Source organism: Pectinophora gossypiella, chromosome 14 (assembly GCF_024362695.1).
Source record: "Pectinophora gossypiella chromosome 14, ilPecGoss1.1, whole genome shotgun sequence".
NCBI classification, from domain to species: Eukaryota; Metazoa; Arthropoda; class Insecta; order Lepidoptera; family Gelechiidae; genus Pectinophora; species Pectinophora gossypiella.
In genome coordinates this window covers 490,978-1,472,536 of record NC_065417.1, presented here as the reverse complement: position 1 = coordinate 1,472,536, position 981,559 = coordinate 490,978, and the positions used below count along the sequence as shown (strand labels likewise).

Below are 981,559 nucleotides of genomic sequence, written 5' to 3'. Positions count from 1 at the left end.
TAATTCACCTAGGTGCATTAAACAAACTTTTAGTAATCTTTAATCACCTGCATCGCTCGTGGTAAAACAAAAGACATCTAATATAAATAAATAGTAAACTTTATTCACCCAGTCATAGTAATGGTTCTAAGGTCTAACGTACCATTTCCAGAAAATGACCTACAGTAATATTTTCATGTAATAGGCTTAATTGGGCCTCAAGTATAAATTCGTCAATTACTGATCAAAAGGTTCGGTGAATAAAGCAAACTTAAAAAATTTAATGCACCCAGGTGAATAAAGTTTTTCAAAAGTAAATTTAATGCACCCTGGTGATTAAAGATTACTAAAAGTTTGTTTAATGCACCTAGGTGAATTAGCTCAGGTGAATTAAGTTTACGAAGGGCTGTGTTGCCTAAAGGGGGTATTTAGTATCCGGCCAAATACCAGAAATCTGTTTATTCACAATGAGGCAGTTCCCAAAATATAGATGGAGCTGTACAGATTTAACGCGATAATTACCTATTTCATTTCTCGATATGCATGTATATAAAAATAATTCCCCTTTTACCTCCTTGATATTTGGATCAGATGTATAATGTTGCTTGCTACCTATATTGCTTCTCTTTTTATTTTTTGATAGGTGGAAGATGTAATTGTGCCTGGGTGTAATACATAATAATTTACATAAGATTACTAAATCTTTTAAGGGGCAATGTATACGTTTTTACAATAAGATTCCCATTGACATTCAGAATTTGCCTTTCAACTGCTTTAAGTAAGACAGTAGTTAAACAAAAACTTTACAAAAAAGGTTATTATAAAGTTAGTGATTATCTAGAAGATATGAATGCATGGGATTAACTGTCTGAGAACTGATATTAGGCAGCTAAATTACTCAATTGTATATCAATATTTTATGTTTATTTTTTTAAAGAACGTCTAGGGCCCTGTGCCGAGGTTTTTCTTGCAGCTTCTTTTCCCCGGCTATACAGGTTGTGAGAAGCTGCAGTAGTTTTAGGCGGATGAGACGTTCGTTATGTAAAAATTGACGATTCAAAGTGTAACTATGTTACCTACTGAATAAAGATATTTTTGAATTTGAATATAAAAAGGGTCATCATTTATACCCATAATCAAAGATGGATTGTCTGTTATCCATGAAATTAGAAGGTTAAATGAAGGAAAATCTTTACAGTAAAAGTCTGGAGAGTACCCCTCATTGAACATTGAAAGATACCTAAGGAAGGAAGGCTGGTATGCAATTTGTAACCACAACATTGTAATAAAATGATCTGCTGGAGTAAATCAGAAAGTCAATATTAGTTGGAACCACAAATCTATTTAGAGAAAACTAAAAATCTTTCGTGATTAACAATCATTTATTTTATTCCTACAAGATAAATTACATTGATCTTAATGCATATGACTTCAACTGAACAAATTGATCATAGCTAGCTGGCCACTGCTAGTGAATGGAATTTCCAAGATGAGTCCATATCCATAGCTTTGTATTAGCTTAGTGATGAGCGGCATGAGCTTGCTTCTCTGGGTCAACGTAGTCAAGTGCTTCCTCAGGGCTGTGGGGCCAGTAGGACGGTCTGTTGATCGGGTCCAGAGCCTCATTGGGATAGGCATCACGGAAGTCTTCCATTGTCATCTGGTCGTATGGCAGGAGGGCCTTGGTCTCGGCGATTTCCTTTTCGTACCTGAAATGTAAATAAATTGTAAAAATGTAAAAAAAAAATATAAATGGGTTTCATTATATTAGTACAGTACATACATACATAAACTCACGCCTGTTTCCCACTGGGGTAAGCAGAGACTAGGGAATTCCATCTGCTTCGATCCTGATACACTTCTCTTGCTTCCTTCACATTCATCAATTGTTTCATACATACACACTGGTAATTAGTATAGTTAATTGACAATTAAAACTAAAAATACTGTTTCTTATAAGAATATTATATAAAACACGGTGGTATTATAAACTACCTATGTTCTTCGCTATTTTTCATCACACATTTATTAAAGTGATTCATACTTACTTGGCAATGTTAGCATTAGAAACAGCAATAAAGGCATCAATGGCCTTCTTAACTTCAGCCCATTGAGCGTCGACCTTAGCGGACTGGGTGTCTGCGGGGTAGGGAATCTTCAGAGCTTCATACTGCTTTTGGAAGGTATCCACCATACCAGGAATGGGCACGGTCTTCTTGTACAGAGCCCAGTCGATCTTCGGCGCCTCAGGGGGGTTAGCCAACACCCTAAAAACCACACAAAAAATAACTAAACAGTTCCAGCCAATAAATTATGTAATCGTCCACAAAACTAACCTTCGGAGGTAACCATCAGACTTGGCTTTGAAACCAGTCAGGTTAACTCTCTGCTCGGCCGGGACCCTCTCGGCCAGGGCAGACCAGTTAATCGAGCTCTGAGTAAACCTTTTCGCCATATTTCGGCGTTTTATAAAATATTTTAGGGATGATCACGATCGCCGTCAAATAACCAACCAAAGACAATTTTGACAAAGTCAAGGACAATATAGAAACGAACATAAATTATAGAAATATAAATGTTGCCATTTTTATAGATGTCATCCAACATGTTGGTTGAAGAAGCTGTCTGTGCTTATTCCGACCCTTGTTTTTTCAATCCGGCCAGCCAACCATGAAAACTTCTAGAAATGTCAACAGATGGCGTTAGTTAATTGTGGCACGAAATTAAAATTGTTTTGCCGACTTTGTATATTTTTTGATACTAGGACGTTGATCTTTTTTACTTTGATTCTTTCATTTACATAATTTATTTGTAAACTAAGGGCAGGTAGGGATACGGATGGGAGAATACTTGAAACAATCTATACAAAGACATATAAGTAATATTTATTCATCAACTTTGGTTTGTTTAAATACTAATTGGTACAAATAAGTTATAATAATTAATTAATTATGTTATAAAAAGAAAAACAATTGTGATTAATTATTTATAAACGTAAGAAATAATTATTTCTAATTGACTTTTTCATAATCAGTCTTCATAAGAACTAAATATTTTCGCATTTGGTAGATGTTATGTTTGATTTATTTTTAAGGTTTGTATCGTAATATAATAAAGGAATGTGATTTATAAAATAATGGTGATTCATTTAGCATTGTTTTTCATAAATATTTCTTAGATTCTATGTTCCTTTGGTTGTGTGTGGTTCGTTACAAATAAGTGCTGTATTCTCTTACATTTTACTAACACGTTAATATATTTATTTACATTTAGTATATTTACATTACATTCTTATTATAAACTAAAATGTCGATATTAAAATGGACATTATTTAATATTATCTATTCGTAGCTATGTATTCATTTTCAAATATTTTTTTATGAGATTCGTATTTTTGTGTCGTATAGCTAATTTATTTATTTAGTATACACATCAGGTATACTAAACACACAGGTATACAGACAGGCAGACAGGTCAGGTAGGCAGACTAATGCAGAGAACGTACTTGAGTTTACACGATTTTCATCATCATAAAGTATTCATCGAAATCATAATTATTTATACAGTACGGATAATTGAGGGCAAAGTGCATAATGCATATTATCTATAATGTGTTTTTGACTATATCTGAATTTGAATCTTTTACAAAAGATTAGAACTCAGATCATGTGTAAATATAATCCTTTGAAAACCATCGACTATTTCAGGTTTTAATATATTTTCTGAACAACTTTGTTTTACGTGTGCAAAAAATAAAAACCAGTCAGTCCAGTCAGTGTGTGTAATCAGTCGCTGTGCAAATTTCGAAAATGGTGTGACCGATTTTGATAAAATTTGATCTGTGTGTTTGGCATGGTTTAGATTCCCTTCTGGATGACTTAAATTCATAATTGCACCCGGTACCTGGTACTCACTACAAATGAGCGCGACAACGTCTACTGGGTCCACTAATTATTATGTGCTTCGGAAGGCACGTTAAACCATTGCTCCCATTTACTACTTACTGATGTAAGTAGTTGCTACTTGAGTTATATCAGGGGCCTTGGGCGGCTCAATAATAACCCTGACATTTACGGTTGGTGGGGTCGGTCTTCCACCTCACAACCCACACGATAATTATAATTACTTATTCTGAAATATTTCCGACATTCATAACTTAGTAGGCTTTTCTTTCAAGGGATTCCTCTTCTCGGCGTAGTGGGGCGAATTTGAGCTCTGCCCTACGGTGCGGCTGCCCCACGTGGTTCGCCGCGCTACTGGGTTGTTCTTGCAGAACTTGAGGAGGTTGCCGTAAGCAGCACGGTACTGGCGGTTGGTTGCCGCGTAGATCAACGGGTTGATGACACTGGATGCCCACGCTAGGATCGATGCTATTATGTGCAGCCACGGGTACCTGTGGAATTAAAGTGAAAGTTTAGTAGGTATATTTGCTTATTCAATTTTTTTAATATAACACGCTCGCGTTTGACCACAATCTTATCTGATGGTAATAAGTGACGATGTGGTCTAGGGTGGATCACGCTTAGTAAATGCAACTCTAGCCTTGAAGACTCCCAGCTATAACGGGTCGGAAAAACCGACGACGTTAATAGGCGGTGAATTGAAGTTAAAGAAGGTAACACTTTCAAGGGCAGAACGTCTAATGACGTTTCGATTCCAAGTTGTCATACTCTCAAACTACTTATTATGAACCATCGATGACCCATGGTCTCTGTCCGTAAAAAGGGTTAAGTAACCGTACGAGTATGTTCCGTAGCCCCTCCATTCGAAGAGGTTTGTGCCATAAAATAAACAATCCCTAGTACTTACTATGTTTACAAGAGACCCTACATGAGACCTAAACATAGCTGGCGAGGAGTGGGTGTGTACAGGGTGTTAGTGACATCGTAACGAAAACTTTGAGGGATGATTTAGACCATGATTCTGAGTTAATATCAAGACGAATTTTTCGTCGCAAAAATATGGAACTGAAAATAATTAAAAAAAAACCACAAACATTTTCATGAATTTTCCGACAGGAAATTCCACTTGATATCAACTCAGAATCATGGTCTAAAATCATCCCCCTTAGTATTCGCTACGATGTCATTAACACCCAGTATACTATACACCTCCGCCTTCCCTTTCGAGGACAAAAGCATGACACCAAAAACATTGTTCTTCTTACCTGATGCTATCAACGGCGACGTTCATGATCATGAGCGGCAGGAAACACGCCAGGAAGCACAGGAAAATGGTCAGCATGAGCGTGGTCAGCCGCGAATCTTCTTCTTTCTCCTTCGCTGTTTGACCGCTCAGCTTGCTGGCGGAATATTGAATAAAAGATTAGTTTATAAATATCGTTAGAAACCCGTCACACTAGCGTCTTGAACGTGGTCGAACGCGGCGATGCCGCAACGCCTGTGACGTCTTTTGAGTCTTGTGACGTCGGCGTCAATGTGCTAAGACGCTAGTGTGGAGAGTCTCTTATAAACCCATGGTCCAGTGGTTGAGCGTTAGGCTCACGATCCGGAGGTCCCGGCTTTGAATCCCAATGGGGACATATCACAAAAATCACTTCTTGATCCCTAATTTGGTTAGGACATTACAGGCTGATCACCTGATTGTCCGAAAGTAAGACGATCCGTGCTTCGGAAGGCACGTTAAGCCGTTGGTCCCGGTTACTACCTACTGATATAAACTAAGTACGTAGTCGTTATGAGTCATGTCAGGGGCCTTTGGCAGCTCAATAGTAACCCTGACACCAGGGTTGATGAGATTGGTATTCCACCTCACAACCCACACGATAGAAGAAGATAATACATAATTATACTTATACATCAATGGTTTGATTGCTCGAGCAAATTTTAATTAGTTATTAAGTAAGTAGTTACTTACTTATTGAAAAATATTGAAGTAGGAAGAGAGTTCCAAGGTAGTTACACCTAGATGTCACAAGATAATTATTTTAATATCTAAGTAGTATCGTTATCTCCCCCACTATAATCGATAGTAAAAAATCACGACGGAAGTCCATTTTGACAGCTGTCAGATTCGGAATATTAAACCGTATATTTGACGTTAAGAAAACGTCAAATTAGACTTCTCTCGTGTTTTTAACTTGGAGTAATCTTACAGCTAAGCACCCAAAAAGCAACCCACCACCAAAACGTGAACTAAACCATACACACCCACATACGCACCTTCGTCCCTCTAGCTTTCTCTTGCTCTCTCGTACTCGCCAGTATATGCAAGAGTAGGACACAATGATGACGACGCAGGGCAGGGCGAAACCGAAGACGAAGAGGTATTTCTTCGGAGACTTCCCGTCTTTCGGCAGGATTGTGCACGAGAATGTGTCGTGGTCCAAGCCCAGTTGGCCCCAGATGCCCAGTAAAGGTGGGACCTGGAAAATTTATTGAGGTGCGATTATTGATTGGATATCGTAGATAATCATGTTACGCGCGGGACAGTGAGCGACGCACCGCGCGGTTAATTCAAACACATGGTCTCGTATGAGAGCGTTCACACAGAAACGTTGTCACGCGCGGTTTTATTTACAAGTAAGCAATGACGGACGCCATACGTTTGTGGGAGCCGTGGTAGCCCAGTTGAAAGAACGCTTGACTCTCATTGTGAGTTCGTAGGTTCAAATCCACCGCCATATAATAAAGATTTTCGAATTTGTTTTCGAACTCAGGTTCAGATCTTAGAATGAGTATCATGTGTTTAGCTGTGAAGGAAAACATTGCGAGGAAACCCACGATACCCGAGAAATGTGTTTTCGGAGGTATATGACATAACCTGTATATGGGCTGGATTTTCCCTTCGGGTTTAAAGTCGGACAGACAGTAGCTTATGTAAACAACCGGACCTATCAAATCTGAAATTCATTGTTCTTAATTCAAAGTGCTCAATAAATAAAGGAGACACTTCATCTCATTCCTTACCATTTATTTTATACATTTAGCCATAACTTTCAATGAGATATAATTCAAGCAAATAAACTTAACTAAACTGACACATTTCGTTCAGTCATTTCTAATTCACAAACATCCTAAAGTCCCATATAAACATTTACAAACATTGAGCTATTAGTCTATTACCTACTCCTATTAATTTGACAGAACATTCGTAAAATAGACGCACACAATTTCATTTGAATCACATGTGTTTGTGCGTTGAACGCATCATAACATTGACGATACAACCAAATAGACACCATGTTTGATTTTTCACTTAAATTTTATTCTGTCAACTATCCCAGTTAAACGTGATCAAAATGGCAAGACTGAAATATACTTAGTGCATTATTTAATGCGAAAGTAGTCCCTCACCTCTTTCGCACTAGAACGGTATTCAGCGTAGTACGAAAGAGACGAGAGATATATCCTTCCTATTATCACAGGTATACTAGGGTATAGCAAGCAGGGTGATGGTAATAGGGGTGAGGATGTGTTATGTTTGGCATACATAATATTTACGCATTGGTCGCGATTATCGAACGTCAGACGTCATAGTCAGATGTGTTCGCAGAACCTTTTCGTCTGTCGCTACGAGTCTAGAGGCTGTATCGTCGATGCATCTTAATGTCGATTTATGATCGCTAGTGTGTGCATTCAGTTGCATTGTGTTGCATTATGCAGCAGTTTGTGAGGTCTGTTTTATGTTAATTGGTGAATTGGAATTGCCTCATTGTAAATGAAACGAGCGCTTGTCATTGCGGTCCTCGTCCTGGGCCCTGTTTAATAAAAAATACTTTTGTCCCAGCCAAATGACGTAAGGAAAGATTATCAAGTAGGTACGTATCTATCTATCTACTCTGAGCGCCATCCCACTTGCGCCAGACAGAGTACTGCGGGGCGGAAAGCAAGAAGGAAACCACTGGCCTATTTTTCCCTAAAAGGTAGCATGGAGAGGAATGCTACACCAACAAGAACGAGGCTCTTAAATTACCGGGAACTATCTACGTCTCATCAGAAAAAATCGCAACACTTCTGAATTTTTGTTTACCTAAACACGAGTTTAATTAGTTAAACATGAATTCTATGAATTATTTTTTTGTGTTAAGTATTTAAAACATACATACATACATACATAAACTTACGCCCGTAATGCCAAATGGGGTGGGCAGAGTCACAAGTAATCAAAGACAACTTGCAGCCACTGTTGATACGAAGTCCTAAGATGGATATGATGAACCTTATGGTGATAAGGGATCAGCCTATCGCCCATAACATTAGTCCATCATGTTAGAGGACGCAATCCCTCTGTCGGTTTTTACGACATGCCCGGGAAGACAAGCAGCTGAACGTGTTCTATGTTTAGTATTTAAAAATATATTTAAAAATAATCTTCTTATAAAAAAACCAATAATAATCTATAATAAGTAATCACCTTTAAAAAAAATTACATCTCATATTCTTTTAAAAATAATGACAACAACCTTTTTTATATTTTTCTGATAATCCTTACGAAACATAAACTATCACAATGAACTCTGGATAATAAAGATTTTAAGTTAAGCTCATCGCTTTTGTTCGGTCAATAGCTGAAGACATAATATAAACCAAAAAGTCAAAATTAAAAAATGTTATGCAATGACCCGTTTCCACATACAGCCGCCCCAGTTCAAATGTACCATTAAAATGGTTATTCCTACGAACTCACAGTTTTAATAAATACGGATGTTTCTTAATTCGGGACAATTAAACTGGAATTATTTATGTGGAAGTGCAATGAACTTACTAACTCTAGTTCAGTTCAGTCTGTCTGTTGGTTTGTTTGTATAAAAGTTGCTTGCGATAGATGCGGCATTCTCTAGTAATTTTAAAAGTATGAATGAAACAGAAAAGTAGGTTATAAGTACTTAAATGAAATCGTACCTACTTATTATAAGAATGAAGTCGATAAGAGTCTCATTTATTTCGATTATATAAATAAAGAAAGACAAAAAGAAGTAAAAAAAATATTGTTTTTATAATGATTTTGTGTATGTAATATTCATCATAGACAATTGATATCACGTGGGCGTGGTTTCCAGGATTTGTGCCCGGTTAATTGCAACATAGCTGGTGAGGAGTGGGTGTATATTGCTATACCCTACCCCGTCGGAGATACTGGCGTGATGCTATGTATGCAAGTACCTACAAATATAAGTAAGTATCCTTTCGTGTATCCTTTCTACCCCCTAATGTATCCAACACTGTTCGTCTTGGGAATGGTAGGCTACTGCAAACTAGAAGTGAGAAGGAATACCGCCTTGGTTTTATACGTCTTTAAGGTATTTAGAGGAATGATTCATAACCCTCAGATACTGGAATCGTTACACTTGAGAGTGCCCAGAGACACGAGAGAACGGACATGGGGACTGTGCTCCTGTCACTAGGGCCTTGCGCTACATAATGATATAGCGGAACGTAACTAGGAGGTTGACTTATTTACTTGTTCGGTGGTGAAATTCACAGAACGGTCTCTAAATTATTTCAGTGGGTACTAGATGTTATTCAATACTTTTTTTATATAAAATATTTAATCCCATTTATGTATTGATATCGCATTGGGTATACCTGTAAAGATATTGTTTAAGAATTATAGAAATAAATAAATAAATAAAGTAGGTCTAATAGTAGGTATTATGTTATCTTCTAATTTGTTATAATTTTGTTTGTTATCCGGAAAGATAATAAGCAAGTAGATTAAAAAAAAACATATTAGATACGTTCTCACTGATATTTCTATGTCTATGGAAAACCCCACATCCTATGGATAATTAGAATGAATGTTGAAAAAGTATGGATGTAATGTTATGAAAGTTTTGTATACTCAGATGCGTTTCAAGTCAATACGTTTTTTTAAACATACTTTATTTGTAGTAGACATTCGTTTTGTTTAAGTACATTACGAGAAGTTAAACACATTTTTGAGGATTTGTATTGAGACTTGTCGGTATTTTGTATGGAGAAATGTTACCAATGGGCGCGAAACGTTTTTTTAATAATAATAAATGTCTTTGTTTTTGATAATGAATTTTAACTTCTTGTAAAATATATTGTTTATTATTGGTAGGTCGCCAATAAAAGTCAAGATGAACTAAGTATCCACGAATCATTGAGCTTTCTGTTAGACCAACATGGTGGTGAGCCGAATCATCATGATTTCCCTAGCTTTATCCCGTTTTTCACAGGGTCCGCTTACCTAACCTGAAGATTTGGCAGGTCCGGTTTTTTACAGAAGCGTCTCCCTGTCTGCCGATGTGTCTATAATAGTCGAGCCAACTGTGTTAGTGAAATGCACTTAAGATTAAATTAATAACTCATTGGTGCAAGTTCTGGGCCCGCGCGGTGGTTTAAGGCCCGATCTCCCTATCCATCCATAGGGAAGGCCCGTGCCCCAGCAGTAGGGACGTTAATAGGCTGGTGATGATGATGATGATGGTGCAAGTTCGGTACCGGGGTGCGAACCGGCGCTCTCTGTTTATTCTATGCCCTGTACTCCTGAAGGAAGTCTTAGATAACATGTCCTCACCATGAGTCCGAAGGAGACGAACCACACGAGGAGCAGTTGGATCCAAATCTTGGTTGTGGTGTAGATCTGGGAGTACATGTCGTAGTAAGCTATCAGGGTGTATCTGAAACAAGATTTAATTATAATTCATAACGACCTCCGTGGTCCAGTGCTTGAGCGTTGGGCTCACGATTCGGAGGTCCCGGGTTCGATTCCCGGTGGGTACATATCACAAAAATTACTGTGTGGTCCCTAGTTTGGTTAGGACGTTATTGGCTGATCACCAGATTGTCCGAAAGTAAGATCCGTGCTTCGGAAGGCACGTTAAGCCGTTGGTCCCGGTTACTACTTACTGATGTAAGTAAGTAGTCGTTACATGAGCTATGTCAGGGGCCTTTGGCGGCTGAATCATAACCCTGACACCCGAGCTGATGAGGCTGGTATTCCACCTCACAACCCACACGATAAGAAGAAGACTGGTAGGTAGCCTACCAGTAAAAAACAAGATAGTTTGTATATACTTATGAGGCCATCGGGGCCCCCCTGTTTTAGCTATCACGCACTAGCTTGGATTATGAATGGAATATTATACGCACATCGAAGCCTAAATAACATTTATAAACAGATTAAAAACCCATTGAGTTCACGCACTTAATGTTATCTGTTTTCACTTTCAGCCGAGTGGCGTGACGTGGCGTTGCGTGGCGAGGCGTTATCAGTTTATCTGCGTTTGAACACCGTCAGATATCAGCCGTGGGAACGCAAACACCATCTATACAGCGAGTGCTTTGACACAAAAAGCTTCTGTTACGTGAAGGATAATAGGATTACGAAAGCAGTATATAAAGCGAAGGTTGGTATGGGCTAGCAGAGGAAGACCTAAAGGACGCACATTGACCAAATTGGAGATGTCCTTAGAAGAGGTTCAATGATCTACTCTGAACGGCGTGCCTGTATGAGACGACTGATGAATGTGGAGGAAGCAAGAGAAGTGTGTCAGAATCGAAGCAAATAGAATTCCATACTCTCTGCCTACCCCTGGAAAATAGGCGTGAGTTTATGTATGTACAGTGACGAGTACTAATATGTATACACTTTGCAACCATGTCACATTAACTTTTCTGACAAATTAAACCATAAGCCTCATTAAATGTCAAATATGATAGTGCGACAGGGTTCTAAAGTGGATACGTGATATTGCTCATGACTGTATGTGTATGTTTGTCATAATTTAATCGCCCTATATAATGCTGGGAGCTTATTATACGAGAAAAATCGCGCTAGAATCGGGGTGCGGCGCGCGCGATAGATAGGTACTAACACAAACAGACTACACAGTACACATTTATTGAATTCGTATTTGTTTATATTATTACATTTATTTACTAGTTATACCTACATTAATAACTTTATTTTTTGTTCTAACCTTAAGTATTTATGTATACCTACATCTTTGCGATAATATTTGTTTATGTACACTATTTCTATTAAAGTAATTTGGTATTATATTATAATGTATGTACACCATTAACACCTGTTTATGGAACGCGATGTTCGTGCGTCACCCAATAGGGTCCACATAATATCAGCGTCGTGGTTCGCGCCGCGACTTTTGCTGAGTGAGGCCCTTTTATCTCAGGACGTCCACCACCACCTTATAATCATTTCGACTAACATCCTTCTTGCTTTTTTGTAATTGTTTTAGTGGAAATAAGATATGATATTGTTGTCTTTCTTTTTGTGTGTGGCGTCCTTTCATAGTAAACTATTTCTATTCTATTCTATTCTATTCTAAAAAAAAAATATTATTATGTATGTCGTTTCCATATCTCGGGCCTATGGAGTCCCGGACTTTTGGAGTGCGTGTGTGGGGCCGAAGCCAATACGTAGAGGCCCCTTAAGACAATTTAATCTAAATTTGGTGTGACACCAACCGGCAATTATCCTTGTATGCACTATGGGAGTACACGCAAAGACTTATGAAAGGTTTATGATGCATCATCATCTCTCTAGGGCTACCCATTTTACATAGAATCATCTTACCTAAGTTCGAAGTACGAAATCCTAGAATAGAAATATCTATTCTTGGAAAAAACATCGAAAGAAAAAGAATCTTCATAATTATGAAGATTTCGACTCGACACATACCTACCTACGAGTAGGTAAAAATAACAAAAAAAAAGTGTGTGTATGTGTGTGTGTGTGTGTGTGTGTGTGCGTGTGTGTGTGTGTGTGTGTGCGTGTGTGTGTGTGAATGTATGTAAGTGTGTATGGGTATTAGATAAACGGGCTCTTTGATAAATTGCGGTTAATTAATTCGTGCCGGTGGTCTTTCGCCTGATGGGTTAAATTGATATTCAAATGGTATTAACCTACAAATTGGTTTTCGTGATATTTTTGTTAACAGCTCTACTTATTGTGGAAAGTTTTTTGTTGTAGGTAGGTAGATACCTAATTCAATGAAGAATTTTCACGGCAACGTTCCCCAAAAAATATATAGGTTGTTAGTGACATCGTAATGAAAACTTTGAGGGATGATACAGCTCATGATTCTGAGTTGATATTAAGTGGAATTTTCTGTCGAAAAAATATTGAACGGAAAATAATTAAAAAAACAAAAACAAAAAAAGACATGAATTTTCCGACAGGAAATTCCACTTGATATTAACCCAGAATCATGGTCTGAATCACCCCTCTTAGTATTCGTTACAATGTCACTAACACCCTATACTTATATACGTCTATACGGCGCCGTAAAAATAGCCTTCGTTTAATCTTCTAATTTCATGGATAACAGACATTATGCATCTTTTATAAGTATTTGTTTTTGGGTATTAATGATGACCCTTATTATTACAACCAGCCACAACACATATTTCACCTATTATTATTCAAATCAAAATGAAGAGAAGCAATATTGCCTATATAGGCAGCAACATAATTCTATATAAGTAAGTAATATCAAATACTTACACAATAATTAATTCGAAGTTAATACAAAATAATCGAAAGCAAACGTAAATGAAGTACAAAATGAATAAACAATAAAATAAAAAAAGAATATAAAACGAATATTTCGAATTTAATTACTTTTTTTTTTTTTTTTGGTTTGGTTTTCCCCGAAGGGTAAGGCAAAGGGAACTATGCCCATACAGCCATGTCTGACGTATTTTTTTTTTTCTTGATGATTAATGAAATGGTGAAAGGTGATGAATGATGATGATGAAACCTAAGCCCCCACCCTCGGAGTAGACTCCTACTCCGAACCCCAAACGAATTAACTCAAAAGTCCGCATAAACTTTTGAGCTATGAAGCGGCTTCCTAGCACGAAGCGAAAATAGGCAGATACACTTTGTTTATTGAATACTCCAATGTAATAACACTCGCGAATGTCTTCCGACTAACTTAATGCGATCATTAACCACAAAACACCACTTCGTATTAATTATTTAGATTATTCAATGAAGAAAGCAACTGTCCCGTTCCCGTTTCCCGCTAAAAAGCCCGAATTTAATTACTATAGTTATATATATTTTTTTAATATATTTTTATTTCTTTTTATTTTGGTGCAGTAAAGTGTATACGTATTTGTATTGTTGAATATTCGGCGCATCACTACTTCACAGCTACTAATTACTTACTCTGAAAAATGACTGATATTTTTCTCGATTTTTTTTTTTGAAAAACAAAACTGAAATTCACAGTATTGTCGAATATGAAAAACGAAGGATAAAAAAAATAATACAAAACCTCCTACTGCAAGGTTTGGCGCATTCAGGGCGGACAGAGAGCTCTTTATGTAGCGGGTAGTGACCCGCCTCTCAATGGGCTTCCTTTTATGGCGATACAATGGGATAAGTGATGGGAACATTGGGTCTAAAAAGGCCACATGGAATCAATTCAACTTTAAAAGCAATATTGTAATAGGTTAGCTAAAAGACTAGGTCAAAGATAAATTATTATAAAATGCTAATCTAGAAATAAAAGTCAGTCTACTTCTTCTTCTATCATGTGGGTTATGAGGTGGAGTACCAACCTCATCAACCCTGGTGTCAGGGTTACTATTGAGCCGCCAAAGGCCCCTCACATGACTCATGTAACAACTAATTACTTACATTAGTAAGTAGTAACCGGGACCAACAGCTTAACGTGCCTTCCGAAGCACGGATCAAATTATCAAATTATTTACCCAAATTCATACAATAAATGATTTGTTTTTTAATGTTTTTCTACAAAATGCTTAACTGCTTATTCATCACAAAACCGAATTTTATTTTATCTAATCGCAACACGCTGTCGCTTACAAGTTACACCACCGATAATACTTCAGCGTCTGATTTCAGTGCACTTTTACAACTCAATTTTAAATGTAAACCCCAAAGTGGACTTTAAATCAACACCGAAAAGTCCTATTCAAAGATGTTGAGTGATTGCATCCATTTTTACGAGCGAACAACGATTTTTATTATTGAATCGTTTTATTTTAAAAGTTTAGAACAATGTCTTTATTGTTGTTGGTTGAGCTTGACGTAAATTAGATTTCGGAAAACAGCTTGAATTATTGCATTGTAGCTTTCCGCTTGCAACTACAACCACGTAGATTTAGGTTATCGAGCGTTATGTTAATTTACAGGGTATTAGTGTATTATCGTAACTAAAACTGAGGCATCATTCAGACCATAATTCTGAGTTAATATCAAGTGGAATTTTCCGTCGCAGTATAGCACTGAAAATAATTTATAAAAATCATGAATTTTCCGACAGGAAATTCCACTTGATATCAAACCAGAATCATGGTCTGAATCATCCCCCTCAGTATTCGTTACGATGTGTGTTATTGAGAGAAATAATTCAGCTCATTATTCTGAGTTAATATCAAGTGGGATTTTCCATCACAAAAGTATAGCATTAAAAATAATTTATAAATACTAAAAAAAGCATGAATTTTGCGACCGAAAATTCCACTTGATATTAACTCAGAATCATGGTCTGAATCACCCTCATTAGTATTCGTTACGATGTCACTAACACCCTGTATAATATAATATAAAAACTATCCTATGTTGTTTCCCAAAGTCTAATCTATCTCTAAACCAAATGTCGTCAAAATCTGTTTCGTAATTTTGGCTTTGACTTTCGCATTTATAATATCAGTCAGGATTTCCTCACTCTTGACCTCAGATAGCACGCATTTATTGATCGCAATTTGGGAATTATCTTATTTGAAAAACTCTTCTTCTTATCGTGTGGTTTGTGAGGTGGAATACTATTTCTATTTTATTCTATTCAACTGGGCTTACCACGGCTCACAGACTAACCTATTGATTAAAACACTAACCTACTGAAACCGCAAGCTAATTGTCGTTCACTGTTATTTTCACCACGCGGTGTAAACAAACGATTTTCGTGTCCATTGAGACGTAAACATTTTTACTGTTAGCCACACTGAGTAGCGCCAATTGCTAACATTGCGGATGATGGGATTTGGTACGATTCCTTGACACAGGTATAGACATGAATCGAAGAGGCGAAAAATTTGATATTCAATTCCTTATAACACCGCGTCGTCATAACGTCGCCTTATGGCGATCTCGTAAGCACATTAGGGTGTGATTTATGTGAACAAAACCTCGAAATTCATAACGCTAGTTTCAATACTTTCAGTCAAAATAAAAAATGTAGTCTAAAATTTACCCGTATTTCATTCGACGGCCTCCGTGGTCCAGTGGTTAAGCGTTGGGCTCACGATCCGGAGGTCCCGGGTTCGAATCCCGGTGGGGACATATCACAAAAATCACTTTGAGATCCCTAGTTTGGTTAGGACGTTACAGGGTGATCACCAGATTGTCCGAAAGTAAGACGATCCGTGCTTTGTACGTTAAGTCGTTGGTCCCGGTTGCTACTTACGGATGTAAGTACGTAAGTGAGTCAGGGGCCTTTGGCGGCTCAATAGTAACCCTGACACCAGGGTTGATGAAGTTGGTAATCCACTTCACAGCCCATAAGATAGAAGACCGGGATTTCATTCTCTTGAAAAAAATCTATTCAGAATATGATGTTTCAAAAGGCGCCTATGTGGTTTTCGGTGAGGTTAACCTAGCTCAGACGCATAGTATTCCTTATTCTATGGTGTACTGTAGTCTGTGTTGCTGGCCATGATTGAGGTCGGTTTATTTGAATTTTCGTATTTGGGATTATTTGATAGGAGTCGGTTGTTTTTGCTGGGAGATTCAGGCTGACGCCCGAGACTGAACACACACATTTTCTCTATTCCGGCTATTGATTTGTCTTCTGACATTGGTCAGACCTTCGGAAGAAGTTTGTTCTTATATTTCTTATAAAAAAAGTAATTGCAATGTAATTCGGTCTCCTATTTTGTCTGTGCACGTCCTAATGTCTAATCTAATCTAGCTTATAAGATCCCACTGCTGGTGGCAAAGGGAGGCCTTTGCTTCCTTTTTCTATTTTTCGCGGTCCTGGGCGCTCTCCGGCCAGTCCCTCCGGCAAGCGTCCAAGTCGTCACGCCATCTCTTTCGAGGTCTACCACGACGCCTGTACCCATCATGAGGCACCCAATGCGTGACGATCCGTGCCCACCGCTCAGGGTGCATGCGACAAACATGACCCAATCCCATTTGAGTCTGGCGGCTTTTCGTCCCGTTTTTGTGCCTAATCATAGTAAATTCTCACGTACGGATTAAATCTTTACATACATAACAGTAGTAGTAAGAGTAAGGAGAGAGCTGGCACTGGCTTCCTATATTTTTGAGATAATCAGAGGTAAAATTATGAACGCGGATATATTACGGCATGTTGCCCTATGTGTCCCGGACGGGTATGTGAGACGCCGCCGCCGGCCGCCACTGCTGGCCGTGCCCCGCGGCCGGACCAACCTCCTCAACAACGCTCCATTAACGCGAGCACTGTGCACTCCGAACCACGTAGCGGAAAAAGCTGACCTGTTTGTCTGTGCTCTGAGTGAGTTCACAAAAGTAGCACTACTGATTATTTGTTATGAGGTTTTTTGACTTAATTAATTAATAAGGTTTTTTTTTTATATACCTACTTAATAATAGTTTGTTTTTGACACCTGTATAGCGCATTAGTATTTTACTGTAATGCTGTATTGTGTGTGGTAGTAGTAAATAAATAAATAATAAATAAAGTACCGTACTATCATCATCACATATCATTATAATTATCATCTGTGACATAAGCCAAACCACAGGCGTGATGGGAAACTAGGAAATTACATAGCGCACCATGTTCTACCGTACGTAGTACCACACGTAATGCTTAGAGAGTTCTCAGTACATAGCACGGATAAAAACAGTTACTTAGAATGTGCGAAAAAAGTACAGTACACGCGTGCATCTTATCTGTGGGTAAGTCATGCGTGAGGCAATGAAGAAAGCATGCCTGATGGACTAGAATTATCCTCAATTATAATCAGATTAGCTTACAATTCTGATTAATACCTAGAGGATGCCTGTTTGCTGTTATTGCTGTTAGAAATTTTATTGGCTACAGTTCCGAATGGCTTGATCTTGATGTAGGTTACCTGTTACGATGTTACTAGTTACTACAACATCCTCCAGCATCATCTGCTTAATATGATTTGCTGAGCTAGTATCTGTCACTGGCAGAAAAAAGTAAAAAAAAAAAGACAAGTACGGAGTAGGCTAGGAGTAGACTATTTGCATTACGCACTTACATTTATATGCACAAATGTCAAATTGCAACATTGCTTTTTTGATGAATTGCTTCGATGTGGCCATTTTAAGCCCGAAGATGAAAAGAGTTACTTGTTCTCTGTTCTGACTTCCGCGGTTAGCAATCACAAATCTATGAAATCGGTTACTTCTCATTATTCTGAGTTAATATCAAGTGGAATTTTGCATTGCAATTTAAAAAAACTAAAAAAGAATCATGAATTTTGCGACGGAAAATTCCACTTGATATTAACTCAGAATCATGGTGTGAATCATCCCCCTCAGTATTCGTTACGATGTCACTAACACCCTGTATGTACTCGTATATTGCCAATATTTCTTGCAGCTTCTTTTCCCCGGCTATACAGGTTGTGAGAAGCTGCAGTAGTTTTAGGCGGATGAGACGTTCGTTATGTAAAAATTGACGATTCAAAGTGTAACTAGGTTACGTACTGAATAAAGATATTCATGAATTTGAATTTTAACAATCTGCCAATACTATCGGTCTACCTGTTATAACTATCGAATTATTCTTTAATTTATCTCCATACCGAACTTCCCTAAACAATAGTAGCATGATTCCTAGTTATTTAACCGACAATGGACCCTCTTGCCCTTTATAAATTGAAATGTTGCAGCAACATGCATCATGTCGCTGTGATGACATCAGATATAGGGGCGTAGATTGGTGTTGACAGAGTAAAATATTGGAGAATTAATGAAATAGGTGCTTTTGACTTGGTAAAATATTGTTTCAATCTTCGTGTGGGTTATGAGATCAATGCCCGACCTCATCAACTCTGGTGTCAGGGTTACTACTGAGCCTGAACATGGCTCAGTCATGACTACATACTTACTAAAGTAACGTGCCCATTGAAGCACGGATCATGTTATCAATAAATCAGCCTGCAATCTCCTAACCAAAGATTTACAAATGTGATTTTTGTGATATGTCCCCACCGGGATTCGAACCCGGGATCTCTGTATCGGATCTTAACCTCGACTACTGGGCCACAGACGCCGTTTTATTTCGATGAAAATTTTATTTTATTTGAGGTTATTAGCATGAAAATATTCACTATATGCTGATATGCTATCACTTCTTTGCTGCGTGTGAAGAAAAAAACATAGAATGAACTCGGTTAAAGACAAATAAAATTACAAAATGCTATCTAGAAATAGAAGCCAGGCTAAGATGATTAAAAATTACATATTTTTTCTCTTATAATAATAATAATAATAATAAAGTTTATTTAGGTAAAATCTACGACACACATATACATTTACAACATTAAAATATACACACATTAACATTAATATACAAAAAAGAAAAGTACGTTTAAAGTACGAAAAAGAGAGAGAAAAAAAAAAGGAGTAGAAAAAAAAAAAGAAAAAAAAAAGAGTACGTTTTGCAACGTTTATTATTGATGACGTCATAAGCGTGTATTTTTATACAAATTGCATAGAAATGTATCAGAATAGGAGTAAAAATAAAATACCATATATTATTATACATATTATTTTTTTTATATTATTTTGTCATCGTTACTGTAGTTTCACTTTGTTATATAGTTTTTAATATTAAGATAGTAGCGTTATTTTTATTGTTTAAGTCAGCGTCTTTGTACTGTCTTAGGCATCTGTGCATGTCCTTAAACCTTTGCAGTGCGCTTAAGTTTTAAGTTTTAATATTTTTATACTGTTTTATATAGGTGGAAACCTGTTATTGGCTTAGTTTTTAAATATGATTTTCTTTTTGCTATAGTTGTTAAGAGCTGTTGGTCTCCCAAATATAAAATAAATAAATAAATAAATACCTAATAAGTAATCATAATCAGCCTCCGTGGTCTAGTGGTTAGAGCGTTAGGCTCACGATCTGGAGGTCCGGGTTCGATTCCCGATGGGGACATTGTCGAAATCACTTTGTGAGACTGTCCTTTGTTTGGTAAGGACTTTCAGGCTTGAATCACCTGATTGTCCGAAAAAGTAAGATGATTCCGTGCTTCGTAGGGCACGTTAAGCCGTGGGTCCCGGCTATTAGCCGTAAAAACACCTCCACTAACCCGCAGTGGAGCAGCGTGGTGGAGTATGCTCCATACCCCCTCCGGTTGCCTGTGCCCAGCAGTGGGACGTATATAGGCAGTTTATGTTATGTTATGTAAGTAATCATAACCCGACCTAATTTAATCTGCCAAACAAAAAAGCTATAAATAAAACATAGCTACTCGTATCACATGTTTCCGGTTACATTATCGTAGATCGTAAAAGTAATTCAGTGGACGTGGTAAGTCTCTGGTGGGCTGTAAATGTCCACGATTTCATCACTAATTCACCAAGCTCAGAATGACACACTTGTACACTGAACAAAATACACTTCTCATCAAAAAAACTCGAAACACTTCAGAAATTTATGTTTCATAAGGATTGTCAGAAAAAATTTAAATACTGAATTGAAAATGAATTATTATTCCAGGTTTTTAGTACTTAATAATGAATGAATGTTCCAAATTTAAATTTTCATTACTCGTGTGGTGTAACAAAAGCTTTGAAGTGAATCTTTGATAAAATATTACAATACAGCTATGTTACTTAGTATAAAGTTCAGTATTCACTGAAAAAATAAAATATTTATTTTCTTTCTAAGTATTCTCACATGAAGACATTAATATACCGAATATACTATGTGGCACCTAAACCGAATATTCGATATTTCGGCCTAATACAAATATTCGGTTTTCAAATATTCGGCGCATCTCTGATAATAACTATGGGTAATAACAAAGTTGCTTACCTGTTAATAGTAATAGCGACCATAGACAATAGCGAGACAGCTTCGTTTCCGTAGAAGACGAAGGCAAAGAGCTGACACAGTTGTAAGCCAAACGGCCAGTCCTGCTTGATGTACCGACTGGCTGTCAGGGGCAGGTTGATACTGCAGAACAGAAGGTCTGACACGCAGAGGGACAAGACGAACATCGTAGTAACGTGCCCTCGGAGCTTCGGATGCATTAGAAGAGCTACCGTCGTGATGAAGTTACCTGAAAAGAGATTTTATTTGTTCCTTAATTGGGACGATTGGCTGTTTGGTAGGGAGATTCGTTGCTGGTATATTTAGAAAAAGAAAAGAAAAAATAATAATAAAACAAAAAGTCTATTTTTAAAGCTATTGGTAAATAAGTTCGAAAATTGAAATTGAAAGTGATTGGCAAAAAATAATGTTATTTTTTTTATTATTTCATAAAACCTACTTATTGAGAAAAAATAATAATAATAAAAAACAGAGTGTAAATCCACCACAGGCTTCGTCAGGCCTCGTGTGTACTTATTAAGTAATATTTTGATTCCAATTTTAAACTAATTAAGTAGTAGCGTAGTGAGAAGAAGTGTCCGTTCTGTAATTAAGTAGGTATATCGATAGTTCACGATAATTGAATCAGTGATAATTTTAATTAAAACACATAATAACGGGTTCTTACCGCGAGTCGCGATATCGGGAGTCTCATATCCCCATTTAAATGCGGTAAGAACCCGTTATTATGTGTTTTAATTATGATAATAACCGCGTAAACTTAAAACAGTGATAATTTTATTACTATTTTAAAATAATAATAATAGGTTTTGTTCTGAATTATATTTTATATGAATAATATCTACGTAGATTTGTAAGAGGTTAGAATATTTCAGACAGACAACATTTTCAGAAATCCCTCAACTATTTGGCATTAGACAGTACATTATAAATACCGTGCAACTAGAACTGAACCCGGAACTTTGTTCCCAAGCCAGCCGACGTTAGAATTAGCCCACGTCCCACTCGAGACCACTTATACGAATTAAATGAATACGCAGTACATACATACAATACGAAAATAGAAGTTAATTATCAAACCGCATGAAGTGTTTACGGGTAGAAAAACGAAATCTTTCAAGGTTAGTCGTCAATAATATCGAAATCGTAATGGCTCAGGGAACAAATACTTAAGACGTTATTGATTATTACGTTACGTTATGTTACTTTATCTTTCGAAATAAGATTGATGATGTGATAAGCAAATTATTAAACGGTTTATTTACATTCATATCCATGTATGGTCTAGGATACAAACACCTTACCAATACAATTCGTGTTATGCCAATCCCAATAGTGTACCCGCTTTAGCAACGTTCCTGGCAGTAAAAGGGCGTAAAACTTATGTAAAAAGACCTTTATTATCTGACCTAACCTTCAGGAGATAAGGCCAGAGTAAAAGAAAGTACAATTTGAAAAAGAAAAGCAGCCAGTATCCTTACTATTAAAAAAATCAAAATAAAAAAAAACAAAAGTGTTTTATTGCAATTGTACAGTCCAAAAAAAAGATGTCATAGTTACATTATAAAAAGAAAAAAAAATAAAGTTTTACAACGAGAACATTCTCCTTTTTTGAACATTCCTGGGAACGGCACATCACTGACCATGATGTGAGTCCATAGTTAAATACCTAAATAGATAGGTATTTAACTATGGACTCACAACTCAAACGAGATAAGTTTGTATTGTGACGTCCATCATAATAACCTTTCCTTTCTTTTCTATCTATACAGGGTGTTAGTGACAACATAACGAATACTAAAGGGGATGATTCAGACCATGATTCTGAGTTAATATCAAGTGGAATATTATGTCTCAAAATGCATGTTCTTTTAGTATATTTAAATTACATATTTTCAAAATTATTTTTTTGCGATGAAAAATTCCACTTGATATGAACACAGAATCATAGTTCGAATCATCCCTCAAAGTTTTCGTTACGATTTCACTAACACCCTATACACTTAACGCATTAATGAAGATACACATTTAACATGTAGGCTACTTGCTGTATTGTCTAATGCAATAAATTATAAAAAAGCGCAGCATGTAAACATGCACTTAATTACTTTTTATCGTAAGATTTATTTACTATTCCATTACAAATCAATATTGTCATTCATTATGTCACGAGCACTATTATTATAATAAGTATTATATAAATATGAGGAGCTCGGTGGCGCAGCGGTTAACGCGCTCGGTCTACGATTGTTGAAGTAAAGCAACTATCGCAAAGGCCGGTCATAGGATGGGTGACCACAAAAAAAAAGAAAAAAAAAGTTTTCATCTCGAGCTCCTCCGTGCTTCGGAAGGCACGTTAAACCATTGGTCCCGGCTGCATTAGCAGTCGTTAATAACCATCAATCCGCACTGGGCCCGCGTGATGGTTTAAGGCCCGATCTCCCTACCCAACCATAGGGAAGGCCCGTGCCCCAGCAGTGGGGACGTTAATGGGCTGATGATGATGATATAAATATATGTAATACTTATTGTTTATATTTTTTAGTTCACTGATTATTTTTCTTAGTACTGACAGCAGTAATATTCAAACGCGAAGGACAGGAGCCCTAGTACGCCTTTGAAATAGACTCCTCTGGGCGCCATCCCACTCGCGTCAGACAGAGTACTGCGCGGCGGAAGGCAAGAGGGAAACCACTGCCCTATTTTTCCCTAAATGTTGCATGGAGAATGCTCAACAAGAGCGTGGCTCTTAAATTAGTGATGTGATGTGATTTTTATTCCAAAAATATTCCCCAACATTACAATTTAAGTAGGTAACTGCTTAGGGTACTTAAGTACCCTTAATTGTATAAGTTATGTACGCCTTAATTGTCATATATATTAGTCACAATACCGTAACCTTATAAATGTAAAATGTTTTAATATATGTGATGTGGTTGTACTTTATAAATAAATAAATAAACTCTTCAATTCTTCGCGATAGAGTTAACCTTTAATAACAGAAAGTTATTTTGATCTGGATTATCTAAAAATAACGTACGTACAAAGATATACCTAATATAATGGAATGTAATGTATGTATGTAATGTAATGTGGGTTGTGTATATGTGTGTGTATTTCAAATCTGAAATACAACTGACTAAGCGCCATCAAAAAGCGTTAAACATGCGATGAATGTGTTGTTTACCCCCCACACAACTCGCCCTTGGTCAAACGGCGATAAAATTGACAGCATGATTGATCGGGCCATCTCTGCTGGCTCTAATCGCCATGTGTGCTGTTAAACTTAATTTTGCTTAGTTTCCGAAAGGACTGTACTGGGACAGAAATTTAATTAGGCGTGTAAAGCTGCGTCCAAAGCATCTGGTGCTTAATATTTTATATTTTACTTACTTAGGTAAAATATCGTAGTTTGTGGAAAGAAAATTTTGTATATTCTATTATGCTCGTCATCCCGGGGATATGGGGGGGGGGGTTATGTCAAAGGGAACCCTAAAATCATGTTGAATCACCAATTTTAATGTAGATAGGTATTTATCCTAATCTAGAGAGCAAAAAAGGATAATTTGTAACAATTGTCGAAATGAAATCGATTTAAAAACAAAAATTACAGTTTACAAACTCTTATTTCATTAAATAGGTACTAAAATGTAATGTAGACGACGCTAAGGCACTTTATAAGTTATTTAAGGTGGCAGAGAAACGTAGGTTAAACCTATAATATTGTAAGAACTATGAGGGTGGCATATTCTGTATAGAAAAAACCCTCTATAAAATAAAAGAAAAAAAAAATGTAATGTAGCCTGCAAGCAACTTAACGAGATTATTCTTCACTATTGAAAAGGAAAATACCTACGAGTATGCTCCTAACAGCTCTAACAAGTTAAGGGCATTCACCCAAAATCATTATTCTACAATAAAAGTAATTGTTCAGTTGTCCTAGTTCGATACTACACAATACATATAGATACATCAATATTGTCTGAGCCTACTAGGGCAGTACCCCGATAAGTCGATATATATCGATACATCTCCCCAGGGTTTCTACAGGGTCAGTTAATTGCCATCGATAAACATGAGTGCACGTGACACATTTGCTATAATTGGACGGATATTGCCGTGTTTGTTTGTCGCAATTTATTAGTGGTGTTTACAATGTACGAGTCTTTAGCGACGTAATAGAGGAAGGTGAAGTTACGATGTAAATTGATGTAGTTACACAAAAACAAAAGTATAAAAGAAACTAAGTAAGTACTTATAGAAGAAGTCCGTTGCTTTCGACACCTAACACTTATTTTATTTTAATTTAGTTATCACATAATAATAATGGCCTCGATTCCTGCAAACACCTCCTAATTTTCTTTTAAGTTATACCCGTCATTTTCTTATCCGCCGAAAAGGAAACGGACAGATGATTGTCAACAAGTTAATTTTAAAACGAATGAATAGCCCGGGCGAATAAAATAGGCATCTCGCTGGTATGTAATCCGTTTGACGTGCTGTCTACTTAACTCTGTCGGGTTATTGGCCTTCTGCTTCTATCGTGTGGATTGTGAGGCGAATTACTAACCTCATCAACCCTGGTGTCAGGGTTACTATTGAGCCGCCAAAGGCCCCTGACATGACTCATTTATATAACGACTACGTACTTACACAGTAAGTAATACCCGGGACCAACGGCTTAACGTGCCTTCCGAAGCACGGATCGTCTTACTTTCGGACAATCAGGTGATCAGCCTGTAATGTCCTAACCAAACTAGGGACCACAAAGTAATTTTTGTGATATGTCCCCACTGGGAGTCGAACCCAGGACCTCCGGATCGTGAGCCCAACGCTCAACCACTGGACCACGGAGGCCGTTTAGTGTAGGACATTAAAAATGCAACTCATAGGAATTATAATTTTCTTACTTACCTAACTATATAGACATTGACATAATTAATGTTATCTGTGTACAAAATTATACAGCAACTATTGTTTGATAACACTAAAACTAGATCCTTTAACTCTATTGAAAATCGTGTCATGCATGTCGAATTATAATAAATAGATCTCGATATTAAAAATACTATAAATATTATAATACTGCTATTTATGGTGTTCTGAACGTTCTGATCGAATAGTTCGCAGTTTAGTCACGTCTCTGATCATCTACAATGTCCCTTTGATAAGTGCAACGTGAACCCCTATGCGTAACTTTTATATCTGTCCTGTTTTACTAGCTATAAACATTATTATATAGATATAAACAGTGAACAACACAGTTAAATATAACGTAATAGACAATAATTAAGTATACTATTATTTTTCTTCACTAACTATAAGTAGGGAAGCAATATAAGTACCAACTCAGCTGCAGAAATAAATAAGTATACTTATCGATAATATTTGAACGAAAAATCGAAATATAAAAACAAACACTGGCCAAAACACTATCGAGGGAGCAACCCAACTGCAGAAAAAGAAACATTGATTTTGAATTTAGAACCATACATATTTGTTTGGGCAGCTGGCGTCACGTATCGGGCGCGCGCAGTTTCGAACGGTCAAACGCGTTTGAAGTGAGATTAGAAATGCACTTAGCGTTTTATGTTGGTTCGGCGTTAAGTAGCCGATTGGACGCTTCCTAATGATAGTAAGAACGTTAGTTACATCTTGGCCTACATTGTAAACGTCAGAGAATGTTACTGTCCCTGACTGCCCTTTTAGAAATATGCAGAGCAAGTTTTAATCCAAAATTAGATTGCCTACGTCATAAATGACAACTGCGTGCGTCATACTACTCAGATATGGTCTGAATTAGTATTATTAAAGATCTCTTATGCCATGTAGAGTACTATGAATCCATGCGAGTATATCCATACACATTTATCCAAATGAGAGGTCTACATTGTAACGTCTTAAGTGACAGAAATGGAAGTGATCATAGGCGAGGATAAGATATAGTTTTAAGTAATTTACTGCTTGTCCATGTACTGGAAAGACTTTGACAAGTCTTCTCTCAAATGTATACGTAGTACAACCAAACTATTCCTCAATCATTTTACTTAAGTACTTACTTACATTTACCGTTACATCTTCACAGAAAAAGACTCGCTCTGTGTACCGGTCGCCATAAACGCTCACGATGACAGAACCATCATTAAAAGTTCAAATAATCGTAGTTGTTATGACACTTTATTTCCCCGCGTCGCATAGTTTGTAAACACAAGCGTTTTACGCTTTCGTCGAACCCGTACCGTTATCCTATCATCGTGAACGTAGCAATACATAAACACAATTATATTGGTCAATTAAACTTTATCGATGCACAAATATTACAATTTCAAAGGGGCTAAATTCAATTGGGGGAGATAAAACCGATGTGTTGCTTGTACATAAGTACATATTATACATTCAGCCCGCCGTACTTAATCCTTAGTAAATACAGTTACAAATTTATTGATAATTAAGCAGTAGCTAAATAATTTCAACTATATGACAGTTTGAATTATAATAATTAGTAAGAAATAATTAAATTACTTACCAATAACTCCAACTACACTGAAGATACTGGCACACACAGCTGCCAATATCGTCGCTTCTCTCGGGAAAATAAACGACGCATTCGGCGCCATTGTAGAATGTTCAAGTTCAATTTCCATTTTTGAAAAGTCTCCATCCAATTTTTCACAAACAAGTTTCCATTCGATTTTATCGATAGGTTTCACTGCACTAGCACATCACTGGTTTTGTAAATTTGAATTTTGAATTCGGAAGTTCTTGACATTTTTTATAACTAATTAAGTACTAAGGTTTTTATATGTCGGTTCTGTTAGCCATCTGGTGTGAGGTGTTTTATAGTAACAGCATGACGCGAGCCCTGTAACAAAAGAATCGGAGTTATGTTTCACCTTTTTTGTTATGTTATAATAGCACGTGTTCGTAAGATTATCAAGACAACATTCAACACCATATGATATTCTTATTTATTATGTTTATACCGTATTTGTATCCAAAATCTTGATTATCTCTATTTAGTCACGGGCGTTTATTTTGATGCTTACTTTTTGGTATTATATTTTGATACCAAATTGGTATAGGTACCTAATAGTACCTATGTGTATATTCGTTTTGAAAATCACATGGCGTAGTAATTACGCAGGATTTGTGAGTAGGGTACTTTGCAACTAAGTAGTCAAATCAGTTACTTTTTACTAAACGTCAAATCACGAAATTACTATGGAATTTGTATGAAATAGCAACCTGTGACGTCATAGAAAAACGTGACAAAATTTCGCACTTAATACATTTTTCGTTATTAAAATTCATAACTAAGTTAAATAAAAAGAAAACCCGTTTTTGTCACCTTCAGATCTGTTTTTATCTATCTATGGAGTAATGAAGGCGATTACTCCACCGACAAGAGCGCAGCTCTTAAATAGAGAGAGAGAAAGAGAGAGAGAGAGAGAAAGATCTGTTTTTATTTAGTAATCAGAATTTCATAATTTATTTTTGACTTAGGAAACTACTCAATTTTATGGGATTTAGACACAGATGGCGAGGTACGATAAGGTGCAAAAGTCCAATCAGTTTCTTGCAAAGTAATAAATTAACTGGTTGCACTCAAGACCTCCTCGTTTCTGTAATAGACCAAAAACACCTAAAAAAACAAATTTCTAATCTTCTTCTATCGTGTGGGTTGTGAGGTGGAGTACCAACCTCATCAACCCTGGTGTCAGGGTTACTATTGAGCCACCAAAGGCCCCTGACATGGCTCATGTAACGACTACTTACTTACATTAGTAAGTAGTAATCGGGACCAACTAATTTTATAATTATGATAATTATGACAACTACTGGTTCATAATTTCACCACTGTAAGGAAATAATTTGTTGGGCTCGGTGATTGCACTTTTGCTCTTTAATTGTACATACTGACCTGAGCTGCTCCTTCGGGGATACAGTCGTGTGTCGGGGATTCAAATAGATAAAACGTCAAGGAAGTATTCAGTTCGAAACACAGAGTAAGGTTATCAGCAAAATCTATTTCTTTAGAAGAATTGAGAATGTAGGTACACAAATAGCAATTGTAAGCATTTCGGATCACACGTGTATTAAAAGGTCAACGTTTGACGACTAAGAGCAGATATGATATCATAATTTGTACATTTTTTAGGCGTAGTGATTATTAAACACTTTTTTAGTTTGATATCAAAGTTCAAGTTGTTTTTAAGTAATTCAGTTAGGCGATGACGAGCATCTTCCTCTTATTTAGGAGCTCTGTGGCGCAGCGGTAAACGCGCTCGGTCTGCGATTGTTGAAGTTAAGCAACTTTCGCAAAGGCCGGTCATAGGATGGGTGACCATAAAAAAAAAGTTTTCATCTCGAGCTCCTCCGTGCTTCGGAAGGCACGTTAAGCCGTTGGTCCCGGCTGCATTAGCAGTCGTTTAACACGACCCACTCGCGTCAGAGACAGTACTGCGGGGCGGAAGGCAAGAGCGAAACCACTACTCTATTTTTCTCTAAAAAGTAGCATGGAGAATGCTACACCGACAAGAGCGTGGCTCTTAAATTAGTGATGATGATTTACTCCAGCGGTTTTCTTACTTCAGCAAGCTTGCTCGTCCCACTAACCTACAAGAAGTAAAAACCCCCCACTCACTAGTCATGCATAACAAGCAATTTACATGCATTTACATCTATACGGATGCTTGAAAGAAAAACTATCTAGGTAAGTACCTACGTAATCAATGTAACAGTTTTGTTGAAGCGTTCATGCTGCTGATATCAGGCCTTAGTCAAGTGATTATTTTTTCTTTTATTTTGTATTTTCGTAACTCCTGTGTGTGCAAAACTTTGCAAAAAAGGTTAAGTATTATAAAGTTAGTGATTATTTACATGATATGAATGTATGGGATTAACTGTCTGAGAACTGATATAGCAGCTAAATTACTCAATATTTTATGTTTATTTTTTAAAGAACGTCTAGGGCCCTGTGCCGAGATGTTTCTTGCAGCTTCTTTTCCCCGGCTATACAGGTTGTAAGCCGCAGTAGTTTTAGGCGGATGAGACGTTCGTTATGTAAAAAAATGACGATTCAAAGTGTAACTATGTTACCAGTAGGTAAGAATCCAGCCAAATAGTTAATGCCATCTGCGGAAAACAATACAGTAAGTCACGTCAAATAAAAGTAGGTAAGCTGATTAAGAAGAAAGATGTTTTTGAATTTGATTTAATTTAATTATCACGACGTGCGATGCACGTCTCTGGTGCGCAGGGGGCAAAGCAGCGGAAACGGCGTCCTGGCGAGAATATGTGCGCGCCTCGATTGCCCTATTTACGTAGACATCATCATCAGCCCATTAACGTCCCCACTGCTGGAGCACGGGCCTTCCCTATGGATGGATAGGGAGATCGGGCCTTAAACCATCACGCGGGCCCAGTGCGGATTGATGGTTATTAACGACTCCTAATGTAGCCGGGACCAATGGCTTAACGTGCCTTCCGAAGCACGGAGGAGCTCGAGATGAAAACTTTTTTTTGTGGTCACCGATCCTATGATCGGACTTTGCGAAAGTTGCTTAACTTCAACAATCGCAGACCGAGCGCGTTTACCGCTGCGCCACTGAGCTCATCATTACGTAGACATACTTGTATCTAATCTAATCTAGCCTACAAGATCCCATTGCTGGATAAAGGCCTCCCCTTCCTCTTTCCATTTTTCGCGGTCCTGTGCGTACTCCGGCCAGTCCCTCCGGCAAGCGTCCAAGTCGTATATAGCATCTAATATTAGATAAGGCTACTGACATCTAGAATAAGCCTACTACCACGTATGAGTCATGTTTCTTGAAATAAATAAATATAACAATAATTATCAGCTATACGCAGTTCAGTGGACATTCAAATAAGGAGAGCCGCGCATTGGCACTCTGGCTTAAGACAGCAGCGGTCATTACGGTGAATTAATAGCAGTTTGTATGCAAACCCGACAGCAGTGAGGGACGGTAGGTGACCAGTGATCTGTGTAGTGCTGAATAAAATTAATTTAACTCGTGTGCGTCAAGCTAGCGGCCTCAAAAAAAAATGGGCACGAAAAAATAATTTTACCATACCAAAAAATAGTACTCTTATTGAAAAAAATAGTACCTGTTGTAAAAAAATTAGTACCTTCACGGTTCTGGATTTATAGCCATGTTTTATTGCACTTGCTAGCTTGACGGTGAGCGAAATTTGGCGAGAGTTAACGACAAGGTCTTTCGCTTTGATGTATGGCATAGGTTATGATGATTTTTTAACATATTTCTAGAAAGAGAATCGGATCAAAATTATGATGGTAGGAAGTACTATTTCATACGAGTTTATTGAAATTAGTTACATACTGAAGTATGCAAGCGTTCCCTAGATAATAGGTATTTTCAAAACGTCAAGCCAGCGGGAGCAAAGAACTGCCTTTGTAACTTTGGAACCGTTGAAGTACTCATTTCGGTATTTTGCAAGGGGTAAGTACTATTTCGGTACTATTTTTTGGCGTTTAAATCAAAGCGAAAGACCTTGTCGTTAACTCTCGCCAAATTTCGCTCACCGTCAAGCTAGCAAGTGCAATAAAACATGGCTATAAATCCAGAACCGTCATGGTACTATTTTTTTTACAACAGGTACTATTTTTTTCAATAAGAGTACTATTTTTTGGTATGGTCAAATTATTTTTTCGTGCCCATTTTTTTTTTGAGGCCGCTAGCTTGACGCACACTTTAACTCGATAATATAACATAGAATCACGCCTGAAAGGGTCGGGAATGTGGGTTTCCTCACGATATTTTCCTTCACCGCTGAGCAAGTACTACTACTACAACTACCACTACCCCCTGATTAGACTTACGATCCGGAGGCCCCGGGTTCGAATCCCGGAGACATATCACAAAAATCACTTTGTGATTCCTAGTTTGGTTAGGACGTTACAGGCTGATCACCTGATTGTCAGTAATATGATCCGTGACTCGGAAGGCACGTTAAGCCGTTGGTCCTGGTTACTATTTACTGATGTAAGTGTCAGGGACCTTTGGCGGCTCAATCATAACCCTGACACCAGGATTGATGAGGCTTGTTTTCCACCTCACAACCCACACAATAAGAAGAAGAAGGCCCCCTGATCTTACGTTCCGTTGAAGTGCAAAATATTTACGTAAGTAATAAGTATAAGTATTTTCAACTCCAACCTTACTTTACTTACCAAATTAGGTATTGGAAGTAGAATAGCTACTGAATAAATTGTCAATTATATTAATAAGCTTCTATCATGTAAAATAATTCCTATTTACTGTGTAACCCTTTCACGGACGGAGACCATGGGTCATAGATTAGATAGTTCATAATAGGTAGTATGAGAGTATGACAACTTGAAATCCGAACGTCATTAGACGTTCTGTCCTTGAAAGTATCAATTACGACAACGACACACACACACGACACGTCACATGGTCGTTATTCTTGTACCAAGTCCTTTATTAAATAAAAGATATTAAAAAAAAAACTTTACTTACCGACGCAAAGCGTCATCTTATCGGTATATGTCAACGTTTCTTCCGTATTTGCAACTAGAACAATAAACTGATGCTTTTTTATTTCCCTGCTTTCTACCAGGGATATGTGTGCTGAACCAACAGCCGCATCCGATAGATAATGTAACTAGTCAATGGATAAGTGGGCATGTTATAATGACGTGTTGTACTTTCTAGAGATGCACCGACTAGACGCCGACTAGTCGGAAAAGCCGAATTAGTAGTCGGCCAATATCATAGTCGTTGACTATAAAGTTTTGATAACTACAAGAACTGCGTAGAATGGTAATGAACAGTCACCAATTTGTTACCATCACCTTACGCGCTAAAGGTAGGTAATGCCCTGCCCTTACCCATCGCTTTGCTAGTCTTGGCGGAGGCACTACTGTGCCCCCAGATATAGTTACTTACTACTAAAACATTAGATTGTAGGAAAGAAAATACAAGGAAGTCGTCAGCCTGTCGCTAACAGCGTTATCAATTAATATTTATGAAACAACTCACATAAAAACAGGTCAATCTATCGGTTAGGCCAAGTACACAGGAATTTAAATAAATACTAGCTGATAACCTTTTTAGTATCATAATTATCACTGAGTAACTTTGAACAAGTATTGAGTATTATTCATACAACAATCAATTCAGATTCATGCAACAATCATTGGAATGGAAGAAAAAGGTTGGAAGAGCCAAGTGAGTGCGAACCGCGCGCCTTACAAGTATGAGCAAATATTTCAACTTTGCACTCCATTTAATTTCATTTTGAGGAGCTCGGTGGCGCAGCGGTAAACGCGCCCGGTCTGCGATTGTTGAAGTTAAGCAACTTTCGCAAAGGCTGGTCATATGAGGATGGGTGACCACAAAAAAAAAACGTCCTCCGTGCTTCGGAAGGCACGTTAAGCCGTTGGTCCCGGCTGCATTATCAAGTAATGGTTTAAGGCCCAAACTCCCTATCCATCCATAGGGAAGGCCCGTACCCCAGCAGTGGGGACGTTAATGGGCTGATGATGATGATGACTCCATTTGGCCACAAACGCCGAGATTCCCTCCTTATCACAGGAAAGCTAAAAACTTTAGTATGATCGGCTATTTAAAAAAAAAATACTTTTGTAAGTATGCGAAAAGCAATGATAAAATTGTAGCCTATCACATAACATTTCATTGCCGGCAATGTGGCTATGGAATTTGAGGAACAGTAGAGCTATCGCAGTTTGCAAGAGTACTTAGTAGTCTTCTATTTTGTTGTGCCCGAAAGGGTCTATGATGTGGAACTCATTATGTAAGTTACTTACAAACTTGTACACCATCATAGTATGCAAATAAAGAATATTGAAAGAGTGTGGGGTTGAATCGGCGACAGCGGTCCCCATACAAAATGCGCGTTAGGGCCTTTCCAACCACTTTCTTCTATTCCGTGAATTTGAGTTACTTACAGGTTTTTTCAGATCTTTTCGCTTTCTGAGATACCTTAGTAGGGATACCTTCCTAGCGCTAGCGTTATCAAGATTTTACCTAACCAGAAGATTTCACAGGTCCGGTTTTTTACCGAAACGACTGGCTGTCTGACCTTCCAACCCGCGAAGGGAAAACCAGCCAAGTATAGGTTATTTTTTTTACTTATTGTAGATTTGCCGCAGATGGCATTAACTACTTGGCCGGACAAATGGGGAGCGCTGAAGGCTCTCACCCGGTACAACTTTTAAGACAACAGGCCTGAGGGTGCCCAGTTGGGCGCGAACCTCAGCTGAGGGATAGCGATAAGCGCTGATTGAGGGAAATCGTCGACCACGCCGGCGTGGTCGGTATCAGGGTCCTGAAGTGTTTGGTATCGCGAGCTGATTGGCTGCCTTTATGGCGCTAGTATAGGTTAGGTTACATACCTGCGAAACGTATTTCGGGTACGGGTATGATACGGGGTATGAGTGATTCTGATACAAAAATATATAATACATACTTTGTCTACCACAATAAGGCTGGACAGACGTGAGTTTCATTTAGGTATGATTGCAATGACCTAGAGTAACCCGGGCACTCTTTTTTATTAGGGTTCCGTGTTCAAATGGTAGAAAACGGGGCCCTATTAACATAGAATAATGATGACGGAAGCTTTGCTAAATCAGTCCAAACATACATACATACAGTAAAATGATTCTTACACGAGACTGCGCGTCCGCGCGGTTGGCGGCGAAGCGGTTTTAAAGTCGCATTGACTTGTACCATAGACACAGAATAAGGAACAGACCGTTTATAAATGTTATTTAGGGCCTCGTATAACTAATATCTTTTGTTTTACTAGTAGCATAAAATAAGGAATAATACTACGTATAGAACGGAAACTCTCCGCCCCCCACCAGTGCGTGTGAGCTAGGTTTACCTCACCCCCCCTCGAACACAGTTTAGACTTAAATCGTATGGTGTCAGACGTCACACACACACAGATGCGCGTGTACGATAACGTCAATGTGTGGTGTCTGTGTAAAACGAGGTTGTTTGTATGAAGTGTCCGGGGTGTGCTATTACTAAGTTTCAGCTCTCCCGTCTGTCCGTCCGTCCGTCTGTCACCAGGCTGTATCTCATGAACCGTTGTAGTCAGATAGTAGACATTTTCACAGATGATGTATTTCTGTTGCCGCTATAACAAGAAATACTAAAAAATAGACATACATACATACATAAACTCACGCCCATAATCCCTAATGGGGCGGGCAGAGCCACAAGTAATCAAAGACAACTTGCAGCCACTGTTGATACGATGTCGTAAGCTGGATATGATGAACCTTATGGTGATAAGGGATCAGCCTATCGCCCTTAACATTAGTCCATCATGTTAGAGGACACAATCCCTCTGTCGGTTTTTACGACATGCCCGGGAAGACAAGCAGCTGAACGTGTTCTATGTTTTTTATTTGCTTCCAGAACAGCATAGAAGCACAAAAATAGAATAAAATGAATATTTAAGGGGGCTCCCATACAACAAACGTGTTTTTTTTTGCTCGTTTTGGATCAATATTGATAACCGCAACAGATAAACGCTTGAAATATTCACAGAATATTGAATTATGTATTCATTTAAAAATAAATGGGTAAATTTTAGTTAAATTAATATTTAAGGGGGGCTCCCATACAACAAACGTGATATTTTTGCCTAGTCAATGGTACGGAACCGTTCGTGCGCGAGTCCGACTTGCGCTTGGCCGGTTTTCGTTTTTGCGTTCCACTGAACACTTTGTTGGTACTGACTCCATATCCTGTGCTAAATACGTCAATTGTCAATTTAATTTGATGAAGTGGCCTGTGTTTGCGCACATCGCTAATTCGCTAACAGCTAATCGATATCCTCCAAATTAATGGCTACAGACTATTGCGATGTTCTTTATTCGAGTTATGTTACATTCATTTTTTTTATTACCCGACTGCGGCGCAGCAAAAAAGAGGGTTATGTGCTTGTCCACTATTTGTGACATAACACAGTAACATAGTTACACTTTGAAGCGTAAATTTTGACATAACGAACCTCCTTCGCCTAAGGGTCCTGCTATTCATAGATAAAGGCGCACGTGATCCGAAACGGGTTGGACAGAGCCATGCTGCAACGAATACTCGTATCAGAAGTGGCTGGCTACTAGATACTTAGTTCATCATTTGAGATAGGACATTTTGTAGCTGAAAGCTGAAGGTCGTTACTTAGTTCATTATTTGAGATAGGACATTTTGTAGCGTAAAGCTGAAGGTGGTTACTTAGTTCATCATTTGAGATAGGACATTTTGTAGCTGAAAGCTGAAGGTCGTTACTTAGTTCATCATTTGAGATCATTTTGTAGCTAAGCTGAAGGTGGTCACTTAGTTCAACATTTGAAATAGGACATTTTGTAGCGAAGCTGAAGGTGGTTACTTAGTTCATCATTTGAGATAGGACATTTTGTAGCTGAGTAATGTTTGATGAAAAAATTGAGCGTTTAGACGTCACTTTTAGAGATTCACATACTTACCAGAATATAGAGTGCGCTTACTAAATTACTTATTAGTTATTGCTCTGAATCTATTAGCCGTGTTGTTAGTGAGAATAACTGTCAATCAGCGTGAGACAGCACATAATTTATATCTACGAGCGCGGCACAGCACATTAAAATTTACATAATAACTACCTTTGCTTCACTTTACAAGAGAAAACGCATAAAAAATGTATGGAACTATCCATTATGATATTATTATTGGTCCAAATAACGAGGATTCATTGCATATTTTATTAAAGTTGTGCTATGTTATGTTCTGATGAAGTTTTTTTTTTCAGCACATTTTTTTCTTATTTCAAATAAAATAAAGAATTACACCAGGGAAGCTTAGGCAGAGTATCTCAATAGATCAAAACCCAAAAGCTTGCGTTCTCAAAAAATTAAAGACTAACTTTCGTCTTTATTCTTTTTATGCTAAACTTAATTACTTAGACATAAATAGGCATAATAGAGAATTGGATAGACCTTCATAATAGAAGCTAATAACAATTGGGTAGTTTTCTAGGTCGAATATAAATTATGAAACTGTGATTACTAAAGACAGACAGATACCTATCTAAAGGTGACAAAAAACGTTTTCTTTTTTTATTTAACTTATTTATGAATTTTAATAAATAAAAATTTAATAATAAGTGCGACATTTTTGTCACGTTTTTCTATGACGTCACAGGTTGCTCTTTCATACAAATTCCATAGTAATTTTGTGTTTTGACGTTTAGTCAAAAGTAACTGATTTGACTAGTTGGAAACTACCCTATTTTGAGCCTAATTTATTAGCCAAAACTAGTGCACATGTAGCGACCCCGGCGGTAAATCACCAGTAGTGGAGACTGTGCAAATAGGCGCCCCTTGCTTCCATATTTAGAAACGACAGGGGCTCGTGAAAATGACACAAAATTGACGAGAATTGAGTTGTGCGACGTCACTTTTTTACCTTCAAATGGGGGTTTCTTCCTGTATTGATTTGACGTTTTGTGGCTAAGGTCGAGTAGGGTTCGTCATTCGTGCTCTTTGGTAGGGCGTAGACAATGTACATAAGCTCACGACTATATCCCAACTGGGGTAGTCAGAGGTACATCTATCGCAGGATGAACTAAGTTAAGTAGCTACCGAAACGGAAAGGGACGGGTAATCGACAAGCATAAAATTTATGGAACACACGTAAATTTTAAGCACATATCTAAAACAACCGTCTAAAAATTTTGCATTGGCCAATAACCCGACAGAATTATATTGACAGCACACGTCAAACGGTTTGCACCAGCGAGATACCTTTTGATTCGCCCAGGTTATTCATTCATTTACTCATTATTCCTAAAATTAAGAGCTGTCAATCATCCGTCCCTTTCCTTTTCGGCGGATAAGAAAATGACAGGTATAACTTAAAGTAAAATTAGGAGGTGTCTGCAGGAATCGGGGCCTATGTCTATATACCTAGTAATAATTTCACTTAATAAACTTTAATAAAAATATACCTTTAGGTATAAGTATAAAAAAGTGTGACGTAAGAATGAATCGATAAGTCTTGAGATGCCTACACATAGATAATCCGAATTTAGACTTCAATTAAATGTATTTTGACTGCTACCAATATAGTGTAGTAATTATAGTATTATGAATGTTTTGCTAAAAATTCTGTTTGTTTATTTGATTATATTATGGCTCTTAACCTGATGACGTTAAGCAGTAACACAGTTAAATGCGTCATGACATGATGTTTGTACGTCGTTTGACTCATTGAAGTCTCGACTCTCGACCAGTAGTATGCCGTTCCTGAGAATGTACCCAAAGTGGGAATTCCTGTTGTAAAAACTCTTTAAATTTCTTTTTTTCTCTTTATTTTTCTTGTTTTAACTTTGTTTTTTAGAGAAGTGTGTCAGGATCGAAGCAAATGGAATTCTATAGTCTCTGCTTACCCCGGTGGGTATGTAAAACCTCTTTAATAGTAACAACACTGGCTGTTTTTTCTTTTCAAAATGATCTTTTTTGTACGCTGATCCTATCTGCTTAAAGGCTAGGCAATAAAGCTCTTTTTACGTAACTAGGCTCACGATCCAGAGGTCCCGGGTTCGAATCCCGGTGGTGACATATCACAAAAATTACTTTATGGTCCCTAGTTTGGTTAGGACATTACTGGCTGATCACCAGATTGTCCGAAAGTAGATAGATCGATCGTTTATTTGCATGAACACAGTACAATGGTCTTAATAAGTAATATGTATGTCCTTAGTGTATTCAGCCTGCTTGCAGGCGTGCAAATATTAAAGTAAGATGATCCGTGTTCGGAAGGCACGTTAAGCCGTTGGTCCCGGTTACTACTTACTGTAAGTAAGTAGTCGTTACATGAGCCATGTCAGAGGCCTTTGGCGGCTCAATAACTCAAGTAACCCTGATACCAGTAGAAGAAGACAACTGTTGCGTCTTTTTACTGTCCCACTCGGGAAAATTCCCGGGAACGCCACATCCTTGGTCTCGACACAACCACAACGTTAAATTCATAATCCGTTAGTGAGTCGAGATGAAAGAGAGATTTTAGAGTCAAGAAACCGGATTTTCATAATTGTTCAGTCAATATTTTTCAACCGTGGAACATTTTCACGTATTTTGACTCGGTTAGGTACATAGATTTTTAAAGTATCTAGTACGGTCACGAGTACTAATATGTACACACTTTGAAACCATGTCACATTTACTTTTTTGACAAATTAAACCATAATCCTCATTAAATGTCAAATATGATAGTGCGACAGGGTTCTAAAGTGGGTACATGATATTGTTCATGACTGTACAATGCTAAGGCCGCCGATTCTGCTTCTCTTGTCACTTTTGTAATTGTTTTTAGTGTAGTGTTTATATAGGAAAATTCCACTTGATATCGACTCCGAATCATGGCCTGAATCATCCCTTAAAGTTTTCGTTACGACGTCACTAACACCCTGTATGTGCAACAAAGCGTTTTTGTATTGTGCTTCTATTTTCTTAATCTCCCTCAGCAATCATCGCATTTCCCTTTTTTTTTTGACGTGACTAGATTTGCCGCAAATGGCATTAATCTACTTGGCCGGAGAACTTAGGCACGAATGGTAATTTCCATGTTCATCAATCATTAGATTTATCGTGCATCAGGATTTGAATTCAAAACTATGTACTTTATTGTTGTTTAGTTCACGCGATAGAGGAGCTCGGTGGCGCTGCGGTTAATGCGCTCGGTCTGCGATTGTTGAAGTTAAGCAACTTTCGCCGGTCATAGGATGGGTGGCCACAAAAAAAAGTTTTCATCTCGAGTTCCTCCGTGCTTCGGAAGGCACGTTAAGCCGTTGGTCCCGGCTGCATTAGCAGTCGTTAATAACCATCAATCCGCACTGGACCCGTATGGTGGTGTAAGGCCCGATCTCCCTATCCATCCATAGGGAAGGCCCGCGCCCCAGCAGTGGGGACGTTAATGGGCTAATGATGATGATGAGTTCACGCGATACAAAACAACACGATAAATCTAGATTAGAGTAAGACCCAGGGGGGTGAGGTCGGCGCCCTGTACCAACTGGTGCGGGGCGAAGAGATACCGTTAGGTACGCAGTATTAATCTTTATTCCATACTCATACTACAAATTACACACACACGATTTAAAATTGCAAAACTGTTTTGATACGTACTTTGTTGCAAACAATTCAAATATGGAACCGGATACCAGCTAATCGAATCAGCTGGCATAGAGACTCATTATAATCTAGCCCCCGGATGTGACGACACAAGTTCATATGCACGAGTCAATCCAACTGCAAACATTAGCGTGGGCGCGCGGTTGAAAGCAATCGTTTCAATCGTAAAAAATAAAATGGCAAACACGATAAACACTGACATGCGTACGCGCAAGCAGCGGCGGATTCAGGAACTTATCAAGTTGGTCTAACAAAAAGCTCAGTAAGGTGTGGTATATACTTAGTTCATCTTGCGATGAATGTGCTTCTTACTAGGTTAGTTTCCAACTAGTCAAATCAGTTACTTTTTACTAAACGTCACAACACGAAATGACTACAGAATTTGTATGAAAAAGCACACTGTGACGTCATAGAAAAACGTGATAAAACTGGACTTATTATTACGTTTTTCTTAATTAAAATTCACAAATTAAGTTAAATAGAAAACAGAAAATGTTTTTCGTTAGTTTTAGATCTGTCTTCATTTAGTAATCAGAATTTCATAATTTATCTTGAACCTACTTAGTACACGACCCATTTGCACAAATATAGTCGTGAGTTATCTTAACTGGTAAGCTCACCTTTTAATTCAGATAGTTAGGTTATAAGTATTCACATTCCTCTGAAAACGATCATTTCTCGGGTAGGTGAGTTATTTCCTTATGATGTGTGACGGACCTTACGCAAGGTCAACTATTTTTTTTTTAATTTTGGCGTTGACAATAGATCCCCCAACGTCGATTCCAGCTATGGCGCAACGAGACGAGACGTCGCGTTTGTCAATTGTTTGTATAAGTAGTATAATACACAATTACTTATAATAACTCTACATACATTTAGGGGTTTGGGTCCATTAGACTTTAAGCCTCTAATCCGCTACTGTGCAACCATTTTCGGCTTTGGATATTTCTATCGTGATCAACATTTTCATCTTTCGTCATTTGTTTTGCGGAAGCTTTCTACAGTTTCGAGTTTTGAATGCTATCAGCAGATGTTGATAGCATTCTAAAGTTCGAACACTGCGGTTCTGTGGTATTTATTTACTTATTTTGCTTCTTAGAGGGTGTTAACAACAGGCCTCTTCGTATTATTCATCACTAATTTAAGGGCCACGCTCTTGTCGGTGTAGCATACCTCTTCATGCTACTTTTTAGGGGAAAATATGGCAGTGGTTTCCCTCTTGCCTTTCCTTCGTATTATTAAGTATTATTTTTTTGATATATCATTTTCATATAATATTCTGTTGTTTTTTTCAGGCCTTGTCAAGTCTAATAAATTCAGCTATAAAACTCAGCACGGATTGATTTTGCTTGCGATATTCTATGTATTATTATTGCGTGTGGCAGACAAAAATAAAATATCCTGCGTGGATCATATTATATCCTAGCTTAAGCTAGATTGGGGTGAGAATTGGTCAAGAACTAACTCCTCGCGGTCCACCCGGGGCAACGGCTTAGCCGGCTAAACTGAAATGGCTCACCGGACTGTTCCTTGCGAATCTCCCGGTGCTTTATCCTGCGATTATATCATATTCTATGTAAGCACTCACATCAGAGGGGAATCGTCGGTTCTTACCCCGGTACCGGACTCATCATCGTCATCAGCCGTACGGCGCCCACTGCTGGGCATAGGCCTCCCCCAAGGATCTCCACGACGATCGGTCCTGCGCTGTCCGCATCCAGCGGCTTCCCGCGACCTTCACCAGATCGTCGGTCCACCTGGTAGCGGTTGTGGTACCGAACTAGCAACAATAAATTATTTTCATTAACACAGCTGGCTCGATCGTTATAGACGGCAACCACCACCTATCACGTTGGTCTAACAGAAAGCTCGGTGAAGTGTGGGTACTCAGTTCATCTTGCGATGGATGTACCTCTGACTACCCCAATAAGAATATAGTCGTGAACTTACGTTATGTTTGAGTTTCAAATGCGGTTGAAGGTTATCTTGTTTCGATCTTGTATCGGTAAGAGTAGCCCTTTTGATCAGTGAGTATTAGCTTTAGTGGTTTGCTGTAAACAGTTTTTTCGTAAACACACTTTGATGGAAGAAATCTTTAGGTATCAATCTTATAAAGTGTAATCCGCGTGGAGGTGGCATTGGGACCTTACCAAACCCGAATTCCCTTGAAATCGTCGAGATTTTACGAACGGTATTCGCACATATGTAGAAAAACATATATTTTTTATTTACCAGAAATCAATTACAATCCTTGCGTTTGGAATTATTTTAAGCAAATATTTACTTGTGTTAGTAACCTTGCTCTTCTAAGTGATACATTGGTATGTTCGATTTCATACAATTTCCCAGTCATATTCACATAATAAAAAAATCACATACATAAAATGCTATATACAGGGTATTAGTGACATCGTAACGAAAACTTTGATATCATGTGGAATTTTCCGTCGCAAAAGTACTTATGGAACTGAAAATAAAAAAGAAAACAATAATTTACATGAATTTTCCGATTGAAAATTCCACTTGATATCAACTCAGAATCATGGTCTGAACCATCCCCCTCAGTATTCGTTACGATGTAACTAACACCCAGTATACTTATATAAAGGCATATTATTTTCGCGGCGACTAAAAATTTAAAGGGCGACTAATTGTTTTGTTACAAATAATTACTTGGCAGCGATTAAATATTATTGCGACAATTATTTATATTAGATGAGCTTCGAAATGCAAGGATTTATAAAAACTCAATAATGGCTGCTACTTTAAGGTAGCAAAAATATTTAACAGAGCCAATGAAATTATAGGTGAGGTATTATAAATAATGACTTGGCGACTAATATTAAGACAGGAGAATTAAAAATATTTTATTGGCAAATATAGGCTTCCATATAAAAATACACTTTCGGGCTGCGATTTGCAAGCACCTAAAAAAATAAAACGGGTACTGTAATTAAGTATTAGGATTCTAATATTTTTGTTTGGGAATCAAAATTTAATGAAAACTGCGCCAAGCGCGCACGCTTAGCAGAGTGCGGGCCGCGGTGCGGGGGGTGGTGTAGGGCGTTATTAGCCAATGGCAAGCGGCGGGCGGTTATCACGGGATGATACGATTGCCTGTTATTATTTACTTGTAATTTTTTCACATAAGTGTATACCGAACAACGTTTCAACAATTTTTGAAAACAATTTTTACTATTAGCCGAAGTCTCTTTTGAAGTTTTTTCATTCCCTATATGATCTATTTGACATATTTTGGTTAGTTGTGACCATCGAGGCCCGAAGGGCCGAGAGGCGGCGGTGAAGATTTGTTTCGTAACGACAGCAGTCACGGGTGCGAGCGAAGCGAGCACGGAAATTCGCGGCACCCCGACACTGTAGATATAGGTTACGAAGGCCATATAGCCGAGTGGGTTAGGTTACTTGTGACCATCGAGGCCCGAAGGGCCGAGAGGCGGCGGTGAAGACCTTTTAAGGTCACAGATTTTGAAGGTTTATTAACAGTAGTGTAATGAATGTTCGGTACATCATGATATTTGGGACAAAATGTATTTCGGCCAACCCTAACTTCGGAAAATAGTTTTTCCCACAAATGAAACGTCGGAGTAACGAAAAGAACGAATTGTTATTAAGTCAAACGAAACTTAGGCAAACGTGATTTCAGCGAAGTGAAAAAAAACCGAAACGAAAATAGTCGAAAAGTTTTCTGTTTAATGAAATTCGGCAGAAAAAACCATCAAACTTAAGATACAAGTATTATCAAGTATTATTATAAACCAATAATATTTTTTGCATGCCAATATTTGCTTTATTTAGACCTCATAAAATGTCGCACATAGTATGTTTTATATGACCATGTGCATATTTTTTCTCACCCCATTTAATTTTATTAACGACCTCATTGTATAATTTATAAAAGCCTATTTTCTATATTTTATCCGCCGTCAAGTTGTCGCCTAACAATAAATTTAGTTGCTACACAAAAAAATAGCTGCCAATTTAAATTTAAATAAAGCTTATAACTTAATATAAAGCTGCCACTTTATGCTTAAAAGGCTACTTCACTGTAGCTGCCAACCTATTATTTTTGCTACCCATTTTAATTATTTTTAAAACCCTAAATCACATTAGTTTGTCGCCGCGTTAAATACATGCCTTATATAAATAATAATACTAAGTATAGAACGGTTACTCTTCGCCCCGCACCAATTCGTATCGGGCGCGGAACTACATTTACCTCACCCCCTCTGAGTCTTACTTTAGTCTAAATAGCCCTGACCCGCTGAGGAGTAAGGGGGTCTCGCTCACACGCGATAAGAATAAGATTTAGCTAAGAATAAGGCTGTCCGGAGTCCGGTATGTACTATAGGCGTAAACTAAGGAATAATACTTAGGTATCTCTCTCTCTCTCTCTCTATTTAAGAGCTGCGCTCTTGTAGGTGGAGTAATCGCCATTCCTCTCTTCTTCTCGCCAAATCCTTCACCTGCTGATACGACACGACCTGCACCTTCTCTTTTATTTGTTTCATAAATGTTGTTAATACTTAGGTATACCGCCTATGAAACAAAATATGAACTGCAATTGGTTTACAAACAAAGTATAATTGCATTCTTCTGCAATTCACATGCGACAATAGCAATTCCTAAACGAACCCTCCTGTAATGTTCAACAGTCAACTGTAGGTATGTAATTAATAGTTCAACTGAAAGGACTTTCGTAGAATTTACTGTTACGAGTGCTATCACTTGGTAACACGAATATACAAGTTATATTAAGAAAAACGGATATGTAAAAATACCTAATAAGTACTAGTCTGTTACAGAAGAGTCGACTGTAAAATTGCAATCGGATAGTCCTTGAAAGCGGTTTTATAATAAGTAATAGGTACTTAATAATAATTTATTTTTGTTCTGTAAAATTACCGTATTATGTTTGTATTATACGGTCTACTGTGCCTCTTCTTATTAATATTAAGTACTACTACTCTAGGGAAACCTATAATTGGCCTATGTATAAGCACCATTACCACTGTTAAAATTTAATTGTAAGCTGTTGGTTTTCTCAATAAACAATAAAATAAATAAAATAGCTTATTTTGCTCTCAGAAAAAATCCCCCCCACAGAAACTGTATTGATACCTTTGTATGAGGTCAATGATCAACCTCATCAACCCTGGTGGCATGTCAGGGTTACTGTTGCCAAGACCTCTGTCGTGGCTCAGTAGCCGTGACCGACTGCTTAACGTGCCTTCTGAAGCACGGACTTTACTTACGGATAATCGGGTGATCAGGGGGGTTAAAATTGCCACATCGAAGCAATTCATTTAAGAAAGCAATATTGCTATTTGATATTTGTTTCCACTGCGCACTTACTTTTGTATGCGCAGATGTCAAATTGCGATATTGCTTTCTTAGATGAATTGCTTCGGTGTGGCCTTTTTAACCCCACAGTTTCATTCATTTCGTGGTTTTGTTAACAAAAAACACAACCGAATGCGGTTTTACACAAATTCGCTTATATGTGGTTTTGTATATGAGACGACGATATAGAAATAGGCAATACCATCACAAGTCGTCACTAACTGACGTATCTGAAATTTTAAGCATATCTGATTTGCACCTTTTGCTTTTGTCAATAAGACACAAGTTATTTTAGCATAAAATTGCAGATACGACAGTTTGAAAAGTCAACCACGAAGTATCTATAGGTATATTGAAAAACAACACGCGAATTTGCGATGGCTCAACACAGGCTTCTATAGCATCAAAAACAACGTGATCCCCTAAACCATATTTTAACTTGCAGACAATTCCTTATTATCCAGTCAAATGCATTATACTGGGTCACTGAACCACGTGTCGAACGATATTCAACTCTCGTCTGACGTCATTCTCCAAACTTCACATTTCATAAAACCACGAGTAGTTTATGAATTGCATGCGAGTAGGAATTATTCATGCTGTGTATTGTGAAACAGAGATTGGATGACGTAAGGGCAGACGGCTGGACGCTGTGCTCAGGCCAGCCATTCGAGAACTTCGACGTATCAGTGTTGGTTTTTTTTTTATGTATGGGAACTCGGCCGTCTAATGCCCTTCGCGACACTGATGTGAACACGACGTGTGCTCTTTCGCAGATAAATAGATTTCAATTGGATTCGTCATATTTTATTGTGAAGAAACAATACAAACTGTGTTCATGCAAATAAACGATCTATCTATCTATCTCTTCATAATTTGGTCCTTCGAGAGCCGGTGCAAGCGTTCCAGTACTGAATTTCAGATGCAAGTTACACATTAAACATTATTATAAGTATAACATAACATAGCATCACTACATATCACCAAAGGAGTAGGCAGAGGTGTATAGTACCATATAATAAGGAATCATACTACGTATAGAACGGCAACTCTCCGCCCTACCAGCGTCTGAGCTTGGTTTACCTCACCACCCCTCGAACACAGTTTAGACTTAAATCGTGTGCTGTCAAACGTCACACACACACAGATGTGCGTGTACGATAATGTCAATGTGTAGTGTCTGTGTATTATAGTACACTATATTAAATACATTCCTCGCCAGCTATGTTAAAGTCCCATGTAATAGGACGCGAGTCTATTGTCAATAACCGGGAAAAATCCACGCGATATCAATTATCCAAACATGAATCCAAACCCATAAAGTCGAATTCAGTGGTTTGGGGTTAGCCGGGTTTCGAACCCGTGACAATACGATGTAAGTAGGTTTTTTTGACGTGACTTATTGTATATTTACTCTCACCCGGGACAACGTTTAAGACAACAAGCCTGAGGGTGCCCAGTTGGGCGCGAACCTCGGCTCAGGGCGTCGTCTGAGAGGAAAAATATTTGAAAGAATTAATCGACCCTAGTGGGTCGATAGCGATAAGCGCTGATTAAGGGAGCGATGTAGGTAAGTCACGCGTTCGTCGACCTGGGCGGATGTTCACATCACAGGATAAAAAAGCTTGAAAAGTGTCCGTTACGTCCATTTATTCGAAATGAATAAGGAAATATGTAAAAACCCATCACTAGACAGCACGAGAAAGTATTAAAATACGTATGTACAGGGTGTCAGTGATATTTGATAAGTTAAAATTTATTCTTCGTCCTAGATAGCCGGGTGAAATAAAAAAGTCAGTAGCAGAGCTAACATGCGCAAGGTGATAAAATTATCGATCGATTCAGTAAATTTTATCCAGAAAGATAACTTTGTTTTTTTTTTCACTAAAACGCGTGCCACACGCGTGGTTTCACATATTGGCACGAATCGACAAAACGACATAATTATATCGTCAGAATCGATAAAATGATCAACATATCGTCGTTGATATCACGAACTGACGTATCTGCATTATCGGCGAAACTAATTTGCACCTTTTGCAATTGTCAATAAGACACAAATCACACACAAAAATTACAGATAAGTACGTCAGTTAGCAAAATCAGAAACGATATCTCACCCTGTCCCACTTCTAGTTAATCTTTAATATTCCAAAATCAGTACATCAACCATTACAGGCAGAAAATCCGACAAACAGTTATAAGTGGGGATAAATGTATTCTGATAACTGGTGGAGACCGGTCGCTAAATCTACATTATCAGGTTAACCCATCAAACGGCTGACGTCACACGTTGCCTTCCATGCAAACACTATAATGATGACGGAAGCTTTGCTAAATCAGGCCAAACATACATACATACAGTAAAACGATGCTTACACGACACTGCGCGTCGACGCGGTTGGCGGCGAAGCGGTTTTAAGGTCGTACTGACTTGTACCATAGACATAGAATCATCATCATCAGCCCATTATCATCCCCACTGCTGGGGCACGGGCCTTCCCTATGGATGGATAGGGAGATCGGACCTTAAACCATCACGCGGGCCCAGTGCGGATTGATGGTTATTAACAACTGCTAATGCAGCCGGGACCAACGGCTTAACGTGCCTTCCGTAGCACGGAGGAGCTAGAGATGAAACCTTTTATTTTGTGGTCACCCGTCCTATGACCGGCCTTTGCGAAAGTTGCTTAATTTCAACAATCGCAGACCGAGCGCGTTTACCGCAGCGCCACGGAGCTCCTCAATTGTACTGAAATGGTCGTTCTGTTTAAGACCCAGAGGGGGTGAGGTAAATCTAGTTCGGCGCCCAATACGAATAGGTGCAGGGCGGAGAGTTACCGTTCTTCACGTAGTACTTTACCTATTATTATATATATCCAAAGCGTATTTCAAGGACACTTGACCATAATATTCCGTTATCATTATACTTATTACGTGCAAATTAAATATAAGTAGCGCCGTGCCTTATGAGCAAGCATCACGACCGCGACTTTATTAGCACTTTTATGAATCTTAATAGGTATTTATTAGAGCGTCATCTTGGTATTCTCTGAAAATGTATTACTATTTTCTTATATTATCTATTTAAAGTTACCGATTACCTTTTGTAACTATTTTTTTATATTATTAATAAGGCACTTTTCGCGCTAAAAATAATATAACGGCTCTGTTCAGATTTAACGTGTACCTAATATAATTACCTATTTTCTCATTGCTCGGGGTATATCATTATTCAAAAATATAATAATAATATAATTGCTGAGGCATATATGTATAAAAATAATTGTTGCTTGATATTTGGATCAGATAGGTACATAAAGAATTATGTTGCTACCTATATTGCTTGACTTTATTTTGATCAATATAATAACGGGTGGAAGATGTGTTGTGCCTGGGTGTAATAACAAAGGTCACCATTTATAGGTACGCAAAAACAAATATATATAAAAGAAACTTGTCTGTTATCCATGAAATTTACAGGTAAAATAAAGGCAAATCTGTACACATAAGCATACAACATAAACAGCCTATATATATTTGCTTTGTTGAGTTACATTCGTATTGACATTACTGAAAATAATGGAGAATTATAGATTGACTGCAGATGAAATAGAGTCGATTTTTCTTGGGTTGATATGACCTAAGTGGGTCTAAAAAAGCCACAGTCATCTGTTAGTGACATCGTAACGAAAACTTTGAGGAATGATTCAGACCATGATTCTGAGTTGATATCAAATGGAATTTTCAATCGCAAAAATATGAACTGAAAATAATGGAATATTCCTCTTGATATTAACTCAGAGTCATGGTCTGAACCATCCCTCTCAGTATTCGTTACATTGTCACTAAAACCCTGTATTAAAGAAAGTGCGCAGTATAAATAAGAGATTCGAGATTGTGTTATAACTAGTTCCTGCGTAGTCGAACTTCCTAAACATATTTGATTGTAAACAGTTTCAAAACATATAAGTGCACTAAACCCCAAACAAATTGCTAAGTGTCAACATAAATCACGTTATGTCGAGGACTTCATACAAATAACTTGCAAATGAGCCACTTCAAAACGCTTTCAGCGAGTCATAAAAAAAGTTTAAATAAATTATGACGAATGACGTTGACGCAAGACACTCAAAGACATAAATGTTTCTCTCTGGGGCGGCAAAAAGAAATATTGTTTTAAAAAAAAGCATGAAATAAGCCATATTTTTCATATTATATATTATTATGTGTGTGAGCCCCCACCACAAATGGGTTCTAACTAAAAATGCCCCATCGCACAATTTGGGAAAATAATAGGTAGTAATGTGTGTGTGTGAAATTCAAAAATATCTTTAGTAGGTAACATAGTTACACTTTGAATCGTCAATTTTTACATAACCAACGTTTCATCCGCCTAAAACTACTGCAGCTTCTCACAACCTGTATAGCCGGGGAAAAGAAGCTGCAAGAAAAACCTCGGCAAAGGGCCCAAGACGTTCGTAAAAAAACAACATATTATTATACAATTAAGTAATTTAGCTGCCTAATATCAGTTCTTAGACAGTTAATCCCATGCATTCATATCTTCTAAGTAATCACTAACCTTTTATTATTAATTTTATGCCTAAGTACTTCCCCATATTCAAATAAGTAGTAGGTACTTAGATATCTATGATATTACACACTGAAAACAAAAATAGATATATTATTTGCGGCCATTTATGAGTGTGCTTACTCAAGCAAGTAAATGAGAGGTTAGCCAAGTTGCAGTGATGAAAATGTATGGAATAAGGGATCTTCCAGGCCACGTTCCTCAAAAACAATACAGATGGCGCTGTAAAGTTTTTTCTTCGTTTAACCTTCTAATATCATGGATAACAGACTGAAATGATGACCCTTGTTACACACAGGCATAACACATCTTCCATCCATTATCTGTTTAGGCTCCCTCGTTACTGCAGCGCCTCAGGCATGTTTGCCGATGCTGGAGTCGACGACTTTTACGCGGTAATTTGCAAAAAAGTTGGCTCATTATTACGAAGAGTGCGAGGGAGCACGAACAGCGTCCTTAGGATGGTGGGAGACCGGATGGACTCCGCGCTGCTGGGCCGGTTCACCGAGCTGCACGTGTTGCGCCCGAGCGCACGGTGAGGTTGCCCATCTGCTTATTATTATATTATCTACATTACTTGTTACTAACATAGCATGTAAGTTAGTCATACTAACATATCTATGGACTGTAGTCTGAAAATAAATGTTTTTTTTTTTTTATTATTATTCTGATCAAAATAAAGAGGAGCAATATAGGTAGTTTATAATTCTGTACCATATCTGATCCAAATATCAAGCAACAATTATTTTTATATGCTGCCATTACTTACATTAATATACCTATGATTAATTATGCACCCCGAGTAACGAGAAAATAGGTCATTTATTATTAACTATCACGTGAAAACTGAACAGCGCCATCTACTTACAGCTTTTTGGGTTTTTTTAACCTCTAACCCGCGGAGAGAATCCCAGCCGAATATAAGTCCAGCATAGAAGCAAATAAAAATAAAGGTTTAAAAAGAAAAGAAGAGTTAGAGGTTTAAGGTTTAAAGGTTTAATATGGATAAATATCTGAAAATAAAATATTTCATTCATTCATTCATTCAAAAACTAAAACCCGACTACGGAAAAATGACGCTGTAAAAGGTAAGAAACAAAAAAATATGAAAAATCTCTGAAATCTTTCCGAATGTTTAGGACATGGTAATATTGATGGTAAACACATTCTTGGGACAGATATGCATACGACCACGGTTAACAAACATGCATACACACATACATACATAGCGGTAAACACATTACCCTCCTTTTTGCGTCGCAAAGTCGGGTAAAAAGAAATGTTTATAAAAACCTCAATATGAGATCTAAGAGTCAGAGCTCAATGTAAGCTTGCTAGTCGTTTCTCACAAGTGGCAAGTATTTCTGGAAGGCTGATCAATCGATCAGTAGGCTCAAAACAGAATGTATCTCTAAATTAAACTACCAAACATGATACAACTAAATATACATTACATAAAACATAAACAGCCCATACACGTCCCATTGCTGGGCACGGCCTCCCCTCAATCAACCGGAGGATGGGGCATACTCCACCACGCTGATCCACTGCGGGTTGGTGGAGGTGTTTGGGCTAGTAGCCCGGGACCAACGGCTTTGCGTGCCTTCCGAAGCACGGAATCATCTTAATTTTCGGATAATCAGGTGATTCAAGCCTGCTGCTGTCCTTACCAAACATAGGACAGTCTCACAAAGTGATTTCGACAATGCAATGTTCCCATCGGGAATCGAACCCGGACCTCCAGATCGTGAGCCCAACGCTCTAACCACTAGACCACGGAGGCTGACTACTAAATATATAAACAATAAAAATTCATTTTCTTTATTTGTATTTTTGCTCACGTTCACACAGAAATCCGGTACGGAATCCGTCTTGTACAAACTAGAGATATTACGGATATCCATATTCGTATTCGAAACTATCTGATCTACGAAATAAAAAGGATAATCATTTACCACCTATATGTTTATTTATTTTACTTATTTTTAAGGTTTATGGTAATAGAGGACTGGAATATATGTGTTCTGAGCGAAGGGGCAAATTTGATATGTACGTAAGATTTCTGGAAAGAAAATACTGTTTGTGTAGTCTTAACAAGGACCCTACCTATCCTGTGCGGTAGGGGTACCAGTACAAAACCGGTAAAAAAAACAATATCCGTATCCAAAACCTATATTATTCCAATATCTATTCGTATCCATATTCGTAACTTCATATCCGTAACATCCGTGGTACAAACTCTCGTTTCCCGATCCGCGACGACGCTCTCAATACCGCCTCTGTACCTACTCTGTATGCATCAAGCTTCAACTCTGCCTCCAACATAGAAGGACCATTGTAATTCACTATCTAGGCCATATCCCCCGCGTTTGTACTAATATGTTACTAGTAATTAGTGCACAAGCAATAATGTACCCTACTTTGTGAGAATAATGACGTAACAAGTTCGCCGAGAACGACTAATTATTACATTCTATTCAATCGTGTATTGACCTATATCTCTGGTGCCTGTGATGATGGAGTTTCCAGGCTACGTTCCCTAAAAATAATACAGATGGCGCTGTCTAGATTTAACGTGATCATCATCAGCCCATTAACGTCCCCACTGTTGGGGCACGGGCCTTCCCTATGGATGGATAGGGAGACCGGGCCTTAAACCATCACGCGGGCCCAGTGCGGATTGGTAGTTATTAACGACTGCTAATGCAGCCGGGACCAACGGCTTAACGTGCCTTCCGAAGCACGGAGGAGCTTGAGATGAAAACTTTTTTCTTCACCCATCCTATAACCGGCCTTTGCGAAAGTTGCTTAACTTCAACAATCGCAGACCGAGCGCGTTTACCGCTGCGCCACCGAGCTCCTCAACGTGATTTAACGTGATAATTACCTATTTTTACATTACAAAATGCGCGTTTTAATCCAACCTCTTTCTGCTATTCCGTGCTTAGAACATAGGACAATTCTGGACATACCCACATCCACAGGAGGGCCAGTTATTATAATTTTAAATAAGAATAGTGATCATCATCATCTTCCTAGCATTGTCCCGTTTTTCACGGGGTCCGCTTACCTAACCTGAAGATTTGACACGTGAAAAACATTTATGATCCGAAGATGAATTCGAGAACAAATTCGCCAATCATTGCTTTAGGCCTGTGCTGGATTCGAACCTGCGACCTCAAAGTGAGAGGCAAGCGTTCTACCAACTGGGCTACCACGGCTCTAAATAAGAATAGTGATAGTCTAATATACATATATATATTATCTTAAGATTATTAAGATTATATTAAGATATTAAGATATATATTAAGATTATACCACCACTACAAGGCTATATAGAGATCGAATTACTCATCACCAAAACAAACTGGCCCGGAGTTTAAGTGACAACCACTATATGAGACGCCTCAAAAGGACGCACATATGGGATAGCAGTAGCACCTTAACGAAGGCAGCCTTCTAATGAGGGGGCCTGTCCTGCATGTTAATAAAACCAAACCATCAAAACTGCTTATGGTCAGTCGACCGATCGCATGTTTGGACACAAAAATTAAAAAAAAATAAAAAAAATCTTAAGATTATTCACGGTCAGCATAATAAAAGGTAACTTAATGAATAATTAAGCGGGCGATTAATATAACAGTTACATCTTTCTCTAGAATTCTCAAACCTAAACATGTATTTTGTTTATGAATGCCTAATGTCGAAATGTGGACTCGAAAGGAACCCGATGATTAGAATCTTAACACGCTCATTGTATGCTAATGGTCAAATTCTCGGATTGTGTTACAAACAGTATAATTTCAGTTCGCCTAGGGAGGGATATGCTAAGACTGGAGGGATTTAGAAAATAGCTATTGCTGCGATTCCAGTACAGTCATGAGCAATGTAATGTACCCACTTTAGGACTCTGTCCGCACTAACATATTTGACATTTAATGAGACTTACAGTTCAATTTGTCAAAGAAGTTAATGTGACATGGTACCAAAGTGTATTACATATTAATGCTCGTGACCGTACACACCGTCTAATTTTATTTCAAGTTATACCTGTCATTTTCTTATCCGCCAAAATGGAAAGAGACGCATAATCGACAGGCATAAAATTTATGGAACACACGTCAATTTTAAGCAGAAATTTAAACCCTCTTAAAATTTTATATTGACTAAAAACCCGACATCTCTTCTTGGGGAAGACCAAGAAGAGCTTAAATGGAACAGATTAAAGAAAAGGTTAACGTCGTGTCTCATGGGGAAGTCAAGGTATTGATAGACTGGAATGGAAAATGCTACACCGACAAGAGCGTGGCTCTTAAATTGATGATGATGAAAAACCCGACAGAATTAAGTTGACTGCCCAAGTCTAACGGGGTGCATATCAGCGAGATGCCTATTTTATTCACCCGGGTTATTCATTCATTCCCTTATTCATTTTAAAATTAACAGTTGTCAATCATCCGTCCCTTTCCTTTTCGGCGGGTAAGAAAATGACCATTGTCTTTGTTATATTATGTATATCTAGCTTAGTTTTCTATTACAGGCATAACATAAGCCCACGGCTATATCCCAATTGGGGTGGTCAGAGAAACAACCATCGCAAGACGAATTAAGTACCCATTCCACACTGAGCTTACTATTAGACCAACTCTATTACAGACAACATTTTGGGAATAACCGCATTTACATACATACATAAACTCACGCCTATTTCCCACCGGGGTAGGCAGAGACTATGGAATTCCATTTTCTTCGATCCTGACACACTTCTCTTGCTTCCTCCACATTCATCAATCGTTAACCCCAGTTAAACTGCAATAATTTAGAATTAATTAATTTTGAAGTTAAGCAACTTTCGCAAAGGCCGGTCATAGGATGGGTGACCACAAAAAAAAAAATTCATCTCGAGCTCCTCCGTGCTTCGGAAGGCACGTTAAGCCGTTGGTCCCAGCTGCATTAGCAGTCGTTAATAACCACCAATCCGCACTGGGCCCGCATGGTGGTTTAAGGCCCGATCTCCCTATCCATCCATAGGGAAGGCCCGTGCCCCAGCAGTGGGGACGTTAATGGGCTGGTGATGATGAGGTAGGTATAGTAAATTATTTAGGAATATAGTAAGAAGTAGGTATGATGGTGTAAGTACAGTTTTCACTAACACTTTACCACCATTTTAGACGGCGATACGGCTCACCACCTATCACTTTGGCCTAACAGGAAGCTCGGTGAGGTGTGTAAGTGAAATTGATGACAAGTCACGGAACATGACATTGTTTAGGTACATAAGAGATCGCTCTTAGCGATAAGGCCGCCTTTGCCCACCTTAGAATAAGTTTATCCTGTAAATGTTTTGTGAATTTGTGTGCAATAAAGTGTTTTTATTATTATTATTATTATAAAAGCCTAAATTGTAGGTATTTGTATTTTATAATATAGTGACTAGGATTGAGAAGGGAATGTTAGGTTGGTTTGGACACGTTGAGCGGATGAAGGATAATAGAATTGCAAAAGCGGTATATAAAGCGAAAGTTGATGGTAGGGCTGGCAGAGGAAGACCGACAAGGACTTACGATGATCAAATTGGAGATGTCCTTCGAAAAGGTTTAATACGATCTACTCTGAACCGGCGTGCGTGTATGAAGCGATTGATGAATGTGGAGGAAGCAAGAGAAGTGTGTCAGGATCGAAGCAAATGGAATTCTATAGTCTCTGCTTACCCCGGTGGGAAATAGGCGTGAGTTTATGTATGTATGTATTTTATAAACAGCCTCCGTGGTCTAGTGGTTAGAGCGTTAGGCTCACGATCTGGAGGTCCGGGTTCGATTCCCGATGGGGACATTGTCGAAATCACTGTGAGACTGTCCTTTGTTTGGTAAGGACTTTTCAGGCTTGAATCACCTGATTGTCCGAAAAAGTAAGATGATTCCGTGCTTCGGAGGGCACGTTAAGCCGTTGGTCCCGGCTATTTGCCGTAAAAACACATCCACCAACCCGCATTGGAGCAGCGTGGTGGAGTATGCTCCATACCCCCTCCGGTTGATTGAGAGGAGGCCTGTGCCCAGCAGTGGGACGTATATAGGCTGTTGATGATGATGATGATGTATTTTATATTGTACTTATACCGTCCTCTAGGGGCTTAAAAAGACCATATCAAAGCAATTCATCTAAAAAAACAATGTTGCCGTGGTTTGGAAATGGTTTGAGACCTAGGGAAGAACATAGTTCTTATCCCGGAAATCACCCCCTAAGGGGATGAGAAGGGGTGGAAAAAACGTGGCGCGAAAACCCACCACGCGTAGTTTCGGGCGAAAATGCAACTGGGGGGTTTAAAGCAATATTGATATGTGACATTTGTTTGCATTGCGCACTTACTTTTATATGCGCAAATGTCAAATTGCAATATTGCTTTCATAGATGAATTGCTTCGATGTGGCCTTTTTAAACATCCTCGTGTGATTTATGAATGAATTATTATTTTATTGTTTTTTAAAAACTTTGATTTTTTTAAAAGAAGCCCCATTTTCAAAATAAAGATTTGATTTTTAAAAGATTTTCTCTATAAAGTAACGACTGACGAAACTAACCTTTTTATCGAAAACTTTTTCTCACACATGGATATACCGAAGTTTTCACTTTGTTTGTGTAAGTATGTTTCATTTATAAGCAATGTACCTATTCGCTTACTTATTCAGATTTTGTCCCATCGCCCGCGCAGAGAGGGCAGCTGATAAATTCAATTTATTCGTCGTAAATCTGCGTGATAAAGCTATTTTAGTGTCATTGCGATTGACACGTCTACATAAAATGAGTATGAGGCGCCAATAGGATCTAGTAAGAGGTAAACAAAAACAAAAAAGCGCGCCAGTCGCAAGTTAAACAAAAAAATTACTTTGCTACTAAAATTTACTTCTCGTCGTGGGCGAAGCCCTAAATCAAAATTTACCAATCTAAGTAAGTATACCTATAAATAGGTGTCTAAAACACGTTATGGACAATATTATTGTTAAAAGTTAAAGTTTATAAAACTAATAGTCTGCCCGCGACTTCGTCCGCGTCAACTTTAAAAATGAATAAAAAAGAACATTAAAATTTTAATCCCCCTTTTTAACCCCTTGAGGATTGAATTTCGCAGCAGCCCACGAATTTGACAGGGCACCTACATCTTAAAAAGAATCTTCATATAAAATTTGAGTCTCTAAAATAAGTTAATTTTAGTTGCTATTGCATTTGTAGTTGAGATTTCCTGATTAGTCAGTGAATGGTATTTCGCTTTTTATAGGTATTTAGTACAGAAAATCGTTTTTAAATCGATTATAAATAATTCCTATCTATGTGTACTTGTGTGTTTACGTATAAATTCCGCCTACAGTTTACTTAGTTGAATAGGTATTTCAAACAATAAATAATCACACTCGAACTATTTATTACAGAACTGATTGACTTTTGAACCGGCAGCCAACGACGCGACGAAGTAAATAATTACACAAAAACTAATGTGCCAAAATAACGCGATCGAAAAAAAAACTGTTCGCTTATCTATGCGTGGGGCCCCACAGATAGGCGTCCTAAATTCAGCTCTTGAAAGTTAAAAAATAAATTATCTTAGTTTTTTGTTACCATGACCAAATTGTATTTAGATTTTTGAATAAAGGAAAAGATTTAGATGATTTTTCGATTCTTTTACACATTTTTAACAAAACTACGCAATAGACAAGCATGACATAAACAGCCTATACACGTCCCACTGCTGGGCATATGCCTCGCCTCAATCAACCAGAGGGGGTATGGAGCATACTCCACCACGCTGCTCCACTGCGGGTTGATGGAGGTGTTTGGGCTAGTAGCCCGGGAACAACGACTTATCGTGCCTTCCGAAGCACTGAATCATCTTACTTTTCAGACAATCAGGAGATTCAAGCATGCAAAGTCCTTACTAAACAAAGGAAAGTCTCACAAAGTGATTTCGACAATGTCGCCATTGGGAATCGCACCCGGACCTCCAGATCGTGAGCCCAACGCTCTAACCACTAGACCACGGAGATTTCTGGTCTTTAATTAATTTCAATTATTAACGTAAAAAAACCACATTAGAATGTGATCTTTCAAAAAGGCGCTTACTTGTCTATGGAGTGACGATGTATTTATGTTATGAGTGAAATACACTTAGTATACATACACACATAAACTCACACCTTTTTCCCACTAGGATAAACAAACTTTACGGAAGGTACGGTACGGTGACGATGTATTTATTGTATTATGTGTGAAATATAGTAGTTCTACATATTATCCAGTTGACGCAAATCAAAGTGTTTATTTACTGGGACATAAAGATAACTTTCGGCCTCAGATAATTCTATAAAAATGATGAGCCACAGATAACATTGCTTGCTAATTGGAAGGCGCGCGAATTGATGGTAGCCTATTAGGAGGCCGTGCTTTTTTGTGAATGTGAATTTAAATATGTAAGTACCTACTAACAGTGACTGTGCACATGCTTCTTTGCTTAGATCTTGAACAGTCTCAAGACTGTCAAATACATTTAGGTAACTTGTCCCCGCAGTTTTACCTGTGAACCGGTGGAATGAGGTTGTTTGTATGAAGTGTATGGGGTGTGCCATAGACTAAAGAATTATATATATTATAAAGAACATAACAGCCTCTGTGGTCCAGTGGTTGAGCGTTGAGCTCACGATCCGGAGGTCCCGGGTTCGAATCCCGGTGGGGACATATCACAAAAATCACTTTGTGATCCCTAGTTTGGTTAGGACATTACAGGCTGATCACCTGATTGTCCAAAAAGTAAGCTGATCCATGCTTCGGAAGGCACGTTAAGCCGTTGGTCCCGGTTACTACCGATGTAAGTAAGTAGTCGTTACATGAGCCATGTCAGGGGCCATTGGCGGCTCAATAGTAACCCTGATACCACACGATAGAAAGATAATAACATAAGTCTCTGTGGTACTGTGGTACATCGGCTTGCTTCTCAATAGGGGAACGCCAGTTCGAACCCCGTTACCCGAGTTGCAGCAATGAGTTATTACATACATACACTCACGCCCGTAATCCCTAATGGGGTGGGCAGAGCCACAAGTAATCAAAGACTACTTGCAGCCACTGTTGATACGATGTCGTAAGGTGGATATGATGCACCTTATGGCGATAAGGGATCAGCCTATCGCCCATAACATTAGTCCATCATGTTAGAGGACACAATCCCTCTGTCGGTTTTTACGACATGCCCGGGAAGACAAGCAGCTGAACGTTTTCTATGTTTTTTATTTGCTCCCAGAACAGCATAGAAGCAAAAGAATAGAATGAGTTATTAATTTGTTTTAAGTGCAATTTTCACTAACGCAGTTGGCTCGACCATTATAGATGGCGATGCGGCTCACCACCTATCACGTTGGTCTAACTGTGAGTAAGCACCTCTGACTATCCCAATATAGTCGTGAATATAAGTTATGTACGTAGAAAAAGTTACTAGGTATCGTGAATAAATGCGTCTTCAGAATATGTACAATAATGTGTTAGATACCTTAGTATACGTAGCGGGTGGAAGTTATCAAATCAATTAAACTTAATGTCTCAAACAATAGATATTGTGCGTTATTAATGTGCTGGATAATAAACCAGCTGCTGACAGATATCACGATTCGGAATAATATAATGATGTTAATTAATAGAATATCACAATCATTTCCAGGAGCGGATCCAGCTTTTATGTCGGGTGGGCCACCCATGACCCAACCTGTCGGCCAAGGGGGGGCGGGGGTGTAGATGATCCCATGCCCAAAACGTTTTACATAAAGGTATTTTATCACCTTTCTTTCTAATTTATATGGTACTTACTTAGGTACTTACAAAATGAAACTGTTTTTGAGTCATTTTTATGTCGGTTTCTTGTGTAAAAAGTTATTCTATTTCTAAAAGTGTACTTAGTTTCGCAGGCCAGTGTTATACTAGCTTAGTTAGGTAGACTCAGTAGTACTCAGTCGTCCCGAAGAGTCTCTAACCAAATTAAAAACAAAATTGAAATTGGAACCAATTTTAAACTTCAATTTTGGAATGATACAGTTCAACAACTTCTTTTGGTTAATTATGTAAAAAAAAAATAGTCCGACAGGTGGACGAACGGCGCTCGTGCCGCTGCCACGCTTCCTTAATTTTTTGGAGGCAACGCAAAGGGGACTGTGCCTTCAGCCAGCATGGTGTTCATAGATCCATGACGTGACTTGTAGGAGGTTACATTAACATTAACAAGCGGGAGTCAAATGCATTTCTATTGTTGATTGAAGTAGGTTTTGTAGAACAAGAAGGGGATATTTGGTGCATCCTTGGAGTTTAAAGAACTTAGGTATATCTTATGAGCTGAAATATGTTAATGGTAACTTAGTATAGTAAACTAATGAGGGATTTTCCAGGGTATGTTTCTCAAAAACAACATAGATGGCGCTGTCCGGTTTTTCGTTCGTTTAACCTTCTAATTTCATGCATAACAGACATATACATTTTTTATCTTTGTTTTTGCGTATAAATGATGACCCTTTTTATTACACCCAGGCACAATTACAATATCTTTCACCCATTATTATTCTTATCAAAATAAAGAGAAGCAATATAGTTGGCAACATGATTTTATACATAATGTGATCCAAATACAAATCAGCAATAGTTTTATATTATGTTTCTGCCATTACATTGTATTTTGGAATACGTAATTATGTACCCGAGTAATGAGAAAATAGGTAATTATCACGTTAAAAAGTGAACAACGCCATCTACCTATATTGTTTTTGGTGAACGTAGCTTGGAAAGTCCCTTATAGTTTAGGTACCTACTTGTTTTGGATTATTTCCTAAAGTTTTATATTACCGATGATTGAGAGGAGGCCCGTGCCATAGCCATAGAATAAGGAATAATACTACGCTATACTCAGGGACAATAGGCTATTTTCTATTGTTATACAACTATTTTACCTTTGTCCGGCCAAGTAGTGAATGCCATATGCGGCAAATCTACAATAAGTCACGTCAAAAAACACCTATTTTATGTTGTTGTTGTGGCGTTCTCAATCTGAATAAACATCTGATTCAGTTTCTGGTATAAGAAAGTAAGGTAGGTAAGTTCCAAATTACAGTGCGGGTAGGAACCATACAGACAGATAAAGTGAAAAATAAAAACAAAACTTTTCTACATTAAGAAAAAAAGGCGCGTAGGTACTTATACAACTTTCTTGTTGAAAAAATCTTCCGTTGTCAAAAATAAAACTTTCAAAACTTACCTAATTCCAATTTTGAAAACTTTATCCTTATAATAAACTAAGATTTCGTTTAGAACTCGAACAACTGTCAATGTGAACACAACACAGACGCGTTTCGTTTAATAATAATAACAATAACACGTGCAGCTGGGCCGAGTACCCTCGCGCAACTGAGGCGGTAGGGTTCATTTTGATCAGTTGTTATTTGAATGCCTGTTGTGTATTAAGAGCAATGATTCCTTCGGACTTTTTGTGGGAACAACGTTATGCTATGCCCAGAAACTCCTATCCTACGAGCTACGGTTAATGAAAAGTGTTAAAGTAAATTCCTATTGTCGTAGGGAAAATACTATAGGCGTTATGGAATGGGCAAAGAAAGTGTATGGAAACGCCACATTTCGTAAAACAGTATTTCGTAATTCACTCTAATAAATGCGAATGTCTGATACCTTTTCACACTTAAACCGTTGGACCGATTTAGATGTGTACTTATGAAGATAGTTTGAGACCTAGGAAAGAACTTAAGACTACTAGTAGTAACTATTATCCCGGAAATCACCCCGTAGGGGGATGAGAAGGGGATGAAACAACGCGCCGCTGAATTGCAACTAAAGTTTCCTTTCCAAAATGACGAACTATCCATAATGTACCAAGAGTGGCTGCGGGTTACCTTATTGGTAAATTATAACTCTGTCAGGTCCGATCGGGATATAAGCGTAACTTTTCTGTATGCATGTATGTAAAACCGATTAAAATAAATCTCAGCTAATCGATCGCTAAAATGGCGCCAAAACCGTAGTCCTCGGCAATGAACCGCCGCATTCAGCCAGTTACCGCACGCGTTTACCTTTCGCAGCTGCGTATACGATCCATTGTCATCATACACCTTTATGATCTCCTCGTTGCATTTCAATAAGACCCTTATGGTAATAGCTTTACGGGTCACGGCTTACCTTTTTTTTAGAATAATAATACAACTACTATTACATAATGGAAGGTGACAATTTTATTGGGGTACCATGATTCCCATTTTTTTTTATAATACTATAGCTGCGTAGCGAATGCGAGCTAAGTCCTCTATAATTGGTATTTAATGATTATTATTAGTAGGAATTTGTGATAAAGTGATAAATTGTTCCACACTTCGTATTATTCCCAGGGATGGCAGATTATGTGTGCGGCGTGCATGTATGAAACGAGTGATGAATGAGAACGAAGTAAGAAAATTAAGTCACATAATTCCATTAGAATTAAGAATTCCATAGTCTCTGCTTACTCCGGTGGGAAATGGACTCAGTAACTGGAGGACTGCAACAATATCTAAATAGCTCCTTTAACCAAGCGTGTATCCGAAAATACAGCTGTTACGTTTTGATGATGCTTCTTTGCATATATTGAATTATTTGTGGCTTTTAAAACATGTAAATCACTACCTAAAATGATTATAAAAAGCTTTTAATTTATGATAAAAAAAATCATTGTAAGTCTTATCTTTCCTATTAGACCTCTTATTTTGTTTGCTAAAGTTTTACTTTTACCGCGTAAAAAAAATGCAACAAAAGCAACAATACGCAATAATTATGTCAAATTGACATTTTAAACGTCAAAGTCAACAAAACAAACGTGTTTTTGCAAAAATGCCAGGCGCTTTTGCAGAGATTATAGACGATATAGAAGATTTAATATCTTCACAGGACATAACTCCTAAAGAACGGTACGCCAGTCGAAAGAATGTCACCGTACGGTCTCGCAAACGCGAGGAGAAAAACGCAGAACCAGTGGAAAAAGTGATCTTGGAAAGTGTCGTCCCAGGTATGATAACCTCAAAGATTTGTTTATTTTGTGTAATTTGAGAATTTAAAGTACTTTTAAGCTTTATTTTCTAACTGAGGAGAGAGCAAGATGTTCAGAGCTAATTATTATCTAGAGTGTTTGAGGGCCCGAAGATCCTATGTTATGATAAATAAATACAATCTTCTCTCTGGGTTTCAATGGGAAAAGGTAGCAAACTATTTATATACCTACTTAACCTCATGCTCTTAATATTTATTGACATGCAGAACCAGTCAGAAGTCAATTGACAATCTCTTTAATTACAATGAAACAAAATGTTATAGGTATTATTTTCAATGAGATTTATTGTTTTATTCATTAAGCAATTTTATCCAATTTACTCTTAAAGTCGTAAGAGCGAATGTCCTTTTAAAAACCATACACAATGTTAAACTATTGTATCTCAATCTCAGCCATCAAGGTTAAATAATTTATAATTACTTATAACTACATTATCTACTTGAACTAGGAACCCAAACCGTGTATGTGAAGACATGGGGATGTGCGCACAACAACTCAGACTCAGAGTACATGGCGGGGTTGCTGGCGGCACACGGGTACCCGCTCACCGAGGACAAGTGGCAGGCGCAGCTGTGGCTGCTCAACTCCTGCACCGTCAAGAGCCCTGCCGAGGATCATTTTAAGTGAGTGTTATGGGGATTTTTGTGATTTAATGTTATTACAATATTATTACATGTCCGCTGCCTACCCCTTAAGGGATAGAGGCGTGATTTTATGTTATGTTACGACAAGTATAAAAAAATTCTTATTTAAAGATTTGGTAGAAATTTGTTTTTTAAATGTCTATTTTTCTTTTCATATTTAATTTAATAATTATCATAATAGTAACTACACTGAAACAACATTTATTTACTAAGAGTCTCTGTTAGTTTGTCAGTTGTTATAATACATTTACAAACCAGGGGGGGTTATAATGGCTACATCGCAGCAATTCATCTCAGAAAGCAATATTGCTATTTGACATTTGTTTGCATTGCACACTTAATTTTATATGCGCAAATGTCAAATTGCAATATTGCTTTTTTAGATGAATTGCTTCGTTGTGGCTTTTTTTGCCCCCAGTTTGTTGTACCTCTTTAGGCTGTTAACTGGGTTCAAGATTTAAAAGCCTAGTACTGGATACTGTTAAATAAATTCACTTATATCAGTTGTTTGATTATTACACAGGGCATGGTAAGTTAACCAAAGCTAAAAGAAAGATAATAAATAACTTCTCTTACTAATCTGGTGTCCTGTTTTTCTTACTAACTCCCCTCTTACAGGAACGAGATAGAGCTAGGTCGCAGTCGTGGCATCCACGTCGTAGTAGCAGGGTGCGTGCCGCAGGGGGCGCCGCGCGCCGAGTACCTGCAGGGGCTCAGTGTGGTCGGCGTACAGCAGATTGACCGCATCGTTGAGATTGTCGAGGAGACTCTTAAGGGTAAGGAATCATAATCATAAACAGCCTACAATAAAATATTTCATTCCATTTCTATAGCCCGACTCATGATATGAATAAAACTAAACTAAACTATAGAGAATGTCATACTATTAGCTTAATAAGGCCTGCTATTTGTTTACTTAGATTTGAATAGGCGCAGCGAGGAGTTACGTACGCAGTATTATTCTTTATTTTACACCCACCCTCTGGTTGATTGAGCGGACACCTGTGTCCAGCAGCAGCAGCAGCAAAGGGACATGTATAGGCTTTTTTTATTTTATGCTTATACTTTTTCTTTATTTTTTTGTCTTTTTTTCTCCCACAGGCCACACCGTCCGTCTATTCGGCCAAAAGAAAACAACAGACGGTAGGAAGGCTGGTGGCGCATCCCTTCTGCTGCCCAAAGTGCGGAAGAACCCTCTAATAGAGATAATAGCAATAAACACGGGGTGCCTGAACCAGTGCACGTATTGTAAGACGAAGCACGCGCGTGGGGAGCTGGCCAGCTACCCGCCGGAGGAGATTGTCGAGAGGGCGCGCCAAGCGTTCAAAGAGGGCGTCGCGGAGATCTGGCTCACTAGCGAGGACACTGGTAGGGGTATATCACATATATTTATTTATTAAAACCAGAACAATTCGCAAAGGACCATGACCTTAACTGTACGACCGTCCCCCCTTCCAAAAGATATTATATATTCAAATTATTTATTTTCAGACCATAATAACGTCCATAGAAAAATAAATAATAATAAACACTAAATAAGTACAAAAATTGTTAAAAAATAAAAGTACAAATACATAAAAATTATAAACAAGAAATTAAAATTAAAAATCATTAATAAAATTGACGTAACAATAAAAAAAAAAACACAAAATCAACATTAAATTAGATGGCAGATGTGTAAGCAGATGTGTGTGATATGTGTAAGTAGTTTCATTAGTATTCGTAAAAAGATTACAACAATAAGATTAAGATAGTAAGATTATTATTAGTTTTAAAACCGCTTCGAATGAAATATCTCTGGAATCTGATGGGTGAACCCGAATTACGGCTAAACCCCGCGTATTTCGAGAAAATCGATATAGAAAAAACTATCAACTTGTTAAGACGCTTCGAATGAAATATGTCTGATATCTGTTGATTTATATTCCATTATGAACTCGAATATGCGATATATAATATAGACACAAAATTGCCGTATCGCCCGTATCCCTTTTGTGGTAGGTAGACTTACAAGTGTGATGGGTGGTTGTTCTAAATTAGTAATCGAATTATTCATAATATGAACAATTGATTATCTGCTATTCGGAAAATAATTCACAAAATTAGTTATTCTAATTATAGTAATCATTCGATATTTTAGTCACAATTTGTCATTTGTTTATATTTTTAAAGTTAGAAAAATGTAAACATCGTATTTTTTTTATCAAATCTGATTAGTCTTGCGACTGATTGCAGATATGAAAAAAGAAAATTGCCTTTATTTTCATTCGACTTGTCACCGGCACTTTATTACCGCGCGTTTTAGCTGCAACTTTCTTATATGCCGACCCTACGTTTTACGTTGTAACTATATTAGTTACTTCATGTTCTAACGTTTTTATCACGTTTCCCAGGTACATACGGCCGCGACATCGGCACCTCCCTGCCCGAGTTGCTATGGCAACTGGTGGCTGTGATCCCCTCGGGCTGTCGTCTCCGGCTCGGCATGACCAACCCGCCGTACATACTGGAGCACCTCGAGCAGGTGGCGCAGATCATGCACCACCCTCGCGTCTACAAGTGAGATTTTATTCCTTATACAGCCTACACTCAGACACACAGACATACAGATAGTCCTCCCGCGAAACCCCGCGGGCGCGACGCTACTGTCGCAGATTCTGCATAGAATTGGGTCATGTACTAGGTTCAAAATAAATTATGAAAAACTAACGAAAAACATTTCCTTTTTTATATTTAACTTATTTATGAATTTTAATTAAGAAAATCGTAATAATAAGTCCAGTTTTATAACGTTTAACATCGTGAGGAAACCCACATTCTCGAGAAACACATTCGACATTTTTGGAGGTATGTGACCTAACCTGTATTGGGCTGGCTTTGCCTTCGCGGGTTGGAAGGTCGACAGGCAGTCGCTTCTGTAATAAAAAACCGGACCTGTCAAATCTTCAGATTGGGTAAATGAACCCTGTGAAAAATGGGATAACGCTAGAGAGATGATGGTCCAACCCACTGGCCTCTATAAACTAGAGGACTTAACACATTATGACTCATTAATTGGCACTACCTTTCAGGGTAACGCCTATTTCTTGTAGGGGTAGGCAGACCCACGGAATAGGGTAATTTCCAACTAGTCAAATCAGTTACTTTTTACTAAACGTCAAAACACGAAATTACTATGGAATTTGTATGAAAAAGCAACCTGTGCAAATGTTAAATTGCAATATTGCTTTTTTAGATGAATTGCTTAAATGTGGCCTTTTTAATCCCCCTGGTCTTGTTAAAGCATCCTGGATCACATCGTAAATATTTGTCCTTTCGTAGTTTTTATGAACATGGTTGTTGCGAACTCTTCGCAGATTTTATAATCTTTTTACATGTTTTTTCATATTTCTTCTTTAGACAACGTTTTGTATCTTGGTTTTGTTTCTTGCTTACGTTTTGTTCTTGTTTGGTGCAAATACATTAAAAATCTCTCTCACAAGCTAAGTACATACATACATACATAAACTCACGCCCGTAATCCCTAATGGGGTGGGCAGAGCCACAAGTAATCAAAGACAACTTGCAGCCACTGTTGATACGAAGTCCAAAGATGGATATGACAAGCTAAGTATTTGTTATTTATTCATATAGTAATACAGTCCACATCATATGGGTATAACAGTTATCACCGTACCTCACAATGGTCATGCTGTCCAGGTTCCTCCACGTGCCGGTGCAGGCGGGCAGCGACCAGGTGCTGGCGGACATGAAGAGGGAGTACACGCGCGCTGACTTCGAGCACGTCGTCGACTTCCTGCGGGAGAAGTGAGGGCTCACCTTTTACAGGATATTACAATCATATACAGAGTGTTAGTGACATCGTAACGTAAACTTTGAGGGATGATTCAGGCCATGATCATGAATTTCGCGACGGAAATTCCAGTTGATATCGACTGGAAATTCCGTCGCGAAAATCATGTTTTGTTTTGTGTTTTTATGACTAATGAACTGCATCATCCCCTTCAGTCTTCGTTACGATATCACATACACACCGTACTAGTACGTAAAGGTAGCGATACAAATACGTACCGGTGTTAGTGACACCGTAACGAATACTGAGGGGGATGATACAGACCATGATTCTGAGTTGATATCAAGTGGAATCCCGAGCTCCTCCGTGTTTCGGAAGGCACGTTAAGCCGTTGGTCCCGGCTGCATTAGCAGTCGTTAATAACCATCAATCCGCACCGGGCCCGCGTGATGGTTTAAGGCCCGATCCCTATCCATCCATAGGAAAGGCCCGTGCCCCAGCAGTGGGGACGTTAATGGGCTGATGATGATGATTTATTCTATAACGGAGGGTAAATTATAACGAGTCTATACTTATTCCCAGAGTACCGGGCATAACGATAGCAACGGACATAATCTGCGGCTTCCCAACGGAGACAGATGAAGACTTCAAACAGACCATGTCTCTGTGCGACAAGTATCGCTTCCCCTCGCTGTTTATCAACCAGTTCTTCCCGCGACCCGGCACGCCCGCTGCTAAGATGACCAGGGTAAGTGCCGACATCTCCGCTAGTCTTACATGAAACATAAACAGCCGTTTTTGTTTTTAAATACGTACAATACCCGAAACGACCATCAACAGGAATTTTACGACGACGAATGTCGTGGTTTTTAAGAAATACAAACATTTTATTCTCATCACTAATTTAAGACCCACGCTTGGTGTAGCATTCTCCATTCTTGTTTATCAAAGGCCAATTATTTCACTTCCTTATAAGACACGACGTTCGCCTTCTCTTTAATATGTTCCATGTAAGCTCTTCTTGGTCTTCCCCTTCCTCTCTTTCCTTGTAACTTCCCTTCTATGATGTTTTTAATTAATTAGTCGTGTCTTATTAAGTGTCCTATCCTATCAACTTGCCTCTTCTGTCCTCAATAACCTTTCAATATCAATCAAACAATCCGAAAACGATGCATCAAAACTTTCGTATGGAGTATACTCCATAGCCCTCTATGGATGTGAAACTTGGACACTATCACAGAAAGAGAGAGACTCGAGGACTTTGAAATTTGGTGTTGGAGGAGGATGGAAAAAATAAGTTGGACACAAAGGGTTATTAAGCATTAGTAATAATGAGGAAGTGCTGGTAAGAGTAAGGGAAAAGCGGCAAATAAAATCACACGATAATAAGAAGATTTCTTTCCGCAGGTACCGGGCCAAGAAGTAAAGAAGCGCACCAAACAATTATCGGAACTGTTCCGTTCATACGAGCCGTACTCTGATAGGGTGGGACAGACGTACCAAGTGCTCGTCACTGACGTGTCGCATGACCGCAACTACTACGTGGCGCACAACGAGTTCTATGAACAGGTATGAATATAATGCATAGAATATACTCCGTACCTCACGGATTCTGCTTCGCACCACCCAAATCCCCTGGTAGTTGCTTCTGAATACACTCCGCTTAGAGACGTAGTATACGATCTCGACGACCCGATTACTCTCGCGACAACAAACACTTCAGAACCCCGATACCGACCCGGTCAGCGCTTATCGCTAACGTTATAGGTTCGATTATTTTTTTCAAATATTTTTCCTCTCAGACGACGCCCTGAGCCGAGGTTCGTGCCCAACTGGGCACCCTCAAGCCTGTTGTGTTAAATTTTGGATCGGGAAAGAGCCCTCAGCGCTCCTAATTTGTCCGGCCAAGTAGTTAAGCCATTTGCGGCAAATCTACAATAAGTCACGTAAAAAAAAAAATCTCCGCCCCGCTCCGTTTCGTATCGGGCACCGATCTCACCCCCTCTGGGTCTAGGAGTAGGTCTACATGGCCTTAAGCCGCTAAGAAATACAGAGCTGTCTTGCACTTGTACGTTAGGCAGCACACGGTAGGAACGAGTTTTTTGTATGGAGTGTGCAGTCTTTGACTCGGTATCAAAATTCTAAATATATGTATCTTATTTATCTTCTCACGCACACACTAAAAAAAAACACACACACACACACACGCACACACTCATTGTTTATTTATTTATATAAATATAACCTTAATTTCTTTGATTTTTGTAATTGTTACAGTTAGAAATATTACTGTTTCCACAAATATGTACGACGGAACCCTGCCTTCCAAGTCACAAGTTTTCCACTTAGTTTGGAAGTCAGTGGACCATGCTTTGTACTATGTTCTAGTTAAAAATTCCCAATGTACTAAACATTGTTACTGTAACTGTTGAGAATAAACTATTTATTTAATTATTATTTATTTCTTAGGTCCTGGTACCAAAAGAAGAAAAGTACATGGGGAAGATGCTTACAGTCAAAATCACAAGTACGACTAAGTTTTCCATGATGGGCCAACCAATAGACAAGCCTACTATGCCGGGACTAACCGCCCCTCTTAAAAAGGGGGAGGTTTCGGGACTAAGTACCGAAATTGGTACAAACAATTCCGGTACCAAAATGCCGGTACCGATACCAATTTTAATGTTATTATTTGCTTTAGTTCTAAGGTTGATCTGGATGTTTTTATAGCTTAATAAATTATTTTTAGAATTATTTGGCAGTTTGATTTCCCATATGTATTATTTACTTTGAATATCTTTAAAAACACAAGAAATTCCAAGAATCATAACATATACATGCTAAGGTTTCAGCGATCAAAAATTTCAAATTATTACTTATTATACTGCAATTTGAAATATAGACTAGTTAATACAGACGCTAAAGGTGCTCCTTCACTGCGATAGATGTAGATAGCATGTAGTCAATGCCATCTGCGGCAAATCTACAATCTTCTATCGTGTGGGTTGTGAGGTTGGTACTCCAACCTCAACCCTGGTGTCAGGGTTACTATTGAGCCGCCAAAGGCCCCTGACATGGCTCATGTAACGACTACTTACTTACATCAGTAAGTAGTAACAGGGACCAACGGCTTAACGTGCCTTCCGAAGCATGGACCATCTTACTTTTGGACAATCTGGTGGTCTACAATAAGTCACGTAAAAAAAAGATGGATGTACCACTAACTACCCCAATTGCAATGCAGTCGTGAGCTTATGTTCTGATATATTATTTATACTTCATGGAGTATTTGTAAGTCGAATGACAAAAAGTGTTAAATTACACTCGCATAAGTTCTACTACTAACTGATGTAAGTAAGTAGTCGTTATATATATATATATATATATATATATCCTTCCCGCCGTATTCGGCCATGGCGACAAGTCCCCAATCTAGGAACGGCCACATTCACTGCACGTCAGCACACCTCCGATATAATTATATGTTATGGCCGCAGATGGTCGGGCCTTTAGCTCGTCGCGTTTCAAATCAAGCTCTTCCCGACGTTTCTGTTCAAAGCACACCTTGGTGTTCACAGTATGCCTCCATTGCGGCCGATCCTGGGCCAGTATCTCCCACCGCGATGGGGCCACGCCGCATCCTTTCATGTGGCGTTTGAGCACATCTTTGTACCGCAAGAGTTGGCCGCCCTGTTTCCGCTAGTAGTCGTTACATGAGCCATGTCAGGGGCCTTTGGCGGCTCAATAATAACCCTGACACTAGGGTTAATGAGGTTGGTTGGTTTGGTAATCCACCTCACAACCCACACGATAGAAGGAGAGTTCTCCCAGTGAGGGAACACCTTTACGCAAACAAAAGTGCCTGGTAAAATAACACTTTTAGAACAAACTCCAAAAAAATAATAGAAAAATTGAGTTTTTCGAAATATAAAACCTTAACTAACACAAATTGTAAAGACTGAACCTGTTTTACATTAAACAAAGGGACTTTGACACACATAACGGTTGGGTGATCCTTTTCATATGATGTTATATAAATAAGATTTCGCCGGACTATCTGTTTGTCTGTCTGTCTGTGACTGGTTGGTGAGAGGAAAGTTTTTTTTTTTTATAAAATGGCCACCTATGCGCAACCTGGAACGAAGCGGCAGAAAGTGAGAGAGAGAATCGATAATGTCGATTATTTTCAAGGTAAGTTCATTTTCTATTTTTTTCTCTACTTTCATACGGACTTTTTTTGAGTTATTTACATACATACATAAACTCACGCCTATTTCCCAACGGGGTAAGCAGAGACTATGGAACTTCATTTGCTTCGATCCTGACATACTTCGCACACGCACGCCGGTTCAGAGCTCCACCACGCTGCTACTATTTAGGTCTAATAGCCGGGACCAACAGCTTAACGTGCCCTCCGAAGCACGGAATCATCTTACTTTTTTGGACAATCAGGTGATTTAAACAAAGGACAGTCTCACAATCGGGAATCGAACCCGGACCTCCAGATCGTGAGCCCAACGCTTTAACCACTAGACCACAGAGGCGGTTAAAAACAAATTATACCTATGGCTTCGCGCTTCGTTTTTTAAACGCGGTAAGAACCCGTTATTATGTGTTTTAATTATGATAATAACCGCGTAAACTTAAAACAATGTATAAATACGACTTCCTCTTATCGCTAGGTTTAGCCTAATGCTTGATTAATGCTCAGGTATTGACAAAGTGGAGTACAACAGCACAGCGAGTCACTCCGACACAGCTAGCTACCGGCACTACAGCGCGGGGGAGCGGGTTCACTCCCGGCCTATGGAGGACTGGATGAAGATCAGCGTGTCGTTCACCGACTTCCGGAACCATGGTGGGTTCGCCAAGCCCTCTTACACACAAGCAACACTTTCTATCGACAGAGTCAACAGCTGTGCTGTGCCCTGTTTATCCCTTTCCACCCGATATGAAACGATCGTGAGTTTAAACTTTAAAAAAATCTGTACAAAAAAATACTTTGATTTTCCGAACGCAACCGACGTCCTACGATCGTTGCGCTAACTAAAAACGCGGGAAAAAATAGTGCAGGCCCCTGCATGCGAGTTTGTGCCTGTCAGTCGCCTGGAGACTGGGTCAGGGGTGGTTGCGTTTTTTGACCGTAAGACCCGCTCACGTAAGTAACATATTTTTTGTGAAATTATATACAATTTTGTGACGTTTTTACATTAAATGCACTTATTAATCATGTCTGTATACAGAAACATGTTTTTTTACGTGAATTTTGTGGTATAATATAAGACAAATCGAGTTTAAAAATGCACTCGCACGATCATGTGGCTTCGGTTGTTAGGTGCATATTTGGTTACTTATATGTGTATGGCCTTTTTATGGTTAAAAGGCTTACAAAATACATTTTTGTGTTTTTTTAAGGGGGTCATATGACTGACAAACTAATAGTGGAAGTATTAGAAAACGAAAACCTTTCGGAGATCTAAGATTTAGATGATGATGACCTCGATTTAGTACAAAACCATCTCTTTAGGGAAATGGATAAGTTAGATCTAACAGACGAGGACCCTGAAGAGGAAGTGGTAGTAGAATGGTCGCCTGAACCGGAAAATATTTCAACAGTATCGAAGCCGAGTTCTCTAATTTTACCAGGGTCATCAGCTAGACCAACAAGAAATTTTCGTCAAAAAGAGTCAGCCTCCACACCGAGCCGTACGAGCCCAATTAGTTCGTGAACATCCATTGCAAGTGTACGAGCAAACGTGGCAGCATCCGTATTACGAGGAAGTAGGCCTGCATCAATAACAAGAGGAGGAAGGTCCACGCGTGCACTAAGAGGAGAAAGAGGAAGGTCTGCATCAATTATACCTACAGTTCAACGGGGTAGGTCTACGTTGCGAAAAAGATTGTAGGAGGAAGCTTAGTTCTAGGATTAATCCCATGACTATCCGACTCTGCCAATAGAACCAGTAAAGCGATCCATTGATTATTTTTACGAATATTTCAATGAGGATCCTTTCTGGCGGAGATTAGTCGCTGTACAAATACTTATCTATTATTTACGTTCTACTGGGCGTGAACTAAAAACTGCGGTCGCTGAGATAGCAAAGCTATTGTCGATTCATATAATCATGGGCTGCATACCCTACCCTAGATTACCGTGGCATTGGAGAGCTGGTATCAAACTTGATTTAGTTAGCGGCCAGGCTTGATTTAGGTAATGACCAGGGATCGATTTTTAACACTCCGCAACGCAATACAAGAAGTAAAAATAAAATTGCTATTCTAGATTTAGTAAATTAAATTCATCTCTTTTGGGGTTATGTACACGTTTTTACAATAAAATACCAGATAATATTTTAAATATGACAGAAAATAAATTTAAAGCTCATATGAAGCTTACTTTATGTAAAAAAGCTCGTTATAAGATTAATGACTACCTAAATGATAATAATGTCTGGTATTGAATGTGTTCCTCTAGTTATTAAATAACTTGTAATGTATAACCTCATTGGTTTTTGAAAGATGAGTTGCTGTTGCAGTTTTTTGTCACTTCTTCTCCTCAGCCATAACACCTTGCGAAATGACGTAAATTCAAAAATGTTACATTGACGAAATGTTACATGAAGACCTGTATTGTGTTACATTTTTCTTAATAAGAAGTGGTCTAAAACTCATTTACTATAACTATAAAACAATTTTCTCATACCAAATGTGTTTTATTTCTACTAATAGGATAAAATATTATGCAAGTCGCATAGACTCACGATCGTGCGACTTACAAATTATTCCTACGGCTCACAATCGTGAGGGTCTGATTGCTGAAGACCAGCTAAGCTGGGATTTTTTTTCGTGTTTTTCCCGAGGTCTTTGCATGGCATAAAAAGCTGTCACTAACATTTTATAGGCCTAAGAGAGATTTCGTTTCTTCGGTTGGAAAGGGTTATCAAAACTTACAAGCAAGAAATTTTCTTGTGATAAGATAAGATTCTTTATTTGCCATAAAATAAATGCAGTGTGACAGATGTTACAAAAAATATACTTTACCGTGCATTTAAATTACATAAATCATGCAAAAATGATAAAATTTAAAATATAAAGTTGATCAATTCATACAAAGTCCTATAATGAAATTAATATTGTTGTACAGATTTAAATAAATGTCATTAAATTGATTCACATAAACCAAATTCCAATTAATAAAAGTCAATAAAATTATAGAAAACTAATAAAATAAAAATAGAAGTATAACAAAAATATTTTTTCATTCAACAACGTTAAGTCAAAGTTCAAATAATAAAACCAAGTGCAAACATATACGATGCGGGTAAAAATCTCTCAATTAATTTTCTTAGATATTCTTGAACTGAAATTTTCATTATTACAAGAATGTGTTTATCAAAACTACACATGTAAATTACATGTCCCTTTTGCCGTTGAGACGATGGGACCATTCGTCGTTGCCAATTTAAAATCTGTTATGTGCAATCGGGTCAATTTTACAGAAAGACAGAATAAGGAATAGAACAGCATGTCTCCGCCCCACCAGCGGCTGTGCTAGGTTTACCTCACCCCCCTCGGTCTTTCGTTAGGGCGTCAGACGACGGGGTGTCAAATGTATTAAATGCGACAGGGTTCCAAAGTTATATTACTTATGATTACTTATACAACTTAGAGAAATATTCTCTTTCCCTTCCACAGGTCCAGAAATCTTCGGCAGGCCCCAAAACCGTCCATGGGACGACGGCACACACACTATCGACAACCAGAAGCGTTGCCTTAAAGCCCTCTTCGACCTGATGACGAAACTGGGCATCAAATACTGGACGGCATTCGACTCTGACTTGGTACCTTATGGGGACAATTGGGAGGAATATAAGGTCCAGTGGGACGATATGGTGGAGTTTGTGGTGGAGTTGGCGCAGCGGAGCCATGTGAAGCTGCTTTGGTTGGCGCCTGATCTGCACTCTCATGCTAGGTGAGTTTCAGATGTGTCAGGCCTTATGTTTATGGATGCGGAAAGCGTATCAATCTAATGCGCGCGCGCGACAATGCTTCTGCATGAACACGTCGTCATTTGTTTGATCTCGTAGTTGACAAGTAAGTACTTACCTACCTATAAAAAATATTGGATTTTCATCAGTTCCAAAATAGACAAGTAAACATATTTTTATTATTTTATCGTCGAAAATCACTTTGTGAGACTGTCCTTTGTTTGGTTCCAATGTTCTAACATTGCAGGCTGTATCGCCTGGCTTTCCGAAAAAGTATACCTAATGAATGCTTCGGAAGGCGTTATGCAGTTGGTGCCCTAATTACTATCCCAATCTAAACAGTGGAGCAGCGTGGTGGAGTAGTCTCCATACTACTGTTGCCGAAGTATAGATCTACAGGTTGTTAGCGACATCGTAACGAATACTTATGGAGATAGATAGATAGATAAAATACTTTATTGAGCACAATGGACATAAAATACAGAGATAAGGACAGCATAATATACAGAAAAGCACAACAGGCGGCCTTATTGCTCATGCAGCAATTTCTTCCAGGCAACCTTTGGGTACAGGAAAATTTTGTACAAGTATAATAATAATATGGAGATGATTCAGAGTATGATTGTGAGTTAATATCAAGTCGATTTTTCTGTCGGAAAATTCGTGAATATTTTGGTGTATTTTTTTTAATTATTTTTGGTTCCATACTTTTGCGTAGGAAAATTCCACTTGATATCAACTAGAAATCATGGCCTGAATAATCCTCAAAGTTTTCATTACGACGTCATTAACACCCTGTATACTGTGTATCTAATCGATTGTTTTTGCAATAATCAGAAGTAATACTATCGATGCTGTCGATAGTATTAGTTTGGTGTGTATGTTTGGTGATGGACCGGTTGGTGGAGGCGCAGTGGGACGCTATCTATCTATGTTATATATTTCAGATACTCTTCCGGAGCAATGACGAACCATGACGCGTCAACGTTTATCCACGCGGCGTCACAGATAAAAAAATGCATGGAAGTGTCACAACGACTCGGCGCGGAGACGTTTCTTCTCTGGCCCCAAAGAGAGGGGTATCACGCTGTCTTCCAAACGGATGTTCCTAGAGAAGTCAAGCTGTTTGCCAAGATGATGAAGATCATTGCCGATTATAAGGAGCGGCTGAACTACAGGTTGGGGTTTGAACGTATTTTTTTTAAATATATCAAATGGGTTTGAAACGGGTGGACGCCACTATCATGTACGCTTATGTTATCTAGTTACTAATCTTTTGCCTGAGGAATAGGAACGCGACAGCACCAAACCAGCCATGGCATGGCACCATGCCAGCCTCATGTTATGATCACTCAGGGTGTTCAGAAATTTGAAAAACAATAAAGAAACGGGTTTGCTCTTAACACCATTTTGTCTCTTATAGAGGTTAAGAAAGTATTGACGGATGACATTATGTATGTATGAAAGTTTCACGGCAGCTGCATTGTAATGTCGAACAAAACACACTTGTATCCGCCGCATAACATTTGCAACATTGCATATCCATAGCCTCCTGCGGCCCTGTTATACAGACACAATACTTAGTTAATAATGAAGAATAAAAAAAGTACTTAACAATAAAAGTAGTGTGTGTAAGTAGTGTGAGAGTAAGTAGCAATAGTTAGAAGAATGGGGCTTAGATTTTAAAAGGATTTTGAATCTTTTTGTACCTATACATGTATGATGTCTGATACAAGTCCGTCTCTGGAAAATGATCATGATTAACGAGAAATGTGTGTAGTGCCAAAGAGTAATTTCCTTTCTTTACCTCAGGGTCGGGTGGAGGGCAAGAGGGAAACCACTGCCCTATTTTTCCCTAAAAGTAGCATGGAGAATGCTACACCGAAGGCTTTTAAATTAGTGATGATGATGATGACCTTAGGGTTGCTTGGAATCCCCTAAGATCTTATTTGTTTTTCAAAATTACAGATGCCAGCTGCTTATAATGCCGTATTACAGCCGTAATCTCCGCGATTACAACTGTAATCCGTGGCAGTGGCATGATGAAGACAGGATCCACTCTTACATGTGGGACGTCACCAGCTGCTTGTATTTCCTCAAGAATTATAACTTGGATCGCTATTACAAAGTTTGCAGCATACCCGGGCATCAGATGTATATGGCTAATGTGTAAGTATTAAATCAAATTGCTATGGGAGATAGCGGGGCTAATGTCCTATAAGATGTGCTAAATGTTTTTTTTAAATACATAGCCTTTACAAAATGTAATTTTTTCTAAAAACCTAAAAAAACCTGTTTTTTTTTGTACATTTTTTTACGCTCTAACCACTAGACCACGGAGGCTGTTATTAATTGATGTACTTATATCAAAAATCTGTTGCAGATACAATATGCTGGGTGGAGTCAGTATTACCAACGACTTTGATCACTGTATCGGAAAAAAGTTAACATTGATGATGAAATGCATCGTAGATCAGGTAACAGTTATTCTTCAGATTTTTTAAATAGGTTTACATTTTCGTGGAACCCAGTACAAAAAAAGATTACAAATGCACCCAAATCAGCTTGCGGGGCAACTAACTACTCCAGAAACCATACGTCGTTTAAAAAAGAAACGAGACTTTTTCGGTAAGGACAGTCAGTTCGAATGACTACATCAAAGAAAGGACCTACTTCGCTGGGAGTAGCGTCCTCCATGCCATATAATGCCAACTCATCTGTTTATAGTCAATGAGACTGATCGCAACATAAAAAAAAACGTTTACATTTGACCTCAAACTCACCTTATGGTAAGTGAAGATGTGGTCTAAAGTCTATCTGGGGGCACGGCAGTGTCCCCGCCAAGACGACCAAAGCGAAGCGCAAGAGCAGGGCACTTACGTACCTTTTCTCGAAACGTTTCGTCGGTTTTTTGATCCTCATAACTCTGGTTTGGATTATTTAATTGTTCGATGTAATAGAAAGCGTATTCTTATTTTGGTGGCAATGATGTTGAAGTGGAATTAGGCTGGCTATGTCAGCCGAATGTACCCGGATAGGTCGGCCAAAGCGCTCACGCAATGGGTGCCTACAGATGGACGTCGCAGCAGGCGCAGGCCCAAAACAAGATGGAAAGATGATTTGGATGCCTTTGGTGATAAGGAATTGTGGAAAAGGAGATGGGAGGCCTTTGCTCAGCAGTGGGGCACGATAGGCTAGAGAAAAAAAGAAAAAAGTTATTTTGAAAAATATCTGCAATTAGTGTGTTCTGACTGTAGATAAATCTCATAAGGCTTAGCCCAGGGTTAAGCAGCAGTCGCGGGAAACGACTAGCGGGAAACGACTAGTAGGTACCTAATAAAAAAATGTTTTTCTTGTTTTCCAGGGCTCGCCGCCCCCGGCTGGTATAAATCTGCAGCTGCGCGCGCGCCGGGACAGCGACTTGCGCGACATGACCGCTTTATACGTTAAATATATCGACGCTGTCGCCAGGGGGCTGCGCGTCGCTTGCAGCATTGTCAGTGAACAAGTCTTCTCTAAGCACTTACAGGTATTGTGGACATTGTGATTTCTCTGTTCCGACAAGTTACTCTGTTTTGTTTCTCTATTCTCACAGTCCAGATTTATATCTAAGTGCGATGAACTAATATCCTAGCGACTGCGGCAAACCCTCGCTAAAAACCCTCCCCAAAATTTTATATTGGCCAATAACCCGACAGAATTACGTTGACAGCACATGACAGACAGATGGCATATGAGCGAGATGCCTATTTTATTCGCCCGGGTTATTCATTCATGCGCTCATTCATTTTAAAATTAACAGTTGTCAATCATCTCTCCACTTCCTTTTCGGCGGATAAGAAAATGACACTTAATTTGAAATAAAATTAGGTGTGGAATCGATGCCATTAACATTTTACAATTTTGGCTGTTCAACGTGGAAATGCGGCCAATTTAATGGGCAGCTTTGAGCCGGAAGCGGTCTGGGTGGGCTTCTAGAGTTGGTAGTTTTGGACGAAGCCTGTTGTTGTGTTTTTGTATTTTGACGAAGCTTGTGCGGATTTTATTATGTATGATTTCAATATGCTTACCCTTTTTTTTTTAATATGAATTTTGGTACTGACGAAGCCTGTGGTGGATTTACATTCTGTTTATTATCTTATTGAAATATATTTTTACAATTTAAGTTTGATCCAGTCATCTAGCGTATTTGTAATGATTTAATGATTCTAGCAACGCTATGGCACGTACTATAGCGGGCTGGGATCGCGCCTCGTCAGCGGAGACGTGTCTATGGAGGAGTGCGAGGAGTATTACAAGTAAGTCAGAATGCTCGTATTTACAAATACAAAAACTAAAAACGCTTTTTGACAAAAGGCAATGGTGATTGACCGGAATTATAAAAAACAACTTCATGTGAGCCACAAATAATATTTATTGTCACTTTAGAACACGATTAATTACATTTTTTTTTTGACGTGACTTATTGTAGATTAGCCGCAGATGGCATTAACTACTTGGCAGGACAAATGGGGAGCGCTGAAGGCTCTCACCCGGTACAACGTTTAAGAGAACAGGCCTGAGGGTGCCTAGTTGGGCGCGAACCTCGGCTCGGGGAGTCGTCTGAGAGGAAAAATATTTGAAAGAATTAATCGACCCTAGTGGGTCGATAGCGATAAGCGCTGATTGAGGGAAATCGTCGACCGACGGCCGGCGGGGTCGGTCGGGGTCCTAATTAATGATAATTACATACTATCAATGAGATTCAAAAGGATTAATTTATAAAGCAAAATACAGCCATTTTATTTGACAGCTATTTTGGAAGAGAAAATATTTTTTTTTTATTATTTATTTCCTGCTCCGTGTGTGTGCAATGTCCAAACTAAACCGGGATTGGAACCGGGACCTCCAGGACGTGAGCATAAAGCTCAACCACTAGACTACGGATGCATTTAAAATCGAATGTTGAGATATTATAGAGGGGAAATCCCTTTTAAAATATTACTGCCGATACATATTATACACTACGATGGTAGATCTACATAAAACAAACAGTCATTTTATTTTAGTTGAAGTGAGCGGTAATAGGGTAGTTTCCAACAAGTCAAATCAGTTATTTTTTACTTAACGTCAAAACACGAAATTACTACGGAATTTGTATGAAAAAGCAACCTGGGACGTAACAAAATACCTATCACATTTAATAATAAGTGCTTATTATTAAATGTTTCTTTATTATTCATAAATGGAAAAAATGATTTTGTCACCATTAGATCTGTCTTTATTTAGTAAATCAAAATTTAAAATCAAATCAAATTAAGTACGAGAACACATAAAATACAAAAGTGTGGTAAAATAATTTACATAACAATGTTGTGATGTGTTCGGCTTGCATGCAGGCGTACAAATATTTAAAAAAAATAAAGAAATGGTACATTGGAAAGAATAATAATCATAATTTATTTTTGATCTAAGAAACTACCCAATTGCTTTTACAGTTAAGCCGAAAATATTGTGCATGACTCTGCATGAGTGATAGTGTGTCGAACTTTCCAGAAAGAACCAAACCGTTGAGGTGTCGTGCCCTAAGAGTGAACATTTGGACGTGTTGTTCCAGAGATACCTGAACGCCTGTGACCATATCTGAACAGTCATAAGTGTAAGTCTGTACCTAACTTAATTTATTTTAATTTTATTTATTAAATAACCAACATCTTACAAAAAAAATAACGTTTAACAAACCAACTTCTATCGTGTGGGTTATGAGGTGGATTACCAACCCCATCAACCCTGGTATCAGGGTTATCATTGAGCCGCCGAAGGCCCCTGACATGGCTCATGTAACGACTACAAGCTTACATCAGTAAGTAGTAACCGGAACCAACAGCTTAACGTGCCAATTTATTTAGATAGGTAACCAACAGCGCTTACAAAAAAAGAACGTTTAACAAAGTGTTTAACAAACCAACTTCTATCATGTGGGTTGTGAGGTGGATTACCAACCCCATCAACCCTGATGTCAGGGTTATTATTGACCCGCCATAGGCCCCTGACATGGCTCATGTAACGACTACCAAACGATCCTGATAACTCGTATAAATACACACTTAACTAAGTAGATACGAGTAGTAGACGAATCCGACTACTTAACATGCTCTCCGAAGCACGGATCATCTTAATAATTGTGTTTTTGAAAATAGAAACGTGTTACAAGTACAGCATACCTATTTATATATTTTGTAAAAAAAAACAAGTCAGGGAGCTCGGTAGTGCCTTTGCCAAGTCCTTTAAAACTGTGGAGACAATAAACTATTATGATTATGAAAGACAAAACTAGCTGCGTCGTGCACCAGCTTCCCCTGATGGCTGTTGATCGTAGGCTAGGCGGGAATATAATCATGGGAATAGTGTTTCAAAAAATAAAATCACTTACCAAAGGGTCGCGCGGGAATCAATAACTATCACTCACCACTTTTCGAATGTTTGTAGTGTTATGATGAATTTTTGAGTTGCTGTGTGTACAATAGGTGTGTTTGTGGCACAAGGGGGTAGAATAATGTCAGCGGTTTAAACAAAAACAAAATGGCCGGGTGCGGAAAAGTCAGAGGGCGCTGCCGTAGTCATTTTTTTTTGTTTTGGTTTTCCCCGAAGGGTAAGGCAAAGGGAACTATGCCCATACAGCCATGTCTTACGTATTTTTTTCTTGATGATTAATTAAATGATGAAAGGTGATGATGATGAAACCTAAGTCCCCACCCTCGGAGTATGCTCCTATTCCGAACCCCAAACGAATTAACTCAAAAGTCCGCATAAACTTTCGAGTTATGAAGCGACTTCTTGGCACGAAGCGAAAATAGGTAGATACACTTTGTTTATTGAATACTCCGATATAATAACACTTGCGAATGTCTTCCGACTAACTTAATGCGATCATCAACCACAAAACACCACTTCGTATTAATTATTTAGATTATTCAATGAAGAAAGCAACTGTCCTGTTCCCGTTTCCCGCCAAAAAGCCCGGACTGTGACCATTTTTTGACAAAAAAAGTAAGTCGCTCGTCAGAGGGCGCTGCCGTAGTGATACCAGAGGTAAAAAATAAATAATGGGATAACGTTAAAAATAACTAACGCTAATAATGGGCGTTACTAAAACTATATAAATCAAACCAGTATTCAATATTTCATTTCATTTATTTGCTTATATTTTCAGATTTTCTTCATTTTTTTTTGTATATTTTCATATATACACAGATTTTCCTAATAATAAATTCATTAAATATTACACACGATACTTGTGCAGCGTAGTAGTTACATCTTTTTATTTTAACAAATTGCGGCGAGTTCGTCACAAAATTTTGCATTGCGCTTAAAATATTTATATATATCTCGTGTTCTTTGTGCTTATTTTTGTAAAAAAGAATGTAAACAGAAAAGCTGTTCAAAAGTGCCTGCAAAGTATTCCGGAATTAATTTATTTATACTTACTCAAAACTTGCTTGAAAAAGCGCCACTCGGCTTTGTTTGTTAAGATAAAAACAGTGGAAAAATATTATTTTGATAGCTGTTAAATTAATCATGTTCAAAATGCAGAAAATATCGTATTATCTGCATATTCATTGCAAAAAAAACTGCGTCAAATGAGTAATTTAAAAAATATGCAACAAAGTACGTATGTATGGAACATTTAAGTAAGGATCAAAATGCGCAGGAACCTCATACAAGATTAAGTAACTACTCGTAGAACACAGCAAATAAACAATCAAAAGGAGTCATCTCACTCTGTATCGATATTTCTTGCGAGTGCGAAAAAGACAAATATATTTTGTGAAATTCCATCTATTCGATTATTTATTAACATGTGTGATTAATCAAAATACTTAGGACTATTTTAAGCACATAGATGCACTGAGAAAATCATAACCCTCCCTTTGGCTTTGCCACAGTCGGGTAAATAAGCTTAAAACTAAAAAAAACATTCGTTTCTAAGTAAAAATAAATTAGTAATTTAAACTTAAGTCTAAAAGTACGTAATATCAAATAAGACTTAATTCCATACAGACTTTTAATCGTTTATACTTTTTAAATATAAACACAATTCCGATAGCGAAGTTAGAAAGATAGTACAGATATTTTAAAACAAATATGCTACAAAATATTCTAAAAAGTCATCGAAAAAAATGGCCGTCAAAAATTTTACCTATACGGCTGAAAGCATTAAGTATTTCATAATACTGAAAAACTAAAAAATTGGCAGTATACAACGAAACGGAATGGAAACGTAGTCTATTTAGGTATTTTTAGTCTAATGTATGGAACACTTCTAGTTTCGAGTTTAATGTAAAAGCACCATGGTTATTTTAAACGATCTATGGACTGAAATATTTTTTTAACAGAATTTAATTATACAGGATATGGGAAGACAGTCGATTCATATAGTTAACGAAAAATAATTTAAAAAAACAATACATTTTTCTTTTAAATTAAGTACATATTAGTTCCGATTCCAGTAGACACGTCCCAATTTAATTTTCAGTTATATCTGTCATTTTCTTATTCGCCGAAATGAAAAGGGACGGGTGATTAACAGCTGTTAATTTTAAAATTAATTGAACAATTACCCGGTTTAATCAAATAATAGTCGTTTGACGCGTGCTGTGAACTTAATTTTGTCGGGTTATACACCAACGTTCTTAAACGTAAAAATTCTATACAAAAATTACGTGTCAGTAAATTAAATTTTACATGTGTTCCATTAATTTTTAGCCTGTCAATTATCCGTCCCTTTCTTTTGCGGTAGATAAGAAAATAACAGATATCACTTAAAAATAATAATTAACACAAATGGTTAATAAACATAATAATGCAGTCATTGGTTATACAGTTAAGCATAACATCATATTGAAATAAGTACTTTATAATATTTCATGTATTTATATTTATGATACCTCTGTCTGTAAGATATGAATCGACTATCGCTCTAATTAGATAAAAACCTAATGAAGTGTGTTTTAGATCTCAGATGTAATGTTTAAACTTTGGACATGTATATTATTTGAATACCATCACTTTAATATTTAAAACAGTTGCCCTGGGTTCGATTCCAAGTGCAAAAATGTCGGTCAAAAATCAAAATTAACACTTTCACGGACATTGATCACCTGTCATTGACGTTTCATTCATATTAGTATATATGACACTTGGGATCGGGACATTATTGCACGTAGAAGTTGTTTTCTAGGGGGTTAAAAGTCCACAACGAAGCAGTTCATCTAAGAAACCAGTATTGCTTTAATAGATGATTTGCTTCGATGCGGCCATTTTAAACTCCCTCGAAAGAGTTAAGCACACAAAAAATATACATGACAAATGTATTGTATAGCATTATAATCCTCGGTCCGCCGGTGGCCCCTACGATTATAATTAGAGATGCACCGAATAGTGATGTAACCGCATAACATAATACCGAATATTATTCGGTTTGACTATTACCTACCGAATATTCGGCCGAACTATTCGGTTTCGCGATACGTCTAACTAAACCATCCAAGTAACCAAAATAACAAGTTCTATCCATTCATACAAGTCTGAAGTTTTTTTTATATTAAAAAAATCACCTTATGGTAAGGGGGTACAAAATATTTTATAAGCCAATTAATAACTTTAATCTACAGTCATATATAGGAAACTATACACAGATAGAACGGTATATAAGATGGTGTTTGATATATGTAAAAAAAAAACTTCATTTTCTTTCTATTCTCACATGAAGAAATTATACCAAATGCATGCGGTACCAAAACCGAATATTCGGCCGAATACGAATATTCTGTTAATATACGAATGTATGAAGAATACTAAACGAATATTCGGGGCATCTCTATTTATAATGGTTAAAAGCACGGAATTAAATGTTATCAGGGTTATTACAAAACGATTACCACAGATAATCTAGGTTAAAATAGTAAACCCCACGAAAGAAGTCGACGGATTTTAATGAAACTAATTGACAAGTCATTATAATTATTTGCAGAAACTACGACAGTAGTGCCGTGGCCGCGGGACTTCTTTCGTGACACGGACAATATTTAAAACCTAGTTTATCTTTTAGTCTTCGTTTTGTAGTAACACTGTTACCACCTTACAAATAAAAAATAAACCAGGGATGAACGTGGGTTTAAGGGCTCAAATTGGATGACAGCGGCAGCGGCGCGGCGGCCGCTGTTCCGTTCTCGATGCCAGCGGCCAGATCGCGCGGTGTTGCGACGGTATAGAGTTGTGTCTCAAATGAACGCGATGTCGAAACGGAGACAACGCATTTTCGATTGTAGTTCTTTTGTTTCGTACGATTTATTATGGGCAAAAGAAGATCTGAATCCCTATAATGAACAAAGGAAACAAAAAGGCAAGTTTCAAACGCAGAGACACCGCTCGACTAGAGCGCACCGCTCGTACCCCGCTCCCCGCGCCGCTGCCATCGAGAACACTTCAATATAAGTCTTAGCATTTGAACGCGCCGCTTCACGCACCGCCGCCGCCGCCGCACCGCTGTCATCCAGTTTGAGGCCTAAGTATTTCCTAGCCAAGCAAAATTAAATCCAATTATCATACAATTCGACCGAACTTTGCTTGGCTGATAAATACTTAAACCCACGTTCATCCCTGGTTTATTTTTTATTTGTAAGGTGGTAAATGTTTGTATTTATAATTTATATAAAAAGCCAATGTCGGCAAATCACTATGGAAGCTTGTTAGTGTTAATACTATGGTTATTTGTTAATTTATATGTTGAATAAAAATAAATTACAACCGTTTTATTTTAGGAACAACCTCTTTGGTTATGTTTTGTGACTATACTGTGTGTCAGTTCCTGAATATTTTTTTTTCGTTTTTGTACTTATGACTTTGGCTCCATCAAAGAAAAAAGTATGTAAATTCGTTCAAAGTTTTTTTACTTTTAAAAGTCAAGATTTTCAAATGATATTCGTAGAAACGAATGATCAATTTAAAAATATGTATTTTCACTGAATACGAATATCCATATTTTTAAATTATAGGTACAGTCAGAAGCAAATAGTGACAGTCAAGGTATACATATAGCTAGCGACATCAAGAATGTCCAATAATTAGGGACGTTTAAGGTGGCCGTATAGATAGTAACACTCTAAGTGACCAAAAGTGTACCTAAAATACAAAATATATTGATGTTCCTAGTTCATACTTAAGTGAAACTGTTATTAAAATATAAATTAGGTATTGAATATTGGGGATACCTAGATGTGTTTTCTTTTAATTTATAATTCATTTATATGAGGTGTTGCCAGATATGGTTTAACCCTAAAATAGTTTTAAGTAATAATATACTTGACTTAAATCTCGTTTTGGGGCAAGAAGCGTCTAACACCACAGATAAGAAATATATCCTAAGCTTATAGAGATCTCATACGCTTATTTTGTAGAACACCGTTACAGTATTTGTTAGTCGACTAGATATTACTTAATACGAACATTTCATTGTTATTTTACACCCCTAACTTCTGGGCCTTCTGCGAATTTTGTATAAAACATTTTTTAAATATAATATACGTTAAAATATTACAATTAAATTAAATAAAATTTAAGTTTAAAAAAGCGTTTTTTAATTTCCTAAAAAAAATACACGACCTGTTTTTATATTGCCTAATGTACATTTTGTATATTTATTATTTTGTTCTCTAAAGTACAAAAGTAGTAAGTATAGTAAGTTATTGCACGAGATATTTAAAATACTTTTAAGTGTAAAATTCATAACATAAGCTTACGACTATAACCCAATGGGGTAGTAACGCACACCTAATCATAAAATTTATTTGCATTAAATATACAAAAAAAAAAATGCCTTGAAATACATAAGTACGTACATCCATGATAATTACATCAGAGGCCGGCTCAGTAAAAAAAAAAGAAAATCATATGTTTTTTGTTAAAAAAAATTCATAGCAGAAGGGCCAAAAGTAGTCAATTAACTTCCATAGCGAGATGCGGAGAAAAGTAACAGTAGAAATTATGTAAACATTCAATAAATATTACATTTACATTAATTTTTGGCTTCATAAATTTACATACATCATACAGCATTGACACACCAGTATATTGTTTAATCTTCTTTCGTTTCTGTGACAAATCGTATTTATTTTTCTAAAAATAATAAAAAAATGGGTTAGTTATTTATCTTTTTTTTTTCTGTGTACTTATTGATTTCCGTGTGGTTTCAGTCCTGTGTTGAGTGTAATGTACCTGTCTGTCTGTGTCTGTGGTGTCCGGAAGCAATAAATGTGTGGGGACACAGTTCTCAGAAATACAAACTTGCATGTTAGCAGTTTTTGCATATAGAGCCAGTTGTTATCCACCTAGCGCTCCCATCGCACGCCCGATAATTATACATTTGTAACGTTAATAAATGTGTCATAATAAACTCAGTTCAGTATAAATCAGTATATATTATTTAAAGTCGTCCCTGCATAAGGCCCTTGAGGTTCAATCAGAACAAATGTTTCTTTCTTTCTTTAAAACCATGTCGATGTCGACAAAATTTATTCAGTTCGATAATATTATCACATTGCGCATGTTAGCCCTGATGGTTTTGTTGTACCATTGGTTAGTTATTTGTCCAGACGTATTCATCAACATTTAGTATGGTAAATATTCTGTAGTAAATGACGAGGACCCTATGCTAAGTAATGGGTCCTTTAGTATAAGTTTCTCGTCCTCTTTTATGATCCAATGCGGTACGCGATTGTAAATGTATGTAGCCTTTTAACTTTCCTAATTACTATCAAGATTCTCAGGACTTTACAAAACGTGTTACACTTATATACTGGTCGCCTTATTGTGCTTAACTAACACAGTACATATAATATTTTTTAAATACTTTTTTTAAACATGCACCCACAGAGTATATAAAAGACATCTGTATCTAGTGGCGCCAAAATTGAGTAAGTAGGTCCGTACCTATTGTGTTCTGTAACACATATTAATAAGTAAAAATAAAAAGGTCGATAATCCATTCGTCTTGGATTTCCGCCAGAAACGAGTTATAAAATTGTGGCGCCACTAATGTATATTATGTTTTAAAAACTATGGGCTCTATGACTAATTTTAATACGGGTTGAATTTCACTCACCATTTAGTCAAATAAGGAACGATTGGAGGTTCAGGTGGAAAATTTCGTATTTCATGTCACTGTACATCGATTACACACAAAAAAAAAATCATCCTCATTAAATCTTCTATCGTGTGGGTTGTGAGGTGGATTTCCAACCCCTTCAACCCTGGCGTCAGGGTTATTATTGAGCCGCCCTATGGCCTATGCCCCATCAGATAAAACCGTACGGCATTTTAGGACTTTTCCGGAATACTTTAAGTGGCTTCAGAATTGACGCGGGGACGATATTTTGTTTGATTTTTTTGTATACAACAATGCATCTACCAATATATACGATCGAAGTACACAGTATAAGAAAATAATTTGTTATAATAAGTGAGATTCAACCCTAAAGTACACATATTTCACAATGGAATACGATAATACCTCGGAGAGATACATAATTAATTTCAAAAACTCAGTTTTACATTTTAAGGCGCGTTCCAGTAAGACTTAGGTAGATGTCGAAATCTAACATTTTATAGTTGTTGGTACACAAAACATCGAAAAAAGCGGATCATTTTCGATTTTATTTAAGTATATAAAGAATACGTAATAATACGTATAAAAATAAATATAGCAATTCTTCTATCCATATCTGGATTTGATCGTCAAAATAATTCCAATTTACACATAATGTAAATTTTAATTTCCAAAAAGAAACAAATCCAACGAAAATTGAGCCAAATTCACAGATACATAAAACCTAAAAGAGCCTCAGTACTAGAACGTGCCTTTCACGACTATACTAACATCATTCTATCCGTCTCTTTCTGTCACACTGACCTGCGGTATGTCTGTCTCACTCATCAGGCTCGGTGCCGAAGTACCGGTCTCCGAAGTTCCCGATGCCTGGCATCACGTGGAACTTCTCATTAATTTCAGGGTCTAAAGCTGATGTTACTATTTTCACCTGAAATAATAATAATAATTACATTTATTTCCCAAAGGAAGAGAAGATACTTACATCAGTAAGTAGTAACCGGGACCAACGGCTTAACGTGCCTTCCGATGACACGGATTATCTTACTTTTTGGACAATCAGGTGATCAGCCTGTAACGTCCTAACCAAACTAGGGATCACAAAGTGATTTTTGTGAAATGTCTCCACCGGGATTCGAACCCGGGACCTCCGGATCGTGAGCCCAACGCTCAACTGGACCACGGAGGCCGTTAGGCTGGTTATGTTATGATGACTCACCTGAGGGAAGGCATACGCAATAGAGTGGACCCCGATCTCAGCCATCAGCAGCGACACGAGGCTGATGTTGTGCTCCGGCACGTCGTGGTCGAGCAGCACCCGGATGGCCATGATGGCCGCCGCGCCCGTCGCCACCGTCGCGTCCATCAGGATCACGCGGTAGTCCTTGATGTCCTTCGGGAGCCGGAGGTAGTATAACTGTAAAATAAAACATGGTATTGGCAGTATGGTATTGAGGAGCTCGGTGGCGCAGCGGTTGAGGAGCTCGGTGGCGCAGCGGTAAACGCGCTCGGTCTGCGATTATTGAAGTTAAGCAACTTTCGCAAAGGCCGGTCATAGGATGGGTGACCACAAAAAAAAAGTTTTCATCTCGAGCTCCTCCGTGCTTCGGAAGGCACGTTAAGCCGTTGGTCCCGGCTGCATTAGCAGTCGTTAATAACCATCAATCCGCACTGGGCCCGCGTGATGGTTTAAGGCCCGATCTCCCTATCCATCCATAGGGAAGGCCCGTGCCCCAGCAGTGGAGACGTTTATGGGCTGATGATGATGATGATGATTGGCAGGAAGACCGCCAGGCGAAAGTGGGACTGGGCTGGACACGTGTGCCGCATGCATCCGGAACGACGGACAAAGATCATCGCGCACTGGGTACCACAGGACGGACATCGTAGACGTGGTAGACCCCGGAAACGATGGCGCGATGATCTCGACGATTATCGAAAAGACTGGATAGAGCTCGCACAGAACCGGGATACTCGGAAAGACATGGGGGAGGCCTTTGCCCAGCAGTGGGATTATACAGGCTAATAATAATAATGTATTTATTAAAAACCCTAAATAACAAGAGAAGGCATAGAGTTGATGACAATGAGAAAGTGAATTATAAAAGAGAATTTTAGTAAATGTAAGATTGACAAGTTCCGTACTTCGAAGAGTCTTCTTCTGTCGTGTGGGTTGTGAGGTGGAGTACCAACCTCATCAACTCTGGTGTCAGGGTTACTATTGAGCCGCCAAAGATTACATGGATCATATAACGACTACTTCACATCAGTAAGTAGTAACCGGGACCAACCACGGACCACGGATCATCTTACTTTCGGACAATCAGGTGATCAGCCTGTAATGTCCTAATCAAACTAGGGTCCACAAAGTAATTTTTGTGATATGTCCCCACCGGGAATCGAACCCGGGATCTCCGGATCGTGAACCCAACGCTCAACAACTGGACCACGGAGGTCGTTCGAAGAGTAAAACACATTCATCAACCCGCAGTGAAGCAGCGTGGTGAAGTTTGTATGCTCCGTAACCGTTGGTTGCGTCATTTTTGAGCAACAAAAGTGATTTCATGTTTACTGTGCAAGCTGTGCGTTTATGGAACTCCTTGCCTGCTTCCATCAGAGTCGCTAACTCTCTTCAGAGCTTCAAAAACCAGTTGCGAGCTCATTTTGAATCCTTATGCGGATATTCTTAGGATATTACTATTATGTATTTTATTTATTTCAATACTTGTCTTGTATGTGTGTGTATAGTCTATTATTCATTATTATAGTTTTCTCAGATTATGGTTAGGTATTTTTTTAATATATATGGATTATATTATATTGAGTATTTATTAATATATGTACGTATAGTATAGAGTATTTATTATATTAACTTTAGTTTTACTTTTAGGTATTTATTTTTTATTGCACCATCCCGCATCCAAGTTGTTTGTAAATGTTTGTTTCCTTTTGGTGGTTGCCTGGAAGAAATTGCTCTAGAGCAACAAGGCCGCCCAAATTGTACTGAAGTCATGTGTTATGTCTGATTGTTGAAATTTTAGTTTTGTGCAATAAAGTATATTTGATTTGATTTACTTCCGTTCACCGGCTGGTATGTAACCTGCTTGGTGGCCAGGTCATTGTGACCGTGTGTTTACAAACCTCTGGTTCGTCAGTCTGTTGGTTGGTCTGTATAAGTATCTTGCCGATGCGGATGTCCTTGCAGACGTCGCACACCGCTTGCTCCATGGTCTCGCCGGCGCGAAGAATTGAGACTCCGCAAATTTTCTCTACGTCGCACTTACGACCTGAAACAACGTTTTAGTCGTCTATCGAGTGGGTTGTGAGGTGGATTACCAACCCCAACAACCCTGGTGTCAGGGTTACTATTGAGCCGCCAAAGGCCCCTGACATGGCTCATGTAACGACTACTAACTTACATCAGTAAGTAGTAACCGGGACCAACAGCTTAACGTACCATCCGAAGCACGGATTATCTTATTTTTTGGACAATAAGGTGATCAGCCTATAATGTCCTAACCAAACTAGGGATAACAAAGTGATTTTTGTGATATGTCCCCACCGGGATTCGAACCCGGGACCTCCGGATCGTGAGTCCAACGCTCAACCACTGGACCACGGAGGCCGTTCGCACTTACGCGGTAAGATTTTATTTTTGTCTAGACTAACGATAAACTTGTTATGATAATAGTAAACTATTTTTAATAGGTCGATACGTGATCGTTTGAATCTTAAAATTATTATGATAATATTGTCAAAGGTAATTTATGACAAAGCTTAGTATGTAAAAATAATAATAATAAATAGTAATCATAAAAAAGTATTAGTTATTTTTTTTAGTACTGAGTCACTTTAAAATCGAGTGATTCACATGAGACAATTTGTTAAATTAGTATAGTTTATTTGTTTTTTGTACCATCTAGTGCAATAATATCATATATTAGTGTTATTAATAGTGAGATTTTAGCTGTTGAGAAGTTAGTCTCAACAGACTAGATGTTGTTTTCTTTTTATGGTGAATGTTGTGTTCACTTGTAATAGGCTTACACATAAGTACTGTTTTACTTTGTTTAATTATGTTCTAACTAAATGTTATAATGTGCATAGCTGTAAGTGATCCATAAATAAATAAATAGACAAAGGAGACTGGATTCATATAGATACCGCATTAAGAGACTTTCCAAGCTACATTCCCCGAAAAAATATATAGATAGCGTTGTACGTGATAATTAGCTTTTTTCTCTTTGTTCGGATACATAATTATTCAAAAATAGAATGTAATGACTTCGACAATTTATCACGTTGTGGTATGTTGAAAGAACGACATTACTTTTTTGGTTTGCCATGTTAGCACCAATCGACAACATACATACATACATAAACTCACGCCTATTTCCCACCGGGGTAAGCAGAGACTATAGAATTCCATTTGCTTCGATCCTGACACACTTCTCTTGCTTCCTCCACATCCACCAATCGACAAGACGACACAAAACCTCGAATAAATTTTTTTACTTTCTTTTTTTAAATCGATAAAATGATCGTAGCAAAATTTTGCGCATGTTAGCCTGGATATTAGGTTTCATCGACAATTTATCACGTTGAGGTATTTTGACAGAACGACATGACTTTTTGGCGGCGAGGGTGTGCTGCCGGCAAAGGATGTTTTCGGGGTACCGAACAGAGCATAGTACCCCGCTAGTCACATGTTGCTAGTGTGACTAGGGATCGACGATCCAACGGTGTTATATTGGAAGTTGTATATATGCGTCTCGCTGTGTAAACTTCGATATCGCGTTTCACGACTGCTTCAAGACTGCATTATTGAATGTGGCGCCATCTGTTGCATGTGGGCGGAACTAGCTGGCCAACTAGTTGGGTCCGTTACTGTTTTGGTTTGGCATCAATTGACAAAACGACTTATATCGTCCGAATCGACAAAATTTTACCACGTTACACATGTTAGCTCTGCTGGTTACCTTTATAAGTGAATCCCTGCGGAGTGTCGACGCAGTGCTCGGAGTAGGGTAACAGTGATAGTGCGAACTCTATGACTAGCCGCATCAACCGCTTGGAGTAGAAGATGAACTCGTCGCGAGGAGTGTCCTTGTTGCGGATGAACGTGTGGAGACCTTGCACCTGGAAAGGAAAGTGATGGTAATGGTAACAGGTTGATGAGGTTGGTCATCCACCTCACAACCCACACGATAGAAGAAGACTGGGCTAGTTAGGAGTACATACGTCGCAAGAAGAACTGAGAAATAAAAAGAAAAAAGCCTCTACCTACGGTCACGAGCATTAATATGTATACACTTTGGTACTATGTCACATTAACTTTTTTAACAAATTGAACTGTAAGTCTCACTAAATATCAAATATGTTAGTGTGACAGAGTCCTAAAGTGGGTACATTACATTGCTAATGACTGTACATAAAAAGATCGAACCGACAACGTTGACCGATCTTTATCATCATCATCCCTAGCATTATCCCGTTCTTTACAGGGTCCGCTTACCTAACCTGAAAATTTGACAGGTCCGGTTTTTTACAGAAGCGACTGCCTGTCTGACCTTCCAACCCGCGAAGGGATAACCAGCCCACTACAGGTTAGGTTACATACCTCCGAAAATGCGTTTCACGGGTTCCCTCACGATCTTTTCCTTCACCGCTGAAAGTTGACCGATCTTAAAAACTCAATGTCAGGTTTAATATTTCATTTTATTTATTTGTACTAAGTTTTCAACATACACGTTATCATTACAAACTAAAAGGTTCCTGACATGGCTCACTTCAAATCAATTCAAAATAAAGTACATTATTGATTGAAACACACACAAAACCAACAAGACAGGAATTCAAATTGAAGGTAAGAACAGGGTACATAAAAATAAAAATAAATGTAAAATCTACCGTAGCAACTAACCTGTGGTGTATCTTTGAGTACGTATAGTGAATCGGGTACTGGCTGACCGATGTGAGCCACTGCCAGCTTTTCTCGAACTTTGAAGCCACGCTGTAAAGAGAAATGAGATCAAATCAAATATTTTATTGCACACTCATACACAAAACAATTTTAAAACATATACAAAAAAGATCACAAGTCACAACAAAATTGTCGGCCTTTTTGCTCTACAGCAATTTCTTCCAGGCGACCGGAGATCAGATCAGACAGATGAGATCAGTGGCCAGATAAAAACAATTCAACATAAGATTTTATTTTGTGATTTATCGAAAGCCATCGATAGAGTCGAGCATATGAGTTTGAGGAAATATGGATAATGTCTGGACTTCTGTTAATAAAAATAAACTTTATTTTCACTAAATAATAGATAACAAACAGAAGAAGAAACACAAATATCTTCTACATCATTCAGATCCCCGGTAGACAAGGTGTTGCACAGGGAGCTATCCTAAATCCTTTCCTGTTTCAGAGGTAGTGGATTGGTTTACTGTAAACAACCTGCTACTTAATGAAAATAAAACAAAATATGTTTATTTTACGTTATCGAATGTTAGTAGGCCCCTCGATTCTATTATTGTAAAAAATAAGGAATTGGACCTCACGGATACTGCTGTATTTTTGGGAATTACTTTGGACGCTAAGTTGCAATGGAGTCCTCATATTGATAAGTTGTCCAAAAGGCTCAGCTCAGCAGCATTCGCGGTCAAAAAAATTCGTTTAATAACCGATGTAGAAACCGCGCGATTAGTTTATTTTGCCTACTTCCACAGTCTAATGTCGTACGGCATCTTGCTGTGGGGTCATGCTGCAGATATGAACAGCATTTTTGTTCTGCAAAAGCGAGCCATTCGGGCGATTTACAAATTGGGACCCAAGATGTCACTTAGAAATAAATTTAAAGAAATTAATATTTTAACTTTGGCATCACAATATATCTTTGAAAACTTAATATATGTAAAAAAAACATATAGGATTATTTGCAAAAAATAGCGATCGGCACATTGTTAATACCAGGAATAAAAATAAACTTGCTTTACAAGTCAGTCGATTACATAAGATTACTAAATCTTTTAAGGGGCAATGTATACGTTTTTACAATAAGATTCCCATTGACATTCAGAATTTGCCTTTCAACTGTTTTAAGACAGTAGTTAAACAAAAACTTTACAAAAAAGGTTATTATAAAGTTAGTGATTATTTAGAAGATATGAATGCATGGGATTAACTGTCTGAGAACTGATATTAGGCAGCTAAATTACTCAATTGTATACCAATATTTTATGTTTTATGTTTATTTTTATTTTTTTAAAGAACGTCTAGGGCCCTGTGCCGAGGTTTTTCTTGCAGCTTCTTTTCCCCGGCTATACAGGTTGTGAGAAGCTGCAGTAGTTTTAGGCGGATGAGACGTTCGTTATGTAAAATTGACGATTCAAAGTGTAACTATGTTACCTACTGAATAAAGATATTTTTGAATTTGAATTTGAATTTTTTCCTAACGAAAGCCAAGAAGAGCTAACATGGAATAAATTAAAGAAAAGGCGAAATTCGTGTCTTATAAAGAAGTCAGGAATTGGCGTTTCATAGACAAGAATGGAGCATTCTCTTAAATTAACGATGATGACGATTTTCCTATTCGTTTGACAGCAATACAATTTGTTTTCTTTAGTATCTCACTTTTTTGACAGCCTCTGTGGTTTAGTGGTTAGAGCGTTAGGCTCACGATCTGGAGGTCCGGTTTCGATTCCCGATGGGAACATTGTCGAAATCACTTTGTGAGACTGTCCTTTGTTTGGTAAGGACTTTTCAGGCTTGAATCACCTGATTGAAAAAGTAAGATGATTCCGTGTTTCGGAGGGTACGTTAAGCCGTTGGTCCCGGCTATTAGCCGTAAAAACACCCGCATTGGAGCAGCATGGTGGAGTATGCTCCATACCCCCTCCGGTTGACAGGGAGGCCTGTGCCTAGTGGGACGTATATAGGCTGTTTATGTATGTAGTATCTCACCAGCTGCAGTTGCTTGTGCACGTGCTGCACGATGAGGTGTATGGCGACCTTGTTCTCCCCCCCTCGCGGCACGATGATGTCTGCGTGCGCCATGCACGGCGCAATGTAGCTGTGGTACGCGGGCTTTACGTACGTCATGTATTGCTTTAACACGCCTTCTAGCTCGCGCCCGCGTTGTATTATGTCTCTGGGGATTAGAAAAAAAATCAGTCGCTGCTTCTCTAATGGGTGAATATCAAAATGTGTCAAGTTTGGTGGCGAACTGTCATATAATTTTTTCGTGAAAAATTGGGGAAATTTGGAATTGAAAAATTCCTTTTTCATGTCGGAACCGAGGATCCTTTTGGATCTTTTTCATGTCGGAACCCAATTTTTCACGAAAAATAATATGAAATTTCGCCACCAAACTTGAAATTTTGAGATTCACCCTAATGTGGATTATGAGAACAAAGAGACGTGGTAGCCCAGTTGGCTTGACTCTCGCTGTGGGGTAGCAAGTTCGAATCTCGCACGAGCCTAAACTAACGATTGTCGAATTTGTTTTCGAATTCATGTTTGGATCATAAATGATTATCACGTGTTCGCCGGTGAAGGAAAACATCGTGAGGAATCTCACTTTCCCGAGTAATGCGTTTCGAAGGTATGTAATTTAACCTGTATTGGGCTGGTTTTCAAAGGTCAGAGAGGCAGTCGGTTCTGTAAAAGATCGTACCTGTCACTGTTAGGTAAGCAAATCCCGTGAAAACGAGATAATGTTAGGGAGACGATGATAGTGAGATCAAGTCGTATGGTGAAAGGTTATAGTCGTGAGTTTATGTTATGTTATTCTTAATACTAATTGTTACCTCCGTGGTCTAGTGGTTGAGCGTTGGGCTCACGATCCGGAGGTCCCGGGTTCGATTCCCGGTGGGGACATATCACAAAAAATACTTTGTGGTCCCTAGTTTGGTTAGGACATTACTGGCTGATCACCAGATTGTCCGAAAGTAAGATGATCCGTGCTTCGGAAGGCACGTTAAGCCGTTGGTCCCGGTTACTACTTACTGATGTAAGTGAGTAGTCGTTACCAGGAGCCATGTCAGGGGCCTTTGGCGGCTCAATAGTAACCCTGACACCAGGGGTGATGAGGTTGGTACTCCACCTCACAACCCACACGATAGAAGAAGAATACTAATCGTTGTTAGTTTAAATTTTCCAATTAATATTACCTTCTACAGCCTCCGTGGTTTAGTGGTTAGAGCGTTAGGCTCACGACCTGGAGGTCCGGGTTGGATTCCCGATGGAGACATTGTCGAAATCACTTTGTGAGACTGTCCTTTGTTTGGTAAGGACTTTTCAGGCTTGAATCACCTGATTGTCCGAAAAAGTAAGATGATTCCGTGCTTCGGAGGGCACGTTAAGCCGTTGGTCCCGGCTATTAGCCGTAAAAACACCTCCACCAACCCGCATTGGAGCAGCGTGGTGGAGTATGCTCCATACCCCCTCCAGTTGATTTAGGGGAGGCCTGTGCCCAGCAGTGGGACGTATATAGGCTGTTTATGTTATGTATTACCTTCTAAGTCTCCTAGCAAGTCTGATATCCGCGTCAGTGTCGACAAACACCTTCATATCCAGCATCTTGACCACCTCAGCATTGTAGAACGCCAGGATACCCTCAAAGATTATCACGTTCGCTCCGTACATCGTTTTCTGGGAACAAATTGTAAGACGAATTGGGTTATGTTGGTCAAAGAATAGAATAGATGAATAGAAAAACACACACACAACACATACAAAATACATACATACATACATTGAATACATAAATTGGTGTAGGCAGATACGACGGAATCCCACTTACTAAGTAAATAAAACCAAGATCAGCATACGACCCTACAAATAACGATCACAGTGAAGTAATAATAAGGTCGATTTGTGTTTGAATAAAAAGTCGTGATTGACGAAAAATTGGTGGATAGGTGTAATACCTATCTAACTATCTTCTATCAAAACGATCACAGTGCAGTAATTATAAGGTCGATTTGTGTTTGAATAAAAAGTCATGATTGACGAATGTTGGATAATTATATGCAAGTTTAAGTAGTATGTATCTATGTACCTATATACCGCGATGTCCGTGGCCTCACTCGGCAGGGCCCGCGGAATACCAGCGTCGTGGCTCACGCCGCGACTTATGCTGAGCGAGGTCCTTTTATTCCGGACGCCACCGCAGATGATCGGTCAGTGCGTTGCATTTATGATACTTACTTTTATCATTATTATTTTTATGATTTTGGTTTGTTTTTCTTTTTGTTTTGGATTTTTGTTTTCTTTTTTTTTCTATGTATTGATTTCCGTGTGGTTTCTGTCCTGTGTTGAATGTAATGTACCTGTCTGTCTGTGTCTGTGGTGTCCGGAAGTAATAAATGTTTCTTTCTTTCTTTCTTTTAGATGTAATATCGCTCTTACGGTACGGTCACGAGTACTAATATGTAAACACTTTGACACCATGTCACATTAACTTTATTGACAATTTAGACCGTAAGTCTCATTAAATGTCAAATATGATAGTGCGACAGGGTTCTAAAGTGGGTACATGATATTGCTTGTGACTGTACTTGTACTCACGGTGCGGTTCTCCCTGGAATGAGTGACGTAGTTGTAAATGGGCACCTCGACCTTCTTGCCCTCCTTGAGACGCTGTAGTACTGATATCAGCAGCTCCATGTCGAACGCATCCGGGTGGTCGAAGTTGTACTCGTTGCGCATCGCTGCCTGATGCTGCTTCTCATTCAGCACCTATTGGAAAAGGAATTGTGTTTACCATATAGTAATAGTGGCGGCCTCTGTGGTCCGGCGGTTGAGCGTTGTCACGACCCGGAGGTCCCGGGTTGGACTCCCGGTGGGAACAAACAAAACAAAAAAACATCAACAAACATAAACTTCACACACACACACACACACACACACACACACACACACACACTTCTTCTTTTACTTATGCATAAACTTCTTTCACCCCAAGGTTGCCTGGCAGAAATTGCTGTTTAGCAATAAGGCTGCCTATTGTGCTTAGTTTCTATTCGTATGTTTATGTCCTCTGTATTATGTCGTTGTGCAATATAAAGTATAATTGATTGATTGATCATATCACAAAAATAACTGTTATAGCTAGTTTGGTTAGGACATAACAGGCTGATATACTTAATAATAATTATCTTTGATATATTAAAATTGACAATCATATTATTTATGTTTTTTGTATAATTTTGTACTTAAAATGTGTCAACTAAATACTCTCTAATAATCGGCACAGGGCCCTAGACGTTCTTTAAAAAAAAACATAAAATATTGTTATACAATTGAGTAATTTAGTTGCCTTATATCAGTTCTCAGACAGTTAATACCATGCATTCATATCTTCTAAATAATCACTAGCCTTATAATAACCTTTTTTGCAAAGTTTCTGTTTAATTTACTGATGGTAAGAAGTGGGAATCCAACCGGATTTGGAATATGAACCTGATGCTTGTGTTGGCAACACCAACACGCGCGCGCATGCGCGAAGCAACAAAGACCACATGACAGGAGCCCGCGCGCGCGGAACTCCGCCACTTCTCGACCGACTCCGCCGCCGCCGTACGCGCGCTTATCGATAAATTCGTCATACTAATTATTTCGCTGTAATCTTTAAATACATTTTTATACTTGTATTTAGCGTTGTTTAATTTAATTGTCAACAAACAGTCTACTAAACAGCTTGTATAAAATAAAGCTCATTGGACGATGGAACATTTAAATTACCTTGTAGAAGGAGTCCATACTGACTATGGTGACCCATGGTATGTTGAGAGATTCTATAATCTTAGCCGCTACTGTGGTCTTGCCCGATGCGCTGGCGCCGCATATACCTGGAACGGAACGCTATTTTTTCAAACATTAGTATTCTCAGCCTCCATAGTCTAGTGGTTAGAGCGTTGGGCTAGCGATCTGTAGGTCCTGGGTTGAAATCCCGGTGGGGACATTCACAAAAATTACTTTGAGATCCCTAGTTTGGTTAGGACGTTACAGGCTGATCACCTGATTGTCCGTGCATCGGAAGGCACGTTAAGCCGTTGGTCCCGGTTACTAATTACTGTTGTATGTATGTAGTCATTACATGAGTCGTGTCAGGGGCCTTTGGCGGCTCAATAATAACCCTGACACCAGGGTTGATGAGGTTGGTAATTCACCTCACAACCCACACGATAGAAGAAGACCTGATAGTTCGAAAGTAAGACGATCCGTGCTTCGGAAGGCACGTTAAGCCGTTGGTGCCGGTTGCTACTTACTAATGTATGTACGTAGTATTTTAATAAGGGCCCTCACGGGGCATTGCAGACTCAATAAGCACCTACACAGAATGGAGCTGACCGAGTCTCCTTTATGCAGATTCTGCTTAAGGGAAGATGAGACGCCACTACATCTGCTGTGCAGCTGTGAGGTCCTCATACATAGTAGAAGCCGTACACTTGGGGGCCACATAATGGACCCCCGGGAAGTCATGGAGCTTTCTCCCAAAAATACGTTGGATCTCTTCGAACGGATCGGTCTAGAGGAGCAGTTTTAAATGTAGGGATTTAGGTCACAATCCAGCCTCCGTGGTCTAGTGGTTAGAGCATTAGGCTCACGATCTGGAGGTCCAGGTTCGATTCCCGATGGGGACATTGTCGAAATCACTTCGTGAGACTATCCTTTGTTTGGTAAGGACTTTTCAGGCTTGAATCACCTGATTGTCCGAAAAAATAAGATGATTCCGTGCTTCGGAGGGCACGTTAAGCCGTTGGTCCCGGCTATTAGCCGTAAAAACACCTCCACCAACCCGCATTGGAGCAGCGTGGTGGAGTATGCTCTATACTCCCTCCGGTTGATTTAGGGGAGGCCTGTGCCCAGCAGTGGGACGTATATAAGCTGTTTATGTAGGTCACAATAGATCTGACAAGGTCGCAGTGATCTCGCGGGCTGTATTCAGTTAGGCCCTCACAACTTTCAAATAATAAAAATAAATGTACGTAGTCGTTACATGAGTCATCTCAGGGGTCTTTGGCCTATGGCCTTTATACCTTATGCTTATGCTTTATGGTCTTCTCGATAGAAGAGAAGACCTTACATACATACATACATAAACTCACGCCCGTAATCCCTAATAGGGTGGGCAGAGCCACAAATAATCAAAGACAACTTGCAGCCACTGTTGAAGAGAAGACCTTATGCTGAATAATACTTGCCAATCAAGAACGGCTCGACCTCCTGTCCCCCAGTACAGTTGTACCAGGGTGGTCTGCCCGCGGTGTATATGGTGCGGCGATCCGCGTGGAGTATACTCTCAGCTGTGGTGCGTTTGTTCGGCTGCGACATCGATGTGGTGCGCACGCGCCGGGCTCGCGGCGACTTCAGGATGTTTGACGCTGGAACGAAATATTTTTTATATTCATTGAGTTAATATTCTTAGGGTGGTATTAATAAACGAATCACACCCGAATGAGATTTTTCAAAGAGACGTTACGCTGTTTATGTTTCCACTAATCACTTGTTGTTTCGTATCCGAGATGTAAACACAGCATCTAAACAAACACGACGACGCTACTAAATAACGCTAATGACTGAAGTAACACAGTTCACTGAATAACCATAGGCAGTGTTCCGGTCACAGCTCATCCTAAAATGATCCTTATCACCATCTAATACAGTACTTATTGTATACTTTATTAGGATTCAGTCATCGTCCGACTGATCACAAGACACCGGTAGTCTAGTTTCCAACTAGTCAAGTGAGTTACTTTTTTCTAAACGTCAGATCAGGAAATGACTTTGGAATTTGTATGAAAAAACAACTTGTGACGTCATAGAAAAACGTGACAAAATGTCACACTTATTATTACGTTTTTTTAATTTTTTTATAAACTACTCAGGATAAAAAAAAAAAGAAATAAATAGATTAAATAAGAAAAAGAAAACGTTTTTGTCACCTTTAGATCTGTCTTTATTTAGTTATCAGAATTTCATAATTTATCTTTGACAGCCAGACGCGCATCTTTTGCGCATTGTGGCGTAGAAGCAATCAACGCGCGCTTCAGCGAGCATCACTGACGCGCTAAAAAATGAGGCAACCCCAACAGCACCCTGAATGCGTTGTTGTATTGCACGCGGAGAGCATTATTCTTTCGAACGCCGGAACGCGGATCTCGACCAGACACAATGTAAAATCTATTGTGTCTGGTATCTCGGCATATGAGAGGTTATATGAGCATTTTATGTGTGTTTGTAAGTAAACTATTTCTTTTCTTGCGAGTCCTGACTTTACGAGTCGCAAGGTATCCAGGGAGGAGCTCGGTGGCGTAGCGGTTAACGCGCTCGGTCTGCGATTGTTGAAGTTAAGCAACTTTCGCAAAGGCCGGTCATAATATGGGTGACCACAAAAAAAAATCATCTCGAACTCCTCCGTGCTTCGGAAGGCACGTTAAGCCGTTGGTCCCGGCTGCATTAGCAGTCGTTAATAACCACCAATCCGCACTGGGCCCGCGTGGTGGTTTAAGGCCCGATCTCCCTATCCATCCATAGGGAAGGCCCGTGCCCCAGCAGTGGGGACGTTAATGGGCTGATGATGATGAAGGTATCCAGGAGTTCACTAGTCGATGTAACTACCGTGTGCTACCGCGACGAACAAGGCCGAATTACTTTTTGCTTCAATGACATCAACGATTTATCACAAGAGACCGTACTCTGTTTGCAATAACCGTCGAGAAGCCTGTAATTCAGACTGATTACTTCTCTATTAATCATTGTTTAGTTACTACTTCTTTCTGTAACAATTCCTACTAATATAAAACGCTTGCAAACGTGTATCGTAGTTTATCAAACTCAATAAAACTCAGGGGTGGCGAACTTTGAGCAAAATCGTCTGAAAGTGCTCGACGAAAAACGCCAAACACGCAAGGATCGTCCCAAACCCATCTATAGCTACACTTTCAACTCGGATGGACAGCTATTCTGCCTCCAATGTGACCGGGTGTTCAAGACAAAGTTGGGCTTTGCCAGCCACATTCGAGCGCACGCGCACGAGAGAAGAGACTGAGGTCGCCGTTGTCGGATACGACAAGGAGGACTATATATTGCTAAATTATTCATCTTCTTCTATCGTGTGGGTTGTGAGGTGAATTACCAACCTCATCAACCCTGGTGTCAGGGTTATTATTGAGCCGCCAAAGGCCCCTGACATGGCTCATGTAACGACTACTTACTTACATCAGTAAGTAGTAACCGGGACCAACGGCTTAACGTGCCTTCCGAAGCACGGATCATCTTACTTTTTGGACAATCAGGTGATCAGCCTGTAATGTCCTAACCAAACTAGGGATCTCAAAGTGATTTTGTGAGGTGTCCCCACCGGGATTCGAACCCGGGATCTCCGGATCGTGAACCTAACGCTCAGCTACTGGACCACTGAGGCCGTTAATACTAATTTATAAAGGCTAATTTATTTATTTATATAAAGTATAATCTTAAAATTATAAAAGTTCTGATGTAGACCACAGTAAAGGCGTGCATAGCTCCATTCATAAGTAAAAATATAAAAATAAATGCGCAATGCAAACAAATGTCATATAGCAATATTGCTTTTTAGATGAATTACTCTGATGTGGCTTTTTTAACTCCCGTGAACCTAGTACGTCTTTACCTTCCGCGAAATTAAGATTTGTTTGGACAATACGTAATGAAATAACATTCCAGGGTCGTGTTCAGAATGGATGGTTGGTAAGGTTGTCAGAACAATTGCTAGACGGAAATACGTCAGTCCGTCAGTTGCATATAGCCGGAACTTTCGATTTAGTGAATGTCGTTCTGTCATTTTTCGTAGGACTCAATGCAAAGTAAGCAACCCTGAAAATTTACACAGCTAGACATGACTGGTGACTGGCCACAGACCTTCCATCTGTAAGCCGGAGGGGATATGAAGCAAACTCCACTATTGGTTAGTAGCCAACCAATTCACCAGACATTTCTAACCACCCGAAGACCTCTGGCTTAACGAATCAACATACAAATATACTTTACACACACACAACATACAAGTTTTACACACATGGAGGAAAGATACAGTACAATCTGGCGGCCATATTGCTAAGCAGCAATTTCTTCCAGTCAACCATACCTAAGTCAATACTCCGAAGCACGGAGGAGCCCGGAATAAAATCTTAAACGGTCACCTAGCGGACGAAACTCGGATATACTTTTTATTTGTCGTCATCATCATCATCAATTTAAGAGCCACGCTCTTTTTGGTGCAGCATTTTCCATGCTACTTTTTAAGATAAAAATAGGGCAGTGGTTTCCCTTTTGCCTTCCCCGCAGTACTCTGTGTGACGCGAGGGGGATGGCGCCCAGAGTAGTCTATCACAAAGCCGCACTAGGACTCCTGTCCTCCGCCTCTGAATAGTACTGACAGTTACCTACTGCTGCCCACTGTCAGGTTCTTTGTCGTAACTTATTGTAAATTTGTCGCAAATGGCATTAACTACTTGGCGGATATTATCGCTTATTTTATGGCAGTTATACCGTAGAATAAGCGGTAATACTGCGTGTGGAAGGGACACTCTCAGACAGTTAATCCCATGCAATCATATCTTCTAGATAATCACTAATCTTATCTTCTTCTATCGTGTGGGTTGTGAGGTGTATTACCAACCTCATCAACCCTGGTGTCAGGGTTATTATTGAGCCGCCAAAGGCCCCTGACATGGCTCATGTAACTACTACTTACTTACATCAGTAAGTAGTAACCGGGACCAACAGCTTAACGTGCCTTCCGAAACACGGATCATTACTTTTTGGACAATCAGGTGATCAGCCTGTAATGTCCTAACCAAACAAGGGGTCACAAAGTGATTTTTGTGATATGTCCCCACCGGGATTCGAACCCGGGACCTCCGGATCGTGAGACCAACGCTCAACCACTGGACTACGAAGGCCGTTACTAATCTTATAATAACGTTACTAATCTTATAATAACATTTTTTACAAAGATTCTGTTTAATTAACATCTTAAAACTTTTCATAAGTAAATTCTGTTTTTTAGTGTGGAGTATCCAAGTTGTGATTACAGTTAAGTTTGCTCTAAAATATTGCCATTTGCTTTGGAGTACAGACTAAATAAGAATAATAAAACAAAATGAATCAGTAAGTAATGGCTGACAACCCTAGCGTTGCGGGTGGCCTAAACCTTGACCGTCGGAGTCAGTTTACTATAGATGAGCCACCGCACCGGGTCATGCGCAAGTGATCATCAACATGCCAAGCATAGGTATAATAACACAAGGATAACATGATATTAGGCAGCCAATTCCGGAGGTCCCAGGTTCGATTCCCGGTTGGGACAAATCACAAAAAAATCACTTTGTGATCCCTAGACCAAAAGTAAGATGATCCGTGCTGCGGAAGGCACGTTAAGCCGTTGGTCCCAGTTGCTACTTACTGATGTAAGTACGCAGTCGTTATATTAGTCATGTCAGGGGTATACGGCGGCTCAATAATAACCCTGATACCAGGGTTGATGTTGGTAATCCACCTCGCAACCCACACGATAGAAGAAGAACGGTGCCTTATCAATCCGCGGCTGAATGAGTAACATGGTAAATTCGATGACCTTCAATCTAGTAGCATTGGCTACGACATGGAAGGTCAGATATTTATTATTGTTTTTTTTTGTATTTGCTTGGCGTAGGTCATGGCGCTACACACGTTTGTAGTACAATATAAGATCATGACTGTCTTTTTTTCTGACTTCTTCTTCTATCGTGTGGGTTGAGAGGTGAATTACCAACCTCATCAACCCTGGTGTCAGGGTTAATATTGAATCGCCAAAGGCCCCTGACATGGCTCATGTAACGACTACTTACTTACATCAGTAAGTAGTAACCGGGACCAACGGCTTAACATGCCTTCCAAAGCACGGATCATCCTACTTTTTGGACGATCAGGTGATCAGCCTGTAACGTCCTAACCAAACTAGGGATCACAGAGTGATCTGACGTGACTCACTGTAGATTTGCCGCAGATGGCATTATCTACTTGGCCGGACAAATGGAGAGCGCTGAAGGCCCTCACCCGGTACAAGATTTAAGACAACAGGCCTGAGAAATATAGATGGCGTTGTACATATTTAACGTGATAATTATCTATCTTCTCATTGCTAGGGTACATACACACACAGCCTATATACGTCCCACTGCTGGGCACAGGCCTCCCCTCAACCAACCGGAGGGGGTATGGAGCATACTCCACCACGCCGCTCCACTGCGGGTTGGTGGAGGTGTTTTTACAGCTAGTAGCCGGGACCGACGGCTTAACGTGCCCTCCGAAGCACGGAATCATCTTACTTTTTCGGACAATCAGGTGATTCAAGCCTGAAAAGTCCTTACCAAACAAAGGACAGTCTCACAAAGTGATTTCGACAATGTCCCCATTGGGAATCGAACCCGGACCTCCAGATCGTGAGCTTAACGCTCTAACCACTAGACCACAGAGGCTGTTCTCGGGTACTTAATTATTCAAAAATATAATGTAATGGCAGAGACATATATAAATCTAAAGCTCAGATAAATTTAAAGCTCACGTGAAGCTTACTTTAAGTAAAAAAGCTTATTATAAGATTAATGATTACCTAAATTATAAAAATGTCTGGTATTGAATGTGTTCCTCTAGTTATTTAATAATTTGTAATTTTAAATCAATGAGGGTGATTTAAAAGATGTGTTGCTCTTGCAGTTTCTTGTCATTTCTTCTCCTCAGCCATAACACCTTGCGAAATGACGTAAATTCAAAAATTTTACATTGACCTTCAACAAGTTTATCCATGATAATTACGTTGAATACATGATTCTGATTTCTGAATCAAATAAAAAAAATATATTATATATTAAAAGTAATAATGAAAATTGCATGATATTTGGATTAGGGGGGTTAAAATGGCCACATGGAAGCAATTCATCTAAGAAAGCAATATTGCAATTTGACATTGGCGCATTATAAAAGTGCGCAATGCAAACAACTGTCAAATAGCAATATTGCTTTCTTAGATATATTGCTCCGATGCGGCCATTTTAACCCCCCTGAATTATGTTACTACTTTCATTGCTTCTATTTATTTTGATCAGAATAATAATGGGTGGAAGATGTGTTGCGCCTGGGTGTAATAACAAGGGTAATCATTTATACCCAAAAACAAAGATTGTATGTACTTATATGTACATGTATTTCGTGGTTTTCCCGTTGCGGGTCGAAGGTCCGAAAGGCAGTAACTTATGCAAAAACCGGACCTGTTAAATCTGCAGGTTAGGAAGCGGACTCCGTGAAAACGTGATAAAGCTAGGGAGGTTATGATTTTAGTAACACTTACGTAAAGTCCTTAGTTGTTGTTAACTTATTCCGTTCGAAATTCAAATCAAATATACTTTATTAAAATGAAATTAGACTAAATATACTTTATTAAATTAAAAAGAAATTAGGTAAAATAAACAAAAACGTGATAACGCTAGGGAGGTTATGATTTTAGTACACTTACGTAACTCCTTAGTTGTTGTCAACTTATTCCGTTCGAAATTCAAATCAAATATATTTATAAAAATGAAATTAGGTACCATAAACAAAATATGGTAAACACTCGTTTTTCTAAAGAATATTTATTTAGTATTAAAAAAAAACAGGTTACTAGGCAAACAATGTTAACGGGTCACTGTTTGTTTTCATTCAAACCAACAAGTCTGAAACAAAATTTTCCTTATACCTACTCTTTAAAACATCAACAAATAACTAAAAATCAACTCTAACTTCAGCTTCCTAAGTTCAAATTTGGCAAACGCTAGGTATACGTTAATTTATATACCTAACGTAAATGAAGGAAATTTGAACTCTAACATGCGGTATTAGGGCTAATAATTAAGTGGGTTTGATGTAAGTATACTAATAAAAGATTGTTAGTTCATTGACTTTACGCTTGTTTTGACGTAGACGTCACTACGAATTTGTAGATACGCACTTATAGATATATAAGTTGGCAAAACATAGTGACTTCTACTTAAAATCGAATGCTTTTTTTTTGTTTTGGTTTTCCCCGAAGGGTAGGGCAAAGGGAACTATGCCCATACAACCATGTCTTACGTATGTTTTTCTTGACGATTAATGAAATGATGAAAGGTGATGACGATGAATGATGAAACCTAAGCCCCCACCCTCGGAGCAGACTCCTACTCTGAATCCCAAACGAATTAATTCAAAAGTCCGCATAAAGTTTCGAGTTATAAAGCGGCTTGTTGGCACGAAGTGAAAATAGATACGTACACGTACCTACGTGTACTTGATATCAACTCAGAATCATGGTCTGAATCATCCCTCAAAGTTTTTGTTACGATGTCACTAACACCCTGTATAACGTATGTGTTGTAAAGTATAATGGTACCTGCCGACCTCGCTAGGTGGGTGAACTATTAATCTTGAGAAAACAAACATGCCAGCCAACGTGACGTTACAGCGAGCTAGGCATGCCACAGAGCACGGAACTTTATCTCGCTCAGCCGCTATTAGAGGCTCTAATTCAATTCAATTCTTTATTCATAATATATATTACACGTCAACAAATATTTCGATGAGTAGGTTCACATTATATAAATTACTAAACCCATCCTAACCCAACCGAAAAATAAAACCCCCCAAAACCTAATTACCCCCGCCCCCCTCCGCCCCCCTTTCCTAATTATTGTTTTTACTCTATTCGGGATTTATTCCGGAACTTCCTACTGATTGAGTCTCTCTCTCTCTTTATTTAAGAGCTGCGCTCTTGTCGGTGGAGTAATGGCCATTACTCCATAGATAGGGCGTGTAGAACGGTGGTTGCCCCAATCGCCTTCCGTTCCGCAATACTCCGACTAATTTGTCAATCGGTGATGTCCTAGCTAGAGCCCTACCAGAATTCATTTCCTCGGCCTCCCACCAGTACTGATTGAGTCATCGCCGACATAATGATGAACTCGCAATCTAGTAGTTAGCCCTTATTTTCATTTATCTCCCTAACGTCCCATCTCGTTCGCGTTGTCGGTCACGGGGTCCGCTTACTTAACCTAAAGATTTGACAGGTCTGGTTTTTAACAGAAGCGACTGTCTGTCTGATCTTCCAACCCACGAAGGGAAAACCAGCTCAATACAGGTTAGGTCACATACCTCCGAAAATGCATTTCTCGGGAATATGGGTTTCCTCACGATGTTTTCCTTCATCGCTGAGCACGTGATAATAATTTATGATCCAAAAATGAATTCGAAAACAAATTTGACAATCATTGGTTTAGGCCTGTGCTGGATGCGAACCTGCGACCAAGCAAGAGAGAGTGAGAGGCAAGCGCTTTAGCAACTGGGCTACCACGGCTCTCACGAAGTTACGACAAATACGTAACTTCATTTTCATAAATTGTACATACAACAAAATTGCGGTTTCGTAGGTATATTATAACTTGAGGAGAATGCACAGACAATATGCTGTACTAAGTCTGCTGGGTAATTATTACCATGTCACTTCTAAAAGCCGCACAGCGCATTATGTTTTCATACTCTGTGGTGCTACGGCATAACCTATAGTTAGTTACGACACTTTGTTATGAATTATTAAACATGGTATTTTCCTAGGCAGATCTGAAAACGTGACAAAGGTGTTTTGAGAATTTAAAATGTTTATCATCTCGCTGCAATACCTACTTAAGTCGGTCATAAGCACCTCAGTGATGCATTCATTCAGATACTTATGACATTTATTAGCGTAAATAGCATCCTAAAATCAGATGTAAGAATTTTCATGGAAGTAATAAGTGCTTTTAGTTAGGTAACTTATTACATAATTATTTAATTATGAATGTTTATATAAAGACTATTAACAGGCGTCCGAAGCGCGCGGCCTAACTAGTCCCTAAAAGCCAATGTTGATTTAACGATGTTGAGAAAATATAAGCGCATATAAACTTCTTGTAATTGTAAAGTACTGAAATGCAGTAACGTTGTCACACTGCGGGCGCTTGCCGTCACACTGCGCGGCGAGCGTAAAGCCAGCTGTGTGGCGAGCCGAGAGAGCTTCAAATTCATACATTTATAACTGACCTGTGGAAGGTGGGCGGTAGGGGCGCACGTTGGGCACGGTGGTGGGGGAGGCGGGTGCGCGGGTATAGTCGTCATCGTCCAGGAACACCTGCTCACTCAGTTCCAACGCCAACTCCGTGTCGCTGCGGGAAAGTATCTGGTCAATACGAAGTTTAAAACTTTCGTCACACAGTTGGCGTGACGGAGCGCACGGGCGACGACAGTTGAAATATAGGAGAGATGCCATATTTCCGGAATAAAGTACGGTGCGAGACGGTAAGCGCCCGCACTATGACATCTCTCCTAAACAGCGTATTACAGCTATCAGCGTCCCGTCGTCACACTATGTCGAGAGCTTAAGAGTTTTTCTGGCATGCAGATTTACGAGTACATCTACACTAACATCACACATAATTAAAGAGGTCATACATACATACATACATAAACTCACGCCCGTAATCCCTAATGGGGTGGGCAGAGCCACAAGTAATCAAAGACAACTTGCAGCCACTGTTGATACGATGTCGTAAGCTGGATATGATGAACCTTATGGTGATAAGGGATCAGCCTATCGCCCATAACATTAGTCCATCATGTTAGAGGACACAATCCCTCTGTCGGTTTGTCGGTTAAAGAGGTCATGTTTGTATTTATTTATTTAATTTTTATTGAAATTGTTACCATCCATAATCTTCGAAACTAGTCATCTGTTAACAATAACGCCAATATTTATAATGGACCTTGACCTCCAAAGACCTATCAGGGTGGGCAGAGCCACAAGTAATCAGAAGACAACTTGCAGCCACTTCTGATACGACGTCCTAAGATGGATGTGATGAATCGTGTGGTGGCTGTCAGAAGTTTGGCAGTCCATCGTGCATTTAATGGGCCATCATGTTTAAATAGATACAATGACATAGAATAAAGAATAATACTACTTATAGAACGGTAACTATCCGCCCCGCACCAATTCGTAGCGCTAGATTTACCTCACCCCCTCTGAGTCTTACTTTAGCCTAAATGGCTGTAAGCTGCTTAAGTGTAAGGGGGAGCGCGTGCGGACTGTGTCTCTCTCACACTCCTCTCTTCTATCGTGTGGGTTGTGAGGTGAATTACCAACCTCACCAACCCTGGTGTCAGGGTTATTATTGAGTCGCCAAAAGCCCCTGACATGGCTCATGTAACGACTACTTACTTACACCAGTAAGTACTGACCAGGACCAACGACTTAACGTGCCTTCCGAAGCACGGATCATCTTACTTTTTGGACAATCAGGTGATCAGCCTATAATGTCCTAATCAAACTAGGGATCACAAAGTGATTTTTGTGATATGTCCCCCTCCAGATCGTGAGCCCAACGCTCAACCACTGGACCACGGAAGCCGTTCGCACTTACGCGGTAAGATTAGATTTTTGTTTATTCAACTTTTATGACACGTACGTCTAGACTAACAATAAACTTGTTATGATAATAGTAAACTATTTTTAAAGGTCGATACGTGATCGTTTGAATCTGAAGATTATTATGATAATATTGTCAAAGGTCATTTTTGACAAAGCTTGGTAAATGTGATTAGAAACAACAGAGCAGATAAGGTTTGTTTTTTCTTATATACAGACAGACGGATACGAGTCAGCGTCATAATTGCTATTAGGGTGGTCAGAGCTAAAAGTTACCAGGAAACAACTCGTAGAGATTTGGAGTTGAAGTTCTAAATGCGTATACACATATTGCGAGGCATATGCACCGCACGCCGTGCGCCGCACTCTTAGCAATGTAGTTTACGTGCGCAGCATATGCAGATATCAGAATCATTTATTCAACGTAATTATCATGGATGAACTTGATGAAGGTCAATGTAGCATTTTTGAATTTACCTCATTTCACAAGGTGTTATGGCTGAGGAGCAGAAATGACAAGAAACTGCAACAGCAACACATCTTTTAAATCAATTAGGGTACATACATTACAAGTTATTTAATAACTAGAGGATCAAATTCAATACCAGATATTTTTATCATTTAGGTAATCATTAATCTTATAATAAGCTTTTTTACATAAAGTAAGCTTTACATGAGCTTTAAATGTATTTTCTGTCAAAAAAATATTTTAAGCTACATGGGAGGCATGTGACTTGCCACGAATATGAAGGTAGAATCCGCTTCACAAAAGAATCCCGCGGCCACGGCGCTAGTGTCGCAATATCTGCATAGAATTATTATGACTTGTCAATTAGTTCTATTAAAATCCGCGGAACTTCTCCCGTGTTGCGTTCTCTACCTTCCAGGATGAAAAATAGTTGAATTAGTTCTATTTTTTTTGTCTTTATTCCTTTACTTAACAATATTCGCCAATAGATTTAGTCAATTTGAGTGCCGCTTTTTTTTTTCAAAGCGATAATTTCAACTTACCGAGTTATTTTAATAATAACATGAGATAACAGGCGACATTGACCGAGAGATATCAGATACATTTATAAATGTATGTATACAGAAATAGTCATATAAATAGGTCACGTTATTATGACATCCACAGAGCAATGAATCTTATTAGGTACGTTCGGCCACTGCTAGAGGCGAAAATAGACATAATTATTAAATCTTCCCGCTTAAGCGACTGTCATTGCAATTTTGAGAGATAATTTGTAAACCTTTATACCAAGATATATGTTAAAAATATAATAATTATGTATTTACGAATGGGAAGACCTATATGAGCTTAAATGGGGCAGATTAAAAAGGCGTACATCTTGTCTTATAAAGTAGTCAAATTATTAGTAGGTATTGGATGAAGTGCATTTCGCCTCTAGTAGAACCGACTCGCCCGACGTTCCATGCTCTATACCTATATCAGTTGCTAGTACAATCGTACTGTAAAAGTTTACGTCAGGGAGAAAGATAAGTTGGCAGGTAGTAATAAATTACTATTTACTCTTAACTCAAGTACTAATATATCATCGTTTTTAATACCTAGATTACGGGGAAGTTTGTATGTCGTCATGTAACATATACTATATAGGTAGTACCACAGATATAGAAGAAAGAGGTTGGAAGGGCCGAGATAGCGCGAACCGCGCGCCATACAAGTATGCTATGTACCTACTCCATGCGTCCACAAACTTTACGACCAACGGAGCTCCGTAATAGTATATTAACAGGCGGGTTAAAAAGGACACATAGAAGTAATTCACCTAAAAAAGCAATATTGCAATTTGACATTTACGTATACAAAGGTAAGTGCGCAATGCAAACAAATGTCAAACAGCAATATTGTTTTTTGAATGAATTGCTTCCATGTGGCCTTTTTAACCCACAGGTCGTCTTATGCATTATAACTTGCAAGACAAAAAATCAAATATCGACTATCATGCAAGGAGATTCCTCCTTATCACAGGAAAGCTAAAAAACTTAGTATGATCGGCTATTTATCAGAAAATACTTTTGTATGCAGTATCGTACGACAAGTAATGATAAAACTGAAGCCTATCACATAAAATATACATTACCGGTAAAGTGGCTATGGAATTTGAGAAGCAGTAGAGCTATCGTAGTTATCTGTTTGCAGGAGTAGTAGTAAAAAAGAGTGGGGTTGAACCGGCGACAGCGGTTCTCATACAAAATGCGCGTTAGGGCTCGTTTCCAACTTCCTTCTATTCCATGGGTAGTAGCTACGTAGATTAGATATTATGAATGTACATAAAACAACATAATCATGGTTATTTCCCTTCGGCGTAAGCAGAAATAATGAATTTCCACGTCTTAACACACTTCTTTTGTTTCCTCCACATTCAGTATTTTTTTATTACATGAAAAGTTGCCTTCTCTGCCGGATTGGTAGTAAAGAAAAAAACAAATAACCCATTTAGCTGATTTTATCTAATTTATACACCATCGTAAAAATTAAGGGATCATATCTCTCTATCATGCATGATAGGGTTCTTCAGTCATTTAGGAACGCAATCGGTTGGGATTACAAGAGGTTTGGACCGCAATCGGTTCGGACCGCAAGAGGTTCGGACCACAAGATGTTCGGCCCGCAAGGGGTTATAATAGCTCGTTCGTGGTTGGAGTGTTGTGAATCGTATGACGTGTGACTTTGCAAAAAATGAATATGACTTACATCGTTGTGTGATGTGTCACGGGTTCAACCTGGGGGTTGAACCGATGGAACGTTGCGAAACGATGGAATTTATATAGACTATTAATTTACCTGCACTTTTATCGTCCAAGCAAATGGGACTATAATTTAAAAGTATTTTAATGATTTAAAATATTATTACCTGATTATTATCACCTGATACGACACGATTCATTTATAACAAACATTATAGAAGGAAAAATTGAAGGGAAGAGAGGAAGGGGTAGACCTAGGATAACATTTATGAAACAAATAAAAGAGAAGGTGCAGGTCGTGTCGTATCGGGAGGTGAAGGTTTTGGCGGGAAGAAGAGAGGAATGGCGGTTACTCCACCGACAAGAGCGCAGCTCTTAAATAGAGAGAGAGAAAATATTATTAAATAGAATCAATATTTGTAATTTTAAATGTTATACAACTAATTAATTAATTTAAAAAGTAAGTAAACAGAAAAGGCGGGAACGGAAGTGAGAATTACGCGGTGAACGAAACAAATGAAGAACGGGGTTCGATTGGTTCCCCGACTTTTCTAGGAGATGTTGGTTGTGGAAAGAATTACGATGGAAATTAATAAATAGTCGATAAAGTCACTCAATTACAGTGTATCCTTGAAAGATCACCAAGCTGCAATATTTTTTTCATTCTTTCTCTCATAAAAGTTGACGGTCATAATCACATTGGTATGTTCTACATAATGTTATTGTTACAATTTATTGGAGGTTATGTAAACCGTTGTTTTCAATCTGAAACAATGGCAGTAACTCAAATGTTTTTATATAACGCCATTGTTATCGGTGCGGACTCATTTTACTGTTATTCAAACTTTTAAGTCGGATTAAATATTCGCTTTCGTAACATTTGATGACCTACCTGTAACACACTAGCTTTTTTTTGACGTGACTTATTGTACATTTGCCGCAGATGACATTAACTACTTGGCCGGACAAATGGGGAGCGCTGAAGGCTCTCAACCGGTACAACGTTTAAGACAACAGGCTTAAGGGTGCCCAGTTGGGCGCGAACCTCGGCTCAGGGCGTCCTCAGAGGAAAAATATTTGAAAGAATTAATCGACCCGAGTGGGTCGATAGCGATAAGCGCCAATTGAGGGAAATCGTCGACTACGCCGGCGGGGTCGGTATCGGTGTCCTGAAGTATTTGGTGTCGCGAGCTGATTGGGTGCCTCTATGGCTACAGTAATCGGGTCGTCGGGATTGTATATTATTTGGGTGGTGCGGAGTAGAATCGAAAAAACGTTTTAAAGCTAACTTGAGCCATTGGGCAATGGTTGGCAGACCTAGGTCAATGTGCAGATTTTCATTGCGTAGGAACCACGGAGCTCCCGTGGCTTTCCGCATGAAACGATTTTGTTACCTGTAGACGGTGGATTTGAGAGGGACTTGCGAGAGCGAAAATACCCCTGCATAGGTCATGATCGGACAATTTACTACGCTTGTCAAGGAGTCAATGAAGACGTCCCATTACACACTAGCATAGAGTTAGGTATAATATAATACTACGTATAGAACGGCAACTCTCCATTCCCCACCAGCGGCTGAGCTAGGTTTACCTCACCCTCGGTCTTACTTTACTTTTATATAGTATTTTAATCTTGCAATCAGTCCTTGGACTTTCAGCAATTCTTTTGTACAGTATTAGATGTCGAGTGAGGCTTGTCCTTTCATTGTTTGACAGCTTTTATTGTGATAGGTTATCCCATATTTGTGGCCGTTTAAGGCGTCTCGTGACGAGCGGTTCACTAAGATTCTGGGCATATGTTTACACGGTCTTAGGACTTTAACAGACAATTTGTCATGATAAAATTAAAATAACACAAAGATAAATTATAATGCTATTACGGTATCTTATCAGACAGACTCCTACAATGAAATGCTTTTAATCAATGAATGTAAATACTAGAGATATATTTTATAGATTATAATCTTGGTCTAGTAATGATAAACTTTAATTATATAAGACGACATAAATAAATATAAAAATATGATTGTTATCAATGTAGAGTTATCAGAAAATGCTTATTGATGAAAGTTTCTTATTATTATTTTTTTGCAGAGGTTTTTCTTGCAGTTTCTTTTCCCCGGCTATACAGGTTGTGAGAAGCTGCAGTAGTTTTAGGCGGATGAGACGTTCGTTATGTAAAAATTGACGATTCAAAGTGTAACGATGTTACCTACTGAATGAAGATATTTTTGAATTTGAATATGTTTGTGTAAATCTACTGCCAAAGATCGCCACATTTGGAAATGCCTAGAGAAAGCCTATGTCCTAGGGCAGCCTGGCGAGGAGGGTGCCGATGTCGCTGACGTAGGCTAACCATTAGATTTAAGTAATTAATAATAGAGTAATATAAAAGTCAGTGTATAAAGGCTATTTTTTTTACTATATAAGCAGATGTGTTATGAGCAATGAAAAATAATAAATAACTATTCCAAAAAAAGTACAAAATTTCACTTCATAAGTATTATAGGTTGTTGTTCACAAGCTTGTTTGTATGTAAGATTAACTTAAGTTTTTAAATACTTGTAAAGCTTCTATGTAATAAATTATTATTATTATTATTAAACTTTTAGTGTAAGTTTACAATTGTTAGGTACTGACAAATATTTCTAACTCTTCCTCACCTCCCCTGGTGAAACGTATAACCAGTAAGCAAATAATTGTTTCGCAAGTATAGTATAACCCACACCACCATTTACAGCCAGGTTTATTCTTGAGTGTTTAAAATAGCCACACAATAAAAATCAGTTAAATTAGACTCTGCCTACCCCAATAGTAATCATGAGCGTGAGTTATGTCTGATAGTATAACTAAACACATATTTTTTTGACAATCTGAATACATCACATGTTTCACGGTGTTTTTTAAGTAAATGTAAGATAAACATTATTTTTTCAGACTTCTCACATATAGTACCTATGATATGCTATCTATTTATCATTTTATCTACATCAATATGATGATTGCACAGACCGGGATGGGTTTTATCAGAATCAAGGTCATCCTATAATGTTTATGTTTACTGATTTTTTAGAAAAGCGGCCATTTTTAGAATATGTTTGTTTTTTTGATGAGACTTATGAATATTTAAAGCAGTATGGATGCGTAGTGAAGAACTATTTGTTTATTGTAATTAAATTACTCAATCTGCATAATTTATTCATTATTATGTAAAGGTAATTGAATAGAAGTGAATTATGTGAATGTTTTTAAGTTGTTTATGATAACTGTAAACATTTTGATTTTTAGCAAGACATTTTATTTAAGAGATTGATGAATAATTAGGTAACAAAATTTATAAAAACAAAAAATCTAGGCATCCACAAACTTTGTGAAAAATGTAATCATAAACAATCCACACAAGCTTCATAGTGTTTTCGTTGATATAGTCAACTTTTGGAGATTTACTAGTGATTTTTTAAGATTGTTTTCAGTGTTTTGGTAGTATAATACTAGTGATTATGTGTTTTTAAATACCTAGAAGTGTATGAGTTAATGTTATCACAGTTGTAACTTAACATCTAGGTTAACACAGTGCAAAGACACCCAGGCAACAAGGCAAATAATAATAAAAGCAATGTTCATGTTTTATAAGAGAATTAATAGTACCATACGTGCCAAAACGCACGGTGTAATGTTCATATGATTCATTGGGAATTTGAGTGCCACAGCACTATTTCATTCCCTTAGAAAATATGTTGAAACATGAGTTAACATAATAGAAGCCAAAACAAAGCCGGGAACTAGTCACGGACACGTCCAACAGCGATAGTTTGATGATATCTTACGGGTTGGCGAAGATCAAGGACCCGGGCTCCATAACTTGCAGAATTTTGGCCCTTTTCATGTGACGCGGTGTTTTACAATAACACGATACGTCCAGAGCACGTGTCCGTTTCACACCGCGACCACCATTCAGCGGTAAGCGAGCTGCCAATGTACTAAATAATAGTCTAAAAATAAATCACACTGCGTGCATGAAGAGGTTATAACGAGAGCGTTGCAGCCGCGTTGCACCACTTCTCGCGGATTTTCGCTCAACACCGAAACACGCCACTAAACACACCTTCCACACGCGGGATGAGCAAGCCAACACTGAAAAATGACTCCCTTGCAGCGTAATTTTTATTGACACGCGAGCCAGCTGTTCAAACAAACATTATGATATGGTTACCACACTCGGTTTACCTATCAGAGCTCGCGGAGCTGGGCGTTTCGAATTTATTCAGCTTCCCAGCCATCACTGGTGGCCACTTAACACAGTGTTTACAAGAAAACAATTAAATTTTTTAAAAATTGACGATTTTTTTTTTTTTTTGGTTATTTTGTCCGTAGGACAGGCAAAGGGATCATAGCCCATACAGCCAAGTCATGTGTTATATTTATTTATATATTTTTAGTTATAAAATTCATAGTTTTAAACCAAGTCTGGCGTATTTTTACAAAATTAAGGCCGAAGCCAATTCTTAGTTTAATTTCAGAATTAAGGCCGAAGCCATGTCTTAGTTTGTTTTAAAAATTAAGGCCGAAGCCAAGTCTTATATTATTTTCAAATTAAGGCCGAAGCCAAGTCTTAGTTTGTTTTCAAAATTAAGGCCGGAGCCAAGTCTTATATTGTTTTCAAGTTAAGGCCGAAGCCAAGTCTTTTATTGTTTTCAAAATTAAGGCCGAAGCCAAGTCTTATATTGTTTTCAAATTAAGGCCGAAGCCAAGTCTTATATTGTTTTCAAAATTAAGGCCGAAGCCAAGTCTTAGTTTGTCTTCAAAATTAAGGCCGAAGCCAAGTCTTAGTTTGTTTTCAAAATTAAGGCCGAAACCATGTCTTATATTGTTTTCCAAATTAAGGCCGAAGCCAAGTCTTAGTTTGTTTTCAAAATTAAGGCTGAAGCCAAGTCACAAAATCATAAGTCAATAACAACTACAAATAATCAAGAATGACGAAGGGTAAAATCCAAGACTAAAACACTAAAACAAAACAAAACGTATGTCGGTTGACATCTGTCAACACAACATTGAAACAAAAACAAAAGATACACAAAAGAAAAGAAAGTCAAAACGTAAAAAAGAACACAAATATATTCAAATTCAAGGTATTTCAAAGCAATAATCAAAAAGAAAGAAAGAATGTTTAGACAATCAAATATCTCCAAAAGTTGCTAAAACAAATTCATAGAGGGGCTTATAACAGTCCCTGTTTTTGAGAAGTTGCTGAAGGGAGAGCGGGATTTCTTCAGCTGTACGATATATGTTCAGGAGGCGGTCTATGAGAAGCAATCTGGGAAGAGTGAAACTACTGCAATCAAAGAAAAGATGTTGCAAAGTCTGATCAGCAGAGTTACAGAAATCACAAGTAGGTGATGTGAGAATTTTGATTCTATTTAAGTGGGCATTAAAACGGCAATGTCCTAGTCTAAGACGACATATAATTGAATAAAATTTTCTACCGGGGTACAGAGTACCTTTTGTAAACCATGGTGTTGATAAACTATTATTAATTTCGGCATACCATTTGCCTTTAGTTTGAATAATTTCCTGCCATGTTTCATTAAATTCATTTTTCAACTTTGTCCTGACAATAGCTACGATGTCAGAATCAGGAACTAAAACATTTTTAATGGGGTGAGACTGGGAACTATTTGTTATGGATCTGGCAAGAAAGTCTGCTTGCTCATTACCAACCACACCAATGTGTGACGGTGTCCAAGTCAATATTATATTTTTATTGTTTATTGACAGATTTTTATATTTTTCCCTTATGTCATAGATTATGTAGTTGGTATTACTAGTAAGGTTGGGATTATTAAGAGCTTGAAGAACACTCATACAATCTGAAACTATTAGCCACTTGTTGCCATCCTGAGACTCAATATAATCTAAAGCTATTAGAATAGCCAAACATTCAGCTGTATAGCTACTGACAAATGAAGGCAGTTTATACCCATGTCCCCCCTTAGCATGGGCATCATAAATTGCAGCAGAAACAGATTTGCTATTTTTGGCACCGTCAGTATAAACCTGATGATAATCAGACCAACCATTCAAAAAAGAATATACCTCTTCCTTACATTTCAAAGATGAATTTATATCAATTTTCATTGGAAAGAATTTAGAATCAAAAGAGTTCTCATAGCAAGGCCATAAAGAACTTGAATACAAATTAAAATCTTTTTGTAAATTTATAATTTCAGGCAGAAGCTGCCCAAGGGAACCAAAATATGAGCTACTAATTCTTGAGGAAGAAGACTGCAACTTCAGAAGCAAAGGATGATTTTTAATAGAAGAAATTTTCAATAGAAACTTAAAGATGAGATATTTGAACCTGCTTAACAAAGGAGGTACATTACATTCCACCTGCATCGATATGATGGGGGTGGAGCACATTGCACCAAGAATAATTCGTAAACAACGATTCTGAATCTTTTCTAATTTTTCAACAAATTTATTTACACTAGAAAAGCAAAAAAAAGCATATTCAAAATGACTCCTTACAATAGATTTATAAAGAATCAATAAAATTTTGGGATCTGCACCCCAATAGGTACCAGTTAAAGATTTTAATATATTACAGGATTTGGATGCACGAGTTGTTAAGCAATCGACATATTTTTCAAACTTAAAATTATGCTGAAATAAAACACCCAAAAACTTAACTGTATTATCAACAGGCAGCAATCTATTATTATAATAAAGTTTAACACTTGACGTTTTAACCATTTTTTTAGAAAAGATAACTACTTTACTTTTGTCAGTGCTGATCTCTAAACCAAGACTTTCAAAATAAGTCTGCAAGTTTAAGAGAGCAGCATTAAGTTTCCCTAGAATATCAGGCAACTCAGTACCAGAACAATAGACAGCCAAGTCATCAGCAAATTGTAAATTTTGAGTTTCACTGCCTAAAACTAAATTTAATTTATGAATATACAGTATGAACAACAATGGGCTTAAAATCCCACCTTGAGATACTCCTTTGAAGGAATTTCTAGGACCAATTAACTGATTATCATGTTTAATAAAGATTTTTCGACCATGCAAGAAATTAAATATCCAATTAATTATTTTTCCAGGCAGCTGTAATGAAGACAGAACAGTTGTTAAAATATCCAAATTAACATTATTAAAAGCGCCAACAACATCGAAGAAAATACAACCCAAAATCTGATCACGAGACAGAGCATCACGGACATCCAGACAAAAGTGACTCAGGCTTTCCCGCGCCGACCGCCCTCGACGAAAGCCAAATTGATTAGCTGGTAAGATACTATTGCTTTCAATGAAGAATTCCAAACGCTGTTTAATCAGTTGTTCAGCTATTTTACCAACACAAGAACTTAGTGTTATAGGACGATATGAATCAGCATGGCTACTATCCTTTCCTGGTTTTAAAATAGGCACTATACAATCTGTCTTCCATTGTTCAGGGATTAAGCCGTTTTGCCACAGATAATTTAGTAAATTCAAGAATAATAACATACTGGATGGATTTAGTAATTTAAGCATTTTGTATGACACCCAATCCAGGCCACATGCTGTATCCTTACGAGATCTTAAGGCTGATTTTAATTCTTCAATAGAAAAGACTGTTGCCAGAAAAGAATTCGTGGAACTTAATAATATATTAAAGTGATTGTTGTCAGACAATTTTTCAGCTGTGTCAGGAGTATACTTGCGCAAAAACTGAAATACCCAGGCTTGACTAGAAAACTCACTGTGTGTTGAAAAGGTTTTATTAAATTTCCTAGTTTTAGACCAAATTAGTTTCATTGGTGTTAGTCTGGAAATAGATATACAAAAATTTTCCCATGACGATTTACGTTCCTGCTTTAATGTGCGTTTTTTAAGGGCTTGCGCTCGCTTGAAGTTAATAAAAGTATCGACACAAGGATTTAATTTAAATTCTAAATATGCTTGTTTACAATTATTTACAGTTTTAGTACATTTTTCGTTCCACCAGATTAGAGGGATTCGATTTTTAGTTCTATGTTTATTATTATGAGAAGTTGAGGGTGAAATAACTTTGGTAGTACTGCCAGACCTTGAACATACTACACATTCATTTATAGAAGAAATGATGATATTGCAGAAATTGTTATAGCTCTCAATTAAATTACAAACATCAATTTGAAATTCGGATAACAACTCATTTACACGTTTCTCATATAGCTCCCAATCTACCATTTTCAGGTTGGCGTGAGGCGGGATGTTCGCCGAAGAGTCTGTAGCAACTGAAGGAGAAGATGTAAAACAATACTTCGTCAAAGTGGGTAGATGATAGCTACCACCTAAGGGATCTGACATGACCTGCCATTCACATGACAAGGCCAGTGATGAGGAAACCAATGTTAAATCAAGGCCATTTGGCCGCCAACTAAGAGTACCTGTTGTCGTTGCACGTCCGTCATTCAAGAGAACCAAGTCATTTTCATCCATGGAGTCCAAGACGCTTCTGCCTCGTGTATCAATACTACCACACCCCCAAATGGTGTGATGTGCATTGAAATCGCCTGCTATAATCAACGGTTTTGGAATACTACGAATCAAATTGTCAAATCTACCTTTATTAAAGGTAGGGTTACAATTACCTGGGCTGTAAAAACTAGCGATAGATATGTATTTTTGATCAATTTGAACCTGAACTACAACGTTTTGTAGTGAGTCATCAAAGAAAGTGTCTAATTTACGAAATACTAGACTTTTATGAATTAGAATGGCTACTCCATTGTGGTCATTGCCGCAATCATTACGGACAGTGGAGTACCCTTTAATATTAAAAATTGTACAAGATTTAAACCAAGTTTCACTAATAATAGATATATGTATTTTATTATCAAAGAGAAATTTTTCAAATTCATGTCTATTACTTAACAAACTCTGTGCGTTCCACTGCATTATATTTATTGTTTGGGCTGAGAATTTGAAGAATTTTTATTTTTATGCTGAATAGTTTCTTTTATTGTGTCTGTTATCATTTGAGAGCTAATACTTGTGTTGTTTACTTTGTTTAATGTAATAACTTTTATTATAGATTCTGTGAGCAAAGTTAATGCGTTTTTATTAGATAGAATTAAATTTATTAATTCCTGACTATTTTCTGTTTTGCTGAGTGATGGAAAGTGTTTATTTTTATTGCTGAATAAATCTGAAAAAGGTGTCGGCATAACTTTATTTTTATTTTCAATTATTTTTTGTTTCTTTATAGGACATTGCCCCGAAATAGACAAGTGATTTCCCTGACAGTGGACACAGATAGCTTTGTCTGATGAAGAGGTGCACGATTTAAAATTGTGCTGGTCACCACAAATTGAACATCTTTCAGAGTTTTTACAGAATTTTCCCAAATGACCATATCTTAGACATCTGAAACACTGTTTTACCGGGGGGATGTAGGGTAAAACAGGGAACCTCCACATTTTAATAAAAACATAGTCTGGCAAAGAAGTCGACGCTGAAAATGTAATTGCGACCGATTGGGTGGGTTGTAGTTGGAACGACTCACCAACTTTCTCCCTTCTCATAATTCGTCGTACACAGATTACTTTTTTACAATTTGTACCTAGACCCAGTTCGTTAAATATTTTTTTGTTTGTCATACTGGTAGGCACTGAGTTGATAACGCCAGTCATTTCAGTGGTACCAGCAGGTATCGTCGCTTTTAAATTTTGGTCTCTCAAGAATGTAGAGTTATCCAAAAAAGCATTTGCTAAATTTGGGCGATCAAAGACTACGCCAATTTTAAATTTATTTATTTTTTTGAGATATTTAATGCCTTTGACTACTCTGGTGAAACAAGTGCTTAAATTCATCATATCTCGTGTCCCAATCGGTTGTTCAGTGCTACTTTCGATAAATACAACAAATTCATAACCTGCTGCGCTATCTTCTGGATACCGGCGACTGTAATCAGTCACTCGGTATGGAGCATATTTGTCTTCTTCAATCTCCGTGTCCATGATCCTTGGCGGGTCGGTAACGTCCGAGTCAGAAGACTCGGGCTCAACAACCTCACCTGGTTCATCCCGAGACTGGGGCTGCTGCTTGCCTCCTTTTGTTGCCGAATACTTCCGCTTTGCCGGCTGGCCAGGCATCTTGCCCGCCGCGCGGGTCCTTAGCGGACCGCCTCTGCTACGGTTTTTTATAAAACTTACCAAACGATAAATATTTACATTCAGATATGAAACAACTATTTATACAATAACTTAAACTAAATAATTATGTACAAATTATGCAAATATCTACAAAATTTGGAAATAAAATTGAAATTAAAATCGAGAGCTTAAAAATCCCGCCTAACTTGTTCGAAGGTTCCCGCCCTTTTTCTAAAAAATTGACGAGTTGTAAGCACACGCAAGTAGTTAAATTTGACGTTTGATATCTACGTTCAGAAATTACCCAAGCACACAATACGTCAATATGACGTCAATCTTTTTCGGCATTGTAACAAAAATGATTTTGCGGTTTTTCTTTATAAATAACAATTTTCATAAAGTGTCTATATCTATTACAGAATATATTTCTCTATGTGAATGTGTTTTTATTTTTATTTAAATAGACGTTAAGATATTTTTTCCCTAGCCTTTTACGTTTCAGAACGATCTTTACGACGTTCCGATACACGCAAGTGATATTTATTTATAATTCGAATTAAATGTATGTTGTAAGTTAGGTATAATTATTTACTTTAAAATTATTATAATTATATTGAGGAATTATTTTTTATACTGCTGAGACCTCAGTCAACGCAGACACCAGGATTATAACATTAACGGTCGGAAGAGATACGGAGTATACTCCAAAATATAAATGCTGCTAAATATTTATTTATTTATTTATTTATTTATTTATTTATTTATTGCTTCATGTACATAATTATACAAGATGTTATAATGATTAATGAGGTAAGTACATGACCCTGGAAGGGTGTTGCAAAATTTGAGCGGACTGCGTGATGGTCATAATAAATAAAACATTAAATATAGATATCAATTAGTGGTATTGGATCATGCTATATTTATCATATTTGTGATTTTATTATAAGAATAATTTTATTTGATCATGCTGTAATATTATGTTATATTATTAGTGGGATCATATTATATTTTTATTATTTTATTTGTTATTGTCTCGTTTTAGTCATTTTATTCTTAAAATTGTTATTCTGTTATTTTATATTTCATGCATGTTATAATTTTTTATCATTTATAAATTCATTTATCGTATAGTACCCTTTTACACACAAATAGTCTTTTAGGTTTTTGTTAAATGTTTGTGATTCCATATTATTTCTTAAGTGCTTTGGCAATGCATTGTATATTTTTATAGCTCGGTAGTAAGGACTAGTTTTGAACAATTCCATCTTTGGTGCAGGGGTCTGTAGGAGGTCTTTCCTTCTTGTGCTGGTGCAGAATTCAAATTTTTGAAGATTTCTTTTCACGAACAATGCTGTCTCATAAGTATATGTATATTGAAGGGAAAGTCAACATTTTGTTTGATATAAAGAATGGTTTACAACTAGTTTTAGGTCTTAGGTTATGTAGGATACGTATGCACTTTTTTTGTTGTACGAATATATCTCCCGAGTCTGTGCTATGTCCCCATAGGAGGACGCCATAGCGCAACCAGGAGTAAGCGTACGCGTAGTAGGCAGATAAGGCCGATTCCAGGTTTGTGTTTTGTTTTAATATTGAAAGGGCGTAGATAAATTTCGAGAGTTTAGTTTTTATTCTTTCTATATGGCTTTTCCAGTTTAGGTGAGTATCTATGTTTATTCCTAACAATGTGAATTCGTTAACTTCTTGGATATTTAGGTTGTTTGATATTGGCAAAAGATTTAACGGTTGTTTTTGATGCGGCCGAAATTGGATTAATTTGGTTTTCTTTTCGTTTACTTGCAGGCTATGCTCGTTTAACCATGTTTTGACTTTTTTGTACGTATTGACTATCATATCCGCATTTTGCATGTTGTCGTACTTAAATAATTACTTACGTACTTACGTACTTAAATATAAATAAATAAAAATATTTTATTTCAGACTAAAATTGACCATCAGATGTTAGTTACACACACTTGTAAGTACTTATCTATGTTAGTTATTAGATAGGCAATAAACAAGTTTAGGCCCGTTTACCGATTTACGCGCTTATGAACGTGTAAGTCGGTAAAGCAACGTAGAACAGCCGAGTCTATCCTCTCGGCAATCATCTTCAGGATTCCGTTATTACTCCCCCGCATTTCCCCGCATTTAAAAGTACCTATACCTACTTATTAACCGTTTTTTTCCCTTCAAGCACTAAATCCCATACAAGTCGTATCTCCCTATGCCCACGAAGTTCAATTTGTCCGGGATTTTGTGGTAATCTCGTATGATGGACGCCTTCTTCTTGAGTGCAGGTGGGTCGGCCGGATACGCAAAGATTAATGGCGGATATTATTTTTGCGAGTGCCTAATACAGAGATGAGGGATTATTGGAACTATTTCGTCTTAAGTTCTTAAGTTATTTTTTTTTTGTTGTTATAATGTATAAAATAACACATAATATTATGCAATGTTTAATTGGATCGAATAAGGGTTTTGTTAACTACGTAGTGTGTAGAATGAGTAAGTGTACGAATATATTTATTGTAAAACCTTTATTGTACCATGTTTTAAGAGCAAATAAATATTTTGATTTTTTTTTTTAATTTTTGAATAAGGAAGCCGGGAGGGTTAATGTGTGTGTGTGTGTGTGTGTGGGGGGGGGGTGTACTACTTATACGATCGCCGCGCCGGCTTATAGAGTAAGTAGGTAGTCCTAGGTCAAAGATAAATTATGAAATCCTGATTACTAAATAAAGACAGATCTAAAGGTGACAAAATACAGTTTCTTTTTTTCAATTTACTTAACTTATTTATGAATTTTAATAAAGAAAATTGTAATAAAAAGTGCGTCATTTTGTCACATTTTCTGTGACGTCACAGGTTGCTTTTTCATACAAATTCTATAGTAGGGAATTTGTGTTTTGACGTTTAGTAAAAAGTAACTGATTTGACTAGTTGGAAACTACCCTTTTGCCTTTGGTCTTTCAACCCACCGAGTGTGAGCCCTCTTTATATTTGTTCAAACTAATTTACTTATAATAAATTCATTTTCCAAAGAGTAGGACACAATTAAGGTACATAACATAAACAGCCTATATTCTGCCACTGCTGGGCAAAGGCCTCCCCTCAATGAACCGCAGTGCAGGTGGAGTATGCTCTATACCCCCTCCGGCCCATTGAGGGGAGGCCTGTGCCCAGCAGTGGGACGTATTCCGATGGTAGATGTGTCTTTACTAATAGCTGGAACCAAAGCCCGGAATCATCTTACTTTTTCAGACAATCAGGTGATTCAAGCCTGCAAGGTCCTTACCAAAGGTCAGTCTCCAAAGTGATTTCGACAATGTCCTCATCGGGATTCGAACCTCATTACTCAATAGTACGCTTGACCCTGGTGTTTATACCCACCCAAATACTTAGGTATTGTTTTTGTTGTGGAGCTCTTTGTCTGTTCAAAGTAAAGTTAAAATCCTCGCGAATCTATTTAAACCATAAATTAATTTTCCAAAGAATAGGACGACGTAATTAAGTTAAGGTTCTAATGGAAATTAATTTCTCGAAACAAGGCTGAGCGGCGCTCTGCATGTGCCACCTCGACTTTGTACACGCCAGCGGCGGGAAATGGCGGGAATCTTCCATCTTGTAATATAATAATGAGGGACTTTCCGGATTAAGTTCCTCAAAAACAATATGGATGGCGCTGTAAAGATTTCCTTCGTTTAACCTTCTAATTTCATGGATAACACACATACCGCCACACGCTTGCCGGAGGGACTGGCCGGAGTAAGCTCGAATTAAGCACAGGCCTAAACCAATGACTGTCGAATTTGTTTTCGAATTCATGTTTGGATCATAAATGATTATCAACTGTGAAGGAAAACATCGTGAGGAAACCCACATTCCCGAGAAATGCATTTTCGGTATTGGGCTGGTTTTCCCTTCGCGCGTTGTAAGGTCAGATAGGCAGTCACTTCTGTAAAAAAACATCGTAATACATACTGAGGGAGATGATACAGACCATGATTCTGAGTTGAATCCAAGTGGATTTTGTATCTTTTTATTTTATTTTCAGTTCCATACTTTTTTTTTGCTACAGAAAATTCCACCTCATAGCAACTCAGAATCATGGTCTGAATTATCCCTCATAGTTTTCGTTACGATGTCACAAACACGCTGTATATACACTTGCATAAGTAACTTTAATATTGTCCAATCCATAACATTTCTGTCAACTGAACGCACGGTTGAAAATGTTCAAATGAAAAATTACTCAAGTTCCGATCGACACGAATATTGCGAATTTGCGAACACTGAATGACATCGCTTGCGTGAATGGAATGAATGAAGCTATTTCCCATGTCATAAATGTCGTGAATAGGTACGATAAGCTTCAATAGTCCAATCAGTTTCTTGCAAAGTAATAAATTAACTGGTAGCACTTAAGACTTCCTGGTTACACGTCGTTTTTGTAATAGACCAAAACACCTACAAAAACATAAATTTTATAATTATGACAACTAATGGTTCATAATTTTACCACTGTTTACAAATAATTCGCTGGGCTCAGTGACTGAACTTTTGCTCTTTGATTGTACCTTAGCATGCTGGTAGTATGTACATACATAGGGCAGGGCCCGCAGAATACCAGCGTCGTGGCTCACGCCGCGACTTATGCTGAGCGAGGTCCTTTTATTCCGGACTCCATCGCAGATGATCGGGCCGTCAGTGCGTTGCATTTAGAATACTTAGTTTTATTATTATTGTTTTTATGATTTTGGTTTGTTTTTCTTTTTGTCTTGGTTTTTTTTTCTGTGTACTTATTGATTTCCGTGTGGTTTCTGTCCTGTGTTGAATGTAATGTACCTGTCTGTCTTGTGTCTGTGGTGTCCGGAAGTAATAAATGTTTCTTTCTTTCTTTCTTTACACCGCGCGCGACGCGATTAAATAACTAATATTACGAGATATGATAAATCAATTATTTTGTCTCATTTCCCGCGTCACGTTCGTTTCGTATACAGACAGCATGCTACGATGGATGTAACCGGAGCATGGCACCTGCACAACATAAAGTCACACCTATAATCCCATCATTAGCAAAGGCACAAAACATTAAGACACCCCTTTCCCTCATTCAGCGCTTATCATATCAACCCACTAAGGTTGATTAATTCTTTCAAATACATAGTATAAGTAATCCTCTCAGATGACGCTGCTGTTGCTGCTGGAATTGCTGCTTAGCAATAAGGCCGCCAAATTGTACTTTATCTATCATCCATTTGTGTAAATTTGTTTTGTATGTTGTGTGCAATAGTATATTTGATTGATTGATTGTAGACGCCCTGAGGCGAGGTTCGCGCCCAACTGGGCATCTTCAGACCTGTTGTCTTAATTTTTGTACCGGGTGAGAACCCTTACCGCTCCCCATTTGGCCGGCTAAGTAGTTAATGCCATTTGCGGCAAATATACAATAGGCCACATTGAAAAAAAGGGGACATTACGCAACCGCGCCTGTTTTTCGTCCCAAAAGGGATCTTCATAGATGATCAGAAATAAGTAATCTGTACTTAATTATTCATTAACTAAAGAAAGTAGATAGATTCACCACGTGTTAGTACTTTGACCGTATAACTTCTATCTTAGCTCCAGCTCAACAAAGGTTTGGCCCCAAACTATGTCCTCTCTACAAGGCCCCACTCTCAACCCCATTTGCATGTTATGGGAAAAGTTCGGGTAACATTTTGAATTTCGATTCAATTATTTTTTAATTTCGCTCCAGCAGCATGCGTTCTGATTCTGAACTTCTACTTGAAATTGTTACTGGCTAGACTTCATAATTTTGAAGCAAGAAGTTTTCATATCTTGAGTTATTGTTAGGCGCTGCGGTTGGCGGCGCGTCATTAAATTCAAACTCAAAAATATCTTTATTCTTTAGGTAACATAGTTACACTTTGAATCGTCAATGTTGACATACTTAATGTATTTTATATCGAACGTCTCATTTGCATTAATAGTACTGCATAAAAACACTTCTCACAACCTGTATAGCCGAGGAAAAGTAGCTGCAAGAATAACCTCGGCACAGAGACCTAGGGATTGAAGGAAAGAGAGGAAGAGGTAGACCTAGGAGAACATTTATAAAACTAATAAAAGAGAAGGTGCAGGTCGAGTCGTATCAGGAGGTGAATTTCGAAAGTCTTTCTAAGCCAAAACTCGAAATCTCGAACTTAAAATAGGTACTTACTCGTAGAACGCGCCACTACTCTAAGTTTGAAACTTACAACTTTACTTACAGTCTTGTTCTAAAAAGCAAGGAACTCCAAGTCTTTACCTTAGTGTTTGGATAGCAGACATCCTCGGTAAACTAGTGATTTTGATAGTCAAAGTTTCACTACAAACTTTTTGCGTAGTTTTGTTTAGGTGAGAGACAAATTTGATTTTTCGACACATTATTTTTAGTCGGCAATAATCGATTCACATTTTTTTTGACGTGACTTATTGTAGATTTGCCGCAGATGGCATTAACTACTTGGCCGGACAAATTTAGAGCGCTGAAGGCTCTCACCCGGTACAACGTTTAAGACAACAACCTGAGGGTGCCCAGTTGGGCGCGAACGTCGGGGCGTCGTCTGAGAGGAAAAATATTTGAAAGAATCGACCCTAGTGGCTCGATAGCGATAAGCGCTGATTGAGGGAAATCGTCGACCACGCCGGCGGGGTTGGTATCGGGGTCCTGAAGTGTTTGGTGTCGCGAGTTGATTGGCTGCCTCTATGGCTAGAGTAATCAGGTCGTCGGGAGCACGCACACAGGTTCAATACGATCTAGGTACTCTGAACCTGTGTGCGTGCTCCCGACGACCCGATTACTTGGTTAATGTACGTCCTTCTAGGTCTTCCTCTGCCAGCCCTACCACAGACCTTCGCTTAGGTATGTTTTTAAGGTAAGTACTTAGATAAATACTTGTCTCTTTTTATTTAAGCCGTACAGTCTACTTCGGTAGCTTCGTTTTGTTTTTCGAATCTTATCAAAGTTTAGCCCTAAAACGTTTTCTTGCGAAAGGAAACAAAGTTACGTCTATTGTCGCAGGGTTCGGTCGGATTTCGCTTTCTTCAAGTTAGATTGGCGATCGAAAGTCGAATAAAAGTGAACGCAGGACGAATGCTAAATAAAACCTTAGCCAAGTTTTTCGGAGATAGGGATGGATTCAGGCGTTTTATTGTGTATTTCCTAACTATTATTCCAATGCAATGCAGTTTTCACTAACGCAGTAGGCTAGTTACCCACTAGTCAAATCAGTTACTTTTTACTAAACGTCTTTTTTTTTTGACGTGACTTATTGTCCCCACCCCACCCCACCCCACCCCATTTGGGATTACGGGCGTGAGTTTATGTATGTATGTATGTACTTATTGTAGATTTGCCGCAGATGGCATTAACTACTTGGCCGGACAAATGGGGAGCGCCGAAGACTCTCACCTAGTACAATGTTTAAGACAACAGGCCCGAGGATGCCCAGTTGGGCGCGAACCTCGGCTCAGGGCGTCGTCTGAGAGGAAAAATATTTGAATGAATTAATCGACCCTAGTGGGTCGATAGCGATAAGCGCTGATTGAAGGATTACTAAACGTCAACACACGAAATTACTATGGAATTTGTTTGAAAAAGCACACTGTGACGTCAAAGACAAACGTGATAAAATGTCGGACTTATTGTTACGCTTTTCATAATTAATATTCATAAATTAGATAAATAGAAAAAATAAAATATGTTTCGTTAGTTTTAGATCTGTCTTTCTTTAGTAATCAGAATTTCATAATTTATCTTGAATTTAGTACACGACCCAGTTGGCTTAACCGTTATATGCGGCGATACTCACTACCTATAGTTGGTCTAACAGAGAGCTCGGTGTCAACTTGGTTATTGTCAGGGTCACTATTGAGCCGCCAAAGGCCCCTGACATGGCTCATGTAACGACTACTTACTTAAGTACATTAGTAAGTAGTAACCGGGACCAATGGCTTAACGTACCTTCCAAACAGCACGGATCATCTTACTTTCCAACAATCTCAGGTCTTCTTACTCAATCAGGTGATCAGCCTGTAATGTCCTAACCAAACTAGGGATCACAAAGTGATTTTTATGATATTTCCCCACCGGGATTCGAACCCGGGACCTCCGGGTCGTGAATCTAACACTCAACTACTGGACCACGGAGGTCGTTGGTAATAATATCGACTTCCTGTGTTCGAACAACTACCCAGGTAAGTATATTAAGATCAGCAAATGGAATTCTGCGTAAGAGGTGGAGTGACTAAAAAAGGTAGGTAAGGTAGGTTTACCCCGGTGGGAAATAGGCGTGAGTTTATGTATGTATGTAGGTGGAGTGACTGAGCAGTGTTTTAGGTTCCTTTTTCTGGATCCGGCTCAGTGAAAGGATCTATTTTATAGGCCATAACACTGTGTTTCATTGGCGTTCAATTTGAGATCAATTTTTACGGTGCCGTCAAGTCATTTCATATGCGTAACGTCGAGTTGTCCCGACTTTTACTACTTTATTCTGAGCTTCAAATGTCCTTTGGGAATTATAAGTGACTATAAAAAAATGGGTTGATTATTTGTTATTGAGAAAACGTCCCACTTCTGGGCAAAGGCTCCTTCATGGATGTGAAATGGTATGCAGCATACTCTATACAGGGTGTTAGTGACATCGTAACGAATACTCAGAGGGATGATTCAGACCATGATTCTGAGTTAATATCAAGTGGAATTTTCTGTCGCAAAATTCATGTTATTTTTTTAGTTTCTTTTAATTATTTTCAATTCTATACTTTTGCGATGGAAAATTCCACTTGATATTAACTCAGAATAATCAGCTGAATCATCCCTCTCAGTATTCGTTGCGATGTCACTTACACCCCATACAAGTACATACAGTAGCCATACAAGTAGGTATGGGTGTTAGTGACACTGTAACGAATACTGAAGGGGATGATTCAGACCATGATTCTGAATCGAAATCAAGTGGAATTTCCTGTCGGAGAAGTCATGAAAATTTTAGAGCTTATTTAAATTATTTTCCGTTCCATACTTTTGCGACGGAAACTTCCACTTGATATCAACTCAGAATCATGGCCTGAATCATCCCTCAAAGTTTTCGTTACGATGTCACTAACACCCTGTATATTCTACCTAGCGGATTTTCCAACAAAAGCATTTTCATATAAAATGTTGCTAAGTCGAGATCATATCGATCGCAATGTGAAAAAGTTATCAGATTTCATGTAAAGCCAAGCTTCTAACTCTTTACACCCTAAGTCCACGAACTCTACACGTTAGGAAAAATATGGGGCATGCCCGTTCAGAATTTTCTTGTATGTGTACTAATATTCATATTAATATTATCTCTTTGTTTAGAGATAAGTTTACCTGTACTATCTGTTTTCTTTGTATGTTTCTTGTGTCTGTTTTATTGTGTACAAATAAATAAATAATAAAGTAAATAAATATTTCAGCCTTATAAAAATGCCTTATAAGGCATTTGAAAGTACCTTACACTTATAAATGTTGATAGTTAATGAGTCAGTGAGGCAGTGAGTGTCAAAATCGGGGTTTTTTACATATCAATAAAATCGAAAGTTTAATAAGTTTACTGCAGACAACATATCCTGAGAATTTTGTTTATCTGGTATAATCCAAACATGAGTTATGATAGTCCAAAAAATCGGCGAAACGTTTCGAGAAAAGGTATGTAGTGCTTTGTCCTTGCGCTTTGCTTTACTCCTCTTAGCGTTGGCACTTCCGTGCCCCCAGATATACTCACCATCTCTTTTTGATAACTAGTCAATTCGCTATCTGGCTGGAAAAATGGAGGGCGCTGAATACTCTCATTTAGTAGCGCTGTCACCGGTACCTAAATGTAAGACATTTAAGACTACTCCTGATTTAAGACTCCTATCCCTGACTTAAGACTCTTATTCCCGATTTAAGACTCTTATTCCTGATATTTGACTAAATGATAAATTAACGAAGATAAAAAATTAAATAATAGAAATGGCTCCGGCCTTCGAAAACAATTTACTTACTGAAGACAAAGAAAACAAATTCAAGAAATCACATGAAGAAAAATTTCATTTGACCAGGCTGTATGGCTATGTTCCTTTGCCTGCTCCGTCTTGGGGCAAATATAACAAAAAAACCCTGGTACTTACTTAAATAAATCCTTCAGGACCCCGATACCGACCCCGCCGGCGTGGTCGACGATTTCCCTCATTCAGCGCTTATCGCTATCGACCCACTAGGGTCGATTAATTCTTTCAAATATTTTTCCTCTCAGACGACGCCCTGAGCCGAGGTTCGCGCCCAACTGGGCACCCTCAGGCCTGTTGTCTTAAATGTTGTACCGGGTGAGAGCCTTCAGCGCTCCCCATTTGTCCGGCCAAGTAGTTAATGCCATCTGCGGCAAATCTACAATAAGTCACGTCAAAAAAAAAAAAAAAAAAACTTAAATAAATCACGACTTGGAGTTGCAAGCGACGATGTAAACAAAGCTCTAGCAAATTAATGGCAATGCTAATTTAATCAGAACAAGTGCAATTAGTTAAAGAGCGATGGGTTAATGTGCTTAAATTAGATTTACAAGCACATTTAGGATTTTACAGTGGAAAACTTATTTTGCAGAGTCACTGTGACCCTGTGGTACACCGGCTTGCTTCTTAAACGGAGATCGCCGGTTCGAACCCCTGTACTAGACTTGCACCAATTCACTAACATTTTTTTTTTAATTTAATGCCTAATTTGACAATCATTTTTTTTGACGACTTATTGTAGATTTTCCGCATACGGCTATCACTTCTTGGCCGGACTAATTCAAATTCAAATTCAAAAATATCTTTATTCAGTAGGTAACATAATTACACTTTGAATCGTAATTTTTTACATATAACGAACATCTCATCCGGCTAAAACTAGAAAAGCTCGGGAAATGAAGTTGCAAAAAAAACCTTGGTACAGGGTTCTAGATAGACGTTATTTTTAAAAATATACAATTTAGTAATTTAGCTGCCTAATATCAGCAAGAGCCGTGATAGCCCAGTTGGTTGAACGCTTGCCTCTCACTTTAAGCTCGCAGGTTCGAATCCAGCACAGGCCTAACCCATGATTGTCGAATTTGTTTTCGAATTCATGTTTGGATCATAAATGATTATCACGTGCTCAGCGGTGAAGGAAAACATCGTGAGGAAACCCACATTCCCGAGAACTACATTTTCGGAAATATGTTACCTAACCTGTATTGGGCTGGTTTTCCCTTCGCGGGTTGGAAGGTCAGACAGGCAGTCACTTCTGTAAAAATCTTTAGGTTAGGTAAGCGGACCCAGTGAAAAATGGGATGATGCTATTGTGCTAGGGAGATGATGGCTGCCAAATATCAGTTCCCAGTAACGGGGAGTGCTGAAGGCTTTCACACGGAATTCACAACTCAGTAGGTACCTATCTTTCACTGTGATTGAATCCAGTATTAGTATTCAGTAAGTAAATACCCTTCGCTCACCAGCACCACGTGATATGAAAACGCAAACGATTCTAATTTCCTCCGTTGAACGGAATTCTATTACTTTCCCACCACCCGGCGAATCTGAACGGAGTTGGAAAAAGATTCGCTTAGACTAGTCGGGTTGGGAATTACAATTTTTTGAGAGGATTTCAGATTGGTTGGATGAGGAGCGAAATGAAAATTAAGATGGTTTTAGTTAGTTTGGTTTTAGCAAAGTTTTACAGAAAGCTCGGTGAATCGTGGATACTCATTACATCTTGTTATGGATGTAAATCTGGCTACTTAGTCCAATAACGGACTATCCATTCTACGTTTCCCAAAAAAATATAAGTAAATGGCGTTTTTAAAATTTAACGTGATGAAAATTAAATGAAAATTATTAAAAAAATAAATAAACATTAAATTATGAAATGATAATTATTATTTTCTTTTACAATAAAGTCTTAACTATTGGTGGATTGGGCTCTCCATTTAAGCGACATAGCTAGCATAGTGTTTGGAGGCTCTTCCATTATAACATACAAATTGTCTGTAAACAAAGCAGTATGGTAGGTACATACTTTACATATTGCAAAAATAAGTACTATGGCTTGCAGATAGAAAATATATCAGCACACCCAGCCTAGAAAATACCAGGAATAAAAAAAGAATTAAAAAATCCCCGACCAGAAAAAAGTACGCTAACAGCAGACCCGCTCAGTGGTTCCCACTAGGGTCGATTAATTCTTTCAAATATTTTTCCTCTCAGACGACGCCCTGAGCCAAGGCTCGCGCCCAACTGGGCACCCTCAGGCCTGTTGTCTTAAACGTTGTACCGGGTGAGAGCCTTCAGCGCTCCCCATTTGTCCGGCCAAGTAGTTAATGCCATCTGCGGCAAATCTACAATAAGTCACGTCAAAAAAAAAAGCTCAGTGGTTCCAGAAGACATTTAGTGTTTCAAATGTCAGATCCTACATAAGCTTGCAAGCAAACTGAGCGTATAATATTCCTATCACACCTAACAAACGACCTGATGACCTTGAAGACCGAACGAAGAACTGATTTCCACCAAACGTAGCTAAGAACACTCTCAACTGATATACCTTTCAAACAAAAAAAACCGCATTAAAATCGGATCACAGACACATACACATTTACACACACAGACACGTCAAACTTCGTCGTTTTTGCATCGGCGGTTAAAAAATGGAAAAGGAAAGGGACGGGTAATCGATATACATAAAATTTATGGAACACACGTCAATTTTAGGCAGAAATTTAAAAAACCCTCCCAAAATTTTATATCAACCAATAATCCGACAGGATTAAGTTGATAGCACACGTCAAACGGGTTGCATATCAGCGAGATGCCTAGTTTATTTGCTCGGGTTATTTTTTCATTTTAAAATTAACAATTCTCCATCATTTGTCCCTTTCCTTTTCGGCGGATAAGAAAATGACGAGCATAACTTAAAATAAAATTAGCGTCTGCAAGAATCGAGCGCCGGATCAAATCCCGGTACCGGAATTGCATCAATGAGTTATTCATTTACACGGCTCACCACCTATCACTTTTTTTTTGTTTTTTGACATGACTTATTGTACATTTGCCGCAGATGGCATTAACTATTTGGCTGGATAACGTTGGTCTAACAGAAAGCTCGGTGAGGCGTGGATACTTTGTTCATCTCACGATGCATGTACCTCACCTCTACTACTACCCTAATTGGGATATTAGTATAATTATTATGTTAAAATTAAAATATTAAATAATTCAAAAAGTTTTTTTTTATGTCTTTTATTTAATAAAGGACTTGGTACAAGAATAACGACCATGTCGTCCTCGTAATTAAACAGTAAATAGGAATTATTTTACATGATAGAAGCTTATTAATATAATTGACAATTTATTCAGTAGCTATTCTACTTCCAATACCTAATTTTAATTCAAAAGGTTACTTAGCGTAAATCACAAACGCAATACAATTTTACAGCTTGTTCATTTTTTGAGATTTACGTGGTTATCATAATTAAAACACATACTTATAACGGGTTCTTATCGCGTCATTATCAGAGTTAAAACACATAATACCGGGTTCTTACCGCCCCTATCCCTGATAATAACGCGGTAAGAACCCGGTATTATGTGTTTTAACTCGTACATTATCGAAATGGAATTGAAAAGTGTTGAGTAGTTTACAGTAAGACAATTCTGTCGGCGGGGACGGACGGAGACTTATTTGTCTGCGAGTGTCGACGGCGTGTAGGTGTTTAATTTCTCTTTATTGCCTCTCAGCGATTTGTGTACTACCGGTGCCTAAAGGGTTTAGAGTGAGAAGCGTTCGAGATTTTCAAATTAACGAGAGTCGATTTGAATTTCAATTTAATGGTCTGAGTGCTTACCAATCTTTTCAAACCGTTTGAAACCGTTAAGCTTGTTGATTTTTATTTCCGTTCTTAGCAAAAAACTATTAAGTATTTTTAGTTAATGCGATTAAAAGGAACGTATTTTTAGAACATTAATTAACTATAGAGGCATAATTATAATTACAGAGGAATATAAAACAAAGTACCAACATACAGGGTGTTAGTGACATTGTAACCAATACGGAGGGGGATGATTCAGACCATGACTCTGAGTTGATTTTAAGTGGATTTTCCTGTCGGAAAATTTGAGTGTTTTTAATTTAATTTATTTATTTAATAATTTATTGTACACAGGATAGAGCACAGAAAGGCAATATGACAACATGAGGAGAGACAAAAGGCACAACTTATTACTAACAGAAATTTCTTCCAGTAGGCCTTCGAGTTGCCAATAGTAGCGGTTTACTGACAGGATTGCAGACAGACGAATATCCGCGATCCGAGAAACGGATACAAAAACTTGGCTGGCCACGAAACGGGCGGTTTCATTTGGACAAAAAACAAATCAACATCGAAATATAAGTAAGCTTTGGTAAAACTATCAACTATCGTGTGCTGAAGTATAAACAAGTACACATAAATAATTATTCAGTACTATTTAGTAGGAAATAGATACCTACTTGCTATGTATCGAGTCATACACTTGCATCATACACGTCACACACGCAAACAAATCACATTCACACAGCATACACTCTCCACACATTCAATTCACCCCACCACACTATCACGAATTAACGAACAAAAATGATAACGGTCAGCCGCCATCCGATGCATGGTGACATTTCGGTGCCTCAAAGGCTTAAAAGTCGTCATAGCTTCCGCATCGTCCATGTAGCGTGGAAAGTAGGGAAAAGAGTTATGGCAGTATCTACATAAGGTACCCGTTGAAAGTAGGTAACGTCAACTCGTAAGGAATATGTTCCATTCATAGTTTTAATGTTTAAACTTGCGTCGCCATTTTAGTAGCCAAACCGAAGGCGGGAAATTCATTGCGATCGAAAAGGCTGAATCCTTTTGACTGGAGTACGTATCCGAACAGCTCCTCGGGCGGAAATAAGCAGCCCGGATTTATAAGTTTATTTTACTTTTTAAACAAATCCTCGCGGGATTTATCGGTTTTCAACAAGAAACTACTCGCTAGTTTCTTGGGAAATGTAATTTAATCGAATTTATAGTGACTACAATAAATGGGGATTTAAATTCTGAATGAAGTAATGGTTTTATTGTCTTGCTTGTGTGGAATCGCTTTAAACATACTTACAAAAGCTTACTTTACGTACATACCCAATGAGTGATTCATTTAGTCGAGAAAATATGGGTGCCAAATGTCTTATTTTCAAACGATAAGTGAAAATACGGGTCCAATTGATAACCTCCTTCTTTTTTGAAGTCGGTTAAGAAGATAGGGGAACCTATAAAGATATAAGTTTAATATTTTCCGTTGAAAACCCACCCTCGAGTGAAAATATATTTGACAGTTTCTCATACTTGACATATTGCCTTACATTCCGCCATCTAACGCGGGGTGATTCGATTTTCCGGTCGTTTCCTTTAAAAGTCCACGGAGGCAATGGAATCGGGGCATACAGCCAAGTGATCCTCCAAAATTCACTCCCGCTCACTATTATCCGAGTCAGTGGATCGCGAATTCGCATTCTTATGTAAAATGGCGTCATGCATTCAGCCAGTGCGTATTCAGATCACGCGTTCCAATCTCGCGGGTGTTGATTTGAGCGCGTATCCGAACGTGGTCGATCAACATGGCGGATTGGCGGCAAAAGTTTGGTTTAGAATTCAGGATTTATTGAGATTGAATTGTATTATTGCCTGAATAAAAAAATCGTTTTGCTTCTCTTTTATTTGGGAAACCATTACCATTACATGATCGTATCTTTAAGTAAGTACTTACTGCTATTTTTTTGATGTAACTTACGTAGATTTGACGCACATGGTATTAAATACTTGGCTGGACAAGTGGAGAGCGCTGAGGGCTCTTACCCGGTCTATTTTTGCAAATGACCACCTATTTATATGTAAAATGCTTACTTGCATTTATTGCAACCCCAGTCGCATTTTTTTTTGCAGGGCTGGAGCCTAGCAAAACCGACATTTGACAGACATAAAAAATATAATATATATTATAGTCGTCCATATGCTTCGTGGCTTAGGTCTAAACAGGATTTTGCTTTCAAGATTTAGGATACAGATAACAAGGTTTATCCGGTTTAGGCCTAATTTAGAAAATTAAGTTACTAGCCAAGGTTGTGCGGTCCTCAGATCTTTGCCTGTCTTATTAAGTCGCAGTGTGAACCACGACCCTGATATTCTACAGGCCCTGCCGGGTGAAGCCACAGCGAGTGAGGTTGCATATCCCTTTCACGACGCTACTACACGATCGTGCGTTCAACTTTAAAAAAAAATTTTCGCGCGCTCAATCAACTTTAGGGGACCAGGACGGTACCACACGATGGTGCGTCTAGCGCAGAACGAACATAGCCACGAATTTTAGACCTGAGTGAAATTGTTGCGGATCACGACACATTCCAAGATGGCGGTGCACGTGGTCGACGCGCGTGGGAAAAGTAAGTAATGATTAACAATATGTTTAACAGTGAATGACTAGATTGTTTGTGTGATTTTAAAAGGTGATTAGGTTAAGTTAATTAGACAACTATAGCTGAGTCCATACTTTCATCGGACACGAAGATATCGGAATGTCAAATCAAACATGCACGATAGTGCGAGTTCGGCTTTATCGCATCTATCAATTTTTTTTGCTCAATGAGAATGAAATCATTTTTTTTATGTTTTAAATTGCTATAAATCCTTTTATTTTTTTTTGCAGAAAAAAAATTAACCTCAGAGTACTTACTTGAGTTGATAGGAGATGGGAACGAGTCTGAGATAGAAGATCTAGGAGATGAAGAAACTCATGAAGAGGAAAGCATTGATGCTGTACCAGATCGGGTGGCGGGCCTGTCGTATTCTGATGACGAAAGTTCTAACAGCGAGCAAGAAGATGAAACTATCAACATTCAGGGACCTGAAAGAATACCTTCTAGGCCGAATGCAGTATGTGCTGGATCTCAACGTGGTCGCAAAGTTTCACAAAGTGCTCGAGGGGTTTCGCAACGAAAGCGTGGTGTTTCTCAACGTGGCCGCACTGTAATTCGCGGACATCATCTATCTGACCGTTCTTCAAGCGCATCGAGCACATCTCGTGACACTTCTCAGTACAGCAAGAGGCAACGCACTAGTAGAAATAATCAGCTGCCTGACTCAGCTGATAATCCGCCACGCAGTGATCTCGCTCAGTCCGAGGTTGCTCAACGTGACAGGGATCCGTCTAGGCGAAGGCTATGGAAATGTATTCCGTTTGAACAAAAAGAACACACTTTTCCGTCACGAGAACAACAGACCATCAGAACGCCTTTAGAGTACTTTCAGGACTATTTTGACGATGCATTTTATGAAAAAGCTGCTTTCTGTACGAATAACTATCATTTAAGGAAAACAGGGAGGCTTTTACATACCAGTGCTGTAGAAATGAAGAAGTTCCTCGGTGTACATTTTATAATGGGTTGTATACCTTACCCACGGATCCATATGTATTGGAGGAAAGAAATGAGACTGGCTTTAGTAGCAGATGTTATTCCAAGAGATCGACTAAAGCTGTTGCGCACAAGTTTTCATGTAGTGGAAGAGGAAGTCGCCCCGGTGGGTAACAAAAACAGTCTATGGAAAGTACAACCGGTATTGAATCAGGTAAAAAACGCATGTAACAAAATAGAACGGCAACCAGGTTACTATTCCATAGATGAGCAGATGATCCCTTTCTGCGGCGTGTGCCCAAAAGGTTTACGCCAAGTCATAAAGTCGAAGCCTCGACCCACCGGATTGAAAGCCTTTGTTGCCACAACGAACGATGGTCTAATGCTTGACTTTGAAGTCTATCAAGGAGCTCAATCTACATTTACTGATAAATCGCTGGGTGTGGGTGCATCAGTTATCTTACATCTTTCTAAATCCATTCCCCCAGGAAGTTGCATTTACTTCGATCGGTATTTCACGTCCATACCTCTCTTGGAAAATTTGTCTCAAAACGGCTTACACGGCACAGGAACGGTGATGATGAATAGAATACCTGACAGAAAACACATAACTTTTAAAAAGGATCGTGAAATGAACCGAGGAGATTCAGAACAGTTCGTAAATAATGGGTTGGTAGTTGTGCACTGGATGGACAATAAATCAGTTTTAGCGGCGTCCAATTGCACCTCGGCTGACAACCATGTATTCGTGAAACGATGGGACAAAAAGAGGAATGCATTTATAGACGTCAAGCAACCCCTTATCATTGCTAATTATAACCGGAACATGGGAGGAGTTGACGTCCTCGACCAATCAATCGAATATTATCGAACCTTCATGAAGACCCGGAAGTGGACGTTGAAGGTCATCTTACATTTTTTTGATCTCGCAGTCGCAAATGCTTGGCGTTTACATAAAATACACTCTGAGACGGCTCGCATACATAGAGGTCAAGTCTTTGACTTGCTTCAATTCAAATTGCAAGTAGCTGATGGCCTTACAAACACACCTGATCGTCCGAGACCAGAACAAGATGCTGACGAAAACATGGAAGGGATAGAGGTCCAAGCTCCAGAAAATGACGACCCAAATATTCTAGCGAAGAGATACCGTCCATCGAATGTACCTTCAGAGGCGAAACGTCATGACGGTTACGAACATTTTCCGGTTTTTGACGAGATCGAAAACCCTCGTTCCTGTAGAATGGAAGGTTGTTCAAGCCGATCCAAGATAAGATGTGAAAAATGCAACGTGTACCTTTGTCTTAACAGAAAAGGCAACTGTTTCACGTTATTTCATAAGCAATAAATAGAAGATAAGTTTTCTAAGATTTTATTACAAAGTGATTAAACCAAAATGTTTATAAAATTATTGATCTCAAGAAGAAATGTTTAAAAATTATGTTGATTTATTAAAATATAATTTAATTACAGAAACTAATAAATAATTACGACTAAACAAGTCTTTTTAATTCCTTTAAAATTACAAAATTACAGATAGCAAATGTATACCTAGAAAAATTGAGGTAGACAAAGTAAAGCCGATATCGCACTATCGTGACATGGGGTTTTCTCAGGGGGGGGAGAGGGGGGAATTTTATTTTTATTTTTCTAGGACCACTTTATACTCAGATACTTAGAATCTATCATCAAAACCAGCTGCACAGATATTTTTTTTTCTCGGCCTGAAAGGGATATTAGTAGTCAATGTTTGGAATACAATATTCTTCGTATATTTAACTTTCTTAATGTCATTCAAGCAATTTTCTTTGTCACAGACAGAACAAGAAAACGACCAACAACAGTTCGTCCGAAGGGTAAAATATTTAAATGCCACTGTTGCAGTTAGAAAAGCATATTACTTTTAAACTAATTTACATAAGAATGGTAGCGGAAACTAATTCCCGGGCTGTCAGCCTCCAGGGAAGGGGTAAAAAGTTGGATGGCCCTCTTTTCTCGCCCTTACCTTACTGTATGATTTTTTAGACAGTTGCGTTTTACATGTTAAAAAATACTTAATGTGAATTATGGAAATAGAAAGAACGATGCAGCGTTAGCGGCCGATATTTTAAATTAGATTTTTTTGTCTAAAGGGAACTAGGTACTTATTATTTAAAAGTAAAATTAATTATAATTATCAGTCACACAAAAGAAGAAAAAGAAGTCTTAAAATAAAATGACATATTAGACCTCTTTTCATCAATATAATGAGATGTTACAGTTCATAAAATTATACTAAATAAGTTTTGCCAACATAAGCTCACGCACGACTAGGCTAGGTTTATTCGTATGTTTATGTCGTTGTGCAATAAAGTATTATTGATTGACTGATGATGATTTTGCTAAATCATGGCAGGTGTAACCGTAGTGTACCTACTTATTTTTTGGGACTTTCCGGGTTACGTTCACCAAAAACAATATAGATGGCGTTGTACGGCTGTAACGTGGTAATTATCTATTCTCTTATTACTCGGGTACAAAATTATTCCAAAATACAATAATGTCAAAAGCATTTATAAAAATAATGTTGCTTGATATTTGGATCACATTATGTATAGGTGTATAGAATTAGGAGCTCGATGGCGCAGCGGTTAACGCGCTCGGTCTGCGATTGTTGAAGTTAAGCAACTTTCGCCAAGGCCGGTCATAGGATGGGTGACCACAAAAAAAAAGTTTTCATCTCGAGCTCCTCCGTGCTTCGGAAGGCACGTTAAGCCGTTGGTCCCGGCTGCATTAGTAGTCGTTAATAACCATCAATCCGCACTGGGCCCGCGTGATGGTTTAAGGCCCGATCTCCCTATCCATCCATAGGGGCCCGTGCCCCAGCAGTGGGGACGTTAATGGGGTGATGATGATGTATAGAATTATATGATCAGAATAATAATAGCTGGAAGATGTAATTGTGCCTGGAATAGAAAAAGGTCATCATTTATACCCATGAAATTAAACGAAACGAAGAAAAATCTGAACAGCGCCGTCTATATTGTTTTTAAGGAACGTAGCCCTGAAGGTCCATCATTGTAGTAGATTACTCATTGATTATATAAAAAATACTAAAGTTTCTATCTAAGGTGTAGGCCGAGGGCCGAGCTGAGAGGGCTGCGGCCTGCGAGTGCCGGCACTCCGAGTGAGGAACCCAGTGTAATTTGGCTCACGTACCGCCGACTCGACGCTACGTGCGCTAACTTGCCCAAAATCTGCTGCCCACCTCTACTATGAGGGCAGACTTTTCTTAACTCACATTAAATCCGCGATAGCCTTGTTCAGAAAACGCGTCTTCTTCTATCGTGTGGATTGTGAGGTGGATTACCAACCCCATCAACCCTGGTGTCAGGGATATTACTGAGCCGCCGTAGGCCCCTGACAAGACTCATGTAACGACTACGTACTTACATCAGTAAGTAATAACCGGACCAACGGCTTAAAAGCAACAACGGTAACAAGCAAGCGGCAACGGTTTGAATAGTTAAATGTACTTATTTTATTATTTATTTTGTTAGAATGCACTAACCCGCTATTATTATATTTGTACAAAATATTCCTGTACCCAAAGGTTGCCTGGAAGAAATTTCCGCATGAGCAATAAGGCCGCATATTGTGCTTTTCTGTATATGTTGTCATTATCTCTGTATTTTGTGTCCATTGTGCTCAATAAAGTATTTTATCTATCTATCTATCTTAACGTGCCTTTCGAAGCACGGTTCTTTTTACTTTTTGGACAATCAGGTGATCAGCCTGTAATGTCCTAACCAAACTACCGATCACAAAGTGTTTTTTTTTGTGTTTTTTTTTTGTGTGGAAAACGCGTGACTTACATCGTCTTGTCACGGGGTCGAATCCAGCCTCAGGCTTTAAACCACTGAATTCGAATTTATGAATTGGAATTCAATTTTGTATCAAAGATAATTGATATCACGTGGTTTTCAGCATTTGTGCCCGGTTAATGGCTATAGGCTCGCCCCCTGTTACATTGGGCTTAAACATAGTTGGCGAGGAGTGGATGTAGAGGTATACATATACTATATACCTCTGCCTACCCCCATGGCGGTACAGTCGTGATGCTGTTATGTTTCCCTTGGTCATCATCTCCTTAGCTAGCATTGTTCCGTTTTTCACAGAACCTGAAGATTTAACAGGTCCGGTTTTTTACAAAAGCGAGGCTTTTTGGCGGGAACGGGAACGGGACAGTTGCTTTCTTCATTGAATAATCTAAATAAGTAATTAATACGAAGTGGTGTTTTGTGGTTAATGATCGCATTAAGTTAGTCGGAAAACATTCGCGACAGTGTTATTATATCGGAGTATTCAATAAACAAAGTGTATCTACCTATTTTTGCTTCGTGCCAACAAGCCGCTTCATAACTCAAAAGTTTATGCGGACTTTTGAGTTAATTCGTTTGGGGTTCGGAGTAGGAGTCTACTCCGAGGGTGGGGACTTAGGTTTCATCATCATCACCTTTCATCATTTCATTAATCATCAAGAAAAAAAATATGTAAGACATGGCTGTATGGGCATAGTTACCTTTGCCTTACTCTTCGGGGAAAACCCAAAAATAAAATTACAAAAGCGACTGCCTGTCTGACCTTCCAACCCGCGGAGGGAAAACCAGCCCAATACAGGTTAGGTCACATACCTCCGAAAATGCATTTCTCGGGAATGTGGGTTTCCTCACGATGTTTCCTTCACCGCTGAGCACGTGATAATCATTTATGATCCAAACATGATTTCGAAAACAAATTCGACAATCATTGGTTTAGGCCTTTGCTGGATACGAACCTGCGACTTCAAAGTGAGAGGCAACCGTTCTACCAACTGGGCTACCACGGCTTTCTAATCGATACTTCGTAATGATTTATAATACTATCGCTTCACTTATTGTCACAAAATTATGGACAATGGTCACCTACGGGAGATAGACTGATCCCGCACAGGCCAGTGCTGGATTCGAACCAGCGACTTCAAAATGAGAGGAGCGTTCTACCAACTGGGCTAGGCTCTCTAATGTTTTCCTTGGTAAAACAAAGAATTGCTTCGTAAGAAACTCGACTTAACTGGGCTCGACAGTGGTAAGGGCGCCAGATTAATTTCCTCAAGCGCTGAGTTCGCGCCCTGCGGACTGTTTGTCTGCTGGATGTAATTGCATTCCGCTTTAATCTTTCCTTTATAGTAAATAGCTATTACTGCGGCTTCTCCCGTTTTAATGTCTTTGCAAAAGTCATACAAACTGAATTAATTTACTTACACCAACATTTGGTCCTAATCTGAATAGATTATTATATTCTTGTTGTTTTGACACACACACATACTCAAGCACAGCTTCCGTGGTCTAGTAACCACTAGACTAGCGTTGGACAATCTGGAGATCCAGGTTCGATTCCCGATAGGGACATTGTCGAAATCACTTTTAAGTCTGCAATTTGTATGGTAAGGGCTTTGAAAACTTGAAGCACCTGATTGATCCGGAAAAGTAAAATGATTTCATGCTTCGGAGGGCACGTTAAACCGTTCCGGCGTTTAGCCGTTTGTGGAGGTACAAACCCGCAGTGGAGCAGCGTGGTGGAGTATGCTCAATACCCGCTCCGGTTGTTTGAGGGGAGGCCTGTGCCCAGCTGTGTGACGTACCCATATAGGCTGTTTATGTTATGTTGTTTTGACATCGTTAAGTGTCGTCAACAAAAAAAAATATTTGTGATTGCTCTGTATCTAGTGTGTAACAAGTTGATGAATAAATATTCTCTCTTTCTCTCTCTCTCTAATGTTTCCCTTAGTAAAACATGGAATTGCTTCATAAGAAACTCGACTTAACATATTTTTTTTACGTAATGTGGTTTATGTACCTACCGGTGTAATATTTGGCTAATATTTTATTTTATTAACTGGCTCGTCCTCCCTTTAATACCATTTGTATCAACCTAAACAAATGACAACACAAACGGGGTCACCCAGCCAATCCACCCTGCAATAACAAGAGCACACTTGCTGCATAAACTACATGTGTTACTATGTCAGTACAAAGTATATATAAGCAGTAACGTAACTTGATAATATCTTATAAACTGCACTGTAGATGAGTACCTACTGTGAATGTTGGAATCGCATAATTGACTTTCACAAAATCTGATTCTTTAGAATATTCACTAGATCCTAAGACTATTTTCAAAGAGGTTTAATAAAGTGACTTTCAGCCTCACTCCTATTTTTCAACGTAACTTAGTGTAAATTTTCCGCAAATAGCATTAATTGCTTGACCGGAGAAATGGATAGCGCTGAGGGTTCTCACCCGGTAAGTACACAATTTCGTCGTGGAGATCCTTGGGGGAGGCGTATGCCCAGCAGTGGGCGTCGTACGGCTGATGATGATGAAGTACACAATTTAAGATTAAAAGGCCTGAAATGCCCAGTTGGGCGTCGTCTGAGGGGCCCACCATCGATCTAGAATATTGAGTACTAATATTTCCTTAGACCGTCAAGTCTACAGTCACATATAGTCATGAGCAATATAATGTACCCACTTTAGGACTCTGTCGCACTAACATATTTGACATTTAGTGAGACTTACAGTTCAATTTGTCAAAAAAGTTAATGTGACATGGTACCAAAGTGTTGACATGGTACCAAATACTTGTGACCGTAGATTTAAACTTATCGTAAAGATGACATCCTCTTAGACGACGCCCTGAGCGCGCGCAGTTCACGCCCAACTGGGCAGCCTCAGGCCTGTTGTCTTAAACGTTAGACCGAGTGAGCGTCTTCAGCGCTCCCCATTTGTCCAGCCAAGTAGTTAATGCCATCTGCGGCAAATTTACAATATAAATCACGTCAAAAAAAGTAAAGATGACACCTTAGCTATTTCTAAATGTTTTTTTGTTTATATTAGTAAGTACTCAATATTCTAGATAGGAGGAGCTCGGTGGCGCAGCGGTAAACGCGCTCGGTCTGCGATTGTTGAAGTTAAGCAAGTTTCGCAAAGGCCGGTCATAGGATGGGTGACCACAAAAAAAAAGTTTTCATCTCGAGCTCCTCCGTGCTTCGGAAGGCACGTTAAGCCGTTGGTCGCGGCTGCATTAGCAGTCGTTAATAACCATCAATCCGCACTGGACCCGCGTGATTGTTTAAGGCCCGATCTCCCTATCCATCCATAGGGAAGGCCCGTGCCCCAGCAGTGGGGACGTTAATGGGCTGGTGATGATGATGATTCTAGATAGATGGCGCCGGCGTCGGCTTAATGACGATACATAGATCGAAAGAATTTCGTATGGACAGGAGGGGGACCCGGTGGTGTAATGGTTGACACGCTCGTCCCGGCTTGACAAGAGCGCTTTCAAGTCCCATTCGAGTCCATTTTTTTTCGATTAAAATTTTCTCTTTGTGAGTTTCCTTAAGCCCGGATAAAGTGATGTAAAAACAAAAATCTTTGATAATTCGACGGTAAAAAGCAATCCTGCTGTAACCCACAAAATGCAAAATGTTCACCAGAGCCCAAAAACTTTTGAAAAATTTGAAAAAAATTCATATCTCCTAAACTATTATACCTATAAATGTGATTTTTAGAACCAAAATGTATTTTTTGATTATCTATCAAGACAAATACCTAAAACTTACTAGAAGTTAATTTAAGCCTATGTTTGTGTGGGTTACAGCAATCACACTTTTTTTTCTGTTACACAAAGTTGCTGTAAATGAAGCTGGTAAATGTATGGGCCACTCAAAATCAAGTAATTTATTTATACGCAAAATTGCTGTAATTCACTTATAATAACTATTCCTATATAGCAATTTTGATGTAAATGTCTTAAGTCTGTGTTGGCTGGTGCACTTAATTGTCTTAACTAACAGAAGTTGTGAAATGATAATAAAATTAAAATGATGTAAGTATGGAATGACATTTATATGAAGTCATTTTAAAACGTTAAAGAACATAAACCCACTAATAAATAGCTAAATTATGAAATTAAAAATTACCATCTTGCATACACCTAAGCAACAATAGTGTACTCCAACCGCTTAAAGTGTATGCAAGATGGTAATTTTCCTGTAGCGTGCTATACTATTTAACAGGTAAATTGTGAGATCAAAAACATTATACACTACTCTTACCTAGGTATCTATTGAAGAAAATACTTCTGTAGATTTGCCGCAAATGGCATTATTTACTTGGCTAGACAAATGGGGGGCGCTGAGGGCTCGTACCCGGTACAAAATATAAGCCAACAGGCCTGAGGGTGCCCAGTTAGGCAGATTAGCCGCTGTACTTAAAGCTTTGAAGGTACTCGGAAGCCAACCTTTTTCTGCGGCTACCCACTCTGTGACCTGAGGCGTGAAGTAGAAGGTGTATTTTAAAGTACCCTCTTGCGCGGTGACAAACGATACCACCGTTACCGCTCCTAAACCAGCGAGTCTCACCGGGAAGGGAGTGGTAGCTAGTGCTCTGTGGGACGGCCCGCTAAGCTTCGTACCGGTACAGTCCTGCCACGCCTAGGCCGTTAAGGTCGAAGCATGGCTCTCCCAATGGCAAGCGTGACAAAGGAACGAACGCGCACATTTGTTCGCTCCCGCATCCCTATGGCGCCAGCCGCTGCCACGAGCCGCAACTCGCCGCACACCAAATACGACTCCCACGCCATACTTCGCTGGCGGAGATCTTCGGCCATCCCTTTTTCCACTGCCCCTACGCCAACTCCCTAGAGCAGAACATGTCGGGAATAAGAGGATAACAACACCGCCAGAACGGTAGTCAACGCACCAAAACCTATACCGATCTCCTGTTTCTCCATGCCCTCTTTTTACATGGAGACGACACCACCGCGCTCATACGCGGCGGTTTACACTACCTCTGGCTTACCCCCACATGCGTCTCCATGTCCATCCCTGCGGATTACGCCCACGCCTGCGCCCACTCTCGCTCCGGTGAGTTTGCAACCACTGCTCGCATTTGCGAGCAAGAAGGATCCGCCCACAGTGGTGGATCACCTGCCCAATTGGACGCACCACTTCCGACAGGTGTGGGATAAGTTAGGCCATGTTCTCAACGCGCGTCCGTACGGCAAAAGAGTACGCTTCCTGAAGAAAACCGATGAGGAGTTCAGGCTTTACCAGCGTTACGTCACCAACCTGGAGATAGACACTGGACTCTTTTGGTTCACGTACACACCCCCGATGGAACATTCGCTGAAACTGGCGACCCGCGAATTACCGGTGGATACCGACATCGCAAAACTCGAGGAGGAGCTGAAGAATCGAGGCTACGAACAGGAGTATATCCGCCCCATCCAGGCCCGTACAGGCAAGCCTGGTTGCATCTTCTTCGTGGAGATCCGGCAAACACTGGGGTTCTACGAAAGATCTACGAAACCTCCGAACTCCTATGCATGCCCGGTATAAAAGTCAAAGCATAGAGAAGACCCAAGCGCCACAGTGCCACCGCTGCCAATAATTCCGGCACAGTAGCCACAACTGTCATCGTCCCATAGCCTGCGTGCGATGCGGTAAGAGCCATGCGGCGAAAGACTGCATGCGTCCCCGTGAGGAACCGGCTACCTGTTGCAACTGCAGCGGACTTCACCCGGCTAACAGCTCATCCTGCCCGGTAAAGGTGCGCGAGCTGGCAACACGAATGGAGGGCACTTCGCCATCAACGAGTGCAAGAGCCTCGAAACCCACAGCAGCAGCTACCGTCGCGAAGCATTCCAGCAAACTGACAGCCCAGAATTCGCACATGGCAGCGGCAACCGTCCAGATGGGCATAAACCGCACAGGTCGAAGCACTCACGCAAGAAGGCAAAACCTGCCCTGTCTGCCGCTGTGGATTCCGAACCACCACGACCAACACCAACCGCAACAACAACAGCGGTCACCGCCCCTCCATAGGAGAAGAAGGCCAAGCGGAGACATTACTTCCTACAGTGAATAAGCTGGAGATGCTGGAGCAGACTATCCAGATACTCTACAAGAACCAAGATAGACCCGGTGCACATTATAGTGAGAGGCTTGACCTCACTACTAATCCAGTTCAGTGGCGGTATTGACCATCTCCATTGGACTGCCAACGACTGGAACGAGGGTGTCCACATCTACTACTTTTCGCTGAATAGTTAGTATTGTGGTCACCTTCGAGGGTAAGTGACGTTTCCAAGTGGTAGTTAACAGGCGTCGCCCCAAAGCATCCACCTTCTTCAGACCGAGAAATATGACGGAGCAGCCCTCCAAAACCGGACTCAACCATCGCAACAAGCTGACGTGCGCTCACCGGACCTCCCCCAATGGGTAACCACCCGGTGGGCTCCACCTCGCTAGTGGCAGAAATAAGGATTAGACCAACTCCAAATGGACAATCCCGTGACCCACTCGTATAAGTAATAATAAATAATTAAAAAAAATACTCCATATTGGTAGCGAAACATAGTTACAGCAAATATGTCACTCCTTCCCGACTGTCGCGGAGTAACTGAGCGACGCGGTAACCCGCGGTCATATACGCGCGAGCGCGTATTATAATGGCGGTAAATGCGCATGACCAGTTAATAACGATGTTTTTAAATTGGCGTAAGTTGTCATTGTCTGTAATATCATACTTGTTTAAAATGTAGTAAACAACGTCGATCAACAGATTATTGCCTAATAAATGTAGTAAACACAGTACGTTACTTAAATGTGTTATGCAATTATGCAGTAACCCGCACTGTTCACCATTAAATAGTGCTGTAACTACAAAAATCAAATTATTTGCAAAAGCAAAATTGGTGTAAAAGACATATCACAGAAAAATGCTGTTTTTAATGCTATTTACAGCAAATATTCAGTTGTCTTTTTGGAAAAATAAGCAAAATCCCAACGCTGTACAGAAATTTCTAGAGGTCGTAGAGCCATGGGAATAGGACCATTCGACGCAGAATTTTTTTCTGATTCCGAATCAAAAATAAAAATTTTTTGGCCAGGGTGTGGTTTACAGCAGGATTGCTTTTTACCGTCGATTATGTTTCACTCTACAGTCCACACATATGGTATACTTACTTAAAACACATAATAACGGGTTCTTACCGCATTTAAATCAGGGATATGAGACTCCCGATATTTCGACACTGTTGCAAGTGCCATGATCATGGGAAAATGGTGGGTCATCCCGTCATCCCGTTTTAATTATGATAATAACCGCGTAAACCTAAAACAATTGATATACTTACTTACCAGTTGTAGTTTAGGTACCCTTCAAAGAAGCGTATGCATTGGTAGTTGCGATACTGTTTGTATTCAATGTGCTGAATCTTCGCAAACTGTATGTGTCTGTTTGTCGCATGTGCTTACAACATCTTTGTCGGTGGACAATCTGTGTTTATTTGTATATGAACCAGTATGTGAGTAGCATGCACGGCCTCCGTGGTCCAGTGGTTGAGCGTTGGGCTCACGATCCGGAGGTCCCGGGTTCGAATCCCGGTGGGGACATATCACAAAAATCACTTTGTGATCTCTAGTTTGGTTAGATGATCCGTGCTTCGGAAGGCACTTTAAGCCGTTGGTCCTGGTTACTACTTACTGATGTAAGTAATCGTTACATGACATGTTACTGTGTGTATGTAGTCGTTACATAAGTCATGTCAGGGGCCTTTGGCGGCTCAATAATACCCTGATACCAGAATTGAAGAGGTTGGTAATCCACCTCACAATCCACACGATAGAAGAAGAAGTAGCATGCATGTGTAGATATTGGCGTAGGGATATTCTAGTTTAAGCTGAAAGCACATTAGAATCTTCCATATCGTACGCGCTTTCAGAATTTTCCGTTTTATAATCACTAATTACAGAACCGTAGCCGATTTTCAGCTGCAGTCGGTTGGAGAATCAAGCTTACATACGTAAGTTCACGACTATATCCTAATTGGGGTAGTCAGAGGTACATCCATCGCAAGATGAACTAAGTACCTCTGACCGAGATTCCCCTCAGAACAAGCTGTTTTGCCGTCTATAATGGTCGAGCCAACTGTATTAGTGAAAACTGCATTTAACATAAATTAATAAGGTTCGAACCGGCGCTCTTCGTTTGAGAAGCAAACCGGTGTACCACAGAACCACAGTCACTATTTTCGCTCTTAATAGCACATAATTACCTTCTGTAATATAATATATGAAACTACTTTTTTTTGTTATAATAAGCTACCATTCAAAGTAAATAATTTAAAATGGCAACATTTATTGTAATAAACCATAAACAATTCACATTTTATTTTATATACTGGCATTGGACTTTGCATTGGACAGAATTGAAATAGATGTAAAATAAGTTTTTTTTTTTTTGACGTGACTTATTGTAGATTTGCCGCAGATGGTATTAACTACTTGGCCGGACAAATGGGGAGCGCTGAAGGCTCTCACCCGGTAATAAAATAACAGAATATGTTGTGTATTTGTAAGTAAACCAAGACATCAAACATTTCCGCAAAAGCAAATCTTTGTAAAAAATATTCAACAAAATATAACTCTTTCTTTACAGAGTCCAGACTATTGTTTTCTCGAGTCTTTTGTCGTTCGCCATGACCACTTAACTTTGACCTATCGTTGTACTTTTAGCTATCATGTTTGCACGGAGTCTTCGACGGCTTAGGGGGAAATACAGGTCAGGCTATGCTGGTTCTATGTATGGCACTTAAAGCTTTCAGTGTAGTATACAAGAGAGCACGTTTGAGCGGGGAGTCAAGATATTCTCGATAAATGCCGGTCTTTGTCAGATAATTTTTACTACGGAATTCACTATGAAGCATCGCCGCTAGTACAGGACTAAGGGGAGTGATAGGAATAATAAACTAGTGCGTAAGATAGATTCATGTTTGGATCATTAGATAATTTATTCCGTGCTTCAGAAGGCACGTTAAGCCGTTGGTCCCGGTTACTACTTACTGATGTAAGTAAGTAGTCGTTACATGAGCCTTGTCAGTGGCCTTGGCGGCTCAATAGTAACCCTGACACCAGGGTTGATGGGGTTGGTAATCCACCTCACAACCCACACGATAGAGACCATAAGTATGTGTCCACCAATGCCTATCGCCCCTACAAAATGTTACTGCAACAAATTCCTATGGAACAACCAGAATAATGGACCTTTAATACATGCCTGAAATGATAATATGTACACGCTTTACAAGGGCGATGAATATGCAAATTAATATCGCAAATGTTTCGGTGTCATCACGTCCAGGCCGTAGTATCGACGTTTATTCAAATCAAATATTCTTTACAGACACAACGGCAACGCACCGATAAAGTACAATTGAGAGGCCTTATTGCTCTAAATGAATTTCTTCCAGACAAATTATAAACAAATAAACTTGGATATCGATGGTGCAACAAAAAATAAATAAACTTAATATTAATGAATATTTCATACAGTATATTATACAGGGTGTTAGTGACATGGTAACGAATGCTGAAGACCATGATTGTGAGTCGATATCAAGTGGAATTCGGCGTCGCAAAATTCATGATTTTTATATATTTTTTTATATTTGAGATCGAAAATTCCACTTGATATCAACTCAGAGTCATGGTCTGAATCATCCCTCTCAGTATTCGTTACGATGTCAATAATATTCTGTATATTTACCACACATCACTTTACTTTCGGACAATCAGGTGATCAACCTGCAATGTCCTTACTTTTAGAAATATATTCCCACCGGTATTTGAACCCGAGACCTGCGTGCATGCTCAACCATAGAACCATGGGAGTTTTGGTGAAAATTAAGGCTTTACGTGGGTTCTTTGAGTAAACAGGACATAATTATAAGAAGCAGCAATTATGATAGCAATGCAACAATAGGAGGAAAATGCTCATAATATTTTGACAGGATGTTACAAGCTTTAGGCTTGTAAAGTTTACATACTTACATTGGAGGAAAGTTTAATAAGTAAGTGTGTTTATTGAAAGAGAATAATAATATGAAGAAAGGTTTTGTTCACAGTTTCATTTACCTAATGATAACGGATATGATCCGGAGGTCCCAGGTTGAAATACCGATGGGGACATATCACAAAAATCACAAATGCCGCGTTTTGGTTTGCACGTACTATTCGCACGTTAAGACTGCAATCATCGAAGGGTAAAAAAAAAATCAAATTCTAAATTGTGCATTTTTTTAAAATTAATATAGGCTCGCGTTTGACCACAATCTCACCTGACTCTCCAGAGTGGTTTACGCTTACCTAGCAAATGACTATTCACTCTAGCCTTAAAGACTCCCAGATTAATTATAACGAGTTGGAAAAATAGACGAGGGCAGACAGTTCCACACTTCTAGTCCTTTTCTGTTCGTATCAAAGAGGAAAATTACATTCGGATTTTAAGCATTTTCATTTTTTTTTAATGTCCTTTGGCTATCTATATTTCCAAGTACAAACTAATGCTCCTTCTCTTGTCAATGTTGATGCCGACCTCATGAACCCAAACCCATTTTATTCATAACACAAATGATCGAATGCTAATTGGGTCGTGTACTAGGTTCAAGATAAATTATGATATTCTGATTAATAGCAAATAAAAACAGATCTAAAACTAACGAAAAATACTTTCTTTTTCTATTTAACTTATTTATTAATTTAAATCAAGAAAAACGTAATAATAAGTCCGACATTTTGACACGTTTTCTATAGCAACCTGCAGTGGAGCAGCGTGGTAAAGTATGCTCCATACCCCCTCCGGTCGATTGAGGGGAGGCAGTCCAGCAGTGAGACGTATATAGGTTATTTATGTTTATGTTCTATAACGTCACAGCCATTTCGTGTTTTGACGTTTCGTAAAAAGTTACTGATTTGACTAGTTTGAAACTAGCCTATTTTCCATCATCGATAATAACATTTATCGTCATTTATCATTTAGGTATGGGGTTCCATAATCTCTGCTTACTCCGGTGGGAAAAAGGCGTAAGTTTATGTATGTATTTATGTACATTTATTGTGTGTCAGAATTTGAATTCAGAACTAAATACTTTTTTGTTGGTTTGGTGAAGCACTATATATTCCTTGTACTCAGTTATCAGCACATTGAGCTTCCAACCCCCATCAAGGCAGTCTGGGGCACATTAGTGCGGATCAATCACTCGCCGAGTGTTGGTGAAAGGCGCTGTGTTGCAGTATGCCTTATACTGCTAACTGTGTGACTAGGGTTGCCAGCTAGCAGTCCGGCTTTAGCCGCTGTTTGGCTTTTTGCAGTCGTGTCCGGCCAAATATTTGCGTGTTAAGTTTCGCACACAGAAATGGCGGTGGATTGGTCATGTCTTTAGAAGACCTATGGAGCACCCGTTCCGACGAACTCTGACCTGGCGTGCGCGTGGAAAACGCAAACGGGGGCGACCCAAAGAGACCTGGTGACGCTCGGTTGATCGATAGTTGAAAACTCTCGGCATTTCATGGGAGCAAGTTACAGAGGCTGCAAAAGATCGCGAGGAGTGGAAATCTGTTATTCGAGCCCTACATCCCAACATGGGATAAAAGGATTAGAAGAGGAAGAAGAAGGGTTTGTAGATTTCCTTTGTATTATTAAGCAAGTGTTGCCCTCTGGGTAAATTTTCACTAAACCCTGGCCTTTTTTGGTGAGCTGCGGCACCCATATACACCTTTATGCTTTCCAACTAAATATTAATGTAGGTATATTTTAATGTTGTAAATGTATATGTGTGTCGTAGGTTTTACCTAAATAAACTTTTTTACAAACAACAACGGACTATTAAAAAAACATAATCTAGCTTTTATGACAAAATGTCCGACTTTATATAGCGCAGGATCCGGCCTTTGTATTTTTAGGGCCTGGAAACCCTATCTGTGACGATAGATTAGTAAAAACAAAGGGAAAGTATACTTTACACGTGTGTAGTCCATATCGAGGTAATCAGGGCCACAAGCACTCAGAAGGATTATAAAGAGGTAAAGATTGTAAGTTTGTTTGTAGGAAGTAATTTCTGGAATTACTGAACCGATTTTGAAAATTATTTTACCGGTATAGATACATTATTCCTAAGTCCTATTATGCTATTAAGGTTAGTGATCTTCTTCTATCGTGTGGGTTGTGAGGTGGAGTACCAACCTCATCAACCCTGGTGTCAGGGTTACTATTGAGCCGCCAAAGGCCCCTGACATGGCTCATGTAACGACTACTAACTTGCATCAGTAAGTAGTATCCGGGTCCAATAGCTTAACGCCCCTTCCGAAACACAGATCATCTTACAAACTAGGGATCACAAAGGAATTTTCGTGATATGTCTCCACCGGGATTCAAACCCGGGACCTCCGGATCGTGAGCCCAACGCTCAACCACTGGACCACGAAGGTTACTGACTATTTAGAAGATATGAATGTATGGGATTAACTATCTGGGAACTGATATTAGGCAGCCAAATTACTAAATTGTACTACTTAATAACAATATTTAGTTTCGTTTTAAAGAACGTCCTACGACCATGTGCCGAGGCTTTTCTTGCAACTTCTTTTCCCGGCTATACGGGTTATGAGACGTTCTTTATGTAAGAAAATGACGATTCAAAGTGCAACTATGTTACCTACTGAATAAAGATATTTTTTTGAACAAATAACAAAGTTAAGCGTTCCAAAAACCCTCGAGAAGCAATAAAAACAAACAGCTACGACCCACAATGTCAACCACGACTGTCGAACAGACCCTGAGTACCTGCAGACCAGGCCGTGATATGTGGAGTTAATGGCTGTGAAATCAGGGATGCGAGGGTAAGGTTTGTGGTCTTGAGGTCCATGTCACAGTATACGTAACGTGTATTTGCAGTAGAGCAGTAAAATAAGTAGAAAAATGACTAAGTAGTGTTAGATAGAAAAGAGTCGATCGCCCTAATATCGACTGATACTTTACTATGCTAATGGACGTCACGACACTAGCTTACGTAGATATAATTCTTACCGCGCATTGAGACGAGTGTAAAATGTAAACCCCCCCTTCAACATAGTTTAGACTTAAATGGTATGGTGTCAGACGTCACACACACAGATGCGCGTGTAGGATAATGTCAATGTGTGCTGTCTGTGCTTTTTTTTTGACGTGACTTATTGTAGATTTGCCGCAGATGGCATTAACTACTTGGCCGGACAAATGGGGAGCGCTGAAGGCTCTCACCCGGTACAACGTTTAAGACAACAGGCCTGAGGGTGCCCAGTTGGGCGTGAACCTCGGCTCAGGGCGTCGTCTGAGAGGAAAAATATTTGAAAGAATTAATCGACCCTAATGGGTCGATAGCGATAAGCGCTGAACTGTCTGTGCAAAACGAGGTTGTTTGTATGAAGTGTCCGGGGTGTGCCTCTACCCTACCCCTTAGGGGATACAGACGTGATGTCATTTTACATTACGTCTACGCCTCACCGAGTTTTCTGTTAGACCAACCACCACCTACCACGTTGGTCTAACAGAGGGCTCAGTGAAGTGTGGGTACTTAGTTCATCTTGCGATGGGTGTACTGACTACCCCAATGAGGGACTTTCAAGGCTGCGTTCCCTAAAGAAGATATAGATGGCGTTGTACAGTCATGAGCAATATCATGTGTCCACTTTACAACCCTGTCGCACTATCATATTTGACATTCAAAGAGACTTGCGGTTTAATTTATCAAAAAAGTAAATGTGACATGGTTTCAAAGTGTATCATATTAGTACTCGTGACCGTACATATTTAACGTGATATTTACGGTGTGTCAGAGAGTAGTAGAATAAGTCCATTGTCTCTGCTACAGTGTTAAGATATGTGTTGAGATTTGTATGTATGTCTTCGTGAAATTTCTCCACTGTTTGTAGTTACTCTGTGGCAGAGTTGCGGTGATGACGTAATATTGTCCGCTATGCTACCTCATCTTTGCTTTTATTGTTATTGCAGGAGACAACAATTAAGTTTACATTTTAAATTAGGGAAATTGGTAATGGCATCATTGAATGGGCTTCTCCCTTCTATAATCTTATTTATAACGAAGACGGTAGAGATAAGGATTCAAGGGGCTTGATTAGCATAGAGAATTTGTTCTTTTTTTAAAGAAGCCTCGATAATCGATATTAATAATCTTACTCATGTTATAATAAGTTTTCATTTGCTCTGTTTATACTAACCCTAGATTTAAGTTTGCATTGTTACTAACATCTATGGACCTGTGTCTCAAAATAAATAATTTGAATTTGAATTTTGAATTTGAATATATTAATAAAATAATAATGGCTAAAGTTAAATTGGATCAGTATTTACTAACCCACCTGTATTCGAGCTAACTTAGGGCTTTTGTTTTCTTTTTCCATGTTAGCTATTATTTTTATGTACCGTTCTAGCCGCTTTTCTTATTATTTTTTCTCCTACCCTTTCAGTGATGACAATCATCTATTGGCGGCAACTTGTTATTAGCATCGTCTCATGCATGCATATTTAGTTCATTTAATGTATAAATAGTCTGTAAGTTCTCCAAATAATATAAAATACTTAAATAACGCATCATTCGGTCACCGTCAAAAAAACCTTTTGTTGGATATGGAGCTATATTCTGTTGACGATTTTATGAAAAAATGACATTGTATTGTAATTACTTAAATGTAATTTTATTTTATACATAATTAATTTATTATAATTTGACATTTTGATTTAATTTATTATCTTCTTTGTTGACATTCTTTTATTATCATTTTCGACGATCATATTTATGTTGTTACCGTTTTATATTGTGTCTGAAACGTGTTGCATAACTAAATGTGAAATAAATGAATCTAATCTAATCTACGATAAAAAATATTTCTCTTCCTTCAAAGTCGATACTATAATACAGTCACGTGTCTTCACACTGACAGTATCAGGAAACAAATTAATCACAGGAGCCATCATTCACCACATCCTATTACAATCGCGATCCATCATGTCCTTCACAATTTATCATTTTCAATAAGCACCATAATATCATAGTATACTAAGGTTCATGCTTACTTTGGTATCAGAATCAGAATCATTTATTCAACGTAATTATCATGGATTTAAACTTGTTGGAGGTAAATTTAACATTTTTGAATCTGCGTCATTTCGCAAGGAGTTTGATTACATTTTCCACTTTCATCAATTATTACCTTTATCGAGTATTCGAATTTGAATTCAGAATAAGACTAAGCGGGAATCGAAACAAAACAAATAAAGAACTTAATTCTGAATTGAAATTCAGAAAAATAAATAAGCATTATACTTAATGTAATCTAATCTTGATTTTTAAATTTATTTTCGAATTTCGATCATAAATTATTATCACGTTCTCAGCGTTGAAGGAAATCGTCGTGAGGAAACCTACATTTACGGGAAATGCGTTTCGGAGACCAGGTATGACTGACCTGACCTGATGTGACTGTATTGGGCTAGTGTTTTCGTCGCAGGTTGGAAGATCAGCCAGAGGCTTTTGTAAAAATCGGACCTGTAATATTTTCAGGTAAGCGGACCTTGTGAAAACCGGATAACGCTATAGGAAGATGATGACCAAGTCGTAATTCCCTGGTCGGTTCAATTTAAGAATAAATGTCGTACATTGGAATTCCTAATAAACAACAGAGAATATTCAAGTTTTCTTTCCCTCCTAAACCATTTATAAAACTTTTTATGAATTAATGTACTTACCTCACCTCGTTTAACTCCCGTAAATGCAGGTACTTTCTTCCCTACAGACTTTTGCAGAACTCGAATAAACAGATGAATGGCTTTCCACTCGAATATTGAAAGGGAAAGTGAGCATTGCGGTAGAAAATATTTAATGGGCCGCGTCCTTAAGTCGGAGCGAAGTTAAATAAACAAGACTTTCCTAATATTTATTTGATAAAATCTCGTTGCGATTGCGGCGCGGAACCCGATTATATTCGCTACACCGAGTTGGGGGCATACGCGCGCGAATTATGGACGAAGCCGCGAGGAGAGAAGGCTGCGAGCTGCGGGTTTGTGTGATACAAACAAACTCGAACATTATAATGTACTTATTGAAAATACACCTGCTTACTTACTTCTCTTAAAAAAACTAAAACACGAGCTTAATCAATTTTAAAATTTGAATTTGGAGTATTAATATTAAGAAATTTCCGCACACGGAAATGGCGGTGGATTGGTCATGTCCTTAGAAGACCTGTGGATTACCCGTCCCGACGAGCTCTGACTCTGGTGTGCGCGTGGATAATGCAAAAGGGGGCGGCCCAAAGAGACCTGGTGACGTTCGGTTGACTGAGAGTTAGAAACTCTCGGCATGTTATGGGAGCAAGCTACAGAGGCTGCAAAAGATTGCGGTGAGCGGAAATCTATTATTCAAGCCTTCAATAGGATTAGAAGAAGATTAAGAAATTTTAATAAAAATTGAAAAACTTAAGCTACTTACCCATTTATTTTTATTCCTAATTTTTAAGTTATATTATTTTTTATTATAATCCTTACGAAATATACCTAAACTTGCAAGGTAATAATTACTTTCTTTTCAAAAATTCGGGGCGTGATGTCAAGCACACTGGGTCGACATTCTAATTTATCAAAATAAACAAAAAATAATCAACCTTATCTGTTAGCGCGTATGGTTCAGAAGAATCTGTAACTGTTTTCAGAATTAATTGTATCACTCTGAATTTATGACGACCGCGACGTTCAAATATAAAACACTCTGCCGTATGTTTCCACAAGGGCCGTCTCGCCCCAAAGGTAAGTCGGAGAGGGGCCGAGAAAAATGTGTTCCTCGTTATTCGGAGCTGGTCTATTATGATAACATTGACTGCTTTATATCCAAAAACAATTTCTTTGTTCCCAGCTAACTTTTTAAAGAAGATTTTAGCATGTGCAGCACGTTTAAGATGTTGTTCTGCTTCCCTAGTAATAAAATTGAAAAGTTTCTTGTTGGGTTAGGAGGATAGAATTACGAGTCTTTGTGTGGACAAGCCCAAACCTGGGGGTTTTGCGTTATTTTATTGTTGAGTTTCTATGACCAGGTGGTCACCTGGTCATAATTAGACCTTGGATCTTTCAAATGTGTTTAAGAACCTGCAACTGAATTGATTCTCTCTTCTATCGTGTGGGTTGTTATTACCAATCCCATCAACCCTGGTGTCAGGGTTATTATTGACTCATGTAACGACTACGTACTTACATCAGTTAGTAGTAACTGGGACCAACGGCTTAACGATTACTCACTTATTCACGATTATTACTTAGTTGTCATAATTATAAAAACGTTTTTGTAGGTGTTTTGGTCTATTACAGAAACGACATGTAACCAGGAGGTCTTAAGTGCTATCAGTTAATTTAGTACTTTGCAAGAAACTGATTAGACTTTTGCACCTTATCGTACCTCTAACTACCCAAATTGGGATAGAGCTTTGAGCTTATGTTAGCGTGTTGTAAAATAAGTACGGTCACGAATACTAATATGTAAACACTTTGAAACCATGTCACATTAACTTTTTTGACAAATTAAACCGCAAGTCTCATTAAATGTCAAATATGATAGTGCCACAGGGTTCTAAAGTGGTTAATGATATTGCTCATGACTGTACCTATACCCGTTCAGGTTCCAAATGTTTTTTATTCGCTCCCAGCCCAGTATAGAAGTTAAAATAAAATTCAAATTCAATTCAAATTCAAAATTCAAATTCATTTATTCGTCAACATAGGTAAAAGAGTTGTTACAATGTAATATATGTCGCACTATGTCGCACCTTTCGGTATACGAATTTAAAACATAACAGATTATTAAATTACAAATAAAATTATTAAATAAATTACAATAGCATTCAATATAATCAAAATAGAAAATTAACAAATAATATTGTAAAAGCTTTTAAAATAGGTCTGAAATTTAAATGCAATATTTCTATCCACCGCACGTGAGGCTTTACGAAAAAGCGAAGCCGTGTATCCCCGGGGCCATGCTAACTTTTGATAAACGGGAAATATGAAGGCAAAACATAGTGTGAGAGAAATAAATGGAAAAGTGGATACAGGTTATACGTTGAAGCTAAAGTAAAAATTATTTATTTATTTATTTAGATAGCTATTCCAACAGTACACATATTGTAAAATTATAAAATGGAAGTCATAAATTAGTGTTTGTATTTAAAAAATAAAATAAAATAAAATTTTATTCTTACTGGCAATAAATTTATTTTATTCTTATTCTTCTTACTCGTAATATATACATAGGTACATTCACGTGTGTATTGAGTAATTTGATGGTTATTGTATTAAAATCATTAATTCTATATATTATTCTTAAAATGTGTGACTTGCTTTGTCTTTTTATAGTATACTTTATTGCACTTAACAACTAGTTACATCACAAACAAGAAATGGACGTTTACAAGGGTGGACTTATCTCTAAGAGAGATCTCTTCCAGCCAACCCAGAGGTAGTATTATATACTTAGAATAGTAAATAGTTAAACATGAATAATATTCATTAATTTGTTTTCTTATTTTTTTATTTCTATCTCGATTTTCTATTTTCGTTATGTACTTATTAAACTTTTCCGGACCTATACTATTTAGTGAATTCCATGATGTATACCTGATGATAATAATCATAATCTGTTCTCTTATGAATTGACTGCTACTCAGCCGCTTGCCGGAAGGCTGCGCGATATAGGATGGCAGAACCAAATGGTCGATGGTCGTAATCTTAATTGTTTTTATTTTGATTAAATAAAAAAAGTATTTGGCAACACTAGTGGTGGTCGTTAAAAAAAGTAAAAAAATGACGTTGGAGAAAAATGGCTTTTTGTGTGGGGTGAGAAGCAAGCGGTTGGATATTGTGATTTAGATTTAGGTTTAAAGAAATCTTTATTCTCAATAAGAATACAAATTCACTTACTTGAGAACTTAAAGAGACCCCCCACACTAGTGTCTTTCGAGCGTCGTCGTCGTGCCAGCGTCCGCGGAACGTCCACGCGACGTCGACGCCGCGGCGACGCGACGCCAGCGCTGGCCGGCTGCCGAACGCCGAGCGTGCGCGGCGCTGGCGTCGCGTAGCCACGGCGTCAGTTCAACGTTTTTTGCGAACAAGTACAATGCACAACGCAATCTACTTGCCCCGCTAAATGGGTATCTTGATATTTTATATCGTTCTGTATCAATTGTAATAGTTCGTCAAATATTCGTTTTGGCATCCGTAAATAATCATAAAAGTGTTTTTTTATTATTTTTTATATGTTGATAATACAATACGAAATAATCGCTTTCCTAAACTATAGCACTACACAGAGGATGTTCCCAATGTTGACGACGATGTTTCCTTTTTCGTTTGCGTAATTTTTGGATCAGTAATATCAACAGCAGTGTTTCTTCGTCGGAATCCATTTTCAAACTGATTGTACGCGACAGGAGCCGCGGTTACGCGACGCTAGCGCAGCGCACGCTGGGCGTTCGGCCGCCGGCCAGCGCTGGCGTCGCGTCGCCGCGGCGTCGACGTCGCGTGGACGTTCCGCGGACGCTGGCACGACGACGACGCTCGAAAGACGCTAGTGTGGGGGGTCTCTAAAAACTAAGTATAAGTACGTACAAAAGCATTTTGATTTGAAAAGCATATGATTAATAAGAGCTACAATAACACATTGTTTTTATTCGAATATGGCATGTGTTGCATCACCAGTGTATTCTGAGTTGAGACATTGCGTTCGCAGCATATTAAATCACGCGGACACATTCCAATATAAACTGGTTGCCCGGTTAGTACAAAGAATAGTATCATGGATGTCTTAAACTGCGATTTATACAATACAATACAATACAAATACACTTTATTGCACCAAAATAAAAAAGAAATAATTACAAAAAGTCTCTTAACACATTCATGCTAACAACGTAGGTATACGTCGAAAATCAATCTAAGTGATGTAGCACATCGTTTTATCACGCCGAAATAAAAACATGAGTAAAGCGTAGAACGTACAAGAACGTTGGATATCCGTATAAAAATCATAAAACTACGTACTAGCGCCACACCATATCTAAATCTCGGACTTCTAGCGCCACTGGAAATGTGTTTTATTTCATGATGATTCCCAGTCACTCACACAGTTACAAGTACCCACACCACAAACGCACAACGTCATCACACGGTGACCTTTGTACGCGCCGCCATACTGTCAGTGAGGCTGTTGCGCTCGCAGCGGGAACACGACGCACACCAATTACGCGCGAAATCACCGTCGTAAGTAAACATTAATTTTCTCGATGTTTTTGTGTATTCTAAGTTATATTTCGGTAATAATTTTGATCTACTATCATTTAATTTTCATTACTTTTATTGTTTTAGATGGAAAGTAAGAGGAAATCTAAAAAAAGACGACCCAAAGGAAAAGACAAAAATGAGACCTGCAAAAGAAAAAATACGACGAAATCTATTGAAATGGACACGGTAAGTTATTTTTTAATTATAAGAACTAGGCAGGTAACTATCTAAATATACAATTTTGTGACAATTTAGGTGTCAGTTATTGGGTTCTTGTGAGCTGATAAATCCTACTAGTATACATAGTATACGTTTTATCTCGGGAAACAATAAGGTTCTCGCGGGATTCCGTTGTGAGCGAACGTAGTCGCGGGGCAGAAGCTATAGTTTTAAATAATTTTACTGTCTGCAGGAGGAGAAACGACCACAACGGACGAACAAGGCTTCAATGAAAATGTTTGAAGATAATGTCTCGTCACGGCAAAGTACACCAGACCCATTTAGCGACGATGGAGAGTATAGCTCCGATGAAGAATATGATCCTGCCTCTGACGATTCAGACAGCAGTGTTGTTAGTGATTTGGAATTTTGTTGCAGACGCACTAAACCATCGTTGGGGAGCAGGTCTGAGTCTGAAGCTGGTACAGATAATGACGATGATAACGAAACCGATTCGTTTTCGGAAGCTTCAAGTAATAGCAGTATTTTTGACTCTCATCGCCGCCGCCGTTTAGCTCTTAAACGTTCCCATTCAACCACTTCAAACAATGGCACAAACAAACCTAAAACAAAACAGGCGAAAGTTGAACATGCTGATGACAGTGCAGACACAATTTCTTTGCATTCAGAAACTTTAAGGAACAACTTGGGTGATATAAATGTTTTAGAAATCTCATCTTTGCTTCCTGACCCGACAGAAATAGAAAATATGTCAATTTGTACGAGAAATCAGTCACCTCTGGCATCGCCGCCGCCACCGGATCCGGTTGAAGCTGAAAGAAATGACTCACCTGGGTCGCCGCCGCCACCGGATCCGGTTGAAGCTGAAAGAAATGACTTACCTGGGTCGCCGCCGCCACCGATTCCGGTTGAAGCTGAAAGAAATGACTCATCTGCGTCGCCGCCGCCACCGGATCCGGTTGAAGCTGAAAGAAATGACTCACCTGGGTCGCCGCTGCCACCGGATCCGGTTGAAGCTGAAAGAAATGACTCACCTGCGTCGCCACCGCCACCAGATCCGGTTGAAGCTGAAAGAAATAACTCACCTGCGTCGCCGCCGCCACCGGATCCGGTTGAAGCTGAAAGAAATGACTCACCTGCGTCGCCGTCGCCACCGGATCTGGTTGAAGCTGAAAGAAATGACTCACCTGCGTCGCCGCCGCCACCGAATCCGGTTGAAGCTGAAAGAAATAACTCGCCCCGTGTGTCACTAATGCCATCAAGATCTGAAGATGCCCAAAGAAATAATCCGACCGGAATCCCGGAAGAAGGTAATGTTAGACAGTCTGGTAACGACGTTGAAGCTCCAAATGACTGGGAAACTACAATAGCGGACATACCGTTGTTTCAATTTGATGCCCTTTCTGCGGGTGCTCAATTTAATGTCGGCCCAGGTACGACGGTCATAGATGTTTTTCATAAAACGTTCCCACCTAATATTATTGACTATATTGTAACATGCACTAACGCCTATGGTAAAGCACTTTGTTTGTCAAAAAGACCAGCAACCAGGAATACACGTCATTACAATTTTAAAGACACGAACCAAGAAGGAGTCCGTAAGTTTCTCGGTTTGTGTTTGCTTATGGGTCAAATAAAAATTCCCCAAAAACGAAAGCATTTTACATACAGTGATCCACTGTATTACCACCCAATATTTTCTTTTATAATGTCAGCAAGAAGATTCGAACAAATTCTAAGATGCTGCATCAGATTTAACAGCAAAAGGAAAAGAAAAAATTGTGAATTTTATTGAAATGCTGTGTAAGAACTTCAGAGATTGTTATAAGCCATACAGAGATCTCAGTTTGGATGAATCTCTGCTCTTATTCCGGGGTCGACTATCATTCCGGCAATACATAAAAAGCAAAAAGGCCCGTTATGGCATAAAATTCTACGAACTGACATCATCAGATGGTTATGTTCTAAATTTAATGATGTATGCCGGAAAAGACGCTGAAAACGAGGTTCAGAAAGGAAAAAAAACTGAAAAGCTTGTGCTTCATCTCATGAAACCCTATTTGCTCAAAGGACATCATCTTTATATGGATAATTACTACAATTCTGTCCAACTGTCTCAGAAGCTGGTGGATCTCAAAACCCATACAACCGGTACTTTGAGAGCCAATAGGAAAGGCAATCCTCAAGAAATCACAAAAAAAAACTGAAAAGGAATCAACATGTTTGGATGAGAAAAAATAAGGTGTATGTATCCAAATGGGTGGATAAAAGGCCTGTCCTTATGGTAACAACATCAGTCCAACCCAAAATGAAAGAAGTGTCAAACAGATTCGGGAAGAGACGAATGAAACCAGAAGAAGTGGCGATTTACAACCAATACATGTCAGGCATTGATCGGGCCGATCAGATGATTTCTTACTATTCGTCACCAAGGAAGTCTTTGAGGTGGTACAAAAAAGTATTGTTCCACTTATTAGATGTGGCAGTCTGGAACGCTTTTTTTATATACCGAAAGTACTGTCAAGACAAATGTGATTTCCTGGTTTTCCGTGACGAATTAATTCGCAATTTGCTGAACATTCAGGACCTGCAAGCAAAGCATTTGATATTAGATCGCAGCAAATACGACAACAGACGTAGTGACAGAGCTGTTGTTTTGGATACAGGAAAGATCAATGAAGAGGTTGGAAGTTCGGTAAGGCACGGCCACTGGCCTGAAAAAATTCCTGTACCAGCGGGATCAAAAAAAAATTCTAATTACTTAAAATGCAAATTATGCACAAAAAAGAAAATTAGAAAAGAAACTGGTCTAAGATGCAAAGGCTGTGACGATAAGCCAGCATTATGTGCTCTTTGTTTCGAAGAATGGCATAGCCAGGTATAATTTGTAGCTGTCTTGTCAGTTGTGTCTTAGATACCAGGGTTTAATCAGTGGTCAATTGTTAAATTTAATTCTAAGTACAAAAAATATATGTGTGATCTCATGGGCCAAGATATAATCAAAGATGCTTTTAGATTTAAGTGCAATTGATATTCAAGAAATATTATTGTTATATCAAGACTGATTAGTACGAATTTAAATATTAGCTTTTCAGGATATTGTTAATTAAAAACGGACAATTATAATATTATTAGATACCTATAAATAGGTTAATTATTCTAGTATGAAGCTATATCCTAAATTGTGAGACTGATTAAGAAAAAATAATAAAAACAAACATAACCTTTAGTGTTTTATTGACTGAATAATACCTAAAAACTACATAACAATGCTTAAGTACTGAAAAATAACGAAACGTATATTATGTACGTCCTTGTTCATTAAAAAAATAAACTTGATGCAATGTTTTGTAGCACTACATGAATAACCGTCAACGTACATAAGCGTCCCTTTGTATTAAAAACGTGTATTAGCAATTTCTTACAGCAGAACGTAAACATACGTTAACGTACACGTGCGTTTCGGTATTACTAGCTAATATGTAAACTATGCTCTGAAACACAGCGTACACCAACGTTACCGTGATAAAACGTTGTTACATTAGCACAAAATTTAAAAAACCTATTTGTGACACAACGGTTATAAACGTTAACGTTTATACACGTTCTAGTATTTCTGGAGAGTGTATTAACTAAACTAGAAAGCACAACGTATATTCACGGTACCGTGATAAGACGTGGCTAGTTATTCAATAGATAAAATACATATTTAGTGGCACAACGCCTATAAACGTTGACGTGTTATGACGTTAGGTCTTTAATAGACAAGCAAAATGTTTATGAACTATGCCGGAACGTATATATACGTTGACGTATAATTACGTTCTTATTGTAATTCAGGGTGCAATCCTGATTTTGTGTGACAAAACGTATGTATACGTTGACGTTATACAACGTTAGTGTGAAGATGTATGTATGATAATTATTTTATATTTCTCGGGACGTGTATGAACGTCGTTTAATTTTGTATGGAAAGACCATGCACAACGCCTCATCTGACGGACTTAGTGGGATGCTTGCATGAACGTGTTAACTAAGTACATGGCAAATGGCGGCCTTATCGCTTAAAGTGATTTCTTCCAGACAACCATAAGGTGAGGAAAAATGTAAAAATAAATAAATATTTATTAGATATGGCATTATATTACGTACTAAATTATATGTATATGTGATCGAAATCCGAGGAAATAAAGGATATCACACAAGATCGACTGTTTTATTATACTAACGTCATCTCGTAGTGGATTCCTCCCTTCCAACAAGAGAATGACAATACAAACACATATGTTTGCCCAGCCACCAATATCCTCGACGATCTGTTGTGTGTCTGTCTGTTTGTCCATACTACAAATACAAGCCAAAGGCTGTTGTCTTGAAAACCGATTGGCTTTTCAACTGTTTATAGCGAATGTACTTTAGAAAGGCCCATTTTACATAGATTTTTTCACCAATAAACCCGGTAAAAGTGGTTTATGTTATTAGAGGTAATATAAAACTTTTGAATGAAAATATACGTAAATAATTAAAATTATATAGCTACATTTAAAAATTGATGGCAATATTTATTTATTTAAGGCTAATTAATATACAGGGTGTTAGTGACATCGTAACGAAAACTTTGAGGGATGATTCAGACCATGATTCTGAGTTGACATCAAGTGGAATTTCCACCCCAAGAGTAAAGAACTACATACATACATACATAAACTCACGCCCGTAATCCCTAATGGGGTGGGCAGAGCCACAAGCAATCAAAGACAACTTGCAGCCACTGAAAAAAGAACTTAAACTTTTGAAGAACTTTTGAGTAAAGAACTGAAAATATTTTTTTAAAAATCCTCTTGATATCGACTCAGAATCATGGTCTGAATGATGATTCAGACATTGATATTGACACACAGACACAGAGATATTGAGGGGGATGCCCCTCAATATGTGTTACTGTTTGGCTGTGTTTGGCTACTGTACATACTTGTACGGGGTGTAATTCACGATTTTTTTTTATATTCTTTAAATTATTTTCAATTCTATACTTTTGCGATGGAAAATTCCATTTGATATTAACTCAGAATAACCCCCCTCAGTATTTGTTATGAAGTAACTAATACCCTGTATAATCTCACTCCTATTTTCCACCAGGTTAGGCAAACACTATGGAATTCCATTTGCTAAAAAGATAATTTAAGTTTAAATTTATTTAAAATTGATCTTCGTTGTGTTTTTGTTTGTTGTGTTTTTAGACCTTTAGAACTCTATAAGTACCTCTAGAAACACAACTTCGTAAGCAGCGAGGGTACATGATTCAGTTGCGTAAGTGACAAATGTCTGCATTACCGCCGGCCGGTATATTTCACGCCGCATTCATCTCTGATGCTCGCTGCAATCTCTGATATCATTCTGATAAACATTATTTATCTACCAATGACTTTTATATCTATGTCGTGGCCAGATCTTAGAATTGATCATTTCATGATGTGCTCGATCATTTCATGAAACGGTCATATTTCATGAAATAGAATATCATTCGTTGGCTACTTCATTATGTAGTTTGGCCAGATCAATGAACACAAAACCTTTAACGACATGAGCAACTAAATGCATATCGTAATATTAGTAACATTATCCACCGGTAGTGGCGCTGGTGTCGAGTATATTTAAAACTTGATTGATCTTATATTCGATGAATCAATATAATTGTACAATTTTCCATATCGAGAGTATCGATTAGGTAAATATTTTTTACCTAAGAAATTAATCGACTATTCGCATTTTTATTACACCACATAGCATGGACACCGCCTACATAACGATATGGTCAAGTTAAGTTGGCTATTTTATAAAAATATTTCATGAAATGGTCGAACACATCATGAAATGATCAATTCTAAGATCTGGCCACGACATCTATAAGTATTCATTGCTACCTAAAACGGTAAAAGTTTATTTCTTCTTTTAACTCGATATATAAGTAAGTACATAAAGTAGCGCCTACGCCACTTATCTGTAACATAAGCTCACAACTGTATCCCAATGAGGGACTTTCCAGGCTACTCTCTTCAAAAAAAAGTCACAAATAAAAGGCGTATGCATCTTTTATTTTTCTTTTTGGGTATAAATGATGACCCATGTTATTACATCCAAGCAGAACACATCTTCCACCCATTATTAATCTGATAAAAATAAAGAGAATATAGGTAGCAACATAATTCTATATCATATCTGATCCAAATATCAAGTAACAATTATTTTTAATGTTCAATCAAATACCGAAAGTGCTTATTACATAGCTCTAAAATTAAGGTTGGGTCCCTAACGAGACATAAGGGAAAACAACTCATAATATTATACCATTATGACGTACTAAAGGCATCACTGTATTTTTTTAATTACGACATGCCCACCTAATAGATTATTCTGTCGGTTTTTCCACACATACATAGGTACATAAACTCACGCCTATTTCCCACCGGGGTAAGCAGAGACTATGGAATTCCGCTTGCTTCAATCCTGACACACTTCTCTTGCCTTCTCTTCTCTGTTTTTCTAACTTGTTATACCTGTGACCTCTCGACTGTGGTATCTGTGAATCTTCAATGCTAGCGTGAATAGACATTTGCTAGGTAAGCGTGATCTACCCTACACCACATCGTCACTTACTATCAAGTGAGATTGGGGTCAAACGCGAGCAAATATTATTAAAAAAAAGATTTATTTCTGCTATCGTGTGGGAAATATTAGTTCTTATAACGGATGAGAGCCCTCAGTAGTCCCCATATGTCCGGATAAGTAGTTAATGCAACAATCACTAATGTTAATTATTTAAAAACGCCTACATTAAGACCTTCATCATCTAATTATCAGCCGTACGACGCCCACTGCTGGGCATAGGCCTCCCCCAAGGATCTCCACGACGATCGGTCCTGCGCTGCCCGCATCCAGAGACCTTATCTTCCATGAATTCCAAAATGGCGTATCATTCTAATGAAAAGGGCAGCCAGCAATGTATTATAAATAAAAATACAGACTCTAATGTAACCAGTAACAGAATCGCGACTAGGACAGCAATACCAGTAATACGCGGTAATAAATTGTTATTATAATAATTACGCATGTAATTGCTGCTTGTATTTCGTAATGGGGGGCGGGTGATTAACTGGTTTGTTTATTCTGTGGCGTGGGACCTGCCTTTTTCGTCATACTGATTATAATAGGCTACTTCACAACCTAGTCAAATGAAATACTTTTTACGAAACGTCAAAAGGAAAGTTTTCTGTGGAGTTTGTATGGAAATACTGTCCTGTGACGTCATTTATAAAAGCGGTCAAACGTCGTACTCATTGTCACTTACTTAATACATAAATACCTCTAAAATTCGCACATAAGTCGAAAAGTAAAATGAGTTTGTGTGCATTGCGCACTTAATTTTATATGCGCAAATGTCAAATTGCAACATTGCTTTGTTAGATGAATTGCTTCGTTGTGGCCTTTTTAACCCCCCAGGTCTCACAAGAGGATTTTTGTGATATGTGCCCACCGGGATTCGAACCTGGGTCTCTAGTCGTGAGCCCAACGCTCAACCACTGGACCACAGAGTACCTAGTAAGTCTTCCTCTACCTACCTATGGAGAAGAACACACACTTAGCACATTGCAATATTTAAGTGTGGTATATAGAATCACGATCATACGCTATCAGATGTCGATACGGCGGTTCCCATGCGCGTTCAATGGACAATGCGCGCGCGCTGATTTACTGAGCGCATGCGCAGAGCGGCGATCTACGGGGACTAGAAGTGGTACGGTTTTGAGGTGAAGACATGACATAAGCTCACGACTATATTCCAATTGGGGTAGTCAGAGGCACATCTATCGTAAGATGAACTAAGTATCCACACCTCACCCAGCTTTAGTGAAGAAGTATTGTGTACCTAACCTACTTTCAAGAGCTTAAGTAAAGTCCTCAAGCAGAGGACGTTAATGTCAACTTGAAAAATCATAATGTTCAGCGGAGACCGAGTCGAGAGGAGGAAGAGTCGAGTCTTCTATCGTATGGGATGTAACGTGGATTACCAACCTCATCAACCCTGGTCAGGGTTATTATTGAGCCGCCAAAGGCCCCTGACATGACTCATGTAACGACTACGTACTTACATCAGTAAGTAGTAACCGGGAACAACGGCTTAGCGTACCTTCCGAAGCAAGGATCGTCTTACTTTCGGACAATCAGGTGATCAGCCTGTAATGTCCTGACCAAACTAGGGATCACAAAGTGATTTTTGTGATATCTCCCCACCGGAATTTGAACCCGGTACCTCTGGATCGTGAGCCGAACGCTCAACCACTGGACCACAGAGGGTGTTGTGTTGTGTGGAGGCTGAAAGAGTCGAGTTAACATCTTATAATACTGGTGTGGTGTCCATTTTCATCATTACAAATTTAAGAGCGACTCTCTTAACGGTGTAGCTTTCTCCTTTCTTGTCTATCAAAGCTTTGACTTCCTTATAAGACACGACGTTCACCTTCAAATTAAATACAAAAATGTCTTTATTCAGTGGGTAACATAGTTACACTTTAAATCGTAATTTTTTACATAACGAACGTCTCATCCGCCTAAAACTACTGCAGCTTCTCACAACCTGTATAGCCGGGGAATAGAAGCTGCAAGAAAAACCTCGGCACAGAGCCCTAGACGTTCTTTAAAAAAATAAACATAAAATATAGTTATACAATTGAGTAATTTAGCTGCCTTATATCAGTTCTCAGACAGTTAATCCCATGCATTCATATCTTCTCAATAATAACTAACCTTATAATAACCTTTTTTGGAAAGTTTCTGCTTAACTACTGTCTCAAAACAGTTGAAAAGCAAATTCTGAATGTCAATGGGAATCTTATTGTAAAAACGTATACATTGCCCCTTAAAAGATTTAGTAATCTTATGTAATCGACTGACTTGTAAAGCAAGTTTATTTTTATTCCTGGTATTAACAATGTGCCGATCGCTATTTTTTGCAAATAATCGTATGAGATCATTTGTTCCATGTAGGCTCCTTTTTAGGGATATGTAAGGGCAGTGGTTTCCCTCTCGCCTGCCGCCTTTGGTAGTTGCCAATTCTACCATCTCTATATCCACGTTGTCACAAAGCTCGTCGAACATTTTACTTACTATATCAAACCGGACAATGCGGCGAATACGGCTCTATGACCATTTCATGCGGTAATAAGGAATTATTGTTCTGGCATTATGTTGTAAGATACGCCATCTAACAATTGTATACGTTCATAAATCTATGTTTTGACAGAGGTCTTTAATGATTGGATTGTTAATTGTTAAGTTACTTGAAAAGTATGCCTTAGAGGCGGCCAATCAGCTCGCGACAACACTTCAGAACCCCGATACCGACCCCGCGCAGTCGACAATTTCCCTCATTCAGCACTTATCGCTATCGACCCACTAAGGTCGATTAAATCGTTCAAAAATTACCCTCTCAGACGACGGCCTGAGCCGAGGTTCCCCAGTTGGGCAACAGGCCTGTTGTCTTAAATTTTGTACCGGGTGAGAACCCTCAGTGCTCCCCATTTGTCTGGCCAAATAGTTAATGCCCTATGTGACAAATCTACAATAAGACAAGTCAAAAAAGATCTTGAAAACAGGTTGGTGTCTAAAGGTGGTATTAATAAACTAATCTCAGCTTCGAGACTGCCCTCAAGATCATGTCAATGTGACAGTTCTCATATAAAAACAGAGACTTGAGCATGATCTTGAGGGCAGTCTCAGCTGAGATATGTTTATTAATACCACCCTAAGACTTAGTGCAACAGAATGTTTAGAGCGGTAGGTACTAAGTAACTCGTGTAACAAGAACTTAATAAATATTGGAGGTTTGTCCTAAAACTAATCTTATTATATAATAATAGGAAATCTGCGTTTTTTTTTACTGTCCACAGAGCTAGGAAAGCTAGCGCGGAACTACGTACGAAACCGCAAAGAGAATCCCTTGCGCCGCGCGCCGGTCTAGCTTTCATGGCTGTGTGTATCAGGCTAAAGGTATCGTCTTCACGATTTCTGTAAAGCTGTACTGAAAAAACTGAAAAGGCAATTACTTACCCGGTACAAACCCGATTAAAAACAAATAAATCAGTCGAGGGTTCAATCCTACCATTACTGTAGACCTCACTGCAGTCGACTAATCCCTAAGCGACTAATCGCCGATCGCCGCGTTCACAGCCCGGATATAAATCACTGTAAGTGCGATAGAGCCCTTAGGGAATCTAGGGGTGGCAAGTTTGCAAGTTTCCTGAACATAATTTAGCAAAGAGTATCGGCGAAAATGAGCCGCTTACCACAACCACCGGTTGCAAGAGTTCACATGCGCTTTTCATACATTTTCTTGAAACTCACCTCACACGTGATGCCTATTTTACCCCGATACCGACCCCCGGCGTGGTCGACGACTTCCCTCATTCAGCGCTTATCGCTATCGACCTACAATCGATTAATTCTTTCAAATATATTCCTCTCAGACGATGCCCTGAGCCGTTCGCACCCAACTTGGCACCCTCAGGCCTGTCATCTTATTTTTTTTACCGGGTGAGAGCCCATTTCCAGCCAAGTAGTTAATGCCATTTGCAGTAAATCTACAATAAGTCACGCCAAAAAAGATGCCTATTTTGGCCTTTAATAAAATAGAATAGAATAGCAGTAGTTTGTTACCAAAATCTGAATCTAGCCGACAAGCGCGAGAGGCGACACAGAAGTGAGAGGGCCGATTTACCACCTATACCATCTAGTAACCCTCAACTACAATGCCAGTCGTGCGGCCGCTACTGTCGCTCTCGCATTGGAAAAAGCTGCCACAGAAACGCTGTTTGAATCATCTGATAAAGATATAAAGGCCTGAGATGTTACCAAAAGGACGCCACACACAAAAACGAGACAATTTTCACAAAACAATTACAAAAAAAAAGCAAGACGGATGTTTGTCGAAATGGTCTTAAGGTGGTGGTGGACGTCCTGAGATAAAAGGGCCTCACTCAGCACAAGTCGCGGCGTGAACCACGACGCTGGTATTATGTGGACCCTGTTGGGTGAGGGACAAACATAAACAGAAGCTCAGAGGTACATCCCTCGCAAGATGAACTAAGTACCCACACCTCACCGATCTTTCTAATAGACTAACGTGATAGGTGGTGAGCCGTATCGCCATCTATAAAGGGTTCGCGCCCAACTGGGCACCCTTAGGCCTGTTATCTTAAACGTTGTACCGGGTGAGAGCCTTCAGCGCTCCCCGTTTGTCCGGCCAAGTAGTTAATGTCATCTGCGGCAAATCTACAATAAGTCACGTCAAAAAAAAACGTCTATAATAGAGTATAGTGGTGGGGAAGATAATATTCAGTTTCCTTGACTCACACTCCAGTGGTGAAGTAACCCTGTTACAAGTGGACCACTCAGCGAAAACATTGGTAATCCTGTGCTAATGACGTATTCGACGATTTGCCCGCTCTATGTATTTTTATAGCCGGTTTTTTGGTCTACTCGTTACCACTTCATCTCTGGTCTAAGTAAAAAACTGTTTTTATTTGTTTATAGTCCGTTATGTGATGCGTCCGACCCCGTGCAGTCGACAATTTCCCTCATTCAGCACTTATCGCTATCGACCCACTAAGGTCGATTAAATCGTTCAAAAATTACCCTCTCAGACTGTGATCCCTAGTTTGTTTACGATCTTGCAGGCTAATCATGCGATTGTCCGAAAGTAAAACTAGCTTCGTAAGTAACATAGACTGGAAAGAATGAATGCTGTTTAGAATAAAGAATGTATTTAGATTGTGAAATAACCGAAGGGTCACCAGCCAAGTACAGCGGCAGCAACTGACAGTTCAATCGGATATCGGTTTCAAACGCCGAACTTAGAATTCTTAGCCACTACCGATGAACTGTCAAATAATGATCAAAGAACTGTCAGGCTGCTTCGTCTTACTCGGTAGGACCCTGGTTACATCACACACCTTCGAATCAGATTTCTCTGCGATGTTTTCCTTTATCGCCGCGCACTTGATAATAATTTTATGAGGTAAATTCGGAAACAAATTAAAATCTCAGGATTAGATTGGTTTATATAAATAAGCTCACGACTATCCCAATGGGGTTAGAGGTCTATATAAACTAATTACCCACATGTTACTGAGCTTTGTGTAAGATCAACGTGATAGGTAGTGCCATATAGCCGTCTGAATGGTCAAGCCAATAGCCTCCGTGGTCCAGTGGTTGAGCGTTGGTCTTACGATCCGGAGGCCCCGGGTTCGAATCCCGGTGGGTACATGTCACAAAAAATCACTTTGTGATCCCTAGTTTGTTTAGGACATTACAGACTGATCACCTCATTGTTCAAAAGTAAGATGGCACGTGCTTCGGAAGGCACGTTAAGCTGTTGGTCCCGGTCACTACGTACTGATGTAAGTATGTAGTCGTTACATGAGTTATGTCAGGGGCCTTTGGCGGCTCAATAATAACCCTGACACTCAGGTTGATGGGGTTGGTATTCCACCTCACAACCCACACGATAAGAAGAAGATCGCCGTCTGTAATGGTCGTGCCAACTGTGTTAGTGAAATAAGTACGGCGCTGATTTTTTTTTGTTTATGTTATAAAAAAAAACTCCAAACAAAACCGTGCATAGCAAGATCAGCATAACACAAGTATGTACTACATTTCCACTCCTAATGAGGCAAACAGTAGCTAATGAGACTGATGCGTGACTTACATGAAGATTCAATTATATTAATTAAATTGAGCCAATCAATACGTTTACACTGTGGTTGAGATAGGAAGGGATTGGAATTAGGAGGGAACGATACATATCCTATGTACATACATACATACATACATAAACAGCCTATATACGTCCCACTGCTGGGCACAGGCCTCCCTTCAATCAACCGGAGGGGATATTGAGCATACTCCACCACTCTGCTCCAATGCGGGTTGGTAGAGGTGTTTTTACGGCTAATAGCCGGGACCAACGGCTTAACGTGCCCTCCGAAGCAAGGAAATCAGGTGGTTCAAGCCTGAAAAATCCATACCAATCAAAGGACAGTCTCACAAAGTGATTTCGACAATGTCCCCATCGGGAAACGAACCCGGACCTCCAGATCGTGAGCCTAACGCTGTAACCACTAGACCATGGAGGCTGTCATATCCTATGTAATACACAAATAACATCACGCGTGAATCCACGAAGTTGGCTGGGGTCATTGATTTAACACTACCGTAGATACAGCGCTTGCTTGATACAGAAATGTGGCGAAAACTTGGCGCTTGATAAAAAACCGGACCTGTCAAATCTTCAGGTTAAGTAAGTGGACTCTGTGAAAACGAGATGAGTAAGTAAACTGGACTTAAATTGATTGTTCCTATATTTTTTTTTTCATCATGTAATGGAAGTAGAAAAAGGCATTTCATTCGATATTCAAACCTTTTCGAAAGCTTTGTAAATGTACATTTGATCATTCTATCGGTCGATGTGCGAACTGGCCGGAAATGACGTCGAGCCGACCGTAAGTCCTGCCCTAAAGGCATAATTGAATCTTCAGGGATCCGTTTACTGACTCTTATTAACATAAAGACGTTTATACTATACGATTTTTTTTTATTGTTTGTAAGGTTGTGATTTCCCTCAATCAGCGCTTATCGCTATCGACCCACTAGGGTCGATTAATTATTTCAAATATTTTTCCTCTCAGACGACGCCCTGAGCTGAAGTTCGCGCCCAACTGGGCACCCTCAGGCCTGTTGTCTTAAACGTTGTACCGGGTGAGAGCCTTCAGCGCTCCCCATTTGTCCGGCCAAGTAGTTAATGCCATCTGTGGCAAATGTACAATAAGTAACGTCAAAAAAAACCGTAAGCCGCTAAGGAGTAATGAGGAGAGCGCGTAGACTGCGTTTCGCTCTAAATAGTCGTAATAAGTACATTATACTGAGGGGGTTAAAAAGGTCACAAAGCAATTTTGCATTGCGCCCATACTTTTATATATGCGCAAATGACAAATTGCAATATTGCTTTTGATGTCTTTTCAGCCCCTGTTTACTGGACGATTTCATCGCATCGACATCATTGTCTTGTCTATAAAAAGTCTCTAACACATCCTCCCAGCGAAACATTTTGCGGGTACTCGTAAAAAATAATAAGGGTCATACGGAAATGTAGCGAGTTACGAAGCCTGTGGAAATAATACTGCAGGGCGATGACCTCTCGAATTTTATTTGGCGTTGCTAAGTTGATAATGATGAAAATAGGGATGTCTGTTTTTGTTATATATCAACGCCTTAAAACTTGGGCTCACGGTTCCCGGGTTCGAAATGCCGGTGGGGACATATCTTAAAAATCATTTTGTGATCCCTAGTTTGTTTACGATCTTGCAGGCTAATCATGCGATTGTCCGAAAGTAAAACTAGCTTCGTAAGTAACATAGACTGGAAAGTCCCTTATTTTCGGATGTCGTTACTGAGAGAAAGATTCGAATCATCATCATCATCAGCCCATTAACGTCCCCACTGCTGGGGCACGGGCCTTCCCTATGGATGGATAGGGAGATCGGGCCTTTAACCATCACGCGGGCCCAGTGTGGATTGGTGGTTATTAACGACTACTAATGCAGCCGGGACCAACGGCTTAACGTGCCTTCCGAAGCACGGAGGAGCTCGAGATGAAAACTTTTTTTTGTGGTCACCCATCCTATGACCGGCCTTTGCAAAAGTTGCTTAACTTCAACAATCGCAGTTAGAGCGCGTTTACCGCTGCGCCACCGAGCTCCTCGAGATTCGAATAATTCGAATTCGAAAAAAAATCGAATACGATCTACCAAAACAAGCAGATTTATCTCCTTAAACATTTCTACCAAAAGGATTCCAAATATTTCGTCACCCCAATTCCATTGAATTTTCTCTTTGAATTTACAACTTTCTTTTCATGGCACTCGCGACGTACTAGGTACAAAAAGTAAATACTTTTAGTATTTTTTCGATTGAGATGATCCGATGCCCAAAATGAGGTGTTTGCATATTAATTGTTCGTTAAAACTTTTCTTATTTACAACTAATTAGAAAATTTACATTCCATTTTTTCAATGTTAGGCACGTTAAGTCGTTGGTTCCCGTTACTACTTACTGAATGTAAGTACGTAGTCATTACGTGTCGAAGGACGTAATATACGATCCCGACGACCCGATCACTCTAGCCATAGAGGCAGACACCAACACTTCAGAACCCCGATACCGACCCCGCCGGCGTGGTCGACGATTTCCCTCGAGGGTCGATTAATTCTTTCAAATATTTTTCCTCTCAGACGACGCCCTGAGCCGAGGTTCGCGCCCAACTGGGCACCCTTAGTCCTGTTTTCTTAAACGTTGTACCGGGTGAGAGCCTTCAGCGCTCCCCATTTGTCCGGCCAAGTAGTTAATGCCATCTGCGGCAAATCTACAATAAGTTACGTCAAAAAAAAGTCATTAAGTACGTGAGTCATGTCAGGCGACTTTTGCAGCTCAATAATAACCCTGACACCAGGGTTAATCAGATTGATCATCTACTTCACAACCCATGTGATATAAGAAGAAGTTGAACATCATCTTGATTTCTATCAACCCATATATTTCCATATCCGAGTACAGATTTGAACATTGGTGTTCCCGGGAGCAGGACCCAGCTGGCAATATTTCAAGATGTCCCCGGAAACTTCCATTTATCGCGGCGAATGCATTGACAGTCGCATAACGTTGTGTCATAGTTGCATCGCTATCCTGTATCTATCAAACATGAATTCGAAAACAAATTCGACAATCATTGGTTTAGGCCTGTGCTGGATTCGAACCTGCGACCTCAAAATGGGAGGCAAGCGGTCTACCAACTAGGCTACCACGGCTATGAGCGGAATCAGAAGCATGATGTCAAATTGTTTTTTACAGAATTGCGCTGCAGGAGTTTCGTGCAAAGTAAAGTTTATAATGCGCAGATAAATCACAATGGCCACTGTAAGTCTATACTTATAATATAGTAGGTAAGTAAGTACTTACCGTGCACAATGACGTTATCGGCAGGAAGTGTCGCCAACTGCAACAATCATCGGAAAACTTATATGAAACATTCGCCTATTTATTATACTCTTGAACAAGATATTATTACCTCGTGTATTGTGTAATGTGAAACAAATAGGTTATTGTTTATAATTTACGTATTTCAAGCAACCAGTTAATATACCTTAACAAAACGAATTTCGAATTCATGACAGCCTCTGTGGTCCAGTGGTTAGAGTGTTAGGCTCACAATCTGGAGGTCCGGGTTCGATTCCGGATGGGGACATTGTCGAAATCACTTTGTGAGACTATCCTTTCAGGCTTGAATATTCTGATTGTCCTAAAAAGTAAGATGATTCCGTGCTTCGGAGGGCACGTTAAGCCGTTGGTACCGGCTATTAGTCGTAAAAACACCTCCACCAACCCGCATTGGAGCAGCGTGGTGGAGTATGCTCCATACCCCCTCAGGTTGATTGAGGGGAGGCCTGTGCCCAGCAGTGGGACGTATATAGGCAGTTTATGTAACAAAACGAATATATTACACCTACATTTATTACATCACGCCTTTTGCCCGTTGGGGTAGGCAGAGACCACGGAATTCCACCTAGAATCCTGACACTTTCGCTTCTTCCACTCATCAAAGACTTCATACATGCTCGCCGGTTTAGAGTACTCTTAGCCTGGCCTATGGATAAAGCCTGATTTTAAAATATGTGGACTTCTTTCGTAGCGAAGCGTTTTAAACCTGGTAAGTATCATCTTAATAAAACAACACATAACATAAACTCAAGACTATATCCCTATTGCGGTATTCAGAGGTACATCCATCGCAAGATGAACTAAGATTTAGGGGGACCAATATGAGTAGGAGAGACAGTGTAACATCTCACAGGCTTCGCTCGGGACACATTCCTTTGAATAAGTTTGGACATTTAATGGGTAAAGTGGCTTCACCACTGTGCTCAGAGTGTGGCGTCATAGAAGATGTTGAGCTCGTGATGAAGGGGTGTGTGCGGAACGAGTACGAGAGATACAATTATATAAGCAAATTTTGTGTAGGAAAGCGGTGTATAAAGCGAAAGTTGATGGTAGGGCTGGCAGAGAAAGACCGAAAAGGACTTACGACGACCAATTTGGAGATGTCCTTAGAAAAGGTTCAATACGATCTACTCTGAACCGGCGTGCGTGTATGAAGCGATTGATGAATGTGGAGGAAGCAAGACAAGTGTGTCAGGATCGAAGCAAATGGAATTCTATAGTCTCTGCTTACCCCGGCGGGAAATAGGCGTGAGTTTATGTATGTTGTATAGGAATTAAGGAGGTGGGATGGGCTAACAGCGTTTTGGCTTATCCTACTTCTGAAAAATCGAAAGCTTTGTATAAAATAGTTAACTGTGCTTTAAGATGATAGCTTTAGTTCAGGATTTGTTTATGTACACACAGTCATTTGTACTGAGTCTTTCATCGGGGGTGGCATTATGAGTCTCTGATAAAACCCCCTGTAATAATAAAAAGATTTAAAAAAAACTAAGTACCTACCCAACGTGATAGGTGGTGGGCCTTATCGCCGTCTGTAATGGTCGAGCCAACTGTGTTAGTGAAAACTGCACTTAAGATAAATAAACTACTCATTGGTGCAAATCCGGTATCGGCGTTCGAACTGGCATTCCCCGTTTGAGAAGCAAGCCGGTGTACAGTCATGAGCAATATCATGTACCCACTTTAGAACCCTGTCGCACTCGCATAATTTGACATTTAATGAGACTTAAGGTTTAATTTGTCAAAAAAGTTAATGTGACAAAGTTTCAAAATGTATACATATTAGTACTCGCGACCGTCATCATCATCATCATCATCATCATCCAAGCCGTGTCCGGCGACGGGGACTCCTAAATGTCTACCCCAGGTCAAGTTTCAAAATGTATATCTTTACTGTTTCTTAGTACTATACGATCCCGACGACCCGATTACTCTAGCCATAGAGGCAGCCAATCAGCTCGCGACACCAAACACTTCAGGACCCCGATACCGACCCCGCCGGCGTGGTCGACGATTTCCCTCAATCAGCGCTTATCGCTATCGACCCACTAGGGTTAATTCTTTCAAATATTTTTCCTCTCAGACGACGCCCAACTGGGCACCCTCAGGCCTGTTGTCTTAAACGTTGTACCGGGTGAGAGCCTTCAGCGCTCCCCATTTGTCCGGCCAAGTAGTTAATGCCATCTGCGGCAAATCTACAATAAGTCACGTCAAAAAAAAAACTCTTTCTTATGTAAAGGCGGTAAGACTGAATTTAAAAACTTCTAACTCTTACCGTTATATCTACTCACGTTACTAAATAACATTACTCCATATTTAAACAGCAATAAAACTGTCACACACAGATTACCACATTGTCACATAAACCCATCAATTGGCTGACAAACTGAGGTGCTAACTGTCGACACCAAACACTCTTGCGCAAGCGGCACTTGTCATGAATCATTGTGATATGTCATGGCGACGAGCAGCTTGCTTCAAATAAAGTTCTTTAAATTCCAGATTTAGTATTCAAGAAATTAGGCCGTCAATTCATCATTGCTGTGTTTTTTACGTAACTTTCTGCCCGGACATATGGTGAGCACAGAGGGCTCTCACCCGGTACAAAATTTAAGACAACAGACCTGACGGAAGATAGATAATATTTGAAATAATTAATGGCGGTAATGTAAAAATACTAATAAAACAAACAAACAAATTAAACAAAAACAATAACGAATACAACCATCCCGCAGTCAAGCTGTTTGTAAATGTTTGTTTCCTGGTAGTGGTTGCCTGGAAGAAATTGCTCTATAGCAATAAGGCCGCCCAAATTGTACTGTATTCATGATGTGTTATGTCTGATTGTTGGTATTTACTTCTGTGCAATAAAGTATATTTGATTTGATATGATGTAAACAACATCTTGCTGAGCTGACATCTATTTTTAGAGTTAAGTTTTATTTCTTTATTTTGTTCACTATTCTATTCTGTGTACCACCTACTTATTTCTAAAATAAATTATTTTCTTTCTTCTTTCTTAAATAACAACCAAAATAAATGTAAACAAACAAACAAAAACAAACACGTTAATGTAAACATTAACGAATTGTTTTATATAAGTAAGAGTAATAAATAATAAGTGATAATTCTAAGCACTACACTCTCACTCCAATACCCGTCTCATTAGCACAGACCAAGACCCCAATAACCCCTGAAAGGGTCTTACATTGACGATATTAATAGTCCGGTCCTGTAGACAAGTGCCTATTTGCTGTGGAGTACGTAAATATTTTTCCCACGGGCCATTTGGGTAGGCACGGATCGTTGGCGAAGCGCTTCGCTCGTTTCGCCAGTCATGGTGTTTGCCACCGACCCTGATGCTTGAGCACGTATCTGACTTGGATTAGGGGTCCGTATTATGAGTAGTAATAACATAAATTATGGGCTCAGTCACAGCAATGTCTATTGTTTTAATTAAGTAGGTAGATAGATACAATGTATATGTGTGTGTGTGTGTGTGTTATGTTGTTGTGCAATAAAGTATTAAATCAAAATCAAATCAAATATACTTTATTGCACACAACATACAAAACAAATTTACACAAATGGACGAATGATACTGCACAATCTGGCGGCCTTATTTCTAATCTAATCTAATCTAATCTAGCCTACAAGATCCCACTGCTGGGCAAAGGCCTCCCCTTCCTCTTTCCATTTTTCGCGGTCCTGTGCGTATTCCGGCCAGTCCCTCCGGTAAGCGTCCAAGTCGTCACGCCATATTTCTAAGCAGTAATTATGAATTATTAAGTATTATTGATTGATTGATAGATAAAATACTTTGTTGAGCACAAATGTAAACCAAATGTTAAATGCTGACCATCTGCAAACTGTAATACCATTTTTATTGCGAATAAGTGATTAATGAATTATGAATTACAATGGGGACAAGATACAGAAATAAAGACGACAGATAAAGAAAAGCACAACAGGCGGCCTTATTACTCATGCAGCAATTTCATCCAGGCAACCTTCGGGGTTACGCGCTAATTTGGCCCTTCCAATACCCCTTTCTTGATTTTTGTTTCATTTTTGTGCAATAAAGTTATATTTCATTTGATCATGTACTCCCATGTCCAGAAATCACCATCGAGGGTTCAGTTGCTCATCAGAGATTTCCTTCCAATCCAAGTCCAAGAGTGTCAGGATCAAAGCAAATGGAATTCCATAGTCTCTGCTTACCCTGGTGGGAAATGCGCGAGAGTTGTAAGTTTGTGTGTACTACTTATAATCAATCATTTATTTGCAAGAACACAAAGTTAAAAATCTTATTAAAAAAAGTAAAAAAGTACATGTATTCAACCTATACGAAATGTGCAAATATTTATATAAAACATAAACAGCTTATACACGTCCCACTGCTGGGCACAGGCCTCCCCTCAATCAACCGGAGGGGGTATGGAGCATACTCCACCACGCTGCTCCACTGCGGGTTGGTGGAGGTGTATGAGCTTGTAGCCCGGGACCAACGGCTTAGCGTGCCTTCCGAAGCACGGAATCATCTTACTTTTTTCAAGTCTGCAATGTCCTTAGTCCTTCCCAAACAAAGGACAGTCTCACAAAGTGATTTCGACAATGGACCTCCAGATCGTGAGCCCAACGCTCTAACCACTAGACCACGGAGACACGGGGGTATTTACATAATTATAATTAATTATTATTAGACTTCATATAGTTGCTCCCAATCCAACCGAAAGTTTTACGGAACCATCAAAACTCTAAGACATTTTACGCTAAGTTTCACGTTATTTGTCACGGATTGCGTGCACAACGCACAGATAAAAGTTCGGGTGCAGTACATACAAACAACCAACCATACATACACAGGGTTGATGAGAAAAACCAATAGGACATTACTCGCTTGAGGAAAACATCACGCTTCTGGCGACGGCAAAATATTTGAGCAAACATTCGGCTGATATCCAGAAGCCGAACATGATGAATCGATTATCTTTAAACATGCATTTGTCGTGGCAGAAGGGTTAAAATGGCCACATCGAAGCAATAACATATAATAAGAAGAAAAATTCGTTTAGTAAAATCGTTTATTCGTTAGTTTTTTTTTTCTAAATTTTTTAATATTAAGAAGTTTATGTAACAACGTCTTAAACCTACGTCTAAAAGATTATATCTATCTATCTATCTATCAATTCATCTAAGAAAGCAATAATGCTATTTGACATGTGTTTGGATTGCGCACTTACTTTTATATGCGCAAATGTCGAATTGCAATTTGCGTTTTAGTCGAATTGCTTCGATGTGGCCATTTTAACCGCCCAGATCTTAGAATTGAGCATTTCGTGTTCGACCATTTCATGAAATAGCCAACTTAAGTTGACTGGTTGAAACGTCAACTTTTAATGATATTTCAATCAACGTTTGGCCATATCGTTAATGTAGGCGGTGTCCATGCTATGTGGTGTAATAAAAATGCGAATAGTCGATTAATTTCTTAGGTTCAAAATTCCTAATCGATATGACGCCTGACATGGCTCATGTAACGACTACATGATTACATCAGTAAGTAGTAACGAGAACCAACGGTTTAACGTGCCTTCCGAAGCACGGGTCATCTTACTTTCGGACAATCAGGTGATCAGCCTGTTATGTCCTAACCAAATCAGGGATCACAAAGTGATTTTTGTGATGTCCCCACCGGGATTCGAACCCGGGGCTTCCGGATGGTGAGCCCAACGCGTTGTTCCTTCATTTAACCTTCTAATTTCATAGATAACAGACATTTGTTTCTTTTATCTTTGTTGTATAACCATTTTTATTACACCCAGGAACAATTACATCTTCCACCCATTAATATTCTGATCAGATCTTACAGCATTAATAATCTAAAAGACAGAAGAATATCACTGGACATGGCCTTTTCACACAATATAGTTATCGTTGTGGTGATTTATCAGGTAATCAGATGAATTTATCAATTCAATCAGATGGACAGGGATGGCTGTAAGGGGCGGTTGGAGGCCATTCGCGGGGTTTTACCCCATATTCTAACATCGTGGGTTTTTCACCCTATATTCGCACAGCTATGGGCACGTTGCCCATTTGTGGGTATTTTGCCCCATAGGTATTTCATATAACTATGACACATTTCAGTTTTGGAAAACTTGTACTCGAGAGGTTATCCAATTAGAAGTTAATGTATTTAAATAACCATCCTAAAACTTGTGGTTACATTTATATTATTTATTTATAATATAATGTAATGTTGGTATATTATGTTTTGTGATATAAGTATATTTATTGTGTAACTTTAAGAGGGAAAGTCCCTTCGATCCAGTTAGTCAGACGACAAAGTACCCAACAAGCAAATGCCAACAGATTTTACAAAAAGTGTGTGTTGTGTATCCGAACATAAAAAGTAGTAAGTATAGTTATAATAAAAATGGCGGCTACGATTTGGAGCGAATCACTGTCACATATTTTTATTTCGTAAAGAATATTGTTTTGTGCCTAAATATCAATAAAAAATATTGTGTTACTTCATTATCTTATGTATAGGTTATAATACATACAATATTATGTAAAAGATGAAAGTTATTGATTTCGCAAGTCAATTTCATAATATAACCTTCCACTACACACACGCTAACACAGTTCATTTAAATTTGCATGCTAAGATATCCTGTCATTGGCGAATAAATTTGTACATGTAATATATAAGCAAACACCTATTGTAAATGCTGTTGGATATCTGAATAAATAAATAAAAATATAGGGAAGCAATATAGGTAGGTAGGTACGGTCTGCGTCTTACCTGGTCCAACGCCTGTCAGTGGCTGTGCAACGGGGCAATGCCGCTAGTGTAATGGGTTCGTTTGGACCAGGTCAGATTCAGAACACTTGAACGCCTAGTTGAATGTGACGAAGTTACGTACCATGTTTCTGATTATGAGTTTTGATTTTATTTTTACCCACGACGGAACGGAGCAGGTATATGCGTTTAGAGTGAGAGATGTTTGTGTGTGCGTTTGTGCAAAGTAATGTTACCACCTATCTTCTAAACTAATGATCTGATTTTGATGCGGTTTTCAATAATTATGTTATAATGTTACCTAGTAAAGATTGTTTATGGTAGCAACGTAATTTTATACGTAATGTGATCCAAATATCAAGCAATAATTATTTTTATGTAAACTTCTGCCATTACATTGCATTTTGGAATAATTATGTACCCGAGTAATGAGAAAATAGGTAATTATCAAGTTTAAGCTGTACAACCCCATCTATATTGTTTTTGGTGAATGCAGCCTGGAAATTCCCTCGTTAGGCTACAGAAAAAAAAATCTATTGTTACCAATAGTTACCAAAATACTATGTGGGTGTTTTAACATAATCTATTCTTAAAACAGCCGTTAAAAATACAACTCAATCTTTCTATTTGACATAATAAAATGTATCAATATTATTTTACAAAAAAAAGCTCTTGATCGAATTTCCGAGAACAACGGATGGCTGTCATATATTTTTACAAGGGAAATCATTCGGCGTGTGCGCAGGTCACAATGCCGCCTGTTTTCCCGCCCACCTGCTAACGGTACGTTTGTCCCAATCAAACTGCAATCCGAGGTCTGTTCCTGTTTTTACTGTAAAAGTGATGGTAAAAGGACTTTAACAAGATTAATATGCTAGTTTCCAACTAGTCAAATCAGTTACTTTTTACTAAACGTTAAAAAACCAAATTACTATGGAATTTATATGAAAAAACACATTGTAATGTCATAGAAAAACATGATAAAATGTCGGACTTATTATTATAATTTATCTTGGTAAAAATTAGTTTTTCGTTAGTTTTACATCTGTCTTTATTAGTAATCAGTATTTCATATTCTTTCTTGAACCTAGTACACGACCCAATTAGTAGTTAAGTCCGAAATATAGTGAAGAAACTTACATCTGCAGAGGTGATGGAGTTGAACCGCGTGTGTGGATTATAAATTCGTTTTTTCTTGGACTTAGTGACTTGGACTTTCCTTCCAATCCCGAAACCCACCCGCGATCTACACGAGCTCATTACACCATCCTCCTTTTATCTTTGGTCTTCCAGACGTATGGCTGGGTTCCATCCCTATTTGGTGGATATCCCAACTATTCGTACAAAGCGCTTCGCATCGTCCTTCATTATACGCACTGCTAGGGAGTGGAATTCTTTGCCGTCTTCTGTATTTCCGAATGCATATAACCCGGGTGCTTTCAAGGCCAGAGTGATCAGGCACCTTCTGGGTGAGCTCCAATGCCTCCGGGCTAGTCTGGGGCCAAGAGCAAACCCATCAAAGGTAAAAATACCCACTTCTGTAACAACAGCAAACAAATCATGGTAGAGCAACTGGGAATAGACCGATAGACGCAGGTACAGAGTGGAAGCAATAACAATGCGTGATTAAAATGTGAGGGTATGCACTTACAACTATGTATGTATATATCATTGCCGTGTATACTTTATAGCAGTATGGCAACTTACAAGAAAGCTCAGTTTCACATATGTGTGGTGTGAGGGATTTTGTCAAAAATATGCTCAGGAGTTTAGTGGCCATACCCAAAAAAATGTGAATGTTGAAATCAGTGTGTTGAAATCAAATAGGCGCGTCGTTATTGAGCTTTTGAGATTTAGTTAGTTGTAGGCAGGTACTTTACTTATGTCAACACATTACGAACACGCAAAAAACTTATCTCTTATTCTTCGCATATGTCGCCTAACGCGTAGGTGTGAGGGAGACAGCTCGCTCTTCTTACTCCGCGCCTTACGGCCATTTAAGACTAAAGTAAGACCCAGAGGGGGTGAGGTCGGCGCCCGATACGAATTGGCGCGGAGGGGGGGGAGTTACCGTGCTGTACGTTATTATTTATTCTTTGCTAATTGCACACTCATTTTACATAAGATAAGTATAATCACAAATACTGAGAATTATTGAGGACAGAAGAGGCAAGATGATTGGAAACCTAATAAGACACGACGAATTTATTAAAAACATCATAGAAGGAAAGATAGGAAGGGGAAGACCAAGAAGAGCTTACATGGAACAGATTAAAGAGAAGGTTAACGTCGTGTCTTATAGGGAAGTCAAGGAATTGGCCTTTGATAGACTGGAATGGAAAATGCTACACCGACAAGAGCGTGGCTCTTAAATTGATGATGATGAAGTATATTGTACGGGTAGATTCCGGTTGCGGAAGGCTGACTAATATCCATAAAATATTTCCAGTGACACTTAGTGGAGAAACGTGGTGGAGTAAACTCCATATCCCCCCCGATTGAAGGGAGCCCTGTGCCCAGCAGTGGGACGTGCATTAGGACTCCTTATATAGGTCCGAGGCTTTGAGGAGCTCGGTGGCGCAGCGGTAAACGCGCTCGGTCTGCGATTGTTGAAGTTAAGCAACTTTCGCAAAGGCCGGTCATAGGATGGGTGACCACAAACAAAAAGTTTTCATCTCGAGCTCCTCGGTGCTTCGAAAGGCACGTTAAGCCGTTGGTCCCGGCTGCATTAGCAGTCGTTAATAACCACCAATCCGCACTGGGCTCGCGTGGTGGTTTAAGGCCCGATCTCCCTATCCATCCATAGGGAAGGCCCGTGCCCCAGCAGTGGGGACGTTAATGGGCTGGTGATGATGATGATGATATAAATTCGAATGTGTATGACTGCTTTTAAAGACTCAACAGTTATCTACGAATAAATAATCCGGCGGTCTTACCTACGTCACTACGAATTTGCGTTACTACTAGCTTGTAAATATATCGGTGGAGGCATGATGTTGGCAACACAAAGAGAGTTATTATCGAGCATTGTTCGCTGGTCACACTGAGTTCACGGCAGCTGTAGGTCACTTGTATGATTCTAATACTTGTTATAAGGATTATTAATACCGGATGAGAGACCTCAGCGTTCCCCAATTACCCGGTCAAGTAGTTAATGCCATACAATACAATACAGTACAAATACACTTTACCATCTGAGATCAGAAAAAGGACTATTTAAGTATAATGTTGAAAGGAAGGCTTTTGCTGAGCGCAGTTATGCCTGTAATGTCTGAAAGGCAGAAATTCAGAAAAACTATATTTCACTAGCTTTTGCCCGCGGCTTTGCACGCGTTAAATTGCGAGATGTCTTCTCAGACTTGCAAGTTTCCTCGCGTTGTTTTCCTTCACCGTTAGAGTAAAAGCGTAAGTGACTGAAAGTGACCTAGTCACAAAATGACCTACAAAGAAAGTGTCATTCATAGAAAATGACCTATGTCGCCAAAATGGTATGGTTTTCCTTTCCTAATGTAAGTAAGTACTTTACCAATATTTAGTCCTACCTTGAGAACTGCGAAAAGTCCCATATAAAATTTCACCACCTCTTTGAAGGGGTTGGGGGCAGATTTCAAAAAAAATTATGCTCCATTTTTTTTTTGTTAGTCACAAATGTACCGCTTGCCAAGTTTTAGCTTTGTACCTTGATAATTGCGGAATGCTTCATACAAATTTCCACCCCCCCATTTTATGTCACTCTCCATCCCTTCAACTATCTCCACTTAAAAGATCACGCTAATTCGTCGCTCGGTTTCGACGTGAACGACGGACATTATACAAACAGACACACACACACACACACTTACCCATTTTGGTATAATATTAGTATGAATTTACTTACCTACTTAATTACTTGTTCTCTGTTTTTTGTCACAAAAGTATTTTAAGACTTGTGGAATTGTTTTAGGTACCTACCTAAACACTTTTTACATAAGGTCACGGCTACATCCCAATCGGGGTCTGTGGTGCATCCATCACAAGTTGAACTAAGTACCCTCACCTCACTAAGCATCCTGTTAGACCTTTTAATGCGAAGTCCTAAGATAGATATGACGAACCAAATAACGACGAACAATGGAAATAAATAATAAATTAAAAGAAACACTGTTGAAATAAAACACATCACTGTTTAATAAGTTTAGTAAGTAAAACAATTTCTAAAACAAGATATAATGAAACGATGGCATGCCAGGACAAACCCAAGACGATTTATCGGTTTATTGGTATGTCTGCATTATTCCATATATACATGTACATTTTTTTTGGTTAAATAAAAACAAAAACCGTGCCCTTTTCTAGATAAAAATATTTTTAACTAAATTCGTCATGTCGATTGGTTATTCCACACAGTCTCCAGCCCTTAACATCCCTGCTATCTAGGGTGACCATTATTTTCCCATTACGCCCCAAACTCCTATTTCGCCGGCATTTTTTAAACGTTACATTACTCTTTAAAGCTGTTTTAAATGGCAATAAATATTGTACTGAGGTCTCTGAAAGATTAAAAACATTGATTGTTCTTTTTTTGACGTGTGGCATTAACTACTTGGCCGGACAAATGGGGTGCGCTAAGGCCTCTCACCCGGTACAAAAAGACAACAGGCCTGAGGGTGCCCTATTGGGAGCGAACCTCGGCTCAGGACGTCGTCTGAGAGGAAGAATATTTGAAAAAAATAATCGACTCTAGTGGGTCGATAGCGATATGCGCTGAATGAAGGTAATCGTCGACCACCCCGGCGGGGTCGGTATCGGGGTTCTGAAGTGTTTGGTGTCGCGAACTGATTGGCCGCCTCTATGGCCAGAGTAACCGGGTCGTCGGGATCGTATATTGATTGGTCGAGACGTAAAGAGATGGAACTTGAAATGTTAAGGATGACGATGTTTATTGATAATGAGCTTTTTTGTTTGACATACATGCATAAACTCACGCCTAATTCCCACGGGGGTAAACAGATTCTGACGCACTTCTCTTGCTTCCTCCACATTCATCAATCGTTTCATGCAAGCATGCCGGTTCAGAGTAGATGGTACTAAAGCTAAGGACAAAAAATAAAATCAAACGCTGTTAAACCTTAAAGGTTAGTGTAGGTATGGTAAACTTGAGTAGGTACTTACACTTAGATAGAGTGCGATTGTGCGTCGTAATCGAGGCAGGAGAAAAGCCCGCGCTGCAATCCTGCGCACATAGACGATTCCCGTAATTGCTGTAATACGAAAGGGACTTTATTTAAAGCCATAATGCTACAGAATCACAATAAGTATAGAGTATTTTTCTTTAGCGTGACTTTTTTATTGTAGTTTTGCCTCAAATGGCATTAACTACTTGGCCGAAAATAAGGTGTTCAGCGGTGAAGGAAGTCTCGGATATGACCTAACCTGTATTGGGCCGGTTTACCCTTCGGGATGGAAGCTCAGATAGTCGCTTCTGTAAAAACCGAACCTGTCATATCTTCTGGTTAGGTAAGCGGATCCTGTGAAAATGGAATAACGCTAGGGAGATGATGATTCCATCCATTCACTGCAACCTTTCCTTGCTTATTTGCCTACATACAAAAGATGCGAGTGTAAGTGATAGAGTTGGAAGAGGAAGGCCTAGGACATACTGCGATCAGATCCAGAATATTTTAAAGAATGGCCAGGTCAAGAGTACTCTAAACCGGCTAGCATGCATGAAGTTTTTGATCTTCTTCTATCGTGTGGGTTGTGAGGTGAATCACCAACCTCATCAACCCTGGTGTCAGGGTTATTATTGAGCCGCCAAAGGCCCCTCACATGGTTCATGTAACGACTACAACGGGTATGTAAATCTTTGCTGAGAGTGAAGGAAGCGAAGGTGGAAGTGTTAGGATTGTAGTAAGTGGAATTCCGTGGTCTCTGTCTACGAGAAAATAGGAGTAATCTATATGTATACAACAATACAAGAATTGTCCCTTATTCTCAATCGCACAGTATCTATTGTAGTGCAACGCTCGAATACGATCAGCAATCATGTTTTATTCAACCGACGCAATAGACTGCTTTTTAATACGGCTAAATGCAGTTCAGAATTGTGGAGCAAATATTTGCATACAGATATGTTTGTTGAAGAAACTCTCGGCCTTTGTCGGCATTGTCTGATTTGGCGAAATTGAAACAAACACCTACTTATCTAACCAAACTAATCCGGGTGAGAGCCTTCAGCGCTCCCCATTTGTCCGGCCAAGTAGTTAATGCCATCTGCGGCAAATCTACAATAAGTCACGTCGAAAAAAATAAAAAAATAATCTAACTAATGGCAAAATTTTAATATCGTCGCGTTATAGTGAAAACCATGTACCTAGTACGCCTTTTTGAAAAATCTCATTTGCATGTGATTTTCTTCAACAAATCCAATAATTATATTAGATAAATAAAAACATTAATAATAATAAATGTCTCCATAATCTGCATAACTCGAACCGGGGATTGTCTTTGGGTGCACTCCCATAGTTCAAGCAGGGATAGGTAATCGCCGGTTGGTATCCCATCACCATTTATCCATCATAATATGTTGGTCAGATATCATGATCTTGACATTACTATGCCCTTAAACGCATATAAAAACATTGCACTGGCTGCTTTTTGTTAAATTATTTTTATTTTTTAATATAGTTTATATCTTGTTTTTCTTGTTCACTTGATTGTGCATGCTGTGACTACTTGTAATTGAGCTAGCTCTTAATCTTTTTTTTATTGTCTGATAACTTTGCATGTGCAGAGTGTAGCTTGTAAGTTGTCCATAATAAATCATCATTCATCATCATCATCAGCCGTACGACGCCCACTGCTGGGCATAGGCCTCCCCCAAGGATCTCCACGACGCCACCACCATCCGACGGGATGTAAGGGGCTCCAAATGACATCTTTCGGAGCCCAAGCCAACCTCGCCTGCACGCGGTACATCCTGCTGTTTAACGAAAGAGGCTCTGGCGACCCACCAACACGCACTGGACCAGCGCGGTGGGCTTATGGTCCAAATCCCCCCCAATATGACCATAATAAATAAATAAATAAAAATAAATAAATCACATTTAGATTGAATTGTCATAAGGGGCCTCTACGTATTGGCTTCGGCTACCCATGTCTTCCAAAAGTCCGAGACTCCATAGGCCCGAGATATGGAAACGACATACAAATATATAATACGGTAAGCGGACCCTGTGAAAAACAGGATAATGCTAGGGAGATGATGATGATGATACAAATAAATAATAGTAAGTAATAATACTTTCCATCATTATTCACGGCCTCCATCATTATTCACGGCCGTGGTCCAGTAGTTGAGCGTTAGGCTCACGATCCGGAGGTCCTGGGTTCGATTCCCGGTGGGGACACATCACATAAATTACTTTGTGGTCCCTAGTTTGGTTAGGACATTACAGGCTGATCACCTGATTGTCCGAGAGTAAGACGATTCGTGCTTCGGAAGGCACGTTAAGCCGTTGGTCCCGGTTAGTACTTACTGATGTAAGTACGTAGTCGTTATATGAGTCATGCCAGGGGCCTTTGGCGGCTCAATATTAACCCTGACACCATTGCTGATGAAGTTGGTAATTCACCTCACAACCCACACGATAGAAGCTGATATATTATTATCAATATTCTTGAAATTATTTAATATTATTATTGGTTTTGTTGAAGAAAATCACATAGTTATGTAGTTTTTATTTTTTCATTTAATTTATTCCGGGTAATTTCGAGGAAACTATCGTGACTATTGCAAGGTTTTGTTCCTCAATCGATTATAAATTACGAGAGTAAGTTTATGTATGCATACTACAGTCCGGCATAGAAACAGAGTAATGGTTACTTACGATATTGATTGTCCGTGCTGCCGATTGGGGCGTTCTAAAACTTTGCCCTCTTTGGCTGCAATTTGCTCGACTCCTCATTGATTTATCTCTCCACCTTGCGTCGTCCCCCGGGAAATCAGAGACGTGTCGACAACTACATTATTGCTGGCTGCTTGTTTTATCCCCATTCAGAGATAATGTGTCTTTTCTAACCGTCTTCTAAAGAAAAAGGTTTTCTTTTTCTTATCCGTTGTGTTGATTTTATAACTTTAGAAAAGTGGGTAATTTTAAAATTGTGTTTAGGGTTCCAAGTAGAAAAAAGTCGTGGAAAATAGTAGTTATTTTTTAGTTTTAATCAAATCCACCTTTAGGGACATTTAGTCGTTGATTTTGTTTTAATATTACGTTTGTTCGCTATAGGTTTTCCGACGCTTAGGTTTTTGATTTAATCTAATAAATACACCTACTATTATTAGACAGGTTATAGAAATAAAAATTCAACAGTTCCGTATATTAATGTAGTTTTATTTTTAAATAAATATAACCAATAACATTTATTACATCACAGGAGCAGGGTATCATAAAACACAATCAAGTTCATCGCAAATACACTACCAACGCGCATCCTCAGCCAAACTATTAAAAAAAACATTCGCGCATTTTTTTTATCTGGTTTGGCTGAAGACATTTGTGCACATGCCTTATTTCAATTGACATCCCTTATTAATTTATAAATAAGTTAACTAAAGTTAATAATTATTATTAAACTAAGTTGTGATCAGTACAGTCACGAAGGAAATTGGTTTTAATTTTGTGACAATATGCGACGGAAGCATTAGGCCATTTTAGCGTTGTGCGTTTATGTATAAAAAAATACTTACTATAATTTAGTCCGGTTTTTGTCATGAGTGGCTCTATTAATTGGTAAAAATTTTAATTCGTTGTAATTTTGAAATTCACATAACATTATTATTTTTTCTAAGCTTTTTTTTTGACGTGATTATTGTAGATTTGCCGCAGATGGCATTAACTACTTGGCTGGATTTTTTTCTAAGCGAATAGGTACTGTGATATCTACCTCAGTAAAATGGTCGCATTTAAATTATTTTAATTTTCGACTGGGAACTTAAGTTTTTTTTTATATAATAGACTCAAGCATTGTATCCATTGTGAAACGATTTTTCTCCATTTTATTGGAACAAAAAATAAAGGAAAAAGATAATATCGTTAGCAATGAGGAAAACAGCGGGAAGCCCCGCGGGCGGTCAGCTATCAAGCCAGAACTAATGTGACACAGATTTGCCCAATTTTCTCCTATTTTATCACATATTTCTATGGAATATATTGCAATGGCTGAAAAACTCTCCGTTGTCTAAACCAGTGATGTGTCGTAAATGTTCCTAAATTGAAAAATTGTTCCTAAAATAAAATCTCTTTGATAGTAAGAAGTCACTGGCTCCTTTTATTCGAATTGTTTTTTCTTATACTCTGATCTCATCTGCCATATTTTTGGGCCTTTTTAGTTTTACTGTCGGAAATGTTCCCAAGATAAAAAAGAAACTGCCCTAAGTCTTTGAGCTCGTGAAATCAGATATATCTATTTCAATAGTTATAATAAACAGCCTCTGTGGTCAAGCGGTTAGAGCGTAGGGCTCACGATCTGGAGGTCCGGGTTCGATTTCCGATGGGGACATGTCCTTTGTCTGGTAAGGACATTGCAGGATTGAAGCACCAGATTGTCCGAAAAAGTAAGACGATTCCGTGCCTCGGAAGGCACGCTAAGCTGTTCCCGGGCTACAAGCCCAAATACCTCCACCAACTCGCAGTGGAGCGGCGTGGTGGAGTATGCTCCATACCCCCTCCGGTTGATTGAGGGGAGGCCTGTTTGTTCCTTAAACATAGCTGGCGAGTAGGTGTATATATTTTATGTATCTCTGCTTACCCCTTACCGGATACAGGCGTGATGCCATGTTATGTGATTTTCAATTTTACAGTGTGTGTTTCTGTTGTTCCTATTTAGTCCAAATTTTATTATGTTTTAACGATTTTATCCTAATCCAGCAAATATCAGATGATTTTGTTTTATTTATTTACCGAGTTACGCTGAAACCAGTCGCCATATTAGTTTTGCATTATTGAATAAATAGAAATGATTAAAAAACAATATTCACATACTGCGATCAGTAGAAGTACAAATCCACTATACTCTATACAATTACAATCAGACATTATCATAATAATTAGTTTTTGAAATGTATTTTTATTCGCCATATTTATTATTTATATTGTATTTTCTTTTTTTATATTTCATTACATTTATATCATCGTTTTTGCTCAATAGTATAGATTGCATAAAAAACAGACTTTATATTTCAACGAAGATGGCGTAGGAAAATACATTTCAAGTGTATATAAATTACGAAATCTAAAGATATGCATAACTAGAAACAGGTTAATAGATCAATCTACAACTAAATACACTTTTTACAATCCATAATACGATCAAGCGAAATTCCTAAGTTTTCAAATCCATCATCTAAATGGTTCTCTTTTGGTTTGAAAATATATATAAGTATTTAGAAAAAGTTTTTTATTTTGCAAAATATACTTTTCAATAGGTTCTTAGATGGAAAATTATCTTAAAAACAGGAATTCACAAATCACTTAACCATATTTGTAGCTTAAATTTTCGATTATTTATCTCAATAAAATGCTTTACTAGCTGTAAAACTTTAGTTATCATCAAAAAATATCAGCCAGTAGTTTTCAACCGAACTTTGTGATCATTATTTACTAAATCATGCTTAAAACTGCACAAGGCAGCTCGATCATTGTGAATTGCTATATCGTGCGGTGGGATGATTTACTACATTGTGTGCGTAACTGTACCTGAAGGTAAAGGACCTACCACACAGCGCGACGCGACCTGGGTCATATCGAAACATTTGAATGTGAGCATTTGAATATTCGGTGACTGATGTAAGTTAATAGTCGTCACATGAGCCATGTCAGGGGCTTTTGGCGGCTCAATAGGAACCCTGACACCAGGGTCGGTTGACATCGGGTTGTTAATCCACCTCACAACCCAACCGATAGAAGAAGAAGAATATTCGGTAAGTGACAGCACTGGCAACCTAGATATACTTTACCACGCGTCAAGACTTATCTGGGTAGTTCTTCGAACACCAGATGTCAATATCATAACCGAGAACGCAAATATATCCTAAAATCATAGATCTCTTTTTGCAAATATCCAATTAGAACTTAAGTACGTCGTTAACTTCCGTTAGTTCTAACTGGATATTTTCAAAAAGACCGAAGGTTCTAGGATAGTTTTGTGTTGAAAGTAATGACACTAACATCGGAGTTCGAAATATCCACTCATCTAAGGAATTTCTACATATGACCCGAAATGAGTCAGCAAAAAGTGGTGAAACCTCGAACTCTCTTACATGTGCTTTAATACTGACATAGACGAACTTACGTACGTTATACTGACAATCTTACCCTAATATCGCATATCAATGCGATAACGAATCGTACTGTGAGGAAGGTCACTAACGCATAAATATCTCTGACAAGTCAATTGTGAATGATTGCATTGATCGCTGTTCTTATTGTGATCTTTTTTTATTTTCTCCATGCAGAATGTAATGTTCAGTATCTTTTTGGAATCGCCATTTTTTTTCGTGTGTGAATAGAGATGATGACGATGAATTAAGCGAATTGAAAAAAAAAAGATTGATACGATGGGTCGAGCCTCTCAGCGTCTGATTTATTTTTTAGGTTTTATTTCTTATTTTCTTAAGTCCACAATCTCACTCGACGACAAGTGAAATAAGTATCTAAAGGTATTTTTGTAAGGGTATTTTTTTGTAAGTACATATATTTTTTCAAACCAAAAGAGCATTACAAATATTATTTTTAACTTAGTAAAGCTAGTAATACTGTACATACCTTTATCAGGCAACGTTTGTTTGAAAGTTGATGGTATTTAAAATTATTGTGTCAAAATTATATCTACTGCTTACTTCGTAACAGAGGTAAATGAAAGTGAAACGTTAAGTACTTTGTACAAAATGACAGAAAGATGCTTTGGCAAGATAAACGTCTTAAATAAATTCATAAAATAAATGGTTTTTAAATGAAATGAATTGACATTAATTTTAGATTGTAAAGAGCCAATTTCATCAAAATCATAAATACAAAACTCTTAATGTAAATTGATGCTTATAAATTAATAAATGAGGTAATTTAAACCATTGTGACTAAGCTTTGTGGATGATCAAATACGACCTACGTCTAACTTGTACAATCGCGTACACAAGTAGTGCCACCTGTCAAAGTTCAAGTCTTAGTTTTCATTTCCCTTCGATACTAAAATGAAAAAAAGATTTTGACAAATGGCGCCGCTCCAAATATTGCCAGCTCCAAAAAAACAATATTTAACACGCTTTCACAATAACAATTGTACAAAAATGCAAGAAATGGAACGAAGCTTGATTAGTCTTAAAATTAATTTATTTTTAAATAAATAATCTTATTAAATGTACATTAACAAAATCCTAGAGAGGGAAAAAGATTTCATATACAAAATGTATATTATATTTTTGGCTTAAAAGTCGATGATGTAAAACGGATGGATGCGGGAGGATTATGGTATTTTATTATTTAAATACGTTTGTAATTATATCAATAATCATGAAATGGATGGATGGCTTTTCATGTCAAAGAATAATTATATGTTCAACAAGTGGGCAAAGATGTTTTTTTCTGGCAGTGCTGCGTTTAAATCACGAACTGGCGAAGTAGAGTAGAATTAAAATACACTACTGTACACAGTTAGTGCTTTAAAGGCACAAGACATAAAAACAATTTGCCCTCGTGTGAAACATATAACTTTTCACCTCTACCAGCGAGAAAAGTTTTATAGGTTTTAGAAGTCGTAAGACCGAATGATCTTTTAAAACCAAACCCCATTATATAACTATTGTTTCTGGAAATCTCAGCCTTACTTATATAGCTAAGTAGCATTACAAACCTGTTCTGTCATATCTTTTCTAGACACTTGTTCTCATAACTTGGCGTACTCATTTTCGCCATATATCATAAAAATTGTAGTAGACATTTGAATCGCGCCATTTTGTTTTGTATTTTTTTAAAAAAGGTATTTTAAGAATAACGTTTTTATGACAACCAAACATGATAAACATAAAGTAAATTAATGTTTACCAGTGATTATTTTAAAGATTTTGTTTTTAAAAAGGCAACAGTAATTTCAATAAGCAACTTACATAGTTGAGTGCCAAGTTTACACTGTAGGTCAGGCTGTATGGCTAAGTTCAATTGCCTCCTCCAAATCAACCAGCCACTTTGTCTAGCAAACGAATAAAACGCGTTTTTCCTCACTGTTTTTACTCAAGAAAGTACCCTTTTCGTGCTGGAGAGGTGAAAAGATGTTTGACATTGGCACGCTTGAAGCCAGAATAAAGAATCTGGCATTTTGTGATCTAAATCCTAACCGACTAGGTGTTATTGTAGAACAGCACGATATATTGGCAGTAACAGTTATTAAAACAATTGTGGACTTTGACGACGACTCAGAGAATCACAATTTATTGTTATATCCACTCATTTTTACTGAAAAATTACAACGAATAGATAATTCAAATTGTAAAATGTACCTATGTACATGGTTAACTCGAGATATTTATTTACGCTGTGGCAAAAAAGTACAAAAATAATATTCGGCATTCGCAAAAAAGTGAAATACACGAAATACACGATAATAATCCAAATGTTTATATTCCACATTTCTGATTCTCTGAAACATCTCCAGCCCACATGACGCACGGAACAAGACGGATTCACCTTACGATACAACAAGAACATTGAAGCTGCTGGCTCCTCTGATTGGTTGGCTAAGACCGCTGACTGACCGCTGATTAGTCGGGAAACCGCCGGTTGGGCGCTGCTTCGCTCAGATTGGCTGGCTAGTGGCAGTTGATGGCGCGGCGCTGCAGGCGACGTATGCGTCGATGCCAGTCATCGCGCCATTCCAGAAGCAGTGTTCTCTCGCCGATCGTCAGCCCTGGTAGACCATTCGATGCCCCTTCTTTTTCCACTCCTAGGATTAGGTACGACCTGTGAATGAAAGGTAGTCTTTATAGTAGGTACATTTTTTTACCACTACGAAAATACCAGTTAAATAGTATGAAACAAGAAAATAGTTCTCTGAAAATCTTCCGAATAGCGATGTTTAGGTGATGGCCGTGGTCAGGAAACAGACGTACATAAACACATACATACATAGCGGTCAAATACATAACCCTCTCCTTTGCTTCGCCGCAGTCGGGTAGAAACGTGGTAATGATTGGTATCGTGATGTGAAAAGTTCAAGAAAGTACAGTAAAAGATGAGGGGCGAAAATCAGGTAAAACATTTTCACATTGTGGTAACGATTGATGCTCAAAAGTTTTGGTAAAATCAAATTTGAATTACAAAATTACCTCTCACTTAAATGGTTTAATAAATCACCTAGGCTAATTGCTCATATCATGGTCCATTATCGGTTCCGATATGCCAAGAATTTGGCACGATTGTAGAAACAATGATAAGGTAACTTGAGGTATTTAGGTCTGATAAGTTAGTTTAGAAAATTCCGTACAGTTGCACCTTTTGTGCAGAGTTGGGGCTTGTTTATTATGTAAGGAATGCAATTACATAGCGTTTTGTTTGTTTTGTGGTTAGCATAGGTGTGGTTCTGACTTAACTGTGGTGTAATGTAATCCGGAGAAATTAATTCTTGCTATAAGCGCGTCGGACCTTTCGAGCTTTTTTGTAACTTATTGTTGATTTGCTTCAGATAATACACTACTTAGCCTGATTAAGGGGGAATTCAGAGGGTTCTCTTACCCTGTACAAAATTTAAAACAACAAGCCTGAGGGTGCCCAGCATCTTGGCTCAAAGTGTTGTCTGATAGGACTTCTGTAGGTATCACTGTGTTATTTAAGTTACTAATCTTCTTCTTTTAATCCTTTATCCCCGTTGGGATGAAGGCTCGAATAACAGATTTCCACTCCTCGGGATCTTTTGCATCTTCTGTAGCTTGCTCCCATGACATGCCGAGAGTTTTCAATTATCGGTCAACCGAGCATCGCCAGGTCTCTCTGGGCTGCACCCTTTCGCGTTTTCCAAGCGCACACCCCATTATTTCAGCATTCAGATATATTTGAATTTGATTAGGGCCGTTGGACGTATCCGCGATTGCCCTGTTCGGAGAACGCGTGACTTACATCGTTAATGTTTCTGATTCGAATCCTGCCTCAGGCTTTAAACCACTGAATTCGACTTTGTATCTTTGAATTTATGTTTGGATCATAGAAATTTGTTGTTGTTTTGCCCGGCTACTGGCAATAAACTCACTATCTATTACACAGGATTTAAACATAGCTGGCGAAGAGATGATGTATGTACTAGACACCTCTGCTATGTTAAGTTGGAGAGCTTTTCGGATCTGGTAACATCAGTAACTATACATAAGTGCACTTACTTGTTGAGCTTGAGCTTAGGGCACTTGCAGGCGAGGTCGTGCGTGCGCACGTAGAGCGGCGTGGTGCCGCGGCGCAGGCGGCTGCGCGGCCCGCGCTTGTACACGGCCTGCACGCCCAGCGCCAGCCGCGACCACTCGCCGCCCGCGGCCGCCTCGCGACCCACCACGCGACCCATTATGACTACCAACGAAACGGTCATTGTTAGAATATCTACAGTTTTAAACAGAAACTTTCTAAAAAGATTAGTGATTATGCTAGAAGATATAAATGCATGGGATTAACTGTCTGGGAACTGATATTAGGCAGACAAATTACTAAATTGTATAATAATATTTTATGTTTGTTTTAAAAGAACGTCTAGGGCCATGGTCCCAGGTTTATCTCGCAGCTTCTTTTCCACGATTAATATACAGGTTGTGAGAAGCTGCAGTAGTTTTAGGCAGATGAGACGTTCGTTATGTAAAAAATGACGATTCAAAGTGTAACTAAGTTTTATTTTGAATTTCAATTATGATTGTGAAGTCGTGGAGTCTCTAGATAGATAGATAGATAAAATACTCTAGATTCCACCTTGCGAAACGTCACGAGACTTATTATGTCTGATGACGAAACGATGACTATTGCAGTATTTTAACTTTTCAATTATGGTTGTAACGGTATCTGTTGGGCTCGGGATCCGGGTCATATCATTTTGTGATCCCTAGTTTAGTCAGGAAATTGCGCTTGATATTAACTCGGAATCATCAGTTGAATCATCCCACTCAGTATTCGGTACGGTGTAACTGACACCTCGTATAAAGCTGATGCTGAATAAGAACTTCAATAATGAAGAATTTCGAAAAAAATAATTTTAAAAAGGAGAAGAAGAAGAAAACTTAAGAACAGAAGATAACACAACACTCACCGTAGTCTCGGCTGCAGAACTTGTTGAGATTTAGCGTGCGTGCGCCGGCGCGGCACCGGCCGCACTGCTCCGCGGCTGCAGACAAACACAAGACGTACATAAACGTCCCACTGTGGGGCGCTAGCTTCCTTTTGCAACTCTCTCTTTCTCCTTGTGATGCCATACTCAATATTTATTTGCTATTTACAATGGTAAAAATAACACGTAAGAGCGAACGAGATAGACAGTCCTCGCTCCCCCTTACTCCTTACGACCATTTAAGACTAAAATAGGACCTGGAGGGGGCGGCGTCCGATACGAATTGGTGCGGGGCGAAGAGTTACCGTCCTATACGTAGTATTTATTAAAGAATAAATATTAGAATAAAGATTCTACGACAATGGTAAGGATGGCGTTAAAACATACTTTTGGATCCTTTTGGACACAGCAAAAGAAGGAGGCAGTCCATAAAAAAAAGAAACTACTGGAACTGCTAAAACTGTTGGCTTTAACCTGACGGGTTGTAGCTTTATATTCTATTAAATTGGAGTGATCATGGGATCAACATCAACTTTTACGATTGCGTAAAAGTGAGTAAAATCTGGGGATGATGACTGCACAGACTGCATCATCACTCTATAGAATATTATTTTAAGCAAACCAGACAGAACCCATGAATCATCAAATTGCGAACTCGGCAGAATTGAATTCACATTTTGTACTTTACCACCTGAGTTTAGCACTAATGAGGTAATAAAGTTGTGAAATTATTTCCAATGGGAAATTCGAGAATTTTATGTAATTTTATCCCTATACTTAATTAAAATTTTCCTCATTGAAAGGAAACAAAGAACAAATGAGATGTGAGTTTTAATGAACATGATACAAAAAGCCTGAGAAAAAAATTGTTCTACTTTTTTCTTTTTAACAAGAAAGATATTTACTAAAATAACAGTAACGTGCAAATTAAAATACAAGAAATGACTGCACAAATATTTTTACGAAATAAGTATTCTAAAAAACAACAGTATTTTAAAAATATTTCGTACAGTCACTCCATATAAGCGCTCCATCATTAATTTTAAAAACAAACACATTGAAATTAATTAAATAAGTTTCGTTAGACTTTTATTTGTGGTTGTACTTTTAGTGATTTAGTTGGGCCGGTTTTCCTTTAGGGTTAGGTAAGACCGGACCTGTGACATCTTCATATTATTGACGCGAACCTCGCCTCGGAGCGTCATCTGAGATAATTATATTTGAAAGAATTTATAAGACCCTAGTGAGCCGATAGAGATAAGCGCTGAATGAGGGAAATCGTCGGCAACGCCGGCGGGGTCTGTATCGGGGTCTTGGAGTGTTTGTCGCGAGATGATTGGTCGCCGAGTAATCGGGTCAACAGGACCGTATATAACGTCCTTCGCCATAGCGAAGTACTCTAGCATACTAGAGCGGAAGACCTAAATAAATTGATGATGGAGCGCGTGATGCGGTGTGGATGAGGCGAGAGTGCAATGAAATCCACTTACTACTTACCGCGGCCCGGCTCGCCCTCGACCGCCTCCATCGCCTGCACCGCCGTCACCACGCGCGGGATACCTGAGGAGATACATTGCGTTAATATTGCCATTTCCATATCTCGGCCTATGGAGTCTCGGACTTTTGGAAGGCGTAAAGCCGAAGCCAAAACGTAGAAGCTCCAAGACAGTTTAATCTAAATGTGGTGTATGCACTATGGGAGTGCACTTAAAGACAATCCCCGGTTCGTGTAGGACTATTGCAGATTATGGGAACAAAGGGAACTGGGCTATTAGGTTGGGGGGGGGTTATTATTATTATTATGTTTGTCATTTCCATATCTCGAGCCTATGGAGTCCCGGACTTTTGGAAGGCGTGCGTTAGGCCGAAGCCAACACGTAGACGCCCCTTAAGACAATTTAACCTAAATGTGGTGTGACACCAACCGGCGTGCACCCATTATTGTTGTCCGTATAAGCTAGGCATGATATGGGTCCAGGACTATTGGTAGCTTGTCTTCGTCTAACCAATTTAAAAAGACCCCTCGAAACATAGATGATCTCACGTATGCAAGGCGCGATGTGGCTCCGGGACTGCTGGTAGCCCTTGGCGCAACGGTTGCAGGTGGTGCCGGTAACGCCGTCCTTGCAGGGGCATTGCCCGCTGGTTTGGTTGCAGGTCTTGCCGCTCGCACCCACTGGGTGGCAGTCGCAGGCTGAAAAAGAAAACGATGGTTACAAAAACAGTTAAAAAAGGAAAGCTTGAAGAAACAGGAAGAGAAAATAATCCAGGGTTAAAAAGGCCACAACGAAGCAATATTGCTATTTGACATTTGCGAATATGAAATTAAGAGCCCAATCTCAACAAACAGCAATATTGGTTTTATAGATGACTTGCTTCAACGTAGCCTTTTAGCAACCCAGATCAAAAATAGCAAATTGTTCACCAAGAGCAAAAAATAGCAAATTGCTCCACCTTAGACCACATCGCTGGTTAAAGGATCGTGGTCAAAAGCAGTCAAATTTTAATGATAAAAAGTTTCATCAAATGGTCATGTGTGTATGAGTAGATATGAGCATGATATTATGTATGAGTTTGGATCATATATGATTATTACGTGGTCAGCAGTGAAGGAAAACATCGTTACGAAACCCACGTTCCCGAGAATGCATTTTCGGAGGTATGTGACCTAACCAGTATTAGGCTAGTTTTCCCTTAGCGGGCTGGAAGGTCAGACAGGCAGTCGTTTCTGTAAAAAACGGGACCTGATAAATCTTCAGGTTAGGTAAGCGGAATATGTGAAAACCGGGACAATGCTAGGGAGAGGTGTATGAGTATCCATTACACCATAAAAACCGTCGTCGTAATGGCCAATGCTAAACGAATTACTTTCTTCCATTTATGAAATTATTCTTTAAGCCAAGAAAAGTAACAATTTCCCCTCCATTTTTCATTCGCTTAAGTAGACACCTGCGTTCAATTTCTCACGGTAAATGAAATGAAATGACTGAAAACTATTTTCTAACGTAGTTTTATTACACAACTCCTTTCAAGTTATATTCTGGTAAGTTCTAAGCTCTATGAAAAGTATTCCTATTATTTTCGCTATCCTTTTAAGTTGATAAAAACATTACTCTCCTGTTTTGGCCATGAATGGAAAAAACATGAATGGAAATAAATATTTTTAGTATCCTAGACTGAATAAAGAACTAAATTCATGTTAAAATAAAATATATTCAATCACTCTGCAGAGTGATTTTTACATTTCTTTAGTGTTTTTTTTTGTTATTATTCTTCAATCATGTACTTACACCAGTAAAACAGTTTTTTTTTAATTTACTATAGGGTGTAACATCGTAACGAAAACTTTAAGGAATGATTCAGACCATGTTTCAGGGTTGATATTAAGTGGAATTTGTCATCGTAAAAGTATAAAACTGAAAATAATTCAAAAATACACTAAAATTTTCATGAAATTTCCGACAAGAAATTCCACTTGATATGAACTCAGAATCATGGTCTGAATCATCCCCCTCAGTTTTTTTACGGTGTCACTAACACTCATACCTACTTGTATGGCTACCTGTACGTGCTTGTACGGGGTGTGACTACCCAGGAGGGATGTTTTAGCTCATTATTCTGGGTTAAGCGATTCTTACACGGCCCCGCATGATGCATCCAGCGTAGCGCGTGGATGCGTGTTCTTCTGTTGTTTGTACGCTACGCTGCATCATGCGAATCATGAGAATCGCCTTAACATCAACTAGATTTTTTATAAAAATGAAAATAATTAAAAAAAACTGAAAAACAAACATTAATTTTGCGACGGAAAATTCCACTTGACATTAACTCAGAATCATGGTCTCAATCATCCCCCTTAGTATCAGTTGCGATGTCGCTAACACCCTGTATCTTTTGCCCACAATCTCACTTGTTGGTAAGTGACGATGTGGCTTAGGATTAAATCATACGAGGTTAGTCCAAAATATGTTTCTAACATAGCAACACAACCTTCTCTAGCATAATACAGGTACTTCTAATGTAAAAAACATAAAACACTTCTGAATTTACCTCGAAGATAAACTTAAATACAAAATACGCACAATAAAATGACACTTATTTTTTATTCCTACTGACTCGTAATATTTTTCTTATAGTCCAGTTTTATCATAAATTGCGAGGTTACTTTTTTTTGATGAGAAATGTATGATACTCTAACACAGCTGGCTCACCACCTATCGCGTTGGTATATCAGAAAGCTTGGTGAGGTGGGGGTCCTTAGTTCAAGCGATGGATGTGGGTACCTCTGGCTACCCCAATTGGGATAAAGTCGTGAGGTTATGTTATGTATGATACGCCATCGAAACGAGTAGTCTCTCTACCCAAAGAGAATATAAATCACTACGTTTTTCCCAAAATAATTCCTACAATCGGTATTCGACACTACTTCTTTTTAAAAAGAATTGTCCGCCAGGGTGGCCCTAGGGCGCGGCGATGCGAACGGTGCGATTGCACCGGGCGCCATTTTAGGAGGGGCGCCAAAATCAGCCAAGACGGGGCCACCCTGGCTGGCAGGCCTGGATCTACAGGAGAGTAACTGGATAGGGCACACCTGCCCTGTGAATTAGAATTAGCGGCCACATAAAACTCATACATTTAATGGGCCAAAAACGTCATTTTAAAAATATTTAATTAGGTATATTTCGGTGGCCGTAAACTAATAAAAAAAACCTGTATTTTAAGAGGCGCCACTGTGAGGTCTTACATACATAAACATAAACAGCCTGTATACGTCCCACTGCTGGGTCAATCAACCGGGGGGGTATGGAGCATACTCCACCACGCTGTTCGACTGCGGGTTGGTGGAGGTGTTTTTATGGCTAATAGCCGGGACTAACGGCTTAACGTGCCCTCCGAAGCACGGAATCATCTTACTTTTTCGGACAATCAGGTGATTCAAGCCTGAAAAGTCCTTACCAAATAAAGGACAGTCTCACAAAGTGATTTCGACAATGTCCCCATCGGGAATCGAACTCGGACCTCCAGATCGTGAGCCTAACGCTCTAACCACTAGACCACGGAGGCTGTTGTGTTGTGATTTTTTTTTCGTGAGGTTGCGCCACCTAAATATTTTGCTGGGTCCTCCACTGTTGTCCACTGTCTTCTTTTATTTGTGAAGAGTCCCGCCAGCGAGTAACTAGAATGGCCAGTGTCCAGTCAGACAAAAAATAAAGAACTAGCCTATTTCGAAGCTCAAATTGCTAGTCTGAGTTAGGTAGGCAGATGACAATGTTACAAACGAGAATAGCTAGAATTTTGTCAATTAAACCGAAATAAATTAACGAGGACCTTTCCAGGCTTATCATCATCATTGGATGTGAAGCCCTCTATGGATATGAAACTTGGACACTGACACAGAAGGACAGAGAGAGACTCGAGGCCTTTGAAATGTGGTGTTGGAGGAGGATGGAAAGAATAAGTTGGACAGAAAGGGTTACAAATGAGGAAGTGCTAGTAAGAGTAAGGGAAAAGAGACAAATACTGAGAATTATTGAGGACAGAAGAGGCAAGATGATTGGACACCTAATAAGACACGACGAATTCATTAAAAACATCATAGAAGGAAAGCTAGAAGGAAAGAGAGGAAGGGGAAGACCAAGAAGAGCTTACATGGAACAGATTAAAGAAAAGGTTAACGTCGTGTCTTATAGGGAAGTCAAGGAATTGGCCTTTGATAGACTGGAATGGAAAATGCTACACCGACAAGAGCGTGGCTCTTAAATTGATGATGACATCATCATTAGCATTATCCCATTTTCACAGGTACCGGCACCTAACCTGAAGATTTGACAGGTCCGGTTTTTACAGAAGCGACTGCCTGTCTGACCTTCTAACCCGCGAAGGAAAGAATTTAAATGGAAAATAAAAAACTAATCTGATATTTCTTTTTTACTACCACTGTTCAGTTCAAACTTGTAATTAAGTAAGTATATTAATAAAATCTAGTAATTAATCTGACTATTGCAAGGACTATCGATACTATTGATAGTATTCATTTCTCCCTAGCATTATCCCGTTTTACACAGGTACCGCACCTAACCTGAAGATTTGATAGGTCCGGTTTTTACAGAAGCGACTGTCTGACTTTCCAACCCCCGAAGGGAAAACCAGCCCAATACAGGTTAGGTCTCATACCTCCGAAAATGCATTTCTCGGGAATGTGGGTTTCGTCACGATGTTTTCCTTCACCGCTGAACAGTGATAATCATTTATGATCCAAACATGAATTCGAAAACAAATTCAACAATTATTGTTTTAGCATTCTCCATTATTGTCTATTAAAGGCCAATTCCTTCTCTCCCTTATAAGACACGACGTTCATCTTCTCTTTAATATGTTCCATGTAAGCTCTTCTTGGTCTTCCCCTTCCTCTTTTTCCTTGTAGCTTCCCTTCTATGATGTTTTTTAATAAATTTGTCGTGTCTTATTAAGTGTCCAATCATCTTGCCTCTTATGTCCTCAACAACTCTTAATATTTGCCTCTTTTCCCCTACTCTTACTAGCACTTCCTCATTCTTCTTCTCCTCATCGTGTGGGTTGTGAGGTAGAATACCAACCTCATCAACCCTGGTGTCAGGGTTATAATTGAGCCGCCAAAGGCCCCTGACATGGCTCACGTAACGATTACTCACTTACATCAGTAAATAGTAACCGGGACCATCAGCTTAACGTGCCTTCCGAAGCACGGATCATCTTACTTTCGGACAATCAGGTGATCAGCCTGTAATGTCCTAACCAAACAAGGGATCACGAAGTGATTTTTGTGATATGCCCCCACCGGGATTCGAACCCGGGGCCTCCGGATCGTGAGTCCAACGCTCAACCACTGGACCACAGAGGCCGTTAGTAACTCATTAGGACCTCTTTCAGTCCAACTTATTCTTTCCATCCTCTTCCAACACCACATTTCAAAGGCCTCGAGTCTGTCTCTGTCTTTCTGAGTCAGCGTCCACGTTTCACAATGAATGTCTACCTGTGAATTATTTGCTTCCTATATGAACAAACAAACAGAAAACAACACTGTTATCAAAAAGTTGGTCTCACTAAGTGTTTCACTCATCCCAACACTTCTGATTTTGTTATTGTTATTTTCACTGTTATTGTTACTGACTTCGTAACAACTGCCAATAGATTCTTGTTACTGTTACTTTGTTGGAAGTTGACTAGTTTATCTTTGTTCGGAAACCGGAAGTGGTTGACGTGGTTATTCCTTTGTTTACTGTGAGTAACTGTGTGTAACGGCCTCTGTAGTCCAGTGGTTGAGCGTTAGTATCACGATCCGGAGGTCCCGGGTTCGAATCCCGGAAGAAAAAGTTATTATTATTAGTATTCGACCATCGGTGTCTTTTTTTGACGTGACTTATTGTAGATTTTCCGTAGATGGCATTAAGTACTTGGCCGGGCAAATGGGGAGCGCTGAGGGCAATTATCGGTCTTCTCCTGTCGTGTGAGTTGTGAGGTGAATTATCAACCTTATCAACCCTGGTGTCAGAGTTATTATTGAGCCGCCAAAGGCCCCTGACATGGCTCATGTAACTACTACTTACTTACATCAGTAAGTAGTAACCGGGACCAACGATTTAACGTGCCTTCCGAAGCACGAATCATCTTACTTTTTGGACAATCAGATGATCAGCCTGCAATGTACTAACCAAACTAGAGATCACAAAGTGATTTTTCTGATATGTCCCCACCGGGATTCGAACCCGGGACCTCCGGATCGTGAGCCCAACGCTCAATCTCTGGACCACGGAGGTCGTAATCTATAATTATCGGTGATTTTACTCAAACACGAACGTATTTCGAACAAAAATGTTCTCGGTTTAACCCCGTCGGTGATTCCAATTCGGTATAAAGTGACTATCTCAAACGCGTCGCACGGGGTCAGCGAGCGACCACTTTACACCGGGCTCGGGACACATTTCGATAATTGGGTTCCTGCCAACGAGAACGAAGGAAATGACGTCAGAGGGGCTTGTCGGTAAGTGAGAATGTGCGAACCAGCGATGTGCCTTTCCCACGAATGTTCCCAAAGTGGGAAAAAGAGTAATGATGTCATCATCATCACCAGCCCATTAACGTCCCCACTGCTGGGGTACGGGCCTTTCCTATGGATGGATAGGGAGATCGGGCCTTAAACCACCACGCGGGCCCAGTGCGGATTGGTGGTTATTAACGACTGCTAATGCAGCCGGGACCAACGGCTTAACGTGCCTTCCGAAGCACGGAGGAGCTCGAGATGAAAACTTTTTTTTTTGTGGTCACCCATCCTATGACCGGCCTTTACGAAGTTGCTTAACTTCAACAATCGCAGACCGAGCGCGTTTACCGCTGCGCCACCGAGCTCCTCAATATGTCATAATGATGTATATATAGTCAATAAGTTATATATGTTACAATAATAGTATGCCATCTCATTGTTGTTAACACAAATTACCTATACCAAAAATGCACTGAGTTACGTAAGGGCGCGCACAGACGAACTATACCGCGAAACGTTTTATTTAGAAAAGCAATTTAAGAAAACCACTCGATTTGGCGTCGGGTTTTCGGATTACTCCCCGGCCAGCTGCAATACTGTTTATTTGTATCAACGTTTGACCCGAACCAATTGTAAAAACAGTTTCACCCCCCGAAACTAATCTCACACGTCAGCACAAACTGTTGGGCCCTATAACGTGGCCGCGGGTCCACTGGGGCCTATTTCGCAAGGCCCCATTCGCCCTGTCGATAGTCCGACGATTTTTATGTGCAACTGTCCCGCGCTGGAATAGCCTGCGGGCCCAACGCATTTATTTCACCGTTTTATAGGCTGTCGGCCATTTTATATTTCTTTTTTTAAAAGGTTTGCTATTTGTCGTGGTTTAAATTTATTTATTCGATTCGGAGCGCCGAAGAACGTGTTCGAAATTTTTAAATGTGTTACGTTTTAATTATGGAACATTTTTGTTTTGTTTTAACAATTCTACGTATGTTTTTTAAACTATGTTTGTTGCGTAATTAACACATTTCTCTCTGTTGTATTTCTCCATCAACCGTAGTGGAGCAGTGAAGTACCCCTCCAAATGACAATTCCTCTTATGTATTATGTAAGTATAATTCATCATATGACAAAAAAGTATTTATAATATGGATTATACATATACATAGATAGATACTTGATTGAGCACAATGGACACAAGATACAGAAATAAGGACAACAGATACAGAAAAGCACAACAGGCGGCCTTAGTGCTCATGCAGCAATTTCTTCCAGGTAACCTTTGGGTGCAGGAAAAATTTATATCATGAAACGTATAATCCAAATCAAAGACACATAGGACACAATCCCTCTGTCGGTGTAACACACCCGGGAAGGCAAATGGAGAAAATACATGGATAAAGACTTAAATTACTTTTAATTATTTTAAAAAAAAATTATCTGTGAAAAAAGCTTTTCCGACGCCGCTCATTTTAAAATTAATTTCTTAGAACTTTCATACCTACTTAATAACTTGTCAGATTGAATATTTATGACTGTTCGTGTTAATATCTTCTGAACTCTGTGATCTCAACGAGAAAAAATTTTTTTTTTAATTAAGATGGTTTTGCTCTTCATTCTTCAACGAGGAGAAGAAGAGATCGACTGTGGAACGAGCTTACCCAGAAAGACACTGACACTCTCACACACGCGACGGAACGCAGCAAGCTACTTGGCGCCGGAATAAATACCGAATCCTATTTTCATAAAAAGTACACTTTATACTTGTAAGGCCGCCATTTGCCATGTACTTAGTTAAGAGACTTTTTGTATTTTTTTTTTGTATGATGCGATTAATGAATGTGGAGGAAGCAAGAGAAGTGTGTCAGAATCGAAGCAAATGGAATTCTATAGTCTCTGCTTACCCCGGTGGGAAATAGGCGTGAGTTTATGTATGTATGTGTTGTAATTATTTCTTTTTATTTTGGTGCAATAAAGTGTATTGTATTGTATTGTATTGTACCTGTACGCGAGTAGGCCCAGCACCCGAGTTTGTTTAACCCTGCGTAAACAGGTGTAAACTGTTTTACTGCCTACTGTATTTACTCTATATTCCTTTACGACTCGGTTCAACTTATTTTTAACTGAAACCGAAACTTTTATTACTTGCAACGAGAATTATGTGACAATTCACACAGAAGCGGTCGTCCGGGCGGGAAGTTTGTATGATACCGCGTCGGAATTTTAATTTTAACAGCCTCATCATCATCAGCCCATTAACGTTCCCACTGCTGGGGCACGGGCCTTCCCTATGGATAGATAGGGAGATCGGGCCTTAAACCACCACGCGGGCCCAGTGCGGATTGATTTTAACAGCCTAATTGTAGGCATTATGTCATATACCCATCTGGTCTATTATGTTAGTCAGAATTCTTAAAATGTTAGAAACTCGAAATGTCTTTTCAGTCTTATTCTTATCGTGTGGGTTGTGAGGTGAATTACCAACCTCATAGACCGTAGTGTCAGGGTTATTATTGAGCCGCCAAAGGCCCCTGACGTGGCTCATGTAACGATTTCTCACTTACATCAGTAAGCAGTAACCGGGACCAACGGCTTAACGTGCCTTCCGAAGCACGGATCGTCTTACTTTCGGACAATCAGGTAATCAGCCTGTAATGTCCTAACCAAACTAGGGACCACAAAGTAATTTTTGTGATATGTCCACACCGGGATTCGAGCCCGGGGCCTCCGGATCGTGAGCCCAACGCTCAACCACTGGACAAATTCAAATTCAAAAATATCTTTATTCAGTAGGTAACATAGTTACACTTTGAATCGTCAATTTTTACATAACGAACGTCTCATCCGCCTAAAACTACTGCAGCTTCTCACAACCTGTATAGCCGGGGAAAAGAAGCTGCAAGAAAAACCTCGGCACAGGGCCCTAGACGTTCTTTAAAAAAATAAAAATAAACATAAAATATTGATATACAATTGAGTAATTTAGCTGCCTAATATCAGTTCTCACGGACCACGGAGGTCGTTTCGCTCCTCTATGCGCATTCAGCTTTATTCCTTGCTAATAAAAAGTCTTTGATATTATATTAAAGAACATAAACACATACAAGGGAACTGGGAACAATCCGACTTTTGTTAAAGAATTCTGTATATTTTATATTATGTCCGTTTGTTCAAATACCGTGTTCCTGATATTGTGTTGCTCGTAATTTATTTTTATTACTCACGTGAACAGTTTACAGTGTTAAATGAAAAATAATGGAGGAAGTACATTTTTTAATACAACCTCCGTGGTTTAGCGGTTAGAGCGTTTGCCTCACGAAGTGAAGGTCCAGGTTCGTTTCCTGATACGAACATGGTCGAAATCACTTTGTGAGAGTGTTCTTTGTTTGGTAAGGACTTTTCAGGCTTGAATCACCTGATTGTCCGAAAAAGTAAGATGAATCCGTGCTTCGGAGGGCACGTTAAGTCGTTGGTCCCGGCTATTAGCTGTAAAAAAACATCTCCACCAACCCGCATTGGAGCAGCGTAGTGGAGTATGCTCTATATCCCCTCCAGTTGATTGAGGGGAGGCCTGTGCCCAGCAGTGGGACGTATATAGGCTGTTTATGTATGTATGTACTTACGTGAAAAGTTTACAGTGTTAAATGAAAAAGAATGGAGGAAGTAGATTTTTTAATACAACGTCAGTGGTCTAGTGGTTAGAGCGTTTGGCTCACGAAGTGGAAGTCCAGGTTCGTTTCCTGATACGAACATGGTCGAAATCACTTTGTGAGACTGTTCTTTGTTTGGTAAGGACATTGCGGGCTTGAATCACCTGTTTGTTCGTAAATGTAAGATGATTCCGTGCTTCGGAGGGCATGTTAAGCCATTGGTCCCGGCTATTAGCCGTAAAGCAGTTCCAGCCCCTTCAATACAATACAATACAAAAACGCTTTGTTGCACATATAAACACAACACTAAAAACAATTACAAACCCAACCCATTTAGTTTGAAGCAAGAGAAGTGTGTCAGGATCAAAGCAAATGGAATTCCGAAGTCTCTGCTTACTTCGGTGGGAAATAGGCGTGAGTTTATATTATGTATGTCTCGCGATAAGGCCGCCATTTGCCATGTACTTACTTAAGAGTCTTTTTGTAATTATTTCTTTAATTTATTTTGGTACAATAAGGCCCTGCGCAGACGACAGACTATCCGTGACGCACTTTTTAGTCTGTGAAAATATAACCTATGCAATTATATGCAGTAACGCACACGACGCGCAAAAAGTCCGGCGCGTTACTGCATATAATTGCATAGGTTATATTTTCACAGACTAAAAAGTGCGTCACGGATAGTCTGTCGTCTGCGCAGGGCCTTAAGTGTATTTGTATTGTATTGTAAGGCTATTTTTGTGGCAAAGGGCCGTTCGTCTCTCAAATGTCCAAGCCGGTTTCAGGTTTTCAGGGCCGCGTGAAATAGCATTTCTAAATACGTGTCCGGGCTTGGAGCTGATGATGAATATTAATATAGGCAGTGTACTCACGTTTGCAGGCCTTCTTGTGGGTGATGGGCTTCGTGGGGTCGCGGTAGTAACCCTCGCGACAGTAGTGGCAATGTCTTCCAGCAGTGTAATGTCGGCACTTGAGGCAAACGCCACCACTGGCGCGGCCCGACAACTTGTACAACTCCATGTTAAACCGACAGCGGCGCGCGTGCCCGTTGCAGTTGCATTCTGGAAAGAAGATAACTTAATTAAGAACAGAATAAGAAGAAAATAAATTTATTGCCAGTCATCATCATCAGCCGTACGACGCCCACTGCTGGGCATAGGCCTCCCCCAAGGATCTTCACGACGATCGGTCCTGCGCTGCCCGCATCCAGCGGCTTCCCGGGACCTTCACCAGATCGTCGGTCCACCTTGTAGCGGGCCTACCCACTGAGCGTCGTCCGACACATGGTCGCCATTCCAGAACCCTTCCGCCCCAGCGGCCATCGGTTCTCCTCACTATGTGTCCTGCCCACTCCCACTTCAGCTTTACAATTCTCCGAGCTATGTCGGTGACTTTACCAGTATTGCCAGTAACAATTTACAATTGCAAAATCTGGCAATATATTTAAAAAAATAACAAAAACAAAAACACGAGCTAATTATAAATAGAAAACCTCCACCAGCGCGCCACACTGAGGCAGAGCGCCCAAAACGCTGGCAGCATGTCCCCTCTGAACTGCCAGGCCTATTCTCTGCGCAAAATAACTGCCAGTTGCCTCAGTGAGTCGCGCCGAAATGTCACTCAAAAATAATTAACAATAAAAAAATAATTACAATTGCTATAAGAACTATGTCTTCCTCTTGTTATCGTGTGGATTGTGAGGTGGAATACCCTGTATAACCCTGGTGTCAAGGTAACGATTACTCACTTACATCAATAAATAGTAACCGGGGCCAACGGCTTAACGTGCCTTCCGAAGTACGTATCATCTTACTTGCGGATAATGTCCTAACCGAACTAGGGATCACAAAGTGATTTTAACAAATTAAAAAGAACAATAATTCAAATTATAAAAAAGTTGTTATTGTTATTAATTGAAAAATTTGATTGCGTTTGACCATGATCCAGCCTAGTCTTAAGCAGCGATGTGGTCTAAGGTGGAGCACGCCAACTCAAATTATTCGTTACCAAAACAGCATGGAACGGTTTATTAGACAAGACGTTGAAAAATATCTATGTGCTATGGAAAACGGAAAAACCTTTATAGGAATAGACAAGTATTTCAAATAGATTAATGGCCTGTAGAAATATTCTTTAGAAATATTACGTTATCGAACTTTTTATTTATGGTTCCACGCCGTAATTCCCGGAAGAGATACAATGTCAATAGAACGTAGATAAGATACAGACGGTATAAATACATTAAATACATTTCTATCTAACGTCTATGAATTTATATTGCTTGTTTCAGCTTTCTATTAATGCGACATCGATGACACAACCCAACAGACGCCATGTTTGATTTTTCGCATGTTTTTTTTTTCAAATTGGCAAAATGGCGGGAGTAAGTGATTCATATTGTATCTGGGGGCACGGCAGTGCCCCCGCCAAGACGAGCAAAGCGAAGCGCAAGGGCAGGCACTACCTATAGCGAAATAGTTTTTTCACTTTAAGTTCATGTGATGGTAGCGAAACGGCCAACCTCCATATTTTGCCTAACGTGTAGAGTTTGTGAACTTATAGTTTGTATAATTAGGGCGTGTAGAGTTAGAAACTTGGCGCTACATGAGATCTGATGACTTTTTGACATTGTGATCGATATGATCTCGTGTTGGCAACATTTTTACATGAAAATGTTTTTGTTGGGATCACTTTCACACATACCTCAGAAATTAAACGCAGACAGCTAATAATTGGGTTGACTATATTTAATTTCAACATTAAATGCCACTGCATTTATCAAAAACATCACTTATTTTTTTTTACAAAACAATTACAAAAAGCATAGAAGGATGTTCATTACAATGATCATAAGGTGGTGGTGGACGTCCTAAGATAAAAGGGCCTCACTCAGCACAAGTCGCGGCGCGAACCACGACGCTGGTATTATGTGGACCCTGTTGGGTGAGGCACGAACGTCGTGTTTCATAAATATACGTTAATATTTTTATGTTACGTCATGTGTCTACAAAGAATGAAACAATAAAATATTCTCTTCTGTTCTCGAAAATTCTTTCGCATAGTGATGTTTAACAGCCGTGGTCGAATGCCAATCTGTCCCAAAAGTTTGCTTACCACGGCATGCGACCATGGCTATCTGCTAAACATCACTAGTCGGAAGAAATCAGAGAATATCAGGTTCTTTTATCTCAGGACGTCCACCACCACCTCATGATCACTCTAATGAACATCCTCCTATGTTTTTTGTAATTGTTTTGTGATTTTTTTTAAGTGATGTTATTGTCTTGTCTTTGTGTGTGTGTGTATAATGGACGCCTCCATTTATAATAAACATTTCTATTCTATTCTTCTTTTTTAGAATAGAAGAGAATATTTTCTTTATTAAAACACATAATAACGGGTTCTTACCGTATTTGAATCAGGGATACGAGACTCCCGGTATTCCGACAGTCATATCCCTGATTAAAACGCGGTAAGAACCCGTTATTATGTGTTTTAATTATGATAATAACCGCGTAAACCTAATACCCTAGTACAATGAATATTTTATTTATTTATTTATTTTCTTGTTTCATACATTTTAGAGCGTGATTTTTTCCATAGTCAGGTTTATTAACAGGTTTATTATTAACTTATATTTTTATTATCTACGCCACTGTCGATTGTTATAATCTATTGCAACTTGGCTAAGGCCCCAGATCTAGTACTGTTGGGGTCTAGAGGCTGTATCGCCGATGCTATACGGCAATTACTTATAGATTTGTGATGTAAACGTGTAGTACCGCCCAGAATCAATTTCCGCTTATGATAATCGAGAATCTCGTAAGTTTATCATGTCATACATACATGAACTACCGCTGCAGGTCCCTAATGGGGCGGACAGAGTTTTTATGTATCTAGGTCAGAGTTACAACTTTCAATTCAATTCAATTCTCAATTATTTATTGCATTTCATGTAGTATAATGGGGTGTTACATAGGCATAGGAACTATAACATGGACCCTGTAGGGCACAGCAACGTTGAAGGGAAGAGAGGAAGTGTGTATTAAAATTAAAACTTATCATTTAAAAATTCGTCTACAGTATAATAACTCTTTTTAATTAGCATTGTTTTTAGATTTTTTATAAATAAATCAGTTTTAGTTTCATCTCTTAAGTACTTAGGGAGCTTATTATATATGTCACGGCAAGAGTGAATAATTGAAGATTATTAATAATTATCTATTATTATTAATAATTACCGAAAGTCATAATTACGATCAAATAATTACGATCTGGAGGTCCGGGTTCGATTCCCGATGGGGACATTGTCGAAATCACTTTGTGAGACTGTCCTTTGTTTGGTAAGGACTTTTCAGGCTTGAATCACCTGATTGTCCGAAAAAGTAAGATGATTCCGTGCTTCGGAGGGCACGTTAAGCCGTTGGTCCCGGCTATTAGCCGTAAAAACACCTCCACCAACCCGCAGTGGAGCAGCGTGGTGGAGTATGCTCCATACCCCCTCCAGTTGATTGAGGGGAGGCCTGTGCCCAGCAGTGGGACGTATATTAGGCAGTTTATGTTATGTTATTATTAATAATTACCGAAAGTCGAGGTCAAAGTGATAAATTAATCACATTTGTCGGTTTTTATTAATTATTTCATCCTAGTAGTGATAAATGTAATAAGTGGCCAAGGGTAAATAAGGATAAATTTCGATCGTTTATTCACATTTATTAAAACATGTGGTTATTATCAATAATTTTGTAAAAATATTAATAATTTTCAATTAATCAGATTTACCGTAACATATATTATATACTTACAGCTACTCACTGCTGCTTGCTTTACTTTTAGCTAGTCTTCATATTGGCCTCCTATAATGGATATAACTATATCCCAATTGAGGTAGTCAGAGGTACATCCGTCGCAAGATGACCTAAGTACCCACACCTCACCGAGCTTTCTGTTAGACCAACGTGATAGGCGGTGAGCCGTATCGCCGTCTGTAATGGTCGCGTTAAGTTATAGTCATCGCATACTTATAAGTTTATGCTATTACATACAACGGCGTATTACGAAACAGACTATTTTGTGTGTGTTTTCATTCGTCTGTGAGAGCCCTCAGCTCCGGCCAAGTAGTTAATGCCATCTGCGGCAAATCTACAATAAGTAACGTCAAAAAAAAAAATGAGAGCCCTCAGCGCTCCCCATTTGTGCGGCCAAGTAGTTAATAATATATGCGGCAAAACTGCAATAGGTCACGTAAAAATCGCCTGAAATAAACATATTTTGTCGCGATGTTACAATTTGTGGTATAAAAATAATTAAGTAGGTAGATAAGACTTATATGACATAGGTTCGCCCCCAAATGCCTACCCCTTTGGTGTTACAGGTGTATTGCTACGTTATATTAAGAGTTATTTTATTTATATTAATTTATGTTAACTACTTAAACAAGACAATTCTTCTTCTATCGTATGGGTTGTGAGGTGGATTACCAACCCCATCAACCCTGGTGTCAGGGTTATTATTGAGCCGCCACAAACCCCTCAAATGACTCACATAACGACAACTTACTTACATCAGTACTAAGTAATAACCGGGACCAACGGCTTAACGTGCCTTCCGAACCACGGATCATCTTATGTGATCAGTCTGCAATATCCTAACCAAACTAGGGATCACAAAGTGATTTTTGTGATTTGTCCCCATCGGGATTCGAACCCTGGACTTCCGGATCGTGAGCACAACGCTCAACCACTGGACCACGGAGGCAGTTAACAAGACAATTAACAACCTAAACACATGTAAAAATTAAAAAAAAAAAAAATACAACTTGCAGACTAACAAAATCAATAGCCACCAAATTGGTTTCTGTTTAAAAAAAAAACGGGGAATTAAAAAGCTCCCGGGCCTCAGCAAATACGTTGCTAGACTCATCGACGACCCATCACTCAGGTCGACATTGATTGACAAATGAGAACGACGCAAATTATGAACGGATATTTTTTAAGATAAATTTTTGTTGACGTCCCCAAAACAATTTATGAGGTTAAATTTTTATTTATTTTATTTAATCGTTTATTGCAAACTTTACAGCTTATAATAATCTTAATTAAAGTTGCGATGTTAAAAATCTTATACTAGCCAATTACAAAGTTTGACAAATTAAATTTTATAAAGCGGAAAGTGAAATATAAAGATTAATTAGAATAATTATAATAATAACTAGCATTTAACTGCAAAGAAAGAAAGAAACAAACCTGCTGCAAATTGGTGAGTGTGAATGTTTGTGTGAATATGTGTAATCATTGTGTAATTGTTTGAAGTTTTGCGTGTCTGTCGATGTCACAGTTTTAGAAAATTAATAAATACTTCTGCTATGATTCTGTATCTGATCCATTATTAAAAACAGGAAACTGTCTCACTACGAATTTGAAATGGCAATTACTGTTTCGGCTTTCCCGACAGTTTTGTTTCAAATAACATAAGCTCACAACTACATCCCAACAGGCTAATTTCCAACTAGTCAAATCAGCTACTTTTTACTAAACGTCAAAACACGAAATAATTGGGTCGTGTATTAATAATAATAATAATACACTTTATTGCACACAAATTCACAAAAACATTCACAGGATAAACTTATTCTAAGGTGGGCAAAGGCGGCCTTATCGCTACGAGCGATCTCTTCCACATGAGCGATGCATGAGCGATGGCAGTCCTTTGGCGGCTCAATAGTAACAGTGACACCAAGGTTGACGAGGTTGGTAATTCACCTCATAACCTACACGGCCCAAGAATAGGGACCAACTTCTAAATTGAATGAATTTGTATTTTAACTTCCTTCCTTCGTGAACCCTTGTTACTCACTTGACACACACATATTGCATCGCATCACTAATTAGCGTTATGCGCCGTATCAACATAAATTAATTAATATTTATTGCGCAGACAGGGGCGCGCAACCTTCGGTCGGGGCAGAGGTTCTCAAACTTCGCTGATAGCTGACCAAAATTTTGCTGGCAACGTGCGCGCTGTCAGAATTTTCAGTTTTATATTTTTTTTGTTATAAATAGGTTTGCGTTTGACCACAATATCAACTTGGTACTTAGAGTGAAGAGTAAAAAATGCCTATTCGCTCTAGTTTTGAAGATTCCTACATTGTAATATAACTAATACTATAGCAATTTGGGGGAAACACAGACTACGGCAAGTCATTCTATTCCTTTACCTTTAACAATATTATAATATACCACCACATGTCGCACTTTGACAACCACTGGCGTACGAGTAATTAAGCGTTGATGTATCCATTCCGGGGATTAATTAAATTAATAAAGTCGTTATCTCGAGTGTGGCAATTTGGCGCCCTTGACTTAATACTATTACCAAGGGTTGGCGACGTCTGCTCCTCTTAACTCGATGGAAATGTTGTCTACCCCTGGCTGCATGTACAGTATGGTACAAGCGTGAAGAGGCTTTACTATCACATACTTAGAGAACCAATATACTACGTTTGTTTGAAATATTCTATGAAATACGACAATTTCCTCATATTCCGTGCTTCCATTGATCCCGGTTACTACTTACTGATGAAATGGTTACATGAGCCATATCGGGTGCCTTTGGCGGCACAATAATAACCCTGACACCAGGTTTGATGAGGTTGGTCATCCACCTCTCAACCCACACGATAGAAGAAGACCTATCTATATACCTACCTATAGTATTTTTTTTTTAGTTACTTACATACAACTTTATAAGCACATTCTTCACACTCATGAGACATTACCAGGAAAACATTTCAAAGCCTCCTACATGTGACGCTAATAAAACAGTGTCTAAATATATATACGCTTCTTTTGCAGTCCGGTAAAGAAAATCCGTTAAACTTTAACCAAAGTCAGCGAAGTAGGAAGGCAATGAATGGAAAAGCGGGTGTCCAATAAATTAGCGATGTTCGGACTGGACCCACTTTCCCGACACGTGCTCGAACGTGACTACGGCAGTGGGGTGGCCATGGATCACGGGAGACTTGGACGTTTGGGACGGCAGGACGGTAATTGTTTAGGAGAGAGGAGTTGAGTACAATAGCTTTTTGGGATGAGGTTGACGGGGAGCTTAATAACATTATAACGTAGTATTGCGCCTACACCTCCAGCTTGTTTAAGTCCTATATAATAGGGGGCGAGCCTATTGACATTAACCGGGCACAAATCTTGGGAACCACGTGAATTCACGTGATTAATAAATCGTGATCCAAAGATGAATTAAATCTTATAAAGTCGAATTCAGTGGGTCAGAGTCTTCGAATTCGTGACACTGTGATGCAAGTCACAGAAGTGAGAGGGCCGATTTACCACCTATACCATCTAATAACCCTCAACTACAATGCCAGTCGTGCGGCCGCTACTGTCGCTCTCGCATCGGACTTTACAGCCATTTTAAAAGCTGCCACAGAAACGCTGTTTGAATCATCTGATAAAGATGTAAAGGCCTGAGATGATGATGATGATGCAAGTCATACGTTTCCGGGAACTTAATACATAATCGTAATGGTGTGGGCAGAGTTACAAATGTAGTAATTAAAAGGCAACTTGCAGCTATTTTTGATACAAAGTCCTAAGATGGATATTGATGTCTATTCGGGCAACCACCAACTTTATTTTATTTATTTATTTAACTTACTTGACAGGACCAAAACTAAACTTTTATCTCTCTCTCTCTTGCATTTCATCTTTTATTGTGAGTGCAAAAAATCCCTTTACAATCGAAACGAATTCTGTTTTTTATATGCTCCCACTTCAGCGTAGAAAATAAATCATTACAATTCGCCAGTTTAAGTCTGATTATTTTATTGTGTTTTTTATGTTGTGTTTATTTATACACATTTAAATTCACATATTTGGTATTATTACGGTGTATATTTTTTTAAAAAAAGATCCATTTTAGGTCACACAGACAGTCGCTTCAATAAAAAAAAACCGGATCTGTCAAATCTTCTCTCGGGTTAGGTAAACGGACCCTGTGAAAAACGGGATAATGCTAGGGATGATGATCCATTTTAACACAAACCCATGGTCACACCACACCGTGAGTGGCTACGTGCGCAGACGCTTCCGCCGCTACTTTCCTCCGACGGACGCGCGTGACGCCGAATAATGTAACTAGCACGCGGATCCTTATTGTGAACACTCTACTGGTATGCTACTTGACGAAATGTTCCGTTCACAACGTGTAAGAAACTACATAAATATCTGTAAGTCTGTACTTAGCCTAATCCCCATTGTGGTATTGCCAACTTAAAACCAGCAGAAAAGAAGCTTCCAATTTATGTTCTGTGTTAGAGAGCGAACATCAAGCCATGCCATTTTATTGCCCTTATTATTTACTAGCTTTTGCCCGCGACTTCGTCCGCGTGGCGTCTTATATAAGAGAGAGATCTTTGTGTGTGTGGGAGTGCATACTTATGCAGTTTAGATGTTTTCATACAATTTTTTTCCCAATAACTCCCATTTTTCAAAATACAGCCAAAAATAAACTTTATATTTACTAAGGTATGCATGCATGCTAGATTGAATCAATTGATTGAATTGATTTTTTTTTAATTGATTGTTCATTGAGTTTTAATTTTAATACACACTTCCTCTCTTCCCTTCAACGTTGCTGTGCCCTACAGGGTCCATGTTTTAGTTCCTATGCCTATGTAACACCCCATTGTACTACATGGAATGCAATAAATAATTTAATTGAATTGAATTGAAAACATCTATCTTACGCGGTTTCGATTTTTTCATACAAATGTTTTTTTCCCGCTAACTCCCGTTTCCGCGGGAATTTTGCAATATCCTGTTGCAACTAAGCTTTAAGTTAACTAAGGTACCTGCATGCCAAATTTCAAGCGTCTAACTTAAGCGGTTTAGATTTTTCACACAAAAGGATTTTCCCGCTAATTTCCGTTCCCGTGGAAATTCCGGGAATTCCTTTCTTAGTGCACCTCTACGGTACCTAAGCTATGTCCCTTCCAAATTTCAAATGCCTACGTTTAGCCGTTCAGGCTATGCGTTGATATGTCAGTCACTGAGTCAGTCAGTTTCTCCTTTTATTTAGATTTGATTTTTTCATACAAATGTCTTTTCCCGCTAACTACCGTTCCCGTGGGAATTTTGTAATATCCTGTTGCAACTAAACTTTAAGTTTACTAAAGTACCTGCATGCCAAATTTCAAACGTCTAACTTGAGTGGTTTAGATTTTTCATACAAAAGGATTTTCCCACTAATTCCCGTTCCCGTGGGAATTTCGGGAATTCCTTTATTAGTGCACCTCTACGGTATCTAAGGTACCTGCGAGCCAAATTTCAAACATCTAACTTGAATGGTTTAGATTTTTCATACAAAAGGATTTTCCCGTTAATTCCCGTTCCCGTGGGAATTTCGGGAATTCCTTTCTTAGTGCACCTCCACGGTACCTAAGGTACCTGCATGACAAATTTCAAACGTCTAACTTGAGTGGTTTAGATTTTTCATACAAAAGGATTTTCCCGCTAATTCCCGTTCTCGTGGGAATTTCGAGAATTCCTTTCTTAGTGCACCTCTACGGTACCTAAGGTATCTGCATGCCAAATTTCAAACGTCTAACTTGAGTGGCTTAGATTTTTCATACAAAAGGATTTTCCCGCTAATTCCCGTTCCCGTGGGAATTTCGGGAATTCCTTTCTTAGTGTACCTCTACGGTATCTAAGGTACCTGCATGCTTAATTTCAAACGTCTAACTTGAGTGGTTTAGATATTTCATACAAAAGGATTTTCCCGCTAATTCCCGTTCCCGTAAGAATTTCGGGAATTCCTTTCTTAGTGCACCTCTACAGTATCTAAGGTACCTGCATGCCAAATTTCAAACGTCTAACTTGAGTGGTTTAGATTTTTCATACAAAAGGATTTCCCTTCACTACTCTGCTCCTATTGATTGTAGCGTGATGAAAAGTATACTATAACCTGTCTAGGAGTGTGAAGAATAATTGTACCAAGTTTCATTAAAATCCGTCCAGTAGTTTTTGTTTCTATAAGGAACATACAGACAGACAGACAGACAGACAGACAGACAGATAGACAGACAGACAGACAAAAATTTTACTGATTGCATTTTTGGCATCAGTATCGACCACTTATCACCCCCTGATAGTTATTTTGAAAAAATATTTAATGTACAGAATTGACCTCTCTACAGATTTATTATAAGTATAGATAGTTTTTTTTTTGTAGATAAATAATGTGAAATGTAGAAGTGAAGAAAGAGAACCATAATGAAGACTATAGAACCGGAGAGGAAATATGATTGGCCACCTGATACGACACGATTCATTTATCAAACATCATAAAAGGAAAAAATTAAGGGAAGAGAGGAAGGGGTAGACCTAGGAGAACATTTATGAAACAAATAAAAGAGAAGGAGCAGGTCGTGTCGTATCAGGAGGTGATGGCGGGAAGAAGAGAGGAATGGCGATTACTCCACCGACAAGAGCGCAGCTTTTAAATAAGGAGAGAGGGTAGAAGTGGAAATAAAAAAAGTTTATATTAGGCTAAGTTTTTGCACAGTAAAAACACTTGTATTTGTAATTGTATATAGAGAGATAGATAAAAAAAGATAAGGGAATCATTTGACTTTAAGTATCTACATAAGCTCATGCCTATTCCCAACTTGGCAAGTCAGAGGTAAATCAATCGCAAGATGAACTAAGTGTGAGTACTTACCTCACCGAGCTGTTAGGGTGGTATCAATAAACAAATCTCAGCTGAGACTGCCCTCAAGATCATGCTCAAGTCTCTGTTTTTATATGAGAACTGTCACATTGACATGATCTTGAGGGCAGTCTCGGAAGCTGAGATTAGTTTATTAATACCACCCTTAGACCAAAGTGATAGGTGGTGAGCCGTATCGCCGTCTATAATGGTCGAGCCAACTGTGTTAGTGAAAATTGCACTTAAGACAAGTAATTGGTGCGAGTCCGCACTCTCCGTTTGAGAAGCAAGAAGCTATCTACATTACGAAGAGAGATAGATCATAAATAGCAGAAACAAAATGTAACACAAGTATGATAACTACTCAACACATTCACAACGATGTTCACTAACCCAAATTGCATAAAAGCAAAACTACCACAAACATGTTTACCCCACTTAATGAGTGCCGTAACAGAATTGACCTGCAATTTGTCATAAACATAAAACATAAACCCGACGACGAAACAAAACATAAAAACAAAACAGCGAGTGATAAATCATGCGAACTGTGACGGACGGATACATTCGTCGTTTTGCCCTAACGATGCTAAATGTGCAGTGCCATGCACATACGCGGTTTTGAGAAGATTAATGTGCTTCCTGATTTCCTGATGAATGGTGATGAAGAGGTTCCGTATAGTTAGTCTTGGGTAATTATTGTTGGTATAATTACTTTGCGTAAAGGCACAGTAAAAGAGCGACTTGGATAGTCGTGACTTCCATCGCAAGATGAACTAAGTACCCACTTCTCACTGAACTTTCTGTTAGACCAACTAATAGCTTTACGCCCCCTCCGAAGGAAAACAAACCTGTTTACTTAAAAAAATCCCATCACTCATTTCAGCGCCCACATAAACAAGTTAGAAAATATTTTCATATCTCCGAAAGCAAAACAAGCCATCAGTGAAACGAATAGTGATATTTTTTACCAGAACATCTGTGTATGTGTAGTTAATACAGGGCAGGATCTCGGAAGCCAAGGGAACCCTGTGGCTTTGGGCCCATTTCATAAAATTGACCGCTTACAGAAGCGACTACCTGTCTGACCTTCCAACCCGCGAAGGGAAAACCAGCCCAATATAGGTTAGATCAGAAATCATTTATTCAACGTAATTATCATGGAGCTCGGTGGCGCAGCGGTAAACGCGTTCGGTCTGCGATTGTTGAAGTTAAGCAACTTTCGCAAAGGCCGGTCACGTTAAGCCGTTGGTCCCGGCTGCATTAGCAGTCGTTAATAACCATCAATCCGTACTGGGCCCGCATGATGGTTTAAGGCCCGATCTCCCTATCCATCCATAGGGAAGGCAATTATCACGGGTAAACTTATTGAAGGTCAATGTAACATTTTTGAATTTACGTCATTTCGCAAGGTGTTATGGCTGAGGAGAAGAAATGACAAGAAACTGCAACAGCAACACATCTTTTGAATCAATGAGTGTATACATTACAAGTTATTTAATAACTAGAGGAACACATTTAATACCAGACATTTTTATCATTTAGGTAATCATGAATCTTATAATAAGCTTTTTTACATAAAGTAAGCTTCACATGAGCTTTAAATTTATTTTCTGACAAATTCAAAATATTATCTGGTATTTTATTGTAACATAGCCCCAAAAAAGATAAATTTAATTTACTTAGGTAGATACCTCCGAAAATGCATTTCTCGGGAATGTACAAATACCAGAGACAACATCATAACTGAAAACGACCCTGGTGCGCTTGCGCATAGGTCACGCGTTGACAGTTTTACGTGCTAGGGCGGCGGTATAGAGTAACGTATGTGGAGTAATGGTTCTTTGTCAGACAAGTTATTGTTTTATGCTCTATTTGTGGCTGTTCCGGCGAAACGAAGTCCTTTGAGGTTAGCTCCGCGGGTATTTGGAGTATTTTGAATGATGGATTTGGAGCATCCATAACTACGGCGAGTCCTGAAGTCTTCGTTGTTGCGAGCTGATTGGTCGCCTCTATGGCTAGAGTACCTACGTAATCGTTAGGATCGTATATTATGTCAGTCGGCGCCGATATTTTTCTGTACTGTCATGCGAGATCTTCCAATACCAAGAAGTTGAAGCACTTTATCGAGTTTATTCTTCACTATTTGTTAAACATCATCATCATCAGCCCATTAACGTCCCCACTGTTGGGGCACGGGCCTTCCCTATGGATGGATAGGGAGATCGGGCTTTAAACCGTCACGCGGGCCCAGTGCGGATTCATGGTTATTAACGATTGCTAATGCAGCCGGGACCAACGGCTTAACGTGCCTTCCGAAGCACGGAGGAGCTCGAGATGAAACCTTTTTTTTTTGTGGTCATCCATCCTATGACCGGCGTTTGCGAAAGTTGCTTAACTTCAACAATCGCAGGCCGAGCGCGTTTACCGGTGCGCCACCGAGCTCCTCAATTAAACATCATACAAGCATACATATATAAACTATTTCCTAAACGCTATTTCCCGTATAAGTTGAGACTCCATTCCATTTCCTACGATCCTGACACACTTCTCTTGCTTCCTCCACATTCTACTTACATCAGTAAGTAGTAACCGGGACCAACGGCTTAACGTGCCTTCCGAAGCACGGATCATCTTATTTTCGGACTATCTGGTGATCAGCCAGTAATGTCCTAACCAAACTAGGGACCACAAAGTAATTTTTGTGATTCGTCCTCACCGGAAATCGAACCCGGGAACTCCAGATCGTGGGCCCAACGCTCAACCACTGGACCACCAGCCGTAGAACTAGATTGCCTGCTCTCTGATGTATGATATCATTTGCTGTGTTCCTGCACAGCTTGGCGAAATGGAAGCCATTAATATACAGACAAAACGCTTCATTTGTCCTATGATTACTGGCTACTAAGAAATTAGAACCTGACCTGGGTGTTTGCTATGAAAACAACATCAGGCGCTTACATAATCCAAACGGGATTCAGTTGACGAATTTTTATGTCCTGGAAATGAACTGACTTAATCTTTTATACTTTGACATTTTATATTATTGTGCCAATTATTAATAATAAATTTAAAGCCATTAAAGAAAGACAAACGAAAGTAAGACAATCCGTGCTTCGGAAGGCACATCAAGCCGTTGGTCCCGGTTACTGCTTACTGATGTAAGTTAGTAGACGTTACATAAGCGATGTCAGGGGCCTTTGGCGGCTCAATAGTAACTCTTGACACAAGGGTTGATGGGGTTGGTAATCCACTTCACAACCCGTACGATAGAGGAGCGAGAGGACCTCAATCGTCCCCTCCAGTTCATCAACCACCAATCGTCTATAGTTGTAGATAGGTCATCGAAAGACAATAAATCTAGTGACTAATCCGGTCTAGACTCAATGAGTGACTAAGACTGGCCAACTGGGTGCAATACTTGGAACCTGGCCAATTTGACACTGCTAGTGGGGAAAATCGATTATCGACTAAGTTATCGATAGTTGGGTTCGGTTGTTGATGGGTTGATGAGGTTGGTAATTCACCTCACAACCCACAAGATAGAAGAGAAGATCGATTGTTGGTTATTGTTTATCTCCCTAGCATTACCCCGTTTTTCACAGAGTCCGCTTTCCTAACCTGAAGATTTAACAGGTCCGGTTTTTTACAGAAGCGACTGCCTGTCTGACCTTTCCACCCGCGAAGGGAAAACCAGCCCAATACAGGTTAGGTCACGTACCTCCGAAAATGAATTTCTCGGGAATGTGGGTTTCCTCATGATATTTTCCTTCATCGCTGAGCACGTGATAAACATTTATGAATTATTGGTTTAGGACTGTGCTGGATACGAACCTGCGACTTCAAAGTGAGAGGCAAGCGTTCTACCAACTGGGCTACCACAGCTTTCTAATCGATAGTTCGTAATGATTTATAATAATATCGCTTCACTTATTGTCACAAAATTATGGACAATGGTTACGGGAGATAGACTTATCCCTTGTCACCATAAGGTTCACCATATCCACCTTAGGACTTCGTATCAAAAGTGTGCATAACTTATTTTAATATTTTTTATGAGGTCATCGTAATAGCAGTTACGCACGATTTCTATCAGATCAATTTAGACAAAAACACATTACTCAAAAATTATGAATATCCGAGTAAATAGAAATCAAAATCATTTATTCTACGTAATTATCATGGATGAACTTGTTGAAGGTTAATTGAAAATATGTGAATCTACGTCATTTCGCAAAGTATTATGGCTGAGGAGAAGAAATGACAAGAAACTGCTACAGCAACAGAATTTGACACAATTTTTTTACACAATTTTTTACACAATTTAAAGCACTTAATTAATGTAAGTTGTGAGCCATGTCGTGGGCCTTTGGCGACTCAATAGTAACCCTGATACCAGGGTTGATGGGGTTGGTAATTCACCTCACAACCCGCACGAGAAGAAGAGAAGAATGTAGGTTTACATTACAAGTTGTTTAATAACTACAGGAACACATTTGATACCTGGCATTTTTATCAAGTTAAGGAGTTTCAAAAAATAGAGCACGACAAACTGCTCAGTTACCGGTCTTCTAAACTCTTAGTCGATTATATCGATAGTGAAACAACACTACTGTTATGCATTACTTGAGCAATTATCTCGTAATTTATATCAGTTTCATTGGCTGATGATTTGTTGACAACCTGGGTGTATTTCAGGACTTCTATTTGGATGTCATAATTTAGTTGCTGTGTGCTGTTAAAAGCGCTCAGAGCACTAAGCGTGAGAATGTGATTATAATCAATTTTATATAATTTTGTTCATTTAAATTTAGATTTAACTTTATCAGCAGTTCTCCATTTTTTTGTCCAGAACGGAGACTTAGGTAGTACTTACTTAGTTTTTGACAAATTAAACCGTAAGTCTCATTAAATGTAAAATGTGATAGTGCGACAGGGTTCTAGTGGGTACGTGTTATTGCTCATGACTGTACAGTACATAAGTCACATTCCTACCAAGCTCGCTAATACAGCTTGTGAGTACAATGGAGAGATTTAGCGGGGGCGGATATCTTTTCTAGTGTGGCTGGTGAAACAACAACAGCTGGGACACACCGGACACTTCATACAAACAACCTTGTTTTACACATACACTACTCATTAACGTTATCGTACACGCGCATCTGTGTGTATGACTTCTGACGCGCATACAATTGAAGACCGAGGGGGTGAGGTAAACCTAGCTCTGCCGCTGGTGGGGAGCAGAGAGTTGTCGTTGCTTTAGCCTTATTCTATGTCTCTGGTGTCAGGGTTACTATTGAGCCGCCAAAGGCCCTTGATATGGCTCATGTCACGACTACTAATAACGCTTAACGTGCCCTTCGAAACACGTATCATTTTACTTTCGGAAAATCGGGTGATCAGCATGCTAAGCAGCTAGGAACCACAAAGTGATTTTTGTTATATATCCCCTCCAGGATTCGAAACCGGGACCTCGACTGGCCTAGAGGTCGGGGTGGAACTGGGTTCGGTGCATATCATAGATGTTTATACGACATTGGACTGGTAACCTCATCATACGATTCGTCACATGCCTTAACACTTAGTTATTTCCTTTTAACGAGGCCAACACACGTTTTTTTTTAATAGTTTAGATTAGATTAGATTCATTTATTTCACATTTAGTTATACAACACATTTTAGACAAAATATAAAACGGTAACAACATAAATAATATGATCGTCGAAAATGATAATAAAAGATTACTTGTGGCTCTGCCCACCCCATTAGGGATTACGGGCGTGAGTTTATGTATGTATGTATGATAATAAAAGAATGTCAACAAAGAAGATAATAAATTAAATCAAAATGTCAAAAGATAATAAATCAATTACAATGTCATGGCTAATAATAATTATAAATTTATTATTATTATTAACTCAGGCAGGCAGTTTTCACTGATAAGTGCCTGTATTCAACTATTCAGTTGTGTTTTCCTTTCTCTGTTTTATGGTAACTGTCCAATTTGTTTTTGAAGGTGTTGATGCTAGAAGCGGAGACCACGTCCTGCGGCAACCCGTTCCACGCTGTTACTACTCTGTTAGTCAGGAAATGCTTATGGGGGTTGTTGTTTGAAATTCTTTTACAGAGTTTGAGCGTATGACCTCTTAGATTGGTGTTATGATTGAACAAGTATAGTGCTTCAAAGTTGTCCACGTCATAGTAACTGTTTAAGATTTTGTATGTCTCTATTAAGTCTCCACGCTCCCTGCGAGCTTGCAGTGTGGTCAGCTTAAGAGTTTCTAGCCTCTCTTCATAAGATTTATTCCTGAGTTCTTTCGGTATTTTAGTGAAACTTCGTTGTACTTTTTCTAGTAGTTCAATATCCTTCTTAAAATAAGGACTCCACACTTGAAATGCATACTCTAGCAGTGGACGTATATTTTATGTATTTTAATCATCATGTCCGGTGTTAAAATTATGTATAAAATAAAATTACATTCAAGTAATTACAATAAAATACAATGACAATTTTTAATAAAATCGTCAACAGAATATAGCTCCATATCCAACAAAAGGTTTTTTATACGGTGACCGAATGATACGTCACATACCTCATTTTTAATACTAGTGGGTAGTTGTTGCTCATATGACGTCGGACCGATTTCTTTTTTGTTTTGGTTTTCCCCGAAGGGTAAGGCAAAGGGTACTATGCCCATACAGCCATGTCTTACGTATTTTTTTTTCTTGATGATTTATGAAATGATGAAAGGTGATGATGATGAAACCTAAACCCCCACCCTCGGAGTAGACTCCTACTCCCGAACCCCGCAAGTCCGCATAAACTTTTGAGTTATGAAACGGCTTGTTGGCACGAAGCGAAAATAGGTAGATACACCTTGTTTATTGAATACTCCGATATAATAACACTGTCGCGAATATTTTCCGACTAACTTAATGCGATCATTAACCACAAAACGCCACTCGTATTAATTATTTAAATTATTCAATGAAGAAAGCAACTGTCCCGTTCCCGTTCCCGCCAAAAAGCCACGTTGGACCGATAACGCGCGGGAATATAAACGCTTTAGCCAACAGTGTGACCTCAACAGAATCGCATTTGCCACATAAGTCCGATATCGCATGTTTTATTCATCCTTGTCGACAGAGGCCGCGGCGACTGCATTTTCGATGTTTCCCTGATTTCCTATACATTTTAAACTTAAAAAGATTTTTCTAAAAATACACCTACCTACCGCATAAGGAAGAAAAAACATTGCGGGTGAGGAGTAGGTGTACTATACAGGGTGTTAGTGACATCGTAACGAAAACTTTCAGCGATGATTCAGGCCATGATTCTGAGTTGATATCAATTGAAATTTTCCGTCGCAAAAGTATGGAACGGAAGATAATTTACAAAAACAAATACTGAGGAGGATGATTCAGCTCATTATTCTGAATTAATGTCAAATGGATTTCCATCGGAAAAGTATATAGAATAGAAAATAATTAAAAAATATATATGAATTTTGCATACGAAAATTCTACTTGATATTAACTCAGAATCATGGTCTGAATAGTCCCCCTCAGTATTCGTCACGATGTCACTAACACTCTGTATACACCTCTACCTACCCCTTCAGGAATAAAAGCGTGATGCATCTTCTTCTATCGTGTGGCTTGTGAGGTGGATTCCTGACCTCATCAACCCTGGTGTCAGCGTTACTAGTGGGCGCCAAAGGCCCTTTACGTGGCTCACATAACGACTACGTACTTACATCAGTAAGTAGTTGGCGGGACCAACTGCTTAAAATGCGTTCCGAAGCGCAGACCAGCACAAGTATTTGCACAACCTTAACAATGTTATTAAACATTATTTGCAAGGAATGAGCCATAAATAACCAGAATTGGTACTTCGTCATCTTATACCTACTTTCTAAGGTATAAAAGAGACGTTGTATTGTTTTTACGACGTTACTTTAGCGATAAAATATAGGTACAATTTTAGATAATATCTTCGCTGTTTAGACAGCAGTAATTAGCATTTATCATTATAAAGTTCGTTAAAACTGACAGGTAGTATTATAATGTATTTTAATGGATATTGGAAAGGAGTAATTTAGGTTTTAAAATACGCCGAGATGATATCATGTTATGTAATGTTAACGTGTTAGTAGGAGATGGAAAAATATGGGTGTATAAGACTGAAATTAATCAAATTATTAACATAGGAGTTCTTGTACGGCTTTGAAATAGACAACTCTGGGCCCGCAGTCGCGTCAGAGTACTACGGGGCGGAAGGTAAGAGGGAAATAACTGAAACTATTTTTCCCTAAAAAGTAGCATGAAAAATGCTTAGCTCCTTAATTAATAAAAATGACATAAAATCTGAACTAAAAAGAGATTATATATTTTGGAAAACCAAAAAAAAACATTTAAGCAATGAAAACAGATTTAAAACTTAAGGCGCGTCATCATTCAAACATAGAACAGAAAAAACAAAAGCTGTTTTAAATTCCTAAAAGAAAATTGTGAAATGTGCGTTTATTTGTCCAAATGATTATTCGCTTTGACCGCGCGCTGCCGAGTAAGAGATTTTAATATGCTTCCTACCGTACATCAAAGCAAATACGCCAAAACACAAATTAAATACAGCCAGGGTTAAGTTATGAGAGAAAAGCTACAGTAAATCATAAATAATATAATATAATTTGACTTACATTATTTTAACAGTAAAAGAGAGTCATGTCAGGGGCCTATGGCGGCTCAAGAGTAAGTAACCCTGACATCAGGGTTGATGATCTATTTTATTATTCTATTCTTAAAACTATAAAGTCATGAATTTTGCGACGGAAAATTCCACTTGATATTAACTCAGAATCATGGTCTTAATCACCCCCCTTAGTATTCGTTACGATGTCACTAACACTACATAATACTACGTATATTACATATAGATATTCAACATCAAAAATGGCTTAAGCCATTTTTTCTGTGTCCGTCAAAATCGCCGGTCACTCGTGTTCTATCGGCGTATTTTAAGTTGAAATGGTGCCCAATAACTGCTGCCCACGTAGTGCCGCCTAGTGCCCATCACTAGAAAATTGCTTCCAACGTATTTTAGCAAAAAAATGGCCCCGATTCCTGCAGACACCTCCTAATTTTACTTTAAGTTATACCTGTCATTTTATTATCTGCCCAAAAGGAACGGGACGGACAGCTCTCAATTTTAGGAAGAATGAGTAAATGAATGAATAACCCGGGCGAATCAAAAAGATATCTCGCTGGTATGCAAACCGTTTGACGCGTGTTGTCAACATAATTCTGTCGGGTTATTGGCCAATGTAAGATTTTTAGACGGTTGTTTTAGATTTGTGCTTAAAATTGACGTGTGTTCCATAAATTGTATGCTTGACGATTACCCGTCCCTTTCCTTTTCGGCGGATAAGAAAATGACAGATATTACTTCAAATAAAATTAGATGGTGCTTACAGGAATTAGCACCATTACCATTTAAAGGTGACCGGCGGTTCTGACGTCACGATGGTCGGTCACTCGGCGTGTTTATATATAGAGGCCAAGATACGATCATATTTATGAGCCAATAATTGTCTCTGTCCATACCGAAAGGGATTAGGGGCGTGAGCTATATATCTGAGTATTATTAATTATTATTTATATTATAGAAAAATTCAGTATGCGCAAGTCATTATCAAAAATCCACCTTCCAAATTCCAACCAACTTGTCAAAAGCAGATTTATAGCCCAATTAAATATAATTTTGTCATTTTTGTTTGATGTCATCTTGTTTTATTTAGATTGAACATAAAAATAAATGTATTTTTGTAATTTACATGTTGTAATGTTGATACAGTACTGAATCCGACGAATAATTTGATTTACATCTTATGAATGAGATATTCTTTACAAATGTTACTTTTAAGAAAAGTTGGGAGCGGTACGTCTTTGTGTTTACACTCATAATATGAATGTCTTTAGGATTTTACACTGAGCCCAGCGAATAATTTGAAAACAGTGGTGAAATTATTCATAATTTCACTTTATGATTAGTTGTTATAATTATAAAATTTATGTTTTTTTGTAGGTGTTTTTGGTCTATTACAGAAACGATAATTCCTGGTGTCAGGGTGTAAGCGAGCATGCAACCATCAGTACTGTATAGCACTAATGATATTTACCAGCCCAGCACTCATACCTAAGAGTCATAAAATATTCCATCCCTGCATAACTAAGTTGATACTTTGAAACCTATAGAAATTGATTGTATTGCAAAGAACCTTGCCAAAAACTCGTTCAAAAATATTTCCAATTTGATAGAGAGGACGAAAATGAAGAGTTCGTTCGGAAATGAATCGCTAACGGTACATGGTGCACGTAGGAATCACGTCACGCGCTTCGTTAGCCTGGACACACAGACGGAGAACTAGAGACGTACGATCACGAGCATTAATATGTATACATTTTGGTACCATGTCACATTAACTTTTTTGACAAATTGAACTGTAAGTCTCGCTAAATGTCAAATATGTTAGTGCGACAAGAGTCCTAAAGTGGGTGCATTATATTGCTCATGACTGTACCATGTAGGGATGTCGCAATGAGTAGAATCACTAGGCTCTGAGTTGATAATACTGAAAAATTAACACCATTACCATTCTCATAAAGTGCAAACTTCTTCCAAATATATTCTCGCGACTGTGCACGCCGAGTCGATGCGAGGAATTTGGTATTGTCGGACAATATTGCACTTTACTTGAATCGTAATAGTTACTTATTCCGTGTTACCAGCAAGTGCTCGCCTCGCCAACCTAAAGTTAACAAAAATATGTCGTCCGCGCAGCGTCCTTGCGCAAGGTCGTGTCACTTGCAGTTCGCTCAGTATATGAAAACCGGTCGCCTACTTCTCGCGGCTTCTCGATTTTTCGATCCATTAACAAAGTTAATGTATATTGTGCTTTATAACAATGACGACTCAATGCGAATTGATAATAAATGAACTTCTCTGCTTTATCCAGTGTAAAGCAGCGATTTTGGATGAACAAGCTATAGTGCAATTGTGTGATTGTTTTTCGGAAAAAGACGTCGAACAAGCCAGAGAAGTCCTCGTCGGGCTGTCCCTGCTACGCAACACGAGAAAGGGAGACGGGAAGAAGAAACGAAGCTTGCAGGATATCGTAACGGCAATTAAGGAAACGGCGACAAATCAGTCACCACCAGTCTTCGTCGCAAAAGATCTTCACCGCCTGCCCCCCGTAACGTTCGACTACATTGACGTCTCAACATTACTAAAGGAAATTCTACGTTTAAAACAGGACGTGCATAATATACAGTGCGATTATCTAAGAACAAAAGATTTAATATCTATTACTGATCAAGTACAAATCCTGCAAAACACAAGGACGAAGCAAGAAAGCGATCAAAACCTGACGAAAATACCATGTGAGAAAAAGACGGAGAAAATAATTACGAATAAGACAAGAAAATTAGACACACGACACGCAAAAATTAAGAAAAATCCATCAAAAATACTGAAGGTGGGAGAAGAAAAAGGCACTAACGGTCAAGTGACGTCAGCGACTTCGAACACAGCGCGCGAGCCGCATCCTAGCAGCGGGGTGCGCAGTGGCTGCGCGAGCGCCGAACCACAGTCGCGTGCAATAAGTAGCCCAATCACAAAATCGAGTCTTTTGACTCTGAACGACACTATTACCGACAATAATAATACGACAGACGACAGTTTTACAACAGTCGTGCACAAGAAGCCTCGCTACAGAGCGATTAAGAGAAATAAAAACAACGTCGGAACTGCTCAACTACATAGTAGCAAAATACAAGTAGCGCCAAGACTTACATATATTTATGTATCAAGGTTTCACCCGGAAACAACCACATACGACATAAAAGATTTTTTACAAGAAAACGACAAAACTGTCGTAAATATTGAAAAACTTACGCAGTACAATAGTACCGATTTTTCTTCTTTTAAAATTACGACTTATCAGGCACAGGAAGGCACATTACTTAACGAACAATTCTGGCCAAGTGGAATAGTTTATAGGAGATACAAACTAAAGCGAGGCCCGCGATCACCGCAGGCGCCTCAGGCTTACGCTGGTGCGGCATCTGTCAGCGGCGGCGGCACCGTCCGCGTTTAAACAATGAAGACGAGTCTCGTTAGTTTTAACTGCAAGGGAATAAAACGTACGCAGCAGCATGTGCGTGATTTATGCATGAAGTACGATCTTATTGCGCTTCAGGAACACTGGCTAATACCCGATGAAATAGACTTCTTGAAGACTATACACCCGGACTTTGACTATCATGGAATATCTGCTGTGGATACATCAACAGTATTAATAGGAAGGCCGTATGGAGGGGTAGCTCTGTTATGGAAGAGGTCACTGTTTACATGCGTCACCCCAATCGATACCGGTTCGACGAGAGTTATGGCTATGCGTGTGAGCATAACTTCAGCGACGTCGGTTACAGAACAAAGGAGTTTCATTGTCATGTCGGTGTACATGCCAACGCAACACCCAAATAACTTAACCTTGTTTACTGAGTGTTTAGCAGTGATAAGTGCAGTGATAGAAAATAACGACGATGAAAACGTAATCTGTCTTGGTGATTTCAATGCGGATTTTGTGCGATCTAATCCTAATAACATCTTTGGTCCCGAACTAAGAAAGTACAGTGAGGAGCAGAATTGGGTATGTGTGGACACTTTATTATTAAATTCGGACACGTATACTTTCCAAAGTGATGCACACCGCACGCTCACGCGTAGCTGGATAGATCATTGTATAGTTACGGACTCTGCGTTTAGTATGTTTACGAATGCGCGAGTGTTAACGGATGTTTATGCTTCTGATCATTTTCCTGTCATATTTGATTGTAATATTGACATGATGATTCCTAAATTGGTTTCTGCATGCCCCCCGCGTGTTAGCAGGGTGATATGGGGAAACAGGAGCGTTGAACAAACGCGTCGTTACTCTGAGCTTTGTGATGAGTACATTAAAGCAATTGAGTGGCCAGTATCTATATCACCATGTTCCAGCAAAGTGGCATGTTGTAAGACCGAATGTAAACAAGCAATAGAAAAGGTATATATACAAATAACAGATTGCATGCAACGCGCGGCCGTTAACTCCTATGTAGGTAAAACTAAGAAATGTAATAGACAGCAGGTTACAGGTTGGAATTATCACGTAGCCTCTTATCACTCTAGAGCTAGATTAGCATATCAAACCTGGATATTTGCTGGTAGTCCGAAGGAAGGCATTTTATATGAAGAAATGTATAATACTCGCAAAGACTTTAAAAACAAGCTTAAGTGGTGTCAAAGAAATGAAAATAAGATACAATTAGACATTATTGCTTTATATAGGGCAAAGAATGACTTCTGTAATTTTTGGAAAGAAACTAATAAACTTAAGTACAGAGCTAGTACTCCTATATCAGTTAACGGCAGTTGTAATCAATCTGAAATCTCAAATATGTTTATGAATAAATTTAAAAGTGTCAGCGGGTCTGTTCCGTCGAACGCGGGCGCGCCGCCACCGCAACCGCGCTCCGACGCGGCGCCTGGGCCGCCGCCGTGGCGCGGGGAGACACCGCCGTATGCGCACGACTGCTCCTATAATATTCGTATTACTGTTGAGGAGTTTTGTAAACAAGTCACAGACATGAAGCGCGGCAAATCCCCCGGCCACGACGGCCTCAGCGTTGAACATGTTCTCTATGGAGGACTGTCGGTGTGTGAAACACTGTGTACCTTGTTTAATGCATGCGTTGAACATAGCTACTTACCTAGTGAACTTATAAAAACAATTGTAGTACCAATTATAAAGAACAGGACTGGGGATGTATCTAGCCTTGCCAATTACCGCCCTATATCACTTGCAACAATTGTTTCAAAAGTATTTGAACGTATTATTAACACTTATCTAAATGAAGAGAACATTCCATTGCATGACGCTCAGTTTGGCTTCAGGAAAGGGCTGTCAACTGACCTCGCTATATTTTCCCTAAAAAATACTGTAAAATATTATGTCACGAGAAATACTTCGGTATACTCATGTTTTCTAGACCTTAGTCGCGCCTTTGATACGATAGATTACAATACCCTCTGGAGTAAACTAAGAAATACTAAGGTGCCCTCTAAAATAACTAACCTACTACAGTACTGGTACATGAAACAAGAAAACCAGGTGAGGTGGGGGGAGGCACTCTCTGATGTGTACAAATTGGAATGCGGCGTGCGGCAGGGCGGGCTGACCTCGCCGGTCCTGTTTAATCTGTACATGAACGAGCTGCTGGAGAGGCTCAGCAGCACCAGGGTCGGCTGCCACGTGGGCGGCGCTTGCGTTAACAACCTCAGCTACGCAGACGACATGGTGCTGCTGAGCCCCTCCGCAGCCGGGCTCGCTCACCTGATACAGATCTGTGAAAGGTATGCAAGCGCTCACGGCTTAACGTATAACGTAAAAAAGACAGAAGTCATGATTTTCAAATATGGAAAGGGTCCTAAATCACTTCCTGTTATTACATTATGTGGGGAGACCTTGAAGTATGTATCCACTTTTAAATACTTGGGCCATATATTAAATGAGAACCTCAAAGATGATGATGATTTGGATAGGCAGCGGCGTGCACTTGCGATGCGTGCAAACATGCTGGCGAGGCGATTTACACACTGCTCCCATCAAGTAAAAGTTACTCTCTTCAAAGCCTACTGTCAGGCGTTGTACACTAGCCATCTATGGTATAAATATACAAAATGTGTGTTTAATACATTACGTGTCCAATATAATAACGCTCTTAGAGCTATACTCGGGCTACCATGGCGGTGTAGCGCGTCTGGCATGTTTGCAGTGAACGGGGTGAGCGACCTTATCATGCTATTAAGCAGGTTGAAAACATCTTTTCATGAGAGACTATGTTCCACAAAAAATTTTATTATAGACGCAATCTACAAGTCTGTGTATATAACTACATATTTAAAGAATGCCTGATTGTGCCGGATATTGACATGTACTTATTGCTTATTTATTATTATTATGTATAATTATTACAATTTCAATTAATAATAATTTCAATTTAATTTAATTAATTAATTATTTAAGTGGACAAATTATGTAATAATAATGATATTATGGGTGGGTGTATTAATTGTGTTGTATAATTAATATTATTGCCTGAAATAAACAATTTTTATTTTTATTTATTTATTTATTTATTTTATTATAAATTAAAGAATATTACTTCGTATAAAACGGACACTATTCGCCCCGCACCAATTCATATCGGTGCCGAGCTAGAATTACTTCACCCCCCGCTGGATCTCACTTTAATCTAAATGGCTGTAAGCAAGCGCGTAACCACGCGTTAGACAGCACACGGTCTTCTCTCTTCTATCGTGTAGGTTGTGAGGTGGAGTACCAACCTCATCAACCCTGGTGTCAGGGTTACTATTGAGCCGCCAAAGGCCCCTGACATGGCTCATGTAACGACTACTTACTTACATCAGTAAGTAGTAACCAGGACCAACGGCTTAACGTGTCTTCCGAAGCACGGATCATATCGGAACACACGGTAAGAAGATTTTTATATGGAGTTTCCGAGCTGTACCAAGACATTTCAAACCTCACTTGCGGTGTTGAAGGCATATATGAATTTGATGACTTCTACCGTCTGGTTTCTTTGTACCTATTTACCTTTTATTTGTTATTATGTAAAAAAAAAAAATAACGGTATGGTGACAGGTGACCATACCATACATATACATACATAAACAGCCTATATACGTCCCACTGCTGGGCACAGGCCTCCCCTCAATCAACCGGAGGGGGTATGGAGCATACTCCACCACGCTGCTCCACTGCGGGTTGGTGGAGGTGTCTTTACGGCTAATAGCCGGGACCAACGACCACACCATCTTCCGAAAAAATGAACTGAAAAAATAAGTAGTTTATCACAACTGTGATATGTAAAATTACATCTTTTTTATCTCATTATAAGACAAAAGTACAATAAATCGTGACTTAACTCACTAATGAATCATATTACACAGAACATCACTATGTTTGACTACCGGCGATGGTGGCGGGGAGACAGATTTAAACCTGAGAGAATCCGAAGAGGTATGTTTACAATCAGCTGCCACCGACTTTGATTAAATAAAACCTTATGAAATAAAGTTTTTTTTTTTCGAATATAAATTGAGTGGGGTAACGGGCAAGCTTGAATCAAAAGGTGTGCACTGCGCCCTGTGTCTCACAGTATTTATTCTCTCATGCGCGCTTTGCGTCTTCGCTGATAGATGGTGGAGTGTATGGAGAAAGTGTTTGGCTTTTTGCGAGAAAGATTTACTGATTTTTCTATTATTTTATATTTGTTTTAGTTTACTTTTTTCATGTTATTTACAGACTTATTTTTCTTTTTTTAGGTAGTTAATTTATTGTTTTTTTCGTCATGCAGCGCATTAAGGTATACTGTAATACTGTATGTATCTTTTTTGTAAATATTTAAATAAATAAAAAATGTGGGTATTCGGGATCGCGTAGCTTCTGTAAAAAACCGGACATGTCAAATCATCAGGTTAGGTAAGAGGACCTCTGAATGCTAGGGGGATGATGATTCGGAAACCGGGACAGAACGAATGAAATAATAACCTTTTAGATCCTCTCTCATATTTGTAGACAACCATCTTGCTCATCATCAGCTTCTATGTAATATTTTGTATATTCTATACTGAAAAAAAAATCTTATACTAAAATTATATTATCTTATATTATGACACAGTTCTTTACGTGACATGACGTCACTATCACACTTCCGTGTGCCGTCTAACGCGTAAGTGCGAGCGAGACATAGTCCGCGCGCTCTCCCTTTTACTCCTTAGCGCCTTACGGCCATTTAAGACTAAAGTAAGACCCAGAGGGGGTGGGGTCGGCGCCCGATACGAATAGGTGCGGGGGGGGGGGGGAGTGTTACCGTTCTATACGTATTATTCTTTATTCTATGACTATGCCTAAGCGCTTTCCTTTAAGACAGTAGTTTAAAAAAAACTTTACAAAGAAGGTTATTATAAAGTTAGTGATTATTTAGAAGATATGAATGCATGGGATTAACTGTCTGATAACTGATATTAGGCAGCTAAATTACTAAATTGTATAAAAATATTTTATGTTTATTTTATTTTTTAAAGAACGTCTAGGGCCCTGTGACGAGGTTTTTGTTGCAGCTTCTTTTCCCCGGCTATACAGGTTGTGAGAAGCTGCAGTAGTTTTAGGCGGATGAGACGTTCGTTATGTAAAAATTGACGATTCAAAGTGTAACCATGTTACCTACTGAATATAAAGATATTTTTGAATTTGAATTTAACCCACTCAAGACTTGTTGCCTCACGTGCGCAACCGATACTCAGACATTTTGTCACTTAAGGTATTAATGTATGTACGCAAGCGTCCCGGGCTCTATTCCCGGCGTTGCTTTACGGGGCGACGAGCTCGTAAACTGAGCGACTCACCTGCGCGGACACACCTACATTGTAGGATGGAACTAAAATAGAACTAATACTTTCAACAATTTTAATTTGTAAATAGATTTTTTTTTAATATTTTAGTGATCTTATGCCTAAGTAAAAACAAATGCGAAACGATCCTTTATTGTGTGCCATGATTTATTTATTTATTTATTTATTTATTTTTTTTTTTTTGCGATTCCTGCAGACACCTAATTTTATTTTAATTTATACCCGTTATTTTCTTATCCGCCGAAAAGGAAAGGGACGGATGATTGTCAACAAGTTAATTTTAAAACAAATGAATAACCAGGGCGAATAAAATAGGCATCTCTCTGGTCAATCAATCCGTTTAACGTGCTGACTACTTAACTCTGTCGGGTAATTGGCCGATGTAAAATTTTTAGACGGTTGTTTTAGATTTCTGTTTAAAATTGACGTGCGTTCCATAATTTTTATGCCTGTCGATTACCCGTCCCTTTCTTTTTCAGCGCATAAGAAAATGACAGGTATAACTTTACGTTGAAAAAATAAAATGACGCACGCGAATAATATACAGGGACGTTATGCGATGCGTGCATATGCGGACGTAAAAACTTTCAATCATATTTGTTTTTAAATCATACAGTTTCAACAAGACAATATTATTATAAATACAAAATAAATTACAAAAACCACATTAAAACAGTACCGTCATAAAACGACGCGTTTTATCGCCAACGAGACGATTACTAATTTTAACCAACCTTAAAATAAGATGTATTTATTTACGTTTAAAAACAAATTCTTATTTCAGGAATACAACATCGTAAAACACTTCTTGCGTCGTGTGTACTTTTAACACCTGCCTACGCAAAACATGAGCGTAACTTTAATCCCGACAACATAAACAGGGTTTCGTTGTGTTGTGCTATGTTGCGCCATGTTGTGCTATGTTGCGCTACGTTGTGCAGTGTGTTGTGTTGGCACGTAACTAGCGCGCTAAATGTAAGCGGAGATGAAGTGCTGAGGAAGTCAGCGAAGGAATTCAATAAGATAATATTAGTTATCTTGATTTGTATGTATTTATGGTATTTATAGCGCAGTGAACCAGGCCAGTGAATGTGCAGTTATTTTGAAGTCACATTGATTAAAGCTTTGAATTCTGATATTCATATTTACAAGTACCACCGAAATATAACATAAGCTCACGACTATATCCCAATTGGGGTAGTCAGAGGTACCATACACGGACTGGATGCTGATATGATGACCGGTTTCATGACTATATCCCAATTGGGGTAGTCAGAGGTACCATACACGGACTGGATGCTGATATGATGACCGTTTTCACGACTATATCCCAATTGGGGTAGTCAGAGGTACCATACACGGACTGGATGCTGATATGATGACCGTTTTCACGACTATATCCCAATTGGGGTAGTCAGAGGTACCATACACGGACTGGATGCTGATATGATGACCGTTTTTTGAGCCGACTTTACACATGGGATATGGATGGTAATATTTTTTTTTAAAGAAGGTGCAAAATTATGTTCTATAAAGCAAACTTTGCTAAGCTTAGGTTCTTTAATTGAGTCGTGTACGAGGTTCAAGATAAATTATGAAATTCAGATTTTTACTAAATAAAGACATATTTGAAACTAACGAAAAACATTTTCTTTTTTCTATTTAACTTATTTATGAATTACAATCAAGAAAAACTCAATAATAAGTCCAACATTTAATCGCGATTTTCTATTACATCACAATGTTCTTTTTCATACATACATAACACATACATAAACAGCCTATATACGTCCCACTGCTGGGCACAGGCCTCCCCTCAATCAACCGGAGGGGGTATGGAGCATACTCCACCACGCTGCTCCAATGCGGGTTGGTGGAGGTGTTTTTACGGCTAATAGCCGGGACCAACGGCTTAACGTGCCCTCCGAAGCACGGAATCATCTTACTTTTTCGGATAATCAGGTGATTCAAGCCTGAAAAGTCCATACCAAACAAAGGACAGTCTCACAAAGTGATTTCGACAATGTCCCCATCGGGAATCGAACCCGGACCTCCAGATCGTGAGCCTAACGCTCTAACCACTAGACCACGGAGGCTGTTCGTTTTTTGACTTTTAGTAAAAGTAACTGATTGGACTAGTTGGAAACTAGCCTATTCCATTACGTAAGGATTTGGTTTTTCAAAATGGGTCCCGTCGCCAATAAAGTCCCTTTCACTCTTAGTTTGGCATCCTACTCATTAACTCCTTAATAACAATGTAACTGTTATAGCTGTTACAACAACGTTACAATAAGTTACCATAATAACGTTCCGTTTATAACTGTGATAACGTTAGGCGTTAACGATTATTCGCTTGTTTATCGTTATCGTTGAGGATTGTAGTATTTTACGGGTCATTTGGAGCAAGTACTACGTTGAATCTGTGAATTGTGTTTGTTATCTGGTAAAGTTGCGATTGTTGAAGTAAAGCAACTTTCGCAGAGGCCGGTCATAGGATGGGTGACCACAAAAAAAAAGTTTTCATCTCGAGCTCCTCCGTGCTTCGGAAGGCACGTTAAGCCGTTGGTCCCGGCTGCATTAGCAGTCGTTAATAACCACCAATCCGCACTGGGCCCGCGTGGTGGTTTAAGGCCCGATCTCCCTATCCATCTATAGGGAAGGCCCGTGCCCCAGCAGTGGGGACGTTAATGGGCTGGTGATGATGATCTGGTAAAGCAGAAATTTTGATATCCAACACTTTCCCGAGAAATGCTTTTTCGCAGGTATGTGACCTAACCTGTATTGGGCTGGTTGTCCCTTCGCGGGTTGGAAGGTCAGACAGGCAGTCGCTTCAGTAAAAACCGGACCTGACAAATCTTCGGTTTAGGTAAGTGGACCCTGTGACAAACGGGATAATGCTACGGGGAGAGATCTGGTAAAGCAGAAATATTATTTTTACTTACGGGGAATTGATTGTATTAATTGTTAGTCTATTGGCAATTCATATCTTATCAAACCGGCATGGCCCTGTCGACGTTCATTTGGCGACAACTTGACCGCCCACTCCCTCTACTTGTCGACGTGGTTTGTCAAAATGGCTGCGTTGCCAAAGCGTATTGTGTGGTATAGAAAGAAATCGTGTGTCGACGTGAGCCTGTTGCGAGGTTTTGTTAACAAAAATTACAAAATAATGTCATTTGTCACTCGTCTTTAAAAAGTCGCTTGCGTCGATTTCACAGTTGCACTATGCCGTGATGGTATACCTTAGGTATCCTATTCAATCCCTTTTGGCGTATCTATGACTTAGAAATCAGAATCAGAATCATTTATTCAACGTAATTATCATGGATGAAGTTGTCGAAGGTCAACAACTGCGCTCTTGTCGGTGGAGTACTCGTCATTCCTCTCTTCTTCCCGCCAAATCCTTCACCTCCTGATACGACACGACCTGCACCTTTTCTTTTATTTGTAATAAGCTTTTTACATAATTAAAAATTTTATCTGGTATTTTATTGTAAAAACGTATACATAGCCCTAAAAAAAGGTGAATTTAATTTACATAATCTAGAATTTTGAATAACGATTCTAGATATGATATATATACCCAAACATAGATGCCCAAACACGCTTCATCACCTACTTTTCGTCACCCAACCAGTAAAGTGAAGACATAAAAGTTCCCATAAGATAACAGCATTGGAAAGTAATCACTTTGCACCCAGAGAGCTGCAATTAAAATAATTACAGGTGTAGCTTCACTCAACAACTTGTACAAATTAGGCAACCAACGTCCGGAGGTGTCGATCAAGACATTAAGCCGACGAAGTGACGGATATACAAGCAGTTATGTCACTACGCTTCAAATACAAATACAATATTGTTTTTCTTCCTGCTCTACCTGACTGGGAGCGAACGCCAGCTGCTTATCAACAGCTTGAACACCGACAGAGGGGTTGTGACAAAATCATAGTTTTCCACGAGGTCGGCTTACCTAACCTGAAGATTTGACAGGTCCGATTTTTTACAGAAGCGACTGCCTGTCTGATCTTCCAACTCGCGAAGGGAAAACCGGCCCAATACAGACAGGTTAGGTCACATACCTCCGAAATGCATTTCTCGGGTACCTATGTAGGTTTGCTCGCGATATTTCCTTCACAGCTGAGCACGTGATAAAAATTTATGATCCAAACATGAATTTGAAAATCATTGGTTTAAGCACTTGTTATTGACAAAATATCACATGAAAAAAAAAACACAAAGATGCTGAAAAGAACAATTACAAAAAGTGATTTCGACAATGGAGGACCTGATCGTGAGCCCAACGCTCTAACCACTAGACCATAGAGGCTATGTATGTTGTCTATGCGACCTTACTGCACATAATTATATTACCAGCATCTCAGAGTAACTCCACAACAAGCAATACACTCATCATTCACAACGGAACCGACAATCAATCTTGATACCAAAGAAATGCATTATCCACGTCATTATGCATTACACAATATCTGCCGTCTCGTTTTTATATTGTGCGCCGGTATTAAGTTATCTCTTTCAAAGATATCTGATTTAGAAGGCGAGTTTATACTGTAGACATTTTGTGGTAGATGTTTTTGAAGATTTTTTTTTTTTGTTGAGGAAAGGCCTGTGCCCAGCAGTGGGACGTTTATAGGCTGTTATTTATGACTTTACCCAAACCTATTAGTGATATCTGCATATATACCATAAGCAGTAGTTCCGTGCTTCGGAAGGCACTTCTGGTCCCGGTTACTTCTTACTGATGTGAGTATGTAGTCGTTACATGAGCCATGTCAGGGGCCTTTGGCTGCTCAGTAATAACCTTGACAACACACGATAAGAAGAAGAGTAGTTTTAGGCGGATGAGCCGTTCCTTATATAAAAAAAAATACGATTCAAAGTGTAACTAAGTTACCTATTGAATCCCAATCCGGAGATCCCGGGTTCGATTCGTGTCAACTTCATTCTGTCGGTTTACTGGCTAATGTAAACATTTTAGAGTTTAGATTTCTGCTTAAAATTCACGTGTTCCATAAATTTTATGCCTGTAGATTACCCGTCCCTTTTCTTTTCGGCTGATAAGAAAATGACAGGTATAACCTAAATAAAATTAGGTGGTGTCTACAGGAATTAGCACCATTGAGCAACAACGTGTTTTGACCCCAACGCATCGGGCCCGATGGTTTGGGTAGTGCATAAATATGGCCTTTAGGACGGAGAGGAGCGGAGATGTGTAGGAATCGACCAATCACCGTGAGGGAGAGAGTGACAGAACGTCTTCGTTTTTCGCTCTCTCGAACGCTGTGATTGGTCAAATCCGCACATCTCCGCTCTTCTCCACCTATCTCCCCGTGTAAACCCGGCCTTAGCGAAACATGATCGCGCCCTAATGCGACGGCACAAGCAATAATTCTGACACTTTCTCCAATGCCCAGCCGACCCTTTAACTATCAGTCATTATTTACAATGTCTGGATAAGAATGGCTTTATAAGTCTCGCCAAGTCAAAGCCAGAGGTTGTTTGAAATGGATTTATAACGGCTTAGCCAATAACTTTGTGGGGTATTTCATTTGAAACGACGGAAATACGACGATGTTTTAGATTAGTGTTATGTTCACACAGGGCGTTTTACCCGATTGCGACTAAAACAAAAAGGAGGGTTATGAGTTTGGCTGCTATGTATGTGTGTGTGTATCAACGGCTATCTCCTGAACACCACTATATGAAAGAATTTTTGAGAAAAAAATATTTTTTTTATACATTTTAGAGCGCGATGTTTCCAGTAGTCGTGTTTTAGTTTCTAAACTTATTTTTTTATATATTTGACAGGTTGTACAATAACATACATAACATTAATACTTCTTTTTCATATAGCAAGTGATCTTTAGGTCCGATACAAGTTGGAATCCGTACCATAAATTGATCTCGTTCAATTTCACTTCCGTACTTTCATATTAATATTATGAATTCGAAAGTAATTATGTGCCTGTCTGTTACCTCTTCACGCTTAACCCACTCAGCCGATTTCAATAAAACTCAGTATGGCGATAGTTTGAGATCCAAAAAATTATAGAGGATAAATTTTATCTCCGAAATCATCTATTAAAGGGATGAAAAGGGAAAGGAAAATAAAGTGTCGCGCGCGATAACCGAAATTGACGCGGACGAAATTGTGTTTTGGAAAGCTAGATATTAATATAACTAAATAATACCACCAAAGTATATACAGGGTGTTAGTGATACCGTACTGAATACTGAGGGGAATGATTCAGCTCATAAATCTGAGGTATCAAATGGAATTTTGAAGTTGCAAAAGTCTCTCTCTCTTTCTCTCTCCTTGGCATTTATCTGCCTTTTTCGTACTTCTCTTCCACTTCGCAAAAAGCTTTGCTTATTTTGAACTTGCAAAAGTATGGAACTGAAAATAATTTAAAAAACACCCTAACATTTACATGAGTTTTGCGACGGAAAATTCAAATTGATATTAACTCAGAATCATGAGTTGTATCATCCCCCTGAGTATTTGGTACGGTGTCACTATTTTTTTTTGACGTGACTTATTGTACATTTGCCGCAGATGGCATTAACTACTTGGCCGGACATTAACTACTTGGCCGGAACGGTGTCACTAACACCCTGTAAAGTGGTTAACTTGGTAATTAATTTTGCCGCAAAGAAGCGTACTGTGAATAATAATTATTAGTTGTAGTCAGTTGCCCAATTTAATTTAGTTTATTATAAAAGGACGCCACACACAAAAAAAGACAACAACATCATATCAAATTTTCACGAAAACAATTACAAAAAAACAAGACGGATGTTTGTCGAAATCTTCTTCTATCGTGTGGGTTGTGAGGTGGAGTACCAACCTCATCAACCCTGGTGTCAGGGTTACTATTGAGCCGCCAGAGGCCCCTGACATGGCTCATGTAACGACTACTTACTTACATCAGTAAGTAGTAACCGGGACCAACGGCTTAACGTGCCTTCCGAAGCACGGATCATCTTACTTTTTGGACAATCAGGTGATCAGCCTGTAATGTTCTAACCAAACTAGGGATCACAAAGTGATTTTTGTGATATGTCCCCACCGGGATTCGAACCCGGGACCTCCGGATCGTGAGCCCAACGCTCAACCATTAGACCACGGAGGCCGTTTTTGTCGAAATGATCATAAGGTGGTGGTGGACGTCCTGAGATAAAAGGGCCTCACTCAGCACAAGTCGCGGCGTGAACCACGACGCTGGTATTATGTGGACCTTGTTGGGTGACGCACGAACATCGTGTTCCATAAACATGTGTAATACAACAATAACACAGGAAACTAACAAAAAGGTCCACCACATTCGCAATGTTAGAATATTCACATAATTATCACATAATACACAGTAACCGCGTGCGGCAAACAGATAAGATCCTCAATTCGGGAAATTAGTCCACAAACACGCCCCGGGGCGAAACTATCCAGGGTTGAAATCAGGGAAACTTTGGGACAAGAGGTACGACGGAACTCTGATAAGCTAGATAGACAATACTGAGGTCCTGACTGCCTGTAAGCCAGACCCACTTAGGGTACAGGCGTGGATATATAGTGCTGTTATTTTCTCAATGTCCCTCGGTATTCATCGAATTTTCCGAATATAAATAAATGCTAATTTCCATGTTCATCAATTATTAGATTTATCGTGCATCAGAATTTGAATTTAGAACTAAGTACCTAGATTATATACTTTGTTTTTCGTGTTATTCATACGGAAAACAAAACAAAACAATAAAATACTTAGTTCGGAATTCAAATTCTGATACACGATATATCTAATAATCGATTGATGAACATGGAAATTACCATTTTATTTATATTCGGAAAAATCGATGATTATTACCGAGACATTAAGAAAATAGAAGCACTTTAACTTGATTATGATTTATTTTAGATATTATGTTAGAGTAAAAATCTACTTCAACGTATAATACATACAATTAATATATAGTTAAATGGCCAAGATTTTATTGGCCATAAAAAAATATGAAAAAAAAATCATAAAAAATAATTATTTCTATAATTTGTTTTTTTTTTTCAAATTCTATAGACAGTTGACTACCTGACTGCGCCCCTGGCACGCCCCTTTGTCTTACCTGCCTGTTAATTTCTTACCACGTTGCCTCACCTGAAACAAAAGGAATACAAATTAAATGCCACTCCTGCGCGTAATTTGATACTGTAGCTGATAATTTAGATTAGTTTCAGACGTTGTTTTGTCTGTTTATGAGTATGTTTAAGGGAACTAGCTGGCAAACAGTTGGGTTAGGTTAAAGTGTGGGATAAAAAGAGAAGTTATTAGTTACTACTGCAGACATATTGCGGGATATTGCGGCCAAGAAGCAAGGGCGGATCTTCGGGATTGTTGGTTATGGGAGAGGGTTAATGACACATAATGGTCTAGTGGTTAGAGCGTCAGGCTCACGATCTGGAGGTCCGGGTTCGATTCCCGATGGGGACATGGTCGAAATCACTTTGTGAGACTGTCCTTTGTTTGGTAAAGACTTTTCAGGCTTGAATCACCTGATTGTCTGAAAAAGTAAGATGATTCCGTGCTTCGGAGGGCACGTTAAGCTGTTAGTCCCGTTAAGGTGTTGGTTGGCAGCGTGGTGGAGTATGCTCCATATCCCCTCCGGTTGATTGAGGGAAGGCCTGTGCCCAGCAGTGGGACGTATATAGGCTGTTTATCTATGTAGGTCACTCATGCAAACGCGCAGGTAGAAGTACGAGTCGAGTGGATTGTATGATCCAATAACAAACTGGATTTACAAACAGAAATGGGAATTAAATTAAGCAACAATTCATTCTTGGTATTTGTGTTCTGTGAAAAACCGCGGGATTCACTGGTTTACAACTGGAGGGCACAGTAGTGCAATCGCCAAGTCTATCAGGGTTGTATAATACAAACCGTATCATGACGTGAACGAACGTTTTTGATAGTTTTGGTGATTCACTTAATAATATGACGTTACGAACCGTAATGTCATATTATTTAGGCAAATAGATGAATAGCTAGACTCGAAACTGAAATAAAGAAGTGAATCACCAAAACTATCAAAAACGTTATAAAATAACTAAATAGTGGCCCCGATTCCTGCAGACACCGCCTAATTTTATTTTAAGTTATATCCGTCATTTTCATATCCGTCGAAAAGGAAAGGGACGGATGATTTCACAGCTCTTAATTTTAGGAAGTATGAGTAAATGAATGAATAACCCGAGCGAATCAAAAAGGTATGTCGCTGGTATGCAATCCGTTTGACGTGCTGTCTACTTACCTGTGTCGGGTTATTGACTGATGTAAAATTTTTAGACGGTTGGTTTAGATTTGTGCTTAAAATTGACGTGTGTTCCATAAATTTTATGCTTGTCGATTACCCGTCCCTTTCCTTTTCGGCGGATAAGAAAATGACAGATATAACTTAAAATAAAATTAGATGGTACTTACAGGAATTAGCACCAGTAAGTACGTAAATAGATACATAATTATTTTTTTAAGACGCATATTAAGAAAAGGTCGACATCTTGTCGTACAAGGACGGCAAGGACCTTCCGAAGGATCGACAAATCTGGAAAAAAACTGGGACGAACTGAAAACAAAAGTTTAAACATTGCTATTATTAAATGAAGCATTTGGAAAATGCTATTAACTTAAATATACTGTTTATTTTTTGTAAGTAGATACCTATTATATTTTATTTAGCGCTCAATAGCACCTTTACACACGAAAATGCAAATAAACTTGGCTTTTTTTACAGCGCTGTTTTTATGGGATTGTTTTTACGAGATGAACTCAATTAGATGGGTTACGAGGTTTTCAGTTTATTTTTGAACGCCCACACACGTATCACATGGTAATAACAGCTCTTTATATTTACTGTTATAACAGTCAATTATATATATAAAGCATTGCGCACTTTTATGCGCAAATGTCAAATTGCAATATTGCTTCGATGTAGCCTTCCTAACCGCAGCTCTTATGATTCCCGATATTACATAATGAAGGTCTGACTGAGGTTTTTCAATGAAAAGGTAAATCTGTCACAGAAAAAAATATTTCAATGGGTTTAATTATCATAATTTTTATGAAACTATTGCGGTGAGTATATCGTCCGTATAGACTTCGGTTTAAGGTCGTTTTCCTGGAGTAAAACATATCCCTGGCCTCGTTCCATCTGTGTGACAATTTTCATGCAAACGCCCCACGCACGCCTTTCCAAAAGTCCGGGACTCCATAGTCCCGAGATATGGAAATGACAAACATAATAATAATAATAAAATGTATTTATTTACACATATTTTTACAATAGTGTTCATAAAGATAATTCTTAATTTACGTCTTAAGGGTAATTTTAAACAGAAAGAATTACTTTCGCATTTGTAGTATTAGTATCGATTTATGCACACACCAATACGTCAATGAACATCAAAGTTCTAAAACTATATACGCGGAACAAAGCTGTAACGTGCGCAGATCTAATACGATTCAGACGAGCGTGTATTGCATTTCAATTAACAAACGCCCGCGGCTTAGTGGTTGCAAAATCATTTCATACTACGTACCGTCTAAGTACGTTTACATCGATAACTAGTATGGTACTAGCTACCAAGACAAGTATCGACTGTACCTATGCGTTTCAAGTCATCATCATCATCTCCCTCTCGTTTTTCACAAGGTCTACTTACCTTACCTGACAGGTCCAGTTTTTTACAGAAGCGACTGCCTGTCTGACCTTCCAACCCGCGAAGAAATACCAGCCCAATACAGGTTAGGTCACATACCTCCAAAAATTCATTTCTCGGGAATGTGGGTATCCTCACGATGTTTTCCTTCACCGCTGAGCACGTGATAATTTATGGTTCAAACGCGACCTCAAAGTGAGAGGCAAGCGTTCTACCAACTGGGTTACCACGGCTCTCTACACCGACAAGAACTTACACTAGTGAACTAAATTAGTAAGGATGATTACTAAACATCTCTAATTTTGATATCAAGAACTAAATTAGAATAGCTTGTGGTTGCTACGAAGGCATACACCAATTAAATTATAATAATTAACCTATTACTCTATATTAGCTACAGTATTCCTGTTACTCCCAGCACTAACATTAATTGAAGGAACTAAAACCTGTTTTGCAGGCAGTAATTAATTAGTATAGCTCGTATTAGAATAATTATCCTATTATTCAGTATTAGTTACAATAAACCTGTTACCGTCCCCGCCCTACGAAGTAAAGAGAACCTGTTACATGGTAATTATCTAGTACCAAGTAATTACTTGTATCAGATTATAATAATTGTTTGGATATTACACCTGGGTTCCCCAAATTGTAATTTGACTTTGAAACGGAATTTTGTTTGTAGTTGTATTACAATTGGCATAATACATACATACATCATACATAAACAGCCTATATACGTCCCACTGCTGGGCACAGGCCTCCTGTCAATCAACCGGAGGGGGTATGGAGCATACTCCACCACGCTGCTCCAATGCGGGTTGGTGAAGGTGTTTTTTTTACGGCTAATAGGCGGGACCAACGGCTTAACGTGCCCTCGGAAGCACGGAATCATCTTACTTCTGGACAATCAGGTGATCAGCCTGCAATGTCCTAACTAAACTAGGGATCACAAAGTGATTAGTCCCCACCGGGATTCGACCTCGGAACCTAAGGATCGTAAGCAGAACGCTCAACTACTGGACCACGGTTGGCTAAATAAAATATATCACCTATCCCAGATATATGATAACAAAAAATCTACACATCAGCAACTCTTCACTCTTCGCTTCACGCCCACATATAAGTCATGCCACCTGACAGTTGACGGATGACTTCCGGTCCATAGATGGACGGACAATTCTACATTTTAATGGTAACATGGTAATGAGATCAAGTCACCAGTTTGTCGGTATTCTACAGACTACACTTCGGGGAGTGTACCCGCGATCTACACGAGCTCATTCCACCATCCCTCCTTCATCTTCGGACTTCCAGACGTACGGCCGGGTTCCATCCCTATTTGGTGGATATCCCAACTATTCGCACAAAGCGCTTCGCATCGTCCTTCACTATGCGCACTGCTAGGGAGTGGAATTCTCTGCCGTCTTCTGTATTTCCGAATGCATATAACCCGGGTGCTTTCAAGGCCAGAGTGAACAGGCACCTTCTGGGGAGCTCGCTCCATCTTAGGCTTCGTCAATGCCTCGGACAAGTCTGGGGCCAAGAGCAAACCCATCAAAGGTAAAAAAGGCAAATTCGTAAGAAATCTTTAATGATTTCCAGTTGCATGCTGATCACGGAATCAATTCATTTAAAAAGCAATATTGCAATTTAACACATGCGCATATAAAATTTGAAGAGCAATGCCAACAAATTTCAAATAGCAATATTGTTTCTTGGATGAACTGCTTCAATGTGGCCTTATTAACCCGTCTGATATTTAATTTCGTTTATGTGATTCTTCTCTCGTGTAGGTTGTGAGGTGGATTACCAACCTCATCAACCCTGGTGTCAGGAATACTATTGAGACGCCAAAGGCCAGTGTCCTTTTAAAATCCAAACCCCATCGTTAATATTGTGTCACGGCTTCCGCGGTCCAGTGGTTGCGCGTTGGGCTCACGATCCGGAGGCCTCGGGTTCGAATCCATGTGGAGACATATCATAAAAATCACTTTATGATCCCTAGTTTGGTTAGGATATTACAGGCTGATTACCTGATTGTCCCTGGCTCATGTAACGACTACTTACTTAAATCAGAAGCACGGATCATCTTACTTTGGGACAATCAGGGTGGTGTTAATGTATTTAAATACGTACACAGTTACATAAACAGCATCACGCCTGTATCCCCAAAGGAGTAGGCAGAGGTGTATAGTACACCCCACTCCTAGCTACGTCACAAGCTCATTTAGAAAACTAAATATCTTCTGACTCATTTTTTTTTTAAATAAACGTCTTATTTCAAAAGGGGGTTTCCAAAGAACACTCGCTAATGGAATCCACATAAACCGCGCTCCACTGAGCACCATCGGTAATTTTATCAAAGAGACGAACAAAAATTGTTAGGGGACGAATTTAATGTAATTCTCCTTGTCTTTTTGCATTAAGATTCTTGTAGGATTTCATTTCTAGTATACCTTTTTGAAAGTTGTTTTAACCTGATTTAATAAGGTTGGTTGTAAAAAAAAATCCTCTATAATTAATAATTCGTCTAGATGTCGAGACACAATAGTCTCTTCTTATCGTGTGGGTTGTGAGGTGGAATACCAGCCTCATCAACCCTGGTGTCAGGGTTATTATTGAGCCGCCAAAGGCCCCTGACATGGCTCATGTAACGATTACTCATTTACATCAGTAAGTAGTAACCGGGACCAACGGCTTAACGTGCCTTCCGAAACACGGATTATCTTACTTTCGGACAATCTGGTGATCTGCCAGTAATGTCCTAACCAAACTGGGGACCACAAAGTAATTTTTGTGATATGTCCCCACCAGGAATCGACCCCAGGACCTCCGGATCGTGAGCCCAGCGCTCAACCACTGGTCCACGGAGGTCGTTCACCACAATAATATACTTATAGGTATACTTAATTACAAAGTTTAAAAACAGGAAACAAAGGTTCAAATTCACCTTTCGCTACAACATCTAACAATTTTCAGAAACAGATCAGATTTCAAAAACATCTTCAACAACTGCACCCAACCAGAACGCAATTAATAATTAAATAATTAATTATCACAGATTCTCGTTTCAAGCGTGTAATTCCGCTGATCCGAGGCAAATTAAATTTGAGATTAACCCCTGGAAGGGTAAGACCCTCGGGTAGGGTTACATTCGCAATACGTCAAAATATTTCGCGCAGTGCACTGCCCTAAACATGTTTGGGTTATTTTTTATTTACGGGGTTATGCTCTTGGTTATTTGGGGAGATCAATCAGTATATTACGTGTCTCGAATGACGAGAAAGAAAGGATAATGTGTGTTTAGCGATCCGACCATTGAACGAATAATAAGTAAATTACTTATTTGTAATTTTATTAATTTTAAAATTTAAAGATTTTACAATTAAGTTAAAAGACTGGCTTGTGGAGAAATGCTTTTATAGCGTCAAAGAATATTTAGATTGTAAATTTTGATGTTTTATTTAGATTTAGATTTTTTATTTTGGTGTTTTGTTATTTTAGTTTTAATATTTTATGAATATGGGTAGTTTAAGATATTTTAATAATTGTTATTTATTATATAGGCAGTAGTTAACGTAATGTAACTTGTACCGTCCGTTCTTTCATTGTATATGCTTGAAAAAGCAGAATTTGGTGATACTTACTATTTTAATGCACTGTAATCTGCAATGTACCTAACCTGAATTCATGCAATAAACGTTTATTATTATTATTATTATAATATAACGTAATATAAACAGCCTAATACGTACTGCAGGGCACAGGACCCCCCTAAATCAACAGACGGGGGTGTGGAGCAATAAGCTAATCAAATCAGTTACTTTTTACTAAACGTCGGAACACGAAATTGCTATAAAATTTGTATGAAAAAACACCCTGTGACGTCATAGAAAACGTGATAAAATGTCGGACTCATTATTCTGTTTTTCTCGATTAAAATTCATAAATACCTAACTTATATAGAAAAAAAAAATATTTACGTTAGTTTTAGATCTGTCTTTATTTAGTAAAAATCGGAATTTCATAATGTATCTTGAACCTAATACATGATCCAATTTAATTTGAAAATATTCTACTTAATTTTACTGTTCTGATTCTGGTATGTTAATAATTAGCGCGCCAATACTTCTATCTTTCTACGTTGTATTATTGAGATTAATTATAAAATACCAGATAATATTTTAAATTTGTCAGAAAATAAATTTAAAGCTCATGTGAAGCTTACTTTATGTAAAAAAGCTTATTATAAGATTAATGACTACCTAAATGATAAAAATGTCTGGTATTGAATGTGTTCCTCTAGTTATTAAATAACTTGTAATGTATATCCTCATTGGTTTTTAAAAGATGTGTTGCTGTTGCAGTTTCTTGTCATTTCTTCTCCTCAGCCATAACACCTTGCGAAATGACGTAAATTCAAAAATGTTACATTGACCTTCAACAAGTTTATCCATGATAATTACGTTGAATAAATGATTCTGATTTCTGATTCTGATTTATGATTTTCTGCACTACATTACCAGACAAAATGTGTCCCTTACAGGCTAAATGCTACAAATTATCTACAATTAGACAAATTCCACGACATAAAACTAGTTTTCCATCACCTTTAAACTCCAATTATGTACCTACAACAAAACTAGAAAGTGCCCAAATCAATTCACTCACTAGACGCAGCTGCCAAATCCAATTGGTCCGACAATGAGCTGCAGCTAACCTAACTAACTAACTAACTAACAGAGAGTCCAACGAAATGAACTTACAGTCGTCTACGTTAATTATCTATCTCGCTCTTAAGTCCTTCGGGTGCTCTATCTCATTCAAGAACCGCAGGGAAGTGCAGTGATTGCCCCCCGAGGGGGGATCGGGTAGTGTTGGGTAGCGTCCTGATTTGAACGGGATGTCCCGGTTTGTAGGAGTCCTAAGAAACGGCACAAATTGTGATATAGTCACTTACTGGTGCTAATTCCTGTAAACACCATCTAATTTTATTTTAAGTTATATCTGTCTGTACGGCGAAGCGTACGATTTTAGAACATGTGCAATTTGCAATTTTATATTTGTTTATGACAGCATTTAATAAATTAGTGCCAACAAGCCACTCGGCCGGTTCGGTTGTTTTCTTTACTCCGTCCCCGTCTATCTTATCATTTCTATCACCTTATCATAAGTGTAGTTTCATGCTACATGGATTTTCGTATCCGTATAAAAAGGAAAGGGACGGGTAATCAACAAGCATAAAATTTATGGAACACACGTCAATTTTAAGCACATATCTAAAACAACCGTCTAAAAATTTTGCATTGGCCAATAACCAGACAGAATTATATTGACAGCACACGTCAAACGGTTTGCATACCAGCGAGATACCTTTTGATTCGCCCGGGTTATTCATTAATTTACTCATTCTTCCTAAAATGAAAAGCTATCAATCATCCGTCCCTTTCATTTTCCGCGGATAAGAAAATGACAGGTATAACTTAAAGCAAAATTAGGAGGTGTCTGCAGGAATCAGGGCCACTATAGACATTGGGATGCAAAAAGCTGCGAAAAAATTTCGTCATTTACCTACATGCGATTCGTCAGTTACACAAATTAACATAACGCTATAACTACATTTTCAATTGGTTAGTTAAAGGTACACCCATCGGAAGATGAACTAGGTAAGTACCAACGCTTCACCGAATTTAGTAATTCTTCTATTTGTGAGGGTGGGTAGGAATCGTGTGTAGTAAGTATTGTGCAAACTTGTGGCTCTACCACCCCAACGGGTAGAGTCCGAGGTCAAATATAAATATGAAATATCATAAATGCAAAAAAATATATATATAAATAAATGTAAATGTTAAGCAATAAGGCCGCCTATTGTGCTTATGTTTTTATTTGTATGTTTATGTCCTTTGTATAATTATGTAGTTGTGCAATAAAATAAAGTATTATTGATTGATTGAAATGCAAAAAAATGGAATCAAATGGAATTCTATAGTCTCTGCTTACCCCGGTGGGAAATAGGCGTAAGTTTATGTATGTGTAAATTACATAAACATATATAAACTCAAGCTTATTTCCCAGCGGGGGACACACTTCTCTTGCTTCCTCCACATTCATCAATCGTTTCATACACGCGCGCCGGTTTAGAATAGATCGTCTTAAACCATAGACATCTGAAATTTGGTCAAACCTGAAATTAATATTTCAATTATTTGATCTCACAGTAATTGGGTCGTGTACTAGGTTCAAGATAAATTATAAAATTCTGATTACCAAATAAAGACAGATCTAAAACGACAAACATTTTATTTTTCTATTTAACTTATACGAATTTTAATAAAGAAAAATGTAATAATAAGTCTGATATTTTATCACGTTTTTGTCACACAGCGTGATTTTTCACACAAGTGCCAATTTGGTAAAGACTAACTGATTTATTTGACTACTTGGAAGGTACCCTATTCTTGCAAGCATAGTGTACAGTCATAAGCAATATCATGTACCCACTTTAGAACCCTGTCGGGCTCTCATATTTGACATTTAATGAGACTTACGGTTTAACGTGTCAAAAAAGTTAATGTGACATGGTTTCAAGGTGTATACATATTAGAACTCGTGACCGTATGTCCTGCCTTAAAAGTCGTCCCGCATTTTTGCTCCTCTGTCCCGCTTTTGACATACTTACACCACTATCCTTCCCCCAGCCCTTTGAGTTCGCACCTCAGTGCACCGATTACGCATTCCGAACGCGAGTAATTCGACGGTTATTCGCGAATAATTCGACGACGGTTATTCGCGAATTACTACAGACGGAGGTAATGACTCTCAGTGCAAAAGTTCGGAGGTGAGCGAGACGTGAACGTAATATAATAATCACACATGAATTCTGAATATTACATTCGAATCACGAATTATGTGATTTAATTTCCAACTTTAGTCAAAGGACTAACAACTTTTTTCTTTGCAGCAATTTTTATAAGGGTAAAACACAATTTAATTTAAAAATAGGTTATGAATAAAAAATATCGTGTTGTATACGACAATAATAATCATTATTATAAATATACGACAGTTTTCCGGACAGTAAATATTTTAATTTCTGATATTTTAATTATATTATTATGTATTTGTGTAGAGGAAATAAAGTTTTACTTGAATAAGGTTTCAGAGTATACTTATATAGTTAAGATTCGCTGTCTGAATTTAAACAGTAGATTTAAATTATTTAAGTAGAATTTAAGTTTAGTTTATACTTCACTATTGATTTGGATCATTTCCTGACATGGTAGTGTTAAGTGTGTATATATATACTTATTTATAAATAATATTGAGTCGTAGTCATGTGTTCTGGCGGTTCCATATTAACCCTAATACGAAGGTTGCTGGGTGGTTGGAGAAATGAGTATGAGCTCTGAATAATGCAATACCAGTAAATACATTCGAATCGTGAATTTAGCAAAGCAATTTTCAACGAAGGCGCACATGTGATTCAATTATCTTAAAACGACGATTCGATAATGTATTTTCACGCAGTTGAACGTAAAATACTTAATATCCAACATGGTATTCCTATAAAGCCTTCTGTGAATATAAATAATTCTAACGAAACCGAGGACATTGAGGAAAGGTTGGGAAAAGGACTCTAATCTGACGAATGTGTGTGAAGACTTTGGTAAAAGTTAAAGAAGCGAATACGATGTGAGGATAAAACGATGTAAGTAGAATCACGTGTTGCCTATAAGCCGCGCCAATAAAGAAACGAATCGAAAATGGCGTCTAGTACTTGCAAAGACAGATGGTAGGGTCAGCAATACTAGGGTTTAGTTCCCGGGAAATTTCGAAAAAATAGATATTTTTCAATTTTATTAAAAATATTTTTTAAGCAAGATTAATATTCCGGGATCGAAAACCCATTAGTTTCAAGCTTGTTAAGAGATACATAAGTATGTAGAATACATAGGTGTAAATATAAAACAATGCTTTGAGCGAAACATTATTATTTATTTATCAAAATAGACAAATTAATTTTGAGACGTTGATGGCCTTTCACCGGTTTTAGTAGACGTTGATGTCCCTTCACCGGGGTCATCGTAATCAATCTCTTCAATCCCAGACATCTCACTGTCCCTTTCTTCCGCCGAAGTATCAGTTTCACTTGATGAATCGTCGCTGCTATCCATACCCACTCGTATAATGAAATCATCTATTTCCGTTTCATTCGTAACGTCACGTGTCCAGTACGTTTCTTCTACTCTTTTAATATGGTTGATTTGTTTTTTCCAGTCTTCAGCTGTTATTGATGAGATGGCATCTTTTGTTAGTTGTTCAATTTTGTTTTCATGCTGTTCCACATTTTTGTCAGCAACCCTTTGTTTTAACAAATTCCAGATATGCTCAATCGGGTTCAAATCACAGTTATATGGGGGCAATCTTAGGACTTCGTGTCCGTGTGATTTTAATAATTCATCCACTACATACTTTTTCTCTGGCATTTGTTTCTTTAACTCTGTTAGGAGCTCTGCTTTTGTCCATTCCTCTCTGTAGGTTATATTATGTTCCTTCATAAATTTTTTTACATCATCTTTTCGAGTAGCCGTTGTTGGTGCTTTGTCCAATTGCATCGAATGATACGAAGCATTGTCTAGTACTAGAATACATGATGGAGGCAGATTTGGAATTAATTTTTCATTCAAATATTTTAGAAAATTTTGGCCATCCATTTCGTCGTGGTAGTCACCTGTTTTACATTTCGCTTTAAAAACCAGGCCAGCACCACTCACGAAACCATTTTCACTTCCTGCGTGAACTATTACCCACCTTTGGCCAGGGCTGTCATTTTTTCGAACACCCTTATCCCTCGAACTTTGCCAGCATTTGCTTACTGTATAGTGGGCGTGAATCCATGTTTCATCCATATATATCACAGGTTTTTTATCGGGTCCTAATGCATCATTTTCTCTAATGCGTCGCAAATAGCGGGCTCGCCAAGCTTTAATATTGTCTTTTTCTATAAGAATCGATCTGTTTTGACGGCATTTTTTGAACCGATAGCCAAGTTTATTTTTTAAAATCCGCCTCAAAGTTGTTTTAGATCCTTTAAAATTTAAGTCTTTTTTTGCGGATGCCAATATTTTATTTAACGTGGGTACTTCTTTACGCACATCGTAAATAGAATTAACAATATTTCCGATGGCACAGATATCAAAATTGTCAATGGGGACTCTAGTATTATGTAGACCACGTCTCCCTTTGCTGGGTGTCCGAATTCTTGTCTTCTTCTCCTCAGCAAGTTGACCTTAAAAAACAAAAATAATTCTCAGCATTAATAAAAACATTGAACATTGCAGTTATCATCGGATATTAGCCGTAACATATCGAGAATATCTAAGAAGTACCTATTTATAAGCATATTTTATTCCTTATTTTTATAAAAGAAATAATTTGTATTATACATATAAATCTTATTATAAGATTAAAACTTAATTTTCGTTTCCAAAAGAAAGATTTAGTTCAAAAATGGAATGAAAATATTTCCCATTAGTTGTTTTTTACAGAAGATAGCCTATATGGGCTATGAGCTTTTGCATGCTAAAAGCTAGGCGAAAATAACTTAAAAAGAAAAACAAAGAACTAGCGATAAACTAGAACTCCGCGCCACAAAAGAAGTCCCGTGGATGAGGTCGTTGCACGTCAAAGGCGGCCATCTTGAGACACGAAAAAGAACTCTATTGCAAAGAAATAAGAAAAGTCAAATTTAGTTCCACAATATGCCGCGGGACTTCTTTCGTTTCAATCTAGGCAACATGGTCTTATTTTATGAATTAGGTATGATCTTAGCCTGCTCCACACTAACTGGACGAATTTAAAAAAAAAATAACATCAATCGTGTAATATTGAGGTTATTTTATTATTTCTCGTAAATTATAGATTTCTTCACAAAAACTATTTAATGTCTATACTTGTGTACAAAATCATGCCGCGGGTTACTAATGACATACCCTTGTTAAATACGAAAAATATATTACATACCTTCTTTTTTTATTTTCACAATAGTGCTAACAGATAAACCCGTGGCCATGGCGGCGCGAGCGTTTGCGTATTGAAACGGATGATACCGTTCCAAATTTTTTTCTTCTTGGAAGTATTTGATGACGTTATAAACAATATCACGTGCATCACTTCGAAGAACCTTGCCTCGTTTTCCAGAAGTCGTCATAATGACCACGTATCAACACGGCACTTAAAAGTTGGGTTAGGAATTTGGAAACAAACAGCGTCGTGAGCGTCGTAGCAGCGGAAGAGCAAAACCAGACTGATTCATTTTTTTTTTGTATACGGTACGCCCGTGTGTGAGTAAAGACAGCAATAGCGTGCGAGTGAGAGAGAACGATGAGTGACGCCATTTTCGATTCGTTTCTTTAATGGCGCGGCTTATACCTAGTTATGTGATCTTATGTATGTGCGTATGTATGTCACAGATTCATCCGAAAAACTTTACCATAACAGAATTCTGATACAGCTATGCTCCCGATGGCCGGTGGGGTGGAAATATGCACAAAACGCTAAGTTTTACAGAGACAACGATCGTATTATAAAACTTTCCACGTCGTTCATTGCTTCTTTGGTACCACGCAAGCACAAATAGCGCTTGTGTTACTGCACAATGAACGGCGGGTATATCGATATAGAGGTCCAGGTGGAAATGTCTTGGTGCGGCCGCTTCACACGCCGACGTGAGTTAACAGGCGACATGCGGACTCATGTAATTTAGTGGCATATCTCTCTTGTTTCTATGATCTGTGGTTGCCACCCATGCAGTTACGAAAAGTTATCGTGAATAAAATGACAATGCTTCATTCGGAAAGCAACCCTAACAAATTCATCCGTCTGTCTGTACACCAAAATCACACAAATAATCCAAACCCCGAAATACGCAATTCAGTAAAGCGGAAAACTCGTATAACTGCGTTTTGTTTTCATTGCTTAACGTTTTCATTCCTGTGCCGCGTTTTTATAGAGCGGTAACACATCTATGCGTTGCGACGCCCCAAACACAACGCGTTACAGAACCTGCGTAGACTTAATTTCGTTGCGGAAAACTATAAAAATGGCCGCGCCTTAAACGTAGGCAATATCAGATAGTACTATGAATATTCAATCCATTCAAATCACGATCAGTTAAGCTAAGCTAAAAGAGCGACACAAAGTCAACTTCAACTTAGAAAATTGAATTGAACTGTGAAAATTTGAATTGATACACACATACATAAATTCACGCCTATTTCCCGTAGGGGTAAGCAGAGACCACGGAATTCCACTTACTACGATTCTGAATCGATATTTTCTGCAAATAGCCAGAAAACGTTAGACTTTGACGCCTCATTCGACTTGGCACGGTCACGGGCATCAATATGCATACACTGTGGTACCATGTCACATCATGTTTTTTGGCAAATTATACAGTAAGTCTCACTAAATGTCAAATATGTTAGTGCGATAGAATCCTTATGTGGATACATTATATTACTCATGTGTCTTACTATAGTTAAACAATTGGGTTTGGATTATAGAAGAGATTTTTTTTTGGCGTGTATTATTGTAGAGCGTTGAAGTCTCTCACTCGGTCTGAAGGCTCTTACCCGGTTTTTAGAAAAGAGAGGGAGAGAGAGAGAGAGAAAATGTTTATTCAACAAATTGTGACAAGGATATTCGGTCAAATGACTTTAAACGGCGGTGTATTCATTTAAGTTGTATTTGTGGGAGACACGGCTTCCGTGCCTCACTTAGCAGGGTCCACAGAATACCAGCGTCGTGGCTCGCGCCGCGGCTTATGCTGAGTGAGGCCCTTTTATAAAGGACACCACCAGCATCGTTGACCAGTCCATACACTCGATTGTTTGTGTCTCGTGTATGTTGTTGTTTTTTTTTATTTATTTTTTATTATGTGTTTGATTGTAAGTTATGTGTTACTCCGTATTTTTTATTGTATATTTGTTGTTTGTTTTATATTTGTTGCTGTGGTGTCCCTTTATAATAAACGTTTCTTTCTTTCTTTCTTTGCTGTTTAGTGAATGTAACAACGTGACAGGTGAATTGCGTTGCGTCGCCGCAATACGTGTGGTATGTTGCAGCCTTAAAATGTTCATAGCTGCTGCGTTTCGATAGCCAGCCGCCCACCTGTCATCATTCACAAATGACGACTCATTCACCCGCTCGTTTCACGCAAGGGTTAAGTAATTTATTCGACGGTCGTTATGACCCCCTAGAGGGGGTTAAATGACATTTATATGATGTACAGTTATACGTATATTTCGCGGCGGGGAATGATAACATTTTCAGGTGAGGGAATGTTTTATAGTTATTGCTGGGGTGTTATCGTGGTGGAAACGGGGTGGATAGGTGCTTATGGTTGCATTTGTTTCTTTAAATATTATTATTGCGTAATGCAGACAAAAATAAAATATCCTGCGTGGATCAAATATCCAACTTAAGCTCCCTTAACCAAGTCTCTGCTGCATCAGTCACACAATGCAGGTCGGCTATACCACCTGGGAACTGGTGCAGAGGGCACTCGTTCACTATGTGAGATATGGTTTGATCCGGGTGACCACATTCACAGTATGGCGACTCCTTTAAGCCCCATTTATATAGGTGATGGTTGGTGTAGGACCAACCATGGAACGTCTTTAAATATTGAGTAGAAATATGCAAAATGTTTTATAGAGACAACGATCGTGTTATAAAACTTTCCACGTCGTTCATTGCTTCCTTGGTATCGCACAACCACAACTATCGCTGGTGTTACTGCGCAATGAACAGCGGCTAAATCGATGTAGCTGTCCAGCCAGTTATGTGCTGGTGCGGCCATTTCCCAGCCGACGCGACGCGAGTTAACAGGCGTCAAGCGGAATCGTGTATCTCCCTTGCTTCTATGATCTGTGGTTGTCATCCATGCCTCACATGAAGTTACCTAACGCAACCGTGAAAAATAAAAAATAAAAAAAACCCCGACCATAAAAAAAATACTCAATTATTATGACAAAAGGTTAAAAATGCTAAACCCTATAAAAAGCAAAAAATAACTTATCCCACATATGCTTGCAAGCAAACTGAGCGTGTAACATTCCTATCACACTTAACAAATGACCTGATGACCTTGAAGACCTGAACCGATTTCCACTAAACATAGCTAAGAACACTTTCGACTGATATACCTTTCAAACAAAAAAATCCGCATTAAAATCGGGTCATCCGTTTGGGAGCTACGATGCCACAGACAGAAACATTCACATTTACACAGACACGTCAAACTTATAACACCCCGTCGTTGTTGCATCGGGGGTTAAAAAGGATGAATAGATGCTTATGGTTGAATTTGTTTCTTTAAATATTATTGAGTGGCATTCTTATCGCCAATACGCCTTTTATTGCCTCACGACAACAAACATTTCAGGATCCCGACACCGACCCGTGGAATTCCGTAGTATCTGCCTACCCCAAAGGGATATAAGCGTGATCTTATGTATGTACGGCCACGAGCATTAATATGTTTACACTTTGGTACCATGTCACATTAACTTTTTTGACAAATTAAACTGTAATTCTCACTAAATGTCAAATATGTTAGTGCGACAGAGTCCTAAAATGGGTACATTATGTTGCTCATGACTGTATGTGTTTCTTTCCTTCTGATATTTGGTCGACAGCACACTTAAAGGCAAGCCTACTTGAAACTTTTTTGCAAGTTACGTTTAATGTGAAACGAGTATTGCCGTGTCTGGAAAGTTCGGAGCTTGGCGAGGTTGCGTTCCAAGTGCAAGATCGGCATTCGGGGCATTGTAGGTAAATATTCCATTGCATTACAAATACTGGAAACCACGTGATATATACAGGGTGTTAGGGATGATCCAGAGTTAATATCAAGTTGAAGTTTCCGACGCAAAAGTATGGAGTTTTATAATTTAAAAAAACACACTAAAAATTTAAAAAGAACACTTAGGGGGTGGGCCCCCGCCCCGTTTGGGCAAATTTTAATACAAACTAAGCAAAGGCAAAGGTATAAACGTCATTCAGCCTACTTTAAAATAATTATTATTTTTTTCGTAAAAAAATTAATAACTGCATGTAAAGCAAAAATATTCAAATTACTTTTTTATAATAGCATAACGTTTCATTTAAAAATATAAAAAATACCTTCAAAAAACCGTTACCTACACAACCAATTAAAAAAAAAAACAAGTAGATAAACGTCATATTAAAAAACAGCCAGTGTCCTTATTATTAAAGAGTTCTTACAACACTAGGTGGGTAAACTTTTTAAACATTTTTGCAAGTCTGGAAAGTTTGAAGTTAAGCGAGGTTTCGTGCCTTGGTACCTTGTAAATATTGTATTGAATAACGTTATGCGATAGCCATTATTCGAAATTCAAATTCAAAAATTTAAAAATATAATTCAGTAGGTATTAGTTACACTTTGAATTTTACATAACGAACGTTGTATATAGATTTACGGAATAAGTTGTGTAGGCTGGAGATTAAAACATGACATGCATACAGGCTTACATTTCTGAACAAGTCTAGACAAATAAATGCAATTATCCCTACGCTGGAGTACGGTAGAGAATGTTGGGCATGGCAGAAGAAGAATGAAAGTAGGATTAAAGCCATAAAAATGAGATTGTTGCGTAGTATCTGCGGTTAAATTGAGTTTTATAGTGCGAAACAGTGTGATACGATAAAGATGTGGGGTAAAATGCGATTAGTGACTAAGATTGAGAAGGGATTGTATAATTTTCCGTCGCAAAAGTATTGAAACTAAAAATAATAAAAAAAAACTAAAATGTACCTCAATTAAAAAAAAATAATCAGAATCAAGGTCTAAATTATCCCCCTCAGTATTCGTTACGTACGGTATCACTAATATCCATACGAACTTGTAGGTATGTCTACCTGTGCGTACTTGTACGGAGTGTAAGTGACATCGTAGCGAATACTGAGGGGGATGATATCAATTGGAATTTTCCATCGCAAAAGTATAGAATTGAAAATAGTTTGAAAAAAACATGAATTTTGCGACGGAAAATTCCACTTGATATTCTTCTTCTATCGTGTGGGTGAGGTGATTACTAACCCCATCAACCCTGGTGTCAGGGTTATTATTGAGCCGCCAAAGGCTCCTGACATGACTCATGTAACGACTACGTACTTACATCAGTAAGAAGTAACCGGGACCAACGGCTTAACGTGCCTTCCGAAGCACGGATCATCTTACTTTCGAACAATCTGATCTGCCTGTAAAGTCCTAACCAAACTAGGGATCACAAAGTAATTTTTGTGATTTGTCCCCACCGGGAATCGAACCCGAGACCTCCGGGATCGTGAGCACATCGCCCAACCACTGGACCACAGAGGACGACTTGATATTAATTCAGAATCATGGTCCGACTTATCTCCCTCACTATTCGGTGCGATGTCACTAACACCCTGTATAGTACCATTTTGTTATAATAGTATCTTTTTTTTTACGTGACTTATTGTAGACTTGATGCAAATGACATTATGTACGGTCACGACTACTAATATGTAATACACTTTGAAACCATGTCACATTAAATCTTTTGACAAATTAAACCGTAAGTCTCATTAAATGTCAAATATGATATTACGACAGGGTTCTAAACAGATTACATGATATTGCTCATGATTGTACTTGGCCGGAAACTACAATTTTAACAATACTTCCGTGGCTTTGCAAATTCACTGCTTCAGAATTGCTCTATCTCTATACATAATATATCTGAAATTATATACAAAATTATGTTCAAGCCTCATACATTTCCATACAATAGCCATAAAGACACCACAATTCAATTACCTCACATTCTCCTTACAAATACGCATGACAATATTAATAAACGTCGGTGCGTGCGCGCATATTCCACTTATCAAGATGAGTGTCCCTGTGAATAATCCCCAACGATATCTCGGAGACAATGACGAATCGATTTTTGCATCGAATCGATATGGCGGAATCGAGAGCCCTTTAAGGAATGCTGATTTATGCGCGGGGAATCCGACACTTTATAGCGATTGCGAATTTTGGCGAATTCATTATCGCGACAAATACTGATTAATTGCCGTGTGATTGGACTTGACGGTTCTCCTGGTAGAGATAATTGGTTACACTTACATTATCTCGCCTTACATACTTTGGTTGGAAAGGTTATTTAATATAGCCATGACTAATTTAAGTGCCACAACGGTGCTAATTCCTGTAAATACCATCTAATTTTATTTTAAGTTATATCTGTCATATTCTTATCCGCCGAAAAGGAAAGGGACGGGTAATCGACAAGCATAAAAATTATGGAACACACGTCAATTTCAAGCACAAATTTAAAACAACCGTCTAAAAATTTTAACATCAGTCAATAACCCGACACAGTTAAGTACACAGCACGTCAAACGGATTGCATACCAGCGACATACCTTTTTGATTCGCCCGGGTTATTCATTCATTTACTCATTCTTCCTAAAATTAAAAGCTGTGAATCATCCGTCTCTTTCCTTTTCGACGGATATGAAAATGACGGATATAACTTAAAATAAAATTAGGCGGTGTCTGCAGGAATCGGGGCCATTGTCGGTGTAGCATTCTCTATACAATACAATACAAAAACGCTTTATTGCACATATAAACACAACACTAAAACCATTTCAAAAGTGACAAGAGAAGCACAATCTGCAGCCTTATTGTTAAATAGGAATTTCTTCCAGGCAACCTCTATACTACTTTTTAGGGAAAAATAGAGCAGTGGTATCCCTCTTGCCTTCCGCCCCGCAGTACTCTGTCTGACACGAGTAGGATGGCGCCCAGAGTAGTCTATTTCAAAGCCGTACTAGGACTCCTGTCCTCCGCCTCTGAATAGTACTAACAGTTACTGCTGCCGTCTGTCAGGTTCCAGGTTACAATCCCTGTGACTTGCCCCTTCCGTCCTGCATTGCCGTACCGCTGGCCACTCTTTATGTAAGTATACCTACTATGAAATCGTAACCCTGACACCAGGGTTGCTGAAGTAGTATCTCACAACCCACACGAAAGAAGACATAAACTGCCTATATACGTCTCACTGCTGGGCACAGGCCTCCCCTCAATCAACCGGAGGGGGTATGGAGCATACTCCACCACGCTGCTCCAGTGCGGGTTGGTGGAGGTGTTTTTACGGCAAATAGCCGGGACCAACGGCTTAACGTGCCCTCCGAAGCACGGAATCATCTTACTTTTTCGGACAATCAGGTGACTCAAGCCAGCCTCCGTGGTCTAGTGGTTAGAGCGTTACGCTCACGATCTGGAGGTCCGGGTTCGATTCCCGATGGGGACATTGTCGAAATCACTGTGTGAGACTGTCCTTTGTTTGGTAAGGACTTTTCAGGCTTGAGACACGAAAGAAAATTACATGCATATTAGGATAGGACACAATACACGTATTGAGGAGCTCGGTGGCGCAGCGGTAAACGCGCTCGGTCTGCGATTGTTGAACTTTCGCAAAGGCCGGTCATAGGATGGGTAACTACAAAAAAAAGTGTTCATCTCGAGCTCCTCCGTGCTTCGGAAAGCACGTTAAGCCGTTGGTCCCAGCTGCATTAGCAGTGGTTAATAACCATCAATCCGCACTGGGCGCGCGTGATGGTTTAAGGCCCGTTCTCCCTATCCATCCATAGGGAAGGTCCGTGCCCCAGCAGTGGGGACGTTAATGGGCCGATGATGATGATGACACGTATTGAGGAGCGTATCTGTCTCTACCCACCCCATATCACGGGCGTGATTTTATGTATGTATGTAACAATATAGCTCAAGGGGATAACAGGGTGATTTAAACAGCACGTATTTATTTTTTTCTCTGCTAACAAGAGGTTCCAATCACGACGGATTCCATTTAAAATGTTCACTTTTATCTTGAAACGAAATGCGTGTACGCCCCGAGCTACTACTACATGAGATGGGAGATACATTACCATTTTACTACCCGAGATGGATAGGTTAGCATTACAATATTGCTTGCCGATTTCAGGCTTTTGGAAAACGAAAGTTTGCAAGTGTAAGAGTCCCTACTTATGAAACGAGTTGATACAAAAATTGCGTAAAACATAAAACTCACAAGTATATTTTCAATTAAGGAAGTCAGAGGTGGATTCAACGCAAGATTAAAAATAAAATACACAAAAAAGCCAAAAAATAAAAAAAGTCCATAGTCTCTGCTTATCCCGGCGGGAAATAGGCGTGAGTTTACGTATGTATAAATGTATGTAAACAAAAGAAAAGAAAAATGATAAATAATAAATTAAACCTCTTCTTCTTATCGTGTGGGTTGTGAGGTGGATTACTAACCTCACCAACCGTGGTGTCAGGGTTATTATTGAGCCACCAAAGGCCCCTGACATGGCTCATGTAACGACTACTTACTTACATCAGTAAGTAGTAACCGGGACCAACGGCTTAACGTGCCTTCCGAAGCACGGATCATCTTACTTTCCAGCCTGTAAAGGCTGATCACCTCATTGTCCGTCCTAACCAAACTAGGGATCACAAAGTGATTTTTGTAATATGTCCTCATCGGGACCAGGAATTAAACCCTTATAGCTCTTTTCAAAGAACAAATGACTTATATCGTATTATCACTGATTCGAACCGAGCTTTTTTTAAACCACTGAATAACGGCTTCGTGTTTTATTTATGAATCTGAAAGATCAAATTTAAAATATTAAATTAAATTTAAAATTAACACTATGAATCGTATTTTTTTACAATAACGAACGTCTCATCCGCGAGTTTGAATTCATGTTTGGATCACAGATAATTAATATCACGTTCAGCCTCTCCCCTCATTACAAAGGACTTAAACATAGCTGGCGAGGAGTGGGTGTATGTATATACTGTACACCTCTGCCTATCCCCTCGGGGATGACAGGCGTGATGCTACGTTGTAAAAAATATTATAATTGTTTTCCTCAGATGGATATGATGAACCGAATAATGTTTTAGGATGAGTATCAGAAGGGTAAATTTGATAACTTGGAGCTGTAGCACTACCTACTATTACTAACACACTACCTCATAGGATAAAGAATACTACGTATAGAACGGTAACTCCCCCCCCCCGCACTAAGGCGCCGGGCTGATTTACCTCACCCCCTCTACATACATACATACATAAACTCACGCCCGTAATCCCTAATGGGGTGGGCAGAGCCACAAGTAATCAAAGACAACTTGCAGCCACTGTTGATACGATGTCGTAAGCTGGATACCCTACCCCCTCTAGGTCTTACTTTAGTCTAAATGGCCGTAAGTCGTAAGTAGAGTGGAGCACGCGAGGCCTCTCTATCTCTCTCGCACTTATACGGTAAGGTAGCACCAGTGATGTGCTGTTCCCGAGAATGTTCCCACTTTGGAAACGCTCTCGGCAGTAAAAAAGCGCAAATTTATGTAAAAAAAACTTTATTACCAACCTTTAGGCAGACAGTACAAGTACAAGTGCCATAGTACAAGAAAGAATAATTTGAAAAAGAAAATTAAAAATTAAAAAAAACCCCCGACCAAAAAAAGGACTCAATTATTATGACAAAATATTAAAAATGAAAAACCATATAAAAGGCAAAAAATAACTTATCCCACATATGCTTGCACGCAAACTTAGCGTGTAACATTCCTATCACACATAACAAACGACCTGATAACCTTGAAGACCTGAACCGATTTCCACCAAACATAGCTAAGAACACTCTCGACTGATATACCTTTCAAACAAAAAAAAACCGCAATAAAATCGGATCATCCGTTTGGGAGCTACGATGCCACAAACAGACAAACACATTTACGTGATAAATAATAAATTTCGTCGTTTTTGCGTCGGGGGTTAAAAACCAGCTAAGGTCTAATATAAATAAAAGAGTTTTTCCAACGGGAACATTCCCACTTCAGGGACATTCCCGAGAACGGTATATCACTAGGCACACTGTAAGAATGAGATTTTTTTAATGAAATACATATTATGGAGTGTCCGTATGAAAGTATTCTACAACATAATTATATTTAAGTGCGAAGGTAAGTCAGTAAAGCAGATTTTATTAATTCTTATAAATGTTCAAGATTCTATAGTCAGATTTACTCGAATTCCTTTTTAATAATATCATTATTTATCGTAAATCGCTCGCAATTATGGCGTCAAGACTAGTTTTGTATCCAAATAGGAGATACTTATCCATAACTGTCGAAATAATTACATATAATTACGATTTTACGACTGTCGATATTAACAACATAAGAAATGCATTACAATAATTTTATATTCACCTCCTTTTTACAAAACCACAATTTCTTAACGCAATAATTCCATTTAATACTGTCATTTACTTTCTACAAGCACCTTTGAGAGAAAGATAAAAATCTGACGGCCATGTTTCCCGCCAAAAAGACGCCATTTTGCAAAATGCTGATTTCAACGGCGATATGAATGTAATTTTCCGTTTTCAGAGAATTTGTCGCAACGCGGCTTGGTTTTTCGAGCTTTTCATTCAATTTCCGATGACATAAAAGAAATTCGCAGAATGAATTCAATTTATACATCCTTTTTATTTCTTCTTTAAATGTATTTACCAGTTCTGTAAGACAGAATTTTATTTAATGTTTAATGGCCTTTAAGCTATGCTTAATTCGAGACAGCTTACAAGTTTTAAAGGTATTTTTCAAGGCCAACTGTCGGTCATTGTTCTATTAGGTCTGCACTTGCACCGATTAGCCACGCAGCAGTTTAAGAACGAACAATCAATTCTTATTTTTAAAACTACACCCAATTCTAGAAGCATAAGGTCCTATTTCTAGTGGGTTTGAAGTTTAACTTCATAAATAAACGAATAGCAGAAATGTTCTCTTAAACGCACTGCGCTTCAAGCAATACGTCACGGATTTCTGAACGAAGCCACGCGCATTTTTTCTATAGGGCAAAGGGTTAACTTGCACACAACATTACAACCCACAGAAGTATTCTTAGAAATAAATAATCAATGGTAAAACAAAATGGACGAGTGTTGTATTGCGATAAATAACGATTACAAATTAACGTACACCGTGTTTTTTTAAAGCGAGACTAATAAGTGATAAATAAAAGCCGCGAAATGAGCTCATTAATCGGCACCGCGCAGCCGCGGCTCGTAATTCGAGCTGTCATCTTTAAGTGGCGCTGCGGTCGTGTTCTTATTCGAATTTTAAATAGCGATAAATAAAAGAATCGGCCAGTGACCGGTGCATCACGGAATTAGGTTAGGATGAATGGCACCGTGCTGTGATCCGTTGAACTCTTTTTAAAAAATAAAGCGTTTATTTTAAAAGTCGTGAATGGGCGCAATGGCGCGAGGCGTGGAGATTGTCGTGAGAAACTGTCGGTCTATGGATGGCTAGGCGATAGACGATTGTCCGTAATAAATTAATGTTCCGAATGAGTTACTAAATCATAAACAGGTCTGTTCATTTACATTTTCCGACATTCATACCCGACTGTGGCATTGAAAAGGAGGGTAATGTTTAAACGGATAAAGTCAATCAAAAGTCCGACTTACGGCATGAATAAAAATGTCATGCAGAGCTTAACGTCTTGTCCCTTCCGGGGTAAACTATGATGGAAGTTTCCAATTAGGTACTTGCTGGATACTTAGCGCAAACTGTATATATAACTCTAGAATCCATCGTGTACCCATTGAGTTAGATAAAATATATTATTATTTGTATGTTGTTTCCATATCTCGGCCCTATGTAGTCCCGGGCTTTTGAAAGGCTGTGTGAGGCCCAAGTGTTGTATGACACCAATCGGAGATTATGTCTGTATGCACTACGGGAGTGCACCCAAAGACAATATTATTATTAGTCCAGCAGACATTTAATTGTAATGAGATTTTCCAGGAGACGTTCCGTATATATATTTATATATAATTATATAATCTGTACAGATTTGCCTTTATTTAACCGTCCTATTTCATGGATAAAAGACATATGCATCTTGTATCTTTGTTTTTGGGTATTAATGACGACGACCCTTGTTATTACACCCAGGCACAACACATTTTCCACCCATTATTATTCTGATCAAAATAAAGAGAAGCAACATAGGTAGCAACATAATTCTTTACAGGTACATAACGTAACTTAAAATTAGGTGTGCTGGGATCAGCATTAATGTCATCATTGAATAATGTATAGAATAAAAAAGAAACAATAATAGCCATAAAATTACTATTGCTATTGCATTACTCGTTGCGGTAAGATGTTCTAGATAACATAAACTTGAATGAAGTTACTGGAAGAATAAATAATACTTAATGTGTACCATTTTTATGCGCAAGTACTCGTAAAGTAGTTTTATACACTTACATAATTGATACTGGCAAGCACAGTCTCACCAGAAATCGGGAGTAATATCTATTTTTAGGCGTGAATTATTGTAGATTTGCCACAAATGGCATTAACTACATGGCCGGAACAGTGGGAATAACATCACATAATCATTACCTTATAGATAACTCCACGTAAGCGCCTTTTTGACTCACTGGTTTCGATTAATTCTTTCAAATATTTTCCTCTTAGACGCCCTGAGCCGAAGTTCGCGCCCAACTGGACACCCTCATGCCTGTAGTCATAAATTTTGTACCGAGGGAGCTCTCAGCGCTCCCCATTTGTCCGGCCAAGTAGTTAAAGCCATTTGCGGCAAATCTACAATAAGTCACATCAAAAAAAAAAAACAGCGTGGATGCGATCGAGCGAGTAAAAAAGTGAGTGAATGGTAGAATCACTTCGGCGAGGCGACGTGGGATGAGAGCGCGGGGTGCCTGACATCAGCTGATACAGGTAAGTATATCTATGTAGTTAATTCTCAACTCGTATTAAATCGACAACGTAAATCAGAACGGTTTTATAAATCACTCCGAAATTAACATCCCTTTAATTTGAGCATTATTTACTAAGTAAATAATAAATATATCATCATCAGCCGTATGACGCCCACTGCTGGGCATAGGCCTCCCCCAAGGATCTCCACGACGATCGGTCCTGCGCTGCCCGCATCCAGCGGCTTCCCGCGACCTTCACCAGATCGTCGGTCCACCTTGTAGCGGGCCTACCCACTGAGCGTCGTCCGACACGTGGTCGCCACTCCAGAACCTTTCCGCCCCATCGGCCATCGGTTCTCCTCGCTATGTGTCCTGCCCACTGCCACTTCAGCTTTGCAATTCTCCGAGCTATGTCGGTGACTTTAGTTCTCCTGCGGATCTCCTCATTTCTGATTCGATCGAGCAGGGAAATACCGAGCATAGCTCTCTCCATTGCCCGCAATATAATATATGTATTAATGTGTAATATATGTATTTGTGTCTGTGTTATTGTTTTGCAATATATGTATTTGTATAATTATGGCGTGCAATATGTAACTGATTGCAAAATATTACGGACGAGCCGCGACAGGCCCTCGGGCCAGAGACGGCGTGTTCAAACACTCGGCAAAGAGCAAAATAAATAATGTTTTTGTTAAAATCGAAATAGAACGTAACGGGAACAATATTTTATAACATAACATAAGCTCGCGACTGTATCCCAATGGGGAAGTCAGAGCTACATCCATCGTAAGATCTGATTCTGATTTTGGGTCTGATTGTCCGAAAGTAAGATGATCCGTGCTTCGGAAGGCAAGTTAAGCCGTTGGTCCCGGTTTCTACTATTTACTGATGTGAGTGAGTAATCGTTACATGAGCCATGTCAGGGGCCTTTGGCGGCTCAATAGTAACCCTGACACCAGGGTTTATGTGTTTGGTACTCCACCTCACAACCAACACGATAGAAGAAGATAGAGGCCTATACCCTGACACCGCTTCCCGTAACGGCGAGTCTCTCTACGGCGGATGGCTTGACGTTGCGTCTCTTTACGTCGTAATGTATTTATTCAGTAGGTAACATAGTTACACTTTGAATCGCCATTTTTTACATAACGAACGTCTCATCCGCCTAAAACTACTGCAGCTTCTCACAAACCGTATAGTTTGGGAAAAGAAGCTGCGAGAAAAACCTCGGCACAGGGCCCTAGACGTTATTTAAAAAAAACATGAAATAGTTATACAATTTAGTAATTTGGCTGCCTAATATCAGCTAATCACATACATTCATAATCTTCTATTAATCACTAATTTTATAGTAACCTTTTTTACAAAGTTTCTCTTTAATTACTGTCTTAAAACTGTTCAAAGGCAAGTTCTGAATGTCAACGGGAATCTTATTGTAAAAACTTATATATTGAAAATATTTAATGATTTTATACAGTGGACTAACGTGTAAGTTGATCAGAGTATCTCCATACTAAGTTGTGAAAATGTAACAAATAGAGTTACTTTCGCATTTACAATATTAGTGTGGATAACCGCGAACTTCATATCACCGAATTAAAACTTCTCCGCAGGCTCAGCCCTAACTATTGTAACGAACTGAAGAATTCATGAAGCTGACACAACTTTTTAACAACCCAGCCAGTTTTAGTTGACATCAACAAGTTTATTATGATGAAACTTTCAAAGTAAAAAACCCGGCAAGTGTGAGTCACACTTGCGCACTGAGGGTTCCGGACAGTGGTGTCTATTGATAGACAAATATCGATAGTTAGCCTGTATTGGGCTGGTTTTCCCTTCGCAGGTTGGAAGGTCAGACATGCAGTCGCTTCTGTAAAAAACCGGACCGGACCTGTTGCGAAACTGGTATTGGGGAACGGTATTTTGACCAGACAGACACTCTCACCATAAGGGTTTCTTTTTACCATTTTGGCACGGAACCCTAATTACAGGAATACTACTGCTAAGTTTTTCTTTATATTAAAACATCTACGCGACTTGTCATTTCTGTAAACCTGTAAATCAAATCGAATAGGTATACTTTATTGGCACACATGCGAAACATTTCAAATTATAATTTCAAAAATATCTTTACTCAATAATTACACTTTGAGATACTTTAAATCGCAATGTTTTACGTAACAAACGCCTCATCCGCCGAAAACTACTACAGCTTCTCACAACCTGTATAGCTGACGAAAGAAGCTGCAAGAAAAACATCGGCACAGGGCCGTTCTTTAAAAATAAAAACAAACCCTTCCATGGAGTTTTTAATAAGTTCGTTTTGTCTTATTAAGTAGGTAATCATCTTGTCTCTTCTCTCTTCCATACCTTGGAGATTTGTTGAAACATTTAATCTAAAAAGCCAGTATTGCAACTTGACATTAAATAAAAGTGCGCAATATGAAAAAATGACAAATCGCTATATTGTTTTTAAAGATGAATTGATTAAATGGCCTTTTAAGCCACATGAACGCAGTTCATAACAATGTTGAATTTCAAAGTATACTCGAATATAAATCCGTTATTATTAACGTTAATTATCTTTAAGATGTGCGAACGACGTAGCGTACAAGTGTGAACGAAAGTGGAACGGCGGAGTACATTATGTCATTGTAACGCCTCAAGAAAGTTCCGCTCAGCAACTTTAGTTGTTCGTTGTATTTACATAGATTTTCAATTAGATAGTGTATAAAGGACTTAGTGTTTCAATATGTTTGGTATAAGGTTGGAAATTGTAAGTTGGAAGGGGAAGTGTCAGCAAGTTTCGTAGAGTTTCAAGTGAAGTTAAGCTTGTTTAAGTAGGTAACTTTATGTAAGTAGATAATATTTTAAATCATACATAATATTGGGCTCAGGATCCGGAGGTCCCGGGTTCGAATCCCGATGGGGACATATCACAAAAATCACTTTGTGATCCCTAGTTTGGTAAGGGCATTACAGGCCGATCACCTGTTATGTCATATGTCAAGTCTTAAGTGGTGAAGTGTTATAAGCAGAAATGCCTTCTGCAGTTCTATTTTATTTATAACGACGTGTTGCGGCGCTTTAGAGACCCCGTATGATTGTACGCGACAAGAGCCGCCGCTACGCGACGCCAGCGCCGCGCACGCGCGTCGCCGCGGCGTCCACGTCGCGTCGACGTTGCGCGGACGCAGGCACGGCGACGACGCTCGAAAGACGCTAGTGTGGTCTCTTATTTACCCTCTTCTGTTCAGTTGAACTTTTTTATGCTGGTGAGACACCCTATCTGAGCGCGACTGCAACTCACAATTGACTGAATTTATTCCTTCTTTTCTAGTCTATAAGTAAGTATACATCTGACTAAATTGCTAGGATAATAGTAACATAGGACACGCCAGAAATTACAAGCAGCAAGGAACTTTCCAAGTATCTCCAATAAGCAATAATAAAATAACCGTACATCACTTTATTCTAAGAATTTGATAAAGCATATTATTGGTGACGTAATAAACCACGGAGAAAATCCACGGAACTATATGTTTTCCAAGTATTTGAACCACTAGCTTTGTAGAACGGTCTAACGTAGTAGAAATAAAACAGAAGGTTAACTGCACTACGCGGGTTTTGGGGTATTACTTTGACCACAATACTCGTACCAGTGAGTCTTTTGGGTTCCTTTAGAAACTGACTTTTTTAAAAGCTTCTGAATAGTTACTGAGCACAACAGCTAACTTGCCTTGTGAAGCCTTTCGATAATGAACCTACTGTTCTATCTTTATTACGGCTCTAGTCCAGTACAATTACTCAAAGCCGCGTCATAGATGCAGCTAAAGGATTGCTATGCAGTTGCTTGCAATCTTTATGCGGGTAGGAGAAAATAGTTGAATTTATTACCAGCCCGTTTCGCTCGGAGCGCGATGTCGGCAAGATAAAGTAAAAAGCTCTTTTGTTGTATTTTTTTATGTTCCTCCAGATATGATAAGGAGGGCTGTTTAAATGTGTGTGTTCCTTGAATGAATTATTACATAAATAGCCTATATACGTCCCACTGCTGGGCACAGGCCTCCCCTCAATCAACCGGAGGGGGTATGGAGCATACTCCACCACGCTGCTCCAATGCGGGTTGGTGGAGGTGTTTTTACGGGTAATAGCCGGGACCAACGGCTTAACGTGCCCTCCGAAGCACGGAATCATCTTACTTTTTCGGAAAATCAGGTGATTCAAGCCTGAAAAGTCCTTACCAAACAAAGGACAGTCTCACAAAGTGATTTCGACAATGTCCCCATCGGGAATCGAACCCGGACCTCCAGATCGTGAGCCTAACGCTCTAACCACTAGACCACGGAGGATGTTAATGAATTATTAATGAATTAATTATTATGAAGATGAATTGTTACCATTCTTCTTCTTCTTATTGTGTCGGTTGTGAGGTTGAATACCAATCTCATACACCCTGGTGTCAGGGTTATGATTGAGCCGCCAAAGGCCCCTGACATGGCTCATATCACTCACATCAGTAAATAGTAACCGGGACCAACGGCTTAACGTGCCTTCCGAAGCACGGATCATCATACTTTTGGACAATCAGCTGATCAGCCTGTAATTGTTACCATAGAGCAACACGGACCTCCGCGGACCGGATTATAACATATTTTGAGGAGCTCAGTGGCGGAGGAGCTCGGTGGCGCAGCGGTAAACGCGCTCGGTCTGCGATTGTTGAAGTTAAGCAACTTTCGCAAAGGCCGGTCATAGGATGGGTGACCACGAAAAAAAAGTTTTCATCTCGAGCTTCTTCGTGCTTCGGAAGGCACGTTAAGCCGTTGGTCCCGGCTGCATTAGCAGTCGTTAATAACCATCAATCCGCACTGGGCCCGCGTGATGGTTTAAGGCCCGATCTCCCTATCCATCCACAGGGAAGGCCCGTGCCTCAGCAGTGGGGACGTTAATGGGCTGATGATGAATGAGGGATCTTCCAGGGTACTTTCCTCAAAATCAATATAGATGGCGCTGTATAGTTTTTTCTTCGTTTAACCTTCTAATTTCATGGATAACAGACATATATACCTACATTTTTCATCTTTGTTTTCGTGTATAAATGATTACCCTTTTTATTTCACCCAGGCACAATTACATCTTCCACCCATTATTATTCTGATCAAAATAAAGAGAAGCAATATAGGTAGCAACATAATTCTACACATAATGTGATCCAAATACCAAGAAACAATTATTTTTAGTCATTACTCAGGTACATAATTTTTCCAAAATACAATGTAATGGCAAAAGAAGAAATGAGAAAATAGGTAATTTTCACGTCAAAACTGAACAACGCCACCTATTTTGGTTTTTAGGACGTACCCTGGAAAGTCCCTTATTGAAATTATTCGAGTATTATTTTATTTTATTATAGTAAAATTGACTATTATCACTAATCAAATAGTTAATCCCATGCATTCATTCTTCTACTTCTTACTCTATCTTCAGCTGTCTTAAGAGCTCCTGTCCTGTCGTCTCTTCACTTCCTGGAGTATCGAAACGCAAACATTTTTCACGATGGTCTGTTATAATCTCGGCAAATATCACATCAGACAGATTAGTGGCATCCAGAACGAGTGCCCCTGGGCGACCAACCCACCATGTTCTGTGTGGGGTGCGTAGAGATGCGTAGTTCGGATATTTCTATGTATATGTTACGGCTATTACCCGAAGTGCGGCTACACCTAGCTATAGCCGGTTAGAACTAGGTCTAGCCTTCATCATGCCGGCTACAACTACGTCCAACCATTCCCTGTTGGATAAAACTAGGTCTATCCGATATCATTCTTTGGCGACTCAATAGTAACCCCGACACCAGGGTTGATCAGGTTGGTAATCCACCTCACAACCCACACGAGAGAAGACTTCTTTCGGATACTTGGACTGGCATACATACCACAACACAACACTAGTCAAACCCCACTCTGTACATTGCGGGTGAGCTACAACGCAATCATATCATCTGAGTAATCACAACTTGTTTTGTTTGCTGTACATTGCGCCGTAGGCACGGGCCAAATGATCGGTCTGCCTTTACGTTAACTGGAGTTTTTGTAGCCCGTCTATTTAGATAGAATTTATGTTTTTTTGGCGTGGTTTCAAACAAGTGGATATAATGTTAGTAAAAGAGCGGGTTTGAAGGGTTAATGAACTGATCTAGAGATAAGTAGTAATTTTGATTATGTTTATCTTGTAAGCTTATTATGATCTTATAGTTATTTCTTTAAGTATAGCTTTAACCAATGAATTCTTTTGCCTATGTAATAAGGTAATTGTTATTTAGCCTTCTAACCCAAAAACCTAATTAAGTCTTGGAAAATATCAACCCGCATTGGAGCAGTGTGATGGAGTATGCTCCATATAGTCTCCGGTTGATTGAGAGGAGGCCGGTACCCAGCAGACGCAGACGGGTTATTGTACATTCGCCACAAAGTAAACTCGCCACATGCATTAAAAATATGTGTAAATTAGCCACAGGTAGGTAATGGTTGATGTAAATTCGCCACAAATCCTCAGTTCACATATTTTTTGCTAAAAGTAGCGATAGCAAAATGTGATTATTGCTGTGATTTAATTATATTTCTATAATTCCTCTTGTAATTGTAATGTTGTGGGCAAATCAGCCACATGAGAACTGTGATTTTCAAGTAGATGTAAGTTTAATGGTTGAAATTGCTGTGTTTATGAAAAATTAATAACGTTTTTATTCTACTTATTGTTTGATTTTTCTGCAGATGTTACACAAAAAGCAATGGTGGCGAGTTTACAATAACCAAAATTAATAATAAACAATTTACTTCATAAAAAATAGAACTGTGGCGAGTTTACACATATATTTTTCTGTGGCGAGTTTACTTTGTGGCGAACGTACAATAACCCACGCAGACGTATATAGGTTGATTGTGTTATGTTAACTCATCGATTGACATAAGTGCCGTCGTGGTCGTCGAAGATTGATTTTGAATTTTTCGTTCATACATTTTGAGCATTGGCCTTTCTTCTATAGCGAATGCATATAACTCTGTTGCTTTCAAGGCCGGAGTGAAGAGGCACCTTCTGGGCGAGCGAACTCCATCTTAGGCCTTGTCATTGCCTTCGGGCAAGTGGCCAAGAGCAAACCCATCAAAGGTAAAAAAAAGTAAAAAAAGCTATAGGATATTATAGTTTCCGACATGCCTTAAATACCTAAATCTTAAAACGGCTATTGCACTAGAACCTCAAAGTCTAATATTATAAATAGCCTATATACGTCCCACTGCTGGGCACAGGCCTCCCCTCAATCAACCGGAGGGTTAAGGAGCATACTCCACCAAGCTGCTCCGCTGCGGGTTTTGGGCTATTTGTGCTAGTAGCACGGGACCAACTTAGCGTGCCCTCCGAAGCATGAAATCATCTAACTTTCGCCTGCAATGTATTAGCCAAACAAAGGACAATCTCACAAATTGCTTTTCGACAGTGTCCTCATCGGGAATCGAACCCGGAACTCCATGATTATGAGGTTAATGCTCTAACCACTAGACCGCGGAGGCTTTTCAAGGTACTTTAGGTACTCTTTACCACGGTAAAATTCCCAGAAACTGCGAGAAGACAATTCCAGCCCGTCACCCCAATAAACATTTAATTGTTGTCGCAGTAAAACAGAATAATTCGTGTTGCACTACACAAAACGTGCATTCGTTTCGACATTCCACACGCACTCGGCCGGGACGAAAATCGAGTAAAACAATCGATCGAGACGATCGCACAGAATCGAGTTGCAAATATTCGGAACCGACTCCGACAAGCGTTCTCTTTTTGGGGTTCCGTTCTCTTATGTTTTGTTTTTTTTTAATCCGGCTTGGAAGTCGTAAGTTTACTTTCGAATGTCTGGATGAGATCAGAGGGGTGATCGTGTAACTCAAGTTCCACTTTGATAGATAAAATTCCTACACTGTGATTTCTGCGGTGTTGAGTGATAGAGTGAGAAACAGTGTGATAAGACAGAGATGTCGTGTAAAAGATGATATAGTGACTAAGATTGAGAAGGGAATGTTAGGTTGGTTTGGACACGTAGAGCGGATGAAGGATAATAGAATTACGAAAGCGGTATATAAAGCGAAAGTTGATGGTAGGGCTGGCAGAGGAAGACCTAGAAGGACTTACATTGACCAAATTGGAGATGTCCTTAGAAAAGGTTTAGTACGATGTACTCTGAACCGGCGTGCGTGTATGAAGCGATTGATGAATATGGAGTAAGCAAGAGAAGTGTGTCAGGATTGAAGCAAATGAAATTCTTTAGTCTCTGCTTACCCCAGTGGGAAATAGGCGTGAGTTTATGTATTATGTATTCTTCTGTCAACTTTTGGAAATTTTAGCCAATCACAGGATAGGCAATCTTACTGTCAAGACAGATACGGAGTTGCTCATCCGACCCTCTATTTTTGTTCATTTGTACATATACCGCGGGTAAGCACGTATTTTTCCGTTTTAAATACAATTAATAAATAAAACTTCTTTTTTAGCATTAACTTTTACAACAGGTACCTATCTGTATCAAAATAATACGGAACCTTCACAAATTTTTTTTTTTTTTTGGAATTTTTGGCCTGGTTACTTCACAAAATAACGACAAGCTAAACTTGACCATATTTTTTGTTAAGTTCTCTGTATCAATGGAACATGTTCAATCATCAAAGATTAAGTCATGTTTGTCACCAACGACATTCAGAATGGATATAAGTATCTGATATAAACAATTATTATTAAACTTACGCCATATGAGATTCAAAAAGCAACCTTAGTTCTATCCTGGCTAAAAGCCAAATCAAAACTTATGCGCCCTGTATTACAAGCAATTTTCTTGTAAAACAAAATATTATTACAAGAATGTGTTTTTCAAAACTACACATGTAAATTACTATTAATGATTATTATTTTATTCTTTTTTCAAATCAAATCAAATCAAATATACTTTATTGCACAGAACTAAAATTTCAACAATCAGACATAACACATGAAAACAGTACAATTTGGGCGGCCTTATTGCTCTAGAGCAATTTCTTCCAGGCAACCACCAAAAGGAAACAAACATTTACAAACAACTTGGATGCTTTTTTATGTTTTGTTTTTAATAATATATGTGTTGTTACATTTGTAGTTGGATGGAATGTACTTGTTTATTTTTATTTAATTATTAATATTTTATTTATAATTACGTGTTACAAGTGTCAATGTTTATTTCACAAGTATATGTTACAATCCCCCTACTTTTTTTGATAAACGTAATTTACATGTACTTGTTAGTAACTTGTAGCTTGTGAACGTGTAGACTTGTAAGTTTTGATGAACACGACACTGCTGTTATTAATAAAATAATTATTATAATTCTCCGACACGGTGTTGCCAATTAAGAAATAACAATTTATTTCCGCTTTTACCGTTTCCTTCCTGCTCTTAGTAAATTTTGTCTAATAAATGTTTATTAAAATCTTTGTTCACGATTAATTGTTTAAAATCTAAAAAGCGATGATGCGTAATATCGTCGTTGCCAATTTAAAATCAATAATACAGAAATTAAAAAAAAACTTCCTCCTGAAATTTTTTATATGACAATTGTGTGTTAAAAATATTAAAACATAATTGATATTTTTTACGTACGGTCACGAGCATTAATATGTATACACTTTGGTACCATGTCACATTAACTTTTTTGACAAGTTGAACTGTAAGTCTCACTAAATGTCAAATATGTTAGTGCGACAGAGTCCTAAAGTAAATTATATTGCTCGTGACTGTACATAAGAGTTCGTACTTAATGTTTTAGGAGCAAAATACTATTCGATCCTGACAAAAAAGAAATTTTGGTGAGGGCGATACATAAGAGCTTTTAAATTAAATTAAATGTTAAAAGATATAAAAGATGTTATGCTATTAACACGAAAAAAGGACGGAGGCTTGCCTGAACCTGACTCCAAAAGGAGTAACCATGAAGATATTTCACCCAATAAGCCCAATAACCGTCACGGGCCATATTAAACCCACCTGGGCCACATTACGCGCAGTAAATATTCCACACGCTGATAACACGAAATGTTTTAATTGCTGTCGTTTACCGTATCAGATCGTGTTCGGTGTGGATCTACCTTAACAACCCGTCTCACAGTTTGTAAGAACGTTGTACGTGTTATAAAATGGTAAAAAGAAAGATATATTCACATTTAGATATATCTCAGTCATTGAACGTCCCTTTCCTGTCCCATGGATAAGAAAGTAACAGGTATAACTTAAAATAAAATTAGGTGTCTGCTAAAATTAGCACCAATGAACCCGTAACTAATTTTAAGATTTTATTTTATTTAGGTTACTTCGAACAGATTAAAGAGAAGGCGAACGTCGTGTCTTATAAGAAAGTGAAATAATGGCCTTTGGTAGACAAGAATGTCACACCGACAACAGCAAACAACTCCATAGCATTATCCCGATTTTCACAGGGTCCGCTTACCTAATTAAAATTTGACAGGTCCGGTTTTTTACAGAAGCGACTGCCTTTCCAACCCGCGAAGGGAAAACCATCCCAATACAGGTTAGGTCACATCCCTTCGAAAATGCATTTCTCGAGAATGATACACCGACAAGAGCGTGGCTCTTAAATTAGTTATGATAATTTATTTAGGGTAATGACGTGAATTTGACGAAAGTATTAGTGTATAGAGAATACTGAGGGTGATAATTCAGACCACGATTCTGAGTTGATATCAAGTGGAATTTCATGAAAATTTTACTCTTTTTTTATTTTATTTTTCAGTTCCATACTTTTGCGACGGAAAATTCCACTTGATGTCGACTCAGAATTAAGGTCTAAATCATCTCAAACCTCAAAGTTTTCTTTACGATGTCACTAACACCCTGTATTTATTCTTTGACTTGTCGGTCTCGAAAAAGCCCGACTAAGTCCCGTTATTATTGTCATTCAGGAACTTATTTAGGTACATCGACGCTGTCCCGAATTTTAATGCAAAGTACCGGGAAAGACAGGTGGACATGCTGTAGTAACTGCGATTACAATCAAGACTAATATAATATTATAGATGCGAAACTCTGTCTGTCTGTTACCCTTTCACGCTAAGTCGCTGAACCGATTAAGATGAAATATTGAATGGAGATAGTTTGAGATATAGGGAATAAAATAGGTTAGTTTTTATCCCAGAAATAAGCTCTTAAGGGGCTGAAAAGTAGGTTATGTGTATGTATGTATTTATGCGTTTATTTATGGTATATTTTACTTAGGTTGGTAGGGTTATGTTTATTTTCCTACTTCTATTACTTTTTTTTGTATTGCACCATCCCGCGCTCTAATGCATAAACTTCTTTCGCCCTAAGATTGCCTGGCAAAAATTGCTGTTTAGCAGTGACTTTATGTATCATGAATTTATGTTTTTGTGCAATATAGAATTATTGACTGATTGATTGAAAAGTGAAAAGAGGACGGAAAAACGTGCCGCGCGCGATAACCGAAGCCCACACGAACCAACGTGATATAAAGGTGATATGTGATGTGTATTGCCGTCTATAATGTGCACTTAATAGTGTGTAGTTTGGTGAAAGATAAATCAAGAGAAAAAAATAAACAGAAGCTAGCATTCCACTTAAAATACCTTTCCAAAACGCATTAAAAACCCCTTTAGGTGGTGAAGCCTCGCGGTCCGATGCCGGTCGTATAAATAACATAGCTGGGCGTGATCCTAATTCAATAACGTTCAATTAGTGGCCGCAATTAACGGACCCGCAGGTGAGAACGTGGCTTTATAGAGGTGGATGAGGATTATAATATTAATATTACAAAAAGGAAAGATTTTATATAATATATTTGTACATATGTTAACGGAAATGTATGTAATCCGTCATTGTATACAATTCCTAGGAAATCTATACATTTCCTAAATAGCAATCGGAAATGTAAAAACATACTTGATTATAGAAGTTTTAATTAGTAAGATAATATGAACATATGATTATTTTACGGCATGACTGTTACCAGATTGTCTCAATAAGTGCTATAATAAAAAAAATATTATTGATAACGTGTTTTATTACAGAAAGCATATATTTTATACATTTCCTAATACGATATTGGAATTATCATCATCATTGGAATTACATACAATTCCAAGGAAATTTATACATTTCCTAGGATATCTATGCATTAAATAGTTTTTCAAATAATAATATTTTATACATTTCCTAAATAGTATCGGAATTGTACACATTTCCTAGGATTTGTATACAATTCCTTGATTTCATACATTTCCGGTAACACATACATACATAAGCAAGAAACTATGGAATTCCATTTGCGTCGATCCTGACACACTTCTTTTGCTTCCTCCACATTGAATTCGTCAATCGGTTCATACACGCCCGATATGTTTGTAATTTATTATAATGAAGTGATTACAAATGAAGTGATAGTCTAGCACTAAGGTCACTTAGTGGCGGACCACGGTTCGGATCCGGACCCGGTGGTCCGAAGCATGGTATAAGAAAACCAAGTATGTTCAATCCTATGAGAAGCCGCAGTTGCTTGCCCATTGATGACGTAAGTGTTACCATTAAATTGGTATCTCCAACATTCCAAGGACGTAAATTTTATTATTGACAATTAAGTGAATTACTGACCAATGTATTTAATGACTATTACTTGTCACATTAATCTTTTACTAAAAGTTCAAAATTTCCTTGCAAAATAAATATAAAAACATTGGTCGTGGGTAATTTATTATTTACAAAATGGCAACACAGGGGGGTTGACCTAGCTCAACCGCAGGTGGGGAGCGGAGAGTTGCCGTTCTATACGTAGTATTATTCCTTATTCTGTGCTTAGAGTTAGAATTCTTTTTGTGCATAAAATAAGTAGCTATAAGTACAATATCTCATCCAGCGTTCTCTAACTCCGCTCCCGATCTGAATCTCTACAACAAATTGTCGCGTCATGTCTTCCGTAATTTCCTGTTAACTGCGCCCGCGCCGCCCCACCCGCCGATAGATGCCAGATACTGGCTTGTACTCGGGGCTTTAATAGTATGGTGGAAATTTAGTTCTATGTTGGACTGGGAGAGAATGAAAAACAAAACGCGTTCAGCTGCTTAACTTCCCTAGCATCATTATCCCCCTAGCATTATCCCGTTTTTCACAGGATCCGCTTACCCAAGATTTGACAGGTCCTGGTTTTTACAGAAGCGACTGCCTGACTGGCCTTCAAACCCGCGATGGGAAAAGCAGTCCAATACAGGTTAATGTGGATTTCCTCATGATGTTTTCCTTCAGTTGAAGATCAAAAATACCAAGTATAATTACAAGTTGCCTTGTGTCTTGGGTTTGCTGGAAGCGCCGGTTCAATCCCCGGTACTGGACTTGCACCAATGAGTTTTCACTAACTTGACCAGTACAGATGATACGGTTCACTTTTCAGGCATGGGTACTGAGACTCAGTTCATCTTGCGATGGTCGGATGTCTGACTACCCCAATTATGAATACAGGTGTGAGCTTGTTTTCTGATGAGTTGTGACTGCGTCCACGCAAAAGGGAATTTCAGGCGTGCCTGATCGTCATGACAACGCGGTTGAAGGCAGAGAACAGTTTATGTTGAGAATTCTTATTCTGTGACCTTCAAGTTCCATCCCCAAATGCCGTTACAACATTCCACACTGCTTTTGACTGCCCCTATAATGAATGGTAAAGGCCTTTGAGCGCATTTCGGGTGAAATCCTCTTGTTCCTGATCGCATTTCTCGGGAATGTGGGTTTCCGCACGATGTTTTCCTTCACCGCTGCACGTGGTAATGATTGTTTAGCACAAAGATAAGTTTTGTAATGAACTTTACTGAATTTAATTCATTAATTTTGTGGAACTAAAATAAAACCACCATTATAGTAATTATTGTAAGTATTATATGGTTAAACTGGAAGTCGTTTATTTTTTTTATATCCCTACCACAGGTTATATTTAGAGTTCGGATACATGTTCGGGTTGAACAGATTGGGGGGGGGATTTTTTTTTATCCCAAATCGCTTTAGGTCCGTGCTGGGATTTGAACATGCGAGCTCACAGTGAGGGCCAAGCGTTCTTTCAACTGGGATACTGGGCTGGGCTGGAGCTGGGCTGGGATGGGCTGGGGCTGGGTTGGGCTGGGCTGGGCTGGAGCTGGGCTGGTCTCTGTATTTTGTGTCCATTGTGCTCAATAAAGTATTTTATCTATCTATCTATGTACCACGGATTCCAATATGTAACAACCGATGGGCAATTCAACCAAACCGCCATCACGATTACAATAACAATAAAAATATTATTTTGGCATACATTATGCAAATTAGTTCACAGCCGCCATATTGCGTCCAATAACTAATGACATAACATGTTACCAGACAACACTCGTGTTTCGTTAAATTATTCATGTTAAATACTGATAATATTAATTTCTGTTTGTTTTATATTTGCTTTGTGTGTTTAATGTTATTGCTCTGTGTACAATTTTACCTATTTGTATTGATTGCATTACACTTTCAGCGCATAAGTAAGTAACGACGTATAAGTAACGTATAAGCATAGAACGAGTAAAATCTTTTCCTCTACAAAAATACATGGTAATATTTGTAGAGGCTGGAGCCTAAACTAGGATACCCTGTGTTTTAGGACTTCAGGCCTCAACCACCACCTCCACGTGTGTGTGTATGTGTGTGCGTCTCACTTCTATTTCATTATGTCTAATAGATTCTCGGATTGAGGAGCTCGGTAGCGCAGCGGTAAACGCGCTCGGTCTGTGATTGTTGAAGTTAAACAACTTTCGCAAAGGCCGGTCATAGGATGGGTGACCACAAAAAAAAAGTTTTCATCTCGAGCTCCTCCGTGCTTCGGAAGGCACGTTAGGCCGTTGGTCCCGGCTGCATTAGCAGTCGTTAATAACCATCAATCTGCACTGGGCCCGCGTGATGGTTTAAGGCCCGATCTCCCTATCCACTGTAACAAACTGGCTGAGGTAAACATAGCTCAGCTGCTGGTGGGGAGCGGAGAATTGCCGTTCTGTACGTAGCATTATTCCTTATGTTCTGGTTACTGCATTTTAATTATGACGAAACAGAAAATCTATTCATCATCATCATCAGCCCATTAACGTCCCCACTGCTGGGGCACGGGCCATCCCTATGGATAGATAGGGAGATCGGGCCTTAAACCATCACGCGGGCCCAGTGCGGATTGGTGGTTATTAACGACTGCTAATGCAGCCGGGACCAACGGCTTAACGTGCCTTCCGAAGCACGGAGGAGCTCGAGATGAAAACTTTTTGTGGTCACCCATCTTATGACCGGCCTTTGCGAAAGTTGCTTAACTTCAACAATCGCAGACCGAGCGCGTTTACCGCTGCGCCACCGAGCTCCTCAACTGAATTCAACGAGCAACCAAATTCAATCAATTAAATTCGGTGTCTAGCTTAAAATCTCAACTAAACATTATGAACTCTAACCACAATAAATGTAGAGCTATTTTAGTAGTTAACATTGGCAAGCGCCACCCCAGTAGTCAGTCGGTTGCACATAAATTGTACTGTTTACTAACCGGACTAAGTTTAGTCGTACGGTTCGTTTATCAACATTTTGCGGGTGGTCATTCGTTTCATAGCAAACTATTACAAACTAGGTATTTAGTCATCACCACGAATTTAAGAGCCACGCTCTTGTCGGTGTAGCATTCTCTATTCTTGCCTATCAAAGGTTAATTCCTTCACTTCGTCATAAGACACGACGTTCGCCTTCTCTTAAATCGGTCCCATGTAAGCTCTTCTTGGTTTTCCCCTTCCTCTCTTTCCTTTTATGATATTTTTAATTAATTCGTCGCGTCTTATTTAAGTTTAGGTACTTATTTAGTATTACGAGCAAATTCTAAATTAGCATCGGGTCATAGGATAAAGAATAATATTACGAACAGGATGGTAAACCTCCGCCCCGCACTAATTTATAACAGGGGCCGACTTCACCCCCTATGCTAGCACCCATTTAGGAAAACGTATAGAAAAATAAGTATTAAGTAAAATATATTGTTGGCCATAATTTGAACAATATGACAGTGAAATTGATGAAATTGTGGAGATGCGAATGAAAGAATTTGTAAAAAAGAAAGTATTTCGGCAAATTATAGACAATGATAAATAGAATATCCAATAAAATAATCCCGAGTTATATATCGATAAACAGATTGAAACTAAAACAAATTAGCGCCAACATAAATATTTGCCCAATCCATTACTGATCCAAACCCATAAACACTTTTATAAAAAAACAAAAACGTAATTTTGTTTTATTTTCACACGTCACTCGTCATAATTTTCACTGGCACTTGACATAATTTATTTGGGCAGGCGAGTGCCAACCGGCGTATCGGAGGAGTGAGATCTTTGTCGGCCGCACAAACAGATTCGTCAGACGATAAGTCGGGTCGCCACTTAGATAAATTGTCGTGATAACGCCCCCTGTGTGTACAAACCTTAATATTTTTGACGCGTCCTTGTAAAGGTGCTTGTCAACTTAGCGAGAAGAGGTAACTTGATAATATGATTTTGTTATTTCAAATATATTTTTCTTTCTTTTTTTTTCCATACCTTTTCTAGCATTAGGCATATGGCCTGGCTCAATAAGTTATAGTTATAATACGTAGATTAAAATAAAAAAATAAATAATCAAAATATTGATAGCTTGAACTGTAGAAACAAATGACATACGCAACGAAGAGCCACTGTAAAGAGACTCGCCGTAGCGGGAATCGACGTTCTGGGACTCGCTGTCAACGCCATAATTCCCTACGTAGGTATGCAATATGTTGTTTACATACACTTATGTGATAATACTACTGCTCTCAGGTGGGGGGGTTCGTCATAATCAAACAATTCAGCAATTTTCTTCAATAATGTTATATTTTCATAAACAATGTTAACTCTCCAACTTTTCATAGCAGATTACCGCAACCGAACAAAATTCCCGCCACCGCCTTTTAAAAAAGGCGGGAAAACGTTCCCGTTTGAAAAAGAAGAAATCAAAAATAAAAATAAAAGAATAATATGCCAGTTCCAAATTAATAATAATGAAGTCGTGACACAGATTCACTGTTTTTACGTTATATAATCTAATAATAATTAAATAATAAAAAAAACATTACGAACCCTAACACTCACACGACTCATCTTTAAACCTAATAAGTATATCTGACTCTACCTGCGTGACAGCCCTGACTGATTCGGGAAAGTGGGTTTCCTCGAGATTTCCTCGCAATTCAAAAATAAGTCAAAAAAAAATGAGATCAATTTTTGAATTTTTGAAGTCTAGTTTCTATTTCTAGATTAGCATTGTGTATTTTATCTTTGAACTAGTGAAATACCGTTTTAAGTTTTTAACGTCTCGCCTCGCCCCGTAAGTTTGGTAAGCACCCTTACATTTTATACGTTTCGAGGCATTCCAACGCGAGTGGTAACATGCCGACATGATTCTTTTTGATTATTATTGCTGTATTGAGCAGGTACAGTCACGAGTACTAATGTATACACTTTGATTCCATGTCACATTAACTTTTTTGACAAATTCAACCGGAAGTCTCATTAAATGTCAAATATAGTGCGACAGGGTTCTAAAGTGGGTACATGATATTGCTCATGACTATATACCTGTTTAACACCTTTACAACGAGTAGTATGTACTATGTATCTAGAGGACTGCGCATAGAGCTATTTTAATAGCCGAGTGACCTATCCTACCTCCGATTGCCTACATTAGGGGAATTCTGGATCATGGAGCGAGCAGAGCGAGCAACATGTGAGGACCACTATTTACTACTTTTATCAGCTAAATGATAAAACACTGTAGGATCAAATAGGGGATTCTAGATCATGATGCTCGCTTCTATGGTGTCATAAACTAATCATCAACTCCCTAGCATTGTCCGTATTTTACAGAAGTAAGTAAAATGTTTATTTTTCAAAATACAAAAAATATTGACCTTCCAACCCACGAATGGAAAATCAGCCCAATACAGGTTAGGTCACATACATAAACTGCCTATATACGTCCCACTGCTGGGCACAGGCCTCCCCTCAATCAACCGGAGGGGGTATGGAGCATACTCCACCACGCTGCTCCACTGCGGGTTGGTGGAGATTGAAACTAAAACAAAAAGGTTAGGTCACATACCTCCGAAAATGCATTTCTCGGGAATGTGGGTTTCCTCACGATGTTTTCCTTCACCGCTGAAAACGTGATAATCATTTATGATCCAAGCATGAATACGAAAACAAATTCGACAATCATTGGTTTAGGCTTGTGCTGGATTCGAACCTGCGACCTCAAAGTTCGAATCTGTGGTTTCCTGAAGTAATAATATTCAATGTACTTTATTTGTATACTATGATGGTGTACAATTTGGTAAGTTACATATGAGTTTCACATCACAGACCCTTCGGGCACAACAATATAGAAGTTTAAAGAGAGAAGAAAGCTTCCAAATAGTAACATCAATATCATTAAGGTATCCACTAGTGATGTAGTAACATTTATTAATAAGAAGTTCTTTTATTTTTTAATAAAGTTTTTGTCACTTTTTTCTACTTTTAATATGTTAGGCAGTTTATTATTTTTGATTGATATCACATATGGGCTAGAAGAATATAGGACCAGTACATATAGATAAAAATATTTTTCCATGACGCAATGTGTATTTTACAGGGAAATCTTCGCGGCATTTAAAAAAAATCTTGATATTTACGAACAAATTTCTAAAATATATAGAGAAGGAAGCGTAAATATTTTATGATTTCGAAAGTGTGGTCGACAGCTAGGTATCTGTTTGTTTTAGGTTATTTAAGACGTGTGTTGGGTGTTAAGTTGTTTGTTTTTTATGATTACTTACATAACATAAGCTTACGACTATAACCCAGAGGTACATCCGTCGCAAGATGAATTGAGTACCCACACAGCGCCGAGCTTTCTTGTTAGACCAACGTGACAGGTGGTGAGCAGTATCGCTATAATGGTCGAGCCAACTGTGTTAGTGAAAACTGCACTTAAGATAAATTAATAACTCATTGGTGCAAATACGGTACCGGAGTTCAAACTACAGGACCACAGTGACTATCCACATCCATAATGTCTAGTTTTTATGATTGTATTTTTTTTAGAAATTTTTATACATATACATATAAGATCACGCCTATTTCCTGTTGGGGTAGGCACAGATTACAGAATTCCACTTACACGCCACTTTCGCTTCTTCCACCGGGTGAGAGCCTTCAGCGCTCCTCATTTGTCCGGCAAAGTAGTTAATGCCATCTGCGGCAAATCTACAATAAGTCACATCAAAAAAAAAAGCTTCTTCCACTCTTAACTCGTTCGCTGCCATACGAGTATACTCGTAGTAAATATTTCCTATGGTATTTGCCACCATACAAAATGTTAGCTACGAGTATACTCGTAGTTGGCAATGGAGCCCAGTACGGACTACGAGTTTACTCGTAGTATGGCAATTAGCTATGATTTTTGTACCCCACTGCCAACCTACGAGTATAATCGTAGACAAATTTGGCGCGAAAACACCCGCAGCGCATGCTGTTCATTAGCAACTGACAGCGGGACGCTTCGTGCGAGCTTCGATGCACCGGATAGTTCGGCTGCGATCGTAAAACATCGGGATTATTCGTGTCGCGAGCGAGAACCACGCGGTTTGCATTTTTTATGCAGTTTGTTTACGATCGTGTGATTGATAGTAATTGCGCTGATTAATTATCATAACAAAACAGCTTTTCTTTATTATTTACGATGTCACGTAAGCACAAGGGGTGTATTCTAAGTGAATCTGATGATAGCCGTAAAGGAGATTTCTCTCCAGACGACGACGACGACGATTACCAACTACCTCAATCAGGAGAATCTTCAAGTGAGGGTGATGAAGAGGATTTACCGCACCAGACATGTCGTGGCTCTCATTTACAAGCTAGACCTGTTGAGAGTGAAAACGAGGATATATTATCGGATGAAAATTCAAAGTCTGACGCTCGTCCTGGATCAATTAGTCCGAAAGATTGTGGTGACAGTGACTCCTCCGAAGAAATATTTCCTTCACGTCGTCGTCTTTCCATGCTACCACAATATCGTAGTAAGTGCATATCGGATGATTCATCATCAAATGAGGAATCACAAGGCGGTGAAGAGGAAGAAGAGACAGTTGAGCCGGGACCTCGTAAAGCTACCTCATCAAATGACAGGTCCACTCGCCGAGTCGATGAATCAGATGAATGCAGTAGCGGCTCGTCTAATGAGATTTTTATAAGGCGCCCCTCCAAGTCACTTCCGCCACCTGAGGCAACTGAATCGCCACCAGCCAGTCAGGAACGATCCCAAGCGGCTTCACCTGATCAGGACGTAATACCACAAGCTTCTCCCAATATTGATGTTGACGTGGTCTCTAATTTGAACTCACCGGCTATTGATGAAGAAGATCCCTCCGGTTCTAGGCCTATAACACCATTATCGCAGGAAGAAGATGATTGGATAGATGTTGACAGCAATGATGAGGAATCTCCTCCAAATTGTTTCAAAAAATATCATTCATTCATGTTTTCCACTTAATTTTTCATAAAATAAATGTATGTAACTTGTTTATCTGATTAAACTATGTCTTGATTCCAATGTCAAATATTTCATTGTTGCCCTCCATCCACTGCCAATCCTAAAGGACTTGTTGATAATCTCATACAAACATCTACGACTATACTCGTAGCTGGCAGTGGATGCCAGATCAGCTACTACGAGTATACTCGTAGTTGGCAGGGAACGAGTTAAAGCCTTCAAGCATGCTAGTTTAGAGTACTCTCGACCTGGCCTTTCTTTAAAACTTCCTGGATTTGATGCGGTATGTATGCCTAGGCCTTCTGGCCACTCTACCACTTACACCTACAACATAAACTTCTTGTAAATGTAGATACATACATTTCCTTGAAATTAAGACACTGTTAAGCAATTCTTATGAACCGTTACTTTAACCAGACACAAAATCCAGTAGTTCTTACAATCTCTAAATCTAATAAATTGTTGAGAAAGGCTATAAAGTATGTTCCAGCAGTTGACAGACAGACTGACAGACACACCTTTGATCAGCCCACGACACATCAAAGGCGCTAAATTTATACTTTAACAGTAACCTATCGATCGACAGACGTTTCATTAAACTACCAATTTGAAGAATTACGACGACATGAGGTAAAATAATCTAGTTTTTCAGGCCAATCACCTAAAGAGTCTGTATTTTGTCAACGAAAAAGATTGCTACTAAAAAGATTACAACATCATTTTGATAGACTGACGATAAACGTGCCAAAAATAAAACCAAAAGGCTATAACATCCAATTTTATTATTAAAAACCAGCCAGTCTATGTAAAAAAATAATCTTATACTTAATTTTTCTAATTATAATAAGACCCTAGTTTTAATTACACCCTACCTAAACCAGTAAATGAACTATCTGCTGGGGTAGGAGAGACCGCAAGAGAATAATCGATGCGGGCCCGACCACTGGCAACGCAGAAACCACCATTGTTTTTAATTACCTTTGCTTTGAATTACAAAATTAAAATAAAATTGCTCTTTAGAGAAACTAAGCATTTTGTTTTGTTTTTAAAGTTGTCTATATTCATTCTATGAAACTACATATATATGAAGAAAGTTTAAGTAAAAACGAGCATCGTCCCAAGATTTAAATTTATCAAAGTGAAAAATTGTTATTTAATGCACCGGGTTTTTTACCGTGCACTCTTTCCGCGCGCGCTGCAGCCATCAATCATGACAAGAAAAATACTTTTTTTAAAACAAATAACGGAGCGCGAAATTTGAGCGCGGATGCACTTTTTTGGCGCATTTTGCGGTCACCAGCTTTTAAAAAGTTTAAAGATGTGGTGTAAATATTTTTTTACTTTGATTTAATGCCTTACTTCATACAATATCAAAGGGGTTATAAAAACTTTCATCTTTCATCAGCATAAGACCAAACTTTGTGAAATATTTGCTGTAAAAACTTCAGTGAACAAGCTAACAGATTTTTTTGTCATTCTAAGTGAAAGATCATTTGCGGTTTGCCATTTTCCCATTACGTGAAAATATCTAATTTGACTATACGTTGTCAACTAGCCTATTTTCTATTGAAATGTTGAATACGCTTCATGGCATGATTTTTAAATTATTTAAATAGCCACAAATAAAAAACGGCTGTTGGCAGTGCAAGTAAATACAGACTGCATTTAGCCACCATGTTTACAGTCGGGATCTTTATTGGCTGCTAACGACACGGCACACGCTGCGCGGGAAACTTAAAAAAGAAACGCGTGTTAATTAATTCTCTGCAGTATTTCTTTTTTTAATATAAGGAATTGGAATGGTAAAGGCATGTCTTTTTACAGTGTGTTGATTAGTTAATTGAAATAGTATTGTGCGATTTATAAGTACTTATTTTGTTTACATGTCAATGCGGTAGACAATTAATATTTTCAAGGCACAAAGTACATGTAAGTATTTAAATACAGCCAAAAAGGAGGCATTTAACAATTTTAAAGGAATTTATAATTATAATGTAATCTTTATCCTATCGGTCAATATAATGTCAAATAGCAATATTGCTTTATAGATGAATTGCTTCAAAGTGGCCTTTTTAACCGATCTGCTATTAATTATTTTCAATAACGAAATAATTGTCTAAATCCGTATCGTATTCTTTGCTCCGTAAATCTCCTGCTAGAATATTTTAGCAAGTATGAATACAAAACTTACGTTTCCAATAACCATAAGTATCTTCACCATTAAGCGTCTTCTTACGCATAAAATAAACTAAAAAACATTTTAGCCACCACTCACCTCTGACGCAACAGTGTAACCAATTTCTCTCAACGTCTCGCCACATACCTGTAACAAAAAATAATAACTTAAAACACCCCAACAGGTTAGAACATAAAATATTAATAACAAAACAAGGCTCAACACGCCATCTACACGTGCTTCTGCTAAAGTAGAAAAAAAACGTTTGACGTTTACCAAATGACAGACAGCTGTCAAACGCGAATGTCAGCTTTTTAAATACAAATCAAATGCTATTAGTTTTTTTTTTTTTTAATTTTGAAGATTTTTACCAAAGGAATGTATACCTATATAAATAAAACACTATATTAAGCGTTTTTTAATTCATACTTAAGCTCACCATTATATCCCAATTGGGGTAGCCAGAGGTACATCCATCTCAATATGAACTAAGTACCCACACCGGTCCGGTATTGGGATTCGATGCGGCCCTCCCTGTTTTAATACCTACCTATATTTATGGATTTATTTCAAATCAACGTTTTGGGACTCATTACTGTTTATGTTTACGAATATTAAAAAAAATAGGATGATTTTGTTCAAAGGTAGCAACAAATACTTCATAAAAACACTTCCTTCTACCCTGCCTGACTTGTAGCAGTCGTCAACTATTCCACGGGACTGTACGTGTTTCTACTAAAAAAAAAGTCCTACCGCAAAACACCCCGGATTGACGCCTGTCTGTCTGTCTGTCTGTCCGAGCATTCGACACGAATCCAATATACATGCGATATTAGACAAGTGCCTTTCCTACTGTTTGTAGTGGTTTTGTATTAACCATCGTCTAGTGGGTAGAGTATTCGTTTCACAATGTGACGGGACGGGTTTCATTCTATGGGGGTTATGTCAAAATCACTATGAAATAATTGTATATTTTGATGATGGTAACTTTGGTCAGGACTTTAGGACATTGCAGTCAATTCACGTGATCATGTAAATGCACAGTGATTATGACTACCGTATCGTTAAAAATTATGAGCGCAAATTAAGGTATTTATAGTCATAATGTATGCATGATTCAAAATCAACCAAACAAGAACTTTCCTCAGAGAACAATCAAAACAAAATGGTGTCCTTTGTCTCATCTGAATGTAAAAAAGAGCCAAGTTCTTATCAACCTTATAAAGTCGACATTTCATTTTATGGGAAGGAAACCCAATTGAAATTGCGAAACGTAAATACCTACTTGCAATCATCGTACAGCATCACAATAGTTTTACAATTCAAATGCATCAGCGAATCAAAACAATCATCAGAATTGTATGAGACGAACAAAAAATAATAATCATAACACGATCACGAATCCAATAACCGAATCTGCTGGGTGCAATCACTGGCGGCCATTACAAATATTACAATGTATACTTATCCGAATGTTTGTGAACAATGGGTTATTAGCGTTTTTGCGAGCGGCGGCGCGGCGCGGACGCAATAACGCGATCGCGACGGTCATTACGCGGGAATCGCCCGAGCGGAAACCGAGCTTTGACAGTATGATATGCAAACAAACCAATTTACTTCTATTTACAAATTAAAATCAATTTATTATAAATAAACATTATCATCAGCATCACCACAGATCATATCACCACCACCACCACCACCTATTATCATCACCTGATTGTGCGAAAAAAGTAAGATGATTCCGTGCTTCGGAGGGCACGTTAAGCCGTTGGTCCCGGCTATTAGCCGTAAAAACACCTTCACCAACCCGCATTGAGCAGCGTGGTGGAGTATGCTCCATACCCCCTCCGGTTGATTGAGGGGAGGTCTGTGCCCAGCAGTGGGACGTATATAGGCAGTTTATGTTATGTATTATCGATAGTTAGTCTGTATTGGGATGGTTTTCCCTTCGCAGGTTGGAAGGTCAGACATGCAGTCGCTTCTGTAAATAACTGGACCTGTCAAATATAGGCTGTTTATGTTTAATGTTTATCATTAGCATTATGGTTATGATTCGAGGTGGGCTTTTACCTAAAGTAGCGTAACTATTTTGTATAATTTTAATTATTTGATGATGATGATGAATGTATTTTATCTCATTTTTAGCCATGTCTGTACATGGCCGTAGAAAATGAACCCCAGGACAGAATCTGATAAGACTATACCACCATCAGAATCATAGGGAAAGCATAAGCTTTCATTACATATAAGTCATCAGTGGAGGTTCTTGGACCAGTTTCGCCCATTCTCCTTTAACTGTTTTGTCTATGGTGTAAATAAATATTATTTATTATGATAGACACTGCAAAATGAAATTACAAAATGACTGTCTGTATCCACCACGCGCTTCATCAAAACATAAAATGTAAACTGTTATTGAAAATTTTGAAATCTACACAAATTTCGTTAATGAACAAACATATTACTCCATACCATGTCTGGCCTCCTTTAATTTCCCTTGCTTTGTCGGATAAAAAAAAAATCCGCATTGTTTTTTTCGCTATGCGTTTGTTATGCTATCGATACTCAGAAGGCGCGGTCACAGTCAAGCCCGTGTCATTACGTGAACCTCAGACGAACTAAATTATACTTGTGAACCGTCTGTGCCCAGCAAACGAAACGTTTCGACATCTGCCCGATCGTCCGCTGACATTTCTGACGACTTTATTTATTTTCGTCATCATCAATCAGCCTGCACTATCCCACTGTTGGGTTTGAGTAGAGGTCTCCTCGATTTCGCACCATTCTTTTCGGTTCTGCGCTAACGTCTTCCACTGTTTTCCCGCCGTTGCAAAGATGTCATCTGACACCGAGCCGCTGGTGGACTGACCTTTTCCCAACTCGTGGCCACCATTCTGTGACGGCCTTTGTCCACCGACCATTCTCGCGTTCAGCCAAGTGGTTTGCCTACCCACGTCAAAGACTTTTTTATTTATCTTATCTGACAAAATTCTTCTCTTGGTAATTTGTAGTTTCTTTTCCGTGTTTCCGAAGGCATGTTGAACCGTGACCAACACCCGCACCGGCGCAATAGGAACCGTGACCAACACCCGCACCGGCGCAATAGTAACCCTGACCTGTCCCCAGGGTTGCTGAGGTTGGTAATCCACCTCACAACCCACACGACAGAAGAAGATTGCCGTGTTATGGCGCATTAATGTTCTTCTCTCTACTCTCGTGTGGTTTGTGAGGTCAATAACCGACCTCATCAACCCTGGTGTCAGGGCTACTATTGTAATGCCTACATTTAACTAAATATTAGCCGGAACCGACTGCTTAACATGCCATCCGAAAAATGTGTCCCGCACTTTAGCCCAAGTGATATTTGTGATATGTCCTCATAGGGAATCAAACCCGGTACCTCCAAGTCGAGAAGCCAACGCTCAAACCACTAGACCACAGAGGCCGTCCGATTATTTTATGTACCTACTATTATTTATTACTAAAGACCTCTACGTACCAATTAAAAGAGGCTGCCTTCTTCTATCCTGTGGGTTGTGAGGTGGATTACTAACCCCATCAACCCTGGATGTCGTTTGTAAATGGCCTTCTTTCAAATTGAAAGAACACAATTGACTATCTACTTAGAGAAATTTCTCTAAATAGGTACCTAGTCGATTTATCTGGACGTACAGAATTGTCAAACTTCAGCAGCAATCTAACGTCGTTGCTGAGTTTTCAAAAGTATTCGCTTTTTATGACGTTAACGTAATAATTGACTAACATTATAAAATTCAAAAAAATAAATATAACCAAGTATATAATTCATAACGAAGACAAAATACATTGGAGTCAAAGAAACTCTACAATGCTATAAAATGACGGAAGCGATAACTCCAATAATGTACTGTATTCTTTAATGCACATCTAAAGTCGTTGACAACGATACGAGATTTCTACGAGATCTTTCTGCAAAACAATAAAGCCTATAAAATCTTCTAAAGAATTCTTAATGTTTTGTTAAATTGTGATTTCCTCAACGATAAACCAAATAACACGGAACGGTTTTAGATATTTCCTTATAATAAAAATACGTTTACGAGGCAATTCAATTGTTTCTATTTTTCAGAATATTGCATTTCTCATAAAAATAGCCAAGTTCTACTGTTATTGAATTTTTTTAGAGTAAATCATATTTTGATAACAATTAATATTTAATTTTATAACATAATTATTTAATCAGTTTATGACTAATAATACCCTTTACCTCAGCAATTATTTTTTTTGCCACACGCAATTATTTATCTATTTCGGGTATACCCTAGTTAGCGGTAGCGGTTATCCGATTTTTATTTTGAAATTTTACCTAGACTGAAGTTACGCACGCAACTACTTCACAACATATGATATATTGTCGTGGCCAGATCCTAAAATTGATCATTTCATGATGTGCTCGATCATTTCAAGTCAGTCATATCAAGTCTATCCTGTAAATGTTTTGTGAATTTGTGTGCAATAAAGTGTATTATTATTATTATGTTTGTCATTTCCATATCTCGGGACTATGGAGTCTGTTATTATCATGAAAAATTCAATTTTACGATCTGGCCACGACATATATATCAAATCAAAGCCTTTTTTCAACGTCGTTTTAGCTTCCACATTTGATACATTAACTACATACACCCTTTCCCTCGTTATCCTAACAACATCGTATACTTCCTATAGCTAAGTAAACAGACACTGATCACCATAAAATCGTTATAAATCTTACCCCTATGCCCTGCCGATCAGAGGAAACCCGTCCTTACTACCTTGAGATAAGGCAATAGGATTTGTCTGTCGTGATCAATTGTCCGGAAAGACTGATGGCTATATAATTGCTGGCCACAGACTGACTTGTGTTACTGTAATTGTTTTATTATTATAGTAATCCCTTTCTGTCTCGTTTACTAAGTAGAGTAGAGAGAGATATATTCGGTAATGGATTTTTATATTAAAATTACGGAGCTGTTTTGGTTGTGCGATGGCGCAATAATTATGTAGTATCACGAAATATGTCGAACAATGAAGTACTTGCTGCTTGCTTGTAGTGTGCTGGAAGAAATCTCTTTGTTTAGAGATAAGCTTACCTGTACTATCTGTTTTCTTTGTATGTTCCTTGTGTCCGTTTTATTGTGTACAAATAAATAAAGAAATAAATAATAAATAAATACTTTCCAGACTACGTTCCTCAAAGACAATATGGATGGCGCTGTACACATTTTCCTTTGTTTAACGTTCTAATTTCATGGATAACAGATATATGCATCTTTTATCTTTGTTTTTGGGTATAAATAATGACTCTTGTTATTACACTGGCCAAACTAAATAGAAGCAATATAGGTATCAACATAATTCTATACAACAACAATTATCTAAATATATAAAAGGAGAAACTGACTGACTGACATATCAACGCACAGCCTAAACGGCTAAACGTAGGCACTTGAAATCTGGAAGGGACGTAGCTTAGGTACCGTAGAGGTGCACTAAGAAAGGAATTCCCGAAATTCCCATGGGAACAGGAATTAGCGGGAAAATCCTTTTGTATGAAAAATCTAAACCACTTAAGTTAGACGCTTGAAATTTGGCATGCAGGTACCTTAGTAAACTTAAAGCTTAGTTGCAACAGGATATTGCAAAATTCTCACGAGAACGGGAGTTAGCAGGAAAAAACATTTGTAGGAAAAAATCTAAACCGCGTAAGTTACGAGTAGATGTTTTCAATCTAGCATGCATGCATACGTTAGTAAATATAAAGTTTAGTTATTACTGTATTTTGAAAAATGGGAGTTAGCGGGAAAAAGATGTTGTATCAAAAAAATCTAAACTGCATAAGTTAGGTGCTTAAAATTTGACATGCACTCCCACACACACAAAGATCTCTATAACACGCCACGCGGACAAAGTCGCGGGCAAAAGCTAGATTTTATATATGTTTCTGCCATTACATTGTAGTTTGGAATTATTATGTATGTCGCTATGTTGCTTCTATGCTGTTCTGGGAGCAAATAAAAACATAGAACACGTTCAGCTGCTTGTCTTCCCGGGCATGTCGTAAAAACCGACAGAGGGATTGTGTCCTCTAATATGATGGACTAATGTTATGGGCGATAGGCTGATCCCTTATCACCATAAGGTTCATCATATCCATCTTTGGACTTCGTATCAACAGTGGCTGCAAGTTGTGTTTGATTACTTGTGGCTCTGCCCACCCCATTAGGGATTACGGGCGTGAGTTTATGTATGTATGTATGTATGTCACTGTTATGATACTCAGAGGTATGAGTAATGAGAAAATAGGTAATTATCACGTTAAAGCTGCCGTTATGGGACGAGAATGCGGTGGAAATTATGCTTACGCCAAGAGCAGCAAACACGTTAAAGCTGGACAACTTCATCTATATTGTTATGGTGAACGTAGCCTGGAAAGTCCCCCATTATAGTTTAATTGCAACGGCCTCTGTGGTCCAGTGGTTGAGCGTTGGACTCAAGATCCGGAGGCTCCGGGTTCGAATCCCGGTGGGGACATATCACAAAAATCACTTTGTGATCCCTAGTTTGGTTAGGACATTATAGGCTGATCACCTGATTGTCCGAAAGTAAGATGATCCGTGCTTCGGAAGGCACGTTAAGCCGTTGGTCGCGGTTACTATTTACTGATGTAAGTGAGTAATCGTTACATGAGCCATGTCAGGGGCCTTTGGCGGCTCAATCATAACCCTGACACCAGGGTTGATGAGGTTGCTATTCCACCTCACAACCCACACGATAAGAAGAAGAATAGTTCAATTAGCAGAGAAAGATATGTTATGAATAACTAGTATAATATGAGTCGCTCTTAGTTCCATCAGAATTATCTTACGAATGACATGATTCTTATAGACAACATAACATTGCATAAATCCCCAGAGGGGTGCGCAAAGGTGTATAGTCCATACCCCCACTCTTCCCCAGCTATGGTTATGTGTTTGATTTGATTTAAGTTCCATGTAATAACGGACGAGCCTATTGCCATCCAACCGGGCATACCAATTATCTGTGATCCAATCATTAATACAAATAAATTCTTATATGTACGTATATTTAGTATTGAAGCACGATGCGCGGGGTGGGGAAGACGGCACAGAAGGAAACCGCGTTTCTAGGGCGTGAAGGCTCTTTATTGAAAACCAAGCCAGACAGGTTACAGTTACAACCGTAGTGACCGCACTAGTCTCGACAGTGATGAGGACCGGGGGGCCGTTCGCTCACACTCGTAGGGACCTAATGCTAGGTTTCGCTTTAAGCAGGTAATCTAAGAGAGCCGGGGACCGTCTGCTCCTATATTACCCTAAGCGGAGGATTCTATTTGGAATTAATTTACGCCAGTTGTTGTCTTCTCGACGTCCGCGAAGCGGACGTCGGGGAGGCACCCTCGGGGCTTAGCCCCTTTGGTGCGGAAGCTCTCGCCGCCCGCTAAAACGGGCGGGGCACGGGGGTGGGCCACGGCGGGCGAGTTTCGCGCCTCCGAAGGCCCAATCTTTTGTCCGGGGTGGTACCGCCGGCGAGTCAGCCCACCGGGTGAGACCCTGTTGAGGGAGGCCCAGTGAGCGACTCCAGCCAGGCGGTACGTGTCTCGTCATAGTAGGTGGCCGGCGAGCTTGACCCGAAGTTTCCAGGTCAGCTCGAGCCGGCGGGGTCAGTCCGGTGAGGTCAGTCCGATGAGTCCGCCGGCAAGGTCGAAACCGTCAACAATGACGGTTGCCCTCAAACCGGCGGCTTGGGTCAGTCCGTTGCTGGGTAGGTATCCTCGTCGAGCTCCTCCACATCAGCCAGCTCGCGAGGATACGGCTTCCAGTCCGGGGGGCGCGCGTGGTATGGAGCCAGATTTCGTAGGTGCACGAAATCTGACTCGTCCGCGCGCGCGAACATCCCAGTCGAGAGCCTGGAGATAAACTCATCCAAGGTCTCGACTTTTAGGTCCCTCCGAATTACTTCGTTGCGGACGAATCTCGGCGCGTCCGCGATGGTGCGCAACGCCTTGGACTGCTGTGCCCGCAGTCTTTGGCGATGGGTCTCAGAGACCAATGCGTACCACGCGGGGGCGGCATAGGTAAGCCGTGTCCTAATGTACGCCTTATACACGCCGAGCTTCATGCGCAACGGGAGACTCGAGCAAAGAATGGGGCGGAGCAGAGCAGTGGCAGCACCTGCCTGTCCGATCACATTCCTCGCATGCTGGGCCATGGTGAGGTGGCGGTCTATGGTCACACCCAGGTATTTAGCCTGCGAGGACCACCCGATCTCCTCACCATGCAGCGTCAGATTCGGAGGGTGTAGCCGACCACGTCCCACAGTGATCGCTTGGGTTTTCCCCACGTTCACCGTCAATCTCCACTTTGCCAGCCAGGCAGGGAGGGCATCCAAGGTTCGCTGCATCTTCTTCGCAGCGTGCTTGGCGTTCAAGGACGTCGCGAAGAAGGCAGCGTCATCGGCGTAAAGCGCCAGCTTGGACCCTCCCTCCACGGGGATGTCATCCGTGTACCTGGCGTAGCAAACCGGAGATAGGCAGCTACCCTGGGGAACTCCCGCAGCGATCCTTCGGACTTGGGAGAGGGCGCCTTCCACTGCCACCTGGAAGCGCCTATTCTCTAAAAAGGTGGCCACAGTCTTAACGACTCGACGTGGAGTCGTAGACGTGGACAGCTTATATACCAAGCCCGGGTGCCATACGCGATCGAACGCCTTCTCCATATCCAAGAATACCGCTACGGTGGTCTCCCTCTTGTTGAGGGCCGCCGTCATATCGTGCAGTACCCTTGTCAGTTGAAGGGTCGTGGAATGTTCGGCTCGAAAGCCGAATTGTTCCTCGCGTGGCATGATGTGTGGGATCATGTGACGCAGAAGAAGTCTCTCAAACACCTTGCTGATGTTCGGTAGCAAGGTGATTGGCCGATAGCTCTCAGGCTTCAGGATATTCTTCCCGGGCTTGGGGAGCATGATAACTCGCCCAAGCTTCCAGCAATCCGGAAAGTGCCCCGTCCGCGTGATGCCATTAAAAATGCGCGTCACCGCTGCGACTGAACGCGGTGGAAGGTGACGCAGCATTTCGTTGGTAATGCCATCCGGGCCGGGGGCCTTCCGGAGCGGAGTCCGTCTTATCGCCCGGAGCACCTGTCCGGGCGTAAAGACGACGGGATCCTCATCAGGGGCTATCGGCTGACCGAAATAGCCCGCTAGATTTCGGGAGACTTCTTCTTCTTCGTCGTGGTCGGCGCCTGGGTTCGGCCGAAATTGGCTCTCCAGACACTCAGCGAAGATTTCCGCTCGATCCTCAGCTCTAAAACGGGGTGTCCCGTCCTGAGCGAGGAGAGGTCGCACTGGTGTCGGCTTCCCGGAGAGCTGTCGACACAGTCTATGGATGCCGGTCCAATCCTCGCCGGCTGAGTCGATAGTGTGTTGCCAAGAGTCGGCGGAGGCACTATCGAGCGCGGCCGAGATCTTCTCGGCCAGCGCATTCAGCCGGGACTTCATGGTGGGGCAACGCGTGGTGTTCCACTGCTTGCGGAGTCGCCTCTTTTCCGCGAGCATATTCGCAATATGCTTCGGCGTGGGAGGAGCGGCTCCCGGTTTGGGAGCTTCGAGCGCGGCATGTTGCAGTGCCCGCTGGACTGTAGAGGCGAACTCGGTTGCCAACTCGTCGACATCCGTGGGGGTCGAGACTGGTCGCATGGGAGTGTTCTCTACCATGTACTGGCCGAATTTATCCCAGGAGTACTTCCGCCGCGGCGGCAGCAGCCTCGTCCTGGTAGGATGGTTTGAAATGACCATCAGGACTGGTTGATGGTCGGAGCCTGTGTGATAGTCTAACGTCTCAACGGTGGGATCGGGCCGGAGCCCCTTGACCACCGCGAGGTCTATCACGTCTGGGAGATGAGCGGGGTTGTGCGGGTAGTGGGTCGGGGTCTCCGGCCCCAGAACCACATACCCGCCCCCGTTGGCGTCATCGAACAGACGTCGTCCATTTGGACAGGTCCACGTGGAATTCCAACCAACGTGCTTGCAGTTCCAGTCACCGGCCGCGATCGTTGGCCCCGGGCTGTCCAGAATTTTCTGAACGTCCGCGAGGACAAGGCGCGCCGCCGGCGGCTTATACACCGCAAACACACGTGTTGGGACGTCTCCGAGAGCAATCTCCACTCCCAGGGCGTAGATCGACTGAAGACCAGCGATAGGTGGCAGAGGCTGGTGCACCAACCTTCTTCTTACCAGGACGGCTAGGCCTCTATAGGCCTGACCGAGGTCACTGAGCTCGTCCTTCCGGTATACGAAGAAGTTGGGGATCTTCAGTCGGTCTGCGCCTCTCAGCTTGGTCTCTGAGATCAGGGCGACATCAATGTTCTGCTCCCTCAAGAGAACACGTAGAAGACCTATCTTTCTAGACAGGCCTTCGGCGTTCCAATGAAGGATTCTTAACGACATAAATTTTATGCCGTTAACAACCTCTTCATCCCGTCCAAAAGCACTGTAACAGGATCGAGATCCTGCTCCAGTGCCTTCAGGACATCTTGGAGTACCCCCATGGCGACCAGTAGTGCCGCCTTCTTGGCGGCGGCTGGATCGCCAGTTCCGGCCGACTTCCCCTTCCCCTGGCTTGGGGCGGGGGGTCGGATGGAGGGGGTTGTCTTTGGAGCAGACGATGTCGCCGGCTCCTTAGGCTGCTGTCGCGGCGGGATTTGGGGCAAGAAGGGACCTTTTCCTTCCCTGCCGCGCCTCCTCTTACGCCGTTTCGTAGGGCCACTCTTCGGGCCGTTGGCCGCCGCCATGAGCGACCCCTGGGCGTTCGACTCGCCTGTGGGCGCGACCAAGACCTTCTTGGTCGCTTGCCCCGAGGAGGTGCGGGCTGTGGTTCCGGCCTTCTTGTTGCGCGCCTCGCGCACGAAGGCCGGGCAGGCCACATGGTTGGCGGGATGTGGCCCACCACAGTTGGCGCAGGTCGCCGGTTGCTCCCTAGGTCTGGGGCAGTCCCTGGCCGCGTGTTCCTCCCCACACCGCACACACGCAATCTTGCGGTGGCACTTGTGCGAGGAGTGGCGGAACTGCTGGCACCGGTGGCACTGCGCCGGTCCCTTTTTGCCCCGCCAGGCCTCTATCTTCACCCCGGGCATGTTGAGGAGTTCCGTGACTCCATAAATGCCCGGGATGGTCGCAGCGTTACGCTCGAGCTGGGCATGGTAAATACACCCGGGTCGTCCGAAACGCGCCTGGATGGCGCGCACGAACTCAGGGGTGTACCCCAGTCGGCGTAACTCGGCCTCAATGAGGGCTGGGTCGGTGTCAACCGGCAGCCCTCGGATGGCAACCTTGAGGTTGCGCTCCGCCGGAAGGGAGTAGGAGAACCACGATATCGTGGTCTCCTTTTCCAGGGCCATCAGGTAGGACTGAATGGTCCTGTACTCCTCCCCTGTGCGCGGGATAAAGCGCACCCCCCGCCCGTATGGTCGGGCGTTAGGGGGGTGTCCGAGCTTCTCCCGGAGGGCTCGGAAGTGCCGAGCCCAGTCCGGGAGTACCTCCACCACCAAAGGGGGGTAACGCTCTCGCTTCGGCGGAGCGGGCTGCGACGCGGGCTTGGCCTGGAGCGGGGAATGTACGTCCCGCTGCGGTATTAGCCGTGGAGAAGTCGCGGGAGGTGTCGAGGCCACAGCCGCGTACGACGGCTGCGTATCCATCGCCTCCGGCGACTGGCGTGGCGCCGGCGTGGGCGCGACCTGTCTCAACCCTCCTCGGAACGGGGGGGGAGATAGGGCTCCGCGCACCGGCAGTCGAAGTGCATGCCTGCCCTCTCCCGAAGACGGGGACTGGGCGGCGAGCACTTTGGCCGGCGGCGGGGACGTCGAGCGGGCCGGGGAGCGGCTCGCGCGAGAGGGGCGCTGCGGCAGCGGGGCTGCTGCTAAGTGCAGCGGCGGCGCTGTCCGGCGCGGCGGCGGCGACGGCGGCCCCAGCTCCGGCATGGAGAGTGGAGGCGACCGCCGAGGCCCCGGTGACGGGGGGCCCTCGCCCGCGGGGGCGAGGGGCGCATCAAAGTACGTCTCCCCTGCCCCCGGCGTGGAAGGGGGGGAGGGACGCACTGCGTCACGCGCGGGTTGGCGCAGTGACGCCAGGGTCTCCCGCAGGTGCGGAATCCCAAGTAGGGAAGCCGCCGCGCTCCTGCGGAAGACCCTGGGGCGCTTAGGGCGCCGTTTGGAGAGGGAGGGGGGCGGCATGACCCCCCACCACCCCAATTGACGATTCACCCGGCGGCGGAGTCAAAACTCCTTTCCCGCCGGGGGAACAACCGGGGGACACCTGGCGCACCAGGCGTCCCCAGCCCGCTGGGCAAAGACCTCCCGACCTCTCGGAAGCCGACCGACACCCGATCTTACCCGTGCCAGGCGATCGCTCCCACCGGCTTCCCTCCCGGCCTAACCACACCCGGCAGACCAGTGCCGAAGTGTGGGGTTCCGGGAGCTCACCGGTACCTAGTCGCGACCACCTGTCGCGGGTCGGGGGGTCGGGCCGGACCTAGCGAGCCCTAAGCGGCCTAAGCCCCTAACCTCGATCTTTGTCGAGGGGTTTCGGAAGGGGGGAGATGCCCGCCACTTCCACGAACACTGGGTACGAGCGTGCGCAGACAGCAGAAGTGCGTGCGGAAATGCAACTCCGACTGTCCGGAATTAATTTACAAAATGTATGTCCGTTCCTATTAGAATGACTTGAACACATCGATACCGCGTTCTAATTTGGTACAGCGCCATCTAGTGGTGCTACCGGGGAACTAACTTTTATTGATTACAATGCCAATAGTGGCGTTGTTACAGTATTATAAAAGCTAATATTACTTTATGTTCTTTTTTTAAAGAACGTATAGGTCCCTGAGCCGACGTTTTTCTTGTAGCTTCTTTTCCCCGGCTATATAGGCTGTGAGAAGCTGCAGTAGTTTTAGGCGGATGAGACGTTCGTTATGTAAAAATTGACGATTCAAAGTGTAACTACGTTGCCTACGGAATAAGATATTTTTTAATTTGAATTTGACCAAATTCACTTACTTATTAAGAGTTACGTTATCTCAAGCCAGAAACATCGGCTTTGAATCTTCAAAGAGCTTACCTGAAACAAAGAACAGTACAAATAAACAAATGCAAATCAAACCTAAACATGCAGATTTGTGGACGAAAGCCATACATCAAACGGCCAACGTTCGACAAGACAATACGGCAAATCTCAGGATCAAGACACATCGGTCGATTCCTGGAAATCTGGCATGCAAGGATCAAGTTTGTTTTACTGAAGCTTTTGAGAGATGATAGATTGACAATACTCCCGCTGGTATACTCGTATGAAAGAACGTCAAGGGACACATTCATTACATAGATAAACTTTACAATAGCTAATAAGTAATAAAGCTCAACCATTTGAATGCTTAAAACAAAATTAGCCCAACTCAAATTTGTTTATTCATGCTGGAGACTGACTGATGGACTGACTGACATAATTATTTTTATAATGATCAACATGATGATGATTGTTGACGACGGTCAATGGTGAATTTTTATAATGATAATACCACCGATATGATTCAACTACCTCATTTCAAATGGGAAACATAACATCATTTGAAAAGAAGTCGAAAAGAAACTCCCTTAGAACTGATTTTTCAATACACGGATCAATTATTTGTCAATAGAATCCATTGTTAAAAGGTGGGGCAGTCCTATTTGTCTATGCTTTTGGGTGAAGTTGCGTGGGTCGTCAAAATAATTCTTCCGGCTAAGTAGTTAATGCTATTTGAAGCAAATCTCAAAAATAAAGCAAGATACTTTTCTAAGAGATATCTCAGCAACAGCATCTTCAAAGAACATGAATCTATGTGTATAGGATACTAACATACATTTAAGTTCACATTGTCGCCAGCAAATATGGGTTTAGGACTGATTTTATTTTTTCATTCCAATGATGTTATCAATATCCGGCTATACAGGTTGTGAGAAGCTGCAGTAGTTTTAGGCGGATGAGACGTTCGTTATGTAAAATTGACGATTCAAAGTGTAACTATGTTACCTATTGAATAAAGATATTTTTGAATTTGAATAAAATTGAAATAACAAAAAATTACAAAAGTTTCAAAATTTTCTATGAAACAATTGGGTAGTTTCCTAGTTCAAAGATAAATTATGAAACTCTGATTATAAAATAAAGACGGATCTATAGGTGACAAATTTTTTTCTGTTTTCTATTTAAAGAAGACTTTATTCTATGAATGGTTTTTATCTGATTATTGAGAAATCGACACTTGGTACAGGCTATTACAGTGAGTTGTTTCCGATCAACAAACAAAACAAAGCCCTTTATGAACAATCTGAAGGTATCCTTAAGTTTCCTTCTGGATTGCGTTCATTGTCAAAACAAACATCTCGCGATTCCTTGCATTTATCAGGATTACAAATAGTTTGAGAACACTTCACAGGTTCTATTTTAAAGCATTTGATTGTATTCATAATAACGTTGAGGTTATGAACCTTAATGTTTTAATAAAGTGTACAAACATAGCTTCCAGATTTCCTCAATGATAAAGCTGAGGCTTTAAGTAATTCACGTATTTGTCAGGGGCGCATTTAGGAATTGATTTGAGGAGCTTCCTTTTATTTTTAGCAAATAAAGAGGAATTAATAGAAAGCTTTTAGTCTGATGGACTTTACCAAGGTTTTGCTATTGGTGCAAATAACTTAAAAGTGAGTAGAATCAAATAACTTTAACTTAAGAGCTATGCTCTTATCGATAAAGCATTTTCTGTCTGTGTCTATATCCGCTTTCTTTTAATTTAATAATCCTTTATGTTGTTTTAAGTATTATTAAATTAAAAGAAAGCGGATATAGATACAGATAGAAAATGCTTTATCGATAAGAGCATAGCTCTTAAGTTAAAGTTATTTGATTCTACTACATTTTGTAATTGTCTCTACCTATTGTCTCTGACTCTACCGAGTCGGGATCCTTATTGCTAAGCAGTAATTTCTTCCAGGTAAACTTTTGCAGGCAATTTGTTTCATTTTATGAATGCAAACAGCAAAATAACTACTTGATAGAAACTTTAAGGGTAACTCAATCAATCCTAACCCATAAAAACACGTAATAATTCTAAGTTAACACATTATACATCAAGATAAAATCTTACGGTCGTTTGAGTCGTACTAAAATTTCTAAGACAATAAAAGTCCCTACTACTATCGTAAACCACGGTGTAGTCTCTTATAGGCCTTTTCTAGCAATTATATTTAGGAGCAAAGATAAATAAAGAGCTCAAAGGCAGCCTTATACCTCAGCAGGAACTCTCTTCCAGGCAGTTCTTGTTTGACAAACTGGTATTAGGCACCTAGTAAGTGAGAGTGATCGAAAAATATAATAAATTCGAAGTTTTCAATAAAGTTATCAATTATTTAAAAAATGTGTTTTTTTCGGATAGCAAATTGGTATCTAATCGATTTTCTTTTCTAATATGTTTTTGAGATGATTGTAATAAAGTATTTTATTTTTATTGTACAAGCTCGGATTCATAACTCTCTTCGCAAGTGCTAACAAAATAAAGAGAATATTAAATACACTGACAGCTCACTTTAAAGTACGCGTTGAGAGAAACAAAGGCTCGTAAACGGGGACCGGTCTTCCGCGTCAGATCAACGTGTTGTTTCAGAATTATTGTCGATGCACACGACGAACGACGATGCCTACTAAAGGCCGAACTACACCTGGCAACAGCGCATCGCAATTTCTTAGGTATGCATAAAAAGAAACCTATGTTTCTATCCTTTTCTAGCATTCAAAACCGTAATTTGCTAACGCATCCAGTAGGCTCTGCACGGCAACTGCGCTGCTTTCGATCAATAGCCGTTTGACGTCCGTCTACGTAGATAGCATTAGATTTGGCTATCGGTCGAAACGCTCAACATAATTCGCGCCGAGCGCGGCGCGGTTGTCATGCAGACCCGGCTGGGGTCTAAAAAGCCCACATTCAATCAATTCACCTAAAAATTTACGCATATGAAAGTATGAGCGTAGTAGGTACCAACAAATGTCAAATGGCAATATTGCTTTTTATATAAATTTATTTGATGCGGCCTTTTTAAAACGCCGAGGACTGTGTTTCTGCCCAACTCGTAAGGAATTACAAGCATGACTCACAACTTCGGATCAGGTGAATGAAACAAAACTATACGGAATAAGCACCGTCCTACACATATAAGTAGATACCTACGGTGTGTAAGACGCACCCCCGAACAAACAAACGGACAGACAGACAAATATTTACTCTACGCCGTTGTAACACAGTGCACTCGTGTTTACACTCGGCGCCATAAAGCGCTGTTAGTTTATAATTCACACATTTTATCGTCGGTGGGTATTAAAATAGCTTTCGAACTTGGTGGTTGCACTACAATGCGCTTTTAAAACAATGGAATGTTGGAAGAAAATACTAGATACTTTTAAAAAATACATATTTTTCTTGACACATTATGGAATCCTAGAGTGTATTAAAAATATAAGCGTACGTAATATTTAAAAAAAATACTTATAATTATAATACAAAATATCGGCCATACCAAAACACAAACAAATATTATTATGAATTGCTAATCGGTCAACACCGTAATCGCTAAATAAAGCTATCAAAATGACTAATGCGATCATCACAAAGCAGCTAAAACGCCCCGTCGTAAAATCCTAAACAAACTGATTAAAAAAATAAAGTTCCAAAAAAATTATACCACAGATTAAAAATTCTTACCCAAGAAAACCAAAACAAGGCTTAAATTTTAAAGGCAGAAAGTTTGAATTCCGTGTCCCAAGTCTTAAGTTTTAAAAATAAACGTCTTGTTTTATGAATGGCCAGTCATGCTCGTATTTCGAAAAAAGAAATAAAATGAAAACTTTTTGTTGCCGCACCGTCTGTCGTAAATCGTCATCCATTGAGTAGCGAGACAAAAAAAATGGACGACAATCAAAATGGCGCATTACTACCTGGCTGGTAACGGCTACAAAATTGCCGCTTTTGAGGTTAAATCGTTTTGTCACACAAATCTTTTTCGTTTGGTAGAAGGCAAAAACTGAAGGCAAAAGATCGCGTAGTCGTTCACCGACTAGATGGACTGATCAAGTGAAAGACGCGTCGTCATCCAAGTTCTACACAGTAGTAAGGGAAGCGCTGGAAAGGAACCGGTGGAGGCAGATCATACGCTCCAGGTGCAACCCTGATGCTGACCACGATCCTCAGATATGAGGGACCGATCAAGAGAGAGAGAGAAGGCAAAAATACGAAATGAGTAATTTTACATTATTTAAATAGGTAGTCTGTATATAGGTACTGAAATATAGAAGGCTTAAAATCCACCGTGAGGAGGCCTGTGATCAACTGTAGAAGATATTTTAATACACCTCATAATAAATACCTCATAAGTGCCTTTTTAAAACTTACATTTTCACATGATTTTCTTCAACAAAACCTCGATTTTAATCCCTTAATTTCACTCCGGGTAAAAATTAAGACTAATTATTACCTGAATTGAAACTAGTGTGTCCATTGCGATGTTTTGTTGACAGAAATCACATCCGCGAATATGATTTTTCTAAATAGCGCTTACGAGATTTTCTCTATACGGCGATCCTCTAAAGAATGCGACCATTTTACCAAAAATAGCAGAATTGCTTGAGTAATGCTCGGAATTCAGGAAAAAATTTGGATTTAGATGAATGGCTAAAGTGGCCATTTTAGCCCCCTAAGTATCCAAAGCCTGCAAAAGAAACAAACAGATTCAGTAGCAAACGTGTGGGTGTTGTCAGAACAGATATTAATGACATCGTTCGCGATATAGAACGAAGCGAATCGCCAGTCATCGCACTGGAGCAATTGCACGCTAGTTTATTAATTAATGCCACTTCGCAACAGTGGGCGATTGATTCGATACGCTGTGATACATCAGTTCTTGTAATCTTGAATGCAGGGAAAACATTTCTTTTTAAACATAATTATACATTATAAGATCACGCTCATTTACTGTTGGGGTAGGTCTTCTTCTATCGTGTGGGTTATGAGGTGGATTACCAACCTCATCAACCCTGGTGTCAGGGTTATTGAGCCGCCAAAGGCCCTTACATGACTCATGTAACGTCTACGTACTTACATCATCATCATCATTTTCATCTTTGGGGTAGGTAGATACCACGGAATACTACGATCCTGTTCATCACACTCGCTTCCTCCACTCTCTCAAAGACTTCATGCATGCTCGCCGGTTTAGAGGCCTCTTGACCTGGCCTTCCTTTAAAACATCCTGGATCTAATCGCGGTTTGTATGCTTAGGCCTTCCGCAACCAACTCTACCACTTACACCCGCATCAAAAATCTTTTCCGTAAGTGTACTTTCATACATTCTCTCTTAAATATTTAATTACTTAAATATTAAATATTTTTTCTTTCTTCTTCTTTCTTTCTAAATATATTCGATGTAAATGCGAGAAGTTGCGAAGTTATGCCCAACACAAGCATCTTTCATTGCTTTCTGGGTAGATCTCATTCTGTATTGAATGTAAAAATAAGAGTTCAATAAAGTTCCTTTTTTATTTCATCATCATCAATTCAAGAGCCACGCTCTTGTCGGTGTAGTATATCTTTACCTCTCTCTACCCAATACAGGTTAGGGCACATACCCTCGAAACGCATTTCTCGGAAACGTGGGTCTCCTCACGATTTTAAACAATAACAATATGAAATATTAAATTAAGAACAAGATTGTATTTTTTACAGCAATGCAGGACGGAAGAGACGAGTCACAGGGACAGTAACCTGGAACCTGATAGAAAGCAGCAGTAACTGCCAGTGCCAGAAGCGGAGGATCGGAGTCCTGGTACGGCTTTGAAATAGACTACTCTGGGCGCCATCACAATCGCGTCAGATCGAGTACTGAGGGGCGGAAGGCAAGAGGGAACCCACTGCCCTACTTTTCCCTAAAAAGTAGCATGGAGAATGCTACACCGAATAGAGCGTGGCTCTTAAATTAGTGATGAAGATTGTATTTTTAGACGTATAGCGTCAATGTGGCCTTTTTATATTAAAGCACAATGGCATGATAACCTGATACTATGCGTTTTAAAAACTTTAAATAACTCTATGGACTTCACTTACTCACGTAAGTCTTATACTTACGTACAGTACATTTATTTCACCACACCGCATCTCCGATATTGAGGACGTGTCATATCAAATTACATCGCTTTTTACCATCATTATCACGCTCAATTTGCCTCGTTACGATGTTGACAGGTGCCACTTTGGCTTTTTTATACGCGTGTGTAGGTCAGTTAGATCGCTTTAATAAAGTCATTTAAATACTCATTCTTCTAGAAAGACGGTCAAACTGCATGTTGTACCCGTTGTCATGAGTAACCAAGGTGAAGCATTTGCATGGTTTGTCTTCAACAAAATATTATTCCTTCCTTGTTATTTGGCAGATTTTAAGGGCGGTTTATTTTTTTAAATTACTATATAACAGCCTCTGTGGTCTAATGGTTCGAGCGTTGGGCTCACGGTCCGGGTTCAATTCCTGATGGGGACATTGTCAAAATCACTTTGTGAGACTGTCCTTTGTTTGGTAAGGACATTGCAGGCTTGAATCACCTGATTGTCCGAAAAAGTGAGATGATTCGCTAAGCCGTTCGTCCCGGACTACTAGTACAAATACCTCCACCAGGCCGCAGTGGAGCAGCGTGGTGGAGTATGCTCCTTCCCCCCCGGTTGATAGAGGCTCCACAGGTCTCCACCTGTGCCCAGCAGCGGGACGTATATAGGATGTTTGTTAGTTATGTATACTATATCACGCTGTCTCTAACACCCTGTATACAGGGTGGCACAGAAGTTCAGGTTCAAAATGAAAAATTAGATAGAGGGGCTCATTAGCTACCAGAAACATCCCCATGTATGTTCAGCAATTATTTACGGTTTAGGAGATATGACCCATTTTGTACCTTTTGCTAGATTTTCTACCTTACTTCAGAAATAATCATTTTGTCGCTATCCCTTTCTTAATTATTATTTTATTTTACTTCACAACTATGCCTAAGGCTGTGTACCGCTCAATCAAAGATAAATCAAAGTCAAATCAAGTATAAAAAAAAAGTTATCGGAAGTCAAAGTGAGAATTCGACCAAAATTGTTACAGTTGCTAAAATTTCGCCGAAGAATAATAAACACATGAGATTGTCATGGACCCTGAAAGTATTTCTAAAAACTGCTCCATTTAATAGGCTTTTAGAAACATCCAAAAAAAGTACCCTTAATAAGGGCATAAAATTAAGTAATTAGCCCTCAAAGATTGCAAGACAGACAGATTTGAAGGAAAATTTGACATTCTCATACAATGTAGCTGCTTCTTTCTAACGTTGTTAAAGGTGCTCAAAGACAGATTTTATTTTAGTATCCAATAGTATGAATCACCAACAGTGTTTGGGGATAACTTTTTCCTTGAAATCTATGTACCTTTATTAAAATACGAATACCAAAAGTGACTGCAAGTTTTGTCTTCGGATTGTTGCTATGTCTACCCTGTGAGCGATTATAAGCGTGATTTTTATTTACTTTTAACTGAAAATGTGTCTTTGAGCACCTTTAACAACGTTAGAAAGAAGCAGCTGCATTGTATGAGAATGTCAAATTTTCCTTCAAATCTGTCTGTCTTGCAATATTTGAGGTCAAATTACTTAGTTTTTTTGCCCGTATTAAGGGTACTTTTTTTGGATGTTTCTAAAAGCCTATTAAATGGAGCAGTTTTTAGAAATACTTTCAGGGTCCATGACAATCTCATGTGTTTATTATTCTTCGGCGAAGTTTTAACAACTATAACAATTTTGGTCGAATTCTCACTTTGACTTCCGATAACTTTTTTTTATACTTGATTTGACTTTGATTTATCTTTGATTGAGCGGTACACAACCTTAGGCATAGTTGTGAAGTAAAATAAAATAATTATTAAGAAAGGGATAGCGACAAAATGATTATTTCTGAAGTAAGGTAGAAAATCTAGCAAAAGGTACAAAATGGGTCATATCTCCTAAACCGTAAATAATTGCTGAACATACATGGGGGTGTTTCTGGTAGCTAATGAGCCCCTCTATCTAATTTTTCATTTTGAACCTGAACTTCTGGGCCATCCTGTATATCTACGAATCATAAAAAAAATTCAATAAGCATTGAATTCGTACACTTTGTGACAGCTGACAAGCTTAGAAGTTATATTTTTAAATAGCTAGGTACTTACTTGCTTCCGAAGTTCCGACCAAATTTCGGAATATTTTATACATTTCGCGTTGGAGGTGAACTAATTTTAATATTAATTAATTCTTGACTTGATTCTTTGTTGGCTCCCAGTTAATTCTCTTTCAAATGAGGAAAATTTGCCAAACGCCAGCGCTTTGTATCCAAAAGTCTGATATTTTAAGAAACAGCTCTGTTAGTATAAGCTTCAAAAGATCAATCAGTATCTCGCAAAGTAATAAATACTCGTAAACATACTGGTTGCACTTAAGACCTTCTGTCATCAGGGGGGTTCAAAATGCAATTTGACATTTGCGCATATAAAAGTAAATGCGCAATGCAGACAAATGTCAAACAGCAATATTGCTTTGTTAGATGAACATGTCTTTTTCGTCCTGTCTGTGTGTCCGTTTCTTCATTATGTAGGTTACATTAATGACCCCCCGATTCCTGCAGGCACCTCCTAATTTTATTTCAAGTTATACCCGTCATTTTCTTATTCGCCGGAAAGGAAAGGGATGGATGATTGACAATTGTTAATTTTAAAATGAATGAATAACCCGGGCGAATAAAATAAGCATACGCTGATATGCAACCCGTTTGACGTGTGCTGTCGTGTTAATTCTGTCGGGCTATTGACCAGTATAAAATATTGGACGGGTTTTTTTTAATTTCTGCCTAAATACTAAATGTTTTATAAATGTTTGTTTGTAAGCAATAAAGTTTATTAGATGTAGTTTATCTTCGATTATTTTCTAAGCCCCCAAATAATCGAAATATCGATATGCCTATTATATAATAGATAGATTAATAATCAATTGATGCTATATAATCGATTATTTGTTAACACTACAAGTACCCACACCTCACCAAGCTTTCTGTTAAAACAACGAACCAAATAAAAAAACGAAATATGATCAAAAATATCCCAAACCACCATTATCATTAGCCTCAACCATGTATTATGACTATGACTAATATAATCTGGGTCTTCTATAATGGCCCAATAAGTTAATTAAGTTGAAGATCTCTCCCGCACCGGCCAACGTGCAACCAATGTGGAAGAGCCACTTGCGGGTCGTAAATTTAATCGTGCTTAAGTAATTTATACTTATTGGTAATTTATGAGAGGACGATATGCTGAGACCCGCAGGGTCTTTGGTCTGAGAGGTTGAGATTTTTGATAGCAATTTTTGGCGTACGGTCACGAGCATTAATATGTATACACTTCGGTACCATGTCACATTAACTTTTTTGACAAATTGAACTGTAAGTCTCACTAAATGTCAAATATGTTAGTGCCACAGAGTCCTAAAGTGGGTACATTATATTGTTCATGACTGTACATACCTGTAGGGCTAACGTAAATAAAATTTTGTCACGGTCTTTTTATCGATTCTGACGATATAATTATGTCGTTTTGTCGATTGGTGCTTACATGTGAACCCAAATAGGTTGTGTCGTTCTGTCAAAATACGAACAAAATCACGTGGCACGCATCTTAGGGGAAAAAACAAACTTATTGATTCGGAAAAAAAATAAAAACTTCAATAACTCATAGCATACCTCACGACTAATTTCAATTGGGGTATGGCAGACATCCATCGCAAGATGAACCTTAGTTTCCCGAGCTTTCTGTTGTATCAACGTAATAAAATTGTCTAGCTAACTGAGATAGTGCTACCCTAAACATAAATTAATAACTCATTAAGCACTCGACTTGCAAAGAAGAACTCATTAGTGCAAAAAAAAAATAGGCTTCAATCGCAACCAAACAAAAATATAGGAATCCATGATAGTGATAGTAATTCAGAGAAAGCGTGATATATCACATTGATGGAATTCCCGCTCGGGGTCCAAACCGCTGAATTCAAATGTGTTCGAATTCATGTTTGAATCATACATAAATTGTCACATGGTTTCCAGAATTTGTGCCCGGTAACGATATTTAAGTTTATTTTTCTATTATTAAAATCCGTCTTCTTCTATCGTGTGGGTTGTGATGGAGTACCAACCTCATCAACCCTGGTGTCAGGTTTATTATTGAGCCGCCAAAGGCCCCTGACATGGCTCATGTAGCGATTACTTACTTACATCAGTAAGTAGTAACCGGGACCAACGGCTTCGGATCTTACTTTCGGACAATCTGGTGATCAGCCAGTAATGTCCTAACCAAACTAGGGACCACAAAGTAATTTTTGTGATATGTCCCCACCGGGAATCGAACCTGAGACCTCCGGATCGTGAGCCCAACGCTCGACCACTGGACCACGGAGGCCTCAATTAAGATCCGTGATCACCCTATGCAGAACGCGTGACTTATGACTTACTTTGGATCATAGATTTGTCCCCGGTTAATGGCAATAGGATCGTCTCCTTACACGGGATCATAGAGTAAGGAATAATACTACGTATAGAACGGCAACTCTCCGCTCCCCACCAGTGTCTTTTTTTTAACGTTGGGAAATGCGTTATGCATACCACGCCGCCCGGGAGGGGGGCGGGGCGACGTGGTTATGTGGGACTCCCCGGGTGTCGCCGCCCGGTATACCCACTAAAACCCAACGGTGTTCCTCCTTGCCGCCCTGTGGCGGGGATACGGGAACGCAATTGACAACATTTCAAATTTTTAAGCCGTGGTTTTTTTGTGCTATTTCGAAAGTACTTGTTTAAATAGAAGACACGTATTTTTTCTTTTCAAGATGTTTCCACTAGAAGTTACAAAAAATATTTTTTGAAAATTGGATTCTGCCATTGATAGAATGAAGGCAGTATAACGTAATGTACCTTTGCATGCGTATTTAAAACAAGTCGCAAACAAAGTGTCGTGTTATGTATGACATTTACTTTTTTTATAATTTTTATGTAAAGGTCTGAACTTATTATGCCTTCCTCTTCTGACCTCGTGGATTTTTCAATATATTTCTATTATTACTGAATTAAAAAATCTGAAAAAATGTGTTTTGTGTAAATCATAGAAATATCTCGAAATGGTTTTCGATTTAAGGCACCTTAGTAAAAATGAAATGTTGTCAATTGCACACAACCGCGTCCCCGCCGGCGGATGCCCTTTGGGGCCCAGCGCCCATGGGAGCGCGTCAAGCGCCTCCCCCTCCGCCGAGGGCTGCCGGGAACACTTGGGGAGCCCTACAGCACGGGACCTATGTTGTGGACGGCGGTCCCCCGACCACCGTCCACAGGTCCCCGTCAAGGCGGCGCTTAGTCGATTGCGACCAAGTACATGACTATGTCCGCGAAGGTGGACGTATACCACACCCCACCAGTGTCTGAGCTAAGTTTACCCAACCTGCGCGGCGCCTATAAATATTTGTTTTCCATGGTGACTGTTCATTAAAACATGCTAATATTAATATCAGTAATTTGCAATAAAAGTGAACCTAGGGTTTAATGTAAAAATAATAAAATGAATAATGATTTTTAAGTCAAGTGTATTTATTGAAAGTAAATTTATTTATATTGTTAAATGTGTGGTAAATAAATAGATAAATATTAATTCATTATTATAAAAGTATCCTTTCATTATCATAAAAGTATCTTTCGTAAGTACTACCTACCTAAGTAAGTAATGACGGTTAAATTAAGTATTGTAATTGGCAGCCCTCAGACGTCACACACACAGTTGCGCGTGTTGATAATGTCAATGTAGTGTCAGTGTACAACGAGGTTGTTTGTATGAAGTGTCCGGGGTGTGATGGGACTTAAAAATAGCAAGGATTGGGTGTATACCTATGTTAATAAGATTATCCCCAAAAAGCTTTCAAACGAACATGAATCAGTTTTTACACAGATAATAAATAAAAGCCGTTTTCAATTAATTTGGTTTTCCGGAAGTTTCCCGCCAAAAGAATACGCAATAAGTACACAATTACGGCGGAGTGCGAATACTAATGCATTATCAAATTATTATTATGAGCTCGAAGGAAAACTCTGTTATAATCCCATCCATTATGATCAAAGCATGTTTGAATAAGTACCTCCTCCTATATTTAATTATTTTCCGCGAAATATTTTTATTCCTACGCTGTTTTAGGAACTGAAAGAATAATAGGAAGATAGCAAAAGTTATTCGTAGGTACTTCTCTGGTGAACTGAATGTATTACAATAGAACAGTTGAGTTCAGCTGCTTATGAACTGTTGTCTTAAAATAATTGTGGTCTCTCCAACAAGATCGGCGTAAATGCTCGTAACCTTCTCATCCCCCTAGCATTATCGCGTTTTTCAAAGGGTCCGCTCACCTAACCTGAAGATTTAACGAGCCTGGTTTTTAACAGAAGCGACTGCCTATCTGACCTTCCAACCCGCGAAGGGAAAACCAGCTCAAAACAGGTTAGGTCACATACCTTCGAAAATACCGTACTTGCACCAATGAGTTATTTATTTATCATTATAAGTGCAATTTTCACTAACACAACTAGCTCGACCATTATAGACGGCGATACGGCTCACCACTTATCCCGTTGGCTGTACTAAGTTCTCCGGATGTACCTCTGACTACCCCAATACGATATAGTCGTGAGCTTATGTTATGTAAACCTTTTGCATTAGCAGTTAAAGCTTACTTTATGACGTAAACAACCAAGTGATGAGCTCTAAGGAGTCTTTATTATTTCCAGGACGAGATAAACAAAGGCTTTCAATTTACAAAGTCAAAGCCAAGACTCCATTTTGAAAATAAACGGGAATACGCTTTTCTTTATAACGATGCTTTGTTTTCTGTGTTTATAACGACAGATACACGCGCCTGTAATCATTGGCGGTGCGCAGAGGCAAAGGTCACAAGAAGACATGCTGCCATACTTGTTAATGAAGTCCCAAGATGTGGTGAATCATGTATTGGCGACCTACCAATAATAAACCGGTTCTCGTGCAAAAGAACAATATATTTTTCAAGAAGCCAAAATCATTATCAAATAACAAAGACAATAAAGGAATAAAAAACCGTTTACTCCCACTAGTTTTGTTAACAGAACTTAACGTAACGGAACGTAAAAAACTATACCAAAGAGGTAAACTATAAAAGTTTTGTGCTATCTTACACACATCTATTGTGACGTTGTAGCAGAGTACAAACTCTGCACATACTGGCCTTTTGTTCTGACCATCATCATTTTAAATTACGAAATTCTCATTCCATTCCATTCGCATTTTCTTTCATTTTACTATTTTTTGACGCACTGCATCCTCGACCTTCATATAAACAACAAGTGTATTATACTGTTTAGGGCCGTGCCCTCTGAAACCCTCCTCAGTGCCCTCCTCGTGTGAAATGTGTATATTGTGAACTACTTATGTACATTCTTATCCTATTTGTGAAGTGCTTTTAATAAACTGTATATATTCCTGCTTGCTGTTGCTTCTACTTTATCATCGTCATCACCAGTCATTCCCCTACTCTGCCGGCACGTCAGGATACCATATCCACCACCCAGCGTGCCGCAACGTCTACCAGTCCATCGCCTCATATATGAGTGGATTACACTATTTAATAAACTATAGTGCTGATTCAAGCAGACACCTCCTAATTTTAAGTTATCCCTGTCATTTTCTTATCCGACGAAAAAGAAGGGGACAGAATATTGATAGCTGGTAATTTACCCGTCCCTTTCCTATTTGGTGGATAAGAAAATGACATGTACTTATAACTTAAAATTAGGAGGTGTCTGCAGAAATCAGCACTTCTAGGATTTTCGCTTTTTTTTTGACGTGACTTATTGTACATTTACCTCAGATGGCATTGACTACTTGGCCGGGCAAATAGGGAGAGCTGAGGGCTCTGTTTTAAGTTGGGTATGCTCAGCCTTCCCTTCAAAACTAAACATAAAATCAAATACAAAGCCATTACAACCTTTATTCTCAGGATCTATAATGTAAATGTTAAGTAAATGACTTAACGAGCTTCCATCTCGCGAGTTAATAGTTCAATCCGTGTGCTGTAATCACTAAGCTATCCTTGTACCCAATAGTTTAGGCTGCGCAAACGCCGGACAACGAAACGAACTTAGGTCCAAATATAAAGCTGGGCAGCTAAAAAAATGGTGTTAGACTAACACCCTGTACTAAGACCTGCCCAGCAAAAACAGGGTGCTATATCATTAATTTAGCCGTAGCACCTTATATCGCGCGCGATGCGATTAAACTAATTCTATTGGGTCCTTTATAGCGTCGCGTCATGGCTAGCTTAATCTTCTTTCGTATGGGTTGTTAGATCAATACCTGAGGTCATCCAACCGTTATCATCACTAATTTAAGGGCCACGCTCTTGTCGGTGTAGCATTCTCCATGCTACTTTTTAGGGAAAAGTAGGGCAGTGGTTTCCCTCTTGCCTTCCGCCCCGCAGTACTCTGTCTGACGCGAGCGATGGCGCCCAGAGCAGTCACTTTCAAAGCTGTACTAGGACTCCTGTCCTCCGTCTCTGAATAGTACTGATAGTTACTGCAGAGAAGATGACTTTGTCCGATCTTGTATGAGACCAAAACCAAAGGCAAACCGTAAGTCTCATTAAATGTCAAATATGATAGTGCGACAGGGTTCTAAAGTGGGTACATGATATTGCTCAAGACTGTACACTAATCATAGTATGCAAATAAAGTATATTGTCTCGTTACTTAGACACCAAAACTTCATGACCATCACTTTGACTTTTATTGGATATCTGTTTTCTTTCAACGGCCGGCAATATCACATATTTTGGATAACACCTACTTAAAATGAAACCCAGATGTCCTTTGTTAGCGAGAGTAGAACATTAAGGAAATTTACGCAATAACTAAACAAGAAAATACATGAAGGACAAAATAGCCGCAGACAGAAGCAGACATTTCTGTCTGTCCGGCGGACAAAATGTCCGTCGTCTGCGCAGCACCTTAGAGAATTAACTCAACAATACATCGGTACCGCATATTATATTAAAATTACTAGACGCGGAAGACTTTATGATTGCTTTTGTAAATTATCCTTTAATAACCTGAGCTTTGTAGAAACATGTTCTTAATAATATAATACTGGCTTAATAAGAAAATGACGAAGGTATTGTATTGAGAAAATATTAAGGATATCATGTTAACATCAAATAACAAGTACTTAGAATATTGCTATAATTATGTCAATATTTAATGTATAAAAATATACATAATTGTACGTCCCACTGCTGGGCACAGGCGTCCTGCTCCACTGCGGATTGGTAGAGGTGTTTTACGGCAACGGCTTAACGAGCCCTCCGAGGCACGGAATAAGTAAATATATGCGACTTAACTGTACATATGCCTTTTATATTGAAGGTACTCTTTTTTTTAATTTCCTGTACAATTTAACACAATTAATCTTCGCAAAAAGCGTCCCAGGAGCGTAACATGCGAGCGCTACTCAAGTTACACGGCCACACACAATCCACGCTTATTGTCCTGTCCAGGCAAGATAAATTACATTATTATTACCAAGCTACTTTGTATTTGAAGCAAATAAATAATTACATTATCTCTAAAATGAGCGGTTGAGGTGACAATGATGACGGTATAAATAAGTAAGTGGTAGAGTTTATCGCGCGTAATAATTACCTATTTATTATGATAAAATTATTTTACTATAATGTTGCTGATTCCAGTACAATTAAAAAATAATAAAAATAATTATATTATTATTATTTTAATAAAAATAATTTGTAATTAAAAATAATTTTACGTTATACCTGTTATTTTACTATCCAGTGAAAAGGAAATGGACGGGCAATCGACAGGCATAAAATACTTTTGCGATGGAAAATTCCATTGATATCAACTCAGAATTATGGTCTGAATCATCCCTCAAAGTTTTCGTTACGATGTCACTAACATCCCGTATAGTTTCTGTATAAATTTTTACTCCTTACATGGACTCAGGCCGGAAGATTGTATTAAGCTACTTTTTTTCAAAAAAGACTAATTTACGATCGAAATCTCACAAAACCAATTGCTCGGTTCGACTGGGAGAGTAAAATGGAATACGCTCAAATACGTCAGCTAACTTAAAGCTAAGAGATCTTTTGAATAAGATTTTATAAAATTTCCATTGCACGCTCGTCGTATGTCGACTGGCAGCATGTTGTACAGATACGGTACTAGTTTGCGGAGTGTTCTGTCACCGAAGTAGTTGGCAAGTCGTGGTATAACATACCTGCCCGTCGACAGGGTCCGCATATACTGGCCATGCTCAACAAGTTCTCTGTGGTCTGGGGGCTTTTTGGCGGGAACGGGACGGTTGCTTTTGAGTTAATTCGTTTGGGATTCGGAGTAGGAGTCTGCTCCGAGCGTGGGGGCTTATGTTTCATTATTCATCGTCATCACCTTTCATTATTTCATTAATCATCATCAAGAAAAAAAATACATAAGACATGGCTGTATAGTTCCCTTTGTCTTACCCTTCGGGGAAAACCAAAACAAAAAAAAAATCTCTAGGATCTGGATTGCCATGGTTATTTAATTGCTACTAAATTAAAGAAGAAACAAAATACGACTGTTTCATAAAATACTTACAACAGCAAGGAATATCGTTCTAATCCGGTTTATTTTGCAACTCTGTCCCTACTGACCAGGGCCGGATCCAGTCGGACACTAGAGAGTGTAATGTAGGTATGCTTTTGTTATTGTTATTAAGTTATGTGTTAAGAGGGTATGTACGTACGCATTTTCGGCCATTCGTCAGTTCGCGATTAAACGAATAACTGCCAAGTTGTGTTTCACTGTACACCACTTCCGTTATACTCTTCAGAGAGCATAATTCCCCCTTAAAAGTATCTGGGTTCATTCCTGACATAACATAAACAGCCTATATACGTCCCACGGCTGGGCACAAGCCTCCCCTCAATCAACCGGAGGGGGTATGGAGCATACTCCACCACGCTGCTCCACTGTTGTTTTTACTAATTTAATTGTACTATTTTTTGTTAATTGGCTAATAGCCAGGACCAACGGCTTAACGTGCCCTCCGAAGCACGAAATCATCTTACTTTTTCGGACAATCAGGTAATTCTTTTTTTTTAATTAAGATGAGTTTGATCTTGACTTCGTTCTTACAAAATTCAAGCCTGAAAAGTCCTTGCCAAACAAAGGACAGACTCACAAAGTGATTTCGACAATGTCCCCATCGGGAATCGAACCTGACCCTCCAGATCGTGAGCCTAACGCTCTACCACTAGACCACGGAGGCTGATTACTGACACTATAACTCTTTAATAGCCCATTTTTTATCATTTAAGTATCCTATCCGTACTTACATCTGTGCTAATATTATAAATGCGAAAGAAACTCTGTCTGTCTATTACTTTGTCACGCTTAAACCGCTAAATCGATTGCGATGAAATTTGATTATGGAGATAGTTTGAGACCCTGGGAAGAATAAAGGATAGTTTTATCCCCGAAATCATAAAAGGTTAGAAAGCTAGTTTTTTTGACGTGACTTATTGTAGATTTGCCGCAGATGGCATTAACTACTTTGCCGGGCAGATGGGGAGCGCCTAAGGCTCTGACCCGGTACAAAATTTAAGACAACAGGCCTGAGGGTGCCCAGTTGGGTGCGAACATCGGTTCAGGGCGACGTCTGAGAGGAAGAATATTTGAACGAATTAATCGCCCCTAGCGAGTCGATAGCGATAAGCGCTGAATGAGGGAAATCATCGACCACGCCGGCGAGGTCGGTATCGGGGTTTTGAAGTGTTTGGTGTCGCGAGCTGATTGGCCAGAATAATCGGGTCGGCGGGATCGTAGAAAGCTAGTGAAGTAGTCTACGTCCATATAAACTAAAACTCCAGATCCGTCCCTGTTAAACCCGGTAAGTATAAGTAGCGAGATGTGACCGCAGACAGAACAATAGCGTGACAAACGGACCGACACGGACCGTCTACTTGTATTAGATACTTCCCTCCCGGCCTAGGCATTGTCTACGTTTATAGTCTGGGGAATATTATGATGTAGCATTTCATCATCTCGTTATCCCATTTTCACAAAGTCTAATTACCTAACCTGAAGCGGCCCGGGTCTGGTTGCGTATTAAGAATGAAAAATATTTTGTAGCAACTCATCATCAATTTAAGAGCCACGCTCTTGTCGGTGCAGCATTTTCCGTTCCAGTCTATCATAGGCCAATTCCTTGACTTCCCTATAAGACACGACGTTAACCTTTTCTTTAATCTGTTCCGTGTAAGCTTTTCTTGGTCTTCCCCTTCCTCTCTTTCCTTCTAGCTTTCCTTCTGTGATGTTTTTAATAAATTCGTCGTGTCTTATTAGGTGTCCAATCATCTTGCCTCTTCTGTCCTCAATAATTCTCAGTATTTGTCTCTTTCCCTTACTCTTACTAGCACCTCCTCATTTGTAACTCTTTCTATCCAACTTATTCTTTCCATCCTCCTCCAACACCACATTTCAAAGGCCTCGAGTCTCTCTCTGTCCTTCTGTGTCAGTGTCCAAGTTTCACATCCATAGAGGGCTATATTATTATTGTAGCAACTATGCTGTTAAAAATATTCTTGGTTGGCAACTGGTTGCGTATTAAGACAAAACATTCTTCATTCACAACTAGTTGCCAACAAAGGAGTAAAATTCTTCCTTTGCGACTGGTAGCGAAACGTGGTTGCGATGGCGGCCGAAGAGGACTATTATGTGCGGTTCCACAAAAATTGAAAAGATTTTTTATGGTACATAGACAAGCATTTATCCACAATATCACCTGATGGTAAGTGTCGATGTGGCCGCCGATGGGACAGTCAATCATCATCTCCCTAGCAATATCCCGTTTTCACAGGGTCCGCTTACCTAACCTGAAGATTTGACAGGTCCGGTTTTTTGCAGAAGCGATTGCTTACCAGCCCAATACAGGTTAGGTCACATACTCCGAAACGCATTATGGAATATGGGTTTCCTCACGCTTCCTTTCAGCACTGAGCACGTGATAACCAAATTTTTGTAAAATTTTATATTTTGTAAAATTTTATATTTTTTAAAATATAAAATTTTTTGGCACGTTCAATTCCACATTTATTACCAATTGATAAGCGTAACTTGGGTACTGGCAGAATATCAGTATTGGTGAGAGAAGGTACTCGTACCATACTCTTGGCAACAATATGCTGAGTCAGTCACATTTCTCTGGGCAGTGTTAGCTAATAGTCATAAATTGTTAATCTTAATTTATGTAAGTACTTTTGAAGTTATTCTATTCTAACCATTTATGATCTCAACATGAATTCGAAAAGAAATTCTAAAATAGGCCTGAGTTAGTTATGTGTCGCGCGCGATAAACAAAGTCTTCACGGGCGGAGGCGCGGACGTTAACGCGACGCTAAATACTAAGATATAAAATGAAGGAGCGAACATTTTACTGCCTATTACTATAGGTAGTATAAATGAACCCCGCACAAGCCCGTTCTTTCAACATCTCTCTTAAAGACGCTATTTAACCTCTCGATAAAATTTGCAAATAAATTCTAAAAAGCAAGCAAAACAAGTAAATACGTATAGATAACAAGTTTAATTTTACGACGATGAATAAATTGTCTATATAGTATACTAAAGTATGGCTTAAACACGTTAAGGGACTCTGAAAAAGGCATTATTGGCAATGATGCGAGATACTGACATAAAGTTGTATGAAAAGTGGTGTTTGATGGAGATCTAGAACACTTTATCGCGCTGTAAAGAGGATTCTAGGTCTTATGGTCAATGTAGACGGCACTTGAAGCATTGAGTGACTGGAATATAATGTAGGGAATGAATAAATAAAGTGATGCTTTTTAAATAATAAGTACACAAATGTGTATAAATATATATGTATTACATCATTACATCGCTGAGGCTGTCTTTGGCGTACTAAGTTTAAGATTAAAAAAAAATATATACGGTCGAATTGAGAACCTCCTCCTTTTTTGAAGTCGGTAAAAAAGAAGTATTTTAATGTGTGTATGATAATAGTGGAAAACCATAACCTGTGGTCGCGATCCTCAGCAGTGAGGGAACGACGAAGAAGAAGAAGATGATAATAACGTTAGAGACGCATAACATCATATCTATTTCCCGTTGGGGTAAGCATATATCATGGAATTTCACTTACTACGATGACCAACTGTCCACATTTAATTCTTAAAAGCCCAGACCAATGTAGAATAATATATCAAATAGATTTTTTATTGATATATATCAAATATATTTTTATGAAGTATACCTCTATACTCGTAGTTAATTAGGTTTTGGAAACCCTATAGTTCCCCCTAAACATTTGTAACACGGTACTGCGCCTGCGGCGTCCACTGATCCAGACGTTTCATTACTATCCTGCCGCCCGCAGCCAATCACGGACGAGCCCTGTCTCACTCACTGTAACACCCGCTGGTTGCGTACCGAAGAAATTTGTATTGAAGTTTACTGGTCTAGAAGAGAAACAGTAGTACAAATGAACGTAAACATTTTAAAGAAAATACTTTGTAATCTATTTAAACATTGAAATTTTTAATATTTTATTATCCCTCGTAACGATATTTCTTTTATACCATAAAAATAAGAAAATTATTAGGTTCTACATTTTAAAGGCAGTTCGGGCAAGGCAGTCTGCCTTACCTTCGATTTATCTAATTCTTTGTATAGAACAATATAATAGAGGAATACGTATGTATTTTATAATTTAAAATAGGTACTTAATTTACATTTCGACACATAGGATTCTAACAAGTCAGGGGTCAACGTGAAATGGCCAATAATCCGTTCGCTTGTAATTCTATACTAGTTGAGCTTGTCAGTTCGTTTGAAGGAATTTGCATAGTTATTAGCTGATCCCTGTTTATTTAATGCCCTTTTATTGTTTGCCCAAGCGACTCTGGTATGGTGCAATTTTAATCATTTCAGGATTTGTTTCATTAAATAAGGATTATAAAGTTTGTTAAGGGCGAGGGTGTATGAAGTAGATGGTTGTAAAGGAGCAATACTTCGAAGATTGAGTTCCGTTTCGTTTTGTTGTTCGATATTTAAATTTGAATTTCTTCATCATAGGGCACAGATTATTATTTTGTTACTTCGTATATTTTTTTTATAAAAAAGGGCATCAATAGCCTTTTTAATAATCGTCCTTGGCTCTGATCATCAGCAAATTACTTTCTTTCGCTCATATCAATACTCCTCTGAAAGTGAGAACACTTTTTTTTATTTTTTATTTTTTTTTTGTTTTCCCCGAAGGGTAAGGCAAAGGGAACTATGCCCATACAGCCATGTCTTACGTATTTTTTTTTCTTGATGATTGATGAAATGATGAAAGGTGATGAATGATGATGATGAAACCTAAGCCCCCACCCTCGGAGTAGACTCCTACTCCGAACCCCAAACGAATTAACTCAAAAGTCCGCATAAACTTTTGAGTTATGAAGCGGCTTCCCAGCACGAAGCGAAAATAGGCAGATACACTTTGTTTATTGAATAATCCAATATAATAACACTCGCGAATGTCTTCCGACTAACTTAATGCGATCATTAACCACAAAACACCGCTTCGTATTAATTATTTAGATTACTCAATGAAGAAAGCAACTGTCCCGTTCCCGTTTCCCGCCGAAAAGCCCTTTTTTTTATTTATTATTTATGTAAACATAACAGTGTAACAAACACTAAAAAAGTTTGTACGTAAACTTAAGGAATCGTCATATTATCAAATTATATGAAGACTTAGGCACATATATTCAAGAAAAAACCACATGTCTAAATAATTGTTACTTAATTCCTTAAAAACTCACAAATTATTAATTATTCAATACACATTTACCTATTACTTACCACTAAATTCATCTTTATTTATGTTTGGACAATGGAGAATAGGATAGTTTCTTACTAGTCAAATCAGTTACTGTTTACTAAACGTCAAAACATGTAATTACTATGGAATTTGTATGAAAAAGCAACCTGTGACGTCATAGAAAAACGTAACAAAATGTCGCAGTTAGTATTACATTTTTCGTTATTGAAATTCATACATACATACATACATAAACTCACGCCTATTTCCCACCGGGGTAAGCAGAGACTATAGAATTCCATTTGCTTCGATCCGGACACACTTCTCTTGCTTCCTCCACATTCATCAATCGCTTCATACACGCACGCCGGTTCAGAGTAGATCGTATTGAACCTTTTCTAAGGACATCTCCAATTTGGTCATCGTAAGTCCTTCTCGGTCTTCCTCTGCCAGCCCTACCATCAACTTTCGCTTTGAAATTCATAACTAAGTTAAATAGAAAAATGAAAACTGTTTTTGTTATATTATTATTATTTATTACTTTATTTCAAGCTACAGAACTCATAATTTGATAATTTGAATTTGTTTTTGTTTTGTTATTTGTCACATTTAAAACTGTCTTTATTTAATAATCAGAATTTCATAATTTATCTTTAAACTAGGACGTACCCTAACTACTCAATTCACGTCACGTGATTTCCAGGATTTGTGCCCGGTTAATAGCAATAGGCTGGCCTCCTATTACATGGGACTTAAACATAGTAGGCAAAGAGTGAGAGTATAGTATACATTATACTTGTATCAAAAAATGGGAAAGCCTATTGAAATCATACATAATAAAATCCGCACAACCTTCGTTATATGACCTACTACCTCCCTACCTACTTGTATCTACATAACATAAACATAAATAGCCTATATACGTCTCACTGCTGGGCACAGGCCTCCTCTCAATCAACCGGAGAGGGTATGGAGCATACTCCACCACGCTGCTCCACTGCGGGTTGGTGGAGGTGTTTTTACGGCTAATAGCCGGGACCAACGGCTTAACGTGCCCTCCGAAGCACGGAATCAACTTACTTTTTCGGACAATCAGGTGATTCAAGTCTGAAAAGTCCTTACCAAACAAAGGACAGTCTCAAAAAGTGATTTCGACAATTTCCCCATCGGGAATCGAACCCGGACCTCCAGATCGTGATCTTGTATCTATGTATTTTTATTTGTCTTAGCCACTTTGTAGTGTTCTGTGTGCCTTGGAGTTTTCTTATATTTAAGCACCACGACTATGTAATTGTCAGGTACGGTAATTAAATATTTATTTAACATAACATAAGCTTACGACTATATCCCAATATAGTCAGAAGTACGTCCATCATAAGATGAACTAAGTACCCACACCACACCGAGCTTTCTGTTAGGTAGACGACTGACCGAGCGAGCGTCTTAGTGAAAACTGGGGGGGGGTTAAAATGGCCACATCGAAGCAATTCATCTAAGAAAGCAATATTGCTATTTGACATTTGCGCATATAAAAGTGCGCAATGCAAACAAATGTCAAATAGCAATATTGCTTTCTCAGATGAATTGCTTCGATGTGGCTATTTAACCCCCTGCACTCATTCGTGTAAATCCGGCACCGGGGTTCGAACTGGAGCTCCCCGTTTGAGAAGCAAGCCAGTATGTCCCACAGGACCACAGTGTTCTTATAACGTAGCTGTAAGGTAGGTAATCGACTCAGCCCATTCCAACAGTACTGCGAGTGTATATTATGCAGGGGAATCGATCGCCCCCAGTCTTTATACATCGATTACTTGGTGGTTGACCAAAGAAATTACCTCGGTTTTGTAACCGTTCTGTTGAGGAATGAAAAATCGTTTTTTTTTATTTGAAATGCTATACAGACTTTATGAGTTTGAATTAGAATGGAATAAAAAATAAAAATCAATTGTTCATTAGGTATATAAGGCCGGTCATAGGATGGGTGACCACAGAAAAATAAAAACTCCTCCGTGCTTTGTAAGGCACGTTAAGCCGTTGGTCCCGGCTGCATTAGCAGTCGTTAATAGCCACCAATCCGCACTGGGCCCGCGTGGTGGTTTAAGGCCCGATCTCCCTATCCATCTATAGGGAAGGCCCGTGCCCCAGCAGTGGGGACGTTAATGGGCTGATGATGATGATACATACGTACATTGCGGTCAAACACATAACCATCCTTTATGCTACGCCGCAGTCGGGTAAAAAACTAACAGCATGTTAGACCCTGTCAGCAAATCCATTAAGCAGAGCAAGCTCAGGAAGTGTACGTTGTAAGTTACGTGCTCTCCGATCTGAGCTATCATGGATTTTCACGGACGATATATTTAACCAAAATATTGTCAACAAATATTTATTATCCATACGATTTCCGATAGAGCTATCTACCGAAGGACCCTCGATGAGCGACGATCCGTCACCGCGACGCGATGCGTCTTTCTTATCTGTAATATATTCCATGTCAATACCGTTCACTCCAGGTTTGAAGGTAATTGGATAGAATAGTAATGAATGCTTTATGTTCTATTTAATTGTTTTTTGTACATTAATCTGTGTCACTGCTGGGATAGGCAGAACGTTAGCGTCAGAACCCCTGGATCAAGTGGGATATTATATGTTTGGAGGCTATCAAAGTGAAAATATACGTTCCTTGGGTTTTAGTTTTTAAACCTATTTTTTATGACAAATGCATTTGCTTAGATGTTTAGATATTTAAAACATAATAATATAATATTTGTTAAATATAAACGCAATACGAGTAGGATATTGGAAATGTCTGTAAACCTTTCTGGTGTCTTTACCAAATACATAAAGTTGCCATACCGAAGCAAATTTTACGTTAGACTCAAACAAATTCGGCCAGACGGCTTTTTCTTGTTCAGAAAAATAAAATAAAGTAAAAATCCTGCGCTGAGCTTTAAGTTGTTTTATTTTTATTTACTAACATACTTAAGCGCGAAGCTAACTTATGTTCATGTTTACCCTTTAGTTCGCACCTCGTCATAGCGTGACTTATTATAAACTTATGCCAGGATTCCTTGAATTTTTGTAAGGTTTGACTTGCTAAGTATAGTATTCAATAATACATTTACAGGCCCCGATTCCTGCAGACACCTCCTAATTTTATTTTAAGTTATACCTGTTATTATCAACATTACGTGCTGCACTTCTTCTTCTTCTCTCGTTTGAGAGGTGGCATACCAACCTCATCAACCCTGGTGTCAGATTTATCACTGAGCCGCCAAAGGCTCCTGACATGGCTCATGTAACGACTACATGCTTACATCAGTAAGTAGTAACCGGGACCAACGGCTTAACGTGCCTTCCGATCACGAGCACGGGTCATCTTACTTTCGGATAATCCCCACCGGGATTCGAACCCGGGGCCTCCGGATCGTGAGCCCAACGCTCAACCGCTGGACCACGGAGGCCGTATGTTAATAAGAACATATCATTTCACTCATCAAACTACTCGTACTGTATGAGTACCATAAAACTTGTCAACAACTCCATACAAATTGGTTTCGTCACCTCAATCGAGACAAATCGCAGTTTTATTGAATGTATCCCACAAGAAAGTGATGTCACCTCGGTGAACGTTCTGTATGCAGATGCCTGATATTGTACTTATTAGGTTTACTTATGTAACTAGTCGCAAGTCCTTTTAGCAAAAACCCTCATTGATTTAGAAGATGTGTTGCTGTTGCAGTTTCTTGTCATTTCTTCTCCTCAGCCATAACACCTTGCGAAATGAGGTAAATTCCAAAATGTTACATTGACCTTCAACAAGTTATTTATTTAGATATTTGCATTTTTTGTCTTTGTTTTTGGGTATATAATCTTCCACCCATTATTAAGGATCAAAATAAAGGAAAGCAATAATTCTATACATATCCAATCCAATTATTAAGCAACAGTTGTTTTTATATTATATCTCTGCCATTACATTATATTTTTGAATTATTTACCCGAGCAATGAGAAAATGGGTAATTATCACGCCAAATCTGTACAGCGCCATCTATATATTTTTGGAGAACATAGCCTGGAAGTTCCGCCATTACTGGTAGAGTAATTAATTTATTTTACCAACGTAACTGGCTCGACAATTAAAGATGGCGATACGACTCACCGCATCTCGCGTTGGTCTAACAGAAAGCTCGGTGAGGTTATGTTCTCGTTATGTTCTCTGCTATGGATATACCTCTGACTACCCCTATTGAGATATAGTCGTGAGCGTATATTATGTATCTCTTCTTCTATCGTGTGGGTTCTGCGGTGGAGTACCAACCTACCCTGGTGTCAGGGTTACTATTGAGCCGCCAAAGACCCCTGACATAGCTCATGTAACGATTACATACTTAAATCAGTAAGTAGTGACCGGGACCAACGGCTTAACGTGCCTGTGAGCACGGATCATCTTACTTTCGGACAATCAGGTGATCAGCCTGTGATGTCCTAACCAAACTAGGGACCACAAAGTAATATTACGTATGAAGGTAGACTTTTCTTATATTTTTTGATTATAATTGTAATTTTTTTGCACTTGTTTTTATATCTAGATTAAGACTTTAGAAAATTCATTGAAATTCAATTTATTCAATTAAGTTTGCATGAACATTCCCAATGGGTACATTCATTCATTTAATTTTAAAATCTGTCAAAATAATTCCATTTTCTAGGTGAAATTAATCATAATGATTAAAATTAATAGCGACACTTTAGCAATATCTTTGGGACTTGGCAGAGGATTTGTAAACTTCTACGTAAAATGTTTACTGTTGACATAACGGTGATCAAACATTATGTCAGGGAGAATTAATTATGTCTGGGAGCTCGTGTGTTTCAGGGAAAGATAACGAAACGTAAATAATTGGAGTTATTAAAGAAAACACAGGACATAGCATCATGCCGAAGCGGCAGACATGTTTAGGTGTGTATATGGTGTCATATTCTTCGCAAGCTATGTTTATTAAGAGGGGGGGGGATTATTATTATTGAGTTATTAAATAAATGCGTATTTATAAGCAAGAATCAATACGTCCTGTCCTAATGTGTGATTATGATAGAATATATGAATTTTGCATTTTCGGAGGTATATGACCTAACCTGTTGGGCTGGTTTCCCCTTCGCCGGTTGGAAAATTAGACAGGCAGTCGCTTCTGTAAAAATCCTGACCTGTCATATGTTCAGGTTAGGTAAGTGAACTTGTGGACTAAGTGGGTTATCCCGTGAATAATGCTAGGGGGATGATGATATGAATTTTGATTATTTTCTATCACGGTAAAAGTATTTATTCGCAATATGTAAGACTAAAGTAAGATCCAGAGGGGGTGAGATCGGCGCCCGAACGAATTGGTGCGGGGCGAAGAATTAATAAATAAATAAATAAATTACCGTAGTATTATGATGAGTACGATCTAGACCTGTTTTGTTATAAAGTTTCCATAATGAAATAAAAACTAGCTAAAAAGAAGCCCTAGTTTGGGAACGGTAAATATTTATAACTTATTTCTTCATTATTATAACTATAGTAAAATAAATTATTAAAAATAAAAAAAATATATGACTATAGACTACCTAGCAACTTTTAGATGGATAATTGTAATTATTTCATGAAATTGTTATGGTCATAATCTCTGAAGAAAGTCTTCCTGAAAATAAATAAATGAAGAAATCTGAATAAATCATTCTTTATTCTAAACCCAAACACTACACATTGACGGTGTCGTACACGCGCATCTGTGTGTGTGACGTCTGACGCCATACGATTGAAGACTAAAGTAAGACAGTAGGAAAAACCTAGCTCAGACGCTGGTGGGGAGCGGAGAGTTGCCGTTCTATAGTATTGTTCCTTATTCTATGTCCACAGGCAAAAACAGAACCTAAATGATATGAACAGCAAACCGTCTATATATCGTGGCCATATCATAGAATTGATCATTTCATGAAATGATCGACCATTTCATGAAATGGTCGTATTTCATGAAATAGAACAACATTCGTTGGCCACATCATGATGTGGTTTGGCCAGATCAATGAACACAAAACGTTTAACGATATGACCAACTAAATGCATGATTACTTCATGATATGGCCAAACGTTAGCGATCATATCGTAAAATAGTAACATTATCCACCGGTAGTGGCGCTGGTGTCGTTTTGTTTATGTTTTGCATAATGGCGGCGGACAATATTTTTTCTTGTGTGAACGCGAATAATACGAATAATAATGAGCAAATACAAGATAAAAGTGCATTGAAGCAATGTTTTGACACTAAGGTGAAAAGAAAAACTCGTATTAACAGTAGACAGCAACTTTATTTTTATTTTTAGGTTATATGGCAAATAATGAAGGTCGAGTGACCACGCTACGTAAATCAATGGACTATTATTGGATTTCAAAATATGATATAATTAAAACTGCGAATGAAGAGATATTAATTTTAAAAAAGAAAAATATAGACGATCCTACTGTCCGTAAAGTTTCTTTTTTTGACGTGACTTATTGTAGATTTGCCGCAGATGGCATTAACTACTTGAAACGGGATTCTATTAAAACGCATAAATGTTTTTGTCATAATTTAAATTATCATAATCCTTTTTTTTATAATTTTTACAAGGCATAACGGTAGGTTAGGGTGCTACGCCGCCAGTATGTTTATCTTACACACGAAAAGTATACTGAATGATGATCAATGGCATGAAATAGTGTCAAAAAATATGACGACGATTTCAAAGCGAGATGCAGTTACGGCGTATATGTCAACTACATCAACACTCCGTTAATCGAAAATTACTTTTTAATTTTTATTTGACTTTTAAACATTTTTGTACTTTGTACTAGAGTAATACATTATTTCCTACCTTATTTCGCGTTTTTATTACACCACTTATCATGGACACCCTACATTAATGATATGGTCAAACGTGGATGGAAATATCATTAAACGCTGACGTTTAAACGATATGGTCAGTTGAAGTTGGCCATTTCATGAAATGGTCGATCATTTCATGAAATGGTCAATTCTATGATCTGGCCACGACATATACACCAGCTCGGGCAGCTACGGCTAAATGCGTCGCTAATGTCGCGAACTGACGTATGGATTTCATGAAATGGTCGATCATTTCATGAAATGGTCAATTCTATGATCTGGCCACGACATATACACCAGCTCGGGCAGCTACGGCTAAATGCGCCGCTAATGTCGCGAACTGACGTATCTGCAATTTTTAGCGAAACTGATTTGCACCTTTTATAATTGTCAATAAGACACAAATTGCTTTAGCAAAAAATAGAGATACGTTAGCAAAGTCAGCCACGATATCTTTGTCATCGTCTCCTACATTGTTAAGCCACAAACTAATGTCTCTGCTCTACAAAGTTCAATCCACTGTTCCGTAACGTGTCTATAAATAATAATACGGAAATTATTAAAAAGTTTGTCTGTGTGTTATACGGACTCTTCCTTTACTGCTGGACTCTTCTTCTATCGTGTGGGTTGTGAGGTGGAGTACCAATCAGGGTTACTATTGAGCCGCCAAAGGCATGACATGGCTCATATAACGACTACTTACTTACATCAGTAAGTAGTAACCGAGACCAACGGCTTAACGTGCCATCCGAAGCACGGATCATCTTACTTTTGGACAATCAGGTGATCATCTAATGTCCTAACCAAACTAGGGACCACAAAGTAATTTTTGTGATATGTCCCCAACGCTCAGCCACTGGACCACAGAGGTCGTTACTACTGCTGGAAAGCAGCCTATTTTTTTGGATAACATTATATCGTCACCTTATAGCTAGTGAAAACCAAGCACCTTTTTGAAAAATCACATACGAAAATTCGTAAAATTCGTATTCGTAATTCGTACAAAAATTATATATATTTTTTGTTAACAAAACCTAGTAAAAAATATTATTTAGTTGAATAAGCTAGTTTCAATCTTGGTAAGAAAATGTGGTCTACATTTTTACCCGGAATGAAAGGAATTGAAAAAAAAAAACGAGAAACAAATTGCTATATGCCTTTTGAATAATTATGTAGCAATGAGGAAATAGGTACCTTATCACGTTAAAATTAAACAGCGCCATCTCAAAACAATAGGTTTTTTGGAACGTACCCTGAAAAGTCCCGCATTGACAAAAATGCCAAACAAAGTCACGGGCGTGGCTAGTATACGCCCGCCATCGCGTTCGGAACGTTAGATTAATTTGTCATACTATCATCGCTGACGGCGTTTATTTTTATTTTATAACGCGACCAAATCTCGAGCCGACGAGTGATTTATAGGCGACACCATTATAATTCTGGTCGGAGGAATTTGACGGCGGTGGCTGAGTGGGGTCCGAACTACCGGGGTTTGAGAAGGTCTCAACTACCACACACTACATTTAAATCAGGCTACTTTCCAATTAATCAAACCAGGTATTTTTTATTAGTTGCATGTCTTCAATATTAGTTGGTTGGTAAACGAATAAATACTCTATGACGTCATGGAAAACACGTTAAAATATTTTTCATGATTAAAATTACTAATTAAATCGAAAAAAGAAAACGTTTTTAGTACTTTCACACTTCCACAAACACCGCATCCAAAAAAAGTGAATTTGAACTGCAAGTCAACCAAAAAATTTAATAGACGCTTTACCAAGCGCACTTTTGTGGTGAAGCTCCATGTAAACACACATGAGGTGACGTCTATTTCCCATTGAGGTAGGAATTCCACTTTCTACGATCCTGACACACCACCTTTGCGTCTTCCATTCTCATCAAAGACTTCATGCATGATCGCCGGTTTAGAGCACTTTAGACCTGGCCTTTTTTGACATCCTGAAGTAGACGGTGGGCGGCAGCATAAAGAGGGCGGTCCACGCAGCATATAGCCGTACCGAGTGGAAAACCATAACCTGTGGCCGCGATCCGCAGCTGTAAGGGAACGACGATGAAGAAGAAGATCTGACCTTTCTTTAAAACATTCTTCCGGGCAAGTAGTTAATGACATTTGCGTCCAATCTACAATAAGTCACGTCAAATAAAAAATCTTTAAAACATCTTGTACCTTAGCGTACTTCTTCCAACTCTATGACTTATTTTATTCTTATTCTTAACATTGGTGAAGTATCCTCCACTTGTTAATAAGTAAGTATTCATATTCCAAAAAAATATATCAGATAATCACATTGCCCCATATTATGATGATCAGAAGCATCGCATGTGAGACTAATTCCAAAATAGCCCAGACGGTGGATTGCGTTGTGAAACGCCACATCGCCACGTATCTTTGATATAGAGATGTTTATCATATCTGGGCTCTGTCTACAATGTCTGCCATAAGACAGCAACACAATATATTCCGCCAGGGGTCACCAAGTGGCCGACCGCGGGCCGGATCCCGACGCCGAATTAGTATGTGCGGTCCCAGAAGAATTTAAGAGATTTTTTTATGGTTGAAAAGCATTTACTCACAACCTCACCTGATGGTAAGTGACGATATAGCCGAGGATAAGGCAATCAATAATCAATCCCTACCGTTATCCCGTTTTCACAGGGTGCGCTTACCTAACCGGGAGATTTGACAGGTTTTTTTACAGAAGCGAGTGCTTGTCTGACCTTCCAACCCAAATCCAGCCCAATACAGGTTTGTTCACACCTCCAAAATGCATTTGTCGGGTATGCGGGTTTCCTCACGATGTTTTCCATCACTGCTGAGCACGTGATAATCATTTATGATTCAAATATAAATTTGAAAAACAATTTCGAAAATCATAGGTTTAGACCCGTGCTAGATTCGAACCTGCGACCTTACAATGAGAGTCAAGCGTTCTTCCAACTGGGATTCCACGGCTCGGCAGGATGGGACAATCAATATAAAGAGAACTTAATATATTTTTTAGACTTAAGACAGAATGTTCGGAGTAAAGAATGATGCTATTTACACTTCTCATCAAAAAAATCGAAACACCTTGCAAGTTTACGTTTTGTTAGGATTATCAGAAAAATGTGTACATTTAGGAATAAATGTTAAATGTCGTTTAATAGTGAGTAATATGAGCTTATCAAATCTTAATGTTAATGTTCTAAATTTAAATGAATTTTTCATAGGTTTCATATTTTGTTAAATGAGTCATTTTTATTCCGTATGGAGTATAAAGGAAATGGATAAAACAACACACGTAAATGAAAAAAAAAGCTAAAAAACGTTTATTTAATAACTTGTATTCCCTCCCCGAGCTCTAATTACTGCTTCCATACGGTTCTTCATCGATCGGATGAGAGTCACGATCACATGCTGTGGTATATTGTCCCATTCCTCTTGGATTGCATCTTGCAGCTGGCTAAGTGTTTCTGGGGCAGGATCTCTTGCTCGAATTCGTCTCTTTAATTCATCCCACAGATGTTCAATGGGATTCATGTCCGGGCTTCTTGCTGGCCATTCCATAATAGAGATATCGACTTCCGTTAAGATAATCTCGTACGACGCCCGCGGTGTGAGCCCTAGCATTGTCGTGCATGAATATGAAGCCGTTGCCAATAAAATGTGCATAGGGCATCACATGAGGCTCGAGACACTCTTCGACGTACCGATGACAGTTTAGTGCAGGCAGACATGGCCCAGACACGAAAGCAAGCTCTGTCTTACCGTCGGCGCTGATTCCTCCGCAAACCGTCCACGAACCGCCACCATAGCTGACCTTTTCTTCAATGCAGCATTGTGCATAGCGTTCTCCGTCTCTTCTGTAGACCTTGTTCCTTCCGTCGTTACCATACAGCATAATTTTACACTCATCAGAAAAGAGAACTTTGCTCCACTGTAGGTATGACCAATTTAGGTGCTCACGTGCAAAGTTAAGGCGCGCTCTTCGATGGGCTGCAGTTAATTTCGGCCCATTTGCTGGCTTATGCGGTACCAGTCCACGATCCTTCAACCTTCTTCTAATTGTAGAGTCACTTACAGCCACCCTTCGTACAACACGAAGCCGCTGCTGCAGTTGAAAAGCGTTAAGGCGTCGATTTCTTAAAGAAGTTGTTACAATAAATCGATCATCTCGCTCAGAAGTGACCCGATTCCTGCCAGATCCTGAACGGCGCGTGAACAAACCAGTCTCCCGATAACGTTTATAGACTCTATGAACAGATGACAGGCTTAGATGCAGTCTTGCAGCCACAACACGCTGACTAAGGCCAGAATCCAGCAATGCCACAACTTGGGCGGCTTCTGTGGGCGAAGTATCCATACGTTTTAGAAAAAAAACCTTTTTTCAGACGTCCCAAAGTCACAGTATTGAAATAAAAAACAAAAAGTTTAAGGATAGGCGCCAATTTTTAGTTTTTAAACGCTAAATGTACTCCAACCCTAAACACACATTTGTCTCAAAACAGTGATTCATTTCGTTTATAAGATAAACAAATGAAATTCTAATTTTGAATTTAGAATTTTCGCTTATTACTGTAATGGCCAAACTGCCAGCTATACATTTATGTATTTTTTTTCATCGTATGAATTCTTTTTTGTGTTAAATTCGGACAGAAACAATGAAAACGGAAGTGTTTCGATTTTTTTGATGAGAAGTGTATTTACTTTGTTGTGGTGAGGTAAATCCAGCTCGTACCAAGCTCGTATAGGTGCGGGGCGAAGAGTGTCCCTCCTCTACGCAGTAATATTGTTTATTCCATGATACTTCTGCTATGGTCTAAACTGGCGAGCATGCATGAAATCTTTGATAAGAGTGGATTAAGCGAATGTGATGCGTCAGCATCGTAGTAAGTGGAATTCCGTGGTCTCTGCCTACCCTAAGGGGAAATAGGCGTGATAAATAATAAACAAACCTTATGTTCTGCTGTGGAAACAAAGTAAAGTCATAGAATGCTGCGTCTAAATCATCATTACAAAAACCCATTTCATTAAATTATCTAACTTTCCATTACTATATCGACTTTCATAAAACAAAGGCTTTCTCCGAGCATTGATAGAGTGGAATAATGACAGAACATTATCGACTATTCTTTATTGGTGGAGATTTATTGCCACGTGGGTGGAGTTAGTGGGAGACAATGCGATAACTAATTAGATTTCAAAGTTATGGAGATATCTGTGTACCTTAACACGGTTTACACCCGTTGAGTAACAATATGTTCGAGGAGTACGCCAGATAAATTTTCACCGTGATGGTCACATAACATACCACTATATCCCAATTGGGGTAGTCAGAGATACATCCATCGCAAGATGGACTAAATGGATGGAGAAAAAGCCGCGCCCAAATTGTACTGCAGTCATATGTTGTATCTGATTGTTGAAATTTAGTTCTATGCAAGAAAGTATATTTGATTTGATGGACTAAGTACCCACACCTCACGGAGCTTTCTGTTAGACCAACATAGGTGGTGAGCCGTAATACTTTCAGTGTGTAACTGAAAATTAGATATAACACCCTGCAATGTTTTATGTACATAGACACACTATTGCAAGAAAAAATATGGCCCATATATCGGACATGCACGTAAGAGTTTCAAATGTAATTTCTCATATATGTTTCATACACAGTGAACGTTAAGAAAAATTAACAAATTCGAACCTGCGCTCCCCGTTTGAGAAGCAAGCCAGTGAACCACAGGACCACAGTGATTATTTCTAGTATTTTGGCCATAATATGCGTATTTGGTCTGATCATATTATATAATAATAAATGAAATGAAATTCAGTAAATGCTGGACATTTGCACTGTTACTAAGACACCTAGAATCGAACCAGCCCGGTTAATAGTTTTAGTAGTCGTTACATGGCCCATGTATGGGGCAATTGGCGGCTCAATAGTAATCATGACACCAGGGTTGATGGGGTTGGTAAACTACCTCACAATCACAACCCACATAGATAGAAGAAGAATAGTTTCCATAACTTCTGAAGAATTTCTTACCTTTGAAAGGACTGGTGAGAAAGACATGGTGCCAATAACCTATCATGGCGTCTAGTTACAGTGCAGTAACTTGTAGGTAAATGTAATATTTTCTTACATACGCAACTGCATTTTCAAGAAACCAAGTAGGTTTTTGAACGTACCTCGTGTTATATAATAAAGCGCCATACATTTTCTTCGACGTGCGTTCAGAAACGTAATGAATTGCTCATTGTGTATTGAATCCTGTTTCTGTACAATGGCGAGAGCGGAGGCAAAGGTTACCAGCATAATTTAATATGTGTAACTTTTAAATACCATCTGTAAGTTAAAACTGGAGGCTGTAATTTGTAATCGATATCTTAACGGAACCATTTTTGGAGAAATCGTTTTTAAGTAATGGTGGTTACGATTGGTATTTGTGGATTCCCGGTACCGGACTGGCACGAATGAGTTATTTAATTATCTTAAATACAACTTGTACTGTTGGCTATCAGCCATTACAGACGGCAATACGGCTCACGTAAAACGATTCAGACCATAATTCTGAATTGATATCAAGTGGATTTTCCTGTCGGAAAATTCACGATTTTTTTTGTGTTTTTTTAAATTAATTTCAGTTCCATACTTTTGCGACGAATAATTCTACTTGATATCAACTCAGAATCATGGTCTGAATCATCCCCCTCAGTATTCGTTACGATGTCACTAACCCCTGTATAAAAAGACTGGTTGCACTTACGACTTAAGATTGCGTGTCGTTTCTGTAATAGACCACAAACATTACCCTGTGTATTACTTTGCAAGAAACTGACTGGACGTTTGCAGCTTATAGTGACTCTAAAATTATAAACAAGACATTAAGCCCTTACGAAGTAACCGATAACCAAATTTCGTAAGCAGTTAGCACCTATCTATAACGGATCGATCATGGCGGACGAGATATGCTCACGAAATATTTAAGCCCATTATGATGGTGCTTAACACTTGATTGCGTGATGGAAGCAAGCCCCAAAGGTGCCGCGAGGCAAAAAAGGGTTCTAAAGAGTTTCTTCGAAAGAGATTTAACTCCTTCGACGAAAACTTTTCGACCGCCTTCGGAAAGTGCCTGCCAAAAAAAGTGAAAATAATATATTGATATTTCATCTACACGAACGATCAGATATAAGAATAGAAGAAAGATGTGGGAAAGAGAACCGCTGTCGCCGGCTCAACCTCACTCTCTTTTACTACTACTCCTGCAAACAGACAATTACGATAGCTCTATTACTGCTTCTCAATTTCCATAGCCACTTTAGCGGCAATGATATTTTATGTGATAGACTGCAAATTTATCATTACTTTTCGTAAGATACAGCATACAAACGTATTTTTGTGATAAATACTTAGATTTTTAGCTTTCCTGTGATAAGGAGGGATATCCTTGCTTGATAGTCGGTATTAGATTTTTAATATACAACCGCGGTGCTTAGTGTGTCGTAAAGTTTGCGGACGAATGGAGTGCAAAGTTAAAGTATGAAGTATATGCTCATCTTCTATGGCGCGCGTTTAGCGCTCACTTGGCTCTTCCGACGTCATGAGGCACCCAATGCGTGACGATCCGTGTCCACCGCTCAGGGTGCATGCGACAAACATATCATGTATCTATAAAAAAAGTATTTTATCTACCTATCTATCGTCTCTAGAGAGATCACTCGTTAGCACGAAGTCGCTTACCTAACCGGAAGATTTGTCCTGTCCAGTTTTTTACACAATCAGTCATCTCTCTGACCTTCCTACAGGTTAGATCACATACCTCCAAAACGTATTCACCGTTCCCTTTTCTCATGCATAACTATTTAATTCCACCGGTTATATAACTAAGGTACTTCGAAGCTCATCTCTCCACACAACATGAAAGGCCAGCCAAAGCAACTATTATTAAATATATGATTATTATAACCGTCGTCGAATTACTTTAAACCTATTACGAAGATACTTAACACGTGATTGCATGTCGTTAATGCTTCCCGATCGAAGGAGGTGTGATACGCTCGAGGCGGTAGGCTGCGGGCGCGAGGCACGGGAGACTAGCGGGGGAAGTGAACCTAAGCAACACCCCGGACACTTCATACAAACAACCTCGTTTTACACAGACACCACACATTGACATTATCAACACGTGCAACTATGTGTGTGACGTCTTAGGGCTTAATAATAGGGCTTTAATTAAAACATTATTAAATTGATCTTTTTTGGGGTTATGTATACATTTTTACAATAAAATATTTAAATTTGTCAGAAAATAAATTTAAAGCTCATGTGAAGCTTATTTTATGTAAAAAAGCTTATTATAAGATTATGATTACCTAAATGATAAAAATGTCTGGTATTTAATTATTATTATTTTTTTCAAATTTGCTGTTGCAGTTTCTTGTCGAAAAGCCGTAAATTCAAAAATGTTAAATAAATGATTCTGATTTCTGACTTACTTAGGTAGGTAGTACTACTTAAGAAAGATGCTTTTATAATAAAATATTTATCTATTTATTTACTACACAAATCCAAACAAGAAATTTTGAACAATAAAGGTTCACACAATAAATAAATAGGCTTTACACTTGACTTTAAAAAATCACTGAACTCTTTAATTACATTCACATTATTTTTACATTAAGCCTGGGTTTAATTTTATTGCCAATTACCTACCAATTAGCATGTTTTGATAAAAAATCACCATGAAAAATAAATATTTATAGGCGCCGTCTAAATGTACCCAGATCAAATTTCGAATCAGATGAAAGAACATCGGCGTCCAATTTCAAAATTTGAACGTATAAACTAAACTAATAAAAAAAACAACGGTCCGCGCGCAACCTTCGCGATTCAAGTTTAAACTACGTATGTTCGAAGGGGTCGAGGTAAACCTAGCTCAGACGCTGGTGGTAGGAGGCGGACAGTTGCTTATTCTATGCCTAAGTGTAGCAGTGTGTGAGAATGTAAGAATGCTTAGTTCCATAAGAAAAGCTTCTTTAAACTACAGAAAATCGTTTTTAAATAATATATCTAATGATGGAATATTTTTTGAAGTCGGTGCAGTAGTTTTTGAGTTTATTCAATATAAGCAAAAATACAAATCTTTCATCCTTATAATATTAGTATAGATTAATACAGACAAGGGAATAACTATCAATATTAATTTATATTATCTAAAGTTGTTTAGTATATGATTTTTATAATTATAAGTTTGAAATTTGGAGTAAATTTAGATTTTTCTTGTATATATGAGTAATATTGCTGTGGGTACGGTACGGTCACGAGCATTAATATGTATACACTTTGGTACCATGTCACATTAACTTTTTTGACAAATTGACTGTAAGCCTCACTAAATGTCAAGTATGTTAGTGCGACAGAGTCCTAAAGTGGGTACATTATATTGCTCATGATTGTACCTATGGGAAAATTTACTTTCCCCTGACAAAACTAATCTTATTGGCTAATAAAATCCACACAAAGTCGAAGAAGTACGACGATAGTATATTTTAGATTGATATACAGGATGTTAGTGACATTGTAACGAAAACTTTGAGGAATGATTCAGACCATGATTCTGAATTAATATCAGATGAAATTTTCCATCGCAATAGTGTTAAATTAAAAATATTTAGAAAAAACTAAAAAAATCGTGAATTAGCTACGGAAAATTCCACTTGATATTAACTCAGAATCATGGTCTGAATCACCCCCTTAGTATTCGTTACGATGTCACTAACACCCTTTATTATTTTATTAATTATTTCTGGTTTTTTTTGTTATTTAAGTAAATTAAAGTTTGATAATGTGGCGTCTAATATGAAAGATTTTTTGTAAGAGTCTGCGATAGATTAACATGAAAGACCAGCGCAGAGCTCATGTCTTGCACCAATTTCAATAATTTGACCGATCACGAAAGATGACTTTTAATAATAGTTAACGTGGGCTCTCGCCGCCCGCTACCCGCCGCGTGCGCAGCTATTGAACAGACGGCCGGTAATGCTGAGATTATGTCAACGGAAACTCTTTTAAATTTTACTCTCCTATGAAAAACTGTGACATTTGTTGAGTTAAAACTAAGTATTAAAGCTGTACCGAACAAAACTCCACGCAAGACTCCACTCTCCTATGAATATGCATATTATTGCGACTTAACCAAGCTTCATTTAGCTTTCTGACAACACCAACCAAAAAACAAAGATAACCCTTTCACTGACAGAGGTCATGGGTCATTGATGGTCCTTTGAATCGGATCGTCATTAGACGTGCTGCCCTTGTAAGTATATAAACACACATAACACAATATGTTTTTACATTGTTTACACCTAATTTAAACAATAGTTTAATTATATTATTGTTTATATTTAAAGTTTCACGGCGCATTGGCGCCTCTGCACTGTAAAGTCGTGAAATGTAAATAAATAAATAAATAGCATCACTCCTTGAAGGGTAGCCAGAGGGGTAAGGGTGTATATACTGCACAGTCATGAGCAATATCTATCCATAATATGTACCCACTTAAGAACCCTGTCACACTATCATATTTGACATTTAATGAGCCTTACGGTTTAATTTGTAAAAAGTTAATGTGACATGGTTTCAAATTGTATACATATTATATTAGTACCCGTGACCGTACGTAGTATATTACTCCTCGCCAGCTATGTTCAAGTCCCAAGTAAATTTACCCTAGGTTTATGAAATGAAATTAAAATTTATTGTCATAAATGTGGTAGGTATATCGATGGAAGTGATGCTTATAGCGCTCAGCACATTTAGTCATGTTTTGACATACAATAATAATTACATAAGGTACTGACAAATAATTAATTACAAAAATACTTAACTATATAAAAAAAGAAAAAAAAACCTATTTATAGACTGAAAAACTCACTTAAGCTATAAAACTGCTTTCCCTTTTAACCAGTTTTTGAAACTTTAGATGGGGTAGCTTAAATTTAGCTATAAAAAGATGCTCAAGCGCAGGATATTACATGCAGAGACTGTTAGTTCACCAATTGCGATCTACAACCTGTTGCGAGATTAAATTGAGTGCGAAGTAATGAGGTATACCCGCTGGTTCATATATTTACTGCTAACTTAATCTTCCTGCTTACTAGGACAAGCTTGAAAAATATTTAATATGTAAACAAACTTGCAAAGCGAAAACGGTAATAAGGCGAAGGTGAGGTCTGAAGGGTAGAAGGTAGGTAGGGCTGGCAGAGGAAGACCTAGAAGGACGTACATTGACCAAATTAGGAATGTAAGTATTTAGAAAAAGTTTAGTACGATCTACTCTGAACCTGTGTGTATGAAACGATTATTAAATGCGGAGAAAGCAAGAGAAGTATGGAATTGATTATCACGTGCTCAACGAAGGAAAACATCGCAAGGAGACCCATATTCCCGAGAAATGCATTCTGGAGGTATGTGACCTAACCTGTATTGGGCTGATTTGGGCTGGGTTGGAAGGTCAGACAATCGCTTCTGTAAAAAACCGGATCTGTTAAATCTTCAGTTTAGGTAAGGTAAACTCAGGTTCCTAAAAGTTTGAAGAGAAGTTATAATATCAAAAAATCGAAAATAAAAATAGTTTATTTGCTTTAAATAGTACATCAATATATAACCCCGTTATTGGGACTTCCTAGTAAGCCTCATGTAAAGACCTGTGTCAGGAAGCCCCGCTCTTCCTAATCGGTATTACAACTTTGATAGTACATATATCTATTTATTTCTTATAATAATAAATATATCTAAAGCAGTAAGACCAAATGTCCTTTTCCAATCCCCATTATTGAACTACGAGTATAGGCTAGTTCCCAACTAGTCAAATACGAATTCTATAGTTCGTGTTTTGACGTTTATCAAAACACGAACTTACCACGGAATTCGTATGAAGAAGCACACTGTGACTGTGTGTGTGTGTGTCTGTGTCGTCTGTGTGTGACGTAATAGTGACGTAATAAAATGTCCGACTTGTTATTACGTCTTCTTGATTAAAATTCATAAATAAGTTAAATAGAATACAGAAAAAGTTTTTCGTTAGTTTTAGATCCGTCTCTATTTAGTAATCAGTATTTAATAATTTTATTTATCTTGAACCTAGGACACGACCCAATTGTGTCTGGAAATCTCGACCACAAATACAGCACTGAGTGATATACCTAGACAGTATATACACCATTAACACATGTTTATGGAACACGATGTTCGTGCGTCACCCAACAGGGTCCACATAATATCAGCGTCGTGGTTCACGCCGCGACTTGTGCTGAGTGAGGCCCTTTTATCTCAGGACGTCCACCACCACCTTATGATCATTTCGACAAACATCCGTCTTGCTTTTTTGTAATTGTTTTAGTGGAAATTTGATATGATGTTGTTGTCTTTTTTTTTGTGTGTGGCGTCCTTTTATAATAAACTTTTTCTATTCTATTCTATTCAGTATTTAAAAAACTTAACTTTGATGACGACATACTTAAGGCTGATATTATTATGACGTCAGACAAAAGTAACGAAAGAGCGCCGTATTTTAATAGGCGCATTAATATATCCTATCTCCACTTATCACAAGTAGTCAGATAACAAAGTTATCCACTTAAACCAAAGCTATCGACCGCTAGATTAGCTGATAAAATTCAAGTGGGATTTTGTTAAGACCTGCTTTTTTCTTTTTTATCGGTACTTTCTAGGTGTCTCCAACTTTTCTACTACGTGACTACTGAAGGTACAAAACGATATCTTTTTACTTTTTTATTGTTAATTTGTCTCGGATGCCTTTGATTACCGCTAAAGAGAATGGTAACTGTGCGCAGACAACAATAATTAAAAATACGTAAAAAATCTAGACCACCTAATTTTACTTTAAGCTATACCTGACATTTTCTTATCCGCCGCAAAGGAAAGGGACGGATTGCCAACTGTTAATTTTAGGAATAATGAGTAATGAATGAATAACCCGGGCGAATCAAATAGGTATGTCACTGGTATGCAACCCGTTTGGAGAGTGTTGTCAACTAAATTCTGTTGGGTTATTGACCAATGTAAAATTTTCAGAGGGTTATTTTAGATTTCTGCCCAAAATTAACGTGTGTTCCATAAATTTTATGCCTGTCGATTACCCGTCCCGTTCCTTTTCAGCGGATAAGGAAATGACAGATATAACTTAAAATAAGCTTAGATGGTATGTACTGGAAACAGTACCAATGGTTTAATTTCCCAGGGGTGGGTCCCAAGTTTGTAAACTTGTATTAGATGAGTCATAGCCCAAACAAATTTGAGAACCACTGATCTACACCATATTAGATCATGTTCTCAACAACTAATATCATCAACTAAATATGGCTTATGGCAATACATATTTATGTATTATCATCATCATCATGTCTTCCAAACCGTATCCGGAGACGGCGACTCCATTGATTATGTTACTGAAGTAACAAATGGAAACAGACTATATACGTCACACTGCTGGGCACAAGCCTCCCTTCAACAAACAGTAACCAACAGCAACAAACAGTAAAAAACAGCTTTATTTGTATTATATTTGCATATAAACAATATTTATAATATAATATAACGATAAGACGATGATAAACAATCGCTTCTTAGTCTTACAAATTCCACCTGCTCATCATCACTATGCATTACACACCAAATACAAATAAAGCCAGCGAAAACAATACATAACAGTGGGGTTAAAATGGCCACATCGAAGCTATTCATCTAAAAAAGCAATAATGCAATTTGACATTTGCGCATATAAAAGTAAGTGCGTAATTCAAACAAATGTCAAATAGCAATATTGGTTTTTAGAGGAATTGCTTCGATGTGGCCATTTTAACCCCCCAGTACTTTTTCAGCAAATGGAAGGTCCAAATTGCAAGTGTCGTGATCAAAACAAGCAAAAACAGGAACAAATAGGTTCAGTAGGAAGACTATGACAATAAAAATAATTCCTTAATGGTGCAGGGTTTTAAACAGGGGATCTAAAAAACAACATTATTGAAGAAATTCTTCTAAAAAGTAATATTGCAATTAGATATTTGCGCTCAAAAAAGTAAATGCTTAATATTAAGAAATGGCAAATAGCAATATTGCTTTCTTGGATCAATTGATTCAATGTGGCCTTAGCCCCCTAACACTCGTCTGCAATTCTTACCTACCTCTTCCTTCTGAGGGACCTTTTAGCGTCACTCATGGGTTAGATGAGCCCACAATAATTATTTCCATAATGTTCGTATTATCCCATCATTTTGTTCAGTAACTCTGCAAAATCGCTTGAAAAGATCGGGATAGCTAATGCTGGAGCAATGGAGGCAACTGTAAAGGCTAATACAACGAAGCCACCTTGGAACTTCAAGGTGCACGACGCAGTAGCGAATGTGTCAACAGTAGCAGATATCCCTAGTTTTATAGGGAAGATATTCATTAATATGCAACAGCGGTTAGTTCTAGCTAGACAAGAGATCCTGTTTGCAATTCCTAAAATAGATGCATGTACGTCAAACAGCATTCAACAAATAAGAACAATTTTAAAAACTAATTCTAAGTCTTTAAACTCATCTTCTGGTGACAACGATTCGCGATCGACGAAAGCTCTTTAATATTAAGTATTTGTGTCCTTAAGAACTTGTAAGAAATGTAACTATCATCACTGCCAGACTACTACTTTCACATAACTAAGAGCGAAAAATAATTAAACGGACAGCAGAAATGTTATCAAAAACAAAATAGAAACCCAAACTTTCGCCAGAAATGCGCTATCTTCAATCTTGTCTCCCACCTTTGGTACGACTGTCGCGTTCCATTTGTCCCAACATTCAACCAAGCATAGAAAGACGTCATACAACCTACACCTTTCTAGAATCAGATGTCATTAGACTCGTGTCATATATTTGAATATTAATCACTGTGTAGTATAAAACTGGGAATGATTTCAGCTGCACTTCATCCCCTTCTGTGGTCTGGTGCCGTGCAGTAGTATCATAGCTTTTCAAGAGTATTAAGGTAGATTTACAAAAAAGGGCAAATATGAGGGTCTCAACAATAATTCTTCTGATATTGACTGTGCTATCAAGGACATCTGCAGAATCACCAGCAAGGTACTATTGTGGTAGAACCCTAGCGAACGCAATTGATGCTCTTTGTAACACCATACCTCACCGTTCGGAAGCGGTCGTACTGAAGCGTTCGTCGATAGATTACGACTACGGAATGCCATGGCTGGACAGGTTCCAGGCGAAGCAACTGGGTCGAGGGAAGCGCCAGAGTGGCGCGGCGTCTGAGTGCTGCGACAAACCGTGCACGACCAGCGAGCTCATGACTTACTGTTAAAACTAACCTGCGGTATCCTGGATCAACGATATACCTATTCCTCTTAGTTCGGTTGTTAGTCCGGCTCATCACTAATTTAAAAGCCACGCTCTTGTAAGTGTAGCACTCTCCATGCTACTTTTTAGGGAAAAATAGAGCAGTGGTTTCCCTCTTGCCTTCTACCCCGCAGTACTCTGTCTGACGCGAGTGGGATGGCGCCCAGAGAAGTCTATTTCAAAGCCGTACTAGGACCCTAGTCCGGCTAGCGAACTATATAGTACAACATTTTGTTACCGCTATTCCGGCTGTTGTAAGTACTTGTTTGACCTAAGTTATATATTAGTGCTTCTATAATAAGTTGTATCCTAATGCATAATGCGTATATTTCTAAACACTTTATTGTATTGTTCAATATTCTATAGTTAAACTGTATTGTTCTATAAAATATGTTGTATTTTTCATATTGTACTTTAAGTAACGTTTGTAGTGGCGTTATGGTGTGTCATTTAAAATATTTTTTGTAATATAGGTATGCTACTAATAGTTACATTATATTCATTCAAATATGCAAAAATGTATCTAATATTTTTGTGCCAATACAGTAAGTTGTCGATATGTATTATTCTTATTCTATAAGCTATTCCAGCTTCCGATTGAAGAGAACATTGAAACGAAATTGTAATCCATATTCTTTTTCTAATAAATATATTGTTCAAAAGGCTTAGTTACGATTAGATTTCAAGAAAATTGATGAGTTGTATGAAGTCGTTACATGAGTCAGGGGCCTTTGGCGGCTCAATAAACACCGTGACACCACGGCCGGTGAGGTCGATATTCGACTTACAACCTACACGAAGTAAGAAGTCGTGCTAAAATATCAGAAAAACATTCTATCTTGCCATTTACAAGCGCGGTGGCCAAGTGATGGTACCTTCAAATAAATTAGATAGTCACAGTGATTGAACAGAGTTACCATACAATACAAATATACTTTACTGCACCAACATAAAAGGAAATATTTACAAAATACTCTTAACTAAGTACATGGCAAATGGCCCACTTATCGCTTAAAGCAGGGTTCAAACGAAAGACAGATAGCGGAAGCTAGCACTTAGTAATTATGCTGAAATATTGTTAATTTTGAAATACACACCCGCCAACCACGAGTCATTGAGATCAGTTCTTATCAATTATTTATTTATGCAAAGAAGATAAATGAATGTTAGGCGAAGACGGTTATTATCTGTGTATTTAAATATCAAATACACAATTAAAACGCTTTTCTCATACTAACAATTTACGCCTGTTTAGTAAAATGTAATGAAGTAGCTATATTGCTATATATATGATGTGTGAAAATTAAATATGTTTTTATATTGTTTACACCTAAGTTTCATATGTTTAGTTATATTATTGTTTATATTGAAATTTTCACGGCGCATTGGCGCTTCTGTACTGCAAAGTCGTGAAATGTATAAATAAACAAATAAATGAACTAATATTCTAATAAATCTTAAATGGGAAGAATTATGTATCATTCCGTTAATACTTTGTATATTTTTCTTTTCGTTAATACCTTGTACTTTACACCACACCACAATAACAGGTGGAATCGTACAAACGAATGTGAAACCGATAATCTTTTGTTTTTCTTTAAGTGACAGCTCTATTAGTAAACCATCCATTCTCACACAATTATAAAAATTATGCATGGAAATTGGTTGTTTGCATTCCGTTATGGTGTTTTGATATATTGTGACAAGTTTTTAATATTTTACAATGAACTAATAACGTGTTTTGATTAAGACAACTTTAGAAAGTAAACGTTGGTTTTCAAATATTTCATCTTCGTTTTGACAAAAGCTTTCGATAGTGTCTGCTATAGAGTTATATTAATAATCTTTAATTCTTTACTCATAATGAATGATTATGTCTAAGTAACATACGGGATTTGTTCTCAAAACGGTTTTTACCTATCTGTGATAGAAAAAAAGAAGGAAAGAGAACTGATTCGTGATGGAGTTCCTCAAGGCTCCATTCCCTGCTTCTTGTTATTCTTAGTATACAATTGCGAATTAAGTAATTCACCATTTTTGGTTTTGTTTATTTATGGATCATTAAAAAAAACCTACTTAACGGAAATCCTTTATGTTAAGGAAACAGAGATCATGTCTGAATTAGTTGATTTAACAAAGGACAAGCGAAGTTTCTCAATAATATCCATTGCATTAGATAAATCTATTATAATAAGGTTAATCTGACCATTAAAGATAATAGAAATACAATACGTTTGTCATAGATTAAAAATCAATCTATCCAAATGAGCCTTCAATCACAAAACCCACAGAGAACGCCTCTGTTTTCTTCATAGTACTTACCAAGGTTCTACCTTCAGCATTAGGTTCATGGAATTACTTTGATACTGTCTGTCATTATATACTCATTGGAGAATCACGATCAAAGAAACTCCAAACCAAAACGTCTTAAACACCTTGATACTGAAACCGAATCTTGAATTTGTTCGTATAGCGTTAAGGTTAATATTGCCAAGTTTATGGGATGTAGTTATGATGGGTTGTCTCGTATGGGGTAATTAGCATACGGTATTGCGGTTATTGTGCAATTGTTGTTGAAATAAGTAATTTAAGATATTGTTTTTGCCTTGTACTGTATCTGTACGTATCTGTTAATCTAACTGAGTTTATCTCAAAAATGTGAGTTGTAAGTAAGACTAAGCTAAATAAAATCATGGTTTTACTGTTGGACTGTGACGTTATAAACAATTAAATTACGATACAACACATAACATAACAGCATCACGCCTGTAGCCCCGAAGGGGTAGGCAACGGTGTGTAGTATACGCACTCATCGCCAGAAGTTCCATGTATTAGTGGGTGAGCCTATTGCCAAAATACTTACAATACTAGATATTTTTTCTTGCACAAAGAAAGCCACTTCTGTATTGGAGTTTTCAGCCATACAAGACGTTGCCACAGAAATAATTCATCTGATGAATGTGCCAAGGCAAGTAACAATTAAAATAGGCTTATGTAGATAAAAAGGCAATAGGAACGATGTCGCCTAAACCGTAAGGTAATTATTAAAAAAGAAAATCATATTTTATTAATATCTTTAAACACTTTTTGGCTTCATTATTGTATTACATTTATTATTGTAACACTCATCTAACATTTAATATATTTACTCCGTTACAATGTTACTTAAGTTAATATTTATTCTTAAAATAACCATTACCGTATTTTATTTGAGGTATTTGCCAGTTTCAACAGAAGTTTCCTACCAAGAGGTCAGAACCTTGTACCTCGACAATGAGCAGCTTGGAATATTTCGTTAGACAAAACAATCGGACCTCTGAGTTTTAAGTTTTAAACAAAAACGCGAAATGACATCATTTTGTTGAAGCTGGCAACATTGTAGTTACTTACTTGTACGTTGTTTTGTTTAGGCATAACTGATTTGAGGTCCTCGAATCTTACCTGGAACAAAAAAAATATTTATAACTAAGTACAAAATCTAAACAAAGAAGAAAACAGATTATTAATTACAATAACATATTAACAGATTGTAGCCGTGATAGCCAAGTTCGTAGATCGCTTGACTCTCAATTTGAGGTTGCAGGTTCGAAGCATTAGCCTAAACCAATGATTTTCGAATTTGTTTTCGAATTCATGGTTGGATCATAAATGACTATCCCGTGCTCAGCGGTGAAGTAAAACATCGCGAGGAAACCCACATTCCCGAGAAATATATTTCGGAGGTTTGTCTAACCTAAGTATGTTTCGTTGATCCCTTCGCGGATTTGAAGGTCAGACAGGCAGTCGCTTCTGTAAAAAACCGGACCTGTCAAATCTTCAGGTTAGGTAAGCGGATCCCGTGAAAAACGGGATAGGAGATGGTAATAAACATAACATAACATAAACAGCCTATATATGTCCCACTGCTGGGCACAGGCCTCCCCTCAATCAACCGGATATGGAGTATGGAGCATACTCCACCACGCTGCTCCAATGCGGGTTGGTGGTGTTTTTACGGCTAATAGCCGGGACCAACGGCTTAACGTGCCCTCCGAAGCACGGAATCATCTTACTTTTTGGGACAATCAGGTGATTCAAGCCTGAAAAGTCCTTACCAAACAAAGAACAGTCTTACAAAGTGATTTCGACAATGTCCCGATCGGGAATTGAACCCGGACCTCCAGATCGTGAGCCTAACGCTCTAACCACTAGACCACGGAGGCTGTTGATAATAAACATGTCTGATTTATATTAAGTGCAGTATTCAATAACACAGTAAGCTCGACCATTACAGATTGCGATACGGCTCACCATCTATCACGTTGGTCTAGCAGAAAGCTCGGTGAGGTGTGGATACTTAGTTCATATTGCGATGGATGTACCTCTGACTATCCCAATTAGGAACATAAACATGAGATTTATTTTGTTAAGTTAAATATTACTACCTTATTGGGATATAGTCTTATGTTAAGAAAGCAGATAGGTAGGTACAGCCCTTTTGTCGGTGGCAATTTGTGACTCTGCCCACCCCATTAGTATGTCTCAAAACCTAAGTCTCAATTTGAGTTTCATGTTATGGCAGAAGTCTATGTAGAAGCGACTTGGTACAACTCTGCCGCCAGGTCTGGTGCGCTCGGTCATTGACCCCACAACCCACATGAGTTCTGACGACATAAAGTAGCACATCCATGTATCAAGAGACAGCTATAGACAGTGCGGTGCCGAATTTACACAGAATGTTGGCAAGTGTACGTGCGTGCGCGCAGATAACATCGCGAGACGTGGACCGGCGGCGGATTGCAATGAGACGAGTGAAACGAGATTTCACATGTAGTTTAGGTAAATATTTTGCATCGCACAGAAAAACTGTTAAATAGGTGTATATTGTGTAACTGTAAATTATCTCTGTGGTCCTGTGGTACAGTCATGAGCAATATAATGTACCCACTTTAGGACTCTGTCGCACAAACATATTTGACATTTAGTGAGAGTTACAGTTCAATTTGTCAAAAAAGTTTATGTGACATGGTACCAAAGTGTATACATATTAATGCTCGTGACCGTACACCGGCCTGCTCCTCAATCGGGGAGCGCCAGTTCGAACCCCGGTATCGGCCTTGCACCAATGACTTATTAATTTACCTTAAGTGCAGTTTTCACTACCGGGTGAGAGCCTTCAGCGCTCCCCATTTGTCCGGCCAAGTAGTTAATGCCATCTGCGGCAAATCTACAATAAGTCACGTCAAAAAAAAAGCTTCAACCCGGGAACCCGGGACCTCCGGATCGTGAGCCCAACGCTCAACCACTGGACCACGGAGGTTGTCCGTAAGTACGATGATCCTTCGGAAGGCACGTTGGTCCCGGTTACTACTTACTGTAGGTTACTACCCGGTTACTTTTATTAATTTATTTATTCAATCTTACAACTATCATTTACAGGTATTCACCCAATACGACAATGAAACAATCTTAAATACTAAACATTATTACAACAACAAAATTACATAATATCATTGATAACAAATCACAAACATGATGGCTTTTGCGAATTCACTCAGAGAGCAGCAGAATAAGTCTATTGTCTCTGCTACAGTGTTACTATTAAGTAGCCGTTACATGAGCCATGTCAGGGGCCTTTGGCGGCTCAATAATAACCCTGACACCAGGGTTGATGAGGTTGGTGTTCCACCTCACAACCCACACGATAAGAAGATTGTCATAATTATAAAATTTCTATTTTTGTAGGTGGTTTTGGTCTATTACAGAAACTACATGTAACCAGGAGGTCTTAAGTGCAACCAGTTAATTTATTACTTTGCAAGAAACTGATTAGACTTTAGCACCTTATCGTACATTATGGCAATATTTACCATCTCTTAGCTCAGCATTACGTCATTACTTTATTGAGCTTTAAACTGAATCGTAAAACAAATGTTAATTCAACTGTATGAGATAAAATCTTGGCAAACTATGGTTCGATTACACCTCCACCATTTCAACATAGTTACTTCACATCTAATATACAGGGTGGCCCAGAAGTTCACGTTCAAAGTGAAAAATTAGATAGAAGGGCTCATTGGCTACCAGAAACACCCCCATATATGTTCAGCGATTATTTACGGTTTAGGAGATATGACCCATTATTTACCTTTTTCTAGATTTTCTACCTTACTTCAGAAATCATCATTTTATCGCTATCTCTTTCTTAATAATTCTTTTATTTTTAAGGGTACTTTTTTCTGTATGTTTATAAAAACTTATTAAATGGAGCAATTTTTGAAAATACTTTCAAGGTTCATAACTCCTTCAATATATATTTTTTTTCTTTGATAAATTTCTAAGAACAGTAGAACTTTTGACCGAATTCTCACTTTAACTTACAATGACTTTTTTTATCTATGATTTGTCTGTTTTTATATTTTCACCTAGCGGTACACATCCTTAGGAATAGTTATGAAGTTAAAAAAATAATTATTAAGAAAGAAATAGCGACAAAATGATGCTTTTGAAGTAAGGTAGAAAATCTTAGAATAAGGTACAATATGGGTCATTTAATTCAAATACAATATGGTCCTAAACAGCAAATAATCGCTGAACATATATAGGGGTGTTTCTGGTAGCCAATGAGCCCCTCTATCTAATTTTTCATTTTTAACGTTTTCCCAACATGCTAAGTGCCAAGCACACGGTCAATAAAAATTGATCGCCCGCCTACCACATTTATTCAAACCTACAGCTGTCTACCACACCACCACCTAGCTATAAACTAGGCTTGTCAACAGGTATGACAGATACACAGAGTGGGACCTAAACGAGTGATTTCCATAACTGAATAGATTTGCGCGGGCAAATCCCGTGTTACAAGCGTCTTAGCGCAGCTTTACATAATTGTTAATTAATTTTAATATTGCTTTACGACAAGTGTGTAAATTTAATATAAACAACCGTAATCATATTACGATCTAAAATATCTTAATAGAATTATGTTACGAGTTTGATTACGTGATTCGAGTAAAGTTGCTAGTGTAGTGTTGCTATTTTGTGATTTTAATGATAGAACAGTGAAACTAAGTTATTATATTACTCATTAGTTCACTGAATTAGTGAAGAGTTTGGGAATAGTGAGGACTTTTGTAATACAGGGTGCTAGTGGCATCATAACGAATACTGAGGGGGATGATTCAGACCATGATTCTGAGTTAAAATCAAGCGGAATTTTCCGTCGCAATTTTTATTTAGGTTTTTTTATTATTTTCAATTCTATACTTTTGCGATGGAAAATTCCACTTGATATTAACTTAGAATAATGAGCTGAATCATCCCTCTCAGTATTCGTTACGATGTCACTTACACCCCGTTCAAGTACATACAAGTCGCCACACAAGTAGATAGGATGATAATGACATCGTAACAAATACTGAGGGGTTAATTCAGTTCCCCCCCCCCCTCAGGACACGTTCATAAACTTCACCTCATACACATCACGTTCATGATAATCTTTCATTCCCACATGTATGTATCCTAACTAACTAACTAACAGGGTGAACGAGACTGGCCGCTAGTCAAATCAGTTACTTTTTACTAAACGTCAAAACACGAAATCACTATGGATTTGTATGAAAAAGCACACTATGACGTCACAGAAAACGTGATAAAATTCTTGACTAAAATTCATAAATAAGTTAAAAAGAAAAAAGAAAATGTTTTTCGTTAGTTTTAAACCTGTATTTATTTAGTACTCAGAATTTCATAATTTATCTTAAACCTAGTATGAGTACACAAACCAATTGTTGATAACACGTCAATATCCGTGCCCTGCCTAGTCTTACTTGCATCAACAGTTGCCTCAGTCAGAACCGGTGAAATCAACGCTAAATCAAACACTAAATTGGCCTACGTCTCATGGCATAAGATAACATGTAAATTCAAGTATCTGACACAGAATCAATATAAACATTGCACGTAGACTAGGAAGAATTCCTTCCACTTTTCTTAAAGAAAATGTTGAGTCAGGAAATTCAAATTCACATATTATTATACTATATGTCACCTAATAAGACACTAATTACAAAAGAGACTCAACTAAGTACATGGCAAATGGCCGGTCTTATCGCTTAAAGCGATATCTTCCAGACACCGCTAATAAGGTGAGAAAATATGTAAAACTTCCAAGATCAGCAAAGTTCAGAAAAGTTACAAAATAAGGAAGATTGAATCCGGAAGACGGACTAAAGTATTTATTATTTATAATAAGTATCTACTTAGAAAAAAGCTATTATAGGTCTACCAGCATCTGATGGTATAAAAAAAGTAAAAAAAATATTGATTTTCCTATGGTAATATTAAACTGTCTCCTGTCATGTTGAAGTACATGTTTTGTCAACAATACTGAGATTTTCCAAAGATTCCTTGAAACTATTCTGAATTTCATAAGAATATCGAAAAAAACCACTTCGATCACAAGCAAGAAAGATTGTTTACATTGTTTATTGTAAAATTAGTGAAGAAGCAGTTGGAGATCAACCGCAATCTTCGATTTTAAAACGCGTCCAAAGTTGACCGGTAAGTAGGACTAACTAGTCTTAATACTTGAATATATTTTTCCTATATTATTAGTTACTAACCTGTGACCTGTTTATAGGAGTTCCTAGCACTACCATACGACGAATAATTGCTGAAGGTAGACCGAATGGAAGTGTATTTAGTGCACCCGGTAAAAAGAAGAGAGGTGGAAAGAAAACAAATAACCAGGAGAGTTTTGATTTGGAAATAGCATAATATAAGTGATCTTTTCATAAATATTTTGTTTTTTTTTATATATACCTACCTACACTAGCTAGATTTTGCCCGCAGCTTCGCTAGCGACATCTATCGCTTCAAGCAACTGTTGGAATCTAGAGGTTTTTCAGAAATCCCGCAATTATTTTCCCGGGATAAAAAATAGCGTATGTTCCATTCCATTTATCTCCATACAAAATCTCAAGTCGATCCGTTGCTTAGTTTTGACGTGATGAGTGGATAAACAGACAAACTCACATTCAGGCGTTAGCGTTCACAAGACGACCGGGCGGACAATACCACAAATTATACCCCGCACAAAAATAATACTTATTAAAAAATATATAAAAACCTTTTAGATGTTATGGGCTTGTAGCCCAAATGTATTGGCATAAACAAGTGTCTTCTCTATATCTCAAAGCCTAGACTGTATGGCTATGTTCCTTTGCCTGCCCCTTCTCAAGGAAAATTAATAAAAAAAAACTCTATACTTAACTTTGAGCTCTTTTTGGCGGGAACGGGACGGTTGCTTTCTTCATTGAATAATCCAAATAATTAATACGAAGTGGTGTTTTGTGGTTAATGATCGCATTAAGTTAGTCGGAAAACATTCGCAATAGTGTTATTATATCGGAATATTCAATAAACAAAGTGTACCTATCTATTTTCGCTTTGTGCCAACAAGCCGCTTTATAACTCGAAAGTTTATGCGGACTTATGAGTTGTTTCGTTTGGGGTTCGGAGTAGGAGTCTGCTCCGAGGGTGGGGGCTTAGGTTTGATCATTCATCGTCATCACCTTTCATCATTTTATTAATCATCATTAAGAAATAAATACATAAGACATGGTTGAATGGGCATAGCTCCCTTTGCCTTGCCCGTCGGAGAACACCAAAAAAAAATAGCTTTGGCAGCTATGGTTGTCTACCCTATGACGACCGTTTGCCATAAACTACCTATCTCTGTCGCTCCCACGTGAGCCTCTCGCTCGCACAGTCTCTGTACGAGCTAACGAACGATAGCTTAACGATATTTTTAAGTGTCGATTACAGTAACAGTGTTACTTAATGCCCATCCCTAGTTTTGTCAATCGGTTAAATGTCAAATGCGCATTCTCTCGACGGCACCACTGTATAACAGTGAAGCGAAGTAATCCCCTAGTGTCGTAGTTAAGCTAATTCATAATTTTAATAAACCATAACCTCTTCTCGCTTACACCACAAAACGATTCGCGGCAAGTTGTCACCGCGAGCCGTAAAAGTAAGAAGCACATGAATATTCCAGATTTACATAAATTTACGTCCATCCTAGGATATTACTGGTTGTAAAATGATATTAGTCTCACTTTAAATTGGTTTAGTGCAGTCAGACGGGATTACATATGTTGCTATTGGATTAAAGTAGCCATTTGTAGTTATGAGGTTTTTAAAAACAGGTAAGTAGTAGTCGTAAATGTTGGAAAACAAGAAGGGAAATGAAAGTGTGTGTGTGTGTGTGTGGTTATACTGGGCTGAAGAAATCTGAATGCCATCGAAACGACAAGAAGAAGAAGAAGAGTATGTCTCAAGTTAGAAAGAGACGTATACGTACGGTCACGAGCATTAATATGTATACACTTTGGTACCATGTCACATTAACTTTTTTGACAAATTGAACTGTAAGTCTCACTAAATGTCAAATATGTTCGTGCGATAGAGTCCTAAAGTGGGTACATTATATTGCTCATGACTGTACGTGATATGGTTTACCTAGCGAAGTATTTTAAATAAGTCGATAGGCTAGTTTCCAACTAGTAAAATCAGTTACTTTTTACTAAACGTCAAAACACGAAATTACTACGGAATTTGTATGAATAAGCACACTGTGACGTCATAGAAAAACGTGATAAAATGTCGAACTTATTATTACGTTTTTCTTGATTAAAATTCCTTAAAAAATGAAAATAGAACAACAAAACGTTTTTTGTTAGTTTTAGACCTGTCTTTATTTAATAATCAGAATTTCATAATTTATCTTGCCCCTAGTACACGCCCCAATTGCCTAACAGGGGCCAAATCAAAGGCCAAACCAATTTATCTAGAAAAGCAATATTGCTATTTGACATTTGTTTGCATTGCAATATTGCTTTTTTAGATGAATTGCTTCGATGTGGCGTTTTTAAGCCCCAGGTATCCATGGTCTTGTGGTTGGAGCATTGGGCTCATGATTTAAAAATCACTTTGTAAACTCTCCTTTATTTGGCTAGGACTGAGGCGCGAAGCGTCAACGAATAAAGAAGCTCTTCGTTAATAACTTGATTAGAGACTGAATCAAATGATTTTCAGAAAATGTAAGATGGTTCCGTACTTCGCAAGACACGTTATGTCGTTGGTCCCGGGCCCAAACGCCTCCACCAACCCGCAGTGGAGCAGCTTGGTGGAGTATGCTCCATATCCCCTCCGGTTGATTGAGTAAAAGCCTGTGTTCCGCAGTAGAACGTATATATGATGTTTAAGTTATGTTAAGTGGTTCAGGTAACGAGTACATAGTTAGGTAAATAATTACCGAGGCCGGCTGCTTCACGTGCCCTTTGAGGCATGGATCATCTTATTTTCGGACAATCTGGCGTGTCCGGGACCTCCGAATCGTGAGCCAAACGCTCAACCACTGCACTCAGACCGTTCTATTAGTATACTTGCCTCGCTATAGCTTTCTATAGATGTCTCGTAAAGCAATTTGTACCCGTTGTATGTGCGATGGCCGTATGATATGCCGTATGGGCTGTATATGCGCTTTCCATCGGCAAAAACTGGACGCGCTCACATGCCTCTATTCGGTCGGGCAGGCTTCAAGTTAAGGGAATTCAGGGGCGTTATAGACAAGGATTATTAAATTTTACTTGATCCCTGCGTCGGAAAGCACTGTGTGATTCAGCAATGAAGTTATACTACTAATACTAGTAAACTACTACTACGTACGTTATACTAGTAATACTACTGGAAATAGTACTGATGTACAGTCATGAGCAATATAATGTACCCACTTTAGGACTCTGTCGCACTAACATATTTGACATTTAGTGAGACTTACAGTTTAATTTGTCAAAAAAGTTAATGTGACATGGTACCAAAGTGTATACATATTAATGCTCGTGACCGTATGTATGTCGTCCTTACATGAGTCATATCAGGGGCCTTTGGCGGCTCAATAATAACCCTGACACCGATAGAAGAGATATTATATTTAAGAAACAACGCGATATGAAACTAAATCTGTGTCAGTACATGAAAGGAGTTTACATTACTATATCTCCGGTTTTAATCAAAGATGATTATCCGTTTTGGGTATGTATGATTTGAATGCAAATATTATTTTAACTTTTTGTACCTAACTTCAAAAACTACAGAGCAGAAACAGGCCGGACACTCCATTAAAAAACTCTTTTTAAAAAAAGAAAACTTACTTATTGTGCCGCCCGCATTTAATACTAAAGTAATACTCAGAGGGGTGAAGTTAGCGCCCGATATCAAAAGGTGCGGTGCGGATAGTTACCGTTCTGTACGTAGTATTTTTACTCTATGGTATAGGTTACAACAAACGATACAAATCTGACCAAAGTATTCTGCAACGTGTCAGTGACGTCATGTCACAACTGACACATGGCGCATGCGTCAGCGCCGCTCTGACACGCGACACTTGTGTCAAACACATGTCCACTAGGTAAACAAACTTTAAGCTGCCATTTATTTTTTTTAACTTCGAACGAAAAAGGTCTGAAATACTAATGTATTCAGGAAGAAAGAATAAATAAAACTCACATAACACACTCCTCGCCTGTAAATGGCTAATGGCTGGGCACAGGCTAGTTTCCAACTAGTCAAATCAGTTACTTTTTACTAAACGTCAAAACACGAAGTTACTATGGAATTCGTATGAAAAAGCTACCCTGTGACGTCATAGAAAAACGTGACAAATTGTCGCACTTATTATTACATTTTTCTTTTTTAAAATTCATAAATTACTTAAATAGAAAAATGATAACTTTTTTGGCACCTTTAGATCTGTCTTTATTTATCTTTAACCTGAAACTACCCAATTCGATGTTGTAATATGTAACCATTCAAAGTTATGAAGTCGAATTCAGTGTTTGTGAGACTGTCCTTTGTTTGGTAAGGACTTTGCAGGCTTGAATCATCTGATTGTCCGAAAAAGTAAGATGATTCCGTGCTTCCGAGGGCACGTTAAGCCGTTGGTCCCGGCTCGTAGCCGTAAAAACGCCTCCACCAAGCCGCAGCGGAGCAGCGTGGCAGAGTATGCTCCATACCCCCTCCGGTATACAAAACATATAACATAAACAGCCTATATACGTCCCGAATAGTGGGCTATTTATGTTATGTATTGTATACATTCTTCTTCTTCTTCTAGTGCCTGTCCATTACTGGACGTTGGCCGTCAGCTTTGAGAACTCTTCTCTGTCAGAAGCAAGACGAAACAGCTGTTCTACGGTTGTAACGCCGGTCCATTCGCGGATGTTCCGCAGCCATGACTTCTTCCTCCTCCCTCGACGTATTTTCCCTTCAATTTTGCCCATCATAATTAATTGAAGCAGCTGGTATCTTTCATTCCTAAGAATATGCCCCAAATACGCAAATACCTAATACATGCATGCATATATATACTACGTACGTATTCCAATTAAAGATTATTAGCACCCTATCAACATTTATCTCACCGTTTACTCATACGTATAAAATGCCGAGTATTTTTTATTAAATAATTTGTGAAGAAAATGTTCGCGTAATAATAAAAAAGTGATAAAATTCTCGACACTCCCACTCGGTCGTTATGCGGTAGCCAGACGTATGGACAGACAAACAAATGGATGAACTCTGTATCGTCCTCTTATACTTAGTGAAAACCACATAAGCCTTTTTAAAAGTCACATTCGAATGACTGTGATTTTTGTCAAAAAAAATGTAATGAAAATTTCATTTTTTTTTATATTTTTCAGTGGCTGTGCAACGGGGCAATGCCGCTTATTCTTCAATCGTGTGGGTTGTGAGGTGGATTACCAACCTCAGCAACCCTGGTGTCAGGGTTATTATTGAGCCGCCAACGCCCCTGACATGGCTCATGTAACGATTGCTCGCTTACATCAGTAAGTAGTAATCGGGCCAATGGCTTAACGTGCCTTTCGAAGCACGGATCATCTTACAGAATCAAGTGATCAGCCTGTAATGTCCTAACTAAACAAGGGATCACACAGTGATTTTTGTGATATGTCCCCACCGGGATTCGAACCCGGGACCTCCGGATCGTAGCCCAACGTTCAACCACTGGACCACAGAGGCAGTTTCCTGTGTGTGATAAAGTTTTTTTTATAGTGTTACGTTAAGTCCAGCCCAACCGCGCCGCGCGCGGACCGAATTATATCGAGCGCTTGGACAAATAAATGATACGAATGCTATCTACGTAGATGGACGTCAAACGGCAATTGGTCGAAGCGTTCTATATAATTACCGCCGCGCGGTGCAGACCCGGCAGAAGTATTTTCATGAAGACGTACCGATGTAACGCGCTACCTATCTCCCTTGCTGACGGTACCTCGAGCACCCCGTCTTACCGACTACATTGTATTTTACGATTCGATGTAGAGCAAATGAAGACACTCATGTTTTGAGACACGCGGCTTTGAAGTAGAGAAAGCGATTTTAAAGTAAATTCAAAATCAAATTCAAAAATATCTTTATTCAGTAGATAACATAGTTACACTTTGAATCGTCAATTTTTACATAACGAAAGTCTCATCCGCCTAAAACTACTGCAGCTTCTCACAACCTGTATAGCCGGGGAAAAGAAGCTGCAAGAAAACCTCGTCACAGGGCCCTAGACGTTCTTTAAAAATATAAATACCTACCCTTATCAAATGAACGTTATTATACAGAAAAGTCCCTTATTCCGTTTTTTTACAGGGACCGCTTACCTATCCTAAACATGTACCTAACAGGTCCTTTACAAAAGCGACGGCCTGTCTGACCTTCAAACCCGCGAAGGGAAAACCGTACCATTACCGGTTAAGTCACATACCTCCGAAACTCTCGGGAATGTGAGTTTCCTCACGATGTTTTCCTTCACCGCAGAGCACGTGTTAATCATTTATGATAGAAACATGAACTCGAAAACAAATTCGAAAATCATTGGTGTAGGCCGTTGCTGAGATTTGAACCTGCGACTTAACAGTGAGAGTCAAGCGGTCTTCCAACTGGGCTACCACGGCTCCATTAATATTTAGACATATACAAGTAAGTGCGCAAGGTCAAGGAATGGTATCTTATTCTTATCTTATTTAGCCTATACGATCCCACTGCTGGGCAAAGGCCTCCCCTTGATTTTTCCACTCCTCTCGACTTTGCGCGATCTCTGGCCAATCCTTGCGATAAGCATTGAGGTCGTCACACCATCCTTTACGCGGTCTGCCTCGACTTCTAAGCCCGCCCTGAGGTATCCAGTGAGTAACGACTCGTGCCCACCGCTCCGGATGCATCCGACAAACGTGTCCGGCCCAGTCCCACTTCAGTTTGGCGGACTTTTTCCCTACATCAGTGATACCCGTTTTGGAGCGCAGTGTAAGGAATGTTAAATAGCTTTTTTAGATGAATTGCTTCAATATGGCCTTTTAACCCTCCTGTTGTAATTGTGGTGCTCGTAAGAATAATTCCGCTAGAAAAATTGTATTTACTTCGCACCAAAAATGGCCAGTTGTCTTTTAATTACTTGAAGCTCTGCCCACCTTATTTAAGTGCTTTATTTGGGATTCTGGTTCTTAATTAATTTATTTAATTGACGACTCTCGCAATATCCACAAATCCATCAGCCGCCGCGGCACGGGATCCGCGCTTGGCGAATTATATCGAATGCTTCAACCAGTAGTAAAAAAAATAGAGTAAAGTAAAATTTATTAATTTCTCACAATTGACAACATTTCAAAAATAGTTTTATAGAAAGGCCTTAACTTATTCTGCCTACCTCTTCAGACCCCAGGGATTTTTCAAGATATTTCTATAAATACTGAATTAAAAAAATAATGTGTTTTGTGTAAATCGTAGGAATATCTCGAAATGGTTTTCGATTTAAGGCAACTTACTAAAAATTAATGTTATATATTAACTTTTTTTTATTCTCATTTTCTTAATATGTAAACAATTTATAGTAAGAACAGAACAACAACTTTTTAATGTTATAATTTGATAGACTAGTGCCTAAACTATAGATACAGCGTACAAAATAGACACAGCGAATGCTATCTACGTGGATAAAAATAGTACTGCCATTGGTCGAAGCCCTTGATATAACTCGCTCCTTATCTGAAAAGAAAAGGATGGAGTCTTTTGCAGCTCATGTCCATAACTGCTAAGTAACATTCTAGGAGGACTTGTCAAAAGGAAATTCTCAGGCATAACATAAACAGCCTATATACGTCCCACTGCTGGGCACAGGCCTCCCAGGGTATGGAGCATACTCCACCACGCTGCTCTAATGCGGGTTGGTGGAGGTGTTTTTACGGCTAATAGCCGGGACCAACGGCTTAACGTGCCCTCAGGTTATCAAGCCTGAAAAGTTCTTACCAAACAAAGGACAGTCTCACAAAGTGATTTCGACAATATCCCCATCGGGAATCGAACCCGGACCTCCAAATCGTGAGCCTAATGCTCTAACCACTAGACCACGGAGGGTATTAGACCACGTTTTTTATCGCCATATTTCTCACCCGTGTGTCACCACAACCGATATCAACCTCAGTAGCCGTTATTGCGTTGAAATCTATGAATAATTCAATAAATCTAACATTTTACTGCTGTGTCGCAAAACTTATTAAACAATATCTTTATTGAAACGAGATATAGAGTAAATCTAGATACCAGTTGTAACTGGTTATAAACGACGCATATTTTAAAGGCATAAAATGTAAATTGTTTGTGTTTTAAATGAAACAATACTTTGTAACATATAAAATGCCTGGTATTAAATGTGTTTCTCTAGTTATTAACTACATTGATTTAAAAGATGCGTTGCTGTTGCAGTTTCTTGTCATTTCTTCTCTAACAGGGACCTAGGACAGAGAACACGGCCTCCGTGGTCCAGTGGTTGAGTGTTGGGCTCATGATCCGGAGGTCCCAGTTTCGAATCCCGGTGGGGACATATCACAAAATTCACTTTGTGATCACTAGTTTGGTTAGGACATTAGAGGCTGATCACCTGATTGTCCAAAAGTAAGATGATCCGTGCTTCGTGCACGTTAAGCCGTTAGTCCCGGTTACTACTTACTGATGTAAGTACGTAGTCGTTACAAGAGTCATGTCAGGGGCCTTTGGCGGCTCAATAGTAACCCTGACACCAGGGTTGATGGGGTTGGTAATCCACCTCACAACCCACGCGATAGAAGAAGAAGATAAATCGTCGGAATCGATGAAATGACCGTGACAAAGTTTTATCACGTCGCGCATGTTAGCCCTTCTGGTGGCGCAACCATAGTGTCCTCACTAGGACACTATCTCACTAGATAGCGCTGGTACAAGGACCTTGCAAGCTTCTTCGCCGCCCATCGCTTTATCGCCCACAGTGGGATTCCCGTCAATATGTTGCCGTTAGCAATAAATATTATGTCAACTTTATTACCTTGGAGTTATGGCGTTAGAGCAATTTGGTAAACTACTATTCATTCAAGCCATTTCGATTCTGCTGATGAACAGGTTCGCCATGACCCTAAGTTTAACTACTTAACTGTCTAGTCGGTATAAAGTTAAAGGGCTTAACTTCTAATTATATGACCGCAACACAGTGTTTCAAGATTAATAATAAAAGTCATAAAAAAGCGATTAGGTACTTACTTACCTAAATGGTACCAACGCCTGCTATTATATTTCGTCGCTTCATTCTTCAGATATAATATAAATCAATACAAGGTAGTCCCTTTAACCTACAGGCAACATCGCACGTTCTTTAGAGTAAATCGATTCAAGTCATCGATTTCAAATTTAAAACTATTTTTAGTCTACTGTTTCTCTATGTACCCGAACTGTCAACTTCATTCTTTTTTCGTGCGAGGCAACGAGCGTACGCGCCATTAAAAATGCCGAAACGCAGTGCACAAGAAAAATTGGATAGCTACAAAAGGAAGATAAGGAAAATAGAAGAACGAGAAAAGCGTAAAAAAGAAACATCTCGACGTCGGATTCGACGTCTCTTAGACTCGTCAGAGGACGAGAACAACGAAGGTATGTAATATTTTATAACCTTAAATTGGGTTCTCACGTTTTTTTCTTTTTCTATCGATAAAAGAAAATATAAGTGAATAATATGTACATTAAATTGGAATTGACTGCGAGTCAATTACAATAGCATGTTTAGTTGCGAACTATTCATGAGACAAGTATGTGTGTCAGTAAAAATGTCGAAAATACGTGTAATCTTAAATAGATATGCACGTTAAATACATAAATTATTTTGTCTGCGAGACAATCGCGTTTACTAACGCATACAATTTGCTAAATCACATTATTATTATTCTATACCTTCATAAGTCTTATTAGATTTACATTTCTGGTATGAAATACCCATTATGCCAATCATTTGGTAACATGAGTGTATTTTATTTTAGATACAAATTACATGGAATCTCGAGATGCGACGGAGCCACAGATGGGCCTGTTGACTCCACAAGATGACGTGATGGCAGCACCGGTCTCAGAAGTGCTGGATGTTGTGACGTCCGAGCAAGGCTCGGCGGAGCCCGTCACTGAGCCAACGTCCGAAGTAGCCTTGGACCCTGAATTGTTATTCGCCCTAGGTGCTTCCACATCCGATACACCAGAATTTGGTAATAATATTCATGACAGTTTAAGTAACTTATGGACCCCAATATTAAAGAAAGGACTTCCAAGAGAGGACAAGGACAAACTTACAAAGGAGTACCTCCTACCCAGTAATTGTAAAATGTTACAAGCACCCAAGCTTAATGCTGAAATATCCGCTGCTGTGGCAGAGGTTGTAAGAGGACGTGATAAAAAGCTAGTCAGATTCCAACAACAACTCGGTATAGGTACCGCAGCAATAAGCAGAGGGATAGACACTCTGCTGACATCTAATGACAAGATCGTGGCTTTGAAACAATTAAGTGATGGTTGCCGTTTTTTAACTGATTTACATCATTTATTATCGAAGGACAGGATTAAGTTGGTCACGCCTAGCCTGGAAAAGAATTTCCTGACAGTCATTCAAGATGCTGAAAGGGACGAGACGTTGTTTGGCAGTTCATTATCTGAAAAGATTAAAGCCAGCCAGGCTATTAGTAGACAAAGCTCTCAAATAAAGGCTTCGACGAATCAGAAAGCTGCTGGTAGTGTCGGCTCCACGCAGTCATCGGCTAATCGTCCTGTTCCGGGAAATTGGTCAGGACCTCCTCGTTACCCGTCAAACAGGGGGGGGAGGGGAGGTCAGCGGAGGCCGGCAGCGTCAACACCGCGCCGGACATACCCCCTAAACCAAGCACAAGCCAAGACTTTCAACCACCAACCCAAGACACGTGCAACTGCACAGTAGCTCAGGTACATGCTGGTCGCATTCAATTTTACCTTAATTGTTGGACTAAAATAACTAAAAATGATGTTGTATTATCGTGGATTGAGACCGGATATTCTATCCCATTTTGTAACAAAGTAATTCAGACTATAACTCCACATTGTAATCTTTCCTATAAAGATAGCTTAGATATGTCAGAGGCCATAAATAAATTATTAGAACTAGGAGCTATATTGTGTTGTAACCCATCAAAAGATCAATTTATATCAAAAATATTTTTAGCACCAAAACCTAATGGTGGCAAACGTTTTATCTTAAATCTTAAACCATTAAATAAATTTATTGAAAAAACACATTTTAAGATGGAAGACTATAGGACAGCTGCAAAACTGATACCTCAAGGAGGTTATTTAGCTACTATTGATTTAAAAGAGGCCTATCTTTTAGTACCTATAGTCGAATCTGACAGAAAATATTTGCGTTTTAATTTCCAAGCTCCTAATTCTAATGATTTAATCACATACGAGTTTACAGCAATGCCTTACGGCCTATCCGTGGCACCCAGGGTGTTTACCAAAATAATGAAGGAGGTTATCGCCTACCTCCGGAGACAGGGATACATGTCAGTTATATATCTGGATGACATATTATGTATTGGTAACAGCTATGAGGAATGCGCACTTAACGTGCGCGAAACCTTAAAACTTTTACAGTGTTTAGGTTTTGTTGTTAATTATGACAAAAGTTCACTGATACCATCTCAAACTTGTAGATTTTTGGGCTTCCTCTATAACACTCAGAACCTTACCATGTCTTTACCGGCAGATAAAAGAAAGAGTATTGAACAATTAGTTCAAAAATATTCAGGCTTGCCAAGATGTACCTTACGAGAATTTGCTCAGTTAATTGGTGTTCTAATTTCCGCTTGTCCTGCTGCCAAATATGGTTTTATGTACACAAAAACATTAGAAAGACAAAAATTCATTTTATTACAACAACATAATAATAATTATGAAACTAAAATTATTTTACCAAACTGCATTTTAGAAGATCTTAATTGGTGGCTTAATAATATATTTACAACTTCTTGCCCAATGAGAATTGTAAATTATAAGAAGGAAATTTTTACAGACGCTTCCAGAACAGGCTGGGGCGCAGTGTGTAATGATGAAAAAGTCAGCGGCAGGTGGAGGACAGAAGAATTAGAACATCACATTAATTATCTAGAACTTCTCGCGGCATTTTTAGGACTAAAGAGTTTGGCTAGTGATGACGAAAACTCTTCTATTATTTTGCGTATTGATAACACTACGGCTATCAGCTACATAAACCGGTTAGGCGGCATTCAGTTTCCACACTTGAACAATTTGTCTAGATCCATTTGGCAGTGGTGTGAGAAGCGAAACATTTGGTTATTCGCTTCTTATGTGAATACCAAAGATAATTGCGCAGATGCAGAATCTCGTAAAATTAATCCGGACACAGAGTGGGAACTATCAGATGATGCATTCAATTCCATTATACATCACTTTGGACGTCCAGAAATTGACCTTTTCGCTTCTCGCAGCAATGCCAAATGTATCATGTTTACTTCTTGGAAACAAGAGCCAGATGCTTACGCCGTAGATGCATTTACCATAAATTGGAAATATAATTTTTTCTACGCATTTCCACCCTTCTCATTAGTCCTGAAATGCTTACGAAAAATTATTGACGATGAAGCCACCGGTATTTTAGTTTTTCCACATTGGCCTTCACAGGCTTGGTTCCCATTGTTACAAAATCTTCTCGATTCTCGTATTGTGTTTTTCAACCCAAGTAAATCTCTCTTACAATCTAATTTCAGGGAGTACCATCCCCTCTACCACAAGCTTACACTGGGTGCCGCGAGACTGTGCGGGCGGCGTTCGCGCGCCGCGGCACGCCACCAGAGGCGCTCGACTTGATGATGGCGTCTCTGTCTGACAGCACTGTTAAGCAGTACAATGTAACCTTAAAGTTATGGTGGCAGTTTTGTTCGGTTCATAATATTGACGGTTTTAATTGTTCAGTTCCATCGGTTTTATCTTTCTTAACGGAGCAATTTGCAAAAGGATGTTCATATGGCTCTCTTAACAGTCATCGTTCGGCATTGTCCTTAATTTTAGGCGATGTCATCGGCTCAGATCAATCTATTAAACGGTTGTTAAAAGGAGCATACAAGTTAAAGCCAAACCGACCGAAGTATACCTCAACATGGGACCCACAATTAGTACTTAATTTTGTTTCTTCATGGTACCCAAATCTGGAACTTAGTATAGAAAATATTACAAAGAAACTAGTTACTTTATTAGCCATTTGCACAGCCCATCGGGTTCAAACTTTATCTCTTATCAAAATTGAAAACATTACAATTTCTCAAAGTGGAGTTAAGATAGCAATAGTGGACATTATTAAAACCTCTGCTCCCGGACGGGACCAACCAGTTTTGTTTCTTCCATTCTTTTTGCAGAACCCGAATATATGTCCTGCTTCAGCTCTCAAGGATTATATTTTTATGACAAAAAATTTGAGGGTCACGAACGCGGGCAATCTCTTATTGACCCATAAAAAACCACACAAACCTGCCACTTCGCAATCAATAAGCCGTTGGATTAAACAAGTGTTGTCAGACAGCGGCGTCGACGTCGCGACATACGGCGCGCACAGCACGCGCCACGCGGCCACGTCGGCGGCGCGTTCCGCCGGCCTCGGCCTCGACGTGATCCGTAAAGCGGCAGGATGGACCAATGCGTCCACTGCCTTTGCTCGATTTTATAATAGGCCTATTGTAAATGAGGGTGAATTCGCCAATGCAGTAGCATTTCCTAATTAACAATTAAGACTGATTAAGACTGATTGATTATTACATTTAAGTTACCATACGAAGAAGCGTATTTTATGTTATTTTTTGTTTAAAATAATTATGTTTTCATATGAAAGAAACAGTTCTTTTAGCTATCCTGACTTTTATTTGAATAATTATTTGATCCTGAAACAAAACTTAAATCTCTAAACATCTACCTTGTATTGATTTATATTATATCTGAAGAATGAAGCGACGAAATATAATAGATGATCAAACGAACTTCTAAGTGAAGTTCGATCATTATTATATGAGTCGCTTCATTCGAAGATATAATAACCCTACCCTCCCGTAGTCATGCCACATACAATGGATGTGGATAAAGCCCAGGACTAAGTTTTGTTTCTAAATCTCTAAAGAATGAAGTTGACAGTTCGGGTACATAGAGAAACAGTAGACTAAAAATAGTTTTAAATTTGAAATCGATGACTTGAATCGATTTACTCTAAAGAACGTGCGATGTTGCCTGTAGGTTAAAGGGACTACCTTGTATTGATTTATATTATATCTTCGAATGAAGCGACTCATATAATAATGATCGAACTTCACTTAGAAGTTCGTTTGATCATCTATTATGTTCCTCTAGTTATTTAATTAATAGTAGCTAATATTATGTTACCGTAAAATTACAATACACTTTTACAGTTATTTTTTAATTTTCTTTTTGGCTTTTACTTATTTTATATTTCTTTTTCTTATTGAATTGAAAAATGTGTCGATGTTGCAGTTACATTCAAAAACTTTCAATAAGTTGACGCTTGATAATTCTGTAGTTTCCTAGTCAAAAAGATAAATTATGAAATTCTGATTACTAAATAAAACCAATTCTAGAAGTGACAAAAACGTTCTCTTTTTTTATATTTAACTTATTATGAATTTTAATCAAGAAAAACGTAATAATAAGTGCGACATCTTTTCCCGTTTTTCTATGGCGTCACAGGTTGCTTTTTAATACAAATTCCATAGTAATTTCGTGTTTTGACGTTTAGTAAAAACTACCCTTGGATAAATGATTCCGATCATTTTAGTCTTGTATAAAACCTGAAAACGTTATAAATATAATTATGATTTTGTAACAATACATGCTTACTAATGAGTTAATAAATACACACCAAGTTGACCGATTTCTACAAACTCATATTTTATGAACAAACAAAAAAAATCCATTAAAAAAGTATAATTAAGAACCAAAAGAAAATTAAATTGATATATTACGAGCGCCCCGTAATTTCTGAGCACCTCTCATAATTCACTCATTAGACCGTCGTAATAATCTTCTTAACATTTTTTCACGAGCCGATACTTTAGAGGTATTCAGAGTACCTCACAGTCTTAATTCAGAGGAAGTGGTCCTCCGGAAATGACGTCATGGCGGCCATGATTTATTCATCCTAGCTTTTGAAAATTAATGAGAACATCGTTTTGGCTTCGCGATGCAAAGAAAACTGTTTTCCTTGCTCATTATGCCATCTCCGTAACAAATGAATGATGCCGTAATTTACAAAAAAATGCGGTTACTTTTCAGACTAACTAACTGTGATGAAATCGGAAGTCAGGATTGTTTATTCAATCATTTCTTGAAGGTCAATTTTGCATTATTTTATATTTTTTGTTTCTTTAGACATTATTTAGCAAGGTGTTATGGTGATGTTTGACCGCAAGGGTTATTTAATTTTGAATTTTGGGAGAAAAATTATAAATAGTATTTTCGCTATAGTTCACATTAGGTCCACAATAAAAATGTTACTTTAATAATATAATGTGCGTTTATTGTAATAAAACATACATAAACTCACGTCTATTTAACAAAAGAAAAAAATAGGCGAAAAAAAAGAAAATGAAAAAATAAAAAAAAATAGAGAAATAGGCGTGTCACCCTGTCACAATATATGTATTTTGGAATGCCCCTGCAAAGAAATGTATGTTACCAAGATAAAGAGAAACACTAAATAGTCCTCTACAGACACATATTTATGTGATATTTTAAATTTTTTATATATTTATTGTTGTTATAATTTTAAAGATGTTAAATCTGATATATCGACAAAGTGACTTTTTATTATCGATGAAAAGGAAAACCCAGTTATTAATTAATACGAAACTTGATGAGTGAGACATACGTAAAAAGTCCATCTAGCGCGCCGCAATTAATTGTTTGGCAACCTAAGAGATGTTATTTCTTTTGACACTCAAAACATTCCAGTAGCAGTAAAAACTTAAGACCCATGTCAGAGAGCAATCAAACTAAACAGCAGGATTTCATACCAAAAAAATTAAGGTCACGTAACATCCTTTTTGAAACACAAAAACTGCAGCTTAAAAAAATGGCTTCTTAATCATCTGTGGGCGTCGGTGGAAGTCCAATCCAGATTTTAGCGCCCAATTTGTCCAAAAAGGCCGTACTTAATTTTATTTAATCTTGGGATAACATTATTTATGAGTCTGCCAAAAAATTACGATGTCCCAGTCCTTTTGTGATCGTTTTTACTCAAACTTTGTTAATAAAAGGCGACAATTTAATTAAGGAAATGAAGATTTAATTATAATTACGAGTCAGTTTTCAATGTTTTACATGTCATTTTGATACTTTTATGCGATATCCAAGTCGGTGTATATCTGTATGATTCAGATGGCTCTGTGTGTGGTACATTATTAATTTAACAAGTACAAAGACCATCTGTACCAAGAACTTCAGTTATCAAGAAAACTTATATTTTTTTATACTTAAACGTAGAGCGGATGAAGGACAATAGAATTGCGAAAGCGGTATACCTATAAAGCGAAAGTTGATGGTAGAGTTGGCAGAGGACCTAGAAGGACTTTCTTCGACCAAATTGGAGATGTCCTTAGAAAAGGTTTAGTACGATCTACTCTGAACCGGCGTGCGTGTATGAAGCGATTGATGAATGTGGAGGAAGCAAGAGAAGTGTGTCTGGATCGAAGCAAATGGAATTCTATAGTCTCTGCTTACCCCGGTGGGAAATAGGCGTGAGTTTATGTATGTACTTAATCGTAGATGGCGAGGAGTAGATGTATTATACGTACATGCCTACCCCTTCCAGGAAACTGGCGTGATGCTGCGTTCATCATCTCAATAAATCCACTGCACTGTCATACCAATGTAGTATGAAATAACTTCAAAATCCAAATAAGCATCTTCAAAAGATCCCTTCTGAATAATTTCCTGCTCACGTCTTAGATCAGCGCAAGGACTTTTGGAAACCAGCCCAAAAACAACATCAGCCTACATATGAATATCAACCTTAGCTTAAAGGCTTACTTACTAAAATCACATCCCGCATCAAACTTGACAAATCATCACTATAAGAGTGTGTGCTGACGATATTATGCGCAGGCACGCGTGGGGAGCGTCCTTTAGCTATTTACACAACCTTACCATACGAAAACACACCTTAAATCTACTCAATTTAAATCATATTTCAAAATGACAAGCTCATTTATTATAAGCTCTAGTTTTCGGAATTATGCGGCAGAATTAACCCGTTTCGACTGTAACATGGGGAATTAAAGTTGCAATTACAATGTCAAGGTTTGTTAAGGGCCAGTCACAATGTTTGCCCGGTCCTTTGTCGGTGGTGATAATCCGCCGGCAACGTGCGTGCGCGCGGGCACCAACGGACGCGCCCTTAAGGCAATACACGGATTAAAAATCTTTTTTTTTTTTCTTAATAAAAGGCGACGATTGATCGATGAAAGTTCGTGGTCGGAATAACGCGACAAAATGGTCATCACATTTTTTTGTCATAGCTTTTAGATAGATAAACATGTTTATTATAAAATACATTTGTCAAACTTGTTCATAATTAATGTAAAAGGAAATAAAAACAAATCGTGTAGGGACATCAATCATCTTTTTTTAGGAGATCCTTCATAAACCGGCAAGAAAACTCAATTCCCGGCTAATGCAAGTACTTAGCTTCGGTTACCATTGCGAGTTAAACGGCTGTCCCTAGAGAAGCGTATCTATCATCCATCACAGTCATACGCGATCATTTGTACTAGCCGCCAGCCTCCAGCCATCCCGGTATTGAATCCCGGACTGTTTGACTAATGGCAGCCCCGGCACCGGCCGAACTGATTTATTAAATAAATTAACGTCCAAGTGATAAACGATCATTTAAAACGCCGCAAATATTGTCGCGGACATCGCCTTAACTACACGCGCAGATTTTCAATCTAATAACATGCTTTGATTCGTTTAGTTATTGTGAAATCCGAGTAAATAAGAAATATGTTTTCATGCCAATTTTAACTCGAAAACACCAATAAAATGTCGCTATACAAACTTTTTTCTCGAGCCTCCTTTGTGTTGGCCATAGACAAAAAAAGTTTCTGCGCGATCTGCTTTGCAAAAGAAAATAAATCGACAGGCGAATGGAACGCACCCTCACATGGGGTGCAATAACAACAGGGGCAGCCCCCGGCAATGAAATGGATACAATAAATAAATTCCATAATTAACTGTATTCATCTATCAAATTATCCACTGTTTGCACCGGATCCCCGCAAATTTGGGAGAGCAACGACAATAGAGTGATTTGAAGTGAAAAACGCGCGAATTTCACTAGTTTGACAGTTGGGGGCGGCCATATTGTGTTGTCATTGTTGCAAAATGGTGAATAGGGGTGTGAGTAGTGTGGATGTTTCAACATCTGTGTAAATGTCTGAGCTAATGTGTTCGAATGACCCAATTAGGAGAACATTTGATTAGAATTGTTTATCTAACGCACAATTTACTCCATCTGGCTTTCATTTCCATTCTATTAAAGAAAATACAATGTAGAAAATGCAAAATCTTGGTAGTATTCAATGTTTAATGATAAATACCATGAAATGATTGACCAAATTGGAGAATTGGAGGTTCAGTACGATCTACTCTGAACCGGCGTGCGTGTATGAAACAATTGATGAATTTCGAGGAAGCAAGAGATGCGTGTCAGGATCGAAGCAAATGGAATTCCATAGTCTCTGCTTACCTCGCTTACTAAAATACGATGAAATGTATATCTATAGGTGTGACTATAAATCAATCACGGCCATTATGTGGCCATTGTACAGGTATACTACATTGTTTATATATTCGATGTCCAGGGTAATCAGCAGAAAATCGACCGATCTTAACGTGTGGGTTGTGAGGTAGAGTACCAACTTCATCAACCTTGGTGTCAGGGTTACTACTGAGCCATCAAAGGCATGACATGACTAGTGCAACGTCTACATACTTACATCAGTAAGTAGTAACCGGAACCAACGGCTTAACGTGCCTTCCGAAGCACGGATCATGTTACTTTCAGACAATCAGGTGATCAGCCTGTAATTCGAACCAGGGGCCTCCGGATCGTGAGAGCAACGCTCAACCACTGGACCACGGAGGCCGTATTCGACCGATAAAACAACATATTTCCGTTTTCCTATACTACACGAATACCGTCACACTTATATCCATATTTATATAATCATTAGAAGCTGTTAATCTCAGATACACAGTGTTGCAGCACGTTCTCGAATATTCTACCTACCGTCAGCCGTATTAGATGGTGTAAATGAATCCAAGCTCAGTTAGTCGTAGGTAACTGTAAGGCCTTATAAACTGTTAGTCTCAGATAGGGACAATCTGTTTAACACCTTGCAAGATAAAGCTTATTTGCTTTATGTAATTGGCAGTGTACTCCAAGCCTTACAAGAAGCTGTACTGTTTCTGTTAATGTATTTTTAAATTGAGAAGGTTTTGAAAGTCGCTTTAGTCAAAGACAGTGTCAGAGTCAGAGGTTGACAAAGAAAGAAATACAAACTTGAGGCAACAGTGTCCAAAGTAGGTACTACCGCCTCATTGCCAAACGAAGACTAAAGATATTATTTTTTGTTTTGGGTTTCCCCGAAGGGCAAGGCAAAGGGAGCTATGCCCATACAGCCATGTCTTATGTATTTTTTTTTCTTGATGATGATTAATTAAATAATGAAGGATGATGACGATGAATGATAAAACCTAAGCCCCCAACTACGGAGCAGACTCCTACTCCTAACCCCAAACGAATTAACTCAAATGTCCGCATTAACTTTCGAGTTATGAAGCGGCTTGTTGGCACGAAGCGAAAATAGATAGGTACACTTTGTTTATTGAATATTCCGATATAATAACGCTATCGAGAATGTTTTTCGACTAACTGAATGCGATCATTAACCACAAAACACCACTTCGCTTTATTTAGATTATTCAATAAAGAAAGCAACCGCCCCGCCAAAAAGTCAAAGACTAAAGAGAATATCAAGTTTAAAATATAGTCCACACCACACCGGGTGAGAGCCTTCAGCGCTCCCCATTTGTCCGGCCAAGTAGTTAATGCCACAAATGCCAATTTAGTAAAAGTCCGCACCAGTTAAATAGTCCACGTATCTTGTCGTAGCTATTATTATAAGTGTTTCGGTAAACTTAAAGAAAAGAAAAACAGAAAGCAAATGATAATGCATAGTCTCTGCTTACCCCTGTGATAAATAGGCATGAGTTTATATATGTATATACAAATAAATCTTTCATAACTTTTCCTAAAAAGATGCATAAAAGTTAGAGGAAAAATCAACTATTTACTCAAACTATTCAAACATAATACAACTTCATTTAGAACTGACTGTTCTAACTGAGGAATATGCATAAGTCGAGTTTCCTCTTTTGTCTACAAACTGGCCTCTCTGTTCCCAAATGCATTCTGAATACTAGGTCAGAGGCCAGACGTCAGTACACTCAAATAGACAGACTAATGCAATGGTGGTGGGTTAGATAACATTTGAGGAGACTTTGAGATGAACTTATGACTATTGAAGAGACTATTCAACTGTTAATCATCATTATAAAGGTGATTGATGATAGTGTACTCAATAGCTTCAATAGTGTATAAGTAACTACTAGGGTAATGTTTTTTACATCTTAGGCCGCGTTAGGTCACTTATCACTTGCGTTAGATAACAGTGGTGATTGCGAACATTTTTTTTTTCTATCTGCAATCAAATAGGTTATGTTATGTTAGTGGGCTCTGTTTTCCGCATTTAGACTCTAAGATGGCCCATTATGCGTGTAATTGTTGACTACGTAAGCCAATCTATCTCCTTGCAGAAGCTCAGAAGCCTCCTGGGGTTTTCACAGGCTTCGCGGAGCGACCCCATTCCTTTGAGGATTTTTACCCGTTGTGCTGACATCAAATAGGTATAGGTAGAATCATTTATTCAACGTAATTATCATGGATAAACTTGTTGAAGAGCAATGTAACATTTTTGAATTTACGTCATTTCGCAAGATGTTATGGCTGAGGAGAAGAAATGACAAGAAACTGCAACAACAACACATCTTTTAAATCAATGAGGGTATACATTACAAGTTATTTAATAACTAGAGGAACACATTTAATGCCAGTCATAAACAATGCCATAATGCCAGTATTTTTTATAATTTAGGTAATCATTAATCTTTATAATAAGCTTTTTTACATAAAGTAAGCTTCACATGAGCTTTAAGATAGATAGGCCTATGATAAGTATACAAAAAATACGTTTTAATAAATGCTTGCACTAGTAGCATCGACCGGTATAAGTTTAAACAAAAATGTCCTAGAATCGTACCCTGAGTGACACTTTCATAAGCTTCAATAAATTGACAAATAAGTACTTACATACATGTCTTTATCAAAAATCATCGCCTAATACATTCCATAGTCTGTTTCCCCGTAAAGGAATCCCTACCCTTCTCACTCGGCAGTCGCTCAAAAAAATATAAAACACCATAGGTTACAAAACGGCCATAAATTGTAACATAACCGCGGCTCGAAATAACTCGTTACTAACTATAGTGCGGCTATTTACGTAAAGTTATGGTTGTTGGGAACCACCATTATAGCTGAGGAAGGGTTTATGGCTGATATCCGAACTGTGTGACGGTATGTGAATTGTGATGGAGACTGTCGAATGCTTTTGTAACTTCCTGTGACATGTTTGAGAAAGACAATTTTGATTTGCTCTGAGTTTTTGATCTGTCTCGTAAAGTAACTGTTTGAGAACCCAAGGAATAGGAATTTTTAGTTTGATTATGAACTAACTAAAACAAAATAGAGAGTGTGAAAAATTATTCATCTTTACTGATATAAACCTCCTATTTTTTTTTTATTTATTTTTTTTCTTTATATCCTTAATCTAAATTATTATTTATTATTATTAAGGCGAAGCCTATACGCCTACAGTTTTATTGAAATCACTTACATAAACATCATATACGTACACGTTTCACTGTTAGGCACATACCTCCCCTTAATCAACCGAAGGTGGAATAGAGCATACTCTACCACGCTGCTCCACTGCGAATGAATGGAAATGTTTTTAAATTACTTATTTCATCTTAAGGATATCACATGCGCACTGCTAGGGAGTTGAATTCTTTGCCGTTTTCTGTATTTCCGAATGCATATAACCCGGGTGCTTTCTAGGCCATAGTGACCAGGCACCTTCTGGGCGAGCTCGCTCCATCTTAGGCCTCGTCAATGCCTTCGGGTAAGTGGCAAACCCATCAAAGGTAAAAAAAAACATGAGAACCAACAAAAATACCACTCAAGGGAACAGATTCATAACATAGTAACTTATGAATAACCAACGATAAATCTTGAATGAAATATCCTTTAACTCAAAACAAATAAAGGCATATGTAAACTGGGGCTAAATTCGCGTGGGATATCGCGTTACGTTCGCGATGCTCAAACAACCACTCAGGATCCGCACTCGCCGCTCACACACATTGCGAGCGGACGCGGGAGCGAGAAATACCGCAAACATCATCATCATCAGCCCATTAACGTCCCCACTGCTGGGGCACGAGCCTTCACTATGGATGGATAGGGAGATCGGGCCTAAAATCATCACGCGGGCCCAGTGCGGATTGATGGTTGTTAACGACTGCTAATACAGCCGGGACCAACGGCTTAACGTGCCTTCCGAAGAACGGAGGAGCTCGCGATGAAAACTTTTTTTTTGCGGTCACCCATCCTATGACCGGCCTCTGCGAAAGTTGCTTAACTTCAACAATCGCAGACCGAGCGCGTTTTACCGCTGCGCCACCGAGCTCCTCAACCACAAACATAACCAAAATGAAATCACGCAAATAATCCACAATTAATTATGTACCCACTTTAGGACTCTGTCGCACTAACATGTTTGACATTTAGTGAGACTTACAGTTCAATTTGTCAAAAAAGCTAATGTGACATGGTACCAAAGTGTATACTATTAATGCTCGTGACCGTATTCCTAGACTCTGTGCCCGCAGTCCGTCTCTAGATGAGTATAATTTACCCGCTCACGCGCCCCCTTAGCAATAAGAAAGGAACCCAACACACTCATGAATAGAAATGTGACATGACATATGCCATGTCAGCGCTTTGTTTAGAAAATCCTTAACGGTATACCGAGGGACGTGAATATCATTTTGGAAAGTGTGTTTTGTAAATTGGCCAATCACCGGATTTTGATCATTTTGCGAGATTTTATCGCATAAATTATTTGCCGTATTCAAACAAACATACACACACACTTACTCACACTTACAGTAAAGTATAGTCTATTTTACTTAAACTCTGATTTTTTTTTTATTTTTAATATTCTTTTTTCTTTCTTTTCGCGTTTATTGCTCAGTTTGCTAACCATAAGTATTCTATGCAGAAACATACTCCCTAGTATCCATATTTATTCTGGAGGTGGAGGCCTGGAGCCTATAGTACAGGGTAACCTAGTTTACGCTCCAGCCTCCACAAACATAATTATGTTAAATAAGTCAAAATGTAACTTATTACTATTATGTTGTGGAGGTAATAAACGATTTTTTTTTTAATTTACTACTCTACATTTGAAAAGGCAGGGTTAAAGACAAGAAACTCAAATACAACTAGCGTAGTTATCCTAGCAAAAGCTGCTTGAGTACATCAAATTGAATCAAAAGGATCTTCAATTTCTTGCCGGGTAGAATTAAAAAGTTGCCCGTGAAACTCTTTAAAAAAGCTATACGAAATTGTATGGGACATACCTAATAGTCTACCATTTATGGTCAGTCACATCTCTCTCTCTTCTCTGGACTGTTTCAGGACAAGAGTGAAGGCGCTTTTCCTGCAGGCATAACTTGGAAGTGGTTTTCTTTTTCTCCTTATATGTATTATATTGTATAGGCTATTTGTATGTATGTTTATGTATGCGTGTATATATGTGTGTATGTTTATGTATATATATATATTGTATTTTTTTTTATATTATTTCTTTAGATAAGTATATATTATTTATTCATATATTTTTTTGTTATGTATCATTATATGTTTATTGCACCAGCCCGTGCCCCAATGAATAATCTTCTTTCACCCTAAGGTTGCCTGGCAGAAATTGCTGTTTAGCAATAAGGCCGCCTATTGTGCTTATGTTTTATTCGTATATTTATGTCCTTTGTATATGTTGTTGTGCAATAAAGTATTATTGATTGATTGATTGATCTCTAGCGCGAGCAAACCAACGCGTCTCAATGTTTGGATCTTGTAATTTAATTAATATCCTAAGTAATACAGTTCATTCAATTGTTTGTGTGGGGTTTTATTAAAATTACCAGCGCTCCCTACAGAAATATATGTACTGATAAATGCTTTTATAATATAGGCGAATTTTATCAATTTACGACTGTCAATCATCTGTCTCTTTCCTTTTCGGCGAATAAGAAGATGGCAGGTATAACTTAAAGTAAAATTAGGAGGTGTCTGCAGGGATCGGGGCCACTAACTGACTTATAGCAAATTCAAATTCAAAAATATCTTTATTCAGTAGGTAACATAGTTATACTTTGAATCGTCAATTTTTACATAACGAACGTCTCATCCGCCTAAAACTACTGCAGCTTCTCACAACCTGTATAGCCGGAGAAAAGAAGCTGCAAGAAAAACCTCGGCACAGGGCCCTAGACGTTCTTTAAACAAATAAAAAATAAACATAAAATATTGGTATACAATTGAGTAATTTAGCTGCCTGATATCAGTTTTCAGACGGTTAATCCCATGCATTCATATCTTCTAAATAATCACTAACTTTATAATAACCTTTTTTGTAAAGTTTTTGTTTAACTAGCCGTGTATGTCTGCAAATAAATTTCATTTTGCTAGCTCTTGAATAATAGATAATAAGGGAAGACAACAACAAGAGTTCTGAAATCTTTGATGAAAGTGGTAGAAGCGCAAGTGGTGTCAAGATCGTAGGAAGTGGATTCCGTGCCCCTGTCCACCCCAAAGGGAAATAAGCGTGATGTTATGTATATAGGTACCATAAGGCACACTGGAAGTAACAAACTCTAAACAATAAAACATTTGGAACCAAAACAAAGTAGCAAATGAATCTGAAACTTTAAGTGACGGACATTTCGTATGAAGTTGTGCTTACGACCAAGAACCTTGACCCGCGAGACAATATAACTTTCCCTTTTTACCGTCATTTTGTTCGCAAAGAGCGGGAAATGGAGGCTCATTATAGAGTGGTTAAAAGGTAACTCTTGGGGATGTAACTAATGTGTTGGGAGATGTCGATTTTTTTTAACATGGACAAATACTTGGAAGTAGACATCACTTACATAAACGTAATCTCACGACTATCCGAATTGGAGTAGACAGTACAATACAATACAAATACACTTTATTGCACCAAAATAAAAAGAAATAATAACAAAAAGTCTCTTAACTAAGTACATGGCAAATGGCGGCCTTATCGCTTAAAGCGATTTCTTCCAGACAACCATAAGGTGAGGAAAAAGATAAAAAAATTTGAAAGATTGCGGGTACAAACTATACATACAACTTAACAATAAATACATGCAAATAAATTATATAACATACTTACAAATATAATATATACCTAACCTATATACATAACCTAGCATATATACCTACTTATATAAATACAGTAGTGTATACATCGCAGGATGAACGAAGTACCCACACCTCACCTAGCTTTCTGTTAGACCAACGTGATAGGTGGCCGTATCGCCGTCTTCAATAGGCGAGCCAACTGTGTTACTCATTGGTGCAAGTCCTGTACCTAGGTTCGAACCGGCGCTCCCCGTTTGAGAAGCAAGCCGATGATCCACAGGACCACAGTGACTGAATTAATGGCTCTCCATCATCTTCCTAGCAACACATACATGTGAAAAAAATTCTCGGGAATGTGGGTTTCCTAACGATGTTTTCCTTCACCGCTAAGCACGTGATAATCATTTATGATCCAAACATGAATTCGAAAACGAATTCGACAATCATTGGTTTAGGCCTGTGCTGGATTGGAGCCTGCGACCTCAAAGTGAGAGGCAGCGTTTTACCAACTGGGCTACCACGGCTCTTAATTAATAGCTTTATTTATTATTAATTAATAAACCAATCTCAGCTTTGAGACGGCCTTCAAGATCATTTCAATGTGACAGTTCTCATATAAAAACAGGGACTCAGCTGAGATTAGTTTATTAATACCACCCTTAATAACTGAAAAACGGAAAAGAACCAACAAAGATTACTGGCAGCACTGGCGACAAACTTCGAATCTACAACAGCCAACAGCACTCAAAGCCATCGACAATCTCTCCACATCTCTACAAACCCGATAACGAGCAGTTCGCGTGTTCAGACCCGCCCAGTGCGAGTCGACAAGTGAAACAGAAAAGCCCGTAGTTTGGACATTAGCTTAACATTACCCTGCCTTATTGCTCACCTTCACGAGATGGAAATCTTCAGAGAAAGTGATGTTAGGGAAAGAAAAAGTGAAATAACAGGATATTTTTCTGTTTGTCTGTGGATCTTACACTATGAATAAAAAAAGTATCTAATAATTTTTGTTCGAAATAAATTGTGCCTTTTTATTTACTTTCTTTTTCTCGTCAAATTGTTTTTCTGTGTTATCCTGTTTCCAATAAAAGCCACAATTCCACTTACTACAATTATGACACCCCAGTTCTGCCTCTTTTACTCCGATCAAAGTCTTCATGCATGCTCATGTCACTAACTTATTCCTCAAAATCTTGCTTCAATTTAAATCGTCGGCAAACAACGAAATTCTTAGCTATGAAACTTTAAATCTCAATTTTGCTTCAACTTTGAGCAAACAGGGTATACTTAGTCGACATTATCTTAAGACAATAACAAAATTATTATGCCGGGAGACTTTCCAAGTCCCGTAGTACCCTGCGGCGCGGTCCGGAACTCGAAACTGTATTTTCTCAAACTTCTTTATTCATTTATGAACATAGTTGCCCTCTATTAAATACTTGCTCATTCTTCTTGTTGGAGCTTCTTTGTTATCATGTAAGATGCATTTCCTTAGCTTAGTTTTCTTACAAAATGTTTTCAACGTCGTTCGTAATAATCAACTGTAAGTACCGCATGTTTCCCACACAATACAAAATTAAATCCTTTAAGAATTTTTGGCGGAAGGCAAGAGGGAAACCACTGCCCTATTTTTCCCTAAAAAGTAGCATGGGGAATGCTACACCGACAAGGCCGTGGCTCTTAAATTAGTGATGTGACGATGAAGGATTTAATCAGCTAAGTTTAGTGGCCATCGGTCAAGAAATTTTGATGGTATAACTTGCTGCGTCATAATGTGATCCATATCGGTGCTGATTCCAGCATACAGTAATCTTGAAACGGATTGCAAATATACGTTTTAAACTTGTAGTCATTCGTTAATTAAAAAAACCTTTTTCAAAATCTAAATTCAAATTCAAAAATATCTTTATTCAGTAGGTAACATAGTTACACTTTGAATCGTCAATTTTTACATAACGAACGTCTCATCCGCCTAAAACTACAGCTTCTCACAACCTGTATAGCCGCTTCTTCTATAGTGTAGGTTGTTAGGTGGATTACTAACCTCATCAACTCTGGTGACAGGGTTAGTAAAAAGAAGATTACGTTTGTTATTAATAATATCACACTCTAAGTGGGATCGACACAACATGTTTTCTCCTTCCATCCATTTCCGTCAGTCGCCATCTCAATCTCTACTCAAGTCTCACACACATATCCACGGACGGATTAAACACGGATTACGGTTTCATTTCCTATACCTCATGGTTGCCTGGCAGAGATTGCTACCTTAGCAATAATCTGATTACAATTTTTTATTTTCAATATATATTTTAACAGCCTCCGTGGCCTAGTGGTTAGAGCGTTAAGCTCACGATCTGGAGGTCCGGGTTCGATTCCCGATGGGGACATTGTCGAAATCACTTTGTGAGACTTTCCTTTGTTTGGTAAGGACTTTTCAGGCTTGAATCACCTGATCGTCCGAAAAAGTAAGATGATTCCGTGCTTCGGAGGGCACGTTAAGCCGTTGGTCGCGGCTATTAGCCGTAAAATCACCTCCACCAACCCGCAGTGGAGCAGCGTGGTGGAGTATGCTCCATACCCCCTCCGATTGATTGAGGGGAGGCCTGTGCCCAGCAGTGGGACGTATACAGGCTGTCTATGTATGTATGTATATATTTTAAGTGCAATAAAGAGTATTTGTATTGTACTTATTGTGTATCCCTCTTCACACTTATTATACGCCGAGAACATTAAGAATAAGATAAAATAAATTTATTGCCAGTAACAATTTACATTTGCTATAAGAACTAGGTAATTATGAATATTACGAATACGGGCGAAAGAAAATGGCTCAGCCTGTGCTATGATTAAGCCTATTTCTATTTTTATTACAAAGCGAGTCAAAACCTCAAAGAAGCTTTTAGGTTTTATTCTGCTTAATTCGTTTTTACGTCATAAACAAATTATAGCTCGGAGCTAACTCCGAGTTTCCGCCACGATTGCCAAAGAATTATGCGTCGCAAACGCAACACATTGTGGGCGGACGTTTCTATGACACCTATCAATTAAGACAGACCCACTGTACCATAACATTCGCAACTTCTGTAAACTTTAATCTTAAAGTCTGTTGGTTTTAGAACCAATATGCTTTAAAGCGTTTCTGCTATTGTTTGGAGAGACAGAGGTTCTCAACCTACAGTCCAGCGACCACAGGGGCTCAAAGTATTATGAGATTACGAAACGTAGTTATTAAATGATTTTGTATATCCTTATCCAGATTTTCATCTATGAGTTATTCTTCTTCTATCGTGTGGGTTGTGAGGTGAATTACCAACTTCATCAACCCTCGTGTTAGGGTTATCATGGCTCATGTAACGACTACTTACTTACGTCAGTAAGTAGTAATAATCAGTACTGTTTTTAACTTAAGGGTCAAGCATTGGACAAAAAGCCCTAGGGGATCCTGTTCAAAAAAGTTTGACAACCACTGTTTAAGGACTTCGTATATTGTCGGTTGTTCAAACAAAACCATGAGTTATTGCTTCCGGAGTACCCTCAACCTCAACTTGAATTGATACAGTTGCGAAAAGCTTACCTTTTGTGGCCTTACTGTGTTCATAGTTCACTTGTTAAATGAAGCCTCTTACAATACAATACAATACAAATGTACTTTATTGCACCAAAATAAAATGAAACACGTAATACCGGGTTCTTACCGCGTTTAAAATAGGGATATGAGACTCCCGATATTTCGACACTATCGGGAGTCTCATATCCCTATTTTAAACGCGGTAAGAACCTGGTATTATGTGTTTTAATTATGATAATAGCCGCGTTAACTTAAAACAATGTAAAATAAAAGGAAATATTTACAAAATACTTTTAAGGGTCTTAAAAGTTTTTTATTTTATTTATTATAGGTCACCAACAGAGATAACAACAAGTCTCTTACAGTAATCACAACCGCGCTCACCAAGAAGGGATGTAGGTAGGTTAGGTTAAAGTAGTTAACTAAGTGCGATTTCTTCCAGACAACCGATAAGGCGAGGAAATATTAATTAAAAGATTGCGGGTGCAAACTCTCAATATGAATCTGGGTGATGAAGAGAATTCTGGTCGACAGTGGAAGAGTTTTAGTATTTTCATGTTTAGTATAGGCAAAGAAATAATATGTTACGGTAATTCGCCGCTACCCCCTATCAATTCGTATATGGCGCCATCATCATCATCATCATGTCACTAGTGTTATCCCGTTTCTCACAGGGTCCGTTTACCTAACCAGAAGATTTCACAGGTCCGGTTTTTTACAGAACCGACTGCCTGACTGACCTTCCAACCCGCGCAGGGAAACCCAGCCCAATACAGTTAGGTCACATACCTCAGAAAATACATTTCTCGGGAATGTGGGTTTCCTCACAATGTTTTCCTTCACTGCTGAGCACGTGATGACAATTTATGATCCAGACATGAATTCGAAAAAAATCGACGATCATTGGTTTAGGCCTGCGCTGGATTCGAACCTACGACCTCAGAGTGAGAGGCAAGCGTTCTACCTACTGGGTTACCACGGCTCCTCAATTCCTATATGACGCCATTACAACTTAAACAAAACATACACCGGAGTACAAACGAATAATTAATTAATTGTTAATTGTACATAATTTATTTTATTTTATTTTGAGTTCTGTTTATTTATTAAGTTTTATTTTAATTTTATTTTTGTTTAGTTTCATATTTTTCAAATATTTTTGTTCTGTAACTGTTTTGTTTATGGTGTAAAGTGCAAACTACTCTCGATAATTTAGAAACTCCCTACAGCCCTATAGACAGCTGTACTCGCAGCACCGCGTTGCTTGCGCCCGCGCATCTCGCAATAGCAGCGTCAATGAGCCGCTATTTCTACCGCGCTGGATCGAGGCACAGTAAAAAGACAACAGCAGATTCGTTCAATCAAAACTAGTTTGGTTTAAATATATACAGATCTAAAGGTGACAAACAACGTTTTATTTTATCTACTTAACTTATTTATGAATTTTAACAATAAAAAATGTAATAAGTGCGACATTTTGTCACGTATTTCTATGACGTCACGGATTGCTTTTTCATGCAAATTCCATTGTAATTTCGTGTTTTGACGTTTAGTAAAAAGTAACTGATTTGACTAGTTGGAAACTAGCCTATTGGTTTACTGAAGTCCAAATATAAAGTTGCGTTGCCCTTAAACGTTGAATCCCTCAATACCTAGCACTTGGAGTGTGCCTACTGTATTCAGTTAGCTATGTCGCGACCGTACCGCACCTCACCGGCTAATCGCGGCGGACAGGTGCGGAAAGCATGCGTCGATGCTTGCCTGGCATTCGGTGGCTAGCTCAGGACTGGATGCTATTGTCGAAGGAAATGTTTGTTGGTTGACGAAATTAGATCGGGAAATTGTTGCGGGGAAGACTTGCACTGGACCGGAGAAAGTGGCGTGAAAGGAAGGACGCCTATACTCAATGGCGAGTAGGCACTGACAACCTCCAAAAAAAGTAAGATGATCCGTGCTTCGGAAGGCACGTTAAGCCGTTGGTCCCGGTTACTACTTACTGATGTAAGTAAGTAGTCGTTACATGAGCCATGTCAGGGGCCTTTGGCGGGTCTATAGTAACCCTGACACCAGGGTTGATGAGGTTGGTGCTTCACCTCACAACCCACACGATAGGAGAATGACAACCTCCGAAATTTAAAAATAGAAAATCCATGAAAGCGTTGTTCGGAAAACGCGTGACGTACATCGTAGTGTCACTGGTTCTAATCCCGGCTCGGGTTCTACACCAATTCGACATAGATAATTGATATCTCGTGGTTACCACAATTTTAGTCCGGTTAATGGCAATGAGCTCGCCCTAAGGGCTAAGTCCTAAGGGACTTAAACAAAGCTGGCGCGGAGTGGGTGTGCATACTATACCTTCCTCTTCATCTGCCTACCCCTTCGGGACACAAGCATGATGCTATATTGTTTATAAATCACTACATAGTATAAAACAAAGTCTTTTTCTGTCCCTACATCCCTATGTACGCTTAAATCCTTAAAACTACGCAACGGATTTTGATGCGGTTTTTTTTTAATAGATAGAGTGATTCAAGAGGAAGGTTTATATGTATAATAACATCCATTAAATAGTGGAGAAATACTGTTATTTTTGAGGTTTTTAATGTGATGTCGTAAATCATTTCATTTCTTCCTCAGCATTGCACCCGAGCGAAGCCGGGGCGGGTCGCTAGTATGTTATAAATAAGCCTGACACATGTCTAAAAAACTCAACTTGACAGATCACAGCTCAATTAATGGCAAATTATAGTAACATGAACAGTAAGTAATTCATGTCGACTCGTAGAATAAAATCGAGAGACAATGAGATCGAATTGGCCGGGACATGCTTGGGGCGATGCCAGATGCTCTTTTGTTTTACTATGCGGTTGAATTTGAGCAATTTTAGCGCTCCACTCATTCGGTACCACAAGACGTCTTAATCTCGTAACATTGTCAAACCATATACTTAGGTACATATTGCTGCTGATTCCTGTACACACCATCTAAGTTTATTTTAAGTTATACCTGTCATTTTCTTATCCACCGACAAGGAAAGGGACGGAAAATCGACAGGCATAAAATTTATGGAACACGCGTCAATTTTAGGCAACAATTTAAAAAAGCCTTCCAAAATTTTATATTGCTCGGTAACCCGACAGAATTAAGTTGACAGCACACCTCAAAAAGATTGCATATGAGCGAGATGCCTTCTCTTTGTTCCATGTAAGCTCTTCTTGGTCTTCCCTTTCTTCTTTCCTCCAGAAGTTACAACTTCCCTTCTATGATGGTTTTAATAAATTCGTCGTGTCTTATTAAGTGTCCAATCATCTTGCCTCTTGTCCTCAATAACTGTCAATATTTGCGTCTTTTCCCTTACTCTTACTAGCACTTCCTCATTAGTAGTAGTAATAAATTTTATACTACGTTCTAAAATTATAAAATTGTCGATCAATGTTAGAATTTTATTACCAACACTAAAATCAAATCTGATTTAGAATTATGTCAGTATTCCAACATCGTAAACAAACAATCACATTCGTTATTAAATAAGCAATAAAACTATAATCCATATTCGATCCTTATCTTTATATTATCTATCAGTTAATAGAATCTTATGAAATGAGATATTTTGATAATAGTAATATTTGTATGTGATATATGGACAGGACCACCCGTATCCAACGGTAATATTGTTATGAAACATATCCCCTGACAGACCTTTGAAGTTAATGCTGTCACTAAACCATAGAATAAGTAATAATACTACCCACCCTCCACTCCCCACCAGCGGCTGAGCTAGGTTTACCTCACCCCCTCTCAAACACAGTTGAGACTTGAATCGCGTGGTCTCAGACGTCACACACACAGATGCGCGTGTACGATTATGTCAATGTATAGTATCGAGGTTGTTTGTATGAAATGTCCGGGGTGTGACCAACCTTTACATGATAATATTTAGTCAAGCTCGTCTTATCCATAACGGCCTCTGTGGTCCAGTAATTGAGCGATCTCAAGATCCGGAAGTCCCGGGTTCATCTCCGGGGTCATCTTTTTTGGCGTTGTGTGTACGTTTTTACAATAAAATACCAAACAGTATTTTGAATTTGTCAGAAAGTAAATTAAAAGCTCACGTGAAGCTTACTTCATGTAAAAAAGCTTATTATAAGATAAATGATTACCTAAATTATAAAAATGCCTGGTTTTATATGTCATAAAGTTCACCACAACATTGATTTAAAAGATTTGTTGCTGTTGCAGTTTCTTGTCCTTTCTTCTCCTCAGCCATATCACCTTGCGAAATGACGTAGATTCAAAAATGTTAAATTGACCTTCAACAAGTTTAATGATAATTAATTACGTTTAATTAATAATTCTGATTTCTAATTTCAAATCCCGATGGGGACATATTACAAAAGCCACTGTGATCCCTAGTTTGTTTAGGACATTACAGGCTGATCACCTGATTGTCCGAAAGTCAGATGATCCGTGCTTCGAGAAAGATAGTTCGAGAATTCAATTCTTTTGTCGTCTAGTAATGTTACCTTAATTCAACAACAACTACTTGTTCAAATCTACACAAACATGTTCATTTCCAAATATTGTAATGTTAATAACAGTATCTGTTACATATTTATCTCGGCGATAGAGGGGACTATAAAATAAATCTAATCAGCCGTAATAAAGCTAGAAACATCGGTTTTAAAACTAAAACTGTGTAATAAAACAAAATTATCGCGGGCAGAGATCGCAGTGATTCATTTGGATAGTCAATAGAGCGGCGCCGTCGCGTATCCGGTGACAGCATTGTTTACAATGTTTACGGATATTCAAATATTTCAAATACACTATGTCCTCATCGAGACTTGAACAGCAAAGGACCTTTTTTTTCTTTTTTTTTTCCTAGAAACCCTGCCACACAGGAAAGGCAGGGTCATTGGTATACAAACATAGCTTACGTGCTCCTACTTAAATTCTAGGCCTGCCCTTTTTGGGCCCTACACTCTCACACATTCATTGCAGTTCTCTAGTACCATACATGTTCTCGCATTTATTCCTCTCGCACGTTTATTCATAGTCTTTCATTCTTTGCATACCTATACCTATTCTATTTCTTATTCTAGGGTGGGGAGAGAAAACAGGGGGGGGACTTAATTTTATTTCCATGACAGCAAAGGACTGGACCTGTCTGCCGTTGTCTGTTTTTCCAACTCCTTATAATCTGAGAGCCTTCAAGGCGATAGTAAATAAGCATTTGCTAGGTAAGCGTGATCCACCCTAGACCACATCGTCACTTACCATCAAGTGAGATTGTGGTCAAACGCCTATATTATTAAAAAAAAACCCCGATATCTCCAGATCATTAGCCCAGCGCTCAACCATGGGACCACCAGAGGCCGTTATGATATAACATAATAATTATACCCAATTCGGCAGAGAACTTTGATTCCCTTTATAATTTAAAAAAAAAATGTCTATACTAATACATCTGATTTTAAAACAGAAGAGAATTATCTTAACAATCATTTGATCCGACTAATAATTAAACAGGTTTATTAAATAACCTGTCCTATTATGTATTATTCGGATATTATTAGAATATTTTCAGAATTATATATTAGTTGTTAATATTTTATAATTATTTTATATTTTTTTATTTTTGGTTTATTATTAAATAACCTGTCCAATTATTATTCGGATATTATTAGAATATTTTGAGAATTGTCATAATTTTAATTCCTTCATTTTATTTTTTTGTAATGTCTTAATTTTAGTAATTGTCTTAGTTATTGGTATTTTATAATTATTTGTATATGATGTACTTAATAAATAAATAATAGATTATAATACGAGTTTTCTAGCAACGTGGTCACATCTCTAATCCTGAATTGTCTCTGCAATTACACGTTAGTTGTTTGTCCAGTTAATCTGAGATGTGTCGGCTTAGAGGTCCAACGTGGCCAGAGGTCATAGTTAATTGGCCATAAAAACTAATGGCCCACAACGGTCATAGTACGGTATCCACACAAATAACCAAATATTCCGATAGTAACAAATTAAGAAAATTCTTTAGTATTTTTGGCTTGAATTTTGATGAGTTTGTAATTGGCGTTTTCTATTTTAGTCAATCGACAATCAACAAGATACGAACACAATTCACGCCAGTATGCTCCATCGGGGTTGGTAGGGAGTGTCCCAAACCACCAAAAAAATTGAGGTTCTCTAAGGGTGAAGGTTGAATAGTGTATGGGACATACCTAATAGTCTACCATTTATGGTTAGTCACTTCGAAACAATTCGAAAACAAATTCGACTATCATTGGTTTAGGCATGTGCTGGATTCGAACCTGCGACCTCAACGTGAGAGGCAAGCGTTCTACAAACTGGGCTACCACAGCTTTAAGAACCTATGATAGCGTAGGTAGATAAAAAAAAACATCAGACAATAGACACATGACCTCTCAAGGTCGGACAATCCCTTTTAATAGAAAAAAAACGTCCATAAAAACAAAGATATACTCTTGACGATTTTTTGCATAATTAACTGTTTGAAATTATCTATCATGTAATAGATGTTATAAAAAAACTTCTCAAAACAGCAGGTGGTTAGATAGATAGGCATGTTTCGTGGAGCCTCTGTGGTCTAGTGGTTGGAGCGTTAGGCTCACGATCTGGAGGTCCGGGTTCGATTCCCGATGGGGACATTGTCGAAATGACTTTGTGAGACTGTCCTTTGTTTGGTAAGGACTTTTCAGGCTTGAATCACCTGATTGTCCGAAAAAGTAAGATGATTCCGTGCTTCGGAGGGCACGTTAAGCCGTTGGCCCCGACTCATCATCATCATCATCAATTTAAGAGCCACGCTCTTGTCGGTGTAGCATTTTCCGAATACTCTCCATGCTACTTTTTAGGGAAAAATAGGGCAGTGGTTTCCCTCTTGCCTTCCGCCCAAACTATTAGCCGTAAAAACACCTCCACCAACCCGCATTGGGGCAGCGTGGTGCAGTATGCTCCGTACCCCCTCCGGTTGATTGAGGGGAGGCCTGTGCCCAGCAGTGGGACGTATATAGGCTGTTTATGTTATGTTTATTGTAGGTTTACCGCACATGGCATTAAGTACTTGGCCGGAGAAATGGAGAGCGCTGAAGGCTCTCACCCGGTACAACGTTTAAAAAAACAGGCCTGAGGGTGCCCAGTTGGGCGCGAACCTCGGCTCAGGTCGTCGTCTGAGGAAAAATATTTGAGAAGAATTCATCGACCCTAGTGGGTCGCCAAATGTCCACCTCTAACGAGACCTATATAACGGAATATATAGCTCATTATAAACTCAGTAATTAATATTAAGCCCGCATTCTAAAATATGCTCATATGCCCAACTAGGAACAGCCTCCGTGGTCTAGTGGTTAGAGCGTTAGGCTCATGATCTGGAGGTACGGGTCCGATTCCCGATGGGGACATTGTCGAAATCACTTTGTGAGACTGTCCTTTGTTTGGTAAGGACTTTTCAGGCTTGAATCACCTGATTGTCCGAAAAAGTAAGATGATTCCGTGCTTCGGAGGGCACGTTAAGCCGTTGGTCCCGGCTATTAGCCGTAAAAACACCTCCACCAACCCGCAGTGGAGCAGCGTGGTGGAGTATGCTCCATACACCCTCCGGTTGATTGAGGGGAGGCCTGTGCCCAGCAGTGGGACGTATATAGGCTGTTTATGTATGTATGCCCAACTAGGCACCCTCAGGCCTGTTGTCTTAAACTTAGTACCGGGTGAGAGCCTTCAGCGCTCCCCATCTGTCCCGCCAACTAGTTAATGCCATCTGAGACAAATCTACAATAAGTCACGTCAAAAAAAAAAGTGGACATTTGGACCACTTTTCGTCAATCTCCTTTGGCGAATCTGATTTGCACCTTTAATAAGACACAAATTATTTTAGCAAAATATTGCAGATACGTCAGATTGCAAAATCAGCCACGAAGTAAATCTTTTGGGAAGTATAAGCTAATAAAGAAGATAAAGCTTATATTATTGTCAAGTACCGATTAGAGTGTACTGAATATATTATAAGCCTACATCTATTTCTAGCCTGTAAGTCGCCGTGGCCGCGTTAAATGGCCGCCCTTGAAAGTAGCACGTTATTACTTTTTAGTTTTCCACGCATCTTTAGGTATATTTAAACTCTTTTGTATCTAAATAAATTATTGGTTTAGTTGGTCTTTGATGATAAACTAATGTACGACTGAATTTATAAATATACATTTTTGATTTATTTTTTTGATACATCTTTGAAAAACGAATAGGCTAGTTTCCAACTAGTCAAATCAGTTACTTTTTACTAAACGTCAAAACACGAAATTCCTATAGAATTTGTATGAAAAAGCACACTGTGACGTCATTGAAAAACGTGCGATCTATTTCCATAGATCGTTACATCGTATATTAGCATCGCTGTCAAGTACAACACGACCAAAATTAATAATCAATAAATCGAAATATTAAGTTCGAAAAAGAACGCATCATAAAAAGGCAGTTAATATTCTTTATCCAGCTATTATAAAACTTATTCCGGTAATAAAACGAATACCAGAGCGGATGACCATTCCATGCCAGTTTATCTTGTAAACTGCTCAATACAAACTTACCTGCAGGACTGTAAATAATAAAATCGTCCCCGAACACCATACAATGGACTACGAATGCCACAGTATAAATATAAAATAGACGAGCAATGCAACAACTTCTTTTAAAATTACACAGTGCACACACTTCTTCTATCGTGTGGGTTGTGAGGTAGAGTACCAACCCTGGTAACAATCCCTCAATTGAGCCGCCAAAGGCCCCTGACAAGGTTCACGTAACGACTACTTACTTACATCAGTAAGTAGTAATCGGGACCAACGGCTTAACGTGCCTTCTGAAGCACGAATCATCTTACTTTCGGACAATCTGGTGATCAGACAGTAATGTCCTAACCAAACTAGGGACCACAAAGTAATTTTTGTGATATGTCCTCAACGGGAATCGAACCCGAGACCTCCGGATCGTCATTTTTTTTTACCCACAAACGTCAAGAATAATACGAATAGTGATAAAACTGTTTGTGTTGGCAGTTGCTCTACGTATTTTGTCCATTTTATTTTCTTTATAAACATTGCCTACAACCAAAATAAAGGTAAAATCAACACTTTTCCACCTCATTCGGCTCTCATGAATCACAAAGGCAAATGACAATGCTTATGTAATGTAAGAGAGGATAAATGAATGAAATGATTACGTATCAAATTGCGCCATGCGTCATAGATTTCTGCCTTCTCCATAAAATTCGAAAATTAAATATTAATCAAAAATATTTGCTATTTGAAAAAATAAATAAAAAAATACATTATTTAAATTGTTTGTTTTTTTTATATTTGATTTGTATTAAGACATTTTTTGTATAAGTTGCTGCACGACCACGTGTATACTACGCATTATTGAGTCTACTATGAATTGGCTCTACAAAAAACCGGAGCAATACAATTCTATTACCGCATCTAATAGCAATATATCGGGATAGACGTCGTGAAGAATAATATGTATTTCTTTTTTCATTCTCCATTGCAACGGCCACAAGTGTTAGTAGTGTTATAGTTCTCACGCTGTCCTTTGTGGAATTAAATCATCGAGACCTCACCGATTTGGTAATGGTGCTAATTCCTGTAAACACCATCTAATTTTCTTATCCGCCGAAAACGAAAGAGACGGATAATCGACAAGCATATTTATGGAACACACGTCAATTTTAAGCACAAATCTAAAACAACCGTCTAAAAAATTTTACATTGGCCTATAACCCGACAGAATTATGTTGACAGCACACTTCAAAGTTAAAGTAAAATTAGGAGGTGTCTGCAGGAATCGGGGCCATTGTCAGGTATGCTACCAATCGATATTTATAAGGTTCAATTACTATTCAACTTAGATGGTATAACAACGGAGACCAAGGCGAACGTCGTGTCTTATAAAGATGTTAAAGAATTGGCCTTTGATAGACAAGAATGGATTAGGTGGCGGATAGTGGAACGGCCATCAGATATGATGGTTAGCTGCGAATATAAAAATGAGCAGTCCCCGACCAAACAGCGACAGGATTAGCAGAACGTAGTGGTTAGCTCACTGGGACGGGCTAACCTATAATATGCTACTTAGGTTCTATGACGATCTTGTGACGTAGCAAGTAGGCGCCGCTCCTTCAAAAGCGCACCCGTGATACCGGGCAGCAGCGGTATCACTGCTGGTTGGAGGCCGAGGAAATGGATTCTGGTAGGGCTGTAGCTAGAACATCACCGATTGAGAAATTAGTCGGTGTACTGCGGAACGGAAGGCGATTGGGGCAACCACCGTTCTACACGCCCTATCTATGGAGTAATGAAAATGGAGGCGATTACTCCACCGACGAGAGCGCAGCTCTTAAATAAAGAGAGAGATAGAGAGAGAGAAGAATGGAGAATAGTGAATGGTGTGTAAGAATGATGGTTTAGTTATCTATACGATTACGTTGTCTTAAACTGCAAATGTTGTGTGCACCATTGGCATTATGTAGGTACCTAACAGTCTAATTCCTAATGTAATTTTATTTTATTTAATGTTTCATTATATAAGCTGTTGGTGTACCTTTTTATAAATAAACTGGCGACCCGCCCCGGCTTCGCTCGGGTGCAATGCTAAGGAAAAAATGAAATTATTTACGACATCACATTAAAAACCTCAAAAATAACAGTATTTCTCCACTATTTAATGGATGTTATTATACATATAAACCTTCCTCTTGAATGAATCTATCTATTAAAAAAACCGCATCAAAATCAGTTGCGTAGTTTTAAAGATTTAAACGTACATAGGGATATAGGGACAGAAAAAGCGACTTTGTTTTATACTATGTAAGTAGTGATAAATAAATGTTACGCCAACAAGAGGGTGGCTCTTATTATTTATTTATTTATTTTTTTTTATTTTATTTGGGACAACAGCAGTCTTATATCTAATTGTACAATGTATGATTTCATTTACAATATGTAAGACCAATTACAGCTATCCACATGATTACATACCTAGTAAAATATAAAGAGGATGCCAAAGGAAAAAAAAAGAGAAGAGACAGTGTGTGTGTGTGTGTGTGTGTGTGTGTGTGTATGTGTGTGTGTCTGTATGTGTGTGTGTGTTTATGTCAATACAATGTATGTCAATACCACACAACAGTCCGTATCACTTTATAATTTAAAAATGTCTTAATATGATAGTAAATAGAAAAGTAATTCAGTTAAGTACTTCAATTAAATATAGTACATTTAATTTTACGTAAAAAAATTCGTTTACTATCCGTAAATAAATCAATTTCACCGAACCGTGCATTATATGTATGGACTAATCTCGTAAATACAGAATTTTGTCCGTAATTATGATAGTATTTAACAACATTCAAACCTATACACACATAAGATACGTTTTTTTTTTAATAGTACCAACTCCATTTTGTCTACCCATTTAGAAAAGTTAGCTACACGCTCCCAAAATAATCGCTTCCGTGAAATAAGCTCGTTGTACAATGCCATTTCCTTCTTTACTTTTTTCTTGAATACCTCGTAACAAAATATTCAAGTGGAACCGTTGGTCCACAATGGCAGTGGAACAGATAACATTTGTAGGCATCATCATCTGTGAGATAACCGTCCCTTATCAATCAGACGTAACGACCACGCGTAGGGTGTAGCCCATAGATGGCGATGAGCGACGAGCGGATTAGTTATTGTCCCAGTCATGCTATAAGAACACCATCGGGCGACTCTTTCTCGCCGCGACAGAGATCATCTGTCTCTTTCTGTGCAGTTCTGTAAGAGAGTGACGGGTGACGTATGTCGAGGCGCAGAGACACAGGTATGCTTAAAACTAACAGCTAGCATTTTCAAGGTTATCCCAGCTGACGTCATCCGACTCTGCGTTGCCATTTCGTAAAAAATAAATTATCCACGTCCAATGTTTTTAATTTATTATGCAAGGAAATTTTGTACTTTTAATAAAAGATTTACGTACAGTTTTAGTGATTTTTGTATAAGTGGCGAATATTAGTAATTAAATACATTAGCCAGTAATTCACTTAATTTTCAATAACAAAAGTCGCGTCCTTGAAATGTTGGAGGTACAAATTGAATGGTAACACTTACGTCATCAATGGGCTAGTAATGGCGGCTTGTCGCAGGATTGAGCATACCTGGTCTTCTTATACCATGGTCCGAATTTGAGTTTGGTACTTGTTAGTCTATGCTGTGTTTTATATTATTACTGTGACGTCCAAGCGTAATAAATATAGTGTCCATCTTTCTCAGTTCGTTTGTTATGTTGAAGATGAGGCAAGAATACTTAAATACAGATCTGCTGTTTCACAGTACTTATTCTGTTTCTTAGGATGAAAAGTTACTTAGGTAAAAAAACTTTTAAGGTTCTCCACATCCACTCGCAGCAAAATATTTTTAATTCTGGGGCTGGAAAGCAGGTACTCTTTCTTGCCTTAGACTTTTATTATAATAGGATAGTTTCCAACTAGTCAAATCAGTTACTTTTTACTAAACGTCAAAACACGATATCACTATGGAATTTGTATGAAAAAGCACACTGTGGCGTCAAAGAAAAATGTGATAAAATGTCAGACTTTCTTGATTAAAATTCATAAATAAGTTAAATGGAAAAAAGAAAAAGTGTTTCGTTAGTGCTAAATCTGTCTGTATTTAGTATTAATCAGAATTTCATAATTTATATTGAACCTAGAACAACCCAATTCAAGTGAATTTGAGTAAGAATAAAGACATTTGAGTCACTATTTTGAAAACTGCTCAGTAAGTGACTCTTTCATAGATTTCTCATCTCATATGCAAACGAGTGTTGCTTGATAACGAGAGTAAATATAGGCTTGAATAGCTATCTACGTACTTACTTCACCGCTTATCGCTTATTCGCTAGCAATGCCTGGTACCCTACAGGTCCGAACAGATCGACTCCGGACCCCCATCTATCAGGCCCGGATATTTACGGATCCGAAACCAAGTTCGCCGGACGGATCCCGGATTGAAAGGGGGTAGCGAGACATTATCTGATTGTGATAGGCGGCCACTAAATACGTTGTTTTGGGATTGTCTTCAGGTTTACGTTTGCTTTTTTTTTTTGGGTGATTCGCTGATATTTGTTTTATAGGAGTAGTCTATTCAGAGGCTGAGAACAGGAGTCCTAGTACGGCTTTGAAATAGACTACTCTGGGCGCCATCCTACTCGCGTCACACGAGAGTACTGCGGGGTGGAAGGCAAGAGGGAAACCACTGCCCTATTTTTCCCTAAAAATTAGCATGGAGAATGCTACACCGACAAGAGCGTGGCTTTTAAATAGTTGGAAGAACGCTTTACTCTCATTGTGGGATCGTGGGTACAAATACAGCTCGGCCCCAAACCAATAATTTTCGAGTTTATTATCAAAGTTATATTCGGATTTTAAATGATTATCACGTGCTCAGCGATGAAGGAAACATCGTTAGACCCACAATACCCAATGTGTTATCAGAGATATGTGACGTAACCTGTATAGGTTAGTTTCCAACTAGTCAAATAACTTACTTTTCACTAAACGTCAAACGTCATTACTATGAATTGAATAAATATGAATTTGTATGAAAAAGCACACTGTGACGTCATAGATGTGCCGTCACAGGAGCGGAGAGTTGCCGTTCTATACGTAGTGTTATTCATTATTTCATGCTAACTTATCACTACTATTTAGACAGAGGTGCCCAACTTAGGGTAGAAAAAAACAAGGTTTGTTTTTGTCTTTTCTTAAAACCTACTATGAAACCTAGCACTTTTACGATATCGGAACTTATTGTCTGTGTAAAAGAAAAGCTTTACGTAGTACCTACATCAATTGTTAATTTAAATTGGTCAGTAGTGTTACGTTTTTCCAATGATGGTGCCTGTATCCTCGACGGGAAATGCAGAGATGTATAGTATACTTACACACTTCTATGTTTAAGTACCATGCAATAGGGAGCGACTCTATTGCCATTAACCGGACACAAATCTGTGATCCAAAGTAAGTCACAATTCACGCGTTTTCCAAACATGGCTACCACGAATTTTAATAAGAAAAGAATAAACTTAAATATCGCTCAATACCCCAAAGGTTGTCTATCCACGATGCAAAGCCACAATGCATAGAGCTAACAAACTCACCATGATAATACGATGCGCCCACGCACCTATGATTTGTGACGACACCAGTCTTACCATAAATTTACCTCCACATTCATGACATCCTCACAAATCCTGCACCCAACGACTTATTTAGACCTTTACTACTCGTTAAATTCTTTTAAAGGCATTATAGGCAATATTACGCGATTTTTTGAAAGGTTTGTTAATTAAATTATGCTATAAAGCCGTTTTTGGGACATCTTTACATGATGGTTTGTAAATCTGAGAGATTAGTTCGAATACAAGCTCTAAATGTCACATGTCTGACGTTTCTGCAATCAATGTTTCTTTTTGATATTTTTGCCCGTACTAGGCAAAGGGAATGTAGCCCATACAGCCAATGAATTTGTATTGTCACTTAAAAGATAGATATATAAAAAGTAGCTGCTTAAGAGTAGTTTGTGATGCCTAATCTAGGTACTTAAATGAATCTTACCAGTATCTGTGTGTTATGTGTGTAAGTACGTGATATATTTTTTAAATAGGCCCAGAAACTATTATCTAATCTGTGGCCAGGTGTCAACTATATACATTTTGTTGGCAGCGCGACTGTAGTGGAGCTACCATTGTGTCCTAGTGAGATATGGCCCTAAGCTAATATTATTGTGATGAGTTTTTGTAGCCTTAGGGTGTATAGGCTAGTTTCCAACTAGTCAAATCAGTTACTTTTCACTAAACGTCAAAACACGAAATTACTATGGAATTTGTATGAAAAAGCACTCTGTGACGTCATAGAAAAACGTGACAAAATGTCGGACTTATTATTACGTTTTTCTTGATTAAAATTCATAAATAAGTTTAATAGAAAAAAGAAAATGTTTTTCGTTAGTTTTAGATGTGTCTTTATTTAGTAATCAGAATTTCATAATTTATCTTGAACCTAGTACACGACCCTATTATGTTAATATTACTTCAGTGTAATTCTATCCTCATTATATTTTCATTACGGAAACAAATCTCTCAAAATTAAATAGGTAGAGTTTACTCAAGAATATTTGATGTTAAAATGAATACCAACATCAAGGGATTTCCACGTTTAAGCTTTACACAAAGGCTTTATAAACAAATCGACAATTTTATAAAAAAAATAAGTAGTTTAAAAAATTGCGCCCTGTTTTGAGAACACGTGACCTACGATGTGATTCTATAGGCTAGTTGCCAGATTTTTTTTTTGCCAAGTCGGGATTTTGGGACTTTTGAGTGAAAAAAAAGCGGGATTCTTTCGTCAAAAGCGGGACATAGTAAAAAAAACGTATATAATAAAACATTTTTGAATATTTATCTTTTAATTTGAGTTCAAATTAAGTTTACGTGACAATAGATAGCAAAAATATCCATAGAAAATGTATTTTAACAAAAATATGATATTTTTAATCAGATTTACCCTATCGTTAAATAGTTGAGTCTTATTCGTCTTCTGAATAAAATAAAACGGAAATCAAAATCAAAATTTCCAGTCCACGCTTGTCTGTGCCATCCGCCCGCGCTTTCTCAGTACGTTCCACGCACGGTCGAGTTATTCCCGCAAAGCAGGACTGAGCCTGTCCCGCGCGGGACATTAAATTTGGATTTAAAAATCGGGACGTCCCGCCAAAATCGGGACGTCTGGCAACGCTGGTGCATATACCTATTTACTATGTTTAGTATAAGGCGGATATAGGGGTGATAGTATGTTATAATTATGTCTATCCACAAACAGGTAGGCTGGGGTTATATAGTATGTAGTTTTGATATCAATGATAATCATAATACCCTAAAGCATTAGTCGACCGCTCGGCTAATTTTGCGATTGCAGCGTCTATTTGTAAAGGTTTATCAAGCTAAGTAACGCTTGAGGGTATGAGTAATCTCGTCTGAGCTCTGCCCTCCTCCGGGCAATCATTTTAAACCTTTTACAACTTGCTTCATATACTATTAAGTGGTTTCTTAGGATTTTCCTTACATCTTTGTGGGTACCTAATATTATGTATGCATAAGTAAAGAGTTGGCTCGACCATTATAGACGGCGATACGGCGGCGAAATTCATACAAAGAATATTTTTTGCCTGTGCCGGGACGGTTATGCTCCTAGTATACGGTGTAGTGGGCACAGACCTTTAGGATTCATTATCCGGTTTTTTACAGGGCCCGCTTACCTAATCTGAAGATTTGACAGATCCGATTTTTTACAGAAGCGACTGCCTGTCTAACCTTCTAACCCGCAAAGGGAAAAGCTAGCCCAATAAAGCTTACGTCACATACCTCCGAAATGCATTTCTCGGGAATGTGGGTTTCCTCACGATGTTTTCTTTCACCGCACGTGATAATCATTTATGATCCAAACATGAATTCGATAACAAATTCGGCAATCATTGGTTTAGGCCTGTGCTGGATTCGAACCTGCGACCTCAAAGTGAGAGGCAAGCGTTATACCACGGCTACAGACCTTTAGGATTAATAAAATTAATTAATAACTTCTTTAATATTCCAAACAGCATCGTCCCTTAAATTGATTTACGCCCCATTACAACTATCACGTAATTAAGTTTTACAACTAAATGATATATTCTTTACAATTTATTATCAATTACTTTGTCCTATCACTTTATGTCTGCGTCATAAATTTATTCCAGAAGTAAACTATTTATAAGATCTTATTTTTATATCTTGTCTTATAATTATGGCCGACGCGACGGCGAATTTCAAAATGGTTTTTAACTGTTTTAATATCATCTTCATTAGTGCTTTCTTTGACAGTTCTTTCTTATGCTATTTGTTTATTTTCCTGATTTTGTTTTTTTTCGTTGGTCTAACGGAAAGCTCGGTGAGGTGTGTGTGGCTACTTAGTTCATCTTGCGAGTACCTCTGACTACCCCATTGGGATATAGTCGTGAGCTTGTTCTTAATTTTGTTGATTTCATCTTGTTGCCGAATTGTTTATTATCATTTTTTTATTATCTATCCGTTTCGGCCTATTGTATATTCTTTATTTTCTCATGTCGTTTATCTCTTTTTATCTTACATAAATACATACATAAACTCGCGCCTATTTCTCGCTGGGGTAAGCAGAGACTATGGAATTCCATTCGCTTCGATCCTGACACATTTCTCTTGTTTCCTACACATTCGTCAATCGTTTCATACACGCACGCCGGTTCAGAATAGATCGTACTAAACCTTTTCTAAGGACATCTCCAGTTTGGTCAGTGTAAGTTCTTCTAGGTCTTTCTCTGCCAGACCAACCATCATTTTATATATTCGCTTTGTTTATGTTAGGTATATATGCTGTATATTATTCTTGAATTAAAATCATATTTTAAACTGTTTTTTTCTCCATGGTAACTTCCGAAACGAGAAAAGGTAGGTAGCGAAAATTACTCTTCTACATACTTTTAAGAGAACTTATGTCTTTTTTTAGCATAGAATAGAATAGAAATTGTTTATTAAAAAAAGGACACCACACACAAAAAAAGTCAATAACATGATTTAAAATACACAAGACAGAATAGGTAGGTACTATGATGGATGTAATGTTGTGTGTACATTACATACTGTTTTTGTTGAGACATTTATTATCTAAATGTTTTTATTTGCCATCAGAAAGATTACAAAAATATTGGACATATCTTGGCGACGGTATTTTTAAGAGGATAATGTCCTTACAGATTTTCCTCTATACAAATAAGACTTTCTCGGTAAACAGGATATGAGTTTTATTTGATTATCCGTAGTCCGTTGGGCTTCTGTGAATCTGTATTTACTTATACGGTATTAAATAGAGAGCCAGGTCCTTAGAAAAAATGCAAATGAAACAGATTTTGAGTATTTTCGACGTCTGGTCTAATGGCTAGATATATCACCATCCAAAGATCCCGGTTGTAACGGTTTCTCAATCTTTACTTAGTGCTTCGTACCTTTCGTTGTAGCTACTTAGACAAGTCTTAATGTAGGTAATTATGTCCTTGTTTTGGTGCAAAAAAGTAGGTAGGTATTTGTATTCTTCCTTTCTAGGTAGGTACCAGGGTACTTACACGAAATAGGTAGAAGAAAGACAATGGAAAGGTCCTAACGCGCATTTTGTATGAGAACCACTATCTTTTACTAACTACCTACTCCTACAAACAGATATGTACGATACCTAGCTCTACTGCTTTTCAAATTTCATAGCCACTTTACGGGCAATGTATCATAATTATTTTATGTTTTTTTATGGCTGCAATTTTAGCATTACTTTTATAAGATACTGCATACAAAAGTATTTTTTGATAAGTAGCCGATCATACTAAGGTTTTTAGCCTTCCTGTGATAAGAAGGCATAAAGTTTGCGGATGAGTGAAGTGCAAAGTGGAAGTATGAACTATTTGCTCATACCTACTGGTATGGCGCGCGTTTCACGCTCACTTCTCCCTTCTATTCTCTTTCTTCTATTTCGTGGTCTACCTAGATCATCTTATCTAATAACATCTGTACTACGTGTTATTTCATTCGCCCAAGATTTAGTTATAAAACGAAACTTTCCAATCTACCTACTTCAAGATAAAACACAACTAAATAAACATCATCTAATTACTTTACAAACGCAGTCGTGATAATAAAAGTAACATGGCCAAGTTCCCATTAGTCCAACTGGAGTAACGATATAAAACTTTATACCGTGCACTAAACAACTTAATTTCTTAGATGGAAACCAATTTAAATCTCCTATAAAAGAAAATAAATAAAAGAAAAGAAAGTTAAACTAGTTAAAAAAAGGAATCTTACCTTTGCATTCGTTGGCGTCACGAGCCGTGGCGCGCCCCCAGGGCCGGTCGAAGTGGAAAGGCTTGCACCTCTCGCAGTCCCTGCCTGCCGTGTTGTGCTTGCAGTCACACGCCAGCTGCTGCACGCCCGTGCCGGGGGTGGCAGCGCCCTCCTTCATCGGGATACAGCGCGACGCGTGGCCGTTACACTTGCATCGACCGCCGACCGCGAAATCGGAAACCGCGTAATGCTGCGTCCCCGCGGCCGCCTGCTTCTTGCTGTCCACCTCCTCGCCCTCGTTCATCATGTGCAGCCGGTTGAACACCACCCGCACGTCTGTCGCCGTCACCCAGTCTTGCAACACCGGGGAAACATCAAAGTTGGCCGCGCTCGGGCGACCTTCCAAAGTGCTAAACGCCAACCTCGCACCCCCGGCGCTCTCCCCGGTCAATCTGTGCGAATCTGAGCATCGAGCCTCCTGCTCGTTGGCGGCAGTCACCGTCGCCTTATTAGGCCTCCCGTACACCCTTCTGCACTGGCTCGAGTAGAACTGAAACGGTTGCCAGGTCACCCCGTAATCGGCGCTCTTGAAGATCGCGACAGAATCCGGTCGGGCTGCTTTCGGGCAGAACTGCAGGCTGACGTAGGTCAGCTCGTACTTCTTGCCGAGGGAGAGGGTCAGCGAGACGTTGTCGGGAGGAGAGTCGTAGGAGGCCGGGGCGAGTGCGCCGGAGCGCCAGCAGGTGACGTCGTGAGGGTTGTTGAGGTCGGTGAGGTGCGTGGCGAAATGGCGGCGGTCGGAGCGCGCGGCGTCGCACACACGGCACGCGGCCTCGGCGGGCTGCTCGCCGGGAGGGTCGCACAGGCGCTCGGGCCCGCGGCGGCCGCACACGGAGGAAGCCACCACGGGGGCTCCGAAGGCGGCGTTGACGAAGTCGGGGATGCAGCGGCGCGGACGGCCGTCCTCGTAGCAAGGGTCGGGCGGGGACGCCGCCAGCGCGAGCGCCGCGGTGGCGAGCAGGGCCCCGGCGCGCAGCATCATCACTCACTCACAACACTCGCGTAAAGTTGGCGCGACGAGCGACACGCGTTTACCGGTCGACGGTCGCCGGCAGACTGGCTCGCACGGCGCGGGGCGGCCGGTGCGAGCCCCAAAGCTCCGCGCGCGCACTCTTGTCATTAGTGAAAGTTTGTTATTGTATTTTTGTTTTGGAATTAGATGGGTTAATTTTGTGTCGATATTAAAATTAGATTGAACATAACCTACTTTTTGTAGATTCATTATAATTTTAATAAGCGTAACTTTTTTCATTTCTCCGTGTTTTATCATTACTATCACCTTTCTCCCTTAATAGCAATCGCAAACTTTTAATAACTTTTACACACACAGCCACTATCCTACACACACCCACACCAACATACCTACCTATAACTACAAAAGCTCACAATAGGAGCCAGTCCAGACCGTTAATGCGAATGGTTCGCAGTCGGAATGCGAACCCGGGACAGTGGAACACTTCATTGCAATATAAACTACCTGCTCTCGCCTACTCCCCTCTATTCCATTACAATGTACTTATGTACCACGTAGGTTTTTATTTGCTTTAAACATACATACCTACGTATAAGCTCAAAACCCTGATGAGCGCAAAATTATGTACCTACCTACTTAGAATTATTTTCACCAGATTGTTTTATGAAAAGTTTATCAAACTCTACAGTAAACTTGAAGATTAAACTACTAAGTAGAGAGTCAGTTGCCCGCATCATTCTAATGGCGTTACACCAATTAACAAAAGATAAATTAATTGTAATCCTATTTCTGAATTTGAATTGTCAACACGACTATTCCCAATGCAGAGGTAATCTATCGCGTTGATGAACAAAGCACCCGCCCTTCACCGAGCATTTTAGTGAAACAACGAAAATAAACAGGAATACTGTTAATTACCTTTAATTTAAATTAATTATTTGTTTCAATTTCGAGCACATTTCAATTTCATTTACATGCTAGAGGGATTCCATTTGAATTTTTACATTGAACAAACGTAAGCTACTTAACATAAATATTAACTTAACATACGCTCACGACTATTAGCGAGCGATATGAAAGATGACCAACTCAGTATTAATGTATAATAAAGCTTAAAAGATCACAAAATTATAATACTTAATGTAAAAAAAAACCTAACTTACATCCCCGTTGCTAAGCGCCATAATCAACAATACCTAGGCAACGGAGATTGCCAGATCTGACGCCAACAACGACTATATCCCAATTGGGGTAGTGGTAGTGGTGCAGTGGTTTCAGCGTTCAGATCCCGGTGGGGACAAATAACAAAAATCACTTTGTGATGGTCCTAGCCAAACTAAGGGATACATTACAGGCTGATCACCTTATTGTCTAAAAGTAAGCTGATGCGTGCTTCGGAAGGCATGTTAAGCTGTTGGTCCCGGTTACTACTTACTGATGTATCGGCGGCTCAATAGTAAACCTGACACCAGGGTTGATGGGGTTGGTAATCTACCTTACAACCCACTCGATAGAAGAAGAAGACTTATTACCAACCTGACATTTTAGATCATTTTGTGGTCTCAGTTTTGAAGCGCATGGAATTCCTTGACAGTCCCTTTCGTAGAACGCGTAACTTACGAGTACATCGCAGCGTCATGGGTTTGAATCCCGGATCGGGTTCTAAATCACTGTATACATTTTAGTAAATATAACTTACTGTAAGTAGCTGATTCCGTTATTTTTCTACTCCCAATCCAGCAGGCATTAATTTCACACATCACTAATTTACGAGCCACGCGCTTGTCGGTGTAGCATTTCCCCACGCTACTTTTTAGGGAAAAATAGGACAGTGGTTTCCCTCTTGCCTTCCGCCCCGCAGTACTCTGTCTAGGCGGCAATTTTTACGAGTCCAAAATTAATTTCAAACATCCCAAAATACAATATCCCCGTACCCAATGAACGGTTAATTTCTCTACCGAATTTCCCTGTGCCACCCCACCGGGCGAGGGTTCGTAATCCTAACTGGATTCAACAAAAACTTCGCTAAACAGTCACAACAATTATTATGAAATTCACAAACAAACGCCAAATTAATCTGTTTTTTAGTCGAAATTTTGTATGCCCGGGTAATTTGGTCGGAGCGCCAATTCGAATTCTGAAGTTGCATTAAAAACTGAATGATGTACATTGAGTGTTCGTTTATGAAGCGGGTGTAAGTGGTAGAGTTGGAAGAGGAGTCCTAGATACATACATACATAAACAGCCTATATACGTCCCACTGCTGGGCACAATCCTCCCTTCAATCAACGTGAGAGGGTATGGATCACACTCCACCACGCTGCTCCACTGCGGCCTAGACGAACCTCGATCAAACCCAGGATGTTTCAAGACTGGCCAAGTCAAGAGTACTCTAAACCGGCGAGCATGCATGAAGTCTTTGATGAGAGTGGAAGAAGCGAAAGTGTGTCAGGATCGTAGTAAGTGGAATTCTTGGCCTTTACCTACCCTAACGAGGAGCTCGGTGGCGCAGCGGTAAACGCGCTCGGTCTGCGATTGTTGAAGTTAAGCAACTTTCGCAAAGGCCGGTCATAGGATGGGTGACCACAAAAAAAAAGTTTTCATCTCGAGCTCCTCCGTGCTTCGGAGGGCACGTTAAGCCGTTGGTCCCGGCTGCATTAACAGTCGTTAATAACCATCAATCCGCACTGGGCCCGCGTGATGGTTTAAGGCCCGATCTCCCTATTTATCCATAGGGAAGGCCCGTGCCCCAGCAGTGGGGATGTTAATGGGGTGATGATGATGATGACTTACCCTAACGGGAAATAGGCGTGTTCTTATCCCTAAAGAGTAAACCCACGGTTGGAGTTTACTGACAGATTTATTAGGCTTTTACCCACAAGAACATTTACTTCTAACACTGTATACATGTACCTATATTACATATTCCCCCAACAATTATAAAAATACCCTGTACTTGTTCTTATTCCTTACATGACCTCTCCTCGCTCGGGCCGAGGCATCTGGCGGTAGAGACGTTCGCGGCTCCGGTTCCTTCACAACTTCCGATGCATCCTCAAATTCTTCTCCGGGATCCATCTCCCTTATGTATGTATGTACATACATACACAAACGCTCACATACACATACACCTTTACAGGCAATGGACGTATAACTGAACACACGCATACAGTTTAGCGAATGAACCGCCGGGTAGCGCCCGAGGCAGCCTATACGGGTGATGTGAAGAGGAAACATTGCGAATGTAATTGAGGAAATAATTCCAGGCTCACATCGGTCTGTGACCCCAGACAGACCATGAAACAAATAAACCGACCAACCCCTAGTTACTTCATTTACTGATTAAAATATAATACAGAAACTATATAAGGTGTTAGTGACATCGTAACAAAAACTTTCTTAGTTCATTATTCTGAGTTGATATCAAGTGGAACTCCGACGCAAAAGTGTTATTTTTTTTTAATTTTCAGGACATTCCACATTCCATGACAACTCAGAATGATGGTCTGAATTCATCCCCCTCAGTATTCGTTACGATATCAACACCCTGTTTACCATTATAGAGTAGTGTGGCAGAGTTATACTCCATACCCAGTCTTGTTAATTGAGGGTAGGCCTGTGACGTGACGTAACTATAGGTAATATAGGGTTGATGGGGTTGTTAATCCACCTCACAATCCACACGATACAAGAAGACTTACACAGGCTATATTATAATGTGACAGACACAATGATAATGACAATGATAATGTATGTCATGTATATATCACGTTTGAATTTTTGAATTTTGAATTTGAATGTTCCTCTGACTACCCCAAGTATATTTATGGTTATGAGCTTATCGCGTAGGTTTAGCGTCTGTTGCGCGTTGTTCGACTTACATTGCGGCACAGTAAAAATTCAAAATCTTACTTAAACATTTGCGACAAGAAAAACACTTACCATCGTATTTAGTACAATAAAATAGACGTTCCATTTTTTTTTCGTTACGATGCCACTAACATTCTGTATACTAGAGAAAATATTGCGATCTTATTCAGGATGAAAACGCCACTTCAGTGGCGCCAACTATGTGTGGGCTAGTCAGAGGTACATCCATCGGATCTACACTAACCAGTATCTACCGCCTTCAGCTCGCTGTTTTCTGCAGGGCAACGTGATAAAATCATCGATCGATTCAATAAATTTTGTCGAAATCGATAAGTTTCTTTTTTTCCTAACATGCGTACCACGTGATTTTGTTCGTATTTTGACAAAACGACATGACTTATTTGGATAAAACGACATAACGATATCGCCAGAATCCATAAAATGATCGTGTCAAAATTTTATCACGTAGCGCATGTCAGTCCTACTGACCACTTGTGATTTCCTCCACCCCGATTAATCCCTATCAATGTATTTATATCAGCAACAACATAAGCTTTTACTTAACTCTGCCGATATAGCTTGTCAGAAAATCAGCAAATTCGTACCGTGACGTTAGCAACGTGTTCCGTATACTAAACGACCGGTACAACCCTCAAATAATCAAATTAAGTCTAAACTGCTCAGAGTTTCCATCGATCAGAGAGTATAGAAACAAATTATGCACACAACCCAGACAGAAGTGACACCTGTAAACCAACAAATTATGGTGGCGAGAGCAACAAGCGATTGTCTCCCTTTTTTTTGACGTGACTTATTGTAGATTTGCCGCTGATGGCATTAACTACTTGGCCGGACAAATGGAGAGCGCTGAAGGCCCGGTACTACGTTTAAGACTATAGGCCTGAGGATGCCCAGTTGGTTTGTCTTGACTGTCACCCTAGCGTTATTCCGGTTTCATAGAAACCGCTTACCTAACCGTCCTAACCTAAAGATCTGACAGGTCCGGTTTTTTACAGAAGCGCCTGCCTGTCTGACCTTCCAACCCGCGAAGGGTATTGGTATCCGGAATCGGGAATATGAGTTTCCTCATAATTTTATAAAAAAATATGGTTATGTTAGGTGATGGAATTCTATAGTCTCTGCTTACCCCGGTTTATGTAGGTATGTATGTATGGTTATGATAAACCTTATGGTTGTACAGGTTACCAGCCCATCATCATCCCTATAAATAGAACAATCTTTTGGACAGGACATCATCATCATCATTGTTGGCAACATCAATGTCATAATACATTTTTATACTGTAATAGTATTGTACTGTGTTTTATATTTTTGTAATTATTATATTAATATTTTTTGTACCTACATATTTATTATTTTTTTATGGACGTTATTAAGGTGTGAAAATAAAATATTTGAATAGGTATTATTTGCTCTGGCAATATTAATTGCTTACGCCATGGACTTTGCCGACGAGCCACGTTTTTTTTGTCTCCTATCCTATCCTAGCTTTATCCAATACAATCCGCTTTAACACCATCTCGATTTTATTTTATTTGCCAGAATTATCACCGCCTCTAACAATCATCTCCCTAGCGTTGTCCCGTTTTGACGAATTCCAATCTTTATTTAGTACTTTAGTGCCTAGGTAATCATTAACTAAAGCCGCCTCTATAACGGTCAAGCGAGATTTGAATTCGTAGTCTGCGTCATCGATCGGGTATCCAAAGCGCCAGTAAAGGTGACTACATACTAACCGTGTTACCGGCCCCGGAAGGTGCAATTACACCCTTATCTCCGGGATGATTAGTTGGTTCCGCCCCGGGGTGACCCACATGTCGGGAACTCGGGATTGTCACGCGGGTGCTCCGGGGGTCATTTAGATTCAGATACGCTGTAAGTAGTGGTCTCATGGCGGTTTAGTGGCGCATTTATAAATTGTTGTTAGGAATATTTTCGCTGTTCGAGGGAGTAAAGAAAACTATGCGTTTATCGTAAAAATCGTCTTTATGACCACTATTAATAAGACTAAGGTGCTGATTTTAGGCACCACAATTTTTTTTATATTTTATATCTTAATTTTAAGTTATAATTTCTGTACTTTTATAATTTTTCTTTTTGCAGTCGAAATGTTGTCAAACATAAAGCATAGCTTGTTCACGAAACTGTGTCCAAAATCTAAATGAATGATTGCAACACTATGGTAGCTAATGCCTATAGCATACACTTCACTCTAGTTTAGGCATCAGCTGAACTGTTTATTTTGTAACTTGCCCCTTACATACTTTGTAACTTAAAATGTGTTGTATAATGGCTTTTTGTGGAAATATTTTTTTATTATTTATTAATATATAACATAACATAAACTGGCTATATACGTCCCACTGCTGGGCCAGGCCTCCCCTCAATCAACCGGAGCGGGTACCGAGCATATTCCACCACGCTGCTCCACTGCGGGTTGGTGGAGGTGTTTTTACGGCTAATAGCCGGGACCAACGGCTTAACGTGCCCTCCGAAGCACGGAATCATGTTACTTTTTCGGACAATCAGGTGATTCAAGCCTGCAGAATCTACAATTGAAAAAAAGCTCTACGTTCCAATACACGCCACATTATCCGTAATCACATACCAACACCACAGCTGGCATCTAAATATATAAAAGGAGAAACTGACTGACTCACTGACTGACATATCAACGCACAGCCTAAATGGCTAAACGTAGGCACTTGAAATTTAGAAGGGACGTAGCTTAGGTACCGTAGAGGTGCACTAAGAAAGGAATTCCCGAAATTCCCACGGGAACGGGAATTAACAAGAAAATGCTTTTGTATGAAAAATCTAAACCACTTAAGTTAGATGCTTGAAATTTGGCATGCAGGTACCTTAATAAACTTAAAGCTTAGTTGCAACAGGATATTGCAAAATTCTCACGGGGATGGGAGTTAACGGGAAAAACGTTTGTAGGAAAGAATCTAAATCGCATAAGATGATGAGTAGATGTTTTCAATCTAGCATGCATGCATAAATTAGTGAATATAAAGTTTAGTTATGGCTGTGTTTTAAAAAATGGGAGTTAGCATGAAAAAAAATTTGTGTGAAAAAATCTAAACTGCATAAGTGAGATGCTTGAAATTTGACATGCACTCCCACACACACAAAGATCTCTCTTTTATAACACGCCACGCGGACGAAGTCGCGGGCAAAAGCTAGTATGATATATAATGACACCACGCCGTTTAACACGACACCGACGCAGCGACGAGTGATCGTCACAAAATCACAGACCGCGGCCCTCATTACGCAAATGTCGACAATTCTTTTGTCTACCCCCGCCCGCCCCTCCTGCCTTTGGTATTCATAGAAGATTTCTACATATTATGTTTACGTATATTTATCAAGGGGACATTGCATCGTAAATAAAATGTACTGGGGATCTAAAAGGTCTACATCAAAGCAATTTGACATTTCAGCATATAAAAGTAAGTGCTCAAAGTCAACAAATGTCCTCTAGTTATTAAATAAGTAGTAATGTACACCCTCATTGATTTAAAACATGTGTTGCTGTTGCAGTTTCTTGTCATTTCTTCTCCTCAGCCATAACACCTTGCGAAATGACGTAAATTCAAAAATGTTACATTGACCTTCAACAAGTTTATCCATGATAATTACGTTGAATAAATGATTCTGATTTCTCTCAAATAACAACATTGCTTTTTAGGTGAATTGTTCCAATGTGGCCTTTTAACCCTGATACTTCGGAACTTATAACTTACCTAGTGGTTAGAAGGTGCACACTCCAACGACGGTGCTCCGCTGGGAACTGTAAAGAAATATTGAGTATTAGCTAAGTCAATAAAAATGTTTTGTTAAGTCAGATAAAATCGGAAATCAAAGTCAGGACTTTTGGTTTGTTGGTCAAGGTTTCTCACTTCAGAATACTTATGTCGTGAATTATACTATTGGTGTAACACTCGCGCAAGGAACTGATGAATGCTGCTGACAATGACCACAAAAATATTCTAGGCCTACGAACTCTGGACCTCCAGATCGTGAGCCCAACCGCTCAACCACTGGACCAGAGGCCGAGACCAAGAACAACAGTTATACTTAGGTCACATACAAAAACTCACAAAACCAACCGATCATATTGTCGTCGACGTCACTAACTGACGTATCTAAATTTTTAAGCGTACCCGATTTGCACCTTTTCTTGTCAATAACAAATTATTTTAGCAAAAAAATACAGATAGGTACATCTGCACTAACTAGTGACCTTGATCCTATACCAACAGGTTCCCAATTCTGGCCAAACACCCCGTGACGTCAGGCTTACCATCCGCATTCCGTCCCGTTTCATGCCAGCATTCCGCCATCTTCGATATGAGCATCAACCATCGCGACAAAAACTCGCCAGTTATCTCTGCACTAAGTGAAGTGGTCAAACTGACGGAGTGACTTTTAGAGATAATAAGACGAAGACTGTTCGAGCGGGGTGCTGTGTCAGGGTTAGGGCAGAGCGGCGCAGGGGGTTTAGCGTTGAGGTTGCAGAGATATAATATCAATCACCGCATCACAAATAAGTATAATAGTTATAATATAGAAAAGAAAATTAGTATACAAGTTAGTCAATGGAAAAATAGTAAGTGAAAATAGAACATTAGTATAATAGAACTGTTATACATAGCAATTTAAATAAATAAAAAGAGAAGAAGAACAAGAAACCTTACTTTTGACGTAAACGTCAATAGCATACATACATAACATAAGCCCACGACTATGTTGTCGTATTGGGATGTCCCAATTGGGGTAGTCAGAGATACATTAGTCGCAAGTTGAACTAATTACCCATACCTCACCGAGCTTTCTGTTAGACCGACGTGATTGGTGGTGAGCCGTATCGCCATCTATTACAGTCGAGCCAAGTGTGTTAGTGCTGCACTTAAGGCACTATACTGCTACTATATAATAATACCTCACATCACTAATCAGTAATTTAAGAGCCACTCTCTTGTTGGTGTAGCATTCCCCTCCATGCTACCTTTTAGGGCAAAATAGGGCAGTGGTTTCCCTCTTGTCTTCTGCCCAATAGGGTACCTACAACTTTGAAATACAAACACTGAAAGTAAGCCCGTAGTTATTACCGTGGCGTAGGCTTCTAACTATCCACCCTCCATTAAAAAGAACACCGCAGATTAATTACAAAACAGAGTCTGCAAAAATCAATTTACAAATTGGCGGCCGCATTAGGAGGGAACGGGTGTCTGTATAAAGTCAAACACACATACATACGTCCGATCAGACCATACACACATAAATGCGAGTTGCATACGATCTCGGCAACCGATTGTGAGCAAAAACTGCGGCGACTAATCGACGGTTACCTCTCTATGGAGTGAGCACGCATACTACACAGAGTAGAGCGGATATTGAAAATTGATTCTAGTTTTCTTTTTTGACGTGACTTATTGTAGATTTGCAGAGACTATAGAATTCCATTTGCTTCGATCCTGACACACTTCTCTTGCTTCCTCCACATTCATCAATCGCTTCATACACGCACGCCGGTTCAGAGTAGATCGTATAGATCGTATTTTATACTCTGCTTACCCCGGTGGGAAATAGGCGTGAGTTTATGTATGTATTGTAGATTTGCCGCAGATAGCGTTCACTCACCCGGACAAATTAGAAGCGCTGACGTATCTGAACTTTTTAGCGAATCTAAATTGCACCTAGTACAAATTTTAAGACAACTGGCTTGAGGGTGCCCAGTTGGGTGTGAACCTCAGCTCAGGGCGTCGTCTGAGAGGATTATATTTAAAAAAAATCATCGACCCTAGTTAGCCAATAGCGATAAGCGCTGAATGACGGATATCGTCGACCACGCCGTCGGAGTCGTTATCGGGGGTGTATTTTAGTAAATGTGAAATTTCATAGTTCCAGATTTATGGCATACACAACAATACGACTTACGACTATATCCCAGTTGGGGTAGTCAGATATACGTATATCTATCGCAAAATGAACTAAGTACCTGAAGTGGTGAACCGTATAAATAAAAACTGCACTTAGAAGAACTTGGACTCATTGGTGCTGATTCACATATTGGAACACAGTTGTTTGCCATTGTTTATATAATGAATACATTCTTCGATGTCTTCGTCTGTTGCAACTGCTCCACAAATCAAAGTTTCTAAGGATTTATAAACTGAATACCTAAGAGCTGCATTCATGACTACATGATCGACTATAATTTTTTATTTTTTTTAATAGAATAATGTTTATTTATCAAAAAACTTAAACATGTATACATTACTGGCGGACCCCGCACTAGGGAAACCCTGTATCGCGGAGGTCCTTAACATTTGTTATTACCAAACACTTTTAAATAAACCGGCGAGCTAGCCTTTCATAACATTACTATTACATATAACATATTAATGTACAAATTAGAATAAACAAAAGTAAGTAATAGAAAACAATAAAAAAGTTATATTTTATATGGCACATTTCATTTAGTTATTTCCGTTCTGTCTTCAAAAAATATTTTTCTTATTCTATCATTTGGGTTGTGAGATCAATAACCGCTTCAACCCTGGTGTCAGGGTTACTATTGAGCCCCCAGACGCCCGTGACTTGGCTCATGGAACGACTACCAACCTTACCTACTAAGTAAATAGTAACCTTAACCTAAATAGTAATTATTACTTGCCTACTTAGTTATTTTTTAAGTTAGATAACTTATGAAGGGACAATTATAAAACTTATGAAAACCGTTTTCATTTTGCAAAACTTTCATATTATAATACGTACGGCTGACACAAAACATCAACCGTTCCACTTCACCATTTTCTTAACAACAACATTGACAAAGAATGGCACGCTAAATGAAATCCCTTTATAATTATCGTGTCTCGGTTATGTTAACTACTCTGTGCTCTGCAAAAAGTGCGCAGTCGCATCCAGTGCTCGGGGCAATTACTTATCTGTGTGGACATTCCACGGCGACATACATAACTTTACACTTTGCCTTTTTACCTAGGTACAGCAATGTGATAGAGTAGTCATGCCCTAATAAAGTGAGACCGAGCGGGGTGAGGTAAACCTAGCTCAGCCGCTAGTGGGGAGCGGAGAGTTGCGTTCTAAACGTAGTATCAATCCTTATTCCAAGTCTGTGCTTAAACGCAATCTCGTAGCATGTGAGATACCAACTGTTAGTTGGAAAGACTCGACCGAAACCCTCCTGTAACTACACACTAAAATTCGTCAGGCAAGCTTTATTGTGTGCCGTGTGACCGGACCTTCAAATCGAAGTTCGGTTTCGCCAGCCACATCAGAACCCACCACATCAACGACCCGGGACAGATATTTAGGAGTCGCCGTCGCCGGATACGATTTGGACGACATGGTGATGATGATGACGTCTATACTAATATTATAAAGAGGAAATATTATTATTTTTATGCACAACTTCTTAAGTTCTACATTATTATTTATTCTATGGTTCTACTTGACTTCTGATTACGCATGGTTTTGGCCCACGATTAGAGATCACGAGTAGAAGTGTGTGTATGTATGCCTTGATAATATTATAAGAGACAAATGTTTAAAAAAACATTTCGAAATTATCCCAAAATCTTAAGGATTCTCACAGTATTCTTAATAATTTGATAAGCAAGTAATTAAAATGATGGTGAGTAGATGTTCTTTTAGTGTTCTCAAACTAGTTTCGTGTGTGTGTCAAATCAATTCCCTGCTTCAGAGATGTATGGCAAAACTTTTATCTGAAAAGAAACATATAAGTATGCAAAGTGTAATCAAAACGCAGTACCGTTTCGTAATAACCAAAACTGCTTTAAAATACGATAAGCTCATCGATTAAATCGATCGATTCTCGACATAAGGCGTGTAATTATTGATTAATTGGAGCCTCACAATTACTACGGCACAGTATTATGGCAGCCAGTTTTTGCGAGGGCGGGTAAGCGGTGTAATATAAGAGTAGGTGTACCGGGGATATATTCGTTTAAGCAGTATAACAACTATATAGGAATCAAACAATATAAGGTACACACACATGCACAGTCCAAGTAGTGCAACCATGCGTGAAGATATTGATGAGAGCGGAAGAAGCGAAATTGGTGCATCAGGATCGTAGTGGAATTCCGTAGTCTTTGCGTAACCCAACGGGAAATAGGCGTGATAATATTATGTATGTATGACCTAACCTCCAAGTGAGTGGGTCATATTTTGAGTAGGTACTTACTTATAATTTCATTTCTTAGAAAGGGGACAGATGGGAATAAAGGGTGTATTTTCATTTGCTCTGTGGTTATTGTTTGAAATGTACAGATTGGTTTCTTTTTTTCTTACTCGTAGCGTCCTAAAATTAATGTTTTTTCTTTCCCAATACCTTTATTAAGACATTTTGCTTCAAGTGCATTATCAAACACTACCTCTTGCTAGCCGAAGGCAAATTCCTCACTCATTCATTTTCTAAGACTTTTATCATATTTTAAAATATCTTTATTCAGTAGGTACACTTTGAATCGACATTTTTTACATAGCGAACGTCTCATCCGTCTAAAACTACTGCAGCTTCTAACAACCTGTATTGCCGAAGAAAAGAAGCTGCAAGAAAATCCTCGGCACAGGGCCCTAAAAGTTCTTTAAAATGGTGACTATTAAGGCTGAGTATGAACTTGTTTGAATTAAAAACTAACAGAGAACGAAGTTGCTAAACTGCCTCTATATATGTTGCCATAGTGCGTAGGTGTAATCCTGTCTAAAGATAACAGCCGCGAATCTGTTGTTGAGATGATGTTTGTTTTTAATTTTATGAGGCACAGACCCTTTTCTATGTTATGTTTCTTTTTATATAGCATATAGTAAATATTTAAAACATTGTTATCTACTTACTTCATAATAATCTGGGGTAGTCTATTATTGGCCTTATGTTTAATTAATGTTTTACTTCACACAGGCATTCATTATAATGCTGTTGATTATCCAAATAAAATATATCGGGTGCGCCGGTTGGTAGTGCGATAAATAGGTGTACCTAAAATGTAGTATGTTTACATAGATAAGTGAAACAATAGTTTTCTTAATTTTAATGTTACGGATAAGTAAGCATCATTATATTAAGTATCAGATTTTCCATTTTAATACGACTAAATCTCCTAATTAGGACTCCGGGAAAACACAAAAAAATTGACGCAGGTACCTCTTTAAATAATCACTATACCTACGTTCGTTTTTCACATACTTTCCACAGGGTAAGCCCTTCGTAGTATCCCTAATTGGGTCTGAAAAGGGTCTTCGACTTTATGGATGATGTACCCTCGTATAAACACATCGGCGATATAACCAAATAGACACGCTTTTTCGCATAGAATTAATCTTATCAACTATCTGAGTTAAGGGGGGATGAGGAAAGCTGGACGCTGCCTTCTGATTGGCTCACTTAAGATCCTAAACACGTCGGAAAGTAATTGAAATGGTCGCTATCAGAACAACAATACAATACAATACAATACAATACAAAAACTCTTTATTGCACTTAAATCACATTAAAATTAGCTGTGTTAAGGAAACGTGTTGCTTCTCTCATGCAGAGAGTAATGTCTAGTTCTAACACCATCATTAAAAGTATTGCGACAAGTTTCGACTCTCACATCATACCATTCTGGACTTTGCTCTCTGTGGGGAAAAAGTAGTAGTCATTGTATCTTGTCAGGTGTTGTTATTTTTTAAATTTTATTATTATATTTTAAGTTTGTTGTATTTTGTATATGTATGGATTTTTTTCTGAAATAAAGCTTATTATTATTATTATTATTATTAAAAATACATTAGTATTATAATTAAATTGGTAGTACAACAGGCGGCCTTATTGCTAAGGTAGCAATCTCTTCCAGGCAACCTTTAGGTATAGGATATTAATTTAATGAAAAGTGTAATAAAGTGTATGAGCAACGTTGACGGGCGGCAACTTTGATCGGATCTGTTAGTCAGATGTGTCGACAGAACCCTCTCGTCTGTTATCATGAGTCTAGGGGTAGCATCGTCAATGTATAAACATGATAATTAGAGTGAGTCTGTCTGTCTGCGCTGTATCGCTATGAACACAAAGCCCGTGCTAACGAGACGACGCTTGTATGGACAGTCGGAGAGGGTAACTGTTCGCGTGTTCGCCTAGAGATTATTATGAAAATTATAACGTGGAGATTAATTTAAGCTGTAAAAAAACGTGTTAACGTGCATCATTAATGATGTGAATCGTCAAACTTGTTTCTCTTCTTAAACGTATTTCTCTTCAGCTCATGAAATTCAATTATGAAATACCGGGTCGTGCTTTAAATCACTGAATTCGACTTTATGAATCAGAATTTGACTCGCCCCCTATTAAATATAGGACTTAAGCACTTGGCATCTGCCTTTTTGACTCTCTGACCTCTGCATACCCAGTTATCGTCATACGTAGGCGATAAAATATACTGAAGTACATTTATATTTTTTATATTTAATATTCCTTAAGGATATTGTTTATATATATATTATATCCAAATTATTTTATTTTGAGTTCTGTTTATTTGTTTTATTTTAATTTTATTTTTGTCTGGTTTCATATTTTACAAATATTTTTGTTCTTTTGATAATGCTGTCTGTAAAAGTTTATATGTATTGCTGTATATGTACCTAAATAAGTAAATAAAGGCCTATATCCCCAAAGGGGCTTTTAATCTGTTGTATTTTGCTTTATATCTATTGTGATAAGGCAGAGACCACAATAGATCTTACAGTGATACAACGCATGAATGAAGGCCAGCATAGCCCAGCTTAAACCCCTTCGGGAATAAACACGTGATGCTACGTTATGTTCTTCTTCTATCGTGTGGATTGTGAGGTGGATTACCAACCTCATCAACCCTAGTGTCAGGGTTATTATTGAGCCGCCAAAGGCCCCTGACATGGCACATGTAACGACTACTTACTTACATCAGTAAATAGTAACCGGGACCAACGGCTTAACGTGCTTTCCGAAGCACGGATCAACTTAATTTTTGGACAATCAGGTGATCAGCCTGTAATGTCCTAACCAAAAAAGGGATCACAAAGTGATTATTGTGATATGTCCCCACCGGGATTCGAATCCGGGACCTACGTTATGTTAAGAAATACCCAAGCCATAGAAAGTTACATCCCCTATCCCCGCACTATGCAGAGCGTGTCCGGCGTAATGACTCACATTGCACCTTTGTCCCGCTAACTCAAGTAATTAGGTTACAATGTCACCCAATCAATAGCAGGACATCTGTACAAACATTCCTATATTGCAATCAACCTAGTTGCAGCTACTGCCTATTAATTTCGTAATTAACTGGTGAACTAGGACATTGGTGATCTTGTAACAAACTTATAGTACAAGTAAACTTGTAAGTAATCCCAAGGGGAAACAAAATCAAAAACAAACAACAAACAAAACAATGTAAACAAATGTCAAATAGCAATAATAAAACACATAATAACGGGTTCTTACCGCGTTTGAAATAGGGATATGAGACTCTCTTAATTATGATATTAACCGCGTAAACTTAAAACAATGTATAAATAGCAATATTGTTTTTGTATTCACCTAAAACCTGCTTCAATGTGGCCTTTTTGATAATCCAGAATGCAACACAGACACTTTAGATGTTTCTAAAATTCCATCGCACTAATATTCCATCATGATGAAAAGGACTTACGTTTGTCAGAAACAAGATTTACTTAGATTAGACATCGGTAAGTAGTAAACCGGTACCAACGGCATCAGAGACCTTTGGCGGCTCAGTAGTAACACTGACACCAGAGTTGCTGAGGTTAGTCATCCCACACGATAGAAGAGGACCTTAAACTGCCCTAGAGAATATAAATAATATTACAAGATTCCTTATATCTATTAACGACGAAATAAACCATAAAAATATCCGCCTATAACTAAACTACAAAAGAACCAAACTTACGATAGTAGTAAACTATAACAAATAATAATCAAAGCTAAATAACCTTCTAACCAAAGCTACTAATTCAAGCTAATAAAGAATAACAAAGCTATCAACACTCATTCTGCCGTTTGGCGCGCGCACAACTTCACATGATTGGCTATTAGCAGCGAGGTGTTTTTTCGACACGCGCTGGCCGCGCGCCAAGCACCACCAGATCAGGTGGACGCTGCCGGCGGCGACCGAAATACGCACCAAAACAAACCTTATAAAAATAAAATTCGGAAAATGGAACGCGGAATGTGGTAGTGATATCGCTATTGTTTCTGGCCAGTGCATTGGGTTTTTTTAGATACCAATTTGTAGAGAAGTAAAAAATACGTAATAAATAACCTATAAAAACAAGTTAAACTAAACTTAAAACTTTGAGCCTGAATTCTGAGTTACTTACTTACTTAATTGATTTGTTTCAATCGCACTACTCCGTCGTACTTTAAAGTATTTTTTGTCAACACAAAAATATCATCTAAGAATATTTGGTCTTTTTTGCAAATATCCAGTTCGAACTCACGTAAGTTAGCGACATACAGAATTAGCTGGATATTTGCAAAAACAAAGATTCTGGGATATTTTTTCGTTCACGATAATGACTTTCGGTGTTCGAAGAACTACCCAAGTGACTGCATGAGCGTATTCTGACGACTTGTCTTACCTACCCCGGTAGGAATAAAAGACGCGATTTTTACGCCTGTGTTTAGTTTACGTTTGAAACAAAAACTGCATTTCAAATTCGAACCGGAACATTCCCAAACAAACCGTCAGCTTTCCTAGTCGAGAAACAATGCGCTCGCGTAAATTTGTAACCTAAGAAATCAGACCCACTGGACCAATCTTGATTGTGTATTGTTGTCCGTCGGCCGTTGACTGGCGTGTGCCATGCTACGACTATAATTACTCACTGTTTACTAGGAACCAACCGAAATAGACGCCGCAGCCGTTTTTATAGTTCCCACGTCTCACTTTCAGAGACTGGTCTAGTGAATAGAGCGTAGGGCTGAGCCTGTCTTGGGTTCAATTCTCGGTGTGGACATGTCACACAAAATATTGCTGAGACTAGGATCCATATGAAAGTAAGACGATTCCGTGTCTCGGAAGGCACGTTAGGTATGCGTGAAGCAGTTATTATTAGCTATTATTTACCGAAGTTAGTAATAGGTATGTAGTAGTTCGTTACACGAGGCTTATCAGAAGCCTTTAACGGCTCAATAAGGTCATCGAACCTACAACCTACAACCCGCAGGAAAGAAGAGGGGGGGACAACCGATATACCTAGTCATCACGACCGTTTGTGTTCCCACGTCTCATCTTCAGCATAGAATAAAGAATAATACTTCGTGTAGAACGGACGCTCTCTGCCCCGCACCAAACGTATCGCTGCCAAGCTACATTTACCTCACCCCCCCCCCCCCCCCCCCCACTCCCGCACTGGGTCTCACTTTAGTCTAAATGGCGGTAGTCCAGATGACTGTCTGTCTCGCTCGCACTCACGCGTTAGGCAACGTACGGTAATAACTAGATTTTTGTACGCAGCGTCCGGGATGTGCTTCCCCTCAACCGACTAACATAAGGCAGTATAACTTACCAGAATACAAATAAAAGTGCATTTCTATGGAGCCTCGCAATTCTAACCAAACAAGCTAACAAGTGTGCATTCTCCATTTTATCGCCGATTTGGTTTCCTTTCACAAGGAATGTGGCGGCTTGAAACTAAACGTAACCAAACGAATGCTTTCAAATTGAAATGTTGAACTTCGGAATTAGATACACGGGAATGCGAATAAATATTATAAAGGTGCTTAAACTAAAAAAAATCGTCACAATTTTGCAAAGAAGTGAAGAGAAATGAGTTAAGTAAATATTAGGAATAGAACACAATAAAAAAAAAACATTTTACTTTTTACAGTATTAAATGTTACCAACAAGGTTTTAATTCTAATTGTATCTAAGTCTATTAAAATCCTCGCAAAAACTCGTGAACTTCGTAAGTGGATTCAAGTAAGAGTAGGTATATCTACCAGACCCTTAGCACGTTCATTAGAGAAACAATCTGTTTAGTAAAACAATACATAGCTATAAATAACAGAGTGAACCCCTGCTAATCTTCCATCTTCCCTGTTTGCACACTACTAACGAAAACAAGAGGTCAACGATATTTGCAACCTTACACCAACCCCTAGTAACAACCCCTATCCAATAAATACTCACCCTTATTTGAAAGGCTGTACAACACATTATTCATTGGCGACAATAAATTCTCAAATTAAAAAATCTAAATTAAAAATGGGCCTGAAAAACACCTTCAAGTCATTTCCCGCCTTAAAAATTCAATTAAAGAACTTAATCGTCTATGATATTGGCCATAAAATGTTGCCAGGTTAAAAATGGCTTTTCTTATGCAGATAGGGTTGGGGCTGTTTCGCGATGCGTTTTCTTTTTAATTTGCATTGTTTGGGGTGGTTACCCTCAAGGAAAGGGTCGTTACCAGGAATAAAGCGAGTGGTTGCACTGATTAGATAGTTGAAGAAGGGGATTTGAACTATCTTAAAGACGCTGTTTATAGTTGTAGAATGTCTCCAAGAAAACCAGTTTAATTTTACTTCGAATCTTGTAGTTACACACTTGCCTTATGTGTTTTTGACCAAGTAGTGACTTGGCGTAGTTATTTACCAGTTCATTAGTCGTGAGTCGTAAATGTTGCTGTTATATTTTTTTCGAATTATAAATACGACCCTAAATTTTCACGTAAGATTTTTCATAGTAGGGGCTGTAAAAACGCACTAAGAAGCAATTAATTTAAAATCAATGTTTGACATTTGCGCATATAAAAATAAATGCGCAATGTCAACAAATATAAAATAGCAATTTATTGTTTCATTTTACTTATGAATTTTTTCAATGTGGCCAGTTTGACCCCCCAGGAACTTATTACGGAAATAATCTGGTTAACTTACTTTTGTAGATTTGTTCCGAAAGACAATAAATACATAAGCAAGTATCTAGGTAATTATTTAATACTAAACTAACATATTAATAATACAGTTATTGAACCACTTGTGCTAGAGCCCTCAAGATATTTATACAATTCAAGAAGATACTTAACTAGTTGATCCAACGGATTCCTTCGCAGATTCCTGAAGATTAAGTATCTACGCGTTTAAGTCACGTTTATAAATACAAACTGTATAAATCAAAGTGTGACTCGGGCCACAACAGTTGGCGACAAAAAGCACAAAGTGGCGGCGTGTGCGCATGTCGCTAATCCGTGCTTTCCTGTCGATTTTGCGTGTCATTGCGCACTCTTGTACTAAAATACTTCTTATTTTTTTCACTTAGCGATATCTTCATTACAGTTTGCAATCATTGCTCGTTCGAAATGTACTGGAAGACGAAAAGGACTAAGAGGAGAAGCAGTGGATCGTATTCAATGTAAATGTTACAATAAGTAAGAGAAGAATAATAAATAACAAAGTGATTCAGCGTCAAGGCGACAACTTGAGAAAATTCCAACAATTTTGTACCAAATTAGTTCTAATTTGAGTTTATTTTAACTTTAATTTGGTCAGAATGTTATGTAAAAAATTAAAATGAGGATAAGGTTACCTACTAATTCTTGGAAGTCGTTGACATAAATATCGCTACATTTTGAACTTGATAAAAAAAGTCACCGGCTTGCTTCTTTTTCTCGGTAGGTACTTACCGGAATTGTCTTTCACTAACACAGTTGTCTCGATCATCATAGACGGCGATACGGCTCACCACCTATCACGTTGGTCTAACAGAAAGCTCGGTGAGGTGTGCGTACTTAGTTCATCTTGCGACGGATGTACAGTCATGAGTAATATCATGTACTTACCCACTTTAGAACCCTGTCGCACTATCATATTTGACATTTAATGAGACTTACAGTTTAATTTGTCAAAAAGTTAATGTGAAATGGTATCAAAGTGTATACATATTAGTGCTCGTGACCGTACCTCCGACTACTCAATTGGGATGTAGTCGTGAGCTTAGTATGTTATGTTGTCAGAAAGGTGTGAAATTATTTTTTATATATTACTATGAATACTATAGGGGTGTGAGTAATAAATTAAATGACAAATGTATTTAATAAACACAATACGTACGCTTCAGGGAGGCGAAGACGAACAATAAATTTCTTAAATAGATTATTTTAATTATAATTATAATATTGTCTGTATTCTTAGCAGTTCTTAGGTTAAGGTTTATATTGTATGGGCCTTAGTTGCCTGAATCAATATAATATAAATAAAATGGGGGCGCATGAGCCTACCACGGAATAGAAGAAAGAGATTTAGAAGAAATCTCTTTGGTAAAACGATATATATATTTTTTTTCCACCATAAACAATTTATTTATTTTTCTAGATAATGATTTTTAAAGATCTATTTACGTTTCATCATCATCAATTTAAGAGCCACGCTCTTGTCGGTGTAGCATTTTCTCCATGCAACTTTTTTAGGAAAAAATAGGGCAGTGGTTTCCCTCTTGCCTTCCGCCCGCGTATTCTGTCTGACGCAAGTGGGATGGCGCCCAGATTAGTCTATCACAAAGCCATACTAGGACTCCTGTCCTCCGCCTCTGAATAGTACTGACAGTTACTGCTGCCCTCTGTCAGGTTCCAGGTTACAGTCCCTGTGACTTGCCCCTTCCGTCCTGCATTTACGTTTAGAAATGAAAAATATTAAAAAATAAAAATATATCTATACAAATTTACATACAATGAAAAAGATTAGGTACTTAAAGCTAATATCAGTAAATATTCTTAAACTTAAAAGTTACTTGTATAATTAGACAGACCTTTAAGCACATCTACGCAATTCCAAAATACCACCCCACTTCACAATTAATATTGTACATCACTATCTTATTACATAAAATTAAGGTTCAAAAGCGGTCGCGCCTCTTGAGGTCTCATTTCAAGCATGTTTCAAATGAAACCAAGGGTCATTGAGGACTCTTCACCGTTCGAGAACTCATGATTTGACAGCCGTTTGATATCTTACCATCGACGTTACCACCTCTAGACTCCTAATAACAGACGAACGGGTTCTGTTAACACATCTGTCTAACAGGTCAGGTATGAAATGCAACCAGACAAAGTTAGACCAACCGAGACCACTTTCGTGACCTTTCGACTTGTTTATGGTCTTAAGTGATCCATGTAAAAACATTCTCCCGCTTAAGTACTTACCCTTTAACTCAGCTACAATATAAACGATACTATACCTATATCTCATTGGTGGTCTTCCTCTCGGTCTTGTGAATGCTCGTGGGCGCCACTCTAACAATCTCCGGGTCCATCTTTCCTTGCTCATTCGAGCAATGTGTCCCGCCCATCTCCATTTCCATTATGAGATGGAAGGACGACATTGTGCGGCACGCAGGATATGTTTGGATGTCAATAGCCCAGGATCGTCGGAAATGGAAAAACATGGAAGAGGCCTACGTCCAAAATTGGATATAAATTTAGGCTGATATAGATAGATAGATAGATACCTATAATAAGCTCACGGCTATATCCCAATTGGGGTAGTAAGAGGTACATCCATTGCAAGATGCACTGAGTACCCACACCTCACCGAGCTTTCTGATAGACCAACGTGATAGGTGGTGAGCCGTCTATAATGGTCGAATCGACTGCGTTAGTGAAAACTTCGTTTAAGGTAAATTATTAACTCTCTGGTGCAAGTCTGGTAGGTACAGGGATTCGAACCGGCGCTCCCCGATTGAGAAGCAACCCAGTGTACCACAGGACCACAGTGACCTTCTAGTTAGAGAGCCAGTTGAAATAATGAATTATATGCGAAAAATCAAACACCAAGTGTCTATTTGGTCATGTCCCCGATGTGTCTCGCATACCATCTTACCTATGCAACTGGAATTTCACTTTAAGACCTTATCACCTTAAGATTAAAGTCAACGGTAATGTTCGAAATCTTTGCTTTAGGTGTACCAAGTTAATTTTGCGGCTGGATTAATGCATTTAGAGCTTTAAGTCAAAAGGAAAGGTTATGTTTAAAGCCGTGTTGATGTGACAAATGAATGGTGTAGTTCAGATGGATGGTTCAGGACTCTAAGGTGAAGGTTTAGAGGTGATGAGATTTGTTTTGGAATGTAATTGTGTTTGGTGTGTCGGCATCTTCTTAAGGTTTACGAGTAGGGTTACCATGTTTGTTTGCCAAGAGCAATGTCATGTACCCACTTTAGAACCTTATCGCACTAACATATTTCACATTTACTGAGACTTACAGTTCAATTTGTCCATAAAGTTAATGTGACATAGTACCAAAGTGACCTTGGAAAAGATGAAAAATAAGATGAGAAAAATGCAGGTGAATGTCTTATAGTTTTTTTTGACGTGACTATTGTAAGGTACCCGCAGTGGAGCAGCGTGGTGGAATATGCTCCATACCCCCTCCGGTTGATTGAGGGGAGGCCTGTGCCCAGTTTCACTATAATTGTTGTTATTTAGTTATGTTGTGTGCACTATTGTGGATATTAGATTAGATCTGGGGGGTTAAAATGGCCACATTAAAACAATTCATCTAAGAAAGCAATATTGTTGTTTGAAATTTGTTTGCATTGCACACTTACTTTTTTATGCGCAAATGTCTAATTGCAATATTGCTTTCTTAGATGAATTGCTTCGATGTGGCCAGTTTAACCTCCCTGTACTCTGTATACTATAATTCTGTTATGTGTTATCTGTTGGCAACCCAACAAATTTACTTTTTTATATTATTTTAATATGGCAATAATTCTGTCTCGCTCGCTCTGCTACGAACTCTTAGAACGAAGACATTGTGCTCCTCAATTTAATTATAATAAATATTAATTAACAGTAATAACCAGTGCGTGTCATTGAAGTAGTGCATTAGTGGACCCACAACAGTGCTACAATCCAATAAATAGTCAAGTTCGGTGCACCTAGTACCGTACATTATCTATTATCTGTTTGTGTACCTAATAAACAAAATAAAAAGTAAAATATAGACTTTTTATGTATATATGTATGTATACGTATTGTAGGTAAGTTTGCCTCAGATGGTATTAATTACTTGGCCGCACAAATGGGGAGCGCTGAGGGCTCTCACCCCGTTTACTCCAGTCCAGCCTAAAAGTCCATAAAACGATGTAATTGTTGGAGTCCACAGCGTGCGGCACTCCAGTGGAGGCTCTCTTCAATGTCTTCAGGTAAGCTGTGACGCGACAACGATGGATTGTAACCAACGTGGAAGCAATGAACACATTGTATTTAGCGCTAACATGTTGTAAAAACTCACACAAAATTAAAAAAAAATATAAGTACATTTTTTAAAATAATAAAGGGCACGTTTGACTTCAATGTCTCTTTATGGTAAGTGACCATGTGGTCTAGGATGCATCACGCTTACCTAGCAAATGCCTATTCACTCTAGCCTTAAGACTCCAAGATTATAACAAGGAAAATCAGACGACGGCAGACAGTTCCAATCTTTTGCTGTTCGCATCAAAAAGGAAGAGGAACGTTTAATGCGGATCGGTGGTATATCCACAATATAAGGATGAAATGCCTGCCGACGTCTTGTTGTCCGTAGATGGAAAGGATTGGGTGGAATTAACTCGTGAAGTTCGCACGCGTAACACGTGAGGAAATTCACATAGCCGAGAAATGCGTTTCAGAGTTATGTGACCTAACCTGTATTGGGCTGGGTTTCCCTTCGCGGGTTGGAAGGTCCTGTTTGGTAAGGACTTTTCAGGCTTGAATCACCTGACCGAAAAAGTAAGATGATTCCATGCTTCGGAGGGCACGTTAAGCCGTTGGTCCCGGCTTTTAGCCGTAAAAACACCTCCACCGACCCGCATTGGAGCAGCGTGGTGGAGTACGCTCCATACCCCCTCCGGTTGATTGAGGGGAGGGCTGTGCCTAGCAGTGGGACGTATATAGGTTGTTTATGTTATGTATAAGATCACTACAAACAAACGACAAACGTTATGCCGCAAAGCATAATCATTACAAAACAAAAGAAGAAATACAAATGGAATCCCACACTTCCAATTTTGAAAAAATTTTCCGTCCTATCCTAATCACAAGCGAACAAAAGGGAAAATGGGGTACAAAAAACCTCTAACCTTTGAGTAGCACAGCTCACGTCCCGTGGAGATTGGCTCTATGCGTCTACGTGTGCAGGGAATGGACGTGAACGTACGTCATACTGAAATGAAAAAGTAACGTGTATTATTGTGCAAACGTGACTAAAATAGGGGGAGAAATGTATCTGTTAACCTGAAAAACAAAGATACATACATAACAAAAATTCAAGCCGGGGTAAGCAGAGACCGTGGAATTTCATTGCTTCGATCCTGACACACTTCTCTTGCTTCCTCCATGTTCATCAATCGTTTCATACACGCACGACGGTTCAGAGTAGATTGTACTAAACCTTTTCTAAGAACATCTCCAATAAGCTGGTTTCCAACTAGTCAAGTTACCTACTTTTTACTAAACGTCAAAACACGAAATTAATATGGAATTTGGATGAAAAAGCACACTGTGACTTATTATTACGTTTTTCTTGATTAAAATTCATAAATAAGTTACTTAAAAAAATGTTTTTCGTTAGTTTTAGATCTATCTTTATTTCTCCCTAGCATTGTCTCGTTTTTCACAAGGTCCGCTTACCTAACCTGAACATTTGATAGGCCCGGTTTTTTAAAGAAGTGACTGCCTGTCTAACCTTCCAACCTGCGAAGGGAATACCAGCCCAATACAGGTTAGGTCACGTACCTCCGACAATGCGTTTCTCGGGAATGTGGGTTTCCTCACGATGACGATCATCAAACATGAATTCGAAAACAAACTCGAGAATCATTGGTTTAGGCCTGTGCTGGATTCGAACGTGCGATCTCAAAGTGAGAGGCAAACGTTCTACCAACTGGGCTGCCACGGCAAATGTAGTAGAACGTCAAGCTCTCGTAAAACAAATACACATCAACAGTAAACAACAGCACTCCACAATATCCGCCCTAACATGAACATGTCCTCGAAGATATTACACAAAATCTCTGCACGAAAAATAGATTTCCTCGGCAATATATTGAATATTTCAATAACACGTAAACTGAATGCCGGCGACTGATGCGGCGATGCTCAATATTGTACATTATTGTTACTGATTTATAATTGCAAACTTATTTGATCGATAGTAAAAGCGTCATCATCCCCCTAGCGTTGTCCTGTTTTTCACAGGCTCCGCATACCTAACCTGTTTTTCAATTAATTTCAACCCTGGTAAAAATGAATTGTAGCGTTGACAGCGACTCTCCGAACGGCGATTCCCGCTAAGGCGAGCCTGTTTACGGCGAGTGGCTTGACGTCCCGCGATTTTTTTGTATAGTACCTACAGTCATGGTAAAAACTTTTTTTTAGACAACGATTTTTTATCTGGATTGAAACTAGAGTGTCTAATGCGAAGTTTTGTAATCAAAAATCACATCCGAATGTGATTTTCAAAAAGGCCCTTACGTGGTTTGCCTACGATACGTGTAGAAGTAAGTAATAACCCACAAAATCCATCCCAAAGTTTATGTATTGCACATATGTATGTGTACCCAATTAAGTCATATCGTTCTGTCAAAATAGGAACGCAATCACGTGGTAGGCATGTTAGGGAAAACGACAAACTTATCGATTTCGACAAAATCTATTGAATCGATCGATTCAGTAACACGCACGGCGCAATCGGCACTCCCTGTCATTCCATTATTTTAAAATTAACTTTTCGAAAAACGCGCCAGCCAGAATGACGTGCCTCAAAGAGATCACATCACAGTCTCATCATTCATCATCGTCATCATCACCAGCCCATTAACGTCCCCACTGCTGGGGCACGGGCCTTCCCTATGGATGGATAGGGAGATCGGGCCTTAACCCCTTAAATGCCGGAACGCGGATCTCGACCAGACACAATGTAAAATCTATTGTGTCTGGTATCTCGGCATATGAGAGGTTAAACCACCACGCGGGCCCAGTGCGGATTGGTGGTTATTAACGACTGCTAATGCAGCCGGGACCAACGGCTTAACGTGCCTTCCGAAGCACGGAGGAGCTCGAGATGAAAACTTTTTTTTTGTGGTCACCCATCCTATGACCGACCTTTGCGAAAGTTGTTTAACTTCAACAATCGCAGACCGAGCGCGTTTACCGCTGCGCCACCGAGCTCCTCATTATGGTTACTTAATTTTATGAATGGTACATTTCCACACAACCCCCGGCAGTGCAGTGCATCAGCGCCGTACGTGGTCGGAATGCAAGCTCGTTTGTACACCGCATTACCAGTCTACATCCACTACGAGACATTCTACTATTCAATATACAGTACGCTGAAGTAAAAAAGTGAAACGATATGGAAGTTTGACTGTACTGTCTTTTACAGTACAAAACTTTTTATTGACGGTAGTCAGCAATGTACCACGAATGGTACTTCATCTTTAAACTAGACAATAAGACAAAAGAGAAGCTTGGAATATTAAAACTAGTTCACCAAAATATTCAAGGCTTCTCTGGCAAAGAATTAGACGTAGAATTATTTTTAGAGACATTTTTTATTGACATTTTATGTATTACAGAGCATTGGTTTAAGGATTATGAATTGTTATTCGGTTTTAAAAATTATCATTTCGCTAGCGCTTTCTGTCGAAAGATCAAATTACGTGGTGGCTCCCTTATTTTTATCAGAAATAGTTTAAAATATAAAGAACGCAAAGATATTACTGGACTTTCGATAGAGGGCACTATGGAGATTTCATGTATAGAAACAGAGAAACATATTGTTGTGGCCGTATACAGACCCCCATACAGTGCTAACTTCACAGTTTTTGAATCAGTGATGGAAAATGTACTGAAGGTCATATCTAAAAGTAATAAAGCCATTATAGTGTGTGGAGATTTTAACGTTGATTTATATGAAGTAGATTCAATTACAACTAGATTTCTAAGTTTGTTTAAATCTTTTAACCTTGTTAATATATTTATGGAGCCAACTAGAATTACAGAAACAACTGCCTCATGTTTAGATAACGTTTTTTGCAATTGTGACTTCCAAGACAACAGTATCCTTAACTGTTTTAAGTCAGATCACAGTGGGCAGCTGGTCAGTTTTCCAGTACTTAAAAATGTTCAGAAAATTAAATTTCGTACACGACCCATCACTGATACTCGGATAGAGAAATATCGAAATAGTCTTATAAGTAACTTACCTTGTCCAAACTTTGATACAGACAGTCCTGATGATTTTTACAGGGATTTCTTTACTATTATCCATAAAGAATTTGAAAATAATTTTCCTCAAAAGGTAGTTACCAACAGTCAATCATTCAAGTTCAGTGACTGGGCTACCGTAGGCATTCGCAAAAGTAGAAATACTCTTTATTCTTTATATGAGGAAAAAACGTATACACACACTGATAGTTTTAAAAGCTACGTCAAAAATTATTCTAAAATATTTCGAAGAGTGTGTTATACAGCCAAACAGATGCATATTAGTAGTAAAATAAAGACCGCGGATAATAAAATAAAGGCAGTTTGGCAAGTAATAAATAGCGAAACAAAGGCTTCGAAACCGCGTGAATTAGAATATAATATAGAATCGGGCACTGGGTTAGTTAAACAAGATAAAGATGTAGCTGAAGTTTTTGATAAATTCTTTACGAACATCCCTGTAAAAACTACAGAATCTCTCAGGTCCTCTCCTGTTCAAGCTGATATATTGTTGAAAAGTAATGTTACTGCTTGCACTGAATTATTTGATTTTAAACGCGTTGATCCGAGTAGTATTGTTAAAGTATTCAAACAGCTGAAACTTAAAACCTCGAAAGATTTATGGGGATTGTCTGTCAAATTGATGAGCTCTGTTATTGATATCTTAGCACCATATCTAGCTTACATTTTTAATATGAGTGTTGAAAATAGCACTTTTCCAAATTTAATGAAAATCAGTAAAGTTATACCTCTTTTTAAATCGGGCACAAAATCAGACCCCACGAATTATAGACCGGTTTCTATTCTACCAGTACTTAGTAAAATTTTCGAGAAAATTATTCTCGACCAACTGCTATGTCATTTTAATTTAAATAACTTACTTCACAACCAGCAGTTTGGTTTTACTAAGGGTCGGTCTACAACAGACGCGAGTGTCACATTTGTTCGACACATTTTCGATGCTTGGGAGAAGTCGCAGAATGCCGTAGGAGTATTCTGTGACTTGTCTAAGGCATTCGACTGCGTGGATCACGAGACCTTGCTTTTGAAATTGAGGCACTATGGATTAAATAATGGAGCTCTCAGTTTGTTAAATTCATATCTAGGTGATAGGATACAAAAGGTACAAATCAATAGTACGACTTCTTCGGGCTCTCATGTTCAAATGGGAGTTCCTCAAGGATCCATTTTGGGGCCATTCCTTTTTTTAGTGTACATAAATGATTTACCTTATGTAGTACAGAACCAAGCTGACATTGTACTGTTCGCGGATGACACTTCTCTTATATTTAAAATCGATAGAAAGTTAGAGGAACTTGACGAAGCAAACAGCGCTGTGTCGCAGGTTCTAAGCTGGTTTACAGTAAATAATCTAGTTCTAAATGCTAAGAAAACGAAGTGTATTAAATTTGTTCTACCAAACGTAAAGAAAGTAAATAATAACATTAAAATTAACGACGAGAAACTAGATTTTGTTGAACACACCGTTTTCTTGGGAATTACTGTAGATTCAAAACTTCAATGGGGCCCACATATTGTATCACTAGCGGGCAAGCTAAGTTCAGCAGCATATGCCGTCAGAAGAATCCGACAACTCACAGATGTACCCACTGCTAGACTTGTCTACTTCAGCTACTTCCACAGCATAATGTCTTACGGTATTTTATTGTGGGGTCGAGCCGCTGATGTAGAAACTATTTTCATTATTCAAAAAAGGGCAGTTCGCGCTATTTATAATCTGCGTTGTCGGGACTCTTTAAGGGAGCTGTTTAAAGAAATAAATATACTGACGGTCGCAAGTCAATATATTTATGAAAACATTATGTATTTGCGTAAAAATGTATCTCTCCTTCCGAGAAACTGTGAAAGGCATACTTACAATACAAGGAATAAAAATAAAATTGTTGTTCAAAATTCTAGATTAAGTAAATTAAATTCATCTTTTTTGGGGTTATGTATACGTTTTTACAATAAAATACCAGATAATATTTTAAATTTGTCAGAGAACAAATTTAAAGCTCACGTGAAGCTTACTTTATGTAAAAAAGCCTATTATAAGATTAATGATTACCTAAATGATAAAAATGTCTGGTATTAAATGTGTTCCTCTAGTTATTAAATAACTTGTAATGTACCCTCATTGATTTAAAAGATGTGTTGCTGTTGCAGTTTCTTGTCATTTCTTCTCCTCAGCCATAACACCTTGCGAAATGACGTAAATTCAAAAATGTTACATTGACCTTCAACAAGTTTATCCATGATAATTACGTTGAATAAATGATTCTGATTCTGATTCTGATTCTGAGTTATATATGTCTGAAAATGGTTTCTAGGAAAAGCTTTGACGAACAAAAAATAAATACTCAAAATTCATAACAACATAACATTAGGTGTCGGCTCTCTTATTGGGGTAGGAAAATGTACATCCATCACAAGATGAAGACAATATAAGTAGCCACGCGTCACCGAGCTTCCTATTAGTCCAACGTGATAGGTGGTAAGCCGTATCGCCGTTTCTGATGACATAACTCATTGGTGGAAGTTCGGTACCGGGGTCTGAATCGGCGCTCCCCGTTTGAGTAGCAAGCAGGTAGACTACAGGACCACAATGACTATTTCAAAAGTCATCATCATCGGCCCATTAACGTCCCCACTGCTGGGGCACGGGCCTTCACTAAGGATGGATAGGGAGATCGGGCCTTAAACCATCACGCGGGCCCAGTGCGGATTGATGGTTATTAACGACTGCTAATGCAGCCGGGACCAACGGCTTAACGTGCCTTCCGAAGCACGGAGGAGCTTGAGATGAAAACTTTTTTTTTGGGGTCCCCATCCTATGACCGGCCTTTGCGAAAGTTGCTTTACTTCAACAATCGCAGACCAAGCGCGTTAACCACTGCGCCGCCGAGCTCCTCAATTTCAAAAGTGTTGCCTTGATAATTTCAATAAAGTACAGACTGGTAGTTCAAATAACCGCAAGGAACCACAGTGCATCAGACGGTACGTGTTCGGAATGTTTCAGGTAGTCAGGGACCTCTGTGCAACCACGCATTACTGTCTTTCAAACTCTTGCAGATAGCCTCACTGGGCAATTTACTGTACGTAGAATTATTATTAAAGTTGTTTTTAGAGTATTTTCTAGTAGATTTGTGGCGTTCTGGAACGCACGCCTTATTTTATATTTCAATTATAAAATTTTATAATAAATATTATCGTTAATTTTAGTCATAACGTAATGTTATAGTAATTATAATGTTTATAATGGTTTTAGAACGAATCCTATTATTATTACTATGGCAACACTGCCTGGTTGCGAATGAGACTGTCATTCGGCTCTGGACTTTTCTGTAACGAAGTTTTAATACAGCTTTTTGTTGGACACTGACTACTGTTTCAATTATTCTCCATCACCTTCGCCTTGGGAAGAATTGGTCGGCCACTACACTGCGACCGAGTCTATTGTAGGCCTCAAAGATTTTCCTTAGATGGCAATCACTGATTGGCCGGAACATTAGGGTTTGCCGTGTGACCGATTAATCGGACCAGATTTGTTTCCCATCGCCATACTAATCTAACAAATGGGAAAGGCAGTTAGTTACTCGTTCGACAGCGAGTCTATCGTTTTCGGTCGCCATACTAATCTAAAATCCGTCGGTTAAAAGGGAACAAGAAGGGATATTTGGCCGATTGACCGATCGACGAATCGGACGAACGGGAAACACCTCATTGGTCCGGCCAATAAGATAAATCTAGTATAAAATACGTCAACAAAAAAAAAAACTAGTTCTACAAATATTGCCGAAAGATTAAAAGTATTTTTATCAATTTGTTAGCATAATTGACAAATTACAGCTAAACAAATGACGAAGCTTTTATCATTGACGACGCTAAAGACTGGCAAATAGCTAATTTACATTAAAGTTATCGGAGATTTTAAGATAAGGAATATTATCTGCCTACTACCGTTACTCGTTCGGTTAGCTACATATTTAGTTTATGCCCTATAAAATACATTAGGGATGTTTTCCTAAAAGCATGTGCCGATAATAGGTCATATTAGTTGTTGGCTCACCACTTATTACAAATATTAAGGGTTATTATTTTATTTCAAATGCAGTTTTCACACGGTTAGCGACACGGCTCACCACCTATCACGTTGGCATAGAATAAAGAATACGTATAGAATGGCAACTCCCCGCTCCCCACCAGCGGCTGAGCTAGGTTTACCTCACACTCGAACATAGTTTAGACTGGAATCGTATGGCGTCAGACGTCACACAGACAGTGCGCGTGTACGATAACGTCTTTTCAATTCGCCCGGGTTATTTATTTATTATTTTATAATTAACAGCCGTCAATCATCCGTCCCTTTCCTTTTCGGTCGATAAGAAAATGACAGGTATAACTCAAAAAAATATTAGATGGTGTCTACAGGATTATCACAATTGACAGCCTATTTGCGTCTCACTGCTGGACACAGGCCGCTGCTAGAGGTAGTATTTTTTATATATGAATATTAAAAATAGAACCCAAAAATCTCACCCTATTCTTTTTATCAAACATATCAAATCCTGTTCTTCTTCTTGACGTTTCGATGGCATTAGATTTCTTCAGCCCAGTATTCCGCCACTCGAACAGCATCCTCGGTGGCACTCATCAGCCCCTCTCGCGTGCAGGTATCAGGGCACGCGGGGCAAGTTATCAGATGAGCCATAGTCTGTGGCGTAACACCACCCACGCAGCTCAGATCCGACCCGATGAGAAAATCCTGTTAAATAGTAACAAGTAAAAATATCAAATCAATCACATCTTCGCCAGTAACATCACTAAAAGTAAAATTTACAGCTTTTGTCCCGATAACTGTGACGGACGGACGAACAAGTATAGGTATTTTTTATCTTCTCATAAATATACATAACACACTATAATTCCTACTTTATTAACACAAATTTCTATTTGCTGTCCAAAAAGCAATTATTTATATCGTTTCTTGAAGAATTTAAGCTTTTTTCAACGGAATTACTAAGTTTGCATCGAAGTTATCAATTAATGTTGACAGTTATAATTAGTACAAATGCTTTGCATAGCAAATGAGGTGTAATATATGAGTTCCCATGACGGAATTTGGTTAAATATCTGTGATGCATTTCAAACTTATATCCAGTTTATATCGCGCTAAGCACTCGACCTATGTGCTTCTCTGGGTTTTGATAGCCTCCATGGTTCCGTGGTTAAGCGTAGGGCTCCCGATCTGGAGGTTCCGGATTCGAATCCCTGTGGGGACATATCACAAAAATCACTTTGTGCTCCCTAGTTTGGGAAGATGACAAAGTGATTTGGGGTTGGTGGAGGTGTTTGGGCTAATAGCTCGGGACCAACGGCTTTACGTGCCTTCCGAAGCACGGAATTATTTTACTTTTTCGGATAATCAGGTGATTCAAGCCTGCAATGTTCTTACCAAACAGGACACTCTCACAAAGTGATTTCGACAATGTCCCCATCGGAAATCGAACCCGGACCTCCAGGTCGTGAGCCCAACGCTCTAACCACTAGACCACGGAAGCTGTTAATAAGAAATAAATTATTAAATAATAAAGTAATTAAAAAAAATATTTGAGTTTGCTTGCGACACTATGCCTATATCCCATTAGTGATTGCGGATATGGGTTTATGTGACTGTGTTGTATAGATATCTACCAAAAAGGACCCACTTCCGACCCACTTCCTAAAATAAATACGTGAAGATCAAAAATCCATATCACTCACACACACCACACTCTTACGAGCCCATTTAGCCTCTTTGTCCTCAAACCATCAAAGAGCCAAATGAAAGTTGGATTTCCAGGGTAAATGTACAATGATGTCGGAACGCATGATGCATAATTCATGGTGGAAACTGCCGCTATCTGTCTTCGTAAATGCGTATTGTTTCGGCTCTATAGGTCGGTATCGATGAGTGATTTCGTATGAGAGATACTCGATTGCTTTGATCGCTAGTATAGAATAAGGAAATATACTACGGCACGATGGGTGGTGATTGAGATCCGCCGTACGGTCACGAGCAATTAGTATGTATACCTTGATGTCACATTAACTTTTTTGACAAATTGAACTGTAAGTCTCACTAAATGTCAAATATATTAGTACGACAGAGTCCTAAAGTGGGTACATAATATTGCTCATGACTGTACCTGCAGAGTAGTAGCAGAAGAATAGGATGAGTAGAAATAGTGAAGAAAACAGCAAACACCAACAGGAATACATAATACATAAACAGCCTATATACGTCCCACTGCTGGGCACAGGCCTCCCCTCAATCAACCGGAGTGGGTATGGAGCATACTCCACCACGCTGCTCCAATGCGGGTTGGTGGAGGTGCTTGTTTTTACGGCTAATAGCCAGGACCAACGGCTTAACGTGCCCTCCGAAGCACGGAATCATCTTACTTTTTCGGTCAGGAGATTCAAGCCTGAAAAGTCTTTACCAGACAAAGGACAGTCTCATAAAGTGATTTCGACAATGTCCCCATCGGGAATCGAAGCCGGACCTCCAGATCGTGAGCCTAACCCTCTAAACACTAGACCACGGAGGCTGTCCAACAGGAATACACAGTTTATTAATTAACACTCCACAAACAAGAACTTACGAAATTCGTTATAAGATGCTATATATAATACGATGAAGAATTTATGATTACAATTAATATTAGTGGGCACGGCCAGAGCTAAGCAGTATAGATGTTGCTCTTATCAAGGTCGGGGATGCAATGAGTCAGAGTAGATTTTTTTTTTGTCTTCCCCGAAGGGTAAGGCAAAGGGAACTATGCCCATACAGCCATGTCTTACCTATTTTTTTCTTGATGATTAATGAAATGATGAAAGGTGATGATGATGAAACCTAAGCCCCCACCCTCGGAGTAGAGTCCTACTCCGAACCCCAAACGAATTGACTCAAAAGTCCGCATAAACTTTCGAGTTATGAAGCGGCTTCTTGTCACGAAGCGAAAATAGGCAGATACACTTTGTTTATTGAATACTCCGATATAATAACACTCGCGAATGTCTTCCGACTAACTTAATGCGATTATTAACCACAAAACACCACTTCGTATTAATTATTTAGATTATTCAATGAAGAAAGCAACTGTCCCGTTCCCGTTTCCCGCCAAAAAGCCCAGAGTAGAATAAAAGGAATTGTGGAATGGAATGAGAAATTCGAAATTTAAAATGATTGACGGTCAGAAGGAAAGGCCAGTATGTGCGGAGTTTGTACTCTGCTACAGTACTACGTATAAAACGGCAACTATTTGCTCCCCACCAGCGGCTGGGCTAGGTTTACCTCACCCCCTCCCGGTCTTACTTTAGTCTTCAATCGTATGGCGTCAGACGTCATGCATACAGATGCGCGTGTATGATAACTTCAATTTTTAGTGTCTGTGTAAGACGATAATTTGTGTATGGTGTGTGTAAAGTGTGGGTGTGATATTGTTTCGGCTCTATAGGTCGGTACTGATGAGTGATATTGTATAGCTTGCTTTTGATCGCTAATTCCGTTGCATCAATGAGAATTGTAACCACAAAACTATGTTTAACATTCAGAAGATGACAGTTAGATCCATTTTTCTTACACCGTTAGCAGCGGTCCACAGAAATCCATCGCAATATAGCATGGTTTCATAGGAAATACCAAAACCCCAATACCGACCCCGCCGGCGTGGCCGACGATTTCCTTCATTCAGCGCTTATCGCTATCGACCCGCTAGGGTCGATTAATTCTTTCAAATATTTTCCTCTCAGACGACGCCCTGAACCGAGGATCGATCCCTCAGCGCTCCCCATTTGTCCGGTCGAGTAGTTATTGCTATTTGCGACCAACCTACAAGAAGCCACGTCAAAAAAACCATAGGAAATACCGCGTCACACCCAGCAACGCTCCTATGTGTGCTTGGGGCCTTAGGTAACAGCACAGTCGCTCGCTGGGCTGCGAAATAATTGGATATTAATAGTTTAATTCTCGTGCAGCCGCTAGCGACGGCCGGATGCCGGATGTATCCTGCACTGGGCCTGCACTGGACGTGTGCAGGCCGACGGCCACAGCGGTTCATGCAATCTAAGGGGTAACAACATCAAAGGGGAATTTGCAAACTGGTGTAATCTAGACAAGCAAAGAGCGTTAGTATTAATTTATCTCTACTCTGCACAATTGATTACTTATCATCATCATAAATTTAAGAGCCGCGCTCTTGTCTCCATTCTTGTCTATCAAAGGTCAATTCTTTCGCTTCCTTATAAGACACGACGTTCACCTTCTCTTTAATCTGTTCCGTGTACGCTCTTCTTGGTTTTCCCCTTCCTCTCTTTCCTTGTAGCTTCCCTTCTATAATGTTTAATAAATTCGTTTTAAGTGTCCAGTCTTTTCAGGCTTGAGTCACCTGATTGTCCGAAAAAGTAAGATGATTCCGTGCTTCGGAGGGCACGTTAAGCCGTTGGTCCCGGCTATTGGCCGTAAAAACACCTCCACCAACCCGCACTGGAGCAGCGTGGTGGAGTATGCTCCATACCCCCTCCGATTGATTGAGGGGAGGCCTGTGCCCAGCAGTGGGACGTATATAGGCAGTTTAAGTATTATGTAAGTGTCCAATCATCTTGATTACTTACTTATAACTATCCTAAAATCACTGTGGTCACTGTGGCCGGTGTGGTACACCGGCTTGCTTCCCAAACAGGGAGTGCCGGTTCGAACCCCGGTAGCGGACTTGCACTAATGAGTTATTAAGTGGTTCGAACTTTATAGACGGCGATACGTCTCGCCGGCTCACCACCTATCACGTTGGTCTAACAGAAAGCTCGGAGACGTGTGGGTATCTTGCGATGGATCTACCTCTGACTACCCCGTTGGGATATAGTGGTGATCTTACGTAAGCTCAAAAAAAAACAACAAACATTACGTAATGTTATATTTTTTCTTGATTCAAATAAAGTGCGTACAAAAGTATGTTTGTTTGTAGCAGTTTGGAGGACGATAATTCCCATACATAGCTCCACAGCCAGTGTAGTAAGGTTGTCTGTGTCCAGTGTGGGAGCTTATCCGTAGCTTTACACAGCGCACCGCATTTACCGACCATTCAGTTGTAAATAGTGCTGTCTCATGTCCCGACTTCTGACAATTGCAACATAAAAATACCTTTAAAAAATAGGTTATAAAAAATATTAATTCTTTACTTTTTTTTGTATTCATCGATCTTCTCTTATTGTCGGACGTGTTTGTAACCTTTGTAATTATTGCAACATAAAAATACCTTTAAAAAAATAGGTTATTAAAAATATTAATTCTTTACTTTTTTAAATTATATTTGTATTCATCGATTACACATTATTAGTATTACACATTTTAACAAGTACTAATATGATACACACTTCGAAACCATGTCTCATTAACTTTTTTGACAAATTAAACCGTAAGTGTCATTGAATGTCAAATATGATAGTGCGACAGGGTTCTAAAGTGGGTAGCCGTAGAAAAGAGGTCTTTGCGTAGCATCTACGGTGTTAAATTGAGTGACAGAGTGAGAAACAGTGTGATAAGAGAGAGATGTCGTGTAAAAGAAAATATAGCGACTAAGATTGAGAAGGGAATGTTAAGCTGGTGTGAACACATAGAGCGGATGAAGGATAATAGGACAACGAAAGCGGTATATAAAGCAAAGGTTGATAGTAGGGTTGGCAGAGGAAGACTTAGAAGGACGTACATTGACCAAATTGGAGATGTCCTTAGATAATAATTATTGATGAATGGGAGGAAGAAAGAGAAGTGTGTCAGGATCGAAGCAAGTGGAATTCCATAGGAAATAGGAAAATATTGTATAATTATTTTTTGATGTATGAACATGGGAAAACTAATATTCTGTCTTATAGCAAAACATATTACGTCCCATTGCCCTTCGGCACAGAAAAATCATAATTATCAACATTTGTATGTAAAAATCATAAAAACATTTTTACGCACTAAGTAATTCATGTTGATGATTCTTTCGTGTTAATCCATTTTAACGCACTCTGAATTGGGCTGCCATCGCGTATTCCCGCTTTCAATCAAAAATAGTGTTATTATAAAGTAAATCGAAGACTAAAATATAAAATAAACTAGGTTTAAAATATAGTCCGCGTCACGAAAGGAGTTCCGCGGCCGTGGGGCGCTTGGCGCGAATTATTATGACTTGTGAATTAGTTTCATTACAATCTGTCGACTTTTTTAGTTGTGTGGATTATTATTTAAAACCTAGTTTATCTTTAGTGTTCATTTTGTAATAACACTGTCAGTTTCTTGTATTAGAACATGCACACCACTAGTAGGTACCTAAATGCTGATTTACCAAGCTTAAGCAGTGTACTTTGTGTATCGGAAACGTTTTGTGAATGCAGAGTAATTTTCAGATTGCAATGTAAGGTAATGGGTTGGATAGTAACGGTATTAACGGAATAGCTGATTACGATACACGTCATGTACGTTGATTTGTTTGATTTAACAATTGTTCATACTACTGTGGAATTAAATGAATGTATTTCATTCGCTCTAGAGTGGTACAAAAGATCTTACATAATGTATTGTATTACACAAAAAAGTCCGTCACTCAACCACATAGTGTACAAATATTAAATAATTTATAATTAAAAGAATATGCTTTAATAAATCTATCTAAAAATCAACAATAATATATATTTTAAATACATAATAATAGTAGTAGTGAAAGAAAAGTGTGTCAGGATCGAAGCAAATGGATTTCTATAGTCTCTGCTTACTCCGGTGGGAAATAGGCGTGAGTTTATGTCTTTATGTAATGTTAAATACATAGTAACACATAAATAACAAAAATAAACTTTAACTTAAATAAATGGTCGTGTAAGTATAAGCGACAAACACAACGAAATTGGATGTTATAGGAAGATTTTACGATATAGGCCGATTGAAATTTCAACATTTAAGCAAGTAGGTATTATGGAATAATCCAAATTGTATTCATGTCCTTTGTCTAATGTTTAACTAAATCAGCGTGATCCCACCAACGCCGGTGGGAGTAATGTATCTGAGTGTAATTAATTCAATAGTCTAAACCGACTGGATGGAGTATTATCTGGCACCAAGTGTCGCAGTTAATATAAATCGCTGGGGATAAAAGAAACAACTTGACGCTCTGCTCGCACCCCTTTGAGTAGGGTTCCAACCTCTCTTCTATTTCGTGGACAAAACAATGCGACGTGTGCGCGACGTTGCTAGTTCCCTAACCTCACGGGCATAATGTTTATTTTATAATTTCTATATCCTAAAAAATAACGGAACCTATATTTTTCGGTACCAGAAAATAACAGTATAGCTATTTTCGGTACCACAAAATAGCGGTGAAGTATTTTCAATAACAGAGAAAACAACGATAAGGCGCGACAGTACCTTCATAATGTTTATTACATATTTTCGATATCCTTAAAAATAACAGAACCTATATTTTTTGTAACAGATAACGGTATAGTTATTTTCGTTACCAGAAAATAGCAGTAAAGTTATTTTCGGTATCAGAAAATAACGATGTAATTATTTTCAGTAACAGACAATAGCATATAACAGAAAATAGTGGTTTTCAATAACAAAAATTAACGGTATAAGTAATTATTTTCAGTTACAAAAAAAATAACGGTATATAGTTATTTTCGGTATCAGAAAATGTTGGTATTGTTATTTTAACATATCGTAATTTAAAGATATAACGTTATACCTACCGCTAATCATTTTAACCGATATTTTTCGGTCATTCCAGCCCTGCTTTCTACTCTTTTTTGGTGTAGTGCATGGAAGTACTCGTTGCTATTAACCATGTTTCCACCCCTTTATAAGCATCAACCCTATAATGTCAAATGCAGTTAATACCGTCTGAATGCAAAACATTTAATTAACCCGCGCCGGTTGCGCCTCCATCGACATTCTTACGGGACTAACTATTCGGGACCTTTAATTGATTTCACTACCAAAATATATTAAAAGTTGTGTAACCTTGCTCGAGGGGAGAGTTGTTGAAGATTTTTTTGGAATAAATATTTATAACATAAAATAAGCTCACAATACGGAGCCTAGAAGTACGAAGGTACATCCATCGGAAGAATGAACTAAGTACTCACACCTCACTGAGCTTTCTGTTAGACCAATGTGATAGGCGGTGAGCCGTGTCGAGCCCATTTGTCCGGCCAAGTAGTTAATGCCATCTGCGGCAATACTACAATAAGTCACGTCAAAAAAAACGTGAGTCGTATCGCCGTCTATAATGGTCGAGCCGACCGTTTTAGTGAAAACTGCACTTCAGAAAAAATAAATAGCTCATTAGTGCAAGTCCGATTCCGGGGTTCGAACCGGGCGCTCCGCATTTGGAAGCAAGCCGGTGTACTACAGGACCATAGTGACTTCTGGAAGAGATAAGGTAGGAAGAAATGGCAAAAACATAGTAAGTATACCTACCTTATCATCACCAGCCCATTAACGTCCCCACTGCTGGGGCATGGGCCTTCCCTATAGATGGATAGGGAGATCGCACCTTAAACCATCACGCGGGCCCAGTGCGGATTGATAGTTATTAACGACTGCTAATGCAGCCGGGACCAACGGTTAACGTGCGTAAGCACGGAGGAGCTCGAGATAAAAACTTTTTTTTGTGGTCACCCATCCTATGACCGGCCTTTGCGAAAGTTGCTTAACTTCAACAATCGTCGACCGAGCGCGTTTACCGCTGCGCCACCGAGCTCCTCGGAAAACCTACCTGTGAAAATATATTTATTCGCTATACAATCACATATTTCTACCTTTCTATCGATTTATTCTAAATGTTCCTCAATAAGCAAACTGTTCTTTGAACAATGCTCTCATAATGACCATGTAGCTAGAACAATTAAACCCTAGTACGAACAATTACGTTCGTTCCACAGAGCACGGAATTCAATCTCTCTCGATCGATACCTGAGCGCATTTATAATACGTCACTTATGATTATGACGTAACGCGTTAGCTAGCTATGATACCTACGTAGGTAATTGTCATAATTTGTATAAACATTTGTATTGTATATACAGGATGTTAGTGTCCCCACCGGGAATCGAACCCAGAACCTCCGGATCTTGAGCCCAACGCTCAACCACTGGACCACAAAAAAACACAAATATTACTTTGTGGTCCCTAGTTTGGTTAGGACATTACAGGCTGATCACCTGATTGTCCGAAAGTAAGACGATCCGTGCTTCGGAAGGCACGTTAAGCCGTTGGTCCCGGTTACTACTTACTGATGTAAGTACGTAGTCGTTATATGAGCCATGTCAGGGGCCTTTGGCGGCTCAATAGTATCCCTGACGCCAGGGTTGATGTGGTTGGTAATTTACCTCACAACCCACACGATAGAAGAAGAAGTGACATTGTAACGAAAACTTTGAGGGATGATTCAGACCATGATTATGAGTTGATATCAAGTGGAATTTTCCGTCGCAAAAGTATGGAATTGAAAATAATTTAAAAATAAAATTTTTGCCAAAAAAAACCGACTTCAAACGCAAAACTAAAAAGCAATAAATAAATTTACTTCGCACAAAGTAATAAGTACGTATTTTCAATTAGTTAATTAATTTTATAATTCTGAAGTCGGTACACCCCGTAGATATATCTAAAGTTTAAAGTTTGCGCCAATAAATAGTCTGACTGACGACGACCACTGGCAGCAAACATCACGGACATTATTATACGACATTCTGCTCTAACAGCCACCGAGCGTAATGATGTTCCGTGTTCTGTAGGTTAATTCTCTTGTATTACGAATAGGTAGTGGTCGTTAACGGTTATTATTTTAGTTGGAAACATAAATCGACGCATTGAGAGCTACCATCTGTGATTTGTATTGGAAAGATCAAAATATCAAAATCAAATAAAATAAAATCACAATCGAATGTTTTTTTTTCAAAAAAGAACCTTGATTTCTCTCAATTAATTTCAATTTAAAAAAAAATTAGACCACAAATATTTACCTGGGTTGAAAGTAACTTTGTCTACTTACTGCGAGATTATGTTAACAAAAATCACAAGCGAATCGTATTTTTTTCAAAAATCCGCTTAAGCGGGTTTAACTATAAGCAAACGATATTCACGTTAAGTACATTCGGCATCTCAGTTCCGCTGTAACGTATTGTTAAATAAAATAAAATCGATCAACCGAATCTCAACTGATATTTATATACCTCTATTACCTCTATTATATCACTACGCTAAAGCCGTGGTAGCTCAGTTGGTAGAAAGCTTGCCTCTCAATTTGAGGTCGCAGGTTCGAATCCAGCACAGGCCTAAACTAATGATTGTCGAATTTGTTTTCGAATTCATGTTTCAATCATAAATAATTATCACGATCTCAGCGGTGAAGGAAACCATCGTCGAACCCACATTCCCGAGAAATGCGTTTTCGGAGGTATGTTACCTAATCTGTGTTGGTCTGGTTTTCCCTTCGCGGGTTGGAAGGTCAGACAGGCAGTCGCTTCTGTAAAAAACCGGACCTGTCAAATCTTCAGGTTAGGTAAGCGGGTCCTGTGAAAAAACAGGATAATGCTAGGGAGATGATGATCTAGATATCAGCTAGATAACTGAAACACTGACTAGATCAATGAGCAGTTGTCAGTCGTAACTTAAAAGTAGTAAGGTCCATCATATCAGTTCATATCCATATTATTACTTACTTTGTAGCTACAAGTTTGATTTGATTACCCACTTGTGGCTCTGTCCACCCCATTAGGGATTACGGGTGCGAGTTTATGTACGTAGCTCTTAGAAGAAAACATTATTCTTTTACACAGAAAATAATAGGTAATATTACACATTCCAAATCCAACTTAAAACTTTTCTGAACAAATTTCCTAACGTAAATCTTCACATAAGTAATACTTATTGAACACCAAAGCAGCAATACTCCATATTCAATAATCAATAAATAAAATTACCTGACAGAGGCACTTACTGTATCCTCAATAAGGGTTGAAACATACCGAAAGCTATGCGACGCTACTTTTCCACTGCGACAAATCTATAATCATCATCATCAATTTAAGAGCCACGCTCTTGTCGGTGCAGCATTTTCCATGCTATTGTTTAAGGGAAAAATAAGGCAGTGGTTTCCCTCTTGCCTTCCGCCCCGCAGTACTCTGTCTGACGCGAGAGGAATGGCGCCCAGAGTAGTCTATTACAAAGCCATACTAGGATTCCTGTCCTCCGCCTCTGAATAGTACTGACAGTTACGGCTGCCCTCTCTCAGGTTCCAGATTACAGTCCCTGTGACTTGCCCCTTCCGTCCTGCAAATCTATAATAAGTCGCGTCAAAAAAGAAAAAAAAATCGAACGCAACCGTAGAGTAACACGGACCTCCGTGGACCGGATAAAGCAACGAAGTCATAACGAGAAAATCAATCAATCAATCAATCAATCAATAATACTTTATTGCACAACGACATATACAAAGGACATAAACATACGAATAAAAACATAAGTACAATAGGCGGCCTTATTGCTAAATAGCAATTTCTGCCAGGCAACCTTAGGGTGAAAGAAGAAAATGTGCGAACTAATAGAACCTTGGAAACTCACGAGAGAAGTTGGTCAACAAAGAGGGTAGTTTCCAACTAGTCAAATCAGTTACTTTTTACTAAACGTCAAAACACGAAATTACTATGGAATGCATGTATGAATAAGCACACTGTGACGTCATAGAAAAACGTAACAAAATGTCGCACTTATTTTTACATTTTTCGTTATTAAAATTCATAAACAAGTTAAATAGAAAAACGAAAACGTTTTTGTCACCTTTAGATCTCTTTAAAACATAACATAAACTGCCTATATACGTCCCACTGCTGGGCACAGGCCTCCCCTCAATCGACCGGAGGGGTTATGGAGCATACTCCACCACGCTGCTCCACTGCGGGTTGGTGGAGGTGTTTTTACGGCTAATAGCCGGGACCAACGGCTTAACGTGCCCTCCGAAGCACGGAATCATCTTACTTTTTCGGACAATCAGGTGATTCAAGCCTGAAAAGTCCTTACCAAACAAAGGACAGTCTCACAAAGTGATTTCGACAATGTCCCCATCGGGAATCGAACCCGGACCTCCAGATCGTGAGCCTAACGCTCTAACCACTAGACCACGGAGGCTGTTAGATCTCTTTATTAGTACTTAATCAGAATTTCATAATTTATCTTTGACTTAAGAAACTACCCAATTAGTAGGTATTATTGTCGAAAGAGCGACACTTCACCAGGGGTCTAAAACGGCCACATTGAAGCAATTAATCTTAATAAACAATATTGCAATTTGTCATTAGCGCATTATGTAAGGAAGAGTTACTATTTAGCAATAGGGCTGCCGATTGTACCTCTTCTGTCTCTTATGTATTTGTCCTATTTATTATATGTATCTATTTGCAATAAAGTGTGTTTGAATTGAACTTGAAAAGAAGTTCAAAACACTTCGAAGATTTCGGCGCTACAAATTCATATCGCGTCGTATCGTATCGCGTGCGATATGTATCGGCGAGAATAGGTAAGGGGATCCCGTACGAGTAGAGATGAAATTGAAAAGCGTAAAAAAGCCGTAAAAGTCCACTGGTAGCGCGTGCGTCGTAAATAGATCAAATCTACGGGAATTATTTGCGCTTCGTTCACCCCCGTGTAGGTAGGGTAACCAAAATTTCGAGAAATGCGGAGATTTTGGTGTAACACATAACACAACATAACATCAGGCCTGTATTATAGGCAGAAGTGTATAGTACACAGGGTGTTAGTGACATCGTAACGAAAACGTTAAGGGATGGTGATATTAAGCGGAAATTTCCGAGAAAGAAAATAATTTCAAAAACACTAAAATTCTCATGAATTATCCGCCAGGACTCCAATTCTTATCACCTCAGAATTGTGGTCTAAATCTTACCCCTAATTATTCGTTACGGTGTCACTAGCACCCATGTATACTTGTGTGCTTACTTGTATGTAAGTAAGGACTTATACGGGACGTAAGTAACATCGTAACGAATACTGAGGGGGATGATTCAGCTCATTATAGAATTATTTCATATAGAATTGAAATTTATTAAAATACACAAAAAATGGTCCAAACATGAATTCAAACCCATAAAGTCTGATTCAGTGATTTAAACCCCGAGCCGGGGTTCGAACCCTTGGTACTTTTTGCAAATATCCAGTTAAAAGTTACATAAGTTGGCGACATACATAAAGTTCTAACTGGATAATATCCATATAGATATTATATTAAAAAAATATTAGCAAAAAGACAAAAGACTCTAGGATTTTGTTATAATATTGTTATAATATAATTGTTATAAGTACTTATTTTATTTATTTATTGAACACACAATACAATAAGTTTATTATTCTACCAGCATCGTAAAAATCAGGATCTGGGGGGTTAAAATAGCCACATCGAAGCAATTCATCTAAGAAAGCAATATTGCTATTTGACATTTGTTTGCATTGCGCGCTTAATTTTACAAGCGCAAATGTCAAATTGCAACATTGCTTTCTTAGACGAATTGCTTCGATGTGGTCATTTTAACCCCCCAAGTATAACTCGATGCTGTCATTCATTCCTCACTGTATCATCCAAGCAAAAAAGTTCCCGATATTCACTCCCGGTGTCCTAAAAACTATCCCAGTATGTTTTTCTGCCAATTCGGGAATATCCCTCACCAAGCCAACTTTTTGGTGTCAGTAGAAAGACAGGATTTTAGAGGATTACTCATTGTATATTTCGTCAGAGTAACTTGAACGTGACAATGGCTGAGTTATAGCAAGTGAAGTAAAGTGTTAAACTGAATGATTCAGTGGAATTTAGTATATAGTCTCACACACGATTGAAACTCAGAAATTATTGACTCTTATGAAACTTGTAAAATTAGTGAAATTACCTATTTATCCGTGCTTCGGAAGCCACGTTAAGCCATTGGTCCCGGTTACTACTTACTGATGTAAATAGTCGTTACATGAGTCATGTCAGGGGCCTTTGGCGGCTTAATAATAACCCTGACACCAGAAGACATATAAAAAAGTCTCATAAGTAGTTTCCTTAACAGTGTTTGACACTTACTTTATTGCTATTTATTTAAATCTGCTCATTTCTTAACCCTGACAACAGTGTTGATGAGGTTGGTATTCCACCTCACAACCCACACAATAGAAGAGACTTCTTATTTCTATTAAGACTCTGTTCGATCTTTTACCCACATAAATCTTCTATGCAACATGTTGTTTACCTATGGTTTGTGTAAAGTTTAAGAAAGTGAGAACTTTCTTTGTTATTTCACTATTATATGTGGAAGCTTGTAATTGGCCTTCTGCTAACTACCTTTGTATTTATTTGTATTTGAAGCTGTTGGCTCCCTGAAGATAAATAAAATAAATAAATAAAAAAAACGGTTAAGATAAGATATTAAATATGATAGTCGTTTAGTCTAACTGTGTACAATGGGTGTTATATTTTACAAGGTATCAACAAGTATTATATACCGGGTGTTAGTGACATCGTAACGAATACTGAAAGGGATGATTCAGACCATGATTCTGAGTTAATATCTAGTGGAATTTTCCGTCGCAAAATTCATGAAATTTTGAGTTTTGTTTTTAATTATTTTCAATTCCATATTGTGCTTTTAGCTGCATAGAACCCAAATTTCAATAAAAAAAACAATAATGACAAATTATCGAAAATTTTCGATGTAATGGAGACAACAGCTGCTCGAACGGGTCAACGGCCACACGCACCGCGCCGCGCGCCCCGCTCCGCACGCCCCGCTCCGCGCGCCCCGCGCCGCACGCCGGCGGCGCGGCGGCGGCGCGGCGGCGGCGCGGCCTACAAAGTAGGCACTACGAACCGATCCTATTTCTTTCTCTGTCTATCGTAAATTATAAATTTATTTTATTCTTATTCTTAAATGGACGGATAATCAACAGGCATAAAATTTATGGAATACACGTCAATTTTAAGCAGAAATCTAAAACAACCGACAGAATTAAGTTACCAGCGAGATACCTTTTTGATTCGACCGGGTTATTCATTCATTTACTCATAGGAATCAGGGCCATTATCTACCTAAAACAGTTGAAACAGTAAATAATTGTATTCTTTGTTGTCATTAGAATAACTAACAACCAACTAACACAACCACCACAGATTAGGTAATTAGTTACCTACTATGTAATCCATCCACCAACTTAGTATGTAAGTACCTACGCAAAACCTCGCTACACAAAAATCGAAAATAAATAAATCTTTTAGATCAATACCCATTATTGTTACAAAGCAAGACCTATCGGTACTATCGCTAGTATCGATCTAAATGTACTATCACTACTTTCGATAGTTTAGACAATTTTCAAGTTCAACAATTGATAATCTACCTATCGATAGTTCGGCAACTCCGCCGCGTAGGCAATGTCGGCATGTTCAAAGAAAAAAATTGTCCGAGTGGAGTGATCTTATTTTTCTTGTTACATGTTGGTACCGTACCGAGGTACTAAGTACTAAGTTATTCGTAGTTTTAAATCTCATTGTTAAATCATCAGTAAAGAACTAATTAAACCTATCCTGTTCTGTGTACAATATTCATGTAACGGCTACGTGCTTACATAAGTACCTAGTAGACGGGAGCAACGACTTAACGTACCTTCCGAAGCACGGATCATTTTACTTTCGGACAATCAGGTGATCAGCCTGTAACGTCCCAACCAAAGGCCTTATAAACAGATTTTTGTGATATGTCCCCACCGGAATACGAACCCGGACCCTCCGCATCCCATCGCTCAACCACTGGACCACATAGGCCAAGAAGGTTCTAAGACATAATTAAAGGATCCTGGGACGCAAGACCTCCGAGTTAGGGCTTGTTTGATCTGTCTTGATGGATACTCGGACGTGAATAGCCTCACGGATCAAGGGCAACGCGCGCCAATAAAGTAGGCATTACGAACAGATACTAGGTATTTCTTTGAGTTGATAGGTATCAAGTGAAGTTTCCTGTCGCCAAATTCATAAAAATAATAGATTTTTTTCAGTCCCATATTGTGTTTTAAGCTGCATAGAACGCACATTTAAAATAAATAAAAATTACTAATTATTAAATTTTATCAATGTCATCAATAATAATAATAACGTATCTACAACTTCAGCTATGCGCAGGTGAATAGCCGGCGCACGGGTCAAGGGCAACGCTCGCCAATAAAGTAGGCATACGAACAGATACTATTTCTTTCTCTGTCACTTGCACCATAAACATACTTCTCTCTCTCTCTCTAGTCGTCGGCTCGACGCGGCCGCGGCCGGTGCGTCGTCGGCGCCCTTAGTCGGCGCCTTTGATGCTTTGCGCTAACGCCGCCGCGCGCTTCCGCTCAGTCGAATACTAAGCTTGACCCGAATCGCGTGATGTTTTTCGAGGATATTTTTTTCGTGTTTGTGAGTGTTTGTTTCATTCTGTAAATGAGTAGTGTCGACTATGATGATAGATCATAGACCATTTACTGCGCAAAAGTATGGAAGATTGTTGATGTTTATTAAAGAGCAAGGTGTTGTGTTTGTGAGTGCGTGTGATACCTACCTACCGCGGAGGAAACGCGATGTTGCATACCTACGTGACGTGACATGTTCTAGGGTACCTACCTAGGTACTTCATCCGAAGGAATAACAATTAAGGTAAGGCAAGAGTAGGGTTTTTATTGTTAATAAGTTAGGAACGTTTTAATAACTGGTAGGTAGGTACCGTGCGTGAAAAATCGTGGCAGTAGGTGTTCTACTTCAACAAACAACATTTTTAAACGTTGAACCACTACTAAGCATCTAAATACAAGAGAATGAAAACTCCTACCTAGATATCAACATCGTATCTCACACGCGTAACGTAGCCGCGCGTAAGTTTAGCGTCTGTGTGGCGCGTTGTTCGACTTACATTGCGGCACAGTAAAAATTGAAAATCTTAATTAAACATTTGCGACAAGAAAAACACCCACCATCGTTTTTAGTACAATAAAATAGGCGTTCCATTTTTTTTTTCGTTACGATGTCACTAACACCCTGTATTATTGTGTCGTAACCTCTCTCTATTTAGGTATTTTATTACTATATTTTTACTAATATATTTCGATTTCTACTTTATTGAGTCTGATGTTTGGAACATAGATAATTGATACCACGTGATTTCCAGGATCTGTGCCAGGTATAGGCTCTCTCCTTATTGGGTGTATATACTATACACCTCTGCCTTACCCCTTCGAACATACAGGCGTGATGATGTTATGTGTTACCTAATAATATTCTGTAGTCATTGCTGTACCTAATACTTTTTCTTTTCCAATAAAGAAAATATTTAATGAACTTTAAAAAGTCATCATCATCTCTTCAGCGTTATCCCGGTTTTCCCAGGGTCCGATTAGGTACCTAACCTGAAGATTTGACAGCTCCAGTTTGCAGGTCAGTTTTTTTAAATTACTTACCAAATTTTAATGTACTTCAGTAAGTACATTAAATGTTTTCATTTGCTTTTTGAATAATCACTTTCACTTCTAATGACTAATCCGTAATACATAGCTGGAACTTAAATCTAAGTTAAGCATATAAAGTAGGTATTAACTTTGTTATCTGCCCTAACACTAGTTGAAAACCAATTCTAAACTCAGCGAGTAATTTATGGTTCAAAAGTTGTAATAACAACTTGATTTCATTTCATACTCCCAAGTTATGCAGATAAGACTTTACGATTAAACTTTGAGAATCTTTATAATCAATTACATATTGTTAAATAGGGGTGTCGATTCAGAAAACATGAAACATTAGTAAGTAATTATCATTCAATTTGTCGAGATGAGCAGCAATATTTATTTGTTATTTCACGTAGATCGGATGAAGGATAATAGAATTACTGTGAGCTACGGTGATAGCTGATAATGTGGACTGTATTACTATATGAATGAAAAACAGATGTGCTTACTTAGCTTGAGAGTTTTTTCTTGTATTGTCACCAACAAGAACAAGACCTATATAATAAACAAAAAACAAAACCAAGATACAAAACGTTGTCAAAAAAGAAGAAATATAAAAAAACAAGCAACTATAAAATCTGCGAAGAGTTCGCAACAATTACGAAAGCTGCATATTACAAGACTAAAGTAAGACCGAGAGGGGTGAGGTAAACCCAGCTCAGCCGCTGGTGGGGAGCGAAGAATGGCCGTTCTATACGTAGGTAGTATGATTCCATCTATGCTCTAGTCGGCGTAGCATTCTCCATGGTACTTTTTAGGAAAAATTAGGGCAGTGGTTTCTCTCTTGCCTTCCGCCCCGCAGTACTCTGTCTGACGCCATTCTGATGACTATTCCTTATTCTATTGCTTTATTTTATGGATGGTTGGTTTCCTTATTTATGGTTTAGATTGAGAAGGGAATGTTAAGTTGGGTTGGACAAGTAGAGTGGATGAAGGATAATAGGATTACGAAAGCGGTATATAAAGCGAAGGTTGGTGGTAGGGCTGGCAGAGGAAGACCTAGACGGACGTACATTGACCAAATTGGAGATGTCCTTAGAAAAGATTTAGTACGATCTACTCTGAACCGGCGTGCGTGTATGAAGCGTTTGATGAATATGGAGGAAGCAAGAGAAGTGTGTCAGGGTCGAAGCAAATGGAATTTCATAGTCTCTGCTTACCCCGGTGAGAAATAGGCGTAAGTTTATATTTGTTATTACTTATTTATTTGATTACGTTAGGTAAGGGGCTATGAATACAGGATGTCTGGATCATAGATAGGTACAATTAGGTATATAATAAATCAGTTAATACGAGGGTAAATTCCAATCAAAGTTTGCAGTTTAGTTCGCTGGCCATAAATACGAAGTTCCTGTTCTGGAGCCCAGCAGACTGCTCCAAACTGAAGAACTGAGAACTAAATTAGCGGAGCGACGGAGAACTATTGTTCCGGAACTATTAACAGGATTGCAACCGCCAAAACTTGTTTATGTTAACATTTGTAACGAAGATACAGATAGTATAATTCAATTCTAAACAGAACTTATAGCATCAAGTCTTTATCCCCAAAGGGGTAGGCAGAGGTGTTTAGTATAAAAACAAAACATACAGTCCTAGCCACCTATTAGCACAAATACTTACCACTCCTAAAGCCCAACCGGGGATTCAGATTTTATAGCTATTAACCGGGCACAAATTCTGGTAACCATTTGAGATTGATTAATTATTTATGATCCAAATATGAGTTCAAACTGAATTCAATTCAATTCCACTAAGGATAACCTATGCTTTTTACTTCTGAAGCAGTCACTGTGATCCTGTTAGTCACCTCTGCTGTCGATGAGTGCCGATTCGATACCCCGGTATTAAGTAGGTAGGTATTTAAAAATACCGGCTAAAAATTCAAATTCCTCGTGAAATATCGATAACGACGTAATTTCCTTAAGGAATAAATCCTTTTTGGTTCCTCAGCCAATAAATACTCTGGACAGATTTAAGAGGAGGCGTCTTAAGGAACTGTGGAGGACGCTGGGGAAACTTAATCCTCTATAAATACTTAGCCTGAGGTGATTAATACGCTCCCAGGAGGTTTACGAGTCTCGAGGATAAAAACAAAGCATTAAAAAAGCATTTTTTTTATAATTACAATAATTTTGGAATCTTGACCTAGTTTTGAGAGATTTGTAAAGAGATTTATCTAGAAATGTATTTTTGTCCTTTCTATTTCTATATTGAAAGAGTGTGCTGTATATAGTACGTTATTTTATATGTCCGTATGACAATAATTCTTGGCCGAACAAATGGCGAGCGCTTAAGGCTCACCCGGTACAAAAAATTAAGACAACAGGCCTGAGGGTGTCCAGTTGTAACTGATTGTGCCACCATGGCGTCCAATTGAGGTAGGGCCCCTAAAAGAGACCTGTGTTCAGCAGTGGTACGAGGTAAAATATAGGCTGTTTACGTCAGATCTTTTTGTGGTCATTTATATTTTAAACTCGTGGTGAGTAGGAAAAAATATTAGATGTCCCGGTTTTAATTTCACAGTCACTGTGGTAAGCCTAAAACAATGGTTAGGTGCATATACAGTGTGCCTATCGAAACAGGCTGACACACGCAAAATCAAATCAGATTACTTTATTGCACAGAACTTAATTTCACTCATCCAGGAGTCAGTGGAGAAATACACAGATCAGAAATACACAGATCAGAAATACACAGACCAAAAATACACAGACGAGAAATACACAGGCCAGGGAAGAACTATTTAGAAGAGTTAACTTCCTAAACTGTCCCGACCGAGAATCGAACCTTCAATTCCTAGCAAGATGGTCAAGTAAGACATCCCAACCATTAGTTAGTGATTATTTAGAAGATATGAATGCATGGGATTAACTGTCTGAGAACTGATATCAGGCAGCTAAATTACTCATTGGATAAAAAATATTTTGTTTATTTTTTTAAAGAATGTCTAGGGCCCTGTGCCGAGGTTTTTCTTGCAGCTTCTTTTCCCCGGCTATACAGGTTGTGAGAAGCTGCAGTAGTTTTAGGCGGATGAGACGTTCGTTATGTAAAAATTGACGATTCAAAGTGTAACTATGTTACCTACTGAATAAAGATATTTTTGAATATTAATTTGAATTAACAAATTCTTGATTGTGATTTCATACATAATCCCGGGGCCCTGTGACCATCAAAGAGAATGGTGACCACGGGCACGTTCCACAGACGTCGCCGCTTGATATTTTTCTACAATTCGTCGATTCAGTTTACGATTCCGCCATTTGTAATCCACATTCCGTCCGAGTTCCATTTTGTTTTACGATCGGACGCCGCCATCTTAATTTATCGCCGCGAGTGTCAACTGCTGCGGAGGGTTTTAATCACTTGTTTATGGTGTGACTCTTTAGCACTTAGTGTTTGTGTGTCAATGTATTCAAGGGTTTATGGTAGGTGCATGTAAAGAATAATTATGTCCGGCCAAAACACAATCTCTCATGATGCTATTCGAGGCAAGTTAATAATTATATTCACGACAGAAAGAAAAAATATATGTATAGCTGTATATCATCATCAGCCCATTAACGTCCCCACTGCTGGGGCACGGGCCTACCCTATGGATGGATAGGGAGATCGGGCCTTAAAGCATCACGCGGGCCCAGTGCGGATTGACGGTTATTAACGACTGCTAATGCAGCCGGGACCAACGGCTTAACGTGCCTTCCGAAGCACGGAGGAGCTCGAGATAAAAACTTTTTTTTTGTGGTCATCCATCCTATGACCGGCCTTTGCGAAAGTTGCTTAACTTCAACAATCGCAGACCGAGCGCATTTACCGCTGCGCCACCGAGCTCCTAAATCTCGTATATATACTATATAAAAATATATTATTTATATTGAGTACTCTAAACCGGCGAGCATGCATGGAGTCTTTGTTGAGAGTGGAAGAAGCGAAAGTGTGTCAGGATCGTAGTAAGTGGAATTTCGTGGTCTCTGCCTACCCCAAAGGGACACAAGCGTGATCTTATGTATGTATGTGTACTTAAATATTTCAGCCATTTAACCTGCGTTTCTTCCCCACATCTCAGTGTTAAGTAAAGCGGTGCAGACGCTGCTAAGTGCTTCAGACAATGTAATTAATTGCTGCACTACATCGTCGCGACGGAAGTGCTGTAGCGTTTACCTACTGCATAATTTTGAAAATAGAAGGATGAAAATTTAAAAAGTGTGCACAAGAAAACACGTTACTTAGTACCTATACAGGGTGGCCCAGAAGTTCAGGTTCAAAATGAAAAATTAGATAGAGGGACTCATTAGCTACCAGAAACACCCCCATGTATGTTCAGCAATTATTTACGGTTTAGGAGATATGACCCATTTTGTACCTTTTTCTAGATTTTCTACCTTACTTCAGAAATAATCATTTTGGCGCTATCCCTTTCTTAATAATTATTTTATTTTACTTCACAACTATGCCTAAAGCTGTGTACCGCTCAATCAAAGATAAATCAAAGTCAAATCAAAGATAAAAAAAAAGTTATCGTAAGTTAAAGTGAGAATTCGACCAAAATTGTTACAGTTGTTAATACTTCGCCGAAGAATAATAAACACATGAGATTGTCATGGACCCTAAAGTTTTTCTGAAAACTGCTCCATTTAATAGGCTTTTAGAAACATCCAAAAAAAGTACCCTTAATAAGGGCATAAAACTAAGTAATTAGCCCTCAAAGATTGCAAGACAGACAGATTTGAAGGAAAATTTGACATTCTCATACAATGTAGCTGCTTCTTTCTAACGTTGTTAAAGGTGCTCAAAGACAGATTTTATTTTAGTATCCAATAGTATGAATCACCAACAGTGTTTGGGGATAACTTTTTCCTTGAAATCTATGTAAGTACCTTCATTAAAATATAAATACCAAAAGTGACTGCAAGTTTTGTCTTCGGATTGTTGCTATGTCTACCCTGTTAGCGATTATAAGCGTGATTTTTATTTACTTTTAACTGAAAATGTGTCTTTGAGCACCTTTAACAACGTTAGAAAGAAGCAGCTACATTGTATGAGAATGTAAAATTTTCCTTCAAATCTGTCTGTCTTGCAATATTTGAGGTCAAATTACTTAGTTTCTTCCCGGATTAAGGGTACTTTTTTTGGATGTTTCTAAAAGCCTATTAAATGGAGCAGTTTTTAGAAATACTTTCAGAGTCCATGACAATCTCATGTGTTTATTATTCTTCGGCGAAGTTTTAACAACTGTAACAATTTTGGTCGAATTCTCACTTTGACTTCCGATAACTTTTTTTTTATACTCGATTTGACTTTGATTTATCTTTGATTGAGCGGTACACAGACTTAGGCATAATTGTGAAGTAAAATAAAATAATTATTTAGAAAGGGATAGTGACACAATGATTATTTCTGAAGTACGGTAGAAAATCTAGAAAAAGGTACAAAATGGGTCATATCTCCTAAACCGTAAATAATTGCTGAACATACATGGGGGTGTTTCTGGTAGCTAATGAGCCCCTCTATCTAATTTTTCATTTTGAACCTGATTTTCTGGGCCACCCTGTATAAAGTCGCCCCCTTAAATTAAAAATCAGTAAATAGGTACTTGGCCGGGAGACCCTTATAAATGAAAATACTTATTCTAACATTCTCATTCTCTGCCTACCCTTTCAGAGATACGAGCGTGATGCTGTTGATACAATTATTATTTATTGCACACAACATAAGAACCCCGACACTTGAACCCCGGTACCGGATTGGCACTGAGTTATTACATTAGTTTTTACAAACACGTTGGTCTAACAGAAAGCTCGGTGAGGTGTGGTGACTTAGTTCATCTTACGATGGATGTACCTCACATTACCCCAATTGAGATATAGTTCTGCCTTTATGTTTTAAATTAAAATATTAAATGAATTAAAAGTCTACTCAGCGTAAATCACAAAGACGATACAATTTTACAACTCATTCATTACCGAACTGGAATTGAAGAGTGTTGAGTAGTTTACAGTAAGACAATTCTGTCGGCGAGGACGGACGGAGACTTATTTGTCTGCGAATGTCGACGGCCTATGTTATGTAACAGAAACGCATTAATGTGGCTTTATAGCTCTACAGCAATTTCTTTCAGACGACCAGTGGCAGGGAGCTTCTGACACGAAACCCTAAGATATTTTTAAATCATGCTTCCAGAATACTCCACAGTGAAGTGGCGGGGCCGAATCGGATGGATTGGTAACGCTGCGCAGTGACTTGCGCGATCGGACCACCATGCGTGCGCGCATCGGTTTGATCTTATTTGACTCACAACGTCATTATTACACCTTCTGGTATCAATGAAAAGATAACTTACAATGCAGCTATTGACACAACGCGTTGTAATAGAAACAGCAGTTCATATTGATGAACATACTATTGAGCCGCCAAAGGCCCCTGGCATGGCTCATGTACCTAACGACCGGCTATTACTTACATGAGTAAGTAATAACCGGAACCAACGGCTTAACGTGCCTTCCGAAGCATGGATCATTTTACTTTCGGACAATCAGGTAATCAGCCTGTAATGTCGTAACCAAACTAGGGATCACAAAGTGATATTTGTGATATGTCCGCACCGGGATTTGAACCAGATCGTGAGCCCAACGCTCAAACCACTGGACCACAAGGCCGTTTTTAAAGTGCTAATAAAATAATAATTTTTTCGTTTTCACAATAACAAAGTAGGTATTAAACAGGATCAACTCTACTCACATCTCAATAGAGACGTCAACACAGTATAAACAAGTGGGGAGGCTACTCTGAGGACTGAGGGCCGGAGGGTCGGAGGGTCGAAGTAATCCCTGAGAAATGTTCCCGATATTTCATCTGACAAGGGTGGATTATTACGACTGAACCAACGGGCCAATCTACTAATTGAGTGTAAAGTAAAAGCTGATATACACCCTGCTACTTGGTTGAGGCCATTTGGAGGCCTTCCCTTTGTCAATGTGAGGCGTAAATGTATGGGAACGTACTTGGGTGTTTATTAATGTCTTAAGATAAATATTGCTTAATGGTCACCCTTCCGCTACCCGTTGTTTGGCTGAGACATTGCGCTTAATCACCTGGTTATCCGAAAAAAATAAGATAATTAGACGCATCGGAAGGCACGTTTAGCCGTTGGTCCCGGACTACCCAAATACCTCCTCCACCCGCAGTGGGGCAGCGTGGTGGTATGCTCCATACAACCCTTCCGGTTGAGGGGAGGCCTGTGCCCAGCAGTGGCACGTATATGTATGTACTGTTTATGTATATAGGAAAGTGAGAATACTATGGAAGGATAATGAACGGGACGTATGGCAGTTTTAAAAAGTAAGAAAGGCTGGTCTATGGTACGATGTCGGTCGGGTTAGAGGATTTTGTTAAAATATAAGGAGTAAAGATATTAAAAATATCCCGTGTTATTTCTATATCCCACATGTATATTTATTATGTTTTATGATAACCTTAACACCAGGGTCAGTGACTGACCTCATCAACGCACAGGAGAGAAGAAAAAAAGGTTAAGTTACTCACATCAATATGTTAATGATTGGCAAAGACGAAGGTATTTCTTCTATCGTGTCGGTTATGAGGAAGCACGGATTAACTTACTTTCAGACAATCAGGTGATCAGCCTGTAATGTCCTAACCAAACTAGGGATCACAAAGTGATTTTTGTGATATGTCCCTACCGAGATTTGAACCCGGGACCAGGACGAAGGTATTAATACTATGATTACCTACCTACCAATATAATTTGTCTAAATAACTACCATTTTAAATTAAATAAGTGGTGGGCTACAGTTTATTTTGTAAATAATTACTTAGTGTCATACGCGATAACAAAAATGGTACCAAAAATACATCATAACAAACAAAATATCACATTAACATCCTAAAAATAGGTATGTGGTTACCAAATTACAATAAAATAGTAAAAAGAGCTGTGAGTGCAGACACTCAATAAAATGCCCAGAATAACGCCCCTGATACGTAATAGTGGCGGCGCGGAGAACACCCTCTGTCACTGATTCTCAACTTTACTAGGTAGGTAGCAGAATAAAAACAAAAGTAGTTCATAGGATCATCAAACCAGCGCACACCTAAACGTATCGCAGGAGTCTCACGCGCCTAAGCCATGGCATTTTATAAATCTTTTATCATCTCCCTAGCATTATCCCGTTTTTCACAGTGTCCGCTTACATAACCTGAAGATTTGACAGGTCCGGTTTTCTACAGAAGCGCTTGCCTGTCCGACCTTCCAACCCACGAAGGGAAAACCAGCCCCATACACGTTAGGTCACATACCTCCGAAAATACATTTCTCGGGAATGTGGGTTTCCTCACGATAATTTCCTTCACCGCTGAGAACGTGATAATCATTTATGATCCAAACATAAATTCGAAAACAAATTCAACCAATCATTGGTTTAGTCGGATAGTTGTTGTTGGGTCTTTAGTTGGTTTGGTCGGATTCGAACCTGCGACCTCAAAGTCAGAGGTAAGCGTTCTACCAACTGGGCTACAACGGCATTCTATAAATCGAAACCCTATGCAACATTGCGCACCTACCCGCGTTTTGCCGCAAATGCGAATGCATACGCGTTCACTTTAAAAGTCAAGATTCTATTCTACCTTACAATAAAATAATCTACTGCTTGCCTAGTATTATGCCTTATTCTATGCTATTCATGCTACTACTTAAATCAGCACGAATAGCATGATCAAAACCCCTCAATAACATGGTGTATTTTTTCGATTGTACTAGCGAATTTCGGCACTCACAACGCAACAAGTGGAAAATATTTAAACCAGCGATGCCCATGAACGAAAAAGCTCAAACTGATAGGTCCTAACTGGAGATAGGAAAGCTATTAAATAAAGGTAAGTACTTACATGAGCGGCAACAACACTTAATTGAATTTTCTTATGCAAGTCAGCGCACACGCGGTTCAAAAAGAAACTGACATCTGATATGTTTTGTTTGTTTGAAGTTGACACACGATGGTGTGTTGTGTTGCCATTTTTTAAGAGGGGTTTTGGCGGTATTTTTAATTTGTAACAATGTCGATTAATGAAATCTAATCTAAGTATGCAAACTTATTTAATAATGATCCTGATCGAATAAGATCATTCGTGCTACGGAAGGCGTTAAGCAGTTGGTCCCGGTTACTACTTACAGATCTAAGTACAGTCATGAGCAATATAATGTACCAACTTTAGGACTCTGTCGCACTAATATATTTGATATTTCGTGAGACTTACAGTTCAATTTGTCAAAAAAGTTAATATGACATGGTACTAAAATGTATACATATTAATGCTCGTGACCGTACGTGGGTAACGTTACATGAATCATGTCAGGGGCCTTCGGCGGCTCAATAACAAACCTGACACCAGAGTTGATGAGGTTGATCATCCACCTCACAACCCACACAAAAAAAAGACTATTTGACTAATAGGCACTGCTCCAGTTCACACGAATATCTGGGTGCGGCGTACTCCCTGTGTAAGGCATTGACTTTCAGTGACTCTACAACCAGGGGAAAGTTTATTATTTATACTTACTTACTATCTTTTTCAGTTTGAGAACCACTACCATTCAAGTTGAACTCGCAAAGATAATATTATAAGGAACCGCGCGCGCCACGTTGCAAATCCAATTTTTAATAAACTCTAGACGTAAGACCGTGGTGGAATGTTGTGACTGCGCCTTGAAGGGAAATCTGGATAAAAAATAAATAAGTTTTATCCTCGAGTTGAAGTTACGTAATTTATTATAAACTTTTTTGAAAAATTACATTCTGATATGATTTTCTTCAACAAAACATAGATTTCTTTGAACTTAAATTAATTCCGGGTGTAAATTGAGACCATATTTTTTACGGGGATTGAAATTATCTTGTCTATTACGAGGTTTTGTTAAAAAGGCGCTTACGTGGTTTTCTCAATCTTAATATATACAGGGTGTTAGTAACATCGTAACGAATACTAAGGGGATGATTCTGAGTTAATATCAAGTGGAATTTCCTGTCGAAAACTTCATGAAAATTTTAGTGTTTTTTAATATATTTTCAGTTCCACAGTACTTTTGCGACGGAAAATTCCACATGATATCAACTCAGAATCATGGTCTGAATCATCCCTCAGTTTTCCTTACGATGTCACTAACACCCTGTATTGTATGTAGGTATCTTTAGTCGTAGCCTAAGCTTAAGTCTAACTTTGGTAGCTTCAGTTGAACATTCCATCTCAAATTCCCCAAAAACCTGCAACTCATGGCAACAGCGGCTCCCCCAAGAGATATTGTTTACATTACTCGCGGATTATACGCACCACACGCCCGTGTTATTCTTCAATATTCGAATATTCGAGAAACTACTGTTTGCCCTCGGAGGGGTCGAATATGTTGCGGTGATAGGCGCGTTTATTTTATACAATAGTTTTCTTTTTAGGTGTTTTTTTGTAAAAATGTCGTCTTGTGCATTATAATCAGTGCTAGAAAGCAAATATCGACTATCGTGCACGGAAATCCCTTCTTAACACAGGAAGCCTAAAAACCTAAGTACGATCGACTTCTTATCAGAAAAACACTGCACTATTTTTTACGACAAGAAAAATTGCAGCCTATAGCATAAAATATACTGAAACACTAGATTTTTGCTTACCTATAGTAAGGTAGGTAAAATAGAAAATGGAGTTATGAAAATACAGATATGTTTCAGAAAATTTATAAAGTGGTGTTTACCTGAAGGGCACAGCTAGATGTTATAGACCGGTGAGCATGAGACAAAGAAAACTCCCTTTGAATCCGTACAATGTATATTCTTATAACATTTAATTAACAAGTACAACCATAGGTAGGTGAACACCCTATGGAGGGAGACAGGTCGCGCTTTGGTCCGTCAGGTTAATTGTCACTCCGTTACAACCATGGGATATCACTATGTTTAAAACACTGTCCGTACACCTGTAGGCACCTCACTTACTCGAGGACCTCCGACTATCAGGCCTACCTGAGGCGTTCCGGAATACCGTACAGGTGATGAGTTGAGGCCGGCTCAGGCCAGGGCGTGCTGGACGATGGCGGCGCAGCGGGCCAACTGTTACGCAGCTGGCGGGCTGCACGTCCACCGGTCACCCTCGCAGTCCTTCACCGGGCCTTATCCGGAGTGTTGACAAAAGGAGAGGCGCGGCACATCCACATGCGCGCCGCACAAAGGAAAGCTTCGAAGTGCAAACACCAAGGCAAGCTCCGCCGTAATGAAGCTTGAAATAACTTGCAAACGCAGAAGAAAACAGTAGCAATCTTCATTCACAAAATTTGTTGAAATAGTCTGATCCAATCATAAACTTCTTCTTAGATTAAAACTTGCAAAACGTTCGACGTTAAAAACTTGCAAAAACGTTAAAACTTCAAAAACTTAAAGAAAAAACAAAACCCCATCTGCAACAAGGAATGGCAATGATTAGCATGTGGTTCAGCTGACAGCGTGGCAAGGCAACTCACGAGTGTAAAACAAAGAAAATAACTTACAGGTTCATCCGGGATAGTTGGGCATCGCTCGGATGAAACCTAAACCCACCCACAGGACCTTAGGCGATGGGATTTCAGTGATGTTGCTGAAAACAAGGACCTCGAGGTTATCACAAAGTTGGTGCAAAAATATGCACGAAGAATTGCGAGGACTCACCATCTCGGTTAAGTTATTTATTTAAATCGAGACATCGGCTCTTGATGTCGCCGATAAATCGTGGCTTTTAATTTGCCCACATTATTGTTACGGCAGTGGAGTCTCCGGCGCTCTCGCGACGTCCCCACTTTCCATAACCTTTTTTTTTTTTTTTTTTTTTTTGGTTTGGTTTTCCCCGAAGGGTAAGGCAAAGGGAACTATGCCCATACAGCCATGTCTGACGTATTTTTTTTCTTGATGATTAATGAAATGATGAAAGGTGATGATGATGAAACCTAAGCCCCCACCCTCGGAGTAGACTCCTACTCCGAACCCCAAACGAATTAACTCAAAAGTCCGCATAAACTTTTGAGTTATGAAGCGGCTTCCTGACACGAAGCGAAAATAGGCAGATACACTTTGTTTATTGAATACTCCAATATAATAACACTCGCGAATGTCTTCCGACTAACTTAATGCGATCATTAACCACAAAACACCACTTCGTATTAATTATTTAGATTATTCAATGAAGAAAGCAACTGTCCCGTTCCCGCCTCCCGCCAAAAAGCCTTTCCATAACCTGTCTCTCAGCTCAGCCAGCTGTCAGTCTGACACACGAACCCACAATATTGCCAAACTAGAAAAAATCTACCAAACCATAAATTCGCCGAATCAACGACAACAATCGATCGACTTGTTTGATCCCAAAATTTAAACAATATAATTATAATATATCAAAATAAATGTTGCAGATAATTTTAATATAAATAAAATAATTAAAAATATTCGGGCCCATCGATAACCCTGCAGCGCCATCTGTGATTTCCTGCGGGTAAAATATAAAACAACGATATATCGCCAGAAACCACAAGATGTCGCTACAAGGCTCGTTGGTCCGAAATGCTTCGTTACAATACATTGTCGGTAAAGTGGCCATGGATATTAATTAAAGAAGCAGTATTAGAGCTATCGTAGTTATCTGTTTGAAGAAAGTGGGGTTGAACTTTGAGGGTTGAACCGGCGACAGACATCCGTATACAAAATGCGCGTTAGCGCTTTTCCAACATCTTCCTTTTCTTCCGTGCTAAAAACAGTTTTTGATTATTGATCACGATCTACCATATGCGCTAACTCTGGATTCTAAAGTTAACTAAATATTTTTTCCAACAAGGTTTGTATTGCGTTTAATTAAATATCGTTTGTTGCAAATAATTATATGCGATGTGATTTGTTTATTGCCTATGTTATATAAATAATAATTAAATTACCAATTATTATAATAAGCTCTAGTAGACCATGAACTGCAATTATTTATTTTAATTGGCTGCGTTTAATTTAGTTGCTTGTTTGTGAACGAAATTATTTTCGCGCACAGCAATGGCCGCGTCCACTCATTCACGGAGTTGCCAGCGCGGGCCTCCGAATTACCCTCTATTACTGACTTTGCACTGCTTCGAATTAGGGATGTCCTTACCTAAAATGTCTGAAAAATACCTATTAATAGTGGCCTAAAGCTCTCTGAAGGCAGGCGAAATCCCCAAAAATCTTATTAATATCTAAATCTTATTTAGATCACTTGACTTATTGTTGTTAATGGCTGCATCGTTACTCAACGATGATTCTGCCAATGTCAAAGTTCCGAAGAAAACTGTTTATAAACGTAAATAACCGGTTTTGTGTATGATAGATTCTTCGAAGAGAATGCTCGGTGGGTAGTCCACTGTTGCAAAAGTTACCTAAAAGTAGGACAACACAATATTATAATGACATCACAAATAGGTTAGTAACACGTATTTAGATCATATACACGCCTGGGCACAGGCGTCAACTGGAGGGGATACGGAGCATACTCCAAATTTGCTCCACTGCGTGTTGGTGGAGGTTTTATTTAGAAATCATGTATAATAATTAAACATATATAATTAGATAAAGTACTTGTATCTACACAGGATTTTTCATCGTGGTATTTAAATAGATACTACGCAAACTCCAAAAAAGGATAGGGGCTCACAGATAATAATAACATAAAAAATAGGTTCTACTTTACTATGAGATCTAGATTTCTAAAGCGTTTAAAACCTACACTTTACATTTACCATTGATCGTACCTCATCCACAGCCCTAGAGTCTAATTTGCATAGATCCTGGTAATCTGAGCCTGGCTATCTCCATTTTAGCAGTGAAGACGCTTAATTGTTATTACTACGGTGTCTGCCATTTTTAATTGCCTCTGATTGCGCATATTAAGTCTGTCGTCAAAAATGTGAGAATGACTAGGCGGATGGCAAACGATGCGACGCGATAAACAAATTTAATGAAACTCTACACTACACGTGCTCATTACTAGCATGCTTATTTAGTGGCTGGATTTGTGAGCATGCTAGTAGAAATAAATCGACAGCCGCACTCATGGGGTATGATACCTTATCATAGAGTATTAAAGAGCCACAAGTATCTGATCAGACCCAATATATTGTATGTCACAATAAGGAATAATACTGCGTATAGAACGGCAACTCTCCGCTCCTCACCAGCGGCTGAGCTAGGTTTAACCCCACGGTGTTATGGGCGTCAGACGTCACACACACACAGATGCACGTGTACGATAACTTCAATGTGTAGTGTCTGTAAAAGGAAGTGTTTTGTATGAAGTGTTCGGGGTGTGGTATGATGAACCGTATAACGAGGTGATCAGCCCATCGCCCATATGGACAACACAAAAGGTCGGTATTTACTACATTCACGGAAAAATAAGCAGCTGAACGCGTTCTATGTTTTTTATTCATCCCAATCCAGTAGAAATAAAACCGTCAGTCATACCCCAACCATTAAGTATATATGGTCATTTGACAGCTCCGTATGAGACCAACCTAAGGGCTGCAAGAAATAAACTTCCCTCAGCTAGGGAATGAGAGAAATAAACCCTTTATCTATCTCATTTGAATGCGACAGCATACAAATACGACTATGTTTTTTATCTGGAAGATTTAGGATGGTACCTACTTTATTTCTACTGCTAGGTTTAGAAAAATGAGCCGTTTAAATGGACTGTTTTTCTTATGGTGAAAAGGAATGCCGGCAGTGTTATTGAGACCATTAAATTGAATTTACTTTGTAGTTATACCCTCTTGAAATGCTACGACTGTTGCACAATAGTATAAAGTTCACGTCCACAAATCACACAAACAAAGCAAGATACTATCTTCTATAGTACACCAATTACGTCCAACCCTGGATGTCATCCAAAACTCAGGGAGCTACGAAGACACTACCGACCGCAATGCATATGGTACCACGGTCATACTCGAGCCTCGTGAAACTTAACTAACACGGACAAACTACTTATAATTGACTAGTTTTCTAGGATCAAAGATAAATTATGAAATTCTGATGACTTACTAAATAAATACAGGTCTAAAGGTGACAAAAAACGTGTTCATTATTCTATTTAAACTCATTTATGAATATTAATAAAGAAAAATGTAATAATAAGTGCGACATTTTATCACTTTTTCCTATGAGGTCACAGGTTAATTTTGACAGAATAAAATAAAACGTACAGAGGTATCTGGTACCTACATCCATCCCACGATAAAGACCCGCGATAAAGGTGTAATATTTTTCTAGTTTTATTTTTATGCAAGCTCATTGGTTCATATACAAAGGAGTGGGATAAAGCGGACTAATTGATGATGAAGTAGTAGTGATGAATTAGGCTGTATACGTCACGTCCACCCACACATATTTCGCACCTCCATGTAACTCGTGGGTAATTTGGCAGTGGCGGGAAGTGGGTCAGCCGCGTCGCCAGGATATCAGCCTGTTACGTAACCGAGGATTGCCTGCAGGTCCTGCCTGCACTGTTACTGTTATGCTCTTTGACGAGATCGCACTGTGTTGCTACACAAAAGCATAGATCGAATAATACTACGTGTAGAACGGTAGCTCATCGCCCCAAACCAATGAGGATAAAAGCTAGAAGCTCAAATGCAGGTTTTCCTACATTTTGAGTTCTCCATACTGTCCAGCTAAAATTCGTGATAAACTAAGTACTACAAAATGTGGAGCAACATGGACTGAAAGATGAGTTACGAAAAAGAAAAGCAGTTATAATTTAAAAATAAGTTTTTTCTAAGTTTTCTTCTTTCCGATCTTCAGGGAATAAATATAACACTGATTTTGCATTTAAACGCTGCGCAAAGCGTTATTATGTAAAAATATAACCAAAACAATATATTTGTTTACTCAAATAATATTTTGTCTTTTCAAATATCCAGTTAGAACTTACATAAGTAAAGATTCTGGGATATTTTGCGTTTACGATCATGATAATGACTTCCGGTATTCGTAAAAGCACCCAAAAAAATCACGAAAATAAAATGTAATTGCACGAATTCGCACAAGGTTGTAAACATTTTTACTATGGCAACAAAAATGTTTTGAACAAAGTAAACATTTTATTATTTCATGAAAATGTTTATATGAGAAATCTAAAAGGCCATATCAAAGTAATTCATCTAAAAAAGCAATATTGCAATTTGACATTTGCGCAATGCGAACAAATGTCAAATAACAAATCGATTCAAATTTAACAACTGAACGTACGATCTCAGCTGATAAGTTGCTAATTCAAGATTATTGAAAGCCAAAGACCCAGGTTGTTTGTAAGTTTCATTAGCAGATCTAGCTAAGGATGCTGTAGGTTACAAAATTAGGTCAAAGTTAGATCGAGGTGATTTTATTTTGACCCATTAGCGGAGATCAGCGCAAAGTGCACGCTATGATATTATGATATCATAGCGTGCAATATATAAGGTGTTGGTGTTAGTGACACCGTAACGAATACTGAAGGGGATGATTCAGACCATGACTCTGAGTTAATATGAAATGGAATTATCCGTCGCAAAATTCAGGATTTTTTAAACTTCCTTTTTAAATTATTTTCAATTTTATACTTTGGTGATAGAAAGATTGAGACAGGCATAAAATTTACGGAACATCAGTCAATTTTAGGCAGAAATCTAAAACAACCCTCTAAAAAAAAATTATTATTCATATTTGTTCTTTGCTATTATATCGTATATGCCTAAAATCACTTAATTTATCCTATTTACAAATAATATTATATTACATTTATTACATACATGTTCATACTCAAACAAGAAACAACACAACAACACTACATTTAAACTACGCTACAACTATATTAACACGATCAACTCTAATCACACTCCTCATTATTATTAATGAATATGGGTGTACCACCGGTTTAATGTGTTTAAAATGATTGTAACACGCAAATTAAAAGTTGGTTTGTTTAATGCTGGCTCTTTGGGAACGGGACATGACGAATTTCTAGTAGCTATGGACCGACACGACGTAGACATAATGGCTATTAACGAGACGTGGCTGAAGGAAGGCCGGGAGGGGTGCGCCCCCGCCGTGCCGGGCTACCGGCTGCGGCACGAGCCGCGGCCGCCGGGCAAACGCAAACGCGGTGGCGGCGTCGGCTTCTACATACGCCGCGGCGTCTCCGCCCGCGTGCTGCCTCACCCGCCGTCTGGTTGTGTCGAGCAGATGTGGCTCGCTATTACAGTTAACGGCAAAAAAATTGTCATAGGCACTGCATACCGCCCACAATGGGTAACAGTAGACTTGATCTTGGGGGCCTTGTCCGAGTCTTTGTCTACATTTTCGTGGAGTGATCATACAGTACTGCTTGGGGACTTCAATGTCAATATGTTGGACGTCGTTGATCGAGACGGCTCCGTCAAGAAGTTAAATACTTTCCTAAGCTGTTACAATTTAAATCAACTTGTTATTGAGCCAACACACTTCACGGGCCATAGCGAGACTCTCATCGATTTGGTCTGTACAGATATAAAGGGGAGCTCTGTTGATGTCTATTATGCCCCTGAACTAGGAAGACATGCATTACTTACATGTTTAATAAATATCCCCAAATGTAAACCCGCGCCATGTCGTATCACGCGAAGGTCATTACGGGACATCGATCTGAATATGTTCAATAAAGATCTGTCATCGTTATATTGGACCAACATTAGTTCTTTAACAAATGTAAATGACATGGTCACTATCTACAGTGAAATGATTTCATACTTGTTCGATATCCATGCTCCCGTCAAAACCGTATCAGTAAAGTGCGAACAGTACCCGTGGATAACGTATAACATAAAACTTATGATGAAGAAGCGGGACGAGGCACATACCAAGGCTCGATTTACTAAGCAGGAAAACCATAAAAAATACTACAAAGATTTAAAAAAGCTAGTTAGTGAGGCATTGTATAGGGAAAAGCAGGCATACTTCGAACATTATATTAACTCCACTGAAAATGACTCGCGTACGCTTTGGAACCATATTAAAAAAAATGTGAGAATTAAAAGTAGACCAGAATTGCCAGCAAATATTTTCAAGAACCCAAACGAAATAAATAACTATTTTCTTAATGTACCCGGTAGCGATAATGTAAAAATATCTCAATTGACTTATTTTGAATGTCATCGATGTGTGTCAGACACATTTACTTTAAGCCAGGTCACGGAAAGTGATATTATGAAAGTCGTCCGTAATATTAAAACGAACGCTGTTGGAATGGATGGTATTTCACTTGATATGCTACTGCTTACCCTGCCTGATACGTTGACTGTGATTACCAATATAATTAATTGCTCCATAGTAACGAATACGTATCCTGCATTATGGCAGAAGGCATTGGTAAAACCGATACCAAAATCTTCAAATGTCACCGAATTGAAAGATCTTCGTCCAATCAGTATCTTGCCATGTATGTCCAAAATATTAGAAAAAGTAGTTGCCTCGCAGCTTACAAAATTTCTGGAAAAGAATAACATACTACCGTACGTACAGTCGGGGTTCAGGAAGGGATATAGCACCACGACTGCCTTGCTACAGGTTGTAGATGATATACTGGCTGCGCGTGACAATGGTGAGGGGACTTTGCTGACTCTATTGGACTTCTCTAGGGCTTTTGACTGTATAAATGTTCCAATGTTATTGTCGAAGCTACACTATTACGGATTTAGCATAGACAGCATAAAGTGGTTTAGTAGCTATTTTGAAAACAGAGCCCAAATTGTCGAATTGTGCAACGAGGACGGTTCATCTGTCAGGTCGGACTCTAAAACCGTCACAAGGGGAGTTCCGCAAGGATCAATACTGGGTCCTCTTATGTTCATTATTTATAGCGCCGATGTGGTGAAACAAATAAAGAACTGTAAATTCCACGTTTACGCCGACGATATACAGGTTTACACTTCATGTAAACCTTGTGATACTCGTCTGGCGGAAATTAGACTAGAAGAAGACTTAGAACGTGTTGCAGCTTGGGCAGAAGCGAACACCCTAGTACTTAACGCAAGTAAAACGAAGTATATGATTCTTGGAACTAAACAACAGATAGACAGTATTACGCGTCAAGGGCTGAACATTAGTATTCGGGGTGAAGTGGTACAGCGAGTGTCAGAATCGCGAAACCTAGGGTTGCTAATGGACGAAGAGTTACTTTTTGAAAAGCACATTGCGAATACTGCTAGCAATTGTTTTTACAGGCTGAAAGTAATGTACCAAATTCGAGAATATTTAAGTACTCCCATTCGAATCAAACTATGCGACTCTTTAATTCTCTCTAAGTTTAATTATATGGACGCTGTGTATGGGCCTCGGCTTCTGGCTCGCTCACAAAACCTGGTTCAGAGAGTACAAAATGCTTGCGCTAGATTCTGCTTCAAAATTCCTCCCCGCACACACGTAACACCTTACATAAACAAGGCTAGAATCCTAAAAATGAAATATCGCAGACAGTTTCATTTTGCAACGCTGATGTTCGGAATAGTTAATTTTAAATTACCGCCATATCTTGCGGACAAACTAGTTTGGTCCCGCGACGTGACTGCTGCCAGGACCCGTGCGTCGTACTACTCACTCGCGGTACCTCGTCACCGCACCACCGCTTTCCGTGGCAGTTTCAGGTTCGCCGCATCCAAGTGCTGGAACGATTTGCCGCCACCGTTTCGTAGTCTGAAAACAATTTACAGCTTTAAATCAAAGTACAAATGCTATCTCCTAGATATGCAACTATTAAGCTAATTAATATTTTACCTAATTGGTTTCGACACGTCACGTGGCGGAGTCCTCCTAGCGGGCTGGATGCGGCGACACAACATTTGTCATGATTATTATAATTTTCCGTCGGGTAATGTTTGTTTATTCTTATTCTTATTCTTAATGTTTGCATGGTCTGAAAATTAATCGCAATATTATACACAGGCTTAATTATACTATCCGTACTTATTCAAAATAAGTGGATAGCGTAGGTAGTTATTTTAAGCGGAAAACACTATGTTTTGTTTTGGCTTACCTCTTGGCTAGTGTGTCGGGGTTCTCAAACGACTGCACGTTTCTATTATTTATTGTGATGTTGTTGAGTGTATACGTTAGTTAATGTATATTTGCTTTATTGATTCACTTTATTATTATTTTTTCTTTTTAATTAATATGCAATTCTATTTCAAATTTACAATTTATTATAATTTCGCTTTACTTTTGGAAAGCGTCGTGCCCGTTCGGCGGCGCGGCGGTGAAATGGAAAAGAAAATGTATATTTTATTTATAAGTAGTAGTAGTAACCAAACTACTTTACCGACCGAGCTAGAATCGGGGTGCGGCGCGCGCGATAGATAGGTACTAACACAAGCGGACTACACAGTACACATTTATTGAATTCGTATTTGTTTATATAATTACATTTATTTACTAGTTATACCTACATTAATAACTTTATTTTTTGTTCTAACCTTAAGTATTTATGTATACCTACATCTTTGCGATAATATTTGTTTATGTACACTATTTCTATTAAAGTAATTTGGTATTATATTATAATGTATTTACACCATTAGAACATTTTTATGGAACGCGATGTTCGTGCGTCACCCAATAGGGTCCACATAATATCAGCGTCGTGGTTCGCGCCGCGACTTGTGCTGAGTGAGGCCCTTTTATCTCAGGACGTCCACCACCACCTTATGATCATTTCGACTAACATCCTTCTTGCTTTTTTGTAATTGTTTTAGTGGAAATAAGATATGATATTGTTGTCTTTCTTTTTGTGTGTGGCGTCCTTTCATAATAAACTATTTCTATTCTATTCTATTATAGTATTTTATGCAACAGTTGTATAAGAAGGGTCAAAAAATGCGAGTGGCGTGAGTTGCGATGTGAGCCTTGGCGAACATCGCAATAAAAGACGCCACGAGCATTTTTTGACCTAGTTATACAACGTTGCATACAATACTTTTTCTACGACGACGTAATTTTAAATGAAACAAAAATTATACAAAGAAAAATTTTATTTATAAATTTATTTTCCAACGCGCGGGAAAATGGCGGCAAATGTATACTTTTTTTTTATAGTATATCTATGGCACCAAACAAAGTAAAGGTGCCAGTTTCCAGGTCAAAAAAAAAAAAACAACAACAATGCTTTTTTGGCGACATTATAGTACAGTTACACTTTGTAAACAATGCTTTTATAGGCCATAGAGCATACACTTTTTCAAAGAGTTTAATTATGTATGTACTTATATTAGACTTTTTGGTTATTTAAATGCCAGATTAAAGTAGAGGAGTAGAAAAAAAATTTTACGTCCGCCGATTGCCCGACAGAGTTAAGTAGTCAGCACGTCAAACGGATTGAATGCCAGCGATATACCTATTTGATTCGCCCGAGTTATTCATACATTCACTCATTCATTTTGAAATTAACAGCCGTCAATCATCCGTCCCTTTTCGGGGAAAAGAAAATGACAGGTATAAATTAAAATAAAATTAGATGGTGTCTACACGTTTTGTCATTTTTATCTTTTATTTAACCATAATTTGTAAGTGTAAGAATTTTTTACATAATTATACAATATTTGTAAGGAAATAAAAGTAGATATTCGAACACACCACACTCACACCACGATCAGAACAATTAAAACTAACATAATGTTTACAACATTGTCTGGAATCTGAATCCGATAATAACAAAATTAAATCATGAATAACTTTATTATATTTGACGGCATCTTGTTAGTAACAAACGCTAAAATATGTAAACAAATGCCACAAACCTATCACTAAAAACGCAGGAACATGCCTCAAGGAGCGAAAATGTAGCGAAAGAAATATACATAAATGGAAATATATTTACAGATAAAACTGTGATAGCCCTGTTCGGAGAACGTGTGACTGCCATGGTATTGTTACGGGTTCGAATCCCGGCTCGGGCTGTAAAGTACTGAACTCGACTTGTTTACACGTATCACGGCGCTATGATGCTACGTTATAATAGAGTGCAAAACAACGCAAGAATATTTTTATATGAGTTACATACTTTTAGATTTTATACACAATCTCCTTAATTTGTAAGAATTACTATGTTTTATTCTTCCGTATGTCACGATATTCTTTTGTTTTCATGTCATTTTGTTGCAAACCTAGGGAATTATATTATATTCATCGGACATTTTTGTATTTCGCAATTATTATTTTCGTTAACTAAGTCATATTATATCAATTAAGAGTAATTTTACTAAGACATTTCGGGTACAAAGCATACTCCATACTCCAAGACAATAAAAAAAACTGTATCCTAAATTGACTTTACAGATTCCAAACAGGGCTTCTGGTTTGGTAGTGAATGAATAAGTATATTCCACAAATATTCAACATAAAGCCTCGTATCCACTAGGCAACAATTAACGCGCAACAAGTAACGCTCAACATGTACAGCAACGTTGAACAACAGCGCGCGACGTTGCCAGCTGAAGTGCAACATATACAGCAACGTTGAACAACAGCGCGCGACGTTGCCAGGTGAAGTGCAACATATACAGCAACGTTGAACAACAGCGCGCGACGTTGCCAGCTGAAGTGCAACATATACAGCAACGTTGAACAACAGTGCGCGACGTTGCCAGCTGAAGTGCAATATATACAGCAACGTTGAACAACAGTGCGCGACGTTGCCTGCTGAAGTGCAACATATACAGCAACGTTGAACAACAGTGCGCGACGTTGCCAGCTGAAGCGCAACGTGTCGCGCGGCTTGTTGTTTGTTTAGAGAGGATCGTTAGTTGAGCATCGATTGTTGTCGAGTGGAGACGTGACGCACAACAACACTCGTTCCCCTGGCGACGTGTAGTAGATGCGTAGACGGACAACATTGTTAAGCAATAGTTCCGCGCTAACTTTCAACATGTTGTGCAAAATGTCACGCGCCAAATGTTGCCAAATGGAAACGAGCTGTTAGCGTGTTACGAAAAAAAATATTTTTGACATCGAAAAATTCGCTCCCATCGCATATTCTGCACACTCAAAACATTAACTAACATGATAACGATACGAAACCTCAAAAAGCTTATCATATAAAATCCAATAAAACTAAACATTATAGCCACAAATTAATTTCAATACAACATTATTGTCATTAGTTATACATAATTATTATAATCAATAAAATTCATTTTGGTATTTACCAATACTGCGGATGCTTGGAAGATATTGTCAAATGTTTCTTTGAGCAAAGGCTACTTTTATAAGTAAACCTACTTACGCCTAAACCACTTACTTGCAAGTTCTTTACTAGGGAAAATACATTAATTCATGAACTATATCTGTTCTTAAATCTGGAAAAAACCGTTAACATTTCGGTGAATTTACTCTCACAGCATAGCTTAAATTATTATATTAAGCATCTTTTTTGAATATCGAGCCAAAAACATGTAGACCCAAGTTCAGAGGATGTACGGAACATAAGTAATAAGCGACAATATAGCAAAAACAAGAAATAATATCAGAAACAAATTAACGTCGAAAGCATTGGTCCTTTTTTAATGCCTAATATTTATAAGCGAACTCCACTCCTACAGACAAACCGAAGAATTGGGTTTGTGGGGGTTTTCATTGTATCTACGAATATTGTTTCTTTAAGAAAAAATACACATTTACTTACTTTCAAAATCCAATCTCTATTATTTCACTATTGTTACAGCCCAGACGCTATAAGATAATCTCGTACTTACCACCTTATCCCTTGCGTGTGAACGAGACAGCCAATCCACGCGGTCCCTTCTCCTTAACGGCTTTAAACAGACAAATCTGGCTGCAAGCTCGTATTAGTGGGGGGCGGAGAATGTCCCTCCTCTACTTAGTACTATTGATTAAATTGTCTGGAAAACTGGGTCTTACTTACAATTTTGTTACCACTATTGGGATATGAAAGAGTAAACTTTTTTAGCAGATTAATAAGATATAACTACTGAAAGTCACTTGATAGAATCAAAAACCCCTGGCATACTTTAGATCGCTATTCACTTTTACTTTGTCGTTAAACGATGTTTCCGTTACAAAATGTGTTCTAAACAGTGCTTTAATAAGTTACGAAAGTGAAATTGAGCAAACCAATAATCGCAGTCTGGTTTATGGCAATAGGCTCGCCCCCTGTTACATGGGGCTTGAAGATAGCTGGCTAGGAGTGAATGTATGTGACCATACACCACTTCCTACCCCTTTGGAGATACAGGCTATGTTGAACTTCAGCAAACCAACGCTTTACTCCTTCTAGACGACCGCTTAGGTGTCGATACTGTCTCTTCCATGACGTTAGTTTCTACCTCCTGCAGCGCTTTCTTACGCGTCGACCGTTTATGCGTCTTCTCAACTTCTGTGGATTTCTCAACATCTGCAACCTTCTTCCTCGACGATTGTCTATTCGGGGTCTTCTTCACCTCTTCTGACTCCCCTTTCTTCTTTCTAGAGGACCGTCTCGGAGTTGGAACCTCTTTAGGCGCAGATTCTTCTGCGTTTGAGTGGTTCTGCAAACTTTTCCGCTGGCTTCTGGTTCTGATTAAACTGACTTCCATAACTTTAGAGTTTTCTTTGTCACTCTTTTTAGAGCTTTCAATAATGAGTTCTTTGGAGAGGTCTTTCAAACTTGACGATATTGATTCGATGTCGTTGTTGTCGGAAATTGTTTTGAACGATTGGTCTAAAGCTTCGGTGTCTGAGTCGTCGAATAGGACTACTTTGATGGACTTCTTACCGGATTTGCCGGCGTTGATGTTGGTAGACTTGAGGATGCTGCGGCCCGGCGTCGCGTACAGGTTCACAGGCGTCATCTGTGGGGTTTGCTGTGGGGGAAATTGAAATTATTAAAACTTCATTACTAAATTTTCTAGTAAACAGTACTACTTACTTAAACTACTTACTTTTTTTTCCACCCTTTAGATTTTTAAACACTTTCCTACATCCGTCCCTAAGGTCTAATCTATCTCTATACTAAATTTGAACATAAAGTAGTTCAGGTGTGAAAATGTACCAGACAGACAAGAGTTACTGTCGAATTTATAATACACAGTAAGGATCTTCGATATGCCTGGCCGGAACAAATGACTGGCGTGGAAGGATAGGTCTTTGCCCAGAAAAAAATTTTGACAACTTGCAACTTACCGGTAATGGGGCTACTCCATCGTACTCCACTGCCTTGCCCAACATGGAAGCACGGAGCATAGCGAATGGCGTCGAATTCTGCAATAAACACAATTCATCTTACTTAAAGTGGACTGAAGATCCGATTGCGTAAGGTCAAGTACTAATGTGTATACATACACATTAGTACTTGACCTTTAACTTTTTTGACAAATTAAAACTTAGGTCTCATTATTAATATCTAATATGACAGTGCGACAGGGTTCTACGGTGTAATAGGTTAACACGCTCATCCTGACTTGACCTGGGCCATAGAATAAGGAATAACACTACATATAGAACAGCAACTCTCCGCTCCCCACCAGTGGCTGAGCTAGGTTTACCTCACCCCCCTCGGTCTTACTTTAGTCTTCAATCGTATGGCGTCAGACGTCACACACACAGACGCGCGTGTACGATAACATCAGTGTGTAGTGTCTTTGTAAAATGAGGTTTAGCCTGGGCTCAAGTCCCGTCAGAGTCAAACTTTTTCGACAGAGTTCTAAGTGGGTACATGATATTGGCCATGATTGTACGGGTACTTCGTCCTCTAAAGAAGGCTATTTTCCAACTGCTCTGCTCTCGTCATCACTACCGCCTACTCTCCACTACAGTCGATTTATAATAATAACAATAAAAAAAATCAAAAGCCATTTTACATTTTTGAAATTACAAAATACTATATGGGTAAGTTTTTTTATTTATAATAATATAAGGCCGCCAAAATTGTACTGTATTCATGTGTTATGTATGATTGTTGAAATTTATTTCTGTACCTTAAAGTATATTTGATTGATTGAATATAGGGGGCAAACGAGCAAACGGATCGCAGTAAGCTATTACCGTCGTCCATAGACACCCGCAACGTCATAGGGTCACAAGTGTACCATCTTAGTGTTACAAACATTCATAAAATGTATTTCGTTATTGACACAAATTCCTGAAACAACTTAGCTTAATGTTCGCGGGCTACATTAGCTTACCGAGGGTTCGATTCCCGGTGGGGACATATCACAAAAATTACTTTGTGGTTCCTAGTTTGGTTAGGACATTACTGGCTGATCACCAGATTGGCCGAAAATAAGATGATCCGTGCTTCGGAAGGTACGTTAACCCGTTGGTCCCGGTTACTACTTACTGAAGTAAGTAAGTAGTCGTTACATGAGCCATGTCAGGGGCCTTTGGCGGCTCAATAGTAACCCTGACACCAGGGTTGATGAGGTTGATACTCCACCTCACAACCCACACGATAGAAGAAGAAGAAGATTAGCTTACCTTAGAATTGGAAGCCTTCTTGGCCTCGCTGGACAGCACGGCTTTAAGCAGGTTGTTCTTGGCAGCTGGCGTGGCGGGCGCTGGCAGCGGGGACTTGACGGGGGACCGCACGCTGAAGAAGCCCGCGTCGAATGTCTTCTCGCCCTCCGTATGAGGCAAGAGGGACGACTCGGTGCGGTCCTGGTCTTTCTTCGCTTTACGTGCCGCTGGAATGGGAAATACACAGTGTAGGAAATACGCCTCGCAATGACAAAGTTTCTACCAACCCGTAATAGACTAGTTATACTTTTTATTAAACGTCAAAACACGAAATTATTATGGAATTTACATGAAAAAACACCCTGTGACGTCACATAAAAACGTGATAACATGTCGGACTTATTATTAAGTTTTTCTTGATTAAAATTCACAAGTAAGTTAAATAGAAAAAATAAAATGTTTTCCGATAGTTCAGTAATTTGGTAATGAATACATATTATCTTGATTAATATGACGTGCCTTTTCTCATGATTTAAGTGGCCGAAAACCGAATATTCGTGGCATCTCTACTGTTGTGGACTGTATGTTCAGGATCTCGGGGAAATAAAAGGCTCGATCAAATTTCCAGATCAGCTCCAAACTAAACTCATTTATTGCGTATAAACAACCACCTTAGGTACTAATCTCAATATCACAACTAGTGGGTGTTCACGTGTCGATCGTATAGCTATCCTATTCTAATAGTATCGCCGTCTCGTTCTAGGGGCGGCGCTTCCTTGTATTGTCCCTTTTTAGCGGCGCCGTCTCGCTCTAGCGGCGGCGTCCGCTACATCTACTATAGATGCTAAGACGATGACCGTACCTACGTAATTTTTAACGATTTTATTGAATCTATATTATACCGCTGCTTATAAATGTATAGCTAAGTTAGCGTCAAGTTTTCGTCGTATTTAATTATATATCAATGTGTTTCTCACTCACCGGCGATCATATCTCGTAATCTACTGGGTCCTGAAGGCTTGGCAGCTCGCTTAACAGCAGGCTTGCTGGCAATCTTCTTGGCTTCTACCACCGGTTTGTCTTCCGTCCAGCCGCGAGCCCGCAGCGCCTCTAGCTTCTTAAACCGCATGTCTACGTTTTCCACCTGGATTTTTTTTAATTACGTAAGACTTTAAAAGCCGTTAATGTCTATCTAATCAGTCTACATTGTCAAATAAATTGATGGTTTGGTAGTTGTCAATTGCTTATGACTGTCTTCAAAACCCGGCCTTAAGAAATTTTATGGGTCCATAACCATTATATTTTAAAAGATATAAGATAAATAAGACACGTTCCCAAAACGTTGTTCGTACAACGCCTTGTAAATATAGTTATAAAGTCTGTATGGATACAGTGAACCATGACTACATCATACTCCGAGGTCGTCAGCAAAATTCATTAATTAGACTTTATTATATACTCACAAAAGAACCCGAAAAAGTCAGGAAGATGTGCACAGCTTCGAGACAGGTCAGAAACTGCCTTTTCTAGAACCACCCTCCAAAGTCGAATATATGACAGACTTCTTTAAGAAGTCGAGCCAGCAATAGGTGTTTGAACGACGAGTTACGGAAAAGGTCCGCGATGCCTTATTGTGTGATCCCACCACCGGCTTGACCGCGTACCTGCATGAACACCATGTCCCAGAAGCCGTGCAGGTCGGCGGGCGTCACTAGCGCGGCGCCGGGCTCGGGCGCGGCGCAGCGCTCCACCAGCGACGCGAACTGCTGCAGCTTCTGGGACATCAGCAGCCGCGCCTGCCCCACGGCCGCCAGCACTGCTTCCTGAGATATTAACAAAAAAAAGTTAAATCAAATCAAATGCATTTATTGTATAAATAAACGTACGGCGCGGCGTGCGGTAGAGTTTGCCGCTCCAGGATTGGCTTGCACAGCCATGAAAGAAAGTGCATTTCTTCGAGGCAATGTCGTCATAAATCGTCTGAAACAGACGTATAAGGCCAATGAATGAATGAATAATGAAACGTAAACAAATAGCAGGCCTTATGCTAATAGTATAACATTCTCTATAGTTTACCTTTTCAGGTGTACATTATTTATTAACATAGAAATAGTTATTAGTTAATTATATTAAAAATTCTAATTTAAAATATACATCTCAGACACAACACAGAAACAGACTAACATTCCACTTTCACAATTTACCCTCATTCATCAAAAAATCCTTGACACTGTAAAACTGCTTTGCACACAACCACTCGCCAATTTTGACTTTAAAGTTATAATCATTTAAGGACATAAAGCTGTCAGGTATACAGTTAAATATTACAATACACATGTAGAAAAAACTCTTACGAAAAAAACTACTCTTATGGATGCCAGAATGTTATAAATACGACAGTAACTATGTCTATTTGTTGCTTTTTCGCCTAAACCACTTGGCTGATTTGGATGAATATTGACACTTCACGACACCCAGAGACCCACATAGGGTAATTCCCAGAGATTGTCTTTAAAACATGTATAAAGATGAAAAAATAGAAAAATGAAAAATAATGATAAAGTATATTTGATTTGAGTTTGATTTGAAAGATGTGAAACAGCTTTGAACCCCAAGCCCCTCATATACATTCACAACTTACTCCAGATTAAATAGTATGATGTTGAATGACATCAATATGACTAGATATTCTTTATTTGAGTTTATTTATTTGAGAATATTCAATATTCTTTATTTGCATACTATGATGGTGTACAAGTTTGTAAGTTACATGTATGAGTTTCACATCATAGACCCTTTCGGGCACAACAAAATAGAAGTTTAAAAGAGAGGAGGAAGCTTTTCAAATGGTAACATCAGTATCATTAAGGTATTCACTAGTGCTGTAGTAACATTTATTAATGAGAAGTTCTTTTTTTTTTAATAAAGATTTTGTCACTTTTTTCTTCTTTTAATATGCTAGGCAGTTTATTATAAATTTTGATGGACATCACATGATGGGCTAGAAGAATGTAGGACGAGTCTAGATATAGGTAAATTTAATCTTTTTCCATTTTTTTTATTTTTATTTTTTTGACTAGATGGGCCGTTATTTTTTTGCTTTTACTTGCTCCTTTAACATTCGCGGGCATTGAGCGGGCAAACATCAAAACATCATAATGCGCTACTAATTTAGCTTCTATATAGAATTAATTTTATTCAATGATAATTTCAAGTTAAGGATCAATATGCCAAATTGGGTAGTTTCCTAGGTCAAAGATAAATTATGAAGACAGAAAAGGTGACAAAAAACGTTTTCTTTTTTCTATTTAACTTATTTATGAATTAACAATGAAAAATGATTTTCTATGACGTCATAGGTTGCTTCTTCATACAAATTCCGTAGTAATTTCATGTCGTAATGTTTAGTAAAAAGTAACTGATTTGACTAGTTGGAAACTACCCAATGGAATGATTCTTAACAAAATTGCCCAACAAACCATCATTCTAAACATTATACTTTATAACATCTCACCTGTACACTTTCAGGGAGGACAGTCTGCGCAAATATCCTGTCCCAAGCGTCGCACATCTCAGTGATGCGCGTGATCTCAGAAGACAGCTGCTTACGGAAGTGATCTATACTCTCCATATCGCTCACGTCGTCGTCAAGGAGACCTGCCGAATAAAAATACAAACCTCACAACTTCACACACACACTTTTTGAACACTTAATCTTCTTCTATTGTGTGGATTGTGAGGTGAATTACCAACCCCATCAAGCCTGGTGTCAGGGTTATTATTGAGCCGCCATAGGCCCCTGCCATGACTCATGTAACGACTACGTACTTACATCAGTAAGTAATATCCGGGACCAACGGCTTATCGTGCCTTCCGAAACACTGATCTTTTTAAGCAGGTGATCTGCCTGTAATGTCCTAACCAAACAAAAACACAAAGTGATTTTTGTGATTTATCCCCACTGGGATTCGAACCCGGGACCTTCGGATCGTGAGCACAACGCTAAACCACTGGACCACGGAGACTGTTGAACACTTAATAAGACGCGACGAATTTATTATAAACATCATAGAAGGGAAGCTACAAAGAAGAGAGGAAGGGGAAGACCAAGAAGAGTACATGGAACAGATTAAAGAGAAGGCGAACGTCGTGTTTTATAAGTGAAAGAATTGGCCTTTGATAGACAAGAATGGATAATTTACCAACAGTGTGGCTCTTAAATTAGTGATGATGATAGGTCTTGACTACAAAAACCCCATGTTGTGATGAGTATTATTTTTGATTTTGTAAACTTTGAGAGGCAAGCTACTTTAATAAAGTGTATAAGTAACATAGTGATTAAGTGTGACTTATATAAAATACTTACAGTATTTAATATTAATTTAAATAAAGAATTTTCAAAACAAACAAAAACATACAAATTGCGTAAAATGACATAATATTATGAAAGTGGTACCTTTTATACTCATTGATCTTTCTATTGTTTGCACATTACATTATTTTTCTTAACTAAGTCTAATATTCTATATTGAAAATGAATATCTAATTAGACTAGGGCATTTCCAAGATTATTAATATAAATCACAATAAACTACATGCATCTAATAAAAGAACTTAGAACATGTTTTTGTAAGAAATACATATACAAAAAGAGCTAGAAAGCCTCTATCTAGGTATTAAATGTTCATGTAACATTTCCAGGAGCTATGCAATAAAAGAGAAAGAGAACCATGCTTACCTTCATCAATTTTCCACTTCATCTCCTTCCTAGCATTATCCTTGCCTCGCGACAAAGTCACACAGGGGCTGATCTTAGCTGTCTCCATCTGCTCAGGAGTCAGGGGAACATCAATTGGGGTCTTTGGAGACCGCAACTTCTCCTCAGAACTAGACTCACTTTTCGGAACACGGTTTTTAGGAGTAGCTGGCAAAGATTTCCTTTTCAATTTAATAACTGGAGACTTATCTTGAATAAACTCCATATCACTACTAAGCTTGTCTGAACTGCTTTCACTCCTCAAAGGACCAGGGCTAAAGTTCTTTGGCAAAGATTTTCTAGACCTAATCATAACTATTGTTGACTGTTCCTCCACTGATGATGGATCCACATCACTACTCAATTTATCAGAACTAGACTGACTTGAATCTATCATTATGTTAGACTTTCTTGACCTCAGTCTAGAGTCAGTGCCAGATGTGTCACTAGAATTCTCCTCAGAAGTGGAACTAATTGCCAGCTTTTTAGGAGTCAATTCTTTAGCTTCTTTCACAGGCTTCCTTTTAGGAGTCTTAACTCTTTGTATTACAACTCTAGGTTCCAAGTCACTCCCTGAAGAACTACTTTGTAAGTTGTTTTTAGTAAGTTTTTTAGGTGAAGGCTTAGTAACCTTCCCTCTATTGCTCCTAGTGTCAACTTGAGCTCTGCTTCGACTACTGACTTTAGTTTCAGTTGCATTTTGACGAGTAAGCACAGGTCTAGCTCTAGTCTGTCTCGTAGTATTTGGGGCATTTGGCATCACTGGGTCAAAGGTTATCAGACTTGCTTTCTTACTCTTTGTTTTTGATGGTGGAACTAGTGTTGGCATTTTGACCAAGTTTTTGATCTCTGGTGCCTTAAAAGCTGCGTTTTTTGGAGCAAATGACTGAGTGCTCCGAGACTTCGGAGTAATTTTAACTGGGCTGTGCCTAGGCTTCGCAGCTGCATTTTTTGTCTGTGAGCGAGTAACCCTCCCAGAAGTACTTGGCTTAGCTGGTGGTGGAGGCGGTGGTACAAATTTGAGTGGGTTCCGTGGCACTCCAGCAACAAATGGCTTTTTCTTCTGAGCAGCTTGTTCCTTCTTCTTCTGTTCTTTCTCTGCCTTCCACTTCTCAAGCTGCTGTCTCCTGTGTTCTACCTTCATCTGGGTTTCAGACACAGGAGGTGGACTTTCACATCTTGGCAAATTTCTTATACTATCGAACACTGTTAATCTAGTGCTCTTCCTATTCTTTATATTAGTCTCCAATCTTTTCTGGATCTGGAATTGAAATTAATTATTTATATTAGAAATACTCCTTGACCCTATCAATAAATATGAGTTGTAAAAAACTAAAGCTAGGCACATAGTGAAGTCACTTTCTGTTTACTTTCATGGAACTTATTAAACTTTGATGGTATGTGTGATGTGTGGTTGTTTATGAGATTTTTCATTATGTACTTAGCTAGGTAAACGTAGACACACGTACCGCATGCATGTTCAATTCCTACACGGCAAACAGCAAGCACTACAAAACACACAAAACACTACAAAACTGGAAAATCATAGGCGCATTACCCCGCCAGCAACGCTAACGAACTGAGTCGGCTTGTTTTTGTGCTTCTTCTCATTGTTCCTCAATAACGCGCCGAAGTCAAAACTCTTCTCTGAAAACAACAGTTCATCATTTTAGGAAAAGAAGCACTTCTTATTGATAACTACTCAAAATAGCTGCTAAGTTTCAAAAGCCTCATTAACATTACATAAAAATATTTTGTTACAATCCATAGAACTACTTCGGATAATTTACTATAAAACTTATAATATATAATAAATTTAATAACTTACCCATTAGACCTGAAAAAAACACAAACAAATAATTAACAAAAGAAAAATTTTTGAAATATTCAACCGTAAACGGACGCCATCAATTCATAGACTAAACATTTTTTTTGTCATAGATTAAAAATATAAAAGATAAAACCGGAAGTTGTCTGGTACCCTTATTCTGATAAATGTCCGACAGACAGACCAACAGAGACAAACAAACTGACTGATGCTTTATGTGAAAGTACTTTTTATATTTTTTTCTACTCCTCTACTTTAATCTGGCATTTAAATAACCAAAAAGTCTAATATAAGTACATACATAATTAAACTCTTTGAAAAAGTGTACGCTCTATGGCCTATAAAAGCATTGTTTACAAAGTGTAACTGTACTATAATGTCGCCAAAAAAGCATTGTTGTTGTTTTTTTTTTTGACCTGGAAACTGGCACCTTTACTTTGTTTGGTGCCATAGATATACTATAAAAAAAAAGTATACATTTGCCGCCATTTTCCCGCGCGTTGGAAAATAAATTGGAAAATTTTTGTGTTTCGTTTCAAAACACTAAAAAGTATAAAATAAAAAGGAAAAATGGATGAAGAACTATTGATTACCATATCACACAATACCGTTCAAAATTTACATCTTCATTTTTATAAATAAAATTTTTCTTTGTATAATTTTTGTTTCATTTAAAATTACGTCGTCGTAGAAAAAGTATTGTATGCAACGTTGTATAACTAGGTCAAAAAATGCTCGTGGCGTCTCTTATTGCGATGTTCGCCAAGGCTCACATCGCAACTCACGCCACTCGCATTTTTTGACCCTTCTTATACAACTGTTGCATAAAATACTATTTTCTACTCCTCTACTTTAATCTGGCATTTAAATAACCAAAAAGTCTAATATAAGTACATACATAATGAAACTCTTTGAAAAAGTGTACGCTCTATGGCCTATAAAAGCATTGTTTACAAAGTGTAACTGTACTATAATGTCGCCAAAAAAGCATTGTTGTTGTTTTTTTTTTTTTGACCTGGAAACTGGCACCTTTACTTTGTTTGGTGCCATAGATATACTATAAAAAAAAAGTATACATTTGCCGCCATTTTCCCGCGCGTTGGAAAATAAATTGGAAAATTTTTGTGTTTCGTTTAAAATTACGTCGTCGTAGAAAAAGTATTGTATGCAACGTTGTATAACTAGGTCAAAAAATGCTCGTGGCGTCTCTTATTGCGATGTTCGCCAAGGCTCACATCGCAACTCACGCCACTCGCATTTTTTGACCCTTCTTATACAACTGTTGCATAAAATACTATTATTTTATTTTAATCACCTTCCTCTTGTCTATCTTTTATTATGTTATCTATATTCCATCCCAAGAAAATAATGTTTTTAATAATATGTGAAGAAGAAAAATAAAAATTATGCTGGCATTGCTGGCAACATTTGTCGTCATTTCCGGTTGTCAGCTGTGTTCTCCATCGCTTTCCAAAACCTATTTCGATTTTCTCAAAGAAAGAAAACGTCAGGCCATTCAACATGGGCTTGAAATACGCGATCAAAAGCTAGTTATAGCTGAAATATTGCTCTAATTGTAGTGTTATTGTTACTATAGTTTCATTTTACATGTACGTTGTGTAACTTATAAATTAGTCAAAAATGGATACGTTTATCATAGGAAACCTCGGTTATGGCGTTTGTTGATCATTAAAAATTCGGTTCGGTCGATAGTTTTCTTTATATTTGATGTCCGCTTTTCGTTCGTAATCGTCCGTTTGGTTCGCGTTTACGTGTTTTCGAAGATGGTAAAGGAGAAGCCTAACTCAATTCGGATCTACGACGACGAGGGATTCAGACGCCGCGCGGCGTGTATATGTGTGCGATCGGACGCCGAAACGGAGGTTAGCGACATATTTACACTATGTAGCCGGTGTCGGGTGTCAGGAGGGTGAGAGTGGTGAGTGATGGTGGTGTTGTGTGCGGCAGGTGTTGCTGGTGACATCGTCGCGGCGGCCGGACAATTGGATCGTGCCGGGTGGCGGCGTGGAGCCCGAGGAGGAGCCGTCGGTGACGGCCATGCGCGAGGTGCTGGAGGAGGCCGGCGTCATCGGCAAACTGGGCCGCTGCCTCGGCGTCTTTGAGGTAACAGTAACACTCCCAGCGCCAGGTGCACTCGACAACTTACCCCCATCCATAAACACGGCCGCTGACGTCGCCTCTTTATTTACGATGTTTACCTGTCAGTTCACAGCTCGATTTATACACAAGAATTCGTAAGAAAGTAATTCTAATACTTGAATCATCCATGTAAACAGGTGCTACAACTAGGAATATTTGTTGGACTTTGTCTGTGTTACGAAGCCAAAATATACACTACAAAAAGCCATACATATTGAGCCATCCGAATCAACTGTAATATCTAACATGTAACATCATATATCATAGTAGATATGTGTGCCAAAGCAAAGTGTTAGAAATGTGTCAATTCTGCTATAAATTTATAAGTTTACATTACTCATCACTAAACCAAGAATGGCACAGAGCATTAATATGCCATATTTGCAAACAAATGCATTATAAGTCAGCATAGTCTAATATTTCAACAGTTGGTTAAGATATGTTTACAAATGTTTACGTTTGACCTTTGCCCAGTTTTTAAAAATGTGCAACATAAATATATCACTTAGCTTGATTTTTAAAGCTCCTGTCTTGTGAAATATATTTGTCAACAATTTTACTATTTTAAATGCAAAACTGATTTCTTATGTGATCCAATCTCATCCATGATTTACCTATTCTCAAAAACCCTATCAAATTAAGATTCTTTATTTATTTGCCATAAATGCAGTGTGACAGATATTACAAAAAAATATAGTTTACCATGCATTTAAATTACATAAATCATGCAAAATTTATATAATATTTAAAATATAAAATATAAAAGTGTCAATTCATACAAAGGACCTATAATGAAATAAATTGTTGTACAGATTTAAGTTAATGTCAATAAATTAATTCACATAAACCAAAGCATTTCAGATATTAACTGGAAAATTTGGAAGAACAATGTAATTGCCACTACAAAATTACATCAGTTAGATAATGAGAATCGTTAACATGTTTTAGATAAATAGGTGTTACCAACAAACAATTTTAAATTGCATGAAACATGATTTGTGGTTAAAAAAGAAATGAATTACTTTACATAATATTATAGTTGATTTGGAATGACACTAAGGAGATGATAAATGTTCATTAATATTCATTTTGAATTTACTTTTAAATATTTGAATACATTTATTTGAAGATTGACATATTTGGATCTCAAAACTTTGTTTCACAATAAATTGATATTTACAAATGATATAATAAAAAAAATACATCATTAAATCCACCACAGGCTTCGTCAAAAAGGAACTAAAAACAAGAATAAACCATAAATCCACAAATGTTTCGTCAAAATACAAACCTAAATCAGCAACAAGCTTCAAAAAAATAAAAAAAAATTGGATTTTGCCTCGAAATGTCTAAATACAAAATATACATTATGATTATACTGCTTGCAGCATATAGAACAAATAATATCCATCAAATCTAGTCTATAGTACTAAAACTAACATCACATCCAAAGAAAGCATGGTACATTCCATAATTTCCATATTATATACTTTTCCCAGACTGTTCATCAAATGCTCTAGTGGCTATAAGTATTTCAACATTAAGATGCCAGTAAAATAAAGGGCAATCAGCTACTCTTATCTAACTGAAAAATGTAAACAAATTATTAAAAAAATAATAAAGTAAAAAAGACAATATTTATTCTTTTAAAATGGAGTAAAACTATAATGACCTTACTGAATGTCATTTGAGTAAACGAACCAAATATATGTGAATAAGTTGTTAAGTAATACAATAGAATGTTTTTATATAATTATTTCCTTTATGTGGGATTTCCTTCCTGACTGTTATTTAAGTTATTAATAAACAGTACAGAAAATTATATGTGCAACTTTGTATTCAGTAGGTATATATCTGTTTCATACTATGAAATATCTATGTATACCTATGTAGTTATCAGCGAAACTTATCTGTGTATGTATGTAGGTAGGTAGGAAAGGTACCTGTGTTGTTAGACATAATTAGCCATCTGCATTATATTGATTTGCAATCAACTAACCACTTTTTAACAAAACATAAAGTTCTTTAAATTACATAATAGAGAACAAACCGATAACTTTAAATATTATGACAAAAAAGTGGAAGCTTGCTTTGTTCAAAGAATAGCATAGGTTTCAAAAACGCTATGTTTTTAAAGAATATATATTGTCTTTATCCCATTTTTAAAATAAAAAGATCTCGATTTTAGGAGTTGTCTTTGGTATGTTATAATAGTTCAAAGTTCATTCCCTTGCTTATATTACTTCCTAGAAATAATTGAAACAAATTCTTTAAACAATACTGCACTGTTTGTAGCAAGTACCTAGGTAGACAAAACTTGTTTGATTTCATTATAAAATACATTGTTAGCTAAATCTAATTTTATATTCAAAGTATAAATAAACTCTATGAATTTCATATTGTAATATTGTACTTTAAAACACCTATTCAACATAAAATGCAGTATAATTTCTCTTCTATTTCTTTTTGTGTAGCGATACCAACAAAAAACATAATACAGTTTTATGGATAAAAGAAAAAATGAAAAAGAAACACTTTGAAATTTCAACATAAGTACATTATAAAAGAAACTCGACCAGAAAACTTGAAAAATCGAATCATAGATCATCAGAGCACTAATGGCGCATGATTGTTTTTCTCTAGATAATGACCGGTACATTCACAATGGCTTATCAAGGTCGATTTTTTATTGTATCCATTTCTTGTTAGATAGTTTACCTCTGAAAGTGTTTAATTTATCGAGGAAAGCAGCATATTTATAGGTAGTTTAATAGTATTTTTAGCCTTGCGATTTCGTCTGCGTGGACGACAGCCTCCATGGTCAAGAGGGTAGAACATTGGGCTCATGATCCGGTGGTCCAGGTTCGATTCCCGATGGGGACACTGTCGAAAATCACTTTGTGAGACTGTCCTGTGTTTGTCTAGGACATTGCAGACGGATTCGCCTGGTTGTCCAATAAAGAAAAATGATTCCGTGCTTCGGAAGGCACGTTAAGCACGCCAACCCGCTTTGGAGCAACGTGATGGAGTATGCTCCGGTTCATTGAGGGGAGGCGTGTGCCAACAGTGGGACGTTATAGTGGTGTTTATGTTATGTATGTATGCTTATCGCAACAGAACCGCGTTACGTGGAAAGGAGCAGAGACATACGCGGGCCTTCCCCTCTGCTAGTGTTTGCCAATTTGCAATCCAAAACAACACTGGCCTGCAAAACTAAGTGCTACACTTAAAATTATAATAACTTTTTACATAGGTACATAAGATAACATAACATAAACTGCCTATATACGTCCCACTGCTGGACGCAGGCCTCCCCTCAATCAACCAGAGGGGGTACATAAAATAAACTTTCGAAATAAAAAGAACCTGAAATGTTACTCCTTCTTGTTGTTGTCATTTCGATGGCATTCAGATTTTTACAGCCGAGTATTTTGCCACACTGACAGCATTTTTGGAAGACCAGACATTTTTATCATTTAGATAATCATTAATCTTATAATAAGCTTTTTTAAATAAAGTAAGCTTCATATAAAATATAAGCATTAAGTTTTATTTTCATCCAAGTCGATCCAGCGGTTTAGATGTAAAATAATTATAATATAATTATTATTGACATGGATTATTTTATTATCTTGACACAATTGATATTTGTTTAATCGCATTATAGTGATTTATCACGCTGATATAGGTACCTAGATCATATTGTGTCCGTTGAATACTTAATTCGTGACTGACTGCTAAATGCATCTGTATTTTTTTGCTAAAGTGATTTGTGTCTTAATGACAATTGCAAAACGTGCAAATCAGTGGTAAAACTTGGAGATACGTCAGTTCGCGACATCAGCGAAGAATTGTTAATTGAATACCTATCCATGGGAAATTTGGATGTGTAGTTTTTTATCATAGTTAGTAGGTACTTGCTTCATTGATATACATTAATGTTTAATACTCGTTTTTCACTAGTTTCGTTAGGACATTACAGGCTGTTCACCTGATTGTCCAAAAGTAAGATGATCCGTGCTTCGGAAGGCACGTTAAGCCATTGATCCCGGTTACCGCTTAAAAATAAGTAGTCGTTACATGAGCCATGTCAGTCGGCTCAATAATAACCCTTACACCAGGGTTGAAGAGGTTGGTAATTCACCTCACAACCCACACGATAAAAGAATACTAGTTATATGTAGTAGCTGTCCGCAGGCGCCTTCCTCCGCGAAATATGATGTTTGAAACAATGTTTCATACAAATTTTTAACCCCTTAGGGCTTGAATTGGGCAAAATCCCGTCTCAGCGAGCACCTACTTTCTAAAATGAACCTGGATGCTAAAATTTGTGACACTTAGCACTCATAGTTTCTGAGATTTAGTGATGAATGAGTCAGTCAATCAGTGACCATTCGGTCTATTTAAAGTATATAATAAATAGGTAGGTATATTAGTCGAAAACTCAGGGTGATCAGAGACAACTGGCAGCCACATAGCATGGCCAGTGGTGGCCCTAGGGCGGTGCGAGTGGTGCGATCGCACCTGGCGCCGTTTAATGGGGGGGCCCCAAAATCAGACGGGACCACCCTGGCTGGCAGTCCCGGAACTACAGGGGAGTAATTGGATTGGACACACCTGCCCTGTGAATTAGACCTCTTACAATACAATACAAATACACTGGATTGCACCAAAATAAAAAGCCGCCTATTGTGCTTATGTTTTATTCGTATGTTTATGTCCTTTGTATATGTTGTTGTGCAATAAAGTATTATTGATTGAAAAAGGGCCTCTTAGTGGCCACATAAAAGTCATACATTTAAAAAGATTTAATTATGGAGGAGCTCGGTGGCGCAGCGGTTAACGCGTTCGGTTTGCGATTATTGAGGATGGGTCACCACAAAAAAAAAGTTTTCATCTCGAGCTTCTCCGTGCTTCGGAAGGCACGTTAAGCCGTTGGTCCCGGCTGCATTAGCAGTCGTTAATAACCACCAATCCGCACTCGGCCCGCGTGGTGGTTTAAGGCCCGATCTCCATATCCATCCATAAGGAAGGCCCGTGCCCCAGCAGTGGGCACGTTGGGCTGGTGATGATGAATGAAGGTATATTTCGGTGGCCGTAAACTTAATCGAAAAAAAAACTGTATTTTGCTAGGGACGCCACCGAGCATGGCTAACATTAGTGATGTTCCTAGTCGATCGATTGTAACAATGTGATGTGTGTTCGTTCCAGAACCGCGAGCACAAGCACCGGACGGAGGTGTACGTGATGACGGTGACGCAGGAGCTGGCCGAGTGGGAGGACTCGCGGCTGATGGGCCGCAAGCGGCAGTGGTTCTCCATCGACGACGCGCTGGCGCAGCTCGCGCTACACAAGCCCATCCAGCGGCATTACTTGCAGCAGGTGATTACAGTACAAATAAATAGTGCTTCGTATTGTATCCAATTTCTTCCTCGCCGTGAACGTGGACGTGGGCCGTCGCCTTAGAGAGCAGGGCTTTGACCCCCGCTCCGGGTTTTACTTGGCTCAGAGGTTGTCCGTGGCAACCCAGCGCGGTAACGCTGCTAGTGTCATGGGGACTTTTGGGCCGGGTTTGACACGGAGTGGGTTCTAGGTTAAGTAATTTTAAGTTAGGTTATTAGACTTTTTGTAATTTTATTTACTTATTATTGTCCAAATTCAAATTTAATTAATATTTCTTCCTAACCCGTTTATAATTAATCAAAATAAAGATTTCGACAAGATTAGTCAACCGATATTCGGCCTTAGTATATAAGCCACACGTGTGCCGTTTTACGGCATAAGTGTAAGCGAGACAGACAATTCGCGTGCATTCCCTTACTCCTTAATGGCTAATGGCCGTAAGCCTACACTAAACTAAAGTTAAACCCAGCAGGGGAGTGAGCCGTATCGCCGTCTATAATATTGGTGGGTGCGTTCTTTACGTAGTATTATTCTTTATTCTACCCTATTCTACGTAGCATGCATGAATGACAGCAGGACAGAGATATAGCACATCGCCTAATGCGAAAGACACTAAAATAACAAATAAATAAATAATAAATATAGGGCCATCTCCAGACATAAATAGCCTAGCATCTTGCATATTGGAAATCTTCTTATCGTGTGGGTTGTGAGATGGAATACCAACCTCATCAACCCTGGTGTCAGGGTTACTATTGAGCCGCCAAAGGCCCCTGACGTGGCTCATGTAACGACTACGTACTTACATCAGTAAGTAGTAACCGGGACCAACGGGTTAACGTGCCTTCCGAAGCACGGATCATCTCACTTTCAGACAATCAGGCGATCAGTCTGTAATGTCCTAACCAAACTAGGGATCACAAAGTGATTTTTGTGATATGTCCCCACCGGGAGTCGAACCTGTGGCCTCCGGATCGTGAGCCTAACGCTCAACCACTGGACCACGGAGGCCGTGAAAAATAGCAAAATATTGAAAATAAGCAATGTGTTGTGTGTGATTGCAGTTGCGCCGCTCGAAGCAGACCAAGCCAGAGGACCCCGGCAGCTAAGCCCGGCACCACCGTCAACGGTTCTACGTAAGCGTCCTCTCTTGATCTAGCGATTGATGCATCGACTCCGTTATCATATATCCTACGTCTAAGATATATCTCGTGCCAGAACTAAGTTATACCAACGGATATCTTATCAATGAACATATATCGCAAGATATCCAGCAACGGAATATCCTAAGAAATCTCATCCCGAAACTAAGTTATAGTAACGGAATATCTTACTATATCTTATCTTGGAAGTAAATTACAATAACGGGAAATATTATTGTGCAAGTAAACATACAGTAAAGATGAATTTGTTGGCTGTTACTAAATAAAAACTATGAAATAAAGTATGTATAACTTATTATATTTGCTTGAATTTAACGCAATGAATTTCGAATTATAGGTTTATGACTGTATGATATTTTGTTTGTGAGTAAACTGTGCTCTATAATCAATTGCTTTTAATTAGAATTCCGCGGCATCTGCCTACCCCAACGGGAAATAGGCGTGTGTTATTCATAATGATTTGTCAAAGGATTCGTTTTTACAATCACTATTTATTTATACATTAAATTATAAGTTGAACTTTTGATCAGTTCATTTATCTGAAAGTCTTCAAAAGTCGGAAAATATCAACATTCAATAATGACAATTTACTATAGTTAATATGCAGCCAATGGTGCTGATTCCTGCAGGCACCACCTAATTTGAAGTTATACCTGTTATTTTCTTATCCGCCGAAAAAGACCGGGTAATCGACAGGCATAAAATTTATGGAATACACGTCAATTTTAGGCAGAAATTTAAAAATCCCTAGCAAAATTTTATATTGGCCCATAACCCGACAGAATTAACTTGCCCGCACACGTCAAGCGGCTTGCATATCAGCGAGATGTCTTTTTTATTCGCCCGGGTTATTGTTTTAAAATTAACAATTGTCAATCATCCGTCCCTATCCTTTACGGTGGATAAAAAAATGACGGATATAACTTAAAATAAAATTAGCAGGTGTCTGCAGGAATCGGAGCCAACACTAACATAAGCAAACTAATATTTAATAATATAATAATGAGCTTCTTAGCAAAACATGCATCAAACGCTATATCAGTAGATAGTTTGGACTTATGCAAATCTGTAAGAGTCAAAGAGGGTGTGAGAGGGCTGGTTGCATCGTTAAAGTAATGAAATGTTTGAATAGTCAACGAATATGAAGTCAATAATAAAATTAATGAATTGGTGTTTATGTAAAGCGGGAATTTAATAAAAAAATATTACGATACGAGTTGGCGCGCAAAATTTTTATTTTTAGGTTACAAATATAAATTCTAAGCCTTTACTTTGCCTTACTACTTTAAACTAGCTACTACAGACCATAACCGATCTTATTATTTAAATAAAAGAAAAATAGGGTATACTCCACTGCTGGTTAGTGGATAATGTTAAACACGCAACACAATAGAAATACTCAATAAAATTTTGTCTCACTCACACTCATACATTATATGCTTAGATAACAGAGACGATATGAATAGTTGAATTGTTGCCGCCAGCTCTTATCGTAATATTTGAAATAGATTTACGTTTATAACTAAAATCATCTACTAACCATTAGATAGACACGACCAAAATGTATTTATAACACAAATAATTGTACACTGTCATATTCAAATTCCATATTTTACACAATAAAAAGGTGTTGCCAATTTAAAAAATATATTTGTCGTGCTTAATAGTGTGTCGGTAGATGATTAAAATAGGAAAAGTGGTCTATGGACCAAATAACTAGGTTAACAGGAGAGAATACGTACGTCGCGATTTCACGAAGAGTTTTGAGAATATTTATAATTAATATTTGCGCCTTATGTCACATGGACAATTGTACTGCATAACAGATTTAATATTAATTCCTTTGAGTGTGTAAATGAGATGAGAAATCTAATATGTCTGTGTCTGGTTTAGTCATATAGTTATGCGTTTAGCTATAGACAAAGGCACGGAAATTGAACTCTAGGTGGCCTGGGTCAAGGAACCGGATTCTGATCTTTTCCATAAACACGTGTCCGTACGAGACAGTCTGATCAGTAATAGCGACACGACGATAGTCTATATTTTTTCCTTTTTTAAATTTTAAGATGAATGAAACAACCCCTTTAAACGACAAAATTAATATTTTTGTCTTGTCTTTTTTTTTAATAACAAAGGAATTGACATTGTACGGCGGATAGAAGCCGTTTAGCAGACCAATCGCGTGTACGAAACGTCATGGTGGACCTATCACTTCAATCCCCTCACTTCTTCATACCAAATGAAAACAAAATTCGACTCCTTCCCAAGTGAAAGTCAGCGCTCAATTTCAGTGCCAGTACTGTATGTCTGACTGAACCTCAGTCTCTTATAAAGTTAGATGAATGAATGGATATTTCTATACACATGTGTTCGTACGAGACAAGACTGTTCAGTAATAGCGACATGAAAATGCGTAAAACTATCTGACTATCTGTATAAAGGCCACATTGAAGCATTATTCCTCAAAAAATATTTTGCTATTTGACCTCGACCTTTAAACTTTGAAGATTATAAATCGTAATTTTATCTAAAAATATGTGGCAACTACATTATATTGATGTAAAAGTGGCAGATTGACAGTGCTGGTCGTTACTACACTGTTAAAGACATTCTCTATGGTCAATAGGCCATGCTCCTTTTCCCGCCTCTTCTCGGGCCAAATTTACCACAAAAACCAAAACAAAAACTAATCTCTGTGGTCAAGTGTATTTTTCTGTACTTGACTTTGGCAACAATCTGAGCAGTAATCGTTCTCTACTCTATGACGACCGGTTGCCATAAGTATAAAAATAATTTTGAAATAACAAAAAACAAATAACAAATACTTTATTGCACAAACAGGAAAAAACAAAATACAAAACAAAAGAGAAATAGAATTAGTACAATAGGCGGCCTTATTGCTAAGTAGCAATCTCTACTAGTAATTTTCTCTAGTAGTAATTTTGAATGTCGCTATTTCTCAACAGATTCAAGACAATATCATTCTTATTGTACATGCTTAGAGATAATTTTCATCTTTGAAAAATTGTAAATATACTCGTTATGTTCACAGACGAATTTAACGCTATATATAGTTGTATATAGCATTGAATAACAATAATTATACTTGTTCAACCCGTCGTATAATTACGAAAGATAAATTATGTGGTTCATTAACAAAAGTGACTTTTAATGAGTTGTGTTAATGGATTTTACATGTACTAACGAGCTATATAAAGTGGCATTTTGTAGACAACTACTACCCTTAAAAAGTCATGAATTTTTAAGTTACTGATTTTTTTACACTTATTAAAAATCCGACTACCCGCACAAACCAGTTCTCATTATTTAACCATTTTTAGGAATTTTTGAGACAGCAGTACTTTTATAGACTGGCGAAGGTACGACATACTCATAGCATGTTCCATTACAGGTTGGTCAATGGAACAGTTAAATATTTTACGAATTCTTAAAGTCAGTAGAGCTCCTAAACGCGCAGGTATACGGGTGGTAGTATGAAAATGTCACTATATATCCGGCGGCTACGCAGGCCATACAAGGTTCACAACCCCATTTACAATGAAACCGCCGCATTTGACAGTTTTCGCCCGCGTATGCTGTGAACGTAATCGCGCGATTTCATACTAACCGTCAAGTTTGATTTTGCCGCGCGCGTTTTCATTGTAATGTGGGAGGGTACAGGCGGGTGTTCTAAGTTCTTCTTGATTCCCTGAGTTCGATGCAACCGGCCTTTTGGATGGGACATGAACTAAACTGGGCTTATCAATATCAACGTGACACACGTAATTCATAAACATCTCCTTTTTTCTATTTTTACGTATATTTTTATACTACGATGGAATAAATGTTAATTTTATTTTGTTAGCATTAAAACAAAAAGACATACAAGCTCTATTTTTTATTTAATTAAATTAAATATCGTGGTTTAAGATTCCTGAAATGAGTTTTAAATAATAAATTTTATATTGCTCTTGACACGTTTTTGTTTGGTCACAGATTAATTTCATAAAATTACAAACTACTTTTTAATAGGTAACTATTTCTTTTTTAAAATTGGAAATTATTAGACTTGCTACGTAGCGCAACGTAACTTATTTGTAATTTTATGAAATTGATCTCTGAAGTCATGTCAATGTAAGGGGAATCAAATCTATATTTTTTTAGCTACCTTGGAAAGTTTTTACAGTATTTATTATTAACGATTTTGGTAAGGATTTTATTCAGGATAACACTTCTATATTACAATCGAGTAATACTAGCAAGGAACACCCACACACTAAGCACGTTGTTAGGGTAAGCGTACACGTCGACGGCCAGCCCGAACTCCACACTGGGGTCCGCGCTGCAGTGTATGCCCGTCGCTTTGACGGTGGCTAACACTGACTTGGTGTTGACATATGGCATGTTGAGTGGGAAGCCGAACATCTGGAAGTTTGAGAATTTGATGCAATTTAAGTGTTGGATTTTTGGGCTAATAATCTAACTACAAGCATAAGGAATAATACTACGTATAGAACAGCAACTCTACGCTTTCCACCAGCGGCTGAGCTAGGTTTGCCTTTTTTTCATCAGCTTGGAAAAAATCCTGCTACGCGCTCCCGCCAAATAATTGAAGAAAATTACTGTTTTTGTGGCGGAGATGGGAGTCATTGATACGGCTGTGCTGGACGGAAGGGGCAAGTCACAGGGACTGGAACCTGACAGAGGGCAGCAGTAACTGTCAGTACTATTCACAGGCGGAGGACAGGAGTCCTATTACGGCTTTGAAATAGACTTCTCTGGGCGCCATTCCACTCGCGTTAGAGAGTACTACGGGGCGGAAGGCAAGAGGGAAACCATTGCTCTGTTTCCCTAAAAGAAGCACAAAGAATGCTACGACAAGAGCATCATTATAATTAATTTAAAAGCCACGCTCTTGTCGGTGGTTCATGTATGGTAATGAAATTGACATCTGGCGTTCTAAGATCTACCCTTTCACCTTGTAGGTGGCCATGAGTTGTTTCAGCCGCTGACTGTATCCAGGTTTGGGCTCGGCGAGGTTGAAGCTCCAGTACTCCCACTGCGGAAGCACCTCTCTTAGCAGACTGCTGCAGTATCTGGTGAGGTTAGAGGGTATGTTTCAATAACCAAGAATGAGGGACCTTCCACATTCCAGGCGACGTTCCCCAAAAAAATACAGATGACGCAATACAGTCATGAGCAATATAATGTACCCACTTTAGGACTTTGTCGCACTAACATATTTGACATTTAGTGAGACTTACAGTTCAATTTGTCAATAAAGTTAATGTGACATGGTACCAAAGTGTATACATATTAATGCTCGTGACCGTACAGAGTTGCCTTCGTTACCTTCTTATTTCATGGATAACGGGCATATTCCTCTTTTGTCTTTGTTTTTGAGTATAAATGATGACCCTTGTTATTACACCCACGCACTACACATCTTCCACCCAATATTATTCTACTCAAAATAAAGAGTTAGAACAGAGAAGTTATTTATATGATGGCAGAAACATATATATGTTTCATTACTTTTTACATTACTACATTACTTTTTTACATAATTATGTACCCGTTTAATGAGAAAATGAGTAAATATCACGTTAAATCTGAATAGTCTAGTGGTCTATCGATACTATTGGGTTTTTCAACTATCGATACTATTTTTCTAATCGTACGGAACACTACAATGTACTCACCTATTCCAAATGGTCTTCATATGCGGCCGCCACTTCTGAACTTTCTCCTTGATCTTGGTCTCCAGTCCTGATCTCAATCGTTCCACGTCAGCTGGAGTTGAATATAGACCGGCGTCTATAAGTACTGGCTGCTTCATCACGAATATCGATTTGTCGAAGACCTACAACACGAACATTCTGGTCATCACTAATTTAAGAGCCACGGTCTTGTCGGTGTAGCATTCTCAAAGGCCAATTGGGAAGTTTCCTTGCTCAAAGATAAATTTTGAAATTCTGATAACTAAATGAAGACAGATCTAAAGGTGACAATATTTTGACGCTTAATAAAAAGTAACCGATTTGACTAGCCAACTCTTGTACTAACTATTTTTTAAGTCACGACGTTCGCCGCGACACACACACAATAACATTTTCGTATACTTACAATAAAAGTCGAAAATAAGCGAAATTTTTATCTTTCGCTTTACACAAAAATAGAACGAGTATTAAGTTGCATTTAACCGTGCGGGTGGTTGCGTGTTGCGTGCGAGTGTTAGGTTGATTTTAGGTTTTATAAGGCACACTCTGTGTAAACTTGTAACTCACGGGTTGCCAGTCGGAGGATCTCGTGAAGTCGAAGCTGACACTTTCACAGTCCAGCGATGATTGAACATTCACCCAAATCTGTAACATCAACATATGCTGGTATTTTCAATGTAGGATCAAGTTTTTTCATAGCCGATTCCTGGTAGTGGTTGCCTGGAAGAAATTGCTTCAGAGGAATAACGCCGCTTATTCGTACTGTTTGTAAATATTTGTAAGTTTCGTTTGTGTGCAATAAAGTATTACTTGATTTGATATTTCTACTAGAAATAAGCTTATCCGTTTGTCTGTCTTGTGTTAGTCTATTTGTTTTATATGTTTGTACAATTAATTGATAAATAGACATAAGTTCCTCCCGCTTATTCGTTCTACTGATACGGAATACTTTATGACTAAGGACAAGGGGCACAAATCCTCAACAACGGAGTTATTTTTTCCATCCGAGCTTACTTTAGTCAGATATACTCACATTCTCATTATCGAAGACAAAATCCACTGTCTTCAACGGACATCCGACGTCCCTTAACTCGGACCTCTCCCCACTTATAGCATCATGCACGTACCAGAGACACCCTTCATTTCTGCTTAGTAGAGTCTTACTCTTCGTCTGGTCGTTCAGTAAGACAGCTCTTCGGGAAATGAAGTCGTATTTTGTTAAGACAAATGTGCTGTGCCCTCGTGGTATGCCGAGGCCTACGGCGAGCCAGCAACGGACTCCGAGGTGGAGGAAGTAGCTGGCCAGAAGAAGGGTGTGGTCGAGGGGAGAGCCGTGTAGCACTTTTAAGAGCTCCTGTAAGAGATAGGATGGATGTTATACTTTTCAGAGTAAATAATAGCAACACAACACGGTGTTCCTAATGCTAGTTCCAAGTGTCCTTCCGTCCTTCACTCACAATAAGTGCCAGAAAGAGATAGAGCTACTTTTAATCCAATGGACACGCGTAAAACAATATACTTATCAACTTACCACTCCCATCAAAGTAACAGTATGACTTTCAGTGATCTCGTATGTCGGAATCAGCGAGACATATCTTGCACAAGCTTGCATAACTTTCTCCAACTGATTCTCTCCATTCTTCCAACTTATAGCGCTGTATAGCGACTCCCTCTCTTCTTGGTATGAAACTCCTTCCGACTCTCCTCTTCTCTTGCCACTACTCTTTGAAGACGAACTCTTTGACATCCCAGAACTCTTTGATAACGCCGATTCTGAACGAATTTTAGGGTTTTTAGGAAAATATTCATAGTCAGGCAAAGGTATTGGCTGTAGGAACTGGGTGACGCATTTATTCCTTCCAGAACTATCTATGAATGTCAAAGAGATATTTCTGGAAGGAAAATCGTTTATGTATTCTGTTACGAAGGCATTTAAATGGTTTATTAAGTAGTCGTCTTCGGAATTGGGTATAGGCTGGTTGTAGCCCTGTAACCCGCCCAAATGGGAAAGGCTGGTGGTTATATGGAGTGATACGAAGGATGCTTCTTTCTTCAATAGTTGGGTTACCGCTGGTATCAGAGATTGGGTGCTTTCTTTCGTTTGTACTGGGGTCTCGTAACCAAAAAGCATCGGCGGGGTTGTCAACTTGAATGTGCCTCGGAACTGAAACGGAGAAATATTTTTGTGGGTTATTTTTAACTTGATCATTTAAAAGAGAATTTACATTAAGCTATTGTGATAGAATGCAACTAAGAATAAGGCGAACGTCGTGACTTATAAGGAAGTGAAAGACGAGAATGGAGAATGCTGTACCGACAAGAGCTTGGCTTTTAAATTAGTGATTAGTGATGGATGATACACCTAATCATAAGCATCCCACTCAAAGGCTATCCTCGCTAAAGGGTGCTTGTTTCGATAGATCACTTATGGACTGTGTGTTACTTATGGACGAATTAGTAATATCCGTACCAGTAAGTATATAAATTTCTTTCATCCTAAATATCATTTTAACAATAAGGCCGCCGATTGTACTTCTGTTGTCATTTTATAGTTGTTCTTTGTGTGCAATAATGTGTTTTGTATTATATTGTAGGAGGCGCAAGTCCCACAGAAGCTATAATATGTCTCATTTCTGTGATTCTTGAGTCACTTCTGTGGCTCTTGAAGCACTTCTGTGAAAATTGAGTCACTACTGTGAATTCAGAGTCACTTCTGTGAAATCCTGTGTCACTTCTGTGAATCATGAATGACTTCTGTGGGGTTTGTCCCTTTTTTCCAAATGTACTAAAAACATCCTCCAAATGCAATACTCACGTTCCCCAAGCTAAGCACAGTATGCAGCGGCACCTGCAGCCCCGCCAGCCAACTGGTGGAGTACCGGTAGTGCACCGTGCGACCCTCCTCTTCAGAGTCCGCTATGTGCGCCTTGTGCTCGTCGAATATGTTCACTTGGATGGATGAGAGGGGAGATGGCCTAACAAATATGAAGGAAAAAAAATACATTGAGGTAGGTATGATTAACTTCGTATAGATACTTCTTTGTAATTTATATGGGCAATTGACTGGTCTACTACACCATATCCATCTTACAGAACATGAATACCAAATGTTGCTGCAGGCTTTCTTCGGATGACGGGTAGCTGTGCCCACTTCGATAAAGCTTACAGTTCTGTGATGGCGGGCAGTGGCGTCCCTAAAGCAGTGCGAGGTGTGCGACCGCACCGGGCGCCGAAAGGGGGGGGGGTACCTAAATCAAACAAGACTGGTCTACCTTAGGTACATTTCGGTGGACGTAACCTAACCTAACCTAATCAGAAAATATTGTATTTTGAAGGGCTGAGGGGGCGCCACTTTGAGGTCTCGCGCCACCTAAATGTATTGCTAGGGCCGCCACTTATGGCGGGCATGATAGACTGTACTTACTTGTTATTTATCTTCACGGTCTGACTCCAAGAGGGATGGCAGCCGATTGCCGGAGCGGTTTGCGCACTCACACCGTTATAGCTCACTCGTACGAATGGACGAAGGGGCCGCACCTTGAACCCTAGAACAACCAATTCAGTAAGATTCCCATTGACATTCCGAATTTGAACAGTTTAAAGACAGTAGTTACACAGAAACGTAAAAAAGGTTAGTACCTAAGTACTAGTAAGTAGTTTCTTTTCAGCAGCTTCTTTTCCCCGGCTATACAGGTTACAAGTGAGAAGCTGCAGTAGTTTTAAGCGCATGAGACGTTCGTTATGTAAAAAACGAAGATTCAAAGTGTAACTATGTTACCTACTGAATAAAGATATTTTTGAATTTGGATTTGAACCAGGAAAGCAGTGACTGCTTTACAGTACTTAAGTAGTTATTTAAGCTATAAAAGGAATCCAGAGGATCTGAAACTTAACATTGAGTTGAGTTTTCAGTGCAAGATATGGCCGCCAGTTGTCTTAGTCCACTCCCATAATTTACGTAAGTATGTACATTATTAACCATTACCTGCTATCAAATCTTCATCAGTTTCCTCCAACAACTTGCTGCGATCGGGGAGATTAAAGGCTCGCAACACAGTTATCCTGATCTCCTGCTCACGTCCCAACGCTTCGGCGAGCAGTTGCTGTTTAGTACCGGTCGAAATGTTAGCTAATGCCAGGTTGTTTTGGGTTGTAAATAGGGTTCTGCAAAAACGAACGAACCACATTTAGGATCTTAGGATGCTTCGACCAACATCAGATTCAAGAGAAACCAGCTGTGATTAAGATGTTGGTACGAATTCCCGATGTTTTTGGTAGGTTTGTTCAAAAACATCCAGAATCCAGACTATCTTTGTGAAAATAAATGTTTCAAGTCGCGAATTATTTGTTAATCTAATGGCGACACAGAAAAGCCTGAGTTCGATTATCAAATAAACCTTTGTATCAGATATCGTGTGATAAATGAATGAATATCTACTAAGTAAACCCTAAAGTTCAGACAAACCTTAAACTCAGATCCTTGAAATCCCGCACTACATCTTTATGCGTGTTCCTCAAAAGAAACTCATTTAAATTCCTGAGCATATTCTTGTTCAGTTTTTGCACATATTTAGCTCCAATAAACCTCTGCAGTTCTATAGGATCCATTTCTGAATATTTATCATGGAAATATTGCAAGTCTATGTCCGTTTCAGTGCTCTTTTGAAGGCAATTCAGTTGTTCTGTGGATATTTGACTAGCGTGTATTGGAACGGTCTTATTCTCAAGACTAGTCATTCCTCCGTTGTTCCGTAAATGCAAAAGTTTCAATCTTACAAATTCAGAACTGTTTTCGTCGATCGGAAACGTGTCTTCAGCTCTTGTGTCCATTTTACAGAGATTTCTTAACGTTTTTAAAACATCTTCATCGTTGCTCACGTCTCTATTATACAGTTTTCCAATTATTTCCGCTAAACCATCAGTACTAGGCCTATCGATGCCATGTAAAAGCCTTTTTATCTTGCGACCAATGTCCATAGAATTTTTTACTATTTCATCCCGATTTTGAGTCAGTTTTCCATTCCAACCCATCTTTATAGCTATTTCGCATGATGTATACAAATTACCTTTAAACATGTTGCTGCTTTTCAATCTGACTTTATTATGTGACGCGATTTCTTTAATATTATATCCGCTACCTATGTACTTGCTGTTTGGTTCTATTAAATCATTGTAAGAAAACGTCTGCTGTACAAAATCAGAATTGGTGCTGCTTTTTCTAATGTCAGCTAAGTTTATCGTTAAAGAAGACGTTTCTCTGCCATTCTCTGTTAGAAGTACACGAAGCGTGGAATTTTTCTGCAGAATTTGGACCGATAGTGCTTCTGCAAATTCTATATCAAATGTTTTATCATTTTTACTTTTAAAATGATCTGATTCGCAAACGTGAACATCATCTACGTAGATTTCGAAATAATATGTGTTTCTTGGCATTTCTTTTTCAGATTCACCAGTATCTGAAATAATATGTTCATCGTGTTTCAAAGTTACATCAATTATGTCCCTTTGCACAATATTATTGACTATTGCCTCTACGTCTTCTTTTAAAACTTCTTCATCAATATGCAGCTTTGGTTTATTTATTCTTCTTTTTGCAGAATCGTCCAAATTCTGAGTAAACTTCACCTCTTTATATTCAATATACTTGGAGACAAATTCATATTCCACTTTATCAAGCATATCACTAAATTCTTTGTTGAATACATCATTCCATTCTTTTTCAAAATCTTCTTCTTCGAGAGTGTCTCTAGTTATTATCAAAATATCCGGAGTATTTGTGTATCCTATCTTTTCTCTCACCATTTCAATATCTGACCACAAGGAGCACATCTTATGTATAAGTTCTTTTTGATTCTGCAATAGTTTTAAATATTTTTCTTTTAATTCTAACAATATCTTAGTATACTTCCTAACAGTTAGATCGTATCGTATGTCTTCCTTCTTATTCGAAGTGATTTTTAGGAGTTCTTCTCTTAAGTTATCCTTAGTCTCTCTATTAATTTTAATATCTCTCATAATATCTTTCAGTTCAATCTTAAGATTACTGTATTCGGCGTACAGTTCATTTAGCTTTACACTAAGGAGTTTTTCTAATGAAAACTGATGATGATATTTGAATTTTATGTCTTTTATTTGGATATCAAGGAACTTGGCCGTCTGTTTATCTTCTGTGTGATAATCTTTTACCAACTCATTAAATGACGTTGCCTTTACATATTCAACTGGTAAAACCGTTTCGTTACTAGCAATATTTTCTAGCACTCTAGGAAATGTTGGATTTATATTCATTGGGACACTTCTTTGACTCCATCTGAAAAAAATATTTCATATTTAGAACCATATGAAATTTCGCGCCTTAAAAATTCCTACTAATTTGGAATGATGCTCTCTGCTAATGAAAGATTATCACCAAATTTAAACTAATGTATCTATTTTTAAGATATAATTAAATCTTAAATGAAATTTTACCCTTGTTCCGTGTCAAACTGTGTAATTCTTCTTTGAAATATTTTCTGCGTTCTGGGTTCTTTTTCTAAGTAACTGTTTCGTTGTTCTACAGTAGATTGTACTTTTGATATAACATTCTCCTGTACAGGGACAGCTACAGATGCCAATTCAGAAGTGATGATGTCCATTAAATTCGCTGTTTTCTCTTTCTTTTTACCTTTCTTCTTTTTCGTGCTGTCCTTCTTCCCAATTTTAACATCGGGCTTGGTGAAAAAGTCAAACTCGTTCAAAGACTTTGTTGCATGTGTAGTTCCAAAAGTATCTGTAAAACCTGTCGTACTTATCTCATGATATTCTTCAATGTCGCTGTCATTTGTAGAGTGTGTGCGAAAAGACCTTAATTCAATACCCTCAGCCATATTTCAATTAATTTCCATCACATTACCACAATACAAATACATAATATATTCGAGAAATTATGTTTACAGTTTTTTGTATTATTCCGCCAAAAGTTGTCATGGTAATTAAGGTGCGTTCAAACAAAAAGGAAATTTTACAGTTTTCATGACATAATTAAGGTACTAGTAGAATTAATTTCCGAATGTTTTCCCGAGGTTTTCCCTCACATTGTTGTTGTAGCTTTTCATAACGGACAAATAAAACACATTTTGGCTGCGTTCTAAATAATAACAAAGACGGCCATTTTTATTTATCTGTCAATTAGTGACGTTAAAAATTGTCAAAACAAATGGTATCTAGTTCAGTTTATTTTCGAAGGTTTTTCATAAATAAAAGCCTCCAAAATGGCCCAATTTAGTTTAAAGGGCAGCGATGAGTATTACTTATCACTCTCTGAACTTCCAAAACGGTTTGACGCCGACAGTCCGGTTACAAATGTGTTTTTTGACGACACAAATGGAGAGGTAATATTCCTGTAACATTATTTAGAAAGCAGACCTGAACTCATGTTTAATTACTTACGAATCTCTAAATATGTTCCTGTTTCCATATAAAAACTACAAAATAGAGACCTTTATTTTTTGTAGGTTTTTACAGTTAGATCGGGGGGCGTGACAGGCGTAACAGTCACGGGTATGGACGAATTGAAGTCCACATCGTTCCGTATGGAGGACCGGGGGCCCATCATCTCGATAAAGTTCTCTCCCGACCATAAAATACTTGCAATACAGAGGAACCTTGATAATCAGAATGCCACAGTGGAGTTTGTGAACTTTAAGGAACAAGCACCAACCAATGTAGAGTACACACAGACATGTAAATGGAAGAATGCTAAAATACTCGGCTTTGTTTGGCCAAAAGTAAATGAGATTGCGTTTATAACAGATCATGGTATTGAGTTGTTGCAAGTTATACCTGAAAAGAAACAGCTGAAAAGCTTGAAGAACATGTCCTTCAGGTAAATGTACCAAGAAAACATATTTCAGATTCTGCACCAAAATAAAAGAAAATAGTTACAAAAGAAATTTAACTAGATACATTTCCTTCCAGTAATAATAATAAATAGCCTTTATGTCAGATGTTTTTAGAAATATTTTCATATTTATTAAATATAAATATGGTGTTTAAGGAAGGTCATTATTTTTATGAATACAACTATGAATGATTCTAAAAAAACTAGCAGAAAGAGAATGATTCTTATGTCAACCTTTTAATTTTTTTATGACTTGGCATATTGCAAATATCATTAACTACTTGACTGGACAAATAGTAGCACTGAGGTCTCTACCCTGGTTAAAAATTTAAGTCATCAGGCCTGAGGGTGCCCAGTTGGGCTTATGCCTAATATAAATAAATAAACAATAATGATTAATAGAAATAATAATGAATTATTACACTTTTGTAAATTGTACAATAAAGATTTTTTTTGTAATATTTCCAGTGGTGCATGGTATTCGTGGTGTGCTCGCAGCAACATCGTCCTGCTGGCCGGGAACAATGGAGCACTGCTGCAGCCTTTCTCCCTCAATGGCTCGTCTGTCACCAAACTGCAGAAATTGGAATGCTAGTATAATTGTACTAATAGTATTAAGATCTCTTTAGCATCAAACCCTCGATGTGCTTACCACCAATCTAGTAATTTATTGAATTAACAATGGTAACTTTTTTTTATTACCGCTGTCCTGCCCATTTTCTGTTTGTCTGATGATGACATTTATATTTCTATGCGTAACTTAGGTACTGGCAGAATATCAGTGTTGCTAAAAGTGGTATTTCTACTATCCTTCGCAACAACATGCTGAGTCAGTCCCATTTCCCTGGCAGTGTATTTTTGATAAAACAACTGTTCTTACTGTACTTATCTTTATCTTTTCTACTATTGTACTGCACTGTTTTGGGAATAAAGTTATTCTATTCTATTCTACATTATGTGCATATAATGGCATGTGTGTGATATTCTAATAACATTATGAATCAAAAAGCTGTTGACTGGCTACACAAAATACAGAAATATAGTTAAACAAAAAGTACAAAAGGCAGGCTTATTCCTAAAGTAGAAAGACATAGAAGTAAAGTAGAAGACCTTTGAAACGATAGGAAAAATACATAATTAAATTTTGTTAGATTAGAGTATTAAGACCTGTTACAAAGGTCACATTGAGTTTATCAAAAAAACAATATTGCAATTTGACATTTGCGCATATAAGTAAGTGTGCAATTTCAACTAATGTCAAATAGGAATATTGCTCTATTATGAATTGCTTTTTTAAGCCCCTGAATTAAACACATACATAAACATAAACTGCCTATATACGTCCCACTGCTGGGCACAGGCCTCCCCTCAATCAACCGGAGGGGGTATGGAGCATACTCCACCACGCTGCTCCACTGCGGGTTGGTGGAGGTGTTTTTACGGCTAATAGCCGGGACCAACGGCTAAAACCCTGAATTAAAACTGCTTGAATATAAGTAACTTGTGCTGTGATAAGTCCTGGAAAAGTAGGGCTGAGGATAGGCTTTGTGGCGCGCCTTAGGAGAGGCCTATGTCCAGCAGTGATCTGCAATGGGCATGATGTTTTAAGACAGTAGTTAAACAAAAACTTTACAAAAAAGGTTAATATAAAGTTAGTGATTATTTAGAAGATATGAATGCATGGGATTAATTGCCTGAGAACTGATATTAGGCAGCTAAATTACTCAATTGTATACCAATATTATTTTTTTTTTTTTTAAGAACGTCTAGGGCCCCGTGCCGAGGTTTTTCTTGCAGCTTCTTTTCCCCGGCTATACAGGGTGTGAGAAGCTGCAGTAGTTTTAGATGGATGAGACGTTCGTTATGTAAAATTGACGATTCAAATTTTTTTTTTTTTTTTTTTGACGTGACTTATTGTAGATTTGCCGCAGATGGCATTAACTACTTGGCCGGACAAATGGGGAGCGCTGAAGGCTCTCACCCGGTACAACGTTTAAGACAACAGGCCTGAGGGTGCCCAGTTGGGCGCGAACCTCGGCTCAGGGCGTCGTCTGAGAGGAAAAATATTTGAAAGAATTAATCGACCCTAGTGGGTCGATAGCGATAAGCGCTGAATGAGGGAAATCGTCGACCACGCCGGCGGGGTCGGTATCGGGGTCCTGAAGTGTTTGGTGTCGCGAGCTGATTGGCTGCCTCTATGGCTAGGGTAATCGGGTCGTCGGGATCGTATATTACGTCCTTCGGACGCCGATACTTTTCAGTACCGTCCCTAAGCGGGATGTAATCGGAAGCCGCAACTACCAGGGGATTCGGGTGGTGCGGAGCATGACGATTCAAAGTGTAACTATGTTACCTACTGAATAAAGATATTTTTGAATTTCGGATTTGAATTTGAATTTTGAACTTGCAGTGGACTCTGCCAAGCCAGTAGCGGAGCGCGACGTGTTCACACTGCGGCTGTGCGACGCGGCGTACTGCGCCGTGTTCCGACACGCCGCCACCGCGGCCGCCGCGCCTGGCCCCACAGAGGTGCGGTTTGTGATTTTTCAAAAAGGCGCTGTGTTTTTTTTACTATAAGTCAAAAATATTGTCTTCTTCTATCGTGTGGGTTGTGACGTGAATTACCAACCTCAACCTCTGATGTCAACGTTATTATTGAGCCGCCAAAGGCCCCTGACATGCTCATGTAACAACTTCTTACTTACATCAGCAAGTAGTGACCGGGACCAACGGCTTATCGTGCCTTCCGAAGCACGGATCGTCTTACTTTTTGGACAATCAAGTGTAATGTCTGTAATGTCCTAACCAAACTAGGGATCACAAAGTGATTTTTGTGATATGTCCCCACCGGGATTCGAACCCGGGACCTCCGGATCGTGAGCCTAACGCTCAACCACTAGTCCACGGAGGCCGAGAATATGGTAAATGGCTATGTTAAATGGTTGCAGGTGTGGTTGATGCCGATATCAGCCGGGCCGGGTCAGTACACGCATGTGCTCAAGACAGGGCTGGTGGGCCGCTTCGCCGTCAATGTCGTCGACGACCTCGTTGTAGTACATCATCAGGTTAGTACATAGACTTAAAAAGAATTTTTTTTTCAAGGTCACTTTGTTTTTTAATGTTTATGGCTGCATCGTTTAGAAACGATGATTCTGCCAACGTCAAGGTGCTGTAGAAAACACTAAGGGTCTATTGCGCACTAATAAAATGTCTTTAGCGTTTGTGGTACAGTGTTTGAGCTTTGGGCTCACAATCTGAAGGTCCAGGGATCGAATCCCGACATATCATTGAAATCGCTTTTTGAAACAGTCCTTTGTTTGGCATTGCAGCCTGAATCACCTGATTGTCCAAAAATGTGAAATAATTCAGTGCTTCAGACGTCACGTTAACCCGTTGATTCTGGGGTACTAGCCCAAACACCTTCACCAACCTGCACTGGAGCAGCGTGGTGGAGTATGCTCCATACCCTTTCCGATTGATTCAGGGGAGCTCTGTGCCCAGCAATGGGATGTATTAGGCTGTTCATTTATATTGTTTATATGTTTGTAGGCTGTTAACCAACATTTGTTTTCATTCCAGTCAAGCCAAACCTCCTTAGTATTCGACATCCAGGAACAGCTCGCGAGCAGTGTCTCGGATACCAGCACGGTGGTCCACCTGCCTGTGGTCCCCGGGTGCTCCATGCGGCCCGCCTTCGTTGAGGATCAGCTGTGTCCTATGTGTATCCTTTTTTCCGTCTCTTTCCTTTTCGGCAAATAAGAAAAGGACAGGTATAATTTAGAAAATAAAATTAGAAAATGTCTGCAGGAATCGAGAAATAGCTCAGCTGGATAGATCGACACTCTTTGTCAACTGACACCCCTTTCAAAATTACAAATAGCGCGCCAGCCAGGATTATGTGAGGACATGCCTCAAAGAGGTCATCACAGTGCTAAGTCCAAGTAACAGCCTCCGTGGTCCAGTGGTTGAGCGTTGTGCTCACGATCCGGAGGTCCTGGGTCCGAATCATGGTGGGGACAAATCACAAAAATCACTTTGTGGTCCCTAGTTTGGTTAGGATATTACAAGCTGATCACCTGATTGTCCGTAAGTAAGACGATCCGTGCTTCGGAAGGCACGTTAAGCCGTTGGTCCCGGTTACTACTTACTGATGTAAGTAAGTAGTCGTTACATGAGTCATGTCAGGGGCCTTTGACTGCTCAATAGTAACCCTGACACCAGGGTTGATGAGGTTGGTAATCCACCTAACCCACACGATAGAAGAAGGTATCAGACATGATATTACTGTCCAAATAGTGTCCTACAAACGTAACTAGACTCGGTGAACTGGGTGGTGTTTCAACCTGACTACATCGTGGACGCGCGTCTCGGCTGCTTATGGCGAGTGCATCTCACACCCTCTGGATTGGTGCATTCTGTAAGTGTTATCAATCAGCCAATCAAATACAGGGTGTCCGTGACATCGTAACGAAAATTTTAATTTGGGCCATGATTATGAGTTGATCACAAGTGGAATATTCTGTCGCAAAAGTATAGAACTGAAAATAATAAAATTAAATTTCATGAATTTGCCAACAGGTAATTCCACTTGATATCCACTCCGTATAAGTATGAGTGTTAGTAACACCATAACGAATACTGAGAGGGATGATTCAGCACATTATTCTGAAAAAAAAAACATGAATTTTCGGCCGAAAATTCCACTTGATATCAACTCAGTATAATGGTCAGAATGATCCCTCTGAATATTCGTTACAATGTCACTAACACCTTGTATACTTCCTTGCACGAAAATAAAAGAAGATAAGTAATATAAGTGAAAATGTTTAAACCAATGATTGTCGAATTTCTTTTCGAAGTAAAGTTTTGATCATAAATAATTATCACGTGCTCAGCGTTGAAGGAAAACATCCCGAGGAAACCTACATTCCCGAGAAATGCATTTTTGGAGCTAACCTGTATTGGGTGGGTTTTCCCTTCGCGGAAGGTCAGACAGGCAATCGCTTCTGTAAAAAACCTTACCTGTTAAATATTCAGGTTAGGTAAGCGGATCCTGTGAAAAACTGGATAATGCTATGCTATTCGACAATAATTGGTTTAGTCCTGTCCTGGATTCGAACTTTGCGACCTCAAAGTGAGAGGCAAGCGTTCTACCAACTAGGCTATCACGGCTCTAATCGTTGGATTGGTAATAGATATTTTTATTTCTGTTTTTCTTCTTTATGCCATATCCTCCGTTTCAGATCCCCAAAGATGAGATCTCAAAGATAGTAGCAGTGCTACTGCGGCGGTCGGACGGCAAGCCAACCATATACGCCGTACTGAACCAGATGGTGGCCGATGCTGGCAGGCACCTCGTGCAGCTGTCACAAGTGTTTGACGAAATCAACTCTGTCTACCGGTAATCATAGTTCATCCCTTTATTTATACCCTTAGAGGTCTCTCTCTTTATTTAAGAGCTACGCTCTTGTCGGTGGAGTAATCGCCATTACTCCATAGTTAGGGCGTGTAGAACGGTGATTGCCCCAATCGCCTTCCGTTCCGCAGTACACCGAGCAATTTCTCAATCGGTGATGTTCTAGCTAGAGCCCTACCAGAATCCATTTCCTCGGCCTCCAACCAGTACTGATACCGCTGCTGCCCGGCATCAGGGGTGCGCTTTTGAAGTAGCGGCGCCTACCGTTCTGAACCGGTGTGCGTGTATGAAGGGATTGATGAATGCGGGGGAAGCAATAGAAGTGTGTCAGGATAGAAGCAAATGGAATTGTATAGTCTCTGCTTACCCCGGTGGGAAATAGGTGTGAGTTGTAACTGATTTGAGTAGTTGGAAAGTGTCGTATTGTGGATGTTCCAGCAGGTGGGCGGAGCTGGAGGTGGCCCGCGCCACGGCGGGCGCCCCCGCCCCCGCCGCCGCCGCCGCCCCCGCGGCCCCCGCGGCCGCCGTCATCGCGCAGCCCGACATGTGTGCGCACGTGCTCAGCGGGGACCACCCGCATATCGTGCAGGTATCACTACTCTTCTGTTCTCGTGTGGGTTGTAAGGTCAATGACCGACCTCATTCTTGTTTTTACACGGGGGGAAATTAGCACAATTAACTTTTCTCATGCGGGTTGTAAGGTCAATGAACGATGTTTTTTTTTTACACGAAGGGAAATTCCTTGGGGAGCTCGCACCAACTGAAACCCCCTCTATGTCCATATCACCGCTGTAGTGCCAGAGCCGCTGGTACGGTCACGAGTACTAATATGTGTACACTTTGAAACCATGTCATATTAAATTTCTTGACAAAGTAAACCGTAAGTCTCATTAAGGTTGGTATTAATAAACATATCTCAGCTGAGACTGCCCTCAAGATCATGCTCAAGTCCCTGTTTTTATATGAGAACTGTCATATTGGCAGTCTCGAAGCTGAGATTAGTTTATTAATACCACCCTAAATGTCAAATATGATAGTGCGACAGGGTCCTAAAATGGGTACATGATATTACTCATGACTGTACGCTTTCGAACTCGTCAACGACTTGGCGGCGAAACCTCATCAATTCTGGTGTCAGGGTTACTATTAAGCAGTCAAGCCTAGACATGGCTTATGTAATGATTACTTACTTAATGAATCATCTGCTATCTATTATTATTACTTATTTAACAAGTTATTCAGTTAGTAAGTTTGAATGTTTGGGTTATAGATTTGTCAAACGAGCACAAATAGCAATTTTTTTTAGTCGTGACCTATTGTAGATTCGCCGCAGATGGCATTAACCACTTAGCCGGACAAATAGGGAGCGCTGAGGGTTCTCACCCGGTACAAAATTTAAGACAACAGGCCTGAGGGTGCCCAGTTGGGCGCGAACCTCGGCTCAGGGCATCGTCTGAGAGGAAGAATATTTGAAAGATTTAATTGACATAAGCGCTGAATGAGGGAAATCATCGACCACGCCGGCGAGGTCGGTATTGAGGTTCTAAAGTGTTTGGTGTCGCGAGCTGATTGGCCGCCTATGGGCACAAATAACAATAGGCTCGCCCCCTATTACATGAGACTTAAACATAGCTGGCCAAGAGTATACTATGCACCTCTGCCTACCGCTTCGGGGATACAGGCGTGATGCTTTATATGTCATTGTCTAGCGTTATCCCGTTTCTCACAGAATCCGCTTACCTCACCTGAAGATTGACAGGTCCGGTTTTACAGTAGCGACTGCCTGTTTGACCTTCCAATCTGCGAAGGGAAGACCAGCCCAATACAGGTTAGGTGATGCTATGTCGTGTCCGTACAGGTAGTGACAGCATACATAGCGTCGCTGTCTCGTCACGACATGGTGGTGCAGCATCCGGTGGCCGAGCTGGCTGTGCGCACATTAGTCACGCAGGGGGCCATAGGACGACTCAAGTCGTTAGGTGAGTATTACCACAGAATATCTATGCTTTGTTATTTGCTTCTATGCTGTTCTGGGAGCAAATAAAAAACATAGAAAACGTTCAGCTGCTTGTCTCCCCGGGCATGTCGTAAAAACCGACAAAGGGATATATAGGAAAAATTTAAATACACCCGCTATCTTGACTCTAAATAAATCGATTGTGTTATAACTTTCTCCTAAAGGAGATACGGGCTTTTAAAGCATATGTACTGAATAGGACAGTTTAGGTAAACATTTTTGGAATATTACTAATTAAATTAACAATGGTGCTAATTCCTGTAAATACCATCTAATTTTATTTTAAGTTATATCTGTCATTTTCTTATCCGCCGAAAAGGAAAGGGACGGGTAATCGACAAGCATAAAATTTATGGAACACACGTCAATTTTAAGCACAAATCTAAACCAACCGTCTAAAAATTTTACGTCAGTCAATAACCCGACACATTAATTTACTTATTCTTCCTAAAATTAAGAGCTGTGAATCATCCGTCCCTTTCCTTTTCGACGGATATGAAAATGACGGATATAACTTAAAATAAAATTAGGCGGTGTCTCCAGGAATCGGGGCCAATGTCTATTTATGGGAAAATGAAATACATCCGCTGCATTGACTGTCACGACGGCGGGTGTACCTTGAATGTGTTATAACTTTTCTGGAAAGGAAGTACAAATTTTTACAGCATAGGTACTGAATGAGGAGCTCAGTGGCGCAGCGGTTAACGCGCTCGGTCTGCGATTGTTGAAGTTAAGCAACTTTCGCAAGGGCCGGTCATAGGATGGGTGACCACAAAAAAATAATTCATCTCGAGCTCCTCCGTGCTTCGGAAGGCACTTTAAGCCGTTGGTCCCGGCTGCATTAGCAGTCGTTAATAACCATCAATCCGCACTGGGCCCGCGTGATGGTTTAAGGCCCGATCTCTCTATCCATCCATAGGGAAGGCGCGTGCCCCAGCATTGGGGACGTTAATGGGCTGATGATGAGGTACTGAATAGTACAGATTTGGTACGATTTTTGATATAAGTACATTTTGCCTGGATTAATTACGATACACCCGCCATTTTGACTGTCCTTAACGTATTGGTTATATAATGTGGAATGCAATCCTGGTCAACTGTGAAAGGCAAACTTACAATACAAGGAATAAAAATAAAATTGCTATTCAAAATTCTAGATTAAGTAAATTAAATTTTATCTTTTTTGGGGTTATGTACACATTTTTACAATAAAATACTAGATAATATTTTAAAGTCAGAAAATAAATTTAAAGCTCACTGTTTTTACTTTATGTATATTATAACCTAAATGGTAAAAATGTCTGGTATTGAATGTGTTCCTCTAGTTATTAAATAACTTGTAATGCACATTGATTTTAAAGATGTGTTGCTGTGCCGTTTCTTGTCATTTCTTCTCCTCAGCCATAACACCTTGCGAAATGACGTAAATTCAAAAATGTTACATTGAATGTTACATTCAACAAGTTTATCCACGATAGTGACGTTGAATAAATGATTGTGATTTGTGAACGCGCAGTCCGCCGCGGCTGCGTGTGCGACGCGCGTCCGCTGGCGTGCGCGCTGCTGTCGCTGGGGCACCTGCAGCCGCCCGCAGCGCAGCTGGCGCTCGACATGATGGCGCGGCTGCGGGCGCACGACGTACGCACCCATGGCTAACTTCACACAACCTCTCTAACCTCCAGCGGGCCTGGCACCACAAGCACGCGACTCCTTCTCGCCGCGACAGAGATCGTCTGTCTCTTTCTGTGCAGTACAGTCATGAGCAATATCATGTACCCACTTTAGAACCCTGTCGCACTATCATATTTAACATTTAATGAGATGAGGTTTAATTTGTCAAAAAGTTAATGTGACATGGTTGCAAAGTGTATACATATTAGTACTCGTGACCGTACAGTGAGAGAGTGACGGGTGACGTATGTCGAGGCGAGAGAGAAGCGCTTCGGTGCTAAGCCCGCAGGCTGTTGATATACATTGTCATGGTGTTAGTGACACCGTAACAGCCTCTGTGGTCTAGTGGTTAAAGCGTTAGGCTCACGATCTGGAGGTCCGGGTTCGAATCCCGATGGGGACATTGTCGAAATCACTTTGTGAGACTGACCTTTGTTTGGTAAGGACTTTCAAGCTTGAATCACCTGATTGCCCGAAAAAGTAAGATGATTTCGTGCTTCGGAGGGCACGTTAAGCCGTTGGTCCCGGCTATTAGCCGTAAAAACACCTCCACCAACCCGCATTGGAGCAGCGTGGTGGAGTTTGCTCCATACCCCCTCCGGTTGGTTGAGGGGAGGCCTGTGCCCAGCAGTGGGACGTATATAGGCTGATTATATAGTGACACCGTACCGGATGGTACCTGGTTGAATTCACCGTCACTCTCATCAGACTTCGAGCATGCTCGCCGGTTTACACTACTCTAGACCTGGCCTTCCTTTATAACCGTTCGCAATTCAGTCTCTAAACGAACGCACGTATATTTTCTTAGGCGATTCTCACACTGCCCGCATGATGCAACGTAGCGCGTGGATACAGTCTAACACACAGAAAATACATCCACGCGCGTTCATGCGGATGCATTTTCTGTGTACCCCTGCCGCACAGGATAGGCAGGGGCTTTATAGAACTACATACATAGCTTATTTCTGCTAGTGACTTATATACAGGGTGTTAGTGACATCGTAACGAATACTCAGGGGGATGATTCAGGCCATGATTCTGAGTTAATATCAAGTGGAATTTTTCGTCGCAAAATTCATGATTTTTTTTAGTTTTTTTTTAATTATTTTTTAATTCTATACTTTTGCGATGAAAAATTCCACTTGATATTAACTCAGAATAATCAGCTGAATCATCCCCCTCAGTATTCGTTACGATGTCAATTACACCCCACACAAGTACATACGGTAGCCATACAAGTAGGTATGGGTGTTAGTGACACCGTAACGAATACTGAGGGGGATGGTTCAGACCATGATTCTGAGTTGATATCAAGTGGAATTTTCAGTCTGAATATTCCTGAAAATTTTTGTTTTTTTTTTTTTAATTATTTTCAATTCCATACTTTTGCGACGGAAAATTCCACTTGATATCATCTCAGAATCATGGCCTCAATCACCCCTCAAAGTTTTCGTTACGATGTCACTAACACCCTGTATATATTTACCCAATAGGGTCCTACACTGGCATACATTCATTCTTGTCCTCTATTACCATTCCAGTTCTCGCTTTTATGCCTCTCGCACTTTCATTCTTTCATTCCTTTCATTCCTATCCTATTCTGTTTCTTATTCTAGGGCGGGGAGAAAACAGGGGGTGAACACTTATTTTATTTTCTTCTTTTACAATACATATTATTTACATTTACTTTTGACTACAAACTACACAGCTGTTTCTTATGTCTATCTTATATATACAATTTCCTTATCTCTATTTTAGGTCATTATGTTTTAACATATTAAAAATATACTAAGCAATAATTTTCCTTAGTCTTAACTATTTATTTTATTTACACATTTTACAATCTTTAATACATAATCTACAAACATTTTACAGTTTTTGCGATTTTTTGCATTTTCTGTGTTAGACCGTGCGTGTTTTCTATACAAACGGAGATACAAGCAACGGAAGAACACGCATCCACGCGCTACGCTGCATCATGCGGGGCAGTGTGAGAATCACCTTAGGTATCTAAATAATTCATCCCTCAGGAAATAGTAGAAGTTCTGCTAAGCTGGAACGAGCCAATATCAGCGATAGGCGCGGCGAAGCAAGCGGGCCCGCAGGTCTGGCACGGCCTGCCCGCCCGGAAGGTGCTGGCGGCCGCGAAGTTATACGCTGAGCGGTGCGGGGACCCTGGGGCCTTCGTCGCTGCTTACCACGCGCTGAGGGAGAGGAACGACCGGCTGAGAGGGTCGCCGCACTTCTTGAGAGGTTGGTGCCATTGGGGTTAAAAAGGTCATATTAAAAAAGCAGTATTGCAATGTGACATTGGCGTATATAAATGTGCGCATTGTATCATATCATATAGCAATATTGGTGCCTTAGATGGATTCCTTAAATGTAACGTTTTTAACTCCCTAGTTCAGGGTAAGCATAGACCACAGAATTCCACTTGCTACGATCCTGATACACTACTTTGGCTTCCTCCATTCTCATCAAGGATTTCATGCATGCTCGCCAGTTTAAGAGTACTCCTGTGGGGTTAAAATGGCCACATCGAAACAATTCATCTAAGAAAGCAATATTGCAATTTGACATTTGCGCATATAAGAGTAAGTGTGCAATGCAAACAACTGTCAAATAGCAATAATGCTTTCTTAGATGAATCGCTTCGATGTGGCCATTTTAACCCTCCTGACCTAATCTAGCTTTAAAACATCCTGGATCTGATATTTTATACATAATAGGCTACTTGACCTAGTCAAATGATACTTTTTACGAAACGTCTAAACGAAAGTTTTCTTAAGAGTTTGTATGGAGATACTGTCCTGTGACGTCATCAATGAAAGCGGTCAAACGTCGCGTCGTACTCATTGTTACTAAATTCATAAATAAAATTCGTAAAAAAAAGTCGAAAAATAATATTATGAAATTGATGATGATTTCGTAATTTCGTGTTTCTTGTGTGTACAGTAAAGTATTTTTGTGTTATGTTATGATACCACGGCTGATAACAACACAAAACGATCCAATTATGGGATATGTCGAGTGACCTTACATGGTGATATGATAACCATTGATGTATAATATGTTACTAAAATATAACTGATAAGTAACCGGCTCCACGAGAGCCACGAACTGTTAATTAACACCATATCTGTCACAGGGTTTAAGATACATGCATAAGCGATGGCGATTTTAACACTATACATCGTCATGCCCATAATGCCCGTAATCCTATACAGGGTGTTAGTGATACCGTAACGAATACTGAGGGGGATGATTCAAACCATGGTTCTGAGTTAGTATCAAGTGGAAATTTCTGTCATAAAATTCGTGATTTTTTATTATTTTTAAATCTTTACTTTTGCGATGAAAAATTCCACTTGATATTAATATCAAGTCACTCAAAATAATGAGCTGAAACATCCGTCAAAGTTTTCGTTACGATGTCACTAAGACCCTGTATATCGAAGACAGTTCTAAAGGGGGAACTTGCAGCCACTTTTAATATGAAGTCCTAAGAATTTTATTTTATATTGTTCAGAATTGCATTATATTTCGCCTGGCAACATTACAAACATAATTTAAAAATAACTTTCTTGAGTAGTCTAATGTATTTTTTTGTCATGTCCAAATCTTAATAAGGCCGAAGCCACGTCTTTTGCCTTTGCCTTTCCCCAAAGGGATAAAAAAGTAAAAAAAAATAAAATTTCTTGAGTAGTTTTGGAACGTCATTTTCTTACTTTCGTGTCGTTATAGAGGTCAGACGTGTGACCCTCGAATAATTTTGAATCTTTGGAATCATTATCGTAATTGCCGAAAATATTTCTAGTGCAACAGTGCCTTTAAATTGGGAAGGCAATCCATCGCTCGAGTGTTTTTGCCACAGTTATAGGTAAAAAAAAATCGACTCACGCATAGCCATACGTCCCATTGCTCGCCCCGCACCTCATCTCTCTCTCGGGTGTGAAAGTTTTTCTAGGCGACAGGTGAATTTTAAATTCGCTCCGGAATTTTACATAGTTTTTAGTGCGTAACCTTCTGTGTAATTAATAATTCCGTATGTGTTGATAGACAATACAAAATACCCATCAAGTTCAGAAGATTTATTTATGAAAAAAACCCCATCTCCTCCTCAGACTTATCGCTTCCCGCTACGCCTCATTAGCACGTTCATACCCTAAAACAAGTTACCTAAAATATCATAGAAAAACAACCATGGGGTGAACAGGCCACCATATATCGTTAAAGAAACAATCTTTAAAACAAACACATTACGATAACCCCAATCTCAGTGCAAATTATTTCGCTTATCAATGGTGTGGTAATTACGTAAATAACTATCTTATCGAACGTAATATAACAACTGATAGGTATAATTGAACTTATAGAAAAAATACATGGCACACCAACACGAAAGTATGTTACATAAACCCGCGCCCGTAATACCTAGTAGGGTGGGCAGGGGCACTAAAAAAAATAACAGCCCCTCAGTATCGCCCTTGTGATGATAATACGCGCGTGCCACGGATTATTGGAATTCGACCAATAGTCGTACAATGTTTATCTACCGCGCAGATACATAAACAGCCTATAAACGTCCCACTGCTGGGCACAGCGTAGATAAAAAGAGTAAAAATTACAGCAATTCGTTCCGTCAATATACTTTGTTATATGTATAAATAGGCTAGTTTCCAACTAGTCTAATCAGTTACTTTTTATTACACGTCAAAACACGAAATTGCTATGGAATTTGTTTGAAATAGCACACTGTGACGTCATAGAAAAACGTGATAAAATGTCGGACTAATTTTTACGTTTTTCTTGTTTAAATTTTATAAACAAATTAAATAGATAAAACAAAATGTTTTTCGTTAGTTTTAGATGTGTCTTTATTTAGTAATCAGAATTTCATAATTTATCTTGGACCCAGTACACGACCCAATTAATACGAAACTTGATGACCACAGTAAAATACAGCTAATGGTCATTTACATACGTAAGATCCCGCCTATTTCCCATTGGGGTAGATAGAGACCACGGAATTCCACTTACTGCGATCCTGACACACCACCGCTTCTTCTACTAGTTCCACTCTCATCAGTCTTCATGCATGCTCGTCGGCTTAGAGTACTCCTGACCTGACCTTTCCTTAAACCATCCTGGATCTGATCACTTGCAACTCTATCACATAGTTATTTATTCATACGAAACTTGATAAGCGGGACAGACGCCAATACGGCCATAATAGCGTGCCGCTAGTTTAAGTATTCTCAAAGCAATAGTTTCCCGCAGATGCATTTGAATGTTAATAATCCGGAGAACCCGGGTTCGCATCCCGATGGGGACATATCGCAAAAAAAAATGTAATCCGTAGTTAGATTGTCCGAAAGTAAGATGATCCGTGTTTCAGAAGGCGTATTTTGTGAGAAGCCATTGGTTCCGGTTACTACTTACAGATGTAAGTTAGTAGTTGTAACATGAGCCATATCAGGGGCCTTAGGCGGCTCAATAATAACCCTGATAGCAGGGTGTTTGAGGTTGGTAATCCACCTCACAACCCACACAATAGAAGACGTATTTGAACGCTTAATAAACATGTAGAATTGTTTCAGGTGAACAATGCGAAAGCTACGTTGAGTATTATAAACAGCTTACTTCGGAGCCGGTACAATAAGGAAGGACCATTTAAGTAAGTCAGTAAGTAAGTATATCAGTAGGCTCTGCACGGCAACCGCGCCGATCGCGGCGCAGAATATATCGAAGCCTTCGACCAATAGCCGTTTGACGTCCATCTACGTAGATAGCATTCGTATCGTTTATTGGTCGAAGAGCGAGATATAAATCGCGCCGCGGTTACCATGCAGATCCGGCTGGTTTATACTGAAGTGTTTGTACACTCTAGTGGTTTCAAAGAGTCGATTGTTCAGGGCCTGTGTCCTGGCCTTAGCCAAATTGCAAACGATTACGAAATAGGACAGTGAACAAATGTAATAATAACATAAGCTCACGACTGTCCCAATTGGGGTAGTCGGAGGTACTTCAATCGAAAAATGAACTAAGTACCCACACCCCACGGAGCTCTCTGTTAGACAAAAATCGACTTTGACTATAAATTTATGGCATTGACAATAAATATGTCATTTATGGTAATCCCAGATATTTTTATCACTGTCCCTTTTCTAAATCGTTTGCTACCATTAAGGTTTATTACCTACTTATACCCCTTCAAACATACCTAACATGATTAGTGACATTGACATTATATCTCGTCTCTTTCATACTAAGCTGTATACCGTTTATTAAGTGTGAAATAGACATACCTCGCGTCCCTTTCACACTAGGCGATGGGTTATATCTCTCTCCTGCTGTCATTTTAATCATGCTACGTTAAAAGTGGTATAAGTCTATTACGTGAAGTAGCAATTTGAAGGCGACACTGGTTTCTAGCAGTCTATAAAGTTCATTGAACTCCTGTATCGTTCGGAATCGTAACTTCAAAGTTGAACTATTTTGTTGAACATGATAATAGTGAAACCACTTGCGATATATTTTATTTTAGAACAACATACCTTATTGTAAACACGTCAATAAAAAAACAAATTTTAACATTGGCGATAATGTAATATCAACAATTTTAGCTTTTGTTTTTATTAGATCTGTGATTTGAAATTAATATAAATTGAATTCGAGTTTCAATGTTGAAATAAATAAATTATAATTTAAGTAAATAAGTTATATTTTGTTATAAATAAATCTATTCTTGTTATATTTATTTGTGTAGTTTTCTTTTATCTATCAAATAAGTATCAAATATCTGCTAATTTCTTTGCAATTTAGTTATTTTTATTTAATACCTATTGTTATCAAGTAGGTAGAACTGGTTAGATAATTTTAAATTCAATACAAAGTAGATTCAGTTGTCAAACGAGGTAATCCAAGGTTACTTGAGTGAAGAAGCACTAACATTGTGCCAATATTCCATTAACAATTTAAAACCGATTTCAAATCTCATACAAGTAACTGAAATTAAAGTATACACTTTAGTTGAAATATTTATTGACCAGCAATTACAAAATATTGTTTAGTTTAAAATCATTCAGAGTATAACAGTTATAAATGCTTCATACAAATAATGAACACTTTCCCTTAAACCTACAAGTGGACAACCGCACGGATAGACTTCCCGGCGTGCATCAGATGGAATGCTTCATTGATTTCTGACAATGGAACGTTGTGTGTGACAAACTCATCCAGAGGCAGCTTTTTGCTCAAGTACTCATCAACCAGTTTTGGTACATTATCACGGCTCTTGTAGCCTCCAAAAGCCGTCCCCTTCCATGTGCGTCCTGTAACAAGCTGGAATGGTCGTGTACTGATCTCTTCGCCAGCAGCAGCAACGCCGATGATCACAGACACTCCCCAGCCCTTGTGGCAGGCTTCCAGCGCTGCTCTCATTGTGTTCACATTGCCAATGCACTCAAAAGTATAGTCCAATCCTCCATCAGTAAGGTCTACCAACACCTGCTGGATGGGTTTGTCATAGTCCTTGGGGTTGACAAACTCATTAACGCCGAATTTCTTGGCGACCTCGAACTTGTCAGGGTTGATGTCTACTCCAATAATGCGCTTAGCACCAGCTGCTTTGCATCCAAGAGCCACGGCGAGGCCAACAGCTCCAAGACCGAAGATGGCGCAATTCGAATCCTTCTCCACCTTGGCAGTGTTGAGAGCAGCGCCGTATCCCGTCGGCACGCCGCAACCCAGCAGGCATACTTTGTCCAATGGAGCAGTGTCAGCTACTTTGCACAGGGAAATTTCCAGAACAACCGTGTATTCACTGAATGTAGAGCATCCCATAAAGTGGAACAGATCCTTGCCCTTGCAGTGGAAGCGGCGCGTTCCGTCCGGCATCACTCCCTGGCCCTGCGTCACTCGCACCTTCTGGCACAGGTTGGTCTTCGGGTTTAGACAGAACTTACATGTTTTACACTGTGGGACGTAGAGAGGGACAACATGGTCACCAGGCTTGACGGTGGTGACTCCCTCGCCGACACTCTCGACGATGCCGCCGCCCTCGTGACCCAGTACTACAGGGAACACGCCCTCGGGGTCTTTTCCAGACAGGGTGTAGGCGTCGGTGTGGCAGACGCCGGTTGCGGTAATCTTAACGCGAACTTCCCCGGCTTTAGGTGGGTCTACCTCGATTTCTTCGATGGAGAGCGGCTTTCCAGCCTCCCAGGCTACCGCGGCCTTGCACTTTATAACTTTACCGGCAGTAGACATGTTCACCGCAACAAATACCAACGATAAATGAAAACGAAATGCAAAAACCTTCCTTGACACTGAAACCCAGTGACGAAAATAAGCCCGCTGTGATGTAATAACGCGATAAAACGCAAATTATCAAGATAACCTTGAAATATTAATTTAACAATTCTTAGTCCATTGACAGTTTCCTATAATCTCTAATCATAATATGAATGTACACAGCCGTCAATGTATTTGTAAACAAATCTCCACCCGGCATGAAAATGACAGCATAGGGATGCTTTCATAATCGATCGACTTAAAAATATCAGCTGTATGTCTGTCAAACTGTCACTCAAACTTCCCACCACAGTTTCCACGCGAAGTCGCAAACACTTGCAGAAATATATATTTACGTTTTATAACTTAAATAATATTCTTAATTAAATGAATTATGGCTAAACTACATAATTATCACGTGTTGTGTCCTCTCATTGACCAGAAAAGTTTTCTTGGCGTTTCTCAAGATAAAGAAGAGGAATATGTTATCGTTACTTTAGGGCGCAATGTTGTTAACAAATACAGGGTAAGTCATATTAAAACCTATTTAATACAGTTCAAACCTATTAAATACAAGAATTTATTTACAGTTATTTACAGATTTGCCGAATTATTTAATATCCGAATGTGTATGTTGAGGTTATGTAGCATTGTTATTTACACTTAGGTTATATTTACAAATGTTATGTTAATTTCAGCTTTCAGACCAAAAACAGGTTGGAGGATGGACGTCCCGTGATCATATAACTTCTGCAGTGATTTATGATAAGGAACAAGAAAGCTATGTGGGTATATTCAACAACAATACTATCAAAACATGGAAAAACAGTGCTGAAAATCTGGACAAAATTAAAAAACACAAGGTAAATTGAAATGAAAATAAAATTACTTTAATATACATCAAATATTGGCTCCCATTCCTGCAGACACCTAATTTTATTTTAAGTTATAACCATCATTTTCTTATTCACCGAAAAGGAAAGGGACGGAAGAAACTGTTCCTTTTAAAATTAATGAACAAGTGGGGCGAATAAAATAGGTTTATCGCTCTTATGCAACCCATTTGATGTGTGCTGTCAACTTAATAGTGTCGGGTTATTGGCCAATATAAAAATTTTGGGGTTTTTAAATTTCTGCCTTAAATTGACGTGTGTACCATAAATTTTATGCCTGTCAATTACCCGTCCCTTTCTTTTCCAGTGGAGAAGAAAATGACAGGTATAACTTAAAATAAGATTAGATGGTATATACAGGAATCAGCACCATTGTGCAGCAGTTTTTGTTAAATCAATTCTTTTATATTTCAGTTCTCAACAAACATGCTGAAACTCATACCAAGAGGACACAAAGCATCACTTATTGTGTTTTCCAACGGCAACTGTGCATCCTTGCCGTACGCCATTGACAACAGAAAGACATATGATAGTAAATCCTTCATTAAAGAGTCTGAACTCATCATAGACACATCTTGCTACAGTGATAATGGCACAGATTATGTCTGCTATGTAATAAAGAATAATAAGGATTTGTATGAGATTGTTAACTGTCCCGTAAGGGAGGAACTGGGTGATATGGAAAAGTCTAAGCTGAATAGAGTGAAAGTTACGAGACCAGATGATGTTTACATTGTTGGAGAACTAATCTGCACTTCTGAGAAATACCTTTCAGTATATGTTTTGTGTAAGTTGATTTTCTGATTTTTATATCATGCAAATGGTTTGTAAAACATGTTCTTAAATCAATTATTTTCTTTACAGGGAGTGATGCTAAATTGACAGTGTATGATCTGGCCAATAAGTCATGGAAGACCATTGGTACAGTGCCATGGATTTCCACATTATCCAAAGTGTCTATAGCCTGGATGGGCAAGCAACATCTGGTGCTTATTGGAAGCAACACAGATCAAGATGGAGCCATCATGGTAGCTTACAATGTCAGTCTTGGTGTTGGATCCTGCAAGTATCCCATGAAAATGTATTCTGAAGGAGCAAAGCTTTACTGTTTCAACAGCAGGATTATTCTCGAAGCTCCAAACCATATTGGGATGCTGCCATATGTCTTGGAAACAAGGAGAAACCTTTCAAGTCTCCTTGGCTCCCATGAAATTATTCAAGATGAGTGCACAGAGATTGCCAATTGGGAAACATCATCTGCTCCACAGTTTAATGTTGCAAATGAAATTAAGGAGCACTTGAAACTTGGCGTCACTGAGAGGACAATATGTTCTCAAGTCATTACACCATTGCTGGAGAAACATAATATCAACAGGATTCTAACACTTTTGAAAGAGTTCAAAGACATACCAGAGTCAATTCTAGTTCAGCTATTAAATTATACCATCAAATTTATCAAACCCAATGAAGTTGATATAACAAATCATGCAGAAATTGTTAAATTCTGTTCCCATAAAGAATCTTCAGGCAATGAAAGTTTGAAGCTCCTGAACTACATACTTGAACTCACTTTCAGTGATGCACTTTTAATACCTTACCTCAGAAATGGGCTAGCATTAAATGACACTCTGTTTCTTATGTCATACATCACATACCTGCTAGTGGATTCAGAAGTTTCCATCAGTGCAGATTATGAAAGTAAGTTATTAGACTGGTGTACTCTACTGATGGATTCATTCTACCAACAATATTTAATGACAAAAGATGAAAAAGTTACCTATGTGCTACAAAATACACTAAATGTTGTTGTGAACCTTATTAAGCAGCTTGGTGTGATTGATACAACAATGTGCAAACTGAATAAATTCCTCTCTGGTAACAGTAATATGAATGAAGACACTTTGTCATATTCTATTGAAATGATGCAAATATAATGGTTTTATAAAATCGACTGTCTTATTTCTTGTTAACTTGTCACTATCTAAATATTAGTTAAACAAAAATGAAAGTCTAGTTAATCTATAGTCTTTTTATTAGCAACTCTGGCAAATTGTACAACCATTGGTTTTTCTTTTAACAAATACCCATTGGTTTCATGGAGAGCCTTTTCAGCAATATTTACAGATGGAAACGTTACAAATGCTTGACCTTTCATTCTTCCTTCTTGCATTACTCTCACATCAAATCCTTGTTGTTTCTCTTCTGACAGCTTTTCTATATACAGCCTGTATATTCTACTGACATCTTTATCTGTTACCGTTTTTGCTAAGTTTTTGATATAAAGCCTCATAGATGGTTCACCAGGATGATAGTTTTTAAATACAGGAAGAACTTTCATGTCACTGTATGACACTCTGTTACGTAAGAGTTCCTTCTTCGTAATGGCTGGGAGGTCTGGTTCTGCAACTTCTTCAACTTGTTCCAATTGGACTTCTTTTTCAAATTTTCCCAGTTCTCCTATCACATCTGGCTCTTCTGTTGGTTTCCGTAGAGCATCTTGGTGGACAACCACAGATATCTTCTTTCCTTGTTTTGGTGTCACGGTTTCAAATACCTCTTCCTGGGTGGGTTGATGACTAGTTTTTTTTGCTTTTGGTAATGAAGCAGTTGACAATACAGCTGCAGCTGTTTTGAAGGGGACTGCTAGTTTACGCTTCCTTTTGAAAGTTGGCCCTGGTTGTGTTTTCTGCTGAGTTTCTTCACCAGATAACTCAGACTCAATTTCACTCTCTGGTTCTGGTTCAGGTTCTGGCACAGGTATTGGCATTTCATTGAAAAAGTATTTTCTAAAAGTTTCCTTGAAAGCTACAACTGCTTCGTCACTTTCCCTAAATGGTAGTTCCAGTGACATCTTATTCATTAAATGCAGAGTCTGTGTGTAAAATGGTTTATGTGTATATAGAGCATGTACAATATTAACGACAATATCACTAGTTATTTCTGGATATTTATATTTTAAATGAACTGGAGGCGGTTGGTAGAAGTCTATTGAAGGATTCCAAGCATTCAGTGCTTTTAAAAAATCCTGAATATGTTTGGTAACTGATGATCTTTGTTCAGAGTCATAATTCTGTATTACAGGTTCTTTTTCTAAGGAATACTCTACTACTAACCTCCGATTTGCAATTTCCAGTTGATGAAGACGTAACAGGGAAGCTTTTGCTTTGTCGATACTGGCAAACGAGGCAAATATATAATTACGCCTTTCAGAAGTCTGCCAGACTTTTTCAGCACCAAAATGTTTTAATAACTGCTGTCTTTCTTGAAAAGACAATGCAACTGGTAGATGCCGAATCATTAACACCTTCGACATTTTGCTAATTCACTGTGTTTAAGGAGAAAAACTAATTCGCTGTACTTTATCTGTAAACACTAAAAGCAATCAAAAATAAAGCCTCGGTACTGTATTATTATGAAACAACTGACATTTACTAAATCTCGATTTAATTTATTGACTTAAAATCGAGAAAATGTTTGACAGTACAACACTAAGGAAAAAAGAGGAACGATCGTTTCATATTGTTCTGAGGTTTCATCATTAAACAGTGTATCTAGACACGCGGTAGCGTTTCAAGCCAAGTTCATGAAACTGAACTGACGGGCCGCACCGTGTGTTTACACGAACCATTTGGAGCTAATTTGACCCCCTCATAAATCAAAAACTATTTCACATCATCATCATCAATTTAAGAGCCACGCTCTTGTCGGTGTAGCATTTTCCATTCCAGTCTATCAAAGGCCAATTCCTTGACTTCCCTATAAGACACGACGTTAACCTTTTCTTTAATCTGTTCCATGTAAGCTCTTCTTGGTCTTCCCCTTCCTCTCTTTCCTTCTAGCTTTCCTTCTATGATGTTTTTAATGAATTCGTCGTGTCTTATTAGGTGTCCAATCATCTTGCCTCTTCTGTCCTCAATAATTCTCAGTATTTGTCTCTTTTCCCTTACTCTTACTAGCACTTCCTCATTTGTAACCCTATTTCACATAAACGTAACAAATTTGGCTCATATATTGAGACTTGCGAGTACATATGCGTCTAAATTTCATAAGCTTATCTCAAACGGTTATTTAGATATTAATGTCCAAAAATCCTCATTTTTGTCACTGACTGACTTACTGACCTATAGATCAAAACTCTAACCCAGTTTCAGATGACCTAGAGAGTTAAAATTTGGTATGCAGATAGGTAATTAGATGAATACACAAAGGAATAAATAAAAAACTGGCTTAACATAAATACCTAATTTGTGTACAGGCACAAATTAGGTATTTATGTTAAGCGTTCATAATAGAATCTAATTATTTAAAAATTGCCAGTGTAAAACTCATGACAACCGGTCTTTATGTGGTAGGTATGTAGATTAACTTAACATATAACATAACTTTTCATATATGAATTATAGCCTTCGCAAGTTCTAAACCTACAAGTGTTTGTCGGTATGATTCCGAAAATTTGGATTATTGGTAGAAACTAGAGATCGAACATAATAATTAATAATTCGTTGGTAGGTTTATAAAAACTAGCCAAGACAGACTTTAGGCTACAATACATTATCTTATGTTATAAGAAGATATGATTATTATACCGTTAGGTACATATAAATAAATTTCAGGACTGACCATTGAACCTGGCACCCATTTAGATCTCACTTCTTCTGTCGTTGAAGTCAACCAAAGCATTTATCATAATATTGAACTTGGCTCTCATTTCACATTTATGTTTTTGATTGGACAGTTTTTTTCGTATTCAAAAGGAGTTCCACGATGTGTGGGTAAAATAAAATTCGTATAATTTATTTATTTTCGGATTTCTCTTTTCAACTCCCTACAATTGACAGTGTGTTGCAGAAAATCATTCTTTTACTTTCACAGTCAGCCGGTTGTTGGTAAGAAATCGTTTTGAATATTTTTTAAAATAAAATAAAGTACTAATTCATGTGAGAAGTGAAATATTCTACTGCAGATATGGAAAGAATACGAAGACAGAAAACGGTAAAAATCGTTGTTTTGGGTGATATCGGGAGAAGCCCACGTATGCAGTATCATGCATTATCTCTTGCTAGTCACGGTTTCAAAGTAAATTTCATTGGCTACGAGGAGACTTTCCCTCCCGATAATATCACACGCAACTCCAACATCGAGATTAACAAGTTGAAACCTTTCGAATTTGATAAAGGTCCGAAGGTATTTCAATATGCTTTGAAGGTAATATGGCAAACAATAACTTTGATGTCGATGTTGTACAAAACCGGCAAATGTGAATATCTGCTCTGCCAGAATCCGCCGGCGATTCCCACTCTCCCTGTTTGCCGACTTTTTTGCTTTTTAACGAGAACCAAGTTTATAATCGATTGGCATAACTATGCTTATACAATCATGGGTCTCACTCTTTCTCCAAAAAATCCGATACTCCTACTTGCTAAGTACATAGAGAAGGTATTTGGAAGAACATCAGACCACAACTTCTGCGTAACATATGCTATGAAGGAGGATTTGTCAAAAAATTGGAACATCACGTAAGTATTTAATTGTATTAAAAACTGCCACATGGTTTAACAAATTGTAATATATAGGGTACTTGGTAATTTTTCTTCTACCCTCATATGAAATTGTTTGAAAGAAATCTGATGTGATTCTAATAAGAATGTTAAAATTTAAGCTTTGTATGTTTGGATGAAGGTTAAACTTATTGAGACATCTTTATAACATTCTTTATATTGACATTACCTACCTATAATTACAAAATTTTTATTTCAGTGCCAAAGTCCTATATGACAGGGCACCAAGAGAATTCCGACCAATTTCGTTGGATGAGAAACACAAATGGTTCGTGAAGATAAGCCAGCAATATTTTGTCTTCGGCTGCAAAGGTCGGGATCAACTGAACCTACCTACGTCTGAGATTACTCGGACTACCTTCACCCACAAATTGCAAGGCCTTATACATGAGCGGGCAGATAGACCTGGCCTGATCTTCAGCAGCACCAGTTGGTCACGTGATGAGGACTTTGGCATACTTATGGACGCTTTACAAGGTAAAAACAACAAGTTTATTTTTAATATTGTAATTAATTTTAATGACTGCTGCAGTTTTAGATAACATGATATAAAATATTTGTAATCTTTTTTTTAAAATACCCACTTTAAACTTTTTTAAAACAAAATTTTCATTTCAGTTTATGAAACAACATACAATCTTGCAAATAACCTCCCGAAGCTAGTATGCATCATAACAGGCAGAGGCCCGATGAAGCAGCATTACATTGATGAGATAGGAGACAGGAAGTGGCAACATGTGAGAGTGGTGACTCCTTGGCTGGAGTCTGCAGACTACCCGACAATGGTGGCTTGTGCCGACCTAGGCATTTGTCTACATACCAGCTCTTCAGGACTTGATCTTCCCATGAAGGTTGTGGACATGTTCGGAGCTGGATTGCCTGTCTTTGCCTACGAGTATAAAACGTAAGTATTATAATATCTGTAAATAATCAAGGCTTATATCAACTTGAAAAAGAGGTAGATTATGTGCATGAGTTATGAAAGTTACTTGTAAAAAAAAATATGTAGGTAATTAATGAAAATTTATCAGCTAACTTGACACACAAGACCAAATCTTTTTTTAAATATATTGTTATAACAGCTTTTTTTTAATTAGTAAAACCATGAGGGTATTTATGAGGTTATAAAAAATTTCAATAAAACGTTTTACAGTCTGGGAGAGCTTGTGCAGAATGATGTGAATGGCTTCACATTCAAGAACAGCGACGAACTAGCCAAGATGCTGGTGACATGGTTTGAAGACTTCCCATATAACGACGCCCAGAACCAAATAGTTGTGCGTATCAGAGAAGAGCTGGTCAATTTCCGCAGGTTGAGATGGGAAGAGAACTGGGATCGCAGGATCAAACCATTCTTTGAATCCTAAATAGAACATAAGAAAAAGACTGTTAATATTAAGTGAATTCCACAAGGTCTGTGTTATAATAAGAATAATCGGCAATTTCTAACATTTATATGTATATTGGTGTAAGAATATGATAATCCAATGGCATTTATTTGTGTTAACAAATATAAAGCCAAAATAATGTGAAGATAAGTAATAATTGTGTATGTATGTTGAATGTATGTTTTTTATGAAATAAGTTGTATGTGGGGCCAACAATCTAATTAATTGTGATACGAATTTTAATAACATGATAATAATAATTAAATGATAATGCATGAAGTAAACTTTATAGTTTTTATTTATAGGCAAAATATTCTCCATACTTATAAAGTATAATAATCACAGCTTAAACTAAGAGTCTTTCTATTTCTTGATGAATGCTTTGGATCTGGGGCTTCAGTTGAGAGCCCTCGTTGATGGTGATAGAGCACGCGATGATGGGCCGGGATACTCCACATGCCCTGCCCAGCGCCTGCTTTGACCTCACAAACACGTACGGCACATTCTTGTCCTCACATAAAATAGGAATGTGTAATACTATCTCCAGGGGCTCGGCATCAGCGGCCATAACAACGAACTCTGAAAGACCGCGATTCAAGGTCTTCGTGGCTTCGTTCGCGCCTTTACGAAGTTGCTTGTAGTTGGTCGCCTGCTGCACCAAGTTGAGGATCTTGGCCGTGAGGGCCGCGTCCGCTAGCGGATACGCCTTCGGGTTCACTGCTGCTTCGGTTTCACCCTGTAACAAAGTAAATTCGAACTGTATACTCCGAAACCGCACGACAAACATAACCTAAAACCACACGTGACTATGTATGTAGTGTTATCTGAAAACTTTAATACTTACAAGCTAAATGTTCTACTTGACGCTATATCTAATTTAGCAATTGAAAAGAAAGTAAAACAACTTACCATGTTTTTTACTTGAACACGCTTCGAATCGAATCACTCAGTTTAACACCTCTCGGCGATTTCTCGCTTCACTGAGGAAAATTGGATCGACAGAAAATTTAGAAATTGCAACTGTAATGCGAGATTACAAGTAAATCTCGTTTAATAGTTTTAATTGTAATAATTATAAATATTATAATCAAAATCGTAGATACAAACAACACGCACCGCTGCTACCACGCGTTAACGTTATTTGATTTGACAGTAAGTTTTTTTCTGGCATTTCATGCAGTGTTTTAACTCATACAGCCACCTCTGGTGTTCTTAATGTTTCAGTGCCAGAGCGTTTTTCAAATAGTTGGAGCAAGTATTGTTACAAACTTCCATAATTTGGATGACTACTACTGACACTTTAAACACTTTTGTACACAATAAACTACGTAAAGTAAGGGTTGAACCACATTTGGCAGCTAGCACACTAGTCTAGTCCCGTCGAACGAACCTGTCGCGTGCGGCATATTCTCTTTCACTCTAGAAAATGACGGTTCAGAGTATCGAAAAAGGATAGAAGCATAGGAAAGTGCGATGACGAGCCAAGATGTGGTTCAAACCGTTAGGTAGGGTATTCAAATTAAAAAAAGGGGATTAAAAAACTTGTTATTGTTTGGAACATTTTATTCTGAAACATAACTCTAATGTCCTAACCATTGTTCTATTATTGTATAACATCGAGGCTAATAGCCTGAGATTTGTTTATGTGTAAATGTTTTTAAGAAGATCCAAACTAACTTCATCTCAATTTTATTCTTTCATTATAAAATCTGTTCCTAACTGTCCTTTGCAGATATCACTCTCACCTTACCAATAAAGTTCACTTGATAATCCTGGTTTCAATCTTAACTAATTGGGTTTCTTGAATGCATTATGGGGATGGTGATGGGGATTGTTATGGTGGTTATTGTGTGAATTATTATGTTGGTTATGTTGATTTTGGCTGGAGAGGAATGCCAAGTGTCCCTTCGGGCATTTGTTAGCGTAGTGCCCTTTAGTGCCGCATTTGAAGCAAGTGACCTCTTCAAGTGGCTTGTGCATCATACGAGGGATTCTTGGTCCTTGGTTGTTCTGGTTAGGGTCATCATTGTCAACAGCCTTCACATACCCGAGGGCGCGGTATCTCGCCTCCTCTTGTTTCTGGGCTGCTTCTCTTTGCTGGAATGACAACAGGTTTTAGAGACATATTTATTTCTTATATTTTGTTTCTTATCAAAATAAAACCAATCGATCACACAACAGAAGTGTTCCTTTTTAAAAAATAAATGTGTACACATAAATAATGTAAAGCAGCAGTTAACAATCTAGCTCTCTTTTTACTCTGTTTTATAAAAACACCAACCTCTTGAGGAATCTTATTGCAAGTAGTAGCTTTATGTCCGACTTCTGAACAGTAGTGGCACACAGGGAGCCGCTTAGCATCCTTAGTTTGCTCTGGTGGAGCGGGCAACTCAAATCGGGGATGCATGTACTTGCAGCTGGGACCGTCAGGACAGAAACCAGTAAGATAGTTCATGCAGAACACTCTGCGAACATGTCTGTGTCTACAGTGTGGTCCATGTCTGCAGAAACCACGGTCGTACCTGAAAATGGTACAGAACTACATCATTTGTACTCAAAAACTTTTAAGAAACTTTACACAACATATTTACAATTCACAATAAAGATAATTAAGACATGTTTATTGTTGTAATAAGAACAATATTATACAGATGCAGAATATGTTAATACTCATCTGAGTATAACAAGTAAAAAAGTATAAAATCTTACCAAGGACAGTCTTTAATTTTGCTTTCAGGGTCTATGTGAAGAAATGGACATTCTTTATTGTGGCATGCATTGAATCTCGCGTAGAAGTAGCACTCAGGCATTTTGGACATGTCATATTCGTGCAAGAATTCACACTGGTCTCCCTTCTTGCAGAGGCCACGTAGCCAATGTTTACAGACCACTGTGCGGTCCCCGCGGACGTGCCTGTATGGGCACTGCGGCCCATTACTACATCCACCCGGTTGGCTGAAAAATTCGCATACCGCTGCCGTTGATTCTGTAAAGAGGTGAGTGTTCACGATGATTATGTCGATTCAAGATTTCTGGTATTTTATTTTGGAAATTCGTTACATAAACGATTGTTAAGCGGAATGATAATTCAAAAATTATGATTTTCATGGTAAATAATCAAGAAGCTTTTACTTACTATCCATTCCGGGGAACGGCAGCGGTAATGCACCAAATTGCTCCTCCAGTGCATAATCGATGTCAAACTTTATATGATCTACATTAGCAACAATAACCTCCATAATGATATAATATAAATTAGCTTTTATTCATGTTAATAATTGAGAAATAAAAGAAAATACGAGATCGCAGCGAAATCGCCAATTTCGTGTTTGACGTATGTTTGCGTTTAATTGCTATTAATCGTCTACAGTTATGAATGGTTTTAGTTGCAGATGTTTCAATTCGTAGCACATTTTTATTCGCTTATTGTACTGTATATTGCAAATAAGTGTTGAAAATGTTTTTTATTATTTTCCTGCGACATCATGGTATAAATTGCAGACTATCAAGAAAGAAAATACCACGTGTAAATACAATGTAAATAACATCGTAAGTCAGTGACAAAACGAAACGCACACAAAACTTTTTTCGTGAGCATCAGATAAAGTTTTTATACTATACTGCCTCCTCACGGGTTATACTTTTAGTTCACATTTTCTTAGCGCGTCAACGAAACGCCAGTTTGACAGCCAGTGTGGGTGGAATAGATTCTCACTGTTTTCGGGGACGATATATTATTATTTGGACAATTTCGGACTTGAAAATCTTGATTGATATACAATTTTACCATGTCTATATCAGATATGAAGCACAATTTAAGGATGCTCGAATTTCCACAAAGCGCTAAGGAAGCGTTGATAAGAATAGGTATTGTTTCTCGTATGGATTATCATGTGCATAATTTGTATTTTTTCCAATATTTCATATTTAATTTATTACAGAACAGCTGCTGGTAGGCCGGACAGCCCCTTCGAGCAAGCAGTTAGATATTGCGATGGATATTATATCAGAATTCGTGTTCTGTGAAGCGGATCGGCGCGGCAGTCGGCGAGGCGCAGGGCTCAACTCTCTCCAGGAGTTGCAGCTCATAGACATCATCTGCGACTACCTCTCTTCATGTACCAACGATACTACGAAGAACACAGTGTTCTTGTCGCTATTTGGCGGCATGGAAAGTCCGAAAAGACTGAAAATATTGAGTATTCTAGCCAGTATGGCTGTATCGGCCTCAAGCACGCCAGTGAGTAACAAGTTTTTATTCCCTTATTGGCTTTAGCAGTAAAGTCGAATAATAAATGAAGTAAATAATAATAATATGTTAAATAAATATAATAATAAATTGAAATAAACAACTTAGTTTTCATAATAAATGGGGACAAATGTTAAAAAGAATGTTTAATTTGACTTGAAATTAGTACCTTTACTATTAGCAGTCTCTATTTGCAGGTACTGTTAGCAGTAGGAGTATGGCTTCAACAGATGGGCTGTTCATCATCCCAGTCTTTACAATTAGTGGAGAACATAATCAGGGACCACTTCTTCCTCAACACATCCAATCAGAATACTCTGAAGTCCATTGCCAATTCTGCACCACAATTTGTGTCCAACTTCATCACAGCAGTGACGGAGCTGTACATGCATGATGTGCAGGAGAACACTAAAGTGCCACCGAAAAATCTCTTGGAGGTTATCACTTCTTGGGTATGTGGATGATATATTTTTTAAGTAAAATTGTTAAATTCCATTTAAAGTATAATAAGGTTGACATGTTTATGTAAAGGCTTTTAAACATGCTTATCTAAAAGCTATAAATTAAGTAAGCTAAATAAGCTGTCTGATGTAAATTATGATGAAAGGAAGTAGTTACATACATACATAAACACACACCTATTTCCCACTGGGGTAAGCAGAGACTAGGGAATTCCATTTGCTTAGATCCTCACACTCTTTTCTCCATCTGCTTGTTCTACATGAGAGTGGTTAAGTCTCATAAATTACATCCTGAAGCTCTGTAGCTTCAAGTTTATAGATAAATAAGACAGGTAGGTAAGTTTATAGATAGACAGGTTCTTAGCTTTGTAGCCTGTAGGTAAGAATTTAGGAGAAATATTTTCTTGTTTCATAATTTTTAGAGAGAGAGATTAAGATTTTTCCATTGTTGGGTTTTAGTTTTTAAACAATTTTTTTTAGTATTTATGCAAGTCAGTGTGGGTAAAAATAAAAATATCTGCACGTTGGTATTCATGAAAATGGTCAGACTTTAAAGAGTGGTATGATACTAATCAAGTTTCCCAAGCACATTTTGTCTAAACTGGGCATGTTCTGTATGGAATTTGATTTTTTTTGTTTTATTTATTTAACACTTTAATTGGTACACCCTAAGTCACAATGGAGGGTAATCAACACCAATAGTTATGGAAACCCTCCGAAACTGTATTGGTAAACGAGTCAATAAGTGAATGATTTAGTTATATTATTTCTTAACCACGTTGTATCCACAAGAATCGACAACTCTGCTGGAAAAAAAGAGACTCCCTTGCTAAATTGACCCATTTCCTTTCAGGTGTACTCCAACCCAGCTCTGTGCATGTCGGCGCAGCTAAACCCGGCGGCGTTGCCCATAGGAGCCATTCCGATGGCAGCAGTCACGCCTCTCGCCGGACTCATACGCTGGTGTGCGCTTGCGCCACTCTGTATTGATGAGGGTAAGGACATATCTAGACTTAGACACACAGTTTGTAAAAATTACAAAAGTATATAAATTCAACTGGCATGCATAGTAACTTTTCTTCTTCTAATCCTTGTATCCCTGTTGGGATGTAGGGTTCGAATAACAGATTTCCATTCCTAGCCATCTTTTGCAGCCTCTGTAACTTGTCCCCATGACTCAATTATAATGTACAGTCATGAGCAATATCATGTACCCACTTTAGAACCCTGTCGCACTATCATATTTGACATTTAATGAGACTTACGGTTTAATTTGTCTAAAAAGTTAATGTGACATGGTTTCAAAGTGTATACATATTAATACTCGTGACCGTATGTACAGAACCCGGTTTGTTTTTTTAGGAATTGCCCCAGTATGATTTCTCTCTTATCTTATCTAGCCTAAAGTAATCCCATTGCTATAGTATATAATTTAAGAAATTAAATTTATATTCTCATTAAATTAGTATTCAAGTCTAACAGGTCTATACTTTATAATGTAATAAACAATATTTGTCATCAACAGACACAGAAATGGTAGAAGTAATAATACCAATGAAGAAAATCAAGATCGAAGGCATCAAGGATCCAGTGAAGGCTGGGTCAAACAAGACTTTGTCTGAGTCAGAGTTGTATGTGAAGCTGCAATTGGGGGTCCTCCACGCGTTGAGGGCGGGTCGGCGCGCCGGGGGGCCTCCCACCGCTGTTAACGCTCAGCAGCTGGCTCTGCTCGTGCCCATCGTGCAGGCACACGCCAACCAGATGTTGCAGAGAGGCGGCAATCCTACTACTGACGTTAAGTTACAGGTAAGTCTTGATTAGAGACTAAATTCCAATTACCGTATCCGCGGTTTCCTCTATCCAGGTTGTAGCTGAAAACCAGCGAATTGCTTGAAAGGGAAAATACTTGCGATGAGCTATGACCGTTTTGCGCTGCTGCAGCACACATACATACCTGCCATGTGCTAAACATTTTGTATTGTTGCTGATTTGTATTGTATACATGTGTGACTGTAGACCAAATAAATGATTTATCTATCTATTACTAAAAAAGATTTGGATTATTTTGTGTATAGGCATAATCTCACACACAACAATGACTGTAATGAAATGAAAAATTCAATATTATTATTTAATGTTAGTCTAACAGAAAGTGAGGTGTCGGTATTTAGTTCATCTTGTGATGGATGCACCTCTGACTACCCCAATTGGGATATAGTCGTGAGCTTATGTTAAGTTTTTGATATTAATATCAGCATACATCACTTCACTGCAACAAAGACCTCTCTCCCTTTCCTCAACTCCACTCAATTTCTATTCTATCCAAATTGTCAAGTGCAAATCCAACTAGTCACGCCATGTTTTCGCACTCGGCCACAACGCATTTTGGAACCCAGTCTGTAGTCGCTTCGCGAAGCCTGCCAAGGTCCAGGAGCCATCTGAGCTCCTGGTAGGAACTAGGTTGGCTAGTAGAGCCAAGAATTGTTACATATATAATGGACTTACATGTGTCAGTGCGGAAAATACACCTCACTACCATATTCAGACTGTGTTCTTTGTCACTGTTATTTTTTTCTTAGTTTGAACTACAATCAGTCCACTAGACTATAAGCAGTTTCGTTGTGTGGAATAAGTGATGTGTCAGGAGCTACAACCCGTATCACAACCTCCCACATTATACAACATGGCTTCTCTTCAGTTGTTTCACCACATTTTCGATGTCTAAAAGCTCTGATGCGACGGGATTCAGATGATCGCCTAAGCGCTCTAGATGTTTCTTCTAGGTAATTCAGCAACCAATTATTTATGGATATTTTTTGTTTTTCGCAGGACTGCCTAGACAAAATAGGTCAATCCGTGCAAGTGGCTCTAGCAAATGGCTGTGTGTATGGGAACATCAGCAACCTATTAGCAGCTCTCGACACGCTGCCAGAGAATCGTCTGCTCCGGATCATCATCAAGACTCACCAGCAGACCATTTGACAACTGCTGTGATGTTAAGTGTGGTTACATAGTCATGCCCCGCTGATCGCGTCCATCTGATTACGAACCACACTGGTTCGTAACCGCGCAACTTTGTAACAGGACCGCGCCGATAATAAACTTGTTCAACAGTGACTATCTTACAGTAAGTGTGGGATTTGTTATCATCAGTTGAGGAGACTGTTGTATATGTAAAATAATAATTTTCCATCATTATACTGACCAATAAGTGACAAGAGTTAAATATTCCAAGTCCAATTTTACCAGTATTGTCCCACTGCTGGGCCAAGGTTAATCCTTCATCCTACCACCATTTACAGATAATCACGCTATCTTTTTCAGGTTGTACCTTACTTTTATATCCATTCTGAGGTATCATTTTAAATGGACTTCTTTAGCTATTCTTAAATAGAATTAAACTTCAACCAAATGATCTCTGTACCAGGGTTTATACTGGTATGGATATAAGTATATATTTTTTCTGTATTGAAGAACCTTTTGGATAAAATACTAATTCTTTCTACAGAAAAAAAATATTTGTAGAAATGGGAAATATGAGTAGAGAAATTTGTCCAATATAGAATTTCTGTATACATATTTTTACTATTAATATACTTACAGAAATGCCTGTCCCTACTCTGAACAGAATACTGCATTACCATTATAATAATTTTGTAAATAATAGGTTAGAGTATGTTATTGTAATAAAAATTCTGTGATAAATTAAATGTTAACTTTTATTTTAAAATGGTTTAAATCTACGGTTTTGCTTTATCTGGTGGATCTTCTTTTTGTCTTCTTCAAACTTCTGTCTGAGTGCTACAATGTGTTTCATCTTTGACTCTCTAATTTGGAAAGTGTAGAAATTTTTCAATTCCTTCCGTTTGTTAGCTTTTTCATCCTTTGCTAAGATTTTATTTTCTACTTTTTCTGTCCGAGCAATGCTTTGAACCTTGCCATGCTTGGTTACTGTGATCCATCCTTCATCATCTTCCTGTTCCAGCTGTTTTTCTTTCTTCTCTGCTTTCTTCATTTCCGCATCATACTGCTTCATAAATGTTTCCACTTTTTCTTTCAATAATTTTGGCTGATATACTGAACTGTTGTAGTCCTCTATCCATTTCTTTATGCCAACTTTTACTTTGTGATCTTCAGAGTTCATTGGCTGTAATTCTGTTAGTTTCAGAGCTTTATCTAGTTCAGATACCTTTGTGAACACTAAATAGGCAACCTTGAATGTTGTTATAGGACTTTCTGGAAGGAATTTTTTGACCGGTTTGACTTCAGCAGTGGTAGGTTTGGGGTAAAACATTACAGACTGTACCTTGCCAGCTTCACTGAAGGCGTTCGATAATCCTTTTTCATCAACATATGACGGTAAATTGATTACTAGAAGAGTTCGCCCTGAAGGTTTGTCTGCTGTATGCTCTCTCACTGAATGCTCCTTGAAATATATCGTATGTGGTGATACGGAATCTTCTGTGAGTTGCAACTCCAGAGCTGTAAAGATCATACACGTTCATGATATCTAGAAGCAATAAAAAATGAAATCAAATTATTAATAATTTCAAATCGTATTTACCTTTGAAGTCAGGAACACGTTTAGTAGGCTTCATAGTTGAAGTCTCGGGTAATTTCATTCCTATTTATGCTGTAGTGTATATGTGATCCCACTTTTATTTACTTAATATTCTACAAACATTGAAAAAACCATGTTATTATAACAAAATGTAAGGTTATGTTTGCAGCTGGTTGAGTTGAGATGTACTCTTTTTTTTTTTTGTTTTGGTTTTCCCCGAAGGGTAAGGCAAAGGGAACTATGCCCATACAGCCATGTCTGACGTATTTTTTTTTCTTGATGATTAATGAAATGATGAAAAGTGATGATGATGAAACCTAAGCCCCCACCCTCGGAGTAGACTCCTACTCCGAACCCCAAACGAATTAACTCAAAAGTCCGCATAAACTTTTGAGTTATGAAGCGGCTTCCTGGCACGAAGCGAAAATAGGCAGATACACTTTGTTTATTGAATACTCCAATATAATAACACTCGCGAATGTCTTCCGACTAACTTAATGCGATCATTAACCACAAAACACCACTTCGTATTAATTATTTAGATTATTCAATGAAGAAAGCAACTGTCCCGTTCCCGTTTCCCACCAAAAAGCCCTGAGATGTACTCGCTTGACGAGTGTTGACGTACTTGACGTGCGACTGACTTTCTTGGTTTCGTTCGAAAAAATATACAATTCAATTCTCAATTATTTACATACCTATATAAATATCGTTTCTTGTGCACAAAAACCTAAAAAGACCTCGGAAAAATACGATAATAAGAGACTTTCCAGGCTGCGTTCCCCAAACAAGAAATAGATGACGCTGTACAGATTTGCCTTCGTTTAACCTTAACCTTCGTTTGCCGTTTGTTGGTTCTTAGTTTTTAACACGTTGCCAGTCCAGTGCCCCCAACGTGGGGGCACCACAAAGTATGATGGCAAGTCCGTGCCCCCACGTGTGGGTCACGGGGTTCATATAACTTCGAACTACGTTTTCGGGCTTGGACTTAGGAGTACGTTTATGTAATTTACTGGACTTATCAGCAAAGGATGAAGTCATAGGATGAAAAAAAAACAATCCACATTTTGTTTTTCGTGCGGGAAATATGAATTATTTTCTATAGAGTAAAACAAAAACGTTATTTTATTAAAAAAATATATTTATTTATATCAAAATTCCGCGACTTTATAATTTGTCTTCAATATCTTCATTTTCATACAACAGTTTCAATATCTGATATGATGCTTTCAGCGTCACTATCTTCCAGAATCCTCTGGATATCCCTATCCGGTAAAATAGACATTTTATGCGCAAAAGTGAACGTACTATATCGGAATCAAAACAACAACTGTTTCGAGTCTCAGATAAATGTAGGAATTATAATAATTGTTGAACTACTCGCAAAGTAAAATAAAAAATTTACTCCCAAGTCCGTGGGGTCACATTATTTCCTCCTCATAAGTCCGTGCCCCCACATGTGGGTCACGGGAAAAACTGCTGAAAACTGAAAGGAAAAATGATTTTTCGGAAATGAAACTTCTTATACGTTGTAGTTACATATAATAACATACGAATTCGACATTATCTAAGTTGGACTTACCGGGTCGAAAAAAAACTTTGTATGGGGACTGTGAACGTGTTAAACGATTTGCATAAAGTATTGCGCAAACAATGAAAAAAATATGAAATATATTTGTGCAATGGAGTTTAATAATGTTTTTAAATAATTATAAAAAATAAATGTGAAACGTTTAGAAATTTTCTTTATTCTCTATGTTACTTTTTATCAGAACTTGATCAGAACGATCAGACAGAACATACAGTTTGACAGTTGACTATTATTTCGTCTATGGTATTTACCAGTTGACTGTCAGTTCCGTTGGCCAACGTCTGTTTTTCTCGTATTTTGTCGTAATTTTGTGGCCATGTGTGGTTATATCTACGTGCCGAACCAAAGTTCTAGTGATGCTATCCACCACTGCAAATAATAAAGTGAAGAATTCAAAAGGGTCGGAGGCAACAGATGGTCCTGATCGTGAAGACATCGCGCAGGAAAACACAACGGATGATAAGGTCAGAGGTTATGTTGGTTCATACGATGCGTCCTCGTCATTCGGAGGGCCGAGGGATGGCCGATTCCGGGGTCGCGGTAGGGTCACCGAGTTCCGGCAGTCGCGGGGTGGCGGTCGCGGCTCGCGCGGCCGCGGCGCTTTCCCGCCTCGCAGCGATCGCGATACCGCCGACAATCCCTACAAATATCACGAACCGCTAGCTCCCGCCAACAACGACTCCTGGCCCCAAGCAAGCACCAATAAATTTTACGAGAGATCTGAGCTTGTCATGAATCTACCAGAAGATCCACGCATATCTAAACTCCTGCGCCGCCTGTGTGCCGAAGTTGATGTAGAAAAATCGCTTGTCATTTGCAGCAAGCTTCAAGATGCTGTCATGCTCCCAGACAATGCTCGGTATATTCGAAGATCTTACGACATATTGGTGGAATCTCTATTGGATGTTTTGTATGATGCTCCCGGCCCTGAGACAAAGGAAAGCGCAGCTGTGGTCCTTGGCAGGATCGGATATGTCATGGGCCCTGACTTTCGCAAACACCTGGACTGGGTTGCCTCAACATATGCTGTTCACAACACGTCTATAAAGCATTTGATTACTCTCTCCTTTGTTGAGACATTCCAACTTGACTACCAAACACCAAACTTGAGTGACTTTGCAGAGTCGACTTTAGACAGACTTCAAGTTATCATTGAAGGGACAGATTCTGCTGATGTATTTATGGCTGCTATAAATGCCATGATTGTGTTATCTAACTCATACCCAGATCAATTTTCCAACCACTTTGTAGATACAGTTGATATACTTGTAGGTTGGCATGTAGACAATGCACAACCAAAGAAGATTAAAGACTTTGCTCTGCAATCACTGTTCAAACTAAGCCGCCACTGGCAAGCCAATGTGGGCTTCTCTATCAACTTGCTGAACCAGTTTCTTGAAGACATGGTGGCTTACTCCAATGACATAGACTCAAATAGAACTGATGACAATGAAACCAGCTCATTTGAAGACTGTATGCAGAAGATAACTTCATTCCTTAATGTGTTCAATACTGTGGTAAAAAGCTTGGGAACACTGTTGAGTCCTTCAGCTTCACAAAATGTGTCTTGGTCTTTCCTGACCGAAGCTATGACAAAAGTTCTACAGGTATTATCCAAAACTTTGAATACCGATGCCGACTCTGACTTAATTTTAGCTGGCAATGAATGTATCATGCTGCTACTAAAACACCTGCAAGGCAAGTCTACTTCAAGCTCACATACACTCTTTGGGCTGATTTCAATGGAAATGGAAAACTATCTAGATATTGATGAAAATGTTTGTTTGAGTGTTATACGTTTAATATCCACAACTATAAAAGAAATTGCATCTAATTTACCAATAGAGTTCATCACTCAGACTATCGGCCCTGCCTCTGAACTACGGCCTCTGCGGTACTCAGAAAGCATTCAAATTCAGCAAGGTGTCATGTCAGTGTACAGTAACTTTTTAAACTTGAAGAACATTCCACTTTTGCAAGAAACCTACAAATATGTTTTGACTGACATACAAAATTCATATTCAGCTCTTATACCTGAAATCCAAATTATACAGCCAGAATACCTAGAAGAAGTGACTCAAGAGAATGCTGAAAAGAATGTGATTTTTTATCTACAGTGTCTGTCAGAACTTGCAAATGCAAGTAATTCAATCATTGGAATGTGGGCCCTACAGCCAAGTATTTTGGAATTATTGGCTATTAAAATGCGTCCACACGACGAGAATATGATGAGAGAAAAGCCTGCCCTTCAGTACTCTATATTGTACTTGCTCTACTCTCACTGCAAGAAAAATAATCACTTTATAGCTTCAAGTGATTTGGTGACAAACACTCAACAAAGAACCAGTGACATATTTGGTTTGTCAAACCTTAGTTTGGGAGATGTATCAGGCTCCAGCCCCACATCTGGTCACCTGGCTGTCATATTGAACACTCTGAGTATAATACTGGATGAGGAAGTGTCAAAAGAAACATTATTACTTGTTCTACATTGGATATCAGACATATTCTGCCAGTTGGACAAATATTTACCGATTGTGAGCATGTCGAAAGGGTTCATTGTTTTAATAACAAACATGCTCTCTCTGGCACACAGTTTTGAAGATGACGTAGTTTTTCTTGTTATGAAAAATTGTCAACACCTGCTCAAAAACAAGAGTTTGACCTGGAGTGTAATACTGCTGAAGACAATTGCTAATATTTGCATACTACATATTGACCATCATAATCGGTCTCTCTCCGATATTTGTAAGGAGCTCTTGTTTGAGTTGCCCTGGGACATAGTGCAGTTGGAATTAGACAAACAAGTACTTAAAGTATTTGCGTCGCGGAAAGTGAGTCTCAGTGTACTCAACAATGATTCAAAAGCTAATTCATTTAAGGAATATTTAATGAAGGGATCATTCTCAAGTTTGTCAAACCACCACTTTAAACTAATTATGGATTGCCTCCTACAGCTTACATTTGATGACAAGGTATTCTTGATTGACGCATTTCTGACATCTTGGCCCTTACAGGCACAGGATGCTGATGAAAACAACTTGTTATTTTTTCGCCAATGTGCCACAAACTATTCCTCGGTCTGTATCGGTTGGGCGCTTTCAGAATTAGCTCATGCCTGCGTCTCTATGAAACTGCGAACTGTCTTAGGAAAACCTCAAGAGACTTTCATGAAAATAGAAGGGGCATTAAAAGGAATTGCTAGGGAAACATCGTCAGCAGAAACAAAATATGTTACTACGGAAAATTTGAAGTTAATAGACGTTGTTGTAACTGAGCAAACCAGGGCACGCTGGGTGACAGAGTTCATGATGTTTCTTGAAAAATACATTTACAATGCGGCTGATGGAACAGCCACCGTGTTGCCAGCTGTGTCTAAACCAGTAAGGACATTTTTCCATACGAATTGGCCTACATGTCGAGAGTGGCTGACGAGAGTGCGTCCTGCAGCGTTAGCCGTAAGTTTGTATTCCGGACATTTCGGTGCTGCAATATATCATGCTTCGCTGATATTACAAACAGCTGCAAAGTCGAATACTAATATTGATATCGAAGCAATTACCATGAGTGTGGCGCGTGCACTAATAAAAATTCAAGAACCAGAAGTTTTACACGGTCTGTACGTGTGGATAAAACACACTTTCGATAAGAAATTTCTGTGGTTGAAAGGCGCCGCCGAGCAAGCTAATTCGCGGCACGAACTCGCATTGGAGTTCTATAAGAAACTCAATAAAACGCAAGAAGATAGGAAAGAGGCGGGTGATAAACCACAAGTTGATGTACGGAGTATCAAATTCGTCGATGAACAAATAATGGAGAACTATAAACAAATACAAAACTGGGAGGAGATGCAGGAATGGAAAGAAAGTGATCATCAAAACAGTAAACAAAATTCACAGTGGCATTCATTTACTGCTTTGAAAACTTTCGAAGAAAACTCCGATATCCCCGCAGAACTATGTAATTGGGATATCTTGGATATTGGGTCAAATGAGATACCTAAGAACGTATGCTCTTACCAAGGAATGATTAATAAAATTGAGTCGACATTAGTATGCACAGCTGTTAACATGTATTACACTGATTACTCGGAAAAATATGCCAATTTGATAAAAGATTGCGAGACGTTACTGAACTCGTGTACAGAAGAACTAACTAGAACGAATGCTGTACATTTCTTGAAAGAAGTTGCAGTTTTGCAGTTGGCTAATTACGGCCTGAAAAACGTGATCAAAAATGGAAAATTGATTGTCAATCCTTTCAAGCCTTCCGCTGTGAAAGATAACAAATATGGAAGCGATCTGAAAAATCTCAGTCGTGTACTGTGGTGGCACCAATACTTTACAAAATTGAATATAACCGAAGAAAATCTATTCTATGGAGAATGCATTCGCTTGGACGTGATTAAAAGCGCGAGAAAGAACGCCAATTTGATGATGGCCAAAAGAGAGCTTCTAAGACATTTTAAACAGAACTCGGCATTCCAAATGTGTTTGGGAAATATGAACAATTTAGATGACTTGAGCGAAGTTCTCCTGATGACTCCTAATACCTACGAGCTAGATATTTGGACTTTAAATAATGCCACTGCTATGACAGAACTATGTAAACTGACTTATGTAAAAGAGGATACCAAGAACCGTGCTATCAACTTATGTGCAAATATTAGTTTGAGTTTCTCCCAGAGATTGGCGATGGGTGAGCAGAGTTACGAACTGCGCGAAAAAGGCACTCGTATGTTATTGACTTTATCAAAATGGGTGCAGAACGAGAATGAAAATGTTTTAGATATAGATTCGCCATTAACGAAGTTGGTGTCTGCTCTACCTGAGATTGGTTTGGTTGACAATAACATATCAGAAAACGTCATTCCGCTGTCAGACTCTGCTGTGGGAAAATTATTACAGTTTGGCGTGAATCAATGCCCTGGATTGGCGAAAGCGTGGGCGAATTTCGCAGCGTGGTGCTTCAGATGGGGCAGGAAGATGGTTGAATTCAGTTCTAAAACTCGGGAACAACTCACAGAAAATGACAAGCTTCAGATAGAAAGTGTAATGATTGGATGTTCGCCGCAAGACTTTGAAGCAGTTTGTGAAATACTATCGAAAACGAAAGCAACTTGCGATGATGAGGACATTGATTGGAATGAGATCAATACATCTGAAATGATAGAGAGCCAACTACGAACAGTACCGTCTTTGAGTAATGCATTTCCTGAACATCTTGCGCTGCTGGTGGATATTTGGCGTCAAGCTCAGAAAAGAGTATTTTCTTACTTCGAGCTATCGGCTGATGCTTACTTCAAATTCTTGCAGCTGATTTGTGCTTCTGATTATATCAATCACAGTGGAGAGAATGCTGTAGTGAATGCTACGCTACGTCTTTTGAGACTCATAGTAAAACACGCTATGGAATTGCAAACTGTCCTTGAATCGGGTTTGGCGAACACGCCTACTCAGCCTTGGAAAGTCATCATCCCACAGCTGTTCTCGAGGCTTAATCATCCAGAGACCTATGTAAGAAAATGTGTTTCTGATTTACTTTGCCGGCTTGCAGAGGATACACCTCACTTGATTACATTTCCAGCCGTGGTGGGGGCTGTAGAAACTGAACAGCACGATCTGTCAGAACTCAGTGTCGTCAAGTCTTACTTGTCCAATGACCCCGTAAGTGGAGAAGATAACCTAGATCTAGAGGATACAGGAAGCGAGAAAATCATCAACAATGAGTTAAACTCATGCTTCATGGACATGGTAGAAACGTTAGCTAAACAAGCTCCGAAAACGATCCTGCAGGTGAAGTTGTTGGTAAAGGAGTTACAGAGAATAAATTTGCTATGGGACGAGTTATGTCTCGGCACATTACTACAACACCATTCTGATTTCAACAAACGCTTGTCACAATTGGAAATAGAGATCGCTAAAGTGAAGAATAACGAAAACTTATCGGCTGAAGACAAAGAAAATTTGATTAAAGAAAAACATCGCATACTATTTGAACCAGTTGTGTTTGTATTGGAACAGTTGCATCAAGTTACTTCAGCTAAACCAGAAACACCGCATGAGGTTTCGTTTCAAAGTAAATTTGAGAGTCTTATTGTCGACGTCATTGACAAATTGAAGAATCCTGAGAATCCAGAAAAACCGCAAGAGTCGTGGGCGCCTCTAAAACAGTTACAAATCAAACTGCAACAGAAAGTAAACAAGAGGACATCTTACATATTGAAGATGTCTGACATAAGCCCCGTGCTGGCAGAGATGAAAAACACCGTAATAACTATGCCGGGAGTACATACACATCAGAGAGCCGTTAGAGTGACAATAAAGTCTGTTGAAAATAATGTTGCTATATTACCAACCAAGACGCGGCCTAAGAAACTGGTATTTTACGGGTCAGACGGAAAAGCCTATACTTACTTATTCAAGGGCTTGGAAGATCTCCACCTCGACGAGAGAATAATGCAACTGCTATCGATCACAAATACAATGATGGCGCGTGATTCTGAGAATAACGACAATCAAACTTATCGAGCTCGACATTACTCAGTCATTCCATTAGGACCTCGATCCGGCCTTATCAGCTGGGTGGACAACGTGACACCATTGTTCGCGTTGTACAAGCGCTGGCAGAATCGTGAAGCGGCTATACTATCGGCTAAGACCAACAAGACTGTGAACGTGTTGCGCCCTTCGGAGCTTTTCTTCAACAAGCTGAATCCTTTGTTGAAAGAAGCGGGGGTGTCGACGGAGAATCGCAAGGAATGGCCGGTGTCGATATTGAAGCAAGTGATGCAAGAGCTAGCGGCAGAGACTCCTCACGACCTGTTGTGGAGGGAGTTGTGGTGCGGGAGTGTGACGCCCGAGCAGTGGTGGCAGATGACGCGTCGGTACAGTTACTCGGTAGCGGTGATGAGCACTATCGGCTATATAATCGGACTGGGTGATAGGCACTTGGACAATGTGTTAGTGGACTTGACGTCTGGTGAGGTGGTGCATATAGACTACAACGTGTGCTTTGAGAAGGGGCGAACGCTGCGGGTGCCGGAGAAGGTGCCCTTCCGGATGACGCCCAACCTGGTGACGGCGCTCGGCGTGACTGGAGTTGAGGTGAGTCATATTTTTATCATAATTTTCCGACTTCTTTTCTGGTTCTTATATGAAAAAAAAAACAAACAAATATACCGTAGTGTGGGGCTTTATAATACGTGTACTTAGTTTTTAGTATGCTGGCTGATAATATTTTATTCGTTTCTAGCTTATTTACTCTCATTTCTATCTGCTCTGCTCACCCTGGAATAACGGGTGTGACTATATTGCGATGACTCATAGATTGTGTAATGAACCAAACTATGTGACGTATATATTATACCTTTACTCTTGCTTGAAATGTTTATTGGTGTTTTGAATATCTACTACAAAAAATCATGCCCGTAATTATTGTGAAGGCAGAGCCGCAAAGTCGGATAATTTCTAGCTGCAGACGAATAGAACGATAATGATATTTTAAATTCTATATAATTTCCGCTTTATTCCTGTCGTGGGGGTCGTTGAGAATTGTTGATATTGATTAGTACTTATTTCATAGCAAATGCGGTGGTTTTATCTGTAAATAATGAATCAGTAACAACGTAATCATATATTATTCAGAAATAATCGATTTGATGAAATTAGTAGATATTTTTTATTTATTGAACTATTACTAAATTAATCTTCTCTCGCACGTTCGTTACATTTTTTCACACTTTATAAAATGCAAACATTTTCTTTCACAAGTGTTTCGTTGCTATTGAGGTGATTGTATTATTTATTTTTCTTTTTCTACGTTCATAACTGTATTATCATCGGAAAATGTTGTGAAACTTTTGTTTGTTTTTGTCTGTGGTCAACGCCATCTCTGTGTTTTTTTTTGCAACGGCTGAGTGAGTAGTTTCGTTGTAAGAACCTTATCTTTAGTGGGTGTTGGCGATAGGTTCGCATGAGTTGTAATTCGTTCTACTAGCTGGTCATAGATGGCGCCACAAGTTTCTAAAGACAAAATTTTGTGGTATTTTTAACTTAGTTGTTTGAATGATAATAGAGTGCTATTTCTCTCTTTTTAAAGTCCTGCAGCCTGGATTTCCAGATAATAGTTAAAGTTCCATGTAATAACATAGCAGGCGAGAAGTAAGTGTTTATCCTTTACACATCTGCTTACCCTTTCGGGGATACAAGCGTGATGGAATGTTATATTAATAGTTATACAATGCGGTTTGGATTTTAAAAGGACTTGAATAGTAAATAAAAACTAAAATTAAGTGAATATAATTTAATTCAATATTACATCGAACATTTTAGTTACAATTATTTCATTAAACATCTCAAATTTATTCGGCAGAAACCTCTCTTTATGTTAAAAATTTCATTATGGCAGGAAACTCATTAGAATCTCTCAATAAAAATTCAACAATAAAGCTTTTAAAAACTTGAGCGTAGACGGTACCTAGATGCGAAGGGGGTACCTACACTAACAACTTTAAATCCTAGAAGCGTTTCACGTTTCCCTCAAAACGTTTGTGAACGTCCACTTTTTTCACTTATTTCACTTGAATTACACTAGACTGACTCCGGGGGGCGATTGGCGGGCCGGTGCACGGGGGTTGGGCCGTCGGGCGCGTACGACGGGTTGGCGTCACCCCGTTCACCGTCCACATACCCTGCATTCTCTATAATTCGGCATCTGGACGTGTCTGTTTCCCTCTCCACGTACAACAGCCTTGCTGGTCTACCGCCGAGGCTGGTTAGACCTGGAGCGCTGGAGCGTGTGATGGATCCTTCGCGAAGAGCCACGGATCCCCTCTTCCTCTCAGGCGCGGGCGAGCCTCTGTATTCTGAAGTATCAGGTCTTTTGCATCGTAGTAGCTTGGCGAAGGCGGCTCGGAATCCTGCGTTCTTCCACGCGTAGATGAGCGGGTTGATGCCGGAGTTGGACATGGCGAGTGATGACGTCAGACGGTACGCTATGGGGTTGTGTAATGTCATCACGGGTAGAGTTTGCGCACACGCCACAACCACGAACGGCATCCAGCATATCGAGAACGATCCCAGCACTAGTAGTACCACCTGTAATCAAACAACTTTGATCATTTCCTTTTTTTTTCTATCGTATTATCCATATCTAAGGCATGCCATCTTCAGTCGCAATCTTCATTTGGTTGTTATGCTATTGTTGTTTTAATTCTTTGACTTTTTCATTAATATTATCTACCTAAGTTACTATAAGAATTCAAAACGTGTCTAGTACTAGTATATAATATTAGGTATAGTAGACGACAGGTCGACATGGCAATTCTCTAGTGACGTGACGTTTTCAATATCGATATATTTTTATTATGTATGTAACAAAATGTGAATAAAATAATACCACGTTTTCATATAAGTTAATATTTATTCATCTGAATCATCTAACGTTAATTTTATTTCTAAAATATTATTCTTAGTTTTCAATAATTTCTTATTAATATTTGTAATTTTGATTGACCATAAATATTTAGATTAGATTTCTTTTAAATCCATTGTTTTTCTTTTGTGTTAATGTTAATTTCTAATTCAATAAATTATGTGAGCGAGATTATAATCGATAAACGCGGTCGATACGGACTCGTGCGACACTAAGACTAAGACGCCGCGGGGACTGTGCGGGTGTGCGGGGCGACCCCGCCTCCGCGGCTCACTTCATGCCCCGATTGCCATGTCGACCTGTCGTCAATAAAAACTTAGTGCCGTAGTTTTATTTTTCGGAATTTTAAGTTATGGCGATAATTTTATTAAAATGGCAGTTTACCGCGGCGGTTTTGCGGCACTCATTGTCATTTATATTAAAATTTTAATAATATTGATGATAATTGACGACTTCGCGGAACTGACCTAGAGTAGAATAAGAAATAATACTACTTATAGAACGGCAGCTCTCCGCTCCCCACCAGCGACTGAGCTAGGTTTACCTCACCCCCTCGGTCTTACTTTAGTCTTCAATGGGCGCAGACGTCACACACACAGATGCGCGCGTACGATGACGTCAATGTGTTTAGTATGAAGTGTCCGGGGTGTGACTGGGTGATCGAGGTGTGGCGGAGGCCTCAAAGTAGCGTGGTGGTACCTGTATGCTCTTCCAGTCGTTGCCCCCGGCGGGGCAGCAGGTGTTGGCACGCAGGCGCCGCGCGTGGCACGTCGCTTCCCGCCAGATGCGCCAGTACAGCACGAACATCACCATCCAGATGAGCGAGAACATCGGCGCTAAGATGCTCGTCGTATACGTCTTTGGCACCACCTGGAACCGATGACAGGACTTGATTAGTTTCATACTTCATTCTTAAGGTGTCATAACGTTAAGGTAACGTTACGTTAATACACTCTCACATGTCTACTGGAAGATTTTTTTTTTGATTTTTTTTTTTGTTGTGTCTATTTTATCTCTTCTTGCTGTCCTATTTTCTAATAAATTAAAGAAAATTAGTTGATTATTCGGCCGTAGCTAAGCTAAAACTAAATACCTCTAAAAAGTACTTTTATTGATTTATTTTGAAAATACCTACTTAGCAGAAATATGATTTCTTTTTTATGAAATGTTGCAAACAGTTTCTTTTACGTCCATGTTAATTTTAAACTTAACTTTTTGGTCTAGCAAAAAAAAAAAACTAAATCGTTTGATCAATTACATCATTAGGTCATCTGAAGAAACACAAATATCTCGAAATAACGACGGCCTTGAACGCATAGATTTACGTATATTTTGTCGGTAAACACGAACTTTGTACTTTGAACCTCAACACATAGTTTGTCATGCCATCTGTAACCTATGACGCCTAACAAAGTTTAAGTTGGTTCAAAGTTTAAGTTGGACTTGCATGAGTAATTTGATATTCAAGTCGCTACATCTATTTGTAATGAATTTAAACATACCAATAAAAGTAAGCGTTTAAAACAATTCAGCATCGAAGAACACTAAATTAGTAGCAGTAAACGACTCTATTAAACTCACCCCTGTACTTGATAATTGATTAAGTGACATTTCTTGCTTAATATTATATACATACACACTGGCCCCGATTCCTGCAGACACCTCCTAATTTTATTTTAAGTTATACCCGTCATTTTCTTATCCGCCGAAAAGGAAAGGGACGGATTATTGACAGCTCATAATTTTAAGAAGTATGAGTTAATGAATGAATAACCCGTGCGAATAAAATAGGCCCTGGTATGCAATCCGTTTGACGTGCTGTCTACTTAATTCTGTCGGATTATTGGCCGATGTAAAATTTTTAGACGGTTGTTTTAGATTTCTGCTTAAAATTGACGTGTCAATCGACACCGACGACCCGTCCCTTTCTTTTTCAACGGATGAGAAAATGACAGGTATAACTTAAAATAAAATTAGATGGCGTCTGCAGGAATTAGCACCACTGTTAGATAGAAAAGAATCGATCGACCTAATATCGACTGATACGTCACTATGTTAATTATTGCTAAAGTACGTCACACACAACACTAGCTTACGTACGAGTACTTTGAGAGATCTAATTATTATCGCGCGCCGCGCATGAGACTTGTAAAATGTTATCTTATTAAATTGTAATTAATAATTGTAATGAGCTGGTCGTTCTATTTAATAATACATACATAAACTCACGCCTATTTCCGACCGGGGTAAGCAGAGACTGGAATTCCACACTATTTAATATTATAAATGCGAAAGTAACTCTGTTGCCTTTTACGCGTAAACAGCTGAACGGATTTAATTGAAAATTAGTATGGAGATAGTTCAAGACTTAGGGAAGAATATTGAATAGTTTTTAAACCGGGATGAAGGGGTTCGTCGTGAAAGTTGTAGGCGAAAAGTTAGTTACGTATACTTACCATTTCGTGTCTAATACCTACCTAAATTGTACACCTAAGGGTTAATTTTTCAATAAAAAAATTACTTGTCAATGTTATAGCAAAATTTTGTGCGAAAATATTTAAATTTGGAAGACTATTCTATATGACTATTGAGACATCGGCCCTAAGTGGCAGAACTTTTGTCAAAGAACGCCTTTTCTCGTACGATTATAACGATAGTTGGATGTAAGTTCAATGAAGGTATCTATAATCTCACTTCTAGTTAACTCTAGCCATAGAGGTAGCCAATCAGCTCGAGACACCAAACACTTTAGGACCCCGATACCGACCCCGCCGGCGTGGTCGACGTTTTCCCTCATTCAGCGCGTATCGCTATCGACCCGCTAGGGTCGATTAATTCTTTCAAATATTTTTCCTCTCAGTCGACGCCCTGAGCCGAGGTTCGCGCCCAACTGGGCACCCTCACTGTTGTCTTAAACGTTGTACCGGGTGAGAGCCTTCAGCGCTCCCCATTTGTCCGGCCAAGTAGTTAATGCCATCTGCGGCAAATCTACAATAAGTCACGTCCAAAAAAGAAAAAAAACTTCTAGTTATTAACTACATAACGTATGCACTAACACGTATACTCTGATAAAAACAGTGGGATTATTGGCATCATAATATACTTTTGTTAGCGCCTCTACCGGAATCCACATGGATTTTGTTATCGAAATCTGTTTTTGCTAGCGCAGATATATATTTTCTGAGCGATAAAGGACGTTTATTAAATTTGTAAAGTACTAATGCCAAACGTAACAGTATCACACATAACATAGCATCATCATCACCAGCCCATTAACGTCCCCACTGCTGGGGCACGGGCCTTCCCTATGGATGGATAGGGAGATCGGGCCTTAAACCATCACCCGGGCGCAGTGCGGATTGGCGGTTATTAACGACTGCTAATGCAGCCGGGACCAACGGCTTAACGTGCCTTCCGAAGCACGGAGGAGCTCGAGATGAAAACATTTTTTTTTTTTTGGTCACCCATCCTATGACCGGCCTTTGCGAAAGTTCCTTAACTTCAACAATCGCAGACCGAGCGCGTTTACCGCTGCGCCACCGAGCTCCTCCATAATTAAATCTTTTTAAATATATGACTTTTATGTGGCCACTATAAACATAACATAGCATAGAATAGAAATTATTTAGGTATACAAGGACGCCACACACAAAAACAAGACAATCACATAATTTAAAATTCACACCTGTATTCTAGAAAAAGCTAGTTACAATGCTAGTAAACAACAATGTACATACATATACACATACATATATACATAAACTCACGCCTATTTCCCACCGGGTTAAGCAGAGACTATAGAATTCCATTTGCTTCGATCCTGACACTTCTCTTGCTTCCTCTTACATTCATCAATCGCTTCATACACGCACGCCGGTTCAGAGTAGATCGTATTAAATCTTTTCTAAGGACATCTCCAATTTGGTCAATGTAAGTCCTTCTACGAGTAGGTCTGCCAGCCATCAACTTACATATAAAATAAAGTAAAAGCTATATATTATTAAAAAAACTAGAGTAATATAGGTAATAGGAGATATCATCAGGGGCAAATTAAACCACTTTTCTCAGATATCTGCGGATAATGTTAATACGGTCTTCGTCATCTCCCTAGTTTATCCCGTTTTCTTATCTTCCGTTCGCTTATCTAACATGGGAGGTTAAGGAGGTTAAAAGTCAAATTGCAATCTTAGATGAATTTCTGTGATGTGGCCTTTTTAAACCCCTGAAGGTATTGACAAGAGCTTTCTGCTACTAAAATTTCGATTAATGAAACATGGCTACAGGATGATATCCTAAACACAGAGCTCTGTGATGGTCGCTATGAGATATTTCGTTGTGATCGTAATAATGTAGTTACAAATAAGTCATGCGGCGGTGGAGTTATGATCTGCACGAAGCGAGAACTTGAAGCCGAGTTATGTAAACAATGGAAGGGCTCCGCGGCTACTGAGACGCTTTGTGTGTCTGTCCCATCACGAATACTCCACTCTTCTTCTAATTTACATATAGTAACAGCCTATGTCCCTCCGGATCCTAGTGACATTACTACCCGACTAAACCTTATAAAAAATAATATACAACACATTATGGACTGCTTTCCTTCTGATAATGTTATTGTGGTCGGAGACTTTAATTTAACATGGATTACTTGGAATAGCTCGAATACCTATTGTATAAAAAAATCACCTGTCACGTTCTTATCACGCGAATCAAATAGGTTGTACTTACTAGGGTAAATAAAACGGTATATAGAAATAAAACCAAGTTTATTGACATTAAATCCCTAGCAAGTACATAGATCGGATCTCTGGGTCGCAGGTAATTTGATACTGGCTGAGCACCCTTGGTGCAGTAGGAAAACTACCACTTCCCTGTAACTCTTCCCACGACGACACGGGGTACACCGGCGCGCGCAGCAGGGCAGCAGAAACGGTGGGGTAAGTACAGGACCGAAAGTGGATCCAGCGGGTTGTAGAACCCGAAAGGTGAAGCGGTAGAGGTAAGTACAGGACCGGTAGTGGGTCCTGCGGTTGTAGAACTCGAAGGGTGAACCCTGGAACCCGGAATTAGTCATTTCAAGAATTGTCCGAATTCCCCGTCTGACTGCCACATGCCGATTCCTTAGCTTGATTGAAGATGGGAAGTGGATAGCAAGCAAGCTTAGCAATCTAAGATGTGGCTGTCAGCAAATTACACACAATAAAAGTGAATTTAGCAAAATAAATTTAGAAAAAGAACAAAGAACAAGATAAATTTATGGTAGGTAGTTGTTTTTAAAAAACTATCTAACAAAATAGTAAAATTGAATATTTTAAGCTGAATAATTTTAATAGTAACGATATTAAACGTATTTTGTACATTATTATTGTTCCATTTAAGAATTATTTAAACAAGGAAAGTACTTAGGTACAAAGATAACTTTACGTTGGTTAAGTAGAATTAATTCAGAAAAATTGACAATTTAAATGTTGTTTTGAACATAAAAGATTGCTAATTATGATATAAAATAAGCACTAAAGCGTGAAAATACATTTACCCGATGATTATGAAAAATGACAGTCATGCAATGAACAAAGAAAGCATGTACTAGTCTACGTTGATATTTAAACTAATAAAAATAGTAATTGCTACACTTACCCAATTAATGGGGATAACACAATACTATAAATTATTATATCGTAGACAAAATTAGTAAAAAAAAGTACCTATTTAAAAAATATACGAGTAATCGAGGTGTTCTCGCTACAAAGGCAGAAGGATTGTGTCGAACATCCGATCGGAAGAGTAGCGGCTCGGCTGTGGAATGTAGGTACGGCTACCTACGCAATGTGATAATTATTAAAGTCGTACAATATTAACGGAATTATTTTGTAAATAGCTATGTTTTGTTAAATTAATTAGTATAAGTTTATTTATGTAATAATATTTTAGTTTTAAGCAGTAGTTTTTAAGTGTTTTCAATGATAACTTTTTGATAGTTCCTAACAGAAAAACAAGAGCAATTACACTCAGTAGTAAAACGCGGCAGGCGTTACATACCCCCCTTTTTTGGGTAGGATTTTCGCTAAGAAAATCCGCTGACTAAAATGTAAGCTAGTCTGTCCTTCTTACTATTGACCATTCTAAAAATTACGTGGTACACATTCATTTCAACCCTTCCATTCACCCCCCTACTTTCTTTCATCCCTTTCACACACAAACAGTTATCTTATTTCGTTTTAAGTGACTGCGTCCTTTCCAAAAAGAGTACTAGACTTTTAACCGCAGCTTAGTACTCACACGTAATCAATAGGAGATTTAAGGTAACCGTTTTTTTTTTTCTTTTTATAGTATAATTTTCTTATCTTCGGGGTAGGGCCGAAGATAAAATAAATAGAATGTCCTAGGGGTAGGGCCTGGAGATTCAATATTTTTTTTTTGTAAAAAAAAAATTAGAAATACTATATATAAGTAAATATATTTAAGACGGTAGGTAGTTTTAGTAAGTAAGACATTGTTTTAGGCTAGTTTTGGATTTTTTAGTATAGTTTTAGTAAGTGTAGTTTTAGTTTTTTTTTTTTTTTTAAGGTAGTATGTAAGGTATTTTTAGAGAATATTAGAAGATATTAGAAGACGCATGCCATGCTCAAGATTTAAGTTTTTGGCAGGCCTAAGGCGTTTGATGGTATTACACATCAATCTCTTGACTGACTCTTACAGTCTGCTCGAGAATTAGTAAGCAGCTGGGGGATTCTATGTTTTTCTCTCACTTCCATCCCAGCAAGGAAGTTTTGTAAATATAGAAAGTTTTATTTTAGTTAGGTAATTTTTTAGATATAATTATTTAGAATAGTTTGTAAGTTTAATATCCTTGACATGCCATGTACCTCTTCATAAAGGAGTTCATCTTTCTGAAGTGATAAATATTTAATTGGACGAGACATCTCTATTACTTTATGTTTAAATTGTAATTAGTTTAGTTGAATAGTTATTTTTTGAGTAAGTGTTGCAAGTACCTGAAGTCTTAATAACTAAAACACAACAAACGGCAGAAGGAAAATAACAAGAAAACAAATGCTACTATCAAAAGTACACAACAATTAAAACACAGGGATAGACAGAGGTTGGCAGTGCAAAATCAAAGTTTTCCTTCTGTGCGATGTGGTAGGTTCGATTTTGAGTTTTTAATTGTATGCAATCACCTTGAAAGAGAAATAGTAAGGTATTCCCACAAAGCAACCACAGCACACAAAAGTTGCAGTTACAATTCACTTAGAGCTAGACAAAATAATCAGACCAACACCAAAGATGACCAAAAATGCCAAAACCAGCAAAAAGGATACTCAGCTCAGTATTTCCTTAGTTGGGCGCCATTGTCGCGTTCTATCACGCGAATCAAATAGGTTGTACTTACTAGGGTAAATAAAACGGTATATAGAAATAAAACCAAGTTTATTGACATTAAATCCCTAGCAAGTACATAGATCGGATCTCTGGGTCGCAGGTAATTTGATACTGGCTGAGCACCCTTGGTGCAGTAGGAAAACTACCACTTCCCTGTAACTCTTCCCACGACGACACGGGGTACACCGGCGCGCGCAGCAGGGCAGCAGAAACGGTGGGGTAAGTACAGGACCGAAAGTGGATCCAGCGGGTTGTAGAACCCGAAAGGTGAAGCGGTAGAGGTAAGTACAGGACCGGTAGTGGGTCCTGCGGTTGTAGAACTCGAAGGGTGAACCCTGGAACCCGGAATTAGTCATTTCAAGAATTGTCCGAATTCCCCGTCTGACTGCCACATGCCGATTCCTTAGCTTGATTGAAGATGGGAAGTGGATAGCAAGCAAGCTTAGCAATCTAAGATGTGGCTGTCAGCAAATTACACACAATAAAGGTGAATTTAGCAAAATAAATTTAGAAAAAGAACAAAGAACAAGATAAATTTATGGTAGGTAGTTGTTTTTAAAAAACTATCTAACAAAATAGTAAAATTGAATATTTTAAGCTGAATAATTTTAATAGTAACGATATTAAACGTATTTTGTACATTATTATTGTTCCATTTAAGAATTATTTAAACAAGGAAAGTACTTAGGTACAAAGATAACTTTACGTTGGTTAAGTAGAATTAATTTAGAAAAATTGACAATTTAAATGTTGTTTTGAACATAAAAGATTGCTAATTATGATATAAAATAAGCACTAAAGCGTGAAAATACATTTACCCGATGATTATGAAAAATGACAGTCATGCAATGAACAAAGAAAGCATGTACTAGTCTACGTTGATATTTAAACTAATAAAAATAGTAATTGCTACACTTACCCAATTAATGGGGATAACACAATACTATAAATTATTATATCGTAGACAAAATTAGTAAAAAAAAGTACCTATTTAAAAAATATACGAGTAATCGAGGTGTTCTCGCTACAAAGGCAGAAGGATTGTGTCGAACATCCGATCGGAAGAGTAGCGGCTCGGCTGTGGAATGTAGGTACGGCTACCTACGCAATGTGATAATTATTAAAGTCGTACAATATTAACGGAATTATTTTGTAAATAGCTATGTTTTGTTAAATTAATTAGTATAAGTTTATTTATGTAATAATATTTTAGTTTTAAGCAGTAGTTTTTAAGTGTTTTCAATGATAACTTTTTGATAGTTCCTAACAGAAAAACAAGAGCAATTACACTCAGTAGTAAAACGCGGCAGGCGTTACACACCTTCTCAAGAAATAACGGACGCATCTACATCATTTTTGGATGAATTATTTTTCCTAGGTTTAAATCAATACAACTTAATTTGTAACTATAAAGGTAATTTTCTTGATTTATGTTTAAGCAATCTTCCATGCACTTCAGATCGCTGTTCGCAACCGATTATTAAAGAGGATGTTGCACACCCCTCACTAGATATTGATGTTTTGGATTTGCATATCTTTCCCATCTTAGTAAATAATATACCCCGGTACAATTTCTACAAATGCGATTATGACAAGATCAATGATTACTTAAGGACTATTGAATGGGCCGAATTGCTGACACATTGTAACACAGTTGACGATGCTGTAGATATATTTTACAACGAATTACAACGATGTTTCGCTGAGTTTGTTCCTATCTCTAAAATAAATAAAAATAACACATATCCATACTGGTATAGTCAGGCTCTGATAAAGGTTGACCGTGAAAAGGTGAAAATTCATAAGAGGTGGAAAAAATTTGGCAACCCTAGAGATTACGATGAATTCTCCCTTCTGAGAGAGAGACAGCATCGTTTACAACAGCTCTGTTTCAATAAGTTCAGTAGCAACGCAGAAAAATTCATTAAAAAATCCCCGAAATATTTTTGGAAATATGCTAAGTCTAAAAGGGGGGGATCCTCATATCCGAAGAAATTTACTTACAAAAATATTTGCTATACCGATGGTCATAATATCTGCTCAGCATTCAGTAATTTCTTTGAAAACGTTTTTATATCTCCAACTACAGCTGATCAAGCCCACCAATCAACAACTTGCACCTATTCTTGTAACGAAATTTTATCATATATTAATGTCAATGAACAAATCATTTTAAAACTACTTCGTTCTTTAGACAGAAACAAAGGAGCCGGCTGTGACGGAATCCCTCCGATTTTTCTTGCCTCGTGTGCCGATGGTCTTTCATTACCTGTCACTATATTGTTTCGTAGGTCACTTAAGGAGTGTGTTTTTCCCGCTGTTTGGAAGCGGGCCCAAATCGTTCCAGTACATAAGAAGGGATCAAAGTCCATGATAGAAAACTACCGTCCAATTTCAATTTTAAATACAATTAGTAAGCTATTTGAAAAATTAATATATGACCAAATTTACTCCCTCATTGTGAAGGGCATACCTCAAACCCAGCATGGCTTCCTTCGAGGACGCTCCACAACATCAAACCTTGCCTTATTTTCAAACTTTGTGCTTAGTGAAATGGAGGGTGGGGGACAGGTGGACGTGATCTACACGGATTTCGAGAAGGCTTTCGACCGCGTGGACCACAAAATACTTCTTAAAAAACTGGAAAGCCTAGGTATTCACGGAGATCTCTTGCGTTGGGTCCGCTCCTACTTAAGTAACCGCTCCCAAATTGTTGTTCTTGGTGGATACAGATCGGACTTGGTCGCTATTCCTTCTGGAGTTCCTCAGGGATCGCACCTCGGTCCTCTCTTTTACAATGCCTATATTTTTGACATTTACTACGCTATCAAAAACGCCAAGCACTTATTATACGCCGATGATAAGAAAATCTACATGACGACTCGCTGTGTTGCTGACTGTAGGCTATTGCAAGAAGATCTTAATAATTTATTCACTTACTACTCTGAAAACCGAATCTCTGTCAACATTGGCAAATGTCAATGCATTAGTTTTACTCGGAAGATAACACCTTTAAACTTCTCGTACCACTTCAACGGCGTTGTTATTCAGAGGACCGAGGTGGTGCGGGACCTGGGAGTTACCTTCGACACGAAAATGCTCATGTCCACTCACATAGACACAATCACCAATAAAGCCTATCGCAACCTTGGTTTTGTTATCCGCACCTGTCAGCCTTTCTTTTGTCCCATAACTCTTAAAATAGTGTACTACGCATATGTTCGTAGCATATTAGAGTATGCCAGTACTATTTGGTCTCCACAATATCATGTGTATATAAACCGTATTGAAAGCATACAGAAAAGATTCGTTAAACACCTTAACTTCAAATGTAGGAAAATAAACCGTGAAGCCACGTATGATGAGGTTTGTCGGGCACACAGTCTTCTTACACTGGAACAACGTCGCGACGTATTGGATATGGGTCTGCTATTCGACGTTATCCGCGGTCGTCTCGACTGTACTGAACTTCTAGGTAATGTCACTTTTAATACACCGAAGCGTCGGTCTAGGCATACAGCCCTATTTCACGCGCCATTTCATACAACTAATTATGGTAGAAACTCTGTAATGACCAGAGTTTTAAACACCTATAATCAACATTTTAATTCCGAAGGGGACATTGATCCCTTTATTGGATCTAAACAACTATTTATAACTAAAATAAAACGTCATATAAACACAGATGGTCAATAAGTAATTTTTACAATGCAATGCGAAGCAGTGCATCGCGGAACGGTGGAGTGCAGTGTAATGCAATACAAACAGTACAATACAATATGATACAATACAATACAACACACAACAAAACAACACACAACACATAACACACAACACACAACGCACAACACACAACACAACACCATCACAATGCAATACAATTTAATGCAATGCAAAACGATACATTACAATACAATTCCATTGCAACATGACACAAATACACAATATAACAATCACTTCATACGACAGCACTACAATATAATATTTGTTACTTTATTATATTATTATTACATTATTCAGTATTATTATTTATTACTATTTATGTATTATTATTTTTGTATATGTATATGTATGTATATATGTGTGTATATGCATGTCTTCTTATCGGTGTTTCTTTAATCAAACAATTTGCTTTTGTATTCTTATTTTTTATCAATACATATGTTCGCCTCCATCAAATTGTAAACCGAGGATAGTTATAATTGGCTTATAAATTTCATCTTTGTACTGTAACCTTAAAATGTAAAGCTGTTACTATCCCTACGAATAAATAAAAATAAATAAATAAATAAAAAATAATTCAGTCACCCCGTGATCATGGCACTTGCAACAGTGTCGAAATAACGGGAGTCTCATATTTCCCTGATTTAAACGCGGTAAGAACCCGTTATTATGTGTTTTAATTATAAAAAAAAAATAATTGTTTGGAAGTGGAAGACATTTTAGACACGACAACACCGCACCGAAAGGGTTAACACAGAACTCACAGAATAACCCAGTGGAAGTATTGCGTAGTATTTGTGACAGCCCTATTCGGAGACACGCGATCTTGCCATGATCACGTGATCTTGTCTATCAACTCGGATGGACAGCTATTCTGTCTCCAATGTGACCGGGTGTTTCAAACAAAGTTTGGCTTTGCCAGCCACATTCGAGCGCACGAGGGAAGAGACTGAGGTCGCCGTTGTTGTTTGCTGTGTTGTATATTCGGAGAACGCGTGACTTACATCGAAGGGTTATGGATAAAAATCCCGGTTCGGGCTCTAATCCAATGAATTCGACTTTATGAGTTTGAATTCATGTTTGGATCATAGATAATTTATACGGCTTCCAAAATGTGTGCTCGGTTAACGGCAATAGGCCCGCTATGACGTGGGACTTAATCTTTCGAACGCCGGAACGCGGATCTCGACCAGACACAATGTAAAATCTATTGTGTCTGGTATCTCGGCATATGAGAGGTTAAACTTAGGCTGGAGCTGGTGTATAAAACTATAGCTACACGTCCGGGATACTCCTTCGGGGATACAGATTACTTTAACTATTTTGTTGAACATTGTCATACAATACAGGATGAAGGCGTGATGCTATAATATGTAACGCTAACGCTCCCGGCAGTATAAAGGCACGAAACTTATGTAAAAAGAGCTTTATTACCTAGCCTTTAGGCAAATAGGATCAGATCATTTTTTGAAAAAAAAAAAATAAAAAAAATAAAATAAAAAAACTTCAGCCAGTGTCTTGACTATTGAAGATTTTTTACAACAGGAACATTCCCACTTTGCAAACGGTACATCACGGTATGTATTATTGTCTCACCATATGCATCTCGCAAGCGACGCCCTCGTGCCAGTCGTTCCAGAAGACTGGTACGGAGCTGATGCAGAGCGCGACTGACCACGTGGCGCTCATCAGCAGCCGCGTCACCACCTTCGTCATGTACCGGCTGTAGTGCAGAGGGTGCACTATCGCTATATACCTGCAATGTACATACATACATATTGTTAGGCCGAATTATCGATTGATCAGTAAAGTACACAAATGCTATACTGCACACATCATCATCATTAATTTAAGAGCCACGCTCTTGTCGGTGTAGCATTCTCCATTCATGTCTGGCCAAATTCTTTGACTTCCTTATAAGACACGACGTTCGCCTGTTCTTTCGTTTGTTCCACGTAAGCTCATACATAGGAAAACAAATATACTGCTGTAAAATTAATTATTCATTCTCACTGTTTAGATAATGGCTTTGATAGTTCTGGTGTTGTTAATTTTTCACGTCTAAACTGCTGGATTTTAGATGAAAATGACCTAGACAGATCAAAACCTATGGACAAACATCGGATATAGACTTTAAGAGTATTTACCAAGGGCGACCTAAGAGAATTTTCCAGGCAAGGATTCAGTGTCTACCGCGATAACTCGTTCACGTACCTGCGTATCAAGACGCGGGTAATAATACTTTTAAATAACTCAAAAGTTCAAGAAACCACCTGCCCGCCTGTTCATAGAAACAGCATTCGTGCACACCATAGCGTGACTCTCCTAGCTATTTTTACCTTACTTCTTCGATTTACAACTGTTAATACAAATGGTATGATTTAGACTTACCTATCTACGGCTATAGCGATAATGTTGTAAATGGATGCGAGGCACGCGAGGATGATGAGGATGAACCGCATCAAGCAGGACCACTTGATCTTGCCGAAGTCATCATCCAAGTAGAAGACCAGGTGGTATGGCAGGGTCAATCCCACCATGAGGTCTGAGATGGCGAGGTTGAGCACGAACTGGTTGGAGACGAGAGACGACAGCCGGCGGGATAAGGTAACCGCGAGGATGGTGAGAGTATTCCCGCTGATGATGAGCACCATCAGCGCGCCGTCGACAATGCTCCACGCCCAGTAGTTGTAGAGGTCCGGAGGCGCCCCCTCCGCGGTCGCATTCCAGGGGGGGCCCTCGGTCTCGTTCCCCAGAACAACGTCCATACCATCGCTGGCCGTCGCCAGCGCCCCCCACTCGGAAAGGTTCGACGTCGTGGGAATCTTACACCAACATTTTAACTTTTACCCCACTCGTCACTCGCGCGCACTTATCCGTAACTGTCACTTTAGCACTGTACATTTTTGTTCACATGAGCGTTCGTGGATACCTGGAACAAAGAAGACCATTAAGCTTATGGATAATATACATTAATTCATACATAAACTTACGCCTGTATCCCATCGGGATAAGCAGAGACTATGGATTTCCTTCTGGACATACTTCTCTTGCTTCCTCCACGAGCCAGTTCGGAGTAGCCTATGGATATTACTACTTGTAAATGATCGTTGGATGTATGAGTGCTACTTGACATGCCACTAGGCCCTAGTGTATGCAGAGACGCGTGCGTGAATAGCGGGGGTGTATGTTACGAGAATTACTCGTGAATAACCCTCCAAGTACGCCCCAGTTTGCGCCTTTCCAAATCACATTATGAACTTTTTCAAGGGATACCGTTCCTTGCTGCGGCTGCTGAATTATTTATGTCCCAGTATGAGACGAGCTTTGTCAGTCTGCAACGAATCGATCGCCGCTATAAATGTATTATTTCCAGACATCGAAGGCCACTTGTGGATCATAAACTTAGTAAGAATTGTTACGGGTCTTGAGTCCTTGAATTGTTTACGGGCTATTTGTTGTAATTGTGATTGGCAAGTCTGAGGAAGGTGTCTGGTTTGTTTGGTGGTTGTTTGTAAATAACACCGTTTTTCCTGGATCACTGTGAAGTACTTGTCAAGCTGATTTCGTTATACGTCCATATCTATTTCAAATCTAGCGTCAGTACTAAAGCATAACATAATCTCCCACTTATGTTCACAATTGCGCTATCCAGAGGTACATCCAACGCAAGATGAACAAAGTACCCACGCTTAGCCTAAGCTTTCTGTTAGACCAATGTGCTAGATGGTAAGCCGTATATAGCCGTTTATAATGGCCGAGCCAACTATGCCAGTACTCTATACTAGTGCGATACAATTAAAACAAAAATTGTGTGTGTATCGTCGTCATTTAAGGAGGATGTATCAATACTACAGATTTCATATATTCTTAAAGCGACTATGGACCTCAGACATCCAGCTAGAGGCCTTCCAGCCACACAGCTGACGACCCATCTAAATTACAAATGTGCGCGGATCAAAGAGTTAATGAACTCACTAACTTATTAAACAACACTCAGGGGTGACCTTCGCCCTAAGGGATACTCCGTTTCACTTTGTTACCATTTATCTAACTTGAAATCTTCAGGCTCCCCTGGGCAATACAATTTGTCTTTCAGTAGCAGTGTACCTAATTTACTCGATACTTACGATCTCACCGATCGTTTCGTAATGTCTACAAATATATTACACACGGAATATTTATCGCTTGTATTCTAAATGCCCTAAAAGGCATTAGTATGAACTTCTAAATGTATTTCGTAGGCCGAGGGAGCCATAAAATTATGCTCGCTCTATTTATTGTGATTTAAGTGATAGACAGTTAATATAGGTATACTGGATAAATACGAGTAGCACGATGTACGTACGTAAGTACCTACTTACCTCCGCGGTAGTATCGAGTATTATGCCCAAATCTTTATGACGCTATGCGGATGTGTATTGATTAGGTCGCTGCAAAGTTTGTGAGCCTTCATTATCGGGGTCGTTGCCCCCATAATACCAATTTGTATTCATTCAATGACGATGTTTACGTGAACGAGAAATGCACGAATTTATCGGACCGCTGTCTTGTATTTTTGTTGTTAATCATGCGGAAAATTCGATCACCAAGCAAAACAAACATGTCACCCAAATTCGATTAGTTACTCCGTTGATTTTACGCGTGTAAGATACCCGGGGGAATACTAAATTACTGGATCTTATTTTTGGAAAGTAATCTGTACAGCTTAAACAGAGCAATGTAGTTCGTAATCCCTTACTCCCTGAACAGAAACACACGTCTTGTCACGTAGGTCAGCTGGAAGAAATCTCTTTGTTTAGAGATAAGCTTGCCTGTACTATCTGTTTTCTTTGTATGTTTCTTGTGTCTGTTTCATTGTGTACAAATAAATAAATAAATAAATAAACAGACTGATAATTGGGAACAATACGTTGGGGGATCGCTTATCTGGTTGAAAATCGTACTGGTATGTGGTGAAATTGTGAAACGTCAACTGGGGATCATTAGGGTGCATCCACAGTTGTGATAAATGAAACCGCGGCGATTGGTTAGGCCGCTTTGTGCCATCGCGAATGACATGTTTGTGTGCACTCGCCTGCCGCGCCGTGATGTGGCAATTTAATCGCGCGTTGTTGTGGGCATCGTATTAACCATCACCAAATAAAGTTAAGCTGCAATGAAACAAGACCAGGGCTGCTAAGGTTGGTCATGGTCATCCACCTTATAACCCAAACGATAAAAGAAGAATTAAACAAGAAATACCTAATGAATACCTAGAAAAGTACTTTTGGGATTATTTAAATTAGGCTTAGAAAGTATATTATTAATCTACACAAGTGGAATATTTAATAGCTTCGTTAGAAGTTACTTTAGCTTTTGATTTTGTGGCCTACAATACCTGGTTTTCCTCTCAGACCGTACCGCAGGTAGTCTATCAGGGAAACATTTATTCAAATGTAATTTATGACACTGGGCGTATATCGCGCTGTGTAATATAGCTACCTACCAGATTGGATTAGTTTTCACGTTCCATTATTTATGGGCTTCTATAACAGATATAGATTTTAAATAAACATCTATTATAGCATTTATGTACCTCGTGTTACGATTTCTTAGGGTTAGTTTGTTCAAAACAAGCAATTATAATAAATGAGAATAGAATCTTTAAGATTTATAATGATTGTAATAGCAATGTCCAATCTCATCAACATAAATTCTGACGAAACGCCACGGGAATCCGTGGCACGTAAGGGTTATTTGGAACATTATTCACTAAGAAAAATAAAAAGTAAAAATTGCAAAAGCGCACAAATCATGTGATCTAATCAAGAAGAAAGCTATCATTATTGAAATTGCAAGAGTATGGGAAGGTCTCTTCCAAGGTGAATCTGCCTGAGCTGAGTCTAGTAATGTGTGAGTGGCGTGTCTAAACCATATAAATGCAGCAGTGATCGGGGCCTAGTATTCTGGTCACACAGATTGCACAAGGAATGCCCTTTACGGTGCAATCATGAATACAGACCTAATTCTAAGGCAGACGATGTTTGATGCGATGTTACGTTTGAGACATAGTTGCTTAACCACAGACTTTGTGACGAAAATTGCTAAATCAAAAACTAGGTTATAACAAGCAGCTATTTTAGTCTCTTCACGGGAATACGTATAAACTTGTGATAGACAAGACATATAATAACACCGAAAATGTAACAATCCACTCCGATTTAACAGAAAAGCGTCGGCACCTTCAATTTCCTTGAGGATTTTTTTTCTTTCTGTATTCATTGAGATTTCTGCTTGCTCGATATAATATCAGTGTCACGTCCATATGTCGGCATTATGAGGATCGATTATACTTGAATGACGACAAAGGAAGGAGCGGCACAATGGCAAGAGAATACCATTATCGGTCGTAATATACCTGATTTTTAGACTTTACAAATATCCATTAAACGCATGATCGACGTAATTGAAAAAGGAGTTGGATTCAAAGAATAATTAAAAAAAAACATTACTCTTTATTTGGCAATCCAAAACATTGTAATCGATTTGGTTTGGAAGGATGTGGGCTGTCGCAGGTGATGATAGATAAGCACCCACATTGATCTATGCTAGATTTGAGACTCCTCTATTCCAGAATAACCCTTTGGAAACTTTCGGGCAAGTTTTGGAGGATTTTAAGCATACGGGAGTTTTGAGTGTTGGTGTCAATCAAGTCAGTGACGTATAGTGTGTCAGTAATGTCAGGCATTTGGTGGTTGACGGGACATTAGCATGCTCCAGCGAGTTGACTGCGCTAATGTGGAGCGACAGGTCTGCTACGCGCACCACCCCGCGTAACCTCATCGATTTGCACCACATTGAGGAATTGCGTCAATCGAGAAAAAATGTAAATTGGGGTTGGGATAAATTAACGTAATTATAATCGGGATTGTTGAACATTTCATTATCATACATTCGACAATTTCGCATGCTGTTTTCTTGTAATTGTTTTCGGGATTATAAATATAATACATTATATATTTCATAAAATATTACAAATATACTTTATTCAACACAACATACAAAACAAGTTTTACACACATGGACGAAAGATAGAGTACAATCTGGCGGCACTATTGCTAAGCAGCAATTTCTTCCAGGCAACCAATGGCAAGGAATCATATCACAAGATAATGATAGGTGAAGCCTCGATTGAGACCGATTTAAAAGAAATAAGACTAGTACCTAATCAACGGAGATAACAAGTAAACTGAGTTAACAAATACAGATGCACACATAAACTCACGCCTGTAATCCCTTATGGGGTGTGCAGAGCCACAAGTAATCTAAGACAATATGCAGCCACTGTTGATATGAAGTCCTAGGATGGATATTATGAACCTTATACACTATTACTGCTTATCGCCCATAACAATTGACCATCACGTTAGAAAGGAGACAATGCATCTATCGGAACACACATACAGACATTCAACAATGGTTTAGAATTTAAGCAATACAATAGAGAAGCAGAATCGGAACTAAACTAACAACAGAGGTTTGAGCAGAATGCTAAACTAACAAACTTGCTATCCGAGATTCCTACACTGCTGATGTGTATTTAGAACTACTATTCGTATGCACGGTATATATGTACTGGGAAGATTGTAATGTGAACATTACAGGTACAACAACAGCATATCAAATGAGCGGTATGACTACAAAAGAAGTTTCCGGCGCGAATTTAAATTCTGATGTGAAAGCCTATTAGCTTTTAATTAAGTAAATAGCTACAAAGGACAACCACCCTTGTTAGGTATGTGTAATTAGGTAATATCGCACTGGAGGATAATTAGGCCATAGAATAAGGAATAATACTACATATAGAACGGCAAGTCTTCGCTCCCCACCAGTGTCTGAGCTAGGTTTACCTCACCCCCCGTGGAAGTAGTTTAGACTTGAATCGTATGGAGTCATTCGTCACACACACAGATGTGCGTGTACGATAACGTCAATGTGTGGTGTCTGTGTAAAACGAGGTTTTTGGTATGAAGTGTCCGGAGTGTGTCTATACTAAACCAAGAGTCTCAAAATTGTGTACTATCTCATTGGGTCAAAGTCAAACTACAATCTTCTTGTTTTATAGTGTGGATTATGAGGGGGATGACCAACCTCTGCAACCCACCAGGGTTATTATTGAGCCGCCAAAGGCAGCATGACTCATGGCTCATGTAACGCCCACGTGCAAACTGCAATAGTACGAGTAGTATAATGTAAATAATCAAAACCTAGCATTAAGGAACAATGTGATTACACAAGTTTAAAAGTATCCCTGTCATTATAAGTCACGGATCGATTCGTTTGAAGGACAATTCACCACAATGTCGGAATGAAATAATAATTGTAGCACTAACCGTCTGATGTAAGATAACCAACATGTGATCACGTATGCCTTTTGAAGTTATATATTATAACGTTTGTGATGATAGTTTATAGGGGTGAAAGTTAGGGTTGATAGGGGTAGAGGCAAACAACGAGGGCCATTACCACTCAAAGCAAAAAGTTACCACAAGTTATAATAGTTACTAAACTACCCACTGAAATTTATAGCTAAAATGAAAATGCCTACATTTGGCACACCGACATCAAACAAACCATCTAGAATGATAAATGTGAAATGTTAATTTGTCTGCAAATAATAATGTAAGACAGTATTCAACGTGAGGTTCAATTAAAAGAGGAAGTGACGTTTTGAAAGTAGACCTTCAGACTTAGTTATTTTTAACGCTAAAATACTTGAAATCACAAATTACCTCATTTGCAATGTCCGCTCGCTACAAATGGTCATAAGCCCAAATTATAACTTGCATGAAATCATTTTAACTAAATATTTTCTGGTTTCAATAAACATTGAGTTTTATTATAATTACAATTCTTACTCGACACGGAAACGTCATAAAGAAACTTGTAAGTGTAAGAAACTTTGCTAGTTAAATGCAAAGCTTAAGTAGTTGTGGTGGCACAGTCGGTAAACATAACGCAAGGGGAGGGCACTGCACTGTGGCACCTACACGAACACGACTCAGTAATTCCACGGGTTTTACCGTAAGATTTTCACAGGCCTAGCCTGTTGCACTATTAGCCGTCGTCACTAACTCATCAAACAAACGTCACTGGCGCGTGCGTGTACTACTAACTGGTCTATCGAAGGCTCATCATGTCCGCATGTTTACGCAATTCACTAACTCTATGTAATTAGACAGTCACGCACTGCTTGCCTACTCCGCCTGGTGAATGGCCATGTCGCAAACGGTCAATTGTGTTTTTATTCACAAGGTTGCATTTACAAATGATACTTGTTTGTAAATTCACGAAAACTACCCAAAAAGCAATCTTATCTAAATTATGCAAAAACCGTTGACGACCGCTGTTGTCAAGTGGAATAGTATGGATATATTCTTAGCAGTAGAGGCTAGTTTAATATAGATTTTCTCTCTAAAAGCTTAAGGCTTAATTAAGAAATGCCTGGAATCGCCACTCGATTTAATAAGGTCAGAGGTTAATGAGGTCAAGTGTAGTGTGCAAATTCCATCCAGCCATCCAGCTTATTGTTTCGATTGCGTCCTATAAAGAGGCTTGACAGCTCCCTCACTTCCAATTACCCCATGTTGTAATTCTGACACTTTACGATGCACATCGTCACAGGCGTGAGATCACTCTAGTCCAAATCGTATCTTATTGGAGGCGGTTCTCTTGAACTTATCAATTTTAATTGCCTGTGATCTGAGTTAATCTATTTGGGAATTGAGATGATCTTGGGATAATTTGCGTGACTCTTCTGACTGTTGAGTTTATTACGAACTCTTACATAGACATGTGTAAAAGATGTTTGGCTTCTAGTTTTCGACCCGATTTCGAACTTACCGTGCTTTCAATTTGAAGTTTCGAAAAGTTACAATTGCACATTCAGTTCAATGTTTATACGACACACATGCTCGTATCTCTCCTGACTTAGTATATTTATTGCCTGATCGTTTTCGAAAATCCTCTATTTAGTCTTAAGAGTTTCCTCAAGAGCTATTTCGCTTTGGCACTTGAATATAAATTGTGTTTTGGCTGAAACAATTTATTCTTTCTTTAATAGAATACCTAAATCTTGACTTTAGCGTCACGCGACTCACCCATTCGTGTTTATTTGACACTTGTGAAATGATATCGTTGATGCAAAAGACAAGTGTAAACGTATTTCTAAACGAGTACAATAGTAAGATCAAAGAAATTACACAGAGAAGAAATATACCGCACAAATAACCTTTATAAGGCCATAAAACATGTTGATAGATGTCGACGAGCCCTGTACAAAACAATCTAAACACGAGATATATTGGAAGAAGACTCCCCGAGGGAGAAAAGTGGAAATTGTTTTAAGCTTGCCTCTAGAGGGCACGGCGATTCCAGCTTCATTACTAAGGGCACCAAGATATCGGCAACTGATAGAACAAGCGCATTAAATCAAAAAGTTGTTGAGACAATCAAACCCGGAAAACCTCATTCTCTCCGAAACATATTCATGTTTTTGAGCATGTGAACACAGGATTATAAAAGCTTTGCGTTGAAATTGAACACAAAAAGCAATCCGATGTTAATACAGACACGTCCGTTATTTTGATGGAAATGTCAAAAGTCGAAGGTCTACTTTCAATAAAAAAGCCTTTCGTTTTTAGTTTCTGAAAGCAATTTAAATACCAATTACTTGACTTCAGAAGAAATAAAAACAGTTCTTAGTTCAATCAATTTGTAAATTCCGCTTTTTATCCTGAAAGCTTCATTACAATGGTCACGTAAGTCGGCAAGTAGAGTAGCGACGATAAAATGTTATACTAGCATGGAACAGGAACTTCACGAGTTAATTTGACTTACTCCATTCCATCTACGATCAACTAGATGTCGGCAGGCATTTCATCCTTATGTATGTTGTGGATATTCCACCAATCAGCACTAAACGTTTTGCCCCTTCCTTTTTGATACGAAGAGCAAAGGACTGGAACTATCTGCCATCGTCTGTTTTTCCAACTGGTTATAATTTGGCAGTTTTCAAGGCTAGAGTGAATAGGAATTTGCTAGGTAAGCGTGATCCACCCTAGACCTCATCGTCTCTTACTATCAGGTGATATTGTGATCAAACGCGAGTCTATTAAAAAAAAGGATTATAGCAACATTGGTCGGATAATAGAGGTAGCCGTGACGATCTTGTTTCCCTCGACCCTTTGTGCTGCAGCCTTCAGGAAGTCCGTCTTATTGCGACATCGGGGGAGCGACTGTGTACTCGCCCTCGGCGCAAACACTCCGTATTTAGACGCATTTGTCCGCGTATTTATTGTACTAAACTCAATATGCAATAGACAACTGTTTGTTAGGAACCTTATTGGAAGACTCTTATTGTTAGCTGCGGGATTTTCATGTTTGAAACTTGACAGATTAAATTTGTCTCGAGTTACAGCGTTTTAGCGACGCGTGGATTACAGTCGGTGATTGTGTTTGTTATCTTTAAATGAACTCCTGCTTCTTCAAGTTTACTTTCATTATCTTTTATAATTATCTACCAAGGAAAGTATGCTTCAAGATATTTTATACTTTGTACTTTGAATATAATATATATGTTGCTATCGTTACACTTTAATGTTTATTCAACTTCTATGGCATAAAGCGTTATTGGTGTTTTTGTGCTAGTTTTTCAGGGTTGCTTGGTCAGGCTGAATGTTTAGATTAGCACTGCTTGCTGAAGTTGTGTTTGTGTTTGGCCTTTATCGACATCGAATTTTAATTTGTTCTCTTTTATTAAATTGTAACTTATTTATCAAAGCTCGGACTTTTAGAAGTTAAATTATAATTGTTTTTGTCAAAAATTACTGATTCGTAATCCCATCAATGTAAAAATACGGCAATCACAGTGTTTTTGCCAGTATATTGTTATTTGGCAAATGGCGCATCCATTATATTTCTAACCTGATTTCCAAAAAACAGAGCGCTGCTCATTATACGTGTAAGCTTTAATATCAAAACATTCAATCAAATCAAACAAAAGCTTAATAATCCCAAATCTGGCAACGATTCAGTATTATTGCCAATTAAATTAAGTCTTACATTAGTATCCAACGTGTGTGTTCGCTTTACCGAATCTGTTAATATTGATGGAGATTATTAAAATTATGGTTGTGGGCGCAGAAAGAGCAGTAAATTGATTTACTATGTATCAATAGGTGTAAATTACTCTCTCGATGGCAAATAATTAGCGGTTTTGTTCAAACGTAATTAAACTTAGAACAATGTAAATGAAGTAACAATAATGTCTGTTAACGGGTGAATAGAAAGTACTACAATACTCTATTAATATAGAGTAACAATTATTGAACAAACTTTATAAAGGGAGTTATTCATACCAGGAAAATCTGCCGGACAACTTTCCATGTTAATCAGGTTTTGAACATGATTATAAAAGTTTTAATTAAAGGACGTTACTGGCAGCGAATTTGTTCCCATTACGTTTTGAGATTGAGCAGAGCAGTAATTATTTACCTGTTGATACGCTAGATACAAGATAAGACGAAACCGGATTGCGAAATTTAATCTTCGGAGGTAAAGATACAGATAAGTACAGCTTCTTATGATGGTTGGAGTGCAGACGTGTGCTATAAAATTTTGCTCGTGTTTTAAAAATGGTCATATAACAGTGACACAGAAAGCACCGTCTGGAACATGCCGTGCAGACAACAGTTTCCAACTTCGTGAAAGCTTCGTTGTCGTGTGTGAACTCGATCGTGAAACCGACTGCCTGAGACAGTGCACCGCTGCGATGCATTACTGTTCATATCCTCAGTCTACATTTTTATACGTAAGAGGATGGAAGTTAAATGGCTTTTTATGCTTGCCACTTTCAAGTTTTTGCGTTCAACAATTTTCTTGTTGAATGCGAGGAATTCTATATTCAAAATAATGAGTACCACTTTATATGAGTATAAACATACCTGTAGGATTTTGAGTTTTCATAAATAGAATATCTTAATGTTTCCAAATGTTTTATGCGTTTCTTAACGTATTCCCAGATAATATCTCCAAATATACTTACTAAAGTGCCGGCGAAGTAAATTGCTCGCCTGTTTTTTTACAATAACAATATTTTTTACATCTCAGTCAAATTGATTTATAGCCGTATTTCTATTTTCTATATAAGTACAATGAATCTCTGGCACAACATCAGCTGAGCTACACATTTTTTTTGCACATGCTATATCAGTATTTTTTTAGCTTTATGTAAAGGGTTTGTTAACTTTAGTGCTGTGAACTCTGATGGAATGACGCAGGTTGGGCGTGCAATGACTTTCATTAGGCTAAAGCCCAAATTGCCCAATTGTTTCAAATTGTACCTGCACTATACGTATCCATACAAAACGTGAGAATTTATATTTGCCGACTGACCTTGTGCTCGGTATAAAAAGTTTCGTATTATATTTGCCATTTGCGACTTTATCGGACTTCATTCAATAAAGCAAATTACGAGTTTCTCGTTTCTCCGCATAAAGCGGCTACCTAACGATGTTTTTGCTTTCAAAATTAAAGATCTATCTACTTACCTGTAGAAGATTCTTTATTAAATTTTGAATATGGAATACTTTTATATTTCTCTTCTATAAATATGATCTCGTCTGCTTTTTACGAAACTATCAATAAATTATCTAGTTTTCTTTATGTTTTAGTTGGGTTAGTACGTATGTTTTTGTTTTGTAGATTTATTATCTTTAAACCCGTATTCTGGATACGGGACATAAACTTATAGTTGGTTGTTTTAAGCGTATCACTCTTAGGTTAGTCATTACATACACACACTCCTCGACAGGTTCAATGTAATAGGGGATAGCCATTGCCATTAGCCAAAACCTGAAAACTACGTGATATCAATTATCCATTGAAATAATTTGTCTCGGTGCTAATAACTACTACCATTGTAGTATCCGAATTAGTTTCGCTTCAAAACTTTACCATGAATACTAAGGATGCCTTTTCATACTCATCACCATTAGTTTTATTATGATATACTTGTGCGTCTGTGTGTGGGAAATCACAAGAGTCTCCTTCACGCCAATCTCAGACACGCTTTAGCTCATTTGTAGTTCCCATTCTCGCGTACAATTTCCCCACATTTTTCCTTATGGAAATTCTTAGCCATCCCAGTTGATGTCTTCTAATTCTAAATAGTATTCGGCCAGGCTTGTGGTTTTACAATCGTTTACAACACGTGCAACATCGGGAGCTTACCCCACTGAACCTTCTCGTTTATTTATAATGTTCAAGAACTGATCTATTTGGGGATTGATGCCACAGAGTTATTGCTATTGGGAGTGATCGGAATCATTCGGTTATTATGAGCTTTGGTTATTGAACTGAGTTATATTTATCTTCTTTTATAGAATATTGCTTAACTATATTAACTATCCATCAGCAAGATCAGCCAAAGAGATTATTGCATTACACAATAAAATATGTTGTATTGTTTTCGTGAGTAAAAAGTAAGCGTTTCACGAAAACTGCAAAAGAAAGCTAGCGAAATCGTCGATTAGTAAGCTTCGGGAAATAATATTCAGTGAATTACAAATGTGCCTGAAAGCCTTCCAGTTCATAGAGAGATAAAATGAACGTGGATTTAATTACCGGTGTCATTTTGCAAAACGACTCCCTAGAGTGATATTGGTTTAGGCATCGGGGATTGATAATCCTAGATTGAACTCGTAGAATGTTTAGCGCTAAAGATGCATACGAATTCATTTACATTTAAAAAATATATACGTTTAGTTTCGATATATTAACACGTTATTTTTTTACTTAACACTATACTTATAAATATAAATTTATATATTATAAAATATTCGCTTGTCATAACTATTTCCGCGATTTATATAATTTCCGATTCCTTGTTTATGTTTATTCCCAAAATAACAAACTGCTACAATCTGTTGCATTTGCACCGATACGTAATGTCAGAAGGTTTGGCACCCGTTCAAATTCCATGATGGCCGTAAATTGCGTCTCAGAAACATCAACTTCGATACTCAATATTTGTTATTAACTAACATGAACTTAAACCATTAACAATAGCAGTAACTTTAGCCCCGTTGCGTTGAAGCAAGATTGAATTTCAGCTGAAGTTAAACAGCGAGTCGGCTGCACTGGGACATAAATTGGAGTCCAAGTCAAACTAATGTGTCGATTTAAGTTTGCAAGTTTAATGCATGTAACTTGGAGGGTGTGTGACTGGTAAGTGGGTGAGTGAGTAAGTGAGTGAGTGTCGCCATCACGGTGATTACCCGCGGAGATGTGTGCAGTCGGGTGCACTGCGCGTCATTACTCGCGCGACCATCTGCCCCGTAATGCACAAATAAATTCCCCCGCCGCCATTACTGCCGCTTAACCATGCTCCGCCTGGCGAAATAATGACCCATTGCAGAAAAATATTCATCAACCACCACTTCAACTCGGTTTAAAGTTACTCAAATTTTGCGAGCTTCCAGTGCTAACGTCACATAAGCGACCCGTCGATAACAATATGAACGTTGAATATGTCAATTCATTGTATATTTTCCAATGTTTGTGAAAATATTAGGTTTGGCAGCGCTTTCATTTTCCAACATCGCTATTCGATTCCCCATTGCTTTGCAATACAAAAGGTTTTCAGATGAAAGAAACAATACGAGAGTTCCTAAATGTTGAAAGTTTGAAGGTAACTATTGTGTCATCGAAATTGTGGAAAGTGTATTTGGCGTGCCCGTTTAGATCGGATTAGAAAATTCAATATTCCCGAAAATAGAATACCTTAAGATAAAATCCAGACCCAACCGGCAGTTACATAAGTTGGGGGCGGGGACTGGCTCACAGCTTACGTAAGTTCGTCTGGAAGCTCCACGATATGAGAGACTGTCTGCACCGCAACTGGCGGCGGCGGTTCGCTTGCAGCGCGACACTCCGCGACACATTTTGTATTTAACGTTTACAACGCTTAATTGCCCGCGCACGTCTAAACGGTATTAACGGTTAATACGTTTGCAGAGCAAACGGTGCGGGCTTAATGTCCTCCAATTTGCCCAAATGGTGTTTATTTTATTTATTGTTGCCTTGCAATGGGCCCGGCATTTATCGCCGAGATCAGCGACAACAATTCACGACCGCCGTCGTTTTGCAAACGCTACTGAAATAGCCCGTACAAGTATGTGGGTGACAGTGGGAAAGAAGATAGCGCGGCCGTCGATAGATCCGCAAATAAGTACTTAACTAGCGGCGATTCCTCGTGGTGCGAGGGTGCATGGAGATGCGGCGATATTTACCTTGACGATGTCATTGGTGTTGTTTACCCGCCAAAACTAGCAGACATTACTACATTATGGTATTGCACTAGAAAATCCCACGGCACTGAATAATTAATTTCACTTGAAGTTTCGGAAGTTCGGCGTCTATGTTAGGCTGCGGTGCGGTGCGGCACGCGCGCTCTGGTCGGCGCTCGACACGCGACTGCCGCGGCTCGGACGCTGCTTCCAAAATTCCAATTGGAGGTCTTTATGGACATTAGTTGTCTGTATCAGTGGCAAAGGTCATGGTTGGTGGGAAAGAAGTTGATATTCGCGATGTGATTAGCCGTGTCGTAACTGGTCGTTGTCAATTAGCCGAAATGGTTGCTTCAGTAACATTTCCGTCGGTATTACCTTGGCGTGTTCACGGAGAGGCGAGTGAACTTTTAGTGGCTGCTTTCAGTTTCCTGATGTTTGCTTCCATGTGTCCTTAACCCGGCAAAGTGTGGATGTAACGATACAAGGATATGTGGAACACTGGTACTGTGCGCGGTCGTTGCGCGACGCCAGGTAATCAGCTTACTATGAATTTATTTTATGACCTGTATGTAACTTTACCATCTCTATCCAGTTTTATTTTTATTACGTTGCTATCGCGTTTTCGATGCACCATGTAATTTATTATTACACCAACGCAACTACTTTCATATCTATGTTTTATTAATATTCCTAAATCTAATAATAATAGTTATGTTTTAATATTTTATGTTATATATTATGGATACTGTGTTATGAAAGTTGGTAACGGAATGACATAAAGTTAAATGTGGTTGCCATCAGAGGCGACGAAGGGATACCAATACGAAGGAACAAAACCAATGTCTTGTATAATAATTAGGTATATTTTCGTAATAATAATGTGTTTTCTTTTCGATGTTTTGTTCGCTACGATGTCTGATTCTATATCTATGTCGTAGTGTTACGGGTTTGAATCCCGGCTTGACTTACCACTGAATTCGAATTTGGTTTAAATATTTAATATCACGTGGTTTCCTCGATTTGTGTCCGGTTAGGCTCGCCTCCTATCATGAGACTTGAAGTAGGTGTATACGTATAGTATATACCTCTGCCGATCCTTTCAGGGATACAGGCGCGATGCAATGTTATGTGTAATGCTATGTCTGACTTTATCTACCTACTGAGTTGTATGTACAGTATATACTATACAATATGTGCATGTTAGGTATTTTAAAAGGCAACATGCAATATACCATTAGCACAAAATAGTCCAGTCTAGAGAGCTAGATTTACCTAATGAAAATTTCAGCCTTTACGGGCCCTTAGGGGCGTAAATTGCGAGAACAAAGGTTTACAACCAGAGAGCACTAGCTGTGTTGTGTCAGCGCTGTGGAATTACTCAGCACTGACAATTTATGTTTTTGAACAGCTCGGTGAACCGTGGAAAACATTTTTAGGAAACCTAGAAATGCGCTTCGGAGATATGCGACCTAAGCTGTATTGGGCTGGCCTTCCCTTCGCGGGTTGGAAGGTCAGACAGGCAGTCGCTTTTTTAAAAAACCGGACCTTAAATCTTCACGTTTGGCAAACTTGCGAAGGCTATAATATAATTCATATGTAAAAACTAGCCAAGTCGGACCTTCTTATCTTATTTAGCCTATACGATCCCACTGCTGGGCACAGGCCTCCCCTTGATTTTTCCACTCCTCTCGACTTTGCGCGATCTCCGGCCAATCCTTCCGATAAGCGTCGATAAGTCGGACCTTAGGCTACAATATATTATCTTACGTTATTAGAAGAAATTATATTTTACGTCCACCCCATCAACCCTGGTGTCAGGGTTACTATTGAGCCGCCAAAGGCCCCTGACATGACTCATGTAACGACTACTTACTTACATCAGTGAGTAGTAACCGGGACCAACGGCTTAACATGCCTTTCGAAGCACGGGTCATCTTACTTTCAGACAATCAGGTGATCAGCCTGTAATGTCCTGACCAAACTAGGGATCACAAATTATTTTTTGTGATATTTCCCCACCGGGATTCGAATCCGGGACCTCCGGATCATGAGCCTAACGCTCAACCACTGGACCACAGAGGCCGTTAACCACTTAAGCGCCATTTTGAAATGTCACAATCCTGAAATGTTACTTACTGATGTAAGTGCGTTACATGAATCATGTCAGGGGCCTATGGCGGCTCAGTAATAACCCTGACACCAGGGTTGATGGGGTTGTTAATTCACCTCACAATCTACACGATAGAAGAAGAAGATCTGATGTGATTTTTGTACATAGTAACAAGCAATAGACAAAGTAATTTAAAAAAAAATTGTGGTCTAAATTTTTACACGGATTGAAATTAATTGAAATTTATTAATTGAAAGAGGTTTTGTTGAAGAACTCGTCAGTGATTTTTCAAAAAGGCAGTTATGTGGTGTTCACTATAAGACGACGATATGGTTTTTGCTATTTTCAGAAACTGACAAAGGAATTGGCATGTTACTCTCGTGCATTATCTGAAATATTTACGGCCTTTGAATAGAATAATGTAAAAGAACATATTTGAAGGCATTTTTGTAAGATGTTCTCCGATGTTTGGCTTTTGAAAGATTCTGTTTATTTAAGGGTAAACAAACAAGGTTTTCTTAGAAGAAAGAGCAATATTTGTTATTCAATGAGTAGCTAGTCGCTATTTGTGGTAACAAGACAGACAAAGTCCACTTAAACCGAATTGGAGTTAGAACTTAGGACTTCGGCCATGTATTACTCATCAGTTCGCGTTCGGTTGTCGCTGCGATCGCACGCCCGCTCAAGTATACGCCCGTGTTTTTTTACGTCACTCGCAACCAAGTAGGGATGTGCCACGGTGCTATCGACTTAGCTGTCGATAGTTGAGACCTGGCTCACCATGGATAAATATCTAAAAATAACACCTAGTCCTCGTCCTGGGAACAAGGACGACCGCACTGCACCCGATAAAAGGCTGAGGGAAACTACGCCACCGGACAAAAGTAAGAACGCTAAAAAGTTCATCCCCAACCCTAGGGTGGCGAGCCCATCACCGGGGACGCCAATAAGGAATCAGTTCAGTGTACTAACCGTTGACGATGATACCCCTGAACCTTTTCAAAATGCCACCAAAAGGAAGAAAGAAAATAATACTCCACCCATAATAATAGAAATGTCAGATAGTTGGACCCTTCAAAAGATAAAGGACAGTCTAGAAAAATATGCGAAGAACTTCCATATGACATGCAGAGGGCACAAACTAGTCCGCGTCCAGTGTTACTCCACAAAGAGCCATCAGCAAATGAGGGATGGGCTTCTCAAAGAAAACATCGCATTTCATACGTTTACCAGAAGAGACGAAAAGCTTCCGAAGTCCGTAATTAAGGGGCTACCCAGGTTTGCAATCGAAAGCATCCCCGAAGAACTTAATACGCTAGGTTTTCCGGGAGCCACCGTAAACGAAATGAAGACTCTTCGACCATCCGAGTGTCCACCTGTACTCGTCCAATTACCAAGCGGTACCGATATGGGTAAATTTAAGCTACTTAAATATCTGTCCAATTGCAGCGTACGAGTTGAGCGTTTCAAGCCCTCTAGGAAACCAGGCACGCAGTGCTTCAGGTGTCAAGGCTTTGGTCACGCCTCCCGGAATTGTAACAGGCCTCCACGCTGCGTTAAGTGTGCACTGTCCCATCCCACCTGGGAATGTACCAAGAAGGACAAAGATACTCCCGCTAAATGCTGTAATTGCAACCAGGACCACCCAGCCAATTACATGCAGTGTAATGAACGCCTAAAGTACATCGACCGAATTGAGTCTAGGCGCGAAAAGTTAAGGAAGACCGCATCTCGTGAACTAACGCGCACCAATACAGACGACACCACAAAAACTTGGGCGCAGATAGCTAATTCCAACACCCAAGTCCTGCCAGAAGTACCAAAGGCTAGCAGTTTGAAGTGGCCTGCCCAGCTGCCCAAAACACCCACGATACCCCCCGTCCAGAAACTAGCCCAGTCAAGCCATTATCCTGGTGCAGCAGCCCCTAAAACCTGTCACGACTCGAACACCATCGAGATATTGGAGATCCTTTCTACTATCCAAACTATAAAGCAAGAATTTTCCAAATGCAATTCATTCATGGAAAAAGTAATACTTATAATTAATCATCTTGGACATTATGTGTAGCTCCAGTGGTTTGCGCTTAATTTATTGGAACGCTGATGGCGTCTCCAGGAAACAGCAGGAGCTTGCCGATTTAGCAGTGAATAGACTGAACGTAGATATTATTGCATTATGCGAAACTCGACTTACCAACAGACTTACATTACATATCCCCGGATTTGTGTGCTACCGCAAGGACAGGCTTCGTGATGGTGACGGACAGGGCGTAGCTATCCTTGTTCGAACTGACCTTCCACATAATCTCCTTCCAGCCCTGGATACTCACAATTTAGAAGCTATCGGTATTACAGTCCCGCTTGCTAACGACAGCATTACGATATACTCCGTGTATCAGTCCCCCAACCTCCCGCTTAGGCTTAGCGACATCGAGAAAATCATGAACTCCGGCCCCAAAGTAATTGCAATGGGCGACTTTAACGCAAAACATCCTCTTTGGTCTCCTGGTCCCAGCAATACACACGGCAAGAGCCTTTACGAGCACATGTTTGATAACGGATATGTCGTTCATGCACCTAGAGATGTCACACTGGTTCATTACTGCGCTTACTATTCCCCATCGATTCCTGACCTGGTACTGAACAAAAACTTTCACCCTCCTCTAAGTATAGAAACAATCCAAGCCTTATCGTCTAACCATTTCCCAGTTTTTGTCACATTTCGCACTAAAATTACGAGAACACCAATTTTTAAATTTAACTTTGCCAAAGCAGACTGGTTGAAGTACCGTAAGTGCATCAATTCTAATCTCAAACTTACTTCCCAAGTTTACACTTCTCCGCAAGATATTGACACTGCTATTTCTCACTTGCAGCGCCTTCTGCTAGATGCCAGAGACCTGGCTGTGCCAACTTCATTACTAAAACCATGGACCAGTAGCTCATTACCAAGGCGCATCAGGCGTATAATAAACGTCAAGAATCGTTTGCGCAGGTATGCTTCAAATGAAAGTAATTTGTTCTTACGCAAATTTCTTAATAGCAAAGTTAACCAACTGAAAAGTGTAATTAGCCTTCTTATTAACTTACATAAAGACCAAGTATGGAATTGCAAATTAAACAAGGTTGATAACCCCGGAAATGATCTCTGGCGACTCGTTAAAACCTTGCGCCCAGCAGCAGGGGCTATGCCCGCTCTGCGCTCGTCCGATGGTTCCCTAAGTACTGATCAGCAATCTCAATGCGACACCTTAGCTAATGCTTTCCTAAGCAACATGCTTCTTACCCACGAATGGCAAAGTAATGAGCAACCTTCTGTTGGCCTCTCCGTAGCAAGTCTCAAAGACTCCCCAACCTTCAATGAAAGCATTAGCTTAGTTCATCCCCGTGAAATCCAAAAATACATCGCTGACCTGAGACCTCGAAAAGCCCCGGGCATTGATGATATCACTAACATCCTAATTAAGAACATTCCTCGTAAAGGGTTAGTATTCCTTGCAAAAATTTTCAATGCTTGTCTACTTCAATATTATTTTCCAAGCAAGTGGAAAGTTGCAAAAGTTATCGCGATCCATAAGCCTGGCAAGGACCCAGCTGACCCTACTAGTTACAGACCGATCAGCTTACTTCCATGCCTAGCAAAACTTTTTGAAAAAATTATATATCGACGGTTGTTAAGTGCATCCGATCATCTTTTGATAAATGAGCAGTTCGGTTTCCGGCAAGGGCACTCAACGGTTCAGCAGCTAGCTAGGGTAGCCGAAATTGCGTCGCATAACCTTAATCTTAAGCACTCGACAGGGATGTTCTTGCTCGATATTGAAAAGGCTTTCGATACGGTTTGGCACGATGCGCTCCTTCATAAGCTGATTTCCATAAAATTGCCTATGCCACTAGTCAAAATCGTAGACTCCTATCTAAAAAATCGCAGCTTTATTGTTCACGTCAACGGTCACTTATCTCAGCCCATGCCCGTGCCTGCAGGAGTTCCCCAAGGTTCAATTTTGGGACCTTACCTGTTTTTACTGTACCTGAACGACATTCCAGTGCAACCACGCACCAGTATAGCTTGCTTTGCAGACGACACGGCCTCGCTCACTTCTTCCACAGACATTGATTTAATCATTGGTCGCCTACAATTATCCCTAGAACTCTTGCTTAACTATTTCCAAAAGTGGAAACTGAAAATTAACGCTTCTAAAACAGAAGCCATCATGTTTACCACGAAAAGAAAGCTCCCTTCTCGAAAATTAAAAATTAACGACTACTCTATACCCTGGAGTCGCTCTTTGAAATACTTGGGGTCAACTCTCGATGCTAAGCTCAACTGGACAGAAAATACTTTAAGACTCTCCATCAAAGGGGCTAAAGCACTAAACGCCCTGAACCCGCTCTTAAACAGACGATCATGTCTTAGTAGCCACACAAAACTTCGCTTATACCGAACTTTGGTTCGCCCCTGCATCACGTATGCATGTCCCGTGTGGAGCAGCACTTGCAAATCGAACATAAATAAACTCCAAGTTATACAAAATAAAGCACTAAAGTATGCTTTCAATACTCCCTTTCGGACAAACTTGCATCATCTGCATCGAAAAATAGGGCTGCCTAAAATTGACGTATTCATCTATAAATTATCTGAAAAGTTCTATTTACATTCTATTCCCAACAACAAAAACATTTTAATTAAAAACATATGCCAAACTAAAATTAAAGATATTACCTATATCGATAGTTATAATCGATACAAATTGCCCCATCACTTGTTCTTAGCGCGCGATGCATAGGTTGAGTCATTCGCACACCGACCGGCTAGCTCGTACGTTGTGGCGGGCGCCCGCGCGACTTTCGCCCGTATTACCACTAGGTATCGGGTTGGACTCGCGTGGGCGCACGTCGCTGCGGCTCGCTCCCGTGAGCTCGTGTGATTGAAGGTATTTTGATGTGTTTTTGCTGTTTCCTGGCGAATTCTATTACACGGTATTTGTATATCATTGTCCGACTGTCGCCCGGTTTTCGTAACTCATTGTAATCACTACTTTACAAATGTAATGGTACATCTGTTCCCACCTACATAATGTCGCAAATCCTGATGTTAATTTGACTAGCATACAGGCTAAATCCTTCCATTTCCACTAATAAATATGATCCCGGCTAAAAGTTTTTGAAGAGTGTACGTACTCATTAAACGATGTTAACTTTCTTTGTATAGTACTACTAGGACCTTAATTTTATTTACACTGGTATTGTACTATGTATATTAATTATGCCAATAAAGATATTTTGAAATTGAATTGAAATTGACTCATTAGTTCATTCAGCCATATTTTAAATCATAGTTCTTTTTTCAAATTCTTGTTTATTTAGATGGCAGTACGTAACTGCTGCCATTTGCCAAGTAAGCTTCTAAATAATTAAAATATTTACCGTGGGCGCGTCGTTTCAACCTCTGGCTTCGCTAGATAAAGATTGTACCTACTCGTGGTAGTCAGGCATAGGCATAGTAAAAATATAACAGTAAGTAGGTTGAAACAAAAGCTCGTCGATAAACTGCATAAATTGTCGTATAATCTGGTGGTGTGAACGAAACTAGAACGTATATTGCAGGACTTGAAAGAGGTTAAGGTATAAAAGCGGTTAAAGTTACGCTACCATTTTACGGACCAATAGGAAATTAGTACCGTAATTTAATACCGGTATTATAACGGTAGCGTAACCTTAACCGCTTGTATATCTTAACCGCTTTCAAGCGCTGCTATATAGTCAAGTCAGTCAGTACGAATTCGAGACAGAATCAAAATTCAACACACATTAGTAATTCCTACCGAGATAGGCAGGGTCATAAGTCACCCGAAGACAAGTTGCCGCCATATTATACGTACTTGATAATAGAAACTCTGGGTTGATGAGGTTGGTATTCCACCTCACAACCCACACGATAAGAAAATAGAAACTCTGAGGGATAGATGTGATAAAATTGCCAATCTGTCACCCACGTAGATAGTGAATCACATATTCCCGATAATGAGTATTACCAATTGTAAGTTTTTTCGCGACACCTAAATCCAGCAGAGAATTATGAGTGGATTTGTGGTAATTGTTACGGGCGATAGGCTGACCCTTTGTCACCGTAAGACAGACATGTAATTTTTGACCCTAGTTTAAATAGTTTTAGGAGAAATCTTCTGGTCGCCTTAAGGATATAATCGAATAATTTTTGTGATCTCAAAAAAATGTCTATTGATACCTTACACATTGAAGTAGTCGTTTTTCACTATAATTGTTGTTATTTAGTTATGTCGTGTGCACTATTGTGGATATTAGCTTAGATCTGTACTCTGTATACTGTTATGTGTTATCTATTATATCTGTTTGTGTACCTAATAAAAAAATAAGGTCCATAATATCCATCTTACTACTTTGTATCAAGTTGTCTTTGATTACTTGTAGGTCTGCCCACCCCATTACGGGTCATGGGCGTGAGTTTATGTATGTGTTATTAAACAGAACATAACATTAATTCAATAACATAACATTTTACAATAGTCTCAATGCGTGGTAAGAATTAGATCTGTCAAAGCTAGTGTTGGGACTTGTGACGTTAATTAGCATAGTCATGCACCTATCGGTCGATATTAGGTCGATCGATTCTTTTAGGTCTTTCTAGGTTTATCTAACAGTATGTTACTACTGTTATATTTTTGCTATGGTGTAGGAAAAAGTACATCACGTGTATTACGAAGCTACGGAGCTAATTTTCGGCTTTGTTCCTGCTTTTATTTTAAGTAAATATTATAATTATATTATTATACACGTGCTTGTATTCTTCTTAGCTTTGAGAAGGTTCATTTTCGTGAAATTTAATGTGGAATAAATGTAATTAGCTTGCCTGTTAAGACAGTTAATTTTAAAAGACTTAATTGTAAAGGTACTAGAACTTACTGCCTGAGAATGGTAATTTTATCATTTTGTTGTCAATAATTATCTTATTAAGTTTAGATTGTTTTATTGTCTAAATGGTAGATTCAAGTTTAGCGCGAGAGACGCGTATAAATTACGCCCTTAATAATAATATGACCAATGTCATAGAATAAAGAATAATCACGTAAAGAACGCTATCTTTCCCCCCGCACTAATTCGTATCGGGCGCCGACCTAACCCCCTCTGGGTCTTATTTTAGTCTTAAAAAGGCCGTAAGTCGTTGTTGTATAATGGGAAGAGCGCGCGGACTCTGTCTTGCTCGCACTAACGCATTAGGCGACACACGGTGAGAACGAGAACAAGAGAAGTCCCGGCTTGTGCCAATGTGTCAATACTGCCCTCGCAGCACAGCCACCGCGCCGTGCTTGCCGCGAATTATATCGAGGACCTCGACCGATAGACACAGCGAATGCTATCTACATAGATAAACGTCGTAAGTTTATTGGTCGAAGCACCCCAAGTATATCGCGCCGCGCGCGGCATTGTTGCTGTGCAGTGGGAGCTCATCAAGATAGTCCAATAAACAATATGTCAAACCCCTAAAGTAACCTTATAGTACCTCATTCATGAGGAGCTCGGTGGCGCAGCGGTAAATGCGCTCGGTCTGCGATTGTTGAAGTTAAGCAACTTTCGCAAAGGCCGGTCATAGGATGGGTGACCACAAAAAAAAGTTTTCATCTCGAGCTCCTCCGTGCTTCGGAAGGCACGTTAAGCCGTTGGTCCCGGCTGCATTAGCAGTCGTTAATAACCATCAATCCGCACTGGGCCCGCGTGATGGTTTAAGGCCCGATCTCCCTATCCATCCATAGGGAAGGCCCGTGCCCCAACAGTGGGGACGTTAATGGGCTGATGATGATGGATACCTCATTCATCATTTAGTATTCCTATGCATACAACCTATACGTAGAAGGGTAAACCCAGCGACTCGTTCGAAAATTGATTCAGAACTTGAATTGTTCAAATTCACAAGTAATTCAGATGGATCCGTCACACAGTGTGTTAGTTTAGAACTTTTATTTGAGCTTCATTAACTGCGCAAACGTCTCGCTGATCGTCGCAGTTTGAAATTTTAAAATTTTACTCACGTACAAACTGTTTTTCACTTTCAAATATTCGACCTCCAAAGTGCTGGAATTACGTGTGCGTCAAGCTAGCGGCCTCAAAAAAAAAATGGGCACGAAAAAATAATTTGACCATACCAAAAAATAGTACTCTTATTGAAAAAAATAGTACCTGTTGTAAAAAAATTAGTACCATCACGGTTCTGGATTTATAGCCATGTTTTATTGCACTTGCTAGCTTGACGGTGAGCGAAATTTGGCGAGAGTTAACGACAAGGTCTTTCGCTTGGATTTAAACGCCAAAAAATAGTACCAAAATAGTACTCACCCCCTGCAAAATACCGAAATGAGTACTTCAACGGTTCCAAAGTTATAAAGGCAGTTCTTTGATCCCGCTAGCTTGACGTTTTGAAAATACCTATTATCTGGGGAACGCTTGCATACTTCAGTATGTAACTAATATCAATAAACTCGTATGAAATAGTACTTCCTACCATCATAATTTTGATCCGATTCCCTTTGTAGAAATATGTTAAAAAATCATCATAACCTATGCCATACATTTGTTGTTGATACAGTCACGTAGACAATTACATAACCTCACAATTTATTCGTAAGTATTGCCATCGCCAGTATTGCCATTTTGGAGGTCTACCCTACCATTTCTTTGCACTTCAGAGTGTTGCTATTACAAAAAAATGCTATTTCATACACCCATATGCACTAATTTTAATAGAAAATGGCTGCATGGGTCTAGTTCTTATTGAAAACAATCTGTGATTTTAATACATCATAATTCATTTTTAATCTACTGTTTTATTTTATAATTTATACCTTCATGTTCAATTTGTTACGGATCGAAGTGTTTGTTAATAAACAATTTGCAGTATTTGTAGAATAACTCAAAGAGTTTCAACAATGATATTACTTTCATCTGACAACCCTGGCACTTCACCATTTTTATTTATTTATTTATTTGTACACAATAGTACACAGAAAGAAACACTTTTTTACCCAAAAATGGGGAAAAAATACTAAAATCTGACAACATTCTTCTTGAGCATGTGTAATAATTTTGTTCGCGACGGTACCTGTCTTGATAAATGTATGACATAGGTTATAATGACTTTTTGACATATTTCTACAAAGAGAATCAGGTCCAAATTATGATGGTAGGGAGTACTATTTCATACGAGTTTATTGACATTAGTTACAAACTGAAGTATGCAAGCGTTCCCTAGATAATAGGTATTTTCAAAACGTCAAGCTAGCGGGATCAAAGAACTGCCTTTATAACTTTGGAACCGTTGAAGTACTCATTTCGGTATTTTGCAGGGGGTGAGTACTATTTTGGTACTATTTTTTGGCGTTTAAATCCAAGCGAAAGACCTTGTCGTTAACTCTCGCCAAATTTCGCTCACCGTCAAGCTAGCAAGTGCAATAAAACATGGCTATAAATCCAGAACCGTGATGGTACTATTTTTTTTACAACAGGTACTATTTTTTTCAATAAGAGTACTATTTTTTGGTATGGTCAAATTATTTTTTCGTGCCCATTTTTTTTTTGAGGCCGCTAGCTTGACGCACACGGAATTACCTGAATTATGTTATAGTTTCTTAGTCGAAATGTTACTCGTAAAGAAGCTTGATATTATTACTTTATTGTTTGTTGATAGCTTTTTCATTGCTGTAGGTACTCGATAATTAGTTTACGTTTATGCTGGTTTATTTTTTATAGCCTTATTTGGGTTACTAAGTAGATATTCAGCAAAAATATTGTTTTAGGTTGCTTCTGCCTTTGTTTACGCCGACTTAACGTCTCGTGAAAGAGGCTTGACTAAACAACACATTTTGTACCTAAAACATGTCCACACACATATCTACACAAGATCACATACATAAGATTAAGCCTATTTCCCGTTGGGGTAGGCAGAGACCAATTAATTACTACGATCCTGACACATCACATTGGCTCTTCATGCGTGTTCGCCGGTGTAGAGAACTCTGCACATACTGACCTTCACTTCTGACCGTCAATCATTTTAAATTTCGAAATTCTCATTCCATTCCGCATTTCCTTTCAGTTTACATTGACGCATTGCATCCCCGACCTTCATAAGAAAAATATATTATACTGTTTAGCTTTGGCCGTGCCCTCTAATTTTGATTTGATCTTATATCTAAGCATTGTTATAATTTGTTTGTGAAGTGTTGTTAATAAACTGGATATTTCTGTTGAATTTAAAACTTAACGTTATTTTGTCATCTTTATTACTAATCATCCCACTACTCTGCCGGCACGTCGGGATACCATCCTCACCCATCGTACCCATCGTGCCGCAGTACTCTTGACCTGGACTTTCTTTAAAACATCCTGCCGGGTCTGCATGACTATCGAGCGCTTGCACCAATAAACGATATGAATACTATCTACGTAGATGGACGTCAAACGGCTATGGGTGGAAGCGCTCAATATCGGTTGTCATGCAGACCCAGCTGGATCTGATCGAGGCGTGGACGCCTAGGTCTTCCTCTTCCATCAGCATTCATAAATCTTTTTCGCGAGTCTACTAGGCAATAATTAATCCTTGGTCACATTTATAGCCCCAAGATATGGGGCAGTGTGTAGCGGTATCAGCGCTGTTCCATTGTGTGCCCGTTTCAATTATTACTCGCTTTCATTATTCACTGACGTCGCCAGTGGAAAACGTCACTTGTAGAGATGTGATACGTACTACCAAGGATTTACATTCTCTCATACGATTTTAAATTGAATCGTTTGGATATGTCGCCCTGTGAAGGTAAAATGTAATATTAAATATATAAAAGGAGAAACTGACTGACTGACATATCAACGCACTGCCTAAACGGCTAAACGTAGGCACTTGAAATTTGGAAGGGACGTAGCTTAGGTACCGTAGAGGTGCACTAAGAAAGGAATTCCAGAAATTCCCACGGGAACGGGAATTAGCGGGAAAATCCTTTTGTATGAAAAATGTAAACCACTCAAGTTAGACCTTAGTAAACTTAAAGCTTAGTTGCAACAGGATATTACAAAATTTCCACGGGAACGGGAGTTAGCGGGAAAAAACATTTGTATGAAAAAATCTAAACCGCGTAAGATACGAGTAGATGTTTTTAATCTAGCATACATGCATACCTTAGTAAATATAAAGTTTAGTTATGGATGTATTTTGAAAAATGGGAGTTAGCGGGAAAAAAAATCTAAACTGCATAAGTTAGATGCTTGAAATTTGACATGCACTCTCACACACACAAAGATCTCTCTTTTATAACACGCCAAGCGAACGAAGTCGCGGGCAAAAGCTAGTCCTTCTGTATACGTACCGGGTGGTCCAAAGGTTCACATAATTCAAAATGAAAAATTAGATAGATTGGCTCATTGGCTACCAGAACAACCCTATGTAAATTCAGCGAGTATTTACGGTTATCTTTGATTTGTTTTTATTTCTTCAGCTAGTGGACGTAGTATTATTTCTTATTCTATGCTAGTGGTCCACTTTCTTAGAAATGTACTTGAATGGTATGACAACTACAGTTTTCAAAATGAAATAGTCCCGTTAGCTGATTCCTCTGCATCTTACTTTGGCTGGCTGGCTAGATTTTACAGTTGGCTCGACCATTATAGACGGCGATACGGCAGATCACCACGTTGGTCTAACAAAAAGCTCGGTGAGGTATGGGTTAGTTCATCTTGCGATGGATGTAACTCTACCTACCCCATTGGGATATAGTCGTGAGCTTATGTTATGTGTAGTAATATAATGGGTTGTGAAGAAGCTCGCACCAGCCCGTGCTCCAATGCATAATCTTATTTCACTCTAAGGTTGCCTGGCAGAAATTGCTGTTTAGCAATAAGGCCGCCTATTGTGCTTATGTTTTTATTCGTATGTTGATATCCTTTGTATATGTCGTTGTGCAATAAAGTATTATTGATTGATTGATTGAAGCTCGTCGAATGTAGCATGTGTTCTAAACTTCGCTTCGTTGGATACATACATACATACATAAACTCACGCCCGTAATCCCTAATGGGGTGGGCAGAGCCACAAGTAATCAAAGACAACTTGCAGCCACTGTTGATACGATGTCGTAAGCAGGATATGATGTACCTTATGGTGATAAGGGATCAGCCTATCGCCCATAACATTAGTCCATCATGTTAGAGGACACAATCCCTCTGTCGGTTTTTACGACATGCCCGGGAAGACAAGCAGCTGAACGTTTTCTATGTTCGCTTGCTTCGTTGGATAATGTAAGGGAAATCGTCCATTAAGACACAGCGCGATGCAACGCAATGGATGACGCGGCGGTGGTAACAATTTGTTTAAAAGTTTAAAAGAATCTTGTATTTTTGCTTTTGGCTCCCCGTGTGGTGACAGGTTGTCAATCAACCGAATGTCAACTGTCATAAACACGTCTGTTACGTGGTATGCGTGGTCTATTAGTTGATCTTTTCCGGTGTGTGACTGCCATGGTCCCGTTTGTTCTATGCTGTTTTTTATTTAGAGATTTTCGTACACAAATTGTAACTGACAACATGTTTTGTAATTAGCTTTGGAACAGTGAGTAACTGCTTATGAAATTCCGGTTACAGAAAGAACAGTTTCATAGTTTCCTTATGATGATGATGATTCCTTATAGTAATGTAGTGACCACGTTGGTACGTGACGTGGTACGGTAACGTTTTAGATTGGCCAATAACCCAACGGAATTAAGTTGACAGCACACTTCAAACGGATTGCATATCGCGAGATGCCAATTTGATTCGCCCAGGTTATACATTCTTTCATTCATTCATTTTAAAATTAACAGCTGTCATTCAAATTCAAAATATTTATTTCGGAAACTAGTCCATATTATGTTAGTAACAGAAAGCTTAATCTGGTATTAGTAACAGATTAACATAAAAATGAGGGACAGCCCGAGCCACCGAAGCCGCGGGCAGCTATGATGTGACGCGTGCAATCGCACCCAGCAGTTCAGCAGCAGCTAGTCGTACCGGTCCACCAATGCGCTCATGATGGTGTTGGGGCTGGCGCGCGCACGGCACAACAGAGACTCACAGCGCTTAGGCTGCGTTTCCATTGACGCGGAGCTGTGCGGAGATGAGCAGGAATCGACCAATCACCGTGAGGGAGAGAGTGACAGAGCGTCTTCGTTTTTCGCTCTCTCGAACGCTGTTATTGGTCAAATCCGCACATCTCCGCTCTTCTCCGTCCATCTTCGCCCATCTCCGCATCAGTAGAAATCCGGCCTTATGCACGATTGCGTTGAAAGTCGCGTGTTATTAATCCGTCCCTTTTTTTTTTGGTGGATAAGAAAATGACAGATATAGGTAATAAAATTAGGCGGTGTGTACTGGTATCTGCACCGATATGTCTGTATATTTATGTTACTGCACTGGCTGTATAGTCATGAGCAATATAATGTACCCACTTTAGGACTCTGTCGCACTAACATATTTGACATTTAGTGAGACTTACAGTTCAATTTGTTAAAAAAGTTACTGTGACATGGTACCAAAGTGTATACATATTAATGCTCGTGACCGTACATCAGCGTCTGTTTTCTCGTATACTCCGAGTATGTGGAACAAACGTAGTTTACGTTTAAGTTATATAAATTGAACGGAACGATTGTATTTACTATTTTATATAAACGTATCTATTATTTCTGTTTTATCAGCAGCGGATCGCATCTCTAGTATTTTTCCTCTGACTGTTTGCTTTCCATTTATGCAGTTTGATGTTCGTCTGTTTTAAAGCAAAACGCTAGAATTGTAAGATAATACTGGCGCATCGTATTCCAAAGGAATATAATTGTTGTTACGTGATATTTATTGTGTTTCGAGTAAATGTTCTTTTTTGTTGTCGTTCTTAAATTTGTATTTGAGTGATTGTTACGTAACCGGTACCTTCGCCCGCCTGCTCACACCCGTACGCCGTGACCAGCATCGTTCCACGAGTTCAAGTCAGCATAATTAATGGAACAGCCAGCCTGCTGAGCCAGCGCCCGAACGCGATGCGCTGACGTCAATCACGCCACCAAATTGTGACCTCGATTTAGCCATAATGTAAAATAGTTTTTAAGTAAAATTCAGTGTAGTCCTAACTTCGGACTCATTCGCACCTAGGTTAGTTAGGTTTAGCTGTAAATTTAAAATATAATTTCATTCTAAGTGATTCTAGTTTCTCTTCTTCACCCTCCGTCTGTCGCTCACTTAATTGGCGCAGTCGGTAGGATACTCGCGGGTCAGTTCGCGAGCAAATTCAGGCGTATCTCACATCGAACACCGTGCTCCGGGCTGCCCGGGTGACTGTCAAGCACCATCTCGAGTATTCAGAATCTACGTGAAGTCACAACGGAGGTTATCCAAGCATCGATAATGAAGAAGGGAACAGAGTGTAATTAAGCCAAGAAAAAATGTAAGAAAAAAGAAAAAGAAGAAAATTACATAAGTGAAGAAAAAAGAGGTCAGAAAAAAAGAAGAATAATTACTTCGCCGGTGCAGTACCTAATGGTTCGTCCCAGCCCTTCAGTGCATCCAGGTCTTCCAGGAATCCCAGAAGCAGGACACCGATGTATATGCAGTATGCCCTGAAGACTAATGTATATGCGTACCTCGCCATCCCCGAAGTCCACCAGGCACCCATGCTCAGGCAATAGACCACCTATCCACCGCTCCGCGTCGTAATAGGCCATGAATTTCCAACATCAGAACGGTGAATTCCTTTTCCGCCTAGGGCAATGGAAATGAAGCGCAGCGAGGACCACACAAGCCACTAAAGGTTCAGTTTCCATATTTTTTCCCAACAGGAAGAGAGGAAAAGATGTCGAAATTTAATGTAACACGACAGACGTACTTACAGAAATGCACCAAAACCTAACAGTGTGGGAACTTCGAGATGAAGCCACTTCAAATTACGAGTAACGACGAAAATTTCAAATGTTATCTAAGTTACTTGCAAGCAATTACTACGATACTGCCGTAATCTGACCGGGAAGAATCCAAGAACCTAACATGATATCAAACCATCGATTCAACCAGGAACATCGATTCTCCGTGCAGGAAGGCCAGGGTATACCACCCTGAAAAAAGATAACCCAAGAAATGGTGACCAGCACTATTCTCCACGATAGTCTTCGAATAGGTGCTGTTCTGAGGGTGGAGATGTTACGTAACCGGTACCTTCGCCCGCCTGCTCACACCCGTACGCCGTGACCAGCATCGTTCCACGAGTTCAAGTCAGCATAATTAATGGAACAGCCAGCCTGCTGAGCCAGCGCCCGAACGCGATGCGCTGACGTCAATCACGCCACCAAATTGTGACCTCGATTTAGCCATAATGTAAAATAGTTTTTAAGTAAAATTCAGTGTAGTCCTAACTTCGGACTCATTCGCACCTAGGTTAGTTAGGTTTAGCTGTAAATTTAAAATATAATTTCATTCTAAGTGATTCTAGTTTCTCTTCTTCACCCTCCGTCTGTCGCTCACTTAATTTGATAAGCATGGAAAATAACAAAAACAATAAATATGTTTTGTCTCTATCTTCCCGGGAATATCGTAAGAGAAGCAAAGGCACAACAGTATCAATAGTGGATGCAAGTTGTCTTTGATTACTTGTGGCTACCCACCCCATTAGGGATTACGGGAGTTAAAGTATAATTATATGCTCAATTTGTCTAGCATGCGAGGAGTCGAGTTGGCGTTTATACTGTTCACCTCTGTCTACACCTTTAATGATATATCCGCTATGTAATATTGGTATATTGTATTGGTTATGTGCTAACTGAGCTGTAGGATAACTTATAGATAGTATGACGACAACATTAAAGATTCTGCAAGTCATATTCTCACTATTATAAAACGCTATCCGCTTTAATAGCAAAAAGAAAAATATTTCGAAGTACAAAACCATTTATAATACGGCTACTGTTTGATTTGTGAGTAGCTAAGGAACCTCTTTAGTTCTTAATCTCCTTTGTGAGTCCAACAATGGACTTAGGGAGGTTGTTGCATGCATAATTACTTCGCTTCAGTGTTGAGAATTGAGATCGCCTTTGCGAGCCTTTATCTTCCATCGCTATACTGAAACTTCTCCTTTCATCCATACATACATAAGACCACGCCTATTAGGTACTTAAAGGGGTAAGCAGAGACCAAGGAACCTCTGACATCTTTTTTGCATCGTCCATTCTCATCAAAATCTCTATACTTGTTGCTTTGTAGCACTCTTGACTGCGCATTAAATAATTTTGCGCAGTGATATTTTAATATTGGAAAATTTCCAGTTATATATGTGGGAGGGAGCGGAGAAAAACATCCAAGCCCAATTCCCACTGTTTATTTTTTAAAGTTTTACAACAAAAATGCACTTAAATATAACTTTTGAGTAATTTAGAAAAAACCATTTCTAGTACCACGCGCACACACTATCGCCATCTTTTCTAATCTCTCGTCCCTTTCACTCCTTACCTCTCACTCTTCCGCTATATTCAGTTCCTTCCGTCTTCGCTCGTATCTTCCCTCCTTCTCGTACATCTGTACCTCGCATATCCTGTTTCTCTGTCTTTCAATTCCGTCTCATTCCTTCTCCTTTATCTTACCATCACCTTACTCTCTTACACCTCAAACACCTACACACACTCATACCCCACATATATTCTTTAAGGGCAGAAGGCAAGAGGGAAAACACTGCCCTATTTATCCCTAAAAAGTAGCATGGGGAATGCTACACCGACAAGCGCGTGGCTCTTAAATTCATCATTATTTCCCTAACGTTATCCCGTTTTTCACAGGGTCTGCTTATCCTAACCTAAAGATTTGACAGGTTCAGTTTTTTACAGAAGCGACTGCCTGTCTGACCTCCCAACCAGCGAAGGGAAAACCAGCCCAATACAGATTTCACAGGTTAGGTCCCATACCTCCGAAAATGCATTTCTCGGGTATGTGCGTTTCCTCACGATGTTTTCCGTCACCGCTGAGCACGTGATAATCATTTATGATCCAAACATGAATTCGAAAAAGGATTACGAAAATCTTAGGTTTAGGCCCGTGCTGGATTCGAACCTTCGACTCACTTTAAGAGAATCAAGCGTTCTTCCAACTGGGCTACCACGGCTACTCAATCCTGATTGACTTAATTATCTCTAAATGCGATAGGCAGATTGATTGATTGATGTAGTATCCATCTTATGACTCAAATACGAAGTATGTGGGTGAAGTCCGTGTTCATTGTGACTGCAGAATTGTGTCATAATGCTTATATGCCTATGTTGTAAACGTACCATGACTTATTTGTTTTTTATTGGAAGACATTAACAATAAGAAAACAAACAACCATTTACAGGTCATCACCTATAGCCCTAACTTAACTAAAAAATGCTATAAAGAGCACTTATAAAACCGGTACACAAAAAATCATAATTATGTAATTAATATGGTAGAATACAATGCAAAAGGTTATTAATTTATTCTATCGTCTTCTTCTATCGTGTGAGTTGTGAGGTGGATTTCTAACCTCATCAACCCTGGTGTCAGGGTTGCTATTGGTTGTTGATTCGGTTGCCGCAGTGCAACTAGTATTAAAAAGATCAATGCCTAAATCACCACCCAGTCTGTTGAAATTCCTACTCGCACGCCACAAATAGGTATTCTGCCTTATCTAAATATGACCTTCCCTAACACCAGTTGCTGAGAGTTGAACCATCAGTCACTCAAGGGCAAGACTCACTGCCAAGGTCGATTAACTATATATAGCTCAGACTAAATCTAAACCTAGATTAAGCTCATGTTATGTAGACACGCGATGCGTATTGTCGAAATTATATTCAAACTTTATCGATAAAGTTGACGTTGTGTAAGAAATTTTCGGGTTATGAATTTTCTTTTTATTTTTTTTACATAACATAAGCTCACGTCTATATCCCTTCGCGGGTTGGAAGGCCAGACAAGCAGTTTTTTTTTTTAAATCGGACCTGTCAAATCTTCCCGTTAGGTAAACGGGCGATAATGATGCTGAGTACTGAACTGTATACTTCTTCTTCTTCTTATGACATGGCCCATGTAACGACTACATACTTACATCCGTAAGTAGTAACCGGGACCGAAGGCTTAACGTGCTTTCCGAAGCACGGATCATCTTATTTTCCGACAATCAGGTGATCAGCCTGTAATGTCCTAACCAAACTAGGAATCACAAAGTGATTTCTGAGATCTAGTATAACGTATGTTAGTAAATTGTACATTAATATGTTATAATAGTACTGTTATGAAAGGCTAGCTCGCCGGTTTATTTAAATATGTTTTGTAATAACAAATGTTCAGGACCTCCGCGATACAGGGTTTCCCTAGTGCGGGGTCCGCCAGTAATGTATACATACATGTTTAAGTTTTTTGATAAATAAACATATTCTATTCTAAATAAACATATTCTATTCTATTCTATTCTAAACCAAAGCCGGTCCCGGTACTCGTAATCTGAGAGGCTGGAATAATGAATGAGCATGATTAATCGACCAAGCCCTTGAGGATACCTTGATTAACCCAGCCCGGTATAGGACGCGAGCGATTTATAGCGCGACCCTTCGGTAAACATTTTTTAAGACCTTCCCGTACAAAAACTGGCCTGGTCAGTATACTATTTATCAGCCTACGGCCGTGGTTAGAAAATCTGCGTGTAAGGTCATTGTATACAATTAAAAATATAATACCTATGAAACTTCCCTACATAGTTCCATACATAGTGTGGAGGTCCCAGATTGGAATCCCGGTGGTGACATATCACAAAAATCACTTAGTGATTAGTTGTGGCGTGCAGGCTGATCAATCGATTGTCCGAAAGGAAGATGATACGTGCTTCGGAGGGCACGTTAAGTAATGTAGAAGCAGCACTCACTCAGCACAAGCCATATTTATATTTCGTATATATTAGGTAGTTGTATAACATATTACATCTAGCTGCTTGTTGTAAACGTGTTTCTACACTTCTCATCAAAAAAATCGAAACACTTCCGTTTTCATTGTTTCTGTCCGAATTTAACACAAAAAAGAATTCATACGATGAAAAAAAAATACATAAATGTATAGCTGGCAGTTTGGCCATTACAGTAATAAGCGAAAATTCTAAATTCAAAATTAGAATTTCATTTGTTTATCTTATAAACGAAATGAATCACTGTTTTGAGACAAATGTGTGTTTAGGGTTGGAGTACATTTAGCGTTTAAAAACTAAAAATTGGCGCCTATCCTTAAACTTTTTGTTTTTTATTTCAATACTGTGACTTGGGACGTCTGAAAAAAGGTTTTTTTTCTAAAACGTATAGATACTTCGCCCACAGAAGCCGCCCAAGTTGTGGCATTGCTGGATTCTGGCCTTAGTCAGCGTGTTGTGGCTGCAAGACTGCATCTAAGCCTGTTATCTGTTCATAGAGTCTATAAACGTTATCGGGAGACTGGTTTGTTCACGCGCCGTTCAGGATCTGGCAGGAATCGGGTCACTTCTGAGCGAGATGATCGATTTATTGTAACAACTTCTTTAAGAAATCGACGCCTTAACGCTTTTCAACTGCAGCAGCGGCTTCGTGTTGTACGAAGGGTGGCTGTAAGTGACTCTACAATTAGAAGAAGGTTGAAGGATCGTGGACTGGTACCGCATAAGCCAGCAAATGGGCCGAAATTAACTGCAGACCATCGAAGAGCGCGCCTTAACTTTGCACGTGAGCACCTAAATTGGTCATACCTACAGTGGAGCAAAGTTCTCTTTTCTGATGAGTGTAAAATTATGCTGTATGGTAACGACGGAAGGAACAAGGTCTACAGAAGAGACGGAGAACGCTATGCACAATGCTGCATTGAAGAAAAGGTCAGCTATGGTGGCGGTTCGTGGACGGTTTGGGGAGGAATCAGCGCCGACGGTAAGACAGAGCTTGCTTTCGTGTCTGGGCCACGTCTGCCTGCACTAAACTGTCATCGGTACGTCGAAGAGTGTCTCGAGCCTCATGTGATGCCCTATGCACATTTTATTGGCAACGGCTTCATATTCATGCACGACAATGCTAGGGCTCACACCGCGGGCGTCGTACGAGATTATCTTAACGAAGTCGATATCTTTATTATGGAATGGCCAGCAAGAAGCCCGGACATGAATCCCATTGAACATCTGTGGGATGAATTAAAGAGACGAGTTCGAGCAAGAGATCCTGCTCCAGAAACACTTAGCCAGCTGCAAGATGCAATCCAAGAGGAATGGGACAATATACCACAGCATGTGATCGTGACTCTCATCCGATCGATGAAGAACCGTATGGAAGCAGTAATTAGAGCTCGGGGAGGGAATACAAGTTATTAAATAAACGTTTTTTAGCTTTTATTTTCATTTACGTGTGTTGTTTTATCCATTTCCTTTATACTCCATACGGAATAAAAATGACTCATTTAACAAAATACGAAACCTATGAAAAATTCATTTAAAGGAGATCATCGGATTTCGGCCCAGAAGTCAAAGTGCCGGCCAAAAAATAATTTTGCTATATTCCGTTAGATCTTATCCGTCTGAGTATTTATTACTATGGCACCAAAGCTGTAGGGTCAATATCTTCGGTTTTATTCAAATTAAAAGAACTGTATTTTTCATACCTACATTTTTGGTGAAAATGTGAAGTGCCGGCCAAGTAACAATAATGGTATATGTCCTAAGAACTTATCCGTCTGAGCATTTATTACTATGGCACCAAAGCTGTAGCATCAATATTTTCGGTTTAATTCGAATTAAAAAAAACTTGTATTTTTCATACATTTTGGTGAAAATGTGAAGTGCCGACCAAGAAACAATATTGATATATCCCGTTAAAACTTATCCATTTGACCATTTATTATTATGGCACCAAACGTCTATGACCATTATTTTGGCTTTTATTGGACTTTACGTTTTAGTTTCTATGTGAAAAAATGCCGGTCAGCAAAAAACACATGTCAAAACTATCGAGAAGATACCTGTAAACATTATTCACTATGACAATAAACGTGTATGACCATTAGTTTGGCTGTTGTAGGATTTTTAAAATCTCGATTTTTGATTTATTTTGTTATAAAATAAAATATGACAGGCGCGTTATTTAAAGGATCGTCAGAATGTTTATTACTATGACATTAAACGTCTATGACCACTATTTTGAACTCAATTAGATTTCTCAAAAATCTGGAGTTTTCATAGATACCTACATTTTGGCGAAAAAAGTTTTATCTGGAGACAATGCAGGTAAAGGCGTAATATTGTCGTCGTCTTTGGACACATTTTTATAAATCAAAAATAGGTTTTAGTTTGACCACTATCTCACCAGATGGTGATACACGCTTTAGAAGCGTATTTTTTTATGAAAAGTGAGGTACTATGCTATATCGGCCGAGTAGCACCAGGACATTGTGATCGGCATACATGCAAAGTAAAACTGCCCGACTCCTGTCTTCCCTAACAGCTACTTCAGACGTCATGCCAAAATACGAGTTTCGTCACTAGACGGCAAGCTTATCTTTGGAGGGTGGTAACCATCTACGGTCAAGATGAATCAATACCATAATTCAACCTAAACTTAGGCCGTAACGTTGAGTCGAAAGCAAAAACTACAGCCAACGTCGTATCTAAATTCAGATAGTATTAATATAGAAGTTCACCTAACACACAAAACAAAAACACAAAGTATTTATCTGACTAATAACTAGTCATTGGGAAAGCTCTGCTTGTTGTCATTGTTAAAATGTTTATAATTTGTTTTTTTTTTTAAAGTCCAATAAAAGCCTAAGCCGACATTTGGTAATATAGTAAAAAATACGTTTCAAGTCGTTTACCAAAAGATTTGACTTATTTTGTTTCACTGGCTGACATTTTCCAATTTGAACCAAAACGGAAAGAGATACGAATAAAAGTAAAAATAATGGTCAAAAATGTTTCGCGCCAGATTATTAAATGTTCTAAAGGTCCTTTGTAATCCGCCGTATCACATTTTTTGCCCAAAGCACTTTATTTTTAAACAAAATAAATAAGAAATCAAGATTTTTAAAATACAATAAAAGGCAAACTAATGGTCATAGACGTTTGGCGCTATAGAAAAAAATGTTAACAGGCTTCTACTCGATACTCTCAACATAGTATTTTTGCTGGTCGGCACTTTTCACATTAGAACTAAAACGTAAATTCCAATAAAAGTCAAAATAATGGTCATAGATGTTTGGTGTCATATTAAAAAATATTGAAAAACAACTATTAGACAGATTTGACGTATTTTTTTCGATGGCCGGCATTTTAACATATTAACCAAAACGGAAAGTCCAATAAATGTCAAAATAATGGTCATAGAAGTTTGGCGCCATACTAATAAATGTTCTAACGGTCCTTTGTAATACACCCGTATACCTCTTTTTCTTAACGGACATAATAATTTTTTTTACAAAATGTATGAAAAATCGTGATTTTTAAAATCCAATTAAAGCCAAACTAATGGTCATACACGTTTGGTGTCATAGTAAAAAATGTTCAGAGCAATCTACTCGAAAGGTTCGACAATTTTTTTTTCTCTGGCCGGCACTTTCAAATTTGGGCCGGCGAAAGTATGGAAAGCCGATGATCTCCTTTAGAACATTAACATTAAGATTTGATAAGCTCATATTACTCACTATTAAACGACATTTAACATTTATTCCTAAATGTACACATTTTTCTGATAATCCTGACAAAACGTAAACTTGCAAGGTGTTTCGATTTTTTTGATGAGAAGTGTATAATCGTAGTGTTTACTAATCTAATAGAGTATGATATAAACTTAAATTGACTCTTGCGTAGGTACTCTGGGTCTTGGTTGGAAGGTGGGTTTTGGTGAGGCACTTACACAACTTTCTATGGAGGCTAGTCTAATGTCTGGCTATTAGCTATCAGAACGTCATTTATTCGTTTAAATCAATAAAACTACCTATAGTTTGAAAATAAAATCCGTTAAAATCCGTCTTGATTGCTAATTCCATTTCTAGTGTTTCTTTTTCAGAGAAAGGAGCTTTTCCATTCCATTTTTGAAATTGTTATGATCTTGTTAGCCCTAGTTTTGTAAGGATATAAATGATTTCGACATCCGGGGTCCCTCGGCGACAAGTTTTGTCATAGTAACCATGGCCTCGCCCCACTTGTGGCTCCCAACAAAAATAAGTCAAGGCTCGAGACGTAGATAAAAGAAATAGTAATTTATTGGACACAACCAAATGCCCTGAAAGAGGAGAACTATTTTTTTATGGCAACACATCTGTAACAAGTTTGATTACATCTTCTTTGTTGTTTATTCGAGGGAACTGGAGTTGCTCAGAGAACAATAACTTTTGATTGAAAAGCAAATACACTACATACATATCATAAACTTCTTCATCATTATCTCCCTTGCATTATCCCGATTTTCACAGGGTCCGCTTACCTAACCTGAAGATTTGACAGGTCTGGTTTTTTACAGAAGCGACTGCCTGTCAGGCTTCCATTCCGCGAAGGGACAACCAGCCCAATACAGGTTAGGTCACAAACCTCCGAAAATGCATTTCTCGGGAATGTGGGTTTCCTCACGATGTTTTCCTTCACCGCAGAGCACGTGAGAATAATTTATGACCCAAACATGAATTCGAAAACAAATTCGACGATCATTGGTTTAGGCCTGTGCTGGATTCGAACCTGCGATCTCAAAGTGAGAGGCAAGCGTTCTACTATCTGGGCTACCGCGGCTTCTCCTTTTGCGCCTCTATAATGAATAACCTTGAACTAGGGTTGCAGAGGTTAATTTACCAACCCACACGATAGAAGAAGATCGTTCCAATATGGATATGATCAACAACATGGCTGGTTAGATAGAATATTCATTTTATTGGACATAAACGCATGCCATAAGGAACACAATGTAAACACTGTCAAGTGAGATGTCGGGTGCTGCAAAGCCTCCAGTTAACCAGTTTACGATAGATGCCATAAAGTTTGTAAAGTCACTTTCATAAACGCTTTTGTGGCCGACGATTGGTTTATGGGAAAATAAAATGTCTGCGCCTACGACGATAAACTTTTAATATCGCTAGTTTACACTAAAGTTCAAGGATTAGCTCAATTTGTAGTGTGTTTAGCTGTTGTAAGGATGATCAGGTGCACATTTTCAGATGTATGACAGTATTATTACTTTAAGAAGCTATTGGTGCGAATCTCTGTAGACACCATCTAATTTTGTATTAAGTTATACCTGTCATTTTCTTATCCGCCGAAAAGAAAAGAGACGGTTAATCGACAGGTATAAAATTTATGGAACACACGTCAAGTTAGGCACAAATCTAGTGCAATGGTTTCCCTCTTACCATCCACCCCGCATTACTCTGTCTGACGCGAGTGGTATCACGCCCAGAGTAGTATACGAGTATTTCAAAGCGGTACTAGGAATCCTGTCCTCCGCTTCTGAATAGTACTTGCAGTTAATGCTGCCTTCTGTCAGATTCCAGGTTACAGTCCCGGTGACTTGCCCCTTCCGTCCAGAATTGCCGTACAGATGGCCCCATCTCTGCCTCTGCCACTGTTGAGGTTTTCACCCGTATACCTGGGCAAGGGTTCTACGTTATACCCCGTAGGTTTTAATGTAGGGTTTCGTGATTTTTATTGAAGTACCTATGTATAAATATGGGGCTGTATAACCTGAAATAAATGTCAATAAAATTTATACGAGAAGTACGCCATTCGAGGAGGCTCTTTAGGTAATGCAGTGGACATAATAAGCCGATGTAGTATTGTGTTGAACAGTGGACTGGCTGGAGGCCAGGCCGGCTGTCCCTGTCACCAGCACGCTTCAATTTCAGGCTGCATTTCAGGTTCTCTTAGCGGATCAATTGATTGCATCAGGTGAGATTGCTGTCTAACGCAAAGGTATCGAGGTACATTCATGAGCAATATCACCTAATTACCCTGTCGCACTAACATATTTTAGATTTAGTGAGATATTTCAATTTGACACAAAAGTTAATGTGACATGGTACCAAAGTGTCTACGTACAGGGTGTTAGTGACATCGTAACGAATACTTAGGGGTATGATTCAGCTCATTAATAATTTACAAAAGTCTAAAAAAAAACATGCATTTTGCGACGGAAAAATCAACATCATATTAACTCAGAATTATGGTCTGAATCATGCATCAAAGTTTACGTTACGATGTCACTAGCACCATATATTAATCGCTTACTATCACTTAGTTTCTCGAAAAACCGATAGTTTTTCAGAAATCAGAAATCATTTATCCGCTTAGGTTTTTTATTACTATTCTGTTCTTTGCGGCGGTGAAGGTATAACTAACCTAGTTGCAAAAGGTTTTTCCCGTTACATACCATATCGTAAGTCGTATCTAAGTTAATTTCCCACGAGCACGAGATGAGATACTTTAAATCTCAACATTTCCGGAGCTAGATAGCATTCGGCGCGGACTACGGTTTAGCATCGAGTTCTCGGTATATTTTTGTTGTCATCTAGTCCAATATTACATAACATTAGCTCACGACTATGTCCCTTTAGGGTAGTTACAGTGCGGTACATCCACAGCAAGATGAACTAAGTACCCACACCTCACCGAGCTTTCTGTTAGACTAACGTGATAGGTTAAAACACATGATATCGGGTTCTTACCGCGATAATCAGGGATATATTTCCTCAACACTGTTGCAAGTGCAATGATCACGGGACGACTGATGAAATTGGACAGGAGTAGGCATTGGATTGGACTGGTGGTTGGTAGGTTGGTTGGTGGTTGGTGGTCGTTAATGATTCTGATGTCTGATGATAGAAAAACCCTACTGATACAAAAGAGAAGTCATCCATCAGTGGCATGGCCTTTTACCTACACTTTCCGACCTCTTGCGCTCTTTCTAACTTGTTTGAAGCAAGACATTTAACTTGTTTGTAAACAGTGTTAACGCCATTTATATGGCTCGGATCATTGGCTATTGAGAAGTTTTATATTGGCGATAATGTTGATCTTACTTGCGTTGTAGAGCTTTGATGTGGAAACCTTTTTATTTTTTAATGTCCGTAAATGTTTTGAAGCGAAAGATAGTCGAAAGGCGACTGATTTACGGTCAACGGTTGACTGAAATGTTTATTCTACTGGTTGAAACTATTAAGTCTCAACAATAATAAATTGATAGAGGAATTCCGTACTATGAGAGGTGGAATCACGATTATACAACACGGATAATCATCATCCTCTCCCTAGCGTCATCCCGTTTTTCACAGGGTCCGATTACCTAACCTGAAGTTTCGACAGATCCGGTTTTTGAATTTGAAAATATACGCAAAAGGAAGTGTTTTCCAGATTAACTGGTAACTCCAAAAGTTCTCAGATATTTCAATTTGAACCAAATCATAAATATTTACTCAATATCGAATGAAACATTAAAAGTTGCTTTATTTTACATTTTGTTTGCGTAGTTTTATATTGTAAGTTTTATAATTATTAGGCGTAATGCATTGGTATCCCAGTGGGAAGAATTCACTGTAAGGTCGCAGATTTGAAACTCCTCACGGGCTCAATGATTTCAATATTTGTTTTCGAATTCATATTTGGATCATAAATGATTACCACGTGGGCAGCGCTGAAAGAAAACATCGTGACGAAACCCACATTCCCGAGAAATGCGTTTTAGAGGTGCGGGATTTAACCTGTATCAGGCTGCTTTTCCCTTCGCGGACTGGAAGGTCAGAAGTCAGGCAGATATGCAGTCGTTTCTGCAAAAAACCGGACCTGTCAAATCTTAAGGTTAGGTTAGCGGGATAACGCTATGGTGTCATATAACGATATGGCGCATCACCACAGTAATGGTATGTCTATTTTGACTGGAAGCTCGACAAACGATGGGTTAATAAAAAACAACTGTGGTGGAGTATGCTCCATACCCCCTCCGATTAATTGAGGGGAGGCCTGTGCCCAGCAGTGGGTCGTATATAGGCTGTTTATGTTATGCCTGAGAATTTTTACGCTATTTACTAATTTACTTTACGTATATGATATCGCAACAGCTAAGTATTGTAAATCTAAATATTATATTAACTGTAAACAACACGTGCGGCGATTTGTTTACTTATAGCAATGATTTCCATGCCTGTGTTTTGTTTCTTTTTTTATTAGACTTTATTAATTAGAATTGTTTCCACGTGGAAGCACAAGGGATTTAATTGTGCATATCGTATGGACTTTACGAAGTATCCCTTTATGTTACTAATTGGCTTACGTGTAACGATTTGTTTGCTTTTATATTCTAATCCTTTTGCCTTCTGTTTCAGGTAAGTCCAGTGTTCGTTTATCCCGGTCCGGAAGCGGATGTAAGTATATTTTTTCGATTTAATTTTCTCTATGTGAGTTTCTCTTTGCACGGGTGAGTGTTATAAAAATCATTTAAAAATAGCTGTCGTCTATATGATAAGTTGAAATCTACATGTACCTGTAGACTTATCGGTCCAAGTAATTTTAGTACTCGATATTCTAGACAGATGGCGCCAGCGTCGATTTAATGACGATACATAGATCGAAAGAATTTCGCATGGACAGGAGGAGGACCCGTTGGTCTAATGGTTAACACGCTTGTCCCGGCTTGACGAGAACTACGGGTTCAATTCATTTTTTTTCTCTTTAATATCTTTGTAAAAAAAATTGAATGGAATTCTATAGTCTCTCCTTACCCCGGTGGGAAATAGGCGTGAGTTTATGTATGTATGTATGTATGTAATATCTTTGTGATGTAAGTTTACTTTTGATAAAATCTTAACATTTGTAGTGACTAGTTCTAATAAAATTGTTTCTAAGCGCTTTAGCTTGACCTGAAAAACTGAAGCTTAACACGATTTTTCACGATTTGTCAATGCAAAAAAATATAGTAGGTATAGTCTGTGCACTAACTTTAGTATACATACTTATTAGGCCACGGTTAGGGTAAGAGGACACGACACCGCACCTTGATATCAGTAGAGCGACTAAGATTTTAAATAAATAAAAAGATCAGCATAATATAAGCTCATAACTATATTCCAATTGGGATAATCAGAGGTATATCTATCGCAAGATGAACTACGAGGGGAGGTCAAAAAGTTCGCGGAATGGAGGGGTTGGAGGGGGTTGGTTTGCTCGTACAGGTAGCCGCTAGTTGCACACCTCATTAACAGTATATGTACCAAGTTTGAAGCAAATCGGGTCATTAACGTTTGAACTATCGACCAGCAAACAAGTGAATCGGGAAGAACTCAGCGAATATGGAGAAAATTGAACACCGCGCCGTCATTAAGTTCCTCACCAAGCAAGGAAAATCCGCTCAGACGATTTTTCAAGAGCTGTTAGCAGTTTACGCAGACTCTGCCCCTGGTAAAACCATGGTTTACAAGTGGCATAGTCTTTTCAAGCAAGGAAGAGAGTCGATTGAAGATGACCCCCGCTCCGGACGGCCCATTGAGGCCACCACACCGGAAATCATCGAAAAAGTAAAGAAACTTGTATTAGAAGATACCCGCTTGAAGAAGAAGCAGCTTGCAGCAATGGTCGGTGTATCCGAAACAAGTATTTTAAATATCCTACATCAACATCTTGGGATGACTAAGGTCAGCGCAAGATGGGTTCCAAGAATGCTCACGCCACTTCAAAAAAGCGAGCGTGTCGAGTGTTCTCGCCAGTTTTTAGAGCTCTGTGGAGAGAATAAGGAAGAAGTTATGGCCCGGATTGTTACTGGAGATGAAACCTGGGTTCACCACTATGAACCTGAGTCGAAGCAAAAGTCGATGCAGTGGCATAAAAAAGGCACACCTCCTCCAACGAAGTTTAAGGTGTCACAATCGGCCGGAAAGATCATGGCCACTATTTTTTGGGATACAGAAGGTATTTTGCTGATTGATTATAAAGATCGTGGTGTGACTATAACGGGACATTACTACGCTTCTTTACTGGATAGATTGAAAGAGGCTATCAAGGAAAAAAGAAGAGGAAAGCTGTCAAGAGGTGTGCTCCTTTTGCACGACAACGCACCCGTCCACACGTGCCATGTTGCGACGGCTGCCATTCACCGATGCGGGTTCGAAAAATTAAACCACCCGCCTTACAGTCCAGACTTGGCCCCCAGCGATTATTATTTGTTCCCAAAAATGAAAAAGGAACTGCGTGGACGAAAATTTGGCGATGATGAAGAAGTCAAGTCTGCAATTTCGGCCTATTTTGACAGCAAAGAGAAATCTTTTTTTTATGATGGAATAAACAAATTATTTGATAGATCCGGAAAATGTGTTAAGGTTAAGGGAGAATATATTGAAAAGGAAAAATAGTTTCGTGTTTAATTTCGACCCCCTTCCCCCTCATTCCGCGAACTTTTTGACCTCCCCTCGTAAGTACACTTTCTGTTAAACCAACGTGATAGGCCAAAAAAAAATCAAGACAGTAAAGGAAGAAAAAAATCTAAGCAAACAATTCTGAAAACATTGAATAATTAACTGTATTAACATAACCCTAACGTGCTCCTATCTCCCTACCAAAAATCACCTCGAAACGCCACGAGAATGCGCAAGCCATTGGTCATTGTCATACACCCTTTGCATTTTATGAGAAAGGTCTTCTTCTTATCATGTGGGTTGTGAGGTGGAATACCAACCTCATCAACCCTGGTGTCAGGGTTATTATTGAGCCGCCAAAGGCACCTGACATAGCTCATGCAACGACTACTTACTTACATCAGTAAGTAGTAACCGGGACCAACGGCTTAACGTGCCTTCCGAAGCACGGATCATCTTACTTTTTGGACAATCAGGTGATCAGCCTGTAATGTCCTAACCAAACTAGGGATAACAAAGTGATTTTTGTGATATGTCCCCACCGGGATTTGAACCCGGGATCTCCGGATCGTGAGCCCAACGCTCAACCACTGGACCACGGAGGCCGTTATGAGAAAAGTAATAAAGTTAATTTTGCAGTGATATCAAAAAGTGATTGCTTCTTTACTGACTCTGATCGCCTACAATTTTACACGTATTATTGAAAATTTTAATAAAAAACAATGTCGGCGGTTGATGGTTGTAACAGATCCGGTCCGATCCAAACAATAGGCTAGTTTCCAACTAGTCAAATCAGTTACTTTTTACTAAACGTCAAAACACGAAATTACTATGGAATTTGTATGAAAAAGCACTCTGTGACGTCATAGAAAAACGTGACAAAATGTCGGACTTATTATTACGTTTTTCTTGATTAAAATTCATAAATAAGTTTAATAGAAAAAAGAAAATGTTTTTCGTTAGTTTTAGATGTGTCTTTATTTAGTAATCAGAATTTCATAATTTATCTTGAACCTAGTACACGACCCAATTATCGACTGGTAACTTAGCTCTAACGACCCCAGATCCGATGTCTGCTGCAAACTCAATTCTGGTCCAAACAACTTGGACTCCATATTGGAGTAATAAAAATCTATTTTACTATGCCTTTTTTTGTTATGAGTTCACTTGTTTTTCTTCACATAACATAATATTACTTCTTTAAGTCCCATGTAATAGGGGGCGAGCCTACTGCCATTAGCCAGGCATAAATTCTGGGAACCACGTGATAACAATTATTTATGATCATGAATTCAAACTCATAAAGTCGAATTCAGTGGTTTAAAACCTGAGCCGGGATTCAAATCCGTGACACTGGGATGTAGGTTCTGCGTTCTCCGAAAAGAGATTAAAAACAATCTTACAAAAAATAAGTATTGCAAATAATATTCCGTGCTTCGGATGGCACGTTAAGCCGTTGGTCCCGGCTGCATTAGCAGTCGTTAATAACCACTGGGCCCGCGTGATGGTTTAAGGCCCGATCTTCCTATCCATCCATAGGGAAGGCTCGTGCCCCAGCAGTGGGGACGTTAATGAGCTGATGATGATGATTGCAAATAAATAATAATATTTAACAGAATTATATTTTTTTAACAGAATGTAACATACTCATAAATACTAATCATTATGCATGGAATGTTACGAATATAATAAAATTGACCAAAAATAAATTGTCGACACTTTCTGCACATACTTACATAATGTAACGTTTGGTAAAAATGTTATTTTAATAAAATATACACGTCATAGTTCATATATTTTTTTTTATATTGGTTAGGTATATTTTTAGTAAATATGTATTATATTATATTAAGTATTTATTAATATATGTACGTATAGTATAAAATATTTGTTATATTACCTTTTTTTGTTGCACCATCCCGCATCCAAGTTGTTTGTAAATGCTTGTTTCCTTTTGTAGGTTGCCTGGAAGAAATTGCTCTAGAGCAATAGGGCCGCCCAAATTGTAATGTATCCATGTGTTATGTCTGATTCTAGAAATTTGGTTTTGTGCAATAAAGTATATTTGATTTGATAAAAACTCACTAAGCGATCCACACAAGCTAAGCGCATAAGGGTAGTTCCACATAGCCGGGGTCGGTCACGCGGCGACCTCGTGTGTTTCCATGGTGTTTGGCTGTCACTTGGCAGCCTGCCAGACGGCTCGCCAATGTCAATGGCACTGGCACGCGCCACGCCAAATGTGCCATAAGGTCACTTTCACTCCCTCGCTCTTTTGAGAACAATGTGTCGACAACTTTGGCGGTTTCGCTCAGAGTTTGTGTCTAGTTGGCTGGGATATTAGCGTTTCTTCTGGTAAAGTAGCGTGGTAGAGTATGCTATGTACTTTTACAATAATAGATCAAGGTATTTAGGTAGGTATTTTTAGATTTACATCCTACGGTCACGGGTTCGAATCTCGAATCGAGCTCTGCATTCGACTATTTATGAGTTTGAATTCATCTTTGGATCGCGTGGTTTCGTGACATTTGTGCCTGGTTAATGGCAATAGGCTCGTCACCTATACGAGTGGGTGTATGTATATGTCACCGTAAAATTGTAAATAACGTTAGATTATAATCTATCGATTTGAATCTCGCGAGATTGTGAACTGTCGAATAATTATGAATCGTATCATATTGCTTACAATTTAACGTATTATTTTTCGGTAGATTATAATTTATCGAAGTGAAACCGTCAAATTGTGATACGAAACGCACCTCGCGTGCTATACCATAGAGTTACAAAACTATTAGAGTGAGCATAATGTTAATTTGGGATTCTCTTAAAATGCATAAATGTTTTTGTCATAATTTTAATTATCATAATCCTTTTTGCATAACGTTTTTTAGCATAATAGTTTTACTTTCCCATAATAACATCTAGGAATACTGGTTTGTTAGGTATAACTTATTTTTGGGATTAATAAATAGATATCCATAATTCTTTTTTAGAATAATAGTGTTTTGTCATAATTTTTACAAGGCATAACAGTAGGTTAGGGTGCGGCGGGGGTGGCCCTTGGGCCACCCCTATGCCGCCAGCATGTTTATCTTACACACGAAAAGTATACTGAATGATACGTTTCAGATTTTTTAATTTTGATACATTTTTTCTTACCATGTGATGTCAGAATTATTGATTACTTACTAAATAATTAATAAATACGTACTTGATTTCACAATCTTGAAGAGCATTTATTTTATTTGACTGACACCTGTGTTTTATTCCTAACTCTATGGACACAGAACGGTCTACTGTAAGGCCGACCAATCAGGGACAGCCATCGGACAGTTGACAATTTGACAATTGTAAGATTGTGATTTAACAGTTTTACTTCGATAGATTATAATCTGACGAATAATAATACGTTAAATTGTAAGCAGTATATTACGTTTCACAATTTTTCGACAGTTCACAATCTCGCGAGATAGATTATAATCTAACGTTATTTACAATTTTACGGTGACATATACACTGTACAGTCATGAGCAGTATCATGTACCCACTTTAGAACCTTGTCGCACTATCATATTTGACATTTAATGAGACTTACGGTTTAATTTGTCAAAAAAGTTATGTGACATGGTTTCAAAGTGTATACACATTAGTACTCGTGACCGTACACCCCTTCGGGTATATAGGCGTGATGCTACGGTATGTTAAGTTTAATTATATCTTACGTTCGACCGATTATCATCAAAAATGTTCTGTAAGAAAAAATATGATTACAAGGTTTAAACCCTTATAAACAAATTTTTTTCCTTAAGTAATTAAATGATAGACTTTTTTTATAATTACAAAAGAATATGTGTGTTAAGTACTTTTAAAAGTAAAAAATACTGTTCTAGTCAGAACATTCTTACTCCAATGCAAGACAGATGGTGTTGTGGTATTCCCATATTAACTGTCGTATTTATTATGGTGTTTACTTGACCTTGAAGCCATTGACAAGCGCCATTTATTTACAAATTGAGATCTGTTTTGGGTATACTTGACTCATAAACCGTGTAGGTGGCATTTTTGATGACAACTCTAAGAAATTCAAGACTCCAAAGATCCTCAAATATTTGCTTAAGACTTCTGGGGAAAATGTTGGCAACACTGAGAAGCGTGATTTGCTGGTATTTTATAAATAACCCGGCTTTGCGTAATATAAATCTTTATTGAACAAGTTTGTCTAAGTCACGGCCGACTTAAATTATACTTAAGGCAGTGTGTAGTCTATCTTTATTTTGTTCTATGGTAGCTTTATGCGTTGAGTCGTTTTTGTTGTGTTTGCATGATCGCGTTTTTGTGATATTTTTCCTACACTTATTTCGTGTTCCGGTACCTACAAGACTTAGTAAACTATTCTTAACGGATTGAATCGTGATCAAAATGTCAAATAAGGAAAAATACCTAACTTCGTCGTCGTTAACTTCGGGGAAATTGTTAATAAGGTAGAGTTAGGTAGTCACTGTGGTTCTGTGGTTTGCTGGCTTGCTTTTCAAAATGAGACCGCCGGTTCGAACCCCGGCACCGGAATTCCACCAATGAGTTTTTAATTTATCTTAAATCTTGATTTGACTGACACAGTTAGCTCGACCATTATAGACAGCGTCTATTTAACATTTAATCACGTAATTTCTTACTGTGTATTAAGTGCACGAATCTTTAAGATTGACTACCTACCAGACTTGCACCAGTGAGTTATTAATTTAAGTGCAGTTTTCACTTACACAGTTGCCTGGACCATTATTCATTTTTTGTTTCGTCAACAGGGTGGTTAAAAAGGACACATCAATGCAATTCACCTGTAAAAAGTAATATTGCTATTTGACATTTCTTGACATTGCTCACTTACTTTTATGTGCGCAAATGTCAAATTGCAATAATGCTTTTTATATGAATTGCTTCTATGGGGCCTTTTTAACTCCTCTGATCTTCCATTTTTTTTTCTGTTTCCTACGCCGTTTCCTTGTAACGCGGTGATATGGACGATCTACATTTAGGTCATTGTCGCTCGATGAAGCTCGGGCTATGTTAATGCCTGTGTATTAATGCCATGAGGGTTTCTCAATAAGACTGGGAATGGACGATTTATTAACTATTACCACACCCCGGACATTTCATACAAACAACCTCGTTTCACACATACACTACACATTCTTCTTCTTATCGTGTGGGTTGTGAGGTGGAATACCAATCCCATCAACCCTGGTGTCAGGGTTATTACTGAGCCGCCATAGGCCCCTGACATGGCTCATGTAACGACTACTAAATCACATCAGTAAGTAATACATTGACATTATCGTACACGCGCATCTGTGTGTGAGACGTCTGACACCATACGATTCAAGTACGCTTGTAGGGAGCGGAGAATTGCCGTTCTATACGTAGTATTATCCCTTGGTGTGTCCAGTGGTTGAGCGTTGGCCTCACGATCCGGAGGCCCCGGGTTCGAATCCCGGTAGGGACATATCACAAAAATCACTTTGTGATCCCTAGTTTGGCTAGGACATTACGGGCTGATCACCTGATTGCCCGCAAGTAAGACGATCCGTGCTTCGCAAGGCATGTTAAGTCGTTGGTCCCGGTTACTACTTACTGATGTAAGTAAATAGTCGTTACATGAGCCATGTCAGGGGCCTTTGGCGACTCAATAATAACCCCGACACCGGGGTTGATGAGGTTGGTACTCCAATTCACAACCCACACGATAGAAGTTATAACCCGAACAGTTTTATTTGCAAGACATTTGTAATGCGGAGCGTGCAACGTATGCAGATAGTATGTCGCAACTATTCCGGCAAGTATTACCGCAGTGCAATATTACAACCACAAATCATATGCGAATTTCTCGTCTGCAATCATCTGCATTGTCATGTTGACGGCTTCCTCGATATTGCCAATGGTGGCTTCTTCACTGCATGAAAGTGGACGCAAATATTGTTTCCTTCTCTTTCTGATTACCTGTGTGTGGCTCTATCGATATCCCACATCTACCGTTCATTGACCTGAAAAACTAGCTGAAATTTCAAAATACGTGTCCCAGAACTCAATAACTGCGGAGAGTGAGGTGTAGTGTGCCTGGAAATTGATTCTGTTCCCGTATCTATGAAACTATGTCACGTGTCACGAGTGATATGAACCACTCATCGTTAGTTCTCTGTACGGATATACGTTTTATTATGCTTTTTCAATTGAATCTTCTCTCTTCTATCGTGTGGGTTGTGAGGTGAATTACCAACCTCATCAACCCTGGTGCAAGGGTTACTATTGAGCCGCCAAAGGCCCCTGATATGGCTCATGTAACGACCACTTACTTTGTAAGTAGTAACCGGGACCAACGGCTTAACGTGCCTTCCGAAGCACGGATCATCTTACTTTCGGACAATCAGGTGATCAGCTTGTAATGTTCTAACCAAATTAGGGACCACAAAGCAATTTTTGTGATATGTCCCCACCGAAACCGATTTTTGTGTTCAATTGAATAGAATATAGAATTCGCATCATTGCTTATGGTCTTGGACATGTCGTAAAAGTTGATGATGAGGTGTAGTTTCCATTATGATGGAGCATCTATACAGGTGATGGGTTGGAAATCACATATGTCGTAAAATTAAATCTAATACACCAATGATTAATTCATCTTAAGTGCAGTTTTCACTAACACACTCACCACCTATCAGGTTGATCTAACAGGAAGCTCGCTGCGGTGTGGGTCCTTAGTTCATCTTGCCATGGATGTACCTCTGACTACCCCATTGGAATATAGTCGTGAGACATCAATTTCAAGTGTGGCTGCAATGCGTCTTGTCAGTTTCTGTCTCTTTATAGCCTATTGGAAATGACAGTCTTATGTAAGAAGACACATAATATATTATTTCTATATTTAAATACACCTTTGTATATACGAGTTTTATTGAAAGTGGCGCCGCTAGAACAGTTTTTTATTATGGTGATATCTTTATTGTCGTTCGAAAGCAGCCGTAAAAGCGATAATGTTCTGTTATATTGCTCTATTTCGTGCTATTCTATATTGATTATTATAGATAGAAAAAATTGGTATGTACTTTGAATACCGTTCAAATTGTTACATTATTTGAGACTTAGAAATCCTTGTATCATGAGATTTAATGTTTGGATTGAATATAACCTGTATCTTCTAAATATATAAAAGGAGAAACTGACTGACTGACATATCAACGCACAGCCTAAACGGCTAAACGTAGGCACTTGAAATTTGGAAGGGACGTAGCCTAAGTACCGTAGAGGTGCACTAAGAAAGGAATTCCCGAAATTCCCACGGGAACGGGAATTAGCGGGAAAATCCTTTTGTATGAAAAATCTAAACTGCTTAAGCACACACAAAGATCTCTCTTTTATAACACGCCACACGGACGAAGTCGCGGGCAACAGCTAGTATATAATAATATAAACTGTCAGTGACAGAGCACAGAAACAGGACACAGGCAAGCTTGGAGAACTGGGGGTACTTAGTTCATCCTGCGATGGATGTTCCTCTAAATACCCCAATTGCGATATAATCGTGAGCTTATTTATGTATGTATGTGTGATTGAATTTCACTCCATACAAGAAGGAGATTTGCTCAGCGGTAGGACGATGTGAGCTAAAATGGATCATAAGTATCTATTACTTATGATCCATTTTAGCTTTTTTTTAGCTTTAGCTAACATTGTGTGTAATTTTGGCACTACGTTAAGGCAGATACAAACATTGCGAGGCATGTTCCACGCACGCCATGCGCCGCATGCCATGCGCCGCACGCCTACGTGCGTAGCACATACCTTGCTACGAATAAGAATAAGTGCACACATTGCGAGGCGTGCGGCGCATGCCGTGCGGGGCACATGTTTAAATAGTGACCAAAGTGCCTCAACTAAAAGTTTGAAATCACCAACCCTCCCGTCAATATATAAAATAAAAACGTCCTGGTTAAACTACATTATATAAAATTTTTGTTCCGACTTGATGCAAATTTGCCCGACAAGCAATTTAATTTGGCGTCCGTTTCATTTCCCTGTCGTAAACCGGGTAAAACGATTTTTACACAATATCTGCAGGTAAGTCTCCCAGGGCGTGACTACCAGGGATAAAGTTAGAGCCCCGGGCTTCGGTTTAGGAGGCCTTCTTACATGCAAGGCAGATAAGACTTTCTTATGTGCCAGAATATACTGAACTTAAAATATATTATTTACCGTGTAATTATCCAGTTAGCTTATAATAATTAACAATATGCAGGAGACAGACTCGATATGCCATTATAACATGTAGCCACTCTTAGTATTACACTTATTCTCAACTTCACCCTGGCCTAGCATAGATAAGAAGGAAGAAGATAATTGTGACACTGCTGTCTAAGGCTAGCATTGCTAGATTGCCTTACCAGTTCAATTCACATAATTGATGGGGACGATTAATGGATGTGGAGGAAGCAAACGAAATGCCAGGATCGAAGCAGATAGAATTCCGTAGGCTCAGTTTGTAGGTAAGTAGCATAGAGGCTCGAATTTCTATCGCCCCAGCACTTCACCACCTGGCTACATCCCTGCCTGCTCCTAATCCCCAAAACCTCGTTTAAGATTCGTTTTACCTTTGCTTTTCTCATCAAAACCGCAAAATAAACAGGGTCAGCTTTTGTGTCTTATAATTTGGTAACCCGTCCGTGATGAAGACGGTGGAAGGGAGATTAAAACTGGTACTGTCATTAGACGGTAAATATCGTTTCTGTAAAGGTCACAGCCCGACAAGAATTTTCCGACATAAAAATCCACTTGATATCAACTCAGAATCATGGTCTGAAATGGTGATTCAGCTCATTATTCTGAGTTAATATCAAGTGGAATTTTCCATCGCAAAAATATAGAATTGAAAATAATTTGAAAAATAAAATACATGAATTTTATGAAGGAAATTTTCACTTGATATTAACTCTGAATCTTGGTCTGAATCTTGGCCCTCAGTACCTATTCGTTACGATGTCACTAACACCGTGTATAGGCTGTTTATGTTTTTTTACAACTATATTGGGCTAGTCAGACAGAGGTACCCACACTTCACCTAACCTTTTGTTATTCAACATGTATTCTTATTTTGTGTTTTATAGGGTCGGGCAAAAAATACTCGACGAACGAATGAAGTCAGCGATTATTTATCTACTGGACAATTATTTCTACGTTATTTAGTACTGCGAACCTCAGCACAGATAGATTACGTATCTTTCAAATCTTTTCTAGTATACGTTCAATTCCATACCTATCAATGTGATTTATTTCGTCGTTATGTCATAGAATAAAAAAATAATGCTGCGTATAGAATGGTAACTCTCCGGCTTATGTTAAGCTTAGAAGTAGGCAACGTTTTCTTGTCTTTAGGAAGCTTTATCTTTTTATTAGTATTAAACAGAACGAGCAGTTCAGTTAATAGCCTCCGTGGTCTAGTGGTAAGAGCGTTAGGCTCACGATCTGGAGGTCCGGGTTCGACTCCCGATGGGGACATTGTCGAAATCACTTTGTGAGACTGTCCTTTGTTTGGTAAGGACTTTTTCAGGCTTGAATCACTTGATTGTCCGAAAAAGTTGATTCCGTGCTTTGGAGGGCACGTTAAGCCGTTGGTCCCGGCTATTAGCCGTAAAAACACCTCCACCAACCCGCAGTGGAGCAGCGTAGTGGAGTATGCTCCATACCCTCTCCGGTTGAATGAGAGGAGGCCTGTGCCCAGCAGTGGGACGTATATACGCTATTTATGAGCAGTTTAGTACAATTATTGATTATATTTCATTAACATTTTACAATCGTCTCAATGCGCGGTAAGAATTAGTTCTGTTAAACTACGTAAGCTAGTGTTGTGACGTTTATGAGCATAGTGATGTATCAGTCGATTTAGGTCGAGCGATTCTTTTCTAGCTAAAATTAGGAACTAAAATATTTTTTGTACAACTTCAAAGGAACTACGCTCATTTTAGAATATACTTTGCGCATGAACAACGAATGAAAATTTAGAAGTTGAGAGAACAACAATGCTGTAGCCTTATAAATTGCAAATGAAGCCTATCGCCAGAGGTTTTGTTTCAGAAATCGTTACACAATAACCGAAAGTTGGCAAGAAACAAAACAAGGCGACTTTAAAGGGAGATGTTGTGAAACATGTTTACAGGGATCTTTTGTTTCGGGTTACAGAAATAGAATTATTTGCCACTGTTTCGAACAAGGGGTTATAAATACCATAGGTATAATACTGTATTCATGGTTGGCACGTAAGAAGTCGTTCGCTTTATCCCCGTAGGGTACGAGGTGTATGGTAGACGCACCCACTCGTTAGCTGTTGAAGTCCCATGTAGTAGGGTCGAGCCTATAGCCATTAACCGGGCATACATCCTGGAAACCACGTGATATCGATTATCTATGACCCAAATATGAATTTATTCATAATCCCGTGATCATGGCACTTGCAACAGTGTCGAAATATCGGGAGTCTCATATCCCTGATGTAAACGTGAACTTATTCATGTTTATACAACATAACAAGAGAAGAGAATCAGACTGTTTCGATTTATTTTTCTCTTTGTCTGTTTCACTGGTTTACTGAACTCTGACAATGGGTTTAGGTTCTGAACAATTAATCTAGGGTTTAAGAAATATTTTTTTGTTGCCGCGGCTTATTGTAGATTTGCCGCAAATGGCATTAACTTAGCCAGACAAATGGGGAGCGTTAAAGGTTCTCACCCGGTACGAAACTTAAAACAACGGGCTTGAAGGTGCCCAGTTGGGCGCGAACTTCGGCTCAGGGCATCGTCTGAGGGTATGTTATATTAGAAAGAATTGATCTCCTCTAGTGAGTCTACAGGGCTTAAGAAAGAAGTCTCTTTGAGTGACTATAAACCGTCTCGTCCGCAGTACCTTGGGAAATCTTATAAAACGTGTCACAATGACAAGTCGAATCCTAAAGGCAACCGGCTGAAGATGAAAACGGTTTATATTAGGATTCTGTGTGTCCTGACGTCAGATACAATAGCAATTATTTTACATAAAAAAATTCGTGGTACGGAACCACCTGCCACACCTGCCTGCTTCTGCAGAGCGTGTGGTAGACCTTGCCACTCTCGCGTTGTCTTATATAGTCATGAAAAAAGGGTCTCCTAGAAAAGATGTAAATATGTTACCTGATGAAAGATTCGAAATGTGTTACAGTCGCGTGACAAGCTTTACAAACTTAGGTTAGATACTACCAACTTACGTTAAGTCACCTATCCGGAATATGTTTTCTCTTAAAAATATATTGGAGATTTAAACATACATTTAACCTCACCCATCACAAAGTATTCGAACCACAGAGCATTATTTCCGATCCATTGAAACGTTTTGCCAACATTTGTATCTGAAACCGAATGGGAGTATAGTCGTAGCAAAAAGTGCTAAAAACTTGCGGCCGGAACGTGCACTGGTCACGGCTATTCAATACCGATTCGTGTCACCGGTCACCGGACCGGTTTTTGTCAGCGGCTGCCCGACCGTTCAGTTCAGAAGCTAATTCTTCTGGTTTTCACTCCACTAGCCACACTTGTTTTCACATTGCTTCGTTTTTCGGGCGGCCAGCGATTAGCATTTGTTATTTTGGGTTGTCGCGTTGTGGTGTATGGGTTTTCAAGTAGTACATATACATTTTCCGTTCTGGTTAGTCCACGATACCGATGCAGGGCAATGTGTAGTGTGTAAGGTACGCTCTATCTATATGATTACGCTAATATAAAGTCAAATAGATAACACACGAAACAGAAAAGCGGTTTAGGTTTATTTCTTCGTCGAAATCTCTTCTGACCGGATTCCGATACAGGGTGCCCGGTAAATAATGCATCAAACGGAAGTGGAAGATAGTTTACCTAATTATCTATAACTAATTCGATTAGAATTTAAAAATCTTTAGGGTCGCTAAGTTTACTTTAATTTTTAAGATTTTAACAAGTACCATTCAATCCAAATGTAGCTGTAAATAATGTATTTTGGCATCGGTTTTTATTGATAAGTAAATATTAAGATGAGCTACCAATTCTGTTTGATCAGTTATTTACGGGACACCCTATTCAACAGGTCATTGACATTTAAAGAATCGTTTCTTCTGTACAAAGAATATGTGACGACAAAGCACCAAGAAATAAAACAAAGCTGAATAACCTTTAAACCCCAGCGGAACCTTTGACCGTAAATGTGGTCCATAATGTATGAGTTCTACGAATTTAGTCGCTGAATGTTATTGGGCCAAGGTTTGAGATGAACTGGAAATAGCGACGTTGTCAATAAACCTTCTAAGGCCGAGATTTTCAAACACAATAGCATAGAATAAGGAATAATACTACGTATAGAACGGCAATTCTCCGCTGAAACCAGCGTCTGAGCTACTAGGTTTACTTCACCCCTTGTAGCGGTAAATTCCACTCTTGTGATAAATTATATTTATGATGATAATTGATAAAAATGATATAGAAAACGGCGTTGGAAGGAAATGATATAAAACGACCGCTTGAGAAGAGAGCATTTAATTGCACTGATTTTAAAGTGATATATGATACATCCAACGATAGGTACTTAAAAGAAGATTGAGCAATAAAATAGTACGGTTGTACGTATCTCCCTTCGTACCCTCGGACATAGTTTAGACTTGAATCGTATGGTGGCAGACGTCACTTATACAGACGCGCGTGTACGATAATGTCTGTGTAAAACGAGGTTTTTTGTATGAAGTGTCCGGGGTGTGACAATAGATTTTAAAAGAACATCCGATCTTCGATTCGAGAGGTCGATTCGAACCCGGGGCCTCTGGATTCGGGTGGAAATAATAATCACAAAAATCACTTTGTGACCCCTAGTTTGGTTAGGACATTACAGGCTGATTATCCGAAAGTAAGATGATCCTTAAGATGTGCTTGAGAGGGCACGTAAAGCATCGGTGCCGGCTACTATCTAATTACTAACATGAGCCATGTCAGGGGCTTTTAACACCAGGTTTGATGAGATTAGTAATCCACATCATAACTCACACGATAGAAAAAAATCTCGATGAGGCACCCATAGCTGCATGTTTATTAATACAATACAAGTAATGAATTATAAACTTAGTCTAGTGTTCACTAGTATCTGAACTAGGCCGAGCCTGTATCTCAGATACTAGTCCCTTCCTTGTGTACAATAAATACAATGCGTAACAAACAGTATATGGACCGGGAAAACAATAAATAAGTATCACAAACATAGAGCAACACGGACCCCCTTTGATCATCACAAACAATCACCTGACTATTCTTATTTTACTGTCACAAACAAATTTTCAACCTTGTCATAGTTCTGTTGTTTTAGCCAGACTGTCAGTATTTGCTTACACGTGTAAATCTTAATCTAAGCACAATATATAGCGCATGCGTGGTACAGTATGTCTTTCTCTTGATTATAAAGCTACTAGTTTCAGTTTCGAGCCACAGGCTTCTTTCTAAATGCTGCTACAGTAAAATCCAATAAAGAAAAAACGCACTCAGAAAATGCAGTTTAATTTTTTTGCTCATCCGCTTTTCGCTCCGTCCGAAGTTCCACCGCAAATAGAAATAGCTATTCTATTTAAAACGTCCATTAAATTAAAAATTGTCCCTCAAACGCGTTGGCGGTGCATTCTGCAGTTCCTAGTTTCACAGAGGGGTATCCTTTACCCTATTTACTCTGCAACTCGGGACGGTGTCTTTAGCCAACTGATTGATTCATGATTGAGTTGACTCACTGAGTTGACTCAGTAAAACTTGGTAGTGAACGCTGATGGGAATTGGGACAGACGGTCGTGATAAGTCACCGGCCACTGATTGAAGTCGCACGTGCACTATGTTTTCTTTCAGTTAGTTAGACAATGCACGGGAATTCCACGACGGTGTGTCATAGGTGTTGTCTTTGCATTCTCGTTTAGTAGGGAATGTCTCAAATTTAAGCCCCAGTATTAAGTTTTGCTACTAAACTGTATTAAGTGTTCCTCTGAAGGACAACAGTTACTTACTACACTGTAGAGAGGCATCCCAGCCAATTAAGTTTTTGATTTATTTCAACAATTATAGATAATATAGTTACTAAGTTTCACGGAGAAGCTTGATTTTATATCTGTGAGTGCAGGTACCAGTCACAGGGACTGTAACCTGGAACCTGACAAGGGGCAGCAATCAGTACTATTCGGAGGTGGAGAACAGTCTCATGATACGGGTGTATACCGCGATCAGATCTAGGATGTTTTAAAGAAAGACCAGGTCAAGGGTACTCTAAACCGGTCAGCATGCATGAAGTCATGCATGAGAGTGGAAGAAGCAAAAGTGGTGTGTCAGGATCGTAGTACGTGGAATTCCGTGTTCTTTGCCTACCCCAACGGGAAATAGGCGTGATCTTATATATGTGTGTATGTATTTATTATTTTCTTTGGGAGTTTACAGTGATATTTGCAAAATGTTCAACTAATTATTAGATACAATTTTATAAAAATTTGTAACATTTACAATCGAATCGTTTCAGTTCAATGTGGTTTACCTTTCCAACCTCATTGTGTTTTACTTCCCTAGGCAAATCCACATTTCGTGTTCGCACTTTGGATTTTAGGTTTACAGTAGTAAACATAAAAACGGTATACTGCTGAAAGTGCTGGAGTGTAGACAGATATACACACTTACATGACCTCCGCCTGTAATCCCTGCTAGGGTGGGCTAAGTCACAAGTAGAGATGCACCGCCGGGTACCCAGCAACGGAATACCCGGCGCAGATCCATGCCGGGTAACCGGGCACCCGGTAAAATTACTTGACCTGAGTTAAAGCCTGAGTTATTTTAAATGGTTCTGTTTCTGTAAATGTGTTGGGGTGTTGTTTATATTGTCTCTTGAGTTGCTTATTATTAGGTATTTTGTGTGTCGGTGTAGCATTTTCCATTCTTGTCTATCAAAGACCAATTCCTTCACTTCCTTATAAGAAACGACGTTCATCTTCTCTTTAATCTGTTCCATGTAAGCTCTTCTTGGTCTTCCCTTTCTTCTCTTTCCTTGTAGCTTCCATACAAGGAAAAGGCTTCAAGGCTTGAAAGGCCTGTGTACTATTTGTATAGGTAAATTATTTATAGCTTCGAAAGCGCTAAATAGAACTGCGGAGTGGCGTGGCAATAAATACCGGGTATGCAAACCGGATACTGTTTGTTCCGGGTCGTTATGCAGCCGCCAATTTTCATCTTCCACCACTATAACGCCATGTTGGCAACTGGCTGGAAATACTTGCTAAGGATTCCGCTGGCATTTTATTTATTTATGCCAATTTAGTAAAAATACATCCGATTCTAAGTGTTACCTATATAAAATAAGTCTATCTGTCTGGTAGTGAGTCTTTTTGTAATGATTTCTTTTTATTTTGGTGCAATAAAGTGTATGTGTATTGTATTGTATAAAGATATTTTTGACTTAGTGTTTGAGAAACTTTTACCTAACCAAAATCTTTGAAATTTAATACCAAGTGTTAACTAGTTGATTTCTGATGAAGGGTCTACCTAACGATATTAAGATCCTTAGCCGCCCCTAGTAAGAGTAAGGACCTCTGATGAAAATTTCTGATCAAAAGGTCTAATCAGTTGCTTTGAGTGATTCAGGCCAACTGAATTGGACCAAAATTCTTTGGATTTACTTTGTAATCATACCTCGAGATGATACCTAGAGGTGCTTTTCGAGATCCTGCAGAAAGGTTCAGGTCCGATCAGACGTGTACCCGATCCCTTTCTCTATGGGATACGCTATGGTGCACAGGTCAAAACCCTGTCTCATTAGCCCATATTGACGGCTTTGCAGCCATTATTAGAAAGCGATGCGCTTCCTTTCTAGCGAGGACGCGCGACAGCCCTAACGGCATCCTGAGGGCGTTGGTGGACCGGTGGGACTCACCTTTTCTTAAGGTGTGGATAGGCCACCATACCGCGTAGAACCACTTTGCTTTTATTTATTGATTTGTTTTTAATGTGATTTTATTGATTTTTAATTTTAAATTGTTTAATATGTATTTGATTTTTACTATTTTAATTGTTTGTGGTATCTATTTTAATGTATGGATTTTAAATCTGAAATAAACGATATTATTATTATTAATATAATCCACGTTTAGAGATATTTGTTCAAATTTGACAAACATGTTATTTAGATATGGGTCTATAGTATAGACTTATTATACTTAATGAAGGTAGGTATAAGCCCTAGGCCGCACAAATCAACATCAAACCCTTTGTTCGTTAGGTTGTGTTCACAAAACAAGCTTTTGTTTAAACGTACGGTTTGTTAGAACAAGAACAATTACAGTGCACAGAACTGCGGCTGAAGTTTGTTCATCTGAAATTGCAATCTTGGAAGTGCATTGTTTATGAGCTGGTCTCGTTTGTATATCTTTTGACATCATAGTTGTACAAGAATTATGCTGGTTAAAAAGTAATAATGAGAGATAATCACATACTCGTCCATTATGGCATCTATTAGAGTAGATATTTTTTCGTAAGACTATTTTCTACATGTGTATTGTAACATTTAACTGTATACCCCCGACCACGGTTACGGTCTGTAACGACCTCCGTGGTCCAGTGGTTGAGCGTTGGGCTCACGATCTGGAGGTCCCGGGTTGATTCCCGGTGGGGACATATCACAAAAATTACTTTGTGGTGCCTAGTTTGGTTAGGACATTACTGGCTAATCACCAGATTGTCCGAAAGTAAGATGATCCGTGCTTCGGTAGGCACGTTAAGCCGTTGGTCTCGGTTACTACTTACTGATGTAAGTAAGTAATCGTTACATGAGCCATGTCAGGGGCCTTTGGCGGCTCAATAGTAACCCTGACACCAGGGGTGAGGTTGGTACTCCACCTCACAACCCACACGATAGAAGAAGACTGTATACCTGACAGCTTTAAGTCCTTAAATAATTATAATTTTGAAGTTAAAATTAGCGAGAAAATTAGAGTCTTTTTTTAGCGAAAAATAGGGCAGTGGCTTCCCTCTTGCCTTCCGCCCAGCAGTACTCTGTTTCACGCAAGTGGGATGGCGCCCAGATTAGTCTATTTCAAAGCCGACTAGGACTCCCATTCTCCACCTCTGAAGAGTACCCTCTGTCAGGTTCCAAGTTACAGTCCCTTTCCTCCGCCTCTGAATATTAGTGACAGTTACTGCTGCCCTCTGTCAGGTTACTGAATACATAATAATAATATAATACATAATAGCTTATACACGTCCCACTGCTGGGCATAGGTCTCAATCAACCGGACAGGTATGGAGTACGCTCCACGTTTCTCCACTGCGAAATATGACATGGTTCTAAATAACCTGGTGGGTTATAGAAATCCAAGTTTGCTGAACAGACTTACTAAGTAGGTACAGAGCAGCGTTGAAATTCCATAATTAATACTCTGTTATACTCGGCAAGCATACCACATGCGCACGCTAAAGGGGGTAGCAAAATATGGAATGTTCAGGAATTGTGCCTCCATTTTGATCCTAATGGGTTTTAATTTATGCAGCCTGCTCGAATCCAAACACGCCGGTTTTGCTTCTACCATAACAGCCTACAGAAACCTCTTATTGTGATTGGAATACTGCATCATTGTTAGTTGTATTGACGAACTGGTAATTTACGCTGTCATGTCTATTGACGATTGAAGAGCCGCGGTAGTCCAGTTGGAGTAGCTTGCCTCTCACTGTGAGGTCGCAAGTTCAAATCCCAGCACGGGCATAAACTAATGCTTTTAGAATTTGTTTTCGAATTCATGTTTGGATCATAAATGATTGTCACGTGCTCAGCGGTGAAGGAAAACATCGCAAGGAAACACTCAATCTCATACACACACATATTTCATAATTTTATTAATAGTCTGTTTAAAAAGTCGAGCAGATGACATGGCTTTACTTAAATATTCCTCTATTACCCTTGTAAAGGGAACGAGATATGCAAAATGTACTATAAAAAAGAGGCCACGAGTTTTTTCAATGAGTTTCGACCTCAGTCTTTCTTTAAAGCAACCAAATTGAAATCACTTGTCAACATAGATTTTGGAGTAGCCAGATATTTTATTCTGAAAATACATCCATTCATATTCGGGTTTTAAAATTATACTTAACTACATTTTACTTTTTTTATATAAAAAAGAATATGTTCCTTTTTATTTACCATCATTACAATCTTTTTTGAGATTATTGTATTATCTGCAATTTTAGTTTACTAAAAGACTCGCAGAACCTTTTAAAAATTTATATTTAGGTATCTTGAAAAATATTTGCACGGGATCGTAAAAATTATATTTATACTTAAATGCCTTTTTGTATTCAGAATATAAAATATTTTTTGTTACTCATAATATTACTATTTAACATAAATAGAAATATATAATAATAATAATAAAAGTTTATTTCGGGTTTATAAAAAAACATCCATATTTGTTAGTAACATTAAACATTCCGCGTCTGCCAAAGTTCCAACGTTTAAACAAAAAATAAAAAGAATTGTAAAAGAAGCCGTCTACACTTTCAATTTCACTTTACGCACATCAATCGCGAATGAAATTAGAAAATTAATATTTAATTTCGTAATAAGAAAGCAAACGTTGGAGTTTTCCTTATTTTAATCGTGTTTTTTCTTTGTGTTTCCCCGAATTTTCTCGAAATATCGCCGCATTTGTGGGCTTACAGTACGAGGCAGTAAGGTAAACACAAGATTTCGTACTTTATATTTATCATCTCTCTTGTTATTCACACCAGTGCTGAGCGACATTTACCGTCTTAAATGTATTTTATTGCCTTAAGGTGATATAAGGTGATGTACAAAACATATGATATACATACGATAACCTTACGACTATATCTCAATTGGGGTAGTCGGAGTAACATCCATTGCAAGATGAACTAAGTACCCCACACCTCACCGAGCTTTCTGTTAGACCAACGTGATAGTTGATGAGTCGTATCGCCGTGTATAATGGTTGAGCCAACTGTGATAGCGAAAACGAGTGGTGTGCTGTTTAGTCTTATATATTTTTATCTTTTTAAGGCCCTATATATATGATATTTCGATCCTATGCTGTTATGTTGCGTACTATTCTGAGCCGGAGGACAGGAGTCCTAGTACGGCTTTGAAATAAGACTACTCTCGGCGCCATCACACTCGCGTCAGACAGAGTACTGCGGGGCGGAAGGCAAGAGGGAAACCACTGCCCTATTTGTCCCTAAAAAGTAGCATGGAGAATGCTACACCGACGAGGATGACTGTGAATGAATTGGCATTGGACCGTTGGGCAGTGTCCTTGAAAATAAGCTTTTGTATGAAATTCAATATTTCAATACTGAAGTGATAATATTGAAGAGGAAGGTCAAGGCGTATATACCGCGATCAGATCCAAGATGTTTTAAAGAAAGGCCGGCTCAAGAGTACTCTAAACCGGCGAGCTTGTATGAAATCTTTGTTGATAGTGGAAGAAGTGAAAGTGAAGTGTCAGGATCGCAGTAAGTGGAACTCTGTGGTCTCTGCCTATCCCATCGAGAAATAGGCTTATGTATGTAGCACAATATTGTTGTTATCTTAATTTTATGTTATTGAGAAATTCTCTTATCTACCTATATAACTAGCGACCCGCCAGCCCTGGCTTCGCTCGGGTGCAATGCTGAGGAAAAAATGAAATTATTTACGACATCACATTAAAAACCAAAAAATAACAATATTTCTCCACTATTTAATGGATGTAATTATACATATAAACCTTCCCCTTGAATCACTCTATCTATTAAAAAAAACCGCATCAAAATCCGTCGCGTAGTTTTATAGATTTAAGCGTACATAGGGATATACATTGTTTTAAGTTTACGCGGTTATTATCATAATTAAAACACATAATAACGGGTTCTTACCGCGTTGAAATCAGGGAAATATGAGTCTCCCGATATTTCGACTCTGTTGCAAGTGCCATGATCACGGGATGACTGATAGGGATGTATGGACTTAAAAGCGACTTTGTTTTATACTATGTAGTGATAATTTACAGTAAAAGTTGTAAGACAGAGAAAGTACTTACGTTTCCTAGTAAGCACTCAAACAGATTATGAAACTGAATGTGACGATAGTGATGGAGGAGGAGAAGAGTTGTATCAGATCCTCACTCTACTTATCTATCAATTGAACGTGAATTTAAACTTAGTTCAACGAGTTCCTTTGACGTCTGCAGTTCTCAAGTATTTCGTCAGAGGCAAATCTACAATAAGATATTTCAGAAAATGATACTTTAACATTCAACTAGCTAGCAGTCCGTACTATAGTAGCGCCATAGAATAAAAATACAGAACGGACACTCTTAAGAATATGTAAGTATCAGTCTTGTATTGCAAGTCAGCGCCGTGACCTACTGTAACAATGCAATTAACTGCATTGCACACTAATTGACCTTTGATACTGCATCGCGCAGTTTTATCTTTCATGCATCTCGATTGAAATCGAGCGGTAATTGGACTAGTTTGGTCTCTCTCTATCTGTCTGTCTCTGTCTCTCTCCCTCTAAATCTTTCTCTCGAGGGCTGTGCGAGCAATGACCTACCTCATCAACCCTAGTGTCAAGGTCACTTACAGTTGAGCCCCTAAAAGCCCCCGACATGGCTCATGTAACGACTACTACTTACTTAAGTAATTAGAAGTTATGTGGGTACAGACGTGCAAACACACATACATACATACATAGCGGTCAAACACATAACCCTCCTTTTCGCTTCGCTGCAGTCGGGTAAATAGTACCCGGGACCGACTGCTTTGGCAACAGACGTTTTATTTTAGTTAGGGGTAAAGTTCGTTCATAGTTTACTGGGTATATTAAAAGTTATAATTATAGTTGATGAATTTGTTTAATATTAATTACATTGTCACCTTTCATTGATGACTGCCCATTCTCACCAAGCGATGTTGGCTGAATGGAACATGGGGTCTAAAAAGGCCGTATTGATGCAATTCGTTTTTTAATGCAATATTCTAATCTGATATTTGCGCAAATTAAAGTTACTGCGCAATGTCAAATAGCAATATTGCTTTTGACATTGGAATTAGGCCTATATAACCCCCCAGATCTGTTATCGTTTTGTTTAATTTCCTTTATATGTTTATGTACACACAGAAAGTAGCCTGTATCGTTATCCGTAAGCAATTATCGGCAAGTACTTGCGGTTATAGCAGCGGCGCCGGCGCCATGTAAATGTTGTTTGCTTATTCATCCTCTCCCACACGCGTCCATCGCTGAATAATTCCATCGCGCAAATAAAAATATCCACAGTCCGTTTTGAATGTAATATCAGGTGATGTGGGGGGAAAGTGTAAGCGAGGAATGGGGGACAAGTTCTTTTTTCTAATTTCCTCTTCTATCGTGTGGATTTTTTATTAATAAAAAAAAAATAAAAATAAAATCATTTTATTTCAGGCATGTAACCCATATTTACATTAGCAATTCAAAAATTAAAATTCCAAAATCAATAAAATAGTAAAATTAAAATTAAATTAGGCACATTAAGCTATTGGTCACTACCTGTCACTACTTACTGATGCAAGTTAGTAGAGCCATGTCAGGGGTGTTTGGCGGTTCAATAGTAACCCTGACACCAGGGTTGATTGGGTTGGTAATCCACCTCACAACCCACACGATAGAAGAAGATAGACATAAAAACTCAGGCTATTTAATTGTGTCGCACAATAATACGCTAGTATATGTGTGTTGCTTTTTACTAAATGTCAAACCACGAAATTTCTATGAAATTTGTATGAAAAAGCACACTGTGACGTCATCGAAAGACGCGATAAAATGTCGGTCTTATTATTACGTTTTTCTTGATTTAAATTCATAAGTTAAATAGAACGAAAGAAAATATTTATCGTCAGTTTTACATCTGTTAGTTTAGTAATTAGAATTTCATAATTTATCTTTGACCTAGGTGTCTACTCAATTTGAAACCCGCGGGTACTAGGACCACAGAGTGAAAAGAATTTGAATATAATGAACAGAGAGGGCCGCGGTGGGTTAATGGCGGCTTCTGCGTAACGCGACACGTTCTGTGGCCAGTAGTTACCCTCTAATGGCGAATTTAATTACCACGACCTTTGTTTATGATACATTAATAATTTTAGGCACTTGAAAATTGTGCTCTATTTGTTAGTTTTGAAAGGATTTTAATGGTACGCACGTATATTCAAACGAACGACGGATAACATATTAGATAAAAAATATATTTTGTTTCCAAGAAGTAACGTAATTTACGTAATATATTTTAACGACTACATCAATACTCATTCTATTTCTGTTTTGTTTTTTATTTTGTTTTTTCCTGTTTGTGCAATAAAGTATTTGTTGTGTTATGTTATACAAAATTCGGACTGAACAAGGTTTATATATAATAATGATAATAAAGATCTTTTTATGAAATATAATATAACACGTATGTGAGGAGCTCGGTGGCGCAGCGGTAAACGCGCTCGGGCTGCGATTGTTGAAGTTAAGCAACTTTCGCAAAGGCCGGTCATAGGATGGGTGACCACAAAAAATAAAAGTTTTCATCTCGAGCTCCTCCGTGCTTCGGATGGCACGTTAAGCCGTTGGTCCCGGCTGCATTAGCAGTCGTTAATAACCATCAATCCGCACTGGGCCCACGTGATGGTTTAAGGCCCGATCTCCCTATCTATCCATAGGGAAGGCCCGTGCCCCAGCAGTGGGGACGTTAATGGGCTGATGATGATGATGACGTATGTGATATAATAATTTGTTTAATTGCTTTGTTTTAAGTTTACGCGGATATTATCATAATTAAAACACATAATATCGGGTTCTTACCGCGTTTAAATCTGGGAGTCTCATATCCCTGATTTAAACGCGGTAAGAACCCGTTTTTATGTGTTTTATTATTGAATTGCTGTTTAGAATAAAGTACGTATAGAAAATTACGTACGTACGGGCAGCGAAGGACCGATCGTCGTGGAGATCCTTGGGGGAGGCCTTTGCCCAGCAGTGGGCGTCATACGGCTGATGATGACGTACAGAAATTTAATCAATGTATTTATTTATCATATCACAATCAAATCAAATATACTAAATTGCACACACGTACACGAAATAATTTCAAAACGTACACAAAAAACATTACAGCAAGATTGACGGCCTTATTTCTCTACAGCAATTTCATTTTCAAAGTACGATTGACAGCCTTATTGCTCTACAGTCATCTCTTCCAGGCGATTAGAGGCAGGAAGTATTGATATCTATCTAATAATAACAAGTAGAAAATAAAATAGATTCAATACATCATTATGAAATAATGCAATCTATAATGATATAGGAAAGTAGAACAACCCTTTAATAACTTATTGATTCCTGGTAACACATTATTATATCTATAGATATACCTTTATGTTTTTGTAGTACGTAATTAGGACAAGATAAATATTAAGGGTATGTTACGCAGCCGAACGCGGGTACTATTTTCATAAAATACATTGTCGTCATATGAGCCATGTCTAGGTAGACGTGTATACGAAATTGTTTAGTACGGTCTACTCTGATCCGACGCGCATATATAAAACAATTGACGAATGCGGAGGAAGCAAGAGAAGTGTGTCAGACAAATGGAATGAATCTCTGCTTACCCCGGCAGGATATAGGAGTGAGTATGTATGAACCATGGTGACACCAGAGTTGACAAGTTCGGTTATTGACCTTATTACCCATACAAGAGAAGATATAACTTACGGATGCGGATATTGTGTAATACATATGTATGTAATTCAATAATGTAGAGGTGATGAAGTGTTTTTGAGTAGTAATTGCGCGGGCGATAGATATCGCGATAGCGTATCTTATCTCGCCGGCCGCGGTATAATGTTATTGTTGTAATGAACAAATGGTGGACACTCTTTGTTGCAAGTCATATGGAGTTATGATGAGAATGTACTCACATTCATACACACAAAATATATCATACAATGCGAAACGCCTTAGAGAGATTTGAAATGTTTTTCTCCGTGTAAACGTATTTCCTTGCTTATACTAATAATATCTCCAAAATGATGAAAGAAAGAAAGGATGGCGTGAAAGAGAGGAGGCCTGTACCCAGCAGTGGGTGGATACAGGCTGAGTAGGAGAAAGGTAGGCTATAAATTAATAAAACTTAAAATTATCACTATCGAAAGAATTCCTTTACTTGTAAATTAAAGAACTTATGCAGCCTAACATATTAATGAATATAGAAAACCGATAATGGTACAGGTTTTCTTTCTCTCTCTCTCTCTCTCTCTCTCTATTTAAGAGCTGCGCTCTTGTCGGTGGAGTAATCGCCATTCCTCTCTTCTTCCCGCCAAAACCTTCACCTCCCGATACGACACGACCTGTACCTTCTCAGGTTTTCTTTACATGCGGTTAAAACATGTTCTTAAAAAAAACTCTATATAGATACCTACAGTTTTTAACATAAACCTTTAAGTAAACATCTGCTTACTACGATAGCAAAATATGCCACATTACATTCAATTTATGAGCTTGTAGGACTCATTTTATTATACATTTACGGCTTTATGACCTTGTTGATTTATTACGCGGAGGCTTAACTTACACCATAAAGAACATGATATAAATCTTTGAAGGGCTTATGTGTGTAACAAAGTGCAATTATGTAAGGTATAAATATCGATATTATCGATACTTAAGTCAATAACGATAGTTCAAAATTATTTAAATTATCTAAATAGTTTTTTTCCTTTACCTAAACATATGACCGTTATTGGGACTTGCTAGAAAGACCTGTGTCAGGAAGCCCTGCTCTTCCTTATTGCTATTACAATTTTATTATTATTATTATAAACTCACGCCTATTTCCCACCGGGGTAAGCAGAGACTATAGAATTCCATTTGCTTCGATCCTGACACACTTCTCTTGCTTCCTCCACATTCATCAATCGCTTCATACACGCACGCCGGTTCAGAGTAGATCGTATTACAATTTTGATAGTACTTATATCTATTTATTTCTTTTAACAATACTAATTAACATTTTAGAGAAATACTTGAGATAAGATGGTGGTGAAGCGTACTGCCGCGGTGTCTTTAAGCGTAAAACTGTGTTCAAAGTGTGTAAAAGGCGTGCGTGCGATTTTTTGGTGTTTGAGTGCGCATGCGCGTGTGTATGTTATGCTCGGTGTTAGCGAGCGAAATCAAAGATGGCCAACTCAGTATTGACGTATTATAAAGAGTAAAAGAACACAAAATTATAATAATGTTAAAAACCTTACTTTACACCCCCGTTGCTATGCGGCACATAATCAACAATACCCAGGCAACGGGGGTTGTCAGATCTGACGCCAAGACTCGGTAAAGAGTGGGCACTTTGTTTATCGGGATGGATGTGCCTCTGACTACCTCGATTAGGAATATAGTCGCAAGTTTATGTCATGCATTTTTCTTTATACGTAAAAGTTGTACGTTTTAATGAATTAAACATCTAAACCCCTAATATTAACAAAATGTAACTTACAGACGCGTTCAAAAACCTAAATATATATTGTGACAATTTAAATTTTAAAGCAAAATAAACAAGTTACTTAATATTATCTCAAAGCTTTTACAAAAACATATAATGGACCTGTACAAGCTAATATAAATCGTGTCCAGCGCAACACAAATCCAATTTAAACTTTGAAACGAAAAACAATATAGACATCAAAGCGTTAATATTTCGAAAATAGTTGCGAAGTTCGGGAATAAAAACAAAAAAAAGTGAATACTGAATGAAGAGATGAATTTTGAACAATTTTAATATGGAAGAGTAGCTTGGCAACTGATATAAACTCACATGACCAGTGACTAGAATTTAGAAAATATGTTTATTTTCGTACACACACATACATACATAATGGCCCCGATTCCTGCAGACACCTCCTAATTTTATTTTAAGTTATACCCGTCATTTTCTTATCCGCCAAAAAGGAAAGGGACGGATGATTGTCAACAAGTTAATTTTAAAAGGAATGGACAACCCGTGCGAATAAATCTTTTCAGGGTTGATGAAGACGATCATTGATCAACCCACACGAGGGAAGAATTAACCTGTCACCATGCAGTTCTTCTTTTTCTATCGTGTGGGTTGTCAGGTGGATAACCAACGTCGTCAACCCTGGCGTCAGGGTTACTATTGAACCGACAAGGGCCTCACAATGGGTTGATTTTGATACGAAGTGAAATTTAGCGAATGGGATTGAAATCCTCGGTATCAATAATGAAATAATGAAAGGTTTCAAACCAATTCTTCCATTGTCGGCTTGATCGCGCGTCACACCTGCTCTGGGACATTGTGTTTCGCAAGCCGACGAAATAATTCCCTTAAACGTATCAAGGACCCAGTTACGATATGAATTTTATTGACGATTTAAAATTGAAGGACCGATTTTATTATAATATTTAAATCCAAGAAAAAATAATTTTCCAGCAGAATGTTATGTATTTAATCGCATTAATAATACGTGTATGGACAACAACTGAATAATTATTTATAAGTATATAAATTGAATACTGTTCTTCTTATCGTGTCGATGGCAAACTAAATAGTGTCGGCCCTAAACTTGGCAACAAGTATGGCGCTATTTGCAGCGCTCATCAGATCCTCCTGCGTGCAGGTGTACAATTGAAGTCTGTTGATGACATAAAACAAAACTGTTCTCAATTGCACTAGTAATTTTGCCATCGCAAAATGAACTAAGTAGCCACGGTTCACCTAACTTTCTTAGACTAATGTGATAGGTGATGTCCGCGTCTATAAACTGTTGATAATGCATCGAAATTGTTGGCAAATTTTATATGTAACATTTCATTACAAATATGCAATAAATAAAATCCCTTATTGTAATATGCACCTACATTCTAAAACTTAGAACACAACTACAATAACAATTTCAATTTATATATTCTGAAATCCTAAACATTTGCTATGATTTATAGATTCGTAACTTCGACGCTACGGCTAGTGGCAGCGTAGTCGTGCTACGAAACTTCGTAGACGCGTTACAACTTGCCTCGCGCCACACAAGTGGTTGGCACGAGTATTAGTTTACGAGAAATCCCATTTGCAACGGCTAAGGAATTACGTGTACATTTATAAGCACATAATTTATATCATAATACGAAAATTATAGAGACTGCAGACATATTTCTTCATAATTCTGCCTTGTTAGACGCATGATGTCTCTGGATTGCATCAAAAAATTTCAAACAAAAAAAAAATACAAAAATCGACGTTCTTTGTTCTATGACAGTGATTATTATGATAAAACTCAAAATTCTGACAGCGCGTACAATGCGGAAGAATATAGATCTGCTTTCAGTTTGAAAGTTCGACAAATTAAAACTCGTATATGTTAGAAAACATCTATTTCAATAACAACTCAATATCATGTTTGAAAGTTGTGTCTGTTCAACTAATTAACAATATAAAATGGCCGAATTCATAAGATTTATAATAAGGAGTTCTGTTACTTTTCGAGTTGGAACACAATCCGGGGCGATCGGAACCTCGTTATCCAAAAGTTCTTTAATAAACCTACTTCCAAGTGAAATTGTCTTCGATATTCTGCCTAAGTTATAGCCTCATCAAATACCTTCGGGTCAAACTTAAATGTGCCTTTACACTGAACCAATCTTAAGAAAAAAAGGTTTGATGAAAATAAAATAATACTTTCGCGGCTAGTGTTGTCGAACTATCAATAGGTTTTTTTTAATGGGCATTATATCGGTAGGCATATAGCACTAAACTTGACAATAGTATCGAAAAAGTGAAATACTATCGATACCTTCGAAACTCACCGATATAAAACTGTAGATAGTGTCGACGTCGTTACATGATTTGGCGGTTCAATAGTAACCCTGACACCAGGGATGATGATAATCCACCTCACAACCTACACGATAGAAGAAGACTGCAAGGTACCTTTATAGAGAATTCATTTCAGATTAATAATTACAAACTAAGACATAATAATTTGGTCTAGAATCTAGACGTTTCTAGATGTTTCTGACAGTTCACTCGGGGTGAAGTTTGTTAAGTTGAAGATTTGAATCCTTAATCCGCGTATCGTCTTGACTTGTGAAGCCTGTTGCAGACTGGAGACGGGATGTACGTATTGTGTAGACGTGGCTTTGTGTGCACCGGCGGCATATTATAGTGTTACACTTTAAGACGGCCATTGTTGCGAATAAGTTTGCCTGGCTTTAAAAACTCTTTTATTTACTAAAAGCACACTCTTTTATAAATTTTTATTTTTTTAATATTTGTATTTTTAGATATACGTAATATATGTATTTGTACTTTTCCCCGGCTATACAGGTTCTGAGAAGGTGCAGTAGTTTTAGGCGGATGAGACGTTCGATATGTAAAAATTGACGATTCAAAGTGTAACTATGTTACCTACTAAATAAAGATATTTTTGAATTTGAATTTAGAATTTTACTTTGGTTTGGTTTTAATTTGATCCCTGGGGGTTTAAAAAAGCCACATTGTTGCAATTCATCAAAAAAAGCAATATTGCTATTCGACATTTGTTTGCATTGCGCACTTATTTTTATATACGCAAATGTCAAATTGCAATATTGCTTTTTTAGATGAATTACTTCGATTTGACCTTTTTAACCCCGTGATCTATGAATATATTAAACTTATTATTTATATTTTTTCTCGTGTAGATCTGCCTTTCCGTATTATAACATAAGCTCACGACTACATTCCTAATTGGGGTAGTCAGAGGTATATCTTAGATGTAACGTCTATTGCATGATGAACTAAGTATCCACGTTTCACCTAGATTTTTGTTAGACCAACTTGGTATAGGTATTAGGTAACGCCGTATCGCCGTCTATAATGGTCGAAAGCCGACTGTGATAGTGAAATATGCACTTACGGCTTACGACCCTACAAATAACCTCGGAATAACGTATGCCTTGGTGTAACGGTGTACTATCGCTAAACCAGCCCGCACCCTGGTTTAAGTTCGGAATAACCTAAAACTGACTGACATTGACAGATGTGATTTTTTGCTGATTTATTGGTTTGCTCGCGGAATTTTTAAGTTATTTTTCCTTATTATCGGCTTATACCACGTTTAACTATTCCTAGTATAATCTTGAAATAAGGATGGGATAGTAAGTTTTTATTTGTAAGACCGTTAAAGTGAATTAGTAACTCATTGGTGCAAGACCTGCGCTGGAGATCGAATAGGACCACGGTGACTTCGGTATTGTAAGAGTTTTTCCATTTAGTTACGTGAATGTTAATTGCTAAATCGCTTATTATATTTTTTTTGCTAAAACGGTAATCTATTATGTTTGTTGAGGAAAAGCAATTTGTCTAATAGCATGCATGTAGGTAGGTATATTAGCTTAGCCTCTGGCCACGTGGAGTATACATTTGGGCACGAGCCAAAACGTTATGGGCTGGTCCGGTCCACTTCTAACTTGGCCACTTAAAGTCACTCTATGTTCTCAAAGTTTATATTACTTTAACTCAGTTTTTAAGTTATCGTACATTCTTATGTTAGGACTAAGTATGTTAAGGATCTTGTAAAAGGAGGACACTTAGTATGATGGGATAAATGCCCGAAACATCGCAGAAGGCTCAGGTGAAGGATGAGTACTTAGGTCATCTTGCGATGGATCTCTGACTAGTCCATACATACATAAACAGCCTATATACGTCCCACAACTGGGCACAGGCCTCCCCTCAATCAACCGGAGGGGGTACATACTAGTCCATACATATTTTATATTTCCCATCTCCAATTTTGTCAATATAATATCAGTTTAGGTCTTCCTGTGCCAGCCTTCGACAACCTTCGCCTTATACACCGCCAAACCGCCGCGTTCTGACCAGCCCAATAGGATATATAGTCGTGAGCTTATGTTTTCTGTTATTCATGGTTAATATTTACATAGGGTGTTATACTGCGTAACTATCTTCCTCTAACAGCCTCCGTGGTCTAGTGGTTAGAGCGTCAGGCTCATGATCTGGAAATCCGGCTTCGATTTCGATAGGAACATTATCGAAATGACTTTGTGAGACTGTCCTTTGTTTGGTAAGGACTTTGTAGGCTTAAATCACCTGATTATCTGAAAAAGTAAGATGATTCTGTGCTTCGGAAGGCACCTTAAGCCGTTGGTCCCGGCTGTTAACCGTAAAATCACCTCCACCAACCTGCAGTGGAGCAACGTGGTAGAGTATGCTCCATACCCCCTCCGGTTGATTGTGGGGAGGCCTGTATCCAGCAGTGGGACGTATATAGACTGTTTATGTTATGTTATATTTTCTCTTGTTTTGCCTCAAAGAATATTGGAGAATGAAAATCAAATTATTCCAAACACATAATTCGTTCAATCAATTATTTACATTATATTTCATCTTATTTTTGACGCCGTCGCGTCTTATTTTTTATCTGTAACACGTTTCTCCACACGTCTCAATTTTAAGCACGTTTCTGTTATCTTCAGTTGTATAATTTTTGATATGCAGACAATATTTTCTCTCCTTATTTAAGAGCTGCGCTCTTGTCGGTGGAGTAATCGCGATTTATTATTTAAATAAAAATAATAAATATTTTTATTTATGTATATATTTGTGTATTTTGATGTATTTTAGTGTAGGTTTTTAATTTCACTGTTATATAATATTTTATTGAAATAATATTTTTTATCAAACTCTAATAGGTATTGCTTCCGCGAGATGTTAAAATACAAAGAAATAATAATTATTTTAGGACGGAATATAAGTCTAATGTGGGTTCCTTCTATAACACTTTGGTATTTACGGAACTCTAAAAATGCTCCTCATGTTATTTTGTTACGAAATTTTCAATACAGATATAGTTATTGGTGTTGTAATGAACGCTAATTAAAAACAAATAACTGAATATCGGCGATTCGATGTTATACCACAGCCAAAAGGTAACAGTGGCTTATCTTCGAATGCGTGAGAGGCTAAAACAATCCACTCCCTACCTATTTTCTCCTGGGCTGCACGTAAACCGGTTCGTGAAAATTTCTGTTAAAAACAGGTTCAAATGAAAATTTTATTTATTGAAAAGTTAGCAGTCTAGACAAAGCTAGACAATTACAATAAATAAAGAAAAAAAACAATACAATTTGTCAAATAATCAGAAACATAAGTTACGGATCGAATTAGACGCTTAAGTGCTCTGAGTTAAATAAAATCCCACCAGCACAGTTTTAACAAATATAATGAGCGTAGGGAGATTATCATTATGCTCAAAAATGCGGCCATTTCATTCGGACAAACGGTCAATAGTCCAGAAATGTACAGATAGGTAAACAAAATTTGCCCTAGTCGCACCGCGATATCTTTCAATTTATGTCATGGAGCATTTGAATTGCGCACACTTGTCATTTGTGTATCATTCAGTTGCGTATTATTAAGATCCTACCCTGTAACGTGCCGTAAAAAGGCGCGTAAGTTATGTAAAAAGACCTTTATTACCTAACCCATAAGCAGATAGGATCAGAGTATAAAAAAAGAAAAATTTTCAAAAAGAAAACAACCGGTCCTTTTTTTTTTCTTTGGCGTCATGCGACTTGCATATTTTATATATATATATATATATATATATCAGATTTGAATATAGAGGATAAAAACTTAGGAAACGGTCCTTACTATTAAAGAGTTTCATACACCAGGAACTTTCCCACGTTGGAATCATTCCCGAGAAAGGCACATCACTGATACTACCGTTTTCCCTTCACTATGTCAATTCTGTCTCTCCCCCCTCCTACCTTCACTGACCCGCTGATATTCAACTCGTTATGTTATGCAAATCTGTGGTTTTATAAAACCAAGATAAAACAAAACGGGACATGGGTTATTTCTTTGTCTGTCACAGAAGAGCTTTGTCGATTTGTCGATGGGCGGTAAGTAGGCAAAGGGAAATAATAGTTATCTATTATTTTTTGTATCATAGACCTTAGCTCTAGTACTCTGTATAAAGTGTAACGATTTAGTTGTTATAAATTTGTCGTGGAGCAATTTGCACATCCTAGTTTACACTCCAGCCATAATATTGTATCCATACCAATATTATAAATGGAAAAGTGTATGTGTGTCTGCCTAATTGATATAATTGAAGATGTTGAAAGGGTGGAGAGTGACAAAGGCTACTGCATGCAATAAGCAAGTAATAATGGGTTGCTGCATGAGCAATAAGGCCGCCTGTTGTGCTTTTCTGTATACGTATGTTGTCCTTATCTCTGTATTTTGTGTCCATTGTGCTCAATAAAGTATTTTATCTATCTATCTATCTACTTTTTGCCTCTTTCTAAACCCCCAATTTCCAAAAAACAGGGGGTGGGGGGAAGAAGTAAATTAATTACACAGTACAAAAGAAGAATATAATGAATTGTGCGTTGTCCTAGGTTAACACGATATCACGTGTATGCAAAACGTAATTGCACCCATTTCGCAGCGGAGCCTTATCGCTGACGTATGCAACGGCCCACCACATACAACGTCGCGGGCACACTCCGCTGTCCTCTCCTCGGTCATCCTATATACCTATATCTATACCTACCAGTGCACGTTACATTCTATTTTTAGCTCGATTATGCGCGACTACTTCTTCTTTCGTTTATTCTTTACTTTTAATAGTAAATGGACTGAATAAAATGAATATTTATGTGAATAAATAAACTGCTGTCATTAAAATATGATAAATAAACATTTCATTTATTGATGTTTACCAAATTAACACAAAATACCTTAGTGGGTTGATAGCGATAAGCGTTGATTGAGGGAAATCGTCGACCATGCCTGCGGGGTCGGTATCGGGGTTTCGATCCTCTGCAGCCTACGTAGTTGTATCTATTTTCTTATAACACCCTTCCTAAACACATAATAAAGTCAAAAAGTAACAGTATTTTAAATAAAAAACTCAAGTTGCTGCTCCTAGAAATAGCCTGCTACACTCTAGATGACTTTTCAAAAATTTAAAAACTCCTCTCTCTTTATTTAAGAGCTGCGCTCTTGTCGGTGGAGTGATCGCCTTTCCTCTCTTCTCTCCGCTAAATGTTTCAACTCCTGATAAGATGCGACCTGCACCTTCTCCTTTATTTGTTTCATAAATGTTCCCCTACCCCTTCTTCAAGCCAAATACTACAAATGTGAGTAATTGCATAATCTGAAATTGTATTCCAACCGTATCTATGTGAAACAAAATGGACAACTGTGTCCATTTTAGACTCTGCCGGCTACCGGCAATCTGAGAGCGGAAGCTACGCTAATTGGCGCATTAATCCGCACACGACGTGCGCCGGAGGGCGTCTCGATACACCTACAGCATACACACCTATCATATACACGTTATATACAGTATACTAACTGACTGTATACATGTTACCAACAGTATACATGTTGTGTGTGCGGTAATTTAGATTATGTTCCATAAATGAGGGCTTATTTGTGGCATGTTGCTGGAGCGGTCGGATATTATGCTTGTTAATCTTCTTCGGTACCTAGTCGTTATGAGATAAACAAATGTTCTGCTCTTCTTCTATCGTGTGGGTTGTGAGGTCGATGACCAACCGCATCAACCCTGGTATCAGGGTTATTATTGAGCCGCCAAAGTCCTCTGACATGGCTCATCTAACGACTACTTACTTAAATCGATAAATAGTAGCCGGGACCAACGGCTTTACGTTTCTTCTGAAGCACGGATCATCTTACTTTCGGACAATCAGACGATCAGCCTATAAAACGCCTAACGCGCAGTGTTCAGCTAAAACGACTGCTTAATGTGTATAACAAATGTTTAGATACTTTTTTTTTGTTCACGCGGCTGATTCCTAAAGCATCATTAATCCTCTAAGTCCAGTGCTCCATCCGAAGAAGACAAACAATAGTCCACTCTGAAAGGGTATAGTGTAAATTTGCATTTTAGTCGAAGATCTTTCGAGGCTCTTGCTGTGAGCACGGATATTAACGGCGTGGATTGGGAAGGGAATAGATTGGTTTTACTACGATTGTTATATATTTCGTGGCATTGACTCACTGGCATATTAAAGCCACTCTTACTGTGGTTTACAATTGCTCTTACTGTGGTTTTAAATGTCAGAATCATCTACATAGCATTATCCAGTTTTCACAGGATCCACTTACCCCGGTTTTTTACAGAAGCAGCTGTCTGTCTTGACCTTCCAACCAGAAGGAAAACCAACCCAATACAGGTTAGCTCACATACTTCCGAAACGCATTTATCAGGAATTTGGGTATCCTCAGAATGTTTTCTTTCAATGTGCTGGGATTCGAAACTGCGTTCTCACTATGATCGCCAAGTGTTTCAGTAAAATGAGAGTGACTACTGTAATACCGCACGTTACGCGCAGAGTGACGTAATAAGATTGGCGTGGATGAGAGTAGCTTGTCGCGTAACGCATTGCTACGGCGTAGCTGCTACGCAAGTATGACAGTCTTCGTCTACACCGTAGACGCGTGAGTTTGTATAACAAAGTTCTGTTGAAAAAAAAAACATTGCTGTTTAGTTATTTACTGTAACCAACACATTTTTGTCAGCATACAGCCAAAATTACTGCATCAAGCGCCTAACCACGCAAGCAATGTCCCTATTCAGCCTCAACATACTACCTCCATGCAGAAATTCCTAAAATTGGGTCAGTGCAGCCTCTAGGATCGGCATTTTGTAGGCTAAGGTCACTGGGGAAGGTCGATAAACATGTACGGCCATGGTAGTAAATACGTAGTAACCGGGACGGACCCTTAACGTGCTCTCCGAAGCATGGATCATCTTACTTTGATTGATGTGATGATGTGATTTTTATGATATGTCCTCGTCGGGGTTAGAACCCGGGACCTAAGGAGCGTAAGCCCAATGCTCAACTATACAATTACGGAAGCCGTTACTACCAAACTCATGCGTATATTTTTTAAGAAGTTTATACATGCATACATAAAACCACGTCTAATTCCACTTACCACGTGTCCGTATATCACGTTTTTTTTCCAAATATAAAATAAAATGCAGGATGTTTTAAAGAAAGGCCAGGTCAAGAGTACTCTAAACCCGCGAGCATGCTTGACGAGTTTGGTGAGTGTGGAAGAAGCTAAAGTGGTGTGTCAGTGGTGTGTAGATATATATATGGGAATCGTATATATATCGCAATATACATAGAAAATTTTTACTATCTTTTGAATTTGTTTGGTAAAATTTTCAGCCACATCTTCAATCGTCTCATAGCCGTTTTATTCAAAGAGAAACCGACCCTTTCTCTTCTTCTTCTATCGTGTGAGAACGTAGCAGACTTCATTTATCATTGAAACGACTTGTAGATTGCCGTAAATTGCAATAACTACGTGACCGGATAGATGGGGGAGCGCTGAGGGTTCTTACCCGGTACAAAATTTAAGATAACAGGCCTGAGGATGTCCAGTTGGACGTGAACCTCGTCTTGTTTGAAAGAAGCCTAGGGAAATGGTCGACCACGCCGGCAGGGTCGGTATCTGAGTCCTGAAGCGTTTGTTATCTCGAGGTGATTGGCCACCTCTTTGCCTAGAGTAATCGAGTCGTCAGGATCGAATATTACAATTTCCGTATTTCCTTTGCCTGGTTTTCTATTCTGTAGTTGCGTCTGCATAAAATGGTTACATTCAACCCACACAGACACCCACGACACAGCTACTTCCCACACTTAAACATTACTTTCAGACTCACTAAGTAATGTATGCAAAATGCACTTATGATAGTAGTTGACTCGAATACTTACCGCCTTCCCAATAAAAAGTAAACTATCGGTGATAGTGTGTGTAAGTATTTGACAGCCAAGCAAATTTGAACTCAATTATTAAATAAATTTGCTTGAGACTTTCTTCGACTTTATGAGTTTGAATTCATATTTGGATAAGACGTGGTTTGCAGGATTTCTGCCCAGTTAATGACGATAGACTCGCTCCCTATTATATGTGACTTAAACACAGCTGGCGAGGAGTGGATAAGGAGGATACTATACTCCTCTGCCTACCCCTTCAGGGATGTAACGCTTGGCTGTCAAATACTTCTTATTTTATTGGTAAGTCGGCTAATGTCCAATGGAAATAGATGGAATATATCGGAGGTCAGAAATAAATGGTTCTTTTGTGTATCCGTCCGTGATTTACTACGAATTATCTAAGTGTTCTTATGCCGTTCTTTGTTTTTTTTAATATGCATTAGTTAGGGTTTTTTCAACCAGATATGGTGATATTTAGTGATACATGTAATTACCATCTCTTACTCACGTGATTAAATGTTCTCTTTATCCCGCTCTTTTGCCTATTCTTTTCCCATTTCTGTATTGTGACACTTAAATCTAATCAATTAGTGGTTTCAAATGTGCCAAGTCGGTGTAACGAGGTCCTCGACACCACAGACTTGCTGCATGGTTGCTGCACACAGCAGGTGCAGTGAAGTGACGTCACCAATTAACTGCGCTTACTTGGGCTGCCTGCCATTTGTCGCGCCATTACTATTGCCGCCAATCTGAGAGCAGTTTTGGAGAATCTGTGGTCTCACGCCGATGTAGTAGTCTTGTGCCAAGTGCCATGCACCTAAATAGATTCTGTTTATTTTCAAAGAATTTAGAGGAGTTGTTAATTTAAATAGAAACTGAGTTATACGATTAGGCCTCTGTCTTCTTATCGTATGGGTTGTGAGATGGAATACCAACCTCATCAACCCTAATGTCAGGGTTATTACTGAGCCGCCAAAGGCCCCTGACATGGCTCATGTAGCGACTACGGATCATCTTACTTTTTGGATAATCAGGTGATCAGCCTGTAATGTCCTAATCAAACTAGGGATCACAAAGTGGTTTTTGTGACATATCCCTACCGAGATTTGAACCCGGGACCTCCGGATTGTGAGCCCAACGCTCAACCACTGGACCACGGAGGCCGTTAGCGATACAGTAACGAGCGTGGAATAGTGTTTGCGCAGGAAACTAAACAGGGCACGGTCACGTCCGATCGCTGCGTGTCGCTGAATGCTAACTCTGTTGGTTTTACATGCCGTAGCTAACTTCATTTTGAACACATAAGAGATAAAATAGCACTAAACGGTTTCAGAGTTGCTTTAAAATTATACGCTCTTGCGTTTACCAAAACGTAATGACAATAACAAACATAATGTAACATTAATAGCACATCTTTAGCTACTTTTGATGAAGTTTTAAAATGACTAATATGATGGGTCTGTATACGAATTATAAATGACACAATTTTCTGTCGGTTTTTACGACATAGGTAGCCGGGAAGAGAAACATCTGATCCCGTTCAATGTTTGTATTTGCTCACAGTTAAGCATGGGTGGCAATTTGATAGGTATTATGTAGTGTCCTTATACATCCGATTCTGCATGAGTTTTTACCTTATCTGTTAGTAAAAGTAGTTCTTTGGCTATCAGCTCAGGCTCAAAGTTAGTTGATTTAAATTCAATCCGATAAGTATCGTCCCGTTGGTTTAGGGCAAGTTTGTTCTGAACTCGTGGTGGTTTGAATAAACTAATTTAGATGTGGAACGAATGAAAGTTGAAAGTTTGGATGCAAAGTTTTGTGAAATGTGGCTGATGAATTAATTACACACACACTACTCACGCCACTCACGCCCGTAATCCCTATAGGGGTGGATAGAATTACAAATTACCAGCAGACAATCTGATATGATTCTTATGTTTTTCGAATTATTTTCACGCATGGAAGAAATTACTTTAAGAAAGTACCTACGTCTGCCAACTGACATCTAGGTTTTTTTCTTAAACTTTTACTATTAGGTATGTTGATGTGAAGTGATTGAGATATTCTGGAGCGCTTTCATGTTGTACCAAAAAGTTGTTTTTATTTTATTTATTTAAGGAAAACCCACAGTTATTAAATACAGAAAGTCGACAAAGGTTACAGGTTTCCACTGATACCATATCCTGTATACCACCTATGTAAAACTGTGACTTGAAATAAATGATTATGATTATAATTATCAGAGAAAGTAAATACAAGATTGAGTATCAAAAACTTTTGACTGAGTAGGTAATCTCGCCGCTGCAAAACAGTAGTCATAAGGAATTGGCTTATTTAGCTAGAACACCGTTTACATTTGTTAATATTTTAAATTAAAGAGTTTAATTGTACCCAATTACCTATATTGGAACAAAAAAGTATGTTTTACAATAACTCAACCGATTTTTTATAAAGTTCCTATAAAAGGAAAATTAAAATATTTGCAAAATTTGACCAACTTCCAAAACGAGGACGGCAAAAATGCGATTTTAATTAACTCCCGGAATTGATATCAGATAAGCCATGTGGTGGACACGTGAGCCGAGATAGCCGTAATCGATACTGGCTCTGATAAACATGATATGATTGTTTGTCATGGGATGGTTGCTCCTGGGTTTTTCACATTGTAGGATTTCTGGGCTAAGTGGAAACTAGGTGTGAAACGGTAATCATATCCAGAAAACAATTCAGTCACTCACTAGGTAAGCGCATTTTTATCTTAAACCGTATCCTCACTTCTCATCAGGTGCTTAAAAAGGCTAAACTAAAGCAATAATTTGACATTAGCACACATAAATTAAGTACGCAATACCAACAGGTAACAAATAGCAATTTTGCTTTTTAAGATGAAATGCTTCGGTGTGGACTTTTTTTTACTAATTCATTGGGTAAGCGCAATCTTAGTTGTAAATTAATACTAGTTATAAATGTATGCAGCGATTTGCTCCTTTAACGTAGTTATCAATTAATACAAAACTTGATGAACGGGACAAACGTCAAAACGGCGATAGCGTGTCGCTAGTTTAAGCAATGCGCATCGCTACCGTTAAACTACTTCTTAATTCGGTCAAAGCGCCTGTGTCACCGTAAAGAAAGATATAAATAAAACTTAATTAAACCTCTCAACTGGCCGTGGTAAATGTCCGTAATCTAGGACGTGGGAAACTTAAACTCCATTGCAGTTGTCCGGGAAAAAACTTCCCGGACGTTCGCCGCGATGCCGGGTAATAGTTCCCGGACTGAATGACGACAATTACAGGACTCAAGGACTCCGTCCTACTTGAATTTGAAGTTCGCGACTATTCCAAGAACGCGGTATTTTGAATTTTCACTCGCGGAAATATTTTATCTAAGTTAAGAATATTATGATGATTTGCGGAGTTGAAGCGCGTAGAGCAGACTTGAAGTCTGAAATAAGATAAACATTACATAACATAAACTCATGACTATATCCCGATTAAGGTTGTCAGAGGTACATCCATCGCAAGATGAACTTTGACCCTTCTGTCCAATGTGTATCGTCGTCTATAATGATCGAGCCAACTATGTTAGTGAAAACTCTATTTAAGATACTAATAACCCATTGTTGCAAGTCCCCGTTTGAGATACACTACAGGAGCACACTTGTAATGAGATAAATCAGGACTATGCGTTTCGTTTTATAAACCACAGAATCACAGAAGACATAGCGGTTAATCGTGCTTAATCTCATTAAAAGATGACTTAAGGTTACTAATCGATATAAATCAACGCCACATATGCCTATATTCTGCTCTATCACGCCCAACTGAGCACCCTCAGGCCTGTAGTCTTAAATTTTGTACCGGATGAGAACCCTCAGCGCTCCCCATTTCTCCGGCCAAGTAGTTAATGCCCTTTGCAGCAGATCTGCAATAATTCCCGTCAAATAAAAGCAAAAAAGCTGTTCTTAAAAAGTCCATCGTATTTTATATCTCTGAATATGATTTAGTGCTTGAAATCTGGCATTAAACGGCTGCGTTAATTTTAGACCAAAGAGTTTTAAGCTTCCAAAAGTGGACGAAAGCAACAAAAAGTTCGCGAACAATACGGTGTCTAATCCGGAGCCTTTATACACAGCCGCCGCCGCTGCGGGAATGCAAATTTTAATTCATACCACCACCACGACAAGGCATATGAACACTTTTTTTATTTGCTCACCGGCTACGGAGGTTTTAAACGACTTTGAAATAAAGAGGCTGAGGTTTTAGTTCGGTTTTAACGTGTTTTCATCCAACATTGTTGTGATTATTGTTGAACATTACTTAACAGTGTTTTGTACCTATACAGGATAAAATGGAGAAACCCAAATAAATTAAGCCGTGTCAGACAAAAAGTAGAGCTTATTTGTATACTGAGTTGATGTCAAGTGGAATTTCCTGTCGGAAAATTCGTGAAAATTTTAGGTTGTTTAAATTTATTTTCTGTCCTATATTGTGCTTTCAGCTGCATAGAACCAAGATAAAAAAATAAATTGACCATCGTTTTTTGTACAATCAAGTACACGTTCTTATTTTTTTATGTTCTCGTTAGTAGAGACTCCACTCCAAAGTCTAGACCATAGACGAAGGGTAGCTTCTCTGTCGGTATTTTTAGGATACACTTCGGTGAGTGTGCGCTGGAACTTCACGAGTTAATTCCACCCACTCCATTCCATCTACGGACAACTAGGTGTCTCGGCGGGAATTTCATCCTTAAGTTGTGGATATACCACCAATCCGCACTAAACGTTTCGCTTCTTCCTTTTTGATACGAACAGCCAAGCATTGAAAGTGCCTGCCGTCTTCTGTTTTTCCAACTCGTTATAATCTGGGAGTCTCAAAGCTAGCGTAAATAGGCAATTGCTAGGTAAACGTGGTCCACACTAGACCACATCATCACTTACCTACCAACAGGTGATATTGTCGACAAACGCGACCTTACATTATTAAAAAAAAATCGTTATGGTGTTACTTACAACCTGTACAAACAAGAAAGATTTTTATAATTTATTTTATTTATTTAAAGACTTATTGTTCAGTCTTGTGAAAAAAATTAAGAGAAAATTATTACGTATTTTTAAACAAGGAAGTGGACATGAAGAGACAAAAATCTTTCGAATTGTTCTAAATTTGAAACACATCGAACCAAGAGATAGAATCTGGACATCAAGATCCAGTACAAAGGTAATGGTCGACAAACGGATTACTGGTTCTAATTGGAATTGGACAAGGACAGAGTACTTCGTTAGGACGGATTATTGTAGATGGACACAACAACAGAGCGAAAAGGGAGAGCAGTCGGTAGACCCCAGACTTACCCTTGCACTAAGGTCACACTTCATACAAAAGTGCCATAAATAGCCTATATACGTCCCACCGCTGGGCACAGGCATCTCCTCAATCAACCGGAGGGGGTCATGGAGCATACTCACTCTGTTCCACTGCGAGTTGGTGGAGGCGTTTGGGCTAGTAGCCCAGGACCAACGGCTTAACCTGCCTTCCAAACATTTAGATGATTCAGCTTGCAATCTCCTAGCCAAACAAAGGACAGCCTCACAAAGTGATTTCGACAATGTCCCCATCGGGAATCGGATCTCCAGATCATGAGCCCAACGCTCTAACCACAAGACTAGGAAGGCTGTTACTGTAACAAATATCTCATTAGATTAGGATATAAGTTGATATAGACCTTATATATACAGCAGACTTCGACCAATAGACAAGCCTTGGCTTGGCGAAGTCGAAAAAGCGATAAAAATGTATAAGTTTGACAAGTTACCATATCACCATTACTTTAAGTTCCATGGTGCCGGAATAGCCAACATTAACTTGTTGCTCTGTGTTGGCAACCCCTATGCATAATACGAAAAGTTTTCGGCAACAAATTTCGTGCTTGCTTTAAAGCGATGTGGTATGAAAATAAAAGAGGCAAAGTATAAATAACATTTATGAGGAGATCATAAAACAAACACTTAATTATTTTTTCCAAAAATATTTCAGATAACATTTTAAGATATATGTTGATGAAGACAACAACGCTTATATAGTCAAAGTTTTAAGAAAAAACTTATTATTTCTGTACCTTCTACAAAACTACACACATACATACATAAGATCACGCTTATTTCCCGTTGGGGTAGGCAGAGACGACGTACTACGATCCTGACATACTCTTTCGCTTAAAAATAATAACAATAAAAAAGTTTATTTAGGTAAAATCTACGACACACATATACATTTACAACATTAAAATACTCCTACTATAACAAAAACTACAGAAAGACAGTATTTTTCTAGTAAAAACTTTAACCCGATCTGCATGTCCGACTGAAAACGACTTGAAACGTAATATCACTGCACCATAAACAGATTTAAACAAACGTGGTTGCCTAAAATCAATGCTACATTTTCTGTATGTATTTGTATATTCATCATATAAGGAAAGAGAGGAAGGGGAAGACCAAGAGAGCTTCCATGGAATAAAATTAAATAGAAGACGAACGTCGTGTCTTGTAAGGAAGTGGAGAATGCTACACCGACAAGAGCGTGGTTCTTCACGATGAGCTAGTCGAAAATGAATCCACATTCGAAAAGATCCACATGTAATAAAAATCAGCTGCTTATTTGCTGCATTTTTTCGATCAGCCTAAATTCTACCTTTATTTCCAATCTTGACTCGCGAGCAGGCAATCCTAGCATGTTAATCGGAGTGGCGCCATAAATGGAATTTCCTCAAGCGCCGAGGAGGGACTGCAAACGAGCTCGCAGGTCGTTCTTTAGATTTATCGCGGCCGGAATGTTTGTAAAACATCGTCGTGGTTCGTCGAAGACGAGGGGTGCGGAGCGAGTTGCAGGATTATACGAGTCCGTTTTGTGATCCCCAATAGGTATTTTTTTTTCTACAAAGACGATGTTCAACTTTAACCTTTCACTGTTCAGTAATTCGTCTGTTAAAAATATATCTATCTATACATTGTTTTGCTTACGCGGTTATTATCATAATTTAAACACAAAATAACGGGTTCTTACCGCGTTTAAATCGGGGATATGAGACACCCGATATTTCGACACTGTTGTAAGTGCCATGATCACGGGATGACTGATGTGATTGTTCTCTACTCCACTCCAATCTCATCAGTCATCCCGTGATTATGGCACTTGCAACAGTGTCGAAATATCGGGAGTCTCATATCCCCGATTTAAACGCGGTAAGAACGATGAGAACCCGTTATTTTGTGTTTTAATTATATCTATCTACTACTAATTTCACGCATAGTTCAAACATAACATAACATCGCACCTGAGTTTTTTAAAGAGGCAGGTAAAGCAGTATATACCCAGTCCTTGCCAGCTATTCACAGTTCTACATCAGACTTAATGCTTAAATCGACCATGAAATCAATCTTATCAATTATTCAGACACCTGTGTTTTGTACTCGTACTTTTCAGTGACAGTTTGTTACGTAGTCGGGTTTTAGTTTTAAGTTAACTTGTTCTACTTTCTAATCACATGGTATTCGCATTGCGGCTTCACGTATAGCCTAACATCCTTTAGCGATGTAATTCACAAAAATCACTTAGTGATCCCCAGTTTGGTCAGGACATTACAGGCTCATCATCTGCTTGTCCAAAAGTAAGACGATCTGAGCTTCGGAAGACGCGTCAAGTCTTTGGTCCCGGTTACTACTTACCAATGTAAGTACGTAGTCGTACATAAGACATGTCAGGGGCCTTTGCCGGCTCAATAATAACGCTGACACCAGGGTTTATAAGGTTGGTAATACACCTCACAACCTACACGATAGAAGAAGTTTGGATTACTCCTGACTGGCCGTCTAGTCTCTTATCGCAAGGAGTAAAGAGCGCGCGGACTATATCTCTCGCTCGCACGCACTGGGTAAGGCGCACACTGATGCAGTGTGTTATCTGAAGTGTCTGGAGTGTAGATTTTTGTGTGAAGTGTGCTCCTGCTTCCCGCTTATAACTCCCACCACGCACAAACCGCCCGCATCCGAACATTTCTGGCACGTGCAACCTTTGTGTGCAGCCTCCATGCATTTATGTATACCCTCTGAAATACTACCGCGATTTATTAATTTTAACATTATGCACATTTTGTGAAGACTTGGGAAAAAAGAAGACACTAACCCAGTGCGGGAATGCGTTTTTTGCTTAGTAAGGTCACGGGTTTGAATCCCAGTTCAGGTTCTAACTCTTAGCCATAGAAAATTCATTAGATTCAAGTTTTATCATTATAGACCTCCTCCGTTGCGAGACAAATTCCCGAACAACAGTGTTGTCGAAGGTGTGTGACCTAACCTGTAATTGCGCAGGATTATCTTTCTTGTTGGAAAGTCAGATGGAAGTCGCTTATGTAAAAACCAGACCTGTTAAGACCTTCAGGTCAGGTAAGGGAACCCGATGAAAACGGGACAACGCTAGGGTGATGATGCATACCTTGTGAAAATCTGTCGTTGAAATCTTGGAAGATTCATTGTATCGCGCATTATGTAAAGTTGGTTTAAAATATTTCTCTAAGAATGATAAACTGTCTTGACGGTGTACCCTAGTGCTTTAAGTAATGGCTATTGTTATCAGTGAGATTTTTGCGACAGTTATGTCGAAAATTTTTAACATAACATACTACAGTCAAACAAATATGATAGTTGCCAATCCTTTCTTCCTTTGTCAGTAATTTATATTTATTTAGTTAGTCAAGTACTGTCAGTCACGACTATGAAAAATCAGTTCGAGTTAGAGGTTTTTAATTTGCATTATTTAATTTTATGCTTTATAGATTTACTATTTCTATTTGTTAGTCTTCCAAAAAAAACATGATATGATGTTTTTTTTTGGAATATTCCCAATTGAGCTAATCAGATGTACATCCATCGGTAGATGAACTAAGTACCCACACCTACAATTCATCTGAGCTTTCTGTTACATAAACATGATAGGTGGTGAGCCGTGGTCGAGTCAACTGTGTTAGTGAGAATCGCACTTAAGAAAATATTTAATAAAATATAAAAAAAAAATATTTAATAATATAAAAAAAATATTTAATATTTTTATATATATATATATATATATATATATATATATATATATATATATATATATATATATATATATATATATATATATTAGAAGTAATTAATACAAACATACCTAAACTTGCACCTATTTCCCACCGGGATAACCAGATATTGTGGAATTCCTGTTCGAACCTAATATATACAGGGTATTAGTGAAATCGTAACGAATACTCAGTATGCGTTACGATCTCAGACCATGATTCTGAGTTAACATCTAAGGGAATTTTCCGTCGCAAAATGAATATCTTTTTTTTTAGTTTTTTTTTTAGATTATTTTCAAATCTATACTTTTGCGACGGAAAATTCCACTTGATATCAACTCAGAATCATGGTCTGAATCATCCCTCAGTTTTCACCCAGATAAATTTTATTGTTTGTTTTTTATGTCTTTTATAACGATTATTGTGAGCTACAGTGATAGCAACAGTACTAATATCAAAGAGTTATTATTAGCACAACATTGTGCATTCTCCTTTGTTCGTAACAAAAGAAAAAACCAGTTGAAAACTAATATTAATGAGCAAACAGTTGTGAAGTATAACAAAAGAATACTTTCACGAGTTAATCTCGAATGCAAAGCCAGTAGAGGTGTTTCACCCGACCTGCCTTTGATTAAATCTCTTTAATCTGGCCATTATTCTTCTCAACGGGAGACAATGGAAATCCTCTCATTAACCTTTCATAAACTGTTTGTTTATTTATCAGACGTCATTGATACGATACTATCAAACAATGGTCTTCTTCTATCGTGTGCGTTGTAAGGTAGATTGCTAACCCCATCATCCCTGGGTTACTATTGAACCGCTTAAGGCCCCTGGATCATGTAACGACTATAGCTTGTATCAGTAATTTGTAACCGGGACCAACTCATATATATCTAATCCCGGTGGGGACATATCACGAAAATCACTTTGTGATCCCTAGTTTGGTTAGGACATTACAGGCTGATCACCTGATTGTCCGAAAGTAAAGACGATCCGTGCTTCGGAAGGTACGTTAAGCCGTTTGTCCCGGTTACTACGTAGTCGTTATATGAGTCATGTTAGGGCCCTTTGGCGGCTCGATAATAACCCTGACATCTGGGTTGATGAGGTCGGTAATCCATCTCACAACTCACACGATAGAAGAAGAAGAAGATTAAGATAAGTGTCTCGCAAGCTGTGTGTTGCTCACTTAATTATCCGACAAGCTAATAATGAACGAGCAGCACAACAAAAAATCCTGACAGGATTCTTCAAATAGGATAAATTGCCGAAACTAGCGACAGTGCATCGACGTGTGTCGCCCTGGGGCTCCAAGGCCAGGCCTTGACCAGTAGTTGGCGCTCCGCCAAGCCCCCGGCCTTCGACACTTTCCCCACTATCGATTCCAACATCAGCCATACAACCAAATAGCACCCTACTGTTATATTGATGTATTAACCGCTATACCGATAAAAAATAAACAAGCGGTGAACGCGTGCAGGAATAATTAACAGCCAAGCTAAATTCAATCGAATTATTTTATAAATTGGATTCCATTTTGCTTGCTGTATCATATTTAAACGGTAAGGCGGTTATTAATTAAAGGACAAGTAATAACCGCCTGGTGTAAGCCTGTTATCCTATTTTCATACAGAATTTATTCTGTCATTGGTAGGGTTTAACAGGATTGGGTTCTGATTGGCTTACCCATGATCCTAAACACATCAAAAAGTGACGATTGTAGGCGGCCAGCGGCATCTTGTATCTGACCTATTAGTCAGAGGTGTTGAAAGAACCCGTTCGTCAGCTATTAGGGTCTAGACGTTGTATTGCCGATCGATTTCAGATATCAAATAAGCTGGCTCCGTAGAGAAACTTAAATGACTTTCGTGTGCTATTGAACTTGGCGACAGTTAAGTCTCATGTCAAGTGTTATCAACTTTAGGCAGTTTTTCAGTTTGTTGAAAGTTTTTGGGAAAATTTGTAGTAAGTTATTTTCCAAATAAGATATCTCGAACTTGTCTGTAAACATTCGGAAAAATGTAAATAAAAAAGAGTTATCAGGAAAATCTCTAAAGATTAATGATCTTTATTGAACTAAAACATGGGGCCCAGCGTCCCTATAAATTATTTTTCAAACTTTTTGACAGTTCAGAGATGCAACCGAGATGTTTTATTCAATAATTTTGCCAAACTTTATATCTCGACTACACGAGGCATCAATCATGTGCTTGAGAAGGACACCATGTTGCCGATCCTGCAGTAATATCTGCGGGGTCGGCCATTTTGAATTACAGGAGAGCAGCCATCTATCATTTTAGCTATAACCTCCCATTGACTTTGTAATGTTGCGGTCGTTGCCCATTACTTTCTTTGTCGCCACTCGTCACTGACTTGTATACAACGCGTTGGATTATACAACGCGTTGGATTGGTTACCCCTACCATCTAGCGTCTGTCAATTAAATAACTGTCGATTTAAAGCGCTACTAGCGACTTTACAACCGAGGCGAATTAAGTAAAGACTTCACGTCAGAGGAGATGCATAACAACGAGATGTCTATTTAATATCTGCGGGTTATAGTTCAAGACTTTTTACGGCTTGCAGTTGACGCACATCGCCACAACGGCGACAATCAATAGGCCCAATAATTATTATCCGTCAGCCTTTCCAGCTATTATACGGAGATCAGTGCCTCTACATTTACGTATTATATCGTATAGATATAGAAGATACAGCCAGTTGAAATGACGGGCAGCGTAAGGGCGTCATTCGCTTTAATGTTGCCCTTATACGCAATAGGGCCCATTCGTAAATAATGGCCACGTTACATTTAATGCCCCGTTTGTGCAACTGATGTCGCAATTGGCTGTTATAAAATAGCACGAAATACAAGCAAAGATAAAGTAATAAGGGTCGTTTACATTGCGCTAGTGACTGACACGAGACATAGAGGATGTAAGTGATACCGTAACGAATACTGAGGGGGATGATTCAGACCATGATTCTGAGTTGATATCAAGTGGAAATTTCTAAAGGAAAATTCATGAAAATTGTAGTGTTTTTTAATAATTTTTCAGTTCCATACTTTAGCGATGGAAAATTTCACTTGAAATCAACTTAGAATCATGGTTTGAATAATCCCTCAAGTTTTCGTTACGGTGTCACTAACACCCTGTATACACTGTTCAGACGCATATAGTAGTCGATACGACAGCGCTATGTCGTGGCCAGATCTTAGAAATGATCATTTCATGATGTGCTCGATCATTGGATGAAACGGTCATGTTTCATGAAATAGAATATCACTCGTTGGCTACATCATGATGTAGTTTGGCCAGATTACTGAACACAAAACATTTAACAATATAAGCAACTAAATGAATGATTACCTCATGATATGGCCAAACGTTGGCGATCATATCGTAAAATTAGTAACATTATCCACGTGTAGTGGCACTGGTGAAGCTTTGTTTTGTTTTGCGTAATCTATGTTATTGTACAATTTTATTTATTTATTTTATTTAGATAACCAACAGCTTATAAAACAGAACATATAATAAAGTATTTAACAAACCAACTTAAGCTACTTAAAGGTTACCGGTTTTCCGTATTAAAAGTAGATTAGGCGAATCATTTCGAACCTAAGATATAATTCGATTATTGGGCAACACTATTCGCATTCTTACTCATCACATAGCATGGACACCGCCTACATTAATGATATGGCCAACCGTTGATTGAACTATCATTTCAACGTTGACTTTTCAACGATATGGTCAGCTTAAGTTGTCTATTTTATGAAATACGACCTTGTCATGAAATGGTCGAATACATCATGAATATAGAAAACGTTCAGCTGCTTGTCTTCCCGGGCATGTAGTAAAAACCGACAGAGGGATTGTGTCCTCTAACATGATGGACTAATGTTATGGGCGATAGGCTGATCCCTTATCACCATAAGGTTCATCATATCCAGCTTACGACATAGTATCAACAGTGGCTGCAAGTTGTCTTTGATTACTTGTGGCTCTGCCCACCCCATTAGGGATTACGGGCGTGAGTTTATGTATGTATGTATGTATCATGAATATATCAATTCTAAAATCTGGCCACGACAGCTGTACTGAGTTGAAATCAGTTTAGACGACGTCAGTAACAAGGTTTAAGACTGATTTGACGGTGGAGTGACTCGTCCCTGGTCTCAGTAACTGACTCAATGTACATCGGCCCTTAGGGTCTGAAATTAAAGTAAATAAGCCTCTTAATAATGAGCGCCGTCTCAAAAAACTAGAGGATTTAGTTATATCCGTCTTGCCTAAATTAATTGGTATCAGCCCAGCAATTACTTGGGAACGTATAAAGTCAACTTTATTACGCTGAGATTTCAGACTAATTAAGCAGTTTCACTGGTTTTCGGTTTAAAAGATTGCCTAAAGCAAAAGTTTTGAGTTAACTAAAAACAGCACTTGATCAAAAGAGTTTTTTTGATCTGATCAAGTACATTCTTCTTATATTAGGTTCTACAATAACTGCTAGCTTTTGGAAATAAGTGCAGTATGTGATGTGCTGGCGAGGAGTGGGTTTATACAGGGTGTTAGTGACATCGTAACGAAAAGTTTGAGAGATGATTCAGACCATGATTCTGAGTTAATATCAAGTGGAATTTTCCGTCGCAAAAATATGGAACTGAAATTAATTAAAAAACACTAAAATTTTAATACATTTTCCGACAAGAAATTCTACTTGATATCAACTCAGAATGATGGTGTGAATCATCTGTGGTCTATAGTATATATCTACTGTATTATCTGTGCCTACACCTTCGGCGATACAGGCGTGTTCCTATGTTATATAATAACTCCAATACACGGCTATCCAACCGTTATTGCGCTGCATGTCATCGAGAGGCTCGTATTAAAACTTGTCATGTTCAGTGTTAGGTAGAGTCCTTTGTATCAAAGGAATATCGTGTGTGCTCAATATTGGTTCTTGTTAAAAAAAAACGTAGCTTGAAAATCAGTGTAGAAGGCGGAATGTCAGAATGTATCGCTTCCAGCGGATGTGGACGGAGCGAATGAATTGTTGATGTGGCCCGCGCGTGCTCTACTTCACCGCCACTCTAAAACAGACTCGCTAATTCGCAGGAAGTTTCATTATAAATATAGACTTGTATTCGTAATATGTGGGTCGCTCCATTAATGCAGTCAGGACAGACACTACTGGCCCATCTGTCACGTTAAGAGAGCCAAATAATTAATGGATTGTCTTGAGATTTAGCCTCTGTCTCGGAGTAATAGATCTATTTGGTCAATATATTAGGTTTCAATTATTCAAAAGCTGAATGAATATTGAATGTATACAGTACCCGGGAATTGCTCAGTCAGTTGCGCTTCAAGATAAGAAAATAATGGATTTAATTCCGTTAATCAAACTTCAAGACAAATGCCAGTCACTTACAATACGCGACTATGAAATGGGATTCATAATTCTACAATTTAACTTTACCTGTCGCCAAAGCTGAATTGAGCTCAATTCTGAATGTGGAAGGCTGGAATTAGTATCGATTGGATGCAGCGGCGGCAAATCTCGCGAGTTATGAAATCGGGTTTAAATTGGAATTCAGTGACCCGATGAGCTTCGAGATGGATGTGAGAGTCAAGAGCGGATCTTGCTACATACTATAGTGGTATATGTGACTCATGAAATTATATAATTCAAACATTAAACACTCTGAATATAGTGTTTTTAGTTTTAGCTTTTTTTCAACCGATTTCTTTTACAAATTAAGTACCTATACAGATTTCTGTACTTGTATCTTGTATTTTAAAAATAAGACTGATCAACCGAGTATATTGTCTTTAAGACCTTATCATTTACAAGACGTTAGATATCTACTAGACCCACATTATGTCTATTAATTGAATTGAATCATTGAGTTCGGCACAGATTAGATAAGATTTTGTGAGGAGAGGTTTGAGCTACTGCAATAAATCTTCTTTAGAAATATTTTTTGCTTTTTATATTTTTTTGACGTAATCAGAAATCCACCGGAGCGGTGTGTCCCGCCAGTAACAGCAGTCAATCCGTGGAGTTCAATCAATCGAACGCTTCTCCATTGTGGTTTCGGCAATCAACCGTGCCTGCCCGTATGCATGCTGTTATTAAAATACCTCCCACTCTGTTGTGCTTGTTGTTACCTTCATTTGGGTCTGTCCATTTCAAATTAGGAGCGAACAAATTATGATCGATTAAATGTTATTTTGTTTCAACATAACTTATCGTCACGCCTGTATCCCTGGAAGGGTAGGCAGAGATGTATAGTAAATATTATATACACCCACCCACTCTTCGCCAACTCTTCTATTTAGTTTTCGGTTTTTAGCTATTGTAGCGTTTTCTTTTGGTCGAAAAATGTTTTTTTCTGGTAAAGTCAGTTTATAACGTGATAGACAAAGAAGTTGCAGTGCGTCAAACGTGCGTCTTTATAATACGTACATAACCAAAAACTGTATGAGAATTTAGATTTTGAATTTAGGTTAGAAACTGTATCAGTGAGAGCTTCTTGTCAAATGACAAGGCAAGAAGAACAAGACGAAGAAATCTTCTTTTCAGCCGGTACACCTTGCGTAATGTAGATTCAAAAAAATAAAAATGGTCCTACAACAAGTTTATCAATTTCCATGATAATTACATACATACATACACATACATAAACTCGCGCCCGTAATCCCTAATGGGGTGGGTAGAGCCACAAGTAATCAAAGACAACTTGCAGCCACTGTTGATACGATGTCGTAAGCCGGATATGATGAACCTTATGGTGATAAGGGATCAGCTTTTGGCCCATTCATGTTAGTAAGGATGAATGTGGAAGAAGGAAGACAAGTGTATCAGGATCGAAGGAAATAGAATTCCATAGTCTTCTTACCTCGGTGGGAAACAGGCGTGAGGTTATGCATGTTTGTATGATTACTTGTCTGGGTTGTTGTTGTTGGGTTAATGTGTTGTTTATAAAGAAGCACAAATACAGCAGCTTTCATCTAACTAGATGGCCGACGTCCGGTTAGAAATTTATTCATAACGTTCATTAACACGCCCCGTCAATTAAAATGCAAATTACGGCTTTACACGGGTTGCACCGACACTTTGTACTTTGGAATTATTTACGCATAAATTAAATTGTGTTTGTCTGTCCGTTGACCTGGACATGACTGCTGTGCGCTGGCGAAGTCTGCTCGGTACAGGGGCTCTAAACATTTGGGACCTAAGATTTGTGTACTAAAATCAAACGCTCGCTGCCCGCGGTGCCATAAATCGTCGGTGGGCTAGGGATGGACGCGTGGTGTTCAATCTTTCCTTTTTATATTATTACTATCGACACGACAGTGCTACGTCACTATGGTCGCCCATAAGCCTCGCAAGTGCAACAGAGAGCGCATCAATCGGCGTCCTACTTCCACGTTTAATTGCATCGCGGGTAGCGAGCGTTTGATTTTAATATAGCAAAATACAAGACACATTAGCCATAGAAAGGCGGAAGGCAAGAGGGAAACCACTGCCCTATTTTTCCCTAAAAAGTTGCATGGAGAATGCTACACCGACAAGCGCATGGCTTCTAAATTGGATGATGAGTTGCCATAGAATAATGCACACATATCACGCCCGTTCCAACTCTATTGGCTATGCGATATATACATACATACATAAGATAGATTGTCCCTGGCTAGCAAGTTAATCGTGGAGTATCTAGTGCTCTTACAAAGTCGTCCAACTGAGTAAGCGAGTGGCCCGTTATCTGTGGTGACGAGTAAGAGTAGAGTTACATCTTGCGCTCTGATCTGTTGGTTTCTTTTCTCGAGTTGTTGGTACATAAAGTGCGATAAATTCAGACGAATAATTGTAAACAATAGCTGCATAGCTGGCGAGGAGTGGGTGTGTATACTATACACCTTTGCTTCTCCCCTCGGGGATATAACGAGTTATGTGAACAATAGTCGAGACTGTTCGCCCAAATATTTATTTCTGTCACTAAAAGTACAGCGCAAGATTAATTAAAAAATACGAATGTAGCCAATCGATAAACATACGAGTAATACATTATTTTTCTTGAAAATAAATCACATATTGACATTTAATTTTGTGATCTATTTGACATGTATGAGAATGCTCTAAGATTTTGTATTCATAAGGCGTGGACTAATCCGAAAATTCCATTTGCAATCTCTTGAAAGAATCTACAAATGAAATAGGCTGCCTCAACGAGGGGATTCAGACAAAAGCGTTTGTTTCAGCTAGACGGACTTTTAATTTGTCTAAAGCTGTTACTCCGAATTTGCTCCAATCGTTCAAAACTCGCGACCCTAGTGTTTGGTCTGAAATGAATAATTCAAATTGGAAAGTTGGGATTAATAGTCCACTGTTTGTGCGGATCGAACACACAGCGTTATAGTACCAGTGGGTATATAATAGGGTAGTTTCTAACTAGTCAAATCAGTTTCTTTTTACTGAACGTCAAAACACGAAATTACTATGTAATTTGTTCATACAAATTCGTTGTTGTTTTGAAAACGTGACAAATTCTCGCACTTATTATTACGTTTCTCTTGATTAACATTCATAAATAAGTTAAAAAAAAACAAGATTTAATGTAATCTTTAGATCTGCCTTTGTTTAGTGATCAGAATTTCATAATTTATCTTTGACCTAGGAATCTACCCAATTCTTTAATAAAATTAAGTATTGTGCCTGGAACGGAACGTAAGTTCCTAAGTTAAATGACTGTGTGCTGTAATATGTATGAAAAAACAAAACAGAACTAAATTAGGTAGATATCCAAGATAAATTAGGTGTACATCCAGCAGTGGAATAGCATAGGTTAACGGTTGAAACTAATAAATATTTGTGTCTTTGACATAAAAAATGATTACCTAATAAATTCCCAGAAGCATGGAATATATAAAATATTTTGCACCAGCATAAACAAGCACATCATCAGAATTTACTAGCAAGCTTCTTACGCTATCCTTCAGCGCGTTTTCTAAACTCACGCGGGTCATACCAACTTTTGCTGCATAATTCTAGACGCTTGTTCAACGTCCAGTGTAAGTTCGTCGCACGCGTCGACTCATGCGCTGACGCGTGGGTCGGTCTGACTCGCGCGGGTTTTAGTGTACGTCTTTAAAGAATAGCACCACTTCTAGCCGTAGTATGCTTTGTGCATATCGCGATGCGTTAGATGAACCATTTGTTTCAGTCAAACTGATAAATAGCTTTAGTATCGTGTATGCATATGATGTTCGAAGTTAATTAAGCTATAGATCTGGATTATTTTTGCGTAGCCAATAATGTTGCTTCTTGTTGCGTCGCGGGCTATATACGAGCAGCATGTTACGGCTACTGGTTTAGCGTCGTTGAGCAGTATATCACGTTCATACAGAGGTTTTCTGTTCATTTTTCCGATTAACGGAATCCACCGTCGACTACGCTACCCCGGGGATTAATTCGCACGGCAACATGCACATAACATTCTTTTTCTTTTCGCGAAAATAAGCACATTTTGTAAAACTTGTACTTTTGTGAGGCTTTAGCGCGGAGCAAATTGTTTCTCCTCAAGGCTCAGGTCACGGACTACTTTTGTGCTCTGTATACACCATTATGTACGTTATACTTACAGTTTGTATGTTTGTTCTTGTCTTGTGGTATTTTTATCATTTATTTACTAACATTACAAATATCACATAATTTACAAAAAAAAAAAACCGAAATATAAGTCAATCCCACAGTAGAATCCCATAGTGTATGCTAACCCCGGTCATAGAATAAACTCCCTCATTCAGCGCTTATTGCTATCGACCCTCTAGGGTCGATTAATTCTTTCAAATATTCTTCCTCTCCGACGACGCCCTGAGACGTGGTTCGGGCCAACAGGGCGGGCAACCTCAGGCCTGTTGTCTTAAATTTTGCACCGGGTGAGAGCTCTCAGCGCACCCTATTTGTCCAGCCAAGTAGTTAATGCCATCCGCGGCAAATCTACAATAAGTCACGTCAAAAAAAAATAGGTCACATCACTTCTTAAAGTTTATAGCTGCATCGTTTAGAAACGATGATTCTGCCAACGTCAAGGTACAAAAAAAATATCATAAAAAAATAGTCGGTAGGTTAATTTAAATTATACTGAAGACTGTTCGGTGGGAAGTCCAATGATGTAGTCCAGAAGTTCCCTAAAAATAAAGACAACACGATTGTTAATTAACTGCACAGACATATAGGTTAGAAACACACGTAGTATAAGCCCGCCACCATTTTTCGTTCGCAAATTATTATTTTTTTTTTTAGTTTTGGACTAAATTATATATACATACTTATACTTATAAAAAATAGGTCATAGAATAAAGAATACTATCTACTAAGTATAGAACGGACACTCCGCCCCGCACAAATTCGTATCGTTGCCGAGTTAATTTACCTCACCCTCCCGCTGGGTCTAACTTTAGTCAAAATGGCCGTAAGTAAAGGCACGCGCGGAGACTTTCTGTCTCGCTCGCGCTTACGCAGTAAGGCGACAAACGGTAAGAACGAGAGAGACGATCACGTGGTCACAAGTTTGAACGTGAACCAGCTTTAGTATTTATTTGAATTACCTATCAAATAATGATTGCGTGTCTGATATCATTTCCAATTAACCACTGTATCGCTAATAATGTGTAATATCATTATGATGTATTCGGCAACAAATTGTTATCCAAATACTCGTACGAGTAAAGTGTACGGGTGTTGTAATAAATCGCGTGTAATGCGACCGATGTCGGATAATTTGCTGTCACGCTGACAAATTGGGAAAAAGTTTAACTCATTTTGTGTTTGACTGGGAATTGTTGGTGTCTAGTGACTGGAGTTTGCTGGATTTTTTGCTGATGCTAGTCTATTCTCATTGTACTCTAACGACCTCCGTGGTCCTGTGGTTGAGAGCTGGGTTCGATTCCCGGTGGGGACATATCACAAAAATTACTTTGTGGTCCCTAGTTTGGTTAGGACATTACAGGCTGATCACTAGATTGTCCGAAAGTAAGATGATCCGTGCTTCGGAAGGCGCGTTAAACCGTTGGTCCCGGTTACTACTTAGGTGTAAGTAAGTAGTCGTTACATGAGCCATGTCAGAGGCCTTTGGCGGCTCAATAGTAATCCTGACACCAGTCATTTATTCGCAATAAAAATGGTATTACAGTTTGCAGATGGTCAGCATTTTTCATTTGGTCTACATTTTACCATTTTTTTCATTTTTTTCGATGAGGTTGGTACTCCACCTCACAACCCACACGATAGAAGAATTGTACTCTAGTATGAGCCAAGATGCTCCTTGTCATATTGGTGTTGATTCCTCAATCTGTACGGAATGTTTTCGTAAATTACCCAGACTGCATATAATGTAACGAAAATATACCTAAAGCACGTCGCATGACGGAATTCCATTCTTACACTCCGAGAAATCCACAGCGTCAAACCTTTTGAGAGACACGGCAATCGTTTCACAAATGACAACGTGCCCCAAATCTAAACTTCACCTTAAAAAGGTTCTGCAAAATTTTTTATTTGTTTCAATATTCTGTGTGAACTGTTACAACTGCTACATTAAAGGGTAACGTGGGTGGGGAATATATTTCCTCCCACTTTGTAACTGATGTTATGCTCGAACATAATCCCTTAAGACTTAATTCAAGTGAATTATAGCGCTTCACTAATAGGGTAGCTTCGATGAAATTCATTGAAATATTCATAAGATGAACCGTCGACGGATTTTCATTCGCATATAACCATAAAAACACATTTACAGCTCGAATATTTTTGGAAACTACCGTCAAACGACGGAAAAATCTCCTAGATGCAGAAAGGGTCTCACTAGAAAACCCTTATTATTCTGAAACGTGTTCAGACGTATCGCAGACAGGATAATGGTATCCTAAAAGTTGGACGGTAGGAGATAACTGCAAATGTCTGGTAGAAGGTTCCGGATCCCGTCCGTTTGACGACACAACTACAAACACAAGTAGACTATATATAATAAACAGCTTTGTTGTAACTGTTTTGCCTAAACAAACAGCACCGTGCGGACTGAAGCTAATTACCTCGCAACCCACTACAGTTGATAATTGCTCATTACTTACTAAGGGTCTCCGCTATTAACAAATGCAAAATCGTTGTCATGAGTAAGCCTTTATAATACACAAGGGCAAGCTCCGTGTTCCCAGTTACCACCTAGTAAATACCTGTCTTAAGAAAGTTAATATATGATACAGAAGTAGGTGACCATGATACTTGTAACATTGTAACAAAGGACCACCGGACACGGGGTTCTGTCCGAGCCGATCCCTCATTTATTGCCATCGTCGTCGGTTTATGTTCACAATTTGTTTCAACGCCAGGTAGTTTCCTGAAATTTGACTCGATACCCTTCGGTTGAACTGTGTCCTTATGTCGATAAGGGTTTGAGGAGACTAACTGTTACTGTTGGGTTTTATGGGACATTTCGTTTATCGGTTATACTTCATGATCTTAAATTTCTATTTAATTGAAAAACAACTGATGCTTACCTGGCTTGTAATGCTGAATAACTTTATATAATCTGCTGAATAAAGGTAACTCTATCTTCTTTGCGCTATCCTACTTTAGGTGGGGTAGGCTCTCCTAATTTTGCGGCGCCATGACATTCTGTCTAGGGTTGTCGGGTAAGGTAAATTTTCATTATTTAGTAATCGGGACATGCTGGTCCACCAGGTATAAGTAGGGGGCCTCTGCCTCTTTTGTTCTCGGGCAGGCAAAGAGCTGTGTGGACTACATGCTGCTGGTCTCTCCGCATTACGTGGCCATACCCACCTCAAACGACTTTCTTTCAGCTTTTCGGGTATAGGGCTTTGAAGCTTCCGCGAACGTACTCGTTTCTAATTTTGTCTAGCCTAGTCACCCCTCCCACCATCGAAGCATTTTCATCTCGGTCGTATGAAGTTTCTGTGTGTGCGTCTCTTTAAGCGGCCAGCATTCCGATCCATACATCAGCGCAGGTCTCACGGCCGTCTTATAAACTTTGCCTTTTATGCGGACGGGCATACGCGGGTCAAAAACACCGCGCCGCGCCGCGTATATAAAAAAAAACGCGAATAAAGGTAACTCTATCTGAAACGAAAATATAACTGAACGTATATCAGATAAGCTATTACTTTATTCATATCAAGACAAGAATACTCACATACATAACATAAATGTTCGTATAACTATTCTCATTGTATTCAAATGTAAGCAGAACGCAGTGTAGATAAAGACCAAGTTTCTCAAGGGTAGATTTTCTCATAATTTTGTTTACCAGGTGTATGAGTCTGTTGTGCCCGTTACACAACGGATCTTACACAACCAGATTTGCATAACGAAATCTGGAGTGTTGTTTAATTTAATAATTTCAAAGTAAAAATATTTTGACTATTTTTGGGTTCATTTGTCTTTCTTTTTGTAGCTTTTGTGGTTAGCGTATAGTATGAGTGCAGAGTTAGCAGTTTTCATTTGCGTGCCCCGCGTTGGGCGCCAAATAAATGGTTATTGCCTCACATGTTTTCACTTGTTTCGCCCGAGGACGCGGTTCAATGTCGGCTTATGAATGTACGGTTCCAGCGATGTTTTAAATAATAAATACGTTTGAAAAATGAAGTGAAACGAGTTACACTTCTGTTCGTGAATAAATAGATCATAAAAAACAAGGAATGCGATTTGCAACTCAATTTGTAGTACAAGTTCGAATTCACCTGAAAACCCCAAATTACAACGTGCAAACAATTCACAGCAGGATCAAGCGTTATAAAAGTGTCGTTCAATTGTCAGTAATTGGAAACCTCAGTGGATCGGTTACGAAATGTCGTCGTATTTTACATCAACCCACAAAGTTCCCGAGCTGCGCTGCACTCGCGACTTGGGAACCAATTACCGGTTTCATGATTGCTTATTGTACTACTCTTTATACACTATCTCTCTTTAATGTTGGTTCTATTTTGCATCGTTCTATTTTTAGACGATGAACATTTATTTCTAGCAATCTGGTAGGTACCTTTTCTTTTAGCGTTTTTTTGTGAGTCTGAGAAAACTCGTAAATCCTCCAGTAGGTGATCATAAAAACAAAGCGCTGAAAAGGTAAAACGAAACTGTTATGATTACTCAGAGAAAGCCAATAATGTTATGTTCAATAATGCACGCGAAGGTAGCAAAATACGAGTGGAATGAAATTTGTCAGGCTGATAGAAGCGTGGTCCCACGCAGGGCGCCAATAAACGTCCACTACAATTTGGCTGCTAAATTTTTATGTACAATTCTCTCGCTGCATCGTTCTGTTCCCGAGCCGCTATAGGGCCCTGAGGTACCTTCTGCTGAATTTTCTATCTACCCTCATTCCAGCTCCCGGCTCCTGGCACTTGGCCTGATTTGAATTACAACTCCGTGGTGCGGCGGTAGTAAATGAAACGTGATGGTAATATTAAAGCAGCTATTTTAAAGTGTTAAAATTGCGGCGTCGACTATCCGTGTTCCATAACAATTTTCATGAGGATTGTTTTAAATTGACGCCGAGTACCTATCTAAAACAGCGAGACGAATTATTTTATCTTTTTGACGAAATTCGTATTTGAATTGCTATCATTGTTAAAAGACCTTTTGATGGCGACCGATACTTTAGAGGTCACGATGTAAATGCGGGAATTTCGCTGCCATCTGAAATAGGTCGTTTCTTCGACAGTAGCGCCGGGGGCGGAAGTTTTCTTAGTTTATGGAGGACCCAGGCCGGTGCACGTAATGTGTTTTTAATAAGACTTCCAACTTGCTAGTTCTGGGTCAGATGATTCTTTAGTTAGAATTGTTAGAATACAATGATGGCATACTAAAAATATCGTCATTTAACCACTATTCGAATATTCAAGAGTCCTGTCATTCAAGTAATTATTATTGATTTGCCAATCTCCTTCGGGATAATGAAAAGCTTTTCTTAGTCTAGGACAAGGACGACAAAAATATATTTTATCACGCTTCTCCAATTCGTTGAGTGATGAGTTTCACTATACCTTTTTCTAAGTGACTTTTGTTACAAATAGACCAAGTAATAATTACAATTAACAAGACCAACTCTTTGGGTAACTAGCAACATCTGTTGGTCGACTTGTGATTGATAAACGACCATACTAGTTTGGCCATTATAATTCTATTCTCAGAGTGAATGCATGCCTTGTACGCAGTTCCTAGTTTCTATTTGGCAACATTAATTTATGTTCGCTGTAGGTTAACCAGAATTCTTGTTAGAGGATGTGAAGTAATGAGAATTTAAACGTTCTTTTGTACTGCAGATGTTGGAAATAATGTGGATTTAAATAATTTATTCTTGCTCTGTACTCTGCTGTGTGCTAATTCCGCGTATCATTTTGCAGTAAGGATCGGGTAGTATTTAATAGTTACGTACTGCTTTTACGTCTTTGAGTTTCCAAGGAATGAAGTATCCCATTATCATCTAACATAGTGTGTAAGATTTTCTTTTGTACTAACCATCTATGGACTTTTTTGTCAGCAAATAAATGTTTTTTTTTTTTAAGGGAAAATTAATCGAAATATTATATTCGTACGGGACTTGAACCCGCAGCTCTTGTCAAGCTGGGATGAGCGTGTTAACCATTACATCACCGATTTCTGAGATTTTGTAAGCACAGATGATGATTGCTTCTATGCTGTTCTGGGAGCATATAAAAAACATAGAACACGTTCAGCTGCTTCTCTTCCCGGGCATGTCGTAAAAACCGACAGAGGGATTGTGTCCTCTAACATGATGGACTAATGTTATGGGCGATAGGCTGATCCCTTACCACCATAAGGTTCATCATATCCATCTTTGGAATTCGTGTCAACAGTGGCTGCAAGTTGTCTTTGATTACTTGTGGCTCTGCCCACCCCATTAGGGATTACGGGCGTGAGTTTATGTATGTATGTATGTAGATGATGATTGCTACAAAAACAAAAAAACCTTTTGAAGTGTACTAAGTTTTTATTTTTTGTTACAGGTAAGAGATGCAAAATTAATTTGACGCTTCTGGTGTAATGTCAAGTGAGTGTTTAGACTATTCTTATTTTGAATGTTACAAAATGTTCCAATTTTGAATGTTACAATATGTTCCAATGTTTCGCCAAAGAAGATTTATGCGACAGTTTTACAACCCTGGTTGTAGCGAAATCGTTTACGTTGGCAGAGCATGTGACCCACGGTCATGCGTGTTAGTATAGGTCTTATGACATGTACAAATAAATATACTTATTTATACTTATTATATATATATATATATATATATATTATTATTTTTATGTATTTTTTATTATTTATATTAGGTTTGCCAACAGACAAAAACACTTTTACACGTATATACAAACCTATATACAAATACTCGACTTGTGCTCGTGCAATTATAGGCAAACACAACATGCTAATTTATTTACGCTACAAAGGACGACAATCTACATAAAATAAAGAAACAATAGAGAAATAAATCATAAAAACAATAAAACATACTTTATTTCACATAACATAATATAAGCATATAGTTTTATCGAACACAAATTAAAAAAAATCATAAACAAATAGGTAAGATAAGATAAGATGTTTATTGCATTCCTGATGTTTTTACAGAGGTCTTAAAAGTAGAGGAAAGTACAAGCAGGCACCCTGTAAGAGCACTACAACAACAACTTAAAATTATACACAAAGAAAACAGAAAATCTAAATATAACGATAGTGACATCGTAACGATTACTGTGAGGGAAGATTCAGCTTATTATTCTGAGTTAATATCAAGTGGAATTTTCCACCGCAAAAGTATAGAATTAAAAATAATTAAAAAAAAAAACTTTAAAAAACTCATGAATATTGCGACAATTCTACTTGATATCAACTTAGAATCATCAAATCATCAAAGTTTTCGTTACGATGTCACTAACACCCTGTATATTAAACTTAGTTTATCTTTTAGTCTTCGTTGTGTAATAACATTGCTTAATGCTATAAATAACTTTATAGTACGCTAATCACTTACGTCACGGGACCTCAGTCAACCGCTGCAAAGGGATTGAGGGATTACGAAGCAAAGGTCAAGGTTGCAGGATTGTGACGTCATTGTGTTGCGGTTATTAATTGCTGGGCTAAAGCAGACATCCGCAGATGTCCCCCGAGGCCGAGACGTTATTATATTTGATGGACGCACTTGATAAATGATTCTGTAGCGACATAGGTCATGTTATCGCGCGCGATTCGGTACATATCGTGGCCTAAAAGCCAAGTGACTAAGTTATATATCGCCGTCCCCGGAGAATAAAAGTATAAGTGCAGAAAGTCAACTTTTCAGAAAAAATAAAAAACTGAAATATCGTCATAACTTTGTATGGTTGTCTCCAAGAAATCGCTTTAAGCGATAAGGCCGCCATTTGCCATGTACTTAGTTAAGAGTATTTTTGTAATTATTTCGTTCTATTTTAGGGCAATAAAGTGTATTTGTATTGTATTTTAACAAATAAACTATGTGAAACATCGAAAATTGAATTAAATAGCTAATTTTTTATACTAATCCTTATTTATTATTAATTTGCTATTAAGTTTACAGTATGGGAGATAATGTATTTTTTTTTATTAACCAAAGAACAAATATACTTTTTACACAAATACAGAACGTGGCAATTTACACATAATATTAAAGGAATACTAAACGGCACCCTTATTGCTCTTAAGCAGATTTGTATTGGCAATAGATGCAGCGAATACGCTTCATAATGAATAATATAAGATAACGCCTATTTTACATTTGGGTAGGCCGAGATCACGAACTCAACACATCAATTTTGTTGCTTCAACCCTGGTGTCAGGGTTGCAGGGAAAGCTGTCTACGGAGATGTACGTAGTACGTCTACCAGTTGAAGTTCGCAATATTTATCGCGTCGCAAGCGATACGTGATCCATGCTGCAAGTGACCGCCATATTTATGAAGATCGATTGTTACTGAGTAATATTGGTTTCAGGGTGTTAATGTATTGGGTATTTCGTAGCAATACCTATTAATAATACTTTGACAAAAAATAAGTTCACGGCTATATTCCCAATGGGGCTAGTCAGGGGTACATTGCAAGATGAATTAAGTACCCATTTTAAAACTGACAACTGCAAGAACTGACCTGCTGTGACTGCTGAATACTTTAAAGAGATACCTAATGGCAGCATCCCAATATGATTTCATATATTCAACGATCTTCAAAATCATATATTCAACTTTATCATAGATAAACTTGTTAAAGGTCAATTTAACATTTTTGAATCTATGGTGATAGAGATGCATCATCATCATCAGCCCATTAACGTCCCCACTGCTGGGGCACGGGCCTTCCTTATGGATGGATAGGGAGATCGGGCCTTAAACCATCACGCGGGCCCAGTGCGGATTGATGGTTATTAACGACTGCTAATGCAGCCGGAACCAACAGCTTAACGTGCCTTCCGAAGCACGGAGGAGCTCGAGATGAAAACTTTTTTTTGTGGTCACCCATCCTACGACCGGCCTTTGCGAAAGTTGCTTAACTTCAACAATCGCAGACCGAGCGCATTAACCGCTGCGCCTCCTCATGCGATGGCGATGCAATGTAATGTTATTAATGGTGATGTAATGTTGATGGTCGCGAGTGACGTAGCTATGTCAACAACAGAGTACCTGCAATATCAGCGCATCTTCATAGCACATCGCCCTGCTCCATACCTTAGCGTCAGTAGAAACGGTCAGTGTAACGTCAGTGGTCCAGTGGTTGAGCGTTGGGCTCACGATCAGGAGGTCCCGGGTTCGAATCCCGGTGGGGACATATCACAAAAACCACTTTGTGATCCCTAGTTTGGTTAGGACATTACAGGCTGATCACCTGATTGTCCATAAAGTAAGATAACCCGTGCTTCGGAAGGCACGTTAAGCCGTTGGTCCCGGTTACTACTTACTGATGTAAGTAAGTAGTCGTTACATGAGCCATGTCAAGGGCCTTTGGCGGCTCAATAATAACCCTGACACCAGTGTTGATGCGGTTGGTAATTCACCTCACAATCCACACGTTACAAGAAGAAGTGGAAACGGTCACATAGTTTCGTAGCTTAGTTTTCAGATACTTGCAGCATAGCTGTATTGCATTTCTCTACAGAAAAAGCACGCAAGCCGGCAAGGCGCGAGCTGTGGTGTGGAAGGAGCGATATCCCGTCCCTCGTCCGGGGCTTATATCCCCACTGCGAAAACATCTCAGGATTCCAACATGCTACGTCTCCTAACATTTCTTTATCTATTCTTATTGTCATATCGACGAGATTTAACCCTTTAGCTGTTTTCTGTGACCCCTTGTAATGGCATTCTTTACATACTCGATTATTGATACGGTTTACTTTTAGAGTTGCTTACTAAAATGGTAAGAACTTATAATGCGACTCTCTGCGCGTCTGTTTGTGTATCACTGGTTGTATTAGCAACTATTAAATGTTATCATTTAGAAAAAGTCATAGCGAATGTTTTTAAAGTTGTTGATTTTTTTAGTAACAAAGCTGGCTTGGCCGTTATAGTCACCACCGTGGTCGTTATAGTATACGGCTCACCACCTGTCAGGCTTATCTAACAGAAACTCGGTGAGGTGTGGGTACTTAGTTCACCTTAGCATAGATGTACCTCTGACTTCTTATCGTGTGGGTTGTGAGGTGGAATACTTATCTCATCAACCTTGGTGTCAGGGTTACTACTGTGCCACCAAAGGCCCGTGGTATGTCTCATATAACGACTACATACGTCAGTAAGTAGTAACAGGGACCAACGGCTTAACGTGCCTTCCGAAGGACGGATTCAAATTAAAAATTCAAATTCAAAAATATCATTATTCAGTAAATAACATAGTTACACTTTGAATCGTCAATTTTTACATAACGAACGTCTCATCCGCTTAAAACTACTGCAGCTTCTCACAACCTGTATAGCCGGGGAAAAGAAACTGCAAGAAAAACCTTGGCACAGGGCCCTAGACGTTCTTTAAAAAAATATCATCTTACTTTCAAACAATCAGGTGATCAGCCTGTAATGTCCTAAGCAAACTCTGACTGTCGCGTCGGGATATAATCGTGCGCTTAGGTTCTGTTATGTGTTTTTTTTAGTTCTGAAAACTTGCCAAGACTGATCTGTCACATATTTTGAACTATTTTATTTGTCAACATGTTGTCGACTACGGAACTCTAAAGGATCCGAGCTACTATGTGTTATACATAGTATATGTATAAGTATATGCGATAGCGTGTAATGTAAAGGAATCCGTCTGTGCCGCTCAATAATTCATCGACGTGTGTTTATCGAGCTCCAAGGCTGTTGGGATTGTTATTGTATTGAATTGCTTTCATACTGTTATTACTATACTTCCTTTCACGATGGGTACGTTGTGCAAATCACTTTTTGAGACTGTCTTTTGTTTGGTAAGAACATTGTAGGCTTGTCCGAAAAAGTATGACGATTCCGTGCTTCGGAAGGGTCCTTATGCTGTTGATCCCGGCTCTTAGCCGCAGCGGAGCAGCATGGTGGAGTATGCTCCATAACCGTTTGAGGGGAGGCCTGTGCCCAGCAATGGAACTTATATAGGCTGTTTGTATGTATACTTCCTTTACTAAGGTTTATAAAAACTTTCTCGTGAAATCCTTATTTTTCCTGTGCTGCTTGATATAAAAATCGTCATTTTTTTTATTTTAAGTATGTCTAATTTACTCCCAGCGGCAGCGTCTTGTTAAACCACCGTTGCCCAGGTTCCCAAACTTGCAGCACAGTTATGTTCCAACTTGTTCGTAATGTCAAGAGTATCAATTATTCAGGCATTATTGACAGTGACTGGTGTAATTAAGCGATTTGTAGTAATTAATTAGTCGGCTGACAGCCATAAATCAAGGTCTGCTAATGAAACGACGTCGGGTGACGAGTAGTACAAGTTGAGTTTAATTATAACCTTGTAAGTGAAATGTTGGTGCCAACACGTCTGAGTTACGATCAGTAAACAATACAATACACAACGTGTTTTAAATTGTTTGAGTACCGGTGATATTTTTCTTATTTCAAAACTCTGAGGAAATAAATTTCCATTTCTGGCAGAGGGAAATTGGAGATGCCTTAGAAAAGGTTTAGTTTGATCTACTCTGAACCGGCGTGCGTGTATAAAGAGATTGATGAATTAGGAGGACGCCAGAAGTGTGTCAGGATCGAAGCAAATGGAACTCCATAGTGCTTACCCCGGATGTTCTGATATAGGGAAAAAAATCTAATGAAAAAGAGAGAAATAGAAAACAGTCTATGTAGTTTTTGGATGTCGTAATGGCGGGTTTTACTGATCGGGTTTACAAATAAATGTCAATATTTATATGTATATGACTATGTGTGTGTGTGTGTTTGTGTGTTGTTGTATGTTATGTTAATTAATGTTAAGTATGCCGAATAAATATTTTTTCTTTCTCGGTTTCTGATAACCGAGTCATTAATTGTTTTTTATTTTGTGGTACGACACGGCTCGAATGCACAATGCACAACAACACCTCGATCGATACTCGCAGGGACTTTACTTAAAATCAAATGCCATGACAATACCGTGACTCAATTCACTTTATCGTGAGTGCTTTAATCAAGCGAGTCTATCTTTACAAGCGAATAAGCGAACTTCCTAATTAAATGTTAATCGAATTACATTTTCTGCTGTTACTCAGTTTTTTAGAGATTTATTTTAGAAATAAATGATATATCTATGTATTTTGGTCTACGTACAAATAATCTATTTTTATTTTATTTACCATGATTTTCCAAGGTACGTGCAAATCAGAGCAGCGCGTTGCATTATAAGGCGACTACGGAATGTTTTCCTTTTTAGACGCCGTCATTTGACCTGATTATGGAAGCCGAGTCGATCGATTATCTTGTAAGCACTAGCTTTCTTGACATAATTTTATTACCTGGTCAGTTTTGAAAAAGTCCGGCCCCATTCTGGGCGCCACTTTTGATTTATACAAAATTGATCTTTCATTGTTTCATATCCACATATATTTCCAAACTTCCTTGCATATAAATAAATAATTATTATAAATCACACCCGTATCCCTGTCTGGGTTAGCAGAGCCAATAGTCAGTAACAAGATAACGCTTTTAAAGAATCAACATTTAATTTTGGTTTTCCTCGTGGTACCAAAAAGTTATCTCAGTGTCAGAATACTGATGAGTTCTCAGACATCAACTTGGCTATCTAAAAGTCTCTGATTTAGGAAGAGTAACTGCTCCTACAACTTTTACATCTTAATAAAACTCATTAAGATAGTTGAAGTAGTTCTTGATGTCGACATTGCTAATTTTTATGTCAGGAAGGTCGCGAAAAATGTTCCATAATACGCAAGCAAAATTGCTTTCCTTCAAGTATCTGTGATCACGGTAATGAAGTAGTCTGTCTTCTTAGGTAAAGATAACTTTAGACAAAGAGTGCTTAATATTGAAAAATATATATTTAGGTAGGTAGGTACAAAAGATACTTCCCGCATCTTGTTTTGTAGGATTGAGCTTTCTGACGGAATACTAAACAACGGCCATTTTTATCAATCTACAATACAATGAAAATATGCAAAACAAGTATAAAAACTACAAAATAATGATACGGAACACAATATCATCATCGTCCTTGGCCTTGGTTTCATTTACTTGGAGTCGACCTTCTTTGCCCTCCTTTTCCATTGTGTGTTCACTGTCAGATTGCCGTCTATATCGGCTTCCTTCAGGTCCCATTGTACCGTCGTCAGCCAAGTGGCGGGGGGTCTTCCACGTGCTCGTCGGCGTCAGTAACATAAACCCCGTTTAATAACACCAGCCAAAGAAACTATTTATTGCGACACGAACTGAAATAATTCGATTTTACGAATAATTCTGAAATATTTAACCACATTTTTTTATTTTTGTCTCATGTCTGCCAAAGTTACGAATGTGAATGTAATGACTATGATTATACTATATAGGGTGTTAGTGACATCGTAACGAAAACTTTGAGGGATTATTTATTTTATTTATAAATGTGTAGGAACGGAACGACATCAGAACGAAGTATGAGCATGTGCGAAAGAGTAAGAGGATAAAAGCGTGAAGTATGAAAGAGACAGAGGATATTAGGGTAGGGTAATTTTAAAAGATGGCGATAAGACGTTATACGGTGTAAAGGTCATTTGGAGAAAAATAAAAGAAGATATTGAAAAAGCCTGTTTAATTTCGATCATCACCCCACAATAATTTTGGGGGCTCGTCCGGGATCGAATGTGCGAGTTTTTCAAGTACATTCATCGGGGTGTGATCGGAATACACGACGACGAACAGTAACAGCACGCGGTGCGCACACGAGGCCATTGTGCGTGCATATCTTTTTTTCACGACGACTACGTGGTGCAGTGGCGTCCCGTCACGCTGTGAAAGTGGCGAATAAGGTGTTTGGATCTTTACTCCGGCAACATACGACGGAGGTTACCGACGACGACGAAGAACACGATTTGGACACCGGCTCCAAACAACGTGAGGGAGGAGGTGACGTGTCCCACGACGACTACGACGACGCAACGATGACTGGCGATGCAGGTGCAGGCCCCACGACGGGAACGTCATGTACAGGTCCACGACAACACGTCGATCTCATGTTTGTTCAAGAAGCTATACCTAAGTTCACCGGCACGGACAAAATTTACCCTGTGTCTAGGTGGGCACAAGAAATTGAAGACAACTCGGAAATTTTCGGCCTGTCCCCAACGCAGCAGTTACTTGTAGCACGAAGATCTTTAATTTCTACAGCGGCGACATGGCTTCGGTCGGAAAAAACCTTTAAGACTTATGAAGAATTGAAGACGGCATTATCTAAAGAATTCCCCGACCGGGTCGACGCAAAAGAAGTACATGAAATTATGAGTAATCGTAAGAAACGGAAGGATGAAAGCTGTTATGATTATATGCTTGAGATGAAAGCTATGGCAAAACGCGGTAAGCTAAAGGATTACGTGGCAATCCAGTACATAATTGACGGTATTGTGGATAGTGAATCTAACAAGATATTATTATACGGCGTCACATCGTATCCCGAGTTAAAAGAAAAACTGAAGTTGTACGAAACCTACAAAGAAAAAACAAAGAAAAGTTCGACTTTTATGCATAACGAAGATCGGAATAAACAGAGAAATATGCATACAAAAAGTGTACGGTGCTTTAATTGTGGACAACTGGAACATACATCGAATAATTGTCCACATCGAAATAAAGGCTTGAAATGTTTTCGTTGTAACGAGTTCGGCCATATCGGAGCGAAATGCAAAAACGGAACGTCGCGAAGTTTGTCAAGAACGGAGAAAGGAGATATCGCTAACGGCGGCAATAGCGGCTACAGCAAATATGACCCATCAGCGAAGCAGATGTACGTAACAACCAATGACGAGAAGCAAGCTGACGGATTCGACCAATCACAGAGCGCAGAATTCAACATGGCGGCCGAGATGACGGCGCAGATGACGGCTGGAGGTCAATCGGATCAATCTGTCAAACAAAACGTAAACAACTTGAAGAACGTGATTATTAATGGAAAAAATGTTAAATGTTTAGTGGATAGTGGTAGTGATTTAAATTTAATTACGTCAGGGCTGTTCTTTAGTTTAAATATAACTAGTTTTATGAAGGAAAGTATTACACTGACTGGACTAGGAGAAAAACAAGTAAGTTCACTCGGAAAGTTTATAACCTCAATTCAGATCGACAATCAAGTTTTGGAAAGCACTTTTCACATAGTATCAGACGATGTAATACCCTGTGAACTAATTTTAGGTCACGAATTTTTGAAAAATGTTGTGGTAGTTATTGATAAAGGGTCAGTCATGGTAATTCCACAGAATAATTGTTGGTTACAAAAAGTTTGTTGTGTTGTTAGTGAGGAGACCCCATGTTGTGTGTCTGACCCACAGATTAAGCGAAAGGTAGAAGAATTGGTGAGTAACTACGTTCCTGAGAGGACTAAGGAGGCTCCCATCGAGATGAAGATTGTCTTGACTGACGAGATCCCAGTTTCCCAACGGCCAAGGAGGTTATCACTAGTCGAGGAGAAAGAAGTTAAAAACCAAATAGGTGAGTGGTTGAACAGTGGTATTATAAGGCCTAGCTTTTCGGAGTATTCCAGCCCACTAGTTTTGGTAAAAAAGAAAGACGGTGGTATACGAGTATGCGTGGATTATCGTAAGATAAATTGTAAAATGGTGAAAGATGAGTTCCCTCTCCCCGTTATAGAGGATCACATAGATAAGTTGACTCAGGTTAAGGTTTTTAGTAAATTAGACTTGAAAAATGCATTTTTTCACCTGAATGTGAGCGAGGAGTCCATTAAATATACTTCTTTTGTGACACCCTCGGGGCAGTATGAATTTTTAAAAGCCCCATTTGGCTTGTCAATTTGCCCCAAATACTTCACTCGTTACATCAATATAATTTTTAGAGACTTAGTTGAGAAGGGTATTCTTTTAATTTTTATAGATGACTTATTAATTTTATCTAAAGACTATAATGAAGGACTGGAACGTTTACAAGAGGTTTTAAGGACCGCTAGTGAGTACGGTCTGGAAATCAACTGGAAGAAATGCGAGTTATTAACTACAAAGGTGGAATATCTGGGCCATGTGATTGAGAATGGAACTATAACGCCTTCCGATGATAAAATTAAAGCCGTAGCAAACTTCCCTGAACCAAAGACGCTTAAACAACTTCATTCGTTCATAGGACTTACATCTTATTTCAGGAAGTACATCGAGGACTTTGCATCAATTGCTGGACCACTGACAAAATTGTTGCGGAAGAACCAGAATTTCCAGTTCAACGAAGACGAACGAAATGCATTCCAGATTCTGAAACAAAAACTATGTGAGAAACCGGTTCTGAAGATTTATAATCCAGACTTACCTACAGAGCTGCATACGGACGCGTCAATGCATGCATACGCCGCTATCCTCATGCAACGAAGTCCCGACGACGGTGAGATGCATCCAGTGTATTACTCCAGCTGTAAGACGACTGAGAGCGAGAAAAAGTATACCAGCTACGAATTGGAAGCGTTAGCAGTCATTTCAGGTGTGAAGAAATTCCGTAAATATTTGTATGGAATACCATTCAAGATTGTGACTGATTGTGCGGCCTTTGAGATGACTCTACGGAAAAAAGAAATTAGTACAAGAGTGGCACGATGGGTATTACTTTTGCAAGACTTTGACTACACTGTAGAGCACCGATCAGGATCAAAGATGAGGCACGTAGACGCTTTAAGTAGAGTTCAGTATTTCACAGGACTCATAACGAGACAGCTGCATGAAAGAGTCAAAAGAGCTCAGGAAAACGATGAAGAACTGAAAGCTATTATGGAATTACTCCAGGAAAAAACTTATTTAGACTATTTTGTGGAAAATGGACTGCTATACAAAACCCCCCAGAAGCTACTGGTAATACCAAAAGGGATGGAAACTGAAATTATACATAGAACTCACAGCATTGGACATTTCGGGAAAAGGAAAATGATAGACCTGATAACCAAAGACTATTATATAAAAGATTTACTTAAGAAAATAGAAGACTTCATTCTAACATGTATACCATGTATACTTGCTACCAAGAAGGAGGGGAAACAGGAAGGTTTCCTAAACCCCATTGATAAGAAGGGAGTGCCATTATCAACACTACATCTAGACCATGTTGGGCCGCTCACTGAAACAAAGAAGCTCTACAATCACATTCTAACTGTCATTGATGGTTTTACGAAGTTTGTATGGATTTATCCAACTAAGAGCACGACTACAGAGGAAACTTTAGACAAACTTAAACTTCATCAGCAATGTTTTGGTAATCCTTCAAGATTTATAACCGACAGAGGTACCGCTTTCACAAGCAACGACTTCAAGGAGTACTGTAAGAATGAAAATATAGAACATGTGACAATAACAACAGGTGTTCCACGAGGAAACGGCCAGGTGGAAAGAGTACACAGGATCATTATATCAGTACTTACAAAGATGTGTATTGAAGAACCAGGGAACTGGTACAAACATGTAAACAAGCTACAAAGGGCTATAAATTCCACTTACCAGAGAAGTATTGCAACAAGTCCATTTGAACTATTAATAGGAACAAGGATGAATATGAAGGAGGAAGCACACATCCTGGAACTACTAGAGAGAGAAAGCAGTGAAGACTACATGGCAGAGAGAGAGCAATTGAGAGAGGCTGCAAAAATACAAATTTTAAAGGTGCAAGAAGAAAACTGTCGTACTTATAATAGAAAGAGAAAGCCAGCGCGGGAGTATAAGGTAGGTGATTTGGTTTCTATAAAGAAAACTCAATTTGCTGCAAATTCTAAATTGAAGCCGAAGTTTCTAGGACCCTATCGAATCGTAAGTGTTAAAGGTAGAAACCGTTATGATGTGGCAAAGGTAGACAATATGGGGGATGGTCCTAACAAAACTTGTAGCTCAGCAGATTTCATGAAACCGTGGCCTCAACCGTGACTGATCTTATTATCAAATATAATTATTTTTTATTGCAGTGTTTTACATTTGTGTGTATTTTATTGACTGTCGTGCGAACTCGCATAGAATGAAGTTAGTTTTTCCAACGTAAATAAGTTCTCAAGGTACTGTTAAAATTAAGAAAAGTGTTAGTTTTCATATTGGTTTCACTGTAAGTGTTTTAGGTACTTAATGCTATAATTAAGAATTTAAGTGTTAAAGATTTTTACATTTGTTTTATTCTAATTTGTCTTAAGTAATGCTATAATTAAGGATTTAGTGTTAAAGATTTTCACATTTGTTTTATTCTAATTTGTCTTAAGTAGTGTCATGATTAAGAATTTAAGCGTTAGTTTTTCATATTTGTTTCATTCTAATTGTTTATGTAAGGTTAAAATGAATAATTTAGGTGTTAAGTTTTAAGCTGCTATAAAGGTTTTGTTTGTATTGTTGAAAAGTTTAAAATGTTAAAAATAAAAAAAGAAAAGAATAGAATTAAGAAGTTGGTAATGTTATTGGTATCTAGGATAATTTAGAATAGATTAAAGATTTTGTTTGTATGTAATCTCAGTATATAAGAGTAGCATGACTGGGGTCAGTCATGGAGAGGATGGCCGAATGTGTAGGAACGGAACGACATCAGAACGAAGTATGAGCATGTGCGAAAGAGTAAGAGGATAAAAGCGTGAAGTATGAAAGAGACAGAGGATATTAGGGTAGGGTAATTTTAAAAGATGGCGATAAGACGTTATACGGTGTAAAGGTCATTTGGAGAAAAATAAAAGAAGATATTGAAAAAGCCTGTTTAATTTCGATCATCACCCCACATATTTATTTATTTATTATGGACAACTTACAAGCTACACTCTGCACATGCAAAGTTACAGACAATAAAAAAAAGATTAAGAGCTAGTTCAATGACAGTCAAGGGATGATTCAGACCATGATTCTGAGTTGATAACAAGTGGAATTTTCGATCGCAAAAGTATAGAATTGAAAATACTTAATTAAAAAAAACTAAGAAAAAGTCATGAATTTTGCGATGGAAAATTCCACTTGATATTCACTCAGAATCATGGTCTGAATCACCCCCCTTAGTATTCGTTACGATGTCACTAACACCCTGTATATAGCTGGAATATAATATATACCCAGAAGTGGATTTCGTTTGTAACGTTAAAATACATTCACTGACATCCTATTACGATGATTATTGTCTGGATTCCGAGTGTGGCTTTATGTATGAGTGTTTTAACTTCAACACAAACAAGTTGCAAAAATAAATAAAGCTCTCACCAATTTCAGAGGAAACTGGATGATTTGTTCGTCTAGCTCGTGTAATTTGAGTAATGAGATTAAATTTCCAAGACGGGACACGACACGGGAAATATCGACGACGCGAAGTGTCTTATTTCCCCGAGTTGGTTATAATGGCAATTTGCATGATTAAATTGGGGGTTTTGTCCGAGACTATAGACTTCCAGAATACTTGCTATGCCTCATCACCTCACGTCCCCCGGAGAGGTTTGTTATTTAGACATGACAACGGTAAACATAGGTACAATTAACGGTATACGGAATGCACGTTAAGCCGTTTGTCCCGGTTACTACTTACTGATGTAAGTAAGTAGTCGTTACATGATCCATGTCAGGGGCCTATGGCGGCTCAATAATAACCCTGACACCAGGGTAGATGATGTTGCGAATTCACCACACAACTCACACGATAGACAATAGAAGACTCAGTTGCCTAAAAAGGATGAAAGAATTTTTTTTAACCTTGTTCGAAGATGAACGTTAATTGGCCCACTCTCGTCATTTTCTACACTTAGCCTGTTACTTATAGCTTTTGATAGAAAATCTTAATATTTATATAACATGTTCTGAAAGCTTTTCTATATCTACATGTCGTGACCTCCAGTGTACACAATACATCAATATGATGCTCTCGACCCTGGCCTTGTAACTTGATCGCATACATGAATAATGTGTACACGGATCTTGCGAGCGTGGCTTGATCGGCTCAACCTTTTTATAATATATTTTTATTGTGGCCAAGTCACTGTGGTCCTGTGGTTAACAGGCTTGCTTCTCAAACGGGGAGCGCCGGTTCGGACTCCGGCACCGGACTTGCACGAATGAGTTATTAATTTATCTTAAATGCAGTTTTCACTAACACAGTTGGCTCGACCATTGTAGACGGCGTTGCGGCTCATCACCTATCACGTTGTTCTAACAGAAAGCTCGGTGAGGTGTGGGTACATAGTTCATCTTGCGATGGATGTACCTCTGACTACCCCAATTGGGATATAGTCGGGAGCTTATGTTATGTTTTATTGTAGCCAAGCTGAGATGTTTCATTGATTTCGATAAATCCTCATTGTCTTTATGGACATTTCAAAAATTCATGTTTTATCTTTGATGCTGTATTTTGTTTTGTGAAAATCCTATACTAATTGAGATTCTTCTTTTTGTTTGTCCTCGCCACTTCCTGTTACGTGGCGTCAGGCGTCGGATCCTCATCTTTTTTGTTTTGTTTTTTCTTTCGTCTGTACTAATTGAGTTTGATATTGTTTTAAATATTTTATTTCTCTCATCGTTCAAAGATACGAGATATTGCATGTGTAGGTATATCTTCCTAAAAATTCAGTTGCTTTTAAGTATGTCAATTTCAATAGATACTTAAATCGATGCTCTCGCGTTAGAAGTTTTAATTTTGTTATATCGTGGAATTAATATTAGATACAAGACAATTTCCAGGCTGAAAATTATTTATTGGTTGCAATCTCTCATGCGAATCACACTTTTGAAACAATTTATTGGATTTTTTACGGATCAGCGAGCTATAATAAAATTGTTATGAACGGCGGTGGCTTATGTTTCAGTGCTTTTATTTCAATATTGCATGGTAAAGTTTGTTTCTGAAATTTTGTCTGTACAATCTATATTACTACAAAGTTTTGAAGTAATTTCCCTAGCATTTTCCCGTTTTCACAGGGTCCGCTTGTTACAAAAGCGACTGCCTGTCTGACCTTTCAACCAGCGAAGAGTATACCAGCCCAATACAGGTTAGGTCGCATACCTCTGATAATGCATTTCTCGGGAATGTGGGTTTCCTCACGATGTTTTCCTTCACCGCTGAGCACGCACGTGATAATCATTTATGATCCAAACATGAATTCGAAAAACAAATTCGACAATCATTGGTTTTAGGCCTGTGCTAGATTCGAACCTGCGACCTCAAAGTGAGAGGTAAGCGTTCTACCAACTGGGCTACCACGGCTCTAAAGTCTTTCAAGTGTTCCGCCAAAAGCTGTTTAGTCGTCGTTAGTGCGGTGGTTTCGGCAATTCTCCCGCCATGTAAATGTTGTTTGTTCTGATTCTGATATGGCAGTCCACGTGGAGATTGTTTGCCTTCGTTTCTAAGAATATTATATTTGATGGTGACAGCTTCTGAGAAAATTCCTTATATATAAAATGAATTCGCATTTCGTAGACCTTTAATTTTTGGAATTATTGTACCGAAGTTTTTCTTGGAGCTATTTTTCCTCTACACAGGTTTTAGAGTTGTAAGCGGATAAGACGTTCATGAAAAAACATTTATGTGAGGTGAATTACCAACCACATCAACCCTGGTGTCAGAGTTACTATTGAGCTGCCAAAGGCCCCTGACATGACTCGTGTAACGACTGCGTACTTACATTAGTAAGTTAAGTAGTAACCGGGACCAACGGCTTAAAGTGCCTTCCGAAGCACGGATCCTCTTACTTTCGGACAATCAGGTGATCGGTCTGTAATATCCTAACCAAACTAGGGATCATAGAGTGATTTTTGTGATATGTCGTGGATCGTGATCCCAATGCTCAACCACTGGACCACGGAGGCCGTATAACATATATTTTATGTAAAAATTGACGATTCAAAGTGTATCTATCTCTGTTATCTAATGAATAAAGATATGTTTGAGTTTCTTCTGAATGAATGAATGAATATAAGTATCTCCATCAACTCGCACGTCAATCAATGGCTTAGTCATATCTGTCGCAGTGTTGTGAATTGAATAATAATTATAGTTATTGATTTGTTCTAATTAGACCGAAATAATCAATTACATCAGATATGCAGTTTCAGTCTCACCGGACTGTGTTCTGTCAATTCAATATATTTGTCATTTCATACCCGATTCTGTTCATTGGGTGGAAAACTGACCATAGTGCAGTACTGATTAAAAATTCTCATTTGTTGCGTATCAGATAAATAAAATTAATTATTTATCTCATCAATACAATCATTACGGCAATCGTTTTCACGTGTCATATATGAAAATCAATTAATTATTAGGCTATGAATGTTCGACCAATCGAAATCGGTAGCATAAACGAATAGTGATGTATTCGTTTAATTAATTAATAGATGACATGATGTACTAATACATTTTTGAACTAGTGGCAGAACGTCTCAAGGTTGCTGGTCCTAATCCTGTTGTGGGATCGAATGTACTTTGAATATTTTAGAATAGAATAGAATAGAAATAGTTTATTATAAAAGGGCGCCACACAAAAAAAAGACTACAACATCATATCAAATCTCCACTAAACAATTCAAGACGGATGTTTGTCGAAATGATCATAAGGTGGTGGTGGACGTCCTGAGATAAAAGGGCCTCACTCAGCACAAGTCGCGGCGTAAACTACGACGCTGGTATTATGTGGACCCTGTTGGGTGACGCACGAACGTCGTGTTCCATAAACATGTGTTAATGGTGTACACAATTTTTTTTATCTTAGTTATTCTGGATTATACAAATGGCTTTCATAAAATTTTCAATTATTAAAATATTATTATTCGGTGTCATTTGTATAGCACTGTACAAAACAGTGGAAAATTTTACTTCCTCAGATTTTCATCGTGATCTTTAAGAAGTCTCTCATAATTGATTATTCTTGGACCGCATTGACTTGTGTTTATTTTTAAATATTTCGCAGTTCTCGGAGATGATAGCTTCAAATAGACTTTGAAAATAAGAAATATCTTCAGTTCGTTGAAAGCCGTATTCTTGAAATATATAGCTGTGTTTTAGTTGTAATATATAAATATATTATACGTTTTACTTACGCTAAACTGTTGGGGCCGTGTGATTTTGTTCTGTTCATTTAAAGCCCCCTGGTTACCTATTAAAGTATTGTCACAGCCACTCCGCCACTTTTTAATGAAAAAGAAACATTTCCAAGAAAATTTCAATTTTTGTTTTCCCGACAGCTATTTTCCACAGAACCTTTTAACAAAGGGAAATTAGAAATATATATAATTCCCTTGCCTTACTTAAACTTGATAATTCAATTCGCTTAGATGTACTTATCATTATTGGTTTACGATTAACGGGAATTCCTAAGATAAGTAAAGCATTTCTGTCTTTAAAAACACAACACAACAACACAACACAACAACTTTTTGGAACCCATTTTAAATCTCGTGCGATGTTCTGAATATTTGAAAGCAACGGCTTTATAACATTCGCCGAATTATCCCAACACCCACGAACTGTGGATTAAACATAGTGTAAATGTTGAAGCTTAATGCTCATCTCTGTTGAATATTACATGAAGTACTATAACACAGTATACAAACATAAATTAGGGAAAATGAATTACCTTTCGTCGTTACTGCTAAACAGATTTCCTTTAGTACAACGCTTTAAATATATTAATAATGCTTTCCTGATGTACAGGTTGCGGTCCAGTTCCAATGGCATTCTGAAGGCGTTGGCCTGTAAATTGGAGTTGCCAATATGGAAGCAATTTTTGGGGGTGCTAATCGCTTCCCATTAAAATGAGATAAATGTACTTTTGATTAATATTTACTAACCTTAGTGTTAAGTGTTTTTTGTATTTACTCACAATTGGGCCTGAGTTGCCAAAATAAACATATACATTATTTAAAAAAAAAACGCGATCCACATTCCTTCCTGAACAAATGATATTTATTGTTACACAAATATTGAAAACAAGTTTTGTGATTTGAAAAGTTTAAAAGACAATTCACGGTTCATTTAAATAACAAACTAGTTTTATATTCCATCAACGCACAAGCGTATATGCAGGAGTCCCATTCTGGGCGCCAATAAAATTTTCCGACTACCCTCAAGTGCGCCCGCGTTTTCTCACTATTTGTGTGGAATAAGCATTATTTTGCAATGCCACACGTGCAGGGAAATGGTTTTATGGACTTCCAAACGAGTCTCAATACAAAATCCATGTTGTGTAAACAGTTATACAACACTTCCCCTATATGACAATGTGTATAACTTCTTGATTAAATAGACCGTATTGTGAATAAAGCTGCATTTTATTACAACATGTCATGTTCTATTGAAACAACATTGTTGGAAAGACCAGGGGATAGAGTGGTACCAATTTCATTTTATGATCTTAAAAGAATGGATTCAAAATAGTGCAATGTAAAGAGAAAACTGTAAAAACCTTGAGAAGAAAAGTAAAATTGCTACTACGAGCTGTTACTTCGTTATATATCACAAATATAGATATAAATAAGATGTGGCCACATGGATACGATGACCTGTACATAAGCTTACCCACCCAAGGAGATTACATTATAATTTTGGAAAGGACATCAATGGCCACCCTTGGGTTACAGTCCTAACATGAATATGACAAATCATAATAGTGATAGGCTGCCAGGGTTATAGGGAATTTATCTAAAAAAGTGCAGTTAAATGCTTTTGAGGCTATATGTCCAAAAGCGTGTAAAAATGCGGGATAGTGCCCATGCCGATTCAATTACTGTGCTGGATAGCAAACGGAGGGTAAGGTGGCATATGTACTAAATCTAGTAACATTTTTCTTTATCACGTTTAACGTTTCAAATAAACAAATGCCCGTGGCTAATGGCAAAACCAAAAATAATCAAAGACAAATAACAGCTACTTCTGACACGACGTCCTAAGATGGATGTGATAATAAAGGTATTTGAAGGTGTTGTAAAGAATGTTAGGTTAGTTTGGATAATTGCGAAAGCTGTATATAAAGCGAAAGTTGATGGTAGGGCTAGCAGAGGAAGACCTAGGACTTACATTGACCAAATTGGAGATGTCCTTAGAAAAGGTTCAATACGATCTACTCTGAACCGGCGTGCGTATATGAAGCGATTGATGAATGTGGACGAAGCAAGAGAAGTGTGTCAGGATCGAAGCAAATGGAATTTCATAGTCTCTGCTTACCCCGGTGGGAAATAGGCGTTATGTATGTATGTATATATAAAGGTGTCTAGACTCTAGTATCCAATGTCTTTGTCCAAAAAACAATGTCGTATTGCAATTGACTGTTTAAAATATGAAATTGAAAATATGAACTCTCATAACCAACAAGATTCGTGTATTGAAGAAAATTGATCAGAATTGAATCCGTGTTGTCGGCAACGAATTCCTTACGCAATCAAACCAGGTCCGCGGAGATTCAGGCGAGCGCCGGCGTCTGAATGTACCAATGCAATGTATCTAACACTATCTAGTACTAACACTATCTGAAAGTGCATCTGCAGCTTTTATTTATTGTATACTAGCTTTTGCCCGCAACTTCGGTCGCGTTAAATTCGGGGCAAAACGGTTCCCCTTCTCTCGTGTACCAATTTTTAGCTTGCGAAAAGTCCCATATAAAATTTCGCCCCCTCTTTGAAGGGGTTAGGGGCAGATATCCAAAAAAAAATATGCATGTTTTGTTTTGTTAGTCACAAATAGTCCGCAAACTAATTTTTGTTTTTTTCTTTTAACTTAAAAACTGCGGGTTGCTTCATACAAACTTCCACCCCCCTTTTTGGGGAAGTAGGGGGTTAGAAACAGACAAAAAATTGCCTATGTCACTGGTGCTAATTCCTGTAAATACCATCTAATTTTATTTTAAGTTATATCTGTCATTTTCTTATCCGCCGAAAAGGAAAGGGACGGGTAATCGACAAGCATAAAATTTATGGAACACACGTCAATTTTAAGCACAAATCTAAAACAACCGTCTAAAAATTTTACATCAGTCAATAACCCGACACAGTTAAGTAGACAGCACGTCAAACGGATTGCATACCAGCGACATACCTTTTTGATTCGCCCGGGTTATTCATTCATTTACTCATTCTACCTAAAATTAAGAGCTGTGAATCATCCGTCCCTTTCCTTTTCGATGGATATGAAAATGACAGGTATAACTTAAAATAAAATTAGACGGTGTCTGCAGGAATCGGGGCCACTATCCATCCCTTCAACTATCTCCACTTACAAAAATCACGTCAATTCGTCGCTCCGTTTTGCCGTGAAAGACGAGCAAACAAACAGACACACACATATACTTTCCCCTTTATAATATTAGTATGGACTATAAGCATAATAGTATGTATAAAAGGGACACTCCCCGTACCAATACGATCTTGGGGCGAGCATGCACCTCACCCCCGCTGAGGCCCATATTAGTTTATTTAACATATTCATTATTTTATTAACCTACTTGTATGTAGCTGATTGAAGCTTGTGTGGCACTAGGGACATATGATGTCACGCGTTATTCAATTTTTCAACGAATTTCTATTCTGTTTTTACATTTGGCTGTACAGAGTGTTAGTGACATCGTAACGCATACTTAGGGGGATGATTCAGACCATGATTCTGACTTAATATCAAGTGGAATTTCCTTTAGAAAAATCATGAAAAGGTCTCTTTTAAAATTATTTATACAGGTATAAATATTGAAGAAATGGAACAACAAAGTCAGCTTTATTCTCTCGCTGAGAAAAACTGCACGGCTGGTAACAAAGACGTATAGCAGTACATGTATAGATACAACACAACACTGACCGTAAAGTTAATTGCACAGAGTCCCGTGCACATCCTTAAGGCGGATTGTTCTTGCAATTAACGTTTTACGAGTAAAGCCTGCATCTGTTGCTGACCACAGTTCATATGTTTGTGGATTTCTCCAGCCGTGTTGTAGCTAAAAATCTGCGTTTTGTTCGTAAGAGCAAAAACTTGCGCTGAGCTATGACCGATTTGCGCTACTGCAGCACACACACATACCTCTTGCATCTCTCGAAGCCTCTCTACGCATTAAAAGATCTTTACAAATAGTTTCGCTTCAACGCTTCAAGGGTCCATCGTCACAACAGCAAATTGAATAAAAACATAAGAATCCGTCAGAGCGGAGTACTTCCTCCTCTTCCAAGTTTCAGCTGCAATGGCCGCCGCCGCGGGCGAAACGAAGTCCAGGTCCAATTAAATATGTCAAATCTCCCAAAGTCCTACAACAACATAAACAAAATACATTTCCAATAATTGGATGCTACCCTAATTCCGATACTAAAATCACATCAACATAAAACAAGTCGTAAGTCGTTTTACAGCAGTCTTTAAAAGGTAAATCACAGTCCTGCAAGTCTTAAAAGATTTATTTTAACTTTAATATTACGATTCTAAGATTTATAGCATACGTTTAATGTCTAATAAAGCATTTAAATTTCGCCACACGTGCCGAAATATTTGAAGATATTCTCTATAATTTAATTTCGCGTAAAAGACATTTTTTATCTACGTCTGTCTGCCGTCTCCATCCATTGACAGTGATATTATTTCGTTATGATATTTTAAGTCTTTCAGATATTTATTCTTTTAGGGTTCTATAGAACAAATAGTCTTACTCAAAAGCGTCAAACTTGGTGTGGTTGCCTATATAACGCAAAGTCCAAAGTAAAATAACAAATAATAAAAACCGGTCAAGTAAGAATAGTCTAAATTAATGCTTATATAATTTTCACGTGCTTAGCGGTAAAGGAAAACCTCGTGATGAATCCCACATTCCTGAGAAATGCGATTCGGAGGTATGTGTCCTAACATGTGTTAGGCTGGTTTTCCCTTCGCGGCTTGTGTAATCAGACAGGCAGTCGCTTTTGTAAATAACCAGACTTGTCAAATTTTCAGGTTAGTTAAGCGAATTCTTGAAAAAGGGGATAGCGCTAGGAAGATGATCATGTGTGAATCATCAAAAATTTTTTTGTTAAATTTTACAGGCACTAAATTACGTCGTGGAACGGTACTGAATTCTCGGTGCAAATAGCGTTTGGCAGGTTTTTATATTGTTTATATTATTTTCCGATCTACCCAATTTACAGATTTATTTGAAACAGGTAATCTCTTAAGCCAAATCTATTATGCATACATGTCATTGTCGTGTTGAAATTGAGTTCGACTCTTTTTTTAATATTCTTCTTCTATCGTGTGGGTTGTGAGTTGGAGTACCCAAAAGGGTTACTATTGAGCCGCCAAAGACTCCTGACATGGCTCATGTAACGACTACTTACTTACATCATTAAGTAGTAACCGGGACCAACGGCTTAACGTACCTTCCGAAGCACGGATCATCTTACTTTCGGACAATCAGGTGATTCGCCTGTAATGTCCTAACGAAACTAGGGACCACAGAGTGATTTTTGTGATATGTCCCCATCGGAAATCGAACCCGGTTACTCCGGATCGTGAGCCTAACGCTCAACCACTGGACCGTGGAGGTCGTTAAAACAAACTTATCGATTTTGACAAGCTTTCTTGAATCGATCGATAATTATATCACTTGATGATGTAAGTAAGTAGTCGTTACATGAGCCATGTCAGGGGCTTTTGGCGGTTCGATAGTAACCCTGACACCAGGGTTGATGAAGTTGGTATTCCACCTCACAACCCACACTATAAGAAGAAGAAGATTATATCACGTTGCGCGTGTGAGATAACATTTGTCCACGCCCTCCAATCAACACGGCAATGGATGCGTCCACTCACATCACGTGTCGTCTTGGGACTCCAAAGGCATGGAGCTCGCTTGTTACGCTGCAGTTTGTACGACGCTGAATAATGCAGGACAGGTGCAGCGGGATTCAGCGGCAATTGTAGTTCACGTGCTGCCACAGAGCGGCACGCTTCAGACGCGACGACCGCTGGTTTTCTTTCTTTTGTCATGCCTTATATCAATCGTGTATCCCCGAAAAGATAGGCAAAAGTGTATAGTATATACACCCACTCTTCGCCAGCTATATTCGTTTAAGTCACATGTAATAGAAGGTGAACATAATGCCATTAACCAGGCACAAATCCTGAATACCACGTGATATTTATTTATTAAGTATACACAACAGGTTACAGTCATATGGCTTAAGATTAGGTAATACGGTTTAGGTTCAGACTGTAACCCAACAAATGTATACAAGTTATAATTCTGCTTCTAACGTGTGAGTTGTGAGGTGGATTACCAACCTCAGCAACCCTGGTGTCAGGGTTATTATTGAGCCGCCAAAGGCCCCTGACATGGCAAATGTAACGACTACTAACTTACATCAGTAAGTAGTAACCGGGACCAACGGCTTAACGTGCCTTCCGAAGCACGGATCATCTTACTTCCGGCCAATCTGGTGATCAGCCAGTATGTCCTAACCAAACTAGGGACCACAAAGTAATTTTTGTGATACGTCCCCACCGGGAACCGAACCCGGGACCTCCGGATCGTGAGCCCAACGCTCAACCACTGGACCACGGAGGTCGTTAACTCGTTCTAATAATGCTGTATAACAATAACACAGCAATGGGTGTGTCCACTTGCACACCACGCGCCTCGACACTTGAAGGGCTTGAAACTCGCTCGTTATCCCGTAGTTTGTACGACGCTGAGTAATGCAGGAGAATCCACACAAACACTACAAAAATGTGGGACCGGTTAAGTAAACACTGAAGTCTTCATAAAGAAAGAAAGAAATAAAGAAACATTTATTATTTAGGACACCACAGACACGGATTACATATATATATACATTACAATGACATCACATCATCAAAAGACAAATAACGCACACGTGAAATATTTTCTATATAGAACATGGAGAACGAACACAGAAACTTATACCTAAATTGAATGTGACGTCGTGTCGGCTTACCCATGTGTAGCGGATGGTGTCCCGTATAAAAGGTCCTCACTCAGCTTATGCCGCGGCGTGAGCCGCGACGCTGGTATTCTGTGAGACCTGAGTAATGAGTGAAGTACGGACATAATCCACTATATTATCTTAAAAATGATTTTACACAGCACAGAATACAATTAACACCTTCTTCTATCGTGTGGGTTGTGAGGTGGAGTATCAACCTCATCAACCCTGGTGTCAAGGTTACTATTGAGCCGCCAAAGGCCCCTGTCAGAGCTCACGTAACGACTACTTACTTACATCAGTAAATAGTAACAATTTAATATTCGAATTTGAGAAAAAAGCCTTCAGCGACGCGCACACACGGCGTCCTCCAATCCTCTTCTGTCCCTTTCTTTTTTCATACCTCTAGCTCTTTCACACACATATCGCATCTCTGTCTCATGTAGCTGTCTCTCTCTTACTCATTCATCTTATATTATCTTATTCTTTTATACTTTCATACATCCCACATAGATTCATTATCTGCCGCCTTACTCTTTACTTATTACGACAGAATTTGCAGAGGGTAAGGTAATCCAAGTTTGTATCGGTGTTATATGGAGTGTCCTTTCTGTACGTAATGTTATTGTTTATTCTATGGTTATAGGTCACGTGGTGTCACAGAGTCACTTGCTTCACGACAAGGACTATATTATACAATACTTTAGTATACGTATACCACTGGTTACAGATAGACATAACTTTATAATTAGATAGGTTCTTGAATGTTCACACCATGACTCAAATGGGCACAGTAAATGGTGAAAAAAAATCATAATTATCATAAATGATTATCACCTGCTCAGCGGTTAAGGAAAACATCGTGAGGAAACCCACATTCCCGAGAAACGCATTTTAGGCGGTATGTGACATAACCAGTGTTGGACTGGTTTTCTCTTCGCAGGTTGGAAGGTCAGACAGGCAGTAGCTTCTGTAAAAAACCAGACCTGTTAGATCTTCAGGTTAGGTAAGCGGACCCTGTGAAAAATGGGATAATGCAAGGGAGATGTTGAAATGGTAAAAAAAAGAAACGGAACAAACAGTGAAGAATTACTTAGCTCCGAAACAACATGGTAACAAATACGATTCACAGCAACAATATAAAAATATAAACATAAGACCGTTTACAGAAAACGCTCGAAAGTTGTAACTAAAACGTTCACATTATTTACTCGGCAATAAATGGCCAATTTCTTAGCATATTTCGAATAATGTAGAAATAAATTCTCTCCTCTGAACATTCTCAAGTGGACTCGACAAGAAGTTACGACTGCAGCGCGACTTTAAGGACGGGAGAGTCGTTATACGACGCGTGCTCTAAATTGGCGCCCATTTTGGAGCCGTGACCTTCATTACACAACATGTGAAAGGGCATAGAATTTGCTGGTAGGCCCTAGCTCCCTCGCATTATCCCGTTTTTCACCGGGTCCGCTTACCTAACCTGAAGATTTGACAAGTCCGTTTTTTTTTACAGAAGCGACTGCCTGTCTGATCTTTCAACCCGCGAAGGGAAAACCAATGCAGGTTAGGTTAGGTTAGTCACATAGCTCCGAAAATGCATTTCTCGGGAATGTGGGTTTCCTCACGATGTTTTCTCTCTCCGTGATAATCATTTATGATCTAAACATGAATTCAAAAACAAATTTACAATCATTGGTTTAGGCATATGCTGAATTGGAACCTGCGACCTCCAAGTGAGAGGCTTTCTTCTACTAACTGGGCTACCACGGCCTATTTGAGAATCCTAGTTATTTCCTTTAATTGGCGCCCAACGTTTTTCTATGCTGGATTGGCAAAAACACGTACTGTCAGCTGAGTATCTTCGCGGTCACGTCGTGAAAACGATTATGCCTTCATTGTGTGGTAAGCTACCCGTAATTACCTGTATAGGTAATGTGTTAGGATAGCATTTCGTATCAAAAGTGGCTGCAACTTTTCTTCTGATTACTTGTGAATCTGCTGGAGAGACTCATTAGGGACTACGTACGTGGCGCCCAACATGGGGCATTTGCTGTCTTAATTCGATTAAATTCTCAAATTTATGCATGAACTTTTAAATTGCATTTACTTTAATAGAAAGTAAATTAAGCAACTTCCTGTTACAAAAATGTAACCACGAAACTCAATAGATGAGTTGTCAAGATAGACCAAGTGAAAAGAAAGCTACGCTGAAGTAAATAGGTTACACTTTTACAGAGCATGAGTGGACATATTTATATGCATTATATATTATTGTTGTTAGTTATTGTACGGCAGGGATAGCCAACCATTGATGGCATGCGACAAACGATTTAGATTTGCATTTTTCTTCTTATCGTGTGGGTTGTGAGGTGGAATACCAGCTTCATCAACTCTAGTGTCAGGGTTATGATTTAGCCGCCAAAGGCCCCTGACATGGCTCATGGAACTTACATCAGTAAGTAGTAACCGGACCCAACGGCTTAACGTGCCTTCCGAAGCACGGATCGTCGTACTTGCGGACAATCAGGTGATCAGCCTGTAATGCCCTAACCAAACTTGGGATCACAAAGTGATTTTTGTGATTTGTCCCCACCGGGATTCGAACCCAGGACCTCCGGATCGTGAGCCCAACGCTCAACCACTGGACCAACGGAGGCCGTTTTTGGTTCAGTACGTAGGTTATCGACCAGGCAAGTAGTTATTGCCATTTGCTGGGAATCTAAAATGAGTCACGTCTAATAAAAGGTGCGCAGATGTATAAAGGTTCGCCATCCCTGTTATACGTGTGGTGTGAAATGAGTAACCGTATGAGAGCGCGCATGTGACGGCAACCCAGCGGACGTGTGTGGAACTACAGATAGCGAGGATTTACATTCCCACCTAGTCACTGCAGCGAGCCGTGAATCATCAAGTTTGTGCCGCGCAAAAATGAATTTTGAATTTGGTTCATAATTCAAACGGTATTTTAATATCTGTTCTGGTATACTGACGTTCGTATGAAAGATACATATGCAGTTGAAGGTACGGGCGGTCGCTGGTATTTTGACTTTGACCACATTAATAGCACGTAAAGCCGGATTTATATTTGTCTGACGTGTTGTGACGTGACGCGTCAGAACGGTATCGGTTTCATAAATTTGGTATAGTAACGTTCATACTAGTAATGCGTATTGTGTTGTGATGGCTTGTGCTTTGTCTCGTCAGAAACGATCGCGGTTGAGTCAGAGCTGTATTGATTCAAAATATCTTCATGGGGCGTCAGAACATAATCTATTGTTATGTTACTAACGTTTGCTTGTTTGTATACTCTTTATTGCTTTATTTCTACTGCAATTGGGGCATCTCTATGTTTACCTTCAGACATAGTTGAGCCAACATTCTTGGCCAATATAAGAAAAAAATACAAAGGAAAGAACATAAAATATGATTTATCGTTACATAAAGCATAGACGAGCTTATCCTAATTAACGTAGTATGTAAGATAATTAATCTGTGGAACGGAAAATAAATGTTTTTTATTTATTATTTCTATTACGATTACACGTTTTGAAGCAGTAGTAAAATATTCCCCTTTGTGTTTTTCTCCGTAAACTCTCAGAGCAATGTGATAGAGTCGTCTCACTTGAGAGTTATATCGTTATAATTTTTGTTCTTAATTACTATTGACGTAGGTAGGGTTTGGTACTTTTAAGTACCTTTTTGTTCGGCAACTGAATGCGTATAAATGTTTAACGATGGCACGGGAAAACCGAGTTCAATTAACTGTAATTAAGATTAAAATTTAAGGTAATCTGGATCACAGGTATTCATTCCATCCTTTTTACAATACATGTTGTGGTTTTCGTATTTCTGTAGCAAATAACAGATTAATGGACTTTATACTTTTAAACACAAAAGGCCTTGTGGTCTGAATGTGAAATAATAAAAAATACTATGTTTTAATTCTACACGTAAGGGGTTATAGTGAACATGTATTTATTCGCAAGCATGCGAGTATTATCAGATAAAAATGTGGACAAATATGAACCTTTTAGTTAGCTTGGGTTGTCCCACTGCTGGGAAAAGGCCTACTGAGCTTCCATTTCTGCCTGTCCTGCGCGATCTCTCTCCAATCAGTCTGAAACGCGTCCAGGTCGTCTCTCCATTGCTTCCTGGATCTGTCTCTTCTCCCTCTGCGTCCAAGAGGTGTCCACTCCGTGACAACTTTTGCCCACCTATCATGAACCTTATTCGAATAAAAAAAGGTAATTAATTCAGAAATAGAACGATCACAATTAAAACGTTGTTTGCAAGTGTTTGAAACAATAATATAGTTTCAACAAAATGCATTTTATCACACCTGTTAAGTGTGATGTAGCAGCTGTTACTAATTATATTATGAATACCGACACAGTCTTAGACTGTCCCATTTAAAATGCTTTTTGAAAGTGAAAGCGTTGCATATATGCAATGACCTACTATTTTGCCACTGTGGTTTTCATACATGAATTTCAGTTGCAACGAAAAACTATTTTAAGCCAGTAATCTTCGCCTAAGCTTGCAATTTGTTTAACATACAAATGTCTGTGTTAATAAATAGTTAATGAATGGAAAAAAGATTTATATTCGCATTTACCCTTTCACCTGGCAACATTAATTTCACCCAGTTAACTGTTCCACGAAATGATTTGGACTTGCGACTCGCAAATTCAAAAACTTTAATCCGTCGCGCTGCCATTCAGCGAGACAAAACTTCAACAGAATGCCCCTTTCAGGGCGAAAAAACTGTGTTTTTGTGGAAAGTTTTAATTATTCCTTGGGTGTCGTCATTAAGCCAGTGACGACTCGGAGTCAGGTGGCTCAAACGCCCCTCAATTAACCGCTTCGCCTGCTATCTCCTTACCAAAGGCACTTGGAAAAAAATCTCATTTAACCTTTTCACTGCCTGTGTTCCAGGCTCGGTTTCTGAAGCAGCCGCGCTTTTGATCTTCATTAATAATGTTTAAAGTAAATTGTCGGTTTTGGAGATAATCTGGAAATTATGACGTAGCTTTGTTAGAGGAGCAACCGAGTCTGTTTCCTGTTATCGTTTTCTATCTAGTCTCGTGGAAATTAGTCCGGCAATTAGCTATGATAAGTAGATTAGAAATATAAAAAAATCTACTATGAATATTGAACGTGTTAGGTATAGGGGTAAGTTAAAGAGTTTATTATGCTGTTTTCCCTCACCCATGACGCACTCTAAAGCGAAAGTCGATTAGTATGAATAAGAAATGTTTATCTGCGGCCATGTGTTTGCACAAAATGTAGTACTTATACTGAGTGGTAAATTAATGCTAATTCTGTTTTGCTAAATCTTTTCTTTGAATATTACTCTTAGATATAGATAGGTATTATAATTAGGTTACGGTAACGAGTGCATGCTTGCCAACAAACTGCCTCTGCAGTTTGGCGAGACTATTGTTATGTAAATATTATAATACCACTTTGTGAATAAATAAATAAAAATAAACTAAATGGTGTGATAGAACAAAAATAGATTCTAAACTAGCGACACGCTATGACCGTTTGACGTTAGTCCCGCTCATTAAGTTTTGTATTAATTAATAACTGCCTTAAAGGCCAATAGCCTCAACGGTTGCAGACGCGGAGGTGAGAGCCATCGGTACGGCACTGCAGGAAGGAAGGAAGAGGCGAGTCACAGGGACTGTAACCTGGAACCTGACAGAGGGCAGCAGTAACTGTCAGTGCTATTCAGAGGCGGTGAACAGGAATCCTAGTACTGCTTTGAAATAGACAATTCTGGGCGCCATTCCACTCGCGTCAGACAGAGTACTGCGGGGCGGAAGGCAGGAAGAAAACCAATGCCCTATTTTTCCCTAAAAAGTAGCATGGAGAATGCTACACCGATAAGAGCGTGGCTCTTAAATTAGTGATGATGACTTTATAGCAGCATATAGTTCTACTTTATTTTGTTCATTAAGTTTCATATTAATTTATATTGACGAAACGAATTGCTGTACTTAATTATTTCAAAGCTTAGTTTAGTGACAAATGACGAAAATAACAGTTATTTTTTTAATATCAAAATACAACAGGTTGCCATACAAGTAGGTATGGGTGTTATATGGGGCATCGTAACGAAAACTGAGGGATCTTTGAGACCATGATTCTGAGTTTATATCAAGTGGAATTTTCCGTTGCAAAAGTATGGTACTGAAAATAATAAAAAAAAACACAATTTCTTTTTCTGTCTGTTTTGTTGTGTACATATAAATAAATTTTCATGAATTTTACGATGTAAAATTCCACTTGATATTAACTCTTGATAATAATGAGCTGAATCATCCCCCTCAGCATTCGTTACGATGTCACTAACACCCTGTATACACTAGTAAACGCCCATAGGTATATTTAAATACATTGTTGACCGTTGCAAGTGTGTGTGGTTGTTATTGCTGGTGAGTTTGTCAATGGTCGTTGTTTGATCTAGCGAAGGTCGGACCAGCGGACACTAGCAAACAAATCTTGGCACGTAATATGTTTACATTCACTCCGCTACTTTGATGATTACAAATTATAGCGGACCCGAGGGAGGCCCTTACATGGTGGCCTTTAATTATAACGACATGCTTGACATTCAGAACGTTATTACTTTTAAAAAAATCTTTGAATAGAATCGGAACGTAAAGCCTTAGCTTTTGGGATATCCCGGATATGTTAGAACAGCCACCTGCGATCTTTTGTGCTCGCAGGCATATTTCATCAGCGGATTGCCGGCCAGCATCGAGGATACAACGAAATAGACAAATAAAATTTAATTTTGTCAACAAGCTGAGGGGGGGGGGGGTGTTGGTTTCTGAGTTCTGATTGGCGCATTCAAGATCTTAAACGCCTTGAAAGATCACGGAAATGGCCGCGATTGGTCGAACGTCGTCCGACGGTATCCTGTATCCGATATATCAGATGTGTTGTCTGTTATTAGGAGTCTAATAGTTGTATCGTCGATGCCATACTCGCGATCCTCCCCGGGGTAATTGACTCGCGTTTGATCTTCAATTCAATTTTCTTCTCGCATTGTCCGGGTAATGTTATCACGTGTGGTGGCCTTTAATTATAACGACATGCTTGACATTCAGAACGTTATTACTTTTAAAAAAATCTTTGAATAGAATCGGAACGTAAAGCCTTAGCTTTTGGGATATCCCGGATATGTTAGAACAGCCACCTGCGATCTTTTGTGCTCGCAGGCATATTTCATCAGCGGATTGCCGGCCAGCATCGAGGATACAACGAAATAGACAAATAAAATTTAATTTTGTCAACAAGCTGAGGGGGGGGGGGGTGTTGGTTTCTGAGTTCTGATTGGCGCATTCAAGATCTTAAACGCCTTGAAAGATCACGGAAATGGCCGCGATTGGTCGAACGTCGTCCGACGGTATCCTGTATCCGATATATCAGATGTGTTGTCTGTTATTAGGAGTCTAATAGTTGTATCGTCGATGCCATACTCGCGATCCTCCCCGGGGTAATTGACTCGCGTTTGATCTTCAATTCAATTTTCTTCTCGCATTGTCCGGGTAATGTTATCACGTGTGTAATATGCAAATTATTTCGCGGAATTTCACCGCTTTTGTTGGAAGTAGAATACAGATAATATTCATTTATGAAATTACTTTATTATGTACGAGTACTTTGATGAAGTATATCGGCTTTCTTTTGGAACAAGACCACAAACAGCTTACCTTACGTTGGACAAAAGGAGTAAATCTGCTTTTGAAATATACACAAATAAAGATGATTTGTTAATCATTCTTGCGTGGTAATGCGGCGAGTAACAGCCTCCGTGGTCTAGTGGTTAGAGCGTTAGGCTCACGATCTGGAGATCCGGGTTCGATTCCCGATGGGGACATTGTCGAAATCACTATGTGAGACTGTCCTTTGTTTGGTAAGGACTTTTCAGGCTTGAATCACCTGATTGTCCGAAAAAGTAAGATGATTCCGTGCTTCGGAGGGCACGTTAAGCCGTTGGTCCCGGCTACTAGCCGTAAAAAACACCTCCACCAACCCGCAGTGGAGCAGCGTGGTGGAGTATGCTCCATACCCCCTCCGGTTGATTGAGGGGAGGCCTGTGCCCAGCAGTGGGACGTATATAGGCAGTTTATGATAATGCGGCGAGTGTAATGGGGACCTTTGCGCCTGGAACAACTCGGGGGGTATTGTTTGACGATTAGACACGTAAGGTCTTGAATTGTTAATTTGTAATTATATTAATATTAATATTATTTTGTTTAGAAATATTGTAGTAACATTAATTTTGTCATTTAATAAGTGATTATAATTATTTTTGCGTTTTCAAATATATCTCACTCTGTATAAGAACGTGTTAAGTGAACAATGGAATTTGGATTTTAGATGTCGCCTAGGCCTTACGACTTTAAAAGAAATACTGTCTCTTACTTCTTCTTCTTTTATCGTGTGGTTTGTGAGGTGAATTACCAACCTCATCAACCCTGGTGTCAGGGTTACTATTGAGCCGCAAAAGGCCACTGACATGACTCATATAACGACTACGTACTTACATTAGTAACTAGTAACCGGGACCAACGGCTTTACGTGCCTTCCAAAGCACGGATCGTCTTACTTTCGGACAATCAGGTGATCAGCCTGTAATGTCCTAAGCAAACTAGGGATCTACCTACAGCTAAAATCCTACAGCTATATACTATACACTTCTGTTTACCCCTACAGGCGTGATGCTCTCTTATGTTACTAAGTGATACTATATAAAACCGTACGAGTACGTATATTTTCGTACAATATCTCTACTAAGCAAAGGTTTCTAGTCTCCGTCCCTTGAGACATGGAAATCAGAACTAAAGCTCGATATTTACCGCTGTTCTGGTATTTCCGTTTCGTAAATAAATACATTTCCAACATAATATAGGCTCACGACTATATTCCAAATTGGGCTAGTTAGTGATATGTATTCAACGCAAGTTGAACTAAGTACACTTCACCGAGCTTTCTGTTAGACCAACGTGATAGGTAGCTGTATCGCCGTCTATAACGGTCGAGCCAACTGTGTGAGGGAAAACTGCACTAGAGCACAACCCGGACACTTTATACAAACAACCTCTTTCACACAGACACCACTTACATTGACATTATCTTACACGCGCATCTGTGTGTGTGACGTCTGACGCCATATGATTGAAGACTAAACTGTGTTTGAGGGAGGGTAAGGTAAACCTTGCTCAGACGCCGGCGGGGAGCGAAGAGTTGCCGTTCTATACGTAGTACTATTCGTTATTCTGTGACTAAAGTTAAATTAGTAACTCATTGGTGCAAGTCCATTCGATAAACTTCAAGAAAAACGAATGCGCTGGTACGGCCACGTCATGAGACGCCCAGAAGACCATATAGTCAGAACAGCCCTAAATATCCCGACGTCAAAAAGAGGGCGTGGAAGACCCCCCGCCACATGGTTAACGACGGTCCAAAAGGACCTGAAACAATTAGACCTGGACGCCAAACTGGCCCAAAACCGACCAACCTATAGAAATAGGATAAGGAGAGCCGACCCTGTATAAGCGGAACAAGGCTTAGGAAGAAGAATTGGTGCAAGTCCATTCAGTGCACATGACCTAGCCATTTGATCTTATTTGCCTAAAGGTTCGAAGGTAGTAAAGATATTTTTACATAACTTATGCGCCTTTTTTTGTTCCTTTTTCGGAACATTCCTGGAAACGGTGCATCACAAGCTGCACTGTACCTTTAATCAAATATCTAGCTCAAAAGCGACTGTCGTTATAGCTTTTAGCTTCAGACTTCTCAAATAGTGAAAGTTTTATCATAAAAGTTGAAGAGGCGAAAAACTGCAATTCATTTCACTCATTTTGTCGGTTTTGCCGGCTTTATTACTTCACTGCTTCTTCACAGCAATAATGAAAAGTAGTTCTTTAAGATGGCAACTTTATATTAAAGACTTAGTTCTATTGTATAAAGAACAAGTTTTTTATTTACTGTGTACTTCGGAAGGCACGTTCAGCCGTTCGTCCCGGTTACTACTTACTGATATAAGTAAGTAGTCGTTACATGAGCCATGTCAGGGACCTTTGGCGGCTCAATAATAACCCTGACACCAGGGTTGATGGGGTTGGTAATGCACCCCACAACCCACACGATAGAAGAAGATTGGCGCATTTTTGAATAATCACATTCTGATACGATTTTCGTGTCCAAAAAAAAAATTGAGACCACATTTTTTACCTGGATTGAATTTACCTTGTCACTCTCGTTTGGTTTTTACTTTAAGGCAACGATATAATTGTGTATCATTCAGGTAATTTAAGGTTTTTTAAGGCTCCATACCTTAACACATTCATCAACAGTACGTGTGTAGCCGTGGTCCTACTATTATGAAGGGCAGGTCAATGACCCGTGGTCAGGTCATTAAGGTCATTTTCGGATCCAAGTATACTTTATTACACCAAATAGACAGAGTTACATAAAAACAATAGACTTATCACAAAAAAGGACGTCTAATGGAATTCGTTTCTTTGTGTCTGGTAACTGTTATTAGGCAGCCAAATTACAAAGTTTTGTAACAATACTTTTTTTAAGAACGTCTAGGGCCCTGTGCTGATTTTTTCCTTGTAGCTTCGTTTCCCTGGCTGTACAGGTTGTGAGAAGCTGCAGTAGTTTTAGGCGGATGACATGTTCGTTATGTAAAAAATGACGTTTCAAAGTTTTTAATTTTAAAGATAATAGTAATATAATAGTAGTAGTAAGTGTAGTATTTTAATAGTTATTGATGTTGTTAATTGAGTAAATGAATGCATATTTGTGTCGTGATTTGTTCTAAATACTAAGATAACTGAAATTCAAATTAAAAAATGTATTTATAGGTAACAGAGTTATATTTGGAATAGTCATTTTTAGAACTACTGCAGCTTCTCACAACCTGTATAGCCGGGTAAAGGAACTGCAAGAAAAGCCTCAGCACAGGGCCTTAGACGTTTTTTAAAAAACAAATAAAGTATTGTTATACAATTTAGTAATTTGGCTACCTAATAATAGTTCCCAGACAGTTAATCCCACAATGCATTCACTGACAAAAAAGAAACAGATTCTGTTCTAAATGAAAAGAAAAATCTCTTAATATAAACGTTGACTCATCTAAGGCCTTTGCCACACTAGACGGAAATTCCGTCGCCGAACTTCCGCGGCGGAACGCCAATACATGTTATTAAATAAATAAATAAATAAAATCATTTTATTTCAGGCATGTAACCCATATTTACATTAGAAATTAAATTAAATTAAAATTACAATTCAAAAATTAAAATTCCAAAATCAACAAAATACAATGGTAAAATTAAATTGCGTATAAAGTGAGAACGACCGATCTTCCGCGTAGTTTTGTATTCGACGGAATTTCCATTTAGTGTGGCTAAGGCCTAAACGGCACTCAATTTTACTACAACTACATATATCTGTCGTCGATGTTATCGCTCGGCACAGGCTTATCTGTAAACAGCCTTTGTGGCTCAAAGGCCATGGAGGCTGTATGAAAATGACTGACAGATAAACTACTGCTTCTGATCTTTCATGTAATAAGCATCGGCTCTTCTCTCTTCTTCTAATCCTTTTGGGATCTAGGAATAACAGATTTCCACTCCTCACGATATTTTGCACTGTAGCTTGTTCCCATGACATGCCGAGACTTTTTAATTCCCGGTCAACCTAGGGTCGTCAGGTCGCTTTGGGTCGCCCCATTTTGCGTTTTCACGCGCACACCAGCTCAGACCTCATCGGGACGGGGTTTATCTGCTACTACAAAGGATCATAATCTCCTTATCTTTTTTGTTAACTCTTTTTTACGAAGTCCGCTTACCTAACTTGAACATTTGACAGATCCGGCTTTTTACAGAAGCAACTGCCTGTCTGACCTTCTAATCAAAAGGGTAAACTAGCCTAATACAGGTACACATACTTCCGAAAATTCGAAAATCATTGGTTTCAGTCCGTGCTGGGATTCGAACCTGGGACCTCATAGGGAGAGTCAAGCGTTCAACTGGCCTGCCACGGCTCTAAAGGATTAAGTGGTACCTATATAGGATATATTCTAAAGTACCCGTAAAACAAAACATACATACATAAACTCAGGCCTACCGCTAAACAATATGTAATTATGTATTTTTTGTCGAATAAATATTTTCTTTCATACATACATAAACTCACGCTTATTTCCCACCCAGGCAAAATAGAGACTATGGAATTCTCTTACTTCCTCCACATTCATCAATAGTTTCACACACGCACGCTGGTTCAGAGTAGATCGTACTGAACCTTTTCTAAGGTCATTAAAACAAAAAAGTTCTCTGAATATATTGGAGTCAGTTAAGATTAACATGATTTTTTATATTATTGTAGTGCGTACATTGCTTGATTAACATCTAAATAGAAGGGTTCCGCAGGAGAACTAAAGTCACCGACATAGCTCGGAGAATTGCAAAGCTGAAGTGGCAGTGGGCAGGACACATGGCGAGGAGAACCGATGGCCGCTGGGGCGGAAGGGTTCTGGAATGGCGACCACGTGTCGGAAGACGCTCAGTGGGTAGGCCCGCTACAAGGTGGACCGACGATCTGGCGAAGGTCGCGGGAAGCCGCTGGATGCGGGCAGCGCAGGACCGATCGTCGTGGAGATCCTTGGGGGAGGCCTATGCCCAGCAGTGGGCGTCGTACGGCTGATGATGATGATGATGAGAAGGGTTATTTATTAGCGGGTAATGACGTTTTAACAGGTAACAGTAAATCGAGGCTCGAGTGCTAGAAATAAATAATGAAGTGGGTTTGAATAGGCTTGCCAACAAGCTAGCAGTGAAGGTCAACCAAAGCAACTGCTATATTTAGTAAATTAGTAGCATTAAATATTATTACAACTTGAAACTCTGAAATATGTATTTAGTCTAAGTTATATGAATAACTATCAATGTAAACAGAGCACCAGCACGGTGGTCGTATGACATGAGGTACGCCGGAAAGCAATGGATGAGACTTGCACAGGAAAGGATGGCGTGAAAGACAGGAGGGCTGTACCCAACAGTGGGTGGATACAGGCTGAGTAGATAGATAGTAAATCTTAAAAGATAACAACTTTTGCTTTTATATAGTCCCCCGGCTCGATCCCCGGTGCTGGACTTGCATCAGTGAGTTATCGAGGGGGGTGGAGTGGGGAGGGGGGTGGATTCCTATTCGTTATAATTATTCTTTATTCTATGACAACACCGTTCATGTATACTATCTTAGTGATTTGGCTGCAAGTCTCTAATAACACGAAGCTCTGTCTACTCTATAAGGGATTATGGGTGTGAAAGTGTTTACGAATATGTATAATTATAATCGAGTTACAAGTAACAACTGACATGTATTGAGGAAACTAACGCTACGCCGTAGTCTTGCTACGCGTGACGTAGAAGCTCGTAGACAGCTACGACCGGATTATGTCAGATTTACAGTTAATACTCAGTCGCTCGTAGATAGGCTTAGAGGGTGTTAGGGTATAATAGAGAACGTACACTTACATACATTAACTCAGCATCGTATTCCCTAATGGGGTAGACAGAGTCATAGACAATCAGGAGACAGATTGCAGCCACTTTTGATACGATAAGTTGGACATCAGTCTATCGGCCATAAAAATGGTCCATTGTGAAAATGTTAGAAAATAAAATCTTTGTCTCATTTAGGAAATACATACTGCGGTGGATTATACCATTCAAATGCAAACCTTAAAAAATGTGTCATTAATGTTCTACTAAGTAAGTAAAGGTTGTGAGTTAAATGACCGATCTCATCAGTCTTGGTGTCAGGGTTATTGATAGGTTGAGAGCTTATGCAACGATAATATACTTAAGGAAATATAATGCCTGAACTGACTACATGCCCTCTGAAACACGGATCAAGTTACTTTCCTAATCAAGAGTACCAACCTCATCAACCCTGGTGTCAGGGTTACTATTGAGCCGCCAAAGGCCCCTGACATTACTCATGTAACGACTACTTACATCAGTAAGTAGTAACCGGGACCAACAGCTTAACGTGCCTTCCGAAGCACGGATCATCTTACTTTCGGACAATCTGATGATCAGCCAAACCAACCAAACTACTGTTGACGACAGGTCGACATGGCAATCGGGGCATGACGTGAGCCGCGGAGGCGGGGTCGCCCCGCACACCCGCACAGTCCCCGCGGCGTCTTAGTCTTAGTGTCGCACGAGTCCATATCGACCGCGTTTATCGATTATAATCTCGCTCACATAATTTATTGAATTAGAAATTAACATTAACACAAAAGAAAAACAATAGATTTAAAAGAAATCTAATCTAAATATGTATGGTCAATCAAAATTATAAATATAGCAAGTATATTTTACATATAATTGAAAACTAAGAATAATATTTTAGAAATAAAATTAACGTTAGATGATTCAGCTGAATAAATATTAACTTAAATGAAAACGTGGTATTATTTTATTCACATTTTGTTACATACATAATAAAAATATATCGATATTGAAAACGTCACGTCACTAGAGAATTGCCATGTCGACCTGTCGTCTACTATAGGAACCACATTTTTTTGTGATATGTCTCCACCGGGAATCGAAACCGGGATCTCCGGATCTAGTGCCCAACGCTCGACCACTGGACCACAGAGGCCGTCAGCGTTCATATTGCAGTCACGAATTGTTTACCCACTTACATTAGCATTCATAATTTACTTCAAATGCTAAACTTAATTTATGTGTATACTAGTTCTAAGGCTCGCATACAAACATTTATTTACATGTTAACTAACAACAGGCTAGTTTCCAACCAGTCAAATCAGTTACTTTTTACTAAACGTCAAAACACTAAATTACTGTGGAATTTGTATGAAAAGCAGCCTGTGACGTCATAGAAAAACGTGACAAAATGTCGCAGTTAGTATTACATTTTTCGTTATTGAAATTCATAAATAAATTAAATAGAAAACAATTTTGTCACCTTTATATCTGTCTTTATTTAGTTAATGAGAAATTCATAATTTATCTTTGATCTAGGAAACTACCCAATTAGAAAGTACCAGTGTAATTACAAAACGAATACAAAAAAAAAACTTTTTTTGAAATATACTTCGTCTCACAGCAGTGATAGAGGTCGTCGCAGATTCTCCATAGAATCATTATACCTACTTTCATTAGAATTTGTCGACATCTTTCGTGCCTCGGAGTATTATTTTAAACCTGGTTTACCTTGTCTTCCTTTTGTAATGGCGGTAAGTATTTTCGGAGTAAACTAAGCCTAAGGTATATTAGTAGGTAATATAACTTATAAAAAGTAAGATGTTTCCCTGCTTCCGAGAGCACGTTCAGCAGTTGGTCCCGGCTATTAGCCGTAAAAGCACCACCACCAACCCGCAGTGGAGCAGCGTGGCGGAGTATGCTCGATACCCCCTCTGTTTGATTAAGGGGAGGTAACGTATACAGGCTGTTTTATGTTATGTAATAAAATTTATACCTACCGAATGTTGAATAAGTGTTTAAATATTAAAAATAGTTTTATATTTTTTCTCGTCGACGCCTTGGTAACTCAGTTGGAAAAACGCTTAACTCTCATTGTGAAGTTGTAGGATCGGAAGCGGGTTGGAACGGCAGACAGGCAGTCGCTTCTGTAAAAAAAACCTGTCAAATCTTCACGTTAAATAAGCGGACCCTGCGAAAACGGGGTAAAGTAAATATGTATATATATTTTTAATGTTAATATATGTAAATTCGTCCCTTTTCACCAACATGTCTCAAAAACAGCAACACCAAAACGTGGAGTTAAATCTGGAAATCTCAGTCACATAAAATTCTCCTGCACAGTTAGAACACCGCAGGGCTGCCTTTGTATAATTAAAAATAAAAAACGTCGTCAAAAAAACTAAATACAGCAAAAACTGAAGGCACGTGCAGTCTCTGTGAGCCTTCCTCGGTTCAAACACAGACGAAAATGTCTTTCATAATAAATACTTTTTTGTTTGTTCTTTAGAAATAAATAAGCCTTTCCCTATTGGTTGTCCTTACGTCAGGCTTACGTCGTGTGTTCTAAGGAAGTGAAGGAATTGGTCTTTGATAGAAAAGAATGGAGAATGCTACACCGACAAGAGCGTGGCTCTTAAATTAGTGATGTTGATCCGTTTGTACGTCCTAAGTATATATTTTGTGCAATAAACAATTATAGATTGATTGAAATGAGTAGAATAGAGCCGAATACAGACCATTGACACAACACATGTTTGTGCGTTATATGAAAATAACTTGCTGTTTTGGTTTCACTGTGGTGTAGTGTTGGAGCCTTTGTCGCGAAGCCTTTGTCGAGCTAACTGCTCCCCACCCAGCGGCAACTTTTAGTGTTTGTTTTGGCCTCTTGCGGTTTTTTTCGACGGATTTTATGTCAACAGTGTCTGGGTACTTGTGCTGAACTGATGCTTAGCTGTGGTAAAAGTGGTAGACTGTTGTCGATCAGAATCAACGTAATAAAGCATCATGACTGTATCTCCGAAGGGATGCCTACCCCTAGAGGTGTCTAGGGTCTATACAGCCAGTCCTTTCCCGCTATGTTACGTCCCATGTAATAGAGGGCGCGCCTATTGCCATTATCGGGGGCACTTCCTTGCTTCTGTGCTGTTCTGGGAGCAAATAAAAAACATAGAACACGTTCAGCTGCTTGTCTTCCCGGGCATGTCGTAAAATCCGACCAGAGGGATTGTGTCCTCTAAATGACGATCTAATGTTATGGGCGATAGGCTGATCCCTTATCACCATAAGGTTCATCATAATCCATCTTAGGACTTCGTATCAACAGTGGCTGCAAAGTTGTCTTTGAATACTTGTGGCTCTGCCCACCCTATTAGGGATTACGGGCGTGAGTTTATGTATGTATGTACTTCCTAGCAATCAATTTCTATGACCCTAAAATGAATTCTAAACTCGAATACAGTTTTCACTTTTTCTCAGATGCGTGACATTCTGTTCTCCGAATAGGACCGTCATGAATTTTATATGTAGTATACTCGTGTATTCACAATTATAGTAGTTTTCCTAGTTGATCCCTAAAATTACCTTCACGTGTCCGAACCTTCCAAACCAATATTACAAACCGTAGGTAAATTAAGTAATTTCTGAAATAAACCGATTAAAACTAAATACTACCTTGACCTCTGCACGCAAACAATACAGACTATACTATACCACTTATAATACAGGTTGTTAGCGACATCGTAACGAAAACTTTGATGGCTTACTCTCAGACCATGATTCTGAGTTGATATCAAGCGGAATTTTCCGTCGCAAAAGTACGGAAATGAAAATAATTTAAAAAAACACCAGAAAGTCATGTATTATGCGACGGAAAACTTCGCTTGATATTAACTCAGAATTATTGTCTGAATCATCCTCTTCAGTATTCAGTACGATGTCACTAACACCCTGTATAACAAAAATATACTTACCACACTTTTTAAGGGTCTTTTTTATTTCTCTGAATGTCATTCTAAGATAAAAGGAAATATTTAGGGCATATATTCAAATGAAATATTTACTATTTTATAAGTAGCAAATCATTAAATTAAATTAGTACATAATGAAACAGACAAAAAGAACATACACCGAAAACAGACAGTGGTGCTAATTCCTGCAGACGCCATCTAATTTTATTTTAAGTTATACCTGTCATTTTCATATCCGTTGAAAAAGAAAGGGACGGGTAATCGACATGCATAAAATTTATGGAACACACGACAATTTTAAGCAGAAATCTAAAACAACCGTCTAAAAATTATTTCTAATATAGATGTACTCATGTATGAATGTTTGCAAACAAGAGATCCTTCAGGGAATATAAATAAATATTCGGACAAAATACGAGTAACCTCGCCTCAAACGCATTTATTGTTTACGTCTCAGCGTTTCAATTACCATACCTATATACCTGTTTATTCAATGTTTTGTTCCGACAATTTGCAGGTGAGACACTCTGAATATTGCATAGCCTGGAACACCCCCTCCCCTCTACCCTCACCCGCGTCCTCACTTCTTCTTCATTATTATTTCAATTCCATCTGCGACAGGGAAGGTTGTCGTTTAAATAGTTTTGTTCTTTATAGTTTCGAAAAAGGTTATATCTATTTTAAAACAAAACTCGGTGAGGTGTGGGTACTTAGTTCACCTTGAGATGGATGTACCTCTGAGTACTCCAATTGATATACAATACAATACAAATACACTTTATTACAAAAAGTCTCTTAACTAAGTACATGGCAAATGGCGGCCTCATCGCTTAAAGCGATTTCTTCCAGACAACCATAAGGTATATAGTCGTGAGCTGTTAAAAACTCATATTTTAATTCCGCATAGCAATGTCTGCATAATAGGGTATTTGACTGGTTCACAGATAAATTATAAAATGCTAATCTACATTATAGAAGCCAGTCTAAGATGATCAAAGATCAATCTTATTTTACTGTTCGCACTTATTTAGGAATTGAGTAACTCTGAGTACGACGTTTGACCGCTTTTATTGATAACGTCACAGGACAGTATTTCCATACAAACAACAAAAGACTTTCGTTTTGATGTTTCGTAAAAAGTATCTCATTTGACTAGGTTGTCACCCCGTCAACCCGTATTATAAATAATTCTCCACGGATCTCCATGGTCCAGTGGTTGAGCATTGGGCTCACGATTCAGAGGTCCCGGGTTCGAATCCCGGTGGGGACATATCACAAAAATCACTTTTGTGATCCCTAGTTTGATTAGGACATTACAGGATGATCACCTGATTGTCCGAAAGTAAGACGATCCGTGCTTCAGAAGGCAAGTTAAGCCGTTGGTCCCGGTTACTACTTACTGATGAGTCATGTCGGGTGCCTTCGGCGGCTCTGTAGTAACCCTGACACCAGGGTTGTTACGGTTGGTAATGTACCTCACAACCCACACGATAGAAGAAGATAAATAATTATCGCTTAATAATTACTCGCATATTATATAATATACATAACAATTAAAAAACATTAATAAAACGAATGTTGCTTTTTAATTTATGTAAAAATATAAGGCCGGCCACTCATGGAAATCTTAATAAAGAAAGTTTGCTATTCAAATTACATATTATGCGCATTGGGTTATGCCAAGCATGTTATGCAGATTTATGTTATTATGAAACAGCCTCCGTGGTCTAGTAGTTAGCGTAAGGCTCACGATCTGGAGGTCCGGATTCGATTCCCGATGGGGACATTGTCGAAATCACTTTGTGAGACTGTCCTTTGTTTGGTAAGGACTTTTAAGGCTTGAATCACCTGATTGTCCGAAAAAGTAAGATGATTCCGTGCTTCGGAGGGCACGTTAAGCCGTTGGTCCCGGCTATTAGCCGTAAAAAAACACCTCCACCAACCCGCATTGGAGCAGCGTGGTGGAGTATGCTCCATACCCCCTCCGGTTGATTGAGGGGAGGCCTGTGCCCAGCAGTGGGACGTATATAGGCTGTTTACGTACGTACGATGTTATTATGATTAGATTATGCCAAATAATGGACTCCCGTTATACATTCGTTGAGGTCATTACACCATCTTTTACGGAGTTAACCTCAAGTTTTTACTCATCTTGAGTTATTCTTCTTCTTGTCCTAATCCCCTGTTGGGATGTAGGGCTTGGATAACAGATTTCCACTTCTCACGATCTATTGCTGCCAGTTGCCTGTTTTATAAAACTTACAATTGTAAATTACAACGACAATTTGGTGTTCATTACTTAGCTAATTTGAAACTGCAAAATAGTTGTGATCACACACTCCGCAATGTACATCAAATTGTCTTTGTAATTTACAATTGTTAGTTTTACGAAACAGGCCCCTGGACATGCCGAGTTTTTAATTCCCAGTCAACCGAGGGTCGCCAGGTCTCTTTGAGCCGCCCCCTTTTGCGTTTAAAAATAAATTTAGTAATGTTATTAACATAAACAGCCTATATACGTCCCACTGCGCAGCACAGCACAGGCCCAGCAGTGTTGCTGGGTTGATTAGAATAGATTTTTTTTTTATTGAGGGGAGAAATGTTATTAATCCCTTACTATATATCTTACGAAATTTGACAATGGTTAATGTGCTTATTAACAGTCTGTGGATTAGTAATACATTTAAATATTCAATCTACTCTTCGTAAAAGTAGACGGAGTGAAACTACATGGTCATTTAATAAATTATGTTACTCAGACTCTAGCCCATATTTACAGCGAATGATTGATTCGTGTACTATTTATATTGCTTTCAAAGTCTACGACTTTCGTTCGCCACTCCCTTATTGATTGCTTTACTTTTTTTAGCTCTCTTAAGTGTTTACGACCCGATTACTTTAGCCATAGAGGCAGCCAATCAGCTCGCGACACCAAACACTTCAGGACCCCGATACCGACCCCTCCGGTATGGTCGACGATTTCCCTCATTCAGCGCTTATCGCTATCGACCCACTAGGGTCGATTAATTCTTTCAAATATTTTTTTCCTCCCAGAGCCGACGTTCGCGCCTAACTGGGCACCCTCAGGCCTGTTGTCTTATGTACCGGGTGAGAGCCTTCAGCGCTCCCCATTTGTCCGGCCAAGTAGTTAATGCTACCTGCGGCAAATTTACAATAAGTCACGTCAAAAAAAATCTTAAGTGTTTAGTTTTTTTAACTGTTTGTCCGAAAAAGTAAGATCATTCCGTAGTTTGGAAGGTACGGTCTCGGTTATTATTATCCGTAAAAATCACAACTAACCCGTAACTATTGCTCCCTTAGGACCTTTGTACCATTTATTTTCTTATGTTGTTTGTGTTGTATGTTCTTTATGTTCCTTCTGTGCACACTTTAGTGTATTATTATGTCGACGGGCAGTTATGTTATACCACGCGTTGCTAACTACTTCAGTGACAGAACACTCCGCAAACGAGTACCGTATCTGTACAGCATGCTGCCGGTCGACATACGTCAGGAGTGCAATATAAATAAATTGAGTAAATCTTTATTTAAAAAACATCTTATGCAAAAGATGTCTTAGCTATAAGTTTATTGTAAGTAGTTTACTCTCACCGACAAACCGAGGAATAGGTTTTGTGGGGTTTTTATTGTACCATTTTTTTTTGTATTCTTATGAAAAATAATCATTTTACTTTTTACTACTTACTTATCTGCACTCGAAAACTTTATCGGCATAGCCTTAGTGTATACAGAGCTCTACTGAGGCCAGCACGTGCCAGTTGGCTCTATCTACAATGAGGATAGATTATCGTTCGCAATTGCTTTTTAAATTTTAACGTTCGTATCTGGTACGCGACGGAATTAATGATGAATTTATTTTTAAACATATTATTTTCCAGTTGGTAGTTAGATGTTCCTAATCGGAGAACGCGTGTTACATCCTACGGTCGCGGGTTCGAATCCTGCCTCGAGCTCTCAACCATTGAATTCGACTTTATGAGTTCGAATTCATGTTTGGATCATAAATAATTATTATTTCTTTACTAAATTATTTCCGGTTAATGACAATAGGCTCGCACTTTATTAGACTTTAGAGCCCAGTTCTTTTTGGTTCACTGTTTTTTGATTCCCCAACCGGCTGCAGCTGAAAATCAGCGTCATAGTCTTGCTACAGCTAGGCCGTGACATTTGCTGAGCTGAAGCCGTTTCAGCATTATGTATAATTATTATTAAGTAATTTAATTACCTAAGTATGTTTCTTGTATGCCGAATTATTTTTTTTTCTTTCTTTCTTTCTTTCACATGGGGCTTAAATATAGCTGGCGAGGAGAGGGTGTATCTATATACTATATACTTATGTTTATCCCCTTTTGGGCATGCATTCGTGATGCTATATAACTTATTTCAATACACACCTAATTATAAAACATAAACAGTCTGTATACGCCCACCAATACACCGTGTGTGGAGCTGCGGTGATATATGAGATATGAACTGCATTACGATAAATAGCATCCGAGAGGGAGTTTTATTTACATTCCCGATCACAAGAAGAATACAGGGTGTTCATGACATCGTAACGAATACTGAGACGCTTTTGAAAATTCCACTTGATATCAACTCAGAATCATGGGCTCAATCATCCATCAAAGTTTTCATTACGGTGTCACTAACACCCTGTATAAATACAAAACCAAAATTCAAAGTGTTGTCAAAAAAAGGAAATGTAAAAACATATAAAAAGGCTTCAAAGTCAAGTTAAAATATTTAGCATAGCACCACACATGTTCTCTGTGTATGTGAGTGTGTGTATTTGTGTATGTTCTGTGTTTTTTTTATATGGAGCATACTCCACCACGTTGCTCCACTAACCCTATTTACTATTTCCATCTTCAGTACACGGGTGCCCATTACTTGACGCTCCAACTACAGTGTTTTGTGGAGAATATAAGTGTTATTAATGTTGTTTCCAACATTCCATTAGTATTTATCAAGTTATAACAAATTATGAAGCTGAAAGAAAACACTATGAATATGAATTATGTCGGGGAGTGGAAGCTAGTAAGGCCGGGTCTACACTCGCTGTGATATTTTATACTTCTAGTACGGTCACGAGCATTAATTATGTATACACTTTGGTACCATGTCACATTAACTTTTTTGACAAATTGAACTGTAAGTCTCGCTACATGTCAAATATGTTAGTGCGACAGAGTCCTAAAGTGGATACATTATATTGCTCATGACTGTACATACACCCACTTCTCTATTGCCATTAACCGGGCACAAATCCTGGAAACCTGGAAACAAACCTACAAAGTAAAATTCAATGGCTTAGATCGATTCAAACCAGTGAACTTACGATGTAAGTTACGCGTTCTTCGAACAGGGCTATAACGGATTAGATATTGAATACATTAAAAAAAAACTGCCGGAATAAGAGTGATGGATGATTATGATCTTCGACCGATCGGCCATGGCGACCAAGTCTCCCTGCCGCTACTCATAACTAAACGGCGTGCTCACGTGCTCTCACTGTGCGCGGGAGTTCATCGTCGTGCCGACTAGGATTAAGAATACATAAGAATCAAAGTATTAGTGTCATCGTAACGTTTACTGAGGAGGATGAATCAGACCATGATTCTGAGTTGATATCAAGTGGTTTTATTTTATGTCAATTATTTTTAATCCTATACTTTTCCGACGTAAAATTCCACTTGATATCAAGTCGAGAGTCGTGGTCTGAACAACCCCTCAGTTTTCGTTACCATGTCACTAAGTCACCTGTATAATAATAGAGATAGTTATTTTGTCAATGATGTTGAAATGGTCCATCAATAGTGTACCTTCATCTGAATAGTGGAAGTGTAGTAATGGCATGTTGATAGCGTGGAGCCGCGACATCTCGTATGCAGGCGACAACGCGCGCCTGACTCGCGGCCGCCGCGCTAGAAGCTCCTCAAATTACATAGGGTCGTCTGCGCATTTTATTATTATGTCCTACATTTTACAAAATTCTACTGCTCTGTTGAATTACGAGGAAGGAACACGGAACAAATGACAAGCTGATCCCGGGAAACTTGAAAAAGATTGTGGCCCCCTTTAAATCAAATCAAATCAAATCAAATATACTTTATTGCACAGAACTAAAATTTCAACAAACAGACATAACACATGAATACAGTACAATTTGGGATTTAACTTTTTTTTTGACGTGACTTATTGTAGATTTGCCGCAGATGGCATTAACTACTTGGCCGGACAAATGAGGAGCGCTGAAGGCTCTCACCCGGTACAACGTGTAAGACAACAGGCCTGACGGTGCCCAGTTGGGCGGCCTCTTTAACCCAATGGACCATAATTTATTTATTTATTTAATAATATGGGCTATATGCTAGTATCCTATCTGGTGATAGGATTTCAATATTTATTTTGTTTTCTACTAAAAGTGGCTGCACGTCTGTGGGTTTTTACGACATGCCCGGGATGATAAGCCGCCGAACGATTCACTCCACATCTTAACAAGTTACGTAATTTAAGTTTTTTATATAAGTCTGTCTGAGTTTTCAACCCGAAGGGAAAACCTACCCTATACAGGTAGTGTAATGCACCTCTAAAACGCATTTTTGGAAGTGTGTGTGGATACACACTTTTTATCGGACAATTTTATCGGATAAAAAGTCTTGTTAAGCAAATCTTAAGACAGATTGCCATAAAACTACAGCCATCACCTAAACATAACTATTCGGAAGAAGAATTTTTTCGTAGTCGGTTTTTAGTTTTCAAACTATTGTTTTCCTTTACCGCACGTGATAATCATTTATGATCCAAAAATAAATTCGGTAATAGTTGGTTAGGGCCCGTGCTGGGATTCGATCTAGCGACCTCAAAGTGAGAGTCGAGCGTTCTTCCAACTGGGCTACCACGGTTCTTAATAATAAATAATTTGTTTCTTTCTTAAATCAGCAGTAGCAAGTAAGCACCGCCAGGACCCACGGCTAGTGCCGCAGGCCGCGGTCGGTGCTCCAAGTTTTAATGAACTGTCGCCGCCGCTGCCTCTAGTTAAAAACCACCAAGCTGACACGGTTAGGATGCCCGACCAAGATCCTCTCTTTTATTTTTTGATGAAGACCAGTTTTAGTGGCCATTATGGAGATTTTAAATCGTATGTACTAGACTGTAACAAATGTTTTTCATTAACATTAAAAACCGCATCTCGCCTGTATCCCCGAAGAGGTAGACAAATGCATAGTATATATACACCTGTTCCTCGCATGTATGTTGAATTTCATATAATAAGAGGCGAGCATATTGCCATTAACCGGGCACAAATCTTAGAAAACACGTGACTTCAACAAACCAACCAACACAAACAAACAAACAGTTTGGCGAGACTATTCTCATGTAAACATATAATGTCCTCTTTGTGAATAAATAAATAATTATGAAATAATTGAACGGTGATAAAATTAATTCGACAAACGAAAATCGTCACGTTTTAAACGTAGAATACTTAAACAGCGACATCTTCTTCTTCTTTTTTAATCCTTTTATCCCCTGTTTGACTTTTGACTTTTTGCAGCCCCTGTAGCTTGCTCCCATGATATGCCAAGAGTTTTCAACTCTCGGTCAACGGCCAGGTCTCTTTGGGCCCCCCTTTTTGCGTTACAGCGACATTGTAATCTAACAAAAAGCAACCTCGAATCAAAATTTATTGCTTTCATCTTTAGCAAACACAAGCACAATGTAAACTTTAGTACAAGCAACATGGCTCCCCCAGGCTCTGCTTGTATTGTAGTTATGTTTAAAACATAACTTAAGATAGGTGAACATTCTAACTTACCGCTACGTAAATGTTCTATGCCAGATGCGTTCTATCTTTAAAGGTTAGTTTAGCAACTAAGGTTGTGGCACAATTACTAACTTAAATATACTATAGCATTGTTGCAACTGCTAGTAAATTATTGCTATTAGTAGTGGGATGTAAGTGTTTAGACTATCTATATACGTAATTAACTAATATATACAGGGTTTGTTTTGTTTTATGAAATTTCTTTATTAATATATAAAAATAAAATACGTACCCAGTGTACATATGCCATTCCTAGGTGTACAATTTATTTATTTATAAAGTACAACCACATCACATATATTAAAACATTTTACATATAAGGTTACGGTATTATGACTAATATATATGACAATTACGGCGTACATAACTTATACAATTAAGGGTACTTAAGTATTTAAAAATAAAGTAAAATTAAAATTACACAACAAACTTAAAAATTAGAAATTAGAAAGATATAAGTATAAGTAAAAAAAGTAAAATATAAGTAAGTAATTAATATCTGTTGAGCTTTAAATAATCTAAAATTTTTCTCATATATATATATTCAGCGGATCATGGAACACATCAAGATCTAAGATTTTGTTACAAAAAGAGTTGTATTCTTTAAAAGTTCTGGTTAGCGGGGCTTGAAGACCAAGATTCGTTTTACAGCGGGGAATATAAAATATATTTGTTATTTTATGTCTGGTATACTTATATGGCACGCTGAGTGAGATGCTCTCGTGAAGGTGATAGCATTGTATAACTCCATTCACAAGTTTGTGCAGAAAGCACATCAATACATACAGGGTGTTAGTGACATCGTAACAAAAACTTTTGAGGGATGATTCAGATCATGTTTGTGAGTTGATATCAATTAGGATTTTCCATCGCAAAAGTATGGCACTGAAAATAATTTTTAAAAACACTAAAATTATCATGAATTTTCCGACAGGAAATTCCACTTGATGTCAACTCAGAATTATCATAATTAAAACACATAATAACGGGTTCTTACCGCGTTTAAAGTAGGGATATGAGACCCCCGATATTTCGACACTGTTGCAAGTGCCATGATGTTGTGTGTTGCATGTGATGTGTATCGGGGGTTTTAACGCGGTAAAAACTACGTTATTATGTGTTTTACGGTAAGCCTAAACATTTGCAGCAAAATACTGCAAACTTACCAACGTGGCAATCTGGAGCTGCTGCGAGTTCTACTGGGCGAGGCGGATGCTGCCGTGTACGACAACGGTACTTGCCAAGTTTTACATGGCAAGATGTCCGGGGAGTACATGGCAGCATACTGCAATGGCGTGGGCTTCGTGGAAAGGGAAGAACCGCCAAAGGGAGAGGAAGAGGAGGGAGGGGAGCTACGGTTCAGGACCCCGCCGGGAGAAACCATAGTAGTGGTTGCGAAGTGCACCAAGGTAATGCTGGACGAGAGGATGCTAGAGATGGCCAAAACCATCTCGGGTGACCTCTCTGACGGCAAAGTGCCGGAGCACTGGACCGCACCCACGTTCACCTGGGTGAACGGGGTTCCTGGCTGTGGCAAAACAACGTGGGTCGTTTCTCGGATCGACATCAACGAGGACGTAGTTGTCACAACCACCACGGAAGCCGCCAAGGACCTGAGGGAAAAGCTGGCCCAGCGATTTGGAGAGCAACAAGTCAAACGCCGAGTAAGAACCATGGCATCACTACTGGTGAACGGAACTCATAAGGGCGAGTCGTGTAAACGCCTCGTAGTGGACGAAGCCCTTATGAACCACTTCGGATCCATAGTGCTTGCAATCCAGATCGTCAAAGCCGACGAAGCCCTCCTAATAGGGGATAACAACCAGCTCCCCTACATAGACAGGAACAACCTCTTCGAGCTACACTACAACAGACCAAACACTGTTACCAACATAACAAAGGAGCTACTGTGCACGTATAGGAATCCCTTGGACGTAGCGTATGCCCTCAGCGAGATCTACGGGGGCATATATTCGGCCAAGCCCACACTCCGGTCTCTGGCGTTGCGTGGATATACTGGTGCGAAGATTCCCAAGTCGGAAAATACCCTTTACTTGGTCCACACCCAGGCTGAAAAGGCTCTCCTTATCAGCCAGGGATTTGGAACAAGCGAAGGCTCGCGCACCCTGACTGTCCACGAATCGCAGGGACTCACATTCAACACCGTGTACATAGTGCGTACCACAGCGACTCCTTCACACATCACAGCCAGTGTCCCCCATGCAGTGGTAGCCATCTCACGTCACACCACCACGTGTGTATACTACACAGATCGCACACAAGACGACGCCACAGCGCGTCTCATCACTCGTGCAGAGATGGCTACCAATAGCAAAATAGCGGACTACAATATCAAAATGGCAACCAAAAACGGAGATGAGCGAGTACGGGATGCAATTATTGCATTCCTGGAACAGCAACCCTCATCTTCGTCTCCTTCCCCCAATCACTAGTGGCAGCCCCGTGGGAGAGTCTCGCGGAGCTGACATTAACCTAAACCACTTAGTAATAAGGAAAACTAACAAAACCATTACGCATGTAAATAGAATTAAGAAAAAAAAAAAAAAATATATATATACATATATAAATAATAAACAATAATATTAAAATAAAAAAAAAATTATAATAAAAAAAAAAAAAAAAAAAAATTAAAAAAAAAAAAAAAAAAAAAACGAGCATAGAATTAAGGAATAGATTTAGGAGCAATTAATTAAGTAAACTAACAACTATTGTAAATCAACAAAGGTGCGGACCACTGTGTCTGCAGTCTGTAGTGCAGAGGGGGTTTTAGTGGGCGCGAGTCCCACATAACCCAGTCGTTCGTGCGACTGGGTATGCATAAGGCATCTCCCCCTCTATAAAAAAAAAAAAAAAAAAAAAAAAAAAAACCATCAGAGAGATTGCCGGAGTTCCCGGGTTCAAATCCCGGTGGGGATATACCATAAAAATCACTTTGTGATCCCTAATTCGGTTAGGAAATTACAGGCTGATCACCTGATTGTCCGAAATAAAATGATCCCTGCTTCGGAAGGCACGTTAAGCTGTTAGTCCCGATTACTACTTACTGATGCTAGTATGTAGTCGTTACATGAGCCATGTAAGGGGCCTTTGGCGGCTCAATAATAACCCTGACACCAATGTTGATGGGGTTGGTAATCCACTACACAACGTTGGTAACCCACACGATAGAAGATGTGAGATTGTAGTCAAACGCAAACCTGTCTTTTATAAAAAAAAACGATTTCGGCATAATGGAAGGTTTACACCACAAAATCGCGAAAGTGTTAAGTACGACATTTCGGAAGAAAATACACAACAAAACGTTCATTCTGGTATATGTTAACTTTCATAAATCCAAGTGCCATAGCAACACGCCCGAAGAATAATGTTTTATACAAAAAATAAGTTAGTTAGAACCCCTTTTGAAACCTAAACCTAACCTAATAAAGCACCCAATCCCTAGTACAGACGAGGCGAAAATTTTAAAACTTTTTAACGTAAATCTTCCATATTAGTTGTAACGAGAAATACTGTAACAAAGTTATGAAACAGGGCGCTCATATCAAACACATTTGATGACTAATAAGGGACTTATAATCAAATAAATGAGAGGGAGCATAAGCCTAGGTAATTAACGGATTAAGTACGTCCTTTCTAACATGATGGATTATCTGTACTTACTTATATCTTTCTATTTTATGATATTTTGGCGCAATATTGGTGCTAATTCCTGCAGATGCCATCTAATTTTATTTTAAGTTATACCTGTCATTTTCTTATCCGTTGAAAAAGAAAGGCACGGGTAATCGACAGGCATAAAATTTATGGAATACACGTCAATTTTAAGCAGAAATCTAATCTATCTATCTAAAATAATCTATCTGTCTAAAAGTTTTCCATCAGCCAATAACCCTCATTGGCAAAAAACGTGGGATGATAACTGTTGATAGGCGGATGACTGTAAATATATTGTAAGATAGTCATTTTGCGAAAGGTACATCCTGCGTTGAAAAGCACATTGTCTATGTTATGGCTCATGTAAAGCTTCGTATCTACTTAAAAGTAAACAAGCCTATTCTAACAACAGACCAGAAAAGGTATATTGTTCTAACCGCGATCTAATTAAAACTTTTATTTTGTGCTAAACAATGGTCTATGACTCTTTAACAAACTGAACAATGGCCTTAACTGCCAGTTTTGTTAGTTGTATACTTAAAAGTTTTCAGACATGTTAGCTTACTGTACTGTTTTCAAAAACAACGTATCGTAGCATCACGCCTCTATCCCCAAAGGGGTTGGCAGAGGTGAATAGTGTAAACAAACACCCAATTCCCAGCCAGCTGTGTTTAAGTCCCATGTGATCATTTGCGACCCTACAAATTCTGGAAACATGAATTCCAACTCATAAAGTCGAATTCAATGGTTTACAGCCCGAGCCGGGATTTGAACCCATGACACTACGACGTAAGTCACGCGTTCCGCGAACAGGGCTAAAGTTGTTTTTTTTTTAAATAAGAGAACTTAAAAATACAGTGCATAAAGGCTACAAACAGCATTTATTATCGGGCGGTCGTTGCAGCGGCTACGACTGTAATGAGATGCCCCGCGACTGTCACGGATAAATAGAGAAAACTCACAAAGACTGTAACATGGACTGTCCCATTGTTATCAGTTAATTTATGCTCTGTGATAAGTCGCTAAGTATCTTGCGTACCTTTCGTACAAATCTTCCATTATTCACCCTCGGCTATGATTATGATCTGTATACATGTTTTATTTATTAATCTCATCCGTCATCTTTAATATAGTTTTTTCATAGCTGGAATAAATCGCTTAAAAGCGATAAGGCCGCCGATTTCCATGTACCTACATGTTTTATAGTAACTATTTCCTTATTTCGTTGCAATAAACTATTATATGTTATATGAGCTGTGTTAGAGGCCTTTGGCGGCTCACTAGTAAAGGTGATACCAGGTGTGATGAGGATGGTCATTAACCTCACTACCTACACGAGAGAAAAAAACCTATCATGCCAACAGTCTCTCAAGTTACACAAGACTTGATTCCCTAGAAAAATAATTAAATTACAAAAACTTGAGTAAACTCTAAAACAAACCATTTTCGTGTTTACTTTGTAGAAGGTACTTTAGCAATATAACTTGAAAGTTAAATTTTATTTAAGAAATAAGCTGTATACGTCTAGATCTGACTGCGTTACAGATAAAATTCTACGAGAAGTGGTGTTGAAACGAATGTGCTGTCGCCGTAGTACTGCGCTACGCCGTAGCAAGAACGTAGAGACTATCTACGACTGCACCGTGAAGTCTTATAATTTTATTTAATATTGTTAAAAATTTAAAATAACCATTTAAGAGATATTTAAATACAGAAAGCTGAATTCTATGCAATTTGTCAGGCGGCGGCGCACGGTAGGAACGCGATTTTTGATATATTCCTAAGCAAATCTTAGGTATTCATCTTAAGTGCAGTTTTCACTAACACAGTTGGCTCGACCATTATAGAAGGCGATATGGCTCAACACGTTGGTCTAACAGAAAACTCGGGGAGGCGTGGGTACTTAGTTCATCTTGCAATGGATGTACCTCTGACTAACCCAATTAGGATATAGCGTGAGCTTGTTATGGCTAAAACTGTACGCATTTGTCGACATTCAGTGACAGTACTTAGAAGAGTTAAGAGACCCTATTATCTCGGCTGCGTGTCGTAAATAAGTCATTGTCGTTTGCGAGGGTCGGGTGTGGTCGAGAGTCGGTAAATATCCATTGTCCACACTTACGTACAGATTGTCGTACTGGGCTGATTTATAGGACACTCAAATACTGTAGAACAAGGAAACTGACCTGTATATATAGAGGGATACGGTTTTGTTAATAAAACGAAACAGACAAATAAACAAAAACATTGTGGATTTAAATAGTTTTAATTTTACCCGGATTGAAATTAATTGAAAGAAATCGATGTTTTGTTAAAAAAAATTACATCTGAATGTTTTTTTTTTAATCGGTGCTTACGAAAACTATTTCACTATACAATCTATACATGCATTTATTAAGGCGCTTACGTAGTTTTTGCTAGACATGCATACATTCACGCCTATTTTCCACCGGGGTGAGCAGAAACTATGGAATTCCATTTGGTTCGATCATGAAATACTATAATGCTAAGATAATTATTTAGTTAATGCACCTATTTAGGTAAAGTTATAGAAAAATGTTATTTAAAAATATAACCATAATTAACTAACTAAGAAAAAATGATTGTTTGTAAGTACGAGAAGTACTATAATTATTGATCCTTGTTACTACTTGCATACATACATACACTCACGCCTATTTCCGACCTGAGCAGATACCGAAACACTTTTCGATCCTGACACACTTCTCTTGCTTGCGTCCTTGCTTATTTTATTAATTACACCACTCATCATCATCATCAATTTAAGAGCCACGCTCTTGTCGGTGTAGCATTTTCCATTCCAGTCTATCAAAGGCCAATTCCTTGACTTCCCTATAAGACACGACGTTAACCTTTTCTTTAATCTGTTCCATGTAAGCTCTTCTTGGTCTTCCCCTTCCTCTCTTTCCTTCTAGCTTTCCTTCTATGATGTTTTTAATGAATTCGTCGTGTCTTATTAGGTGTCCAATCATCTTGCCTCTTCTATCCTCAATAATTCTCAGTATTTGTCTCTTTTCCCTTACTCTTACTAGCACTTCCTCATTTGTAACCCTTTCTGTCCAACTTATTCTTTCCATCCTCCTCCAACACCACATTTCAAAGGCCTCGAGTCTCTCTCTGGCCTTCTGTGTCAGTGTCCAAGTTTCACATCCATAGAGTTACACCACTACTACTCCTAAATATTACAATGTTATGTAAGAGTGGCCCTATGTGTGACCTTCGACAGTGACACTATCGATTGTCATAATCTTTTGCAACTTGGCTAAGGCTCATTATGAATAAAAGCAATTTCTTCCGTAACCCTTACTCTAGCTGTCTCAATTTTGGATTTCACGTAAGGTATCAAACTAAACACCTCTTGAAATACTTAGTACAGAACTCTAAACATTTTAAACTTTAAAATATCCATTTATAAAAGCGCTCAGTCGATAAACTCTCTAAGGGGGAAATGTCCTACATAGTGTTCAAACAAAGCTACTGGTGGAAATTGCTTGAGCAGTTCCTCGCTGATCAAATATTCACCTCTCTCTCTATAGCTGGTGTACTTAGCCGGGAACGAACCTAAGAGCACTAGTATTACTAGTTTACTATATTAGACCAGCGGTTCTAAAACTGAGGTCGTCCGCAGACCACTCTAGTGGTCTGATGTATAAATATAAGTCCGCGTATGTAAGTTATTGTAATATATTTTTGACAACAATTTCTAATACGATTTCCGAATATTAATATCGACGATGTTGATTTCTATAATAGTATCTTGGCTTGCCCATTGTCGGACAAGGCTAAGGTGCTATATAAATGTGTAAGATTGTGTTTACGTAGGCGATAATCTAGGTTAGTCCGATGGGGGTGGCGTGGTAAATGTTTGACAAAACCCTCTTTATTAAATAAAGATATAACAAAAAAGTTATTTTTGTTAAGTCACAGGCAGCAGGACGTATATACGAGTACAAATAGCCTAACACACAACACACACACGCACACTTAGGTTTCTATTAATAAACTAATCTCAGCTTTGAGGCTGAGATTCAAAAAAAGCCTCAAAGCTGAGATTAGTTTATTAGAGATCATATCAATATGACAGTTATTAGACTACACGATCTGATCGGCAAACGGGAGTTGGTCCCCACCAACTTCCACCAACGGGAGTTGGTAACCACCCGTGACCTTGACGCTTCTAGCCTGTCGGAAAGGTAGGTAATAAATCCTTCAATTTGTAAACTCAACCCTTTGACAAAAACGCTTCCAGCCTTTGCGTCTCTCGAGGCTCCGATGAGACACATTGTAAGATGTTTTACAAATAGTTTGGCTTCAGCGTTCCAAGGGCCCACGTTGCAACAAGTTTGGAAACCACTGCTCTAGACGATCTAGGCATGTGTGTATGTCTTGCGATATTGTCAATTTCCCAGTTCCATTGTGAGAGGCCATTGTCAATTTACTATCGTAGTGTCGCAGGCTTTACGCTGGCTTTAATTAATGTGAGGTACATGCTGTGGGTAAAGGCTGGATCACACTTGACCGCACGTACCGCCTATAATACATATATACATTAACAGAAGGCTCTGCACAGCGACCGCGCCGCGCGCGCCGCTAATTATATCGAGGATACATGCATACATATTACATAAACTCACGCATATTTCCCACCGGAGTAAGCAGATACTATGGAATTATATTTGCTTTAATCCTGACACACTTCTCTTGTTTCCTCCAAATTCAACAATCGTTTCGGTTCAGAGTAAATCGTACTGACCTTTTCTAAGGACATCTCCAATTCGGTCAATGTACGTCCTTCTCTCTGCCAGCCCTACCTACAGCCTTCGTTTTATATACTGCTTACTTAATCCTGTTATTCTTCATCCGCTCTACGTGTCCAAACCAACTTAACATTCCCTTCTCAATCTTAGTCACTATATCGTCTTTTACACCACATCGCTCACATATCGAGGATAAACGCAGCTAATGCTGTCTACGTGAATAGACGTCGTACGTCTTTTGGTCAAAACAATCGATACATCTCGCGCCGCGCGCGGTGCGATTGCTGTTCCGCGAGGGCTGATGTCCAAAATATGATCGTTTGACTTTTAAAATGATAGACCATTATATACGCTAAGGGCTGTTAACCTATCATAGATATGTTACTGTGGTCCTCTGTGACACCAAAGTGCCAATACTTTATCTATCAAATCAACAATTCAAAATTTGATTAATCACATTTGAAAGAAATCACGTAAGTAGTTTCCAGGATTTGTGCAAAATCACTTTGTGATCCCAAGTTTGGTTAGGACATTACAGGCTGATCACCTAATTGTCCGAAAGTAAGATGATCCCGGTTACTTCTTACCTATGTAAACAACTAGTCGTTACATGAGCCATGTCAGGGGTTTTTGGCGGCTCAATAGTAACCTTGACACCAGGGTTGATGAGGTTGGTAATCCACCTCACAACTCACACGATAGAAGAAGATAGATTTGTGCAGTATGCACCTCCGACTACCTGTTCGGAGATACAGATGTGATGCTGTTATTTTTTTTGGAAAGAAATGTTTCATCTTCCAATTTTATTTGTCCTATAGCTTTACATTTACTACAACGTAACCCGCGAACGTGTTGAGAGACCACAGGAACACTAGCTTCACATAATAATTTCATAACATAAAAGTCTGTTTCATAAATCGTATTAGAGTTTCCACGAGCGGTTTTAAAGGAACAAATAAACCCGGTAGGGGACTCCCGGGACCGAACTCTGAAGAAGGTAGTAACAATTTTACCCGGCGACTCAAGCTGCAGCTTCCGTAGTGATGTTACGTGGGGGAAAAGTGATGTGACTTGGGAAAGTTGGTATTACTACAGGCGTTTGTTTGGCTCCTCTGATTACATCTGCAGAGCGTGTGGTAGACCTTGCCGCTCGCATTGTCACATTGGCTTATATAATCATGAAAAAAGTGCCTCATAGACACTGTAAAAATCATCTGGAAAAGATGTATGAGACCTGATGATGATGACTTGTTTGGTTGGTAGGATTGATGTTCTAGCTTTCTGCTAGACCAACGTGATAGGTGGTAAGAGTTATCGCGACCGGTCGACCTGACTGTGCAAGTGAAAATTGCAAGATAAGAATAGAAAATTTAGAACTCATTGGTGCAATTTCTGTCCCGGGGATCGAACCGTAGCGCTCCCCGTTTGGTAAACAAACCGGTGATACACAGGACCACAGTGCTATTTTTGATTTGTAAGTTCTGTCTTTATAACATAACATAAGCTCAGGAGTACATCTCAATCGGGGTAGTTATAGGTACCTCCATCGCAAGAGGAACGAAGTACACACACATCACCGAGCTTTCTGTTAGACCAATGTGATAGGTGGTGCGCCCACTGTGTTAGTGAAAACGGCACTGTGTCACAGTAACAGTATTCAACTCGATAGTGTAGGTCGCTGAGCATCACTATCTGTCTGTATAGTAGTGACCTATGTCTGTGTGTCACCTGTTCTCTGTCCGGTCTGGAATGCGCAATAGCCGCGTCGTCGCCCTCATTAGACGCTCCACGCCCCAGGGTTGACACCGACAACATTTGCTGGACATTTAAACAACATTCAAGTTAAGTGGAGTATTTTGTTTATATACAGGTTAGTGACACCTTAACGAAAATTTTGGGGAATGACTATGATTCTGTTGTAAAATTCATGAATTTTATTGTAATAAGTATCTTAATCAAACATTTCCATTTCATTAAGAAAAACATCTACCACCATCGTTTTTAATACAATCAAGTAGAAGTTACACCCTTTATACAATCACTTCTCGGCAGCTATGTATAAGCCACATAAAGGGGGCGAGCATATTCCCATTATGCAGGTACAATCTTAAAACCACGTGATTTCAATTTTATTTATATGATCCAAACAATAAAAACCAGATTTTATAGCTAGTCAACGATAGTGGGACGTGACAGAAGATCACGCAACCTACAAAGGTTATACGTGCTTACACATAGCTTTTTTTATCTCGTGGAGCCCTAACATTAAGTACGACCCCGTTTAATTTAGGCGCAACGGTATAACTGAAGTTCTATACAGACTAAAAATAAGTAAAAAGATTTTAAAAATGTATACTTAAGCTCACGCATCATCCATAATGGGTTAAGCAGAAGTTATCAGAAGGTAACTTGCAGTAAGTTTTAGGTATATACTCATGATGATGTTAACAAAACCAGTAGGCTCTACACGGTAACACGGCGCCAAATATATCGAGGCCTTCGACCAATAGCCGTTTGACGTCCATCTACGTAGATAGCATTCGTATCGTTTATTGGTCGAAGCGCTGAATATAATTCGTTTCGGTTGTCTCGCAGACCCAATTGGTATGCTCAAAAGTGACAGCTAACATTTTAAAATTAGCCCAGCTGTCATCCCACCCTGCGTTATTATTTCATAAAAAATAAATTACCCACGACCAATGTCGTTTTAATTTACTTTGCAAGGCAATTTTGAACTTTTAGTAAAAGATGAACTTACAGTTTTAATATTTTATATATGCGACAAGTAATAGTAATTAAATAAATGCATTAGTCAGTAATTCACTTAGTTTTCAGTAATAAAACTTACGTCCTTCGAATGTTGGAGATACCAATTACCAATTATTATTATTAATTAATTTTAAGTAATTTAATTACCTAAATATGTTTCTTGTATGCTGAATAAATATATTTTTCTTTCTTTCTTTCAATTTAATGGTAACACAGTAATAACACTTAGTTCTATCGAGTTGCCACTAGATGGCTCTGCGCGTCACGGCAATATTATATTTTGAATTATATATACCTAACTACCAAGGTTATCTTGAGGGTTAAAATGGCCACATCGAAGCAATTAATCTAAAAAAGCAATATTGCAATTTGACATTGCGCATATAAAGTAAGTGCGCATTGCAAGCAAATGTCAAACCCCCCTGGTGTTTATATTTATTTCCTATTCAGGAATTCTCGGGACCAGGGATATTACAAGTAGCAAACTCTAATGTATTAAAATTTACAAGTTGCAGCAATTTATCATGGCTAATACACCGAGAGTGGATTACGCTTACGGTCTCAGTTTTCATCATGATTTTTATCCTGTTGAGAGTTTTTACTGAACATCTGTGCCAGGAAGAGGTTTCAGAGAGAATTAAAAGACTTCCACAAAAAAAAAATGCTGCTTTTTAGAAGAATTAATTTCATAATAGGACCTTTGTATTGACTCTTTTATATTTTAATTTTTATAAATTTTGCATGATTTATGTAATTTAAATGCACGGTAAACTATATTTTTTTTGTAACATCTGTCACACTGCATTTATGGCAAATAAAGAATCTTATCAATTATTTAGATGGAGAAAAAAAATGTACTGTAGACAAAGAATTTTCGTGTTTATGGCGTGTACTATCCGGGGCATGTTGGAGGGAGCTCTTTAAAAAGTGGGATCAACAGTTTTTGCGCTACGGAGGAACAATACATAAAGACAAGTATACATACATTCATACATACAATACAGAACGCTTTATTTCACATAAACACAACTTAAAAAAACAAACATATACAAAGTAACAAGAGAAGCACAATCGGCGGCTTTACTGCTAAATAGCAATGTATTCATACATAAACTGCTAACGCCCTACCCTAATACGTCATAGCATAGCCTAAACGTCATCAAATTAGAATTTGATTAAAGTTAAACATGTTAAGTTGATTTTAAAATGTCTTCATTGATAAATTATAAATGTAATTTGGCACGTTAAGCCGTTGGTCCCGGTTATTACTTACTGATGTAAGTACGTAGTCGTTACATGAGTCATATCAGGGGCCTATGGCGGCTCAGTAATAACCCTGAAACCAGGGTTGATGGGGTTGGTAAACCACCTCACAATCAACATGATAGAAAAAGAATGTAATTTAGCATAAGATCTTATTCTAAGCTTTAACCTCGTAAAGCCGAAGTTTCCAGACAGAATAGTAAAACAATAGAGTTTGGATTTTAAAAGGACTGTTAGCGTTACGACCATAAGCCGATTTTTTTAATCCATCATATAATAAAAATTAGCATTGAAATCTAACAAAATGAAAACTAATCATTTATGCACGTGAACTTGTAAAGTTTGTCCGATTCAATCCAATTTTACGTAATCCCAATAGACCGCGGCCGGACTGAACTATCGATGTAATATCGTAATATAGGTGCCCATTTGCCTGGCCTTCGCTCGTCCGGTTATTACTGGTTATCACTCGATTGGTGAATAGACAAACTTTCTACCTCGTGCCTCCCTGGAGGGCGTCTACGTGTTTTAAACTCTAAATATAGTTGGTTTATAGCACAGAATTTATATTAGTTGCTAATGCGAGTTCCATCTATTTTGATCATTGATTTGTTGCTTGTATTTGAAACGATAAGTCTGAGGACCCGAAAGTCTCGAAATCATACGAGTATAAATGTCAAAGATATTTTTAAGAGATCTTAAAGATTATGTAAAAAGGAGATTGACGATAAGCTAGCTTTCTCTCTCTCTCTATTTAAGAGCTGCGCTCTTGTCGGTGGAGTAATCGCCATTCCTCTCTTCTTCCCGCCAAAACCTTCACCTCCCGATACGACACGACCAGCACCTTCTCTTTTATTTGTTTCATAAATGTTATCCTAGGTCTACCCCTTCCCCTCTTCCCTTCAATTTTTCCTTCTATAATGTAAGATAGCTTTATCTATCACATAAACATAATATAAGCTCACGACTATATCCATCCCAATTGGAGTAGTCAGAGGTACATCCGTCGCCAGATGAACTAAGTATCCACTCCTCACCGAGCTTACTGTTAGTCCAACGTTATTATATGTGGTGAGCTGTATCGCCGTCTACATTAGTCGAGCCGTCGATCCAACTATGTTAGTCACCAGCCATAACGAATAATAACACTTTAACTGTCCATGCACTACATGTAATGCACTGAAGACCTAGCTCGGTGCGTCCGTGCATGACATATAATACACTATTAATCACCAAGAATAGTGTTGTTCCCGAGAAGCTTGAAAAATCAAACAAATCAATGTTATATTTTATTCAACCTGCCAAGTAAAAGTAATACGTTTTATCTTTTAATCAAACAAAAATTAAAAAGGTTTTCTCTTACCAAATTTCAACTAAAATAAATCTTTTTTTTTTATATTTTTAGTTACTAACTACATCGTTATGCAAATATTATTTGCATAACGATGATATGTAGTGACTTATTCTGTCTTAGGACATAATATCAGTCACCTCCACATTCAATACTTACAATATATTAAATTGAGTGACACAAAATTAATGTTGCATCGTGGAACTATGTCACCTAAATCGTTCTTTCGTTTTCCTCATAGAAATTAATAATTTAAGTTCCCCATAAGCAACGAATTATATATGATACATATACGAATTATAATTCGTTGCTCATAAGTATATCCATGAAGCAGTCCGCGAATATAAATACGAGTTCAACGGTTTAACCATATTTGTTACTTATAAAATTGATCATGTTTCGACGTATTGGACAACACTATTGGTCGACGATTGAAGTTCATACGTCCGTGCATTGCATATAATGCACTATTGGACGTATGGCAATTGTATAGACAATTGCCGTGGGACAGTCAAAGTGTTAATAATAATTGCGAAATGACGTAGATTCGAAAATGCTATATTGGCCTTCAACAATTTTATCCGTGAAAATTGAATAAATGATTCTGATTCTGAATTCAATCTCACCTACAAACCATGCCGGTTCGGCACAAGCCATCGTCTGTAGACATAAACCTAAATGTCTCCAACATATTAAGTCTTGTGTACACTCACGTCTCCATTAGTTGCACTAAGACGTGTAGCGGCATGTCGGCTGTCTGTGCCTGCCTTTACGACCGTGTGGGCAACATTGAGCATCGGACGGACATAAAAGTTTATTCGTTATTGTAGAGAGAGTACGAGCAGAGAAAGAATTGAAATCCGTTGTCTTGTTCTGTGATGGATGACATTGTCCACTCCAATAGGCGTTATGGGAATGACATTTGCGTACATAGTTTAAATTTTCCTGTTATTCAAGACTAAACGTCACCCTTAGCTTCTGTGTTTTCCAAAATGATGGATAATCTATTTGGGCTGTAATCTGTTTTGGCGGCGAGGGTTGTTGCCGCCAAAGGATGTTTTCGGGTACCGAACAGTGCATAGTAACCCGCTAGCCACAAGTTGATACTGTCACTAGGAATCGATGGTCCTTTTGAGTTGTAGTGATGAGTAAACTTCGACAGCGCGTTTCAGGACTGCATTATTGAATGGTGGCGCCATCTGTTTCATGTGGGCAGAACTAGCTAGTCAACTAGTAAGGTCCGCCACATCCATCTATCACGTTTGAAATTGCGGTGGTTACTGTTCGTATGAAACGTATCATCATCATCATCATCAGCCCATTAGTGTCCCCACTGCTGGGGCACGGGCCTTCCCTATTAATGGATAGGGAGATCGGGCCTTAAACCACCACGCGGGTCCAGTGCGGATTGATGGTTATTAGATTGCTAATGCAGCCGGGACCAACGGCTTAACGTGCCTTCCGAAGCACGGAGGAGCTCGAGATGAAAACTTTTTTTTTGTGGTCACCCATCCTATGACAGGCCTTTGCGAAAGTTGCTTAACTTCAACAATCGCAGACCGAGCGCGTTAACCGCTGCGCCACCGAGCTCCTCATGAAACGTATATGTTAAGTAAATTACAACAAAACTACACGGTACGCCCTGTAAAATGTAACATCTAAACACCAATATGTCGAAGTGCAGAAAGTTTGGCGATAGACATCGAAATTTATTCTGAGATTCCTTCCCGTAGTTTGTCCATAGCATCAGTAGAAGTGGAGACTCGAGGGAAGTTTACGTAACGCGAGCCAGGACCGTACTCAGGTAAGCAGAGCAGTGTCACAAAGTGTCTCGATCTCAACGTGACGTTAAACTGCGAAAGGCATACTTCTTCTTCTTCTTATCGTGTGGTGTCAGGGTTATTATTGAATCGCCAAAGGCCCCTGACATGGCTCATGTAACGACTATATACGTACATCAGTAAGTAGTAACCGGGACCAACGGCTTAACGTGCCTTCCGAAGCACGGAACATCTTACTTTCGGAAAATCAGGTGATCTGTCTGTAATGTCCAAACCAAACTAGGGATCACAAAGTGATTTTTGTGATATGTCCCCACCGGGGTTCGGACCCGGGGCCTCTGGATCGTGAGCCCAACGCTCAACCACCGGACCACGGAGGCCGTTAAAAAGGCATACTTAGAGCCCAAGTAATAAAAATAAAATAACTTTATTTTGGGGTTATGTATATCTTAATCATGGATCGCTCCATGCGCGACTTGTAATGCTCGCAGTGCACGGCGCACGGCGACCACGTTATGGAATTTGTTTGTGAACGCGCGAACTGTACATTACATGTGCACGCTACGAGCATTACATTCCATATTACTGTAATGTAGGTACATACATATTTTCTTGTATGCGGCAGTGCTGCAATAAACGAGCTAACGAACGGTTGTGTTTCTCTTGCGCCTACCTATATACTTATTGTGGAATACCACAGTGGCGACGAGGATTTTATCGCGCGTGCTTTAGTGTGTGCGCATGTTTTTCACCAATCTGTACGCATAATACCTGTCGTCCTCCCTAGATACGGCCTCAATACAAGCACACAGTCTCGGGTCACTCCGATAGTTTGCTATCGACGAATGAGATTCACAGATCTGGAAAACGACTGAATTCTACATCCGAATTTTACCCTGTGTGCACATATTAAGAGGGTAGTACACCTTTCTTTACTGAGCAAATAAAAGTCACCAAGAGCTTACCATAACATGGCATCACACCTATACATATACCCGTCAGGATAGGCAGAGGTATAAAGTATACACCCAGCTCTTGCCAACACGTTTAAGTCCCACTAACCGGGCACAAATACTAGAAACCACGTCATAACTATGATCCAAACAAATTCAAACTCAAACAGTCGAAGTCCGTAGTCTAGGGGTTGGAGCGTTAGGCTCATGATCTGGATGTCCAGGTACGATTCCCAATGGGGATATTGTGAAAATCACTTTGTGAGACTGTCCTTTGTTTGGTAAGGACTGTGCGGCCTTGAATCACCAGATTGTCCGAAAGAGTAAGATGATTCCGTGCACATATAGGCTGTTTATATTATGTTTATGTAATAAAATATAAGTCCTAGCCGAAGTATCAGCCGGGATTCGAACCTGTGACACTAAGATGTAAGTTACTCGTTCTCTGAGCTACCACGGATTATACAAATACAAATATTCTCTATTCCACAAGGAAAGAAACGATTTCGGGGGTAAAAGAGGCTTATCTAACACAAGGCAATTGGCAACTTTATCGCTTAAAGGGATTTCTAATGCTATAATTTTAGCGAGGAAGTTAGAAATAGTTTAAGTTACGTTGGTTATTAGTGATGGTAATTATTAATTGCGCTGGCAAAGTTACTAAGCACTGTATGCTCGCGACGGAAATCCTCATAATTTTTGCATTGTCACGCGCCCATTAGCGGGTTCGCTAGGAATGTTAGGAAAATTATGTTGATTGAGGTGGTTCTCGTATTTCAATCTGTGGTCGTCAATATCGACCGTGGAAGAAACAAAATATAGGAAAGATAGCGATCGTTCTTGTAGTGTGTGCTCTATAAATAACTTCAACTATGAAGTGGGGATTCTAATCACACCTTTAATGAATTAGCAACCGTATGATCTGAATTTAACTATTTTATACACTAAGTGTTACCATTTTTTTTCTTTTTCTTTCATTATCGGCCGGGATTTCCAGGCACAATAATAAAAAAAATATCGTATTTTTCTTTCAAAAGGCATTTAGAAGAGATCATTTTATTACATTACACATCTCTCTTTGTTTTTTTCTTTTTTTGTACCCAAAAATAAATACGGAAGAGAGATGTGTGTGAAAATAATCAATAACTTTTTTTTTATTTCAGGGCATATTCCGGCTCGCCTGCGAACACGTGCTGCGTACGATGCGTCGTGGCCGCGAGACGTTGCTCACGCTATTGGAGGCGTTTGTGTACGACCCGCTGGTGGAGTGGGGGGGCTTGGGCGGGGGGCGCCGCCGGCCCAGCGCGCGCGACGTTCGATCCGCCCTCGCTATGTTAGCCGTGCGTGCGCGCGAGTTGCAACAACACTTCGCTGATGTCACGTGAGTATTTCTAAAGTTTAAGAGGCGAAGATTTACAATACAATATAGATACTTCATTAAGCGCAATGAACATGCGTACACAAGGGAAACTTTATAGAGTCCAATACCAAATATGGCTGCAAGTTGTATTCTGACGACTTGCAACAGTCGTATAGAGTGTATAGTATAAAAAGAAAACCATTCATTCGTTTACCCTCTGACCCTGATACTACCATACAAAACAACAAAACTCACCAACGCATCAAAAACAATTTTCTCTTGAAATGCTCACATTTGAGACAACTTTAGCCAATTTATCCTAATAACCTTTTATCCTGACCATCTAACGCGAAATAAACAATCATTACCGCTAACAATAGCACTCTGAAAAGGTCTGACCCACATTGTCTAAATTTTTCGCAACCATCGAACTTTGGTTGCTAGGAAAACCTTTTATTGTCCGTCCTTCTACGGGCAATAAACACCGGTAACGTATCTTCACGACCGGTATCCACTTGGCAGGATCTGCAAACGTGCCTGACGGTAACACGCACTGCGCAAATATTTGTGGGTTCATACGTGATCATATTATTTACACTCCGCCGCTATCTGGTTATCATAAAGAGCGTCGATTCCACGCGTTCAAAAGAAATATATATCCTCGTAAGCAACCCCGATCATGGGATTGTATTTTTGGGTACGCTAAAGTCTTAACCTTATAAATTGCCACACTAACGTTTAGGAAACCCAAGAATTTCCGTCCTATTTAAACAGAGTATTACTACATAGTAATACCTACGTACATACGTAGGACCTACTTTACCTTAGTAAGTGGGTTGCTGAATCCTTTATCGGTTTCCATGGAAGTAAGGGCATTGTTTACCACACTAAAATAATCCAAACCCGTTCGTTGTACAAATTTAGGGCGTCATAATAATAATGAATGCCAAATGTCGAAGGCTTTGATGTTTTTGTCCCCGAGAGCCCCATGAATAATTCACGCCGTATTATAAACGCAAACTGGTGTACTGTATTATAATTGTTAATGTTCCGCTAAAAGCGTCGGTTTGACATGACATACTTCCTGTTTGGCCGAGATGAATTATTGAGAGGGTTTGACGGTGACGTTGGACGTATTAAACATTCACGCATTAACGTATGTCACAAAACTTGTTGTTGTTTGTTTCAGGGAACAGTTTCTCTCTGTGTTGCCCGAGATCAAAGAATGCGCTGATAAATGGCTCCAGGAAAATGAAGAGTTGAAATCAGTGGAGACACGACTACAGGAATGCCACCAACAAATGGCACTAATCAAAGAGATCGAAGCTTACGGAAAGAATCTGAGCAGTCATCCACTCTACGCGATTTCTCAGAAATACACATCGTACAAACAAGCAAAGAATGCTGTCGAAGATTCTATGAAAGCTCTTGTAAAAATCCTAAACGATTTTGACACCCAAATTGAAAACTTCGCAGCGACCAACGAAGTCATTAACGGACCTCAGTTAATGGCATGGGTACAAGAGTTCTCTGCCCCCAGCGAAGACGATGACAAACCCATATTTGACCATATCAAAGAATTCCTGACCAACGCTGGACAGAGTTCTATGATATCCCAATGTGAACAAGCTGAAACTGAATTGAACCAAAGCATGCAGCAGACGAATCTTCTGGTCAGGTCATGTCTGGAACTTTTGTCCCAGTACGTAGCTGTATCTCAATACTACCCACAAAGTCGCACTGAATACCATCATGTGATGATGTTCCGCAAATACTTGGCTACGGCTCTAGAAAGCAAGTCTCCTGAAGTATGCAGGGAGGTGGCCAATCAAGTAACCGCATTAGTAAACTCAGACACTGATAACAGCGACCGCGCTCAACAGATTGTAGCTTACAACTACCGTCTGCAAACAATCAATGCCGAAGCTAATGCAAACCTGACGAAGTCCTTCGAACGAATGCAACTAGAAGGTGGCCCTGAAGCGATGGCTTTGGCTCAAGATGCGTACAGAGACGCTAAAGCGAACATCAGCAACTGGGTAAGAGCTGAAGAAGGCGCTGCCGCCGCTTTGGAATGCGTTGTGATTGGAATGCTTTGCAACTTAAATAGAAGATATTTGATGTTAGAGAACGGAGCTCAAAGCGCTGGAGATTGTCTGGTAGATTTGACGTCAAGAGAAGGAGAGTGGTTCTTGGACGACATGAGTGCTTTGTCGAACCAAGCTGTGGAACTGCTATCATTACTGCCTTTGCAATCAGCATCGGCTGAAGACGCCGCAATGCCGGTGGCTGTGGAGTGCGTGCGGAATGCAAATCTGCTTTTGGCTGATTTAGTACAACTGAACTACAACTTTAGTACGATAATCCTGCCGGAAGCTTTGAAGAAAGTTCACTCAGAAGACCCTTCTGTGCTGATGATGATCTCGGAGCTAAATGCTGTCATCATGAATACTCCCGTGCCGCTCAACGATCTGCTCGCACAACTGGAGATGCATCTGAGATACTTGATCATGGATATGGAGGTGAGTCGGGTAAATCTTTTATTATAATTATGATTATATTGTTTTTTAAACAGCCACATAACGGCAACTTAAATATGATTACAAGAGATGATTGAACGATTGTAAGAACAGCAGCATTAATGCAGTGCATCAATAGAACTGCCTTCCTAGATCGCCGCACTCGAATGTTGTCTTTACAATTAACACATGATTATAAAGAGCACGGTCCGTATAGTCAGTTCACTCGATTCCGCTTCAATGCAGTGATCGCGCTGCAACAGTAAGATATCATATGGTCTATTTAATTTTTAATGAATTTAATGCCTATATAGTCTGATACTGATAGCGAATGAAATACTCAGAGGCAGAATTAAAAATGTTTTTAAGATCTGTGTATGATATTTTATTTTATGGATGCATCAATGAAATATTTACTCTTCCTTTTTGCAGTCACCAGCCAGCGGCGCTCAAGTAATAGCAGCAGAGCTCCGCACTCGATACGAGGCACTCCTGTCAGCATCACCGGAGACCGAGGGCCAGTCCGCGGGCCGCATGTTGCTGATGGGTTTCAACGGTCTCTTCGCGGCCGTGGAGCTGCGGGCGCGGGAGTTGGCGGATCACCTGGCTGCACCGATACCGCCGGCCTGGAGGAAGATCGATCACATCAGCGATGCTATGCATATGTCTGTACGTAACTGACCTGATTAAAGTTAGATTCCGAAACAGAAGTAAATTAACGGCGGCAGAATTATAGGATAGAACTGAAATACTGACGGTGTTTTTTTTTTATTTTGTATGTAGTGCAGTCGTCACGGGTGAGAACCCTTAGCGCTCCTCATTTTCTGGCCAAGTAGTTAATGTAATACGCGATAAATCTAAGCCACATAAAAAAAACTGCACTCTTCTCACTGCACGCTTTTTTCACATAATATTCTTTCCAGGCGGCAGTCCAAAGCCCAGTGCTGCGCTCGGTCCTGGAGGACATGTTCCTGGTGCGGCGCGTGCAGGTGGCGGGCGAGGTGCTGGCCATGTGCGCGGCGCTGGCGGCCGGGTTCAGTGCGCAGGCGCCGGGGCCGGCGCGCGGGCCGCTCGACGACGCGGCGCTGTGCAAGCCTGTAAGGCGGTGAGTCATAGTGTACCATTAATGTTACTCCCAGATAGTGTTCAGAACGCAATGGAGAGGAAGAAATTTATTTGAAAAAGAATTCCACGTGGCAAAAAGAGAAGTATCCATAATGGTTTTCCAACCAGATTTTTTTTTGAATCAGGATGAAATGATTGTATAAAAATCTGGTGATACATAATAATCGTCTCGGTGATAAGTTTTTAAATAAATAAGTCATTAACCATGCCGTGTTTACCAAGGGCGGGTACAAATTCTAGAACCGACGTGGTATCAATTATACAATACAATACAAATACACTTTATTGCACCAAAATAAAAAGAAATAATTACAAAAAGTCTCTTAACTAAGTACACGGCAAATGGCGGCCTTATCGCTTAAAGCGATTTCTTCCAGACAACCATAAGGTGACGAAAAAGGTAAAAAAGAAATTGAAAGAAAAAATTAATCAATCAATTATCAATTAATCAATTATCTATGATTCATACATGAATTTTAATATGTCCGTAATGATTGCAGTTTCACAGCAGAGTACGTGTCGCGCTGCGTGCTGGGAGTACATTCGAAGGCGCTGGCGTGCGTGCTGTGTCTGCTGCTGCGGCGAGCGCGGCTGGACCTGAACGCTGAGGTGGAGCAGAAGGAGATTGGTGAGCAAAGATTACTTTAGATTTGATATACTTCCGGATAATTATCTGAAGATTTTGCAGGTTAAGTAAGCGCGTGCGCTAACCGCCCCTGTAATGTTCGATCTTTTACAGAATTTTAGCTACTTGAAGTAGACTATGACAGAGTAGTTGATTTTATATTCTCAAGGTTCATTAAGCAGCAGTTCTCTTCGGTGCTTTGTTTTAATTGACAGGAAAATGAGTATCTATGTTTATTCATCGGAATGTGTCGTCGGCATTCGTTCTATTTTAAGAAAAAAAGGCGTACAGGGTGTTAGTGACACCGTAGCGTATACTGAGAGCGACGATTCAGCGCATGACTCTTGAGTTAATATCAAGTAGAATTTTCCATGTATGAAATTCCAGTTGATAGTTTTCGTTACGGTGTCGCTAACACTTGTATATAACTCGATTTCCAGGAGCATCATGGAGCGTGTCGCTGGAGTCCCTGTGCGAGAAGGCCCGCTCGGTGCGCGGGGTGGCGCCTCTGCTGCTGGAGCGCGCGCGGCAGCTGGCGGGGGCCGTGCAGGCGGCGGCCAGCTGCTCGCAGCGCCTGCGGGCGGCGCGCCGGGCGCACCAGGCGGCCGCCGCCGCCGCGCACGCCGCCAGGACCAGGCTGGCTGCGCACGCGCAGCTGCACGCCGAGGTGAGCTGCAGCTGCTATCGACTTTCCTTGATCGTATCGCGGCCAGGGACCAATTTCACAATTGCACATATAAAAGTAGACAAACAGTAAAATTTCCCTTTTTAGATTAATTGCAATAATGTGGTGTTAACCCCACAGAACGTCTAAAGCCAATGTCCCGATTCCAAGTGTCTGTCCTCGAAAATGTAAATAAACCTAAATAGTTTATTCATTGTGTTGATGACGACAAAAAGTGTATGTTACCACACTTCGATTCGTCCTTTTTTACATAACGAAGAAAAAGTAGATGCAGATTTGTTATAAATATATATACTTGCGTTGTTTAATAGACCACCTAGAAACTCTTCAAGATTTTCCCACATGCGGCGGCAACTTTTATATTTTCCGTCCAAGCAATGTATGCAATCCGAGGCCAATTTACTAAAGGTTACGTCAAAAAAAAACGTAATTTTTCTTTCAGATCCTCGGCAGCAACCAAGACCCGAGTCCGGCATTGGCCCGAAGATCCAGAGAATTAGCTGCCGCTTGCGAGCGACTCAACGCCGCTTGTACTAAGGCTCAATCTCTCGTGGCTGCTGCTCATCAGAGGTATGTCATTTTCGACCTCATATCGTTCAAAATTTAACTGCTAGGCTCTCGTCGGACCTCTTTCCAGAGCAAGATTCCAGACCTCTTTATTAGCATCTAATTAACTTCTCCAGGGTTTAATTTGGTGTATATATTATATTCAAACAACTGAATCGTGTTCATGAGGGTAATCATCAAAAAAGTAACAGTAGGTATCTCATTACTTTTAATAAGAACGAGGACGTTTATTCGACTCTTACATCGTCACACTCGCGTAGATTCACTACACACAACAATCGTCCACCTGTCCGTAGAGTGGTGTGGGGCGCAGGCGCGAACCCGGCGCTGAAGTCGCTGGTGCGCACGCTGGAGGCGGCGTGGGGCGCGCGCAAGCAGCGCTGCGGGCGGCTGGCGGGCACGGCGGGCGCGCTGGCCGCGCATGCGCGCCGCGCCGCCGCCGCGCGCGCGCCGCCGCCCGCGCCCGCCGCACGCCCGCACGTGCGCACCGCCAAGACGGCCAGGACGGCTCTGGCGCACTGGGAGAAGGTTTGTGTGGCCACACTATATTTCTTGTTTTTAATAGCCGTCTCATATCCAGGAAGCTCTAGCATCCCGAACATCGCCGAAGGGTTGCGAGTCTTTGTGTCTTGTACAGGTTATGTTTCGGTAAGTGTGCACAGGAATTGCACGAACTGATTCCACTTACACCTTTCCACCATCGGACGACACGGCGTAGGCTGGGATTCCATCCATACGTGGCCAACATTCCTCCTCTTGGCACCGTTAGATTCGTTTCCTCTCGCAGTATGCGCACTGCTAAGGAATGGAACTCTCTCCCTGCGTCATTGTTCCCCAAGACATACAATTTGGAGATTTTCAAGCCAATAGTAATAGGCCCTATTTGAATTTGCGTGCTCCATCTTAGATCACATCGCTGCTTAACTTCAGGTTGTACTCAAATATTTCATTTAAAAATAGGTCGGCACCAGAACCAGGTCTTGAAGAAAAGATCTACATGGATGCTTTGGATAGAAATGCCAAAAATATCTACTCTCCAGGAAAAAGTGAAAGAAGAGAGAGACTTTTACTCAATAGTGACCCACAAACACACTCGGCTAAAGGGGTCTTTGTTGACGTAATGTTTTGCAGTACAATGCTTATGTAACATTCAGAACTTTATTTAAATCCCGATTATACGTAACGTGATGAACTTGGTTTTCAATACAAGTATGAATCAAAAGGAAACATCGTAGCTTGTACGAATTATCAAATTTCTTCATAAATAATGTAATTCTATTTCAGGCATGTGTTCTGGCGCAGAAATATTCATTGAAGGTGTCACCAGTCGAAGAATCACTCATGGAAATGTTACACCCAGAAGGAAACATTGACACGCAATGGGTAAGTGTTACATACATAAATTCAGAAGTGTTACATATGTAAGCAGGGACTATGGAATTCCATTTGTTTCGATCTTGTCATACTTCTCGTTTTCACCACATTCGTCAATCGTATGATACTCGCGCAAAGTGTGTTTTTTTTTCTTGTTCTAGTTTCCGCAGTTAGCGATGCGCCAATAACAAATTTTGAGAGAGATCTTAGTCTTCAGAAACCTATGCTTTGTTTTCATTTGGTACTATCCATATATATTAGAAACTTAACACATTCAAGACTCTGTTAGTTGTTTACGTCTGATATGTTTACTTCTGATACCTACTTTATAACGTGACAAATCTTTCGTCTCTTTCGTACTAAGCCGTATACGGGTACCCCTCGTCCCTTTCGGTTCGGGCGATGCACACAAGTAGCGTGTACACGAGTCGTGTTTGTGTCCAGGTGGAGAACGTGTCGGCGCTGCTCCGCGAGATGATATCGCAGCTGCGGGCCGAGGCGGCGGCGGGCGCGGCGCGCGCGGCCGGGCGCTGGGCGGAGCTGCGCTCGCGGCGCGGGCGCCTGGCGGCCGCCGCGGCCGAGCGCGCCAAGCCCGCCGCGGACCTGCGGGCGCCGCTGCAGCTGCTGCAGCCGCTGCACCACGTACGCCGCCTGTACATGCTATGCTAGCTTTAAGTGCATTTTCCATCTGGAAAATATGCCTACATCGATAACCGCCTGTTTCCCAAAATTCCTATTTCATTAAAAGACAATTTCGCAATATTTCTACTTCACTCAATAACGATTTCGATGGATACCCACTTCGATAACCGACATTTTCGCAAATTGCCCAACTGACTATGGTAACCATTTCGCAATATACATACTTTGCTGAATGACAATTTCGCAAAATGCCCATTTTATTAAATGATAATTATGCAAAATGACCATTTTTTTAAAAAAGATAATTACGCAAAATGCCCATTTTTTAAAAGATAATTTCGCTACATGCCCACTTCACTTCCGCTAAATTCCCACATAGTCAAATGTCAACTTCGCAAAATGACCATTTCACATAACGCCCATAATTACAAAAAGCCATTTTATAAATCATTACGCAGAATACTACTACTAAATATGCAGAATATTACTATTATTTTGTAATATTAGCTGTTGGTCTTCCAATAAAATAAATAAAATAAAATAAAATAAAATACCTGTTAGCTTCGTTCGCAAAATTCCTTTTTTAGAGTTGAAGTCACTGCGGTCTGGCCATAATTTCCATTAACATATTTTTTTTATTGCAGGGCAATAACCCAGCCGCAGACTACTTAACTCTCGAAAAAACAGTATCAGATCTCGTACAATGCGTGACGGGCGCCACGGAGGATGAAGCGAGTGTGGCGGCCGCTGCGCAAGCGCTACAGCTGCTTACGAGTGAAGTGCCAAAACTTAACGACATGCTTCAGGAGTTAGTATACATTCTAATATTTACACAGACTCACGGCTATAACCCCGAATACGGTAGATAGAGCTACAAATAATCCGACTTTTGACGACAGATGATTATTTCGCCTTTATAACTTTTTATTCGCTCCCAATCCAGTATAGAAGCTAGTAATCTTCATAGTAATGGTGTAGTAACATGCGTGTGGTGTGTGGCAGGTTCCCGGCGGCGTGGGCGGCGGCGGGCGGCGGCCGCAAGCTGGCGCGGCAAACAGCCGTGGCCGCGCCCGGGGCCGCCGGCCGGCACGGTCAGTATACACATTTTAACAAATTACGTACACTATTTAATGCAATTTTCAAAACGATCACCTCCTAAAATAACCTGTTCTCAAAACGACTAATATCCAAAATAATCATTTCTCTCACAATGACCATTATCAAAATACCATTTCACAAAATGACCACTTTCCAAGTTAAGCAATCCTCAAAGTGACCATTCCTCGAAATGGCGACGAAATATCCTACTTACCATCGAACAAGTCCAAAAGCATCGAATTTTAAATGTCATCATCTCCCGTTTCTCACAGGGTCTGCTTACCTAACCTGAAGATTTGACAGGTCCGGTTTAAATTTTAAAAGTCGACGTGTATTGTACCCCCAGGCGGCAATGTGAGCGGAGGTGGATCACGCAGCGTGACGGGCGCCGGCGTGTGGAAGCGAGTGCGGCTCAAGCTGGAGGGGCGCGACCCCGAGCCCGGGAGGAAGTCCACGCCCACCGACCAGGTTGATTCATTGGCCTTATACGTCTGTTTCAGATGATTCATGACGTCATTGCCTCGAAGAAATGCTCTTTGTTTCATGGCTGTGCAAGCCAATCCTAGAGCGGCAAACTCTACCGCACACTCTGCAGGAGAAGTCTCCGACTGGTGGATTGTCATTGATTACTATTTTCTATTTTATTTGACATCATCTCTCTAGCGTTATCCCGTTTTTCACAGGGTCCGCTTATAACTAACCTGAAACATCTGAAGATTTGATAGGTTTTTCACAGAAGCGATTGTCCGTCTGACCTTCCTACCAGCGAAAGGAAAACCAACCCAATACAGGTTAAGTCATATACCAAAACGAATTTCTCAGGAATGTGGGTTTCTGACTCTCTGAATTTATGACCCAAACATGAATTCGAAAATCAAGTGCCCATGCTGGGATTCAAATTCACGACCTCAAAATGAGAGTCAAGAGTTCTTCTAACTAGGCTACCACGGCCATTCCATAATTCCATTCAATGCTATTTTAATTAACACTTAATGGAATTTGATTCAAAAAATTCGGCTTTGGCGGATTTTCCAAATGTGATGTGTCATTTTCCGAGAAATAAATGATGTCGCTATCTGAATGTCACGTCTTGTTTGTTATTACAGGTGGAATACATAATATCGGAAGCGACAAGCGCTGAGAACCTGTGCATGATGTACGAAGGCTGGATGTCTTGGGTGTGAGCACGCAGCAGCCGCCCTGCGGTCCCGCCCTCGGCCCCCCGCGGCCCCCGCGGCCCCCCGCGGCCCCCGTGGCCCCGCGTCCCGCGCCTGCGCCGCCCGGCCCGCGCGCCAGGACACGGCATCTATGACGACACCCGCGAGTTCGTAAGAGTTCGTAATAACGGACTGAGTTCGTAACGAACCGCCCTGACGGACCGAGTTCGTCTGAAAGTTCACCGACAGAGGGATGAATACATTCACCGCACCGGCCGCGCGCGGTCGGTGCTAGGATACGGCAGGAAGTAAGCTAGTTATTAATATTTTACGTTTTTCTTTATTTTTACAAACGGGCGTCGTATGTTTGCGGGTCGCTCGGCCTGACCGGTTCATTAGGCCTTTTACCCGCCTGCAAAAGGAGGGTTATATTTTAAGTTCCTTTTTTATTTCGAAATTTTATATCAATGAAACGCAGCATCGCGTCCTCACTTTGGGTCATATTTTTGCTTAAACTGGCATCTACTTACGTACAGATAAAGACATTCTTATTATTTCGGAACATCTTATATGAATTGCATTCATATTATTACAAATGTAACCAAAATTTTAAAAACAATATTTTAGCAAAATTAATCTATTTTGAGGACGCAATTATCACCATATTCTAGATTTATAACAAGCTTTCAAAATTAAGTAATATTCATTCGTATTTACAGGCAAATAATTTCTTGAAAACTTTGCCAAAATTGTTTTAATTCAACTTTTGACGTATGAATACTACCTAATTTGGAAAGGTTTAGTAGTAATACATATATATTCCATATTATCGCTCAAAAAGAACTCTTGTGCTAAGTGACGATCGATCATATTCTAACAAGTTTAGAAAATTGGTCTGAATGTAGGGTTACATACAAGTAGCACAAATTCGTTGAGAGTTCGTCCATACCGGCAGGTCGAGCGCCTAGTGTTAGAATATCGTTTCTATGTAGAAGGCTTACTGTTATACCTTTGCAGAACATTGACTTTTCAAACATGATATAATAAATACATTCTCGTGGAATATTTATTTAAAATACATTTGGTAACTTTTAATTCTCATAGTCGAATAGATTTCAGACATTTTCATACGAATAAGCTAACGCAATCTGTTACCGATCATTATAATACATTTTTGTATTTAAACAGTTTTGTTACTCAGTGTCTGCTATAGAGAAAAGAACTATAAAAATGTCAACAAAAAATCTTATTCTATCATAAATGTAACGAGTTATATGTTCATCTAAGGTCATCTTAAGGTTTGTCTACATAACCTGAATGTAAACGTGTTAAAGGTCGTCTAAACCATCTATCTCTTCATTCGATTAAATATATCGCATAGATATAAATGCTAAACCGAACTCGTTTTCTGTGAAAATCCCGTATGCATCTTGCGCATTTATTCATATATTGAATTTTCATACTGCATTGGAAAGCAGAAAATTTTGAAGATATTTTATATTTATTTTGTATAAAACTCTATTCGTCAGGTTGCTACATGTAAGTAACGGTATCGATAAATCTTTTTTAAAAGCAACTTGACATAAATTGACGTTAATTGTTCTTTAGAACGATTAGTATGTGGTAGTAAATTCTTCGAAAAATATTACTTTTGTGACGAAATTATACATTCTACTTAAAATTACTTTTACTAAGTCCATATTCGATATTTATAATGACAATTAAGCGATTTCCACACAAAACGAGTTTACATTCATTGGAAACATTATATATGTACCGCGTTAATGTACCTTCATATTCATGGGTGTGTGGCGTGTGACAGGATAGAAAGTATACCTATTTGTTAGTGGTGTGCGAGGGACAGCGAATGTCTACTAAAAACCAGAAATGGAACCTGTAGAAAAATACATTTCAACGTGTACTTAACTATTTGTTATACACGGGCTAAAAAGAGGGAAAAATGGTTATAAACCGCACTAAAAATATGAAAAACTACGCCATTTTGCGGTAAAAATAAGAACTATCTTTTTCTATAATAAAACCCGTTCTTTAGACTAAAATGTGATCACAGCGCCCTCATGACAGGTTTTTTTTTTAAATATTATTGACCTGGATTTAAAAACTAGATTTTGGCTCAGTTAATTTGATGTTAAGCCGTTTGGGAATTAATAAATTCTAAATTCGTGAGAGCCGTTTACTAAACATCTATTATCTCATTACTAGACTCAGGATTCCTCTCATTCAGCCTCTTTGGATTTACACTCTTTTTAGCCATAGTACTTTTTTCATAAAATGAAGTGAACAAAACGGGATTTTAAACGTATTTTCACTGAAGCATTCCCGCTTATTTTCGTAGTTGGTACTTGGTAGTTAGCCTATATACTTCTGGTTTCATAACTCCTGAAATTGCTATAGGATATAAATAGAAATGCCATGTGTCATAAGTACCTATAAATCATGTGCAAATAAGAAAAAAAATCCTCGGGAATAGTCGTATTATCACATTATTTCATAATGTAATATTTCTTCAATTCGTAATCTTATGTTTCCGATGTCGGGTTTTCTGAAAAAAAAAATGTTTTGTCATTAATTCTTAAACATTCGCTGGTATGTATGTGTCGCTTCATATAGTATGGTAATAATAAATGGTGTATGTATGTCAGATTTTGTTTTATTTGCAAATACCTCCTTTATTAACATGAAACAGTAGGACTAGGGCCCTGTGCTGGGAGGTTTTCTGGCCACGTCTTTCCCTCAGCGTTACAGATTACGATGTGGTAGTAGTTTTACAGCTAGTTACATAATATGTAATTTAATTATGTTTGACGTTCAAAAAGCGCTAACTTTGTAAGCCAATTTTGAAAAATAAATATTTTTTGAATTAATTATAAAAATATAATTACACATACTGTTAAGCTTGTCGAGAAATGATTAACATCGATAAATTAAATGTTCAGTATTTATTTATTTTTAATATAAATACAACGTTTTTAGTGACCATATAGTTACAACGCTTTCAGGTGGGTAAGTAACGGCGTCCAAGGTAGTGTATCGTATCTCTGACTCTGAACCAGAGTGAACGCAGTCGCGGTTCGTCGCAGGCCACACTAGATGGCGCTTTCGCTTCACGACACACGCATAAATATTTTTAAATACAAACATGTTTCCAAGAGGATAAAAAAGTTAAAAAAAAAATTGTAATATGGTTTCTAAAAGAAGCGTTGGTTCACTCAAATATTAAAAGTGACTAATTTAATTTTAATATTATGTAAATTAAAATTACACGGTGGCAACATATTTCCGGTTCCCTGCCATCTCACTCTATCTTGTATTATTTTTATATGTTTATCTCTCCCCCACTTCTTATTAGACGCGAAAAAACAACGCCTCGCTGTTGACAACTTTTTTTACGGCTACCGTCATTTAATGTTTCTGTTAAGACAAATCATAGTTGTGATAACTAAAAGTAAGTGAAAAAGTAGTGAAAGTGCACAAGTGGTGTTAAAATGCAGACGGGGTGAGTTAGAGCATATTATTTTTATATATATTTAAGATTTGTAATGCAACTTCAGTTTTTACATTCGTATCATCATTAATTTAAGAGCCACGCTCTTGTGTGTCCATGCTACTTCTTTAGCAAAAATAGGGCAGTGGTTTCCCTTTTGCCCAAGCGTTTTAATTACTTATCTAAAAGTCCATAAAGGCAATACATAATGGCCCCGATTCCTGCTGACACATCCTAATTTTATTTTAGGTTATATACCCGTAATTTTCTTATCCGCCGAAAAGGAAAGGGACGGATGATTGTCAACAAGTTAATTTTAAAACGAATGAATAACCCGGGCGAATAAAATAGGCATCTCGCTGGTATATAATCCGTTTGACGTGCTGTCTACTTAACTCTGTCGGGTTATTGGCCGATGTACAATTTTTAAACGGTTGTTTTAGATTTCTGCTTAAAACTTGACGTGTGTTCCATAAATGTTATGCCTGTCGATTACCTGTCCCTTTCTTTTTCAGCGGATAAGAAAATGACAGGGTATAACTTAAAATAAAATTAGATGTCGTCTGCAGGAATTAGCACCAATATATAAATAAAGGTTCTGATTACAACCTTTAAGTTATTTAATATTCTCAATTGGGCTAGTCAGAGATACATCCATCGCAGGGTGAACTGAGTACCCACGCTTCACCTAAGCTTTCTGTTAGACCAACGTGTTAGGTGGTGAGGTCACTTTGGTATCCACCGAAAACTCAATGTTAGGCAGAATTGTTAAACCCTTTCAACATTTTAAGATTGACGTATAACCCAGATTTAAGTTGACAGCCCACGTCAAACAGGTTGCATACAGCAAGATATTGAAACGTCAGAGTTCTTGTTTCATTCACTCATTAATTTTAAAATGAACAGTTGCTGGTCATTCGTCCCTTAAGTCCCTTTGCTTTTAAGTGAATAAGAAAATGACAGTTACTTACTTTAAAATTAGGAAATGGCACCTTTAATCCACGGTTCTCTAAGGAAGGTTTCCCCAGCAGCAAACCCCTAAACATCACTCTTCGAAAGTATTTCAATCAATCAATAATTTATTTATTGAACAAAAACATTAACTCAGGACATGTCATCTCCCTAGCATTATCACAGGGTCCGCTTACCTAACCTGAAGACAGGTCCGGTTTTTAACAGAAGCGACTGCTTGTCTGACCTTCCAACCCGCGAAGGGAAAACCAGCCCAATACAGGTTAGGTCACATACCTCCGAAAATGCATTTCTCGGGAGTAGGTTTCCTCATTATGTTTTTCTTCACCGCTGAGGACGTGACAATCATTTGTGACCAAACATGAATCCGAAAACAAATTCGACAATCATTGGTTTAGGCCTGTGCTGGATTTGAACCTGCGACCTCAAAGTGAGAGGCAAGCGTTCTACCAACTGGGCTACCACGCCTCTCTCAAACTTCGGGTCATATACAAATGAATAAAGTAAGCCAAACAGTAATTTCTGCCAGGCAACCTTAGGGTGGAATTTTTTGTTTCAACTCGCTGCCTGTTACATGGGGCTGAAACATAGGGATATATGCGTGAAGGCATGTTATAACATCTGCCAAAACTAGCACCAATACGTCGGTAACTGAACTTTATATTTATTTATACTTATTTCATAATTATGTTATACACACCTACTTGTCATATACTGTTTATGAATCTCTCTCGTCTATGGATCTATTATGTATACTTTAACCCCTTGGCATACTATCTACCTTTGACTAATACTTTCATATTTTTCGTAATCCCTTAATTCATATATTTTCTTCATAATTATATTTGCTTATTTTCTTATTTATTGTAAGTAAATCCCGACACTTTTTGTTGGCACGATAGTTCAAAGTATTTATAAGCGTAACTTAGGTACTGGCAGAATATCAGTGTTGCTGAGAGTGGTATTTCTACTATCCTTCGCAACAACATGCTGAGTCAGTCCCTGTTCCCTGGCAGTGTATTTTTTGATTTGTATACTGATCTTTATCTTCTCTACTATTGTACTGCACTGTTTTGGGAATAAAGTTATTCTATTCTATTCTATTCAATATGCGTGCATCAAAGGTGTTTAACAAAGACAAACTTGTAATTTAATTAATATATTTATTTACATAATAAAGGCAGTACCTGTGGCATACATTCCAGAATAACAATAAAATAACAATTTCAGAATAAACCCCATACACTTTGTATAGCTATATCTATGGCAATTCAAATATCATTAATAGATTTCAAACATAAATATCAATAAGTTTTTACAATAATGTCAGAAACCGAACTATACTAAATAAGTGTTCTATAAATTTTTCATCAAATGAAATTTTAGCATTTTTTTTACAGAGAACATTACTACATTATTTTCACGCTAAATCTATTTAAAACATAATACTCGATTTATTTTTAACATTTGAAGATCGTATCCTCGCGTATTTTTTAAGACTATTCTATACATATTCGGTAAGATAGAAGAACTATTTATAAAATACAGATATTTTATATAATACATGAAGTTATTAATCCCTATTGTATATTTAGCCGCAATAAAAAGGCGTAAAACTGTAGGATTTAATTGCCTGGAAACTTCGACCTTACATTAGTTAATACATTGACGGTGTGACCAGTGTGGTAGACGGAAAATTATAGTAATTATTCATTGACTTAGTGTGTCAGGATCGAACCAAATGGAATTCTATAGTCTCTGCTTACCCCGGTGGGAAATAGGCTTGAGTTTATGTATGTATGTATTCATTGACTTACAACTATAAACAAATAGACTCACAATCGCTAAGAATTTCTGTTCTTTTAACGACAACTGATTACATTTTATTTTATTGAAGAAGTAAAGCTGAATAAACAGATATTGGCCCCGATTCCTGCAGACACCGCCTAATTTTATTTTAAGTTATATCCGTCATTTTCATATCCGTCGAAAAGGAAAGGGACGGATGATTCACAGCTCTTAATTTTAGGAAGAATGAGTAAATGAATGAATAACCCGGGCGAATCAAAAAGGTACGTCGCTGGTATGCAACGTGCTGTCTACTTAACTGTGTCGGGTTATTGACGGATGTAAAATTTTTAGACGGTTGGTTTAGATTTGTGCTTAAAATTGACGTGTGTTCCATAAATTTTATGCTTGTCGATTACCCGTCCCTTTCCTTTTCGGCGGATAAGAAAATGACAGATATAACTTAAAATAAAATTAGATGGTATTTACAGGAATTAGCACCATTTTTACTCACGACGGAACGGAGCAGGTATATGCGTTTAGGGTGAGAGATGTTTGTGTGTGCGTTTGTGCAAAGTAATGTTATCACTTATCTTCTAAACTAATGATCCGATTTTATTGATTATTTGAATATATTTACTAAACCTTCAATCACTTCAGCCTTCAAACAGGTGGGCAGCATTCATCAAACATACTGTAATACAACCTTTGCTAAGTTACCCGGGATGCAAGTGGAGCACCCGCCCTTAGTGCGTTGGTCGTTTCTTAGTGGCCCATGTATGGGTCACTTACGTATGGAGCTAATCCGTCATGACCCATATATGGATCACTGGCAACGTGTTATGTAGATAGTATAAGTTCGTTCCCTCAAATTAAGATCTCTTCTGTTATCGTGTGGGTTGTGACGTGGAATACCAACCTCATCAACCCTGGTGTCAGTATTATTGAGCCGCCAAAGGCCCCTGTCATGGCTCATGTAACGACTACATACTAACAAAAAGACATACAAATTAAGATGTTATGCCTGTTAAAGAACAATATCGGTTGTACAGTGTTATTACGCCTATTGACAAGATGCGCCGCGGACACCTTTTCACAGATTGGTAGTCTATTTGTTTATATACGAGGTCAATGTAACTATTACTTGTTTTGTGATTATTGTAAGGAACATTCCGAGGCAATAAGATACTTCTTTTTGACGTGACTTATTGTAGATTTGCCGCAGATGGCATTAACTACTTGGCCGGATAAATGGGGAGCGCTGAAGGCTCTCACCCGGTACAACGTTTAAGACAACAGGCCAGAGGGTTGAAGTTGGGCGCGAACCTCGGCTCACGCGTCGTCTGAGAGGAAAAATATTTGAAAGAATTAATCGACCCTAGTGGGTCGATAGCGATAAGCGCTGATTGAGAGAAATCGTCGACCACGCCGGCGGGGTCGGTATCGGGGTCCTAGCAATAAGATACTGCGTGAGCGGCTACAGTATGGGATAGCGTGAGAAATGCTTACGTGGTATAATATATCTAGAGACTTAGATACAAATATGAAGACTACTTTCACATAAGGTCACAACTATATCCCAATTGGGGTGGTCAGAGGTACATCCATCACAAGATGTACTAAGTACCCACACCTCTCCGAGCTTTCTGTTAGATAGTGATAGGTAGTGAACCGTATCGGCGTGTATAATGGTCGAACCAACTGTGTTAGTGAAACTGCACTTGGGTTGAATTAATAACTCATTGGTGCAAGTCCAGTACTGGGGTTTGAACCGGCGTTCCCCATTTGAGAAGCAAGCCGGTGTACTACAGGACCACAGTGACTACTTTCACATTTTAATCCATACTATGATCTTAATTTGATATTAAGGCGGTAGCAATAAACATTTCGATACGTTAGTATTGCACATGTTACAACTATCGTAATATAATTCGTTTCATTTTTTGGCGTTTTCGTTCTGTTTCTAAAAGCAAATACCCAGGACACAAGGGCAAAAAATAAAATGAACACTATTTACAGATCTATGTAACTAGTTTTAGGATCTTTTTACACAGGCTGTTAGTGACATGGTAAAGAAAACTTTCGAGGGATGATTCAGACCATGATTCTGTGTTGATATTAAGTGGAATTTTCCGTCGCAAAAATATGGAACGACAAATAGTTAAAGAAAACACAAAAAAAATCATCAATTTTCTAACAAAATCAGGGTCTGAATCATCCCCTTCAATATTAGTTACGGTGTCACTAGTACCCATACCTGTGCGTACATGTACGGAGTGTAAGTGACATCGTAACAAATAATGAGGGGGATGATTCAGCTCAGTTTTCTGAGTTAATATCAAGTGGTATTTTCCAACGCAAAAGTATATAATTGAAAATAATTAAAAAAAAACAAACAAAATAAACATGAATTTTGCGACGGAAAATTCCACTTGATATTAACTCAGAATCGTGATCTGAATCATCCCCCTCAGTATTCGTTACGATGTCGCTAACACCCTGTATATTACCTTTTAATTTTATTAACTAACAAGGATAAGACGTTAATATGAAGAGGAAAATGTAAAATTTTAAATGACTGAATTAGCACCAATACTAACGCACTGATACAGGAACTAAATGGTATTAACGGCGCTGATTCCTGCAGACCTGTCATCTTCTTACCCGTCGAAAAGGAAAGGGATGGATGATTGATAACTGTTAATTTTAAAATGCATTTATTATAAATGCATGTTTTTAGCCAATATAACATTTTGAGAGGGTTCTTTAAATTTCTACCTAAACTTTACGTGTTTTCCATAAATTTTATGCCTCCCGATTACGTCCCTTTCCTTTTCGGCCAGATAAGAAAATGGCAGACATTATCAAAAATAAAATTAGATAGTGTCTACTGGAATCAGCACCAATATATAATTAAAATAATACTTAACACTAGATAATAAAATTAAGATTTGAATGTCAGTTACCATAAGACATTTTTTTTTACATTTATACAGCGTTTTAACGATGATAGAATTGAGTGAAAGAACTTTGCAAAATGCATTACGTACAGCCACTAAAATGTTTATAGGTACTCTATGGTTCAGAAATAAAATGATTTCAAAGGTTTTATAAAATGGAACATATTAACTAATTAAGGTATTCCTTTTTTCTAAAGATTGAAAGAGTGTAGCCAAATGAGCACTTCGCATTTGGTTTACTTTTTTATTTCGCTTCAACGTAGCCGTATCAGCGAAAATCACTACAAACTAGAAAAAAGAAACATGTGCAAGAAGACAGCAAATAGCGTAAAACAAACAGATGGCGTTTACCGCAACGCTGAGCTCAACAAAAACTACGTCATAAACACAACAGCGTACACCAGCGTGGCACCAGGGTTGATGAGGTTGCTAATTCACCTCACAACCCACACGGTAGAAGAGAAGATAACAGCGTAAGCTCACGACTACATCCCAATTGGTTACTTGACAATTGTAACAATAAAATATGAAATATGTTAGATATGGTAGTTTATCATTTAACGATAATTATGACGCAAATAGTTTGATTATTTGCAATTCTGCCCACCCCTTCGTGGAATACGGACGTGAGTTTATGTATGTATGTGATAATTACCCAATAGTTATTTTTTTATTTAGGTCATTTTTAAACATTTTATTTTTACAAAAGATAATGCGTTTTTTCATCTGTGTATTACAAGACCAGAAACACGGGCGGCCATGATTGAATTTCGTATGACGTCACATTTCACAAAAAAAACTATCTGTCAGATTTCAAGTTATACTGTTTGACAGATTCTTTGTTTATTGAAATATGACGTCACTGGGCAAAATGACACTCGACGAATCGTTTTCGCGCGAAATATGAAATTAATGAAGAAAACTATGTTTTTTTTTCTGTTAGATAAAACTTTTTCGAGAAAATTAAATATTTTTAGAGGTATAAAATAAGCGTTTGTAATTTTTAAAATAATTATCCGAAATCTGTCAAGTAGCCAACTGAGGTAATCAGGGGTGCATCCATCACAAGATGAACTAAGTACCCACACCTCAACAAGGTGTCTGTTAGGTCAACGTGGTGAGCCGTATAAGTAAGACGAATGAAAATGCATGGGATTGGCTAGCGTTGCGTTAAAGCGCGCAACTTAGCTATAGTGTTTGCGGGGCATTTCACGGGTATCAAAGTTAACCCATTCCCTTGGTATATTTTTATGCGCAAATGTCAAATAGCAGCAATCTTTCTATAATCAAATTCTCAATATGGTCTTTTTAAACCCCCTTTTGACATCCACACCGTGATAAAACGCAATATGGTTTAGACTCTGAAAGATCTGGTTTATCTACGACGGCTGTTTCGGTTGGGTCACCCGTTCTAGCCAGTCCACCCGGTCCGGTTGATCTACCCGGTCTGGCTGGTCCACCCGGTTCGGTCGATCCACCTGAGCCGGTTGATCCACCTGAGCCGGTTGATCCATCCGGTCCGGTTGGCTCACCCGTTCCAGTTGGTCCACCCTTTTCGATTTGTCTACCCGGGCCGGTTGATCCACCCGGTCCACTTGGTTCTCCCGGTCCGGTGGCTACTGTCCCGTGCTATGCTCGCTGCTTCAATGCTATAAGTTCATCTAGCTGTGCCTTGTACAACTGCGTCACATCTTGGAGATCCAACTTCACTTCCTCTAGCTGTTCCTCTTTCTCTCCGTACATCTGGAGGAGGGCATCGTACTGCTCTTGGACGGCCTGGAAGGAATTTGATGTTGGAGTTAGAATAGGTTACTTGACAACTTATTCAAATGAGATACAAAACGAAACGAAAATTTTCTATGAGACTTGTATGGTCATGACGTGTGATGGGACGTCGTTAATAAAAATGATCAACGGTCGTGCTCATCCTTTCGGATCGTCTGGACAACTGTGGCATTTCATCCACTGTATGACAACAGTTTCGATCCCTTCGTTCATAATTAAGATAATAAAAATGTGATTGTTGATCATTTTAGACGGCCTTCTATTTGTAGACAAGTGCATGTGTGGTGTGTGCGCCGCACCCGCAGCTCGTCCAGCTCGGCGTGCAGCGCGGCCAGCTGCGCCAGCGCGGCGTCCCGCTGCGCGCGCAGCTGCGCTACGGTGTGCGCCGCAGCGCGCAGCTCGCCGCTGCGCCGCGACAGCTGCGACAGCGCCTCCTCCACGCACAGCGCCGAGCCCGGGCCCGCCGCCGCCGTCGCCGTCGGGGTCAGTGTGCCGTCCTCCTGATAATATTAATATACTACTTTATTTTTAATTCACACACGCACATAAAGTCAATCAGGGATTCAATTAATAATTTATTTGGATTGTGGCGCACCTAACTAGTTGATCAACTAGTTCCGCCTACACGCAACAGATGGCGCCACCATTCAATAATGCAGCCCTGAAACGCGCTATCGAAGTTTACCCAGCGTGACGCATATAACTCCAACATAACACCGCCAGATCTTCGATCCCTAGTCACACTAGCGGGGTACTATACTCTATTCGGTATCCCGAAAACAACCTTTGGGGACAGCACACCCTCGCCGCCAAATGCATAAAACAACAGTTACGAAAAGATCTTAGATATAAAATTACGATGCTACTGTTCCTTTGAACACAAAATTGTGGCTGTGGAATTCCATTTGCTTCGACCATGACACACTTCTCTTGCTTCATAACGATTCATACACACCGTTTCAGAATTGAACGTATTTTTTCTAAGGACATCCGCGATTTGGTCCATTTGGTTGTGCGTCGTTTTAAGACTGTAGATGAGTTTTTATTCACCATTTGCCAATTTGATAAAAAATAATTATTTTACTCTGATGAATATACCACACTAATATACTTTTCTTCTCTAGGTTGTAGTGTTCCACTGCTAATCAAAAGCCTCCTCTCTCTACTTCCTACCTTCAGCTCGACAACATTTGCAAGGATTACTTACTACGCAGCGCGAAGTACATCGCGAACTTCAACTATTAACCATACGATTTTTATCTACGTAGATAGCATTTTCTGCGTCTATTGGTCAAAACACGTAGTATATTGACGACGACTCTGCTTTATAAGTTTCTTTGTAACTAAAGCTGTAACATTTTGACATTTGGCAAATTACTCTAACGCCCTGACGCCTGTTCTCTGTCGTCGTCGTCATCCCCCCCTCCCGCAGCTGGGCTCTCGTCTCATCAGTCACAAATGCTACACACTGCTGGATGCAGGCGTCGCTAACGCCGCGGATTTTGTGAATCTTGTTCCTATTGGTCCTCTCAAAATATCGCCTCCTCGCTTACAACATAGTCACCGCGTCCTGTATAATAGCGCGAACCGTGCAATATTCGCAGGTCAGGTAATTTGACACCAACAGAAACGAGATAAGCGTTAGTGGCGATACATACCGCGGCCCACAGCGAGCCGGAGAACGAATCCGACACGACGGAATGCGGCGGGGATATGTCTCCGCGTGACGTCATTTGCTCCTGAAACAAATGACATAGCATTACACCTGTATTCCCAGAATCCACTTCTATTGTTAAGCTGGGGGGTTAAAATCGCCACATCGAAGCAATTCATCTAAGAAAGCAATTTTGCTATTTGACATTTGTTTTCATTGTGCACTTACTTTTATATGCGCAAATGTCATCATCATCACTAATTTAAGAGCCACGCTCTTGTCGGTGTAGCATTCTCCAGGCTAATTTTTTAAGAAAATGCCAAATGCGCAAATGTCAAATTGCAATATTGCTTTCTTGGATGAATTGCTTCGATGTGGCCATTTAACCCCCCTGTTATTACATTTGCCAATCCATTTTGCCGGATGCGTCAAGGTCCGGGCGCGGCGATCAGATTGTGAAGTCTAATAGCAAATTGATGGCGCGTAACCATCGTGATCAGGATCTCCAGCGAGTTGGTCGGGAGTAGCCATGGTAATCACGATCTCGAGCTAGTTTAACAGCGTCGATTTTCCCAATCTCGATGCGAACTTGACATATTTGGGTGGATTGGGTAGTATCTTCTTCTATCATGCGTTTGTAACAATCTCATCAACCCTGGTGTCAGGGAGCCGCCAAAGGCCCCTGACAAGGCTTATGTAACATGTACATCAGTTAGTAGTAACCGGGACCAACGGCTTAACGTGCCTTCCGAAGCACGAATCATCTTACTTTCGGACAATCAGGTGATCAGCCTGTAATGTCCTAACCAAACTAGAGATCACAAAGTGGTTTTCATGATTTGTCCCCACCGGGATTCGATAGTAGTCGGGTTTGGGTAGTAGAATAATCGCTTTACCACCTTACAAATGAAAAATAAACCAGGGATGAACGTGGGTTTAAGTATTTGACAGCCAAGCAAAATTGAATCCAATTATCATACAATTCGATTGAACTTTGCTTGGCTGTCAAATAATTAAATCCACATTCATCCCTGGTTTCTTTTTTATTTGTAAGGTGGTTAGTGTATAGCTCACCTGCAGTATAGAGTTCCTCTTCTTCTCGACGTGGAGCGCTTCTCTCTCGGCCGCGAGCTGCTGCTCCAGTTCCGAAACGCGTGCCTGAAGCGCTGACACTTGGCTCGCATGCTCCGACTTCAAGCGGTCCAGCTCGCGAGACTGACTGTGGAGTTAATCGTATTTAATATTTTGAGTTTCGAATGCAAATCGAGTTGATCGAGTGTGTAATATCGATTTGGAGTCGTAGGTGGCGTTAGTGTAGCTGTCAGGGGAGTTGTCAGCGCATGATTGGCAGCACGCTGCAAAACCTTTATTAAGGTATCCTTTACGAAATGACTTCAGTGTTAGTGTTAACATTGTACCGAAGCCGCACCTGTCCAGCCGGTCGTCCAGCTGCGCGGCCGCGTGCAGCGCCCGCTGCGCCCGCTCCGCGAGGTCCCCGGCCCGCGCCTGCGCGTCATGCAGCAGCCCTTCGCACGCCACCAGCCTCTCCGCCAGGGTCTGGTTCTCCTCCCTGGCTACACGCTCGCGTTCCACCGCCTTCGCTGCACAAGTTTCTGCTTCCGCTGTAAAAAATAATCCTTCTTTATCGTGTGGGTTATGAGCTGGATTACCAAGCTCGGCGGTTAGGGTTGTTATTGAGTCACCAGAGCCCCCTGACATGGCTGATATAACGACAAGATACTTACATAGCTAGTACAAGAACCCGGGACCTCCGGATCATGAGCCCAACACTCAACCACTGGACCACGGAGGCCGTTAGTGCATGTTCTCTGTGAGTTGCTGCAACGCGGTTGCTGTAACAGTTCGATGATACTCACCCAGTTGCTGAGCCAAGTTCCTGGTAGTGATGGAGTGTGCGTGTTCCCTATCGAGCGCGGAACGCTGCAGCGCGGCCAGCTGCTGCAGCAGCGCGGCGGCGCCCGCCTCGCCCGCCTCCGCGCCCTCGCGGGCCTCTAGTGACGAGCACAGCTCGCGGGCCTCTGTTAGCTCGCGCCGGAGGGCCTCCTCACGGGATATCCAGCGTCTTTCCTCTGAAAATTGCAAAAAAGAATGGGTCACAGATGGAACATCAAATAAGATAAGTATAGATAGATCGATAGATAGAATATTAGATCGATTTAGATCACATGTAATAAGAGTTCGGCTTTTGAACTCAGTCGATTGCCAGCAAAATAAGACGATTCCGACAACAGACACATGACGGTTGCAACAGTGTCGAAATATCGGGAGTCTCATATCGCCATTTTAAACGCGGTAAGAACCCGTTATTATGTGTTTTAATTAAGACGATTCCGGCTAACATGTATATAGTCGTTACTTGAGCCAGGGTACTTTGGCGACTCAATAGTAAACATGACACCAGGGTTGACCAGGTCGATCTCACAATCCGAACGAAAGATATACCCTGTTTTGATGTCGCACAAATCGTACCGCGTTGTGAGAAAGATCACTGTTAGTGTGTGTAATGTAATGTACGGTCACAAGCATTAATATGTATATACTTTGGTACCATGTCACATTAACTTTTTTGACAAATTGAACTGTAAGTCTCACTAAATGTCAAATATGTTAGTGCGACAGAGTCCTAAAGTGGATACATTATATTGCTCATGACTGTACCCTTAACGGGAATCTTCCCGTTGTAAAAACTCTTCTATAGTAAAATTGTTCTTACTTGTACACTGGTATTATCTATCTAAAGGTTTGGTAATAAAGCTCTTTTTACATAAGCTTTTTTACTGTCGGAAACGTTCCCTAAGTGGGAATATTATCATCATGTCGATGGAACATTCTGTATATGGAAAGGGCAGTCTTGGAAAGTCACGTAGATGAGAGTTCCTGACGACAAAATGTCCATTAGCGGAAGACTCTGCTGGAGAAAAGGAAATAAATGTATCGTCCTGTCGACGAATAGTCCAATGGCGAATCGGTCGTAGGAGAACGGTTGCTGGATCGCCAGGAACGTTCCCAAAGTGTGTTTATGTTTATTTTTATTTTTTTTAAAGAACGTCTAGGGCCCCGTGCCGAGGTTTTTCTTGCAGCTTCTTTTCCCCGGCTATACAGGTTGTGAGAAGCTGCAGTAGTTTTAGTCGGATGAGACGTTCGTTATGTAAAATTGACGATTCAAAGTGTAACTATGTTACCTACTGAATAAAGATATTTTTGAATTTTGAATTTTGCACCCACCTTGCTGCAGCTCGGCGCGGAGCCCCTGCAGCTCGGCCCGCAGCCGCAGGTTCTCGTCCTCGGCGCGCTGCTTGTCGGCCTCCAGCTGCTGTTGGGCGCCGCGCCGCCGGCTCAGCTCGCTGCTGTTGCGCTGGAGCTCGTTCAACTCACGTCGACACGCGTCCAAAGATGTCTTCGTGCTCTCTAGCTTCTGGGATGTGTCGTCTAGGGCGCTTTTTGTCTGGAATTTTAAAACAATACGATAACTATTTATTCCACGAAAACAATCACAAATAGGACAAAAGAATAATAGACGGCCTTATTGATAAAAAGCTATTTCATCCATGCAACAAAGACATTGTTACGTTTTAACATAGTATACACAGAATCTTCTCTGAATAAAACAAAATTTTACTTCTCTACAGGAATGAGAATGTCAAATTTCCCTTCAAACCTGTCTGTCTTGCAATCTTTGAGGGCCAATTACTATGTTTTTTGTCGCTATTAAGGGTACTTTTTTTAAATGTTTCTAAAAGCGTATTGAATGGAGCAGTTTTTAGAAATACTTGGGTCCCTTGCAAGCTCATGTGTTTATTATTCTTCAGCACAGTTTTCAACTGTAACAATTTTGGTCAAATTCTGATTTTGAATTCCAATAACTTTTTGTATTTTTGGTTTGGCTGTGTTTATTTTTTTAGCTAGTCGTCCACTTTTGGAATATGTATGAAGTAAAATAAAAGAATTATTAAGAAAGAAATAGCAACAAAATAATTATTTCTGAAGTAAGGTAGAAAATCTATAAAAAGGTACATAATGGGTCATATCTCCTCATAGGTCATAAGGCTTTTAAATCTTGATCAGATGGTATATACAGCGTTTCTGTGGCAACGACTTGTGACCATATCTCCTAAACAAAAAATAATCGCTGAACATACGGGGGTGTTTCTGGTAGTTAATGAAATGAAATGAAATTAAAATTAAAAAAAAATATGAAAAAAAATATTGTTATTTATGAGCCCCTCTACCTAAGTTTTCATTTTGAACGTGAACCTCTGGGCCACCCTGTATAAATATTTCTACTCAGTGTCCTGGCATAAAGCATAATTATTTTAAATATCGAACTGCATCGACGTAAACTCAGCACATGGACCTTCTCCATTGTTCGATGGCGGCGCGCGATAAGCCGGTGATAACAACGCGCATAAAAATGTGAAATGCGCACATTATGTTGCTTCTATAAACACACTGCTAGGTAGGTACAGATAGTTACAGTCGATTTGATAGTTCAGAATACTGTTGTTGTTTATTGCACCAGCCCGTGCACCAATGCTTAAATTTCTTTCACCCTAAGGTTGCCTGGCAGAAATTGCTGTTTAGCAATAAAGCCGCCTAGTGTGCTTATGTTCTTATTCGTATGTTTATGTCCTTTGTAGGTATATGTCGTAGTGCAATAAAGTATTATTGATTGATTGACTATCAAATTCAAATTCAAAAATATTTTTATTCAGTAGGTAACATAGTTGCACTTTGAATTGTCATTTTTTACATAACGAACGTCTCATCCGCCTAAAACTATCGATAGTTGAAAGAAAACCAATAGTATTAAAACTATTGATATTACAAAACTATCAATACTATTGCTTCCGATTCCGACTATTGCGAGAACACTCGATACTATCGATAGTACTGTAGTTACTACTACGAGTTAGGCTGAAGGAAATAACAAATCGACATCCGTTCGCACATGACAATGATATCATGGTACGCTCAGATTATACAGACACCTTTCATATACAGCCTCAATTATAAACAATAGAGGAACAATCATTTGTTGAATACAATACAAATTTGACACTGCTAATTCGTCAGTTTGATTGACGTTGGATTGTTTCTTTTTTAACAAGTCACTTGTATATTTTTGTATGTTTATTTAAAATATTTAAAGTATGCACCTACCTAATGGCATAACATAACATGAGCTCATGACTACATCCCAATTGGGGTAGTCACTTCTTCTATCGTGTGGGTTGTGAGCTGGATTACCAACCCCATCAACCCTGGTGTCAGGGTTATTACTGAGCCGCCATAAGCCAATGACATGACTCGTGTAACGACTACGTACTTACATCAGTAAGTAATAACCGGGACCAGCGGCTTAACGTGCCTTCCGAAGCACGGATCATCTTACTTTTTGGACAATCAGGTGATCAGCCTGTATGACCTAACCAAACTAGGGATCATAGGATAGGGGAAGTGATTTTTGTGATTTTTCCCCACCTCCAGATCGTGAGCACAACGCTCAACCAGTGGACCATGGAGAGATTTAGTTAGCTAAATACCCACACTTCCCTGAGCTTTCTGGAACAGACTAAAGAGTAGTAGGTACGGTCACGAGCATTAATATGTATACACTTTGGTACCATGTCACATTAACTTTTTTGACAAATTGAACTGTTAATCTCACTAAATGTCAAATATGTTAGTGCGACAGAGTCCTAAAGTGGGTACATTATATTGCTCATGACTGTACTACATATAGAACGGTAACTCTCCGCTCCGCACTAATTCGTATCGGATGCCCACCTCACCCCCTTTGGGTTTTACTTTAGTCCAATGTAAGCCGCGGACTATTTGTCTCGCTTACACTAGAACGGTGAGGCGGCATACGGTAAGAATGAAATTTTTGTATGGAGTATCCCCCTGGAGCCAGAAGCACACCCCTGTGTTTCTGGTGACTTGTGGTTCTGCCTACCCCAAAAGAGCTTGCGGGCGTAATGTGTACGCTTATAAGTACGTATATACGCTACACAAGCGCTTATATGAAGATAATACACTATTCTTGTGTCACTGTATCTCAAGGTTACTAACCTCCATGAGTTCAGTCTCCAATTTCTTGTTGGCAGTGGTCAGTCGGTATACAGCTTCAATCTGGTTGACCTCTAGTTCTTCCTTGGCGGCCATAGATCGCTTCAATCGGTCCAGTTCGTTCGTTTGCTCGGCTATTTTATCCCTGAAATGTATATAAATGTTGATGTCAGATTATAATGTCATCATCATCACCAGCCCATTAACGTCCCCACTGCTGGGTCGGGCTTTCCGTATGGATGGATAGGGAGATCGGGCCTTAAACCACCACGCGGGCCCAGTGCGGATTGGTGGTTATTAACGACTGCTAATTCAGCCGGGACCAACGGCTTAACGTGCCTTCCGAAGCACGGAGAAGCTCGAGATGAAAACTTTTTTTTTGTGGTCACCCATCCTATGACCGGCCTTTGCGAAAGTTGCTCAACTTCAACAATCGCAGACCGAGCGCGTTTACCGCTGCGCCATCGAGCTCCTCATTCCTCAGATTATAATGTATAATTTTCTAAATATATTTCTCTTAAGTGCAGTTTTCACTAACACAGTTGGCTCGACCATTATAGCCAGCGATACGGCTCAACACCTATCACGTTGTCCAACAGAAAGCTCGGTGAAGTGTGGGTACTTAGTTCATCTTGCGATTAATGTAACTCTGACCACCCCAATTGGGATATAGTCGTGAGCTTATGTTATGTGTTTTCTAAATAAAGGAGTAAATGATTGTTTGACTGAAATATCAGCCAGCACACAGCCCAAACTGCATAAACTATTACTTTTTTTACTGATTAGTTAAAAGTATCTAGTAGATGGAAGATTGTTAATCAGTTTATAGGTAGTTTGTATTTAAAAAAGATCTGTGTTGACAATTAAAAAAATATATTACAGAGTGTTAGTGATATCTTAACGAAAACTTTCAGACCATGATTCTTAGTTGATATCAAGTGGAATTTTCCGTTGAAAGAGTATGGAATTGAAAATAATTGAAATAACACATTTTTTTTTTAAGTTTCGGACAGGAAATTCCACTTGATATCAACTCAGAATCATCACCCCCTCAGTATTCGTTACAGTGTCACTAACACCCTGAAATAAAAATTCAGTTGAAAATAAATATATGTACAGACAACAGAATTATGTGCTTCAACAAAATCTAAGGTAACAAAAATCTAAGGCATAATATTACAATACACACCAAACATATTAAAAGACAATAGATATATAAAAAGGTGGCCATCTTTTCCATTCAACCTTGGTTAGTGTAGAAGGCAATCAATATTTACCAAAATTTAAGTGGCTTTAGTGTTCCATCAGATTTTGGCTCTCAGTTATTTTATTTATTATCTTCTAAATTGATCTGAATTAGTTTTAAATTGACAGCATTGCTCCTTTCTTTAAGTAAATATTTAATCAATTTTAAAGCAAGGATTACCTCAAAAAGCACTCACCTTAAATTCTTGATAACCTGTTCATTATCCTTCTCTTTTGCCCTGAGTTTTTTAATTATATTAGAATGCTGTAACTGCTGCCTAGCTAGCTTCTCTCCTTCCTCTTGAAGCCCTGCTATAGCTTCGTCCTTTTCCTTCAAAGCATTCTCCAGTTCGGATGAATTTTTCCGTGATGTACTCTCTGCTTTTAATGTGTCTAATTGTTTTCTTAGTTGATCCTGTTAAAGACATTTTGTTTAAAGGTTGTTCAATCAATCAATAATTCTTTTATGCACTTTATGCTTAACATATAGTGCAATATAAACCAGATAAAATAAGAACAATAGGCTAAACAGAAAAATTTCTGCTAGGCAACCTTAGGGTGAAGCAAGTCATTGTGTTGCAGAGGCAGGGAAATCTTTCTTTTGGTTCTTATCACCCAGTATATGGTATGCTCATGTCATGGTATGGATAAAGTCTAATATTAGATCAGATAAGTTCTATAGAATACTTCATTAAATGAAACTGATAAGCAAAACGATTATCTATTAGGTATATTGGATTTAGATAGTCAAATGTATCATAAAAACTAATGTTACGGGACTAATGTTATGGGCGATAGGCTAATTGATCCCTTATCACCATAAGATTCATCATATCCAGCTTACACCATCGTACTTGTGGCTCTGCCCACCCCATTAGGGATTACGGGCGTGAGTTTATGTATGTATGTGTAAATGTATCATAATAAGTGATGACAACCTTGTTCTTGTCTTAAAATTTTAAATACTGATTCCGTAACTGATACAAAAATTACCAATACCAAAATCTTACCTTTTCCCTAATAGCTTGCTGGAATTTCTTTTCTAGTGCCGACATTCTTTGAGTATAATCTTCAGTGATCATATTAATATCCCCTCCTTCATGCTTCATCATCAAAGTCTCCACCTGGCTCTTCAAGTCTGCATTATTCTCTGCCAACTCCGCATTACTCCTACTTACTTCCATCAGTCTATTCTCTCTAGCTTCTAAAATCTCAGCCATCTCACACAGCCTTCGCATTAACCTATCATTCTCGGACCCCTGGCTTTCATCACTAGTGTTACTCTGAACAGACGCTTCAGACAACTCCCTGTTATGACCCCGGATCTTCGTTGCTAAAGACTTCCCTAATACTAAGTCGACTAAGTTAGGTGATGTGGTGCCATCAAATTTACCCTGCTTAAAAGCATATTTTGCCGGGCTACTCCTGCAAAAACCATGGTTGTCACCATTTGGACTTGGAATGATTTCTATATCTGATGACGTTGCAGTTTCTAGTTCGTCTCCTGAAGTATGACCAGATGTTCGGTCTGACCCAATTTTGACTAAATCACTTTTGCTGTCAGAACTGATTGGCGAAACTCTCTCTTTAACACTACCATCCTTTTGTGAAGAGTTACTGCTGTGTGAGGCTCCACACTGTTGCTTTTCCACATTGACAAAGGCAGAGCTTTCAGACCTTATCATGTCTGTTGATGACACATTAACATTGTAAAAGGAAGAAGAATCACTGAGCTTTTCCATCAGAGCATCTTCATGATCTACATCTTTTTTCTGTTCTTCAGCTGCTACATCCAAAATGACACTATCATTGTCTGCATTCAATGTTCTATCAGACCAAGATCCATCATTGGAAGAGTTTTCACTCAGCTGCATCTTCTGAGGTATTAGTGGGTGCTCCAAATGAATGAATTCCTTCTCAACCCCTTTTCTTTGTGGCTCCATTCTAATAGGTTTAGGGAAAGGACCCCCAGGCTTCTCATCTGTGTCTAAAACCGTGGGTGCAGTACATTCTGATACAGAATTGTAAGACATGGTGTCCTCATCATCATCGGCTACCAAGCTTACACTATCTGCAGTCTCAATCCTTTCAGTTTTATCACCAACTGGAGTAGGTTTCTCACTAGTATCTGGCGAAAGATTAGATGAAGGACTACTGTAGCTGTCGAAACCTAAACATTCAATAGAACTGGGACTAATAAGGCTGTCGGGCAGTATCTCAACAGATTCAGAGTTATGTTTAGGACCAATGCTGCTGCTATGTGATATGGACTGCACTGATGGTGAGTCTGGAGTAGTTTTCATACTCTGTGAGAGAACCTCCACAGAGTCTGAGCTGTTCTGACTAGAAACAAGTGACAATCGGTTAGATCGGGATGAGCTTCTCCTCTCGTCCAACTTATGACATTTTACATTTACAAACTCTGCTCCTTCACCATCTGACATGACCAGCTGGCTTTTTGAAAATAGATCATCTTGACTTCCATACTTGGAATCTGAAATTATGTTCATAGATTTAGCTTTAGGAGGCCTAACTATGGTGGAGTCGTCTGATTTTGGCTGCTCGAAAAATGAGCCTGCAAAAGAGCCCCAGACACTTTGTGACGTTGATTTCGAAGGGCTTTCGGTGACCACTGGCTGCTCTTTGGGGGACTCATCTTTGGCGCTCTCGGCACTCACAGTCAGGCCCCAAGAAGCGAAGAAATCGGAGTTATCTTTTTGGGGCGTATTACTGCTCGAAGGAGAGCCTTTACCTTTGGAATGTGTCGGAGACGCCTCCTCTTGATCATCGCTACTTTCATCTTGGATGTCCAGCGCCTTATCTATAGTCTTCTGGGCCTCTTTCAAGGCAGTTTTGGCCAAACTTGTCAAGCCTGACGTGTCGAACCAATTCATTTCGAAGTCGCATTAGACGCACAAAAACAACACGTACACAAACTCCAGACGATTCCCAGCGCCGCCGTTTGGCGTTCGGATATTTTTCGCACCGCTTCCCGTGAACGCCGAAAGGCGTCCAGGTGACCGCAGCCGATATTTTAGCTTATTATAATTACAATAAGGAACAAAGTGGCATAAATTATATATGAATGGATGCAGAATGAAATGACCTATCCATAGACAATAAAACTTTTACTGTTGCCATATAAAAATATAAAATATTACCATTCAAAACTTGCCGTGCTGAAGGCGAATGGTTTTTCACGACTACCTTCACACGAATATCTTTAATTTCTACAAAGCAAAGGTATATTGTAATTGATATTATTGTAAAGCTTATTTTATGAACTTGATCGTGAAATAAAATGTAAGACATAAATATAAAGATTTTATTCGTAGTATCAAATCAAGTACATAAGTACATATGTACATACGTACGTACGTTTACATTACTATAAAAATGTAAACAAAACACTTATCAAGTTTCTACTCATTCAAACACGTAGGGTATACATCTCATATGTCAAAACACTCGTTAGATTAGTCTTATAATATAAACAAACGAGTTACGAACGAAAAAGCTGACTCAAGTACCGCGCCACTTGACACGAACCCGTGACCTCGGGAATTACGTCATAATAGCCGCCATCTTGATCGGGAATCAAGGGGTTAATAATTACAATTGTAGTGGTAAAATCTTCAATTAATTTGTATATTTTTTTTGTGAATGTTATATTGTTCCTCACTTTTTAATTTCACTTGCACGAAACGTAAATGGACTGATTTTGACGTTTGATTATCACGAAAAAGAACGTCATTTGACCTGAGTAGTGTTGTAGAACCCAATCGCCATTTTCGACCGCAAGATCAGAGCTCCAGTGGCGCAATTGGTTAGCGCACGGTACTTATAAGACAGTGTACGTGTGAGTAATGCCGGGGTTGTGAGTTCGAGCCTCACCTGGAGCATATCTTTTTGATACTCAATTTTGTTTTATGATTAATTATTCGCTCATTTTATTATTCAATTTTGATTATTACTGTTTATATGCATATTAAAACCACAAAAAGATTTTAAAAATACTGTTTTTTTTTCCCGTAGATTTCATGTGATTTTCTGATTGAAGAAAATGTTTAAATTATTGGTATTGTATATTCCTCTTCTGCAGTAACTACAATACTATAATAAAACAATAAATAGATATTTATAAGTTTATTGCTATCTTACAATCACAATAAATAAATACGTAATATAATAAAATAAAATCGGCGACTTAACATTATTAATCGGAATTATTTTACAAAGATCAGACGTAACTAGAATCACAGTAAAAGGAATAAACTCTAAGGAAAATGATGTGTAGAAATTTTGCCCTCGATGAAATATGTACATTATTTTTTAAATAAACATGTAGTAGGTAATATGGTTAGAACTAAAACAAAAAAAAAACATCATCCTATCAGATGCTATCGACGTTACAGGTATTTAGTACTATATTCATATTTTCTAAATAAATATAATATAACATTAAAATAGTTACGATTACTTGCGCACATAACTTTGAAATATGACTTTTAAACAAAAGCACAAATTTTGTGGAATTAAATTACATTTACCCTCGAGAATAACTTGTTTCACACTAATTTAATTTTCTTTGGCATATTTGGCATAGCATAGCAAATTTGCTGTAATAAATAATATATAATGTCAAAAACTCATGATCTATAGCAAGACTTTCCTTCCTCTATCTTTCAACTTTTGTCCAAATTTACCTTATCGTCGTTTACCTTATCACATTACAATGTGATTTATGTTAACAAAACCTCGCAATTTACTAAAAAGAAACTAGTTTCAAAAAAGAGACATAAAACTGTTTTAAGTTTACGCGGTTATTATCATAATTAAAACACATAATAACGGGTTCATACCGCGTTAAAAATAGGGATATGAGACTCCCGATATTTCGACACTGTTGCAAGTGCCATAATCACGGGGTGCCGTCATCCCGTGATCATGGCACTTGAGACAAAACTGTTGTCTCAATTTATACCCAGAGTGAAATTAATCAAAATAAATTAAGGTTTTTATTGAAGAAATATTAGAATATATTAGAATGTGATTTTCCAAAAAGGCGCATACATGGTTTTCGTTATAAGACTATAGGATTGAGTCAACAGGCATTGGCTAGGTAAGCGTGATCCACCCTAGACCACATCGTCACTTACCACCAGGGGCCTGTTTAATAAAACTTACAATTGTAAATTACAATGACAATTTGATGTACATTGCGGAGTGTGTGATCACGAATATTTTGCAGTTTCATATTAGCTACGCAATGAACATCAAATTGTCGTTGTAATTTACAATTGTAAGTTTTATTAAACAGGCCCCAGGTGAGATTCTGGTCAAACGCAAGCGTACAATTTTGAATAAAAAAAGCCAATGTTATGCCAAATACACCAAAATAAACCTAATATTTTATGAAGAAAAACTGGCAGATTGTTATATGTTTAAAAGCGTCCGAAATGTATAGCACAAGTCAGTAGACTTGATGTACATTGGTGGTAACCTCAGGCAACAGGATGATATGGAACAGTCCAATAAGGTAAACACGCACCTAGACGCGTAGGAGACGCACGCGCAGTAGTCCTCGCATTTTATCAATCTTTGTATGAAGTCATATGCAACGTCGCGCACCTATCCGCGTCGCTTTTTTTAACTACTTGGCCGGACAAAAATCCGCGCCGCACTACCCGCATTTACTATGATTAAGACGCGTGCGACTCCTGCGGCACGTCTAGATGCGCGTTCACCTTTAATCATCTTTTACTGCCAGCTTTTACTTCATCAAATATGTTCAGACGACCCCGGTGTTGCCAGTAGCAGTGGGCGGCGCGGGCTGGGCGAACATGAAGGAGCTTGCGTTCTGCAGGATCTGGGTTCGAACAAAGTCCGTCGTGGCTGACTTGAGGTTCTCCTTGGCGCCGAACCTGCATTTGATGTAGCCGTACAGGTTTGCGCCTGTGAGCGTCAGCGCTATGAGGACTAGCAGCTGGAAATAAGACGGGTTTACGGTTAGAACGAGGGTCTCTCCAGGCTACGTTCACCAAAAACAATATAGAAGGCGTTGTGCAACTTTAACGTGATAATTAAATTACCTACTTACTCATTACTTAGGTACATAATTATTCCAAAATACAATGTAATGGCAGAAGCATATGCGTAAATTATTGTTGCTCGATATTGAGATGAAATTAGGTTGCTACCTATATAGCTTCTCTTTATTTTGACCAGAAAAATAATTTGTGGAAGATGTAATTCAATTTTAAAAAAAATAAGATGTTTTTTTATACCCAAAAACAAAGATAAAATTATGTCTCTTATCCATGAAATTAGAAGGAAAATCTTTACAGCGCCACCTATGTTGTATTTGAGGACAAAGTCCCTTATTGTTTCAATGTAGCCCTTTCAACCCCCCAGTAAATGTTAAGCATATACTTGATTCTGAGCGCCGGTCCATTCATTGACTTACTACAGTACACTTTTAGTCCAAGGGTCTTTGGAGGTATGAATTTGACAGAGAGACACAAACCACTGGTCTTCCTCTCTATTGCCTTTCGTTAACCACATTTAGATTAATAGACAATTGGAATCAGAACATTGACCGATATTTTTTTGTCCAAAAACATGTTAATGAATTTACTTCTCTATTCATACAGGTATTTGATAATTACCATCCACTTGAACTTGAGTCCGAAGAGGCAGACAATGAAGAACATGCTCCACATGAGGGGACACAGGATCAGCCCCAACCAAAACAGACGGCTCTCATTCGGGTTCACACGGTTCTGGAACATTCAATTGTTTATTGAATAAGTAGCGGTCGCCCGCCACTTCGTACGCGTCGCGTCTCTTACTTCAAAAACACAGGACTTTTATACAAACTTTCAACGGAGTTTCGTTATTAAAATCCGTTGTTAGCGGATGTCTACACCCTACAAAAATAGAAACAAATAAAACTTTTTTTTTGGTAGCTAATGGAATTCTATAGCCTCTGCTTACCCCAGTGGGAAATAGGCGTGAGTTTATGTATGTATGTGAATGTATGTCTACACCATATAAGAACCTACCTGACAAATATTAAGTTTGTACAAGTTATAGTTTCTGAGATTTCGTGATAAATCTGTAAATGGTATTTCGCTTTTAGATGAATAGATTAATTGGTCTGACGAATACCTCCGCGGAGGAAAGGGACATCTAAAGAAAAAGAAGCGTGACTTGACAGAAAATAACTGACAAAGTAGCGTGTGCTGTCACTCCTGCGCATTTACCGAGAGGCGCGATATTTATTTATTTACATTTCACGACTTTACAGTACAGAAGCGCCAATGCGCCGCTGATATAACACGAGCAGTCAGACAGAATACAATTCAATGAACTATTAGTCTATAACATAAACTAACATAACAAATACTTTATTGCACAAACAGTTTTTTCGACAGCGGGTTTGACCAATAGACGCGCGAATCCTATCGACATGGTAAATCGAAGAAAAAAATGGAGTGGATAAAAAGTAACCTAAATTCAAGATCACAAGGTTCTTTCTTTCCACGAGCTTGTTTAAACAGTGAATTTATTCATGTTATGGGTTATAAATTAAACTATGAACTCATAAAAGGCCCAAATTTGAATACACAATAGTTAAAGGGATTTGGATTTTAAAATGATATTGGGGTTTTCGAAATTTAAAATTAAAGTGTGTATTTATACCTGCTTAGCTTCAAACACCCAGTGTGATTTGCCATCATCATCTACATAGTTCCACCACCTTAATCCTACCAGCAGACGACCTGAAAATCCATAAAAAGAAATCTTAAACAGTCTATGTAGTGTGATAGTGGATGTAGAGAGAAAGAAGAAAAAAGTAAGGTGGCCACCACCCATAAATGATCATTTTTTACATAGTACGAAAAGGACACAAAAGTTCTTTAATAATATATTTAAAAAAAGTAAGTAGTCACATATTTTTTTTTTATAAAGTTTTGATGTGTTTTTTCCCTTGTTTTTATTTTATTTTTAATTGCTCATCAAATACATTTTTCTGTAAATAAAGACACTCACCACTAATATTCTTGACAGTCCAGAAATCAGCGGAGAGCAGCAAGATGACCAGCACGAAGCTGGCAATGAATGACTCAGAGAACCATGTGCAGAGCAGGTACACCACCAGCGCCGACACACGGAATACCAGGTGGAAGAACACTATGTATGGATGGCTGTGGGGTGATAAGTGTTAGTTTTTGCTTATGACAAGGCTGTATGTTTTGTGTACATACTAAGTAAAATTAAAAAAAAATATGATAAGAAGTCTTCTATGACTGCACTGCTTTGCCTTTCCCCCAAAGGGATAAACAAGCTTAAAAAAAGGAAGTATTCTCTAATCCTGTTAACATTTGTAATTTCCACAACATAAATTGAACTATTACATAAAAACATTCCTATAGATGAACAGTATTATTAATTTTAAACTATTGTGTGAATCTGCTAAGAAACATAAATGGAAATGAAAATATTTTTTCTGCAACTTGCTATTCTTACAGCAGTAAAAGGATATATTTAGTAACAAAAAATACCTATAGGATTTTTGATATAACAATCTATGGAACCCTTAAACTTCTACTACCCTTTTTTAATGACCAATAATGTAGTCTGGGTAAAAATACCATAATATTATTTAATGTACTTCTTTTGTTTTCATCAATTAATAAAATTACTAAAATAATAGTAATAGATATACATATATATAGTAGCATAGATGTATCTACTAAAGAAACTACTGCAAGTCTTAACTTTGCTACTTACACGAACCTCTTGTTGGCGTTGTCCTCCTCTCCAAAGGCGATGGTGTCGTCGTCCAGCAGCGGCACCTGCCGCACACCAGGCTGTAAGTAGCGCGTCCACTACGTCAGCTAAGCCGTGCAAAGCCATACATGAACTCAACATGAACGACTCTAAACACTTCAAAACAAACTCTATTTTCTAACTTTAATTCTCGCAATAATCAAAAATAAAACTGTTAATACTTCAAAAAATATCGCTAGTTAACAAACTACATGCAAATAATCACATTAATACCTCATTTTAAGCCTAAAACAACGTAAATAATGGAACAATTATGAAATGGATTTTCGCGCTATTTAATGCTTGTATGTTAGCCTTTGTTACGCTATATACTCACGGTTGCAGAATTCATGACAGGATTATTCATTTAAATTATTTTTACACTATTTGATTGAGTAGTTTTCAATATAACAATAAAATTTTATGAGCGCTTCGTGTCCTTAGGATCTCGATGACGATGACAGAAACATTATGTTTCATTTCATAAGCATTCGCAACGTTATAGCATTGAGGTGAGTGATTGCATTTTATATTTCATTGATATATACAAACAAATAAACCCAATTAATTTGTTATAAAAATCTGGTTTAATGTAATATATTAATTAGATATTTTTAAATTACAATAATGCAAACAGGTACATGTGCTATAAAGTTATGAAATTGAATAAAATTGATACCTATATGAAATGAGCAGGCCCTAAAAGTCTGACAGCTTATTTTTTTTAAACATATGAGGACAGAGGAACAAGGAGTTAAAGTATGAACAGCCTTTATGAAAATCTCATATCCCTTGTTTTTATTATGTTAAGTATTTGTAACTGCAAATATTATTTATTATATTATATTATATTATATTATATTATATTATATTATATTTATTTATTTATATATAGACATTTGCAACATTACAGTATAAATATATTCGTTTTCCTGCCCAATTCATTTGTAGGTGGAATCGGTACAATCTGTTTTCTCAATTAGGAGCTTACTTAGTTTTTATAAGTTAACTGTATGAGAGCTACGAACGGAAGGGCCTTAGAATAGCAGAACAAGTCCCGGGGATGGTAACTACCCTATGTCAAGTGTTTGGCTCATCAACTCTATACCAACTATGGATGGATGGCATTAAAAAGAAAATATCACCCTAATACTCAGATTACTGTACTTGTTACGTGTCGATAATCAATTAACACATAATGCTTGTTCGATACCCCCTCCGATTATTTGGAAGGATGCCTGTACCAAACCGCCGCAGCAGTTACTTACGTATTTAACTAACTAGGCTATTTGTTGAAGGTACTACGTTAATGTGGTAATAAATAAAAGAACAGGGTTAATTATTATTGATGTATGCACCACAATTGTGTTAAGCTACAACTAAGAATGCTTATATAACTAAAATGAATCAAAACAAAGAATTCACATTCAAACCGTGATTCCGAATTATTATAGGTATGAATATGAAGGTACCAAAGTTTTTGGAAGGTACCGTCTTTTTGGGAAAGTTTTGAATTTGTCGGAAAGGGAAAAGAGGGTTGCTGTTGTAAGTTGGTTCATTGATATTGATTGGTATCTATGTACATTTTACTGGTTGGATCATTGATGTGCTAATGGCCCCGATTCCTGCAGACACCGCCTAATTTTATTTTAGGTTATATCCGTCATTTTCGTATCCGTCGAAAAGGAAAGGGACGGATGATTCACAGCTCTTAATTTTAGGAAGAATGAGTAAATTAATGTGTCGGGTTATTGACTGACGTAAAATTTTTAGACGGTTGGTTTAGATTTGTGCTTAAAATTGACGTGTGTTCCATAAATTTTATGCTTGTCGATTACCCGTCCCTTTCCTTTTCGGCGGATAAGAAAAGGACAGATATAACTTAAAATAAAATTAGATGGTATTTACAGGAATTAGCACCAATATGTTACTATAGGTTTGGATGGTGCATCCATTTGCATATTAGAGATGGCGATCTGAGATCGATTAATCGAACAATCGATTTTTCGAGCCAAGAAAATCGATTTTTTAAATCGATATGTAGTACTGGATCGATTCATTGGATCGATACATCATCCTTTAAAATCGACATTCGATTTTTTTTGTTTTTGTATTAACCATACAATTAGTTGTAGGTGCCCGTATTACAAGAGTGCTGCCGGTTAATTACTCAAAAACTTACGAGATGGCTGTGTGTTTAGTTTCCTTCGCCTCACTTCTCTTCAATAGAAAAAAGTTACGTTTATAATGACTGAGTGACTTTTTTTATCTGTTCTGTGATTGCGTCATCATATCATTCAATTAATTTGTTTGTTGACAACAAATTGTTGTTTGTTCGTTTTTTGACTAAGTGACTGTTTATATTGTAATAGAAAATTGGAAAAAAGATCGATTTTTTGGAAATCGATATTTTAGATCTCGATTTTTTTGTGGATCGATTCATCAGGTCACGATTCGAATCGATTTAAAAATCGATCTTTTTTGGAATGAATCGCCATCCCTATTGCATATTATGCGTCTTTGTTTTCATTTAGCTAATAAAAAAATATCCTAGGATTTTGCTTTGTCACAATCGCATTTCCGAACGAAAACACTTGCGCAAATCCGATTGATTTGGTACGCGGCTAACTTCATACAAGAGGCTGACCTGTCAAAATTTTGCAGGAAGGCACATGCAACGCTGTTTACAAATTGTTACAAAACGACAACTCTCGGTTTGTCGGCCCCCAGTGTAGTTTCCTCGTGACCGTGCGGTTCGTGAAGTGCTGCGTATGATGTGCTCGTGGGGCGCGACGCCACCGTTTCGCGTGTGCTCCTGAAAGCTCGTGTGACAAGTGCGAATTTGCGTAACGCTATGGGTGCTAAGGCGAGTACGGCGAATGGGGGGCAGAGTCCGCGCACCAGGACATTCTCGACGAGCTCGAGCTCGGACGTGGTGTCGGGCGGGGCGGGGTTCAGCCTGCTGCGGGCCATCCCGGGCATCCAGGTGTCGAGCGACCGCCAGCGCGCGCGGAGTTTGTCCTCGGTGCCGGACCTGCACTCGTCACACGAGGCCATCGCCATTCCCCCCAACTCACAAAGCTACGAGGCGTCGGCGGCCGCGAGCCCCGACACCGACTCCAGCTCCAACGAGGAACCTGTCCCCATGCCGGGCACGTCGCTCGCCCTCGGCCGGGTCTACGCGGCGCACTCCTTGCCCTCACATATCTGGTCTATAAACGGTGAGTGCCTTATTCACTTTTCACCCTCATAATAACTACCTGAATAAAATCTAAGCTTCAAACTTACTTCTGTTTTTAAAGGAAATTGATTCCAATTGAAATAACAAAGTGTTCTTGCAAGTTCACTGACACCTGATTCATACAATGTACAGGATTATAACAAACTGGAATTCAACATATGCATATTATATGTAGAGGACAACATACATGTACTAACAAACTTGAATTGGGTGTGAATCAATACTAAGACAGGACATTGTTGGTATTGCATTGACAGCATTCAGTGTAAAATGTGTTTTCTTTTAAAGTGTCTTATAATATGCACTGTTATTCTGCTCTTCATTATTTCAATCTAAGGGACATTAGGTACATTCCTTTGTGTTAGAAAGATAAAACTTACACTGTGTACCTATTCTCAAAAAATTGTCCATTCCACTACACAGTAACATTATGTAAAAAGCTATCATTATTTCAGATCTATTAATGTTATAAACAATATACAATAGTATAAAATAATTGCATCATCAGGACAAAAAAACCTAAAAGATTATATAACATAACAAATATTTCTCTCTCTCTCTCTCTCCTTGGCATTTATTAACATAACAAATATTTAATTTCATTAAAAAAAAAACAATCAAAAGTCTTGCAACTAAGTTTATTAAAAATTTTTGAACAACTAACTACAGTAGCTGACGTAATATTTCATATCATTGTTTACGTATCAATCCGTGTAATCAATCCATCATTGATAACATGGCCTTGGCAATCAATTACGTTGCCACTTCATTATTACATTAGTGCTAACTTGTGGTAATAGGCTTATTTTCTGGTAATTAAGTTATGTTTAATTTGTTAAGCCAGTTTTGACTTTGTTTTTTTATTCAGTGACTGTAGAGATTATATCATAATGTTTTTATGGGTAGGAAAGGAGGCAGAGTCTTATGATAAGTTTATAGAATACATTCAATTATTTTAGTTATTATTTATTACAAAACATTTCTGTCTCTTTCTATTTCTTGTCGTTCTCTCACCGCTGGGGATTGTGATTGTATGTGATCTTCCTCCACTGGGTTTGGTTCTGTGCCACATGTACAGCTCTTTGTATAGAGCCCCCAGCTACCTGCTTACCTGGTCCACCAATCTGATCGGCGCTCTTCCTCTGACATGCTTACCCTTAACATTTCTGTACATGGGTGAAATGAAGCTTTATGCATGCCTATTTCTCGTTAGGTTCGGCATAGACCACAGTATACCACTTACTATGATCATGACACACCATTGCGTGCCTGCACTGTAATAGTATAATGCATGTTCTAATAGGGTTTAATCTCAGGGATTTTATGTCTTGTAGTATGTCATTAAACGGTCTGACCTCTGCACAAAAGCAGTACTACAGTGGTTGCAACTGTTGCATTTGATGTTAGGTATTACTGGTGTAAATATTAAATTTAAATAGATACATCATGAATGGATGTTTATTTCTTATTTAATTGTACACAATAGAACAGAAAAAAGAAACATACAATGAATACAGTACATGTAAGCTTATCTCTAAGAAAGAGATTTCTTCCAGCTGACCCAAACAGTGTATAATATTATAGATAGACATGCCTACATATGCATACACATTTTATGAAATGAGATATAATTGTTAAAACTCCTAATATGCATAATAGCATATTACATAATTCATGGAATATTTTAATCTAACATCTCATAACTAAATAAGTAGTTCCCCTTTGTGATACAGCAAACATTAATATTTTAATAATTATATTATCTTACGTCTGATAAGATTGTATGACATTTTTGGTCTATCTAGTGTAAATACTGTTTTGACTGTTTATTTTGCATATGTAATTTCACTTATTTATTTTCATAATTACCTAAATATGATTTTTTTTTTAGTTTTCTATTTTCTTGCTGTATGTGGGTATATTTTTCTCATATCAACCTTAATGTTTACCAAAGGCTGGGGAAGATACATGTAGATATTTTTTAAGAATTATTATTACCTATTGGTTTCAATACTTATTTAATTAATTTATTTTTTATTGACATTATTTTTAAGACTATTGTCTAATGCATCTGTATGACGTATAATGAATATTATGGGAGGAAGTAGACATACGCAGGCATTCCTATCTGTGAATCCATATGTACACCCCAATGTGACGTGTCATACCTTCCCTCCCCGCGAAAAGTGGCAGAAAATGTTGTATTGACAACTAACACCATGGCTACTCCCCTCCGGTTCGCGGAAGTCCGTATAGCTTCTATGGCAATAAATAACAAAATATAATTCCTATGTCATATATTAATTTAACATTTTTTATTTTTTCTTTATAATAATGACAAAAGTATTTCTGGGATTTACAGTTTAGAAATCCTAGAATGATTTAAAACTTATAAATTCATTAAATAAAAACTTACTATCATAGTATTATATTTTTTCAATATCTTTTTGTCTGGATGTCTGAATTTTTGATACTCGTATATCAATGGACTGAATGAAGATAAAAAATAGGTTTGATAAGAAACTACATCAATCCGTCGCCAACAGCTCAGCGAGGATTTCTTTTCTATCTGTATTGGTCTACTGCGCCTACGTCGATATCGTATCAAAACAAGTGCGTATAGTACGTAAATAATCGCGGTCAGTCATCCTGCGGGCCGCCAGCTATAATAAATCGGCGGCGCGGTTCCGGGGTGCGCTCGCGCCGCCAGTCGCTCCCGGGCCGGCGTGCGCGCATATATCGCTCGACCGCTGTATGTATCCGGTACTTGACGGTTGGGGCCTGTTGTAGTTGGGCTGTAGAAAGGGTTGAAGTAGTTTATGCTTGTTAATTAATTTTTCGGGTGAAGATAAAGGTGTTTCTTCTCCTGATTTTTTTGTGGAAAAGTTTTGTCTTGTTTAAGTGGTAAAAGTGTTGGGTTACTGAAAATATACAGTTCATAGGTATTTTAACTTCGTTCCTATTTAAAATTTTCATTACGAATTACATTTTGATTTTCGAGGAATTTTGAAATTTGAAACGTGCAAAAACGTCTCGCTTTCCTTGAAAATGTGATAAATATTGTCTAGTGAAACTCGTGTTAAGAGGTTCTGAAATTGTATTAAATATCTCTTTAATTTTGCCTTATATAATAAATTAGCTTACGATATTACAAATATTTTTATTAAACGTTAGTCTCAGTAACTAGCCCAAACACCTGAATCGACCCATACGGGAGCAGAATGGTGGAGTATGCTCCATGCCCCCTCTGGTTGACTGAGGGGAGGCCTTTGTAGATAGGCTATTTACGTTATGTTGTTGTATTAAGCATATCAAGTTAAAAATACTTCAAACTTAAAACATTTCTATGCCCCAACTACAAAGAAAACTAGTCAGATATTATTAAAAAAATATAAAAAGAAACTTATAGTAAATATCTGACAAAACCTAGGAAGTCCATAAAGTAACGAATACATACGTTTCGTTTCAACAGAATTACTCCAAACTTGACAATGTATCGCCGTCGCTACCGCACTACTCTGGGCCTCGGCCTTGGATCTTCCTTTTCTTCTTCGTTCTCCACTCAGTTCTCCACTACTCTCTCGTTCCGGACATCCTCCACTCCGGTCTCTACTACTACGGACTCTGTCCGCTCGGATGCGCGGGCGACTGCTGCCAAGCTCAAGTCCAAGTATGAGAATGCTGGGACGGCGCAAGGTGGGTTTTAATAGTGTTATTAATTATTATATTATTGAAATTGCATTTATTACCTTTGTCTTTGCGGAGAAATATGGCGGACATTTGTTTCTTAATGAAAATAGGTCAGGACTTAATCGATAGGCCACAGCTCCTCGGTAGAATTATGCTTGCAGTTCCTTGTCGTAGGCTTAGAAATCCTTCATTGCTTCACATCCCTCACTATCACACGAACTTTAGAAAGAACAGCTTTTTACTGAGATGTTCCATATTATTTAATATACTTAGTCATGACTTGAATTTGGACCTATTTGCTGGCAGCATTCAAGGTGCTAAAAAAGCACTTGTTAGAGACTTCGTTTCCTCTTTTGTTTAGATGTTCTTATTTTTTAAGGATGTTTTGCATAAAAGGAACCATATTGTAAAATTATGTGTTTTTTTCTTCTTTTACAATCTGTGGAAGCTTGTTAATGGCTTTTAGATATTTAAGTTAGTATTTAACATTGTAAATTTAGCTGTAAGCTCCCCAAATAAAATAAAATGTGTGTGAGTGATAGCTCTGTGGAGTATTAAACTGTTAAGAAAACAAGCAATAACATATAACGTCGCTTTATAATGAAAACCACATAAGCGCATTTTTGAAAAATCACATTCTAATATGACTTTCTATAAGAAAACCTCGATTTCATTCAATTGATTTCAATCTGGGTAAAAATTGAGACCACAATTTTCTTCTAGATTGAACCTAGCTTGTCTATTGCGAGTTTTTGTTAACAAAAATCATATTAGAATGTGTTTTTTCTAAAAGGCGCTTCGTGGTTTTCACAAAATACGACGATATAATCAATCATGCAGTTGGTAAAGATTTCTCTAAAGTATCTAAATAAAATAAAGTTTATCTTGCTTGTCCATAAAAACAATTAACTGTCACATGCAATTTAGTTGCGACCAACGGTTTATCGTGCCTTCCGAAGCACGAATCATCTTAGTTTTGGACAATCAGGTGATCAGCCTGTAATGTCCTAACCAAACTATAGATCACAAAGTGGTTTTCATGATTTGTTCCCACCGGGATTCGATAGTAGTCGGGTTTGGGTAGTAGAATAATCGCTTTACCACCTTACAAATAAAAAATAAACCAGGGATGAACGTGGGTTTAAGTATTTGACAGCCAAGCAAAATTGAATCCAATTATCATATAATTCGACTGAACTTTGCTTGGCTGTCAAATACTTCATACGTTCATCCCTGGATTATTTGTTATTTGTAAGATGGTAAAAGTTTCAGACATACTTTGCCACCGCTTTTTATCTCCTAAGGGGTTGAATTTCGCAAAATCCACTCTTAGTGAGCACCTACATCCTAAAAGCAACCCCCATGCAAATTTTGAGTTTCCTGGCACTTGTAGATTCTGAGGTTTCGTGATTAATCGGTAACTGGTATTTGGCTTTTATATTATAGATGATGAATGAAGAGATGTAGCCTTTATTATGAACTTATTCTAACAAAACATAAACATATATTTGTTTTCTTTTTTAGCTTAAACTTAATATTTAAAAATGTTTATTCATCTTCTTCGTCCATTTGTCTTTTGACAAAGGCCTCCTCCAGCTCTTTCCACTTATCCCTCTCTCTCGCCAGCCTTCTCCACATATTTCCAGCTGTATTTTTTATTTCTTCTTCCCATCTCTTAATTGGTCTTCCTCTTTTCCTTGTTCCATATCTGGGGTACCACTCGGTTACGTCTCTTGTCCATTTTGTTAGGCTGAATAGTTCGTTGACAGTTATAAAACATTTTTCAATAAATGGCAACACAAGAATGGGGTTGTCAAAATTGGACGGATTGATATACGCTCTCTTGCGTTGGGGACCTTGTCGACATCGGACGTGTTTACCAAGTTAAGTGTTATTTTCTTGATACCAGAATAAATAAGTGTGATTACTGTTCTTCCGTATTTTACTACAATTTCTAATTTTTTTCTCGCATCATATGTCCAGTCCAACGTTATATTATACTAGATTAAACTTAAATAGTCCATACAGTTTTGTGGTCTTGGCCCACATCAGAATAACCCAATTAAGTAGGTAAGTAGGCTAGAAACTGGCGGTTAATTAGGCTCTTTGTGCCTAAGACGAGCACTCGTTTAATTAAGCTTAAAGCTTCATCGTCAGCTGCTGTAATTAGGGTCAGTGACATGTTTGACAAATTACAACGTGGGCGTAATTATGTTATTATGTAATTTACGAAAAAAATTTGTAAATAGAAAATATCTCAATTGGGGTAGTCAGAGGTACCTACATCCTTATAAAGATTATCTTGCTTGCCTACAAAAGACATTTTTGACCAATTTTGTAAAATTACAACGTGGGCGTAATTATGTTATTACGTAATGTACGAAAAAATGTTGTAAATAGAGAATATCCAATTGGGGTAGTCAGAGGTACCTACATCCACCGCAAGATGAACTAAAGTACCCACGCCTCACGTGATAGGTGGTGAGCCGTCACGCGTCGCCTCTCTTGCGATGGATGTTGGTACCTCTGATTACCCCAATTGGGATGTAGTCGTGAGCTTATGTTATGTTATATTAAATAAACAACCGGTGGTGTAATGGTTAACACGCTAGTCCCGGCTTCACAAGAGCTGCGGGATCAAGTCCCGTCAGAATCAGATTGTTGCGATTTAAAATGTTTCTTTGTGAGTTTCCCTAAGCGCAGGTAAGTGCTATAATAACATAATTCATATATTAAATAAAATATATTTTTTTCCGGTTTCTTTTTCTACAATAAGTCGACACTTATGCCGACAGACTCTCGTCAGACAAATAATTCAAATTCAAAAATATCTTTATTCAGTAGGTAACATAGTTACACTTTGAATCGTCAATTTTTAAATAACGAACGTCTCATCCGGCTAAAATTACTGCAGCTTGTGAAAAGGAGCTGCAAGAAAAACCTCGGAACAGGGCCCTAGACGTTCGTTTTTTAAAAATAAACAACATATTGGTATACAATTGAGTAATTTAGCTGCCTAATATCAGTTCTCAGACAGTTAATCCCACGTATTCATATCTTCTACATAATCACTAACTTTATATAACCTTTTTTGCAAAGTTTCTGTTAAACTACTGTTTTAAAACAGTTGAAAGGCAAATTCTGAATGTCAATGGGATTCTTATTGTAAAAACGTATACATTGGTCCTTAAAATATTTAGTGATCTTATGTAACCGACATAGCTCGGAGAATTGCAAAGCTGAAGTGGCAGTGGGCAGGACACATAGCGAGGAGAACCGATGGCCGATGGGGCGGAAAGGTTCTGGAATGGCGACCACGTGTCGGACGACGCTCAGTGGGTAGGCCCGCTACAAGGTGGACCGATCTGGTGAAGGTCGCGGGAAGCCGCTGGATGCGGGCAGCGCAGGACCGATCGTCGTGGAGATCCTTGGGGGAGGCCTATGCCCAGCAGTGGGCGTCGTACGGCTGATGATGATGATATGTAATCGACTGACTTATAAAGCAAGTTTATTTTTATTCCGGGTATTAACGATAGCTATTTTTATAAAATTATAATAAGCGTCGAATTGATGTTCAATACTTTGTAAAATATTCCATTCATTCGATTTTTTTACTAATAATAGATCGCAGATCGTAGGCGTGTATTCCCAGTCCAATTATTTCTTTAATGAATATTAATTCTAACAAAAATAGTCATGTGAAAGCGGCCAAGGTAAACAAAATGATTTATCAAATTATTTCCTCAATGTGTATCTAAATAAACAAAAGATGTCGCAAATTTGAGACACAAAGCAGCTTGTAACGAAACAGAATCCAAAGACCGATTAAAAGGCAAAACGAAAACCAACTCAATAATTTATTGCCTTTGTTTATCAACCCCAGGAGCCCAAAGGCATCTGCGACGAAATGTTTTCAGACTTCAGACAAAATCTCGTCACAACCTTAAATACCTTCGTTGAAGGATTCTTTTGTCAGGATAACGATTAACACAAAGGTTTTGTCTGGCCTGAGGGTGTTTGTGTTGGATCTTGGATTTGTATTAGGAGACCTGGTTTTTATTGGACAGAGCTAAAGCATGTTTCGGGTCGAGGCAGTGGGCTCGGCCATAATAGACGGTGATACGGCTCATCACCTATCACATTGGTCTAATAGAAAGCTCGGTGAGGTGTGGGTACTTAGTTCATCTTGCGATGGATTTACCTCTCACTACTCCATTGGGATATAGTCGTGAGCTTATGTTATGTTATGTTTTTGATACAAGTGCTAATGGTTTCGTTTTTTATTTCGAACTACACTTTTATTAGCAGCAAAAAGTCTTTATTCGGTATTCGTAATTGACGTCTGAGTGTCTCCACCAACCCGCAGTAGACCAACCCCATGGAGTATACTCCATACCATTACGTATCAACTAAGGGGAACTTTGTACGAAGCAATGGCACGTCCTTATAGGCCGTAGTGTCAAAGGTTCAAATCCCCGGTCGGGCTCTAAACCACTGGAGACTTTATGAGTTTGAATTCATGTTTGGATCATAGATAATTAATATGACGTGGTTTCCTCGTCCTATGGACATGGAAATTTGGGTGTATGCTATAGACCTCTGCCTACCCTTTCAGGGATACAGGCGTGATGCTCGTTTAAAGATGCTAAATAGATGTGAACAGCAAATCTTTAAAATTTCCCTGATTAGATTCAGGGGCTGGGTACTGCTATAACTATTTCGCTTATAAAGTAAAATGTTGCAAACTAGGAAACTTAACTTGCATAGTTAAATTTATTACTTACAGAAGACCTTTGCTTCTCTTACTTAAACTGTATAACGTCGCTTTATAACGAAAACCATGTAAGCTTTTTGAAATATCACATTCAAATGTGGCGGGCTAAAATGGCCACACCGAAGCAACAGGCTACTAGGCCAGAGCCGTTAAACCCTTTCCAAAAAAAAGGCTAGTTTTCCAACTAGTCAAATCAGTTACTTTTTACTAAACGTCAAAACACGAAATTACTATGGACTTTGTACGAAAAAGCAACATGTGACGTCATAGAAAAACGTGACAAAATATCGCACGTATTATTAGATTCTTCTTTTTAAATAGAGGGCTCTAAACCACTGAATTCGACTTTATGAGTTTGAATTCATGTTTGGATCATAGCTAATTGATATCACGTGGTTTCCAGGTTTTCTTCCCGGTTAATGGCAATGGGCTCGCCTCTATTATACTGGTCTTATACATAGCTGGCGAGGAGTGTGTGTATACTATACACCTCTGCTTACCCTTTTGGGGATATCGACGTAATGCCATGTAATGTAATGTAATACTCGATTCTCTAGCTCAAAACTTCCATCCACACAAACCAAAGTCGAGTAAAAGTTTACACGTTCCCTCCTCAAACAATACAGAAATAGTCGCATGAGTTAGTCGTGGACTAAATGTGTCCACTTGTCCAGGGCAACGGCTAAAAAAAAACGCAGATTAGCCTACACTTGCCTGGCCTGTTTTCCGTTGCATCAAGAATGCAATAGCTGTATTCGCAAGTGCATTTTGCTTTTGCTTTTAACGGAGTTTTAGGTCAATGTGGGGTTAAAAGCTCGTGTGCTTTAAACTTTCTTTTTAATAATACAGTATTTTACAGTCTTAAAAGGCTTTTATTTTTTGAGTTGGTGTGCTCAACCTTATACCACATCGCTGCTTAAGACCACGCTAGATCGTGGTCAAACGCACTCAAATCTTTTAATAAATAAACAGTATTATCTATTTGAGCAGACGTAGGTAATTGATGTGTTCTACATATGAACTGCTGCTAAGAACTGCAATCGACTTTTGGCTTTTGTGTTATCCTTCAGTGTATCATATCGAAAAGTGTAACCGATGATATTTGCAATATAATACAAAATCACGACAAAAAAGCTATAATCGTGTATCGATTTGATTGCCGGGGCGGTCGTAAAACTGATATTTTAGCGTCTGTCGTAAAAGTTACTCGGCAACCGAGCTTGTTGCGAAAACCCGTTCAATACACAAGCTTTAGTAACCAGATAAATAAAGCTCACGGCTATTTCCCTATTGGGGTAGCCAGAGGTACAGCCATCGCATGGTGAGCTGAGTTTCACCGAGCAACGTGTTAGGTGGTGAGTTGTTTTGCTGAATAATGACCTTTTATCCACAACTCACACCTATAATAGCTATAGGGGTGAAGAGAAGTACAAGTTACCGGACACAGCTTGCAGCCACACTTGGCATGGAAGTCCCAATATGAATATTATGAACTGTATGCTGACAAGTCATCAGTTGTATATAAATATGGTCGATAGACTTGCAAACTCTTAGATCCACTGACCACGGAGGCGTAGCTTCATGTATCACAGACACTTCATACAAAACAACTCGTTTTACACAGACACTACACATTTACCTTTTTGGCGGCGAGGGTGTGCTGCCGCCAAAGGATGTTTTCGGGGTACCGAACTGAGCATAGTACCCCGCTAGCCACAAGTTGGTAGTGTGACTAGGGATCGACGATCCGACAGTGTTGTGTTGGAAGATGTATATATGCGTCTTGCTGTGTAAACTTCGATACCGCGTTTCACGACCGCTTGAAGAATGTGGCGCCATCTGTTGCATGTGAGCGGAACTAGGTGACCAACTAGTTGGGTCCGCTACACCTTATCGTAGACACGCATCTGTGTGTGACGTCTGACGCCCATACGATTGAAGACTAAAGTAAGACCGAGGAGTGAGGTAAACCTAGCTGGTGGGGAGCAGAGAGTTGCCGGTCTATACGGAGTATTCCTTATTCTATGGTATTGTATTAACCCCATCAGTTTGTAGGACAAGCAAACGGTTTTCGTAGAATTAATTTCATATTTGACATTTACCACTTGTTAGATGTGTTGCACAGTATCAAAGGTTAATATGTCATGTTGGTCGTTCGTATCGTGTCGTATTATGTTTATGAGCTTCGGATGATCATCCATGGGACAGATTTAATTATAATAATTTTGCAGTCCGTCAAAAAGAGAAAAGTTGCATATTTAGGGCAAGTGCTAAGACACGAAAGGTACGAGCTGCTGCAACTCTTAATGATGGGCAAAATCGCAGGAAATAGAAAAGTGGGTCGGAGGAAGAAGTCCTGGTTGCGTAACATCAGGGAGTGGACCGGGATCACGAGTGCGGTCGATAAATTTCGGAGCTGATGGCCAACCTCCACTAGTTGGAGAGGCACCTGAAGAAGAAGAAGCTTACTAAGCTTAGTTGATATATATTTTTTATGTACTTATTTAAGTAGGTACACCAATAGTACATAGCATGGAAAATGCTGCACCGACAAGATCGTGTCTCTTAAATTGATGATAACGACCAATAGTACACATATCATAAAACTATAAAATATATTGCTGTACAAAAGTCCCAAGTTGGTGTTCAGTCGCAGAATCATTTTAGTTGTGTATCTTGTTCAAACTGGATTCCACAAATTCAATTTCTTGTCAATTTTTGGATTGTATAATCTATGATGGTTTTTTGAAAACTGTGACGGATACCTGAATGCGTCATATTATGAGTTAAGTCATTGTATTCTTATTAAGAATTATAATTTACATCGTTTTTTTAAATCCGAACGTTCCTTTTTAATGGTGCAGATTCCAAAGGCTTCCAGTTATTTTCCATGAAATCACCACTAACTACTCTTCCACCATATTGCGTCAATCTTGTTTATTATATTTGGGAATGTTTATGTTTGTGCCACATTTTGCCGGATTTGCGATTTTATTTTGATTTTTATTGAATCTTTCCTGCGGTTTGACGACTGACCCAGTTATTGGAAAACGTCGGAAAATCTGAGGGAATTTACCGATTATTGAAAATATATCAAACCACAAGCTCGGATGTCCAATTTGTGGGTTTTTTGAGTGACCAATTAATATCGCTCTTTGCATTCGATATTTTATATTTCCATGTGCATTGAAAAAAATACACTTCAATTTTATGTTTTCGTATTTTATTTCCGAACATAAAATTATAATTAACCACTTGAGACTACGCTACGAATAATAAACCTGTGAAACTGATGTTTTTGGTTGTAATTAGTTCTCCAAACTAACTTTTGACCTCGCACACATCACTAACAGTGTCATCCCATTAGTCAAAGACATTCCAGAAATATACCAGGGCAAAACAAACAAACGGCAGATTATTTCAAAACTTTCTTCCCAGCCTTGAAGGTGCACCGGCGCTTGCGACAGCGGGACAAGGTCTTACAGAAACGTTCGGGGACATAGTGAAAATAACATCAGCTTTCGAAACTGAAGATTTAGCGAGACATTCATTTAGAAGTTCATGGTTTATAGACGTGGTGAAGAAAGATCTCGGTGAAACAACACAAAATTTTCAAACGGATTATATGCGAATTGAAGATAATTTATTGTTTTTAGAACTGATGTGATTCGAGCAGTGACTAAGACATTCTATAAACATAATTTGCATCGTACGTGATAACAATAATAGAACTAAGTATTATCATGACTAAAGAAGCTGTTTCTGAACGCGCTTTTTATTTTTGCTGAAAATGAACCAGTTAATTTTACTCATAGAAAATATGATGTTACAACAAATATTTCTATGTAATGAAATAATCATTAAATCTGCGGTCTTCGTCGTGTTAAATTACAATTGCAGTGTCTCTCCTTGAACCTCAGTTATATATTAACCATACAGTCAGAATTCAGACAGGATTTCACTTTGAATTCTGTCCCAGAAAGTGGACGGAAAATGAATGAAATTTGCACCAGACTGGATGGCTTGCACTACGGTAATGAATTAGGAAAGCAAACACTACCATAGTACTCTAAATTTGCTACTAATTGAACAGAAGTGTGGCAGTTCTATACTAATTTATTATGCTAGTTATACCTGGAGTGTTAGAAAGTTCAAATTTTATGTCTCGATTATGACGATGATGCTCTTAAAATTCTCATCTTTTTCTCAAAGTTGTAATGGTCATGCATCAAAATTTTTGATAACCTTTCTTTGAACACATTGCCAAGTTTGATATAAATAACAAGCGAACACTAATACTACTGGCTCGCACTCATCGTCGTGTTTTATTACAGCTTTCTTTGATAATATCTACAGGCAGTGTAAAGCTCTTGAGTCTCCTTTCAAATGTGATATCAAAGATATTTTGGTAATCTTTAAAAAGCAAAAAGAAAGTCCAGTAAAATGAGCAATGTCGTTGTAAAGAAACATCTTATTTCTTCACATTTTTGGATTAATATTTCTACGAAAGGTCACTTTATATTGTAACTTTTGCAAATAGCCTGTAGAAGTCTGAAAATAGCTCGTTATTTCTCATTATGTGAGGAATTATACTTAAAAGACACGATTCAAGGAATATGGGAGGAATTATCCGCTATATCAAAAGGAATTATACTTAAGAAGATCCTGTCGCAATTTCCTGTAAATAATTTTGATGAGACAAGTTATTTTAATAAAATTCTCAGAATCAATTCAGCCGAGTGAAATATTGTGGTGTTCAAGTAAATCTTGTATTCCAAGCTTTCAGACGAAAATTAATGTCTTAAGAACGACAAAGTAAGAGACAATTGGCGACAAGATTTGTTTCGCACAAATATTATTAGTACACTGGTAATAAATAAAGACCACATTATCTAGCAATAGTTCCCACGAATTGGGCAAGTTGACAGGGGAACTTCAGACCAGAGCTAGAACAGAGAAGACAAGATATTGACAGAAACAGATGTCCGAAAAAGTTGAAAAATAAAGTGTGCTCATCATAATAGACAATGGGCTGAAGAAAGAGAATAAAGAATAATTAATACCACCGTGATCGCTTTGAAAATAAATAAATAATAAAAAATATACACACACGTATCACGTTCTGTAGATTATACACATTTCTATATAGACGTGTGCAATTATTCTATATTAAAAAGGCATTTTATACGTGTCATGGATAAATGGGTTGGCTCTTCGTTGTTCTTGTTATTTCTTAGTTTTTATTTTAACTCGAGTGTCTTCTTACTTATGTTCTTAACAAAATAGTATTTTCATCGAAAGCTTCATTCATCATCTAAATTGGCACTGACAGACTAAATGGACGAGCATAATTCAGTAGTCTCGTGACCTCTTCCAACTCATAAAGTAACTTCAGTAAACGAAGAAGCTATTTAATTTTGCCACATCACCTCTACTAATATTAAAATTGTTCAGTGAAGCGTATTTTCCAATTGTTCACTCGTATCATTCGACATTGTTCCTTTCTCTTTACTTGTCTAGCTTTATTTAACTTATGGAGTACGTAAAATCGAGCTGGTAATTTCTTTTATGTTGACACAGCCGGCCTGACTAGTATACATGGACCCATTTATTTAGTTTTGGGTTTATTTAGATTACCACTGATTATTTAGATCCCTTCTATTCCTTAATCATTATCGCCTGTAACCTTCATCATTATCACATATGACACGATCCCTTAACCAACTCCTATAGCATGATAAGCAGCATGAAATTATTAAAGTCACTCCGTTTCTTACCAAGCACGAATCGATTTATTTATGTAATAACATCCGGTTTTAATCGGCTTCAACATTATTTATATTTCATTAACTAAAAGTCTGAGTTGAGGAGCTCGGTGGCGCAGCGGTTAACGCGCTCGGTCTGCGATTGTTGAAGTAAAGCAACTTTCGCAAAGGCCGGTCATAGGATGGGTGACCACAAAAATAAAAGTTTTCATCTCGAGCTCCCCCGTGCTTCGGAAGGCACGTTAAGCCGTTGGTCCCGGGTGCATTAGCAGTCGTTAATAACCATCAATCCGCACTGGGCCCGCGTGATGGTTTAAGGCCCGATCTCCCTATCCATCCATAGGGAAGGCCCGTGACCCAGCAGTGGGGACGTTAATGGGCTGATGATGACTGAACTAAAAGTCAAACAAACCAAAGTTTCGAGCGAGTACTAGGTGAGTTACCCAGTTGGCAACGATGCGAAAATATGTACATCGAGCATTGAGTCTCGTAGACTGAACTCCGTACGTCATTCGTTTTTATGCCTAAAATAGTCTCCTGGTTTTTTACAGGGTAATTCTAGATATTGTTAGTAGAAATTACGTCAGGTCTTAGTCTTACAAGGTCTTTTGCTGGCAAGACTGTATTGATCTATTGGGTTTTAGTTATGACGACATGCGTATAATACAACAATTGCTTTAGCGGGAAGTTATGTATTTCATTATTCACATAATAATTCACGTAGTAATTGTTTTTAGTCATTATGAGATGATAAAAACATATTAGGCTATGAGAACAGTAAAGCTAGCAAGTAATTATTGCTGCCGTTTAAATTAGTTTGATGGTAAATTAAACTTTCTTCGAGGGATAAATCGTACAAAAAGTAAATTGACAAACTCGCATGTCTATATAACGAACGTTGTCGTAGCTTTTTTATTGGTTATTATTATTACATTAATCTTAATCACAAAATTAGTAAACCAGTAGTTTTTTTTAAACTATTCTGTGATCATTAACGTTGTTTCCTTGTTAAATCGTAATCCCAGTTTCGGCAGATTTCTTCTTTGTTATATTTTTCTTGTAAGTCATGTTTTGCTGTGTAATATTTCTCCTGATGTTTTTTCTGTAGTCAAGAGCCAAGTCCCGATGAAGTCATTAGTATGAGTTTTTATCCTACCGAAATTTAAAATTCCTGGAATTTTTTTCTCCATATTTCAGTGTCGACATGTGCTGACGTATTTTGGAATCGATTCAAATTCGAAATAACGTCGTAATTTTTTTTATCGTTATAGGTACATCATCATCATCATCTCCCTCGTGTTATCACGTTTTTCACAGGGTCCGCTTACCTAACCTGAAGATTTGACAGGTCCGGTTTTTTACAGAAGCGACTGCCTGTCTGACCTTTCAACCCGCGAAGGGAAAACCAGTCCAATACAGGTTACGTCACATACCTCCGAAAATGCATTTCTCGGGAATGTGGGTTTTATCGTTATACATATGAAGATACAAATATGTACCCGGATTTTGTTTGAATAAATCTTCCTTCTCTTTCCACTCGGAACTCATGTAAATACCAACCCAGCGCCAGACTGACTCCTGTCTTCAGGAGCGGTCAGTCTGAGAATAGCTCACCACCTGGGCGTCTTATGCTGTCCTACTGACTCGACATAGTTCCTCAAATAGACGATTGCCTGTCGAATGGGAATGTGGAAGTGACGTACGCTTGCCAATGCTAAGTTGATTATGGTTTTACTATGCTTATTTTTTTTATTTATAACTTTAAGATTTAATTAATTGTTTACTTCACGAAGGACGAAATATGAATTGAGATTTGGGAGAAATTTGACCGGCAAAAATCATAGCTCATTTACGATGTATATTTTGCTAGCACTTTCAAATCTTCAATTTACTATTGGCAGAAAACTTGCATTCGTAATGCCTATTAGGCATTGCCTATTGAAGTAGTAGAATCGAAAAAGAATCAAAAAATATATTTGCTCACTTAGGCTAAACTTTACCCCGATTTGAGGCACAGCATCATAAATTCATAACCCATACGCGTCTAGTTGCTAATATAACAATAGCATTATTTTCATAATAGTTATATTTCAATGGATATGAAAAGACTCATAAAAAGTATTCCAATGTCGTTAAAGTCGAAAGATTAAAGCCATAATTCTTTAATACGACCGTTGAATTCAAAACAGTGTTCATGCATCTAAGATAAACCGCATAGAGGGTAGCAACCTGGTCATACGAAATATATTTTATTAAAACCATTCTAGATTCAAAGCTTCAGCATAATTCTTTATTCTTTGAAGCTAAAATATGTTCTACGTGTATAGCTCTAAGTTTGTAAATCTTTTTGATGGTTAAATCCACAAGACAACTTGCAACCACATTGGTATTTGAGTTCTAACATGGATATTATGAACAGCATAGATAGCCCATAATCTTGAAGAGGATATGTAAAATATGGACACATTGCGTGGAACGTACAAAAGTTGCATTTCCGGATCATAAGTTTTTATCCTTTATAGCTAAACAAATCCTACAATATCTATGTCAGATGACAGAACGTTTAATAACGGTCTTGTAAAGACTTCGTAGACTTTTGTCTATGAATAACTCAATTTTCAGTTGGGGTAACGCAATTTCTATTTTGATTTCGTTTGCGCAGATTCAATTGGATGGGAAGCTAATGGGCGATTGATTGAGGGACGTCAGATTCCGCCATGATCGGCCACCGAGCCGATCAAGAAACTGTCAAGTTTCTTGAATTTTATAGCCGAGTAAGCACTTGTTTGGGGCTGTTTGAGCTGTGTTTTTTTAACGTTTTTTTTGTAACATAATCATCAAAACAAATATTAATTACTGCACACACATACATGATTTTTTAAAAAAATATACACGAAAGATAACAGCACAATTGGCGGTCCTATTGTTCTAAATTAACTTCTTCCAGGCGACCAGAGACAAGAAGTATATAATCAGAAAGAAACTAGCAAAATTCAAGTTATCCTGAAATTTGCTACATTTTCCCTTGAGATTGGAATATTAGATGTCAGATGCTGCTTAAAATCCATCAATTTTAAGCCGCGTAGTAAACAGGATAAAGAGCAAGAGAAGGAAGGTTGTTGTTTTGGACAGCAATCAAGGTTAACCTATTCACGATAAAAAGATTCGTTTCATCGAGTCATAGTTCTCCATTTTAGACCACATCGCTGCTTAAGACCAGGCTGGATCGTCGTCAAACGTACTCAAATCTTTTTATTTAAAAAAATATATTGACTATCTGCTATTAATTCGCCGGTGTATATGCAGCCGGTGCCCGAGGAAAGTCTTGGAGCGTGGCCAGGAGCTGTTTATCGGGTATTACACCGCGGTCTGTGAACCTGGGGGCTCTGCACTCGCCAGCTGTCTCTACCCAGTTTTGGGAATTGCGGGTGCAAATTGCAAGAGTGTATCATTTCGTTGACTGGTATAGCCGATGTTAAGTTCCGCTGGATTGAGAGTAAGAACATTACAATCAATCTAAAGTGGATAGGCATTTACTAAGTAAGTGGGTTACCATAGACTATATGTTTACTCACACCAATAATAGCGTGGGCCATCGTGGACCTAGAGAAATTAAAAAAGAAAAAAAATCGTCTCCAAATTCTATTTCGTAACCTGTCCTGTCACCTTGTTGGTACGTAAGTAGTCCATAATATAAATAATGTGCAGCTGCAACATGACTTCTGCCCCATAGTACGAATCACGCATATCGTGCGATATATGAACCAACGCTATTGGTTACGCGATAAATAAAGCAAGTCTATTGGTTCATATAAGACAACAGTGCGTGTAAATTATAGTTCTCTTCGCTTCATTTCCATGGAATTTATTTGCATCATTTCTAACCCAGCTCAGGAAAGACGTTTTGGCGAGGGAAAGTTTATAATCCTTAAGAATAAAGTTTGCAGCACTTCCGGGAGCGTCTTCAACTGTCCCAAATGCTGCCAAACTTTTGAAGTGTCCTCTGAATCATGTTAAGATTTATATTATATTACTAGAATGAAAAACGTCCGTGACGCCTACGTCAGCCGGATACAATTTTAACATACATTAATTTAGTTTTTTGCATGAAAGTAGATATTTTTAGACAAGTTCGGCCGTGATCGCTGTCTCGCTGCGTTCATTGTAACTCATGCGCTAAATTATAATGATTTTAATTTATTTTTCGCCAACTCGTTTCTTCTTCCGGTGTCTTTCCATTACTAAATGCTGGCAGTCATCTCAAAATATTGTTAATTAGCTTATCATAGCTGATGTTATTTCCTTTATTTCTCTCAATGAACAAAACACAAAAATAATTCTTATTTTTCGTATTTACTTCATGACAATTAATAATTCAATCTTTAAAAAGGCAAATCGTTTAGCTTAATTTACCGGAAAGCTTTGCTGCATGTTTCTTGTTTTCGGTTTTTCCAACAAGTTTCGTTGTTGAAGCGGGATCCTCGACTTTCGACTAGTTGCCTCAGAGACCAGTCAAGTGTGGTGTTAAAAATAACAACACGCGCTTTAGCACGAGACGTGTGGCCTTCAGGCTTTTTTTACTTCGCTCTCTCCTCGGAGATCCGCTGCAGTCGCAACGTTACATATAATTATTGCGGTAATTTTGCACAAAGTCTGTGAAAATTTTGAGCGGAACACACAATAAATACATACGATCACATCTCTGTCCCATCCGTACAGGTCACGAAATTCCACTTACTATGTATTCTTGAGCTTTCTTTGAAACATCCTGCATATGAGGCTTATGACTTTCGCGTATTTTGAATTGGAACATTCAAATTCAAAGAATATTACTATCTTCATCTATTTTTTTTTTTGTTTGGAATTTGAAGCCGATTATCGAGCCAAAAGGCCCTTAGAGTTCTCAGACGGGCAAAGTTCGCTGCAAAATTTCAATTTCTGTTGCATTCGCATACTTGAAATGAAAAGCGTAACAGTTTGCTACAAAATAAATTTAATTTCGGAGTCGGTTCAGCGTTCTGTTGCAGAGGGATTCAAAAGTGCGGTAATTAGTGGGTACAGGCCTGAAATTGGCCGCTTTTCATTCCCTCACTGGTATAATGAACTCGATCGTATTACAATTGGTCGTATTATAATTTGCTAAACTGCAAAATGATTTGCTTTTTTGTTAAGCGTATTTGGATTATAGGCGAAGGGGTCGCTAATAGCTTCCTACCTAACCAATTCTATTCCAATTTAAAGCTATATTCAGATGGTAGATCGATTTGCCAGAATCATTAGGTTGCAAATGCAAAAATCTTAGTTGATGTAGATTCAGATTGTTTGTAATTGCTTCATAATCATTTATTTATTTTATGTAGCTATTTTCATTTCCCATTGATTCTCTCCGCATTGATTTGCTAGGATTCCTATTTATAGGAATTCCAATAATTCCCGTAAAAACCGCATCGTTACCTACTTTCACGACAGTTTGTGATCAAAATCCAACCACATTAATTTAATCAAAAAAGAAGCCTTCGAGATTCGTAGCCTAAATCGACTGGCAATTTGTCATGTATTGATAATTTAATCATGAATATTCTAATTTGAGAATAAAGGAGCCGAACAAAGGCTATATATAAATCATACATTTTCAGGGGAAGCATCCAATTGCCAACCCAACGTGGCGAAAGCAAATGAATCGGCTGTGATAAACCGTTCGTTAATTGTATTTTATTCAATTATTGGGCTTCGGGGTCAACGAACTGGCAACTGGCAGATGTCACATGAAATATAAATTTCCGAGTTTATGTTACGTATGACTTACCTACGTCAGAAGTAGATTTACGGCCTATGATATTTATGAAATGGATAGAAGATCTAGTTTAGTCTTATAGAACATTTTATGACAATAAAGTATTATTGTATTAATCAACGAATTCCGTCTTTAAGTATTCTGCTTTTACTTAAAATAACATACTTACAACCTATATACCCACACATAAGTCCCACTGTTGAGCAAAGACCTCCCCTCAATCAACCGGAGAGTATATGGAACATACTTCACCTCGCTGCTGCTCTATTGCCTGTTGGTGAATTGTGTGTTTGTGTAGCTAGCTCGGACGAACGGCTTAACGTTAATGTTCTTATAACAAAACCAAAAAACGAAGACGGCATTAAATTTCCAAATACATTTAGGTCGAAAAACCTTCCAAATACTCATCATGTATTTGTATTCATCAAATCTCGAACGAAGCGAAACATCCACATCGCAAAGCCATTAAATAAAGTAAAGAATAGAATACCCCCATGGGCTTGTCGTACACAAACCGACACTTGTCACGGAAATGTCCGGGACGAGTCCTTGTCACGAGCGGTCCCGTAAAAATGTCTCGAATTAGGGGAACTCGTGTCCTGGTATGACACGTTTATCAGCTTAGGGACGGGGCGGAGGGATAGTTTTGTCGGTTTGACGTAGTTTGTTGTTGTTGTTTAATAACATTGTGGGGAAGGGAATATGCTATTATATATAACGTACCTTTGTTGTTATAGAAAAAGTATACATGTTTTTTTGTAAATTAAGTAGGTATTTATTGTAAAAACTTGGTGATCGCTTGAAAAATGCATTACACACACATCTGTTGGTCATAGAGTTAGACATCTTCATATACTGGTACCAAAAGTGCTGCAAGTTTCTTGCCGACTTGTTTATGTAGTGACAAAAATGTATAGGTGATTATCACCAAATGACCCATAAATATTTACACGCCTTTCGTTTCTTAAACTCCCTGAAAATGACCGCAATAAACACACCAGTACCAGGGACATATGTATAGTCGACGAGGAGACATTAGGAAGATTAACTTAGAGCAGGCTGGGGAACCATCCGCGCGGACGGGACTAATGGCCGCCATACATCACGCATCTAGGATACCAGGAGAGCAGCAGATACGAGTAGCTTACGTACTGATGACTTTGAAAGAGGAGGAAGTAATATAAATGGAGTGCTTTACAAATAGGCCGTTGAAGATAATAGGAAGAAATACTGAACACAAGTACCAGGCTTACATAGCCGGCGAGGAGACATTATCCCATTATGAACATTAACTTAGTGCGGCCGGGGCACCTAATTGCCGCCGCATGACGTGGATGTTATATGGAGTGCTTTGCGAATGGAGTGGATCTTTCAAGATTATATGAAGAAATACAGAGGAAGAATCCTTGTAGTAGTATCTTAAGTATGGACATTCACTGCGATGCAGTCTTACGAAAATAAATAATATGAAAATGTAAACAGTTTGAGATGCAGGAGAGCATAAATCTGGCATCGCATCTTTTCCATCGCAAAATACTTGTGTTAAGTCGTATATGACGCAGTTGAGCCCGAAGAGGAAGTAAGGAGTATATTTATTAAATTATGATGTTTCTACGAAAGCCAAACAGACAAATAGTAAAACTATCAGTTACACGATCGTTTGGGGGCGTGCCAAACTGCAGTTTATTATTTGACGCACGTTGCTACCGGTTTTTCTTATTAAAAACTTGTAATCCAATTATTAACAACATGTGGTTTCTAGACGTCTGGAAGTCTGACAATTGCTATGCAGAAAAAAATAGATTTTTCGTGAAGATAAAGACTATGTATGCTTCTGAGTGAAACTTTAATTAGTAATTCCCTAAAAATATCCTGCGTGGATCATATATATTTAGTTTAAGCTCCCTCAACCAAGTCTCTGCCGCATCCGTCACACAATGCAGGTCGGCTGTGCCACCTAGGAACTGCCGTACAAGGCACTCGTTCACTATGTGAGCTAGGACTTGATCCGAGTGACCACATTCACAGTATGGTGACTTTCGGGAGTAATGCCCTGTATATAATTTTATTCTTTGATGAAAAGTATATACAATGCCATTCATTTACGGAATATATATACCCTTTAAAAAGTTCAGAGTCTTTAAAACTATATATTCTAATAACTGGTACACCTAAATCCTCCTAGAAAGGGCCAACTCATGTATAATAGGTTGAGACGGTATCTAACCCTCGGGCACTAAAAGATAATTTCTAACAGAGATGTTTGCTTTTAGATTTTAATAAATAGAAAGTTTTTGCTCAAAATTAGTATTGAAGCCTCAAAGGACGGCTTGATATTAAATAAATTCTTCTTAAGCCTTTTTGACCCTGGAAATTAATTTGTATAAGCACTGTCTAGACGAGGGTAAAATTATATGAGAGAGAAGTTGAAAACAATATTATTTTAGCCAAATATAATAAGAATCGGTAATTATAGAATATTGATGTTGTAAACTAAGTTTGTTAATTTAATTTCAGAAGTTATTGTTCTCAGTATTGGTGTTTTAGTATTTAATATTCGTAGTTTGCTGTTTGTGTTTTAATACAACTTTGTTACTTGTTAGTCTTCACAGCTACGCGTTTCTGCTTTTCTGGTATTTCAAATTTACTTTGACCCTGTTTATTTATTAAAATGTTTTTTTCTCTTAAAAATAATATTCGTCTATAATCTGTATATCTATGATTTTATTCCACTCGGTGCAAAATCTTAGCTTACCTTTCTAACTTAAAGCTACACAAATTACAAGTCCTAAATGCTTTATACTTCGATATATCTTTAACTCTTTTTTAACTTACATAGAAGAATCATCTCCATTTTCGATTTTTACATCACCTTCATCATCTCCGTACACTTTTGCAAAAGTTCTCTAGATTTTAAAAAAGAAATCATCGGTTTTATTATTAGCAAGATTATGAAACGTAATATTCGTAACAATGTTAACAAATGTTACATAATAGTCTGTTGGCAGTGCCACGGCAATATATTACAGAGCACTGGCTCCAGATGACCCATTATTGCAACGATGCACCGACAGCCTTATAGCTATTTCACTAGTGGTTTTATTTCGTACTCTATGATATTGTCGTCCAACAGCTCTCAAAGTGATTGTATCACTGACAACTTTTACGATGTCTAACAATATTTTTGTGTTTTATTTCAGGTAAGCTTCTTGCTTTCACGGTTCTTTCTTATTCTATGCATCAATGTAAGTTACATAAAATAGTAAGTAATATTCTTAATTATTTGTTACTGGTGACTAGATGCGGCTTCGCCTGGGTACATTTTTAACCCTGCCCAAGTTTTATTATTGGAATAATCATTCCAGTTTAATGAAATCTACGGTATAGATACGTTGATTTCGCTTATTCGTGGATTGACTTCTAAAACAACTTTTAATATTGAAGGACATTCTCCGGACACACTTAGAACTAACAAGATAATTCAATTACTGAAATTAGAATTGTCTCTTTTGACCTTCCAATACGTTTTATTCGACACTCTGTGCGTGGAGTAACTTTAAATGAATCATACAGTTCTTTCTGTTCTGAATGTTACGTCATTCTTTATAATTTTTATCTATAACTTTAATAAACCAAAGGGTACCTAGCTTTACCGCTAAGACCAAACCAGGCCAATTTACAGATTAGGGCATTCTACGACTACTTACCTAATTAAATAATTTATTGATTCAAAAGGAGGACCGGCAAAATTACATGGACCTTGGCCTATGGACCAATAACGTTAAGCGATATGTTGTTGGAAAGGTTTTTTTATTTTCTACAACTTTTACTATGGCGGCAAGTCTCGAATCGCTGTGGGAAAAACGTTATGAGCAAATAAAATGAAACTTCATCTCAATATCTTTACAGCTTTTATTGATTATAATAAGTTGTTATAAAGGATTTTAAACGTGTTATTTATATATTAATGCATAGTATTGTCCATAATTCATTAGTGGGGGTGTAAGGGGCTCCAAATGACACCTTTCGGAGCCCAAGCCAACCTCGCCTGCGCGCGGTACATCCTTAATACCCGCCGTACCAAAACACAGAAACTCTCCGCACACACACTCGAACTCGAGCATCTCAGTAACGCATCCCAACGAGTGGGTCTTAGCATGAACATGGCAAAGACAAAAATTATGTCCAACGACCATGTCGCACCCACTCCAGTTCAGGTTGGGAACGTTACACTCGAAGTTGTAGACCAGTACATATACCTAGGACAAATAATCCAGTTAGGTAAGTCCAACTTCGAGAAAGAGATCTCTCGTCGGATCCAACTCGGATGGGCAGCGTTCGGGAAGCTGCGGAATATCTTCTCGTCCAAAATACCTCAGTGTCCCAAGACGAAAGTCTTTGACCAGTGCGTGTTGCCAGTGATGACCTATGGCAGTGAGACGTGCCGCTTACTTTGGGTCTCGTGAGGAGGCTCGGTGTCGCTCAGCGGGCAATGGAGAGAGCTATGCTCGGTATTTCCCTGCTCGATCGAATCAGAAATGAGGAGATCCGCAGGAAAACTAAAGTCACCGACATAGCTCGGAGAATTGCAAAGCTGAAGTGGCAGTGGGCAGGACACATAGCGAGGAGAACCGATGGCCGATGGGGCGGAAAGGTTCTGGAATGGCGACCACGCGTCTGACGACGCTCAGTGGGTAGGCCCGCTACAAGGTGGACCGACGATCTGGTGAAGGTCGCGGGAAGCCGCTGGATGCGGGCAGCGCAGGACCGATCGTCGTGGAGATCCTTGGGGAAGGCCTATGCCCAGCAGTGGGCGTCATACGGCCGATGATGATGATTGTCCATAATGATATCCATAACATCAAATAACGATTGCGGACGACAGCCAGTGTCTCGCACGGAGATTCCTATCGTCCCCCTCCCCTCCCCGCTCCCGTTGCTCCCGCGCCGCTTATCTACGAAACTCGTGGTGTTTACGCTGGGATAACTTTTTTCTCACAGCGATTCGAAACTTACCGCCATAATGGAAGTTGTAGAAAATAAAAAAACCTTTCTAACGATATATCGCATAACTTTATTGGTCACATAGGCCAAACTGTCGGACCCCCTTTAAGAGCCTGGCTCTTGTCATATTTGTCGATGCTTTGCAAGTTTCTTGACCTCCTTGTTTGACGAGAGGTGGACCTTTTCTTTGATGTGGTCTACTTTTTGTAAATTATACCCAAGAGCAAATACTTAACTTGCTTTCATCTGGGAATCTTGTTACTAATTTTAATCGAAGTTTAATCGAACTGTTAGGTGATTCAGCCTGTAATCTCTAGTCTGTTGTGTTGTATCCAAAATCTTGTTTAGTCCATTATGCATACAAGGTAGCGGCCATTATCGATATTGGGTTCAATAATGGTCCGACCGCTGGCTTTGACCTTCATCAATGATTTAGGTTGGTCTAGCAACTTCTGATACTCTAATAGACAGTTAAATATAGTTAGACAATTTTTAATTTTACCATACCGTTTAAGCTCTACCTTTAGAATTTAAATTAAATTTGATATCACATGGTTTCCAGTATTTATACCCGGTTAATGATAATAGACTCGCCCCCGAATATAGCTGGCGGCCGATACGTACCTCATCTACCCCTTTGGGGCACACGTGATGCTATGTTGTGCTATTCCCAAATGAAACGATAGCATTATTTACGGTATTGGGAATATTGGGATGTCGTATTTCGGAGAAAGCTTAGACATTTATTCCTTCTCGTTTTTAGACTTACATTTATAGATAGATTGCTCTCACATTTCATTGGGTTTCTTCAATAGACAGGTAAAAATGCGCCTTATCTATCGGTATCTGATCCTCTGAGTTGTCATGTAAGCTTTGGAATATCGAGACGATGGATAAGCACATGATTTCTGCTAGGAGTAAGCTGAGCCGTTTGTCGTCTTGTGGAAGTTTGATTGTCTTTATCGTTGCCTTATAGTGAAAACCACGTATAAGCGCAAGGTCGTTGTTAAATTGAGTGATAGAGTGAGAAACAGTGTGATAAGAGAGAGATATGCTGTAAACGACTAAGAGACTAAGACTGAGAATTTGAGACGGGAATGTTAAGTTGGTTTGAACAGGTGGAGCGGATGAAGGATAATAGGATTACGATAGCAGTATATAAAGCGACGGTTGGTGGTAGGGCTGGCAGAGGAAGACCTAGAAGGTCGTATTTTGACCAAATTGGAGATGTCCTTAAAAAAAGGTTCTGTCCGATCTACACTGAACCGGCGTGCGAGTATGAAACGATTGATGAATGTGGAGGAAACAAAGCAAGAGAAGTGTGTCAGGATCGAAGCAAATGAAATTCCATAATCTCTGCTTACCTCGGTGGGAAATAGGCGTGAGTTTACGAATGTATGTACGTGTAAGCGTCTTTTTGAAAAATCACATTCTGGTGTGAACAAAACCTCGATTTCTGTCAATTAATTTCAATCCAGGTAAAATAAATTTGACCTGGATTGATATTAGCTTCTTTATTGCGAGGTTCTGTTCTCAAAAATCACATCCGAATGATTTTTTTTTTTTTTTTCAAAAAGGTGCTTACTAGTTTAGGCCACGTTATATTCTTTTATATCTACAATAAACTGTTAAAATTAAACATGTCCTATCTTAACACACTACCGTTACCATGTTTCTTTGCAATATTTTTCTATTTTTAACACTCTCAAGAGGTTTGCTTTGTAACAGGTTGAGTAACGGAAGCAGTATAATTTTATACCGAGCATAACATTAGGTGTTTACCTGTGCTATTCGTGGCGTGTGTAAATCCATTCACGTGTTTAATTATTCGGACGGCGCCGCGAATGTTGGTGCAAATGTTCCTGCACGTTTGCTGACGGTTGCATTAGGCAAAGCTGGGGGTAGACGATGGATTCAGATGGATATAATTTGTAGCCAGAGCACATCTTTTAAGCTTTCTGTTTTGATGAGAATAGGTTCGCGGTTGATGACAATCTCATCAGTCATGCTCATCAATCATTGAGGCATACCATACCACTCACCATAGTGAGTGACGACGGTGTGGCGTAAGATGACGCTTACCTAGTAATCGTTGTTCTGAAAAGGCAATGACAAGGAATACGTCACGAATCTCCTCTCTTCCAGCAACCAGATCCCTCCCCCAGATTAGCTTCTTAAGGAATCACGTTGGCGCACAAAATTACGACCAGAATCTGTCGTTCTGTTATTATGAAATTCTTCTATTATTTTTGTTAGCAAGTCAATACCATCATCATCAAGTCTTGCGATCCGCTTACCCAACCTGAAGATTTGTCAATTTTGACAGGTCCTGTTTTAGGAAGTCAGTAATCATGGATGATTAAAAAGTTCATCCTTTAATTGTGATCAAGCCTTTCATCATTTACAGGTTATATTTATGATGTGGCCAATCCTTCAGCAAACATGTATGCCAGACCAAATTAAACTGTATGGTAACACGAATATGCAAATTCCGACCTCGTTGCATTCGCTACCAATCATCTTATCGCCACTTATTTCACTTATTTTTACATTAGCATGAGAAACTGCTGAAGTGCTAATTTTCAAAATTAATATCATATTACTTAACATAAATATTATAATTATTATATACCTACGTCTCATAAAAATGTACAGACCTACCTTCATCCATAGCAGCAGTACGGAGTATAAATCCATAGCGCGTCGGTAGATAAACATCTAGACTGTCATTCAATCCTTTTCCTAAAATTACCAGACTGGGAACGAACCCGGGACCTTCGCTTTGGTAGGCAATAGGTCGTCAATATCATATTTCATGGCAGTGAATAGCATCGCGTCTTGTATTAAAGTAGATTGTTGGCGTGTCTCAGTTCCATTGTCTCGCAGGGTGCTATACTGAGCCCGCATTCTTCGCCAGAGCTAGCCTTAGTTTCTCGCTCTATTTGTCGTCTTCTTTATTGTTAGGAAAAGGAAAATGCTATCTGTTTATATCCGACCAATTGAACACGCCCTGTGATCAAACATCTTGTAAATAATATACCAACATAATGTACAATATTAACTCAAGCCACTTGCAGCCTCATGTGTCATGACGTGATGGACTTGTGGTAAATGGCTTATTATCTATAAAACATGAGAAACGTAACATTTAGATATGAAAAGTGAACAAGGAACAAATCTTTAAATGTTATTGTATTCGGTACTAAGAACATTGTTATGATATTATCGAATGCTTTCCAGAATTCCTTTACATACTTACCCTAGATTGCGTGGTTTTGACGTCACAGCAATAATTGATTTAGTTCTTGCCAAGTGTGTTTGAGGAGCTGAGTGCCCTCTTTCTGAGTTACATAAATCAGCCCTGTTGTCTACACGGTCAAGTTCAGGGCCAGGGACGATCAATGAATGTCAAGGTCACTAGGCTTGAGCGTGTGATGTTGCCGATTGTTTTGCTTAGGTAACATTTTATTGAATTATTGTTGTTGATTATTGAGTTCAGTGTTATCGATGGTCACTCTATAGACTTCTTTTTTATATTCTTTTCATGTTTTGGACAAATTAACTTTCAATAGTAACTATATTTTTTCTACCAGCCCTCGAAGTAGATTGCCTAATGATAAGCGTTTAACTTTAGTTGGCTTTACATTTATATTTAAATGATCTTGTAACATTGTTTGTTTGTTTTATGACCTTTCAAAATTTGATATTTGTTCAACAAGATCGTTGCTAATTGTATTTCAAAGTGCTACTGACGTTCACAAATTGGCCTACAATTTAAACAGACACATCAAAGTGCAAAATTCTACTCGTCGGCGAGAGTAATTAGCGTTTTCACGTAATGTCTCCGCGTGTTTGACTCAAGCTTCGATGTCAGGTCACTGAAATAGAGCGGAGTTAGAATATCTAGGTTTGCCGTCAGCCTTGGGAAGTGGGTTAGAACTATTTTTGATGCACATTGTTCCGGGCTGTGCATTCGAGATATTTTACAATTAGCTAGTAGAAGCTCGTTGTTTTGAAACTATCAACAAACTTGTGCAAGTATGGGATAATTGAGTACTTGGGTGTTCGTATTCCGTATCGTAGCATTAATTCCGAGGTCTATATTGCAAAGAGTTCATCATTGTAGTCGACTGCTGGATATAGGCCTCTCCCAAGGCGCGCCACAAGGCCATATCCTCAGCCCTACGTATCCAGGCGCTTCCACCACCCACCACCACCTTCCGCAAGTCATCCCGCCGTCTTGCCAAGGGTCGACCCGTTTTCACTATAGGGCGACGTTATACTTATCTCTTATTTCTGCAGTAAAAATGCACAAAGGGTCATGAAAAAGAGAACTTTACTAGTCTTTATGCAGATAGTATAAGAGTGAAATAAGGAACAATTTAAAAGACAAGTAGGTAAACGTTATATCAAAAACAGCCAGTGTCCTTATTATTAAAAAGTTTTTATAACAATTTCTCTCTAGTGAACTTATTTTAACGCAAATGTCTCCAAGCGTGGCCTTTGCCCTTTTATTTACAGTTCAAACCTTTTTGGTCCAATTTGCATTTTACTTCTACCTTTTGAATATTTAGTAAAGAGCAAGGGTTAATAAAGAGTTTTGTACTAAGCAGTTCATTATTAAGTGCAATAGCAGCACGAGTATATTTCTGCTTGCCACCCTTTTATTTTTGGCAGTAAATACTGGATACATTTATGCTGTTTATGGTATAATGGGTAGAAACATTGATCATTTAATTGTGCCGGACTTCAACGAATGAGTTATTCATTTATCTTAAGTGTAGTTTTCAGTTGACTCGACCGGTCAAGGTATTTTTTCCATGATAGATTAATATTTTATTTCACAATTTGATTATAATAATACAATTTGTCACATAATCAGAAACATACGTAACTTCGTCACGTCCAACTACGCGTTTAAATGTTCTGATTCTGACCTGGTCCAAACGAACCCATTACATTAGCGGCATTGCCCCGTTGCACAGCCACTGACAGGCGTTGGACCAGGTAAGACGCAGACCTAGGGTATTCATATTTTTGTTATGAAATTTAATTTATTACTTTGAATAAATAAAAAAAGAAGAAAAAAAGTCTTTATTTATCCATCAATCTGTCTGTCTTGTTCACCGAAACAATACGTCACGTTTACGAGTCCACCGGCTGCGGTATACAATCTGTCGTGGAATTAGATTGCGATACCCAGACAGACAAATTCCACTTTTCCATTCACCTCAAGGGATTGCGCTGGAGTTGGTTTGTACGCTCACACCTCGAATCTTATATGACGTTGATAGTATTCATTATTCTACTGTGGTGACTTTTGTTGGGGTTTTCTTGTTGTCTTTATTTGATGCGGGAAACAAAATAAATGAAGTAGTCGAAAATTTGATTTGGACGAATTAATGATTGGGAGACGTTTAGATTGGGTGTGGTCAGTGTACGTATCGTCTGACATAAAACATAAAAAAACATAAATAGCCTATATACGTTCCACTGCTGGGCACAGGCCTCCTCTCAATCAACCGGAGAGGGTATGGAGCATACTCCACCACGCTGCTCCACTGCGCACGTATCGTCTGAGCACGTGGTAATCATATAAGATCCAAGAAATGACTTTGAAACAAATTCGAAATTCGTTCAGATTCAGATCCAGAATCATTTATTCAACGTAATTATCATAGATAAACTGGTTGAAGGTCAATTTAGCATTTTTGAATGTACGTACCCCGGTGGGAAATAGGCGTGAGTTTATGTATGTATGAATGTACGTCATTTCGTGAGGTGTTAAGGCTGGGGAGAAGAAATGACAAGAAACTGAAACAGCAACACATCTTTTGTAGGTATACATTACAACTCTGTCGCTTTAACATTAGGCTGCGTTTCCATTGACGCGGAGCTGTGCAGGAATCGACGAATCACCGTGAGGGAAAGAGTGACAGAGCGTCATCGTTTTTGCTCTCTCGAACGCTGTGATTGGTCAAATCCGCACATCTCCGCTCATCTCCGCACAGCTCCGAGTTAATGGAAACGCAGCCATAACCTGACATGTGAGTGAGAGTTACAGTTCAATTTGTCAAAAACGTTAATTTGACATGGTGACTGTCACCTTTGATATATAGAGAAGAAACAAGTATTTGCTCTAAATAGGAATGTGTTAGAGAGTTCCACGAAGGTTACAGTTCAATTCGCTTGGACAGTTACCAGGAAAAACTAGTTACGTTAAAATAGAGAATAGTTTTTGCCGCAGCGCCCGCCGTGCTCAATTTATAAATTGCGAACATCGCGAATTCAATATGAAAGTCGTAAAAAGTTTTTACCGGGTATGTGCCAAATTGCCCCACATGGCCGGTGTACCTGTGCCAGAACTGGCGTGCTGAGCCAAGTGGGTCACTGAGCCGTCAAACATGACATTTGGGCTACATGACACCGACCTAGGAAGCACTAAATTAGAACTAGATCGAAACCATAACTGTCGTGTTCCATTATTTTGGTCAAAACATACATAAGATCACGCCTATTTTCTTAAAATATTTCATTAATTTGTAACTCACAAAAATACCTCATAAACTGCCTATATACGTCCCACTGCTTGGCATAGGCCTCCCCTCAATCAACCGGAGGGGGTATGGAGCATACTCCACCACGCTGCTCCACTGCGGGTTGGTGGAGGTGTTTTTACGGCTAATAGCCGGGACCAACGGCTTCACGTGCCCTCCGAAGCACGGAATCATCTTACTTTTTCGGACAATCAGGTGAATCAAGCCTGAAAAGTCCTTACCAAACAAAGGACAGTCTCACAAAGTGATTTCGACAATGTCCCCATCGGGAATCGAACCCGGACCTCCAGATCGTGAGCCTAACGCTCTAACCACTAGACCACGGAGGCTGCTACAAATACCTATATTGAACATATTGCCGAAGGGGTTGGCAGATGTATGTAGTATATAGGTATACACATACTCCTCGTCAGCTGTTTAAGTCCCGTGTAATAGGGGTGAGCCTATTGCCATTAACCGGCCACAAATCATGAAATCACGTGATATCTATTTCTCTGATACTAACGAATCCCAAGAAGTATTGGCGAAGGATGGAGGATATAAGCTGGACTGAAATGGTGTCAAATGAAAACGTGCTGGAAAGAGTTGAAGAAAGGGGAACCACAATGAAGACTAGAGAACCGGAGAGGAAATATGATTGGCCACCTGATACGACACGATTCATTTATGACAAACATCATAGAAGGAAAAATTTAAAGGAAGAGAGGAAGGGGTAGACCTAGGAGAACATTTATGAAACAAATAAAAGAGAAGGTGCAGGTCGTGTCGTATCAGGAGGTGAAGGATTTGGCGGGAAGAAAAGAGGAATGGCGATTACTCCACCGACAAGAGCGCAGCTCTTAAATAAAGAGAGAGAGAGAACGAATCCCAACTCATAAAGTCCAATTCCGTGGTTTTACTACCCTTAATTGGTTTTATTGCACTTAAGATAAATTAATGACTAATTGGTGCAAGTCCGGTAGTAGGACCTGTGGTAGCCCAGTTGGTAGAAACGCTTGCCTCTCACTTTGATGCCGCAGGTTCGAATCCATCACAAGATTAGGCCTGTTCCACTGCCTTATTTTTCCCTAAAAAGCTACATCGACAAGAGCGTGGCTCTTAAATTAGTGATGATGATTAACGCAGAATCATGGTCTGAATTGAATGTGTTTCTCTAGTTATTAAATAACTTGTAATGTCAAATGAGGGTACTAATTGATTTAAAAGATGTGTTGCTGTTGCAGTTTCTTGTCATTTCTTCTCCTCAGCCATAACACCTTGCGAAATGACGTAAATTCCAAAATGATACATTGACCTTCAACAAGTTTATCCATGATAATTACGTTGAATAAATGTTTCTGATTTCTGAATAATCCCCCTCAGTATACGTTGTGGTGTCACTAATACCCATTATATCTGATGAGGGCATCGTCTGATGAGTCACTCTCTACGGGTGTGGGCACCGCTCTTGTTACGGGTTTGGACCCTCGAGCCAACAGCCCAGAGCCAGAATACATAAAATACACGCGCAGTTTTACAAACAAGTCAATTTATTTTAGCAACGCCCACAGATTTATCGCAGGCATTTTAACGGGTTCCGTATACGGTCTTTGACATAACACAACACATAACATAAACAGCCTATATACGTCCCACTGCTGGGCACAGGCCTCCCCTCAATCAACCGGACGGCAGACAACTGGTAAACGTTAGAATTCAACTCATCATTCCAAGCGACTCGTGATGATCGCTTACTTAATATATGCATAAATCGCTCTATAATTGATAATAATTATTTACCGGAAATTAATAGTTTTTTTTAAATGTGGTATTTCTAAGACCATTGACCTCTGATTTAGAGAAAACACGTGTATGGTAAATGAGGAAGTTTCCAAGTGAACAATGTTCTAATCTGAAACGGTGCCAACAGCTGATTCACGACTGTTCTTGAGCTTATCTCAAGATTTAACACGGTTATTGCCGTAGTTCTCAGCTCTGAGAATTGTCGAAAATAATCACCAAAGTAAATCTTCAACTTTTTTGAAGGCAGTTTGTGAATAAACTGTACTTGTATCTAGAATCTAGTCCATCAACATCTAGCGTTATCCCGTTATAACAGGATCCGCTTACCTAACCTGAAGATTTGACAGGTCGGGCTTTTCACAGAAGCGACTGCCTGTCTAACCTTCCAACCCGCGAGTGGAAAACCAGCCCAACACAGATTAGGTCACATAACTACGTAGGTTTCTTCACGATAATTTTCCTTACGAATACGAATTCGAAAACAATTTGGAAAATCATAGGTATGGGCCCGTACTGGATTCGAACCTGCGACTGCACAGTGAGAATCAAGCGTTGTTCACCTAACACGATTTCAGTAACTTTGCCGCGGCGTCGTAGCCGCGCCGCCATTTGCAATTCAAATGTCAATTTGGCGAAGTCTCGGTTGTCCTTCGCCACATTAACTCCGTTTGTCGCTGCGACAAAGATATGTCGTACGGATGTTTGTTATTGTTTGGAACGTTGTTACATACATAGAACATGTTTGGAAGTTAATAATATATGTAATTTATGCTGTAAGTTTGACACAGTTTGTTTTAGGGACAGTGTTATGGGAACCATAAGTCTTGTGCTGTTTAATAACAGATTTATCAAGTAGTCTCCCTCTCTCTCTCTCTCTCTCTCTCGTTCTTATGAATTATCTTACTGCTATATACAAAACACAAATATTGTCTTCTTCTATCGTGTAGGTTGTGAAGTGGAGTACCAACCTCGTCAACTACTTTTTGGACAATCAGGTGATCAACCTGTAAGGTCCTAAACAAACTAGGAATCACAAAATGATATGACCCCACCGGGATTCGAACCCGGGACCTCCGGATCGTGAGCCCAACGCTCAACCAATGGACCACGGAGGCCATACCTTCACGATTGAGAAATAATAATACTTTCTTCAAAGGTTTAGACCCAAATCAAATCAAATATACTTTATTGCACAGAACTAAATTACAACAATCAGACATAACACATGAATACAGTACAATTTGGGCGGCCTTATTGCTTTAGAGCAATAGACCCGTGCTGGATTCCAACCTGCGATCTCACAGTGAGAGTCAAGCGTTCCTCCAACTGGGCTACCACGACTAACCAGGTTCGGTTAACCTCATCACGAACATTGTACATATTTATGGGGAAATATTAATTATCGCGGTTTATTAAGGCCTGTCATCGCGGGCCTAATGAAATCCGGGTTATCTCCCTTCATTGCGTGGTTTACGACCCCCGGGGTGGGCAGAGCTGATTTAATATTTACCCCGGTAGATGGGCTAGTGACGCAAACAAACAAGTTCAACTATAGAGTTTATATCTATCATTTTTATGATTGTTTTTGTCAAGTGTCTGTGAAAATATTTACTTACCATTTGTTGTTTTAAGTTTAAGCGGTTATTATCATAATTAAAACACATAATAACGGGTTCTTACCGCGTTCAAAATAGGGATATGAGACTCCCGATATTTCGACACTGTTGCAGGTGCCATGATCACGGGATGACTGATGAGAATATCGGACGCGGTAAGAACCCGTTTAATTACCATTTGTTGACAAATAAGTAGAAGCCTGAAACTATAAATGATTACATAAAATTAGCTCACGACTATATTCCAATGGGGTAGTCAGAGGTACATACATTCGTAAGACGATGTAAGTACCCACACCTCACCGAGCTTTCAGTTAGATCAATAGGTAGTGAACCGTATCGCCGTCTATAATTCCCGAGTCAACTGTGCACGGTGTTAGTGAAAACTGCACGTACCGAGTGCCTAGATTCCAACCTGCGCTCCTCGTTTGAGACGCATCTGATGTACCTCAGGACCACAGTGATAGATAATAAAAGATACTATCGAACGGTCACTCCGCCCTGCACCAGTTCGCATCGGGCGTTAATCTTACCTTACGTTGCTGTAGTCTTCTTCTTCTAATCCTTTTATCCCCTGTTGGCGTAGAGCTCAAATAACAGATTTCCACTCCTCGCGATCTTTGACGGCCTCTGTCGCTTGCTGCAGTAGACAGGGAATATTATCTACCCCGCTGGAGATGTAGGGCTTGAAAGTATTCTACTTTCATCATCTCAGGCCTTTACATCTTTATCAAATGATTCAAACAGCGTTTCTGTGGCAGCTTCTAAAATGGCTGTAAAGTCCAATGCGAGAGTGACAGTAGTATTCTACTTTATGAGGCTAGATATCTTTGCATTTGTTCCCGATGAAACTTCGGAACTCTGGAACTCCGCAACTCTGGAGTTGGAACAGCTAACATCGAAACCCAACTCAAGAAGCGAACGTATAGACCGATTCTCAACCCCTAGTAAGAATATTTTTTTGTAACGCCTGGGCTGTGCTTAAAGCCCAGGCGAGAGCCCTCAGCGCTCCCCATTTGTCCGGCCAAGTAATGTCATCCGAGGAAAACCTACAATAAGTCACGTCAGAAAAATAGCTGTTGAAAATGATCATCACAGAAACGTTAACTATGGGATTTGTCTTCATTTATACATTTTGAGGCGTTGGATTGGTTCGCTAAAATACAAGAAGAAGATGATGATGAATTAGGAATAATACTACGCATAAAACGGCAACTATCCGCTCCCCACCAGCGGCTGAGCTAGGTTTACCTCACCCCGGTCTTACTTTAGTCTTCAATCGTATAGCGTCAGACGTCACACACACAGATGCACGTGTACGATAACATAAATGTGTAGTGTCTGTGTTATACGGGATGTTGTGTATGAAGTATCCGGGGTGTGCAGTAGGACTTACATACATACATAAACTCACGCCCGTTATCCCTAATGGGGTGGGCAGAGCCACAAGTAATCAAAGACAACTTGCAGCCACTGTTGATACGATGTCGTAAGCTGGATATGATGAACCTTATGGTGATAAGGGATCAGCCTATCGCCCATAACATTAGTCCATCATGTTAGAGGACACAATCCCTCTGTCGGTTTTTACGACATGCCCGGGAAGGCAAGCAGCTGAACGTGTTCTATGTTTTTTATTTGCTCCCAGAACAGCATAAAAGCAACAAAAAAGCATAGGAGTTACATACACTACAGAATTCTAATACATAATGTGGAGGGCGTCCAGTATAGGTTAAAAATAGGTCACATTCAACGTAATGCCGCAGCTTGGTCATTTTCGCTATGGCTTCAGCTGACCTGGCACTAGATAGTTTCCATAATAAAAGCTGATCGGAGATTTCCACAACAATGACCCTAAATGCAGTTCCCCACCAACAAAGCGCAGTGCACTGGCCTGGTGGCCTCGTGTTGCGTTTATTTTGGGTTCCCTTTGTTTGGTGAATGCCCAATCACCACCCATTGCCGACCCACCATTAGCCATCTCCCCGCTCCCCAATAGGCTAGTTTCCAACTAGTAAAAAAAAAAATGTTAAATTGTTAATTGTAAAATTCAGCCCGTGCTCCAATGAATAATCTTCTTTCACCCTAAGGTTGCCTGGCAGAAATTGCTGTTTAGCAATAAGGCCGCCTATTGTGCTTATGTTTTATTCGTATGTTCATGTCCTTTATATATGTTGTTGTGCAATAAAGTATTATTGATTGATTGATTGGTTTAAAATTGTTATGTTCTTGTCATGAAATGTTTAAATATGTTAAGTATGGATGATATATAATGTCGAACACAATGTAAAAATTGTTAACGATTACATAAATAAATAAATAAAGTCAAATCAGTTACTTTTTACTAAACGTCAAAACACGAAATTACTACGGAATTTGTAGAAGCCACCAATGACGTCATAGAAAAACATGACAAAACGTCGCACTTATTATTACATTTTTCTTTATTATAATTCATAAATAAGTTAAATAGAAATAAAGGAATTGTTTTTGTCACCTTTAGATCTGTCTTTGTTTAGAAATCTGAATTTCATAATTTATCTTTGACCTACGAAACTACTCAATTGCAACCCAACCCAATTCGGAGCTACATTCAAAACCTCAAGTTACTTTTTTAACGATTATTACCCAGATTATTACCTGAAAAGTGTCTAGTGGTAAGAGCGTTGGTCTCTGGATCTGGAGGTCCCGGATTTGATTCCTGGTGGAGACATGTCACAAGAATCGGATGCTTAGCCTGTAATATCGTAACCAAACTAGAGATCACTAAGTGATTTTTGTGATATGTCCCAAGCGGGATTTGAACCTGGGTCCGTGAGCCTAAAAGTGTTTATCTACCTAATACATAAAATAGACATTTTTATGTTTTTCACATATACGTAATAAGATGGACAAAGAAAACTCATTATGGCTTTGATTTTTTTTTATTTCCAGAAATTGCCAAACGTAGTGTTTGAACGTAAATTGGCAACCGTGACACAAAGAGGTGTGAAAATAAGTGTCTTGGAGACACTTATGTTTTGTCATTTAGCCAAGTTACATAAAACTCGGGTGACTTAATAACTATGGTTTTTGTTCCCAATTTGGAACAAGCCTTTTGAAATTTAAAAACATAAAACGAAACAATCATACCTTCTTCTTGCTTTTCGTCGTTCCCTCACTGCTGAGGATCGCGACCACAGGTTATAGTTTTCCATTCAATAATACCTAATCATACCTACGTTACTATGAAACAGACATAACAACCTCTGTGGTCGAGTGGCTGAGCGTTGGGCTCACGATCCGAAGGTCCCGGGTTCGAATCCCTGCATGAAATCACTTTGTGATCCCTAGTTTGGTTAGGTCATTACAGACTGATCACCCAATTGTCTGAAAGTAAGATGATCCGTGCTTCGAAAGACACGTTAAGCCGTTGGTCCCGGTAATGAACAATACCTCTGTCGGTTTTTACGACTTGTCCTGGAATGTAAGCAGCGGAAAGCGTTCTTAGTTTTTTTTTCGCAATCCAGCAAAATAATCATAATTAAAAGAAAACTAACTTAACGGGTTTCTTTTCCTTAAGACCTAATTAGCTATAACGGTACTAACGACCCCATTTCACGTGGGTGTGTTTATAGCTGTTGTTATATTAAAGTCATCCGACCATTCGTAAGTAGAATAACCTCCTTCTTTTATGAAGTCGGTTAAAAATAAGTTCTTCTATCGTGTGGATTGTGAGGTGAATTAGCAACCCCATCAAACCTGGTGTCAGGGTTATTACTGAGCCGCCATAGGCCCCCGACATGACTCATGTAACGACTACGTATTTACATCAGTAAGTAATAACCGGGACCAACGGCTTAACGTGCCTTCCGATGCACGGATCTTTTTACTTTTTGGACAATCAGGTGACCAGCCTGTAATGTCCTAACCAAACTAGGGATCACGAAGTGATTTTTGTGATATGTCCCCACCGCTTTTCGAACCCGGGACCACCGGATCGTGAGCACAACGCTCAACCACTGGACCACGGAGGCCGTGAATAAGTTTAAAAACTAAAACCCGACTACGGTATAATCGCGCTCTTAATAAAAAGGAGTTAACAAGAAAATATTTCAATTAATTAGGTAACATGTAAGATTGTAATAAGAAGCGATTATTATGATTTTGAAGACATTAACTTAGAACTCTTCTATTTATAGCTACATAAACTGCTAAGTTAATGCATACAGTTTGTATTCGAGTCGAATATAGAAAATTGATAAAATGGTGTTCATGAATCGTGACTCGCGATGCTTACAAGCGCCTGCCAATAAAATAAAGCAACGTTTGTTTCCGAAATTGCTCTCAGTAAACCCGCAGGCGTCGTGTTGGTTTTGATTTGCATTGCCATGACCATATGTGACTATGGTATTGTATTTAGCAATCCATTTATTTATTTGTAAACGTGAATATTGGTAAAAAAAGAACATATACGAGTAGGATTGTTTGAAAAAAATTGTGATCGGCACATTGTTAATACCCGGAATAAAAATAAACTTACTTTACATGTCAGTCGACTGCATTAAGATAACTAAATCTTTTAAGGGGCAATGTAACGTTTTTACAAATTACGGTTTTAAAATTCAGTATTTACATTTGTATAGTTTTAAGACAGTAACTAAATAGGAAATACATACAGAAACTCACGCCCGTAATCCCTAATGGGGTGGGCAGAGCCACAAGTAATCAAAGACAACTTGCAGCCACTGTTGCCACTAAATAGAAACTTTGTAAAAAGGTTATTTTAGAAAATATGCACGGGATTAACTATCTGGGAACCGATATTAGGCAGCCAAATTACTGAATTGTATTACGATAATTTATTGTTTTTTTAGAACGTCTAGGGCCCTGTGCTAAGGTTTTTATTGTGTTGTGAAAAGTTGGTTGTGAGAAGCTGCATTATTTTTAGGCGGATGAGACGTTCGTTATGTCAAAAATGAAGATTCAAAGTGTAACTATGTTACCTACTGAATATAGATATTTTTGAATTTGATTATTTTAACTAAAAAGCGACGATATGTAAAATATTGCATGGAGTGGACCTTCTTATGTAACCGCACCCCGTTTAGTGGTTTCCAGATATATTTCATCGGATGCTTATGCTTATGGTATCGGCAACCCGGAATTGAATGTGACTTTACCCTCCTTGGGTAGCGATTTATGGGAAACTATGCCATAAATCTTCACTCCGTTTGATAGATTTGTCGCTAAGGCTTTTGTGAGAAAAATTGCAATATTTTCCGATAGAAGCCATTTTTTTGTTTGAGTTAAGCATAATGTTATAGTTACGAATGTGAGAGGTTTGTTTTTAATTCTATGTTGCTTAATCTTATAAAATGCGAAAGTAAGTCTCGTCTGTTAAGTTTTTACGATTAAACCGCTGAACCGATTTAGATGAAATTTAATATGTAGGTAGTGTGAGTTTGGTATTTACCGGAACTCACTCCCTAAGAGGATGAAAAGACGATGGAAATCGCGTGCCGAGCGCGACAATCGAAGTTTACGTACACAAAATCTGAAACGCTAGTAAAAATGACCCAAAATGTGTGACATACCCAAAATAACGTGACTGGGGTTCTCATTTCTTTATTTGTACACAAAAAAAACAAACAAAATGAATAAAGAAAACATACAGTACAGGTAAGCTTATCTCTAACAAAGAGGTTTCTTCCAGCTGACCTACGTGACGAGATATGCAACGTATAATATTTCGATAGATATATGCATACGCGAACAAATTATTATTTAAAGAATTTATTTCTCAGTAATAAATATGTCAGAGGAGATATTAATTTCATGTCTAAGTAATAACGTGCGACTGACAATGATTTGTAAGAAAGTGACAAATATTTTCGAAAGTCATGAATTTTTGCCGTGAGGTACCTATATAATTCATTTCGCTGAGAATTAATGTCTCCGAACGATATTTTCAACCAATAATTTAATTGATCATTACATTATTAATATTATTTGTCTTATTTTTATAAACATTATTTATTAAAAATATTGTGTCATATAAAACAAAAATAAACTTATATAAATTACAATACGTATCATTATTATAACAACGGCCTCTGTGGTCCAGTGGTTGAGCGTTGAGCTCATGATCCGGAGGTCCCGGGTTCGAATTCCTGTGGGGACATATCACGATAATCATCTTGTGATCCCAGTTTGGTTAGGACATTACAGGCTGATCACCTGATTGTCTGAAATTAAAACGATCCTTGTTCGGAAGGCAGGTTAAGCCGGTGGTTCCGGTTACTTACTGATGTATGTGAGTAATCGATACATGAGCCAAAGGCCGCCAAATTGAGCCGCCAAAGGCCCCTGACATGACACCAGGGTTGATGAGGTTGGTAATTCACCTCACAACCCACACGATAGAAGATTATTATAACAACGTCTAAAGCGGCTAAAGTAATTAGTTTGCATTGTTTGTATATTTTTATTTGTTGTGTACACTTACTTATAGATTGTAGGTACTTTCCCTACAAACACAGCGACATACAACAATATAATATTATGTAATCACCTCCTGTAATCATCTTATCTTAATCGCTAAGCCATTGTCTCTGAACGTTTATTTCACTTTTTGCCGTCAACTGCGCAGTGTCATCAGGTGATCTGTTTGTGTGTTTTTGCTTGACTAAGCCAGGGGGGGGGGGGGGGGCTTGAAGGTCTACATGTGAGGTATCACGTATGTGGTAACTGTTGATATATTTACGGAAATTATAACATTTCAGAACACCAATACCGACCCCGTTGACTCAGTAGCCGAAGACCCCGGGTTCGAATCCCGGGACATATCACAAAAATCACTTTCTGATCTCTTTGGTTAGGACATTACAGGCATCAGCCTGCCACTCGATCGTCGGGCTGAGGTATCGGAAGGGCTGATCACTCGATTATCGGGCTTCGGAAGGCACGTAAAGCCTCGGTTATTACTTACTAATGTAAGTAAAGAGTCTCGGAGGCCATTGGCGGCTCAATAACAATCCTGTCACCAGGGTTACTGAGTCTTTCTTAGTCATCCACCTCACATCCCATAGAAGGCGGGGGCGGTTCTCTCAAAAAAATAATTCTCAGGCAAGGTCCTGCACCCTCAGGCCTATTCGTTTTGCACTGAGTGAGATCCCTCAGGGCTCCCACTTGATGATGGCTTACCCAGATTGGGATTAGAAGCGCGACTTATGTTTGTAGTGTAAATTCTTGAATTCACAAAACTTGTTCCTTGAGTTTGTTATTCAGTTAGGTACTTTTGCTTTTCTGTCTTAAGTCTAGATTTGCTTTTCAGTTAGTATTGGTCGAGTATTTTTTTATGTTTATATTATACTGATAAGGACTTTGTTTACACATTGCCACGTAGTTTTTACTGCTTTTGGTATAATTAAGATAAGTGAACCGAAACTCAGTAATAATTAACGTAACGTGATAAATGTTGTGCCATTCTGTTAGTTGTGGCTTATTAATTTAATTAGTTTTATCTCACGGAGTAAAATTAACGAGTTATGAAGCCTCAATTTACGTGTAATTGTACTACTAACACGCTTAACACAAACTTTACCTAAATAAGCTATGTATGTACCTATATAAGATGAATGATAGATGATGTGGATGACGATATAGTAAGATGGTTCCGTGCTTCGGAAGGCATGCTAAGCCGTTGGTCCAGGGCTACTAGCCTAAATACCTCCACCGACCCGCAGTGGTGCAGCGTGGTGGGGTATGGTTGTTTCCTCGGGATGATTGAACACAGGCTTCCCCTGTGCCCAGCAGTGGGACGTATGTAGGCTGTCTATGTTATGTACCATATATTATGTTATATACATATCTATGAAGTCTTCTTACTTCATATTTATTTATATATTATGTTATATATAAATAAATATGAAGTAAGAAGACTAGGGTAAAAATTGTACCCTGCGAAACCACCAATCGTCTATTAAATAATTTATTTCTTAAATAGCTAATCGATTATTTAAAGGCCCATTTTTTATTGCATTTTACTTTTTAGGTACCTGTGTGTACGCAGTATAACAAATGTTTTCTTTACTTTTCAGGTAAGTCACAAAGTCAAAGTACGTTACACGGTTTCTTCTTATCGTGTGGGTTGAGAAGTGGATGACCAACCGCTACAACCCTGGTGTCAGGATTATTATTGAGCCGCCAAAGGCCCAAGTAACGACTACGTACATACATCAGTAAGTAGTTACCGGGACCAACGGCTTAACGTGCCTTCCGAAGCACGGATCATCTTCTGATCAATCAGGTGATCAACCCGCAATGTCCTAACCAAACTAGGGATCACAAAGAGATTTTTGTGATTTGCCCCATCGGAATTCGAACCCGGGACCTCCGGATTGTGAGCACAACGCTCAACCACTGGACCACGGGGGCCGTTACACGGTAAGAATGGGACGTTTTTATGGAGTGTCCAAGGTGTGGAAAAATGTCGCAACTTTACACAATAAGTGAGTGCAGATTATCTGACTCACAACGCAATGGACTCATCGCATGTTGTCTGTTAGCCGCCAATAGGTTAAGTGACGTCACAGTCTTCGAGATGTTTCCATTATTATGTTAGTTTGATGTTAGTCATTGTGTAATGGAGTCACCTGAGATTAGTATCAGGTACCGTACCGTCCTACGTCAAATGAGATACATCTTGATTTGATTTAATTGCTTTTTGATAACTTTTTGTGGTCTTTATGGTTTGGTAATCATTGATAACATTATAATGATGATGATGGAAATAAAGATAAAACACAAACGTTAATAGTTCCACATAGAGGAAGGCCTCTCGTCAAACAACTTCAAGAGTATGAAGTACATACATAAAACATACATAACATAAACAGCCTATATACGTCCCACTGCTGGACACAGGCCTCCCCTCAATCAACCGAAGGGGGTATGGAGCATACTCCACCACGCTGCTCCAATGCGGGTTGGTGGAGGTGTTTTTACGGCTAATAGCCGGGACCAACGGCTTAACGTGCCCTCCGAAGCACGGAATCATCTTACTTTTTCGGAAAATCAGGTGATTCAAGCCTGAAAAATCCTTACCAAACAAAGGACAGTCTCATAAAGTGATTTCGACAATGTCCCCATCGGGAATCGAACCCGGACCTCCAGATCGTGAGCCTAACGCTCTAACCACTAGACCACGGAGGCTGCCTCTGAAGTACAATTACTTCATTTTAATTTTCGTTGGGACTTTAATGTCTTCTCGCTTGACTCTCACTGAGGCAGGTTCAAATCCCAACGTGCTCAGCGGTGAAGGAAAGCATCGTGACTTTACCTGCATTAGGCTGGTTTTCTCCTCGGGTTGGAAGCTCTGACAGGCAGTCGCTTCTGTAATAACCGGACCTGACAAATTTGCAGGTTCGGTAAGCAGACCCTTTGAATGGAATGACGCTAAGATAATAATAATATCTCCTAAGTATTAAAGTCAGTAAGTATTAACAGCCTCCGTGGTTAGTGGTTAGAGCGTTAGGCTCACGATCTGGAGGTCCGGGTTCGATTCCCGATGGGGACATGGTCGAAATCACTTTGTGAGACTATCCTTTGTTTGGTAAGGACTTTTCAGGCTTGAATCACCTGATTGTCCGAAAAAGTAAGATGATTCCGTGCTTCGGAGGGCACGTTAAGCCGTTGGTCCCGGCTATTAGCCGTAAAAACACCTTCACCAACCCGCAGTGGAGCAGCGTGGTGGAGTATACCCCCTCCGGTTGATTGAGGGGAGGCCTGTGCCCAGCAGTGGGACGTATATAGGCAGTTTATGAAGTATTAAAGTCATCATCATTTGTCTCGCTCGCACATACGCGGTAAGTGGGCATACGATAAAAATGAGATTTCTGTATGGAGTGACAATGCAGCAGTGCAGTGCAGTGGGTATGCGGAGTGTAAAACGATATTGGATGGTGTTGCCAACTTTAGGAACTACGACTTATAACTGTGAAGTTACAAACAATTTTGATTGATTGCAACATTTGTATGTATTTTAGGGTTCCGAACCTCAAAAGCAAAAACGGAACCCTTATGGGATCACTTTGTTGTCCGTCCATCTGTTCGTCTGTCTGCCAAGAACTTTTTCCCGAACGCATGAAGGCATCAAGTTGAATTTAACATCTAATACCTAGTTTTGTCTGCAATCTGTATGAAAAAGAAGCTTCTAAATCATTGCAATTCAAAGATATAGCCATTTTTAGCCTTATTATAAAGAAAATAGTTGTTCTTTTTGGAACTTTCTTGCAGTTTGTGAACTAACCACGACCTTGCTATGTATAGAACGAACAGCCTTTCAATTGCATTTTTTTTTAAGTTGGTTAAGTATTACCGTGGTAAACAGAGACTATGGAAATCCATTGGCTTCGATCCTGACGCACTTCTCTTGCTTCCTCCACATTTATCAATCGATTCATACACGCACGCCGATTAGAGTAGATCGTGTTAAACCTGTTTTAAGGACATCTCCAATTTGGTCAATGTACCTACGTCCTTCTAGGACTTCCGCTGCCAGCTCTACCATCAACCTTCGGTTTATATACCGCTTTCGTAATCATGATTATCCTTCAATCGCTCTAAGGGTTTTTGGTAAAGTATTCGCGACCTATTTCGATGTTTAGAGATAATAGTCAACGGCAAGGTGAAAGCCTCGGAACCCTAGTTACGCGAGTCGACTCACACTTGACCGGGGTTTTTTCATATAAACTGTTTGTTTCTTCACTATTTGATTGCTGTTAAGAAATGTGTATCGAGGAAGGAAATGGTTCATTCGTGACTTACGATAAGGTGCAAAAGTCCATTCAATTTCTTGCAAAGTAATAAATTAACTGCTTGCACTTAAGACCTCCTGGTTACATGTCGTTTCTGTAATAGACCAAAAACACCTACAAAAACATAAATTTTATAATTATGACAACTAATGGTTCATGATTTCACCATTACAAATAATTCGCTGGGCTCAGTGACTGCACTTTTGCTCTTTGATTGTACATGGCGTGTTGTTAGAAATGTGTTTAAATTATCTCCTTTTGTTAGTAGGTGTTCTGTATAAAATATTAGCGACCCGTTCCCGGCTTCGCACGGGTGGAAATTTATTTTTTAAGAGTAAATTTTAGTTGGATCCTTAATATTTATCTAGTAATCAATGCAGCCTATGTTACTCAGGGATAAAGTAGCATTCTAATGGTGATTTTTTTTTTTAATTCGGTCAAGTAGTTTTCGAGTTTATTCAATACAAAAACAAATACAAATCTTTCCTCTTTAAAATAACTTTATCCGGTCAATACCTTAGGGGGATTAAAGAGGCCACATTAAAGCACTAGCCACGTAAGTGTCTGATAGTACAGTCATGAACAATATCATGTACCCACTTTAGAACCCTGTCGCACTATCATATTTGACATTTAATGAGGCTTACGGTTTAAATTGTCAAAAAAGTTAATGTGACATGGTTGCAAAGTGTATACATATTAGTAATCGTGACCGTACCCACCTCATAGTATCTAAGTGAGACATCCATTATCATAATTCGCTGACCGTCTTATTGTTAAACCGGTTTTAGCCGGTCTTCCTTTGTTTCAAAGTGGACTACTAGGTCTCAATTTACAAAAGCGTAAAATAGTGATTCTTAAGACGATAAAAAAAGGTTTTTTTTATACCAATAAAGTTCTTAATTCATTCGCTTGATAGAATTTGTTTGATTATTTGTCTTTTAGTGGATTTCACTTTTAACTTTTGAGATGGAGTTCCATTGGTTTAAACTGTGTTGATATTGATCAATTAGTCAACCCTAATATTGTAAATGCGAAAATAACTCTGTTTGTCTGTTACATTTTTAAGATAAAATCGCTGAACTGATTTTGATTAAGTTTGGTATGTAGATAGTTTGACACTTAGGAAAGACTATAGTTTTTTTATCCCGGAAATCAACCCTTAAGGGGATGAAAAGGGGATTGAAAAGACGTGTGGGATAACCGCGGTCCACGCGGATCAAGTCGCGGGTGGTAAAACCATATATATTTTTTGTTTTTTTTTTGACGTGACTTATTGTAGATAAGTCGTAAACGGCATTAACTATTTGGTCGGAGCCATAATATAACATACATAAGCTCACGGCTATGTCCCAATAGGGGTAGTCAGAGGTACATCCATCGCAAGATGAACTAAGTACCCACACCTCACCGAGCTGCCCGTGGGCAGTATTATTAATAATGTATATAGAATGTATACTATCATGGCCACCTTAGTACTAGCAGTCGGATCCGTATTCAGAGTTGAATGCTCTTATAATGGCCCTCTCTGCCCTTTGTGGCTAAATATAGCCCTTAATGTCAGCACTGCACAAATAATGCCAACTTTTTGCGTTTCCAGTTTAAAACTGATTGGTTGGACTACTTGCCAAGTTGAGCAGGTCAGGTTTAAAAAAGTAAGAGTCTATTTGTCGGTTTGATAGGTTGTTTTGTCTTACTTCTAAATTATGTATTGTCTATAGGTACTACGTATATTCAGCCTTTTCGATTTTGGAAGTGGACAGAGAGAGCCATAGGAAGAGCCGTGATAGCCCAGTTGGTAGTACGCTTGCTTCTCACTTTGAGGTCGCAGGTTCGAATCGAGCACAGACCTAAACCAATGATTGTCGAATTTGTTTTCGAATTCATGTTTGGATCATAAATGATTATCACGTGCTCAGCGGTGAAACAACACATCGTGAGGAAACCACATTCTCGAGAAACGCATTTTCGGAGGTATGTGACCTAACCTGTATTGGGCTGGTTTTCCCTTCGCGGGTTGGAAGGTCAGACAGAAAGTCGCTTCTGTAAACAACCGGACCTGTCAAATCTTCAGGTTAGGTAAGCGGACCCTGTGAAAAACGGGACAAGGCCAGAGAGATGATGACAGAGAGACCCAAAAGACTAAGTGTCTTCTGATTACCTTTGATACGAAGTCCTAAGATGAGAAAGTTCGTCAAGCTAGATAGAATACAATCCCTCTGTATGTTTTTGCGACATGCCCGGGAAGAAAAGTAGACACGTACGTAGATAAAAATAACGACAAATACCTTTATATTATGAGCAGTAGAAACGGCCTCTATCGTGCACTGGTTGAGCGTTAGGCTGACGATCCGAAAGTCCCGGGTTCGAATTCTAATGAGGCCAAATCACAAAAATATTTTTGTTAGGACATTGCATTGATCACCTGATTGTCTGAAAGCAAGATGATCATGATCGGTCCTGGCTACTATTTACCTAAGTGTCCAGTCGTTACACCCATGTCATGGCCCAATGGCGGCTCAATAGGTAGCCATCAGGGTTGATCAGGTTGGTCATTCACCTCACGACCCACATGAGTGAAAAAAGCAGTTGAACGCTTTGTATGCATTTTATTCGCTTCCAGTCCGCCGTAGAAGCAACAGTAAGTAAAGTAATAACAAAGACTTGGCTAGGCTACTTAGCGCTACGGACAGTCTAGGGTAAACAGACCGTGGCGGGCACTGGGCCGGCCCAGCTGCCTTATCGGTCACCGGACCACAGACGTTCACTCTTAATGTGTGCTACTACTACTAATTCTGATACCCTACTCGTTCTGTTACAAAAGCACCTATTTTCTTTTGCACGGATTCGTACCAGGGCTTTAAAGTGGTTTAAGTTACGCAGTATTATTAGTATTAGTAGCAGGAAAGGTTCTAGAATGGTGATCGCGTGTCGGACGATGCTCAGTGGGTAGGCCCGCTACAAGGTGGACCGACGATCTGGTGAAGGTCTCGGGAAGCCGCTGGATGCGGGCAGCGCAGGACCGATCGTCGTGGAGATCCTTGGGGGAGGCTGATGATGATATAGTATTATTCGTTATTCTATAATTACACTACCGTTTCACGTACCAATAGATCACTATCTTATACTTATAGCTCTGCCCATCCCATTAGGGATAGCGCGTGAGTTCCTGAACGTAGAATTGTAGTTCATTACTAACATTCATGTAATTTTAGCTGTTATCTGTAGATTCTAGACAAGAACCGTAGTAGCTTAGTTAGAAGAACGCTTGACTCACACTGTAAGGTCGAAGGTTCGAAACCAGCACGGGCCTAAACCCTTGAATTCATGATTAGACCATAAATGATCATCACGTGGTCAACGGTGAAAGGAAACATCATGAGGAAACGCACATACCCGAGAAATGCGTTTCGGAGATATGTGACCTAACTTGTATTGGGCTGGTATTCCTTTTGCGGTTTGGAAAGTCAGACAGGCAGTCGCTTCTGTAAAACGCCGGACCTGTCAAATCTTCGTTGCTATTAAATTAGTGATGACGATGATTACATTTGACTTGAACATAGCTGGCGAGGAGTGAGTGAATATATACACCTTTTTCCTACCCCTTCAGGGAGGCATGCTTTATGCTACGTCATGTTTTGTGTTATATCTACATTCGGTAAATCTTCAGATTACGTAAGGACCCTGTGGAAACGGGATAATGCTAGGGAGATGATGATAAGGAGGGTTAAAATGGGCATCGAAGCAATTCATCTAGGGAAGCAATATTGCAATTTGCGCATATAAAAGTAAGTGCGCAATGCGAACAAATCATCATCTCCATCAATCGTTAACCCGTTTCCACAGAGTCCGCTTACCTAACCTGAAGATTTGACAGGTACGGTGTTTTACAGAAACCCTGGAGATTCTAGACAAGAGTTATTTCTAAGCCCACGACGACGGTATTTTACATTTATAATGTCGGGCTTCCGAGATCTTCCAGGATTATGGATGGTATTAACTGCTGAGGGATTATGTGCTCTTTGATACATAACAATAGAAGACTATTTGAAGGGGGATGGGGGGATGGGTAAACCTGTTAAAAGACGGTACATAATATCCACGTTACATGAGCCATGTCAGGGGCCTTTGGCAATTCAATAACAACCCTGACACCAGGGTTGATGAAGTTGGTATTCCACCTCACAACCTACACGATAAGAAGAAGAAGAAGTTAATTCATCTTGCGATGGATGTACCTCTGCCTACCCCGATTGGGATATAGCTTATGTTATGTTAGACAACGATAAGTGATAATTTCCACCGCTGCACTAAATGTAAACAATTCATTGGTATGGCTGACGCGACGCCGTCAGTCAGTATTCAGTGTTCCGTTGGACGCCGACCGCCGCGCACGTACTTACGTTGTGATTGTGATGTGTAACGCGCATGCGCGAGGATAAACACCGAGCGATCAGCTGTTTGTTATATTTACAACATTATTGCTATAGTGATCTCAGTGCTGTGGTAGAAAGATGGGCCAAGCGTTCGGAACGACCAACTCGCATAATGGGGACCACCGACATTATGCCAGGAAAGAAATTGGTATGTTTCGCATGTTTAAACTTACGCCTGTACTACATAATGGGGTGCGCAGAGCCATTAGTACGCCATTAGCCGGAAAACAAACTGCACTTTTGAAACCAAGTCGTATGATGAACCGGTTAGTGAAAGGTGATAAGCCCATTTTAGAAAGGACACAATTCCTTTGTCGGTTTTTACGACAATGCCTATAGAATGTATTTTATATTTAAACTTACCCTTGTAGGTGCAGAGCCACTAATAAATCAGAAAACAATTGCACATATTTTTGATACGAAAACCTATAATGAACCGTATGCTGACAGGTGATCAGACCATAGCCCATAAATATAATCATCATGATGGAAACGACACAATCTCTTTGTTTTTACGACAATGTCTGTAGTTTTCTAGAGGCTCTAATAGTCATCTACCTGTAAGCTCACGACTATATCCCAATGGAGTAGTCAGAGGTACATCCATCGCAAGATGAACTAAGTACCCACACCTCACCGAGCCTTCTGTTAGACCAACGTGATAGGTGGTGAGCCGTATCGCCGTCTATAATTGAAGAAGTCCGCTAGTGGGGTTCGAACCCGCGTTCCCCGTTTGAGAAGCAAGCCAGTGTACCACAGGGCCACTGTGACTCATAATAGTCATTTAAGACAGTGAAATTACCGGCGTGATTGATAGTTTTACAGGAAATGACTTGTGATAAGTTTATGATGAAACGGACGGGAAGGCATCTGTATGGGTAGTTATGAAACCACAGGAAGTACTTCAAATGTTTACCTGTATACAGGGTGTTAGTGACATCGTAACGAATACTGCAGGGGATGATTCAGACCATGATTCTGACTTAATATTAAGTGGAATTTTTCGTCAAATAATTCATGATGGTTTTTAGATTTTTTTAATTATGTTCAATTCTGTACCTTTGAGATGGCTAATTCCAGTTGATATTAACTTAGAATAATCAGCTGAATCACCCCTCTCAGTATTCGTTACGATGTCACTTACACTCCATAAAAATACATACAGGTAGCCATACGAGTACGTATGGGTGTTAGTGACACCGTAACGAATACCGAAGGGGATGATTCAGACCATGATTCTGAGTCGATATCAAGTGGAATTTCCTGTCGAAAAGTCATGAAATTTTTTTTCAGTTCTATACTTTTGCGACGGAAAATTCCATTTGATATCAACACAGAATCATGGTCTGAATCATCCCTCAAAGTATTCGTTACGATGTCACTAACACCCTGTATTTACATACCGTCGTATTGTTTGGAACAGGGAGCCGGGATTTTGGATCGATGTCGTAAACTGTTGCCATGCTCACACTTGTTGAAGGATGTAACGATAAATTCATTTGCCTCAATGATGTTTGCTGAAGCGCGAACTAATTGCTTCAACACCATCATGAGGAAACATTTCGCCTTCTAATCTTGCCCACAAGATCCCACCGCTGGGCAAAGGCCTCTCCTTTCTCTTTCCATTTTTCGCGGTTGGCTCGCGGTGGGTGGTTGTTTCTTTTTTCGTAAAAAGAATGTGTAAAAGTAAAAAATAACTTACAATTAAATATACTTCGTTATAATAAATTCTTCTTCTGTTACAAGCCGAGTTGTTGTCTGTGTAAAAATACTTCTTTTATGTGTAATGAACTAACTAACCTAATTGGTAAAGTTCGTAAACCTTTCAGGCCTTTGACTTAGGGGTCTTATACTTATAGGGGTCAACAGTCTGACAATACGCACACAAAGCACAAAACCGATTTACCGAATGTAGATATAACACAAAATAACGTAGCATCACGCATACCTACCTGAAGGGGTTGGAAGAGGTGTATATATTCACTCATTCTTCGCCAGCTATGTGCAGGTCAAATGTAATCATTATCATCACTAATTTAAGAATCAGAATCATTTATTCAACGTAATTATCATGGATAAACTTGTTGAAGGTCAATGTAAAATAGGGCAGTGGTTTCCCTCTTGCCTTCCGCCCCGCAGTACTCTGTCTGACGCGAGTGGGATGGCGCCCAGAGCAGTCTATTTCAAAGCCGTACTAGGACTCCTGTCCTCCACCTCTGAATAGTACTGTCAGTTACTGCTGCCCGCTGTCAGGGTAAAATGTAATAAGGGACTCAAAACCTGGAAAGTACTTGGTCTCAATTATCTATGGTACAAACGTGACTTCAAACTCATGAAGTCCAATTCGGTGACTTAGAGCCTTGTGACACTACTATGTCATCACCATCACCAGCCCATTAACGTCCCCACTGCTGGGGCACGGGCCTTCCCTATGGATGGATAGGGTGATCGGGCCTTAAACTGGTTATTAACGACTGCTAATGCAGCCGGGACCAACGGCTTAACGTGCCTTCCGAAGCACGGAGGGGCTCGAGATGAGAACTTTTTATTGTGGTCACCCATCCTATGACCGGCCTTTACGAAGTTGCTTAACTTCAACAATCGCAGACAGAGCGCGTTTACCGCTGCGCCACCGAGCTCCTCACACACTACTATGTAAGAGGATTTATTTATTTATTTATTGGTTTACTTACAGTCATCTTACACAGTGTATTCTTAGGGTAACATCAACTAAAAAACTAAGGGTTTAACTAAGGGTTTTCATGGAATCTAGATATCTAGACGTAATATTATCTTAAAAAGATCACGCCTATTTCCGGTTGGAATAAGCAGTGACCACGGAATTCCACTATTCCATATTATCTTAACAGGTAAATTATAATTGGGCAGAAAGCAAGTTGGAAATCACTGTCCTATTTTCCCTAAAGCAGCACGGATAATATATTACACCGACAAAAACGTGACTTAAGCTTTTTTTTTAATAATATTATGATATTATATAAGCTCGTAATGATGATAAATTATAATTATAATAAATAACGCCCTGTTAAGTTCAGAACACGTGTAAAAACTAATTAAAGTCATGAAGGAAGTGTCTGAATATTAGATTGGAGTTCGTATACTGGTATTTAATGACATTAAGTATACTTTGAAGAAAGTTGTAACGATTATAAAGAGAAGCATCTTTGTAAAAGTGCTTAAAAAACACACAAAAGAAAGGTGTTACTCAGGAAGAAGTCAATGATAGCATTGGATAGTAGTAAATATTACAGTTGAGGCTCTAATTACCTACTGAATAATCTTTTTTATTTTGTTAAGGTATTTTGCTGTAACCAAAACGTAACATACAGTCAAATGTATTTGACACAGCACAGACAAGCAATCCAGCATATTTCTAGCAGAAATATGTTATAAATTGTCATATTTATTTAACAGCACAATATCAAATATTGCCTGTTTTTTCCCCGGTATATGTCTGTGTAAACCAGTATGTTTATGCATGTGCGTATGCCCATATTTGGCAACCCACTTCGTGCACACGTTGTGAACCGTTATTAAAACTTAAGTGAACACTTGTGGATTGCGGTGTAATTTATATAACTGGTGTTTTAATGGTTCTACTTAATACGTTACTGTTTCCACGAAAATTGTAAGGCGTAGCCATTTTTCTTTTTATTTAAATTGCTTATTTTAATAATCGTGCTACTCATTTAAAAATAATATTTTCTAGCAATATTTTCCGAAACTTTTTTTAAAATAAATGAATAATATAATTTTCGTTGTTCCAAACACAATTAGGCCTGAATACAAGTAAACCTTGGACATCAACAATAAATATACAAAGTACATTAATAATGTCAAAACATCTGTAGAGGAAACGAAACCCAATAGGCACATGACATGCGCGTAGGCATACGGTACAAAAAATCCTATTCTAACTTGATCTCATAAGTTGGTCAAGGCAAACCTTATAGCAGCTGAGCAGCTGACCAAGTCTTGTACTGTTAGTTTATCTATATAAATAATATATTGGTATTTCATTAGTCTCATTCATAAAATTGCATTCGTTTGTGGTACCTACTTACTTCGAGATTGGTGTATCTTGTATATCTACAATAAGTGCTTGTAGCTTCATAATATTCTTTAAACCCAAAGCATATTCCGGACACTTCATACAAAACACCTTGTTTTGCACAGGCACTACAGATTTGACGTTATCGTACACGCACATGCGTGTGTCGTCTGGCGCCCATACCGTTGAAGACTAAAGTAAGACCGAGGGGGAGTGAGGTACACCTAAATCAGCCGCTGGTGGGTAACGGGGAGTTGCCGTTCTATACGTAGTATTCCTTATTCTGACATTAGTTAAGATTTGTAAAGTGCCTAAACTTTACACTGTAATTTCTTGAAAAACAACTTTCGTCTTCCTAGTACTAGTGAAAGTATTGCACGGACATTCCAGTGTTAAAACATCATACACAGACTCTACTATTTCCTGAGACCGTTTAGTCTACATTCGCTTCACTTTCATATTGTCGTTCGCTTTCAACATCTTACGTGTGGCTATATTTGCCTATCTCTTGTCAATCTTAAGTATCTGTGACGTATGCAATTTAAGAATAGAAACCGTTGTCATTTTGGAAAATCTCAACAGTTTTACAATAGACAAGCACTCGAAAATGATTGATGATAGTGTCTATGATGATGATAAGTAGGACAACATTGACTGGCTACTACAAACGTAATATAAAGTGGCAAAAGAAAAAATAGTACGAGAGGGAAAGAAAGACAGTTCACTATTGACCATTAGAGGGGGTGATACGTTTACCACCTAGCACGTTTTGGTGTATCTAATAAAACTCGGTAAATTGCGAGAACCTGGTTCATCATGCATGCGGTATTGTTCCTTTGACTACCTCATATAGCTATTTATTATGTTTTATTTTAATAATAATAAAAACAGGCAGTAATATAAGTAGGAAACTAGACATTTCCAAGATTACTTCATCTTTATGATGTTAGATAATGCGTTAAACTGACAAACAATATAATAACAAGAGGTAAGTCTGTGGACAATTAGAATATTGTGGAAGATAATGATGAATTGTGGCCGTGGCTTGTTAGGTTTTGTCGTCGCAGTTGGCAAAGGTTTGTTATTTCTCAGGTTTGTTTTGATTCCGGTAATGTTTGTGTGTGTTAGAGAATATCTTGTGTTGGAGAGTTTAAAATTGAAGAGGGTTATTTGTTTTGAGAATCAAAAGCTGTTCATACCACGACCATGACAACTAATATTTATTGAATATATTCAATGTCTAAGTTCGAATTTCTTTAAGAACTGCTAGCCTGTTGTTGATATGAACGTTTTCATACGTATACATTATAGTATAAGTTGATTGAGTAATATGATAAATAGGTGTTGTTATATCTGCAGGCAAATTCCTACTAGTAATATTTAATATGTGACAGACACCTGACCTTTCCATCTTATCAATAACATAGCTGGGGCCGTTTGAACTATGCTTTGAATGGCATTACGAATTATAGACATGTATCATTCCTTTCCTTCATGTTTAACATAATATTTCTGTCTCCATTCACACGTTATCATAACTTTCAATACCCGTGTTATATTATGATAACAAATTATATTTTATGTCTCGATGCTGTAGACATATTAAGGGCCAAGTAAATAACTGATTGAATCGCAAGTAGCAATTAGACGCTGCTTACTTGTAATTTATTTCAATGTATTTACGTTGTGGTAAAGCGTTGTACGAATAAGGCCAAATGAATTGCTACTAATTAAAATAATAGGGTCACGTTCAGTTGTTTTTCGTAGATTCAAAACGCGAGGACATTGTCCAGACTAATACATAACTACTTTTTATTCATAAATACGTATGTGAATTGTAACAGATCAGAGCCACTGAGTTATTAGTAAGACAGTCTGCAGCCACTGTATATTCTACGAGGGATATGTTGTATCGCATGGTGATATATTTCATTACCCAAATATTTTATTAATATTATTTTATCGACTTGTTTCCATCTGCGTCATCGAATATTAAGTCAGTAGTATTGGAACCTCTTTGTGATCGCGAATCTTATTATGATAATCTACAAGACATGTGTGATGAATATTTAAAAGAATCAAAGCACGTGACGAGTATGTTATTTTGGTTGAATAATTTAATGTTCACACGGACTTCGTTTGAATTGAAATCGAGTAGGCATTTGACAAGATTGAGTAACAGTTTCTGTCAAAACGTAAAGTATCCTAAGCTACTTCTTATTCATGAACTTGTAACACTCAAAAACAAGTACATTTATATGACTATGACTATTGTTAATACATTAATACAATAATAAGGTACCAGGAATTTCATGTTCAAAAGGTTTTCCCCAAGGTGTGGTCTTGAGCCCGCTATTCTACAATACGCATGTGAGGCCCTTCGAATTGTTCTACGCAGGTCATTGCACCACATTTATCAGCCAATACGCTCACATGGGTTGAGATTCACCATTATCAGTCGAAGATAAACTCTGACTGATATTCCTTGAAATAATCCAGTTGTGAAACAACTTGTGTGCACCGTCACTTGAGATAATTTTGTGTACTGATTCGACGTCATTGCAATCCAGCACAATATACTAAGTGCTAAACAATGATATTTAGCATGTTCTAGATCTACTACGTAGTACTCTTATCGCTTTACAAGCCTATTCAATTTTGAAGTGTAACAAAACAACATGCGCGTGAGTAGAAATGTAACATGACACATTAGAGGTGACTGCTTTGTGTTTTGGGTGTTTGTTTGTAAATAAATCGATAACGGATTATTGGCTGGTCACGATTGATAACCTGTAGATATTTTGATGATAATGTTTTTTGTGACATACTTTCTATATCCTGTATTGTTTGAAATTTCCTTTTATTAGAATCGCTTTATTACGCGCTAAATATTCATGGAATTCTTTACGTGGTGCCTATCTTATAAAGGAAGGGTTACTTCTTTTGATGAAGCTAGTCTCTAGTTAATTGGTCGTACTTCTATCCCAAGAAAATGTAAAAATTAAAACTATCCCTGTAATCAAAGTAAGAACCAAAATTAAATTTCGAATGTCATTTTCTTTTTTAATAAAGTTCTAAAGTGCTTTAGTATTCAAAAAGTTTTCAGAAAGTGGGTCCAACTTCAACCAAGCACTATTATAAGTTGGAGAGGCAAGTTAGAAAGACGTCTATCTTTTATGGTAAAGTTAGTTTTTACTGTTTTCCTTCTATGGTAAGAGTAGTGAGGTAAAAGCTGATAACAGATTCTAGTTGATATGTATGCCCTTGTATGAAGCCGTTTTGTAACTATGTTGGTAACCTGTCACCGTTCGGTTCACTATCTGAGGAAAATACTACTAGTGCGCCTACAAATTCTCTTCTGATGTCTTGTGGGAACCCACCCCTATATGAATTGTGTCTAATTTGCACGAGCAGCATATAATTATATAAATGATATCATTTTTTTGGACTTATCAGTTACTTTATCAATTTACTTCCTTATATTTGTGATAATAATTTATCAGGTTTCCAATCACAGTTATTGATTTTATCATATTAGTCAACGATTTAGCCTCTAGGTACCTCCACAGTGATACTTTAATCTTCTGACTATCTTGTTACGGACAAGCGTATTTTAAACTCAATTGGCGTTGGTATGAAAATCACCTAAAAATAACAATGTAGGTAGAGTTTAACCAAAAAAGCGTCTCCAGCTGGACAACTTTGTGAGGTGTTTGAACTTGATGCATTGAAATCATGATCACTCCAAGGTCACATACAGGTTACTTGGTTGCTAATATTGTATCTCTCTCTCTCTATTTAAGAGCTGCGCTCTTGTCGGTGGAGTAACCGCCATTCCTCTCTTCTTCCCGCCAAAACCTTCACCTCCCGATACGACACGACCTGCACCTTCTCTTTTATATAATATTGTATATCACAACAGTATTTTAGTTTCTCAAAATAAGTGGAGCTATTTTAAATCTTCCATCATGTAGGTGACGTGACATCAATGACGAGAACTCACCAACCGTAGGTTATTAATTGGTTAATAAATTATTATAAAGTAAGTCGAAGAAAATAAAACTGTCACAATATTATAATTTTTGTCGTATTCTCTTTTCAAATTAAATTATGTAAACTGCGCAACGTCTTTAATTTGACAAGTTTTCTTATTTACTGCTACCGCGACGGAAAGTGATCATATATTTCGCTCAATTTGAGCATTCTTCATTGTTAAAGATAAGTCTTCATCATTCTTTCTTATAATGTTTTTGTCGCAAGGACGCTTCGTTTCGCAATACATTTAATTTTTACCGCAGTTCCTTTAACCAAATTTCTTTATAGTCGTAAACCAAATTGTTGGCTTCCTGACAATTCCTAATAATCTTGTGACTAACGGCACTAAACCTGTGTGGTGTATCAACGTTAGTAACTGTATCTGTAATAACGTCTGTTTGTATCGATTATTTGTTTCATCAGTCTATTTAGTATCGAAACTGCATCTCCTTGCATATATATAAATACTCATTTGTGCATTTAAATGACGATTACTATTTACATATATTTGTTTATAATGTTTAAGTCATAATGTTCCTTTTGGTATAATTACGTGTTTTTCTATTGTATGGGTTATCGGACATTTTATCAGCACACGGTGAATCAGGACCATATGTGCTGAAATGATCATTATCTTATTATAGGCTAATGCTATAAATAGACCAAAGTTTGCTAATATGCAATAAACATTAATTATCAATTTATCTTCAATTTTATTAGTGACGTAACTTATTGTTGTTTACCTCGGGCAGAACTCTCCACTGTTACTAAGTATAGCAGAATAGTCAATTATCACTTGTTAGCTTAGCAAATATAGAACGTGTAGCATTAGAAGGTGAATGCTTTTGGAAAATGTCATATATCTTTAAACAATTTTGATACCGGAGCGGAAGAATAAATATCTTTTCCTCATTTCCTTTATTTGAATAATCTTCGTTATCAGCAGCCGAAAGATGACATATCTCTGTGAGTCCCATTTATTTTTGAATAAGTATTATCTGCAATTCATTATTCTTCTCCACACTGCCGCATTTTTATATTATTAGGACACAGGTATCGTGGTTCTGGAGATTGAGCATTGCTTTCTCGTTTAATTAATTATAGATTTGTTTATTGAAAAAATATTATTGTGATCATGCTATTGCCAGCCTCAGCTCTTTTTTAAATTTCCATTTGATCTCGTGAGCTTAGAGTTCTTGGTCAAATTCTTTGTTGGTATTGTAAATGTATCGTCACGTAACCAAAGTAACAAATAGATTTCTTCTCTATTCTCTTTCTTTAAAGATAAGCTTACCTGTACTTACTGTTTTTCTTTGTATATTCCTCGTGTCTGCTTTATTGTCTACAAATAAATAAATAAATAAAATAATATATTATCTTATCGTGGATAATATTGATTGATCATACTTGGAAAGGTGGAATGCCGCTTTTCAGGGTTTGGTTCAGAACCAAAGTAGAGCCAATCGTAGAGATTGTAGTTTTTGTCATGGAACTACAGATAAACGTTGGCAAGGACAAGGCCTTAAGATATAAGGCCTTGGTTGAAGACAAATATCACTAAGTTATTTTTATAAGAATATTTGCAAGACTGAAGTAAAAGGCCAACTGGCCTTTGCGTTTTTCCGTCTTGAAAATTATTGATGCAAGATAAAATTGTAATGATTTGCGCAATTTATAGGTTTCATATAAATAACAGTCTGTGAGCCATGGTAGCCCAGTTGGTAGAACGCTTGCCTTTCACTTTGACGTCGCAGGTTCGAATCCAGCATAGGCCTAAACCAATGATTGTCGAATTTGTTTTCAAATTCATGTTTGGATCATAAATGATTATCACGTGCTCAGCGGTGAAGGAATATCGTAAGGAAACCCACATTCCAGAAAAATGCATATTCGGAGATATGTGACCTAATCTGTATTGGGCTGGTTTTCCCTTCGCGAGTTGGAAGGTCAGACAGGCAGTCGATTCTGTACAAAACCGGACCTGTCAAATCGTCAGGTTAAGTAAGCGAACCCTGTGAAAACGGAATGATGCTAGGGGGATGATATGAATAACAGTCTTAACTTGGGATAGAATTGTCTTACAATTTTAACTCGGGACTGATTTTTAACTCTCTCCATCCAGTCAGCATCGGTTGCATTTGGTAACTCGTAGCTAGAAGTCCTAAGGCCGGATGTCCTTTTAAATACAAACATACTTTAACTATTTTCTGCAAATCCGCCTAAGTTTCCCTAAGTCTGCTTAAGTCCACCTAAGTCCTGGACGGAGGGTGTCCTACATCAGCGTAAATGTGTCTCTTTGCTGGACACTATGTCATCACTTATGAACCGGATGAGTTTAATAACCATTTTAGATATACCAAGCATCATTGTAAGATTGTAAGCATTCTAGACCTAAACGGTAACCTAGTTCAACCGACAACCGAATTAAGGTCAAATTAAAGTAATCAAATATAAAATCCATATAAAAAAATGTTTAAAAAAAAATCGAAACACTCTTTGTCAAAATGTTTGTGTCATAAAGAAAAATATTTTTTTAAACAAATATTCGGAAGTAGCCATAATTATTTTTTATGAGAAGCGTATATTTGTATACGGAAACTCGTTAACTTTTGTTAGTTAACTTAATTATATTTTGAAGGAGGAGATAACTGTTTATGAAGTCACAGTTTAAAATGTAACCGTTTATGGGTGTTTTTAAAGTGTCGTAAAAACGTACTCGAGCGTCTGTTAGTTTGGTGCTCGACGTACTTTGTAATACTCCAACTGTTTCGTTTTTACTTTGTATCAACTTTACTTTGTTATTATGTTGTGAGAATAAAATTAAAACTACCTATAGTAAAATGCTGCAACTATCTTTTAAACTAGTTACATTTGCACTGATTGTGGACTGATATAGGGGTTGGTGACGACCCAAGATTGTGTAGGTGGATTGTGTAAGGCTGCGTCCCCAGTAGGCAAACTGTGAGCCGCCGACTGAGTTAGCGGCGTATCGGTTTAGTACGCCCTTCCATATATTTCAAATGGAGTGTTCACAGTTTGCTAGTTTTGCGCTCACTGTACGCAGTTGCAGCGTTACGCGCGCCGACTATTTTAGTGAGCGGCCGACTCCCACCAAAACCTAGGCTAAATAAGCGGCTAACTCTTAACAGTTTGCTTGCGACGCACGAAAATTGATTTGTGTCTGCAGCTAACTCAAATTTCAGTTCGCTGCAAATTTGCGGCTCACTCAGTCGGCCGCTGACAGTTTGCTTACTGGGGACACAGCCTAAAGAAGAAAGGTGTGCGTACCGAGATGACAACTGACAGAAATGAATTTATACAGCGCTATCTATATTATTTTTTGGGAACGTAGCCTGGAAAGTCCTTCATTGAATTTTATTATTGTTTTTTATGATATTTCTTCACTCTAAAAGTTAAAATCAAGATTGGCTCCCTAGCGGTGTATGACGCAAATATTATCTATGGAAACCGCCAATCAGTGGCGATTCAAAACTTGTCTGCACTTGTCCTGTTCCGGCAACTTGAAACTTGTACGACGTGTTCAGAACGTGTCCGACGAGTCACCAGCTGGTTGCCATTTCGCCCAAGACAAGTTTGATAACGGACAAATAATACTCCTCAGTAACTCTAAATCGTGGTCATACATCGGCTTGCTATTCAAACCCCGGTAGCGGACTTGCACCAATGGTTTCATTTTAAGTGCAGTTTTCACTAACACAGTTGGCTCGATCATCATTGACGGCGATACGGCTCACCGGTGACGTGTGGGTACTTAGTTCATCATGCGATGAATTTACCTCTTGACTTCCCCAATCGGGATATTGTCTGAGCTTATGTTAATATTCAGTAACATTCGGCCATGATTCTTCAGGTTCTTGTGTGGCTTAGAGGTAACTTGCTCACACTCATAGACAATATGTATATGTGTGTGTGTGTGTGTGTGTGTGTGTGTGTGTGTGTGTGTATAACAGAGGTTTGTCAAATTCACTACTAATTGTTGTTAGCTAACATGTTAATATGGTTTACTTCCGAATAATTCACATTCGTTAATTTGAGTTTCGAATGCAAATCGAGTTGATGTGTAATATCGAAGGGATGGGACATCCCGAATACATAATAGAGTTGTAGGTGGCGCTAGTGTAGCTGTCAGGAGAATTGACAGTGCATGCTTTGGCGGCACGCTACAAAACCATTTGCTCCAAACTTTATTACGATATTATTTACGAAATTATGAATGTTAGTGTTAATATTAATTATATGTCTACCACGGAGCCATAACCAATAATAACCATGAAATAACGGTGAAGCAGCTCGGAAACCCGTTATATATTTTGTACTTTACTTAATCAAGTTTAGTAATAGGTACCTAGTAACAATATTAATAATGCTATTCTTTTTTCCAGGTATGTTTCAGACCACGTTATAGAAGGTAAAACCAAGTAATTCAGTTGCGACGCTGGCAACAGGAAAAATCTGTTATAGTTTTTTTTTTATTCCAACGACGACGTATATCGAACGTACAGGAAGTTTTTGTTTTTTGATATAAACATTATTCATCGTTAGTTCTCGAAAATATGTTAAAAATTTAGCACCAACTTTTTAAAATTGTCTTCATTATCCGACCCATCGCTGAATTTAACTTAGAATTCTTGCCATTTATTCTTTATTCTGATTTCTTTTTTTATTGTCATCTCCTTAGCGTTTATTTTAAAGACTTTAAAATATCCTCTAATTATTAGAGTCTGAACTTGAAACTTAAAGTCAATTTTTATCTCATTAATGAATAATAGGATGTGATGGACGATGATATAATTATATATATAAAGCATAATGATCCATATCAAGTTGCTGTCATAACCGCACAGTAATATCATGTATAGATGATATATATCGGTAAGGACGGGTCGCGAGCTGGTCACATGGTCTTACCTTGAGTCAGTTTGTTCAAATGGCAAAGTGACATGTGCGAAGAACTTTGCTTTGATAATTTTATGGTGTATATCTGAAGCGTCGTACAAAGGAGATTATCGAATTGCCAAGATGGTAAAAAAACCGATATATTGTACCTAAATCGATTGTAATATTACAGTACAGTTGGCTCCACGGTGGAGTCTCCACCATTATTTATTTATTTATATACGGCGCGGCAATACGACCTACCACATTGATCTAACAAAAACCTATGTGAAGCGTGGTTTCTTAGTTCATCTTGCGATGAATGTACCTTTGGCTAGCCAACTGGGAATATAATCGAGTGCTCATGTTATAAAATTTAATAGAAATATCCCATATCCGACAGTCTAGTCCCAGGGTCGGATTTCCTACCTGCCTAATCTTCTTCAGTTTATACATTGTTTTAGGTTTACGCGGTTATTATCATAATTAAAACACATAATAACGGGTTCTTACCGCGTTTAAATCAGGGATATGAGACTCCCGATATTTCGACACTATTGCAAGTGCCATGATCACGGGATGACTGATAAGATTGGAGTGGTAGATCCATAATTTTCTAAGGGCAGACATATCTGTACCCTCTTTCTTTGCCGCTTCTTCAGTTTCTCCAATTGTTAGAATAAGATATTTGGCAGTCAATTTAACTCTTCAATAACTTATATCACATGGTGAGATTCTTCGTCAAAAACAGACTCGGAATCCGTAGACATTCATTCAAGTAAACCTTCAGTATTCATTCTTCGGGAGTGTTGTACATGCAGCCAGTATCTGTCAGCTATCAGCTAGCACAGTATTTAAATAAACATTCCCGATTCTCGGGATTGCGTTGTTTGGCTCTTTGTCCGCTTCTGACTCACGACTCAGCCGGATGTAGTGGAATGCGCCGGCGCAGACAGAAATGCCACTTGTCACTATTATATGCCTTCAAAAAGAACCAGGTCATTTGTCTGATACAGAAAGTGATAAAACTTAGCAAAATATAATTAATGATTATATTCAAATAAAGATAATGGTTTTACAATAGCTTCAATGCGCGGTACGAGTTAATCTATCAAAGTACAGGAGCCAGTGTTGTGACGTTCGTTTAGCATAGTGATGTATCAGTCGAGATTAGGCCGATCGATTCTCTTCTAATACTAAATACGTTCTACATACGGTCTACAGACGTTCGTTATGTAAACATTGACGATTCAAAGTGTTTTCTGAATAAACATATTTTTGAATTTGAATTTAGAATTTAACTATTTTCTAACAAACCCATTGTGAAGGAGTGTAGTGGAGTAGGTAACCAAACCAACATTTATGAATGCGGTGATATGTTTAGTTGAGTAATAACAGTAACTAACGATATAAGCGTCGCAGTTGATGACGAACACGCGGACAAACACACCGCTACTGTACACAGCATTGTGACATGCGCTCACGCCGCTTATTGTGCAAACTGGCGCGTGTGAACTAAGAGCAAACCCAGATACGACTAGAATAGATTGTCGATAACGTGTATCTAGGAAGTTGCTGAAATGCGACCCTTTGTTAATTTAGCACTTTTTGAAAATATTGGTGTAGTATGTTATCTCTTAGGGGTTTTCATAAAAATATCTTTATAAAGAATAAATAAAGATTAATTATTTTCATTTGTCTTCACCTCAATGCATCTATTTAGAAAACTGGGTTAGGTTAGACTTTCTCTGGACTATTTACAAAGCACGACAAACCACGTAAGCACCTATCTGAAAAGTCACATTCGGATGTCATTTTTGTTAACACTTTCAAGGACAGAACGTCTACGGGCGTTCCGAATCCAAGGCGTCATACTACTTATTATGAACCATCAATGACCCATGGTCTCTGTCCGTGAAAGGGTTAACAAAACCTCGCAATACGCGTTAGTTTCAATCCAAGTCAAAATTTGTGGTTTATTTTTTTACCCGGAATGAAATTTAATGGAATCGCGCTCTTCTAACTCTACCACTTAGAAAGAAGAAGGTTCTTTCTTGTCGTTTCCACACTGCTGAGGATCGTGATTGTATATGATCTTCCTCCACTGGGTTTGGTCCTGTGCCATATGTACAGCTCTTTGTATAGGGCGCCTAGTCCCCACTGTTGGGGCACGGGCCTTCCCTATGAATGGATAGGGAGATCGGGCCTTAAACCACCACGCGGGCCCAGTGCGGATTGGTGGTTATTAACGGCTTAATGTGCCTTCCCGGCGTAATGGGCCTTTGCGAAAGTTGCTTAACTTCAACAATCGCTGACCGAGCGCGTTTACCGCTGCGCCACCGAGCTCCTCAAGTAAATAAATACTTCGGAGTAAAGGTATTATACCACAAGTAATATTAAGCAGCCATATCAGGTTGGTTACATCACTCGCGGTGAAACTTCGTCCAATATAATATAATCGGATCATAACGGGTCGGCCATTTTGCCAATTATGTCCAATTCGTGACATCATATATTGCGTTATATCCCACATGTGTTTATGTGTTGTGGACCTATTGCGCATCTTCACGCCTCGTATCCTTATGAGTAGGATAGCGGTCAATCATTCTTTCTAACGTTGAAAATTTTAATCTATGCAATAATACTTTATTGCCCAAAAAAGAACATAGAAACATAAAAAAGAACATTGATGAAACATAGGTAACATATTAAATATAACTGCTTAATACAAAACAGTTATGTTACTTAGTGACGCAAAGTTCAGTAGTCACTCTGTATTGTAAAGAATAACCTAAGTTTTACTAAATATTTTTGTAGTACAAGATAACTTTCAAGATCACTTCAGGAGTAGGGGATGAGAACGAGGCATTAAAGAACATTAACCAGACGGAGTCGCAAACGGAAGGCTACTTCTAAAACTACCTTTTCTTATGGAATTCTCTACTTATCCCGGTTGAAAATAAGCGTGAGTTTATGTATGTTTGTGTGTACCTTTACTTGTTGTGGGATGTCAAATTGAGATATTAAGCTTGACATAAACGCTACTAAGATTCGCTCAGACAACAAAAGAATTGACTTAAACAGCGTCATTGATGGTTCTCGTGATGTTAGTCATTTAACAACGTTCTAGAAGGAAGGTACTGTGATGGTCATTTTATATTGCATTATCGTAGATAACTACTAAAGCCTTAGTTAGACATTAATTTACAACACATACCAACATTTTAGGACTGTTATTAGAGTACCCACACCTCACCGAGCTCTCTGTTAGACCAACGTGATATGTGGTGAGCCGTATCGCCGTCTATAATGGTCGAGCCAACTATGAATAGAATAGAATATTCGTTTATTGCATAAAATGTAGTAAATAATTATAATTTTACACATTTTGCTTAAAGTAGCGTGCAATAATGTTTCGTTATACGATACGACTGCCCAATTCAATGTAAAAAAAACATTATAATTATAAATTGAATGTCAGACGGTTATCATAGGAAATAATATATTGATTGGCAATACATTAGGTCACAAACAAGTCAATAGGTAACGTGTATAAACATTTTTTCTTTTGTTAGTGAAAACTGCACTTAAGATAAATTAATAACTCATTATTGCTAGTTCGGTACCGGAGTTCGAACCGGCGTTCCCCGGTTGAGAAGCAAACCGGTGGACCATACCAAAGTGACTATCAAAGTATCAACTAACTCGGGTCATCACAACATCACTAATTTAAGAGCCACGCTCTTGTCGGTGTAGCATTCTCCATTTTTTTAGGGAAATATAAGGCAGTGGTTTCCCTCTTGCCATCCGCCCCGCAGTACTCTACCACGAACTAACTCACTCAACTCTCTTACTCAAGTACTAACACGAGTATATATATCGAAATATCTCTAGTACATAGACATACCAAATAAAGGTCTGCTCACGCCGCGTCGCATCGGCGCCATTTTCAAGGAGACCCACTGTGGCCGGCGAACCGCAAACATACGTTTGTTTATATCGTGTGTTCGTTTGCTTTGCTTTTAGGCGTGGGAGCATGCATTCGCGATTTATTTAATAACATCACGCTTATCGTGAATAGGTATAGAATCGTCATAAAGTTTATTCATTTTTTTATTGATACCACGTCACACGTTATCCCGCGCTTACGGTATTTTTCCGCTTACCTAACTTGAAGATATGACAGGTCCGGCTTTTTACAGAAGCGACTGTCTGTCTGACCTTCCAACCCGTGAAGGGAAAACCAGCCCAATACAGGTTAGGTCACATACCTCCGAAACGCATTCCTCGGGAATGTGGGTTTCCTCACGATGTTTTCCTTCACCGCTGAGCACGTGATAATTATTTTTGATTCAATCATGAATTCGAAAATCATTGGTTTAGGCCCGCGCTGGGAATTGAACCTGCGACTTCACTGTGTGTGTGTGTGTTGTGAGCTTTCAACTGAGTTACCACGGCTTCTCGATAGCTACCTTTTTTATTTATTTTAATTTAAACTGTCCCGTACAAAGCCATTATGGGCTAACTATTGTAAGTCAAACAACGTGCAACCATTTTTTTTTTTCAGTCGAGTAACCTCTACAATAACGAATGTAAATAGATTTCTGTTGCAAACTGATTCAGTGATCGGCTCAAATGCCCCGCAACCTTGAACTTGGTTTAACAGACAAACAACTCAATTAGCGTTTTGATTTTTCAATTTGTACTCTTATTGGACATTATTATAAGTATAGATTACAATGGCTACCTTAGAATAACGTCTTTTGTACTGTCTGTTTAATTTTGTGTTATATATCTATGTTCCTTTTGTGCAATATTTTTTTTATTGTATTTTATATCGTGCTCGTGAAGGAAACGATTGTGAGGAAACCCCCGTACCCTAGAAATGTGTTTCAGAGGTATGTGATACTCAGATATAAGTCAATAACATTGAGCCGCCTGGTAATCGAACCCGAGAATGTTGGTTTGGAATACAATACCACCAGTGATCGTCATTTAAGAAGAGTAACTTTTCATTCCATAATCTGAACACATTTATGTAAAGCACCATTAAAGTCGACTAAATGAGTTTGAATAGGGTATTTGACCGGGTCAAAGATAAATTATAAAATGCTAATCTACTCGTAGAAATAGAAGCATTTTACTTTTCGACTTATATTTGAATTTTATTTATGAATTAAGTAACAATGAGTACGACGTTTGACCGCTTTTATTGATGACGTCACAGGACAGTATTTCCATACAAATTCCGAAGAAAATTTTCGGTTTGACGTTTCGTAAAAAGTATCTCATTTGACTAGGTTGTCAAGTATATTATTTTTTTTTACATTGTTTAGCTAGATTAATACAATATTTAAGGTATAGCTACTGACACTTAAAATAGGAAAATTAATTCCTGTGCTATAAGCATCAGTAACCATTTCATTAGTATACAATAGCTAGTACTACGAATTTATTTACGATGCAAAGTGCTGTGCTGTGCATTTATGTTTGGAACATAGATAGTTGATATCACGTGGTTTCCAGGAATTGTGCCCGGTTAATGGCAATATCACCAGGGATTACATGCGACTTATACGCTTCTGGTGAGGAGTGTAAAAGTAAAATTGCGTACCAACATATAACCCCCAAATGATCTGAAATCAAAATTGCATGATAAATTCTCTCAGCCGCTCGTAGGAATGGTCCTTAAGGCCGGGTTTCCACTTACGCGGAGATGGGCGGAGAGGAGCGGAGATGACCAATCACAGCGTTCGAAAGAGCGAAAAACGAAGACGCTCTGTCAGTCTCCGTCACGGTGATTGGTCAATTCCTGCACATCTCCGCGTCAATGGAAACGCAGCCTTATACGACTATATTTATTCAATAAGGACCACTTACACAATGTATCATAGTTCTGGTTCGGTGCAGTTCCCATTTACTGGTAATTGTAGAATTTTCCACCACCTTCTATTCGTTGTTGGTTCTCTGTGCGACTATTGTGGCGTTTGTCAGAGGTTCTTAAACTTTTAACATATTTCTTTTTTTGACGTGACTTATTCTAGATTTGCCGCAGATGGCATTAACTACTTGGCCGGAACTTTTAAGATAACGGAACACTCAATGTTGGCAACATCACAGTCATATTTTTACTGTAATATTATTTGCTCTGGCAATACGGGACTTACGCCATTGACTTTCCCGAGAAGGCATGTTTTGTTGAGCCTCTTTTTTATATATACGTAAATAATTTCCTAGTTTACAATACAATAGTCCCCTTATCACCATCTCGAAGGAGTTTTATTTACACCGCCTCCAACACCCACTTTTTTATGTGACTTATTGTGGTTTTCTTCTCACCATATACCTTTCATTTTATGGAGCCCCGTACATACATCAGATCACGCCTATCTCCCGCTGGGGTAGGCAGAGATCGCGGAATTCCTCTTACTCCTGACACACCACTTTCTCTTCTTCCACTCTCATCAGTCTTCATGCATTCGGGTTAGAGTTCTTTTGACCACGATTTTCTTTAAAAATCTTGGATTTGATGGCAGTGTGTACGTCTAGGCCTTTTCCAACACTATCCCTTACACCCGCATCATAAATCTTAAATCTTTTTTTGTAAGTTACTAAACCTTATCAAATGATTAAAAATCAAATAAAGTGTAGTTTAAATAAGAATAAATAATTTTTAGAAATATTGTAAAAAGTAAACATTTAAATTTTTAGTGCAAAGAAATTATATTTCGCGGGACCTTGGTGACTTGAGGGGTTCGACGGAATCCACTTTGGGAATCGCTGGCGTGCGTAATGGCTATTTTTGATCGTAAGACCTTCGGATTGTTATTTGTGCATTGTTTGCTGTTGGATGCGTAAAAAAATGTAACAAAGTACAGGGTAGTGAATTGAGTTTTTAATAGTGAAATGAATTTAAGCGTTTTCGTCAAAAAACAAATATAATTACGAAGGTATTTGCATAGTATTTCTTCCGCATTAATTCCTTTCGAAATGACAAAAATATCAGTTCTTTCGTTATTTACAGTTCAGCAGAGAATTAATATTTTCTTACTTTCTCTATTTCTTTCATTCTTAATCACGTTCGAGAAGGACGTATATTGATCAAATTGGGGAAGTCTTTTAATAAGGTTTAGTACGATCTACTTTGAACCGGCGTGCGTGTATGAATCGATTGATGAATGTGGAGGAAGCAAGAGAAGTACGTAAAGTATGTCAACATCGAAGCAAATGGAATTCCATAGTCTCTGCTTAACTCGATGGGAAATAGGCGTGAGTTTATGTATGTATGTATGTAAGTAGAAGATAATACACCGATAGAATGGAACTTGTCAAAAATACAATACAGTTTTATTTCCTTGTTGATACGTAACATAAGCTTTTACTTTTCAAATTACAAACAATTCCAAAGAACGGAAAACAGTGAAAAATGTGTCGTTACAACAAGATGGATATGGATGGATATGGTGGCGATGCATCGACGGTACGACTAAATAGACACCTACCGTCTTATTACAAAACGAAGACTACATACTTCGACGGGAAATAGAGATCTTATGTATTATGGATGTTATTGGTTAAATAGGTAACTGATGAAACTGGGTGGAAAAGAAAATGTAACTACAAAACGAAGGCTAAAAATAATACCGCCTTTAATTATTTATTGTTAGGGAATTAGAAATCCCGCGGCCGCGACTCTGTTGTCGCTAATTCTGCAAAGAATTATTATAACTTGACTATTAGTTCCATTAAAATCCGTGGACTTCTTTCGTGACGCGGAATATATTGTTTAAGTTGTTTTTCTTACGTGTTTTGATTGTAAGTTATGCGTTATTCCGTGCATTGTTTTATACTTATTACCGTGGTGTCCTTTTATAATAATCGCCTCTTTCTTTCTTTCTTATATTTTAAAACTAGTTATATTTAATCTTCGTTTTGAAATAAGGCGGCAAATGTTTGATTTTTCGCACGAAATTAATTCCGTCAACTATCTGAGGCAGGGGAAGTTAGACGCTGCGTTCTGATTGGCTCACTTAAGATTCTAAACACTTCGAAAGGTCACGGAAGCGGTCGTGATTGGTCGAACGTTGTCAGGCGCCATTTTTTGACCTATTAGTCAGATTTGTTAACAGAATGCGTTTGTCTGTTATTGGGTCTAGATGTCGTGTAGTCGATGGTCAAATGTGAAGATAAATGGAGGGAATGTTTGGAAATGGAAAGGTCAAACGGGGTTGACAGGGGCCATGATAATGATTACAAACGATGCTCCTATTGTTTGTGAGGACTAGGCTTCATCTCGCATGACAGATACAAGTTGTTTCATGATGACATGATGTTTTAGGTATTGTCAAATTGCCTTCAGTATGTAGAGTTTTGCATAATACCTCAGAGTCCATTTATCTGGAGTAGTCATTAACTCAATACATCTATACTAATATTATAAATGTGAAAGTGTGTGTGTCTGTCTGTTTGTTCTTCACGCCAAAATGGAGCGACGAATTGACGTGTTTTTTTAAGTAGATATAGTTGAAGGGATGGAGAGTGACATAGGCTACTTTTTGTCTCTTTACAACCCTCCGCTTCCCTAAAATGGGGGTGGAAGTTTGTATGGAGCATTCCGCAATTTTCAAGGTAAAAAGCAAAAAATTGGTACGCGGACTATTTGTGACTATTAAAAAAATCGTTTCATCGTTTATTTTTTGAAATCTGCCCGCAACCTCTTTGACCTCCTAAGGCCGAGATTTCCAGACACAATTAGTTAAACAATGAGATTTGGAGTTTAAAAGAACATTAGGTCTTACGACTTTAAAGAGGGTGAAATTTTACAGTTTTCATGGTTTTCAAAGTTGGTACACAGACTCTTTGTTACCAACGAAATATACCTGCCTTACTTTTTGAACCGTGTTACCCCGAATTTAACGCGAGCGAAGCCGCGGGCAAACAACTCACGCCTGTAATCCCTAACAGTGTGGGCAGGGTCACTAGTTATCAGAACACACACACACACACCTTATGTCCCATTTAAAAGGGGGCGAGGCCCTGGTTGGAATGGTCTTGGAATGGATTTGCTGAACCCTATGATCAGTCCATCGCCCATAGATCCATCATGTTAGATAGGTCACAATCCCTAACTCATCACATATCCGGGAATATAAGCTATCTATTCTTTCTTACTTATTTTCGTTCTATGATGCAATTCTATCCGCTAATTGGCGAAGACTATACTTCCTAGGCTTGCAAGAAGTAGCTACTCACAGTCCGGTGCAGCGCGGAAAGTAATTAATTCGCCAATTATAAGGGTTATCGACGCGTGACGCCATTTTGAATCGGGAATCGAGACTTCACAATGAAGCGGTAAAGGTCACCGAGTACTGCACTTTCTTGACCACCGAATACTGGTTATTTTTCTTAGTTTGGATTATACATTATAAGGTCCCTTTGAGCTCCTTGATTATATATTAGAATTCTTTCAAATATAATCCTCTCTGATACGAGGGTCGCGCCCGACCTCGCGTGTTCTTAAATCTGGAATCGGGAGAGAGCCATCAACGCTCCCCATTTGTCCGGCCAAGTAGTTAATGCCATTTACGGCAAAGCTATATTATGTGAAGTGAAAAAAAATGGAGTTTCCGTTTCTTCATATCCTTAGCGATCTCTCTCCATTCTGACCCAAATGTATCGTCATAGTACAAGGATTTACATTAGATTGGCTAACATAGGTTAGATTGTAATATTATGAAGCATATAATATTTTAATTTAAAAAATAAAATGGTACCTACATAGATAGTCCCTACACCACTTTGACCCGTGCATTGCAAAAATGCGCCTATTTCTTCTTTCATAAACTTCTTAGTGTAAATAGTAATTCAAATTCAAAAATATCTTTATTCAGTAGGTAACATAGTTACACTTTGAATCGTATTTTTTTTCATAACGAACGTCTCATCCGCCTAAAACTAATGCAGCTTCTTACAACCTGTATAGCCGACGAAAAGAAGCTGCAAGAAAAACCTCGGCACACGGCCCTAGAAGTTCTTTAAAAAAAACATAAAATATTGTTATAACTGAGTAATTTAGCTGCCTAATATCAGTTCTCAGACAGTTTATCCCATGCATTCATATCTTCTAAATAATCACTAACTTTATAATAACCTTTTTTGTAAAGTTTCTGTTTCATCTTCTAATGTTTTCACCTAAGTGGAATTCTTAATATAACATAAGCTCACTACTATGTCCCATTTGGGGTAGTCAGAGATACATCCATCCACGAATTGAAATGGAATTCGTATTGTTGATATTAATTATAAGAAAGGTTGATGTTTTTGAAATCCCATAAATCTAAACTTCAGTCAAGTAAAGTACCTAAGTAAATTAAAATTACCTTTGTCAATTGATTAGACGTAGTGCAATCAATCATTTATAGATTACTTTGGAACTGCTTTGTGATTGATTAGTGATAAGTTTTTTGGGTCATTTTAAAATGTATTTTCTTATCTGTAATTGCGCCCGCAGTACGGGACTTTGGACAATAGACGCGCGAATGCTATCTACACCGATAAATGTCGTAAAGCTATTGGTCGAAACCCGCGATTTAATTCGCGCAGCACGGTACGCGTGTCGCTTTAGCTACCTAAGACCCAGATTTCTCACAAAGGACTTTGAGCCTTACGATTTTAAAATTGCTTAGATTATTTTTTTTATTTTACAAAAGGCGATTGTTTAGTCACAATCAAGTAAAAATGGCAACTCGGTATGAATGTATGATCAAAGACATATAAATATCAAAGAGAAACGCCTTGAACGAAATGGATGGAACCCACCCACATTGTATTTATATAACCTTATTTATGAGACTTGTATAAATCAATACAATACCCAGAATCCAACGGCCTGTACCAGACGTCCTGGGTTCGGTTCTCGGTCTCTCAATTTAGGTCATCAATTATAAAATTGTGGATTGTTTCAAGTATCGGTGTTTCATTTAGTTTTATTGTTATTTTATATGTATATACAATGTAAAAGATAAGCTCACGGCTATATCTTATATATTTATATTATTATTTTACGAAATTTTTAAACGATGTTACTGTCCTGTTTTTGTGTGTGGCGTCCTTTTATACCTAATAATTTATATTCTATGTTTTGTTTTCACCAACTCCAGATATTACCCGTATGAGGCTGTTAATTAGGTAGTTATTGGATTATCGGAACAATATCAGGGGAAATTGACGTCTAGTTTCGGCAAGGTTATACTAATTACGCGCTAATTGACTTAGTATACGCTGTGGTTGCACGGTGACGTTATAGATCGGTATTGCGTCAACGGCTTTTTGGATTAAGTGACGCGTAAGGCGTAGCCTGGATATAAGCTGTAATTTCTGATGCTATAATTAGGATTATTAGGGTAGTAATAGGAGCTGAAGTGGCAGTGGGCAGGACACATAGCGAGGAGAACCGATGGCCGCTGGGGCGAGGTTCTCGAATGGCGACCACGTGTCGGACGACGCTCAGTGGCCCGCTACAAGGTGGACCGACGATCTGGTGAAGGTCGCGGGAAGCCGCTGAATGCGGGCAGCGCAGGACCGATCGTCGTGGAGATCCTTGTTGGACGCCTATGCCCAGCAGTGGGCGTCGTACGGCTGATGATGATGAGGATTATTATAGGTGTGTTTATCACATCGCGGTGCTCAAGTTTCTCTATCGTGTGGGTTATGAGGTGGATCACCAACCTCAGCAACCCTGACAGGGTTGTTATTGAGTCGCCAAAGAGCCTTGACTCGTAGCCGGGACGAACGTCTTTACGTGCCTTGCGAAGTACGGATCATCTTAGTTTCGGAGAATCAGAGAGAGAGAGTCCTAAGTCCTAACCAAACTACGGATCCCAAACTGGTTTTTGTAATATGCGTCCATTCCTCAAACTTAACTGAAGCGTCTACATATTTTTCCATCCAAAAAATACCCGTACCTACGTACTCTTTATAAATTAAACGTACCACATATAGACGTGGTCTAGACAGATGACCTTCTATGACACCGAATATCGCGCAAACAACGCGTGTGTCGGATTATGCGATAGGACAATAAATTCAATTTCAAAAATATCTTTATTCAGTAGGTAACACATTGAATCGTCATTTTTTACATAACGAACATCTCATCCGCCTTTAACTACTGCAGCTTCTCAAAACCTGTATAGCCGGGGTAAAGAAGCTGCAAGAAAAACCAAATCTACGGACACCAAGACGTTTTTTTTTTAAAAAGAAACACTAAATTGGCTGCCTAATATGATTTCCAAGACAGTTAAACCCATGCATTCATATCTTCTAAATAATCACTAACCTTACATAAATAGCCTATATACGTCCTACTGCCGGGCACAGGCCTCCCCTCAATCAACCGGAGGGGGTATGGAGCATACTCCACCACGCTGCTCTAATGCGGGTTGGTGGAGGTGTTTTTACGGCTAATAGCCGGGACCAACGGCTTAACGTGCCCTCCGAAGCACGGAATCATCTTACTTTTTCGGACAATCAGGTGATTCAAGCCTGAAAAGTCCTTACCAAACAAAGGACAGTCTCACAAAGTGATTTCGACAATGCAATGTCCCCATCGGGAATCGAACCCGGACCTCCAGATCGTGAGCCTAACGCTCTAACCACTAGACCACGGAGGCTGTTCACTAACCTTATAATAACCTTATTTACAAAGTTTCTGTTAGGTTAGGTTAGGTTATCGTATTAGATAGGTTTCGATCGTTATTTATCAATATAACAACACCTAAAAGAAGGATAAGATAGATTGTTTAATATAACTCTTATTGGAGGCGTGTGATGTATGATATTTATCGGTATCATCATCATCATGACTGTGGAATTCTTTACCTCCCGCCATCAGAGTAGCTAATTCTCTCCAGAGTTTTAAAAATCTGTTACGTGCTCATTACGAGTCGCTGTGTGGATATTAATATAACGTATTTTATCCTTTAGTATTTATAGGAAACTATTGTCATATCTACATGTAATGTCATATTTAATTATAATATATACGTCTGATATAAATGGGTATATATGTATGTATGTATTTATATTTATATATTTCTATTTTATTTTTATTTATTCATTTTACTTTTATTTGTTTTTTATTTATAGTATTTATTATTTTATACTAGATGTTGCACTGTCCCGCACCAAATTGTAATAATGTTTCCTATCCACTGGTTGCCTGGAAGAAATTGCTGCTTAGCAATAAGGCCGCCAGATTGTACTGTATCTATCTTCATCTGTGTGAATTTGCTTTGTATGTTGTGTGCAATAAAGTATATTTGATTTGATTGATTTGATTTGATTTGATCATAATCACCTTAGCTTTATCACAGGGTCCGCTCACCTAACCTGAAGATTACCAGCTTATCGGAAGCTAAAATTATAATTATTTTAATTAAGGTTTACTTTAAGTGTTAATTGTAGGTAATTTATTTTATTTTGAGTTTTGTTTATTTGTTTTAGTTTTCCCATTTATAATATTAGTATGGATTACTACTGATGCGCACAGCCCAGCCAAATAGTGAATACCAAGGCAATACAATATCAAGTAAAAAAAAAACTGATTACGAACCTGTTCCGAGAACAATTGCAATTCTGCAACAAAAGGAAAATTAATCAATGCGAAATGGTCAGCTTTGTCGCTGTTTAACATAATTGAAAGCAATTCAGATATTTGTAGGGCTTCGGTTCTCGCATTTTTCTCGAATTTAATCGTTTTTCGTCATCGCTTCAGGGGATCCTTTGATTGAAATGAACCTTTCTGTTGTTATTTTTGTCTTCATTATTTTCGACATTTTTTTTGTTCCTTGTCTCATCTAAGAATAAGAATAAAATAAATTTATTGCCAGTAACAATTTACATTTGCTATATGAACTAGGTTCTCTTTTCTTCAACTCTTTCCAGCATGATATAGAGAACCGGAGAGGAAATATGATTGGCCACCTGATACGACACGATTCATTTGTAACAAACATTATAGAAGGAAAAATTGAAGGGAAGAGAGGAGGGGGTAGACCTAGGATAACATTTATGAAACAAATAAAAGAGAAGGTGCAGGTCGTGTCGTATCGGGAGGTGAAGGTTTTGGCGGGAAGAAGAGAGGAATGGCGGTTACTCCACCGACAAGAGCGCAGCTCTTAAATAGAGAGAGAGAGAGAGAGATATGAACTAGGTAATAACCTCTTGATTGTTATCTAGCTCCTTTTTCCTGTGACAGCCTTGTTCGGAGAACGCGCGACTTACATAGTAGTGTCACAGGTTCAAATCCCGGGTCGGGCTCTAAACCTCTAAATTCGACTTTATGAGTGTGAATTCATGTTTGGATCATTGATAATTGGGCCATGTACTAGGTTCAAGACGAATTCTGATAACTAAATAAAGACAGATTTAAAACTAACTAAAACTTTTTCTTTTTTTCTATTTAACTTATTTATGAATTTTAATCAAGAAAACGTAATAATAAGTACGACATTTTATCACGTTTTTCTATGACGTTACAGTTTGTTTTTTCATACAAATTCCATAGTGAAAAGTGTTTTCACGTTTAGTAAAAAGTAACTAGGGTAGTAAAAAGTGCTTCTATGCTGTTCTGGGAGCAAACAAAAAACATGGAACACGTTGAGCTGCTTGTCTTCCCGGGCATGTCGTAAAAACCGACAGATGGATTGTGTCCTCTAACATGATGGACAAATGTTATGGGCGATAGGCTGATCCCTTATCACCATAAGGTTCATCATATCCAGCTTACGACAACGTATCAACAGTGGCTGCAAGTTGTCTTTGATTGCTTGTGGCTCTGCCCACCCCATTAGGGATTACGGGCGTGAGTTTATGTATGTATGTATGTAAAAAGTAACTAATTTGAGTGGTTAGAAACTAGCCTATTGATATACGTGGTTTTCAAGATTTGTGCCCAATTAACGTGCAAGGCCCGCCTACTAGTACGTGGGAACTTAAACATATTTGACGAAATGTGGGTGTGCTATACCTCTGCCTACCCATTAGAAGGTACAGGCGTGTCACTATGTTATATCTTAAGTCATCATCATCATCACCAGCCCATTAACGTCCCCACTGCTGGGGCACGGGCCTTCCCTATGGATGGATAGGGAGATCGGGCCTTAAACCACCACGCGGGCCCAGTGCGGATTGGTGGTTATTAACGACTGCTAAAGCAGCCGGGACCAACGACTTAACGTGCCTTCCGAAGCACGGAGGAGCTCGAGATGAAAACTTTTTTTTTTCTGTGGTCACCCATCCTATGACCGGCCTTTGCGAAAGTCGCTTAACTTCAACAATCGCAGACCGAGCGCGTTTACCGCTGCGCCACCGAGCTCCCCCGCCACCGAGCTCCTATCTTAAGTAAAAAAGACTATGAGAGCTCGCAGCGCACCCCCATTTGTCCGGCCACATAATAAATAGAATTGCAAGGTCTTATGTCAGGCCTAGGGTTATTTCATGTACTTTTTTATTATGGTTTTTTTTTGGCGCCTCTATTGTTTAGTGATAACGAGCAGTAGGATTTCCCATTATGATAATATTACGAGGAAACTCGCTTGCTTATTTAGTACGGGTCGTCTGAGGTCAACAGTCTCGAAATTGGCAAATTGTCTCGAGATATAAGTTTTGCCTTCATCGCAAGTTCACAGTATTCATCGAAGTTAATGTGATGTTAAATAAAAACACCCGAAAGTATAAACTCAAGCGATGGACGCAAAGTACAATATTTGTACATGTTACAAGGCTGACAGCTCAATCGAAAAAAAAAATCTCGGATCATATTTCTTTTTTAAGATGAACGTGATATTCAACTTGACTACAAGAGTTTCACAAATAAAAGATCAAGGTTGCACTGCACTTGATACACGTATCTTTGGAGGACATCTTCAACATGTGCGTGTAAACGAAGCACCATATTACCGGAAATTTATTTTTCGAGCGCAATATTTCAAGGGCTGGCATTTTTTTTTTTTTTTTTTTTTATTTATTTCAAAAATTTCAAGACATGTTTGATAGCACTATGCTGCAAATACACATATACACATATACGGAATGTTAGTTACTTTTGACTTATGAATCAGACTCTGATTCTGAGTTCATCAAGTGGAATTTTTCGTCTCAAAAGTATGGAGTTGAAAATAATTAAAAAAACATGAAATTTCCGACAGGAAATTCCTCTTGATATCAACTTGTTCCTTGTCTCATCTCTTGATTGTTATCTAGCTCCTTTTTCCTGTGATAGCCCTTTTGTCCATAATAAATAAATAAACCCAGAATACCGGTGGGGACAAATCATTAAAATCACTCTGTGATCTCTAGTTTGTTTACGACATTACAGGCTGATCACTTGATTGTCCAAAAGTATGATGATCCGTGCTTCCCAAGGCACGTTAAGCCGTTAGTCCCGGTTACTACTTACTCATGTAAATACGTAGTCGTTACATGAGTCATGTCACGGGCCTTTGGCGGCTCAATAATAACCCTGACACCAGTGTTGTTGAAATTGATAATCCACCTCATAGCCCGATAGAAGAGAAGAAGAATAATATAAAAAGTGTTAAAAAAAATCAAAAAAGAAAAGAAAAAAAAAGTGTGCAAGAGGGAAACCGCTGCCCTATTTTTCCCTAAAAAAGTAGCAAGGAAAATGCTGCACTGACAAGAGCGTGGCTTTTAAATTGATGATGATGAAAAAAAAATGGGAGCAGGGATCCCTGCTTAGTCAAACAGCCCCCTAACGTCACCCGACGCAATGTGCCCATAACACTCACCGCGTTATCACGTTGAATCTTAGTAGACTTTTACAACATGCTCTGGATCATTGGCCGCTGAACACATTATGTATGTTCCTTCCAACAGTGAAGCACTAAACAGAATCTTAGCGGAAATATAATTTTCCAAGCGAAATATTTCCGCGACTCATTCGTATTCAACATTTGCTAGTTATCATATTGTAGTATGATAATGGAATATGGTGTTGTGCCAAATGTGTGCTGTTGCCCCTGGTTGGTCCGATTACCAGTGGTCTAGTTTATACGGCATTCATTCTTTTCTAGATCGACAACCTTTTTGTTATTTTTCGTGTATTCTGTTCGTTGACCTTTGTGGATTACACCAATAATTAAATTAGTTTGCTCGGCCTTGTTTTCTGGCGGGATTTCTTGACTTGAACAAACTCGAGCGAACTTTCACTTTTATGGTTATGTTTATGACTATTCCGCTGTAAGAAGTAATTGTTATTTGGCAGTTATATTTAGTATGTAACGCCTTTTGGAATTTTTGTCCAAAGAAACTCGAGTATTTCAATAATCCATTAGTATGATAAATAATTATGAGACAAATAGTCGCTAGGTTAGGTAAGCGGACAGCCTGAGAAACGGGGTAACGCTAGGGAGATGGGTGGATTATCATTAAAAATATACGTATTAGTATAGGTAGTCTGCAATGTGAAGAGCTCGGTGGCGCAGCGGTTAACGCGCTCGGTGTGCGATTGTTGAAGTTAAGCAACTTTCGCAAAGGCCGGTCATAGGATGGGTGACCACAAAAAAAAAGTTTTCATCTCGAGCTTCTCCGTGCTTCGGAAGGCACGTTAAGTCGTTGGTCCCGGCTGCATTAGCAGTCGTTAATAACCATCAATCCGCACTGGGCCCGCGTGATGGTTCAAGGCCCGATCTCTCTATCCATCCATAGGGAAGGCCCGTGCCGCAGCAATGGGGACGTTAATGGGCTGGTGATGATGAGTGTTTCCCTTAGATAGCTAGGCGTATAAATAGAAATATAAAAGATAGAGCAAGTAGCTCGAGAGGAAAACTTTTTTGTGGTCACCCATACTTGGGTGTAACGCTAAAGAGACTAATTACATTAAAAAAAACAAACAATTAAAACTTTTTTGTCGTCGATCGTGTGAACCCCGAACAAGTAGTTATTGACTTTTGGTTTTCTCTTGTGGTTTTTCTATGCTTTTTTCGTAAGAGATGATCAGAAAATTATTTTTGACAGTTAACAAACTAAGTAGCTTATGTTTAAAATTTCATAACTTGTATGGTTTAGTTTCATCTCAGACAATAATCTTTTCCTAAACGTAATATTACCGTTTAATATACTACTTGGTAACTTACATAATAATATTATAAATAAATTCAAACTGTCGATAAAAACCACAGAAGTGGCACAAAATGTTAATTTAAAATTTTATTGTTTGTAACGAGTATTTTACTTTTCCGGCTACGTTCACCAAAAAAATATTATGCCGCTATAAAGATTTACCTTCGTTTAATCTTCTATTTTCATGGATGACAGACATACTTATGAATCTTTTATTTTTGTTTTCAATGATGAATCTTGTTATTACACCCGGGCGCAAACAGAACACATAAAGATAAAAACGCATAAAAAATAAAGAGAAGAAATATAGGTAGCAATGTTATTCTGTACACGTCTAATCCAAATTAACAATTATTTTTATATAAGCCTCTGTCATTGGTAACAGCCTCCGTGGTCTAGAGCGTTAGGCTCACGATCTGGAGGTCCGGGTTCGATGTCCGATGGGGACATTGTCGAAATCACTTTGTGAGACTGTCCTTTGTTTGGTAAGGGCTTTTCAGGCTTGAATCACCTGATTGTCCGAAAAAGACAATCCGCAGTGGAGCAGTGTGGTGGAGTATGCTCCATACCCCCTCCGGTTGATTGAGGGGAGGCCTGTGGGACGTATATAGGCTGTTTATGTATGTATGTAGGTATGCCTCTGTCATTACATTATATTTTTGAATAATTATGTACCCAAGCAATCAAAAAGCAGGTAATTATAACATTAAATCTGTACAGCGCCATCTGTATATTTTTTGGAAATATAGCCTGGAAAGTCTTTAATAGTAAATTTCTCGTGGGACAAAACGACGAAAGATGTGACGTCACAGACAGTTATCAATATATTTTATTATTATTTGTATCGAACATTACCCTCCTCAGTACAAATGTCCTCCATCCTTTCTTCAGCGTAACTAAACAGGGTTATCGACCTATTAACAGCCGCTAATCTAACGTATCCTTTGTAAATAAAGTAATAAATCAATGTTTGTCGTCGTAATTGTTCTATCAACCCGCGCTATCGCTTCTTGGTTTCACTAATACGTGGCTAATGGAAAATGGACCATAGAAAACATTTGAATTGAATACAAATTGATCACATTATTGCAACTCGATTATACTATCGACTTTATTGCACAAAACCATAAACTCAGGACATGTACAAACGGATAAAGTAAGCACAATAGGTCGCGTTATTGATAAACAAAAATTAAATCTTATTTTGTGTACAATAAATTCGACAATGTGCCTTTCTACCAATCATATTCATTGGTGCACATAGCATAGCACCGGTGGAAACGGATTCAACTAAGATATGTTTTTTTTATATGGAAGGATGCGTGCTATGGATGCGTGCTGTGGATGCGTACTTTAGCTATGTTCCGAGCAGAGTACCTACAGTATGCTCGCGTTTTTCGCTGCAAGTAGACATGCCATCGTGGAAGCAAAAAGTTATTTTATATACTATACTATCGATACGTAGCATAGCTCGTAGCACAGCAACTTTGCGGGGGCGCATCTTCGCAGCACATCTTCCTCGCACAGCTACATAGCTTAGTATTGGTGGAAAGGGTCACATAGATTCGTAGCGCAGCTTATACATCTTCGCAGCATAGCTGCATAGCACATCTCTGGTGAAAAGGCACCCTAAGGCTTCTAGACTTCGACCAATAGACGCAGTGAATGCTATCTACGCAGATAAACCTATTTGGTCGAAGCCCTCGATATACAATTCGCCCCGCTCACCAAGCGGTTGCTGTGTCCTTACCTTGGCGAAAAAAAATTACCCTTGTTGTCAATGCTAGAGTCTGATATCATATTATTTTCACAATTGGCTATTTCAGCTACTGACATTCCAAAATTGAATCGCGTGTGTTGGCAACACCAACACGCGCGCGCATGCGCGATACAAAGAGCTAGATGACAGAAGCGCCGCGCTGCGCGGGACCCGCCCACTTCTCGACCGACTCCGCCGCCGCCGCACGCGCGCTTGTTTATTAATTCGTCATATAATTATTTCGCTGTAATCTAAAGTAATTAAATACATTTTTATACTTGTATTTAGCGTCGTTTAATTTAATTGTCAACACACAGTCTACTTAACAGCGTGTGACAACAACATTGCTTGAAAGTAAATATTGATGTTACTTAGGGTGTTTTAAATCTGGTCATCTGTTGTTGTCTAACATTTGGCCTTATACATAGATAAATTCACGCCTTTTTTCCACCGGGGTAAGCAGAGACTATAGAACTCCATGTACTTCGATCCTGACATACTTCTCTTGCTTCCTCCACATTCATCAATCGTTTCATACACGCACGCCCGTTCAGAGTAGATTGTACTAAACCTTTTCTAAGGACATCCCTAGTTCCTCTGCCAACCTTACTAACAACCATAGGCTTTATTACAGTATCTGATCCTGAAGCGTTGGGCTTGATGGTTTGGGTAGTTTAATAAGGCCTATTCGTATCAGTATCGAATCTAGTAAACACGTGGAAGTTTTCACAGTCAATGTCCGACTCGACTAAAACCTAGTGCGGATTATTTTAGAAAATCATGCGCATTTTCTTTGCTTTATTTTCCTTAGCAAATGTCTTATCTTCTGTGTTATGCTAATCAAAGCGTATGATGCATTACAATAACATCTGACGTCATAATCTTCTAGATTTATTGTGACATTGTTTTTCTAGTAACGTGTCATTTTTATTTTGTTTTTTATTTTATTTATCTGCTTGCACGTTGTCTAAGTCTTTCAAGGCTGTTTTCCATGTCTTGTGTATTAAGTTAGTATGTCTGTCGCGGTTTTAATATAGTCTCGTTCATAAGTTATTCAATATAAGTGCCTATGTTTTTCCCCGTTTAAAGAATAATATAACATTTTCACTAAAAGAAATTGTAATTATTGTACCAGCATATAAAGGTTGCATTCAACTTATGGAACGCAGAAAATGCATCGTTTTAAAACATTTAGAAGATATTTTAAAAAAAAAAACAGCCGGCGCAGCCCAGTTGGAAGAACGCTTGACTCTCACTGTGACGTCGCAGGTTCTAATCCCAACACGGGCCTAAACCAATGATTCTGGAATTCACGTATGTTTGAGTCATAAATGATTATCACATGTGCCCAGCGGTGAAGCAATATACTCATGAGGAAACCCACATTCCTGACAAATGCGCTTCATAGGTATGTGACCTAACCTGTTCTGGGCTGATTTTTTCTTCCTGGATTGGAAGGTCAGACAGGCAGCCACTTCTGTAACGGTAAAACTGGATAACGCTAGGAAGACGATGAAAAGACATTTTGACCTATTAGGACCGCGTCACAATAGGTACGGTACCCTAAAACCGTAATATACTTAATATAACACGAAAATGCGTTTAGGAGTCATCAGGGGTCGCGGGCGTTAGCTTTTGTATGCAAAGTAATGCGGTTTCGGAAATGGTCTTTGGTAGGACAGGTCTTTACTCACGACCCCACGGAATAGAAGACAGAGGATGGAAAGGTCCTGATGCGCATTTAATATGGGAACCGCTGCTGTAGCCAGTTCAACCCCGCTCTCACTTACTACTGCTCCTGCAAACAGATAACTAAGATAGCTCTACTGCTTCGCAAATTCCACAGCCATTTTACCGGCAATGTATATTTTATGTGATAGGCTGCAATTTTATCATTACTTTTCGTAGGATACTGCGTATAAAAGTATTTTTTTTATAAATAGTTGATTATATTAGGGTTTTAAGCTTACCTCTGATACCTTCTCGGATCTCGGATCGGTCTAGAGGAGGATTTTTAAATTAGGTCACAATACATCTGTCAGGGTCGCAGTGATCTCTCGGGCTGTTTTTCAGTCCGACCCTCACAATTTTCAAATAATAATAATAATTACCTCTGATAAGAAGGTATCTCCTTTGAATGATAGTCGATATTTGATTTATTGCCCTGCAGCTTACAATGGACAAGACGTCCTTTTAATATGCTATCGCTGAGCTACGTGTGTCGTGAAGTTTTCGGAGGTGTGGAGTGTAAAGTTAAAGTATGAACTATTTGACCCTTCCTACCTCTTTCTTCTATTCCGTGGCGTACCCTTTTGGGGATATAGGCGTGATGTTATGTTATTCAATGTTATAGTTGCATTAATACGCAAGGGTACGATGCCTTTTACTATAATTGACTTGTATAACAACTGTTGTACTCAAGGAGAGTCGCACTTGAATAATCAATTCTACTGTATAACAATACAACTGTACCTTGATTTGTTATAGTATTGAAATTGTTATTGAAACACGCGACCTGTCTGACATTGTCTTTTGTTTAATTTTAAAGTATCGTCGATACAGTCAAGTATAAATTAAGTCGCACTTGTATTCCTTCCGCGTGGTTTGAGTGTTTTGTTTAATTGTTGTGGAATTTTAACGAAATACCTTGCGAAGGTTTAAGTATGGCCTTCGGAGCCCAAGATTCCGAGTTAATATCGAATGGTTTTTTTTCTGAAATAAAGCTTTATTATAATTATATTTAAGTCCAAAAGATGGATACGATGTTTTATGTCTATACATTACCATTCTTGACCTCAGTCTGAGACTTGAATAGAACTAGATTGGTTTTTGTTCAAGCAAACAAATAAGTTGGGAAAGTTTTAATGATCGTTTAGTTTTTACTTGTAAATTCCATCATAGACGATTATCGAGAAGGTAAAAGAACGCAGAACTTTTCTAATTTAATCGGGGAAAAAAGTATTTACCAACTCTGTTAAGTGTGTATTTAGTTAAGATAAAAGTATTGTTGTTATAATCTATTCAAACATGACATATCTTAGCGTCACGCTAGTATTCCTGAAGGGGTAGGCAGTGATGTATGAAATACACACCAAACATGATCAAACAGTATTTACGTCTGAAAGAACTATGGGTTTGTTTCAGATGATATCTCAGTTTTTATGCTCTAAAAGTGAACGCACACTAAAATAGTTTTTTTTTTTTCAATGTTTTCTTCGAATGTTTTTTCAAGTGTATCCTCTATACTCGGCCCAGACGTTACCCTCGTGCGACTTTCTCAATCTATTCCCGTCAGGTTCTCAGCTCTCAGCTGATTGATCAAAACACGAGGTCAATGACCCGGATGGGTGTGATTCGGTCAACAGATACGGTCGACGATCTCTTTGCTAAACTAAAATAGTGAACGACGTCACTAGGCTACAATAACACGGGCCCAAAAGCAAAACTCAGTAAGGCGCAATTAAAAAAAACTACTTTTCACTGTCTTAATTCACCTACTAACGCTCTACAAAATAGTCTGATTCGAAGATCAAAACTACTACGGCGACTAAGCGCTGCTATTTTCTTAATGTCTCTTGGCAACCATCGCGTTTCCAAATTCAAACGAATGCTAATTCCATATTGTTGTGTTGTTCATGCGGGAATCGAAACAAAACAATAAAGTATTTAGTTCTGAATTCAAATTCTGATACACGATAAATCTAATTATTGATGAACATGGAAATTATTATTCGTTTGAATTAGGAAACGCAATTATTGCCGAGAGACATAGGGAAAATAGAACAGTATGTATTCCATCTATCTCTTTGTAATGTATCTGTGATGGCGTCCTCTGTGGGGTTCGACACCGGAAATTGCACGCTCCCGATCGTTCAGCTGTGGACATCCGATGACGATATTGCACTCTCAGCTTAATAGTTGACACATACGCGTTCACTTATAAGTATTTTCACATGCTATGTGACTTGTTAAACTGCTGTGTATTTTTATACTGTGATACACGATTTACGCGGTGATATCATTGTTTGTTTTTTAACATTTTGCAGTCCACAAGTGGTGAATGATTAGAGAAGCACCGAATATCTATTCGTTTAGCATTCGACACTAAAACGTAATAATTATAGTACATAAATGGATAATCGCCAGTTGGTGTCACACCACATTTAGATTAAATTTTCGTAAGGGCTTGGGCCTCACGCACGCTTTCGAAAACTTCGGGATCCCTTAGACCCGAGATATGGAAATTACAATCTATCAGAAAACTGCGTTTACAAATTCTAAGGGCTAATAATATTCATAACATAAGCTCACGAGTATATCCATTGCGAAATTAACTAAATGCTCACACCTCACTGAGCTTTTGTTAGACCAACATGATAGGTGATGAGCTATTTGTAACGTATCGCTGTCTATAGTGGTCGACCCAATTGTGTTAGTAAAAAAATAATCCACGCTTTAAATTGGGCCCTTACTAGAAGTTGGGACGTAGATTCTGATCTGACAATCGGTTCTTTAAAAACTACATCAGGTTATTTGGATTCGGACCTAATAGGGCAAAATTGGTCATCTAACTGTGAAATAAACTTCCTGTATAAGTGGGCGAAAGGCAAGAGGGATACCACTACCGTATTTTTTCCTAAAAAAGTAGCATGGAGAATGCGACACCGACGTACGATGTATAGCTCTTAAATTAGTGATGATGATAAGTTCCACTGTGAAGACAGGCAGCCTGTAAACAAACCTGAGGAAAACGTACAGAAATTAAAAATAAAGCTCTTCGCAATATTGCAACATAGAACGAAGTGTTTGCTCCAAGATGTTGTTGTGCTCGGAATAAGTTAAAATTAATCATTAGAATCAACAAACGGTTATTACAGGTCTTTGAGCCAATATTATTCTTTACAGGAGTTTTCTTGCAATTTTCAATTCGACTGTCTCCTTCGTCTCGGGAGGCTGGAGCCTCTAATACCGACCCCGCCGGCATGGTAGACTATTTTCCTCAGCAAAGTGTGCATCATATGCATCTTAAGATTGTAGTATCAATTATAGCTGTTAGATTTTAGGTAACTTGTCCTTTTGCCCACCCCGATAGGGATTACGAGCGTGAGTTGTGTCTTCAGAGACTTTTTAGACTCGGGTTACAGCTCTGATACTCCACATAAAATCTCGTTCTCGTGCGTCGTATGTGCGAGCGAGACTGACACTGCGCAAGCGCTCCCTTGCCCCTTTACGGCTTACATTAAAGTGAGACACAGCGGGGGTGAGGTAAATCGAGCTTGGTACCGATACGAATAGGTGCGGGGCGGAGTGTCCGTTCTATACGTAGTATTATACTTTATTCTATGCTTGGGTCTAGACGTTTGCTTTAATATTTTCCAGAGGAAGACTGAGAAGGACGTACATTAACCAAATTGGACATGTCCTTAGAAAAGGTTTAGTACTGTCTACTCTGAACCGACGAAGAAATTAGAATATAGGATTGGTATAACTTTGTTGAATAAGTATATGAATATAAGGAGCGGGATTATAAAACGGCGTCGTTCTGGTTACTCCATTTTGTCTCTATGATCTTTTTAAATTTAAAGACGGCGCATGTCTATGACATGCTGCCACCACCTAGGTGTCCTACAGCGCGTGTATGAAGCGATTGATGAATGCGGAAGAAGCAAGAGAAGTGTGTCAGGAATTCAGGATCGAAGCAAATGGAATTCCATTGTGTCAGTGGAAATAGGCGTGGGTTTATGTATGTATAACATAACATAACAAATACTTTATTGCACAAACAGGAAAAAAACAAAATACAAAACAAAAGAGAAATAGAATTAGTACAATAGGCGGCCTTATTGCTAAGTAGCAATCTCTTCCAGGCAACCTTTAAGTATAGGAGATATTAAATATTAAGTAATATAGCGGGATAGTGCAGCATGGGAATACTTGTGCATATAAAAATAAATACACTTTCGACTACATAAACTACATAATAATAATACACATAATTATAATTGTTATAATAAATAAATATCACTACTTAAACTACTACATATACTATGGTTGAAAAGGAGTAGATAGATTATGAAGATGAAGAGGAAATAGAAGTAAGGAAATGCGCCTTGACTATGTATTTATGTATTTTCCAGTCCGTTGGCTCTCACGTAACTCGAAGTTACCTCTGAGTAATGTAATGATAATGACTAATGATATCGCAGCCATTATCTTGCACGTAGTACGTTATCCTCCTCACATCCTGTAGGTAACCGAGAAATACTGTGATTGTAGACTAATGTACACTGTTTAGCACTTATCTGTTTGGTGGAAATCTTTAAGGGATAACAATTAATTCATGGAACGCCAAAATGTTGTTCTCATTAAGGGAACATATTTAAAATCCTAAAGTCCCACTGCTAGGCACAAATCTCATATCGCTAGCAAATGTCGTCAAAATGTTTTGCACTTCTTGTTGGAAGAACCCCCAGACCCAATTTAGAAAAACAAAATACAAGAAAACCTGAAGAAAAGTCAGTTTCTAAAATAACTATTGTAAGAATCGTTTGGCTCGACTTCTAGTTTGGAAGTCAAGATGCCTAGCCATTGCACCACATAAGTCGTTAAAAAAGTCTATGTTCATTCTTATTCTTATCGTGTTGGTTGTGCGGTGGAATACCAGCCTCATCAACCCTGGCGTCAGGGTTATGATTGAGCCGCCAAAGGCCCCTGACATGGCTCATGAAACCATTACTCACTTACATCAGTAAATGAGTGAGTTCATTAATGTCTTTGAACTGCGTATCCAAAGTGGCTGCAAGTTGTCTACTGATTATTAGTGACTTTGTCCACCCTATTAGGGATTCCAGGCGCGAATTCCAGCTTAGTGGTTTATTCGTATTTGGGGAGGTCACGGAAAAGATACAGTCAAGGTCATTAACAATTCTTCAATTAAATTCTTCTTATTTTTTTATACGGGAATGTACGTAATACCACTCATCTGAATTTTTAGTATTCCCAATCTTTTATATACCTTAAGAAAATATTTGAATAACGGCTGTAAACATTCCATTTTCCTCATAATACTTGCTAGAAAACAATGGATGTTTCATTACAGTAGCGGCAAGCAAACCTTGACCTTATTTCTCATAGAAATAAAGGCTTCTATACGACAAATTACAGACGCAATTACATTGTAATTCATGGAATTACAGCTGAATTACTCGAGGCCGTTTTACAATACGCTCGTAAACTATATAATACATTGCAGTTTTTATTTGAAAGAACGGCCCAAAGCTGTAAAGCTATGCGTCGATGGACGGTATAGTAATAAATGTCGTTATTACGTGTGGTTATATTAAATATAACTGTTGTATTTATTTGCGTTGTTAATATAATAATTTTATATAATAGTATTTTATGCAACAGTTGTATAAGAAGGGTCAAAAAATGCGAGTGGCGTGAGTTGCGATGTGAGCCTTGGCGAACATCGCAATAAGAGACGCCACGAGCATTTTTTGACCTAGTTATACAACGTTGCATACAATACTTTTTCTACGACGACGTAATTTTAAATGAAACACAAAAATTTTCCAACTTATTTTCCAACGCGCGGGAAAATGGCGGCAAATGTATACTTTTTTTTTATAGTATATCTATGGCACCAAACAAAGTAAAGGTGCCAGTTTCCAGGTCAAAAAAAAAAAAACAACAACAATGCTTTTTTGGCGACATTATAGTACAGTTACACTTTGTAAACAATGCTTTTATAGGCCATAGAGCATACACTTTTTCAAAGAGTTTAATTATGTATGTACTTATATTAGACTTTTTGGTTATTTAAATGCCAGATTAAAGTAGAGGAGTAGAAAAAATAATATTAATATGGTCGTAGCTCGTATATTTAAAATATGGACTGTTTTTTATTGTTGTTCAATTTAATATTATTGTTTTCTTCCTGCGATAAATATAACATTCTAATAAAGTAAAATAATTAAATCTCAGTGAATCTTTAATTATTTTTGTAATTCGAAATTCGATTGACCTAAATGTGAAAATAAATTTTATTAAAAAACAAATTAAATTGAAATATATTGAAAATTTCACTGTGTTTATAATTGTAACTGTGTGTATTTTGTGTTTTAAATTTATTTTGAATGTAATGTATTTTAATCTTTGTGAATTTGAATATTGAAAATTTAATTTGGCAAATAAAAAATGTTTTGAAATTCGAAATAAATCGCTGAATCGCTGATGATATAATACATTACAGTTTCGAAAACTTGCTGGTCATTTATCACCAGATTAATGTCCCGTAGACGCCGCAGACCGCCGGACGGGGCGGGGCGGGACGGGACGGGACAAACTTTGTCCCGTAATGTCCCGGCTAGATTGCTGCGATTACCCTTATAATTCATATCGTTTGTTTTTTGGCTAATCTCTATTTATTTTTACAGGTACGTAGGCGGTTTTGTTTTGACGCGGGAATGTTGTAAGTCTATATTTTAGTATGAGTATTAGGTAACTTAGTTGGTGTAGACTTTTGCAGTGAATAAACAGAACAGTGATTTAAATAAAAATATGACATTACGACTGTTGGTTTGTTGGTGGCTTGTTATGGTACCTAATTAGTTCGTTAATTGTGATTTTGATGCGCTACTTAATATGTCGTAATGATCACGCATTTTGACCTCGTTAATTGCTTTTATATTAGTTATAATAATGCGTTAATAATAAACATAAAACATACACTACGGGAAAAACTTTACTACATGCAAACATAAACTCACGCCAACCCACCGGGGTAAGCAGAGACTATGGAATTCCATTTGCTTCGATCCTAACACACTTCTCGTGCTTCCTCCACATTCAAACTTATACTGAGGTGGGTAAAGGCGACCTTATCGCTAAGAGCGAACTCTTCCAGACAACCTTTATCTCAATAATGTATGGGTCTAATGATTTTGATTTAAATAAATGAGGAAATAAAGAAAGTTCACGACCAACTTCTTACAACTGACAATTTGGCTCCAAGTTCTGCCCACCCCATTGGAGTCAAGGGCGTGAGTTTATGTGTGAGTGACCCTTTGTTTACTTCAATATAAATCAGTTCAGTAGGTATAATTTTAGCAATATATTTACCAGTACACTTGAGCACCCCGCTTCCTCTCTCTAAATAATGGATCTGATTGAATTAACGCTTCAATTGAATGGAATCCTGATGGATTCTGAAGCTGTTCCAGCGTAAACACGTCCTGTATCTATAGTGGAATTAAACGTTATGTTGTGCGAGGGAATGTTTGTCGTGGTTGCCAATCTATTGTTTGGTTTCTGCTTGATTTTGTCGAACATAACTGGCGAGGAGTGGGTACAGGTATATATATGTCGTGGCCAGATCTTAGAATTGATCTTCTTGAAACGTCATGGTTTAATGATATTTGAATCAGCGTTTGGCTATATCGTAAAGGTACGCTTTGTGTGGTGTACTATAAATGCGAATAGTCGATTAATTTCTTGGGGTCAAAATTATTTACCTAATCGATATGGAAAAAATCAATTACACAACAACAACATCGACAACAATTACACAAACAACAACAATTAACAACAACAACACAACAAACAACAATTACATCGATTCATCGATTATAATATCAATCAAGTTTTAAATATAATCAACACCAGCGTCACTACCGGTGGATAATGTTACTAATTTTACGATATGATTGCCAAAGTTTGGTATCATGAAGTAATCATGCATTTAGTTGCTCATATCGTTAAATGTTTTGTTTTCATTGATCTGGCCAAACTACATCATGATGTGGAGAACGACTGATATTCTATTTAATGAAATATGACCATTTCATGAAATAATCGAGCACATCATGAAATGATCAGTTCTAAGATCTGGCCACGACATATATACCACGGAATAGAAGAAAGAATAGAAAGGCCCTAACGCGCATTTCGTATAAGAACCGCTGTCGCCGGTTCAACCCCGCTCTCTTTTACCACTACTCCTGCAAACTGATAACTACGATAGCTCTACCTACTGCTTCTCAAATTCCATAGCCACTTTACCGGTAATGTATATTTTATGTGTTAGGCTGCAATTTTGTCATTACTTTTCTACTGCATACTGCATACAAAAGCATCCCCTTCAGGGATACAAGCGTGATGCTGTGTTGATTTTGATAGCATTGCATTGCATTATAAGCATTGTTGTATTATTTCTTTGGATTTTTGTTTATGTATATTGTTAATCAGAAAATTGTCTACTGAGTGAATTGTTGTTAATGAGAGTAAAGTTGTCTACTCTGGGCGCCATCCCACTTGCGTCAGACAGAGTAATGCGAGGCAGAAGGCAAGAGGGAAACCACTGCCCTATTTTTCCCTAAAAAAGTAGCATGGAAAATGTTGCACCGACCAGAGCGGGGCTCTTAAATTGATGATGATGATATTGTTACCTCCTATAGACGCCACACCCTCCGTGTTACTCGCTCGTGTGTTTCCAAATCAATTCCGCGCGAGTGGTGATTTACGCAGTCTGACACGATTTATAAACGCGTTAATCATCGCTGGTTTGAACCTAAGGTGACTAAGATTAAGGGAATATTAAAACGATTCGAGAGACGAGGAGCTCGGTGGCGCAGCGGGAAACGCGCTCGGTCTGCGATTGTTGAAGTTAAGCAACTTTCGCAAAGGCCGGTCATAGGATGGGTGACCACAAAAAAAAAGTTTTCATCTCGAGTTCCTCCGTGCTTCGGAAGGTACGTTAAGCCGTTGGTCCCGGCTGCATTAGCAGTCGTTAATAACCACCAATCCGCACTAGGCCCGCGTGATGGTTTAAGGCCCGATCTCCCTATCCATCCATAGGGAAGGCCCGTGCCCCAGCAGTGGGGACGTTAATGGGCTGGTGATGATGATTAAAACGATTTGGACATTTTCTTCTTCTTCTCTCGTGTGGGTTGGGAGGTGGATTACCAACCTGTTGAGCCGCCTAACATGACTCGTGTAACGATTACTTACTAACATCAGTAAGTAGTTACCGGGACCAACGGCTTTCTGAAGCACGAATCATCTTATTTTCGGACAATCAGGTGATCAGCTTAACTAGGGATCATAACATAAACAGCCTATATACGTCCCACTACTGGGCACAGGCCTCCCCTCAATCAAATCAAATCAATCAAATCAAATCAAATATACTTTATTGCACAGAACTAAAATTTCAACAATCAGACATAACACAGACATGAAAACAGTACAATTTGGGCGGCCTTATTGCTCTAGAGCAATCAACCGGAGGAGGAATGGAACATACTCCACCACGCTGCTCCACTGCGGGTTGGTGGAGGTGTTTTTGCGGCTAATAGCCGGGAACAACGGCTTAACTTGCCTTCCGAAGCACAGAATCATCTATACAGAACTAGGAACTACTATCACTAAATAATTTTGTGGTATGTCCCCACCGGGATTCGAACCAGGGACCTACGGATCGTGAGCCCAACCCTCATCCACTGGACTTTGGAGGCCGTTTTGATTTGGACATGTACAGCGTATATTTAATGTTTTTTTTCCACCACTATAACACTGCTTCTGAAAGCGCGTGACTTGGTCATTAGATGCTGTTGTCCCCTTTATTCTAAATAGGTATGTCGGCTTTCCGTTATTTTCTCGCATTATTTCGCACCTTGATGACACGGTTACCTTCTCCAGTCGACAATAGTGTCAATTGTTTTGTTTTACACGAGTGTGAGTCACAAGTGCAAATAGTGTAATGTTTGCTGTGGTGTAGATATCTTAATGAAAACTGCCGGGTCTGCATGATAACCGCGCCGCGCACTGCGCGAATTATATCGAGCGGTTCGACCAATAAACGATGCCAATGCAATCTACGTAGATGGACGTCAAACGGCTATTGGTCGAAAGCTTCGATATAATTCGCGCCGCGCTCACCGCTGTTGCCGTGCAGAGCCTAATGATATATACACATCCTGCGTTACTGTTGGCAACACGAAAATAATATATTAAAAAAAATATAAACTCGTCTTTAGTCGACGTCACTACCTTCATTACATCTAAAACTGTTCGGTCTCTCTGTTGCTCCGTGACCTTCCGCAAAAAAGGTGGCTTTCAAAAGGTGTTATTTTTTATGCAGTGCAAACTCATACCTACGAAGCAAACCCACAGTCCACTTGCACCAACTGACAGTTACCAGCCCATCATCAATAATATCCATTGCGTTATTTGTCATATAGTCTAGTACATCATCATCAGCCCATTAACGTCCCCACTGCTGGGGCACGGGCCTTCCCTATGGATGGATAGGGAGATCGGGCCTTAAACCACCACGCGGGCCCAATGCGGATTGGTGGTTATTAACGACTGCTAATGCAACCGGGACCAACAGCTTAACGTGCCTTCCGAAGCACGGAGGAGCTCGAGATGAAAACTTTTTTTTGTGGTCACCCATCCTATGACCGGCCTTTGCGAAAGTTGCTTAACTTCAACAATCGCAGACCGAGCGCGTTTACCGCTGCGCCACCGAGCTCCTCCACCTCCACCGAGTCTAGCCCAATGCCTTCGCTTAATTAATCAGTCAGATTTTGACAAAACAACTGCTAAAATGTTCACCGAATAGATGAACAAATAGATGATGAGAAAGTCACTATGGTCCCATGGTACACCAGCTTGCCCGGCAATACCGGTATTAGACTTGCACCATTGCACGATACGGGTCACCACCTATCACGTTGGTCTAACAGAAGGATTGGTTAGGTATGCGTACTTGTCATACCTAACCAATCCTTCTGTCATGAGCAATATCATGTACCCACTTTAGAACCCTGTCGTACTACCATATTTGATATTTAGTGAGACTTACGGTTAAATTTGTTAAAAAACTCAATGTGACATGGTATCAAAGTGTATACATATTAGTACTCGTGACTGTAAATCAGAAATCAGAATCATTTATTCAACGTAATTATCATAGATAAACTTGTTGAAGGTCAATGTAACATTTTTGAATTTACGTCATTTCGCAAGGTGTTATGGCTGAGGAGAAAAAATGACAAGAAACTGCAACAGCAACACATCTTTTAAAAACCAATGAGGATATACATTACAAGTTATTTAATTACTAGAGGAACACATTCAATACCAGACATTTTTATCATTTAGGTAGTCATTAATCTTATAGTAAGCTTTTTTACATAAAGTAAGCTTCACATGAGCTTTCAATTTATTTTCTGACAAATTTAAAATATCCTCTGACTACCCCAATTATATTATGTGAATAGTCACAGGTCAGAGGATATTTTAAATTTGTCAGAAAATAAACAGTAGTGGTAGTAGTTTGAATATTACATCTATATGTAATATTCAAACTGCTCGATCGATCGCTTCACTCGACTTCGATATTTCTGCCCGTTTATAAATACTCTCCCCGAATAATTAGTATCTAGTTAAAACCCCGAACTGAGTCATCAAGTGCAGTATTGATTCGGTTGCATAAGAGGTCAGTGACCCGACCACCTGGCGCTCAGCCCACAGTCTATGACACTAACTTAGTAACTTGCTCCCGCTACGGGGTTACGATGTCGCGTGCGGCGCGACAGTAATCGACCTTATATTAGACGCAGTGAATACTATCTACTTACATATTTCATGAGCAGAAAACAATCTTTGATCTTGATATACTTTCCTCACCTTATGGTTACCTGGAAGAAAACGGTTTGCTAATACAACCTAGTATGAAAAAGATTGAACAGCTGTCCTACACACCAGACCGCAAAACAAATAGTTAATTCATTCCTTATTTACAATAAGTATTATTCAATACATCACCATCATCATCATCATCAGCCGTACGACGCCCACTGCTGGGCATAGGCCTCCCCCAAGGATCTCCACGACGATCGGTCCCGCGCTACCCGCATCCAACGGCTTCCCGCGACCTTTACCAGATCGTCGGTCCACCTTGTAGCGGGCCTACCCACTGAGCGTCGTCCGACATTCAATACATAACATAACAATATTGTTAATGTGGAGAATGTGTCGAATGTGGAGATCTAATCTTAATGTTATGTTGTGAATCTCTCTTAAATCATAATGGGCTTTATTAACCAAATGTTATATTTATTTTTAAAGCACGTGTCACTGGGTGCTTACGGTCACGAGTACTAATATGTACGTATACACTTTGAAACCATGTCACATTAACTTTTTTGACAAATTAAACCGTATGTGTCATTACATATCAAATATGATAGTGCGACAGGGTTCTAAAGTGGGTATATGTTATTGTTCATGACTGTACCTATTTGATATCATTATGGTATGGCGTTGTACACTTGGGGCCCAATCACTTCAAACAGCTTGTCAACCTTGGGTAGTATAATATTAACAATATATTGTAGGCAGAGGACTTTAGGTCGAAGCTCACAATTATGTCACGTCACACGCGATGTGTTGGTACCCGTGCTGCAGGGGATCTGACTACAGTGCTTAGTAACTTGCAACAACAGTAACTCGGTTTAGACTTGGTCTGTGACTAATGGATGAGGTGTCTGAGATATTTGGGTCAGTTCCCCAAAATGGGGACAGAATTTTAAGTTTTAGTTTCAGTACGATCTACTCTCATCCGGCGTGTGTGTATGAAACTATTGACGAATGTGGAGGAAGCAAAAGAAATGTGTCACGTGTACGGTATTCCCAACACACTCATTTTCTTCTCCCACTCTCTCATCAACACCAGAGGCTAAAATACAGCATGTTTATATTTGCAACTTTGCATACTGTTATGATCCATCCAACTTGGGCACGTCTAGTCTAGCTACCCCTCTGTTGTTACATTGCAGCATTAATGCCTTCAGGGTTGGATTCAGTAACTCATTTTGATGACAGATAATGGTAATAATGAGGAAGTCTCAAGTCTCGGGTCATTTGCAATTAAATTCATCATCATCATCAAATTACGAGCCACGCTCTTGTCGGTGCAGCGTTTTTCATGCTACTTTTTTAGGGAAAAATAGAGCAGTGGTTTCCCTCTTGTCTTCCGCCCCGCAGTACTCTGTCTGACGCGAGTGGGATGGCCCCCAGAGTAGTCTATTACAAAGCCATACTGTCCTGTCCTCCGCCTCTGAATAGTACTGACAGTTACTGCTGCCCTCTGTCATGTTCCAAGAAAAAATAAAAATATAAGGTCGAAATAGGTAGTGTTTGTTTTGATCAAACTTATGATGCCTGCCTGGTTGCTTGGAAGAAATTTCTGCTCAGTGGGTGTAAAACTTGTTTTGTATGTTGTGTGCAATAAAGTATATTTGTATTGTATTGTATTGAGGGGAGGCCTGTGTATATATACGTAGGCTGTTAGTGTTATGTATGGATGTATCAAACCTCAGGCAAGTATCAAACCTTATACAACGCGCTATGTTCTGCGCCTTTGACACTGTTTATTCCATTCGCACTCTGTATAGCCATTTTCGTACAAATTCTAAAAATGTGTAAGAGTACTTTGGTGCGAGTTTGTCGACTTAGATCAATACTCGAATGATTGCGAATACCATACGATGCAAATTCGAATTCAAACTGCGACCGGCCATAGTTATAAGCCTGTGGGGTAATATCTCCCCCTTAATCCGCGCCTGGCTTGCAATAGTTTTAGCACGAGTCTGGAAAGTTTCCAGGCTACTGAATGCGTCTACTTGGTGTAGCTCTATCGTGAAATTTGGATATTATACCAAATTTCGAGACGAGGGCAGACTCCGAATAGCTGTTCTATGGGCTCTGGGTCTAAGCAAAGAGGATTATCAAGGCGGTTAATTGGCCATGCTCGGTTTTTGTAAAAGTATAGAAAGCCCAAAATTCAAATTTCGAGATAAATTAATTTGAAACAACTCCCTATTTTTACTTTTCTTTATTTACAATTTTTAAAGTAACGTTTCAAGATAAGCAAGTTTCATCTGAGTTTGGCTGGCGAGACCATGGACTGACATTTAGACAGTATTGATATTGACGCTTTGTTTTTTGCAGCCAAAGGCATTTTTTTATTATTGCTCCCGTGACGTCACCAAGGGTGAAATTTTAAGTGTTTCTCAAAAATAGATAGGATTGATAAAACACAAAAATACCGAAATTGGTTTCTTAAAATGGACTATATTTTCGAAATAAATTATAAAAAGTGTCGCAGCGTTAGACTTCGTCCCAATTCTGACACACTAAAGCACCGTTTTATAGTTAGAATTTTTTCGTTAGGTAACACGGCTTAATGCGCCTTCCGAAGCACAGATCATCTTACTTACCAACAATCGAGTGATCAGCCTAACCAAACCGGGGATCACGAAATGATTATTGCGATGTTACCTAAAACCTAAAAATTGCTATCAATATTGTCTTGTCCATATTACTTGATAAACTCAACAACAGCACAATACAAACGCGATAAAATCAGCACTTTAAAAAACTGTTTAGCTGGCGCACCCTTTAGCAATTCAATTTGCCTCCCCCTCTGCAGCTCCCCCTCGTGCATCTCCATCGAGCCTCCGAGAACTTACTAACGAAGCGAACTAATACTTCCTGCCATAGTCTGCTTCCAAGCATAATTACCGTGAGCACTTTTACCGTGCGCACTTTTAAAATGAGAGCCTCAGCCCGCAGACGGAAGCACTTGCAGTGTCGCGACGTATCGATCGCGACCGACGTCAGGTATAACTACTAGTGTTGTGGGAACTAGGAACGGGGTTGTCAGATGTATAGGTAGTTTTGTCTATAAGTACTGCAGCTGGTGAGACTGAGTATTTGATACGTAAGGAGTCTAATCAGGAGGGTTATAAGACGACTACATTGAAGCGATTCATGTCATCTCCCTAGCATTATCCCGTTTTTCTCAGGGTCCGCTTAGCTAACCTCTGGTTTTTTACAGAAGCGACTGCCTGTCTTGCATTCCAACCCGCGAAGGGAAATCAGCCCAATACAGGATAGGACACATATATCCGAAAATGTATTTCTCGGGAATGTGGGTTTCCTCACGACGTTTTCCTTCACCGCTGAGCACGTGATAATAATTTATGATCCAAACATGAATTCGAAAACAAATTCGACAATCATTGGTTTAGGCCTGTGCTGGATTCGAACCTGCGACCTCAGAGTGAGAGGCGAGCGTTCTACCAACTGGGCTACCACGGCTCGAAGCGATTCATCTAAGAAAGCAAAATTGCTATTTGACATTTGTTAACATTGCGCACTTACTTTTTTATGTGCTAATGTCAAATTGCAATATGATACAAGCGTGATGCTGTTATATTCGTCGCGTAGGTTGCCCCCTGGGCAGATAGTGCAAATGTATGCAATGGAATGAGCTAAGTGTGGATGAATCGAGTTCAAAGACGCGCCTTGGGAGAACCATATGTCCATAACATAACATGTGTTGCATGCCCTTGTAATAACTTCTAAATATGGCATAAACAGTCTATACACGTCCCACTGCTGGGCACTCCCTCGATAAACTGGAGGGTAACTTAGTTAATTACACAAACCAGAGAGCTGTGACGAAAAGCCGTGGTTGCCCAGTTGGAAGAACGCTTGACTCTCATTGAGAGGTCGTAGGTTCGAATCCCAACAAAGGCCTAAACCAAATTGATGTTTTGATCATAAATGATTTTCATGTGCTCCGCGGTGAAGGAAAACATCGCAAACCCACGTTCCAGAAAAATGCGTTTCGGAGGTATGTGACCCAACCTGTATTAGGCTGGTTTTCCCTTTGTGGGTTGGAAGGGCTAGCAGGTTTAGGGAGAGGTGTACATCACAAATGGTCCGATATTGGTTGGTGACAACGATTTTCTATAGTGTTGATTGAGGTCGATGACCGATTTCAGGCGACAGAGGTTCGTGACTTGGCTCATGTAACGACTGGGTATTTACCTAAGTAATTTTTCTTTTATGAATCTATTCTAATGTAGTACAATATGTGTTGCTCTTGCTGTTGCAGTTTCCTGTAGTTTCTTCTCCTCAGCCATAAATTGCGAAATGACGTATATTCAAAAATAATTATGTTGAATAAATGATTCTGATTTTTGAGTCTTATGTGAGGACTCGTAATTTCAATTGTGCGACGTGTGATCTTACTTTATCTACCTAATTGCTTTTTAGTGCATGTCTATTAATAGTCCCATTATCTTTGACGTTACAATCAGCATATCAAATCGTGAGCTCTAATTACTTAGTGTTCCGTTGGTAACCCTGCAGAACGCAACTAGCGGGTGGGTGCGGCAGTACATTGTTCTGACGCAGTGGCGAGCGCCAATAGGACAAAACCATATTAGATTTATGTTCCGCGCTGTAGGCTGCGTTTCCATTGACGCGGAGCTGTGCGGAGATGAGCGAAGATGTGCAGGGATCGACCAATCACCGTGAGGGAGAGAGTGACAGAGCGTCTTCGTTTTTCGCTCTCTCGAACGCGGTCGAATCCGCAAATCTCCGCTTTTCTCCGCTCATCTCCGCGTCAGTGGAAACCCGGCCGTAGTCGGGTCGAGATTTTGTTGATAACATTCCTAAGCGTTATATTTCGTACTATTATCATGATTAAACTCTTTATTGTACACATTAATACATAATTGAAACTCATTTTCCTCGACTATACTTTTTTTTTGACGTGACTTATTGTAGATTTGCGCAGATGAAGTTTAGTAAAAAGTAACTGATTTGACTAGTTGGAAACTAGCTTATTTACTCGATTATGAGTTGACCTGAGTGGTTGAACTTACAGAAGGTTCATCATTTTCCTTTTACTCTTAGGCTATGCCAAGTTTCATAGCTAATGGTAAAAATATCCAATTCACTTAAAACTTGCTTTTTAGTCGCTTATCATTTAAAATGCAATTTCACCGGGCTATTACTACCGAGCCAAGTTAAAATGAAAAAGTAACGCGAATTGTATGTAAATGAAGTTGGTAATATTATATTCATACTAGCTTTCCGCCCGCAACTGTGTCCGCGTGGACTTCGGTTATCGCGCGCGGTACGTTTTTCCAACCCTTTTTCATCCCCTTAGTGGGTGATTTCCGAGATAAAACTACCCTTTGTTCTTCCGTAGGTGTTTAAACGTGAAAAAAACAATAACATACAGACGGAGTTACGTTTGCATTCATAATATTAGTGAGGATTAAAAACGTTGATTTATCGTTTTGCATGCACGTTTTGTTTTCGATTCATTTTATGTGTCTCGTAGTATCATGCCCTTTCTAAAATACATTGGAAACAAAGAAAATCGCCGTTTAAAAAGTCGTACAAAGAATCTTCTTAGAAATACTGAAATGGTTTTATTAAAGTTTATTTAATAGAAAAAGTTTAAAGGTTATGTTTTGTAGCAGTGAGATTCTACTCTTTTACCTACCACGTAAGAGACAGAAAGCATCATGGTATGTTCTAATATAAACAATCTATACACAGCCCCTCATTCAAATTATACATTATATATTATATTTTCGTAGAGCAAACCTGAAACTGACATACGTGGATGAATTTACAAAAGGAACTTGTAATTCGAAACAGCCAAAACTAATTGAAACTAAAATTGCAAACGTGTGTAGCAGACTTGTTTCCAAAATTCAAATTGTTAGAGAAAAATGTTAATTACATGCTGGATTTCTCTGTTTTTCATGTTACTCGCATTGTTAAATAAACGTGTATTTGTTTTGGCCGGCATTGCATCGCATTGCGTTCTTAGGGATGCCACTTGTGAGTGAAAAATTAAAAGCGGCACAAAATGTTTTAAAATATCAGATTACTAAACTTGATTATTTTTTGTGTTGTCATGTATTGTTCTGTAGAATTAGTTTTTCAAAGGTTGGTAGAGTTTTTGAAACTATACTAGATAAATGTAAATCCTAATCAAACTAGAATGTTTTCCGGGAATTTCGGCTGGCAACAAAAATAACACCCCTGTGCTTACAAAGTGTTCATGTTACTGGCAACATTTTGTATTTACAGTTCTGTTTTGTTAAATTGAGATTTAAATGTTGTGCTCAGTTGAAAGTGGTTTTGGGTTTGGCTAGCTTTTATTTGTTTTGAACAATTTTAATTGTTCTGGTAGTAAGAACACTTTTTACTCGAGCGATAGGTAATTGTTTTTACTAAAAGTTTTAAGCTTCTCGAAGTACGGATCATCTTACTTTCGGATAATTGGGTGATCAGCCTTAAGGTCCTAACCAAACTGGGGATCACAAAGTGATTTTTGATGGCATCACTGGGATTCCGGATCATGAGCCCAACGCTCGACGACTATTCATACGTTATTAATCACATCATCATCATAATATATCTTTCCTTGTTCATTGTCATACCCGGTGGCTCAGTAGTCATCATGCATGATGACGTCATAAAATGTCATTCTGTTACACAAATGCGTGTAATAATGCATGGCAATGATTGCATTGCCACGCCCCTCGGTTTAATGCTATTGGTATGGGCTGTGGCCCTAATTTAGCGTTGTGGGAATACATTACACATATACTACGTATAGTTCAGCATGTCACCGGCTTGCTTCTCAAACGGAGAGCGCCGGTTCGAACCCCGGTACCGCACATGCGCCATACCTAAACTCACGCATTTCAATACGACTATGAAATTCCATTTGCTTCGATCCTGACCTGACATACTTCTTCTGCTTCCTCCACATTCATCAATCGTTTCATACACGCACGCCGGTTCAGAGTAGATCTTACTGAACCTTTTATCAATGGACGTCCTTCTAGGTTTTCCTCTGCCCGCCCTACCAACCTTCGCTTTATGTACTGCTTTCGTAATCCTATTATCCTACATCCGCCTTAACCAACCAACTTTACATTCTCTTCCCAACCTTAGTCGTATTCTTAATCTTAATCGTAGTCGTGTCTTAACATCTTTTACATTACATATCTCTCTCTCTCTATTCTCTCTCTCTTATCACACTGTTTCGTACTCGTATCACTCAACTACGTCACTCGCGCGAGTGTGCGAATGAGTTATTAATTTATCTTAAGTGCAATTTTCACTAACACAGTTGGCTCAACCTTATATACCTAAAGCTCAGGTGAAGATTCTTACAAAAGAATAGCATAAAATAAGTTCACGACTATATCCCAATTAGGGTAGTCAAGACTACCTCAATGTTCATCCATCTCAAGACTCAAACACAAACAAAACAAAAAATAACAGTTTAAATTAAACATTTACCAAACAAGAAAAATACTTCTCCGGTCCGATTTAAAGTACTTTCAGTAGGCAGATGTAAATTAATTTGACTAGGCCGTTTGTGATGTAAATATTTTCCGCTCGTTAGCTGGAAGAGCTACTAAATGCCGCCCATCCGGGAAATATGCAAAGTTAAGCGCGGATTAACTTAATGAAGACCTCAAGTTTATACGTATACAGTGCATTTCTTTAAACCACGCTGTGGGTGGAATTATTTTGAGGATTTAATAATAAAGCATCGCGCCTGCATCCCCGAAGGTGTAGGCAGAGGTGTATAGTTTATACACCCACTCTTCGCCAGTTATGTTAATGTTTCATGTAATAGGGCACAAGTTCTTGAAACCACACTTGAATTCAAACTCATAAAGTTGAATTCTGTGCTTTAAGACCTCGAGTCGGGAATCGAAGCCTCTGCAATAATTGGACCTGATCAGAAATGATCTGATCAGAAAGATCGCTTCTGCAATAATTGGACCTGCCAAATCACGGACCCTGTGAAAAACGGGATAACGCTAAGGAGACGATGATTAGGTGTGTAACCTTAGCTCTGTTCACTCCTTAAGGGTTTCCGGGCGTGAGTTTCCTACACGCGCCTGTTATTGGCTTATGTCAATGGTATTGACAGATCCGTCATGCGCATACGACCACTGTATGAAGTGCACACTCATGATATCACAGAGCATGGAATAAAATTGTGCTCGGGGACTACTAGAGGAGGAAGTCTTATTAATTATCCTGCCGGCTGAATAAATGATTAAACTTTATTGCACTATCATTAACGGAATATTTTTAAAGAATAGATTGGTGAAATGCGGAATTAGCGGAAAAGTGATATTTTCAGATAAAAAAAAAACAAACTCGTAACTATATCCCAATAGGGGTAGTCAGAGTTACATTCATCGCAAGATGAACTAAGCACCCACACCTCACCGAGCTTTCTGTTAGACCAAAGTAATATGTGCGGTGGTGATTTTCAGGTGACCATCGAATTTCTCAAGACACATTAAAATACTATGTCAAAGCTGACACACTGTTTCTATATAGATAGGGTGCCACAGAGTGACTAAAGCAAGTAGGTACTTTAACTAAGTACTCTAATTATTTCTCTTTATTTCTGTATCGTTGTTTTCCTACTTTTCCTGTGTGTGGAATAAAAGTTTTATTGCGTTGTGCTAAAGATAGCCGTGTCTAGCACCGACCGCGCGAAATATTCCAAGCTCTGTGCTGCACAATTGACAGTGATGATGCAGTGACGCAACAATGCAACTATTGCATAAATGCCGCAGATTGCAATCAACATCATTAAGTCATTCTATACTGTAGGCAGTCAAGGGTACGTCAATTATAAAGATGATAATGACGTGGAAAGACCTATTCATTTAATAGATAATAAAGTATTTTCTAGATTAAGGATAAATAAAAAACTGCCTTTGTTTTGATTTCATACAAGACCATTTACCCGGCCCCAGAGGGGACAGTCATCATCTCTGCCCTCCACTGGGGCAATTCCTGTTCGGCGCGTCCTTGCCGCGGGGGTGGGCGCCTTTTACTTCAGTAGGCTGGAGTGAGATAGTGGCTAAGTTCGGATAGGGACCCAGACCTACGGGGTGTTACGTAGAACCCTTGCCCGGGGTACGGGAGAAGACCTCAACGGTTGCAGAGGCGAAGATGGGAGCCATCGGTACGGCAATGCAGGATGGAAGAGGCGAGTCACAGGGACTGTAAACTGGAACCTGACAGACGGCAGCAATAACTGTCAGTGCTATTCAGAGGCGGAGGACAGGAGTCCTAGTGCGGCTTTGAAATATACTACTCTAAACGCCATCACGCTCACGTCAGACAGAGAACTGTGGGGCAGAAGAAGGCAAGAAGGAAAGCACTGCCCTATTTTTCCCTAAAAAATAAAAGACAAGAGCGTGGCTCTTAAATTAGTGATGATGAAACAAAACTGCAATGTTTTGCTGTGAACCTCTTTTACTAGAACTTGCATCAACGTGGATTGATGTACTTTATTCAGCTTCTCAACAGTTAGTCGATGATTCCGTGCTTCGGAGTCCCGGCTAGTATTTGCTTCCTTAAGTATGCAGTCCTTTCATGAGCCAGGGCCTTTGGCGACTCAATAGTGGATGGTTGCAGTTCGGATGATCAATCGATCCTTCGCCATATTTCTCGTTAACGATACTAAACTAACAATTGGGAAATCGTATTTCTGTTCGTCAGATGGTTATTGTAATGCGTGCAGTCGTTTTGCAAACAGTTCTATTGAAACTTCAGATGCCACCACGGTAGACTACGGAAATCCACAATTTATTTTTATATATGCATCTGCCATTACATTGTATTTTTTTTTAATAATTATGTTACCGAGTAATGAGACAAATCTCGACAGCGACATCTATCCCGGTGCGGACGAATCACAAAATTCATTATCTTTGTGATCCCTAGTTTGGTTAGGACATTACAGGCTGATCACCTGATTGTCCAAAAAGTAAAAAGATCCGTGCGTCGGAAGGCAAGTTAAGCCGTTGGTCCTGGTTACTACTTACTGATGTAAGTACGTAGTCGTTACATGAGTCATGTCAGGGGCCTATGGCGGCTTAGTAAAAAACCTGACACCAGGGTTGATGGGGTTGGTAACTCACCTCACAATCCACACGATAGAAGAAGAAGCGACATCTGTGTTAGTTTTGAGGAAAGTAGCCTGGAAAGTCCGTCATTGTGGTACAGTTTGTGTGGTCTGTCTGTTTTCATTATCGACTTTGATGAAAATCCATTACTCAGTCAACACCATATTACTCATCATCATCATCATCATCAATTTAAGAGCCACGCTCTTGTCGGTGTAGCATTTTCCATTCCAGTCTATCAAAGGCCAATTCCTTGACTTCCCTATAAGACACGACGTTAACCTTTTCTTTAATCTGTTCCATGTAAGCTCTTCTTGGTCTTCCCCTTCCTCTCTTTCCTTCTAGCTTTCCGTCTATGATGTTTTTAATGAATTCGTCGTGTCTTATTAGGTGTCCAATCATCTTGCCTCTTCTGTCCTCAATAATTCTCAGTATTTGTCTCTTATACCATATTATTCACAAATTAAATAATAACTTGTTTCTATTATTAACGTCTAGTTCAGTACTAGTGATTAAATATAGATATTGTTGCTAATTCCTGTAAATACCATCTAATTTTAAGTTAAAGGGACGGGTAATCGACAAGCATAAAATTTATGGAACACACGTCAATTTTAAGCACAAATCTAAAACTACCGTCTAAAAGTTTCACATTGGCCAGTAACCCGACAGGATTAAGTTGACAGCAGACGTTAAACGGTTTGCATACCAGCGAGATATCTTTTTGATTCGCCCGGGTTATTCATTTACTCATTCTTCCTAAAATTAAGAGCTGTCAATCATCCGTCCCTTTCCTTTTCGACGGATACAAAAATGACAGGTATAACTTAAAGTAAAATTAGGATGTGTCTGCAGGAATCGGGGCCAATGTTTTACAATAGCCGTGTGTTTCACTGTGGGTCTGTGATTCACCGGCTTTTAGACTTCTGAATATAAAGAGGTCCCAACTAAGACACGTAACAGATGGTATTACTGGTCACGGTGCCTTCAACAAACATCTGTTCACACTAGGTGTCACAGACAGCCCCCTGTGCCCCTGCGTGGAGGCGGAGGAGACAGCGGCTCATGTTCTACTGTTCTACCTGGTTGTCCGGAAGTAGGATGTCGATGCTTGAGTCCATTCTTAGGAGGTAGACAGTAATTGTTTGTACTTAGTGTAACGAACGAGTGAGATGACATTATTTCTTTTGTTTTTTTTTTTTTTGAGTAATAGTTGTTTGACTATTTAGTACTTCTTGGCACGCAAAAAAACGTTTATTGTTTAAGATTTATACTTAAAATAAATTATTTTTCCTTTGTTTACAGGTAAGCGAAACTGGGGTGGCGAAATGAATTTAAATTAAGAAGACAATTGTACCTAGGAAACCAGTAAGTACATTTGATTACAGGCCGGTAAGAATTTGTACTAAAATTGGTACTTACAATACATTTTCATTGTTGAATGAAAAAAATATTCTTCAGTATTTTACAATAATAAAATTGTAGACCTCCCAATAAACAATTTGATATGCTCGTGTTTGAAGTGACCACACTGCTTCCGATGGTTACAAATTAAATATTAACCTTTTTTTTTTAAAAAAAAACATAAGAAGTACAAAACCTAATCGGAGTTCTTTTTTATATTGTTTCTTTTCGTCAATAAACAAATGCCTATAGGTACTGTATATTAAATTGTTTTATTAAACGTTTATCGCCATCGGCCCACAAGGGTCGATTAATTATTTCATAAATATAATCCTCTTAGACGACGCCTTGAGCCGAGGTTCACGCTCAACCGAGCACCCTCAGGCTGGTTGCCTTAAATTTTGTATCAGGTTAGAGCTCTTAGCGCTCCTCATTTGTCCGGTCAAGTAGGTAATGCTATTTGCGGCAAATCTACAACAAGTCACGACAAAAAGAGTAAAGAGAAACTGTATTTTTAAAAGCGTTTTGAGTCTTTTAAACTTGTCTCAGACATTTTATAAGACGATTTAGAAATGGTTCAGAATTTTAAGTCGCTAAAGACTTCATTAGCTCTTAAACGGTGTTGAGATGGCTTGAATAGATTGGACTAGATAAGCTCAGTTGTTACTATGACTGCATGCTATGCAAAAGTAACTGAGTTCGATAAAGTAGTCACGCGGGTATCAAAAAAATCTAAGTTTTAGTACTAGTTTTAGTGCCTACCTATATAAAAATAAAAACCCTAAAGATAAAACGATCTATTGATGTGTTCTTCTAAAGAGAAAGTCGTAAAAAAGAAATGTGTATTGTGACGTCATGTCACCCACAACACACAACATATTAATATATTTTTTTTTTATTATTTTCTTTCTAAACTGGAATAAAAAGTACATAGTCGGATACTTATTGAAACGGGGTTGAATCAAATCAAATATACTTTATTGCGCACAAACAAAACATACAAACATTTATAAAACATTCAGCACCCGTACAATTGGATGGAATATTTATTTATTTATAAAGTACAGCCACAAAACATTTTTACATTTATTGTAACTAATATTATGACAATTACGTCGTACACAACTTATACAATAATTAAGGGTAAGTATTTCAAAATAAAGTAAAATTAAAATTACACAGCAAACTTATGAATGAGTATGAATGGAATGGATGGTTATTGCTTCAGAGCAATAAGACCGCCCATTTGAACGTAATCTTTGGGGTCGTCCATTAAACACGTGAGGTTTTTAAGTTAAAATTATGTATTTAGCTGTTAGCAAGCACTTTAGCAGTACAATAATGGCCTATTAGATTCCGTGGTGTATGCGCTTGAGTCGCGACGTGACAATTACCGGGTCTCAATTGTACAGCCGTTCTCACTGCGCCGGTTAATAGCCGCAGTCCTGTTCCCATTAAGCCGGGTATTACAGCTTTCCTATTTACGAGAAATGACATGAAGAAAATCGTGACTGTTTTGTCGTTGGCGAGACTTCAACAGAAATTCGGTGATTTTAAATATCATACATACATAACATAAACAGCCTATATACGTCCCACTGCTGGGCACAGGCCTCCCCTCAATCAACCGGAGGTATGGAGCATACCCGCGCGTGGGTATTTTAAATATCAAGAAATTTTATTTAATTAGGTTTTGTGTGGACCCGGTTATAAACAGAATAAACGCTAGAGCGAAGACTCAAAGATATCGGATATACATATACGTATATCTATCGGCGCAGTTGAGATAAGCACGCTACGGTAAATCACCACGCGTACCACCTGCAAACAACAACACGTGTGCGCTCCCCACCATGCGGCGTTCCGCCTTTAAATACCTTGCGCTCCGCTCACTATGGTTCAGAAGTGAGTCGTCCGTCGCGCTGAACGGAGCTCCTGTGTGGTCGAGAAATTCACACTCTGAATCAGTTTTTGGGTTTGGTTTTAGTTATTTTTGTTTTAAACTATTATTTTATTTATTTTTGTTTTAAATTATTATTTTATTTTTGTTTATTATCATTTTTTCGTGTAAAATTATTTAATAATTATTATTTGCTAATTTATTGGTTTTATGTTATTTAATGTATGAATTAAGTGAAAAAAGGTATTTCAATCGATTTAATTTTTAGTTATTATCAAATAAATGTTTAAATATATTTCATGGTTTTAATAAAGTGTCCTAATATATTTTATCTCTTTTATCAGAAGTGACTACGCAACAACCACGCCATGAGTGACCGCAATACGGGAAACCCTTTGGGAGAACCTTCATCATCAGGATTGTCCACTTTTGTTTGTGAATTAATACTTTCAGGGACACTATGACCGATATGCTCACGCAGATATCCAGTGAAAATCGCGAAACCATCAGTCTAAAAAAAACCATGACGTTCGCCTGAAAGCAGCTGGTGTCCTACAAGGAAGGGCAAAACTATGGGCTGACGATTATTTATTGAGAACCACAACCCGGGAAGAAATGAAAACTGATATGCTGCAAACTTTCGAACCTGAATCTGAGTCATGTCGAACTCCGGTAGAATTAGTCAAACTAAACGAATTAGAAATTAGTGATATAGAAGAAATTGTGTAACCCATTGACCACTATTCTACCAACTGAAATGTAAAGTTTGTGTGCTAACTGTGTTGAGATATCGTCACTTGGTGTAAGTGGCATGAGTTGCTGTCGCTCGATTTAGGTGGCAGCAACGACTGTGTTGAGATATCGTCACTTGGTGTAAGTGGCATGAGTTGCTACCGCTCGATTTAGGTGGTACTGACGCCTGGTTGTGAGATATCGTCGCTCAGTAGAGTGGCATGAGTTACTATCGCTCGTTTAGGTGATAGTAACGACCGACGTGTAAAGAGTACTTGGATTTTCAAGTTTGGTGTCCAGAGCGAGATAGCCATATCGGCGATCAATTACAGTAATGCAGGCGATGACAGTAATCACACTATATTATGACGACAGTTTAATAACGAATCGTCTGTTCAATATCGTGTATGTTGTGTTAACGAGCAATGTTGATTTTCTTTTGACGAGTACCTAATTATAATGTTTTCTTGAGTAATTTACGAGAAGGCTAAAATGGAGCTGAGTCCTGAAGCCTTGCCAAAATTAGCGCTGAGGCTATGAGGCAATTCAAACGAGATTACGAGAGAGACTTGAGTCGCTTGACTAATAATGGCGAGTAATATTTTATTTTTAATGTGCAATTTTTACTTTTATGCAGATAAAGCGGAGTAGGCGCAGGGACGCGCCACTCATCAGAATGGCCGTATCGGCGCAGTTGAGATAAGCACGCTACGGTAAATCACCACGCGTACCACCTGCAAACAACAACACGTGTGCGCTCCCCACCATGCGGCGTTCCGCCTTTAAATACCTTGCGCTCCGCTCACTATGGTTCAGAAGTGAGTCGTCCGTCGCGCTGAACGGAGCTCCTGTGTGGTCGAGAAATTCACACTCTGAATCAGTTTTTGGGTTTGGTTTTAGTTATTTTTGTTTTAAACTATTATTTTATTTATTTTTGTTTTAAATTATTATTTTATTTTTGTTTATTATCATTTTTTCGTGTAAAATTATTTAATAATTATTATTTGCTAATTTATTGGTTTTATGTTATTTAATGTATGAATTAAGTGAAAAAAGGTATTTCAATCGATTTAATTTTTAGTTATTATCAAATAAATGTTTAAATATATTTCATGGTTTTAATAAAGTGTCCTAATATATTTTATCTCTTTTATATCTGCAAAAGAATTAAAAAATATTCATCGTGGTTAGTTTTATGCCGTCCTTCACAGGTTCGAACCCCGGCTGGGACTCTAAAATGATGTCACTAGGGTCGAAGTGCAGAGGAAGACCTAGAAGGACGTACATTGACCAAATTGCAGATGTCATTAGAAAACGTTCAGTAAGATCTATTTAGTCCGGCGTGTGTGTATGAAACGATTGATGAATGTGGAGGAAGCAAGAAGAGTATGTCAGGATCAAATGGAATTCCATAGTCTCTGCTTACCCCGGTGGGAAATAAGCGTGAGTTTATGTATGTATGTTGTCACTAAGGGACGATATGCAATACCCTCGTAATTTCTTAACAATCCTCTTTTTGAAATTTCTCTTCACTAAACTCTCTCGACCTGGCTTTGATAAAATCTCTTCAACCCAATATGCAGTCTTGGCGTCTCTTATGCTAAACCGTCTCCAAGGATCGCCAGATTGTCTTAAACACTCAAGTCAATTGCATCGAATAGAAAAGTATTCTCGAGACGCTCTGGAAGGGGCTCTTTATGCAGTCTTCAGTGCATACTTTCAGTTACAATAAACCTAGGGATGAGTGTTTTTTTTTGCTTGTGCTTAGAATCAGAATCATATATTTATCATGGACTTGTTGAAGGTCAATTTATAACATAAACTCACGATTATATCCCAAATAGGGTGGTTAGAGGTACATCTGTCACAAGATGAACTAAGTGCCCACACCTCACCGAGATTTCGTTAGTTTGTCTGTGTGTGTATAAGGTCAATTTAATATTTATGAATCTACGTAATATGGCTGAATAATATGCAACAACAATATCGTAGCATCTCGTGTTTAGTAAAACAGTATTTAATCTCAAACTTATTCCTTATTCTATGTCTCAAACTCAAAAAATAACTTTATTCTATGGGTAATATAGTTAGGTACACTTAGAGTCGTGATTTTTTACATAAATGGGTGAATCTCAAAATTTCAAGTTTGGTGACGAAATTTCATATTATTTTTTCGTGAAAAATTGGGTTCCGACATGAAAAAGGATCATTCGGAACCGAGGATCCTTTTGGATTTTGTACTGTTCGCCACCAAACTTGGTTCATTTTGATATTCACCCAAATATATATTTTGTCGAATGTCTCATCCGCCTAAATTTACTGCAGCTTCTCAACCTGTATAGCGTAGTAAAAGTAGCTGCATGAAAATTTTGCCACAGGACCCTCTAAGGCCCTTAAAATATTGTAATACAATTTCAATAATATGACCAATATTTACATTAATTTTGGTCCTCAGACGCTTATTCCCACGGAATAAAAGAAGAGATCCAACCTCTTTCTTCTCCTTGTGGAAGAACGAAGTCAAGAGCAAACCCATCTTAATTTAAAAAAAAAAACGTCATACTAACATGAGCAAATAGTTCATACTTCAACTTTGCACTCCACTCGTCCGCAAACTTTATGACGCACGGAGCTCCACGACAGTATATTAAAAGGTCGTCTTGTGTTTTAAAAAAACCTTTGTATGATCGGCTATTTATCGAAATAACACTTTAGTATGTAGTATCTTAAGAAAAGTAATGATAAAATCGCAGCATACACATAAAATATACATTGCCGGTAAAGTGGCTGTGGAATTTGAGAAGCAGTAGAGCTATCGTAGTTATCTGTTTGCAGGGGTAGTAGTAAAAGAGAGTGGGGTCGAACCGGCGACAGCAGTTCTCATACGAAATGCTCGTTAGGGACTTTTCATCCTTTTTACCCTATTCCGTGGTTCAAATACTTGTCCAGTCAACATATTTGTGTATTGCCAAAACTTGTAGGGGAGATGTGTGTCTAGCAGTGCCCCAATAGGTGTTGGTAGAGCAAGACAATAAACAAAGTCTTCATAGCACAAAAGAAACACATAACATACCAATTGATACAAAAAATATCTTCCTGGTAACCTTATGACTACTCTGGGCGCCATCCCACTCGCGTCAGAGAAGAGTACTTCGGGGCGGAAGGCAAGGGGGAAACCACTGCCCTATCTTTCTCTAGAACCTTTAGGTATAGGATATAATTTCAGTAAGTTGCAGTTTATTTATTACTCTCTCTACCTCTGCCTACCTCTTCGGGTATACGGGCGTGATGCTATGTATGTGTGTTTACACTTCAATCACTATTTCAGAATATTCTTGTATAAATATTAAAACTGTTAACTCTGCAACTGAAGCTGATTGCATCTAAAGGATCACTCTAAAACTGAGTTGTAATAACATTATAGGAGCCGCTGGCACAGTCAGCAGGCAGCGAGCCAACTCGCCCTGCCAAAAGTGCGGGTTCGATACCCGACTTGCCTCATCAGCTGCAACGAGGGTACTGATAAACGGGACATTATGAAAATATTTATTCGTCTAGTTTACGATACGGTTGACGGACGATTACGTTTATACTCGATTAAGCTGATGATTTGATTTCGACTAAATAGTGTCGTCCCAGTGATCAAGTACAAACAAATTACTTGTAAATGGCCTAAGTAAGTGCTATTTATATCGGATCGGAGCAATATAATGTGGTCTGATGATCTAAACATAACCCGCCTGATTACAAAACGAAGACATACTACGATCAACTCTGCCAAACTACAGGGTGGGGGGGAGGATGTGTCAGGGGGTTAAGTCTCCGATTTGACAAGTCATTATAATTGTATGCAGAATCTGCGACACCAGGCTCGCGGCCGCTTCTTTCGTGTCACGGACTATATTTTCTACCTAGTTTATCTTTTAATTTTTGTTATGCTAGACAGTATATCAGTAAGTAAGAAAAAACAATTTTTACCCCCCTAAACCTTCCTCAAGTTTCCGAGACAACGCATTTGTCAAAACTGCCAATAACCCTCTTACCGAATTAGGCGTACCAAACCTTTGAACTTCGTCGATTCATAAAAGGCGTAGCCAGCGTTCTAAGAAAACAATAGCTCAATGGAGGCTCTTTATCATGTGGTGAGTTTGGAGTATAACCACAGATACGCTTAGAAGCTAGCAAATGACCATATTCTGTAGGACAGTTTTGAATTTGTTCTATATATGTAAATTATTTATTCCGCGTTTATTTTTTACCCACGACGGAACGGAGCAGGTATATGCGTTTAGGGTGAGAGATGTTTGTGTGTGCGTTGGTACAAAGTAATGTTCCCACCTATCTTCTAAACTAATGATCCGATTTTGATGCGGTTTTCAATAACTGGTTTGTATTTAAGTTGACTTCAACCTTCAATTGTAATCGCACGCCTCTATCGACTAATTTATACACCCACTTCTCGCCAGCCATGTTTAAGTCCCATGTAATAAATAGGTGGCGAGCCTATTTCCATTTATTTATTTATTTATTGCAAAGCCACAGGTTATTATAAAAGGTGTTACATAATTAATAAAGTACAAGTGACACCCTGCAAGGGCACAGCAATTTAAAGTATAGAGAGGCTACTAGATACAATAAAAAATAAATGATATTAGTGTTCTATTCTATGTTAGTAAATTATTTATATAGTGTTAATATGTTAGTTAGTACTTATTATCTATAATACAGGGTGTTAGGGACATCGTAACGAAAAAAAAAAAAATCGCCATTCCCAATCCAACCAATCACCATTAACCGGATGCAAATTCTAGAAACCACTTGATATGAATTAGTCATATTTTTCCTTGTTTCTTATACTGAATTTTTTTTGTCATTGTGGTCCTGCGTTACACCAGCTTGCTTTTCTAAAAGTATAATTCCGCGCTTCGGATGGCACGTTAAGCTGTTGATCTCGGCAATTAGTCGTAAAACAGCTTCACCAAACCGCAGCGGAGCAGCGTGGTGGAGTATGCTCCATACCCCCTCCTTAGGCTGTTAATGTTATGTTGTGTAAGCTCACGACTATATCCCAATCAGGTTAGTCAGAGAGCTTTCTGCTAGACCAACGTGATAGATGGTGAGCCGTATCGCCTTCTATAATAGTTTAGACAACTGTGTTAGTAAAACTGCGCTTAAATTGCTTAGGTAAAAGAAAATTTATATTAAGAAACTTGCCTTATTAGGTGAAGTTGCTAAGCCCGACGCCTCAGCAGTACCGATGTGGGTCAAAACAACACCCACACAGACATATGAGCCAATAAGAAGAACACAAAGGCTTACCAATATAGGCGATTGCGAACAAGATGCATTCCGCTAATAGCTGGCTCGGATGACGTCACACGCACGTCAACACACGGATCGTATACCCGTCAATATCCGCTGAAATACCCACTGAAATATTTACTTGGTGGTGTTTCGGGAGATACGACTTGTGGTATGGAAAATTTTGCTGTTGAAACAGTCAACATTAAATAATTTAGAGTCTAAATAACACACATAACATAAATAGTCTATATACGTCCCACTGCTGGGCACAGGCATCCCCTCAATCAACCGGAGGGGGTATGGAGCATACTCTAACACGCTGCTCCACTGCGGGTTAGTTAGCCGGGACCAATGGCTTAACTTGCCCTCCGACGCACGGAACCAACTTATTTTTTCAGACAATCAGGTGATTCAAGCCTGTAAAGGACAGTCTCACAAAGTGATTTCGACAATGTCTCAATGGAATCGAACCCGGACCTCCAGATCGTAAGCCTAACGCTCTAACCACTAGACCACGGATGCTGTTAAATAACATAACGTAGCAGAGGTGTCGGAGGAGCTCGGTGGCGCAGCGGTAAACGCGCTCGGTCTGCGATTGTTGAAGTTAAGCAACTTTCGCAAAGGCCGGTCACAGGATGGGTGACCACACAAAAAAAATTTTTCATCTCGAGCTCCTCCGTGATTCAGAAGGCACGTTAAGTCGTTGGTCCCGGCTGCATTAGCAGTCGTTAATAACCATCAATCCGCACCCCGGTGCGGATGGCCCGCGTGATGGTTTTAGACCCGATCTCCCTATCCATCCATAGGGAAGGCCCGTGCCCCAGCAGTGGGGACGATAATGGACTGATGGTGATAGCAGAGGTGTATAGTATATACACCCACTCGTTCCATCCTATGTTTAAGTCCCATGATTATTGGACGAGCCTATTGCCATTAACCGGACACGGATCCTTGAAGCTACATGATATAAATTATGATCCAAACATTAATTTAAATTAAAAGGAGAACATTTTGATTTCCGGTCATATAAGCAACTTAATAGCTAATTTAAGAAGTACATCTTATTTTGCCGTAGGAGTATTCTGTGACTTGTCTAAGGCGTTCGACTGCGGGGAACACGAGACCTTGCTTTTGAAATTGAGGCACTATGGACTAAATAATGGAACTCTCAGTTTGTGTGACGTAAATTCAAAATGTTACATTGACCTTAAACAAGTTTATCCAGGATAATTACGTTGAATAAATGATTCTGATTTGCAAGAACGCCAAAGTAAATAAACACTTCAGCTTAGCATGACTCAGTCCTGAACTGGCTCTGCCCTACCACAATGAACACTAAAAGCAGATGAAAACATGGAGCTATTTATATCTTGGTAAATGAGAGAAATTTAATAATGTAGAATGCAAAGCTTATTCAAAGTGCTTTGTGTCAGTGACCCGTTTGGATGTTTGGTTAAGTAGTGCTGTGTTTAGACTCGCCTTTATATTTGCCTCTGAACAGTAATATTATAGGTTGAGTTTTGTCGAAATAACTTTGAAATTTTCCATTTTAGCGGTGTCTTATGTGTCTGTATCGCTATTTACAATAATAAATAGGTAGATAGATAAAATACACTACATATACTTTATTGAGCACAATGGACTCAAAACTAAGGACAACATATATAGAAAAGCACAACAGGCGGCCTTATTGCTCATGCAGGAATTTCTTCCAGGCAACCTTTGGGTACAGGAAAATTTTATACTAAATTGAATACCTATGCCTTCTAGATTTACCTCTGTCTTTGTTGTTTCATCTTTGGTTTAGGCAAAGAAAAAACTTGATTTTTATATTTTTAATTTTAAGTCTCCATGGTCTAGTGGTTAGAGCGTTAGGCTCACGATCAAACAAACAGACACATATATAGGTAATTAGGTACACTTTTACATTTATAATTCATAATATATATTATAATTTTATTATTATTTATTATAAATATATTTATAATATTAATATGATAAAGAATAAAAGAAAGTCTTATTCTTCTATCTTGTGTGTTATGACGTGGATTACGAACCTCATCAACCCTGGTGTCAGGGTTAAAAGAAAGTATTGCGACTCATTAAAAGTAAAACTGCTAAAACTATTACCATGACTATATTGCCTTACTACAATACACCCACATAAAAACAAATATTTCTGCATATACTGTGGCATTTATATAACTGTTTACAAATGAAACTTACGTCTAAAGCCAAATTCGGTTGCGATTTACTTGTGAATTTCATATCCCTTGTTATAGAAACCAGATTGCTTTAGCTACTTCGGATCAAGTTTTGCTGTTGACGTATCAGAATGTAGATTCTAGCTGAGTTATGCAAGACGCAACGTCATCTTCGAGACTGGAATTATGCATCAGGCTTCCCATCTTCAGTGAACCTTGAGTCTGTCGACGGTATTTAACATTAATACCTTATTCTGTAGTCACGTATCTCGCATGTCTTTTCGGACATGTTGTAAAGTCCGACAGAGGCCTCGTGTCTTTTCTAAAATCCCCCTAGCATCATCCCGTTTTCACAGGGTTCGCTTACCTAACCTGACGATTTGACAGGTCCGGTTTTTTACAGAAGCGCTTGCCTGTCTGACTTTCCAACCCGCTAAGGGAAAACCAGCCCAATACAAGTTACGTCACATACCTCCGAAAATGCATTTCTCGGGAATGTGGGTTTCCTCACGATGTTTTGCTTCACCGCTGAGCACGTGATAATCATTTATGATCCAAACATGAATTCGAAAACAAATTCGACAATCATCAATCATTGGAAGTCTGTGCTGGATTAGAACCTGCGGCCTTAAAGTGAGAAGCAAGCGTTCTACCAACTGGGCTACCACGGCTCGGCGTCTCGGTGTCTTTTCTAACATGAAGGACTATGGCAAGAATTGATTTTAAGATTGAGAAGTTAATGTAACGTCTGAAACCTATGTAAAAAAAATATCTATCTATCTAATTGCTATGGGAGTCAGGCTGATCCCTTGTCACCATAAGGTTCATCATATCCATCTTAGGACTTTGTATCAGAAGCGTCTGCAAGTTGTCTTTGATTACTTGCAGTTCTGCTCATTCCATTGGTGATTACGTACGTATGTTTATGTATGTATTTATCGTTTATTTTAACTTGGATTCAGTAAAGATTACAGACAGAAAATCTAAGCATTCGTTATTTAAATATGATACTTTTTTGCACTATTTAGTACCCAATTCAAATGCAATAGTCATCTAAATTGGTTGAATCATCCGAGAGACAAAACTGCGCAAAAAAACGAATGTGTCATGTTTTTCTTATTTAAAACTAGTTTATAATTTTGCCTTGACCTCGGTTATGCCAATTTTTTCACGATACCGGTAGTAGGGGCTTTAAGCCCGTATACGTCCCACTGCTGGGCACAGGCTTCCCCTCAATGAACCTCAATAAATCTGCGGGTTGTAGGTGTTTTTACAGCTACCCAGGACGATACAGATACCCAGGACGAATTCCTAACGTGCCCTCAGATACACGCTAAGTTAAAGCTCCTGTGAAGCTTACTTTATGTAAAAAAGCTTATCATAAGATTAATGATTGCCAAAATGATAAAAATGTTGGGTATTAAATGCGTTCCTCTAGTTATTAAATAACTTGTAATGTATTACCTGTTTCTGTTGCAGCTTCTTGTCATTTCTTCTCCTCAGCCATAACACCTTGCGAAATGACGTAAATTCAAAAATGTTAAATTGACCTTCAACTTCAAGTTTTTCTATGATAATTACGAGTATGTTGAATAAATGATTCTGATTCTGATCCCACTGTAAAATTTAATTTATTTTTAATTCCTAATGGCGGAAGTATTTAAAATTCTGACAATCGGTGATTTGCTTTTTTTTTTAAGTGTTAATTAATAAGTTATTAAGTTGGCGTAGCGCAGTGGTTGACAGCAACTACTAAATTCTTTCTAACTTATACAACTTGCCCTGCAAAGTTTATCTTTCTTCACGGAGAATAAATGGGCAATTTACTTGCTAAATAACAAAGAAGGTTTGCAAACGACTTACTTGATTGATACTTGTCATTTTTGCTCCCCTTTCTTCTATATTGAAGCTGTTATGAATTTTGTGCCGTTTACCAAAGTGTCTTCAAAGTAAGTTAAAAGTACTCGCAAGAAGGATTCTTTCAAACAAAAACGTTGCGGTATTGTGCCTGAATATCAACATGATATAAACGATAAAAGGGTTTAACAAATACAGTATAAACGTGCGAAAACCACGTAATCGCTATTTTGAAAAATCACATTTGGATGTGATTTTTGTTAACAAAACCTCGCAATAGACAAGGTAACAGCCTCCGTGGTCTAGTGGTAAGAGCGTTAGGCTCACGATCTGGAGGTCCGGGTTCGATTCCCGATGGGGACATTGTCGAAATCACTTTGTGAGACTGTCCTTTGTTTGGTAAGGACTTTTCAGGCTTGAATCACCTGATTGTCCGAAAAAGTAAGATTTCCATGCTTCGAAGGGCACGTTAAGCCGTTGGTCCCAGCTATTAGCCGTAAAAAAACACCTCCACTAACCCGCATTGGAGCAGCGTGGTGGAGTATGCTCCATACCCCTCCGGTTGATTGAGGGAAGGCCTGTGCTCAGCAGTGGGACGTATATAGGCTGTTTATGTTATGTTAGACGAGGTATTCTCAATGCAGGTAAAAAATTGTGGTGTCAACTACGGAAGAATAGTAATTCAAAGAAATTGTAGTTTTGTTTAGAATGTGATTTTTCAAAAAGACGCTTACCTGGTTGTCTCTGTAAGGCGAGGAATACAACATGCTACCGCTTTTCAACCCTCTGTTAAATGTAACAAACTTTAATTTTTACAAAAAGCTCACGTTCGCAACAACAAACCGACTTAGTAACATTTTTAAAACATTCAACTTGAAAAACCTGCACTGAAACTGCAGCAGAAACCGTCTAGTTTAAGCCCCTCATTTCCTCAGCATCCTGTATGCTGGTGCGGGGAGGGGTGGGGGGTAGTCATCTAGGGTTGTCAATTTATAGCTATTTTGGAGGAAAATGACATGTTAGGAAAGTTTTGAGAAAATAAGAAGGACGGAGAAAGTAACATAACATAAGCTCATGAGTATATCCTAATTGGGGTAGTCAAAGGTAAGATGAAGTCAGTAAGCACACCGAGGATTTTGTTACACCAAAGTGATAGGTGGTGAGCCGTATCGCCGTCTACAATAGTCTGGCCCACTGTGTTAAAAAGCATCTTCATCATCATCAGCCCATTAACATCCCCACTGCTGGGGCACGGGCCTTCCCTATGGATGGATAGGGAGATCGGGCCTTAAACCATCACGCGGGCCCAGTGCGGATTGATGGTTATTAACGACTGCTAATGTAGCCGGGACCAACGGCTTAACGTGCCTTCCGAAGCACGGAGGAGCTTGAGATGAAAACTTTCTTTTTCTGGTCACCCATCCTATGACCGGCCTTTGCGAAAGTTGCTTAACTTCAACAATCGCAGACCGAGCGCGTTTACCGCTGCGCCACCGAGCTCCTCGCTCCTCCTAAAAAGCATCTTAAACCGCAGTAAATAGTATCGTTTTGTTGATTGTTTGGTAAGAAATGTTGGAATTTGAAAATGCGTATGTGGCAACCCTATAGTCACCCCAGACTCTGGCAGGTCAGTCGGCTGGCGGCTCAGTCGCGGCCGGGCGTTCCGCGCGTTCGCTCGCTTGCGCCCTCGCTTTCGCACCCCGCCGACAGAGTGCGCTAGCTACCATACCACCAGTCAACAATTATATACCAATGACACTCAGTGATCCATCGATATTTCTGATAATAGTGCGGTGAGCTATATAGGTCACATTGTCGAATTGAAGTGAAGGCTTACGTATTTTAATACAATTTTCAGTAAGTCAGTGTAATTAATTTTAATGAGATTTTGAAGGATTATTTATGGTCGGGATGTGTTGTGCATTGTCGCGGATTACTTTTTTCTGATGGGATTTAAATATTTATTAACGCATGTTACACTTGGTATTGAAGTTTTATGATGGAGAAGATGAACTGTACGGTGACATGTTACCAAGATACCAACCCATCGTATCATCTCTTGGTCACTTTAACTTATTCTATGTTCCAATAGTAAGTGAAGTATTTAAATTAAAATACGATATTTTGATTTACTTTGAAACGTTTAATTTTATGGGTAATAACAGTTTTATAGTTTACATTAATATATGATTATGGATTTTACCTCGATACCGACCCCGCCGGCGTGGTCGACGATTTCCCTCAATCAGCGCTTATCGCTATCGACCCACTAGGGTCAATTATAACTTGGAAATAATATCCTCTCAGACGACGCCCTTAGCCGTGATTCGCAACTGGGCACCCTCGGGCCTGTTGTCTTAAATTTTGTACCGGTTGAGAGCCGTCGGCGCTCCCCAATTGTCCGGCCATGTAGTTAATGCCATTTGCGGCAAATCTACAATAAGTGACGTCAAAAAAAAAGATCATCATCATAATTAATTTAAGAGTCATGCTCTTGTCTGTGTAGCATTCTCCATGCTACTTTTTAGGGAAAAATACTTAAAAAAACATAATTAAAGCAGTGATAGGTAGGTACCTATTGACACTACCGATGGTGAATACGAATGCTTATAAACAATTTACTCAAACGCCAGCTGGTTCAAAGATAGATTTTGTCGGGGTAAAGTAAATATTTTGATCAATCCGCTCCGAGCAAGCGGACGAATTAATGTGATCTTAATTTAATCTAGATCTGGAAATATCCGGATTTCCCGAGCGTGATCATATTGAGTTGAGGATTTTGTCGAGTGGTGGGAAAACTTATGAAATATTGGTAGCAAAGACAGTAAGGGACAAAGTGTTTAAATTGGTATTATGGAAAACATGGTGACGAAACCCACATTCCCGAGAAATGCATTTTCGGGGGTATGTGACCTAACCTGTATTGGGCTGGTTTTCAATTCGCGGGTTGGAAGGTCAGACAGGCAGTCGCTCTTATAAAAAACCGGACCTGTCAAATCTTCTGGTTAGGTAAGCGGACCCTGTGAAAATGGGAGATGATGATGACGATTGTGTCATATTATGGACCATAATAAGGAAGTGCGCGTGTAACAGAATAAATTAATTAATTTATCTTAAGTGCAGTCTTCAAGCAACCGCTATAGACGGCGATACAGTTTACGTTGATCTAACAGAAAGCTCGGCGTGGTATTTAGTTCACCTTGCTATGTACCTCTGACTACCCCAATTGGGATATAGTCGTTTGCTTATGTTTATGTTTTATTATTCTCGTGAGTGCAAAAAGTCTACTACATATCACATATTTCCAAAAAGAAGGGAAGAATAACATTATGAATATATTTTTGTACCTTAGTCATCATCAATTTAAGAGCCACGCTCTTGTCGGTATAGCATTTTCCATTACAGTCTATCAAAGGCCAATTCCTTAGGTACCTATGAATGAAATGACGAAGCTACTTAATTGTAATCGGTATATTATAATTCTAAATCATGAACTATAATGTTCGGTAGGTACAATCTAGTATAACCCTTGACAAACAATTTAAAGTGACATTTCAAACAATACTAATTATGTTATTAATTACTGTATATAATAATTAGATAACTTGATTACACTTTGAATCGTCAATTTTTACATAACGAACGTTTCACTCGTATAAATCTACTGCAGCTTCTCACAACTTGTATAGCTGGGGAAAAGAATCTGCAAGAAAGACTTCGGCACAGGGCCCTAATAATAATAGGGGGTGAGCATAGTATATACTCACGCATCATACATAGGTACATAAACTCACGCCTATTTTCCACCGGGGTAAGTAGAGACTATGGAATTCCATTTGCTTCGATCCTGATACACTTCTCTTGCTAACTCCACATTCATCAATCGTTTCAGAAGCACGCCGGTATCGTACTGAACCTTTTCTAAGGACATCTCCAATTTTTTTATCTCAAATTCCAGTATAATATAATTACGTATATACTGTACATATACTGCAGCGTATATTATATACTGTACGGTCACGAGTACTAATATGTGTATTATACACTTTGATACCATGTCACATTAACTTTTTTGACAAATTAAACCGTAAGTCTCAATAAATGTCAATATGATAGTGCGACAGGGTTCTAAAGTGTGTACATGATATTACTCATGACTGTACACCTCGCCCTACCACTTCGGGGATACAGACGTACTATGTTATGTTCTTCTTCTCCTATCGTGTGGATTGTGAGGTGAATTACCAACCCCATCAACCCTGGTGTCAGGGTTATTACTGAGCCGCCATAGGCCCCTGACATGACTCATGTAACGACTACGTACTTACATCAGTAAGTAATAACCGGGACCAACGGCTTTACGTGCCTTCCGAAGCACGGATCTTTTTACTTTTTAAACAATCAGGTGATCAGGTGGTGAGGCGCCCGTAATGTCCTAACCAAACGCAAAAAATACGTAAATGTAATATGTTATGTTTGTTATAATATATTTAGCATTTCATTTCCTCTTGTCTGAGACGTCATCTTGCAACATAGCAGAATGCATTTTGAACGGAGTCATTGCCCTGGGGTGTCGTTTATTTCCGGTTCCGGGAGACCCCCCCCCCACTCTGCAAGGGTAGAAACCTCCCCGTCACATTGAATGTCTTTTTTTTTAAAGTGCTTTTGTCGTATTTTTGAAAGTAAAACAGTGTCATATTTTGTTGCTAAAACTTTGTCCGTAAAAGTACTTGAGATTAGATGACGGGGATAGATAAAAAGTTATATTCAGTTACAAAGTTTGACCTGGAGGTTGGTAAGGTTGGTAAGTATGTGAGTTTTTTAAGGCTAGCGATACAATTAGTATTCTATTTGGTCTTCTTATTTTACGAAGTATTTTTTTGTCTCTCTTCTTCTTCTATTGTGTGGGCTGTGAGGTGCAATAACGACCTCATCAACCCTGGTGTCAGGGTTACGATTGAGCCGCCCAAAAGCCCCTGACATGACTCATGTAACGACTACGTACTTATACCAGTAAGTAGTAACCGGAATCAACGGCTTAACGTGCCTTCTGAAGCACGGATCATCTTACTTTCGGACAATCAGGTGATCAGCCTGTAATGTCCTAAGCAAACTAGGGAACCAAAAGTAATTTTTGTGATATATCCCCACCGGGAATCGAACCCAGGACATACGGATCGTGAGCCCAACGCTCAACCACTGGACCACGGAGGTCGCTAAACATACCTACAATAACTTTTTTGTTATATGCCTATATAGACTGGGAGTATCTTACTACGCCCTGAGCTAAAGTTCACGCTATACTGGCCTGTTGCTTTAAATTTAATAGCTAAGGGCCCTTAGCGCTCCCCATTTGTCCGACCAAGTAGTTAATACCTTATGCGATAAACCTACAATAAGTCACTTAAAAAAATATAAAATAAATACAGTTCATCATATCTATCTTAGGACTCCGCGAATGTGGCTGCAAATTGTTTACTGGTCTTTCGTGGTTCTGCCTACCCCTTTAGAGATTACAGGCATGCGTTTATGTAGGTGAACATGACTATTTTCTTCTCGAATTTGTTCCGTGGCTTTACCATTACTGCGTTCCATACAGCTATGCCTTTGTTTGTTTGTCATTAATAGTGAGCGAGGAAGGTTGTCACAGTTGTATAGTATGTAGTTGTGATAACATCTGATCTACAAGGACGATCGACCACTGAGCGTGTAAGTTATTAATAATTCCGAGCTTCGGAAGGCTCGTTAAGCCGATGGTCCCGGGCTACTGGCCTAAAACGTCTCCACCAACCCGCAGTGGACTAGCGTGGTCGCACATTTCCTCCGGTTGATTGCCCTGTGCCCAGTAGTGGGACCTAAATAGGTTCTTCTTCTTGTCGTGTGGGTTGTGAGGTGGAATACCAACATCATCAAACCTGGTGTCAGGGTTATTATTGAGCCGCCAAAGGCCCCTGACATGGCTCATGTAACGATTACTCACTTACATCAGTAACATTAAGTAGTAACCGGGGCCAACGGCTTAACGTGCCTTCCGCAGCACGGATCATCGTATTTTCGGACAATTAGGTGGTCAAATGTCGTAACCTAACTGGTTGAGCGTTGGGCTCACGATCCGGAGGCCCCGGGTTCGAATTCCGATGGGGACATGTCACAAAAGTTACTTTGTGATCCCTAGTTTGGTCAGGACATTACAGGCTGATCACCTAATTGTCCGAAAGTATGATGATCCGTGCTTCGGAAGGCACGTTAAGCCGTTGGTCCCGGTTACTACTTACTGATGTAAGTATGTAGTCGGTACATGAGCCATGTCAGGGGCCTTTGGCGGCTTAATAATAACCCTGACACCAGGGTTGATGAAGTTGGTAATTCACCACACAACCCACACGATAGAAGAAGATTAATATAAAAAAAGTTAAGCTCGTGTCCCCATTAGGGAGTTATGTTTTAGCCCCGGGCTATGTAGGGACTTAATTTCTTATTCAGGGCAGGATTTAAATTCTATCCTGAATAATAACCTATCTCCCTTTTTATATAAAGAATACATTGTTTGTCAACTTTGCTTGTGACAAAGGTCAGGGTCGGTGTCAATCTAGTTTAATAATAAAGCACTTACAATTATAAAGAATAATTGTGTTTTTGTTTATTTATTTTTTTAATTTACTTTTTTATAGTAAGAAATACCGGACACCTTTGTGATTCCTCATTTGGTTAGGACAATTCAAGCTGAACACCCGAGTGTCTGAAAGTAAGATGACCTGTGCTTCGGTCGGAAGGTCCGACCAAATTAAAAAAAAAGTTTTTTTTATATACCTACCTATGTTTATATCTATCTATATAGATCTTTTACGATGTATATTCCTTTAGGATGTCGCATGAAACAAAGATGGCAACCTATTTCCAATTACAAGTGCCTCTGCTGATTCCATTAGGAATTACGGGCGTGAGTATATTATGTATATATCGGGAAATATCTAATATACTACCATATGATGATGATGTTTCACAGTCGATTTCGACTACAGCGACAGCAGCTGGTGGATTCATTGAAGGTTGTCATTCAAGAGCTTGGAAAGTCTGCTCTCTCTGGTGTGCTCTGTGGTGGCTCGTATAGCCAGTTTTATGTGAAAACGGGCGCCCACATTTTGGGCACGTCAGCACACCCTCTACGTAATTATAGGTGATTGCCGCAGGTGGTCGGGCTTTCAGATCATCATGTTTTCTGTCCAGATCTGACCTTATTTCTTCTTCGAAGTCAGAAATATCTAACATCCTACCATATATGAAGAATGAAATCGTCCACGTTAATATGCGAGGATCATACATAAATGCAACGTGTTCATGCGATGGAACCGCGTCTCACATCGCGTCTCTCCGAGTGTTTTTATATTCATCAATCACTGTTCACACTCATATGACATTGTATTCTTTCTACAATTAAGTTTAAATTTTTGAAAAGAGTATTGTTGGAATAGTTGAGTCGAGGTTTTTCTTGCAGCTTCTTTTCCCCGGCTATACAGGTTGTGAGAAGCTGCAGTAGTTTTAGGCGGATGAGACGTTCGTTATTTAAAAATTGACGATTCAAAGTGTAACTATGTTACCTACTGAATAAAGATATTTTTGAATTTGAATACAGTTTTATATGGTTATGTGGTGTTGTAACGTCTGTTTGAATGCTACGCAAAAAATAACCGCAAATAAGTTACGTAAGTAGGTACGTCCCATAAAGTTTTGTTTCTATGATCTGTCCTCGCCGCACGGCCACCGCTCCGCGGATTATATCGAGGGCTTCGACCTATAATAAATAAAAATAAAAAATAAAAATTGTTTATTTTCAGACAACTTAAGTCCATAGAGTGTTAGTAACAATACCCTTAAAGCACATAATAACGGGTTCTTACCGCGTTTAAATGGGGATATGAGACTCCCGATATTTCGACACTGTTGCAAGTGCCATGATCACGGGATGACTGATGAGATTGGAGTGGAGTAGGTAGATCCATAATTTTCTACGGGCAGACATATCTGTCTACCCTCTTTCGTTCTTTCGTCGTTATTATGTGCTTTAATTATGATAATAACCGCGTAAACTTAAAACAATGTATAATACCCTTAAAAATATGTTAGCAATTACATATAATAGCCCTATGACGTCTATCTATCGTAGATAGCATTCGCTTGTGTCGCGAGGGTAGTACGTCCAGTTCTAGCTACGACTTTATAAAGTCTAATTCATAAAAATTTACACACACACACTCACACACACAGAGACACATACACACACACACACAAGTATGCCGAACATTCTTTAACCTTTTCTTATTTCTAATAGGTACTTATAAAAAACTATCCCACTCTTATTAAGTTACAAACATAAACTTAAACATAATCAAATACCTAGCACCTGATTTGGAGTGTGGAGAGGCTGGTGATCTGTCATACAGGGCATCCTAGTACAGACACCAGTCTCACACACAGATGTTATAGTTATGCCTTTGTTATGTCGTTATGTTGTTTGTTAAACTGTCTGTGTGGGAGAAAATAAAAATAAATAAATAAAATAAAGCTTTAATGGTTTATAACCCGAGCCGGGATTCGAACCGGTGGCACTAAGATGCGTCTCACGAACAGGGCTATCACGGATCCATATATAAAATGCCGACATTTAAAAGTACCATTTTGTAAATAATGCCGCGCGATTCTGCGCGATCACTTTGTATACTGTATTTATTAAACCCTTTTTTATCGTTTATATCATGTTGATATTCAGGCACAATACTCTTAACTTACTTTGAAGACACTTTGGTAAACGGCACAAATTCATAACAGCTTCAATATAGAAGAAAGGGGAGCAAAAATGACAAGTATCAATCAAGTAAGTCGTTTGCAAACCTTCTTTGTTATTTAGCAAGTAAATTGCCCATTTATTCTCCGTGAAGGAAGATAAACTTTGATGTCAATTCGCAAGTCTTAAAAGTTAGTAAGGATGACGCATACAGTACGTCGCTGACGTCGCGAAGTGACGTATCTGAAATTTTTAGCGAATATAATTTGCACCTTTTGTTATTGTCAATAAGACACAAATTATTTTAGCAAAAAAATGCACATACGTCAGTTTGCAAAGTCAGCCACGAATAGTTGACGGACTCATAAAAAAATCGAAACACCTTGCAAGTGTATGTTTCGTAAAGATAATCAGAAAAATATTAAATACGTCAATTAGCAATAAAAATAAATGTAATTCTACAGTGCAGAAAAATATTAAATACGAAAATAGCAATAAAAATAAATATATTCTACAATAAATGTTAATTCCTAATATTAATTATTCGAAATTCAAATCCTAATATTAAATGTTCGAAATTCAAATCTTGTGTTTTCTAAAACAAAAAAAGTGTTTCGATTGTTTGAAGAGAAGTATTTATGTTATGTGTATGGGTCGTTCTTCTTTTTTATCGACAATGATCTGTCCTTCGCTCTGCTATAACATAGCATGTTTTAGAATTTTATTTAATCTTTCCATTGTCCAAAAATATAGTTATCTTATTAATTTATTATACTTAAAATACTAGCGAAATACTAATCGGTTCCTCGATTAGTGATTAACGTAGCTTGGTTGTTTTTCACAAAATTCTGTGACAGAGTGGTAAATCGAAATGCTGTCTCCGATGAAAAGGACCACTCTGTCACAATATATTTTGCAATGCGCCTGCAAGGAACAGTATATTACCAAGATAAAGAGAAACACTAAATACTCCTCTACAGACACATCTCTATATGATGTTTTTTAAATATTTATTGCCGTTATAATGAAAGATGTTAAATCCTATATAACGAGAAAATGACTTCTTATTGTCGATAAAAAAGAAGAATGACCCGTATACCTAATAAAAGTGTTGTTGTATGAAGTGTATGTGTATATGTTTACATACATACCTAATATACAAAGTATATTTCCAACAATTTAACCAATAAATGTTCCCAGTTGAAAGTTTCCATTTGCAAGCGTTCATTATTGATGGAAACACGTCAGACTAGCTGTCGTGTTTTAATTGAGGTTCTGATTGGCCGCCATCCCCCCTCCGCCCTGACAAGTGGTGACCCGAGCCGGTGCCGGTCCAGTGAGCGACGGCTGTTGCTCTAGATAGGACCACTGTTTATTGACTGGGTGACCTGACCTTTGTACTCGGGATATGTAGGTGAATTTGAATTCCATAATGAGTTTGCACGTAATATTGCTCGAGTGGAAAAGTTGCCACGCAGTAACATTCGTTTTTCTTATTTATTATACAATTATAAGGATTTAGGAATTAAGTATTGGGAAGGCCAAGAAGAGCTTCATGGAACAAATTAAAGAGAGGCAAACATCGTGTCTTATAAAGAAGTCAAAGAATTAGCCTTTGATAGAAAAGAATTGAAAATGCTACACTTAGGTATTATAGTATTGAGCCCAGATGGTAGAACGCTTGTCTCTCACTTTAAGGTCGAGTTCATAAATGATTATCACGTACTCAACGGTGAAGGAAAACATCGTGAGCAAACCCACATTCCCGAGAAATGCATTTTCGGAGGTATGTGACCTAACCTGTATTGTTAGGTTAGGTAAGCGGATCCTGTGAAAAAAGGGGTAATGCTGGATGATGCTGATTAGGTATTATAGTATCCGTGGTAGCCTTGTTTGGAGAAGGTATCACTTGCATCGTTGAGTCAGGGGTTCGAGTCGTCGAGTTTCTTTCTACAAAAGGGTTTTTTTGTATTTTCGACAATAACTAAATCCACTTCCCTCAAAGCGTGGCCAGTGGTCCCGTTAATTGTTCCATATATCCTGTTCAGAGCTAATTGTGCCATGTCGAAGTCCGTCCCAGGATTTATGGCGCGTATTATCCGGGACACGGGACGAGGAATGACCCAATCCGCACATATTGCCACTCCTTTGTCAAATCCGGGATGTACTGGTGTAGTATATAGTCACTAGGACTAAGATATTACATGTTATTTGTTTTTGTCTCTCTCAGGTTCTCTGTCAGGTTCCAGGTTACAGTACTTCTGACTCGCCCCCTTTCATTCTGCATTGCCGTACCGATGGCTCCCATCTCCGCCTTTGCAACTGTTAAGGTCTCAGAGCTATAAACAAAACGTATAGTCTAATGTACGTTTTGTATTTAAATATATATCCATTGCTCCAGCTTTATAGGTAATCATGCTACTAATTCTCTGTCTCTGTCTGTAAATTGCAAATAAGTAATACTCATTAAAAAGTTTTGATAAATATGACTAAACTGCACGTCACTATTGACAACAATACAGCTATATGCTCCTTTAACATAGTTATTAATTAATACGAAACTTGATGACCGGGATAAACGTCAAAACGGCGATAGCGTGTCGCTAGAGCATAGAATAAGGAATAATACTACGTATAGAATGGAAATTCTCCGCCCCCCACCAGCGTCTGAGCTCGGCTTACCTCGACCCCCCTAGAGTAAACCAGCAGTCAGTACACTGGGACATTACAGTGTCCATTCTTTTATTCACATGAGACCTTATCGCAGTGTCCTAGACCTAAAAAAATCTACAAATAAATCAAGTAACGGGAGATACCATAAAACTGTGTTAATGGCCCATGAAAGTAGTTTTATTGAAGCGAAAGTAATGTGGAGGCGCTATCGTTATATTAAGTTGGGTCCACACCACACCACATTATGTGTTGGCATATCGCGTCATCGCATTGGCTGATACATATCTAGAGACTGTCCAATATTGTGTAAAAATATATTAAAATAACAATACTAAAACAGTTTAAGTCGTCTTTTACTAGTATTTTTCTATAAGTCTGAATAACGGCCACTGTGGTCCAGTGGTTGAGTGTTGGACTTACGATCCCGAGGCCCCGGGTTCGAATCCCGGTGGGGACATATCACAAAAATCACTTTGTGATCCCTAGTTTGTTTAGGACATTACAGGCTGATCACCTGATTGTCCGAACGTAAGATGATCCGTGCTTCGGAAGGCACGTTAAGCCATTGGTCCCGGTTACTATTTAGTGAGTACTTAATCGTTACATGAGCCATGTCGGGTGCTTTGGCGGCTCAATCATAACCCTGACACCAGGGTTGATGAGGCTGGTATTCCACCTCACAACTCACACGATAAGAAGAAGAAGTCTGAATCCATTTTGGAACACAATTTCGAACAGTGCGAATATAACATGTTCACACTAGCGATTCTGATACGCGTCAATGATGCGTACGCGGTTGTCTGATCGGGGAAATGACAAGTGTGGACCTAGCTTAAGGTCTAGTGGTCACTATACTTCAGGTTAATTGCGCCTATTCAACAAGTCGTCACATTGCTCTGTGGAATATTAGCTGATATTAATTCTAGCCATTCCCCATGCTGAGGGGAAGATTAATTCTAGCCACTTTCCTTCCATTAATCATGGCATCGACGTTTTGTGGGCAAACCCATAGAAAGGCTATAAGACCCGTTTCAATATTTGTCGTCATTTTTATCTACACTTGTTTTGTTTATTCGTTGTATGACATACACACCTTTCCCGTTTTCTGTAGAATATTTATACCTATCTACCTACTTTCTTTTACAGTTGCATTGTTTAAAATATATAGCAGGCGATTAGTGTTCTGCCTACCCCATCCAGGGCTGTGGGCGTGATGCTATCTTATGTGTTCACGATCTCTTTAACCTAACCTGAAGGTTTGACAGATCCGGTATGCTATGTTATTATGTAAATTATTTATAAAATGCAAGAAAAAATAATAATTCAATAGTATACGATTGCCTACTTTATCTATTTATTACTTTATTTATACCTTAACCATAATATACCTGATTATTCAGGGTGTTAGTGACATCGTAACGTAAACTTTGAGGGATAATTCGAACGATGATTCTGAGTTGATATCAAGTGGAATGTTTCGTCGCAAAAGTAACGAATCGAAAATAATTAAGAAAAAAAAAACGCTAAAATTAACATGAATTTTCCGACAGTAAATTCCACTTGATATCAACTCAGAATCATGGTCTGAATCATCTCCCTTAGTATTCATTACGATGTTACTGACATCCGGTATACGATAAAAATGATAATATGAAATTCAAAAATCCAAAATTTTTTCACTAAGTATATGACTTACTTCTATTTCAAGCATACACACACACACACACACATACACACACACACACACACACACACACACACACACACACACACACACACACACACACACACACACACACACACACACACACACACAACCACCTATAATTTGTTACCTATAGATAGTATGTAAGTTACTTTTGGTTGTTTGTTTTACTTATTTGTAGTACCTACAATGCGTTTTCTCGGGAAGAGCGGTGTCTCCTGATACAGGCGCTACGCTTAAAAGGAGGCTCCAATCACCTATAATAGTGTATTGGTTTTCTACAAATAAAGTATTTTGTATTTTGTATTTTTTTTTGTATTTGTACAGTTTACTGCTGCTGTTGATAAATGAAATATAACTTTTTAAATATTATCATGTCAACAGTACTGTTGGAGGTGATGGTCGCTCCGGTAAATAAAACCCTTCGAGGTGTTAAAGTGAACTGTATTGTAATTGAATTTAGAAAATATTTACATAAGTAGCGAGATATAAGAAAACGTGTCTCGTCGGCAAAGTCCGTGGCGTAAAATCCTGTAATATTGCCATAGGAAAATATATTTTTCAATTCAATTCTTTATTCATAATAATATTACACGTCAACAAATATTTCGATGAGTAGGTACACATTATATAGATTACAATATTTCATCACAATAAAATCATAACAATATACAAATTACATCGCTATATTGTCGTCATCCTAATTTTATGTTATTGAGAAATTCTGTTAAGTCATAATAGGCTTTATGAACCAAATAATGTTATAATTTATTTCCGAAGCATGCGTCGCTGGGCGCACCTCTGATATCACTGGGTATAGCGTTGTATACTTGTGGCCCAATCACATCCAAGAGCCTGCCAGTTTTGTGGCATCTCGTCCTCGCATATTACAGTAAAATTTAAATTAATACTTTGATGTTGCCAACAAGTACTAGGTACGCCAGGGCCCTTTACATCCCTACTTATTTATTCACTGAATAAAAACACGAGTCCTTTGATCTCTGAAATGACAAGTCAATTACGTTCTCTTGTTAGCTCTGTATTTTTCAGTATAAAAGCTTTTTTCCCCTCTGTCATTCAACTCTAGTAAATACACGTTGCGAACAAGCGCTCGTCATACAACATTCGTTGCCTCCGCACTGTCTATTCTGGTAAGAATTTGCGTAGTAATGACGCACTGCTCTTCGTTTTTACGATTACAGGACGCAGACTGATATGAGAATTGTATGAAAATAACAAATGTCAATCTTCCGCAGTTCATCATCATCCCTCCAGCATTATCCCGCTTTTCACAGGGTCCGCTTATCTAACCTGAAGATTTGACAAGTCCGGTTTTTTACAGAAGCGACTGCCTGTCTGACCTTCCAACCCGCGAAGGGAACCCAGCCCAATACGGGTTAGCTCACATACCTCCAAAAATGCATTTCTCGAGAATGTGGGATTCCTCACGATGTTTTCCTTCACCGCTGAGCACGTTTATGATCCAAACATCTTTCGCAGTTTTGAAAAAAAAACTATTTTGTCATTTTTAGTCATTCTTCCTCTCTTATGAGTTTTTTATAGGTTTTTACGACAGTCATAAGTTGGTTGGTTGGTTCAAAAACTCAGAAGAAAGATAAAAAAGTTTTAAAGATGTATCTTAAAAAGGCTTTGGGGCATATTCCAAGTACATGTGTCGAACTGTGGAACCAACAGCTGGTATATGGCGGTCTAATGTAAGCCTATTTAAAATTATACAAAGACGAAATAACGAGTATTTCCCGTACGCCCGATCGTTCGACCGATCAATCGATCCAGTCAGACTTTTTTCTCTCGTTCGCCACACTAATCTAACACCCGTCGGTTAAAAGGGAAAAATAAATCCCATCGAGCCGATTGGTCGGTCGACCGATTCGACGAACGGGAAACACCCAAGCACACAACCGAACCGAACCGCCGCGGAACTATGCAGTAGAAATTTATCCCTAAGCTTAATTTATGTAAGAGACGAAACTACGGGTTACATCTAGTTTCTAGGCTGATCACCTGATTGTCTAAAAAGTAAAAAGATCCGTGCTTCGAAAGGCATGTTAAGCCGTTGGTCCCAGTTACATGAGTCATGTCAGGGGCCTATGGCGCGATGGCGGCTCAGTAATAACCCTAACACCAGGGTTGATGGGGTTGTTAATTCACCTCACAATCCACACGATAGAAGAAGATCTAGTTTTTAACTATAACATAAACCCACGACTATATACCAATTGGGATAGTCAGAGGTACATCCATCGTAAGATGAACTAAGTACCCACACCGAGCTTTCTGTTAGACCAACGCGATAGGTGGTGAGCCAACTGAGAACTGAAATTAAGATAAATATGTCATTGGTGCCAGACCGATACCGAGGTTCGAACCGCACCACAGTGACTTAGTCTTTACCTAAGTGAAAAACGTTACATTGAGGGACAACTTTCCGTCGCAGCTCATTATGTCACACGTTCTATCTTGTCTACACGGTCTAACTTGAAACTTGAGACGATATATTTATCATGCGGGGTTTCCTCTCTGAAGTAACTAAAGGAACTCCCCGCAGTACTTAGTTCTGAAGGAACTGCTCTTTCCAGCAGTTTGTTCTAAGTTCTCGCATCCATCCTGTTCCAAATGGGATGTGGAGAACTAGTTCAGATTACTTATTCTCTGGTTGAGTACTCTATTTTAGTTTTTAGCTGCGAGTAGCGGTTAGTTCAGGAGGTAGTAACTTGTTTATTTTAATGTGTATATAAATGTTTTTGATAGATAGATAAATTATTCGCGATCAAGAGTTGGGTGATAACAACGAATATATAACTTAACGCCTGTATCCTCGGAGAGGTAGGCAGAAGTGTAGTACATACACCCACTCCTCGCCAACTATGTTGAAGTCCCATGTAATAAAGACGAGCCTATTCCCATTAACCGGGCACAAATCCTGAAAACCATATCGATTATCTGTAATCCAAAATATGAGTTCAAACTCATGTAGTTAAGCGTCATTAAACTTATGCTATTTACTTCTAAACTCAAGATTTGGTATAATTACATCTTTGCCAAATACAAACAAAAAATGGATGATTAGAAAGTTTTCGTCTCCGAAAAGTTGGTATATCCCGGTAGAGCAATGACCTCGATCCGTCCCCGTCGCCATTTGTACCCGACACTCCTGAATGTACGGTGGCGGAAAGTTCTCGGGTGCACTGAGACTTCATGTGTTTGTTTCAAATTCAAGTAGATAGCCACGTTACATTTATTAGAATACATGTCTAGACTCCCTTCACGGGTTTGGCAGGGATGATTGATTACATAACTTCCGTCGTAATGCTCATTTATTTGTTGAAATATGAATTCTCTAGGATCTTTATTCAGTAGGTGACATAGTTACCCCTAAATCGTTATTTTTATATAACGAACGGCTCATACGCCTAAAACTACTGCAGCTTCTCACAAACTATAGCCGGGGAAAAGAAGCTGCAAAAAAAGCCTCGACATGGGCCCTAGAAGTTCCAAAAAACTTAAAATATCGTAATACAGTCACTTCTGTAAAAAACCGAACCTGTCAAATCTTCAGATTAGGTAAGCGGACTCCGTGGATCACTCTTTGTCCCACATAGTCACATAGGTGAGATAAATGTTACGTCATGAAGGCGAGGGTCGCGAATAGCAATCGAAGTCTGTCGGATAAGGGATTGCTTTGTCGCATCAGGGATTACCGGGTCATGTCCCTGATTCTTATCCTCGGAAATAAATTTATTTATCCGTGCTGCAGTCGTGGATAACATTCTTGACGGCTTTGATATATATTTCGATGGGATTTCAAAGAATTGTATTTGAAAAAAAATGAAAATGAAAAAATGAAAATATTTTTATTTCACTTTACAAAGTAAATTCTAAGTTAAATTCTAATTTATTTTTAAAATAAGATAAACATAAGGGCAAATTAAATGTTTGATTTGGGTCTGAGTGTCCCTTCTTTTACCCGCAGTGGAGCAGCGTGGTGGAGTATGTCCCATACCATTTCTGCTCATAAATACAGTAGCATTGGCTACAAGAAGATGGATAAACGATAGCTTGGCTGATTTGAATTTTATTTGACAACAGAATTCCCTGTAACATTAGACATTTCCAATCCATTAGTTCAACAAGAACTGAACATTGATTGATGACCAGTTTCACTAATTTATTACATTGTAATTTGTCTAAAACCAACCATACACTTTATTCTCAATTTGATGACTGAAAAGAATGATCGATTGATTGAAAGACTCGTTTCTTTGTTGGATGTAGTCCTTTTAAACGTACTGAATAAAGAATAATACTACGTATAGAAAGGTAACAAAAGAACCATATTGTAAGATATTATTATGTCACTTTAAAATTAAAAGTTATTACAATCAAAAATTTTAAAATAATAATTAAATTAGAGAAAATAGCGAGGAGAACCGATGGCCGCTGGGGCGGAAAGGTTCTAGAATGGCGACCACGTGTCGGACGACGCTTAGTGGGTAGGCCCGCTACAAGGTGGACGATCTGGTGAAGAAAAAGAAATGGCGATATATGGCGCTTAGGTCTCAGTCGACGCATCTCTCTGGTATGCAATCCTTTTGACGTGCTGTCTACTTAACTCTGTCGGTTAAATTTTTAGATGGTTGTTTTAGATTTCCGCTTAAAATTGTCGTGTATTCCATAAATTTTATGCCTGTCGATTACCCGTCCCTTTCCTTTTCGGCGGATAAGAAAATGACAGATATAACTTAAAATAAAATTAAGTAGTTGGTGTCTACAGAAATTAGCACCACTATATTTCCGAATGGCTGAAGTTGTACTGAAGAGAGATAGTTAATAAGTAGCGGTGGTATAATTGGATTCTGTGCACTAAGCCGGCGAAGACTTTCAATACGTGACCTTCTGATTCGCACAGTTCTACTTAAATGGGCAGGATTAGGCCTCATCATGGCACGTGCTCGGGATGTCACGTGACTTGCACGAAATATTTACTTTTTTTTAAATACATAGGACCATGACCGTCACTGTATGAGGCCTGTCCCCGTCTCCCTTTCCAACAAATACTTTATACGTGTAAGTGGTTTCAATAGTATCTGTAAAAAAAATACCAATTAATTTACCCAAAATTAATTTTTAAGTATTAGGTACCATAAATCATACTTAAAGACCCGAATAGCGGCTAAACCCCGCGTCTTTCGAGAAAGTTGCCATAGAACAAAAATATCAACTTGTTAAGACGCTTCGAATGAGATATGTCTGAAATCTGTTGGTCTAGCTAGATCTAGCCTAAATCTACAGTGTTATCACAAAACGAAGACTAAAAGATAAACTAGGTTCTATCTTATTTATGATTTAAGACTTTATTAACATGGTTTTACAGTACAAAACGACATACACCTTGTGGGGGTATGGACCGTACTCCTCCACGCTGCTCTACTGCGGGTTGGTTGAGGTGTTTTTACGGCTAATAGCCGGGATCAGCTGCTTAACGTGCCCACCGAAGCACGGAATCATCTCACTTTTTCGGATTTTCGGGCGATTGAACTCTGCAATGTCCTTACCAAACAAAGGACAGTCTTGTGATTTCGTCAATTTCCCCATCAGGAATCGAACCCGGAACACCAGATCGTGAGCTGAACTCTCTAATCACTAGACCACTGAAGCTGTTTTGTTGTGTGAATTGAAAAAGATACCGCCATACGCGTGACAAATAAAGTCCATCTGATGTTTTTAATATCGATTTCGTGTTGCCAACGAAATAATAGTTTCGTGACATTTTAATATTTAATCTGTCACTTGATGGATTTAATAGAGTTGTTATGTACATTATAGTTTGGTTATGAAAAAACAAATAACTTATTACGTAGAGTTTATATAACAGAACGTATACTTTGAATTTGACCATACTCCCAACTGGAGTAGTCAGAGCTAAATCCAACGCATGATGAACTAAGTACCCACATGAACTTTTTGTTAGACCAACTATTGTCGCCGAACGAAGTAAATACTCCTTTGGCCAAAACTCTATGGTCCAGTCCTTTAAAAATAAACATAATGTAGACATTTTTAAGAAGAAAAGAAAGGTGACAAATGACGATCGGGCGCAAAAGGGATTGATCATGGTTGAACTACAGATATTTAATTATATTAGTCGTATTGAATAAATACTGGTAATTGGTAGATAATCGAAACTAATGTAAGTGTATATTGAATGTTGGATGTCCATATAAATATGTGTATGAACTAATATGGGTTTTCGTTAATACAACGTTATAGATAGTGAGGTCAAAAAAGGTATAAATATAGCAATATTTTGTTTCTTTCTTATTCATGTAATTAAGAGCGTCCATAAATATACAGAAAATATATTAAACCCGCGGCGGTGGCAAGCTATTCATTACATTACGATAATAACATTTCATAAAATCTAGTAATAACTCATACGTATCTTATCAATCTATCTACCTATATGATTATGATGATGTTCAGACATGTGTAGCCTTCAGCTGGTAGTCTTTATTAAAGTGGACATAATGTACTCTATATCTAGTTCTATTATTGTGTTACTATGTACAATTCCACTGAATGTAAGAAAGAGGTTGGAAGGGCCAAGTGAGCATGAAACGCGCGCCATACGAGTATAAGCAAATAGTTCATACTTCAACTTTGCTCTCCACTCGCCCGCAAACTTTGCGATCCACGGAGCTCCGCGATAGTATATTAAAAGGTCGTCTTGTGCATTATAACCTGCTAGAAAAAAGTCAAATATCGACTATGATGCAAGGAGATCCCTTATTATCACAGGAAAGATAAAAATCTTACTATGATCAGCTCATCATCATCAGCAATTTAAGAGCCACGCTCTTGTCGGTGCAGCATTTTCCATGGTACTTTTTTAGGGAAAAATAGGAACATCAGCTATTTGTAACAGCTAGTATTTATGATATCTGCTACCTTAATACTAGTTCCATATTATATTTTGGACACTGGCAACACTTTGAGCATTAGTATGACGGTTAATCATGGCGCGAAGGGCATAAAAGACGCTCATCCATCCCAGAACGGGCATTCTATCGTTATCGCTAGCTGGAGTATAGACCTAAGTCGAATCTATGCTGGTCGAGTGCACCACTAGTTGTAATACTATATTGTGAAAGTTACCAAGTGTATTTACAAATAAACGGTCGAGTTGTAAACTGATCTTTGAATCTTCGCACTGTCCCTACTGAAGGTTTCATATTCATCAAAAAATCTTTTTGTATGCAGTATTTTACATAAAATATACATTTCCAGTAAAGTAGCTATGTAATTTAAGAAGCAGAAGAGTTATCGTAGTTATCTGTATACAGGAGTATAGTAGTAAAAGAGAGCGGGGTTGAACCGGCGACAGCGGTTCTCATATAAAATGCGCTTTTCAACTTCTTGAAATAGAAGAATTTTATTCGCTCTACCCACCACCGTTCTGTGTTCACTTAAGTGGGTTGAATGCCCAATAATATACTACTTATGTAGGCAATAGATAATACATATATTGGATATGTAGTTTAGCTAATATATTCAGTGAACCGATACTTCCTAACCACATTCTCTGAGAAGTTGCATCACCGTAGCGTCTTGTGTACGAGTACACACTAACACACAATATAATGTAGACTGACTTCTGTATTTATTTATTTAATGGATCACTTATAGCTATGCACATTATAACATTAATTAGAGAATGTAGCGACAGTGCTAATGTGTAAGCCGATTACAAGTAAACACTTTGTCATAAAAGCAACAATTCTTATTTAAGTAAGTACTTAAGTGACTAAGTAGAGTTGATGAGGTAGCAATGTAACATCAAAAATGTGCGAGAGAGCGGAAAAATAAACATTGAAATATTCTATATAACATATTATTATATTGTCTTACAATTATTTTAAATCATAGCATAAAAATAACACCTTAATATTAAAATTAGAAAAAGCTTTCAGCAGCGCGCGTCCTCATTCCTCTCTCTTCTGTCCCTTTCACTCATACTTCTCGCTCTTCTACTCTGTTCAATTGAATCCGTCTTCACTGACATCTTTTCTCTTTCCCACATGTCCACGTGCCTGTCTCTCTCTCACTCGTTCATCTTTTATTATCTTACGGTCTTATCTACACTTTCACACATCCCACATGCATCAATGCCCTGAAGACATTGACAGGCAAAGGTTTTTTCAGAAGCAACAGTCACCTGTTCTACCAACCCGTAGACCTGTTCAGTAACTTCTAACAGGTTGTTATACAAAGAACAGGTACAGATAAAGATAAATATACTTAAGGCAAATATTTCTAGTAAAAACCTTTTCCAGCAGACAAGGAAGGGAAAAAAACTCGCTGAAGGGAAAACGACCCAATTAATGACATTTACTCCTTATCAAATTTAATTCCCCATTAAAAATCTTCGTGCAACATCAATTACAGGCTTATCTTGTATAATTTCCCTATCGGCATATCTTTGCTAGCGGTTGGCTCCTGCGTTCTTCCACTTGGAGTGGCATAAAGCTACACGTCCACTTGAGCGGAATTGGAGCGTGCGGCGTGTAAGGATTTATTGCTTTTTGTTGATTCCTATAGAACCGTGTACACTTGGAAACATTGGCCTCTCCGGCGTTGTTATTTGTTGCGTAAACTCCAACTCAAAAATATCTTTATTCAGTTGGTAATACAGTTACAATATGAATCGTTACATGAATATATTTTTTGTCGAAGTTCTTTTCCGCCTAAGACTACTGCAGCATCTCACAACCTGTATAGTCTATGGAAGAAAAAAATCAGCACACGGCCCTAAATGTACTTAAATTAAATAGAAAAAGATATTAATGCTAATTCCTGCAGACGCCATCTAATTTTATTTTAAAGTTATATCTGTCATTTCTTGTCCGTTGAAAAAGAAAGAAAAGTCCGTTGAAAATTCCTATCTTCCAAATCACTCCTGTGCTCCACTTCAGCAAGATGGAATTGAAAATTTGCTCTCTTGCTCACTGTTAATAATCGATTCCTGATCGTCTCATCATCGCTCCGCGCCGCTTCGCTCTAGTGGAAACGCAACTCAAGCCTTTATTTGAAGTGAAGTTGGCCTTTCATTTGGAGTAGTAGTGGAACTCAAGGGTGACTTCCGCCACGAACACCGCCAGTGTTGGCTAGATTAGACGCACGCTACACCGGGGTTGTTGGTAAGGGCTGGGTTTATCACGGTGCGGGTAGTAACAATATATTTAACATAAGCTCACGACTTGTTATGGCTTGGTGACTTGATGCATCACGATCCTAAACCAATGATTTTAGAATTCATGTTTGGATTATAAATGATTATCACATGCTCAGCGGTGAAGGAAAACATCGTGAGGAAACCCACATTCCCGAGACATGGGTTTCGGAGGTACGTGACCTAACCTGTATTGAGCTGGCTTTCCCTTCGGATTGGAAGGTTGGACAGGCAGTCGCTTCTGTAAAAAACCGGACTTGTCAAATCTTCTAATACCTCATTTTCACCGAGTTTGATTACATCTTGGTGAACCGTATCGCTGTCTGTGATGGTCGATAGCCAACGATGTTAGTAAAAATTGCACTTAGATTTATTCTTATTTTAAAGTTTTGTGAAATATAAAATAGCTTTTGTAATTCCTGCACACTGAAGTATAAATAAGTTTTGGCTGGCACCTATTTGGTAGACTTTAGTATCTACTTGTCTAAACCATTGCACAATGAGTGCACACCGCTATTTACATTTTAATCTATGGTAAATGTTTCAGATTAATGTAAAACCTACCAACTAATATCATCATACGTTTTATTAAATTGGCAACAACGTCCTTCAGCATTATTCCCATCAGTCGGCTGTGATTTGAAATCAAATATATTTCCATTATACATACATTGTCAACAAACATGTAATTTCAGGGAACCTGTATATTTCTAGATTCAAAGAGAATATGTCAGAGGGCTCATCACAGCGTACGAATATAATTTGCTCTGCTGCATGAATACCAATATAATATATGCACTTGTTACTTGGAAAGTTAAAGGTTAGATCAGGTTAGAATACCATAACCGTTCAGAACATAATTCTTCATCCGATAACATCGAGCTACCATGCGGAACACACCCTTACCTCCCTGGGTTTGTACTGAGCTATGACGTCACTGCTGACCTGTGACATAATTGTTGGAAAAACCCAACTTTCCACTCCGCTGGAGTGTTATATCAGTTCCTAGTATTTTTGCTGACGAAATGACGTGAAATGGAAAGGGCATTCTGATTTTTTTTAACATAAATTATTAATAATTTGTTTCTAATTCTATTCTAATGAAGTTCTTTTTTAAATAGAATCTGCTTGACTTTAGTCTTCTTTCGCATCAATGACAAAGAATTTTAAATAGACCTAAGTACGTTGTCAGCCCAATAATAATATGCTGCTACGACAATGATAACTTTCTTAACATTGGAGTCTTCAAGGCTAAAGTGAATATGCATCTCGTCACCTTATACTGAAAACCACGTAAGCGCCTCACATTCTGACGTGATTCTTCATCAAAAGCTCAGCTTCATTCAATTAATTTCAATCCGAATAATGGCTCCATGGTCCAGGCTCCGTGATCCGGAGGCCCCGGGTTCGAATCCCGGTGGGGAAATATCACAAAAAATACTTTGTGATACCTAGTTTGGTTAGGACATTACAGGCTGATCACCTGATTGAACGAAATTAAGATGATCCGTGCTTCGGAAGGCACGTTAACCCATTGGTGCCGGTTACTACTTACTGATGTAAGTAAGTAGCCGTTACATGAGTCATGGCAGGGGCGTTTGGCGGCTCAATAGTAACCTTGACACCAGGGTTGATGAGGTTAGTAATCCACTTCACAAACCACACGGGAGAAGAAGAGGAATCCAAATAAAAATTGAGACCACTATTTTTTACCTGGCTTGTAACTAGTGTGTCTACGAAATGTGATTTTATAAACGTCGCTCAAGTGATTTTCACTTTTTAGGCGATATGCATTTACTAGTAAGCTTAAACTTACCTATAAGTCCTAATTTAGGGCTGACAAGTGAATAGCGGTCAAACGCAAACCATTAAATAAAAAATAAGTTTTTTTGTGATACCTTTAGGGGCACATCACACACAACATGAGAGACTTTCCATACTACATTCCACAAAATATATATATATAGTGCTGTACAGATTTGCCCTCGTTTAACCTTCTAATTTCATGGATAACAGACATAAGCAACTATTATCAATGTTTTTGGGCATAAATGATAACCCTTGTTATTACACCCAAGCGCAAAACATCTTTCACCCATAATTATTCTGATCAAAATAAAGTGAAGCAATATAATTCTATACGTATCTGATCCAAATATCAAGCAACAATTATTTTTATATATATATGCTTCTCCCATTGGAATATATTTTTAAATAATTATGCACCTCGAACAGTGAGATAATTGGTAATTATCACGTTAAATCTGAACATACATAAACAGCCTATATACGTCCCACTGCTGGGCACAGGCCTCCCCTCAATCAACCGGAGAGAGTATGGAGCATACTCCACCAAGCTGCTCCAATGCGGATTGGTGGTGGTGTTTTTACGGTTAATAGCCAACGGCTTAACGTGCCCTCCGAAGCACGGAATCATCTTACTTTTTCGGACAATCAGGTGATTCAAGCCTGAAAAGTCCTTACCAAACAAAGGACAGTCTCACATTTGTGATTTCGACAATGTCCCCATCGGGAATCGAACCCGGACCTCCAGATCGTGAGCCTAACGCTCTAACCACTAGACCACGGAGGCTGGCTGAAAATCTGAATGGCGCTATCTATATTATTTTTAGGGAACGTCCCTTATTGTGTTGTGTTTAAATTGTTTATACTTTTGTTTTTATACTAGTTTGTGAGTTACATGAAATTACACGATCAAAACAAACAAATTAATTTACGAACAGAAATAAACGCTTCTTCCCTACGTTTTGCGTACCTAATTACGTTATTCCTACAATAAAAATGTTTTCATTGGTAACTCTATGGCGTCACAATCTAATTAAAGAAATCCGTCTGTTTCGGTCTAGTACATACACACATTGTTTGTGTTGTGGTAAAGATAGCTTCGATAGCTCCAGTGGTGTACGTAAACATAGGTCGCGTTGGTTTGAGCGAAAAGGGCGGTTATGCAAAAATATCCTACAGACAAGTAACAGAGGGAAGGTGGGAAAAACTTACAGATGCGCTGTAAAACGGAGATTTATATCCCCGGGGATACCGTTGCTCGACGAGGGTCCTCGGAGATGATGAATCAGATGGCTGCGTGCACTTTTATGATGATAATTGTATTTTGTTTGGTCGGCCGGCACTCTCACGCACGGTTGTTGAAGCAAGAAGAGAATGAATGATTCGGAAATTTGAGTGAGCGTGTTCGATGAATGAATGAGCGCCGCCGGGTGATAGGAAAGGGTAGGAAGCGGGAATGTCTGATACTTGAACACACATACATAAACTCACGCCTATTTCCCACCGGGGTAAGCAGAGACTATAGAATTCCATTTGCTTCGATCCTGACACACTTCTCTTGCTTCTTCCACATTCATCAATCGCTTCATATAGGTACGTACGCTGGATCAGAGGTTCGGTCTAGTAGAACGAGTTTTATTATAGTTCTGTGTCTTATTATTATAATTTTTCTTCTTATCGTGTGGATTGTGAGGTGGATTACCAACCTCATCAACCCTAGTGTCAGGGTTATTGCTGAGCCACCAAAGGCCCCTGACGACTACATACTTACATCAGTAAGTAACCGGGATCAACGGCTTAACGTGCCTTCCGAAGCACGGATCATCTTATTTTCGGACAGTTGGGTGATCAGCCTGTAATGTCTTAAACAAACTAGGGATCACAAAGTGACTTTTGTGATGTTCCTATCGGAATTCGAACCCGAAGCCTCCGGATCGTGAGCCCAACGCTTAACCGCTGGATCACATAGACCGTTGTATTATAAGTCAATAATTAATTGGAAATTATTCTTGGCATTGTTAATTGATTTGGGGATCAGGGGTAGCCCCGGGAGACTGTTTTCTGCGCATGATCTGAGCCAATCTGAGGTCCCATAATTTGCCTTGTGTCTTAAACTATGCTTTTGGCACAAACAACCGGGAAATGTAGGTCAGAGTAAAGATTTATACAAAAACTTGAACTTTTCACATTTTATTTTATATCTTTTCGAAAAGTGTTGTGACGATAAGTACTGAGTGGAATAAATTGATTTATTGAGTTTGCTTGCTCCACCTTAGACCACATCGCTGCTTAACACCAGGCTGGATCGTAGTCGAACGCACTCAACTCTTTTAATAAAAAAAAAATATATATATATATATAGACTTAAACAGGAATAATTAAAGCACATAATAACGGGTTCTTACCGCGTTTAAATGGGGATATGAGACTCCCGATATTTCGTGACCCCGTTATTATGTGCTTTAATTATGATAATAACCGCGTAAACTTAAAACAATGTTTAAACAGGAATAATTATACACTGCAGTAATAATCCACGCAAACATCAGTATAATATACCGTATATTTTTATCAATTGGAGTTATTATCGAAATAATTTACATTTCGAACCAACGTATGTTCCTGAGTTAGGTCAAACACTATCTATGACGTATTTCCTAAGTTCACTAAGTACATACGTCTCTAAACCTAGCGTGACATTTGACGACTAAGCAAGGTCAGTAACCTAACAAACACTACAATCTATTTAAAAAGCGAATGCTAAATATGGCTTCCCTTAATTCACCCCTGATGAGTGACGCGCGTTGTACTTGTGACGTCACGAGTCGCGTGCCAAATGAGACTGGACCTACCTCTGCGTGCCACTGACCAACCAGTCACACACTATTCGTCACTCGCGGCACACTACGCGAAGCGGGTTCACGCACTTCTTTTAAAATATATTATTATTTTTTTAGAACTTTCTGTTTTTAAACAGTAAATGTGTTTACTTTGTCTATCAAAAAGAACGTTCTTATTTTGATTTAGAATTTATTATTTGTTTATAAGTTGTACCATAAATAAACTATTTTATTCGAAATTTGAATTGTTAATAAAAATATAACGAGCTTCTATTCGACAATTAAAATAAAATAACATTCATTTCTCCAGTGTTCAATAAAAATAAAACTCTAAGGCCAAACTAAGTGATGGTAGTTTTAAGACTGAGTTGACGTGAGTGGTGAGAAGCTCCGATGGTGAGGACGTGAGGTGGTGGTGGTGGGATGATGGTATGGTGACAATGGGTATCATCATTGGGACGTGCGTGCCTGATGCTGAGCAAGATGCAGTCGCTTACGGCGCACAGCTGCGAAGACCGCCCCGGAGGATACTTTATGGTGAATACTGTAGAATTTTGTGTTTATGTTCCGTGTGACTGGAAAACTATAAGTAGACAGGCAATACAGTCTCTATCTTAGAGGGTTCCCTTAAAGCGCCATTGGACATTACATCTACGATAATAGGGTAAGGTTGCCTGTATGAGACAGACGTAAGTAACAAAGAGGTCGACATGCGGCCATTTTTCATTTCGTATTTTCGGACACTGAGTAAAGTCGCATAGGTAGCGAGTGGTAATTGGTGGCGAAAATTATAAATGGATACGAAATAGTGGGTACAGGCTGAGTAGATAGTGTTCTAGCGTAAATGAATTTATTCATGTAAAAAAAATGACAAAGGCTTTCCGTACCCGTCTTCCAGATTCGTCAGTATTTCTTTTTATTATTTTTTTCTGAGTATGCCACATGATATACATATTTTCAATATTTACTTATATTTACCATGTATTAGAACGGTTTATTTGCCATATTAAAGTGTGCTGGTTGGTATTACCTTGGATGTCGCCATTCTCACAGTTGGAATCTTAAGGTGACGCGATAGAGTTTAGTTCTGCGGTTTTTCTGACCTGAATAATATCGATAATTGTATATACCTAGTTATTGTTAGGGATGTTACGGAGCTCCGTAGCTAAAAGTATCGGATATCCGAAACCGAAATATAAGTTTCGGATCATCATCTCCCTAGCATTATCCCGTTTCTCACAGGGTCCGTTTACCTAATCTGAAGATTTGACAGGTCCGGTTTTTTACAGAAGCGATCTTCCAACCCGCGAAGCGAAAACCAACCCAATACAGGTTAGGTCACATATCTCCTATAATGCATTTATCGGGAATGTGGGTTTCCTCACGATGTTTTCCATCACCGCTAAATAAAAGTTTCGGATAATTTCGGATAAAGGCGGAGTCTCAATTGTTTATTATTTTATTCGTAACTAGTCATTCGTTTTGGGATTACTTACAGTCCAATTTTACATTTATGATTCTTATATAAAAGTGAAATCATTTAACTTATGAATATTTTACTTTACTTCCTAATCCTGGCTTGGGCTCTAAATCACTGAATTCGGCATTGAATGAGTTTAGTAGGTAATTGATATCACGTCGTTTCGGTTAATGTAAATAGGCTCGCCACTTATTACACGGGACTTAAACATATTCGGCTAGGATCACTGCCTACCCCTTTGGGGATACAGGCGTGATGCATCGTTCGTTAGAAATCTAATATCCGTAACCGAACCTAACGTATAATCCGAATTTAACAGTATGACCATTCTGTTACAAGTACGTAGCAGCACTAAGTTTAATAACTAAGTAATCCAGTGTTCACTGTTACAAGTTACATAGTGGCGCAATAGTGGTTAGAACAAGTCATAAAACTGCGTGGATGATTCGTTGTAATAATTTTTATGCACTATGTAAGTAAAGTAACCATAAATATAATAAAAATGTGTATGATTCAACGCATTTTTGTGGTGAGATCACAATAAACCTACGAGCTACTCTGAAGGGATCCTTACCACACCATTTCGCTTTGAACCGTAGTAGAACAGTTGGTAGAACGCTTGCCTCTCACTTTGAAGTCTCAGGTTCGAATCCAGCCTAAGCCAATGATTGTCGAATTTGTTTTCCAATTCATGTTTGGATCATAAATGATTATCACGTACTCAGCGGTAAGGAAAAACATCGTATGGAAACCCACACTCCCGAGAAATTCATTTTCGGAGGTATGTGACCTAACCTGTATTGGGCTGGTTTTCCCTTCGCGGGTTGGAAACTTAGAAGGTCACACAGGCAGTCGCTTCTGTAACTGGACCTGTCAAATCTTCAATTCTTCAGGTTAGGTAAGCAGACCCTGTGAAAAACGGGATAATACGAGGGAGATGGTTGGGTTGTGACTTGTGAGATCAATGACCCATTTCATCAACCCTGGCGTCCGAGTTACTATTGAGCCGACAAACTTTGACATGGCTCTTGTAAGTCTTGTGACAACTACATATTTACCACACATACTTCGGACGAGTAAATGCGAGCGAGACACAGTCCGCGCGTTCTCCCTCTTACGGCGGCCATTTTAGACTGAAGTAAGATCCAGAGGGGGTGAAGTCGGCGCCCTATACGAAAAGGTGCGGGGCGGAGTGTTACCGTTCTACGCGATGTATTTATTCTTTGTTCTATGGTTTAGTAAAGGATCTGTTGTCATACGATCACTTGTTGGACGCGACACGAGGAGACATCGCTATCGATCGCTCGTCACTTACACGCGCTATTCTTGTGTGTTTACATACTCGCTGTAACCGCTTCTGGGAGTCACGTCTGTAAATTGTTTAATGTTAAATCTTTAGTAGATCTTGTAGTACGTTACGTACGGGTTACATCATTGACTGGTTAAGGCCACTAACAAAGAGTAAACGAAACTTTGGAAATCGCCACAGGAAAGATAAAGCTTCAATGATTTAAATACCATGTTTCTAGACCTTTATGAAGCAAGGATTATCTAGAATATCCAACCAGGAATAGATTGACGTAATCCTATGATTGTCATGTCGGAAGCAAAGTATACTCGTCCGATGAATCGCAACCATTATCAACACATTATACAGGGTGGCCCGAAAGGTTCATGTTCAAAATGAAACATTAGATAGAGGGGCTCATTGGCTACCAGAAATACACGCATGGATGTTCAGCGATTATTTACGGTTTAGGAGAAGAGTGGTGGAATAGAATTAAATAATTAGAATTAATAAAGAAATAGCGTCGAAATAATAATTCCTAAAGTCAGGTAGAATATCTTGAAAAGGTACAAAATGGGTAAACCGTAAATAATCGCTGAACATACTCGTACATGGGGGTGTTTCTGATAGCCAATGAGCCACTCTATCCGATTTTGAACGTGAGCCTTTGGACCATTCTGTATATGAGCTATTTATTTATTATGAAACATAAACAATAAATATGAAAACCAAGACGATGATGTAATCTCATTCTATATTATAATAAATAGGTTATCCGTTACATAGATTATCCTAAGGGCCATGTACATAATTAGAGGACGCTTTATACAAAACTTATTTACATAATGTATACAAAACTAGGGATTACTTAAACGATGTACTGTACAATCATCCACGTATACTACATTAATAAACGCTAGAAAAACTTCAAGAAATCGTCGTCTCCTATCGTGGGGTGGGGCACTGAAATCTTCTCTTCGGCTTTAGCCTTCTCAATGTCCAATTTTTCTGGCTTCAGAACCTTTTTAGGTACCCCGACGTATACAAAGTAATAATCTGCATTCTCACCTATCTTATCGTTGTTCCAACCAGGCCGTCCGTTGTAGTTCATATTCCAATGTGAAACCGGGGTAGTGTAAGGGGAGTTGTTTATATTCGGATGGAAATTCGCCATGTTGTTGAAGATAGGGATGTTACCATTGCTATAAATACTCTGACCACTGGCAAGTATGTGTCCGTTGATACCGCCTTGTCCGAATATGTTGAACTCCCCTTTGATAGGTACGTCTAGTTGCCACTCGGTTTTCGGCCCGGCGTTACCATGATTCACGGCAGACGAGCTGGATGTCGTTGGCCAAGTCTTGGTGCTTGCAGTCCACGATGGCAGTTCTGATGGTGTATGTATTGTAGGCGTCACCAGGATCTTTGTACTCGGTGGGAGGTTAGGATCGTCGTGTTTAGTAGGATGTGGCAGCGGGTACTGACCCTTTTGATTAGTAACCTTGTGCCCGTAGTCGTACAGATAATCGTGGTCGTTCCAGTTCATCACCAAGTTAAACGGTGGAAAACGGTTGAGGGGTAACGGTGGGGCATATGCAGGCATGGGTGGGGCGTATAATGGGCAGGGCATGGAGCAAGGCGGCATGCACGGGATGCAAGGCATTTGCTGTGGAGCCATTGGTGTGGTCTTCTTCTTGGGGAGGCAGAAGTTGATGGGCGGGCAGGTGGGACGAGGGGTTGTGGTGGTGGTGGTTGTTGTGGTCGTTGTGGTGGTGCTAATGGGCGGGGCTTCATCGTCGCACACGGGCGGCATCGGGCAGCCCTCCGGCCAGCCTGACAATACAACAAAATGTCTTCGGTTGAAAATAAATTATAATACAGATTACATATAGATTGTCATATGTGTAGTAGAGGTTTCAACACTGCCACAAGCGTGCTAAACCTTCATAATATTATCCTTAAACTTATCCGTGATTTCAGATGGGACAGGACGAACCACAAGAATTACTTCTGGCGCATCTCATCTTTAAAATCATATCATCTTGCAAAGTGTATAAAATATGTTGTTGTTCCTAAAATGAATACGATGAACCGTCCTGAAATGCGATAGTTGCGTAGGTTTTCATATTCGCTAGACACGACCGACTTACCAAATAAACAATTTTGATAATTAATACGGGATGACTGATGAGATTGGAGTGGAGTAGGTAGATCCATAATACCTACCTACCTACCTACCTACCTACCTACTCCGCTCCAATCTCATCAGTCATCCCGTGATCATGGCACTTGCAACAGTGTCGAAATATCGGGAGTCTCATATCCCCATTTAAACGCGGTAAGAACCCGTTATTATGTGTTTTAATTATGATAATAACCGCGTAAACTTAAAACATTGTATAAACAATTTTGTTTGGAGTGTTTACCAGAACTTTTACACCTAGTTCTTGTCTTCCCAGTAAATATTTTTCGGCTAGTGCGGAAATGATATATTTAGGTGAGACTACTTGGCCGTTGGCCATAGTACTCTCGTCCAGCTTTATTCCACCCACTTCCGGGTTAGTATCCAGCTTGTTACTGTTTCCTGTCTAGAATATTTTATAGGCATTTGGCATTTGGTATTCGTTTGAAGTCGTGTTAGTAACAGCTAATAAAGTGAAATTAACCGGTTGATATTGCTCAGGCTTTGGTCATCTAAAATGGGTTACTTCTGATGTTATCGTTAGTTAGTATTATCCCACTGAAGAGCACGGTCCTCCATTTTGAATCCATTTCACAGACAGAATTCAATAAAAAAATCAAATCAAAAAATCATCATCAACAGAATCAGAATCGTCCCTATACAATGCAAACACCATTCTTTGGCCGGACTTTACGTTCTGTTTGATTTCCTCAAAATCCTAAACACGACAAAAGGTCTCGGAAACATTGTCCAGCTACAACTTATATCTGGTGAAGCAGATGTGTGGACAGAACCAATTCGTCTATAATTAGGAGACTAGAGGTTGTACCGTCAATGTTTACCAACCTTCAATGACGGGTTGTTTGGGGAACAACCAGTGTGACTCCGTGTTTCGCAACGCTTTCTGCGGCTGTACGCCTCCGACGTTGGCTCTCACTGTGTTAGGGCTCCTGCCCATCTGCACGGAGACTCCTACGCTCTTTTGCAGCGCCGTCCTCTCGCGGCGTCTGTCTCGGCATTCTTTGCACATCGAGCAGTATACCTGGAGATGGATTAGTGTTGGAAAATGCATGTTCGTTGGTGAGGTTATTCTACTCCCTTTTCCCTTGACTCCAGGGCTATGTTCCTAGTTTAGGCATTATTTGGTGATCATCTTTGAACTCATCAACTACCATCGGATGTAATTGTGGTGAAACGTGAGCTCACAACGATGAAACTATAGAAAAATTAAACTTTACACACGAGAGAGCACGAGTTCTTTGTAAAGTCAATCCTTGAGGAATTCCACCAGCAGCTGATCTTAATCAAAGTGTACTTACCTCAAGAAGGTCGTTAGTGACAAGTCCGTCCCGACACTGGCGACAAGCGGTGCGGCAGTCGATGAAGCCTGACCCGCGGACCATCTGGAAGATATATGCGCCCAACAGGATGAGCAGGTACGGGTTCATTCTCCTGGAAACAGATAGTGTCTTCATATCGCCATCTATCTAACGTTATCCCGTTTTCACGGAATCTGCTAGAATTGTCAGGTCAGGTTTGTTACGGAAGTGACTACCAATTTGATCTTCCAATCCGAAGGGGATACGAGGGAAACCAAGTACAGAGGGCACATACCTCAGATACACGGTTTATACAGGTGGATAGTGTTAGTGTCCTCTAAATTGGTCTTCTGGGGATGTGGTTACAATTTTTCGATAGTTTCAGTAATTGTCTGACCTTGGGGGTTAAAATGGCCACATCGAAGCTATTCATCTAAAAAAGCAATATTGCTATTTGACATTTGTTTGCATTGCGCACTTACTTTTATATGCGCAAATGTCAAATTGCAACATTGCTTTCTTAGAAGAATTGCTTCGATGTGGCCATTTTCACCCCCCTTGTCTGGAAATTGTGGAACTTACTTGTATGTAAACAGGAACTGACGCCGGTTGCTCGTGTGTTCTTAATTAGGTGTTCTTGCCAGCGTGATTTTAATTAGAAAACTTTTAACGAACCCTACACTTTCTTTATTGCTTTAGTAACTTCATTAGTAATTCCATATTAAATCACATTGAATCTTGTTACACTGGCTATATTAATGTAATATAAATATTAGCTATCACTTATATTGAATATATTTTTTAATATCAGTTCGAGTACGTTAGTATTTGTTCAGATAATAACTTACACTGGTTTTATTTCTATAGGTATTTGAGTATTGTTATATAAAGCAAATAATTCAATTTATTTTCCTATATAATATTCGTTGCACAAGTTTACATGAGTTATTATTCTATGACTAGATGGGGTGGGATTTGTGGGGTTAACATTGGTTCCAATTGATTATGTGAAAAGTTTTCAAGAGATAAGTAATGATATTTCAATTAACCGCATGTCACACACGGTTTTTTTTCGCCTCATCATCATCATCACTAATATAAGAGCCACGCTCTTGGCGGTGTAGCATTCTCCATGCTACTTTTTTAGGGAAAAATAGAGCCTTCTGTCCAACTTCCTTGCATCAGCACCAGAGTGTGATCTGTTTGTGAGTAAGTGGACGTATGTGTGTCGCGAGTGTCTGAGGTTCTGCGAGATGATGAATGATGTGTGAAAATTAAATATGTTTTTATATTGTTTAAACTTAAGTTTCATATGTTTTTTATTATACTGCTTATATTTAAACTTTCACGGCGCATTGGCGCTTCTGCACTGTAAAGTCGCGAAATGTAAATAAATAAATAAATAATAACTCTGTCTGCCTCTTATCTATTTTTTTTTCCTAACGTATCAAAAATCAGAAATGATAAACTATCACAATATCGTGCTTGCATCAGAGGATTCGTCGTTAGAGTTGTGTGTGTGTGATTTGTGGATTCACCTGCATGAAGGTAAACTTACACGCTTGTACACGCAAAGGTTGGTCTAGATGTGCCTCTTTTCCTTGCCCAGAACTAGTTTCAAGCGCAAGTACCTATCTTAACAAGTGTCTTTATAAGACAAGTCTGAAGAGAAAAGTAAAAATTTTACCGCCTTATTACAAAAAGAAGACTAAAGACCAACTAGGTTTAAAATAATGATCCGCGCCACGAAATATGTCGACGGATTTTAATGGAACTAATGGACAAGCCATAATAATTTCTATGCAGAATGCGACAGTTTTTATTTTACACAGACTATATTTTAAACTTAGTTTATCCTTTAGTTTTCATTTTGTAACAACACTGTTAGTTTTTTATTAGCTTTACTGTTTTAGCTCTAGCTTTTTTTTTTACGTTTTTTTTTATGAATTCTTATAATTAACTGAATTTGTACATGATTTTTTATTTTCATCTAAATTATTTTTAAACCAAAAGCCAGATTAAGTTCCCGATTTTAAATTTGAATATTTGAAATTCGTTTTAGATTTTGACTGTGATTTATTGCATATTTCATCCTGCTTGACAAACATTTCGTTATCGCTTGTAGAACGGATTTGATTTGTTATACTAACATTTTTTCTGTATTTTTTTCAATCATCACATCAATAATTTAAGAGCCACGCTCTTGTCGATGTAGCATCCTCCATGCTACTTTTTAGGGAAAATAGAGCAGAGGTTTCCCTCTCATTAGTGGTTTATTTTTATTCAATGGAATATTTATATTATATTTCTCTTTTATTTCCTTCAAATTTGTTTTCTTAATTTATTTAATATTCCCAAAAAAAATGTCCTTGTTAAAATACCAAGAAAGTACGTACATGAGTACAAATTGCTTGAAGACATGGCATGTGGTGTCGGTCGCGACTATCAGGTTTATCGATTGACACTTTAATGAGCGCGATATATATAATGCGATTGTTAGTCGTGCCACGAGGCTTATCCACTAAGTGATTATCTTGTTACCATATTATGTAACACATGCTAATGGGTATAGTTATGTTGAGTAACATATCATAGCTACGTATAGTATTGATTCAGTATTGAGCAATATTGTCTGTTTTTCCGATCATTTAGTGTATGACATCTGAGGGTCTGTAGTCGTTACCATGAGCCATGTCAGGGGCCTTTGGCGGCTCAATAGTAACCCTGACACCGGAGGTGATGAGGTTGGTACTCCAACTCACAACCCACTCGATAAAAGAAGATGTGAGTGTAATAACAAAAAAGTCCAAAATGAACTATGTGTATCAGTGATAGGGTAGATAACCATCATTATCCAGTGGTTGCAACTTACAATTAGTCTTCTGGTGATTCTATGAAACCCTGGACAGACTTCGACTTGAGTCTTTTCGCAATGAGTACCAAAATGGAGGCAACTTGGCACTGAAAAAGCATGCCTAACACCTCACTGGCTTCACTACATAACTGCTTATGGTCGCGAGACCGATCGCATGTTGGCAGAACTAATAATAAAATCAAATCAATTTATTTGCGAGAATACATAATTTTTTTTTACAAAAAGCTGGTAAAACAATTTACATAACAGAGCTTAACAGAACAGAATTATACAGCTAAAGAAAATTATTTCTTATCTTCTCAGCCTATCCACCCTCCTCTCTTTCACGCCATCCTTTCCGGTCCTGTGCAGGATACAAAATTACAAACACACACACAATACAAAACACACACATGCACGCACATTTTGGATACAAAATTATTTATTTTTGCATTTAAAATATTCATAAAAAGAAGGATCAGTTTAGTACGAGTAGTTTAACGAGTATCGACTTCAACTGCCATCAATTCTCTTTTCAAATTCAAACCGACATAACACAATTTAAAACCCCACTTTGCCTACACAATGCGCTTTGAAGTCGGGGCAAGTTACGCATTATTGTCTACATACGTCTGTCATGCCTGTCTGTCATTAACAACCGGTCAGCCATATCGAGAGTGGAGGAAGCCAATAGCATACTAATAAGGATTGGTATTAAACTTTATGTCTGTATTGTGATCGTTCAACCGTCGGTACAGTCAGAAGCAAATAGTGACAGTCAAGGTATACATACATATAGTTAGCAACATCCAGAATGTCCAATAATTAGGGAAGTTCAAGGTGGCCGTATAGATTAACACTCTAAGTGACCAAAAACACCAGCCTGCGTGTTGAAAAAGTTGGCAACAACCTAATCGTCCAGATTCGCAAGACGCTTACAATGTCGAATAGTTCGGCTCAATTATTCATTCGTTCAAAAGAAAACTTGTCGAAAGAATAGACAATTCAAATGTTAAGACACAGATCTCACAGTATTTTATCCCGGGACAATTCACAGGCTGGTCACGTCCGGTACGAACGAGTTGCTCCTAGATTGCTACCTGATGGACACTATCCATACTAGCTGGATTTATCTAGTCACTAGAGCAGGAAAAACTGGTCTAGACTGCCGGGGGGTCTAGACTTTATAGGTACGTGCGCGGGTTGGAAAATAAAGATGCAGTTGCTACGTTCATACGTGTACTTATATTTGCTATACTAGACAGAAATTACAGAGAGTAGAGCTTAGTGTAGTACGAGTAGTGAGCCGTGGTAGCCCAGTTGGTGGAACGCTTGCCTCTCACTTTGAGGTCGCAGGTTCGAATCCAGACCTAAACCAATGATTGTCGAATTTGTTTTCCAATTCATTTTTGGATCATTAATGATTACCTATCACGTGTTCAGCGGTGAAGGAAAACATCGTGAGGTAACCTAACCTGTATTGGGCTGGTTTTCCTTCGCGAGTTGGAAGGTCAGACAGGCAGTTGCTTCTGTAAAAAACAGGACCTGTCAAATCTTCAGGTAAGCGGTCCTGTCAAAAATAGTCCAATTGAAAGCTTGTCAAATCTTTTACGTAGGTGTATAAATTACGTGAGCGGATATAGGTATAGAAACTGCCTTATAAAAATAATATTGACAGTATTCCGAATCAAACCCAGGACCTCCAAAAGCCGAACACCACACCACACTGTTGTACAATCCCCAGTATTATCAGAACAAACTTTTAAATCTCTACTCTAACTCCAAGTGATACAAATGGGAGTAATTCGCAGTGGGGTCACGTATCTGCCTGGTCTTTGTTCCATTACGATCGCTGTTGAGTGTGGTATTTGTGCTACAGCCATAGTGACCTTGAGGCGATGACGCTAGTGATCTACCTGGGTAGTATGGTGACAGTTTGAGCCCGTATCACTTGCTGATAACTGTCCTTTAGGCTATCTAAAACTTATCTGACAAGCTTCTGTTTTCTATAAGTCCCTCGGCGTTCATTAGTTTCGAAAACAAATATAATGCTTCTTCTTCTTATCGTGTGGATTGTGAGGTGAATTACCAACCCCATCAACTTTGGTGTCAGGGTTATTATTGAGCCGCCAAGGGCCCCTGACACGACTCATGTAGCGACTACTTTATTAGTTTTGGGTTATCACGTGCTCAGCGGTGAAGGAAAATATCGTGAGGAAACCCACATTCCCGAAAAATGCATTTTCGAAGGTATGTGACCTAACTTGCATTGGGCTGGTTTTCCCTTCGCAGGTTGGAAGGTTAGCAGGCAGTCGCTTCTGTAAAAAACCGACCTGTCAAATGTTCAGGTTGGGTAAGCGGGCCCAGTGAAAAACGTACTTATGCTAGGGATATGATGAGTCTACACATTAGGTACTATTAGCAGACATTAGCATAATTCGTCCAGAGATAAAAGCTATTTGAACTTCATATTTGGTTTACGGCTCGTCAAATATTAGTTATTTCTATACCAATGCTCTTAGCAATGTATACTTAATGTCTGTTCGGTCCTGTTACATATCATTTGATACCGGGTGTCTTATACGACACTTATAAACCATAATTATTATGGTGATTGTGTGGTGAAGATCGTCTTGATTTCTGCTATAGGATTACTATATTCTGGCTTAAATCATTAAGGCATCTACTGAAGCTGCCCAGTTTTGAAGTGTCATATTTAAAATGGTTTCCTATTATCTATGTAGAGTTACAAACAAAGTATTGCATGTTGTAATTACAAGTTTCTGCATTTTTTGTAAGAATTCTTGTTCTTCTCATTACTAATCTGAAGAGCATTTTGAGCGACATTGTCGAAATCACTTTGTGAGACTGTCATTTGTTTGGTAAGGACATTGCAGACTTGAATCAGCTGATTGTCCGAAAAAGTAAGATGATTACGTGTTTCGGAAGGCACGTTAAGTAATTCATCATCAGCCCATAAACGTCCCCAACTGGGGCACGGGTCTTCCCTATGGACGGATAGGGAGATCGGGCCTTAAACCATCACGCGGGCCCAGTGCTGATTAATGGTTATAAACGACTGCTAACGCAGCCGGGACCAACGGCTTAACGTGCCTTCCGAAGCACACATGAGCTCGAGATGAAAACTTTTTTGTGATCACCCATCCTATGACTGGCCTTTGCGAAAGTTTCTTAACTTCAACAATCGCAGACCGAGCGCGTTTACCGCTGCGCCACCGAGCTCCTTGTTTCAGTCTGTGTTTATTGTGTTACGTCTTGAAAGAATAATGTTACTATTCTAGTATTGATGGTATTAACGATGTGTTTGTGTTGTTCCAGGTATAAAATGTCCGGTGTGCAGCAAGTTCGTGTTGCCAGACGACATCGAGTGCCACCTGGTCATGTGCCTGACCAGGCCACGACTATCATACAATGGTGAGATCCTCTTCTCTCTCTCTCTCTTTATTTAAGAGCTGCGCTCTTGTCGGTGGAATAATCGCCTCCATTTTCATTACTCCATAGATAGGGCGTGTAGAACGGTGGTTGCCCCAATCGCCTTCCGTTCCGCAGTACACCGACCAATTTCTCAATCGGTGATGTTCTAGCTAGAGCCATACCAGAATCCATTTCCTCGGCCTCCAACCAGTACTGATACCGCTGCTGCCCGGCATCAGGGGTGCGCTTTTGAAGTAGCGGCGCCTACTCGCTACGTCACAAGATCGTCATAGAACCTTAAGTAGCATTTTATAGGTTAGCCCGTCCCAGTAAGCTACCCACTACGTTCTGCTAATCCTGTCGCTGTTTGGTCGGGGACTGCTTATTTTGATGACCAGCCCACACGATAGAAAAACTGACATCCGACTACAATTATAGTACATAACACAACGTAATATAAACTCACGATCATATCCCAATTGGGGTAGTCAGGGATACATCCATCGTAAGATGAACCAAGTACCCACACCTCACCGAGCTTTCTGTTACGCCAACGTGATAGGTGGTGAGCCGTATCGCCGTCTATAATGGTCGAGCCAACTGTTTTAGTGAAAACTACACTAATAAATTAATCTGCATGTGTCTTAAAAATATATGTTTAATTATGTTGGTATGTTATAGTAACATATAGGCAATTAACACTTTCACGGGCGGAGACCGTGGGTCATTGATGGTTCATTATAGATAGTATGACACCTTGGAATCGGAACGTCATTAGACGTTCTGTCCTTGAAAGTGTTAACGACCTCCGTAGTCCAGTTGTTGAGCGTTGGGCTCACATTCCGGAGGTCCCGGGTTCGAATCCCGGTGGGGACATATCACAAAAATCACTTTGTGATCCCTAGTTTGGTTAGGATATTACAGGCTGATCACCTGATTGTCCAAAAAGTAAGATGATCCGTGCTTCGGAAGGCACGTTAAGTCGTTCGTCCCGGTTAATACTTACTGATGTAAGTAAGTAGTCGTTACATGAGCCATGTCAGGGGCCTTTGGCGGCTCAATAATAACCCTGATGTCAGGGTTGATGAGGTTGGTAATTCACCTCACAACCCAAACGATAGAAGATATATGCAATCGTTTCTAAAACATTAAGTATAACCTGTTTCTATGTTGGTATTTCAGAGGACGTGCTATCAGACTCGAAGGGGGAGTGCGTGATCTGCCTGGAGGAGCTCAGCGCCGGCGACACCATCGCGCGCCTGCCCTGCCTTTGCATCTACCACAAGGGGTGCGTCACACTATCTAATCTCGCCTATCATCATCATCTGTTTCCTACGATTCATGACTTATCATTGTTGCAGTCATGCACTGCAAGCGGACACTGTGGTCCAGGGGTGGAGCGTTGGACTGACGATCCGGAGGCCCCGGGTTCGAATCCCGGTGGGGACATATCACAAAAATCACTTTGTGTTCCCTAGTTTGGTTAGGACATTACAGGCTGATCATCTGATTGTCCGAAAGTAAGATGATCCGTGCTTCGGAAGGCACGTTAAGTGAGTAATCGTTACATGAGCCATGTCAGGGGCCTTTGGCGGCTCAATCATGACCCAGACACCAGGGTTGATGAGGCTGGTATTCTACCTCACACGAGAAGAAGAAGATGCACTGCAAGCCAATTCTGGAGCGGCAAATTCTACCGCACACTTTGCAGAAAAACGACGGAAAATTTCACTTGATATTAACCCAGAATCATGGTCGGAATCATCCCCCTGAGTATTCGTGTTACGATGTCACTAACACCCTTTATAGTGTTTTATGTAATCAATATTTTTTTAATCTCCTAAATCCCATCATAGTGTATTTAGCAAGACATATCTAGTAGTAGACATATCTGGGTGTGGCACTCGTTTGAATAGCAAGTGCTTGTCAAAGGGTGCAGCGGGGGCTCGATAGCCCTCAGATAAGCCGAGGGCGGAGGGCTAGATGTAGGGCATCGATATAACGTAGGCTAGATGCAGGTCATCTGATATTTGACCTGGGAACTTGCATATAGGTATTGGGCTATTGGTGTATATGTTTTATTTTTTTAGTTCTAGGGAAAAGGTCAGTTTGTTAGATACACGAATTATTTATCTACAGGCAGACGCAGACGCAAGTCGCGCCCGTAATTCTTAAAAGTGTAGGCAGAGCCACAAATCACCTAAAGACTAAGCCTAAGATTATTCGGTTTTAACGATATGCTTGGGATGATAATAAAGCAAATGCATTTTGTTTTTCTTTACACTTATTCACACCCCGAACACTTCATACAAAACACCTCGTTTTACACAGACACTACACATTGACATCGTACACGCGCTGTGTGTGTGATGTCTGATGCCCGTACGATTAAAAACTAAAGTAAGACCGAGGGGTGGGGGGGGTTCTCTCGATAAACCGTACGTAGTATTATTCCTTATTCTATGTCATTTGGAGCAGAACTGCTGCCTGCAATCTCTAATGGGGTGGGAGGTAAAGGAATCAGAATACAACTTGCAACCACAGTCGATACAGAGACCTTAGATGGATATGATCATGAGCCTATTACAAGTTTACTAATGCTACATTTCTTTTTGTTTCCAGATGTATAGACCAATGGTTCGAGGTGAACAGATCGTGCCCCGAGCACCCCGGCGACTAGGCGGCGGTGCGCGGGCGCAGTGCCATGTGCTCTAGTGATAAACAGACTGCGGCTCCGGCCTTGTACATATATTATAGTGAGACCTACCTACCATAAATAAAACAAAGACAATCATACATTATGGGAAATTCTCGGTGGAGTATTAATTAATATAATATAATATTAATTGTAAATTTTACATCGTTATTCTTTAGTTGAGTCGGTTCGATATAGTTTGTTTTTTTTATTTGATATGTATAATGCTATGTATATGGTATCCTGTAACGCGGTAACCGCAGTGACGCGGTCTGCAATCCAACTGCGGCTTAGCGTAAGTTTGATTATAAGGTTGCGGACTGGGTGATGGCGGGCAGTTGGGCGGTGGCGGGAGCGTCTATGTAGCTCTCGTCACATTACCAGCGTGACGGGGCAAGCGCGGTAAGCGCCCGCCGCGTGACGACTATCGTATATTACACACTTGTAGCTCCGTGCTGGCGTCGCGCTAGCGCCCCGTCACGCCAGCAATGTGACGAAAGCGCTTCATAGACTCTACCCTTTTCCGCTGTCCACTGACATCCAGTTCACGTCCTTAAGACACTATTAAGCCCGACCAGAAATATAAATACTAGTCGTCAACTCTGGCGGACTACATTTTAATTTAATGTGACAGCTGTAAAAGCAGTAGTGCTGTCTTTCACTTACGCTTAGTGCAGGAAAGAGGCAACTGTGAAATGAAACTTGAATTCAGTTCGTCAGAGTCGAGGCTCGATTGAAAACTACAGTTAAAATTTACTAAATATTCGTGCACCTCGTTATAAATAATCAATTTATGTTTATGTACAGGCTGTGTATTTAGTAGTCGCTCTGACTTGTATGTATACGTATTAGAATTTAAAAAAGATAAACGGCATAACAGGTAGCCTAGCCTGTTCGTCAAATGATTTTATGAGTTGTCACGCGAAGATTTTAAACGGTTTTTAAAACCCCTTGTATATTTTACGTAATATTTTTATCGGCATAAAATGTAGTGTTCGCGGTATGATTTCAATGTAAAAAGAATCGCGAGTGCACTTGCGAATCATGAGAAAATCTAATAATGCTCATATTTATTTGCGTTTTATTGTGTTTTCTTTATTGAAGCTATTTGTCTTGAAGTCTGTGCTTAGTAATGAGTAATATGGACATTTATTTTAACGGTAAGCCCTTGTTAAAGTAACGATAATGTTTACGTGAATGTCGCTCTATCGTATAATAAATGGTCGATTCCACAGATAGATTGGTCAATCTGTATTTATTGACAGTCTGAGGTGTAGTGGCATTTATCGTGTACCGTTTATCTTAAATAATATGACAAGCTGTGTCTAGTGATAAGTTATTGTCTATGATTCGTCCAACACGCGTCTTGTCGATGGTATATCTTTGGAATTTTTTAGAGGTTTCGCCAATCGTGGGCTGTTTCCGCGCACGTAACGGAGGTATATATAGGCTTGTTTTGTCGCGCGCGGGACGACAAAAGCATGGCATATTGTTAACTCTTGTGCCATGGAACAAACGGTTATACAGCGATGATTTTATATATTTTTAAAGAGACCTAAGTAAGCAGTTGGATTGTAACCGGCAAGGGAGTACAGGCTAGGGTTCCGTTGTGCAACCACTGTGATGAATCGCGGTTTACATATCTGTTCCGTAAGCTTATATTATGATTTGATCTTTTTCATCTTGATAATAAAGTTGATTTGTTTCTAAATTTTCTAACATTGTTTTCTTTATTAACCAGTATGAGTAAGTTACTAATGGGAGGAGATATATACTTATATTTTACGAGGTGGTGGTGTTAGGGTTATTCTGCATCTGGTCGTACCGCATCTTTTTCCTATGCGTCTATCCTTTTCTGTCACTCAGAACTGTCATATGCTAGAACGAGGTAATGCGACCGCACGCAGCGGAATTGATGAGGTTCTATATCTTGCTCGTCACAGTGTGGTCTAGTGGTTAGAGCGTTAGGCTCACGATCTGGAGGTCCGGGTTCGATTCCCGATGGGGACATTGTCGAAATCACTTTGTGAGACTGTCCTTTGTTTGGTAAGGACTTTTCAGGCTTGAATCACCTGATTGTCCGAAAAAGTAAGATGATTCCGTGCTTCGGAGGGCACGTTAAGCCGTTGGTCCCGGCTATTAGCCGTAAAAACAGTGCAGTGGAGCAGCGTGGTGGAGTATGCTCTATAACCCCTTCGGTTGATTGAGGGGAGGCCTGTGCCCAGCTGTGGGACGTATATAGGCTGTTCATGTATATCTTGCTCTAGCAAATGGTGGTACTGAGTGACAGGAGGAGTGAAAGGATAGAGGTATAGGAAAGTGAGATGCGGTGCAGCCATAGTAGTTTAACCCTTAGTGACTTTACCCAATAAATCTGAGGTGCGGGGTCAATAATGGTGAACCAAATTAACGCATGTTTTTTCGGCGGATAAGAACATTAAATGACAGGTATATTTATAATAAAATTCAATGCTGTGTAATGGAATCAGTACCAGTATGTTATATTATATTCAATCATCATCATCATCAGCCCATTAACGTCCCCACTGCTGGGGCACGGGCCTTCCCTATGGATGGATAGGGAGATCGGGCCTTAAACCATCACGCGGGCCCAGTGCGGATTGATGGTTATTAACGACTGCTAATGCAGCCGGGACCAACGGTTTAACGTGCCTTCCGAAGCACGGATGAGCTCGAGATGAAATAATTTTTTTTTGTGGTCACCCATCCAATGACCGGCCTTTGCGAAAGTTGCTTTACTTCAACAATCGCAGACCGAGCGCGTTAACCGCTGCGCCACCGAGCTCCTCGACATATATTCAATATTTAATTACAATGGATATCCGCAAGTAACATCGAATTCTTAAGAATGACGGACTGTCCAGGTTACGTTCCCCAAGAAAATATAGATAGCGTTGTACATACATAACATAAACTGCCTATATACGTCCCACTGCTGGGCACAGGCCTCCCCTCAATCAAACGGAGGATTACTAGTAATTAAAAGATCTCGATCGCGAGGCGGAGAGTATCCGTTCAATACGCAGTAATATTATTATTCTGCGTAGAAAATTCCCAGCCATACTAATAATATAAATGGGAAAATGTATGTGTCTGTCTTTCAGGGCATAACTGAGCCACGGATTCACGTGTTTTTTTAAGTGGAGATAGTTGGAGGGACAGGAGGAGCTCGGTGGCGCAGCGATAATCGCGCTCGGTCTGCGATTGTTGAAGTTGAGCAACTTTCGCAAAGGCCGGTCATAGGATGGGTGACCACAAAAAAAAGTTTTCATCTCGAGCTCCTCCGTGCTTCGGAAGGCACGTTAAGCCGTTGGTCCCGGTTGCATTAGTAGTCGTTAATAACCACCAATCCGCACTGGGCCCGCGTGGTGGTTTAAGGCCCGATCTCCCTATCCATCCATAGGGAAGGCCCGTGCCCCTGAAGTGGGGACGTTAATGGGCTGGTGATGATGAGTTGGAGGGATAGAAGCACATAGGCTCTTTTTTGTCTCTTTCTAACCCCCTACTGCCCTGAAATGGGGGGGTGGAAGTTTCTATGGAGCATTCCGCATATTTCAAGGTTGGAAGCTAATAATTGGTATGCGGACTAAATGTGACCAACAAAAAAATCTTGCATCTTTTTTTTTGGAAATCTGCCCCGAACCCTTTCAAAGAGGGGGTGAAAGCATAAAGGTGAGTATATAAATGAAACGCTGCAGTCCGTCTAGTATTAGAGTTTATTATTGAGACCGCGGCGCGGCGTGTCAGGCGAGAGTCGCGTGCGAGCGGCCGCGTCACCGCAGGAAGCAGCGCCGCCCGCGGGGCACGCGCCCGCCGCCCCACCCCATGCCACCTGCGGACACCACAAACACAAGCTCACGACTATATCCCAATCGGGGTAGTTAGAGGTACAGGTAGAAGCAAATAGTGACAATCGAGACGAGCTCAAGGCGCGACCACCTGCTACCATAAATTATAATCATTTAGGAGGAGTGCTGACGTGCATTGAATTCGGTCGTACATTTAATGCTAAGATCGGATATGTCAGTCACTTGAGAGCACACGAACGACGCTCTTTAGTTGTCGAGTCGCTGTGGCCGAATACGGTCAGGAAAGGATTGAATTGATAGTTAGCAACATTCAGAATGTCCACCAATTAGAACGTTCAAGGTGGCCGTATAGATAGTAACATGTACTTAGTTAAGAGACTTTTTGTAATTATTTCTTTTTATTTTGGTGCAATAAAGTGTATTTGTATAGTAACACTCTAAGTGACCAAAAACATCGGCACAACCTGCGTGTTCGAAAAGTTGGCAACAACCTAATCGTCCAGATTCGCGAGACGCTTACAATGTCAAACAGTTCGGCTCAATTATCTCGACGTAAATATAAAAACATTCACTGCGCCAATGGTATCCAAGCAGTCAAGATGTTCAAAAATCATATATGGACCGTTAAGTTGTTGGCAAATTAAGAACGAATTAAGTTGTTGGCAAATTTTTGAACACGCAGGTTGTGCCGATGTTTTTGGTCACTTAAAGTGTTACTATCTATACGGTCACCTTGAACGTCGTTAATTATTGGACATTCTGGATGTTGCTAACTATATGTATACCTTGACTGTCACTAACTATTTGCCTCTGACTGTACATCCATCGCATGATGAACTTAGTACCCACATCTCCGCAAGGTTTCTGTTAGACTGTCGTGATAAGTGAGCACAAATTTATTCATAATACTGGTAATACCTGGTACATATCGGGGGTAAGCAGTAGTTTACCTACATAAACATAAAGTTACGCCTGTTATCCCTAATGGGGTTGGCAGCCACTAGTAACAACTTGCAGCCACTGATGACAAGATAGATAATGAACCTTATGGTGTCAAACGATCAGTCCATCGTCTATAACAATTGCCCATTGTGTTAGAAAAGACACAACCCCGCTGTCAGGTTTTACGACATGCCCGGGAAAATAAGCAGCTGAACGTTTTCTATGTTTTTTTTTATTTTATCCCGGGACCCACTCGGGGTATACTCGGGACAACAAGAGCATCGTGCACTATTCTGTTTCATTACTATGAAGCATATAACGATGTAGGTTCTGGTTGTCTAGTCCTCAAGGGATGTAGTCATGATGAAATAAACCAATAATTGATAAATACGATAGATTGATTGATAGCGTGAAAAAGGGGAGACCTATATCTTGTATACGTTAGAGAGTTAATATCAAGTGGTCCACTGGTCTGAATCATCCCCCTCAGTATTGTAAAGATCTCCTAGAGGAGAGTAGAGGAGAAGAGAAGAAGATAAAGAGAGTAGATAAGAAAAAAAATAACAGGTATCACACGTAAAAATAACAGGCCATAAAAAGACACATTGTAACAACTTTGCTATGTAACATTTTCTACATTGCGCACTTAATTTTATAAGCGCCGATTACAAATTGCAATATTGCTTTTTAGAAGAATGAAGATAAAAGCTACAAGCTCAAATGTAGGCGGCAGCACTGTTGAGTGTTCCTAAATTTCGACAGTACTCCATATTGTGCAGCTAAATTTCGTGATAAAATGTGGAGCAACATGGACTGTATCCCGTCTGAAGGATGACTTACTTTAATATAGTATACGTAAACGCTGCGCAAAGGGTTACAGTGTAAAAAATACACCAACTTTACAAAAAAGGTTATTATAAAGTTAGTGATTATTTAGAAGATATGAATGCATGGTATTAACTGCCTGAGAACTGATATTAGGCAGCTAAATTACTCAATTGTATACCAATATTTTATGTTTATTTTTATTTTTTTTAAAGAACGTCTAGGGCCCTGTGCAGAGGTTTTTCTTGCAGCTTCTTTTCCCCGGCTATACAGGTTGTGAGAAGCTGCAGTAGTTTTAGGCGGATGAGACGTTCGCTATGTAAAATTGACGATTCAAATTGTAACTATGTTACCTACTGAATAAAGATATTTTTGAATTTTAATTTGAATTATGGGCAACTGTCAAATGTTAAAGACACTCAACAGTAGCGACACCTGGTGGGAGAGATAGGCAGTTCTTATCCTCATTGTTTCGACGTGGCGTTTTTAGTCCCCCTGAGAAATAAGAAGTATGACGTACTCATCATATACTGGCTGGTGGGCGGGAAGTGGCCGAAGTGTTGTCCGCCCATCTCCCACGCGCCGCGGCCGCGACTGAAACGATATTATGAATTCAGAACATCCCTAGTATACTCGCAACCCGGACACAGACTTCTTACCGTATACCGTATAAGCGCAAGAGAAACAGACACTCCACACTCGCTCCCTTACTCCTTATGGTCATTTAGATTAAAGTGAGCCCCAACGAGTGTTAGGTATGGTTGTGACATTTAAACCCACCCGGACTTACGAGCGGCATAAGAGGGCAACGCGCCTGCGCGCCTTTCCAACATTACAGCAACAGGACTGCGCGCCGCTACGAGGACACTGCGACGATCTCGGCGGAACAGCTGACAACGCCCATTTTTTCTCTTATTTTCTCAAAACTATAATTACCAGTTTTTACAGTCCACTGATAGTTTTATTACGACACCAGAGTAGATAACCCTTGTAAGTGATAGGGCTCTAGTCTCCAATACAGGTGGTGCGGCGCGGAGTGTCCGTTCTATACGTAGTATTATTCTTTATTCTATGTTATAAATTAGATGACAATTCAATAAAATGACATAGGTACTCTTCACGAAACGTCAAAATAAGAAATTCCTATGGAACTTGTAAGAAAATAGTTATAAGTGTAATAAATGTGGTCAAATAGTACTTTGTTAGTTACTCGATTCTTGAAAAAAAAAATAACGAGATAGTTATTTGATCATTATAGATTGGTTTCTTTGTAAATAAAGAAAGAACCATGTATTATTTTTAGGGTTCCGAATGTCAAAAAATAAAACGGTACCCTTATAGGAACACTTGGACAACAAAGTCCGCCTGTTTTTATACATTTCTAGATTAGCACATAAAGTGCTATTTATTTATCTATGATTCGGTCACCTACGCATTGAGGGACTTTCTAGGCTACGTTCTCCCCCAAAAAATATAGTTGGTGCTGTAAAAAAACCATCGTATTACTAATTTCATAAATAAAAGACATACATATATAAGACATAAATTATCACGTTAAATCTCAACAGCGCCATCTATATTATTTTTGCGGAATAGCCCGGAAACTTTCATACTCTTTAAAAAATGGCAACAAAACGCACAATCATGGCGCGTCAACTTCAAACAAACAAAACGCCTCAGTTGTCAGTTTCGTTTCCAACCATTCGCCAATGGCGCGTGCAATTCAAAATTATGTAAATTCAGTGTAAAAAGAACTATAAAGTGTTGATGGTTTCCTATATCTTGTTATCAGTTTGTGCTTTTTATCAGTTTGTCATCGTAGCGTAGGTTGAAATATTGTCTACTTGTTGCGATTGCCGAAATTCGTGAAGAGGGTAGTTACACCCACATCATCATAACATTCCGGAAAGGTAATTATCAAACTAATTTAACTTTTATCTTATTAGATGTACCACGTAAAGACACGTTTTATAATTGTGTAGATTATCAAAGATAAATCATAAAATAATAGTTTTTTAAATATATTTTTACTTTTTTTTTTAATTACGAACAAAGAGTTGACTTTTATAAATGACGCCATTTTTTTGTTTTTCAATCAAAATCGTTTTTTGTTTTTCGTCTTGTGAATAGGATTTCGTTTGACTAGTTTGTCATTGTTCCCTATTTAATAATGTGAATATTGAATCGGAAGACGAACTAAGTACCCATATCCCACTGAGGTTTCTGCTAGATCAACCTTTCTCTCTTCCTCGCGTAGCCTCTTCTTCTATCGCGTGTCAGGGTTATTATTGAGCCGCCAAACGCCCCTGATATGACTCATTTAACAAAACCTACTTACACCAGTAAGTAGGAACCCGGACCACGGCTTAACGTGCCTTCCGAAGCACGGATCATCTTACTTTCGCACAATCGGGTGATCAGCCTGCAACGTCCATGCCGAACCAGGACTCATAGTGATTTTAATGATATGTCCCCGCCGGGATTCGAACCCGGGCCTCCGTATTGTGATTTGAACGCTCAATGACTGGAGCACGTAGGCCGTTTACGTAGTAATGTGCGACAATGAATAGATTGTAAATAAATAAATAAATAAATTGTCCCGTGCGGCGCGTGCGTCGCGGCGGTACTCACAGGTGGCGGTAGGCGGCGGGCGGCGCCGCGCCGGCGTAGCGCGGGCCCGCGCCGCGGCGGGCGCCGCTGGAACAACAATATAAGGGTATAGTTACTCGTATACATTACGTTCATGCTGCCGAATAATTGATCATCGATTTATCGATTATTTACCTCTAAATAAGCTAAATATAGATCTGTGATTAAATCGATCATATTGCGATTAATGGATTATGAATCGATTATATTGAAATCATAGATAGTATCGATATTTAGATTATTTAGGGTATACAGTCGATTATCAGGCAACACTAGATGTAGAAAAGAGGTGTGTATGATTATAAATGTAAGGTGTGGCGTGTTACCGTTGTATGGGCTGCGGGTAGGGCTGGCACAGCGCGGTGAAGTCGTCCACGTGCAGCGAGGGCGGGCGCGACGTGTTGGGCGGCCGCGAGCGGAACGCGTCCCCGCCCGCCTCTGCGCGCACCGCCCTGCACCACGCCACTGGGACACAACACGCCTCCTTATAACCTCTACCTTCTTTTTTCATGACATTAATTCAATTCATAACACTTTATTGCATATAAACACAAAATTACAGCTGATTCGGCGTCCTTATTGCTAAGTAGCAATTTCTTCCAGGCAACAAAAAAAAAATTAAAGGATTTAAAAAGTCAATAACTACTTGGCCAGACAAATGGGGAGCACTGAAGGTACCAAAATTTTGGAGAGGCCTGAAGGTGCCCATTTTGGCTGGAGCCTCGGTTCAAGGCGTCGTCTGAGAGAATTTATCGACCGTAGTGGGCCGAAAGTGATAAGCACCGAATTGATATTCATATCAATCAGGTGATTCAACGAACAATGTCCTAGTGAAACAAAGCATATTGTAATAAATAGTGTAGGTATATGGATAGCGGATAGTGTATGGTGGATGGCGGATTTTGTATGACGGAAAGTGGAAGGGGTATGGTGGATGGTGAATTGTGAATGGTGGGTCTTGTCGGGTACCTGCGGGCCGCTTGTCGTCGCTGGGCGGCGGCTCCTGGCGCGCGTCCCTGCAGCCGGCCAGGCGCCGCACGGCCCGCAGCACGGCGCCCGCGCCGCCGCTGGCCGCCAGCTGCGCCTCCGCCAGCGCCGCGATGTCGCACGACGACTGCCCCACACACGACACGCGTCAATACAGCACTACGCCTACTAAGTCACCGCACATCTTTCGTCCTCCAAGTTGAGAACGTTACAGAGGCGTACTGGTTTCCTTTGTTTCTCATGCAGTCTCTCAGTTTCAGGCATATTACCAAGCATAAGTTGCTCTATGGTGTAATGACTGCACTTTCAAAAGAGAATTACTGGGTTCGATTCCGAACAAAGTGTATTCAGAACACGAATATATACTGTGTATTCCTCCGATTAGAGGGAGAAAACAGCGCAATAACTATAAAATATTTCAACATTCACCTCTTTGACGTGATTTGTCTTAGATTTACTCCGGACGACTACTTGGACGAACATACATACATGAACTCATGCCTATTTCCCACCAGGGTAAGCAGAGACTATGGAATTTCTTTCGCTTCTATCCTGATAATTCAATTCCAAATTCCATACAATTCAATTTGGAATTCCATTTGCTTCTTGGATTTATTTTGGCCATAACATAAGCTCACTATATTCCTAATTGAGGTAGTCAGAGGTACATTGATCGCTTGATGATCGACTATGCAAGTTGTGAGAAGCTGCAGTAGTTTTTGGCGGATAATACATTCGGCAAAAAATATATTTATGTATAAAATTACAATTCAAAGTGTAACTATGTTACCTTATTAATAATGATATTTTTGAGTACGAGTTTTGAATAAAACACTCACCAACTGTTCATGATCATTAACATCATCGTCCCCTCCGGCGGACGGCACATTCAACCAGTAACTGGACGTCAATCGTTCATCACTGGCTTCTCCTATAGCATACACAGTGCGCGCGGCGAACTGCGCGACGAGCGGCTCGGGGCTCAGGGGCGAAGGCTCCGCGGCCTCCAGGGGCGGAGTGCTAGGCTCCTCAGGGGTTGTCAACTTCTGCAGGTGTGATGATAAGAAGCCCGCGTTTGCTATCGCGTCTTCATCGGCGTTGCGTTCCTGGAAAAGGTTTAGAAGTATCGATTAAATTAAATTTAACGTGAAAAAGAAATTACCTACATTCATCAGAGAGATTTCGTCTTTTATTAGAATTTATTTCTAAAGGTTAGGTTAGAAAAAAAATGCAAAAAATTCGACAGCAACAAATATTAATAACGCGAGTCGATATGTATATGTCGATATGTGTGCCGCGAAATTTTGCGTTTCATTTCTCTGGTTCCCTATGTCAGCAATAAAGTCTTTCTTCAAAATATGTTCAAAAAGAAAACTAATTAATACAAAAGGTTTTTTTTTTTATTACAACTAGTAATTGGGTGAAGGTAAACTCACCTTGAGTGTCTTCTCCAAGGTCAAAGCTGGATGATCTTCCTCGGTTGGCGAGTAGCCCACAAGATCTGCCATCTCTGCAACAGTCAACACTGATTTCCTGCCCACTGCACCCTCCCCTTCCTCGCCTTTCAAGATCCTTATTAGGTCAATATACAGACTCAAACACTCCGCCTTATCCTCCCCTGAACCTTCCAAAACCCACTTGAAAAACTTCCCTAAGGACTCCCGACGTTTAGCCACAAATTTCTTGAACTGTTGGAAGCCGTATTCATGCTCTGTTAACACAAAATACGCTCTTAAAATAGCCGAAGCTACTGCGCAAGTTTTCGTTGTAGATTCCAGGCAATCCGCTGAAGCATCTAAAAATGCTGATAAGGCGTCTTTATTGGGTAACGAGTTGGCTAAGATGAGTTCTTGAGATACGTTTAGGGGTGTTAGAGTCACTTCGGCATCACATAATGCGGCTAAGGCGTGAGCGGCGAATTCCTGCGCAGCGGCGTGGTCGCTTGCTGCGTTTGCAAGCGTCAGGATTCCACAGAGAGCTGATTGGACGTCATTGGATCGTGGGCCGCCCGCACTCATCGCGTGAAGCACCGCGCATTTCACAGGTGCATGCGACACTAGACAAGCCAAAAACCCTAGCACCCTCGCTCCACTAGCCGTCGCCGGTTCTCCAGGCTTCAATTCTCTTGTAACCGCACCTACTGCTGCCCTTGCGACCGTCGCGGCAGTGTTCGGAGCTAAATCTGCTATCTGCACACAAACTCTTCTCAACATGTGAACTACAGGTCTATATGTCGACATGCAAATAATCTGAATCAAATCTGTCAGGTCGTTTGATAAAGCATGAAGATGCGCTGACCAAAGACGTCTCTCGTTCGATGCATCAGCAAGTTCTCTTTCTGTTGGTGGTGATTTGGTCTGCATAGGTAAAGGCAGAGGAAGAAGTTCAGAGAAGATTAACAGTCCGGGTACGAAGGTATACGGAGCTGTCATGGTGTAGGAAATAACTTCGGAACATAGTGAAGTCCAAGGTCCTCGACGAATAGAGTCTCCATCATTTGCATCGTCAGCTATTGGTTGAGCATATGCTAGTAATGCCCTTACGGCGGCTTCGGCAGCTTTTGCGGCAGTTCTATAACCTACTGATCCAATAGGAAATGCTTTCACTATTCCATAGGTCTTCAGCAAAACGGGCGCAGCAGTCAAATCTCTGAACCTTGGACCGCGGCAACGAACGACTCGTGCTAACATTTCATCCAATAAGCTTAGACATGGCAGTATCATTTGTGCGAGTTGAAGGCCTTTTGAGGAAGCAAAGAATGATGTGTGCATACTGGGCTGGTCAAAATGTGTCGCCAATCGGTCCAAAATTCCTGCCAAATGAGCAACACCGTCTAGAGAAAATAGTTGAAGGACATTGTACTTATACTTTAGCTCAACATACTCGTCAGTAGCTGATTCACAAGCTATGGTGATGTTTTTATCATAGTCTGAGATACAGAAGTGTCTCAGGATTCTTAGGCAAGTCATTAACTCTCCAGGCAAGTCTGCTGAGTGTTCCGAGCTAGCTTTGAGAATTTCCACACATTCCGCCATGTCATCTCCTGAAAGAAGATTCGTTTTCTCGACAGGTTTCAAATACGGTATCACTTCCTGTAGTACACTAGAGACACTAGGTTCAAATCTTTCATGTTCTTTCGACACGTTGATAAGTCTTTGTCCGTATTTCTTCAAGAAGGGAACATTGCTTGAATAACGAACTGCCGAAACTATAAGTTCTATTGCGTAGCCTTTTGCAGGCGATTTCTGTTTTGAAGGAGAGTCGCTCTTGTTCTTAGTTTTCAAGCTGTTTTCAAACACTTCCATGAGACAGTCCGCATGTTCTCCCATCACTATGACGTCAGGCACCGCAGTCTTTCCGATGCTTCCGAAGCTCAGGCAGTATAATGATTGCAATCTATCTATCAATTCGTTTTCATCAGATTTACCGGCTTGCAAGTCGGCAATAGAATGCAAATAGTATAATGCTTTCAATCTGTACGCCATTTCTAGTCCCAAAATTTGGAGATCACTGTAAGAACTCAAGTCGTGTGGGTAGATGAACTCTTCGTTTTGTCCGTACGGTTGAACCAAAGTCTTGAACAATAGCTCACTCATTTCCATGTTTTGATAAAGAAAGTTCAGTCCATTATAAGAGTTAATTAGTTCGTAAATGAGATCATGAATTGGACTGATCACAACTAAATTGTTGCAAGTTGTTGGACACGTCATTAGGTAGAGGCACGCTTCCAAAATATGAAATTGATGGAAAAATTCTAACAGGATTTCGTTGGAACATTCCTTGTTTATTTCGAACTGCGCTGAAGCAGGTAGGAACCTCTTTGGTTGAGACAAGTGGAAGCATTGTGATCGATACATGTATAAAATCTCTGCCATCGCATCCACTATGAATTCTATGTCACTCTCTGACAACTCCCTGTCCTCTCCTTTATGTGGTTCTGCTTTAACACCGAAATTGGATATCAAGTCATGTAGCTTTGTAAGAACCTCGTAGATATTTAGTTTCTTAATTAATGCGCTTATGGAAAACTTGATCCTACCGAGCGGATTAGTCTGCATAACAGATATGAGAGCTTGATACCCATTCATGGGCTTTCTATCACTCTCATTCTGCTTCTTGTCGAACTTGGGAAACATTGTTTCTTTCATAAAATGTTCCATGGACACTTTCGATGATAAACAAGAGTTCAAAGCTTTCAGAATCATTAAGCGAATGCTCAACGCCATGTACTCTTTAGAATACATCTCCAAAAGTAACATGGGCACATCAATGCCAATGTTTAACAGAATTGTCATAACTTCGCCATTATGTTTGTGTGAGACCAACGCTTCAGCTAGGCGAATACCACATTTCATGTGTCTTATTTTGTAAGTCGGTTGTTGCTGGGCCAAAGCATACTCAAAATTAAGTCCAATCTTACAAAAAGTAATAAGAAGATCGTAAATATCAGAAAATTCATTCGATTCATCCTTATCTTTATCAGCGTTGAAGATACGCACTATGATGTCAGTGTTTTTACAAATATTGCTCAGGGCGATGGCTATTTGTTCGCATTGGTGAACCCACTCTTCTCTTGCTACATTGTCAATTTCAGGGAATGTATTCGCGAGGAACTTTTGTTCTCTATTATTCGCAGTTTTCGTCATTTCCGATATCTTAAACAGATCTGGACTCGCATCACACAGCTCATCGAAAGTTACGTTTAAAACGTGTTTGATTTCTTCTTTTTTCCCTGTTGGCAACACATGAACTTTGTTCATGAATTCATATTTGTTCCAGTCTGCTTTGTAAGGGTTAAAGTATTTGATGATATCTTCGACTCCGTCATATTCGTTGACATCGTATTCAACTTCCATGTAGCCTGGACCTTCGATATCGTCGGGGATGTCCTCATCGGAGAGAATTGGCTCGAATTGTTCCGCATCCATAGATCGATCATCTTCTTGATTACGAATTGGAGACTCTATTTCCTTTGTAGCTTGCGTTGCGTTATCGACGATCTGAACTGTAACTAGGCTAGAATGCTGAGGCTCCACATACGGAGGATTCTCAACTTCCTGTGAGGGACTCCTTATTGAACTCTTATGTCTGTAACTCTGATGGTAGAACTCAACTCGAGGTATCTGTTTTCCACTCCTGTCATAATCTCCAGTGTCTTCAGATCTGATTGAGTTAATAGGACTTGACGCTTCTCCTTCTCTTGGAGATACTGGTCTTCGACTGCTTTCACCAGGCGGGGTCCGGGGTCGTTTTCTAGGATCGTCTCTACTGGGCGATCTGCTGTTATAGCTGGAGGTCCTGATGCGGCTGTAAGGCGAATGTCTCTTTCTATCATAGGGCGCCTGCTTTTCGTAAGATGGAGCACGCCGTTCATATGATGAACCTCTGCGTTCGTAGGATGGTCCACGTTTTTCGTACGAGGCTTTACGTTCGTAGGACGGAGGGCGCTTGTCGTACGGTGAGCGACGTTCATATGAACCGCCCCGTGATCGATCGTATGAGGATTCCCGGTGACGTCGGTAGTCATCTTTCTTGTACGAGCCGCGATCCCAGTCCCGGTCGCTGGACAGACGTCTGTCGATGCTACGCGACCGAGAACGACTAAGCGGGCGGTACTCCCCTTTGACGACATAGTCTCTTTCTCGACTGCGAGATCGCGAATGATGTCGATCCATCCTATCCAGCTCTCTGCTCCTCTCTCTATGCCTCGACGACTCTCGACTGCGTCCCCTATCTAACGACCTTCTACGACTCCTTCCATCTCTCCTATCCCTATCTCTGTCATGCTCTATCGAACGCGGACTGTGCCTAATCCTATCCCCTTCTCTTTCACAGCTCAAATCACGTTTCTCCCACTCGTTGTCTTCCAGATGGTGGTAAGTTCTCGGGTCTTTTGGAGGTTCATTATCATAATAATCGGTCCTGTACATTTGGTTGTCGTAGTTCTCAGGATAATTAGGTGGTCCATAGGCATCTGGGTTAGTAGTGGCAACATTGCCGGTGTATGAAGGTATAGGGTTGGAGTTCTCCTGGTTCCAGTCACTAGGTGGCACATTGGCTGGAGGCGGTACATCCCTGGGGATAGCCTGTCTCTGAACACTGGGAGGCGGGTTCACGCCCACTGGGGTCTCAGGAATAACTTGAGTCAGGTTGCCATACACTGCCAAGGTGATAGTTGTGTACCAACCTGAAAATAGAACAATTAAGATTTAAAAATATTTTGAATTTATTATGATATAAAACAATTTTATTGGGAGCAATGAGTAATTAATTAAATTATTCACTTAAGTTGAAAATTTTTAGTGAAAATAAGAATAAATTAAATTCCAATTAACAAGATCAAAATGTTATAAATAAATATTATGAAAATATCCTAGAAATGTAAATAGAATAGAATAATAGACATAAAACACTTAAATCATTATCTAATCTAATGAAAAATCTAAATATCTTATCTATATGGAGAAAACGTAATAATAAGTTCGACAGCAACTAGTTCAGGTCCCCAAAACAGCCCATTTCAGGCCGCGTATATCTATATTCACACTATTAATATAAATGTGGAATGTACAGAGATTATTTAATTTGCCAAAAATCATTATTTCCATATGGATTATAGAATACAAGTGTTCTGATAATACCAAGTACTGTAATATTAAACACAATCAGCCTAAGAACAATAGCCTAGTGCTTAATATACTCAAAATTTATTAATATTGAAACCAAACTAACCTCGCAACACAAGCCCATCAGTGGGTATCCGGGGCTGGTCCAATCCGGAGCCAGACTCCATGTGAATCTGTCCATTCTGGCAGTAGTCCAGGCTGCCTAGGGCCTCGAACGTGGACGCCCCTGGCTTACTAAGATCATTCACGAAGAAGTCTATGTGAAATTTAGTAGGATTCGTAGCGCCCAGACGAACGCCTCCAGGAAAATCGCCTTCCACACGAGCCCCCAGCGGTATAATACGGATCTCACGCACGTAAACTGACTTAGGAAACTGCACCAAGTCTAAATTCAGCTCCTGTAAAAAAGATTTTCACAAATTACAAGATGATATCGCGATATTTAATGGCAAAATGGAGTGGATAAAAGTGCTATTACCTCGCTCGTATCGTGTGAGAAAGTGTCAAAGAACAAAAGATCAGGTTGTTCATTAGTCGCCATAATGTTAATTTTCCGTTTATTAACACTATTCAATTGGAAATTGCATATTTTATTCACAATTTAAGCCGAAAAACAAACAAGCACTCGCGTCGATATTGACGTGACGTTTTAATTGACGTTTGTAAGTCAGTGTTTCAAGTAGGAAAAATTTTTTTTTTTTTTTGTTTTAGTTTTCCCCGAAGGGTAAGGCAAAGGGAACTATGCCCATACAGCCATGTCTGACGTATTTTTTTTCTTGATGATTAATGAAATGATGAAAGGTGATGATGATGAAACCTAAGCCCCCACCCTCGGAGTAGACTCCTACTCCGAACCCCAAACGAATTAACTCAAAAGTCCGCATAAACTTTTGAGCTATGAAGCGGCTTCCCGGCACGAAGCGAAAATAGGCAGATACACTTTGTTTATTGAATACTCCAATATAATAACACTCGCGAATGTCTTCCGACTAACTTAATGCGATCATTAACCACAAAACACCACTTTTTATTAATTATTTAGATTACTCAATGAAGAAAGCAACTGTCCCGTTCCCGTTTCCCGCCGAAAAACTCAAGTAGGAAAAAAATAATGTTGGTGTGACCAGTATTTTGCGACTTTATACTATTAGTAGAAAAAATATTTAAATAAATAATATTTTTATTTTTATAAGAAACGGAACGTACTATTTTTAAAATGAAATTAAATACAAAATTAATGTACTTGATATTTTGAACTGTTAAAATTGAACCAACCATGTTCATAGTATAAACAGCCAATATTTCAATCTAAATATTACCCATTCATTTATGGCCCATTGGTGCCCACAAATGATCAGTGGAGTAGGTACCTACCTATCTGCTAATACTCCACTAGGCCACCACCAATCCACTATACTCAGCACGTCTTACTTAGATATTTGTGAGTTATGATAAACAAACCTCATGATAAACAATCATGACGTAAACATTAATTGAGTATAGCCCGTAACATTAGGTACAAAGTACATTATCAGCTTTTTACCCGGTGTTGTTTATTACCGGAATAGGTACACAAAAACTCTATTGGAGGTTTATTTGTGATGCACAAGGACGCAGAATGGAAATACCCGTAACATTCTGTTAACTTAGTGATAAGTATCTAAGTATTTGGAAGCAGTATTTCTGAGAAGTCGATAATGCAAATGCCATTTTTATCTTAATATACCTACTTAGAACCAAAGAATCAAAACTTGCAGTGTACTACAAGATACTTATGTTCCAAACATGAATTCAAATTAAGAGCCATTCGAACCTGTGACACTACAATGTAAATCACGCGTTCTTCGAACAAGGCTATCATGGATAAAACGGTTCTATTCCGTAAGTAGTAATAACTATCTATTCATAGGTGGGTAAATACCTATCCTGTAAATTCCTTGTGAGATAAACTTTTGTTTTTTTTTTGTTTCTGTGCTCTTCTGGGAGCGAATAAGAAACATACCTAACACGTTCAGATCCTTGTCTTCTCAGTCTTGTCGTAAAATCCGACAGCCGGATTGTCTCCTTTCTAACATGATGGACAATTGTTATGAGAGATATCATATTTATCTCGGGACGAGTCAACAGTGGCTGCCATCTGTCCTTATTACCTACTCGTGGCTCTGTCCACAACATTACGGATTATAGGGGTGAGTGTGTGTATGTATGTAATATAGCATCCAGATTTCTTCATGTACCTGTGTTAGGGACACCGTAAGGAACTTTTAGGGATGATTCAGACCATGATTCTGAGTTGATATCAAGTGGATTTTACCGTTCCAAAAGTATGGAACTAAAAATAATTAATAAAACCACTAATTTTCCAATAGGAAATTTCACTTGATATCAACTTAGAATCATGGTCTGAATCATTATTCGTTACAATGTCACGTTCTGTATATACCTAGTTCATTATTATAATATGTTTTCCAAATCGTGAACATAAACAAACATCTTTAATACGTCGTTTGAATTCCACGAACTAATAAAATAAGTAAATAAACTACAAAATGGCGTTGTGGTCGCTGCATCATTATTTTTTTAAGTGTGAAGGCGGTTAGTGCCAGCCGGTGCCAGCACCTTAGAGGAAAACAATCACTATACATATACATTATACAATATGATAAGGAAATATGTTTTTATAAGATGCCATTGATATAGTATCAATTAATATTGTAGGTATTTATTAAATCGAATATCAGGCGTGCCTGGGGGAGCGATTGTGTGCAGAAAGATATGTGTGGGAAACATGTGAGTACGGAAGAGATCCGTAATTCCTAATGGAGTGAGCAGAGCCACAAGTAAACAAAATACAACTTGCAGCCACGTAGACACGACGGAGCCCACTGCTGGGCACATCCCTCCCACCCCCAACCAATGGGTTTAATTCAAATTAAAAAAAAAACTTTAATCAGTAGGTAACATAGTTACACTTTGAATCGTCAATTTTTACATAACGAACGTCTCATCCGCCTTAAAACTACTGCAGCGTCTCACAACCTGTAATTAGACGAGGTACGCTACATACACCGCGAAGCTTGAATATAACAACATAATATAAGTACACGACTTTAGTTCCAATTGGGTTAGTCAGAGGTAGGTACAGCTATCGCAATATGAAGTAGACCAAGCACGCTTCACTTGAGCTTTCCGGTAAACAAACTAGGTAAGCTGTATCGCCACTAACAGTAGACGAGCCATCTGTGTGATAGCACACATTGATAACGATAACTCAATGGTGCAATTGCGATACCAGGGATCGAATCGGCGCTCCCCGTTTGAGAAGCAAGCCGGTATTACACAGGGCCACTTTGACTTGGCTGCTTCACTTTGGCACATTCTTTATTTTATTTCTGTGGGTTGGCGGAAAAACAAAATTAATGTTCTAAATTGACCTAAATACGAATCGAATCGCGACATCTCGTTTGGCACCAAATAATATATTGAATTTGTCGGAAAATACATTTAAAGCTCATGTGAAGCTAATGGTGCTAATTCCTGCAGACGCCATCTAATTTTATTTTAAGTTATACCTGTCATTTTCTTATCCGTTGAAAAAGAAAGGGACGGGTAATCGACAGGCATAAAATTTATGGAATACACGTCAATTTTAAGCAGAAATCTAAAACAACCGTCTAAAAATTTTACGTCGGCCAATAACCCGACAGAATTAAGTAGACAGCACGTCAAACGGATTCCATACCAGCGAGATGACTATTTTATTGGCACGGGTTATTCATTCATTTTAAAATTAACTTGTTGACAATCATCCGTCCCTTTCCTTTTCGGCGGATAAGAAAATGACAAGTATAACTTAAAATAAAAAAAATTAGGAGGTGTCTGCAGGAATCGGGGCCACTTTATGTATAAGATTAATGATTACTTACCTAAATGATTAAAATGCCTGGTATGAAATATGTTCCTCAAAAGATGTGTTGTTGTTGCAGTTTCTTGTCATTCCTGCTCCTCAGCTATAACACCTTGCGAAATGACGTAGATTAAAAATGTTAAATTGACCATTAAAAAGTTTATCCATGATAATTACGTTGAATAAATGATTCTGATTCTATTGGCAGGTTTATATTAATTATATCACAGAGATCGTGCGGTATTACTTCGGTATGTATTGTATATTTTATTGGCACGTATGTTATTTTTATGTATTGCGTTCTTTATTGGTATGAGACCACTATGTTATTTTATTGCGGCAATAAAAACTGAAGATAATCAATACTTAGAATAATCAGACTTCCACCATTATGCATTCTTGTGATCACGCCAGTCGAACGCCACGCAATGGAAAATATAAATAACAATACTTATAATGTATATAAGTACCTGGAACCTGACAGAGGGCTGCAGTAACTGTCAGTACTATTCAGAAGTGGAGGACAGGAGTCCTAGTACGGCTTTGAAATAGACTACTCTGGGCGCCATCCCACTCGCGTCAGACATAGTACTGCGGGGCGGAAGACAAAAGGGAAACCACTGCTCTGTTTTTCTCTAAAAAAGTAGCATAAAAATGCTACACCGATAAGAGCGTGGCTCTTAAATTAGTGATGTTAATAGATATAGAAAACATAAAAATCTCGACTAAACAGGGCCATAGCTCACTAGAACACTGTGATGGGGCGCCCGCCACCCCTGTAGCGTCACGTACAAAATGTATGCAGTTGAGTTGTTGGTTGTTGAATTGTGAGGTAGCCTTTACACATTTACATTAATTTTATAGTTGGTACACGTACTACAAATACAAATATACTTTATTGCACCAAAATAAAAATAAATAATTACAACACTCTTAAAACTAGGCAAATGGCGGCCTTAACGCTAAAAGATATTTCTTCCAGACAACCTTGAGGCGAGGAAAATGTAAAAATTGAAATTGAAAGATTGCGGGCACCACCGTGGTGTTCTAGTGAGATACGGGCCTTAATTTAAGTATTTGTACATACATATATACATAAACAGCCTATATACGTCCCACTGCTGGGCACAGGCTTCCCCTCAATATACCGGAGGGGGTATGGAGCATACTCCACCACGCTGCTTCAATGCGGGTTGGTGGAGGTGTTTTTTCGGCTAATACCCAGGACCAACGGCTTAACGTGCCCTTCAAAGCACGGAATCATCTTACTGCGTGATTCAAGCCTGAAAAGTCCTTACCAAGCAAAGGACAGTCTTACAAAGTGATTTCGACAATGTCCCCATTGGGAATCGAACCCGGACCTCCAGATCGTGAGCCTAACGCTCTAACCACTAGACTATTTGTATTTTGTAGTAAAATGTAGGTATTCATTCTGTGGCCTAAGAATATTTTAATTGTAAAGGGTGCTGAGGGTGTAAGGGTGGTTAGTGGTGGATCCACTTGGAAAACTCACGCCTAACCGGTTTAGTTTTAAATTTATTATTTACTTCGTAGATTTAAATTAAGAAATTGAAGAGCAACAAGTTAGCATGGCATGAGTATGTGATGAGAAGGGATGAAAGCATATAACTTAATAAATAAATAAATAGCGCGGAAAGTTATGGATATGAATGTTGACGGCTATAGGGGTAGGGGACGACCCATGCAAGTGTGGATGGATTGTGTGAAGGTGTGCGTGAAAGGTGTGAGTACTGAGATTACGAATAACAGAAATGAATGTAAGAGGAATATTTGTACTTACCTTAAATGTTGTGATACCTAGAATGAGATAAGGGCAGGAAGAATGATGATGACTTTCTGGATTTCAATAGCCTAATGTATGTTTAACAGTGTCCCACTGCTGTGCA

At 38.9% G+C, this 981,559-nt stretch overlaps 28 protein-coding genes, 3 long non-coding RNA genes and 3 other non-coding genes across 49 annotated transcripts; 15 read left to right on the top strand and 19 right to left on the bottom strand.

Annotated features, from left to right (window-relative positions):
• Window positions 1-1,342: 1,342 nt before the first annotated feature.
• On the bottom strand, window positions 1,343-2,508 carry LOC126372567 (ATP synthase subunit d, mitochondrial). Its single transcript, XM_050018394.1, has 3 exons — window positions 2,316-2,508; window positions 2,028-2,246; window positions 1,343-1,688 (listed from the first exon to the last, which is right to left on the bottom strand). The coding sequence occupies exons 1-3, from the start codon at window positions 2,432-2,434 to the stop codon at window positions 1,499-1,501; spliced, it is 528 nt and encodes a 175-aa protein (XP_049874351.1). The 5' UTR covers window positions 2,435-2,508; the 3' UTR covers window positions 1,343-1,498.
• A 1,009-nt stretch (window positions 2,509-3,517) lies between these two features.
• On the bottom strand, window positions 3,518-61,570 carry LOC126372521 (protein trapped in endoderm-1). 4 transcript variants are annotated; one of them, XM_050018326.1, is made up of 8 exons: window positions 61,433-61,570; window positions 41,788-41,979; window positions 27,513-27,848; window positions 20,969-21,215; window positions 10,486-10,588; window positions 6,150-6,364; window positions 5,147-5,281; window positions 3,518-4,372 (listed from the first exon to the last, which is right to left on the bottom strand). In XM_050018326.1, exons 3-8 carry the CDS (start codon window positions 27,628-27,630, stop codon window positions 4,129-4,131), a joined length of 1,062 nt encoding a protein of 353 aa, XP_049874283.1. In that variant the 5' UTR covers window positions 27,631-27,848; window positions 41,788-41,979; window positions 61,433-61,570; the 3' UTR covers window positions 3,518-4,128. The 4 variants fall into 4 exon arrangements, with proteins under 4 accessions (XP_049874283.1, XP_049874284.1, XP_049874280.1 ...); XM_050018327.1 differs by having other exon boundaries at window positions 41,814-41,979; XM_050018323.1 differs by lacking the exon at window positions 41,788-41,979.
• Window positions 61,571-63,028: 1,458 nt separating this feature from the next.
• LOC126372477 (threonylcarbamoyladenosine tRNA methylthiotransferase) lies at window positions 63,029-70,456 on the top strand. The gene is made up of 9 exons (XM_050018267.1): window positions 63,029-63,223; window positions 63,714-63,888; window positions 64,528-64,685; window positions 65,011-65,277; window positions 66,303-66,468; window positions 67,609-67,716; window positions 68,285-68,450; window positions 69,110-69,271; window positions 70,172-70,456. The coding sequence occupies exons 1-9, from the start codon at window positions 63,049-63,051 to the stop codon at window positions 70,430-70,432; spliced, it is 1,638 nt and encodes a 545-aa protein (XP_049874224.1). The 5' UTR covers window positions 63,029-63,048; the 3' UTR covers window positions 70,433-70,456.
• A 1,361-nt stretch (window positions 70,457-71,817) lies between these two features.
• LOC126372646 (xylose isomerase-like) lies at window positions 71,818-81,316 on the top strand. The gene is made up of 9 exons (XM_050018494.1): window positions 71,818-71,893; window positions 72,414-72,560; window positions 75,398-75,674; window positions 76,638-76,868; window positions 77,659-77,859; window positions 78,074-78,167; window positions 79,055-79,219; window positions 79,903-79,988; window positions 81,226-81,316. The coding sequence occupies exons 1-9, from the start codon at window positions 71,818-71,820 to the stop codon at window positions 81,314-81,316; spliced, it is 1,368 nt and encodes a 455-aa protein (XP_049874451.1).
• A 7,349-nt stretch (window positions 81,317-88,665) lies between these two features.
• LOC126372475 (uridine-cytidine kinase-like 1) lies at window positions 88,666-119,391 on the bottom strand. 2 transcript variants are annotated; one of them, XM_050018260.1, is made up of 12 exons: window positions 119,274-119,391; window positions 110,955-111,076; window positions 102,047-102,226; window positions 100,584-100,690; window positions 99,408-99,578; window positions 98,353-98,489; window positions 96,801-96,987; window positions 94,758-94,847; window positions 93,814-93,973; window positions 91,976-92,121; window positions 90,054-90,251; window positions 88,666-89,765 (listed from the first exon to the last, which is right to left on the bottom strand). In XM_050018260.1, exons 1-12 carry the CDS (start codon window positions 119,324-119,326, stop codon window positions 89,655-89,657), a joined length of 1,662 nt encoding a protein of 553 aa, XP_049874217.1. In that variant the 5' UTR covers window positions 119,327-119,391; the 3' UTR covers window positions 88,666-89,654. The 2 variants fall into 2 exon arrangements, with proteins under 2 accessions (XP_049874217.1, XP_049874215.1); XM_050018258.1 differs by having other exon boundaries at window positions 118,874-119,385.
• A 22,093-nt stretch (window positions 119,392-141,484) lies between these two features.
• On the top strand, window positions 141,485-144,395 carry LOC126372455 (piggyBac transposable element-derived protein 3-like). Its single transcript, XM_050018222.1, has 2 exons — window positions 141,485-141,695; window positions 141,959-144,395. The coding sequence occupies exons 1-2, from the start codon at window positions 141,662-141,664 to the stop codon at window positions 144,010-144,012; spliced, it is 2,088 nt and encodes a 695-aa protein (XP_049874179.1). The 5' UTR covers window positions 141,485-141,661; the 3' UTR covers window positions 144,013-144,395.
• Window positions 144,396-166,519: 22,124 nt separating this feature from the next.
• On the top strand, window positions 166,520-168,881 carry LOC126372645 (uncharacterized). Its single transcript, XM_050018493.1, has 4 exons — window positions 166,520-166,885; window positions 166,991-167,092; window positions 167,319-167,916; window positions 168,172-168,881. Exons 1-4 carry the CDS (start codon window positions 166,727-166,729, stop codon window positions 168,879-168,881), a joined length of 1,569 nt encoding a protein of 522 aa, XP_049874450.1. The 5' UTR covers window positions 166,520-166,726.
• A 33,990-nt stretch (window positions 168,882-202,871) lies between these two features.
• LOC126372467 (netrin-B-like) lies at window positions 202,872-418,857 on the bottom strand. Of its 2 annotated transcripts, none has more exons than XM_050018244.1 (7): window positions 417,776-418,857; window positions 218,867-219,055; window positions 208,369-208,518; window positions 207,822-207,884; window positions 206,307-206,381; window positions 205,402-205,582; window positions 202,872-203,992 (listed from the first exon to the last, which is right to left on the bottom strand). In XM_050018244.1, exons 1-7 carry the CDS (start codon window positions 418,794-418,796, stop codon window positions 203,842-203,844), a joined length of 1,830 nt encoding a protein of 609 aa, XP_049874201.1. In that variant the 5' UTR covers window positions 418,797-418,857; the 3' UTR covers window positions 202,872-203,841. The 2 variants fall into 2 exon arrangements, with proteins under 2 accessions (XP_049874201.1, XP_049874202.1); XM_050018245.1 differs by having other exon boundaries at window positions 203,855-203,992; window positions 207,815-207,884.
• Window positions 248,444-538,822, top strand: LOC126372601 (uncharacterized). 4 transcript variants are annotated; one of them, XR_007567194.1, is made up of 2 exons: window positions 248,444-248,464; window positions 538,087-538,822. It is a non-coding gene; the product is annotated as an uncharacterized LOC126372601 (long non-coding RNA). The 4 variants fall into 4 exon arrangements; XR_007567193.1 differs by lacking the exon at window positions 248,444-248,464 and adding an exon at window positions 248,515-248,535; XR_007567192.1 differs by lacking the exon at window positions 248,444-248,464 and adding an exon at window positions 248,586-248,606.
• On the bottom strand, window positions 265,952-268,406 carry LOC126372491 (uncharacterized). The gene is made up of 2 exons (XM_050018289.1): window positions 268,001-268,406; window positions 265,952-267,266 (listed from the first exon to the last, which is right to left on the bottom strand). Exons 1-2 carry the CDS (start codon window positions 268,185-268,187, stop codon window positions 265,993-265,995), a joined length of 1,461 nt encoding a protein of 486 aa, XP_049874246.1. The 5' UTR covers window positions 268,188-268,406; the 3' UTR covers window positions 265,952-265,992.
• Window positions 310,188-310,259, top strand: Trnal-caa (transfer RNA leucine (anticodon CAA)). Its single transcript has one exon. It is a non-coding gene; the product is annotated as a tRNA-Leu (tRNA).
• Window positions 375,148-375,218, bottom strand: Trnar-acg (transfer RNA arginine (anticodon ACG)). The gene has a single exon. It is a non-coding gene; the product is annotated as a tRNA-Arg (tRNA).
• LOC126372519 (uncharacterized) lies at window positions 378,959-382,426 on the top strand. Its single transcript, XM_050018321.1, has 3 exons — window positions 378,959-379,142; window positions 379,526-380,471; window positions 382,292-382,426. The coding sequence occupies exons 1-2, from the start codon at window positions 378,998-379,000 to the stop codon at window positions 380,464-380,466; spliced, it is 1,086 nt and encodes a 361-aa protein (XP_049874278.1). The 5' UTR covers window positions 378,959-378,997; the 3' UTR covers window positions 380,467-380,471; window positions 382,292-382,426.
• LOC126372602 (uncharacterized) lies at window positions 486,900-487,448 on the bottom strand. Its single transcript, XR_007567195.1, has 2 exons — window positions 487,386-487,448; window positions 486,900-487,304 (listed from the first exon to the last, which is right to left on the bottom strand). It is a non-coding gene; the product is annotated as an uncharacterized LOC126372602 (long non-coding RNA).
• LOC126372445 (disks large-associated protein 5) lies at window positions 491,211-500,707 on the bottom strand. Of its 2 annotated transcripts, none has more exons than XM_050018210.1 (9): window positions 500,636-500,707; window positions 500,366-500,454; window positions 498,790-500,068; window positions 497,566-497,708; window positions 495,716-495,874; window positions 495,033-495,195; window positions 494,073-494,278; window positions 492,780-492,857; window positions 491,211-492,460 (listed from the first exon to the last, which is right to left on the bottom strand). In XM_050018210.1, exons 1-9 carry the CDS (start codon window positions 500,637-500,639, stop codon window positions 491,867-491,869), a joined length of 2,715 nt encoding a protein of 904 aa, XP_049874167.1. In that variant the 5' UTR covers window positions 500,640-500,707; the 3' UTR covers window positions 491,211-491,866. The 2 variants fall into 2 exon arrangements, with proteins under 2 accessions (XP_049874167.1, XP_049874168.1); XM_050018211.1 differs by having other exon boundaries at window positions 500,277-500,454; window positions 500,636-500,705.
• LOC126372569 (diphosphoinositol polyphosphate phosphohydrolase 2) lies at window positions 502,070-513,249 on the top strand. The gene is made up of 4 exons (XM_050018397.1): window positions 502,070-502,518; window positions 502,604-502,759; window positions 508,007-508,177; window positions 509,263-513,249. The coding sequence occupies exons 1-4, from the start codon at window positions 502,420-502,422 to the stop codon at window positions 509,305-509,307; spliced, it is 471 nt and encodes a 156-aa protein (XP_049874354.1). The 5' UTR covers window positions 502,070-502,419; the 3' UTR covers window positions 509,308-513,249.
• Window positions 513,261-522,015, bottom strand: LOC126372435 (coiled-coil and C2 domain-containing protein 2A). The gene is made up of 11 exons (XM_050018186.1): window positions 521,550-522,015; window positions 519,547-521,391; window positions 519,067-519,245; window positions 518,506-518,626; window positions 517,897-518,056; window positions 516,613-517,245; window positions 516,115-516,435; window positions 515,649-515,726; window positions 515,064-515,224; window positions 514,340-514,457; window positions 513,261-513,786 (listed from the first exon to the last, which is right to left on the bottom strand). The coding sequence occupies exons 1-11, from the start codon at window positions 521,945-521,947 to the stop codon at window positions 513,601-513,603; spliced, it is 4,200 nt and encodes a 1,399-aa protein (XP_049874143.1). The 5' UTR covers window positions 521,948-522,015; the 3' UTR covers window positions 513,261-513,600.
• Window positions 522,258-538,576, top strand: LOC126372460 (regulator of MON1-CCZ1 complex). 2 transcript variants are annotated; one of them, XM_050018231.1, is made up of 13 exons: window positions 522,258-522,451; window positions 522,575-522,945; window positions 523,429-523,550; window positions 525,371-525,489; window positions 525,909-526,025; window positions 526,540-526,681; window positions 527,277-527,377; window positions 528,204-528,361; window positions 528,818-528,965; window positions 530,235-530,355; window positions 531,910-532,031; window positions 534,095-534,317; window positions 537,665-538,576. In XM_050018231.1, exons 1-13 carry the CDS (start codon window positions 522,332-522,334, stop codon window positions 537,724-537,726), a joined length of 1,926 nt encoding a protein of 641 aa, XP_049874188.1. In that variant the 5' UTR covers window positions 522,258-522,331; the 3' UTR covers window positions 537,727-538,576. The 2 variants fall into 2 exon arrangements, with proteins under 2 accessions (XP_049874188.1, XP_049874187.1); XM_050018230.1 differs by having other exon boundaries at window positions 528,815-528,965.
• Window positions 538,823-539,091: 269 nt separating the features above from the next.
• LOC126372517 (alcohol dehydrogenase class-3) lies at window positions 539,092-540,462 on the bottom strand. Its single transcript, XM_050018319.1, has one exon. The coding sequence runs from the start codon at window positions 540,333-540,335 to the stop codon at window positions 539,205-539,207; it is 1,131 nt and encodes a 376-aa protein (XP_049874276.1). The 5' UTR covers window positions 540,336-540,462; the 3' UTR covers window positions 539,092-539,204.
• A 192-nt stretch (window positions 540,463-540,654) lies between these two features.
• On the top strand, window positions 540,655-543,193 carry LOC126372474 (nucleolar protein 11). The gene is made up of 4 exons (XM_050018257.1): window positions 540,655-540,885; window positions 541,058-541,222; window positions 541,667-542,039; window positions 542,117-543,193. Exons 1-4 carry the CDS (start codon window positions 540,754-540,756, stop codon window positions 543,184-543,186), a joined length of 1,740 nt encoding a protein of 579 aa, XP_049874214.1. The 5' UTR covers window positions 540,655-540,753; the 3' UTR covers window positions 543,187-543,193.
• Window positions 543,194-543,220: 27 nt separating this feature from the next.
• On the bottom strand, window positions 543,221-544,697 carry LOC126372500 (RNA-binding region-containing protein 3-like). Its single transcript, XM_050018298.1, has one exon. The coding sequence runs from the start codon at window positions 544,563-544,565 to the stop codon at window positions 543,267-543,269; it is 1,299 nt and encodes a 432-aa protein (XP_049874255.1). The 5' UTR covers window positions 544,566-544,697; the 3' UTR covers window positions 543,221-543,266.
• Window positions 544,698-546,103: 1,406 nt separating this feature from the next.
• LOC126372497 (chitobiosyldiphosphodolichol beta-mannosyltransferase) lies at window positions 546,104-548,482 on the top strand. Its single transcript, XM_050018295.1, has 4 exons — window positions 546,104-546,768; window positions 547,010-547,287; window positions 547,429-547,714; window positions 547,964-548,482. The coding sequence occupies exons 1-4, from the start codon at window positions 546,218-546,220 to the stop codon at window positions 548,175-548,177; spliced, it is 1,329 nt and encodes a 442-aa protein (XP_049874252.1). The 5' UTR covers window positions 546,104-546,217; the 3' UTR covers window positions 548,178-548,482.
• LOC126372576 (NHP2-like protein 1) lies at window positions 548,479-549,350 on the bottom strand. Its single transcript, XM_050018404.1, has 2 exons — window positions 549,108-549,350; window positions 548,479-548,934 (listed from the first exon to the last, which is right to left on the bottom strand). The coding sequence occupies exons 1-2, from the start codon at window positions 549,108-549,110 to the stop codon at window positions 548,545-548,547; spliced, it is 393 nt and encodes a 130-aa protein (XP_049874361.1). The 5' UTR covers window positions 549,111-549,350; the 3' UTR covers window positions 548,479-548,544.
• Window positions 549,351-549,740: 390 nt separating this feature from the next.
• LOC126372533 (cleavage and polyadenylation specificity factor subunit 4) lies at window positions 549,741-551,555 on the bottom strand. Its single transcript, XM_050018351.1, has 4 exons — window positions 551,335-551,555; window positions 550,908-551,184; window positions 550,480-550,720; window positions 549,741-550,295 (listed from the first exon to the last, which is right to left on the bottom strand). Exons 1-4 carry the CDS (start codon window positions 551,435-551,437, stop codon window positions 549,987-549,989), a joined length of 930 nt encoding a protein of 309 aa, XP_049874308.1. The 5' UTR covers window positions 551,438-551,555; the 3' UTR covers window positions 549,741-549,986.
• Window positions 551,556-551,884: 329 nt separating this feature from the next.
• On the top strand, window positions 551,885-556,618 carry LOC126372510 (integrator complex subunit 15). The gene is made up of 6 exons (XM_050018311.1): window positions 551,885-552,065; window positions 552,140-552,438; window positions 552,645-552,899; window positions 553,762-553,903; window positions 554,434-554,714; window positions 555,738-556,618. The coding sequence occupies exons 1-6, from the start codon at window positions 551,987-551,989 to the stop codon at window positions 555,888-555,890; spliced, it is 1,209 nt and encodes a 402-aa protein (XP_049874268.1). The 5' UTR covers window positions 551,885-551,986; the 3' UTR covers window positions 555,891-556,618.
• On the bottom strand, window positions 556,610-558,052 carry LOC126372545 (ribosomal RNA-processing protein 7 homolog A). The gene is made up of 2 exons (XM_050018365.1): window positions 557,473-558,052; window positions 556,610-557,390 (listed from the first exon to the last, which is right to left on the bottom strand). Exons 1-2 carry the CDS (start codon window positions 557,528-557,530, stop codon window positions 556,633-556,635), a joined length of 816 nt encoding a protein of 271 aa, XP_049874322.1. The 5' UTR covers window positions 557,531-558,052; the 3' UTR covers window positions 556,610-556,632.
• Window positions 558,053-559,151: 1,099 nt separating this feature from the next.
• Window positions 559,152-767,800, top strand: LOC126372643 (serine/threonine-protein kinase SMG1). Its single transcript, XM_050018492.1, has 16 exons — window positions 559,152-559,156; window positions 559,266-566,166; window positions 755,150-755,367; window positions 756,536-757,868; window positions 758,298-758,534; window positions 758,789-758,970; window positions 759,491-759,618; window positions 760,056-760,282; window positions 760,743-760,870; window positions 761,164-761,395; window positions 762,152-762,250; window positions 762,686-762,883; window positions 763,528-763,691; window positions 763,886-763,974; window positions 764,328-764,449; window positions 765,088-767,800. The coding sequence occupies exons 1-16, from the start codon at window positions 559,152-559,154 to the stop codon at window positions 765,163-765,165; spliced, it is 10,341 nt and encodes a 3,446-aa protein (XP_049874449.1). The 3' UTR covers window positions 765,166-767,800.
• On the bottom strand, window positions 567,360-596,107 carry LOC126372509 (histamine H2 receptor). Of its 2 annotated transcripts, none has more exons than XM_050018309.1 (5): window positions 595,936-596,107; window positions 581,993-582,533; window positions 581,198-581,357; window positions 569,195-569,365; window positions 567,360-568,158 (listed from the first exon to the last, which is right to left on the bottom strand). In XM_050018309.1, the coding sequence occupies exons 2-5, from the start codon at window positions 582,367-582,369 to the stop codon at window positions 567,652-567,654; spliced, it is 1,215 nt and encodes a 404-aa protein (XP_049874266.1). In that variant the 5' UTR covers window positions 582,370-582,533; window positions 595,936-596,107; the 3' UTR covers window positions 567,360-567,651. The 2 variants fall into 2 exon arrangements, with proteins under 2 accessions (XP_049874266.1, XP_049874267.1); XM_050018310.1 differs by lacking the exon at window positions 595,936-596,107 and adding an exon at window positions 595,427-595,589.
• On the bottom strand, window positions 719,889-731,597 carry LOC126372596 (uncharacterized). The gene is made up of 2 exons (XR_007567187.1): window positions 731,413-731,597; window positions 719,889-719,999 (listed from the first exon to the last, which is right to left on the bottom strand). It is a non-coding gene; the product is annotated as an uncharacterized LOC126372596 (long non-coding RNA).
• Window positions 767,801-775,966: 8,166 nt separating the features above from the next.
• On the bottom strand, window positions 775,967-788,085 carry LOC126372436 (TATA element modulatory factor). Of its 2 annotated transcripts, XM_050018188.1 has the most exons (11): window positions 787,890-788,085; window positions 786,148-787,631; window positions 785,335-785,552; window positions 783,896-784,037; window positions 781,049-781,268; window positions 779,680-779,892; window positions 779,232-779,424; window positions 778,877-779,021; window positions 777,807-777,887; window positions 776,448-776,648; window positions 775,967-776,139 (listed from the first exon to the last, which is right to left on the bottom strand). In XM_050018188.1, the coding sequence occupies exons 1-11, from the start codon at window positions 788,029-788,031 to the stop codon at window positions 775,993-775,995; spliced, it is 3,186 nt and encodes a 1,061-aa protein (XP_049874145.1). In that variant the 5' UTR covers window positions 788,032-788,085; the 3' UTR covers window positions 775,967-775,992. The 2 variants fall into 2 exon arrangements, with proteins under 2 accessions (XP_049874145.1, XP_049874144.1); XM_050018187.1 differs by having other exon boundaries at window positions 786,148-788,085.
• Window positions 788,086-788,945: 860 nt separating this feature from the next.
• Trnai-uau (transfer RNA isoleucine (anticodon UAU)) lies at window positions 788,946-789,039 on the top strand. Its single transcript has 2 exons — window positions 788,946-788,983; window positions 789,004-789,039. It is a non-coding gene; the product is annotated as a tRNA-Ile (tRNA).
• A 229-nt stretch (window positions 789,040-789,268) lies between these two features.
• On the bottom strand, window positions 789,269-794,452 carry LOC126372556 (uncharacterized Golgi apparatus membrane protein-like protein CG5021). Of its 4 annotated transcripts, none has more exons than XM_050018376.1 (6): window positions 794,310-794,452; window positions 793,934-794,013; window positions 793,193-793,347; window positions 792,842-792,921; window positions 791,806-791,919; window positions 789,269-791,123 (listed from the first exon to the last, which is right to left on the bottom strand). In XM_050018376.1, exons 1-6 carry the CDS (start codon window positions 794,337-794,339, stop codon window positions 790,929-790,931), a joined length of 654 nt encoding a protein of 217 aa, XP_049874333.1. In that variant the 5' UTR covers window positions 794,340-794,452; the 3' UTR covers window positions 789,269-790,928. The 4 variants fall into 4 exon arrangements, with proteins under 4 accessions (XP_049874333.1, XP_049874335.1, XP_049874336.1 ...); XM_050018378.1 differs by having other exon boundaries at window positions 793,940-794,013; XM_050018379.1 differs by having other exon boundaries at window positions 793,934-793,998; window positions 794,310-794,448.
• A 2,146-nt stretch (window positions 794,453-796,598) lies between these two features.
• LOC126372560 (E3 ubiquitin-protein ligase ZNRF1) lies at window positions 796,599-961,601 on the top strand. The gene is made up of 4 exons (XM_050018385.1): window positions 796,599-797,193; window positions 957,096-957,191; window positions 958,374-958,479; window positions 959,814-961,601. Exons 1-4 carry the CDS (start codon window positions 796,827-796,829, stop codon window positions 959,869-959,871), a joined length of 627 nt encoding a protein of 208 aa, XP_049874342.1. The 5' UTR covers window positions 796,599-796,826; the 3' UTR covers window positions 959,872-961,601.
• A 2,004-nt stretch (window positions 961,602-963,605) lies between these two features.
• On the bottom strand, window positions 963,606-976,381 carry LOC126372429 (protein virilizer). Its single transcript, XM_050018174.1, has 9 exons — window positions 976,224-976,381; window positions 975,852-976,143; window positions 970,556-975,306; window positions 969,959-970,225; window positions 969,102-969,246; window positions 968,459-968,597; window positions 968,115-968,180; window positions 966,004-966,077; window positions 963,606-963,739 (listed from the first exon to the last, which is right to left on the bottom strand). Exons 1-9 carry the CDS (start codon window positions 976,284-976,286, stop codon window positions 963,681-963,683), a joined length of 5,856 nt encoding a protein of 1,951 aa, XP_049874131.1. The 5' UTR covers window positions 976,287-976,381; the 3' UTR covers window positions 963,606-963,680.
• Between the last annotated feature and the right edge of the window lie 5,178 nt (window positions 976,382-981,559).

Excerpts from the sequence above, each read along its gene's own strand:
- LOC126372645 (XM_050018493.1), top strand. The coding sequence starts at position 166,727 with ATGATGATTCCCAGTCACTCACACAGTTACAAGTACCCACACCACAAA. Across the intron at positions 167,093-167,318 it reads AATCTATTGAAATGGACACG|GAGGAGAAACGACCACAACG; the intron begins GTAAGTTATTTT and ends TACTGTCTGCAG. Across the intron at positions 167,917-168,171 it reads AGCTGAAAGAAATGACTCAC|CTGCGTCGCCGCCGCCACCG; the intron begins CTGGGTCGCCGC and ends GAAATAACTCAC.
- LOC126372445 (XM_050018210.1), bottom strand. Across the intron at positions 495,196-495,715 it reads GGGACATGGTGTTCATGCAG|GTGGAAAACGTAGACATGCG; the intron begins GTACGCGGTCAA and ends AAAAAAATCCAG. Across the intron at positions 492,461-492,779 it reads ATGGAGTAGCCCCATTACCG|CAAACCCCACAGATGACGCC; the intron begins GTAAGTTGCAAG and ends TTTCCCCCACAG.
- LOC126372509 (XM_050018309.1), bottom strand. The coding sequence starts at position 582,369 with ATGGACGTTGTTCTGGGGAACGAGACCGAGGGCCCCCCCTGGAATGCG. Across the intron at positions 581,358-581,992 it reads ATCGCTATAGCCGTAGATAG|GTATATAGCGATAGTGCACC; the intron begins GTAAGTCTAAAT and ends TGTACATTGCAG. Across the intron at positions 569,366-581,197 it reads TCGCTTGCGAGATGCATATG|GTGGTGCCAAAGACGTATAC; the intron begins GTGAGACAATAA and ends CATCGGTTCCAG.
- LOC126372646 (XM_050018494.1), top strand. The coding sequence starts at position 71,818 with ATGGCCACCTATGCGCAACCTGGAACGAAGCGGCAGAAAGTGAGAGAG. Across the intron at positions 71,894-72,413 it reads TAATGTCGATTATTTTCAAG|GTATTGACAAAGTGGAGTAC; the intron begins GTAAGTTCATTT and ends ATTAATGCTCAG. Across the intron at positions 78,168-79,054 it reads TGAAATGCATCGTAGATCAG|GGCTCGCCGCCCCCGGCTGG; the intron begins GTAACAGTTATT and ends CTTGTTTTCCAG.
- LOC126372519 (XM_050018321.1), top strand. The coding sequence starts at position 378,998 with ATGCCGAAACGCAGTGCACAAGAAAAATTGGATAGCTACAAAAGGAAG. Across the intron at positions 379,143-379,525 it reads AGAGGACGAGAACAACGAAG|ATACAAATTACATGGAATCT; the intron begins GTATGTAATATT and ends ATTTTATTTTAG.
- LOC126372500 (XM_050018298.1), bottom strand. The coding sequence starts at position 544,565 with ATGTCGAAGGTGTTAATGATTCGGCATCTACCAGTTGCATTGTCTTTT.
- LOC126372521 (XM_050018326.1), bottom strand. The coding sequence starts at position 27,630 with ATGGAAATTGAACTTGAACATTCTACAATGGCGCCGAATGCGTCGTTT. Across the intron at positions 21,216-27,512 it reads CAGTGTAGTTGGAGTTATTG|GTAACTTCATCACGACGGTA; the intron begins GTAAGTAATTTA and ends ATCTCTTTTCAG. Across the intron at positions 6,365-10,485 it reads TCGTCTCCTTCGGACTCATG|GTCCCACCTTTACTGGGCAT; the intron begins GTGAGGACATGT and ends TAAATTTTCCAG.
- LOC126372510 (XM_050018311.1), top strand. The coding sequence starts at position 551,987 with ATGTCTATATCAGATATGAAGCACAATTTAAGGATGCTCGAATTTCCA. Across the intron at positions 552,066-552,139 it reads GGAAGCGTTGATAAGAATAG|AACAGCTGCTGGTAGGCCGG; the intron begins GTATTGTTTCTC and ends AATTTATTACAG. Across the intron at positions 552,900-553,761 it reads TGGAGGTTATCACTTCTTGG|GTGTACTCCAACCCAGCTCT; the intron begins GTATGTGGATGA and ends ATTTCCTTTCAG.
- LOC126372435 (XM_050018186.1), bottom strand. The coding sequence starts at position 521,947 with ATGGCTGAGGGTATTGAATTAAGGTCTTTTCGCACACACTCTACAAAT. Across the intron at positions 515,727-516,114 it reads TTGTCTTCGATAATGAGAAT|ATTTGGGTGAATGTTCAATC; the intron begins GTGAGTATATCT and ends TTGATGTTACAG. Across the intron at positions 515,225-515,648 it reads GATCCTCCGACTGGCAACCC|GTCTTCGACAAATCGATATT; the intron begins GTGAGTTACAAG and ends TTCGTGTTGTAG.
- LOC126372477 (XM_050018267.1), top strand. The coding sequence starts at position 63,049 with ATGCCAGGCGCTTTTGCAGAGATTATAGACGATATAGAAGATTTAATA. Across the intron at positions 63,889-64,527 it reads CCTGCCGAGGATCATTTTAA|GAACGAGATAGAGCTAGGTC; the intron begins GTGAGTGTTATG and ends CCCCTCTTACAG. Across the intron at positions 69,272-70,171 it reads ACAACGAGTTCTATGAACAG|GTCCTGGTACCAAAAGAAGA; the intron begins GTATGAATATAA and ends TTTATTTCTTAG.
- LOC126372436 (XM_050018187.1), bottom strand. The coding sequence starts at position 788,031 with ATGAATTGGTTCGACACGTCAGGCTTGACAAGTTTGGCCAAAACTGCC. Across the intron at positions 779,425-779,679 it reads GAACTTGGCTCAGCAACTGG|CGGAAGCAGAAACTTGTGCA; the intron begins GTGAGTATCATC and ends TATTTTTTACAG. Across the intron at positions 779,022-779,231 it reads CTGGACGACCGGCTGGACAG|TCAGTCTCGCGAGCTGGACC; the intron begins GTGCGGCTTCGG and ends TTAACTCCACAG.
- LOC126372517 (XM_050018319.1), bottom strand. The coding sequence starts at position 540,335 with ATGTCTACTGCCGGTAAAGTTATAAAGTGCAAGGCCGCGGTAGCCTGG.
- LOC126372460 (XM_050018230.1), top strand. The coding sequence starts at position 522,332 with ATGGCCCAATTTAGTTTAAAGGGCAGCGATGAGTATTACTTATCACTC. Across the intron at positions 526,682-527,276 it reads GGATCAGCTGTGTCCTATGT|ACTCGGTGAACTGGGTGGTG; the intron begins GTATCCTTTTTT and ends AAACGTAACTAG. Across the intron at positions 534,318-537,664 it reads GTCGCCGCACTTCTTGAGAG|GTGAACAATGCGAAAGCTAC; the intron begins GTTGGTGCCATT and ends GAATTGTTTCAG.
- LOC126372474 (XM_050018257.1), top strand. The coding sequence starts at position 540,754 with ATGGCTAAACTACATAATTATCACGTGTTGTGTCCTCTCATTGACCAG. Across the intron at positions 541,223-541,666 it reads ACAAAATTAAAAAACACAAG|TTCTCAACAAACATGCTGAA; the intron begins GTAAATTGAAAT and ends TTTATATTTCAG. Across the intron at positions 542,040-542,116 it reads CCTTTCAGTATATGTTTTGT|GGAGTGATGCTAAATTGACA; the intron begins GTAAGTTGATTT and ends TTTTCTTTACAG.
- LOC126372491 (XM_050018289.1), bottom strand. The coding sequence starts at position 268,187 with ATGACGACTTCTGGAAAACGAGGCAAGGTTCTTCGAAGTGATGCACGT. Across the intron at positions 267,267-268,000 it reads TGTGAAAATAAAAAAAGAAG|GTCAACTTGCTGAGGAGAAG; the intron begins GTATGTAATATA and ends TTGTTTTTTAAG.
- LOC126372556 (XM_050018376.1), bottom strand. The coding sequence starts at position 794,339 with ATGAATAATCCTGTCATGAATTCTGCAACC. Across the intron at positions 791,920-792,841 it reads GGGTGTTTGAAGCTAAGCAG|AACCGTGTGAACCCGAATGA; the intron begins GTATAAATACAC and ends TGAATGTTCCAG. Across the intron at positions 791,124-791,805 it reads GACTCAAGTTCAAGTGGATG|CTGCTAGTCCTCATAGCGCT; the intron begins GTAATTATCAAA and ends TCTTATTTCCAG.
- LOC126372497 (XM_050018295.1), top strand. The coding sequence starts at position 546,218 with ATGGAAAGAATACGAAGACAGAAAACGGTAAAAATCGTTGTTTTGGGT. Across the intron at positions 547,288-547,428 it reads ACTTATGGACGCTTTACAAG|TTTATGAAACAACATACAAT; the intron begins GTAAAAACAACA and ends TTTTCATTTCAG. Across the intron at positions 547,715-547,963 it reads TTTGCCTACGAGTATAAAAC|TCTGGGAGAGCTTGTGCAGA; the intron begins GTAAGTATTATA and ends AACGTTTTACAG.
- LOC126372567 (XM_050018394.1), bottom strand. The coding sequence starts at position 2,434 with ATGGCGAAAAGGTTTACTCAGAGCTCGATTAACTGGTCTGCCCTGGCC. Across the intron at positions 2,247-2,315 it reads TCTGATGGTTACCTCCGAAG|GGTGTTGGCTAACCCCCCTG; the intron begins GTTAGTTTTGTG and ends TGTGGTTTTTAG. Across the intron at positions 1,689-2,027 it reads TCTAATGCTAACATTGCCAA|GTACGAAAAGGAAATCGCCG; the intron begins GTAAGTATGAAT and ends TTTACATTTCAG.
- LOC126372643 (XM_050018492.1), top strand. Across the intron at positions 757,869-758,297 it reads ACTTGATCATGGATATGGAG|TCACCAGCCAGCGGCGCTCA; the intron begins GTGAGTCGGGTA and ends TCCTTTTTGCAG. Across the intron at positions 759,619-760,055 it reads GGTGGAGCAGAAGGAGATTG|GAGCATCATGGAGCGTGTCG; the intron begins GTGAGCAAAGAT and ends CTCGATTTCCAG.
- LOC126372475 (XM_050018258.1), bottom strand. The coding sequence starts at position 118,932 with ATGAAAAGGGCCAAAATTCTGCAAGTTATGGAGCCCGGGTCCTTGATC. Across the intron at positions 98,490-99,407 it reads ATTCCAGGGAGAACCGCACC|AAAACGATGTACGGAGCGAA; the intron begins GTGAGTACAAGT and ends ATTTGTTCCCAG. Across the intron at positions 96,988-98,352 it reads CTTGCTAGGAGACTTAGAAG|AGACATAATACAACGCGGGC; the intron begins GTAATACATAAC and ends TCTAATCCCCAG.
- LOC126372560 (XM_050018385.1), top strand. The coding sequence starts at position 796,827 with ATGGGTGCTAAGGCGAGTACGGCGAATGGGGGGCAGAGTCCGCGCACC. Across the intron at positions 957,192-958,373 it reads GCCACGACTATCATACAATG|AGGACGTGCTATCAGACTCG; the intron begins GTGAGATCCTCT and ends TTGGTATTTCAG. Across the intron at positions 958,480-959,813 it reads CTTTGCATCTACCACAAGGG|ATGTATAGACCAATGGTTCG; the intron begins GTGCGTCACACT and ends TTTTGTTTCCAG.
- LOC126372569 (XM_050018397.1), top strand. The coding sequence starts at position 502,420 with ATGGTAAAGGAGAAGCCTAACTCAATTCGGATCTACGACGACGAGGGA. Across the intron at positions 502,519-502,603 it reads GATCGGACGCCGAAACGGAG|GTGTTGCTGGTGACATCGTC; the intron begins GTTAGCGACATA and ends TGTGTGCGGCAG. Across the intron at positions 502,760-508,006 it reads GCTGCCTCGGCGTCTTTGAG|AACCGCGAGCACAAGCACCG; the intron begins GTAACAGTAACA and ends TGTTCGTTCCAG.
- LOC126372545 (XM_050018365.1), bottom strand. The coding sequence starts at position 557,530 with ATGAAATTACCCGAGACTTCAACTATGAAGCCTACTAAACGTGTTCCT. Across the intron at positions 557,391-557,472 it reads ACGTGTTCCTGACTTCAAAG|CTCTGGAGTTGCAACTCACA; the intron begins GTAAATACGATT and ends TGATCTTTACAG.
- LOC126372467 (XM_050018244.1), bottom strand. The coding sequence starts at position 418,796 with ATGATGCTGCGCGCCGGGGCCCTGCTCGCCACCGCGGCGCTCGCGCTG. Across the intron at positions 219,056-417,775 it reads TGACGCCAACGAATGCAAAG|AATGCAACTGCAACGGGCAC; the intron begins GTAAGATTCCTT and ends TCTTCTTTCCAG. Across the intron at positions 208,519-218,866 it reads CCACAAGAAGGCCTGCAAAC|CCTGCGACTGCCACCCAGTG; the intron begins GTGAGTACACTG and ends TTTCTTTTTCAG.
- LOC126372533 (XM_050018351.1), bottom strand. The coding sequence starts at position 551,437 with ATGGAGGTTATTGTTGCTAATGTAGATCATATAAAGTTTGACATCGAT. Across the intron at positions 551,185-551,334 it reads GCCGTTCCCCGGAATGGATA|AATCAACGGCAGCGGTATGC; the intron begins GTAAGTAAAAGC and ends ACCTCTTTACAG. Across the intron at positions 550,296-550,479 it reads GCAATAAGATTCCTCAAGAG|CAAAGAGAAGCAGCCCAGAA; the intron begins GTTGGTGTTTTT and ends TTGTCATTCCAG.
- LOC126372455 (XM_050018222.1), top strand. The coding sequence starts at position 141,662 with ATGGCGGTGCACGTGGTCGACGCGCGTGGGAAAA. Across the intron at positions 141,696-141,958 it reads GGTCGACGCGCGTGGGAAAA|AAAAAAAATTAACCTCAGAG; the intron begins GTAAGTAATGAT and ends TTTTTTTTGCAG.
- LOC126372429 (XM_050018174.1), bottom strand. The coding sequence starts at position 976,286 with ATGGCGACTAATGAACAACCTGATCTTTTGTTCTTTGACACTTTCTCA. Across the intron at positions 968,181-968,458 it reads TACCCGCAGCCCATACAACG|CGGCGCCCGCCGCGGCGCGG; the intron begins GTAACACGCCAC and ends TTGTTGTTCCAG. Across the intron at positions 963,740-966,003 it reads CACCAGCCAGTATATGATGA|GTGGCATGGGGTGGGGCGGC; the intron begins GTACGTCATACT and ends TGGTGTCCGCAG.